A 1,153,433-nucleotide genomic window follows, 5' to 3' on the forward strand; every position below is an offset into this window, starting at 1 on the left:
TTCTTGGACATCCGTGGCTTTCTATCCATAATCCTAAAATTGACTGGCAGTCATTCGAGAAACCAAGGCTGTTGAGTCTGCCGATAAGAATGTGGTGATTGACAGAGTCGAAGGCCTTGGCCAGGTCGATTAATACGGCTGCACAGTACAGTCTTTTATCAATGGCAGTTGTGATATCGTTTAGGACCTTGAGCGTGGCTGAAGTGCCCCCATGATCAGCACGGAAACCAGATTGCATAGCGGAGAAGGTACAGTGGGATATTAAATGGTCGGTGATCTGGTTGTTAACTTGGCTTTCGAAGACCTTAGAAAGACAAGTTAGGATAGATATATATCCTATGTAGATATTCCATTAAAAATCAGCCGTTTCCAACCACAATAGTAATTTACAACATTAACAGTGTCTACACTCTATTTCGGATCAATTTGATGTTATTTTAATGGACAAATAAATTGCTTTTATTTCAAAAACATGGACATTTCTACGTGACCCCTAACTTTTGAACAGTAGTGTATGTACGGAGACATTCAACAGGATTCCTCCCCTTTCCTTCTAGAGGTGTAAATTCAGGCATCTCATACTCACGGGCAAAAAAATAATTGTTAATCCCTCACCCACTGTTTACAATGCGTATAAGTTTACCTGTATCATGCCTAGACTGCAGTTTTCACTGAACATGAGGAAACATTGTTTCATTGTAAACCATCCTCAGTCATGAATGGATAACAGTGTACGAAGTCTATACCTTTCTAACATTCCATTATGAAACATTGAATGAATGACTGACTGACTGACTGATTGATTATGAATAAACACACAGATTCATAGACACAGCCACAGCCACAGCCACAAAACATAACCCACACCCAACACCATCACTATCACCTACACTATCACCACCACCCTACTGCAGACACACAGCTGCCAGAGGAGCCACACACACAAACTGTAATGAGCCACACACACAAACACGCAAACGCACAAACGCACATGCACGATTGCGCACGCATGCGCACACACACACACACACATCTTTCCTTTACACATAGGGGGAATAAAATGATGAAAGAACACAATACAGTAAAAAAGTAATCAAAATGGAGTCTATGTGTGAGTTGGGGTCATCCGAGGGGTCAGTCCTGGAAATGCCAAGCAGTCCACTGTCTTCCACTGTTTTTCCCACACCCCCCCAGTCTCTGTCTACACCTCGTTCACAGGAGATTCTGCCTTATTTTCTCCTGTATTGGATCAGATTAAAGTTCAAAAGAAGCAATTTGGGGGTAACTAAAATGGGAACAAGCTTGAGGAAAAGAGGAATGGGAGAGAGGTGGCAGCTGCAGCCTCCACCTCCAAGTTCAAACGCTCCTCTGTTACACTGCCAATCTTCATTGGACTCTGCTTTGGGCTGGAGATGCAGCCTGGACCAATTTGTATTTCACTACTTTGCTTTTAAATGGGACGTAATAGGCCTGATGTGAGGGGAGCCCTGGCCTGCTGTGTTTCAGGCTGTGCTTTTAGAGATGTTACAACAAGGTCTCGTAACATAATTTTGTTGCTCCAAATTATCAGATGAATAATTGAGTTTGACTCACTTAAATCAAAGGAATGAGTTCTCACCATCATCATGTCCCTCTCTCCTTGTGAATCTCTTCCACGAGTCAACATCAAGAGCTCAATGACACATCAATCCCTTTCACTGGCAGGGAAACAGCTTTTCCACAGTAAGGAAAGTACTGCCAACTACCACAATGTGCTTTATCAAATCATGTTCTTTGGCCATCCACTAGCTCTGCATTTTTTTTCTACAAAATAGTAGGTGAGTTGTAAACATTGAAAGATTTTGAAAATAATAACAATGACTTTTGAGTTTAGTTTGTTCGGAGCTGTTGAGACCATAACATATTCCTTTATTCTATAACAGTAGTTCGCAAACTTTTTATAGTCCCGTCCCCTTCAAACATTCAACCTCCAACTGCGTACCCTCTCTAGCACAAGGGTCAGTGGACTCTCAAATATTGTTTTTTGCCATCATTGTAAGCCTGCCACACACTATACGATACATTTATTAAACATAAGAATGAGTGTGAGTTGTTGTCACAACTCGGCTCATGGGAAGTGAGAAAGACATCTTATAGGACCAGGGCACAAATAATAATATAATAATAATCAATCATTTTGCTCTTTATTTAGCCATCTTACATATAAAACCTTATTTGTTTATTGAAGATTACTAATAACTCAAAACAGGTTAATGAGAAAGGTGTGCTTGAAAGGATGCACATAACTCTGCAATGTTAGGTGGTATTGGAGAGAGTCTCAGTCTTAAATTGTTTTCCACACACAATCTGTGCTAGTGAGGGCCGAGAATCCACTCTCACATAGGTACGTGGTTGCAAAGGGCATCAGTATCTTAATTAACAGTCCGATTTGCCAAAGCAGGATACTGAGCACAGCCCAATCCAGAAATCTGTCAGTAGCTTCTGATTAAATAATATTTTCACAGAACCGCTTGTTGCAATTTTGATGAGGCTCTCTTGTTCAGATATCGGTAAGTGAACTGGAGGCCATGCATGAAAGGGATAACTAATCCAGGTGTTTGTGTCATCCGTTTTGGGAATGTACCTGCGTAATTGCAAACCCAACTCACTCAGGTGCTTCGCTATATCACATTTTGACAAGCTTGAGTTCATTTGCACACAAAAAAATCATACAATGACGGAAAGACCTGTGTGTTTTCCTTGTTAATGCAGACAGAGAAGAGATCCAACTTCTTAATCATAGCCTCAATTTTTTCCCTCACATTGAATGTACAGTGGGGAGAACAAGTATTTGATGCACTGCCGATTTTGCAGGTTTTCCTACTTACTTACAAAGCATGTAGAGGTCTGTCATTTTTATCATAGGTACACTTCAACTGTGAGAGACGGAATCTAAAACAAAAATTAAGAAAATAACATTGTATGATTTTTAAGTAATTAATTTGCATTTTATTGCATGACATAAGTATTTGATACATCAGAAAAGCCTAACTTAATATTTGGTACAGAAACCTTTGTTTGCAATTACAGAGATCATACGTTTCCTGTAGTTTCCTGTAGTGTATCAAATACTTGTTCTCCTCACTGTAGTTGCGGAGAGTCCCTGTAATCCTAGATTCAGCTCATTCAGGTGAGAAAAAACATCACGCAGATAGGTCAGTCGTGTGAGAAACTTGTCATCCCACAATCGGTCAGACAAGTTAGTCAGTAAAGAAAACTTTAAGCTCATCTCTCAATTCAATGTTTTTCTTCAATACTTTTCCCCTTGATAACCAGTGCACTTCTGTATGTTAAAAAAGCGTTACATGGTCGTTGCCCATATCATTGCATAACGCAGAAAATACACAATCGTTCAAAATGTCTTTCAAGCTGTCAGGCATTCCCTTGGCAGCAAGAGCCTCTCGGTGGATGCTGCAGTGTACCCAAGTAGTGTCGGGAGTAACTGCTTGCACGAGCATTACCACCACTATGTCTCCCTGTCATGGCTTTTGCGCCATAAAGATACCAACACATCTTGACCACCAAAGTCCATTTGATGTCACAAAGCTGTCCATTACTTTAAAAAAATCCTTACCTGTTGTCCTAGTTTCCAGTAGTTTGAAGAAGAGGATGTCTTCCTTAATTAACCCCCCATAAACATAACGGACATATACTAGGAGCTGTGCCAGGCCCGCCACGTCTGTTTACTCATCCAGCTATAATGCATAGAATTCACTTGCTTGTATGCAGTAATTGTTTCAAAACATCTCCTGCCATGTCACTGATGCATCATGAGACGGTGTTGTTTAATGAAGGCATTGTCTGTATAGTTTTTTTTGTCCTTTTCCATTAGCATTGTCCCAGCCATATCCGTGGCGATAGGAATAATTAAGTCCTCTACAATAGTATGGGGCTTGCCTGTCCTAGCCACTCGGTAGCTCAACATATAAGACGCTTCTAGCCCTTTCTTATTAATCCTCCTGCTGTGTTCCAGTCGAAATGGACCGATTTACAAGTTCTCTCTCTGAAAAAAATTAGTTAATTTAATCTGATTGTCATAAGGTTCCATGACTTTGTCCACACAGGGCATCTGAGCACACAAAATAGATTTTGATGATTTTCATAACATTTTGGGTGTTTTATTTAACTTTTGTACACCTTAGAAATTAGAAATGATTGAGTGAGACTACAATTAGTGTATAAAATTTAGTTCAGGCACATGCCCATTCATCAGATGGACACACTTCCTCTCCCAGACCCCCACAGACATGTGTGTTTGAGCACATAGACACACACACACACACACCTCACTCCCATTCTTGACTTCCATGGCAAGCCCCACGGGAACCTTACCCCAATAGAATCTTATCCCCACGGGAACCACACCTTTTGGCAGTCTCACAAACAATTGCAACATTGTTTCAATAATATTGTAAGGTTCTGCTTTTCTTTTCTAAGTCAACCTTGTGTTCTTTTTCTTTGTGTTCTTGAACGTAGCCCTGTTGCTTTGTGTTCTGGAACGTTGTCCTGTCTTTCATTTTTGTTCATTAATTTCACCTGTGTTCGTTTCTCACCTGCTCTCATCAGCTCCCTATTTAGTTCAGTTCTTTCTGTTTGTATGGTTGTGTTTGACCATTGCCTGTGATCACGATTCCTGCCATCTGCGAAGGCGTAATACAAATCTGCCCTGCTCTGCACGTGAATCTACACCTTTTTCTCCCTGAGTATTCATTACAAATATATAGAACTTTTCTCATAGCTCTGGTAAATAAAGCTTTTTTTGAGTCCTTGCTCACAATTAATTCTGTGGCAGGACAATGACCAAACGGTATACTGTATGTGAGGCTCCTGATCATATCTTTGAACATGAAACTGGTGAGGAGAGAGTCCTTGTTAAACTTTGACACAAAGTAGTCTGTGATAAATAGCACTATGTTTCATCTGAGTAGTTGTTATAGTCAAAATAATCCAACTCAAGTTGTATGAGCTCAGGTCAATGAGGCCTACTGGCGGTAAATAGAAAATAGAAGTTCAAAACTTGTAATGTTCACAAGAACTTAAATTGATAAAAATATTTAACACAACATTAGGTGATAATATATGTATTATTATGGATTAATAATCAGCTATAATGGGGCGGTCATTTTGGACCGGGAACACAGAATTAATTAACATGAAACGAACACAACAGGAGGGTTAATAGTATCTGTTGCTTTTATACATGTCTTACTACTCGAAAGTCGTCTTAATTATCGCTCGAAAGTCGTCTTAATTCTCCCTCAAACTACAGAGGATTATTTTTCAAATTGGCATATTTTGTTTCTAAATGTCTGCAAGAGTGAAGGTTTTATCGAGTTGTGAGTACTTTTTGCACAACTCCCAATTATAAGTGAACCTCAAATCAATGCAGTTCTCATATTTGCGCCTCTTCGATGGTCCAACGTCTCTGTCTGTTTTTCGGTGCTTTCCCCGGTAAGGGAGATCAGATTCACAACTGTCAGTGTCCATGCTAGCTGGGCTAACAACAAATGTAGAATTACTGATGCTAATATTGGATGTGCTCGTGGAAGCAGAACAACTTGTGTCGTCGACAGGTGCAGGTGTAGTACTGCTGATAGTAGCAGTACTACCATTAGAGCTGGTATGAGTCTCTATGGACGCAGGCCTTACTTTCTTTAACCATTAATCAATTTTCGAGCAATCGGAATGAGCAACAGCTACGATTGGCTACATACGGACCGTTAGTGGATTTCCCATGAGAGACTAACAGTTAAATGTGATTGGATGTTCATTATTTGACTAGGTTACCTGTATTTGACATTGTGTTATTATTTAGCTGAACACTAGATGGTTTAATTTAATTTTTGGTAGTGAATTGAGGCTACTCTGGTGAGAAAAAAACTTCACCAAATGTATAGCCCCGTTGGAAAATCTAAATGGACTGTTTGAAAATGTGAAGTAAAAAAACAAATGCATTTTTTATTTTATGTGAATCATATCTTTGGGGGGCATTGCACGTACCAACACATTTTCAGAACCATCTTTGCAGTCTTTTTGAAGTTTCACCAGGTTGTTCCATGAAATGGTTGCCTTGGTCGACCTCGACACGTAAACCCTGTTCGCTAAATTAATGTTACGAAAACTTTAATTATGTGTTGAACATATAATCCCTAATATCATGAACACCATGTGGTCCCATGCTCTTCACCACATAAGAAGTAATGGCCGATCTTCACCTTAAACCTCATCCCTGTTATCGTCAACCCTGTTGGAGGCCCAATGATAATTTGATCAGTTTGATATTATACTTGAGATTATTTGTACAATGGATACTTGATCAATGACAGTGTTTGATTTATCTCAAAGAAAATATTTACTTTTACTCATATACATTTTCCATGACACCCAAAGTACTCGTTATATTTCAAATGCTCAGACAAGACAGCAATATGGTCCAATTCACGCACCTGTAATGCATTATCATATCTACTACATCTGATCTGGCGGACTTACTAAAAAACAAATGCGTTTGGAGTGTGCCCCTGGCTGTACATAGAGGAAAAAAAGAAGAACAAAGTATGGCAATTGAGTACTTTTTCCACCACTGTACTATAAAACAAGATAGATTTTACTCAATTTGTATTTTACTGGGTGACTTTTACTTTTACTTGAGTTATTTTCTATTGAGGTATATTTACTTTTACTCTAGTATGACAAAGTACTTTTTCCAGTCACTACAAAGATACAGGTGTCCTTCCTAACTCAATTGCCAGAGAGGAAGGAAACTGCTCAGGGATTTTACCTTGAGGCCAATGGTGATTTTAAAACAATTTGAATTCAGCAGTTGTAATATGAGAACTGAGGATGGATCAACAACGATGTAGTTACTCCACTGCTAACTTAATTAAATTACTGAGTGAAAATAAGGAAGTTTGTACAGAATATAAAGATTTCAAACCATGCAACCTGTGTGCAACAAGGCACTTATTAAGCAATAGTGCCAAAAAAGTGTCAAAAAAAGTGTCAAAGAAATAAACTTTTGCCTGAATACAAAGGATTATGTTTGGGGCAAATCCAACACAACACATCACTGTGTACGACTCTTCATATTTTCAAGCACGGTGGTGGCTGCATCGTGTTAAGGGGATGCTTGTCATCAGCAACGACTAGGGAGGTTTTTAGGATAAAAATACATGTATTAGAGCTAAGCACAGGCAGAATCCTAGAGGAAAATCTGTTTCAGTCTTCTTTCCAACAGACACTGGGAAACTAATTCACCTTTCAGCAAGCCAAATCTACACGAGTTGCTAACCAAGACTACGTTGAATGTTCCTGAGTGACGTAGTAACAGTTTGACTTAAATTGGCTTAAAAATCTATGGGAAGACTTGAAAATGGCTTTCTAACAATGATCAATAACCAACTTGATATAGCTTGAAGAATAAAAAAAATTATAATAATGGGTAAATATTGTACAATCCAGGTGTACAAAGCTCTTAGAGACTTACCCCAAAATACTCTGTTTCTAACAATTATGGTCTCAGGGTGGTGAATACTTATCTAATCAAGATACATTATATATACAAAGTATGTGTTCACCCCTTCAAATTAGTTGATTCAGCTATTTCAGCCACATCCGTTGCTGACAGGTGTATAAAATAGTGGCTTGTTGAGTTCGGTGTGGAAGAAATTGTGGAAGAACTTGACTGGCCTGCACAGAGCCCTGACCTCAACCCCATCGAACACCTTTGGGATGAATTGAAATGCCGACTGCAAGCCAGGTCTAGTTTTGCAAAATCAGTGACCGACCTCACTAATGTTCTTGTGGTTGAGCGGAAGCAAGTCCCAACAGCAATGTTCCAACATCTAGTGGAAAGCTTTCCCAGAAGAGAGGAGGCTGTTATAGCAGCAAAGGGGGACCAACTCTATATTAAAGCCAGTGATTTTCAAATTAAATGTTTGACAGTAAGGTGTCCACACAGTTATTTTTTTATTTTTTTCATCCACTTTGACGTTAGAGTATTTTGTGTAGATCATTGACCAAAAATTGTAATTAAATCCATTTAATCCTCTTTGTAACACAACAAAATGTGGGAAAATTCTAGAGGTATGAATACTTTCGGAAGGAACTGTAACAAGGTTGATGGACAGTTTTCTACAAGTGCAGATAAAATGCTCTTAGTTCATAGGATTTTAATGCCTGAGATGGGAAAATGTTTTTCTGTAGGGTAAACATATCCTCCATGCAATTGAATGTTCAAGAGATATTTTTAAGTTCATTTGAAAAAGCACACATTTCGTGGAATGAACCCACTACAGAATTAATTCCTATCAAATAGTTTTAATGTGTCTAATAATGACAGTGCAAAACACATTCTTCCTGTAATTCAAATCAAATCAAACCAAATATGTCACATGCACCGAATAAAACAGCCTTACAGTGAAATGCTTGCTTAAAAGCCCTTAACCAACAATGCAGTTCTAAGAAAATCCCTAAAAAAAAAGTAAGAGAATAGAATAATAAATAATTAAAGAGCAGTGGCAAATAACAATAGCGGGGCTATGTACAGGGGGTACCGGTACAGAGTCAATGTCTCAATGTGCGGGGGCACCGGTGTCGAGATAATTGAGGTAATTGTGTACATTGAGGCATCCCGGGTGGCGCAGTGGTTAAGGGCGCTGGCCCGTACGGGAGTTGTAGCGATGAGACAAGATAGCAGCTACTACAACAATTGGATACCACGAAATTGGGGAGAAAACGGGGTAAAATTCAAAAAAATAAAAAAATAAAATGTTTTTATGTACATTGAGGTAGAGGTATTGAAGTGGCTATGCATATATAATAACAGAGAGTAGCAGCAGTGTGGGAGGGTAGCCATTTGATTAGCTGTTCTGGAGTCTTATGGCTTGGGGGTAGAAGCTGTTTATGGCTTGGGGGTAGAACCTCTTGGACCTAGACTTGGCACTCCAGTACCGCTTGCCGTGTGGTAGCAGAGAGAACAGTTTATGACTAGGGTTTTTAGGGCCTTCCTCTGACACGGCCTGGTATAGAGGTCCTGGATGGCAGGTAGCTTGGCCCAGGTGATGCACTGGGCCATACGCACTACCCTCTGTAGTGCCTTGTGGTTGGAGGCCGAGCAGTTGCCATACCAGGCAGTGATGCAACCCATAAGGATGCTCTCGAGGTTGCAGCTGTAAAACCTTTTGAGAATCTTGCCATGCCAAATATTTTCAGTCTCCTGAGGGGGATTTGATTTTGTCGTGTCCTCTTCACGACTGTCTTGGTGTGCTTGCACCATGTTAGTTTGTTGGTGATGTGGACACCAAGGATCTCGAAGCTCTCAACCTGCTCCGCTATATCCCCGTCGACGAGAATGGGGGCGTGATCGGTCCTCCTTTTCCTCTAGTCCACAATCATTTCCTTTGTCTTGATCACGTTCAGGGAGAGGTTGTTGTCCTTACACCACATGGTCAGGTCTCTGACCTCCCTATAGGCTGTCTCATCATTGTCGGTGTTCAGGCCAACCCCTGTTGTGTCATCAGCAAACTTAATGATGGTGTTGGAGTCATGCCAGCCCGTGCAGTCATGAGTGAACAGGGAGAACAGGAGGGGACTGAGCATGCACCCCTGAGGGGCCACCGTGATGAGGATCAGTGTGGCAGATGTGTTGTTACCTACCCTTACCACCTGGGGGTGGCCCGTCAGGAAGTCCAGGATCCAGTTGCAGAGGGAGGTGTTTAGTCCCAGGGTCCTTAACTTAGTGATGACCTTTGATATTTTTGTGTTCCATGCGCCACCGTTTCAGCTGAACGTGGGAGGGTTGATCCCCAATTGGGAACCAGTATCGTAGACAGGTTAAGAGCCGATAATGCACAAAGGCCTGGAGTATACCATTGAACTTCAGATCAGTGAAACACAAAACGATTTTGCTGAGTAATGGACCATGCTGGTGGTGAAACGACCATAAATCATGAACCACACGTTTTAGGACCTGGCCATGAATCATGTAAAAGATCAGAGACCACAGTGGCACCGCTGGCAGACCGAGCCAGATCAAACATTTCCATTAACTAGCCAATATGAACACTTAAGTAATATGAGCAATATGAACACTATATAATAGCCTCTAGTTTGGATGAAATTGTGTTTATTAGTTCCTAAATAACAAACACATTAAAATGCCACAATCTTATGGCATTTGAAGAAGCTTGGAAAGCAGAATTGTACAGCCATACCTAAATTGCTAAGCCCATTACAGACATCTCTTCTCTCCACCACAAGTTTGTAGCCCTCTCCACTCACAGCGCCTCAGTGGTATAAAGTACTTAAGTAAAAGTACTTTATAGTACCACTTAAGTCGTTTTTGTTTTGTATCTGGACTTTACTATTTATGTTTTTGACAACTTTTACTTGTACTTCACTACGTTCCTAAAGAAAATAATGTACTTTTTACTCCATACATTTTCTCGGACACCCAAAAGTACTTGTTTTAAATGCTTAGCAAGACAGAAAAAGGGTCCAACATTCCTGGTCGTCCCTACTGCTTCCCTACTTTTACTCAAGTATGACAATTGGGTACTTTTTCCACCACTGCAGCACCTGTCATCACATACGTTGAAAATGACAGATTTTGTCATTGATGAGTACCTAAATTGGAACACAGTTGGCTGTACAGTAAGTTACATGCTACGTCAGACTTCATGCACTCCGCTTCACAAATCTGTATGGGTTTGACTGATCCTTATTAACTTGAGCAAAGCATGTAACAAGAAGATGCCCCCATCCCTCCTGCTAATTGTGCTACTTATGCACATTTGTCATTGTTTGAGTGAGGGAAATGAGTCTGTGTTCTGAAAGCTGAGATGTTGAGGATTATAATAAATAATGCTTTGACGTCACACAAGGAAACCCCACAACCTTGAGTCCAAAAGTGCACTTCACATTTCCATATTTGTAAACTCATGTAATTTACACTATCAACTTTTACAATCACTATGTTTGATCCACAGTTACAAGGATGACATGCGTTATACCCTGGGTTTCCTGAATAAAATGAGCCAATGTTTGTAGTATTGTGAAGAAAAATACCAATGGAACATGCACTTTAATGCATTCACAACTCCGTCCTATGCGCACAAAAATAACAATCTATTTGCCTGAAGTGCCTTTTGAAAGCGTAAGACTGTAAGATTGTATTTTATAACTTAGCCATGTTGGTAATCTAATACAGTTTCAAATTATGCCCACCTGACCCAGATTGTGATTTATAAATGGAATATTTTGGGATTGCATAAACAACAAGAATAATTGTTTGATGGTGGGGACTCAGGGCTGTGTTCCAAAAAAATACAAGTGTGATGGCTTTAGTTACTCAATGGCAAAACTAGGAAAGCTTAAAAAAAAAAACGTAGATTTGAAGGCTCTTTCCTTGAATCATAGAAGTGCATTGAGATTACTTAGGAACTGTGCACAGTTTGGAGAGATGTTTGGCCACTTGGAGACACCAGTTAGACCTCTCACTCAAACCCCTGTAATAGTTATTTCTTATCTTGCACCTACTTAAACATTTAAATTAATATTCTTAAAATGTTACTGAATGTATACAGAGTATTTTCAGATTTTGTTGTTGACAAATGCTGTGAAAATGACAGTAAATGTAAAATGTACATAAAATCAAGTGTAATGTTTGGATTCAGTCTTGTGTCAGGTGAACTGTTGTGTTCTCACCTTTGGTCAGATAATTTCCCCATAATTCCCAGTGTTCTCTTTCAACTGCTACCATGATCATGCATAATATTATTTTTTAATTGTATGTTTAGATCATTTTTGTACCTCTTTTTCGTGGTATCCAATTCGTAGTCACAGTCTTGTCTCATCGCTGCAACTCCCGTACGGACTCAGAAGAGGCGAAGGATGAGAGCCGTGCACCCTCCGAAACACAACCCAGCCCTCTTAACCCGGAAGCCAGCCGCACCAATGTGTCGGAGGAAACACCGTACACCTGGCGGGTGTCAGCGTGTATTGCACCCGGCCCGCCACCGGAGTCGCAAGAGCGCAATGGGTCAAGAACATCCCTGCCGGCCAAACCCTGCCCTAACCTGGACGACGCTGGGCCAATTGTGCGCCACACCATGTGTCTCCCGGTCACAGCTGGCTGCGACAGAGCCTGGACTCGAACCAGGATCTCTAGTGACACAGATAAACTCAGCAAAAAAAGAAATGTCCTCTCTTAACTTAATTAACATGTGTAAATATTTGAATGAACCTAACAAGATTCAACAACTGAGACATCAACTGAACAAATTACACAGACATGTGACTAACAGAAATGGAAGAATGTGTCCCTGAACAAATGGGGGGGGGGGGGTGCTTTCGAGTCAAAATCAAAAGTAACTGAGTCTGAGTCTGCACAACTCTGTCATTACCTAGGATCAAGAGAGACACTCAAGTGTTTTAGTACTATATCTCTTGACACAATGATGAAAATAATCATGGCCTCTAAACCTTCAGGCTGCATACTGGACCCTATTCCAAGTAAACTACTGACAGAGCTGCTTCCTGTGCTTGGCCCTCCTATGTTGAACATAATAAATGGCTCTCTATCCACCAGATGTGTACCAAACTCACTAAAAGTGGCAGTAATAAAGCCTCTCTTGAAAAAGCCAAACCTTGACCCAGAAAATAAAAAAACCTATCGGCCTATATCGAATCTTCCATTCCTCTCAAAATCTTTGAAGCCTGTGTTTCAGACATAAGGAAGTGGATGGCTGCAAACGTTCTACTTTTAAATTCTGACAAAACAGAGATACTTGTTCTAGGTCCCAAGAAACAAAGGGATCTTCTATTGAATCTGACAATTAATCTTAATGGTTGTACAGTCGTCTCAAATAAAACTGTGAAGGACTACGGCGTTACTCTGGACCCTGATCTCTCTTTTGACAAACATATCAAGACTGTTTCAAGGACAGCTTTTTTCCATCTACGTAACATTGCAAAAATCAGAAACTTTCTGTCCAAAAATGATGCAGAAAAATGAATCCATGCTTTTGTTACTTCTAGGTGAGACTACTGCAATGCTCTACTTTCTACTTTCCGGCTACCCGGATAAAGCACTAAATAAACTTCAGTTAGTGCTAAATATGGCTGCTAGAATCCTGACTAGAACCAAAAAAATTGATCATATTACTCCAGTGCTAGCCTCCCTACACTGCCTTCCTGTTAAGGCAAGGGCTGATTTCAAGGTTTTACTGCTAACCTACAAAGCATTACATGGTCTTGCTCCTACCTATCTCTCTGATTTGTTCCTGCCGTACATACCTACACGTACGCTACGGTCACAAGACGCAGGCCTCCTAATTGTCCCTAGAATTTCTAAGCAAACAGCTGGAGGCAGGGCTTTCTCCTATAATGCTGGCTACCCATGTGAGAGATGCAAACTCGGTCTCAACCTTTAAGTCTTTACTGAAGACTCATCTCTTCAGTGGATCATATGATTGAGTGTAGTCTGGCCCAGGAGTGTGAAGGTGAACGGAAAGGCTCTTGAGCAAGGAACCGCCCTTGCTGTCTCTGCTTGGCCGGTTCCCCTCTTTCCACTGGGATTCTCTGCCTCTAACCCTATTACAGGGGCTGAGTCACTGGCTTACTGGTGCTCTAAGCTTACTGGTGCTCGTCCCTAGGAGGGGTGCGTCACTTGAGTGGGTTGAGTCACTGATGTGATCTACCTGTCTGGGTTGGAGCCCCCCTTTGGGTTGTGCCGTGGCAGAGATCTTTGTGGGCTATACTCGGCCTTGTCTCAGGATGGTAAGTTGGTGGTTGAAGATATCCCTCCAGTGGTGTGGGGGCTGTGCTTTAGCAAATTGGGTGGGGTTATATCCTTCCTGTTTGGCAATGTCTGGGGTGTCATCGGATGGGGCCACAGTGTCTCCTGACCCCTCTGTCTCAGCCTCCAGTATTGATGCTGCAGTAGTTTGTGTCGGGGGGCTAGGGTCAGTTTGTTATATCTGGAGTACTTCTACTGTCTTATCCGGTGTCCTGTGAGAAATGAAGTATGCTCTCTCTAATTCTCGCTTCCTCTCTTTCTTTCTCTCTCCGAGGACCTGAGCCCTAGGACCATGCCTCCGGACTACCTGGCATGATGACTCCTTGCTGTCCCCAGTCCACCTAGCCATGCTGCTGCTCCAGTTTCAACTGTTCTGCCTGGGATTATTATTATTTGACCATGCTGGTCATTTATGAACATTTGAACATCTTGGCCATGTTCTGTTATAATCTCCACCCGGCACAGCCAGAAGAGGACTGGCCACCCCACATGGCCTGGTTCCTCTCTATGTTTCTTCCTAGGTTTTGGCCTTTCTAGGGAGTTTTTCCTAGCCACCGTGCTTCTACACCTGCATTGCTTGCTGTTTGGGGTTTTGGGCTGGGTTTCTGTACAGCACTTTGAGATATCAGCTGATGTACGAAGGGCTATATAAATACATTTGATTTGATTTGAAGTCTACGCTATGTAAAGCTCCGCCTTATCTCAGTTCACTGGTCACGATAACAATACCCACCTTTTAGCACAAGTTCCAGCAGGTATATCTCACTGATCATCCCCAAAGCCAACACCTCATTTGGCAACCTTTCCTTCCAGTTCAATGCTGCCAGTGACTGGAATGAATTGCAAAAATTGCTAAAGTTGGAGACTTTTATTTCCCTCACCAACTTTAAACATCAACTATCTGAGCAGCTAACCGATCACTGCAGCTGTACATAGTCCGTCTGTAAATAGCCCACCCAATCTACCTACCTCATCCCCATACTGTTTTTATTTGATTTACTTTTCTGCTCTTTTGCACACCAGTATCTCTACTTGCACATCATCATCTTCTCATTTATCACTCCAGTGTTAATCTGCTAAATTGTAATTATTTGCTCCTATGGCCTATTTATTGCCTACCTCCTTATGCCTTTTGCACGCACTGTATATAGACTTAATTTTTTCTACTTGTCATTGACTTGTTTGTGTTATTGGCTTGTTTATTGTTTACTCCATGTGTAACTCTGTGTTGTTGTCTGTGTCACACTGCTTTGCTTTATCTTGGCCAGGTCACAGTTGCAAATGAGAACTTGTTCTCAACTAGCCTACATCTTATGGCTGCAATCCCATTAACGGGAGCAATATGACAACAGCCATTGAAAGGGCAGGGCGCCAATTTCAAAACATCAAAAATCTCATAATTAAAATTCCTCAAACATACATGTATCTCATACCATTTTAAAGCTAATCTTGTTGCTAATCCCACCACAGTGTCCGATTTCAAATATGCTTTACAGCAAATGCACCACAAACGATTATTTTAGGTCACCACATAGCCACAGAAAAACACATCCATTTTTTCCAGCAAAAGATTTTCCAGCCAGTCACAAAAACCATAAATAGAGATAAAATTAATCACTAACCTTTGATCATCTTCATCAGATGACACTCAAAGGACTTCATGTTACACAATACATGTGTGTTTTGTTTGATAAAGTTCATATTTATCAAAATCTGAGTTTACATTGGCGCGTTACATTCACTAGTTCCAAAAACATCCAGTGATTTTGAATAGCCACATCATTCAACAGAAATATTAATCATTAATGCAGATGATAATACATGTTATACACATGGAATTATATATATACATCTCCTTAATGCAACCGCTGTGTCAGATTTCAAAAAAACTTTACGGAAAAAGAAACCCATGCAATAATCAGAGACGGCGCTCAGAAGTAAACGACACAATAGCCGCAATGATGGCGTCAACATAAACAAGAAATTACATGATAAATATTCCCTTACCTTTCATGATCTACATCAGAAAGCACTCCAGGGATCCCATGTCCACAATAAATGTTTGTTTTGTTCGAAAATGTCTGTTATTTATGTCCAAATACCTTCTTTTGTTAGCGCGTTTGGTATATCCAAACGCTCATTATGGTCAGCGTTATATCGGACAAAAACTTCAAAAGGTTATATTACAGGTTGAAGAAACATTTCAAACTAAGTACAGAATAAATCATTAGAATGTTTTTAACATATAGCTTCAATAAAGTTACAACCAGAGTATTCCTTCGTGTCTTCATGAGCAATTGAACGCATGAGGAATAAGCGTGATCAGAAAATGGCTGACTGCCAGACACCTGATTGATTCTGCTCTCATTCAAATTTCTATTGATGGGTGACATCTAGTGGAACCCTTAGGCAGTGCAACATCATTAATATCTCAAGGGGATTTATTTGGGGAATCTGGTGAATACATACAAAGCTCAGATTTCTCACTTCCTGTTTTGATTTCTCCTCAGGATTTTGCCTGCCATATGAGTTATGTTATACTCACAGACATCATTCAAACAGTTTTAGAAACTTTAGAGTGTTTTCTATCCAACACTAATAATAACATGCATATATTAGCAACTGAGACTGAGGAGCAGGCAGTTTCCTTTGGGCAACTTATTCTTACTTAAAAGAAGTTAAATAAAGGTGAAATAAATAAATAAAATATTCCTACCCCTGAGTGACCCGTTAAGTAGAATGATGTGGAGGGCCTGTCTTTTTTGTATCTGGTATCAGTAATGACTGCTGGGACCCTGGAGTACTAGGGGAAACAAGACACAGATCAGTAAGAAGAGACAGTTTCATCAGTGAAGTATGAGTGTGACAGGGACATACTGGACAAATTGTTGAAATGCAACTATGCTTAAAACCTCTCTGGGATTTGTGGGAGGCTAGCATCCACCTCAACAACAGCCAGTGAAATTGCCTGCCAAATAAGTTCTGTCATACTCACAGACATCATTCAAACAGTTTCAGAAACTTCTTATATCCTAATCTACTAATAATATGCATATCCTAGCTTCTGGGCCTGAGTAGTAGGGAGTTTACTTTGGGCACACTTTTCATCCGGACGTGAAAATACCGCCCCCTAGCCTAGAGAGGTTAGATATGGGTCGAAAATATTCAATAGGATTCATCTAATCAGTGTCACCTGGTGTAAAAATATGCTCTATAATGAAATTGAAAGTCCAGTTCTCCAGTATATTGTTGTCCTTTCACATATGTAGTCTCAACTGTTCCTTGCCTTCACAATAGGCCCCTGGAAAGCCTTAACTACACACTACCATTTACCCAGTCATTTACCTAGTCACCCTTCTGAATATGTGATATTATGTAGAGGGATAGTGATTTTAGGGGCAATATCGCTCCAAGCGATTGGAATTTGATCATGCTGAATAGCCACCACTACTCTGCTGCTCCCTCTATGGATGTTTTATCCCCACACCCCTTTTCCTCCTCAACGGACAATTACCCTGACCACACCTCAATGGACATATATATTTATCATTGTCACATTGTACATATGTAGATATTATAATAGTTGTATTATTATTTTTATTGTTTCATTCACACCTGAACTTTTGGAGCTCGGAGCTTATGTATTTCAGTGTACACTGCATAGGACAAATAAATATTAGAATCTAATCTACTGATCACTCAAGATGGTAAGTGTGAAAGGAAGGGGGCGGGCAGAGGGAGAGGGAAGGATTGAAGGACCCTGGGGAGGGGAAGTGAAAAACCCTGGGAAGGCTAACTGAAGGACCATGGGAATGGTTGACACAAGTTACCACAGCCACAATTTATCTTCTGAAAATCAGATTTTACACCTAACCATAACCTTAACCACACTGCTAACCTTATGTCTAACGATAAGCGTAAAAAAAGACGATGAAGCACATATTTTTTAAAATAAATTTCTACGAAATAGACCATTTGAGTTTGTGACTATGGTAACTAGTGAAAACCCCTGGGAGGGGAACTGAAGAACCCTGGGAACGGGAAGTGAAGTACTCTGGGATGGTTCTAATCACAGAGGATCATAAGCTGATTAATCAGTGTCCCTCTGAGCAAAGTTCCACCTTGTCCTCCAAAGACGTTACGGAAACGTGACAAACAAGAAACAGTTATCTAATCTGTTTGTTGCTTTCCTCCGGGTCTTGACTCCGTATAATTGTTAGGTACTGTGCAAAGAGGTTTTCTTAGGGGAGAGTGTGGTAAATTGTACCAAAGGGTTAGTTGAGCCATCCCTTGTTTCTCGGAAACCATACACAAAATTAATTGTGACCAAATGTTTAGGACGGAGTCATCATTTCATGGAGTCTGTGAAGGAAGAAACAACATGTGAAAAGTGGTAAGGAAGTTAATTACAAATAAACAGATATTCACAAAGTCAAATTGATTTAGTGTTATAGGTTTTATGATGCTTGTATCTAAAACAAAGTATATTGTTTTAAGACTGTTTTATACATTAGTTGGGGTCTCTATAACCTACAATATGATGTCCTGAACTTAGCATGAAAGTTCATCATTGTAGCTGTGTGGGCAAATATAGTCAAAAAAGTTGATTTGGGGTAAATTGTGCCATTTGGCCAGGGGCAAGTTGAGCCAATGGTCAATCAATATAACCCAATTGAAATGATGATTACATTTTGGCAGTTGTATTCATAATAGGCCTATGCAAACTATTTTGAAGGCACCTCGCATTCAAATGATGAAAAATGTGTTCCTCAGTTGGGTTTGCTCAACATATTCCACTCTCCCTTACCCCTTGTCGACAGGGTCTAAAGTTATTTATCAACATTTGTTCTCTCTTCCAGCACCTTCTCCACTCCCAGAAGTGTTGGACCCCATTGACCCACTGTAGTTAGCCAGGCATAATGATCAGTATAGTGAGTATGTATGGGGAATATGGGATTGTGACTAGAAATATATATTTTTATTTTTGTTTCAAATTGTCTGCCTTGTACGTGTCTTTACAAAGTATTTTGACAACTGAAAAGTGCTGCTTGTTGTACCTTGGTTGAATCAGTTCTTTATCAGAATCACATTCACTTGCACATGTACAATATATCCCAGGGCTGATGGGAAATAAGTGTGGTGACGTTATCCATTTGCCCTCGTATCCATCCATTACCCAGTGATCTTGCAGGACAGTGACACATATGAATAAGTACACCGCAAATTGGCCAGTGTTAACAAGTGTTCAGTTCCTTGGTGTTACCTTTTTAGTGTTAAGATGTGTTGATTAAAAAGTTGTTTTTACACCCTCTGTGCTAATATAACGCCCAGGTGAGAGTTACTGTACAGAGGTTGGGCGGTGGCACTGAGCAGTGTTGATTGAGCTTCCAGTTTTAACTTGAAACTTCCTTTTCATCTAATTGTCGATGGTGCAAGGGCAGCTGGAATTGCCCACCAGTGAAAGGTAAGTAATATGTACATTTTTTAAATATATTTATTAATAAGTTAGCTGTTGGCCAAACTTGTTATATCGGCTAAGTGAATGGTCGAGATCTTTGTTTGTAGATATAGCTACATCTGCAAAGTTTAGATTTAGAAGGTTGCTAGCTAGCTAACGTGGTTAGTTAACATTAGCACTAGATTAATTAGCTATCTAGCAAAATGTTGGCGGGAACGTTGTCTCGACTTCATTAGTTTGCTAAAATTAGCAAACTATTCGATTTGAGAAATGAATTGAAATCCAAAAGGATCAGCGTTATGCTGTACCATTAGGTGATTTTCCGAGTAGCGCAGCAGTTTAAGGCACTGCATCTCAGTGCAAGAGGTGTCATTACAGTCCCTGGTTCAAATCCAGGCTGTATCACATCCGGCTGTGATTGGGAGTCTCATAGAGTGGTGCCAAATTGGCCCAGTGTTGTCTGGGTTTGGCCGGGGTGGGCTGTCATTTTAAATAAGTGTTTGTGCTTAAAACCTCTTAAAGCTAGGGGGCAGAATTTTCACTTTTGGTAAATAGCGTGCCCAATTTCAACTTCCTGCTACTCATGCCAAGAATATAAGATATGCATATTATTCATAGATTTGGATAGAAAACACACAGTTTCTAAAACTGTTTGAATTATGTCTATGAGTATAACATAACTTATGTAGCAGGCAAAAAAACCCTGAGGACTAACTTACGCAATGGAGTCGTTTACGCTCATTCTTCAAAATAAAGGCCTGAAACTACGTCTAAAGGCTGTAGACACCTTAGGGAAGCCACAGAAAAAGGAATATTGTTGATATCCCTTTCAATGGACAATTGGGATGCATAGAGAAAGACAGGGGTTTCAAAATAAGAGTCACTTCCTGATTGGATATTTCTCAGGATTTCGCCTGCAATATCAGTTCTCTTATACTCACAGACAATATCTTGACAGTTTTGGAAACTTCAGAGGGGTTTCTATCCGAAGCTGTCAATTATATGCATATTCTAGCATCTGGTCCTGAGAAATAAGTGGTTACTTTGGGTACGTTATTTTTCCAAAGATAAAAATAGTGCCCCCTAGCTTCAAGAGATAAAAAAGTGCTTTCTGGACCTTGTTTCGAAATTCTTAAAATTTTGTGCCAATTACACATGTATAAGAACTGTATCAACATACTTTAGTCATATTTTATTGTCATTTTTTTTTTACTTGTGCATAAGGCATATGTTTTGTCCATTTGCAAAATTATTTCATAGAAGGTCAGAAGTTGAAAATGTGAAAAAAAATTCAAAAACGTATCACCCCCTTAAAAAAGTGCTTTCTGGACCGTTTTACGAAATACTTTCGATTTCTTTGTCAATTACACATGTATAAGAACTGTATGAACATACTTTTGTCATATTTGATTATCATATATATATTTTTGTTTTACTTGTCCATAAGGCATATGTTTTGTCAATTTGCAATATGATTTCATAGGAAGTCAAATGTCAAGTCACTTTTTTTTCTGGGCCAAATGCCTTAAGAAATGGCCAAATGCAATATGACAGATTTGAAAGTGCCAAATCAGGATGTTTTATCCATTTGCCATGTACGATCAATGGAAGTCGGTTTACAAACCCAAAAGTCAGTGAACCATGTCAAAAAGGCATTTATACTGCAAAAATTATATATAGCACTATATTAAGCCATGAATCAACCTAGATGGTCTATTTGTCACGTATGATGAGGGAGAAGCAGGACTGTTGTTTTTTTACTATTTTTTGAAAAAAGTCAAAAATGACAAGGGGATGGGCACGGGTGAGGGTGCTCCCTACCCAACCGTGGACCCCTTGCTACCCTGTAATGGCATTAAAAAACATTTAAAAAATGTATTCCTGGTAACCCGTTCCAATCACCGGGTGCACGGCTGTGCATTTGCAGTATGTTTCAATGTGCATTTACCATCACGAATTTGTCATGCTCAAAAATACTGCAGAAATGCAAAATTGACTGGCCTGATGAACTCGGGATGGCCGGGCAGTGATAGTGGTTCCTCTCCATCGCTAGTTGTGTTGATTTCATCATGTCCATTTGGTGATGTTTTTCACTGTTGAATCATATTGCAAATGCACTGTGCACAAAAGTCAACTAGCAAGTCAGTGTCCATCAGTCAATTAGATGTCATTCTGACACCAAACCCACTTTTTGCAACTTGTTTCGAAGCCAACTATCACATATTTCAGAGCAGGCCCAAAATTCACAGTGCCTTCTGTTCAAACCACAATAAAAACGCGTAGTTACGTTCTAGCTGCGGGTCCAGTTCCCTACATTATGTGTAGGCCTAGCTGAGGCGACCCCGAATCCCAAGTTTCGGCTCGATAGGTCATTCGGTGCCCGAGCAAGACCTTAATTGGTGCTGAAAATCCACTTTTTTCCATGCCTTGATATAATTTTCCAAGACAAAGGGCCTGTAATGCACTTATTTCATTCCGATATGCTTGTGATGCACTGATTTCATCCTGATGCACTCGTGATGCATTGATTTCATTCTGATATGCCTGTGATGCAGTGTTTTCACTCGGATGCGCCTGTGGTGCAGTGATTTCATTCTGATGCGCCTTTGATGCACTGATTTCATTCTGATGTACATGCGATGCACTGATGCCATGCTGTCTTTGTGGCCTTAATATATTAAACAAAGCAGTCACTCCTTTATTGCTCCTGTTTATCTCACCTACAACTTGCAGGCTTAATTTATGAGTGGAAGAGAACCAGACAAAAAGTTATTTCCTAGTGTGAATATTTAGCACTTCCTGGTGTCAATTTAGCTACAGGATGCATTCTCTATAGTTGAACCTCCTACTTTAAAAGGTGTTCCAGCTTAATACTGAGGTTGTTGAAAAAACACTCCCATGGGTCATTTGAAGAACACCTGAAGAGTTATATCTTAACACTCAGAGAGTGTTTCAATATTAACACTGCAAAAAGTGTTAAATTAACACTGATGAGAGTGGACCTATGTAAACACTGGATGTGTGTTAAAATGAACACGCCTGGTGTTAAATTAATACTTTCAAATTTGCTGTGTAATTTACTCATTTCCTCCTATTCTCTTGGGACGTGTTACCTGAGCGTCCCTGACACCTGTCATTTTTAACACAGGGAGTCATAAATAAACGTTAGCGTAATTCCAAAGCCTTGGTAGGGACTTTTCAGCCAACCTCTATGGCAGCCATTTTATTTCCTCTCCCCCTGAGGGTGACCGTATGGATGATGTTGTCGGTACTTTTGAGCGGCGACACGAGCTGGTGAGCAGCACTAAGTTTGACCTTCATCTACAAACATCTGTGCCATCCCCTTGACACACACACAACATCCCCACCACCCCCACCATACCATACTGCAGACACACAGCTGTCAGACGAGCCACCATGCAGTGTGCCACTGTGTCCCTGAGACAGCCAGCCAAGGGCAGGAACTGAATACGAGTCAGACAGCAGCAGGCTGGGCCACAGACTGAGGGCTAGAGGACCAGGGCCTGGCAGACATAGTGAGATCAGAGTGTTTAAGGGTGTTTAAGGGTGGGTGAATGGGCTGCTGGGAACGCTTATATGACAATCAGGGGTAAAATGGGGTAAAATGGTGCTACATATAGGGTTTAAATGTGAGTGGTTCTGTTGTTGGGATGATTGTTGTTGATTCTTGTTGAAACAATTGATTATATTTTCATGGTGTTTTACCAGATACTTAGAACATAAATGGATTCAATAAGCCAGGTATACTGTGAAAATACAGATAAACTATATCAGCATGATTGCTTTATTAATATGTTGATGAGATAGAATCTCATTCAAGGAGATGCTGGCATTTGAGTATACTAAACAGCAGTCAACACCATTTATTTCCCCCTCACATTCACTCTGAGGTTTTGTAGTTGGTTCTCCCAAACATGGGTAAAAGTTAAATCATGACAAAAAAAGAAATGTGTTTCCCCCCACCTGAACAGTCTACCTTGACACTAACACAAATATCAAACCTTCGCGTCCAACTCCAGGACCAGGAGTGGTGGGTGACCTGATGATGAACCCCTCTTGAACCCTCTGGGGAGATAAGCCTCTTTCTCACCTCCAGAGGGTGACAACTGTAAAACATGTCCCCTGCTATGCCCAGATTAAACCATCCGTCTGACTGCAGAACCTCACTGATAATGGAGGAGGATCTCTCCTATGTGACACCTCAGTGCCTCTCTTTCATGATTTTCTCCCTTACTCCCTATGAGACACCCCACCTCTCTCGCTCTCTCTCTTGCCGATGTTTAGCATGGGTAGAATGGTAAATGCAGTGGCTGCCATTACTCTGGTTGTGTGCCATCCATCCTATGGAGAATCCCTGGTCTGGAGATCAATAGCTACTGGCAGGTAGATGAGGAATGGCAAGGGAAGGGAGGGGAAGGGGAGAGGGCCGTGCAATTAAATCATGCCGCTTTGACTGAGGAAGCTGTCACCATGTCCTGGATACAGTTCACAGTGGCCTAACCACTAATGTCCAAAAAGCCGGTGTATGGAGGATATATTGGTGGTGTGCCAATATATCCTCCAAACACCGGCTTCTCCAGCATTATGACTTTTATACAACGAGTTATCAACATATTGAAATAATGATTGACAACTTTTCATTAACATTTTTATTTTACTGAATTTATTCATAGTGTTTCATCCTTCCACAAGATATAGTCCCGTCACAAATCTAGGGTTGCTACCCAAGCCGGCTGGTCGTTCGTTTTATTAAGTTGCCAGAGACAGGACCCAGTCCTGAAGTGTTTTGTTCTATATCTATGGACGCGACCCAGTCATTCATTCTAAATGTTCCATTGCCATATTGGCTGGCCACGTTCTAATCCCTTACTTGCTAGCTAGCCAACTACGTCTAATTTACAGTCACGTCAAAAAGTGCAGCCAGAATAACAGCAAAGCTGCCTTTTGCGTTTAAGATGTTTTCTAGTGACATTTATTTGGAATCATCCATAACAATGAGCTAATGAGGTGAAATTTCGTCCGGCATAGAAAATGTGTTCACTCTTCAGCGTGATCTTTTGTTTCGTTTTACCTTTTTTCAATTTACATTTCTTTGTATATATCCCAAAAAATTATGACAGCTGATTTATGATTTAAAATGGCTGAGAAACGCTGCCTCCCTGTCTATCTCGTCCCGACTCCCGATGCATTCCTTACTATGGGACAGATGGAGATTGAATTTGAATATTGAAACAATGTTGCAAACCGACAGAAAGGTTTATACAAATCTCCGCTGTTGAAAACGAAATGTTATTCTGAAAGAAATGTGTGATAATGACTAGATGCTTTTCATAATGGAGATCAAGTTTATAAATTGCCTTGCTGGGCTGATGAGACAGTGGATTGCGCAGATAGGTGGAACAGAGTAAATAGGCATTTTAACGTCAAAGATTTAGCCGGTGGAGACTGGTGGAATGAACACCGGCTGGAATTGAACCAATCAGCTTTCAGGATTAGACCCACATGTTGTATAATGTGTTTTAACCTGATGACGGGTTAGGGTTCCCTTTTGGGAACGACCTCTCCCACGTTCAGCTGGAACGTGGCACATGGAACGCAAAAATATTCTTAGAAATATTTAACCTCCACACATTAACAAGTCCAATACCTCAAATGAAAGATAAACACCTTGTTCATCTACCCAGCATGTCAGATTTTTTAAATGTTTTACGGCGAAAACACACCACATATTTATATTAGACCACCACCGAAACGAAGACAAGAGGCAGCCATTTTGTCCCAGAAAATATAAAATTATAAAAGCAGGATTAAAAAATAAATCATTCACTAACCTTTTGAAAATCTTCATCAGATGACAGTAATAGGACATGTTACACAGTACTTTTTTTTTTCAATAATATGCCATTTATATCCATAAATGTCCATTTACATTGAATTCATGTTCATAAAATACTGAAAAATGTCCGCAGAAAATATAGGTAGCGCCGCAAGATAACGTAAATAGACATCATAAACTTTGACTAAATATACATGTTCTACATATAGTTAGAAAGATACACTGCTTCTTAATGCAATCGCTTTGTTACATTTCTTTTTAACGTTACAGAAATCGCTCACTATTCAATATTCTGAGACAGCGCTCAGACATAAGCAATATTTCTCCGCTATGTTGGAGTCAACAGAAACACACAATTTCAGCATAAATATTCCCTTACCTTTGATGGTCTTCGTTCAGAATGTACTGGAAGGGTTCATACTTACCCAAAACATCATTTGGTTTCAAGTCTTGTGTCTTTGTATTAGCATCTGCTAACAATATCAGCTGAAATGCACCCAAAATGTCCTCTGGTCCGGAAAAGTTGTGCATCAAAACTTCAAAATTACATATTATATGTCGACTAAACAGGTCAAGCTAAGTGCAGAATCAAGCTTTAGGATGTTCTAAACGTACAAAACAATTTTCAATTCAACCGGTCATTGTTAGTTCTCCTCCGGAGTGCTGGAACAAAGGAATGGATGGGACCAATTCGACGCCCTAACGCACAGGTATTTTCTCGCGACACTCACTCAATTCACTCCCATAGGGCCAAAACACGCGGGATTTGAACGATTAAACGCTCTACTGAATGAGGACATCTAGTGGAAGACATAGAAAGTGTCCCCAGATCCATAGCTGGTTGGGAAGGGTGGGGGCGATCACGTCAAAGTTGCCCCAACTTTCATGATCCCAAAACTAGTTTGGAAGAATGCCTGCCCTGTGAGTTCTGCTATACTTACAGACATAATTCCAACGGTTTCAGAAGCTTTAGAGTGTTTTCTATCCAATAATAATTATTATATGCATATATTAGCATTTTTTGACAGATTTTTTTTTCAGTTTACTATGGGCACGCAATTCCTCCAAAGGGGGCAGTATTCTGCCAAACAACCGTTCATCATCACAGACTATGATACTAGTATGAAATGTCTGGGAGGGAGTGGGAATGGAATCCTCATAGCTTGGCTATTGGATAGTTAAAAAAGCATTAGAATTATCAAAGGGATACTTTTTTAACCCAAAACATACAATGATAAATGTAAAGCATTGTGTAAACACCACAATAGGGAAAGTGAGAGTGCCACAATGGTTGTGCATGCATTTTGTTGATTAACATTTGACTGATGTTTCTTTCCATTAGGTGAGTCTCAAATGAATTGAAAACTTGTAACCACAATGTATTGTTCAGTCTATGTCTAATGTTCAGTTTATGTATACATTTTGCTTGTATCTTTCGAAAATATTAAAAACATATTTACATCTGTAAAACCCTGATGATGTGTTAGTTTTAACAATTAAGATGTTTTTTTATCAACTTCAACTGTCCTCCGATTGATGCTGGATTTCCTCTTCACCCCAGATTCACATGCAGCTGCAGACTTACTTACCTTAGGTCAGTGGTTCCCAAACTTTTTATAGTCCCATACCCCTTCAAACATTCAACCTCCAGCTACGTACCCCCTCTGGCACCTGCTTGCACGCTCATTACCACTCCACTATGTCTCCCTGTCATGGCTTTTGCATCATCAGTACAGATACCAACATGAGCAGCAGCTACGTTTGGCTACATATGAACTGTTAGTGGAATTCCCACGAGAGAGTAACGGTTAATGTGATTGGATGTTAGTTATTTAGACTAGGCTACCTGTATTTGATATTGTGTTGTTATTTCACTGAATACTAGATGGTTTAATTGTATTTTTGGCAGTGAAACAAGGCTACTCAGGCAAGAAAAATACCTCACCCAAATGTATAGCCCTGTTGGAAAATATAAATGGACTGCTTGAAAATGTGAAGAAATAAAAATGTAAAAAAAAACACATATATTTTAAAATGAATCACATTTTTATTTGGTGTACCCCCGGCAGCAGTATGTGTACCCCAGTTTGGCAATACCTGCCTTATGTGATATACAGTGCCTTGCGAAAGTATTCGGCCCCCTTGAACTTTGCAACCTTTTGTCACATTTCAGGCTTCAAACATAAAGATATAAAACTGTATTTTTTTGTGAAGAATCAACAACAAGTGGGACACAATCATGAAGTGGAATGACATTTATTGGATATTTCAAACTTTTTTAACAAATCAAAAACTGAAAAATTGGGCGTGCAAAATTATTCAGCCCCTTTACTTTCAGTGCAGCAAACTCTCTCCAGAAGTTCAGTGAGGATCTCTGAACGATCCAATGTTGACCTAAATGACTAATGATGATAAATACAATCCACCTGTGTCTCCGTATAAATGCACCTGCACTGTGATAGTCTCAGAGGTCTGTTAAAAGCGCAGAGAGCATCATGAAGAACAAGGAACACACCAGGCAGGTCCGAGATACTGTTGTGAAGAAGTTTAAAGCCGGATTTGGATACAAAAAGATTTCCCAAGCTTTAAACATCCCAAGGAGCACTGTGCAAGCGATAATATTGAAATGGAAGGAGTATCAGACCACTGCAAATCTACCAAGACCTGGCCGTCCCTCTAAACTTTCAGCTCATACAAGGAGAAGACTGATCAGAGATGCAGCCAAGAGGCCCATGATCACTCTGGATGAACTGCAGAGATCTACAGCTGAGGTGGGAGACTCTGTCCATAGGACAACAATCAGTCGTATATTGCACAAATCTGGCCTTTATGGAAGAGCGGCAAGAAGAAAGCCATTTCTTAAAGATATCCATAAAAAGTGTCGTTTAAAGTTTGCCACAAGCCACCTGGGAGACACACCAAACATGTGGAAGAAGGTGCTCTGGTCAGATGAAACCAAAATTGAACTTTTTGGCAACAATGCAAAACGTTATGTTTGGCGTAAAAGCAACACAGTTCATCACCCTGAACACACCATACCCACTGTCAAACATGGTGGTGGCAGCATCATGGTTTGGGCCTGCTTTTCTTCAGCAGGGACAGGGAAGATGGTTCAAATTGATGGGAAGATGGATGCAGCCAAATACAGGACCATTCTGGAAGAAAACCTGATGGAGTCTGCAAAAGACCTGAGACTGGGACGGAGAATTGTCTTCCAACAAGACAATGATCCAAAACATAAAGCAAAATCTACATTGGAATGGTTCAAAAATAAACATATCCAGGTGTTAGAATGGCCAAGTCAAAGTCCAGACCTGAATCCAATGGAGAATCTGTGGAAAGAACTGAAAACTGCTGTTCACAAATGCTCTCCATCCAACCTCACTGAGCTCGAGCTGTTTTGCAAGTAGGAATGGGAAAAAATCTCTCGATGTGCAAAACTGATAGAGACATACCCCAAGCAACTTACAGCTGTAATCGCAGCAAAAGGTGGCGCTACAAAGTATTAACTTAAGGGGGCTGAATAATTTTGCACGCCCAATTTTTCAGTTTTTGATTTGTTAAAAAAGTTTGAAATATCCAATAAATGTCGTTCCACTTCATGATTGTGTCCCACTTGTTGTTGATTCTTCACAAAAAAATACAGTTTTATATCTTTATGTTTGAAGCCTGAAATGTGGCAAAAGGTCGCAAAGTTCAAGGGGGCCAAATACTTTCGCAAGGCACTGTACAAGCCAAACCTAGTGCAACAGTTTCAGGCCTGGCTGACAGCCTTAAAATTCATGTAAATCTCCATTATGGTCTACTCCTGAAAAGGCACCAGTCTCACCTGAGCACTTTCTATTAATTAAACCAATCTAACAAACTCCAGCCAGACCTGCAATCTCTCTCATTACCTCTCAGAGAGCTCCAGACCCAAAATGCCCTTTAAAGGTTTGGAAAACAACACAACCGATCAACCACAAAAAAAAAACTGATTACAGAGCACGGCAATTAGCTCAAACAGATTATCACAGGTGTTATAATGACATTAACTCTCTAAACCCTGCAATCCATTACCCTGTGTGTGGCTGAGTGGGCTGAAAAAATAAAGGTGGGTGACAGTGTTGGTGCAGCTCTGTTTCTTTATCCTTGTGGATCTATGTTAGAAATGCAGTTATGTGTATTACATGTAGTCAGATTGTCAGATAAATTCTAGTATTTTCACTGTAAATGCAAAGATAATGGGCCACATGGGACCTACAACAATTTTTAAAGACATACAATGAATCCACACAAGCAGTTTAACATATCTAACTGCAGTTGCCAAGGGGATAGCAAGGCAAAAATATTCACCTAATTGATGGTTTATGCTAAATATCACAAAAAAGCTTCATAGCACTGATGCTTGTAGGCTTTAATATTACACATGATCAAATATTTACATTACAAATGTGAGTTGTGCTTTGTAGTTACGATACAGTAGTGGAGTGGGAATGGTGTTAGCTAATTGTGGCTTGACATTGAAAGGCTTCATTTGAAAAATATCCATACTTCTTGCATCAACAAACAAGAATGGGACTTTGATATGCTCTGTACAGTCCAATAGAGCCTCTCATTTGGAATGTAGTCTAAAGCCCGAAGATAACCATATTGGCATGTATAGTGCCAATTAAAACCAAAGGCTTTTTTTGGCTTTCCTTTGATAGTAGGCTGCTGAGACTCTACACAACTGCACAGACCCTGATTTAGGCTAGTGCACCATAATTCCATAATCCAACCGCTACAGAGAAAGAAGCTAAATGTGTTGCTTCTCTTCCTCCTCCTTGGTGCATGGTTACTTGAGCAGAGAGAGCAAGTGAGATCAACCATGAAAGTGCTGACAGTGCACATGCTCTTGCCAGCCGAGAGGACACTTGTAAAAGCAGTGATGGGACCTCTCTGGGTGATTCATCATCCTATCTCCTCTATACCTATGTAGAGGACAAATGATGGGTAATTCTGACCTTTAACATCTGTCTAGACCATCATCAGCAACATAGATTCATTCAACACCAGTGTGAGATACATGAACACCACAAATGTAAATCTTATATGCCGGGTTGTATAATTTTATGATAATAAGAAGACAAACAATATGTTCCATGTCAGTTGAAACTGTTGCATCACTAAGCTTCCTTAAAGATCAAATCCTCATCAAGGGAAACAGTCCACTGTTTGCCCCCAGCACCTGTGTTTTATTGACGAAACAGGAGTGAGGAGCGAATAGCAGCATGGTAAAAAAAATATTGCAGTATATATTCTGTGGTTCTATTGCGTGAGGTTGAGGTTCCTAGGGAAAAAAAGAGGATTCGTTGTTTGCAGTAACTTTGTTGTTGTAATATCCCAAACGGACGTGGCAGTTTCCCCATTAAGGATTCAAGATTTAAATATCACATTTGGGACCAACAAACAGTGAGCAGACGTGTTACGTTCCTGTCAACAAATATCTCTTCACCTTCTCTTCTTAGTAACAATCTCGGAGGGGCGCTCTGGTCATTGTCTGGTTTATGTTTCTCTCCACTGAGCTCAGCCAACAGTTCCATCCTTCGTTTATTCACCTTCTGTCTTTTCTTAGTCAGCGGACAGCTGTGTATTTCCAGTCCCCTGTCTGTCATGGCTAAGCTTAAATCTTTAATGACACTCATCTGGAGTTCTGCCTACAGAATGGCTTAAATGTTTTTCCCAAAAAATGTCACACTTCTCTGGTACTTCTAATTTCCATCCCATCTGGTGGGCTATTCACTCAAATGCGCATTTACCCGAGGTTTAAGGGGCATTTAAAATGTTCAATGAAAACAACAAACTAAACTTAATTATCTTGTGTTTTGAAAAGCGATCCAACTGAGCAAAATACACGCAAAGATGTCATTTAAGTCTACATTTCCCTAATAACAAATTTAACAAACATTTTAAAATAATTTTGTCAACTTGGACCACATCATATGCATAATACTTGAGAAAAATAATGAAATATTAGGCTATTACAAAGGCCTATTTCTCCCTCGTCATAAGAAAGGTTACGCATTAATATTCCAGTCCAACCTTCTTTTTGATAAGTTCTTATGACAAGCTTTCCTTCCCTAAATCCCTCTCTAATCAATGGGGCTAGAATAAAAGTTTCATTTTCAACAACAGTGGAAACCAAACCTCCTGTGCTGTGTATGAGAAGCCCATGGTGAATGGACATGCTGAACCAGCTAAATGACAGGAAATCACATCACTATGGCCATGATTTCCTTCTCTGGACTGTGAGAGGATGAGCGGCGAGAGAGGAGATAAGGGATGAGAGAGGGCACTGACAGCATGTACTGTAGATAGCCAAACCCCAACCCTGTTGTCCTTTCAGGAGAGTGGGCACATCCAGCTGTCAGAACGGGTGCATTGCCTGGTAGACACCAGGGCCACCCGTGTCCTGGATGTGTTTTCTCTTCTCTCTCTTTCCTGTCGTTTATGCACTCGCTCGCTCCCATCGTTCCATCTGTTCCTTAAATAGACCATCCCCTCATCCCTCTCTTTATTGTCCTCTTTGGGAGCAGCAGTCGTTCCAGACTTTCATTCCTGAGCCAGTCTCTGTTTCTCTCAGGGCCTTGGAAAGAGAGAGAGGAGCATTCCAGTTGTCTTCACTCCAACTGCCCATCTGTGGTGGGGTGGCTAATGGGGGTAGGGTAGGAACCATGCAATCAACATCTTCTCCATGTCTCTTAATGACTACAGTACGACAATCCATTTAGACAATTGTATACAGTGGCGATACTTGTCAATGCTAGCAATGACTGTCACTTTCATACAAGTTATCATATTTAGGATCCTTGTTTGAGGATTTGGAGATGGAAGGGAGGGAGGAATTAAGGAGGAGCAGCCATAACATCTATCCATGGTGGCTGGCCATGGTTCGAAGGGGGTTAGGCCGTCTGTCCAGGGGTGTGGTTTCAGAAGAAACCATGAATACCCTGGGCCTCTTTGGAGCTGTGTGTAATTGAAAACAGCTTCAATCTGGTGCATGGAAACCAACCGGGATCTCTCTGGAAATAGACAGTGTTTTAATGAGTTTGTTCATTAAAAGTTTAACATTTTCCTAGGAGTTCAGGACTGCACTTTTAAAGCAGATCTGGGAACCATATGAAATGCACAAACTGAGATGTGGAACTGTGTTATGCTATTACAAGCCACACTCATAAATGGTTCTAACATGCATCCATTGTCCTGATCTTGTCCTCATTCTGATTGTGCCCACATTTTTAGACAGGTGTAGACATTTAAAATACGCACTGAACTGCTTTTGATCAGATCTTATAAGTGTAAACAGGCAAGATCAGGACAAGATTGGGACAAGATCAAGACGAAGGACGCATGTTAACGGCAGGTATGCACGGGCGCTTCTGTTTAAGAGATGGCACTGTTGCTATTGCTTCCTGGTTCAAATAGTGTCACAGTCTACATAGTGTGAGCTTGCTGGAAAAGGCTGCATACTTAAGAGTATTTGGACGGAAATTGTCATGGAAATGATTCAAACATTCCTATTTACTAGACTGCTGTCACTTACATTTTTTTCCAACTGCTTACACACGTTTTCAAAACTGTCTCCTTTTTTCAAAACTCTACACACAATTCCCAAAACTGCACACACAAAATGAAAAATGCCTCACATCTCCTTCAAAATGTAACACTGCATTCAAAATGCCATAAACACATATCAGAATGAAGCATTTGCATCAAATGACAAACACTGCTTTCATAATAGTACATTTTTGGATATACCATGTAAACACTGTTGTTCTAAATCTAAAGCTTGTTGGTCTTTCATAGGCTTATATCTACATTTCAATACAATGTTCTACAGTGAAAGTAATCTGCTGAGAGGGGTAACAAGTAGACTGTAAACACCAATGCAATATAGAAACATAAAATATGTATTTGGCCAAACATTACTGTTGTGTACATTAGCATACAACAAAACCATAAACATATGTAAACCAAAAGTATATTCTTTAGAATACAGTAAAGAACAAAATTGTGCGTGTGTAGTCCCGGGGGGCAGCAGTCACCAGTGCTAAGCTACGCTTCATCTCTTCTCCGGCCTGGGTCTGTCCACAATACTTTGTCCACATCACAAGATACGTTTTCTCTTGCCAAACATCGAGGGAAGTATCTCCTAGCATGGCGTATCCAACCTTGGACAGAGGCAACCTCTATGTCCCCACATGCGTCCTCAATTGCCTGGAGAAACGGCACGCGGGCATAGGGTTGGCGATCATACACTTTCCAGCGTCAGGCTGAGAAGAATTCCTCTATGGTATTTAGAAAATGTGAATATGGGGGTAGGTACAAAACTACAAATTGTGGATGGGTGGCAAATCAGTTTTGGACCAGAAAAGCCCGGGGAAAACAAACATTGTCCCATAAAACCACAAATCTAGCAGGCTCCTGATCTGGTTCAGGGACAAGCATTCTGTAAATTGCATCCAGAAAAGTGAGCATATGGCCGGTGTTGTATGGACCCAGTGTTGCATTGTGATGGAGGACCCCATTTTGAGTGATGGCAGCACACACAGTTATATTTCCCCCACGCTGTCCAGGGACATTGGTAATTGCCCTCTGTCCTATTACATTCCTTCCGCGGCACCTGGTTTTGGTGAGGTTGAAGCCAACCTCCTCCACATAAATAAATTCATGGCAAATTACATGGGAAACCAGCTCCAATACTCTCAAATGTGTGTTTCTCTCAAATGGCACCTTGTAAAGTTGTTTCATCGTCACTCGGTGCCGTTGGAGGATGCGTTGTATGGTCGACAGGCTTACAGGCTTGATGTTGTTAAATATGGTGTCATTATTCAAGATATGCTCTATTATCTCTCGAATCCTAATTGCATTGTTGGCCAAAACCATATTTATAATTGCAGTCTCTTGTACATCTGTAAACAAGCGTCCTCGTCCTCCATGATGTCTTTGCCTTTCCACTCTGTACAGAATTCAAGCACAGTATATGTTCAGCATAGGAACTGTAAACAATGTACAAAAAAATGTAGTACAGCATAACCAACCTCATTCATTTAATGCAGTGCAGTAAATGGATGGCTTAGAGTTACAAATGTTTATGCAATACTATGCAGTCATTACTATTTTACAGTACATTACTGTAATGCTAAAATTGTCATTAGATAGTTGCATACCTGTTCTCATTTCTGAAGGTTCGAATTATGGACGCCACTCTAAATCGACTCAAGTTGGGCTCTCAGTCCAGCCTCTCTCATGGTCAAACCGTGGTTGATCACATGATCAACAAGTGTTGCCCTAATCTCATCAGAGATGGCTCTCCTTCCTTCTCTTCTTTGCCCTCGTCCTTTTCTTCCTCTTCCTCTCCCTCCTACTCCTCTTGCTCTCTGTCCATTGTTGGCATCCATTGTTCAAAACAGGTAATCTGACCTTTGACCTATTTATAGGTCTATACTACAGTAAAGTAGTGATTGGTTAGTGATCAGTTAAGCTATTAGTGTTTGCACATGTGAGGAGTGTGTGTGTGACCTGGTGAATAAGTGTAGCATTTTGATTGGTTGTGTTTGGAAAAGGAAAGCAAGCCACTTCCTGTTCGATTTTTGTGTTTTAGGTAGAGAATTATGTGTAGTGTTTTGAAAAAGGTTTTTTATGCAATTGATAACTGAGTCAAAGGCTGAGAAATATCTTATGGCTTTGGATATTTGGTGTGTAGGTTTGCACTATGAGTGAGAGGTTAAAAAAATTGTGTGACATGAAAAGATTTTGTATGTAAGCAGTTGGAAAAAACTGTAACAACTGGCAATCACACACAAGCACACTCAAAGTTCATTGATCATTCATTTAAATAATCAGTTTAAACATTCTTGCCCAAAGGTGTTGGGTGATGTTAGTCCAGTACACGACTAAGTCACTCCTGCATCCCTCCCTCCCCCTTAGTCTGCCAACCATTCCACTCCAGGTCTCTCTCTCTCACTCTCTCACACACACACACTCACACACACACCCACACACAAACACACACACACACACACACACACACACACACACACACACACACACACACACACACACACATAGCTAATATGACATTTACCTGTAATTAGACTCTTCCATATTTTAATAGAAAATGATATCCCTTAAGGTCTCCCTGTCATTTGCATGGGCAGCTCTGATGATAATCAGGTCCTGGAAAAAAAAGCATTAACTGACATGGGCTGTCAGCCCAAATTAGTACCTGCAAAAATCTTATCAGGGATGTGACCTTACAGAGCACCGCTGAAAGTTGTCTAGCAGGGGAGAGAATGGTGGGTGTACTTCCTTTGTGTGTGTGTGTGTGGTTGTGTGCATACTCCATTCTTGTGGTGTTCTGAAAGTTTATGAAACTTCTCATGCCTGTCCACTGTGAGTAGACCTTTCTACAGATGTAGGATCTTAATCATTTTTGAAAGTCTAAGTCGTTGGGGGTGAGGCATCTCTTCTTGACGCTACCCATCCCGTTAGCGGGATCATTTTCGTCAGCAACCACTGAATAGCATAGCGCCACAGTCAAATAATATTACTAAAAAATATTCATATTCATGAAATCACAAGTGCAATATTGCAAAACACAGCTTAGCCTTTTGTTAATCCACCTGTCATCTCAGATGTTGAAATTATGCTTTACAGCGAAAGCAATCCAAGCGTTTGTGTAAGTTTATCGATAGCGTAACATAACATTATGTACACTAAGCATAAAGTAGCTAGGTCACGAAAATCAGAAAAGCAATCAAATTAATCGTTTACCTTTGATGATCTTCGGATGTTTTCACTCAAGAGACTCCCAGTTACACAACAAATGTTCCTTTTGTTCCATAAAGATTATTTTTATACCCAAAATACCTCCGTTTGTTTGTCGCGTTATGTTCAGAAATCCACAGGAAAGAGCGCTCACGACAAGCAGAAGTATATTCCAAATAATATCCATAATGTCCACAGAAACATGTCAAACGTTTTTTATAATCAATCCTCAGGTTGTTTTTAAAATATATATTTGATAATATATCAACCGGGTGTGTAGTTTTTTCAAAAACCCCGGGAGAAACAATGGCCGCTTTACTCTGTAGCGCAAAACTCACTCTGAGAGCCCCCACCTATCCACTTACGCAATGTGATCTTTCACGCTCATTTTTCAAAATAAAGGCCTGAAACTATGTCTAAAGACTGTTGACACCTTAGGGAAGCATTATGGTTGATATCCCTTTACATGGAGGATAGGCATGCATAGGAACAGAGAGGTTTCAAAATAAGAGGCACTTCCTGATTGGATTTTCCTCAGGTTTTCAGTTCTGTTATTGTCTCTGAGTACATTTTTACAGTTTTGGAAACATTAGAATGTTTTCTATGCTAATTTGACAATTATATGCATATTCTAGTTTCTGGGGCTGAGAAATAGGCCGTTTCAAATGGGTACGTTTTTTAGCCAAAAACAAAAATACTGCCCCTTACACGCCAAAGGTTAATTGGGGAGGACGGGCCCGTGGTAATGTTTGGAGCGGAATTAGTGGAATGGTATCAAATATAGTTGAAGTCGGAAGTTTATATACACTTAGGTTGGAGTCATTAACTAGTTTTCAACCAGTCCACATATTTCTTGTGAACATAGTTTTGGCAAGTCGGTTAGAACATCTACTTCGTGCATGACAGAAGTTATTTTTCCAACAATTGTTTACAGACAGGTTATTTCACTTATAATTCACTGTATCACAATTCCAGTGGGTCAGAAGTTTATATACACTAAGTTGACTGTGCCTTTAAACAGCTTGGACAATTCCAAAAAATTATATCATGGCTTTAGAAGCCTCAGATAGGCTAATTGACATAATTTGAGTCAATTGGAGGTGTACCTGTGAATGTATTTCAAGAACTACCTCAAACTCAGTGCCTCTTTGCTTGACATCATGGGAAAATCAAAAGAAATCAGCCAAGCCCTTAGAAAAAAAAATGTAGACCTCACAAATCTGGTTCATCCTTGGGAGCAATTTCCAAACGGCTGAAAGTACCACGTTCATCTGTACAAACAAAAGTATGCGAGTATAGGAGATGCGTTCTGTCTCCTATAGATGAACGTACTTTGGTTGCGAAAAGTGAAAATCAATCTCAGAACAACAGCAAAGGGCCTTGTGAAGATGCTGGAGAAAACAGGGTCAAAAGTATCTATATCCACAGTAAAAAGGATCCTATATCGACATAACCTGAAAGGCTGCTCAGCAAGGAAGAAGCCACTGCTCCATAACCACCATAAAAAAACAGACTACAGTTTGGAACTGCACATGGGGATAAAGATCATACTTTTTAGAGAAATATCCTCTGGTCTGATGAAACAAAAATAGAACTGTTTGGCCATAATGCCCATTGTTAGGTTGTGATGAAAAAGGAGGAGGCTTGCAAGTCGAAGAACACCATCCCAACCGTGAAACACGGTGGTGGCAGCATCATTTTGTGGGAGTGCTTTGCTGCAGGAGGGTCTGGTGCAATTCACAAAATAGATGGCATCATGAGGGAGGAAAATTAAGTGGATATATTGAAGCTTCATCTCAAAACATTAGTCAGGAAGTTAAAGCTTGGTTGCAAATGGATATTCCAAATGGACAACGACCCCAAGTATACTTCCAAAATTGTGGCAAAATGGCTTAATAAGAACAACAAAGTCAAGTTATTGAAGTGGCCATCACAAAGCCCTGACCTCAAATCCCATGCGAGCAAGGAGACCTACTAACCTGACTCAGTTACACCAGCTCTGTCTGGAGGAATGGGACAAAATTCACCCAACTTATTGTGGGAGACTTGTGGAAGGCTACCCGAAACGTTTGACCCAAGTTAAACAATTTATAGGCAATGTCACATCATGACCTTAGTTCTTTTTTTATGTCTCTATTTTGGTTTGGTCAGGGCGTGAGTTGGGATGGGTATTCAATGTTTTGTTCTATGTTTTGTCCTTCTATGTGTTTGGCCTGGTATGGTTCCCAATCAGAGGCAGCTGTCAATCGTTGTCTCTGATTGAGAACCATACTTAGGTAGCCTGTTCCCACCTGTGTTGGTGGTAGTTGTTTTCTGTTTTGTGTTGTTTCACCTGACAGGACTGTTTCGTTTCTTACATTCTCGTTGTTATTTTTGTTTCGTGTTCTGTTATATAAAAATATTAACATGGACACTTACAATGCTGCGTGTTGGTCCGATCTTGACTACTCTTCCTCAGACGAAGAGGAGAATCGTTACAGGCAATGCTAACAAATAGTAATTGAGTGCATGTAAACTTCTGACACACTGGGAATGTGATGAAAGAAATAAAAGCTGAAATAAATAATTCTCTCTACTATTATTCTGACATTTCACATTCTTAAAATAAAGTGGTGATCCTAACTGACCTAAGACAGGCAGTTTTTACAATAATTAATTGTCAGGAATTGTGAGAAACTGAGTTTAAATGTATTTGGCTAAGGTGTATGTAAACTTCTAACTTCAAATGTATATCGAACACATGGTTTCCTCCCCTCAGCAGCCTCCACTGAAGCTAAGACATGGAATTGTTTTAAGTTGGTCATACCATGCATCACTTAGATATTTGATTGTAAAAATGATTTGATAAAATATTGAATTTGGCCTTTACTACTATGGCCCATAGAAACACATTGAATTACATTCATGAATGTCAAAAAATACTGTCAAATAGTTAATCAAAACAACTACGTTTTTAAAGTGCCTGTGCTATATCTAGGAGAAACAAGAAAACTCAGGAAATATTGAAGCAATATGGCCTGAGGGGGTGTGGTGTATGGCCAATATACCACTACTAAGTGCTGATTTGTTCCATAAAGTTCCAAAAAGCCCATAATTTAGCCACTTGTTGTTAGCTTGTTCAGCCCAGCATTCAATCCTCAAAAAGCACGTGCAATTCCTCCAGACAAAAACTCAAAAAAGTTCCGTTACAGGTTGTAGAAACAAGTCAAATGATGTATGCAATCCATATTCAGGATGTTTTAAACATTAATCAGCAATAAGGTTCCAACCGGAGAATTTCATTGTCTGAAGAAACGCATAGGAACGGTAGGACACTCTCCCGTGACCGCGCGTAATGAGACCGAGGCTTTCTACCAGACCACCCACACAAAGATCTATTATGAGCCCCTCCTTCATAGTAGAATCATACAACCAGAATCTAAAGACGGTGACATCTTGTGGAAGCCGTAGGAAGTGCATGCTCATCCATATCTAATATAATTTACTATTTTCTATATTAAATTCTCACTTCCTGTTTGGATTTCTTCTCAGGTTTTTGTCTGCCATATGAGTTCTGTTTTACTCACAGACATAATTCAAACAGTTTTAGAAACTTCAGAATGTTTTCTAACCACCAGTAATAATAATATGCATAGATTCCCATCTGGGAAAGAGTAGGAGGCCGTTTACTCTGGGCACGCCTTTTATCCAAAAGTGAAAATACTGCCCCCTAGCCTCAACAGGTTTTAAAAAGGCTTCTGAAGTTTGTCATTTCCAGTTTCAACAACCCCTACAAATATGTCCATTAAGTATAATCCACATACTAATTCACATTTCATGTTGCTGCAGGATGTTTTTCCTGCTTTAGCAAACTGGCTCATCTGTATCCTCTGTTTGGTTACAATGGAGGGCTACGGAACATGGAGTTTTCAAAATTGAAGCCACTTCCTGGTTTGATTTTTCTCAGGGTTTCGCCTGCAATATCAGTTCTGTTATACTCACAGACAATATTTTGACAGTTTTGGAAACGTTAGTGTTTTTTATCCTAATCTGTCAATGATATGCATATTCTAGCATCTGGTCCTGAGAATTAGGCCGTTTCCTTTGGGAACGTTATTTTTCCAAGCATAAAAATAGTGCCGCCTAGCTTCAAGAGTTTAACTGACTTGCCTAGTTAAATAAAGGTTAAATAAAGGTGAAATAAAAAATAAATAAAAAGGGGAACTGCCTCCTAGAACCAATTTTTCTTGTTAGAAACAGCCTATATGGCATTGATTTGTGTTAGAAACATTAGTTATTGTGTCAAAATTTACTACAAAGTGTAAATAGGATAACTTTGGTCATAAAGTGAGTGCATCACATGCACACTTTTGCCAATGATGTCCAATTGCCCAGAGACAAGAAAGTGTGGTCCACAACCAGCTGCCATGTGTTGGGGACATGTTGTCAAGTCCGCAATGCACACTTGCTCGGCATAGGAGTGAAAATGGGCTTCCATAAAGTTGATTTAAACTTCTAATGCATTCAACAGTATTGCGCAAGATGTCAAGAAATGGAATACATACATGATGACTGGTGTGTGGTGAGTACTATTGATAGCTAGCTATGATACTGTGATGTAACTAGCTAAATACATAACCTCTCCCTAATGCATAATGTGATGTAATGTAATAGAGAGGAACATTTTCATAGCTAACGTTGCACATGACGATAAGGTTTGATAGGATATAACGTTAGCCAGTTTGCTATCGATAATGTTTCAACTCGAATTAGCTAGCTAAGAAGATACCTGTTAGCTAACATTAGCTAGCCAATTATTTTCAACTGGGACAAAGATATTGCTAACTTACCCGGATTTGTGAATTAGGTAAAGTAGCTAGATACTTTTATGAGAACAGGCATGTTGTTTGGGTTAGTGTTTGCTCTCAATAACCCAGGCCTTAAATGCATTTTGCCTGGTTAGTTAACACTAGCTAGCTAGCTAGCATTCAGTGGCTTCACCTGCTAAGAGTGTTAAAACAACATGCCTGTTCTCATAAAAGTATATTGTGTATTTTTAGCTAACATACAATAACGTGTCAGCAAACATTCAGCAACGTAACTTTACACAGCTGGTAGCAGATGTCACATTCAAAACAACTGGGCACTGGGAATTCGGAAACCTCTGACTTTCTTGCATTCATGACAACTAGGAATTTGGGGAAAAAAAGAGCTCTGACTGGGAAAAATAGTCATCCAACTCGGAATTTGAAGTTGGAAACTCTGTCATATTTCTATAACTCCCACATTCCGACCTGAAGATCACTGACGTCATGATTTAACCTTGTTCTTTTACTAAATGGATGATGAACATACACGAATGAATACATACCAATACATATATGGTATGTATTAACTTGTGGATGTTCATCATCAATTTTATATAATATGTTACAAATTTCAATTAATATGATATGCAACTGATTTGCTAAACTTACAATATATTACAAATGTGCATCTTACAATATGTTACGAATTTGCAAAACATAAAATATGTTAGTAATTCAATGCTAACATTAGCTAGCTGGCTAACATTAGCTAGGCTAGGGGTTGAGGTTAGGATTTAGGTCAATGGGTTAAGGTTAGTGTTATGGGAGGGTTAGCTATACTGTAAGGGTTAAGGGTAACATATCACACTAAATTGAGGTTCTTGGATTTATGTACAGAATAATATGAAATGCTTTGAGACCAGGTTGCCAGACAAAATGCTGATAGATACAGTATCTGTATCGACTGTGAATGACAATAGAAGATGACAGATACTGTAAGTGTAAAGTGCATATGGGAAAATATTCAGAACCTTTGACAATTTTCCACACTTTGTTACGTTACAGCCTTATTCCAAAATGGATTAAATAGTTTTTCCCCCTCGTCAATCTACATACAATATCCCATAATGACAAAGCAAAAACAGTTTTTTTAGAAATGTTTGCAAATTTATACCAAAGTCTTCTTGGGTATGACGCTACAAGCTTAGCACACCTGTATTTGGGGAGTTTCTCCCATTCTTCTATGCAGATCCTCTCAGGCTCTATCAGGTTGGATAGGAAGCGACATTGCACAGCTATTTTCAGGTCTCTCCAGAGATATTCGATTGGGTTCAAGTTCGGGCTCTGGCTGTGCCACTCAAGGACATTCAGAGACGTCCCGAAGCCACTCCTGTGTTGTCTTAGCTGTGTGCTTAGGGTTGTTGTCCTGTTGGAAGGTGGACCATCGCCCTAGTCTGAGGTCCTGAGAATTCTGAAGCAGGTTGTCATCATGGATCTCTCTGTACTTTGCTCCATTCACCTTTCCCTCGATCCTGACTCGTCTCCCAATCCCTGCTCCTGAAAAACATCCCCACAGCATGATGCTGCCACCACCATGCTTCACCATAGGGATGGGGCCAGGTTTTCTCCAGTTGTGACACTTGGCATTCAAGCCAAATAGTTCAATCTTGGTTTCATCAGACCAGAGAATCTTGTTTCTCATGTCTGAAAGTAATTTAGGTGCCTTATGGCAAACTCCAAGCATCTATCATGTGCCTTTTGCTGAGGAGGGGCTTCCGTCTGGCCACCATAAAGGCCTGATTGGTTGAGTGCTGCAGAGATGGTTGTCCTTCTGAAGGTTCTCGATCTTCACAGAGGAGCTCTGGAGCTCTGAGAGAGTGACCATCAGGTTCTTGGTCACCTGACCAAGGCCCTTCTCCCCCGACTGCTGCAAAAACGTTTTGGAAACCTTCCCCAGATGTGTGCCTTGAAACAATCCTGTCTCGGAGCTCTACGGACAACTTCTTTGACCTCTGGGCTTGGTTTGTCAACTGTGGGACCTTATATAGACAGGTGTGTGCCTTTCGAAATCATGTCCAATCTATTGAATTTACCACAGGTGGACTTCATTCTAGTTGTAGAAACATCTGAAAGATGGTCAATGGATGCACCTGAGCTCAATTACGAGTCTCATAGCAAAGGGTCTGAGTACATATGTAAATAAGGTACAGTATTTGTTTTTTATTTGAAATACATTTTAAACATTTCTAAAACCCTGTTTTCGCTTTGTTAATGTGGGGCATTGTGTGTAGATTGATGAGAAAAAAAATGTAAGCAATTCTAGAATAAGGCTGTAATGTAACAACATTTGGAAAAAAGGAAGGGGTCTGAAAACTTTCAGAATTATGTGAAGGATGGTTTATTCTACATGGAACTATAACACTTGTAATAGTTATCAAAACACGTTGCTTAGAATATCTACGTAAGTTCAGCAATTGTTCTCTTCTCATATTACTCTGTTGGCTACTGGCCGATTCAAAGCTTCCACCTGGTGGAAGTTTGGACAGTAGCTACAGAGAGGTATGAGAAGAGTGCCATCTTCCTAAATCTCACATCTGCCTGTATTTAATGAACTCTGCCTGCTGGACCCGTGGGTTGGCCAACGCTGTCATATCCAGGATGGAGTGTCATGCACTCCACCCCTCCTGCCACCTGACTGCACCTGTCCATAACCTGTAATACATTACATAGTTGGAAGGGACTTCATCACCCACTGGAGACTTGAAGACAGAACTTCACCCAGAGAGCTGTACATGTCAGTGTTTGGTTACACAGCCAAATCTTCAAAGTAGCCCATACAAATATAATAGAATGCTATTCTAGTTCTGGGATAGCTGAAGTTGTGCCAAAGATTTTTATGCTCCTTCTTCTGTCGTTGTACTCTACACACAACTTATATTAATTTGCTAGGTAAAGTGCAGGTGTACTGTCTTTATAAGCATAGCCTATTTACACTAGATGTTTTATTTATTTATTTGACCTTTTTTTTCTCCGCAATTTTGCAACGTCCATTTGGTATTTACAGTCTTGTCCCATCGCTCTAACTCCTGTACAGACTCGGGAGAGGCAAATGTTAAGAGCCATGAATTCTCCGAAACATGACCCCCGCCGAGCCATACTGCTTCTTGACACACTGCTTGCTTAATCCAGAAGCCAGCAACACCAATGTGTTGGAGGAAAAGCTGTACAGCTGTTGATCAAAGTCAGCGTGCATGTGCCCGGCCTGCCACAAAGAGTCGCTAGAGCGCGATGGGACAATCCCGGCTGGCCAAACCCTCCCCTAACCCCTGACGACGCTGGGCCAATTGTACGCCGGCTCATGGGTCTCCCTCTCACGGCCGGCTGCGACACAACCTGGGATCAAACCCGCGTCTGTAGTGCCTTAGACCGCTGCACCACTCGGGAGGCCCTAGCTGAAAATATTTTGTCTTTCTTCGTAACACAAACACACCCCAAAAAATGTTTAAATAAATGTATCTACACTCAAGCTGGCAATCTCTGTGCAATGTTCACATGTAGCCTACACCTGTAGGAATGTTAGTTCTGGGATTTATCCCCAGACATAAGGAGAGACAAGATGAGTCAAAACGAGCCAGTTATAGTTCAATCGAGTGCAGGCTTAACTGAATGACAACAGAGACCGAATGCACCATCATCCCAGACACCCTGGACCCACTCCACTTCGCAAAGCACCCCAACAGATCCACAGATGACGCAATCTCTATTGCACTTCACACTGATCTTTCCCACCTGGACAAAAGGAACATCTACATGAGAATGCTGTTCATTGACTACAGCTCAGTGCTCAGTGTTCAACACCATAATGCCCTACAAACTCACCACTAAGCTTAGGACCCTTGGATTAAACACCTTCTACAACTGGATCCTGGACTTCATGACGGGCCGTCACCCAGGTGGTGGGGATAGGAAACAACACATCCACCACACAGACCCTCAACACGGGGACCCCTCAGGGGTGTGTGCTCGTCCTGTACTCCCTATTTACACACGACTGTAGGCAGCACACGACTTCAACAGCAACACGGTGGTGGTAGGCTTGATCACTGACGATGTTGAGACAGCTTACACAGAGGATGTCAGAGACCTGGAAATGTGGTGCCAAGACAACAACCTCTCTCTCAATGTCAGCAAGACAAAGGAGCTAATCGTGGACTACATGAAACCGAGGGCTGAGCACTCACCCATTCACATCAAGAGGGCTGTAGTAGAACGGGTCGATAGCTTCAAGTTCCTCGGTGTCCACATCACTAAGGACCTATCATGGTTCAAACACACCAACACAGTCGTGAACAGGGCAAGACAACGCCTCTTCTCCCTCAGGAGGCTGAAAATATTTGGTGCAAGCCCTCAAATCCTCAAAAAGTTGAGAGCATCTTAACTGCCTCCATCACCAATTGGTATGGTAACTACTTGGCTTCTGACTGCGTAGCACTACAGGTGCTTCCCGAAGTAAGCACCAGTTAGCCTTGAGCTAGCCTTGAGCTAGGCCCATCTCCCAGCTAGCTGAAGAGTTCCACCAGCTAATTCTAGGGCTACAATACCTCTTTTGCCAATCGGCCTGGACCCTTTACTGCCTACACGGAGCCCAGCCGATCCATCACGACTGGTCTGCCGACGTAATCGTCCGAGTTGGATGCAACAGGCTCTTCCATTGCGATATCTCTCGAAAGGCCATCTGCTAGCCCCGGCCCGCTAGCTGTCTGAATCGCCATGTCTCTAGCTCGCCTAGCGTATTAGTGACTACTGAACACCTCCCTGACTCACCTATTGCTACTCATTGGACCCTATGATCACTCGGCTACACATGCCTCTCCCTAATGTAAATATGCCTTGTCTATTGCTGTTTTGGTCAGTTATTATTGTCTTATTTCACTGTAGAGCTCCCAGCCCTGCCCAATATGCCTTAGATAGCCCTTTTGTCCCACCCCCCACACATGCGGTGACCTCACCTGGCTTAACTGGTGTCTCTAGAGACAAAACCTCTCTCATCGTCACTCAATGCCTAGGTTTACCTCCACTGTACTCATATCCTACCATACCCTTGTCTGTACATTATGCCTTGAATCTACTCTTCCACACCCAGAAATCTGCTCCTTTTACTCTCTGTTCCGAACGCACTAGACAACCAGTTCTTATAGCCTTTAGCTGTATTCACTGCTTTAACACACACTCCGCCAAACCTGATGTTCTAGCCGTGTCTGAATCCTGGCATAGGAAGACCACCAAGAATCCTGAATTTCCATTCCCAACTACAACATTTTCCGATACGATAGAACTTCCAAAGGGGGCAGAGTTGCAATCTACTGCAGAGATATCCTCCAGAGTTCTGTCATACTATCCAGGTCTGTACCCAAACAAATCGAGCTTCTACATTTAAAAATCCAACTTTCCAGAAACAAGTCTCTCACCGTTGCCGCTTGTTTTGGACCCCCCTCAGCCCCCAGCTGTGCCATGGACATCATATGTTAATTGATTGCTCCCATCTATCTTCAGAGTTCATTCTGTTAGGTGACCTAAAATGAGATATGCTTAACACCCCTCCTACAATCTAAGCTATATGCCCTCAATCTCACACAAATGATCAAGGAACCTACCAGGTACAACCCTAAATCCGTAGCCATGGACACCCTCTTAGATATCATCCTGACAAACATGTCCTCGAAATAGACCTCTGCTGTCTTCAACCAGGATCTCAGCAATCACTGCCTGCGTCCGTTATGGGTCAACAGTCAAACGACCACCCATCATCAATGTCAAACTCTCCCTAAAACACGTCAGTGAGCAGGCCTTTCTAATCGACCTGACCTCATCCCGGTCAATGCCAATAGCCCGGGTAGCCATTTGATTAACTTTTCAACAGTCTTATGGCTTGGGGGTAGAAGCTGTTCAGGAGTCTTTTTGGCGCTTGCAGTGCAGTAGCAGCAAGAACAGTCTATGACTTGGGTGGTTAGAGTCTGATCATTTTTAGGCCTTTCCTCTGACACAACATGGTATAGAGGTCCTGGATGGCAGGGAGCTTGGCCCCGGTGATGTACTGGGCCGTATGTACTACCTTCAGTTTTTGTATTTTTTTATTTCACCTTTATTTAACCAGGTAGGCCAGTTGAGAACAAGATCTAATTGACAACTGCGACCTGGCCAAGATAAAGCAAAGCTGTGCAACAAAAATCACAACAGAGTTACACAAACAAACGTACAGTCAATAATACAATAGAAAAATCAATGTACAGTGTGTACAAATGTAGAAGATTAGGGAGGTAAGGCAATAAATAGGCCAAAGAGGCGAAATAATTACAATTTAGCATTAACACTTGAGTGATAGATGTGCAGATGATGACATGCAAGTAGAGGATACTGGGGAGCAAAAGAGCAAAAAGATAAACAACACTATGGGGATGAGGTAGTTGGGTGTGCTATTTATAGATTGGCTGTGTACAGGTACAGTGATTGGTAAGCTGCTATGACAGCTGATAGTTAAAAAGTTAGAACGGGAGATAAGTCTCCAGCTTCAGTGATTTTTGCAATTACTTCCAGTTATTGGCAGCAGAGAACTGGAAGGAAAGGTGGCCAAAGGAGGTGTTGGCTTTGGGGATGACCAGTGAAATATACCTGCTGGAGCGTGTGCTGGGTGGGTGTTGCTATGGTGACCAGTGAACTGAGATAAGGCAGGGCTTTACCTAGCAAAGACTTATACAGTTGAAGTTGGAAGTTTACATACACTTAGGTTGAAATCATTAAAACTAGTTTTTCAACCACTCCACCAATTTCTAGTTAACTATAGTTTTGGCAAGTCGGTAGGGACATGTAACGATTCTCTTCTTGTGAAGTAGAGGCGGACCAAAGCGCAGCGTGGTGGTTGTTCATTGTAATTTATTGACGACACTATACATGAACAAACTAACGAAAAAACAAGAAACGTGAGAACTCAAAACAGCCCTGTCTGGTGCAAACACAAAAACAGGAACAATCACCCACAAACACACAGTGAAACCCAGGCTACCTAAATATGGTTCCCAATCAGAGACAATGACGAACACCTGCCTCTGATTGAGAACCATATCAGGCCGAACATAGAACTAGACAAACTAGACATGAAACATAGAATGCCCACTCAGATCACACCCTGACCAACCACAACATAGAAATATACAAAGTAAACTATGGTCAGGGTGTGACAGTACCCCCCCCCCCAAGGTGCGGACTCCGGCCGCAAAACCTGAACCTATAGGGGAGGGTCTGGGTGGGCATCTGTCCGCGGAGGCGGCTCTGGCGCTGGACGTGGACCCCACTCCATAATAGTCTTTGTCCACCTCCTTAGCGTCCCTAGATAGGTGACCCTCCTAAGAGACAGCTCGGGACAGAGGGACAGCTGCTCGGGACAGAGGGACAGCTGCTCGGGACAGAGGGACAGCTGCTCGGGACAGAGGGACAGCTGCTCCGGGCGGAGGGACAGCTGCTCCGGGCGGAGGGGCTCTAGCGGCCCCTGGCTGACTGGCGGCACTGGCGGCCCCTGGTTGACTGGCGGCGCCGGCGCTGGGCTGACTGGCGGCCCCTGGCTGACTGGCGGCCCCTGGCTGACGGGCGGCGCTGGCGGCCCCTGGCAGACGGGCGGCGCTGGCGGCTCCTGGCAGACGGGCGGCGCTGGCGGCTCCTGGCAGACGGGCGGCGCTGGCGGCTCTGGGCAGACGGGCGGCGCTGGCGGCGCTGGGCAGACGGGCGGCGCTGGCGGCGCTGGGCAGACGGGCGGCGCTGGCGGCGCTGGGCAGACGAGCGGCGCTGGCGGCGCTGGGCAGACGAGCGGCGCTGGCGGCGCTGGGCAGACGGGCGGCGCTGGCGGCGCTGGGCGGCGCTGGCGGCGCTGGGCAGACGGGAAGCTCCGGCAGAGGCGCCGGGCAGACGGGAGGCTCCGGCAGAGGCGCCGGACAGGCGGGAGGCTCCGGCAGAGGCGCCGGACAGGCGGGAGGCTCCGGCAGAGGCGCCGGACAGGCGGGAGGCTCCGGCAGAGGCGCCGGACAGGCGGGAGGCTCCGGCAGAGGCGGGAGGCTCCGGCAGAGGCGCCGGACAGGCGGGAGGCTCCGGCAGAGGCGCCGGACAGGCGGGAGGCTCCGGCAGAGGCGCCGGACAGGCGGGAGACTCCGGCAGAGGCGCCGGACAGGCGGGAGACTCCGGCAGAGGCGCCGGACAGACGGGAGACTCCGGCAGAGGCGCCGGACAGACGGGAGACTCCGGCAGCGCTGGAGAGGAGGAAGGCTCTGGTAGCGCCGGAGAGGCGGGAGACTCCGGCAGCGCTGGAGAGGAGGAAGGCTCTGGACGGATGGGCCGGAGAGACAGCCTGGTACGGGGAGCTGCCACCGGAGGGCTGGGGTGTGGAGGTGGTGACGGATAGACCGGGCCGTGCAGGCGCACTGGAGCTCTTGAGCACCGAGCCTGCCCAACCTTACCCGGTTGAATGGTCCCGGTCGCCCTGCCAGTGCGGCGAGGTGGAATAGCCCGCACTGGGCTATGCAGGCGAACCGGGGACACCGTGCGCAAGGCTGGTGCCATGTAAGCCGGCCCAAGGAGACGCACTGGAGACCAGATGCGTAGAGCCGGCTTCATGGCACTTGGCTCGATGCCCACTCTAGCCCGGCCGATACGCGGAGCTGGAATGTACCGCACCGGGCTGTGCACCCGCACTGGGGACACCGTGCGCTCCACAGCATAACACGGTGCCTGCCCGGTCTCTCTAGCCCACCGGTAACCACAGGAAGTTGGCTCAGGTCTCCTACCTGGCGCAGCCATACTCCCTGTTAGCCCCCCCCCCAAGAAATTTTTGGGGCTGACTCCCGGGCTTCCATCCACGACGCCGCGCTGCCTCCTCATACCAGCGCCTCTCCGCTTTCGCCGCCTCCCGTTCTTCCTTGGGGCGGCGATACTCTCCTGGCTGAGCCCAAGGTCCTTTACCGTCTAATTCGTCCTCCCATGTCCATACCTCCTCGCGCTGCTCCTGCTGCTGCTTTTTCCTTTGCCCATTACCACACCGCTTGGTCCTGTTGTGGTGGGTGATTCTGTAACGATTCTCTTCTTGTGAAGTAGAGGCGGACCAAAGCGCAGCGTGGTGGTTGTTCATTGTAATTTATTGACGACACTATACATGAACAAACTAACGAAAAAACAAGAAACGTGAGAACTCAAAACAGCCCTGTCTGGTACAAAAACAGGAACAATCACCCACAAACACACAGTGAAACCCAGGCTACCTAAATATGGTTCCCAATCAGAGACAATGACGAACACCTGCCTCTGATTGAGAACCATATCAGGCCGAACATAGAACTAGACAAACTAGACATGAAACATAGAATGCCCACTCAGATCACACCCTGACCAACCACAACATAGAAATATACAAAGTAAACTATGGTCAGGGTGTGACAGGACATCTACTGTGTGCATGACACAAGTAATTTTTCCAACAATTGATTACAGAGAGATTATTTCACTTATAATTCACTGTATCACAATTCCAGTGAGTCAGAAGTTTACATACACTAAGTTGACTAGGCCTTTAAACAGCTTGGAAAATTCCATAAAATGATGTCATGGCTTTAGAAGCTTCTTATAGGTTAATTGACATAATTTGAGTCAATTGGAGGTGTACCTGTGGATGTATTTCAAGGCCTACCTTCAAACTTAGTGCCTCTATGCTTGACATCATGGGAAAATCAAAGGAACTCAGCCAAGACCTCCACAAGTCTGGTTCATCCTTGCGAGCAATTTCCAAACGCCTGAAGGTACCACGTTCATCTGTAAAAACAATAGTACGCAAGTGTAAACACCATGGGACCACACAGCAGTCATACGGCTCAGGAGACGTGTTCTGTCAGCTAGAGATGAACGTACGTTGGTGCGAAAAGTGGAAATCCATCCCAGAACAACAGCAAAGGACCTTGTGAAGATGCTGGAGGAAACAGGTACAAACTTATCTATATCCACAGTAAAATGAGTCGCTGCAGGAGGGACTGGTGCGATTCACTAAATAGATGGCATCACAAGGAAGGAAAATTATGTGGATATATTGAAGCAACATCTCAAGACATCAGTCAGGAAGTTAAAGCTTGGTCGCAAATGGGTCTTCCAAATGTACAATGACCCCAAGCATACATACTCAAGGTATTGGAGTGGCCATCTCAACACCCTGACCTCAATCCTATAGAAAATGTCTGGGCAGAACTGAAAAAGCATGTGCGAGCAAAGAGGCCTATAAACCTGACTCAGTTACACCAGCTCTGTCGGGAGGGAATTCACAATAAGTTGGGACAAAATTCACCCAACTTATTGTCTGAAGCTTGTGGAAGACTACCCAAAACATTTCACCCACGTCAAACAATTTAAAGGCAATGTTACCAAATACTAATTGAGTGTATGTAAACTTCTGACCCACTGGGAATGTGATGAAAGAAATAAAAGCTGAAATAAATCATAATCTCTACTATTATTCTGGCATTTCACATTCTTAAAATAAAGTGGTGATCCTAACTGACCTAAGACAGGGAATTTTTACTAGGATTAAATGTCAGGAATTGTGAAAAACTGAGTTTAAATGTATTTTGCTAAGGTGTATGTAAACTTCCGACTCCAGCTGTATGTCTCCGGTCTGATTGAGCCTGCATTCCATAGACAAGATATGGTGTATGTTTAGCCGGGATAGAGAGAGCCTAGAGGATCAGAACAAAGGCCTCAGTATTCCGAATTATCCTGGAATCTGGGAAACTAAGACATGGTGGGGTTTATAATAACACCAGAGGCAGATAACCAGGAGATGAACGCAGAGTGAATTATGATGGCCCTTAATCTGCATGGGAAGGGTAGAGCCAGCCATGACATCATTTTTAGGTCTACTATATATTCAACTCTGCATTTCTGTAACAGTTTAGGTACTCGGGCCGACAATCAAGGCTATTGGATTGACAGCTTTAATATGAATGATAAATAACATCTAGTAGCTAACCTAAATGTTCAGCTCCCAGCACTGTGGCATTGTTGTCACTTTGTTCATTGTTGTTTAACTAGCTAACGTTAGCTGGCTGGCTCATTAGTTAACGTTATGTGAAGTGTGTACAACACCCGTTGAATATGGCCGGTGTCAGTAAACGTCTGCAAAAAAGCGTAATGGAATTGTTGCCAGCAGAGCTGGTTAGGCTGTTTTCATGTTATCCAGAGGTAAACAAATCATCGGCCAGAGCATCAAGTGTGAGCTCCGAGAGCAAAACGGGATGGGTGTGGCTAAATCTTAATAGGGTGTGAATGGCGATGATTGGATGTAGACAAAGAGGAGCTCTTTACAAGATACCAAAACATTCAAATGCGATTTTCTCAAAATTGAGTTTACAAGTTGATCAACTTTCTAAGCAGAATTACTTTCCCATTGTTCCTTAAATGCAGTGTATGAGATCCCATGTTTTTTTAGCTATGACTCTCTACTTTTATCACAATTTCACCTCTTGCTACATAATGCCGAATCCAGGTGGTGAGTCACATTTTGTTACGTTACTAAAATTGATTAACTATTTATTTACCCTCATCAACCTACAATACCCCATAATGAAAAAGTGAAATAAGGTTTTTAGAAATGTTGTAAATTTAAAAACAGAAATACCTTTTTTACATAAGCATTCAGACCCTTTGCTATGAAATTGAGCTCAGGTGCATCCTGTACCCATTGATCATCCTTGAGATGTTTCCACAACTAGATTGGAGTTCACCTGTGGTAAATTCAATTGATTGTGCATGATTTGGAAAGCCACATAAGTGTCTACATAATGTCCCACAGTTGACAGTCCATGTCAGAGCAAAAACCAAGCCATGAGGTTGAAGGAAATGTCCGTAGAGCTCCAAGACAGGATTGTGTCAAGGCACAGATTTGGGGGAAGGGTACCAAAACATTTCTGCAGCATTGAAGATACCCAAGAACACAGTGGCCTCCATTATTCTTAAATGGAAGAACCTTGGTGGTCTTGGAACCACCATGACTCTTGCTAGAGCTGGCCGCCAGGTCAAAATGACTAATCAGAGGAGAAGGGCCTTGTTCAGGCAGGTGACCAACAACCCAATGGTCACTCTGACATAGCTCTAGAGTTCCTCTGTGGAGATGGAATAACCTTTCAGAAGGACAACCATCTCTGCAGCACTCCACCAATCAGGCCTTTATGGCAGAGTGGCCAGGCACAAGGTACTCCTCAGTAAAAGGCACATGACAGCCCGCTTGGAGTTTGCCAAAAGGCACCTAAAGAACTCTGACCATGAGAAACAAGATTCTCTGGTTTGATGAAAAAAAAATGGAACTCTTTGGCCTGAATGCCAAGCGTCATGTCTGGATGAAACCTGGCAGCATCGCTATGGTGAAGCATGGTGGTGGCAGTATAATGCCGTGAGGATGTTTTTCAGCGGCTGGGACCGGGAGACTTGTCAGGAACAATGGAAAGATGAACGGAGCAAAGTTCAGAGAGAACCTTCATGAAAATTTGCTCCAGAGCGCTCAGTACCATTTTCTCGGGCGAAGGTTCACCTTCCAACAGGACAACAACCCTAAGCACACAGCCAAGAAAATGCAGGAGTGGCTTAGGGACAAGTTTCTGAATGTCCATGAGTGGCCCAGCCAAAGCCCGGACTTGAACCCGATCGAACATCTCTGGAGAGACCTGAAAATAGCTGTGGAGCGATGTTCCCCATCCAACCTGACAGAGCTTGAGAGGATTTTCAGAGAAGAAAATGAGAAACTCCCCAAATGCAGGTGTGCCAAGCTTGTAGTGTCACACCCAAGAAGACTCAAGAAGACTCAAAGCTGTAATCGCTGCCAAAAGTACTTCAACAAAGTAGCGAGTAAGGGGTCTGAATACTTATGTAAATGTGATATAGAAATATATATATATACATTTGAAAACATTTATAAAAACGTATTTTTCCTTCGTCATTATATTATTTTATTTATTTCACCTTTATTTTACCAAGTAGGCTAGTTGAGAACAAGTTCTCATTTACAACTGCGACCTGGCCAAGATAAAGCAAAGCAGTGCGACACAAACAACAACACAGAGTTACACATGGAATATACAAGCGTACAGTCAATAACACAATCGAAAAAAAAGAAAGTCTATATACAGAGTGTGCAAATGGCGTGAGGTGGTAAGGCAATAAATAACCCATAGTAGCAGAGTAATTACAATTTAGCAAATGAACACTGGAGTGATAGATGAGCAGATGACGATGTGCAAGTAGAAATACTGGTGTGCAAAAGAGCAGAAAAGTAAATAAAAACAATATGGGGATGAGGTAGGTAGATTGGGTGGGCTATTTAGAGATGGGTTATGGACAGCTGCAGCGATCGGTTAGTTGCTCAGATAGCTGATGTTTAAAGTTAGTGAGGGAAATATAAGTCTTCAGCTTCAGCGATTTTTGGAATTCATTCCAGTCATTGGCACAGACAACTGGAAGGAAAGGCGGCCAAAGGAGATGTTGGCTTTGGGGATGACCAGTGAGGTATACCTGCTGGAACACGTGCTATGTGTTGTTTTTGTGACCAGTGAGCTGAGATAAGGCGGAGCTTTACCTAGCATAGAGTTATAGATTACCTGCAGCCAGTGGGTCTGGGGATGAATATGTAGCGAGGGCCAGCCGACAAGAGCGTACAGGTCGCAGTGGTGGGTGATATAAATGGCTTTGATGACACTGTGATATACTGCATCCAGTTTGCTGAGTAGAGTATTAGAATATATTTTTTAAATGACATCGCCGAATTTGAGGATTGGTTGGATAGTCATTTTTACAACGGTATGTTTGGCGGCGTGAGTGAAGGAGGCTTTGTTGCGAAATAGGAAGCTGATTCTAGATTTAATTTTGGATTGGAGATGCTTAATGTGAGTCTGGAAGGAGAGTTTACAGTCTAGCCAGACACCTAGGTATTTGTAGTTGTCCACATATTCTAAGTCAGAACCGTCCAGAGTAGTGATGCTAGTCAGGCGGGCGGGTGAGGGCAGCGAACGGTTGAAAAGCATGCATTTGGTTTTACTAGAGTGATAGAGCAGTTGGACGCCACGGAAGGAGTGTTGTATGGCATTGAAGCTCATTTGGAGGTTGGTTAAAAAGAAGAAGGGCCAGAGGTATACAGAATGGTGTCATCTGCGTAGACGTGGATCAGGGAATCACCCGCACCAAGAGCGACATCGTTGATATATACACTGTAAAGAGTCGGCCCGAGAATTGATCCCTGTGGTACCACTATAGACTGCCAGAGGTCCGAACAACAGGTCCTCCGATTTGACACACTGTACTCTGTCTGAGAAGTAGTTGGTGAACCAGGTGAGGCAGTCATTTGAGAAACCAAGGCGGTTGAGGCTGCCGATAAGAATTTGGTGATTGACAGAGTCGAAAGCCTTGGCCAGGTCGATTAAGACGGCTGCACAGTATTGTCTTTTATCAATGGCAGTTATGATATCGTTTAGAACCTTGAGAGTGGCTGAGGTGCACCCATGACCAGCTCGGAAACCGGATTGCACAGCGGAGAAGGTACGGTGGGATTCAAAATGGTCAGTGATCTGTTTATTAACTATCGAAGACTTTAGAAAGGCAGGGCAGGATATAGGTCTATAACAGTTTGGGTCTACAGTGTCACCCCCTTTGAAGAGGGGGATGACCGTGGCAGGGATCGGGATCTCGGACGATACGAAAGAGAGGTTGAACAGACTGGTAATAGGGGTTGCAACAATGGCTGCGGCTCATTTTAGAAAGAGTGGGTCAAGATTGTCTAGCCCAGCTGATTTGTACGGGTCCAGGTTTTGCAGCTCTTTCAGAACATCTGCTTTCTGAATTTGTGTGAAGGAGAAGCTGGGGAGGCTTGGGCAAGTAGCTGCTGGGGGTGCAGAGCTGTTGGCCGTTGTTGGGGTAGCTAGGAGGAAAGCATGGAGAGCGATAGAGAAATACTTCTTGAAATTCTCGATTATCGTGGATTTATCGTGGGGACTGTGTTACCTAGCCTCAGTGCAGTGGGCAGCTGGGAGGAGGTGCTCTTATTCTCCATGGACTTCACAGTGTCGCAAAACTTTTTGGAGTTAGCGGTACAGTATGCAAATTTCTGTTTGAAAAAGCTAGTCTTTGCTTTCCTGACTGACTGCGTGTATTGGTTCCTGACTTCCTTGAAATGTTGCATATCGCGAGGACTATTCAATGCTAGTGCAGTCCGCCACAGGATGTTTTTGTGCTGGTCGAGGGCAGTCAGGTCTGGAGTGAACCAAGGGCTATATCTGTTCTTAGTTCTACATTTTTGAAAGGGGCATGCTTATTTAAGATGGTGAGGAAATTACTTTTAAAGAACGACCAGGCATCCTCGACTGACAGGATGAGGTCAATATCCTTCCAGGATACCCGGGCCAGGTCGATTAGAAAGGCTTGCTTGCAGAAGTGTATTAGGGAGCGTTTGACAGTGATGAGGGGTGGTCATTTGACCGCGGACCCATAGCGGATGGAGGCAATGAGGCAGGGATCGCTGAGATCCTGATTGAAAACAGCAGAGGTGTATTTGGAGGGCAAGTTGGTCAGGATATTATCTATGAGGTTGCCCATGTTTACGGATTTATGGTTGTACCTGGTGGGTTCCTTGATCATTTGTGTGAGATTGAGGGCATCTAGCTTAGATTGTAGGGCTACCGGGGTGTTAAGCATATCCCTGTTTAGGTCACCTAACAGAACGAACTCTGAAATAGATGGGGGGCAATTATGGGGTGTTGTATGTAGATTGATGAGGGGGAAAAAACTTTAATCATTTTTACAATAAGGAAAAAGTGAAGGGGTCTGAATACTTTCCGAATGCACTGTATGGTCATTATTTAAACTGGTTAGTCAGCTAACCTCAGATTAGCTGGCTAGCTATCAAAGTAGATTCTAACCAAAACATTGTTTATAAAGTTGCTTTTAGTTCCCTGGTTTGCTACATTTACATATACTAAATAAATGTTTTAACAGGTGGGTTTATAGGTTTTAAACTACACAAGTTATGCTATTTTGGACCACCAGGCTGCTGATGTCATGCATCATCTAGTTTTTGTGCTTATACTTTTTCACATCGACAAGTTTGATGTCAGACGACAATAGTGGTGTGGGGGCTGTGCTTTGGCAAAGTGGGTGGGGTTATATCCTTCCTGTTTGGCCCTGTCCGGGGGTGTCCTCGGAGTGGGCCACAGTGTCTCCTGACCCCTCCTGTCTCAGCCTCCAGTATTTATGCTGCAGTAGTTTATGTGTCGGGGGGCTAGGGTCAGTTTGTTATATCTGGAGTACTTCTCCTGTCCTATTCGGTGTCCTGTGTGAATCTAAGTGTGCGTTCTCTAATTCTCTCCTTCTCTCTTTCTCTCTCTCGGAGGACCTGAGCCCTAGGACCATGCCCCAGGACTACCTGACATGATGACTCCTTGCTGTCTCCAGTCCACCTGGCTGTGCTGCTGCTCCAGTTTCAACTGTTCTGCCTTATTATTATTCGACCATGCTGATCATTTATGAACATTTGAACATCTTGGCCATGTTCTGTTATAATCTCCACCCGGCACAGCCAGAAGAGGACTGGCCATCCCACATATGCTCTCTCTAATTCTCTCTTTCTTTCTCTCTCTCGGAGGACCTGAGCCCTAGGACCATGCCCCAGGAATACCTGACATGATGACTCCTTGCTGTCCCCAGTCCACCTGACTGTGCTGCTGCTCCAGTTTCAACTATTCTGCCTTATTATTATTCGACCATGCTGGTCATTTATGAACATTTGAACATCTTGACCATGTTTTGTTATAATCTCCACCCGGCACAGCCAGAAGAGGACTGGCCACCCCACATAGCCTGGTTCCTCTCTAGGTTTCTTCCTAGGTTTTGGCCTTTCTAGGGAGTTTTTCCTAGCCACCGTGCTTCTTCACCTGCATTGCTTGCTGTTTGGGGTTTTAGGCTGGGTTTCTGTACAGCACTTTGAGATATCAGCTGATGTACGAAGGGCTATATAAAATAAATTTGATTGATTGATTGATTGAATAGAATGTTCCTGATGTCACAGCGACAACTGTCGATAGACGTAGTATAAACCAGCCATTACTCTTAATTAACCCCTTGAATGTAATTGCAAAATGTGGATTTCTGCCTAAATAGCCATACCCCAAAGTAACTGCTATTCATGTGTAGTTACATGATTTTGACATGCAAACACTTGGTATATCTTAGTAAATCTGTAGTTCTGCCCCTGAACAGGCAGTTAACCCACTGTTCCTAGGCCGTCATTGAAAATAAGAATTTGTTCTTAAAACTGACTTGCCTAGTTAAATGAAGATAAAAAAAAATATTTGGAAGAAGACTTCTGGGAGATTAGGAGGAAATGATCAGAAGAAAGATAGGAGTTACATAGTTCAGAGTACACAAGATCAAGCACACACTAAATAACTGTTTTTTTTGTCTTTCATTTACAAGCTATAAGTTAATTATTAATGACTAGAGCTGGAAACACATCAGATGACTTCCACAACATGTGAACAATATGAGAAGAAAATGGGATTGACAGATTTAACAACCAAAAATGGGTAGATGTTTTAGTAAGTGGTGTCAGGTGTGGACACGAGAAGTTTTCAAGTGTCCCTAAACCTCTCCACAGTGGCATATGTCTGTAATTTAGATTATTCCAGTGCTATTACATATTTGAAATCCCTAAATGCTAACTTGTTCAGTATAAAACACAATTTCTACCATATCAACCTCACTCAAACATTGTGGTGGTGTTAACTAATAAGAACAAACTCGTTTTTCATGTTGGACAATTATCTGTATGCATTTATTGATTAACCTCAGCTTGAATACCAAACATAGCTTTCTATAGTAGCCTAGGTTTGTCCTCAACCACTTCTAATCATGGCTGGTTGGTGCAGGTGGCTAGCTGTTTGTGTTTTTGAGTTGCTGAGTGACCTAGTTGCTGGCACAGTTTGATAGAACTCTGAGATTCGGCTGAATTAATTTTTTAATTGTCAGAAATGCTACAAAAAGGAAGCACATCGTTGTTTCCTAATGGAAGGAAAAATTCTATGACGGATATTTGAGTTTTAACCAATACCTATATAGACTATCGTCGCGTCTATAATATTAATACATGCTACATTGATGAGGTAGCATCATAAACACTACCATATGAATACCTGCTATGACTGTGAGATAAGAAGCGATGTGAATTGTACTGTGCTTACTAGATAAATGTAAAAGTGATGAGCCATTCAAACCAGCCTTACTGATTGACATTTTGTAAACTACATAATATTGTGTTGACAGCTGAACTGACTGAATGCCGGGCATTCAACTCACAGTTATTGATATTGTTTCCACAGTAACATGTAACGTGATAAAACTTCAAGTTGCAAGCTACTTTGGTAGCAATGTGTTGTAGAATGAGTGTCTCGTTAAACACATTCCAGGCACTGGTACTTCTTGCTATCATGGCACAACTGTGATTTGACAGAGACATGTCAGCTAGCTATATAGGCTAGCCAGCTGTAGCTATTCCTAAGCTATGCTAGCTAGCTACAGTAGTTGCTGTCAGGTTGGATAAATACAAGGTCAGTGCAGACTTTAGCCTATACAAGGAACTGCATTAGCAGACCATCTTTAGATGGTGGGGAAGTCCTCAACTAAAAACTTTTTTCCATAACAAAGCTAGCTTAACTTACTTCACTGTCACTAAGTTGCTCACTACTGCTCTTGTTTGTTTGTTGTGATTGAATTGCAAAGACACTTAAGTGATAATGCCAGAGAAGCCGGTGTTTGGAGGATATACTGGCACGGGTGTTGTTAGGCCCGAGACAAAGTGCTCCAAACACCGGCTTCAAGGGCCTTATAACTTTTATACAACCGGTTACCAACATACTCTAACAATGATTAAAAAAATGTAATTGAACATTTTATTTTAATGTATTTATTCATACTATTTCATCCTTCCACAAGATATATTGCCAGGCCGCAGTTGTAAATCAGAACTTGTTCTCAACTAGCCTACCTGGTTAAATAAAGGTGAAATAAATAAAAAATTGTCCAGACACAAATTTAGGGTTGCCACCCAAGCCATCTGGTTGTTCGTTCTATTAGTTCGGTTGCCAGAGACACGACCCAGTCTTTCGTTCTAAATGTTCCATTGCCGTACTGGCTGGCAATGTTCTTATCCCTTGCTTGCTAGCTAACAAACCACGGCTGACTTACAGTCATGTCAAACAGTGCAGCCAGAATAACAACAGTAGCTGCATTTGCATATTTGTTTAAGCTATCTTCTAGTGACATTTATTTGGATGCATCTGTAACAGTGTGCTAATGAGGAACGATTTTCCCTGTCATAGAAAATGTGCTCTCTTGTCAGGACACTGCTGTTCAGAGGAGCTAGGAAACAACACAGCTAACACAATCACTACAAACTGAAGCTGGGAAGACTGAATTTCTTTGTATGTTTCCATAAATTGACATTTCTTTGTATGTATCCATAAAAATTATGCCAGCTGATTCATGATTTTGACTGGCTGAGAAAAGCTGCCTGCCTATCTGTCTCGTTCTGTCTCGTTCCGACAAGAGAGACAACACAACACTACATAAAGAGAGACCTAAGACAACAACATAGCATGGCAGTAACACATGACAACACAGCATGGTACAGATAACAACATGGTAGCAACACAATATGGCAGCAGCACAACATGGTAGCAGCACAAAACATGGTACAAACATTATTAGAAACAGACAGCAGCACAAAGGCAAGAAGGTAGAGACAACAATATATCATGCAAAGCAGTCACAACTGTCAGTAAGAGTGTCCATGATTGAGTCTTTGAATAAAGAAATTGAGATTAAACTGTCCAGTTTAAGTGTTTGTTGCAGTCCGTTCCAGTCGCTTAGCTGCTGCGAACTGTAAAGACGAGCGACCCAGGAATGTGTGTGCTTGGGGGCCTTCAACAGAATGTGACTGGCAGAATGGGTGTTGTATGTGGAGGATGAGGGCTGCAGTAGATATCTCAGATAGGGGGTAGTGAGGCCTAAAAGGGTTTAATAAATAAGCATCAACCAGTGGGTCTTGCAACGGGTATACAGAGATAGAGTATAGAGTGCAGTGATCTGTCCTATAATGAGCATTGGTGGCAAATCTGATAGCCGAATGGTTAAGAACATCTAGCCGCTCAAGAGCAGCCTTACTTGCAAATCTATGAATTATGTGTCCGTAATCTAGCATGGGTAGGATGGTCATCTGAATCAGGGTGAGTTTGGCATCTGGGGTGAAAGAGGAGCGATTACGAGAGAGGAAACCAAGTCTTGATTTAACTTTATTTAACATAGCTATGATATGTGCTGAGAGGATAGTGTACCATCTAGCCATACTCCCAAGTACTTGTATGAGGTGACTACCTCAAGCTCTAAACCCTCAGAGGTAGTAATCGCACCTGTGTGGAGAGGGGCATTTTTTGTACCAAACCACATGACCTTTGTTTTTGGGGTGTTCAGAACAAGGTTAAGGGCAGAGAAATCTTGTTGGACACTAAGAAAGCTTTTTTGTAGATCGTTTAACACAAAATCCGGGGAGGGGCCAGCTGAGCATAAGACTATCATCTGCATTGTGCCCTCAAAGCTCATCAATAAGCTTAGGACCCTAGGACTAACCACCTCCCTCTGCAACTGGATCCTGGACTTCCTGATGGGCCGCCCCCAGGTGGTAAGGGTAGGTAATAACACATCTGCCACGCTGATCCTCAACACAGGGATCCCTCAGGGGTGCGTGCTCAGCCCCATCATGTACATCCTGTACTCCCTGTTCCCTCATAACTGCATGGCCAGGAACGACTCCAACACCATTGTTAAATTTGCCAATGACACAACAGATCACCCACAACGACGAGACAGCCTATAGGGAGGAGGTCAGAGACCTGGCCGTGTGGTGCTAGGACAACATCCTCTCCCTCAACGTGATAAAGACAAAGGAGATGAATGTGGACAGCAGGAAAAAGAGGTTTGAGCACACCCCCATTCTCATCGATGGGGCAGCAGTGGAGCAGGTTGAGAGCTTCATGTTCCTTGGTGTCCACATCACCAACAAACTAACATGTTCTAAGCACCCCATGACAGTTGTGAAAAGGGCACGACAAAACCTATTCCCCCTCAGGTGGCTGAAAAGATTTGGTGTAACAGTATAACTTTAGACCGTCCCCTCGCCCATACCCGGGCGCGAACCAGGGACCCTCTGCACACATCAACAACAGTCACCCACGAAGCATCGTTACCCATCGCTCCACAAAAGCCGCGGCCCTTGCAAAGCAAGGGGAACTACTACTTCAAGGTCTCAGAGCAAGTGACATCACCGATTGAACCGCTATTTAGCGCACACCACCGCTAACTAAGCTAGCCGTTTCACATCTGTTACATTGGCATGGGTCATAAGATCCTCAAAACGTTCTACAGCTGCACCATCGAGACTGGTTGCATCACTGCCTGGTATGGCAACTGCTCGGCCTCCGACCGCAAGGAAGGCACTACAGAGGGTAGTGCGAACAGCCCAGTACATCACTGGGGCCAAACTTCCTTCCATCTAGGACCTCTATAAAGGTGGTGTCAGAGGAAGGCCCTAAAAATGTTCAAAGACTTCAGCCACCCTAGTCATAGACTGTTCTCTCTGCTACCACACAGCAAGCCTGTACCGTAGCACCAAGTCTAGGTCCAAGAGGCTTCTAAACAGCTTCTAACCCCAAGCCATAAAACTCCTGAACATCTAATCAAATGGCTACCCAGACTCTTTTCACTGCCACTCTCTGTTGTCATCTATGCATAGTCACGTTAATTAACGTTAATGTGCCCCCGCACATTGACTCTTTACCGGCACCCCTCTGTATACATTGTTATTTTTTACTGCTGCTCTTTAATTACCTGTTACTTTTATTTCTTATTCTTATCCGTATTTTTTAAAACTGCACTCTTATGGGCTCGTAAGTAAGCATTTCACTGTAAGGTCTACTACACCTGTTGTATTCGGCGCATGTGAATAATACATTTTGATCTGATTTGCTTAGAAATGGATGAGAGAGCTTCCTACTGCCTGAGCTATGTTGTTGATGCATTAGTTATGTCATGATGTTGCCCTCTTTGAGTACAGCGAGCACCATCCCCCGCTCTCTGCTTCTACAACCAGACTGCTGTGGGCAGAGTGAGGTCGTAAATTCCTAAGGAAGACCCTGCCTCATGGACACACAGTTATAGGGAGTAGTTTTTCATGGAGACAAAGGAAATCATTCCACCTCACAGAACTTGAGGTACGAACACATTTCATGTTCCAGAGAAAGCGTAAAAGATCGTGAAGAATCCAGCTACGAACTGGTGCGTTTGTCACAACTTGGGAAGCTCAAGAGAGACGGTGTGGCCACATTACAATGCCGCTGTTTATATAATAGCCTCAGATATGAGGTTTACATCTAATTGTTGTATAAGATGAATGAGTGAGGATGATACTGTTTGAATGATGGTGTAATATGATTGTGGACTGTTTAATGAAGAAAAATACAATTCCCTTTTGATTTGAACTAAATCAGAGGACCGCCCCTGAGCCCAGTTAGGGCCAGACATCCTGAGACAGCCCTCTTCTGCCATTCTGAATAAAACCCCACTTTGAGAATTTATCAGGAGACCATGTTTTTCTCCATTAGGAGGGGGACTAAAGGTTGTAGACCATTGCTGAATCTTTTAACCATACCACGTGGTTAAAACTCTTAGACTATCGATACCGACAGAATAAGAACAAGTCTTTGATACTAATTACTAGTCTGCAGCTAGGAATTTGGCATCATTGAACGTGAAGAACGGCAACCACTGAAACACCCATTCTATATTGAATGTCACTCTGAACAAACCCGTCTAACCACAACCTGAGAGAGAGAGGGAGAGAGACAGACGATTCTGCAAAATAAATAAATAAACTTTTCACCAGCGATCAAGACGACACTCTGAGCATAAATATATATATTGATTGCAATTGTTCCCGACTGAGTGAGCGTTCATGTGTAAGGATTAGCATTTCAATTGTTATAATTATTAACTCTGTAGTGGCTTCTTAGTCGACCCCCACTCCCCTTTTGTCAAACAAGCCGCGATGCCGATTTAGCCCACTAGGGCACATTCTATCATTTCATGTAACCATATTTACTGTTTGTTTATGCATTTCTGTGAATTACTTAGTTAGTAATAAATACATGATTTAAGACAATTGATGTATGGATGACTCACAGTGAAGACTGGATTCGTGCCGATAACCAACTATTTATGACGTTTAGAATGAGACTAACGTGAGGTAAAATAAATAAATAATTAATCAGAAGACTATTGATCAGATATGAAAATATCTGAAAGGTTATATTGGGAAATTATAACTTTGTAATCTGAATACTTTCCTTGGTGCCCCTATTTCCTAGTTAATTACAGTTACACGATTAATTACTTTGATCGCGTTATACTAATTACAGGGAATATTTGATAAAACTGTGTCTTCAATTTAATGATAGTAAAGACACAACAGTTATAAGTATTTACACTGGAGGTGTAAATTATACATGACAAAATTGATAGTGCAATGCTCCTAATTTACATTTCTGATTATGCTGCTCTTTTCAGGCTGACATTCCTTTCGTTAATAACATTTTTTTTTTGTACTAGCATGTTGACTAATGCAAAGATCCAGGACATTTTTGCAAAGTCAACAATCTATGGGAAGTTTGGCCAGGGAACCATGATCACAAATCTGTTGAATGCATTGATTTAAGATACATCGGATAGTTCTAAAAGCATGTTGTAGCTGTTAATAGCCATTCTATTCCTTGCAGAACATAAGTCATTGACGAACATTCAGATTCAGATTGTTTAATAGTCACATGTACAGGGTTGCAGGTGTGATTGCAGGGTACAGTGAAAATCCATTACATTATGTCTTAATGGATGTTCCGTTCTCTTCTTGTTTGGTTTCTGTCTTTCTGTTTGTATTCATTTATTGCTTTTTCAATGTTAATATAAGTTAGAGAGAGAGAACAATGAAGTGGACTTGAGTTTGAACTTGCACGCTCACTACGGTAACCTCCTGTGACCAGATACAATACCTGCCTTCCCCAGGCATCCCATCATACACAGGCCCTAGGTTCCCCATGTGACTGGGCTGAGGCACTCTCCAAGGGGTTCATAATCAGACACATCTCCCTACTGCCAGGTGACCAGTTCCAACACACCTCCCTTCGTTATCATTATTTTCCTACAATCAACTAGCCTAATGATGCTAGTCTTCTTCTGTTTCTACACAGACACAGCGGTTGTTGAGAAAGTCGTTTATGCATAATTCTGCAGAGTAAATGAGAGAGTGAAGAGAGAGCAAAGGGAAATGCATTGACAACCAACAACTGGTACCATATCATCCACGCTGAACTGACAGAATGTTATATACTGAACAAAAATATAAACGCAACTTGTAAAGTGTTGGTCCCATGTTTCATGAGCTGAAATAAAAGATCCCAGAAATGTTCCATACGAACAAAATGTTTATTTCTCTCTAATTTGTGCACACATTTGTTTACATCCATGTTAGTGAGCATTTCTCCTTTGTCAAGATAACCAATCCACATGACATGTGTGGCATAACAAGAAGCTGATCAAAAAGCATGATCATTAAACAGGTGTACCTTGTGCTGGGGACAATAAAAGACAACACTAAAATGTGCAGTTTTGTCACACAACACAATACCACAGATGTCCCAAGTTGGAGGGAATGTGCAATTGGCATGCTGACAGCAGGAGTGTCCACCAGAGTTTTTGCCAGATAATTTAATGTTTTTTTCTCTACAATAAGTCGCCTACATCAGGGGAGTTCTTTGCTTCAGAATGAGATGAGTAATATGGCAGAGTTTGCAGATTGGGAGTAAAATGGGCTAATCCTGCCGAGTATAGAATCGGACAATCGCTAGAGTGACTAATTAGAATGTACTATATTATAAACTGGGTGGTTTAAGCACTGAATGTTGATCGGCTGAAAGATGGTGTATCAGACCGTATACCAGGCTTATGACAAAACATTTATTTTTACTCTTCTAATTACGTTGGTAAGCAGTTTATAATAGCATTAAGGCACCTCTGGGTTTGTGGTATATGGCCAATATACCACGGTTAAGGGTGCTATCCATAAGAACAGCCCTTAGCCGTGGTATATTGGCCATATACTACACCCCCTTATTGCTTAATTATATCATGGTAAGTGTACACTGAGTGTACCAAACATTAGGAACACCTTCCAAATATTGAGTTGCACCCCCTCTTTGCTCTCAGAACTGCCTCAATTTGACAGGACATGGACTCTACAAGGTGTCCAAAGCACTCCACAGGGATGCATTGTCACACACACGCATACTCACAGGTGTGCAGTCCATATTGGTTTACATGATACTGCTTTTAACCCTTGTGTAGTCTTAATGACAGTCTGGTCTGTCCTAAGGATTAAAAAAATTACCACATTCACTAAACCCCTAAAATAAAGCAGCTTAATTTAATTTTAAACCACAAATCTATTTTGTGATTCATCACAAATCATTCATCACAAACTTTGTGAACATAAGGATTTTCCCTCTTCACAATGCAGAAAGACTGCATTCAATCAGTGGACACCACCATTTTTTTTTTATTACAACACACCTGTCATAATTGTTTTCTTTACTGAAGTAGAGGTTTATTATTATTGCTAAATGTACTGCATAGGTGTAAACATACATTTTTTAGGATGAGATAGCACTTGTGTAGCCTAAGAAAGTAGCAGAAATGTGCAGAAAGTAGTTTTGAATGCATTTATTTGAAGGGAAACAAGTCTTGAACTTTTTTGGCAACATAGTGATATATTCTTGTACTGTACAATGAGGAATTCAACTACAAAATACTAGTCTTTTGCCATTTTTAAATAAGAATAAAATAAGAACATGAAGAACATACTCAATCAACTCTAATTAGCACATGTAGGACAGTATGCAAGTGTGTGTGCATGGACTTTGCAGATGTATATATCACATGTGCAGCACATAGTATTTGTTTTGGGGAGCAGAATTGGCATCTCCTCCTCTTGACTGCCCCAGCAGCTGCCTCAGGTGGATCAGGACAAGATTCAGCCCCCTGAACAGCTTTCACAAGTGCTATAGAGGCTGCTGTGCAGGGGAGGCACTCCCTTTAATGAATGTCTGAGGTTACAAGTGCTTTTCACAGCAGCTCCAGGAACGATTATCAGGCATCCAGGTAGGGTTGATCTTGTTTCGTATCATGAAGGCATTGTATGAGGACACATCAATGATGTTATGGAAGATGACCAGGGGCCAGCGGGCAGTCATCCACCTGCAGTTGTTAGTTCCAATCACCTTGTCCAGGTTGTCCACGCCTCCTTTGTTGTTGTTGTAGTCCAGGATGATGGCTGGCTTCCTGTCCTCACGATCACTGATCTCAGCCATTTTGTGCAGTGTGCTCAGGAGGACCACATTCTTGTTCCTCTTTGGGAGGTAAGAAATGAGAGTGGTGGTGGAGGTGAAGGTGAACTTTGATGAGAAGGCCTCTCTCCCCTTGTTGCGAGGAGTGCAGGGGGAGCTCAGGCTTGTTCTTTCTAACTGTCCAACCTTGGTGATCTTCCTCTTCAGGAGCTGTTGGCTGAGTTCAATCAGTAGCACACATAATCTCCATTTCTCATTGTGTGTGTGTTTGTGTCTTTGTGGTTGGTTTTTGTTGTGTGCAAATTATTTTATAACTGCTGGGTCAAAATGAACCTAAAACAATCTTTCTACCCTGGTGGTGTACAGCTTTCATGGAAATAAACTTTTTCTAATATTGGGGTCACTCTAGGAAAAGTAATCAAATTTCAAGTTGAAAAAAATATCATTTAGGGGGTTTTCTCTGCTGTTAAACATAGTGGCGGGTCATTTTTTACCCTTAAGAAAACACAAATGTTAATGAGTATTCACAGAATGTAAACAAATGTGGCATCACATTAATACTGTTTTGAGAGTGGAACGGTCACACACATCTGATCATAATCAAGTCAGTTAATTAAATACATAAACATACCTGAATCCACACTTTATAACTTTTTCGCTTCTCTGCCACTGTTGACAGGCTCTGCTATTCTCGTCCCCATCATCTCTGCTCTCCACTCTGTGATGGCAGGGGACACAGCAGGATGGATTTGGCACAGAGGCCACACTCCTTGCCCCAACCCTGTCACAATTTCCCAAAGAGGAGGGGGGAAACTGCTAATGTGTGTCAGAGACCACAAGAAGATATACAGCATGTTTAGGACCCTCTAATTTGCCTGACCGTGTCCCTGATGTAGAAAAACTTTTTATGGCCTCATTACTTGATATACAGTGGTGTCTGACATGTTTGACACCCTTGATAAAGATGAGCAAAAATTATTGTATGAAATAAATAATTCAAATACAGAGCTATGTTGTATGCTAAAACTGTTTTCGAAATTATATTATTTTATACTAATACAATTGCTCAGAAACAAATTGTGTTTAATTAGTAATGATTGCTTTCTCTCAAAAAGGTAGGGGTCAAAATTGTTGACTCCCCTGCTTTCAATAGATTTCAATTTCTCACATTTGGAAAATAACTGAGCATTTTTCTAAAATATTTTATGAGTTGGAGAACACGTTGGGAGGGATTTTAGACCATTAACCCATACAGAGTCCTTCAAGTATCCTTGCTATCCTTAGTATGTGCTTATGGACTGTGCTCTTCCTTTGAAACCGTGTGGTGTGAATTGGTCCAGAGACTGAGATGGCATTGCAAAATACATTTTGTGGCCAATTAACTATTTCTTTGTGGATTTTGATATGTGCTTGGGGTTATTGTCTTTAGGCTAAAATGTCCTGGTACTTGGTAAAGTTCATGATGCTGACCTTAACAAGGGCCCAATGACCAGTCTCTAAGAAAAATAACCCCATAACATCAAAGGGCAGGTCACATCCACCACCATATTTTACCTTGGGTATGAGGTACTTTTCTGTTTGCTTCTTATTTTCAACACCAAACCCACCACTGGTGTGCGTGGCCAAATAGTTATATTTTAATGTCATATGACCATAGCACCAGTGCCAATCTAAGTAGTGCCAATGCCTTTTTTCAAACTCCAGGCGGTGCTAAGGTCAGAGTACCAGAGTACCAGGACATTTTAGCCTAAAGCCTAGTTGCCTCTGCCAGGAGGCTGACATGCAAGTGGATCTTCCAGCAAGACAATAACCCCAAGCACTAATCAAAATCCACAAAGAAATGGTTAATTGACCATAATATCAACATTTTGCAACGGCCATCTCAGTCTTTGGACTTGAAGCCCATTGAAAAGCAGATGGTTTGAATTAAAGAGGGCAGTCCATAAGAGCACACAAAGGAAATCAAGGATCTGGAAAGATTATCTATGGAAGAATGGTCTAAGATCCCTTCCAACGTGTTCTCCAATCTCATAAAACATTTTATAAAAAGGCTCAATGTCATTATCCTCATGTTGTTTGAGATCTTTTTGTATAACTTGTTAAACAAAATATATTTCTCTGAGCAAATGTATTAGCATAAAATAATATAATTTCCCATTTTAAAAAAAAATGTTATTATTTATTTTATTATGTCTTTTTTCACTAATCTTCATCAAGGGTGCCAATAATGATGGACCTGGCTGTAGCGGTCAGTGTCTCTGGATGTGTTGTAATGTTGAGGATGTGTTGTAATGTACCCCTGGATCAAACCAGGGTCTGTAGTGACTCCTCTGGCACTGAGATGCAGTGCCTTAGACCACTGCGCCACTCGGGAGCCCTGTAGGTAAGTGATCACCTGAATAGCTGCTGACAAGAGCTCAGCTGGAGATTGAAGGGTGTCTGTGGGCTGGCGAAAGAGGGGCTGGAAGACCGGAGTGATTGAGGTGGAGAAGGTAAGAATCCAAGTGGAGTCAAGGCACCCTGACATGCTGGGCATGCCCAGTGTTGTCTGGTCTATATCTCTCTCCACCAATCTCCTTTCTTTACTCTCCAACCCATTCTCTTCCTCTTTCCCTCATACTCTCCTGATACACTTCCTCTCCATCTCTCCCCCCACCCCCTCCTTCCAGCAGTGTATGCCTGACAGCAGTTCTGTCCATTATCTCGACTCCATTAGCCTTGCAACATCTAGTACCTCAGAGTCAGACGGCTGTGTGATGTTTCCCCCATCTTGTCCATATGTGATCTTGACAGCATGGCTGTGTCCACAGGTAGAGAGGGGGGATGGGGAGATGTAATCAAGGCATTTGCCTCATCCGTCACGCTTCCCCCTGCACTATTGCGCTGTCTGAAGGTCTTTCTGCCCATTACATTGTTTTGTTGCCTTTTTTACCTCCACTGAAATGTCACAGAGAAAAAGGCACACAACATTGACACCAATAAATAATGCAGCCTACATTACTCCATCCCCATCCCTGAGAGTGGAGGGGACATGGCAGAGGAGGCCTTACACTCAAGGGACACCAGGAGCACAGACAAATACCACAGAGTGTATCACATGCGCAAACACACACACACACACACACACACACACACACACACACACACACACACACACACACACACACACACACACACAGAGAGAGAGATACAAGCCACTCACCCCTAATGCACAAATATAAAACATGCATAGAAATCTACCATTCCAAAATAACTTACCACAGAGAAACGTCACATACGCATATATGTACAGCATGCCCACAACTAATTCAAATTCACATTGGAAATCATGGCAGTCACACACCACCACACTCTGTCTGTGAGGTCACATAGCGATGCTTGGGAAGATATACTGTAAATAAAAGCAGACACGCCATATTAACTGTGGTAAAGAGGCATCTGCACTCCTACACACAAACTGTATTGAACACACTTGTGAGGGCATGCATGAAGACAAAAGGCTGATAGACAGACGGAGCATCAGAGTGGGCCCTGAATGGAATGAATTAGATTTTATCACGCCAGAAGGGCAGGTCACACCGCAAGGCACTTTGACAAACACAGTGGTCTGGAAAGGGATTAGAAAGAAAGGTCAGGGAATGCAGGAGTGAGACAGGAAGGAGAATTAAGTCATCACATGCTATCTGAAGTTCAAACAAAGCACCTTCCGCCCACAGCCTTATCTCCTCGGCAGCAGACACACTGGCAGCTCACTTTTTTTGTCTGACTAAATCAAAGCAAGACAAAGCATCAGCTGGATATTAAACCCCTGTTTCTCATTGGTGTTTCTTTCTCTCTCCCTCTTTTTACTCTAGTACCACTCAGCGCTCCTTTCGATGTATCACCTTCCTCCCAGCACAATACCAGTGTAGCCACATGCTCCCTGTGCTCTCCGTGGACATATTCTCAGCAGCAGTTGTTTGAAAGCCTCCCACACGTGTGGATTGCCTAAGAGAGAGAGACACATGCACAGAAAGAGAGAGAAAGGGGAAGAAGGAGAGAGAGAGACAGAAAGGGATGGGAGTGAGAGAGAGAGCATCAGAAAGGGAAGAGCATACAGACATGATGCACTCCCATGTGTTACCCTAGGAGGCAGTGTTGTCTTTAGTTTGAGGGGAGTGTGGATGAGAGAGAGAGACGTAGCTTCTGCTCCTGCCACCTCTCTTGTGTTTGAGAAGGCATGATCACTAGCCACAGACAGTAACCATAGTTACATCACTGATAACAGTAATAAACCTAGTTTGCACCTGAAATAAGGATTGTTACTTGTCATCGCACCCGTAAACTATCCAATGAGAATAAGTTAAAGATTAATTTTCTGTTTGATATGGGCAATCATGGTGACCTTCGTCTTAGAATGAGTATTAATTTAGTTTTGGAATAAAACAGCAGATTGGTAGCCTCAGTGACCATCATTTGTTTGAAAGTGAGAAAAGGAGAAATAAAAACGTATGAATGTAACCAATGAGAGAGAGAGAAGACAGGAGGGACACGATATCGTCAAAGGCAGAGTTATTAATATTACTTTATGGTTACAGCAAGCAATTCAGCTGGTGCCTGCTATTATATGATGTAAAGAACATCAATTTTGCAGAGAAAGTTCAACTCTTTAGTGTTGTGGGTGATACTATAGCATGGTGACTCTATAATATAACATAAGGTAATCACTACTATACAGTGTGTGCTATGCCTGCATTATTCGTATTATTTCCTCATTCAGGTCTTGGGTTAATTAACACATTGCTACTGTATTTTATCATCCATTAACTTACTTATGTACTGTGTATGTAACGCTCAAGAGTGTATAGGTGTGGAGTCAGGCGCAGAGAGCAAAAGGATGCGGGAAAAACACGCTTTAATGTCCAGAATAAATCATAGGAACAATAATGTGAAAAAACTAAAGGACAGCGAGAAACCCAAAATGCAAACACAAACCACTCGAACACATACATACGAACAAGCCCGCACAAACAGAAGCGGGCTGAACGAACTTATATAACCCCACCCTAATAACCAAACAAGAAACAGGTGAAACCAATTAGACAAAACCAAACGAACACAGAACAAAGGATCGGTGGCAGCTAGTAGACCGGTGACGACGACCGCCGAGCGCCACCCGAACATGAAGGGGAGTCACCTTCGGTAATATTCGGGGCCGGGCAATGGGATAAGACGGCAGGACTTAGAGAACCGATCCACAACGACCAGGATCGGTGTGTTCCCCTGAGAGGGGGGAAGGTCAGTAAGAAAATCCACCGACAGATGGGTCCACGGCCGTTGTGGAACGGGGAGGGGTTGTAATTTCCCTCGTGGCAGGTGCCTAGGAGCCTTACTCTGGGCGCACACCGAACAGGAGGAGACATAGAATCGCACATCCCTCACCAAGGTGGGCCACCAGTACTTCCTCCTAAGACCTCGCACTGTCCTAGAAATACCTGGGTGACCCGACGAGGGTAGACTATGAGCCCATCGAATCAATTGATCAGGAACAGCGAGCGGCACGTACCTACGGCCCTCTGGACACTGTGGAGGCGCAGGTTCCTCCCTTAGCGCCTGCTCGATGTCTGCGTCCACCTCCCATACTACTGGTGCTACCAGCTTAGCCGCCGGAATGATGGGAGTAGGATCGATGGACCGGTCCTCAGTGTCATAGAGTCGGGACAGCGCGTCGGCCTTAGTGTTGAGGGAACCTGGTCGATACGATATAGTAAAACGAAATCTAGTGAAATACATGGCCCACCTTGCCTGACGAGGATTCAGTCTCCTAGCTGATCGGATATACTCCAGGTTACGGTGGTCAGTCCAGATAAGGAAAGGGTGCTTAGCCCCCTCAAGCCAGTGTCTCCACACCTTCAGGGCCCTAACCATAGCCAACAATTCCCTGTCCCCCACATCATAATTCCGCTCCGCCGGCCCGAGCTTCTTCGAAAAAAAGGCACAGAGGCGGAGCTTCAGTGGCACAGCCGAGTGCTGTGAGAGCACCGCTCCAACCCCAGCCTCGGATGCGTCCACCTCTACTATGAATGCCAAAGAAGGGTCCGGATGCGCCAACACTGGCGCCTCAGTGAACAGCACCTTCAACCTACGGAAAGCTCCGTCCGCCTCTCCTGACCACTGCAAACGCACCGACCCCCCCTTCAGCAGTGAGGTAATAGGAGCTGCTACCTGACCAAAACCCCAGATAAACCTCCACTAGTAATTGGCAAACCCTAAAAACCGCTGCACCTCCTTTACCGTGGTCGGAGTCGGCCAATTACGCACGGCCTTGACGCGGTCACCCTCCATTACCACCCCCGAGCTGGAAATGCGATAACCCAGGAAGGAAACGGCTCGTTTGGAAAACTCACATTTCTCCGCCTTCACGTACAGGTCATGCTCCAGCAGTCGTCCAAGAACCTTGCGCACCAGAGACACATGCGCAGTACGTGTAGCGGAGTAGATCAAAATATTGTCAATATACACTACCACACCCTGTCCGTGCAGGTCTCTGAGAATCTCATCCACGAAGGATTGAAAGATAGCTGGAGCATTCTTTAACCTGTATGGCATGACGAGGTACTCATAATGGCCAGATGTAGTGCTAAATGCAGTTTTCCACTCATCTCCCTCCCGAATACGCACCAGATTATACGCACTCCTGAGATGCAGTTTTGTGAAGAACTGCGCTCCGTGAAATGATTCCACTGCCGTAGCAATGAGAGGTAGTGGGTAACAAAAACCCACCGTGATGGAATTTAGACCTCGATAATCAATACACGGACGCAAACCACCATCCTTTTTCTTCACAAAAAAACTTGAGGAGATGGGTGACATGGATGGCCGAATGTACCCCTGTCCCAGAGCTTCGGTGACATATGTCTCCATAGCCAACGTCTCCTCCTGGGATAAAGGATACACATGACTCCTGGGGAGTGCAGCGTATACCTGGAGCTTTATCACGCAATCCCCCTGTCGATGGGGTGGTAATTGGGTCGCCTTCTTTTTACTGAAAGCGATAGCCAAATCGGCATACTCAGCGGGAATGCGCACGTGGATACCTGGTCTGGACTCTCCACCGTTGTCGCACCGATGGAAACCCCTATACACCTGCCTGAACACTCATCAGACCACCCCTGGAGAGTTCCCTGTTTCCACGAAATCGTAGGATTGTGAATAGCCAGCCAGGGAATCCCCAGCACCACCGGAAACGCAGGTGAATCGAGAAGGAACAGACTAATTCGCTCCTTATGATTCCCCTGTGTAATCATCTCCAAAGGAATTGTGGCTTTCCTGACCAGCCCTGACCCTAATGATCGACTATCTAAAGAGTGCACGGGAAAAGGGGGGTCTACTTTTACTAACGAAATCCTCAACCTCTGAGCGAGTCCGCGATCTATAAAGTTCCCAGCTGCGCCTGAATCTACTAGCGCCTTATGCTGGAGAGAGGGAAAAAATGTAAGGAAACAAATTAATAAAAACATGTGACCAACAGGAAACTCTGGGAGAGTGTGGTGCTTACTCACCTGGGGTTACCGAGGAGTTTTCTGCCTGCCTTCTCGATTCCCAGATTAACTCCTCCAGCACCGACCTGAAGTGTGCCCTCTCCGGCCACAACTGGTACAGGAGGAGCCTCCTCCTCCGATCTCCCTAGACGCGGCCCCTCCTAGCTCCATCGGGATAGGAGCGGGAGGGTCAGGAGGTGGAACAAACAGGACCCTTTCAGAACGTCCGCGAGCAGCTAGCAGATGGTCTAACCGGAATGACAGGTCTATCAGTTCATCCAGGCTAAGCGTAGTATCCCGACAAGCCAGCTCCCTGCGGACGTCCTCTCTCAGGCTACACCTGTAATGGTCTATCAGGGCCCTGTCGTTCCACCCTGCTCCAGCGGCCAAGGTCCGGAAATCCAGCGCGAAGTCCTGCGTGCTCCTCGTCCCCTGCCTGAAATGGAACAACCTCTCACCCGCCGCTCGGCCCTCCGGAGGGTGATCGAACACGGCCCGGAAACGGCGGGTGAACTCCGGGTAGTTGCCCCTCGCTGAGTCGGGCCCGTTCCAGACAGCATTGGCCCACTCCAGGGCTCTACCCGTAAGGCAAGTGACGAGGACACTCACGCTCTCCTCGTCCGAGGGTGCCGGCCGAACGGTGGCCAGGTAGAGGTCTAGTTGAAGCAGGAATCCCTGGCACCCCGCCGCTGCACCCCGCCGCTGCTCCATCGTACTCCCTAGATCCCGCTGGGGGAGATGGTAGAGTTGATGGTGGGAGGGTAGGTGGGGTAGTAGGGAGACCACTCCTCTCCCAACGATCCATCCTCTCCATCATTTGATCCATCGCTGATCCGATGCGATGGAGGATGGACGTGTGATGAAGGACTCTCTCCTCCATCGTGGGAAGAGCGGTGGTCGCTGCTCCTGCTGACTCCATATTATGGTGCGGGCTTCTGTAACGCTCAAGAGTGTATAGGTGTGGAGTCAGGCGCAGAGAGCAAAAGGATGCAGGAAAAACACGCTTTAATGTCCAGAATAAATCATAGGAACAATAATGTGAAAAAAATAAAGGACAGCGAGAAACCCGAAATGCAAACACAAACCACTCGAACACATACATACGAACAAGCCCGCACAAACAGAAGCGGGCTGAACGAACTGATATAACCCCACCCTAATAACCAAACAAGAAACAGGTGAAACCAATTAGACAAAACCAAACGAACACAGAACAAAGGATCGGTGGCAGCTAGTAGACCGGCGACGACGACCGCCGAGCGCCACCCGCCGAGCGCCACCCGAACAAGAAGGGGAGTCACCTTCGGTAATATTTGTGACAGTGTATTAGCACAATTGCTTGAGAGCGTCATTGGGCCAGCTGTGCTCTGTATCAGTCCATTATGGTCTATTACTATAGCTTCTCCTAAATTACCATTCAGGTCATCAGTTTGAGGCTGACAAAACGTAGTGGAGAATGTGTCACCAAAGTACCATGTCAGGGGTAAACTCAGTCCCAAGGCCTCATGCAGAGACCTGAAAACCAGTGATTATATTTTTATTGTGGAGATTGTACAACTGAATTGAAAACCTTCCCCCCTCTTGTTCAATTACCATCTCTATCTTTCTATCTCTCTCTCTTTCCTCCCCTTGTTAAGCTCTGGTGCCATGGCAGAGTGACAGGCCTTAGTTCTCACTGATCTGTGAGCACGAGCGACAGCCACTGATCCTGTTTGGAGTGGTGCCACCCCAGTGCTAACCATGCCCAGAATATCCCTAGCAGAGAGAGTCATTGAAAAGGATCAACATTTAGCTACGTGCAGAGGGGAGACAGGCTGATATGGTAAGGACTCAAACAGGGGAGGTGGGTGGCATGGCAGTTGGTGAGGCGGGATGCTGCTGCTGGGGATGGTGCCAGCTGGAACGTGACTTACCTTAGCAGGGTCCAATCCATTTCACATCAGCTGGGTTTGGTTTCTACTGCTGCAATCCGGGACCAGGCCACACACAGCTGACCTGGAAGGTGAGACATTTTTCAGGACACACATAACACCTAATGGCAGGCTAGCTTGTACACATAGCATGGCATGGTAATAAACTGTGTTTATACAAAGAAATACTTGCAACTGTTACCCATGTGGCTGACATCGGGGCCCTAGCTACCTACCATCACCGGTCATGTAAATTATGCTACCTGAGACAAGGCATTCTCTTTTAGCTTTTAATTCTAGCCCTTTTGCAACCAAGTCATTTCAACACGTGGTCTTATGCGGCTCTTATCAAAAGTAGTGCACTATATGAGGAATAAAGATGTCTCTCATTATAACAGGGAGTCTCAATTATGGGCAATGCTGGGTTGGGTTGCAAAGTGGCAATGTTGGGTTGGGTTGCAAAGTCCATACTCTTAGAATTGACAAGTAATTCCTTAATATCTTGCCAGGGTATGCCTTATCTTTAAAGGGAACATTGCAATGCCAACACAGATATATACACTAGTTGCCTACATTCAGCTGAGCTAAACATGCAGTGTACCTCTGGAGCATTAGCTAACAGGGTTGTTAAAAGGCAGTGTTAATCAAACTTCTGTGAGATCACGCTGTGTTACACACTCATTCACAACGCTCCTCATTACTTTCCTATTACCCCAGCAGTGTCTTCAGACCCTCAAAGACTCTCTGACGTTAAAACCTATGAGGTGAGGAGGAGCGCAGGGATATTTCTGGTCCTCTAGAACACCTCAGAACCCTGTCTCTTATTCACTGATTGATGACCATCATTACACAGCTTTTTTAATGTTTTGAAGGACAGGAGAATGGTCTGAAAGGTCTGAAAAGCACTCACCCATCAGGTCATGAGTATTTTTTGGATGCCCTAAAAAGATGATGATCACTTGCCCAAAAATGTAAAGTAGCTATTTTCACCTATACACAGGGGAAGAACCAGAAAGACCAGACTTTTGGCTGTTGACAGTAAAAAAGCCACAGAGCAGGCCACAGAACAGGCTCAACTTGTGAGACTGCTCAGGTCACTTGCCACAGGAAACAGGGCAACCCTTATTGTCAATCCCTGCTATATGAACAATGTATATGGAAAACCCTTGTCACAAGTTGTGACAACCAACAAAACAAACAACAGTTAGTGACAATCAAGAAAACTCTCGGTTGATACTGCTAGACACTTAAAAGGACATTTAAACTTCATATTCATCATCTCCAGCACCTACCCCAACATCAACATACAGTAAGTGAAAGTGGCACGTTTCTATGTTTTGTGGAAAAAAACGATAGCAGGAGATAAGTGTTTCTGACGACATCATCAATGTGCATCATATGATTTTAACCAATTATGGGTAGGCATTGCCTACTAACTGGTTGATAATGTCATTGGAAACACTTATTTTCCTCTCTTTTTTATTGCAAAATATAAAATGCACCCTTTGCACATACTGTATGTTGATGTTGGGGTGGTACGGTTGAAAAATTGCGAAATTTCCCTTTAAAAAATCAAGAAGTTGATGTGACAACACTGGTTGGATGTTTACTATTGAAGCAATCACAACAGTTTACACACAACATCCGTTCTCATCAGTGATATGACAATGATCAATTTGTTTACTTAACTAGACATGCTTGGATTTTGTATGTAATTCCAGCACTGCGCTAACCAGTACATCTGAACCATTCACTGCAAGACCAATTGATTAGTGCAAATTAATCATGTCGACACTGTAGGCAACTTCATCACAACTGAACCAAACTGTAATATCCCCCTAAGTATTGTCTTTATGGAACTACAGTTGTCAATAGACATTACCGTCAGGCCCTCAAGCCATTAGTCTCCTACAGGGCACTGATTTGGTGGGCCAGCTGTGAAGGTACAGCACTGTGTCTCTTTGGTGAGATCCAATGCCTCAAGGCATTGGGAGGGAGGGACGGGGGGAGGGAGGTCATAGAGAGTGAGATAGAGATGGTGTGAGCGATAAAGAAGTAGAGAGAGATAGAGGCAGAGTGAGAGGAGAGAAATGGAGAGGAAGGGTGAATAAGGGCTTTTGTGCTAAACAGAGTGTGGCATGGCACCCCCACAGATGTGTTTATTAATGAGCTTGCTGGCGTTTAATTTCCCTGTCACCTTGGCGACCCCATATCGAGGAGACAAGCGGCGCAGTGGGACCGCCACAACTGTGCAGTCTGGGAACAGGGGGCGCCGTCACCAACACAGCCTGCTGGAAGAGACAGGGATTTCTTAGGAGCACTGACTTCTGAGGGCTGGAGAAGGTTGGGCGCTGCAAGAGAGGAGGCCTGTTGACTCAAAAGAGAGTGTTACTGAGCGAAATGACAGTGGAGCGGTGGGGTGGAGGGGATGAAGAGTATGATGAGGTTGAGGGAGATGACTGAGCTGGTTGAATTGAGGATGAAATTGATTTTGATTTATCACATGTGTCATAAACAACAGGTATAGATTAACATTGAAATACTTACTTATGGTTCCTTTTCCAACAATGTAAAGCTAAAGATCTTTTTTTAAATACAGTGCCTTGCGAAAGTATTCGGCCCCCTTGAACTTTGCGACCTTTTGCCACATTCCAGGTTTCAAACATAAAGATATAAAACTGTATTTTTTTGTGAAGAATCGACAACAAGTGGGACACAATCATGAAGTGGAACGACATTTATTGGATATTTCAAACTTTTTTAACACATCAAAAACTGAAAAATTGGGGGTGCAAAATTATTCAAATTTGTGAAAGTGCAGGGCGCCAAATTCAAAACAACAAAAATCTCATAATTAAAATTCCTCAAGCATACAAGTATTTTCCACAATTTTAAAGATAAAATTCTCGTTAATCCAGCCACAGTATCTGATTTCAAAAAGGCTTTACACGAAAGCACCACAAACGATTATATTAGGTCACCACCAAGTCACAGAAAATCACATCCATTTCTCCAGCCAAAGAGAAGAGTCACAAAAAGCAGAAATATAGATCAAATTAATCACTAACCTTTGATGATCTTCATCAGATGACACTCATAGGACTTCATGTTTCACAATACATGTATGTTCTGTTCGATAAAGTGCATATTTATATCCAAAAATCTCATTTTACATTGGCACCTTATGTGCAGTAATGTAACATCCGGTGATTTTGCAGAAATACTCATAATCAGCATTGATAAAAGATACAACTGTTATTCACAGAATTAAAGATAGACTTCTCCTTAATGCAACCGCTGTGTCAGATTTCTAAAAAACTTTACGGAAAAAGCATAATCTGAGAACGGCGCTCAGAGCCCAATCCAGCCAGAGAAATATCCGCCATTTTGGAGTTAGAAATACCACCATAAATATTCACTTACCTTTGATGATCTTCATCAGAAGGCACTTCCAGGAATCCCAGTTCGACGATAAATGATTGATTTGTTCCATAAAGTTCCATAAAGTCCATAATTTATGTCCAAACAGTCACTTGTTGTTAGCGTGTTCAGCCCACTAATTCATCTTCATGAGTCGCAAGCACTTCGTCCAAACAAAAAATCGAAAAGTTATGTTACAGGTCGTAGAAACAAGTCAAACGATGTATGGAATCAATCGTTAAGATGTTTTTAACCTGTCTACGATACTGGTTCCCAATTGGGGATCAACCCTCCCACGTTCAGCTGAAACGGTGGCGCATGGAACGCAAAAATATTCTTAAAAATATTTAACCTCCACACATTAACAAGTCCAATAGCTCAAATGAAAGATAAACACCTTGTTCATCTAGCCAGCAAGTCAGATTTCTAAAATGTTTTACGGCGAAAACATAGCACATATATATGTAAAACCACCACCAGACACAGCTCATTTCAATAGCCAAAACTTGCAATCAACAAACGCAGGATTAAAAAATAAATCGCTCACTAACCTTTTGAAAATCTTCATCAGATGACAGTAATATGACATATTACACAGTACATATTATTTTTTTTTCAATAATATGCCATTTATATCCATAAATGTCCATTTACAGTGAGTTCACCTTCAGAAATTACTCAAAAATGCCCGCAGGAAATCTATGTAGCGCGGCAAGATAACGTAAATAGACATCATAAACTTTGACTAAATATACATGTTCTACATATAGTTAGAAAGATACACTGCTTCTTTATGCAACCGCTGTGTTAGATTTATTTTTAACGTTACAGAAATCGCACACTATTCCATATGCTGAGACAGCGCTCAGTTCCAAGCTACATTTCCACGTAATGTTGGAGTCAACAGAAACACAGATTTAAGCATAAATATTCCCTTACCTTCGATGGTCTTCGTTCAGAATGTTCTGGAAGGCTTCATACTTACCCAATACATCGTTTGGTTTCAAGTCTTGCGTCTTTGTATTAGCTACTGCTAATAACATCAGCTGAAATGCACCCAAAACGTCCTCTGGTCCGGATAAGTTGCGCATCAAAACTTCAAAATTACACATTATATGTCGACTAAACAGGTCAAACTAAGTGCAGAAGCAAGCTTTATGATGTTTTAGACATGCAAAACAAACTTCAATTCAATCGGCCATCGTCTGCCCTTCTCTTGAGTGCTGGAAACAAAGGAATGGCTGGGACCAATTCGCGCCCATACGCACAGCCTATTCTCTCGTGGCACGCACTAATTTCACTCCCATAGGGTCAATTCTCGCGGGATTTGAACGATTCAAAGCTCTAATGAAAGAGGACATCTATCGGAAGAGATGGTGTCCCCAGAATCATAGCTGGTTGGGAAGGGTGGGGGCCATGACGTCAAAGTTGCTCCAACTTTCATGGCCACAAAAACTAGTTTGGAAGAATGCCTGCCCTGTGAGTTCTGCTATACTTACAGACATAATTCCAACGGTTTTAGAATCTTTAGAGTGTTTTCTATCCAATAATTATTTTTATTTGCATATATTATCAATTTTTGACAGATTTTTTTTCCAGTTTACTAGGGGTACCCAATCTCTCCAAAGGGGGCGTATGTCTGCCATATCCTTAACAGGTTTTTAACATAAAACATTAATAATGTTCCAACCGGAGAATTCCTATGTCTGAAGAAAAGCACTGGAATGAGAGGTAACTCTGTCGGGAGCGTGCGTCACAAGCCTGAGACACTCAGACACTCAGACACTGCCAGACCACTGACTCAAACAGGTCTCATGAGCTCCTCCTTTATAGTAGAATCCTCATTCATTTTTCTAAAGAAGGTTGACATCTAGTGGAAGCCATAGGAAGTGCAACTTTATCCATATCCCACTGTGTATTCGGTAGGCCAAGCTTTGAAAAACTACAAACCTCAGATATCCCACTTCCTGGTTGGATTTTTCTCAGGTTTTTGCCTGCCATATATATGTTCTGTTATACTCACAGACATATGTCAAACAGTTTTAGAAACTTCAGATTGTTTTCTATCCAATAATACTAATAATATGCATATATTAGCATCTGGGACAGAGTAGGAGGCAGTTCACTCTGGGAACGCTATTCATCCAAAAGTGAAAATGCTGCCCCCTTTCCCAAAAAGGTTAAGGACAACAAAGTCAAGGTATTAGTGGCTATCACAAAGCCCTGACCTCAATCATACAGAAAATGTGTGGGCAGAACTGAAAAAGCGTGTGCGAGCAAGGAGGCCTACAAAACTGACTCAGTTACACCAGCACTGTCAGGAGGAATGGGCCAAAATTCACCCAACTTATTGTAGGACGCTTGTGGAAGGCTACCCGAAACGTTTGACCCAAGTTAAACAAATTAAAGGCAATGCTACCAAATACTAATTGAGTGTATGTAAACTTCTGACCCACTGGGAATGTGATGAAAGAAATAAACGCTGAAATAAATAATTCTCTCTACTATTTTTATGACATTTCACATTCTTAAAATAAAGTGGTGATCCTAACTGACCTACAGCAGGGAATTTTTGGGGGGATTAAATGTCAGGAATTGTGAAAAACTGATTTTGAATGTATTTGGCTAAGGTGTATGTCAATTTCCGACTTCAACTGCACATGATAGCAGAACTGGTCAAGAGCCTACAAAACGGTGGCTATCCACTGCAGCGCCATCTTAAAATGGCGGACGATGAGGCTAAGGGAAATTGCTGTGGATTGGTGGAGTTGAAAGCATGAGGAGGAATATGAGTTAATTTTTGACTATTAAAGTAAGTCAGAAATGTCAGACTTGGCTGAAGACAAAACTACAGGTTGTAAAGTATAACTGCTAGACAGGGGAGACATGCTGAAATGATGACGGTAAATAAAGGTGTTAGCAGTACACTGACTGTAGAAATAGTAACTAAAGGAAGTGAATATAAATTACTTACACAAGGTTAAAGGTTCAATGCAGCTGTATTTGTCGAGATATCAAATAATTTATGGATAACAATTAGGCAACTTTATGGTGATAATTGTTTTAATTACATTGGTAAAACAGAAACAAAATAGCTTGTTAGTAAAGAACAATTTCTCAAGCAAGTATTTTGATTGGACTGTCTGGGAGTGGTTCTGTGTGGGGAGGGGAAAATGGAGAAAAAGCAGTTATTGTTAAAGAGGTTTAGAACTCTTTCTTATTGGTCTATGTCACCAGACAGACCAACATTCCATCCCGCCAAAACAGGCAAAAAAAAACAGGAATATCTCATCACACAGGGTTTTTTAGCAAGATGCAGATAACACATTCTAAAGACAGAAATATTTGTGCCATACCATTCCCAGCTAGCTGCTGGATGAACTAACATGCCAATGAAAATGGGAAATGGTGAGTAAGGACAATGGTGACAACTATAGAACATGAACCCATAGTTAACCTGAATTCAATCCATGTCAATATGATGTCAGAGTAGCAGTGGGTGATGAGGAAGCCCAGTGTGAGTCCTTTCTGTCCCTGCTCTTAGGCCTGGGCCCATATCCACAAAGCATGTCAGAGTAGAGCATTGGTTGTAAATGCTGAGAATAGAGACATTTTGCTCCTACTCTGGTGGGTAAAAATAAAAGCTATCCATGAAACCTCTTTAGTCATAAGAATCACTCCAAGTTGACAGATAGTTAGCTGTGCTAATCAGTTAAGTGTTACCATCAGGTGTCTTGATAATAGAAACATGCAGAGTCAGTGATTCCTGTGTCACATGCAATTGCTTTTGGGTTGTTAAAATAATGTTTTGATATTTCATCAATCGATACAAAATCTAAACCTACATGTAACAGTATCTCTCACACTTTTGACAATTTCATGAGGCATATTTTACATGGTATGACTAAATACCACTAGGCTAATAAATGTACATGTTTTTCTTTCAATTATTTTAGTACCTACATCATGTTATTTCAAGTTAGCCATTTGGAACACAACATCAAGTTGTTCAAAATATCTCTAAATTGGGCAAGCCTATAAATTGTGCAAATAAAGGCATCTCTAGTGCTTATGTTAACTTTGATTGTATTCGCTGAAAATTATAGACCTTTCAAAACGTTATATGCAGTGTTTTATGCAACCTTATCGCCAAGTGACTTGATGCCTACTGTGCCAAAGTGATTTAGAGTTGTCAAATGGGAGTGACGTTGAATGTGTTGATAACGATAATATTGTGAAAATCCCATTTTTAACAATTATCAACATTTTATAAAAAAGGGTTATGCATGCCAACAATTAAGAGTAGGCAAAGTGATCGTGTCAGGTGAAAATTATATACAACTTTTTACCAACATTATGCAACATTCTTTGTCTGAAGGGTGGTATATAGAGATCACATCTGGCGATTGGTTATTCCCCATTTTTCGCAACAATAACTATCTTTCTTTTGCGGTACCTCAAAGTGTCGTGATTACCAGCTGACATGAACTTTTAAGAGGTGATTTTACTCCTTGCTCAGAGATTGCCTGTTCAGTGTCTTAACCTCTCTGCGCACGGAGCCCGCTAGCGGCTGAAATTCCACAACATTCAAGTGTCTCACATGTATCGAAAGCCTAGAATCTTGCTAATCCAACTGCGTTGTCAGATTTAAAAAAGGATTTACTGCGAAAGAATACGATGTGATTATCTGAGCATAGAGCCCTATAAAAAACATGTTTTTAACCAGCACAGACGTAACATAATCACAAACTGCATTAGATGTCATTCCCATAGCAAGGATTAAAACATTCCCTAACCAGAAACCGTGGATTGATGGCAGCATTCGCGTGAAACTGAAAGCGCAAACCACTGCTTTTAATCAGGGCAAGGTGTCTGGTAACATGACCGAATACAAACAGTGCAGCTATTCCCTCCGCAAGGCTATCAAACAAGCTAAGCGTCAGTACAGAGACAAAGTAGAATTTCAATTCAACGGCTCAGACACAAGAGGCATGTGGCAGGGTCTACAGTCAATCACGGACTACAGGAAGAAATCCAGCCCAGTCACGGACCAGGATGTCCTGCTCCCAGGCAGACTAAATAACTTTTTTGCCCGCTTTGAGGACAATACAGTGCCACTGACACGGCCTGCAACGAAAACATGCGGTCTCTCCTTCACTGCAGCCGAGGTGAGTAAGACATTTAAACGTGTTAACCCTCGCAAGGCTGCAGGCCCAGACGGCATCCCCAGCCGCGCCCTCAGAGCATGCGCAGACCAGCTGGCCGGTGTGTTTACGGACATATTCAAACAATACCTATACCAGTCTGCTGTTCCCACATGCTTCAAGAGGGCCACCATTGTTCCTGTTCCTAAGAAAGCTAAGGTAACTGAGCTAAACGACTACCGCCCCGTAGCACTCACTTCCGTCATCATGAAGTGCTTTGAGAGACTAGTCAAGGACCATATCACCTCCACCCTACCTGACACCCTAGACCCACTCCAATTTGCTTACCGCCCAAATAGGTCCACAGACGATGCAATCTCAACCACACTGCACACTGCCCTAACCCATCTGGACAAGAGGAATACCTATGTGAGAATGCTGTTCATTGACTACAGCTCGGCATTCAACACCATAGTACCCTCCAAGCTCGTCATTAAGCTCGAGACCCTGGGTCTCGACCCCGCCCTGTGCAACTGGGTACTGGACTTCCTGACGGGCCGCCCCCAGGTGGTGAGGGTAGGCAACAACATCTCCTCCCCGCTGATCCTCAACACTGGGGCCCCACAAGGGTGCGTTCTGAGCCCTCTCCTGTACTCCTTGTTCACCCACGACTGCGTGGCCACGCACGCCTCCAACTCAATCATCAAGTTTGCGGACGACACAACAGTGGTAGGCTTGATTACCAACAATGACGAGACGGCCTACAGGGAGGAGGTGAGGGCCCTCGGAGTGTGGTGTCAGGAAAATAACCTCACACTCAACGTCAACAAAACTAAGGAGATGATTGTGGACTTCAGGAAACAGCAGAGGGAACACCCCCCTATCCACATCGATGGAACAGTAGTGGAGAGGGTAGCAAGTTTTAAGTTCCTCGGCATACACATCACAGACAAACTGAATTGGTCCACTCACACAGACAGCATTGTGAAGAAGGCGCAGCAGCGCCTCTTCAACCTCAGGAGGCTGAAGAAATTTGGCTTGTCACCAAAAGCACTCACAAACTTCTACAGATGCACAATCGAGAGCAGCCTGGCGGGCTGTATCACCGCCTGGTACGGCAACTGCTCCGCCCTCAACCGTAAGGCTCTCCAGAGGGTAGTGAGGTCTGCACAACGCATCACCGGGGGCAAACTACCTGCCCTCCAGGACACCTACACCACCCAATGTCACAGGAAGGCCATGAAGATCATCAAGGACATCAACCACCCGAGCCACTGCCTGTTCACCCCGCTATCATCCAGAAGGCGAGGTCAGTACAGGTGCATCAAAGCTGGGACCGAGAGACTGAAAAACAGCTTCTATCTCAAAGCCATCAGACTGTTAAACAGCCACCACTAACATTGAGTGGCTGCTGCCAACACACTGACACTGACTCAACTCCAGCCACTTTAATAATGGGAATTGATGGGAAATGATGTAAATATATCACTAGCCACTTTAAACAATGCTACCTTATATAATGTTACTTACCCTACATTATTCATCTCATATGCATATGTATATACTGTACTCTATATCATCGACTGTATCCTTATGTAATACATGTATCACTAGCCACTTTAACTATGCCACTTTGTTTACATACTCATCTCATATGTATATACTGTACTCGATACCATCTATTGTATCTTGCCTATGCTGCTCTGTACCATCACTCATTCATATATCCTTATGTACATATTCTTTATCCCCTTACACTGTGTACAAGACAGTAGTTTTGGAATTGTTAGTTAGATTACTTGTTGGTTATTACTGCATTGTCGGAACTAGAAGCACAAGCATTTCGCTACACTCGCATTAACATCTGCTAACCATGTGTATGTGACAAATAACATTTGATTTGATTTGATTTGATTTGAACTGCATTAAAATAAATCGTTTACCTTTGACGATCTTCGTCTGTTTGCAATTCCAATGCTCATTGTTACACAATGAATGATCTTTTGTTTGATAAAATCTGTTTTTATAGCCTAACACGAAACATTTTGTGAACCGCTTGTGTCGTGAATTCCGTCTCATTCAATTTTCGACGACCCATTCCAGGTAAATAACCCACACAGAACGTGACTTTTCCAGTCATGTGTGGTTTCACTGCAATCAACTGGTTTGTTTGTAACACAATCAAACCTGATGGGCCATTCCGCAGGACGTATTGACTGAAAGAAACCATTTTGAAGACAACAAGTCATGACATCATTGTGCACCAATGATTTGCCCGCTGTTTCGTTGATAGACTGTCTTTTAACCCAATGACCACTGATCGTCTTGAAATCTAGCTGGGTAGATAGCCAATGAGCTGAGGTAAACGGCAATACGCCATGTTTATGTGTTGCAAGACCAACCCATGTAGTAAGCTCCAGCGTAAAGTGAGTCATTCGCTATGGAAGTTTCATACCGGAAGGACAAACACAAATTACGCACTGCATTGTTTGGTAAACGTGCAGATTCAGCTGTTTATATATCAATCATTATGGCGACTAAGTCAGGGAAAGCTAAATCTAAGTCTAGATATACAGATGTACACACAATTTTAGAATAAATTGATTGGGAAGTGTGAGACAGAGATTGTTGTAGGACAATTCATTTAGCGATTCTTGAGGAATATTTTTTGAACGGGAGAGGACATAGTTTTGGACTGGTAAGTTCTTATCATGCTAATGCCCTTGTTTGAAATTAATAATATATAAAATATTATTTGTGATTTTTTATTTTATTTTAGAAAGCAATATATAAACATGTAATGTCATGAAATGTGAGATGCGTGTCTGCCGCCCCACCCCAACCTACATGAAATAGCCTATTTGAGGCTGTTGAGGAGAGGGCAGGACCACATCAATGGCCAAAGTGAAATAGAGACAGTAGATACAGCTTGTCTGTTGTAATATAATAAAGACAGTAGATCTAGCTGGTCTGTCATAATATAATAGAGACAGTAGATCTAGCTGAAATGTCATAATATAAAAGAGACAGTAGATCTAGTAGGTCATAATAATATATTCAACCTTATGTTCCCTGTACTCTCTCTATATATCTGTTTATTATACCTGTTGATACAGGGCTCATATGTGAAACTATTCTAACTGAACATTTTCTTTCACAGTGACACTGACTCAGAATGGGAGTCTTATCCGGTGTCCTGTGTGAATTTAAGTATGCTCTCTCTAATTCTCTCTTTCTCTCTCTCGGAGGATCTGAGACCTAGGACCATGCGTCAGGACTACCTAGCATGATGACTCCTGGCATGATGACTCCTTGCTGTCCCCAGTCCACCTGGCCTTGCCGCTGTTCCAGTTTCAACTGTTCTGCCTGCGGCTATGGAACCCTAAACTGTTAATTTTTATTCTTGAGGTGCTGTCCTGTTGCACCCTCTACAACCACTGTGATCTCCACCCGGCACAGCCAGAAGAGGACTGGCCACCCCTGCTTCTACACCTGCATTGCTTGCTGTTTGGGGTTTTAGGCTGGGGCTATATGAATTTATTTGATTTGATAGAAGACTGAGGGTCTTCCAAATATTGAAAGTGTGTAAATAGTTACCCATGTTATTTTGTAAATGTATATATACTGTATATATGTTTTCATATATTTTTTAATCAATAATAAATAAAAAAAATCCATTATTTTTTTTGTTCATTCATTTTTCTAATTTTTTTTTGGGGGGGGGGTGTGTTAGAATACCATTTTGGTATTTTGTATATACAGTGGGGCAAAAAAGTATTTAGTCAGCCACCAATTGTGCAAGTTCTCCCACTTAAAAAGATGAGAGAGGCCTGTAATTTTCATCATAGGTACACTTCAACTATGACATACAAAATGAGAAATAAAATCCAGAAAATCACATTGTAAGATTTTTTATGAATTTATTTGCAAATGATGGAAAATAAGTATTTGGTCAATAACAAAAGTTTATCTCAATACTTTGTTATATACCCTTTGTTGGCAATAACAGAGGTCAAACGTTTTCTGCAAGTCTTCACAAGGTTTTCACATACTGTTGCTGGTATTTTGGCCCATTCCTCCATGCAGATCTCCTCTAGAGCAGTGATGTTTTGGGGCTGTTGCTGGGCAACACGGACTTTCAACTCCCTCCAAAGATTTTCTATGGGGTTGAGATCTGGAGACTGGCTAGGCCACTCCAGGACCTTGAAATGCTTCTTACGAAGCCACTCCTTCGTTGCCCGGGCGGTGTGTTTGGGATCATTGTCATGCTGAAAGACCCAGCCACGTTTCATCTTCAATGCCCATGCTGATGGAAGGAGGTTTTCACTCAAAATCTCACGATACATGGCCCCATTCATTCTTTCCTTTACACGGATCAGTCATCCTGGTCCCTTTGCAGAAAAACAGCCCCAAAGCATGATGTTTCCACCCCCAAGCTTCACAGTAGGTATGGTGTTCTTTGGATGCAACTTAGCATTCTTTGTCCTCCAAACACGACAAGTTGAGTTTTTACCAAAAAGTTATGGTTTCATCTGACCATATGACATTCTCCCAATCTTCTTCTGGATCATCCAAATGCTCTCTAGCAAACACGTCTGGCACTGCAGGATTTGAGTTCTGGTTCTGGGATTTTGCTCACTGTGAGATCTTGCATGGAGCCCTAGATCGAGGGAGATTATCAGTGGTCTTGTATGTCTTCCATTTCCTAATTATTGCTCCCACAGTTGATTACTTCAAACCAAGCTGCTTACCTATTGCAGATTCAGTCTTCCCAGCCTGGTGCAGGTCTACAATTTAATTTCTGGTGTCCTTTGACAGCTCTTTGGTCTTGGCCATAGTGGAGTTTGGAGTGTGACTGTTTGAGGTTGTGGACAGGTGTCTTTTATACTGATAACAAGTTCAAACAGGTGCCATTAATACAGGTAACGATTGGAGGACAGAGGAGCCTCTTAACATCATCCTAAAACTACTCCAAGCTGGGAGTTTTTGTTGTTGTCTTAAAACAGGTTTGAACAAGATTCCTAGAACCTTTTCTGAGATGCTTTGTGGATTCGGGCCAAGGTCAGGGGCCATTTCCTTCTGCTCATTAGGACCTGCAGGCTGGACACCATTAGGGCCCTCCCTTTCCAGCCGCGCTCTGCACTGCAGCCCTGGTGATTGTCAAATTGACATTTCACCAACAGAAAGATGAGCAAGCTGTTTGGCAGCAGGTGTAAACAGTGCCATTAAATCTCACAATTGTTCTGCCCTCCCCATGCTCATTCACAAAGTACGGAAAACCTCCACCGAAATGTCCTTCCCCTCCCACCCGCTGCCACCCCTTCATTGGGAAAGCATGAGCTCACTGCTGGCTCAATTAGGCCTATAGTTCTGAGGTGGACATAATGACTGCAATTAGGGACACCTTCAGAGCCAGACAAATCAGCCCGTTCAGCAGCTACAGGAATATGATGCTGTTAAGGTCACTGGCAGTCTGCGTGCGTGAACAAAATACCAAGCATGGTTGTCACCACCATCACTGACACGGTTTTCTCTGTTTTAGGATGCACCTGAAACACCATGCCCAGTGATAATGGTAAGTGAAATGGCATCCCCTATGACACATTCATACTAAGAGTGGAGATTAGGTGAAGAGGAATGCATTAGGTCTTTAAATTAATGTAGAATGTTGTAGTCTGAACATGTGCAGAATGGTTGATCAGGCCAAAGCTAATCACTAGTCTTTAGGAGTCTGATATTCCAATGGTGAACAGTGGATCATTTAGAAACTAATCTGGTCGAGCCCTCTCTCTTTTTCGTCTAATTTTATTTTACCTTAGAGGCATCATCTCTTTAATCATCATCGCGATCATTGTAATTACCATTCACATCATCATAATCCTAAAGACATTAAACAGTCTGTCGCTAATTCTGCATGACAAAGAGCTGGGGCCTCGATAGCTACCCTCACTGACTGACTGACTGCACTCTGAGGTAAGCTAAATGAGTGGTGCCAAACTGGTTTTCCAATCACAACCGAGGAGGCAGTGTTGAATAATTAATGACAGAACTCTGACCAATCAACTTCCACTCAAACATGAATAACCTGTAGGTCACTAAATCATCCAAATCACTCACATTTTTCCAACTTGAAAAAGCTTTATATGTATTATTATTATTTTTAAAAACTTTTTTATAACTAACTCTGTGAAAATGTCAATCCTTTGCACCTTGTGTGTGTTACCCAGAATCAACGGGATTCAGTTTTAATTTGTATTAGAAAAATAGCTTATTGGATCATTCATCTTATAATGATGGCAGTCTACTCCCACTCTAAATGAAAGCTTGACCCGTGTGTATTGTAAAATGGTGGATGGGGATTTAGATAATGGGGTATTGGTGAACAGAAGCGTTGCAGAGTTTGGATAAGAACAGCTGTTGATTTCCTGAAGCTCAGCCAAAAGCCAAAACCCTAGGGTGAATCACTTTCCCCTATAGATACAGTGGGTTATAGGGCCTGAAGTTAAGAGTATCTACTGCTGGTCTCTACCTCTGTCACAATTCAATGAAGCTTGTCTGTTTTATTTGGCCAGCTACAGTAGCATGTTTGTACTAATCAACCAACTCAGACTTTCTCATCATGGTCTTCCTCAAATTATGGGCATGTTCTGTCCATATGAAGCAATGAATGTGTGGGGAATCTCTAGCCATTCTACATGTTATTAAAATGTTTCTGGGTTGCCAGGCTCCATATCTGTCACTCACCTACTGTAGCTGGAGAATTGGCGTGTTCCTGTCCTCGTCAGGCATCCTGGGCCAAATGCTGTCACTATGTAAAACTAGACCTGAGAGAAACACTGCAGTGATGGAACAATGCCTTATGAGATGCAGCAGAGGTGATAGACTGTGAGTGTGATACAGATACAGGCCAATGGAGGAGGTGAGCATGGAGGTAAATGTTCTGTACAATAATATAAAGTGCTAACATCGTAGCTTTACACATCCTGCTTTGTACTTCAGGTGGTTTGCTTCGGGCTGTCTATACTGGTGCGTCAGTTTAATAAATTGATGTATACTGCAAATAGGATCTAGGATACCGTGTGAGTATTTCAATAGTTGTCCATAGATAAACATAAGGGTCACTGTCATTGACGGTCAGTGCTGTTTTAATGAGCATGGCCTTGTTTCTATTACAGCATATTGGATGACTGTCATTCACATTCCTTTCACCCAGCTCAATGTGACATAGATGGGTTTAGGCTACTACATGATACTCATATTTTCCCTGTACCCATCATAAGGTTGCTACAACCTAGCCAATGAATGAAAGTTTACAACGTAGGTGCACAGGTCGGGAGAATTTTGAGTAATCAAGGTGACAGACAGTGACACGTTCAATACAGCCTTGCACACTTGCAATGATTACATCCTGCAATCTAGGGTGTAATCATCCCATCATAAGGTTGCTACAAGGTTGCTACAACCTAGCCAATGAATGAAAGTTTACAACGTAGGTGCACAGGTCGGGAGAATTTTGAGTAATCAAGGTGACAGACAGTGACACGTTCAATACAGCCTTGCACACTTGCAATGATTACATCCTGCAATCTAGGGTGTAATCATTAGTCCAACAGTTGAAAATTAGAGTTTCTATTAGACAAATTCAGGTATGTTTTTCCCCGTTTCATTCCTTTTGCTTCTGTTTAAGAAATGTTTTTCAACAGAATCGGCAAAACTAATAGACTCCTGACACACACGCAAACACAGTTCACTTTCAAAACAGCCACATTAGAACACCATGATCACTTTCCTCGTTGTATGTACTGTATAATTGATTCTCGCAACTATCTATGCGCTCTCCTCCTCTCACCTTTTTAATTTGCTTGTGGACTTCAGACGCCTCACAAGTCCTCTACCGGCAGCTTCATTAACCTTTCTGATCTCCCCATCCCGGATCCGGGATCGTGAATACAGACTCAAGCTCATTACCATAACGCAACGTTAACTATTCATGAAAATCGCAAATGAAATGAAATAAATATGCTAGCTCTCAAGCTTAGCCTTTTGTTAACAACACTGTCATCTCAGATTTTCAAAATATGCTTCTCAACCATTGCAAAACAAGCATTTGTGTAACAGTATTGATGGCTAACGTAGCATTTAGCATTAGCATTCAGCTGGCAACATTTACACAAAAAAACAGAAAAGCATTCAAATAAAATAATTTACCTTTGAAGAACTTCAGATGTTTTCAATGAGGAGACTCTCAGATAGCAAATGTTCAGTTTTTCCTGAAAGATTATTTGTTTAGGACAAATCGCTCCGTTTTCTGCGTCACGTTTAGCTATGAAAAAACCCCTGTATCCAGGATTGTGTAAATCTATCAGCAAGCTCATTAGCATAACACAACGTTAACTATTTATGAAAATCGCAAATGAAATGAAATAAATATGCCATCTCTCAAGCTTAGCCTTTTGTAAACAACACTGTCATCTCAGATTTTCAAAATATGCTTCTCAACCATAGGAAAACAATCATTTGTGTAAAAGTAGCTAGCTAGCGTTAGCATTTCGCGTTAGCATTTAGCGTTAGCATTAGCGTTAGCATCCAGCACGCAACATTAACAAAAACATAAAAGCCTTCAAATAAAATCATTTACCTTTGAAGAACTTCTGATGTTTTCAATGAGGATACTCTCAGTTAGATAGCAGATGCTCAGTTTTTCCAAAAAGATTCCTTGTGTATTAGAAATAGCTCCGTTTTATACATCACATTTGGCTACCAAAAAAAATCCCCAAATTCAGTCCTCAAAACGCGAACTTTTTTCCAAATTAACTCCATAATATCGACTGAAAACATGGCAAACGTTGTTTAGAATCAATCATCAAGGTGTTTTTCACATATCTCTTCATTGATACATCGTTCTTGGACACATGCTTTCTCCCCTGAATCAAATGGTAAAGTAGAAGCAGCTGGCAATTGCGCACCGAATTCGACGCAGGACACCAGGCGGACACTTGGAAAATGTAGTCTCTTATGGTCAATCTTCCAATGATATGCCTACAAATACGTCACAATGCTGCTAAGACCTTGTGCAAACGACAGAAAGTGTAGGCTCATTCGTTGCGCAATCACAGCCATATAAGGAGAGAATGGAAAACAGAGCTTCAGAAATTCTGCTAATTCCTGGGTGATGCATCATCTTGGTTTTGCCTGTAGAATGAGTTCTGGGGCACTTACAGACAAAATCTTTGCAGATTCTGAAACTTCAGAGTGTTTTCTTTCCAAAACTGTCAAGAATATGCATAGTCGAGCATCTTTTCGTGACAAAATATCGCGCTTAAAACGGGAACGTTTTTTATCCAAAAATGAAATAGCGCCCCTAGAGCTCTAACAGGTTAAAAACCCCAGTCTCAATGTCAACAGTGAAGAGGCGAATCCGGGATGCTGGCCTTCTAGGCAGAGTTCCTCTGTCCAGTGATCTTTTGCCCATTTTAATATTTTATTTTTATTGGCCAGTCTGAGATATGTATTTTTCTCTGCAACTCTGCCTAGAAGGCCAGCATCTCGGAGTCTCCTCTTCCCTGTTAACGTTGAGACTGGTGTTTTGCGGGTACTATTTAATGAAGTTCCCGGTAGAGTGAGGTGCGGTGTGAGGTGTCTGTTTCTCAAACTAGACACTCTAATGTACTTGTCCTTTTGCTCAGTTGTGCACCGGGGCCTCCCACTCCTCTTTCTATTCTGGTTAGAGCCAGTTTGCGCTGTTCTGTGAAGTGAGTGGCATACAGCGTTTTACGAGATCTTCAGTTTCTTGGCAATTTCTCGCATGGAATAGCCTTTGTTTCTCAGAACAAGAATAGGCTGATGAGTTTCAGGAGAAATGTCTTTGTTTCTAGACATTTGGAGCCTGTAATCGAACCCACAAATATTGATGCTCCAGATACTCAACTAGTCTAAAGAAGGACAGTTTTATTGCTTCTTTAATCAGGACAACAGTTTTCAGCTGTCCTAACATAATTGAAAAATGGTTTTCTAATGATCAATTAGCCTTTTAAATTACACATTTGGATTAGCTAAAACAACATGCTATTGGAACACAGGAGTAATGGTACGTGATGGTACGCCTATGTAGATTTTTCATTTAAAAATTCTGCCTTTTCCAGCTACAATAGTCATTTACAACATTAACAATGTCTACACTGTATTTCTGATCAATTTGGTGTTATTTTAATTGGCAAAAAGTAGCTTTTGTTTCAAAAACAAGGACATTTATAATTGACCCCAAACTTTTGAACGGTAGTGTATATAGCTATCTCTCTTTCTCTCTCTCTCTCTTTCTCTTGCTTCTCCTTAATTTTGGAAGAAATTAGTTTGTTCAAAACTGTTCAACGATGGTATTTGTCTCGCTTTAAGTCAACTACTCACCACATGTCATGCACTGCAGTGCTCTAGCTAGCTGTAGCGTATGCTTTCAGTACTAGATTCATTATCTTCACCTTTTATTGGGTGGACAACATATCAGTTCATGCTGCAAGAGCGCTGATAAGTTGGAGGACGTCCCCCGGAAGTTGTCATAATTACTGTGTATGTCTATGGAAGAGGGTGAGAACCATGAGCGTCCTAGGGTTTGTATTGAAGTTAATGTACCCAGTGGAGGACAGAATCTATCTGTCCTCCAGCTACACCATGGTGCTACAGAGTGCTGCTGAGGCTACTGTAGACCTTCATTGCGAAACAGTGTGTTTTAATCAATTATTTGGTTATGTGAATATATTTAGTAATAGTTTTATATAAAAAAATTATAACTTTTTTAATGTTTCACTATTATTATTATTTTTTTTTATTCACGGAGGAGGATGGTCCACCCTGCTTACTTTGCTCACTTTACTTTGGGTCCTTCTTAAGAAGCCCTCTCCTTGGGCTACTTATTTAGTAGTGGATACTAGGGAAGGATCTGTCAATGTATCAAATCCTGCTCACAATCATTACACCAACTTGTCTTGAAAAATGCATATTAATTACCACAATATACTATTATGTATTATGTATGCATGTGTGGAGTAATTATCCAGTGAGAATACATTATCCGACCTACACAAGGAAATCTGTCTAAATAATTCTGATAGAACTAAGGTTTTAGAAACAGAATACAGATGCACATAGTTTGATCACTCTCCTTTCTATGATGATTCTTATCTTCCTCTCAGTAAAGTCTCCTGACACTTACTCTCTATGTTTAACGGGATAATCTTGAATTACAACACTTGTAAATAAGTGTTTTATTTGTCAGGGAGACCCCAACACAAACTTACAGATGGGCTAAAAGTGATCGCAGTTAAAATAAATGACACATCCTGGACATCATTTTAAAGTTCTAGGATTCCCTTATGGTGTTTGTCTTCAAATTGAGGGAAAAACACACTCATAAAACATTACTAATGCTGCATTCATCTTCTCACCATTTTGTAATTTGCATAATATTGTTTATTGTGCGGGATGATAAAGAAATACTACAAAGAGTTGGTGGCAAGTTAGGGTCATTTTAGTGATCCAACAAAAATAGTCACCGATGATGTGCTTTTAAAAGGGAGGTTAGGGAGACAATGCTTTGCTTCAGTCACCATTGCTTCAGTCACCATCACAACCATGAACTATAGACACACTGAATACATTCATGAATAAAGATAACATACTGTCTAAGACCAATGGACTCGTTAGACTTCAGGAACTCAGCATGTCATTACAAGTATGTATGCAGACAACTCAGTAACAAAAATACTAACTATTTTAAAAATCAAAGACTTTATGTAAAGCAGAAACTTCTTGAAATGAACATATGAGACATTGGGAATCCCCAGCAATGCCCCTACAGCTTCTCGTTTCTTACGCACACACTCATCCTTACAGTATGTTGATTATAGTGCCCTTTGGTGGAGCCAGTCTCTCCCATTGGTGATAATACAGCCTCACACTCTCCACATGTTTGCCCCTTGGCCCCACCAGTAACAGCTGGCAGGGAACTATGATGAAGTTGAGCCTTTCCTTCCCATTTACCCTCCAAGACATCTAATCTTTGTATTTCAGGTATAAAAAGATGCTCTGCCAGCCATTCAGCACAGCTCCAATTTCCCCTCTCACAATACCGCTCCTGATGTTTCAAAGTCACCAGAAGATCATTTCATACAGTGTGGCTACAGAGAAATAGAGAGAGAGAAAACTAAATTGACTGTGCTTCTCCAACAGCGGTATATGGTTATATGAAACATGCAATCATACCCACTGTTGAGGAGTTGGTGGAGTCTTATAAGGTCTGTAGTCTTTCTGGCTTCTAGGTGCTGGAGAGTCATCATTCCAAAGTAAATGTGACAGCTTGGATAGATGTTGATTTATGATGGCCCTCTTGCCCTCTGCACCCCTATCTCTCTGCCATCAGACGCCATTTGCAAAGTTCGGCAGTAGTGGTTTCTTTGCAGCAATTCTACATTGAAAGCCTGATTCATGAAGGTCTCATCTGAACAGTTGATGTTGAGATGTGTCTGTTACTTGAGCTTTGTGAAGCATTTATTTGGGATGAAATCTGAGGTGCAGTCAACTCTAATGAACTTATCCTCTGCAGCTGAGGTAACTCTTCCTTTCCTGTGGTGGTCCTCATGAGAGCCAGTTTCCTCATAGCGCTTGATAGTTTTTGCGAATGCACTTGACGGAACTTTCAATTTTCTTGAAATTTTTCGGATTGACTAACCTTCATTTCTTCAAGAAAAGATGGACTGTCATTTGTCTTTGCTTATTTGAGCTGTTCTTGCCGTAATATGGACTTGCTCTTTCATCTATATAACACCCCTACCTTATTGCAGCACAACTTATTGGATCAAATGCATTAAGAAGGATATAAATTCCACATAAATTCCAAATTCCATGAACTTTGAACAAGGCACACCTGTTAATTGAAATGCATTCCAGGTGACTACCTCATGAAGCTGGTTGAGAGAATGCCAAGATTGTGCAAAGCTGTCGTCAAGGCAAAGAGTGGCTACTTTGAAGAATCTAAAATCTAAAATATATTCTGATTTGTTTAACACTTTTTTACTACATGATTCTATATGTGCTATTTCATAGTTTAATTGTCGTTACTATTAATTTACATTGTAGAACATTTTAAAAATTAAGAAAAGTCTTCAAATCAAGTCAAATGTTACTTGTCACATAAGCCGAATACAATGCTTACTTACAATCCTTAACCAACAATGCAGTTCAAGAAAAAGAGAAAATATTTACTAAATAAACTAAGTGAAAAAAATTTTTTTTATGAAAAAGTAACATGAGAAAATGACATAACAATAACAAGGCTATTTACAGGGGGTACAAGGTTTTGAGTCAATGTGCGGGGGTACAGGTTAGTCGAGGTAATTTGTAAATTGACTATACATAGATCAGTGGTTCCCAAACTTTTTATAGTCTCGTACCCCTTCAAACATTCAACCTCCAGCTGCATAACGCCTCTAGCACCCAGGGTCAGTGCACTCTCAACTGTTGTTTTTTGCCATCATTGTAAGCCTGCCACACACTATACGATACATTTATTAAAAATAACAATGAGTGTGTTACGTGACTAGGAGTAGTGGGTGAGGAAAAGGAAAAGGGGATCGGTGGCAGCTATTAGACCGGTGACGACGACCGCTTAGCGCCGCCTGAACAGGAAGAGGAGCCACCTACGGTGGAAGTCGTGATAGAGTGTGAGTTTTTGTCACAACCCGGCTCGTGGGACGTGACAAAGAGCTCTTATAGGACCAGGGCACAAATAATAATATAATAATAATCAATAATTTTGCTCTTTCTTTGCAATCTTACATATAAAATGTTATTTGTTTATCAAAAATGACGAATAACTCATCACAGGTGAATGAGAAGGGTCTGCTTGAAAGGATGCACATAACTCTGCAACGTTGGGTTGTATTGGAGAGAGACTCATTCTTAACTCATTTTCTACACACTGTCTGTGCCTGTATATAGTTTTCATGCTAGTGAGGGCTGAGAATCCACTCTCACATAGGTACATGATTGCAAAGGACATCAGTGTCTTAACAGCGCGATTCGCCAAGGCAGGACACTGAGCGCAGCCCAATCCAGAAATCTAGCAGTAGCTTCTGATTAAATAATATTTTCACAGAACCGCTTGTTGCAATTTTGATGAGACTCTCTTCAGATATCGGTAAGTGGACTGGAGGCAGGGCATGAAATGGATAACGAATCCAGTTGTTTGTGTCATCCGCTTAGGGAAAGTACCTGCGTAATTGCACACACAACTCACTCAGGTGCTTCGCTATATCACATTTTGACAAGCTTGAGTTCATTTGCACAGAAAAAAATCATAGAATGATGGAAAGACCTGTGTGTTGTCCTTGTTAATGCAGACAGAGAAGAGCTCCAACTTCTTAATCATAGCTTCAATTTTGTCCCGCACATTGAATATAATTGCGGAGAGTCCCTGTAATCCTAGATTCAGATCAGTCAGGTGAGAAAAAACATCACCCAGATAGGCCAGTCGTGTGAGAAACTCATCATCATGCAAGCGGTCAGACAAGTGAAAATGATGGTCAGTAAAGAAAACTTTAAGCTCGTCTCTCAATTTAAAAAAAAACTTGTCAATACTTTTCCCCTTGATAACCAGCGCACGCACTTCTGTTTGTGGTAAAAGTTTCACATGGTCGCTGACCATATCATTGCATAGTGTAGAAAATACACGAGAGTTCAGGGGCCTTGCTTTTAGAAAGTTAACCATTTTCACTGTAGTGTCCAAAACGTCTTTCAAGCTGTCAGGCATTTCCTTGGCAGCAAGAGCCTCTCGGTGGATGCTGCAGTGTACCCAAATGTCATCAGGAGAAACTGCTTGCACGTGCGTTACCACTCCACTATGTCTCCCTGTCATGGCTTTTGTGCCATCAGTACAGATACTAACATGAGCAGCAGCTATGTTTGGCTACATAGTGGAATTCCCGCGAGAAAGTAACGGTTAATGTGATTGGAGGTGAATTATTTGACTTGGCTTCCTGTATTTGACATTGTGTTGTTTTTTTGCTAAGCACTAGATGGTTTCATTTTATTTTTGGCAGTGAAACGAGGCTACTCAGGTGAGAGAAAAAAAACTCACCCAAATGTATAGCCCCATTGGAAAATATAAATGGACTGTTTGAAAATTTGACAAAATAAAATTGTGAATCACATTTTTATTTGGCGTACCCCTGACGACATTGCATAACTAAATAAATAATGAACAGCGAGTAGCAGCAGTGCACCTAGCTGTTTATTATCCATGTGTTTTAATGTAAATAGTCTGGGAGGCCATTTGACTAATTGTTCAGCAGTCTTATGGCTTGGATCTGGGGACCCATGCCAAATCTTTTCAGTCTCCTGAAGGGGATAAGGTGTTGTCATGCCCTTTTCACAACTGTCTTGGTGTGTTTTTGACCATGATAGTTTGTTGGTGATGTGGACACCAAGGAACTTGAAACCCTCAACCTGCTCCACTTCAGCCCCATCAATGTTAACAGCCGGTTTGGCTCTACTTTTCCTATAGTCCACAATTAAGTCCTTTGTCTTGCTCACATTGAGGGAGAAGTTATTGTCCTAGCACCACACTGCCAGGTTTCTAACCTCCTCCCTAAAGACTGTCTCATCGTTGTTGGTGATCAGGCCTACCACTGTTCTGTCGTCAGAAAACTTAATGATGGTGTTGGAGTAGTGCTTGGATACGCAGTCGTGAGTGAACAGGGAGTACCGGAGGGGACTAAGCACGCACCCCTGAGGGGCCCCAGTGTTGAGGATCAGTGTGGCAGATGTGTTGTTGCCTACCTTGCCACCTGGGGAAGGCCCATCAGGATATCCAGGATCCAGTTGAAGAGGGAGGTGTTTAGTCCCAGGGTCCTTATCTTAGTGATGAGCTTTGTGGGCACTATAGTGTTGAACGCAGAGCTGTAGTCAATGATCAGCATTCTCACATAGGTATTCCTTTGGTCCAGGTGGGAAAGGGCAGTGTGGAGTGCGATTGAGATTGCATCATCTGTGGATCTTTTGGGGCGGTATGCAAATTGGAGTGGGTCTAGGTTTTCCGGAATGATGGTGTTGATGTGAGCCATGACCAGCCTTTCAAAAGTAGGTGTGTTTTATTTCATAGTTTTAATGTCTTTACTACTATTCTACAATGTAGAAAATACCAAAAATAAAGAAAACCTTTTAATGAGTATGTGCATCCAAACTTTTGACTGGTACTGCAGCTGTGGCTAAAAATAGCTCTGAATCAGATTGAAAGGCATTAAGTCTGCACACTGAGATATAATAATCGCCAGATGAGCTGCTAAAGCATGTTGAATATGACTGTGGAGATTGTTGAGCCTCTTATTAAGTGCCAGACTCATATTTATAGCCTCTAAATTATTTCTAAGTTTCTCCAAAATGTAAGTGGAATACTTTGTCAGTTGAAGCTGATGGGAGGTCAAACAGCCAAACAGTACGTTCCTCTTAGAGCGTCTTCTACTCCATTTGGGATCTTTGCTGTCTTCAGATAAAAGTCTACATACTCAGTCTGGAATTGAAACAGTTATGCCTAATATCGAGGAAAATTATCTAGACCCACCCTTGAACTGATTTGACATTGCACAAAGTTAATTACTTGGTAATCATTTGAAGAATATGCTGGCTTTGTGAAAAAAGAGAGTCATAAGACTGATAACACAGTCAATGCTGTTGTAATTACTACATTAAGATGCTGGTCCCGGCCATAGCATGTCTTTTTATTAGCTGTTCAAAGGGTTCAAAATGTTAGGTGTCTCGAGTCAGAGGAGCGTTGAGAGTGGGCATTACAGTATATGAAAAGGTTGCCACAACACAAATACACTAACACATCACAAGCAGTGAATCAGAGGCACCCTGTAGCCTCCTGAACTGTGAGCCTGAGGAGTCTAACTGTCGTCTGCTGAACTGAACCGCCCTCCTCCTGGAGAGTTAATGGCAGTGCAGGCTTTTGCGCCAGCCATACAATAACTCACCTGAGTCTGCTTATCAAGTCCTCAGTGGTAGAATATTAATAGTATCTGGTTTGATACTGTGCCTTCTAGCCATGAAAGCTTATTTTGCTAACAAAGTCATGATATCCTCTCTAGGGTACGTGGGGTGGTAGCGTCCTACCTTGTCAACAGCCAGTGAAACTGCAGGGCGCCAAATACAAAACAACAGAAATCCCATAATTAAAATTCCTCAAACATACATGTATTTTACACAATTTCAAAGATACACTTGTTCTAAATCCAGCCACAGTGTCCGATTTCAAAAAGGCTTTAACGACGAAAGCAAACCAAATTATTATGTTAGGTCGGAGTCAAGTCACAGAAAAACACAGCCATTTTTCCAGCCAAAGAGAGGAGTCTCAAAAAGCAGAAATGTAGATAAAATGAATTACTAACCTTTGATGAACTTCATCAGATGACACTCATAGGACTTCATGTTAGACAATGCATGTATGTTTTGTTTGGAAAGTTCATATTTATATCCAAAAATCTGAGTTTCCATTGGCGCGTTATGTTCAGTAGTTCCAAAACATCCAGTGATCTTGCAGAGAGCCACATCAATTAACACAAAATACTCAGAATAAACATTGCTAAAAGATAAAACTGTTATGCATGGAATTTTAGATTCACTTCTCCTTAAGGTCTGTAGACCTCCTTGCTCGCACACACTTTTTCAGTTCTGCATTATAAATATTCACTTCCTTTGATTATCTTCATCAGAATGCACTCCCAGGAATCCCAGTTCCACAATAAATGTTTGTTTTGTTCGATAATGTCCATCATTTATGTCCAAACACCACATTTTTTTTGTGCGTTCAGTACACAATCCATCCAAACTCACAACGCGCGATCACTAGGAGCAGATGAAAAGTCAAAAAGTTCCTTTACAGTCTGTAGAAACATATCAAACAAAGTATAGAATCAATCTTTAGGTTGTTTTTAACATAAATCTTCAATAATGTTCCAACCGGAGAATTCCTTTTTTCTGTAGAATTGCAATGGAACAGAGCTAACTATCACGTGAACACACGAGACTGAGCTCGTGGCTCTCTGGCAGACCTCTGACTCATTCTCCTCTCATTCACCCCCACCTCACAGTAGAAGCATCAAACAAGGTTCTAAAGACTGTTGACATCTAGTGGAAGCCTTAGGAAGTGCAATTTGACCCCATAGACCCTGTGTATTCGATAGGCCAAGAGTTGAAAAACTACAAACCTCAGATTTCCCACTTCCTTGTTGGAGTTTTTCTCAGGTTTTTGCCTGCCATATGAGTTTTGTTATACTCACAGACATCATTCAGTCAGTTTTAGAAACTTCAGAGTGTTTTCTATCCAAAATGAATCTAATCAAATGTAATTATATGCATATTCTAGCTTTTATGGCTGAGTAGCAGGGAGTTTAATTTGGGCACGCTTTTCATCCAACATTCCCCCTACTCTAGAGAAGATATAGTTGGAGTCGGAAGTTTAAATACACCTTAGCCAAATACATTCAGAATCAGTTTTTCACAATTCCTGACATTTTAACCTAGTAAAAAATCCCTGTCTTAGTTCAGTTAGGATCACCACTTTATTTTAAGAATGTGAAATGTCAGAATAATAGTAGAGAGAATGATTTATTTCAGCTTTTACTTCTTTCATCACATTCCCAGTGGGTCAGAAGTTTACATACACTCAATTAGTAGCATTGCCTTTACATTGTTCAACTTGGGTCAAACGTTTCAGGTAGCCTTCTACATCCTTCCCACAATAAGTTGGGTGAATTTTGTCCCATTCCTCCCGACAGACCTGGTGTAACTGAATCAGGTTTGTAGGCCTCCTTGCTCGCACACACTTTTTCAGTTCTGCCCACAAGTTTTCTATGAGATGGCCACTCCAATACCTTGACTTTGTTGTCCTTAATCCATTTTGCCACAACTTTGGAAGAATGCTTGGGGTCATTGTCCATTTGGAAGACCCATTTGCAACCAAGCTTTAACTGATCTCTTGAGATGTTGCTTCAATATGTCCACATAATTGTCTTTCCTCATGATGCCATCTATTTTTTGAAGTGCACCAGTCCCTCATGCAGCAATGCTCCCCCACAACATGATGCTGTCAACCCCCTGTTTCATGGTTGCGATGCTGTTCTATGGCTTGCAAGCCTGTTTACTGTGGGTATAGATACTTTTGTACCTGGTTCCTCCAGCATCTTCACAAGGTCCTTTTCTGTTGTTCTGGGATTGATATGCACTTTTTGCACCAAAGTACATTCATTTCTAGGGGACAGAACGCGTCTCCTTCCTGAGCGTTATGAAGGCTATTTGGTCCCATGGTGTTTATACTAGTGTACTATTGTTTGTACAGATGAATGTGTTACCTTCAGGGATTTGGAAATTGCTCCCAAGGATGAACCAGACTTGTGGAGATTTACAATTTCTTTCCGAGGTCTTGGCTGATTCATTTCGATTTTCCCATGATGTCAAGCAAAGAGGCACTGAGTTTGAAGGTAGGCCTTGAAATACATCCACAGGTACACCTCCAATTGACTCAAATGATGTCAGAAGCTTCTAAAGCCATTACATAATTTTCTGGAATTGTCCAAGCTGTTTAAAGGCACAGTCAATTTAGTGTATGTAATCTTCTGACCCACTGGAATTGTGATACAGTGAATTATAAGTGAAATAATCTGTCTGTAAACATTTGTTGGAAAAATTACTTGTGTCATGCACAAAGTAGATGTCCTGACCGACTTGCCAAAACCATAGTTTGTTACGAAGAAATTCATGGAGTGGTTGAAAAACTAGTTTTAATGACTCCAACCTAAGTGTATGTAAACTTCCGACTTTAAATGTATGTATTTTGCTTTTAAACCTAATCAGAAGCAAAGAATCCATGTCATTTTGCAAATGTGCTCCGCTTCTGTACAAAAGCAAAAATGTTACTTTCAAAAACCTCTGCCTGTCTGTCTGCATGGGGTTGATTATAAACCTATTTCAGGACGGAACGAGAAAAGAGGCAAAAATACATCTGATTATAAAAGGAATCTGATTTAATTGAAGTGGAGATGTTTTGCATAAGGCATTGTTCAATTGCGCTTGCAGACAGTGTTTCCCATACAACATTTCACATTTACCTCACAAAGCGCAAAATAACATTAAAGCAACAGAGAAAGCTGCGGAGCACATCTCCAAACAACAAGACGCTGCTTTGTTTTCACCCGTGATTCATGTGTTGATTTCCAAATGGCGAGTCATTCAAAGACTTGGGCAGCAGTGCTTATTAGTGCGTAAATTAATCTCCAGCCAAGAGAGAATTTGAATAAAGTTTGTAATCTGGAAGGGAATGACTTGGTACACATTAACGTAAATCAAATGCACAATATATTTTAGAGGTCATCACGCTCTATGAGGAGGTCCCAGAATCTCACAAAAATAATTTCAATGTCTCTACTGTGAACAACACGGGTCAATCATAACGATAATCAGTCAAACAACAAATCACTGCCAGAAAATCCTGAATTGATATGTGGATTAATACAGAAATGTAACAACGATCCATTGACCCGATTATTTGTTTCTGCATTTATTAAATCAGAGTTTTACTGTAAGTTTGAATCTCAACTGTAAATTCAGCCCTAAAACAATTATCACAGTGACACATTGACCCCGAACTCCCTCCCGTCTACTGAAACAGACCAAGGGAAGCTTGGCTGCAGTTTTACCATGTTTTACATTGTTGTGATTAATTGTATGGCACTCAATCAATCAATCTGTTCCTTTTCTTCCTCTCCCTCTCTATCCCTCTCCAGGTGAACATGCCTTGTGTGTGCCCTGCCAGCTTGTGGCCTTGTGTCCTGCCAGCGTTGTCTGGCTGGTTATTCATGGCAGCAGGTGCTCTCCCTGACATTAGCGGAATGGGTCTCCAGCTTCTGTCCTCCAGGGCCTTAGAAACAGGGGACTCATGACTCCACTGCACCTGATCTCCTCCCCTGGCACCACTGGGCCGATACCAGGCCGCTGATTATGCAAAGCTTTTAGCATGCAGATATGTTTTTGGTGGAATGTAGCTTCTTGTGAAGGAAAAAAATATTTACGGGAACAAAGTTCCACATCACACTGTAATTTTCCCTTTGATGTTTTATGCACAGCGTTCCTTGGAGAGTGTTTGGGTGGTAGAGTGAGAGGGGCTCTGAGGAAATGCATTTTTCATAGACGACTTATAACGGGAAAAGCGCCAACAGGGGTTAATTTTGACCCCAAGTGGTCAAAACCTTATTTTTATCCTTCTGAGATTTTAGAACTTTATCAACCAACTAGTTACTGACCCAACTCATAATAATTGACCATGCTTTCTGTGTTAATATGAAGGAATAAAAAAATGATCTTTATTTTCTATACTAGTGGTGCATGGCTAAGTTTAAAATGTTGCCTGAACAGTGCATTTTGTGATAAAAGCACCAAATGTTGCACATATGTACCCTGACAACACCAGATTTTTTTTACGTACATAAATTCATCTCCAGCCAAGAGAGAATTTAAATACAGAATTCTTTTTTTGGAGGTCACTCTCTTTTCAATGGATTTTCATTGGGAATCCAGATTTCTAAGGGACCTTCTTGCATTTTCTACCGCTTCCACTGGATGTCAACAGTCTTTAGAAATTGGTTGAGGTTTTTCCTTTGTGTAATGAAGAAGTAGTCTGTTCAGAACAAGGGTCACTTCAAGTGTACTGTTAGTTGAGGCACGTGACCAGAAAGCTAGCTACAGTTTGTTTTCATCCTGTATTGAACACAGATCATCCGTCTTCAATTTTATTGATTATTTACGTGACAAAATAGCTAAAGTTGTATTCCAAAAGTAGTTTGAAATGTTTTGGCAAAGTTTACAGGTCACTTTTGAGATATTTTCTAGTCACGTTGCGTAAGTTGGAACCAGTGTTTCTCTGGATCAAACGCGACAAATAAATGGACATTTTGGATATACAGTGGGGAGAACAAGTATTTGATACACTGCCGATTTTGCAGGTTTTCCTACTTACAAAGCATGTAGAGGTCTGTGATTTTTATCATAGGTACACTTCAACTGTGAGAGATGGAATATAAAACAAAAGTCCAGAAAAATCACATTGTATGATTTTTAAGTAATTAATTAGCAGTTTATTGCAAGACTTAAGTATTTGATACATCAGAAAAGCAGACCTTAATATTTGGTACAGAAACCTTTGTTTACAATTACAGAGATCATACGTTTCCTGTAGTTCTTGACCAGGTTTGCACACACTGCAGCAGGGATTTTGGCCCACTCTTCCATACAGACCTTCTCCAGATCCTTCAGCTTTCGGGGCTGTCGCTGGGCAATACAGACTTTCAGCTCCCTCCAAATATTTTCTCTTGGGTTCAGGTCTGGAGACTGGCTAGGCCACTCCAGACTAGGCTGGCTAGGCCACTTCGGGTCGTTGTCAAGCTGGAAGACCCAGCCACGACCATCTTCAATGTTCTTACTGAGGGAATGAGGTTGTTGGCCAAGATCTCGCAATACATGGCCCCATCCATCCTCCCCTCAATACGCTGCAGTCGTCCTGTGTCCTTTGCATAAAAGCATCCACAAATAATGATATTTCCACCTCCATGCTTCACGGTTGAGATGGTGTTCTTGGAGTTGTACTCATCCTTCTTCTTCCTCCAAACACGGCGAGTGGGGTTTAGACCAAAAAGCTCTATTTTTGTCTCATCAGACCACATGACCTTCTCCCATTCCTCCTCTGGATCATCCAGATGGTCATTGGCAAACTTTAGACGGGCCTGGACATGCGCTGGCTTGAGCAGGGGGACCTTGCGTGTGATGCAGGATTTTAATCCATGACGGCGTAGTGTGTTACTAATGGTTTTCTTTGAGACTGGTCCCAGCTCTCTTCAGGTCATTGACCAGGTCCTGCCGTGTAGTTCTGGGCTGATCCCTCACCTTCCTCATGATCATTGATGCCCCACGAGGTGAGATCTTGCATGGAGCCCCAGACCGAGGGGGATTGACCGTCATCTTAAACTTCTTCCATTTTCTAATAATTGCGCCAACAGTTGTTGCCTTCTCACCAAGCTGCTTGCCAATTGTCCTGTAGCCCATCCCAGCCTTGTGCAGGTCTACAATTTTATCCCTGATGTCCTTACACAGCTGTCTGGTCTTGGCCATTGTGGAGAGGTTGGAGTCTGTTTGATTGAGTGTGTGGACAGGTGTCTTTTACACAGGTAAAGAGTTCAAACATGTGCAGTTAATACAGGTAATGAGTTGAGAACAGGAGGGATTCTTAAGGAGAAGTGTATCTATATTTCCATGTCTAACAATTGTATTTTCATCGACATTCATAATGAATATTTCTGTGAATTCATGTGGCTCTCTGAAATATCACTGCATGTTTTGGAACTACTGAACGTAACACTCCAATGTAAAATACGATTTTTGGATTTAAATATGAACTCTACCAAACAAAACATACATGTATTGTGTAACACAAAGTCCTGTGAGTGTCATCTGATGAAGATCATCAAAGGTTAGTGATAAATTTTATCTATATTTGTGCTTTTTGTGACTACTCTCTTTGGCTGGAAAAATGGCTGGGTTTTTCTGTGAAAGCTCGTTTGTGGAGCTTTCGCTGTAAAGCATTTTTGAAATCAGACACTGTAGCTGGATTAGCAAGAATTGTATCTTTAAAAGGGTGCCTAATACTTATATATTTGAGAAATTTGATTTATGAAATTTCTGTTGATTTGTATTTGGCGCCCTGCAATTTCATTGGCTGTTGGCGAGGGGTTCCGCTAGCAGAATGGAGTTAGACAGGTCATCCAATAATCTAGGCATGGTGCCCTCAATCTCACACAAATGATCAATGAACCCACCAGGTACCACCCCAAATCCGTAAACACAGGCACCCTCATCGATATCATTCTAACCAACTTGCCCTCCAAATACACCTCTGCTGTTTTCAACCAAGATCTCAGCAATCACATCCTCATTGCCTGCAATCGTAATGAGTCTGCGGTCAAACGACCACCCCTTATCACTGTCAAACGCTCCCTGTAACACTTCAGCGAGTAGGACTTTCTAATCGACCTGGCCCGGGTATTCTGGAAGGATATTGACCACATCCTCAAAAAAGTTCTGGGACACTGTAAAGTCCATGGAGAATAAGAACACCTCCCAGCTGCCCACTGCACTGAAGATAGGAAACACTGTCACCACTGATAAATCCACCATAATTGAAAATTTCAATAAGCATTTTTCTACTGCTGGCCATGCTTTCCACCTGGCTACTCCTACCCCTGTCAACAGCACTGCACCCCCAACAGCAACTCGCCCAAGCCTTCCCCATTTCTCCTTCTCCCAAATCCATTCAGCTGATGTTCTGAAAGAGCTGCAAAATCTGGACCCATACAAATCAGCCGGGCTAGACAATCTGGACCCTTTCTTTCTAAAATTATCTGCCGAAATTGTTGCCACCCCTATTACTAGCCTGTACAACCTCTCTTTCGTGTCGTCTGAGATTCCCAAAGATTGGAAAGCAGCTGCGGTCATCCCCCTCTTCAAAGGGGGGGACACTCTTGACCCAAACTGCTACAGACCTATATCTATCCTACCATGCCTTTCTAAGGTCTTCGAAAGCCAAGTCAACAAACAGATTACCGACCATTTTGAAACTCACCATACCTTCTCTGCTATGCAATCTGGTTTCAGAGCTGGTCATGGGTGCACCTCAGCCACGCTCAAGGTCCTAAACGATATCTTAACCGCCATCGATAAGAAACATTACTGTGCAGCCGTATTCATTGATCTGGCCAAGGCTTTCGACTCTGTCAATCACCACATCCTCATCGGCAGACTCAACAGCCTTGGTTTCTCAAATGATTGCCTCGCCTGGTTCACCAACTACTTCTCTGATAGAGTTCAGTGTGTCAAATCTGAGGGTCTGTTGTCCGGACCTCTGGCAGTCTCTATGGGGGTGCCACAGGGTTCAATTCTTGGACCGACTCTCTTCTCTGTATACATCAATGAGGTCGCTCTTGCTGCTGGTGAGTCTCTGATCCACCTCTACGCAGACGACACCATTCTGTATACTTCCGGCCCTTCTTTGGACACTGTGTTAACAACCCTCCAGGCAAGCTTCAATGCCATACAACTCTCCTTCCGTGGCCTCCAATTGCTCTTAAATACAAGTAAAACTAAATGCATGCTCTTCAACCGATCACTACCTGCACCTACCCGCCTGTCCAACATCACTACTCTGGACAGCTCTGACTTAGAATACGTGGACAACTACAAATACTTAGGTGTCTGGTTAGACTGTAAACTCTCCTTCCAGACCCATATCAAACATCTCCAATCCAAAGTTAAATCTAGAATTGGCTTCCTATTTCGCAACAAAGCATCCTTCACTCATGCTGCCAAACATACCCTTGTAAAACTGACCATCCTACCAATCCTCGACTTTGGCAATGTAATTTACAAAATAGCCTCCAATACCCTACTCAACAAATTGGATGCAGTCTATCACAGTGCAATCCGTTTTGTCACCAAAGCCCCATATACTACCCACCATTGCGACCTGTACGCTCTCGTTGGCTGGCCCTCGCTTCATACTCGTCGCCAAACCCACTGGCTCCATGTCATCTACAAGACCCTGCTAGGTAAAGTCCCCCCTTATCTCAGCTCGCTGGTCACCATAGCATCTCCCACCTGTAGCACACGCTCCAGCAGGTATATCTCTCTGGTCACCCCCAAAACCAATTCTTTCTTTGGCCGTCTCTCTTTCCAGTTCTCTGCTGCCAATGACTGGAACGAACTACAAAAATCTCTGAAACTGGAAACACTTATCTCCCTCACTAGCTTTAAGCACCAACTGTCAGAGCAGCTCACAGATTACTGCACCTGTACATAGCCCACCTATAATTTAGCCCTATCAACTACCTCTTTCCCAACTGTATTTCATTTATTTATTTATTTTGCTCCTTTGCACCCCATTATTTTTATTTCTACTTTGCACATTCTTCCATTGCAAAACTACCATTCCAGTGTTTTACTTGCTATATTGTATTTACCTTGCCACCAAGGCCTTTTTTTGCCTTTACCTCCCTTCTCACCTCATTTGCTCACATTGTATATAGACTTGTTTATACTTTATTATTGACTGTATGTTTGTTTTACTCCATGTGTAACTCTGTGTTGTTGTATCTGTCGAACTGCTTTGCTTTATCTTGGCCAGGTCGCAATTGTAAATGAGAACTTGTTCTCAACTTGCCTACCTGGTTAAATAAAGGTAAAATAAATAAAAAATAAATCCCGTCAGTAGATTATTCTTTAAAAGTGCCTTCCTCACAAACTTATTTAAGCATACCCCATTCAAAAAATGTAGAACCAGGAACAGATATAGTCCTTTGTTCTCTGCAGACCTGACTGCCCTTGACCAGCACAAAAACATCCTGTGGCGTTCTGCATTAGCATCGAATAGCCCCCGTGATATGCAACTTTTCAGGGAAGTTAAGAAGCAATACACACAGGTAGTTAGCTTTTTCAAGCAGAAATGTGTATCCTGTAGCACAAACTCAAAAAAGTTCATGGATACTGTGAAGTCCATGGAGAATAAGAGCACCTCTTCGCAGCTGCCCACTGCACTGATGCTAGGAAACACTGTCACCACTGATACATCCACTATAATTGAGAATTTCAACAAGCATTTTTCTACAGCTGGCCATGCTTTCCACCTGGCTAGCCCAACCCCGGTCAACAGCCCTGCACCCGCAACAGCAGCTCGCCCAAGCCTCCCCCATTTCTCCTTCACCCAAATCTAGATAGTTGATGTTCTGAAAGAGCTGCAAAATCTGGCCCCCTACAAATCAGCCGGGCTAGACAATCTGTACCCTCTCTTTCTAAAATGATCTGCCAAAATTATTGCAACCCCATATTACTAGCCTGTTCAACATCTCTTTCGTATCGTCTGATATTCCCAAAGATTGGAAAGCTGCTGCGGTCAACTCCCTCTTCAAAGAGGGTGACAATCTAGACCCAAACTCTATCCTACCCTGCCTTTCTAAGGTCTTCGAAAGCCAAATTAACAAACAGATTACCAACAATTTTGAATCCCACCGCACCTTCTCTGCTATGCAATCTGTTTCAAAGCTGGTCATGGGTGCACCTCAGACACGCTTAAGGTCCTAAACGATAGCATAACCGCCATCGATAAGAGATAATACTGTGCAGCCGAATTCATCGACCTGGCCAAGGCTTTCGACTCTGTCAATCACCACATTCTTATCGGCAGACTCAACAGACTTGGTTTCTCAAATGATTGCCTCGTCTCGTTCACCAACTACTTTCCTGACAGAGGTCAGTGAGTCAAATCGAAGGGCCTGTTGTCCGGACATCTGGCAGTCTCTATGGGGTTGCCACAGGGTTCAATTCTCGGGCCGAATCTCTTCTCTGTATACATCAATGATGTCGCTCTTGCTGCTGGTGATTCTCTGATCCACCTCTACGCAGATGACACCATTATTTTTACCTCTGGCCCTTCTTTGGACACTGTGTTAATAACTAACCTCCACACGAGCTTCAATGCCATACAACTCTCATTCCGTGGCCTCCAAATGCTCTTAAATGCAAGTAAAAGTAAATGCATACTCTTCAACCAATCGCTGCCAGCACCTGCCTGCCCGTCCAGCATCACTTCTCTGGACGTTTTGTCTTAGAATATGTGGACAACTACAAATACCCAGGTGTCTAGTTAGACTGTAAACTCTCCTTCCAGACTCACAATAAGCATCTCCAATCCAAAATTAAATCTAGAATCAGGTTCCTATTTCGCAACAAAGCATCCTTCACTCATGCTGCCAAACATACCCTCGTAAAACTGACCATCCTACCGATCCTCGACTTCAGCGATGTCATTTTCAAAATAGCCTCCAACACTCTACTCAACAAATTGGATGCAGTTTATCACAGTGCCATCCGTTTTGTCACCAAAGTCCCATATACTATCCACCACTGTGACCTGTATGCTCTCGTTGGCTGGCCCTCGCTTCAAATTCATCGCCAAACCCACTGGCTCCAGGTCATCTACAAGTCTCTGCTAGGTAAACCCCCACCTTATCTCAGCTCACTGGTCATCATAGCGGCACCCACCCATAGCACGCACTCCAGCAGGTATATCTCACTGGTCACCCCCAAAGCTAATTCTTCCTTTGGCAGACTTTACTTTCAGTTCTCTGCTGCCAATTACTGGAACGAACTGCAAAAATCACTGAAGCAGTAGACTCATATCTCCCTCACTAGCTCTAAGCACTAGCTGTCAGAGCAGCTCAGAGATCACTGCATCTGTACATAGCCCATCTGTAAATAGCCCATCCAACTACCTCAGCTCCATACTGTATTTATTTATTTATCTTGCTCCTTTGCACCTTGTATCTCTACTTGCACATTCATCTTCTGCACATCTACCATTCCAGTGTTTAATTGCTATATTGTAATTACTTCGCCACCATGGCCTATTTATTGCCTTACCTCCCTTATCCTACCTCATTTGCACACACTGTATATAGACTTTTTCTACTGTATGTGTAACTCTGTGTTGTTGCATGTGTCGAACTGCTTTGCTTTATCTTGGCCAGGTCGCAGTTGTAAATGAGAACTTGTTCTCAACTGGTTAATGCATGGTGAAAAAACCCCATTTAACTTTAGTTTTTTATTCAGTACTAGAATCTTTAAGTGAAATATTACATTTAGTGTGTACTACATCATCACGCACTGATTTTTCTCCACTGCGAGTCAGTTTTGTGGAAAAAACACTCGAGCACACATTTGCATAATTTCTTTATGGGGATTGTCGTGGAAATTCTAATCAAGTAAGGGAGAAGAGACTTTCAATTTCTTCAAACAATCAACCTTTAATATAAATGAATTATTCCAATAATTGCAATAATGGAGTTGGTCAAGTACCACCCGTAGGTGATCGTTGAGAGCCCGACAATACAGAGAATGCAGGGGTTTGTATAGCAACCCCAAAACTGCGTAGTCATGGTTTGTTCCACCCCTCTCTGGCAGGTCGGGGCATCATAAGCTACCTTCTTGTGGCTATGTATATCGGGTGTGTGATGTCATAGCGCACAAACTCCTTTCTCTACCAAGCTAGCCTCTGTTTTCTTTATCTCCACACAGCTGTGCCCTTGGAAGATAATAAAATAACAGGATGGACTGTTGTAAATTTCAGAGGCGCTTTGTCAAATGCCATGTTAACAAGTTACTTAGAATCAAAGATGATTGGGAACAATAATCTGTTCCTTAAGTTTATCTCTATCCCATGTCCATGACCGCACACCTAGACCAGCTGCGGGGAGTGAACGTGGAAGAGAGGAACCACCCTTTCTCAGAAGCATAGCATTGGTAGAATATAAATGCCTTACTATTGTTAAGCATATAATTGTTAACTCTTAATATTAAACAAATCAGGAAAATACGTAATTTTTCTCTCACATGATTTTTGAATATTCGCAAGTAAATCTGTCGCCAATTGGATGGAAAGCTAGCTGCTGTCTCATTTCAATCATTACCAATTTGGGGTAAAAAATTACCTCTGTTGGCACTTTAGGGCCCTAAATATGTTGGTGTTTTTAGGGGTTAAACACAACACAGCATTTCATCAATACATAGATGTTGACCTGTACTATTATGAAAAGTTTGTTTACAGTACAGTTTTTGAGACCTTGTTGATTAGGACATTCAAAATAACTGACATGCAAACTCATCTCACTTCCAATTACAGTGCTGTGTCCACAACCAGGGAACAGCCCCCTCGTTTGGTAACCAGGGGTTTATTTTTGTTTTGGGCTGTCTGTGATGTGACCTGGTTAGCTCGTTAGATCCTTCCATGAGGCAGCCCTTATCATATTACGGGCATATGCAACCTGAATTTACTCCCAACATGGCGTGCCCAGGATGCTAGGGGGCATCAACGGGCATCCATGCGCAAGGCAAAGGATATTCACTTAAAAAAGCCCCAATTTCACTGGAGGCACTGGCCTGTTACATTTCTTGTCTGAATGTGCTGGTGATGATTCTTGTAGAGCGTCACAGGGCAGATTTGATGTGTTCTGGTCACGAGAGAATTCATAACAGTATTATCATACAGCCAAAATGTATTTTGTCCATGTTATCTAGCTAAAGCTGAGAGAGCCTGCAGTGGCATCGGGCATTATTCAACATCTTCACAACTGTTTCACAGTATTCCTGTCAAGCTATCTCTATGTAATTCCTGGCATAGCACATCACATAAACCAAGCTCCAGTGTTGATGAGCCTGAACTCAATAATGTTGTTAGATTTCATTTGCTCCCGCTTTCAATTCATTTCAGTGATCTGGTATGGCTAATATGGCTTAATTACAGGGAAGATGGATGGTACAGTTTATCACAAAAGGCTTGATGCCAGAAAAACACACAAAAAGCTACATATTTAGCGAAAAAGCACATTTTCATCTGCGGTCCCTGTTTGTTTATCATATTGCCCAAGTTCATGCAATTGCTAACTGGTCAGAGGTCATCAGTTTCGACTGACTTAAAACCTGTTAAAGAGGCTGCGAATTTTTGCAGCTTTTTGTTAAAAATCGCGCAACATTTCAACGTCCTGCTACTCATTCCAGGAATACAGTATATGTATATGGTTAGTATGTGTGGATAGAAAACACTCTGAAGTTTATAAAACTGGTTAAATCATGTCTGTGACTATAACAGAACGTGTTTAGCAGGAAAAATCCCAAGGAAAACTGTTCACAAAAAAACAAAAACAAATATCCCTCCGCCAGTCTCTGTATTGTCTATGGCAAGGGAAAATAGATAAGGCCCAGTTTACAATGCCTACAGCCTCCACACGATGTCGCCAGTACTGTCAATTGATTTTAATGAGGAATAGGCACTTCCTGTCGTCGAGTACACCAGAGGAAGTTATGAACGAGAGAATGTGGACCATGATCTCAAAACGTGCTGCTATTGAATACAGATCGCCCCGTGATCAATTTGATCGATTATTAACGTTTACTAATACCTAAAGTTGGATTACAAAAGTAGTTTGAAGTGTTTTGTCAAAGTTTATAGGTAACTTTTTTAAATTAAAAAAATGACGGTGTGTTTTGGAACGGTGCTTTTTCATGGATCAGACGGGCTTCATAAATTGACATTTTGGGTATACATGGACGGATTTAATCGAAAAAAAGACCCAATTGTGATGTTTATAGGAGTGCCAACAAAGACTCTCGTCATAGGTAATGATTGTTTTATATTTTATTTCTGCGTTTTGTGTAGCGCCGGCTATGCTAATTATTTTGTTTACGTCCTCTTTGGGTATTTCGGGGGTTGCATGCTATCAGATAATAGCTTCTCATGCTTTCGCCGAAGAGCATTTTAAAAATCTGACATGTTGGCTAGATTCACAACGAGTGTAGCTTTAATTGAGTACCCTGCATGTGTGTTTTAATGAAGGTTTGAGTTGTATTGAGTTCTATTAGTTGTCACTCTGAAATTTCCGCTGATGTCCGCTGATGTTGATCCCTGTACAGGGACAGCAGCCATATGAAAACTGTAAATCTAGATTCCCTGATAGTTGAAGAACACTGGTTAGACCGCAGTCAGGAACTCTATGTTTTTCAGCATTAAATTATTGTTGTGCTATTTGTGATGATTTCAGAAACATGTTGAGAACACACTGTCTCCTTTCTGACAGGTCTGCTTTTAAAAAGCCATCACAGAAATGTCAAATTAGCAATTTGACATATCACAGCACGATGTCAAGCATGCCAATGCAGAAATAGTGTGAAAGAGAGAGTCCATATGTTCTGGAAGACTGGGATGACAAGTAGTCCTCCACAAATGCCTGTTGTCATCAGCAGACTTGTTATGTCTGACCTCGTATTGAGCACCACAATGTGTCTACTGTGGTCAACACAAGTGCTCTGCTGTCACTTCTGGCCTTCAAGCCTCTGAGCAACAGAGAACTGAGTGACCTCCTTCATTTATAACAGAGGAGCCATGTTCTGGCACTCCTCAACACGTCTCATCTGTATCTCCTTCTCTGATGCTCCTTCACCCTCAAGTGTATGGCTCAAGGTCCTTTCGGGTTTGCAGAGGAAAATTAAGAGTGGATCTATTGATGTGTGTGACATTTAAGATTATGCCAATGCTATGTTAGTGTGTCCTCCGATCTTCATGTATTGAATCTACTCTGAATCTAATTGTATGAAGAATATGGATCTATTCATCTCTTGTTTACATGTTATGTGCTTGTTAAGATCTGTCAGAGGCATGACATCACTATCTAAAGCGTCTTAGCCTCAGTATCTGTCACCATCCCTAGTCAATTTTTTAAAATTTTAATTCTTTTTTTATTTCACCATTATTTGACCAGGTAGGCTAGTTGTGAGAACAAGTTCTCATTTACAACTGCGACCTGGCCAGGATAAAGCACAGCAGTTCGACACATACAACAACACAGAGTTACACATGGAATAAACAAACATACAGTCAATAATACAGTAGAAAAAAGAAAAAAGAGTCTATATAAAGCGAGTGCAAATGAGGTAAGATAAGGGAGGTAAGGAAATAAGTAGGCCATGGTGGCGATGTAATTACAGTATAGCAATTAAACACTGGACGAGTATGAAGCGAGGGCCAGTCAACGAGAGCATACAGGTCGCAGTGATGGGTAATATATGGGGCTTTGGTGACAAAACGGATGGCACTGTGATAGACTGCATCCAATTTGTTGAGTAGAGTGTTGGAGGCTATTTTATAAATTACATCGCCAAAGTCAAGGATTGGTAGGATGGTCAGTTTTACGAGGGTATGTTTGGCAGCATGAGTGAAGGATGCTTTGTTGCGAAATAGGAAGACTATTCTAGATTTAATTTTGGATTGGAGATGCTCAATGTAAGTCTGGAAGGAGAGTTTACAGTCTAGCCAGACACCTAGGTATTTGTAGTTGTCCACATATTCTAATTCAGAACATCCTGAGTAGTGATGCTGGATGGGCGGGCAGGTGCTGGCAGTGATTGGTTGAAAAGCCTGCATTTATTAGTATTTAAGAGCAGTTGGAGGCCACGGAAGGAGAGTTGTATGGCATTGAAGCTCGTGTGGAGGTTAGTTAACACAGTGTCCAAAGAAGGGCCAGAAGTATACAGAATGGTGTCGTCTGCGACATCATTGATGTATACAGAGAAGAGTGTCGGCCTGAGAATGGAACCCTGTGGCACCCCATAGAGACTGCCAGAGGTCCGGACAACAGGCCCTCCGATTTGACAGACTGACGTCTGTCAGGAAAGTAGTTGGTGAACCAGGCGAGGCAATCATTTGAGAAACCAAGGCTGTTGAGTCTTGGCCAGGTCGATAAATATGGCTGCAAAGTAATGTCTCTTATCGATGGTGTATTTGTACTTATATTTGTTTGGCAATACCAGTCCTACATGTGCATCATTGCCATAGACAGGCTTTTTTCTTCAATAATCAGTAAGCATTTACCAAGGCAAGTATAACGACCTAAAGACTGTAACAGGGAACAGAGCAGCTTGCAATGAACCCATGCTAAGTTCTGCCTTGCACGGCTGTTGAAATACTTTTCCCATCCCAACTATTTCCATCCTTTATTGCTCACTACTCTGTCTCCATACCTTCGCCTACCCCTCATCTCATGCCTTCTACATACCTACCTCCTTCCACCTGCTGCCCCCCTCTGTCCACTTTCTCCTTCCTCCAACCCACCATGCCAGCCCCTCCAACACTCTGCATCACTCTGGCAGCACCGGGCCAGGCTCTGCTGTTGGACTGCTTCCCAGAACCACCGGACGTCCTCCAAGGGGAGTATTTTCAGTGTGTCAAATAAGATTAATGCCCTGCCTGCTGATTGATCAACTCCCTCTGGTGTGGGCCCTGAGTTGGCCGTGGCATGGCCCAGATAGGAAGGTGATGGTGTTCTGTGTCACTGCCACGCAGGTGGTCCGACTGAGGAAAACTACTGAACATCTCATCTCGCAAACAAAGGCCGGGGGAGAGTATGGGGTGTAAGTGCCAGTTTTTGAAGAGGAAAAAGGTGATGGTTTGTTTGATTTAGCTTTGTCATAAAGACTGTGCTGTTGATAGGTGCTTGAGACTTATTTTACTAGAGACAAAGCAGTATTTTCAGAGTGCCTTTCTGGTTATAATGCATGGCTACGTGCAATTAAGTGAAGTGAGATCTGACTGGAGAAATAACCAAATATTTTGATTGCAGACATGGCATTTAAACAATGTATTATCTTGCTACATCTAATTAAGTAAATAACTTGTCATTTTCATAATTAGATTTATTTTAATTAGTCATTTAAATAAATAGTAATCTATTGGTATTCGACTAAATCTGGTATCCAATTTTGTCAATATTATGTATTTATCAGAAATGCTCTATTCAGTATCCTACACTTAAGTCTTTTTCAATGTATTTTGATCTGTCCTTTTTTCCTCCTCAACACTGTCGCAGAGGATTATATACACCTGTAAAAGATGGGGAATGAGCACCTGGGCTGGTTTAAATCATTTGCCAAATCAGCAGGATGGCACTCCTGTCACCCTCGCCCAATTATTACCTGTAAAAAGAACTGACATGGAAAACAAGAAATGTCCCATTTCTGAAAAAGTTGGCCTCAACCCTAGAAAACATTATTGTGTCATTCTTTTATCCCCTCTTTCCCCAAGACGATGGTATCGTTTCAAACTCAATTACACATTAGCGTAACGTTTTCTGCCTTTATCTATTACACCTCATCAAGTGGAGTCCATTCTCACACTCGTCCCCCCTCACTAACCATCACGCACTAATGATGGCCCATTAAAACTGTTACAGTAACCAGTGAATTTAATGAAATATGAACTTGTGATCTTAACCTCTACTGGTTTTCCCTCTTCCACGTCTTCAATGGTCGAATATGCTCATAGATCAAATAAGGGAATGGATTTTGAAACATTTATGGCAGACCAAATCTAACCAGACTTACAGTAGTGAAGTGAAGGACTACTTTCTGGAAGCACTACTATCTGAAAGGACTAGTTTCCAGAAGGACTACAATCTGGAAGGACTACTATCTGGAAGGACTACTATCTGGAAGGACTACTTTCTGGAAGGACAACTTCTGAAGGGAACTTTTTGTCCCTTCCTTTTGTCCTAAAATAATAAATATACAGTAAAACAAACAAACTGCAGACGGTAATGCATTCCTGAACAAAAAAATAAACAGGCCTGAGGATGCCACCTTGGCTTATGAGTCTCACCATTACCATAAATGGATACTGACTGCCGGCAGTCAGCACCAATACACTATCTATAAAGACTAATTTTCTCTGAATTTACTTTGCCGGCCGTGTGACGGACTGTAGCCTCTGTAGCCTAAATCAGATCGCTTTCACATACCTTTTCAGGCATGCCCGCCACGGTCGGAAGTGCTCGTGGTGAGCCGAGCATCACACCCCCATCTCCTCCTGTCCACTCCCATTAACTTCAGCGCCTCCATGTTGGATGGCTGGCCCGGAGTTAGCCTGTGGGCCCTGGCATACGTGTATACCATGATACTAGCGCCCAATATTCCTGTCGTTATTATTCTGTCTTATGTACAAGGTCATCCATCTAGCTGCGTGTGTGTGTGTGCGTTTGTGCATGCGTGCGTGTGTGCGTAGGTGTGCACACAGTGCTTTTATGAAGTCCTCCACATGCATTATTTCAACAGAGCTTGCTGGGACAGAAGAAAGCATTGGCAATTGAAAACATGCAGTTAAGATACAATGTGATGTCACTGAAAGCAATAAACTGTATGTTACCATCATTATTCTTCATTTCAGCAACTATTCCCAATCTAAGGAAGGGTCCATCTTTAATTTTTGAAGTACATGATAAACATACTTATCTATCCTTTTCATCTCTCTCTCTCTCTCTCTCTCTCTCTCTCTCATGAATGCACATACGCACACACACACACACACACACACACACACACACAGACGGCGGACTGCAATAGCATCGAATAGTCCGCGCAATATGCAACTGTTCAGGGAACGCAGGAACCAATACACACAGTCAGTAAAGCAAAGGCCAGCTTTTTCAAGCAGAAATTTTCATCCTGTAGCTCTAACTCCAAAACGTTCTGGGACACTGTAAAGTCCATGGAGAACAAGAGCACCTCCTCCCAGCTGCCCACTGCACTGAGGCTAGGTAACACGGTCACCACCGATAAATCCGTGATAATCGAAAACTTCAACAAGCATTTCTCAACGGCTGGCCATGCCTTCCTCCTGGCTACTCCAACCTCGGCCAACATCCCCCCCCGCAGCTACTCGCCCAAGCCTCCCCAGCTTCTCCTTTACCCAAATCCAGATAGCAGATGTTCTGAAAGAGCTGCAAAACCTGGACCTGTACAAATCAGCTGGGCTTGATAATCTGGACCCTCTATTTCTGAAACTATACGCCGCCATTGTCGCAACCCCTATTACCAGCCTGTTCAACCTCTCATTCATACTGTCTGAGATCCCCAAGGATCGGAAAGCGGCCGCAGTCATCCCCCTCTTCAAAGGGGGAGACACCCTGGACCCAAACTGTTACAGACCTATATACATCCTGCCCTGCCTATCTAAGGTCTTCGAAAGCCAAGTCAACAAACAGATCACTGACCATCTCGAATCCCACCGTACCTTCTCCGCTGTGCAATCTGGTTTCCAAGCCGGTCACGGGTGCACCTCAGCCACGCTCAAGGTACTAAACGATATCATAACCGCCATCGTTAAAAGACAGTACTGTGCAGCCGTCTTCATCGACCTGGCCAAGGCTTTCGACTCTGTCAATCACCATATTCTTATCGGCACACTGAGTAGCCTCGGTTTTTCTAATGACTGCTTTGCCTGGTTCACCAATTACTTTGCAGACAGAGTTCAGTGTGTCAAAATCGGATGGCATGTTGTCCGGTCCTCTGGCAGTCTCTATGGGGGTGCCACAGGGTTCAATTGTCAGGCTGACTCTTTTCTCTGTATATATCAATGATGTTTCTCTTGCTGCGGGCGATTCCCTGATCCACCTCTACGCAGACGACACCATTCTGTATACTTCTGGCCTTTCCTTGGAGACTGTGCTATCTAACCTCCAAACGAGCTTCAATGCCATACAACACTCATTCCGGGGCCTCCAACTGCTCTTAAACGCTAGTAAAACCAAATGCATGCTTTTCAACCGTTCGCTGCATGCACCCGCACGCCCGACTAGCATCACCACCCTGGAAGGTTCCGACCTAGAATATGTGGATATCTATAAGTACCTAGGTGTCTGGCTAGACTGTAAACTCTCTTTCCAGACTCATATCAAACATCTCCAATCAAATCTAGAGTCGGCTTTCTATTCCGCAAAAAAAAGCCTCCTTCACTCACGCCGCCAAACTTACCCTAGTAAAACTGACTATCCTACCGATCCTCGACTTTGGCGATGTCATCTACAAAATATTTTCCAATACTCTACTCAGCAAACTGGAGGCAGTTTATCACAGTGCCATCCATTTTGTTACTAAAGCAACTTATACCACCCACCCTTGCGACCTGTATGCTCTAGTCGGCTGGCCCTCACTACATATTCGTCGCCAGACCCACTGGCTCCAGTTCATCTACAAGTCCATGCTAGGTAAAGCGCCGCCTCAGTTCACTGGTCACAATCGCAACACCCACCCTTATCACGCGCTCCAGCAGGTGTATCTCACTGATCATCCCTAAAGCCAACACCTCATTTGGCCGCCTTTCCTTCCAGTTCTCTGCTGCCTGTAACTGGAACGAATTGCAAAAATCGCTGAAGTTGGAGACTTTTATCTCCATCACCAACTTTAAACATCTGCTATCTGAGCAGCTAACCGATCGCTGCAGCTGTACATAGTCCATCGGTAAATAGCCCAACCAATTTACCTACCTCATCCGCATACTGTTTTTATTTATTTACTTTTCTGCTATTTTGCACACCAGTATCTCTACCTGCACATGACGATCTGATCATTTATCACTCCAGTGTTAATCTGCAAAATTGTAATTATTCGCCTACCTCTTCATGCCTTTTGCACACAATGTATATAGACTCTTTTTTATTTTTTCTACTGTGTTATTGACTTGTTAATTGTTTACTCCATGTGTAACTCTGTGTTGTTGTATGTTCACACCGCTATGCTTTTCTTGGCCAGGTCACAGTTGTAAATGAGAACTTGTTCTCAACTAGCCTACCTGGTTGAATAAAGGTGAAATTAAATTTAAAAAATAAAAATAAACATACACACACACACACACACACACACATACATACACACACACACACAAAGGGGCGTCATACACCCCCAATAATCTAAAGTGGCACAAAGTGCACGAGGATGGCTGGAGCGTGGTTGGAGAATTAAGCATTTTCAAACACCTGAAACAGCTTTTTCCTTTTTCCTGCAATCTAGAGCCATCATCATTATGCTTAATTGTATGTATAAAAAAAGCTGTCTGTATCCTCCTGACTGCTGGTTCTATTGATAAAGAAACTAAATATGCTTCTCTGCATCTCTGCTAATATCTGGGTAAAAGACTGAAAGGAATTTGAGTCTTATTTAGTACATTTCTGAAGTATTTGTTTGCTTCTCTAAAGTCTAACGACCTTGCCAGCAGGCACGCCAGCTAAAATAGCTAGATTATCTAGCTTCTCTAACTTGATAGCCTGAAATGGTTGCTTGGTAGCTAGTTATGAGGTTGGGAGATAGGTTCCCAGTCTGGTCTAGCTCAAGCCAACTTCAAAATGGGGTAGTTGGCTAGTAGTATTACAGAGGAACGAATAAAACAACAAAATAATGATCATTATTATTATTATTATATATATATACAGTACCAGTGGTGGAAAAAGTAACCAATTTTCATACTTGAGTAAAAGTAAAGATAACTTAAAATACATTTCTCAAGTAAAAGCAAAAGTGACCCAAGGAAAATACTACTTGAGTAAAAGTCTACAATTATTTGGTTTTAAATGTACTTAAGTATCAAAAGTAAAAATATTAATAATTTTAAATGTCTTATATTAAGCAAACCAGATTACATGATTTCTTGTTTTTTAAAGTTACGGATAGCCAGGGTCACTGTTCAACACACACATCATTTACAAATTAAGCATTTGTAGTGAGTCTGCCAGATCAGAGGCAGTACGGATGACCAGAGATGTTCTCTTGATAAGTGTGTGAGTTAGACAATTTTCCTGTTCTGCTAAGCATTCTAAATGTAATGAGTACTTTTGGGTGTCAAGGAAAATGTAAGTGGTAAAAGTACATTGTTTTCTTTGGGAATGTAGTGCGGTAAAAGTAAAAGTTGTTTAAATAAATAAATTGTAAAATAAAGTACAAATACCCCAAAACACGACTTAGGTAGAACTCAAAAAGTATTTTTACTTAATAAATCCTGTTATGGATGATGCGAATTTTCGCAGCTTTTTGTTAAAAATCGCGCAACATTTCAAAGTCCTGCTACTCATGCCAGGAATATAGTATATGCATATGATAAGTATGTGTGGATAGAAAACACTCTGAAGTCTCTAAAACTGGTTAAATCTGGGTCTGTGGCTATAACAGAAAGTGTTTAGGAGTAAAAATCCCTGGTAAAACTGTTTACCAAAAACACACAAAAAAATATTCGTCCGCCATTCAATGTATTGTTTAAGGCGACCTAAAATAAACGAGGACCCCCTGTAAACGCCTACAGCTTCCACACGATGTCGCCATTGCTGTCTGACTTATTTATCCTTGGTTACAACACGAATAAGCCCCTCCTTTCTTGAGGCGCACCACAGTATGTTGTGAAACTGAAAAAATGGACGATGATTTCCAGACTTGCTGCTATCGAATACAGATTGCCCAGTGATCAATTTGATACATCATTAACGTTTATTAATACCTAAAGTTGGTTTAGCAAAGTCGTTTGAAGTGATTTGTAAAAGTTTATAGGCGACTTTTGTAATTTTAAAAAGTGACGTTGCGTCTAGTAAATGGGCTTTTTGCAGCATCAGACTGGCATTCAGCAAATGACATTTTGGGTATACAATGACGGATTTAATCGGGAAAAAGACCCAATTGTGATGTTTATGGGACATATAGGAGTGCCAACAAAGAAGCTCGTCCAAGGTAATGAATGTTTTATATTTTATTTCTGCGTTTTGGGTAGCGCCGGCTACCGCAAAATCTGTTGTTTACGTGTCGTGCTGGTATTTTGGGGGGGGGGTGCATGCTATCAGATAATAGCTTCTCATGCTTTCGCCGAAAAGCATTTTACAAATCTGACTTGGTGGCTAGATTCACAACGAGTGTAGCTTTAATTCAGTACCTTGCATGTGTATTTTCATGAAAGTTTGAGATTTATCGAGTACTATACTCGAGTACTATAGGTGGCGCTCTGAAATTTCCGCTGAGCTGTCCCTGTGCAGGGACTACCTCCGTAACAAGTTAAAACTTCTTAGTGATCCCTTCGCATGCCAATCACGTTAACGGGATTGATTTGACAACACCCAGTGAAATAGCAGAGCGCCAAATTCAAAAACAGAAATACTCCTAAAAATAATTCATGAATCATACAAGTGTTATACATCGGTTTAAAGATGAACTTCTTGTTAATCCAGCCACAGTGTCAGATTTCAAAAAGGCTTTACGGCGAAAGCAAACCATGATATTATCTGAGGACAGCACCCCATCAAACAAACACATGAAAATCACATTTCAACCCGCCAGGCGAGACACAAAACTCAGAAACATTGATATAATTCATGCCTTACCTTTGAAGATCTTCTTCTGTTGGCACTCCAATATGTCCATTAAACATCACAAACGGTCCTTTTGTTCAATAAATTCTGTCCTTATATCTCCAAAATGCCCATTTATTTGGCGCGTTTGATCCTGAAAAACACTGGTTCCAACTTGCGCAACATTACTACAAAGTATCTAATAAGTTGCCTGTAAAATTGAACCAAACATTTCAAACAACTTTCCTAATCCAACTGTAGGTATTTTTAAACGTAAATAGTCAATAAAATTTAAGACGGGATAAACTGTGTTCAATACCGGACGAAAACCAAGTGGAGCGTGCTTTCAGGTCACGCGCCCCAACCACAACAGTACACAACAGTACACACTTGATGCATCTGCACTGACCCTGCCTTCTGGATGAAAAGAGGGTGAACAGGCAGTGGCTCAGGTGGCTGTTGTTCTTGATGATCTTTTTGGCCTTCCTGTGACATCGGGTGCTGTAGATGTCATGAAGGGCAGATAGTTTACCCCCGCTGATGCGTTGTGCAGACCATACCACCGTCTGGAGAGCCCTGCGGTTCTGGGCGGTGCAGTTGCCGTACCAAGTGGTGATACAGCCCGACAAAATGCTCTCAATTGTGCATCTGTAAAAGTTTGTTAAAGTTTTAGGTGAAAGGCTACATTTCTTCAGTCTCCTGAGGTTGAAGAGGTGCTGTTGCGCCTTCTTCACAACACTGTCTGTGTGGGTGGACAATTTCAGTTTGTCAGTGATATGTACGCCGAGGAACTTTCCAACTTCTCCACTGCTGTCACGTCGATGTGGATAGGGGTGGTGCTCCCTCTGCTGTTTCCTGAAGTCCACGATCATCTCCTTTGTTTTGTTGATGTTGAGTGAGAGGTTATTTTCCTGACACCACACTCCGAGAGCCCTCACCTCCTCCCTGTAGGCTGTCTCATCGGTGTTGGTCATCAAGCCTACTACTGTTGTGTCGTCTGCAAACTTGATGATTGAGTTGGAGGCATGCATGGCCACGCAGTCATGGGTGAATAGGGAGTAAAGGAGGCGGCTGAGCACACACCCTTGTGGGGTGTCAGTGAAGTGAATCAGTGAAGTGTTGAGAATCAGTGAAGTGGAGATGTTGTTTCCTACCTTCACCACCTGGGGGCAGCCCATCAGGAAGTCTAGGACCCAATTGCACAGGTTGGGGTTGAGACCCAGAGCCTCAAGCTTGGGTTAAGATCGGGTGATTTTGGAGGCCAGGTCATCTGATGCAGCACTCCATCACTTTCCTTAATGGTCGAATAGCCCAATGTTGGGTCATTGGCCAGTTGAAAAACAAATGATAGTCACACTAAGCACAAACCAGATGGGCTGTCGTATCGCTGCAGAATGCTGTATCGCTGCAGAATGCTGTGGTGGCCATGCCAGTTAAGTTTGCCATGAATTATAAATAAATCACTGACAGTTTCACCAGCAAAGCACCCCCACACCATCACACCTCCTCCTCCATGCTTCACGGTGAGAACCACACATGCGGAGATCATCTGTTCACCTACTCTGCGTCTCACAAAGACACGGCGGTTGGAACCAAAAATCTCAAATTTGGACTCATCAGACCAAAGGACAGATTTCCACCAGTCTTATGTCCCTTGCTCGTTTTTCTTGGCCCAATCAAGTATTTTCTTCCTATTGGTGTCCTTTAGAAGTGGTTTCTTTGCAGAAATTCAAACAAGAAGGCCTGATTCACACATACTCCTCTGAACAGTTGATGTTGAGATGTGTCTGTTACTTGAACTCTGTGAAGCATTTATTTGGTTTGCAATTTCTGAGGCTGTTAACTCTAATGAACTTATTCTCTGCAGCAGAGGTAACTCTGGATCTTCCTTTCCTGTGACGGTCCTCATGCGAGCCAGTTTCGTCATAGCGCTTGATGGTATTTGTGACTGACCTTCAGTAATGATGGGCTGTCATTTCTCTTTCCTTATTTGAGCTGTTCTTGCCATAATATGGACATGGTATTTGTCTATATCCTTTACTCTACATCTTACCGTAGCACACTACACTAGAATGCGTTCTCATCTCTATCCCTATCTCTCACACAACCACATCTTCTTCAGTACAGCCATCCAGCTTCTCCAATCAAGCAAATTAGAACTTGTTCAGCAAGAAAACAATGAATATGAATGAATGACCAACATTACACTATGTGGGTTTATGTGCTTAACTTCCCCAGCCATCTGTGTTCTACCTGAATTTACCTGTCCCTCTCTTCCTGCCTATAAAGTCACCCCCAGGCTGTCAAACAATGTCTACAAACAAAGGTTTGACAAGGCCAGGTTACTATTTTAATGACGTTGGCCATATTGCCAGAGTTCTCTCTTTCATTTATCTGTTCAACTCAAAGAAGTAAAAAAAGCATTCGACATCTGGATGGTAAAACCAGATTTATTTTCTTGGAACCTGAAATTAATTTGTCCTTCAATCATGCAGTCAGTGTATGGAGGTCGTTGATATTGTCTGTTTACAAGACGGGGAGTTCTGCATTGGTGCTTCCGTACTGCAGTCTGCTCACATCCCAAAGTGTATTATGCTGATTTATAACCTACATATTTTTATACATATCCACCACCACTGACTCCTTGGAAAAAACACAGTATACATTACCATTATTGTTGTGATTGGCTAAATGATCATGAGCTGTTCTTAATGATTATTAACATAGGTGGACTGCTATGCTAAATACATTAGGTTTTTACATAGCATTAGAAAACAAATGTATTATTTATTTGTGTTGCAGTGTGCAGTACATGTATTCTTATGTGTTCTTTAAATAAGGAATGGTTACATTTTTGGGGGTAAAGGTTAATTTCATAAATCATAAGAAGTGCAGCCTGTGCGTTTTTGACCACCTTGAATTTGATCCTCTGGTTCGTGATGTTTAGTCTAATTAAGCTTTAATTACACATAGCATATATAGCTGGAACAGTATAGCTGGATTGGCTCCAGCATTGCATTGAGACTGATACAAGACCAAAGTTTTAATTACAGACAACACATTTGTTTCGTTATTCCCAGAAGCTAAAATGTGTTTATTGTAATCACAAAGTCCCCTCATGAAATTCTAAGCCGACATAAAGACATATAACAATACACACAATAATATATGAGACACTACAAACATGTACATTAATAACTCTCTCAATGGTGAATACTATACTGAACTGTCCCATTCTGCAGAATAACACTCCAGGGTTTGATGGAGCTGGCTGTACCTCGTGCACATCAACAGGTTAAAATCATTTTAAAAATTAAAAATTCAATACATATTTATTAAACCCCCTAGGTCGATGTCCGCGCCCACATGTAAATCTAATTAGCATAATAATAAAACATCTCCCTAAGCTAGAGATCTCAGTTTTTTTTGTATCGGTTGCATCTCAATCCACAGTATCCGCCAATGTCACACTTCCACATCTGCGTTGAAAGGCGACAGAGCTAGAGCAGTGTTTGTTAGACAATGAGACATCCCAAATATAGGTATTCTCACAAAATCGTCTGTACGGTTTGGCCTACATGCCATTGGAAAGATAAGACTCTCACGAACATAAGGGGGTTCTCCGTTTTGATCTGTGACCTCCACAAGTGTCAGGAGACTCGTCTGAAGTCGGTACAGCCGATCTTCCAATTTCTGTCTGTAGCGTCTGAACCGTTTGGAACACACAGAGTTGTTTTGCTCTCGGACAGCCACAGGCCTTACCAGAATCATCTGAAGTTCCTCCGGTACCGGTGGAAAACATTTATGGAGGTACTGTATATACTGTATGGAGACGGTGCCCAACATATGGGGTTAAATACACGTTTCCTGATCTGTCTTATATCTCTCAGATACTCCAGAACAAACTTCCTAATGATATGTTTTAGAGTCTGTTGCTCCTTGCAGTGACTCTGTTATTCAATGTGTTTGAATATGCTAATAGAAGTAAGGCCAAAAAATGTTTTTCATCAAATATATTTTCATATACACTACCGTTCAAAAGTTTGGGGTCACTTAGAAATTTCCTTGTTTTTGAAAGAAAAGCAAATTGTTTACCGATTAAAATAACATCAAATTGATCAGAAATACAGTGCAGACATTGTTGATATTGTAAATGACTATTGTAGCTGGAAAAGGCTGCTTTTTTATGGAATATCTACATAGGTGTACAGAGACCCATTATCAGCAACCATCACTCCTGTGTTCCAATGGCACGTTGTGTTAGCTAATCCAAGTTTATCATTCTAAAAGGTAATTGATCATTAGAAAACCCCTTTGCAAGTATGTTAGCACAGTTGAAAACTGTTGTCCTGATTAAGCAATAAAACTGGCCTTCTTCAGACTAGTTGAGTATCTGGAGCATCAGCAATTGTGGGTTCGATTACAGGCTCAAAATAGCCAGAAACAAAGACCTTTCTACTGAAACTCGTCAGTCTATTCTTGTTATAAGAAATGAAGGCTATTCCATGCAAGTAATTGCCAACAAACTGAAGGTCTCGACAATGCTGTGTACTACTCCCTTCACGGAACAGCGCAAACTGGCTCTAAACCGACTAGAAAGAGAAGTGGGAGGCCCCGTTGCAGAACTGAGCAAGAGGACAAGTACATTAGACTGTCTAGTTTGAGAAACAAGTCCTCAACTGGCAGCTTCTTTCAAAAACAAGGACATTTTTAAGTGATCCAAATCTTTTGAACGGTAGTATATTTTTATTTAATTCTTCAAAGGGGTCTTAAAATTCAAAATCAAGTAGCGAAATGATCCTTGGTTTGTCTTAGACAACACTTAGACTCTGATTGGTTTTAAGCTGTAAAACACAGACCATGCTGAAAGGTTATTAAAACATCAAAAACCTTTCCTGCAGAGCATATAGCATGGCTACCTCTTCAAACCATTATTTCCCCACTGTTCAAACAGACCACCTTTCAAGGCACAAAAAACATTTAAGATCAGGTGTGTGGCCAATTACTACGAGTGGACGTGGCCAACACACTCACATTGACATGACAAGCTATTGACTGTTGCGGATGAAGTTGATCATAAATGTACACATATATGGAATGGTTTGAAAAATAAAACCATTTTGGGCCCAATTAACACAAGTAACAAAATCATACATTTAAAGGTACAAGTGAAGATGCATTAACTGCAATAAAAGGCCATCTTCACACAGGGTATAGGTAAGGAATGTCATACACGAAAGACATCAATGTTTCATAGTGAGTTGCGTTGTCCGCTTCAGAAGCTCAGCTTGTCCAGCAGTTGCATGTCGTGACCCTGCACCTGGCCCTCCAGGTGTGTATGAGGCTCCTAATGATGCTGTGTTAATGACTTACGAGGAGGAGCGGAGGACAGGTCACACCAAGCAGCTGCCTCCATTTTAGCCCTGTTAAGGCCATGCATGACCATCCATCACACTCTGTGTCAGGTGTAGAGGAGGAAAACAAGACTTAGCCATGGGTGGAAATTCACTTGGACACATCTTTCGGCTTCGTTGTTCTTAGCATTTGTTTGATAGGAAGTTGAAAGTGAATTCAAGTTGTTTGACAGTCTGTCAAGGTACCAAATGTTAACATATTTTTCATGTCAAGTACAGTGAAACTCTTAACTTTCAAGCCCTACCCAACAGTGCAGTACTCAATTTCAAAATAGTATAATAATAAAAAAGAACATGAGAAATAAGAGAGGAAGCTATGTACACTGTCAGTGCCAGTTCCAAGTGTACAATGTACAGGGACCCTGGAGTATTTGAGGTAGATATGTACATCTAGGCAGGGACTAGGAGAAAGTGACTTGTAGCAGGATAAATAATACTAATAATAGTAAACAGTATGGCAACATCATAAGTTGTGGGTGCGCATGGTGGTGGTGTGGATTGTGTTTATGTAAGTGGAAGTGTTTGGGTCAGTGTAGGCGTGATAGCTGTATATACATGTAAACAGGGTTGAAAAGTGACTGGAAGCAGGAACATAGAAATACTTATGTGCTGTATGTATGCTATTTGGAATGGTTTTGAATTAGCTGACAGGATAACTGACTATCAAGTATGTGTACGTAAAGGCTACAGTTTAACCGTACAGCATACAATGGTGAGAAGAGAACATTTCAGGATGAGTTTCTCTCAGTACAGTTGCCCTCCATTTCAGCACACCAGGCATGGAGGGCCAAAGGTGAATGAATTTTGGTTTATAACAGTTCAACCGTCTGTTCCCCTCATGTCCTATCTATCCAACTTATCAATGAACAAGGCTCACCCCAGGCCGAAAGACACTGCCAGTGTTACTGAATGTAACAATCTTAGCTTGTTGCTGTACCAAAGTAGGGAATCAATGCATGAATTAATTGTTGAGCAAGCCTTATTGATTCATCTTCCAGCATAATCAGGGTGAGAGTAATAAAGGAGCCAGGGTATCAATCCATGTCTGCAGTTCAAATTGAAATCTGTCTGAGCTGCCAATCAAACTACTGAGTAAATCCTATGCAAATAGATCTCCACTAGAGTTCACATACTCAATTAAACAACTCATTTTGCCATGCACATAACAATGGTTTATCTGCAGTTTCCCATTTCTGTATTAGAGGCAAACACATTTCTAGCCTCTTGAACAATCCAAAGCTTGAGCCTGTAGTAACATCATACACTAAAGGACAATGCTAAATCTCCAGTTAAACCACCGTACTATACAGTGGATACATTGTTGAGGGCACAGGGACAAGAAAGACAACAGCCCTGGAGAAAATCAACATGTGGAAGCTGTGATTCCAAATGCAGGAGAAATGTGCCTTTCATTTCTTCCTCCATCACCATCTGCATGGAGCTGGCTACACACCGCTCATCCTATGTGGCTAGAAATACTGTAACTGTCCTGTCTTGAGTGATGGGAGAGAAGAGCACATCAATATAATCCGAATGCTTTTGAAAGGACTTATTTCACATTTTATGCCTGGCATCAAACAACTTTCTATTTGCAACAACATGTAGGTTAATATTTTTCAACTCAAAAGCTGAAGAAGATAATGAATGTCTGGCAATGTTGTAATTTTCATGTATGAACATTCAAGTGCCAAAGTAGACCAACTATTCCTCTGACTACTTCTCTCCAACCCATACCCCCTCTCTTCCTCCTCTCTTTCTCCTCTCTTCCTCATCTGTCACTCAAACTATGGGGTCATTGGTCACTCTTTGCTCCAGTCCAACCCCCTCTCCTTCTCTCGCTGCTCACTTTTCTCCATCTCTGACCCTTTACTCTCTGCTGTCCTCTATTTGGAGCCCTGACCCATTCTCTCCATTTTGCGTGGATCTCTGGGGATATGGGCCAATTGACATTAATGATAGCAGAGAAGAGATCAACTGTCCCCTGCCCGTTCCCCAGCACCATCTGCTCCCTACCACTGGCACAATGAGGACATTTACTAGTTCTGGATTAACAGTAATGATGCCAATGATGAACTACTGCAGGCTTTTTAGTTGCTACAATTCTACAGTAGCCAAGTCAGAGACAGAATTATGAGGACTAAACGGGCCTTAAGTTACAATAATAGGTGTAAAAGTTACACATGCAGTATCTGCTGCACACTTGTTGAAAACAACAAATGAGTCTCCAGGCACTAGTCTTGTAGACCATAAGTAGTAGCATTCATACAGTACTACTACTATGTGTAAGAATCAGGACACATATCAAACAGATCTGAAACAGAGCCACAATATTGTGGTTCTGACAGATACATTATGAATGCACACGCTGTCATCCAGTGGAGGATACTGATAGCATCTCTTTCATTTCCTCCACACACTGCTGAAACACAGGCCCCCTTGGTGTTGGGTGGGGCACTTCTGATAACCTTGAAGGGGAAAGATGGAAGAAATAATTTACTTTCATAAAAATCTCATAAGAAATCTCAGGTATGTGTCTGAAAGAGCAACACAGATGTTCTGTGTTTCCCCCATATCCTCATATAGCCATTTTTCTATCTTTGACTAACAGTTCAAACCAGCTCATTCTTAGTACTTTGAAAGGTGAACTTTTTAATATAGTTTGCATTATTTAAGACAGTCTTAAAAATGTATCCAGTTGAGAAAAAGGAAAATAAGGGGGGTAAAAGGGAAAGCTAAATGAGTCCTGAAAGCTGAAACGATCCTCTCAGTAACTAGCTGTCAGCGTGCTCAACCAGAGCCAACCAATGTGGCTGCAGGGTGTGAAGACTGCTCATGCAGAGGCTGAAAACACATAAACAAAGTCATGACAAACAATCTAAATACGGAGAAGAGGGAGATTTCATACTCTCTCTTTCTCTTGTCTCTCTGAGTGTGTGTATCTCCCAGCCTTTCTACCTCGCTCTCACTTTATCTTCAGTGGGACTCTATTCTTTGATCTCCGGACCTGTAAAATTCACAGCTAGGATGGCTTTCGACAGTGTAAGAGGAGGGCTGTATTGTGCTGAGACAGGGAAGGCTGTCTGGAGGATTAGCTATGCAGAACATGTACGTCAAGGGCACAGAAGTCATAAACAGCTGAAGGCAGCCAGGCCCTACTGGAATGTTTTGTCGAATTTCTTGCCAAGATCCTACTACTATATGTGAATAGATCAGTCACCGAATTATTTATAGATGTTGTGGTTGTCTTTCAATATGGAATTTTGATGTCTAATTTTGTTTCGGAAAGACCCATCTACGCTAGGATTCCCTTCCTTCTCCAAAATAGGGCATTGGAGGCAACCATACAGTGAACGTTTCTGAGCTGCCACAATTGAAAGTGAATTATGAAGGTTTAACACCTGGTAATTCAGAGAATGACACAGAAAAAATTTGATAATTTTAACCAGGGATGGGCAACTGGTGTCCCACATCCTGACCTTTGTAGGCCCGCGAATCAATTACCCCAAAAATATAAAACTAAATGTTTAGGATCTCAGTCGGGGTCTCAACTTCAACATTTTGTTGTGCATCAGCAGTTTTTCTCTTGTTATGTCAGTCACTGACAGTCACTCATTTAGCCCTGTCGGTGAGCATTTTCTAGAATGGTAAGTTAGTCTAGCCAGCTATCTAAACTTGTAGTAAACATGGCCAAATATTGATCTCCAGTGGGTCTGTCATGTAAAATAATGTCCCCCAGCCAAAAAGTCTCCCCCTCGCGTCAGAATGGAATTCGATAAACTATTAGCGTCCATTGCTATATCAATGGTGTGGTGACCAAATTATTCTAATTTTGGAAATCATTGCAGCCTAAATTACATTATTTTCATCATCGCTATGCAAACAAGGCTGATTTCTGCAACACTTTCTCTGTTTAAATAAGTTTTGTTTAGCTAATACAATGAAAACATTACTACTTTTGGGTACCTTGTTTTTACATTACAACAACATGAAACCCATGTCTTAAACATTGCTACATTTCGGAAATAGCAAAGAAAACGTGTAATCTGCTTGGCACATTAAAGTTACTTTCCTTATAGATGACAAAATCAGCTAATTTCCACACCACTCATATTCAAGTCCGTTTGATTCATATACTGGTTTGTATGGCTGTCATGGTTTTATTTAACCTGGCCTTCCCTTATCTACACGGAAATAATATCATTTCGGTAGTCTTCTATTATGAAATATATATATACAGTGTATATCTCGCATAGCTCATTAGTACACCTTTGTGGTTGAATATATACAGTGCCTTGCGAAAGTATTCGGCCCCCTTGAACTTTGCGACCTTTTGCCACATTTCAGGCTTCAAACATAAAGATATAAAACTGTATTTTTTTGTGAAGAATCAACAACAAGTGGGACACAATCATGAAGTGGAACGACATTTATTGGATATTTCAAACTTTTTTAACAAATCAAAAACTGTTAAATTGGGCGTGCAAAATTATTCAGCCCCTTTACTTTCAGTACAGCAAACTCTCTCCAGAAGTTCAGTGAGGATCTCTGAATGATCCAATGTTGACCTAAATGACTAATGATGATAAATACAATCCACCTGTGTGTAATCAAGTCTCCGTATAAATGCACCTGCACTGTGATAGTCTCAGAGGTCCGTTAAAAGCGCAGAGAGCATCATGAAGAACAAGGAACACACCAGGCAGGTCCGAGATACTGTTGTGAAGAAGTTTAAAGCCGGATTTGGATACAAAAAGATTTCCCAAGCTTTAAACATCCCAAGGAGCACTGTGCAAGCGATAATATTGAAATGGAAGGAGTATCAGACCACTGCAAATCTACCAAGACCTGGCCTTCCCTCTAAACTTTCAGCTCATACAAGGAGAAGACTGATCAGAGATGCAGCCAAGAGGCCCATGATCACTCTGGATGAACTGCAGAGATCTACAGCTGAGGTGGGAGACTCTGTCCATAGAACAACAATCAGTCGTATATTGCACAAATCTGGCCTTTATGGAAGAGTGGCAAGAAGAAAGCCATTTCTTAAAGATATCCATAAAAAGTGTCGTTTAAAGTTTGCCACAAGCCACCTGGGAGACACACCAAACATGTGGAAGAAGGTGCTCTGGTCAGATGAAACCAAATTGAACTTTTTGGCAACAATGCAAAACGTTATGTTTGGCGTAAAAGCAACACAGCTGAACACACCATCCCCACTGTCAAACATGGTGGTGGCAGCATCATGGTTTGGGCCTGCTTTTCTTCAGCAGGGACAGGGAAGATGGTTAAAATTGATGGGAAGATGGATGGAGCCAAATACAGGACCATTCTGGAAGAAAACCTGATGGAGTCTGCAAAAGACCTGAGACTGGGACGGAGATTTGTCTTCCAACAAGACAATGATCCAAAACATAAAGCAAAATCTACAATGGAATGGTTCAAAAATAAACATATCCAGGTGTTAGAATGGCCAAGTCAAAGTCCAGACTTGAATCCAATCGAGAATCTGTGGAAAGAACTGAAAACTGCTGTTCACAAATGCTCTCCATCCAACTTCACTGAGCTCGAGCTGTTTTGCAAGGAGGAATGGGAAAAAATGTCAGTCTCTCGATGTGCAAAACTGATAGAGACATACCCCAAGCGACTTACAGCTGTAATCGCAGCAAAAGGTGGCGCTACAAAGTATTAACTTAAGCGGGCTGAATAATTTTGCACGCCCAATTTAACAGTTTTTGATTTGTTAAAAAAGTTTGAAATATCCAATAAATGTCATTCCACTTCATGATTGTGTCCCACTTGTTGTTGATTCTTCACAAAAAAATACAGTTTTATATCTTTATGTTTGAAGCCTGAAATGTGGCAAAAGGTCGCAAAGTTCAAGGGGGCCGAATACTTTCGCAAGGCACTGTATGTATCAATTGTATGTCCTAGAATACAATAATGAATAATGTGGAACATGTAAATACCATCAAAGGATACTTTACAATTTACAATAATGAACACCTTGTCATTAATTTATTTTTGTACACTCACATGGCAATCATAAACTAAAATACTGCATTCTGGTGTGTGGAATATAGAGGAGGGGGTTGCTGTGTGGGTGGGAGGTTCTGCCTGTCACTTGTTGTCAACAGGCAGCCAGTCTCGGAAGGGGGACTTGAAGAGGGAGACTGCAAAGTCCAGGCACTGCTGCTCTCTTTGTTCTGAATGTTACAGTTCTAATGTCTTTAGTTTATCTGTGTATCTCACATATTATGTGCCCAGTATGATAGAGCAAGAAAACTTTCTTAGCAGATAATGACAACATGAGAATAAAAGCAGCTGTAGATTATGTAATGAAACGTTGGAGGGGGGTTGGTAATGGATCCACATTAGGCAGAACCCCTAGGGTCCATAGGAGTAGAGTTAAAGGAAACAGGTTAGGAGACAGAGTTGTAAACAAGCAAACACACAGGTTACACTTAACTGTCAGAACATTTGATGGATTAGTGCAGTGTTATACATGGGAGATATGTACTTTTCAACCATTTTGAAAGTTATAGCTTACCTCAAGCTGGTCCCCCTCAGACTCAGAGCACAGAGAATCAGACTGATCTGAGCCCCCTGGCTCTGGTGGATGTGATACCTCCTTGGGGGCTCAGACAGTCGATGGTCCTGAAGTCATTTGGAGAGGTAAATTGAGTGTCGACCATCCAACTGCTCCAACTGGAGAAGATTGTTGGCTTCTACCGAGGTAACCCTAGGAAGACAAAGAGAAAAATATCAGTGTTAGGGAGACTAAAACTAGCTTCAGGTTATTTAATGTGCAAATTCAAATAGTTATTATCTGAGATTTCTATATTCACCTTAACAGATGGTGACCCCAGTTTCCCAGGTCTCGCCTTCCTTTGATTCTTCTTCCAAATCAAGTAATTATCCCGGATGTCGAAGCACGTGGTCCCCTTCTTGATTCTCCTCTAGTAGCTCTCCTGCTGTTTCTCCTGTGCCTTGTCGATGTTCAGTCTTACCTTGATTGATAAAAGGAATAAATGCAATTATATTTCATATTACAAATACATTTCATACACATCTCTTGGAGGGCCATAAAATAAATGAATAGGGGACAATCATTTTTACCTGGTCAAAATCCTCCGGGATGCTGGCCTTCTAGGCAGAGTTCCTCTGTCCAGTGTCTGTGTTCATTTGCCCATCTTAATCTTTTATTTTTATTGGCCAGTCTGAGATATGGCTTTTTCTTTGCAACTCTGCCTAGAAGGCCAGCATCCTGGAGTCGCCTCTACGCTGACAATGAGACTGGTGTTTTGCAGGTATTTAATGAAGCTGCCAGTTGAGGACTTGTGAGGCGTCTGTTTCTCAAACTAGACACTCTAATGTACTTGTCCTCTTGCTCAGTTGTGCTCCGGGGCCTCCCACTTCTCTTTCTGTTTGGTTAGAGCCAGTTTACACTGTTCTGTGAAGGGAGCAGTGCACAGCGTTGTACGAGATCATTAGTTTCTTGGCACTTTCTCGCATGGAAGAGCCTTCACTTTTCAGAACAAGAATAACCTGATGAGTTTCAGAAGAAATGTCTTTGTTTCTGGTCATTTTGAGCCTGTTATCGAACCCACAAATGCTGATGCTCTAGATACACAACTGGTCTAAAGAAGGCCAGTTTTATTGCTTCTTTAATCAGAACAAAAGTTTTCAGCTGTCCTAACATGATTGCAAAAGGGTTTTCTAATGATCCATTAGACTTTTAAAATGATAAACTTGGATTAGCTAACACAACTTTCCATTGGAACACAGGAGTGATGGTTGCTGATAATGGGTCTCTGTACGCCTATGTAGATATATTCCATTAAACATCTGCCGTTTCCAGCTACAATAGTCATTTACAACATTAACAATGTCTGCACTGTATTTCTGATCAATTTGATGTTCTTTGAATGGACAAAAAAGGTGCTTTCTTTAAAAACAAGGACATTTATAATTGACCCCAAGCTTTTGAAAGGTAGTGTATATTCACAATGTAAGATATGGATGATTATGATTTTGATTATGTACCAAACACAACAAATGAAAATAAAAATGACCTCAGGAGAACCGTTGGTGTCGAAGATGTCCATCATCGTCTTGGAGGTGGCCTTTCCAGTGTCGTCCCTGATGGGTGTCATACAAAACAAAAATAAATGTTTGGTTCCAAGCAACCTTTTAATGGATTACAGAAGGGAATTTAGAGTAAAGAAAGTTCTCTTCCTTTACTGACCTTAATGGTAAAGTGATCGGTCGCCGTCAGACATCAGCTGTTGCCACTGTTGTATTTTGTGAAGGGTACGATGAGGTCCACCCCTAACATTTAAAGTGTTAGAGAGACTATTACTTTATTCTTACCCGTATCTGTGTCATACAGTATGCAGATGTTCATATTTTAAGGGTACACACATACACACACATTCTATAATATTGAACTCTCCTGTGGTCAAATTAAGCAACCATTACAAAACAACTTATCAGAGCAAAATTTGAATTTGGACACTTACCGATCATGTGCCAGGGTGAAACAACTTTGATGGACTTCATCTCCAGCCCCACAGTCTTCACCCCTCAATCCTCTGGCAGGCAAGACACGGTACTGAACTTTTAGCACCAAGTGAAAAATTGAAACATTTTGTGCTCTCTGACATGACATTCATTGAAATTATAATAATTTCAGATATAATAGAATGTTATTGATAAACAAAATGTGATTTCACTTGCCAAGCTGTCCACATCCTTGAAAACACTACGTCAGAATGTATGTTGATTTTAGCAATCATGCTCTTCACTCTGAAATGGCCAGCCTGCATCTCGGTCAGCACGGCCTCTTTCTCCTCAGTAAAAATCCCCCTCCCTGTGTGGCTGGTCATCCTTCCCCCATAGGTAAATGTGATTGACTAACAACTGCCCTTTCCCACCTGGACAAAAGGAACACCTATGTGAGAATGCTATTCATTGACTACCGCTCAGCGTTCAACACCATAGTAGCCTCAAAGCTCATGACTAAGCTAAGGATCCTGGGACTAAACACCTCCCTCTGCAACTGGATCCTGGAGATGGTGAGTGAGGGTAGACAGCAACACATCTGCCACATCCTCAACACTGGAGCCCCCCAGGGGTGCTTGTTCAGTCCCCTGCTGTACCCCCTGTTCACCCACGACTGCAAAGCCAGGCTCGACTCCAACACCACCATTAAGTTTGCAGACGACACAACAGTGGTAGGCCTGATCACCGCCAATTACGAGGCAGCCTATAGGGAGGAGGTCAGAGACCTGGCCTGGGTGGTGCCAGAATACCAACCTATCCCTCAACGGAACCAAGACTAAGGAGATGATTGTGGACTACAGGAAAAGGAGGACCGAGCACGCCCCCATTCTCATCAACAGGGCTGTAGTGGAGCAGGTTGAGAGCTTCAAGTTCCTTGGTGTCCACATCACCAACAAACTAGAATGGTCCAAACACACCAAGACAGTCGTGAAGAGGGCACGACAAAGCCTATTCCCCCTAAGGAGACGAAAATGTTTGCCATGGGTCCTCAGATCCTCAAAAGGTTTTACAGCTGCTCCACCGAGAGCATCCTGATGGGTTGCAGCACTGCTTGGTATGGCAACTGCTCGGCCTCCGACCGCAAGGCACTACAGAGGGTAGTGCGTATGGCCCAGTACTTCCTGACATCCAGGACCTCCATACCAGGCAGTGTCAAATGAAGGCCCTAACAATGGAGTCAAAGACTCCAGCCAACCTAGTCATAGCGATACCGGAGCACCAAGTCTAGGTCTTAGGGGCTTCTTAACAGCTTCTACCCCCAAGCCATAAGTCTCCTGAACTGCTAATCAAATGACTACCCGGACTATTTGCATTGCTCCCCCTGTCACGCCCTGGCCATAGAGAGGCTTTTATTCTCTATTTTGGTTAGGCCAGGGTGTGACTAGGGTGGGCATTCTATGTCCTTTTTTACTATGTTTTGTATTTGCCTGGTATGGTTCTCAATCAGGGACAGCTGTCTATCGTTGTCTCTGATTGAGAACCATACTTAGGTACCCTTTTCCCCCACCTGTTTTGTGGGAAGTTAACTTTGACTTTGTTCAGGGCACATAGCCCAAAGCTTCATGGTTTGGTTTTGTTCTTTGTTTTGTCGGCGTCATTTTTAATAGAGACAAAATGTACGCTTACCATGCTGCACCTTGGTCCAGTCCTTCAGCCAGCCGTGACACCCCCCCCTCTTCTATGCTGCTGCTACTCTCTGTTATTATCTATGCATAGTCACTTTAATAACTCCACCTACATGTACATATCAACTCAATTACCTTGACACCGGTACCCCCTGTAAATAGCGCTGCTATTGTTATTTACTTCTGCTCTTTAATTGTTTGTTATTCTTATATCTTCATTTTTTTTAGGTATTTTCTTAAAACTCCATTTTTGGTTAAGGGCTTGTAAATATGCATTTCACTGTAAGGTTTACACCTGTTTTATTCGGCGCATGTGACAACTACAATTTGATTTGACTTGTAGTACATAACGCGTGATTTATCACCAGTCCATTGTAAGTTACTGTTAACAGTGCACAAACACATCCTTGGTTGAAGGCAGAGAGAGAGGGGGAGCCATAGAGAAATAGAGACACCCTCTGCTCATTGTGACTGCAAATCAAGGAGCACATATCAAAAAATGAATAAAACACTGTTAAAAAAATTCTATGCGTCAATGAATATTCATGCTCTCGATTGCACTAACGAGCAGAGTGAGTCTTAAATGCTTTGTCTGTGTCTCCAGACGTGCATGCGTTCCATTCCTTTTGTGCACTAACAGTATTTGCCTGATTGCTTTTTCTGTTTTTGAATGGTTTGTTTGGAGAGACCTTGGCATGGGCTTTAAGGCAACACTTAATCCTCTGGCACTGGGAGGAAATGGATAGGAAACAATGGGAATGCATGGCATAACAGCCATTCACTGACTCCTCTCAATTGTGCTCATTCTGGCAATATTTCAGCACCGTATTCTTCAAAGATTTGCCGGTAATATGTTCCAGGGATTGCCGAAAACCACCAACATAAATGGTTGAAATTGGAAACGTGACTATATTTGTTGTGTATAATGACTCTATTTTGTGTTGAAATACGTGTTTTGTTCCTGTGTATCAACAACAATGGGTGCAGTGATACCCTGTTGAATCACTGACGTTCATCTAGGTCATTTGGTCGCTATCTATAGTTTAGATCAGGGATTGGCAACTTTAACTTCTTAATGATCCCTTCGCGCGCAATCCCGTTAACGGGATTGATTTGACAACACCCAGTGAAATAGCAGTGTGCCAAATTCAAAAACTGAAATACTCATAATAATAATTCAGAAATCATACAAGTGTTATACACAGGTTTAAAGATGAACTTCTTGTTAATCCAGCCACAGTGTCAGATTTCAAAAATACTTTACGGCGAAAGCTATTATCTGAGGACAGCACCCCATCAAACATACACATGAAAATAATAAAAGTCAGAAATAACTAATTCATGCCTTACCTTTGAAGATCTTCTTCTGTTGGCACTCTAATATGTCCATTAAACATCACAAATGGTCCATTTGTTCGATTAATTCTGTCGTTATATCCCCAAAATATCCCCAAAATGTCAATTTATTTGGCGTGTTTGATTGGCGCGTTTGATTCTGAAAATACACCGGTTCCAACTTGCGCAAAACATGACTACAAAGTATCTAATAAGTTACCTGTAAACTTGATCCAGACATTTCAAACAACTTTCCTAATACAACTTTAGGTATTTTTTTAATGTAAATAATTGATAACATTTAAGATGGGATAAAATGTGTTCAATACAGGATGAAAACAATGTGGAGCATCCTTTCAGGTGACGTGCCCCTAACAAACAGTACACTTCACTCGACCCTCGTTCTGGACTTCCATACTTCTTCATTTCTCAAATGAAAAACATCAACCAATTTCTAAAGACTGTTGACATCCAGTGGAAGTGATAGGAATGGCAAGCAAGTGTCTTCGAAATCTAGATTCCCATTGAAAACACATGGAAGAGTGACCTCAAAAAAAATAATTGCTGGATGGTTTGTCCTTGGGGTTTCGCCTGCCAAATAAGTTATGTTATACTCACAGACATCATTCAAACAGTTTTCGAAACTTCAGAGTGTTTTCTATCCAAATATACTAACAATATGCATATCCTAGCTTCTGGGCCTGAGTCCAGTTTACTTTGGGCACACTATTCATCCGGAAGTGAAAATAGTGCTCTCTAGTCTTAAGAAGTTTTAATGGGGGCAGTGGCTCGCGGGTCTGCGTACCCACATTCATACCCACACATGGAGTCAACTGATTTTTGCAATTCATCCATTTGTGCAGTTAAACAACTCTCAATGGAGAAGTTAGCTTTTTAACAATCACATCTCTATTTACTATAGTGATGCATGGCTTTAGATGTTGAACACATGAAAGTGAGAGTGAGTAAGAGAGTGAAAGTGACTAACAAAGTCAATGGGGCCTGTTATTCCAAATATTGTCCTCCAGCCAAAAGGTGTCCCCCGCTTGTGTCACAATGGGATTTGATGAGTTCTAGCTCACGTTGCTAGAGCTGTTGCTAGAACTTGCAAAATTCTGACTGGCTTATGTAACGAACCAAAGCGTTCGTTGCTATGCTGGTTCTAATTTACCTCGTAGCGGTCGCGAAGGTCGGAGGACGCGGGCAGTTCTAGTTCTATTTCACCTCATAAGTGCTCGCTCAGTCCAAGCAAAATTATCACCTTATTTGTCTCCAAGGACCGTGTTTTTGACTGTGACTAACCTGCTGACAACCTACTGCTTCAGAGGACTGAAAATACAAAAGAGAACACTCTTTCTTTACCATATTCTTGTCTTTATATAAGAACATAGGACTGTACTGTATCTAGCTATAAGTTAAACCTGATCAATCAAATGGATAGGTGTAAGCAATTATGGCAATTCCAAATGCTTTTAACTTTTTTATGGCTTGGGGTAGTATTGAGTAGCTTGGATGAATAAGGTGCCCAGAGTAAACTGCCTGCTACTCAGGCCCAGTTGCTAATATATGCATATTATTCATAGATTTGCATAGAAAACACTCTGAAGTTTCTAAACCTGTTTGAATGATGTCTGTGAGTATAACAGAAGTCATATGGCAGGCAGAAACCTGAGAAAAAAATCAACTATTGAATATACAGTGTCTATGGGTTCAAATTGCACTTCCTAAGGCTTCCACTAGATGTCAACAGTCTTTAGAACATTGTTTGAGGCTGCTACTGTGAAGGTGGGGGGAATGGGAGGTGAATGAGTCTGTCACGCCCTGACCATAGTTTGCTTTGTTTGTTTATATGTTTTGTTTGGTCAGGGTGTGATCTGAGTGGGCATTCTATGATGTATGTCTAGTTTGTCTGTTTCTGTGTTTGGCCTGATATGGTTCTCAATCAGAGGCAGGTGTTAGTCATTGTCTCTGATTGGGAACCATATTTAGGTGGCCTGTTTTGTCATTGTGGGTTGTGGGTGATTGTCTATGTTAAGTTGTTTGTATGCACAGTGTTTAATTAGCGTCACGGTTGTCACTTTGTTGTTTTGTAGTGTTCAGTTTTTCCATTAAAATGACGAACACTTACCACGCCGCATCTTGGTTCGATCCTTACTCCAGACGAAGAGGAGGAACTCTTGTGTGACATAGTCAGTCAGAGTGGCATGAGCTGGTCATGTGTGTTAATGTCAGAGTTAGCTTGCATTCCATTGCATTTCTGAAGACAAAGGAATTCTCCGGTTGGAACATTATTGAAGATTTATTGAAGATTTAAGTTAAAAACATTGAAAGATTGATTCTATACTTCATTTGACATGTTTCAACGGACTGTAACAGAACTTTTTGACTTTTTGTCTGGCCTGCGCGTCATGAATGTGGATTACTGGGCTAAACGCGCAAACAAAAAGGAGGTATTTGGACATAAATTATGGACTTTATCGAACAAATCAAACATTTATTGTGCAACTGGGATTCCTGGGAGTGCATTCTGATGAAGATCATCAAAGGTAAGTGACTATATATAACGGTTTTTCTGACTTCTGTTAACTCCACAACATGGCGGATATCTGTATGGCTTGATTTGTTGTCTGAGCGCTGTAATCAGATTAGCGTTTTTGAAATCTGACAGCGGTTGCATTTAGAAGAAGTGTACAGTATCTACGACTTTCCCGAAGCGGATCCTGTGTTCTGCCTTTCACCCAGGACAACGGAATGGATCCCAGCCTGCGACCCAAAACAAAGACGTCGTAATAGAGGGAAACAAAGCGGTCTTCTGGTCAGGCTCCGGAGACGGGCACATTGCGCACCACTCCCTAGCATACTTCTCACCAATGTCCAGTCTCTTGACAACAAGGTTAAGGCAAGGGTAGCATTCCAGAGGGACATCAGAGACTGTAACATTCTTTGCTTCACTGAAACATGGCTCACTCGAGAGACGCTAACGGAATCGGTGCAGCCAGCTGGTTTCTTCACGCATCGCGCCGTCAGAAACAAACATCTTTCTGGTAAGAAGAGGGGCGGGGGCGTATGCCTTATGGTTAACGAGACGTGGTGTGGTCACAACAACATACAGGAGCTCAAGTCCTTCTGTTCACCTGATTTAGAATTCCTCACAATCAAATGTCGACCACATTATCTACCAAGGAAAATCTCTTCGATTATAATCACAGCCATATATATTCCACCCCCAAGCAGACACATCAATGGCTCTGAACGAACTTTATTTGACTCTTTGCAAACTGGAAACCACATTTCCTGAGGCTGCATTCATTGTAGCTGGGGATTTTAACAAGGCTAATCTGAAGACAAGACTCCCTAAATTGTATCAGCATATTGCGCAACCAGGGCTGGTAAAACCTTGGATCATTGCTATTCTAACTTCCACGATGCATATAAGGCCCTCCCCCACCCTCCTTTTAGAAAAGCTGACCACGACTCCATTTTGTTGCTCCCTGCCTACAGACAGAAGCTAAAACAAGAAGCTTCTGCGCTCAGGTCTGTTCAATACTGGTCCGACCAATCTGATTCCACGCTCCAAGACTGCTTCCATCAAATGGACTGGGATATGTTCCGGACTGCGTCTAACAACAACATTGACGAATACACTGATTCGGTGAGTGAGTTCATTAGAAAGTGCATTGAAGATGTCGTTCCCGTGGATTGATGGCAGCATTCATGTGAAACTGAAAGTGCGAACCACTGCTTTTAAGCAGGGCAAGGTGACCGGAAACATGACCGAATACAAACTGTGTAGCTAGCTATTCCCTCCGCAAGGCAATCAAACAAGCTAAGCGTCAGTATAGAGACAAAGTAGAGTCGCAATTCAACAGCTCAGACACAAGAGGTATGTGGCAGGCTTTACAGTCAATCACGGATTACAAAAAGAAAACCAGCCCCGTCATGGACCAGGATGTCTTGCTCCCAGGCAGACTAAATAACTTTTTTTTGCCCGCTTTGAGGACAATACAGTGCCACTGACACGGCCCGCAACCAAAACATGCGGACTCTCCTTCACTGCAGCCGACGTGAGTAAAACATTTAAACGTGTTAACCCTCACAAGACTGCAGGCCCAGACAGCATCCCCAGCCGCGTCCACAGAGCATGTGCAGACCAGCTGGTTGGTGTGTTTAGGGACATATTCAATCAAGCCTTATCCCAGTCTGCTGTTCCCACATGCTTCAAGATGGCCACCATTGTCCCTGTTCCCAAGAAAGCTAAGGTAACTGAGCTAAACGACTACCGCGCCGTAGCACTCACTTCCGTGATCATGAAGTGCTTTGAGAGACTAGTCAAGGAAAATATCACCTCCACCCTACCTGACACCCTAGACCTACTCCAATTTGCTTACCACCCAAATAGGTCCACAGACGATGCAATCTCAACCACACTGCACACTGCCCTAACCCATCTGGACAAGAGGAATACCTATGTTAGTCTCGACCCCGCCCTGTGCAACTGGGTACTGGACTTCCTGACAGGCCGCCCCCAGGTGGTGAGGGTAGGTAACAACACCTCCACCCGCTGATCCTCAACACTGGGGCCCCACAAGGGTGCGTTCTGAGCTGCCTCCTGTACTCCCTCTTCACCCACGACTGCGTGGCCATGCACGCCTCCAACTCAATCATCAAGTTTGCGGATGACAATACAGTGGTAGGCTTGATTACCAACAACGACGAGACGGCCTACAGGGAGGAGGTGAGGGCCCTCGGAGTGTGGTGTCAGGAAAATAACCTCACACTCAACGTCAACAAAACTAAGGAGATGATTGTGGACTTCCGGAAACAGCAGAGGGAGCACCCCCCTATCCACATCGATGGGACAATAGTGGAGAGGGTAGTAAGTTTTAAGTTCCTTGGCGTACACATCATAGACAAACTGAATTGGTCCACCCACACAGACAGCGTTGTGAAGAAGGCACAGCAGTGCCTCTTCAACCTCAGGAGGCTTGTCACCAAAAGCACTCACAAACTTCTACAGATGCACAATCGAGAGCATCCTGTCGGGCTGTATCACCGCCTGGTACGGCAACTGCTCCGCCCACAACCGTAAGGCTCTCCAGAGGGTAGTGAGGTCTGCACAACGCATCACCGGGGGCAAACTACCTGCCCTCCAGGACACCTACACCACCCGATGTCACAGGAAGGTCATAAAGATCATCAAGGACAACAACCACCACCCGAGCCACTGCCTGTTCACCCCGCTATCATCCCGAAGGCGAGGTCAGTACAGGTGCATCAAAGCAGGGACCGAGAGACTGAAAAAAAGCTTCTATCTCAAGGCCATCAGACTGTTAAACAGCCACCACTAACATTGAGTGGCTGCTGCCAACACACTGACTCAACTCCAGCCACTTTAATAATTGGAATTGATGGAAATTGATGGAAAATATATCACTAGCCACTTTAAACAATGCTACTTAATATAGTGTTTACATACCCTACATTACCCTACATTACTCATCTCATATCTGTATGTATATACTGTACTCTATATCATCTACTGCATCTTTATGTAATACATGCATCACTAGCAACTTTAAACTATGCCACTTTGTTTACATACCCTACATTACTCATCTCATATGTATATAATGTACTCGATACCATCTACTGCATCTTGCCTATGTCGTTCTATACCATCACTCATTCATATATCTTTATGTCTATATTCCTTATCCCTTTACACTTGTGTGTATAAGGTAGTAGTTTTGGAATTGTTAGGTTAGATTACTCGTTTTTTTATTACTGCATTGTCGGAACTAGAAGAACAAGCATTTCGCTACACTCGCATTAACATTGCTAACCATGTGTATGTGACAAATATATTTGATTTGATTTGATTTATCTATAATTCCATGCATAATTGTTGTATCTTTTATCAATGTTCATTATGAGTATTTCTGTAACTTGGTGAGGCTCTCTGCAAAATCACCGGATGTTTTGGAACTACTAAACATAACGCGCCAATGTAAACTCAGATTTTTGGATTTAAATATGAACTTTATCGAACAAAACATACATGTATTGTGTAACATGAAGTCCTATGAGTGTCATCTGATGAAGATCATCAAAGGTTAGTGATTCATTTTATCTCTATTTCTGCATTTTGTGACTCCTCTCTTTGGCTGCAAAAATGGCTGTGTTTTTCTGTGACTAGGTACTGACCTAACATAATCGTTTGATGAGCTTTCGTCGTCAATCCTTTTTGAAATCGGACACTGTGGTGGGATTAACAACAAATGTATTTTTAAAATGGTGTAAAATACTTGTATGTTTGAGGAATTTTAATAATGAGATTTCTGTTGTTTTGAATTTGGTCCCCTGCACTTTCACTGGCTGTTGTCATATCGATCCCGTTAGCGGGAGCCATATTTAACTAGGCTTCTTCGCTAGACAGACACAGATAGAGAGGGGGGAGAGGAAGAAAGTGACAAAGGATGAAAGTGAGAGAGCGAGAGAGAAAGAGAGAGGTGGGAAGAGAGTGGAATAAAAATTGCAAATGTAAATTGCAAATAGTGCAAGAAAGGTATTAGGTGAACAATAAGTGAGTAAAGAAATAAAAACAACAGTAAAAAGACAGTGAAAAATAACAGTAGCGAGGCCATATACAGTGGTAAACTATAAAAGTAGAGAGGCTACATACAGACACCGGTTAATCTCGCTGATTGAGGTAGTGTGTACATGTAGATATGGTTAAAGTTACTATGCATAAAGTATATGATGAACAGAGAGTAGCAGTAGCGTAAAAGAGGGGTTGGCGGGTGTTGGGTGGCGGGGCACAATGCAGATAGCCTGGTTAGCCAATGTGCGGGAGCACAAGTTGGTTGGGCCAATTGAGCTAGTATGTACGTGAATGCATAGTTAAAGTGACTATGCATATATTATACACAGAGAGTAGCAGCAGCAGGTGTAGAGGTCCTGGATGGCAGGCAGCTTAGCCCCAGCGATGTACTGGGCCATACGCACTACACTCTGTAGTGCCTTGTGGTCCGAGGCCGAGCAATTGCCGTACCAGGCAGTGATGCAACCAGTCAGGATGCTCTAGATGTTGCAGCTGTAGAACCTTTTGAGAATCACAGGGCCCATGCCAAATCTTTTTAGTTTCCTGAGTGGGAAGAGGTTTTGTCGTGCCTTCTTCACGACTGTCTTGGTGTGTTTGGAACATGTTAGTTTGTTGGTGATGTGGACACCAAGGAACTTGAAGCTCTCAACCTGTTCACTACAGCCCCATCAATGAGAATGTGGGCGTGCTAGGTCCTCCTTTTCCTGTAGTCCACAATCATCTCCTTTGTCATGTCGAGTGAGAAGTTGTTTTCCTTGCACCACATGGTCAGGTCTCTGACCTCCTCCCTGTAGGCTGTCTCATCGTTATCGGTGATCAGGGTAACTGTTGTGTCATCTGAAAAATTAATGATGGTGTTGGAGTTGTGCCTGGCTGTGCAGTCATGAGTGACCAGGGAGTACAGGTGGGGACTGTGCAGGCATCCCTGAGGGGCCCCGTGTTCAGGATCAGCGTGGCGGATGGGTTGTTACCTACCCTGACCACCTGGGGGCGGCCAGTCAGGAAGTCCAGGATGCAGTTGCAGAGGGAGGTGTTTAGTCCCAGGGTCCTTAGATTAGTGATGAGCTTATAGGGCACTATGGTGTTGAACGCTGAGCTGTAGTCAATGAATAGTATTCGCACACTGGTGTTCCTTTTGTCCAGGTCTGAAAGGGCAGTGTGGAGTGCAATAGAGATTACAGTATAGCATGTCTCAGTAATTGTTGCCATTTTTGGATGAAAAACGTTCCCGTTTTAAACAAGATATTTTGTCACGAAAAGATGCTCGACTATGCATATAATTGACAGCTTTGGAAAGAAAACACTCTGACGTTTCCAAAACTGCAAAGATATTGTCTGTGAGTGCCACAGAACTAATGCTACAGGCGAAACCAAGATGAAATTTCATACAGGAAGTGAGACAGATTTTTGAGGCGCTGTGTTCCAATGTCTCCTTATATGGCTGTGAATGCGCAAGGAGAGAGCCTACACTTTCTGTCGTTTCCCCAAGGTGTTTGCAGCATTGTGACGTATTTGTAGGCATCATTGGAAAATTGACCATAAGAGACTACATTTACCAGGTGTCTGCTTGGTGTCCTCCGTCGAAACTATTGCGAAATCTCCAGGTGCGCGCATTTTTCCATTTTGAACAGAGGAGAAACCAAACTGCCACGAGTGACTTATCATCGAATAGATATGTGAAAAACACCTTGAGGATTGATTCTAAACAACGTTTGCCATGTTTCTGTCGATATTATGGAGTTAATTTAGAAAAAAGTTTGCGTTGTAATGGCTGAATTTTCTGGGTTTTTTCTTAGCCAAACGTGATGAACAAAACGGAGCGATTTCCCCTACACAAATAATATTTTTGGAAAAACTGAACATTTGCTATCTAACTGATAGTCTCCTCAATGAAAACATCCGAAGTTCTTCAAAGGTAAATGATTTTATTTGAATGCTTTTCTTGTTTTTGTGAAAATGTTGCCTGCTGAATGCTAGGCTTAATGCTATGCTAGCTAGCAATACTCTTACACAAATGCTTGTGTAGCTATGGTTGAAAAACATTTTTTGAAAATCTGAGATGACAGTGTTGTTAACAAAAGGCTAAGCTTGTGAGCCAATATATTTATTTCATTTAATTTGCGATTTTCATGAATAGTTAACGTTGCGTTATGGTAATGAGCTTGAGGCTATAATTACACTCCCGGATACGGGATTGCTCGTCGCAACAGGTTAATAAGTCATGTCATGGTTATTTGTCTTTTCTGAAAGACCTATCTATATTTCACCTTGTTTCAAAAGTGACCTTATGCTGATACCATCATATACAATGAGGAATGCGCGTGATCAGAAATGGCTGATTCTGCTCTTTTTCAGTCCCACAACACAGTAGAAGTCTCGTTCAAATTTCTATAGATGGTTGACAGCTAGTGGAACCCTTAGGAAGTGCAACATCATTAATATCTCAAGGGGATTTCATTGGGAACTGTGGTGAATATATACCAAGCTTAGATTTCTCACTTCCTGTTTTGATTTCTCCTCAGGATTTTGCCTGCCATATGGGTTATGTTATACTCACAGACATCATTCAAACAGTTTTAGGAACTTTAGAGTATTTTCTATCCAATACTAATAATAATATGCATATGTTAGCAACTGAGACTGAGGAGCAGGCCGTTTACTCTGGGCAACGTATTCATCCAAGCTACTCAATAATGCCCCCCAGCCATAAGAAGTTTTAACTATCCTGACTCACATCCTCAAATCACACTATACTAGAGTTAAACAACAATGCATTCTTGACAGTGTTTTCTTAAGAAAAACATTTCACAACCATTCAGCTCCAGCAGGAAGTTTAATGGAAGTCAACGTAGCGGCAATGCTGTGTCTGGCCGTGCCTGGGAGACCATAGGCAGGTTCTTCTAGCCTGCCTGGCATCCCAGGTGTTTGTATAATGAATGAGGATGTTATCTGGCTGATGTATCATTGTTGAGCTCATTCATGCTTTATGATGATTCTCTACCTGACTGACTCCTCTGGGTGCTTCTCAAATAATTCAGTGGTGTATAGAAGTTCATCGAACGGAGCTAGTATTGAATTATTTGGTTAATTATATTTTTGGGAAAGTTAGCAGTGGTTCTGCATGTGCAAAGTGGATTTTCAGAATCTTTTCATACTTAATAGTGATGTTTTTCATGGTCTTATGTTTGTTGTTTTGGCATTTTATATTCCATTTCATTTCCAGTCATTTTTTATGTTTCGACATTTCAACACTTTATTTTAGGTGTTCATATGTGAAGCATTTATCAGGCTTACTAATATCTCATCATGTGATTGCATTGTGCATTGTGTGACATTGCTAGTTACTTAGGCTATTAGACTTTGTGTTTCTGTGCCATACGTGAGCAAAAATAAATAAATTGTTACCAGAAATGTTTCTCTCTAATCATAATTATATACCAAAAGACACATTAAATGTGTCTCACCTTAAACAATGCATGGAGGCAATGAATATAAATAGCTTTGAAAACATTACCCCTTCATCACGAACAGTCCCAGAGGTCAGCTTACAACATTTAAATGGTGTCTGTTCGAGCAACACAAGAATGTCACCTTTGTCATCTAGCTCATTCTCATTCAGACACATCATTAATATGGAAATGATTGCTCAATGGCGGCGCATGCCTCTTATTTCCCAAAAGCAGACAGATCTATAAAAAAGTAATGCTCTGTGTCACTGCATGCAAGGCGGACAAATGACACCAGAACATTGACTTCCAGATGATGGGAAGGAAGCTCACCGGCCCACTGTGCTTTAGTTATCCTTAGGTAAAGCGGATGCTTGCAAAGAAAGTTCCTTAACCCTTGTGTGATGTTCATGTTACTGATGGACCCACACCATTACTGGGTTTTAAAACAATACAGCCGTAACAGTTTATGTAAAAATACTTAATCTTACGTATTGTTTTTCCTGTACAGGAACCAAAATCAGCGGAAATTTCAGAGCGACACCAGTAGTACTCGATAAAACTCAAACTTTCATTAAAACACACATGCAAGGTACTCAATTAAAGCTACACTCGTTGTGAATCTAGCCAACATGTCAGATTTGTAAAATGCTTTTCGGTGAAAGCATGAGAAGCTATTATCTGATAGCATGCACCCCCCGAAATACCTGAACGAGACCTAAACAAAAGATTTAGCGGTAGCCGGCGCTAGTAAAATAGAAGTAAAATATAAAACATTCAATACCTTTGACGAGCTTCTTTGTTGGCACTCCTATATGTCCCATAAACATCACAATTGGGTCTTTTTCCCGATTAAATCCGTCAAAGTATGCCCAAAATGTCCATTTATGAAGGCCTTCTGATCCAAGGAAAATTCACCTTTACAAGACGCAACGTCACTTTTTAAAATTAAAAAAGTTGCCTATAAACTTTTACAAATCACTTCAAACTACTTTTGTAAAACAAATTTAGGTATTAATAAACGTTAATGATCGATCAAATTGATCACGGGGCGATCTGTATTCGATAGCAGCAAGTCTTGAAATCATCGTCCATTTTTTCCACTTTCATAATTTCCTGGGTGCACCCCAAGACAGGAAGTGCCTATACGTCATCCCACCAAGGATAAACTTGCAATGAAATGCCAGTACTGGCGACATCGTGTGGAAGCTGTAGGCAATTTTTACTCCTGAACACGTTCTGTTATAGCCACAGACATGATTTAACCAGTTTTAGAAACTTCAGAGTGTTTTCTATACACACATACTAATCATATGCATATACTATATTCCTGGCATGAGTAGCAGGACGTTGAAATGTTGCGCGATTTTTAACAAAAAGTTGCGAAAAGCTGCGAGAATTCGCATCATCCGTAACAGGTTTTAATACAAAAATCTATTATATTCAAGACATGGTGGAATAAATCATGTTAATCTTGGACAAATATACATGAAACAAGGTTATCACTATTGACGTTTATTACTTTGAACTGAAGAAATTGGAAGGAAAAATTTTACGTACAGTATTTTATGGAAATGACAAATGAGTCCCATTGAACACAAATTAAGGCCGGTCTTCACACCACATGAGAGAGAGTTTTACCGTGTGTGTGCTGCAAATGTATTTCTTGCACTTGATGCATGTGTACTGTTACTTCCTGTCCTTCTTGGGTCCACACCCATCGCAGCGCTACTTCTTGTTGCTACCGGTGTCACACCCTGACCATAGTTTGCTTTGTATGTTTCTATGTTTTGGTTGGTCAGTGTGTGATCTGAGTGGGCATTCTATGTTGGATGTCTTGTTTGTCTATTTCTATGTCTGGCCTGATATGGTTCTCAATCAGAGGCAGGTGTTAGTCATTGTCTCTGATTGGGAACCATATTTAGGTAGCCTGGGTTTCACTGTGTGTTTGTGGGTGATTGTTCCTGTCTCTGTGTTTGCACCAGATAGGACTGTTTAGGTTTTCACTTTTCTTGTTTTGTTTAGTCTGTTCATGTATAGTCGTCTTTATTAAAAACATGAATAACCACCACGCTGCATTTTGGTCCGCCTCTCCTTCACCACACGAAAACCCTTGCAACCGGCTGCAATCTAAAATGATGAAAACACTTTTGCTAACATCTCACTCACTCACTCACATATATACACTGCTCATCAAAATAAAGGGAACACTAAAATAACACATCCTAGATCTGAATGAAATATTCTTATTAAATACGTTTTTCTTTACATAGTTGAATGTGCTGACAACAAAATCACACAAAAATGATCAATGGAAATCAAATGTATCAACCCATGGAGGTCTGGATTTGGAGTCACACTCAAAATTAAAGTGGAAAACCACACTACAGGCTGATCCAACTTTGATGTAATGTCCTTAAAACAAGTCAAAATGAGGCTCAGTAGTGTGTGTGGCCTCCACGTGCCTGTATGACCTCCCTACAATGCCTGGGCATGCTCCTGGTGAGGTGGCAGATGGTCTCCTGAGGGATCTCCTCCCAGACCTGGACTAAAGCATCCGCCAACTCCTGGACAGTCTGTGGTGCAACGTGGCGTTGGTGGATGGGAGCGAGACATGATGTCCCAGATGTGCTCAATTGGATTCAGGTATGGGGAACGGGCCGGCCAGTCCATAGCATCAATGCCTTCCTCTTGCAGGAACTGCTGACACACTCCAGCCACATGAGGTCTAGCATTGTCTTGCAATAGGAGGAACCCAGGACCAACCGCACCAGCATATGGTCTCACAAGGGGTCTGAGGATCTCATCTCGGTACCTAATGGCAGTCAGGCTATCTCTGGCGAGCACATGGAGGGCTGTGCGGCCCCCCAAAGAAATGTCTTCCAGGATTTACAGTTGTTATTTATGTGGGTGCAGAGGATGGGGAACCATCATCCTCCTCCTGAATCATTCTCACAATGGCTGCAGAAGCTGGGGTCTTTGGGATATGTTGCCTCCTCTGGATTTGAGGTCTCAGCAATGCCTTGCTCAGCTCTTCGAGAAAGAGCTGTCTCCTCTGGAGCTTCCCTCTGTTCCCACCTGGGTTCAACGGCATCCAGATGACAAGCGCGTTTTATGCCGAGATGTCCAAGATGTTGAAGAATATCACAAGTGGCCAGTGTAGGGTTCTTATTTTGCTGCTTTAGCCAGTCACCAGCTTCTCTAAATTGTCCACACCTCCTTTTGTGGCATTGTAATCCATTAAGATTTATGTTTTTTGATGTTCCTGGCCACGGGTTCTCCCATCCCTATGCAACATACTCATGAGTACCACATTTTTCCATTTCTTTGGCATGTGGGACACTAGGGATGAGTCATCCGCGAACACAAACTTAGAGGAATTGATAGGTCTGTTCCATGTATTCAACAGCTGAGGTGGGAGCTCTGGCTTGTTTTTTTGTATTGTACCTACCATTGTAAGCTTCCCCTTGAGGAGCTCCTGTCCCAGCTTGTGCGAGATATCGCATGTGATGTCCCTGTGTCACGTCTAGGACAACCCGCATCCATTGGTTCTTCTCAGGGGCTCCTCCATCTGGCTTCCCAGTATACACTTGCAAGTTTCACGCATATGATGAAGCAGAATAAGAGGCAGCCCAGATCTTAATTCCATATTTTGTGGGTATAGACGGTATGTACTGCCTGAAGGGGCATTGGCCCCTAAATGGCATAAGCTTCTCATCAACAGTAACGTTGGGCCCAGGGTTGTAAAACGGGGGAAAGCGGTCTAACTCCTTGTCCCACACTGACCTGATTGCAGCTAGCTGGTCTCTCTGCCACCGAGATGGTCTGGTGTGTCGATTATCGAAGAAGGTTAATCCTGGAAATAATGTGGAAGTTTTCCAGAGACATTGTTGCATGGAAAAGTCATATGCCAGCAGGCTGCTGATGAGCTGGTTGCTGACGGGCAGGTCCTGGGGCTGGCTGGGGGTCAATCTCATCCTCTTCTTCCAACTCACTGTCAGACTCCGAATTGACAGAGACATGATTCTTATATTCTGAAAATTGTTCATCTTTCAAAGTGGAAGATGCTCCTTCCACACTAGCTTTTCTCTCTGCAAACTAAGGCCCTCTGAGCAGATATTCATTTTTGCTATACTTATTAATTGTGGTAAGGAGCCACACATGCAAAGCTACTTATTTGTTGTGTCCCTCCCCGAATTTGCACGTGGCTGGGGTAGAGTGTGGTAAAACAAGGTATCAAAATAATCTATTGTAATAACATTGTGCAGGTTCCCACAAGACATTGTGTAGTTTCAAATGCTACAATGCATAAAGAGTGTGAGAAAAGCGGGAGACAGGCAGACAGGCAGGGAGATAGCACAAAGCACCAAGAACATGTCTATCTTGAACAGCAGGCACAGGAAGGAGGAAGACATGGTGAAGGAACACAGTAAACCTTTTTGTTTCATTTATAATTGTTTTCACCAACACACATACTTTTCCACACTTTAATTACCCTCGGGTCCATTGGACCCGAACACCACATATCCAAGTTGAAGTCGGAAGTTTACATACACTTAGGTTGGAGTCATTGAAACTCGTTTTTCAACCACTCCACGAATATCGTGTTAACAAACTACAGGTTTAGCAAGTCGGTTAGGACATCTACTTGAGCATGAGCAAGTATTTTTTTTCATCAATTGTTTACAGACAGATTATTTCACTTATAATTTCACCCACAATTCCAGTGGGTCAGAAGTTTACCTACACTAAGTTGACTGTGCCTTTAAAACAGCTTGGAAAATTCCTGAAAATTATGTCATAGCTTTAGAAGCTTCTGATAGGGTAATTGACATCATTTGAGTCAATTGTAGGTGTTCCTGTGGATGTAATTCAAGGCCTACCTTCAAACGCAGTGCTTCTTTGCTCGACATCATGGGAAAATCAGCAAAGACCTCAGAAAGAAAATTGTAGACATCAATCAAGCAATTTCCAAATGCCTGAAGGTACCATGTTAATCTGTAAAAACAATAGTACGCAAGTATAAACACCATGGGACCACGCAGCCCTCACACCGCTCAGGATGGAGACGCGTTCTGTCTCCTAGAGATGAACATACTTGGTGCGAAAAGTGCAAATCAATCCCAGAACAACAGCAAATGAGCTTGTGAAGTTGCTGGAGGAAACATGTACTAAAGTATCTATATCCACAGTAAAACAAGACCCATATCGACATAACCTGAAAGGCTGCTCATTAAGGAAGAAGCCACTGCTCCAAAACCACTATAAAAAGCCAGACAACGGTTTGCAACTGCACATGGGGACAAAGATCATACTTTTTGGAGAAATGTCCTCTGGTCTGCTGAAACAAAAATATAACTGTTTGGCCATAATGACCATCGTTATGTTTGGAGGAAAAGGGGGGATGCTTGCAAGCCGAAGAACACCATCCCAACCTTGAAGCACGGGGGTGGCAGCATCATGTTGTGTGGGTGCTATGCTGCAGGAGGGACTGGTGCACTTCACAAAATAGTTGGCATCGCGAGGAAGGAAAATGATGTGGATATATTGAAGCAACATCTCAATACAAGAGTCAGGAAGTTAAAGCTTGGTCGCAAATGGATCTTTCAAATGGACAATGACCCCAAGCATACTTCAAAATTTGTGGCAAAATGGCTTAACCTCTCTAGGGTACGTGGGACGCTAGCGTCCCACCTGGCCAACATCCAGTGAGGTTGCAGAGCGCCAAATTCAATTACAGAAATGCTCATTATAAAAATTCAGAAAACAAAACATATTTTACATAGGTTTAAACATTAACTTCTTGTTAAACCAACCACAGTGTCATATTTATGAAATGCTTTTCGGCGAAAGCATACCTAGCCCAGAACATACCTAGCCCAGAACATAGCCCAGTGGACAATTATTACAAACAGTAACCAGCCAAGCAGAACCGTTACAAAACTCAGAGATAGAGATAAAATTAATCCCTTACCTTTGATGATCTTCATATGGTGGCAATCTGAAGACATTCATTTACTCAAATGTTCCTTTTGTTCGTTGAAGTCTCTTTATATCCAAAATCCTCAGTTTTGTTAGTGCGTTTTCTTCAGTCATCCACAGGCTCAAACTCAGTCAAAACAATCAGACAAAAAAATTAAATTGTATCCGTAAAGTTCATAGAAACATGTCAAACGATGTTAATAGTCAATCCTCAGGTTGTTTTTTAGCCTAAATAATAGTTCAACTGGACAATAACGTCGTCAATATAAAAGGTAAACAAGAAATGCACATGCGCCTGAAAAAGCTCTGCGACACGTTAGGGTCCACTTGTTCAGACTAGTCTTACTCCCTCATATATAAGAATACAAGCCTGAATCGTTTTCTAAAGACTGTTGACATCTAGTGGAAGGCATAGAAACTGCAAATGGAGTCCTAAGTCAATGGATACTGTAATGGCATTGAATAGAAAACTACAAAACCACAAAAAAAACGACTTCCTGAATGTTTTTTTCTCAGTTTTTCGCCTGCGAAATCAGTTATGTTATACTCACAGTCACTATTTTAACAGTTTTGTAAACTTTAGAGTGTTTTCAATCCAAATCTATGTGCATATCATATCTTCTAGGCCCGAGTAGCAGGCCATTTAATTTGGGCATGCTTTTCATCCATAATTCTGAATGCTGCCCTCTACCCTAGAGAGGTTAAGGACAACAAAGTCAAGGTACTGGAGTGGCCATCACAAAGCCCTGACCTCAAACCCATAGAAAATGTGCGTGTGCGAGCAACAAGGCCTACAAAACTGACTCAGTTACATCAGCTCTGTCACGAGGACTGGGCCAAAATTCATCCAACTTATTGGGGAAGCTTGTGGAAGGCTACCCGAAACATTTTACCCAACTTAAACTATTTAAAATCAATGCTATCAAATACTAATTGAGTGTATTTAAACTTCTGACCCACAGGGAATGTGATGAAAGAAATAAAAGCTTAAATAAATCATTCTCTCTACTATTATTCAGACATTTCACATTCTTAAAATAAAGTGGTGATCCTAACTGACCTAAGACAGGGAATCTTGGATTAAATGTCAGGAATGAGAGCAGTGAGATGTTGAGATGTTGAAAACAGAAGTGATTTTCATCGCTTTATCATGATTGTTTTTCCATCTATCCATTTCCTGTGTATGCTGCAAGATATTAAAATGCTTATATGCTTATTCCCAACTCTACCTCTAAACACACACACACACACACACACATACACACACACACACACACACACACACACACACACTGTATACACTCACCCCTGGGGTCTGTGGATTGAGTCGATTGTTGCAACGCACAGTTGTCATTAGTGGCCAAACCTCCAACTGAAGAAGCAGCAGATGAAAGCACAGCCATAATTGCCAGCCCCACATTAACATTCTATTCTCACTGTGTTCTCCCAGCGCCTCTTTTCCTTTAATATGTTGGGCTGCTTTGATAATCTCACATTGATTTTTCTATTCACCTCCGATTCCTTGTGTGCCAAAACAAATGTTGATGTTTACAAACCTATACTGTATCTCCATTTGACCATTATGGATAACAATTGCCAGATAGTTAAATTAATATCATTGGTTATCTTTGTGTAAATAATGCCAATGGTGATATGGCCAAAATCATCAATATGGATCCACAGTGCTGATACAGATATTAACTTTTTTTGACTTCGACTTTCAAATAAAAGCAACATGTATAAATTATGCTATTGAATAAATCATGAATTTATGTAAATGCGACCCGATTCAGGAAGCTAGGCATATGTCGCAAGTCACTACTTCAAAGGAGAGGGTTTTCAACATATTTTCTTTTTTTTAATCAAAATACATTTTGGGGCAGAAATTCCTTCTGGAACATGGGAACTTTCTTATGCCTTAATAACAAACTTGTATTGCATCTCTAAATATGAAGAAAAGTGTTAAATTATGAGCCTAGTTGGTTGAGAAAAAGACAGGAACCTACCTGCTAGCCATGATTGGCTGAGATAATGGATGGGCTGGCGATGCCGGAAGATGAGTTTGGATTGGTCTGTCATGTAGCATGCTTCTGTTTATAACGTGAGCTACTCAGTACATGTTGATATTCCTTTCTAACGCAGTGTTTTTGAAAGATATAACGTTACCATTTAGAACTACAAAAGTTTTACTACTGTCCTCAACAACATTGATGACCAGAATTTAGCAGGTGCAATCGACAGATCGGTTGGAAAAAGTTGTGATGGGCTACTTTCTGCACACACCACAGTCAAAACCGGAGTGACTTGACACAACACTGGCCAAACAATATGTAGCTACAACAAAACAGAGTTAAATGGTTCCAGTCTGCCGTGAAGCATTCATCCATGTAAGAGTCTAGCTACATTTTCAGATATTATACTTTTCTAATTTTGTCAGAAATTCATTTTCATTGCAAGTTAATGCATACTGTTAACTAGCTAGCGAACGTTAGCTTGCTGGCTCGCTAGCTAACATTAAGTGTATGATCTGTGTAGTAATATTATTCTAATCAGAAACCCATTTGCATTGCTAGTTATACCCTAATGTTAGCTAGCTAACATTGAACCTAGTTGGCTAGTTTTAGAAACCTGCAGATTTATACCCCAGCTGTGACGATGTTTGTATAGGTAGTAGCATGAGTTGGGATTATGCCGGTTCACTGTTTAGCTGGCTTAGCTAGATGTGGCGGGGGGGGGTATAGCATTTCTTTCACATGACCAATACATTTAGAGAAGTGTATCTGAGTAAGCATCATCTAGTATACAACATTTCATAAATATATGTATCTGGACATTTTCTGTTTTGATATTGCTATTATTCAAGTAACCATTTCACTGTACCGTTTACACCTTCTGTATCATGTGCATGAGACAACTTTGACCTAGTGTGTGTTTACCAGAGATGGTAAGGCTAAGGCTTAAAACCTCTTATGGATCCCTTCACACACCAATCCCAACATCCAGTGAAATTGTAGCGTGCCAAATTCAAACTACAGGAATATCAATATTCAACATTCACGAAAATATATGTGTAATACATCAAAATAAAGCTTAACTTATTTTTAATCCAGCCGCTGTGTCAGATTTAAAAAAGGCTTTACGGCGAAAGCAGACCATGCGATTATCTGAGGACAGCGCCCCGCATACAAACACATGAAAATCAGATTTCAACCTGGCAGGTACGTGACAATAGTCAGAAATAGTGATATAATTAATGCCTTACCTTTGAAGGTCCTTTGAAGGTCTTCTGTTGGCACTCCAAAATGTCCCAGAAACATCACAAATGGTAATTTTGTTCGATAATTTCTTTCAAGTCCCAAAAATGTCAATTTATTTGGAGAGTTTGATTCAGAAATACACCCGTTTCAACGCGCCCAACATGCCTACAAAGACTCTAATAAGTTTCATGTAAACTTGGTCCAATCAACATTCCTAATCCAACCTCAGGTATCCTAAAATGTAAATAATCTATCAAATTTAAGACGGAATATACTGTGTTCAATACCGGATAACAGCGTGAAGCGCGTTCCAGTTCACATGTACCAAACAGTAGAGTCCACTTGGAGTGACACAAAGAACAGCCATACTTCTTCATTTCTCAAAAGAAAAACATCAACCAATTTCTAAAAACTGTTGACATCTAGTGGAAGCCATAGGAACTGCAACCAGGTTCAATAGAAAACCATTGGGAAACACAATGACCTCAAAAAAGTTATACTCACATACATTATTCTAACAGTTTTAGAAACAGTGTTTCCTATACAAATCTACTAATTATATGCAGATCCTAGCTTCTGGTTCTGAGTAGCAGGTAGTTTACTTTGGGCACACTTTTCATCCGAACGTGAAAATACTGCCCCCTAGCCCCAATCAATTTTAAGAGGGTTTTGAATGATGCTGAATGTGTGGGGGAAAAAAGAGCTCTCCAGTAGGTGTATCAAAAAATTCAAGGACCATTTTCTCAAAAGTGGGGTTACAAGTTTGTCGACTTTCAAAGCAGAATTACTTTCCCATTGTTCCTCAAATACAGTGTATGACATACCGTTTTCTAGCTCTAGTCTCTACTTCTATCCAATGTAAAAACACAATTTTTAATTATGCTACATAGGACCTAAACCAGATGGTGGATCACAAATGTAGGACTGGACCAAAAGTTTGAGTTACTTACCACACGTCAGATCTGAATCTGTGAACGTTTCTTGTCATCCTGGCGTCAGTTCGCCATGGTCCCAGGGAAAGAGGAACACTCAGTGTAAGATTAATTTAATAAACGTCAATCTACTTGACAAGCAAAATTACATTCTGCCAGCCATGCCATATACACAGCCGTTCATACCCCATTAAACCCATGTGACACAGCAGATAGCAATGAGGGGCTTCTTACAGAGGAACACAGACATCAAGACAAACCCCAAACTAGAACAACCATTTATTCACCATCAAGCAAACTATGACATATCATATAATGAAGCAGTGTGGTAATGAAAACATTAGTACACAGACAAATAGGCTTATCAACTCCATTAGAGGGAACATAAAAAGTAAAAGTACAGATCTGCCCGTATCTGCCTGGGCATGACAAGTCAGACTGTGTTACCATCAGCATTAACTGATTATGCATCCAGCATGTGCCAGCCAGCGAGGAGAAATTGAATGAAAGACATCTCTCCCTGTCTCTAAATCTCTTTGTCTACTTCTCCCTTTTCCTCTCCTCCTACCTCTTTCCCAGTCCCTCTCTCTCATAAAGTAAGTCAGAGGTATGGGCTTTCTTCTGGACAGGTATGATTCAGAGTAGGCCATCTACACGTGTCGAAGGCTTTTAATCAACTGCTGCTGAGGAGAGCTAAAGATCTCAGTTTCTATATTATACAATTCAACAATTCTTTAACCCTTGTGTAGTCTTAACATTCTGTATACTCCACTTGTCCTAAGGGTAAAAATGACCCCCCTTCACTAAACCCAAAACAAAGCAGCTTAATTGAATTTTAAACCCCACATTTGCATTTTTTATTTTTAAAAATGATTTCACCGTTATTTAACCAGGTAGGGCAGTTGAAAACACGTTCTCATTTACAACTGCGACCGGGCCAAGATAAAGCAAAGCAGTGCGACAAAAACCGAGTTACACAAACAAACATAGCCAATAACACAAAAGAAAAGCAAAATAGACAAATCTATGTACAGTGTGTGCAAATGTAAAGAGTAGAGGGGAAAGCAATAAATAGTCCCTAGAGGCAATTTAGCATTAATACTGAATTGATAGATGTGCAGATGATGATTTGCAAGAGATACTGGGGTGCAAAAGAGCAAGAGGGTAAGTAATAATATGGGGATGAGGTGTGTGCTATTTACATATTGGCTGTGTACAGGTACAGTGTAAGTAAGCTGCTCAGACAGTTGATGTTTAAAGTTAGAGAGGGAGATAAGACTCCTACTTGAAATCTATTTTGCATGAAGAAAAAACCTGTCATTCATCACAAACTTTGAATATCTTGGGTTTCCCTCTTCACAATGCAGAAAGACTGCACTCATTTTTATTATGTCACACCTGTCATAATTGTTTTCTTTACTAAAGTAGAGGTTAATTATTATTGCTAAAGGTACTGCATAGGTTTAAACATACATTTTTTGAAAGAGATAGCACTTGTATAGCCTAAGAAAGTAGCAGAAATGTTCAGAAAGTAGTTTTGAAATGCATTTCATTGAATGGAAACAATAACAGCATTGAACTTTTTTGGCAACATAGTGATATATTCTTATGTACTGTGTGTTACGAATCCCTTTGGCCCGGCAGTCTAGGGGGAATGGTATCGAGACCCGTAACATAACTCATGCAAAGTGTAATAGTGACAAAGTAACGGTGAGAACGAAATAACCACAGACAACTAACATCTACCATCAAACACTCAGGGTTTATTTGCAAACACACGGTACAGAGGGAGGGAAAATGGGCTGAGCTGGACCCAAGAAAATAAACAAATATCCAAAAATACCCCTAAGTTAGACTAGCCTACTTCAATACAGCTAACTAACCAAAAATACAGTGGGTGGTCCGCCCAGTTCTAACTAGGGTTGTTAAACAAAGTTTACCTATGGGTAGTGTATGCCCATGGACGACTTGTCTTAGTACCCCTTTTTCCCACCATCAAACAACATAACAAAAACAACACTCTCAGGTGGGGACAAAGTGACATGTAGTAGCGAAAACAAAACCAGAGAACTACCGAGAGATTGACAGAGAGATGGAGCTCCAGAGGAAACAACTGAATGGGTTTTTAAACCAAGGGAAAGGGGATGTGATTGGGTCATGGAAACAGGAGGAGGTGTGTATTCTGATTAGTGACTGATTGATGACTGATTTGGGAAAGATGATTGCCACCTGTGAGGAGGGGAGAAGGAGAGAAAAGAAATACACACACAGGATACACACAGAATACTTGTATCCGTAACACTGTGCAATGAGGAATTCATCAACATAAAATTAGTCTTCTCCCATTTTTTGAGCTATTGCCCCCACCCACAAGGTGTACAAACAACAACAATAAATAAGAATAAAATAAGATAAGATAATAGATACAAAACAAAAATGTGAAGAACATAACTCAATCAACTCTAATTAGCACATGTAGGACAGTATGCAAGTGTGTGTGCATGGACTTTGCAGATGTATTTATCACATGTGCAGCACATAGTATTTATTTTCCATTCCTTCTTTGGGGAGCAGAATTGGCATCTCTTCCTCTTGACTGCCCCAGCTGCAGCCTCAGGTGGATCAGGACAGGATTCAGCCCCCTGAACAGCTTTCACAAGTGCTATAGAGGCTGCTGTGCAGGGGAGGCACTCCAATCTTTGAATGTCTGAGGTCACAATTGCCTTTCCCAGCTGCTCCAGGAACCCCCTCTTGTTCCGATTATCAGGCATCCAGGTAGGGTTGATCTTGTTCCGTATCACGAAGGCATTGTATGAGGACACATCAATGATGTTATGGAAGATGACCAGGGGCCAGCGGGCAGTCATCCTCCGGCAGTTGTAAGCTCCAATCACCTTGTCCAGGTTGTCCACGCCTCCTTTGTTGTTGTTGTAGTCCAGGATGATGGCTGGCTTCCTGTCCTCACGTTCACTGTTCTCAGCCACTTTGTGCAGTGTGCTCAGGAGGACCACATTCTTGTTCCTCTTTGGGAGGTAAGAAACCAGAGGGGTGGCAGGGGTAAAGGCAAACTTTGATGAGAAGGCCTCTCTCTCCCTAGTTGCGAGGAGTGCAGCGGGGAGCTCAGGCTTGTTCTTTCTAACTGTGCCAACCATGGTGATCTTCCTCTTTAGGAGCTGCTGGCTGAGTTCAATTAGTAGAACACATAATCTCCATTTCTCGTGTGTGTGTGTGTGTGTGTGTGTGTGTGTGTGTGTGTGTGTGTGTGTATGTGTGTGTGTGTGTATGTGTGTGTGTGTGTGTGTGTGTGTGTGTGTGTGTGTGTGTGTGTGTGTGTGTGTGTGTGTGTGTGTGCGTGCGTGCGTGCGTGCGTGCGTGCGTGCGTGCGTGCGTGCGTGTAAAAAGTGACCCCAAGACAATCTTTGTACCCTGGTGGTGTACAGTTTTCATGGAAATATGAACATAGACGGTTTCACTTTTTCTAATGTTGGGGTCACTCTAGCAAAAGTCATAACATTTCAAGTTGAAAAAATAGAATTTAAGGAGTTTTCTCTGCTGTTAAACATAGTGGTGGGCCATTTTTGACCCTTAAGACAACACATTGATTAATAATCCACAAACAATGTGATTGATCTCTTTTTTGTTTTGAAGAGATCTATTACATGGTTTGACATAGTTGTTTGAATTCTTAATTATCCCCATGCAAATCCTATTCACATAGATCAACTTCAACCCATTCAGTCAAGAGGACAGTCAGACATGCAACAACATACTCTAATATCAAAATACACACCATATGTCATACTATATGGTTAGTATTTGGACCCATTGTAGGCAATCGAAAGCACAGGGCAATCTATAACAAAATATTATACAAAAATACAAAAAATGCCTGGAGATGATTTGTCCCATTTTGTTATTTTATTACACCATCAAGTGTTTTATGCAAAGTAGTTGTTTTTGTACTTTCATCACTTTTATTTGAGTAAATTGAGAATACATTTGTTTGTATGTTTTGTTTCGTTCAAATTAAATAGCCAACAACGTGAGAAAAACATTTGACAAAAATGGACAGAACATTTGAAAAACCTTATTTGCTACATGGTTGATGTGTGAGGCCTCTCAGACAGTGATGTCTGTGGTATCGAGCTGCACTGTCCAAGAGGAGGAGGAGGAGGCAAGGCACGAGGAACCTGAGGCTGGAGAGGGAGCACAGTCTCTGTGCTGTGAAAGGACCAGACCTGCCCCTCCATCCATCACTCCATCCAAGGCCCTGCCATAGAGTCTGTCTACCCACACAGACATCTCGCTCATACTTCTCTATCATTCTTTCTCTCTACATAGCCCTGTCCTTTGCACTCTCCTCTCTATATTTATTTCACTCTTTCTCTCTCTCTCCTCTTGCTGTCATTCTATCCCTCTTTCTATCTCTCTCATCCTGGATGATACAGCCGCCTCCAATTCTCTAAGTATGAGCCAGAGAAGGAGGAGAGGGGAGATGAGTAATAAGCACAGGGCTGCCAGTCAGTCAGTCAGCCAGGCAGTCAGTGTGGGAGCCTCCTCCAGGGGACACCCCCCTGCCATAGAGGGGAGGAGAGGAATATGGATGAGTCTAAACAGGGATCATAAATTGAACAGTCTATAGCGGTCCCAGTCGTCAGTGTCACTCCTGTCGTATCTGGTATTAATACATAAATCAGCACTGAGCTTATGTTGTGCTGTAAAACTCAACAGATTGTCAACGTTTTACATCGGGATTAGAGGTGGTTTAGATTAAGTAAGCATGGGGAGAACTTGAGGGATAATCTAAGTGGCACAGAAATCCCACTGATGCCCTCCCCTCGCTCCGCACACTTGTCTCAGTTGAAAAGTTGAGTGACTTATGGAGTTGTAAACACTTGCTCATCACATAGTTGAGAGGTCTCAGGGGGACAGGGGCCTTTGAGTGGTGCTGCTGAGCTAAATCTAATTGAGGAGGCTAGCTGCCTCCAGGTTTCTGCTCCTCTCTCCTCAGTATCAAACTCTCATTAAATAATGGTTACTGAGCTTTCACAGATACTCTCTCTTATCCTGCACTGCACAATTTAAAGATCTCCAATAAAACAGAGCCCAGTGGAAAGTCTCTTTGCCAAACGGAAATCACTTGTTTTTTTTTTCTAATTTGTTCTCCAGCAAGTCTTATGCTCCTTTTTTCTCATCTTGTTCGATAGCCAGTGATACTAGACTATATATGTAAGGACAAAAGACAGATTTGCTTGGGACAGATAGATGATGGATCCCAAAAGTCCCAAGAGGCTGATAAGTGCATATTTCTTTATGCTGGCACTGATCTTGACATGTGTCTGTTATGTAGCTTTCTGTACACTATGTAGGAAGGAACACATGGATTTACATATAATGACAGGGCCACATAGGATATTCTCTGTGAAACAACATAGCAAAAAATGCTAATTTAGGTGAGTTGATGTCTATTTTGTCTCCGTCATTGTTACGTTTACTTGAGTTGCACAATCTCTGATCAGCATCAGAGCACAACACATCTCTGCCAATTTTCCAGAAAGAACTCTTATTGATGATGTAAGCCCAGTAATAACAGAAACAACCACGGGTTGACGTGTTCTACTCCATGAGCAGTCTCTTATCAAACGTACTGTTTTGTCTGAATTATCGTGACTTTCCCCTGTGTAGATTGATCTGGTGGAGCATTGGAACCAATTTCATGAGTGAAAAACAGGGCTTCATTTACTAGTGTGTCCCAGCTCCCAGCCTGGAGCAGGAAAAGCTTGTTTGTGCAGCGAGCTCAGCGTGAGTCAACCACAGGAGGATTGGCTTGCTTTGTACATGGTACACAGCATATTTATGTATTTTGCTCAATTTTAATTTGTGAAATGTGCTGTTCACTGCCTCAGATGTAAAGCATTGGTCTAAATCAGAACAACAAACGTCAAAGGGGGGGATTTGTTCCTGGTACTTAGAGATCCTGTCTCTGCTGATGTTGGAGAAGATTGTTCCACAAAACAACTCAAATCAGCATAACAATGTTCCCTTGCATTCTCATACATTTACATAAGTGGTTTGTGCTGCATTGATGAACTATGCAATTATTTCATGGGTCTGTGTGGGTTATGTGTACGTACACCAGCCGAGCCCAGTGGAAACAGATGAAAATGAGTGCTGCATGCCTCCATTCCTCCAATGTTCCACCTCTCTACCGCAGCACACTCCATCTGTGCGGTAGCATCTGCTGTTTAGATAACCTTTGACCTCAAATCAAATCAAATTTTATTTGTCACATACACATGGTTAGCAGATGTTAATACGAGTGTAGCGAAATGCTTGTGCTTCTAGCATTGTTTAAAGTGGCTAGTGATACATTTTTTCCATCAATTTCCATCAATTTCCATTATTAAAGTGAGCTGGAGTTGAGTCAGTATGTTGGCAGCAGCCACTCAATGTTAGTGGTGGCTGTTTAACAGTCTGATGGCCTTGAGATAGACAGCTTCTCGGTCCCTGCTTTGATGCACCTGTACTGACCTCGCCTTCTGGATGATAGCGGGGTGAACAGGCAGTGGCTCGGGTGGTTGTTGTCCTTGATGATCTTTATGGCCTTCCTGTGACATCGGGTGGTGTAGGTGTCCTGGAGGGCAGGTAGTTTGCCCACGGTGATGCGTTGTGCAGACCTCACTACCCTCTGGAGAGCCTTACGGTTGTGGGCGGAGCATTTGCCGTACCAGGCGGTGATACAGCCCGACAGGATGCTCTCGATTGTGCATCTGTAGAAGTTTGTGAGTGCTTTTGGTGACAAGCTGAATTTCTTCAGCCTCGTGAGGTTGAAGAGGTGCTGCTGGCCTTCTTCACAACGCTGTCTGTGTGGGTGGACCAATTCAGTTTGTCTAAACGTACTACCCTCTCCACTACTGTCCCGTCGATGTGGATAGGGGGGTGCTCCCTCTGCTGTTCCCTGAAGTCCACAATCATCTCCTTTGTTTTGTTGACGTTGAGTGTGACGTTATTTTCCTGACACCACACTCCGAGGGCCCTCACCTCCTCCCTGTAAGCCGTCTCGTCATTGTTGGTAATCAAGCCTACCACTGTAGTGTCATCCGCAAACTTAATGATTGAGTTGGAGGCATGCATAGCCACGCAGTCGTGGGTGAACAGGGAGTACAGGAGAGGGCTCAGAACACACCCTTGTGGAGCCCCAGTGTTGAGGATCAGTGGGGTGGAGATGTTGTTACCTACCCGTCAGGAAGTCCCGTCAGGAAGTCCAGTACCCAGTTGCACAGGGCGGGGTCGAGACCCAGGGTCTCAAGCTTAATGACGAGTTTGGAGGGTACTATGGTGTTAAATGCTTAGCTGTAGTCGATGAACAGCATTCTCACATAGGTATTCCTCTTGTCCAGATGGGTTAGGGCAGTGTGTAGTGTGGTTGCGATTGTGATTGCGTCGTCTGTGGACCTATTGGGGTGGTAAGCAAATTGGAGTGGGTCTAGGGTGTCAGGTAGGGTGGAGGTGATATGGTCCTTGACTAGTCTCTCAAAGCACTTCATGATGACGGCATCCCCAGGACGCGGCTGGGGATGCCATCTGACCTGTGTCTGCTCCTCGAGCCCAATAAGCCACCAGGGCACACCCCTCCATCCCCAAGACCCTCTGGCACATTGTGCTCAGGGAGAAAGAAGAGGGGTTCATCGTATCTTTCCAGTTTGGGAGGGGTAGACCCCAGCCCCTTCGGCCCTGTCAGCCCCTGTGGACTGGTCCCCTGTCCCTGCCGAGAGTCTTGTTCAGATGATGCATCTTTCTTTGTCACCAGTAGCACACAATATGAGATTAATGCATCAGAATGCCGTGCTATAACCATAGCAGGAATATAGGGCTGACAGCTGCATGTCCAAGGTCTTCTGGGGGTCTGGTCGCACCTGGATGATGTCAGGAAGGAAGGAAACCATCCCGGTTAAGTTCCCCAACTGTTTGAAATGTGTTGACAATTTCAGGGATGACATTCTGGATCTTACTGCCTTTTCTATTATGGAGTTATGAATATTAAATACTTTATTTTGCTTGTTTCATTTGAATGTTTGTTTGTTTTTGTATTATTAAGGGGATTGCTTACTGTCAATGCATTGTGTCTCTGAGGGGTCACAACCAAAATTCAGACACATCAAAGCAGTGTTCTATTAATTCACAATACCTAGTTATTAAATCCTATTTTAAGTCTAATGCTCCACATAGACCATTCGATTACATCAGAAACAGCAGGTAATGTGGCCAATTTGTTCAGATTAACAGTCTAACTGGTCAAAGGCAGCTGCATGTTATTCCCAATGATCACCAAACATCTGGCTTCACATGATGATGTAGCTACAGATGTATGATCTTCATTTGATCACCCAATCGTTGCAGGAATTTTCCGGCAAGGCAGGAAATGCAAACGTGCAGTGTACTCAAGGTTTACAAAGTCTGCAAAAGTTTGTAATTTGCACTTAAAAATGTCAGACTTGATTTGACCTATCAAAAAATGTATCAACCCCTATGGAAATAATTATAATCCACACAATAATTCACCTTATTTTCCTGCTGTGAGAAACTGGACAAATTAAGATATGACATCTGTAGATCCTCCTTCACATACAAATCTAACAGGATGAGACTGGATCAGCCTGGATCTATAGGAGTGTAGGAGCACAGTGCCCTCTCTCTCCTGACCTGGTTTCTCCTTCACTCTTCCTCTCCTCCTCTCTTCTCCTCCTCCTCTCCTCCACTCCTCCTCTCCTCTACCAGGGCTGTTTGTGGGCCAGATTAGCATTACCCTCCATATCTTTGAACCTGTGATGTAGCTAATTTAGAGGAGAGAGGGATGATGTACAAACCACTTAAGGGAAAACGTATGTGTCCTACTAATAAGTAATTAGAATGAAGGGAGAAATAAATAAATAAACATTAATTCTGCCTACACAGCAGTTTTCACTATGGCCTGTTGGAGGGGATTGGGTTGGAGTAAAGAGCTGTGTGTGCATGAGAGTGGCTTATCTGGTACTGTAAAGTGGGTCTGAGACTCATCCTCTCTAAATAGCATTATGTCAAGATGCAAATCTTTAAAGAGGCAATCAGTCAAAACAACAACAACGTTTTCCCCAGCACTGTTTTGGTAAAAAGGTGAGGGATGGGGTTGGAGAAGTGTATCCACTTTCAAATTCAGAGACAGAGCTATGGATGAAAGGACTGACTGTCCATGATACCAAAAGTATAGTTTGAACCATGTTTTTAGGCTATACAGTGTTAGTTTACATTGTTTTCGTTCACAAACAATGGAGTAAAACACACTTGTAAGAATTAATCGGTGCATGTCATTAAAACCCTTCAGATGCCAATAGAATTCTAGAACGCTGTTGTATATTGAGAACTCTAAGCTAATTTTCTCACCCATTTCAAACAAACAGACATAGCTCAAAATCTAAAAACAAATGACAATTACAAGCTAACATACTATTAATTTGACACCACATTCATGTCAATAGGAAAAACACAAATTGCGTCTTCCATTGTGTAAAGACACTCACTATCAAAAACAGATTAACACTTAACACAACAAAAAATTGTAGTAAACTTGACTTAATTACTCACTCAAAATGTACCAAATATAATATAACTTTTATTTACATATAAATGCCACAATTATCCAAAATGTGACCTGAGAACAATATTCAGATTGTATTTCAAAACCCATACCAAGTAGGCTATCTGATTGACAACAATTCTTACTTCTGTAACAATCTAAAAATGTAAAAAACTATTCAGAGACTGTTTCAAAATGTAGGTAACCTCTCTAAATAAGATTTAATACAGACCAAGCCCGACACAAAATGTAGAAATAGTAGCCTACTTTGACAACAATTCAGTGAATGCATCAAGTATTAGATAGACAGATAAAAGAGAAAAGATACAAAACACCACAACTGTTCAAGGACAATGAAAGATTTGTGTGACAAATTCACATTTCACAATGTCACTTTAGTGTTTGCATTTAGCCTACAATATATGTATGTCATAGAACATCTGGAAGCACGGCCCCATTCTGCAAAGTGGCACAGAACACGTAGAGCACCCAAATGAGGTTTCTACACATCTACCACTCTTTGCCTTGTGTCCACTCCGGATGCACACCACACACCCTCTCTTGTGCCATTCAAACGTATCCTGCTTTCAAATCAGTTACAACTTGGGCCACGCCCTGTTGCCACATTCTTGGCTCCCCTATTCCTGCCAATAGCCATATCACAAAGTGACTGCACAAGCTGCATTTTGAAGGCCTTCAGGGACCAGCGCCTGCGGTTTCTAGGATGGGGCCTTTGCAGGGTCCCCTACACAATGTATTCATTTATGATAGCAATGTTGAGCATCTCCCAAAACACATACTTCCACAATTTTCTGCCTGTGTGCACAACATTGTAATTGCTCCTCAGTTAGTCAAGTGTGTCAACCCCACCCATTTTCTTATTGTAATTCATTACAAGCTCTGGAACAGACAAAAGTTCCTACCTCTTTTAAAAACAACTCCAAAACCCCTGCCATTATCACTTTAGGCCCCCGCTGTGTGGTACATGGGTGAATGGTAGGACTTGGGCAGAGACACGCTATGGAAACATACGCTCCCCTCTTGGGTGTGCTCTCCCTCTTCCCCTCCCTTTTCCTCTGACTCTCTACATCACATCCTTCACTTTCACTGACCTAGAGGAACAGAGGAACTGAGGGAGAGGAGATGAGCAACAAATAGGATATAATTGTGGTCAGGAACATCATCTTTCTCTCTCCCTCTCACACTATTTCTCTCTTCCTTCCTCTTTTTCTCAACCATACACATACTCTCTTCCTAATAAGGGGTTTCCATAATACATTTTGTCATACAGTTACACGCCTCCCATTCCACCTCCCATTCCACCCGCCCCCCCCCCCCCCCCCTCTCTCTCACACACACACACACACACACACACTCTCCTCCAATCAACTCTTGCTTTCTTGGCTGTCAGACTAACTACTCTACAGAGTTTGCCAATGTTAGCTGATTAGTTATGAAGCTAGGACAGTTTCCAAATTAATTGCATCGGTAAAACAAGCAACTTGTCAGCTGGTTATGAAAACAAATATCCAACTCATCATATAAGCTGTCAAATAATAGGGGAAAAGGCAATATATAGCATATTAATATATGCAAGTAGCAAACCATAAACTAAGCCCAACAGATCAACATGAATTGTAGAAAAAATAAAAAAAAGAAGCGCTGCTAAGATACACAATAGTCGGTTTTGGTAGACAGAAGGCGCTCTTTGGTAAAAGGTCATCAAAAAGAAAGGAGAACCAAGGCACTCTTTATATAATTAATTAAATGATTTTATTTGTATGGCATGTTCTATGGAAACGAAGATTAAAAACTCTGACGTATTTCGACTACATGGCCTTCGTCAGGGAGGACAAGGGTATGATAATGCAATAAACACGATTAACCTTAATTTCAGTGGCTAGTTAGCTGGTAGTCTATGACTTGCTAGTGAAAGCTGAAACAGCTGAGTTTGACGCTTTGTGAGCGCAGCCCAAATTTACCGCTACTTGCCTGACAGACTAAGTAGTTAGCTAGCTAGCTATAGCTTGGGCCATTCCCATATGAATTACATCGGTAAGAAACAACGCTAAACAAATATTTAGATGAGACAGAGTGCAATCATTCGTGCTCGACCGCTGATGTGCTCGCCTGCACCAATCAAGTTATCATGACATGACAGGGCATGCTAATCTGTGAGCTATTCCCCAAGTTTCCCAGCATCAAACATCGACAACACTAAACATATATCTGCTGTTTCCTTATTTTACTCACCTCGAAATCACCTCTTTTCAAAATGCAGTGATGTGTCTGAATCCGTATCACCAACCAACATAGATAAAGCCTCTTTCACAGTGAAAAGTTTTGTCTGCTTCAGCGCTGTCATTTTGTGTAATTAGGTACATGTTTAGGGGAAAAGTCAAATCAACCTTAATTTGTTACATGCGCCGAATACAACAAGTGTAGAACTTGAAATTCTTACTTAAAAACCCTTAACCAACAGTGAGTTCAAGAATAGTTAAGAAAATATTTACCAAATAAACTAAAGTAAAAAATTATGAAAGTAACACAATAAAACAATAATAACGAGGCTACATACAGGAGTACCGGTATCAAGTGACTATGCAGAGATAATAAACAGTGAGTAGCAGCAGTGTACAATACAAATGGAGGTGGGGGGGTGTCAATGTAAATAGGCTGGTGGCCATTTGATTAATTGTTCAGCAGTCTTATGGCTTGGGGGTAGAATCTGTTAAGGAGCATTTTGATGCTAGACTTGGCGCTCCTGTAGCGCTTGCTGTGCGGTAACAGAGAACAGTCTATGACTTGGGTGACTGGAATCTCTGACAATGTTTTGGGCTTTCCTCTGACACCGCCTATTACATCGGTCCTGGATGGCAGGACGCTTGGCCCAAGTGGTGTACTGGGCCGTTCACACTACCCTCTGTAGCGCCTTACGGTCAGATGCCGAGCAGTTGCCATACCAGGCGGTGATGCAAACGGTCAGGTTGCTCTCAATGGTGCAGCTGTAGAACCTTTTGAGGATCTGAGGACCCATGCCAAATCTTTTCAGTCTCCTGAGGGGGAAACGGTGTTGTCGTTCCCTCTTCATGACTGTCTTGGTGTATATTTAGAATGATAGTTCATTGGTGATGTGGACACGAAGGAACTCGAAACTCTCGACCCGCTCAACTACAGCCCTGTCGATTTTAATGAGGGCCTGTTCTGATCATCAGCTCCTTTGTCTTGCTCACATTGAGGGAGAGGTTGTTGTCCTGGCACCACACTGCCAGGTCTCTGACCTCCTACCTATAGGCTGTCACATACTGTAGCTAGTTCATTTTGTGTTATTGACACAAACATAATATTTAAAAAACAAGGCTGTTTGTGGCCGCTATAATATTTCAAGAAAGGCCGTCGACGGTCGCTATGGGTTCTAAAGGGTTTTAATTTACAAGTCCAAAAATGAATGTAGCAACTTTAGATTGTCCCCAAAGACTGTATGTGCTCGTATTGTGAGTTGTACTGTACACTCAGAAAGTCATCTAATAGAGATGATGTAGTAGAGGAAATAAAGTAATTCAGAGAGCTGGAAAGACAGAGAGAGAGAGAGAGAGACAGACAGAGAGAGAGAGAGAGAGAGAGAGAGAGCATGCCTGCAGTATCAACCAGAAATAGCTGAATCTTTACCTTTGCTGTAGGGTGATTGACAGATTAATGTGTTTACATCGTTTTGACACAATACCTGCTGCAGTACCACACCTCTCCTGATGTGATTACTCAAAGGAGACCAGCCATGACTGTTGCTAAGAAACTGTTGCTATAGTTAGAGCTAATGACAGTGAGATAAGTAGATTTGTGCGTGAAAGTACTCCTAGTAAAGGTGGTAAGGTGGTGGTGGAAGGGAGGGGAGAGTGAAATGGGGGACGTGTGTGACGGATATAGCTCCAGCTGAAGCTTAGGTGTTGAGCAAATTGTATGCTTTAAAGGTTTTAAAACTACTCTTGTTTTGACACATTTTGCTACGTTGCTAGTTATAAGTAGAGTTGTCAAATGCATCTGTCACTCTGTGATGATAAAGTCAGGAAGAATAGATTGAGAGTAGCATCACATGTATGCCTACAATATATCTTTGAATCTTTGTTTCTGCATGTTTACTGTATGTATTTCCCTTATTAAATACACAATCGATTCACACCTCTTCTGTGGAGAGGACAGCTTGCAAAGTGTTAGGCTGTAGAGTTGGTTCTTGAAATATTCCAGCAGGCCTAAAGCTCTCAGGCAGCCAAGGCTGATATCGCACTTTGTTCTAGATTTGCCTCTGCATCACTGTCAATAATGCTGTGGGAAAGCTTCACCCCGGCTCTTCACTGGAGTGGGTGATGCCTGCTCTGTTCGCTGTGCTTCAGCTGTGTATTCCCTGTTGGCCAAGTCTTTTGGATGCACCTTTCTTCTCTCTCTCATTATCCATCCAGCAGACTGTGAGATGTACTTACCTTCTAGCAGCATCTCCAAACACGCCTGCACTGTTGATGTCATATGGTTGTGTACTGCAAAATCCACTGGGAATTAGTGTGTATGTACGGTATGTATACTCTCCAGGGTAACCTGAAATCCCAAAGGGATAGATTGATTGGTTTTGGTTTCAACAGACTATGTATGATCTGCACTGAACATGTTAGATGGATGTGCGAAACAACTTTCATATTCCACCTGAAGCAAAATGGATCAAAGTTCAGAATAACTACTGAAGGTGCACCACCGTTTTCTCTGTAACTGATTGAGGTGCACCACAGTTAGGGTGGTGTCACCTTAGTTGGGGAGGGCGGGCTCGTGGTAATGACTGGAGTGGTTTGATGCCATTTCATTCCCTCCGTTCCAGCCATTATTCTGAGCCGTCCTCCCCTCAGCAGCATACACTGAGGTGCAGATTAACAGAGTTTGGCAGTGTGGTTTATCCACTGTACATAGAACTGGAACTGCTGAGGTGAGACCACAACATAATCATCATGTTCAAGATGGAGAGATATTATGGGGAACTTAACTGATAGATGAAGAGATATTGATATGAACATAAAGCAACATGCTGAAAAGACACGTTTAAATCACAGCAACACACATGCTTTGTTATTACTTTCTTTTCATTCCTATTTTGTCTCAATTGTCTTCCTGCACTTAAAAAAAGCATTGAAGTGCATGACGTGCTCGAACAAAGGAGATGCAAATATAAGACTGCCATCTGTTTGTCCTTTTTTATCAACATCATGAGAGATCTCTCCATCTCACCTGTACATCAAATCCTTCCATGTGTCAGCTTTACAGCTTAAAAAGATACTTTAGGGAAAAAAGTAATCAAGAAATTGATGATGAACCATGTCTGTCCCTCGTGAACGCAGCGACAAATACAAAGGTAGGGAGATAAGAAAGGGCACCGCCAGAGCCCAGGCGACACGCACACACACATGCACACACACACACATACATGAGCCTGAGCTGTCATGGAAACAAGATAAAATTATGGGGGGAGAAAATGGCCCAGAGATGAAAGGATAATCCGTGTTCTTTGGAAACAGGAAATTAGTTGGAGAAGAGGGCCCTGGAGTGTAACTCAAATAAAATAAAATGTGGTTTGTCATGCACACAGTTTTCCACAGAATAAAAGATGCAGTGAAATGCTTGTGTGCTAGCCCCTCAACATTGCAGTACAAAATCAATATCAATAATAATCAAAAGTTAATCAAAAATGTGACCCATCACCTGGATTTGGTCCAATGTATATACCATTTGAAATTGTGTTTTTTACATGGATAAAAGTAGAGACTCAGAGCTAGAAAATGGAATATCAAACAATGGGAAAGTAATTCTGCTCTGAAAGTTGAGCTTGTAACCCCACTTTTGAGAAAATGGCCTGTGAATATTTTTGGTACACCTACTGGAGAGCTTTTCTTAGTCTACACCCATTCAGCATCGTTCACAACCTCTTAAGCCTTAGACCCACCAATATCTTTAAGAATTCACATGTGAGGCCATGTGCTAAACATATTAAATACGGTTGTGTAGTAAACAACCAAAAATGTCAACACTAAAAGTGGTGAAAGTAGTAATAAAAGGTAGTAGTGAAAATACACTTTTTCTAGTCCTTGGTTTATATCCTAATCTGAATTTGGTGCAGGTCATGTTGTTCTTCACATTAATGTCTCTGGTAAACACACACTATATCAAATAAAATCTAACTTTATTTGTCAAATGCACAGAAGGTGTAAACGGCACAGTGAAATGGTTACTTGCATAGTGGAGTCTTCTGTTTAGACATGTAGCTAGCGAGCGAAACAATGAATCATAATCCCAACAGTGGAGGCTGCTGATGGGAAGATGGCTTATAATAACGGCTGGAACGGAGCGAATGGAATGCATCAAACTATGTGTTTGATGTTTTTGATGCAAATCTCCACATGCCACTCCAGCCAATACCATTAGTCCATCCTCCCCAATTAAGGTGCCACCAACCTCCTGTGAATCCCAACTCATACTACCATTCACCATGCATGAATCTGCAGGTAGCTAGTAGCTAACCAAGTATGTTCAATGCAAGCTAGCTAGCTACCATTAGGCTGTAACTAGCAATGACTTTCTAAGATACAAATAATATTGCTACAAAGATCATACATGTAACGTTAGCTAGTGAGCAAGCCAACCAGCTAAGGTTAGCTAGACACCTAACAGTGCGCTTTAATTTGCAATGAAAACAACTTTCTGCCAAAATCAGAAAAGTATCATATCTGAAAATGTGGGTAGACTCTTACCCGTATACATGGATAAATGCTTGTCACGAAAAGATGCTCGACTATGCATATAATTGACAGCTTTGGAAAGAAAACACTCTGACGTTTCCAAAACTGCAAAGATATTGTCTGTGAGTGCCACAGAACTAATGCTACAGGCGAAACCAAGATGAAATTTCATGCAGGAAGTGAGCCAGATTTTGAATGCGCTGTGTTCCAATGTCTCCTTATATGGCTGTGAATGCGCAAGGAATGAGCCTACACTTTCTGTCGTTTCCCCAAGGTGTTTGCAGCATTGTGACGTATTTGTAGGCATATCATTGGAAAATGGAACATTTGCTATCTAACTGAGAGTCTCCTCATTAAAAACATCCGAAGTTCTTCAAAGGTAAATGATTTCATTTGAATGCTTTTCTTGTTTTTGTGAAAATGTTGCCTGCTGAATGCTAGGCTTAATGTTATGCTAGCTATCAATACTCTTACACAAATGCTTGTGTAGCTATGGTTGAAAAGCATTTTTTGAAAATCTGAGATGACAGTGTTGTTAACAAAAGACTAAGCTTGTGAGCCAATATATTTATTTCATTTCCTTTGCGATTTTCATGAATAGTTAACGTTGCGTTATGGTAATGAGCTTGAGGCTATAATTACGCTCCCGGATACGGGATTGCTCGTCGCAACAGGTTAAAAAGAAGTATGTTTAATAGAAAACTGGATTTAGTAGGTGAGTAATGTCTTCATGGCGCGCTCAAACACAAACTTCCAAGACTGTGTCCTACTAAAACTGATATTTCTTATTCGCCTGAAACCTTGAACATAGACTGCTGACACCCTGTGGAAGCCATAGGAATTGCATCCAGGGAGCTCATTTTCAATATGACCTTTCTCTGTCATTTCTAAGAGGATGGTCTCACAAAAAAAAAAAATTCTGGTTGGTTTTTATTTGGTTTTTCTTCTACCATATCTATTGTGTTATATTCTCCTGTATTATTTTAACATTTCTACAAATTTCACAGTGTTTGCCTTCCAATGGTACCAATTATTCAGGGCAGCTTGGGCACGTCTTTCAGACAGGAAGTGGAGAAAAAAGTGGCCTAGCCCTAAAAAGAAAAAAATCAAAACTAAATTATCCTTGGTTTTGACCATCTTAAAACAATTCCATATGTTAGCTTAGAACACCCCCCCCCCCCCCCCCTCTCCTGTGTCCTGTAGTCCACAATCAACTCCTTGATTTTGCTGATATTGAGGGAGAGAATGTTATCCTGGCACCACTCTGCCAGGGATCAACCCTCTTCCCTTTAAGCTTTCTCGTTGGTGATCAGGCCCACCACCATATGTGTGAGCAGCAAATGTAATGATGGGGTTGAAGTTGTGCATGGCCACACAGTCATGGCTGTAAATGGAGTACAAGAGGGTGCTGAGCATGTATCCCCGGGGGGCCCTCATGTTGAGGGTCAGCGTAGAAGAGGTGTTGTTGCCAAACCTCACCACTTGGTGTCTGCCCGTCAGGAAGTCCAGGATACAGTTGCAGAGGGAGGTCTTCATCCCTGAGCCTAATTACGAGCAGCACAATTGCGATTGCACCGTTTGTAGATCTGTAGGGGCGGTGTGCAAATTGTAGTGGGTCCAAGTTGTCAGGTTTGGTGTAGCTGATGTGGTCCTTGACCAGCCTCTCAAAGCACTTCATGATGACAGAGTGATACGTGGCAATAGTCATGTAGGCAGGTTACCTTCCTTTGCTTGGAACAATGGTGGACAGAATGGTGAATATTGTGAACATCTTGAAGCATTTGGGGATTACAGACTTGGGGAGGGAGAGGTTGAATATGTCCTTAAACACTCCAGCCAGCTGGTCTGCACATGCTCAGAGGACACTGCGAGGCATATAATTTGGGGATGCTGCCTTTCAAGTATTCACACACTTGAAAGTTTTACTCATGTAGGCCACAGAGATCGGGAGCACACAGTCCTCTTCAGCAGTAGGGGCCCTCATAGGAGGTTTAGTGTTGTTTACCTCAACGTGAGCTTAAAAAGTGTTTAGGTCATCTGGGAGAAAGGCATCAGTGTTCATCAAACAGCTAGTTTTAACGTTATAATCTGTGATCGATTGTAATCCTTGCCACATCATTCTTGCGTCGTAGTCCTTGAATGGTGATTCCACTTTGCCCCTGTACTGTCTTTTTGCATCTTTCATGAATTCGTGCAGGTCATAGTTGGTCTTCTTGTTGGGACATTGTTTTCTATACATTTCCTGATGAACCCCGTGACTGAGTCAGTGTACTAATCGATTTTAGAGCAGAGGCGACCAGGGACATTTCCCTGTCCACTTGATCAGTTTTGTAGCATAGATTCTGATTGGTCAGGCCAGTGTTGAACATATCTTATCACAGCTTCTTTCTGCAGAAGTTTCTGCCTTTAGGTGGGTAGAAGCAGGATGGAGGCGTGATCTGATTTTCCAAAGGGGGGACTAGGGAGGGCCTTGTAGCCATCTGGCGAGGGCCAATAACAATGGTATCTCCCTGCCCCTCGTAAGACAGGAGTTGTGTTGATAGAACTTCGGTCTTGTTTTTTAAAGATTTACTTTGTTAAAGTCAACAGCCACAATTAATGCGGCTTCTGGATTTGTGGGTTCCTGTTTGTTTAAAGTCCTGTATAATTCCTTAAGTGCCAGCGTGATGTTGGGGAGGAGTGTAACCAGCTGTGATGATAACCGATGATAATTCTCTTTGGAGGTAGTTGGGTCGCCATTTAATCGTCAGGTATTCCTGATTCATTGAACAAAGTGTCAAAGTGTTTCTAAATTACAATAGTCAGACCAAGAGTTGTTGATCATGAAGCATACCCCACCTCCTTTGTTTTTGTCTGACAACTCTTTTGTCCTGTCTATGTGATGTATGGAGAACCCAGCAAGTTAGCTAGCTGGGTTCAGCACCGAAGGGGAGAGACATGTTTCAGTGAGGAAAAGTACATTAGTCTCATGTTCCGTTGGTAGGACATCCTCAGCCTGAGCTCGTCCACCTTATTGTCCAGAGACTTAACATTAGCTAGTAAAATACTAGGAAGTGGTGGACGATTGGTCCATCTGCTCAGTCGTACTAGAACGCAGGTTATCATTCCACGTCTCTGGCGGGACACCTTTTGGTTAAGGCACCAGTTATGACTGCTTCATGGTCCCGGTACGGAAAGTTGAATTTGAGGTGAGCAACCGACAATCTGATGTCCAGAAGTGCTTGGCATTCACAGGAAATAATAGGAGAAATGTTCTGGCCAAGAAGGCAGGCCTGTTGCTCAGGATGACTACTCTCTGCTTATGGTGGATAAAGACAATACCTCAGGAGCTGGCCTTTTGGGTTCTGTGGAGAATGCCCATCTGGTCAACAACACTTTAATGAGTCTCACATGATGATGTAGGAGGTTACAATGGGCAGCATTCGGGGGATGCAGACCATGAGTAAGAGAAAATTCAGAGATCTACAAATGAGAATGGAGAGAAGAAGCTACACGGTGTTAACATGGAGAGCCCAGAGATTACCGTCGTCCTAGACAGCACTATGGAGTCTGTCTAAGACTCAGCGACTCAGATTGCAGAGTCTCACATCCTCTACCGAGACAAAGAAGAAGAGGAGGATGTAAAGGATGAGTATACCAGAAGCTCTCTAGCCAGTAATATCCACTGCAGGTACTTGGCTGATCCACAGGGGGTAACTTGAAAAGAGCCATGAGACCATAGGTTTATTGGTAAAATGCACGAGGGGATACTTCAGGTGTACTCAGGCAGAGTAAAATATACTTGGTGGGACAGTAATAGAAAAAGGTTGGGAACCACTACTCTAGGCCCAGATGCATATTTGTAATATGAGCCCCTACCCTACCTGTAGGCATAATGTTGAGCTAGATACAATTTAGTAGTTGTACTGAATTTAAAATGAACAGTTTACCTTATTACACAGCATATTTGCAATGTTAAAATAAAAAGTATTGTGAGTGTTACATCTGTGTGTTTATTCTAGTGGGGTTAACACCAGAGGGATTGAGATTGACACCACCTGCAGTGAATTAATGAGGTGTTATTTGAGTCAGAGGGGAATCATCACCAAATGGTATTTTTGTTAATCGACTGTGTTGAGTTAACATCCGCTAACTCTCTCAGAGGTAAAAATATATGGGAAGGGCCTCATTATCATATTTCCCATCATGCTTCATTGCAGGTTGCTTTTTATAATAGTTTATGCATCCACATTCATGAATGAATTCAATTTACACTATTCGTTTTTCTAAACTAATGCAATCTGTAAGTGGTTGAACTTCTTTCACCATTATTGAGATAGTTGTTCCAGTTTAGATGGTTTAGGTAGTCTTATTTATCAATCCTCCCTACTTTGACAGTCATTCTATCTACAGATATCAGGCACTTAAAAGTTCCAATCGCTGCCTATCCTAGCGTTGTCTGGAATCAAATAGGAATTCTGTAACACTTTGCAAGCCAACATAACTTGACTTGCCTCTGTGGCATACAAACGAGAAGTTTCAGACCATTGTGTTAAGGCAAAACTAGGCAGTCGGGTATTGTCAAAAAAGGTTATCAATTGTCAAAATTACATTTTTATAATACGATATTATTTTAGGCACTCACTTGAAGGCCACAAGACTGAAAGCCATTGAATGCAATAATAATGTCTCTGTCATGAGCAAACATGGTCATGGGCGTCACGCCCTGACCTTAGTTATCTATGTTTTATGTATTATTTTTGTAAGGTCAGGGTGTGACGAGGGTGGGTATGTGTGTTTTTGTCCTGTCTAGGGTTTTTGTATATCTATGGGGGTTTTGTATGTCTAGGTAATGTAGGTCTATGGTGGTCTGAATTGGTTCCCAATCAGAGGCAGCTGTTTATCGTTGTCTCTGATTGGGGATCCTATTTAGGTTGCCATTTTCCATTTTGGTTATGTGGGTTATTGTCTATGTAGTTGCCTGGTTCAGCACTCGGTGTATATAGAGTCACATTAATTTTGTTAGTTTGTTTAGTGTTCTTCGTGTAATAAAAGAACAATGTAGTCATATCACGCTGCGCCTTGGTCTCATCAATACGATGAACGTGAAAATGGGTGGTACTGGTACCTATAAAATTCACATTAAACATCCCCTAGAAAATAAATATGCAAATAATGTTTTACACTCCACAGTATTAAAACAACACCCACAAAATGTGTTACTGTAACACCACGGGTGTTGATTCCCTAACACTGATAAAGTGTAACGACATCAGCTCTAATAAATTGTTTAAGTCGGAATTTGCAATGCCCATGGTGTTAGGGACCCAACACTCTGGGGGTGTTAGTTTGTCAACACTTTGAAAAGTGTTAGTTTAACACTATATGAAATGATTACATATACATTTCAAAGAAAGTGTTACATTTAAGCTGAGACTGTTTCGCCGACGACAGGGAGCTGGACAAATCTTTTTTGCCCGCCCTGGTGCTGCAGACTGCTATATCGTTCTGCTAATACAGGACTGTTAAAGGCCCAGTGCACTACTTTTGTGAAAAATATTTATTTAAAATGGTTTATGTATTTATAAAAAAAAATGTATTACGATTTTTCAGGGATGCTGTAGCACCCTTGGCAACCTTACTTCCCGTGGCCTTGACAGTAGCAGTACAGCCCAATTAGAAATGTATAAAAGGGCTAGGATATAGGGCCATGGGCTAACAATTTTTTTTTTAATATTTCACCTTTATTTAACCAGGTAGGCTAGTTGACAACAAGTTCTCATTTGCAACTGCGACCTGGCCAAGATAAAGCAAAACAGTGTGACACAGACAACAACACAGAGTTACACATGGAGTAAACCATAAACAAGCCAATAACAGAATAAACAAGTCAATGACACAGTAGAAAAAAGAAAGTCTATATACAGTGTGTGCAAAAGGCATGAGGAGGTAGGCAATAAAAAGACGATAGGAGCAATTAATTACAATTTAGCAGATTAACACTGGAGTGATAGATGAGCAGATGATGATGTGCTAGTAGAGATACTGCTGTGCAAAAGATCAGCAAAGTAAATAAAATAAAACAGAATGGGGATGAGGTAGGTAGATTGGGTGGGCTATTTACAGATGGAATATGTACAGCTGCAGCGATCGGTTAGCTGCTCAGATAGTTGATGTTTATAGTTGGTGAGGGAAATAAAAGTCTCCAACTTCAGCGTTTTTTGCAATTCGTTCCAGTCACTGTCAGCAGAGAACTGGAAGGAAAGGCAGCCAAATGAGGTGTTGTATTTGGGGATGATCAGTGAGATATACCTGCTGGGACATGTGCTACGGGTTGGCGTTGTTATCGTGACCAGTGAACTGAGATAAGGCGGAACTTTACCTAGAATAGACTTATAGATGACCTGGAGCCAGTGGGTCTGGCGACGAATATGTAGCGAGGGCCAGCCGACTAGAGCAGACAGGTCGCAAGGGTGGGTGGTATAAGGTGATTTGGTAACAAAACGGATGGCACTGTGCTAGACTGCATCCAGTTTGCTGAGTAGAGTCTTGGAAGCTATTTTGTAGATGACATCGCCGAAGTCGAGGATTGGTAGGATAGTCAGTTTTACCCGGGTAAGTTTGGCGGCGTGAGTGAAGGAGGCTTTGTTGAGTAATAGAAAGCTGATTCTAGATTTGATTTTTGGATTGGAGATGTTTAATATGAGTCTGGAAGGAGAGTTTACAGTCAAGCCAGACACCTAGGTATTTATAGTTGTCCACATATTCTAGGTTGGAACCATCCAGGGTGGTGATGCTAGTCGGGCGGGCTGGTGCGGGCAGCAGACGGTTGAAAAAGCATGCATTTGGTTTTACTATCGTTTAAGAGCATTTGGAGGCCACAGAAGGAGTGTTGTATGGCATTGAAGCTCGTTTGGAGGTTAGTTAGCACAGTGTCCAAGGAAGGGACAAAAGTATACAGAATGGTGTCGTCTGCGTATAGGTGGATCAGGAAATCGCCCGCAGCAAGAGCACATCATTGATATATACAGAGAAAAGAGTCGGCCCGAGAATTGAACCCTGTGGTACCCCCATAGAGACTGCCAGAGGTCCGGACAACATGTCCTCCGATTTGACACACTGAACTCTGTCTGCAAAGTAATTGGTGAACCAGGCGAGGCAGTCATTAGAAAAACCAAGGGTATTGAGTCTGCCGATAATAATACGGTGACTGACAGAGTCGAAAGCCTTGGCCAGGTCGATGAAGACGGCTGCGGTTATGATATCATTTAGTACCTTGAGCGTGGCTGAGGTGCACCCGTGACTGGCTCGGAAGCCTGATTGCACAACAGAGAAGGTACGGTGGGATTCGAAATGGTCAGTGATCTGTTTATTAACTTGGCTTTCGAAGACTTTGGATAGGAAGGGCAGGATGGATATAGGTCTGTAACAGTTTGGGTCTAGAGTGTCACCCGCTTTGAAAAGGGGGATGACTGCGGCAGCTTTCCAATCTTTAGGGACCTCGGATGATACGAAAGAGAGGTTGAACAGGCTGGTAATAGGGGTTGCAACAATGGCGGCGGATAGTTTTAGAAAGAGAGGGTCCAGATTTTCTAGCCCAGCTGATTTGTACCGGTCCAGATTTTGCAGCTCTTTCAGAAAATCTGCTGTCTGGAGCACAGGGGCAAACCAACACAGCAGAGGTCCCCGGTCCAAATCACTTTTAACTCTACTTCTGGGGTGTGTTTATCAATTAATTCGGGGAAGGAGGAGGTGAAAGGGAATTGGCAACAGCTGTCTCAAATCAATGTAGTCCATTCCAGTCTGGGGGATCACAGCACACCATGCAAGCAAACAAATAGTTAATTAATGAAATTCAATTTCACACGTGAGATTGTCAGTAATGATGTAAAAGGCAATTGTAAACCTCACAGCACGCAATTAAAAATAATGACAGTCTCTAGTTTATTAAGAGTCAGTGTCACTTGTGACAGTGAGACTTCCTCACATCTCAATCTCCATAGGAGATAGGAGGTTTTAGTCATAGGAATCGTGAACCTTTGTGCTACCAATGCAACCGGTGTGCCTCCATTTATTCTCCTGTAACATTGTGAATGCCCCCCACCCCCTTTCATCCACCATACATTTCAAAATTACATTCAATTGATTGGGACATTCAGTCTGCCTGGTGCTTGTGGTTTTGCTGAGCTTTTAACTGGTGGGGTGAAGACCCTTCCTCTGTACAGGACTGGCAGGATGCACAGACCAATATCAAACCAGGGATGCTCTGAGGGACTCTGCTTGATCTACGTCCATCTGCTTCTATATAAAGGGAGACCTTCAATCTCCAAATCCTGTCCAGCATTACAGCATTGCTTTGACAGCCCCCCTTTAGCAGCCCAGACCAGCTCTAGGTGAGACAGATTACAATCACGTCTTTTTATAAAAGCAGACTAAAGGGCTTATTTTTTATTCCGGGCTCCCTCCCTGTCTCCTCACATGTGACTGAATGAGAGAGAGAGAGAGAGAGGGAGTGTACGAGGGAGGGACAGAGGGAGGGAGGGAGAAAATGAGAGATAGAAAGAGGAAGGGAGATTTGGAGGGAGTGTGTGTGTGTGAGAGAGAAAGAGGGAGGCTAAATCTAATGCAATGCTGTAGAGTGCTGTGACAGCCTAGGCATTTACTTGAGCAGAGACTGCTGCTGTAGCAGGAAGGACACAACAGCGCTCACCAGTGCGCTGTCACTCACTGCCTCCGCCCCAGCCACGCCACGACCACACCACGGGGGACGCCGAGAAGGGGAGGTACACAGGACACACACTGGGAGGAACCACTACACCTCTCACATGCCACCAGCATTACGACTCTCGGAATACACTGTTGTCTTTTTTTCCTTACCATTCCGTTACAGTTTGTCTCTCTACACCCTTCATCTTCTCCTCCAGCTCTATCCATCTCCTCCCCACTGCTATTTTCTTCCTCCGCTTCTGTTTGAAGGGTGATTCATGCCAAGAGGGAGTGTGGCTTGAATGAGAGAATCAACTGCTGGATCTCTCCAGGTCAGACAGAGAGGAAGTACCAATAGAGACAAAGAGGGGCATATTCTGCATCCCCAGAACCTCGATCTCTATCTCCCTGGGACTCCTCCTGCCCTCCACACTCCCTAGAGGTCCTGCCCTGCATTGCCCTGTCTTGAGAGCTTCAGCCAGGCTAAACAAACCAGTGGATGTGTTGATATTGTGTTACTGAGAGGAAGAGCAGTTGTGTTAAAATCTAGGCCTCAAGCTGTTTTGAGTCTTCCTGGCACACAGCTGAATTCGAAAAGTTAAAGGTGGTAAACTCATTGGATCTTGAGTTATGTTTTTTGTTTTACTTTGATGCTGCCATAGCAGCACTTAAAATAAACAAAATTAACTAAAGTGAGTTGACACAGTGCTCAGAATATATTGGAGCTAGAGAAATATAAATACAGATATTTATTTTTCACAAACTTTTTCTCTGCTCATGAAATTGCGCATCGTTCATCAAGCATTCCGAGAGCACCTGAGAGACCCTGTGCAACTCCATGACTCTGCATGTTAACTATATTAACTGGACATTCCCTTGCGCTGGTGAGTGTCTTTCCCGTTTTACATTTTTTGGTACATTTTACACTGAATTTAGAATGTTTGAATATTGCAAACACAGTGGACACGTCTCTTTTTTCCGTTAGTGGGTTATCATGTGTGTGAACATGACTTGGTGTATTATAGGAAAAGACAGTGTCAGCAGTTGCTCCTGACTGTGCATGTGTTTGTCATGCATGTAGTTACATACAATTGTGTAGTAATATTGGGTAGGCTGTGGAACAGTCTGTCTGGGCTTCTCAGTCATAGTGCGCAACTAACTTCTGTGTTTGTGGTCAATTATACAACAATTTGATTGGTGTGAGCTACAAATGTTCATTGACTTGCTGTTCTTACAGTACATTTTCTTGCTGAGTTCTGGTGGAGAGGCAGTGCTGGTGGAGAGAGATTGTGTCAACTACAGGAAAGACCAGGAAATATCTGGGTCATTTTTATCAAATTTCACTACCCTAAAGGCACTCAATTGGTGGAATGACCCACCTATTGAGTTATTGCAATAGTGGTACAGTAGTTCCCTTGTCTGGTAAAAAAAATAAAAATAAACTAGATGCCTGGCAGGTGATTGTAAGTCAGTTTCAGTATATCCACTCTTACTCACCTTCAATGGCATCCTAGCTGTAGGAACAAAACTACACTATTACTCATATTAGTCATCCGAATGTGTGATGCATGCACTGTCAGCCTGACAAAGCTGTTAGCCAGAAGCCATCTTCCTAGCTGCCTGGAAGCCCTTTTATTGGTGCAATGGTTGTGGAAGCATATCCTCTAGTCTGTCACATTAAGTGTTGTCTTTCTGAAAAAAACGTATTCAGTATGTTTCATAATTGGGTAGGAGGACTGGGCACAATAAAGTGTTTGATTATGTTTTTTCATGGAAAGCTTTTGTTGAGAGAATTATTTAAAAACAAAGTGAATGGTAACTGAATGGTTTATTTCAAGTATTTGAAAGAAAAAAATACTATTCAAAGCCAGGTGTGATTTGCACAGAATGATCATCCTCACAAGTACCACTTTGATGCTATTGGTGTCCCTGCCTCCCACCTGCTCCCACCCCACCTCTCATCACATCAACTGTAATTACATATTACTATAATCATGTATATGAGAGACTGAGGATTCACCTCACTATAATACACTGTTGCTAAAAGTGGATGCCTGATCTCTGTGTGCTCTGTCTAGGTGTCTGGAGAGCAGTCGGTTGGTGGGCGGTTTCTATTTACCTCAATCACACTTGTTTGACACCCGCTGTCTATGGAGATAAGAGGTGAGCACCTCGCAGCTCACACATGCTCAGATTACGGTAGCCCTTTTGTTTGCCTGTAATCAGGAGGTCTAAGATGCTGGGGTTAACATCCCCCTGGGAGGGTGGGTATGCACTGAGGCGTGGGGGTGGGATGGTGTGTGGTCCCCTTGATGGCCCTCAGATGAGTCTCAAAGCAGAGAGGAAGTCATTACAGCTGATTAAGTTATTAGTAATAAATTTTTTACTCATGCATAATGGATCACAAGCATCATCTGCCTGGGTCTTCTAAACCAGAGGGAACAGGATTCATTCAGTAATATTGTGGCAGTCCTCGCTCAAATAGGCCATCAGAAATCCATGAATTACTTTACTTTCAATATGAATACTGTATGCATAGATCTGAACACACAACACTTAAACACCAGTCCCATACTATCTGATGTAGGATAAATAATTTCAATGACATAGTAGTAAGACATACACTTGTGAAGTACAGATAAGATATGTAATGGAGTCACTCATCTCCAACTCTGACTATCAATCTCATCGTTTAATGTAGACGCTACCCACTCTGGTTAAAAATAACAAGATTGGTAAATGACTGTTCCTTTCTCTTTTCACCAAACCAACCCAAAGAGGGACTGACAGAGTGTGCCAGCAGTGAACAATAGAGTGTCAGACATTCTTTAGAAGCTTAATCCAGCTCAAATTCCACACAGGTAGCACTAGTCTTAGAATATATGCCATATGTTGTTGAACAAGGAAAACAATTGGAACAGCATCAAATACATGAAGAGAACGGGGGCACAATGGAGGGTGAGGTGCAGTTGGCTTCCATCAGAGGAGGGAGGGCTTATAACATGGTGTTCTCATACAAGGCTTCTAAGATAACCCATTAACTTATAGCATATTTTTTCAGGCATATCTATGCTATAAGGGCAATTCATGTTTACATAGCCATTGGTGTTTGTTTGTCTGTGTAACTTTTTTCTTCCCACTTTATGACTCATCTGTAGAACAAGTTTTGTTGTGACATTACTCCTGTTTTAGGAAAGTGTGGAGAGCCATAGGGCAACAGGCACATTTCAATAACAAAGTAGGAAGCCTTGGCTTGGTGACTGCACATGGGCTCAGTGAGGTGAGCAACCAACCCTGCATTGAGCTCCTCTATCCTGGGGATGCATCTGTTCTGTGTCCCTGTGCTTATCTAAGCTCCACACTCTCCCTTATGTAGCTGTGGAGTGGCAAGCATGGAGAGATGTCAGGGAGAAATAGGGAGATACGAGAGCTAGCGAACGAACAGAGCTCTTCACTCCTGTCCTCTGCTTCAGTCCAATCGGAAAACGATGCATTGCCAGGTTATCACTTATGATCCTTTCTCTTTTCACAAAACCACCCCAAAGAGGGACTGGCAGAGATGTCAGGGAGAAATAGGAAGATACGAGAGCTAGCAAAAGAACAGAACGCTTCACTTCTCTCCTCAGTGGTGTGGTGCAGGGAGATTTGGGGACTTGATGCCTTATCGAATGGCTCTGCCACCACAGAGGCGTGGTGCCAAGGAGAGCAACAAGCCCACTCCGTTCGACAGGCTGACCTGAGAACAGAAGGTTGTCTTTAAAAAGACTCAAACCACACCACAAAGACATGATGGTGAGTTGGACAATGGACGTTGGATTCCAGACGTTCAAAGCAAGTCTTCTAGCCTTCCAAGTCATGACTGGCAGATAAAAACTTGAGGAATGTGAGTAGTCCTGCATAGAACCTGGGTAACTTCCAGACTTCTACTATACTGTAGGTGAGAGCGAGTGAGGGCTCCTGTCATGTACAGTACCAGTCAAACGTTTGGACACCGCTACTCATTCCAGGGTTTTTCTTTATTTTTACTATTTTCTACATTGTATAATAATAGTGAAGACATCAAAACTATGAAAGGACACATATGCAATCATGTAGTATCCAAAAATGTTTTAAACAAAACAAAATATAATTAATATTTGAGAATATTCAAAGTAGCCACCCTTTGCCTTGATGACAGCTTTGCACACTCTTGGCATTCTCTCACCCAGCTTTATGAGGTAGTCACCTGGAATGCATTTCAATTAACAGGTGTACCTTGTTAAAAGATCATTTGTGGAATTTCTTTCCATCTTAAAATGCGTTTGAGCCAATCAGTTTTGTTGTGACAAGATAAGGGTGGTATACAGAAGATACCCCTATTTGGTAAAAGACCAAGTCCATATTATGTCAAGAACAGCTCAAATAAGAAAAGAGAAATTTCAGTCCTTCATTACTTTAAGACATGAAGGTCAGTAAATTCTGAACATTTCAAGAACTTTGAACGTTTCTTCAAGTGCAGTCGCAAAAACCATCAAGCGATATGAGGAAACTGGCACTCATGAGGACCGCCACAGGAAAGGAAGACCCAGTTGCCTCTGCTGCAGAGGATAATCTCTTTAGATTTAGCAGGCTCAGAAATTGTAGCCCAAATAAATGCTTCACAGAGTTCAAGTAACAGACACATCTCAACATCAACTCCTCAGAGAAGACTGTGTGAATCAGGCCTTCATAGTCGCATTGCTGCAAAGAAGTGACTACTAAAGGACACCAATAAGAAGAAGAGACTTTCTTGGGCCAAGAAACACGAGCAATGGATATTAGACCTGTGGAAATCTGTCCTTTGGTTTGATGAGTCCAAATTTGAGATTTTTGGTTCCAACCACCAAGTATTTATGAGACGTGACCGATGATCTCCGCGTATGTGGTTCCCATCATGAAGCATGGAGAAGGAGATGTGATGGTGTGGAGGTGCTTTGCAGGTGACACTGTCTCCTTCAAGACTGTTGGAAAAGCATTCCAGGTGAAGCTGGGTGAGAGAATGCCAAGAGTGTGAAAAGCTGTCATCAAGGCAAAGGGTGGCTACTTTGAAGACTGTAAAATATAATATATATGACATGATTCCATATGTGTTATTTCATAGTTCCGATGTCTTCACTATTATTCTACAACGTAGAAAATTATCAAAATTAAGAAAAACCTTTGAATGAGTGGGTGTGTCCAACATTTTGACTGATACTGTATGTGTTGTTACTTCCTGATGATGATCAAGTGGACAGGACTAGGTTTTGCATCTGCTTGACTGTGTCTCATGGTGGAACTATTGGGTGTATCCTCCATTGGTTCCCGATTAAGCCGTTTTATGCCACATACCTCCGTTTGACAGATTCAGATTAGTTGCCTGCTTGTCTGTCTATCTGCTGCTTAAGCATTTAGCCTCTGAGAGGGGGGAGGGGGGGAGAGAGAGAGAGAGAGAGAGAGAGAGAGAGAGAGAGAGAGAGAGAGAGAGAGAGAGAGAGAGAGAGAGAGAGAGAGAGAGAGAGAGAGAGAGAGAGAGAGAGAGAGAGAGAGAGAGCGAGCACCAATGTATGACAAAAGTGAGATGGCAGAGGTAATGAACTGCTCCCGCCCTGGCTCACCTCTCTGTCTGTGGTTATCTGCCCACCATCTGAGCCGAGATTGCCTCTGAGGATAACTAAGGCTGATGATGGATGGGAGGGAGTCACGGAGGCAAGCTGGTTATGTGCATGTAGCTAATGGAGAATTATTCAATATGCCTGTTCAGATCCACCAATATTTAATGATTGGAACCTCTAAAGAGCCTTAGTTAGTAAACATTCACCAGCGGTACAGTAGAATCTACCGATGATAGATAATAGAGCAATAGTAGGCTTAGACATTGATCCATTTATAGAATTAGGCCAATGTGTTTTAATGGATGGAGTGAGTGCCTGAAATCTAGACAAGGTAAAACACGCTTACAATCTTAGTCTAAAGTTTTTCTCAATTGCTAAAACACTAAAACCCATTGGCTGAACAAAGTTCTCAGTTGCCTGGACTCATTTAGCTAATTATGCAGTCTGTTGTCAATACCTTAAACCATTTCACATGGTAAAACACAATTTGCAGATCTCACTTAGACTTTTCAGCAAAACTCTAAACACATTCTCATTCTCAAAACACATTCTGCACTCTAATGCACATGTCATACATACTGGAAACACAAGTGGCAACAATCAAATACAAATAGAGAACATATGTCATTGATTGAACACAACCACTCAAAATTGATTTAACCTGTTTCAAATGAAGTGACACAACCAATATAAGCCAGTTCAGAGAGCAAACAGGTTGTTGAAGGTGGGAAGGAGAAAGTCTGAGAATGGATACTGTAGTACAGTGCATTGTGGGCTGTATACTGTACAATGGACAAATTGGATGGCCATGAACATTGTGCTTTCCATTTATTAACAGTACTGACTACTCAATAGATTTTGACTGGTTGCAGGTTCATATCAACAAAGAACAAGAATTACAGTATCACAGAGACAAAGGACAAGTTTGTGAAATGCAGGGTGCATTACTGTAAAAATAGGGGTACACGGAGGAGGAAGAACATAAAACAAAATTGCAAAGAGCAAAGCAGAGTAGTAATTTCTGATCAATTTTGAACTACTATGATAGAACATGTTTTCATTCATCAAAAGGAAAAATATGAATATATTTGTATTATATATCCCAGAAGGAGTCTCAACCTCGGGCGTCCTCTGTACCTGAGACCATCTGGAACGAGAGAGAGAGAGAGAGAGAGAGAGAGAGAACGAGAGAGAGAGAGAGAGAGAGAGAGAGAGAGAGAGAGAGAGAGAGAGAGAGAGAGAGAGAGAGAGAGAGAGAGAGAGAGAGAGAGAGAGAGAGAGAGAGAGAGAGAGAGAGAGAGAGAGAGAGAGAGAGAGAGAGAGAGAGAGAGAGAGAGAGAGAGAGAGAGAGAGAGAGAGAGAGAGAGAGAGAGAGAGAGAGAGAGAGAGAGAGAGAGAGAGAGAGAGAGAGAGAGAGAGAGAGAGAGAGAGAGAGAGAGAGAGAGAGAGAGAGAGAGAGAGAGAGAGAGAGAGAGAGAGAGAGAGAGAGAGAGAGAGAGAGAGTGAGTGTGTCTGGCTGGGTCTGCCCTTAATTTGTATTTCATCATAATTACAGGCAGACTGCAGACTGACGGCTCTATTTAGAGTGACTAAAGAGGGTGAACAGCAGGAAGAGGTTCAACTTCTGAGTGGCAGTAATGTCCGCCCCTGACGGTGGGAGAAGGGAGCTGGGGGTGGCAAGGCTGACAGGGGAGTCTGTTGTATAAGATGGAAAGGGAAAGGCAAAAGTATAATTTGAATGAAGAGAGTAGCTATTGAGAATAATTAGTAACTAGGTTAGTAGCACTCACTTTCAATGGCCATTATATAATATAATATTTGTATTGTTTGATCCATTGGTAAAAAAAAAAATCTATTTACAGAGTATATTTTATTTATTTAACCTTTATTTAACTAGGCAAATCAGCTAAGAAAAATAATTATTTACAATGACAGCCTACTCTGGCCAAACCCGGACAACGCTGGGCCAATTGTGCGCCGCCATAAGGGACTCCCAATCACGGCCGGTTGTGATACAGACTGGAATCGGCCCAGGGTCTGTAGGGACACCACTAGCACCGAGATGCAGTGCCTTAGACCACTGCCACACTCAGGAGCCCATGTGTCAGTTGGTCTGTATTTCCGTTCTTCCAGATGACCTGTATGCTTACGGAGTCTTCAGTTCATTCCATTCTATTTCTTACTGTTGATTAGGTGTTCATGTATTCCTCTCTTCCTCCGCTGGCTCCAATTAGACCGCACACTGCCAGATTTCCCATGCTTCACAGGGCACCACTGGTCAATTGTCAGGCACCATATGTAGCATGGCAGAGCATAGTAGGACATTGACACCACATACCATGATGAGCTGGCTACCATGTTACAGAAAGAGGCCAATCATCTCAACATCCCACTCTTCCTTACCCTTTTTTTTTACCTCCAGAAGACTACCATAGATGAATATTAGCCCTTAAATTACTTGCTGATATAAATGTATTCACTATTTTGGTGACTACTTAGTATTGTTTTAAACCTGTAAGTGCTAGATTTGTCAATGTGTAGTTCATACATGCATAATCTATCAGCAGATTTACTCTCTTAACTCAACTTGCTACAAAATTCCTAGTTTGAAAGCAAAAGTTTTTCTGAAAGCTGTGCTGAGCCATTTTCCCTACATTTCCCCCCATGTGGGTCAGCCCCCTAACAGTTATATTTCTAGCCAATGAGCTTCAGCCCCTCGCCATTTAAGTGACAGCTAGTAAGACGCACACACAGAAGAGCAAGAGAGAGAGCAATGAGGTGGTGCATATTTATGTACACGCTGTAGACGCAACATTTACCTAATTATGAGTTGAACATAATTAGTTGAACTTCAATCTATACTAATTAAAATGGATTTAACAAGCGACCTCAATAAGGGATCATAAATTTCACCTGAATTCACCTGGTCAGGCTATGTCAATGAAAGAGCAGGTGTTCTTAATGTTTTTTATACTCAGTGTACAGTATGTGACGTAGTACAACATTTTCAGGGACTACTTTTGGCTCGTGAGCGCTACTTTTAGAACTACTGGTTAAAAAGTACACAAAAAGCACCAGTTAATCTCTATAATGAAAATCTAAACATATTGTTTATGTATGTTGTTCAGAAATACCCATTGTGTCAACAGATCATTAGATTGTCATTCAAAGTAAAAAAGGGCTCAGTGGTGGATTACGGGGTAGTTGATATAGGATGTAAACCTTTATCTTTTCAAGATGTACATAGTCGATACATATATAATAGATAGTCTATTGTCTGTACGTCAAGGGGAACTTATTTGATGTTCTCAGCTTTGTTCGGTAGTCTGTGAATCCAACAAACTGGATGATTTACCAAATTCTGACACATGGCACTTTGTTATTAGTACAGTTTTTCTCTGAGGTGCCAAAATGGACCTGGCTGCGTCATCATCCAGACTGTGGAGCTGAGAAAGCAGAGCTAACAGTCTGAGGCATCAAATGGATCACCTTGTGATAGCACACACGGCCTCATACACACACACACACACACACACACATACACACACACAGACTGAGCTCTCTGATTTCCTTCCAGTTGCAAACCTTGGGGGCTGAAGCCTTTCAAAAACATTCTATAAATATTGTTTTATTTGGACATTAATCTCTGTTCATTTATCCAACATCAGATGAGGAGAAAAAAATACATTTGTCAAAAGATTATCTCTTTCTTGGCTTATGGGCTTCTATGTTTTTTTTCTCATGATGTTGCTTCCCTTTAGTCCTTGTCTGATTCTTCACACTTGCTTAGGCTATGGATGTTCTCTCCCTGAAGCCATCACCCTCTTTTCACTTAGCCTGTAATCACATATTGAATAATTGCAATACAGAGACAATGGTGGTAGGTACGCCTAAGAGAGGTCACATGGGGATTTATGAAGATTTTTTTTTAGATTCATAGACACATCCACACATTCTAATACACACATTCATCTCATGCCTATTGAAAAATTAAGACCGTACCAGAATGACTGATAAAGCAACACATTTATGCCAGTTAAATTAATTAAAACGAACAACACCAATGGCCAATATCCTGGCAATAAAAATATATTGTAATGCCAAATACAAAAAATAACAATAAACAGTATCCACTTCCATTGCCATAATAAACACTGTATCATCGCCAGCACTGTAAATAAGAGGGTGTAACAGGACCCAGTCATTCCTCAGTAGTAGGTTCTTAACAGCTTGAGGCATATGGAGGGGAAATGGGCGAACCAGTGTTGTTGGCAGTTGAACAGCAATTATTAAGAAACACCTGTTTGGCTGGCTGGCGAGGCGACTCAGGTTCCCACTAAACAGCGGCGGGCTAATGAAGGTCTCCTCTCTTTAATTGTTCCTACTATAAATAGTGATGGATGGGAGGGCGGAGAGCACCAGACTGATCCCCGCGTGTCACTATCAACCCCCGGAACATATCATTACACCTGCATGGCTCAAATAACTATGGTGGAGAGTGCTACTGTGTGCATGTATGTATGCATGTGATTGGGTAAGGGTGTGTAGTTACTATATTTAAGAGCGTGTGTAAAGTTATTATAGGTACTGCTTATCCCCCTCCTGTTTTATATCATTCATATATTCCAGCTATTATTCAGATGACAAGCCAACTGTTTTCAAAATTTGTTTTCAAAATTCGTTTTAGAAATGCAGTTAATTTCACCCGTACACTGTCACAGCATAAGAACAAGTGCCTCTAAAATAAGCAATAGACAGATTTACTTTTGAAATGATATACTGTAAAAAAAATTATCAGTTCCACATAAGGACAGCTAGATACAAACAGGATATCAAAAGCACATAAACATCCTCATTATGGTTCACTTGTTCCATCCTGAGTGGAGACTAAGTGAATACAGTGTATTGTTCTGTGCAGACAATCCCATTAAAGTGGCTAGGTGAACAGAAACGTTTGGATCTGCAGCCAATGCATAGTCAAGGTCCTTCTAATCAGCAATTCAAATCATGAACAGAGTGATCCCTTTTCACATTGGCCCGCATACTCCCTAGCTCTGAAATTGCCTCTGCCTGAGACAAAACCTTGTTGGAGTGGACATTTAATACAGTGCTCATTACTAATTGCAACATTACCCACAACAGTATCTCCAAATGGCCTTTCTTTGACGTAAGGCCTGGATGAGAACAAAGCAGAGTTAAACAGCATTTGAAGCATTGCCACTGCAAAGCTACTTCCCCTGCTGTTCTGAGGTCACCTTCACTGCACTGATCTGGCCCAAATTATTTTGGCTGCCAACACTGTTTTCCACCACAATCCTTTTAACCGTTTCACATGTGAGTACCAAGTATCTCTAGCATCTTTTTATGCACGTGATGTCAGAATGAACTTAATGTTCCAAAATGTGACTGACTGACTGACAAAACAGGCTGGCTGCTAATTATCGATAGACTATTTTTCAACTTGTCAATTTCAAATGATTTTCGAACAAGTTTTATTTTCGAAAAACAGTTTGAATTGAGGTGTGTTCCGCCACCTCATTAACTTCTTATGGCTGCAATCCCGTTAACGGGATAATTTTTATCAACAACCGCTGAATTGCATTAACAAAAGGCTAAGCTGTGTTTTACTATATTGCATTAACAAAATTCAAATAATAGTAATATTACTAAATATATTTATATTCATGAAATCACAAGTGCAATATAATAAAACACAGCTTAGCCTTTTGTTAACTTCTTCGATATAGGGGGCGCTCTTTTAATTTTTGGATGAAAAACGTTCCCGTTTTAAACAAGATAGTTTGTCACGAAAAGATGCTCGACTATGCATATAATTGACAGCTTTGGAAAGAAACACTCTGACGTTCCAGATATTGTCTGTGAGTGCCACAGAACTGATGTTACAGAAAAAACCCAGATAAAAATACAATCAGGAAGTGCCACATTTTTTTAAACCGGTCTCATGGCAATGACTTATATGGCTGTGGAGGAGCTAGGAGTCAGCTTACCTTTTCCACGTTTTCCCCAAGGTGTCTGCAGCATTGTGATGTATTTGTAGGCATATCATTGGAAGATTGACCATAAGAGACTACATTTACCAGGTGGTCGCTTGGTGTCCTCCGTCGCAATTATTGCGTAATCTCCAGCTGCAGTATTTTTCCGTTTGGCTCTGGTGAGAAACCGACTGCCAGGAATGATTTTTCATCTAATAGAATTGTGACAAACACCTTGAGGATTGATTCTAAGCAACGTTTGCTGTTTCTGTCGATATTATGGAGCTAATTTGGAAAAAAGTTTGGCGTTGTAAGTGACTGCATTTTCGTTTTTTTTTCTTAGCCAATTGTGATGAACTAAACGGAGCTATTTCTCTTACACAAATAATGTTTTTGGAAAAAATGAACATTTGCTATCTAACTGAGAGTCTCGTCATTGAAAACATCCGAAGTTCTTCAAAGGTCAATGATTTTATTTGAAAGATTTTCTTGTTTTTGTGAAAATGTTGCCTGCTGAATGCTAGGCTTAATGCTATGCTAGGCTATCAATACTCTTACACAAATGCTTGTGTAGCTTTGGTTAAAGCATATTTTGAAAATCTGAGATGACAGTGTTGTTAACAAAAGGCTAAGCTTGTGTTTCAATATATTAATTTCATTTCATTTGCGATTTTCATGAATAGGAAACGTTGCGTTATGGAAATGAGCTTGAGGCTATGATTACGCTCTCGGATACGGGATTGCTCGTCGCAACAGGTTAATCCAGCTGTCGCGTCAGATTTTGAAAATATACTTTACAGCGAAAGCAATCCAAGCATTTGTGTAAGTTTATCAATCGCTCGACAAAACATTATGAACACCTAGCATCAGGTAGCTTGGTCATGAAAATCCGAAAAGCAATCAAATTAATTGTTTACCGTTGATGATCTTCGGATGTTTTCACTCTAAAGACTCCCAGTTACATAATAAATGTTCCTTTTGTTCCATAAATATTATTTTTATATCCAAAATACCTCAGTTTGTTTGGCGCGTTATGTTCAGAAATCCACAGGAAAGAGCAGTCACGACAACGCAGACAAATTCCAAATAGTATCCGTAATGTCCACAGAAACATGTCAAACATTTTTTATAATCAGTCCTCAGGTTGTTTTTAAAATATGTAATTGATAATATATCAACAGTAGGAGAGGGAAAGGCAATGGTTGCCCAAACTCTATTGCGCATACCAAACGCTGCTGGCACCCGGCCATACAATGACGCAATATCTTTCTCGCTCATTTTTCAAAATAAAAGCCTGAAACTATGTCTAAAGACTGTTGACACCTTGAGGAAAAGATAGGAAAGGGAATCTGGTTGATATCCCTTTAAATGGAGCAAAGGCAGGCTATGGAACATGGAGTTTTCAAAATAGAAGCCTCTTCCTGGTTTGATTTTCCTCAGGTTTTCGCCTGCAATATCAGTTATGTTATACTCACAGACAATATTCTGACAGTTTGGAAACTTCAGAGAGTTTTCCATCCAATACTGATAATAATATGCATATATTAGCAACTGAGACTGAGGAGCAGGCCATTTACTTTGGGCAACTTATTCATCAAAGATACTCAATACTGCCCCCCAGCCATAAGAAGTTAACTCACATAGAAGTAGCCCATTTCACTGTTGCGGACAATTTATTTTTGAGGCTAAGCAGTTCCCCAGTGTTTCCACAGATCAAGTATGCAGACATTTGCGCAGTCTTGCACAAACCTTTTCCCCTGGAAAATTTTCTGGCTGGCGCTCACATAGCCTTCATTGTTGTTTTCCTTACAAATATTAACTTTCTACATGTGTACATTCCAATCAAATTAAGTGACTTATTTTCTGTATATTGTTTTGCTGTTTCTACTGTAGCACACACTATGTATTTATGGAGCATAATGTATTTACAGTTTTATTCACATGATTTCAAGTACTGGTGACAAATCATGCATTCCAATTATTGCATACACTGTAATGGACACCTATGATGTTTGTCAATATATATTTTTGAAGGTTGTACTAATTATGATGAGCTAATGCTAAGCTATTTGCCAGCTATGTGTGGTGCCATGTTTGTTGACATTATACAATGCATTCTGGGTGTTACATAAATGTCTGTCAGACCAAAGATGGTTCACTCCTATTTCGAGTAAACTTCCAGAAGTGAATGAAGGGCAGTGAATGATCATAGACAACACACCCCCTTCAACATTCATACTGTAAACAGACCAAACTTGTCTTGTCTCCTCTTCTTATTTTTGGTTGACGCGAAAAACAAACATGGTGGCGTGCACAAACTACACATCGTCGGATTCATTTTTAGAAAGTATTTTACTAAATTATTTTGATCAATGGTGAGCTCACCCGTGATGTGATGAATTGTAAATAGTAGCTAATTGCTATTAACTAATATATATTGTGATTTCTGTCAGCCAAGAGTTAGCTAAATATGACCACTTGTGTTATGTCAATCTTTCCTCAGCTAGTGCTAGGACTAATATAGCTTACATTTTACGGTTTGGATGATTGTGTTATGCGGTTGCTACTTCTATGAATGTCTGAACATTGCATCCAAAATTAAACTGGTCACATTCAGGAAAAAACTTTGTACGGACTGCGTTTGTGCAAAATGTTTTTGTGAAAAAACAGTGTGGCCAGCTCAAACGCTGACTGTTGTGTCAATTGGAACTGGACGTTTTAAATAAGCATTCTACTCACACCGGTTGGAGCGTACGCTGCAGGGACCACTGTAGAATGATCACACCCGTTTGTTGGTACATGTCAAAGGGTTAAGAGAGAAGGGAATAGCATCATAACTTTAAAATACTTACCTAAAACTTTTGGCTCACATGAATTACATGAACTGATGTAAAATTCAATTGTATTTCTTCTGTTGTGTAAACGGGTCAAAAGTAAGCAGTCAAAATAACCATAGGAACTGTCCATGGTAGTGAAGCACACACAGGGCATATTCAATAGGGCTCAGAAAGTAATGCACTGCTGAAATCTGTCTCCCCCTCTATTTGAACCATTCCTAAAATTGGAACCAGCTCATTCCCTTAACAACAAATACATTGGTATTGTGTTTAGTGTTGTCTAAACAACAAATATCTAACAACTGAAATGTTTGTTGAATTATGCACACAAAAATATTTGGGGGTGTTCTAGTTCATGTTATTCTTGTAAAACTTCACTGAGAGACAGTGGTGGGTGGGGGAAAGCGTAAGGAGTAAAGGAGAGGAGGGGGGAAGGTAGAGAGGTTAGGAGAGGGAAGGATGTAGGTAGGGGGTTATATGGGGTCACCGACTCAGGGCGCAGGATGAATAAAAAGCGGTAGACCTAAGAGAAGTAGAGGGGAGAAAATCATTAGGGCTCAGTCGAATCTCACAGCCCCAGTGACCTGGATAACGACAGCTCACCCTGAAAACAGAAAAACAAAAACAATAGCACCAGGAGAGGCCAGTATACAGACTTCATAGCATTGTAATGTAACCTTCCAGGTACCTGTGTGGAATTGAAGTCAACCAGCATGGCCCCTTGAAACAAACACCATTACATTGTTGAGGTGGATGTTGTTTTTCAAGCCTAACACAACAAGATGGACAGCACTTTCTAAGTTGATTATTCATTCAAAACACCCATATGCATAAGCATGGCATTATGCCATTATCCAATACTACATATTACAGTGAATTTGTATTTGATTTTGAAAAGCCTAGTAGTAGGTCATTTTTTATATTTTTCATAATTAACAGGACTACATTACCTTTAGCTACTGAATAACTCACCACCATGAGTTTCCATCTCTTCCCCTCTCTCCTTCATCCTTTCTCCAGCGCGCAGACAGAGGGTCTGTATCCCCTCCCAACTCAGACCACTCCCAGACGGTACAAGCACAATTATTACTTGAGAAATTGCCCTTTTGCTAACAAGTCATTTTTCTTATATTTTTGACCATTTTAATTGAAAACAATAATTTGTTAAGCATACATGATTCCCTTTGATGTTACTGTCACCTCTCTCTCTCTCTCTCTCTCTCTGTCTGTCTCTGTCTCTCTCTCTCTCTGTGTCTCTCTCTCTCTGTGTCTATCTCTCTCTGTCTCTCTCTCTCTCTCTCTGTGTCTCTCTCTCTGTGTCAATCTCTCTCTCTCTCTGTCTCTCTCTCTCTCTCTCTGTCTCTCTCTCTCTCTCTCTCTCTGTGTCTCTCTCTCTCTCTGTGTGTGTCTCTCTCTGTCTCTCTCTCTGTGTGTGTCTCTCTCTGTCTCTCTCTCTCTGTGTCTCTCTCTCTCTGTGTCTCTCTCTCTCTGTCTCTCTCTCTCTGTCTCTCTGTCTCTCTCTCTCTCTCTCTGTGTCTCTCTCTCTCTGTGTCTCTCTGTCTCTCTGTCTCTCTCTCTCTCTCTATGCATGTATCATCAACTCTTGGCTACACTTAGAAAACAAGTGTTATCTACAACCTTAAAGGGTTCTTCAGCTTTTTAGTTGCAAGTAGAAGCCTTTTGATTCCTGGTAGAACCCCTTTGGGTTCCATGTAGAACCCTCTCTACAGAGGCAAAAGGGTTCTGACTGGAACCAAAAAGGGTTGTACCTGGAACCAAAAAGGGTTCTCCTGTGGGGACAGCCGTAGAACCCTTTTGGAACTCTTTTTTCTAAGAGTGTATAGATTTGAGGTGTACTGTAAACATGATGCAACATGTTGAAAAATAACACATTTCGAATAATGCTGTGAATATATAAAGGTGAGCTTCATTAATTAACAACAAGAACAACAACTACAACAGTGATCTATTAGCTACATAATTTCCATCATCATCATTGACATAATCTTCATCACAATCATCCTCATCGTTGTTGTCACCATCTTCATCTTTGTCGTCAATAACAACAACAACAACATGCAGACAACATGACACGGTGAGTGCCGTACAGGTATGTAATCCTTGTTGAGTCATTACAAGCCAATACTCTGTTTGTGTGGTTATCTGCCTCCATATCCATGCAGTGTTTTTCTTGCAGACTACCTTTTCAAAGCTAAGGCATGACTGTCTCACCCTCTCCTTATTTGTTTATTTCTTGAAAGTGAATAAAATAAATGCTTCCAGGTTTGTTATTTCAAACATTTAAAAAAATACAAGGCAAAATGCATTGACATTAAATGGAAACTTGTTAAAAGTAGATTTTGAAGGGATACAAGAAAACACTTCTATTCAGAGGGAATTATTAATGTCAGGGATATTCCGCTAAGCCCAAGTTTTGCACATTTAATAAGCCGAGATCTTTTGAAAATTCATCTTGACATTTAAACTGGTGAGTCCTGACAAGGCGAGGAATCTATTTTCGTTACCAGTTAAGGAAGAAAAAATGTCCCCATGTTCTTGAATTCTGAAAAGCATTTATGGGGGGGGTGGGAGCATTGTATCTTTGAAAGTACTCCATCAGATGTCCGTCCTAAAGAGGAGAGTTGACAAAATCTGTAGAAAAATCTCAAATAATTACTGCAGAGACATAGCAGAAGCTGTAAATATTTGATGGCAACTCTCTCTCTCTCTCAGTAAAATGTTGTCTAATCAAGGCTCCAACCAATCCAGTTGTTGGGAGGATATTATTTGAAAGAGTAAAAACTGAAGACTAGAAACTTGAATCAGAACTGAATAATTATTTGATCGAACAACTTTCACAGATGGTTAAATGTAGTAAAATAACTGGTCTGATTACTTTGATAGACTACTATATCAAGCATATTACTTTGGATTGGGGAGCAGTTAGGTCAAGAAAATATCAGTTGGTGTGTGATTAAGATGAAAACATTACATTGAACTACTCTTGGGTACCTTAACATTTTAACAACATTAAAAGTGATGTCTAAAACGCTTCTTAGTTTTCAAAATAGCAAAGAAAACGTGTAAACTTCATCTACTTACCTTTCAGATCGCAAAGTGAGCTCCCATGAAGCTATTAACACTTCATTAATGTGCAAATCAGTTAAATTCATACACTGGCTGGCATTTATTTATTTTTTACTTCCCTTGTCTTGTCTTACTAAAGTGTGCTATTAGTCCTATTTTTATTTATTTTTCACTTCCCTTGTCTTGTCTTACTAAAGTGTGCTATTAGTCCTATTTTTATTTATTTTTCCCTACCTCCCTTCCTCCATCACATGGCATAGGCATAGCTCAGTAATACAACAGTACACTTGTGGAGTCAATATAATGCAGCACCCAACAGAAAAATTTTGAACTCACAAATACCAAAAGGGATTTTCAACAATGCATTAATTAAAAGAACACCCTATAGACAAAAACAACCTGCCAATATTTAAGATTGAAATATGAAAAAGTAGTTTTTTTGTGGAATAGGCATGTCATGAAGTTGTTGATTTTATGTTATATACTTACATGAGTATAGGCTTATCAACACATTAACAATAACATACAATTTAGTTGAGAACAGAAGAATGAATGTCAAGTAAAGTACATAATATGAGAGGGAGGCAGTCTTGGCAGAAGTAGGGAGATTTTGTTTCATCTCAGTCCTGGCATGTGGGATAGTGAAGAGGTGGGTGCTACAGGTGGTTCTGCCAGTCTCGAAGGTGGGCATGAAGGGGGAGACTGTAAAGTCCAGGCACAGCTGTTCTCATTGCTCTTGGAGTGTTGCCAGTGCATGTAGTGCATCTGTGTATCTCACTGTGCCCAGGATGATATTTCAAGCACAGGTCCCTTAGCAGATTAGATCAAGCCACATGACATTAACAGTAGCTGTAGATAATGTAAGGAAACGTGGGATCTTAGAGGGTGGTTAATCATGGAGGACATCAAGTGGATCCCAGTCTGAGGAAGGGATACGGTATGCGTCTCAGAGCATGGCAGAACCACTAGATCCTGAAGAACAGGAGCCGAGTAAAATGGAAAGGGAAAGAGACAGAGGCATAGAAGGATGCACAAAGAAAGCACAGGTTACAGGTAGATCCAGGCCAGTTTGAATTTTCCCCATATTGCTTACACCAATCCAATCAGGTCTACGCAAGTGTATAGGGTGTAAGTGCTAGGTGTTGATTTGGGATTCAGGATACGATCTTTCTTAATTTATCTTGCTTTGGTTTTTCATGTCCTCTCTCTTCCAATCCTTTTTAAATGGATTGGAGGAGAATATCTGAAATTCCTCAACTGTAAGGGTAGTATTCTTAGGTTGCTGGTTTGGTTAGGGCGTGTTCACCTTCAGGTGTCAGTCAGAATGTCAGTCACTGTAAACATGTTACTACATATAAAATGGTTTAAACTATAGCACCACTTAAACTATAGCACCACTAACACATTAATGACTAGGCCATTCAAAATGATTGAATGAATGGAATATGACTAATTCATCTAAGGACCCCGGAAAGGGTGGGACCTAATACAATTTCCAATGTAACATGCTCCGGCGCCACTTTAGGCTTGACCAACTAATAATTACTAACTCCCTTAAAAATCCAAATAATCTGGAAATGCACATTAATGTGCTATAATACTCAAAATGGTATGCATACACAAATCTAATACAAAGAGTGTAAGAGCACCCTTCTAACCGAAATGACTGGTGTGACCACGACCAGTCATCCACTAATAAATGAAATACACAGACAGGCCGCACATGTTAAAAACCACTGCAGTAATAACCAAACAAAACCGCGTGTACGTGTTTACTAAAATGATTGATGCGTCATACCTAGAGTGAGAACAGCTCAAGAGAGGTAACCCTTCATACAAAGCCACCGTGTGACTTATTTACTGATCTGTGTCTGTGCCTGTTTTACAATGTTGGTGGGTATATCCGTGGTCAGTGGACGGTTCTGAAAATAAATGCGCTCTTTGCATCACAGAGCTTTGTTAGATGCTAATTGTTAGATGCTACTTCCCCCTTCAACTCAAAACCAAACATGGGTGTCAATTAGTGATGGGTTGTTCGCGAACGAGTCAGCTCTAAGAGCCAGCTCGTGTTGGTGAGCGTTGGGAGCCGGCTGCATATCAGAAGACCCGAATCTATTTATAAAAATAAATACAAATTAAGATATGAATAATCAAAATGTTTAAATGAATAGAATTAACTAATTAAAAGAACAAAAATAAATAAAAAATAATATAGGCCTAAATGCTCAAGTGCACACACATTCATTCTGACTGTCTGCTCAGACTAACAACCTGTTGTTCCTATCAATCAGACACGCAGTGTCAACCAATGAACCAAAGATGCGTCAGGGAGGGCTGAGCCAACTCACTCACAGTCACACACTTTGCAGCCAATGAGAGAGAGAAAGGACAGCTGTGAAAGCAACAGCTGGAAAATGAGTCTGAAGCACAGTAGCATTTGGTTGCATTTTAATAATGTAGACAATGTTAGAGAACAGTGTAGAATTTGCTAAAACAAAATCTCATATAAAGCCCGTTATATGCACAACCTACACTGGCATATGCGAACTGTGCAACCAACTGTGAAGCTAGCTGTGGCGGAGCTTCGAGAAACTAGTGAGCCTGCTAGTGATAATGGTGGAGCAAGCACCTCCACACGTGGCGATATATCCACTCAGTCAAGTAGGCCTACACAGCGACGCATGTCAACGCAGTCTTCTATGGACCAGTTTATGCCAAAGTCTATGTCTGTAGCAAAACAAGGCCAAATTGATATTGCATTGGCTAAAATGATTGCCACCGATTTCCAGCCATTTTCGTTCGTGGAGGACAGAGGTTTTATAAAATATAGCAATAGACTAAATCCAATGGACACAATTCCAAGCAGGAAGGCTCTTTCAAAATCACTTATTCCACAACTGTATGAGAGCACACAGGCTTCAGGGAAAGAGTCAAAAAAGCTACTGCAGTTTGCCTTACCACTGACTGCTGGACATCAAGGGTAACCACTTCTTACATGTTGGTTACATGTCACCTCATTGAAGATTTTTCTATGTCTAGCTGTCTTCTGGACTGCTTTGAGTTCAGCGACAGACACACCTCGGAGAACTTGGCAGAGGAACTCTTGAGTGTGGCCAAAGAATGGCAAGTAGATGGAAAAGTGGTCTATAGTGTTAGCGACAATGCAGCTAACATTACCAAAGGCATGAACATGTTCAATTGGACCCATCATCCATGTCTTGCCCACACAATCAACCTGATTGTAAGAGATGCTCTGAAGGTGATGAAGCCCACAGCGGACAAAGTGAAAGCAGCTGTGGAATACTTCCACAGGAGCACAGTAGGTTCTGAAAATCTAAAGTCTACACAACGCCAGATGGGGATGCCTGAGCTGAGGCCTAAACAAGACTGCACTACAAGGTGGAATTCAACATTTTATATGTTGAGGCGGTTTCTTGAGTCAAAGGATGCTATCATCTCTACCATGGCCATTGTCAATGCACCTGTAGATGTTCTGACCCAAGAAGAATGGGAGGTGGTGGAAAAGGTGTGCAAAGTCCTTTGAGCAGGTCACTGTGGAGATCAGTCGAGATAGGTACAGTAAGCAGTTATTACTACATCATTATTTAATCCAGTATTATATATGTATATGAGCATTAGATGAAAATGTAGTATCAGTAGACAAAACATGAACCTGAACTAATAAGTTACTGTTCTCTCTTTTCAGCTATGTGACAGCCTCAAAAATAATACTCCTGTGTAAGTGTTTGCAGCGAATCACAGCCAGCCACCAGAGAGAAGCAAATGTAACCACAGGACATGTGACAGAGTTGATGGACACCATATGTTCATCAATGGACAGAAAGTTCCACAGAATGGAATAGAATCACGTGCTATCAGAAACCGCTGCACTTGACCCCAGGTTTAAGAAGCTAGCCTTCAGTAATGCCAGAGCGAATGATGAGGCTCTTCAAAGAATAACCTCAGCAGCAGGGAGGGACTGCCCCAGCAGTCAGCTGGCTCAGGCACCAGGGCAACAGAAATTAGAGGGATCAGATGGAGCAGAAGCACCAGCAGAAGTGCCACAAACGTCTGCTGTTTGGATGCTGTTTGACAAGAGAGCAACTGGGGATGCAGCACTAAGGAATCCCTTAGCAGATGCCATAATGGAGGTCCGATCCTATTTGGAGGAGCTGATGGAAGAACAAGGCCTCTGTCTACCCACGGCTTACTAAAGTCATGACAGGGAGACTCTGCATAGTGGCCACATCCGTTCCCTCTGAGAGGGTCTTCTCGAAAATGGGACAAATAATTACTGAGAGAAGACTGTATCAGCCCCTCAAAAGTATCTGTATCAGCCCCTCAAAAGTGAGGCAGCTTGAATGCAAATCTCCTATAATAGCAAACTATGGTCAGCATTGCTGTGTGCTGCTGGTAATAACATGGCAATTAAGAAGAGAGAGAAAAAAGGGATGTTGTTTAATATTTGTTGTTCAGATTGTATTCGTTTTGAATTCAGATGCAATTTGTTTATATACATTTATATACATTAAAAAGTTATACTTTAAATGCAAATGTTTAATAGCATTATTTTTTATAACAAACCAAGATTCAAAATCTTGGCCTAGAAGCTGAGCTAAGTAATATTCAAGATATAGCACAATGAATTGTACGTTTAGTAAAAAATGTGTTATGGCTGCAATCCCGATATCGGGATAAGTGTCATCAACAACCGCTGAATAGCATAGCGCTACATACAATAAATATTACTATAAATATTTATTTTCGTGAAATCACAAGTGCAATATAGGAAAACACAGTTTAGCCTTTTGTTAATCCACCTGTCGTGTCAGATTTTTTAATTATGCTTTACAGCGAAAGCAATCCAAGCGTTTGTGTAAGTTTATCGATCGCACGATAAAACATTAAGTACACTTAGCATCAGGTAGCTCGGTCACGAAAATCAGAAAAGCAATCAAATGAATCGTTTACCTTTGATGATCTTCGGATGTTTTCACTCACGAGACTCCCAGTTACACAACAAATGTTCCTTTTGTTTTGGATCCAAAATACCTCTGTTTGTTGGTCGCATTATGTTCAGAAATGCAAAGGAAAGAGCGGTCACGACAACGCAGACAAAAATTCCAAATAGTTTCCATAATGTCCACAGAAACATGTCAAACATTTTTTAGAATCAATCCTCAGGTTGTTTTTAAAATATATAATCGATAATATATCAACAGCAAATGTCTTTCACAGAAGGAGAGGGGAAAACAATGGCTGTCTAAATTCTGTTGCGCGAGCAAATCTCATGTGACCACTTGACGCGATGTTATCGTTCTGGCTCATTTTTCTAAATAAAAGCCTGAAACTATTTCTGAAGCCTGTTAACACCTTGAGGAAGAGATAGGAAAAGGAATCTGGTTCTGTAACGGCATTCAGAGGTGGAAGAAGGATCGGACCAAAGCGCAGCGTGGTAAGTGTTCATGATGATTTATTCAAAACGAACTGAACACTGAAATACAAAACAATAAACGATGTGAACAAAACAAAAACAGAAACAGTACCGTGTGGCCCAAACACTCACACAGAAACAAACATCCACAAACCAAAAGTGAAACCCAGCCTACCTGAGTATGATTCTCAATCAGAGACAACTAACGACACCTGCCTCTGATTGAGAACCATACTAGGTCGAACACAAAAACCAACATAGAAAAACAAACAGACTGCCCACCCCACCTCACGCCCTGACCATACAAAACAAAGGAAATAAAGTTCAGAACGTGACAGGTTCATATCCCTTTAAATCCAGCAATGGGAGGCTATGGAACATGGAGTTTTCAAAATAGAAGCCACTTCCTGTTTTGATTTTCATTACATTAGTTCTGTTATACTCACAGACAATATGTTGACAGTTTTGGAAACTTTAGAGTGTTTTCTATCCAATACTAATAATAATATGAATATCCAGTGGGGCAAAAAAGTATTTAGTCAGCCACCAATTGTGCAAGTTCTCCCACTTAAAAGGATGAGAGCTGCCTGTAATTTTCATCATAGGTGCACTTCAACTATGACAGACAAAATGCGGAAAAAATCTAGAATATCACATTGTAGGATTTTTAATGAATTTATTTGCAAATTAGCTTTACTCAATTTAAGCTACACTCGTGAATCCAGCCAACATGTCAGGTTTTACAAAGGCTTTTCGGCGAAAGCATAAGAAGCTATTATCTGATGATAGCACAACAGTAAACAAAGAGGGTAGCATCTTTCAACCCTGCAGGCCCTACACAAAATGCAGAAATAAAATATAAAAATGTCTTACCTTTGACGAGCTTCTTTTGTTGACACTCCAATATGTCCCATAAACATCACAATTGTTACTTTTGTTCGATTAATTCTGTCCTTATATATCCAAAATGTCAATTTATTTGGCGCGTTTGATCCAGAAAAAAAACAGTTCCAAAAGGCGCAACGTCACTACAAAATATTTCAAAAGTTGCCTATGTTATACAACTTTAGGTATTTTTAAATGTTAATAATCGATCAAACTGAAGACGGGTCTATCTGTGTTCAAAACAGGAACACAACAAACCAAGCTACTTTTCAAGTGTTGCGCAACTCTCAACAGTGTTACGCAGTTCCTAGATGGCCGTACTTCTTCATTGCACAAATGAATAACCTCAACCAAATTCCAAAGACTGGTGACATCCAGTGGAAGCGGTAGAAACTGAAAACGAGTTCCTAAGAAATATCGTTTGCCAATGAGAAATCACTGAACAGACAGAGACCTAAAAAAAAAAATCTGAACGGTTAGTCCTCGGGGTTATGCCTGCTACATAAGTTCTGTTATACTCACAGACATGATTCAAACAGTTTTAGAACCTTCAGAGTGTTTTCTATCCAAATCTACTAATACTATGCATATCTTATATTCTTGGCATGAGTAGCAGGAAGTTTAAATTGGGCACGCTATTTATCCAAAAGTGAAAATGATGCCTCCTATACCTTACCTTAAGAAGTTAACACTCCGGCCATCCTACAATCTAATCATGATGCCCTCAATCTCACACAAATTATCAATGATCCCACCAGGTACCACCCCAAATCCGTAAACACAGGCACACTCAAAGATATCATCCTAACCCACTTGCCCTCAAAATACACCTCTTGTTACGGTGAGTGAATGAGGACCCAAAAGCGAACTAACTTAAACAGAGCTTCTTTAATAACCAAACATAGGTAGGCTCAGATAGACCGGCAGATTCCGACAGGACAGGACAAGGTTACAGCAAACATGACGATAGTCTGGCTCAGGCATGAAACACAACAAACAAGAATCCGACAAGGACAGGAACAAAAACAGAGAGAGATATAGGGGACTAATCAGAGGGAAAAGGGGAACAGGTGGGAGAAGGGGTGACGAGGTAGTCAAGAGGAGACAAGGAACAGCTGGGGGAAAGCGGGGGAGAAAAGGTAACCTAATACGACCAGCAGAGGGAGACAGGGTGAAAGGAAAGGACAGAAAGACACAACATGACAATACATGACAGTACCCCCCCACTCACCGAGCGCCTCCTGGCGCACTCGAGGAGGAAACCTGGCGGCAACGGAGGAAATCCTCGATCAGCGCACGGTCCAGCACGTCCCGAGAGGGAACCCAACTCCTCTCCTCAGGACCGTACCCCTCCCAATCAACGAGGTACTGGTGACCACGGCCCCGAGGACGCATGTCCAAAATCCTGCGGACCCTGTAGATGGGTGCGCCCTCGACAAGGATGGGGGGGGGGGGGGGGGGGGAGACGAGCGGGGGCGCGAAGAACGGGCTTAATACAGGAGACATGGAAGACCGGGTGGACGCGACGAAGGTATCGTGGAAGAAGAAGTCGAACTGCGACAGGATTAATGACCCGAGAAATACGGAACGGACCAATGAACCGCGGGGTCAACTTGCGAGAAGCCGTCTTAAGGGGAAGGTTCTGAGTGGAGAGCCAAACTCTCTGACCGCGACAATATCTAGGACTCTTAGTTCTACGCTTATTAGCAGCCCTCACAGTCTGCGTCCTATAACGGCAAAGTGCAGACCTGACCCTCTTACAGGTGTGCTCGCAACGTTGGACAAAAGCCTGAGCGGAGGGGACGCTGGACTCGGCGAACTGAGATGAGAACAGCGGAGGCTGGTACCCGAGGCTACTCTGAAAAGGAGATAGCCCGGTCGCAGACGAAGGAAGCGAGTTGTGGGCGTATTCTGCCCAGGGGAGCTGTTCTGACCAAGACGCAGGGTTGCGAAAAGAAAGACTGCGTAAGATGCGACCAATAGTCTGATTGGCCCGTTCTGCTTGACCGTTAGACTGGGGGTGAAAGCCGGAAGAGAGACTGACGGAAGCCCCAATCAAACGGCAAAACTCCCTCCAAAATTGAGACGTGAATTGCGGACCTCTGTCCGAAACGACGTCTGACGGAAGGCCATGAATTCTGAAAACATTCTCGATGATGATTTGTGCCGTCTCTTTAGCAGAAGGAAGCTTAGCAAGGGGAATGAAATGAGCCGCCTTAGAGAACCTATCGACAACCGTAAGAATAACAGTCTTCCCCGCTGACGAAGGCAGTCCGGTGACAAAATCTAAGGCGATGTGAGACCACGGTCGAGAGGGAATGGGAAGCGGCCTGAGACGGCCGGCAGGAGGGGAGTTACCGGACTTAGTCTGCGCGCAGACCGAACAAGCAGCCACGAAACGACGCGTGTCATGCTCCCGGGTGGGCCACCAAAAACGCTGGCGAATGGAAGCAAGCGTACCCCGAACGCCAGGGTGGCCGGCTAACTTGGCAGAGTGAGCCCACTGAAGAACGGCCAGACGAGTAGGAACGGGAACGAAAAGAAGGTTCCTAGGACAAGCGCGCGGCGACGGAGTGTGAGTGAGCGCTTGCTTTACCTGCCTCTCAATTCCCCAGACAGTCAACCCGACAACACGCCCCTCAGGGAGAATCCCCTCGGGGTCAGTGGAGGCTACTGAAGAACTGAAGAGACGAGATAAAGCATCAGGCTTGGTGTTCTTAGAGCCCGGACGATAAGAAATCACGAACTCGAAACGAGCGAAAAACAGCGCCCAACGCGCCTGACGCGCATTAAGTCGTTTGGCAGAACGGATGTACTCAAGGTTCCTATGGTCAGTCCAAACGACAAAAGGAACGGTCGCCCCCTCCAACCACTGTCGCCATTCGCCTAGGGCTAACCGGATGGCGAGCAGTTCGCGGTTTCCCACATCATAGTTACGTTCCGACGGCGACAGGCGATGAGAAAAATACGCGCATGGGTGGACCTTGTCGTCAGAGAGGGAGCGCTGAGAAAGAATGGCTCCCACGCCCACCTCTGACGCGTCAACCTCGACAACGAACTGTCTAGAGACGTCAGGTGTAACAAGGATAGGAGCGGATGTAAAACGATTCTTGAGGAGATCAAAAGCTCCCTGGGCGGAAACGGACCACTTAAAGCACGTCTTGACAGAAGTAAGGGCTGTGAGAGGAGCTGCCACCTGACCGAAATTATGGATGAAACGACGATAGAAGTTCGCGAAGCCGAGAAAGCGCTGCAGCTCGACGCGTGACTTAGGGGCGGGCCAATCAATGACAGCTTGGACCTTAGCGGGATCCATCTTAATGCCTTCAGCGGAAATAACAGAACCGAGAAATGTGACGGAGGAGGCATGAAAAGTGCACTTCTCAGCCTTCACAAAAAGACAATTCTCTAAAAGGCGCTGGAGGACACGTCGAACGTGCTGAAGATGAATCTGGAGTGACGGTGAAAAAATCAGGATATCGTCAAGGTAAACGAAAACAAAGATGTTCAGCATGTCTCTCAGGACATCATTGACTAATGCCTGAAAGACAGCTGGAGCGTTAGCGAGGCCGAAAGGAAGAACCCGGTATTCAAAGTGCCCTAACGGAGTGTTAAACGCCGTCTTCCACTCGTCCCCCTCCCTGATGCGCACGAGATGGTAAGCGTTACGAAGGTCCAACTTAGTGAAAAACCTGGCTCCCTGCAGGATCTCGAAGGCTGAAGACATAAGAGGAAGCGGATAACGATTCTTAACTGTTATGTCATTCAGCCCTCGATAATCTATGCAGGGGCGCAGAGACCCGTCCTTCTTCTTGACAAAAAAAAACCCCGCTCCGGCGGGAGAGGAGGAGGGGACTATGGTACCGGCGTCAAGAGCTACAGACAAATAATCCTCGAGAGCCTTACGTTCGGGAGCCGACAGAGAGTATAGTCTACCCCGGGGGGGAGTGGTTCCCGGAAGGAGATCAATACTACAATCATACGACCGGTGTGGAGGAAGAGAGGTGGCCCTGGACCGACTGAACACCGTGCGCAGATCGTGATATTCCTCCGGCACCCCTGTCAAATCACCAGGCTCCTCCTGTGAAGAAGAGACAGAGGAAACAGGAGGGATAGCAGACATTAAACATTTCACATGACAAGAGACGTTCCAGGAGAGGATAGAATTACTAGACCAATTAATGGAAGGATTATGACAAACTAGCCAGGGATGGCCCAAAACAACAGGTGTAAAAGGTGAACGAAAAATCAAAAAAGAAATGGTTTCGCTATGATTACCAGAAACAGTGAGGGTTAAAGGTAGCGTCTCACGCTGAATCCTGGGGAGAGGACTACCATCCAGGGCGAACAAGGCCGTGGACTCCCTTAACTGTCTGAGAGGAATGTCATGTTCAGGTCTCGTCCATAAAACAGCCCTCCGCCCCAGAGTCTATTAAGGCACTGCAGGAAGCTGACGAACCGGTCCAGCGTAGATGGACCGACAAGGTAGTGCAGGATCTTGAAGGAGAGACAGGAGTAGTAGCGCTCACCAGTAGCCCTCCGCTTACTGATGAGCTCTGGCTTTTACTGGACATGAAGTGACAAAATGACCAGCAGAACCGCAATAGAGACAGAGGCGGTTGGTGATTCTCCGTTCCCTCTCCTTAGTCGAGATGCGGATACCTCCCAGCTGCATAGGCTCAGCTCCCGAGCCGGCAGAGGAAGATGGTAGTGATGCGGAGAGGGGGGCAACGGAGAACGCGAGCTCCTTTCCAAGAGCTCGGTGACGAAGATCAACCCGTCGCTCAATGCGAATAGCGAGTTCAATCAGGGAATCCACGCTGGAAGGGACCTCCCGGGAGAGAATCTCATCCTTTACCTCTGCGCGGAGACCCTCCAGAAAACGAGCGAGCAAAGCCGGCTCGTTCCAGCCACTGGAGGCAGCAAGAGTGCGAAACTCAATAGAGTAGTCTGTTATGGATCGATTACCTTGACATAGGGAAGACAGGGCCCTGGAAGCCTCCTCCCCAAAAACAGATCGATCAAAAACCTGTATCATCTCCTCCTTAAAGTCCTGATACTGGTTAGTACACTCAGCCCTTGCCTCCCAGATTGCCGTGCCCCACTCACGAGCCCGTCCAATAAGGAGAGATATGACATAGGCGACACGAGCAGTGCTCCTGGAGTAAGTGTTGGGCTGGAGAGAAAACACAATATCACACTGGGTGAGGAACGAGCGGCATTCAGTGGGCTCCCCAGAGTAACACGGCGGGTTATTGATTCTGGGCTCCGGAGATTCGAAAGCCCTGGAAGTGGCCGGTGGATCGAGGCGGAGATGGTGAACCTGTTCTGTGAGGTTGGAGACTTGGGTGGCCAGGGTCTCAACGGCATGTCGAGCAGCAGACAATTCCTGCTCGTGTCTGCCTAGCGTCGCTCCCTGGATCTCGACGGCTGAGTGGAGAGGATCCGAAGTCGCTGGGTCCATTCTTGGTCGGATTCTTCTGTTACGGTGAGTGAATGAGGACCCAAAAACGAACTAACTTAAACAGAGCTTCTTTAATAACCAAACATAGGTAGGCTCAGATAGACCGGCAGATTCCGACAGGACAGGACAAGGTTACAGCAAACATGACGATAGTCTGGCTCAGGCATGAAACACAACAAACAAGAATCCGACAAGGACAGGAACAAAAACAGAGAGAGATATAGGGGACTAATCAGAGGGAAAAGGGGAACAGGTGGGAGAAGGGGTGACGAGGTAGTCAAGAGGAGACAAGGAACAGCTGGGGGAAAGCGGGGGAGAAAAGGTAACCTAATACGACCAGCAGAGGGAGACAGGGTGAAAGGAAAGGACAGAAAGACACAACATGACAATACATGACACCTCTGCTGTTTTCAACCAAGATCACTGCCTCATTGCCTGCATCCGTAATGGGTCTGCGGTCAAACCACCCCTCCTCACTGTCAAACGCTCCTTTAAACACTTCAGCGAGCAGGCCTTTTAAATCGACCTGGCCCGGGTATCCTGGAAGGATATTGACCTCATCCCGTCAGTAGAGGATGCCTGGCTATTCTTTAAAAGTGCCTTCCTCACCATTTTAAATAAGCATGCCCCATTCAAAAAATGTATAACTAACAACAGATATAGCCCTTGGTTCTCTCCAGACCTGTCTGTCCTTGACCAGCACAAAAATATCCAGTGGCATTCTGCATTAGCATTGAATAGCCCCCGTGATATGCAACTTTTCAGGGAAGTTAGGAATCAATATACATAGGCAGTTAAGAAAGCTAAGGCTAGCTTTTTCAAGCAGAAATTTGCATCCTGTAGCACAAACTCAAAAAAGGTCAGGGACACTGTAAAGTCCATGGAGAATAAGAACACCGCCTCCCAGCTGCCCACTGCACTGAGGCTAGGAAACACTGTCACCACCGATAAATTCACCACATTTGAGAATTTCAAGAAGCATTTGTCAACGGCTTGCTATGTTTTCCACCTGGCTACCCCTAGACCTCCACTCCCCACAGCAACTCGCCCAAGCCTCCCCATTTCTCCTTCACTCATATCCAGATAGCTGATGTTCTGAAAGAGCTGCAAAATCTTTAGCCCTACAAATCAGCCGGGCTAGATAATCTGGATCCTCTCTTTCTGCCAAAATTGTTGCAACGCCTATCACTAGCCTGTTCAACCTCTCTTTTGTATCGTCTAAGATTCCCAAAGATTGGAAAGCTGCTGCGGTCATCCCCCTCTTCAAAGGGGGAGGCACTCTAAACCAAACTGCTGCAGACCTATATCTATCCTACCCTGCCTTTCTAAGGTCTTCGAAAGCCAAGTTAACAAACCATTTTGAATCCCACCGTACCGTCTCCGCTATGCAATCTGGCTTCAGAGCTGGTCATGGGTGCACCTCAGCCATGCTCAAGGTCCTAAACAATATCATCATCGATAAGAGACATTACTGTGCAGCCGTATTCATAGACCAGGCCAAGGCTTTCGACTCTGTCAATCACCACATTCTTATCGGCAGACTCAACAGCCTTGGTTTCTCAAATTAATGCCTAACCTGGTTCACCAACTAGTTCTCTCAACGAGTTCAGTGTGTCAAATCGGAGGGCCTGTTGTCCGGACCTCTGGCAGTCTCTAAGGGTGTGCCACAGGGTTCTATTCTCGGGCCGAATCTCTTCTCTGTATACATCAATGATGTCGCTCTTGCTGCTTGTGATTCTCTGATCCACCTCTACGCAGATGACACCATTCTGTATACCTCTGGCCCTTCTTTGGACACTGTGTTAACTTCTTGGTGACATTGGGGCAATATTGAGTAGCTTGGATGAATAAGGTGCCCAAAGTAAACTGCTTGCTACTCTGTCCCAGATGCTAATATATGCATATTATTAGTAGTATTGGATAGAAAACACTCTAAAGTTTCTAAAACTGTTTGAATGATGTCTCTGAGTATAACATAACTCACATGGCAGGTGAAAATCTGAGAAAAATCCACCGGGAAGTGGGAAATCTGAGGCTTGTAGGTTTTCAAAACTTGGCCTATCGAATACACAGTGTCTATGGGGTCATTCACTTCCTAAGGCTTCCACTAGATGTCAACCTTATTTAGAAACTTGTTTGAGGATTCTACTATGAAGGAGGGGCTCATGAGACCTGTTTGAGTCAATGGTCTGGCAGAGTGCCTTGGTCTCATGATGCGCGGTCACGAGAGAGTTAGCTCTCGTTCCATTGCTTTTCTACAGACATAGGAATTCTCCGGTTGGAACATTATTGAACATTTGTTAAAAACATCCTAAAGATTGATTCTATAATTCATTTGACAGGTTTCTACGGACTGTTAAGTAACTTTTTGAACTTTTCGTCCGACGTTCTGCTGGACCTGCACGCGCGTTTGGATTTGCTTACCAAACGCCCTAACAAAAGGATCTATTTGGACATAAATTATTGACACTATATAACAAATCAAGCATTCTGATGAAGATCATCAAAGGTAAGTGAATATTTATAATGCTATTTTTGACTAATGTTGACTACCCAATATGGTGGATATTGCTTTGGCTTCTTTGTTGTCTGAACGCTGTTCTCAGATTAATGCATGGTTTGCTTTTTCCGTAAAGTTTTTTAAAAATCTGACACTGCGGTTGCATCAAGGAGAAGTATATCTCTAATTCCATGTATAATAGTCATATAATCTTTATCAATGTTTATTATTAGTATTTCTGTCATTTGATGGGGCTCTAAGCTAAATCATTCAATGTTTTAGAACTACTGAATGTAACGTACCAATGTAAAATGAGATTTTTTAATATAAATATGCACTTTACTGAACAAAACACACATGTATTGTGTAACATGAAGTCCTATGAGTGTCATCTGATGAAGCTCATCAAAGGTTAGTGATTCATTTTATCTCTATTTGTGCTTTTTGTGACTCCTCTCTTTGGCTGGAAAAAAGTGTGTTTATTCTGTGTTTATTAAAGTTAGTTTATTCTGTGGCTTGGTGGTGATCTAACATAATCATTTGTGGAGCTTTCGCTGTAAAGCATTTTTTAAATCAGAAACTGTGGCTGGATTAAAGAGAATTCATTGGCTGTTGGGGAGGGGTTCCGCTAGCCGAACCCCTTCTTTCCCAAACAGGTTTTAACTAACCTCCACACGAGCTTCAATGCCATACAACTCTCCTTCCGTGGCCTCCAACTACTCTTAAATGCAAGTAAAATGCAAGGAAAACTAAATGCATGCGCTTCACCGATCGCTGCCCGCACCTGCCCGCCCGTCAAGCATCACTACTCTGGACGGTTCTCATTTAGAATATGTGGACAACTACAAATACCTAGGTGTCTGGTTAGACTGTAAACTCCCCTTCCAGGCTCACATTAAGCATCTCCAATCCAAAATTAAATCTAGAACCGGCTTCCTGTTTCACAACAAAGCATCCTTCACTCATGCTGCCAAACATACCCTCGTAAAACTGACCATCCTACCGATCCTTGTCTTCGGCGATGTCATTTACAAAATAGCCTCCAATACACTACTCAACAAATCGGATACAGTCTATCACAGTGCCATCTGTTTTGTCACCAAAGCCCCTTATACTCTCCACCACTGCTACCTGTACGCTCTCGTTATCTCTGCTAGGTAAAGCCCCGCCTTATCTAAGATCACTGGTCACTATTGCAGCACCCAACCGCAGCACGCGCTCCAGCAGGTTCCTTTGGCCACCTTTCCTTCCAGTTCTCTGCTGCCAATGACTGGAACAAACTGCAAAATCACTGAAGCTGGAGACTCATATCTCCCTCACTAGCTTTAAGCACCAGCTGTCAGAGCAGCTCACAGATCACTGCACCTGTACATAGACCCTTTACACCCTTGAGTCTTCTTGTGTATGACGCTACAAGATTGGCACACCTGTATTTGGGGAGTGTCTCCCATTATTCTCTGCAGCCCTCTCAAGCTGCATCCGGTTGGATAGGGAGCGTCATTGTACAGCTTTTTTTCAGGTCTCTCCAGAGAATTTAGATCGGGTTCAAGTCTGGGCTCTGGCTGGGCCACTCAAAGACTTTCAGAGACTTGTCCCAAAGCCACTCGTGTGTTGTCTTGGCTCTGTGCTTAGGGTCGTTGTTCTGTTGGAAGGTGAACCTTGGCCCCAGTCTAAGGTTCTGAGCACTCTGGAGCAGGTTTTCATCAAGGATCTCTCTGTACTTTGCTCCTTTCATCTTTCCCTCAATCCTAACAAGTGTCCCAGTCCCTGACGGTGATAAACATCCCCACAGCCTGATGCTGCCACCACCATGCTTCACCATAGGGACGGTGCCAGGTTTCCTACAGATGTGACTCTTGGCATTCAGGCCAAAGAGTTCTATCTTGGTTTCATGGTCTGGGTCCTTTAGGCGCCTTTCGTAAAACTCCATGCTGGCTGTCATGTGCTTATCACGGCTCAGTCTAAGACCCAGATGCAGACACAGGAGGCGGATAGTACAAGTTATTAAAGTACAAAGGGCGAGCCAAAGGTATGTCAAGGGAGGCAAAGAATCGTAATCCAAATCATAGTCAGGCAGGTACAGGACAGCAAGCAATTGTTAAATCAAAGCAGGCAAAGTGTGGTAATCAAAATCAGAGACCGGCAGATACAGGACGGCAGGCAAGTCCGAACTTGGAAGACCAGGAAAAAACTAACTAGAGCACAGGAAACACGGGAACATGCTGGTAGGACTTGACGGGATAACTGGCAACAGACAAACAGAAAATGCAGGTATAAATACACAGGACATAATGGGGACAAATGGGAGACACCTGGTGGGGGGTGGAGACAAGCACAAGACAGGTGAAACAGGTCAGGGTGTGACAAGCATTTTACTTAGGAGTGGCTTCCGTCTGGCCACTCTGCTCTAGTTAGTTTTTTCTTGGTCTTCCAAGTTCGGACTTGCCTGCCGTCCTGTATGCTGCAGAGATAGTTGTCCTTCCACAGAGGACCTCTGAAGCTCTGTCAGAGTGACCATCAGGTTCTTGGTCACCTCCCAGACCAAAACCCTTCTCGCCCGATTGCTCAGTTTGGCCGGGCGGCCAGCTCTAGGACAAGTCTTGGTGGTTCCAATTTTCTTCCATTTAAGTATGGCGGAGGGCACTGTGTTCTTGGGGACCTTCAATGCTGCAGACATTTTTTGGTACCCTTCCCCAGATCTGTGCCTCAACACAATCTTGTCTCGGATCATTACAGACAATTCCTTTGACCTCATGGCTTGGTTTTTGACTCTAACATGCACTGTCAACTATGGGACTTTAAATAGACAAGTGTGTGCCATTCCAAATGATGTCCAATCTATTGAATTTACCACAGGAGTATCATAGCATGGGTCTGAATACTTATGAAAATAAGGTATTTCCTGTTTATTTTTTATACATTTGCAAACTTGGTTTGCATTCATACATTCTGAACTTGGTTTCGCTTTGCCATTATGGGTATTATGTGTAGATTGAGCAATTAAAAAAAAAATCAATATAAGAATAATGTTGAAAAAGTCAAGGAGTCTGAATATTTTCCGAATGCATTGTATATCAGGATTATTTGTAGCAACTGTTCAACTGTTTGCAAACTCTGCCATGACATGTGCTGCAGCAGTAGGCCTAACAGCAGAAACGTCGCTAGACCATCACATTCTTCTTGCTAGTTGCGCAATTAGAGGGGAAGTACACTCAAAATAAAATACAAATATATTTTTTTAACCTCAAATGGTCTTTTGATGTGATTTAAGTATTGACATTGACTCAAAATATACATTTGCGTTGTTTATCTATGATTCTTGTACTATTGAGAGTTTAAAAAAAGATATGGTATTACATACATTTTATGGAGTTGTTTATTAACCATTAACCATTATTTTACTAGGTACAGTATATTTACAGAAAACACATCAAGTCCACACCAAGGACCCAGCGAAGAATTGCAGGGTGGAGGTGAAGAGAAGAATTTGTGCTTATTTGAAAGCTATAAAAAAATGATTAGATTGCGAGATGTTTCATTTTTTTGAAGTAGCTTTCATGCAAGAAAAGTGTCAACTATATTGGTTGCTCATGACAACCGGTAATGGACTTCAGGTACCCTGCAGCTATGGAAGCAGACCTCTGTGACTCACCCCTACTGCTCTGTATCGCTGTGTATACAATATCTTGCATTATATTAAATTCACCTATGCATTTTTGAATTATTTTAGTTGCTTACTATTTGCTTTATTTTACCGACATACAATCACTTCAAACATTTATTTGGGATTTTGCAGCACCTATAACCTTTATCTATATCACTCCAAAGCAGTGTATCACGACAATTCACCTGTAGCTATACTAACCACTTCTGACAGTGTTACATATCTAAAATAGATAATCTCTCCCCATAATAGCAGCTCCCCCCTCTCCCTACAAAGTCTATATTTATAAACAGTTTTTCATTCTATACACTCTGTACATAAATTGCCCAGAGCCTGTAAAAAAAAGAGGGAGCTTACTGCGTAGGCTTTGACATTGCGGATACAATGAGACCAAAGTGTTCAGTACCCTCCGAAAGAAATCTTGACAGGATCTCTCCCCCTTCTGGCAGGCGCCTAACAAGGCCTCAGCAACTATTCCCAGCAGGAAGGCGTCACATAAAGAGAGGGAGATCAATAGCGTTTAGTGTTTAATATTTTCCACATAAATTATATCAGTGCCATGGGACCAGGCAGCTCCGCTTGTTTCAGCCCATCTAGGAGACATAGTAAAACTACAGTATGCTGGTGCCTGCTCCATTTCCAAAGACATTTTGAGGTAGTTTTAAGGACATTGATGGTGCAAAGAGTACATGATATACATAACATGACCATAAGTATGTGGACACTTCTCGTTGAACATCCCATTCCAAAATCATGGGCATTAACATGGAGTTGGTCCCCCCGCTCTTCTGAAAAGGCTTTCCACTAGATGTTCAAACATTGCTGCGGGGACTTGTTTCCATTTAGCCACAAGAGCATTAGTGAGGTTGGGCCCTAATTCATCCCAAAGGTGTTTGATGGGGTTGAGGTCAGGGCTCTGTGCAGGCCAGTCAAGTTCTTCCAAAATGATCTTGACAAACCGTTTCTGCATGGACCTTGCTTTTTTCACAGGGGCATTGTCATGCTGAAACAGGAAAGGGCCTTCCCCAAGCTGTTGCCACAAAGTTGGTTGGAACCACAGAATCGTCTCGAATGTCATTGAGGTGCGAAGGTGAAAGGCAAGGCACTGGAGCAATGAACTGCCCTTGCTGTCTCTGCCGGGTCGGCTCCTCTCTCTCCACTGGGATTCTCTGCCTCTGACCCTATTAAAGGGGCTGAGTCACTGGCTTACTAATGCTCTTCCATGCTGTCCCTAGGAGGAGTGTGTCACTTGAGTGTGTAGAGTCACAGAAATTATCTTCCAGTCCGGTTTTGCAACCCTTGGGCTCGTGCGGTGGGCTAAACACAGCCTTGTCTCAGGGTAGTAAGTTGGTGGTTTGTTGATATCCCTCTAGTGCAGTGGGGGCTATGCTTTGGCAATGTGGGTGGAGTGATATACTGCCTGGTTGGCCCTGTCCGGGGGTATCGTCGGATGGGGCCACAGTGTCCCCCGACCCACCCCTGTCTCAGCCTCCATTATCTATGCTGCAATAGTATATGTGCCGGGGGGCTAGGGTCAGTCTCTTATCTCTGGTGTCCTGTGTGAATTTAAGTATGCTCCCTCTAATTCTCTCTCTCTCCCCTCCCGGAGGACCTGAGCCCTAGGGTCATGCCCCAGGACTACCTGGCCTGATGACTCCTGGCTGTCCCCAGTCCACCTGTTTGAGATGCTGCTCCAGTTGCAACTGTTCTGCATGCGGCTAGGGAACCCTGACTTGTTCACCAGACGTGCTACCTTTTCCCGGACCTGCTGTTTTCGACTCTCTCTCTCCACCGCACCTGCAGTTGCGACCTCTGAATGCTTGGATATGAAAAGCCAACTGTTGCCCCCTCTACACCACTGTGATTATTATTTGACCCTCCTGTTCATCTATGAACATTTGAACTTCTTGAAGAACAATCTGGCCTTAAATGGCCGTGTACTCTTATAATCTCGACCCGGCACAGCCAGAAGAGGATTGGCCACCCCTCAGAGCCTGGTTCCTCTCTAGGTTTCTTCCTAGGTTCCTGCATTTCTAGGGAGTTTTTCCAAGCCACTGTGCTTCTAAATCTGCAATCCTTGCTATTTGGGGTTTTAAGATGGGTTTCTGTATAGCACATGGTGACATCTGCTTATTTAAAAAGGGCATTATGAATAAATGTGATTGATTGATTTCCCTTCACTGGAACTAAGGGGCCTAGCCCAAACCACAAAAAACAGTCCCAGACCGTTATTCCGTCTCCACCAAACTTTATAGTTGGCACAATGCATTTGGGCAGGTAACGTTCTCCCTGTAGTGTGTTGAAACTCGGCATTGAGTGCTTCAGCACTCGGCGGTCCTATTCTGTGAGCTTGTGTGGCCTACCACTTTGCGGCTAAGCGTTGTTGCTCCTAGACGTTTCCACTTCACAATAACAGCACATACAGTTGACAGGGGCAACTAGCAGGGCAAAACTGACTTGTTGGAAAGGTGGCATCATATGACTGTGCCATATTGAAAGTCACTGAGCTCTCAGTAAGGCCATTCTACTGCCAATGTCTGTCTGTAGAGATTGCATGGCTGTGTGCTCGATTTTATACGTACTTTTGTATACGTAATGTATGATAGGGTGTTACAATTGAGTAAATGAATCTGCAATACTGCAGATGCTGAACAAAAATCATCAAGACACAAAAAAAAACAATATATAATTACTGATGCGCGTGACCGGGGAAGGCGGGAATGTGTAACATTGGGGAGCCAGGTGCCTTAGAGGGGGAGCGGGCGTGACAGAGCCGGGTGCTTCCTTATTAACTTCGCTCACTGAGGCTCATCTTCTAGAACAGGGATGGGCAACTTTGATCGGGGTGGCGGCAACAACAAATCCTACACCATTTTTTGTTGTTGCAGTTTTGCAGCTAATTTTCTGCAATTCTACACATTTTCCCATAGAGTGGAGAGAAATGTCAGTAGTTTTGAATATGATAACTGAGTAATAGTGAAATTGCAACTTGTAACTCTCAACAGTAAGTTGAGACCCCTCCGAGTTCCGTAATTATTATAATAATTATTTTATAATTTTTTGGAAAATTGACCTGCTGGCCTACAACCTCCAGCTGACTGTGGAGAGATCAGCTCTAGAAACACCCCACTCATCCCAGATACTGAGCTCTCCGCCACCAGCCTGCCTCTCTGGGGAGACTCTTTGATGAGTGTTTTGGGATGGCATTCTACATTAGGACATGTTCCTACATGTTTTTTTCATGAGCATTTAGAACTGATGATCACATGAGTTTGGTGGCAACTTAATTGGGGAGAACAGGCTCAGTGGAATGGTATCAAATATATCAAACACATGGTGTACCGGCCATTGTTATGGGCCATTGTCTCCTTGGCAGCCTCCTGTGAATGTAAAATACCACACACCTCAACTCCTATTCATGCATTATTTCAACACTACTAATGGAAGATCTAAAAAAAAAAGGATTGCTTTGGTTAGTCTTAAGAAGTACTTGTGAATTGGTTTTGGACATCTCTTTCTTGTCTTCTTCTAGTATTTAATCAGTCTATTATTTCTGTCATAATCATTTTAATCCTCTCTGACTGACCATGACAATCTTGTGATTATAATGACCTACCTCTCATTCAACTCACAACAAACACCAGGGTTACTGTAGATGAAGCTAGCAGTGACTGAAAAATGGCATGCTTAAAAAATAAGAAATGATTGTGGTAAAAGCATTGGACCACATAGGGAATATTGGTTTCCAAGGAAACAGATAATAAGGATGGGATTAGACCAGTAAACAAATTAAGCACTTACTTAAAATCCTTAAGACTCCATATTACTTAGTACAGTCGGAAATACTAGGTCCATTGGGTCCAGCCTTATCTTTTGTTCCTTCAGGGCTGTATTTTACTGACAGGGGAATGTCTGCACCTACCCCTGATCCCTTCCCCTCAGAAATATTCAAGTGAGGAACCTGTACTTTCATTGTATAACCCCTTTCTTTCTTTCTTTCTCTTTATCTCTCTCAATCTATCTATATCTCCCCATCTCTCTCTCTCTCTCTCTTCCCCCTCTCCCTCTCTCTACTTCCCTTATTCTCTAATGGTTTAAGTCCTCCCTAGGCGGTGAGATAGTCAGGGATGATGCTTGTGTGGATGGGTTTAGAGTTGCCCAAGGTCCTTTTTTGTCATGGAAACAATATAAAAATGATAAAGCAAGCCTTTTCCGGGCCTCCTAAACATATTTCATTTTGTCAGAGCCAATGTGACTGCTTTCCACGGCACCCGTCGGAAGTAAGGCATGATTTTCAGACCCAGCTAGAAACAGGCTCTCTTCCTCAACAGCTTTCTCTCATTATGCCTTCCCCCTTTAGTGACCTCCTCAACCAGACCTCCAAACACATGGCTACAATCCTAGAAAAAAGGTACTATCTAGAACCTTAAAGGGATATTCAGCTGTCCCCATTGGAGAAACCTTTGAAGAACCCTCGTTGGTAGAAGAGTAGAACAGTTATGGGTTCCATGTTAATCCCTTTCCACAGGGTTCTACATGGAACCCAAATTAGTTTTACTTTGAACCAAAACTTTATTTTTTCTGGAACCAGAAATGGTTTTCCTACGGGGACGGCCGAAAAGCCCTTTTGGAACCCAAAGTGTGCACTCACTAAATGAGCACTAGTCTGATTAGTGGGAGTCACAATCCAATGGAGATCCATTGGAATGGTCTTGAATGATCTCCTAGAATTCGGAATGTCTATCAGAAAGGTTGCCTGTGATGTCTTAACAGTTGACATGAAAGCACATGTGAAGCATAAGCTGCTTAATCTGTCTGGCTAATACATCTAAACTGTACCCTCGGTGAGATCCTCTCTGTAATTAACCCCTGATTGCTTTCTAATCAGACTCACCCTGCAAGGGAACAATGTAATGAACAGTCTTATGAAGTGAAGGTATTCCCATATGAACATGGACACCTTCAGGATGGTTGCACAGTTAACCCATGCTGCTGTAATTGTCAGTAAGAGGGTTGCAGGCTGATTGACTACAGTCTAAACCTGTTGCGACAAACTGTCTTCTTTTCTAGATTTTGTGCAAATTTATCAAGTGTCTTTACCAAGCACTAAATATGTAATTCTGTTTAAGTTCAAAGCAGCAGCTCTACTCAACAGGGAAGAGCCCTCTGGAGGGTACAGGTCAACGGTTTGAAGATTATTATGTCATGGTAGTGTAATGTAATGAGATAATATACATAGAACATGGAGGGAGGAGATGTGGATCGAACAAATTGCGTTCTGGCAGAAGGGAATAGAACAGGAACCCTATTGGGGCCATCCTCAAAGCTTTACCCAACTAATTGAGATTCAGCTGTCGGAATGTAATTAACGACATGAGGCTTTGCAAATATGTATAAATTATCGTGCTGATATCTGTGCAAACTCCATCTCCTCCCCAACTCGAGGTGTCATGAAAAAATGCATCCCCCTCCCTAACATTAAAAATATTTTCACATGACACTCACCTTGTACTGTAAAAAATGTTGTCCCTACCCCTCATAAAATGTACTCTAAAATAATTAGTACCACCATAAATAACCATAACTGTAGCAACCCTGTGTTTATAAACTTGGATATCGACTTTACCATTTCAGCCTAGTTTTGCTGCACAGTCGATGCTAACGGGCCAGAAGACTGAGGGTTCGGCGAACACAACGGATGTGCTCTCTCCCTGCCTGTTTAATTACACTACGATCAGAGCTGGCTGCAGACAATGATCAGCTGGGGGAAATCTGATTTTCAAAATGTTGATACTTTATTTATAATTATATAACATACAGTATATGCAACACATTTTCCACCAACAGGTTCCTGTGCCAATGCACCACAAACCACCAATAAGCAACAAATAACTGTATACCATTACCTACTTTGAGTGCTTTTCATCATGGTTTGCATTTTCAACACCACAATCAAGTAGAGTATGTCAATCTCCAGGAACAGAAAGTACATCCCTTCCTACTCAGCATTGAAAGCTTGGTTTGACAATGTTTTTTCCAATAATCGAATGGCCATTGCACAGTTTGGATGCTGGAATTATATTAGAGTGGAGTGGATGAACATGCACAGGTAGCCTACATGAGACTTTTGATTTTGCCTAATCAGATTGAAACAGTGTGACTAGTTGTGTTTATGCCACAGATAAAAGGTAAAAATTACTAAAATGTAAAATGCAAGTAAAATACAGACAGACTGTCCTGTTACTGTGCCTTTCTATAATATATTGAGAGTTGACCCCCAAACAAAACACTCAAATAACAGGGCTTTTGCGCGATTATTAAAATGAAATTTTCACTTCAGTTTACAGCCTAGAGTAGAGTTGTAACTGAAAACAGTAATGCAATTATTCATTGGATTGTTCTGTTTTATGCTAGTCTAGGTAGGATAATATTATTAACAAGGGGAGCTTTCTGAACTGTGTGTCTTCATTGTTCTTTCATGTGCAATGACCCAACTGGCGTCTCCGTTACCTATCATCTACTCCTCTATCTTGTGGATTTATATAGAAAATTGGTGCAGATTTGAGTATTTCTTTGTGTGGTAAAATTGCTAGTTAACTTTTGTAACTCCCAAAACCGTATGCGGGAGTGTAATCATCACCTGACACGAATTAGCATAACGCAACGAACATAAATATCCCTAGAAAATATTCCTATTCATGAAAATCACAAATGAAATATATTGAGACACAGCTTAGCCTTTTGTTAATCACCCTGTCATCTCAGATTTTCTAAATATGCTTTACAGCCAAAGCTGGACAAGCATTTGTGTAAGTTTATCGATAGCCTAACATAGCATTATACCTTGATAGCAGCAGGCAACCTTGTAATGGAAATCAGAAAAGCAATCAAATTAAATCATTTACCTTTGATGAACTTCGGATGTTTTCACTCACAAGACTCCCAGGTAGATAGCCAAAGTTCATTTTTTTCCCAAAATATTATTTTTGTAGGTGAAATAGCTCCGTTTGTTCTTCACGTTTGGCTGAGAAATCGTCCGGAAATTGCGGTCACCCAACCTCCGAAAATATTCCAAAATAACTCCATAATATCGACAGAAACATGGAAAACGTTGTTTATAATCAATCCTCAAGGTGTTTTGTCTAATATCTATTCAATAATATATCCTTCGGACAATTAGTTTTTCAATAGGACCGATTGGAGTAATGGCTACCTCTGTATTTTACGCGAGAATCTCTCTCGGAGCCACCATGTGACCACTTACGCAATGTGGCCGCCTACGGCTATTCTTCAACAGAAATGCGTAAAACTACGTCACAATGCTGTATACACCTTGGGGAATACGTATTAAGCATAAGCTCGTTGATGGCACATTCACAGCTGAATAGGGACTCATTAGAACGCAGCGCTTTCAAAACCTGGGGCACTTCCGGATTGGATTTTTCTCAAGCTTTCGCCTGCAACATCAGTTCTGTTATACTCACAGACAATATAGTGTTTTCTATCCAAAGTTGTCAATTATATGCATATTCTAGCATCTTGTCCTGACAAAATATCCCGTTTAAAACGGGAACGTTTTTTTCCAAAAATGAAAATACTGCCCCCTAGTACCAACAGGTTATTAACTTCTTGTAGATCTGGACAAACGATCCGACCATCATTATTGTAGGGTTTCCATTAGGAAAATGTTTTAATTTACTGGACATTTGAGAAATTTATCGGACTAGGTGCGTAACCTCAGAATGACAAGACTCACATTTAGATTATGGTAACATGCAAATCAAGGATGCAATACTGTGATATTCACGGTAACTAGATGCCAGAGCAAAAGTAGAATACAGTAAAAGTGACTATTAAACTGTAAGAAAATATTTTACTGTAATTAAAATACTGTAATTACAAGGGATTAATGCAAGAAGGTTGGCTATAGGCATTTGTTTATTACAGCATATTAATTAATTACTAGATGTTTTATATCACTTGCACTTATAGAGGCCTAAACCAATGCTTTCAAACTGGCCATGATTACAGGGAACAAAAGATCAAATGGACATGGTTAGATATTCAACCATTAAAAGATTTAAGACCCACCACCACTCTGTTCCCTATATACATTAATTGTTAGGGAACCACTACAACATATCAGCCTCCTACAAGACACGCCTCCAAATATATTAATGAGTGAAACACAACAGTACCAGGCACCCACTGGTGTTCAAAAAAAAATTACGCTCCAAAAATGTGGTGTGGTAACAGTGACCTGTTCTCTCATTTGTGTCTGGAAGTAGCTAGCAAGCTAGCCAATGTTAGCCAGTTAGCTTTGTGCTTGACTGCTGATGTTAGGACAGAATGCTCAGATCAATCCTTAAAGAGATGGGCGGGGCTAAAGTTTGAGGGGGTGAACACTGCTGATTGAGAGTAGAGAAGGAAGAGCTCTCCAGTAGTGGTACCAAAATATTCAATGGCCATTTTCTAAAAAGTGAGGTAGCAAGGGCTTGTAAGTAAGCATTTCACTGTTGTATTCAGCGCATGTGGCTAATACATTTTGATTTAATTTGATTTGAAGTTTATCAACTGTTCCTCAACTGTAGTGTATGATATACTGTACCAATTTACTGTACCAATTTCAACAAATACAGCCTCTCACCATAATTAACACTGTAAAACAACATTTTGGTATTTTATTGTGCATTATACAGTGTAATTACAGACAGGTCTTACAGTTTGCTGTAAAACAAATGTATGGTACTTTACTGTGCATTCTATGGTAATCTACTCTAGTTTATACAGTATCATACGGTTGATTAACCCTCCTGTTGTGTTTATTTCATGTTAATTAATTCTGTGTTCCCAGTCCAAAATGGCCGCCCCATTATAGCTGATTATAAATCCATAATATTACATATAATATCTCCTAATGTTGTGTTAGATATTTTTATCAACTTAAGTTCTTGTGAAAATTACAAGTTTTGAACTTCTATTTGCTATTTATGGCCTGTAGGGCTCATTGATCTGAGCGTTTTTGAGTAAAACAAAGCATAATGAATGGATTATTTTGACTATAACAAATACTCAGATGAAACATATTGTGCTATTTATCACAGACTACCTTGTGTCAAAGTTTAACAAGGACATTTGTTTTGAAACCATTTCACATTTTTAAATAGTGGAAGGATTTTATGTCATCAACCTGGAATATGGTGTATCTCGTTGGCCCTGGATTCATCCTGATAGCATTTTCAGCCGACAGCCGACCTCTCCTCTCAGATGGGGATGAAGACCAGGACAAACTCCCATTCTTTCTAACAACAACCTCAGCAGGGCCCTCTTACTCATCCCTGGATTGTTCCACATCGGTTGTCTCTTGGTCTGGATCATATTCTGTGTTGTCTTCAACTTCTGACACTTCCTCCTCTAATGCGTCTTCATTGTCAGTTTCCTGGCCTCTCTCCTCATGATCTTAGATATGATCAAAAGCCTCACATACAATACATCGTATGGTTATTGTGCTGCCACAGAATGAATTGTGAGCAAGGCCTCAAAAAAGCTTGATACTGTATACCAGACCTGTGAGAACAGTTCTATATATTATTGAAACAATGTTGCGATTGTTTGTGAAAATGCCAACAGGTGTGGTTCCCGTGGGGGAAAGATTCTATTGGGGAAAGGTTCCTGTGGGGATTGCAATGGAAGCCAAGAAGGGGAGTGAGGTGTGTGTGTGTGCGTGCGCGCTCAAACACACATGCATGCGGGGGTCTGGGAGAGGAAGTGTGTCCATCTGATGAATGGGCATGTGCCTGAACTCAATTTTAATACACTAACTGTAGTCTCACCCATTCAATTGTATTGACCGGTCACCACAGGTGTACGAAAGTTCAATAAAACACCAAAAATGTAATGAAAATCATCTAAATGTATTTAGTGTGTTCAGATGCCCTGTGTGGACAAAGTCATGGAACCTTATGACAATCAGATTAAATGACCTACATTTTCAAAAGAGAAAACTTGTAAATTGGTCCAATTCGTCCAGAACACAGCAGGAAGGTTAATAAAGTATGTCACTGATCAAATGAAACGATTAACAGTGCATCTTTTCGTTCTGTGCGAGAAAGATATAGCCTATTCCAAACAAACTCTGGAACAGTTGTGGGATGATAGATTACAAATTCATGCAACCAGAAGGCCTAGGCTGCATAAAAAAACAATGAGGCTGATGCAACAGATCAGAACGTTTAGCTTAAAATGTTGATAAACTGTCATTTCTTCACATTATAAGCACAGTTAATTCCATAATGCAATTAGCGGGTAAACACTGTTGTCAAAAGTGTGCCACACTTGAATGGTTTCATGAGACAGAGATTAAAATATCTGTTAGAAATATAGAAAGAGGGGAGATCTAAAGATGCAACAACTAGCATGGGTTGCTAATATGACTAGGATTGTGCCATTTGGCTACTGGACAATGAAAAATAGTTAATTTGAGAACTAATAGAACATGAGAGAAATAGGCTATTGGTTTAAATGACATAGGGAAGTATTTCTAAAATAATTGCCTCCACGTGTGGTCCTATTTGGGCCAGGCTACTTTGAAGCAAGGTAAAATTGCCTCGTAATATCTAGTAAAACTTTCTGGTTTCAAACAATTAAACATGTTTTCAAAATGCATTCTGCCTCTAGCTCACTGCAAAGCGGTGTGTGACATACTGAAGCCTGCCTACCATTTAATTGCACAAGCATAGGAAGGGTGCTTCAATTACCAGTTGAAAAAAAAAACTAATATTAGCTATTTTTAACATGCGATTTCATTTAAAATTATTGCACAATGATTGGGTTTATAAAAGCACGTTTCACTCCAGCAGCCCATAGACCGATAAGCGAGAACGGTCAAATGCAATTACATCAACTGGTATTTTCATCAATGAAAAGCATTATTTTGCAATGGGATTTTTTTCCTTCTCCCAGACAGTTGGCCAGAGCAAATTGTATCCATCATCTAAAAGCAGGCTATTACCATCTAAGGGAAACCCTCCACTCTTGTCACTATGGATAGAGGGCAGGATAGACAGTTAACTGGTATACTATATTGACCTGTGGCATAGTGAGCATGCTGAAAAGCGTAGTACATAAGTGAGGTACCAAACACCTTGATAGGGAAGGCGCATGCAAGCAGATGAAGATATTACATATTAAAACCTGCAAAGTGGCAAATGTAAATCAGGGAAAAAATGCACTACCCTCCCCTGTGTCCAATTTAAAAAAAGCTCCCCTATTTTGAACCACACCCCAGTAAATTTTGAACAGTCCCCAACTTCAACTTCCAATATCGGTGTCACTTTGTTGATTACAGTACTAGTGAACTATCTCTGCATAACAGTATTACTGATCTACCACAGTGGAAATACAGTTGTATCGGCACTGATGCATTTGGAGCAAAATCATGACTATTTCATTGTATTATTGTGGACTTTCTATTATTGTGGATCTGTCTATAAATTGGCTGTTCACATAAGCTGTTTGAAGACTTTTCTAAAGCCACGGTGATTTTTCTTTGAATGTACTGTCTGTTCCTTTACCATTTTTAATGTGCTAAACTACAACTGATCCTAATCTCTTGCCGGTGGATATGACTGAACTGTCAGAAAACTTTAAAGATCTTCCCCCACACTATGGTGAAGATACTTCAATGAAATGTGTACATCTTAATACCTCCATTGCAGTGAACATGGAGTGTCTACTGTGTTAGCTAACCAACAGCTGATTGTAGTTTTTCAAATCTGTTTTCATGAGCATTATCAAAATAAGGCCCGACATATCCTTTTTCAGATGGCCTGTACTCTGTTGGTATCAAATAAACATATTGAATCTTGACCTGCAAATGTTTGTGACCTCTGACTAGCCTTTAGCTGCTCTGTAGATAAGGAACGGCAGATAATATAATGGGGAAATCCCTTTTTAGAAAAGGAATCACCTACTAATGAGAACATACTATATTTTGTTTTGAAGTCTACAGTGTCACCTAGTCTGTCAGAGAGTTTGGATGAATAAGCTTTTTTGTTGTTGTAATTTTTCACCACCTTTTTCTTCCCAATTTCGTGATCACGATCTTGTCTCATCACCACAACTCCCAAATGGGCTCGGAGAGGCGAAGGTCAAGTCATGAGCCTTCCGAAACATGACTAGCCATGCCTCGTGTCTTTACACCCACTCACTTAACCCGGAAGCCAGCTGCATCAATGTTTCGGAGGAAACACCGTTCAACTGACTACCGAAGTCACCCTGCAGGCACTCGGCCCGTCACAAATCAAATCAAATTGTAGTTGGAACATGCATCGAATACAACAGCTAGACCTTACAGTGAAATGCTTACTTACAAGTCCTTAGCCAACAATGCAGTACAAAAATACAAAATACAAAAATTAATTAAAGAGCAGCAGTAAAATAACAATAGCAAGGCTACAGTATATACAGGGGGTACCGGAACAGAGTCAATGTGTGGGGGGCACTGGTTAGTAGAGGTAATTGAGGTAATATGTACATGTAGGTAGAGTTATTAAAGTGACTATGCATAGATAATAACAGAGAGTAGCAGCAGCGTAAAAGAGGGGGGGCAATACGAATTGTCTGGGTAGCCATTTGATTGGATATTCAGGATTCTCATGGCTTGGGGGTAGAAGCTGTTTAGAGACATCTTGGACCTAGACTTGGTGCTCTGGTGCCGCTTGCCATGCGGTAGCAGAGAGAACAATCTATGACAAGGGTGGCTGAAGTCTTGAAAATGTTTTGGGCCTTCCTCTGATACCATCTGGTATAGAGGTCCTGGGTGGCAGGAAGCTTGGCCCCAGCGATGTACAGGGCACAGTAAGCACTACCCTCTGATGGTGCCTTGCGGTCAGAGGCCAGAGTAGTTTCCATACCAGGCAGTGATGCAACCATGCTCTCGATGGTGCAGCTGTAGAACCTTTTGAGGATCTGAGGACCCATGACAAATCTTTTCAGTCTCCTGAGGGGGAATAGGTTTTGTCGTGCCCTCTTCATGACTGTATTGGTGTGCTTGGACCATGTTAGTTTGTTGGTGATATGGACAGCAAGGAAATTGATGCTCTCAACCTGCTCCACTGCAGCCCCATCGATGAGAATGGGTGTGTGCTCGGTCCTCCTTTTCCTGTAGTCCACAACCATCTCCGTTGTCTTGATCACATTGAGGGAGAGATTGTTTTCCTGGCACCACACAGCCAGGTCTCTGACCTCCTCCCTATAGACTGTCTTGTCATTGTCGGTGATCTGTAGTCAATAAATAACATTCTCACATAGGTGTTCCTTTTGTCCAGATGGTAAAGGTCAGTGTGGAGTGCAATAGAGATTGCATCATCTGTGGATCTTTTTAGGGCGGTATGCAAATTGGTGTGGGTCTAGGGTTTCTGGGATTATGGTGTTGATGTGAGCCATCACTAGCCTTTCAAAACACTCCGTAGCTACAGACGTGATTGCTACGGGTCTGTAGTCATTTAGGTAGGTTGCCTTATTGTTCTTTGGCACAGGGACTGTGGTGGTCTGCTTGAAACATGTTGGTATTACAGCCTCAGACAGGGAAAGGTTGGAAAATGTCAGTGAAGAAACTTGCCAATTGGTCCTCGCATCCTCGGAGTACACATCCTGGTAATCTGTCTGGCCCTGCGGCCTTGTGAATGTTGACCTGCTTAAAGGTCTTACTCACATTGGCTGTGGAGAGCGTGATCATACAGTAATCCGGAACAGCTGATGCTCTCATGCATGTTTCAGTGTTACCTGCCACTAAGCGAGCATGGAACTAATTTAGCCCGTCTGGTAGACTCGTGTCACTGGGCAGCTCTCAGCTGTGCTTCCCTTTGTAGTCTGTAATAGTTTGCAAGCCCAGCCACATCTGACGAGCATCGGAGCCGGTGTAGTACGATTCGATCTTAGTCCTGTATTGATGCTTTGCCTGTTTGATGGTTCGTCGGAGGGCATAGCGGGATTTCTTATAAGCTTTTGGATTAGAGTCCACACCTTGAAAGCGGCAGCTCTACCATTTAGCTCAGTGCGGATGTTGCCTATAATCCATGGCTTCTGGTAAGGGTATGTACCAGTGGAGGCTGGTGACATGAAAAATGTAGGAGGATGGGAGACCCACTGTATAGTGTGTTTAAAAAATCATCAGATTAATTATTTTAACCTAAAGCATTTAATAAAGACATTTATAGTACAATATTATAGGGAATGGGAAGGAGAGGGCTATTTATACCATGTTGGAAAGGGATCACTGCAGTGATCCCTTTGAATGAGGGTATGAGGCATGAGTTGAGGTGTTTAGAGGCTTGACCAGCGAAGGACAGGATTTGACTGGGAAGACAAAAACTACAAGACAACACACTACACAATTAGACAAAAGAGCTAAGAATGAGTTAGTTCAAGCAATGAGTAAAACCATTCATGTGTAATAATTTGATTGTGTATGTGATTAACTCTACATACCGAAAGTTGATAGGGGTACTCACAATGCTTGGAGGGTATACATTCTATGTGCCAGTGGATGGGCGGGCACATGAGACGTGGTTTCAGTTCATGTCAGGAGAAAGTTAACAATGCTAGTGGATTGGTGTAGTCATCACCTCTTAATCAGGGAACAGGAGGGGACTTAGCTGTAAATACGAACAGCAGATACATTCCATTACAGCTGCACCGTTGTAGGTTTGGACAACAAGTTGTTCTCTATCTCAAAATTGATAATGTTAAACACAGACTGAGCATCTCGCCAACTTGACATATCAAAGTAGCCCAAGAAATGTTCCTGAATAAAGCCCTGATCATCCACATACCTGACGATAACTGGCAACTGCAAGCAGACTGGTGGCACCACACAGTAGGTCCCAGAGCGGTGGGGCAATTTTTATTAACAGTTGATCAGATTGAAAAATTGTCTTGTTTTCATCCGACACATCATATGAGATTTCTAATGTTTAGGTGTAGCCTAGGCTGCTGCAATATTTATGTAATTAGTTTTTTCTTGTTTCTGTCCGGAGTGATTATGTGTTATGATCTTTGCTAAATAAATACAGGAGGAAAGTGAAAAGCCTATTTGAGGGCATGCAAAAAAAATGCGCTGCGTCAAGCTCTCTCTTAAATCGAACATTTAATGAATGATGCGATCGAAGCTATCAAATCATTCGGAATTGTTTTCGACATCCCAGCCAGCGAAACAGGCGGCCTGATGAAAGTCTCCCTGTTAACCAGCTATACTTTTGATACCAGTTGGTATTGAACACCCTCATCTTTTCATCCATTTTCATGAAACTGATCTCAGGCAGATGTCGACTCTCGCTTTCCGGCAGTGTTGGCTATTCTACCACTATTACCACTAAAATTAGAATTGTGTAATATTTGAAAATGTAGCTAGCACGACATTTAACACTTACCTTTATAAATCATCATGCCTGATGGATGCGTCTCCCTGTCAGGAATGTCATACCACTGTTTCCCTTAGTTGAAAGATGTCATCTGAAGGGGTTTGAATACTTTCTGAATGCACTGTATGTATGGACAGACGATGAAGAGATGGACAGATTGAACGACATAGGCGGTGCCGTAGGATGTGTTTTTACATTCCCGGACTGTCGAAGACGGCGTGTGTGATATTAGTGAGAAGAAGGACCCTTATGAAATGGAATACTGTGACAAGGGTGGCAGTCATGTTTAAACAAAGGAAATGTTTGCTGACAAAGATCACAGGATGTGTAATGCTGATTCTAGAATACGGTAATAGGTTTCTCTCTTTCCTTTCTCTTTTCAACAGGGACTGCTTTTCTTTTTCAATTTATGTTATATTTGATTCAAAGAAGTGGTAATGATCTACAATGTTCCCTACTGTTCTTGGCTTCCTGTTCCACATACCCACGTTCTCTCTCAGGAGCGCCTTTGAACCGTGAGGTTCCTTCTATCGTACAGCGTTAATAGCCGCATATGTCAGAGGAATCACATTTGTTACACTTAGAGGAGATCTTCAGGTTGTGACACGTCTAACTTTTCACCATGTTAATGACTAACCCTCCTGTGGAGGGATAAGAGACACACTTTAATACCATGTGTAGACACATATCTGAAAATGTGAGCATAATTAGAATGTGGATAAGTTCAGGACCAAGGATGCATGTTAGTGCCAGGTACAAGGCACTGCATCTCAGTGCTAGAGACACCCTGGTTCAAATCCAGGCTTTATCCATGATGGAATCTGATAAGCCTGAAGGCCACATATTGTAAGAGCCCAGTAAGGGATTGAGAAATGGTTCCTCGGACCATGGTCTACCTGTTGAAAGTATCACCTCTTCCTAATATTTTATCAGGAGATAGGTAAAAGTGATATTTCCTTATTTCTGAACTTAAACACAAATATTTTTTATATAGATACATGAGAACCTTACAATATTTTTCAGAGTTTCCGAGCTCACCTTAGTGTGTCAATAGCAAAATCTAAACAACAGTCTTAGTTATTCCTACCATGTGAATTCCCCTACGAGACTACATTAGGAATACTTCCAGGTCCTTGATATTTAGTTTTACTGTATGCACAGTCGCACCAAAGTCAATGGGACAATGACGAATGGAAGATATCTTGTTCAATATCAGGGAAGCCTTATGGAGAGGGAACACTTACCGCATAGTTTTTACAGGAGACCAGCCCTCCTCGACCCCATTCATCCATCCTAGCTCACCTCTTGGGGAGTGGTCCTCCCCTCCTCCCCCATCACACTCCTACTCCACACCAGGAAGGATGGAGTGAAGGAAGGATCCTAACTTTGCCTATGATGCTTTAATCTTCCAAATGCTGCTTGAGGATTGGAATTTCCGTGAATCAATCTTGGCCCAGGCCCCCACCTTGATAAATGGTCCCTATCTATCAGGGTGCCATGCGGCGCTCAGGCCTCTACCCACCAGACAGCTTTGCTTTAGAATAATGGGCATGCTCCGTCCCCAGCCCCAACCATGCTGCATTCGCAATGATTGTGCATATTTTTGATCTATCTGTCTGGCCACTCTGTCAAGATGGACAGCAGGGATTGTTAGAGAGGGTGAGGGAGGGAGTCAGGGGTTGGTGGTAATGCGGCATTGCACCTTTGTGTCTTTACCTGTACAGTACGTGACGGGCTGCAGCTTTGTGAGGAGCAGTGCTGCCCCCAACTGATAAATACAAGGATGCAGTCAGACACAAACAGACACACACACACATACAAACAAACACACACAGAAATGCGGCTGTGGTTTTTACCTCTTCCAGTCCCACACTGTGGCATGGAGCCTCAGAGACATTATGTCTGCCATCACAACCTTGGCTGTGAATCGGCACAAACCACTCCTGACTCCATGTTCTCTCAGAGCAGAGTGCTGTCTCTCACTGAGACTCATTGGTTTTCCACACATGTGTACAGTCACAGGCAACCACACATGCTGCAGACATGCTCAATCCCACACAGCAACACAGCACAAACATACAGTATGGATGTAGTGTATAAACAGGCAAGAAGACAAACAGGCACACAGGAAGATGCACGCACACAGCTACACACACACACACACACACAGACACGTGTGCACGTATGCGTGCGCACACAGGTGCACAAACACACAAGCACACGTACACATTCATCTACATGCATGTGCACACATGCACACACACACGAACAAACACACACACCATCTTAGTCAGGTTTGTACTCTAGCTGTATAGGTTCATCATTGATTGCTTTGTGTTATTTAATGGACATTTCATTTAATCACACTAATCAGTGGTAGGAGTTTCCATCAGGAGCCTTGTGCAGAGACAATGTCTCAACTGGTATTCTGCAACTCTTCCCTTGTTTGGGAAAACACACTTTCACCTCACTCGCTACTGAAAAATAATTAGCTGCGATTAATGCTTTCTCTCACTGAGGTAATTATATGTCACGCAAGTGTGCCTCGCACCGGCATGCTAATATTCTGTCAAGTCGACAGCTATTCACGCTTTTATACTAGCCATTCATCAATGTCAGAGGAATATTCTTCTCTGTTGATGGACCTTTTGTGTTGTCTCATAACTGGTCGACAGGAGAACAAAAACAGATGGTCCCCCCGGACAACAAGCAGACAGGCAGGAATTGTTTTTCTTTAATTGAGAAATCATGCGGAAGATTCACAAAATAAACTGCAACCATATTAGTGCATTATGAGCTAGAAAATGAACTAGCGCAACCATAACATCCCCGCTCGCTTGTAACCCGCCATCTTGGTTGCTCGATATTTCGCCGGTATTGTTTTTTAAATGTCGCAGCCCTATTACATCGCCCGCTGGGATGGGTGGTGATATGTGAGACTATTGTGTTGTTGCCTGTTGCTGACATTTCCACTGGCTGGATATTGCTGCTCCACTCCCCAGACACAACCCGCCCATCTGCTGCTGCTGTCAGTCCCTCTCAGAGACGACAATAGCTCCCCAGCCCCTCAAAGAGGACCAGGAGACGGCTGGGTGTGAGGGAGGAATGGAGGGAGGCGGTAAAATAGAGCAGAGCAGAGTTAAATTGTGCATGAAGATTTCAATTCTTGAATCAATTGAAAAAAGCACCGGGCCTCATGATAGATTCCATGTGAATGCCTGAATAGCGTCTTTTGTGCATTCCCATAATGCCTAAATGGTTTCAGAAGTCAATTTGAAAGGTAGTGTGTGTGTGTGTGTGTGTGTGTGTGTGTGTGTGTGTGTGTGTGTGTGTGTGTGTGTGTGTGTGTGTGTGTGTGTGTGTGAGAGAGGGCAAGAAAAGGGAGTGTGCAGATTTATAAATATGTTATTTTATCGAACATCTGACAGTGAGATGAGTTAGTCTGTGTGTGTGTGACTTTGTACAAAGCATATAACTTTAAAGGTCATTACAGTGTCAGTCTAATATTGCTTCCCGCTATTCTCCAAATTACTGCACACCTGAATCTTTTTCCTTCCTCTGATTTGCCATGGACACTACTGAGGCCAATCTGTTGTTTTTCAACTATCAAAAAGGTGCACTGGCCACCCTGTGAGTGTGAGAGCCCCAGCTCTCTGTTGAACTGGGGCTCCGTTCACCAGGCCTCATGTTGACCCTGCTGTGCACCCTCAACAGTATCTTGCAGGCACAAATTACTTATAGTTGTTCCAACATTTTCCTCCTAGTTCTGTAGAAGATTAATTAACACTGTAGCATCTCAATGAGAAATGGGTAGCCAGGGAGAGGAGATTGAAATGTAAGAGACTGTGCAGACCCCTCTCTCTCTCAAATCAAATACATTCAGTATGATGGCACACTGTGGTAATTCACCCAATTGATATGGGAGTTTATCAAACTTGGGTTTGTTTTGAAATTCCTTGTGTATCTGTGTAATCATATATTTGGCAGGAGGTTAGGAAGTACAGCTCAGTTTCCACCTAATTTTGAAGGCAGTGTGCACATAGCCTGTCTTCTCTTGAGAGTCTGGTCTGCCTACAGCGACCTTTCTCAATAGCAAGGCTATGATCACTGAGTATGTACATATGTGGCGGCAGGAATCTAGTGGTTAGAGCGTTGGGCCAGTAACCGAAAGGTTGCTACATCAAATCCTCGAGCTGACAAGACAAAAAATCTGTCGTTCTACCCCTGAACAAGGCAGTTAAACCACTGTTCCTAGGCCGTCATTGTAAATAAGTATTTGTCCTTATCTGACTTGCCTAGTTAAATTAAATAAAAAACATATTCAAAGCTTTCCTTAAGTTTGGGTCAGTCACAGTGGTCAGGTATTCTGCCATTGTGGACTCTGTTTAGGAAGAAATAGCATTCAAGTTTGCTCAGTTTTTTTGTTTTCTCATAATTTGGTTGGGTCTAAATGTTTTATTGTCCTGGTGCTCTGTGGCTTCTGTTTGTTTTTGTAAACAGATCCTCAGGACCAGCTTGCTTAGGGGACTCTTCTCCAGGTTAATCTCTCTGTAGGTGATGGCTTTGTTATGGAAGGTTTGAGAATTGCTTCCGTTTAGGTGGTTGTGGAATTTAACAGCTGTTTTGGGGATTTTAATAATTAGCGGGTATCGGCCTAACTCTGCTCTGCATGCTTTATTTGGTGTTTTACGTTGTACACAGAACATATTTTTACAGAATTCTGCGTGCAGAGTCTTAATTTGGTGTTTGTCCCATTTTGTGAATTCTTGGTTGGTGAGCGGACCCCAGACCTCACAACCATAAAGGGAAATGGGTTCTATAACGAATTCAAGTATTTTTTTAGCCAGATCCTAAATGGTATGTCAAATTTTACATTCCTTTTGATGGGATAGAAGGCCTTTCTTGCTTTGTCTCTCAGCTTGTTCACAGCTTTGTGGAAGTTACCTGTGGCGTTGATGTTTAGTCCAAGGTATGTATAGTTTTTATGTGTGCTCTAGGGCATCGGTGTCTAGATGGAATTAGTATTTTGAACACCATTATTTTTCTCTTAATGAGATTTACTGTCAAGGCCCAGGTCTGACATAACCTGTGCAGAAGATCTAGGTGCTGCTGTATGCCCTCTGTGGTTGGGGACAGGAGCACCAGATCATCAACAAACAGTAGACATTTGACTTCAGATTCTAGTGGGGTGAGGCCGGATGCTGCAGACTGTTCCCTCGCCAATTTGTTGATATATATATATATTGAAAAGGGTGGGGCTTAAGCTGCATCCCTGTCTCACCCCACGGCCCTGTGGAAAGAAATGTGTGTGTTTTTTGGTAATTTTATAATGTTGCATGTTTTTCCCCAACACCACTTTCCATCAATTTGTATAGCAGACCCTTATGCCAAATTGAGTTGAATGAATGAACAAAGCATGAGAAGAGTTTGCCTTTGTGTTGGTTTGTTTGTTTGTCAATTAGGGTGTGAAGGGTGAATACGTGGTCTGTCATACAGTAATTTTGTAAAATGCCAATTTGACATTTGCTCAGTACATTGTTTTCACTGAGGAAATGTATGAGTCTGCTCTTTCCCAAGGTTGCTGTTGACAAAATATCCCACGGTAGTTAGTGAGGTCAAATTTGTCTCCACTTTTGTGGATTGGGGTGATCAGTCCTTGGTTTCAAATATTGGGGAATATGCCAGAACGAAGGAGGATGTTAAAGAGTTTAATTATAGCCAATTGGAATTTGTGATCAGTAAATTGTATCATTTCACTGAGGATACCATCAACCCCACAGGCCTTTTGGGTTTGGAGGGTTTGTATATTGACCTGTAGTTCATTCAATGTAATTGAATAATTCAGTGGGTTCTGGTAGTCTTTAACTTTTCTATGCGTGAGTTCCAAATATCTCTAATGGTCACCCCAGTGTCAGTTATTTTCTGCACGTGATGTTAGAACGTTCTCTCCATTCCAGAATGTGATTGTTACGCAACAGTACATTTAATCCACACTGCCCTCCAACCAAGGCAATTAGCCTGTTTTTATTTATAGGCTGTTTTCAATTTGTCAATTTCAAATTATTTTCTAACAAGTTTTTTATTTTCTAAGAACAGTTTGAATTGAGGTGTGTTATGCCTCATTCATTCACTTAAAATAGTAATTTTTACTTTTGCAGACCAATTCTTTTTTTTTTTACATTTCTGACCCGGACAAAATTCCCGTAACACTTCCCAATTGTTAGTGCAGTTCAAGTATGCAGACATTTGCTAATCTCCCGCCCTGCAAACACGTGTTCACATTTTACATCTGTTGCCTGCATCACAGTCAGTTGTTTTCGTTACCAATAATAACTTTGGAGATGTGTGCGTTTCAATCAAAGTAAGTGCCTTATTATGTTATAATAGTTTCTGCATGGCTGTTATGTCATTTCTAATGTAGCATAATATTTTTGTGTATATTCCTTATAACCGCGGACACGCGAGGTAACGTTACTCATTTCATAACCTTTATGGTGTTATATTAAATCATAAATATGTAGCTAGTTACATTCTGCTATTAGCTCTGTAATACAATGCTAATTGCGTCAGAAGTATTGGCTTGTTTAAAAATATCTTCATATCGTCATTTTCTGAGTGCATTCCACAAACCTGTTTATCATGTCCTCCCATTTTGAGGTTATAGTCAAGCACACAGACTGGTTTTATTTTTCTATCTCCCGACAGGTGGTCCATCTTCCCTGTGGCTGACATGGTTGCTGTATGGACAGTGGAGAGGACATGGATGTCTCATTTGTCATGCGACTTTACTGCCAGCTGTTGACATTTCTTATTTTGTACAACTGGTCATTTAGGATGGCAGTAGCATTGTTGATGAAATGCAATCTTGGGAAAAGAGTGTGGCCAAGAAGGGAGTTGCAAACATAGGATCTGTACTCCACTATTCTCTTTGGGAATTCTTCTTTACTATCCCCATGAGAAGGTCTGTCACCAGGAAGGCATACATTTCACTAATTGTGGTTGTTCCCCCCACTCCTGGCTTTGTCTTCTCCTGTAGCTCCAAGGCATAGTGATTGGTCTCTGCTATATCTCCCACCAGCTCATTTGTCAGAAAGAACTTGAAGCACTCTGCCTCAGATGGAAATGGCAAGGGGTCTTGCACTCCAAACTGGAACTCATCAAAGCAAACAGCAGGGCCAGGAGGGGTGAAATGGCTGGCAGCCTTCCAGCTACCACAGAACTCCTGTACTTCATCCATTGTCGGTCTGCCTCCATCACCACCGGCATCTTCAAAGGGAACTGGGACTTTGTCAGTGGTCAAGGGGTCCTCAGATTCAGGGTTCTCAATGGTTGGGGGGCAGCTCCTCACTGTCAGAATCTGATTCCTGTCTGTCAGACTCATTGTCAGAATTTTTTTAAATCTCCAGAATTTCCCCATTTGTGAAAGACATTTTGAAAGACATTGCTAATGCTACAGCTTAGCTCACTAGCTACATACATTAACAACAGCACTGAATGGCTCAGAGTGGGAGTGAGAGGTTACGTGATTGACTGCCTGCACGCGTCATTTATATCAATAAATCACTATCAGAAAATGTTTTGTGTGGTAATTATTGATATATTTACAGTATTCTGATGTTTTTCAATTACCAGTGATAAATCATGCATTCCGATTGTGTGTGTGTGTGTGTAAAATACTTTTTTGAAGGTTGTACTGATTATGATGAGCCAAGCTAATTCCAGCTAAGTGTGTGGAGCCATGTTTGTTGACTGACATACAATATATTCTGGGTTTCATGTAATCGTCTGTTGGACCAAAGATGCTATAACAACATGAGGTGAGTAAGGGTTCACTCATTTTTTGAGGACTTCAGGAAGTGAATGGTGGGATGTGAACGACGGTAGATGACACAGCCCTTCAACATGCAGGCTATAAACAGACCAAACTCATCAAATCAAATCAAATGTTTTTATATAGCCCTTCGTACATCAGCTGATATCTCAAAGTGCTGTACAGAAACCCAGCCTAAAACCCCAAACAGCAAGCAATGCAGGTGTAGAAGCACGGTGGCTAGGAAAAACTCCCTAGAAAGGCCAAAACCTAGGAAGAAACCTAGAGAGGAACCAGGCCATGTGGGGTGGCCAGTCCTCTTCTGGCTGTGCCGGGTGGAGATTATAACAGAACATGGCCAAGATGTTCAAATGTTCATAAATGACCAGCCTGGTCAAATAATAATAAGGCAGAACAGTTGAAACTGGAGCAGCAGCACGGCCAGGTGGACTGGGGACAGCAAGGAGTCATCATGTCAGGTAGTCCTGAGTCATGGTCCTAGGGCTCAGGTCCTCCGAGAGAGAGAAAGAAAGAGAGAAAGAGAGAATTAGAGAGAGCACACTTAAATTCACACAGGACACCGAATAGGACAGGAGAAGTACTCCAGATATAACAAACTGACCCTAGCCCCGGAAACATAAACTACTGCAGCATAAATACTGGAGGCTGAGACAGGAGGGGTCAGGAGACACTGTGGCCCCATCCGAGGACACCCCCGGACAGGGCCAAACAGGAAGGATATAACCCCACCCACTTTGCCAAAGCACAGCCCCCACACCACTAGAGGGATATCTTCAACCACCAACTTACCATCCAACTCATCTTGTCTTCTCTTATTATATTTGGTTTCTGTGAGAAAAAAAGCATGGCTGAGCGCTGAAACTAGTCATTGTCGGATTACTTCGATTTCTAGAAAGTGTTTTACTCAATTATTTTGATTAACGGTGAGCTCACCCGTGATGTGATTAATTTTTCCGGTTAGGATGATTGTGTTATGCTATAGATACTTCTGTGAATATCTGAACATTGCATCCAAAAATAAACTGCTCACATTCTGGACATAGCTTTGTAAGGACTGTGTTTGTGTAAATAGTTTCTGAAAAAAGTGTGGCCAGCTCAAATGCGGATAGTTGCGTCAATCTAAATAAACGTTCTCAAAAAGCTTACACGGGTGTGATCGTACACTTCAGGGACCACTGTGGATGGTACATGTGAAAGGGTTAATAGTTCATTCTAAGACTTGTATTTGATCATGTATATGTTTTTGCTGTTTGTACTTTGTTATAGGTTCAAAAAGATTGGAGAAGTGGTTTACCCATACATCTTCATTTTGGATAGATAACTCTTCGTGTTGTTGTTTGTTTAGTGTTTTCCAATTTTTCCAGAAGAGGTTACAGTCTACGGATTCTTCAATTACATTGAGCTGATTTTTGACGTGCTGATTCTTCTTTTTCCATGGTGTAATTATGTGTTGTTATAGTGATTTACCATAGTGAAGATGTAGGCGTAGGTTTTCTGGGTCTCTCTGTTTTTGGTTGGATAGTTTTCTCAATTTCTTTCTTAGGTTTTTGCATTCTTCATCAAACCATTTGTTGTTGTTGTTAATTATCTTCGGTTTTCTGTTTCAAATGTTTTGATTTGATATGGAAGCTGAGAGGTCAAATATACTGTTTGGGTTTTCTACTGTCAAGTTTATATCTTCACTATTACATTGGAATGTTTTGCCAGGAAGTTGTCTAAAATGGATTAAATTTGTTGTTTGAATTTGTTGTTGCCAAATTGTGTTTTTTTGGTAGGTTTCCACTCTACTTTCCTTCCATCTATAGCATTTCTTAATATTATTCAGTTCCTTTGGCTTTGATGGCTCATGATTGAGTATTGCTCTAGACTGTGATTTCACTGTGATCTGATAGGGGTGTCAGTGGGCTGACTGTGAACGTTCTGAGAGACTCTGGATTGAGGTCAGTGATGAAGTAGTCTTCAGTACTACTGCCAAGAGATGAGCTATAAGTGTACCTACCAATGGAGTCCCCTCGAAGCCTACCATTGATAATGTACATACCCAGCGTGTGACAGAGTTGCATGTGTTTTTTGTTGGTTATGTTGTCGTAATTGTGCCTAAGGAGGCATTTGGGGGAGGGAATGCTATCACCTCCAGGTAGGATTTGTGACCCGTTTTTGTTGGTTAAGTTGTCGTAGTTGTACCTAGGGGGACATATGGGGAGGGATTGCTGTCACCTCCAGGTAGGTGTTTGTCCCCCTGTGTGCTGAGGGTGTCAGGTTCTTGTCCAGTTCTGGAATTTAGGTCGCCACAGACTAGTAGATGTCCTTGGGCCTGGAAATAATTGATTTCCCCCTCCAGGATGGAGAAGCTGTCTTCATTAAAGTATGGGGATTCTAGTGGGGGGATATACTGTAGGTAGCATACAGGAGGACATTTTCCTCTGTTGAGATAATTTCCTTTTGAATTTCTAGCCAAATGTAAAATGTTCCTGTTTGATTAATTTAATAGAGTGAGTTAGGTATGATCTATATTAAATTAGCATAGCCCCTGAGTCCCTTCCCTGTTTCACATCTGGTAATCTGGTGGATGGGACTACTAGCTCTCTGCAACCAAGAGGTTAACCAGTAGGTCCATCTCCTCTATACCATGTTTCTTGTAGGATTACATTGTCTGTATTTCTGATTTCTTTGGTGAAATCCAGGTTCCTGCTCTTTAGGCCAAAGGCAGATGACCTCAGGCCTTGGATATTCCAGGATGAGATAGTGAAGGTTTTGTGTTCCATAAAATGTCCAATGTTGTTAGTCGTGTGGTTTGGCCTCAGACCAGTAAGTGTCAGCAGAGCCTGCTGTGCATCTGGTACATGGCATTGGCTTGGGCTAGTGTAAGATTTTGCCTGCTCACGGCCTGGATGTATGTGTAACTTTCATGTTGAGTCCTTCTTTGCGGGAGTGGTGGGCATGCGGTGGGCAGGAGGGGCATAGGTATGCTCTGAAGGGGCCTAAATTGGGTGTGGGGATGGTTGACTTGGGGTGGGCATTGATTGGTTGGCGTGAGGGTGTGAATGTGGCTGGTGGTGCTATGGTGTTGTGGATCCTCTATGTGTAGGCCCTATGGGGGGTCCCACAGGTCTGGGAGAGTGTCTATTGAGGCAATCATGGAAAATACTTGTGTTTACCTGCTGTACGGTAGTCTTTTTGTGGTAGCAGTGTGGAGATAACCACTGTGCATTGGGAAAAGTAGAAGAAGATTTTATAATCACTCCCTTGAGTGCTGTGGCCACCCTTTACTGCTGTGCTCTCAGGTCGTTTGTTCCTGTGTGTATTATTATGTGGCTGGGTGACCCTAGTTGGGTGTTTGGGAAAACGTTGAATTTCTTTGGCTTGTGTATGTCTTCAGTGGGTGAAGGGGGATTGTCAAGAGGGCTATCAGGGTTTTTGACAGGGAGGTGCTCAGAGGGGGTGGGATTCCCTGAGGCTTGGGTTTGTTCATTTCTCTCTCCAATTGTGATGTCGAGGCAATGTTTAGCGTCTGGGGTGGACTGTTCTGCTGTTGTGTCAAGACTGATCAGTGGCTGAGGTGGGCTGTTCTGCTAGCTTCTCTGTGGGGGTGGCCAGCTCTCTAATGGGTTGTTCTCTGTCACACACCATCCCCCCCCACCCTTTCATCCAGCACTCTGCTCCTCTCCTCTCGTTCTCAGTTCTTGTTGTCTCACCACAGTCCAGAGTGCAGATATGTCTCTCTCCACCTCCAGCTCTCCAGGTTAGGTTGAGGGAGTATTGTTGAGCTGGACAATTTTTTGTGCTCACTGGAGTGTGTTCACATGCTGTTCCAGCTCCACCTGTCTTACCTTCAGCTGGGTGAATTTATCCTTCATTTCAATGAGGGAATAGTACTCTGTGCTGGGAGGTTGACTTTCCGCTTGGGGTTCCTCGTCTGTGGGGTTGTATAATGAAGAGGTCTGGTCTGACACGCTCTGGGTGGGGGTATCTTTCTCAAGAGAGCACTTGTCCTAGTTAGCTTTCTCTTTGATTATGTGAAGGTCCAGCTGAAACAGTTTGGGGATGCCCTGTACCATTACTGTTACAGCCTTGCACAGGTTAATAGTGGCTGACTCAGAGACCTCAATGTCTAATATCCTGAGTTTCCACGGGTATGACAAAACGTTTTGTTTTACTGCTCTAATTACATTGGTAACCAGTTCATAATAGCCATAAGGCTCCTCAGGGGTTTGTGATATATAGCCAAAATACCACATCTAAGGGCTCTGTCCAGGCATTGCGTCACGTAAAATAACAGCCCTTAGCCGTGGGATTTTGTCCAGATACCACACCTCCTCGGGCCTTGTTGCATAAATACATCATTGTTGTGTATTTTTCTTATTGACTTTAAAAGTAGCTTCAGACTAAACATTACTCACTAAATTCCAGGTTGGATGGTGTTTTCAGGTTTCTGTTGTTTGTTTGAAAGAGCATTTAACTCTATAGCTTGGAAATAAGAATATTTGGTAGTAGGAATCCTTCCAGGTAATTTGGAGTTTTGATTTGGAGTGAAGGTTATGTTGTGGAGGGTAGTATCCTGTATATGTCCTTGCCAAAAAAAATCAAAGTTTATCTATCTCTTTTGTAAAAACATGCTGAAAAATGTGGGAGCTCTCTCTCTCTCTCACTCACTCACTCACTCACTCACTCACTCACTCACTCACTCACTCACTCACTCCCACTCTTTCTTTCTCTCTCTCTCCCTCTCTCACTCTGTCTGCTGAAGCAAATGATAACAAGCAACAAGCCCACAGCAAAAGGGAAGCAAAATTGCTTCTGTTGAATGCACTCCTGGGCTTTTATTGGTTTCTGTAATTGCTTCCCTGTTTCCCATGTACAGGTCTACTCTTGTCCTATTTCTCTGCTGAAGGATTGTCCTGGGGAAGTACGTGTGTTGAAAACACCTGATCCCTAAATCCCATTTGGAAGGCAAGTGGTTGTTTACAGAGACATAGATATGTGACATGTGTAGACACCGTGTCTCAATTTATATTCACATCCAAGAATATGCCTCTCCATCTTCAATTGGTATTCTTATGCCTTTGCAGAGACATGGCCTCTGAGGGGAAATGTATATTCTAGTGTCCTGTTTGCTTCCCTATGGCTCTTATACCACATATACCCTATATATTGGTACGGACAATCCATATGCCCAAAATGATCAAGATCTGATTATGTAGTCACATGACTTGATTCCTGAAATGTGCCAAAGACTAAATATAGTATGATACAGAAACTGCTGTATTTCACAAACGACAATGAGTTGAATCATACATTTGGGCTTAGAACAGGTCAAATAACAATACAATGTCTTCTTAAATAATGTAATACTGAAATGTATTTCAAAATGCATATGCTGAAGTCAAATAAATAACTGTTTCACATTTTCAAAAAATTCCAACTTTGATTGACACTGGAAGTATGATAGATAATGACAACCTCTTGGAACTCTAGGGGCAGTATTTTAATTTTTGGGAAAAAAACGTTCCCGTTTTAAACGGGATATTTTGTCAGGAAAAGATGCTAGATTATGCATATAATTGACAGGTTTCGATAGAAAACACTCTAACGTTTCCAAAACTGTAAAGATATTATCTGTGAGTATAACAGAATTGATGTTGCAAGCGAAAGCCTGAGAAAAATCCAATCCGGAAGTGCCCCAGGTTTTGAAAGCGCTGCGTTCCAATGACTCCCTATTTGGCTGTGAATGTACTCAACGAGCTTACACTTTCTACGTATTCCCCAAGGTGTCTACAGCTTTGTGACGTAGTTTTACGCATTTCTGTTGAAGAATAACCGTATGCAGGCACATTGCGTAAGTGGTCACATGTGGCTCTGAGAGAGATTCTCGTAAAGTACAGAGCCATTACTCCAATCGGTCCTAGAGAAAAAGGAATTGTCCTCACGGATATATTATCGAATAGATATTAGAAAAACACCTTGAGGATGGATACTAAACCACGTTTGCCATGTTTCTGTCGATATTATGGAGCTAATTTGGAATATTTTTAAGCGTTGTGGTGACCGCAATTTCCGGGCGATTTCTCAGCCAAACTTGAAGAACAAACGGAGCTGTTTCGCCTACAAAAATAATATTTTGGGAAAAATTTACTTTGGCTGTCTACCTGGGAGTCTTGTGAGTGAAAACATCTGAAGTTCATCAAAGGTAAACTATTTAATTTGATTGCTTTTCTGATTTCCGTGACAAGGTTGCCTGATGCTAGCAAGATATAATGCTATGCTAGGCTATTGTAAACTTACACAAATGCTTGTCTAGCGTTGGCTGTAAAGCATATTATGAAAATCTGAGATGACAGGGTGATTAACAAAAGCCTAAGGTGTGTCTCAATATATTTCATTTGTGATTTTCATGAATAGGAATATTTTCTAGGGATATTTATGTCCGCTGCGTTATGCTAATTAGTTTCAGGCGATGATTACCCTCCCGCATGCGGGTTTGGGAGTCGCCAATGTGGCCTGTCTAGACAGTTGTACTAAATATGTTAACACCATATTTTATGCATTTACACCAAACAGAATTTGTTCTGTGGCACATTTTGATATTGTACTGAAAATAGTACAAGGCCGTGAATGGGTTAAATATAAGAATTTCAATAACCAGAAAAGCAGAAAGAAAGTAGAGCAAACTTGTAAATACAGTGTTAGTTGGAGGTTAATATTACTCCCCATATTGTGTTTGTAGACACTTGAAAGAGTTCCTGCTGCTCCTGTGACCTACTTCTCTTTACCTTTAAAGAGGTAGAGGGAGAAAATAAAGTCACATATATATACATGCTAACGGTGATTTTTTTAATAAACCTATATCTACACATGCACACTCACACCCAGGGGCATAGGGCTGAAAATGTCTCAAGGTCTCCATCAACATCAAAAGACAACAGGTTGTCCCCCGTCCCTCCATTTGGAGCCTGGGTTTTCAGTGTGCTTACCTGCACACAGTGTGTGAGAGAGATTGCGTTTGTGTGGCTGGCAGGGTAAAAAGCAGACCTTTACCTTAGTTATCCTTGGATTAAAGGTCTCTTCCCTGTGGGGTTGGTGGAATAGAGTGTGTGTGTGTGTGTGTGTGTGTGTGTGTGTGTGTGTGTGTGTGTGTGTGTGTGTGTGTGTGTGTATGTGTGCGTGCGTGCGTGCGTGCGTGTGTGTGTCGAAGCGGTTTTCAGGTAGGTGGTGCACTCAGAATTAGCACAGCATGTCTCAGAGCTTCCCACTTCATGTTGTTGTGCCTTGTGGTGACCTATCTCACTAGGTCCCACTTCTTCCATACATGCCTCTCATTGTGGCTGCCACTCTCCATCTCCCTGTCACCGGGATTACTCCCCCATTGTGTTTTTTAGACCCTTTAACTTATTCAGCTCTTTTGCCTGGCACAATGCGTCATATTTGTTGGGGAAGGCAATCAGACCGACCCATATTGTGATTACATAAAGCAGAATGTAAAATGACTGAAAAATGTTCCTGACGACTGTTTTTATATATTATGTGATGTCTCGTGGCTTCAGGAAAAAAAATGTATTTCTTCATTTGAAAGCCATGCCAATAACCATGCAAGGATTGCTAAACCAGCCTCAATGTGTTGCAGTTATCAGGACACTTCATTGTAATTCAAATCATCTATTTTCTCTCTTTTTTAGTGAGGACATAGATATTCAATTTGTGTCGGCACTCTGCTGTGCAATGCCAAGAATCTCAACTCTTTTTCTCAAGTGAGAAAGGCTACAAACATACTGGTACTAGTCGAGATGACACCGCCCACTGGGCACAGATGTCAATTCAACGTCTATTCCACATTGGTTCAACTTAATTTCATTGAAATTAATTGAACCAATGTTGAATAGACGCTGAATTGACATCTGTGCCCAATGGGCGGTGTCAATACGTTGACTCAATACAGTTGATTCAATAGTGTGTGCCCAGTGGGCAGCATTGCCGTTCAGAGTGGCAAACAATAAGGTTTTACATTTCATGATAAGCACATTGAGTCAACCTACAGGCATGTTAGTCTGCTTTGTAATTTTCTAGTGGCTGCCAGAGTATATAAAGCCATTAATTGTGTACCACTCACATGTCTAGCTGGCTGTCACATAGCTAATGCTGTGGCATTGCACTCCATGCAAGCTAACATTTGTTTTTTCACATGATTTCTATGTGACAGCCCAGGCTGTCTGACACTGAGGGGGTACGCTTTATGGTTTGGTGCACATTGTGATTCCAGTGAGGTAAAGTGTATTGCTATGGTACACAGTACCATACCTCAACTAAGTATGCCAAATTACCACAGCTCAACTTGAGTATAGGGTATGTGGATTTCAATTAACAGGATGTTGAATGAAAAATTAATAATTTGGACCTTCAATGTGCCAATTGGTTGATTGTCTAAAAATATTTAATTAGACGTTTGAGGCTTTTGGGTCCGAGAGGCTTGCCTGGCTTTTCAAAATGTTTTTTTTTTTTTATGTTGTGAGATTGTCATGTCTGGTTTGCTATAATGTGTCTAGTAAAATAACACAGCAATACAGAAATCTAAGGATCAGACTTCTTAGACCAGTCTCTGAGTTACAAGCCTCATGAAACCTGAAGGCACTCTAACAGAAGCCTTTGAGTGTGTGTTTGTGTGGATATTAAATTAAACACATTTTTTTGCCAACTGGGGACATTTTGTTACTCCCCACGAGGTCAAATGCTATTTCTAGGGGATTTAGGGTTAAAGTTAGAGTTAACCTGTTGCGACGACCAAACCCGGATCCGGGATTCTATTTAAGCTCATTACCATAACGCAACGTTAACTATTCATGAAAATCGCAAATTAAATGAAATAAATATGCTATCTCTCAAGCTTAGCCTTTTGTTAACAACACTGTCATCTCAGATTTTCAAAATATGCTTTTCAACCATAGGAAAACAATAATTTGTGTAACAGTAGCTAGCTAGCGTAGCATTTAGCGTTAGCATTTAGCAGGCAACTATCACAAAAACAAGTAAAGCCTTCAAATAAAATAACTTACCTTTGAAGAACTTCTGATGTTTTCAATGAGGAGACTCTCAGTTAGATAGCAGATGCTCAGTTTTTCCAAAAAGATTCTTTGTGTATTAGAAATAGCTCCGTTTTGTACATCACATTTGGCTACCAAAAAAAAAAAAAAAAAAAAAAAAAAAACGAAAATTCAGCCCTCAAAACGCGAACTTTTTTCCAAATTAACTCCATAATATCGACTGAAACATGGCAAACGTGGTTTAGAATCAATTCTCAAGGTGTTTTTCCACATATCTCTTCAATGATATATCCTTCGTGGAAGCCTGGTTTCTCCTTGCTCTCAAATGGAAAAATAATTGCACCTGGCTTTACGCTCCAATTTCGACGCAGGGACACCAGGCGGACACTTGGAAAATGTAGTCTCTTATGGTCAATCTTCCAATGATATGCCTACAAATACGTCACAATGCTGCTAACACATTGGGGGAACGACAGAAAGTGTAGGCTCATTCCTTGCGCAATCACAGCCATATAAGGAGACAATGGAAAACAGAGCTTCAGAAATTCTGCTCATTTCCTGGTTGAAGCATCATCTTGGTTTCGCCTGTAGAATGAGTTCTGGGGCACTTACAGACAATATATTTGCAGATTCTGAAACTTCAGAGTGTTTTCTTTCAAAAACTGTCAAGAACATGCATAGTCGAGCATCTTTTCGTGACAAAATATCGCGCTTAAAACGGGAACGTTTTTTATCCAAAAATGAAATAGCGCCCCTAGAGATCAAAGAGGTTAATGTTTAAAATGACATTAAGGTTAGGGTTAGGAGCTAGGGTTAGTTTTAGGGTTAGGGTTAAGAGCTAGGGTTATGGTTAAGGTTAGGTTTTTTGGGTTAAGGTTAGGATTAGGGTAAGAGTAAAGGTTAGGGTTAGAGGTTAGGGAAAATATGATTTTAATAAGCTCACAACAAGACTGTCATGACATGACCGTTCATCTCTGATGAGAACCCCGGCCACCACACTGAGGCGATAGCTTGAACCTCATAAGCCGCATGAGTAGTCTCTGGCACCGTAAAGACACATTATCCAAGTCTTTGCTGTTCATTAGTGGGACCAGGTACTTGTAGTCTGTCACTAGTTTGAAGTCCTCCAGGCCGTACAGATATTTAGAACTTCTCACAGGCCCAAAACTTTGCCAGAGACTCCTTTTCGATCTGAACGTATCTGGTTTTGCCTCCGTGAGCCTCCTGGAGCAATACGCAGCTGGCTTCCACTCCTCTACATGGAACTGTAGTAAAACACTGCCTAGCACAAAGTTGCTTGTGTCTGCTGAGACTGCTGTGGATCTGTTATTGTCATAGAACATCAGGACTAGGGAAGTCTTCAGAAGTTCTTTGCGGCGCTGAAATATTGCCTGCTGTGTGTGATCCAATGTCCACGATGTCTTTTATCCCAGGAGCTCATGCAGTGGTTGACGCACTGTGTAAAGTTTGAGGATATAATTCCTTAGGTATTTAACCATCCCAAGAACTCTCTTCAGTTCCTGCACATTATCTGGTGGGGAAAGCTGCCTGATGGCTTCCAATTCCTCTGGATCAAGCCTGACTCCTGATGGGTCGATGAGGTTTTCCAGGAAGCATAGCTGTGTTTGTCTGAAGACACACTTTTCTCTGTTCAACTTTAGTCCGGTTGACTTGATCTTCTCCAGGACTCTTTTCAGTCGCTTGTCATGGTCCCCCATGGTATTTGCATATACCAAAATGTCATCCATTAAAACAGAGACTCCTTGAAGGCCTTGCAATGTCTCAATCACTTTGCTTTGGACGATTTCTGGAGAGTTTGAGATCCCAAATGGCAGACGGTGGAAACAGTACCTGCTAAAAGGTGCAATAAAGGCTGTCAACCTTCTGCTGACACAGTGTAGGGGTGTTTGCCAAAACTCACTTGCCGCATCCAATGTTGAAAAAACTTTGGCTCTGCTCAACTTTGCGAGTATGTCTTCCGAGGTGGGTAGGATGAACCGTTCACTTTTCACCACTTCATTAAGCTTTTTCAAACCCACACATATACGCACTTTCACATTTTTTTTTCAGGACAGGAACCATCAGTGCACACCAATCTGTTCACTGCGTCACCTTCTCCACAATGTAATTTTCCTCTATCCTTCAAAGCTCCCCTTTCAAATCAAATCAAATCAATGTTTATTTGTCATGAGCCCCGAATGCAACAGGTGTAGGCCTTACAGTGAATGCTTAATTACAGGCTCTAAGCAATAGTGCAAAAAAGGTATTAGGTGAACAATAGGTAAGTGAAGAAATTAAAACAACAGTTAAAAAGACAGTGAAAAATAGTAGCGAGGCTATATATAGTAGATAGGCTATAAAAGTAGTGAGGCTATATACAGACACCAGGCTGATTAGCGTAAAGAGGAGTTGAGGGGTGGTGGGTGGCGGGACACAATGCAGATAGCACGGTTAGCCAATGTGCGTGAGCACTGGTTGGTCGGGTCAATTGAGGAAATATGTACATATGTACATGAATGTATAGTTAAAGTGACTGTGCAGAGGGGTTGGGGGGATCACACAATGCAAATAGTCCAGGTAGCCATTTGATTACCTGTTCAGGAGTCTTATGGCTTGGGGGTAAAAACTGTTGAGAAGCCTTTTTGTCCTAGACTTGGCACTCCGGTATCACTTTTTTATTTATTTATTTTACCTTTATTTAACCAGGTAGGCAAGTTGAGAACAAGTTCTCATTTACAATTGCGACCTGGCCAAGATAAAGCAAAGCAGTTCGACAGATACAACAACACAGAGTTACACATGGAGTAAAACAAACATACAGTCAATAATAAAGTATAAACAAGTCTATATACAATGTGAGCAAATGAGGTGAGAAGGGAGGTAAAGGCAAAAAAGGCCTTGGTGGCAAGGTAAATACAATAAAGCAAGTAAAACACTGGAATGGTAGTTTTGCAATGGAAGAATGTGCAAAGTAGAAATAAAAATAATGGGGTGCAAAGGAGCAAAATAAATAAATAAATTAAATACAGTTGGGAAAGAGGTAGTTGATAGGGCTAAATTATAGGTGGGCTATGTACAGGTGCAGTAATCTGTGAGCTGCTCTGACAGTTGGTGCTTAAAGCTAGTGAGGGAGATAAGTGTTTCCAGTTTCAGAGATTTTTGTAGTTCGTTCCAGTCATTGGCAGCAGAGAACTGGAAAGAGAGGCGGCCAAAGAAAGAATTGGTTTTGGGGGTGACTAGAGAGATATACCTGCTGGAGCGTGTGCTACAGGTGGGAGATGCTATGGTGACCAGCGAGCTGAGATAAGGGGGGACTTTACCTAGCAGGGTCTTGCCGTGTGGTAGTAGAGAGAACAGTCTATGACTAAGGTGGCTGGGGTCTTTGCCAATTTTTAGGGCCTTCCTCTGACACCGCCTGGTGTAGAAGTCCTGGATGGCAGGCAGCCACTCTCTACAGGGCTTTGCGATCGGAGGCCGATCAATTGCCGTACCAGGTAGTGATGCAACCAGTCAGGATGCTCTCGATGTTGCAGCTGTAAAACCTTTTGAGGATCTCAGGACCCATGCCAAATAGTTTTAGTGTTATGAGGGGGAATCGGCTTTGTCGTGCCCTCTTCATGACTATCTTGGTCTGTTTGGACCATTCTAGTTTGTTGGTGATGTGGACACGAAGGAACTTGAAGCTCTCAACCTGCTCCACTACAGCCTCGCCGATGAGAATGGGGGTGTGCTCATTCCTCCTTTTCCTGTTGTCCACAATCATCTCCTCAGTCTTGGTTACGTTGAGGGATAGGTTGTTATTCTGGAACCACCCGGCCATGTCTCTGACCTCCTCCCTATAGGCTGTCTCATCGTTGTCTGTGATCAGGCCTACAAATGTTATGTCGTCTGCAAACTTTATGATGGTGTTGAAGTCATACCTGGCCATGCAGTTGTGGGTGAACAGGGAGCACAGGAGGGGATTGAGCACGCACCCCTGGGGGGCTCCAGTGTTGAGGATCAGCGTGCAGATGTGTTGCTGCCTACCCTCACTACCTGGGGTCGGCCCGACAGGAAGTCCAGGATCCAGTTGCAGAGGGAGGTGTTTAGTCCCAGGATCCTTAGCTTAGTGATGAGCTTTGAGGGTACTATGGTGTTGAACGCTGAGCTGTAGTCAATGAATAGCATTCTCACATAGGTGTTCCTTTTGCCCAGGTGGGAAAGGGCAGTGTGGAGTGCAATAGAGCTGGAATCATCTGTGCATCTGTTTGGGTGGTATGCAAATTGGAGTGGGTCTAGGGTTTCTGGGATAATGGTGTTGATGTGAGCCATTACCAGTCTTTCAAAGCACTTCATGGCTATGGTCGTGAGTGCTACGGGTCTGTAGTCATTTAGGCAGATTGCCTTTGTGTTCTTGGGCACAGGGACAATGGTTGTCTGCTTGAAACATGTTGGTATTACAGACTCAATCAGGGACATGTTGAAAATGTCAGTGAAGACACCTGCCAGTTGGTCAGCACATGCCTGGAGCACACGTCCTGGCAATCCATCTGGCTCCGCAGACTTGTGTATGTTGACCTGTTTAAAGGTCTTACTCACGTCGGCTGCGGAGAGCGTGATCACACAGTCGTCTGGTACAGCTGATGCTCTCATGCATGCCTCAGTGTTGCTTGCCTCGAAGCGAGCATAGAAGTGATTTAGCTAATCTGGTAGGCTCGTGTCACTGGGCAGCTCACGGCTGTGCTTCCCTTTGTAGTCTGTAATAGTTTGCAAGCCCTGCCACATAAGACGAGTGTCGGAGGCGGTGTAGTATGACTCAATCTTAGCCCTGTATTGACGCTTTGCCTGTTCGATGGTTCATCGCAGGGCATAGCAGGATTTTTTGTAAGCTTCCGGGTTAGAGTCCCGCACCTTGAAAGCGGCAGCTCTACCCTTTAGCTCAGTACGAATGTTGCCTGTAATCCATGGCTTCTGGTTGGGGTATGTATGTACAGTCACTGTGGGGACGACGTCCTCGATGCACTTATTGATAAAGCCAGTGACTGATGTGGTGTACTCCTCAATGCCATCGGAAGAATCCCGGAACAAGTTCCAGTCTGTGAGAGCAAAACACTCCTGTAGTTTAGCATCTGCTTCATCTGACCTCTTTTTTATAGACCAAGTCACTGGTTCTTCCTGCTTTAATTTTTGCTTGTAAGCAGGAATCAGGAGGATAGAGTTGTGGTCGGATTTACCAAATGGATGGCAAGGGAGAGCTTTGTACACGTCTCTGTGTATGGAGTACAGGTGATCTAGAATTTTTATCCCTGGTTGCACATTTAACATGTTGATAAATATTTGGTAGAACTCATTTTAGTTTCCCTGCATTAAAGTCTCCGGCCACTAGGAGCACCGCCTCTGGGTGAGTGGTTTCCTGTTTGCTTATTTCCTTATACTGCTGACTGAGTGCGGTCTTAGTGCCAGCATCTGTCTGTGGTGGTAAATAAACAGCCACGAAAAGTAGAGCAGAAAACTATCTAGGCAAGTAGTGTGGCCTGCAATTTATCACAATATACTCCTCAGATTTCGTGCACCAGCTGTTGTTTACAAATATGCAGAATGTCATGTGCATCTTGCTTGTTGAAGAAAAAATCTTTGTCTAATCCGAGGTGAGTGATTGCTGTCCTGATATCCAGAAGCTCTTTTTTACCGTAATATACGGTTGCAGAAACATTATGTACAAAATAAGTTACAAATATCGCGAAAAAAAACACGTTATAGCACAATTGGTTGTATTGGGTTTCTGCACGCTGTGTGCACTGCATATGGCTGTGTGTTCTCTTTCAGTTGTATTTTCACTGGCTCTGTGTTGAGCAAGCCATGTTCTCCAAATGCTTCATGAACCTCGATGCGTTTCCCCAGGCCCATCTCAGCAGCTGTTGACCGGCCTGAGTAAGTTTTCCTGAACAACGTAGTGTTGGAGTATGCCCCTGGTTATGGGTCAAAAAAAATGTCTGGTATGCTTTATAAGGCATTTGAAATTATTTATATTTTTACTTTTGATATTTAAGAACATTTTAGCAATTCCAATTACTTTTGAAACTTAAGTATTTTTAAAACCAAATTCTTTTAGACTTTTACTCAAGTAGTATTTTACTGGACGGCTATTCCTTTTACTTGAGGTATTTTCTATTGAGGTATCTTTATTTTTACTCAAGTATGACAATTGAGTACTTTTTCCACCACTGGACGTGGCTGGGTTTTATAGCATTCCTTTCACATTACCCTTCATTTTAGACAAGTGTGTCTGGGTAAGCGTCATCTAATATTAATAAAATATTTTTATCTGGACACTTTCTGTTTACTTGGAATTGTTCCTTATTGTAGGCTACTACTTTTACCACTTTTATTCTTACTATTTACTACACTACTCACTGTTTAGCGCATTACCTCAAATGTGAATACTTAAAGAGATGGGTGGGGCTGGCTTAAGAGGATGTGAACAGTGCTGAATGGGTGTAGACAAAGGAGAGCTCTCCAGTAGGTCCCAAATATTCAAAGGCCATTTTCTCAAAAGTGAGTTTACAACATTAACTTTCAAAGCAGAATTACTTTCCCATTGTTCCTCAAATGCAGTGTGTGATATACCATTATGTAGCTCTAAGTCTCTACTTTTATCCACTGTAAATAACAGTGGATAAATAATTTCATATTTTGCCACATAAGACCGATTTGAGACGGTCAGTCACATACTGTATACTGGGAAGGAGAAGTGTTTTTATGTGTACGCTTGAAAATGCCCTTAATAATTCAACTGGCCCCCGGGACAGCACAGAGTAATGGTAGATAGCTGCAATGTTCTCTCGATAATGAGCATATCAAATGTCACTTCAAACATTAAACTAGTGTCTGCTCCAGTGTCAATTTTACATTTTACAGGTGTTGCATCAATGACAAATTGCACTGTCCATTGGTCATCACTCCAATCGGCATGGCTAACTAATCCCCAAAAATATGACGCCTGGTCTTAATTTTCTGTAATTTCACTAACCGATTTTGTGTGACACATTCTTTCCCAATATCCTGTTTTCTGACACTTGGACATCTTTCCTGCTTTTTATGTTGCATTTTCCCACACCGGCTGCATTGTCCTTCTGTACGCTCCGTGTCCCTTGAATCTCTGTTCTCATTGTGTTTTATGCTCCATTTTACATTCTTCTTGTGCCCCCACGCAATCTTCTGCACAGTGCACGCAGCTTCTCCCTGCTGCCTTTCTTGCATGTTAACTTCCTCTGACTGACAGACTGTTTATATAGTAGTTGCTAATGTGAGATCTGCCATCAACTGCAGTTTGCGAGACAATCCTTTATCCAGTATGCCCATGACAATTCTGTCCCGAATATGCTCATCTCTATTTGCACCGAAGTCTAAATGCTCTGAAAGCTCGTAAAGGGCTGATAAGTAAGTCTGCCTTTTCCTGAGGTGGCTGTACTCATTGATAAAAACAGGCATGTTTGTGAATAACATTCCGCTTGGGAAAAAAGCTTTTATTATATTTCGTCATGACAATATCAAAGTCTACTTTCTCATTCCCTGATGCAAAGGTGAACGATTTGAAAACGTTCTCTGCTTCACTGCCCATGGCATATATGAGTGAACTGACCTGAACATTGCCATCTTCCTGATCCAACCATGTCGTGGTTCTGAATCTCATTAAACATTGTTTCCAATCCATCGTTGTTTTATCAAAGCTAAAGTTTTGCAATCGGTCAAACTTCACTATAGTCTACTTTCTTAGTAGGATGTGAGCCTGTCATCCCACTTCTGACATCATGTAATATAAGATCAATGTCCAGTCAGAGGAGTACCTTTCTAGGTAACTTGTTTTTTTGCATGTAATCAGAATGCCTCAAGAGAACTGCCTTACGTATCGCTGAAAGACATCCTGTATCACTATCGTGCATACCATGACAGCCAGGACATCCTATCCAACTACAGGCCCAACCTCCCCTTCCTATCAAAATCAAATCAAATCAAATTGCATTAGTCACATGCGCCGAATACAACAGGTAGACCTTACAGAGAAATGCTTACTTACGAGCCCCTAACCGACAGTGCAGTTTAAAAAATAAGAATAAGACTAAGAGATAAAAGTAACAAATAATTAAAGAGGAGAAGTAAACAATAATAATATATACAGGGGTGTGCCGGTACAGAGTCAATGTGCGGGGGCACCGGTTAGTTGAGGTAGTATGCACATATAGGTAGAGTTAATTAAAGTGACTATGCATAGATGACAACAGAGAGTGGCAGTGGTGTGGAGAGGGGAAGGGGGGGCAATGTGAAAAGTCTGGGTAGCCATTTGACTAGAAGTTCAGGGTCATGGCTTGGAGGTAGAAGCTGTTTAGAAGCCTCTTGGACTGGAAAGTACTGGAGAAAGTGTTTGCAAACCAGCTTCAATTCCATCTGTCTTCCCATCAGCTGTGCTACATTTTCCAGTCTGGCTTCCGGCCCTTGCACATCAGTAAAACAGCTCTCGTGAAAGTTACCAACAACCTACTGATGGCTGCAGATTCTGGATCAACTAGCCTGCCCCTACTCTTAGATATCAGTGCTTCTTTGACACAGTTAATCACAACATTCTTCTGCAGCGTCTCAGACAGCACACTGCAGTCCCTGGAACTGCTCTTTAACTGGTTCTCCTCCACCTCTCCAATAGGAAGCAATACATCATGATTGGAGAGTCTAGATCAGATGAGTCTGCAGTCACATGCTGTGTCCCTCAGTGCTGGGGCCTATTCTCTTCCTAATCTACATACTCCCTTTCGGCCAAATCCTCAGCGACTATAACATCAACTTCCACTGCTACCCTGACGATATCCAAGTATATATTACTACCAAACTTGACACTATTTTAGCCCCATCAAAACCTGCCTAGATAACATCAGGACATGGATGAAAGAGAACTTCCTCCAGCTGAACAGAAGCAAGACTGAGGCTATGCTCATTAGGACAACAAGCAGGTCACCAGTGCTGGAAAGATCTGTCCTATAATTGATGTTTAAGCCATCCATCTGTCTTGTGTTATCTTCAACCTGGCAGTCAAGTTTGATCCTTCCTTTAACCTTTCTGGCGCAGGGGTCCAGCTAGCGACCCACCTCGACAACAACCTGTGAAACTGCAGAGCGCCAAATTCAAAATACAGAAAACGTAATATTAAACCTTCATGATAATACAAGTGTCATATATGATTCTTTAGCTTAGAATCTTGGCAATCTAACCGCATCGTCGGATTTCAAAAAGGCAGCATTCGATTATCTGAGGTCAATGCACCACAACAGCATATTATCCTAACAATCAGAGGCGTCACAAAATCCCAAAAAGCAATAAAATAAGTCACTTACCTTTGAAGATCTTCCTCTGATCGCAATCACAACAGTCCCAGGAACACAATGAATGGTCATATTGTACAATAAATTCCTTCTTTATATCCCAAATAGTCCGTTTAGTAGGCGTCATTGAGTTTAGTAATCCACCCATTCAGAATGCAGACATAGGAGTTCCAAAAGTTACCAGTAAAGTTTATCCAAACAAATCAAACGATATTTCTAATTCATTATTAGGTACTCTAATATTTAATAAACGATAATATTTCATACTGAGCTAACTATTTTTAATAGGAAAGGAAAAGAACGCAACGCGCCTCCTCGGTTACGGCCTCAATGAGAATAGTTTTGCCATAGGACTTCCTGAACAACTATTCCTCATTGGTTTTTCAGAATACAAGCCTGAAAACAATGTATACTGTTGACATCTAGTGGAATCTATAGGAACTGCAATTTGGGAGGCCGGAAGTCTTTGATTTGAATAGCTTAAGCTTGGAATTGGCTGGCAGGTCAACAGAAATTAAATTATCCTCGGGTTTTCGCCTGCCAAATCAGTTCTGTTATACTCACAGACATAATTGTAACAGTTTTAGACACTTTAGAGTGGTTTCTATCCAATAATACCATGCATATGCATATCCTCAAAATTCTGAATACTGCCCCCTATCCCTAACAAGTTTTAATGCCCATATAAAACAATTTTTCCATCTAAGAAATATTGCCTGGCTCAAACCATCGCTCTCCCAGCCAGATGCAGAGAAACTCATCCACGCCTTCATCTTCTCTCGGATCGACTATGGCAATGCTCTGTTCGGGGTCTTCCAGCCAAATCACTTCAGAGGCTACAACTTCTCTAGAATAGTGCTGCCAGAGTCCTGACCAGGACCAAGAAGTCAGCCCATAACACCCCCATCCTTGCTGAACCAGTCAACTATAGGATAGACTTTTAAATCCTCTTCCTAGTGTTTAAAGCCTTGAATGGATTGAGTCCCACCTCCATCAGTGACCATATTCCTATCAATGAACCACCTCGCACTCTCTGCTCCAGCAACTCACCAATGCTTCAAATCCCCAAGACATGTCTCCATACTATGGGGTACCGAGCCTTCTGCTGCCTTGCGCCTTGCCTATGGAATGCTCTCCCTGACCATCGGAGTGCAGCTCCATGAATAGGAACTTTTGCATAGTCCTAATATGGAAAGTCCTTTTAGCAACCAGCCTACTATTGTTATTTCCTGCCTTGATTCTAAATGTATTGTATTTTTTCAATATAATTTTGTAAAATAGAATAGATTTTTTTGAGCTTTGAGATAACATATATCAAATCAAATCAAATTTTATTTGTCACATACACATGGTTAGCAGATGTTAATGCGAGTGTAGCGAAATGCTTGTGCTTCTAGTTCCGACAAGGCAGTAATAACCAACGAGTAATCTAGCTAACAATTCCAAAACTACTACCTTATACACACAAGTGTAAAGGGGTAAAGAATATGTACATAAAGATATATGAATGAGTGATGGTACAGAGCGGCATAGGCAAGATGCAGTAGATGGTATCGAGTACAGTATATACATATGAGATGAGTATGTAAACAAAGTGGCATAGTTTAAAGTGGCTAGTGATACATGTATTACATAAAGATGCAGTAGATGATATAGAGTATAGTATATACGTATACATATGAGATAAATAATGTAGGGTATGCAAACATTATATTAAGTAGCATTGTTTAAAGTGGCTAGTGATATATTTTACATCAATTCCCATCAATTCCCATTATTAAAGTGGCTGGAGTTGAGTCAGTGTGTTGGCAGCAGCCACTCAATGTTAGTGGTGGCTGTTTAACAGTCTGATGGCCTTGAGATAGAAGCTGTTTTTCAGTCTCTCGGTCCCAGCTTTGATGCACCTGCACTGATAGCGGGGTGAACAGGCAGTGGCTCGGGTGGTTGTTGTCCTTGATGATCTTTATGGCCTTCCTGTGACATCGGGTGGTGTAGGTGTCCTGGAGGGCAGGTAGTTTGCCCCCGGTGATGCGTTGTGCAGACCTCACTACCCTCTGGAGAGCCTTACGGTTGTGGGCGGAGCAGTTGCCGTACCAGGCGGTGATACAGCCCGACAGGATGCTCTCGATTGTGCATCTGTAGAAGTTTGTGAGTGCTTTTGGTGACAAGACTAATTTCTTCAGCTTCCTGAGATTGAAGAGGCGCTGCTGTGCCTTCTTCACGATGCTGTCTGTGTGGGTGGACCAATTCAGTTTGTCTGTGATGTGTACGCCGAGGAACTTAAAACTTACTACCCTCTCCACTACTGTTCCATCGATGTGGATAGGGGGGTGTTCCCTCTGCTGTTTCCTGAAGTCCACAATAATCTCCTTAGTTTTGTGGACGTTGAGTGTGAGGTTATTTTCCTGACACCACACGCAAATTGGAGTGGGTCTAGGGTGTCAGGTAGGGTGGAGGTGATATGGTCCTTGACTAGTCTCTCAAAGCACTTCATGATGACGGAAGTGAGTGCTACGGGGCTGTAGTGGAGAAACCATCTGACTGCACCGACTCCGATAGCGTCTCTCGAGTGAGCCATGTTTCCGTGAAGCAAAGAACGTTACAGTCCCTGATGTCCCTCTGGAATGCTACCCTTGCTCGGATTTCATCACCCTTGTTGTCAAGAGACTGGACATTGGCGAGTAGTATGCTAGGGAGTGGCGCGCGATGTGCCCGTCTCCGGAGCCTGACCAGAAGACCGCTTCGTTTGCCTCTTTTACGACGTCGTTGTTTTGGGTCGCAGGCTGGGATCCAGTCCGTTGTCCTGGGTGGAAGGCAGAACACATGAACATATGAAAAGCGCTATACAAATTACATGTATATTTACATGTATTATTTGTATTATTACTTACTGTAGAATTCTGTAGTAAACTGTAGTATACTGTAGAATAGGATACTGCACACTGTGGTATCCCTCAATCATTTATAGTACTTACAGTACTATAGAATTGAGAAGTATAATGTAGAATTCTGTTACAGTAGTAAATGTTACAGTATACTACAGACCACAAAAACACTACAGTAAATACTACGGTAATGTCCGCAAACACACTACAGTCCGCAAAAACACTACAGTAATTACTATAGTGTATTATACTACAGTATTTCATTTGCATATACCCTGCCCATTCCCCTACCCCAGGGGATATCCCAATTTGTGCCACCCATAAGTGAGAAGCATAAATGCAGAGTATAGACCCTATATGTTGTTCCCTATAGGTTATAGAAAATAGCAGAATATCTGAATTATCCGTTCAGGCCTCTGAGTATCTTGTCCAGTAGGTTTCCTTAGGTTGAAAGCCCCCACTGCTATACCGAAGATAATACAACAAAAACACTATAGTGAATACTACAGTAGTGTCCATAAAAAATATATGAATGACTATAGTTCAAACACTGAACAAAAATATAAAAGCAACATGCAACTATTTCAAAGATTGTGCTGAGTTACAGTTCATGTAAGGATATCAGTCAATTTAAATAAATAAATGAGGCCCTAATCTATTGATTTCGCATGACTGGGAATACAGATATGCATCAGTTGGTAACAGATATCAACAACAAAAATGGTAGGGGTGTGGATCAGAATACCAGTCGGTATCTGGTGTGACACCACCATTTGTATGATGCAGCGCGACACACCTCCTTCACATAGAGTTGATCAGGTTGTTGATTGTGGCCTGTGGAATGTTGTCCCACTCCTCCTCAATCGCTGAATCCTCTTTAATGGCTGTGTTAAGTTGCTGGATATTGGCGGGAATTGAAACATGCACGTGCTGTCATTCACATACATGCTCAATTGATAAGATGTCTGGTGAGTATGCAGGCCATGGAAGAACTGGGACATTTTTAGCTTCCAAGGAATTGTGTACAATCCTTGCAACATGGGGCCATGCATTATCATGCTGAAACATGAGGTGATGGCAGCGGATCAATGGCATGACAATGGGCCTCAGGATCTCATCATTCAAATTGCCATCGATAAAATGCAGTTGTGTTCATTGTCCATAGTTTATGCCTACCCATATGACCGCTCTGTTCACAACATTGACATAAGCAAACCGCTCGCTCACACAATGCCATACACGCTGTCTGCCATCTGGTTGGTACAGTTGAAACCGGGATACATCCATGAAGAACACACTTCTCCAGCGTATCAGTGGCCATCCAAGGTCAGGTCAAGACCCTGGTGAGGACGACAAGCATGCAGATGATCTTCCCAGAGATGATTTCTGACAGTTTGTGCAGGAATTCTTAGATTACACAAATCCACAGTTTCATCAGCTGTCTGGGTAGCTGGTCTCAGACGATCCTGCAGGTAAGGAAGCCGGGTGGTCCTGGTCTAGCGTGGTTACACCTGGTCTGCGGTTGTGAGGCCGTTTGTACTTACTGCCAAATTCTCTAAAATTGGAATGGAGGCGGCTTATGGTAGAGAAATGCACTTTCAACTATCTGGCAAAAGCTCTGGTGGACATTCCTGCAGTCAGTATGCCAATTGCATGCTCCCTCAAAAAATTTGACATCTGTGGCATTGTGATGTGTGACAAAACCACACATTTTAGAGTGGCCATTTATTGTCCCCAATAAAATTGTCCCCAACTACAGTCCAGTCTGCAAAAACACTACAGTGAATACTACAGTAAAGTCCACAAAAACCCTAGAGTGAATACTATAGCATTTATACCATAGTATCTTTGTCATGACGGAAGTCATTCATGAGGTTCTGTGCTGCCATGGTGATTTATGTCTTTAGCTCCCACAAGCATTTACTCTTAGACAGAGAAGTAAACAGGTTTTATCTGCACACTGTGTCCAGCCACTAAGTGTTCTGAGCTTATTTCTCTGGGTGACTAAAATGCAGTCTGATAGCAACGATCCCCATGTGTTAGTTGTGCTGCTGCCACATAAGTCACTGCTCTGACGTTAGCCACTGTGCACAATCAATTGATTAATTATTAAGGCATGTTTGCACTCCTGCTTGTGTCACAGCCTTATCAATATTAACAGGGTGTGTGTGTGTGTGTGGGGGGGGGGGGTTAGCTTCACATCTGTTTCTTAATTATTATTGTCTGCTTTGCATGCTGACTCACAGACAGAGAACAGAGGGCATTGGAAAAATCCTATTTCCTTGCCTATCACAGAAAAATGTAACCTCTAAGACACTACTTGTTGACTGACGTCAGATATATATAGGACCATCAAGATACAAAATTTAAGTCCTTGTGTTTTAAATGCAATACACACTGACATGTGCTCATGCAATCTCTTATCAAGTTGAATTAGGGTGTCTGTTTCTTGTGAGGTAGTCGTTTTTTGGGAACACACAAATGAGTGTGCAATTCATTTACATGCAGAGTGATTAGTGCTAGCAATAACATCGCACATGTATACTGAGGGGTCCATAGGTGTGTATTACAGCTAGCAATAACATTGCACATGTATACTGAGAGGTCCTTAGGTGTGTATAGTGCTAGCAATAACATTGCACATGTATACTGAGAGGTCCATAGGTGTGTATTAGTGCTAGCAATAACATTGCACATGTATACTGATGGGTCCATAGGTGTGTATTAGTGCTAGCAATAACATTGCACATGTATACTGAGGGGTCCATAGGTGTGTATTAGTGCTAGCAATAAGATCGCACATGTATACTGATGGGTCCATAGGTGTGTATTAGTGCTAGCAATAACATCGCACATGTATACTGAGGGGTCCATAGGTGTGTATTAGTGCTAGCAATAACATTGCACATGTATGCTGAGAGGTCCATATGTGTGTATTAGTGCTAGCAATAACATCACACATGTATACTGAGAGGTCCATATGTGTGTATTGATGTGCAGGCTTGAATTCAATAACACCCACGCAGGGTTTCCCACATTGCAGGTTTGATATAAATGATTTATGTTTTTATCTGAACTCTGTCTCTGTTCTATACTAACAACATCATTTGAAAATACTCTTTCAGAGCTCTTCAGAGCATTTTGATTAGTTTGAATGTGAATATACATTTATTAAATAAACAGAAAAACATTAATGAACGTTTCAGCAAGCTGCCAATATGCATGTGCTTGGCTTTCCACCTTGGATACATTTAAAAATGTGTTTATATAATCATCATTATTAAATATGAAGCTTGTTTGAAGCCTGCGCTTGCTTCTTCCTTTTCCTAATTTCTGGCAGCAGAAACTTCTTAATGTAGGGGAAGGTTTCTGCTGATAACACAATATGGATGAGCTCCTTCCACTTTCTTCAATCGCACCTTATTTTTACCCTCCTTGTTGATACCTTTGCTTTGTGGTGCCTTTGCTATGGATCAACCCCAAGCAGGAATCCTCTGATGTCCTTTGTTGTTTACCCACCCCTCCATTACTCCACAGTTCTCCAACCTGCCAGGTGCATTGTAATCATTGTTTTCATCCTTCTCTCATATTTCTACCTTGTGGACTTCAAGAATTGAACACTAGTATTTCAATGCTTACTTATACAGATATAACGTTGTGTGTATAAACAAATGGTTGTAGTAAAATAAACCTTGCTTTGATGCAACAATAAATGTGTAACACATTGAAATACATCACATTCATGAGTTTAGGAAAAATAAATCAACAAACATTACATACAGTGCATTCGGAAATTATTCATACCTCTTGACTTTTTCCACAGATTGTTACGTTAGAGCCTTCATCTAAAATGGATTAAATTATTATCTACACACAATACCCCATATTGACGATGTGAAAATAAATTTTGTTTACATTTTTTGCAAATGTATTAATATAAAAAACAGAAATACCTTATATTAATAATTATTGTTATGAGACATGAAATTGAGCTCAGGTGCATCCTGTTTCCATTGATCATCCTTGAGATGTTTCTACAACTTGACTGCTGTCCACCTGTGGTAAATTCAATTGATTGGACATGATTTAGAAAGGCATACACCTGTCCCACAGTTGACAGTGCATATCAGAGCAAAAACCTAGTCATGAGGTCGAATGAAGCTCCAAGACATTATTGTGTCGAGGCACAGATCTGGGGAAGGGTACCAAAACATTTCTGCAGCATTGAAGGTCCCCAAGAACACAGTGGCCTCTATCATTCTTAAATGGAAGAAATTTGGAACCGCCAAGACTCTGGCCCGGCCAAACTGAGCAATCGGGGGAGAAGGACCTTGGTCAGGGAGGTGACAAATAGCCTGATGGTCACTCTGACAGAGCTCCAGAGTTCCTCTGTGGAGATAGGAGAACCTTCCAGAAGAACAATCATCTCTGCAGCATTCCACCAATCAGGGCTTTATGGTAGAGTGGCCAGACAGCCCAAAGCCACCCCTCAGTAAAAGGCACATGACAGCCCACTTGTAGTTTGCCAAAAGGCACCTAAAGTCTCTCAGACCATTAGAAATAAGATTTTATGGTCTGATGAAACCAAGATTGAAATCTTTGGTCTGAATGCCAAGTGTAAAAGTCTGGAGGAAACCTGGCAACATCCCTACGGTGATGCATGGTGGTGGCAGCATCATACTGTGGGGATGTTTTTCAGCGGCAGGGACTGGGAGAGTAGTCAGGATTGAGGCAAAGATGAACAGAGCAAAATACAGAGAGATCCTTGAACCTGCTCCTTTCCAGCAGGACATTGACCCTAAGCACTCAGCCAAAACAACGCAGGAATGACTTCGGGACAAGTCTCTGAATGTCCTTCGCTCAGCTAGAGCCTGGAATTGAACCCGATCGAACATCTCTGGGGAGATGGGGAGCGTCAAAAGAACTTGAGAGGATCTGCAGAGAAGAATGGGAGAAACTCCCCAAATACAGGTGTGCCAAGCTTGTAGCGTCATACCCAAGAAGACTCGAGGCTATAATCCTTGCCAAAGGTGTTTCAACAAAGGGTCTGAATACTTATGCAAATGTCATGTTTCAGTTTTATATTTCTAATAAATTTGCAAACATTTATAAAAACCTGTTTTTTATTTGTCATTATGGGGTATTGTGTGTAGGTTGATGAGGGAAAACATATATTTATTCCATGTTAGAATAAGGCTGTAAAGTAACAAAATATGGACAAGGTCAGAATACTTTGCGAATTAAATCACAGGCAAATAATTGCAATGCTTCTTACTTGGGGCTATGTTCTTCATATCCTTTAACTTAAGCCAGCCAACCTTGCTCCCAATTCTATGCTTCATATACTGTCAAATTATGTTTTTTTACAGATCTCTGAAACAAGAAGCTGCTGTGCCTTATTATCAGAGCACATGTTTCACCACCATGAGCAGTTAGCCTCGAGGTTAGGGTGTTGGGCGAATCCCAGTGCCAACAAGTTGAGAAATGTAGTGCTGTGCCCTTAAGCAAAACACTTAACCCGAATTGCTTCAGGGGCTCCGGACAATGGTGACCCCATTCCCTACGGGTGTCTCAGGGGGAGTTGGGAGTTGGAAAAAACAAATGTTCAAAAAACACTTGCAGAAGTGTGTAACACAACAAATATAAGCAACCCCTAGTAGTTAGAGCCTAGTGGTTAGAGCTTTGGGTCAGTAACCGAAAAGTTGCTAGATCGAATCCCCGAGCTGACAAGGTAAACATCTGGCAGTTAACCCACTGTTCCTAGGCCATCATTGTAAATAACAATTAGTTTTTAACTGACTTGCCTAATTAAATAAAGGTCAAAAAAATTATTGTTATTATAAAATAATATTATATAATAGAATAAAACAGCACAATGGGGGGCTGCAGCTCTATAAGCAGCAAGCTACAGCCCTATACCAAGGCAGCTGCAGCCATAAACAGCACCATGGACAGATACAGCCCTATACCAAGGCAGCTGCAGCCATAAACAGCACCATGGACAGATACAGCCCTATACCAAGGCAGCTGCAGCCATAAACAGCACCATGGACAGATACAGCCCTATACCAAGGCAGCTGCAGCCATAAACAGCACCATGGACAGATACAGCCCTATACCAAGGCAGCTACAGCCATAAATAGCACTGTGGACAGATACAGACCTATACCAAGGCAGCTACAGCCATAAACAGCACTGTGGACAGATACAGACCTATACCAAGGCAGCTGCAGCCAAAAAAGCACCATGGACAGATACAGACCTATACCAAGGCAGCTGCAGCTTTAAACAGAACCATGGACAGCTGTAGCTCTATACCAAGGTAGCTATAGACAGCACTATGTACTGTACAGCTACAGGGCTATATTCTAGCAACCACAGTAAAAAAAATACTATGGCAGATACCCAGGCAGCTATTGCCCTAAACATTACTGTGGCCAGATACCCAGGCAACTATAGCCCTAAACAGTACTATGGACAGATACAAAATTGCCCTAAACAGTACTATGGACAGATACCCAGGCAGCTATTGCCCTAAACAGTGCCATGGACAGCTACAGACCTATATCCAGGGATGAAAACAAACTCTTCCACTCACAAGCTAAAAAGTCCTCCACTGTCATGCTGCTGCGCAGTCAACTTCCATTTTACACTTGACGCAGTATGCCTGCAGAGGATTTGGTGGCATCAGGGCTAGCCCTATCAGCTCTGTGAACTAGAGTGCACTAAAGAAAGTTGACAAATGGCCTTTGATGGAGGCTGATACTAGTGGACTCTCCCCCATGGCTCCCCAGAGTCGCCTGGAGAGCACAGCATTACAGTCAGTGCTGTACATCTCTGCCTACAGACTGGAGATACATTACCATTGCCATTGGTCTAAACCTACACTGTGAATGAGCAGGAAATAAATTCAACACTTGTCTAATAGATAAATATCCTTTTCACTACACCATGCAGTATGCATACTAGTGACACTAACTAATATTTAGCTGGATTCATGACTATTTTTATTCTTGGATCCTCAGCCCTGGGGTCAGGGTAATTGGCAGGTGTGTTCAGCCGCAGTCCTCTGCTCCCTGATGTATCATGGTGGAATACACTAGCTGCAGCGCTGCACTGTACTGTACTCTACTGTGGTGGCAGGCTACTTAGGTCCCTAAGGTTCCTTTAAAATACAGCCAAACATACCAAAGTGTTTGCACACAAGCTAGGAACTGAGAAAACAAACAAGCCAGGTTTCACACTCTAACCCATCCTATGAAGACAAGAGAAGCTAAAGGGCACATTAACACATTAAGCATGGTAGGCTACTTGGTACTTCACTAAGTTTGTCTGTGTCGGTTACACCAAAGACTTGTGAAGACAAAACTATTTCAGTCGAAGAGGACAAATGTCATAAGTAGATATTTGGGATCTTTCGAGATGACCAGTGCATTTGCTAGAAGAGTTATATGCAGTCACACTGCATATTTACAAATGTACTGTATATTATTTGAAGGTTTGTATGAAAAGTTATATTACAGTATGAGAAGCGCAGGCCAAGTTTCCCTCTGCTTCAAGAAACATGCATACCCTCTGAGCTATAGACATACAGTGTAAACATAGATGTGCCTGTCAACAATGATGACATTGCACATGTAGTGAACCAAAAGTATTCAATAGCGGCCAAATAATAGCAGACAAATTGCTTTTCACACAGAAACACATACCTGTCATTATAAACACTTCAAAACAGTATGTGGGCATGCATGTGTATTTTATTTCTGTCTTCGTATGGATTGTCTTCACAATGACTTACATGTGTTGTCAGGTCAGCCATCTTACATTCAACGCTCTACAAGTTAAGATGACAAACAAACTCTTTTAAAGAGATGTCTTCACAACATCTTACTCTGACATTATTGAAATGGACAACCATACCGTGGCAGTTGCTTTGACCCTGCCTATCTGTAATACTCCATCTGGTTGCTATTGTCCTTTCCCTCAACTAACTAACAGCATTGGTTAAATATAGCAAACTGTTCATTAGCCATTGTCATTACTGTGTTATGTAAACAACCTAATTCCACCATTAGCACTCTTTCTCATTATACACACTGAGCATGATCACACATATTCACAATGGCGAAATGTTGTGTTCTATTCAGAAAGCTAATGAAGACGAGCCCAACCCGACATGCTTTGCGGCTGGGGGGAGCCATGCCAGACACATTATGTCACCGAAGCAGTACTGAGGGGGATTTGGCTTTGTTATCAGTTTTATTTTCAGAAGCAAACCACATGCTGCATATAGGCTTGCATCGCATTTTGAGTGTTCATATTCCAGATTGGATCCGGTTTTAAAGTTTTAAAGTGACCTTTTTTGCACACATAACCCAGTTTGGAGAGAGCAGCATACATCTGAGTTATTTGTTTAGATTCTGTAGTTTGTAGACAGAGTGCAGTCATCTGGATGTCACTGCAATTAAGGGCTCAGGCTCAGATCTGGATACACTGTTTTAAGGGAATATTTTATTTCTGTTGGCGCCTCAAGAATGTGACTATTCTTATCCAAATCTCTTGAGGGATGATGAACGGATGCAAAATCATACGTGGATTATGCTCTGTGTTTACTTAAAGAATGTTATTTTATTGAATTTTATATACTGTTGTATATATACATGTATATATATATATATACATATACATATGTATACGTATATATATATATATATATACATATGTATACGTATATATATATATATATATATATATATATACATATGTATACGTATATATATATATATATATACATATGTATACGTATATATATATACATATGTATACATATATATATATATATATATATATATATATATATATATATATATATATATATATATATATATATATATATATATATATATATATATATATATATATATATATATATATATATATACTGTGCAGAACACAGGACCTGAGGCTCCAGGCCCCTGATTCCTCTCTGGTCTGCTCTGCCCCACAATTTTACAGCACCAATCTGTCACTTCCTCTCAGCTGAGGAGGCAGCACAATGGACAGGGCCCAGAGGAACCTCTCTCTCTGCATGCTCCCCGATCCAGGGGTCAGGAAAAATGTAGGCTGCCGTGAGGAGTCCATGCCCTGGGTGTCACAGAGATAGCATGCACAACTCACTCCTCTCACATCCCTCATCCTCTACCTTCAGCTCCACCATTATATTTAATTGAGTTTATTCTGCTCCAAAAGTGATAGCGTGCGAGAGGAAGCAACCAACCTTTCTTTAGGTTTCAGCCACCGGGGAAGGGGTACATGAGCAAATTACTTCGGCGGTGTTGTGGCGCAGGCACGTTCCTCTACCCCAGAGGCCTGGGCAGGACTGGGCAGATGTTTGCGAGAGTTAGGGGATCTGAGGCAGTAGTCTAGGAGGGCTCAAAGAGCCCCTGGTATATGGCTGGAAACAAGATCAGCTCAACAACAGCTGCTGGGAGGACAAGGGGCAGGTTTACAGGCAGTGTTTTAGCCTTCTAAGCATTCTTCCCTGGTTGCTTGGTGCATTGTATTCATTCATTCATGCATTAATTCCTAACTACACACTGTACAGCTTCTCCATATGCTGTGAAGTTATAGATGCATTGAAGCTGTTTCGGTGAACTCAACGATGAGAGGAAAGTGTTGGTACACACTGTGCCTTGTTGATAGATACTGTGTCTTCTGGCGTACTCTATAGGGAATACTCAGCATCTGGAGTGCAATCATGTGACCGCTCCCAAACAAGCATAAACTTCCTGGCACAAAGTTTTATTATGAAGGAATTTGTTTTTGTAATAACAATACATAAACACAGAAAAACAATACGAGCACAGATATGATACCTCAGCTCTACAGTAGTCCCAAGGCACACCACAAACCTATAGCAATTGAATATTGCACACCGGATGTGCACACGTGTCTGTTGCATGCCAAGAAACGAATAACGTCCAAATTCCTGTGTGTATAGTCAGGATTTTGACAGCATTGTGCCATACCCAGGCTATATTGAACTTTGAAAACTTGAACTTGCCAGATGAGTTGTGCCAGATGAGTTGTTTTAAGGTACTGTATGTTTGTCAGGGTAATAGAAATCTCAAATGAGGTTACAATTCTGAGAATTCTGCTTGCAAAACTAAGTTTGAAAATGTTAAATCACTTCAAATCATTCAACATTACACAGAAAAAAAGTATTGCTCTCTGTCAAAAAAGGATAGAATGTAGTTTCTGTAGTTCAATTCCTACCTGGTCTCCCCCCTCAACAAACTTGCAAAGAGGGAAAGGCATAGGAGGACTATCCGTACCAAACTTTAAATTCTATTTCCAGGCACTTGCATTTTATCCCATCCTAAATTGGTTTAGACCTCATTCTTCCGCCCCATGGCTGAGTATTTTATTTATTTATCCGTTATTTTACCAGGTAAATTGACTGAAACTGGGGATTATTAGGTGGCCGTGATGGATTGAGGGCCAGATTGGGAATTTAGCCAGGACACCGGGGTTAACACCCCTACTCTTACGATAAGTGCCATGGGATCTTTAATGACCTCAGAGAGTATAGGGATATATGGTGTTTCCTATTGACCTGGAAGAGGTGGTCTTCACTGATGTATCCTTCAAGCAATGTAAACTAGGTATTAGCCCTATTATTGGTCACACAACTTCTATTTGCAGCAAACTTTTGCTGGGAATCAGAATGGCAAGCCCATGCGCCAACATTTTGCAATAATGACTTATGATCTGGAAGGCAGCCTTTTGCATCCCCCCAATGGTCCAAATGTGGAATCCATACCTTTGCCAATATCATGGACAGTAATGGTTTGAGAAGATTCCTAGATTTGAAAGGCACATATACTGTATATTACCAGGCAACTCCTTGTTTCTATATTTACATCGTAGGTCAGCTATTCTGGCCTGTAGAGTCCCCTTGGGAAACCCAACTACAGAACCATACAATGATGGGATTTATAAATAAATTATATGGGCTCCCTAAAGGACTGTTCTCTATAATATATAAACAACTTTTGGAAAGCTCATATTCTAAACTAGCCATTAAAATTATGGTCCTCAGATCTAAGGGAATCTGAACAACCATTTAACTGAAAAAATATGACTTTGGCATCCCGTACTCCAAACCATCAATTTATACATTTTAAGTTTGTTCACAGACTGTATTTAACACAAAGGAAAACTTTTATGATGAAATTGGCCCAAACTCCCAACTGTTCACTGTGTCCCCTAAATTTCTTCATATAATGAGGGAGTGTCCTGTAGTTTAATGCTTCTGGGACACTTCGAAGTGCATGAACGAGCTTAGGGGATAAGTGATGGGGAGGTGGGGCGGGTGGATGTTTAGATAGAGATATGGGGGGTGGGGACTGACAACCAACCTGTGTTGCTAGGCAGGGTGGGTAGATTGGAAAACATGGTTTCCGGGTGGGGGGATGCGAGTGTTGGACAGAGACATGCTGGGCTGGGGTGAATGGGATGGGGAGTTGGGGGTGTAGGCCCACCTCTTTTTGTTTCTCTTTTTTTTTTTACATACCAATCGTATTATTACAAAATCCTGTCTGATCAATATGTTTTTTTCTCTGTATGTATTTATCTTTTTTTTTTTAGAGTGGCAGCCTATACCTATATACGTGGTATAAAGTAAGTGTGTAAATTGTCATGAATATTGTACCTGTAACCCCCTCTTCAACAAAACAGTTACAAAGCAAATAAAAACGTAGTCAAACATTTTCCGTAATAAAGAAGGACAGAATGTTCCTAGTAGTAGCAATCGAAGGCCAACAGAGAAATATTCATTTTCAACAGGGCCAGTGCCAGTGCTGAAAACAGACTAAACACCATTCAATGTGCTGCACACACGTAGAGCAAGATCATGCTGAGATAGACACTGCAGAAAAACAATTTATTCTGTAAGTGACTGACTTTTACATTTTGAGCTCTAAGAAGCGTTGAGTTGTCACCTCTAACAGCAATCCATAAACAAAAACATTTTACTCCTACTGTTGTATCTGTTCCTGTCATGCAACGATGGATGTTCCACACTTACAGTCAATAGTCAATTTACACACAGCGAACAATAATCTATTACATGCTAATTGACACTATTACACTTCTGTTTACATTCCGAAGGCATTATCAAGTTTGTACCTTACAGAGTAATAATTCAGAACATTTCATTACAACACATTTGCATTCAGCTCTCATCAACAAAGTTCCATAAATAATGTCATGCATGGGATCAACACTTATGTCTTGCCAACACATATATATCCCATGTGTATGTATGATTTATATGCTTGCAGTTCCGTATATAGCACTGGGTGCAAGGTGCAGTCACTATGATAGTAAGTGAAGGTGACAGTAGCTGTGAATTCAGTGGAATTGCAAAATGGAGAATGCTCCTTGGGTGTTGACCAAAGCCACTGAATCTCACTGGTAAAGGTCACATCTTGTATAAAGTAGTCCAGTTCCCAGGAGACTATAATAAAAACATAAAGTGTACTGTGTGTGTGCAGCCATGGGAGTGGAGAAATTCTCTAGGATTTTGGACTTTGGTCACAAAATGCAGACAAATACAATTAAGTTCAGTTCAGGTTGTTCCTGCCCAGCAGGCAACATTTATCTTGGGATGTCAAAATAACGTCACTTTCTGGTTGAAATCTGTTTTTGTGTGTAAACAGATACAAGGCTACAACCAGGTTCTTTTATGAAGACACCTAGAACAATATGTCATATTTTGGTTGTTATCTGGTTGAAACTACATCACAAATTGATTACAACTAGGTAAAGAAGCACAAAATTCCTGCCTCTCTTGTCTCCAACGCCCCTTCCTCATGCAGAAATAGAGGCTGAAGTATAAATGGCACTGTATGTACAAGCAGTGTGATATTTCACAACTAGCATATATACATTTTTTTTACATTGACTTCCTTTGAAACTCATGAGACCACAGCAAAGTTCTGTTTCTTTTTAGAACTGCATTGATGACTCAATGTTATATTCATGTTTCCTTACAGTAGCAAAGGCACACAGGTATGTTATACACAATACACATGGACAAACATGGCATACTGTACAGGTTATTTATATCCCTAGAAAATATCCAGGAACTAGTTATGACAAGTCTATCTATTGCAGCACACATGGTGACGGCACACCGGTTAGCCGATGAAAGGTTGTACATTAGATAATATCCCTCCACCACACCATCAGTCTTATCTGATAGAATCCCAATGCACACTGTAAATAATGCTAGCACATCTGTCACGGCCACCCTGGTCACTTATTTCAAGCCTGTGTTGTGGCCCATGCTTTTGTGTTCTGACCACTGTTGTTATTAAGACTCTCTTTGCCACTTTCCCTCTCTATACAGCTCTCTCTCTCTCTCTCTCGACGGGTGGGTTTGGGAACAAAATCGATGTGTGCACAACTTTGGGGCAAAACAACTGTTGACTCAAAAGGATTATTGATAATGTGAACTATATTTTGTCTCCAAATGTTTATTGGAGACATAAATACATTTGCACAATAAATACATTGTTACTGTTGTTGGATAGCTAGCTAGCAAATTTCATATTCGCATAAATGTGACATAAGTCAAAACACTTCAAAACTAGACATGCTATCAAGAACAACATACAACGAGCTGAAACAAGCCACTTACACTTCCCCACGTGGTAGCTTCTTGTCATTGTTCCTAGCTATCTAATCCTTCAGAATCCTAAATACACACGGCTTTATTCCCCATCAATGCACATTCATCATTTTTTGACGTTGTCAAGCAACCCGTCTATGTATCTGTCCCTCTCTCTCCCCACCAGCCTGTGCAGTTCCAATGTATGCGGAAATGCTGAAGGGGTCATAATTAATGAGTGCTGTTGCGTGCTGTTCCCCTTCTATATTCTGGCCTGTCAGCGTATCTCTTGTATAATTATGTTAATAGTTAGTGACACGGTTGTAACATATCAGCACTCATGGATGATCAATCGCTTACCACTGGTAGACGGCAAAGGATGTGTCAGCTCTGCCTCACTCCTACTGCTCCTTTCCTCCCTTTCTGCCAACGTTTGGCCTCTGCAACTACAACAGGGTATTCTGTGTTCTGTGGCCAAGCAGAAGTTGGCAAGGACACCTCTCATTCCCTGCTACAGTATGTAAACACTGGACTCTTTCAAAGTGTAAATCATTTGGAGTTCGCCCAACTTGAGCTACATCACTGTTGGTGCTTTAACCTTACCACACCCACTCCACTTCTCCAGCCTGTCCACCTGAATCTCCATCAATGTTGCATAAGGGCTAAAATATTTAATGAGGCTTTTGTGCAGGCGTTACCGTAGCATCGCTGCATCGCCCATGCCCAGACCATTGCCACCTGTCTGGAGGCCATTCTATTCTCATCCTCAGCAGTGCAGAGATTGATTAACCCAGTCTGAAGCCAATGCAGCAACTGTGGGAAAGCTTGGCCAGGTACACCAGTTTCTCTGAATCAATTATTTAAAACTTTCAGTGGAGGCAACTCTTCAGGATCGTTTTTTTGTTAACTTATTATTTTGTTGTTGTATTTTTCACCACACTCGAGTCAATTCAAATGCAGATTCTTAAATACAATTACTAGAGGAAACTGTTGAAGGAACTTTAACCCAAATGCTTGAGTAAGCAAACACTAAGACCAAGATTGACACACAGCAAGGCATTTTGTGCTGTAAAGCAATTTCTTATTCTCTGTGGCAATTTGGGAGTACTCCATTTCAGTCCAACTGGTCTAGCTGCTACCCTGCATGTGGTGAATTTGATCACTCAGTTACAGTGCAGACAAGTGCATCATGGCCTCTACCGTGTGTCTTATGAGGGCCAGCATTTTTTTTATCCATAAGAGTTAATGACACACAGGTCAGGACAATGTATTTTTGAGCCACTCAGCAGGCTTTCTTGTTGCTTTGCTTTTCACAAGTCGTTCAGATAGGTATGTAATGTTCTTGTAAGGATTATAAATACACACTGCTAGAAACATATACAGCGCATTCGGAAAAGTATTCAGATCCCTTGACTTTTTCAACATTTTGTTACGTTACAGCCTTATTATAAAAAAGTGTCCCTCCTCAATCTAGATACAATATCCCATAATGTTGAATGAATTAAAACAAATGACAAATATATGTATTTACATAAGTATTCAGACCCTTTGCTATGAGACACAAAATTGAGCTCATGTGCATCCTGTTTATGTTGATCATTCTTGAGATGTTTCTACAACTTGTTTGGAGTACAAAAACACAGTGGCCTCCATCATTCTTAAAATAGAATAAGTTTGAATCCACCAAGGCTCTTCCTAGAGCTGGCTGCCTGGCCAAACTGAACAATCAGGGGAGTAGGGCCTTGGTCAGGGAGTTGACCAAGAGCCCAATGGTCACTCTGTCAGAGCTCCAGAGCTTATTTGTGGAGATGGGAGAACCTTCCAGAAGGACAACCATCTCTGCAACACTCCACCAATCAGGCTTTATGGTAGAGTGGCCTGACGGAAGCCACTCCTCAGTAAAAAGCACATGACAGCCCTCTTAGAGTTTGCCAAAAGCCACCTAAAGACTCTCAGACCATGAGAAACAAGATTCTCTGATCTGATGAAACCAAGATTGAACTCTTTGGCCTGAATGCCAAGCTTCACATCTGGAGGAAACCTGGCTCCATTCTTATGGTGAAGCATGGTGGTGGCAGCATCATGCTGTGGGAATGTTTTTCAGCGGTAGGGACTTGGATACTATTCAGGATCGAGGGAAAGAAGAACTGTGCAAAGTACAGAGAGATCCTTGATGAAAACCTGCTCCAGAGCGCTCAGGACCTCAGACTGGGGGCGAAGGTTCACCTTCCAACAGGACAACGACCCTAAGCACACAGCCAAAACAACACAGAATTGGCTTCAGGACAAGTCTCTGAATGTCTGTGAGTGGCCCAGCCAGAGCTCGGACTTGAACCCAATCCAACATCTTTGGAGAGACCTGAACGTAGCTGTGCAGCAACGCTCCCCATCCAACCTGACAGAGCTTGAGAGGATCTGCAGCGAAGAATGTGAGAAACTCCCCAAATACAGATGTCCCAAGACTGTAACATAATACCCAGGAAGACTCAAGGCTGTAATCACTGCCAAAGGTGCTTCAACAAAGTACTGAGAAAAGGGTCTGAATACTTATGTTATTGTGACATGTCAGTTTCTTATTTTTATATTATTTTATTTTATAGCTTTGTCACTATAGGGATTTGTGTGTAGATTGATGAGAGAAAAATACAATTTAATCATTTTTAGAATAAGCCTGTAACGTAACAAAATGTGGAAAAAAACAAGGGATCTAAATACTTTACATAGATTACACATTAGTCAATGACCCTTTGTTCAACTTTATATTAGGACTAATGACTCATGTGTAGAGTCATGTGTATGTGTCCAAGCATTTTATTACCATACATGTGCGGATTCACAGCATATTGAATTGAGTCCTTTTGCTCACAATAAAAATAAAGTACTCTGCTGCAAACGGTGGTCGTGGGAGTCATTTCATATTTAAGTGATTTAGCAGATGCTCTTATCCAGAGCGACTTAAAGGAGAAATGTGATTTAACTGCCTTGCTCAAGGCAAGTGGAATTTGAGCCAGCTGCCTTTTAGTTACTGGCCCAATGCTAGGCACACAGACATTTGAATCCACTAACACAAGCAAGATTTACTGTAGGCCTACATAGTAACAAAAATCAACACACATTGACATTGTTTTTATTTCATGAAAGGACTTTAAAGTGTATCATAGCCCTTCACAGTGTCTGGTTGTATTTCTACCACAGGAGGTCGGTGGCACCTTAATAGGGGAGAACTGGCTCGGGGTAATGACTGGAGTGGAATCAGTGAAAGGGTATCAAACATATGGTTTCCAGATGTTTGATGTCATTCCATTAGTTCCGTTCCGGCCATTATTATGAGCCATTCTCCCCTCAGCAGCCTCCACTGGTTTCTACCATGGCCTGCCTGCACTCATATTGGTCCTGTACTCAAAGCTCAGGAGAATCACTGGCAGCAGACCGCACACAATACCTCATTCAGACACACCACAGCGCTGAAAGCCCCTCGCTATGACTTTCATTTGCATCGACATACGGCTGTCCTTTGTTTGCCAGCCCCACTCTGTGCCTAGCGATAAGCCCATGTAGCTAAAAACAGCCGGATTAGATGAGGCGTCTCTCCTGCACGCCAATATGGGGCCTCTCACCTGTTTGTTTGTGTATTTGTTTGCTCATATGCCTTCTTGTCAGGGCCTGTAAAACAACGAACAAAAGACAGGGAAAGCCATTTCCTCAAATCAATGTTTTAGGAACTCTCAAAAAAGTTATGAGACTGACTATGACATCATTTGTCCTTGTTTTGTACTGAAATGTCCTGGTTTGTACTGAAATGTCCTGTCTGGTTTCCGTTGTTGGCAAAACTCTGTCCATTTCCTCACAAGGAGTATTAAAATGGCTGTGCTGAAATGTTCTGCCCTCTACCTAGATTTACTTCCATTTATGGGCATTCTGAGTGTGACAGCAATCCCTTCTCCTTCAGTAATGCAGAGGGAGAGAACTACAGGTGCCCTGTATCCAGTCAAAGGGAATTATGAAGTATTAGCGATTAATAACCTGGCTGATTAATTCTGGTTCACAGCAGGGGTTATCAGGGTTTTTTGGATACTCAGTTTGGCGGCCTTCCAAAATCAATCAGTGAGCAGGGAACAGAACAACATAAGTGGATGAAGTTTTGCTGCAAGTTACAAACCTCTTCAATAACCGCTCTGCTGGACCATTGATGGTCTCAGACCAATTGTGTGGTGCTGGTGGCGAGTCTGCAGGGTCCTTTTATGTCAGCTGCAGTAAAATGAACAACTAACTCTGTTCAAGAACCATTCATCATTCATCCTTATAATACACAAGTATCTCTTTGATAAACTCTTTTCTCTTCCACCAGAAATTCATTGAAGGGTAGAAAGCCTTGACGAAGAGACTGATAAAGTAATGCAGCTTACGTTACATTCTGACCCAAATGGCTCATTGAGTGGAGGCCTTGGCAGTCAATGGAAGGCTGAAAACTGAAAACTCATTTGATTTAGCTTCTGCAGACATAAGCAGCGTGGTGTAGCAAGAAGTATGCTGTAAAATAAATGCTGGACAGCCATCCCAGATTACTCACAGAGATTCATCACTATGGAGCTGTTGGACTGGGCATGGCAGTATGGATAAATCATGGGGAAAGAGAGGAGGAAAGAATGAGATCTCTATTTTAACAATAGGACCCCAGTTACTGTCTGGATTCATCCTGTCTTAAAATCAATTCCTCTAACAATTGGATACATGCTTACAGCATGTGATGGGACTGGCTGGGACTGGCATCTGGCCACATCATCACACCCATTCGCCGTCTCCTCAACAGCCGCCACTGTTTTCATGTCAATTAACTATATTGCTGTTTTTCTCCCAGCTCTCAGGGTATTATTTTTTTACCCATTGAGACTCTTTTCATCTGCTCAGCTGTTCATCGATTTCATCTGTGCATAGTGCTGTCATGTCTCACGTGTTTGGCGTCAAGAGCTAAGCTAACCAACAGTGTTGTTTACACCAAGTACTGTTCTAGGCTGCGTCAGGGTAGGGAGAACTGAATGTGTGAACGAGCTGCCCAGGGGACCACTAAGTGGCCCTTTACAGAGCTCTGAATTGCACTAAAGAGCCAGACACTGGATGTGAATGGAAGATGAATCAGTTTAGGGTAGAACCAGACTTATTTATGTTGTCAGTTTTTCCATAGGTCTCTCTGTTGTTTCCAAATCTGCTGGGTGCTACAGTATTTTAGTCTTTAATTGAGGAAAAGCTGGACCTTTTAACACAGTGGGGATTTCGTAGTTTTGTTTCTGACCTCAAACCTTCTCAATGCAGGTAAAGTGAATGCATGATTTCTTATTCCAGAAGGCCAATTTATTTAACATACAGTATTTCAAATGGTGAGAAACAAAACAAATCTAATCCAGAACATACAACTTGTTTCTGAAATTGATCTGTATAAATCTCTTGTTCCCACAGTTCTCAGTGCATTCCAAAAACATTATTTAGTTATCTCCTTTTTTATTTTCATCTTCAGACAATTGTAATTCAGAGCAACCTCATTAGACGTATCATGTTGTCACAACATACAGTTGAAGTCGGAAGTTTACATACACTTAGGTTGGAGTCATTCAAACTCATTTTTCAACCACTCCACATATTTCTTGTTAGCAAACTATAGTTTTGGCAAGTCGATAAAGGCATCTACTTTTTGCATGACCCAAGGAATATTTCCAACAATTGTTTACAGACAGATTTCACTTATAATTCACTGTATCACAATTCCAGTAGGTCAGAAGTTTACATACGCTAAGTTGACTTTGCCTTCATACAGCTTGGAAAATTCCAGAAAATTATGTCATGGCTTTAGAAGCTTCTGATAGGCGAATTGACATCATTTGAGTCAATTGGAGGTGTACCTGTGAATGTATTTCAAGGCCTACCTTCAAACTCAGTGGCTCTTTGCTGGGAAAATCTAAAGAAATCGGCCAAGAACTCAGAAAAAGAATTGTAGACCTCCACACGTCTGGTTTATCCTTGGGAGCAGTTTCCAAATGCCTGAAGGTACAACGTTCATCTGTACAAACAATAGTATGCAAGTATAAACACCATGGGACCACGCAGCCGTCATACCGCTCAGGAAGGAGACGCATTCTGTCTCCTAGACATGAACGTACTTTGGTGCGAAAAGTACAACTCAATCCCAGATCAGCAAGGAAGAAGCCACTGCTCCAAAACTGCCATAAAAAAAGCCAGACTACGGTTTGCAACTGCACATGGGGAAAAATATCATACTTTTTGGAGAAATGTCCTCTGGTCTGATGAAACAAAAATGGAACTGTTTGGCCATATTGACCACCGTTATGTTTGTAGGAAAAAGGGGGAGGCTTGCAAGCCGAAGAACACCATCCCAACCGTGAAGCACGAGGGTGGCAGCATCATGTTGTGTTGGTGCTTTGCTGCAGGAAGAACTGGTGCACTTCACAAAATAGATGGCATCTTCGAAATGGATTTACAGTGGGGCAAAAAAGTATTTAGTCAGCCACCAATTGTGCAAGTTCTCCCACTTAAAAAGATGAGAGAGGCCTGTAATTTTCATCATAGGTACACTTCAACTATGACAGACAAAATGAGAAAAAAATCCAGAAAATCACATTGTAGGATTTTTAATGAATTTATTTGCAAATTTTGGTGGAAAATAAGTATTTGGTCAATAACAAAAGTTTATCTCAATACTTTGTTATATACCCTTTGTTGGCAATGACAGACGTTAAATGTTTTCTGTAAGTCTTCACAAGGTTTTCACACACTGTTGCTGGTATTTTGGCCCATTCCTCCATGCAGATCTCTTCTAGAGCAGTGATGTTTTGGGGCTGTTGCTGGGCAACACGGACTTTCAACTCCCTCCAAAGATTTTCTTTGCATACTGACAAAAAACATACTTCCATTTGCAGTTAGATTGCCCCAAGATCATCAAGCGATGAGTAAACATATGACACAGTTCTATGTGAATAATTAGAATAATTAGCTTTCACAGCTTGTTATGTAAACACCATCAGACTAGGAGAGAGTTCTTAACCCAACTGCGATGGTGCATTTCCATACAGTATTTACCCCAGTGTTTTACCCAAAAGGCTCAGACTTTTCTGTTTCCATCTACGCGAGCTGGCACCCGTGTCTCACTGGGCCATGGCTGCGGCGGAACTGTCTCATTTTGGGCCAAAGCCAGGTCATTGATACTTTTCAGCTTGCATGTAAATAACAATGGCTAACTGTTAACTTTAACACAGTCTTACAAAGCAACTGTTTTGATTATACAGAAGTTGTTGATTTTGCTCTTCACAAGCCCTCACAGTCAGCCTAGCTATAGAAAGACAATTTCCCTAGTATAACATAAGGGTGTATACACTAGTCTACAAAAGTCGAAAAGCAGCATGAGTCAATGCTACAACATTGGCTTTGATCAAGGCCTTAAAAGCTAGAAATAAAAGGCTATGAACTCATTCACCTGTCTCTTGAAACACCTACATTGATCCCTTCTAATGGATGTTACTATTTGTAGGGCTGTACTAATGGAACTGTCAGTGACGCATCATGATGCTGCTTTCCTTTCAGTCCTACTTCAGCTGTCCTACTCTCTGGAATGTATTACAAGGTCTTTACCACACATGGTGACTACTGTACTGGTCCCATATGACAGAGTGAAAGATTCAGCAGGTTTTAAAATATAATTTGAGTGAATACAGGAAGGAGCTAGTCAATATCGTGAACATCCCTGACCATCCTTTGGCCACATATTGACACCACTCATTGCTGATTATGGCTATTCCCACAGAATGAGGCAAGCTCACTACTGTGACCAATTAGTTAGGCTATTCGTCCGTCTGCATGGATTTCCTATAGGTTAAAGTAGTAGATATGGTGCTTTTAGTAATAGTCTCTCCTCAGAAGTGAGTTGAAATAATTGATTCTCTTAGACCCTTAAGGGAACTAATTAAAGGGGAGTTTACTATTCCTATGGGAAAACCATAAAAAAATAATCAGTTCAGAGCAGGCTTGTGTAAAAAAAGGAACAGTTCAATAGATACTTTTCAAATTTGGAGAATTACAGTTGGCAAAACAAACGTTGATTTCTAAAACAAATAAGTACACTTATGTGGTTTCATGATTTTCAGCCAGGTAAAAGAAGACCCATTTTCTTCCTCAGGCTCTGTTGGAGTGGAGCGATAGAAGAGTCAGTACACTGGCCGAGAGCAATGTCTGTCTCACTGGTGGTATATATTATTTTAAATGTATTGAAAAATGCAGCGGATGGTAAATTGTCAAAGCCCTCCCCCAAAATAAATAAACACCTCATGGCAGCCTGTTCCTCTGCAGTGTTGAAGCCAATTCAATTACGGGCAGGCTTATCCACTCGAGCTGCGTGTAGCTGCTGCCCCTGTAGCGGGGGTGAACCCCATGGAGTGTTAAGTTCATTTCAATAGGCACCCTCTCAAAAGGAGGTAGGGGGTCCTGTGTGGTTCAGTTTGTAGAGCATGGCTGTTCGATTCCCACAGGGAACCAGTATGAATAATGTATGCACTCACTATTGTAAGTCACTCTGGATAAGAGAATCTGCTAAATTACTAACATGTAAATGTAAATGATGTGTAATGTGATGGTTATAGAGTACAAACAAAATGTATTCTGACAAATTATCAACAATCTTATCAAAACTAAGATACCACCCACACTAGGGATTGTGTTAACATTGTATGATAGTGCTGCTGAAGTATGTAGAAACTGAAGTTAAGTTTAAACCAATAAATTACTGGGAGTTTTTATATATTTATATATAGAGTGTGCGACTCTATTTTTTTTTTTTTTAAAGCTTAAAGTTCATTCGCCATTAGTCAGCACCTCCACAAAAAAGAATTTTCTCTGGTCGTGCTCCAGCTCCAGCTTTTTGATGCAAGACACACAACCATTATCTCAATGGGTTAAAGAGGGAAGTAGGGATCTATGTAGTAAACAATAGTGAAATAATTAATTCCCCGGTCCACATGATCAAATACACTGTCTGCTGCTGTAGGCTGGGCCCTAATTTATGTGCTCTCTCTCATACATCTGGTTGCACTGCAAATGGCCCAACAAAGGACAAAGCCCAAGGACCGATCAGTCCTTCGCCCATCAAGGGGCCAAAAGGTCTCTTTCTCTCTCTCTGTTACAGTATCCAGAGGATTGTCTAGAGATATCTGTGTTAGATACCAAACATGGATGCAAATGTGTTCTTCTATCTGAAACTTGTCCTTTGAGTAGAACTTTGAAGCTATTTAGATGTATGTATGATCTCTGTGGAAACTACATGTAATTAGGGTTTGTTATTATCAGTATTTCCTTATAACTAAAGCGTTATGCCTTGTATGTGAATCCATTCATTTTACAAAGTTCATGACCATTCTTTGATCTTAGTCAGCTAAACACATAATCTTGATTGCACATGCTTTTTACTATGATGTTAAATGGAGTCAGATACACTTTGTAATAGACTTGTCCATTAATTGTTTAATTAACTAGGAAAGTCAGTTAAGAACAAATTATTATTTACAATGACGGCCTACTTTACAACGATGGCCTTATTGCGGGTCGCATGTGAGGTATGTATAATATGCATACATGTATATCGTAAATATTACCACACTACACTGCTATCTCACATTAAAACAGAATGGAACACAGAAGCATATCTCATAATGGTATTCGGAGAGATGGAGATATGGGGAGTGGAGAAGGAGAGAAAGGTTGTCAGTGCAGCATATTGCATCCAGCAGCAGTATAGCAGTGTATGGTTTGGCACTTTGGAGACCTCCATCTCCACACAGGGTTGTTAGCCTCTTTATCATCCCTTGGCCGTGAAGAAATCAAAACAACACCGCATCTGCTTCCCTACGATCCTACTGTAGAAAATACCACAAACCCAGGGCTCTTGGGGAGATGGAGAGAGACAACACTCAAACTCAGGCATCTGAGTGCAGTGATCGCTCTCCGGATCCTCCCCCGATGCAGAATGAATGCACAAGGTCATGTGTATTACATTGACATTTCAGCCCATGTACTCTCCATGGACTTTAATAAACAAGAGTTTTCCATTAGATCGCCCTAATTTTTACTTCTTCTTAGTTAGATTGATCTGTCATCTGTGCTTGCATATGCAAATTATGATCTAGTTCTCTCTTACACACAAGGAAATAATGGACTCAGCCGCTGAGTATGATATGACATAGCATTGAAGGTACATCTTATTGAATTATAGCAGATTTACTCAAGTGGGTCTGGTCTAGTTGAATCAGGTATAGGCCTACAGTTCTATGACCCATGAGAAAAGCTCTAGTTAGCTGTAATTGAACAGTGAATATATTGCTTTCATCTACATTATATGACTTCGGCCCTTTTCTACTGAGTTACTGTTGCTCCAAGTAGCTATGGAATGAGATGGACCAACATTGAACCCAGGCTGTGTAAGTATGCACTATAGTATCAGCACTAACACATCAGGCTGGCATATCTAAACTCCAGGATGGGTTATTGTCTGTGAAGGACACATTTGTACAATGGACCGTGCTAAATTCAATCACTTCCAGTGCTTAAGGTTGGAACCTGTGATGAGCTGTAGAGTCTGAAGTGGTGCAGAGTCTGATTCAAAGAAATAAACTATTGGTTGACCAGGCATTGACCTTCCGTTGAATTGCCTTACTTTTATTTCCTTTATCTAACCGAAGTGAAGGGCACCTGAGTGTTTGAATGAATAAATTGGACTGACAAGTGTGAGTAGAGATCAGCTGGTGCCATAACATCAGGGCAGAGTGGTTCCAGTTGACATAAGGAGCAGAAACAGACTATAATTGAATAAATGGAGAGGCAGGAAATGGGATTTTAAACAATTATTGAAGCTTAAAAAAGAGAGAGGAGTTCATAAAATAGCACATAGAACAGAGTCCATTGAAGAAGCATTAATAATGCATATTGTGCCTGGCCATTCTGAATACTTCTTCCTTAAATGTCATGCCGTGGAGAGGTGTCATGCCTAGGGCAATTTTATGAAGTTGGCTTCAGCTAGCCCAGATAGGTTCCCAGTCTCCCAATCCCATAACTCGCTACAAAGAAGTCATTTCAGCCTAACCATCAAGTTAGAGTAGCTAGCTTGTCTGACTATATTATCTGGCATGTCTGCTGGAAATGTTGGTAGACTTTAGAAAAGCCAACAATAACTAAATGTACTGAGTAAGACTCACAGTCCTTTCAATCATTTACCCAGATTTTAGCAGAGATGCAGAGAAGCATTTAGTTCTTTAAAAAAATAATTCGGGAGGATACAGAAAGCTCAAGAGGTATGTTAAGATATGCAGAAAAATACACACATTTGGCATAGAATTAAGCATAATGAGTATGGCTCTAGATTGAAGGAAAAAGCTGTTTTAGGTGTTGGAAAAATTCTAAATCCTCCAACTTCCTGATGGGGGCCTGACTCCCCTTCGGACCATACTCACATACTTTGTGCCTCCTCAGAATTTTGGGGGGCATGATGCCCCTGATGCCATGTTTAGTCTTTTCTGTTCTCTGTATAGAACATGTTGTTATAACACTAAAACACAGAAGTTGCAGTGCAGTTTTTATCCCATGTTGTTTGTTGATTTCCTGCGTTGATATGGGATGATAGGGAGGATCTGTATCCAGTGGCATACCAAAAGGTTTATATTATTCATCATTGTCAGGATCCATTGACAGAGAGGAGCCAAATGTTTGAGGCAAGTGGTGTAGTGCTGACTCAGAAATAGACCAGTCCAGCCAGGGCCTGTCAAATCTTTAATCTGGAGTCAAGGTTTATTACTGATGAAAAAGTAAATGGTATATTGATGGAATTTTACATATTCTAAATGCATTCAAAGTTAACAGTCTGAAAGCAATCTTTCCGTCAAACAGTATTTTGATTAGTTTCCACACTTGTGACCTGGGGTGGGTTGCATCTGACATCTGTTTGGAGAGGGTACCTCCTGAATACTAAGATAATTCACTGAAGAGTGGAACTGATTTGCAGATCCTAAGGCGATACATAGCACAGCTAGCCATTTGTCATAGTATGAGCGTATAGCCTCGATAGCGATGTGTTGACAAATCAATGGCACCAACGGTCTTAATTAGACTCTAATCTATTAACACATATTTTACAGCTCCCTCGCATGATTGAATTATTGACACTTGGATGTGTGACCCAATTGAATGGCCTTAATCCTTTGGTACAAGCTTCAATAAACAATTACAAAACATGGTCATTTTGACTTCTTGGTTTTTGATGAATTACTACGGCTGAAAATGATAATCTCATAGTTCGGTTCTAACTTTGTGAAGAGCATAGGAGTGTATGTGAGATAGCAATAAATATAATATAGCCAGATTGTATGGAAAAACAGATAAATAAAAGTAAAGACACTTGCCTTTTACTAAATCCTATAATCTCTAGTTGGACTCAACAGAAAAGGTCCCTGGATATGACAAGCATAACACCGTCCAGGAGAATCATACATCTAACTCTTTCATGAAACTATGGCAACACATTTAATTCTGTTTCAAGCTAAATTTCTCCAGGGTCACTAACAATAAAATATTTTTAAAAATAAACAACTAAAATGTTCACTGGGGTATCTGCAAAGACACTTACATAATAGTATAGAGTAAGAGCAAAAGGTTAATGTTGAGGAGAAAAGAATACATCAGATTTGTCAATTTCATAATTTTTTCATTTTATATAGCTAAATCAAAATGTAGCCAGACACTTAATGATTAAGAAATGTGACCAAAAAGGAGTTGTGCATCTCATCTCATGGTGTGTGTATCAGACAGTGTAGTCTCAGCTAGCCAATACACAGCTAGCCTGCTCAAAAGGCCCCTCACACATGAACCTTACACAGCTGGCACAAAGGTGACTTTGATGGGGATTTCTCTGAGGCTGAGGGAGGGGAGTGAGGAGATGCGAGAGGATGAGGTGCCAGCAGCAGATTTAAACGCCTCCACTGGCTCACTGCGCATCATTAAAGCCATGGGCTGTGTGGCAATGTGGCTCTAGCTCAGTCCCAGCCCACATGGCCCCAATTCGGCCCAACACCACTGATTTATCTTGCTTGTCTATATGAGTGGCTTTTCCCGCCAACAGAGAGATGGAGCCGGCGAGATTTAAGCGGGTATATGAGATGAGATTCGTTTTGGCAAGACCACATGCTTCCTCTGATGGAGATAGAGCCCTCATGCCCCTCCACGCTGCCCTTAGCCCATCCCCTGAGTGAACACTGTCACAGACACTCCAACATTATTAATCTCTCTCTCATTCTACCCTCCCTCTCTCTATGTGGCCATGCTTTCCCTCCATTCTTTCTCATACCGTCTACATTTGATGGCATCTCTCTTTGCCACTTCTGTCTCTGTCTCTCTTTCTCTCTCTCTCCCCCTCTCTCTTTCATCCGCTTTCATCTGCTGACATAGATCATGAATGTGTTTTGCTTTAACAGTGACAGTGACAAAACAGACCATTAATTCTCATCAAAATAACACACTCTCTAACACTTGGCTGACCCTATACCCTGAGAACAGATATTACACTATGAGACAGATTTGACTAGTTGGCACCTGTCATTTTTCATTTCAAATTAAAAGAGGAACAAAGGTGAACGGAGCTTAAAGATACGACAGATCTGTGTTTTTGTGTTTTGTACTTTATTTTCGTTAATCCGCTTTGGGCCCATTTGGAAGAATCATACCAGTTAAAATCTTGGAGTTTTGTAATAACATCTCCCACTGTGCACAGACGTCAAGTCAACCCCTACTTCACGTTGGTACAATGTACTTTTATTGAAATGAAATGTCTCTGTGTCCAGTATGAAGGAAGTTAAGAGGTAGTTTCGCGAGCCAATGCAGATACCCATAGTCTTCCGGTCATTGCACTAGCACTAGTTAGCCACTTCCTTCAAACTGCACGCAGAGACATAAAAATGGTATCCACGAGTTCATCTGCCTCTGGGGAAGTACATAAAGTGCCTCATTGCTAAAATCACTTTAACTGGAGAAGTGAATGAAATACTATAATGGAAAATAATATCAGTAGGAGTAATACTGAGTCCACCAAAGACTAGATACACAAAACCCTCAATGTAGATAGAGAAAAACAGTGAGTTCTGCGAGTTGGAGTAGTGGCAGCTGTAAAGAAAACAACTTGGCTGCAAGTGAAATTGCTAATAAATTGCCCTGTCCTTCAGACTGAGATACCAAGGACTCTGGGACTGCTGGAGATGATAGAAAGTGCAGACAACCCACCTGGCTGGAGAGCTGTTTCCTAGGAAAACATATGCCACGAACCTGTGGCACAGTGTCAGACACAACTGAGAGGCAGAACGATAGTGGGCTTCAATCAGAACACACACACAGATATAGACACAAGCAAAGGCAAACACACACAGGCATGTTACACACACTCCGATCTCCCACCTCCCTGCACAGCTGAGAAAACGCATCACATTGCCAGGATCTACATGCCTGGGACTCACACATCCATTTATGCACAGTCTGTATATGCTTCTTGCTATATTACATTCCTCTCTTCCACTCTCACTTACACACAGAGGGAAGGAGAGAATCTGCAGTGTGCAGTGAGATCATTTTGGATGATTGGCATCAACAGAAGGGGGCAAAGGGCACCTCCCAAAGCTAGAGTGCAGTGACCTGTCAACATCCAGCAGAGCTTTTACGAAACACATATTCTCACATATTCTCTTCTTAGCAAAATAAGTTTATATCCACGTGTGAACATGTTGAAAATAGTTATGAGTCAGTGACTGCCAACTTGGCTGTAGACGTCTACCCTACATTCTCACTTAACCAAGATCTCACTGGGCTGGAGTACGTACTGTAACTCTAACAGATACAGTCTCGTAACGTAGTTGAGTGGTTTGTGTTTCCAGCAGATACAGGAATGGCTCTGGCTTAGTTTACACCCCATCAACCCTCCCAACCGTGTTCTGTCTGTAGATTATCTGAGTTAGGGCCTATACAGAACTTGGTTTGTTATGTTACAAATCTACCACTTATCTGATCAGAAAAGTGATGTTCAATCATGGGTTGCCATCTTCCTGAAATTTCTCCATTAGTCTCACTGGAAAGTTCTCAGGGGTTTTGCTCCTTCTTTGTGTCACCACTATTGGTACAACCAATTGTGGAGAAAAAAGTATGACAATAAGGCAAACTAAAGTTTAGCCCTGTTGCACAAAGCTGCAGTTTCATATACAGAAATGTTGTCATGTTGTTACAGTATGTCATGCACACCCCCTACTCACCCCTACTATTGCGTTTTAACCACCTCATGTTAAAAGAGGATGAGACTTCACCTGACAAGGACACATTGTTTTGGAAGGGGAAACCAGGTGTGGCAGGGACCAAATGAAAAGAGACTAAGAACTGTGTGGAAATTGATGGAAATTGATGTAAAAATATATCACTAGCCACTTTAAACAATGCTAGGTTAATATAATGTTTACATACGCTACATTACTCATCTCATATGTATATGTATATACTGTACTCTATATCATCTACTGCATCTTTATGTAATACATGTATCACTAGCCACTTTAAACTATGCCACTTTGTTTACATACCCTACATTACTCATCTCATATGTATATACTGTAGTCGATACCATCTACTGCATCTTGCCTATGCCGTTCTGTGCCATCACTCATTCATATATCTTTATGTACATATTCTTTATCCCTTTACACATGTGTAAGGTAGTAGTATAAGTATAAGTATAAGGTAGTAGTTTTGGAATTGTTAGGTTAGATTACTCGTTGGTTATTACTGCATTGTCGGAACTAGAAGCACAAGCATTTCGCTACACTCGCATTAACATCTGCTAACCATGTGATTTGATTTGGGTTCAAAATGTCATCTTCGTTCCATGAGCATGCCGGTAGCCTCGCTCTCTCCATCTCTTCCCTGTTAGGGCTCCTGGCATTGCTTCGAAGGAATCCCAGTTGTGGGATTGCAGTGGACTGCAATTCAACTGGTTGAAATGGAACTCAGAACCATAAGAATGACACATCATAGATTTAGATAATTAAAAGAGAAACCTCGATCAAAGTGCCCATTCATCAATTGATAGATTTAGTGTGTGACAAAATGGTGATGCTCAATTTAACTATTTGACCATTCAAGTTTAATAATCAATGATCATTCAACCATAGCCTACCATGGCCCTGACACACAGTCTTTCAAATTCAGAAAATGTCCACCTGCTACGACTGGCTCGCCTTGCAGTAAAATGAAAGACAAAGAATGGATTAATCTTAAAGATAAATCCCAACCACTTTACAGCTATTGCAGCATGCTTGAATCTGGCTATCCATTAATTGCTTTCTGTCTCCATTGTCTGCAATACATGTCCAATTCTGCTCGACAAAAGCATTATTTCACAAATGATCACACACAAAAACGTTTTGTCTATTTTAATTGGAATAATTGTTACCTCAATAACTGATGTTGTTGAAATGAATCTCAGTGCATTCATTATATGTTGGAGATGAGATGGCAGAGAGATGGATAGCCAGGTCCATTGTCCAGCTGGCTGAGCTTCTATGGCAGTGTCTACTGGCTCTGCGGAGACAGAGGGTTGTAAAGGCTGCCACCACCTCAAAATCCCTTGACATTTTGGCACACACTTTTTTTTGTCAGCTACAGTAAGAGAGAAAAGTGTTGGAAAGCTTTCTGCACAATCTGACTTCTTCAAAACCTTGTGTCTGGATGAGTGCTTCCTCAATTATTTCTCCATCAGCCATAAATTATTTCCCCCTAGCCCCCTTTCTCTCCTCTCTCTTTTCCCCCATATCTCACCCTGACTAATGCTAGCTAGCTGCTTGGTGAGGTGAACTAAATTAGTGGTACATATGCGCGTGTGTCGATGAAAGCCTCCTCTGCCATCTTGATTGTCATGCAAATAGACCACTTGCTGGCAACGCCTCCTGGCTGTAATGAATAGTGGCATGTTTTATTGAGCCAAAATTAATTTGATCAGAGAAATACTCAGTTTGGAAATATGCTGTCAAGAAACACAAGTAAACATCAGAATACAACAACTACAACAATCAAGGTGTGCATTTGGAAACTCAAATATTGTCTAATGGTCTTGATCTCAAAACATCCTGACTCGGCAGATCCAGCCTCCTATTTTAAACGCTTAGTCATTTACATAGTGTGTGACATGCCTGTGCTTTCACATCCCAAACATTTCCATTCCCACCATAGCAAGCCACATTAGACATTGCCCATATCTTATTTTGGTTACACAGGAGGTTGCCCTTTCCGAAGCTAACAAACGTGCAGTGCGAGTATTTCCGTTTTAATACATTAAAAAGTGCAAGAATGCACTCTAATTATATGTCATAGAGACATTAGGTACCACTTGTTAAAATGGGCACGAAATATGTGCATCAAATTCAGTTTCCTTTCAGTTGAGATGAATTTAGGTTCTCTGTGGCCCAGCATTTTCATCACATTACCCCTTCAGTTTGTTATGAGCCCTAATATAAGAGGCTCCTGGTTGGCCGCTCTCTGTTTGATCAGGACAGGCTGGGTATCTTGTACTTGTTCTGCTAGGCTAATCACAATGCTGCTGCTTCTCTATTAATTACACTGGGTCACTTGACGGACTAAAGACTGACAAATGACTTTTCTCTCCCTGCCAGCACCGTTCTGTATTCACCATGGAAGATACAGCTCACCAGCAGAGACTTCTGTCCCCCCCTCCCTCCACCCTCTTCTCCATAATTCTCTCATTCCTCCATTTTACTTTATCAGCTCAAAATATAAATTGGGGGCTTATTGGCTTGATGGTAAATTGAAATTCATTGAAGCATTTATGTGACATTTAGAAATGGTTGCATAATGCAATAATAATAAAACATATGTCAAACTGAAAGGCCTTGCTTTCTGCATTTCACTATCTGATCATTTGGGAAACACGTTTGCAATTAGGGAGTCTGTATGTATTTGCTTCCATGTGGGTGCATGTGTCTGAGTGTATGAAGGCCTATTTACTGTGTGTGAGCTCAGTCGTTGACGTGTATGTGTTAATTCTATGCATTACTGTACAGGCTGATATATTCAAGGTGCACCAGAACACTTAGCTCTACATTTAATTTGTATTCCAGGCTGGTTCAAAAGGCTAGACAGTTAATAGTGATGGCAGGATGGCAAGCAGGGGCTGGTAATCGGATGAAAAAAAATCGATTGACTGGTTTCAGAGGCCTGGGCCGCCAATAGTCTCTACTGCATTTCATCAAATGTCCCCTTTACCTGCTGTTTCCAGCCACGTCAACTATGAAACCATCACTGGCTGGATTACATCTGGCTTTAAAGCAGGGGTGGGGAATCTTTTTGCCATCGAGGGCCATTTGGATATTTATATTTTAATTATTAAAAATAGCAATTTTTAGCTTTATTCATGTTTTAATGTGACTTTAATCACTGACATTGGTTTTATAGTTTAAATATTACTTTTATGATGTTTATTGTGTCCTTGACTATTTAGAAAAGCGCTAGTCCTATCTAAATAAATTTCAGTATTGTAAATAATGTTTTTATTATTATGATTATTTGTTCAAACTCACCTCTAATGCGATGGCTGAAACTGCTTATCTTTGACAAGGTGTTTGATGTCAGCTGGCAGTGAAGATGACACTACTCGCAGCTGGTTTTCCAGGTTTGTGACTGTCAGTCTTGAGCGGAATCGAGTCTTTGAAAGAGTCAGTTTTGAAAATAACTGCTCACAGCGGTAGGTCGTCCCGACAACAAATGCAAATTTAAGTGCATATCTCCTCAGAACAGGAACATGATCAGCGTAAACATACATTTTGTAGAACTCAAGGAGAGGGAGGTTGTTGTACCTGGCTTTGAGCTTGTCATTTCTTTGCAGCTCAATGACTTCGTGTTGTAGGCCATCGGGCACATCCGCTGGTTCGACGTTAAACAGGGTTTTAAATATGTTCAACTCCAGTTGTTTACTTTTCACATCCTTAATTTAGTGATCTCTTTGCGCGCCAATCCCGTTAACGGGATTGATTTGACAAAACCCAGTGAAATAGCAGTGCGCCAAAATAAAAAACAGAAATACTCATAATAATAATTCATAAATCATACAAGTGTTATACATGAGTTTAAAGATAAACTTCTTGTTAATCCAGCTCAGTGTCAGATTTCAAAATGGCTTTATGGCGAAAGCAAACCATGCTATTATCTGAGGACAGCACCCCATCAAACATACACATGAAAATCATAATTCAACCTGCCAGGTACAACACAAAAGTCAGAAATAACATACAATTGATGCCTTACCTTTGAAGATCTTCTTCTGTTGGCACTCCAATATGTCCATTAATTAACCTCTTGAGTGTAGGGGGCAGTATTTTGATGTTTGGATGAAAAACGTACCCAAATGAAACTGCCTATTTCTCAGACCCAGAATCTAGAATATGCATATAATTGTCAGATTAGGATAGAAAACACTCTAAAGTTTCCAAAACTGTCAAAATATTGTCTGTGAATATAACAGAACTAATATTGCAGGCAAAAACCTGAGGAAAATCCAACAAGGGAGTGCTGTTTTTCCTGAAAGTTCTCTGTTCCATTGCGTGCCTTGCCTCCATTTAAAGGATAATCAACCAGATTATCCTATGGCTTCCGCATGGTGTGAACAGTCTTTAGACTTAGTTTCAGGCTTTTATTTCGAAAAATGAGCGAGAAAGATCACATCGCGTCATTGGATGGCTGGGTGCCAGCAGCGTCTTGCATGCGCCAACAGAGTGGAGCAGACATTTTCTCCCTCTCTCCTATTGAAGATGCTACAGTCCGGTTGAAATATTATCAATTATATATTGTAAAAACAACCCGAGGATTGACTATAAAAAACGTTTGACATGTTTCTACGACTTTACGGATACTATTTGGAATTTTGAATTTTCGTCTGCCACATCTTGAGCGCTCGAGCCTGTGGATTTCTGAACATAACGCACCAACCAAATGGAGGTATTTTGGATATAAAAATAATCTTTATGGAACAAAAGGAACATTTATTGTGTAACTGGGAGTCTCGTGAGTGCAAACATCCAAATCAAACCAAATCATAAAAATACAATTTTATTTGTCACATACACATGGTTAGCAGATGTTAATGCGAGTGTAGCGAAATGCTTGTGCTTCTAGTTCCGACAATGCAGTAATAACCAACGAGTAATCTAACTAACAATTTGATGTCCTTGATGATCTTTATGGCCTTCCTGTAACATCGGGTGGTGTAGGTGTCCTGGAGGGCAGGTAGTTTGCCCCCGGTGATGCGTTGTGCAGACCTCACTACCCTCTGGAGAGCCTTACGGTTGTGGGCGGAGCAGTTGCCGTACCAGGCGGTGATACAGCCCGACAGGATGCTCTCGACTGTGCATCTTTAGAAGTTTGTGAGTGCTTTTGGTGACAAACCAAATTTCTTCAGCTTCCTGAGGTTGAAGAGGCGCTGCTGCGCCTTCTTCACGATGCTGTCTGTGTGGGTGGACCAATTCAGTTTGTCTGTGATGTGTATGCCGAGGAACTTGCTACCCTCTCCACTACTGTTCCATCGATGTGGATAGGGGGGTGTTCCCTCTGCTGTTTCCTGGAGTCCACAATCATCTCCTTAGTTTTGTTGACGTTGAGTGTGAGGTTATTTTCCTGACACCACACTCCGAGGGCCCTCACCTCCTCCCAGTAGGCCGTCTCGTCGTTGTTGGTAATCAAGCCTACCACTGTTGTGTCGTCCGCAAACTTGATGATTGAGTTGGAGGCGTGCGTGGCCACGCAGTCGTGGGTGAACAGGGAGTACAGGAGAGGGCTCAGAACGCACCCTTGTGGGGCCCCAGTGTTGAGGATCAGCGGGGTGGAGATGTTGTTGCCTACCCTCACCACCTGGATCCGAAGATCATCAAATGTAAGCGATTAATTTTATTGCTTTTCTGACTTTCGTGACCAACCTACGTTGCTGCTAGCTGTTTGTAATGTTTTGTCTGCTGAGAGAGATGTCCTTAAATTAATGCTTGGTCTGCTTTCGCCGAAAAGCTTTTTTGAAGTCTGACACGCCAAGCTAAGCTGTGTTTGCTATATTGCACTTGTGATTTAATGAAAATATAATATTTTTAGTAATTTCATTTGAATTTGGCGCTCTGCAATTCAGCAGATGTTGCCAAAAATGATCCCGTTAACGGGATGGGTGCATCAAGAAGTTAAACATCACAAATTGTCCATTTGTTTGATAAATTCTGTCGTCATATTTCCAAAATGTCCATTTATTTGCCGCGTATGATTCAGAAAATACACCGGTTCCAACTCACATTATCTAATGAGTTACCTGTAAACTTGATCCAAACATTTCAAACAACTTTCCTAATCCAACTTTAGGTATTTTTAAACATAAATAATTGATACAATTTAAGACGGAATAAACTGTGTTCAATACCGGAGGAAAACAATGTGGAGCGTGTTTTCAGGTCACGCGCCTCTAACAAACAGTACACTTCACTCGACCCTCTTTCTGAACAGCCCTACTTCTTCATTTCTCAAAGGAAAAAAATCAAACAATTTCGAAAGACTGTTTACATCTAGTGGAAGCGATAGGAACTGCTAGAAACTGCCTTAGAATTCGAGATTCCCATAGAAACCAATTGACAAGAGAGTGACCTCAATTTGTATTTTTCCTGGATCGTTTGTCCTCTGGGTTTTGCCTGTCAAATAAGTTCTGTTATACTCACAGACAAAATTGTAACAGTTTCAGAAACGTTAGAGTGTTTTCTATCCAAATCTACCAATTATATACATATCCTAGCTTCTGGGCCTGAGTAGCAGGAAGTTTACTTTGGGCACAACTTTCATCAAGACGTGAAAATAGTGCCCCCTAGCCTTAAGAAGTTTTAAACAGCTCACAAAATGCGAGCTTTCCACACTCACCGGCATATTTCAACATAAAGTAGGAAAGTAGGAAAATGCACTGGGTTACCCCTTTCTAGTTGGACTTGCCACAGCTTTAATTTTGCTTTGACCGATTTCACATTTGACAGTGGATCACTGAGAAACTGGTTCGGCCCTTGGGGCATGGCGTTCAAGTCAGACAGATACTTGGTTATGTCCACCGTGAAGGCCAAATCACACATCCACTTGTCATCACTCAGTTCCACGACAGGTTTCCCCTTCATCTCCATTAATTGTTTTACTTCAACCTTCAGTCTGTAAAACTGCGCAAGCATGTTTCCATGGCTAAACCATCGGACCTCACAGTGGTAAACTAGATCATCATACTCCGATTCAAGATCACTCAATAGCTCCTTAAACTATCGGTTGTTCAGCCCTTTGCTTTTGATAAAATTGATGGTTGACATTACAGTTGCCATTACGTTGTTCGGCTTCAGGGACTGTGCACACAGACTTTCTTGATGTATGATGCAGTTGCATACAATTAAAGCACTTGGATCAAGACTAAGACAACTCATTTGCTATTTCACTAATGTGGTTAACCCCTTTTTCGAGCCAACCATGGCTGGCACTCCATCTGCAGTAAGGCCACTTCATTTTTCAAACCGTTGCTCCAATTTGCTCATAGCTGAGAAAAATCTCTCAAAAAAGACCTCACCTTTGGTGGCGCCATGCATGGCATCCAAAGACAGGATTTCTATTTAAATGTTTTGTTGAAAAATGACATCTAGAGCTTTTTTAATGAAAATAAAAAAATATTTAGAAATTGGCTTGGGCCTGATCAAACGGTCTAATAGGCCCTATACGGCCCGGAGGCCGGACGACCCCCACCCCTGCTTTAAAGACACCACAGCGAGCCCCCAGGTCAATGTTAATTCAATCAGAGGGAGGAATACAGTGGGGCAAAAAAGTATTTAGTCAGCCACCAATTGTGCAAGTTCTCCCACCTAAAAAGATGAGAGAGGCCTGTAATTTTCATCATATGTAGACAAAATGAGAAAAAAAAATCCAGAAAATCACATTGTAGGATTTTTTATGAATTTATTTGCAAATTATGGTGGAAAATAAGTATTTGGTCAATAACAAAAGTTTATCTCAATACTTTGTTCTATACCCTTTGTTGACAATGACAGAGGTCAAACGTTTTCTGTAAGTCTTCACAAGGTTTTCACACACTGTTGCTAGTATTTTGGCCCATTCCTCCATGCAGATCTCTAGAGCAGTGATGTTTTGGGGCTGTTGCTGGGCAACACAGACTTTCAACTCCTTCCAAAGATTTTCTATGGGGTTGAGATCTGGAGACTGGCTAGGCAACTCCAGGACCTTGAAATGCTTCTTACGAAGCCACTCCTTCGTTGCCCGGGCGGTGTGTTTGGGACCATTGTCATGCTGAAAGACCCAGCCACGTTTCATCTTCAATGCCCTTGATGATACATGGCCCCATTCATTATTTTCTTTACACGGATCAGTCGCCCTGGTCCCTTTGCAGAGAAACAGCCCCAAAGCATGATGTTTCCACCCCATGCTTCACAGTAGGTATGGTATTCTTTGGATGCAACTCAGCATTCTTTGTCCTCCAAACACGACGAGTTGAGATTTTACCAAAAAGTTATATTTTGGTTTCATCTGACCATATGACATTCTCCCAATCTTCTTCTGGATCATCCAAATGCTCTCTAGCAAATTTCAGACGGGCCTGGACATGTACTGGCTTAAGCAGGGGGACATGTCTGGCACTGCAGGATTTGATTCCCTGGCGGCGTATTGTGTTACTGATGTTAGGCTTTGTTACTTTGGTCCCAGCTCTCTGCAGGTCATTCACTAGGTCCCCCCGTGTGGTTCTGGGATTTTTGCTCACCGTTCTTGTGATCATTTTGACCCCACGGGGTGAGATCTTGCATGGAGCCCCAGATCGAGGGAGATTATCAGTGGTCTTGTATGTCTTCCATTTCCTAATAATTGCTCCCACAGTTAATTTCTTCCAACCAAGCTGCTTACCTATTGCAGATTCAGTCTTCCCAGCCTGGTGCAGGTCTACAATTTTGTTTCTGGAGTCCTTTTACAGCTTTTTGGTCTTGACCATAGTGGAGTTTGGAGTGTGACTGTTTGAGGTTGTGGACAGGTGTCTTTTATACTGATAACAAGTTCAAACAGGTGCCATTAATACAGGAAATGAGTGGAGGACAGAGGAGCCTCTTAAAGAAGAAGTTACAGTTCTGTGAGAGCCAGAAATCTTGCTTGTTTGTAGGTGACCAAATATTTATTTTCCACCATAGTTTGCAAATAAATTCATAAAAAATCCTAAAATGTGATTTTCTGGATTTTTTTTCTCATTTTGTCTGTCATAGTTGAAGTGTACCTATGATGAAAATTACAGGCCTCCCTCATCTTTTTAAGTGGGAGAACTTGCACAATTGGTGGCTGACTAAATTATTTTTTGCCCCACTGTACGTACAAATCTGCTTCCAGCAGTTTAGTGTTAATGTGGATGAGGCTGATGGACATGGTTTAGTTTACTTTACTTTATTAACTCGACCATTTAAAAAAACAAGCACACATAAAACTTGAAAAAGCCGTACATGCACATGAGTAAAATTATTGCGGATAACACACAATAAAGTCTGGGAATTATTGCGGTTACATCGTAGGATGCATTCATAAGGGCATAGAAGACAGCAAACAGTTTTTGACTTCATTTTTTAAAGTTGGGTAGGTTGGGTAGGTTATTTTTTAAATATTAATCCATTACAGTTACTAGTTACCTGTCCTAAATTGTAATCAGTAATGTAACTTTTGCATTACCCAAACTCAGTGATGTAATTTGATTTATTTTGGTTACTTTTGGATTACTTTCCCTTTAAGAGGTATTAGGAGAAGATGAAAAGGATCCATCAAACACATTTGGTGTGTCACAATAGCTTGTGGTGAGACTTTATCAGGTGGAACAAACTTACTAAACTCATGCCTTTTTTCAGTGGTGAATTGAATGTAATTGAGAAAACTGAAAGGTGTCATGTATTTTTTGGGCCAACATAATTTTAGAATTTAAAAGTAATTTAAGTTTCTAGTTTTTCAAAGGTACCTGCAATCTGATTACAATATTTTTGGTGGTAACTTAACTCATTACAGGGCTTTTTGGAATAAGATTACAAGCAACTGATGGATCTGGTGTGTCATCTTCTGACAGTCAGGTGCACACACTCAAGGTTGACGATTCAGAAACATAGATATGTGTTGATATGTTTCTTAAACAGTAGCCTACATGCAATGCCTTACAATTTGCTTACCAAAACTCCTACTGCAACTAGTGCAGAACTCCTACTGTAGCTAGTGATTTAAAAGCCATGTTGTCCCTTAAAATGGTGGAGGCTAACTCATTTTAGTGAGTGTTATTTAGTTAATGTGCAAACCCCTCCAAAACCAGACTATGTGATCCACCAGGGTATAATATTATTCACGACTATCAGTCTAAATGGTGGAGGGATACCCTCATCTCAGCAGGACTACCATTATAGCCCCTGAATAAGGCATCAGAGATCCCTCTAAGACCTGAAATACATGATCAAATGTGATGAATGAATACCATTATGAACGCTACCTCCTCCAACAAGATGAAATAACAGAGCTTTTGGACCAGTTCTTAGAATTGCACTTACTTACGATTCATAATGGATCTGCAGATTAGCCCATTTTATTTTCATTCCTATGTCAGATTTCTTCCATATGCTATAATTACACCCTGTATGTAGAGCATTTTCCAAGCATAGGGCTTTCGTCCCACTAACGTCTTTATCTTTATTATATCTTTATCATAATCTGCATCAATGAGCCTCACTGACAAAAGGCTGTACTGTGCTGGTAATGGACTACGCAGAGTGCTGGTGGGGTAGAATAATCGCCTACGGGAGCTGAAGGTAGATTTTCTAACTGCATGAGAGGATCAATACGTATTATACAGTCTTAGAAGGTTCAAATATGTATGATGCATTGATCAAATCATTGATAATGACAAAGGGAGAGAGGCTGAAAGAGGCCCCATCCAACATGGGAGAGATGAGAGAAGGTGGGCCTAGATAGTTCATTTTATATTTAAGGTTAGAGGGAAAATAGCGCTTAAATAACCTTTAACTGAAAACCATAACCATTGGTTCTAAAAAGATCAAACAAAGAAAAAATGAAAATGTAAATATATGACAATTTTCTGAGATTCGGATGACTTATGTAATATATGTTTTATATTTCTCTCACTCATTAAATTAATACATTTGGGCCAAGGGATCAATGGAGATTGATTTATGTCTTCTTATTTTTTACACCTAGGCGCTTGGCGAAGAGAATATATATCTCAAAGTAACTTCCCCTTCCAGCTCAGGTTTCATCCGTACTACAACGGTGGATATTGTTCGGCCTCCTGCCACTAACTCTAGAAGGCTTATAACTGTTTGTGAACATCGCACGTGGCTACTCAAATGCCAAACTCTTCATTGAGACAATATTGAAAGCTCGATTCATGTCAGTCACAGTTTCATTTGTGCCTGTAATCTAAATGAAAGAAAAGTTATTTTGTAAATTCAGCAGCTCTATCGCACAAAATAGACTTTTAGAAGTGCCTTCTTTATTGTATTTATTTTGTGTGGTTATCAATGCACAATAACCTTTTTACCACTCCTATTGATACACTAATTGTATTAAGTTATTTAAAAGTTTTACTATCTGTATAGTTTAAAATACATTTGTCATTACTAAATGTGTAATGTTACAGGTATTTTAACATTACTATTTTTTTACGTGTAATAATATATTTAATTAATAAAATATTTAATCAGTTGTCTTCAAATTAAGTGGGTGATGATCCAATCTTTGCAAGAGGGAGGAAATCTGATTGCATTGGCCCTCAATGGCTCAGACACTTCATTCAGGATGAATTCAGTTAGTCCTGAGTTAGCCTGCCCTGGAGAAGGTACTCATTCAAGGTTTTTTAAATATTTTTTTACTACACTGCTCCAAAAAATAAAGGGAACACTAAAATAACACATCCTAGATCTGAATGAAATGAAATGAAATATTCTTATTAAATACTTTTTTCTTTACATAGTTGAATGTGCTGACAACAAAATCACACAAAAACTATCAATGGAAATCAAATTTGGATTTGGAGTCACACTCAAAATTAAAGTGGAAAACCACGCTACGGGCTGATCCAACTTTGATGTAATGTCCTTAAAACAAGTCAAAATGAGGCTCAGTAGTGTGTGTGGCTTCCACGTGCCTGTATGACCTCCCTACAACGCCTGGGCATGCTCCTGATGAGGTGGAGGATGGTCTCCTGAGGGATCTCCTCCCAGACCTGGACTAAAGCGTCCGCCAACTCCTGGACAGTCTGTGGTGCAACGTGGCGTTGGTGGATGGAGCGAGACATGATATCCCAGATGTGCTCAAATGGATTCAGGTCTGGGGAACGGGCGGGCCAGTCCATAGCATCAATGCCTTCCTCTTGCAGGAACTGCTGACACGCTCCAGCCACATGAGGTCTAGCATTGTCTTGCATTAGGAGGAACCCAGGGCCAACCACACCAGCATATGGTCTCACAAGGGGTCTGAGGATCTCATCTTGGTACCTAATGGCAGTCAGGCTATCTCTGGCGAGCACATGGAGGAATGTGCGGACCCCCAAAGAAATGCCACCCCTCATCATGACTGACCCACCGCCAAACCGGTCATGCTGGAGGATGTTGCAGGCAGCAGAACGTTCTCCACGGCGTCTCCAGACTCTGTCACGTCTGTGACATGTGCTCAGTGTGAACCTGCTTTCATCTGTGAAGAGCACAGGGCGCCAGTAGCGAATTTGCCAATCTTGGTGTTCTCTGGCAAATGCCAAACGTCCTGCACGGTGTTGGGCTGTAAGCACAACCCCCACCTGTGGATGTTGGGCCCTCATACCACCCTCATGGACGTTGTTTCTGACCATTTGAGCAGACACATGCACATTTGTGGCCTGCTGGAGGTAATTTTGCAGGGCTCTGGCAGTGCTCCTCCTGCTCCTCCTGATCCTTCTTGCACAAAGGTGGAGGTAGCAGTCCTGCTGCTGGGTTGTTGCCCTCCTACGGCCGTCTCCTGATGTACTGCCCTGTCTCCTGGTAGCGCCTCCATGCTCTGGACACTACGCTGACAGACACAGCAAACCTTCTTGCCACAGCTCGCATTGATGTTCCATCCTGGATGAGCTGCACTACCTGAGACACTTGTGTGGGTTGTAGACTCCGTCTCATGCTACCACTAGAGTGAAAGCACCGCCAGCATTCAAAATTGACCAAAACATCAGCCAGGAAGCAAAGGAACTGAGAAGTGGTCTGTGGTCACCACCTGCAGAACCACTCCTTTATTGGGGGTGTCTTACTAATTGCCTATAATTTCCACCTGTTGTCTATTCCATTTGCACAACAGCATGTGAAATGTATTGTCAATCAGTGTTGCTTCCTAAGTGGACAGTTTGATTTCACAAAAGTGTGATTGACTTGGAGTTACATTGTGTTGTTTAAGTGTTCCCTTTATTTTTTGAGCAGTGTATTTTCTACACTGTAGAATAATAGTGAAGACATCAAAACTACGAAATAACACATATGGAATCATGCGTAATCAAAAAAGTGTTAAACAAATCAAAATATATTTTTTCAAAGTATCCACCCTTTGCCTTGGTACAGCTTTGCACACTCTTGGCATTCTTTGTTACATGCATGATCGTTACAAAATAAATGTACACATACAGTACATATTATTCAATCATTGCATCCAAACTGCTCATGCACGTCAACGAACTTCTGTGTTCTAAACTTCTGTGTGCTAAAATAGAACTTGGTTCTATTTGTGACGCTTGATGCGCTGCAAGTCCCGCCTTTCCCATGTCCTCATTGGTTTTTAGGAGCATATACCCACGTGGGCGATTAAAAGATGAACTGAGGTCCACACTCCAGTCCAGTTGGTGGTGGCACCTTAATTAAAGTTGGATGCCAACCGCCATACAAAGTCCAAAGAAGAAGAAGAAGACTGAAGGAGGTGAAATTACTAGAAACTAACTAGGTTTACCCTTTTATATGTGGAATAATTGTCAGAGTAGAGGACCTTGTGCATTTCATGTAAAATAACAACCATATGTTTACATCCCTTGAGGAAATAGCTAGCAACAGTACGTACTCAGTACTTTATTCAGTACTTTGTTGAAGCACCTTTGGCAGTGATTACAGCTTCAAATCTTCTTGGGTATGAAGCTAAAAGCATGGCACACTTGTATTTGGGGAGTTTCTCCCATTATTTTCTGCAAATCCTCTCAGCTATTTTCAGTTCTCTCCTGAGATGTTCGATCGGGTTCAAGTCCAGGATCTGGCTAAGACACTCAAAGACATTCAGAGACTTGTCCCGAAGCCACTCCTGTCTTGGCTGTGTCCTTAGGGTCGTTGTCCTGTTGGAAGTTTAACCTTCACCCCAGTGTGAGGTCCTGAGTGCTCTGAACCAGGCTTTCATCTAGGATCTCTCTGTACTGCGCTCCGTTCATCTTTCCCTCGATCCTGACTAGTCTTCCAGTCTCTGCCACTGAAAAACATCCCCACAGCATGATGCTGCCACCACCATTCTTCAACGTAAGGATGGTGCCAGGTGTCCTCCAGACAAAACGCTTGGCATCCAGGCCAAAGAGTTAAACCTTGCTTTAATCAGACCAGAGAATCTTGTTCCTCATGGTCTGAGAGTCCTTTAAGTGCCTTTTTGGCAAACTCCAAGCGGGCTGTCATGTGCTTTTTACTGAAGAGTGGCTTCAGTCTGGCCATTACTATAAACGCCTGATTGGTGGAGTGCTGCAGAGATGGTTGTCCTTCTGGAAGGTTCTTCCATCTCCACAAAATAACTTTGGAGATCTATCAGAGTGACAATCGGGTTCTTGGTCACCTACCTGACCAAGGCCCTTCTCTCCTGATTGCTCAGTTTGGCCAGGCACCAGCTCTAGGAAGAGTCTTGGTGGTTCCAAAGTTTTTCAATTTAAGAATGATGGATGCCATTGTGTTCTTGTGGACCTTCAATGCTGCAGATATTTTACGGTACCCTTCCCAAGATCTGTGCCTCAACACAGTCCTGTCTCGGAGCTCTACGGACAATTCCTTGAACCCCATGGCTTGGTTTTTGCTCTGACATAAACTGTCAAGTGATGGTCCTTATATCGATAGGTATGTGCCTTTGCAAATTTGTATCTATTTTTTATTTAACATTATTTAACTAGGCAAGTCAGTTAAGAACAAATTCGTATTTACAGTGATGGCCTACCAAAAGGCAAAAGGCCTCCCACGGGGACGGGGGCTGGGATTAAAAATGCAAATAAATTAGGACAAAACACACATCAAGACAAGAGAGACAACACAGCACTACCTAAAGAGAGACCTAAGACAACAACATGGCATGGCAGCAACACATGACAACACAGAATGGTAGCAACATAACATGACAACAATATGGTTGCAACACAACCAGGCAGCAGCACAACATGGTAGCAGCACAAAACAGGGTACAAACATTATTGGGCACAGACAACAGCACAAAGGGCAAGAATGTAGAGACAACAATACATCATGCAAAGCAGACACAACTGTCAGTGTCCATGATTGAGTCTTTGAACGAAGATGTTGAGATAAACTGTCCAGTTTGTCCAGAGTGTTTGTCGCAGCTCGTTCCTGTCGCTAGCTGCAGCGAACTCAAAAGACGAGTGGCATGTAAATCATGTCCAATCAATTGAATCAATTAAATTTAAATTGAATTTACCAATTGAATTTACGGCAGGTGGACTACAATCTAGTTGTAGAAACATCTCAAGGAAGATCATTGGAAACAGGATGCACCTGAGCTCAATTTCGAGTCTCATAGCAAAGAGTCTGAATACTTATGTAAATAAGATATTTCTGTTTTTTATTTTCAATACATTTGTCATCATGGGGTATTGTGTAGTTTGATGATGATTTTTTAAATTGAATCCATTTTAGAATAGGGCTGTAACAAAACGTGAAAAAAGTCAAGGGGTCTGAATACTTTCTGAATGCACTGTATATATGACTATTCTGTAACATTGCAAACTCTTTTATTCCATTTAAAAATGGCAGAGGACCAGACAAAAACAAACACCTGATATTTTCCACAAGTGTGATCAGAGGCTCCATCAGAGCAGGTTAAAGCGCTCTCCACACAGCAGGCCTGTGGTTCAAACAGCTGTTTGCCCTCTTATCAGCCAGATACAGGGTCCATAAGCCAGCTCTTTTATGTCAAATAAGAGATAACAATGTCATTGGTCAATGATGAACAGCATTTTATATTGGACTATAGAAGAATGGCACCATACACCATAACAATAAAAAGACTTCAAGTTTGCGTTATCCTTTTAAGATTAGCTTTTTAAGATTAGTATTCGACCTGTGGCTGATAATTCCGAAGATGTTTCCTTCCAATTTTCAGGCTTCACAGTCATCTGTGAAATCACTTGTGAGAGCATATCATAAATTGTGAAATAGACACTAATTACTTATGCGAAATGTATGACAGATATAAAAAAATATTATTTTTTTACATCCACCTCACAATTTTTTATATACAATCCATTTAAATCATAGATAAAGGCACTAGGTTAGTTAAGAAAGAAACGTTAAGAGGAACGTTATTCAGGGAGGATGGGTATGTGTATAGCATGAATATCTTGTAATCCAAATGTTGCATGTTTGAATCAAATGATGGACAGCTTTAACATTTTCAATCAAATGTATTTTATAAAACCCTTTCTAACATCAGCAGTTGTCACAAAGTAGCAACAATTACATAACCTCTCTAGGGTACGTGGGACGCTAGCACCCACCTCGTCAACAGCCAGTGGAACTGCAGGGCGCAAAATTCAAAACAACAGAAATCTCATAATTAAAATTCCTCATACAAGTATTTTACACCATTTTAAAGATACACTTGTTGTAAATCCAGCCAAGGTGTCCGATTTTAAAAAGGCTTTACGACGAAAGCACACCAAACGATTGTTAGGTCAGAGTCAAGTCACAGAAAAACACAGCCATTTTTCCAGCCAAAGAGAGGAGTCACAAAAAGCAGAAGTAGAGATCAAATTAATCACTAATCATTGATCTTCATCAGATGACACTCATATGACTTCATGTTACACAATACATGTTTGTTTTGTTTGGTAAAGTTCATATTTATACCCAAAAATCTGAGTTTACTTTGGCGTGTTATGTTCAGTAGTTCCAAATCATCCGGTGATTGTGCAGAGAGCCACATCAATTTACAGAAATACTCATAATAAACATGGCTAAAAGATACAACTGTTATGCATGGAATTTAGGATCCACTTCTCCTTAATGCAACCGCTGTGTCAGATTTCAAAAATACTTTATGGAAAAAGCAAACCATGCAAGAATCTGAGTACAGCGCTCAGACAATAAATCAAGCCAAACAGATATCCGCCATGTTGGAGTCAACAGAAGTCATAAATATCATTCTAAATATTCACTTACCTTTGATGATCTTCATCAGAATGCACTCCCAAGAATCCCAGTTCCACAATAAATGTTTGTTTTGTTCGATAATGTCCATCATTTATGTCCAAATACCTCATTTTTGTTCGCACGTTTTGCCCAGTATTCCAAATTCATGACGCGCGATCACTAGGAGCAAAAGTCAAAAAGTTCTGTTACAGTCCGTAGAAACATGTCAAACAATGTATAGAATCAATCTTTAGGATGTTTTTAACATAAACCTTCAATAATGTTTAATAATTCCTTTGTCTTCAGATTTGCAATGGAACGCAAGCTAACTCTCACGGGAACAAGCGTGACCAGCTCATGACTCTCTGGCAGACCTCTGACTCATTCCCCTCTCATTCACCCCCACTTCACAGTAGAAGCATCAAACAAAGTTCTAATGACTGTTGACATCTAGTGGAAGCCTTGGGAAGTGCAATATGACCCCATAAACACTGTGTATTTGATAGGCCAAGAGTTGAAAAACTACAAACCTCAGATTTCCCACTTCCTGGTTGGATTTCTTCTCAGGTTTCTGTCTGCCATATAAGTTCTGTTATAGTCACAGACATCATTCAAATAATATTAGAAACTTTAGAGTGTTTTCTATCCAAATATATTAATTATATGCATATTCTAGCTTTTATTGCTGAGTAGCAGGCAGTTTCATTTGGGCACGCTTTCCAATGCTGCCCCCTACCCTAGAGAAGATAACCAAGGCTTTTCAGCATAGAGTAAGCCACATATCCAGCCCAAAATCACAAAGAATATGCAATGCAAAAAGACAGGCACCTAGGAAGAAAGCTGGTTGGAACCAGGCTCCGAGGGATGGCCAGTACTCTTATGGCTGTGCCTGGTGGAGATTAGAGTTTATTTTTATTTTAACCTTTATTTTACCAGGTAAATTGACTGAAAACACTTTATCTCTTACAGCAACAACCTGGGGAATAAATACAGGGGAGATAAATGAGCCAATTCCACTTCCAGCAGCATCTGGTCTCCCATCCAGCGACCTACCAGGACCAACCCTGCAGCACGACCAGGTGGACTGGGACGAGGACAGACAAAAGTCGTCAGGCCAGGTAGTTCTGAGGCATGAACCTAGGGCTCAGGTCCTCAGGGAGGGGAGATGGGGAGACAGAGAGAGTGAGAGAGAGACATAGAGAGAGAGAGAGAGAGAGAGAGAGCTAGAGAGAGAGAGAGAGAGAGAGAAAGAGAGAGAGAGAGAGAGAGAGAGAGGGGATAATTAGACGGAGCATACTTAAGATCACACATAAGAGTCAATTAAATGGAAAAAATTAAGAATAACAGAGGCCAATTTGGAAAACCTAACCCTGTGTGAATCGTCCTCTGGAATAATGCACATGCTTGGATAGTAATTACATAACCAAGGCTTTTCAGCATAGAGTAAGCCACATCATCCCATGCGATCTGTCAAGGCGGCGCACATCAGAAATATCACTGAAATACTTTAGTTCCTACACAATACCTTCTATATACAAACAAATAAGCCTTTTATAGGCAAAGTTGATGAGCAGATGTGAAGTTTCATGCTCATGCCAATCCTCTCTAGAAAACAATATTAGTCTTGCTGGTAGGTTCAGCAATAATGAGGTGGTGTGTACGTGTTTCAGCGTGTTTTGGGAGTCGAGCAAGAGTCAACTCCTCCAACTGCAACCACCGGAGTTGGAGTCAGAGACGACTCAAAGCTGTGTGAGTCAGGTTGCTATGGCAACGCACAAGTGCCCTGTGAGCCTTCAAGCAGGGAGAAGAGAGGAGAAAACCGCTTTGTGCAGTGGTAGTTGAATGAAGAAAGGATATTAATCTGCCGATGCACTCTGCACTCACTTTGAGGACATTTGAACAAAATATATACTTCATTGTGACGATATAAACTGATGGATATGTTCTAGACAAGTATGTCCATACCATCTATTGGCTTATTTGGTGATCCAGAGTTCTGGTAATTGTTTTAAGAGTTTATTATCCCCTATTGCCATTGACCAGAACCTTATCATGAAGTATCACATCACACTTAATTTCTAAAGTGAATTATCCCCCCTTAAACCCTAACCTTATTAACCCCTAAACTAGCCATAACAAATTGCAATTCATTATGAAGAAAATAGTGTACTGGACACTGATGCGTTATGAAGAAGAAAAAAATGTACTTAGAAAATCTTGTGTTGGACACAAAAAAAATATAATTTTGTGTGTCTGTCACACATTTTGAATAAGTCATTTGTGTCTATTTGTCTACATCTGTAATAGTATGTTGTGAGAGCAGAGTGTTTTATATGCTTGGTTGGGGAATTGGCGCTAGAGTATAAAAAATTCCTCTGCAGTGCATAACCTTCAAATGATTGAATGAATTATTCAAAAACTTCAGTGCAGTACTTTGTATTACAGGTTGTTCTATCGCACTGTGACTTTGGTATACGTTTAAGGAGATGTACTGTAGGCCTCAAAGCTTAGCCACTTCTTAGTTGTATATTTTACTGATCTCTTTTCTCATCTCTCTTATTTTAGTACATCTTGTCAACTGTAATGGCCCTCCAACTAGACCAACTGACAGTGTTATTTGTCCACAGTTTAAATCAGCAGGAAGTCTACAGCATTTAAATGTGTTGCGATGCGCAAACATTTTCAAATGTGTATGTGCTTGCTTGGGTGAGTGAATAGTTATTTGTTGCTTGAATGTGTGTGTGTTATCTTGGCTGCAGCTGGATCACTGCTGTATGCAGGTGTCCACTGAGGCTCTCGGACATACCCCTTCAGCATTAATTACTGTGGTCATTAATCAGAGCAGCACAGATCGCTGTGTAATCCCTCTGTAATGCATTTTTATGGAGGGGGGCATGCAATGTTAATTGGATCTGATCGGAAATTGGTATGATGGTCCCACAAAGGACAACCTAAGGTAATGATTAGAAGATAGATCAATTGGTCCTTGATAGTAGAAAACCTTTTGTACTGATACAAAGACACACAGAACAAGAACCCAAGTTATGTTGTTGAGATATGTAGCTAAAGTACAGCACACTCTGTCATTGAAGGTTCTTTGTTGCTCATTTGTTCGCTCAACTTTGCTTTGGAATACTACTGAAACGAGTTTGGTTAGAACTTCATAAATATTTCAATGAATAAGAAATATGTATTTTTCCATTACAGTCCCTAAATGTCCAACCCCACCCTTCTTTATCCATTTCTGAATTTAGGGCAGACGTAAGAAGCATTCCTCCCACACTTGTGATTATTTTTTTATGTTGATGAAGTTTCTGTTTGTGAGCCACGGGACAGCTGAAGAGTTTGAGCCATTGCCAACATAGCACCTGTCCCTTAACATAACTCTGTTATTTTGTCTACCGTTGCTTTTAATACTCTGCAATGGGAAATTAACATCTGTCATGACGTGGCCCTTTCTGGGTGTAGATTGTGGTTTACCCCTCTCCCTCTCTCCTACATCCAGGTTCTGTTATCTCAGGTCGAAACTCTCTTCCCCTTTTCATGCAGAGAAAGAGACCACAGAGTGAACAAAGGATTTCACTGCATCCATCCATTTTACTGCATCCACCTGTGACACTTCCGCATCTGCGGTGAAAGGTGACAAAGCTAAAGCGATGTTTGTCAGACCATGCCTCACAAGACTCGTCTAAAGGTCCCCAGGTACCAGTCTAAAAAAATAATGGAACTATATGTAGATGAAGACTGTTTAGTGACAAAAATAAGTGGTTAAATACATGTACAAATATATATATGTTTTTCTGATCTTTCTTATACCTCTCAGATATAGGATAGACACTTTAGAGCAGACTTCCTTTCGTTTTTTGGGGAGGACTATCTGTTGTTCCATGTAGTGAATCTGTTATTCAATTGGCTAAGAGCAGGCCAAATTATTATTTTTTACATATTTTTTTGATACTTCAAGGGTTCATCTTTGGCATGACCTCCTTAAAATTCCATGTAGCTTAGTAGTACTCTTCAAAGGGGGGCAGCATTTGTCGAGGTTAATTAACGTTGAATAAAAAAGCTGACTGGAGTCACAGACCATCTGAGACAAATGTATTTCCTCTGTATTCTATTCTACCACAGGGAGAGAGATCTGATGCTTGTTTGTTGAAAGCTTTATATCAACTTATATGTACAAGCATGATAAAGTTTTTTTTCAATCAAACAAAGTGTCAAGTGTAAATTTCATGATGTCTTTGATATATAAAAATCGATTTGTTGACTATACTGGAGCTATGTCCCGACCACTGTTGTCCCATTTGTAAAGATTGAGTTTCAGCATGTGAAATAACTGAGACAAATGGAAATGTTGAAAAGACATCTGGTTTTTCTCTTATCTATCTCCTTGATTCATTTCCTTGTCTCAACAGTATATCATACCATCCCTGTGGAGAACTGATGCTGTGGACATTGTTGACCTACAAGATAGCCTCGGTTTTTACTAAAGGTGTTGAGGTCACAGTGAAGAGGGCACAGATATGTAAACACTCTGAGTGTTTCTTTCCGTGACAGGGGCATGTTGAGGAGAGGAGACAGAAGAGAGGGGACATGAGAGGGGGGGGGTGAGATCCAGCGAGACGAACTGGGTGTTTGTGATGTCACGGGATAGAGCATGTTTGATTGGAACCCCTGCTGTACACCACAGGGCTTGCTCAGGGGCTTGTGTGATGTCTCATATGGGGAGATCTCTCTCTCTCCCCCATCTCAAATCTAAGTAAATCCTACTGTACAGTAAGAGGACTTGTATTTTATTCATGCACTGTGAATTTAGGTCCTCTGTTTGAAGGAAACCATGTGCTGTGCTGTTGTACAGCACTGATTCTGCAATGTAGGTCATATGGTCAATGGAGCAACACTTTATCATCCCATGCACATAAACATGGTTTTAGGATGTAGGCAGTGCATTACTTTCTTCTTGATACTTTGGCACGTAATGCCTAGCCTTTTTAATGGGCCATCCCACTCAAGAGCTAAACCTGATGCACTCTGATGCAACTCTTATCTTGTCCCCTGGAGGTTAGGGCCACAAAAGAGGTGGACACACAGGACTCTGAAATGGTTTGATGCTGCACTAACTGAAGGCCAACCTTAAATCCTCCTGTACCATAGAGTGCTCTGCTGAGGACAGAGACAGGAAGTGGTGATAATGGAGGTCTGGTTCACTCAGAGCCAAGGCAGAGCGGTTTGGCCTGGCCATTTACTGGCTTCACACTTCAGGGCCACAAACCTCATGGGAGAGCCCTCATTTATGTGAGAAAAGCATGGCCACCCTGTTGAACCAGCAGTAGGGTACACACACTTTCCACATCAACCCCCACCCTATAATTACATTCTTATGTTCTCCACAAGTTGACACGCTATCACAGGAGAAGGCACCAGGGCCATGCAATGTATATTAGGCTTTCTTCTATAGCATGGATACACAACTATTATTTGAGAAGGTCCGGTCACACAAATTTCCTAGGTGGCAAAGGTCCAGATGGATATTGCAATGTGTTGGTTTGCAACCCAAATGGTTCAAACTGTTCACTTCCCTCTTATTTTAATTTTATTTTTATTTAACCTTTAAAACTAGGCAAGTCAGTTAGGAACAAATTCTTATTTACAATGACGTCCTACCAAAAGGCCTCCTCGAGGTGATGGGGGGTGGGATTAAAAATCTAATAACAATCTAGGACAAAACACACATCACGAAGAGAGAGACACCACAACACTACATAGAGAGAGGCCTAAGTCAACAACATAGCATGGCAGCAACACATGACAACACAGCATGGTAGCAACACAACATGGCAGCACAACTTGTTGGCGGAGAGAAAATGTTGCCTTTCTTACCAGTTAAATTGAACTAAATGTAATAAAAATATTGTAATCTATGTAATCCCCAAATTCATTATTTATCATGAAAGGCAAATAAACAATAACTAGTAATTCTGCACACTCCAATAAAGGTTAAAATCTCACCTTTCTGGTAGAAAAGGTTATACATTGCAGAGGCCTAGTCACTTTAGAGGACACAAGTTCAACTACACAGTACAAATATGATACAAATATGAAAACATTAAATATTTTATATGATGCATTTCCTATTCAACACAACTGTATGAATAAGACTGGAAATTACTTGTATGCTTCCTAAATATATATATATATATAAATATTTTATAATCAAATTATAAAATGACTGTATGTATGTACTGTATGTATGTATGTTTTAATGTTAAAGAACATTTGGATATTTTCTAAAGTTCTCTCTTGATCAAAACATCTGTCCCCATCACTTTTTAAAATTTAAAGTCTATGAGTTGTTTTAGATTACTGGATATAAATCGGTCTCTGAATGTGCTGCAGTGATGAAACCACTCCGTCTGCGCTACGATGTAAGGATTGCAGGCATGTGCTTTGTCAGTGGCTGTGATGTCGGGTTCAGGCAGGAGTTGGACAGTCGGAAGAGAGAATGAAATGGTAGCATGGTCATCCCAGCTTCAAGTGGTTTCTGATTTCACATCCTACATCACACGGGCTCGATAATATACCACTGTATCAGACTGTTTCATATTTGATATATATTTTTTTTTAAATAATCAGAAATCCGGTGATTATATGGGAAATGGTTTTGTTATATTTCAGTCTTCTGTGAAGTATTTAAAGTGTAATATTGGGAGGCAAACTCCAAATGTAATACATTTAAACTCTATATCGGACATGATACAGATGTCTTCTTTTTTTAAGCCCATAACCATGTGTGTGAGGTGTTATTTCGAAGTAGATTTGTTTAAGATGACCAGAAACACTCTGTGTGACCCTGATTCATCCGACTGCAGTAAAAGGTTCAAGCTAATTTCCTGCAATTCTTCACATTTTGCCATGGGGCGGAGAGGACATTTAGCAGTTCTAAAGCACATTTCATGCAATTCTACTAATTTTGCCATGTCTAATGTGTGTTCATATGATACCTGAGTGACTCAACAAAATCAATTGGGGACCTTAGGTGGTCGAGGCCCCTGGGCACGTAATGTGTCCTAGATAACTATAAGATTCAAATAGCTGGTTAGCCTAACTCACCTATCTAGCTAGTATGAGGTAGTAATTGTTCAACTGGACATTTCTGAGACATTATAAAGAGCTCTCTAAGGTCTGTCAGCCAATGACATAACAGGAAAACTGCCCAGGCACGAGAACATACAAAAATGTAACCTTGTGATCCTGCTATTACAACTCTCAACAACATTAAATTGAAACCCCGATAACCCCTGATATTATTTAATTTTTTACGGGGCCGCAGTCCGTATTGACGCCATTCTACGTCTGGGCCACAAGTGATTAACAGATTCATGTGGGAGGCTTTTTCTTTCAACGAACTGACCCATGTTTAATGAGACGATTAATATCGTCTACACTTTGAAATGTCTACAGTATGCCTCTGGATGAGTTGGGTTGCTATGGGAAACCCATGGTGAATTGTACATTTCCCCCTCAGTAATGGAAATAATGACACATAAGGAGGAAGAGGGAATCACCTTCTCTTTGACTGGATATCACAAAATGATGAAATGTTGAGGATGGAAATTCCAGGGAGCATTTGTTCAATCTCTCTTCCTCTCTCTCTCTCTCCCTCTCTCCCTCCTTCATTTGACAATAAATTCTGCGTTACACCTGGCTCCCCTTCATGGTGATGCTAATCTATAATGCAGCTGAGAGATGGGGTCTCCCGGGCCTAGATCAAAGGCTCTGCAGCGCTCAATGGGGGCCAGGTGTTTAGGAGACACTGCTGCACAGGGAAGTAGAACACCCATCTCCTTTTCCCCATTAAAAAATAACAATTACCACAGCCTCCATGCTAGGTTATCGTAAGCACGGATGAAACAGTGATCCTTGTTGTGATTAAACAAATGAATAATGGAGTGTGTGTTAGTGCTGATGTAGAACAAAGGAAACAGTTTATCATTATTATCGTGTAAGACTAGGGGCCTTGTTTTGTTACTCAGGCTGGGTTCTGGCTTTGTAGTGCTCTCTGTGTGGATAAATCAGCATTTCAAAATGGCCGTCCCTGCTGCTGAACTAAGTCTTCAAGTTATTTTAGCTGCTTTGCCTCTTTGCCTCTTCCAATGCACTAGCGATCATAGTTGGACCTAGTGGCCTCTCCATCTGGAAGGAGAAGTTAAACTCCTACTGATAATGATATGCTTTGGGTTTCTACAGATTTAGGAAGGGCTGAGGGTTGTTTGGCTATGCTGTTCCCAAGGTTAATTTTGTTTCTGAATCAATAGACTAGCCTTTGCTTTCTGATTTCAGATTAGATGATTAGTTTTACCCTCAATATAAAGCAATGCTTGTCTCTCGTATTAGATAAAGGGGTCTAACCCCTTAGTATAATGAACTCTTCATAGAAAACTCAATATCCATTAATGTCAATGGCACTAGCTGTGATTTTCAGTCTAAAATATAAAATTTTTCTGCGAGGACATGGATTAAAAAGTCATACATTTGTTACCCTGCTCAATTTCTCTCTGTAATATTGAATGGGTTTAAATTGTTTTAAATCCTCCCAATATCTACATGATACAAAATGGGCTTTGCTCACCAGCCAGTGTATACAGACTTCTTAAAGCGACTGCAGTGACTAAGCATTTCTATGACAAGAGTGTCAAAAAGCTTGCTGCATTGTATTATTTAATATATTTAAAAAATGTAAATAGCATTGGTCTTATATCAGGTGATGTGTATGAATACTTATGTAAGATCTATGATCTAGACAAATCTTTGTTCCACACAACAAAGCAACTCTAGCTTACAGGCTGTGCTTGAAATGCAGTGCACAAAGATCAGATGTGTCGTAGGGAGAAAGCGGCGGTACCTGCTGTATCAGAGCACATGTGATTACCTTCACAAGCTCTGAGAGATTTGACAGTGAATAGCTCCGGTGAATATTTTTTTAAAAGCAAGCAAAATACTTTCAGGTCCAGGTATTGAAAATAATATCAAAGTTTGTGTTAGACAATATGGACACCAGCACAAGCAGCAAAGTACTGCCTGCCAACATCAGTTGTATTTTATCTTACTCTTCAATCGCTTTCAAAATCTTACACCATTTGAAAGGAGTGTAGAGAAAAGGCCTACTGACAAAGCAAAGATGACAAGGAGCGTCAATGATATTGCTTCTTCCAAGCCCCATAGATTTCTTGAATGCATACTTTTGTCCTCAAACATACAGATGCTGCTTGCACAAGCAAGTATCTGTAGGGTGTGTGTGTGTGTGTGTGTGTGTGTGTGTGTGTGTGTGTGTGTGTGTGTGTGTGTGTGTGTGTGAGAGACAGCGTGTGTGCATTAATTTAAGCGTGTTAAACCTCACAAGGCTGCTTGCCCAGACGGCATCCCAAGCCGCGTACTCTATCCCAGTCTGTTGTTTCCACTTGCTTCAAGATGTCCACCAATGTTCCTGTACCCAAGAAAGTGAAGGCAACTGAACTAAATTACTATCGCCCCGTAGCACTCACTTCTGTCATCATTAAGTGCTTTGAGAGGCAAAGACACCGTAAACCCACAACAATTTACAGAAACTGCCTCAACAGATTCAGGGATGATACAATTGCCATTGCACTGCACAATGCCCTATCCCATCTGGACAAGAGGAATACCTACAGTGGGGAGAACAAGTATTTGACACACTAACGATTTTGCATGTTTTCCTACTTACAAAGCATGAAGAGGTCTGTAATTTTTATCATAGGTACACTTCAACTGTGAGAGACGGAATCTAAAACAAAAATCCAGAATATCCCATTGTATGATTTTTAAGTAATTAATTTTCATTTTATTGCATGACATAAGTAATTGATACATCAGAAAAGCAGAAGTTGCCTTAGTTGCCCTGGCTGTGTGTTTCGGGTCGTTGTCATGCTGGAAGACACAGCCACGACCCATCTTCAATGCTCTTACTGAGGGAAGGAGGTTGTTGGCCAAGATCTCGCGATACATGGCCCCATCCATCCTCCCCTCAATACGGTGCAGTCGTCCTGTCCCCTTTGCAGAAAAGCATCCCCAAAGAATGATGTTTCCACCTCCATGCTTCACGGTTGGGATGGTGTTCTTGGGGTTGTACTCATCCTTCTTCTTCCTCCAAACACGGCGAGTGGAGTTCAGACCAAAAAGCTATATTTTTGTCTCATCAGACCACATGACCTTCTCCCATTCCTCCTCTGGATTATCCAGATTGTCATTGGCAAACTTCAGACGGGTCTGGACATGCGCTGGCTTGAGCAGGGGGACCTTGCATGCGCTGCAGGATTTTAATCCATGACGGCGTAGTGTGTTAGTAATGGTTTTCTTTGAGACTGTGGTGCCAGCTCTCTTCAGGTTATTGACCAGGTCCTGCCATGTAGTTCTGGGCGGATCCCTCACCCTCCTCATGATCATTGATGCCCCACGAGGTGAGATCTTGCATGAAGCCCCAGACCGAGGGTGATTGACCGTCATCTTGAACTTCTTCCATTTTCTAATAATTGCGTCAACAGTTGTTGCCTTCTCACCAAGCTGCTTGCCTATTGTCCTGTAGCCCATCCCAGCCTTGTGCTGGTCTACAATTTTATCCCTGATGTCCTTACACAGCTCTCGGGTCTTGGCCATTGTGGAGAGGTTGGAGTCTGTTTGATTGAGTGTGTGGACAGGTGTCTTTTATACAGGTAACTAGTTCAAACAGGTGCAGTTAATACATGTAATGAGTGGAGAACAGGAGGGATTCTTAAAGAAAAACTAACAGGTTGGGGAGATCCAGAATTCTTACTGGTTGGTAGGTGATCAAATACTTATGTCATGCAATAAAATGCTAATTATTTACTTAAAAATCATACAATGTGATTTTCTGGATTTCTTTGGAAAACCTGCAAAATTGGCAGTCAATGGCACTAGGAAACTAGGAGCACCGCCTCTGTATGAGCATTTTCTTGTTTGCTTATTGGCCTTATACAGCTTGTTGTGTGCGATCTTAGTGCCACCATCGGTTTGCGGTGGTAAATAGGTAGCTAAGAAGAATATAGATGAAAACACTCTCTTGGTAAATAGTGTGGTCTACAGCTTATCATAAGGTACTCTAACTCAGGCGAGCAAAACTTCGAGACTTCCTTCATATTCGAGATCACGTAGCAGCTGTTGTTGACAAAGAGAGATTCACTACCCCCACTTATCTTACCAGAGGCTGCTGTTTTGTCTTGCTGATGCATGGCAAACCCAGCTAACTGTATATTGTCCTTGTTCAGCCACAACTATGTGAAACATAGGATATTACAGTTTTTGATGTCTCATTGATAGGATAGTCTTGAACGGAGATCATCCAGTTTTATTCTCCAGTTATTGCACGCTTTCCAGTAGAACGGAGGGTAAAGGCAGATCATCCACTCGCTGATGCAGTCTCGCCAGGCATCTGGGTTTTCGTCTCCTCTTCCTACGAATGACAGGGATTTGGGCCTGGTCCAGGAACAGCAGTATATCCTTTGTGTCCGACTCATTAAAGAATAAATACTTGTCCAGTTTGAGGTGAGTAATCACTGTTCTAATGTCCAGAAGCTCTTTTCGGTCATTTGAAACGATGACTGAAAAATTATGTAAAAACACCGCAGTATAACACATAATCTAGCACAATTGGTCAGGAGCCCTTAAAACCGCTGCCATCCCCTCCGGCACCATTCTCATTCTCATCGTCATCCAGTTTGGAGTGAATTGAAGTTAACATGTTTCACTGATGCTGCAGATGATTAGTGGGTAATTACATAGGAATCGTGGCTCTCTTGAAAGATGGAAAGACAGTCACTGAAGACAGTGAATGGTCTCTTACTGTACTATATCAAATCAAATCAAATTTATTTATATAGCCCTTCGTACATCAGCTGATATCTCAAAGTGCTGTACAGAAACCCAGCCTAAAACCCCAAACAGCAAGCAATTCAGGTGTAGAAGCACGGTGGCTAGGAAAACCAGGCTATGTGGGGTGGCCAGTCCTCTTCTGGCTGTGCCGGGTGGAGATTATAACAGAACATGGTCAAGATGTTCAAATGTTCATAAATGACCAGCATGGTCGAATAATAATAAGGCAGAACAGTTGAAACTGGAGCAGCAGCAGAGTCAGGTGGACTGGGGACAGCAAGGAGTCATCATGTCAGGTAGTCCTGGGGCATGGTCCTAGGGCTCAGGTCCTCCGAAAGAGAGAAAGAGAGAAGGAGAGAATTAGAGAACGCACACTAAGATTCACACAGGACACTGAATAGGACAGGAGAAGTACTCCAGATATAACAAACTGACCCTAGACCCCCGACACATAAACTACTGCAGCATAAATACTGGAGGCTGAGACAGGAGGGGTCAGGAGACACTGTGGCCCCATCCGAGGACACCCCCGGACAGGGCCAAACAGGAAGGATATAACCCCACCCACTTTGCCAAAGCACAGCCCCCACACCACTAGAGGGATATCTTCAACCACCAACTTACTATAGAGTTGCCGATGTCTTTGTTCAAATTGCCAGCTTCTCGAATGCCCCCAGTGGATTGTTGTCTCGCACGTGGTGTTCATTATAGTATGACAGTCTATCTACAGAAAAAAAGGAAGCAAAAAAAAGTTTGGTCACGATGTCAAATCTTTCTGGAGTTGAATCCCACCTCAAGCATATTGGTTGTGACAGAGATACCAAAATATAAAGTTAATAAAACAATCAATGGAATACATTACATGACCAAAACTATGTGGACACCTGCTCGTCAAACATCTCATTCTAATATCATGGGCATTAATATGGAGTTGGTCCCCTCTTCTTAACAGCCTCCACTCTTCTGTGAAGGCTTTCCACTAGATTTTCGAACATTGCTGTGGGGACTCGCTTCCATTCAGCCACAAGTACATTCGTGAGGTTGGGCACTGATGTTGGGCCATTAGGCCTGTCTCTCAGTCGGCGTTCCAATTCAACCCAAAGGTGTTCAATGGGGTTGAGGTCAGGGCTCTGTTTAGGTCAGTCAAGTTCTTCCACACCAATCTTGACAAACAATTTCTGCATGTACCTTGCTTTGTGCATGGTAGCAATGTCATGCTGAAACAGGAAAGGGCCTTCCCCAAACTGTTACCACAAATTTGGAAGCACAGAATCGTCTAGAATGTCATTGTGTGCTTTAGCATTAAGATTTCCCTTCACTGAAACTAAGGGTCCTAGCCTGAACCATGAAAAACAGCTCCCGACCATTGTTCCTTCTCCACCAAACTTTATAGTTGGCACTATGCATTGGGGCAGGTAGCGTTTTCCTGGCATCTGCCGAACCCAGATTAGTCAGTTGGATTACCAAGTGGTGAAAAGTTATTCATCTCTCCAGAGAGCGCGTTTCCACTGCTCCAGAGTCCAATGGCAGTGAGCTTTACACCACTCCAGCCGAGGCTTGGCATTGCGCATGGTAATCCTAGGCTTGTGTGCGCCTGTTCGGCCATGGAAACCCATTTCATAAAATGCCCAACAAACTGTTTTTTTTTGCTGACGTTGCTTCCAGAGGCAGTTTGGAACTCGGTAGTGGCTGTTGCAACCGAGGACAGATGATTTGTACACGCCACGCGCTTCAGCACAGCATGTTCTGTGAGGCTTTTGTGGCCTGCCAATTCGCGGCTGAGCCGTTGTTGCTCCTAGACGTTTCCACTTCACAATAACAGCACTTACAATTGACCGGGGCAGCTATAGCAGGGCAGGAATTTGATGAGCTGACTTTCTGGAAGGGTGGGATCCTATGACGGTGCAAGTCAGTCACTGAGCTCTTCAGTACGGGCCGTTCTACTGCCAATGTTTGTGTATGGCTGTGTTCTCGATTTTATACACCTGTCAGCCAGGGTTATGGATGAAATAGCCAAAACCACTAATTTGAAGGTGTGTCCACATACTTTTGTATGTGGCCATGTAGTGTATCTAATGGACTCAATAAAAAATCCATTATCAGCCAGTCAGAGAAAGTAATCCGTCATTTGGTCATGCCACTGACTCTTATGTTTTCAGAGAGGTACTGTAAGTGTTACACTGTCTGTAAGGCAGGTGTGGGCAAAAATGTAAAGTGCCCTGACTGTATTGCAATGAATGCAGTTTAGACATTCTCTCTGGCCTGAGGCTTCCTCAGAGGAAATATACTTTGGATTAATTTAGCCAGCATGTCACAAGGCAGAATGAGGGCTTTTATTGGCAATCGGATTGAACAGGTAGACCATGGCAATGTCAGCATCTTGAGGAGAAGGAAGGAACTCCAATGTTGTTGTGTAGTAATGTGGGCTTATAGTGGACTTACTGTACAGTCATATTACACAAAGTGTTCATTTTTTGTGATTTATGTTTATTAAACATGTAAATAAATACTGGGATTGACACATACAACAGGATTTACAGATATCAGATTGGATATTTAAACACTGACAAAGACTGCATACAAATTAATCAAAAATATATCAAATATACATTTCAAAAAGAAGCAAGGCATTCACAGCAACTCAACAAGATACACAAGACATCCTCCAAACACCCGGCAGGGCCGACATCCACGTTATTTGCAAGAGGAAGCGACGCAGGTACAGAGGACAAAGAGCCGGATGCCTCGTGAGGACCCGGAGAAGGCGAGTGGGAAAGCTGCCATTACCGTCAATACCACTCGCCAACGTGCAATCATTGGACAATAAACTAGACGGGGTACGATCACGAATATCGTACCAATGGGACATCAAAACCTGTAATATCCTATGTTTCACGGAATCGTGGCTGAATAGCGACATGGATATTCAGCTAGCGGGATACAAGCTGCACCAGCAAGATAGAACAGCACGTATTATCATTACGCTGTATGTATTTTTAGATATAGGCCTATTATGAATGTTGATTATTATGGCATCATCATCATTATTGCAAAAATAGATACAAATACACACATAACTTCAAGCTCATTTGACAGAGGTAATTTGACAGAGGTTGTGAACTGTTCATTCTTCAGCAAAGCAAGTGATAAAACAGGACCATGTTTGAAAAACAAGTGGTTCTGAGCTTATGTCAATATTACACAGGTACGCTAATGGTTACAGAAATCAGCAATGCAGACAGGCTCTATAGACCTCTATATCAGGCTCAATAGACGTCAAGCCTGATGGTGTTGTTAGCGTAAAAGCAAAGCTTGCTTTCATATATAAAAAATATATTTGAAAAGGTAGGAGAATGGAGTAATGTCTTAGTGTTGGGTGAGAAGAACGCAACGCATTACCTTGTATGCTGTACAAATCACATATTTGTGGGAGCATTTCTTCTGAAAGTGTGAATTAGACTTTTTGAGAAGGTGCTCATGTGAATTTCCTTTCTTTTTCGGCCTCAGACCAATGCCTTCTTTTCACTTAATTTTGTTGTTGTTTGTTTTTTATAAATAACGATGTTGTACCTTGGTGTGACTCTCTGGTGCTTTTCTGAGAATTCCCCCAAAAACACTTTGGGTAGATTTAGCAAGAATTGAAAATAAATAGGGTATATCACAGTGTGCTCCACATCATATAAGCTTGACATGAGCTTGCTTGTTTGATAGTTGACTCCTTCCCCACTCCACCTGAGTCCAACTTCAATAAGGGTCAACATGGGCTACAGCCACCCGGCGTCTTTAGAGGCCGGGGGCACAACACACTCATTGGTTGCTTTGTATGAGACATCATTCTCTCCGAGCCATCTATCTCTCTCTCACCCACAGACCTCACAGAGAGGAGGTCTAGTAAGACAAACATATCTAACCTGCCAATCACAGACACACAACAACAAATATGTTTATTCTTCCCCATAGCGGTCTTGCGCATCCATCAACGGGACATCAACAAGGAAAAGAAACAAGCAATGTCTGGAATTCTAATGATGGGATTCCAAATGGGGTGTTGTTAATGATTTGATTCCATCCATTCCACTGGCTTTGGTGTCAAAAACATTTCTCAGTGGGACCGTAGCTACCAGAGGCAGGATAATATGCCCTCTGTTCAACCTGGTCATAGAGATGCCTTGTTTCAACATCCTTTCAAGTCTCTCTCTCTCTCTCTCTCTCTCTCTCTCTCTCTCTCTCTCTCTCTCCTGTCTGAGCCCCTGCTCCTCTGGTTACCAACGTGCTCCATGGCAGCACTCGAGGCCTGATGAATATTTATCGGCTGATGGAGCTGATGTGATATGAGAGGATGAGGCCCTCTCAGCTAGTTCAGGCCCCAAAGAAATCAGTCCGGTGTTAGAGATGTGAATAAGCCCTCCTGTGTGCTGAAACATCTGGACATGCTGCCCAGTGTATTGTGCTGGGCTGTGTCACAAAATAACACATACTACATACTACATTCCATCCTTTCAAGCGCTCATATTTTACAATACATTATAATGGACCGGTTCCAAAAAATCTACATGTTTTGATCATGTATGACATGGTTTTGTGATTGTCATTTGCTGCACCTGCTGTGGTACATTATTATGAGACGGAATTATTATATGAAGTGGATAAAGTGGGAACAGCAGTAGGTATATCATCAATGAATACTGTCTCTAAATATCATCAAGTCTGTCTCTAAATCGACATCTCCAGGTGATCAGTGTGATTGAGGTCCATCTCAATGTCACCCGAGTGGGACTCTGCCCACCCTGCCCACCCTGCCAGACTAGGACATTGAACATAATTTAAGAGTTAAATAATAGCAATAAAATCAAGAGTCTTTGGAGTGGCCATTACATGTGCTGCCTAATTATGTTAATGGTACGCGCAATGGCGACTGGAGAGGGGGCCACACGCAGGCCCCCCCCCCCCCCCCCCCAAAGATTCATGATGAATTGGTTATTTGAATCAGCCGTGTAGTGCTAGGGCAAAAAAATAAATGTGCACCCGGGGGAGTGATGGAACACACACTTTACATGTCTTAGTCTACCCCCTTTCTCTCCATGCATTCATGTTACTACATAGAGAAGAAGGCATCTAATCTAATTTAGAAATCAAATCATTTTGCCTATCCCTATTCGTTCAGATGTCTGTCAATCATGTCACGGTTTTGACCCACAAGGCGCCTTTTTCAATTCAAACAGGTTTAACAATCAACCCTGCTGTTCTGACTAAATCAGAGGGGTTGCCACACAGGTCAGCTCAAGCCTTTGGCCCTGCTGGGATTCAAAGCTCCCCACTGGTGTGTACCGGCTCACGCTGCGAAAAGCCACACATGCATGTCTTTACTGCTGCTGGATGTGTAATATCACAGAGTAATGGAACCCCAGACAGACCTATAGTAGCACCAAATCAAATCAAATTATATTTGTCACATACACATGTTTAGCAGATGGTTTTGCGGGTGTAACAAAATGCTTGTGTTTTTAGCTCCAACAGTGCAGTAATATCTAACAATTCACAACAATACAAACACTACACACAACCTAAAAGTAAAAGAATGGAATTAAGGAATATATAATAAATATGTTGTGGTGGCATAAACTAAAATACAGTGGAATAGAATACAGTATATACCTATGAGATGAGTAAAGCAAAAATATGTGAACATTATTAAAGTGACTAGTGTTCCATTATTAAAGTGGCTGTTGATTCTATGTATATCGGGCTGCAGCCTCTAAGGTGCAGGGATACGTAATCGGGTGGAAGCCGCCGAACGATGGCACCACCATCCCTTTCTTCGCTTGTCCACAGATGCAGAAGTTGGCCATCGCAGGAATATGAACACGAATACTAGCATTCTGTTGATCAGCCCTAACACATTTATATAGGCCTCCGACACCATTCAATAACATCTGTGCAAATGTTGGAATAGTGATACTTTTTTGCATTCCTTCTCCGAGTCTATTTAAATTTGACTTGTCATGCTCCAAATAGTGCTGCTGTCAAAATGCAGTAGTAGCTAAGATGGGGAGAAGTCTGAATAATAAAGCGATGCTCTGCCTTCTTATCAACACTATCAACAAGGCATGTCCTACAGGCTCTAGTTTTGTCGCACCTTGACTACTGTTCAGTCGTGTGGTCAGGTGCCACAAAAAAGGACTTTGGATGTACACAGAGAGCTAATATTAATAATATGCCTGTCAATCTCTCCTGGTTGAAAGTGAAGGAGAGATTGACTTCATCAATACTTTTATTTATGAGAGGTATTGACATGTTGAATGCACCGAGCTGTCTGTCTTAACTACTGGCACACAACTCGGACACTCATGCATACCCTACAAGACATGCCACAAGAGGTCTCTTCACAGTCCCCAAGTCCAGAACAGACTATGGGAGGCACACAGTACTACATAGAGCCATGACTACATAGAACTCTAATCCACATCAAGTAACTCATGCCAGCAGTAAAATTTTATTTAAAAAAACAGATTAAAAAAACACCTTATGGAACATCGGGGACCGTGAAGCAACACAAACATTGGCACAGACACATGCATACACACACACACACACACACACACGATAACATACTCACTCTATACGTGGATTTAGTACTGCAGATAGTAGTGGTGGAGTAGGGGCCTGAGGGCACACAGTGTGTTGTGAAATCTGTAAAAGTATTGTAATTATTTTTAAATATTTAAACTGCCTTAATTTTTCTGGACCTCAGGATGAGTAGCTGCTGCTAAAGCAGCTAATGGGGATCCATAATAAATACAAAATATCAGGGCGAGCCAGCTTTGACTTGACAGTTGAATAAATACAGTGCCTTGCGAAAGTATTCGGCCCCCTTGAACTTTGCGATCTTTTGCCACACTTCAGACATAAAGATATAAAACTGTATTTTTTTGTGAAGAATCAACAACAAGTGGGACACAATCATGAAGTGGAACGACATTTATTGGGTATTTCAAACTTTTTTAACAAATCAAAAACTGAAAAATTGGGCGTGCAAAATGATTCAGCCCCCTTAAGTTAATACTTTGTAGCGCCACCTTTTGCTGCGATTACAGCTGTAAGTCGCTTGGGGTATGTCTCTATCAGTTTTGCACATCGAGAGACTGACATTTTTTCCCATTCCTCCTTGCAAAACAGCTCGAGCTCAGTGAGGTTGGATGGAGAGCATTTGTGAACAGCAGTTTTCAGATCTTTCCACAGATTCTCGATTGGATTCAGGTCTGGACTTTGACTTGGCCATTCTAACACCTGGATATGTTTATTTTTTAACCATTCCATTGTAGATTTTGCTTTATGTTTTGGATCATTGTCTTGTTGGAAGACAAATCTCCGTCCCAGTCTCAGGTCTTTTGCAGACTCCATCAGGTTTTCTTCCAGAATGGTCCTGTATTTGGCTCCATCCATCTTCCCATCAATTTTAACCATCTTCCCTGTCCCTGCTGAAGAAAAGCAGATGCTGCCACCACCATGTTTGACAGTGGGGATGGTGTGTTCAGGGTGATGAGCTGTGTTGCTTTTACGCCAAACATAACGTCTTGCATTGTTGCCAAAAAGTTCAATTTTGGTTTCATCTGACCAGAGCACCTTCTTCCACATGTTTGGTGTGTCTCCCAGGTGGCTTGTGGCAAACTTTAAACAACACTTTTTATGGATATCTTTAAGAAATAGCTTTCTTCTTGCCACTCTTCCATAAAGGCCAGATTTGTGCAATATACGACTGATTGTTGTCCTATGGACAGAGTCTCCCACCTCAGCTGTAGATCTCTACAGTTCATCCAGAGTGATCATGGGCCTCTTGGCTGCATCTCTGATCAGTCTTCTCCTTGTATGAGCTGAAAGTTTAGAGGGACGGCCAGGTCTTGGTAGATTTTCAGTGGTCTGATACTCTTTCCATTTCAATATTATCGCTTGCACAGTGTTCCTTGGGATGTTTAAAGCTTGGGAAATTTTTTTTGTATCCAAATCCGGCTTTAAACTTCTTCACAACAGTATCTCGGACCTGCCTGGTGTGTTCCTTGTTCTTCATGATGCTCTCTGCGCTTTTAACGGACCTCTGAGACTATCACAGTGCAGGTGCATTTATACGGAGACTTGATTACACACAGGTGGATTGTATTTATCATCTTTAGTCATTTAGGTCAACATTGGATCATTCAGGGATCCTCACTGAACTTCTGGAGAGAGTTTGCTGCACTGAAAGTAAAGGGGCTGAATAATTTTGCACGCCCAATTTTTCAGTTTTTGATTTGTTAAAAAAGTTTGAAATATCCAATAAATGTCGTTCCACTTCATGATTGTGTCCCACTTGTTGTTGATTCTTTACAAAAAAATACAGTTTCATATCTTTATGTTTGAAGCCTGAAATGTGGCAAAAGGTCGCAAAGTTCAAGGGGGCCGAATACTTTCGCAAGGCACTGTATAGTATGTAATATCTAAGCAGGTTGTGGTCAGTAAAAGCTGTATTCCATTCCCCCAAACAAGTTATTACTTGCCTAGAATCAGGGGTGCCAGGCTTTACTATTTGGATTAGGCTGTTGAAGGTGTTTTACTTTTTTACAGAGTGCCGAGCAGGTACCGCATCCCATGTCCCTAATAGCAGAGAGCATTGTGGGAGAGGATATTGGGCGCTTATGTGATTAGCTAGTGAGCAGAGTTAGATGGTTGGCAGTGTGGTGGTGATCCTCTATATATGGGCTCCTGCCTGGTTATCTGGATACCCTTATAAAAAAAAAACACATGAAGAATGTTCAAATATGTTTCAGGTGACTCCTCGTTTTCGGACACTTCACATGAACATTTTTCACATGACTCAGACACGTGTGACTTCCCAAAATTTCACATGATATTATAAGTTTCACATGTGCTTTTGTAACTGTTAGGATTAGAACCCAGGTCTACCATGGGAGTAGCCAGAGACTTGACCATTCGACCAAGAGTGCCAACGCAAATGTATAATTCGCAGGCGGGACTACCTCATTCTGTAACCTTGAGCAACCAACCAACTCATGTACGCTACACTTTCATATTTGCATTTTCACATTTTAATGTCAAACAATAAAAAAAATGTCATCGAGTTTATTGCAATCATGATTAATTGCAAATTCATAATTTGCTAAACTTGAGCTTGAGATTTCTTATACAAAAAGCATTACAAGAATATGATTGTTTTGATTTTGTTCAAGTAACAGTTATCAAATATAGGTAAATTGATAAACACACTGTTTGTTTGACATTGCGTTGCTGTTTCTAGCTGTATAAATTCTGTATTTTGGATGTTTTCAGTGTATTTTGAACGCTTTCAGACAATGGGATTAAAAAAATGGTGCACTAAAGTTACAAAAAGTTAACTTGAGTTAATAATTAACTCTGATAGGGCTAATTTTAACATGTTAAAATGGATGAGGAGACACGGAGCGCTAGCTTCTTTGTTCTTTCATTCGATTCATTCGAAAACCTTAACATGTTAAAACAGCTATTTCACATGTGAGCCAGGCAGAGGGAATAGGCAGACAGCTAGGTGCAGATCAGCCCAGATCCACAAACCTCCATCTGCCTCAGCCTGCAGTCAGACAAGTAGAAGTTAAAGGGCGACTGCATTTCTTGATTTGGCCATTTTTAAATTTGGTTCTTTAAGAAATTCTGGCAGCCATGACTGAATTTAAACATGAGTTAGTTTCAGGGTGTAGTTTGATGTGGGTGTCTCTTATGTGTATTTGCAGGTGGGAAGACTTATTTACAAATTATTTTGCCAATTAGATTCAGCCAGCTGGTGTGCGACAGTGGCAAAACTGGTTTGACTTTGGATAGCCTATCTCCGGGTCTAGTTAGGGACAGTCACTAAATTACACGATGTAAATGAGACAACATTTTCATGTTGCACACCTAGTGGTGGAAAAAGTACCCAATTGTCATACTTAAGTAAAAGTAAAGATACCTTCATGGAAAATGACTCAAGTAAACGTGAAAGTCACCCAGTAAAATACTACTTGAGTTAAAGTCTAAAAGTCTTTGGTTCTAAATATACTTAATTATCAAAAGTTAATATAATTGCTAAAATATACTAAAGCAGAAAAAATCATTTCAGTCTTTATGTTAAAGCAAACCAGACAGCACAATTTTCTGTTTTTATTTTATATTAATGGATAGCCAGGTGCACACTCCTACACTCAGACATCATTTACAAACAAAACATTTGTGTTTAGTGAGTCCTCCAGATCAGAGGCCGTACGGATGACCAGGAATGTGAATTGGACCATTTTCTTGTCCAAACTTTTGATTGGTAATGTATATATGGAAAGAACAAAAATATAAACACAACATGCAACAATTTCAAAGATTGGACTGAGTTACAGTTCATATCAGTAAAGACTGAGAATACAGATATTCATCTGTTGGTCACAGATACTTTTCAGTGTCTGGTGTGACCATCATTTGCCTCATGCAGCTCGACACATCTCCTTCACACAGATTTGATCAGGCTGTTTATTGTGGCCTGTTGAATGTTGTCCCAGTCCTCTTCAATGGCTGTGCGAAGTAGCTGGACATCTTTTATTTCAGCTCATTAAAAACATGGAACCAACACTTTACATGTTGCGTTTATGTTTTGGATATACAATATTCACAAACAGAAAAGACAGCCACAGAGCATTGGCAACCTATTCAAATGATCTGGACAAAGAATTTTGAGGATCTCAGTTTGAAGCAATTAAAGCACGTTTTCAAACCATTGTGGGCTGGCTTAAGCAGTGCTCCATTCTGCTCATCTGGAGCATAGATTATAAATGCAACTTTATAATTCATTCACCTCTGATGTTGTCAGACATAGGCTGTCACAGGACACACTAATTGATTCATCACTGGGAGAGACAGAGCCATTTCAGCAAATCACACGAGGATACAACTTTCCCATTAAAATCAACTTTCTCTGAATGTTTAAGGGAGATTAACACATAAAGTACAAAAGATGTTCAGTACCTGAGGTCATTGAAAATGCAATGATGAGAGCAAAATGACATAATTTGTCTGATCCTTAATCATACATTTTTAATTAATTTAAAAGACACTCTTACAGTATTTGGTCCATACATTTTCATACTGGTGCCTCTTGGGAATCAAACCCAGAATCTTGGCCTTTCAACCGCAATGCTCTACCAACTGAGCTACACGGAATACATATCCTAAACACCTGCGTTTGTTCCTTGGATATAAAGACAGGCTCTCTCCAAAAGGATTCTAGCCAGGAAAAATGTACTCTCCCTTAGATAATAAGCCTCTCTGTAGATCTCCTGCTGGTCTCTCAGGTTCCAGACCTACTGGATGCTGAGATGATTGCCCCTACATTGTGCCCTGCCCCCTGGAGAGGAGAGGGATGGGTGAAACTCTCTCACATGGACCCTGGGAAGCCCAGAGCATCACAGGGAGCAGGGGGAATGTGGAGGGTAGAGCAGACTGCAAATCAACGTGTTTCAGTGCAGGGTTTTTCCCCAGACATCATTAATTGCTGCATTACCAGTAGTGATTTGCTGTCCCTGAAGCTGATGGCACAACCTGGTGATAGCATATGTGCAGGTGTTGCTGTAGCGCTCAGGCAGAGGAGAGGGCGGTGTTGTGTAAGTGCCTGTGCTCTCCTACGTTACTTTTTTTCTTTATCTCTGTTATTTTCTCTCTCTCTCTTTTCTCTCTCTCTCTCTCGCTCGCTCTCTTTTGCAAACACACACACACACACACACACATATGCACACATGTGAGGGATTTAAAAAAACATATCCTAAATATAATTTAAAACTGACAATTTAAATGGACTCAGCAGGAGGTGGATTTAAAACATACACTTCTAACTACACAATGCATTTGTATAATACATACAGTATGTAGCCTCTAATACATGCAGTATGTAGCCTCGGCTTCCCATTTGAATCCGATAATTTCATAGCAATTATATTTCGTATGATTGCAGTTTCTCGTAGCTGTCTGATCTCCATATCTTAGTGAGTAAATCCTGCAAAGATAGTATGGTGAAAATGAAAGAAAGCTTTAACGCTAGCCAGAAAATGTGTTTGGTGCATGAGAACGATGTACCGTAAAAGCTTTCTTTCGTTGTTGTTCTCCAATATGAGCCATTTGCAAAGACAGTCTTAATGGCACCACTTTAGGATACACATGACTATGTCAAATAATCTTAAAACTCTGAGGCATTTAAAACAGCCTTTCTGCTTTCGGTTGCCTATGAAGTATCAGAACAGAGAAGTGAAACCATCCATTTGTATGCATTATGCACCAAGATTTTCATTTTAATTTCTAAACATTTGAAAAAGTATTTACAAAATGTGCAGTTGCATTAGATCTTATGAAGAAAACAAGACTGTTTTCTTACAGTGTTTACACATAACCCAACCAAACAAATATAAGGTACAAAACAAGCTTGTTTTTTTTCAGCAAAGGGATCGGGGGTGGGGGAGGTGTCGTTGATCTTACGGAAGGTGTCGTTGATCTTACAGATCGTTTGCACAGACAGTACCCATTCCAAAGCGCATATGGCTGCTAATGAAATACAATATCTCCTTATGAAACATCATATGTCTGGAAAGAATTTCATTATCTGTTCTACCCGGCTCCATTTTTTTCATTGTTCCACACCAGTGGCTCATAAATGGTAATGTAACTGCCACGGATCATGGGCAGAATTAAAGCTACGTATGATTGTTTCAGTTAACATTAAGCCGGATACACCATCAGTGTTCATTGCAGGGATGTCTACAATGGGAACATGAGGCCTCCAATCTTGTCCAGTGGTGTATCAAGTAAATGAAGGGATTTTGTGCACACACATGAATCAAAGATTTAATGCAATTGATGTCGACATTTGTTTCTATGCTGTGCTTTTTCATAAGTCAAACCAAACCAGACCCTTTTGGTTAATTCTGCACCTGTTTTTAAGCATCCGTTTTGATCGGGCTGCTGTTGCAGAATGATATCAAAGCAGCTTCTCCACTAGCCTCCATGGCTCAGTGGCTGGGGGTAGAGACAGTCCTGGGGCAGCCTTGTCACCTGCAGCAAGAGCCAGGTGTTCGCTAGCTGCCTGTGCCCCTTTCCGCTGGCTCTACTGCTCCCTGCTTCCAAGCCCCCACCTGGGGGGACCTGGGAATTGTGGCAAGGGCCTAGAGCTGAGGCTGCCCTGTGAGGCAGAGGATGAGTCAGACAGTGTGCTGTGCAAGGCCATGTCCCCTTTGGCAGGCCCTGAGGCCTGGAGCCACATCACTCAGCCTCCCCAGAGCAGGAGCAGCAAGGCTGGGGTGTTAACAGGGACAGGCAGGGAGCAGAGAGTGGAGAGTGAGGAGCTGGTTCTCTGAAGCAGATGACAGAGAGTTGTTGAGCTCGCTATCACGCGTTCTCTCTTTCTCTCTATCTCTGTGTATAGCTTTCCTGTAAGTAGGACACATACTTAAGTTTATGGGGCTCTATAAAGTCAGTCAGAAGAAGAGCGGGTCTCTGTAGACTGGATATTGTCAGAATCAATACCAAAAATAATTTTCTGGGTAGGCTAGCAGATATCCCTTTGTTCATCTGTCATTTACTCACAATATCCAATTGGATAGAAAAAGTCTATCACTCAGGGTTGCCATGCCTGGCTCTTTTAATTCCATTATTTTGCTTCCAATTAAACTGTCAGGCCTTCTTCCCCATCCACGCTATTCCCCTTTATCCTCAGTCACTGTTGAGTCCCTAAGTGGGGCAGTGGCAGGCAGCAGAGAGGGCTGGGGCTAGGTCCGCGGCTGGGTGGCCTGGGAGAGATGAGGGCCGCTCCCCCTGGGGTCTTTCGCTCTCTCTCTTCTGAGGGCCAGAGCTAAGGGGGTGAGGTACAGCCAAGCAGTCAATCAAACACAATTGGCAGGGGAGACCAGGGTAATGACTCCCATCTGTTGGAACCACCAATGAGAGAGGGAGACGAGAGAAGGGGTGAGGGTACCAGTAAGGGAAAGAAGAAGAAGAGAGGAATGATGGGACGAGATATGAGGCGAAAGGGAAAGTGGAGCAGAACAGATTCAATGACTGAGAATGGTGATCACAGGAAGTGTACAAACCGTCTAACCAGGGAAATGGGGGCCTGGACTTAAGTACATTTACATTACTTTTACTCTGCTACTGATGTACACTTGGAACTCGGAAAGGAAACCCTCAAATGAGAAAAGTTATTCCCATGCACACTATGTTCTCACATTGATCATTTTTGTGACCTGTCTCAGTGATGAGGCAGCAGGTTCAACTGTGCCTCTAAGGGATCTTATAGGTATAAAACATAGACCAATGACTGTTTCTAACAGCACATCTGCCTACTTGGCACGTGTCTGTCCAGTTACCTGGCATGATGTTACAGAGAGAAACAAAACACCTGGAATTTGAGTACATAGTGCTGTTGACAAGCTATTCTAAGATGAAAGGAGAGACAAACTAAATATGCTTTCTTTTTATATAATTAGTTGGTTTTATTAATGTTTCAACTAATTGCTTGATCATTTGATCATTTGATCTGTTCACACTGCTATGCTTTATCTTGGCCAGGTCGCAGTTGTTCTCAACTAGCCTACCTGGTTAAATAAAGGTGAAATAAAAAATAAAATAAAACATTTGAGTTGACCTCTTATTTGTAATGTTTGTTAAACCCCTAAGGTCGATGTCCAGATTAAATTACATTTTCCCTCATCAATCTACACACAATACCCCATAATGACTAAGTGAAAACAGGTTTTTAGAAATGTTTACAAATGTATTAAAAATAACCTTATTTACATAAGTATTCAGACCCTTTGCTATGAGACTCGAAATTGAGCCCAGGTGCATCCTGTTTCCATTGATAATCCTTGAGCTGTTTTTACAACTTTATTGGAGTCCTGTGGTATAATACATTATGGCTTTCTCTTGCATTTCAAAGATGATGGTACCAAAAAAAATGTTTTTTTTTTCTTTGTATTACCTTTTACCTGATCTTATCTGATCTGTGTTGTATTCTTCTACCTTCCTTTCACATTTCCACAAACTTCAAAGTGTTTCCTTTCTAATGGTATTGATTGGACATGATTTGGAAAAGCACACACCTGTCTATATAAGGTCCCACAGTTGACAGCTCATGTCAGAGCAAAAACCAAGCCATGAGTTTGATGGAATTGTCCTTACAGCTCCGAGACAGGATTGTGTCAAGGCACAGATCCGGGGAAGGGTACCAAAAAAGATCTGCAGCGTTGAAGGTCCCCAAGAACACATTGGCAACCATCATTCTTAAATGGAACAAGATTGGAACCACCAAGACTCTTCCTAGAGCTGGCCATCCGGCCAAACTGAGCAATCGGGGGAGAAGGACCTTGGTCAGGGAGGTGATCAAGAATCCGATGGTCACTCTGATACAGCTCCAGCGTTCCTCTGTGGAGATGGGAGAACCTTCCAGACGGACAACCATCTCTGCAGCATTCTACCAATCAGGCCTTTATAGTAGTGGCCAGACGGAAGCCACTCCTCTGTAAAAGGCACATGACAGCCCGCTTGGAGTTTTCCAAAATGCACCTAAAGGACTCTCAGACCATGACAAACAAGATTCCCTGGTCTGATGAAACCAAGATTGAACTCTTTGGCCTGAATGCCATGCTCCACGTCTTGAGGAAACCTGGCACCATCCCCACGGTTAAGTATGGTGGTGGCAGCATCATGCTGTGGGGATGTTTTTCAGCGGCAGGGACTGGGATCGAGGGAATTGAGGGAAAGAAGAACCGAGCATAATACCGAGATGAAAACATGGTGAAAACATGCTCCAGGGAGCTCAGGACCTCTGGAGAGAAGGTTCACCTTCCAACAGGACAATGACTCCAAGCGCACAGCCAAGACAACGCAGGAATGGTTTCGGGACAAGTCTCTAAATGTCCTTGAGTGGCCCAGTCAGAGCCCGGACTTAAATCCGATCAAACATCTCTGGAAATACCTGAAAATAGCTCTGCAGCGAAGCTCCCCATCCAACCTGACATAGATTGAGAGGATCTGCAGAGAAGAATGGGAGGAACTCCCCCAATTTTTTTATTTTATTTATTTAACTAGGCAAGTAATTTAAGAACAAATTCTTATTTACAATGACGGCCTACACCGGCCAAACCCGGACGACGCTGGACAATTGAGCACCGCCCTATGGGACTCCCAATCACGGCCGGTTGTGATACAGCTTGGAATCGAACCAAGGTCTGTAATGACGAATCTAGCACTGAGATGCAGCCCTGCACCTTGAGGTGCCAAGGATCCATTCTCTGTTGGTAAACAGTTCAATATCAATTGATTGTCATCTTCACTGACAATCAATTGTCATGGCAGGGTTATGTTCCAGAACATTATTCAAGGACACTGTGTATATCTAGGAATTTGTATATAAAGCTGTCACACTGATTCAATTAATCATATTCTGACCTAAGATCTTTATTATTTGCATCATTGGTGTATCTGGTTGGCCCCACACTGGCCTTTGCTGGACAAGATTTGTTACATTTGATGAGACAATACATGGTTGGAGAACAAAACTGCACTCACACTGGCTGCCCTCAGGTTTGATATGGAGTCTGTACCTTACAATTCCTGTACTGTACATTATATTACTTCAGCCAATATACACTACATGACCAAAAGTATGTGGACACTTGCTCGTCGAATATCTCATTCCAATATCATGAGCATTAATATGGAGTTGGTCCCCCATTTGCTGTCATAACAGCCTCCACTCTTCTGGCAAGGATTTCACTAGATGTTGGAACATTGCTGCGGGGACTTGCTTTCATTCAGCCACAAGAGCATTAGTGAAGTCCGGCACTGATGTTGGGCTATTTGGCCTGGCTGGCAGTCGGTGTTCCAATTTATCCCAAAGGTGTTCAATGGGGTTGAGGTCAGGGCTCTGTGCAGGCCAGTCAAGTTCTTCCACACCGATCTCGACAAAACATTTCTGTATGGACCTCGCCTTGTGCATGGAGCCATTGTCATGCTGAACCAGAAAAGGGCCTTCCTCAAACTGTTGCTACAAAGTTAGAAGCACAGAATCGTCTACATGTCATTGTACGCTGTAGCATTAACAATTCCCTTCAGTGGAACTAACGGGCCTAGACTGAACCATGAAAATCGGCTCCCGATCATTATTCTTCCTCCTTCAAACTTTACAGTCGGCACTATGCATTGGGACAGGTAGTGATCTCCTGGCATCCGCCAAACCCAGATTTGTCCGTCGGACAGACAGATTGTGAAGCGTGATTCATCACTCCAGAGAACGCATTTCCACTCCACTGAGTCCAATGGCGTACACCACTCCAGCCAATGCTTGGCATTGCATATGGTGATCTTAGACTAGCTCGGCCATGGAAACCTAACGTTGCTTCTAGAAGCAATCTGGTACTGAGTGTTGCAGCTGAGGACAGATTATTTTTACACGCTATGTGCTTCAGCGATCCCGTTCTGTGAGCTTTTGTGGCCTACCACTTCACAGCTGAGCCGATGTTGCTCCTAGACATTTCCACTTCACAATAACAGCACTTTTAGTTGCCAGGGGCAGCTCTAGCAGGGCAGAAATTTGACGAACTGACTTGTTGGAAAGGTGGCATCCTATCACGGTCCCACTTTGAAAGTCACTGAGCTCTTCAGTAAGGCCATTCTACTGCCTATGGAGATTGCATGGCTGTGTGCTCAATTTTATACAGCTCTCAGTCAGCGGGTGTGACTGAAATAGCCTAATCCACTCATTTGAATGGGTGTCCACATACTTTTGTATATATAGTTAATTTTCCCAGGGGAGAAAAAAACACACTACGAGCACAACCAGCAAATACCTGAACTTCATGAGGGTGACCGAGGCCTCATACCTGGAGACACTTGAAGTCCAGCGTCAGCAGCAGGATCAGCACTTCAATCAGCTGTGTGAAGATGAGGCAGCAGCTAGTGCAGCAGACAGGGCAGCTAGGGCGGCTGAGATTGCCCAGACCGCCTCGTTTAACATCAGCTTCATAGCAGTCTTTGGACAGTTTATCCAGGCCATAAAAGCACTATAGACACCAGCAGCAGACATGTCACTAGGCTAAACTGGACTAAACTAGAGTTCTATGTAAATGTAATTTAGCATAACATTAAACAATGAAAATAATGTACATTTGGAGCAATACACTTATTTAACATGCTTAATTGTGTATTTTGAACATTTTTTAAATAAAGATTAGGCATACTATGATTTTGACACACTTTTATTTGACAACAAACATTGGTTGAAAAAAGAAGATACAATTGTGTAGTTGGGTATTCACCAGGGATAAACAAATACATATAAGAACATAGGTCTAGTGGTAAAGGGAGTATAGTAGGACTTTATGAATCCCCAAGATTAAATTAATTTGATAGCGGGTACAGTAACCAAAAAAGGAGAGAACCACTAAGCTAAGGGACCAGGCTTAGTCTGTCAATATAATACTTATGTTTTTGGTCCAGGTACTTTGTTGTCTAAAGGGTGTTGGTGGAGCTGGGTGTCTGTGAGAGGAAGGAGAAAATCACAAAGACAGAAAATATGTCAAATCTGTTTTTTGTCTACCTAAACACCTGACAGCACCTGTCTATCAAGCACTCTGTTTGCATTACCCCCCATCCTCCCCGGAACTGGCAATGCAGGCTGCTGTAATGTTGCATTACCTGGGGCAGAATTTCACTCCCTTCTGAACACTTCATTATGTTGCTCACACCTTTGTGCAGTACATAACATGGAAGAGTCAAAATCCACATTGCAGTCATTGCATTTCATAAGACACCGCCACCTTCACTTCAGTCTGCCAAATGCATTTTCGACCACTACCCTGGCCCTGCAGATTTTCTCACTGAATCTCTGTTGTTGTTTATTCAGTCTGCCAGTATCTGCAAAAGGCTTCACCAGTGCCACAAAGTTGTATTCCCAACTCCAAAAAGGTGTTCTACACTGCGGTATGGTGAATTTGTGGCCAGCTTCCACAGGGCAATGGAAATTCCCTTCCAGAGATGGACACAAAGGTGGAACACCGTATCCTGTCTCTTCATAACAGGCCTGTTGCAGAGGAACTGGAAAGTCTTTGCCGACATGCAGAAGTGATCAATCCATTGGGTGTCTGTAAATTGTGGAACACAGTGGTCCCACTACTCAGTTGACTGGCATTCGGTCCAGAAAGTGGTTGCTCGCCTGCGGCTCTGCAGCATGTAATAGAACGGAAATAAAATATTTTTGATATTGTTAATGTTGGTTAATGATACTTTGTCTTATGGAAATAGTACTTTGTTTAGCCGATCCAGTCAATGGGAAGCACATCAACTCACCATAGCATAGGTGGAGATACTATAGTTGATTGGGTTGATTCATTATCATCTGATTAGGTCAGTAAGTTTTCTCATATATGTACAGTTGAAGTAAGAAGTTTACATACACTTAGGTTGGAATCATTAAAACTCATTTTTCAACCACTCCACAAATTTCCTGTTAACAAACTATAGTTTTGGAAAGTCGGTTAGGACATCTACTTTGTGCATGACACAAGTCATTTTTCCAACAATTGTTTACAGACAGATTATTTCACTTATAATTAACTGTATCACAATTCCAGTGGGTCAGAAGTTTGCAAACACAAAGTTGACTGTGCCTTTAAACAGCTTGGAAAATTCCAGAAAATTATGTCATGGCTTTAGAAGCTTCTGATAGGCTTATTGACATCATAGGAGTCATTGGAGGTGTACCTGTGGATGTATTTCTAGACCTGCCTTCAAACTCAGTGCCTCTTTGCTTGACATCCTGGGAAAATCAAAAGAAATCAACTAAGACCTCAGAAAATAAATGTTACACCTCCACAAGTCTGGTTCATCCTTGGAAGCAGTTTCCAAACGCCTGAAGGTACCACGTTCATTTATACAAACAATAGTACGCAAGTATAAACACCATGGGACCACACAGCCGTCATACAGTTCAGGAAGGAGATGCGTTCTGTCTCCTAGAGATGAAAGTACTTTGGTGCGAAAAGTTCAAATCAATCCCAGAACAACAGCAAAGGACCATGTGAAGATGCTGGAGGAAATAGGTACAAAAGTATCTATACCCAAAGTAAAACGAGCCCTATATCGACATAACCTGAAAGGCCGCTCAGCAAGGAAGAAGCCACTGCTCCAAAACCGCCATAAAAAAGCCAGACTATGGTTTGCAACTGCACATGGGGACAAAGATCGTCCTTTTTGGAAAAATGTCCTTTGGTCTGATTAAACAAAAATAGAACTGTTTGGCCATAATGACCATAGTTATGAATGGAGGAAAAAGGGGGAGGATTGCAAGCCGAAGAACACCATCCCGACCGTGAAGCACGGGAGTGGCAGCATCATGTTGTTGGGGTGCTTTGCTGCAGGAGGGACTGGTGCACTTCACAAAATAGATGGCGTCATGAGAAAGGAAAATGATGTGGATATATTGAAGAAACATCTCAATACATCAGTCAGGAAGTTAAAGCTTATTCACAAATGGGTCTTCCAAATGGACAATGACCCCAAGCATACTTCCAAAGTTGTGGAAAATGGCTCAAGGACAAATACTAAATGAGTGTATGTAAACTTTTGACCAACTGGGAATGTGATGAAAGAAAAAAAATCATTATCTTTACTATTAATCTGACATTTCAAATTCTTAAAATAAAGTGGTGATCCTAACTGACCAAAGACAGGGAATGTTTACTATGATTAAATGTCAGGAATTGTGAAAAACTGAGTCTAAATGTATTTGGCTTTGGTTAAGGTGTATGTAAACTTCTGACTTCAACTGTACATGTAGGAATATTTATTGAAGTGACTATGCATGGGAGGGGGAAATGCAAATAGTCTGGGTAGCCATTTGATTAGATGTTCAGGAGTCTTATGGCTTGTGGGTAGAAGCTGTTAAGAAACCTCTTGCACCTAGACTTGGTGCTCTGATACTGCTTGCCGTGCGGTTGCAGAGAGAACAGTCTATGACTAGGGTTTCTTGAGTCTTTGTCAATTTTTAGGGCCTTCCTCTGATACCACCTGGTATAGAGGTCCTGGATGGCAGGATGCTTGGCCCCAGTGATATACTGGGCCATTCCCACTACCCTCTGTAGTGCCTTGCGGTTGGAGGCCGAGCAGTTGCCATACCAGGCAGTGATGCAACCGATGGTGCAACTGTAGAACCTTTTGAGGATCTGAGGACCCATGCAAAATCTTTTCAGAATCCAGAGGGGGAATAGGTTTTGTCGTGCACTCTTCACGACTGTCTTGATGTGCTTGGACCATGTTAGTTTGCTGGTGATGTGGACACCAAGGAACTTGAAGCTCTCAACCTGCTCCACTGCAGCCCCGTCGGTGAGAATGTCTTGTTCACATTGAGGGAGAGGTTGTTGTCCTGGCACCACACGGCCAGGCCTCTGACCTCCTCCCTATAGGCTGTCTCATCGCTGATGGTGATCAGGCCTACCACTGTTGTGTCAACGAGCCAATTTCCCTTGTTATTTTTGTTAATGCTTTGTAACTTAAGCTGTATGCCTTGTATTAAGAATTCAATTCTCAGACCTTCCTTGATAGTTTATTCCTGTAGCTCTTTAATTAAGTGAAAGAGCGAAAAGACTGAGGAACAAAGGGAAGAAGCTGTGCTATCAAAAATACAGTATCTTATGCATTCTAAATTACCGCCCATTTGGAAAAGGAAAATGCAATAAATATTTACTCTGAGCTGCGCTTCGGTAGGTTGGTGGTAGATGGAAGGCCGTGTTGCCCAACCGAGTCCTTTGAAGAATGTCTCTTGGTCAATTGGATACGTTGTAGTAACGTCGTTGTGTGATAGATGGGATACTCTGTCTGTTCCTTCCTAACCCTCGTTTGCATCTGCTGTTGCTAACTCAATGGCTAGAAGGTATCACTTCTGTAGTGAATAAGAGTTCAAAGTTCATACCATTCGCAACCAAAGCTCACGCTGATGTTGGCTTCGTTCTGTAGTTATTATCTGAACCATTCTGACATAGGACCGTCGTCCTCAAATCTTCGGAACAGGAGGTTACATTGTCGTCAAGGGCTTATATAGGAATGGAGAGGAGGGCGTGTTGTTCTGGGCTGCTCACAGGCAGCTATACAAAAACAATCCCTCAAACAACAGGTGGGAAAAGGCTGCCTAAATATGATCCCCAATCAGAGACAATGATAGACAGCTAGCTGCCTCTGATTGGGAATTATACCAGGCCAACAAAGAAATAGAAAACATAGATTGCCCACCCAAGTCACACCCTGACCTAACCACATATAGAATTAACCTGTTGAATCTATGGGGGCGCTATTTCATTATTGGATAAAAAAAACGTGCCCGTTTTAAGCGCAATATTTTGTCACGAAAAGATGCTCGACTATGCATATAATTGACAGCTTTGGAAAGAAAACAGTCTAACGTTTCCAAAACTGCAAAGATATTATCTGTGAGTGCCACAGAACTCATGCTACAGGCGAAACCATGATGAAACTTCAAACAGGAAATGAGCAGAATTTCTGAAGCTCTGTTTTCCAATGTCTCCTTATATGGCTGTGAATGCACCAGGAACGAGCCTGCGCTGTCTGTCGTTTCTTCAAGATGTCTGCAGCATTGTGACGTATTTGTAGGCATATCATTGGAAGATTGGCCATAAGAGACTACATTTTCCAGGGGTCCGCCCGGTGTCCTTTGTCTAACTTGGTGCGTAATCTTCAGTTGCGGGCATTTTCTCCTGGGATTCAGGACAGAAAGCACACTTCCAAGAACGATATATCATCGAAGAGATATGTGAAAAACACTTTGAGGATTGGTTCTAAACAACGTTTGCCATGTTTCAGTCGATATTATGGAGTTAATTTGGAAAAAAGTTAGGCGTTTTGATGACTGGATTTTCAGGGTTTTTTGGTAGCCGAACGTGACGCACCAAACGGAGCGATTTCTCCTAAACAAATAATCTTTCAGGAAAAACTGAACATTTGCTATCTAACAGTCTCCTCATTGAAAACATCTGAAGTTCTTCAAAGGTAAATGATTTTATTTGAATGCTTTTCTGGTTTTTGTGAAAATGTTGCCTGCTGAATGCTAATGCTAACGCTAAATGCTACGCTAGCTACTGTTACACAAATTATTGTTTTCCTATGGTTGAGAAGCATATTTTGAAAATCTGAGATGACAGTGTTGTTAACCTCTAGCGTCTAGCCATCCCGGATCCGGGATCGTAAATACAGCCTCAAGCTCATTACCATAACGCAACGTTAACTATTCATGAAAATCGCAAATGAAATTAAATAAATATGCTAGCTCTAAAGCTTAGCCTTTTGTTAAAGGATCTCTAAGGTTAGGGTGCGACAGTACCCCCCCAAAGGTGGGAACTCCAGCCGCAAACCTGAACCTATAGGGGAGGGTCCGGGTGGGCATCTACCCTCGGTGGCGGCTCCGGTGCGGGAAGCCTCCTGACCTAACCACATAGAGAATTAAAGTATCTCTAAGGTTAGGGTGTGAAAGTACCCCCCCCCCCCCCCCCCCCCCAAAAAAAAAGGTGCGGACTCCAGCCGCAAACCTGAACCTATAGGGAGGGTCCGGGTGGGCATCTAACCTTGGTGGAGGCTCCGGTGCGGGACGCAGACCCCACTCCACTCCTGGCTCCTGGTGCGGGGATTGTCGCCGGAAGCTCCGGACCGTGGATTATCGCCGGAGAAATCGAACCGTGGATCGTCGCCGGGGACTCCGGACCAAAGATTGTCCCGGGGACTCTGGACTGTAGATCGTCGCCAGAGACTCCGGACCGTGGATCGTCGCCGGAGGAACCGGGCCGTGGATCGCCGCCGGAGGCTCCGGACCGTGGATCGTCTCAGGATGCTCCGGACTGGGAACCCTCATAGGAGGCTCCTGCCTGGGAACTGTTGCCAAAGGCTCCGGCCTGGGTACCGTTGCCGGAGGATCCGGACTGGGACCAGTCGCCAGAGGCTCCGGACTGCAAACCGTCGCAAGAGGCTCTGGACTGCCGGCCGTCGCTGGAGGCTCCGGACTGCTGACCTTCGCTGGAGGCTCTGGACTGCAGACCGTTGCAGGAGACCTGGTGCGTGGAGCTAGCATAGGACGTACCGGGCTGTGGAGGTGAACCGGAGGTCTGGAGCGTAGAGCTGGCACAATGTGTCCTGGACAGATGACATCCTTCGCACGGCAAGTGCGGGGAGCTGGCACAGGACTTTCCTGGCTGTGGAGGAGCACTGGAGACACGGTGCGTAGAACCGGCACACATTGTACCGGAATGATAACATGGTCCTCAAAGTGAGTGCGGAGAGCTGGCACAGGACGTGCAGGGCTGGGGAGGCGTACTGGAGACCTGGTGCGTGGGGCCGGCACACTCTTCACCAGACGGCTAGCATGCTCCTCAGGATGTGTATGGAGAGCTGACTCAGGTGGCATTAAACTGAGGACACGCTCCTTAGGGCGAATGTCGTGCCTCATGCAGCAACACAACAGCTCTCTCATAACTCTCTCCTCCAATTTCCCCATCAACTCCTTAACTGTCTCTGATTCACTCCCTTCACTCCCCTCCAAGTTCACCTTCCTCTCCCAGACTGGTTCTGGTTCAACCCTCGGCTCCGCCAACCACCCCAATGTGGACTGGCTCTGGTTCACACGTCGGCTCCACCGACCAACCCGTGTGCCACCCCAAAAAAATGTTTTGAGGCTGCCTCTCGGGCTTATGTCGTGGCCACGAACCCCTATTCCTGTCTATTGATTTGTTCTCTCCAGCTAAAGCAGTGTGTCACGGATCTGTCCAGAACTTTCATTACGCACACCTGGCCCCTATTCCCACTGATTGTAGTTGTATATATGTGCCCTTTGGTTTCCATTGGGCTGTCGATTATTGTTACAATGTCCGTTGGTGCGTGTGAGTACCTGTGCTGTGTGTTTTGGCTTTCGTGCCATTGTGGATTGCGCAGATGATTACGGGTCTCGTCCCGTGTGTTAATCATTGTGCGCTTGTGTTATTTATTTGAGGAACTCCTCACACTTTTCTTTGGTTTTCATCCCTATGTTTTGTTATGTGTTTGTTTGGTCTATTACTCATTCCTGCACCTGTCTCCCGAATCATATATACCAGCGTGACACAGTATAAATGGTGGACACAGTGTATCAGTGATTACTGATTAAGCCTGGCTCAGATCACATCTCCCAACTCCCAGCTCCTGTTACCTGTTACTTTCAGCATTCAGTTTCCTCCTTTCATTCTGTCAGTTTTTCTCCTCCACCGTATCTTTTCATTCCTGCCGTCAGCCAGCCAGCAGACTGGACAGAAGGTCAGAGCGTCTAGTGCTGCCAAAACTCAGAAGATATTTGGCCCCTCTTTTTTTTGTTATTTTTCCTCAGAAGTGCAGATTCTGGACCACCTAATGAGAGTGTGTTACTCCCAGATACCATCTGTTACTCCATGCTCGCTGTGTGAATCAAATAAATTAAGAACATGTGAAATCGTTCCAATGAGCCTGGTTAATCAGTCACAAGATATCCCTCCCAGTAATCTTCTCATAAACAAGAAAAGGATTCATTTTATGTCTGAAAACATGTCAATTCAACATCTATTCCACATTGATTCAACATAATTTAATTGAATTGACGTGAAAACAACGTTGACTCAAACAGTGTGAGCCCAGTGGGTTGTTGTTCAGACTCTGATATACTATACTACTCTTGATATATTCTGGATATGCTTTACAGTACACTATGTACTTGAGCAGGCTACTCTGACTGGGTCATTGCAATGGCAGAGAACACATGACCCGGCATCTCTTAAATCTCTTTAGCTACAAATGGAGGGAGCTTATTTGATCAAAGGTTTTGAAGATTAAAGACATTTCTCAGTGGGACCGTGGCTCTCAAAGGATGCAGGATAATATGCCCTCTGTTCAGCCTGGTCATAGAGATGCCTTGTTTCCATATCCTTTAAATTAAACAAAAAAAACTCTCTCTCTTTCTCTTACTATACAACCCATCCTATCAATTGATGAGGCATCAAAGGGATATGTCCACAGCAACTTTGTGATACAATAGAACAAATGCACTTTCATAGCGTCTCTAAGAAACCAGCATCACAGTGACAATTGGCTCACAGTAATACAAAATCCAGGTGAAGCTTGTTTCAATTTCACCCTCTCTAATTGCGAGACATTTTTAATCTGAGTAACGAGGTGGGTCTGTGTCTCTCCAGACAAACAGAGTGGGGGTGCTCTGTGTTCACCAGTGTTATTCCAATTAAATATGTCTCTGTCACAAACCATGAGCGTCCTTCCACTGCCTAACGACAAGTGACATGTGAGAGCTCAGCTCTGGTAGGCCAATCTGAGAACACAGAGAGGATGTTTTACATTGATTACCATGGTGACACAGAACAAGAAGGTTGTTGAAGAACTTACCTCATCCACTACCAACATGCAACACCCACCAGTGTGATGATACAACAGCATCTATTTTGCAAAGGAAGCGATCCACACAACAGCTATCACGATGGAGAAGATAGGAGTCAATCATGCCAATAGGCATGACATTCCATTTCTCACAGACACTACCTTAATCTTAAAACATAATTTAGATATTGCTCTCTAGATGTCTTGATGATTGTTAGAAGCCATAGAATATTGATGATACAGCGGGTAGAGAGACTAAAAATGACACATATGCCTGGAGTCATCTATGCAGAGTGATTAAAGCTGAAAGTGATTTTAGTACTCCGAGCTAGGCCGTGCCAGACCTCCTCTGCAGTTCAGATGCCCACATGCAATATGTGTGTGTTTAAGCCCACTTGTTATTTTGGCTCTCAGTGGTAACAGGGCTGTGGTTATTCAGTCTTTAGGTGGACACCTAACCGGGGGTTTTCCTCTGGGCTGTTCTGAGTGCAGTGGAGTCATCCTCATAGAAGAGCAACCCATAGAGTCAATTGACACACCGGTGCATCACAATTGACACACCGGTGCATCAATCTAAATAACATAATAAAAAAGTCCACATCAAAATCCATCAGTTTAAGCTAAAGACATGTGTCTGTAGCGTCCAAACCGTTTGGCCTGCAAACTAATGTGATTCTAACCAACACGATGGTATTCTCCATTTTGCTCTAAGACCCCCACAAGTGTCACAGGACTCATCTGAATGTAATGGAAGTATGGAGGTAGTTTTGTGCCTAACCAAAAAAAAAGGGGTACTTATATCTCATAGATATAGGACAGACACTTCAAAATCTTATTCCTTATGATTTTTTTGGGGCTGTATTTTTTGCCATTTATGAATGTGTTATTCAATGTGTTTCTTTTTTTATCCTTTATTTAACTAGGCAAGAGAGTTAAGAACAAATTCTTACTTACAATGACAGCCTAGGAACAATGGGTTAACTGCCTTGTTCAGGGGCAGAACGACTGATTTTTAACTTGTCAGCTTGGGGATTTAATCTAGCAATCTTGCTACCTGTTGTCTATGGGCTGCACTAGTAAAAGTCAAATTCAACATTTTATCAAATCATTTTTTAAATATTTTGGGCGGATAGCTAAAGGGGTCCTAAAATGTTTAATGAAATATCTAAATGATCCATGTTATGACCATCTTAAAACAATTCCTTATGTCATCTAACTTCGTCCTCCTCTTTGTGCAGTACGGGGGCTCTGAAAAAAACATGAACTAATGCTCCAAAAACACTCAAATGCGTCCTTTTAGAAATGAACAATCTCTGTACAGTGATGCAAGTCTTTGGGCGTTTATCATTTTGAAACTTCACCCACAACATTTGATTTTGTTGAGACCCGAGCGATACATCTCAGTACATTCAAGGAGCATTTGTTAATGTTTTTCATAGCCTCCTCACTGCACAATGAGTGTCTGGACCCTTCTTTAACATTCTATTTACATAAAAAATTATATATCATCTTTTCGAGTCTAATGGCTGTGCCATGATATGTCATAAATGTAAAACTTGCCACTTTTGTCCAATTAAAAATGATACTGTCAAAATTATGAGCCATCCTCTGGTTTTGCCTTGTCAAGAATCATGACCTATACAAATTAATTTCAGCTCAATGTTTGCTTAATATAGCGCTCTTCTTTCCATCCAGCTCCTGTACAAAAGTCTTGAAAACCTTTTGATCTTTCTACCTAAACAAGATACATTGAGTAGTAAGAGCTGACCTTATTGCGTCAGAGCTTGTGAATCTGTGCTACATTTAGGAGAACTTGAGAACTTCACTTGTATCGTTTGTATAGTTCAGCTCTGTACCAAAATGTATAGTGCAGAGTCCTACTGAACATGACAGGGGCTACATGCGGGGCCCAGATAAACATTGTCTGTGTGTGTCTTTGTGTATTTTTGTGTCCATGCGGTTGTGTGTGTGTGTGTGCCTTTGTGTGTGTGTGCCTGCGTGTGTGTGTGTGCCTGTGTGTGTGTGCGTTTGCTTGAGTGTGTGTGTACACACCGCTGCAGCCATCCACAGGCTCTCAGTAAATTATTCACCTGGTATGAATATCTCTCCCGCTGCCTTCGTAAAAAAAAAAATTCAACAGTATGCATCCCATAAATCATGCGTGTTGTTACTTCACAAGCCGCAGTCTCCCACTGTCAAGCTGCATCCTAGGGCAGGCAGGGGATCCTCGGCCCTCACAGCACGTCCTGTCCAGCACCATCACACTCCCTTCCACAATATTGATCTCATCCCCTGGCAAAAAACATCTCTCAGGCAAGGTCAAATTCCTTCCACAAGGCTCCAGGTAGAGACAAGTGTTAGTGCATCAAAGTAGTGCTTACACATACTCAAATAAAATGACCAAGCAGTGGTTTTCTTTATGTTGGTGCTCAATTTGTTTCTCTTCTGTCCTTCAACCCATCAATCCATCTATACATTTACTGTATCTAGGCTAAAAGGGTGTGCTTTGAGTCTTTGAAAAGAGGTTTGGAGTGCAATGAATTTCCTCTTGGGCCAGGATGAATCAAAACAGATATAATTGTATTTTTCCCATTGTCTTCTCAGAAATACAGTAGGCCCTCACGCATGCACACTCAGTCTATGATAGTCTATGTACTGTATTTTTCTAACATGCTCTTATGAAATGGCTAGAGCTGTTGAAAGACATATGTTAATATGTGTGTGTTGAGGACGTAGCGCTGACCTCTGTGTGAAGGGCTGTGCACAGCCCTTCACACAGCTGCTCAAAGTGAAAGTGCCTGTCTGTGTGTCATTATGGCTGTGTGTATGTGTGTTCAAAGAGAGCCATCCTCATTACCAGTATGATATGATTATCTCTCTCTCTCTCTCTCTCGCTCTCTCTCTCGCTCTCTCTCTCTCGCTCTCTCTCTCGCTCTCTCTCTCTCGCTCTCTCTCTCTCGCTCTCTCTCTCTCTCTCTCTGGGCAGCTTGGAGAGAGAGACTGCAGCGAGCATTACAGTACTAACTGCTGTGTGAGGGCTGGCTGTGGACCTCTCTAAACACTTCCTATATTATGTCCCCGTTAATGAGATCTCTCAGGCCAACGCTCACAGCTCAGAGGGGGAGCAGTGAAGAGAGAGAAAGAGATGGGGAAAGGGAGGGAGATAAAGTGATGGAGAAAAGACAGGGAGAAAGGGATGGAGTGAGAATTGGCGCGAGAAAGGGGTGAATCCTTCATTTGACATTTGGAATAACAGGGTAATATCATTCAGTTCAATGCACAAAATAGAGCTCATCTCTCTGTGTTTTATTTGGGGGACTAATCTAAATAGGGTAGGGTAGACTGCATGCAAGGCACAAGACCCAAAATACATTATTATGATCATATATTTTCCATTATCATATATTTTCTCCTGTGGTCAATCAAACACGTGCTCTCTTATTCATTACACATTCAAAATATTTGGGATGCATACTGTAGAAGTCACGATCAACAAACAGAACTGTATAGGGAACAATGGGCAATTCCACTCACCCCATGGCCAGAATCACACACTAAATGAGCAAAGTAAAGACACACTGCGAACCAATCAACTCCCAGACCCCCAGAGAAGACATTTTTGTTTCCTGTGTTTGGTGTTTATGTTTGAGGGTACTTAGTCATCAAGCAGGAATCAGGGACAGTGGCCACAGAGAATAAAAATGAAGGGCATAATGAAAGAGAGAATAATCCATGCATCAGCTGGAAACCTGCTTGTCACATTTGAAACATGAAGCTCATTTACTCGAAAGGGCATTATTGTAATGGGAGAGGAAAGTGTTATAAATGCGAGTCTGGCTTTCTTCTGGCCTGTGCATGGGCAAAGATAGATTTATTTCCTCCTTTGAACCTGTCAGATGAATCTGATCATCATACACAAGGCAGATTTACACCAGAAAGTCCTGTTCTGTAGAGACATACTTTTTCAGGGACATCAGATGCCTGTAACATAATACCAATTGTTTGTTTTGTGAAATCAACTACACTGTATGTGCATATGATATCAAAATGGTCTGTGCTGTGTCAGCAGAAGGGCCCTAAACCTTTTACCATGCCTCTTTGTTCTGCTTTGACATACCTGCAGAGTGAGAGAGGAATGGAGAGAAAGAGAGAGAGAGTGATTGACAAAGAAAGAAAGAAAGAAAGAAAAGGGGAGAGAGAGATTGAGATGGGTGTTTACGCTCAGACAAAGAGCTCTTAAGTGGGCTGGCTCTCATAATGGACGGCCTATTAGAGGGCTGTAGGAACATACAGGAGCTGCAATGTATATTAATTGGCACTTTAAAAAACCCTATGGTTGATGTCCACACACCCGTGGAAATCAAATTAGCATAATAAAGAAATGTCCATTAAAATCTATCAGTTTAAGCTAGAGATATCTGTTTTACATTGGATGCATCTCAATCCACTACATCCACCTATCCAACACTTCCGCATCTGCGGTGAAAGGTGACAAAGCTAGACAGGTGTTTGTCAGACCATGAGACATCCCGAAAATCAGTCTTCTCACAAAATTGTCTGTTGCGTTTTTTGTACCCCTAAGATTGAAATCAACTCCTAGACAGTAATTAACTGCATGTTTGTAACTGTCAGCGGTGTGTACAGTCAAGCAGCTTTTTGGCCGCCACTGCCTCCCCAAATGGACACAGAGATACTATCTGTCAGAGGTTGTCAAGGCGACCTGGCTCATCTGACACTCAGCGCTGTATTCCAGAGTTTGTGAAGCAGAGGGGCTTCAGAGGAAGTGCACTCAATGGCTCATATAGCGTCACTGTTCTTACTGTCATTGAAATGATATGTATTACCGGTATGGCACTCAATACTTTAGTTTTCCTTTCATTTCTATATTATTATCTGTGTATGTATTGTATGCTCTCTGGTCAATGGGGTGAATTAGAAAGCTACCATCTAGGCAAGACAGAGCTGGAAGTGGGGCCATGCAGTAGTATGCTTTACTGTAACTAGTAGTACTGGTTACAAACTCTGCAGCGTTGCTGTTCTTGACACAAACCGGTGCAACTGGCACCTACTACATACCCTGTTCAAAGGCACTTAAATATTTTGTCTTGCCCATTAACCCTTTGAATTGCACAAATACACAATCCATGTCTCAATTGTCTCAAAATCATTCTTTAACCTGTCTCCTCTCATTCATCTACACTGATTAAAGTGGATTTAACAAGTGACATCAATATGGGATCATAGCTTTCACCTGTATTCACCCAGTCAGTCTATGTCATAAAAAGAGCACATGTTCCTAATGTTTTGTACACTCAGTGTACATTTAGTAGATAGATATGCTATCTGTTAGCTTACTGTTCAGAAGTGTGCACCGATGTCTCAAAGGTGATTTGTCTAGGACTACTCAGGCCCTAATCTAATTTCCAGCCAAGCCACTTGTCTGCCCTTTGAGCAGAATGTGGGAGCTTTGCTGGTCGATCGGGAGAGAATGAGTGTTGGTGAAACAGGTTGAGTAGTGGGTTGAAAACACAGGGCTAATGCCTCTGCCAGGGTGTACAGGTTCTCTCTCGCCTTCTCTCTTTGTGTTTCCCTCTAATTATCTGATATCCACAGGCTGCCATTTGATGGTATTGATTTGTGTCGGTTGTGCCACACACACACACACACACACACACACACACACACACACACACACACACACACGCCAAGCTGGGTGGGTTCTGCCCCTGCTGGGTAAGATGTGAGATGTGAGCTGACTGGAGAAAGTCTCTTCATGCTGCGGGCCACAGAGTGATTATCTGCTGGAATCAAGTTCCCTCCACATCATCTCTATTGTCTTAGATATTAATATTTAGCCACAAACCCAAACCATTATGTAATATGTACTGTCACAAGAATTGCTTTTAAGAGTTTGTGTGTGTGTTAATGTTGGAAGCTGGCAAGTTTATTACTAATGATACTGGACTCCGTACCCAAGTAAAATACATTAATATAGGGAGGTCAAGCGGCACACCTCGCTCCTCCACAGATTAAACAATGCATGGATTATTGTCTCCTACACACCAACACAAACATACACGCACGCACACACACACACACACACACACACACACCCACACACACACACACACACACACACACACACACACACACACACACACACACACACACACACACACACACACACACACACACACACACACACACACACACACGCAGGCACACACATTTCAATAAGTGAACTGCCGTACCCCGGTCTCAGTATCTCAGTGTTATTTATGGATGTCTGCACTTATAGCCTGAAATAATAGAGTACACCATCCAAGACGCTCTATTCCCAGCTGATCCTATGAACTCAGTTTTTTCTGTTTCTACTCCGTCTGGCAATCGTAGTGGATTGTCTTAAACATGAAGCACTCCTCTTTGGAAGTCAGATGGTTAGAGTACGCCACAAAGAACCCTCTTTCTTCTGTAAACATATTGTGTCACCAACAAAACACTACCACACCATCACACCTCCTCCTCCATGCTTAACGGTGGGAACCACTATGTGGAGATCATCCGTTCACCTACTCTGAGTCTCACAAGGACATAGCGGTTGGAACCAAAAATGCCAAATTTAGACTCATCAGACCAAAGGACAGATTTCAACCGGTCTAATGTCCATTGCTCGTGTTTCTTGGCCCAAGCAAGTGTCTTCCTATTATTGGTGTCCTTTAGTATTGTTTTTTTTTTTTTTTTTTTTTTTTTTTTTCACCTTTATTTAACCAGGTAGGCAAGTTGAGAACAAGTTCTCATTTACAATTGCGACCTGGCAAGATAAAGCAAAGCAGTTCGACACATACAACGACACAGAGTTACATATGGAGTAAAACAAACATACAGTCAATAATACAGCATAAACAAGTCTATATACAATGTGAGCAAATTAGGTGAGATAAGGGAGGTAAAGGCAAAAAAGGCCATGGTGGCAAAGTAAATACAATATAGCAAGTAAAACACTGGAATGGTAGATTTGCAATGGAATCTTTGCAGCAATTCGACCATGAAGGCTTGATTCACGCAGTCTCCTCTGAACAGTTGATTTTGAGATGTGTCTGTTATTTGAAATTTGTGAAGCATTTATTTGGGCAGCAATTTCGGAGACTGGTTTACTCTAATGAACTTATCCTCTGCAGCAGAGGTAACTCTAGGTCTTCCTTTCCAGTGGCGGTCCTCATGAGAGACAGTTTCATCATAGTGCTTGATAGTTTTTGCAACTGCACTTGTTCAAAGTTATTGAAATTTTCTCCATTGACTGACCTTCATGTTTTAAAGTAATGATGGACTGTCGTTTCTCTTTGCTTATTTGAGCTGTTATTTCCATAATATGGACTTGGTATTTTCCCAAATAGGGCTATCTTCTGTATACCACCACTACCTTGTCACAACACAACTGATGGGCTCAAACATATTAAAAAGGAAAGAAATTACACTAATTAACATTTAAGGCACACCTGTTACTTGAAATGCATTCCAGTTGACTACCTCATGAAGCTGGTTGAGAGAATGCCAATAGTTTGCAAAGCTGTCATCAAGGCAAAGGGTGGCTACTATGAAGAATCGAAAAACAAACATATTTTGATTTGTTTAACACATTTTTGGTTACTACATGATTCCATATATGTTATTTCATAGTTTTGATGTATTCACTTTTATTCTACAATGTAGAAAATAGTAAAAAATAAAAAAACCTTGAATGAGTAGCTGTGTCAAAACTTTTGACCGGTACTGTATACTGTATATATCTTTTTACTAGACTGATGGCCTGCATCTAATGGTCAGTCTGAAGGGATTGAGGGAGCAGCAGTGCGGCTGCCTCTCACCCGACTCATCAACATCGTCCCTCCGCTCTCACTCCCTCTGCTGAGAAAAGGGGACACAGTCTTCCAGGTGATGGCGAAACTCAAGTCGCACTGCAGTATTTCTGCCTCATGCACCAATTCATGGCTCAAGGAAACTGTGCAGACACGGTGATCTGAGCTATCTGATTGGCCAGTGGTAGGCCTATATGTGCACTTGATTTGCTCTCTGGGCCTGCCGGGTAGGCGGAGTTCTACCTTCAGACACATGAAATGGTTCAAAATGAGAACACTTTGCCTTCCCGACGCTAGGGCTGCTGAATGAAGTGCACCTACCACCAGCAGAGTGAAACAAATAAAAACATAGGGGCATAAGGCTTCATCATTTTTTTTTTACAGAAATATTTTGACTAGGAATGCCTTTAGAGAGAAAGAGACAGAGAGATATGATTCAGTACAAAAAACTGTTTCAAGAATCATGCAAATAATTCAATGAATCAAAGCGTATTTTTTCTGAATGAGGAACTAATTCAGATGTGTTTGTCACATTAAATGCTAGTGAGGCTGGGGAAAGGCCACAAGGCTAGAGGTAAAGAGGAAGGGTACAACTCATAAAACTATTGGTATTCATCCCCTGTAAGGTCAAATAATACCAATTGTATGGATGGAAGTGCTATGGGCCTACAGTCTGCACCAACTGGATTGCGTTTTTGTGGTGACATTTTAGTGTGTTTGTATGTTTGTGTGCATGCTTGTCTGCCCCTGCTCTGACTCAACACTGTCAGCCTAGAATATTGTCAATGCACGCCACTGCAGCTCTTTCACGCAACTCTGGTGATATTTGTTCCTCCACCAGTATAATCACCACCAGCAATTAACTTCCCACCAGAGGAAATCCCATTCTTTACACTAATTAAATTTAATGTTTATGTTGATGTATTTGTATTTGTTTAAAAAAATATATATACACTACCGGTCAAAAGTTTTAGAATATCTGCTCAATTAAGGGTTTTTATTATTTTTATTATCTTCTACATTGTAGAATAATAGTGAAGACATCAAACTATGAAATAACACATATGGAATCATGTAGTAACCAAAAAAGTGATAAAAAATCTGAATATATTTTATATTTGAGATTCTTCAAATAGCCACCCTTTGCAATGATGACAGCTTTGCACACACTTGGCATACTCTCAACCAGCTTCACCTGGAATGCTTTTCCCACAGTCTTGAAGGAGATCCCACATATGCTGAGCACTTGTTGGCTGCTTTTCCTTCACTCTGCGGTCCGACTCATCCCAAACCATCTCAACTTGTTTCAGGTCGGGAGATTGTGGAGGCCAAGTCATCTGACGCAGCACCATCACTCTCCTTTTTACCGGTAGTGTACATCTGCACCTTTTATCTTTGCTGAGTATCTATGGTGTTGTGTGAGAAGCTCATTTACTTTGTTTATTTCCTACACACAGTCCAAATAAAGTATGACTCATGACTCTCAGGGTTCTTTCAGAATTGAAAGAGCCCTTGCCAAATTCCATCAGATAGCACATCACACACAGAGAATGACTTTGGGTGCTGCATTACACTGCAAAACAGTCCCTACGTATAGGGCCAAGTGGTGGCAGCTGAGTGATAAAATAGGGAATCATCATCATTATTGTAATAATCAGTATAAAGGCACTCAGTGTGTCCCCTAATCCTCTCGTGTAAATCTGACTCATACAACCCCTCTCAAAGTGAGTGTGCCTTTGTTGAGCCCATAAAGGCCTAGTGAAAATGTTGGATAGGTTAGGCCCACTCTATAAACAAGCACAATGGCTAACCTGTGTAGTTGGGAGGCCCTGTGTTTGCTGAGCTAATTAGCATGGTGAAATATGACAGCTCGGGAAGGGCATAGAACAGGATTTAAACAGCAAAGCTGGCAGGGTTGTGAACTCTAATGGACATGCCTGACTCGTTTGTCCTGGGAGTAGGGGATTATATTCTAGAGTGGGCCTACTGTTCCACTTCCCTTGTTTTATTGACCTTAACTCTTCCCTTCCTGCCCACATATACCAAATAGGATTAATTTGTGCTATATTTTCTTTTGTTCAGGTACATTGGCCACCATGCAATGATATATAATATTAGGAATACTCATGTAACTACTGTATTAAATTACATTATCAAAAGTGATTCATAAATTTCCCCCACTAAATTACCATTGAATTTAATTTGAGGCATGTAACAGCATTGAACTTCAGGTGGCCCTGCAGAAACTGCCTGCAGATTGCGGGGTGTTACTGTGATGGTGACACCTGTCAACCACATGAATAAATTATTTAATGGAAAGCAGCAGATAACACAGTTATCTGAGTGGCTGAGGGTTGTCAGGGTAGTGAGAGTGTCGTTGGAGTCAGAGCAGTGGCAGCGTAGTCAGTCTGTTGTTGGAGCCAGAGCAGTGGCAGGGTAGTCGGAGTATTGTTGGAGTCAGAGCAGTCGCAGGGTAGTCAGAGTATTGTTGGAGTCAGAGCAGTGGCAGGGTAGCCAGAGTGTTGTTGGAGTCAGAGCAGTGGCAGCATAGTCAGTGTGTTGTTGGAGTCAGAGCAGTGGCAGCGTAGTCAGTGTGTTGTTGGAGTCAGAGCAGTGGCAGGGTAGTCAGAGTATTGTTGGAGCCAGAGCAGTGGCAGGGTAGTCAGAGTATTGTTGGAGTCAGAGCAGTGGCAGGGTAGTCAGAGTATTGTTGGAGTCAGAGCAGTGGCAGCGTAGTCAGTGTGTTGTTGGAGCCAGATCAGTGGCAGGGTAGTCAGAGTATTGTTGGAGTCAGAGCAGTGGCAGGGTAGTCAGAGTATTGTTGGAGTCAAAGCAGTGGCAGCGTAATCAGTATGTTGTTGGAGTCAGAGCAGTGGCAGGGTAGTCAGTGTTGTTGGCGTCAGAGCAGTGGCAGGGTAGTCAAAGTGTTGTTGGAGTCAGAACAGTGGCAGGGTAGTCAGTGTGTTGTTGAAGTCAGAGCAGTGGCAGGGTAGTCAGTGTGTTGTTGTAGTCTGAGAATTGGCAGGGTAGTCAGTGTGTTTTTGGCGTCAGAGGGAGCAGTGTGCTTTCTGTCACATGACACCATGCCTCAGGGATGAGGGCAAAGCCAAACATCATGGCAAACCCATTCTCTGCCCCCGTTGTCTGATGCTGAGGTTGTATGAGGTATGCAGTACGCTACCTATGTTTTATAACCTTCCCTTCCACTTCCTGTGCTAAATGATTAGGAACATCTGAGGGACTTTTATGTAATTACAACGTCCATAGAGATGATGTCTATGATGACCCCATTGTGACTGTTTGTGCTTTAACCTGCCAGTGCATTGGCTATATTGGAACTTATCGTTGGTATAGTGTTTCAGAGACGCAGGCTTCTCTATGGCCATGAAAATACATTGACCCATAAACATGTTGGTATTAGTCATGGAGCAAAATCAGTAGTTGGAAGCGATAGTAATAAACTCAGTCCTCCTTTGTTTTTCACATGTAGGCTGCTTTGATGTCAAGAATCAATGTGAGTTTGTGAGATCATTTTAAATACATACCTGTCATGGCAGTTGATGGTAACAGGATGAGATGTTGGTGTAGATTTTTATTCTTGACTGTATCTCAGCTCCGCAGGATTGTCCCAGCTCTCAGGCAGGGGGTGTTGGGGCTTGTAGCCAGAGGCTCTGAAAGCACTGTTGCCTTTTTCATCATTCATTTCATGCTTTTTTTTATCCCTCAGTTTCCATCAATCTGCAGCTGGAGACAAAGAAAGAGACATAATGATTGACTTGTTGTGAAACAAAGTCAAAAGGCTGGTTTCAGCTGAAAGGGTGGTCCTTTCAGATGATCTCTGTGTTTTGGTGATGCTTGATCTCACTGAGGGCTGTTTCAATGTCCAAGTGCACATACTGGAGGAAGCACATGGGACAGCCTATATGCCACAAGAAAGAGAAATGGTTTTCCGAAAAAGTAATTGATGGAGAAAAAAGCTGACTTATTTAGTATCACAGGTAAGGAGAAATGTACAGACACTGACAGTACAGAATAACTCTCACCAATTCATCTGTACAGTGTATCAGTCATTAAAACATGATCTTTACTCTTTTACTCACTTGTTGTTTTCCTCCTAGCCTACAATATGTGACCTTTCTCTTCTAACAACATGGGACAAGATTGGGAAGACACCCATCTGTGCTGGCATCACTAATTATGGGAAATAACTGTGTGTGTGTGTGTGTGTGTGTGTGTGTGTGTGTGTGTGTGTGTGCGTGCGTGTGCGTGTGCGTGTGTGTGTGTGTGTGCGTGCGCCAATCACAGATAACTAATCAGGTTAACCCACCCCAAGTGCTAATAGTGACCTCAATGCACTGCACTACCAAGTAAAAATATATACAGTGCCTTGCGAAAGTATTCGGCCCCCTTGAACTTTGCGACCTTTTGCCACATTTCAGGCTTCAAACATAAAGATATAAAACTGTATTTTTTTGTGAAGAATCAACAACAAGTGGGACACAATCATGAAGTGGAACGACATTTATTGGACATTTCAAACTTTTTTAACAAATCAAAAACTGAAAAATTGGGCGTGCAAAATTATTCAGCCCCCTTAAGTCAATACTTTGTAGCGCCACCTTTTGCTGCGATTACAGCTGTAAGTCGCTTGGGGTATGTCTCTATCAGTTTTGCACATCGAGAGACTGAAATTTTTTCCCATTCCTCCTTGCAAACAGCTCGAGCTCAGTGATGTTGGATGGAGAGCATTTGTGAACAGCAGTTTTCAGTTCTTTCCACAGATTCTCGATTGGATTCAGGTCTGGACTTTGACTTGGCCATTCTAACACCTGGATATGTTTATTTTTGAACCATTCCATTGTAGATTTTGCTTTATGTTTTGGATCATTGTCTTGTTGGAAGACAAATCTCCGTCCCAGTCTCAGGTCTTTTGCAGACTCCATCAGGTTTTCTTCCAGAATGGTCCTGTATTTAGCTCCATCCATCTTCCCATCAATTTTAACCATCTTCCCTGTCCCTGCTGAAGAAAAGCAGGCCCAAACCATGATGCTGCCACCACCATGTTTGACAGTGGGGATGGTGTGTTCAGCTGTGTTGCTTTTACGCCAAACATAACGTTTTGCATTGTTGCCAAAAAAGTTACATTTTGGTTTCATCTGACCAGAGCACCTTCTTCCACATGTTTGGTGTGTCTCCCAGGTGGCTTGTGGCAAACTGTAAACGACACTTTTTATGGATATCTTTAAGAAATGGCTTTCTTCTTGCCACTCTTCCATAAAGGCCAGATTTGTGCAATATATGACTGATTGTTGTCCTATGGACAGAGTCTCCCACCTCAGCTGTAGATCTCTGCAGTTCATCCAGAGTGATCATGGGCCTCTTGGCTGCATCTCGGATCAGTCTTCTCCTTGTATGAGCTGAAAGTATAGAGGGACGGCCAGGTCTTGGTAGATTTGCAGTGGTCTGATACTCCTTCCATTTCAATATTATCGCTTGCACAGTGCTCCTTGGGATGTTTAAAGCTTGGGAAATCTTTTTGTATCCAAATCCGGCTTTAAACTTCTTCACAACAGTATCTCGGACCTGCCTGGTGTGTTCCTTGTTCTTCATGATGCTCTCTGCGCTTTTAACGGACCTCTGAGACTATCACAGTGCAGGTGCATTCATACGGAGACTTGATTACACACAGGTGGATTGTATTTATCATCATTAGTCATTTAGGTCAACATTGGATCATTCAGAGATCCTCACTGAACTTCTGGAGAGAGTTTGCTGCACTGAAAGTAAAGGGGCTGAATAATTTTGCACGCCCAATTTTTCAGTTTTTGATTTGTTAAAAAAGTTTGAAATATCCAATAAATGTCGTTCCACTTCATGATTGTGTCCCACTTGTTGTTGATTCTTCACAAAAAAATACAGTTTTATATCTTTATGTTTGAAGCCTGAAATGTGGCAAAAGGTCGCAAAGTTCAAGGGGGCCGAATACTTTCGCAAGGCACTGTAGATAATGAAAAAGTTAAATTGTCACATACACCAGACGGGTGCAGTGAAATGTGGTGTTTTACAGGGTCAGCCAAAGTAGTACAGCACCCCAGGAGAATATTAGGGTTTAGTGCCTTGCTCAACAGCACATTGACAGATTTTTCACCTTGTCGGCTCAGGTATTCAAACAAGCAAACTTTCGGTTACTAGCCCAATGCTCTAACCACTAGGCTAACAGCCTCCCTAAAATAAATAGTGAGGGACAAGACGTGTTGGTGTTTGGAAAGAAAAAAAATGTGTGATTTGCACACTTGTCTGTTTAGGAAGGAGGGAAGATAGAGAAGGTGAAATGGAGAGGCAGAGGGAGGGAGAAAGAAGTGGTAAGTGTCATATGACACAGGACACAGGCATGCTATTGTATTTGTGTCAACCTGCCATATGGTAGAGAGGGATATTACGATGGGATTGATACTCTGGCTTGCCATAAGGACCATATCGAAAAATCAAGACTCTGCAAGAGAGAAGGACTAGTGAATCCTTCGGGGGAAAGGATGCTCCTCTCCTCTGCATGTTCCTCTCCAGCCAGAAGTAACACCGGAATGGATTAGTTCAGAAAGGGAAAAAATACTTAAATGGAAGGTGATTGGAGCATAGTGTATGACCATTGATTTTCTGGTGCCATTTGGGCAATTTAAAGAATTGAATGGGAACTTATTTGGGGAGGAATGTAACTGTTATTCTGGGTGATTGTGATGTTTCAAGGGTCTGTCTTTATTTTTGTATTTGCTACATTGTAGAATAATAGTGAAGACATTAAAACTATGACACAACACATACGGAATCATGTAGTAACCAAAAACATGTTAAACAAATCAAAATATATTTTTGATATTAGATTCTTCAAAGTAGCCATCCTTTGCACACTCTTGGCATTCTCAGAAACAGCTTCACCTGGAATGCTTTTCCAACAGTCTTGAAGGAGTTCCACACATGCTGAGCACTTGTTGGCAGCTTTTCCTTGAGTCAGACTTACACGAGAGGATTAGGGGACACACCGAGTGCCTTTATACTGATTATTACAATAATGATGATGATTCCCTTTTTTTATCACTCCACTTGGCCCTATACTTAGGGACTGTTTTGCAGTGTAATGCAGCACCCAAAGTCATTCTCTGTGCGTGTTGTGCTATCTGATGGAATTTGGCAAGGGCTCTTTCTATTCTGAAAGAACCCTCAGTCATGAGTCATACCTTATTTTGACTGTGTGTAGGAAATAAACAAGGTAAATGAGCTTCTCACACAACACCATAGATACTCAGCAAAGATACAAGTTGCAGATGTACACTACCGGTTAAAAGTTGTAGAACACCTACTCATTCATTTTCTACAGTCTTGAAGGAGATCCCACACTGCTTTTCCTTCACTCTGCGGTCCGACTCATCCCAAACCATCTTAATTGGGTTGAGGTCGGGTGATTGTGGAGGCCAGATCATCTGATGCAGCATCATCACTCTCCTTCTTGGTCAAATAGCCTTTACACAGCCTGGAGGTGTGTTTTGGGTCATTGTCCTGTTGAAAACAAATGATAATCCCACTAAGCGCAAACCAGATGGAATGGAGTATTGCTGCCTTGAATTCAAAATAAATCACTGACACTGTCACCAGCAAAGCACCCCACACCATCACACCTCCTCCTCATTGCTTCATCCATTCACCTACTCTGTGAGTCCTTTAGGTGTCTTTTGGATCCAACATGGCGGTTGGATCCAAAAATCATCAGACCAAAGGACAGATTTCCACCAGTCTAATGTCCATTGCTCGTGTTTCTTGGCCCAAGCAAGTCTCTTCTTCTTATTGGTCCTTTAGTAGTGGTTTCTTTGCAGCAATTAGACCATGAATGCCTAATTCACACAGTTTCCTCTGAACAGCTGATGTTGAGACGTGTCAGTGACTTGAACTCTGAACTCAATCTGAGGTGTAGTTACCTCTAATGAAGTTATCCTCTGCAGCAGAGGTAACTCTGAGTCTTCCATTCAAGTGACAGTCCTCATGAGAGCCAGTTTTCTCATAGTGCTTGATGGTTTTTGCAACTGCACTTGAAGAAACTTTCAAAGATCTTGAATTGTTCTGCATGGACTGAACTTCATGTCTTAAAGAAATGAAGGACTGTCCATAAATTATAGTTTAACAAGGGACACCTGTTCATTGAAATGCATTCCAGGTGACTACCTCATGAAGCTGGTTGAAAGAATGCCAAGAGTGTGCAAAGCTGTCATTAACGCAAAGGGTGGCTTCCTTGAAGAATCTAAAATAAAACAGATATTTTGATTTTTGTTTGACACTTATTTGCTGACTACATGTTTCCATATGTGTTATTTCATAGTGTTGATGTCTTCACTATTATTCTATAGTATAGAAAATATTAAAAATAAAGAAAAACCATTGAATGGGTAGGTGTGTCAATTTTTTTACTTGTACCATATATATATATATATATATATACATATATCAATTAAAATGTTATTAGTCACATGATCCGAATACAAAAGGTGTAGACCTTACAGTAATATGCCTACTTACGAGCACCTAACCAACAGTGCAAAAAATACAGATAAGAATAAGAGATAAATGTAACAAGTAATTAAGGAGCAGCAGTAAAACATAACAATATATACAGGGGGGTGCCGGTAGAGAGTCAATGTGCAGGGGCACCGGTTAGTTCACCCTGTTCACTCATGACTGCACGGCCAGGCACCAGTTAGTTCACCCTGTTCACTCATGACTGCACGGCCAGGCACCAGTTAGTTCACCCTGTTCACTCATGACTGCACGGCCAGGCACCAGTTAGTTCACCCTGTTCACTCATGACTGCACGGCCAGGCACCAGTTAGTTCACCCTGTTCACTCATGACTGCACGGCCAGGCACCAGTTAGTTCACCCTGTTCACTCATGACTGCACGGCCAGGCACCAGTTAGTTCACCCTGTTCACTCATGACTGCACGGCCAGGCACCAGTTAGTTCACCCTGTTCACTCATGACTGCACGGCCAGGCACCAGTTAGTTCACCCTGTTCACTCATGACTGCACAGCCAGGCACCAGTTAGTTCACCCTGTTCACTCATGACTGCACGGACAGGCACCAGTTAGTTCACCCTGTTCACTCATGACTGCACGGCCAGGCAACACTCTAACACCATCATTTTTATTTTATTTATTTATTTCACCTTTATTTAACCAGGTAGGCTAGTTGAGAACAAGTTCTCATTTGCAACTGCGACCTGGCCAAGATAAAGCGTAGCAAATCGACACATACAACAACACAGAGTTACACATGGAATAAACAAAACATACAGTCAATAATACAGTAGAACAAAAGAAAACAAAAAGTCTATATACAGTGAGTGCAAATGAGGTAAGTTAAGGAAATAAATAGGCCATGGTGGCGAAGTAATTACAATATAGCAATTAAACACTGGAATGGTAGATTGGCAGAAGATGAATGTGCAGGTAGAGATACTGGGGTGCAAAGGAGCAAAATAAATAAATAAATACCAGTATGGGGATGAGGTAGGTAGATAGATGGGCTATGTACAGGTGCAGTGATCTGTAAGCTGCTCTGACAGCTGGTGCTTAAAGCTAGTGAGGGAGATATGAGTCTCCAGCTTCAGAGATTTTTGCAATTCGTTCCAGTCATGGGCGGCAGAGAACTGGAGAACATTAAATTTGACACAATGACACAACAGTGGTAGGCCTGAATACCGACAACAACGAGACAGTCTATAGGGAGGAGGTCAGAGACCTGGCCGTGTGGTGATAGGACAACAACCCCTCCCTCAACTTGATCAAGACATTATCACCGACGGAGCTGCAGTGGAGCAGGTTGACAGCTTCAAGTTCCTTGGTGTCCACATCACCAGCAAACTAACATGTTTCAAGCACACCATGACATTCGTGAAGCGGGCATGACAAAACCTATTCCCCCTCAGGACACTGAAAAGACTTGGCATGGGTCCTCAGATCCCCAAAAGGTTCTACAGCTGCCCCATCGAGAGCATGCTGGTTGCATCACTGCCTAGTATGGCAACTGCTTGGCTTCCAACCGCAAGACACTACAGAGGGTAGTGCAAACGGCCCAGTACATCACTGGGGCCAAGTTTCCTGCCATCCAGGACCTCGAAACCAGGCGGTGTCAGAGGAAGGCCCAAAAAAGTGTCAAAGACTCCACCACCTTAGTCATAGATTGTTCTCTATGCTACCTCACGGCAAGGGGTACCGGCGCGCCAACTCTATGTCTAAGAGGCTTCTAACAGCTTCTACCCGAAGCCAAAAAGACTCCTGAACATTTAGTCAAATGTGAAACCCAGACTATTCAAATTGCCCCCGCCCCTCTCCACACCACTGCCACTCTCTTTTGTCATCTATGCATAGTCACTTTAATTAACTCTACCTACATCTACATACTACCTCAACTGTATATATATATATATATATATATATATATATATATATATATATATATATATATATATATATATATATATATATATATATATATATATATTATATAGACTACCATTAGAAAGTTTGGGGTCACTTAGAAAGGTCCTTGTTTTTAAAATAACATCAAATTGATCAGAAATTGACATTTAATGTTGTAAATAACTATTGTAGCTGGAACCGACAGATTCTGTATGTTATATCTACTTAGGCGTACAGAGGCCCATTATCAGCAACCATCACTCCTGTGTTCCAATGGCACGTTATGTTAGCTAATCCAAGTTAATACTTTTAAAAGGCTAATTGATCATTAGGAAACCTTTTTGCAATTATGTTAGCACAGCTGAAAACTGATGTCCTGATTAAAGAAGCAATAAAACTGGCCTTCTTTATATTAGTTGAGTATCTGGAGCATCAGCATTTGTGGGTTCGATTACAGGCTCAAAATGTCCAGAAAAAAAGATATGAAACAAGGATCTGAAACTCATCAGTCTATTCTTCTTCTGAGAAATGAAGGCTATTCCATGCAAGAAATTGCCAAGAAACTGAAGATCTCATACAACGCTGTGTACTACTCCCTTCACAGAAGAGCGCAAACTGGCTCGAACCAGAATAGAAAGAGGAGTGGGAGGCCCCAGTGCACAACTGAGCTAGAGGACAAGTACATTAGAGTGTCTAGTTTGAGAAACAAACGCCTCTAAGTCCTCAACTGGCAGCTTCATTAAATAGTGCCTGAAAAACACCAGTCTCAACGTCAACAGTGAAGAGGCAACTCCGGGATGCTGGCCTTCTAGGCAGAGTTCCTCTGTCCAGTATCTGTGTTATTTTGTCCATCTTAATCTTTTATTTTTATTGGCCAGTCTGAGATATGGCTTTTTCTTTGCAACTCTGCCAAGAAGGCCAGCATCTTTAGTCACCTCTTCCCTGTTGAAGTTGAGACTGGTGTTTTGCGGGTACTATTTAAGGAGAAGTCTATCTTTAAGTCATTGAACAACAGTTGTATCTTTTATCAATGTTTATTATGAGTATTTCTGCAAAATCACCGGATGTTTTGGAATCAAAACATTACTGCGCATAACGCGTCAATGTAAACTGAGATTATTGGGTATAAATATGCACATTATCGAGACATACATGAGTGTCATCTGAGCAAGATCATCAAAGATTAGTGATTCATTTTAGCTATATTTCTGCTTTTTGTGACTCCTATCTTTGGCTGGAAAAATGGTTGTGTGTTTTTTTGACTCGGCGGTGATCTAACATAATCATAAATTGTGCTTTCGCTGTAAAGCATTTTTGAAATCGGACATGATGGGTAGATTAACAAGAAGTTTATCTTTCATTTGCTGTATTGGACTTGTTAACCTCTAGTGACACCCCATCCCGTGAACGGGACCATTGTCATCATCTGACACTAATTAGCATAACGCAACAGACATAAATGTTACTAGAAAATATTCCTATTCATGAAAATCACAATAAAAATATATTGAGACACAGCTTAGCCTTTTGTTAATCACCCTGTCATCTCAGATTTTCAAAATATGCTTTACAGCCAAAGCTAGACAAGCATTTGTGTAAGTTTATCGATAGCCTAGCATAGCATTTTGTCCAGCTAGCAGCAGGTAACTTGGTCACGGAAATCAGAAAAGCAATCAAATTAAATAATTTACCTTTGATGAGCTTCGGATGTTTTCACTCACGAGACTCCCAGTTAGATAGCCAATGTTCCTTTTTTCCAAAAATATTATTTTTTGTAAGTGAAATAGCTCCGTTTGTTCTTCACGTTTGGCTGAGAAATCGCCCGGAAATTGCAGTCACGAAAACGGCAAAAAATATTCCAAATTAGCTCCAAAATATCGACACAAACATGGCAAACGTTGTTTGTAATCAATCCTCAAGGTGTTTTTCAAAAATCTATTCGATAATATATCCATCGGGACAATTCGTTTTTCAGAGGGACCGATTGGAGTAATGGCTACCTCTGTATTTTACGCGAGAATCTCTCTGGGATCATCAGGTGACCACTTGCGCAATGTAGCCTACGGGTATTCTTCAACATAAATGCGTAAAACTACGTCACAATGCTGTAGACACCTTCGGGAATACGTAGAAAAAGTAATCTGGTTGATAGCCCATTCACTGCTCAATAGGGACGCATTGGAACGCAGAGCTTTCAAAACATGAGGCACTTACGGATTGGATTTTTCTCAGCCTTTCGCCTGCAACATCAGTTCTGTTATACTCACAGACAATATCTTTACAGTTTTGGAAACTTCTATCCTAAGCTGTCAATTATATGCATATTCTAGCACCTTGTCCTGACAAAATATCCCGTTTACTACGGGAACGTTTTTTTTTCTCCCAAAAATGAAAATACTGCCCCCTCGTCACAAAAGGTTAATATGTGAAAGTTACATATTTAAAAAAAAAAATAATAATAATTTTCTACAGTTATTGTTTTTATAGCAGTGTTGCGTATTCATTTTCTGGACTAGTAATCATATACTCATTAAATGCCTCTTATTAACCGCCTCCAACTTTATTGAAACCATACAATTATTAAAACCTGAAAATGAGAGAAGTACTCATAAAGTCAGAGGTCGTATTTTATCACTTTTGAGGTTAAACATTATCTTTATGCAGCATTAACAAAGTTTGTGTGGTAAACATGCAGTGCATTCGGAAAGCATTCAGACCCCTTGACTTTTTCCACATGTTATTACATTACAGCCTTATTCTAAAATTAATTAAAAATATATATGTAATCAATCTACACACAATACCCCATAACGACAAAGTAAAAACAGGTTTGTAGAAATTTTTGCAAATGTATGAAAAATAAAAACCTGAAATACCTTATTAACATAAGTATTCAGACCTTTTGCTATAAGACTCGAAATAGAGCTCAGGTTTCCCTTTATCATCCTTGAGATGTTTCTACAACTTGATTGAAGTCAACCTGTGGTAAATTCAATTGATTGGACATGATTTTGAAAGACACACCTGTCTATATAAGGTCCCACAGTTGAGAGTGATGTCAGAGCAAAAACCAAGCCATGAGGTTGAATGGAATTGTCCGTAGATCTCTGAGACAGGATTGTGTCGAGTCACAGATCTGGGGAATTGTACCAAACATTCTGCAGCATTCAAGGTCCCCCTGAACACAGTGGCCTCCATCATTCTTAAATGGAAGAAGTTTGGACCACCAAGACTCTTCCTACAGCTAGCTGACCGGCCAAACTGAGCAATTGGGGGAGAAGGGCCTTGGTCAAGGAGGTGACCAAGAACCCGATGGTCACTCTAACAGAGCTCCATAGTTCCTCTGTGGAGATGGGAGAACCTCCCAGAAAGACAACCATCTCTGCAGCACTCCATCAATCAGGCCTTTATGGTAAAGTGGCCAGACAGAAGCCACTACTCAGTAAAAGGCACATGAAACCTCTCTTGGAGTTTGCCAAAAGACACCTAAAGGACTCTCAGACTATGAGAAACATGATTCTCTGGTCTGATGAAACCAAGATTGAACTCTTTGGCCTGAATGCCAAATGTAATGTCTGGAGGAAACCTGGCACCATCTCTAAAGTGAAGCATGGTGGTGGCAGGGATAGGGAGACTAGTCAGGATCGAGGGAAAGATGAACGGAGCAAAGTACAGAGAGATTATTGATGAAAACCTGCTCCAGAGCACTCATTACCTCAGACTGGGGCAAAGGTTCACCTTCTAACAGGAAAAAGACCTCTAAGCACATGTCCAAGACAACGCAGGAGGGGCTTCGGTACAAGTCTCTGAATGTCCTTGAGTGGCACCGCCAGAGCTCGGACCCAATCGAACATCTCTGGAGAGACCTGAAAATGGCTGTGCAGCGACGCTCTGCATCCAACCTGACAGAGCTTGAGAGGATCTGCATAGTAGAATCAGAGAAACTCCCCAAAAACTGGTGTGCCATGCTTGTTACCCAAGAAGGCTTGAGGCTGTTTAATGCTGCCGAAGGTGATTGAACAAAGTTCTGAGTAAAGGGTCTGAAAACTTACGTAAATGTGATATTTAAGTTTTGAATTTTTAATACATTTGCAAACATTTCTAAAAAACAGTTTTTGCTTCGTCATTATGGGGTATTGTCTGTAGATTGATGGAAAAAACATGTCATCAATTTTAGAATTAAGCTGTAATGTAAGAAAATGTGGAAAATGTCAAGGCATCTGAATACTTCGCTCAGTGAGCAGGCTCTAAGGGCAGGCTCTAAGGGGTGATAGTGACTTTGTGTGTTGACCCTCTCGGAACCTTTATATTTAAAGTGTCAGACTATTTGATTCATGTAGTAACTTAAGTTATCAAATGTTAAATGGGTAACAGTCATGCCAGCAATATAACAGTCTTCCTCAGGGCTGGATTAATACAGGTTCTTACTGGGGCTGAAGCACCTGGGCCCAGGCTGTGGGGGGCCCAAGAGTAAGCGAAAACAAAAATAAAGGAATAGAGGAAATATATACTGTATATATTATATATACAGTGTATATTATATATGTAGTATCTATATATATATTTTTTTTTGGAGTGCATCCGCCAACCACAGGAGAACTTAGGAGCCTGCCTTGAATGAGTGTAGACAGCCTGCTACTGCCTGCTGCCACGCTGCTAATCATCAGATGGGGGAGGAGAGGTATGCCCTCGTGGGTAACTGGAAGGGTCCTGCCTTGATTGGGTAACTGATTAATAAAATAAAATAAATAAACTGCACAATAAATGTGTCTGGTCAATTGTGTGAGTCAGGGGCTAGGCCCAATTCCATAGGGGGCCAAAAATATATAATTATTTGTATTATTATAATATTTTATCCAACCACCTGAGTCTGTGCTCCAAAATACACCAGAGATCATAATTTAGCCAAAGAGGATCAATTGTTTAAAAATAGCTGTGGATACATTTTTATCAAAATAACATACAGGTTAACAAAAATAAAGGAAACACCAACCACAAGCTCCCAGAACGGCTTCAATGTGCCTTGGCATAGATTCTACAAGTGGACCATAACATATACTTTGTATTCCTCATTTACTCAGGATTTTCCTTTTTTGGGGCAGTTACCGGTATGCCTACACTCGGGAAGGACACAGTTTCGGCAGCATCCGCACCAAGTATACAGCTTGTTGCGTTGTGGGCATAGACATACAATCCATAGAAGTGTTTTGTAACCTCTTACCCTGACAATTTGACTGTTAAATCGATGGATACACTAGCAATATAAATAACTAAAGCCACACAACCTGTAATTTCTTATTCCAGCCCTGATAAACCGGAATCACAGGGGACACTGGGCCTGAGAACGACATAAATGTTTTCCTTCTCTTTAACCAAGAGAAAATTGTGTGAAATTAATAGAAATTGAAGTGAAACACAACAGTGAAATGCTTACTTACGAGCCCCTAACCAACAATGCAGTTAAATAAAATACGGATAAGAAAATAAATAAAATTAACAAGTAATTAAAGTGCAGCAGTAAAATACAATAGCCAATTATATACAGGGAGGTACTGGTGCAGAGTCAATGTGCAGGGGCACCAGTTAGTTGAAGTAATATGTACATTTAGGTAGAGTTATTAAAACTTCTTTGGGATCGGTGTTCCTGCCACGGGACGGTTGAGCTAACGTAGGCTAATGTGATTAGCCTGATGTTGTAAGTAACAAGACCATTTCCCAGGTCATAGACATATCTGATATTGGCAGAAAGCTTAAATTCTTGTTAATCTAACTGCACTGTCAAATTTGCAGTAGCTAGTAGCTATTACAGAGAAAGAATACCATGCTATTGTTTGAGGAGAGTGCGCAGTTTTGAACATGAAAAGTTACTAATAAACAAATGAGGCATATTTGGGAGGTCTTGATACAAACTTCTGAACAGAAATGTAATGGTTCATTGGATCAGTGTAAAACTTTGCACATACACTGATGCCATACAGTGGCCAAAATTGAAATTGCACCTGGGCTGGAATAATACATTATGGCCTTTCTCTTGCGTTTGAAACATGATTGTACAAAAACAAATTAAAATAATGTTTTTTTTCTTTGTATTATCTTTTAGCACATCTATTGTATTATATTCTACTACATTCCTTTCACATTTCCATAAACTTCAAAGTGTTTCCTTTCAAATGGTACCAAGAACATGCATATCCTTCTTGCTTCAGGGCCTGAGCTAGAGGCAGTTAGAGTTGGGTATGTCATTTTAGGTGAAAATTGAAAAAAGGGGGTAATCCTTGAAGTGACTATGAATAGATAACAACAGGGAGTAGCAGCTGTGTAAGAGAAAGGGGGGGAATGCAAATACTCTGGGTAGCCGTTTGATTAGAAATTCAGGAGTGGCATGGGGATAGAAGTTGTTTAGAAGCCTCTTGGACCTGGACTTGGTGCTCCGGTACCGCTTGCCGTGTGGTAGCAGAGAGAACAGTCTGTGACTAGGGGGGCTGGAGTCGTTGACTATTTTTAGGGCCTTCCTCTGACACCGCCTGGTATAGAGGTTCTGGATGGCAGGAAGCTTGGCCCCAGTGATATACTGGGCCGTAAGCACTACCCTCTATAGTGCCTTGCGGTCAGAAGCCATGCAGTTGCCATACTAGGCAGTGATGCAACCAGTCAGGATGCTCTCGATGGTGCAGCTGGATAAACTTTTGAGGATCTGAGGACCCAGGCCAAATCTCTTCAGTCTCCTTAGGGGGAGTAGGTTTTGTCGTACACCCTTCACGACTGTCTTGGTGTGCTTGGAACATGTCAGCTTGTTGGTGATGTGGACACCATGGAAATTAAAACTCTCAACCTGCTCCACTGCAACCCCATCGATGAGAATGGGGGCGTGCTCGGTCCTCATTTTCCTGTAGTCCACAATCATCTCCTTTGTCTTGATCAAATCAAATCAAATGTATTTATATAGCCCTTCGTACATCAGCTGATATCTCAAAGTGCTGTACAGAAACCCAGCCTAAAACACCAAACAGCAAGCAATGCAGGTGTAGAAGCATGGTGGCTAGGAAAAACTCCCTAGAAAGGCCAAACCCTAGGAAGAAACCTAGAGAGGAACCAGGCTATGTGAGGTGGCCAGTCCTCTTCTGGCTGTGCCGGGTGGAGATTATAACAGAACATGGCCAAGATGTTCAAATGTTCATAAATGACCAGCATGGTCCAATAATAATAAGGCAGAGCAGTTGAAACTGGAGCAGCAACACAGCCAGGTGGACTGGGGACAGCAAGGAGTCATCATGTCAGGTAGTCCTGAGGCATGGTCCTAGGGCTCAGGTCCTCCTAGAGAGAGAGAAAGAAAGAGAGAAAGAGAGAATTAGAGAGAGCACACTTAAATTCACACAGGACACCGAATAGGACAGGAGAAGTACTCCAGATATAACAAACTGACCCTAGCCTCCCGACACATAAACTACTGCAGCATAAATACTGGAGGCTGAGACAGGAGGGGTCAGGAGACACTGTGGCCCCATCCGAGGACACCCCTGGACAGGGCCAAACAGGAAGGATATAACCCCACCCACTTTGCCAAAGCACAGCCCCCACACCACTAGAGGGATATCTTCAACCACCAATTTACCTTCATGTTGATCATGTTGAGAGAGAGGTTGTTGTCCTGGCACCACACGGCCATGTCTCTGACCTCCTCCCTATCATTGTTGGTGATCAGGCCTACCACTGTTGTGTCATCTGCAAACTTAATGATGGTGTTAGTGTATTACCTGGCCATGCAGTCATGAGTGAACAGGGAGCACAGGAGGGGACTGAGCATGCACCCCTGAGGGGCCACTGTGTTGAGAATCACCGTGGCGGAGGTGTTGCAACCTACCCTTATCACCTGGGGGCGACCCGTCAGGAAGTCCAGGATCCAGTTGCAGAGGGAGGCGTTTAGTCCCTGGGTCCTTAGCTTAGTGTTTAGCATTTAGGGCACTATGGTGTTGAATGCCGAGCTGTAGTCAATGAATAGCATTCTCACATAGGTGTTCCATTTGTCCAGGTGGGAAAGGGCAGTGTGGAGTGCAATAGAGCTGGCATCATCTGTGGATCTGTTGGGGCGGTATGCAAATTGGAGTGGGTCTATGGTTTCTGGGATAATGCTGTAGATGTGAGCCATGACCAGCCTTTCAAAGCACTGTATTGATGCTTTGCCTTTTTGATGGTTCGTCGGAGGGCATAGCATGATTTCTTACAAGCTTCTTGCTTAGAGTCCCACTCCTTGAAAGCGGCAGCTCTAGCCTTTAGCTCAGTGCGGATGTTGCCTGTAATCCATGGCTTCTTATTGGTATATGTACGTACAGTCACTGTGGGGTAGACATCATCGATGCACTTATTGATGAAGCCAATGACTGATGTGATGTACTCCTCAATGTCATCGGAGGAATCCCGGAACATATTCAAGTCTGTGCTAGCAAAACAGTCCTGTGGCTTAGCATCTGCTTCATCTGACCAGTTTTTCATGTTAACATATTCTCTCATATCACTTTCTATGTAATGAGGTTTAATTTTCCCAGTGTAAAATGTTTGTTTGTTTGCCAATGACCACAGATGCGATAGTCATCATCTGTGCACAATGACTGTAGCAAAGACAGTACAGTATGAACAATAGAATTCCCTAATCACACTTGTAGGTGATGTCATGGCAACGTTGGCTAGCTAAGGTCATATACAGAAACGTGATCAGTTCGAGCAGTCGTCTTGTGATCAACTGCCGTCATATTGATTACGATGTAAAGTTGTTATTGACGCAAATGAAAATGTGTCAGTTTGTCACTTTCACAAGGTAGGACTAATAACATGTTCAACTATGTAACATTGGCTCAAATCTAGGTCGTGACATTAGAGTTCTAGAAAATGTTTCACTTCTCTCATTGACCTCTCGATTTGGCAACAAATTCCAGTCTCTAACGTTGCTGTCTATGTTTTTTCTGCCTTTAAGTAATGAACGGGACTTGTGATAGCTAAAGTCCTATTCTAAACCTATGTCATACTTCCGACGAAGGGCATAGTACTTTTTTTGCATCCTTCTCCTCCTGTTTAAGATAGAAACATCATTCAAACTTTAAAACATACAGACTGAGTTTATATCTTTCATACTTTTTAACTATTAAAGCTCCCCATTATTAGAAAGTCACATGACTTCCAATATTCCCTTCACTGGGAACACAAATCAGCTACTTTGACCACATTCCCAACAAGTTATTAAAAAAAGTGAAATATTAAGAGGTTGCAGGTTTGTTATTAGTAAATGATAAGAAAATACCATTCTGAGTTACCTAATGACATTACAAAGTAGCAATAGACTGTTAAAGGGATACTTTAGGAATTTGGCAATGAAGCCCTTTATCTGATTCCCCCAGAGTCAGATTAACTTGGGATATAATTTTTATGTCTCTGTGTGCAGTTTGAAGTAACTTGCTAACTAGCGTTAGCGCAATTGCTTACTAGCGTTAGTACAATAACTGGAAATCTATGGTAGTACTTAGCATGCTAGTTGTTACCATAGACTTAGCATTGGCTCGCAAAACTACTTCTAACATTATTCATACTGGATGCAGAGACATGGATACCATTTTTATGAGTTCATCTGACTCTGGTGAAGTAGATAAAGGGTTTCATTACCAAAATCCTGAAGTATCCCTTTAAAAGGAGGGGGAAGTATGCATGAACTCTTTAGCTAATGATCCTTTCTAAATGAGATTTGCGAAATATTATGCAAAAATGTCAATTGGGCATGGTTTCCCAACTTTCTCCCAACTTTGCTTCAGAGAAAAAGCTTATACAAGCACAGAGAAATAACCTACTGTAGCCTACAAACAAACGATCCAAAACAAATCAACTGAGATACAATGCTGGTTTGGACTCTCGCCAAGTCTTTGTTTTCAAGTAAGTCTGCATTGTTCCTTCTATATGGGTTCAAAACACCATTCATGCACTCGTCAACGGTCTGCTAAAAGAAAAACGAAATCATTATGAACATGCCTACTATCACACTGCTAATGAAAATGGACAGGGAGCAGCTAAGTAGAGGAATGATGGGATTTTTAACAAGGATATAACAAGGACTTTCTGTGGGGATGGGTAAGATACAGGCACGTATGTTTTTGTTGTCCGAAACTCTGAATGGGCTTTGAATATTGAGTGAGTATTTACTAAGCAGAAAGTAGGCTGTATGTGTGAGTGGTGGGGGAACTTGACAGGACAGTAATAGCTCCTGTAGAAAAGTGGTTACAATCCAGACTGACTCTGGTTACAGAACTGCTAAAATAGCCCAAAGTTTCCACTGTTCATTCCACTTGGCATCTGTTCCCACTCCACACTTTTGCTAAATATTTTTCTGGAACAATGTTGTGTTTACCTGACCTACTCTATTCCTCTCCCAAGCAGAAATACATGGTTTTAATACAAAACAAATTACTCACTCTGAAAGCGGCCAGAGATCAAGTGTCTTTTTGCCAGCATTTCTTTTCTCTGGCAATGTAGCTAGTGAAGCAGCTCTTAAACTGATGCTAACGGAGAAATGCCTAAAAGCTATCTCTGCATTTCACGCTCTGCACTGGACAAAATGTCCATGACATTTCAGGGAGAGCTAGAGCCCTCAGCCTAGACTTCAATAATATCTTCCACATATTCTTCTCCACGGCTATATATATATTTTTTTTTTACTATTGAGCATACTACAGGGGGTTTGGGAGGATGTGTTAACATTATTGGCCACCGTCTCCTTGATACAGTATATCCACATTCCAATATTGACCACATATTGGCAATGACAGAGCTTTTAATAGTAAGTGCCAATGTCTCCGAGTTATGAAATGTGATATCATGTAATATCATTGAAAGTACCCTGTGTAGTGAGTGTCCTGTTGACTTTGAGTGGCCAGGCAGTGCTGAGAATAGTGTCTCTCTTCAGGGAGGAGGAAGGACCGGGTCAAGGGCAGGTGGACTGAACAGAGATGATTTCAGCTGGCAGGCTAGACAATCTGAGAGGGACAATGATAACCGTTACATGCCCTGTCATTTACTCACAACCTCTCAGCCAGGGTTCACAGAACTCCCATGGAGGTGGTCGAAAGCATTGACTATCAGGAATCAAAGTAAGACTCAGAGGCAGACTGTCGAAGTAACAATGTTTAATGTTCCAACAGGCGCAAGCAGAAGACAGGTCAAGGCAGGCAGAGGTCGGTATTCCAGAGGGAGGCCGAGGTACAGGTCGGCGGGCAGGCTCATGATCAGGACAGGCAAGAGTCAAGACCGGGAGGAAATGCAAAAGAGAATAGAAGCAGCAGTACGGGAAAACACACTGGTTGACTTGAAAAACATACAAGACGAACTGGCAGAGAGAGACAGGAAACACAGGGATATATACACTGGGGAAAATAAGCGACACCTGGAGGGGCTGGAGACAATCACAAGACAGGTGAAACAGATCGGGGCTTGACATTGTCGTGACATCTGCAATAAAGTCCTGTCATTCAATACACACACACTGTAGTGCTGTGGCTGACATACAGTAGTAACAGTTAATTCGTCAGGCTCTCTGCTGAAGATGTCTTTAGGACGATCAATTAATTCTATTCTATTACAGAGAGGAAGGAAACATTACGTTTATGATTTCAAGCACACTGTAATAGCGTATTGGCACAAGGGTCATCCTAAAACAATCCAATTTACAGCAATCAAGAGGTGCTAACTTCACAGAGTATAGCTGTCTAATTCCACATTTTTAAATTGGTGCATGCCCTGATAGCTGATTAGCAAGTAAAAACTAGAAAATGACATCCTTAAAATTTGTCAAATTTGATTGGAATGGCAGAAACACATAATTTCCCTGTTAACATACAATTGCTATTGTCAGGTTAGGAAGTTAAACCTGGCCATTCACTGCATTTAATGGTTATAGTCACTTCACATGTTCTACCCACTCCATTCTTCAACTCTAGGCTAATCCCTATAAGAAATGTTACCTTGTCTCATAACCTATGAGCCTCGGGAATATCTAGTTATGAATCTTTTCATTTGCCAGTCATTGACTCTTTATCGTTAGTAGTTAACTAGACTGTCAAACGACCTTTCTCGGGGCTGGATGAAAGTAATTGTCACTTGTGTGATGTCTCTCAGTGGGTTGCCAGACCTTTTCAAATGGGACCTCGGTCTCTGTCATGCTCTGAACTCTACTCTTTCCATTTGACCCACGCATGACCCAGTTTTGTTTGTATAAACACAAGGTTCTGATAGACCAGACTGCATCTGGAGAAATACATGTTGCCACTTCAAGCCAACTCTTGAATATCATTGGGGTTCTTATGATGACAACAATTAATACATTTATGGAAACTATTCATCTATTGTAAAGGATAATCCTACAGACTATCATAATGCAGTGAACCCGGAATTTGCTATTGTCTCAAGGTGTAAATATTATACTAACTGTATTATACAGTGGAAGTGGAACCATCACACAAACACTTAAACACACCTCAACTCTACACCTCATTAGATAGCACCCTGTCTCTCTGAGCTTACAGCTTCAATGACGACACACATCCTCATGAGACAAAACCAATTTGACTACCAGCTGCAGAATTAAACATGCACTCTTCCAAACAATTGTCTCTTCTGTAAGGTCTGTTCGGTCGCAAGGCTGTGTTCTTCTCAGAACTGTGTATATTTAACAGTTTCTCTCTTTGTGTTTCTTAGCAGAGTTGGTGAGGATGAAGGGCTGCCCACTCCACTGCCAACGCGTCTGAACACTGAACAGACACGGCCACACAGAGAATTAGAGAAGGGTTCGCCCATCGTCACATGTAGGCCACATATCTGCTCTCCTCAATGCCTTGCGACTGAATAGGTATGCCATTGTTTGGAGTAATGCTTTATTTTTTTACATTGTTGTCTTACCATGAGAAATGAAGCCGAGCGAGAGTCCCAGAACTGGGGTTAGTCTAAATCTGCTATGATAGGGGATTACAAGGTTTCCTCCATGCTTAAAGAACCATACCCTGATGTTAAGTCAAGATATAGAGATTCAGCATATGTGTTGGTATAGAGCTTCAACGTATCTGTTTCCTCAAAATAATGTCTGAGTGATTTCACCCTTTTCCTTTATAGTATGTCCCTCTGGTAATACTCAAAACAAGGGGAACTGACACTAATTTGACCTCACCAGTCAGTAGACATATAAAACCAAATTCCTATTTAATAAACAGAGCTGAAGTAAATATATCTGAATTACTGCACATACGCTTTCTACATATTTTTGTTTAATTGTTATTGAAAAGCTGTTCCTGTCTACACAAATGCATTGAGGATTTGTGCATAATTTTCTTGTCACAGACATGTGACAATACACTTCACACAATAGAATGGGTGAATGAATGAGAGTGCCCATTACAGCCTGAGGAGAAATGGCAGAGAATTGCTTTTAGTTTGTCATGTATATCCTCATTCTCCTGGTTCACCTGCAGAACAAACCACTGGCTCTTTGAATCACAACATCTGAGCACATTACAAGAAGATACAATATATATTTTGAGAATAGCATGCCTGCCATTGAGTTGTTTTCTGGCTTAGGAAGTTGTGGCAAATAAGAGGAAAGAGCAATAACCATGAGAACTATGCAAAAGGCAGTATTAGAGCCAGTATTCCATGAGGACAAACTATAATGTGCACCACTATAATTGCAAAACAACTCTTCCCCTCCTCCTCATCCCAAATTACTAATTCACAATTAAATGAGGCAAGGTTTGTTTCAAAATAATTAATGAGATAAACTGTAGCTGGGTTGGTCAGTTGGCTTTGTTTTATTTGTTCCATATCTTGTCATTTGAGGAAATCAAAAGACTGGGAGGGTCACTTCTTGTTCAAGTGGACCCATTGAAAATGAGAAATCTGATAAACAAATGCCTGAATGGTTGATAGATGAGTCACATAGTATTTTCTATTTTTCTCACACAGAATAAAGCTTCCCAGTGCTTTGGAGTTTTCTCTTCAATTTAATTCAAAATACCCAATCAATATCAGACAAATTGCTATCATTTCAGGAAATCCAACAAACATTTGCTGTACCGTACAGATAGTTATTTGGGTATCTGCAAGTAAGGCATTTTAATGAATTCCAGATGATGTTCCCCCCACTGAACCAAATGCGAACCCCCAGTTGACCATCTCTTGTTGAAAGATGAAATACCTTTAAAATCCTAATTTTATACTGCTATACAATCCGATGTTAAAACTACCTTAAGCTGACTGTTCACCTAACAAGGTGCAAGAGATGCAATATAAGTGTATGCAAAGGGTCCATAGGACTTCCATTATGTGTAATAAAATGAATGCCAAATTCTCTGATACCTGCTGTAAGTGTAAGAAGGAACCCATGGCCACTTGTTTTGGACTAAATTTTTCTGGGAAAATGTCAAAACAAAGCTGGATGGCATGTTCAGATCTCCTATAAGAATGGACCATTGGCTATTTGTATTGGGTGTCACTTACCTTAGCACAGCTCAATCTCTTTAAAAAAAAAGACTATTTGTGGCCTGAAAATGCATCCTCCTGAACTGGATAAATTACCAGCCACCAACAATACATAAGTGGAGCTGTGAGATCTTTAAAGTGCAGCTATTGGAGAAGAGTGATATATTTAGGAACAAGGAAGGGGACTTCTACACAATATTTAGCTACGTTTTCCCTCTAATCTCGCAGATAAAATGAGAAGTGACCATATAAAAACACTATGGGTCTTCCGTTGGTACAATTGGACCGCTTTCGTGTTGCATGGTATTCTTTTTGTTGTTGTATAGCTAGCTGTAAGGCCTCTATACTCCTTTAGAGGTATGTTGTATTTTACTGTAAATACTACAGCCATACACTTTGTGACAGTCAATTTAATAAAACCATGTAATGTAAAGAAAGATCATTAGGGGTAATGAAACACTGGAAGATAGAAAATAACTGAAAGTGAATGTATAATTATTGATTTGTGTGTGTGTGTTTGTTATTGTTTACTGTTAAGAGAAAATGTGGGTGCTTGTTGGTAATGTTATGCTTTATGTAACCTTATTTCGTTTAGAAATTCACATACAGTTGAAGTCGGAAGTTTACATACACCTCAGCCAAATACATTTAAACTCAGTTTTTCACAATTCCTGACTTTTAATCAAAGTAAAAATCCCCTGTCTTAGGTCAGTTAGAATCACCACTTTATTTTAAGAATGTGAAATGTTAGAAAAATAGTAATAGAGAGAATGATTTATTTCAGCTTTAATTCCTTTCATCAGGGTTGAGGTCAGGGCTTTGTGATGGCCACTCCAATACCTTGACTTTGTTGTCCTTAAGCCATTCTGCCACAACTTTGGAAGTGTGCTTGGGGTCATTGTCCATTTGGAAGAAACATTTGCGACCAAGCTTAACTTTCTGATTGATGTCTTGAAGTGTTGCTTCAATATATCCACATAATTTTCCTGCCAATTGATGCCATCTATTTTGTGAAGTGCACCAGTCCCTCCTGCAGCAAAGCACCGCCAGAACATAATGCTGCCACCACCGTGCTTCACGGTTGGGATGGTGTAATTCGGCTTGCAAGCCTCCCCCTTTTCCCCCCAAACATAACGATGGTCATTATGGCCAAACAGTTATATTTTTGTTTCATCAGACCAGAGGACATTTCTCCAAAAATCTTTGTCCCCATGTGCAGTTGCAAACCGTAGTCTGGCTTTTTTATGGCGGTTTTGGAGCAGTGGCTTCTTCCTTGCTGAGCGGCCTTTCAGGTTGTGTTGATATAGGACTCGTTTTACTGTGGATATAGATACCTTTCTACCTGTTTCCTCCAGCATCTTCACAACGTCCTTTGCTGTTGTTCTGGGATTGAGTTGCACTTTTCGCACCAAAGTACGTTCGTCTCTAGGAGACAGAATGCATCTCCTTCCTGAGCGGTATGACGGCTGCGTGGTCCCATGGTGTTTATACTTGCATACTATTGTTTGTACAGATGAACGTGGTAAATTCAGGCATTTGGAAATTGCTCCCAATGATGAACCAGACTTGTGGAGGTCTACAATTTTTTTTCTGAGGTCTTGGCTGATTTATTTTGATTTCCTATATATATTTCAAGCAAAGAGGCACTGAGTTCGAATGTAGGCCTTGAAATACATCCACAGGTACACCTCCAATTGACTCAAATTATGATTATTATCCTATCAGAAGCTTCTAAAGCCATGACATCATTTCTTGGAATTTTCCAAGCTGTTTAAAGGCACAGTCAACTTTGTGTATATAAACTTCTGACCCACTGGAATTGTGATAGAATTAATTGTAAGTGAAATAATCTGTCTGTAAACAATTGTTGGAAAAATGTATTGTGTCATTCACAAAGTAGATGTCCTAACGGACTTGCCAAAACTATAGTTTGTTAACAAGAAATTTGTGGAGTGGTTGAAAAACGAGTTTCAATGACTCCAACCTAAGTGTATTTAAACTTCCGACTTCAACTGTATATGTACAATTTGTTCATGATGAAGACCTAAAACAAGGAAAGTTCAATTGTAAAAATATATATCTACAAGACAAAAGAAACCTCAATGTCCAAATAACTATTTTTAGGCATTTTAAGGCATACCCTGTTCATACCAGCTGACAGAGTAGACTACAGGGTATTCCTCCACCACCTACTCCACTTTAGAGCATCTCTTTTAGTCATAGCATCCTAAACAGTTTGTGCCAAGACAAGATATAAGGTGACATGTTTTGCTGTGATTACAACTGAACCGAGCCATATTGCTAATTAAAATACAACTTATAATGTCTCTGGTGCAGTGAGGGAGCGCCCTGGGAACAAATATGCACTTTTTATCATTGGAAGTATGCCTGAATGCACACGTCACATTTTATCTGTCAATAGGTGTAGGGTTCTCTCAAAATGGAGTTGACTCTCGACTCCTGAAAGGTGCACATTGAATAAGTGCAAACTCTGTTTCAGTTCAGTACAGTACCTTAGCTTGAATTTGAATGAAAATCCTTCTAATTTATTGAGACTTCTACACAGTCTATGCATGCACTCACAACAGTACCAAGTGATTACATATAATCGGGAGTTGTCAGTCATACGTTGTGTGGGCAACATAGTGAACCTGTGATTGTACTAAGATGAGGTTGCTGTGTTTTTGATGTATATTCTCTTGTGTGTTGCTAATGGTAGAGCTTCTGCCTGTGGGCCTGCTGCTACCGCTGCTGCTGAGGAATGGTAATGATCAATGGGATGATAGTGATTATGGTTACCATGATCATCATACTTCCTGGTATCCTTCCACGTGCAGAACACTGCCCTTGTCCTTTCTCCTTACTGTTCTGTGCTGCAGCCTAAATCCAATAACCCCGTCAGTTATCAAGCCCTCTGTTGCCTGTCATATACTGAAATTCCATCAAGGCGGAGGATGCTTTTAGGGTGTGCCCGGCGCTGAATTATACAAATGTTGCCAGTTGAATGGGTGGAATAGAGGAATAAAGGCAGTGACGGGGGCTGCTAGCAGTGAGTTGAGAATCAGGACTGGGCTGCTGCTCTTCGATCGTGGCCCTATGGGCCAAAATAATCATTGGATAACGAGTAGAGTGAGAGATTAGTGTGAATCAAAGTGGATATTAAACAGGATGGCAAACAAATTGATGCGCCTAATTATGAAGTCCTTGAAATGAAATTTTCTGAACCTCTATGAATCACATTCAAGTCGCTGAGGTGTTTGTGGGGATTTTACTCATTGAGTTTTCCACTGTATTGTATGGCAACATGTGTTTTTCCCCACTCTGGGCACTTACAGTGCATACAATATGTATCACCAGAGTCCTTGTTGTGTTGCAGGCAAATATTAGGTTGGAGGTCAGGAACTAAAAGCATTACTGTAGCAGACGAGGAGCTGTCAATTGCTATTTTTATCAACAACTGTGGCTGAACATTTACTGTTAGATTTACTGTTAGACAAGGCAGTGAAAACAAAGAGAAAGAAAGCAGTGAGAAAGAGAACAGAGAGGAGATTGAAAGAGAGGTACGCCTATCACCACTGTAACCCTAGCTGCCACCAGGCCTGCTGGAGCGGAATTGAGGCCAGTGACGAGTGGCACTCTCAGAGACACAAACTAAGGCTCTCGCCTCTCAACACCTGCCTCTTCATTTCCTACATTATTCTATTTTCCTCTGAGTCCCAGGAGGACTAGCGAAGTGACGCTACTCCAAACCCTCCAAAAGCAACAGCATTAATAATGAAAACAACCTACGTCGACTCCACCAGCAATTTGAATTTTCAGAGCCATTCAGGGGTGATGTTTTGAACCAAGATTTAGAAGTGGCTTAAGTCAAGAGATGCACATATTCTGTCAGAGCCATGTGCATTATGTGCTTATCAAGCTACTCTGCCTTTTCCTGTTTGCTGTGGCTTGCCTCATATCACCGTGCAGGTTGATCTTAGATTAGTTCACATGTCAAAACAGACATGACATCATCAACAGCTGTAATGTCAGCAATGATGTCTAGCACAAAGTAACAAGACAAGACCCTTTTAACTGTATGCAAGGACAATACTAAAACATATGAAGAGATTAAAGTGTTCTCTTGACCATGTATTAGGTGTTAAGACGTGAAATGAATCAATATATTGTAGAATAATTACAGTTAAATGAAGTTCCTTCTCAAAACTAAAAAAATATATTTAAATAAAGACACCAATTTCAGACTAAATAAAGCTGTATACTCAGAAAATACTAACAAGAGAACAGGTGATTCTTTTGAAGGTAACAGTGGGATGTATCAATCAACATTCATTCAGTTTCCCCAAAAGGCACATTAATCCAGATAAAATGGGAGTTAATATGACCGCTTGTGATGGCCCCCACAGAGCAAATAGGGTTTTAAGTAAATAAGGAGTGGTCACCTGATTCACAAGAAAGTGGTCAAATGAAAGCCTTCAATCCAAACCATTAGGCATGGCTGTCATAACATGGCTGCTATTATTGCAGAGTGTGCAATGACAGTGAACTAAACAATACATGTCAGCAGCATGAATCTACTGTGCAGAGGTAAGGGAGAGATTATTAGAAAAGGTTACTACTCTGCCTAGGTGGAAAGTGGCTGTTTGCAATTGTAATAGGTTACATTTGCATGGTCAGTCTGAGAAAATGAATGGTCAGTGTGTGTGTGTGTGTGTGTGTGTGTGTGTGTGTGTGTGTGTGTGTGTGTGTGTGTGTGTGTGTGTGTGTGTGTGTGTGTGTGTGTGTGTGGCGGGTTGAGAGAGTGAGAGAGTGAGAGAGAGCGAGAGAGCGAGAGAGAGAGACTGACAGAGAGAGACCGTGACTGACAGGGAGAGGTAGCGTGACTGACAGAGAGAGAAAGAGTGACTGACAAACAGAGAGAGTGACAGAGACAGAGAGAGTGACAGAGGCAGAGAGAGAGACCCTTTAATGTCAAACAATTAAAATTGCTCAATCATAGGCGAGGAATGCAGGATAATGGCAGTGCACTTTTAGTGACGAGTGGCCAACAACTGACAGACAGGCATGCTGACATTTCTGAAGACTGATAGATGATGCAACACCTTCACTGTTGAGATGTGATGAGACTTTGACAGCTGGACAGATCCTTGGTCTGGCATAATAATGTTTTCTCACATCTACAGTACCAAAGTAAAAAAAAAGGGCCTGCAACCACTGTAAGTGGAATGTCTCCCCCTCCCCATCAGCAAATAGTTCTATCCATATTGTCCAGTTTTAACAGTATATGTATATTCTGTATATGTCATGTCACTCACTGCTGCTTCTTGTAGCCACTGAGAATACCATCATAAGTAGTATGTGCAGCAGAGGTAGTTTGGTGGGCTACAGTCAAGTGATAAGTACCCTTGTCTGAGACCATAGCAAATGCATATTTTATCCAAACATGTAAAGAAATCCCAGCTGAACTACACTACTTTCAGTGTCACCAGTAGTTTAGATTTAAATACATATGTTTTATCATAATTGTGATAACATGTTAGACAGTTATATGTACATACTGTGTACTCTGCACTGTATTGACTCTAATTCTGTTCTGGTATTGAGAAATCACCCCTGACACAGCAATTAGCGATAGTACCACGCATTGGCCTCTTTCGCTGCCTGATGTTGATGTGCGTAATTTCGAGTTACATTCAACCAGACAAAAGCGCTGGTACTTCTCATAGTTGTGTGCCCGAGTCGCCTGTTCACTGAATGTTTCCAAACAGTCCCATTTTGAGAACCGTTAATGTCATCTGCGCTGCTCTGGTGACGTCGCAATTGCGCATCCCAATGTGAATTGAACTGTAGGCGCACTGAAGCCAAAAATAACTATGGACTGGCTATTTAATTGTATCTGGTCAGGTGTTTCAGATATTGCTCGATGGGAGTGTGTAAGTTTTGTTGAAACTCACGCTGAATTATGTTGGCTACAATGGGTGTGATCTTGAGTCGTGTCACAGCATAGGCCATGAGAAAATGGACCCGTTGTGAAACGTAAGTTGATGAGAAAAGCACCGTGTTCTGACCGGCTGCTCCAGTAGCCTGTGGCTCTGATGGCGTCATAGAGGGGGAGGAGGAGGGGGGGGGGGTCGGTAGGTGGCAGTCGTGTCCCATCTGGTGCAGGGAGCCACTGAGAAACAGGCCTCCCCACCTCTATCTCTCTCTCTCTCTCTCTAACTCACACACACATTCTTAAGTCGTGCACGCAAGGGGGCAAACACACGCGCATCATATTACCCCCAGACGCATCGCTCCTCATGACATCAAGTGATAATGCAATTGACCAATCAGCGGGTAGATGATGGCAGGAAATTGGATAATTGTATTTCACCCATCAACAGTGAGAAGGGGTACGTGGGGAAAATATAGAGGGACCCACAACAAGGCAGACGCAACACATGAATGTGCGTCAAAGGAGAGGTGTTCAACCAGTCTAGAGGGAGTATTTCTTCTGCACTGACTGGCGATATACAAATGGTCTTGTTTTGAGTGAGGGAGGAAGCCAGTGCGTTCTGGGTGTGAGGCTATCGGCACGCTGCAACAGAGGAGAAACTACTTCCCCACACTGTCCACTATCTATTGTCTAGACCTTCGAACTTGCACATGCATTGTATCATATGATCTATGTGAGAGTGCACAAATGCATTGCATGTATAAGCTGTAGATTGTTGGATGTAAACTAATTATTAGCCTGATAAATTGTGGTCAGAGCTATTGGCCATCATCCCAACGCGCAATTTGAGTTGGCGAAGAGCGCGCACGGAGGATCATCACTAGGTGGATATTCGTTCCCTCTTGTGAGATATCAGTGGATTGTCGGTACTGGAGAGTCCTGTCTGACATACGTATAGAGCAAGAGAACAGAGAGAGGAGGCTATGATTGCTGTGGGGGAAAACTGACAGGAGCAGCTTGGTGAACAAACGGCTCTCGAGACGCAATGAGAAGTCGGGACACGAAACCTTTGGAACTATAATAGGCCTAATATATAGCGTTATATTAGTTCATCCTATGAAACATACTCATACAATTGTTGAGAGTCAGAGACCAAGGAAGGGGATTTCGTTGTTAACCCTGTAAACAAGGCTTTAATGCATTTATAGGCTATACAACCTGCTGGATTTTCCACCTGACTCGCCGCAGGTTCTTACATCAAACATACTGACTGACGCCTATGAACATCGATGGAATAATATATCAGAAGACAAAGATAAGCCTGACGACTGTATCATTCTTCGTCCAATCCACCGAATAATTCATAGGCTACATCAACTCCGGGACCCCATCCAACGACATTCAATACAGAGGAAAAGATTAGTAAGAATCTTGAAATCCGCACTGGGTTGTGCGTTGAAATCTAATCAGATTCCAGTGGGTTGCCGAGTAGCAAGGGGAAGCGTGAGAAAAGTTCCAGCTAAAAGCGTGACAGCGGGAAGACAACTATCAACCTCTTTATTTTTGCTCAATATGTATGTCGATGATGTTCAGCCGTAGATTATGATGAGGTTTGAGGATGTTATCAATCTGGGGGTCCACGGCTGCGTGAGACGGTGTCTTTAGTGGTCTGGCTCTGAAGAGGTTGGTTTGTTTTTATTGAAAATAAAAATATAAGGGCTGGATCTGGGAAGAGCTCGGATATCTCCTGATTCACGAAATGGTACCGGACAGCGACATAGATATAATTGTGCCTTGTTAACCTCACAGCGGGATATCGCTTTGCATCGAACCATTAGTTTCAACAGTGCCTCCGTATTATTTGCTTCTTGAAAAATATGATTATGGTGCTGGATAATTTGACTCTATTATCAATGTGCAAGTCCTAAATCTCAACCGATTGATTGATATTCATTGATGGATTAAATTCTACATCGTTTGCAATCTGGGGACCGGATAAGGTGTGTGAAAGTATCACCACGGAGTCTGCCAAATTGCTTGAGAATTGCGGATGTATTTTCGATGCAGTTTTCGAGGGGAAGGAGCTGAAGAGCCAACTGTCGTTGTTTGAATCAGCTATCCTGCTAACATCAGCATCTTTGGTGACAAGTAAGTTTTATGTGCTAATTTTGTTTAGTTGAAATTATTTCTAAATGCCACTAAAACCTTGCCCACATTGAATTACGGTTTTAGCTAAAGCATATTGGTAATCTGGTAGAGGTAGGCTATTTAAAATCCGCGTTCCTTTGCTGCTCTATCTCACTTTGTCGTGTTATATTACGACATAGACTAAACAAAAAGCTTCATCCGACTTAATCTGACAAAAAAAATGCATATTTTGTGTGATGTGATGAATGGACCATTCGGTGTGTGTGTGTGTGTTCGCGTGCGTGCGTATGTGTTGGAACGCTCTAGGAAATGCTTGTCGATTCAGCCTTTATTCGACTAACCTATACACATTTTATTTTATCATGAGGCTGATGCTGATACCACAAATAGCCCAAACTGATCAAAATGTGTGGAGAGGATGGTTGACTCTGTTTTGTTGAGTAGTGGTGATGCAGTCTGTTGCATCCCATTTGCTCTATTCGGACCGTTGGATTTCAGCACCTACCAAAGGCCAAATAACATTCAGAATATCTAATATTTTATGCTGATTATAATATGCACAGTAGGCCCACCAATAGCTATTTGTAGAGCACATTGCTGTGCAATTGACTTCACACTGTTATATTATTAAGGCTCCTCGCATGCGCCCGGTGGAAAGCCTAACATATGAGCACTGCCATGTCTTTGAGAATGATGTTTGCAAGAACACTATAGGGCTGTAGCTAATGCACTTTCATTTCCACCTATCCATGGAGGGTAGTGTCTGTTTTAATGCGGAGGCATTGCTGTTAGCTCACTACTGGTATTGAGGGAGCTGTCTCTCATAAACGTGGTGCTGAAGCTTCGCTTGTCATGATGTCTAGAAACGAACGTAGGCTAGAAACTCTGATGGCTAGAAACGAACGTAGCATAATGTGTGGTGAATAGCACACATACATGAAGCAACGGTGTTTTGGTTATATTCCAGTTATGATAATTGATCACCATGCACTGATGTACAGTGTGCCGTGGTATGGGATATGGTGTATAGGTTGAAACGGATTGGTTCTCCATTCATCCATCTCACCCATTCATTCATTCATTATTGGCACTAGGAGCACATGGAAACACACATACACACACACACACACACACACACACACACACACACACCCTGAACCCTCCTTCTCACACAGTGGTCTCTTTGATCTCGCAGAGGGACAGCAAGACAGAAGACCACAGAGAACATGCACACACAGGGCCTTGCATCTAGCCAGTAATGAACGTTGGATTAAATTTGACTCCTTCAAAATGAGGTTTTATCATATCTGCATGCTTAAAGCAATTGTTATACACTATACAACTCTCTTACATGTGAATTTAACCAATTGTGTTTTCTTATTTCAACCACCCATTTGTCTGAAAACAATGAAATAGGTACTCTACAGTGCATTCAGAAAATGTTCACACCCCTTGACTTCTCCACATTTTGTTGATTTACAGCCTGAATTTAAAATGGATTAAATCGAGATGTTGTGTCACTGGCCTAAACACAACACCCTATAATCTCAAAGTGGAATCCATGTTTTTAGAAATGTTTACAAATGAATAAAACATAAAAAACTTAAATGTCTTGGGTCAAGAAGTATTCAACCTTTTGTTGTGGCAAGCCTACATAATTTCAAGAGTAAACATTTGCTCAACAAGTCACACAATATGGACTCACTCTGTGTGCAATAATAGTGCAATAATGACTACCTCAACTCTGTACCCCACACATACAATTATCTGTAAGTTCTCTCAGTCGAGTAGTGCATTTCAAACACAGATTCAACCATAAAGACCAGGGAGGTTTTCCAATGTCTAGCAAAGAAGGGCACCTATTGGTAGATAGGTTAAAAAAAAAATCAGTCATTGAATATCCGTTCAAACATGTGTTGAATATTCGTGTTTTTAATGACACGTTGATGGTGTATCAATACACCCAGTCACTACGAAGTTATAAGCGTCCTTCCTGACTCAGTTGCCGGGGAGGAAGGAAACCACACTGGGACTTCACTATGAGGCCAATGGTGACTTTAAAACAGTTACAGAGTTTATTGACTGTGATAGGAGAAAATTGAGGATGGATAAATAACATTGTAGTTGCTCCACAATACTAATATAAATGACAGAGTGAAAAGAAGGAAGTCGGGACAGAATAAAAAATATTCCAAAACATTCATCCTGTTTGCAATAAAGCACTAAAGTAAAACTGCAACAAATCTGTCAAAGAAGTTTACTTTATATCCTGAATACAAAGTGTTATGTTTGGAGCAAATCCAATACAATACATCAGTGAGTACCACTCTTCATATTTTAAAGCATGGTGGTGGCTGCATCATGTTATGTGTGTGCTTGTCAGCGGCAAGGACTAGCAAGATTTTTAGGATAAAAATAAATGGAATAGAGCTAAGAAAAAATCCTAGTTCTTTCCAACACACTGGGATGCAAATTCACTTTTCAGCAGGACAATAACCTAAAACACAAGACTTGACAGAGCCTGATGAAAAAAAGAAGAATGTGCAAATATTGTACAATCCAGGTGTGCAAAGCTCTTAGAGACGTGCCCAGAAAGGCTCACAACTCTAATCACTAAAGTTGATTCTAACATGCATTAATTGATTCAGGTGTGTGAATACTTACGTAAATAATTTCTTTCAGTATTTCATTTTCAATAAAGTCAGACTTTCTAGAAAACATATTTTGACTTTGTGATTATGGGGTATTGTGTGTAGATTGGTGAGAAATAAACTATTGTATCTATTTTGAATTCAGGCTGTAACTCAACAAAATGTGGAATTAGGCAATGTATATACTGGATACAAGCTACTATCAAATAGTATTTTTCCATCATGTTTTTACCATCTTCTCCTATAATACAGCTACATTGAATCATGGATATATGTAGGTCATTTTAGGCGATACAGGTAGTAAGGCTTGGTGAACGCGCAGAGAATATTATGACTTTGTTTTAGATTGACAAATGCAGTATCTATTCTACCTTTCAGTGTTGGAAGTATATTACATTTAGTAGTAACAGTAGTAGTCAATCATTAATAATACATCACAGTAGAAGTAATAGGATTAGTAATGTTATAGCTTCAGTTGCAACTGAGGTTACGGTTGTCATTCTACTGTTGTAGAATTGATCGCAGCTTTCTGTCACCTGATTAAAGTGGCCCCCTATTCCCTCAGGTTAGTGAGGGAGTGAACATCTTTCACCCTATTTGAGAAAGCATGTTGCCTTGGGGAGACAAATTAGACTGCTCATTTTATGTTCTTCCCCTGTCAAAGATTTTAGCATGATAAATCCACTCTATGAATCCCAAAGATGACATGTGTTTGTTGTGGCCTGATGCAGAGTGATTCATGCCTACGAGGAGCCTATCCCTTCTGCATGTTGAGCACTTCTCAAAGGTCCACTTCCCTCCTGAGCTTTCCTTTCTATAGAGGTGATAGAAAGTCATCAGTCTGGGGCTGGGGGGGGGGGGGGGATTCTTGTTTGTTAATATTGCAGTAAGATGGTCAACATTTCAGCACGTACAGTAGTGCCTTCATCATTGTTGTAGGTCCATGCTCTATAAAACGTCAATGATACAATGACAACTTCCCATAATCTCCTAGAGTCATGTGCACCTACGTGTTTGTTTATTTTATTATGTGCTGGTGACAACAACAGAATCCCCAGTGTGTCTCAGGCATCCCCAGTGGTGCAGTAGTCTCAGAGCAGGTGCAGTGTGGGTACTGAGGACCGAGGCAAAAGTCCTGCTGCTGCTAACATCAAGCCAGATTTCAGTGGATAACATTGTCACCTCCTCAGACGTCTGTTTCATGTCCAATTCCTCCCCTCATTGCGGTCTCAGTAATCCGTTGAAAATTGTGCCAAGCGGCCCTGTCAAAAAATTAATGAACTTGTCAGCCAGAAAAGGGTAGCATTGCGACAAGGTGTCAGCCCCTCGTGAAGCCACAGAGCATATGCCCATGTTCCTTTTCCCACATCCTCCTTTGAAATGTTGCTTATTTCTTCAGACTGTGACTCCGTTCAGATCAGGGACATCGCTTTGTGCCATTTAATAAATGTTCATTTGTTAAATCGGATTAATCTGGGTAAAGCCCCAGCTTAGGACACCATTAGCATTCATTTCTCTGACTGCTGGGGACTTCTATCAATAATGGAACCGCCCGTACATCTTTCATCTTCTCTGGGTAGAAATGTTCTCTGGGTATTGGATTGGTTGTGAAAGGGAAATTAAAAAGTCAGGCAGTCCTGTGTTATCTACACTCTTTGAAAAAAGGAATTTAAAAGGGTTCTTTGGCTATCCCGTATGAGGACCCTTTGAAGAACCCTTTTTGGTTCCAGGTAGAACCCTTTTGGGGTAAGTGTTGGCTGCCAGACCGGCAGATAGAAACACCATGGGGGAGGTTGAGATGAGGAGGGGGGCTGGGGTACCAAGAGAGAGCGAGAGAAGGCAGATATGTTTTCAGGTCAAGGCAGTGCTGCGGTGCTGTGAGTATACACTATAAACTCTAACTGGATGCATCATCTCAGATGATTGGTGGTTTGTTACATGAGTTCAGTCCCTTGATGACTTCCCATGTCTAGGTGCTGATGTAGGCAATGGTTGAGTCTAGGGCTGTTATGGTGATTGTCACACCAGCAGTCACGAGTCATGACTGCAGTCAGATTCCATGTGACCGTTGAAACCATTAGTAGCCTACCAAACTTGCTTACGGCCAGTTGCTAATGGCCTGGTACTCAGCGCTCTATTGTCCCTCTAATCACTCTGTCATCAATGCAAATGAATTCGAAAATAAAATCAAACACTTCATGAGAGCCCTGGCATTCAGAGTTTGAGCGGAAAAGGATCACCTCTTGCGCAGCAAGAGCCCGCTCTTCATAGCTGGTTGATGCATGGAATTAATAAGTGTTCCCATAAACCCATGTTGCGCAACATTTCTATAGGCTATGCTATACAGTTACGTGAGAAAACAGAGTTTTAATGGCATCTATTAAAAATAGGAATATCCCATCAGCTGTAATCCGTTACATGTAAGGGATTACAAAAAAAGCATAACTGTAATATGTTGTTACTATCACAAATATTGTAATCAGATTACAGATACTTTTGAAAAACTAGATGATTACTTCGAAGATTAGTTTTAAATTCAGAAAGGTTGTTTGTGAAAAAAATCTTTGACAATTCTCTGTTTTCTTAATGACATTTAAATCAGCATTGAAAAAAAGCTCAAATTTAAGTTTGTTCCACCTGAGCGAGTCTGACCATAAATCAGAGACCACTATGATGACAAGCTAGTGGGAAGGTTGCTGTCCTTTTCTGTGGCATAACCAACTTGGCTCGTAATTTAACAATTGTATTCGTATTTACAGATGGGATACACGTTTGTTATTAAGGCATATGAAAATTGTTCCAGAAGGTATTTCTGCCCAAAAGATGCATTTTGATAAAAAAAAAAAGTTTACATTCAAATGACTCTCCTGTGATGTAGTGACCCGCGACATTTGGCTAGTTTCCTGAAATAAGTCAAACAAATGTGTTTGATATATCGCCGGAAAAGCTTTTGTAGACTACAGATTATCCAACTTGAATAAACTCTTGGAGGTAAGGATGACAGCAGTGGTGTAGTCTACAGCGATATGGATATCACTTATTATTGATATCTACATTGCGCATTGATGTGAATCACACTGCTGCTCTCTCATTTAGCTATTTGTGGCTTACTGATTGGGGTTGTTGTGGATGGCTGTTCACAATCTAAATATGTATTTGAAGTCAATAATGTTTGAATTCAAGAAGTTTAAGCTGCCAATCAATCATTGTTTTTGAAACCAGTGGACAGCTAGTGAAAAATGCAACAGCTGCACAGTGCGGATCCCAGCCTATGAAATAAAAGTGGTGCTTTAATTGCTCAATCTAATTCATGCTGAAAAAAACAAAACTCTATAGACCTAATGGACACATGCTCAAACTCGTAAACGTTTGATAGACTTAAAGGGGCAATCTGTAGTTGCTACATCCTTTTTTGGACTTATGTTATATATATTAATGTATAGATATAATTTAATCATATTATTAAATGTAATAGAAAGAGATGGGTTAGAAGAAGCCTACATAACCAACCCATGAAATAAAATTTTAACTCCATATATAGCCAACTATGTAAACTTTAACATTGATTTATCCTGCAATAGATATTGTTCAATTGGAAACATATTTGTATCTTCTTTTAATGCCACTTAAGGGAAAGTAATCTAAAGGTAACTGAATGTAATCAGATTATGTTACTGAATTTGGGTAATCCAAAAGTTACATTACTGATGACAATTTTGAACAGGCAACTGTAACACCCTCCATTTGGTAAATCCGACCACAACTCTATCCTTCTGATTCCAGTTTACAAGCAAAAATTAAAGCAGGAAGCACCAGTGACTTGGTCTATAAAAAGATGGTCAGATGAAGCAGATGCTAAACTACAGGACTGCTTTGCTATCACAGACTGGAACATGTTCCGGGATTCTTCCGATGACATTGAGGAATACACCACATCAGTCACTGGCTTTATCAACAAGTGCATTGAGGACGTCGTCCCCACAGTGACTGTACGTACATACCCCAACCAGAAGCTATGGATTACAGGCAACATTCGCACTGAGCTAAAGGGTAGAGCTGCCGCTTTCAAGGTGCGGGACTCTAACCCGGAAGCTTACAAGAAATCCAGCTATGCCCTGCGACGAACCATCAAACAGACAAAGCGTCAATAGACTGCTAAGATTGAATCATACTGCACCGGCTCCGATGCTCGTCGGATGTGGCAGGGCTTGCAAACTATTACAGACTACAAAGGGAAGCACAGCCGCAAGCTGCCCAGTGACATGAGCCTACCAGACAAGCTAAATCACTTCTATGCTCGCTTCAAGGCAAGCAACACTGAGACATGCATGAGAGAATCATCTGTTCCGGACGACTGTGCGATAACGCTCTCCGTAGCCGATGTGAGTAAGACCTTTAACCTCTTGCGATGAGCAAACCTGTATCCGGGAGCGTAATCATAGCCTCAAATGCATTAGCATAACGCAACGGACATAAATACCCCTAGAAACTTTTCCTATTCATGAAAATCGCAAATGAAATGAAATAAATATATTCAAACACAAGCTTAGCCTTTTGATAACAACACTGTCATCTCAGATTTTCAAAATATGCGTTACAGCCAACGCTAGACAAGTATTTGTGTAAGTTTATCATGGCATAATGCTATGCTAGGCTCTGCTGGCAGCAGGCAACATTTTCACGAAAATAAGAAAAGCAACCAAATTAAATAATTTACCTTTGAAGAACTTCAGATGCTTTCACTCAGGAGACTCCCAGTTAGATAGCAAATGTTCTTTTTTCCCAAAAATATTATTTTTGTAGGCGAAATAGCTCCCGTTTGTTCATCATGCTTGGCTGAGAAATCGACGGAAAATGCTACCATTACAACGCCAAACTTTTTTCAAAATTAACTCCATAATATCGACAGAAACACGGCAAACGTTGTTTAGGATCCATCCTCAAGGTGTTTTTAACATATTTATTCGATAATATATCCGTCGAGGCAATAGGTTTCTCATTAGAAGCGATTGGAAAAATGGCTACCTTAGTATTTTACGCAAGGTTTTCTGCGGGAGACACCATGTGACCACATGCTATATATGGTCCCTTACAGCCATTCTTCAATGGAAATTCCTAAAAAGACGTCACACTGCTGTAGACACCTTGTGGAATACATGGAAAACGTAAGCTCATTCCTAGCTCATTCACAGCCATATAAGGAGTCATTGGCATGAGGCGGTTTCAAAAAATGCGGCACTTCCTGGTTGGATTTTTATCTGGGTTTCGCCTGTAACATCAGTTCTGTGGCACTCACAGACAACATCTTTGCAGTTTCGGAAACGTCAGAGTGTCTTCTTTCCAAAGCTGTCAATTATATGAATAGTCGAGCATCTTTTCGTGACAAAATATCTTGGCTGCGGGGCCAGATGGATTACCAGGACGTGTGCTCCGGGCATGTGCTGTGCAGCTGGCAGATGTCTTCACTGACATTTTCAACATGTTCCTGTTTTAGTCTGTAATACCAACATGCTTCAATCATACCACCATAGTCCCTGTGCCCAAGAACACAAAGGCAACCTGCCTAAATGACTACAGAACCGTAGCACTCACGTCTGTAGCCATGAAGTGCTTTGAAAGGCTGGTAATGGCTCACATCAACACCATTATCCCAGAAACCCTAGACCCACTTCAATGTGCATACCGCCCAAACATAACCACAGATGACGCAATCTCTATAGCACTCCACACTGCCCTTTCCCACCTGGACAAAAGGAACACCTATGTGAGAATGCTGTTCATTGACTACAGCTCAGTGTTCAACACCATAGTGCCCTCAACGCTCATATCCAAGCTAAGTATCTTGGGACTAAACACCTCCCTCTGCAACTGGATCCTGGACTTCCTGACAGGCCGCCCCCAGGTAGTGAGGGTAGGTAGCAACGATCTGCCATGCTGATCCTCAACACTGGAGCTCCCCAGGAGTGCGGGCTCAGTCCCCTCCTGTGCTCTCTGTTCACCCACGACTGCATGGCCAAGCATGACTCCAACACCATCATTAAGTTTGCTGACGACACAGCAGTGGTAGGCCTGATCACCGACAACGACGAGACAGCCTATAGGGAGGAGGTCAGAGACCTGGCCGGGTGGTGCCAGAATAACAACCTATCCCTCAACATAACCAAGACTAAGGAGATCATTTTGGACTACAGGAAAAGGAGCACCGAGCACGTCCCCATTCTCATTGACGGGGCTGTAGTGGAGCAGGTTGAGAGCTTCAAATTCCTTGTTGTCCACATAAACAACCAATTAGATTGGTCCAAGCACACCAAGACAGTCGTGAAGAGGGCACGACAAAGCCTATTCCCCCCTCAGGAAACTAAAAAGATTTGGCATAGGTCCTGAGATCCTCAAAAGGTTCTACAGCTGCAACAAAGAAGGCATCCTGACCGGTTGCATCACTGCCTGATACGGCAATTGCTCGGCCTCCGACCGCAAGGCACTTAAGAGGGTAGTGCGTACGGCCCAGTACATCACTGGGGAAAAGCTGCCTGCCATCCAGGACCTCCACACCAGAGGAAGAGGAAGGCCCTAAAAATAGTCAAAGACCCCAGCCACCCCAGTCATAGACTGTTCTCTCTACTACCGCATGGCAAGCGGTACCGGAGTGCCAAGTCTAGGACCAAAAGGCTTCTCAACAGTTTTTACCCCCAAGCCATAAGACCCCCAGAACAGGTAACCAAATGTTTTTCCGGACTATTTGCATTGTGTGCTCCCTCCCACCAACGCTGCTGCTACTCTCTGTTTATCTTATATGCACAGTCACTTTAACTATACATTCATGTACATACTACGTAAATTGGCCCGACCAACCAGTGCTCCCGCCCGCACCTTGGCTAACTGGGCTATCTACATTGTGTCCCACCACCCCGCCAACCCCTCTTTTTACGCTTCTGCTACTCTCTGTTCATCATATATGCATAGTCAATTTAACGATACCTACATGTACATACTACCTCCATAAGCCTGACTAACAGGTGTCTGTATATAGCCTTGCTACTCTTTTTTGAAATGTATTTTTACTGTTGCTTTATTTCTTTACTTACCTACACACACACACACACACACACACACACACACACACACACACACACACACACACACACACACACACACACCTTTTTTTCCGCACCATTGGCCTGTCAGTAAGCATTTCACTGTAAGGTTGTATTCGGCGCACGTGACAAATAAACTTTGATTTGATTTGATTACATTTAGAAAGTAACCTACCCAACCCTGATAATGGCCCGTTCTCAATCAAAACTCATTGCACACGTACAGTGCCTTGCGAAAGTATTCGGCCCCTTTGAACTTTGCGACCTTTTGCCACATTTCAGGCTTCAAACATAAAGATATAAAACTGTATTTTTTTGTGAAGAATCAACAACAAGTGGGACACAATCATGAAGTGGAACGACATTTATTGGATATTTCAAACTTTTTTAACAAATCAAAAACTGAAAAATTGGGCGTGCAAAATTATTCAGCCCCCTTAAGTTAATACTTTGTAGCGCCACCTTTTGCTGCGATTACAGCTGTAAGTCGCTTGGGGTATGTCTCTATCAGTTTTGCACATCGAGAGACTGACATTTTTTCCCATTCCTCCTTGCAAAACAGCTCGAGCTCAGTGAGGTTGGATGGAGAGCATTTGTGAACAGCAGTTTTCAGTTCTTTCCACAGATTCTCGATTGGATTCAGGTCTGGACTTTGACTTGGCCATTCTAACACCTGGATATGTTTATTTTTGAACCATTCCATTGTAGATTTTGCTTTATGTTTTGGATCATTGTCTTGTTGGAAGACAAATCTCCGTCCCAGTCTCAGGTCTTTTGCAGACTCCATCAGGTTTTCTTCCAGAATGGTCCTGTATTTAGCTCCATCCATGTTCCCATCAATTTTAACCATCTTCCCTGTCCCTGCTGAAGAAAAGCAGGCCCAAACCATGATGCTGCCACCACCATGTTTGACAGTGGGGATGGTGTGTTCAGCTGTGTTGCTTTTACGCCAAACATAACGTTTTGCATTGTTGCCAAAAAAGTTACATTTTGGTTTCATCTGACCAGAGCACCTTCTTCCACATGTTTGGTGTGTCTCCCAGGTGGCTTGTGGCAAACTGTAAACGACACTTTTTATGGATATCTTTAAGAAATGGCTTTCTTCTTGCCACTCTTCCATAAAGGCCAGATTTGTGCAATATATGACTGATTGTTGTCCTATGGACAGAGTCTCCCACCTCAGCTGTAGATCTCTGCAGTTCATCCAGAGTGATCATGGGCCTCTTGGCTGCATCTCGGATCAGTCTTCTCCTTGTATGAGCTGAAAGTTTAGAGGGACGGCCAGGTCTTGGTAGATTTGCAGTGGTCTGATACTCCTTCCATTTCAATATTATCGCTTGCACAGTGCTCCTTGGGATGTTTAAAGCTTGGGAAATCTTTTTGTATCCAAATCCGGCTTTAAACTTCTTCACAACAGTATCTCGGACCTGCCTGGTGTGTTCCTTGTTCTTCATGATGCTCTCTGCGCTTTTAACGGACCTCTGAGACTATCACAGTGCAGGTGCATTCATACGGAGACTTGATTACACACAGGTGGATTGTATTTATCATCATTAGTCATTTAGGTCAACATTGGATCATTCAGAGATCCTCACTGAACTTCTGGAGAGAGTTTGCTGCACTGAAAGTAAAGGGGCTGAATAATTTTGCACGCCCAATTTTTCAGTTTTTGATTTGTTAAAAAAGTTTGAAATATCCAATAAATGTCGTTCCACTTCATGATTGTGTCCCACTTGTTGTTGATTCTTCACAAAAAAATACAGTTTTATATCTTTATGTTTGAAGCCTGAAATGTGGCAAAAGGTCGCAAAGTTCAAAGGGGACAAATACTTTCGCAAGGCACTGTATATTGCATAGTATATGTAAAGACAAGATTACATTGAGAATAGTCTGATGTGTGACAATATCACTTGTGAAGGAAGACAAGAAACAGCACATGCATTTTTTGCGACTTTTTAAAATCATCGTCGCATGCTTTATGTAGCCTAGCTCAGTATAGGCCTATTTGTTTTGATAAGATTTGCATTCCAACTAAAGTGGCCAAATGAGTGTACCCTTTAGGCCTATGACCCCTGGAACAGGGTTGGAGAGCCCATAGCCTACAGAGCCTAGTGAAACGTTTTCTTATAAGCCCAGTCATTGTGCAATCACGTGTGAGTTTTGACTAGGCACTATTTAAAAGATGATCCCAGCTTTCTCATGCTGCTATATTTATTCCTCAATTCTTAAAATTACGGATATTAATCCGCTTTACAACCTTTGTAGACTACCTGGCATATTAAAAACGCCTCCTCCATTCGAGTGCAGTTTACGGATGACATGTTTTTTTGTGGGCCATTCTAAATTAAAAATAATTCCATGCATATATTAGTAGGCTATATGTAAAGAATAGATTACACTGAGAATAGTCAGATGGGTGAGAATATTGTCAAGCTTGTCAAATTGTGAATGAGAGACTGATGAAGTGTTTGCAGAACATTATTATTGTCTTTTAAACAAAGCAGAGCGCATGCACATTTTTTCTAATTATCATTAGAGTCACATCATGCAGCCTTAGAATGTATTAGAAATTAAAACAGCCTAAGGTTTGCATCACAACTAAAGTTGCATAAATAACTCTATTTTAAGCATATAGGAGGACCTGTTTCAAATTACAGGCTATGCGTGGAAGCCTGGAGATGCGAAAGTGTTTATGTTAATTAACGTTCAATTATCGTGAGACCGGCAGTTATTTTCATGACAATAATCGGCTGACAAAATTTCATGACCACCAAAGCCGTAGTTGAGTCACCCCACAACAATTGACCTTAGAAATATGTATTTTGACCCCAGCCGCAGGAAGCCAACACTCAAACTAACATACAGAAGTCCTACACAAGATGTTGGGATCGTGAGCTATTCATGCACATTCTTTTCAACTAATTTCTCTTCAAAGTGGTTTATTTGTGGATGAGATGTTGAGTCATTATTTGGCTGTAGAATGGCTTAGCTAAGAGTGGACCTTTTGGTGTATTTTGTTTTATTTGTGGTTGTTATTGTTTTGTCGGCTCAAGCTAATTCTGTAGCACTACAATGATCTACACAGGCATTGATCTTTATTGTAGCTCTTAACACCATTAGTGACCCTATGCAATACCATACTAGTAGAGTAAATAGGAACAGCAATGTGTTTTCATTCAAGTTTTTGGTAGTTAAGGTAATCAATCCAGTCTTCAAAGAGCTTTCTGATTCTGGGTTCAGGCACTCCTGACATTGATCTAGATTCTTGTTAAGGATCAGAGTTACTATTTCAATCATGTGGAGACTGAAGACGTCAGTGAGCTGTGGACCAACGCACTGGCTTTCTAAATCAACTAAGTCGACAGACACGTACAGACATCCTGCACACATACACACAAGCACAGAAATGCAAGCAGCCAGGCAGGCACAAACTCACGCATCACGCACAAGTGTGTGCAAAACACACACAGGTGCTCTGGGCACACACACAGCCCACATTAGCACACACAGACACACACAGACACACACACACACACACACACACACACACACACACACACACACACACACACACACACACACACACACAGCGGCTGTAGTGGGCTCGCTCATTAGTCATCGTCTCTAGCTTGTCTCTCTGAATGTGCCATCCAGGGAAAGGACAGCAGATCCGGAGGAGAGCAGCACTACATTCCTTCAGTCGATGGATTAATCAATGGCTGCTCCTCTCTCCCATCAATCTCAGGGAATAATCTGAGAGACATCTCTTCTGTCACACTGGATGCCGGCATGCACTGCTCCTATTACTGTCCTCTCCTTTACATCCAATTGTACTGTACCAGAGGAGGAGTAGGGGCATGTGAGGTTTGGACAAGTGACCGCAGCTGTAGCGTGTGCATACCTTTTGGGGGTTGGCAGTGGTGGTCAAGTAGTCTTTTCCATAGTGGTGGTCAAGTAGCCTCCTCCATAGTGGTGGTCAAGTAAACTACTCCATAGTAGTGGTCAAGTAGTCTTTTCCATAGTGGTGGTCAAGTAGTCTACTCCATATTGGTGGTTAAGTAGCCTACTCCATAGTGGTGGTCAAGTAGTATACTCCATAGTGATGGTCAAGTAGTCTACTCCATATTGGTGGTCAAGTAGTCTACTCCATATTGGTGGTCCAGTAGTCTAACCCGTAGCAGGTAATGGCAAGGTGAAATATTCTTGTTGTGCTGTGACTCAACGATGTCCCTTTCCCTCTCGCCCCTCACCCCTCATTCTTCCGCCACAAAACTCAACTAAAAGTAGTGACCTGGAATTCAAGTTGCCACGTTAGTCAGTCACCACAGGCCTTACCTCACCCACCTTGTCAGTCTTGCCGAGGTTCAACTTAATGACTTAGCCCCCCCCCCCCCCCCCTCTTTTCTCCTTCCCCCTTACACCATGCATGAATATACAAGGTGCAGAATCGAGAAAGTGGCGGCCCCTGGAGTAAGGTTGTGCTGACGTGACAGCCTGGGTGAAGGAAAACATACACACGCATGCATACACACACGGCAACACACCACCGACACACGTGTCTCCAGAGAAGCCAATCCTCTTGCCTCCAGGGCAGTGTGACAGCATCTGCTGAAAGTGATAGTGGCCCAGGTCGCCACATTAATTTCTGTTGCTAAATGAAAAGGTTAAAGGGACTGAGAGAGGGTGACGTGTTGTCTTTCACCTCCTCCCGCCCACTCTCAGGCCTCCTCCTAATGAAGGTGAGACTATAGATCCCTTCCCTTCACTCCGAAAAAGTACCAAAAGAAAGAGACATAATATGGAGGGATAAACAGAGAGAGAGAATAAATGTTAATGATGGGAGCAGGAGTAATCTGCATGTAATAGGTTATTTGGAAATGCAGAAAAAGGGAGACTGCTGGAGTTGATTGTTCTTATTTGAGTTCATTAATGCAATTTCCCCTTACAAAGAGCCTGTGCAGAACCTTTCAAGCTAAAAGAATGACTAAATCAGTCATGGTGACTGCGCCTATGTGCTCTGTAAAAGACTGCGTCATAGCACACATATGCACACACACGTGCGCACATACAGACACAAACACAGACTTGTCTGAGTGAAGTGGTGCCCTGATGCTGGTATGGAGGGGTGACCTGTTACTGGGGAGAGATTGTGTTTTATTTTCTGGTTGCTGCAGTCCTTTCCTCTGCAGTCCCTTTCAAAGGCATACTGTAGCCCAGTCTAGAGGGAGAATGGTGATGGCTGAAGCCAACACTCAGTATGAGGACAGGCATAATATATCACCTGTGTGTATGCATTAACCTCAGAGAGTTTCTCCTTTCATGGGTTGTCTGGAGACATCATTATTCATCACTGTTGGCTGAGAAAATAGGGCAACGGTGGATGAGCCGAGCACATGCACTGAAAATGTAACTGTCAGCCAGGTGTTTGAAATGTTTCAGATTTACTGTGTCTGGAATCTCTTTTACTGTTGCCTCTTAAATTTGGGCAACGTCAAGGAGCCTCATTATATAATCTAAGGTTAAATTCTAAATTCTCCATTCCACGGGTCATAAGTTAGCATCAAAGGCATGGTATGTTACATTTTAGGCTACGTTTATGAGTGTGTCATTCCTTGCAAACAATAACCTCTGCTTTGTGGTGTGAAGCTGTAACATAATCATGGATTGCTATTACATCTATTACTATGCAGATGAAAGGGCCTTGCAGAGAGTAGAGAGAGAGAAAGACAGAGGGAGAGAGAGAGAGAAGCCTGCATCGCTGATGACTCAAACACCCACGTATATTACCTCACATCTAGATTAATCAGAGGCTACAGAAAACTCACTAACGCGATTACAGAGCTTAATATAATCACCCCATAGTATATAATAGCATCAGATTTGATAATGAAAATGATCATGTTTTCTGTGATATGATCATGTACTCTGACTCCATTTTGAGCATTTGTATACTCAGGTCCTGTTGAGATGTGTGCTATAATGCAAACAAAGCTGGGATCAGTCCCTCGTATGGTTTCTTTGAGTTTATAGATCAGTGTTTTGTCCTGCTTTTCGTTAGATTATTACCTGCACTGAGGTGTCTCATGATCAATATTTATTAGTTTTCGTATATCTCAATGAGGCAGTGTCCTTCAATCCCAGATTGTTGTACTAACATGTCTAATTCAACAAATGATCAAGGGATAAAAACACTAAGGAGAGTCATGTAATGGCTGCCATTTCCCTCCCTCCCTCCCTCCCTCCCTGTGTGTTGATCTCCCCCCAGACTGCAGCCTTCTGTAGACCCAGGGGTGTAGGATGAGCGTCTGGGATCTGGACAGCTGGGACGGGCTTCTCCATCTGTCTCCCTGAACCTCTCTTTAACTCCCAGACCCAATCAGCCTGGCAGGACTCAAACACTAGTGCAGCTAGCACACAGCTAGCACACAGCTAGCACCGCTCCACTCTGCTCAGCAGGAAGAGCCTGGCCGGCCAGTCAATTAGTTAATACTAGAGTACAGCACAGTACACAATGTCTGTGTTTTCTTCACATCTATCTCAGCCAGTATGTATCACTTTCTCTCTCCCTCTCTCCCTCTCTCTCTCTCTCTCTCCCTCTCTCTCTCTCTCTCTCTCCCTTTCCCTCTCTCTCTCTCTCCCTCTCTCTCTCTCTCTCTCTCTCTCTCTCTCTCTCTCTCACACTCTCTATCCTTCACTCGTTCTCTCTCCCTCTTTCTCCTTGTCTCTGTCCTTGATGCGTCAGTCATTCAGCTACCTGTGTGTCGACTGGATTTGCCCTATGAGGGGAGTTTGATCTGACAGGACGAGACTTGAACTTGATGTAATCCTGCATGTCTCCGGGGAGTCTAATGAGGTACTAGTGTGTCTGCCTGGTAAGGTCAGGGCCCTGTGACAGAGACTGCCAACTCACTTCCAGACAACATGGATGATAGAGGGAAGGAACTACATGGTGGAAACAACTCCTTGAGATACAGTATAATTCAGCTATTGTTTTTATATAGAAGCTATCCAATATGGTGCTACCTAAATAGTGTCTTATCTTCCTGGTGCCTGACCAAAATTACACCTTCACAGTTGACATAATCCAATGTATTTGTAATTAGAGATTGGATCTTTCATGTACACAGACAGAGTGGTGTTATGTGTGCCTATCCTATCCCCTGTCATCTATATATTACCCTACCATATCCCCTATCATCTACATATTACCCTATCCTTTCCCCTGTCATCTACATATTACCCTATCCTATCCCCTATTATGTACATATTACCATATACTATCCCCTATCATGTACATATTGTCCTATCCCCTATCATGTGCATATTACCCTATCATATCCCCTGTAATGTATATATTACCCTGTCCTATCCCCTATCATGTACATATTACCCTGTCCTATCCCCTATCATGTACATTTGACCCTATCCTGTCCCCTATCATGTATTGCACGTTTTACGCTATCCTACCCCCTATCCTGTACATATTACCCTATCCTATCCTCTATCCTGTACATATTACCCTATCCCATCCCGTATCATGTACATTTTACCTTATCATATCCCCTATTATGTACTGTACATATTACACTATCCTATCCCCTATCCGTAAATATTATCCTATCCCCTATCATGTACATGTTACACTATCCTATCCCCTATCCTGTAAATATGACCCTATCCTATCCCTTATCATGTACATTTTTACACTATCCTATCCCTTATCCTGTACATATTACCCTATCCACTCACCCTTCCTCCCATCCACAGTCACCCATAACCATGCACAGATCTACAATGCCAACATGATTTAAGACGAATGGTCATTAAAAAAAATAAAGAATAGTCTGATTGGTCACTTGGAGTGGCAGCAGGTTTTAGGAGGGTACTGTGACTCCCTTTCTCTCTCAATCTCGCTGTGTGTGTGTGTGTGTGTGTGTGTGTGTGTGTGTGTGTGTGTGTGTGTGTGTGTGTGTGTGTTACCCCATGGCACACCTCCTGCAGCCTACGCCAGACTCTTCGCCCTGTGGGGCACAATGTTTGGCTGTGACAGGCCCGTCTGCCACAAAACAGAACAACACTGTCACACAATTGCCAAGGTCTGTCCACATACAGTACTTATTATCATCCTTTGGTAATGCAACAATACAGAATATCAACTCATCCATGCACACATGTACATGTATGGATATATATCTATAAAAAAATACAATGTTAGATGAAGTGAAGATAGCCGGTTTGATATGTAAACTTCACTCTTTTGTACACATCCCATTAGCTACCACATTATACCACTCACTATACTGTACTTCATGTGGTTCATATTGATTACAGAGTCTGCATGAATGCATGTTTGATATTCCTGCCAGGTATAGGCCTTCAGGAATATATCTTAAAGGGAAAAAGTTTATTCACCAAATAAACCAAATAAACTAAAGTAGACATTATAAAAAGTAACATAATAAAATAACAATAACGAGGCTATACACAGGGGGTACCGGTACCGAGTCAGTGTGCGGAGGTACAGGTTAGGTAATTTGTACATGTGGGTAGAGGTGAAGTGAATTTGCATAGATGATAAACTGCGAGTAGCAGCAGTGTACAAAACAAATGGAGGGGGGTTAATGTAAATAGTCCGGTGGCCATTTGATTAATTGTTCAGCAGTCTTATAGCTTGGGGGTAGAGGCTGTTAAGGAGCATTTTGGACCTAGACTTGATGCTCCGGTACCACTTAAAGTGTGGTAGCAGAGAAAACAGTCTATGACTTGGGTGACTGGAGTCTGACAATTTTTTGGGCTTTCCTCTGACAACGCCTAGTATACAGGTCCTGGATGGCACCACCTGATCCATGTATGGTGTTATAGTACTAATCGGCCTTCCATGTCACGCCTGTGTCATGTTAATGAGCCAGATGCATCTCATCGGCATATTCATGAACTGGAAGGTTTGCCTTTGTTATGGGATTGCAGAGGTGACTCTGTGTGTGTGTGTGTATGCATGTGTGTTAGTATGTTTCTCTGTGTCTCTGTGTGGGTGGGTGAGTGTTTATTTTTGTGTTTCTCTGTGTCTCCGTGTGGGTGGGTGTTTCTCTGTCTCTCTCTCTCTCTGTGTCTCTCTGTGTGTGTGTGTGTGTGTGTGTGTGTGTGTGTGTGTGTGTGTGTGTGTGTGTGTGTGTGTGTGTGTGTTTGTGTGTGTTTCTCTGTGTCGTTGTGGGGGTGTGTATTTCTTTGTGTCTCTGTGTGTGTGTTTGTGTGTGTTAGTGTGTTTCTCTGTGTCGCTGTGTGGGTGGATGTTTCTTTGTGTCTCTGTGTGTGTCTCTGTGTGTGTGTGTGTTAGTAACTTTATTTGTGTCTGTGTGTGTGTGTGTGTGTGTGTGCGCGCGTGTGTGTGTGCGTGTGCGTGTGCACGCGTGTGTGGGTGTGTGTGTGTGTGTGTGTGAAAGTGTGTGTGTGTGTTTCTCTGTGTCGCTGTGTGGGTGGGTGTTTCTTTGTTTCTCTCTCTCTGTGTGTGTGTGTGTGTGTGCGCGTGCGTGTGTGTGTGTGTGTGTGTGTGTGTGTGTGTGTGTGTGTGTGTGTGTGTGTGTGTGTGTGTGTGTGTGTGTTAGACTAGGGAGGTTAGGCACCCTTCACTGTTCTACTTTGATTTATGTTGAAGTCTTCCTGAGAAGCAGTTACAGCGCTTGTAGTCTCTGCATCATGTTTTTATCCCACCTCTGTTGAAATGAAAAGATTTGTATAGTTGAAATCCCTGTGGACATGCACTGCATTGTAGAAAAACATGTATCTCTTTGTCTCACAATGTCTGAACAAAGGGATGTAAATAAAGAGACAGAAAAATGTGAAGACCAGGTGGTTCATTTTCAACCATCCATTTCAAATGCAATATAACCTGAGTTGTTTTTAGGCTGCAGCATCAGACAGGGTATGCCCTCCCTGCGGGAAATGTGTGTTTGCAGGGTGTTGCGGCCAGGTTAAAAGGATCCTAAGCCTTGATGGAACAGGTAGGACCCCTCAGTTACTGGCGTGTTGTGCTATGCCAATCCCCCCCATCTCGCCTCCCTTCCCTACCGGGGTGTTATGTATTAGCATAACACTGATGGGAGCATGGAAGAGACGCAGAGTCCTTCTGCATCCATTAGCTTCATCTCAAGGTGTTTCCTTTTATTCCAGAAAGGCCCCATCACAGCCTGGTCATCACAATGACTTCTCTACACTATGCTCAAATGCACAAATCTGCCGTGCTATTTCTATTTCTCAGCTTTTGAATTGGAAAGAGAGTTTTTGGTTAAAACGTCTTAACAACTTAGACTCAATAACATGTACTCAGAGAAGCCTGTCCTTTCTGAGGATCTGAGGCCCATTCCAATGAGGTCATAGAGGATAGGTTATGTTGAATGATGGCCCTGAGGATATGTTCAAGGTCAAACTAGTATCATAGCACACTATCAGAGAGACTGCGCTGATTTGGTTCTAGCATTATTATCTCTAATAAGACTACTTCCCATGATTCATACTGATATTTTGGCTGCTACAGACTAAGACCTGTCCCCTCCACAGTCACCCTGTGCACACCAATCCACTCTCCTGTTCTCATCTCTCCCAGGCACTGTTGGCTAATTGGGATAAGCTCCTTGTCTGTTTGATATTACTCCTCAGATTCAGGAGATGAACCTCAACGGACAATTGTCTTTCCTGTACGGAACGAAATTACGCATAAAAAAGTGGGAGAAAGAATATTGGAGAATCGCTGCCTACCCAATGACAAATTAGGCTTTAATGAAGAATGAGTGTCTCTGTGGAGTGTTAGCCATAGTGTCTGATCCAGCACACTGACTTAGATGTGTTGCTGAGGCATTCATTACACTTTGTTAGGAATGGCAGCTATCAATCTGTAAATGAGCTGTACAAGTCATATAAATTATGCCGAAAGCGCGGAAAGCCCTTCCATAACTGTCAAAATTGCAAATGGCCTTAAATGGATGACTGGGCGGGTGGCTAAAGCTTATAGGAGGGAGTTTACTCCCCAAAGCCATGTTCTCTCTCATCAGCTGTTGTGACAGCAGAGGTTCAGGTCCATGTGAGGGAACATACTGTAGATCCTCAGGTACAAGGGAGAAATAGTGCCAGTTTGTCCCTGGCTCTGTGGATTCCATGAATTTCTTAGTATATTTACGAAGTTTGAACATGAAAAATAAAAACGGAAACTTTGTCATTTACTTCAACTTTATTTTATTGGTGGTTCAGCATCTGGACAGGTTCTGGGCAGTGAGTCTCCTGTGAGACTGGGTAGTGAATTCAGACACCAAGCTAAAGTAAATCCAGCTGCCTACTAACCTACGCTGGCTTGCCAGGAAGGGCTAAGACAAGTCTCCTGTCTCAAGCCATTGCATCCCCGTAGAAGCATATCTTCCCTTTGGCTGCCATTCAACTTCATCAGATTAGGATTGTTTCCAAATTCTTTACCTTCTTACCCACGTACATTAGCTAATGATGCACTGGCTTTTTCAAATCGAGTGGGCAGAATGTGCTGTTGCAGCTAGACGACAGTCTCTGCTTTCACAGAACTGATAGAGCAGAAAACTCTGGCTCTTAGTTGCAGGGGTGTACAGGGTAAGTTAGCCTGCCACCTTAGGGTGAGTCCATGTGAGGCTCCAGTAGAGTTATGTGGGAGCAGGCCGGTATACACTGAGGGTGGTGCAGAGTTCTATGGGGGCAGGCAGACACACTGAGAAAACTGGCTTAAATGAAGATCCTACATCTGTACTGAGGATGGAGCAGAGATCTGTGGGGGCTGGCAGGTATACGGATCAGTTCTAACGGGGCAGACAAGTAGAGGATAAGTAGTTGTATGGAGACAGAGAGGAACACAATGATTCTGAGGATGCAGAATAGGGTTTGAGTCTTTCTCAGAGAGAATGTGGGGTAATATGGAGACCTGTACTGTTGGGCCCAACATGAGGCTTCTTTAGTTTCCATATCTGTCTGACACATTGTGTGCTTGTGTGTCTGATACACATGAACACACACACACTATGTATTTCTCTGCCAGACGCTCTCTTTCACACACACACACACACACACACACACACACACACACACACACACACACACACACACACACACACACACACACACACACACACACACACACACACACACACACACACACACATACACACACACACACACACCAAGACAACTCCCTCTCACTTTCTCTGTTATAATCTCCCCCTTTCTGTCACACAGTGAGTCTCTTTCTCTCCTATATTTTTTTTTCCCCCTCCTGTCTCCGTTTTCTTCTGTCTGACTAATCTCAATGTGCTCTGCATGCTCTATGCTCAGTAATTGGTTTAGAGAACTGTTTATCCCTGGCCCCCACACGTCCCCACTTGCGCCACACCGAATCCGCTCCCCTGCATGCCTTCAATCAGACAGCCATTCCAGGGAGCAACAATGTCTTGGCTGATTTCTGCACTGCCGTCCCACAGGTAATGGGAGAGATTTAAAGAAGGCTGCCGCCGACCTGCACAAACAGCCCTGAGGTTGGGGGAGAGAACAGCAGCTCATCTGGAAAGTGACCGCATCAGTGCTTTTGTTAGTCACCTAGCTGGAGATTGTGTAGTTGGTGCTGATAGTTTGGCCGCTAAGCTAAGCTACCCCTGCTAAACAGAACACTGCCACCGTGTCACAATTAGGCTTGATGGCTGCAGACATGATTGCTGGGCCTGGTGGCGGTGGAGTCAATCCGTCTCCCGTCACGGTAATATCACTACTGTAGAGATCATTATAAAAGTGATGAATTCTGCAGCCTATTCACCTTGAGGATTTCACACCTGGACAGGAATCAAGGGAAAATACAGGCAATTGTTAGCTTTGCTAGATCTCCTCCGACTCCTGTATTTAACAAGATCACAGTGGACAAAATGACCCTGGTCTCACTCACATGGTCTAAAAGTAAGGCCTCAGGTCTTGGAATAGGAACAGATGAGCACTTTTGTCTCTCATCAACACGTGTTCCCATAATGTATTCCTGGAAGCAGGAGCAAACCAGGGCAAATAACCAGGTCGAATAACCAGGTCGAATAACCAGGTCAAATAACCAGGTCAAATAACCAGGTCGAATAACCAGGTCGAATAACCAGGTCGAATAACCAGGTCGAATAACCAGGTCGAATAACCAGGTCGAATAACCAGGTCGAATAACCAGGTCGAATAACCAGGTCAAATAACCAGGTCGAATAACCAGGTCAAATAACCAGGTCAAATAACCAGGTCGAACGTTTAGAAGGCAGAGAAAATATAGTTTTTTAAACCACAACCTCATATTCTTTGAAACAAGTTTGTCCAGAAGTAAACACTAACTGGACCCCTCTTACAGTCTGCATCAAGCTTTGGCCCCAGGTCTACACATGCACACACACATACACACACATACACACGTGAACACACAAACACACTTGACAGACACATGAATACACGCCAGATTTACACAGACTCATACACCCACCCACCCACCCACCCACACACACACAGATCCAGTAGCTCTGACTGATTAGAGTGCATGATTAATTAGAAGACAGATTGCTAAATGCCTGCGTTCATGGTCTGACGTGGAGAGGTAAAGTGTCTCTGTGGTGCTGAACACCCTCCTCTGCCCCTCTTTTCTCTCTCCTCTCTCTCTCAACTCTCTCTCTCTCTCTCTCTCTCTCTCTCTCTTTCTCTCTTCTCTCATTTTCTCCCTGTCTATATTAAGCTCTTCTGGGCTAATCATTCCTAGAGGACGGCAGCCCAACAATATTGCCATGACTTGACACACATCTGTGCTCAATCAGATTCCAACAACCCCCTTCTTATAGACTCCAACTACTGCCACATTCAGAGAGGATGGAAAGCATTTTTCTCCCACACATCTCTCAATCTTATCATTTTACATTCGTTTTAATAAACTTCCTGATTCTGTTTGTCCCTCTCTCTCTCTCTCTCAGCATAATGTCTTCCTTTCCGTCTTTCATTGTGTGATTAACAGTAAGCGTTCACATTTTTTTTGTTCCAAATACTGTATCCCTGCTCTTCTCCTCTCATCTCCCCACTCCTCTGTTGTGCTTTGCTGGTGCTGGACCTTGTGGGAGGTGTGTGCTGTAATTCATGTGTTTGAATATGGAGAATATGTCCAGTGTTATGGATGGCACTGGCTTTGGCAATGCCTCCACTGGCAATGCTCTCCACTAGTATGGGCTTCAGCTGCCTCAGAGGACCATATCCCCAAAGAGAGAGAGGCATATATCAACAAACAAATATCGGCAAACAGTCACACACACACATGTAAGCTAGCACACACACACACGCACACACAAACACACACACACAAACACACACGCACACAGGCTGTGGTGAAGCATGTGTGTCGTTGTGAGTATAGAACACACGGTCGAGAATAGAACGCTGAAAAGACTCCACTGTCTTCTTATCTTCTTTAGTAGTTTCCCAATCAGGATGGCTAGCTCTCTTGAACCTGTTCTTTTAGAAGGGTTCAAGAGGTTTGAGAAATTAGTTTTATGTCTGGACTCAATGAAATCGAATCGCACCATCCTTGAGGTTTAGAAGAGATTTTCAAAGATGATTGAATGAATATGCTCAAGGTAATTGGATTTGTTTAATTTTCATTATGAAAGACTATGTGATAGGCTGCCTCGATCACAACAAATGAATGCATTAATTTCACATCCCCACCATTTTGTTTACCACTCTCTGGAACTTGACTCTTGATCTGTGAAGTGTATGTCAGACAACATTTTCTAGAGCATTGGGGTGTTTGTGGTGTTCGGTCCACAAGAGTTGAAATCAGTGGTTACCAATAATAGCATCTTCCTGGTTCACATTAGTCTGCCTGGGGATTTTCTTAATGAATGTCCTTTCAAGCTGGATGTGATCTGACTGCTAAGACACAGTGCTTGAGGCTCTCGCTGCTCTCTCTCTCTCCTCACTCATTTCTTTCTCCTAATTTCTTTTTTATCTATATCTCTCTCTGTCCTCTCCCGTTTCTCCTCGGCCTCTTCTACTCTCTCTTTCTCTCATCTCTCTTTTTCCTCTCTGTCTCCTCTAATCTGTTTATCTTTCTCTCTCTCTTTCTCTCTGGATCTTTAGCTAAAGTTGAAACCTACCCAGCTGAACGTGTCTTCAAAGGTGAGCTTTGTTTGTCCCCAACTGAAACCCTATCATTTGTGTACCAGTGATCAAATGGATTTGGGATTTGTCACAGCTTAACCATGTGAATATTATATTCACCTATTTAGAAGATTGATTTATCACTTACCAACCCTAACCTCATTACTTGAGAGGGTATTTGTAACACTGAAGTTACATCATCTGTTTTGTGTGACTACCCCCCTACATCTAAATGTATTGAGTGTTATGACTATTTTGGTTGCGTCCCTAAACAGTGCCCATGGGAAGACCCAGCTGCCCAGGGTTCTGATGGCAGACTGGCTGTTCTCAGGGGTTCAGCCATTTCCCCCTTCTCTGGCTGTTCCTCTGGGCTTGTTTTTTCTCAGTTTTGGGGTCTCTTAGGCCAGGCAGAGAACCACAAACACACACACACACACACACACACACACACACACACACACACACACACACACACACACACACACACACACACACACACACACACACACGCTGAGCCTGATCAAATAGTAACTAACGAGAGAACGGTGCTTGTTTGCACTGAGTGTACGGACGTCATCTGTAATGGACTATTTGCTCCTGTTTGAACTGCAACAAGCTCCTTCTCATGAGCAAATCTGAAACAAAGCCATGAGCTCTGTTCTTTTGATCCATGCTTTTGATGCCAAATTAAATGCACAAGCTTCAAACTCCAGAGACAACACAGCATCCAAGAACACAGAAGAGGCCAAGACTCTTCCCACTACAGTGAGGTGAATGGCAGATGTGGCAAGGGAATGTGCGTCTCTCTCTCTCTTTCTCTTTTTCTCTCTCTCTTTGTCTTTCTCTCTCTCACCCCTCTCTCTCTTCCCCCATCTCGCTCTATCTCTCTCTCTCCCCTTCTTTCTCTCATTATGAAAATAGTATCACAAACCTGCTCATTATTCTCTCCTAACCAGACGGGAACAGAGGAGAACAGTCAGGGAGAGTAACTGTGCTTATTCTATTTTTAAATCCTGCTTATGTAAACCGCCAAGTGGCAACGCTGATGAAAGACAACAATCCACACATTGTTTGCTATAATTGTATAATAGGTCTAGATAAACGTGTTACTGAATATACCTGATCTGGATATGTACCTTGATGACCCCAAGTAGAGAAGCTGCTCAATGTGTGTGTATGTATGTGTGGGTGTGCGCGTGGGTGTGCGCGTGCGTACACATATACGTGTTTGCTTGTGTGTGTACCTAAGGCCTGTTCTTCTGCAGTGCTACCTCATCCATGACATGTGTATCTGACACCTGAGAGTTAATGAACAGGCCCTCAGCACCTCTGGTCCTGATACATCTTCCAGACATCCACATCATAAATGACTACTTCAGCAGATCAGCAGAGCAGTCTACATATACAAACACATGCTGGCAAGGATGCTTTGCATGGATTCACACACACACACTCATTGTGTATTTATTCCTTGTGTTATTATTTTTTCTATTATATATATTTTTGTTCTCACTGCGTTGTTGAGAAGGGCCAGTCATGCCAAATAATGTCTCCCGGCCAAATAATGTCCCCCTCTACATCACAGTGGGATTCGATAAACAATTACCGTCCGTTGCCATATCAACGGTGTGACGATCTAATGATTAACATTTTGGAGATCATTACAGCCTAAATTACATTATTTTCATCATCACTATTCAAACATGGCTGATTTCCGTGGCAATTTCACTGGTTAAACAAGTTTTCTTTTAGCTAATAAAATTAAAACATGAATTCAAACTACTTTTGGGTACCTTGTTAACATTACAGCATGAAATCCATATCTTAAACATTGCTATGTTTCAGAAATGACAAAGAAAACACGTAATCTGCTTGACACATTGAAGTTACTTACCTTACAGATCACGAAGTCAGCTAATTACCACTCCATTCATATGCAAATCCATTTGATTCAAACACTGGCTTGTCTGGCTGTCATGTTTTTATTTTAACCTGCCCTTCCCTTGTCTACACTGAAATAATATAATTTCCACCTGGCTACCCCTACCCTGGTCAACAGTCCTGCAACCCCCACGGCAACTTGCCCAAACCTCCCCATTTCTCCTTCACTCAAATCCAGAGAGCTGATGTTCTGAAACAATTCAAATCAGCTGGGCTAGACAATCTGGAACCTCTCTTTTTAAAATGATCAGCCTCAATTGTTGCAACCCCTATTACTAGCCTGCTCAACCTCTCTTTCGTATTGTCTGAGATCCCCAAAGATTGGAAAGCTGCCACGGTCATCCCTCTCTTCAAAGGGGGAGATACTCTAGACACAATCTGTTACCGACCAATATCTATCTTACCCTGCCTTTCTAAGGTCTTCGAAAGCCAAGTTAACAAACAGATCACCAATCGTTTCGAATCCCACCGCACCTTCTCCGCTAAGCAATCTGGTTTCCGAGCTGGTCATGGGCACACCTCAGCCATGCTCAAGGTCCTAAAAGATATCATAACCGCCATTGATAAAAGACAATACTGTGCAGCCGTATTCATCGACCTGGCCAAGGCTTTCGACTCTGTCAATCACCACATTCTTATGACTCAACCGCCTTGGTTTCTCAAATGACTGCCTCGCCTGGTTCACAAAATACTTCTCAGATAGAGTTCAGTGTGTCATATTGGAGGGCCTTTTGTCCGGACCTCTGGCAACCTCTATGGGGGTGCCACAGGGTTCAATTCTTGGGCCAACACCTTTCTCTGTATACATCAGTGATGTCGCTCTTGCTGCTGGTGACTGTCTGATCCACCTCTACGCAGATGACAACATTCTGTATACATCTAGCCATTCTTTGGACACGGTGTTAACTAACCTCCAGATGAGCTTCAATGCCATACTACTCTCCTTCCGTGGCCTCCAACTGCTCTTAAATACAAGTAAAGCTAAATGCATGCTCTTCAACCAATCTCTGCCAGCACCTGCCTGCCCGTCCAGCATCACTACTCTGAACGGTTCTGACTTAGAATATGTGGACAATTACAAATACCTAGGTGTCTGGTTAGACTGTAAACTCTCCTTCCAGACTCACATTAAGCATCTCCAATCCAAAATTAAATCTAGAATTGTCTTCCTATTTCGCAACAAAGCATCCTTCACTCATGCTGCCAAAGATACCCTCGTAAAACTGACTATCCTACCGACCCTTGACTTCGGTGATGTCATTTATAAAATAGCCTCCAATACTCTACTCATCAAATTAGATGCAGTCTATCACAGTGCCATCTGTTTTTTTCACCAAAGCCCCATATACTACCCACCACTGCAACCTGTATGCTCTCGTTGGCTGGCCCTCACTTCATATTTGTTGCAAAACCCACTGGCTCCAGGTAATCTATAAGTCTTTGCTAGGTAAAGCCCCACCTTATCTCAGCTCACTGGTCCCCATAGCAGCACCCACCCAAAGCACACGCTCCAGCAGGTAAATTTCACTGGTCACCCCCAAAGCCTATTCCTCCTTTGGCCACCTTTCATTTCAGTTCTCTGCTGCCAATGACTGGAACGAATTGCAAAAATAACTGAAGCTGTAGACTCATATCTCCCTCATTAACTTTAAGCATCAGCTGTCAGAGCAGCTCACAGATCATTGCACCTGTACATAGCCCATCTGTAAATAGCCCATCCAGCTACCTCATCCCCAAATGTATTTATTTTTTGCTCCTTTTTTACCCTAGTATCTCTACTTGCAGATTCATTTCTGTACATCTATCACTCCAGTGTTTAATTGCTAAATTGTAATTACTTCGCCACTACGGCCTATTTATTGCCTTACCTCCCTAATCTTACCTCATTTGCACATACTGTATATAGATTTTTTTCTGTTGTGTTATTGACTGTACGTTTGTTTATTCCATGTGTAACTCTGTGTTGTTGTTTGTGTCACACTGCTTTGCTTCATCTTGGCCAGGTCGCAGTTGTAAATGAGAACTTGTTCTCAACTGGCCTACCTGGTTAAATAATGGTGAAAAAAGTCAACCAAACCTTAACATACTTTGTCTATTGGGCTTCACCGAAGTGTAGGGCGTCAGTGCTTCCAGTGGTTGACCATCCAAATGATCCAACTGTGGATGATTGTTGACTTTCACCGAGGTAACCCTAGGAAGACAAAGAGAAAATGATCTGTGTAAGGGAAGTTAATACTAGCTTCAGGTTATTTTGTGAGCAAATGCAAATAATTATTATCTGAGATTTTTTATATTCACTTTAATAGATGGTGATCCCAGCTAGGAGCGAAGGAGCAGCAAGGTTTCCCAGGTCTCGCCTTCCTTTCGTCCTTCTTCCAAACCAAGTAATTGAGCCATATGTCAAAGCTCTTGGTCCCCCTCTTGATTCGGCTCTGGTAGCTCTCCTTCTGTTTCTCCTGCGCCTTGTCCATGTTCAGTCTCACTGTAATATTACAAATACATTTCTTGCATATCTCTTGGAGGGACAGAAAATAAATTAACAGCAAACAATCCTTTTTACCTGCTTGAAAACCTCCACATCCTTCTCAGCCGTGCCTGAAGGGAGTTGTCGAAGGCGTTCTGATCTGGATTGACAACTTCCACCACATCAATAGCCAAACAACAACACTAAGTCAATCACACATTTGATAGACTACAGTATATGCAATAATTGTATATAATAGAACTTGATTGATGAACAAAAAGTTATTTCATTTGCCCGGCTCTCCCTCTCCTTGACATTTCCCCATCAGAAGAAAGCGTAGGTTGATTTTGGCAAACATGAGCTTCACTCCGAAATGGCCAGCATACATCTCGGTCAGCACAGCCGCCTTCTCCTCCTTGATAAAAATCACCCTCCTGTGTGGCTGGCCATCCTTCCCCCGTAAGTAGATATGACAAGTTGGAAGAGAAGAGTTGTTGAAATACCCAAGTCTAAGTAGATTTGCACCTGCTGTCTTTCTCTGTTTCTCTCTCTCCATCTTGCTCTCTGTCTGTCTTCCACTTTCTTCCCACCTCTCTCTCCCTCTCTCTTTCATCCTTTCTTTCTCACTTTCTTCCTCCCACCTCTCTGTGTCTGTCTAGCGAAGACACCTAGTTAAGGGAATTTGTCATTTCCAAAATTCCTTACACCTATCCATTTGATTGATCAGGTTTAACTTATAGCTAGACAACTCAATATGACAGACATACAACTATATCATTGGAGGCTACTGAGGGGAGGATGGCTCATAATAATGTCTGGAATAGAGTCAATTGAATGGTATCAACCACATGGAAATCACGTGTTTAATACCATTCCAGACATTATTATGAGCCATCCTCCCCTCAGCAACCTCCACTGAACTATATGTATAGTCAGCACCTAGCAAACATTAGATCGAATTTCTCTGAATGTTGCTTCTCTTGTTGAGATCAGTGGTGTCTTCATAGTACTTTGCCTGGTTGGAAAGATAAAAGAGAATCTCATCGAGGGATGCCATTGAAGTGCAAGCTACATACAAACAGAAAGCTAAAATAACAGTTACAGTAGCTTGCTTGCTTGCTAGCTAGCTAATGTTATATAAATTAACCTTATATAAGTGCAGTAGCTAACAATGTAAATCTAAAAACAGCTTAAATTATTTAGTCCTATTTAACAATATGTACTTATATAAGGACACATACATGGTAAAGAAAATGTTCTCTTTCCAGGATTTTCGGTCCTCTGAAGCAGTAGGTAGTCAGCAGGTTGTCACCATAAAAAACACCATCTTTGGAGAGCAATTCTGAGGTAATAATTTTGCACGGACTGATCAAACATTTATGCGGTGAAATTAAACTAGAACTGCCCACATCCTCCTTTCTTCACGACCACTACCAGGTAAAATAGAGCCAAGCAACCAGCATAGCAACGGACGCTTTGGTTCATTACGTAATCCGGTCAGAATGTTTCAAGTTCTAGCAACAGCCCTAGCAACAGAAGCTAGAACTCACCGAATCCCATTGTGACGTAAAGGGGGACACTATTTGGCCGGGGAACACTATTTGGCATGACAGGCCCGTAAGTAAACATTTCACTGTTCTTTACGAAGCATGTGACACACACACAAACACACACACACACACACACACACACACACACAGCACCACCCCTCACATACTGACTGAGGTTATCTTGTTTCCTTTGTTTAATTGTGTTTTCAGCTGAATTATCAAAGCAGTTGGATCTGCTCTAATATATGCAAATGCTAACCAAGTCAAAAGAGAGAAAAGAGAACAAACAATACACAGTGGGGGCTCTTGCTCTTGACAAGGCTAACCCACTGCTACTACTCTAGCTGAGTTCTGATGAATGCAGTGATAGATATTTTTAATATTGTAAAAACATAAAAAAGGTATTTGTGTCTTTGCATGTGAGGATATTATATAGCATACTGTGTGGTTCCATCACACAGTCATTACAAAAACACGTTAGTACACTGGGGTAAAGGGAGTTGAGGACTGTTTTAATTTTAGACTTCATCTCTTCTCCATTGCGCTTATATTAATTGATTACGTAATTTAATTTGGCAGAAGAGGACCAAAACAAAGTGCACTTTAGACTCTAATTGATGCTGGTTCTCCTGAGTCTGCACCCTCAGCATTCTTCCTCCCTCACCAATGAAGTTAACTAGGTGGGGGAGGGAGAGTGGACGCAGGAGGAATGGAGGGAGGAAAGGGGATGACGGAATGAATGGCTAGTCTGGGATGTGTGTGTGTCTTGAGTGCTTGTGGATAAATACGTGCGTGTTGTTGTGTGTTGGGTGCAAATTTGATTTCCTCCCTGTCTGTCCATTGTTAGTCCAGGGCTTTGAGAGGCAAAGAAAGTGGAGATCCATTTTCTAGGCTCTGTTGTGACGGAGATTAGCTGAGGCTGGGCTTGTTTCTATTTGAATAATCTCCCTCTCTCTCTCTCTTTCCATCCTCCCTTTTTCTCAATCTCCATGTCTCTTTTCCCTTGTCTCCCTTTCTTTCTTTCTTTCTTTCTTTCTTTCTTTCTTTCTTTCTTTCTTTCTTTCTTTCTTTCTTTCTTTCTTTCTTTCTTTCTTTCTTTCTTTCTTTCTTTCTTTCTTTCTTTCTTTCTTTCTTTCTTTCTTTCTTTCTTTCTTTCTTTCTTGCACTTTCACCCGCTACGACAATCCACGGCACCGCTGAACAGGGTTATTGTAACAGCTTTCTTTTTCCTCCTCTGACGAGGAGTAGTAGGAAGGATCGGAGGACCAAAATGCAGCGTGGTATGTATCCATAATGTAATTTAATGCGAATGAATACAGAATACAAAAAGAACAAGAGAAACAAAATGAAAACAGAAACAGTCCCGATTGGTGCAAACACTGAAACGGAAAATAATCCCCCACGAAACACAGGTGGGAAAAGGATACCTAAGTATGATTCTCAATCAGAGACAACTAACGACACCTGCCTCTGATTGAGAACCATACCAGGCCAAACACAAAAACACCACATAGAAAAAGGAACATAGACAACCCACCCAACTATCTGTGACGTTCTTCTCCGTTTCTCTTCTGGTTCCCTCACAGCACACATGTGAACAGGGAGGAGGAGGAGGGGTGTTTGTGTACGCTTTGTCGGGGGGTCAGATTGATAAAGGAAGTGATGCTTATACAGGAAACAGTCAGGAAGTGTAAATTCACAGGGCCCCACACTCTCATCAAGTGAGAGTTTGCAGGAAGGCTTGCTGCCTGGGTCCACTTCACCAGAACCACAGTGTCACCTTAATTATGTGGCTTCTCCAAACCTCCAAAATCCAATAAAATCTATGTTATTTGTCACATGCTTCATAAACAACAGATGTAGCCTAAGATTGAAATGCTTACTTATGGGCCCTTCCCAACAATTAACAGAGAAAGAAAATAGAGAAATAATAGAAAAGTATTAACACGTTATAATGAAAGTAATAACAAAGAGACAATGAGTAATGATAACTTGGCTTGTACTGGTTACCAGTACCGAGTCGATGTGCAGGGGTATGGGGTAATTGAGGTAGATATGTACATATAGCTAGTAATACATGTTCTATCCTGTTGGGATAGATAATATACAGTAGCAGCAGCACATGTGATCAAAAAACGTTATTGCAAAAAGGGTCAATGCAGATAGTCTGGGTAGCTATTGGATTATCTATTTAACTAACTATTTAGCAGTCTTGACTTAGAAGATGTTCAGGATCCTGCTGGTTCCAGACTTGGTGCATTGGTTTTGCTTGCCGTGTGGTAGCAAAGATAACAGTTTTGGGTGGCTGGAGTCTTTGAAAACGTAAGGCTTTCCTCTGACACCTTCTGGTATAGAGGTCCTGGATGGCAGGGAGCTCAGCCCCAGTGATGTACTGGGCCATATACACTACCCTCTGTAGTGCCTTGCAGTCATAAGGATGGAGTTGACGGGATAGCATAGCACTTTTCTTACAGCTCCGTACATCACCCCCGGGAGACACAAGCAGGCCCAGTGCAGGCCTAGGAGACCCAGCTTTACTCTGCTTTATGTAGCCTCATTTCACCTCCCAACTATAACTTACACAGCAGCCCTGGCAGAGTTAAGGTGTCAGCAGAGCTGCCGTCCTCATCGTAAACCTTGTCCGATCCCAAGAAGGAAGAATGAAAGGAAAACACATGGGAGGACGGAGGGATGAGGGCTGGGTTTTGAATGACTGTGGAGTGGGATGGGGGTGCTGTTAATAATCAGGGCTTGAATAAAAGTGTGTGTGCATGTGTGTGTGCGTGCCTGCGTGTGCACGCACGCGCTTGCGTGTGTGGTGTGTGCTCTCCCACATAGAGTCAGACAGGACTTATGAGGAGCCTGGATCTCAGCATGGCTGTCATGGTTCAGTCTGGGCTGAAAGGAGTTTGAATTAGAGGTGAGATGGCTGGAGAGGCAGCCGGGAGGAGGAGGGAGACTAGAATGAGCAGTGTGAGCTCACTAGGGAAGATCAGAGAGGTGGGAGATAGAGAGAGAATGGTGGGTAAGAGAGGGTAAGAGAAGAGAGAGAGCAAGAGATAGAGGTAAAGCAGAGAGAAATGCAGAAAGAAAAAGGAAGATAGGGAGAGAGAAACAGCAAGCCCCAAGAGTGTACATCCCTAGTCAGTAATTCCACTGGGGATCTCCACACAGCTCTTCAGTTTCATCTCCAGATGAAAAATATATAACCTCTTCAGATGCCCTGCTTCTCCACAGAGAGAAGCGCGAGAGAGAGAGTTGCTCACTCTCCATCTGTCTCTATCTCTATCATTTCACATTCCTACTCTCAGACACACATGTAGACTCTGTCTGGTAAGCCTGCTGTTGACACACACACACACACACACACACACACACACACACACACACACACACACACACACACACACACACACACACACACACACACACACACACCTCGACTGATAGCCATCAATTACAGAGAGCACATTGCAAGCATGGCTCCATTCACTGAAATATGGCCTATATCCTTCAGCTGTTACCCAAATACACTCTATAAAAAAAGGTGCTATCTAGAAACAATGCAGGTTCTTTGTCTGTCCCCGTAGCAGAACCCTTTTTGGTTCCAGGTAGAACCCATTTTGGTTTCAGGTATAACTGTTTTGAGTTCCATGTAGAACCCTCTGTGGAAAGGGTTCTGCATTGAACCCAAAATGGTTCTACCTGGAACCAAAAGGGTTCTTTCTACCTTTAATAAAAAATGGTTCTTCAAATGGTTCTTCTATGGGGACAGCCGAAGAACCCTTATTGGTTCTAGATAGCACTTTTTTTCTAAGAGTGTAGATATGGCCAATGCCAATATATCAGTCCATGACTGTATAGATGAGCAAACAAAACTAGCAGAACTATTCGGTCTTGATAACCAAACATGTCTATGGAATACAGGCTGTACTGTAGCTCCTCCAGGTTCTCTTCAGCTCTATCCTGCTTTCTTTTCTCTGTCCCTCCCTATAGCTCTCTCTCTCTCTCTCGTGCAGACACGTTCTCCCTGACTCTCTTTCTCTCCCTTTATAACTCGTTCTTGCCTCTGTCTCTTACCTCCTCACATCTCTAACCCCTTTGTCAAAGTTGCAACCTACCTATTCAGAATCCTGTACTAAACACAACATCCAATCCTACTCTCCTCACTGTAACTCTCTCTGCTATGTTTCGGTGTCAGGGAGTCTGCACGGCAGGCAGTTTTGCTACAGTATCTGACTGTGGTACCCTGACGAATCTCTGATGCGTTGGTGCGTACACTACACCCCATGGATGGGGAGGGCTGGCAGGCGACAACAGCTGCTGCTGGCACTGAGGCTATGGGCTAGACTGGGGCTAGATCATTCCGGAAAGCACCGGAAGACGGATGGTCTGGGCAAGACAGAGACGCATGGCTGATGGTGCGTGGCCTGTACTCCTCATCATCAGCTGCCTCTCTCCCTCCCTCTCTTCTTTTATCGCTCTCCTTCTCTCTATATAAATATCTGTCTATATCTCTATCTTTCTTCATTTTCCCTCATGCAAGAGATTATCAAAGAAAAGGAAAATATGTCTCCTTGCAGTGCTCTCTCTCTAACATTACTCTTCCTCTCAAGCATTACTCTTTCTCTCAAGCAGTGTTCTCTCTTTCCAGCAGTGCTCTCTCTCCCTCTAGCAGTGGTCTCTCTCTCGAGCAGTACTCTTTCTCTCTAGCATTACTCTTTCTCTCTAACATTACTCTTTCTCTCAAGCAGTGCTCTCTCTTTCCAGCAGTGCTCTCTCTCTGGCAGTGATCTCTCTAGCAGTGTTCTCTCTCTCTCTAGCAGTGCTCTCTCTCTCTAGCAGTACTCTTCTCTCTAGCTGTGCTCTCTCTGTCACGGCTGGCTGAAGGACTTGACCAATGTGCAGAGTGGTAGGTGTTCGTCATTTTAATGGAAAAACTGAACACTACAAAACAACCAAGTGACAACTGTGACGCTAATGAACAATCGTGCTGACACAAACACTACACATAGACAATCACCCACAACCCACAATGACAAAACAGGCTACCTAAATATGGAACCCAATCAGAGACAACGACTAACACCTGCCTCTGATTGAGAACCATATCAGGCCAAACACAGAAACAGACAAACTAGACATACAACATAGAATGCCCACTCAGATCACACCCTGACCAAACAAAACCTATAAACATACAAAGCAAACTATGGTCAGGGCGTGACACACTCTCTAGCATTGCTCTATCTCTCTCTCTGGCGGTGCTCTCTCTCTCTAGCAGTGCTCGCTCTCTCTCCAGCATTACTCCTTCTCTCTAACATTACGCTTTCTCTCAAGCATTACTCTTTCTCTCAAGCAGTGCTCTCTCTTTCCAGCAGTGCTCTCTCTCTCTCTAGCGGTCGTGTCTCTCTCTAGTAGTAATCCTTCTCTCTAGCATTACTCTTTCTCTCTAGCAGTGATCTCAATTTTCAATTAAATTCAAGGGCTTTATTGGCATGGGAAACACGTGTTAACATTGCCAAAGCAAGTGAGGTAGACAACATACAAAGTGAATATATAAAGTGAAAAACAACAAAAATTAACAGTAAACATTACACATACAGAGGTTTCAAAACAGTAAAGACATTACAAATGTCATATTATATATATATATACAGTGCCTTGCGAAAGTATTCGGCCCCCTTGAACTTTGCGACCTTTTGCCACATTTCAGGCTTCAAACATAAAGATATAAAACTGTATTTTTTTGTGAAGAATCAACAACAAGTGGGACACAATCATGAAGTGGAACGACATTTATTGGATATTTCAAACTTTTTAACAAATCAAAAACTGAAAAATTGGGCGTGCAAAATTATTCAGCCCCCTTAAGTTAATACTTTGTAGCGCCACCTTTTGCTGCGATTACAGCTGTAAGTCGCTTGGGGTATATCTCTATCAGTTTTGCACATCGAGAGACTGACATTTTTTCCCATTCCTCCTTGCAAAACAGCTCGAGCTCAGTGAGGTTGGATGGAGAGCATTTGTGAACAGCAGTTTTCAGTTCTTTCCACAGATTCTCGATTGGATTCAGGTCTGGACTTTGACTTGGCCATTCTAACACCTGGATATGTTTATTTTTTAACCATTCCATTGTAGATTTTGCTTTATGTTTTGGATCATTGTCTTGTTGGAAGACAAATCTCCGTCCCAGTCTCAGGTCTTTTGCAGACTCCATCAGGTTTTCTTCCAGAATGGTCCTGTATTTGGCTCCATCCATCTTCCCATCAATTTTAACCATCTTCCCTGTCCCTGCTGAAGAAAAGCTGGCCCAAACCATGATGCTGCCACCACCATGTTTGACAGTGGGGATGGTGTGTTCAGCTGTGTTGCTTAAACGCCAAACATAACGTTTTGCATTGTTGCCAAAAAGTTCAATTTTGGTTTCATCTGACCAGAGCACCTTCTTCCACATGTTTGGTGTGTCTCCCAGGTGGCTTGTGGCAAACTTTAAACAACACTTTTTATGGATATCTTTAAGAAATGGCTTTCTTCTTGCCAATCTTCCATTAAGGCCAGATTTGTGCAATATACGACTGATTGTTGTCCTATGGACAGAGTCTCCCACCTCAGCTGTAGATCTCTGCAGTTCATCCAGAGTGATCATGGGCCTCTTGGCTGCATCTCTGATCAGTGTTCTCCTTGTATGAGCTGAAAGTTTAGAGGGACGGCCAGGTCTTGGTAGATTTGCAGTGGTCTGATACTCCTTCCATTTCAATATTATCGCTTGCACAGTGCTCCTTTGGGATGTTTAAAGCTTCGGAAATCTTTTTGTATCCAAATCCGGCTTTAAACTTCTTTACAACAGTATCTCGGACCTGCCTGGTGTGTTCCTTGTTCTTCATGATGCTCTCTGCGCTTTTAACGGACCTCTGAGACTATCACAGTGCAGGTGCATTTATACAGAGACTTGATTACACACAGGTGGATTGTATTTATCATCATTAGTCATTTAGGTCAACATTGGATCATTCAGAGATCCTCACTGAACTTCTGGAGAGAGTTTGCTGCACTGAAAGTAAAGGGGCTGAATAATTTTGCACGCCCAATTTTTCAGTTTTTGATTTGTTAAAAAAGTTTGAAATATCCAATAAATGTCGTTCCACTTCATGATTGTGTCCCACTTGTTATTGATTCTTCACAAAAAAATACAGTTTTATATCTTTATGTTTGAAGCCTGAAATGTGGCAAAAGGTTGCAAAGTTCAAGGGGGCCGAATACTTTCGCAAGGCACTGTATATACAGTGTTTTAACAATGTACAAATGATTAAAGGACACAAGATAAAATAAATAAGCATAAATATGGGTTGTATTTACAATGGTGTGTGTTCTTCACTGGTTGCCCTTTTCTCGTGTCAACAGGTCACAAATCTTGCTGCTGTGATGGCACACTGTGGAATTTCATCCAGTAGATATGGGAGTTTTTCAAAATTGGATTTGTTTTCGAATTCTTTGTGGATCTGTGTAATCTGAGGGAAATATGTCTCTCTAATATGGTCATACATTGGGCAGGAGGTTAGGAAGTGCAGCTCAGTTTCCACCTCATTTTGTGGGCAGTGAGCACATAGCCTGTCTTCTCTTGAGAGCCATGTCTGCCTACGGCGGCCTTTCTCAATAGCAAGGCTATGCTCACTGAGTCTGTACATAGTCAAAGCTTTCCTTAATTTTGGGTCAGTCACAGTGGTCAGGTATTCTGCCGCGGTGTACTCTCTGTTTAGGGCCAAATAGCATTCTAGTTTGCTCTGTTTTTGTGTTAATTCTTTCCAATGTGTCAAGTAATTATCTTTTTGTTTTCTCATGATTTGGTTGGGTCTAATTGTGCTGTTGTCCTGGGGCTCTGTAGGGTGTGTTTGTGTTTGTGAACAGAGCCCCAGGACCAGCTTGCTTAGGGGACTCTTCTCCAGGTTCATCTCTCTGTAGGTGATGGCTTTGTTATGGAAGGTCTGTGAATCGCTTCCTTTTAGGTGGTTGTAGAATTTAACGGCTCTTTTCTGGATTTTGATAATTAGTGGGTATCGGCTCTGCATGCATAATTTGGTGTTCTACGTTGTACACGGAGGATATTTTTGCAGAATTCTGCGTGCAGAGTCTCAATTTGGTGTTTGTCCCATTTTGTGAAGTCTTGGTTGGTGAGCGGACCCCAGACCTCACAACCATAAAGGGCAATGGGCTCTATGACTGATTCAAGTATTTTTAGCCAAATCCTAATTGGCATGTTGAAATTTATGTTTCTTTTGATGGCATAGAATGCCCTTCTTGCCTTGTCTCTCAGATCGTTCACAGCTTTGTGGAAGTTACCTGTGGCGCTGATGTTTAGGCCAAGGTATGTATAGTTTTTTGTGTGCTCTAGGGCAACAGTGTCTAGATGGAATTTGTATTTGTGGTCCTGGTGACTGGACCTTTTTTGGAACACCATTGTTTTGGTCTTACTGAGATTTACTGTCAGGGCCCAGGTCTGACAGAATCTGTGCATAAGATCTAGATGCTGCTTTAGGCCCTCCTTGGTTGGTGACAGAAGCACCAGATCATCAGCAAACAGCAGACATTTGACTTCGGATTCTAGCAGGGGGAGGCCGGGTGCTGCAGACTTTTTTAGTTCCCACGCCAATTCGTTGATATATATGTTGAAGAGGGTGGGGCTTAAGCTGCATCCCTGTCTAACCCCACGACCCTGTGTGAAGAAATGTGTGTGTTCTTTGCCAATTTTAACCGCACACTTGTTGTTTGTGTACATGGATTTTACAATGTCGTATGTTTTACCCCCAACACCACTTTCCATCAGTTTGTATAGCAGACCCTCATGCCAGATTGAGTCGAAGGCTTTTTTGAAATCAACAAAGCATGAGAAGACTTTGCCTTTGTTTTGGTTTGTTTGGTTGTCAATTAGGGTGTGCAGGGTGAATACATGGTCTGTTGTACGGTAATTTGGTAAAAAGCCAATTTGACATTTGCTCAGTACATTGTTTTCATTGAGGAAATGTACGAGTCTGCTGTTAATAATAATGCAGAGGATTTTCCCAAGGTTACTGTTGACACATATTCCACGGTAGTTATTGGGGTCAAATTTGTCTCCACTTTTGTGGATTGGGGTGATCAGTCCTTGGTTCCAAATATTGGGGAATATGCCAGAGCTAAGTATGATGTTAAAGAGTTTTAGTATAGCCAATTGGAATTTGTTGTCTGTATATTTGATCATTTCATTGAGGATACCATCAACACCACAGGCCTTTTTGGGGTTGGAGGGTTTTTATTTTGTCCTGTAACTCATTCAATGTAATTGGAGAATCCAGTGGGTTCTGGTAGTCTTTAATAGTTGATTCTAAGATCTGTATTTGATCATGTATATGTTTTTGCTCTTTATTCTTTGTTATAGAGCCAAAAAGATTGGAGAAGTGGTTTACCCATACATCTCCATTTTGGATAGATAATTATTCGTGTTGTTGTTTGTTTAGTGTTTTCCAGAAGTGGTTAGAGTCTATGGATTCTTCAATTGCATTGAGCTGATTTCTGACATGCTGTTCCTTCTTTTTCCGTAGTGTATTTCTGTATTGTTTTAGTGATTCACCATAGTGAAGGCGTAGGGTGAATCTCTAGCAGTGCTCTTTCTCGCTAGCAGAGCTCTCTCTCTCTCTAGCAGAACTCTCTCTGTCTAGCAGTGCTCGCTCTCTCTCCAGCATTACTCTTTCTCTCTAACATTACCGATTCTCTCAAGATTGACTTTTTCTCTCAAGCAGTGCTCCATCTCTCTCTTGTAATTCTCTATCTCTCGAGCATTGCTCTTTCTTTCTAGCATTTATCTTTCTCTCTAGCAGTCTTCTCTCTCTCTCTCTAGCAGTGCTCTCTCTCTCTAGCAATGCTCTCTCTCTAGCATTACTCTTTCTCTCTAGCAATACTCTCTCTCTCTCCAGCAGTGTTCTTTCTCTCTAGCAATACTCTTTCTCTCTAGCAGTGCTCTCTCTCTCTAGCGGTGCTCTCTCTCTACCAATACTATTTCTCTCTAGCAACACTCTTTCTCTCTAGGATAACTCTTTCTCTCTAGAGGTGCTCTCTCTCTCTACCATTCGACTTTCTCTCTAGCATTACTCTTTCTCTCTAGCAGTGTTCTCTCTCTCTCTCTCTCTAGCAATACTATTTCTCTCTAGCAGTGCTCTCTCTTTCTAGCAGTTCTCTCTCTCTAGCAGTACCCGTTCTCTCTAGCATTACTCTTTCTCTCGAGCAGTGTTCTCTCTCTCTAGTAGTGCTCTCTCTCTCTAGCATTACTCTTTCTCTCTAGCAATACTCTTTCTTTCTCAAATAACTTTTTCTCTCTAGCAGTGCTCTCTTTCTCTAGCAATACTCTTTCTCTCTAGCAGTGCTCTCTCTCTCTAGCATTACTCTTTCTCTCTAGCAATACTCTTTCTCTCTCAAATAACTTTTTATCTCTAGCAGTGCTCTCTTTCTCTAGCAATACTCTTTCTATCTAGCAGTGCTCTCTCTCTCTCTAGCATTACTCTTTCTCTCTGGCAGTGCTAGCTCTCTCTAGAAATACTCTTTCTCTCTAGCAGTGCTCTCTCTCTCTAGCAGTGCTCTCTCTCTCTCTAGCATTACTCTTTCTCTCTGGCAGTTCTCGCTCTCTCTAGCAGTACTCTTTCTCTCTAGCATTACTCTTTCTCTCTTGCAAAAATCTTTCTCTCTAGCAGTGCTCTCTCTCCCTAGCAGTGCTCTCTCTCTGTAGCAATACTCTTTCTCTCTAGCATAACTCTTTCTCTCTAGCAGTGCTTTCTCTCTCTAGCATTACACTTTCTCTCTAGCATACTCTTTCTCTCTAGCAGCGCTCTCTCTCTAGCAATACTATGTCTCTCTAGCAGTGCTCTCTCTATCTAGCAGTACTCTCTCTCTTTAGCAAAACTCTTTCTCTTTAGCAGTGCTCTCTCTGTCTAGCATTACTCTCTCTCTCTAGCAAAACTCTTTCTCTCTAGCAGTGCTCTCTCTGTCTCTAGCAGTGCTCTGTCTCTCTAGCATTACTCTTTCTCTCTAGCAGTGCTCTCTCTCTCTATCAGTGCTCTCTCTGTCTAGCATTACTCTTTCTCTCTAGCAAACTCTCTCTCTAGCAATACTCTTTCTCTCTAGCAGTGAACTCTCTCTCTAGCAGTGCTCTCTCTCTCTAGCAGTGCTCTCTCTCTCTAGCAGTGCTCTCTCTCTCTCTAGCAGTACTCTTTCTCTCTAGCTTAACACTTTCTCTCTAGCAGTGCTCTCTCTCTCTCTCTAGCAATACTCTTTCTCTCTAGCAGTGCACTCTCTCTCTAGCATTACTCTTTCTCTCTAGCAATCCTCTCTCTCTCTAGCAATACTCTTTCTCTCTAGCAGTGCTCTCTCTCTCTAGCAGTGCTCTCTATCTAGCAGTACTCTTTCTCTCTAGCATAACACTTTCTCTCTAGCAGTGCTCTCTCTCTCTCTCTCTAGCAGTGCTCTCTCTCTCTAGCAGTACTCTTTCTGTCTAGCATTACTCTTTTTCTCTAGCAGTGCTCTCTCTCTCTAGCAATACTGTTTCTCTATAGCAGTGCGCTCTCTCTCTAGCATTAATCTTTCTCTCAAGCAATACTCTCTCTCTAGCAATACACTTTCTCTCTAGCATACTCTTTCTCTCTAGCAATGCTCTCTCTCTAGCAATACTATGTATCTCTAGCAGTGCTCTCTCTCTCTAGCACTACTCTCTCTCTAGAAAAACTCTTTCTCTCTAGCAGTGCTCTCTCTCTCTAGCAGTACTCTTTCTCTCTAACATTACTCTTTCTCTCTAGCAGTGTTCTCTCTCTCTAGCATAACTCTTTCTCTCTAGCAGTGCTTTCTCTCTCTAGCATTACACTTTCTCTCTAGCATACTCTTTCTCTCTAGCAGTGATCTCTCTCTAGCAATACTATGTCTCTCTAGCAGTGCTCTCTCTATCTAGCAGTACTCTCTCTCTCTCTACCAAAACTCTTTCTCTCTAGCATTCCTCTTTCTTTCCAGCAATACTCAGTCTCTCGAGCAATAAGCTTTCTATCTAGCATACTCTTTCTCTCTAGCAGTGCTCTCTCTCTAGCATTACTATGTCTTTCTAGCAGTGCTCTCTCTATCTAGCAGTACTCTCTCTCTCTAGCAAAACTCTTTCTCTCTAGCAGTACTCTTTCTCTCAAACATTACTCTTTCTCTCTAGCAGTGAACTCTCTCTGTCTCTAGCAGTAATCTCTCTCTCTCTAGCAGTGCTCTCTCTCTTGCAGTACTCTTTCTCTCTCAAATAACTATTTCTCTCTAGCAGTGCTCTCTCTCTCTAGCAATACTCTTTCTCTCTAGCAGTGAACTCTCTCTCTAGCAGTGCTCTCTCTCTCTAGCAGTGCTCTCTCTCTCTCTAGCAGTACTCTTTCTCTCTAGCATAACACTTTCTCTCTAGCAGTGCTCTCTCTCTCTAGCATAACACTTTCTCTCTAGCAGTGATCTCTCTCTCTAGCAATACTCTTTCTCTCTAGCAGTGCGCTCTCTCTCTAGCAGTGCTCTCTCTCTTGCAATACTCTTTCTCTCTAGCAGTGCTCTCTCTCTCTCTAGCAGTGCTCTCTCTCTCTAGCATAACACTTTCTCTCTAGCATTACTCTTTCTGTCTAACATTACTCTTTCTCTCTAGCAGTGCACTCTCTCTCTCTATCAGTACTCTTTCTCTCTAGCATTATTCTTTCTCTCTAGCAATACTCTTTCTCTCTAGCAATACTCTTTCTCTCTAGCAGTGCTCTCTCTCTCTAGCAGTGCTCTCTCTCTCTCTCTAGCATTACTCTCTCTCTCTCTAGCAGTGCTCTCTCTCTGTAGCAATACTCTTTCTCTCTAGCATAACTCTTTCTCTCTAGCAGTGCTTTCTCTCTCTAGCATTACACTTTCTCTCTAGCAAACTCTTTCTCTCTAGCAGTGCTCTCTCTCTAGCAATACTATGTCTCTCTAGCAGTGCTCTCTCTATCTAGCAGTACTCTCTCTCTCTCTAGCAAAACTCTTTCTCTCTAGCATTCCTCTTTCTCTCCAGCAATAAGCTTTCTATCTAGCATACTCTTTCTCTCTAGCAGTGCTCTCTCACTAGCAATACTATGTCTTTCTAGCAGTGCTCTCTCTATCTAGCAGTACTCTCTCTCTCTAGCAAAACTCTTTCTCTCTAGCAGTACTCTTTCTCTCAAACATTACTCTTTCTCTCTAGCAGTGCTCTCTCTGTCTCTAGCAGTGCTCTCTCTCTCTCTAACATTACTCTTTCTCTGTAGCAGTGCTCTCTCTCTCTCTATCAGTGCTCTCTCTGTCTAGCATTACTCTTTCTCTCTAGCAAACTCTCTCTCTAGCAATACTCTTTCTCTCTGGCAGTGCTCTCTCTCTCTATAGCTGTGCTTTCTCTCTCTAGCATTACACTTTCTCTCTAGCATACTCTTTCTCTCTAGCAGTGCTCTCTCTCTCTCTCTAGCAGTACTTTGTATCTCTAGCAGTGCTCTCTCTCTCTCTAGCACTCCTCTCTCTCTCTAGCAGTACTCTTTCTCTCTAGCATTACTCTTTCTCTCTAGCAGTGCTCTCTCTCTCTAGCAGTGCTCTTTCTCTCTCTAGCAGTACTCTTTCTCTCTAGCATAACACTTTCTCTCTAGCAGTGCTCTCTCTCTCTCTAGCAATACTCTTTCTCTCTAGCAGTGAACAATCTCTCTAGCAGTGCTCTCTCTCTCTAGCAGTGCTCTCTCTCTCTAGCAGTGCTCTCTCTCTCTCTAGCAGTACTCTTTCTCTCTAGCTTAACACTTTCTCTCTAGCAGTGCTCTCTCTCTCTCTCTAGCAATACTCTTTCTCTCTAGCAGTGCACTCTCTCTCTAGCATTACTCTTTCTCTCTAGCAATCCTCTCTCTCTCTAGCAATACTCTTTCTCTCTAGCAGTGCTCTCTCTCTCTAGCAGTGCTCTCTATCTAGCAGTACTCTTTCTCTCTAGCATAACACTTTCTCTCTAGCAGTGCTCTCTCTCTCTCTCTAGCAGTGCTCTCTCTCTCTAGCAGTGCTCTCTCTCTCTAGCAGTACTCTTTCTGTCTAGCATTACTCTTTTTCTCTAGCAGTGCTCTCTCTCTCTCTAGCAATACTGTTTCTCTATAGCAGTGCGCTCTCTCTCTAGCATTAATCTTTCTCTCAAGCAATACTCTCTCTCTAGCAATACACTTTCTCTCTAGCATACTCTTTCTCTCTAGCAATGCTCTCTCTCTCTAGCAATACTATGTATCTCTAGCAGTGCTCTCTCTCTCTAGCACTACTCTCTCTCTAGAAAAACTCTTTCTCTCTAGCAGTGCTCTCTCTCTCTAGCAGTACTCTTTCTCTCTAACATTACTCTTTCTCTCTAGCAGTGTTCTCTCTCTCTAGAAGTACTCTTTCTCTCTAGCATTATTCTTTCTCTCTAGCAGTGGTCTCTCTCTAGCAGTGCGCTCTCTCTCTCTAGCAGTACTCTTTCTCTCTAGCAGTGGTCTCTCTCTCTAGCAGTGCTCTCTCTCTCTCTAGCAGTACTCTTTCTGTCTCAAATAACTATTTCTCTCTAGCAATACTCTCTCTCTCTAGCAGTGAACTCTCTATCTAGCAGTGCTCTTTCTCTCTAGCAGTGCTCTCTCTCTCTCTAGCAGTACTCTTTCTCTCTAGCATAAAACTTTGTCTCTAGCAGTGCTCTCTCTCTCTCTAGCAATACTCTTTCTCTCTAGCAGTGAACTCTCTCTCTAGCAGTGCTCTCTCTCTCTAGCAGTGCTCTCTCTCTCTCTCTAGCAGTACTCTTTCTCTCTTGAATAACTATTTCTCTCTAGCAGTGCTCTCTCTCTCTAGCAATACTCTTTCTCTCTAGCAGTGAACTCTCTCTCTAGCAGTGCTCTCTCTCTCTCTAGCAGTGCTCTCTCTCTCTCTCTAGCAGTACTCTTTCTCTCTAGCAGTGCTCTCTCTCTCTAGCAGTGCTCTCTCTCTCTCTAGCAGTACTCTTTCTCTCTAGCAGTGGTCTCTCTCTCTAGCAGTGCTCTCTCTCTCTCTAGCAGTACTCTTTCTGTCTCAAATAACTATTTCTCTCTAGCAATACTCTCTCTCTCTAGCAGTGAACTCTCTATCTAGCAGTGCTCTTTCTCTCTAGCAGTGCTCTCTCTCTCTCTAGCAGTACTCTTTCTCTCTAGCATAAAACTTTGTCTCTAGCAGTGCTCTCTCTCTCTCTAGCAATACTCTTTCTCTCTAGCAGTGAACTCTCTCTCTAGCAGTGCTCTCTCTCTCTAGCAGTGCTCTCTCTCTCTCTCTAGCAGTACTCTTTCTCTCTTGAATAACTATTTCTCTCTAGCAGTGCTCTCTCTCTCTAGCAATACTCTTTCTCTCTAGCAGTGAACTCTCTCTCTAGCAGTGCTCTCTCTCTCTCTAGCAGTGCTCTCTCTCTCTCTCTAGCAGTACTCTTTCTCTCTAGCAGTGCTCTCTCTCTCTAGCAGTGCTCTCTCTCTCTCTAGCAGTACTCTTTCTCTCTAGCATAACACTTTCTCTCTAGCAGTGCTCTCTCTCTCTCTAGCAATACTCTTTCTCTCTAGCAGTGAACTCTCTCTCTAGCAGTGCTCTCTCTCTCTAGCAGTGCTCTCTCTCTCTCTAGCAGTACTCTTTCTCTCTCGAATAACTATTTCTCTCTAGCAGTGCTCTCTCTCTCTAGCAATACTCTTTCTCTCTAGCAGTGCTCTCTCTCTCTAGCAGTGCTCTCTCTCTCTCTAGCAGTACTCTTTCTCTCTAGCATAACACTTTGTCTCTAGCAGTGCTCTCTCTCTCTCTAGCAATACTCTTTCTCTCTAGCAGTGAACTCTCTCTCTAGCAGTGCTCTCTCTCTCTAGCAGTGCTCTCTCTCTCTCTCTAGCAGTACTCTTTCTCTCTTGAATAACTATTTCTCTCTAGCAGTGCTCTCTATCTAGCAGTACTCTTTCTCTCTAGCATAACACTTTCTCTCTAGCAGTGCTCTCTCTCTCTCTTGCAGTGCTCTCTCTCTCTCTAGCAGTGCTCTCTCTCTCTCTAGCAGTGCTCTCTCTCTAGCAGTGCTCTCTCTCTCTAGCAGTACTCTTTCTGTCTAGCATTACTCTTTCTCTCTAGCAGTGCTCTCTCTCTCTAGCAATACTGTTTCTCTATAGCAGTGCGTTCTCTCTCTAGCATTACTCTTTCTCTCAAGCAATACTCGCTCTCTAGCAATACACTTTCTTTCTAGCATACTCTTTCTCTCTAGCAATGCTCTCTCTCTCTAGCAATACTATGTATCTCTAGCAGTGCTCTCTCTGTCTAGCACTACTCTCTCTCTAGAAAAACTCTTTCTCTCTAGCAGTGAACTCTCTCTCTAGCAGTGCTCTCTCTCTCTCTAGCAGTGCTCTCTCTCTCTCTAGCAGTACTCTTTCTCTCTCGAATAACTATTTCTCTCTAGCAGTGCTCTCTCTCTCTAGCAATACTCTTTCTCTCTAGCAGTGCTCTCTCTCTCTAGCAGTGCTCTCTCTCTCTCTAGCAGTACTCTTTCTCTCTAGCATAACACTTTCTCTCTAGCAGTGCTCTCTCTCTCTCTCTAGCAATATTCTTTCTCTCTAGCAGTGTGCTCTCTCTCTAGCATTACTCTTTCTCTCTAGCAATCCTCTCTCTCTAGCAGTACTCTTTCTCTCTAGCATAACACTTTCTCTCTAGCAGTGCTCTCTCTCTCTCTCTAGCAATACTCTTTCTCTCTAGCAGCGTGCTCTCTCTCTAGCATTACTCTTTCTCTCTAGCAATCCTCTCTCTCTAGCAGTGCTCTCTCTCTCTCTAGCAGTACTCTTTCTCTCTAGCATAACACTTTCTCTCTAGCAGTGCTCTCTCTCTCTCCATAGCAGTGCTCTCTCTCTCTCTAGCAGTGCTCTCTCTCTCTAGCAGTGCTCTCTCTCTCTAGCAGTACTCTTTCTGTCTAGCATTACTCTTTCTCTCTAGCAGTGCTCTCTCTCTCTAGCAATACTGTTTCTCTATAGCAGTGCGCTCTCTCTCTAGCATTACTCTTTCTCTCAAGCAATACTCTCTCTCTAGCAATACACTTTCTCTCTAGCATACTCTTTCTCTCTAGCAATGCTCTCTCTCTCTAGCAATACTATGTATCTCTAGCAGTGCTCTCTCTCTCTAGCACTACTCTCTCTCTAGAAAAACTCTTTCTCTCTAGCAGTGCTCTCTCACTCTAGCAGTACTCTTCCTCTCTAGCATTACTCTTTCTCTCTAGCAGTGTTCTCTCTCTCTAGAAGTACTCTTTCTCTCTAGCATTATTCTTTCTCTCTAGCAGTGGTCTCTCTCTCTAGCAATGCTCTCTCTCTCTCTAGCAGTACTCTTTCTCTCCAGCAGTGGTCTCTCTCTCTAGCAGTGCTCTCTCTCTCTCTAGCAGTACTCTTTCTGTCTCAAATAACTATTTCTCTCTAGCAATACTCTCTCTCTCTAGCAGTGAACTCTCTATCTAGCAGTGCTCTCTCTCTCTAGCAGTGCCCTCTCTCTCTCTAGCAGTACTCTTTCTCTCTAGCATAACACTTTCTCTCTAGCAGTGCTCTCTCTCTCTCTAGCAATACTCTTTCTCTCTAGCAGTGAACTCTCTCTCTAGCAGTGCTCTCTCTCTCTAGCAGTGCTCTCTCTCTCTCTCTAGCAGTACTCTTTCTCTCTAGCAGTGCGCTCTCTCTCTATCATTACTCTTTCTCTCTAGCAATCCTCTCTCTAGCAATACTCTTTCTCTCTAGCAGTGCTCTCTCTCTCTAGCAGTGCTCTCTCTAGCAGTGCTCTCTCTCTCTAGCAGTGCTCTCTCTTTCTAGAATTACTCTTTCTCTCTAGCATTACTCTTTCTCTCTAGCAGTGCTCTCTCTCTCTATCAGTGCTCTCTCTTTCTAGCATTACTCTTTCTCTCTAGCAAACTCTCTCTCTAGCAATACTCTTTCTCTCTAGCAGTGCTCTCTCTCTCTATAGCTGTGCTTTCTCTCTCTAGCATTACACTTTCTCTCTAGCATACTCTTTCTCTCTAGCAGTGCTCTCTCTCTCTCTCTCTAGCAATACTTTGTATCTCTAGCAGTGCTCTCTCTCTCTAGCACTCCTCTCTCTCTAGCAGTACTCTTTCTGTCTCAAATAACTATTTCTCTCTAGCAATACTCTCTCTCTCTAGCAGTGAACTCTCTATCTAGCAGTGCTCTCTCTCTCTAGCAGTGCCCTCTCTCTCTCTAGCAGTACTCTTTCTCTCTAGCATTACTCTTTCTCTCTAGCAGTGCTCTCTCTCTCTAGCAGTGCTCTCTCTCTCTCTAGCAGTACTCTTTCTCTCTAGCATAACACTTTCTCTCTAGCAGTGCTCTCTCTCTCTCTAGCAATACTCTTTCTCTCTAGCAGTGAACTCTCTCTCTAGCAGTGCTCTCTCTCTAGCAGTGCTCTCTCTCTCTCTAGCAGTGCTCTCTCTCTCTCTAGTTGTACTCTTTCTCTCTCAAATAACTATTTCTCTCTAGCAGTGCTCTCACTCTCTAGCAATACTCTTTCTCTCTAGCAGTGAACTCTCTCTCTAGCAGTGCTCTCTCTCTAGCAGTGCTCTCTCTCTCTCTAGCAGTACTCTTTCTCTCTAGCATAACACTTTCTCTCTAGCAGTTCTCTCTCTCTCTAGCATAACACTTTCTCTCTAGCAGTGATCTCTCTCTCTAGCAATACTCTTTCTCTCTAGCAGTGCGCTCTCTCTCTAGCAGTGCTCTCTCTCTCTCTAGCAGTGCTCTCTCTCTCTAGCATAACACTTTCTCTCTAGCAATACTCTTTCTGTCTAGCATTACTCTTTCTCTCTAGTAGTGCTCTCTCTCTCTATCAATACTCTTTCTCTCTAGCAGTGCTCTCTCTCTCTATCAGTACTCTTTCTCTCTAGCATTACTCTTTCTCTCTAGCAATACTCTTTCTCTCTAGCAATACTCTTTCTCTCTAGCAGTGCTCTCTCTCTCTAGCAGTGCTCTCTCTCTCTAGCAATATTCTTTCTCTCTAGCAGGGCTCTCTGTCTAGCAGTACTCTTTCTCTCTAGCATTACTCTTTCTTTCTAGAAATACTCTTTCACTCTAGCAGTGCTCTTTCTCTCTCTACCAGAGCTCTCTCCCTAGCAATAGACTATCTCTCTAGCAGTGCTCTTTCTCTCCTACAGTACTCTCTCCCTCTAGCAGTACTCTTTCTCTCCAGCAGTGCTCTCTCTCTAGCAGTGCTCTCTCTCTCTAGCAGTACTCTTTCTCTGTAGCATAACACTTTCTCTCTAGCAGTGCTCTCTCTCTCTAGCAATACTCTTTCTCTCTAGCAGTGCGCTCTCTCTCTAACATTACTCTTTCTCCCGAGCAATACTCTCTCTATAGCAATACTCTTTCTCTCTAGCAGTGCTCTCTCTCTAGCAGTGCTCTCTCTCTTGCAATACTCTTTTTCTCTAGCAGTGCTCTCTCTCTCTAGCAGTGCCCTCTCTCTAGCATTACACTTTCTCTCTAGCATACTCATTCTATCTAGCAATACTCAGACTATCTAGTAATAAGCTTTCTCTCTAGCAGTGCTCTCTCTCTCTAGCAGTGCTCTCTCTCTTTAGCAATACTATTTCTCTCTTGCATTACTCTTTCTGTCTAGCATTACTCCTTCTCTCTAGTAGTGCTCTCTCTCTCTAGCAATACTCTTTCTCTCTAGCAGTGCTCTCTCTCTATCATTACTCTTTCTCTCTAGCAATATTTCTATCTAGCAGATAACTCTTTCTCGTTAGCAGTGCTCTCTCTTTCTCTCTAGCAGTGCTCTCTCTCTCTAGCTTTACTGTTTCTCTCTAGCATTACTCTTTCTCTCTAGCAAAACTTTCTCTCTAGCAGTGCTCTCTCTATATGTAGCAGTGCTTTCTCTCTCTAGCAGTGCTCTCTCTATCTCTAGTAATGCTCTCTAGCAATACTTTCTCTCTAGCAGTGCTCTCTCTCTCTAGCAGTGCTCTCTCTCTCTAGCAGGGCTCTCTCTAGCAGTGCTCTCTCCAGAAGTGCTCTCCCTCCCTAGCAGTGCTCTCTCTATCTCTAGCAATGCTCTCTCTCTAGCAATACTTTCTCTCTAGCAGTGCTCTCTCTCTCTCTAGCAGTGCTCTCTCTAGCAGTGCTCTCTCTAGCAGTGCTCTCTCTCTAGCAGGGCTCTCTCTATCTCTAGCCGTGCTCTCTCAAGCAGTGCTATCTCTCCCTAGCAGTGCTCTCTCTATCTCTAGTAGTGCTCTCTCCAGCAGTGCTCTCTCTCTCCAGCAGTGCTCTCTCTGTCTAGCTGTGCTGTCTCTCTAGCAATGCTCTCTCTCTAGCATTACTCTTTCTCTCTTGCATTACTCTTTCTCTCTGCCATTCATCTTTCTCTCTAGCAGTGCCTTCTTTCCCTAGCACTGCTCTCTCCAGCAGTCCTGTCTCTAGCAAGGCTCTCTCTCTCTCTAGCAGTGCTCTCACTGTCTAGCAGTGCTCTCTCTCTATCAATGCTCTCTCTCTGGCAGTGCTCTCTCTCTAGCATTACTCTTTCTCTCTACCATTACTCTTTCTCTCTAGCAGTGCTCTTTCTCTCTAGCAGTGCCCTCTTTCCCTAGCAGTGTTCTCGCTCTCTCTCTAGCAGTGCTCCCTCTAGCAGTGCGCTCTCCAGCAGTTCTCTCTCTAGCAGTACTCTCTATGTCGAGCAGTGCTCTCTCTCTATCAGTACTCTTCCTCTCAAGCATTAATCCTTCTCTCAAGCAGTGTTCTCTCTTTCCAGCAGTGCTCTCTCTGTCTCTAGCAGTGCTCTCTCTGTCTAGCAGTGCCCTCTCTCTAGCAATGCTCTCTCTCTTGCATTACTCTTTCTCTCCACTATTACTCTTTCTCTTTAGCAGTGCTCGTTCTCTATAGCATTGCTCTTTCTCTCTAGGAATACTCTTTCTCTCTAACAGTGCTCTCTCTCTCTAGCAGTACTCTCTCTCTCTCTCTAGCAATACAATTTCTCTCTAGCACCGCTCTTTCTCTCTAGCATTACTCTTTCTCTCTAGCAGTACTCTCTCCCTGTAGCAGAACTCTTTTTCTTCAGCAGTACTCTTTCTCTCTAGCAATACTTTCTCTCTAGCAGTGCTCTCTCTCTCTAGCTGTGCTCTCTCTAGCAGTGCTGTCTCTAGCAGTGCTCTCTCTCTCTAGCAGTTCTCTCTCTCTCTATCAATGCTCTCTCTCTAGCAGTGCCCTCTCTCTAGCAGTACTCTTTCTCTCTAGTAATGTTTTTTCTCTAGCATTACTCTGTCTCTCTAGAATTACTATTTCTCTCTAGCAGTGCCCTCTTTCCCTAGCAGTGCTCTCTCCAGCAGTGCTCTCACTCTCTCTTTAGCAGTGCTCTCTCTAGCAGTGCTCTCTCCAGCAGTTCTCTCTCTAGCAGTGCTCTCTCTGTCAAGCAGTGCTCTCTCTCTCTCTATCAGTACTCTTTCTCTCTAGCATTACTCTTTCTCTCTAGCAATACTATTTATCTCTAGCAGTGCTCTCTCTCTCTAGCAGTGTTTTTTCTCTCTAGCAGTACCTTTCTCTCTAGCACTGCTCTTTCTCTCTAGCAGTACTCTTTTGCTCTAGCAATACTATTTCTCTCTAGCAGTGCTCTCTCCCTGTAGCAGTACTCATTCTCCCTAGCATTACTTTTTCTCTCTAGCATTACTCTTTCTCTCTAGCTATACTTTCTCTCTAGCAGTGCTCTCTCTCTAGCAGGGCTCTCTCTATCTCGAGCAGTGCTTTCTCTAGGAGTGCTCTCTCCAGCAGTGCTCTTGCTCTTTCTCTTGCTGTGCTCTCTCTAGCAATGCTGTCTCTAGCAGTGCTCTCTCTCTCTCTCTCTAGCAGTGCTCTCTCTCTCTAGCAGTGCTCTCTCTCTCTCTAGCAGTGCTCTCTCTCTCTCTAGCAGTGCTCTCTCTCTCTAGCAGTGCTTTCTCTAGCAGTGCTCTCTCTCTAGCAGGGATCTCTCTATCTCGAGCAGTGCTCTCTCTAGCAGTGCTCTCTCCAGCAGTGCTCTTGCTCTTTCTCTAGCTGTGCTCTCTCTAGCAGTGCTGTCTCTAGCAGTGCTCTCTCTCTCTCTCTAGCAGTGCTCTCTCTCTATCACTGCTCTCTCTCTAGCAGTGCTCTCTCTCTAGCAGTACTCTTTCTCCCTAGCAATGCTCTTTCTCTAACATTACTCTGTCTCTCTAGAATTACTCTTTCTCTCTAGCAGTGCCCTCTTTCCCTAGCAGTGCTCTCTCCAGCAGTGCTCTCGCTCTGTCTCTAGCAGTGCTCTCTCTAGCAGTGTTCTCTCCAGCAGTTCTCTCTCTAGCAGTGCTCTCTCTGTCGAGCAGTGCTCTCTCTCTATATATCAGTACTCTTTCTCTCTAGCATTACTCTTTCTCTCTAGCAATACTCTTTCTCTCTAGCAACACTATTTATCTCTAGCAGTGCTCTCTCTGTCGAGCAGTGTTCTTTCTCTCTATCAGTACTCTTCCTCTCAAGCATTAATATTTCTCTCAAGCAGTGTTCTCTCTTTCCAGCAGTACTCCCTCTCTCTCTCTCACTCTCTCTCTCTCTCTCTCTCTCTCGTCGGAGTGCATGCTGGGAGTGAGTCGTCAAGCAGGAGTGATTGTGAGAGTGAATGGAATTTATTTTCACTCTATTGGGTTTTAGTATGTACATATATATATATTGATTAGTTTAATTGTTTTAAGGGTATATTGTTTAACTATCACTAAGCACGTATAGGGGTGGTGGGATCTTTGAGGTTGGTTTTTCGCGAGGGCACAACCAGCGTGTGGGGCTGGTTGCAATGGCCACTCGCGGAAGTGTAGAGTTTGAAAAACTTAGTCGGAGGCATGGAGTAAAGATTCCTGCTGCGGCCGGGTGTTCAGTGGAAGAATGTAGCTTGGCTGTGGGTGCTATCATTGGGTATGATAGCATCAAATCAGCCTCAAGGATGAATAGCGCTGTAGTGATATTCTTAGATTCAATTGAAAAGGTGAATAAGATAGCTGAGAGGGGTGTTGTGTTGCGGGAGACACAGACGCCGGTATTTCCGCTTATGAATCCGGCGAAGAAAGTTATACTTTCTAACGTGCCACCATTTGTTAGAGATGAAGTGTTGGAGCGAGAGTTATCTCGCCATGGTCAAATCGTATCTACAATAAAGAAGGTTCTTTTTGGATGCAAATCTCCGTTGTTGAAACATGTCGTTTTAAGATTGATGGATTTGATTATGTCTAGTATGCATCTACTGAATCAATGAAATGCTTTGGCTGTGGAAGAGAGGGGCATTTGGTGCGTAGTTGTCCCGAGAATGAGCGCGCTGAACCTGGTAGTAGCTCTAGTGCGGGTGCAACTAACGCACCACCGCGAAGGGATGAACATGCTAAGGGTGCAGGGGAAGAGAGAAGGTGGGCAGATGTGGTTGGAAAAGTAGGAGAGGAAGGCATTGTGGATACGGGGGCAATTGTGGTAGATCAGAACAAAGAGGGAGGGGAAACAGTAGGTGAGATTGCGACTGCCGTCGCTGAGGTGGTGCTGGAAAATGAAATTGGAGGTCAAGAGGAGATTGAAATAACGGAAAAGGAAGCGGATTTTTTCAAAATACCGAGGAGTAAAAGGAAGAATTTAAGGGGTGGTGAAGGGTCTAATTCTAAGAGAAAGGTAGAGATTGATAAATCAGTTGAAGATGAACAAGTTGTAGAGATGGTGGAGTTTTCTTCTGGGGAGGATAGCGAGAGTGAGTCATCTGACGCGTCACAACAATATAGTGAGATAAATGGGGTGGAAGGGAGGTATGGGATCGAGAGGATACGTCAATTTCTGAAGTTGACAAAAGGGAAGAAATGTATGCAGGATTACAATGTAACTGATTTTTCCCTGAACGTGAATTGTTTATTGAATCAGCAAAGTTTCTGATGTCAAAAATTACAGGGGGAGGTTTGAAAAGCCCTGAAATTGCTAGACTCAAGAAAGTGGTCACGAGAGTGATGAGTGATGTAAATTCTAAAGAAAATGAAAGTTCAGTTGCAGTTTTAACTCTGTAAAGAGATGTGGTGGCTGTATCTTCCTCTGTATTTTTTTTCCATCCATGAGCAGTTTTAAGATTTCTTCTTTAAACGTAAATGGGGCAAGAGATGGTAAAAAAAGAGCCATGGTGTATGAGTTAATTAGGGGAAAGGGAAGTGACATAAATGTTCTACAAGAAACGCATAGTAATTTGGAAAATGAAGTTATGTGGCAACAGGAGTGGGGGGGGACAGTGGTGTGTAGTCATAAAAACTCAAAAAGTGGGGGTGTGGTTATCTTGTTCTCAAAAGGGTTTTTGCCTTTGTCATATGAGGTTGAAGAGGTAGTTGAGGGGAGGTTATTAAAAGTTAGAGCAAGGTATGAAAACATCACTATGTGTCTGATAAATGTATATGCCCCAGTGGTGACAGTTGAGAGGGTATGTTTTTTAGAGACATTATCAAATACCATTGAGAAATGTAACAAAGAAGATTATTTATTTATTGCTGGGGATTTTAACTGCACAGTTAGCGATTTAGATAGAAATCACCAAGAACCTCATATAGCCTCAAGGACTTTTTTAAAACGCCTCATTGTAACACATGAACTGTGTGATATTTGGCGGAGTCAACATGGAGGAACAAGGCAGTACACCTGGGCGCATGTGAGGGAGAACATCATCTCTATGGCCAGGTTAGATAGGTTTTATGTTTTTGAGCATCAATCTCAGGTCTGTAAATCAAGTGTGATAACCCCAGTGGGATTTTCTGATCATTGTTTAATAACAGAGGTGGTGTTCATTAACCATGTAAAACCCAAAAGCGCATACTGGCATTTTAATATAACTTTATTGAGTGATGCTCATTTCAGGAACTGTTTCAGTTTTTTCTGGGAGAGGTGGAGGTCTCAAAAGGCCAGTTTTGTATCCCTTCAACAGTGGTGGGATATAGGGAAAATCCAAATTCAACAATTTTGTAATCAATACACGAGGAATGTCACCAAGGATATCATCAGATCAATGAAAGCCCTAGAGTTTGAAATAGTGGAACTCATGACGTTGGTTGAGACCACAGGAGATCGAGGCCATACTCAGGCCCTCAAGAGGAAAAAAGCTGCATTGGCAGACCTGCTGGGTATCAGAGCACAGGGGGCATTGGTGAGAAGTAAGTTTCAGGGAATATCTGAAATGGATGCCTCATCCAAATTTTCTTTGGTTTAGAGAAAAAGAATGGACAAAGAAAAATTATTCATTGTCTCAAATCAGCTGTTGGACAAGAGCTCACTAGTCCTAGTGAAATTAGAAAGAAGGCAGTAGAGTTCTATGCTGAGCTCTACAAGTGTGAGTACAAAGAGGATAAAACAGTGACACAGCAGTTCTTTGATGGGCTCCCAAAGGTGGCTGCAGAAGCTCAGGTTGAGCTTGAGCAACCATTGTCTTTGCAGGATTTATACACTGCATTAAAAGGCATGGACAATGGAAGGGCACCAGGCATTGATGGGCTTCCCGTTGACTTTTTTAAGTCTTTTTGGGCTATGTTGGGAGAGGATTGGTTAGAAGTAGTTAATGATAGTTTAACCGGAGGGTTACTACCAATAAGCTGCAGAAGGGCTGTCCTCACCCTACTGCCCAAAAAGAGTGACCAGAGGGAGGTGAAGAACTGGAGGCCGGTGGCTTTATTGTGCACTGATTATAAGATATTGTCAAAGGCTTTGTCCAACAGGCTGAGGGAGGTGATGGGGCAAATCATACATACGGATCAGTCCTACTGTGTTCCTGGCAGGCAGATAGGGGATAACATTTCTCTGATTCGTGATTTTTTGGATGTCTCTAGGGCTATTGGGTTGGATGCTGGTCTAATTTCAATTGATCAGGAAAAGGCATTTGACCGAGTTGAACATCAATATTTATGGCACACGTTTGAGGCGTTTGGGTTCAGCTCTGGTTTTATTGCCATGATAAAGGTGATATATGGTGACATTGAAAGTGTATTGAAAGTTAATACGGTGGTTTGAGTGCTCCTTTTAAAGTGTGTAGAGGTATTAGGCAGGGATGTTCTTTGTCAGGAATGTTATATGCCATTGCTATAGAGCCACTACTAAATAGCATTAGAAGTCGCATTGCAGGGGTGTACTTTTCAGAGGATATTCCTCCTATTCGTCTCTCAGCCTATGCTGATGATGTAGTTGTGTTAGTGAAAAATCAAGCGGAGGTGGATAGCTTGAGTCTAATGGTTGATCGTTTTAGGGGAATATCCTCTGCAAAGGTAAATTGGGAAAAGAGTTGTGCTTTACAGATTGGAGAATGGTCTGCAGGGATCATGGCTTTGCCAGGGGGGCTAGAATGGTGTGAGCGAGGTTTTAAGTATCTTGGAGTGTACCTAGGAGATGAGGGGACTATGGAAAAAAATTGGAGTGGGGTGGTTGAAATGGTGGAAGGGAGGATGAGGAGATGGCGTTGGTTACTATCTCGTATGTCATATAGGGGGCGCACTATTATAGTTAAGAATGTGATTGCCTCTGCACTGTGGCATCGGTTGTCAGTTTTAGAACCACCATCTGGCCTTCTGGCTAAGATACAGGCAATTATTGTGGATTTCTTTTGGGATAAATATCCCTGGGTTCCTCAAAGTGTTTTGTATTTGTCAAAAGAGGAGGGGGGACAAGGTCTTGTACATCTTGCTAGTAGGGCTGCTGCTTTCCGGTTTCAGTTTATTCAAAGGTTGCTTTATGGACCGGAAAATGTGGTGGGGTGGCAGGTCTTGTATTACAGCGGGTTGGAGGATTAGGTTTAAAGAAGGCTTTATTTCTGGTTGATAGTAGCCAGATTTCTAGGGAGGGAGTACCTCCGTTTTACAAAGGCCTTCTCAGAGTGTGGAGCATAATGAAGGTGTCCAGACGAACTTCAGCGGAGTCAGTGCATTGGCTGTTGGAGGAACCTCTGGTGTATGGGGCAAGACTGGGTTGTACAACTGCAGCTGTTCCACATTTCTCCAAGATTCTGGTGAAGGGGAAAATCATAACCTTAAAACAGTTCATGGCCATGGCTGGGCCCGCCTTAATGGATGGAAGACGGGTGGCAGAACATTTGGGGATGAGGTCGGAAAGGATTGTCGGACAAATGCTGGGGAGCTGCAGGAAGGCTCTGTCAGCGGAAGAATGGGGTATGCTTAGTAGCCACAAGAAGAAGGTACAAGATGAAGACGTCTCATTTCCAAGACTAGGGATTACACAAAATATCCCAGAGTCAGAAAGAAAGGCGTTATTGCTGGATTTGAGAGGGTTGGAGGAGGTGGGTTTTGGATGAGGTGAATGGGAAGGACTTGTATAGGGGGTGTGTCAAGGTGTTGAATAAAGATAAATTGAAAAATAGAAAAGACACTCCATGGAGGGTAAAATTGGGCATTGATGACAAGGTAAAGCCAGCATGGAGAGCACTGTACAAGCCACCATTACAAAAGGGTACAGGTGATATGCAATGGAGGGTTTTACATGGCATCATTGCAGTTAATGCTTTTGTATCTGTTATTAACTCAGATGTTAGAGATGGATGTCCTTTTTGTAATATAAGAGAAACCATTTTTCACTGTTTCATGGAGTGTGAGAGGATAAAACCTCTATTGGAAATGCTGGAATCTTTGTTTAAAGCTGTAGGGGAGTTTTTCAATAACACTGTTTTTATTTTGGGGTTTCAATATAGTAAACAACAGAAAAGAAAATGTAAAATGTTAAATGTTATTTTGGGACAAGCTAAGATGTCAATTTTTCTGAGTAGGAAACATAAGATAGAAACGGGATATGGGCAGGATGTAAGATGTGTTTTTAAAGGATTAGTGAAAGCAAGAATAAAAGTAGATTTTTGAGTTATTTTCAGCTGTAAAAGATCTCCTAGTATTTGAAGAGAAGTGGGCCTACGAAGGAGCGCTTTGTTTTGTAGAGGAGGGGAAATAATTTTTTGCTGATGAAATAAGTTGAATGTATATGTTATGTATTTATTTTTGTTTAGGAATTACATTTGTTGTTTGTTTCTGAAAAGGCAGTGTGTCTTAATTTATGTTAACACTTGAGTAAAAAATAAAGGTTTTATAAAAACTTTAAAAAAAAACTCTCTCTCTCTCTCTCTAGCTGTGCTCTCTCTAGCAGTGCTGTCTCTAGCAGTGCTCTCTCTCTCTAGCAGTGCTCTCTCTCTATCAATGCTCTCTCTCTCTGGCAGTGCTCTCTCTAGCAGTGCTCTCTCTAGCAGTGCTCTCTCCAGCAGTTCTCTCTCTAGCACTACTCTCTATGTCGAGCAGTGCTCTCTCTCTCTCTATCAGTACTCTTCCTCTCAAGTATTAATATTTCTCTCAAGCAGTGTGCTCTCTTTCCAACAGTGCACTATCTCTCTAGCAGTGCTCTCTTTCTTTCTAACATTGCTCTTCCTCTCAAGCATTAATCTTTCTCTCAAGCAGTGTTCTCTCTTTCCAGCAGTGCTCTCTCTGTCTCTAGCAGTGCTCTCTCTGTCTAGCAGTGTTCTCACTCTAGAAATGCTCTCTCTCTAGCATTACTCTTTCTCTCTAGCATTACTCTTTCTCTTTAGCAGTGCTCGTTCTCTATAGCATTGCTCTTTTTCTCTAGGAATACTCTTTCTCTCTAACAGCGCTCTCTCTCTAGCAGTACTCTCTCTCTCTAGCAATACTTTCTCTCTAGCAGTGCTCTTGCTCTTTCTCTAGCTGTGCTCTCTTTATCAGTGTTGTCTCTGGCAGTGCTCTCTCTCTCTCTAGCAGTGCTCTCTCTATAGCAGTGCTCTCTCTCTAGCAGTACTCTTTCTCCCTAGCATTACTTTTTCTCTCTAGCATTACTCTTTCTCTCTAGCTATACTTTCTCTCTAGCAGTGCTCTCTCTCTAGCAGAGCTCTCTCTATCTCGAGCAGTGCTCTCTCTAGCAGTGCTCTCTCCAGCAGTGCTCTTGCTCTTTCTCTAGCTGTGCTCTCTCTAGAAGTGCTGTCTCTAGCAGTGCTCTCTCTCTCTCTAGCAGTGCTCTCGCTGTCTAGCAGTGCTCTCTCTCTATCAATGCTCTCTCTCTAGCAGTGCTCTCTCTCTAGCATTACTATTTCTCCCTAGCATTACTCTTTCTCTCTAGCAGTGTTCTATCTCTCTCTAGCAGTACTCTTTCTCTCTAGCAATGCTTTTCTCTAGCATTACTCTGTCTCTCTAGAATTAATTTTTCTGTCTAGCAGTGCCCTCTTTCCCTAGCAGTGCTCTCTCCAGCAGTGCTCTCACTCTCTCTCTAGCAGTGCTCTCTCCAGCAGTTCTCTCTCTAGCAGTGCTCTCTCTGTCAAGCAGTGCTCTCTCTCTCTATCAGAACTCTTTCTCTCAAGCATTACTCTTTCTCTCTAGCAATACTATTTATCTCTAGCAGTGCTCTCTCTCTCTCTAGCAGCGTTATTTCTCTCTAGCAGTACTTTTTCTCTCTAGCAATACTATTTTTCTCTAGCATTACTCATTCTCTCTAGCAGTGCTCTCTCTCTCTAGCAATACTCTATCTCTCAAGCAGTTCTCTTTCTCTCTAGCAGTACTCTCTCCCTGCAGCAGTACTCTTTCTCTCCTGCAGTGCTCTCTCTCTCTCTAGCAGTACTCTTTCTCTCTAGCATTACTCTTTCTCTCTAGCAATACTTTCTCTCTAGCAGTGCTCTTGCTCTTTCTCTAGCTGTGCTCTCTCTAGCAGTGCTGTCTCTAGCAGTGCTCTCTCTCTCTCTAGCAGTGCTCTCTCTCTATCAATGCTCTCTCTCTAGCAGTGCTCTCTCTCCAGCAGTACTCTTTCTCCCTAGCATTACTTTTTCTCTCTAGCATTACTATTTCTCTCTAGCTATACTTTCTCTCTAGCAGTGCTCTCTCTCTAGCAGGGCTCTCTCTATCTCGAGCAGTGCTCTCTCTAGCAGTGCTCTCTCCAGCATTGCTCTTGCTCTTTCTCTAGTTGTGCTCTCTCTAGCAGTGCTGTCTCTAGCAGTACTCTTTCTCCCTAGCATTACTCTTTCTCTCTAGCAATGCTCTTTCTCTCTAGCAGTGCAACATCTCTCTCTAGCAGTACTCTCTCTCTCTCTCTCTAGCATTACTCTTTTTCTCTAGCAGTGCTCTCTCTAGCAGTGCTCTCTCTCTCTCTATCAGTGTTCTCTCTGTCTAGCAGTGCTCTCTCTCTGGCAATGCTCTATCTCTAGCAGTGCTCTCTCTCTAGCAGTGCTCTCTCTCTCTAGCAGTTCTCTCTCTCTAGCAGTGCTCTCTCTGTCTAGCAGTAATCTTTCTCTCTAGCAGTGCTCTCTCCAGCTCTGCTCTCGCTCTCTCTCTGGCAGTTCTCTCTCTAGCAGTTCTCACTCTAGCAGTGCTCTCTCTCCCTAGCAGTGCTATATCCAGCAGTGCTCTCTCTATCTCTAGCAGTGCTCTCTCTAGCAGTGCTGTCTCTCTCTAGCAGTGCTTTCTCTGTCTAGCATTACTCTCTCTCTAGCAATGCTCTCTCTCTAGCTCTGCTCTCTCTAGCAGTGCTTTCTCTAGCAGTGCTCTCCTTCTCCAGCAGTGCTGTCTCTAGCAGTGCTCTCTCTCTACTGCTAGAGAGAGAAAGAGCACTGCTAGAGAGAGAGAGCACTGCTACTCTTTCTCTCTTGCATTACTCTTTCTCTCTAGCAGTGTTCTCTCTCTAGCAGCTCTCTTTCTCTCTAGCAATGCTCTTTCTCCAGCAATACTCTTTCACTTTAGCAATTCTCTTTCTCTCTAGCAGTGTTCCCTCTCTCTAACAATGCTCTTTCTCTAGCATTACTCTTCTCTCTAGCATTACTCTTTCTCTCTAGCAGTGCTCTCTCTAGCTGTGCTCTCTCTAGCAGTTCTGTCTCTAGCAGTGCTCTCTCTCTCTAGCAGTGCTCTCGCTGTCTAGCAGTGCTCTCTCTCTAGCAATGCTCTCTCTCTAGCAGTGTTCTCTCTCTGGCAGTGTTCTCTCTCTCTAGCAGTACTCTTTCTCTCTAGCAATGCTCTTTCACTCTAGCAGTGCAAAATCTCTCTCTAGCAGTACTCTCTCTTTGTAGCATTACTCATTCTCTCTAGCAGTGCTCTCTCTAGCAGTGCTCTCTTCAGCAGTGCTCTCTCTAGCAGTTCTGTCTCAGTCAATGCTCTCTCTCTCGCAGTGCCCTCTCTCTGGCAGTGCTCTCTCTCTCTAGCAGTGATCTCTCTCTCTAGCAGTGCTCTCTGTCTCTAGCAGTACTCTTTCTCTCTAGCATTACTCTTTCTCTCTAGCAGTGCTCTCTCTAGCTGTGCTCTCTCTAGCAGTTCTGTCTCTAGCAGTGCTCTCTCTCTCTAGCAGTGCTCTCGCTGTCTAGCAGTGCTCTCTCTCTAGCAATGCTCTCTCTCTAGCAGTGTTCTCTCTCTGGCAGTGTTCTCTCTCTCTAGCAGTACTCTTTCTCTCTAGCAATGCTCTTTCACTCTAGCAGTGCCCTCTCTCCCTAGCAGTGCTCTCTCCAGCTCTGCTCTCACTCTCTCTCTAGCAGTCCTCTCTTTAGCAGTGCTCTCTCTCTAGCAGTGCTTTCTTTCCCTAGCAGTGCTATCTCCAGCAGTGCTCTCTCTGTCTAGCATTACTCTCTCTCTCTCTAGCAATACTCTCTCTCTAGCAGTTCTCTCTCTCTAGCAGTGCTCTCTCTCTAGCAGTGCCCTCTCTAGCAGTGCTCTCTTCAGCAGTGCTCTCTCTATCTCTAGCAGTGCTCTCTCTGTCTAGCATTACTCTCTCTCTAGCAATGCTTTATATCTAGCAGTGCTCTCTCTCTAGCAGTGCTCTCTCTCTAGCAGTGCTCTCTCTAGCTCTGCTCACACTCTCCCTCTAGCAGTCCTCTCTTTAGCAGTGCTCTCTCTCTAGCAGTGCTTTCTCTCCCTAGCAGTGCTCTCTCCAGCAGTGCTCTCTCTATCTCTAGCAGTGCTCTCTCTAGCACTGCTCTCTCCAGCAGTGCTCTCACTCTAGCAGTGCTCTCTCTGTCTAGCATTACCCTCTCTCTAGCAGTGCTCTCTCTCTAGCAGTGCTCTCTCTCTCTAGCAGTACTCTTTCTCTCTATTATTCCTCTTTCTCTCTAGCAGTGCTCTCTCTCTCTCTCTAGCAGTACTCTTTCTCTCTAGCAGTGCTCTTTCTCTCTAGCAGTGCTCTCTTTCTAGCAGTGCTCTCTCTCTCTAGCAGTACTCTTTCTCTCTAGCAATGCTCTCTCTCTCTAGCAGTGCTCTCTTTCTAGCAGTGCTCTCTCTCTCTAGCAGTACTCTTTCTCTCTATTATTCCTCTTTCTCTCTAGCAGTGCTCTCTCTCTCTCTCTAGCAGTACTCTTTCTCTCTAGCAGTGCTCTTTCTCTCTAGCAGTGCTCTCTTTCTCTTTCTCTCTCTCTCTCTCTCTCTCTCTCTCTCTCTCTCTTTCTCTCAAGCAGTGATCTTGCTCTCTAGCAGTGCTCTCTCTCTCTAGCAGTACTCTTTCTCTCTAGCATTACTCTTTCTCTCTAGTAGTGCTCTCTCGCTCTAGCAGTGATCTCTCTATCTAATAGTGCTCTTTCTCCATAGCAATGGTCTCTCTCTCTAGCATTACTCTTTCTCTCTAGTAGTGCTCTCTCACTCTAGCAGTGATCTCTCTATCTAATAGTGCTCTTTCTCCATAGCAGTGGTCTCTCTCTCTAGCATTACTCTTTCACTCTAGTAGTGCTCTCTCTCCCACTAGGATTGTTTTATATCTGTCTCTTTGTCCTTCTGACTGTCTGTCTTTCTCTCCTCTTTGTTTGCTGTATTTTCCCCTCCCATTCTCCTCTGTTATGGCATTATTATTATTTCATTGCCATTGTTCAAGCTTAAAACCTAATCAATTTGAGTGATATCATCTGACTTCATTATTGTTATTTGTTGTTGCCATTGTTGTTGATGCATAACAATTAGCTGTTATCAACCACATAATTGTCAGCATCATCATTTGTGTCAACATTTTAAGCAATAAAATTATTTTCGCCCATATTCAAGTGAAAATGATAGTACCTCTTATCAATCATGCTTTGTTAAACTGATATTTTTGTAAGATGAGCATATAACCAAATGAGCATATTGGCACAGTGTGTGTAATCATTAAACCTCTAAAGAATGCACTCAAAGTTTCTATTGAGAGATCTGGTAGACGTGATCCTTTGAGCTCTATTCTTGGTGCTATGCAGTACGCGCACACACACACATGCACACACTCTAGCACACACTTTCACAAACACATACACACATACACACACTTGCACAAACAGGCACACACACACACATACACACAGGCATGCGTGTCTCCCCTTCTGTATTTTTCACACAAGCAATCCTAGTTGTTGAGTAGCAGATGAGTGTGTTTGTGTGTGTGTGTGTGTGTGTGTGTGTGTGTGTGTGTGTGTGTGTGTGTGTGTGTGTGTGTGTGTGTGTGTGTGTGTGTGTGTGTGTGTGTGTGTGTGTGTGTGTGTGTGTGTGTGTGGTATGAAGCGATCTGGCTCACAGCTCTTCTGATACGAGGCCGTCTTCTAATCTGGCCTACAGACGGTACATTACAGTCTGCTTCTCTGGTACCGCGTCAGCAGTTCCTTTCTTAACTTCACCATCCACTTCCCCTCCTCAATACCTGTAATGAGCGATATGCTTAGCGCTGATATCTGAAATCCTCTTAATAACCTCTACAGGATTCCCCCCCCCCCCCCCCCCCCCCACCCACAGGACGGATAAGCTAACGTAGGCTAATGTGATTAGCATGAGGTTGTAAGTAAATTAACATTTCCCAGGATATAGACATATCTGATTTGGGCAGAAAGCTTAAATTCGTGTTAATCTAACTGTACTGTCCAATTTACAGTAGCTATTACAGTGAAAGAATACCAAGCTATTGTTTGAGGAGAATGCACAATTATGAACTTGAAAATGTATTCCTAAAAACATTTGGCACGTTTGGGCAGTCCTGATACAACATTTTGAACATATATGCAATGGTTCATTGGATCAGTCTAAAACTGTGCGCATACACTGCTTCCATCTAGTGGCCAAAATCGAAATTGCGTCTAGGCTGGAATAATACATTATGGCTTTTTGCTTGCATTTCAAAGATGATGGTACAAAAAAAATTTAAAACATGTTTTTTTCTTTGTATTATCTTTTACCATACATAATGTGCTATATTCTCCTACATTAAATTCACATTTCCACACACTGCAAAGTGTTTCCTTTCAAATGGTATCAAGAATATGCATATCCTTGCTTCAGGTCCTGAGCTACAAGCAATTAGATATGGGTATGTCATTTTAGGTGAAAATTGAAAAAAGGGGCAGATCCTTTCTTAAGGAAGCAGCAATGACAGCTGCACCTACCCTCACCTCTCTCTGTCTTTCTCTCTCTGGCTGAGAGAGAAGGATGGAAAACCTCATCGCATGAGTTTCCTCCCGTTGCGTGTTCGGTTCTCTCCTCGACAAGACTTGTGTGGGATGTTACACTTTGTGGTGAGACGTGTCTGTGAGGATTTGGAGATTGGGCTGAGGAGGAGCAGAGAGGTGTAAGAAGGGTGTAAGCGTGCGGAAACACAAGGCTTACATGCTCTGGGAGGCTTCTCTCAAACTGAGACACACAAAGCTTGATTCAATCAGATCCGCTTTAGCCGCATCCGACACCACCAAAACATCTGCTATGCGAGTAGCTGCTATCTCTGGTTAACACTTGATCTGATTGAATCTAGGCCTCAGTCTCCCAAATACTGGCTGCTCCCACCTGAAACAGAGAATCCGGATTGAGGAACTTGTATATGTGTGTGGGCTAGATACATGGAAGTCGGTGGAAATGGCTGTTTGTTGGAGTTGTAAGAGTTAGGAGGGACAGAGTGATGTGTTGTGATCTGAGGCAGTTAGAAGGAGTGACAGAATCTTCAGTTCACACTCTGTCACTTCCCAAACCATTAAATATTTTATGCAGTTAGTTCAGCCTGCACATTATCAATGCATAAACACTTAATGGTTCAGATATTCACTGTTGATTTTATTACACAGTTAAACAATTTAATTTAACTTTAACAACAGCTTTATGTGACCATGTTAAATGTAGAATAAAAGCAGCAGCCAACCTGTGAGGCAGCTGAGGAACCAACACGACTTCCATCCCTGGAGGAGTCTCCTGGGAGTAAGAGAGGGGAACATCAGAGGTGTTGCTCTAATTTGTAATCACCCCAGTCCTTTAGCATGGCCCTTTGATGAGAGACCAGGAGCCTGAGTCTTCATGGCCCCGGTATGCGCCACGGTCCTGCAAGTGTGTGTGTGTGTGTGTGTGTGTGTGTGTGTGTGTGTGTGTGTGTGTGTGTGTGTGTGTGTGTGTGTGTGTGTGTGTGTGTGTGTGTGTGTGTGTGTGTGTGTGTGTGTGTGTGTGTGTGTGTGTGTGTGTGTGTGAGCGAGCGATGTGGTCAATTCCCCAGGCCCAGAGAGACAGACTGACATCACGCCCTGTGACCCAGACTAGTCTCAGTGGTGGACAGATGAGTAGGCCTACTGAATCACCACGAGCCAATCACTCTACTCTACTACTCTCTCCTCTCCTCTACCATCATACATTATGCCATTCTCAACTTTTTTGCTCTTTGCCCTCACTCCTCTTCCTTCCCACTGCTCTCTTTTACTCCATGCCTCCCTCATCATGTTCTCTCTTCTGACTTTCTTTTTACTATTTTGATCTTTCCCTAGCTCACTCCTCTCCACTAGTCTTATGCTATTTCTCTTCTCCCCTTTTCCTAATCCCTTTCCACCCACATAGGTCCATAGAAAACAGCTGTAATAAACGTGTAATTTGAGGCCAGTTTCAACAGGAAACATGTTATGGGTATTATACAACTCAGCTGGCATGCTCCATGAGAAAGTTAAAACAAGTAATATGAAATGTGCATGTAATGTGTCTTCAGATGACTCCCTCAGTGTCATGCTTAAAGCCTGAAACCTTCCTATATCCCAGTGTTTGGCAGGCTTTCATAGGAGACTCAAACATTCTGAGGGGTGGGTGATTCCATATATTGTTAATTAACTCCTCTCCCCCGTGCCTCACCATATAGGGCTTTCATCTTCTCAGCTTTTTGCTTTTTCACAAACTACTTTTCCCAATCTTCTTCCTCTGCCTGTTGAATTTTTGGCATTGTCTCCTTTTTTCTCTCTTCTCAGGAGGAAATTATCTTTGTACCTGCCTTCATATCTCCTCTCCCCAGTTAAGCACTTTCATAAGGCCCACTCATCTTTAATTCCAGTATCTCTCTCAGTAAAAATGTTTCATCATTTATTCTGTGAATCTGAAGTTTTCAAGGGGCCCAAAACAATTATCTTCCTCTTCATGAAGAATTGACAGCTGGTATGTGTACTACTGAAAACCTAAAACAGAAGGGTGAATAGGAATCAATTTCACAGTCAGATGAATCGGAGGAACATTTCCTTGTCAAAAATAATTAATCAAAGAGAAGAGACGGCCCGGCCCCACTGTAACTAGACGAGGTAAAACCAGGAAATATCATATTCTCAGTGGGACGCTGTCCGTCTGTAATGACATCTTTTTTTATATAATCCCTCCCTCCCACTCTTTCACTCCCTTCAAAACCCTCCTTACACTCCACATGCTAATTCAGTCAGCCACTTAATCAGACATTTTAATACTATATCTCTCTCCCGATTGTGTTAATTCTATTTGTATATATATATATATATATTAGGCAGGCAGGCAGATAACGATCCCTCCCTACTTCTGGAACAGCATAACACAGTGTCTTACGTACAGTGCCTTGCGAAAGTATTCGGCCCCTTTGAACTTTGCGACCTTTTGCCACATTTCAGGCTTCAAACATAAAGATATAAAACTGTATTTTTTTGTGAAGAATCAACAACAAGTGGGTCACAATCATGAAGTGGAACAACATTTATTGGATATTTCAAACTTTTTTAACAAATCAAAAACTGAAAAAATGGGCGTGCAAAATTATTCAGCCCCCTTAAGTTAATACTTTGTAGCGCCACCTTTTTCTGCGATTACAGCTGTAAGTCGCTTGGGGTATGTCTCTATCAGTTTTGCACATCGAGAGACTGAAATGTTTTCCCATTCCTCCTTGCAAAACAGCTCGAGCTCAGTGAGGTTGGATGGAGAGCATTTGTGAACAGCAGTTTTCAGTTCTTTCCACAGATTCTCAATTGGATTCAGGTCTGGACTTTGACTTGGCCATTCTAACACCTGGATATGTTTATTTTTGAACCATTCCATTGTAGATTTTGCTTTATGTTTTGGATCATTGTCTTGTTGGAAGACAAATCTCCGTCCCAGTCTCAAGTCTTTTGCAGACTCCATCAGGTTTTCTTCCAGAATGGTCCTGTATTTGGCTCCATCCATCTTCCCATCAATTTTAACCATCTTCCCTGTCCCTGCTGAAGAAAAGCAGGCCCAAACCATGATGCTGCCACCACCATGTTTGACAGTGGGGATGGTGTGTTCAGCTGTGTTGCTTTTACGCCAAACATAACGTTTTGCATTGTTGCCAAAAAGTTCAATTTTGGTTTCATCTGACCAGAGCACCTTCTTCCACATGTTTGGTGTGTCTACCAGGTGGCTTGTGGCAAACTTTAAACGACACTTTTCATGGAAATCTTTAAGAAATGGCTTTCTTTTTGCCACTCTTCCATAAAGGCCAGATTAGTGCAAAATACGACTGATTGTTGTCCTATGGACAGAGTCTCCCACCTCAGCTGTAGATCTCTGCAGTTCATCCAGAGTGATCATGGGCCTCTTGGCTGCATCTCTGATCAGTCTTCTCCTTGTATGAGCTGAAAGTTTAGAGGGACGGCCAGGTCTTGGTAGATTTGCAGTGGTCTGATACTCCTTCCATTTCAATATTATCGCTTGCACAGTGCTCCTTGGGATGTTTAAAGCTTGGGAAATATTTTTGTATCCAAATCCGGCTTTAAACTTCTTCACAACAGTATCTCGGACCTGCCTGGTGTGTTCCTTGTTCTTCATGATGCTCTCTACCCTTTTAACGGACCTATGAGACTATCACAGTGCAGGTGCATTTATACGGAGACTTGATTACACACAGGTGGATTGTATTTATCATCATTAGTCATTTAGGTCAACATTGGATCATTCAGAGATCCTCACTGAACTTCTGGAGAGAGTTTGCTGCACTGAAAGTAAAGGGGCTTTGATTTGTTAAAAAAGTTTGAAATAGACAATAAATGTCGTTCCACTTCATGATTGTGTCCCACTTGTTGTTGATTCTTCACAAAAAAATACAGTTTTATATCTTTATGTTTGAAGCCTGAAATGTGGCAAAAGGTCGCAAAGTTCAAGGGGGCCGAATACTTTCGCAAGGCACTGTATCCACATTTGTTAATACAATTGTGAATTAGCGCTGGGTGGTAAAACCATTGAATATAATCTATGATTGTGGTTGTACATTGGAGCAGTTAGGAACTGATAATGCAATAACATGGTAGGTCATGTCCATCACGCATTGTTGCTGTTAATCGTCCCTCTTGTCATTGGTTTTATAAGACTGGTAGCCATTTCTGAGGTCTTGGCAGATGTTGTGAAAGACCAGATGCAGCAGGCCTGTCAACTACATTAGAATAAGCAGGCCTTCTCTGTCCTCATTGTCAATGACTGAGAAGGGCATCTGGCTAAACACCATTCCATTGTCTCTCTATTAGCCTGTCTGTGTGAAACATAATGGTGTCGTATTTTTCAGCATCACAGGCTGGTTGTCAGTAGAGGCGATTACAAGGAAACATGTAAACACATCATGTTTCAAATAATGCACACACACACACACACACACAGTGAAACATCGCTTTTGTTCAAATTTCCACGAAAGCTGTACACCACCAGGTTACAAAGATTGTCTAAGGGTCATTTTTGTTTTAAAATAATTTACACACCACAATAACCACAAAGACACACACACCACACACACACACACACACACACACACACACACACACACACACACACACACACACACACACACACACACACACACACACACACACACACAATACAATACACATAAAAGCCTTTGACAGTTTCACAAAATAGGTTGACACAGAAAAGCCTGTAAGCACAATTTAAGAGAAATTATGTATATGGCTGGGAAATGTGTTAATTACAAATCATATTAAAGTAGAGCTTTAGCTGCATTTTAATTTAATGAAGTCACAGATCCTGTAACACAGAATTACCAAATCATATTCTTTGTTCCAGATACATGTATTCCCACTTAATTCCCACTTTAGTCCCTAATTTGCCTTATCTCATCACCATCATCTCCCAAGACCTATTTATTATAATAAAAGAAACCAGCATTACTTATAAATCCCTGTCTGTATATGAGACACGTCAAGACAGGAATAAAGCAACATTCAATTGTTCTGGATCACTGTCCTAGTTATGACTCTATTATAACTATCATTGGCAGCTTGGAAAAGCTCTCTGCTTCTCCCCAACCTCCTAGTTAGAGGTCTGCACGGCAGTGATTTCTCCCGCCCACACCCGCAGCTTTTCATACTGCACCCACCCACACCCGCTGCTTTTCATACTGCACCCGCCCACACCCGCAGCTTTTCATACTGCACCCGCCCACACCCGCAGCTATTCATACTGCACCCGCCCACACCCACAGCTTTTCACATGCCCCCGCCCACATTGCAGCTTTTCATACTGCACCCGCAGCTTTTCATACTGCCCCCGCCCACACCCGCAGCTTTTCATACTGCTCCCGCCCACACCCGCAGCTTTTCATACTGCACCCGCTCACACCCACAGCTTTTCATACTGCACCCGCCCACACCCGCTGGCTTTCTGTCCGACTCCCACCCGCTACTGTAAAAAAACTGGTCCCAAACCCAACCACAGTCCAGCAATGCTATTTTAAGGATATGTGACGCAACACACTTGCCAGGCTTAGTCCCAGGAAACCTGCGCCCTATAGTTAATATCAAAATAAGCAAAAATAACCTAAGAGAAAAAAAAATAATAATAATTACCAGAGATTCTCACATGGCCCATTACATTAGGCTATCGGTATTACTAGTCTTAGTTTGAAGAGAGTAGAGTTGGAAAGACTTGCACTTTCTCAATTTTCAGACGGAGACAAACATATTTATTTTTAGTCAATGTAGTAAACTATAGCCTAATCATGTTTATTACAGTAAGTACATTTCCGTGGACAGATAAACTGCCCCGGGATTCTCCGCCCATGCGTAGGCTATAGCCTACTCTATGAGACCACACATGGCTACTGAACTTGAAGCAGCAAGGATGATGACAGCGGGTCACTTGCACTTTCTCTTATGTTTTGCATATAGGATATAGCCTACATTTTAGGATGAGGATTTGCAGGCAGAGACAAATACATGGGTAATCAACATTTATTGAAACATTTTTGGACTGCACCTCGACTCATGTTGTTTGAGCCCTTTTCACTTCTTTCCATGATTAATATTCAATTACAGACACCGTACTAAACTATTATTCTAATCATACTTAAGTTCATTTCCTTGGAAAGATAACCCCCACGTGATTCTCCGCCCATGCATAGGCAGCCTACTCTATTGCATTGAGCCCACACATACAGACTACTACAACTAGAAGAGGAGAGGTAGACTGATTGAAGTCGAAGCAGCGGATTTTGAGTTGTGAATAATGCAACAAATATGTGCTATTAATACAAAAGGTAGATGCTAACCAATGCCAAGAAGAATGAAGACCGTTTCCAAATAATCTGCAGGACCCAAAAAATATTTTCATCCCAAAGTTGTCTGTCTGACCTCCGGCTCCCACCCACAGCACGAAAAATGACGACCGCAACACAAAGATTGATGTCGGGCCCGCAACCCTATACTCCTAGTCAACCTCCTGGTGCCTTCATAAAGATATTTGAAGTATGTGTGATGAACAGCTATTCAGTTACAAGTCTTTCAAATGTCTCATCGACATTTGTTGTCTCGACACAAAATGTTGTCTGGTCTTCAGACATTGTCCTAACAGCGGGGCATCCAGACATTCTTTATTAGCTGGATTGCACACACAGCAGGCTATTCCCTCCCTTCATTTGATCTATTTCTCCCAATGTCTTCATTCTTCTCTCCACTCCAGACACATCTCCATCTACGTGTACTATTATCTCTCTTTCTCTATATATCTCTTTCTTGCTTTTCTGTCTCTCTTTCAATTACATCCCCCTCTCCCCTTCCTCCCTCCCTCTCTCTTGTTACTTGGTGGTGTGGTCAGTGTGTGTGTGCGCTGGCCTGGTGAGAGAGCTGGTCCAGACACAGATGGATTTACCATTAGGTGATGATTAACGGGAGGAGGTGATTTCAGGTGATTTCAGCATTCACAGCCCCTCTGGGACCTCCTGTTCCTGGCCTGGGTGGCCTCACCTTCACCCTTCACCACCCCAGCCTCGACCCCCCCACCCCAAGCCTTAATTATAGAAGCGGCTGTGTTGCCCATTAATTGGGCCTGACAACACTTCTTGGTCATTTCCACAGGGTGATGGAGGGTGACCTGTGGGTCAGATGGTGATAGGGCGGCCAGAGGAGTAGAAGGAGCGCAGATTGCTGACATCACTTGATTTGTTGGACTTCTACTCCTGGAGCGATACACCTTGTGTCCATGAGTTCAGGAGAGATAGAGAGAGGGAAAGATACGAGCATGGTATATGTTAGCCCTACTGCTGTAGTGGGGAGGTGGTAGCGTACAAGCATACGTCTCTGGAGACTTGGAGGAGGTATTGCAATCTCTAGGTTTATTGGGTTGAAATTGAGGTTGCACATTGTGTGGAAAATTACATCAAGGGTTGGTAAATTCAGAGGTTATTATCAGTAGACCAAAAAAACACCAGTAAATTGTTGTGCTTATCCCATACATAGGACCCATCTTTTGATACAATCGGTTAGAGTGCCATTCACCCATATGGAAAGGTAGAACACATTTCACAGAAAAATACAGAAATCAAAGTGAAATGGTGCCTTGAATACATGTATGATGATTTTTTATTAATGTTGAGAGATGTCTTGACAACTGTTCAAAATATATGCTGCTGTTCTTTCCATTCATTCTCCTCCTCGGAGCATCAGCTGCACTAACCTGACCTCTCTCCATCCCGTGGCTGAGCTGAAATAGACAGCATGTACTCTATATTGTTCTCCTAGCATTATCTATATATAGTTCAAACAGTGAACGCATATCAATGAACTGTAGGTTGCATCTCCCCATCCTTCCATGGTAGGACCCAGCCACAGAGGAGGCTTCTCCAGCCCTGGTACTCTTCTCTCTCTGACATAATGTTTGAATATGTATTTTCCTCTGTCCTCATTAGAGAGAACCAATATCTCTTCCCGTTATGAGACAATGACTCTAGATCCACAGTTTGAAATGTGATGATGCAGTGTTTTGTCAAGGTAGGAGGTGTGTGTGTGTGTGTGTGTGTGTGTGTGTGTGTGTGTGTGTGTGTGTGTGTGTGTGTGTGTGTGTGTGTGTGTGTGTGTGTGTGTGTGTGTGTGTGTGTGTGTGTGTGTGTGTGTGTGTGTGTGTGTGTGTGTGTGTGTGTGTGTGCGTGTGCATGTTTGTTTAATGGAGATATCATTGTTGATGAGGATGACGATGATGATGATTAGTGTGGCAATGCTCATATCCATCATCTCCGTCATCTTCTTTGTTAGTATAATTAGTCACTCTCAGTTGAATATATGCTTTGCGGCATCAGCTAGCTCCAGAGAGAAAAAGAGGGAGAGAGCGAGAGATGCACTGGTTTGGGCCCTCAGGGAGTGTATTGTGTGATGTGTGATGAGTTCATTGTTGTACACAAACACTCACAAACACTCGTTCTCTCTCGATACTATTTCTCAAACACACACACACACCCATGCACGCACACACAAACACAAATTTAAAAAAACACAGACAAAGTCACACACACAGAGACACATTTGGATGCTCTGGGCTTACGCAAGGCTTTAATGCCATTAGCTGCGTGCGCCTGCAAATAATGCAACAGTATTGTGAAACAGCGCCCACTGGGCCGCAGCATGGATGAGATAGAGAGAAAGCGAGAAAACCCTGACAAGGGATCTCAATAGTCTACAGAGACTTCCTCTCCATGCCTCCTGCCTTCATCTGCTCTGAGGGGAAGGAAATGTACAGGTGAAAGCAAGTGCTGGATAGGGATCAACCATATTACTGTCACCTGTTCTTTGTTTCAGTACAGAACAGTGCAGATGAAGGTGAGGAGACAAGGAGAGGAGTCCACTGTAAACCCAGTCTGAAAATAAGGACAGCGGTCCGGAAAGGCCTCTACTTTTATGTTCCTGAGGATCAAACACTCCCTTATTAACAGTCGTCTCTTTGCATTAATGGATGGAAGGATTGAGGTCTTTATCGGTGTGTTTTTTTTACTCCTCTATCATTTATTCAGTGAGTGGATCCTCTATTTCCTCTCCTCAGTCTATGGTTAGATGTGTACTGTCCGCTGTCCCTGGGGTGTGTGGAGCAGCCCACCCCCCACTGAGTAGAAAGTCTTCTTTTTGGCCCAGCTGGACGTTCGCTCCTCCAGTTATGTAACGCTTGGTTCCTCAAAAGCACCGAAACCTGCCTCAGCAGAGCCGAAAGGCAGAGGAGGAGGAGGGAGGGGGCAGGGGATAGAGCCAGGAATGTAGAGAGATATTTTTGGAGTAGAAAGGGGTTTGGGGAGGTGTGAGTTATTTTTTTGTCATGTGGGTGGATAAGATTTTTATGGTTTCCACATGGTTAATGAAAACAGCTTCAGTCTGCCAACATAGTCTCCAGCGATACTCAATATAGGCCTAGCCAGAATTCTGTGTCAGTAATGTATTTTTAAAGGTCTATAGCTGGAGTGGGATGTACTAATAAGAGTCTCTGTGATTCCATGCCTATCCGGTAGAACATTTCCTTTCGCTAAGCCCTTGCTTTGGCGGTACTACACTCGCCCCGCTTCAACAAAGACCTTGGCACCCTCTACACAGTACCAATGCACTCCGCTAGCCGCAGTTGCCAAGTGAGGAGCCCACAAAACCAAGTGTCATCCAAGCAGCTTGGCTTGTCATTGTAAACACAGCCATTATTTTCTATTTTTTTAAGTATTCATAATGAGTAATTTTTCCTCTCTTCTCCTTTCAGGGTAAGCCAGCAGCCGAAAGCGAGCAAACGTGAGGATGGCCAGAAACCACGGAGACTGTAAATAAATTGGCAGGTGAGAGCAGAACAAGAGGCAAAAGGAGAGAAAGAGACAACCAGGGGCTACAGGCTAATCCTGGATTAGCCGCAGGGCCTGACTCCGCCCAGTCTGATGGGGAGGGGCGGAGCATGGGATTTAGTGACAGGGACATGACTCCTCATTGGCCTGAAGGGAGGTCCCCAAAGAGACCTGGGTTTCGGGGTGGCCTTTGTCAGGCAGTGGTGTCCTATCACAATAAAAATTGATATCTCAGTTCCAATAATCTTCCTTTAAGCAGTTCCAGGAAATAACAAAGCATACAGTAGCACCAAAGATGCGCTAATTCCTTAGTCATGGTGTAAGTATGATTATGTAACTAAAAACAGTATCAAGTTCAAGTATTCGACTCTTGCTTACTAAGTTAGCCCCTTGATATTTACTCTCCTTAGCGCTTTGATAGCAATATTCAATTATCTTAATTCTCTGTGTTGTCCCCTATGCAGTGGTGATTTAAGCATGTAAATCTTGGTGGGGCAAACCGCATGCCAGCAAAGCCACGACACAACACAACACTAAAGAATACATTAATTGCACTATAGCGGTGACAAATGGTGCCCACAAACTGTTAGGGCCTAAATAAAGCTATCCCAACAGCAGAACTTTCTTTTCAGAACCAAGGAGTGAATCCTTACCATCGCTACATCTGGCTATCAGTGGAGACTTGTCTGGCAGCGAAACAGTTCATTAAGCCTAATTTACTGCCTTTATTAATCCTTGTGTTGTCTTAAGGGTCAAAACCCCCCACTATGTTTAACAGCAGAGAGAACTCCCTAAATTATATTTTTTCAACTTGAAATTTGATGACTTTTCCTAGTGACCCCAACATCAGAAAAGTGAAACATTGCCTTTGTTCATATTTCCATGAAAGCTGTATACCACCAAGGTACAAAGATTGTCTTAGAGTCATTATACAATGATTTACACACCACAAAAAAACACAAAGACACACACACACACACACAATGAGAAAATGAGATTATGTGTGCTACTAATTGAACTCAGCCAGCAGCTCCTGAAGAGGAAGATCACCATGGTTGGCACAGTTAGAAAGAACAAGCCGGAGCTCCCCCTGCACTCCTCGAAACAAGGGGGAGAGAGGCCTTCTCATCAAAGTTTGCCTTCACCCCTGCCACCACTCTAGTTTCTTACCTCCCAAAGAGGAACAATAATGTGGTCTTCCTGAGCACACTGCATAAAACGGCTAAGATCAATGATCGTGAGGACAGGAAGCCAGCCATCATCCTGGACTACAACCACAAGAGAGGACAATCTGGACAAGATGATGGGAACTTACAGCTGTAGGAGGATGACTGCCCGCTGGCTCCTGGTCATCTTCCATAACATCATTGATGTGTCCTCATACAATGCCTTTGTGATATGGAACAAGATAAACCCTACCTGGATGCCTGATAAGTGGAACAAGTGCCTTTACCTCCTGGAGCAGCAGGGAAGGGCACTTGTAACCTCACATATTCAAAGAAGGGAGCGCCTGCCCCACACAGCAGCCTCTGCAGCGCTTGTGAAAGCTGTTCAGGGGGCTGAATCCTGTCCTGATCCACCTGAGGCTGCAGCTGGGGCAGGCAAGAGGAGGAGATGCCAATTCTGCCCCCAAAGAAGGAATGGAAAACAAATCCTATGTGCTGCACATGAGAGAAATACATCTGCAAAGTCCATGCACACACACTTGCATACTGTCTTACATGTGCTAATTAGAGTTGATTGATTTATATTCTTCCCATTTTTTTTGTATCTATTACCTTATTTTATAATTTTTTATTGTTGTTGTTTATATACCTTGTGGGTGGGGGCAATGGTTACAAAAATGGGAGAAGACTAGTATTTTGTAGTTGAATTCATCATTGCACAGTATATAAGAATATATCTCTATGTTGCCAAAAAAGTTCAAGACTGTTATTGTTTCCCTTCAAATAAATGCATTCAAAACTACTTTCTGCTACTTTCTTATGCTATACAAGTGCAATTTCTTGCAAAAATATATGTTTACAGCTATGCAGTACCTTTAGCAATAATAATAATAATAATAAACCTCTACTTTAGTAAAGAACAAAATTATGACAGGTGTGTTGTAATTAAAAAGAGTGGTGTCCACTGATTAAATGCAGTCTTTCTGCATTGTGAAGAGGGAAAACCCAGATATTCACAAAGTTTGTGATGAATGACAGGTTATCTTTTCATGCAAAATAAATTTGGGGTTTTAAATTCAATTAAGTTGCTTTATTTTAGGGGTTTATTGAAAGCGGGTTATTTTTTACATTTAGGACAAGGGGAGTATACAGCACGTTAAGACTACACAGGGGTTAAACAAATGTGGTTTCTACTGACAATTGAGATGTACAAACTACGGCATAAGGGGACGACGAGTGGATAAAAGACAATCCGTAATTTAGAATAAGACACTAATGAGCGAGCTAGGACGGACGTAGTCAATATAACTATTAGTTCAGCACGTTTGAAATGTACAGTGACAGAATTCAGAACATGGGGCATTTTTACAGCATTCTCCCTGTACACCAAGTCAGAACCGTAGGAAAAATAAAGGAATCATATAAAGCAGACACTGAAAGCTCTTACAATATTCAATGATTACATTTCTTTAAAACAGGCTATAAGGCTACATGTGTACCATCTAGTCAGAACAGTAGGCTAAATTATGTGGGGGAAAGGGACCAAATTATTAGGGTGAGGCACATGGGTTACTAACAGCTTACTACACAACATACACTTAGTATTACCTTCTTAGCTACAGTATTCATATCTCCCTGGTAAATTACATCATTTATGCAGAAGCATACAAGCCATTTTTGAACTCACCTTGTTGTGCTGTGCTCACTTGAACAGGAAGGTGGCGCGGCAGTTCTTCTTGTGACAAATTTTGTCATCAAACTTTGCCATCAAAGGTTGGCATTCACTGGATTCGTGGTGCTTTCAAGACAACTGGGGACTTGGAAAAAAATTAAGTGAATTATGACGGCAGTGATCTTCAGGTCCAAATGAGTGACAGAACACTGAGCCAATCACGGCGCCACTCGGGAACATTGACTGTAAGCAACTCCAGTGTATATTTTGCCTTGTGTTTTAGATTATTGTCTTGCTGAAAGGTAAATTCATCTCCCAGCGTCTGCTGGGAAGCTGAACCAGGTTCTCCTCTAGGATTTGCCTGTGCTTTGCGCCATTCCATTTATTTTGTATCCTGAACAACTCCCCAGTCCTTAACTATTACAAGCATACCCATAACATGATGCAGCAAAATGTGGAAAAAGTCAAGGGGTGTGAACACTTTCTGAAAGCACTGCACATGCTTATAAAAATGTATCTAACTGATGGGGTACCCAAGCTACATTCCATGCCAAAATGAACTGGTTGATTGAAGTTCCAACAACAAGAAGCAGTTTTAAAATATATATTTTCCGATTAGGCTACTTCGCAATCTGCTAGTGCCATTTAGAATTGGTTAGCCTAGGGCTACACTATAACCCCCCTAAACATAGACTCATTACACACTCAAAATATGCAAAAACATTGGTTTGATGAAGACAAAGATAATGTTTTCTTCAGAATCATTAAGCCTAGGCCTACTCACCAAACAGATGTTGTGACAGTAGTTCATCACCATGCAGTTTTCGATATGGAATTGTCCATTTAGAAAATTCCAAATAACAGGCAGAATAAACTAAATTGAAAACATTCTGTTCCATTTTATTCTGTTATATTACCTTGTGTTTTTTTGACTGTGATAAGGGCTCTGTAAATACGTATCCTGTCTGCTAAATTAGCAAAACAAGGCTATGCCATTGCACAGCCATAGGGTTCTTACAATCAAGCACAACTGCTAAGGTTACCGCATTTTTAAAGGTTTTTTTCTATGACATAATATCACCAGGTGATATTGTAGTTTCAATAAATAAATATTTTAACTGAATATTCACTGAGTGTACAAAACATTAGGAACACATTCCTAATAGAGGTGCATCCCCTTTTGCACTCTGAACAGCCTCAATTTGTTGTGGCATGGACTCTACAAGGTGTCGAAAGCATTCCACAGGGTTTCTGGCCTTTATTGACTCTGATGCATTCCACAGTAGTGTCAATGTTAAGTTAAGGTAAGCCTAAATAAGTTCAGGAGTAAAAAATGTGCTTAATGTTATGGATGATGCGAATTTTCGCAGCTTTTTGTAAAAAATCGCGCAACATTTCAAAGTCCTGCTACTCATGCCAGGAATATAGTATATGCATATGATAAGTATGTGTGGATAGAAAACACTCTGAAGTTTCTAGAACTGGTTAAAACCTGTTGATGCCAGGAGTTCCTCTAGAGGAACACCTCCCCCCCCGTTCAGCTCAAACCGTGGCGCATGGAACGCAAAAATATTCTTAGAAATATTTAACCTCCACACATTAACAAGTCCAATAGCTCAAATGAAAGATAAACACCTTGTTCATCTACCCAGCATGTCAGATTTTTTAAATGTTTTACGGCGAAAACACACCACACATTTATATTAGACCACCACCGAAACCAAGACAAGCGGCAGCCATTTTGTCCCAGAAAATATAAAATTATAAAAGCAGGATTAAAAAATTAATCGCTCACTAACCTTTTGAAAATCTTCATCAGATGACAGTGATAGGACATGTTACACAGTACATTTTTTTTTCTTCAATAATATGCCATATATATCCATAAATGTCCATTTACAATGTGCTCATGTTCAGAAATTACTCAAAAATGCCCGCAGGAAATCTAGGTAGCTCGGCAAGATAACGTAAATAGACATCATAAACTTTGGCTAAATATACATGTTCTACATATAGTTAGAAAGATACACTGCTTCTTTATGCAACCGCTGTGTTAGATTTATTTTTAACGTTACAGAAATCGCACACTATTCCATATGCTGAGACAGCGCTCAGTTCCAAGCTACATTTCCACGTAATGTTGGAGTCAACAGAAACACAGATTTAAGCATAAATATTCCCTTACCTTTGATGGTCTTCGTTCAGAATGTTCTGGAAGGGTTCATACTTACCCAATACATCGTTTGGTTTCAAGTCTTGCGTCTTTGTATTAGCTACTGCTAATAACATCAGCTGAAATGCACCCAAAACGTCCTCTGGTCCGGAAACGTTGCGCATCAAAACTTCAAAATTACATATTATATGTCGACTAAACAGGTCAAACTAAGTGCAGAAGCAAGCTTTATGATGTTTTTAACACACAAAACAAATTTCAATTCAACCGGGCATCGTTTGCTCTTCCCAGGAGTGCTGGAACAAAGGAATGGCTGTGACCAATTCGCGCCCTAACGCACAGGTTTTTTTCTCGCGACACTTACTCAAATCACTCCCATAGGGCCAATTCTCGCGCGATTTGAACGATTGAACGCTCTAAAGAAAGAGGACATCTAGTGGAAGAGATGGAAAGTGTCCCCAGATCCATAAGTGGTCGGGAAGGGTGGGGGCCATGACGTCAAAGTTGCTCCAACTTTCATGACCACAAAAACTAGTTTGGAAGAATGCATGCCCTGTGAGTTCTGCTATACTTACAGACATAATTCCAACGGTTTTAGAAGCTTTAGAGTGTTTTCTATCCAATAATAATTATTATATGCATATATTAGCAATTTTTGATATTTTTTTTTTCAGTTTACTAGGGGTACCCAATTTCTCCAAAGGGGGCGTAAATCTGCCATGCCCTCAAAAGGTTAAATCGGGTCTGTGGCTATAACAGAACGTGTTTAGGAGTAAAAATCCCTGGTAAAACTGTTTAACAAAAACAAAAACAAAATATTTGTCCGCCATTCAATGAATTGTTTAAGACGATATATGTGAACCCCCTGTAAACGCCTACAGCTTCCACACGATGTCACCATTGCTATCAATATCAGAATAATTTATCCTTGGTTACAACACGAATAGACCCCTCCCTTCTTGTGGCGCACCACAGTATGTTGTGAAACTGAAAAAATGGACGATGTTTTCCAGACTTGCTGCTATCGAATACAGATCGCCCCGTGATCAATTTGATACATCATTAACGTTTATTAATACCTAAAGTTGGTTTAGAAACGTCGTTTGAAGTGATTTATAAAAGTTTATAGGCGACTTTTGTAATTTTAAAAAGTGACGTTGCGTCTTGTAAATGGACTTTTTGCAGCATCAGACTGGCCTTCAGCAAATGACATTTTGGGTATACAATGACGGATTTAATCGGGAAAAAGACCCAATTGTGATGTTTATGGGACATATAGGAGTGCCAACAAAGAAGCTCGTCCAAGGTAATGAATGTTTTATATTTTATTTCTGCGTTTTGGGTAGCGCCGGCTACCGCAAAATCTGTTGTTTACGTGTCGTGCTGGTATTTTGGGGGGTGCATGCTATCAGATAATAGCTTCTCATGCTTTCGCCGAAAAGCATTTTACAAATCTGACTTGGTGGCTAGATTCACAACGAGTGTAGCTTTAATTCAGTACCTTGCATGTGTATTTTTATGAAAGTTTGAGATTTAACGAGTACTAAGTAAAGTACTATAGGTGGCGCTCTGAAATTTCCGCTGAGCGGTCCCTGTACAGGGACCACCTCCATAAAAGGTTAATAACCTCTTGAAGCTACGGGGCACTATTTTTATGTTTGGAAAAATAACGTTCCCAAAGTAAAACACTCTAAAGTTTCCAAAACGATCAAAATATTGTCTGTGAGTATAACATAACTGATATTGCAGGTGAAACCTTGAGAAAAATCAAACCAGGAAGTGGCTTCTATTTTGAAAACTCCATGTTCCATAGCCTCCCTACGATCCATTTAAAGGGATATCAACCAGATTCCTTTTCCTATAGCTTCCTCAAGCTGTCAACAGTCTTCAGATATAGTTTCAGGCTTTTATTTTGAAAAATTAGCCAGAATGATAACATCGCGTCAAGTGGTCACATGAGTTTTGCTCGCACACTAGAGTTTGGAGAGCTATTGCTTTTCCCTCTCCTACTGATTAAGACATTTGCAGTTGAAATATTATCGATTATATATTTTAAAAGCAACCTGAGGATTGATTAAAAACGTTTGACATGTTTCTGTGGACATTACGGATATTATTTGGAATTTCCGTCTGCCTTGTCGTGACCGCTCTTTCCTGTGGATTTCTGAACATAACGTGCCAAACAAACGGAGGTATTTTGGACATAAAAATAATCTTTATGGAACAAAATGAACATTTGTTGTGTAACTGGGAGTCTCATGAGTGAAAACATCCAAAGATCATCAAAGGTAAGCGATTAATTTGATTGCTTTTCTGATTTTCGTGACCGAGCTACTTAATGCTAAGTGTACATAATGTTTTTTCGGGCGATCGATGAACTTACAAAAACGCTTGGATTGCTTTCACTGTAAAAACAAATTTTCAAAATCTGAGACTACAAGTGGATTAACAAAAGGCTAAGCTGTGTTTTGCAATATTGCACTTGTGATTTCATGAATTTAAATATTTTTAGTGATATTATTTGAATGTTGCGCTATGCTATTCAGCGGTTGCTGACAATTATCCCGCTAAAAGGATGGGTAGCATCAAGAAGTTTCATGGACTCTGTGTGCAATAATATTGTTTACCATGTCTTTTTTATGACTACCTCACCTTTATACCCTACATATACAATTATAGTCCCTTGGTCGAGCAGTGAATTTCAAACAGAGATTCAACTACAAAGACCATGGAGGTTTTCCGTTGCCTCGTAAAGAAGGGCACCTATAAATAAAGGAGATTGAATATCCCTTTGAGCGTGATGAAGCTATTAATTACACTTTGGATCGTGTATCAATGCACCCAGTCACTACAAAGATAAAGGCATATTTCCTAACTCAGTTGCTAGAAAGGAAGGAAACCAGTCAGGGATATCACCATGACGCCAATGCTGACTTTAAAACAGTTACAGAGTTTAATGGCTGTGATAGGAGAAATCTGAGGATGGATCAACAACATTGTATTTACTCCACAATATTAGCCTAAATGACAGAGGGAAAAGACAGACAACTGTACAAGAAAAATATATTCCAAAACATGCATCCTCTTTGTAATATAGCATTAAAGTATAACTGAAAACCTTGTGTGAAATGTGGCAAATCAACTTCATGTCCATAATACAAAGTGTTATGTTTGGGGCAAATCCAACACAACACTTCATTGAGTACCACCCTTCATATTTTCACTGTTTCAAGCATGGTGGTGGCTGCATCATTTTATGCTTATGCTTGTCAAGGACTAGGGAGTTTTTTTTAACATAAAAAAAAGAGGTAAGTGCAGGAAAAATCCTAGAGGAAAACCTGGTCTTCTTTCCATCAAACACTGGCAGAGAAATTGACCTTTCAGTTGTGCAGTTACCTAAAACACAAGGCCAAATCTACACTGGAGTTCCTTAACAAGATGACATTGAATGTTCCTTAGTGGACTAGTTACTGTTGTGACTTAAAAGCGCCTTGAAAATGTATGGCAAGACTTGAAAATGTCTGTCTAGCAGTGATCAACAACCAACTTGACAGGGCTTGAAGAATGTTAAAAATAACAATGTGAAAATATTGTACAATCCAGGTGGCAAAGCTCTCAGAGAATTACCCAGAAACACTCACAGCTGTAATCGCTGCCAAATGGGATTTTAACATGTTTTGACTCAAGGGTTTGAATATTTATGTGAATTAGATATTTGTGTATTTGATTTTCAATAAATGTTAAAAAGATATATGTTATTGTTTTCACTTTGTCATTATGGGGCATTGTGTGTAGATGGTGAGAAAAAAACATATATTTAACTTCTTGATGCACCCATCCCGTTACCGCTGAATTGCAGAGCGCCAAATTCAAATTAAATTACTAAAGCTATTTAGTGTTCATGAAACCACAAGTGCAATATAGCAAAACACAGCTTAGCTTGTTGTTAATCCACCTGGCGTATCAGATTTCAAAAAAGCTTTTTGGCGAAAGCACATCAAGCGTTTATGTAAGGACACCTCTCTCAGCAGACAAAACATTGCAAACAGATGGCAGCCAAGTAGATTGGTCACGAAAGTCAGAAAAGCAATAAAATTAATCACTTACCTTTGATGATCTTCAGATGTTTGCACTCACGAGACTCCCAGTTACACAATAAATGTTCCTTTTGTTCAATAAAGATTATTTTATATCCAAAATACCTCCATTTGGTTGGCGCGTTATGATCAGAAATCCACGGGCTTGAGCGGTCACGATCGAGCAGACAGAAATTCCAAATAGTATCCGTAAAGTTCGTAGAAACATGTCAATTGTTTTTTTATAATCAATCCTCAGGTTGTTTTTACAATATATAATCGATAATATTTCAACCGGGACTGTAGCTTCTTCAATAGGAGAGAAGGAGAAAATGTCTGCTCCAAGCTGTTGCGCATGCAAAACGCTGCTGGCACCCAGCCACCCAATGACTCAATGTGATCTTTCTCTTTCATTTTTCAAAATAAAAGCCTGAAACTATGTCTAAAGGCTGTTCATACCATGGGGAAGCCATAGGAAAAGGAATCTGGTTGATATCCCTTTAAATGGAGCGAAGGCAGGCAATGGAACATAGAGCTTTCAGGAAAAACAGCACTTCCGGGTTGGATTTTCCACAGGTTTTCACCTGCAATATCAGTGATGTTATACTCACAGACAGTATTTTGACAGTTTTGGAAAAGTTAGAGTGTTTTCTATCCTAATCTGACAATTATATGCATATTCTAGATTTTGGGCCTGAGAAATAGGCAGTTTCATTTGGGTATGTTTTTCATCGAAACATCAAAATACTGCCCCCTACACTCAACAGGCTAATCTATTTTGATTTCAGGCTGTACCACAACAAAATGTGGAATATGTCAAGGGGTATTAATACTTTTTGAAGGCACTGTATATTAGGAATTGTTCTGCACCTGTTGCATATAGATAAATGTCTAGATAAATGCGCACATATTTTTTCTGGCCTGTGTTTCATTCAAACATTCAAGTTAAATATAATTTATTGTGGTGGAACCTATTAAAAAAGTGGTGTTCTGTTCATAAATATGAATTCCCCCTGTGAAGAAATGTTTAAATGTTTAATAAAAAAACATATTCTATTTTTGCACCCCCACTTTCAGACAAAGTCATGCGACCACGCGTGTGAGTATCTGTTTGTCTGTGTGCTCGTCGTGTGTTACTGATGGGCTAAAAGCAGAATCACCAGGAGCTCGTGTGTGTACTGAAAATGACGGGGCATGCGAGAGAGCTCCTGGAGCTCAATTAGCTGTTATTAACTAGATATAGGCAGTCTATCGTGGGAATGACACTCCTCCATCCATAGGCTTGGTGTCTGGATTGCTCAGTTGACTCTGTCTCTTCCTCCATTCTTTGGTATGTGTATTGTAGCTCAGTCAGCATGAGTCATTAAGCTCCCCGATGCAGTGTTCCACACAAGCACTTCAAGATGAAAACTACATAAAAAAATACACCTCTGGTTTATATGCTGAAACAGAAATGCAACGGGTTGTTACTGTACCGTGCTTATCCAATTGTATTTGAAACGAAAATCCAAACTCATAACACACCTTTGATTATAGTTATCCCATTCACAGAAACCAAATGGGTCACAAAGGTTATTCAACGCAACACTTCCTCCGTTCTTCACCAAATACCTGGGTTGGTTAGTTGTTGCCCTCGCTGGTAGCCTTTAGCAGACAGCTGTTCCCTGGGAGCTGCCTCTGTCTCTCTCTCTTCCTGGTCCAGCAGCTGTTGTGTCTGTGGCACGTCTTCCATCACACAGACCAGAGGCTGCTGCTGCTGCTGCTCTAGCCTGCAACCTGGTGGCCCAGGGTTGTGACCTCTAGATGGCCGGGTCAGACTTTATGTTGTGCATGGTCACCCTGTCCTCTGCCAGACACCCAGGTTGACAGGACTAATGTGGACAGAGAGAGAGAGGTGCTTCTGACTGCCTCACATAGCCATGAAATGACAGCATAATGTTTAGAGGCCATTTTCTAACCACAATCACTCGGAATCCGTAACAGGATGAAGCATCACAGAATGGGAGGTACACACACACACACGGACACACAGCATGACCAAATGCAGACTCACACAAACGCAAACATAGACAGAGTCACAAAGGCACACACACACACAGGACACAGACTTGGGGATTTTAACTTGCCTATGTGATAGAGCTATTTGGACATTGATTGTGAAAGAAAACATGTAGGGAGATTGATCTAGACCGATACACATCTCCTGAGTTGTGCCCTCCCCTCCCACTACTCAGCCTGAGATGATCGATAAAGCACCTGGGTGTCAGATGCTGCTTAATTGTGGAAATAAATCAGTGACATTAAAAGACAACAGACTACAACAACAGACCTCTCCATTGGTCAGTGAAGAAATTGGTCAGGAATTCAGTGAGGTATACAAAATAGCAATGACAAAGAAAATCTGTGCATGTGAAAGAAAGGAGGTATTGACAGAGGGTATGTGTATGTCAGTATATATGTGTGTGTGATGTGGGTTTGAATGAATGAGCCTGTTTGTTTGCAGAATGTAAACTTACCTTGACACAATGCTCTGTGCTTTCTGTCTGTGTGTGCGTTTGTGTGCCGGTGTGTGTCTATATCCGTATCTATTCATGAGTGTGTGTGTGTGTGTGTGTGTGTGTGTGTGTGTGCCTGCGTGCGTGCGTGTTTGTGTGCATGTGCATGATGCTGTGGTCGTACGTGGGTTACAGGGCCAACAGTCTAAATGAGCTCTCTGCCCGAAACTCGTGTCTAAAGAGGCCAATCGGAATTACTGCGCCTCATTTGTCATGAAAATGTGTTGCTCCGGGGTCATTCCCCGACTGGGGGATCGGACGATTGCTCCAGCTCTGTGGCTGGCTCGGTGCTGTAGACGTAGCCCGTGGATATGATCCCAGCTCATTTGTATAGTGAATGGGCTGCCCTGCAGACACGTTACATGGTTATTTTCATGCTCCGATGGCCACATCGCCGTCCCTGACACTGGCTGGATGTAGACCGATGGTCAGTGTTGACTCACAAATGAGCCACTGCCAGCCACCCCAGTGGCAGAAATTGAGACATATCATACATATCGAAATAGCGTCAAATAAAAGTGTGCGGTGAGAATCTGAGTCGTGTGTGGTTGTATATGAATGTATCAGGTGCTTCACAGTAGATGTCTAGTACCTTAAATAATGGTTGTTCAAATTAGCATAATCAAAATGCATGATTATACGTCGCTTCTATATAACATATACTCACTCAGATGTTTATAGAAGAACCATGTCAGAGTTCATTTAGAACCATCGCAAGGTATCTCTCAAGGGCTTACAAATCCTTACAAATCACAAGGCTTGTTTATATAACACATAACCTTGATATGTTGCTTTGGTGTACTTTTCTTTTCTTATTTTGATACAAGCATGCTATACATGCAGTATAAGATTCAATGAGTATAGCTACAGTGCATTTGAAAAGTATTCAGACCCCTTGACTTTTTCCACATTTTCTTACGTTACAATCTTATTCTAAAATGGCATTTCCTCATCAATCTACACACAATACCCCGTAATGACAAAGTGAAAACAGGTTTTTATAAATGTTTGCACATGTATAAACCCCCCCCAGAAATATCACATTTACATAAATATTCAGACACTTTGCAATAAAACTCAAAATGGAGCTCAGGTGAATCCTGTTTCCATTGATCATCCTTGAGATGTTTCTACAACTTGACTGGAATCCACCTGTGGTAAATTCAATTGATTTCACATGATTTGTAAAGGTACACACTTGTCTATATAAGGTCCCACAGTTGACAGTCCATGTCAGAGCAAAAACCAAGCCATGAGAAAGAAGGAATTGTCCGTAGAGCGCCAATACAGGATTGTGTTCAGGCACAGATCTGTGGAAGGGTACGAAAACATTTCGGCAGCATTGAAGGTCCCCAAGAACACAGTGGCTTCCATCATTCTTAAATTGAAGTAGTTTGGAACCACCAAGACTCTTCCTAGAGTTGGCCACCTGGCCAAACTGAGCAATAGGGGAGAAGGTCCTTTGTCACAGAGGTGATGAAGCACCAGATTGTCACTCTGAAAGAACTCCAGAGATCCTCTGTGGAGATGGGAGAACCTTCAAGAAGGACAACCATCTCTTCAGCACTCCACCAATCTAGCCTTTATGGTAGAGTGGCCAGACGGAGGCCACCCCTCAGTAAAAGGCACATGATAGCCCACTTGGAGTTTGCCAAAAGGCATCTAAAGATTCTCAGACCATGAGAAACAAGATTGAACTCTTTGACCTGAATGCCGTCACGACTGGAGGAACCTGGCACCATCCCAATGGTGAAGCATGGAGGTAGCAGCATAATGCTTTGGGGATGTTTTTCAGCGTCAGGGACTGGGAGACCAGTCAGGATCGAGAGATGAACGGTGTGAAGTGCAGAGTGATCCTTGATGAAAACCTGCTCCACAGCGCTCAGGACCTTAGACTGGGGCAAAGGTTCACATTCCAACAGGACAATGACCATAAGCACACAGCCAAGACAATGCAGGAGTGGCTTCGGGACAAGTCTCTGAATGTCCTGCAGTCAGAGCCCGGACTTGAACCCAATCAAACATATTTGGAGAGTCCTGAAAATAGCTGTGTAGAGACGCTCCCCTTTCAACCTGACAGAGCTTGAGAGGATCTGCAGAGAATAATGGGAGAAACTCCCCAAATATACAGTAAGGGAAAAAAGTATTTGATCCCCTGCTGATTTTGTACGTTTGCCCACTGACAAAGAAATGATCAGTCTATAATTTTAATGGTAGGTTTATTTGAACAGTGAGAGACAGAATAACAACAAGACCATCGCCAAGCAGCTTGGTGAGAAGGTGACAACAGTTGGTGCGATTATTCGCAAATGGAAGAAACACAAAATAACTGTCAATCTCCCTTGGCCTGGGGCTCCATGCAAGATCTCACCTCGTGGAGTTGCAATGATCATGAGAACGGTGAGGAATCAGCCCAGAACTACACGGGAGGATCTTGTCAATGAGCTCAAGGCAGCTGGGACCATAGTCACCAAGAAAACAATTGGTAACACACTACGCCGTGAAGGACTGAAATCCTGCAGCGCCCTGTCTGAAGTTTGCCAATGAACATCTGAATGATTCAGAGGACAACTGGGTGAAAGTGTTGTGGTCAGATGAGACCAAAATGGAGCTCTTTGGCATCTTTGGCATCAACTCAACTCAACTGTTTGGAGCAGGAGGAATGCTGCCTATGACCCCAAGAACACCATCCCCACCGTCAAACATGGCGGTGGAAACATTATGCTTTGGGGGTGTTTTTCTGCTAAGGGGACAGGACAACTTCACCGCATCAAAGGGACGATGGACGGGGCCGTGTACCGTCAAATCTTGGGTAAGAACCTCCGTCCCTCAGCCAGGGCATTGAAAATGGGTCGTGGATGGGTATTTCAGCATGACAATGACCCAAAACACACAGCCAAGGCAACAAAGGAGTGGCTCAAGAAGAAGCACATTAAGGTCCTGGAGTGCGCTAGCCAGTCTACAGATCTTAATCCCATAGAAAATCTGTGGAGGGAGCTGAAGGTTCGAGTTGCCAAACTTCAGCCTCGAAACCTTAATGTTTTGGAGAAGATCTGCAAAGAGGAGTGGGACAAAATCCCTCCTGAGATGTGTGCAAACCTGGTGGCAAACTACAAGAAACGTCTGACCGCTATGATTGCCAACAAGGGTTTTGCCATCAAGTACTAAGTCATGTTTTGCAGAGGGGTCAAATACTTATTTCACTCATTAAAATGCAAATCAATTTATAACATTTTTGACATGCGTTTTTCTGGATTTTTTGTTGTTGTTATTCTGTCTCTCACTGTTCAAATAAACCTACAATTAAAATTATAGACTGATAATTTCTTTGTCAGTGGACAAACATACAAAATCAGCAGGGGATCAAATACTTTTATCTCTCACTGTAGGTGTGCCAAGCTTGTAGCGTCATACCCAAGAAGACTCGAGGCTGTAATTGCTGTCAAAGGTACTTCAACAAAGTACTGAGTAAACAGTCTGAATACTTATGTGAATGTGCTATTTCTGTTTTTTGTGTTTTTTTATACATTTGCAAAAATTTCTAAAAAACTGTTTTTGCTTTTTCATTATGTGGTATTGTGTGTAGATTAATAAGGAAGGCTGTAACGTAACAAGATGTGTAAGAAGTCAAGGGGTCTGAATACTTTCAGAATGCACTGTATATTTCATTAATTTAAATGAAAATTGCACAGCAGAAACTATTACAGTACAGAATGTGTTTTAAAGTTAAAATAATGTTCTCCCCTTTATTCCCTCAGATATGATTCAGTAACTGGCACCTTTTGTGATATACTGTGCTTGACCACTGGACTATTCATTTCATCCTGATTAACTTTTAATCCAGTTCTGTGTGGATGAATAGATGAGATGTGAGCACAGTTCACATTATGTATGTAGTACATTCTTCTGTATGTGTCATTTATTTCTCTGTCCCATTTCCCTTCCCCTCCCTACTCTCTATCTCTACCAGTTTAAGGAAGAGAACTCTAATCCAAAATGTTGAAATCCCACAAAACACTGACTGAGTTTTATTTATAAAAGAATGTGTTTTCATATTTGTTTCTCACTAAATGTACGTTTTGACGAGTCCTGTTGCATTTATTTATTCATTAATTTGTTTAGTCTTTCATGCATGGTGTTTTCCAATTATCCTCCATTAGCTTACACTTCCCAAACTACACTGAACAGCCTCAATTCAGTAGGGCATGGACTCTACAAGGTGTCGAAAGCATTCCACAGGGATGCTGGCTCAAGTTGACTCCAATGCTTTCCACAGTGTGAGGTTGACCATTCTTAATACACAAGGGAAACTGTTGAGCATGAAAAGCCTAGCGGCGTTGCAGTTCTTGACTCAAACTGGTGCGCCCGGCCCTCCCTGTTCAAAGGCACTTACTGTTTTTGTCTTGCCCATTCACCCTCTGAATGGCACACATGCACAATCCATGTCTCAATTTTCTCAAGGCTTAAAAAGTGTTATTTAACCTGTCTCCTCATTTTCATCTAAACTGATTGAAGTGGATTTAACAAGTGACATCAATAAGGGATCATAGCTTTCACCTGGATTCACTGGGTCTGTCTATGCCATGGAAAGAGCAGGTGTTCTTAATGTTTTGTATACAAAACTGCAGATATGTTCCATCCTGCCAGCTCAGGGTTTCAAACCAGCAACCTTTCGGTTACTGGGCCAACGCTCTTCACCCGCTGGGCTACCTACCTTCAGTGGGGAAAAAAAGTATTTAGTCAGCCACCAAGTTCTCCCACTTAAAAAGATGAGAGAGGCCTGTAATTTTCATCATAGGTACACTTCAACTATGAGAGACAAAATGAGAAAAGAAATCCAGAAAATCACATTGTAGGATTTTTAATTAATTTATTTGCAAATTATGGTGGAAAATAAGTATTTGGTCACCTACAAACAAGCAAGATTTCTGGCTCTAACAGACCTGTAACTTCTTCTTTAAGAGGCTCCTCTGTCCTCCATTCGTTACCTGTATTAATGGCACCTGTTTGAACTTGTTATCAGTATAAAAGACACGTGTCCACAACCTCAAACAGTCACACTCCAAACTCCACTATGGCCAAGACCAAAGAGCTGTCAAAGGACACCAGAAACAAAATTGTAGACCTGCACCAGGCTGGGAGGACTAAATCTGCAATAGGTATGCAGCTTGGTTTGAAGAAATCAACTTTGGGAGCAATTATTAGGAAATGGAAGACATACAAGACCACTGATAATCTCCCTCGATCTGGGGCTCCACGCAAGATCTCACCCCGTGGGGTCAAAATGATCACAAGAACCGTGAGCAAAAAAATAAATAATCCCAGAACCACACGGGGGGACCTAGTGAATGACCTGCAGAGAGCTGGGACCAAAGTAACAAAGCCTACCATCAGTAACACACTATGCCGCAAGGAACTCAAATCCTGCAGTGCCAGACGTGTCCCCCTGCTTAAGCCAGTACATGTCCAGGCCCATCTGAAGTTTGCTAGAGAGCATTTGGATGATCCAGAAGAAGATTGGGAGAATGTCATATGGTCAGATGAAACCAAAATATAAATTTTTGTTAAAAACTCAACTCGTCATGTTTGGAGGACAAAGAATGCTGAGTTGCATCCAAAGAACACCATACCTACTGTGAAGCATGGGGGTGGAAACATCATGCTTTGGGGCTGTTTTTCTGCAAAGGGTCCAGGACGACTGATCTGTGTAAAGGAAAGAATGAATGGGGCCATGTATCGTGGGATTTTGAGGGCATTGAAGATGAAACGTGGCTGGGTCTTTCAGCATGACAATGATCCCAAACACACCGCCCGGGCAACGAAGGAGTGACTTTGAAAGAAGCATTTCAAGGTCCTGGAGTGGCCTAGCCAGTCTCCAGATCTCAACCCCATGGAAAATCTTTGGAGGGAGTTAAAAGTCTGTGTTGCCCTGCAACAGCCCCAAAACATCACTGCTCTAGAGGAGATCTGCATGGAGGAATGGGCCAAAATACCAGCAACAGTGTGTGAAAACCTTGTGAAGACTTACAGAAAACGTTTGACCTCTGTCATTGCCAACAAAGGGTATATAACAAAGTATTGAGATAAACTTTTGTTATTGACCAAATACTTATTTTCCACCATAATTTGCAAATAAATTCATAAAAAATCCTACAATGTGATTTTCTGGATTTTTTTTCTTCTCATTTTGTCTGTCATAGTTGAAGTGTACCTATGATGACAATTACAGGCCTCTCTCATCTTTTAAAGTGGAATAACTTGCATAATTGTTGGCTGACTAAATATGTTTTTGCCCCACTGTACATATGAAGCTATTGTAATGGTAAAGATGATTCAAGGATAGAGAGGTATTAGATAGGGAAAAATATCTCTCATAGACGTATCTTGGGATTCAGTGGGAGGAAGGACAGTGAAGAGTATTATACAACAATCTAGTATGCCTAGCAGCGGTATTTCCCTTTGTGATCATTGGCATGGCAACCAAGGACAGGAAGTAAAATGATGCCAACCAAAGAATGATTACTAACGAGACTCGAAGTATTAACTTTCTGCGGTCCCCTGATGAAGTGTATGTGTGTTGTGTGAGTATGTGTTGGGGGCTGGGAGGGGAGGCAGCTGGGATATCAATGGGTGGGGTCTGTTTAGTTGTAGCATGCTGCTATGGGAATCCCATGTCCCTGGGCATCCCATGCTGTAACACTGTAGTGTTTCTCCAAATTATTCACTGTGCTTAAACAAATAGCACAATTTCAGTACCGGTGCTATGCTTGCTGTAGTCATGCAGAAAACAAGTGCTCTGGGTGTACTCAAAAGCAACAACACTCGCTGTTTTTTAATCTGTAGACTTTGCCCCAAAGGGAAATTGTGCCCTCTCTTCCCACCTCTCTCTCCATACCCATGCTTAAGATTAACAGCAGTAAACCCTTTGCTTATTAAATACAACCATGCCAGCGATAACATCTATGGTAATCCTATCTGTTGCATTGGTCACAGTTTTAGTTTTTCTCATGTTCAGTTTGTGCTCGTGGTTATGTGAGATGCATAGTGAGAGTAGTATGTGCAGCAGCTAGGGTTGCAAGAGATGGTATATTACTGTAAACATTCAAAGTTTACCAGTAAACTGACAGAAATTTGGCATCGTAATCTATCACTATGTACTCTATCACAAGACACCTAGATGGCCCTTTTGTGTACTTCCAATTATCACAGGTGTCTGTAATAATCTCTGACCCTCTCTGTGGCCTAATCACATGTCGAATACAGTTGAAGTAGGAAAACTCAGTTTTTCACAATTCCTGACATTTAATCCTAGTAATAATTCCCTGTTTTAGGTCAGTTAGGATCACCACTTTATTTTAAGAATGTGAAATGTCAGAATATTAGTAGAAAGATTTATATATTTCAGCTTTTATTTCTTTTATCACATTCCCAGTGGGTCAGAAGTTTACATACACTCAATCAATATTTGGTAGCATTGCCTTTAAATAGTTTAACTTGGGTCAAACGTTTCGGGTAGCCTTCCACAAGCTTCTCACAATAAGTTGGGTGAAATTTAGCCCATTCCTCCTGACAGAGCTGGTGTAAATGAGTCAGGTTTGTAGGCCTCCTTGCTCGCATACGCTTTTTCAGTTATGCCCACAAATTTTCTATGTGATTGAGATCAGGGCTTTGTGATGGCCACTCCAATACCTTGACTTTGTTGTCCTTAGGCCATTTTGCCACAACTTTGGAAGTATGCTTGGGGTCATTGTCCATTTGGAAGACCCATTTGAGACCAAGCTTTAACTTCCTGACTGATGTCTTGAGATGATGCTTCAATATATCCACATAATCTTCCTGCCTCATGATGCCATCTATTTTGTGAAGTGCACAAGTCCCTCCTGCAGAAAAGCACCGCCACAACATGATGCTGCCACCCCCGTGCTTCAAAGTTGGTATAGTGTTCTTTGGCTTGCAAGCTTCCCTCTTTTTACTCCAAACATAATGATGGTCAATATGGCCAATCAGTTCTATTTTTGTTTCATCAGACCAGAGGACATTTCTCTGGCTTTTTTATGGCGGTTTTTGAGCAGTGGTTTCTTCCTTGCTGAACAGCTTTTCAGTTTATGTCGATATAGGACTTGTTTTACTGTAGATATAGATACTTTTGGACCTGTTTCCTCCAGAATCTTCACAAGGTCCTTTGCTGTTCTGCTGGGATTGATTTGCACTTTTTGCACCAAAGCACGTTCGTCTCTTGGTGACAGAACGCATCTCCTTCCTGAGCGGAATGTCAGTTGCGTGGGCCCATGGTGTTTATACTTTGCTTACTATTGTTTGTATAGATGAACGTGGTACCTTCAGGCGTTTGGAAATTGCTCCCAAGGATGAACCAGACTTGTGAAGGTCTGCAATTTGTTTTCTGAGGTCTTGGCTGATTTCTTTTGATTTTCCCATAATGTCAAGCAAAAAGGCACTGTGTTTGAAGGAAGGCCTTGAAATACATCCAGAGGTACACCTCCAATTGACTCAAATTATGTAAATTAGCCTATCAGAAGCTTCTAAAGCCATGACATAATTTTATGGAATTTTCCAAGCTGTTTAAAGGCACAGTCAACTTAGTGTATGTAAACTTCTGAACCACTGGAATTGTGATACAGCGAATTATAAGTTAAATAATCTGTCTGTAAACCATTGTTGGAAAAATTACAAAACTATAGTTTGTTCACAAGAAATTTGGAGTGGTTGAAAAATAAGTTTTAAAACTTGTATGGATCAAATCCTGTTAACGGGATCGATTTGAAAACAGCCAGTGAAATTGCAGGGTGCCAAATTCAAACAACAGAAATCTCATAATTTAAATTCCTCAAACATACAAGTATTATACACCATTTTAAAGATAAACTTCTTTTTAATCCAACCACAGTGACCGAATTTAAAAAGGCTTTACGGCGAAAGCATACCATGCAATTATCTTAGGACAGCGCCTAGTCACAAAAACATACAGCCATTTTCCAGCCAAAGAGAGAGTCACAAAAAGCAGAAATAGAGATAAAAATGAATCACTAACCTTTGATGATCTTCATCAGATGGCACTCATAGGACTTCGTGTTACACAATATATGAATGTTTTGTTCGATAAAGTTCGTATTTATATCCAAAATCTCAGTTTACATTGGCACGTTATGTTCAGTAATATTTTACCTCCAAAGCATCCAGTGATTTTGCAGAGAGCCACATCAATTTACAAAAATACTCATCATAAACTTTGATAAAAGATACAAGTGTTATAAATAGGATTAAAGATAAACTTTAATTTACGGCGAAAGCACACAATCTGAGTACAGCGCTCAAAACAAGCCATTACAGTTACCCGCCAAGTTGTGGAGTACAAAAGTCAGAAATAGCGTTATAAATATTCACTTGCCTTTGATGATCTTCATCGGAATGCACTCCCAGGAATCCTAGTTCCACTATAAATGTTGGTTTTGTTCGATAAAGTCCATCTTTATATCCAAATACCTCCTTTTTGTTTGCACGTTTAGTTCACTAATCCAAATGCACAAAGCGCGGGTACTAAGTCCAGACGAAAAGTCAAAAAAGTTCCATTAATGTTCATGGAAACATGTCAAACGATGTATATAATCAATCTTTAGGATGTTTTTATCATAAATCTTCAACAATATTCCAACCAACAATTCCGTTGTCATTAGAAAGGAAAGTGAACGACCGTCGAACTCACGGCCACGCGCGAGACACAACTAATGGCTTTCAGGCTGACCACTTGTTGAAACAGCTCTTATTCGCTTCCTTTTCACAATAGAAGCCTGAAACAACTTTCTAAAGACTGTTGACATCTACTGGAAGCCTTAGGAAGTGCAATCTGACCCCATTTACACTGGATTTTGGATAGGCAATCACTTGAAAAACTACAAACCTCAGATTTCACACCTCCTGGTTGGATGGTTCTCAGTTTTTTACCTGCCATATGAGTTATGTTATACTCACAGACATCATTATAACAGTTCTAGAAACTTCAGAGCGTATCCTAGCTTTTGGGCCTGAGTAGCAGGCAGTTTACTTTGGGCACGCTTTTCATCCAGACGTAAAAATACTGCCCCCTATCCCAAAGACGTTTTAATGACTCCAACCTAAATGTATGTAAACTTCCGACTTCAACTGTAAATTAAATAAATGAATAAGATGACAAAAAATATATAAAATGACAATGCTGTAGGACATTGTTCTAAATATAAACCATCAACTTAGCGAATACCATTGGTGTTTAATATGAGTGTTTCAGAATGAAATATCCTTTATATATTTTTTTACACACTTTTAATTTGTTTGACTAGATTATGTTAATATGTACTTGATTTCAATGTTTTGGCATCAAACTGGTGGCAGTTGTGAAAAAAGTCAATATTTGAAAGAGTTGCAGAGTTAATAAAAAAATTATGCAAATGTTGATTAGATGCATTTTCATTAGATAGGCTATTTGCGCTTGAACAGCATGGTCGATCTACTAGAAACTCATGGACAATATGGACACAGATGTAATACATTATTACTATATATTAATGTTTTTAAAGTATAAATTCCCAAAGTTACAATATATATATATATATATATATATATAAATCTCTGTATTTATTATGGATCCCCATTAGCTGCTGGCAGCTACTCTTTCTGGGGTCCAGCAAAATTAATACAGTTACACATTTTAAAAACATTACAATACATTCATAACAGATTTCACAACATATTAAGTTTGTGCCCTCAGGCCTCTACTCTGCTACCACATATCTATAACACAAAATCCATGTGTACATGTGTGTATAGTGCATATGTTATCGTGTATTTGTATGTAAATATCTATGTTTGTGTTGCTTCACAGTCCCTGCTGTTCCTTAAGTTGTATTTTTATATATAAAAAAAAATCTAATTCTACTGCTGGCATGATTTATTTGATGTGGAATAGAGTTCCATGTAATCATGGCTCTATGTAATACTGTGCGCATCCCATAGTCTGTTCTGTACTTGGGGACTTGACGAGATTCTGGTGGCATGTCTTGTGGGGTATGCATGGGTGTCTGATTTGTGTGCCAGTAGTTTAACAGACAGCTCGGTGCATTCAACATGTTAATACCTCTCACAAATACAGTGCCTTGCGAAAGTATTCGGCCCCCTTGAACTTTGCGACCTTTTGCCTCATTTCAGGCTTCAAACATAAAGATATAAAACTGTATATTTTTGTGAAGAATCAACAACAAGTGGGACACAATCATGAAGTGGAACGACATTTATTGGATATTTCAAACTTTTTTAACAAATCAAAAACTGAAAAATTGGGCGTGCAAAATTATTCAGCCCCCTTAAGTTAATACTTTGTAGCGCCACCTTTTGCTGCGATTACAGCTGTAAGTCGCTTGGGGTATGCCTCTATCAGTTTTGCACATCGAGAGACTGACATTTTTTCCCATTCCTCCTTGCAAAACAGCTCGAGCTCAGTGAGGTTGGATGGAGAGCATTTGTGAACAGCAGTTTTCAGTTCTTTCCACAGATTCTCGATTGGATTCAGGTCTGGACTTTAACTTGGCCATTCTAACACCTGGATATGTTTATTTTTTAACCCTTCCATTGTAGATTTTGCTTTATGTTTTGGATCATTGTCTTGTTGGAAGACAAATCTCCGTCCCAGTCTCAGGTCTTTTGCAGACTCCATCAGGTTTTCTTCCAGAATGGTCCTGTATTTGGCTCCATCCATCTTCCCATCAATTTTAACCATCTTCCCTGTCCCTGCTGAAGAAAAGCAGGCCCAAACCATGATGCTGCCACCACCATGTTTGACAGTGGGGATGGTGTGTTCAGCTGTGTTGCTTTTACGCCAAACATAACGTTTTGCATTGTTGCCAAAAAGTTCAATTTTGGTTTCATCTGACCAGAGCACCTTCTTCCACATGTTTGGTGTGTCTCCCAGGTGGCTTGTGGCAAACTTTAAACAACACTTTTTATGGATATCTTTAAGAAATAGCTTTCTTCTTGCCACTCTTCCATAAAGGCCAGATTTGTGCAATATACGACTGATTGTTGTCCTCTGGACAGAGTCTCCCACCTCAGCTGTAGATCTCTGCAGTTCATCCAGAGTGATCATGGGCCTCTTGGCTGCATCTCTGATCAGTCTTCTCCTTGTATGAGCAGAAAGTTTAGAGGGACGGCCAGGTCTTGGTAGATTTGCAGTGGTCTGATACTCCTTCCATTTCAATATCATCGCTTGCACAGTGCTCCTTGGGATGTTTAAAGCTTGGGAAATCTTTTTGTATCCAAATCCGGCTTTAAACAGTATCTCGGACCTGCCTGGTGTGTTCCTTGTTCTTCATGATGCTCTCTGCGCTTTTAACGGACCTCTGAGACTATCACAGTGCAGGTGCATTTATACGGAGACTTGATTACACACAGGTGGATTGTATTTATCATCATTAGTCATTTAGGTCAACAACATTGGATCATTCAGAGATCCTCACTGAACTTCTGGAGAGAGTTTGCTGCACTTAAAGTAAAGGGGCTGAATAATTTTGCACGCCCAATTTGTCAGTTTTTGATTTGTTAAAAAAGTTTGAAATATCCAATAAATGTCGTTCCACTTCATGATTGTGTCCCACTTGTTGTTGATTCTTCACAAAAAAATACAGTTTTATATCTTTATGTTTGAAGCCTGAAATGTGGCAAAAGGTCGCAAAGTTCAAGGGGGCCGAATACTTTCGCAAGGCACTGTACATGTAGATACTGTTGATTACCAAGATACAAGCAGATACTGTTGATTACCAAGATACAAGCAGATACTGTTGATGACCAAAATGACAAAAGATTCCGGTAACTTTGATATACAGCAGGTTCCACACTTCTAGCAACAATCCTTCTCAGGGACTATCCCACGCAGAAAACAGCTCGAATTCAATCAAATCCACCACAGCAATGTTAACATAATTTTACATGGTGTTAACAATAGGATTTGAAATATGGGTAAAAGAGAGAAAAAAATATAGGAAAAGGAGCTCCTGCTTAAATACTGCATTGCGAGTGTGATTGAGTTGGTATTTTTGGTCCCCTGTTCTCTCCTCTTATTGGAGTACTGTGTAAAACGTCAGGCTCTGCCAGAGCTGACCTGATTCAGTTTTGCATCTCATTAATGTGTGTCTCTCTGTAGGCACCTCACAGTGCCATCATGTAATTTCCTTCCACCATCCACAGGCCGTCCCAGCCCGCCTCCTCCTCCCTCACAGAACATCTTCTGGGTCCCCAACATCCTCCTTCTCCTACCCTCTCATACCATTCATGCTATCCATATCACATGCCAAGCTCTGTCAAAACCCCACCATGTGACTAGCAGTCATGACAAAAAAAACTCATCATGATTGCGCGCTGAAGCGATGACCAAGTGGAAAAAGCCTCAGCAGCATTTTTCGCTGGTTTCTTCTCTCTATTTTATCCCTGCTCTATGGCAGCCGTGAATGTGGCTGCAGTGAAGGGGGAAAGGGAACGTTTGTGGGCCGCAATTATTTTTTAAAGTCCTTTCTATGTAGTGCTCCTTGCCCAGGGTAGAAGCAGACACCTTTGTATCTTTGTGTGCTGCTGTTACGGGGGCTGGGGGGGTTGTGTGTGAGTTACTGTGCTTGTGTTTATGTACACATGCATGTGCCTTTGTGCAGGCATACTTTAGTGTGTGTGTATATATGTTTGTATGTGTGTGTGTGTTTCCCTGTTTCTCAGGTTCATCGAGGAAGGTATCTGACAGGCCAGGGTGGGCTGCGCTCACTGAGCAAGGTGTCCTTTGTGTTTGTGAAGTATGAGCCCCTCCACTGGAGGGATATTGATTTGGTGTATCATGCAAAAGATGGGCCTTTTGTTTTTGCCGCTGCCAAAGTCTATTTCCACTTGGTTGCCTCCAGGTGCTGCGTTGACAGGTCCTCCTATCATGTCCAAAAGAGCGAGAGAGAGAGAGGGAGAGGGTGTGAGGCAGGATCATACCAGGATTCTGTGAGTAGTTGTGCCGTGTCCTGTGGGTTGTAATAGAAATGACAGTGTTTTCAGACACTGTGTGACTAATGCTTCCAGTCAAACAGAGTTAGGTTACATCTACAGTTTGCATACTATTTACATTATGCAGTTACCAGTTATGCCTTTCCATAGGTAAAGAGTATATCAAATGAAACATTGAAATTGGTTCAGATTATTGCAGATAATATTTATATTTTAACCTTAAAAAAGAACATCACTTCACTCACTACATACCCTTTCATTTTCTGATTCAGCCATTGACAAATCACATGGAAGCTACTTTATTTGAAACATTATTAAACATGTGAATGAGGTAATCCAACAACAGGATGAAGAAGATAACCCATCTCTAAATATGTGGTAAGAACTAGATATGTGACCGACCGGCTCGATTCGGTCTTATGTAGCAAAATTTTAAATTGTGTATTTTACATTGGGATAAAAGTAAAGACTCAGAACTGAAAATTTGTATATCATACACTACAGCTGAGGAACAATGGGAAAGTAATTCTGATTTCACAGTTGAAAGTAATCTTATAACCCTACTTTTGAGAAAATGGCCCTTGAATGTTTGGGTACACCTACTGGAGAGCTTGTCTTTGTCTAAACCCATTCAGCATCGTTCACACCCTCTTAAGCCTTAGCCACACCCATCTTTTAAGGACTCACATGTGAGGCCATGAGGTAAACAAACAGTATATCAAATGAAATTGAAGTTTATTTGTCACATGCACAGGATACAGAAGGTGTAAACGATACAGTGGTTACTTGCATAGTAACAATATCAAAAACAGAAAGTCTCCAGATAAAAAATATTGATAAATATTTATCATTATTAGATGACGCTTACCTGACACACTTCTCTAAACGTATGGGTCATGTGAAGGAAATGCTATAACCACCCCCCAGCCACATCTAGCTAAGTGGATGGGTCACTATTGTTTAGACATATACACATGAAATACAATAGATGGCCATAATCACCCCCAGACGCACCTGGCTAATTTGATGGGTTATGTAATAATCCGTCTGAAGTGGAGTCTTTTATTTAGACATGGAGCTAGCTAGCTAGCTAAAGAATGAACCAGCATAATCCCAACTCATACTACTACCAATACAAACATTGTCATATCTGTAGTATGAATTTTTTGAAAGCTACACTATAACGTGTAAGCGTCATCATTTGAGTCAATTGGTGGTGTACCTGTGGATGTATTTCAAGGCCTACCTTCAAACTCAGGGCCCCTTGCTTGACATCATGGGAAAATCAAAAGAAATCAGCCAAGACCTCAGAGAAAAAATGTAGACCTCCACAAGTCTGGTTCATCCTTGGGAGCAATTTCCAAACGCCTGAAGGTACCATGTTCATTTATACAAACAATGGTAAGCAAAGTATAAACACCATGGGCCAACGCAGCCGTCATACCACTCAGGAAGGAGACGCGTTCTGTCTCCGAGAGATGAGAGTACTTTGGTGCAAAAAGTGCAAATCAATCCCAGAACAACAGCAAAGGACCTTGTGAAGATGCTGGAGGAAACAGGTACCAAAGTATCTAAATCCACAGTAAAACGAGTCCTTATCGACATAACCTGAAAGGCTGCTCAGCAAGGAAGAAGCCACTGCTCCAAAACCGCAATAAAAAAGCCAGACTGTGGTTTGAAAATGCACATGGGGACAAACATTTTACTTTTTGGGGAAATGTCTTCTGGTCTGATTAATCAAAAATAGAACTGTTTGGCCATAATGACCATCATAATGTTTGGAGGAAAAAGGGACAGTCTTACAAGCCGAAGAACACCATTCCAACCGTGAAGCACAGGGGTGGCAGCATCATGTTGTGGGGGTGCTTTGCTGCAGGAGGGACTGGTGCACTTCACAAAATAGATTGCATCACACGGTAGGAAAATTATGTGGATATATTGAAGCAACATCTCAAGACATCAGTTATGTTAAAGCTTGGTCGCAAATGGGTCTTCCAAATGGACAATGATCCCAAGCATACTTCCAAAGTTGTGGCATAATGGCTTAAACGTGGCACCGTCATGGGTTGCCACCTGTCCAACAGATCAGTTCTTAAAAATTCTGCCCTGCAAGAGCTGCCCCGGTCATCTGTAAGTGCTGTTATTGTGAAGTGCAACAACGACTCACCCGCGAAGTGGCAGGCCACACAAGCTCACAGAACAGGACCGCCGAGTGCTGAAGCATGTAGAAATTGTCTGTTATTGATTACAACACTGACTATCGAGTTCCAAAATGCCTCTGGAAGCAACGTCAGCACAATAACTGTTTGTCGGGAGTTTCATGAAACGGGTTTCCATGGCCAAGCAGCCGCACACAAGCCTAAGATCACCATGCGCAAAGTTTGCTGACACTGGAACAGTGGTGAGATGAATCACACTTCACCATCTGGCAGTCCGACAGAGTAAACTGGATTTGGTGGATGCCAGGAGAACACTAACTGCCCGAATGCAGAGCGAATAATGGTCTGGGGCAGTTTTTCATGGTTCGGGCTAGGTCCCTTAGTTTTAGTGAAGGGAAATCTTAATGTTACAGCATACAATGACATTATAGATGATTCTGTGCTTCAAATTTTGTGGCAACAGTTTGGGGAAGGCCCTTTCTTGTTTCAGCATGACAATGCCCCCGTGCACAAAGCGAGGTCCATACAGAAATTGTTTGTCGAGATCGGTGTGGAAGAACTTGACTGGCCTGCACAGAATGGAAGCATGTCCCCGCAGCAATGTTCCAATATCTAGTCGAAAGCCTTCCCAGAAGAGTGGATGCTGTTATATCAGCAAAGGGGGGACCAACTCCAGATTAATGCCTGTGATTTTGGAATGAGATGTTCGACGAGTAGGTGTCCACATACTTTTGGTCTGGTAGTGTATGATCCCTTATTGATGTCACTTGTTAAATAGACTTCAATCAGCATAGATGAAGGGGAGGAGACAGGTTAAAGAAGGATTTGGCGTCCAACTCAATATTAGGAAGTTATTGTTTGGTATACCCAGTTTATATTCCTACCTACAGTATGTGGTGAATTTAAGTCAAATTTATATTGCAATGGGTACGCCTTATATACTGTAAAGTTTGACCTTTTTTACCCTGGTATTTGTATTCATGTTTGATGTTGTGTACAGTTTGCGATCCTTAACCTCAAAGTATTGTCCAGTCATTGCTCTGAACTGGGTCTGCATTGGTTACTCTTCCCCTGCTATCTTTTGTAAATGAGAACTTGTTCTCAACTTGCCTACCTGGTTAAATAAAGGTGAAATAAAATAAATAAAATCTGATGGCTTGGAATTTAGTTGAAACATATACTGTACCTCTGGCTACATTGGCTTTGTCGTATCAAAGGGCATATACATCCCAAAAATAAACAGACTGGGCAGCAGAACTAGTGATGCTCTTCTCCTGCTGCCTGATGGCACATAGACTGTAGTCATTACACCCACTGTACCTAGCAGTGTGGCGAGAGGACTATCAGGGAGCTTGATTGCATGAAGCTACGCCATGATGCTGGGCCATGCTCTGAGGGCAGAGAGCTACTGTGCTGATCAGGGTAATTGGCCTCTGCAGTCCAGCTCTAGGATTCGGTAGTAATTGTCTCAGACTGCTTGTCCAGGGTCAGATGGTGTTATACTTCTAATGATCAATGTTGGGTTTTCAGTCTGAATCTGATCCTACATCTTAGGTGAGACACAACATTTACCCTGTGCGTAACTCTAATCACCTGGAATTGCCTGATTGTTGACATTGTGGAGGCCTTTTCATTTCATGACAGAGATGGCAAGTTTTAAACAGCTCTCCTTCTCAAACAGTTCTCCCCATTGTCAGCTACATAGAAAATGAATTCACAAATCTTGCTTATCTAATTTTTGCTGCTTTCTGCCAATCTGGGTCATGCTTTAGCCGTTTCCCCTGCTCTCAGGCTTCCAAGAAGCCTACTGCCAGTTCATCGTCTCTTATGGGGACAAAAGTTTAAAAACCTATTCATTTCTTAATCTCATTTTGTTTATCTTTTTTTCCCATCTAATTCCCTCCCAGCTCTAAATCCAATTTCGCTGCTTTCATTGTCAGTGAGGAGACGGATTGCTTCGTAAATCAACTTCATCTTCTTTTCTCTCTCGTCATGAATTGGATTGCGTACCTTTGATTTCATTGTTTAATTTATTTCAAGGCTCTATTGGTGGAGAATTAGGGGATGAGGAAATAAGTAGAGAATGACATTGCATAAGGGGATAAGGGATACAGCTGTCTATGGGGTGCTTTAACAGTAGCTGCTAATTTAACTTCTGCTGGATGTAGGTAGTGAGTCTTACTGTATCTTATGGACAAAAGTTTGATCAGCTTAATTTAATGTACTGCACTGAATATATCCCCTCAAATAGTCACCTCCAATATAATGTCAATCCAGGCATGGTAACCAATGAGTTATGAGAAAGAGACCAGGTATGCCAAAATAAAGTAACATTGTGCTCTAAATTTCTAACCATTGTCAATTGCTTTCTGCCTTAATGCCCAACAAATTAAAGAAGCTGTAATGGTATGTGATTTTCAGCCTTGTGTGTGTTCCCTGTCACATTTCCCTGATCTCCTGAACAGAAACACCATGTCCACCCTCAGGCTATGGGCTGATCAGAATTGGGGTAAAGGTAATTAAATAATGAATGGCCTTGCTAATCATGAAATTAATCGGTAGTTACAGTAATAGCCTGCCCATCCTCCAGTGAAAATGGGACGTATTTTGTGCTAGAGCTGGCTCTATGGCTGGACTGACACATTGGAGAATGTACTGTAGCTAAGACCTTCTTCAATAGCACTAGTGTGGCTCCCTCATACATACTGTAAGTTGCAACACTGAAGTCAAATGTCATTAAAATACAGTACTGCATCATGGTGATTCCACTGATCCATAGTGACAGTCAGACAGACACAAAGCTATATGAGCACAAGCATGACAAATATATAATCATGTCTGAACCTGCTGCAAAAGTACATGTAGAAACTTAAGAGCACAAACACATGAAAGTGCACATGCATAATTTATTCTTACATACTAAGGCATGCATGCACACATGCCTGCAAACACACACACATGCCTGCAAACACACACACATGCCTGCAAACACACACACATGCCTGCACACACACACATGCCTGCACACACACACACACACACACACACACACACACACACACACACACACACACACACACACACACACACACACACACACACACACACACACACACACACACACACACACACACACACACACACACACACACACACACACACCAGCACAGATGGGAGGCAAGCATAGTACAGCATACACATCCCCTAACAACATGACATATGATAGATAATCATTCCATGCTATCTTTGTGGCTCTGCCTTTTCACAGTCCAGTCACAGAGGCCTCTGAGCATCACTGCGAAGTGTAATCAGAACTTTCCTAAAATGTCTGCTTGATTGAAGGACTGGTGGGTGGCAACTTTCCTGTTATTTATGTCCCCACAGTCTGAAATATAAATCACATCACAGCTTCAGACATGGCTGTGCCTGCCTCCACTCCTCCTCTCCAATGGAGAGATACAGCACACATGTTGGAGGAATTATTGTGATTTTGTTTTATGTGACTGATATTGAGACTGCAAGGGGAACACTCTCAGAAACAGAAATAGATATAAAACACACTGCCAAGGTCATCGCTGGTTCATATTGTGGTTCACATTGTGAGTGAGTGAGTGTATTGTGGGGTGGACGGGATAATTTCCCTCTCTGTTTTTATGTTTGGGGTTTTGGCACCTTATGGTCTTGTCAGATCCTATCTGAAATGGTTGATGTGGCCATATCCTTTATGCACCTGTGAATGACAGAGGATTGCTTATATTTTGGGCTCTGTGTGGTGCATGTCTGTGTGCATGAGTGTGCGTGTATGTTGGTGTCTCTGTCTCTGTTTTGTGTATGTGTGTGTGTACTTAATCCTGTAACCCTTTCTTTAGGCAGATTATGCATAGGGGTGTTACGGTGACCGTATTACCGCCACACCAGCGGTCACAAGTCATGACACTAGTCAAATTCCACGTGCACGTTTAGTCACAGTAATTAGGCTTCTCCAAGCTCTGATGGTGCTGATGGCCATTAGTAGCCTACCAAACTTGATAACTGCCTGGTACTCAGCACTCTACTGGCCCTCTAAGCACTCTGACATCAATGGAAATCATGACAGCATGAGCTCATGTTGCGCAACATTTCTATAGGCTATGGAATTGCGTGAGAAAAGTGATGGCCTCGGCAAAAGGTTTAAAAAAGGAAGATCCCATCTGCTTTCTACACACTTAGGCCTACTATATTTATTTCTCAACTTTCCTAATATTAAGCACCTTGCTTCTCTTTACAACAGGAGTGTAGCCTACCTGGCTGGCATGAAAAGGAACACGGGAAAAGTGTCCTCCATATGCTATTTAAGTGCATAGATGACATGTATTTTTTTCCGCTGCCCCTGTTTCGAGTCAGGTGCTGATAATGGTCCATTCTAAATCACAACAAATTTAAAACATATATTATTTAGTGTATGTAAAGACAAGATTACATCAAGAATAGTGTGATGGTTAACAATATTAGCCTATCACATGTGAATGATATATCAGCCTATCACTTGTGAATGATGCCCAGTTTATTGCTTTGCAATGGGTGTAGAGCCTAGCTGGCATACTATACATAGCGTGTGAGTTTGAGGAAGATACTTTTCACTATTAAAATGCACCTTTATAATAAAATAATTACATGCCTAATTGCATTTGTGGTCAATTTTGAGAATTGGTTTTCCTGCTTAATGGAACATTTGCTCTTATAGCCAGCCTACTGCTGTGTGAACATTGCTGCGCTTATAATGTGAAGAAACAGCCTAATAGTTGATCAACACTCTAAGATAAATGTTCTCATCTGTTGCGTCAGGCTCATTGCTTAAAACAGGTGTTTTGATGATAGTGATTGTATTCATTTGGGATCTATCACATCCCACAACTGTCCCAGACTATGTTTGGAATATTTGTTTCTCGCACAGAATAGAATAGGTCAACTGTTGTACTAGGGGGGATAGTAGATTGACATAGGCTAGTGCTTTTGCTGTTCGTGTCACGCCCTGACCTGAGAGAGCCTTTTAATTTCTCTATTTGGTTAGGTCAGGGTGTGATTAGGGTGGGCATTCTAGTTTTTTGTTTTCTATGTTGGCCTGGTATGGTTCCCAATCAGAGGCAGCTGTCTATCATTGTCTCTGATTGGGGATCATATTTAGGCAGCCCTTTCCCACCTGTTGTTTGTGGGATCTTGTTTTTGTGTAGCTGCCTGTGAGCAACCCAGAACATCACATTTCTTTTTTCTTCTGTTTTGTTTGGTGAGTTTCTTATTTATTAAACAAGTGAAATTCTACGCACGCTGCGCCTTGTCCAATCATTCAAACAATTGTGACAGTTCGTTAGGCCTACTCATCTTGTTGACTGATGAAAAGTAAATGTGGACACTTCTTCCAATATCTTCCTTATGCACCTCAGAGTTGGATAAGGACACAGATAGCGAGACCAATAGCCATGTGAGTGAGAGGTGCTTCGACATGCAGCCGGGAGAAGGGAACTATCATTATTATATTCAGCCCAAGGGCACAATGGGCACTGGCCCCAAAAGGCATAGATTATTTTAGTGGGCATTACGGCCACACAAAGTGGATGCAGCTGGGAAACTCGAGGCATTATCAAGTGCTTGTCAAATTGGAAATGAGAGACTGATGAAGTGTGTTCAGCCTTCGCAACAAACAAAGAGCTCATGCCTTTCATTGAACTTTTTTAAAATCCTCATTAGAGTTGCATCATGCAGCCTTAGAATGTATAAACATCTAATCATATAGCCCAACATTTGTATCACAATTAAAGTAACATAAATGACTCTAAATTAAAAGGATCGGCGTTCTATCAACTGGACAGTTGTAAATCATACAGTGTGTTAGGTCAAGATCGCAGATTTTAGAGAAACAACAAACTTCGGTACATATAAGTGTCTTATATTGGCTGAAAGCTTAAATTGTTAGTATAACTGCACTGTCCATTTTAAAGTAGCTATTACTGCAAAAAAATGCCATGCTATTGTTTTAGCAACAAAACACTTTTTTCAACGTGATAGGTTTGATAAATTCACCTCTGAAGGTGAAATGTGTACTTACAACCTGAAATCTTGCTCTGATTTATCATCCAAAGGGTCCCAAAGATAACATGAAGTGTCGTTCTGTTAGATAAAATCCTTTTTCATGTCCTAAAAAGGTCCATATAACACACACGATTGATTTTGTATTTCCACATGTTAAATTTGCAAATAAAGGAATCTGTGAAAATCTCACCCTGAACGTTGTTTGAACGAGTCAAATCACGTTCATATCTATTCCTCAAAGATCCTAGAAGGTAACATGACTTCACTATTTCATTAGGAGTGTAGTATATCCTATAGGACACCATATTTGGTCAGAGAGCGACGACTTCATGGCACGCCAAAGACGCGGGAAGCCATCACTTGAACGACTGTATCTTTGTCAAATAAGCAACAATCGGGGTCAAACAAAGCTATCTAGATAGCCAATGAGCTGGTATTTACGGGAGTAAACCATGTATATGTCATAACATGTAGGTACTAACCTTGTACAACATCATGCCTTTTCATTTTGTACAAAAAATATTAGGATATTCAGTGTTCTGAATTTATGAAAACTGGTTGTTTTGCAAGCTAAATAAAAGTCCAAGTATACAGATTTGATGATATTCTTGCAGAAAAATGGAACATGAACACGAATGTGTTTTTCATGATTTGCCCAAATGTACATGTGGACTTCACACTAAAAGTCTTGAGGAGCAGTCATACTCCAAGTTATCCATCTGAAACTTTGCACATACACTGCTGTCCTCTTGTGGACACTATTGGAATTAAAACCAGAGTGACGGCTATAACAGTGACCTTTCTCTTGCATTTCAGATTGTGTTAAAAATACACTGGTTGTTTTTTTTCTTTATATTTTCTTCTACCAGATCTATTGTGTTATATTCTCTACATTCAATTCACATTTCCACAAACTTCAAAGTGGTTCATTTCAAATGTTACCAAGAATATGCATATCCTTGCTTCAGGGCCTGAGCTACAGGCAGTTAGATTTGGGTATGTCATTCAGGACAAAATTGGAAAAAAGGGGGTTTTAAGCATATAGGAGTACCTGTTTCTTTGTTAACTGCTCAACACGGAATAGCCACTTGTGTGCACTCCCTATAATCATTTTGGGAAAATATCCTTTCTATTTTATTCAGCAATGTTCAGTTGTATTCTTCATACTATAAAATAATAAAAAATAATGCCATGGATCTCTAAGAATATCTTGTCAGCTAAATTAATTAGTGTAGCCCATAGCCATTGGCATAGCCAGATCATGGCCTACGGTAACATAAGGACAACTCAAAGTATGCTATTCTGTTCTTCTAAAATAGACTACATATCATGTTTCGTGTGTTTATGTTAATTAACGGTCAATTACCGTGAGACCGGCAGTTATTTGCTTGACAATCACCGGCTGACCACATGTAATGACCGCCACATCCCTAATTATGCACGGTTTATCCTTTCAATGTTTCATTTCACAAGAACTGCATTAAAAGACTCAGAGCTCATGTACACATGTTATAATTATATATTGTAAACACATTATAATCACATCATATTGCAATACATGATGGAGTTGCATTTACATTCCTCCCTTTTAACCTACCCCTCCGCTTTCTCTCTTCTTCTCTCATTTCAGCTCTCCCCAACCCCGCCTCTTCCCAAAGAGTGGATGATCCAGCCAATGAATTATGAATGTTGAACAAAATGACCTCTTCTTGGCAGCAGCAGACGATGAGAGGTCCTAGGTGGAACCGGGTCCTGTCCGACCCTTTGTTCGTGCTGCTTCTGGCCCTCCAGCTCCTGGCGGTGGCGGGCCTAGTGCGCGCGCAGACCTGCCCATCTGTCTGCTCCTGCAGCAACCAGTTCAGCAAGGTGATCTGCACCCGTCGGGGACTACGTGATGTCCCAGACGGCATCTCCACCAACACACGATATCTGAACCTTCAGGAGAACCTCATCCAGGTGATCAAGGTGGACAGCTTCAAGCACCTGCGGCACCTGGAGATCCTCCAGCTCAGCAAGAACCACATCCGCAACATTGAGATTGGGGCTTTCAACGGCCTGGCTAGTCTCAACACCCTGGAGCTGTTCGACAACCGCCTCACCACCATCCCCAACGGGGCCTTTGAGTACCTCTCCAAACTCAAGGAGCTGTGGCTGAGGAACAACCCAATCGAGAGCATTCCCTCGTATGCGTTCAACAGGGTGCCCTCACTACGGAGGCTGGACTTAGGGGAACTGAAACGCCTCTCGTATATCTCAGAGGGAGCTTTCGAGGGGCTCAGCAACCTGCGCTACTTGAACCTGGGCATGTGCAATCTGAAGGAGATTCCCAACCTCATACCCCTGGTCAAGCTGGACGAGCTAGAGATGTCAGGGAATCAGCTGACGGTCATCAGACCCGGCTCCTTCAAAGGGCTGATCCACCTGCAGAAGCTGTGGATGATGCACGCCCAGATCCAGACCATTGAGAGGAACTCCTTTGATGACCTGCAGTCGCTTGTGGAGCTCAACCTGGCCCACAACAACCTCACTCTGCTGCCTCATGATCTCTTCACCCCCCTGCACCACCTGGAGAGAGTCCACCTCCATCACAACCCCTGGAACTGCAACTGTGACATCCTGTGGCTCAGCTGGTGGCTCAAAGAGATGGTGCCGGCCAACACCAGCTGCTGCGCCCGCTGCAGTTCCCCAGCAAGCCACAAGGGGCGCTACATTGGTGAGCTGGATCAGAACTATTTCCATTGTTATGCACCGGTTATTGTAGAGCCTCCGGCTGACCTGAACGTGACAGAGGGCATGGCAGCGGAGCTGAAGTGCAGGGCCAGTTCTCTGACCTCAGTCAGTTGGATTACACCCAATGGCTCCATTATGACCCACGGTGCATACAAGATCCGCATTTCCGTGCTAAACGATGGCACTCTCAACTTCACCAACGTCACCATGCAGGACACGGGCACCTACACCTGCATGGTGAGCAACTCAGCCGGCAATACCACAGCATCTGCCACGCTCAACGTGTCATCCACAGAGAACGTCCTCAGCTACTTTACCACAGTGACAGTGGAGACCATAGAGCCAGTGCATGACGAGGGGCGCACCACAGTTGGGCATAATGTGGGCCCTACCCCCTCTGCCGGCTCCTGGGAGACCGTCTCATCCACCTCTACCACCACCACCACGGCCCGGACACCCCTCTCCACACGGGTCACAGAGAAGACCTTTACCATCCCCGTCACAGACCTGAACGGTGGCTCAATGACCGGCCTGGACGAGGTGATGAAGACCACCAAGATCATCATAGGCTGCTTTGTGGCCATCACCCTCATGGCCGCAGTCATGCTCATCATCTTCTACAAGATGAGAAAGCAGCACCACCAGCAGAATCACCATGCACCCCAGCGCACCATCGAGATCATCAACGTGGACGAGGACTGTGTGACGGGCGGGCCGGCCATGGAGGGCCACCTGACTCTTCCCCCGCTCGAGCATGAGCACCTCAACCATTACAACACCTATAAGACTGCGTACAACCACGTCTCCACCATCAACTCCATACACAGCTCGGCGCACGAACCTTTGTTAATCCGGGCCAGCTCGAAAGACAATGTACAAGAGACCCAGATCTAAAACTTTTTTCATAATGAGACGAACTGATAAAATTACTAATAGGGACATTAGTTATGAGGACTATGAATGGGAAGTGGAGGACTTGACTCACTGTGTGTCCAGGGTATCAGTGGTTGATGTTTATTCAATGACATTGGGAAGGAACTAGGGTATGTCTAATGTTTCAAAAAGTGTCTTTACAAAACAGAAGTTATTTATTTAAGAAAAAATATATTGTGGTTAATCAAGAAAAAAACTGTATTCTGCAATTATTTTTTCAGTACTTATTTCATCAGATGTTTTGTTTTTCTTCATTTGAGGGAGGGTGGTTTACTAATATGCTTATATGTGAATCTAATGCTAACCATAAGTGTGTATGTGATGGCAAGTTGGCAATCACTTTTTACCCCACATACTTTGAGAATATCTAGATAACCGCAGAGATTTCCTCCTGCCACAAATTAATTGATGAAATCTTTTGTGACCATCTGTTAATTTAGATGGATTAAAAGCTTGGTGGTTATCTGAGGGTGAACGCTGGGACTGTCAGCGATGAAATCTGATAATAACACAATATTTCATTAAATCTTCCACTCAAATGCATTAGACACAGATGTACACTTGGCTCTGCCATCGATAGATTGGGGACGTTAAACGAGGGAAGTGTGTTCCAAACTAACCCAAGGCCAACTGTTAGCAACAAGCGATTCATAGTTTTTTCACTGTGTTTATTTTGCCAGAAAATCACACGTTTCACACAGTGTTTTTGTCTCATTTACACATTGTGCATTTATACTATTTGTGATTCCTTCTTTATTCTATTTGCTCTAATCCATCATAACTTTGTGAGTCACACAAAGATGCTTTAAGATCACTTTGGCAAATGTAGTCAGGCATATGAGAGCTCCCTGAATGTCACACCCCTTGTTTCCATCTGACACCATCTGTTATAATGGTGTGCCATTCCATCACAGATATGGGCGCATTTCCAGAAGATTGCTGTATCATATTAATGTCGTTCCTGAGAAATTAAGCACTTCTCCAGGTGTTGAAAGATCTAATAATTTGTCCAAAAGAAGATACCTAGAACTCCCCCAATAATTCTGATGAGACTCCTGTATGAACTCTCTGTGACCTCTGACCCCTGACTTCAAGGAGCTGACTGGTGAGTGGGAGAGGGGGTTTAGGACCCCGAACACAGCTGTTTCTTCCAGCACATTGCCTGTCGTCTGTAGTCTGTTCCCACATTGGGCACGGCAGCCTCAGATTCACACCGGGATCTTGCCAAGTGCAGGATGAAGCCCAGAGGACAGAGTGCCAGGGCTTTTGCAGAGAGAGGATTTAGGTATGAAGCGTGTGACGTCGGGCATCAAGCAGATGTTCAGGTCACACCTGCATCCCTCTACCTCAGCCATGGCACCATTTCCATTTTAATTGATGTGCCTGCAGGGGCTTTGGGTGGACAGCTTTTCACAGGCACCCTGTTCCCTGGAAAACGTTCAATAGGCCCCACAGTGAAAGATGGTGCCATAAATACAGAGGCCAAACAAGTACCCTTCACATCCAAGGCTTAGCCACATGCCCCAGGTGTCTCTTTATAGATAAAGTGAACTGATATTTTTTTCTCCCTTTTACTTTTGATCTCCACACCCTCCATAATGTCAAACATCTAAGAAAGAGTATGCAACACTCCTTTTTCATTCGGTTCAATTCTGTTTCTGAGAAAATAAATGAGTGTGTAGTATTTTACATTTTCCAGAAGGTTGGGGGTAAATTCTTATCATTGTTTCCCATCCAGATGTCATCTAGTTCTTCTCTGGGAGAAAGCACTATTAATGATATGATGTCAAATACAGTAGTGGGCTGATTCATTCACCATAGAATTCATGACCTTGAGCGGAAAGGCATGAGCTAACAGAGTTCCTATTGGCTAGATGCTTTACTCATTACTCATAGTCAAATGGAAATATTTCTATGGATAGTGTTAATGGAAATACACCTCAACTATGTTACAATATTTTTACAGTGACGTAATAGCATGTCATCCCCTTGCACTTGACCAGTGTTTGGCATTTAACAATAGGGTATAGAGGTTGTTGCAGATGATAATGCGAAGTTGTGTCATCCCAGTTACTTTTCCACTTAAACCCAGACAGTAGGGGATGCAGAACCAGAGAATAGATAAATGATGCAATCAGTATAAAAGTCACTTCTATGGTATACTTTTGGCAGCAATTTCACAGAAAGACGTAATCCACAAAGATGAATGAATAACTTATTTTAATGTCATGTGGGACTTAATGACGTCATTAATAATTAAGTTAACTCCATCTCACATGAGCTTCTACAACCCAGTTTTAGTCAACATGAAACAAATATGTTCCTCAGTGTGACATCCCTGCCAATACAATAATTACTCATGGTGAAACATGTTTACATGAAGTTTTACACAGTGGTAAACCATGTCTTTGTGTGTTTGGGGATCATGGTGTGGTCTGGATCCAAAAGTTTGAAATAAGAGTTTATCCATCTTCCCTTCTCTTTCCTTCATCATTTGGAGTCTTTTATGGTGAATCTATTGAAATTTAGTCAACCCATCTCATTCTGTATGTACTGTATCTCAATGTTTTGGTTGGGTAGATGGGGCAAGATGTTTTTCTTTCAGCGTCATTTTTATTTTTCTCTGAAAGGGAATGCTGTTCTAGTGGTAGATTTATATCAAGATACATTTTGAAATAAAATAAAACAAAAAAAACATTTGTAAATTTTAATTTTACATGTGCCAACAAACTGTTCAACAAGTGAAAAAGAGAAACATGCTGTAAAAGAATAAGAAATTGATTATCATGTAAGTATACTTTCATGACCTTTTAAAAAAGATTAAGATTGATTATAGAAACCAGAGTTTGTAGTTCATACACAAAAATAAGGTTACAAATAAACTATTGTTGTTTTTCTGTACGGTCTGGTTCTTATTTACAACCTTTTTTTCTCTGTAGTTAGAGCCACAAAACAACACACCACCCAGAAGTGTTTTCTGTGCAAGGAAGGTCATCCGTTGAGGTTGCGGTATAAGTAAGTGAATATGCCAGCTGTATATGAAGTGATAATAGCTTTTTCTCCTTCTATTCATTGCATACAGCATCACGGTCTCTGCATATAATTATGGAGATTGCCAGCAGGTTACAACAATGACTAATGTTCTTGTAAATGGTTGATTGTCTACAGTGGGAATGATTATCAAATTACCACTAGCACTCGTCCTTGTCAAGTTTCATATTAAAGACTTAGATATAGACCTGGAAAGTGTGAATGATGATGGTTATTACTTACTTTAATTGTTGTACAATCTGGTGAAGAACAGGAAACTGTAACAGGGTCAAAAGGATACAAGGTGCTAACAATATGCCTCGCTTCTCAAATGACTTGTACTCTTACTAACTACTTACTAACTAGTAATGATAACTAACTCTGATTTAACAACCACAACAGTAAACACATTGTCACCATCCCCGTAAAACCCCACACCATCAGTAGTTAGTGAAAAGAATGTGTTCTTACAGTCCCCTCCCGGGAGGAGAGGTCTGGATTTACAACTGCGCTTGACTTTTTCACACCAAGGTTTATGAGATTTGGATTAAACTAATCATAAAATCTGATTGTAATTACAGATAATCTAGGCAAGTCTATTGTTAGCACACTTTACATAACTGAGGATTCAGACGCTTGAGGGGAGGAGAAGAAGCATTAGCAATGAAATTCAATTGAAATATAAATGTTCTGCAACTTGGATGAATTTGTCTTTTGTGTGTTTGTTTGTGCAATAACAGGGTGTTGATACAAGCCACAGTCATTATAACCCAGTTGCCTCCTCAAAATCAAATCAAATCAAATCCCAGTTGCTTCCTCAGTGCAAACATATTTTGAAGTTCGTAATAGGCACCTGTAAACTATTTGAAATGGGATGTCTGGCTTCGTTTGCAGAATCAAGTAAAATGACATTTACCTGAAATAATGTGTTCTTGTATCCATTGTAGCCACATTTTTCCCAAACCGGATCTATGTATGTTTTTTTATATATTTATTTATTTCACCTTTATTTAACCAGGTAGGCCAGTTGAGAACAAGTTCTCATTTACAACTGCGACCTGCCCAAGATAAAGCAAAGCAGTGCGACAAAAACAACAACACAGAGTTAGACATAAACAAACGTACAGTCAATAACACAAAAGAAAAATCTATGTATCTGATAGACTCAAAGTTCTCTGGTGTGTAAAATAACATCAAACTTTAGAGGACTTTAGATGCATGTTTATTAGACAAAAATGCCTACCAGCCTGTGACAGGATCGTGTCATTTTCTGCCTGGATTACATTTTGCAGGTGTTATTGAATGAGGGATTCAGAAGCCTGAGTATAGGACCTGTGCATCAGTAAACACAGTGTGTGCTACTGTCTGATCCTGCAAGAAATGCTACAGCTGCTTTACAACACAGCAGGCAAATGTGTAGTTAGCAATGTCTAAATGTACTGTACCTGTTTTACTCTTACTATGTTTGAGCACTAAAAACAGCATGACAGTCTACTGTCGGGTTTGCTTTGTTATTGATGAGAATACATTTTCTCTCAGCCTCATGGAAAAATGTGTGGAATAGCATGAGATTAGCTATACAACTTTAGCTATACAATTAGCTATACATTTTTTCTCTTTGCTCCACGGTGTGTGTGTTTGAAGGACAGGTTGGGGGTGGCGGGCTGCTTTGGTTCCAGCAGGTGTTTAGGCAAGAGAGTGGGCAGTGCTGAATATTTTTTTAGCTCTAGCAGGCTTGACCGCCAATGCGTAGGACTGATCCAGCATTACTCCTGATTTTAGAATGGGGACAAAATGATGCACCATGGTTTAAGCAGTGTGGTGCACATAATTGGTATTGTTGTTGATACCTCTGTCTCTATCTCTTTCAATGAATGCTATTTCAATTGCCAAAATAATTTATTTCCACCGCAATTCATTACACTACATTTTTCAAATGTTTTCCTTTCTACTCAGAGCGATGTGCAAGGTGCACATACAAAAATCTGAGGCCCCTGCTGTTCCTTGAAGGAACAATGCATTACGATGCCAAGCACTTTTCCCTTTGATCAAGGTCGAGGATGTGCCATGGTTAGTATTCATAACATCAGTCTATTCAAAACACAGCCCAGGGCCCACTGTTCCACCTGCTTCTCCTTAATACACCATTAAACTCCTCATTTCTCTCCTTAGCCTTCGCTTCAGGCAGCCTGGGTAAATTAACGGCTGATCAATGCTAGGGCCTAGTGTGCCGCTCTCATGTTCCTCTTAGCTGTGCCCTGTCTCTTTGGAACCACTCTTAGAGATGTTTTATCTATCTATGTGCAGCTTTGTTGTTGTGTACCTCTTAGAGCCTCTTACATTCTCATTTTTTTAGGAAAATAAATGACTGATGTCAGTGAAACCATATTGGTCTTCCAGTCCCTTTCAGATTACCCTTCAGAATGGATCTCTGGTTTGCATTGGTGTGGATGCTTTGTCACTCACTTTTCATTTCATATGCTGGTGATTGGTATCATAATTACATCACAACATCAATCTCCCCGTCCTTCAGAGGGCTTATTAATCCGCTTTGTCATTTATGTTTATCAATTAATCAATCAGCCAATTAACCACAATGAACTAGTCCTGCCTATAGGCTCTCCACACACACACACACACACACACACACACACACACACACACACACACACACACACACACACACACACACACGCACACACACACACACACACACACACACACACACACACACAAACACAAACACACACACACACACACACAAAATCAGGAACTCTAAATGGGTTGTTCTGGGATATATATACAGTGTTTTTTAATCGCTTGGTAAAGTATTTGGTAAAATTTCACAACTGTACAAATCTCAAAACCATCATCTAAACTTTAAGCATATTTTCAATTGACTGTGCAGCACACAAAATCACACAGTAACTTTTTCACCAAACCTAATCAGTGTTTCATCTAGAAATAACTTTTATATAAAGTAATTGCCTTTCACAATGCAATGCTCACAATATTTTTCTCTGCTCATTTGTTTGAATACATTTGACTCTAACTTAATCCAACTGCGCTTAATGGTTAATCACTTAACCATTTAATAAACCTATAGATTTTAAACGGGCTTGTTTACTTAATATGGATTTTGAGAACTACAGAAATAAACGTGTGTTTATGAATTACATGTATGACACATGATAACCATACATAATGACTACTCAATGTTGGTTCCGCCAAAGTTGGCCCCTCTCCTTGTTCGGGCGGCGTTCGGCGTCACCGGTTTTCTAGCCGCCACCAATCCACTTTTCATTTTCTATTTGTTTTGTCTTCATTGTACACACCTGGTTTCCATTCCCATAATTATGTTCCTTATTTAACCCTCTGGTTAAATATGGTTTTGTGCGTGTTTGTTCTGTGTTAAACTGTTGTTACATTTTGAACTGGATTGTTTTCATTGAGTGGAAATTATTTCCTATCAGGGGTCCTATCAAAGAGGTCAAAAAGGTTGGCATGGGCCCCGTCAAAGAGGTGGAGATCAGAGAGGGAGAGGCAGACGGCAGGGAACTGTTGTGTCTAATGAAGTCCATACAATCGTCGTTGACCATGTGGTAAACAGAGGCCTTACCATGGCAGAGGCTGCCAGATTAGTTCACCCCAATCTGAAAAGATCAACTGTCAATTTGATTATAAGAACATTTCACCAAGAAAAATGCTTTACCATTACTTTTAATGGTAAATTAAAGTAAATTACTTATTGTAATACAGGTAAATTCACAAAACATGTTGCATTATTCTTACAATATGATCTATTGACTGTATAGTCCATTATTTTTTAAATGTTATTTAACTAGGCAAGTCAGTTAAAAACAAATTCTTATTTACAATGACAACTACCCCGGCTTCCCCTAACCCGGACGACACTGAGCCAATTGGGCACCGCCCTAAGGGACAGCCGATCACGGTCGGTTGTGATACAGCCTGGGATCAAACCAGGATCTGCAGTCACGCTTCTAGCACTGAGATGCAGTGCCTTAGACTGCTGCGTCACTCTGGAGTTATATCCTCAGAACTGCTAGAAGGCCCCATGGTGGGGACCGTGGCCGTGTGTTTGACCAACCAGGAATGACATATGGCTGTCTGAAATAAAGCAGACCATTTAGGAGAACAATGACACTTTTGCCAATGTGGCAACCATCAGCCTACCAACAATTGCCCACCTTTTGAAGAGGCACCAGGTATCTATGAAACACATTTAGCTGGTGCCTTTTGAGAGAAACAACCCCTGAGTGAAACAACTGAGGGCCGAGTACGTTCAGGTACAGCACTATATACTGTATTACTATTTGATGCACATGCTACTTTATAATATCATCTTAGAATTATACTGCAAAAATAACTATCTTTATTGATGAAGCAGGCTTCAACCTTGTCAAAACCGTGGGCGGAACCTCATCGGCGAATGGGCAACCATCCAAGTGCCTGGACAATGTGGGGGAAGCATCTCCATGTGCACAGCTTTCTCTGAAGATGGTGTGGTAGGTCGTAGGCCATTCCTTGGATCCTACAACACTGCACACCTCATTGTATTTCTCAATGGAATTGAGCAGGCCTGTCAAGGTGAAGGGGTCACCTACAGTGCATTGGGAAAGTGTTCAGACCTGTTGACATTTTCCACATTTTGTTACGTTACAGCCTTATTCTAAAATGTAATACATATTTTTTTCTCTCTCATCAATCTACACACAATATCACAAAGGCAAAAACATTATTTGTATTTATTTTTTATTTTTACCGAAATATGTATTACATTCAGACCCTTCCTAAGTACTTTGTTGAAGCACCTTTGGCAGTAATTACAGCCCCGAGTGCTTTTGGGTATGACGCTGCAAGCTTGGCACACCTGTATTTGGGGAGTGTTTCCCATTCTTCTCTGCATATCCTCTCAAGCTCTGTCAGGTTGGACAGGGAGCGTTGCTGCACAGCTATTTTCAGGTCTCAATCGGGTTCAAGTCAATGACTCTGGCTGGGCCACTCAAGGACATTCAGAAAATTGTCGCAAAGCAACTCCTGCATTGTCTTGGTTGTGTGCTTATGGTCGTTGTGCTGTTGGAAGATGAACCTTCGCCCCAGTCTAATGTCCTGAGTTCTCTGGAGCAGGTTTTCATCAAGGATCTCTCTGTACTTTGCTCCGTTCATCTTTCCCTAAATCCTGACTAGTCTCCCAGTCTCTGCTGCTGAAAAACATCCCCACAGCATGATGCTGCCACCAACATGCTTCACAGTAGAGATGGTGCCAGGTTTCCTCCAGATGTGACGCTTGGCATTCAGTCCAAAGAGTTCAATCTTGGTTTCATCAGTCCAGAGATTATTTTTTTTCTCATGTTTTGAGAGTCTTTGGGTGCATTTTGGCAAACTCCAAGCGGGCTGTAATGTGCCTTTTACTGAGGAGTGGCTTCCGTCTGGCGACTTTACCATAAAGGCCTTATTGGTGGAGTGCTGCAGAGATGGTTGTCCTTCTGGACGGTTCTCCCATCTCTACAGAGGAACTCTTGAGCTCTGTCAGAGTAACCATTGGGCTCTTGGTCACCTTCATGACCAAGGCCCTTCTCCCCCGATTGCTCAGTTTGGCTGGGCGGCCAGCACTAGGAAGAGTCTTGGTGGTCCCACACTTCTTCTATTTAAGAATGATGAAGGCCACTGCGTTCTTGGGGACCTTCAATGCTGAATAAATGTTTTCATTTATGGCTTGTTTTTTCTCTGACATGCTCTGTCAACAGTATGCAGAGAGGTGTGCCTTTCCGAATGCTCTGTATGTCATTGTGTGGGCAGTCCATAAGCGCAGACGAAGGATATCAAGGATCTGGAATGATTCTGTATGGAGGAATGGTCTAAGATCCCTTCCAATGTGTTCACCAACTCATTAAACTTGTTAGAAAAAGGTACTAAAATGCATTGAAAATAGGGATGTCAATCATTTTGTTCCCTATCTTTTTGAGGAACAAAAAAATTACTTGTTAAACAAAATCTCTTTCTCTGAGCTATTTAATTTGTATACAATAATATAATTGCCCAATTTTTTTTGCAAACAATATAATAATTATTTATTTCATACAGTCGTTTTTGATAATCTTTATCAAGGGTGTAAATAATTCTGTACCTCACTGTATATCCCAGAACAACTTGTTTACAGGTCATGATTTTGAGGTCATGATTTTATGTTTTTCTATCAAATATCTTGGATTTTACAAAACTGCAAAATATGAATAATATGGTTTTGGCAGCTTGTGTCTGTTGTTGCTACTGCTGTCCATCAATGAGTTGGATGTGGTCTTGCCCTGTACATTACTGATAAAGGGCATGCCCTGAAAACCACTCTGTTTATTAAGGGGCTGAAAATGCTCTCTCTCTCCCTCCCTCCCTCTCTCTCCCTCTCTCTCTCTCTCTCCACAGCCAACCTTTCTTCAGCTTAGTCCTGCAGGGCCACGTTGTCTAAAAATTCCATTCCACTTCATCTGCTTTCCCAACATATGCTTTCCCAACAACTACCGACAATAATTGCCCTCAGCAAAATCCCATTAAATGCATAGATCTGTGAAAAGAGGAAGCTAGCGTAGCATTCTGGAAACTCTATATCTAGGATCCAATGGAGTAGAGGAATGGGTCTTTCTGTATCAGATTTATGATTCACTGCATATGTTTACCACTGGTGAATATGGAAAAGTTGCATGAAAATTATTACAGGGATCTTGTTAGATAGACAGAGGCGGAGGAGAGTCTGAGAGAAAGGAATGACTAAGCGCTGTTGAACATATACAAATGACACAGGTCACAAGGCCCATTTGTTCTGAGAGATTAATGCCTTGTGCTCTGCAACAAAATTTATGTTGTGACTTTCGGGGGAGGAAGAGCTGAGCTACAAACAAATGATATATGCATGTAATTGGTAGGCTAATAATATATGGTCCTCCAATTCATCTTTCCATCAATGGTGTGGAGAGGCTTATTATTGCATTACTCCTCCATAGGCCATTTGTTAGCTGTGTATGTGGACCACGGTGAGGATAAACAGAATATACAGGAGGAGTCCTTGGGTGTACAGCTGGAGACCTTGGATATAGAATAGAGAATGAGATCAAATAAGATGCATGCACATGAGTTACTTCAGGACAAGAAAGGGGTCTACTTCAGGGAAAGAACATAGTAAAGCTTCTGGGAGAGTTGTGAGTTATGCCAAACCCTTTCAGATCCTAAAAAGATTTACCCCTAGGATAAATTTGATCACGCATTGTAGAGTGCTTGACATTTAAAGGTAATTTCAGATTCTGCAGTTTTTACAGTGAACGTGGGACCATTGCCTTTAAAAGCAGTATTGTTGACAGTGCTCTACAAAAATTAAGTCGTAATGAATCCCAGTCACGATCTTGTCTGTCAATCAAAAATCCTCATTCTGACATGTCATCTGTATGTGGAGCAGTCCAACTCTCTCATAGAGGAAATACAAATGTGTTCATTAAGAATGAAGTTAATGTATGCCAGTCTGCAGATAGCTCCTGCGTATATTGTATCTAGCTCTCTCAAATCAAATCATCAAATCAAATCAAATTTTATTTGTCACATACACATGGTTAGCAGATGTTAATGCGAGTGTAGCGAAATGCTTGTGCTTCTAGTTCCGACAATGCCGTAATAACAAGTAATCTAACTAACAATTCCAAAACTACTGTCTTGTACACAGTGTAAGGGGATAAAGAATATGTACATAAGGATATATGAATGAGTGATGGTACAGAGCAGCATAGGCAAGATACAGTAGATGGTATCGAGTACAGTATGTACAAATGAGATGAGTATGTAAACAAAGTGGCATAGTTTAAAGTGGCTAGTGATACATGTATTAAATAAGGATACAGTCGATGATATAGAGTACAGTATATACGTATGCATATGAGATGAATAATGTAGGGTAAGTAACATTATATAAGGTAGCATTGTTTAAAGTGGCTAGAGATATATTTACATCTCTATGACCTCTGAGTGCACATGCTAACTAGAGAGCCCTAGTTTGAGAGTAAAAAAATGTCAACACTTTAAATTATGTTGCCCCTATTACTATGTAACTGCACAGTAATAACTGTAGTAACAACATAGTAGTTACATTGATAATACTATGTTAATGCAGTATAATAGGTTGTAGTGGTATCAGTTATTACACAATTGGAACAAGGTCTGTGTAATTACACATCCACTTGCTGGCGGTTATTCCACACGTGTAATTGCTGATGTTTTTACAGATGTTGTTGTTCCACTATTTAACTAATGTTTAGTAATTACATGTGTAATAACCTCCAGAAAGTGGATGCACATTAACATCTGCTAATGTGTGTAAACGACAAATGAACTTGAAAATCACCTGTGAAATACCAGGTAAATAATTCAAACCAAAATGTGACCTTGATACCTGTAACTACACACTTTGAAATGGGGGAATTGAATTGGAAAGGATTCAATATGAATCTTTGTCAAATCCATTAAAGAAAAGTCCAACTGAAAACTTTCCTCCTTCTCCTAATTTTGTCATGTTTAGCCTATTCTATCTACAAAGGTTGCTATATTGTAACTACATTAGTAATTAGACATATCACTTCACTTTACATTAAATTGCTTGCTCCTGGATAAGTACATTTTAAATACATGTATATACCTTGTAAAAAAAAATACATCATTGGTTGTTAAAGATTATTATATTGTAAGTACAATGTAACTACAATGTAACTAAAGTGGTTATTTGTCTCCTAATTATTCCTGGTAACTCAATTGTCTGCAAAGGTTGTTACATTGTAATTAAATACCCTGTTGAGTTTCACTTGACATTAAGTTGCTTGCTCCTCTGTAGGTGCATGATAATTATAATAATAATGTATGTAACATTAGTTACAAATTGGAATAAAGAAAATGTGTAAAACATCAGTAATTACGCATTCTTCGTTCCAACTGTGTAATGACTGATACCGCTGCAATCCTATTAGCATATAATTACCTAGCAATGCTATTCTATGAGGAGACAGACTGCCATACAAGCAAGATATCTACTTATGTAGGCTACACCTTTTGTAACAAAGTTTTCCAACTTTAACTTAAAATGGGCTAATTTGGAACACAAATATATACCCATCTTACTGAAATGTTATTCATGCTTTTTCTCTAGACAGTGCCATCTAACTGTCTACAAGAACACAATTTGGCTATTTTGATGAATTGTCTATGTCAGCAAGTGAAATTTGAGCAAGTAATCCATATAAAGTTGTGGTGAAATTATACTGGCAGAAAGTTGATGACATTGATAGATGTGCTCATTTTGCAAACCCAAAATATATATCTTGTATCTCTGTTTCCCAATAACTGCTTCATCCTGACAAAAATATTGATCTAATTTCGGACTAAGTTTGTCCCTTCACGGTAACTTATGCATTCTCCAGTACCATTCTGCCGAGCCTTACAGCATGCTGAACACATGTAACATACATTGTATACTGTACAGTACATTAGGGGTGTTAAACTCATTCCACTGAGGTCTTAGTGTCTGCAGGTTTCTGTTTTTTACTTTAAATTTAGACCTAGACAACCAGGTGAGGGGGGTTGCTTATTGTTATGCTTAAGTGCCTTGTTTGATGGCACATCGACAGATTTTTAATCTATTTGGCTATGGGATTTGAACCCAAGGCTCTTAATCGCTAGACTACCTACACCTTTTGACATGCCTTCTTGCCCTGAGGCAAGTCATGTGGATGCATTGTTTCTGTATGCTTTTTTATGTGTTCCTATGAACTTGAGAGAAGTGCTCCTTTTATGTGCTGTCATGACGTTGGCCTGTGGGTGAGGTTTATGACCCCCCCCCCCCCCCCAATAAATACCTCTCTCCCTTTCCTCTCTCTTGACTCTACAGAAAGACTCTTGAAAAGCCTTTGTTAAACATGGAGAGTCTGGGAACATCAAAAGTTGGGGGGAAAGGAACCATATTTCAGTAATCGAACCAGTTGGAAATATGTGTTGGGAATGCATGAATATGATGTCAGTTCAGTTGGCGTCTGAGACATGATTACTGATGATAGGACGACAAACTGTATCTTGGAAAGTCTACACATTATACAGTAGTTATCAGATTCACATGGAATTGTTGTGCAATTTAAATGTTTAAATATGAAACTATTTGTGAAAATATTACATGTAATTTTAGCTTCCAAATGAGAGAATTGGGTTTTCATGAGTGAACTATGCTCAACTCATTGGCCCTGCCCATGTGAACAGACATTGGTTATGAACTATTAATCACGCCCTTCTCTCCCCTCCTACATAAAGCCCTTGACGAAAATGTAACTTTCTGTTCCGAGGACGTTAGGGCGACAGTCCTACACTTAAAATGGCTCAGATAATAAGCTGTTCCAAGGATGTGTGGACTTGAGGTCCCCACGTTCAAAGGACAATGACCACCTACAGAACAAAACCAAACTTAGAGAACCTAATGAAATTAGCATCGAATTTCAATGTGAAGGTGACGACCTACACCCCGGAAGGATGAATTTTGACTATACCAGCCAGAATATAGCATGAGCTTAAAAGTATGGCAACTTGGTATGAACTTTGAACTCTTATTCACTCCAGAAGTGATACCTCCTAGCCGTTGAGTTAGCAGCAGTTGCTAAACGTGGGCTATGAGAGGACAGACAGAGTATCCATTCTACCACACTCCAGTTCACCACTAGACATTCTTCAGAGGACCAGAGATCCATAAAGGACAAACGGGCCATCCATCAACGACCAATCTACCGAAACACAGCTCAGAGTAAATATTTATTGCATAAGATTCTGTATTTACGATAGCATAGCTTCTCCCTTTGTTACCCAGTCTTCCCGCTCTTTCACTCAAACCCAACCCCCTCTCTTTGTGTAACCAGCCGTTGTATCTGTTCCGTCCACCAGGGACGTTTTCTTTAACGACATAATAGGTCCATCAATGTATTATTCATTATGTGTATATGATTCATTCTTGGTATATGTAATTCTGTGTGATTAGTTAGGTCTTTAGTCAATAAATAACTAAACACAATTTTGCATTGCTGATTCAACTTGTTAGCCAGGGTTCGTGAAGATAACCAAAAATGTACCACTTTCAGATGAGACTCAACAAGGTGACGATTAAATATTGACTGCTATTGATGTAGAAGATTACCAGGTCTTTAAGAGTTTATTCGGAAGATAACAGCTCTATGAACATTATTTCGTGGTGCCCTGACTTTCTACTTAATTATTTACCTGATTAGCTTAATCAGGTAATATTAATTACAGAGAAATGATTTCATAGAATAGCATGTCATATCACTTAATCCGGCATAGCCAAAGAAACGACAATGCATACATAATGCTTTTAAGCAGAAACCTGTCCTGTTTAGTGACACTTTGTAATCATCCTAGGCTGCACTGGGGAATATACACTGAGTATACAAAACAATAGGACCACCTGCTCTTTCCACGACACATTGACCAGGTGAATCCAGGTGAAATCTATAGTCCCTTATTGATGTCACATATTAAAATACTTCAATCAGTGTAGATGAAGGGGAGATTGCACCAGATTTTTAACACTCAAAAGTTTCCTGTGTGTATCAAGACTGGTCCACAACTCAAAAGACATCCAGTCAACTTGACACAACTGTGGGAAGCATTGGAATCAACATGGGCCAGCATCCCTGTGGAACGCTTTTTTGACACCTTGTAGTCCATGCCCCGACAAATTGAAGCTATTCTGAGGGCAAAAGTGGGTGCAACTCAATATTAGGAACAAGTTCCTAATATTAAGTACACTCAGTAGAGAAAGAGTGAGAGAAAGTGAGAGAGGTTTTTTTAATGTAGAGAGGGAGAGAAAAGCAAGACAGTTGTGTAATTGTAATTGACAGCAGAAGGTGGACATGCCCCAGATGAGGTGACTTTGTAGAACCTTCCCTTTGTCCCGACTCAAGGTGAGTACACCTGAGCTTTCGTGTGCATGTGTGTACAGTATGTGTGTTGAAGGGGTACTACACAGCCCCCCCACTGAGAGAAACACTGGGACGTTTAGTCATCGCAGACAGCCAGACAGCTGTGGGTCTGCACCAGGAACCTGCTGTTAGATTAATGCCACTACTTGGATGGATCTCTCTGCCCGCGGGCAATGCTGACGTAGCAGGCGATTGGCTTTGTGGCTGAAAAGAATCATGCCATCTAAACCATTTTATTACTGTGGCGCGAGAAAAAGTTTTGATTTTGATTGTCATTTTGTGCCACTGTTGAATTTAATCTTAAATGTTTATTTTCAGTGTGCTTCAATAGCCACCAATGGAGTCATTGATTTTGTTTCTGTCAAATGCCTTTTTCCCCAGTACATTTTCCCCTAGCATATAAGACACTATATATGTAATGTATCTCCAACCATGATTTACTAAGCAATACCACTATACTCCCATCCCTCATTCATAGGAAACTGTGTCTGGATGAATACAGATAATGATACATAGGGGTTTTCTATTATTAGCATGGCATTACAATCTCAAGGACATTAAAGACATCTAGAACATTAGCATTGCATAGTGATAGAGAAGAAACTGCTGTGGCCCAATGAGGAATAGGAGGACATGAGGATACAGTGGCTTGCGAAAGTACTTGACATTGGGCCACAGCAGTTGTCTTGGCATTTTTCATATTTTGTTGCCTTACAACCTGGAAATAAAATAGATTTTTGGTGGGTTTGTATCATTTGATTTACACAACATGCTTTCCACTTTGATAATGCAAAATATTTTTTATTGTGAAACAAACAAGAAATTAGACAAAATAAAAATAACACTTGAGTGTGCATAACTATTCAACCCCCCAAATTCAATACCTTGTAGAGTCACCTTTTGCAGCAAGTACAGCTGCAAGTCTCGTGGGGTATGTTTCTTTGAGTTCTGGGCTTTGACTGGACCATTCCAAGACATTTAAATGTTTCCCCTTAAACCACTCAAGTGTTGCTTTAGCAGTATGCTTAGGGTCATTGTCCTGCTGGAAGGTGAACCTCCATGCCAGTCTCAAATCCCTGAAAGACTGTAACAGGTTTCCCTCAAGAATATCCCTGTATTTAGCGCCATCCATCATTCCTTCAATTCTGACCAGTTTCCCAGTCCCTGGCGATGAAAAACATCCCCACAGCATGATGCTGCCACCATCATGCTTCACTGTGGGGATGGTGTTCTCAAGATGATGAGAAGTGTTGGTTTGCGCCAGACAAAGCATTTTCCTTGATGGCCAAAAAGCTCAATTTTAATCTCATCTGACCAGAGTACCTTCTTCAATATTTTTGGGAGTCTCCCACATGCCTTTTGGTGAACACACAACGTATTTGCTTATTTTTTTTTCTTAAAACGTCTTATGGCTTGGGTGCAGGATTTCTACGTCTGGATGAGAAGCGTGCCCAAAGTAAACTGCCTGTTACTCAGGCCCAGAAGCTAGGATATGCATATAATTGGTAGATTTGGATAGAAAACACTCTAACACTCTAGTTTCCAAAATTGTTAAAATAATGTTTGTGAGTATAACATAACTGATATGGTAGGTGAAAACCTGAGGAAAATCCTTCCAGGAATTTTTTTTTTGTTATTTGAATACCTATAAAGAGTATCTAAAGGTTTAGGACCCAGATTGCAGTTCATATGGCTCCCACTAGATGTCAACAGTCTTTAGAAATGGTTTCAGGCTTGTTTTCTGAAAAATGAAGAAGAAGGAGACCTTTCTGTCTGTGGACTGAGGAAGAATGCAGAGCTGGTTTGCGCGCGTGACTGAGTGCACACCCTTCGTTGTTTTTCCTTTCTATTGAAGACACTATTGTCCGGTTGAAATATTATTGATTGTTTAGACAATTGACAACATGAGAATTAATTATAAACATCGTTTGACATGTTTTGACAAACTTTACCGGTACTATTAAAATGTATTCGTCTGCATGTTTTGACTTCCTTTGAGCCAGTGGATTACTGAACAAGACGCGCCAAAAAAACAGAGTTTTTGGGATATAAAGAGGGATTTTATCGAACAAAACAAACATTTATTGTGTAGGTGGGACTCTTGTCACTGCAACCATATGAAGATCTTCAAAGGCAAGTGATTAATTTTATCGCTATTTCTGACTTTTGTAATTCCTTTCCTTGAAAATGTTTGTATGCTTTTGTAAGCGGTGCGCTGTCCTCAGATAATTGCATGGTATGCTTTCGCCATAAAGCCTTTTGAAATCTGACAAAGCGGCTGGATTAAGTTAATATTTTAGCCGATGTATAACTTGAATTTTTTATGAATGTTTATTATGACTATTTCTGTATTTTGAATTTGGCGCTCTACAAATTCACCGGATGTTGTCAAAGTGGGTCGCTAGCGGAATGCCTGTGCCAGAAAGGTTAATCCAACCGTTCTGTCAGATTTCATAAGGGCTTTATGGCGAAAGCTTACCACGCGATTATCTGAGGACAGCGCCCAGCACACAAAACATTACAAACAGTTACCAGCCAAGCAGAGGAGTAACAAAAGTCAGAAATAGCAATACAATTAATCACTTACCTTTGATGATCTTCATATGGTTGCACTCACAAGACTCCCAGTTACCCAATAAATGTTTGTTTTGTTTGATGAAGTCCCTCTTTATATCCAAAAACCTCTGGTGCGTTTTGTTCAGTAATCCAATGGCTCCAAGGCGGTCACAACAGGCAGACGGAAAATCACAAAAGTATCAGTAAAGTTCGTCAAACCATGTTTATAATCAATCCTCAGGTTATTTTTTTGGCATAATAATCAATAATATTTCAACCGGACAATAGCTTCGTCAATATAAAAATAAACAAGAAAGGCGCTCTCTCTGTCGTGCGCAGTAAACAGCTCTGGGACACTGCAGGGTCCACTCACTCAAAGTGGTCTTACTCCCTGATTTTTTCAGAATACAAGCCTGAAACTAGTTCTAAAGATTGTTGACATTAGTGGAAGCCATAGGAAGTGCAATTTGAGTCCTAAGTCAATTGATACCTTAATGGCATTCAATAGAAAACTACAAACATAAAAAAATCACACTTCCTGGATGGACTGTTCTCAGGTTTTTGCCTGCCATATCAGTTATGTTATACTCACATACATCATTTTAACATTTTTGGAAACTTTAGAGTGTTTTCTATCCAAATCTACCAATTATATGCATCTTCTGGGCCTGAGTAACAGGCAGTTTACTTTGGGCACGCTTTTCATCCGGAGGTAAAAATAGTGCCCTCATGAGGTTAATTAAAGATTACAATACCAGAAAATGTTAAGACCCACTCAAAATCTCTGAAAGAAGAAGAATACACAGGACCATTCAGTCTGCAGCTGTTTATGCACTGTTAGCCTAGGAAACTCGCCCGAAGAGTAGAGACAAATAACAATTTCCTCTCACCACTGTAGGTATCTCTAGGGTATCTATTCTAAACAAACAGAGTGAAGGACAAAGCCCGCTGAACACTGCGTGATACACCTCTGGAAGATCCGTTCTAAGAGACGCTCCGAGACCAAGAAGCTACGACTACAAAGGACATGGTGATCTCTGGTGGACAACCACAGACTTACACAACCTAAGACTTTCTGTCGACTGACTCCCCAGAAAATGGACCAGGCGTTTTCAACAGACTGATGACAAGGACATACAAGAGTAAATATGTACATTGCATTTCTAAATATGAATGAGTGGTTGTTAGGGTGCTAAATATCCATATTTACGATGAGCGTATTATTCAACTTTATGTAGGATAGTTGAATTCCTTTGTCTCTCCTTCTCCCACTCTTTCATTCCCCACCCCCTTTCAACCGTCTAATCGGGTTAGTCCACTAGGGACTTTCATTGCATCATGTTAATTATCAGTGTTTAATCTATCCTGTGTGTAAGTTTATGTATTTCTGTGTGATTATATCATCAGTTAGTGAATCAATAATTATGTGTAAGCTAATTCCTCATGGAGACTAGGGTTCATGCAGATTTATAGGATAGTACGATGTTCAGAATGAGACTGAAATAAGAGCAAATGATTGATGATGACGGATAGTAAATCGAGATATTCAGATTTTCTTGAGTTAATTTGGGAAACAGTAACTCGTTAAATAAACTTTTCCCGTCGTGTCGCAGATTACTACTTATTCAATTGTTATATGATTAATTGAATCGCATAATAATTGAACGTGGTATGTAACTATTCAATGAATAGCCGTCATCTCGCATTAATGGAAGTCACGTCACATCACCACAGAATAACTCTGGAGCTCTGTCAGAGTGACCATCGGGTTCTTGGTCACAACCCGGACCAAGTCCCTTCTCCCCTGATCGCTAAGTTTGGCCAGGCGGCCAGCTCTAGGAAGAGTGTTGGTGGTTCCAAACTTCTTCCATTTAAGACTGATGGAGGCCACTGTGTTCTTGTCACGCCCTGACCATGGAGAGCTTTTTATTCTCTATGTTGGTTAGGTCAGGGTGTGACTAGGGTGGGTCATCTAGGTGATTTATATTTCAATGTTGGCCTGGTATGGTCCCAATCAGAGGCAGCTGTTTATCGTTGTTTCTGATTGGGGATCATATTTAGGCAGCCATTTCCCCTTTGTGTTTTGTGGGATCTTGTCTATGGATAGTTGCCTGTTAGCACTATTGTTAGCTTCACATTTAGTTTGTGATTTATTGTTTTGTTTTACTGTGAGTTTCACTTAGTAATAAAAAGATGTGGAACCCAGATCACGCTGCGCTTTGGTCCACTCATTATTACGAACGACGTGACAGTTCTTGAGAACCTTCAATGTTGCAGACATTTTTTGGTACCCTCCCTAGATCTATGGACAATTCATTTGACCTCGGGGCTTGGTTTTTGCTCTGACATACACTGTCAACTGTGGGACTTATATAGACATGTATGTGCCTTTCAAAATCATGTCCAATCAATTGAATTTACCACAGGTGAACCCCAATCAAGTTGTAGAAACATCTCAAGGATGATCAATGGAAACAGGATGCACCTGTGCTTCATTTCGAGTCTGATAGCAAAGGGTCTGAATATTTCTGTAAATAAGGTATTTCTGATTCAGTTTTTTTAGACATTTGCAAGAATTTCCAATAAACTGTTTTCGCTTTGTCATTATGGGATATTGTGTAGATTGAGGGAAGAAACAAATTCATTTCATCCATTTTAGAATAAGGCTGTAACGTAACAAAATTGGTAAAAAGGGAAAGGGTCTGAATACTGAATGCACTATAGTGAAATAATCTATGAACAGCTGTTACAATTATATTTAAATATGTTTATCATTAGCCTATTTCACTCTCATCCTAAAGTAATTATGTTTGCATTCAAAGCAATGCTTTTGAAGAAGCATCTCAAGGTCCTGGAGTGGCCTAGCCAGTCTCCAGACCTGAACCCAATAGAAAATCTTTGGAGGGAGCTGAAACTCCGTATTGCCCAGCGACAGCCCCGAAACCTGAAGGATCTGGAGAAGGTCTGTATGGAGGAGTGGGCCAAAATCCCTGCTGCAGTGTGTGCAAACCTTGTCAAGAACTACAGGATACGTATGATCTCTGTAATTGCAAACAAAGGTTTCTGTACCAAATATTAAGTTCTGCTTTTCTGATGTATCAAATACTTATGTCATGCAATAAAATGCAAATTAATTACTTAAAATCATACAATGTGATTTTCTGGATTTTTGTTTTAGATTCCGTCTCTCACAGTTGAAGTGTACATATGATAAAAATCTACAGACCTCTACCTGCTTTGTAAGTAGGACAATCTGCAAAATCGGCAGTGTATCAAATACTTGTTCTCCCCACTTCACATTTGCACACATTTGCATACATTTGCATAAAATAACTCTTGAACCGTTCAAGCTAGAGACATGAAACCAACTTTCACATGTTCAAGCTATCTTCAATTCAAATTCTTTAAAACTCGAATCAACTACAATTATATTAACTTGCATAAATTAGCATAACATAAATCACCACAGTCCCATTCAAGCAAGAGATACTCAACAAACTTCCTCATGTTCAGGATATCCTAACTTCAATTTCTTTAAACTTTTATTGACTATAACCATATCAAATTGCATACATTTGCATAAAATAACCTACCAACAGTAACTCTTGAACCATTCAAGCTAGACACCAAACCATCTTTCACATGTTCAGGCTATCCTATCAATTAATCGACCCTTCACAAGCTAGCATGCACAGCACATTTTCTTCAGCAAGTGTACTTTTCAAGTTCTTGTTCACATGGGATCGTTGATATGATTTGAAATAATGTAATGTAAGTCATTACCATACTCTTTAGAATAGCATTGTATTAATTGCGTTCATTTATTTTAAAATCTCAATATAGGATGCTGCCTCTTTAAAACATTTGTCTTTCAAAACAGATATTGACCTGGCTACAGTAGGCTAGCCAGAAGTGTATTTTTTGTAGGTTTATTTTTGCAGACTGTCAACAGCAGCCAGCATATTGCTAGTATGTTCACTATTGAAGGATTACTTTTGTAAATCACTTTCCAGAAAAATAATAAGCTCAGCGAGTAGATTGATGGGTGTTTGTTTTTGCTCAGGACAGCTCGCGTGAGCTGTGTGAACGAAACTATCAACTTCTGCACTGATCGAGTGCTCAAGAAGTTGTGACTCGCGGTAGCATTGTGGTGCTTGAATGAATGGCCAATCATATTGCTCAAATACAAATAGCACAACTTTTCTGTGCGTAGTCTTCAATGGTTTTCAATGGTAGACTGCGGCAGAGTAGATAAATTATGAACTGGAACGCAAAAATGTGCTGAGATGTAACTGGCTCTGTCGGTGCTGCTGCTTTGAAAGTGGTGTGGCTGGGACAAATGTACTGACAAACTACGGGAACAAATGCTGTCTCGCCACATGTTTTCCAGTTTCTCTGACTCAATCTGTTGAATCCACATGTTTAATAAACCATTCTGGAGGGAGAAAATACTGTACACAGCTCTTTATTTTACTGGCATTGCTAGAGAGTACTTCCCCTCCACGGTCTAATATGGCACACATCTTTCCTCTGATCTGATAGAGAAATCTGCCAATCAACCCAGAATTCCCTTTGTGAAGAAGATTACATTGACTTGAATTCATTTTTACCCAATTTCATTAGGCATACAATTTCAGTAAAAGGCGTGCACTCACTTATTTCTATCCATTTATGAAGTAGATAAATAAAACCAAGAAAATCACTGACTTATCATTTTTTTATAGTGTAGTTTGCTGCCATCACAAAAATTATTGGGCAGACTGAGTAAATATATAATGAATAGAAAGATATACAGCATCTGCTTGCATGAAGCAAGAACAGCTGGCCTGAAAAGTTAGACGATATCTGGCAGAACAAATAACCTACTGTGTCTGTGTATGCACAATACTAATAGTATACACTTGGCACAGACAATTATTGTGGCATCAGTAGCCTCTGAAACATTAGAAACCTGTCTGAGACCACAGACGAGTGCCCTCAGAATATCCTGAATACGTCAGAGCGTGGACGTACTAAGGTGTTGAAAGCGTTCCACACGGATGCTGGCCCATGTTGACTCCAATGCTTCCCACAGTTGTGTCAAGTTGGCTGGATGTCCTTTGAGTGGTGGACCATTCTTGATACACACGGGAAACTGTTGAGTGTGAAAAAGCAGCAGCGTTGCAGTTCTTGACACAAACCGGTGCGCCTGGCACCTACTGTACTACCATATCCCGTTCAAAGGCACTTGCATCTTTTGTCTTGCCTATTCACCCTCTGAATGGCACATGTACACAATCCATGTCTCAATTGTCTAAAACCTTAAAAATCTTTCTTTAACCTGTCTCCTTCCCTTCATCTACACTAATTGAAGTGGATTTAATAAGTGGCATCAATAAGGGATCATAGCTTTAATTTGGATTCACCTGGTCAGTCGATCTAATGGAATATGTTTTATCCATTTTGATGTGGAAAAAAAATCTCTTACCAAAAAATGTCATAACATTGAATGAAGCCCAATGTTGCATTTTGATAACGTTGCTCGAAACTTTGAAATTCTAACTTGAAATAAAAAAAAGTTATATTTTCATAATCAAATGTTATTTGTCACATGAGCTGAACACAACAGGTGTAGAATTGGCCATGAAATACTTACTTATGAGCCCTTTCCCAACAATACAGAGATAAAAAGTAAGAAAATATTAGCAAAAAATAAAGGAAATAGTAACACAATAAAATATCAACAATAAACAAAGACTATCAGTCCTGAGTCAATGTGCAGAGGTACAAGGTAGTTGAGGTAATTGAGGTAATATGTACATGTAGGTAGAGGTAAAAGTGAATAGACAATCCGGATAGATAATAAACAGAGTAGCAGGACCGTGTGTGAAGAGTGTGAAAGTGTGTCTATGTGTGAGTGTGTGTGTGGCGTCAATATGCATTTGTGTGTTTTGTGTGTGTGAGCGTACATGTGTGTGTTGGAGTGTCAGTGTAGTATGTGTGAGCGTGTGGATAGAGTCCAGTGAGTGTGCATAGAGCCAGTGCAAGAATGTCAGTGCAAAAAACAAACCAAACAAAACAAGGGGATTTATACAAATGTTTCTGAAGGGTAATACATTTTTCTCCTCATTTGGATCTATGTGTGGGTCTCACAGTGTGTCTCTCTCCTGCCTTCCTTGTCTTGACACTTTCCATCCCCCCTTGGGTGGTTGTCAGCCTCTGAAATGATGGCTGCCTCTTAACCGATCTCCTCTCTCTCCTTTCTTCAGCCCTCTGCCAGGCCCTGTCTCGTTCTGGTTTGTCCCCACCACCTGGACCTGGACAGATAAGCCTCAGAGGGAGCGCTCCCTGTGAAGCTCTAACATCCTCCATGTTTGCTCAGAGGTAGTTAGACATCTGTACTGCGGCACAGTGCAGGGGAGACCGCACACATCCAATAAAAACAAAAGTCAAAGTGAGGGAGGTGCAAGGATCCAACTCAACTTTAACTGGCTAGTGACAACATGGCTGTGTTTTGAAAGCCTTAAGGTGCTTTCTTTTTTCCTTCCTAACTGCATGCCACTGTTGATAAAGTACCACACAGTGTCTGAATAGCTTCTGCCATGTTACACTTCATTCTGCCATGCATGGCTACTCTGACCAAGAGTTTAGAACTGCAGTAGGTAATGGATGGCTAGCTCTGATGTTACTGTACAGCTGAGTGGGTCAGATGTCCTCCATCCCCATCTTAACTCGAGAGGAAAGAGCTCATGCACAGAAAATGTCAGCTATGCCTATCAATAGATGGGAGCGTGCAAAGTGCCTCTGATAAACCATGTGGAAAGAGCAGAGAGATGTGGAAGAGTATGGGGAATTGTCCGTATGGGGCAGTTATCATGAACTTAATTAATCCAAATTCTCTGAAATTAATGAAACATTTGGCAATTATCCAGTAAACATTCATAGGTAGGAAAGGCCACCCCTGCATTCCCTCGATAAACATGCACTGATAAGGAGTTGACGTCCGCCTGTTATCCAGTCACTGATTAAACCATGCACATATGAACAAAATCAAAGGAGGTAAATGGAAATGGGCACGTCATTTGAACTGTCACAAATTTCATATTAATTACAATGATCCAAAATGTGTGTAGAACTAGTGGGTCATGGACACTGGTTTGAGTTGCTAAGCTGCCTCTCTACCACATAGATGGTATTGGAGTTTTTACATTAGTGCTCTCTGATCTATTACTGACCAAAATATGAACCCAAGATGTAAAGTATTGGTCCCATGTTTCATGAGCTGGAATAAAAGATCCCAGAGATGTTCAATACGCACAAAAAGCTTCCCTCAAATTTTGTGCATATATTTGTTTGCATCCCTGTTAGTGAGCTTTTCTCCTTTGCCAAGATAATCCATCCACCTGACAGGTGTGGCATATCAAGAAGCTGATTAAACATACTCGCTACAAGGCATGCAACACTGAAGCATACATGAGAGCACCAGCCGTTCCGGATGACTGCGTGATCACGCTCTCGGTAGCCGATGTGAACAACACCTTTAAACAGGTCAATATTCACAAAGACGTGAGACCAGACGGATTACCAGGACTTGTACTCAAAGCATGCATGGACCAACTGACAAATGTCTTCACTGACATTTTCAACCTCTCCCTCATCGAGTCTGTAATACCTACATGTTTCAAGCAGACCACCATAGTCCATGTGCCCAAGGAAGCAAAGGTAGCCTGCCTAAATGATTACTGACCCGTAGCACACGGCGGTAGCCATGAAGTGCTTTGAAAGGCTGGTCGTGGCTCACATCAACACCATCATCCCGGAAACCCTAGACCCACTTCAATTCGCATACCACCCCAACAGATCTACAGATGATGCAATCTCAATCACACTCCATACTGTCCTTTCCCACCTGGACAAAAGGAGCACCTATGTGAGAATGCTGTTCATTGACTACAGCTCAGCGTTCAACACCACAGTGCCCCCAAAGCTCATCACTAGGCTAAAGACCATTGGACTAAACACCTCCCTCTGCAACTGGATCCTGGACTTCCTAACGGGCCGCCCCCAGGTGATCAGAGTAGGCAACAACACATCTGTCATGCTGATTATCAAAACTGGGGCCCCTCAGGGGTGCGTGTTTAGTCTTCTCCTGTACTCCCTGTTCACCCACGACTGTGTGGCCAAACACGACTCCAACACAATCATTAAGTTTGCTGACGACACAACAGTGGTAGGCCTGACTCCCTTGACAACGATGAGACGGCCTATAGAGAGGAGGTCAGACACCTGGCAGTGTGCTGCCAGGACAACAACCTCTACCTCAATGTGAGCAAGACAAAGGAGCTGATCGTGGACTACGATTGTGGACTATTATCATCAACGGGCCTGTACTGGAGTGGGTCGAGAGTTTCATGTTCCTTGGTGTCCACATAAGGAGTTGACGACTATGTTGTTCCAAACACACCAACATAGTCGTGAAGGGGGCACAACAACTCCTTTTTCCCCCCAGGAGACGTGGGTCCCCAGATCCTCAAAAGGTTCTACAGCTGCACCATCAAGAGCATCCTGACCAGTTGCATCACCCCCTGGTATGGCAACTGCTCGGGCATCTGACCGTAAGGCTCTACAGAGGGTAGTGCGTAAGGCCCAGTACATGACTGGGACCAAGATTCCTACCATCCACCATTGTTAATCTAACTGCACTGTCCTATTTACAGTAGGTGTTACAGTGAAAAAATGCTTCACTGTTTTTTTTTTTTACCTCTGAAGATAAATAATGTACTTACATTTAGTAATCTTGCTCTGATTTGTCATTCTGAGTGTCCCAGAGATAAAATGTTGCATAGGTTTTGATAAAATCATTTTTTATATCAAATGTTGGAACTGGGTTCTACAGTTTAAACCCGCCCGGCCGTCTAGATGTGTGAAAGTTAGTACATAAGCTAATGATCCATCATTTATGACATTCCTGGGATTGTGCAATCTTGCATTTTGTATTTCCACATCATTGTTGAATGTTCTCTATAGTTATGTACTTGAAAATGTATCAATTGACCAATTCCTCACATTTGGGCATTCAAAATATTGTCCAGTATTGCAATGCTTCACTGGTTCAATCTGAACCATTACACACATATTGTGTAAACTGATATATTATATTATGGCCTTTCTCTTGCATTTTAAAGAAGATATTTGTATTATCTTTCACCAGATCGAATGTGTTATATTCTCCTACATGAATTACACATTTCCACAAACTCCAAGTGTTTCCTTTCAAATGGTATCAAGAATATGCATAACCTTGCTTCAGGTGCTGAGCTACAGGTAGTTAGATTTGGGTATGTCATTTTGTTTTTACACTGCTGCTACTCGCTGTTCATTATCTATACATAGTCACTTTACCTCAGCCTACATGTACAAAATAACACGACTAACCTGTACCCCCACTCATTGACTCAGTATATAGCCGTATATAGTCTCGTTATTGTTATTTTTATTCTGTCACCTTTTTTAAAAATTTTGCTATTTTTACTTTAGCATATTTGGTCAATATTTTCATATCTCCTTCTTGAATTGCATTGTTGGTTAAGGGCTTGTAAGTAAGCATTTCACGGTAAGGTCTAGCTCTGTTGTATTTGGAGCATGTGACAAATACAATTTGATTTGAAACAGAATGATCATTACAGGGGTGCACCTTGTGCTGGGGACAATAAAAGGCCACTTAAATGTTCAGTTTTGTCAATCAACACAATGCTACAGATGTCTCAAGTTTTGAGGGAACGTGCGATTGGCATTCTGACTACAGATATATCCACCAGAGCGGCTGCCAGAGAATGTAATGTTAATTTCTCTATCATAAGCCACAGAATGTCCAACCTGCCGCACAACCGCAGACCAAATGTAACTACAACAGCCCAGGAGCTCCACATCCGGCTTCTTCACCTGTGGAATCGTCTGAGACCAGCCACTCGGACAGCTGATGTAACTGAGGCGTATTTCTGTCTTTAATAAAGCCGTTTTGTGGGAAAAAGTTATTCTGATTGGCTGGGCCTGGCTCCCCAGTGGGTAGGCCTGACTCCCAAGTGTGTGGGCCTATGCCTTCCCAGGCCCACCCATGGCTGTGCCCCTGTGCAGTCATGTGAAATCCATAGATTATGGCCTAAAATATTTATTTCATTTGACTGATTTCCTTATATGAATTGTAACTCTGTAAAGTTATTAAATGAATGCATGTTGAGCTTATATTTTTGTTCAGTATATATATAGAGCACCACTAAGCATTACCAATCAATAATTGGATTAAGAAAGCAGGAAGTAAGCTAGCTTCATGAAAGGTCAGAGTGATCTTCATTTTTTATTTTCTTTCTGGCACTGATTTTTCACTTGCCCATGTGTAATATTTCATAATTAAGACATACTATAGTTACTAAGTAAGAAATCAGTGTTCATCTAACATTTACAGAACAGCTAGCCAGTTGGCTATGTATTACATAATTGGATGTAATACATCCAATTATACCGACACTGCTCCACATGACAATGAGAACACCTTTCTTATGTCAGGTTTATCTTCATCTGGAAACATGCTTAGCTGTAATGTTAAAAGATTCCAATGCCACATAACATGCCTGAGTCATGTCTGAAATGGGATATTTAATCAATTAAAGACAAGGGAGTCCTGAGATATGAAATGCAGACACATTCGGATGGAGAATGCGTGACGTTTAGTGTGTGTATGCATGTGTGCAGGTGTATGAGTGAGCCTGTGTGGTTATGTGTAATCATGTATTCTCTGTTACCTTGTATCAGAGGCTAAGATCACGGTGATGTCAACACCTCCAACACCTAAACCTCTGTACTCGTCCCTGTGACAGGCTTCCCTGAGCCCACAGCGGGCCCACAATGCCTGCACTGATTAAATGTGATTATTCATTTGCCTGAGCACTTTGAGAAAACAACATGAAATTATCGGGTTAGCATCTATTTGAAGTAATCATCACACTTCATTTCTCCATGCAGGACTGTGACTGAATTATTCCCACTATGAATCTGATTAGGCGACAGATGCAGACATGTGCAAAAGATCATCCACTTCACAAAACTGTGGGAGCAAGTCGAGTGGGAGTGGGTTGATTGCTTCGGCTCCGTCTTCTTCTTGAACCCTGTTCTTTCCTTCAGACATCAGCACCCCTGCACACATCCACAGTCACACACACATTCACACACATGCTCCAATGCAGTTTACCTACCTGATACTGGATTCACTTTAGTTTTGATGGCAAATTCAGCAGAAAAAAAGATTGTTCACATCCTTCCTACACATGAATTTTAATGCCAGCCTGTCGAGGTGGGTGGAATTATTTTCCCTTCCTCTGTGCATCTAATATGCCACATGCTCATAATGATAAGGCTACATAATGTGTAGTACTACTCAAATAAAACCCGAACACACACACACACACACTATTAACCTCAATCTGTCCACTGAGCTCATGCTGTTGTGTTGTTTTTGTCAAGACGAGTTGATGAGCCAATTGCATGTAAATCTAACATACTGGTCACATAGTGTTAACAACCTACTGTTTTCATCTGACATCGTGACTAAAATGCTCCATTTGATTAGATGTGGCTGTCGAGAAGCAAGGGTGTTTTGCATTTTTACTTTGAACACAATCTATAGTTTTGACGTAAAGACATTTAAAGCAATACATCAGTTACGATGTTCTCTAAGTGGTAGTCTGTGTCCTTTAATTCAATTCACAATGGTTACATTTGTAAGGCAAATTTCCCCCCAAATGTAAAATGAAGAAAGTTAATAGGCTATGTTGCATAAATGGTGACATTAATGGTGACTTCAATTCCTATAACTAAGAGCACTCTCTTCTACTCTAAGCAAAGGGCCAAAGGCCCAGAATGAGAATCACCTTTTTTCCCCAAGTACATTTACACATACCTAGAATTTGATTAGTGAATAGGTGCTGCCAGCAATAGACAAGATACAAACATAATACAAATCAAATCAAATGTATTTATGTAGCCCTTTGTACATCAGCTGATATCTCAAAGTGCTGTACAGAAACCCAGCCTAAAACCCCAAACAGCTAGCAATGCAGGTGTAGAAGCACGGTGGCTAGGAAAAACTCCCTAGAAAGGCCGAAACCTAGGAAGAAACCTAGAGAGGAACCAGGCTATGTGGGGTGGCCAGTCCTCTTCTGGCTGTGCCGGGTGGAGATTATAACAGAACATGGCCAAGATGTTCAAATGTTCACAAATGACCAGCATGGTCAAATAATAATAATCACAGGCAGAACAGTTGAAACTAGAGCAGCAGCACGGCCAGGTGGACTGGGGACAGCAAGGAGTCATCATGTCAGGTAGTCCTGAGGCATGGTCCTAGGGCTCAGGTCCTCAGCGAGAGAGAAAGAAAGAGAGAAAGAGAGAATTAGAGAGAGCATACTTAAATTCACACAGGACACCGGATAGGACAGGAGAAGTACTCCAGATATAACAAACTGACCCTAGCCCCCCGACACATAAACTACTGCAGCCTAAATACTGGAGGCTGATCATCACACTTAATTTCCACATTTCCACAGTCCACAGATATCATACAGAATATCAAATATCATAACAGTAAACTCTGGAGGACAGGCTGATTGCAGTGTGAATATACAATTTACAGAGGGGATATATCTATATACTGTAAGCAGAGTAAGCAAACATTATTTTACATTTTAATAATTTAGCAGACGCTCTTATCCGGAGTGACTTACAGTAGTGAGTGCATATTCTTTTACATTTTCATGAACACCTGCTCCTTTTTCTTTGACATAGATTGACCAGGTGAATCCTGGTGAAAGCTATGATCCCTTATTTATGTCACTTGTTAAATCCACTTCAATCAGTGTCCTTCATCTACCTTAGATTGAAATGGATGAAAACCAAGCACACCTCCACAAAAGTCTCCATTGAGACTCAACGCCCTATACGTCTATTCTGAGTGAAAGCAGCAAGCGCTTCTGAGGCCAGCAATTCAGAAAGGGCAGGCAATCCCATCTGAGAACCCAATCTGTTCAATAGCATCCCCCACCCACCCCATCCTGTGGACACCACCAGCACCCTCCTCCACAGTGTGTGTGTGTGTATGTGCATGTGTGTGTGCGTGTTATGTGTTGTAAAAAGCACTCCCCGGGTATTAGAAACCATCCAAAACATAAATGAATAACCCCAATCACCTTTTGAAAGGATTACATCCATTGACATTTTGACATTTGTATACACAAATTATATCTCAGTTTTGGAAATGTGAGCTATCTGTCTGGCTGCCAAGAGGCTGGTAGCTGGGGAGGGATCATGAGCGACTGGGTTTCAGTTGATTAGTTGTGGTGCCAGGACAACAACCTCTCCCTCAATGTCAGCAAGACAAAGGAGCTGATCGTGAACTAAAGGAAACGAAGGGGCTGTAGTGCAATTCCACGGTGTCGACATTACTAAGTATCTATCATGGTCCAAACATACCAACACAGTCATGAAGAGGATATGACATCGCCTCTTCCCCGTCAGGAGGCTGAAAAGATTTGGCATGGGCCCTCAGATCCACCAAGCGGCTGCATCACCATTTGGTATGGCAACTGCTTGACAACCGACCGCAAGGTGCTACAGAGTGTAGTGCTTACGGACCTTTATACCAGGTGGTGTCAGAGGAAGGCCCTAAAATTGTCAAAGACTCCAGCCAGTCATACCGTATTCTCTGCTACTGCACGGCAAGCGGTACCGATGCACCAAGTCTGGAACCAACAGGACCCTGAACAGCTTCTACCCTCAAGCCGAGACTGCTAAATAGTTAGTTAACCAAATAGCTACCTGGACTATCTGCATTGACCCTTTTTACACTAACATTTTTACTCATCTCATGTCCTGCTGGTACTGTTTATTATCTCTCAGTTTATTTCTAGTTATATGTAATATCTACCTAATTAACTCATACCCCTGCACATTGACTCGGTACTGGTACCCCGTGTATATAGTTATCGTTACTAAGTTATCGTTACTCATTGTGTACTTATTATTACTTTTATTATGTGTTTTACCTTTCTATTATTTCTCTATTTAATTTCTCTCTGAATTGTTGGGAAGCACTTTAAGTCTACACCTATTTACTAAGTCTGTGATTAATTAAATTTGATTTGATTTAGTTGAGATGGATACAAGTTACTGTGGAGAGACCAGACATGTCGGTCAATACAGGTGGCAGGTTGAAATTAGATAAATGCAGTTAGGAATCATGCCCACGCTGAGGATATGCGAGACATGGCCAAGATTTGGTATATTGTCAATGTAATACCCTGTTAAAACCATGTATTAGTAACACTGCATTTTACTGTCGAGACAAGATTATTTTGCATTGCATCAAACACTTGTGTTTTCTTTTCAATGTGCAAACTTCAAAGAAAAAACATGTCAACCCTTTGAGAGTCACTGTTGTTAGAATTCTCTAATGTGCCGTCCACTTCATTATTTGGACATTTGACGTTCAAGTAAACTAAAGTAACCTGGTTTGGTTTGGCCAATGAGACACTTTAAGTTTTTGTGCCAATCACGTTTGCTGTTGGGAGGAAAACTCTTTGGGTCTCGGGCTCGTGATGCTGCTCAAGAGACGTGAGGGAGAGAGAGACAGACACTAATGTTATTGAGCTTTAACATGTGAAGAGATTATGAATTGCATTTAGCAAAGACTGCTTCTTTATCTTACCTGTTACAACTCCAGAGAAAGTCTAGTTAAATACTGAATGTACCTGAAATCGGCTTCTCTGGAGAATTTGGCTAGCCCAGCTTGTCAGATCTGTAGCTGCAGAGGGTTTTGTTCCGAGCGAGCTGAGGTCATATTTTGTGACTCTTTTTTATTGCATGCGCCATAGATTGCACAGGCAATCCCTACATTTTCTGAATCATTTGTCTTCTATCAAAATTCATTGAGCTCCAACTAATGCCAAAGTTAGTTTGCAAGCTTGCTAGGATGAAAAGTGTTAGTGACAGAGTTTAAAGAGTGCACTCTATACCTGTTTTATTCCTATATTGTGTTTGGTTGTGTTACTGATCATTTATATTTTTATTTAACCAGGCAAGTCAGTTAAGAACAAATTCTTATTTTCAATGACGGCCTAGTGGGTTAACTGCCTGTTCAGGGGCAGAATGACAGATTTGTACTTTGTGAGCTCTGGGATTTGAACTTGCATCCTTCCGGTTACTTGTCCAACGCTCTAACCACTAGGCTACCCTGCCGCCCCATTCACTACAGTAGCTAAGGCTGTGTTTAGACAGGCAGCCCAATTTTATCCATGAATTGGTGTTTTAGCCAATCACATCAGATTTATTCACATCAGATCTTTTTTCAGAGCTGATCTGATTGGTTAAAAGACCAATTGGTGAAAAAAAATGCAGAATTGGGCTGCCTGTCTGAACACAGCCTAATACAGTTTGTGGTTGCATTTTCATTGAGTCTTTAATTCTTGTTGCATGGGAGAACATTCTGGACACATTAATCTAAACCTTTATACACTGAGTATATCAAACATTAAGAACACCTTCCTAATATTGAGTTGCGCACCCCCCTTTGCCCTCAGAACAGCTCACTTCACCAGGCATGGACTAGAAGGTGTCGAAAGCATTCCACAGGGATCCTGGCCCATGTATACTCCAATGTTTCCCACAGTTGTGTCAAGATGGCTGGATTTCCTTTCCTGGTGGACCATTCTTGATATACACGGGAAACTGTTTGGCATGAAAAACCACAACAAATAATCAAAAGAATACCAAAGAATATTAAAAGTACCAAAGAATATTACAATTTAGAAAGTATCATCATAAAAATAAGTTAGATTCAAGGGAACAATGTGCAAGTGTCATTCTGTATAATTACCATTTGAGTATTATTGTTGTTAGTATAGATGTGTGCTACAGCAATACTCTTGTTAGCAATTTCCATGCACTTTACAGTACCTCAGGGTTGAGGACGGTAGCTAAGGACCATACCCTATGATTGTAACACCTATTCATTAGCTTTATTAGACCAAGCAAACTCTTAGACTGCTTTGATCAGGTCCCTGGGTACCTTTTATTCAGTTACTATACTCTTCTCATTCCAAGCTGCAGTTGGAGTCTTAAGATTGTGGAAAACCCTCCTCCTGCTTCTCAGGAGAGAACAAAGTAAACAGACTCTTGAGGATTGGACTTAATTAATTAGGTGGTAATTAATTAATGAATGAATGAATTAATTCATTCATTTGGTAAAACAACATTTAAATACTTTCAGAGAAATTAAACGATGTAAGGCTGAGATCTATTGCACTAATCAAGTAGAACAACTATTGTACAATCAACTTGTAAGCACCTTTAGGGGATTGCATGACAATCATCAGAATTTTGGGGAGATTTGCAAAATAAAAAGCGGTGTGCAGTCAAACAGGTTGATTACTGTTGAGGCCAATTGACCAAGTGGTTGATAATGGAAAAGGCAAGGTATTGAATAAGAATGCAAATAGATAAGCATCAAAATGTATCTCATAAGATTTCATAATCTTTGACAATTGCTACAGTATGATCCATCCTATATCTCCACACTGAGGTTGGAATAATACTGTGACATTTTGAAAATGATAATGCCCTTTTAGTGTAAGAGGTGTTTGAAAAGACTGCATGTTTTGGTGGGATGGAGTTTTGGCCTTCCTTGTGATATCACCAGGTGGTAAATTAGCTAATACACAAGAAAGTTCCAAGTCTCTGACAATTACAATTATTTTTCCCTTTGTTACTTAATGGTTACCGAGAAATTATTTGATATTGAGATAAAAAAAGAGTTGCATTGGGCCTTTAGAAGGATAGATTCAAAGATCAACTACTTTCAGAGAACCTGATCTAAAGAGATCCAACCAGGAACATGCAAATGGTTTCAATGGGGGTCACTCATTTACATGACTGCACTTAGTTAAACAGTTGTACCCATGTTGACATGGATGGCACAGCAATTAGATTCTGCTTCGTAGTGTGCAGTCCCATTAATCTATGAATCTGGAATAGTATAATGGAGGGAGAGCAAAACACATGAAAGAGTACGCTATGTCCTGCATTATTTAGATATAACAAATAATACATTTGGAGACCCTCAAAGGCTAAATTACCTGTAGGAGAGATGATAAAGTACTTAGTGCATGCATGCAGCATTAGCGGAGGAGTCATTTCATTACTACGACAAACAAAAGTGATTCAATACCCACATATCAGCAGGAACGAAAAAAGTACTGAAATATACAACTCAAGTAGAAGCACTGTTAATTTAATTACATCTTACTCAAGAAGTAAAATTACAGGTGTAAAGAAAACGGCTCAAGTAAAAGTAAAAAGTAGCTAATTTAAAAAGTACTCAGAGTAAATATAATTGGGTTAAAAAAAATGTACCTTGATGTCACGTTCGTCGTATACATAATGAGCGGACCAAGGCGCAGCATGAGCAGAGTTCCACATATTTACTCAAGTGAACCTTCAAAAAACAACAAAAAATAAACTAATGTGAAGTTCGTAGCGTACATAGCACTAAACCAAAACAAAACAATATCCCACAAACGCAGGTGGGAAAAGGACCACACTAAGTATGATCCCCAATTAGAGGCAACAATCATCAGCTGCCTCCATTTGGGAACCATACTCATACCAACATGGAAATTCTAGACTAGAACACCCCCTAGTCACACACTGACCTATTGCACCATAGAGAGCCCTTTGGGTTCAGCGCGTGACAGTACCCCCCCCCCCCCCAAAGGTGCGGACTCCGACCGCAAAACCTGAACGGGGAGGGTTAGGGTGGGCAACTAGCGTCGGTGTTGGCTCCGGTGCGGGACGTAGCCCCCGCTCAGACTGCGGATCTGACCCTGAAGCCGGGCTGAATGTCGTAGCCGGACTGGGCACCGGAGCAGAGGAAGGCTCCGGCCATGGAGCGAGACTGGACGCCGTGTTTGGACTGGACGCCGTGTTTGGACTGGGCACCGGTGGAGAGGAAGGCTCCGGCAATGGAGCGGGACTGGACGCTGTGCCTGGACTGGGCACCAGCACAGAGGAAGACTCCGGCCATGGAGCGGGACTGGTCGCCATGCCTGGACTGGGTAACCGCGCAGAGGAAGGCTCTGGCCATGGAGCGGGACTGGACGCCGTGCCTGGACTGGGCACCGGCGCAGAAGAAGGCTCCAGCCATAGCAATGGCGCAGGCAGCTCCGGGCCGTGGACCGTCGCTGGAGGCTCCGGGCCGTGGACCGCCGCTGGAGGCTTGAGGCCCGTCGCTGGAGGCCCGTCGCTGGAGGCTTGGGGTTTTTGTGGTCGCGGACCCCGGCGTTGTCACTGTCCTCCTAAACTCCTTGGCGGAAGTCGCCAAGGAAGGGTCTCGCATCCACCCATTATTTCCTCTCATGTCCATCTCTCCTTTACCTCCATGGTATGCTGCTTGGTCCTGTAGTGGTGGGATATTCTGTCACGTTCGTTGTATACATAATGAGCAGACCAAGGCGCAGCGTGAGTAGAATTCCACAAGTGAACCTTCAAAAAACAACAAAGAATAAACAAACGTGAAGTTCGTAGCGTACATAGCACTAAACCAAAACGAGAAAATATCCCACAAACGCAGGTGGGAAAAGGACTACACTAATTATGATCCCCAATTAGAGGCAACGCTCATCAGCTGCCTCCAATTGGGAACCATACTCACACCAACATAGAAATTCTAGACTAGGACCCCCCTAGTCACGCTCTGACCTATTACACCATAGAGAACCCCAGGGGCTCTCCATGGTCAGGGCGTGACACTTGATAATTTCACTTAGGTTACCTAAAATATGTCACACATTCTCTTTTCCAAACATTAAATTGAAAAAAGAAGGGACAAAATTAATAGTAGAAAAAAACGAAGGATTTACAAGCAATACAAAATAAAGTGCATAAACAATAGTTGCCAGACTTCAATACATTTCTTCCTCCAGCAAGAAACGTACCTAATTCTTTCACCCATTCAATCACCCATTCACACCTCTGTTACTTGTTACTTGTCCATGGGACTGGCTGACAGTCACGCACTCACCCATTCACCCCTCTTCCCCTCACTCCCTCTTTCCTTCACTACCTCTTACTTCACTCACTCACAAACTCCCTCTTTCACTCACTCACCAAGGGTGGAAAGAGTACTGAAACATAATACTCAAGTAAAAGTAAACTTTCTGACTTAAAAAATTACAAAAAAGTGCAAGTACCCAGAAAAGTTACTTAATTACAGTAACAAGAGTAGTTGTAATGACTTACTTTACAAACCTGCAAATCAGTCTAAATTATTCAGTCTTTATACATGCACGAAGCTAAACACAATGCAACAAGGGAAATAGGCAACTTTTCGATTGCATGTTTGCATGTTTTACTTATTCATTCCAATGACACAGTGGAATTCAAAAGCTTACACCCACTTAGGTTGGAGTCATTAAAACTCGTTTTTCAACCACTCCAAAAATGTCTTGTTAATTAACAAACTATAGTTTTGGCAAGTCGGTTAGGACATGTACTTTGTGCATGACAGAAGTAATTTTTTCCAACAATTGTTTACAGACAGATTATTTCACATATAATTAACTGTATCACAATTCCAGTGGGTCAGAAGTTAACATACACTAAGTTGACTGTGCCTTTAAACAGCTTGGAAAATTAGAGAAAATTATGTCATGGCTTTAGAAGCTCCTGATAGGCTAATTGACATCATTTGAGTCAATTGGAGGTGTACCTGTGGATGTATTTCAAGACCTATGTTCAAACTTAGTGCCTATTTGCGTGATATCATGGGAAAATCAAAAGAAATCAGCCAATTCCTCAGAAAAACAATTGAAGACCTCCACAAGTCTGGTTCATCCTTGAGAGCAATTTCCAAAAGCATGAAGGCACAAAGTTCATCTGTACAAACAATAGTACGCAAGTATAAACACCATGGGATCACGCAGCCGTCATACTGCTCAGGAAGGAGACGCATTCTGTCTCCTAGAGATGAACGTACTTTGGTGCAAAAAGTGCAAATCAATGCAAGAACAACAGCAAAGGACTTTGTGAAGATGCTGGAGGAAACAGGTACAAAGTATCTATATCCACAATAAAACGAGTCCTATATCGACATAACCTGAAAAGTCGCTCAGCAAGGAAGAAGCCACTGCTCCAAAACCGCCATAAAAAAAGCCAGACTACGGTTTGCAACTGCACATGGGGACAAAGATCGTAGTTTTTGGAGAAATGTCCTCTGGTCTGATGAAACAAAAATATAACTATTTGGCCAGAATGAGCATCGTTATGTTTGGAGGAAAAAGGGGGAGGCTTGCAAGCTGAAGAACACCATCCCAATCGTGAAGCACGGGGGTGGCAGCATCATGTTGTGGGGGTGCTTTGCTACAGGGGGGACTGGTGCACGTCACAAAATAGATGGCATCATGAGGCAGGTATTCGTGGATATATTGAAGAAAGATCTCAAGACATCTGTCAGGAAGTTAATGCTTGGTAGCAAATGAATTTTCCAAATGGACAATGACAACAGGCATACTTCCAAAGTTGTGGTAAAATGTCTTAAAACCTCTTGAAGCTAGGGGGCACCATTTTTATGTTTGGAAAAATAACATTCCCAAAGTAAACGGCCTATTTCTCAGGACCAGATGCTAGAATATGCATATAATTGACCGATTAGGATAGAAAACACTCTAAAGTTTCCAAAACTGTCAAAATATTGTCTGTGAGTATAACAGAACTGATATTGCAGGTGAAAGCCTGAGGAAACTCCAATCAAGAAGTGCCTCTTATTTTGAAACCCTTCTGTTCCTATGCATGCCTATCCTCCATTTAAAGGGATATCAACCAGATTCCTTTTTCTATGGCTTCCGAAGGTGTCAACAGTCTTTGTGCTTAGGAGTGGCTTCAGGACAAGTCTCTGAGTGTTCTTGAGTGGCCCAGCCAAAGCCCGGACATCTCTGGAGAGACCTGATAATATCTGTGCAGCGATGCTCACCATCCAACCTGACAGAGCTTGATAGGATCTGCAGAGAAGAATGGGAAAAACTCCCCAAATACAGGTGTGCCAAGCTTGCGTCATACCCAAGAAGGCTCAAGGCTGTAATCGCTGCCAAAGGTGCTTCAACAAAGTATTGAGTAAAGGGTCTGAATACTTGTACAAATGTGATTATTTAAAAAAAAAAGTTTTTACAAAAATGTAGAACAACCTGTTTTTGCATTGTCATTATGGGGTATTGTGTTTAGATAGATGAGAGAATAAAATACAATTTAATACATTTTAGAATAATGCTGTATTGTAAAAAAAATATGGAAAAAGTCAAATGGAAATTTCCGAATACATGTGGACACCCCTTCAAATTAGTGGATAGGATATTTCAGCCACACCTGTTGCTGACAGGTGTTTAAAATCAAGCACACGCCATTCAATCTCCATAGACAAACATTGACAGTTGAATCGTCTTACTGAATAATATTTAATATCTTAATATTTTCCATCTCTGTAACATTGCAAAAACATTGAAAAGCTAATCCATGCTTTCGTCACTTCTAAGCTGATTTTTGACCACAATGATGAAATGGGACGGTGAAAGGTGAATGATAGCTGACAAGAAAGAGGTAAATTCGATAGTAATTCAGTAGAGAAATTAGCTAACAAACTAACTAGCTAGCTAATAAACAATGATTTCAATCCTGAAATTGAAGTAGGTAGTTATTTGGTCTTCTGTTATTAAAGCAGGCTATTAATGAGGCAAGCTGGGTTAACTTCAGCTAGCTAGGAGGCTACCTAGCCAATGTTAGTTAACTAACTTGCTAGCTAACACTTAACCATGTGGTTTAACCTAAACCAAGTTGGTTTAATTTTCAATACTGTCTCTGGTATAACTGAAAGCATTGTAGCTAAGTCGAGGAGGGGAATTAGCAGAGGAGGACTTGGAAAACCAGCATGACTGAGTGGCAGAAGAGGGCGGGAAGGCAGGGTGAGAACAGACAGGGAAGATGTCATACTCCGAATAATAGCCAGTATTGCAAACTGCTAAGCGCATACTTCGAGATACAGTCGTATTGAAATAAAGATTTGTTAACTTTTACTCTCAGTTTTTCTGCAGTCACAATAAATGCGAATGACCTCAAACCATTTCTCTTTCTCCAAACCCTCTTTCAATGCAGGTCTACTGTCATTAGTTTAAGGTGGTAAAGTTGTTCTCTGTTCAGTTGACAGAGACAGGAGATACAGAAGTCCATTCTCCTGTAGGTTACCTTAGCTCGTCTCTATGCACAGAGCTCTAGGGAATTCCTACAGGTAACCTTGACATTAACCAATCACCCCCATAACTTACAGTAAATATTTGCCCATTTTTTATGTTATACTGTTTTTGTGCATTGCTGAGCGATGTCCTATCAATTCCCTTGGTCAATTAATGTTTTCAAGTGTATCTGAGATATTGTCGTTCAAGCAGGCAGAAATTCAGCAATTATGACGTAGCATTGAGATAAAGCCGCTCTCACTACACTGGAAGTTAATAGGACTTTTAGATTGCGAACACGTCTATCATACATGTCAGATTTCAATACTGGCCATGTCATAATGCGGTAGGTTGTCTTCTCTTGAATAAGCCATTGATCATATTTTTGCAATATTCCTACCTTGAGAAATTTGCAATTTAACAGAGGGTCTAACATATTTCTCCTATTTGTCTGCCTCTTCAGTCCAGGGTGGATCGCATTGTGCCGGTACAAATGTCAGATTCCACTCTGAGGCACATCGATCTGCAGGTTGAACATGGTGAGATAGTTATAAAATCACCTAAACAAACTGTACTAACTAGCTAATTCACATGCGGATATTGACTTTGGTATTTTTGTGTTTAGCTGCTTTTGCTAGCCAACCAGCCCATAGAGATATCATTGCATTGTGGCTTTCTCGTAGACTTGAGTTGAAACAGATTTCAACAACGATTTTCACGTTACTACCAACCTTATTATAACGACGAAAGAATATTGTTCTCACATATTAGTGTTACATAACACTGTAAATTATAGCGATGAGTTTTGGGGGGATTTTTCCTTGAATTAATCATTAGTGGTACTGAGAGTTCCTCAAATTTCTGGTACACTCCATGAAGGCATTGTGCATTGGACATTTGTCATGTAGAGAGAATGATGACCAACTGCTTTCAATTGGTTAGAAAGATTGCTCTAGACAGAGGATGGTTCTGTACTGAATGTATGTGATTGTCATTGCTAAACAATATGAGTAGTGCAGGTAAAGGATGAAGTTAAAACCTATAGGAGGACAGCTTACCACGAGGTGGGTTGGGCATGAAATGACAGCAGGCTGTTCAATGATTTAGAATTCAAGGCATGGCTACCACATTATTTTGCAGCGATACTCCATCCCATCTGGTTAGCGCTTAGTGTGAATATCATTTGTTTTTCAACAGGACAATGACACAACACACCTCCAGGCTGTGTAAGGGCTATCTGACTAAGAAGGAGAGTGATGGAGTGCTGCATCAGATGACATGGCCTCCACAATCACCTGACCTCAACCCAATTGAGATAGTTTGGGATGAGTTGGACTGCAGAGTGAAGGAAAAGCAGACAAGTACTCAGCAAGACTGTTGGGAAATCATTCCAGGTGAAGCTGGTTGAGAGAATGCCAAGAGTGTGCAAAGCTGTCATCTAGGCAAAGGGTGGCTACTTTGAAGAATCTCAAATGTAAAATATTTTTTGATTTGTTTAATCTTCAGTCTACCCCCTCCTTTTTCGAACATTCTGTTAAAAATCGCGCAACATTTCAGCGTCCTGCTACTCATGCCAGGAATATAGTATATGCATATGATTAGTATGTGTGGATAGAAAACACTCTGAAGTTTCTAAAACTGGTTAAATCACGGCTGTGACTATAACAGAGCGTGTGTTTCATCGAAAAGCGCAAGAAAAACTGGTCACTGAAAGCTGAAAATAATATTCATGCGCCACTTGCATGTATTGTTTAAAGGACACCAAATTAAATAGGACCAAGGATGCAATTCCTACAGCTTCCACACGATGTCGCCATTGTCGTCATTTTCCTGAGAGTTATTTCTTGGTCAAACAAAGGAAAGGGATTCCATTTCTTCCGGTCTCCGACAGGATGTTTTGGAAGAGAGATTTCCGACCATGATTTCAAGACGTGGAGCTATTGAATACACATCACCCCGTGATCATTTTGATAGATTATAAACGTTTACTAATACCAAAAGTTGGATTACAAAAGTATTTCGAAGTGTTTTGTGAAAGTTTATCGTCAACTTTTTTAATTTAAAAAAATGACGCAGCGTTTTGAAACAATGTTTTTTTCTGAATTACACAGTTTCCATAGATGGCTATTTTGGGTATATATGGACCGATTTAATCGAAAAAAAGACCCAATAGTGATGTTTATGGGGCATATAGGAGTGCCAAGAAAGAAGCTCGTCAAAGGTAATGAACGTTTTATATTTTATTTCTGCTATTTGTGTAGCGCCGGCTACGCTAATTATTTTGTTTACATCGCCTTCAGGCATTTTGGGGTGTTGCATGCTATCAGATAATAGCTTCTCATGCTTTCGCCGAAAAGCATTTTAAAAATCTGACTCGTTGGCTAGATTCACAACGAGTGTAGCTTTAATTCAATACCCTGTATGTGTGTTTTAATGAACGTTTGAGTTTTAACGAGTACATTTAGCATTTAGCGTAGCGCATTTGCATTTCCAGGTGCCTAGTTGAGACATCTGCGTCTCAGATAGGAGCAACTGGTTTTAAGAATGTTTTGGTTACTACATGATTCCATGTGTATTATTTCATAGTTTTGATGTCTCCACTACGATTCTACAATGTAGAACATAGTAAAAATAAAGAAAAACCCTTGAATGAGCAGGTGTGTCCAAACCTTTGACTGGCACTGTATATTTTTGTTCTACTTGTGATATTTCCACAGATGGCTCTGACTTGCTGATAACATCTGATCTGGTGACACGCCCTATGTGATTTGACTCATGTATTACTGACTGTATTCAATAAAACATCCAATGCCAAATTGAAATAATTTCGGATTCTGCAATTGATAGACAAGTTGTTTCCAATCAAACAATTACTGTATAACACATAAAGTGCAATATTTGGTGAATACATGGTGTGGTTTTGTCCTCAGTCCTCCTTTTAATGTTTTGTGTACTGATTCAGTTCTAAATGATCCTCTCCTCAATCACTGCAACGGATTGTCCGGTCTGCTGAGAGGGTCATTGGCTGCCACCTGCCCTCCGTCGAGGTCCTGCACGACTCTAGGGCAGTAATCATGCAGGAAATATACACTGCTCAAAAAATAAAGGGAACACTTATTAAACAACACAATGTAACTCCAAGTCAATCACACTTCTGTGAAATCAAACTGTCCACTTAGGAAGCAACACTGATTGACAATAAATTCCACATGCTGTTGTGCAAATGGAATAGACAACAGGTGGAAATGATAGGCAATTAGCAAGACACCCTCAATAAAGGAGTGGTTCTGCAGGGGAAAACCACAGACCACTTCTCAGTTCCTATGGCTGATGTTTTGGTAACTTTTGAATGCTGGCGGTGCTTTCACTCTAGTGGTAGCATGAGATGGAGTCTACAACCCACACAAGTGGCTCAGGTAGTGCAGCTCATCCAGGATGGCACATCAATGCGAGCTGTGGCAAGAAGGTTTGCTGTGTCTGTCAGCGTAGTGTCCAGAGCATGGAGGCATTACCAGGAGACAGGCCAGTACACTAGGACACGTGGAGGAGGCCGTAGGAGGGCAACAACCCAGTAGCAGGACCGCTACCTCTGCCTTTGTGCAAGGAGGAGCAGGAGGAGCACTGCCAGAGCCCTGCAAAATGACCTCCAGCAGGCCAACACCGTGCAGGACGTTTGGCATTTGCCAGAGAACACCAAGATTGGCAAATTCGCCACTGGTACCCTGTGTTCTTCACAGATGAAAGCACCTTCACACTGAGCACATGTGACAGACGTGACAGTCTGGAGATGCCGTGGAGAACGTTCTGCTGCCTGCAACATCCTCCAGCATGACCGGTTTGGTGGTGGGTTAGTCATGGTGTGGGGTGGCATTTCTTTGCGGGGCCGCACAGCCCTCCATGAGCTCGCCAGAGGTAGCCTGACTGCCATTAGGGACTGAGATGAGATCCTCAGACCCCTTGTGAGACCATATGCTGGTGCGGTTGGCCCTGGGTTCCTCCTAAAGCAAGACAATGCTAGACCTCATGTGGCTGGAGTTTGTCAGCAGTTCCTGCTAGAGGAAGGCATTGATGCTATGGACTGGCCCGCCCGTTCCCCAGACCTGAATCCAATTGAGCACAGCTGGAACATCATGTCTCGCTCCATCCACCAACGCCACAATGCACCACAGACTGTCCAGGAGTTGGAGGATGTTTTAGTCCAGGTCTGGGAGGTTTGGCAGTTTGGTTTCCACATAGAAACGAATGCAGTTCACTTTTGTTGGGGTGCTAGCTTGCATGATGTTATGATTGTACATTATTACAAATGTTTTTCAACTGACCTCTGGTGGATTTTCATAAAATAAAGTTGAGTCTGAGTTGAGTGCTTGTCGTAACTGTGAAATGTTCCCACTTTATATTGCACTGAAGTAAATTTGGTATAATTGTTTGATTGGGCATCTTGCCTACGCTGCTTGGTCATTGCTCATCCATATATTTACATGTATATATTATTATTCCATTCCTTTACTTAGATTTGCGTGTATTAGGTAGTTGTGGAATTGTTAGATTACTTGTTAGATATTTCTGTACTGTCAGAACTAGAAGCACAAACATTTTGCTACACTCGCAATAACATCTGCTAGCCATGTGTATGTGACCAATACAATTTGATTTGATTTATTTACATCGTAATATGAAAAGCTTAATTTTACAGCCGTCTTACCCCGTGCCTACCATGTACTGTAAGTGTGAAGGTGGTATTATGTAACAGCAGGTTAAGATCCCAGACAGATTTGCTGTCTTCTTCATGGGATGGAGTCATCCCATGTGATAGTATTTCACAAGTAACTATGTTTAATCTAACAGATACCACTTCATTTGACAGCCCTTTTAATACAAACATACATGGTAACTAAAGGCACAGTACATAGAAGCAACGTGAGAGAATATCAACATCGGGATGATTGTGCTCCTGAGTGGCGCAGCGGTCTAAGGCACTACATCTCAGTGCTGGAGGCATTGGACCCTGGATCGATTCCAGGCAGTATCTGGAGTCCCATAGAGCAGTGCACAATTGGCCCAGCCTTATCTGTGGTAGGCTGTCATTGTAAATAAGAATTTGTTCTTAACTGATTTGCCTAGTTAACAAAAAAAATACAAAAATTATTAACTTGAAGTTATTTATGTGGTAAATACATGGTAATAAATATAATATCACATATGCTGTTACTAGGTATTTACAGAATAAGCACTTTGCAGTTACTTATAAAGTTCTCAATATTAACCTTTGGAATCAAAAAGGGACTACAATAAACTTTTTTAAACTCTGTATTTACTAAGTATGTAAAACTTACTTGTTTGGTACCTAGTAGGTACATTTAGGACTAAATAGTGAATACCATGAATTTACTTTTCGTTACTAGGTCTTTAGTTATTGCCTAGTAATTACTGGGCTGTAAAATTCCTCCCACAACAAGTTCTCCATGCTGTTCCTCAATCTTTTCCTCTGTAAAACTAACTATAGACACAAAGGAAAAGTTTCAACTTAAGACCAGACTGGAATTCAAATGACAAAAACATCTACCGTTTAAATACTGAATTGAGCCCTGGGTATCCATTTCCATTTAACTAGTAAATAGGAAACTATGGTATGTGCTAAATATATGGGTTGTTAATCTGACATGCAAACATGTATGAGTATACATAATGAAATGTGCAATTGGCTCTGGTTCCATTTGTCGTGTCTTTACTATCTGTAACGGGATTCTTCCTGGGAAGGAGAGGCGGACCAAAATGCAGCGTGGTTATAATTCATGGTTCTTTAATAATGAAACTATACATGAATAAACTACAAAACAAGAAACGTGAAAACCCGAAACAGTCCCGTGTGGTACAAACACTGACACAGGAGACAACCACCCACAAGAACTAACACAAAACAGGCTACCCTGATATGGTTCTCAATCAGAGGCAGGTGTTAGTCATTGTCTGTGATTGGGAGCCATATTTAGGTAGCCTGTTTTGTGTTGGGTTTTGTGGATGGTTGTCAGTGTTTGTACCACACGGGACTGTTTTGGGTTTTCACGTTTCTTGCTTTGTAGTTTATTCATCGTTTTGGACTGGTAAGTTCTTCTCATGCTAATGCCGTATGAAATTAATAATATCAAATATTCTGTATATATGTATATATATATATATATATATGTATATATATATATATATATATGTATGTATGTATATATATATATGTATATATATATGTATGTATATATATATATATATATATATATATGTATATATATATGTATATGTATATATATATGTATATATATATATATGTATATATGTATATATATATATATATATATATATATGTATATATATGTATATATATGTGTATGTATATATATGTGTATGTATATATATGTATATGTATATATATATATATGTGTATATATATATATATATGTATGTGTGTATATATATATATGTATATATATATATATATATATATATATATGTATGTATATGTATATATGTATGTATATGTGTATATATATGTGTATATGTATATGTATATGTATATATATATATGTGTATATATATATATTTATGTGTGTATATATATATATGTATATATATATATATATATATATATATATATATATATATATATATATATATATATATATATATATATATATATATATATATGTATGTATATGTATATATGTATGTATATGTGTATATATATGTGTATATGTATATGTATATATATATATATGTATGTATGTATGTGTATGTGTGTTTATTATACCTGTTGATACAGGGCTCATATGTGAAACTATTCTAACTGAACATGTTCTTTCACAGTGACACTGACTCCGAATGGGAGCCCCCAGTGCCAAGGTGTCCATCCCCCACTGAAGCTGGTTCATCCAGCTCCTGCCACAAGTGGTGTTCATCTGCCCAAATGTATTTCTGCAGGCATGGATGTGCCTCAGGGCCAAAACGGCACAGCATGGAGGCGTCGCTGTGTTCTTTGCAAAATGAAGTCCCCCATCACCTGCACCACATGCTTGGTGACCCTCTGCTTTACAGCAGAAAGAGATGGCTATGGCACCTGGCATCAGCAGCACAATATTGTGTAGAGGACTGAGGGTCTTCCAAATATTGAAAGTGTTATTTTGTAAATGTATTTATTGTTTCATGTTTTTTCTCATTTTGGGGCGGGGTGTGTGTTAGAATATCATTTTGTATATGGTTATTCCATTCAAAATGTATAACTTCACCAATTTGGCCACTTGGGTACATTTGGACTACTTGTGTGGGACACCTGGGTGACTTCATGATACATGTCATGTAGCACACTCATTTTAGAAGTTCTCATTGTATTATCTAAACCAGATATATTGTGTTATATTCTCCTACATTCAATTCACATTTACACAAACTTCGAAGTGTTTTCTTTCAGATGGTACCAAGAATGTGCATATCCTTGGTTCTGTGCCTGAGCTACAGGCAGTTAGATTTGGGTATGTCTTCAGGCGGAAATTGAAAAAAGTAGGGGGGTAACTCTAAGAGGTTTAATTAAACAGTCCAAAATCACATTGTAAAATTGTGTAAACAGTATCATACTCACTCATTCATCTTATACAACAATTAGATGTAAACCTTATATCTGGGGCTATTATATAAACAGTGTAATGGTAATGTGGCCACACCGTCTCCTATGAGCTTCCCAAGTTGTGACAAACAACCAGTTCGTAGCTGGATTCTTCACCGATCTTTTATACTTTCTCCGGAACATGACATTTGTTCGTACCTCAAGTTCTGTGAGGTGGAAGGATTTCCTTTGTCCTCTATGAAAATTGATTCTCTCTCTATACCATGTGGCAGGGTCTTCTCAATAATTGACGACCTCTGACCACAGCAGCCTAGTTGAAGGAGGCAAGGGGGAGGCAGGGAGAGGGGGTTGCTATACCCAAAGAGGCCAACGTCATGACACATTGTTGGTTGAGTTAATCAAGCCAAACATCTAATTCCTAACCTGTTAGAGCTCTAGGGGCGCTATTTCATTTTTGGATAAAAAACGTTCCCGTTTTAAGCGCGATATTTTGTGACGAAAAGATGCTCGACTATGCATATTCTTGACAGTTTTGGAAAGAAAACACTCTGAAGTTTCAGAATCTGCAAAGATTTTGTCTGTAAGTGCCCTAGAACTCATTCTACAGGCGAAACCAAGATGATGCATCACCCAGGAATTAGCAGAATTTCTGAAGCTCTGTTTTCCATTCTCTCCTTATATGGCTGTGATTGCGCAACGAATGAGCCTACACTTTCTGTCGTTCGCCCAAGGTCTTAGCAGCATTGTGACGTATTTGTAGGCATATCATTGGAAGATTGACCATAAGAGACTACATTTTCCAAGTGTCCGCCTGGTGTCCTGCGTCGAATTCGGTGCGCAATTGCCAGCTGCTTCTACTTTACCATTTGATTCAGGGGAGAAAGCATGTGTCCAAGAACGATGTATCAATGAAGAGATATGTGAAAAACACCTTGATGATTGATTCTAAACAACGTTTGCCATGTTTTCAGTCGATATTATGGAGTTAATTTGGAAAAAAGTTCGCGTTTTGAGGACTGAATTTTCAGATTTTTTTTGGTAGCCAAATGTGATGTATAAAAGGAGCTATTTCTAATACACAAGGAATCTTTTTGGAAAAACTGAGCATCTGCTATCTAACTGAGAGTATCCTCATTGAAAACATCAGAAGTTCTTCAAAGGTAAATGATTTTATTTGAAGGCTTTTATGTTTTTGTTAATGTTGCGTGCTGGATGCTAACGCTAATGCTAACGCTAAATGCTAACGCGAAATGCTAACGCTAGCTAGCTACTTTTACACAAATTATTGTTTTCCTATGGTTGAGAAGCATATTTTGAAAATCTGAGATGACAGTGTTGTTTACAAAAGGCTAAGCTTGAGAGATGGCATATTTATTTCATTTCATTTGCGATTTTCATAAATAGTTAACGTTGTGTTATGCTAATGAGCTTGCTGATAGATTTACACAATCCTGGATACAGGGTTTTTTTCATAGCTAAACGTGACGCAGAAAACGGAGCGATTTGTCCTAAACAAATAATCTTTCAGGAAAAACTGAACATTTGCTATCTGAGAGTCTCCTCATTGAAAACATCTGAAGTTCTTCAAAGGTAAATGATTTTATTTGAATGCTTTTCTGTTTTTTTGTGTAAATGTTGCCAGCTGAATGCTAATGCTAAATGCTACGTTAGCCATCAATACTGTTACACAAATGCTTGTTTTGCAATGGTTGAGAAGCATATTTTTAAAATCTGAGATGACAGTGTTGGTAACAAAAGGCTAAGCTTGAGAGCTAGCATATTTATTTCATTTCATTTGCGATTTTCATGAATAGTTAACGTTGCGTTATGGTAATGAGCTTGAGTCTGTATTCACGATCCCGGATCCGGGATGGGGAGATCAGAAAGGTTAAAACATGTACAGTTGAAGTCGGAAGATTACATACACTTGGGTTGGAGTCAATAAAACTCGTTTTTCAAACACTCCACAAATTTCTTGTTAACAAACTATAGTTTTGGCAAGTCGGTTAGGACATCTACTTTGTGCATGACACAAGTCATTTTCCAACAATTGTTTACAGAAAGATTATTTTACTTAAAATGCATTGTATCACAATTCCAAGGGGTCAGAAGTTTACATACACTAAGTTGACTGTGCCTTTAAACAGATTGGAAATTTACAGAAAATTATGTCATGGCTTTAGAAGCTTCTGATAGGCTAATTTACATCATTTGAGTCAATTTGAGGTGTACCTGTGGATGAATTTCAAGGCCTTCCTTCAAACACAGTGCCTCTTCGCTTGACATCATGGGAAAATCAAAAGAAATCAGCCAAAACTTCAGAAAACAAATTGCAGACCTCCAACAGTCAGTCTGGTTAATCCTTGGGAGCAATTTCCAAATGCCTGAAGGTACCATGTTCATCTGTACAAACAATAGTAAGCAAAGTATAAACACTATGGGACCACGCAGCTGTCATATCAGTCAGGAAGGAGATGCGTTCTGTCACCAAGAGACGAACGTACTTTGGTGCAAAAAGTGCAAATCAATCTTCTGAAGATTCTGGAGGAAACAGGTACAAAAGTATCTATATCCACAGTAAAACGAGTACTATATCGACATAACCTGAAAGGCAACTCAGCAAAGAAGAAGCCACTGCTCGGAAACTGCCATAAAATAGTTTGCAACTGCACATGGGGGTAAATATCATACTTTTTGGAGAAATTGCCTCTGGTCTGATGAAACAAAAATATAAATATTTGGCCATAATGACCATCATTATGTTTGGAGGGAAAAGGGGGAGGCTTGCAATCTGAAGAACACCATCCCAACCGTGAAGCACAGGGGTGGCAGCATCATGTTGTAGGGGGTTGCTGTATGAGGGACCGGGGGACCGGGGGCTGCTGTATGAGGGACCGGTGCACTTCACAAAATAGATGGCATCATGACGCAGGAAAATTATGTGGATAAATTGATGCAACATCTCAAGACATCAGACAGGAAGTTAAAACTTGGTCACAAATGGGTCTTCCAAATGGACAATGACCCCAACCATACTTCCAAAGTTGTGGCAAAATGGCATAAGGACAACAAAGTCAAAGTATTGGAGTGGCCATGACAAAGCCCTGACCTCAATCCCATAGAAAATGTGTGGGCAGAACTGAAAAAGTGTGTGTGAGCAAGGAGGCCTACAAACCTGACTCAGTTACACAAGCTCTGTCAGGAGGAAGGGGCCAAAATTCACCCAACTTATTGTGGAAAGCTTGTGGAAGGCTACCTGAAACTTTTGACCCAAGTTAAACCATTTAAAGGCAATGCTACCAAATACTGATTGAATGTATGTAAACTTCTGACCCATTGGGAATGTGATAAAAGGAATAAAAGCTGAAATTAATCATTCTCTCTACTATTATTCTGACACTTCACATTCTTAAAAGTGGTGATCCTAACTGACCTAAGACAGGGAATTTTTACTAGGATTAAATGTCAGGAATTGTGAAAAACTGAGTTTAAATATATTTGGCTAAGGTGTATGTAAACTTCCAACTTCAACTGCACATTGGTATTCATGTAATGTCTTGAACCTTGTCACATTTAAGTTTGATTTCAGCCTCAATGCACCTCAAATAGATTATTTATAACATGTCCCAGAACCTAACAGAGCATAACATACTGTAAATCATAAATACATTGTTATAATGATGTCATTATCCTCATAATATATTATAACTCCAACATCATTAGCTCATTATAGTGCAGGTCACTGGTCTTTGCAATTGCTTTATGATTTAACGTGCATCGGAAAGTTTTCAGACCCCTTGACTTTTTCCACACTTTGTTGCGTTACAGCCTCATTCTAGAATGGATTAAATGGTTTTTCCCCTCATCAATATACACACAATACCCCATAATGACAAAGCAAACATAATTTGTTTTGGTATACTTATATAAACAAGGTTTTTCTGTTTTTTTTGCGGTGAATAAATTAGCTAAAATTCTGAAAATCTGTTTTCGCTTTGTCATTATGGAGTATTGTGCGTAGATTGATGAGAATTATTGTTTTTTAATCCATTTTAGAATAAGGCTATAGCGTATCAAAATGTGGAAAAAGTCAAGGGGTCTGAATAATTTCCAAATTATTTTAAAGATTAGACCTAAGAGAGTTATTTCATAATTGTTTTGCAAGTGGACCCTTTCAGGCCATCAATTTACACATGCAAATATCACTTCTTGGTAAATGAAAGGCCACTTTTATACTCAAGGGAAAAGCAACCAGCTGGATATTACCTAGTTGAGTTGCAGTGACACCATCTTTACATCACTGGTCCAGTTTGTAAGCTTGGGCTTCAGCCGCTAAAATCTCTGTTTTTCTTCAGTGCCAAGGTGTTCGGTGAGAAGATATACATACACACTTTGTGTTACTAATCACCTGCTGTATCTGGTGGAATGAGGCCCATATGGAGGCAGGCAGCGGCTCAGGCTTAGCCTCTCTCAATCTTATTAAAAATCTCCCATCCGTTAATAAGCTTAGCTTGATTTAATCCAGATTTTCCTTTCTGCTCCCCAAAACATGCAAATCTTGTTTTTGACTGTTTAAAAAACAACCAAGATGAAGTGAGCATCGTGTAAGCAGGAAGTAGACTGCCTTTCTGCTAAGTGCGTAGGAGATCCTGAAAGAGAAGAGGAATCCATTTAGACGTATCGAATGCACGTGTTTTGGCAGACTGTTATTGCGGATAATTCAACATCAAACTCAACATCTTCAAGGATTTTCCATCATGAGAAGATCTGTCATGAATTATTATGTGACAACCCACTCATGTTCATGTCGATCACAAAAACCCTTGTAAAAAATACAATCTTGTCAGCTCAACAATCGAAGGCCATGTAGTATACTCCACTTCCACACTAAGGAATGCTGAGGGGCTCTCTATTCTTCAGAGAGAGCCATTGTCTCAAGCCTCAAGCCATCTGAGGAGCAGATCAAATCAAACTTTATTTGTCACGTGCAGAATTCAACACGGTGTTAACTAACCTCCAGACGAGCTTCAATGCCATTACAACTCTACTTCCGTGGCCTCCAACTGCTCTTAAATGTAAGTAAAACTAAATGCATACTCTTCAACTGATCACTGCCCGCACCTGGCCGCCCGTCCAGCATCACTACTCTGAACGGTTCTGACGTAGAATATGTGGACAACTACAAATACCTAGGTGTCTGGTTAGACTGTAAACTCTCCTTCCAGACTCACATTAAGCATCTCCAATCCAAAATTAAATCCAGAATTGGCTTCCTATTTCACAACAAAGCATCCTTCACTCATGCTGCCAAACATACCCTCGTAAAACTGACCGTCTTACCGATCCTTGACTTCGGCAATGTTATTTACAAAATAGCCTCCAACACTCTACTCAACAATTTGGATGCAGTCAATCACAGTGCCATCCATTTTGTCACCAAAGCCCCATATACTACCCACCACTGTGACCTGTACACTCTCGTTGGCTGGCCATCGCTTCATACTCATCGCCAAACCCACTGGCTCCAGGTCATCTACAAGTCTCTACTAGGTAAAGCCCCGCCTTATCTCAGCTCATTGGTCACCATAGCAGCACCCACCCGTAGCACGCACTCCAGCAGGTATATCTCACTGGTCACCTCCAAAGCCAATTCTTCCTTTGACCGCATTTCCTTACAGTTCTCTGCTGCCAATGATTGGAAAGAACCGCAAAAATCACTGATGCTGGAGACTCATATCTCCCTCACTAGCATTAAGCACCCGCTGTCAGAGCAGCTCACAGATCACTGCACCTGTACATAGCACATCTGTAAATAGTACATCCAACTTCCTCTTCCCCGTACTGTATTTATTTATTTGTCTTGCTCCTTTGCACCCTGGTATCTCTACTTGCACATTCATCTTCTGCACATCTACCATTCCAGTGTTTAATTGCTATATTGTAATTACTTCACTACCATGGCCTATTTATTGCCTTACCTCCCTTATCTTACCTCATTTGCACATACTGTATATAGACTTTTTCTACTGTATTATTGACTGTATGTTTGTTTATTCCATGTGTAACTCTGTGTTGTTGTATGTGTCGAACTGCTTTGCTTTATCTTGGCCAGGTCGCAGTTGTAAATGAGAACTTCTTATCAACTAACCTACCTGGTTAAACAAAGGTGATATTTTTTTTTTAGTAACACAATTAAATAACAAGGCTACGAGGCTACAGTATGTACAGGTGGTACCGGTACAGAGTCAATGTGCGGGGGTACAGGTTAGTCGAGGAAATTTGTACATGTAGGTAGGAGTGAAGTGACTATGCATAGATAATAAACAGCGAGTAGCAGCAGTGTAAAAAACAAATGGAGGGAGGATGTCAATGTAAATTGTCCGGCGGCCGGATTAACTGTTCATCATTCTTATGGCTTGTGGGTAGAAGCTGTTAAGGAGCCTTTTGGTCCTAGACTTGGCACTCTGGCCCCACTTGCTGTGCGATAGCAGAGAGAACAGTCTATGACTTTGTGACTGGAGTCTTTGACAATTTTGGGGCTTTCCTCTGACACTGCTTAGTATATAGGTCCTGGAAGGCAGATCCCGCCGTTGGTGGAGAGTGGTGAGGAAAATCAATGAATAAGTGAAGGAAAATGATCTGTCCCAAACCAGAGCCGCTCTGGGGGTTTAATTTACATGAGTAGTGTATTTCTTTGGCCCCCCCTGAGTGTGATGGATCGTTCCCCAAACCCTGATTGGATGGAATGCATCATTTAATTTGTTTTCCTCGGACAAAGCCATGGAGTACGTCTCGGCTCCCGGCACCCCATTCCCTTTCTCTTCCCAACATCCACTAGGCACATTGTCTTGAGCTACCCTCACATCTTTAAAATATTCCCTTACCTTATTTCTCTATTTTTGATTATGTCTATGCTACCTTTCCTTATTTCTTTCCTTTCAATGAACAGGCGTTTTTCCCTGGCCAAGTGACCTGACCATAAAGAACTCCTGGTCCTAGAGACAGTATATGATACACGACAATAGAACATTCACACTGGACCTTGCTAATCTTTAGACTAAGGGCTCTATTCAGACGTGAGATAAGTTGACTTAACAAAATGCCCTACAAAATGTATGAAACCTTCTTCCCTCTCATCTTGAGGTATTGTGACTGTTTCTTGAACATGGGTCATCATTGTGTTTGACATTCATAGTCAGCAATGCTACTAAAGAAAGTGTCTATAGGCACTAAATCACAAAGTAAGTTTAAATCACAACTTTTAATAGCTTAATGTTTACTTTCTAGCTACCCACTTTAAAATGAAGTTTTAGCCATTGTGATGTTATCTCAGTGAATGTAAAGTGTTGGCCTGCTGTTGGTCCCATGTTTCATGTGCTGAAATAAAAGATCCCAGTAATTTCTCAAATTGTATGCACAAATTTGTTAGCATCCCTGTCAGTGAGCATTTCTCCTTTGCTGAGATATTCTAGCCACCTGGCAGGTGTGGCATATCAAGAAGCTGATTAAACAGCATGACCATTACACATGTGCACCTTGTGCTGGGGACAATACAAGGCCACTCTAAAATGTGCAGTTTTGTCACAAAAACAAACCTATAGATGTCTCAAGTTTTGAGGGAAATGCAATCGGCATGCTGACTGCAGGAATGTCCACCAGAGCTGTTGCCAGAGAATTTAATGTTCATTCATCTACCATAAGCTGCCACCAACATCATTTTAGACAATTTGGCCAATCGGCCACACAATCATACACCACGTGTAACCACAACAGCCCAGGACCTCCACATCCGGCTTCTTCACCTGTGGGATCGTCTGAGACCAGCCACCAAGACAGCTGATGAAATTCAGGAGTATTTCTGTCTCTAATAAATCCCTTTTGAGGGGAAAAACTCATTCTGATTGGCTAGGTCTGGCTCCCCAGTGGGTGGGCCTTTGTCCTCTCAGTCCCATCCATGGCTCCGCCCCTGCTCAGTCATGTAAAATCCATAAATTAGGGCCTAATTAATTTATTGGAATTGACTGATTTCATATGAACTGATTTCATATGAACTGTAACCCAGTAAAATATTTAAAATTGTTGCATGTTGCGTTTTATATTTTTGTTGAGTATATTTGAAGGAACATAATGTTCAGACCAGTACCCTGTTACAAACAAATGTGTTGCATAGACTATAGGGGAAACTAAGTTAAGATTGAATGATCTCTCAGATATAATATTACTAAAAGATTTAGATGGACAAATATGAAAATAATGAATGTTTGTTTTCTCCAGGAAGACACTGTGTTAATGGCTATGAGCTCAATGGCAGTTCAGAAGTTCATTACTTATTCATATAATTTTTTTATAGGAAGATCATATTTTACAGCTTGGTGGAATCAGTTTAGCACATTTATATTTCAGTTCTAAAATTAGGCCAATTTCACATATAAGCTCTATTGTATGGCCATGAACCGCCAGAAAACACTAAGAGCCATGGGCTTAATGAATATAGGTAGAAATGTGCAGTGTGCCTTTTCCTAATGAAGACATGCATTTGAGATTAATAGGAACAACTCCTTCTTAATTTTCTCCCGGCCCTCAAAATAGCTAGCACTTCCATTCTCATCCTTCCATTTGTTGTCGAATAAAGAACATCAATAAGAGGAGACCTCTATATTTCTCTCAGTGGAAGAAGTCTCTCCTTCAGGGCTTTATTGTATTTTCAGGGAGGTCAAATTTAAAAAAGGAGATTTTCGTTCAGCGTGAATGGGAGAACATACCTGAGAGCTAGGAAGAGCCCTAAACAGCCCAAGCATACAGCCTCTTTCCCCAGAGAAGGAGAAAAGCAGAGCAGAGCAGAGCGGAAGAGCAGGCATAGTGAAATGAGTGTCTGATCATGGTACAGGTATCAGGGCCCCCCCAGGGGCCATCTGACCTCTGCTCCTCCCCATCATGGGCCTCCCAGGAGTATCAGACTGGGTGAGGAAAGAGGAGAAACCAGCCTGGTGTGCAATAGGGGGGAAAACAGAGAACATATACAGTGGGGCAAAAAAGTATATAGTCAGCCACCAATTGTGCAAGTTCTCCCACTTAAAAAGATGAGAGAGGCCTGTAATTTTCATTATAGGTACACTTCAACTATGACAGACAAAATGAGAAAAAAAATCCAGAAAATCACATTGTAGGATTTTTAATGAATTTATTTGAAAATCATGGTTGAAAATAAGTATTTGGTCACCTACAAACAAGCAAGATTTCTGGCTCTCACAGACCTGTAACTTCTTCTTTAAGAGGCTCCTCTGTTCTCCACTCTTTACCTGTATTAATGGCACCTGTTTGAACTTGTTATCAGTATAAAAGACACCTGTCCACAACCTCAAACAGTCACACTCCAAACTGAGTAACTACAGGCCCATTAGTATACTACCTGTGGTGTCAAAGGTTGTTGAAAAGTGTGTAGCAGCTACTAATTGCCCACCTCAACAACAGCCCCTTCACATTACACTCCATGCAGTTTGGCTTCAGAGCGAAACACTCCACAGAAACAGCCAACTGCTTTCTTCTTGAAAATGTGAAGTCCAAGATGGACAAAGGGGGTGCTGTTGGGGCTGTGTTTCTGGACCTAAGGAAGGCTTTTGATACTGTTAACCATGAGATTCTCATCACAAAATTGTCCAAGTTCAACTTTTCCCCTGATGCCTTGAGATGGATGAAATCATACCTGGAAGGCAGAACTCAGTGTGTCAGAGTGAGCAATGAGCTGTCGCCCACTCGTAGCTATGATGTGGGTGTGCCCCAAGGGTCAATACTGGGGCCCCTCCTGTTCAGCCTGTACATTAATGATCTGCCTTATGTCTGTACCGGGTCTGAAGTTCAAATGTATGCAGATGATACAGTGATATATGTGCATGCAAAGAGTAAACAACAAGCTGCACAAGAACTCACTACTGTAATGGTCCAGGTTACAAAGTGGCTCAGTGACTCGTGTTTGCATCTCAATGTGAAAAAAACTGTTTGCATGTTCTTCACAAAGAGGGCAACAGATGCTACTGAGCCAGATGTCTATGTGTCAGGGGAGAAGCTCCAGGTGGTATCCGATTTTAAGTTCCTTGGCATCATACTTGATTCCAACCTCTCTTTTAAAAAGCATGTGAAAAAGGTAATTCAAATAACCAAATTCAACCTAGCTAATTACTGATTTATACGAAATTGTTTGACTACAGAGGTAGCAAAACTGTACTTCAAATCTATGATACTCCCCCACTTAACAAACTGCTTGACTAGTTGGGCCCAAGCTTGCTGTACAACATTAAAACCTATTCAGTCTGTCTACAAACAGGCTCTCAAAGTGCTTGATAGGAAGCCCAATAGCCATCATCATTGTCACATCCTTAGAAAGCATGAGCTCTTGAGTTGGGAAAATCTTGTGCAATACACCGATGCATGTCTTGTATTCAAGATCCTTAAAGGCCTGGCTCCCCCTCCACTCAATATTTTTGTTAAACAGAAAACCCAGACATATGGCAGCAGATCCAGAAGGTCTGCCATGAGAGGTGACTGTATAGTTCCCCTAAGGAAAAGCACCTTTAGTAAATCTGCATTCTCTGTGAGAGCTTCCCATGTCTGGAATACACTGCCATCAGACACACATAACTGCACCACATATCACACTTTCACAAAATGCTTGAAGACATGGCTAAAGGTCAATCAGATTTGTGAACATGGTCCCTAGCTGTGTGTTGCCGCTTTCCATGTTGTCTGTTGTCTGTAGCTTGTGAGGTGTGGAAACACTTTGTTGCTTTTATGAATTTTGTCTTGCTGCTTTTTGTTTTATGTTGCTCTGTCTGTATGCTACGTCTTGCTTGTCCTATGTTGCTATGTCTTGCTTGTTCTATGCTGCTATTGTCTATATTGTAATTGTTTTTAATAACCTGCCCAGGGACTGCGGTTGAAAATTAGCCAGCTGGCTAAAACCGGCACTTTTACTGAAACGTTGATTAATGTGCACTGTCCCTGTAAAAATAAAAAAATAAACTCAAACTCAAACTCCACTATGGCCAAGACCAAAGCGCTGTCAAAGGACACCAGAAACAAAGTTGTAGACCTGCACCAGGCTGGGAAGACTGAATCTGCAATAGGTAAGCAGCTTGGTTTGAAGAAATCAACTGTGGGAGCAATTATTAGGAAATGGAAGACATACAAGACCACTGATAATCTCCCTCGATCTGGGGCTCCACGCAAGATCTCACCCCGTGGGGTCAAAATGATCACAAGAACGGTGAGCAAAAATCCCAGAACCACACGGGGGGACCTAGTGAATGACCTGCAGAGAGCTGGGACCAAAGTAACAAAGCCTACCATCAGTAACACACTATGCCGCCAGGGACTCAAATCCTGCAGTGCCAGACGTGTCCCCCTGCTTAAGCCAGTACATGTCCAGGCCCGTCTGAAGTTTGCTAGAGAGCATTTGGATGATCCAGAAGAAGATTGAGAGAATGTCATATGGTCAGATGAAACCAAAAGATAACTTTTTGGTAAAAACTCAACTCGTCGTGTTTGGAGGACAAAGAATGCTGAGTTGCATCCAAAGAACACCATACCTACTGTGAAGCATGGGGGTGGATACATCATGTTTTGGGGCTGTTTTTCTGCAAAGGGGCCAGGACGACTGATCCATGTAAAGGAAAGAATGAATGGGGCCATGTATCGTGAGATTTTGAGTGAAAACCTCATTGAAGATGAAACGTGGCTGGGTCTTTCAGCATGACAATGATCCCAAACACACCGCCCGGGCAACGAAGGAGTGGCTTCGTAAGAAGCATTTCAAGGTCCTGGAGTGGCCTAGCCAGTCTCCAGATCTCAACCCCATAGGAAATCTTTGTAGGGAGTTGAAAGTCCGTGTTGCCCAGCAACAGCCCCAAAACATCACTGCTCTCGAGGAGATCTGCATGGAGGAATGGGCCAAAATACCAGCAACAGTGTGTAAAAACCTTGTGAAGACTTACAGAAAACATTTGACCTCTGTCATTGCCAACAAAGGGTATATAACAAAGTATTGAGATAAACTTTTGTTATTGACCAAATACTTATTTTCCACAATTTGCAAATAAATTCATAAAAAATCCTACAATGTGATTTTCTGGATTTCTCATCTTTTTAAGTGGGAGAACTTGCACAATTGGTGGCTGACTAAATACTTTTTGCCCCACTGTATATGCATATTATTAGTAGTATTGTATAGAAACCTCTGAAGTTTCTAAAACTGTTTGAATGATGTCTGTGAGTATAACCTTTTGTGACTAGGGGGAAGTATTTTCATTTTTGGAAAAATAACGTTCCCGTAGTAAACGGGATGTTTTGTCAGGACAACAAGCTAGAATATGCATATAATTGACAGCTTAGGATAGAAAACACTCTAAAGTATCCAAAACTGTAAAAATATTGTCTTAGTATAACAAAACTGATATTGCAGGCGAAAGTCTGAGAAAAATCCAATCCGGAAGTGACACATCTTTTGAAAGCTCTGCGTTCCAATACATCCCTATTGAGCAGTGAATGGGCTATCAACCAGATTACTTTTTCTCCGTATTCCCCAAGGTGTCTACAGCATTGTGACATAGTTTTACACATTTATCTTGAAGAATACCCGTAAGCGGCTACATTGCGCAACTGATGGCTCCCAGAGTGATTCTCGCGTAAAATACAGAGTTAGCCATTATTCCAATCGGTCCTACTGAAAAACCAATTGTCCCGGTGGATATATTATCAAATAGATATTTGAAAAACACCTTGAGGATTGATTATAAACAACGTTTGCCATGTTGCTGTCGATATTATGGAGTTAATTTGGAATATTTTTGGCCTTTTTCGTGACTGCCATTTCCAGGCGATTTCTCAGCCAAACGTGAAGAACAAACGGAGCAATTTCGCCTACAAAAATAATATTTTTGGAATAAAGGAACATTGGCTATCTGACTGGGAGTCTCGTGAGTGAAAACATCCGAAGCTCATCAAAGGTAAACTATTTAATTTGATTGCTTTTCTGATTTCCGTGACCAAGTTACCTGCTGCTAGCTGGACAAAATGCTATGCTAGGCTATCGATAAACTTACACAAATGCTTTTCTAGCTTTGGCTGTAAAGCATATTTTGAAAATCTGAGATGACAGGGTGATTAACAAATGGCTAAGCTGTGTCTCAATATATTTCACTTGTGATTTTCATGAATAGGAATATTTCTAGGAATATTTATATCCATTGCGTTATACTAATTAGTGTCAGTCGATGATTACGCTCTCGCACGCGGGATGGGGAGTCACTAGAGGATAACAGAACTCATATGGCAGGCGAAAACCTGTGAAAAATCCAACCAGGAAGTGGGATAGCTGAGGTTTGTAGTTTTTCAAAGCTTGGCATACCGAATACACAGTGTCTATGGAGTCAAGTTGCACTTCCTACGGCTTCCACTAGATGTCAACCGTCTTTAGAAATTGGTTTGAGGATTCTACTATAAAGGAGGGGCTCATGAGACCTGTTTGAGTCAGTGGTCTGGCATAGTGTCTCAGGCTCGTGACGCGCTCTCGACAGAGTTAGCTCTTGTTCCAGTGCTTTTCTTCAGAAATAACAATTCTCTGGTTGGAACATTATTGATGTTTTATGTTAAAAACATCCTAAAGATTGATTCCATACATCGTTTCACTTGTTTCTACTACCTGTAATGGAACCTTTAGAGTTTGTCTGGACGAAGTGCTCGCGCCTTATGAATATGGATTACTTGGCTCGCTAACAAATCAGTCATTTATTGTCGAATTGGGATTCCTGGGAGTGCCTTCTGATGAAGATCATCAAAGGTAAGTGAATATTTATAGTGTTATTTCTAACTTCTGTTGACTCCAAAATGGCTGATACTTCTCTGGCTAGATTGGGCTCAGAGCCATTCTCAGATTATGCTTTTTCTGAAAAATGTTTTGAAATCTGACACAGCGGTTGCATTAAGGAGAAGTCTATCTTTAATTCTGTGAACAACAGTTGTATCTTTTATCAATGTTTATTATGAGTATTTCTGCAAAATCACCGGATGTTTTGGAATCAAAACATTACTGCACGTAACGTGCCAATGTAAACTGAGATGTTTGGATATAAATATGCACATTATCGAACAAAACAAACATGTATTGTGTAACATGATGTCCTATGAGTGTCATCTGATGAAGATCATCAAAGGTTAGTGATTCATTTTATCTATATTTCTGCGTTTTGTGACTCCTAACGTTGGCTGGAAAAATGGCTGTGTTTTTTTGACTTGGCTATGACCTAACATAATCATACGACAAGGTATTTTGTCACAAAAAGATGCTCGACTATGCATATAATTGACAGATTTGGAAAGAAAACACTCTGACGTTTCCAAAACTGCAAAGATATTGTCTGTGAGTGCCACAGAACTGATGTTACAGGCGAAACCCAGATAAAAATCCAATCTGGAAGTGCCGCATTTTTTGAAACCGCCTCATGGCAAAGACTCCTTATATGGCTGTGGAGGAGCTAGGAGTCAGCTAACGTTTTCCACGTTTTCCCTAAGGTGTCTGCAGCACTGTAACGTCTTTTTAGGCATTTCCATTGGAGAATGGCTGTAAGAGACCATATAGGGCATATGGATGTATGGTGTCTCCGGGAGAAAATCTTGCGTAAAATACTGAGGTAGCCATTTTTCCAATAGTTTCTTATGAGAAACCAACTGCATCCACGGATATATTATCGAATGCATATGTTAAAAACACCTTGAGGATGGATCCTAAACAACGTTTGCCGTGTTTCTGTCGATATTATGGAGCAAATTTTGAAAAAAGTTTGCCGTTATAGTTGAAGTATTTTCAGTCGATCTCTCAGCCAAGCAGGGTGAACAGACAGTTTTTTGCCTACAGAAATATTATTTTTGGAAAAAAGGAACATTTGCTATCTAACTGGGAGTCTCCTGAGTGAAAGCATCTGAAGTTCTTCAAAGGTAAATGATTTAATTTGGTTGCTTTTCTCATTTTTGTGAAAATGTTGCCTGCTGCCAGCACAGCCTAGCATAGCATTATGCCATGCTAAACTTACACAAATGCTTGTCTAGCGTTGGCTGTAATGCATATTTTGAAAATCTGAGATGACAGTGTTAACAAAAGGCTAAGCTTGTGTTTGAATATATTTATTTCATTTCATTTGCGATTTTCATGAATAGGACACGTTGCGTTATGGTAATGCGCTTGAGGCTATGATTACGCTCCCGGATACGGGATTGCTCGCCGCTAGAGGTTAACAAGATGTTTATCTTTCATTTGCTTTATTGGAACTTGTTAATGTGTGAAAATGACATATTTCTAAAAAATATTTTTTAATTTCGCCCGCTGCCTTTTCAGCAGAATGTTGTCGAGGGGTTCCGCTAGCGGAACACCTACGCTAGAAAGGGTAAGCGCTTTAACCTTTCTGATCTCCCCATCCCGGATCCGGGATCGTGAATACAGACTCAAGCTCATTACCATAACGCAACGTTAACTATTCATGAAAATCGCAAATGAAATGAAATAAATATGCTAGCTCTCAAGCTTAGCCTTTTGTTAACACTGTCATCTCAGATTTTCAAAATATGCTTCTCAAGCATTGCAAAACAAGCATTTGTGTAACAGTATTGATGGCTAACGTAGCATTTAGCATTAGCATTCAGCTGGCAACATTTACACAAAAAAACAGAAAAGCATTCAAATAAAATCATTTACCTTTGAAGAACTTCAGATGTTTTCAATGAGGAGACTCTCAGATAGCAAATGTTCAGTTTTTCCTGAAAGATTATTTGTTTAGGACAAATCGCTCCGTTTTCTGCGTCACGTTTAGCTATGAAAAAACCCCTGTATCCAGGATTGTGTAAATCTATCAGCAAGCTCATTAGCATAACACAACGTTAACTATTTATGAAAATCGCAAATGAAATGAAATAAATATGCCATCTCTCAAGCTTAGCCTTTTGTAAACAACACTGTCATCTCAGATTTTCAAAATATGCTTCTCAACCATAGGAAAACAATCATTTGTGTAAAAGTAGCTAGCTAGCGTTAGCATTTCGCGTTAGCATTTAGCGTTAGCATTAGCGTTAGCATCCAGCACGCAACATTAACAAAAACATAAAAGCCTTCAAATAAAATAATTTACCTTTGAAGAACTTCTGATGTTTTCAATGAGGATACTCTCAGTTAGATAGCAGATGCTCAGTTTTTCCAAAAAGATTCCTTGTGTATTAGAAATAGCTCCGTTTTATACATCACATTTGGCTACCAAAACAAATCCGAAAATTCAGTCCTCAAAACGCGAACTTTTTTCCAAATTAACTCCATAATATCGACTGAAAACATGGCAAACGTTGTTTAGAATCAATCATCAAGGTGTTTTTCACATATCTCTTCATTGATACATCGTTCTTGGACACATGCTTTCTCCCCTGAATCAAATGGTAAAGTAGAAGCAGCTGGCAATTGCGCACCGAATTCGACGCAGGACACCAGGCGGACACTTGGAAAATGTAGTCTCTTATGGTCAATCTTCCAATGATATATCCAATAATATGCATAGTCGAGCATCTTTTCGTGACAAAATATCGCGCTTAAAACGGGAACGTTTTTTATCCAAAAATGAAATAGCGCCCCTAGAGCTCTAACAGGTTAATTTATTGATAAAACTAAACCCTGGCCAAATCTTCTTTGTCTGCAAAACAACACTTACTGATTATGGAGTTGCATATTGCTGTGATTTATTTTTTTAATCGGCACACCTTTCTATGCCCCTTCTATATTTCGCCTACTCTGGCTGAGCTAATTTAGCTTGTCCTCTGAACATTGAATAAGAGTCTATCAAAGACTAAACTTTTCCTTCACAGTACAATGCTTTTAAACAGGCAACCTGTTGTGTCTCGCTCCCCTCAATAGGTTTTGGGCTAAATTACCTTGAATAGAACTGAGCATGCACACAGAGGAAATGCTGTGGCGACCCTGGCATTGAATCTCCTTGCCACCATGTTAGATAAATGTATTTTACTGTAGAATTTTGAATGTGGGTATTCTAAATGCATCTGTCAGACATCTTGCCAATTAGCAAGCGATGTCTTAACAACATCTTCCTGTTGCATCATGTATACATTCGTTGGGAAGAGGTATCTGTGCTATCTGGGTTTGTTGCCTCTCTCACACACATCCAATAAGTTGTGTTGTCACAAGGTAGGGGTGGTATACAGAAGAGAGCCCCATTTGGTAAAAGACCAAGTCCATATTATGGCAAGAACCAACAAAGAGAAATGACAGTACATCATTACTTTAAGACAGTGTTACTCACTTTTTTGTAAGGGGGCCACTTTGGGTTGAGACAATCATACAGATCTTTAATTTGTTGTACTTTTTCTTCCAATATTATCAATTGAGAGCAAATTAAGAGAAATAGAGCACATGCAATTGATTTGGTGTACAGCACATCACAAATATACACATACACACATCAAATAGGCTACATCACATGTAAAAGACCCAAGTTAAGGGTTACCTCAGTAGTTGGATGAGCGAAAATGTCCCTTATGCTCCTTGACTGAATTAATTCTAAATGTATAGTCCGTTTTTTTCTATCCTTGTGAGGCAATCCAGGTGTGCATTGGTCAGTCTGTTTCACTGTTTTTGTTTCACAGTGTTCATTGTTGAGTCCTTTCACCTTCCCTTGCATGTTTGTGGCACGGTCAGTGCACACAGATGCCAGATTTGACCAGTCAATATAATTATCAGCAAAAAACGTAACAAGGGAATTCAGAATATCCTCTCCTCATGTTTGTCCCTGAAGGGGCAGTAAACATAAAAGTTCCTCTCTGAATGACTCGTTTTGAGGGAGGAGGACACGAACACATTATTGGGCAATTACATCAGTGCTTTCATCAAGCGCAATACTAAGACTTAGCACCATGGATATGTCAGTAATCAGTTGCTTACCGATGTCGTCGCCAATGTCTTCTATGAATCTTGTTATGGTCGATTCTAAGAGTTGCAGTCCCTGAATTTGCTTTAAAATAGCTCCCTTGTTCGTTAAATCATCAAACAATATTTTGACTCCGGCCAAAAAACATTCTTTGACAATCTTTGCATCTGTTTAGGCCTTTTTGTTTCTCGCGAGTATCCAAGCAATCTCACATGTTGCCTTTGTCGTTTTCTCTGCAACAGTGCTATATCTGTCCATCATTTGTTGTTCTCCTTTGAACTGTCCTTTGAGTTGGGCTATTTAGTTTTTTCTGAGGTTGCTTTGTGGCGGATATATTTTGTCAAAGTGGGCATGATGTGACTGGAAATATCGCTCTAAATGTTCTTTTAAAACCTTTTTGGGATAGGGGGCAGCATTTTCCCTTTTGGATGAATAGCGTGCCCAGACTGAACTGCCTCCTACTCTGTCCCAGATGCTAATGTATGCATATTATTATTATTATTATTATTATTATTATTATTATTAGTATTGGATAGAAAACACTCTGAAGTTTATAAAACTGTTTGAATAATGTATGTGAGTATAACAGAACTCATATGGCAGGCAAAAACCTGAGAAAAAATCCAAACAGGAAGTGAGAAATCGATTTTCAAAACAGTGCCACAGTCAGATATGGATGAGGTTGCACTTCCTATGGCTTCCACTAGATGTCACCGTCTTGAGGATTCTACTATAAAGGAGGGGCTTTATGAGAGCTCTATGAGTGAGTGGTCTGGCAGAGAGCCTCGGTCTCATGATGCGCGCTCCCGACAGAGTTCTCTCGTTCCAATGCTTTCCTTCAGACAATGAAATTCTCCAGTTGGAACCTTATTGATGATTTATGTTAAAAACATCCTAAAGATTGATTATATACATCATTTGACTTTTTCCTACGGACTGTAACAGAACCTTTCGAGTTTTTGTCTGGAGGAAGTACTCGCGCCTCATGAAGATGGATTACTGGGCTGAACACGCTAACAACAAGTGGCTAAATGATGGGCTTTAAGGAACTTTATGGAACAAATCAGTCATTTATTGTCGAATGGGGATTCCTGGGAGTGCCTTTTGATGAAGATCATCAAAGGTAAGTAAATATACAGTGCCTTGCAAAAGTATTCGGCCCCCTTGAACTTTGCGACCTTTTGCCACATTTCAGGCTTCAAACAATAAGATATAAAACTGTATTTTTTTGTGAAGAATCAACAACAAGTGGGACACAATCATGAAGTGGAACGACATTTATTGGATATTTCAAACTTTTTTAACAAATCAAAAACTGAAAAATTGGGAGTGCAGAATTATTCAGCCCCCTTAAGTTAATACTTTGTAGCGCCACCTTTTGCTGCGATTACAGCTGTAAGTCGCTTGGGGTATGTCTCTATCAGTTTTGCACATCGAGAGACTGAATTTTTTTCCCATTCCTCCTTGCAAAACAGCTCGATCACAGTGAGGTTGGATGGAGAGCATTTGTGAACAGCAGTTTTCAGTTCTTTCCACAGATTCTCGATTGGATTCAGGTCTGGACTTTGACTTGGCCATTCTATCACCTGGATATGTTTATTTTTGAACCATTCCATTGTAGATTTTGCTTTATGTTTTGAATCATTGTCTTGTTGGAAGACAAATCTCCGTCCCAGTCTCAGGTCTTTTGCAGACTCCATCAGGTTTTCTTCCAGAATGGTCCTGTATTTGGCTCCATCCATCTTCCCATCAATTTTAACCATCTTCCCTGTCCCTGCTGAAGAAAAGCAGGCCCAAACCATGATGCTGCCACCACCATGTTTGACAGTGGGGATGGTGTGTTCAGCTGTGTTGCTTTTACGCCAAACATAACGTTTTGCATTGTTGCCAAAAAGTTCAATTTTGGTTTCATCTGACCAGAGCACCTTCTTCCACATGTTTGGTGTGTCTCCCAGGTGGCTTGTGGCAAACTTTAAACGACACTTTTTATGGATATCTTTAAGAAATGGCTTTCTTCTTGCCACTCTTCCATAAAGGCCAGATTTGTGCAATATACGACTGATTGTTGTCCTATGGACAGAGTCTCCCACCTCAGCTGTAGATCTCTGCAGTTTATCCAGAGTGATCATGGGCCTCTTGGCTGCATCTCTGATCAGTCTTCTCCTTGTATGAGCTGAAAGTTTAGAGGGACGGCCAGGTCTTGGTAGATTTGCAGTGGTCTGATACTCCTTCCATTTCAATATTATCGCTTGCACAGTGCTCCTTGGGATGTTTAAAGCTTGGGAAATCTTTTTGTATCCAAATCCGGCTTTAAACTTCTTCACAACAGTATCTCGGACCTGCCTGGTGTGTTCCTTGTTCCTCATGATGTTCTCTGCGTTTTTTACGGACCTCTGAGACTATCACAGTGCAGGTGCATTTATACGGAGACTTGATTACACACAGGTGGATTGTATTTATCATCATTAGTCATTTAGGTCAACATTGGATCATTCAGAGATCCTCACTGAACTTCCGGAGAGAGTTTGCTGCACTGAAAGTAAAGGGGCTGAATAATTTTGCACGCCCAATTTTTCAGTTTTTGATTTGTTAAAAAAGTTTGAAATATCCAATAAATGTCGTTCCACTTCATGATTGTTTCCCACTTGTTGTTGATTCTTCACAAAAAAATACAGTTTTATATCTTTATGTTTGAAGCCTGAAATGTGGCAAAAGGTCGCAAAGTTCAAGGGGGCCGAATACTTTCGCAAGGCACTGTATATAGTGGTTTCTCTAACTTCTGTTGACTCCAAAATGGCAGAATTTTATTTGGCTGGATTGGGTTCTGAGCTCCATTCTCAGATTATGCTTTTTAAGTAAAATTTTTTATAAATCTGACACAGCGGTTTGCTTAGAGGATGTCTATCTTTAATTCTGTGAATAACACTCGCATGTTTTATCAATGTTTAATATGAGTATTTCTGCAAAATCACCGGATGTTTTGGAATCAAAACATTACTGCACGTAACGCGCCAATGTAAACTGAGATTTTTGGATATAAATATGCACATTATTACACGCATGCGGTGACGTCACCTGGTCTAAATAGTATTTCTAGGGACAATATCTCTTTCACCATCACTCTATGCACAAGTTTACCTTCACTGTAACCACATCCTACCATACCTTTGTCTGTACATTATGCCTTGAATCTATTCTACCGTGCCCAGAAATCTGCTCCTTTTACGCTCTGTTCTGAACGTACTAGATGACCAGTTATTTTAGCCTTTAGCCGTACCCTTATCCTACTTATCCTCTGTTCTTCTGGTGATGTGCCCAATTTCAACTTCCTGCTACTCATGCCAAGAATATAAGATATGCATATTATTAGTAGATGTGGATAGAAAACACTCTGAAGTTTATAAAACTGTTTGAATCATGTCCGTGAGTATAACAGAACCTATGTAGCAGGAAAAACCCTGAGGACTAACGGTTCAGATTTTTTTTTTTTAGGTCTCTGTCTGTTCAGTGAGTTCTCGTTGGCAAACAATATTTCTTAGGAGCTGGTTTTCAGTTCCTACCACTTCCACTGGATGTCACCAGTCTCTGGAATTTGGTTGAGGTTATTAATTTGTGCAATGAAGAAGTAGGCCATCTAGGAACTGCTTAACACTGTGTTAATAAGAGTTGCACAAGATGTGAAGAGTAGCATGGTTTGTTGTCTTCCTCTATTGAACACAGACCCATCTACAATTTGTTTAAAAATACCTAAAGTTGTATTACAAAAGTAGTTTGAAATATTTTGGCAAAGTTTATAGGCAACTTTTTAAATATTTTGTAGTGTCGTTGCGCATTTTGGAAGCTGTTCTTCTGGATCAAACGTGCTTCATAAATTGACATTTGGATATATATGGACGGAATTAATCGAACAAAAGGACCAATTGTGATGTTTATGGGACATATTGGAGTGCCAACAAAATAAGCTCGTCAAAGGTAATGTATGTTTTATATTTTATTTCTGCGTTTTGTGTAGCGCCTGCAGGGTTGAAATATGCTACCCCCTTTGCTTACTGTTGTGCTATCATCAGATAATAGCTTCTTATGCTTTCGCAGAAAAGCCTTTTTGAAATCTGACATGTTACCTGGATTCATAACGAGTGTAGCTTTAAATGAGCATCATACATGTGTGATTTAATGAAAGTTTGATTTGTATCTTTTTTTTTTATTTGCCGCGGTGCATTTTCCCTGTTTTTTGCCCAAGTGGGATGCAACCGTCCCCTATACCATAAGAAGTTAAAACCTCTTAGAGCTCCCCCCTACTTTGTGCAATTTCCGCCTGAAGACATACCCAAATCTAACAGCCTGTAGCTCAGGCACAGAACCAAGGATATGCATATTCTTGGTACCATTTGAAAGAAAACACTCTGAGTTTGTGTAAATGTGAATTGAATGTAGGAGAATATAACACAATAGATCTGGTTTAGATAAAACAATGGAAAAAAACATTTTTTGTAAAATGAACAAGATATAACAAACATTCAGATAGGATGATGGGGACAATTTGAGAAAAAATATAAGAGGGCAACAGTACTTGTGCAAAGTTTCAGAATGATAACTTCCAAAATGGGTGTGCTACATTACATTTATCATGAAGTCACCCAGGTGTCCCACACAAGTAGCCCAAATGTACCCAAGTGGCCAAATTGGTGAAGGTATACATTTTGAAACAAATAACTATACACAAAATACCATTTTCTAACACCCCCCCCCCCCCCCCCCCCCCCCAAAAAAAAATTTGAGAAAAATAAATGCATTTTTTGGGGGGGGAATATAATTATTGATTTAAAAAAAAGACAAAAAAATATATATATATACATTTACAAAATAACATGGGGAAATATTTACACACTTTCAATATTTGGAAGACCCCCAGTCAAATATATTTATATAGCCCCAGCCTAACAGCAAGCAGCAAGCAATGCAGGTGTAGAAGCACGGGGGCTAGGAAAAACTCCCTAGAAAGGCAAAAACCTAGGAAGAAACCTAGAGAGGACCAGGAACAATACTGTATATGGAGTACAGGGAACATAAGATTGAATATATTATTATGACCTGCTAGATCTACTGTCTCTTTTATATTATGACAGACCAGCTAGATCTACTGTCTTTATTATATTACAACAGACCAGCCGTATCTACTGTCTCCATTTCACTTTGGCCATTGTTGTGGGCCTGCCCTCCACTCAACAGCCTCAAATAGGCTATTTCATGTGGGTTGGGGTGGGGCGGCAGACACACGCATCTCACATTTCATGACATTTCATGTTTATATATTGCTTCTAAAATAAATAAAAAATCACAAATAATATTTTATATTATTAATTTCAAACAAGGGCATTAGCATGATAAGAACTTACCAGTCCAAAATGATGTACTCTCCCGTGGAAAAATATTCCTCCACAATCGCTAAATGAATTGTCCTACAACAATCTCTGTCTCACTTTCCCAATCAATTTATTCTAAAATTGTGTGTACATCTGTATATCTAGACTTAGATGTAGCTTTCCCTGACTTAGTCGCCAAACTGATTGATATATAAACAGCTGAATCTGCGCGTTTACCAAACAATGCAGTGCGTAATATGTGTTTCTCCTTCCGGTATGAAACTTCAATAGCAAATGACTTTCTTTATGCCGGAGCTTACTACATGGGTTGGTCTTGCAACACATAAACCTGACCTATTGTCGTTTACCTCAGCTCATTGGCTATCTACCCAGCTAGATTTCAAGATGGTCAGTGGTCATTGGGTTAAAAGACAGTCAATCAACGAAACAGCATGCAAATCATTGGTGCACAATGATGTCATGACTTGTTGTCTTCAAATCAGTTTCTTTCAGTCAATACCTCCCGCGAAATGGCCCATCACATTTGATTGTGTTACAAACAAACCAGTTGATTGCAGTGAAATCAAACATGACTGGAAAAGTCACGTTCTGTGTGGGTTATTTACCTGGAATGTGGAATATGCATTGGAATTGCAAACGGACAAAGATCGTCAAAGGTAAACTATTTATTTTAATGCAGTTTGTTTAATATGCTGTGGAATTTCAGCAGGTTAAGCATGTCCTAGTTCAGGTCACCTAGCAGCACTAGCTCTGAAGATAGATAGGGGGCAATCAGTTCACATATGGTGTCCAGGGCACAGCTGGGGGCAGAGGGTGGTCTATAGCAAGCAGCAATGGTGAGAGACTTGTTTCTGGAAAGGTGCATTTTTAGAAGTAGAAGCTTAAATTGTTTGGGTACAGACCTGGATAGTAAGACAGAACTCTGCAGGCTATCTCTGCAGCAGATTGCAACACCGTCTCCTTTAGCAGTTCTATCTTGTCAGAAAATGTTATAGATAGGGATGGAAATATCAGGGTTTTCAGTGGTCTCCCTGAGCCAGGATTCAGACATGGCTAGGACATCCAGGTTGGCTGAGTGTGCTAGGGGAGTGAATAAAACAAACGTAAGGAGGAGGCTTCTAATGTCAACATGCATGAAACCAAGGCTTTTATGGTTACAGAAGTCAGCTAATGGTAGTGCCTGGGGAATGGGAGTGGAGCTAGGCACTGCAGGGCCTGGACTAACCTCACTGGCGCAGGCATGCCACTAGCGAAACACATTGACAACATCCGGTGAAATTGCAGCGCGCCAAATTCAAAATACAGAAATAGTCATAGTAAACATTCAGAAAGTGTTACACATTGGCTGAAAGATGAACTTCTTGTTGATCCAGCCGCTTTGTCAGATTTCAAAAAGGCTTTACGGCAAAAGCATACCATGCGATTATCTGAGGATAGCGCCCTGCTTACAAACGCATACAAACATTTTCCAACTTAGCGATAAAATTAATCACTTACCTTTGAAGATCGTCATCTGGTGGCAGTCACAAGAGTCCCAGCTACACAATAAATGTTCATTTTGTTCGATAAATTCCCTCTTTATATCCCAAAAACTTGTTGACGCATTTTGTTCAGTAATCCACTGGCTCACAGGCGGTCAAAACATGCAGACGAATACGTCCTAGTAGTACCGGTAAAGTTAGCCGAAACATGTCAAACGATAATTATAATTAATCCTCAGGTTGTCAATCGTCTAAATAATCGATACAATTTCAACCTGACAATAGTGTATTCAGTAGAAAGCATTGCATGCTTCCTCAGTCCTCTGACAGAAAGGGCTCATTCTTCTTCATTTTTCAGAAAACAAGCCTGAAACATTGTCTAAAGACTGCTGACATCTAGTGGAAGCCATAGGAACTGCAATCTGGGTCCTAACCCATTAGATTCTCAATAGGCATTCAATTGAAAACCACCCGTATCAAAAAAAATCCCACTTCCTGGATGGATTTTCCTCATGTTTTCGCCTGCCATATCAGTGCTGTTATACTCAGACATTACTTTAACGTTTTATGTCTGCAGGGGCAGTATTGAGTAGCTTGGATGAAAAGGTGCCCATTGTAAACAGCCAGCTCCTCAGTCTCAGTTGCTAATATATGCACATTATTATTAGTAGTGGATAGAAAACACTCTAAAGTTTCCAAAACTGTCAAAATATTGTCTGTGAGTATAACAAAACTGATATTGCAGGCGAAATTTGAGGAAAATCAGTGGCTTCTATTTTGAAAACTCCATGTTCCATAGCCTCCCTTTACTGGATTTAAAGGGATATGAACCAGATTCCTTTTCCTATCGCTTCCTCAAGGTGTCAACAGTCTTAGTTTCATGCTTTTATTTTGAAAAATGAGCCAGAACGATAACATCACATCAAGTGATCACGTGAGTTTTGCTCGCGCAACAGAATTTGTACAGCCATTGTTTTCCCCTCTCCTACTGTGAAAGACATTTGCGGTTGATATATTATCGATTATATATTTTAAAAACAACCTGAGGATTGATTATAAAAAACGTTTGACATGTTTCTGTGGACATTATGGAAACTATTTGCAATTTTCATCTGTGTTGTCGTGATCGCTCTTTCCTGTGGATTTTTTGGATCTAAAAATAATATTTATGGAACAAAAGGAACATTTGTGTAACTGGGAGTCTCGTCAGTGAAAACATCCGAAGATCATCAAAGGTAAACGATTAATTTGATTGCTTTTCTGATTTTCGTTACCGAGCTACCTGATGCTAAGTGTACTTAATGTTTAATCGTGCGATCGATAAACTTACACAAATGCTTGGATTGCTTTCGCTGTAAAGCATAATTTCAAAATCTGACATGACAGGTGGATTATCAAAAGTCTAAGCTGTGTTTTCCTATATTGCACTTGTGATTTCATGAATATAAATATTTATAGTAATATTTATTGTATGTAGCGTTGTGCTATTCAGTGGTTGTTGATGACACTTATCCCGATATCGGGATTGCAGCCATAACAAGTTAATGCACCAGCTGTCAGAGCAGCTCACAGATCACTGCACCTGTACATAGTCCATCTGTAAACAACCCATCCAACTACCTCATCCCCATACTGTATTTATTTATTTATCTTGCTCTTTTGCACCCCAGTATCTATACTTGCACATTGATCTTCTGCACATCTACATTCCAGTGTCTAATTGCTATACTGTAATTACTTCGCCACCATGGCCTATTTATTGCCTTAACTCCCTTATCTTACCTCATTTGCACTCACTGTATATAGATTTTTACTGACTGTATGTTTGTTTATTCCATGTGTAACTCTGTAATGTTGTATGTGTCGAACTGCTGTGCTTTATTTTGGCCAGGTTGCAGTGTGTAAATGAGAACTTGTTCTCAACTGGCCTACCTGGTTAAAAAAAGGTGAAATAAAAATAAATAAAATAAAAATTAGTTCCACTGCATTAACCCAATGTTCCCAGGCTGTCATTGAAAATATGAATTTGTTCTTAACCGACCTGCCCAGTTAAATTAAGGTAAAATGTTTAGTTTTTAAATATGAATTTCTGAATCTAGATATTAGGCAACTACTATGACTAAATCGTCAATTTATCAATAACTTGATATCCCCAGAAACATCAACAATCTCAAATTTTCAACATAAGCTGAATCACTAAAAATATTTGTTTACCTATTGTTACGCCCTGACCTTAGAACATTGTCTCTATTTTGGTTTTGTCAGGTTGTGATTTGGGGTGGGCATTCTATGTTCTTTTTTCTGTTTTGTATTTCTTTGTTTTGGCCGGGTATGGTTCTCAATCAGGGACAGCTGTCTATCGTTGTCTCTAATTGGGAACCATACTTAGGTAGCCTTTTCCCACCTGTGTTTGGTGGGTAGTTGTTTTCTGTTTAGTTTGGTTGCCTTACAGAACTGTTCAATTGTCGCTTTGTTATTTTTGTTCAAAGTGTTCTGAGTTAATAAAAAATCATTAACACATACCACGCTGCGCTTGGGTCCACTCCTCATTCTTCATCGGACGAGCGTTACACCTATACATTTAATTATAATTAACCTCAGGCAAACATGTGAATGTGTAATTAACGCTTGCGTGGTGTTCATGATTTAGTTATTCAACCAATGCTCACGGGTTTAATGGAACACAACCATATTGTTTTTTTTAAACAATACAGCCATAACATTTTGCGTAAAAATACTTAACTTAGATGTTGACTTATAATTACAAGCAATATGGACAGCATACATGGTTAATGTTTGCCATTTCAAATTAGATCACATTTATCCATAAAAGCACTATTTGTTTATTTTTGCTCAAATGTGATTTTTGTAAACAAAAATAAATGATAATCAAGTCATGGGTGGAATAAATAATGTCTATCTTGAACAAATATAAATGAAACAACGTTTTTTTATCAGTATTGATGTTTACTGCTTTGAACTGAACAAATTGGAAGGACAAATTTTATGGAAATTATAAATGAGCCACATTGATCACAAATTAAGGTTAGTCTACGCACCACATGAGGGACAACGTTTTACTCTGTGTGTTGCAAACATTCTTCTTGCACTTGATGCATGTGTACTGTGTCTTCCTGTCCTTCTTGGGTCCACACACATCGCAGTGCTTCTTCTTGTTGCAATCTATAATGATGAAAACATTTGACTAACATCTCATTCACATATATAGTTACAGCTTGCCAAGGCATGAAAGTCAGACACACACACATGCGACAACATCACTCACACTTACTTCCGGTATTGGAGTTTTGTTCTGTGGGTCGAGAGGATGGGGTACCAGCATCCTCCTCCTGAATCCTCCTCACGATGGCTGCAGAAGCTGGGGTCCTTGGGATATGTTGCCTCCTCTGGATTTGAGGTCTTAACAATGCCTTGCCCAACTGCTCGAGAAAGAGCTGTCTCCTCTGGAGCTTCCCTCTGTTCCAATCTGGGTTCAACGCCATCCAGATGACAAACACGTTGTACGCTGAGATGTCCAAGATGTTGAAGAATGTCATAAGTGGCCAGCGTAGCGTTCTTCTTTTGCAGCTGTAGCCAGTCACCAGCTTGTCTAAATATTCAACCCTTCCTTTTGTGACATTGTAACCGATTATGATTTCTGTTTTTTGATGTTTCTGGCCACAGATTCTCCCATCCCTATGCAGCATACTCATGAGTACCACATTTTTGCCTTTCTTTGGCACGTAAGACACTAGCAATGTCGGCCGTGAACACAAACTATGAGGAATTGGTTGCCCAGTTCCGTGTATTCAACAGCTGAGGCTCTGGATATTTTTTTATACTGTCCCTACCATCGTCAGCTTCCTCTTGAGAAGCTCCTGTCCCAGCTTGTACGAAGTACAAATGTCATTGCATGTGATGTTGTGGCCCCGGAGTACCTGTGTCACGTCCAGGACAACCTGCATTCCTTGGTTCTTCTCAGGTGCTCCTAAATCTGGCTCCCCGTATACACTTTCAAGTTCCACGCATATGATGAAGCAGCATCACAGGCAGCCCAGAACTAGATTCCATATTTTGCGGGTTTAGACGGTATGTACTGCCTGAAGGGGCAGCGACCCCTAAATGGCATAAGCTGCTCATCAACAGTAATGTTGCGTCCAGGGTAGTAAAACAGGGGAAGGTAGTCCCCCCACTTGTCTCACACTGACCTGATTATCATGGTCAAAACATATTGATATAGTAGTAGCTAAGATGGGGAGAAGTCTGTCCATAATAAAGCGATACTCTGCCTTCTTCACAACACTATCAACAATGCAGGTCCTACAGGCCCTAGTTTTGTTGCATCTTGACTACTATTCAGTCGTGTGGTCAGGTGCCACAAAAAAGGACTTAGGACAGGCTGGCCCTTGGATGTAAAAAGAGAGCCAATATTAATCATATGCATGTCAATCTCTTCTGGCTCAAAGTGGTGGAGAGATTGACTTCATCAATACTTGTATTTATGAGAGGTATTGACAGGTTGAATGCACCGAGCTGTCTGTCTAAACTACTGGCACACAGCTCGAACACCCATGCATACCCCACAAGACATGCCACAAGAGGACTCATCACAGTCCCCAAGTCAAGAACAGACAATTGGAGGCGCAAGGTACTACATATAGCCATGACAAAATGGAACTCTATTCCACAACAAGTAACTGATGCAAGCAGTAAAATTATATTTAAAAAACAGATAAATACCTTATGGAACACAAACATAGGCACAGACACATGCATACACACACACACACACACGATAACATACACACATATACACATGGATTTAGTACTGTAGATATGTGGTAGTGCCTTGGCAACAGCTACTGGGGATCCATAATAAATACCAATACAAAATTGCAGCTAGCTTGTCTCTCTGTCGCCGAGTTGGTCTGGTGTCTCGTTATCGAAGTGGATAATCCTGGAAATAATGTGGGAGTTTTCCAGAGACATTGTTGCACGGAAAGGTTATCTGTCAGTTCTGCATCCCGCAGGTTTTCTGTGGATTCTCCATTGGATCTGAAAACACCAGCAAGGATAAGAACCCCAAAATGTGCATGTAAATTAGATTGGTCCATCTCCTTCCATCTCTCTCCAAAAACACACCTTCTCTCCAAATGAGTGCAGTCCAGAATGATTTTCTGGATGGTGTCTGGGATGAACAGTTGAATAGAAGACTTTATGTATACGCATGAGTAACCGCCATCGGCGTCTGCCCTGGTTACTTCCTTTTCACATTGGGAGTCATGCGGGGAGACAGGTAGACAGGCACGGAGACACACACAGGTTCTTTGTGCTATGTTGAAACAGCAGGCCAAAGGAGGAAGAAGACAGAGTGAAGGCACACAGCAAACCTTTTTTTTTACATTTTTACTTGTTTTCACCTACACACACACTTTTCCACACTTTTATTCCCCTATGGTCCATTGGACCCGAACACAACATATATAATATAAATGTGTAGGGGGATGAATTGTGCACTCCATGAAAATGTGTTCTTCTCAGATAATGAGCCAAGGTCAATGAGTCTCGGGTTGGAAAAATTTGTAATTGTATCGTTTTCATTTTAGTAAACAATGAAAATGGGTCCCACAGACCCGACCACCACACAAGGGTTAACAAGAAGTGATTATTGTATTTAGGAAGCAATATCCATCAGTCAACTTAGCTGGTCGAATACCAGCTCACTTACTGCTAACAGACTGATTCAAGGGTTATCTAAGCGCTCCTTCCCAATAATGTGATGCACCCCTAGAGATGATTGACTTGTTGAATTGTCTGCAACTGGCCTCACTTGAAATGGAAAAAGTATTGTGCTTGACCTCGCAAGATGAAAGGCAGGTCCAACCTCAGTTTTGCTGTCACTGTTTGAGTTAGATTGGTGTTCACTTAGAGCGGAGGGATTCTTTATGACACTTTGTCATGATGGTCAATTAACATGTAATTATTGCTTTGTTATGGTGAGGAGCATGGAATGGATTTTGTTTGGATGCGTGTACTGTATCAATCAATTATTTACATAGTGCCTGACAGCAGTTGAAGGGTCTATCTCATGCTACTCTTTCTTTTTTCATTCTCCCATCTGTGTGATACGTGTGGATGGATCTCACAGCCAGTACAGTGTAAAATTGGCACCGAAACATGAATGCCATAAATTCTCTGGTTTACATAACCTTTTTGGCAGGTATGGGAGATCATACCATACCACAACATATTGGGAGATCACCCATGAAAATATCAATTTACCTCTCAATATTACCTCTAAAATACGCACCATAATAATATTACAGATTGGCCCAAAACTACCCCTACCTTCAACCTTTTTGAAGCAGAGGGTAAAGCCAGGTAGAGCTAGGTACTGTCTGGGGCTCATGAGATAAAGGCATGGATGGCCATTTGTACATCCTGAGTTTGATGGTCTGTTCAGGAGATATTGATCTGTCAGAAAAAGTGCAAAGTGGTTGTGAAGCAAGGTGCAGGCCTTTCAGTTTCAATAACAGAGACAGAAAGAAAGAGATCAAGAGACAGAATGACATAGAGATGGATCTATTCCACTTTACAGGAGCATATCATTTCACAATATGTTTTCTTCAGGTATGGCTCTAAGAGGAAAAGCTTAAATTATCCTTATTCTAACAAATGGTCTTAGTTAGTGCATGACTCACACTGAAGCCACCCGCCTCTGGCTTGGAAATTGCCGTTACCCTCTGCTCTACTGGCGAATGTGCAATCGCTGGAGAATAAACTGGACGAGCTCCGTTCAAGACTTTCCTATCAATGGGACATTATTAAGAACTATAATATACTATTCCTCTCGGAGTCATAGCTGAACAAGGACATGGATAAAATTAATCTGGCTGACTTTCTATGCATCTATGCATTCTAAGAATATTTTCTATGCACATAATTAGCATATAATACTATAACAATGAATAGCCCTACACTACAATTTGAAAATGTTTAACACATCTGATTAGTACATAAAAAATTCAGTGACAATAACATAATAATTTCCATCTGATTACGCTCATAAAATCAACAAAGTCTCTCTATTATTTTTGTCTATTTCTGTGTTTGGTGGGGAAAAACAGGTCTACGTAGCCTACTGTATTCTACACTTATTTTTTTACTGGTAACATTTGTTCAGAACAATTCACTTGAAAGCAAGAGAAAATGGCGCTAAAAGTGTTTTAAAAAAGGTGGATAATGAAAACGTTTCAGGGAAGAATGGACAGAGATGCATTTATCTTACGATCTTTCTCCAATGCCAAGCCAGTGTGTCTTATTTGCAACTAAAATGTTGCTGTTTGCGTAACCGATGTGAAATGGCTAGCTAGTTAGCGGTGTTGCACGATAATAGCGTTTCAATCGGTGACGTCACTTGCTCTGAGACCTTGAAGTAGTTGTTCCCCTTGCTCCGCAAGGGCTGCGGCTTTTGTGGCGCGATGGGTAACGATGCTTCGAGGGTGGCCGTTGTCAATGTGTGCAGAAGATCCCTGGTTCGAGCCCAGGTAGGGCGAGGAGAGGGACAAAAGCTATGCTGTTAAATTTGCAAATAATTCAATCTCAGACGTCATTATAAATCTAAGCATAGTACTTTCAAAGTGGCCTTCCTATCCCAGACAGAGACCTGAAGTGTTAACTGCAAGCTACACACATGGCAGCAGAATCCTCCTTTGTGGCCTGACCCAACAACGTAAGGTCCCGAGCAATGTTCCCTCAATTTTTTTCTTGCACTGAGGAAATTTCAGGTCTGCTGAGTGCAAAATGGAACATTGTTGAAAATTCTGTGCAACTTCCAGCACGCATTTACTGTGAACACTGAGGCGGTACCCGCTTTAGGTTAGTTTTAACAGTGCCATGTATGCTACTGTGGCTATTTGATCATAATGTATCATCAACAACAATGGAGAAAAAGTATCCCATAAAACAACTATTTCCATGTTTAATTGTTATCATTCAACCTACAGTAACAGCCAATGTGTGGTGTTCAATGTAGGTCCTACATTCCATGAGACGTTTGAAAAAATCATGCAGGGCTTATCGACTTGTCCTTCAGACAAGGAGGTGACTGAAAATGTGGTTGTGTTGTTTGATGCATGAAACCACTTTACAAAATAAAATGCATTATTATTCTCATACCATTACTTCAGAGAATCAGACAAATTATGCTACCCTCTGCCTATTGGCTACTTAGTTTATTTAAATCTGTCTCCAATACAAAAACAAATAAGAAAAAAAGCTCTTTACTGTACCTTACTCGCTTTTCAAAGATGTCTAGAAAAGTAAATGTTTTGTGGTCTTGTAGGAAGCAATCACTCACCTATTGCTGACTACAAATTAACTATAACTGGGCTAATAACTCAATAACTAGCAAAGGATATTAACAAAGTGTGAAAACGTGGCTACACCCCGATATTGCTTTGATCTCAAAACAAGCAGTGTCACACCCTGACCTTAAAGACCCTTTTTATGTCTCTATTTTGGTTTGGTCAGGGTGTGAGTTGGGGTTGGCATTCTATGTTTTCTATTTCTGTGTGTTTGGCCGGGTGTGGTTCTCAATCAGAGGCAGCTGTCTCTCGTTGTCTCTGATTGAGAACCATACTTCGGTAGTCTTTTCCCACCTGTGTTTTGTGGGTAGTTATTTTCTTCTTTGTGTGTCTGCACCAGACAGAACTGTTTCGTTTGTTCCGCTTTGTTATTTTTTGTTATAGTATTCAGTTTTATTAAAAATCATGAACACGTACCACGCTGCACTTTGGTCCTCTTCATGCAACAATGACCGTAACAAGCGGATATACTTACGACCGCTCATGCTGTAAACACAATCCAGTTAAAAATAAATGGCACAGATCCATATATGGCAGTTGTCTATTTGCATATAGGCCTACTGCATCTCTGATTGTTTAAGCTGCACTGGTCTGTGTAGAGTATGGGTTGAGTTGTGCATGTCAATGCAATAGAATCCTACTCCAATGTGTTCTGCCTACAACAAAATATCTTGCGTAGTTCATTTTGTATTGGTATGTTACATTAAAAATGACTAATTAATTTGATTCAATCACAATTGCCACAGTAAAGGGAAACGTTAACAGGGAAAACTTGACAACAGTGGTCACCAACCTTTTGAGTCAATTCTCTGGCACCATCCCGACGTTGAAGCATGGTGGTGGCAGCAACATGCTGTGGGGATGATTTTCAGCAGCAGGGACTGGGAGACTAGTCAGGATCGAGGGAAAGATGAACAGAGCACTGATTCCCTTTGAAGGACACACCCCCGGGTACATAATATTCACAAAGCTGGAAGAACTGTTTTCACAACAAGACCTGTCATTCGAAAAAGTCAACTTTGTGGTCACCAACAGGGCTCCTGCTATCGTGGGCAGACACAGGGGCCAGGTCAGCAGGTTGAAGTAAATAGCCCCCCAAATGAATGGCTTGCATTGTCTCATCCATCAGAGTATGCTCTGTCAGACTAAATGGTGAGCTAAAAGATGTGATGGCTAAAGTACTGCACATAATCAACTTTGTCAAGGAGACATCAAGCACCCAACACCGTCTTTTCCACAAGCTTGTGACAGAATCAGAGGAGGCAACTCACGATGATCTCCTGCTTCACAACAATGTACGCTGGTTGTGTAAAGGAAAAGCATTGGAGGGTTGTGAGCTGCATGAACAGGTTGTGGATTTTTTCAGAAAAGCAAAATGAGGGCAGCAGCTGACTATCTTCGTATTCTAGCAATTGAGGAAATCCTCTCCAATATTGCTTTTTTTGGCTGACATTTTCTGCCACTTAAACAGGTTAAATCTGCAGTTACAAGGAATAGGGAAAACAGTAAAAGACATGTGGGAAAAACAACTTGCGGCCTTTACTAGGAGGCTTGAGTTGTTTGATTTAGACCTGTCATCTAGAAGGCTACTGCACTTCAGCACACTGGAGAAACGACAGGTAGAGGGAGCAGACTGCAGCATTGACACAGAAGTGATGGAAGATTATCAAGCAGCTGAGGGAAAACTGCTACACCAGATTCGAAGAGTACCGTATGCCCAAGGATATTATAGTCCCCCCAGATGGAGAATTCTCTTCCCTTGCTAAGAAAACGATACCCTCGCTGGATGAGGCCGCAATTCAAACTGAGCTGATGGAATTCTAGACATCGGGTCAAATCAGTAATGCGCTCAGGAGTGCCGAGTCCTTGTGTACGATTTGGGTGGCATGTTCAGAGGAATACAGCACAATAAAGAAACTTGCATTTTAAATGCTAACAATGTTTGGATTGACTTACATCTGCGAGTCCTCCTTTTCATCTATGAATACAATCGAGACCCACGACAGGAACTGGCTTTCACATAAGTCAATCGAGGACTGCCTAGACATCAAAATCACATCAATCTCACCTGACATCCACAAGATCGTGTTCGAGAGGAAATGCAACTTTTTCCATAAGTAAGTTTATTAAATACTATCATTATGGTGAGTGCTTATCCAGGACTATTTAGATCTCATGCTGACAGTATTCTCTGTTTCCGATACAGACATTCAGACACAGACATCGCCTTTCTTTCTTTATGCAGAGTGCTACATTTTTGGCCAGCTTTTACTTTATATAGGCCTAGGCACAGAAGAAATGGACTCCAATTAAGCCCTCTTGTTGTTTGTAAAGACAAATTAAAATGAAGATTATTGTTTAAATTATTTACTCGACGTGTGTAGTTTTTCTCCATTTGTTGCTTTGCGCCACTTGCAAAACAAGCTAGCTATATTTTCAGCACCAGGCGCTGTTCACCTCTTATTGATCGTGTTGCGGTTGCAGCTTCACGTTTCAGCACCACAATATGGTCGGCTGCGTGCTTTATTACTTGACTGTGCCACATAATATTGTTGGCGGAACCATACAGGACCATCACCAAGAGAGTTGTCATCTGTATTTTTCATAGCTCTCTATTTACCACCACAAACTGATGCTGGCACTAAGACTGCACTCTACGAGCTGTATAGGGCCATAAGCAAACAAGCAAATGCCATCTAAAGGTGGCGCTCCTAGTGGGCAGTGATTTTAATGCAGGAAAACTGACATCCATTTTACCTCATTTCTACCAGCATGTCACCTGTGCAACTAGAGGGAAAACAACACTAGATCACCTTAACTCCACACACAGAGATGCACATAAAGCTCTCCCTCTCCCTTGCTCTTGGCAAATCTGACTATAACTATATCCTCCTGATTCCTGATACAAGCAAAACCTCAAACAGTACCTTTAACGCGCTCAATACGGAAGTAGTCCGATGAAGCGGATGCTGTTACGCACGCCTCTATGAAGAGGGAACGCAACACCCTGCTACAACTAAACTCTCTGTGAAGTGAAAAAGGTATAGACTGTAGGTGCGAGTAAGAATGACACAGACAGAATGTGGTACCGTTTTACAAGGACTTTATTCCTGTACACGGTAATATGGAGAAAAGGGGCTGGACGGAACCAAAGCAAAGAAAGTAAATCTCAAAGCCCCCCCCCCCCTCTCCTATCTTACCTGCCTACCCACTACTTCCCTATTTTAGCACCACCTGGTGCCCTAACCAAAATACAGGGGGTGGTCCGCCCAGGTCTTACCTAGTGTACCTAGACAATGAATATACTACGGGTATATGTATGCCCGCGGGCCTCTTGCCTAAGCACTCCCAAGGTGCCTTCCCCTTTCCCCCTGGGAACAAATGAAACAGGATATTAAATAATTTCAAACTAACAAAGGACATCAAATAAGCTCCATCTGAGCAACAAACTCACAGAACATACCACTTCCCAGCAATGAACTCTCAGCAAAATCAACCTCCAGCAAAAATCTCTCTATCACAATCAATCGCTCTGCAATGACCTCAGCAAAATCTCCCTCAGCAATCCCTACCTCCAAAAATCTCTCTCAGCAATCCCTACCTCCAAAAATCTCTCTCAGCAATCCCTACCTCCAAAAATCTCTCTCAGCTGAACAGAACACTGGCTTTTATATAGCTTCAGAATGAATGTAACTGGAGACAGCTGTGTCTTGACGAGGGGGCGGGGTCAGCTCTCCAATTAGCCCTGGAGTCGACCAATCAGCTGCTTGAGGATTTCAGGAAGCCATTTCCTGAAATAAACACATGCACAAACACAAACTACAACACATAAACTGGGGAACGTAACAGATGCTAAGCTACAGGACTGGTGCTAGAACAAACTGAAATATGTTCCGGGATTCATCTGATGGCATTGAGGAGTTTACCACATCAGTCACCGGCTTCATTAATAAGTGCATCGACGATGATGTCCCCACAGTGACTGGGACTGTACGTACATACAGCCACAGTGACTGTGACTGTACGTGACTGTACGTACATATCCCAACCAGAAGGCATGGACTACAGGCACCATCGGCACTGCGCTAAAGGCTAGAGCAGTAGTCAATTGTTGTACTTGAGTAAAAGTAATAGAAAATGAGTAAAAGTGAAATTCACCCAGTAAAATACAACTTGAGTAATATTCTACAAGTATTTGGTTGTAAATATACTTAAGTATCAAAAGTAAATAGGATTGCTAAAATATACTTAAGTATATTAAGCAAACCAGACGGCACAAGAGATATATTTTTACAAATTAAGCATTTGTGTCTAGTGAATCCGCCAGATCAGAGGCATTAGGGATGACCAAGGATATTCTCTTGATAAGTGAATGTGTCACGTCTGCTCCCGCTACCCCCCCCCCCATTTTTTTTTTTTTTTTTTTTTTTAGGAATTTTTTTAGGAATAAAAATAAAAGTTGAATAATACAGCTTACAAAGGGAAATGCGGCCGAGAGCTGCCTAGTGACGCAAGCGTACCAGATGAGCTAAATTACTTCTATGATCACTTCGAAGAAAACAACACTGCACCATGCATGAGAGCACCAGCTTTTCCGGACAACTGTTTGATCATGCTCTCTCATCATGCTCTCATGGACTTACTGATGGGCCTCCCCTCAGGTGGTGAGGGTAGGCAACAACACATCCTCCACGCTGACCCTGAACATGGGACCCCTCAGGGTGCATGTTCAGTCCCCTCCTGTACTCCCTGTTCACACACGACTGTGTGGCCAAGTACAACTCCAACACCATCATTACGTTTGCCAAAAACATGACGGTGGTAGGCCTAATCAATGATGATGACGAGATAGCCTATATGGAGGAGGTCAGAGACCTGGCAGTTTTGTGCCAGGACAACAGCCTCTCCGTCAATGTGGGTAAGACAAAGGAGCTTATCGTGGACTACTGTAACATTGGTATGAAGAGATTCGGGAGACAGGCGCAGGAATGCGTAATAGTTTTTTAAAATGAACTCCAAATGACGGAGTACCGTGTAAAGGCACGAGGACGAAGACCAAACAAACATGTAACAAAAACACAGGGTTGAAACCCAAACAAAAGAGCGAGGAGTACCTCGAATAAATAACACACGAGCACAATGATTATCACACGAGACCAGACCTGTAATCATCTGCGCAATCCACAATGGCACAAAAGCCAAAACACACAGCACATGTACTCACACGCACCAACGGACATTGTAACAATAATCAACCCCACCATGGTGAACAAAGGGCACATATATACAATACAATCAGTGGGAATAGGGGCCAGGTATGCGCAAGGAAAGTTCAAGAGGGATCCGTGACAATGACAGGAAACTGAGGGCCGAACACGCCCCCATTCACATCGAAAGGGCTGTAGTGGAGTGGGTCGAGACCTTCAAGTTCCTTGGTGTCCACATCACCAACAAACTATCATGGTTCAAAAACACCAAAACAGTTGTGAAGAGGGCACCAAAACACCTATTACCTCTCAGGAGGCTGAAAAGATTTAGCATAGGACCTCAGATCCTCAAAAGTTCTGCAGTTGCACCATCGAGAGCATCCTGATTGGTTGCATCACTGCTTGGTATGGCAAAATGCTCTGTATCTGACCACAAAGCTCTACAGGTAGTGCTTATGGCCTATTACATCACTGGGGCGTAACTCCGTTCCATTAGGACCTCTATACCAGGTGGTGGCAGAGGAAGCCCCTAAAAATTGTCAAAGACTCCAGCCCAAGTTGTAGACTGTTCTCTCGGTACCAGAGTGTCAATTCTTGGTCCACGAGGCTCCTTATCAGCTCTACCTCCATGCCATAAGCCTGCTGAACAGTTGATCAAATGGCTTCCCGGATTATTTGCATTGACCCACTTATTTTATTCGTACTTGTTCTTAATTTTTGCACTGACTCTCTTGCACAGGCTCGATGTGCACTCACTGGACTCTAGTCATTCACACATTCTACACTGACACTCCCCCACACACAACCACACACAAAAACATGCTCACAGATGCATATTGACGCCACATACACACACACACATTCACATTCCTTCACACTCTTCACATACGCTGCTTCTACTCACTGTTTATAATCTATGCATGTATACTTTTTTTAACCTCTGTATTGTTGGTTAAGGGCTTGTAAGTAATCATTTCACGGTAAGGTCTTCAACTGTTGTATTCAGCACATGTGACAAACAATTTGATTTGATACAATCTACATGTTCCCCTCAATTTTGGGAAGAACCCACTGATACATCACATGATTGTTGAAACATTGCCACTCTGTCAAAGGGACAAACTGTATCTCTGTAATAGGGGTGTGCTGACATCATACTCGCTATACTCATACTCGTAATCATATCCATAAATTGACAGTTGAATGTTGGATCGGACACGATGATACTCGTGATCGGAAATAACATGCGCGTTTTAATATGCCTAAGTAGGCTATATGTTGTCAAAATACCTCCCTGTCACACTGAAAAAAGCTGCAGATTAGGAGTGTGTGTGTGTGGGGGGGGGGGTGGTGTCTGTGTCCTCAATTTGCTGAGTTACCAAGTTTGCTGTCACTCAGTCAGAATGCACATAAGCGTTTCATATTTTTTCTCTACCCTTGCCCCGCTTTTTAGATATTATGTACGTTGATAGCTTCATAGCAAATGTTCTTGTGATTTATCATAGTAGCAGGCAGAAAATTACTTCATTTCTTTTAGATCACGGATAATTACAAAAAAAACTCTGATCATAATCGTAACCAGAATATTGCCCATATCCATTACAATACTTGTTTTGTCCGACTACTCGGCACACCCCTACTCTGTAGCCACAAGTCAGAGCTTTGCTGTGACATTATTTGGTAGGAAGTCGGTGTCATTGGTATCATAATAACAGATCATGAAGTGTACATTATCAAGTGAGTAAAAATGAAAATGATTTACTCATGCATCATTTAAAGCAGGTTAAACTCCTCTTTAGCGTACTAATGAGCAGCTATTGAATTTAATGTTTTTAGCCCCAAACTAAACTTGACCGGCTTACTTACAAGGCACACCATCTTGTAAAACAGCAAGCCAACTGCAACTAGCAGCTGCACATTTGAAGGTCACGCCTTAAGAGGCAAAATCCTTCTAACCGTGCCAATTCATTAATCTAAGGCGCAATGCAGGAACAAAATGTATTTGGATGAATGTCCAGATCAAAGGCTTACGTATCCCCAAAGGTAGGAGAATAAAATCAAAGGAACCCTCACACCATGCAGTAGGTGGGATTTTATTCTCTGTTAGAAAAAAATTCACTGTTGCCAAGTCTTTGAAAACATTGCTGGATTATACTGTGGCTAACAGGCTGATACAATGCACATGTTAATGTTTAGTCTTGAAAGATGAGTAGCTGATTCTAGATATTAGGCAACTACTATGACTAACTAACTCAAACTTTTAATTCAACTTGATCTCCCAGGAAACATTACCATTCTCAGGTTTGCGACATACTATGAATTGCAAAACAATCAATATTTGTTTACTTATTCAATACACTTATCTCTAATTGACTTCAGTCACACATGTCAATGTGTAATTAACCAGAATTGATTATTGTATTCCGGCGCTGACAGAGATGGCCGCCTCGCTTCGCGTACCTAGGAAACTATGCAGTATTTTGTTTTTTTTTATGTGTTATTTCTTACATTGGTACCCCAGGTTTCATGACATACAGTCAGGAGGAACTACTGAATATAAGAGCAACGTCAACTCACCATCATTACGACCAGGAATATGACTTTCCCGAAGCAGATCCTGTGTTTTGCCTTCCACCCAGCACAATGGATCGGATCCCAGCCGGCAAACCTAACCAACGTCGCCGTAAAAGGGGCAAACGAAGCAGTCTTCTGGTCTGGCTCCGGACAAGGGCACATCGTGCACCACTCCCTACCATACTACTCGCCAATATCCAGTCTCTTGACAACAAGGTTGATGAAATCCGAGCATGGGTAGCATTCCAGAGAGACATAAGAGACTGTAACATTCTTTGCTTCACGGAAACATGGCTCACTCAGAGACGCTATCGGAGTCGGTGCAGCCAGCTGGTTTTTTCACGCATCGCGCTGACAGAAACAAGAATGTTTCTGGTAAGAAGAGGGGCGGGGGGGTATGCCTTATGATTAAGGAGATGTGGTGTGATCATAACAACATACAGGAACTCAAGTCCTTCTGTTCACCTGACTTAGAATTCCTCACAATCAAATGTCGACTGCCTTATTTACCAAGGGAATTCTCTTCGATAATAATCACAGCCATATATCTTCCCCCCCCAAGCAGACACATCGATGGCCCTAAACAAACTTTTTTTGACTCTTTGTAAACTGGAAATCACATATCCTGAGGCTGCATTCATTGTAGCTGGGGATTTTAACAAGGCTAATCTGAAAACAACACTCCCTAAATTCTATCAGCATATCGATTGCGCAACCAGGGCTGGTAAAACCCTGGATCATTGTTATTCTAACTTCCGCGACGCATATAAGGCCCTCCCCCCGCCCTCCTTTCAGAAAAGCTGACCACGACTCCATTTTGTTGCTTCCAGCCTACAGACAGAAACTAAAACAAGAAGCTCCCGCGCTCTACTGCCCTAACCCATCTGGACAAGAGGAATACCTATGTGAGAATGCTGTTCATCGACTACAGCTCAGCATTTAACACTATAGTACCCTCCAAACTCGTCATCAACCCTGGGTCTCGACCACGCCCTGTGCAACTGGGTACTGGACTTCCTGACGGTCCGCCCCCAGGTAGTGAGTGTAGGTTACAACATCTCCACCCCGCTGATCCTCAACACTGGGTCCCCACAAGGGTGCGTTCTGAGCCCTCTCCCTGTATTCTCTGTTCACCCACGACTGAGTAGCCATGCATGCCTCCAACTCAGTCATCAAGTTTGCAGACGACACTACAGTGGATGGCTTGATTACCAACAACGACGGCCTACAGGGAGGAGATGAGGGCCCTCTGAGTGTGGTGTCAGGAAAGTAACCTCACACTCAACGTCAACAAAACAATGGAGATTATTGTGGACTTCAGGAAAGAGCATAAGGAGCACCCCCTATCCACATCGACGGGACAGTAGTGGAGAGGCTAGTTAGTTTTAAGTTCCTTGGCGTACACATCACAAACTGAATTGGTCCACCCACACAGACAGCGTTTTGAAGAAGGCGCAGCAGCGCCTCTTCAACCTCAGGAGGGTAAAGAAATTGGGCTTGTCACCAAAAGCACTCACAAACCTCTACAGATGCACAATCGAGAGCATCCTGTCGAGCTGTATCACCGCCTGGTACGGCAACTGCTCCGCCCACAACCGTAAGGCTCGCCAGAGGGTAGTGAGGTCTGCACAACGCATCACCGGTGGCAAACTACCTGCCCTCCAGGACACCTACACCACCCGATGTCACAGGAAGGCCATAAAGATCATCAAGGACAACAACCACCCGAGCCACTGCCTGTTCACCCCTCTATCATCCGGAAGGCGAGGTCAGTACAGGTACATCAAATCAGGGACCGAGAGACTGAAAAACAGCTTCTATCTCAATGGCATCAGACTGTTAAACAGCCACCACTAACATTGTGTGGCTGCTGCCAACATACTGTCTCAACTCCAGCTAACTTTAATAATGGGAATTGATGGAAATTGATGTAAAAAATGTATCACTATCCACTTTAAACAATGCCACCTAATATAATGTTTACATACCCTACATTACTCATCTCATATGAATATGCATATACTGTACTCTATCATCTACTGCATCTTGCCTATGCCGTTCTGTACCATCATTCATTCATACATCTTTATGTACATATTCTTTATCTCTTTACATTTGTGTGTATAATGTAGTAGTTGTGGAATTGTTAGGTTAGATTACTCGTTGGTTATTACTGCATTGTCGGAACTAGAAGCACAAGCATTTTGCTACACTCGCATTAACATCTGCTAACCATGTGTATGTGACAAATAAAATTGTATTTTATTTGATATTTAGGAAGCAATATGCATCAGTCACCTTAGCCGGTCGAAAGCTAGCTCAGTTCTTGCTAACAAGGTGATTCAAGTGTTATCTAAGCCCTCCTACCCAATAATGTATTATTGTTATTATATAATAATTATTGACTTGTTGAATCATCTGCAACTGGCCTCAATTAAAAATGGACAAGTATTGTGCTCAAATAAGCTTTAATTTGCCACGTCAAATAACAAAATGATATTACAGAATGTTGTGTGTGCTGAATTTTCACATGGAAGCCAAGTGACCCCACTATGATCAGTAGCACTGTCAAAGCTGTAAAAAAAACAAGTCTGCAAACAAGCACACACACTGGCCATGATGTGTTTACAATACCACGTTGGTAATGAGGCATTATTTATTTGACTGAATGGAAAAACGTCTGTGAGCATTTGAAATAATATCAGTAACAAACAAGCAGAATAAAAATTTACAAATATCTTTGATAAAGATGTTATTAGCAACTTCTGGGGTAGCTAGCTTGCAACGGTATTCGTCATCTGAAGAAGAGGAGTCATCGGACCAAAGCGCAGCGTGGTAGGTGTTCATGCTTTCTTTATTAAAACTGAACTCTATAACAAAATAACAAAGGGAATAACCGAAACAGTCCTGAAAGGTGTAAAACACTAAACAGAAATTAACTACCCACCAAAACCCTGTGGGGAAAAAGTATGGTTCCCAATCAGAGACAGCGATAGACAGCTGTCCCTGATTGAGAACCATACCCGGCCAAAACAAAGAAACACAAAAACATAGAAAAAGGAACATAGAAAACCCACCCAAATCACGCCCTGACCTTAGAGCTTTTTACGTCTCTATTTTGGTTTGGTGACATAGCTAGCTTTAGCTTGGTACCTAGCTAGCACCATTGAAACCAGGCTGAAAACAATGACCAGCAGATACTGCCATCATTTTCTATATTCTTAGCAATGATTTAGGAATCCATGTGACTAAGTATTAGCTAGGCAGCCAATTGAACTTCCATTCAAGAAAATTACTAGCTAGCTAGATAACGAACTAAACAAGCTAGCCAGCTACTGAACCCTGTTGGCAAAGATTTTTATAACTTAACCAAGATGAGTTTGAATTTGAGTTTATTTATTCTTGTTCTCATATAAAACATTAGAAATGCATAATTTACATGACTATGGACATTGAAATGTTAAAATTTGGAGGGAAAACCAGTTAAGAGCTAGAGTTATTATACAGTCTGACAGCAGAGTTGTTTCACAGGCAGTTCGTACAGGCAGTTATAGAGGACAGTTTGTGACTGTTTCTCAGGAACCTGTAGGTGCAGGTTGTTCAGTGGATGGCCAAGAGTGTGCATGTCCTTCACCAGGTGCAATGCAGCCTGCTCTCACCTGTTCTGCAGTGACGGGAGCTGTGGTTGGACTGCTCCACCTCTGGAGATGATCCTCAATGCTCTCCTCTGCAACCTGTCTAGTTGGGCCTGCTGCTTTTTACTGCATCTGACTAATAGCACTCCACAGTATTCTAGACAAGGCCTGACCAGTGTAGTGTATACTGTGACCAGATATTCAGTGGGTAGGCCATTTCTGCATGCATTTTGAGGCCTTCCTCACTGACTGCTCCACATATGTGTCAACACTGAGGTTGGAGTCCAGATGAAAACCAAGGTACTTGGTTGTTGTTACCACTGGTACTTCCTGTCCTCCTATGATTAGTGGTGCAGGTTGTGGATGGTCTCCAGAATAACATATCCATATTTCCACTGACTTTTTCCCATTCAGGAACATATTGTTGGATTTTTCCATGGAAGTGTCCTCTTGGATGCTGGTTAATGGTATGGCTCGGGACAGCCCTACATCGTCTGCATACCCAGTGTCCAGAGTGCCACTGAAGACAACTTTTTGGGTGGACATGTGAAGGAGAAACAGATATGGAGCCAGGCTAGTAATGTTGGACACAGTTCAGTGTCAGCGATGTTGCAGGAGCTTTTTCTGATCTACTCGATCAAAGGCTTTGGACATATCAGCAAGTAACACCATCACCATTGTTGGTTTTCTGGAGTCTGTAGCTGTCAGCCAGGATTGTGTGGCTTTCACAAGGTTGGTAGTAGTACTGGACTTTGGGAGTTAGGTATACTGATTCATGCACTCAGGTAAAATTGTTGGCATGAGGTTTTTTATGATGAAGCTTTCCTGGATTTTTCAAAGGCATAAAGTTAAAGAGATGGGCCTTCAGTCACTCATTGTACCTGGGTTTGAGACTTTAGGTATTGAACACACATTGGCAATCTTCCAGGCAGCAGGAATAAGAGGTGTTAATAATGTGTGTAATGACATGGGCTAGATCATCTATATGCTCTTTTAGTAGCCAGGCTGGAATGCTATCAGGCCCACAAGCTTCACTAAATAGTACCCGCAAAACACTGGTCTCAACGTCAACAGTGAAGAGGCAACTCCGGGATGCTTGCCTTCTAGGCAGAGTTCCTCTGTCCAGTGTCTGTGTTATTTTGCCAATCTTAATATTTTATTTTTATTGGCCAGTCTAAGATATTGATTTTCTTTGCAACTCTGCCTAGAAGGCCAGCATTCCGGGGTCGCCGCTTCACTGTTGACGTTGAGACTGGTGTTTTGTGGGTACTATTTAACGAAGCTGCCAACTGAGGACTTGTGAGGCGTCTGTTTCTCAAACTAGACACTAATGTACTTGTCCTCTTGCTCAGTTGTGCACCGGGGCCTCCCACTCCTCTTTCTATTCTGGTTAGGGTCAGTTTGCTCTATTCTGTGAAGGGAGTAGTACACAGCGTGATACGAGATCTTCAGTTTCTTGGCAATTTCTCGCATGGAATAGCCTTCATTTCTCAGAACATGAAAAGACTGATGAGTTTCAGAAGAAAGTTATTGGTTTCTGGCCATTTTGAGCCTGTAATCGAACCCACAAATGCTGATGCTCCAGATTCTCAACTAGTCTAAGGCCAGTTTTATTGCTTCTTTAATCAGAAAAACAGTTTTCAGCTGTGCTAACATAATTACAAAAGGGATTTCTAATGATCAATTAGCCTTTTAAAATGATACACTTGGATTAGCTAACACAATGTGCCATTTGAACACATTATCAGCAACCATCACTCCTGGATCACTTTTTGACACATAACGACCCAAACGGCGTTCCATAGTTTTGTCACTGTTTGAATTGTCATGTCATAATTTTCAATTGTCAGGTCATCGTCGCTTTCTTGTGGTGTTATAGTAATTGGATGAGGAGCATGGAATTGAGTTTGGTTGGATGCATGTATGAACCAAATACATGATTTACGTAATGTCTGAGGACAGCTGAGGGTTCTATCGCATGCTTCTCTTTCTTTTTTCATTCTCCCATCTGTGTGGAACATGTGGATGGATCTCACAGCCTGTATAGTGAGAAATTGGCACAGAAACATGAATGCCATAAATTGTTGAGTTTTCGTAACCTTTTTGTATGACAGTATATTGGGGGATCACCCATTTCATGAACATATACATTTACCTCTCAATATTACCTCTAAAATACGCACCATAATAATATTACAGATCGGCCCAAAACTACCCCTACCTTCAACCTTTTTGAAGCAGAGGGTAACGCCAGGTAGAGCTAGGTACTGTCTGGGGCTCATGAGATAAAGGCATGGATGAATGCTTGAAGTTCTGATTTTAATTACCTCCCAATGTTTCCCTTTAAGACAGAATGGATCATTAAACAGGGAAGTGGAAGGAGAGGTGAAGACAGGAGATGTTATGAAAGTTGTTACTGCTGTATGTTGGGTTAAGGGAAACATGGTGTTGTGGCAACAAGCATCCCCCTTTTTCCTCCAAACATAAAGTTGGTCATTATGGCCAAACAGTTCTATTTTTGTTTCATCAGACCAGAGGACATTTCTCCAAAAAGTACGATATTGGTCCCCATGTGCAGTTGCAAAACATAGTCTGGCTTTTTATCGTGGTTTTGGAGCAGTGGCTTCTTCCTTGCTGAGCGACCTTTCAGGTTATGTCGATGTAGGACTCGTTTTACTGTGGATATAGATACTTTTGTACCCGTTTCCTCCAGCATCTTCACAATGTCCATTGCTGTTGTTCTGGGATTGATTTGCACTTTTTGCACCTAAGTACGTTCATCTCTAGGAGACAGAACGCGTCTCCTTCCTGAGCGTTATGACGGCTGCATGGTCCCATGGTGTTTATACTTGCGTACTATTGTTTGTACAGATGAACATGGTACCTTCAGGTGTTTGGAAATTGCTCCCTAGGATGAACCAGACTTGTGGAGGCCTACAATTTTTTTTCTGAGGCCTTGGCTGATTTCTTTTGATTTTCCCCTGATGTCAAGCAAAGAGGCACTGAGTTTGAAGGTAGGCCTTGAAATACATCCACAGTTATACCTCCAATTGACTCAGTGTCTCAGTTAGCCTAACAGAAGCTTCTAAAACCATGACATCCTTTTCTGCAACAATTGTTGGAAAGATGACTTGTGTCATGCACAAAGTAGATGTCCTAACTAACTTGCCAAAACTACTTCCATATTGATGGAAGTAGGAAGACAGTATGGATCAGCAGCAGCTTGCTGAGTACAATTTAGCTACAGATTAGACTGCTTACAGCCACACCAGGAAGGAACTGCCACAATCTCCAGGTTATTCAAGCATACAGCTTTCCCTAAGTGTACATGTGCTGACTAAGTGACGTATAGAGATAGCTTACCGGTATGACAAAATACCGTATCTACAAAGTTCTTAGGTTTTAGACTTTCATGAAACAGTTTTATGACAGTTAATAATTCCCTGCCTGAAGCTGCTTGGACAAGAGCTCAGTATTGTCCCATGAATAATCAGGCTGCCTGTCGTCTGAATGTCTACAATGACTCAACAATAAAATGACAAAAGATGATCATAACCATTATTTATTGACCAGCGTCTTGTAACACCCACAGCCTGTGTATCTTTGATTTCAAAGTGTCTATAGTGTTGTACATTTTCCAAATAATGGGGGCATAGACGTAGGCCTATAACTGAAATACATTCACAAATTGAAATTACTGGAGGGAAATGATGGAGAAGGCACTTACCTACTGTAATTTCCAAACACAATTTATTTGGAGGGAAATGATGGATAGAGCACTTACCTACTGTAATTTTCAAACACAATTTCTCAAACTTTTTTCAGAGAACGTGCTTAAGAGGAAAACAGCATTAGAGCATTAACTGGTCATTAAAACTTTGGGCAGATTGAATATTCATTCTGCAAAGTTTATTTTTAACACCTAAATCCATATCGTATGAGGAATGAGTCATTGTAACCGATCACTACTTTTTCTCAATTTAGAAAAAGCTCTATCTGTCCTCCTTGACAAATCAGGATTGATTCAGGTGCCGTTCCTTAAGAGCTGGTTTCTAGAAACTTCGGAACACAATAAATTAATGGTAATATTAAGCAAACAAGCACAGAGCCCTGTGCACCCAATTTGTATACAAAGACATGCAGAAAAACAATAGAAGAATTGCAGGGTGGTGGATAACCAAATCAGTGATACGTTTTATTTTATTATGAAGACGTTTGGCACAGTTCAGTGCATTTACTGCTTTGGGTCATACTGAGTGCTGAACAATTAGTCATGTCCCGGGCTGCCAGGCTTCCAGTCCACAGCATCAAACCGTTATTGCAGGTCCTCTGTAAGTTGTCAATTAACTCAAGATAAGAACCCACTGCTATGTATTTCTATTACTTTCTAATACTATCTCTCTGTCTTTCTTTCTCTCTCTCTCAAACACACACGCCTGAGCACACACGTTGTAAGTATTGTTTTATGTTACTATAATTCAGTTTGTTTGCCAAACATGTTTAAGGGAATGTTTGTTCTTTTCATTACCATGTCTCCATTGGGCAATACTTCCACATACATTTTTTACTTTGACTTTTTTTTACCTTTATTTAACTAGGAAAGTCAGTTAAGAACAAATTCTTATTTACAATGGCGGCCTACACCAGCCAAACCCGTACGACGCTGGGCCAGTTGTGTGCCGCACTGTGGGACTCCCAATCACAGACAGTTGTAATACAGCCTGGAATCGAACCAGGGTGTCTGTAGTGACGCCTAGACACCACATATTCACAGCAGGTGAACCTGGATAATATATTATTAATTATAATATATGAATGAACCATATATTAATAATTTCGTTTTAAAAGATACACCCACGTAGAGTGCATATTGCACATATTAAGATATCTACATGGCTGTACCCAAACAGTCATACAACATTGCAAATAGAGCCTCCATAATGGTCATTTTTTAAATTTATTTATCCGTTATTTTACCATGTACCATTTTACTCATTTGCAGTAACGACCTGGGGAATAGTTACAGGGGAGAGGAGGGGGATGAATGAGCCAATTGTCAACTGGGGATTATTAGGTGACCGTGATGGTTTGAGGGCCAGACTGGGAAATTAGCCAGGACACCGGGGTTAACACCCCTACTCTTACGATAAGTGCCATGGGATCTTTAATGACCTCAGAGAGTCAGGAAACCCGTTTAACGTCCCATCCGAAAGACAGCACCCTACACAGGGCAGTGTCACTGCCCTGGGGCATTGGGATATATATATATTTTTTACACCAGAGGAAAGAGTGCCTCCTACTGGCCCTCCAACACCACTTCCAGCAGCATCTGGTCTCCCATCCAGGAACTGACCAGGACCAACCCTGCTTAGCTTCAGAAGCAAGCCAACAGTGGTACCTGACCATGGAAAACTCTGAAACCTATTTATATACTGTAGATACAATACATCATATTCCTATAATCACTGAACGTACAGATGCAATAAACATGAAAAAAAACATAGTCCTTTTGAATTGGAATATCATGTCATGTCAGAACAAGATAATTGCATATTGATCTAAATAAAAACATCACAATTATTGATAAGTATTCAGGGATAACATTGACTTGCGTGTTGCCCTCCAGAGCTTTGGACTTTGTCCCATTGAATTCACCTAAAAACATGACATGGCCTCTATCGGCTCAATACACCCAGCAGCACCTCGTTAAAGTTACTGTTATAGCTGACCTCCCCAGCATTGTGCTCACCTCGCCGCTGTCTGGACCGCTTGCCTGCCAGCCTGGCTGCCTGGAGGCTGGATGTTATGGCCTCAAGGTTGGCCTGTAGAGTGGAGGGATTTCAAATATTTATTAATCTGATTTACCCTTTCTACAAAATATGTTTAATCCTCACCTGACAGGAATAGATGGCCTCCATTTCAGACCATTGATCATCCATTTTGACTGTATGACTATCAATTATGCCTGTTTTTTCTCCCTCTGCCCACCTGGGACATTCTCCTCAGCAAGGAAAACCTCTGAACAGACTGATGTGGTTTCTTTATATTTATCATCCGGGTAGCAGAGATTCTTGTCTCCACAAATCTGTTTAAAGCCCTCGACATGTCATGGGGCCCATCATGAATACATGTCACTGATGTGTATTGATGGGATATGCACTAATGCTCATAACTTTAATTAAAACAGACATTTAATTAATGTCACTTTCCCATTAAGGCTGTTGAAGCTGTAATGGCTGAGCCGTGCACAATGACTGTGTAGTCTAGCTGACATTTGAAGATGTGCTCAGACACACACACTCTGGAGGAGTGCTTGTGCAACAGCCATGTGCAGTCACAAACATTATCCCAACCATTGTGTATAGCCTGCTTGACAAAAATCAGAAAATCCATTGCCATCCATCGCACTGTGGCTTTACCGCTGAACAATCAAACTTAAGAGACTTAATTTATTTTCTCTTTCCACCTCTTTCTACCTCTACTCGCTTGTTTTCCCCTCCCCCTTACAGTTTGACAAGATCAAGTTTTAGGTCACCTTGCTCTATGATTGGAATCATTATCAGGCAGCTGGGAAACTCGCTCTCTCTCACATGGGATGGGGTCCCGTACCACTCAGTCTCCTCCTCAACTCTTAATTCTAGTTATTTTATTGGAACTCAGCACCAAATTTCAGCTCATGTCTCAGCTGGTTTCTTGACAGATCATGACTGCAGCGAGCGAGGCTGAGCTACCTATCTGGCTGTGTGCCATTTATTGTTTTCTGTCTTTTGGAGGCTCATGAGCCCATTTAGTGTGTAGATGGCCTCTGTGGAGCTGTCTCCTTGCATTGAGTTTACAAGAAAAAGCTGATACCAATATCTGTTACCCTTCTCCCAAATCATGCCTTATCGTCACTGTTTGCATTGAGGTTGATTGAAGGGATCGATCCCCTGTCACTTTATCTGTCGCTTTCTCTACCTGCTCCATCTCGCCTCCTGTCGATCCTCTGCCCTAGCCTTGTCCCCAGCCCAGCAGCTGTCTTCTTCACACAGTTAGAGGACATGAGGCAGGGCCACAGTGGCAGAACGGATAAATTAACCCCTCCTATCAGCCAGCAGTTGTCTCTGTATTGTCAGGATATCCCTCTGCCCTCTATCCTATCCACCACCCCGCCACAATAATGCCATCGAGCCCCCACTAGAGTGCCCCACCTAACCCCACATACTCCTCCTACCTGGTCCCTATGGTTGCAGGTCAGGTTTTTTCCTCCTGTATTCTGTCCTTGGGAATCATAGCAGTACATGGTGCCCTCTGTTTGAACTTTCATCCTTCACCGTTTGTAAGATCTCAGCATGACATGCAACACACTCTCTTTAAATGTGTAGGCCGTGGGTTGAAGAAAAGGGTATTTCCTATTTGACTTAGAACATTTTTAAAAAAAGGTGATTTTCAGATGATTTTCCATAAAGTTTCTATGATTTCAGTATCTCTCAATCTTAAAGATCTTGAGTGTAGCTCATTGAGAAGGTCTAAACTGTCCTTCTGTATACTTGTTTTTTCTGCCTGTTCTGACACTGACGAAAATGGTGACATGCTGACAATAAAAGACAGGTCTCTTTCAGTGTATGTAGGGGACACAGTCCCAAAAAAAGCACACTGCTTGACAGACATCACTAATTAAATTGTCATTGTGGATATAATGTCCCTCGTTCTTTACTTCCTCCGGCCCTTCTCTTGCTCCATTCAGGCTGTGAACAAAAAGCACAGATACAGTATTTTGGTTTGCGATAATTCTGTTGCATTATTGATTGATTTGCAGGTTTTCATGTGCTTGAAAACCTGTGAAGGGTGTGTGTGAGTATAATTGTGTGTGTAAATGTGTATGTGAACACTTTAGTATGCATGTTGTTTGAGCATGTACTGTAAGTATGTTTTGTGTGGATAGTGTTACCACTGCATGTTTGTGACAAGTGTCCTCAGTTGATTTGTGCTAGGCTGAGGTTTCATTCGAATTGGGCTGACTGCATAGTGAACACAGATCCTCCTGACCGGACATCAGCATATCTTTATCTCCATCAGGAGGTGGTTAAAACACTACGGCGTCTCATACACCTTATCTGGCTTCAACAGCATTGATTCCATTTGTCATTTTACCTCTCTGGGGTAGGCGGGACGCTTGCGTTCCACATGGCCAATAGCCAGGGAAAATGCAGTGCGCCAAATTCAAATACATTTCTATAAAAATCTAACTTTCATTAAATTACACATGCAAGATAGCAAATTAAAGCTACACTCGTTGTGAATCCAGCCAACATGTCAGATTTCAAAACAACTTTTCGGCGAAAGCATAAGATGCTTAGCCACTTTAAACTATGCCACTTTTATGCTTACATACCCTACATTACTCATCTCATATGTATATACTGTACTCGATACCATCTACTGCATCTTGCCTATGCCGTTCTGTACCATCACTCATTCATATATCTTTATGTACGTATTCTTTATCCCTTTACACTTGTGTGTATAAGGTAGTAGTTGTGGAATTGTTAGGTTAGATTACGCGTTGGTAATAACTGCATTGTCGGAACTAGAAGCACAAGCATTTCGCTACACTCGCATTAACATCTGCTAACCATGTGTTTGTGACAAATACAATTTTATTTTCTTTGATCGGAACAGAAGACAGCCAGTGTTGTGCCATTAATAAAATGTGTAAATGTTATTCTGTTGAAGTAGGAAAGACTCAAGATCAAGTGTCTGTCCTTTAATGAGAATACATTTGGTCGTAAGATCATTTACATAGGGCGGTGGTAGTGAGTTTTATCATTATCACATTTGCTTGGAAAAAAACACCATGTTTAAATACTGGTCTTATTTTAACTGTAGTCTTGGAATGGGTCCAACATACTCAAAAAACAATGATAAACAGAAAGTAAATGGATTTACCAATGTATTGTAAAGTATTGTTCTGTAAAAAGAATACTTCTTGCCTGTTTTAATTCAAAGCGAATCCACATCTGTGTTTTGTGCAGAAGAGGGAAGAAATAAAGACAGATGATTGTGATTTAACGCGATAACTCAACGCGATAAAGTACAAACTGAGCAACATGATAGGAAAACGATATTCATATTTTTGCAAAAGGGAAAACTTCCCAATACTGCATATTATATTTACGCTACTGCTACTCTCTGTTCATCATATATGCATAGTCACTTTAACCATATCTACATGTACATACTAACTCAATCAGCCTGACTAACCGGTGTCTGTATGTAGCCTCACTACTTTTATAGCCTCGCTACTGTATATAGCCTGTCTTTTTACTGTTGTTTTATTTCTTTACTCATCTATTGTACACCTAACACCTTTTTTTGCACTATTTGTTACAGTATGTAAGTAAGCATTTCACTAAGGTCTACAGCTGTTGTATTCCGCGCATGTGACAAATAAACGTTGATATGATTTATTACATTTTTGTTAATGTATTGCATTTAATGTGAAAAGATGAATTTCATAGGGTTGACGTTTTTGTCAATACATTGAATTCAATGGGAAAAGATGAGTGTCGCATGGTTGATGTTTTTATCAAAACATTGCATTAAATGTTAAAGGTGAGGGTCAAATGGTTGACATTTTTGTCAATACATCACATTCAATGGGAAAAGAAGAGTCACAGGGTTAGGGGTTAGGTTAAAGGTTAGATATACCAACAGACATACAATTATATGGGCAAGTTATTGAGAGACTCAGGCACACAGGCAGACAAACTTACACGTTCACAGACAGACAGACAAATACACTGAGTGTACAAAACATTAGGAACACCTGCACACCAAGACATAGACTGACCAGGTGAATCCAGATGAAAGCTATGATCCCTTATTGATGTCACCTGTTAAATCCACTTCAATCAGCGTAGACGAATGGGAGGAAACCAGTTTACCTCTGGGATTTGTGGGGCGTCCCACCTGGCCAAAAGCCATGGAAAATGCTGAGCGCCAAATTCAAATAAATTACAATAAAAATCTAACTTTCATTAAATCACACATGCAAGATAGCAAATTAAAGCTACACTCGTTGTGAATCCAGCCAACATGTCAGATTTCAAAAAGGCATTTCAGCGAAAGCAAACGATGCTATTATCTGAGGACAGCACCTCCGTAAACAAAGAGAGAAACCATATTTCAACCCTGCAGGCGCGACACAAAACGCAGAAATAAAAATATAATTCATGCCTTACCTTTGACGAGCTTCTTCTGTTGGCACTCCAATATGTCCCATAAATATCACAAATTGTCCTTTTGTTTGATTAATTCCGTCGATATATATCCAAAATGTCAATTTATTTGGCGCGTTTGATCCAGAAAAACACTGGTTCCAACGTGACTACAAAATATCTCAAAAGTTACCTGTAAACTTTGACAAAACATTTCAAACTACTCTTGTAATGCAACTTTAGGTATTTATTAAAGTAAATAATCAATAAAATTGAAAACGGGATGATCTGTGTTCAATACAGGAGGAAAACAAACTGTAGCATGCTTTCTGGTCACGCGCCTCTATCTAATAGTACACTTCAAGTGACCCTCGTTCAAGATGGCCGTACTTCTTCATTACACAAAGGAATAACCTCAACCAATTTCTAAAGACTGTTGACATCCAGTGGAAGTGATAGGAACTGCAAGAAGGTCCCTTAGAAATCTGGATTCCCAATGAAAGACCATTGAAAAGAGAGTGACCTCAAAAAAAAAAAATCTGAATGGTTTGTCCTCTGGGTTTAATGATATGCTAATAATATGCATATCTTATCCTCCGGGGATGAGTAGCAGGCAGTTGAATTTGGGCATGCATTTCTGCTAACTACTAGCTTGTTAGCCCCGGCCTGCTAACTGTCTGAATTGCCATGTCCCCACCCAGCCCAACCACTCACTGGACCCATATGATCACTTGACTACTCATGCCTCTCTCTAATATTAATATGCCTCGTCCATTACTGTCCTGGATAGAGATTACTGTCTTATTTCACTGTAGAGCCTCTAGCCTTGCTCAATATGCCTTAACCAAACAGGTTGTTCCACCTCCTACATATGCGATGACATCACCTGGTTTAAACATCTCAAGAGACTATATCTCTCTCATCATTACTCAATGCCTAGGTTTACCTCCAATGTACCTTACCTTTGTCTGTATACTATGCCTTGAATCTATGCTATCATGCCCAAAAACCTGCTCCTTTTACTCTCTGTTCCGAACGTGCTAGACGGCCATTTCCTGTAGCCTTTAGCCGTACCCTTATCCTACTTCTCCTCTGTTCCTCTGGTGATGTAGAGGTTAATCCAGGTCCTGCAGTGCCGAGCTCCACTCCCACTCCGCAGGTGCTCTCATTTGTTGACTTCTGTAACCGTTGAAGCCTTGGTTTCAAAGCAAATTTAAGCAAATTTAGGGAGAAGGCTTCTAATGTTAACACACTCTGCCAACCCAGATGTCTTAGCCATGTCTAAATCCTGGCTTAGGAAAACCACCAAAAACCCTGAAATCTCCATTCCTAACTACAACATTTTCTGAAAAGATAGAACTGCCAAAGGGGGCGGTGTTGCAATCTACTGCAAAGAGCCTGCAGATTTCTGTCTTACTATCCAGGTCTGTACCAAAACAATCCAAGCTTCTACTTCTAAAAATTCACCTTTCCAGAAACAAGTCTCTCACCGCTGCTGCTTGCTATAGACCACCCTCTGCCAGCATATGTGAATTGATTGCCTCCCATCTATCTTCTAAGCTTGTTCTACTAAGTGACCTAAACTGGGACATGCTTAACACCCTGGCCATCCTGCAATCTAAGCTTGATGCCATCGATCTCACACAAATGATCAATGAACCTATCAGGTACAACCCCAAATCCATAAACACGGGCACCCTCATAGATATCATCCTAACTAACACGCCCTCCAAATACACCTCTGCTGTTCTCAATCAAGTTCTCAGCGATCACTGCCTCATTGCCTGCATCCGTAATGGGTCTGCGATCACACCTCATCACTGTCAAACACTCCATAAAACACTTCTGCGAGCAGGCCATTCTAATCGACCTGGCCGGGGTATCCTGGAATGACATGGACCTCAATCCGTTCAGTAGAGGATGCCTGGCTATTCTTTAAAAGTGTATTCCTCACCATCTTAAACAAGCATGCTCCATTCAAAAAATGTAAAACCATGAATAGAAATAGTCCTTGGTTCACTCCAGACCTGTCTTCCCTTGACCAGCACAAAAACATCCTGTGGCGTTCTGCATTAGCATCAAATAGCCCCCGTGATATGCAACTTTTCAGGGAAGTTAGGAACAAATATACACAGGCAGTTAGGACTAGCTTTTTCAAACAGAAATGTGTATCCTGTAGTACAAACTCAAAAAAGTTCTGGGACATTGTAAAGTCCATGGAGAATCAGATCACCTCCTCCCAGATGTCCACTGCTCTGTGGCTAGGAAACACTGTTAACATCGATAAATCCACTATAATTTAACATTTCAATAAGCATTTCTCTACAGTTGGCCATGCTTTCCATCTGGCTACCCCTACCCCGGTCAACTGCCCAGCACCCTCCACAGCAACCCGCCCAAGCCCCCACCATTCTCCTTCACCCAAATCCAGATAGCTGATGTTCTGAAACAGCTGCGAAATCTGGACCCTCTCTTTCTAAAATTATCTGCAGAAATTGTTGCAACCCCTATTACGAGCCTGTTCAACCTCTTTTTCGTATCGTCTGAGATTCCCAAAGATTGGAAAGCTGCCGCGGTAATTACACTCTTCAAAGTGGGTGACACTCTAGACCCAAACTGATACAGACGTATATTTATCCAACCCTGTCTATCTAAGGTCTTCGAAAGCCATGTTAACAAACAGATTACCAACCATTTCAAAATCCCACCGTACCTTCTCCGCAATGCAATCTGGTTTCAGAGCTGGTCATGGGTGCACCTCAGCCACGCTCAAGGTCCTAAACGATATCATAACCGCCATCGATAAGAGACATTACTGTGCAGCCGTATTCATCGACCTGGCCAAGGCTTTCGACTCTGTCAATCACCACATTCTTATTGGCAGACTCGACAGCCTTGGTTTCTCAAATGATTGCCTCGTCTGGTTCACCAACTACTTCTCTGATAGAGTTCAGTGTGTCAAATCGGAGGGTCTGTTGTCCGGATCTCTGGCAGCCTCTATGGCTGTGCCACAGTGTTCTATTCTCGGGCCGACTCTCTTCTATGTATACATCAATGATGTCGCTCTTGCTGCTGGTGATTCTCTGATCCACCTCTACACAGACAACACCATTTTGTATACTTCTGGCCCCTCTTTGGACACTGTGTTGACTAACCTCCAGACGAGCTTCAATGCCATACAACTCTCCTTCCGTGGCCTCCAACTGCTCTTAAATGCAAGTAAAACTAAATGCATGCTATTCATTCGATCACTGCACGCACCTGCCCGCCCGTCCAACATCACTGCTCTGGACTACTCTGACTTAGAATATGTGGACATCTTCAAATACCTAGGTGTCTGGCTAGACTGTAAACTCTCCTTCCAGACTCACATTAAGCATCTCCAATCCATAATCGGCTTCCTAAATCACAACAAAGCATCCTTCACTCATGCTGCCAAACATACCCTCGTAAAACAGACCATCCTACCGATCCTCGACTTCGGCGATGTCATCTATAATATAGCTTCCAACACTCCATTCAACAAATTTGATGCAGTCTATCACAGTGCCATCCGTTTAGTCACCAAAGCCCCATACACTACCCACCACTAGCCCACCTTATCACAGCTCACTGGTCACCATAGCAGCACCCACTCGTAGCACGCGCTCCAGTAGGTTTAAACCACTACACACACCAGCATCACCCGGCATGTTTTGGTGTTAGAAATTCAACCATTTGCAACCTTAGCTTACACTGGGATTTGCGTGGTCTGGTGTGAATTTCATCAGGAGTGGGTTTTAAACGTTTCAGTAGAAAAGGGTGGTCCATGACACGTAATGTGATGTCTAGGCTCACGGGGGTGTGGCCACTGACTAGTTAACCTTAATATGAAATTCCATACTTTCATGTAGAAGGTTACAACTTCTTCTGGATCGGTGCCCCTTCTGGATCGGTGCCCCTTCCACGGGACGGTTGAGATAATATAGGCTAATGCAATTAGCATGAGGTTGTAAGTAACAACATTTCCCTTGACATAGACATATCTAATATTGGCAGAAAGCTTAAATTAGTGTTAATCTAACTGCACAGTCCAATTTACAGTAGCTATTACAGTGAAATAATACCATGCTATTGTTTGAGGAGAGTGCAACATTTTGAACATGAAAATGTATTAAGAAACAGAAACAGAAATGCAATGGTTTATTGAATCAGTCTAAAACTTTGCAAACACAATGCTGCCATCTAGTGGCCAAAATCTAAATGGCCAATCTAAATCCTGGGCTGGAATAATACATTATGTCCTTTCTCTTGCAATTTAAAGATGATGGTAAAAAGAGAAAAGAACGGCTGGTTTTTCTTTGTATTATCTTTAACCAGATATAACGTGTTATATTATCATACCTTCCTTTCACATTTCCACAAATGTCAGTGTTTCCTTTCAAATGGTACCAAGTATATGCATATCCTTGCTTCACGGCCTGAGCTACGGGCAGTTAGATTTGATATGTCATTTTAGGCGAAAATTGAAAAAAATGGGAGGGTCCTTCAGTTTTTAAGATATGTAGCTAGCTAGCTAAACAATGAACCATAATCCCAACTCATGATGTTACTACCCTGCATCAATCGGCAGGTTCAATGTCTGCAAGCCAAGCAAATGGCTCTGAGATACGAATAATAAGATCACACATGTAACGTTAGCAAGCAAGCCAGCCAGCCATCTAACTTTAACTTGAAATTAAACCAATTTCTTAACCGTATTCATAGTCTTCTGTCACAGAGGCCATGGTTGACCTTAGTTTGAAGATGTAATCCAGAGACATGTGTTTTCCCCATCTCCTTAGCTATCATACTCAAATTCCACTGAACACAGTCCTCCAGAAAGTGGAGCGTAACACTTATGCACTTTTACTACGCAATACATAAAACAGCCATGTTAGACAGGATTACCAACATATACTGATCAGCTCATATAGACAGAAGCATGCTATATGATAAACCAATCCAAACTCATCGCATGTCCAGCCCACTCATTATCTCAGCCAATCATGGCTAGCGGAGAGGTTGAGGTCTTCTACTGTGGCTAAACCAACTAGGCTTGTAATTTAACAATTTAATTTGTATTTACAGATGGCATACAAATGTGTTATTAAGGGACCTAAGCTAACATGTTCAAAAAACGCATTTTGGCAGTATTTTTTTTTACATTCAAACAGCTCTCCTGTGAAGTAGTGACTCGTGACATACGCCTACTTTCCTGAAAAGGGTCACATATAGACAGACCGACAGACAGAAAGCCGCACTCACAGACAGACAGGCAGGTAGACAGACATATTCACTCAGAGATGGACAAGCAGACAGACAGGCAGGCAGGCAGACAGACACTCATTGACAGACAAATACACTCAGACAAATATATACATTCACAGACAGACAGACAGACAGACATGGACAGTTTTTCAAGTATCAAGTCCAAAATAATTTGACCGATATCCTGTTCAGTATTCCTTCTAACAAGGCTCGTCTCATGAAGGTCAAATACTGTTTTGGGCCAATTGAATTCAACTTTCATATGCTCGGTCATGACCGTCACTGAGTAGCAAATGTAAAATTTAGGACTCAACCTTTATAACACCTCTGACCTCCAATTAAGTCTTCCTTTCATTGCAGGTAACTGAAATTCAATGTACGCTCACTCTAACAATTACTTGAATTTCAAGCCTTTATGTTAAGAATTGCTCGTTCCTCAGAGGGTTGAATAGAGTGTTTTTGAGTAACTGCAGGGAGAAAATGTAGGACCATGTTGACAATGAATTAAGCCACTTCATGTAGCCTCAGGAAGCTGAACACAGGGCATAAATAAGGTCACAATGGGTTGTTTAGAGGGAGGGGGGGGGGTTTATGTAAGAACTGTAGGTAATACTTTATATGGAAGAAAGTCATTTTCTGTGGTGCCAAGTTTTCACTGTGAAAAAGTAATTTCACATGGTCATGTGTAGGCTTGCGCTTGTAACGGCTGTCGTCGGTGGAAGAAGGTGAGGACCAAGGTGCAGCGTGCTAAGTGTTCATGATTTTTAATAATAATCAAAACTGAACACTGAATAACAAAACAACAAAGAAACAACCTAAACAGTTATGTCTGGTGCAAACACACAAAGACTGAAAACAACCACCCACAAAACACAATGGAAACCAGGCTCCCTAAATATGGTTCTCAATCAGGGACAACGATTGACAGCTGCCTCTGATTGAGAACCATACCAGGCCAAACACAGACATAGCAAATCATACAAAACTAACATAGACAACCCACCCAACTCACGCCTTGACCATACTAAAACAAAAGATAAAACAAAGGAACTAAGGTCAGAACGTGACAGCGTTCATTGGGAGTGTCTGCTGAATGGTCCCATACATGAGTTGTGTTTCTATTCTCAACCATTCTTCCAATGTCACTCAAAAGCACCTTAATTCTAGGACAGGCTTCAAGTGAGGCCTACCTTTCTGCCATTTAGTGGGCAGAGGGCAAGCTGGTCTCCGAGCATTTCGGATATCTATGTATGTAAATCCGAGAGACCTCATTAAGTATGTTACGTTTCATATGGTATGTATTAATTTGTTGATGTCCATCACCCATTTCATATGATATGTTATATGAGTTACAGTTGGTATTATATGTTATGATATGTTGCGAATTCTAGCTAGTTAGGAACCCTTCTAGGAAGGGTTAGCTAAAATGGTTAGTGTTTGGGGAAGGGTTAGCTAACATGCTAAGAATTTGCTCAATTTCCGTGATGACGGGGGTACTGCTAAGCTAACATGTGGAATTGTTTTAAGATGGCTAAATGATCCATGGTATGACCATTTGATTTTGAATTTTAGGACCCCTTTAGGTATCAACAAAAAATATTGTATTTGGCCTTTACTAGTATAGCAGAGAAACACAATAAATAACACATTTATAAATGGTTAAAAAAGACAGTAAAAAAAGAAATCATAAGGAATAAGGTTTTGAAGTTTCTATCCTATGTCTAGGATATATAACAAAACTCAGTAAATATTTCAGTTTTTTGAGACTTATTTTTGTTGGCACAAAACAACTTGCATTCAGATACTTGTGGTGGTCGTAGAGGAAAATGGAGAACAACATGTTCGTGACAGTCTAATTTCCATAGAGCGTACAAAATAGCAACATTAGCGTAACCAGCTAGCTAACATTGGCTAACTATGCAACAAACACGGGCACGCTAATACTATGTTCTGGTTTGGAGAATTTTAACAAGGTTTTGCGGCTGACAACTTCAAGGTCAAAAGAGATGAATTGCCGACACTGTTCAGAGGTGTTAATTAATCTTGGTTGGTGAACAGTAGACAATCCTATGTGTGTCATCTGCTTTAGGTAGTTTCTTGCAAATGTTCCTAACCCTGGCAATCAATATGCAGGATGTGGGTAAGAGAAAAATTCCAACCATTGGATATCTTTGGCTGGATTCCTTTTTCCTAAAATTATTTTTATATTTAGACCTGCATAGATCCACAAGAGTCGACATGACTAGGCAATTTGTTTCTGCAGAAAAGAGTCAAAACAGAAAAGACAAGTAAAATAAGAAAAAAACTTGACAAACAAACATCACACTTGCTCAGTTCCAAGTTGTCACCATATCAGTACTTACAGTGGGGCAAAAAAGTATTTAGTCAGCCACCAATTGTGCAAGTTCTCCCACTTAAAAAGATGAGAGGCCTGTAATTTTCATCATAGGTACACTTCAACCATAACAGACAAAATGAGAAAAAAAATCCAGAAAATCACATTGTAGGATTTTTAACGAATTTATTTGAAAATCATGGTAGAAAATAAGTATTTGGTCACCTACAAACAAGCAAGATTTCTGGCTCTCACAGACCTGTAACTTCTTCTTTAAGATGCTCCTCAGTCCTCCACTCGTTACCTGTATTAATGGCACCTGTTTGAAATTGTATTCAGTATAAAAGACACCTGTCCACAACCTCAAACAGTCATACACAGACTCCACCATGGCCAAGACCAAAGAGCTGTCAAAGGACACCAGAAACAAAATTGTAGACCTGCACCAGGCTGGGAAGACTGAATCTGCAATAGGTAAGCAGCTTGGTTTGAAGAAATCAACTGTGGGAGCAATTATTAGGAAATGGAAGACATACAAGACCACTGATAATCTCCCTCGATCTGGGGCTCCACAAAAGATCTCACCCTGTGGGGTCAAAATGATCACAAGAACGGTGAGCAAAAATCCCAGAACCACACGGGGGGACCTAGTGAATGACCTGCAGAGAGCTGGGACCAAAGTAACAAAGCCTACCATCAGTAGCACACTATGCCGCCAGGGACTCAAATCCTGCAGTTCCAGACGTGTCCCCCTGCTTAAGCCAGTACATGTCCAGGCCCGTATGAAGTTTGCTAGAGAGCATTTGGATGATCCAGAGGAAGATTGGGAGAATGTCATATGGTCAGATGAAACCAAAATTTAACTTTTTGGTATTGTCGTGTTTGGAGGACAAAGAATGCTGAGTTGCATCCAAGAACACCATACCTACTGTGAAGCATGGGTGTGAACATCATGCTTTGGGGCTGTTCTTCTGCAAAGGGACCAGGACGACTGATCCGTGTAAAGGAAAGAATGAATGGGGTCATGTATCATGAGATTTTGAGTGAAAACCTCCTTCCATCAGCAAGGGCATTGAAGATGAAACGTGGCTGGGTCTTTCAGCATGACAATGATCCCAAACACACCGCCCGGGCAACGAAGGAGTGGCTTCATAAGAAGCATTTCAATGTCCTGGAGTGGCCTAGCCAGTCTCCAGATCTCAACCACATAGAAAATCTTTGGAGGGAGTTGAAAGTCCGTGTTGCCCAGAAACAGCCCCAAAACATCACTGCTCTAGAGGAGATCTGCATGGAGGAATGGGCCAAAATACCAGCAACAGTGTGTGAAAACCTTGTGAAGACTTACAGAAAACATTTGACCTCTGTCATTGCCAACAAAGGGTATATAACAAAGTATTTGGTCAATAACAAAAGTTTTCCACCATAATTTGCAAATATATTCATAAAAAATCCTACAATGTGATGACAATTACAGGCCTCATCTTTTTAAGTGGGAGAATTTGCACAACTGGTGGCTGACTTAATACTTTTTTGCCTCACTGTATCTATATTTGTTGAATATTTTGTTTATTTTTGATATTGTTTCTAATTTATTCTCATAATCAATAGCCATTGGTTGTGTCATGATGTGGCCCTTTCTGGGTGTAGATCGTGGCTTCCACCTTTGTCTCGCACTCTCTCCTAAACCAGGTTTAGTACCTCAGGTCATAAATACCAGGTAGAAACTACCATGCAGTATTTAGAGAGAGAGAACAAAGCACTTCACTTGGCCAAACTCCTAAATCCCCAAAATGGGAGAATTAAACATTCTTTCTACTTTTGAGAAGGTGGGAATGATTCATGGACACTTAATGCAACCGCTGTGTCAGATTTCAAAAAAACTTTACCGAAAGAGCAAACCATGCAATAATCTGAGTACAGCGTTCAGACAACAAAGCAGCCAAAAAGATATGCACCATATTGTGTAGTCAATATCAGTCAGAAATAGCATTATAAATATTCACTTACCTTATGATCTTCATCAGAATGCACTCCCAGGAATCCCAGTTCCACAATAAATGTTTGATTTGATTGAGAATGTCCATCATTTATGTCCAAATAGCTTCTTTTGTTAGCGCGTTTGGTAAACAAATCAAAACACGCGTTCAGGTCCAGCCGAACGTCGGACGAAAAGTTCAAAAAGTTATATTACAGCCCATAGAAACTTGTCAAACTAGGATGTTTTTATCATAAATGTTCAATAATTTTCCAACCGGAGAATTCCTATGTCTGTAGAAAAGCAATGGTACAGAGCTAACTCTCTCGTGACCGCGCCTCAGAGCCTGTGGCAATCAGCTCTCATTCACCCCCATTTCACAGTAGAAGCTTGAAACAACATTCTAAAGACTGTTGACATCTAGTGGAAGCCTTAGGAAGTGCAATATGACCCCATTTACACTGTATATTGGAATGGCAATGAGTTGAAAAACTTCAAACCTCAGATTTCCCACTTCCTGGTTGGATTTTTCTCAGGTTTTTGCCTGCCATCTGTTCTGTTATACTCACCGACATCATTCAAACAGTTTTAGAAACTTCAGCGTGTTCTCTATCCAGTACTACTACTAATATGCATATATTAGCATCTGGGACAGAGTAGCAGGCATTTTACTCTGGGCACCTTATTCATCGAAGCAATATCAATACTCAATACTGCCCCCATGTCACCAAGAAATTAACAGACAGGTTGAAGCCTGCTTGACAGAGACGCTAAGCTGCTAGCTATCAAGCTAACAAAGTTAGTACCAAATTAGATTTGCAATGGAGCCCGCCTTGTCTGGAGAAATCAATGAACAGTTCAAGCACTGTAGTATGGGGGATTTTCCGGTGCATGCGTTGTGCGTCTCGGTGTGGTGAGCACAATCAGTGTGGGCTTGGGGGGAGGCCATTGTGTGTGTGTGTGACTGGGCCATTGTGGGCTTGAGGGAGGCCATTGCCTAGTCCTGTGGGTGTCCTTGGACATGCACCTGCATTATGAGTGTATGTCTATATTATTTTTTGTATCATTGCTATGGTTACGCCACCAATATAATCTATGCCCTGAAGTATGTGCTAAGAAGGGGAGGAGAAACCAAGTAAAGATGGTCGTAGAGAGACTAGAAGTAAGATTGGGAAACAATAGTGGCAGAACATCTACATATACATCAAGAGGAGTGACTGTTTTTCCTAGCCACCGTGCATCTACAACTGCATTGCTTGCTGTTTGGGATTTTAGGCTGGGTTTCTGTACAGCACTTTGACATCAGCTGATGTAAGGAGGGCTTTATAAATACAGTTGATTGATTGATTGATTGACTGACTATGTATGTTGTGTCGGACTGAAACTGTAATTAAAGAGATCTCTGAGTCTGGGACTGTCAGTTGCTCCATGGACCAGCTTGGCTTGTTACTTTGTAATAAAGTCTATATTGAATTCACAAGCTCCGGTGTCTAAGAAATATTTTTAAGAAGTATTTCCACAACATAAAATGGTGAGCTTACCAGGAGTGGCTACAAGGGACCAACAACAGTGGAAAACTCTGTAGCTGCAGATGGGTGTTTTTAGATGAACTACACAAACAGGTGGCCACCTAAAAAGAGGTAAGCAAAGTTCACACTTCTAGTATAAAGTTTGTGTGGTTTGTTTTGAGAACCTGCCTCAGCAATAAAACACCAAGTAGGTCTCTCCAAATGTAATGAACTAAGGATATTAAGATCTTTAGAGTTCAATAAAGTGCATGCAAAAATAATGAAGGGAAAAGAGCTTTGAGGGTTGCAACAGTGAAAATATAGTAGAAAGATTGGGGGGTGAGTAGTGTGCCTCATCTGTTTTGATTGGCTCAGTTGAGTGGGGTTATTACTTGTTTTAATCGAGGAGTTCATCTGACCAGTTTGTTCAGTCTGTTTGAGTTTAGATTGTCTTATCTGATTCAGTTTGGCCGGACTTGTTTGTTCAACCTGTTTGAGGTTGTGAACGCAATTCGTTCATCTTATTCAATCAGTCCAAGTCGGGTTGGTCACTCAATTCATCTGGCTCACTCAGCTGCTCATCTGGGGAATTTGTTTGAGCATGTGCAATTCATCTGTCTGCCCTGTTAACTGTTCTGCTCAATCCATTTTGGGGCGGCAACTGTCCGTCTGCATGGTCAAATAAAAATAGGCAATAAAAGTCCTATGGATACTGCTCTAGTGTGTTGAGAAAGTGAATCACTAGGGGACTTCACGGATATGCAACAAAAGTCCTATGGATACCGCTCTAGTGTGTTGAGGAAGTGTATCACTGGGGGACTGCACAGATAGGCAAAAGTCCTGTGGACCGCTTTGTTGTGTCGGAGAAGTGAATCAATTAAGGGCTGCTTAGACAGGCAAAAACCTTGTATAATACACTTCCGACACAAAAAAAGCGTATCAGAAGGGCTGAATTTGCAGGTCGCTTAGGAAAGCGCAAGTGAGTGAAAATCTTCTGTCCTTGGTGGGAAAAAGGTTGAGCACCTCTCCTGGATCGTCACTTTAGTGTGACCCAGCAGAGAGGATGCATCTAGTCTCGCACTGAGAAGGAGGGGTGTGAATAAAAAAACATAACCCTTTAGGCTTTGGTGGGGAAAAGGTTGCGCACCTCTCCTAGATTGTCACTTAAGTGTGAACTGGCACAGAGGACAGACCCAGTCCCACAGTAAAGGAGGGGAGTGTGAATGTGGCACGAATGACTATTGAAGTGATAAGAATAGAACGATATAAGCTACCAAATGGTCTAGAAATAAGGAAAATAAGAATAAAAAGGCGATTTTTGAGACTAGCTATAAGGTGGTGGCAGTCAGGAAAAATAAGTATACTATAAGAAAGACGAACACACACATTTACAATAACTGAATTTTGGCTAGGAGTATCAAGTGTGGACAAATTATTAATAGGGAAGTGAATGGCAGAGCAGGATGAAACTAGCGAACAAAGGATAACATGAATACTACAAGAAGCTAAAGGGATAAAAACACATTTTTGTAAAACATTTAAATACAAGAATTTGCTTGGAAAAGGGTATAATTTAACAGAGGAAAAGAAAACCGCCCCATTAAGAAGCCTAACAGAAATATGAAACCTAGAAGAGGTGGAAGAAGAGTGGCCATACATAGACTGGAGTGGTATAATTGAAATAAACTGGAGGATAAGACTAATAGGTTAGACACTTGAATAATTAACTCAAGTTAAACATTTATATTTTGTGGTTGTACCCATAGATACCCAGGTAGAATCATACCTGCCTATAGGGGAACATAAAGCATTTGAAAAAGAAACAGGGGTTACAGGACAACAAATAAAAAAAACTGAAATATAAATATCAGTAGCACTTAGACAGGAAGGGTGGATAACAAATAAAAGAGTAGCAATACTAAAAACACAAACTGTCACCAGACTAACATTAAGAAAAATACTGGTAACTAGAAGACCCAACACAGAAAAGGGACTAAACCTGAGACTGGCGGTGGGATGACCAAGACTGCAAGTGGTAGAAATTAATAAAACGGCAGTAGAAATCCTATGCACCAGATATCCCCTATTTAGGGAGGAACTAACAAAAATATCCCAGAAATGGGAACATGAACCAAGAAAATGACAACAAAATGGCCAGAAGGAGGGACGGTTGATGTCACAGTGTGTGAGGAAATGGAAACCCTAATAAAAAAAAACTATAAAACAAGTGACACAAAATAAAAAATAAGAGAAAAATGAAGCGAGGTGATAAAAATGTTTAAAGCAGAAGGAGAGGGACTGCTGAAAATAACAAATACAGCGAGAGGAATGTTGAGGAAAGATGATGAAAAAAACAAAGAAAGTAGAATGGTTTACAAAACCTCCGCCGTACACCAATGGACAATTTCCGCTGTTGTCAGGGATAGTGGAAATAAAGGGAGAACTAGAGATAGAAGAGGAGAAGGAGACTCCCTCTGCGCCCTCTCGGGTAAAAGAAAAAACAACTAAAAGGAAGGAAATGAAAGACTGAGCAAGCTACAGAAACAAGGCTGGAAAGATTTGACTGTTATAAAGGATTAAGAGAAGCCCTGGCAAAGATGCCAATAAAAGAAGATGAAAATGAGGAATCATTAGATGAAGGTATAATGGATAAGATAGGACAAATGAGCTAGTGGAAAGAAGTATAACAACTAAAGAGAGAACTAGCAAGAGAAAAAGAAAAGAAAGCGAGAGAGCAGAGTGCCTTCAGGGAACAGGATCTTGGGGAACTGGATGAGGAATGTGGAAGGGAAGGAATTGACCTAAGGGAAGGACTCTGACAGAGAAAGTGAAGAGGGAAGGCTGAGAGAGGAGAAAGCTGAAAAAACTGAAAAGTATGACAGACAATTACCAATTTTGATAAAGGGAATACAAGGGCAATATGTCCCATGGGGCTCGCAGGACCTGGAAGGGTTGGTTGCTCGCCTACCTGACCTCCATGACGGAGCTGGAAAATGGATTAAAACTTTTGAAGAGCAAACCATGGGGAAACTGCTGGCTGTGGGGGATCTGAAGGCACTGTTGGCGAGAGTAGTGGGAGTGGCAGAAATGGAGGATGTACTGTATGCCAGCGACCTGAACGAAGCAGTGGGAAACACGCTGGGAATAAACTTTGACTCGCATCACCCCAATTTATGGCACGCTTTGAGAAGAGAGCAACAGGCGAATAAGAGTCCCTTCCTGATTGGATTTATCTCAGGCTTTCGCCTGCAATATCAGTTCTGTTATACTCAAAGACAATATTTGTACAGTTTTGGAAACTTTAGAGTGTTTTCTATCCTAAGCTGTCAATGATATGCATATTCTAGCATCTTGTCCTGACAAAATAGCCCGTTTATTTTGGGAAAGTTATTTTTCCAAAAATGAAAATAGTGCCCCCTAGTTTCAATTGTACATTGTATGTTTTCTCGTAAATTACGATAGATAAATGTCTGGTTCTTTTTTTACTTAAATTGTAGGTTCATGTACTTTGATGCGAAGCGGTCAAATTAGCGCTCTATTACCATTTTTGACCTTTAATCCCCAAAAAATGGGCCTTAACTCAAAAAGCATTGAGGCCTTGACCCCATCTTGTTTCTGTGCTAAAAGCCCATTTGGCCAAACCCACGCTCACCAAGTTTCATCTTCGAAGTCTTTTCTGTTTAGGAGAAATTACAATGTCAATTTGGTGATGTTTTGTCCATTTGCAATAAGCAGCCATTCGTCATCTGGTGGAATTTTCCGGTACGGCGGAAAAATTACCAAAAATGTAACATTTTATAAAACAGAAAACAAATGTCAGAGAGACTTCATTTGATGCTTCCCAGAAGAGCGGGCCCTGGCGCATGACCCGAAGGCCGCCGGCCTATTTTAATAACACTCATGGACGTCTACTGAGGGACCACACATGTGCCATATAGAGATCCTCATCAATCATATGGGAAATGCCAAATCGTTCCCTTCAGGTATGTAAAGATAATGCCTGGGAAGAGGCTATGAAAAATGAGTGGTACAAATGGGCACAGTACTCTGTGGATATGATTACAAGACTGATTGTCTGGTATGCACTCCCTCTACGCTGAAGGAATTGGTAGTTTTGCCTAACCCCCACAGCTACCAGGAATGTGCTGACTTTAACCACAACTTCTGTCATCCAGAATGTTTGTCATATTTAGGAAGCCCGGAATATCAAAAATATTATAGTCGAACAGGGTGTGGAGATTGGTGCAAACAGCTGGACATGAGGATAAACCATAGAAAAATGGAAACACAATAATTATCGCATAGGCTATAAGTAGACATACAAGTGTTTTAATAAAAAAAATGGGGAAAACAACCTAGGGAAATTTCAGGGTGAGTGTGGCATTATCTGGCATCTAACCAAGGATACCTCTTGGAAAGCAAATACACAAAGAAGGGCGGTGTATCAGGCAGCAGGAACAAGCAGAAAACATGTAGTGATGCCAGAAAACTGTCAGAATCAGACCCTAGCATTACCCCTGATTGCTCTATATGAGGATCAGTCAGTGGCAGATTTCTTCTGGGTTTGTCAGGGGGGACGACATAGAGCAACATTACCAAACGAATGGGAAGGATTGGGGCCCCTTGAAAAATTACGATCAAGACATTGCTCCAAAAAGAATTAGAAGAGCTTATGAATCGGACCCCAGAGTCTATCTGGATACAATAGAACAACTGAGAGAAATTCCTAATGAATACAAGGTAAGAGATTAGATAAAATCAGGGTTGGAATCAATATTTGTCTGCTAATCGCCTAACAAAAACTTGGAGAGGATTAATTATATTTACTATAATCAACAAAGGTTTATTAACTATACAGACTCTGCGTTGACAGCACTAGGAGAACAGGTGCAGGCAACAAGTATTATGACCTGGCAAAATAGGCAAGTGTTGAATTGGCTATTCCCGGAAAAAGGAGGAGTCTGCGTAATGTTCGGAGATGAAAGCTGTACCTTGATCCCTAACAACATTGCTTCGGACGGGTAATTCACTGAAGCAATGACCAAACTGAAAAGACTAAGACAGGTGCTTGGGATGTGCTTGGCACATGCTTGGGATTGGCTGGATTTAACTCTGGGAAAATGTGGATCAATGTTTGCAAAAATGGCAATTATCATAGGTATGTATAGCACTGGTGGTGAAGGGAGTAGTTTTTTTTCTGTATCTTACCTTTGTTAAAATGTTTCCTGATTCAAACCACAGTAAAAACGATGACTGTACAGACAGTCATTACCAACCCACCTGTGGAGGTGTACCCTGTCCCTGGAGCTCCAGGACAATACACTGACAACCATGCAATGCTAAAGGAGGACCGTTGGACTGCCCATTAGCACCCACTGAGTGTCAGTGGGGTATAATTCCAGGTGGAGGGTGGGCTTGTCCTGTCTATCAGGAACAACAACAGTTGCTGGAAACTGACATAGATGGTGATCTTCCGGACATATACTCAGTACCGAACTATATAAAGGACAGTGAGGACATCAAGCCTGATCACAGACCCCCACCTAATGTCAAAGGGCAAACTCACTTTCACAAACCTTGTTCAAAAAGAGGTTTCTGTAAATGGTGCTCAAAAGATGGGAGAGATGGACTTTATCATCATGCTGAACCATTTGAATGTGACAGAGGTGATTGCCCTTGATGTTGGGATAAGGAATGTGTTTAAAGGACTCATATATTATAAAATAATATAACCATGTACTCAACGGAACAGTTGCTGAATGATAAATGACATTAGACCTTCTGAATATCTGTTCACCTAGATATGTATGTGACACAGGGTTTTCTGGTTACAAGAGTCCATGGACCACACCCTTAATCCTCCAACAGGTTTTGCACTTATGTTAAAATTGTTGTTGGAGAGGTGTCTGTGAGGGAGGGCCACATATGCAGGTGTCATATTAAGAATTACATTATAAAGATTTCCAGACGGCATCCCTAGCCTCGTCCTCAGAGCATGCGCAGACCAGCTGGCTTGTGTGTTGACGGACATATTCAATCAATCCTTATCCCAGTCTGCTGTTCCCACATGCTTCAAGAGGGCTACCATTGTTTCCAGTTCCCAAGCTAAGGTAACTGAGCTAAATGACTATCGCCCCGTAGCAGTCACCTCCGTCATCATGAAGTGCTTTGAGAGACTAGTCAAGGATCATATCACCTCCACCCTACCTGACACCCTAGACCCCCAATTTGCTTACCGCCTGGACATGAGGAATCCCTACATACGAATGCTTTTCATCGACTACAGCTCAGCATTTAACACCATAGTACCCTCCAAACTCGTCATTAAGCTTAAGGCCCTGGGTCTTGACCCCGCCCTGTGCAACTGGGACCTGGACTTCCTGACGGGCCGCCCCCAGGTGGTGAGGGTAGGAAACAATATCTCCACCCCGTAGGTCCTCAACACTGGGGCCCCACAATGGTGCGTTCTCAGGCCTCTTCTCCCTGTTCACCCATGACTGCGTGACCATGCATGCCTCCAACTCAATCATCAAGTTTGCAGACGACACTACAGTGCTAGGTTTGATTAACAACAACGACAAGACGGCCTACAGGGAGGAGGTGAGGGCCCTCGGAGTGTGGTGTCAGGAAAAGAACCTCACACTCACTGTCAACAAAACAAAGGAGATGATTGTGGACTTCAGGAAACAGCAGAGTGTGCACCCCCCTATCAACATCGACGGGACAGTAGCGGAGAAGGTGGAAAGTTTTAAGTTCCTCTGCGTACACATCACGGACAAACTGAAATGGTCCACCCACACAGATAGCATGGTGAAGAAGGCGCAACAGTGCCTCTTCAACCTCAGTAGGCTGAACAAATGTGGCTTGTCACCAAAAACACTCACAAACTTTTACAGATGCACAATCGAGGGCATCCTGTCGGGCTGTATCACCGCCTGGTATGGCAACTGCTCCGCCCACAACTGTAAGACTCTCCAGAGAGTAGTGAGGTCTGCATCACCGGGGGCAAACTACCTGCTCTCCATGACACTTACACCACCTGATGTCACAGGAAGGCCAAAAAGATCATCAAGGACAACAACCACCCGAGCACCTGCCTGTCCACCCCGCTATCATCCAGAAGGCGAGGTCAGTACAGGTGCAACAAAGCTGGGACCGAGAGACTGAAAAACAGCTTTGATCTCAAAGCCATCAGACTGTTAAAAAGCCATCACTAACAGTGAGTGGCTGCTGCCTCATTCTCTAGCCACTTTAATAATTAAAATTAGATGTCATAAATGTATCACTATTCACTTAAAACTATGCCACTTTATAGAATGTTTACATACCCTACATTACTCATCTCAAATGTATATACTGTACTCTATACCATCTACTGCATCTTGCCTATGCCGTTCGGCCATTGCTCATCCAAATATATTTTTATGTACATATACTTATTAATTCCTTTACACTTGTGTGTGTATAAGGTAGTTGTTGTGAAATTGTTAGATTACTTGTTAGATATTACTGCATGGTTGGAACTAGAAGCACAACCATTTCGCTACACTCGCATTAAGATCTGCTAACCATGTGTATGTGACAAATACAATTTGATTTGATTTGTTCTGTTTAGCTAGCTTGCTGTTGCTAGTTAATTTGTCCTGGGATATAGATATTGGGTTGTTATTTTACCTGAAATGCACAAGGTCCTCTACTCCGACAATTAATCCACACACAAAAATGTTCAACCGAATCGTTTCTAGTCATCTCTCCTCCTTCCAGGCTTTTTCATCGTTTAATTTATACGGTGATTGACATCTAAACTTTCATAGTATTACCACGACAACCGGCAACAGTTTCAATCACCCACATGGGTTAAACCAATGAGGAGATGGCACATTGGTACCTGCTTCTATAAGCCAATAAGGAGATGGGAGGGAGAGGCAGGACTTGCAGCGTGAACTGCGTCAGAAATAGGAACGACTTCTATTTTAGCCCTTAGCAACGCTCGTTGATACACGCGAGTAGTGTGGGTGCAATAATTGAATAACATAGATTCCTAAATGTATTTTGCAACGCTGGCGCACGCGATGCGAGCGGTGTAGTCAGGGTATTAGGTTGTAGTCATTAAAACTTGTTTTTCAACTACTCCACTGTAGTTTTGGCAAGTCAGTTAGGACATCTACTTTGTGCATGACAAGTCATTTTTCCAACAATTGTTTACAGACAGATTATTTCACTTATAATTCACTGGGTCAGAAGTGTACATACACTAAATTGATTGTGCCTTTAAAACAGCTTGGGAAATTGCAGAAAATTATGTCATGGCTTTAGAAACTTCTGTTAGGCTAATTGACATAATTTGAGTCAATTGGAGATGTGCCTGCGGATGCATTTCAAGGCCTACGTTCAAACTCAGTGCCTCTTTGCTTGACATCATGGAAAAATCTAAAGAAATTAGCCAAGACCTCAGGAAAAACAATTGTAGACCTCCAGAAGTCTGGTTCATCTTTTGGAGCAATTTCCAACACCTGAAGGTATCACGTTCATCTGTACAAACAATAGTATGCAAGTATAAACACCATGGGACCACGCAGTCATCATACCGCTCAGGAAGGAGATGCGTTCTGTCTCCTAGAGATGAACGTACTTTTGTGCGAAAAGTGCAAATCAGTCCAAGAACAACAGCAAAGGACCTTGTGAAGATACTGGAGGAAACGGGTACAAAAGTATCTATATCCACAGTAAAATGATTCCTATATCGGCATAACCTGAAAGTCCGCTCAGCAAGGAAGAAGCCAGACTACGGTTTGCAACTGCACATGGGGACAAAGATCGTACTTTTTGGAGAAATGTCCCCTGGTCTGATGGAACAAAAATAGAACTGTTTGGCCATAATGACCATCGTTATGTTTGAAGGAAAAAGGGGGAGGCTTGCAAGCCGAAGAACACCATCCCAACCGTGAAGCATGGGGGTGGAATCATCATGTTGTGGAGGTGCTTTGCTGCAGGAGGGACTGGTCCACTTCACAAAATAGATGGCATCATGAGGCAGGAAAATTATGTGGATATATTGAAGTATCATCTCAAGACATCAGTTAAAGTTAAAGCTTGGTCGCAAATGGTTTTTCCAAATTGACAATCACCCCACGCATACTTCCATAGTTGTGGCAAAATGGCTTAAGGACAACAAAGTCAAGCTATTGGAGTGGCCATCACAAAGCCATGACCTCAATCCTATAGGAAATGTGTGGGCAGAACTGAAAAAGCGTGTGCGAGTAAGGAGGCCTACAAACGGTGTCAGCAGCTGTGTCAGGAGCAATGGGGCAAAATTCACCCAAACTATTGTGGGAAGCTTGTGGAAGGCTACCCGAAACGTTTGACCCAAGTTAAACAATTTAAAGGCAACACTACCAAATACTAATTGAGTGTATGTAAACTTCTGACCCACTGGGAATGTGAAGAAAGAAATAAAAACTGAAATAAATCATTCTCTATACTATTATTCTGACATTTCACATTCTTAAAATAAAGTGGTGATCTTAACTGACTTAAGACAGGGAATTTTTACTTGGATTAAATGTCAGGGATTGTGAAAAACTGAGTTTAAATGTATTTGGCTAAGGTGTATATAAACTTCCGAATTCAACTGTAGGTTTTCCTTTTGTCCAGGTGGGAAGAGGCAGTGTGGAGTGCAATATAGATTGCATCATCTATGGATCTGTTGGTGTAAAATGCAAATTGGAGTGGGTTTAAGGTTTCTGGGATAATGGTGTTGATGTGAGCCATGTCCAGCCTTTCAAAGCATTTCATGGCTATAGATGTGAGTGCTACGGGTCGGTAGAGCTGCCACTTTTTAAAAATATTTTTTTCCCTCTGGTTGCACATTTGATAAACATTAGGTAAAACTGATTTAAATTTCCCTGCATTAAAGTCCCCGGCCTCTGGATGAGCATTTTCCTGTTTGGTTATGGCGGTATACAGCTCATTGAGTGCGCTTTTAGTGCCAGCATTGGTCTGTGGTGGTATGTAGACAGCTACGAAAAGTACAGATTAAAACTCTCTAGGTAGATAGTGTGGTCTAGAGCTTATCATGAGATACTCTACCTCAGGCAAGCAAAACCTCAAGACATTCAACGGCAGTTTTCTCAAAAGTGAGTTTACAAGCTTATCAACTTTCAAAGCACAATTAATTTCCCATTGTTCCTCAAATGCAATGCATGATATACAATTTTGTAGCTCTGAGTCTCTACTTTTATCCAATGTAAAAAACACTTTCAAACTTTGCTACATAAGACTGATTTGAGCCAGTTGGTCACATATGTCTGAATCTCTCAATAACTTGCCCATAAAATTGTATGTCTGTCTGTCTAACCCTAACCCCTGTGACACTCATGTCTTCCCATTAAATACAACATATTGACTAAAATGTCACATCTATTGACACTGAATGTAGTGTATTGACAAAAACATAATATATTATGTTTTCCTTTTTGCTAAACGTGACAAGATTACATTTCGAAGCCTATACTGGACTGAACTTAGAGGGAGAGGAGATGAAAGAACAGGCTTTTTTGGACTGCTTCCCTGGAAAGTTTAGGGTACATTTCTGTAGCTCTTAACATAGTCTGGGCAAGGTAGAGAGAGGAGAAGAGGGAGATGGATAAGAAAGCAGAAAGGTGCGAGAGAGGATAGAGAATGAGAGAAAAGGATATGAAGGAGAGAGGGAAGAAGAGAAATGGAGAGGGGTGCTTAGTGTGGGTATTGCTCAGCATGCCAAGCAGGGTCAGGGAATACCTCTCCCACTGTTTCCAGGGGAACAGAGACACAGAGAGCCATGCACTGGTGTTTCCGCCTCTACAGCTCACCCACATAGGCCTGGGCAGGGCCCATTATTTTGAATGCAGTGGTGTGTGTGTGTGTGTGAGAGAGAGAACAACAGATATTGTATTTGTTTTTTGTCATAGATTTTTTTTTAAATGTCAGTTTGCTGTGGTGCTCTACTACCATACAGTGCCTTGCGAAAGTATTCGGCCCCCTTGAACTTTGCAACCTTTTGCCACATTTCAGGCTTCAAACAAAAATATATAAAACTTTATTTTTTTGTGAAGAATCAACAAGTGGGACACAATCATGAAGTGGAATGACATTTATTGGATATTTCAAACTTTTTTAACAAATCAAAAACTGAAAAATTGGGCGTGCAAAATTATTCAGCCCCTTTACTTTCAGTGCAGCAAACTCTCTCCAGAAGTTGAGTGAGGATCTCTGAATGATCCAATGTTGACCTAAATGACTAATGATGATAAATACAATCCACCTGTGTGTAATCAAGTCTCCGTATAAATGCACCTGCACTGTGATAGTCTCAGAGGTCCGTTAAAAGCGCAGAGAGCATCATGAAGAAAAAGGAACACACCAGGCAGGTCCGAGATACTGTTGTGAAGAAGTTTAAAGCCGGATTTGGATACAAAAATATTTCCCAAGCTTTAAACATCCCAAGGAGCACTGTGCAAGCGATAATATTGAAATGGAAGGAGTATCAGACCACTGCAAATCTACCAAGACCTGGCCGTCCCTCTAAACTTTCAGCTCATACAAGGAGAAGACTGATCAGAGATGCAGCCAAGAGGCCCATGATCACTCTGGATGAACTGCAGAGATCTACAGCTGAGGTGGGAGACTCTGTCCATAGGACAACAATCAGTCGTATATTGCACAAATCTGGCCTTTATGGAAGAGTGGCAAGAAGAAAGCCATTTCTTAAAGATATCCATAAAAAGTGTCGTTTAAAGTTTGCCACAAGCCACCTGGGAGACACACCAAACATGTGGAAGAAGGTGCTCTGGTCAGATGAAACCAAAATTGAACTTTTTGGCAACAATGCAAAACGTTATGTTTTGGTGTAAAAGCAACACAGCTGAACACACCATCCCCACTGTCAAACATGGTGGTGGCAGCATCATGGTTTGGGCCTGCTTTTCTTCAGCAGGGACAGGGAAGATGGTTAAAATTGATGGGAAGATGGATGGAGCCAAATACAGGACCATTCTGGAAGAAAACCTGATGGAGTCTGCAAAAGACCTGAGACTGGGACGGAGATTTGTCTTCCAACAAGACAATGATCCAAAACATAAAGCAAAATCTACAATGGAATGGTTCAAAAATAAACATATCCAGGTGTTAGAATGGCCAAGTCAAAGTCCAGACCTGAATCCAATCGAGAATCTGTGGAAAGAACTGAAAACTGCTGTTCACAAATGCTCTCCATCCAACCTCACTGAGCTCGAGCTGTTTTGCAAGGAGGAATGGGAAAAAATGTCAGTCTCTCGATGTGCAAAACTGATAGAGACATACCCCAAGCGACTTACAGCTGTAATCACAGCAAAAGGTGGCGCTACAAAGTATTAACTTAAGGGGGCTGAATAATTTTGCACGCCCAATTTTTCAGTTTTTGATTTGTTAAAAAAGTTTGAAATATCCAATAAATGTCGTTCCACTTCATGATTGTGTCCCACTTGTTGTTGATTCTTCACAAAAAAATACAGTTTTATATCTTTATGTTTGAAGCCTGAAATGTGGCAAAAGGTTGCAAAGTTCAAGGGGGCCGAATACTTTCGCAAGGCACTGTATCCAATAAATGTCGTTCCACTTCATGATTGTGTCCCACTTGTTGTTGATTCTTCACAAAAAAATACAGTTTTATATCTTTATGTTTGAAGCCTGAAATGTGGCAAAAGGTTGCAAAGTTCAAGGGGGCCGAATACTTTCGCAAGGCACTGTATCCAATAAATGTCGTTCCACTTCATGATTGTGTCCCACTTGTTGTTGATTCTTCGCAAAAAAATACAGTTTTATATCTTTATGTTTGAAGCCTGAAATGTGGCAAAAGGTCGCAAAGTTCAAGGGGGCCGAATACTTTCGCAAGGTACTGTATATGTGAGTGTCTTTGTTATATCAAGGATCACTTTCTCTCAGATCAGTTAGGACGTACCTCTTTCTCACCACAGGGAAGAGGAAAAAAGTTAAACTTGATATCATCAGAATAGCATCATCGTACTGCTGTTATGGAAGTTATGCATGGAGAGCATGCCAGGGTTGGGGTTCATTGTCAATAGTTTTGATTATAATTTTTTCATTCAATTTAATGTCAATTGACTGAATTAAAACTTAATTGCTCTGTATAACTAATTATTTCCCATATCATTCCACCATCTTGTGAGAGAACACCATCAGGTACTCCTAGCTTACTTTCTCTGTACTTAGTTATGCAGTTAGGCGGGAGAATCCAACAACAGTGAACAGGGGTCCTTCAAGCGTGGCTCATTTCTAAACGTTGTGAGCTTAACCAACACGTTCAGGGGTGAGCACTCCTGGGAAACAGGAAGATGAGAGGCTCCACAGGGAACCCACTCTGTTCTATTTTTTTCGCACAAAATTGTGCTCTGGTTTGAAGAAGGGCGACTGTCAGACATGATTTCAGCAGATGTCTCAGCTACCTGTGACAACCGTCGATTTTAGATAAAACATTTGATGAAATTGTTGGTTGGCTTCTACTGTACTTGGACCTGCTTGAGCGTGAACTCTGGCTGAAGCAGATGTAACTTTTTTTTAATGTAAGCTAATAGCTTGAGAAGAGTGAGAGAGAATGCTGGCTATAATACTTGTTAATGGCTGTTAATGACATGGGTAGAGGCCACAAGGAGGGCACAAAGCACAGTCATCCTTAGAGTGAATGAAGGAGTAGATAAAATATTACAAAAATATAATTAATCTGGCTGTTGCCATGCAGATGCACAGGACAGGAACCAATAAACTGCAACAGATGAAAGGGTCAGGAGTCAGAACGTTTTCCTGGCTGCCTCGGTGACAGGCCAACCTATGGTGTGTGTGGGGCACGGCTACATTTTTTTATACTGTATTTCCACCACATGACAGCTGCTTGCAAGTCATCAGAACACATTAACGCTGAGAGATGGAAATGCAATATAATGACTTCAGGAAAGTGAACCTGTAGCTTTAGCAAATGCTGTCAAAATAGGCCATGCTACTCTTTTTTTGTCTTTCACTCTGTCCCTCCCTTTTTGGCTCTTGTGCTCACTCTATCCCTTGCCTTTCAGAGTCTCTGTAATCCCGATAGGCTAAGATTCCATGATGGGTCATACCAGTTGAAGGATGAGGGATTAATCTGCTGGTGCACTGCATTTACCCCCTTGTTTCTCCGGCTGCTGTGTTAACCAATTCTAATTATATATTTTGAGCCTATATTCCAGCCACCAGAAAAGTAAGATGCTCAGCAGCACAGTGCTGAGAATTTATCCCTGTGTGTAGAAAGATCTCTGAATGCTTTTGTCATGGTTGGTTCCCAACTTTAGGGAAGGGCTTATTGAAGTTGGATTCCGTAGCTACAGTACAATGAAGCATCTATTCACACTGCACTCACATGAACCTGGTTTAGTTGAATGCCATTAATGATTTCTGCTGCTTCAAATTTCTCATAATGGCACTCTAGGACAGAGGCAGGAAAGAGATGTCTACACTGAACCCTTAGTATAAATGTGACCCGATTCAGGAAACTAGGTGCACAGTGGGGCAAAACAGTTAAAAAGATGAGAGGCCTGTAATTTTCATCATAGGTACACTTCAACTTTGACAGACAAAAAAATAAAAAAAATCACATTGTAGGATTTTAATGAATTTATTTGCAAATTATGGTGGAAAATAAATATTTGGTCAATAACAAAAGTTTATCTCAATACTTTGGCATTGCCAACAAAGGGTATATAACAGAGGTCAAATGTTTTCTGTAAGTTTTCACACACTGTTGCTGGTATTTTGGCCCATTCCTCCATGCAGATCTCCTCTAGAGCAGTGATGTTTTGGGGCTGTTGCTGGGCAACACGGACTTTCAACTCCCTCCAAAGATTTTCTATGGGGTTGAGATCTGGAGACTGGCTAGGCCACCCCAGGACCTTGAAATGCTTCTTACGAAGCCACTCCTTCGTTGCCCGGGCGGTGTGTTTGGGATCATTGTCATGCTGAAAGACCCAGCCACGTTTCATCTTCAATGCCCTTGCTGATGGAAGGAGGTTTTCACTCAAAATCTCACGATACATGGCCCCATTCATTCTTTCCTTTACACGGATCAGTTGTCCTGGTCCCTTTGCAAAAAACAGCCCCAAAGCATGATGTTATTGCAAATGTACGAGGCTGTTTCTCAGTCCGAGAACCTTCTAGAGCCACATAACTCACCATGCACTATCGAGCTCTAGAACAGGTTTCTAAAGTTTCAGAACTCTAGGTCTGACGGTTCTTTTTTGTTCGAACAAAGGTAACTATTGCAGGCTCTGTCTGTCTCTACGCACCACACTGTGTCCCTTTGTCCTAGCTGTGTGTGTGTGAGTTTTTCTTGGAAATTTTATGGGAGACTTGACTGATTTACACAGTTCATGGGGGTTGCCTAATCACACATATGAAGTTTTGAAAATATCTGACCTTTTTACCCTTTGAAACAGCCCCTATGATACCATTTTAAAGGCACTTCCTGTTGGCACGGGAAGCTATAAGTAAACACATATCCTGATTGGGGTATGCTTTTACAGAATCCTGAGTTAAGTGTTTGCGTTAGGAACTGACCGATTTACACAGGGTTGAATGCACTATTTATTACAAACTGCTGGTTAGGTATGGAAAAACATCTTTAGGGTGATTTTAACCACTTCCGGTTGCTCCAGGAAGCTTATAATCAACACAGGTAGACCTCATAGTGGCCTGATGGATTGTCATCGAAGACAGGTTCATAAGACATTCATAACCCACATAGGCTTCAGTTTGAATTTAGGGGTGCAGGCAATGTATTCCTATGGGGAGAGAAGTCATTGAAAACTGTTTGATGTAAACACCTTTTAACTGTTAAGGGTTAATGCCACATGGTCAAGGTTAGGCTTGCACAGATCGGGAGGACATCAGGAATGGTCCTGAGGTCGAATTGTGCTTCTAACCCTAACTGTTCTCCCGCTGTCACCCAAAAGCACCTGCAATTTAGGGCCAGGCTTCATCATGGGCCTACTTTTTTCATGGTCGCTGAGCTCAGACCGAGCAAGCTACGGTCTAGCGGGGCATCTCGTTGAACTCGGCACAGCCTAGAGATTATGATAATGCCATTGCAGGCTCTGAGTGTCTTTTAGCACCGCACTTTGTCACTCCATCCTTGCTGTGAGTGTGTGTGTGTGTGTGTGTGTGTGTGTGTGTGGTGTGTGTGTGTGTGTGTGTGAGAGAGAGCTTTTCTTTGACATCTGTTGTGAGAAATGACTGACTTACAGTTCATGAGTGTTGCCTAATCACACATATGAAGTTTTGAAAAGATCAGACCTTTTTAACCCTTCGAAATAGCACCTACGACACCATTTTAATGGCACTTCCGGTTGACACAGGAAGCTGAAAGTGAACACATCCTCTTTGGGGTAGGCACTTATAGAATTTTGAGTTTTAAGTCTATGTTAAGAACTGACTTATTTACAGAGGGTTGAATGAGTGTGTGTTATTACAGAAAATCACAGAAAACTCGCAGTGCTCTGAAACACACTTTAAAAAGAATAGTCTGAACACACTGCAACTGGATCTGTAATTAAAAAAAAACAATTGTACATTGTACATTGTACAATTTCTCTTAAATTACGATAGATGGTTCTGGTTCTTCTTTTCCTGACACTGTATGTTCATTTACTTTGACGTGAAGCGGTCAAATTAGCACTCTATTTTCGTTTTTGACCTTTAATCCCAGAAAAATGGCCATATCTCAAAAACCGTTGAGGCCTCGACGCCATCTTGTTCAGGGCCAACTGCCCATTATGCCAAAACTCTGCTCACCAAGTTTCGTCTTCGAAGTCCTTTCCGTTTAGGAGAAAAGGCCACGTCGTGATTAGTGATGTTTTGTACATTTGCAACATGATTCCATTCGCTCTCTGGTGGGATTTACCGGGACAGTGGAAAAATGACAAAAATTTGAAGATTTCATAAAATGGAAACTGAATGTCAGTTCAGAGACTCGAGAGAGTCTACACACAGTGCCTGAGTTCGCGGCTGGGGCCGACAGATAAAACATAAATAAACAGAATGGAGTACCGTGATTAATGGACAGTCCAGCAGGCATCAGCTATGTAGTGTCCAGGGGCAGCAGTAGATGGAACAGGGAAGCCGTCACTACGCTAGCACGTGGGCGACACGGCGTTTAAAGTTAGTAGCCCGAGTGTGGTATGGGGGGTCTGCTCAGACGGAGGCCGGTTGATAGCACAGCAGACGGAGTATTCGTCGGCAGACCAGTCGTGGTGGTGCGGCGAGGGGCCGTGTCGACAAAGAATCCAAGCCAGATGGCAAAAGAGGTATTGTAGAATTTAGTTTGCTAGCAGGGAGATGTGCCTGACTCACAGCTAACTGGTGCTAGCTTCGTGGCAGTGGCGTTAGCCAAGGTCCAGAGTTTACAGCAAGGATCCGGTGGAGTATTGGGCTCTAGCCGTGTATGAGTGGGGTTCGGGTGAACCGCTGAGTAGGTCGGGAGGTGGGCCTCAGGGATAGCTTCGGTACTGGGTGCAAGCGAGCTGTGAAGATCAGAAGTAGTGGTCCAGGGATTACGGCAGGATTCCAGGCGTTGTTGTGGAGAGACAGTTCGACACTGGTAGACTGGCGAGTATTATCCAGGCTAAAAACAGGGCTGGCTTTGCAGAAGGTAAAAGCCGCTAGCAGTGGCTAACAATGACGAAACAGCTTGTAGCTAATTATCTGGTTAACTTCTGGAGGTTCTTGAATGTATTCTAAAATTAAAAATAATAGCGATTCTGTATCACACTGGTTGAGGCAGGTTACCAAAAGGTATAATCGAATTAAAAATCAAAAAGAGATTGAAAATAAATATGGGTCCAGTGAGTGGTCTTAATGTCATCGTTTAGCCACGACTTGGTGAAACATAAGATATTACAGTTTTAATGTCCAGTTGTTAGGATATACGTGGTTTCAGTCCGTCCCATTTATTTTCCAGCAATTGAACGTTTGCTGGCAGAACGGTAGGCAAGAGCAGTTTAGCCACTCGTCGCCTGATCCTCATAAGGAATCCTGATCTCTTGCCGCAAAACCTACGTTTTCTTTCCCAGCGATCATGTAGATCTGGGCCTGGTCGCGCGTCTGTAGTATATCCCTTGCGTCCGACACATTGAAGAAGAACTCCTCGTCCGACTTGAGGTGAGCAATCCCAGTTCTGATGTCCAGAAGCTCTTTTCGGTAATAAGAGGCAGTATCAGCAACATTATGTTCAAAAGACAAACAAAATAGCATGGTTGGTCAAGAGTAGATAAGACGTCATCCCTACCCTCGGGCGCTATCTTTCTGTCCCTCAGAATTTGGAAAGACAAAATCTAATGATAGAGGCACACTCTTACAAACTGCTTTAGCACAACATGTCTATGTGTAAACTTATGTCACCTCCTGGCTTCTACTGTCTGGAACAGAAACGGTGTGAACCACCCACTAAAGGAAGTAAAGCATTAATTCATTGTATCTGAGGAGAGGTAATTATACTGCCCTGTTCTTAAGGACTCAAGTGCTTCCTTTTTTAATCTTTGGTGTGAATTTAGCAGCCTGCTAATTAAATTAAATGTGGAGCTTGTGGACAGAATGGGTAAAGGAAACTGAAGACTGCAGGTAATCATATGGTTGAGTTTGTCGATGGGAGGACATCAGGTCAAGGATAGAGTATTAGAATAATCTGCTCTTGATCAGCGCCACATGGACCAGTCATCTGCTGTATGACATTATGGTCTATCTGTTTGAGTGTCTAAATGACGTGTCTATGCTGGATGCGGTACAACTTTAAATGAAGTGCAGTTTATGAACCCTACATAAATGTGTCACATCATCTATAACTATGTCATGCTTTATAAAGGGTTCATAAATATGGCATAACTGTGTGACAATCAACAATGTAAAATATGACAGAAACCTGTGCTTTATAAATCATATTAAATTTGATCTTCACAAAGCATTTACAATCTTGTCATTCATCTTGGTAGAGGGTTACAACACCAGGGTAGTGGGTTCGATTCCATACATAAAAATGTATGCACTCAAGACTATGTCGCTTTGGATGAAAGCATCTGCTAAATGGGATATATATTATATTTCTCTAAAACATTTCTAGGATGGGACATTGTCTTTTCCCTCTTGGGTGAATAGCCAATATTGAAACTGAACTCAACTTTCCCCAAAATGCTGGGCTGCAGGATGACACCCGCTTCAAAGTGCAGTCATGCACAGCAAAAAACATTGGTAGGGCCTTTTAAATATTTTTTTTCTCTTAATCCCTTTAAAAAACGTTTTTTTTACAGGTTTCGGATTTCCCCCATTTTTCTCACACTTTTTTTAAATATAATTTTTGGGGGGGATTTTGTCACAATAATGCTTAAAACACATCAGGGGACCACTTCTGAGGTCTGGGGAAGTCTTAGATTGTTACCCTTTACTTCAGTACTCATGTGATGTTTCTGTAGTGCAGAAAATGCACGTGATGGAAATTGAAAATCAAATGCTCACTTGTGGTGCCACTGGACATCGAATAATTAGTAAATTAACCTTTGTTTATTGTAATAAAATGTGTTTGTAGTAGTTGTGTTAGATTACATAGCTATCTCAATTGTTATGTGTCGTCGAAAATGGAATGAGACGGAATTCACGACACAAGTGGTTCACAAAATCTTATGTGTTAGGCTATAAAAATTGATTTTATCAAACAAAAAACATTCATTGTGTAACAATGAGCATTGTGATTGCAAACAGAGGAAGATCGTCAAAGGTAAACAATTTATTTTATTGCAGTTTGTGATTTTGTTACGCCTGTGATGGTTGAAATAGTTGTTTTTTATGGGGCTCTATCCTCAGATAATCGCATCGTATTCTTTCGCAGTAAATCATTTTTTAAATCTGACAACGCAGTTGGATTAGCAAGATTCTAGGCTTTCGAAACACATGAGACACTTGTATTTTCATGAATATTTAATATGACTATTTATGTAGTGTTCACCGTATGTTGTTGAATTTCAGCCCGCTACCGGGTTCCGTGCGCAGAGAGGATAAACTAGCTACATATATCAATATTATATGTTTCTAGCTAGCAGGCTCAGCTAAATACAAATCACCCTAGATAAAGCCACATCTCATAGTCACCACATGAGATTTGTAAATGAAAGAGGAATATAATAATACAAATCTAATGGAGTTTCCCATCTCTCCAGTTAGAGTACTTCTGGTGCAGTATAGAAATGCTCTTCTCCAGATAGTGTATATACTTAAATCATACTTAGCATAATTATCATAAATACCTAAATTGGAACAATTTTAAATACATTTAATGTACATTTTTTTAGCTGTATTTTATTATCATTTAAGTATATTAAATACATGTAAATAATGTAAATGTATTTTTTTATACTTAAGTATATTCTTAGTATATTATATAGATAGTAAAACAAATATACTTTGAAAAAACCTTAAGTACATTTTTATGTACACTACCGTTCCAAAGTTTGTGGTCACTTAGACAATTCCTAGTTTCTGAAAGAAAAAGCACATTTTTGTCCATTAAAATAACATCAAATTGATCAGAAATACACTGTAGACACTGTAGACATTAACGTTGTAAATGACTATTGTATCTGGAAACGGCAGTAATATCTACATAGGCGTACAGAGGCCCATTATCAGCAACCATCACTCCTGTGTTCCAATGGCACGTTGTGTTAGCTAATCCGAGATTATAATTTTAAAAGGCTAATTGATCATTAGCAAACCCTTTTGCAATTATTTTAGCACAGCTGAAAACTGTTGTCCTGATTAAAGAAGCAGTAAAACTGGCCTTCTTTAGACCAGTTGAGTATCTGGAGCATCAACATGTGTGGGTTCAATTACAGGCTGAAAATGACTAGAAACAAAGTCTTTCTTCTGAAACTCGTCAATCTATTCTTGTTCTGAGAAATGAAGGCTATTCCAATGCAATAAATTGCCAGGAACCTGAAGATCTCGTACAACACTGTGTACTACTCCCATCACAGAACAGCGCAAACTGGCCCTAACCAGAATAGAAAGAGTATTAGGAGGTCCCGGTGCAAAACTTTGCAAGAGAACAAGTACATAAGAGTGTCTAGTTTGAGAAACATACGCCTCACAAGTCCTCAACTAGCAGCTTCATTAAATAATATCCGCAAAACACCAGTCTCAACGTCAACACTGAAGAGGCGACTCCGGCATGCTGGCCTTCTAGGCAGATTTACAAAGAAAAAGCCATATCTCAGACTGGCCAATATAAAGAAAAGATTAAGATGGGCAAAAGAGACACTGGAGAGAGGAACTCTGCCTTTAAGGCAAGCATTCCGGATAGCAGAAAAGGTTGCTGTGGCACATACACATTTTTATGGACATTTGTTTTTGAATGTATACTTTAAATATATTTTGTGGACATTTCATTAAAATATACTTTTGAAGTATACACAAGTGTATTTTCTTGAGATATGAAAAAGTATACTCTCAGGAAGCATGTTCCTCACCTGTGCGACTTTCTCTGCACTCTTCTAAACAGGAATTCAGAAATTACTTAAACTCATTATTGGCACTGAAACATTGTCTTGCAATAGGATTCATATCCCTTGGATGTATTCACATTTTGTTACAAGGTGGGATTAAAATTAATTTCATTGTAATTTTTGGTCAACAATCTACACAAAATACTTTGTAAAAGTGGAAGATTTATTTCTTTTCTTGAAAAGATTGATAGAAATTAAATCACTAAAATATAGTCATTGCATAAGTATTCAGCTCCCTGAGTCAATACATGCTAGAAACCACATTGGCAGCAATTGCAGCAGTGAATCTTCTTGGGTAAGTCTCTAAGAGCTTTGCACACCTTGATTGTGCTCTATTATCCCTTTTATTATTTTCTTAATTCTTCAAGCTCTGTCAAGATGTTGGTGCTTGTGGCAACACCAGCGATTTTAAAGAAAGGAGATTTAAGTCAAAACTGTAACTTGGCCACTCAGGAACATTCACTGTCTTCTTAGTAAGCAACTCCAGTGTAGATGTGGCCTTATGTTGTAGGTTATTGTCCTGCTGAAAGGTGAATTCCTCTTCCAGTGACTGAAGCAGTGTTGATCCATCCTCAGTTTTCTCCCATCACAGCCATTGAACTATGTAACTGTTTTACAATTCCCAAATGCCTCATGGTAACACCACTGAGCATTTTTATTCCAGTTCAGAAGAACAACTTTCTTTGAGTCTCAATGGTTTAATTGGGGCGGCAGGGTAGCCTAGTGGTTAGAGCGGTGGACTAGCAACCAAAAAGGTTGCAAGTTCAAATTCTCCAGCTGACAAGGTACAAATCTGTCGTTCTGCCCCTGAACAGGCAGTTAACCCACTGTTCCTAGTCCGTCATTGAAAATAAGAATTTGTTCTTAACTGACTTGCCTACTTAAATAAAAGGTTAAAAAAAAAATCATAATCCACAGCATAATTAATAATTATTAACTTGACCATGTGTCACGCTCGTCATAATGATTGGATGCAGCGTGGTATGTTTCCATCCATTTTATTTGGAAGAGAAACTTAGAACAAAAACAATAAAGCGATCAAACGAAATGTGCCGCTAATATAATGCTCACAGGCAACTATACCGAGACAAGATCCCACAAAGCACAATGGGGAAATGGCTACCTAAATATGATCCCCAATCAGAGACAACGATAAACAGCTGCCTCTGATTGGGAACCATACCAGGCCAACATAGACATATAATTCCCCTAGATAACCCACCCTTAATCACACCCCGACCTAACCAACATAGAGAATAAAAAGCTCTCTATGGTCAGGGCGTGACACCATGCTTGACCAAGAGATGTTCAATGAATGATTTGATATTGTTGCCGATCTACCAATCACTGCCATTTTATGAGGCTTTCGAAAGGCTACCTGGTCTATATAGTTAAATCTATGTTTGAAATCCAATACTTGACTGAGGGACCTTACAGATGTTTTATGTGTGGGGGACAGAGGAAGGGTTACATAATGACAATACTGGCCATCGTGCGCATGTTGATTTTTCCAATCCACACCAAACACGATCAGGACACAGGTTGAAATATCAAACATTCTGAACCAACTATATTAATTTGGGGACAGGTCAAATCACATGAAAACTTCATGGACATTTAGCTAGCTAGCTTTCTGTTGCTAGCTCATTTTTCCTGGGATATAAATAAACATTGGGTTGTTATTTTACCTGAAATGCACAACGTCCCTTTTTTGCAGAATTGTAGCCCATTTTGAGTCACACAAAAGTGTGTATTCTCTACTCTGACAATTAATCCACAGATAAAAGGGGAAACCTAGTTAGTTTCTAGTAATCTCTCTTCCTTCAGTCTTCTTCTGTGGACTTTTTATGGCGGTTGGCAACCAAGTATAAGGTGCATTATCACCACCGACTGGACTGGAGTGTGGAGTGACCATATTTTAGTTATCAAATTTGTATTCATCTTATTTTTCTTCCACTTCGACAGAGTTCATTGTTGACAACTGAAAATGCAATTAAATTGTAATAATTTTAACACTAACATTTGAACAAATGTAAGGCACTGAATACTTATAGCGTACTTGATCACTCACAAGCAGAGTTTCATAAACAAAATCAATGCTTCACCTAAACAACTCCAAGTGTATTTTGAAATAGTTACAAGTAAAGAGTTTGAAATTAAATTAGTTTTAATGAGTGTGGTTAAGTTTCATGCTAATGTACATATAGTACTGAAAAACAATTAATTTAAAGTACACCTTTAGTAAGTGTATTGAAGGTTGATTATAGTATATTTATTGTATACTAATAGACTGAAAAACCAATTAATATAAACTACAAATAAGTGTGTTGAAGTGTAATGAGATATATATATATATATATACACACACATACACACATACACACATACACACACACACACAGTGGGGAGAACAAGTATTTGATACACTGCCGATTTTGCAGGTTTTCCTTCTTACAAAGCATGTAGAGGACTATCATTTTTATCATAGATACACTTCAATTGTGAGAGGCGGAATCTAAAACAAATATCCAGAAAATCACATTGAATAATTTTTAAGTAATCAATTTGCATTTTATTGCATGACATAAGTATTTGACCACCTACCAACCAATAACAATTCCGGCTCTCACAGACCTGTTAGTTTTTCTTTAAGAAGCCCTCCTGTTCTCCACTCATTACCTGTATTAACTGCACCTGTTTGCACTGTATAAAAGACACCTGTCCACACACTCAATCAAACAGACTCCAACCTCTCCACAATGGCCAAGACCAGAGAGCTGTGTAAGGACATCAGGGATACATTTGTAGACCTGCACAAGGCTGGGATGGGCTACAGGACAATAGGCAAGCAGCTTGGTGGTAAGGCAACAACTGTTGGCGCAATTACTAGAAAATGGAAGAAGTTCAAGATGACGGTCAATCACCCTCGGTCTGGGGCTCCATGCAAAATCTCACCTCGTTGGGCATCAATGATCATGAGGAAGGTGAGGGATCAGCCCAGAACTACAAGGCAGGACCTGCTCAATGACCTGAAGAGAGCTGGGACCACAGTCTCAAAGAATGTGTTATTATAGTGTTATTATAGTGTTATTATAGTTTTGATGACTGAACTATTATTCTACAATGTAGAAAATAATACAAAATAAAGAACCCCTTGAATGAGTAGGTGTGTCCAAACTTTTGACTGGTACTTATTAATGGGACCCATCTCATCCAAAAGGTTGACTCAAGTTTACCAAAAACCACCTGGATGATTATCATGACTCTTGTAAGAATGTTTTTTGACTCATGGACAGATGAGTCAAAATTATAACTTTTTGGGTGACATGGGTCCCATTTCTGACTGGTGAAAACCAAACACTGCATTCCACAGTAAGAACCTTATACCAATGGTCAATATATGGTGGTGGTAGTGTGATGGTTTGGGGATGCTTTGCTGCCTTAGGAGCTGGACGACTTGCCTTAACCATTTCACGTGAGTGCTAAATATCTCTAACGGTCACCCCAGCATAAGTTTTTTAATGCACGTGATATCAGAATGGACTCATTGTTCCAAAATGTGATTGCTATGCAACAGGACAGTTAACCCGCACTGCCTGCTAATTATCTATAGTTTGTTTGTCAACTTGTCAATTTTAAATTATTTTCAAACAACAGTTTTAACTGTTTTTTTCCCCGTGGCACATTTTCTGGCTGGCACTCGCATTGCCTTTTTTGTTTTCCTTACAAGTAATAACTTTGGAAATGTGTGCATTCCTATCAAAGTAAGTGCCTTATTTCACATTTATATTGTGTTGTCATTTCTACTGTAGCATACAGTATGTTTATTTATTTTTTTTACCTTTATTTAACTAGGCAAGTCAGCTAAGAACAAATTCTTATTTTCAATGATGGCCTAGGAACAGTGGGTTAACTGCCTTGTTCAGGGGCAGAACGACAGATTTTTACCTTGTCAGCTCGGGGATTCGATTTTGCAACCTTTCGGTTACAAGTCCAACGCTCTAACCACTAGGCTACCTGCCTTTATGTATGTACAGTACCAATCAAAAGTTTGGACACACCTACTCATTCAAGGGTTTTTATTTATTTTTTACTATTTTCTACATTGTAGAATAAATAGTGAAGACGTCAAAACTATGAAATAACACATATGGATTCATGTAGTAACCAAAAAAGTGTTAAATCAAAATATGTTCTTGCCATAATATGGAATTAGCCATATTTGGTAAAATACCATCTTCTGTATACCAACCCTACCTTGTCACAACACAACTGATTGGCCCAAATGTATTAAGAAGGAAATAAATTACACAAATTTAACAAGGCACGCCTATTAGTTGAAATGCATTCCAGGTGACTACCTCATGAAGCTGGTTGAGAGGATGCCAAGAGTGTGCAAGCTGTTATCAAGGCAAAGGGTGGCTACTTTGAAGAATCTCAAATGTAAAATATATTTTAATTTGTTTAACAGTTTTTTGGTTACTACATGATTCCATGTGTTATTTCATAGTTCTGATATTTTCACTATTATTCAACATAGTCGAAAATAGTAAAAAATAAAGAAAAACCCTTTAATGAGTAGGTGTGTCCAAACTGTTGAGTGGAACTGTATATTGTTGGCTGAGGTAATCAAGCAAAACATCTAATTCCTTAATCATGAACAGTTGAAGTTGGAAGTTTACATACACTTAGGTTGGAGTCATTAAAACTTGTTTTTCAACGACTCCACACATTTCTTGTTAAAACTTCTTAGGGCTGCAATCCCGTTAACGGGATCGATATGACAACAGCCATTGAAAGTGCAGGGCGCCAAATTCAAAACAGAAATCTCATAATTAAAATTCCTCAAACACACATGTATTTTATACCGTTTTAAAGGAAATCTTGTTGTTAATCCCACCACAGTGTCTGATTTCAAATAGGCTTTACAGCGAATGCACCACAAACTATTATGTTAGGTCACCACCAACTCACAGAAAAACAGCCATTTTTCCAGCCAAAGAGAGGAGTCACAAAAAGCACAAATAGAGATAAAATAAATAACTAACCTTTGATGATCTTCATCAGATGACACTCATAGAACTTCATGTTACACAATACAAATTGTATTGTATTGTTTGATAAAGTTTATATAAAAAAATCTCAGTATACATTGGCGCGTTAAGTTCAATAGTTCCAAAAACATCCGGTGATATTGCAGAGCGCCACATCATTTTACAGAAATACTCATTATAAATGTCGATGAAAATACAATTGTTAGACATGGAAATATAGATATACCTCTCCTTAATGCAACCGCTGTGTCAGATTTAAAACAAATCTTTACCGAAAAAGCAAACCATGCAATGATCTGAGAACGGCGCTCAGGAAAAAAAATCTATTATACGCCATGTTGGAGTCAACAGAAATCAGAAATAACATTATAAATATTCCCATACCCTTGATGATCTTCATCAGAATGCACTCCCAGGAATCGCAGTTCCACAATAAATGTTTGATTTGTTCGATAATGTCCATTTATGTCCAAGTAGCTACTTTTGTTCGGGTATTTATCCAGCCGAACGTAGGACGAAAACTTCAAAAAGTTATATTACAGGTCGTAGAAACATTTCAAACTAAGTATAGAGTGAATCTTTAGGATGTTTTTATCATAAATCTTCAAAAACGTTCCAACTGGAGAACTCCATTGTCTGTAGAAAAGCCATGGAACGCAGGTCGCTATCATGTGAAATGTGCATGACCAGGACCTAGATCTCTGCCAGACCACTGACTCAAAGAGCTCTCATCCGGCCCCACTTCACAGTAGATGCCTCATTCAAGTTTCTAAAGAAGGTTGACATCTCGTGGAAGCCTTAGGAAGTGCAACATAACCAATATCCCACTGTGTATTCAATAGGAGCTGGGTTGAAAATCGACCAACCTCAGATTTCTCACTTCCTGTTTGGATTTCTTCTCAAGTTTTTGCCTGCCATAAACTTCCGGAAGAGAATGAAGGGAAGTGAATGATCGTAGATGACACACCCCCTTCAACATGCATACTGCAAACAGACCAGACTCATCTTGCCTCCTCTTCTTATCTTTAGTTGACGTGAAAAAGCCAACATGGTTGCATGCACAAACCACCCATTGTCAGATTTATTATACATATTTTTTTAGAAAGTGTTCTCAATTTTTTCTATCAATGGTGAGCTCGCCCGTGATTTGATGAATTGTAAATAGCAATTGATATTAGCTAATTCATATTGTGGTTTCTGTCTACTGAGAGTTAGCTAACTATGACCACTTGTGTTAGGTCAACCTTTACTCAGTTAGCGCTAGGACTAATGTAGCCTACATTTTCCGGTTTGGATGATTGTGTTATGCTGTCGCTTCTTCTGTGAATGTTTGAACATTGCATCCAAAAATAAACTGGTCACTTTCAGGACATAACTTGTAAAGACTGTGTTTGTGCAAAAAAATTCTGTGAAAAAACAGTGGCCAGCTCAAATGCTGACTGTCAATCGAAACTGGAAGTTCTAAAAAGTGTTCTCATCACAGCAGCTTGAGCGTACGCTGCAGGGACCACTTTAGAATGATCACACCCATGAATTCTGCTCTGTATCAAATAATTCTACAGGAGAATATCAGGCTATCCTTATCTGTGCTGAAGCAAAGTTGGATCATGCAGCAAGACAATTATCCAAAACACAATCAAGTCTACATGAAAATTGCAAAAGAAAGCAACAAATTTGAAGCGTTCGAATGGCCTTGTCAAAGTCCAGACCTAATCCCAATTGAGATGTGGCAGGACCTGAAATGAGCAGTTCATGCTTGAAAACCCACAAATGTTGCTAAGTTAAAGCAGTTGTGCATGGAAGAGTGTGCAAAGAGTGCGTTTGGTTGGAGTCAATACAGCTAAAGGTGGCACAATCAGTGTAAGGGTGCAATTACTTTTTCACACAGGGGTATTTGGTGTTGCATAACTTTATGAAATAAATTAAATAAGTATGTAGTTGTTATGTATCTTGTTCAGTCAGGTTCCCTTTATATCATATTAGGTTTTGGTTGAAGATCTGATAACATTCAGTATCAAAAATGTGCAAAAGTTGAGAAAATTAGAAAGTGGGCAAATACTTTTCACAGCACTCTATGTAATATATTTGTTTTCAATGCTCTCTTATCCTTGGGACTCAAAAAGTACATTTGATTCATCTATCAATGTGAGACAGAACAATCAGGTGAAGCTGCGTTACGGTATCTGCCCCCAAAAAGTTGACAAGAGGCTCCAGAATTGTATCGCCCTGCAGCCGTTCTGAAAGGCCATTCAAATCGGGATTTATGACTCTGATGACATTTTATGGGATTTTTAATATTGTGCTAAATGTCAGCGCCTCTTACTCAAAGACAAACCATTTGGTACATAAAAGTCCCTTCCTACACAGGCTAGTCTCGGCAGGACACGTGATAGCAAACCATCCAACATTGAAGCTGTGCTCAAATAATGGCTTGCGTATTAATACAAAGCAAACTTTAGTTTCACGAGTCAAGCCATTGCCATTCATGGTCATCTTATCGCCTCTCCTTGGGATTTACTGGGAGGAATTGAGGGAATTTGTGGCGGAGTGACCTTTGTCTTAACGACTCCTCACTTCAGTGCCAGGGGACTCGAGCCACTTCTTGCACCAGCTACAGTGAGAATCACACATTTTTGTCCTTCCTGACATGAATAAAACATGAAGGCTCCAACGAGCCCAGAAACCCCCAGATTTACTGCCAAATCTGATACAAGGCTCACTTTTATGTTGAAGTGCCTGTAATAGGAGGTCATAGATTTGATACAAGACTGATAGTGAAAATGTGGATGGTTATTCTAGAAGAGAAAGATGGAGATCAAGCATTCTTTATTTCAGACATCTCAGAAACTTAGACTTTACCAGAATTTGAGTCTACCAATGGTACAGTATTTCGAGGAAACACAACAGTGACAGAATGCAATGTGACATGAGCTGTGAGATTTTCAGCAATATGAAATGATTGAGTTTTTCCTCACACTTTGACATACCTTTGTTTGGTTGTAGTAAGTAATAGTCTCCGGGTTTCTCTTTATTGTGTCCCCTTGTCTTGTCATTTTTCAGCACCGTTATGGTGTACAGTGCAGGTGCCGTATTTTGAGCAGAGGGAGGGAGCTCCCATCTCACTTTGTTAATGGTGCCAGCCAAGCTTGTTTTCTTTGCAAGCAACTTGTTCGCCAATGACAGCAAAGTGAAGAAATTTTACATGGTGACATTTCTCCCCGTGCCAACATAAGGTTCCAAAAGCCTCATCACCACGTTCTCCAACACTTGCTCAGCTACTGCCCAATGTGGATATTTTCCAGATATTGAAAGCCGTTCAGCGTGTACAATTACACACATTCTCACTGTGTAGCCTACTCCAGGTAGGCCAGAGTAGACTGATAACTGTTTGGATTCAGTGTACTTATATGGGGGTACATACCATTTTAAGATTACAATTAGAATAAATAAATACAAATACAATAAATGACCCGCCCTGTTCTTCATTCACAATAAATTGAAAGTGCAGTGCGCAGCTGATAATCACCCTGATAATTGCCTCGAAACTGAACCTAATTTCCGAAACTAGTTTTACACATACAGTGGTTGCTCAACTAAAAGTTGAGAGATCACTGCTTCATTGTTCCAGACCAGAGCAAGGAGGAGTTAGAGCACTAATTATGCTTTTGGGTCCCAAGGCGCTAATGTGCCTTAACTGACAATGAATGGGTGACATAAACCAAATAGAAACTGATAATTGTGCACAACTTCAAAATTGAATTTCAATTAACTAAATGATGAGGATGAAGGTGATTGAACTTAGAACAATAGTGTAAGAATTGCGATTCCTCTGTCCTGCACGCGCACACCCTGAAAAATACACAAATGGCTCCACTCTAATTTTGACAAAGTATTTTAATTTCTAGTTAAAGTGTACTGTTAGCTAGCTAGCTAACGTTAGCTAGCTGGCTCGCTAACTAACGTTAGCTAGCTGGCTCGCTAACTAACATTACGTCATGCTTTGGGATTCATTGTTTATCTAGCTACATTTCTTACCAAAATACTCTTGTCTTAGTGTGCCAGAGCGCAGAATAACTGATGCAATTTTGAACTCTTAACACCCAATGAAAAAGCCAGGGCGAGTAAAATGGTGAGGGGGTGTTCTCTCATTATGTGTCTGGAAGTATCTAGCCAATGTTAGCCAAGTAGCTTGGGTGCTTGACTGTAGTTGTGAGGTCAGAGCTTTCGGAACAACCCTACTTATTGGCCAGAGCATCCATTGTGCTCTCTGACTGTGAAACCACAGAGCGATAGGGCGAATAATGTTCAGTGAGCTATTCTCTCTCTCTTAGATGTCTGGATGTAGCTGGCAAGTCAGTACAGAATGGTTGGACCAACCCTTAAAGAGATGGGTGAGGCTAAGGCTTAAGAGGATGTGGACAATGCAGAATGGGTGTAGACAAAGAAGGGCTCTCCAATACTTGTACCAAAACATTGACAGACATTTTTTTTTTAAGTGAGTTTATAAGTTGAATAACTTTCAAAGTAGAATTACTTTCCCATTGTTTCCTCAAATGTAGTGTATGATATAACATTTTGTAGCTCAGAGTCTCTACTTTTATGCAATGTAAAAAAACACAATTTCAAATGTTGCTACATAAAACCGTATCCAGGTGGTGAGTCACATATACATGCTGTATGTCCAAATATGAAAATAATATATAATTTTAAAAACATCTTGGGGGGGTGTACTTACTTTTTTACTATATGTTACCTTTTGTTGACGTTATTATAATGTAACTTATGGTAATGTAGTAGGCTACATCCAAAACTAAGGTGTCCTTATTAATCGCACCAAGTAATTGTGTTGAAGGTTCATCCTGCTGAGGCAGAAATGCATTAAATTATTGCATCACATCCATGCTACCCAGGGGGAGGCACGGCCAATAAGTACACTAACAATTCTTGTGGGTGAAAGCGAGTGGGTACAATCATTTTGATTTGACTTATGCCAATAAAAGCCAAGAGCCTTTATTGGTTTGACTTTTCATCCGGCTACATTGGAACCAAGATCATTATCGGTTTAATTGCAATCCAATGTGTTTGTCTTTCGCTGCAGCCAACCAGTCAACACAACATTATTCACTCCAGGTACCATGACCACCACCCTGATTTATCCCTAACTTTTTGTATTGACCATTAATTCCTCCTGTTTGCTCTCCTGACAAACTTCAATGTCTCTAGCCTAGCCCTTCCTCTGTCAGGACAAGGTGGAAGAAAGATAACTGGTGGTATGTGATCTTGTAAGTTTGATCTTTAATAAATCTACAGTGTCTGTTTACCTGTCTATCAATGGACCGTGCCCCTGTTGCAGTATCTGTTATTTTCACGAGTCAATATTCATTGATAGCCGAGAGGCAAGATCTATATTATCATTGATGAAATGATTGCCATTGATGCCCATGCTTAATGTAAATATACACACAGTATGGATTCACTTGACATACAGTATATTTGCTATTTGTTATTTGCATGCATGAAAAGAGGACAGTATAATGTGTAGCGCTGTGCAAAACTGGATAGCTACAGTATATAAATAGTATAGATTGAAATCATTCTCTCTGAAGTGAAGGGAGAAAATGACTGAAGGAGAAATGCATAGTGAGTAATCACTTAACCATTAGATGGTTTAGTATTGTTAGAACACTGATCATTGGCATTCATAATAGCCCAGTTAATCCTGCTTCCTAATCATCAGCGATTGTGCCAAATTATCGGGCAGAAATCATTTTAATTACTAAATTAATTAATTGAATAATGAATTAACTGGTCATGCTAGAGAGCTTATTCACATAAGGCACAGTTCCTTTGTTGATCATAGTAGAAACTATTGAGTGCCTTTGAGCACACATCTTATCATTGCTATTGAAGAACCCTCAGCTCATCTGTTAGTTGTGAACAACAAACAAACAAATATAGTTCATAAGTTGTGTATATTTGATTTCACAATCAAATATAATATGTCCGTCCAATGGTGTTGGTATGACTGAATTAAAGACAAAGTAACTTCTCCATCTGTGTGTGTGTGTGTGTGTGTGTGTGTGTGCACATGTGTACTTGTGCACATGAGTGTGTCTGACTGTTATGGTTCCTGATGTTCACCCACAGATGTTTGCAACAATAAAGTGATGGAAGGGGTTTAATGCCACCACAGCTATCAGTGTATGACATGCAACAGTGGGAGACTGCAGTGGAGATGCCATCAGCACTCAGCCCTAGGGGGGATAAGAAAGACCAGAGTAAAGACTACTAGCCTTTCACAACAGCTTAATCAGAAATGAACTATAAAGACACTCCATAACACCACAATCTATCCCTTGAGCTAGCTTTTCTTTTGAGCAAACTCTGGACTACTGTATTGTACACGTTTCAGGGCAACCTCTATGTCAAATCATACTCAATCTTAAGGACAACAAAGTCAAGCTATTGGAGTGGCCATCACAAAGCCCTGACCTCAATCCTATAGAACATTTGTGGGCAGAACTGAAAAAGCTTGTGTGAGTAAGGAGGCCTACAAACCTGACTCAGTTACACCAGCTCTGTCAGGAGGAATGTGGAAGGCTTGTGGAAGGCTACCCGGAACATTTGACCCAAGTTAAACAATTTAAAAGCCAAGCTACCAAATACTAATTGAGTGTAGGTAAACTTCGGACCCACTGGGAATGTGATGAAAGAAATAAAAGCTGAAATAAATAATTCTCTCTACAATTATTCTGACATTGCACTCTTAAAATAAAGTGGTGATCCTAACTGACTTAAAACAGGGAATTTTTACTCGGATTATGTCAGGAATTGTGAAACTGAGTTTAAATGAATTTGGCTAACGTGTATGTAAACCTTCGACTTCAACTGTATATCTTCAGACGACAACATTTCCCTCATTGCGGTTTATGGTAGAGAAATTAACAATCAATAATCTGGCAACAGCTCTGGTGGAAATTTCTGCAGTCAGCATGCCAATTGCACGCTCCCTCAAAACTTGAGACATCTGTGGCATTGTGTTTAGAGTGGCCTTTTATTGTCCCCAGCATTAGGTGCACCTGTGTAATGATCATGCTGTTTAATCAGCTTCTTGTTATGCCACACCTGTCAGGTGGATGGATAATCTTGGCAAACTAGAAAAGTTCACTAACAGGGGCGTGCACAACATTTGAAAGAAATATACATTTTGGCCATCTGGAAAATTTTGGAGATCTTATATTTCAGCTCATGAAACATGGGACCAACACTTTACATGTTGCTTTAATATTTTTGTTCAGTATAATTAATTACACTTTGTATGATGTATTAAGACAAACAATCACTACAGGCATCCTTCCTAACTCAGTTGCCAGAGAGGAAGGAAAATGCTTGATTTCACCAAGAGGCCAATGGTGACTTTAAAACAGTTTCAGAGATTAATGGCTGTGATATGAGAAAACTGAGGATGGACCCAACAACATTGTAGTTACTCCACAATACTAACCTAATTAACGGAGTGAAAAGAAGGAAGCTTGTACAGAATAAAAATATTCCAAAACATGCATCCTGTTTGCAACAAGGCACTAAAGTAATACTGCAGAAAATGTGGCAAAGCAATTCACACTTCTTCCTGAAAAGAAAGTGTTGCATTGAATTTGCCTCAAACGTAAAACATTAGAGTACCACTCTCCATATATTCAAGCATAGTGGTGCCTGCATCATGTTTTGTGTATGCTTATATAAGTTAAGGACTGGGAGTTTTTCAGGATAAAAAAGAAACAGAATGGAGCTCAGCACAGGCTAAATCCTAGAGGAGAATCTGGTTCAGTCTGGTTTCCACCAGACACTGGAAGATTAATTCACCTTTCTGCAGGACAATAATCTAAAACTGGAGTTTGCAGAGTATTTTGTGTAGATCGTTGACAAAAAATTACAATTAAATCCATTTTAATCCAACTTGTAACACAACAAATGTGAAATAGTTAAGGGTTGTGAATACTTTCTGAAGGCACTATAAATAATGTTAGCCATAGTCCAACACAGGTTACAAAAAAAATCCTTACACAAGGTCATTCTTAACTGACATAGAAATTCAAGATTGGTTCCTAAAATAAAAACCTGCCTTTAACTTCAGTTTTAGAGGCACGGGAGTAGACAATTGTGTCATCAGTGTACAGGTGGCATTTTGCAGAGTTCACATTTTAACTAATATTATTGTCTCTTCCATCTCTCTTCATCTCTCTCACCCACCCCCTCTCTGTCTCTCTGTCTCTCTCTCCCTGAACATATCTGTGTTGTGTTGTGTGTGTGTGTGTGTGTGTGTCTGCCTGTCTCTTATCTCTCTGACCACCACATATCAATTAGGAGAGACGTACAGTAGCAACCTGGACTAACAACTTCCATATCATGCTGCTCCTCCTGCCTATTACCGATTCTCTGTTTTGCTGTTTCCCCTCAGGAGGTTGGATCCTAATAGATGATATCTAGCACACTCAGAAAAAAGGTACGGTTAGGGTACAAAAAGATCAAAACATGCAATGTAAATTCAGAGGTACACTTATGAGCTCACATGGTACTGTTTGGTAGGCCCTAGCAAATGTAATTGTACATTAGTGGAACCCAATATTTTGAATGTAAAGGTACAATCATTGGAGGCATGGCTTAGCTACGCCCCGTAGCTTTCAGTTAGTTATTTTTGGTCACCCATGAGTGAAAGTGTTATAACTGTTTAACTTCTTGGTGAGAGGGTGCAGTATTTTCACGTCCGGATGAAATGCATGCCCAAATTCAACTGCCTGCTACTCATCCCCAGAAGATAAGATATGCATATTATTAGGATATTTGGATAGAAAACATTCTGAAGTTTCTAAAACTGTTTGAATGATGTCTGTGAATATAACGGAACTTATATAACAGGCAAAAACCTGAGAAAAAATCCAACCAGGAAGTGGGACATCTGAGGTTTGTAGTTTTTCAACTCTGCCCCCATTGAAAATACCGTGGGATATTAGTTATGTTTCACTTCCCAAGGCTTCCACTAGATGTCAACAGTATTTAGAACCTGTTTTGAGGATTCTACTCTAAAGGAGGGGCTAATAAGAGCCCTTTGAGTGAGTGGTCTGGCAGAGTGCCACAGCCTCGGTCTGGTGCGCTCATTTGAAAGGTAGCTACGTTCCACTTCATTTGTACAGACAAAGGAATTGTCCGGTTGGAACATTAATGAAGTGTTATGTTAAAAATTGTCATGTTTTTACGGGCTGTAACAGACCTTTTTGAACTTTTCGTACAACGTACGCGCGAACTGAACGCGCTTTTGGATTTGTTTACCTAACGGCCTAACAAAATAAAATATTTGGACATAACTGATGGACATTATCGAACAAATCAAACATTTATGGTGGAACTGGGATTCCTGGGAGTGCATTCTGATGAAGATCATCAAAGGTAAGTGAAAATGTAAAATGCTATTTCTGAGTACCGTTGACTACCCAAAGTGGCGGGTATCTTTTTGGCTGCTTTGTTGTCTGAAGGCTGTACTATTATTGCATGGTTTGCTTTCTCCGTAAAGTTTTTTTGAAATCTGACATAGCGGTTGCATTAAGGAGAAGTTTATCTGAAGTTCCATGTATAATAGTCATATCTTTATCAATGTTTATTATGAGTATTTCTGTAATTTGATGTGGCTCTCTGCACAATCACTGCATGTTTTAGAACTACTGAATGTAACGCGCCAATGTAAACTCAGATTTTTTTTATATAAATATGAACTTTATCAAAGAAAACATACATGTATTGTGTATCATGAAGTCCTATGAGTGTCATCTGATGAAGATCATCAAAGGTTAGTGATTAATTTTCTCTGTATTTCTGCTTTTTGTGACTCCTCTCTTTAGCTGGAAAAATTTGTTTTTCTGTGGCTTGGTGGTGACCTAACATAATCGTTTATGGTGCTTTCACTGTAAACCCTTTATGAAATCAGACAATGTGGCTAGATTAACAAGAATTGTATCTTTAAAATGGTGTGAAATACTTGTACACTTGAGGAATTTTAATTATGAGATTTTTGTTGGTTTTAATTTGGCGCCATGCATGTTATTTAAAGTTTGAGCATGTACCCTGACAATTCTAAAGTCCTTATAAAGTCTTACATAAGAGCATTTGACAAAATTGACCTTCACCCTAAAAAGGCAAGAGTGTACCTTTTGGCTCTTTTAACTACAATGGTAAAAATATGTACCTATAACTAATGGTACAATGGACGTACCTTACAGGGTATCACGACAGTGACAAGCGTTTGTATCCCTTTATGTATAATTTGGTGCCTTTTTTTCTGAAAGTGTATAGGTACATATGGTATAGTCCTCACAGAGAGATGTGAAAACACTGGTTACGCTGTGAGAGTGGAGGAAATGGGGGACCAATAGACTGGCCCAGGCAACCATGTGGCCCATAATGCCTGTAGGTCAACCACTTATATGTTGGGTAATTGCAGAGAGGAGCTGGATGTGGAGGTAGACATCACAAGAGGGTTTTCTCCCCATTATCTAAGCCATTTTTATCCCTGTAAAGCCTCACTCACCTTTTGTATTCACACACACACACACACACACACACACCTCTAATTCCTCTCTCAGCAGGAGAGGCTGAGCAACAGCAGGCAGATCTCTACCTGTACACCTGTCAGACTCACTATGGCAGCAGCCCTCCACTAGTGGCCTTGGCTGTCAAACCCCTCTTTATTTTTCTCTCTCCTCTTTCCCACCACACACAGACACACACACACACCTCGGAGCTCAACAACACAAGCCAGACCTGCTGCATCTCATCTGCAGATTCCTCACCAGGACAGACTGCATTGGGCTTCAACTGTTCTTTCTCTTGCCATCTCACAGTAGTACATCAGTAGAAACACCTGAGACACAAGGAGACATAGAGAGCCTCTGTGTGTACAGGTTGGCGTCTCCTTTAAAGGACCTGGCAGAGTCACAATGTATGTGCACCCTGTAATTACAGTGAGTGAAAGCAGCTGTGGGGTGAGTATGCAGTGCAGTCAGAACTGATTGGGTGCTGGAGAAGAAGGATTAATGAAAGACAGAGAGAGACAGTGGGGTGTGCAGAAAAATACAGAGAGGAGAAGTAGATGTCAAGAAGGGAGACAGAGAATTAGAAAGTAAAGGAGAGAATGCATCATTACCACTAGACTCTTTGGTTTTAGCCATCTAAGATGCCAATTGAACAGGCCAAATTACCAGTTAGACTTCATCTCAAGATTTGCAGTGGGAGAGAAGAAATTGGGTCTCAGGTCTTGCTGACTTTATAACTGTTTTTTTTATCACCCCCACGTCCACGCCCACACACAGACACGCACTCACAAACACACACGCCACACACACAACCCATCCTCGAATTCCAGAGAATATGATAGGGGAGAACGGGGGATTCTTCAGTGGGAATAATTTGCATATTGACTCCATGTAATCAGTTTTCAGATGATGCGCCTTGCAAGTGACAGGTGAGATGTAGAGACGAGAGGAAAAATGCTTAGGGAGATAAGTTGTAGCATTGGGAAGATTAATGTAAGGTAATCCACTAACATAACATTTGAGGCGTCCCGTGAACCCAGAAGGTCACACTTTCAATAATGACTCAAGTTAACCCATTGCTTACACAGCACACACAAATGACTGACAGAGCTGTTCAGAGAGGGTGATATCTTCACTGGGGTTGGCTAAGGTAGTTGATATGACTACTGTATTTCAGTTGTACGTTGTAGCTCTAGCACTACTGAACAAAATCCACTGAAATGGTTAATATGGTTAAATTAGGTAATTATTCCAACAAATGCCCAGCCACACCATGTCTGTCACTCCCTGACCTTAGAGAGACGTTTTATTTCTCTATTTGGTTAGGTCTGTGTGTGATGTGGGGTGGGCATTCTGTTTCAATTTTCTATGATTTTATATTTCTATGTTTTGACCGGTATGGTTCTCAATCAGGGACAGCTGTCTATCGTTGTCTCTGATTGGTAGCCCTTTCCCTCCTTTCTTTGTGGGAAGTTAAATTTGTTTGTAGCACATAGCCCTTAAGCTTCACGGTTGTTTTGTATTGTTTATTGTTTTTGTCGGCGTCATCCTAAATAAAAGGAATATGTACGCTCACCACGACGCTTTGGTCTAGTTCTTTCGACGGCCGTGACAATGTCCCATGAGGCTAGGGACATAGACTTTCATTACATACAGTGATGGCCATGGCCTCATATTTCATATAATCTGCACTCTCATGTGTCTCTTAACTGTAATGAGCTGTGCTCTGTTGCCACCCGTTCAATATGGCAGACCACATGAGTGATTGGCCCATTTATTTCTTGCGTGTGCATCGATTTTGCTCCGATGCAACCACAACCCCTCATCTTGGGGCCCATCCCTTGGACACATCCGTTTAATCGTGCTCTCCCATGTCACATCTCCAAATTTTTAGAGATCCATAAGGGTAACATTTGGAAGCCACTTACTCTCCTAGCTTTGCCCTCCTGTGGTATGTAGCGGGAACCTCCCGACGCTGGAGCGTGGCTGACAATGTAGAGAAAAAGAAAACCGTGGACACAAATGTATCAGCCACAAAAACAAGTGGATTTCTGATACTGCTTCTGAGACGTTGTCGAACCACAGGGAAGACAGTGCTAAGCACTTCTCATAACAGCAGTGTAGTGTATTACCGACTCAAGTTAACCCTTTTTATAGTTTACACTAGACTTATCAAATTATTGTCATTACGACATATTTTATACTGTTCTATTTGATTCATGCTTTTTCAAATGACAGAAACCCATTAAGAAGCTTGAATATACAGTAGGATCGATGCCTGATTATGCATAATTGGTTAAAGGGTGAGTGTGGTATGAATTGTGTGTATCCTGTTTATGAAACTAGAGTAGCGAATGAGGTATTACTACAAAACATATTAGTCCATTTACACATGCTTCACGTGAAAGAGGGAGAGAGGCAGAAAAGTAAATTGAGTGAAAACCCAATTGTTGGTGCAATTAGCCCCGTGTGACATTATTAGATGTGACATGGCTAATATGGATCTCATTATTGCCACAGGAAGAGGGATTTTCATGGGGAAAGACATGCAAAAAATAATGAATAGAAAAGTGATTTTTCAAAGACTGCTTAGTCTCTCTGCAGTTGTCCAAACAAGATGCACGACCCCCCACTGCTTTTTTGAAAGCTGCTTTATTTTTGTAATGATTCAAGTGGCTGGGCTTTTCACATTGATCAATTCCACCCTGGGTTTGAATGGTGGGCCCTGTCCCTGGCGCTCTGCTGTTTCGAAGGCTGGACATCAGTGAGCAACCCCTTTCCAAAGGGCGTTTCACCCTCCCTTCATTGAGATGCATCCATCTCTTTCTCCAGCCACTGAGTGCTTATGTGGTTGCATAATGGGGAGTATGCAGGGGTCTGTGTGTGTTGGTGTGTCTGTGTGTGTGTAACGCATGACTTGTGCAGACTCTGCCACGCCTGATGTGTGTATGCTTGTCATTCAGGTTTTCTTCAGTCTCAGAATTCACTTCCTGGTCTTCTGGTAAAATGTTTATGCCATAAGACTCAGTCTAGGCTAAGGTAACTGCATGTATATCCTACAGCATATCAGCTGTGAGACTGTGAGAGACAGTTGTATTGACTATTCCTCAGAACACAGGTTGATGTGCTATCAAGGCCTACTATGATATTTTCTCTATGCATGAACAATAATAATTTCTTACCAAAAACAGGGGCAAATGGTTTGACTTGTAGTTTAAGGGTTCTGCCCGTTGACATGTTTAGTCAGGACAGGATAGGTTGGCAAACAATTATATATTTTTTCTGGAAATTCATCATTACTTGCTTTTTGCTGTTTTAAAACTAGAAGGTAAAGCACAGTAAATTTACACATTACCATTATAGAAACAAATGTGTCTTAATTTTAATTGGAAATAACATTGAATGTGAGAAAAATATACTCGCATACTGGAAGTATATCATACTTTTAAAAAAATGTACAGTTAGTGGATGGCGGCCATTAAATTAGACCCAGCATACAGTTTTGAGAACATTTGTTTTTTACTCAAACTGCAAAATATTTACTCACAAATAAATTATACTAACCACATCCTACAAATGTCACCAATTATTACAATTTGCGCAATATAGTGAACATTTTCATATTGGTAGTTAGCAAACACTGACACTGGCAAACACTGGAACACAGGTGGCTTTTTAAACCATGGCGCCAGAGGTTGTACAGCTGAGGAACTGACAGTGTCAGTACACATATTGTACCTGGCCGGGTGGTTAGTGTTTTTTGCAAGCATTGACTAAGTTATCCAAAGCTAGCTAGACAGCATTTTTGCTAGCCAGGTAGCTAGCAAGCCAGCCACCATAGCCACACATTCACTTGCTGTTGTATTAAACATTTTCTCTTATCTCACAATGGCTAACAGTAGATAAGTTTCTACAACATGTGTTATGTAGCTAGCTAGGTTGCTTGAATTCTAGCTTGTAGCAATCTACCCCATGATGACAAAGAAAAAAAATTGTGGGGGGGGGGGGGGTTGACAAAAAATACAAATCTTAAATATCACATTTACATAAGCACTGAAACCCATTCCTCAGTACTTTGTTGAAGCACCTTTGGCAGCGTTTACAGCCTCGATTCTTCTTCGGAATGATGCTACAAGCTTGGCACACCTGTATTTCAGGAGTCTCTCACATTCCTCTGCAGGTCCTCTCAAGCTCTGTCATATTACAGTTGAAGTCATAAGTTTACATACACTTAGGTTGGAGTCATTAAAACTCATTTTTCAACCACTCCACACATTTCTTGTTAACAAACTATAGTTTTGGCATGTCGGTTAGGACTTTTTGCACGACACAAGTAATTTTTCCAACAATTGTTTACAGAAAATTGTAAACAACTGTATCACAATTCCAGTGTGTCAGAAGTTTACATACTGTGCCTTTTGACTGTGAAGTTGACTGTGCCTTTAAACAGCTTCAAAAATTGCAGAAAATGATGTCATTGCTTTAGAAGCTGTTGTTAGGCTAATTGACATCATTTTTGTCAATTGGAGGTGTACCTGTGGATGTATTTCAAGGCCTACCTTCAAAGTCATTGCCTCCTTGATTGACATCATGGGGAAATCAGCCAAGACCTCAGAAAAAAAATGTGTAGACCGCCACAAGTCTGGTTCATCCCTCGGAGCAATTTTCAAATGCCTGAAGATACCACGTTCACCTGTACAAACACCATGGGACCACGCAGCCGTCATACTGCTCAGGAAGAAGACACGTTCTGTCTTCTAGAGATGAAAGTACTTTGGTGCGAAAAGTGCAAATCAATCCCAGAACAACAGCAAAGGACCTTGTGAAGATGCTGGAGGAAACAGGTACAAAAGTATCTATATAAACAGTAAAACAAGTCCTATATCGACATAACCTGAAAGGGCGCTCAGCAAGGAAGAAGCCACTGCTCCAAACCGCGATAAAAAGCCAGACTACGGTTGGCCACTGCACATGGGGACAAAGATCGTACTTTTTGGAGAAATGTCTGATGAAACAAAAATAGAGTTGTTTGGCCTTAATGACCATTGTTAAGTTAGGTGGATAAAAGGGGAGGCTTTCAAGTCGAAGAACACCATCCTAACCTTAAAGCACGGGGGTGGCAGCATCATATTGTGGGGGTGCTTTGCTACAGGAGGGACTGGTGCACTTCACAAAATAGATGGCATCATGAGCCTGGACAATTATGTGGATATATTGAACAACATCTCAAGACATCAGTTAAAAGTTTGGTCGCAAATGGGTCTTCCAAATGGACAATGACCCAAAGCATACTTCCAATGTTGTGGCAAAATGGATAAGGACAACAAAGTCAAGCTATTGGAGTGGCCATCACAAAGCCCTGACCTCAATCTCAGAGAAGATTTCACTCAAATTTAATGTCAGGAATTGTGAAAAACTGAGTTTAAATGTTTTTGGCTAAGGTGTATGTATTGCTCTGTTCATCTTTCCCTTGATCCTGACTATTCTCCCTGAGGAGTGGGTTCCGTCTGGCCACTCTACCATAAAGGCTTGATTGGGGGTGTGCTGCAGAGATGGTTGTCCTTCTGGAAGGTTTATCCATCTCCACAGAAGAACTCTGGAGCTTTGTCAGAGTGGCCATTGGGTTCTTGGTCACCTCCCTGACCAAGGCCCTTCTCCCCCGATTGCTCATTTTGGACGGGTGGCCAGCTCCAGGAAGAGTCTTGTTGATCCAAACTTCTTCCATTTAAGAATGATGGAGGCCACTGTGTCCTTTGGGACCTTCAATGCAGCAGGAATGTTTTGGTATTCTTCCCAATATCTGTGCCTCGACACAATCTTGTCTCAGAGCTCTAATGACAATTCCTTCGACCTCATGTCTTGGTTTTTGCTCTGACATGCCCTGTCAACTGTGGGTCCTTATATAAACAGGTGTGTGCCTTTCCAAATCATGTCCAATCAGTACGATGAAAATTTCAAGAATGATCAGTGGAAAAGAGTAGCACCTAATCTCAATTTCGAGTCTCATAGCAAAGGGTCTCAATACTTATGTAAATAAGGTATTATTTTTTATTTTATGCAACAACAAAAAAACTGTTTACGCTTTGTCTTTATGATGTATTGTGTGTAGATTAATGAGGGGAAAAAATATTTTATCCATTTTAGAACAAGGCTGTAATGTAACAAAATGTGGAAAAAGTCAAGAGATCTGAATTATTTTTGAATGCACTGTATATATGTTAATTTCTTGCAATGTGTGCCCAGCGTGGTTTAAAACACGCTTTGGTGATGAAATGTAACTTTTGTTTTAAAACACATTTAGCAAGACAAATATTATTCCTCATGTTCTGAATTGTTCAGTGGGGTCTTTCTCCAACATATCATTAACATTATATTCAAAAATACGGATTTTGTAGCTAATAGCATGTGGTCGTCTGCAAAGTTGTTTCCGTGGGTCGCGAAAAGCTAAATTGGCATGACATGAGCTTAAATGTAAAAATAAAAAGCCTGCATTATGCTCAGTGCTCCGTTGACATTTCACTGAGATACACATGTTTTTGTGATAAATCTGTGAAAATTAAAAGGAATTTCGCATGAATTTGAAAAGTGTATTTCCTTAAATATGAAAATGTCATATCTATCTTAGCTCTGTATTGTTTATCTCTTCCGGATTTGATAAGAAAGATGATGTCAATAGTGAGCCTGTCAGTTTGCATTAAATCTTGCACAGCATACAGCCTAGCTGACGCAATACAATTTATTTTACATTTTCTACCACCTTTTTTCTCATCTCCATTCATTGAGTCATCCTAATTGTGGCCATCCTACAAGGATAAAAACTCCAATAACTTTTTAACCGATTATGATGGAGACATGAGTTTACCCATTGGTCAAAAGATGTGTTTTTGATTGGACACCCTACAATGTGGCAGATGACAAACTCTTAATTTCTGGTTTATTTATTGTAAGGAATGGATCACAAACCAACACTTCTGACCAACCACTGACAAATGACAAATTTGTTTTTTCTGATACAGTGTTAGAATATGAAACTGATTCAATTGCATAAACAGATTCTCTCTATCAATTATAACCAGCCACCCTGCAGTCCTGTTGTTAGGTCCCTTGAGCCAGAGGAGGGCCAGAGCAGTGACAGAGAGGGGGCCAGTCAGAACCATTCCTCCTGGGCTGTGAGGATGCAGTTGAGGCTAAAGCTGTGAGCTCAAAGGTAGGCCTAAACCAGGAACGATTGCTCCCTCTCATTGAAGCCATGATAGTTCAAGGACGATTGCGGTACTGCAGGCATTGTTACCAGAAAACAGGATCCCCCTCTAAAGTGAATGGAAAAATGGCAATCTTCGTCATCAATCTTTGTGTAAATAATACAAAAAAAGAAAACCAAATCATGGTACCAATAATTGCTTCTAATACAGCAGACGTATGTCCTTGAACCGATTATTTTAAAATCGCACACAGTTATAATATATGAGTTGCTAATAGTAACCCGATCAGTCTTCAACTTGAGTTACTCAATGAGTTACTCACTGAACTAACCTTCAACCTCACTTCCTGGAGTAGCTTATGTTTACATGAGATGCCATCAGGTTAATTAACCATCTTAATTAGGTAACTTCATTTGGCTTCAATGGGCTAAAGACTCTTCACATAGGAATGAATAGTGTCACATGATAGGTGGATTTTTCCATTCATACTGTATATACAGTACAGTAATTGGGCCTAACACACTGCTCATCTTGTCTGTAAATGTTCCTGTTGACTTTTGATAGTGGGTCAGGACAGAATATGAGAAGACAATCATCATGTGGTTTGATATGAATCAGGTTGGCTGCCAGCCAGATGTGAATATGCCATAGAAAATCTGCATTTGTGGGCCCATGCTTTTCTATCTGAAATGTTCACTCCCTCCTTCTCTCCTCCTCTTTTGTATTCTTCCATAATCCTTCACTAAACCATCATGATTCTTTCCTCCCAATAACACTGAATCCTAGTCAGTCTTTGCCTATCTCTCTCCTTTTCTTTTTTGCCCATACCTGTCTGAGGAGTTATTCAATCAAATCAAATAAAATTGCATTGGTCGTGCAGATGTTATCTGAGGTGCAGAGAAATGCTTATCTTTCTAGCTCCAAAAGTGCAGTAATACCTAACAGTACAAAACAATACACACAAATCCCCCAAACATGTAAATAAATAAATTAAGAAATTATTATAGGTACTAATGTACCATCGTCTGAACTGCCCATTCAATGTACTCCACTTAACGTGCATTAGTAGTTAGCATATGAGGAACTATTCGTGACTTGTGCCTTTGTCAGACTATTCAACAGATTGGGGTATTTTATATCCTTCTCCTTAGAGAAGAAAGTTGTGAGGCGATGTATTAAAGTTTAACGAGAGGTTTGCCAAATCAGAGCTGATTTGATGAATAGTTAGCAGGTGTTTCTGAATCCCACTGACTCCTATTCATCTTGTGCATGAGAGAGATGGAGGGAGAGAGGATTCATACAATGAACAAAGCCATCGCTCATAATCACTGTTTCATGTTCCTCTTTCATGTGATGAAAAGAGGAAAATAAAGTTCAAAGAGGGCTTTTTCTTACCTCATGGAAATTCACTGTGGGGCTGCACATTGTTTTGAACACACTCCCTTAGCTAATTGAGAAGAAAGGATTGCAGAGTCTCTCCATCATTTAACTGTGGACAGAGAGGATAGGAGAGGAGCCTCAGGTGGCCATGCCAAGTTGTTATCCTGCGACTTTGATTTATTGCCCGATAATCACCCCCATAATCCTGAAAGAAGGGATTAGTTTTCCAGCTGGCCTTTCATGTTTATTTAACTAGACACAACTTCCAAATCAGTGGCACAAAATGAATGAGGTTTCTTGTAAAACTTTGGTGATTCAAGCCACTTTCACTTGATGCTGATTTGTTTTTATCTGGACATCTACAATAGAATCATGATCAGAAAGTGTATTTGTTTTTCAATTTATCTGATGGTTGTTTGTTTGCTTCTATTTATTGATTTTCCCTTGTCTGACAAAACAGGCAAAATACAGCATATCACTTGCAGACCAATCCCTTGCAGTTGATACAGTTAATGAAAATGAGTTTATGAAATTTGAGAAGTGGTACATTTGAGAGGAGGGAGGTTATATGAGTTTTGGTGTTCCTACCACCAAAAGCAGGGATAAAAATCATTAGCAAAGCAACTGACAACAAATATTTGTATCCACTGTCTGTGCATGTGGCCTCTTATTCTATTTTCCATTGTTAATGGGATAGGGTCTTCAGAAGAACTCCCTATTCCTCTGTCCCTTATAATTTTACATCAAGACACACAGAGAGATACAATTTCCAGCTCTGTCCTTTTCACATGTCCAGACTTCATTATCCCAGATTTATTCAGCAACTACATGGCTGGAAAATGGCTTTAGAAATGTGGCTTTCTGAGTGGATGTTGTGGATGGAAATTGGAAATCCAACTTAATTAAGGCTAGTCCAGAGTCCTGTTCGATAAAAGGGTCTGGAATTATGGCACTTCTCACAGGACCCTCATAGAATGAATGATTGGATGTTTTAGGCAGAAAAAAATAAAGGATCTAGAAATTCCCCTCTCTCGCGCGTGGCCAATAAAACTAATTAAAAGTGAGCGGATCCAGTCCTCTCACATGTGAAACTGATGTAGAGCTTCCTGATTGCTACTTGATTAGCACTGGAGCTAATTTCAAATTCATGAGATAGTTACGTTGTCGTTGAATTTAATTGGATATAATGGGTGCACTTTATCTCTGGTGGCCGTTAATTGATAGAAAAAAATCTGCATTGATGAATGCAAATGGATGAGTGCAGGCTTATAAGAGGTTATTGCACCTCTCTGCCCGTTCCTTTCAATTGAAAAAACAAAACAATAATGGGGAGGTTTTACTTGCTTTATTTACCCATTCCAATTAAAATAGTTTGGTTTTTACGTATAATAATAATGCTTATTCTGTTTTGTAAACACTTAAAATCACTTTACTTTGTGGCATGAGCCACACAATTAAATGTAGACTGTGATACAATTAAATGTTATTGTGATATTACCTGTGATCCATGACTAAATGCAATGGCCCTGTTTGTGTACACTTACTTTGGTTAAGAACAACTGCAAAGGGAGTAGGCAATCTCCAGTCAAGTTAGAGTAATCAACTTCTGGTTATTGCCTAATGTTAGACTAGAATATGCCAACACAGAGATACAATTCCCACCTACACACTACATGACCAAAAGTATGTCGACACCTGCTCTTCGAACATCTCGTTCCAAAATCATGTGCGTTAATATGGAGTTGGTCCCCCTTTTGCTGCTCTAACAGCCTCCAATCTTCTTGGAAATCTTTCCACTAAGATGTTGAAACATTGCTGTGGGGACTTGCTTCCATTCAGCCACAAGAGCATTAGTGAGGTTGGGCACTGATGTTGGGTGATGAGGCATGGCTTGCAGTTGGCGTCACAATTCATTCCAAAGGTGTTCGATGGAGTTGAGGTCACGGCTCTGTGCACGCCAGTCCAGTTCATCCACACCGATCTCGACAAACCATTTCTGTATGGACCTCGCTTTGTGCACAGGGGCATTGTAATGCTGAAACAAGAAAGGACATTCCCCAATTGCCACAAAGTTGGAAGCACAGAATTGTCTATAATGTCATTGTATGCTGTGGCATGCTGTGGCATTAAGCTTTCCCTTCACTAGAACTAAGGGACCTAGCCCGAACCATGAAAAACAGCCCCAGATCATTATTCCTCCACCAAACTTAACAGTTGGCACTATGCATTCGGGCAGGTAGTGTTCTCCTGGCATCCGCCAAACCCAGATTCGTCCATTGATTCTAGAGAACGTTCTAGAGAAAGTGTTTCTACTGCTCCAGAATCCAATGGCGGTGAGCTTTACACCATTCCAGCTGATGCTTGGCATTGCGCTAGGTGATCTTAGGCTGCTCGGCCATGGAAACCCATTTCATGAAGCTCCCAACAAAAAGTTTTTGTGCTGATGTTGCTTCCAGAAGCAGTTTGGAACTAAGTAATAAGTGTTGCAACCTAGGACAGACGATTTTTACACACTACGCGTTAGTTTGTGTGGCCTACCACTTCGCGGCTGAGCTGTTATTGCTCCTAGACGTTTCCACTTCACAATGACAGGACTTACAGTTGTCCGGGGCAGCTCTAACAGGACAGAAATGTAATTAACTGACTTGTTGGAAAGGTGGCATCTTATGACAGTGCCACGTTGAAAGTCACTAAGCTCTTCAGTAAGGCCATTACACTGCCAATGTTTGTCTATAGAGATTGCATGGCTGTGTGCTCAATTTTATACACCTGTCAACAACGGGTGTGGCTGAAAAAGTCAAATCCACTAATTTGGAGGGGTGTCCACATACATTTGTATATATTGTGTACTTAAATCCAGTCTGAAGCCATAGTAAATGGAATAGAAAAACAATGTTTGCATGATTATTTCACATGTAATGTAGTTATTTCATTGATTAATTTGGTGTACGATCTCTGACATGAATCTATATTGTCTTTTTAAGGCAAGGCTTAATTTTAGGACTTTGTTTTCTAAGACGAATCGTTGGCTGTTTCAATTTGCTGTGAAAAAAAATTCATCAGCAGCATTGTTGTTTGTCCAACTGGCCTATTTTTCTCCCCCCTCTGGTATTTATCCTTACCTGGGTTTCTCTCAACTAACTAAGATGGCAAATTCATTTAATCAAAGCAGATATCTTCAAAGCAATAATAGACAATCATCTTCATATTGGCCAGCAGGTAGGCTACAGCTTTTCTTTTACCATCAGTTCTCTAAAAAGCTTACACAACACTTGAAAGTGAATTTCTGGTCTGGCTGCCGTGAACACTGGAGGTAAGGGCCATTCCATTTGTATTGAATGAAGATGGAAGAAGAGGAAACAACTCAGCACAGTGCTCACTAATTCTGTTCCACTGGTCGATCCAGGGTTCAAATGAGAAACTTTTGAAAGGGGAGGGGGAGAAACACAATTTGCTAGCAACAGTATAGCAATGATGTATAGATGTGTACAGGAGACTCAGCAGTCAAGGTCAGCCAAATGAAACATGAGCCTTCTACTGTAATCCTCCATAATAACATAAGCCCCCGACTCACCCTGCCATTGTCATGAAGTGGTTGTATTGATCGTCACAACCTTGAGCCTATCAATACCATACATCAATGTATCCATTCATCTCATTGGCTCAGTTTGCTGGCTAAATTCATCTTATGTTTCCATGGAGGCTTGCTGTTCTGGCTTCATATGTGCATCAAAAGGCTTATGTCAGTTTTTCTGTTTGCTTCAGATCTACTGGGCACATAAATATGAAAATACTTTACCTGTTTCTTTCTTTATGACTTGGATTATGACATATCATAAAGCACATATAACATGCTAAATGTGTTATCAATCTGTCATATGAAACTGTCCAGATAAAGCATTAATGTGGTTTGCCCTTATCATGTCGTCCTTCTTAACTCTAGGTTACCTTAAAAGTAGATATAGCCTGCTCTTAATATTCAAATGTCAGAGATAATTACCATTGTCAGATATACTTGTATTCTGTAACCTAATATGCTGTCTGTTCCATAAATTCTACTATAGGAGCCACCATGGGCTACATTCCTTCAGAAATGTTACATCCTAGTTTAGTATTTCCGTTGTACGCATCTGTATCATTTTGGCCCCTAATATGATTCTGGAACAGGTTCCATTGTACATCAGCTGCTGTCACAAGCCGCAAGGCCCAGGTGTGAAAACAGCATCGGAGAAGCAATAATGACATTGCTGCCTGCTGGTTAATACTATCTCTGATTGATTTTTTCCAGTTCCACCAATGTCTCTGGAATAGGATTTTGTGCTCATGGTAATGTAGATGCCATCCTTGGGCCAGACAGGCCCACCTCTCTCATAATGCGTATCCGCACAGCCTCTTTGTCAAGCTTGTTCTCTGAGAGATAGAGAGATAGAGGGGGAGAGGGGGAAGATTAGCCCAAACACAGAGCTTGAAAGAACCACCCTCTCCAAATGAAGTTCGGCTCCAAAGTAAGTGACTGTAATTTCTCAACTCTTCTTTTGTAACTACCCTTGGCTGAATCCTCCAGTCCATTGTGTAAGTAGCAGAGATTGCCACTTGCCTAAATCTAATGGAGAAAAAAGGGACAGTAGCTTGGGTCTCTCTTTTAGTGTTCCTATTATTGGCTAAAGAATAGTGTGAATTGACTTTTTGCAATAACAACAAGCTATAGGAGCTATGTTGATGAAACTTGATTGTGTTGATAATATTTTGTTTGACTAATGTCTCCCATGTAGCCTCAATAGATTACAAGAATGCCTGTACACAGTGGGTTTACTGAAGCATGTTTATATTCATTTGGTTGTGTCCAGGGATGTGATAGTTATGGAAAGTAGTTAACACTGAACACAGTTTGAGATGACATACACAGCATAATGTAAACACCAACAACGCTAAATGTGTGTGTGGACTGCATTTACATCAGTTTAATTAAGTGATAATGCCCGAGAAGCTGGTGTTTGGAGGAAATATTTTGTCTCGGGTCGGCAAACTGTGCCAATATATCCTCCAAACACCGGATTCTCTGATATTAGCACCTTTATTCAACGGGTTACCAACATATTCATATAATGATTGACATATTTTCATTAAAAACGTTATTTTCATCAATTTATTCATACTATTTCATTATTCCAGAAGATATAGTCCTGACACAAATCTAAGGTTGCTACCCAAGCCGGCTGGTCATTTGTTTTATCGTTTCAGTTGCTAGAGACGTGACCCAGTCGCTCAGTCTTTTTGTTCTGTATCTATGGACCCAGTCATTTGTTCTAAATGCTCCATAGCCATACCAGCTGGCAACGTTCTTATCCCTTGCTTGCTAGCTTGCTAACTATGGCTAACTTACAGTCACGTCAAAAAGTGCAGACAGAATAACAACAGTAGCTGCATTTGCATTTGTTTAAGCTGTTTTATAGAGACATTTATTTAGATACATCCATAACAATGAGCTAATAAGGCGGGATTTCATCTGGCAGAGAAAACGTGCTCACTCGTCAGGAGTGTTGTTCAGAGGAGCTAGCCAACAACGCAGCTAACACAATCACTTTAAACTAGCTGCGCATTTTTTCAATTGACATTTATTTGTATATATCCATAAAAATGATTCCCGCTGATTCATGATTTTGACTGGCTGTTAAACTCTGCCTGCCTCGCCCGACTCCTGACACGTTCATTACTGTGGGACAGCTGAAGATCGAATTTGAATATTGAAACAATGTTGCAAATGCCGGAGAGACTGACAGCAATGTTTATACAATTCTCCGCTGTTGAAAACGAAATGTTAGTCTAAAATAATTGTCAGATAATGTCTAAATGCTTTTTAAAGTGGAGATCAACTTCATAAATTGCTTGGCTGGGCTAATGAGACAGTGGATTGCGCAGTCAGATGGAACAGAGTAAATATGCTTTATAACGTTATTGATTTAGCCGGTGGTAACTTGTGGAACAGACTCCGGATGGAATATGGTTTTAACCCCTCAGCATTCGGGATTAGACCCACCCGTTGAATAATCTCCACCACATCCCCGGTTCTTCTCAATTGGCCCCCTGCCTAACACCTGCCCACCAACCACTATGACTATGGATCTGTTCCTGCTCCTAAGCAGGCCCCCTACCCACTAACTCCATCAACTACTATGACAGGTAGTCATTGAAGACTGACAGATCCCAATAGGGTGTTAAGAATAGCAGGCCAAGACCCAGTTTCTGTAACATTTTAGTGAAAGATGGCATAGGTAGGAAGACCCCACTTGCGTACACCCACACGCACACACATGAAGAAGTTTCACTTACACTTACACATGGGGCTCCAAGAAGAATTGACATTTGAGTAAAGAAAATAAGCAAAATTGGGACTGGACGTTATTAAAAATAACTAAAAGTTAAAGGTTGAAAACATTGGGAAATGTTAAAGGGTGATTAAAGTGATGTAGTAGAATGGTTAAGAATGAGATGTTTGTTTGCTTTAAGCTACAATGCATTTTGAATATGTTTGTTAGGTTTAGAGGATAGAGTTCTAGTGCCTGTAGGAGGTTGATAATGAAATTTTAAAATGTTGAAATGTAAAAAATATTGAATGTTTAAGATGTATTGTAATAAATAAAGTAGGTTAGAGGGAGATTAGGATTGAGTGAAATAAGAAGGATTAATGTTAAGAATAAACATTTTAGATGTTTATGTTTAAGAATTACAATTGTATTAAGGATACTAGACTAATATACTGTAGTATGACCCCAGGTTGGAGTAACATGTTGAGGCGCAAATCCTGCTGAGGCGAGGAAAAAGTGGGGGCTACTGGGCACTTAAAAATACCTTTTTGAGAAATGGCCTCGCTAGGCGTCAACCACTGAATGCGTCATTAAAGTAGGTGTTAGCCACAATGAGTCAGCAGAAATGAACATTAAGGGTATAAAAGAGGCAGGATTTTTGGGAAGGGTACGACTCTCTTTGAGCTTGTTAGAAGAACCTGTCGCCATCTGGAGAAAGATTTTGGTGTAGCTTTTTTAGCTTAAGATATATTTTTATTTTAGAATTCGATTTTTATTATACAAGTTTGTTTTTATTCTTAAACTGTTAAAGCAAAGTTCTAGAAGGAACCCTTAAGGTTACCTTATTGGTAGGAGTGTTAAAGTAACTGTTCAAATTTTAGACACCAACTAAGGGACTGATCGTCCTGAGGGGGGAGACAAAAAACTGTTTATAGGTTGTAGAAGGTAAGAACCTGTTTTTCTTGTTATTAAATACTGTGCTTCTCAGAAAATGTTAGATACAATTATTTTATTGGCACCACAATAAGGGTTTAGTTAAGGGCGCTGAAATTGCCTATTAATCTGATCTTTTAATTTTCACTTATCATTGATTTGTGATTGATTGATTGAACTGGGATTTTCTATACCAGTTTTTAATAAACTTGCTTTATTGTTCTGAAACCCTGTGTCATCAAAGAATCATAGAAGTGCATGTCGTTTTACTTTAGGTTTCTGAAATTGACTTGATTAACTGAGGATTTTTTGCATCTGGTTGATTAGTCCATTGGGAACACGAGCTGCTGGTATAAAGGAACCTGAGACCGAACCATAGGTACTAAGTGCATTGGTAGGAGTCGTAGGAGAGGTGTATCTGGGCTAAGCCAACCCAGAGGAATGTGGCCCACTCATAGTGTACTACGGTGGAAGCTCTGGCCTGGACAATCCTGAGAAGGTGCCGGGTTACTAAGAGAAAGAGTGAGGAAGCATAGGCACTAGACTCTAAGGATAGCCCACTTTACTGTAAGGCCCTTACTATTGAGTTTGAGGAACAGTCCCTAGCTGTAGACTAGCTCAATGGTAAGGCAGAGCAGCATCTATCAGATCTGTAGGGATCAGTGACATGAGATAACCAACTGCAATTGGATATGCGGAAGAGGTTGTGTCGATCTTGCAGAGGTGGTATTTTAGATTTGACAAGGGTTTCATGCTTGTGGGATTAATTGGCCTATAAGATTACACCATGGTGTATCTGGTCTCCACTCCCCCACTGTGGAACCAAATAGCACATTGTGATAGAGCCCTGTTATTGCAGAGAGAGTAGTATTTAATTATATTTCTGGTGGACTGACATCTAGACAAAGAGTGTTAGCTGGAAGCCAAATTGTCTCACCACGATTAAGGCAGCTCTCCTGTTCATTTTCATCTTTGCTCTCCAACGTCTCCTTTCTGGAAATCATACAACCATGTCTGTGCAATTTTAAAGAAAGTAACATGAAATCATGATGATAGTCTCTCTGATAAGTATTGCTGTGGTTGGCTTCTATAGAATAAGTCCTTTCACAGGGGGCAGAGTAGTGGGGCAGAATAGCCTAGTGGTTAAGAGTGTTGGGCCAGTAACCGAAAGGTTGCTGGTTTTGAATCCCCAAGCTGATTAGATGAAAAATCAGTCGATATGCCCTTGAACAAGGCACTTAACCCTACGTCCTCCTGTGTGTCGCTCTGATAAGAGCATCTGCTAAATTATGTAAATGTAAATGTAATGTGTCTATGTCCGAGATACAACTTCTTAACCAGTTAGAGCTCTAGGGGCGCTATTTCATTTTTGGATAAAAAACGTTCCCGTTTTAAGCGCGATATTTTGTCACGAAAAGATGCTCGACTATGCATATTACAGTTTTGGAAAGAAAACACTCTGAAGTTTCAGAATCTGCAAAGATTTTGTCTGTAAGTGCCCCAGAACTCATTCTACAGGCGAAACCAAGATGATGCATCACCCAGGAATTAGCAGAATTTCTGAAGCTCTGTTTTCCATTCTCTCCTTATATGGCTGTGATTGCGCAACGAATGAGCCTACACTTTCTGTCGTTCGCCCAAGGTCTTAGCAGCATTGTGACGTATTTGTAGGCATATCATTGGAAGATTGACCATAAGAGACTACATTTTCCAAGTGTCCGCCTGGTGTCCTGCGTCGAATTCGGTGCGCAATTGCCAGCTGCTTGTACTTTACCATTTGATTCAGGGGAGAAAGCATGTGTCCAAGAACGATGTATCAATGAAGAGATATGTGAAAAACACCTTGATGATTGATTCTAAACAACGTTTGCCATGTTTTCAGCCGATATTATGGAGTTAATTTGGAAAAAAGTTTGCGTTTTGAGGACTGAATTTATGGATTTTTTTTGGTAGCCAAATGTGATGTATAAAACGGAGCTATTTCTAATACACAAGGAATCTTTTTGGAAAAACTGAGCATCTGCTATCTAACTGAGAGTATCCTCATTGAAAACATCAGAAGTTCTTCAAAGGTAAATTATTTTATTTGAAGGCTTTTATGTTTTTGTTAATGTTGCGTGCTGGATGCTAACGCTAAATGCTAACGCGAAATGCTAACTCTAGCTAGCTACTTTTACACAAATTATTGTTTTCCTATGGTTGAGAAGCATATTTTGAAAATCTGAGATGACAGTGTTGTTTACAAAAGGCTAAGCTTGAGAGATGGCATATTTATTTCATTTCATTTGCGATTTTCATAAATAGTTAACGTTGTGTTATGCTAATGAGCTTGCTGATAGATTTACACAATCCTGGATACAGGGGTTTTTTCATAGCTAAACGTGACGCAGAAAACGGAGCGATTTGTCCTAAACAAATAATCTTTCAGGAAAAACTGAACATTTGCTATCTGAGAGTCTCCTCATTGAAAACATCTGAAGTTCTTCAAAGGTAAATGATTTTTTTGAATGCTTTTCTGTTTTTTTGTGTAAATGTTGCCAGCTGAATGCTAATGCTAAATGCTACGTTAGCCATCAATACTGTTACACAAATGCTTGTTTTGCAATGGTTGAGAAGCATATTTTGAAAATCTGAGATGACAGTGTTGTTAACAAAAGGCTAAGCTTGAGAGCTAGCATATTTATTTCATTTCATTTGCGATTTTCATGAATAGTTAACGTTGCATTATGGTAATGAGCTTGAGTCTGTATTCACGAACCCGGATCCGGGATGGGGAGATCAGAAAGGTTAACAGTGATCCACAGATGACAAGTAGCCTAATAAGTGTTCATGAGTGAGGATTCATTGATTGGTTGATTTTGCTTGACTTTGAAAATTCATATGAAGCTGCTTCAGCTGGAGACAACATTACATATAGTAAAACTCACTGAGTATGAAACACAATAAAGGTACATCATAGCTATGTCTACAGAATATTGTTTCCCGTCATGATAGTCTATTTATAGGTATGGCGTTTCTATCCAGGCTTAAATCAGAGCAGCATGTAAGCTGAATCGTATTTCCCCGGTATCTTATTGTGAAATGGGTATGTAAATACATCTGCAGAGGCATCCCGTATGCAGAACATCATCAAACATTAATGCATCCTGTTTGAGATTCATTTTATTTTTTAAAGCAGTGTTTTTACTTGTTGCTGGGAGAGCAGGGAGACGCCGGGGACTTTTTGACATATTTCTGCAACTCTGCCAGCTGCTGTACTCCACCACTGAGTTATGCTCAAGTGCTGCATGTGGGGGTGGAAGTGGGGGAGGAAGGAGGGATGTGGAGAGAAGATAAGAAGATGACTCAGAACAGTAGCAACAGAGAATGTTCTGTATTTTTGAAATGGGGATGAAGAGAGATGGGGTCAGATATCAGAACCTCTGCTTCGCCGCAGAGGCTTTCATGGTGGTCAGTGCAAATTAATCTGTGCGCACCCGTAAATCAATCGATTAATCATCAGCGCAGGGGTCTAATCGAGATCGTGGGTGGAGGAGGGTCAACGCTGAGGTGTGTGAGAAAAAAACAGCTTGATTGTTTTCCCTTCGCCTGGTGCACAATGTGAGCTCACAGTCTTGCTGAATCCCAGCATCTCAATCTCAATCCCCTCCTCCCTTTGAGCACAACATCTAGTGCTCTCCCTCTGCCACTTATCAGTCAAAGGCCTTCTATTTCTTCCCCAGCCTTAATGATGTAGGACCCGTGCATGACGTGTGGCTGGAATTTCAATGTAGGCCCCTGTGGCAGACGATAGCCTCCCGGTTGCACGAAACAAAACAAGCAGGCCAGGCTGAGGCTGGTAGGCCAGGCCAGCCTGAGAGGATGAATTACCCTGTATCTGATATCACATGAGGGATTTGGCCATGGCACGGGAAGCCTTTGATGTGCCTGATGGGAGGGGAGATATTATTTGGTGTAATTGCACATTATGAGTCAATGTTTTATGTGTGTTGTGTTTTCAGTAGACACATTTATTTGGCCCATGTCCGCTGCTGGAGTTTTATTTCTTCAGTGTGTTTGAATTGAACACTCTCATGGATCTTGATCTCTATTTTTGAAAAAGCATAAGTTTGGAATCAGAATCACCTCCATTCTCCAAATACATTTGCACGTACAGGAATTTGACTTGTTGAAATGGTGCTGCCACAATAAACATAAAATACAGACGGTCAGAAGATAAACAAGATATAGAAACAACATATGTATGTCAGTTGTCTTCTTCTTTCCCTCACCCATGCCTTCCTTAGTTAGAAAGGACAGCTGGTAATGTTTCGTTTGTGATGTCACCATCAGCAGGAAAAATACAGTAATGATGTAGGTTTTTAAATACACATTATGTTAATTTCATTTAAACATGCTTTGTGTAAATTATAAACTGAAGTGGCTCATCATAAATCATTTAAATGAATCTTAGCTATGTTATTTGCTCCTATTCAGTCTTCTTTCTGTGGGAGTTTATTGCCATACATAAACTGCTAATATTTAAAACCCAAAACTATTTAATCATTGCAGCACTCAAAAATTATCACACGACCTGCAGAAGTGCTGCTATTTGTATCTTAGAGTAGAAAGGTAAAGAGTCTTAACACTTTTAAAATATATTACCAGCCACTACACAAGTCTTTCATCCAGCTTGGTAGTCAGTAAACATATATCTGAAATGTCATCCTTGTCTCATCGCGCACCAGCGACTCCTGTGGCGGGCCGGGCGCAGTGCACGCTAACAAAGGTTGCCAGGTGCACGGTGTTTCCTCCGACACATTGGTGCAGCTGGCCCCCGGGTTGGATAGGCGCTGTGTTAAGAAGCAGTGTGGCTTGGTTGGGTTGTGTATCGGAGGACACATGACTTTCAACCTTCGTCTCTCCCGAGCCCGTACGGGAGTTGTAGCGATGAAACAAGATAGTAGCTACTAAGCAATTGGATACCACGAAATTGGGGAGAAAATGGGGTAAATTTTTTTTTTTTTTTTTAAATCACTGAAGTTTCAAAAACTGTTTGAATCATGTCTGTGAGTATAACAGAAGTTATGTAGCAGGCAAAACCCCGAGGATTAACCGTTCAGAATTATTTATTTTTTTAGGTCTCTGTCTGTTCAGTGAGTTCTCAATGGGAAACTATATTTCTTAGGCACTTGTTTTCAGTTCATACCGCTTCCACTGGATGTCACCAGTCTTTGGAATTTGGTTGAGGTTATTCCTTTGTGCAATGAAGAAGTACGGCCATCTAGGAACTGGGTAACACTGTTGAGAGTGCGCAAGATTTGAAAAGTAGCGTTGGTTTGTTGTCTTCCTGTATTGAACACAGATAGACCCGTCTCCAATTTGATCGATTATTAACGTTTAAAAATACCTAAAGTTGTATTACAAAAGTATTTTGAAATGTTTTGGCAAAGTTTACAGGCTACTTTTGAGATATTTTGTAGTGACGTTGCTCAAATTGGAAGCTGTTTTTTTCTGGATCAAACGCGCCAAATAAATTAACATTTTGGATATATATGGACGGAATTAATCGAACAAAAGGACCAATTGTGATGTTTATGGGACATATTGGTGTGCCAACAAAAGAAGCTCGTCAAAGGTAAGGCATGTTTAATATTTTATTTCTGCGTTTTGTGTAGCGCCTGCAGGGTTGAAATATGCTACTCTCATTGTTTACTGTTGTGCTATCATCAGATAGCTTCTTATGCTTTCTTCAAAAAGCCTTTTAAAAATATGACATGTTGGCTGGATTCACAACGAGTGTAGCTTTAATTTAGTATCTTACATGTGTGATATAATGAAAGTTAGATTTTTATATAATTTTATTTGAATTTGCCGCGCTGCATTTTCCCTGGCTTTTGGCCAAGTGGGACAAAAGCGTCCCCTATACCTTAAGAAGTTAAAGTCCCCGGCACTAAGAGCGCTGCTTCTGGATGAGCATTTTCTTTTTTACTTATGGCCTTATACAGCTCGTTGAGTGTGGTCTTAGTGCCAGCATCGGTTTGGGCTGGTAAATTGATGGCTATGAAAATATATAGATATCTCTCTTGGTAGATAGTGTGGTCTGAAGCTTATCATGAGGACACCAATTAGAAGAAGAGACTTGCTTGGGCCAAGATACACGAGAAATGGACATTAGACCAGTGGAAATTGGTCCTTTGGTCTGATGATTCCAAATGTTACATTTTTGGTTCCAACCTCCATGTCTTTGAGACGCAGAGTAGGTGAACGGATGATCTCAGCATTTGTGGTTCCCACCTTGGGGGTACTTTGCTGGTGACACTGTCTGTGATTTATTTAGGCACACTTAACCAGGATGGCTTCCACAGCATTCTGCAGCAATATGCCATCCCATCTGGTTTGCGTTTAGTGGGACAATAATTGCTTTTCAATAGGACAATGACCCAACACACCTCCAGGCTTGACCGAGAAGGAGTGTGATTGACCGAGAAGGAGAGTGATGGAATGCTGCATCAGATGACCTAGCCTCCACAATCACCCGACCTCAACCCAATTGAGATGGTTTGGGTTGGACCGCAGAGTGAAAGAAAAGTAGCCAACTACTGCTCATCATATGTGGAAACTCCTTTAAGAATGTTGGAAAAGCATTCCAGGTGAAGCTGGTTGAGAGAATGACAAGAGTGTGCAAATCTGTCACCAACTAAAATGGTGGCTACTTTGAAGAACCTAAAATCTAAAATATATTTAGATTTGTTTCACACGTTTTTTGGTTACTACATGATTCCATGGGCGTTATTTCATCGTTTTCATGTCTTCACTATTATTCTCCATGTAGAAAATAGTAAAAATAAAGAAAACTCATTGAATGGGTAGGTGTGTTCAAACTTTTGACTTGTACTGTACATTTGAAAACATTAACATGTAGTGTACATGTGTGTGTGTATATCAGTTACACATATACAGTGAATTCTGAAAGTATTCAGACCTCTTGAATACTTTCAGAATTTCCACATTTTGTTACTTTACAGCCATATTCTAAAATTGATTCAGTTGTTTTTCCCCCTCATCAATCAAACCCCATAATGACAAAGCAAAAACAGGTTTTTAGAAAGTTTTGCAAATGTCAAATAACAAAATAATGGAAATATCACATTTACATAAGTATTCCCACCTTTCCTCTGTACTTTGTTGAAGCAATTTTGGCAGAAACTACAGCCTCAAGTCTTCTTGGGTGTGACGCTACAAGCTAGTAGGCACACCTGTATTTGGGGAGTTTCTCCCATTCTTCTCGGCAGATCCTCTCAAGCTCTGTCAGGTTGGATGCGGAGAGTTGTTGCACAGCTATTTTCAGGTCTCTCCAGAGATGTTCGATCAGGTTCAAGTGTGGGCTCTGGCTGGCCCACTCAATGACATTCAGAGACTTTTCCCGAAGCCACCCATGCGTTGTCTTGACTGTGTGCTTAAGGACGTTGTCCTTTTGGAAGGTGAACCTTCACCCCAGTCTAAGGTCCTGAGTACAGGTTTTCATCAAGGATCTCTCTGTACTTTGGTCCGTTCATCTTTCCCTTGATCCTGACTCATCTCCCAGTCCCTTCAGCTGAAAAACATCCCCACAGCATGATGCTGCCACCAACATGCTTAACCGTAGAGATGGTGCCAGGTTTCCTCCAGATGTGACGCTTGGCATTCAGGCCGAAGAGTTCAATCTTGGTTTCATCAGATGAGAGAATCTTGTTTTTCATGGTCTGAAAGTCCTTACATTTTTTCAACTTGAAATTTTATGACTTTTCCTAGAGTGACCACAACATTATAAAATAAATTGAGATTGTTTGCTACGGATGTAACTAAAAACCAAAACATTGTGCATGTGCAGCATCTCCACTCCACGACCCCACACATGACTCAAGTTCACAGACAAAATAAACAAAATTTCAGTCAAAACAAACAACATTTCAGACTAAATAAACATTTCTTGAAAGTATTGTTTAACAATGGTTAATGCTGTCAGAGTCTATACAGGTGCTGCAAATGACAGTCCCCCCAGTTCTCTCTTTGCTGAAGCCATGAGTGTACGTTTAAGTCCCCAACAGGTCGTAGATCTGATTTTTTCAGATGTCCAGAAGGAACAAGAGAAGAATGATTTAGAAGAGAAGGAGGTATCTGAAGAAGAAGATGGGGAAGAATACAACCCAGAGCATGATGCATCATCTTCAGATGAAGAAGAAATCCCCCAAGCTGAAAGATATTTTTGTTGTTGTCAAAGAACAGCAAAATAACATGGTCCTTGTCACCATATAACAACCAGGGCATGATGGCAAAACAAAATGTCATAAGGATGACCCCAGGGCCCACAAGACATCCAGTTGCCCACGCCCAGGACATTGCCTCAACATTCTACATGTTCATCACACCAGCCCTCGAGTCAAGACCTGCAAGATGTGTGAGAGACAAACTGGCGGTCATAAGAGAGGTCTGGGAGAAGTGGGCGGAGCGTCTGCCATACCGCAACAACCCTGGGCCTGAAGTAACAGTGGATGAGCAATTGGTTCAATTCAGAGGTACATTTTAGTTTCATATCTGTAATGTAAGTGACTTTCCCTGTTATTTTTATTATGTATTTCTGTAATATCATTGATTCATGTGATTGTTTTCTGTGACACAAATACTAATTACTGATAGTAATCTCTTTTGTCAAAAGGTCACTGTCCTTTCCTGGCAGTAAATGCCCAGCAAGCCAGCAAAGTATGGCGTCAAGATAGGAGTGGCCTATAACACACAAACCTGCTATGCTTGGAAGATGCAAGTCTACACAGGGAGGCTGACCAGTGGAGACCCGGAGAAGAACCAGGGGATGTGGGTTGTGCTTGATGTGACAGATGGACTGAGGGGGCACAATGTAACATGTGACAATTTCTTCACCTCTTATGAACTCAGCTAGCAGTTCCTGAAGAGGAAGATCACCATGGTTGGCACAGTTAGAAATAACAAACCTGAGCTCCCCACTGCACTCCTCACAAAAAAAGGGGGTGAGAGGCCTTCTGTGGTGGAAGTATTGTAATCAAAATAGAGAATTTTAGATTTCTTCAAAACAATCAAACTTTATTATTTAATTACTGCAGTAATGGAGCTGGTCAGTAATCACCCCTGGAGGTGATCACTAAGAACAGCATTGTATAGCAAACTCTATCCTCCTTCAGTCTACATGACACACAACAGATGTATGGAATGGGTCACAAGGTTAAGATTTGTATGAAATACAGTATACTTATAATTCACAGTAGACAGTATCTGTTGTAAAAAACAGTTCTCATTGTGTAAAGACCAGTGTGTGCCCCCCCAACTCCATGCTAGAGCCATCTCCCCCTGGAACCCCATTACAGAAACATTAACCCATGCTCTGGAATGCGGTATCCCGAAATAAATCGTGAATCTCCTGTCAGTGTTATCTCCCAGAGGCCCACTTTCAGTTCACACAGACACAATAGAGCTATAGGAACCCTCTATTATGTTGCTTAAAACAACATTTTGATACAATAAGAGTATTATGACATAATCTTGTAATTTCCTCCATACTTCTCACTTCTCAAAATGTAGGACAAAACACACATCACGACAAGAGAGATAACACAACACTACATAGAGAGAGACCTAAGACAACAACATATCATGGCAGCAACACATGACAACACAGCATGGTAACAAAAACACATGGTAGCAGGACAAACATGGTACTAACATTATTGGGCACAGACAACAGCACAAAGGGCAAGAAGGTAGAAACAACAATACATCACCCAAAGCAGCCACAACTGTCAGAGTGTCCAAGAGTGTCCATAATATAGATCTACAGAAAATACAGAAATGCCAAAGGTGGAGGTGTGGCTGTTTATATTCAGAACCACATTCCTGTAAACCTTAGAGAGGATATCATGGTAAATACTGTTGAAGTAATATGGGTGCAGATTAATCTCCCTCACCTGAAGTCCATTCTGGTTGGAATCTGCTATAGGAGGACCAAGTGCTAACAGGCAGTAGCTGGATAACATTTGTGAGATGCTTGATCATATATGTGATATCAATAGAGAGGTATACTTAATGGATTATTTTAATATTGACTGGCTTTCACCAGGCTGCCTACTCAAGAGAAAGCATCAAACTGTAACTAGTGCCTGGAACCTGGTTCAGGTTAATAATAAATATGCCAGGGTAGTTACAAACAGTACAGGAAAAAAATAGTGTTTGACCAGATACAATGTTATTTTACAGTAAAAAAATTGACAACAGACTTTCAGCACGCTTATGGGGAAGGTCATTCAACAAGCACAGGACTTACACAAATGACTGATGATTGGTTGAGAGAAATTGATGATACAAATATTGTGGCGGCTGTTTTGTTAGACTTCAGTGTCAGCTTTTGACATTATCGATCATAGCCTGCTGCTGGAAAAAGGTGTTATGGCTTTCCACACCCTGCTATATTGGGGATAACCTGTCTAACAGAACACAGAGCGTGTTCTTTAATGGAAGCCTCTTCAACAAAATCCAGGTATAATCAGGAATTCCCCAGGTCAGCTACCTAGGCCCCTTACTCTTTCAATCTTTACTCTGTGGCCAGTGTGTTTACGTATGTGCATGACTCAACACTATAAACGTCAGCTACCACAGTGACTGAAATGACTGCAACACTTAACAAAGAGCTGCAGTTAGTTTCAGAATGAAATGCATTGTTTTTGGGACAAATCATTCACTAAACCCTGAACCTCAACTAAATCTTGAAATAAATCATGTGGAAATTTAGTAAATTGAGGACACTAAACTGCTTGGAGTAACCCTGGATTATAAACTGTCATGGTCAAAACATATTGATACAACAGTAGCTAGGATGGGGAGAAGTCTGTCTATAATAAAGCGCTGCTTTGCATTCTTAACAGCACTATCAACAAGGCAGGTCCTACAGGCCCTAGTTTTGTCGCACCTGGACTACTGTTCAGTTGTGTGGTCAAGTGCCACAAAGAGGGACTTAGGAAAATTGCAATTGGCTGAGAACAGGGCCCTTGGATGTAGAGACAGAGCTAACATTAATGATATGCATGTCAACCTCTCCTGGTTTAAAATGGAGGCGAGATTGACTTCATTAATTATTGTATTTGTGAGAAGTATTGACATGTTGAATGCACCGAGCTGTCTGTCTAAACTACTGGCACACAGCTCGGACACCCGTGCATACCCCACAAGACATGCCACTAGAAGCCTCTTCACAGTCCCCAAGTCCAGAACAGACTATCGGAGGCGCACAGTACTACATAGAGTCATGACAACATGGAACTCAAACACATCATAACAGACACACTATACACACGTACACATGGATTTTATGTTATAGATATGTGGTAGTAAAGTATAGTAGAGGCCTGTAATGAATGTACTGTAATGTTTCTATGTATAACTGCCTTAAAACTTCTTAGTGATAGGGGCAGCATTTTCACTTTTGGATGAATAGCGTGCCCAGAGTAAACTACCTCCTACTCAGTCCCAGATGCTAATATATGCATATTATTATTAGTATTGAATAGAAAACTGTTTGAATGATGTCTGAGTATAGCAGAATTCATAAGGCAGGCAAAAACCTGAGAAAAAAATCCAAAAAGGAAGTGGGAAATATGAGGTTTGTAGTTTTTGAACTCAGCCCCTATCGAATACACAGTGGGATATGGGTCATTTTGCACTTCCTAAGGCTTCCATTAGATGTCAACTGTCTTTAGAACGTTGTTTCAGGCTGCTCCTGTGAAGGGGGGCCGGATGAGAGCTGTTTGACTAAGGGGTCTGGCATCAGCCTTGTTCTCAGTCACATGCATTACACATGAGAGGTAGCTCTCGTTCCATTGCTTTTCTACAGACAATGGAATTCTCTGGTTGGAACATTGTTGAACATTTATGATAAAACATCCTAAAGATGTATTATACTTAGTTTGACAACGACCTGTAGTATAACTTTTCGTCCGACGTTCGGCTGAACCTGAATGCGAATTTGGATTTGTTTACCAAACGCATTAAACAAAAGAAGCTATTTGGACATAATTGATGGACTTTATGGAACAAATCAAACATTTATTGTCAAACTGGGATTCCTTGGAGTGCATTCTGATGAAGATCATCAAAGGTAAGTGAATACTTATAATGCTTTTTCTGACTAATGTTGACTGCGCAACATGGCGGATATTTCTTTTGGCTGTTTTGGGCTCTGAGCGCCGTACTCAGATTATGATTTTTCCGTAAAGATTTTTGAAATCTGACACAGCGGTTGCATTAACCTGTTGAATCTAGGGGGCACTATTTTCATTTTTGGAAAAATAACGTTCCCAAAGTAAACGGGCTATTTTGTAAGGACAAGATGCTAGAATATGCATATAATTGACAGCTTAGGATAGAAAACACTCTACAGGTTCTAAAACTGTAAAAATATTGTCTGTGAGTATAACAGAACTGATATTGCAGGTGAAAGCGCTGCGTTCCTATGCGTCCCTATTGAGCAGTGAATGAGATATCAACCAGATTCCTTTTTTTATGGCTTCCCTAATGTGTCTAGTGTCACAATACATAGTTTCAGGCTTTTATTTTGAAAAATGAGCCTGAACGTCAACATTGCGTCAGGTGTCAGCTGGAGGCTCTGTGTTTTGTGCGTAAAAGACAAATGCGGCCATTGTTTCGCTCTTTCCTACTAAGAAGCCACCAGTCCTGGTTGATATATTATCGAATAGATATTTGAAAAACACCTTGAGGATTGATTATAAACAATGTTTGCCATGTTTCTGTCCAGATAATGGAGCTAATTTTGAATATTTTTCGGCGTTGTCATGACCGCAATCTCCGGTCATTTTCTCTGCCAAACGTGAAGAACTAACGGAGCTATTTTTGTCTACAAAAATATTTTTTCTGGAAAAAAGGAACATTTGCTATCTAACTGGTAGTCTCGTGAGTGAAAACATCAAAAGCTCATCAAAGGTAAACGATTTAATTTGATTGCTTTTCTGATTTCTGTAACCAGATTGCCTGCTGCTAGCTAAGCATAATGCTATGCTAGGCTATCGATAAACTTACACAAAGGCTTGTCTTGCTTTGGCTGTAAAGCATATTTTCAAAATCTGAGATGACAGGGTGATCAACAAAAGGCTAAGCTGTGTTTGACTATATTTCTCTTGTGATTTCATGAATATGAATATTTTCTAGTAAGAGTTTTTATCCGTTGAGTTATGCTACTTTAGTGTCAGTTGATGACAATTCTCCCGGATCCGGGATGGGTAGATCCAAGATTAAGGAGAGGTTTATCTATATTTCCATCAACAATTATAATGAGTTTTAATGTAAATTCATGTGGCTCTCTGCACAATCACCGCATGTTTTAGATCTACTGAACGTAACGCTCCAATGTAAAATTAGATTTTTGGATATAAATATGAACTTTACCGAAGAAAACATACACATGAACTGTGTAACATGAAGTCCTATGAGTGTCATCTGATGAAGATCATCTAAGGTTAGTGATTCATTTTTATCTCTATTTGTGCTTTTTGTAACTCCTCTCTTTGGCTGGAAAAATGGCTGGGTTTTTCTATGACTTGGTGGTGCACTTGTAACAGGTTGTCGTCTTCCTCTTCTGAGGAGGAGTAGGAAATATCGGACCAATCTGCAGCGTGGTAAGTGTTCGTCATATTTATTTCACAGAACACAGAAAACAAACAAACAAGCGAATAAAGGAAAACCGAAACAGTCCGGTATGGTGAAAACACTGAAACGGAAAATAACCACACACACACAAGAGTGAGAAAATAGGCTACCTAAGTATGGTTTTCAATCAGAGACAACGATTGACAACTGCCTCTGATTGGGAATCATACCAGGCCAAACACATAGAAATATAAACACAAGAACAAAACATAGAATACCCACCCCAACTCACGCCCTGACCAACCTAAAATAGAGACATACAAAAGGAACTAAGGTCAGGACGTGACCTAACATAACTGTTTGTGGAGCTTTCGCTGTAAAACATTTTTGAAATCAGACACTGTGGCTGGATTAACGGGAATGTTGTCTTTAAAATGATGCCTAATACTGTTGATTTGTATTTGGTGCCCTGCAAAATATCCCGTTTACTTTGGGAACGTTATTTTTCCAAAAATGAAAATACTGCCCCCTAGTCACAACAGGTTAATGCTAGATATTCTAATTTATGAGCAAGGTAATTGCACTCAGACTGGGACAAACTTTGACTGACAAATGCAACTGGACGCAGATGTTGATACTTGTCTTCTTCGTACATATGGCTGTTGAGGGTCTGGAAAAGCAAGCACTGGAGCTTTATTGAGGCTTTCCTTCAGTTTCTCAAAGGCCATTTCACATTTCTCATCCCACCTAGATCCTTAACTTCTTGCTCCTACCTGAGACGCAGATGTCTCAACTAGACACCTGGAAATGCAAATGCGCTACGCTAAATGCTAAATGTACTCGTTAAAACTCAAACGTTCATTAAAACACATATGCAGGGTATTGAATTAAAGCTACACTCGTTGTGAATCTAGCCAACAAGTCAGATTTTTAAAATGCTTTTCGCCGAAAGCATGAGAAGCTATTATCTGATAGCATGCAACACCCCGAAATACCTGAAGGCGACAAAAGAATTAGCGTAGCCGGCGCTACACAAATACCAGAAATAAAATATAAAACATTCATTACCTTTGACGAGCTTCTTTGTTGGCACTCCTATATGCCCCATAAACATCACTACTGGGTCTTTTTTTCGATTAAATCGGTCCATATATACCCAAAATATCCATCTATGGAAACTGTGTGTGATTCAGAAAAAAACACAGTTTCAAAACGCAGCGTCATTTTTTAAAATTAAAAAAGTTGACGATAAACTTTCACAAAACACTTCGAAATACTTTTGGAATCCAACTTTAGGTATTAGTAAACGTTAATAATCTATCAAATTGAACACGGGGCGATGTGTATTCAATAGCTCCACGTCTTCAAATCATGTTTGGGAAATCTCTCTTCCAAGACGTCCTGTCGGAGACCGGATGGAATGGAATCTCTCTCCTTTGTTTGACCAAGAACTCTCAGGAAATTGACAAGACTGGCGACATCGTGTGGAAGCTGTAGGAATTGCAATCTTGGCCCCATTTAAACAATACATGCAAGTGGCGCATGGATATTTTTTTCAGTTTTCAGTGACCAGTTTTTCTTGCGCTTTTCGATGAAACACACGCTCTGTTATAGTCACAGCCGTGATTTAACCAGTTTTAGAAACTTCAGAGTGTTTTCTATCCACACATACTAATCATATGCATATACTATATTCCTGGCATGAGTAGCAGGACACTGAAATGTTGCGCGATTTTTAACAGAATGTTCGAAAAAGTAGGGGGTAGACTGAAGAGGTTTTAAGGGTTCAGATTGCTTGAAGTGCTCTTTGACTCTTCTTTCCTTAGACTTTCTTCCTTTCTTGGCCAAGGGAAGGTAACCATGCTGGAGTTTGTTCAAAGGGTAACTCACTTTTGAGTAATCTTTCACAAATCTTTTATAATACCCACAGATTCCGAGAAAATAAAGCAGAGTAGACACAGTGTCTGGTCTCAGCCATGTGGTTACCGCTTTGATCTTTGATGGATCTGTAGCCGCTCCATCCTGGGATACTATGTGTCCCACGTAGTTGACTGCTGTTTGGCAGAATTGACACTTGTCCAAAGACAACTTCAGTCCTTCTTCTTTCAAGCGATCCAACACTTTGAGAAGCCTCTCTTCATGTTCTTCCAGTGTCTTTCCGAAAACTATCAGGATGTCTAAGTACACTAGAACTTCAAGCAGATTCAATGTGTTCCATAACACATTGAAAGGTTCCTGGTTCTCTTGACACACCCTGCGGCATCCTCTCAAACTGAATACAGCCGAGTATATGAAAGCATCTCCTTGTCAGCTTCACTTATCAGAATTTGATAATATCCAGTTCTGAGTTCCAACATGCTGAACCATTTGCTTCCATTCAAACTGGTCAGGGCATCTTCAATTCGTGGAACGGTATATTGATCAGGAACTGTACGTCTGCTGAGCATTCTGTAGTCCACACACATTCGTATGGTTCCGTTCTTCTTCCTCACCACTACAATCGGCGACACACAGTAGCTTCTCAACAGAGAGATAATTTCAGCATCTTTCAGGTTCTTCAGATGTTTCCTTACATCTTCCACATCATCTGGGGACAGCCATCGAGACCACTCCCTAAATGGTGTCATCAGTCACTCTAATGGCGTGTACTCATGGAAGAACCAACGTCAAACTCATGAGTTGAGAAAACGTATTGTCGTTCCATCATCTTGTCAGTTAACCTCCTCTTCCATTCTTCAAATAAAGGTTAGTCACCGAAGTTGAATGAAAAATAAGTCAGCTTCTGAGGTAAGTTGTGCTTAAACCCCTCAGCGGCTGCAGGAACAGGAGCTACATCTACAGGAAACAGGTAAGCAATGGGCATGCCATGTTTTAAGGCAATCTCCCTTGACGATACATTCCTGACTGTAACTGTTATTCTTCTAGACGACACAACCGTAGACATCTGAATTTCAGGTCTCACAAGAGGTTATTCTGGAAACCGGGACGGGAATCTTCTAGACACGGGGATTCTTCAGGCCTATCTACGAAAATGGTCTCTGTAGAAGGTGATGCAGGAAACTTCGGAATCCCGTTGGCTCTTGCTCTTCCACCAGGGGGCAATGTTACATGTTTTGTCTGTGAAAACCATACTGTTCCTCTTTTCTGATCATCAACTTCTGTTGGGATCTATCATCTTCTCATAAGCATCTTTGATAACAGGATTAACTCGTAGTGTGCTCATGAAACCTTCACCTCCTTTCTCTCCACAGAAGTGTTTGTACTCTGGACCAACCAACACAAGTGCTTCTATGGTCTCCGTTACACCTACTACTGATCCTGAAAACTCCAACTTAAATTACAAATAGCCATCATAGGGTTATTGCTCTGAGCTAAGGCCCCACATCTCCAAGTGTTTGATGGGCTTTAATGGCAGATGTGTAAAGTACTTGTTGTAAAAGTATCTGTAGAGTAAGCTAAGCTGAGACCCACTATCTAGTAAAGCTTTAGCATAGATGCCTTCAATCTGTACAGGAACAACAGCACTAGGGCCCACTAAGCAGGTAAGTAGCATGTCTTTTCCTTCTTCACGTTTCTTGTGCACTTGGTGGAACATATCTTCACAGCGACATCAGGCTGCTGCTTTACTGCGTCCCACTGTAGTTTCCCATGGACTGTTTCTGGCTGATGAAACGTTTGTTGATTTCCTCAGATTTTCTTTGCCCTCACAGTCTCATTTGAAGTGTCCATCCTCTACAGATTTATAGCAGAAGATACCAGGTTGGCCTTCATCCTTAGTGAGATCTTGAGATGGATCTGTGTTCTTCCTTCTGACTTTGAATGCAGAATCTGTCTTCTGAGTGAGAGTCTCAGGATTACAGACCTAAAACGAGTCATCTCAGTTTTCAATCCATTCAGTGCTTTCCTCACCAGCTCCATGCCACTGTTGACTTCTGTGGGTGCAGCAAAAACTGGAATGACAGCTGATGACATCAAATCAAATCACAATACAGTCTTGAGTCATATAATCCTCCTCCCTTACCTCGTGATGCAGCTCAGAGAAGGTAGGTGTATCACCTAGCTTGTAGGTCATCCTCATGCGAAGAACAACCATGTCGTGTGGCAGTGCACCTCTTACAACCTGTTCAATGTGTTTGCTATTCATCTCAGGTAGTTGAATTCCACCTTTGCGAAACACATTGTGCAGAAATTTGTTCAATCTAAGCAGATTTGCAGAATGTTTTTTCCCTCATTCTGGAACGTGTTTCTGAACCTTGCCATCAGATCAGATGCACTTTCAATGGTTCGGAATGCAGTTGCAAGAGCGTTCATGTAATCAGTAGCAGTAGCTGTGGGATTTCCAACCTTCAAAAACCTCACAATGTCAGCAGCAGAACCTTTTAGACTTTCAACTATTCTTTGCGTCTTCACAATATCACTGCATTGCCATTCATCCAGCAGATGAGTGGTCTACTCAGCCTAAGCATCATACTCCTCTTCTTCACTGGGAGTAGGCTTCACACCAGAGAACATGCGTAGCGTCTAAGTAGGCGCACGGTGACATTGCTCCACCAATGACCTAATGGCACTAACCAACGCAGTGTTTAGATCAACAGAACGGGAGGGATTTATCAGACCTGTAACATCTGCAACAGTCTTTCCTTCATGATGACAACAGCTTAGACTGAAAATCTTCACCATCTGCAGGAGATGCAGGTGATGCAACAATGACATGCATTGGCCAGGGACCAGCCTCTCCAGGTAACCCGACAACATCTGGTACTACCATCTTTTTTTATTTACATTTTTTTTATCCCTTTTTCGCCCCAATTTCGTGGTATCCAATTGGTAGTTACAGTTTTGTCCCATCGCTGCAACTCCCGTACAGACTCAGGAGAGGCGAAGGTCAAGAGCCATGCGTCCTCCGAAACACAACCCAGCCAAGGCACACTGCTTCTTGACACAACGCCCGCCTAACCCGGAAGCCAGCCACACCAATGTGTCAGAGGAAACACCGCACACCTGGCGACCTTGTCAGCGTGTATTTTGCACCTGGCTGGGGTAGAGTGTGGGAAAACAATGCATTTTTTACAATGTACTGAAATAATGTATCAAAATAATGTATTGTAAAAACATTGTGCCGGTTCCTGCAAGTCATTGTGTAGTTTCACACACTGCAAAGGGTAAAGAGTGCCAGAAAATTGGGAGACAGGCAGGAAGACAAACAGTTTCTTGGTGCTACGTTCAAACAGCAGGCCCAAGGAGGAGGAAGGCAGAGTGAAAGCACACAGCAAACCTTTTTGTTTCATTTTTACTTATTTCCACCACACCCATAGTTTTCCACTCTTTTATTACCCTCGGGTCCAGTGGTCCTGAACACCACATATGTAATATAAATGTGTAGGGGGGTGTGCAGTGTGCACTCAAAGAAAATGTGTTATTTTACATGAAAATGAGCCAAGGCTAGTGAGTCTCAGGTTGAAAAAATAATTAATTGTTTCGTTTTTCTTTTAGTAAACATTGAAAATTGGTCCCATAGACTCAAACACCACACAATGGTTAACAGGGTCAACATTTAGATTATGGCTTAATAACCTGGCATTGAGACCTGATCCCTCACCAAGGTATTCATCCTGGGTCATCAGAAATGGAACAAATGCTCTGTGCATTCAAACAAATGGGGGAGCCAGGAAAGCTGAGTTGAGTGGTCGTTTCTATCTACACTATAGGTGCCTGTTAATCTGTGCAGCCATCTCACCGCTCTGAAAAGCTGCAGGCACAAGCTGTTCTCAAGGCTGATGAGCAGCAGGGAAGCATATCTGTGTCAAGCAGTGTTGACTGTGCAGGGGACACACAGGGGACACACTTGAACAACCTCACAAAGGCTACGCTAATGTTTCAGCAAAGTAAATGAGCCAAAACAGGAGAAAAACATGTAATAAAAACCCCACACTTATTGGCACGGAGAGTCAATGAAATAGTAATGGTGGCTGTTAATTCCGTACACAGTTATTCTGCCGCCACTGGGGCCTTGGGTTGGTTCTGTCAGCCTAACAGACTATGACAAGATCCCGTGGTTTGTAGATGTTTCTCACTTCCAGCCCAGGAGCATCAGAAAGACCTGTGTTCTCATCTTGGCCTGGCTTCAGGTCCTCACTCTATCTCCTACCCATCTCTCTCCAGCCAGACAGATAAGTAAAGTCAGGGAGATGCCAAAGAAAAAGGTTATTGCTGTCATGAATCCTTGGGACATCCCTACCCTAAACCCTAACCCAAACCTTAACCCCTACCCTTACCTTAACCTTAACCATGGCCATGACCCTTACCTAACCTTAACCTTAACCCCTTACCTTAACCATTTAAATGTCCACTTCAATGCGGTAGGGACGTACCCAAGATCCCAGATAGCAAGGAAACCCTGTGCTGTCTCAGACAACCATGAAGGCTACTGGGAGTGCAAACGCCTCTCTCTCTCCTCTCCCATGGATCAGACTGTTATTCTACTGGAAGACAGGTTGGCAATGGATCATGCTACAAAGTTAAGCCATCATTTACACTGAACACTGTTGAGGATTTGCAACGCCAAGGGCCTGAGGGACAAAGCACAGAGCACAAATCAGTGGAAATGAATCATTCTTAATTATGTAATTGAATGTATCATACTGCCTGTCTCAACTATGACTAACACACCTAATGCATTTTTCCCTTTCCTGGAACCACTGTCATTATGTGTCACAGTGGACATGGAGGGCTGCATTAGCCCACATGCTAACCTGCCAAATGGGTCCAAAGTGAAAGAGACTTTCCATGGTGGGCTACAGACTAGTGGTTTAGCTTTATATAGTCTCTCTACCCCCCAACCCGTTTCTTCTGGAGACCATGAACTTCTCTTTTATAAATGTATTATTTAAAAATAAACTGATATTTTTAACAAACTATGTGGTACAGCGACAGCCAAAAGGAACAAAATGTTTGTTTATTCTTTAGATGCTGGTGCGAGTTATTTTGCTTATGTTACACAAACACATCTGTTTTGAAGAGAACATCTCAGATGAAAGCACAATGGAATTAGGATGAAGACATTGACGTCAATCAGAAGGAAATATATATTTATTCCACAACGGAGCACAGATACATATTTGATTGATCACTAACGATGGAACTAATCAACATTAGTGGGGTGTTAATTATGAGTTCATGTTTAGACAGAATGAAGTAGAGCACAGATCAGGTAATTAATTTAACCTGTTTTGAAGGACCACATGTTTCCTTGCTAAAACCTATTTGACAATTAATTTCAATGCAATAGTTATGGCATTTCAATTTCAATGATATCAGTGCTGTGTCCTGAAATGTTGGATAATAAGTAAAGTTTTGTGGAGTTTATCTTTTCCTCCTCAAATTAACTTTGCCAAATAAATGTGGTTCTCCTACTCACTTCAGTACTAATGGAAAGCATGAGTAAATCAATAAGGAAATAAAGTATTTAAGATAATCCAATCCTAGGCATCACAACGAGCCTGCGTATTCTTTCAAAGGCAGCAAAGCCTGCGACAAACGGAGGCATTTCTTTGTGGTGCTCCGTGAGGTTCGGAAATATGCCTTTTATCCATAAAGCATATGTGTATACACCAAGTTGGCAGGGTGCTATTGAAAAGCAGAATAAGGAAGCACTGTACCTAACACTCATGTTGAGAATGCATAATTTCGAACAACTTTTAAAACATGAGCTAATAAAACAAACCCCAAACTCACTGACAGTTCAAACTAAAACAATCCCACACAAAACCCCAAAGGAAATGTCGAATTAAATAACCCCCCTAATTAACCAAAATTAAACCAGCTGAAACACAAAACAGACATAACCAAAAGAAAAGGAAAAAGGATCGGTGGCAGCTAGTAGACCGGCGACGACGACCTGCCGAGCGCCGCACGAACAGGGAGAGGAGCCACCTTCGGTGGAAGGCGTGACAGACACTTCATATTGAAGTATAGCAGTCATCACACTGTATGAGATGTAAATTAAATGTATTTTGATAATTGTAACCAAAATCACAGCCAAAGTTATTCCAAACCAATTGTTAAATATGCCCATCTACAGTAGTGTTTAAAAAGACATTTGAAATAACATTAGCAATTTAAGGGGGAGTCTGTCTGGCTGTGGGCGACAGGGCCTCGTGTGGTAGTTTTGGCTGAAGGATATTAATGAGGTATATGGCCCAAAATTCTACTGACATCTGATTGCCCATTTTAATTATGTCAGAGGACACAGTGTGACAGTGACACATTCATCTGACACTTGAGGTGATGCATACAGTAGAGACATGGGAAAGAGGAGAAGAGGACGGTGACCTATACTTCTCTTCTTCATCTGACCCTGTATGTTCCATTGCCCCCATCCCTCACGTGCTTGCCGTTTATCATAGAGCAGAGGGTTAACAATTGGACTTAATTAGCCTCTTTCAATTCTAGTGGTCGTTAAAACCTTTTGTGTTTTTCATGATCCAAAAACTGTGCTATACTTCAATGATGTGTTGTGCCAGCTATCAGGTTTTTGGTCTCTCTGTCTTATTAGCAAGCCAGTCAAGTTCACTGTGTCTAAAAGCTACATAGAGCAGGTTATTCCATAATAAACTAATAGGAGAGCACAACATTATGTAGAGGTTCTATTTTTGCTTGAATGCATATATTTAATTCTAAAACTGTTGTGGTTTGTGATAAAAGGTGTGCATTATGTAGTTAGACTCCTCTTTTAACATGATGCACTTAAAATTCAGGGGGAAGTGCTTTATGAATGCACATATTTGTTTCTGAGGGAGTGAACCAGCTCTGAATACATGAATAGCAAAACACAAGCCCCAGGTCAGGGCCTGATGACAGGGCTTCTCAAGGAGGGGGCGTTGGGTTGGAAGGGCAGGAGAGAAAAGGAGAGGAGAAAGATGAGGTGCTGAACTGCAACTGTGATGGGTCAGGGTTGGCTGTGTGAGGGGGATGCACCCAAAGATCCTGGCACACGGTCAGATCTAAGCCTGTTTGATATCTCCCCAGAGTCCCAACCATTAGGCCTCCTCCACCTTCTCTCTCCATCCCTTCCTCCCATGGATAAATAAATGAGAGGAGGCCCATTTTTCCTCCACTAGCTTTATGAGCTACAGCCCAACAGGCCACATTAAAAGCAGAGATGTCTGAGGTGGAAAATTATGGGGAAAGATCAAAGTGCTGAATGTAGGGGACTTGAAATACAGTGCATAGGCCCAAAGGCAAGGATCATTCATTTTCTAGGTATCAATAGCAATGAAACCTTATGATGAAGTGGTAGATGACAGATACTTTGTAAATGCTTTTTTTGTGTGTTTGTGTGTGTGTGGGGGGGAGCTGTTAATAACATACATGGTGTACATGTAAATATCTAAAGGAAATGTGGTTGAAAGGACAACCTTGACAAAGAACATCCAACACCAGATAGGCCTTTTGCCACTACCAGTGTGGCAGTCAGCCATTAGTGCTAGGTACAGACCCCATGCTAGACCCATGGCCCCTACAATCACAGTCCTGCAAAGCTGTGTTTGTTTAAGATTAACTTCAACCCAGGCCCATCTGAGCACCTCCATCAACTAGCCTCAACTGTTCCTGAAGGCTCACATGTGAATGGACAAACTTCATGCTGAGAACACCCCCAACACTCCCTCTTTTTCCATCATTGAAATATGTTGTTCGGGTGTTTGATCGTATCGGATTACAGGGGTGGCATAAGCTCTCCTCGCTGCGCAAAGGCCTGTCAACTGAGCCACCGACAGCATATTTTTGTTTGGCGCTGCGGTGGAACCCAATCTGATACAGCTAACAGCAGCATCAAACCATGTCTATTAGCAACGTGTTGTGCACTACTGATTGGAAAACCGTGCAAATACAGCCAACCACTACAATGGTAATTCATACAGATTGTCATTATCAGTTTGTCAATTTGGTAAATGTGCAATAGTGCAGCCGTAATGTTAATAACAAAATATTACAGAAGACACCTTTCTTAAATACTACATTATGAATCGTAGCACATTAAATTGAAGTTTGTTCGAGGAATTCAGAACAATTTCCTGGAACCCAGAAGTTTTTCTGTGGAAGTCCCGTGTGAATGGGTGTCAGTTTCCAGCGTAGGCAGGCAGATATCATGCTGATTCTTCTTGAGAGAGTCAGCTCTGATTGACACTTCACATGCACCTGATGAATCACAGCTCTGCATACCTTAGGAGTTTTATTGTGAGGAATATGTCTACCCATAATGCTCTGGGTTTCTTTAACCACCTGATAACAGAGAGTACGAACTTATCATTCAGTGCCACAATTCAATACCTTTTGCTTTTCGATGTTTGTTCAGGTTTGTTTGAAATAGTGATAACCTGTATGGCTGAATGTCTATATTTCCCTTTGTAAAAAGTTAGTCATGGCATTTAACTATAGATGGTACAGCTTTTGAATAAAAAGTATTTTTTTCCTCTCTTATTTTTGTCAAATATCTACAGTATGTCTGAAAAGTATCTGCTCTACAGTCTGTTTAAGTATGTGTATGTATTGACATGCCAATTTCAAACTTCTTTGTGGCACAAATCTATGATTCTACCACATGCCTCTATACTGACAAACTTATTTGAAAAATAAGAAATATGTTATGTTATCGGGGGGGGGGGGGGGGTTAGTTTCTTGGGTCAGTGTGTTGTGTGTGTGTTGTGTGTTGTGTGTGTGTCTGTAGCAGTTCTCCACTGTGCCTCTTTACCATCTCCCTCCTTTGCCTGACAGCCCTTCCCACCCCACAGAGCTTCCATTCAAAACATCTGTTCAATTGCCCATCTGCCAATACTATTTAATGTCTGATAAAGTGAGCCCCCTTCTTTGTCCCTTCTTGTCGCTGTTAAACAATCTAGTTTCTTATCAATCACATTTTGCCCTCAGTTTTACAGATGTGCCTTGACTATGGTCAAGTTTGGATGTCCTGCTGTCTCCCGGCTGGCTGGTTGATGGGCAGGTCATACCTTTGGCCCCTGTCAATGCCTATGTCATTCAAGTCTGTGCCCTACAGAGTTCAGTAACTCCAAGTCTCCCCTTCATTTAGCAAATTGCATAAGGACATGTAAAGGTGTAGCAGGCATCATGTTCTAAATCTGCACTAGAGAGTTCTGTTCTAAATCTGCACTAGAGAGTAAATTGAATGCTCTTGAACCCCAGGTTTTATTAAACACTTTGGATTTAAATGAATTAATTAATGATTTCACAAAGTTTTAAAGTGTATATGTTCCTTGCTTAGTGCATTCAGTGCATTCGGAAAGTATTCAGACCCCTTGACTTTTTCCACAATTTGTTAATTATAGCCTTGTTCTAAAAAAAGAAAGCCATGTATAAAAAATATTGAACTGAAATATCACATTTACATAAGTATTCAGACCCTTTACTAAGTACTTTGTTGAAGCACCTTTGGCAGCGATTACCACCACGAGTCTTCTTGGGTATGATTCTACAAGCTTGGCTCACCTCTATTTGGGGAGTTTCTCCCATTCTTCTCTGCAGATCCTTTCAAGCTCTGTCAGGTTGGATGGGGAGCATCGCTGCATGGCTATTTTCAGGTCTCTCCAGAGATGTTCGATCGGGTTCAAGTCCGGGCTCTGGTTGGGCCACTCAAGGACATTCAGATACTTGTCCCGAAGCCACACCTGTGTTGTCTTGGCTGTCTGCTTAGGGTTGTTGTCCTGTTGGAAGTTGAACCTTCTCCCCAGTCTGAAGTCCTTAGCGCTCTGGATCAGGTTTTCATCAAGGATCTCTCTGTTCTTTGCTATTTAAGAATGAAGGAGGTCACTGTGTTCTCAGAGACCTTTAATACTGCAGTCATTTTTTGGTACCCTTCCCCAGATCTGTGCCTGGACAAAATCCTGTCTCAGAGCTCTACGGACATTTCCTTGGTTTTTGCTCTAACACACACTGTCAACTGTGGGACCTTATTTAGACTGGTGTGTGCCTTTCTAAATCATGTCCAATCAACTGGATTTACTACAGGTGGACTCCAATCAAGTTTTAGAAACATCTCAAGGGTGATCAACGGGAACACGATACACCTGAGCTCAATTTTGAGTCACATAGCAAAGGGTCTGAATACGTATGTAAATGAAGTATTTCTGTTTTTTATTTTCAAAAAAGTTGCTAAATTTATAAAAAAAAACATTTTCGCTTTGTCATTATGGGGTATGTACTGTGAGTAGATTGATTATTTTATTTAATACATTTTAGAATAAGGCTGTAATGTAACAAAATGTGGAAAACGTCAAGGGGTCTAAATACATTTCGAATGCACTGTATCTGGAATTAATAGTAGTTTGTCCCAAATTGTAGGTAAATTACTTTTTTGAGAAATTTAAGTCTGACACGTAGTCAGGCAAATATTTGAACACATTTTTGAAAAACATGCTTCAACACCTGTCTGGAAACATGATCTGAGACAACATTCAGTACAGTTTGTGTGTTTGTAAATAGTTATGTCTGTTTGTCTGTCTGTAGGTGTGTGTGTGTGAGGGAGGGGGGGGGGGGGGGCTGGGGCTGGGGCTGTAGACTGTAGACTGGAAGAGCCGGGTCTGGACCTATCTACCATACACTAGAAACACTCGCCATAGCCTGCCATCACAGAGCAGATACTGAGCTCCCTACCCTAGAGTGACCTTGGCCTCATCCATCATTCATTAGACAGTCTGACAGAATGTCAGGGGAAGGAGGGCAAGCCATTCTCTCAATAATTAATCAGCTCCAATCAGGGCACTTTTTGTCACTGTCCCAACAGTGCTGTTGCTCTGTCCCCACCTAACCCTTGCATGCCACACACTTGTATGTTTTTCACTAAGTGATGTTTCTCTGTAAGGGTATTAAAGTGAAGACACCAGAAATAGCACAGTGAAACAAGCTGTGTGTGTGTGTCACAGGAGGTAGTGGCACCTTAATTGGAGAGGACGGGCTCATAGTAACGGCTGGAGCAGAATAGGTGGAATGGTATCAAATATATCAAACACGTGGTTTGATGCCTTCCATTTGATCCATTCCAGGCATTATTATATTCCATCCTCCCCTCAGCAGCCTCCACTAGTGTGGGTGTGTGCATGTGTGTGTGTGTGCATGTGTGTGAAACACAACTCAGTTCTCTTTGTATTTACACTGCCCTTGCCTTTGAAGGAGGACTAAACTCTGTCAGTTCACTTCAACTATTTTGTGGACCAAGTCCTCTTTGCGTTCACATTGCTATATTTAGAAAGGAACCAATATCTTTTTCTAGCATATACGCTGGGTTTGTGCAAGACAAGCCATTCAATCACAATGTGGTATTGGACAGCTAGATATACTGTGCCTACTAACATTTTGTAAGGTAATAGATTGCATTTAATTAAAATATGGGACATACTGTTACGGTTTTCTTCGGGTGAAAGAGAGTCAGACCAAAATGCAGCGTGGTAATTTAGATTCATCTTTAATAATGATGAAAAACAAACAATACAAAAACAAGAACCGTAACACGAAAACCTAACAGCCTATACTGGTGCAAAACAGAGACAGGAACAATCACCCACGAAACACTCAAAGAATATGGCTGCCTAAATATGGTTCCCAATCAGAGACAACGATAAACACCTGCCTCTGATTGAGAACCACTCCAGACAGCCATAGACTTTGCTAGAGAACCCCACTAAACCACAATCCCAATACCTGCGAAAACCCCAAGACAAAACACACCACAAATAAACCCATGTCACACCCTGGCCTGACCAAAATAATAAAGAAAACACAACATATAAAGACCAGGGCGTGACACATACTAATTTTGTATGGTAATAGATTGCATTTAATTAAAATATGGGACATACTAATTCTAATCAGAAGATACGATTAACATGTACATTTACTGCTAACAGAGTAAATAGCAATAAAATAACTGCAGAATAAAAATACTGTAATTGACAATTGTACACCCAAGGTAGGCTACTGCCCCTTTAAGAAGTAGAATACATACATTGTATCTTAAGTTGTGATTCTCACCAAATAGGTTGTCTTCTCGCACTATTCAAACCCACAGTTTATGAAGCTCTCTTAGACTATTGATCACATATTGCAAACAAATAATCTGAACTAAAAACTACACACATTTTGGAATTTCTGTGGTTCCTTGACAATTGCTAATGAATATCCAAATATGTGAACCTGCACATCATTATCTTCTCTCTAATATGGCACCAGTGTTGCATTAGTGTGTGGTGCGGGAATAATAACAAGTGAACCTGGAGAGCTTTGTGTTCACATTGCACTAAAAAAAGGAAACAGATCACGGAATTCAAGTGAACCAAACTCAGACCCCGTCTCAAGATGGTATCAGTTTGATTCGCTCCGAGACCTCTTTTGAGAGATCTGGGTTCCTTTGGAGTGTTCACACTGCACAAAAAAATTAAGCGATCCACACTGAGTCCACAAAAATTGCCTGAAAGGGACCAAGTGTGAAAACACCGTAACATTACAATGTGAAATAACAGAATTAGTGACAAAAAAATCCCTGAAAGAAAGAGGGGTAATGAAGGAGAGAGGTGGAGCAGAAAGAGAGGAAGTGAAGGAGAGACATTGAGCGGAAAGAGGGAGAGGTAAAGCGGAAAGAGGGGAAGTGAGGGAGAGAGGTAGAGCAGAAAGAGGAGGTGGAAGTGTGGGAGATAGGGAGAGGCAGGAAGAGGAGGGTTGGACAGGGAAATAGGAGGACACCCACGCACCAGGTCTTTTGGGAGCAGAAGCTGTCAAATAGGGATTACCAGAATGAGCAAGAAGCCTTCAATAGGCAGCAGCTTACATACTTTAGAAGACAGGATTTCAGTTTTAATCCACTGTAAACGAGAAAAAAGGCAGAAAATACAATCACTGCTAGTAGGCCAAACTGTTTCTGCTTCTGCGAGGAGCTTACATTAAAAAGGGAGAAAGCTACTGAACTAAACAATTCTAAGCGGGAAGGGGGACCTGCAATTATGAATTAAAGAGGAATAGAGGGAGAGAAAAAGTGAAATCAGGTAAAATGAATGTGCTTGTGAGGTGAAATTAATGTGTATTTTCTGTCACAGGGGTAACTAGCTTTGTCCTTCCACATTCACAAACAGGTGTGCCCACAATATGGATCTAATGGGTCAGTAGGAGAAATTGGGTCCCCTCCTAAATGTACGTACTGTAAAAAAACATGGACACGTGCACATGCACACCCACACTCAAATCCACACTAGCACACATAATTTTGAATCACAGCTGTTAACTGTAATAACATGCAAATTAACATAAAGGCAAATTAAATTCAATTATGAATTATGAAGAGTATGTAACGAATTTACTGAAATATTTGCCGCTGTGGTCAAGTCTATAATGGCAGTTGCCCACGACTTCGCTTAATTCCTCCAGCACCTGAGACACCTCACCAGATGTTGACTGGCCTCCACACCTCCTCCACCTCCTCCCCCACATACAGGCACTCTTCTAACAATCTCTCATCGCTCCTAGGAGTCTATTCTTGGAAACAGTGGCTGTAGAGAAGACAGAAACTGATTATCACAGTGCTTATAGCTGAATATCTTGAGGGTGTTCAAGCTGAAGTTTGTTTATTCGTCATATACAGATGATTTACTTGGAGTACATGGTGCAATGAAATACTTACTTTCAGGTATACCTCTCGACAGTGCAACAACAATAGAAAAACTAAATGGCTAACGAAAGGATACTATTACAAAAATATGAATGATAACATTAAAATAGAATAGTAATTTAGCAAGGATATAGTACAGCATATACAGTATTAAAGAGAAGGAAGATAGAAGGCAGAGACAGAGTGTTATCCTCATTTCAAACATATGCAACAAGGACATGTAGTCAACATCACAGAGATCATTCTATGGTCAATTAGAAAGTCGTTTTCTAATGAAATAGACGCACAATTCTATTTCCAACTCAGTTCCCAGTCACCCTCCAGGTGTTAAGTTATGAACCCTGTGACAATTAACCAATGTGACACCCACCCTCTCTCTGCCTTCTGAGAAGAACAGGGTGTCCTTGCTTCCCCTCCATTCTGCCTGGCGTACAGGACCTCCCATTCTCTACTGTACCCTGCAGGCAGCGGAGTCACTGAGCTGTGCAAAGTGATGAGTCAGGACTCCCCCGAACAGCGTCCAGAGATTAGACGAGAGGCGATGTGGAATTAAAGCATAAATCTTTTTTTAAACTCCCAACACCTGCGACACTTTTTCCTTTTGATTTTAAAAAGAGGAATGAGCAACCACTTTTTTTTCCAGAGTCTCTGCTTTTTTCAGCGTGGCAATGGAATAAATGAGCCTTTTGTTTTTAAATCATAACCCTCTCCCCCCACCATCTGTTTCCAGCCACTACCTGAATGTTTTATGGAGATTTTAAACTGGCAGAAAATACTTTGTCATGGCGTGTGCATGGATAGAGGGAGTGTTGGAGGAGAGGAAAGGGAGCGAGGAAAAGCGGAACGGACAGAGATGAATAGAGGGGCCCACGGTTTTGCCCTGAAAGTCCACGCCAGAGGCTAAACTCAAAGGCAAATATTAGCGATGACCACAAAGCTTCATGGGAAATCTCCTGATGGATGTGCTTATCATTGGAATAAATGAGGCAAATCAAATGCAGAGTAAAGTGATTAGGAGAAAGCTCTGCACCGCTCTCAACCCATTGGGACCAGGATGTGACCTCAAAGCAGAGCATGAAAAATGAGGGGAGGATAGCATGAAACAATGGTTTGCATAAATTAATGCTGTAAAGGTTGGATTTAATTCTGATAACCAGTTATAGACACAGACTGATTAGATAAGTACAATCTGGTTGTTTTATGTTGTGTGTGGTAATCTGACTAGTCTGCTTTGGTTCACTAGCATTGCAAACATAAGAAAATAACAGATATTAAGCCTGTAATTGAAAAATAATGATAACCATTAACGGAAAATGAGATTGCTTGACAAATACCCAACACCACACGTTCTGTTTCTTATTTATGTATAACTTTAGGCCTGCTGTGTTCACTTATACTAGTGCAGCATCTTTCAAGAAAGAAAAAAAACGGGATAAATTGTAACATTTTTAGTAGGCTGTTTTGAAAGAGATCAATAAATACAAGAAATACCAGGAGAAAGTGGTGTCTCTGCTCCTGGTCTTCAGGCACACAGGCCCCTGATCATTGATGTACTAACATCCTTAATAAACCAGCTCTAATTAGCAATAAGTGGGGGCTTCTCTACATTTCAAATAAAACTCTGTTGATCAATAAATGTCAGCAATGCTGGCTGCATCTTATATTAAAATAGATATTCCACTGCCACTGGGAATAAGTCTCCCATCAGCAAAGTGCACACTTGCATTTTTTACCCAACTCTCTCTACTGTCTGAAAGATATGAAAAACAAATATGCTACTGTCTGTGTCTGTTAGCAGAGCATTTTCTCTGGCAGACTTAAAATGATGTAGGTATTATATTTTCCCCTACCTAATAGATACATCTTGGTAGAGGATAGACACCTATGTATTTCTTGTGTTTTGATTTTGATTGATTTTAAATTAGGTACCTGGAATATATGTTATTGGCTAATCTAACATTTAGCTTGGCATGTGGCTCATTGGATGGTTTTGCTGATTTACACTGTATGACCAAAAGTATGTGGACACCTGCTCATTGAACATCTCATTCCTATAATATGAAGTTGGTCCTGTCTTTGCTGCGATAACAGCCTCCACTCTTCCAGGAAGGCTTTTCACTTGTTCTTGGAGCATTGCTCCGGGGACTTGCTTCCATTTAGCCACAAGAGCATTAACGAGGTCGGGCACTGATGTTGGGTGATTAGGCCTGGCTTGCAGTCTGCTTTCTAATTCATCCCAAAGGTATTCAATGGGGTTGAGGTCAAGGCTCTGTGCAAGCCAGTCAAGTTCTTCCACACCGATCTCGACAAACCCTTTCTGTATGAACCTCGCTTTGCGCACAGGTGCATTTTCATAATGAAACAGGAATGGGCCTTCCCCAAACTGTTGCCACAAAGTTGGAAGCACAGAATTGTCTTGAATGTCAATGTATGTTGTAGTGTTAAGATTTCCCTTCACTGGAACTAAGGGGCCTAGCTCGAACTATGAAAAACAGCCCCAGACCATTAATCCTCCTCCACCAAACTTTACAGTTAGCACTATGCATTTGGGCAGGTAGCACTCACCTGGCATCCACCAAATCCAGATTTGTTCGCCGGACTGCCAGCTGGCATCACATCCGGCCGTGATTGGGAGTCCCATACGGCATCGCACAATTGGCCCAGCGTCGTCCGGGTTTGGCCGGGGTAGGCCGTCATTGTAAATAACAATTTGTTCTTAACTGACTTGCCTAGTTAAATGAAGGGTAAATATTAATATTATAAAAATGGTGAAGAATGATTCATCACTCTAGAGAATGTGTTTACATCACTCCAGCCGACGCTTGGCATTGTGCATGGTGAGCTCAGGCTTGTGTGCAGCTACTCAGCCATGGAAACCCATTTCATGTAGCTCCCGATAAACAACGTCAGCACAACAGTTATTGTGCTGACGTTGCTTCCAGAGGCAGTTTGGAACTCGGTAGTGAGTGTTGCAACTGAAGACGGACGATTTTTAAGCGTCAAGCGTTTCAGCACTCGGCGGTCCCGTTCTGTGGCGGGACTGACCTGTTGGAAAGGTGGCATCCTATGAGAGTGCCACGTTGAAAGTCACTGAGCTCTTCAGTAAGGCCATTCTACTGCAATTGTTTGTCTACAGAGATTACATGACTGTGAGCTCGATTTTATACAGCTGGTGTGGCTGAAATAGCCGAATCCACTAATTTGGAAGGGTGTACACATACTCTTGTATATAGTGTACTACATATGTACTATATAGTGTATATATAGTGTACCTTAGGTTCCTATGGTACTGTGCATTCAGAAAGTATTCAGATCTCTTTACTTTTTCCACATTTTATTACGTTACAGCTTTATTCTAAAATTGATTAAATACATTTTTTTCCTCATCAATCTACACACATAATGACAAAGTAAAAACAGGGTTTTAGACATTTTTGCAGATTTATAAAAAATAAAAAACAGAAATACCTTAAACTGATGAGGAGTTAGGGATCCCTTTTGGGAACATCCCCTCCCACGTTCAGCTGGAACGTGGCGCATGGAACGCAAAAATATTCTTAGAAATATTTAACCTCCACACATTAACAAGTCCAATACCTCAAATGAAAGATAAACACCTTGTTCATCTACCCAGCATGTCAGATTTTTTAAATGTTTTACGGCAAAAACACACCACATATTTATATTAGACCACCACCGAAACGAAGACAAGAGGCAGCCATTTTGTCCCAGAAAATAGAAAATTATAAAAGCAGGATTAAAAAATAAATCATTCACTAACCTTTTGAAAATCTTCATCAGATGACAGTAATAGGACATGTTACACAGTACATTTTTTTTTCAATAATATGCCATTTATATCCATAAATGTCCATTTACATTGAATTCATGTTCAGAAATTACTCAAAAATGTCAGCAGAAAATATAGGTAGTGCCGCAAGATAACGTAAATTGACATCATAAACTTTGACTAAATATACATGTTCTACATATAGTTAGAAAGATACACTGCTTCTTAATGCAATCGCTTTGTTACATTTCTTTTTAACGTTACAGAAATCGCTCACTATTCAATATTCTGAGACGGCGCTGTATTTCTATATTTCTCCACTATGTTGGAGTCAACAGAAACACAGATTTCAGCATAAATATTCCCTTACCTTTGATGGTCTTCGTTCAGAATGTACTGGAAGGGTTCATACTTACCCAAAACATTGTTTGGTTTCAAGTCTTGTGTCTTTGTATTAGCTACTGCTAACAATATCAGCTGAAATGCACCCAAAATGTCCTCTGGTCCGGAAAAGTTGCGCATCAAAACTTCAAAATTACATATTATATGTCGACTAAACAGGTCAAACTAAGTGCAGAATCAAGCTTTAGGATGTTGTAAACATACAAAACAATTTTCAATTCAACCGGTCATTGTTAGTCCTCCTCCGGAGTGCTGGAACAAAGGAATGGCTGGGACCAATTCGCGCCCTAACGCACAGGTATTTTCTCGCGGCACTCACTCAATTCACTCCCATAGGGCCAATTCTCGCGGGATTTGAACGACGAAACACTCTACTGAATAAGGACATCTAGTGGAAGACATAGAAAGTGTCCCCAGATCCATAGCTGGTTGGGAAGGGTCAAAGTTGCCCCAACTTTCATGACCACAAAACTAGTTTGGAAGAATGCCTGCCCTGTGAGTTCTGCTATACTTACAGACATAATTCCAACGGTTTTAGAAGCTTTAGAGTGTTTTCTATCCAATAATAATTATTATATGCATATATTAGCAATTTTTGTCAGATTTTTTTTCAGTTTACTATGGGCACGCAATTCTGCCTAGCCTTAAGAGGTTTTAATCACTTATCTATGCCTTTCTTCATTTAATTTTACATTATATGTTCATGTATTTCTATGAATCTGCAATTTACCGTTACTAAATCACTTTTGTTCCTTTTCTGTCTGACTATGTGTGTGTCTCTTTTATGGAAATCTTATCAATAGCTTTGACTTTTGAATCAGATATTAGGTATTACCTTACATACATAAGCCCAGGGTTTGTAAATCCCTAGTTAATATCTTATTTTCCGGTGGGTCAGAGGGCTTTTAAAGAACGCTAATAATCGTTATCTCACGCCACTAATTGTTAGACTTCCCTCTCGCATGGAACTTTCCTTTCTATAGATTTGGCTTCTATCCTATTCCTTTAGATGTAGGTTCCCTCTCCTCCTTATTTGGATATTTCAGTAGCATTAGTTGAATCGGAACGATGATCAATACTGCCACAATTCAAATGACCAATCCAGTTATCTTGCGCATTCCCTTCCTGTCTCCCCATGCCCAGTATTTGTACAAGATCACCGTCCTATCCCCCAGCACTTAATCAATATCCCGTCTTAATCTCTGGCGGGTGTGCCTCTCATGATCAAGTTGAGTTTATTTACGGTAGTGCACATTACCACAGGTTATTTTCAAACCTGCTTCAGGGTATATCGGTTATACAAAACCCAGTGTATGTTGGTCATACAAAACCATGTGGGAATAGCAAAGCTCCCATTATTGATGAATTCTGAAAATTTTAGAACATCAATCAAAGAACTCAAATCCCCCCAGAATCGAGAATAAAGGCTACTGACCTGCTGCCGACTAGGAAAAGCATTGTTCGTTTGATCTAGTCACCGTATCTGCCGTCTGTAGTGTATACAGGCCTGTTTTTAACCTCCATTCCGGGGCCAGATCTTTAATAACGTGCACAATTCTTTTTTTTCCGGCGTACGACCTCCAGATGGCAGAGACGGGTATTTTAGATCCGGCTCGAAGGACCAATTGTTGAAGGAATTCTATATTCCTCTGTTTTATTTCCCAATCAAAATTAAGCACTCTGTCAATGCATTCGAAGGGTTTGTAAGACCCTATATTATAAGAATGGACAGAGCCCCGGTCTTAAAAGTTAGGTAACAGCGTTTAATTCAAGAGAGTACTGAGTTCATACACATTTTGCCACAGGTTATAAATTGAAAATGACGTCAGCGTTTTCTAAATGTTCTATCTCTTCTTGACACTGGTAGAGAGGCCCTATAGTTCTCGAGCCTTCCCTCCTCGCATAAAGCCAAGGTCAGTCAGTGTAGATGGCATTCTAGACAGTCTGGAGATAGTTCATTCATTTGTACAAAGGAACAGACCGTCATTGTACTAAACTCCTGACTACATTATATTCAATACTGAGAGCAACAGAGAAAATTCATACATGTACAGTAACATAAGTCTTTTAATTCATCCTGATTGAATGTATACATAATTAGTCATTATAGATAAAAAATTCCCTTAACATTTCTATCCATACATACTAATAATATGCATATGCTATATTCCTGGCATGAGTAGCAGGACGTTGACATTTTGCACGCTTTTTATCAAGAAGTTGAAAAAATGCACCCTAACCTTGAAGAGGTTTTAAAGGCTGCACTGAAATCTGACAGTACAGCTCCCAAAATCTTATTATTAGCAGATTCTTTCAACCAACATCAGTCATTTGTGTCAGTGCAGTACATGTTGAGTGCCCTTCTCTATAAGCATGCTGAAAGTTTGTTGTTCATTTGTTAACAGAGAAATAGCATCTCCGGGCCTGAGGACAAAAACTTTCCTCTTGGCTCAGATTAAAGATATCATAGAAAGGAGTGGCTATAGAGACAGTTACCATCTTCAGTAGTTTTACATCTAAGTTTTCAATTATTGATTGATAACAAAACATGTTCCACACTAACTTTACAAACTTGCAATGCTTTTCTTCTTCATTCAAGTAAAAATAATTCTATATATTACTAATTAAGTATTTTTGGGCAGTATCTGTACATTACTTTTACTTCACTACATTCTGAAAGGAAATAATGTACTTTTTACTCCATACATTTTCCCTGATACCCAAAAGTAGTCGTTACATTTTGACAGGAAAATTGTCCAATTCACACACTTATCAAGATATCTATTAATCTGGTCATCCCTGCTGCAACTGATCTGGCAGACTCACTGAACACAAATGCGTTGTTTGTAAATTATGTCTTAGTGTTGGAGTGTGCCCCTGGCTATCTGTCAATAAAAAAAACAGAAAATAAAATGATTCTGTCTGGTTTGCTTAATATAAGGAATTTTAAATGATTTATACTTTTACTTTTAATACTTAAGTACATTTTAGCAATTCAATTTACTTTTGATACTTAAGTATTTTTAAAACCAAACACTTTTAGACTTTTACTCAAGTAGTATTTTACTGGGTGACTTTTTCTATTAAGGTATCTTTACTTTTACTCAAGTATGACAATGTAATACTTTATCGACCTCTGCTCACTGTCAGTTTATGGCATTTCTTGCCTAAGTTTGCCCTTTTTGCCAATTAAATAATCATTAAAATAATTGGCAACATCAAATGGTTTTGTAATAAATAAGCCATCTGATTCGATGAAAGATGTATTTGAATTTATCTTTCTGCCCATAATTTAATTTAAGGTTCTCCAAAGTGTTTTTTCTCCATCATTCTTTATATCATTGATCTTGTCTTCATAATACCGTTTCTTCTTCTTTTGTTGACTTTAGTCACATCATTTATCAGTTAACAGTAAGTCAACCAGTCAACTGTGCAGACATATTTCTTAGCCACTCCTTTTGTGTATGGTGTTTGTCTTTCACGCGAGTGACCCTGGTTTAAATCTCCTGGTGAGGTCATTAGGTGTTGTGCTAAGGTTGATTAATATTATTACAAGAAGTACAACTTTATTACATTTTTAATTATGATTTTTTGTTTTGCTTGCTCACTTCACTTTTCAAAAAATGGAATCCTTTATAGTGCTAATTAAATTTGTATGGCCTGATGCGACGTTTTGGTTGTCTGCCTGTGTTTTTTCCTAATCACTCTGTGTGTGTTTGCAGTTTGTCTATCGTTTCATCTTTTGCTTTCTCTTACAGCTGATGCTAGAGGACCCTGCACTATCGTCCTTCACCCGATCGGAAATCCCACCAGCAACTCTCTGATCATCACGCGCTAGCTAACACAGGTTCTATCTACCCTCTCGTTCCATCATTTGAACCTGTTTATTCACAGATCCACTACCTGCTGCACAGCCCCAGGGATAATTTATGCTAATTGATGGCGGTTTTGCATTGTGACCCAGGGCAGTAATCATGATGGTAACTAAGCGCTAGCAAAAACACTGCCTTGCTCTGTGAATACATGCACAGAATTGAAATTAATGACCAGGTGCTTGGAAGTGGATAAACAACATTTGCTAAAAAAAAATGTAATAGATATGGAACTAATATTCTAATGATCTCCAGGCCTTGTATCTGTCATGAATCTTTGTATAAATCATGAAGTGTTTGATCATTTGATTACTATTGCTTTACAGAATGTCAACTTTTAATTGACATGCGATAATGTGGCCAGCACGGTTTAATTGAGTAAGCACCAGAAAACCTATAAGCTTTTGGATATTTAACCCCACTTGATGCCAGAGAAGAAGGCAGACGTTTTACCTATTGTGTTTTTTTGTTCATTTATTTGCGTTGTAACTTATTTTGTTATTTTGTACATAATGTTGCCGCTACCATCTCTTATGACCGAAAATAACTTCTAGACATCAGGACTACGATTACTCACCACGGACTAGCAGAATCCTTCTTCTTTTCCCCTCTAACGACTCTGATGAGCCCGACGCGAGGGATATACTGCTTCCTCGGGAACGGGCCCCGGTCCCCGTGATCTGCATGAAGAGGAGGCGGAAAACGAGGGGCCAAAGGGTGGGCTGCCTTCTGAGAAATCGTAGGCGATTGTATAAACCCCCACTTCCTTCCATTCTGCTACCAAAAGTGCAATCCTTTGAGAATAAAATCGACGAGTTACACGGAAGATTAGTCGAGGCTGATCGAGGACAATATCAACATACAGCTGGCTGGTTATATGATGTACCGGCAGAATAGAAAAGTGGCTTCTGGTAAGACGAGGCGGTGGACTATGCATTTTTGTAAATAATAGCTGATGCACGATATCTAGGGAGGTCTCGAGCTATTGCTTGCCTGAGGTAGGGTATCTCAATATAAGCTGTAGACCACACTACCTACCGAGAGAGTTTTCATCTGTATTCTTCGTAGTTGTTTACATACCACCACAGTCAGAGGCTGGCACTAAGAAAGCATTGAATGAGCTGCCAAATTTCTATCAGCATGTTAAATGTGCAACCAGAGGAAAAATAACTCTGGACCACCTTTACTCCACACACAAAGACGTATACAAAGCTCTCCCTCTCCCTCCATTTGGCAAATCTGACCATAATTATATCCTACTGATTCCTGCTTAAAAGCAAAACTTAAAGCAGGAAGCACCCATGTCTAGATCAATAAAAACGTGGTCAGATGAAGCAGATGCTAAGCTACAGAACTGTTTCACTAGCACAGAGTGGAATATGTTCCGGGATTCCTCTGATGGCATTGAGGAGTACACCACATCAGTCACTGGCTCAATGACGTCGTCCCCAGTGACCACACATACATACCCCAACAAGAAGCCATGGATTACAGGCAAAATCCGCACTGAAGTAAAGGGTAGAGCTGCCGCTTTCAACGAGCGGGACTCTAACCCGGAAGCTTATCAGAAATCCCGCTATGCCCTGCTACGAACCATCAAACAGTCAAAGCGTCATCACAGAACTAAGATTGAATCGTACTACACCGACTCTGATGTTCGTCAGATGTGGCAGGGCTTATAAACCATTACAGACTACAAAGGGGAGCACAGCCGAGAGCTGCCAAGTGACACAAGCCTACCAGATGAACTAAACTACTTCTATACCTGCTTCGAGGCAAATAACACTGAAACGTGCATGAGAGCACCAGCTGTTCCGGAAGACTGTGTGATCATGCTCTCTGCAGCCGATGTGAGTAAGACCTTTAAACAGGACAACATTCAGAAGGCTGAAGATCCAGATGGATTACCAGGACGTCTACTGTGAGCATGCGCTGACACACTGGCAAGTGTCTTCAATGACATGTTCAACCTCTTCTTGTCCGAGTTTGTAATACCAACATGTTTTAAGCAGACCGCCATAGTGCCTGTGCCCAAGAACACTAAGGTAACCTGCCTAAATTACTACTGACCCGTAGCACTCACTTTTGTAACCATGAAGTGCTTTGAAAGGCTGGTCATGGCTCACATCAACACCATCATCCCAGAGACCCTACACCCACTCCATTTTGCATAACGCTGCAACAGATCCCCAGATGATGCAATCTCTACACTGCCCTTTCCCACCTGGACAAAAGGAACACCTATGTGAGAATTCTATTCATTGACTACAGATCAGCGTTCAACACCATAGTGCCCTCAAAGTTCATCAATAAGCTAAGGATCCTGGGACTAAACACCTCCCTCTGCAACTGGATCCTGGACTTCCTGACGGCCACCCCCAGGTGGTAAGGGTGGGTAACAATACAACCGACACGCTGATCCTCAACACAGGGGCCCCTCAGTGGTGCGTGCTCAGGCCCCTCCTGTACTCCCTGTTCACTCATAATTGTACAGTCAAGCACGACTCCAACAACATCATTACATTTGCCGATGACACAACTGTGATAGGCCTGATCACCGACAACACTGAGACAGCCTATAGGAAGGAGGTCAGAGACCTGGCCGTGTGGTGCCAGGATAACAACCTCTCACTCAACGTCATCAAGACAAAGGAGATGATTGTGGACTACAGGAAAAAGAGGACCGAGCATGCCCCCATTCTGATTGATGGGGCTACAGTGGAGCAGATTGAGAGCTTCAAGTTCCTTGGTGTCCACTATGAAACTAGTTTGTGTCACCAACAAACTAACATGGTCCAAGCACACCAAGACAGTCGTGAAGAGGGCACGACAAAACATATTCCCCCTTAGGAGACTGAAAACATTTGGCATGGGTCCTCAGATCCTGAAAAAGTTCTACAGCTGCACCATCGAGCGCATCCTGACTGGTTGCATCACTGCCTGGTATGGCAACTGCTCGGCCTTCGACCACAAGGCACTACAGAGGGTAGTGTGGACGGCCCAGTACATCACTGGCACCTAGCTTTCTGCCAACTAGGATCTCTATACCAGGAGGTGTCAGAGGAAGGCCCTAAAAATTCTCAAAGACTCCAGCCACCCTAGTCATAGACTGTTTTCTCTGCTACCGCAAATCAAACAGTACCAGAGCGCCATGTCTAGGTCCAAGAGGCATCTAAGCCATAAGACTCCTGAACATATAGTCAAATGGCTACCCAGACTATTTGCATTGCTCCCCTCTCCCCCTCTTTACACCACTGCTACTCTCTGTTGTCACCTATGCATAGTCACTTTAGTAACTCTACCTACATATACATATTACCTCAACTAATCGGTGCTCCCGCACATTGACACTGTATTGGTACCCCCCTGTATATTGTCTCCCTATTGTTATTTTAGTGCTGCTCTTTAATTACTTTCCGTATTTTTGTTAAACTGCATTGTTGTTATGGGCTCGTAAGTAAGCATTTCATTGTAAGGTCTGCACCTGTTGTATTTGATGCATGTGACTAATACAATTTGATTTGAATTGACTTGGTTACTTCAGATGTAAGGAGGTTCCACTGCAATGATTTACCAGATCCATGCAGACAAACACAAGCAAACAAAGACATTTCAGATGAAGGAAGATTACAATTTATTTGTAGTTTTATCCAGTCTACTGGACATAGTGATTTCACTGGTTGAGTTGCATGGTCAGGAAAAACTCCTAGCCCTAATTATGAAGCAGTCTGAGCTGCATTTCTTTCAAAATGCAATCCTATCCTAGACACAATCAACTCAGATAATGAACAAACAACTATGGTAAGGTCGATATACAGCCAGGTCATCCGCGATACACAGTGATTGCTGTTACCTTCAAGTTGGGTGTTGGGGATGGAGAGGTGGATAAGCATCTGCCTCTTGTTCAAAAGGTTTGAAGTTCAAATCCTGTGATAAAAATTTGTTTTTGTGATTTTTGTTTTCAGCCTATCCAAAAACCTTGTAGCAAAATTAGAATTTCTGTTTTTACATTGGATAAAAGTAGAGACTCAGAGCTACAAAATTGTGTATCATACCCTGCATTTGAGGAAACAATGGGAAAGTAATTCTGCTTTGAAAGTTGATCAACTTGTAAACTCACTTTTGAGAAAACTGTCTTTCAATGATTTGGTACAAGTATTGGAGAGCCCTTCTTTTTCTACACCCATTCAGCATCAGAGCATCACACTCTCTTAAGCCTTAGCACCACCCATCTCTTTAAGGGTTGATGCAACCGTTCTGTACAAACTTGCCAGCTACTTCCAGTTATCTAAGAGAGAGAGAACAGCTCACTGAACATTATTCGCACGGCCAATAAGTAAGGTTGTTCCGAAAGCTCTGACCTCACAACTACAGTCAAGCACCCAAACTAACTGGCTAACATTGGCTAGCTACTTCCAGACACATAATGAGAGAACCACTCTGACCATTTTACTCATCCTAGCAGAGCTGGTTATGCTTTTTTCATGTTATCCAGAGAGTTGGTGACTGTAACTGTGCTGCTTGCAACAATTTAATTAGCTTTTTTGCAGACCTTTACTGACACCGGACATATTCAACGGGTGTTGACCATTCAAAAAAGCATCAGTTATTCTGCACTCTGGCACACTAAGACGAGAGTATGTTGCTAAGAAATGTAGCTAGCTAGATAAACAATGAATCCACACATGACGTAACGTTGTTTCGCGAGCCAGCCAGCTAACGTTAGCTAGCTAGCTAACAGTACACTTTAACTTGAAATGAAAATACTTTGTCAAAATTAGAGTGGAGTCTTTTGTTAAGACATGTAGCTAGCTAGCTAAACAATGGACCATAATCACAACTCATGACGTACTACCCTGCATGAATCTGCAAGTAGCTAACCAACCAGGTTATATGGCTATAACTAGTCAGTAAATTTGTCTGAGATACGAAAAATAAGATCATACACATAACATTAGCAAGCGACCCAGTCAGATAACGTTAGCTAGCTAACAGTACACTTCTGTCAAAATTAGAAACGTGTAATATCTGATAATCTTACAGTGTTTATCATGGTTGGAAGCTTCTCCTGTCTGATGCCATGCATGGTTGCCTTAGTTTGACGATGTAATCCAGACTGGTGTTTTCTCCATCTCCTTAGCTATCATACTCGAATTCCACTGATTTCAAAACTCGGTCCACCAGAAAGTGGAGAGCATACACATAACATTAGCTAGCAAACCAGCCAGCTAACGTTAGCTAGCTAACAGTACACTTTAACTTGACATTAGGTTTATGCAGTTTTTCTATGCAATAAAAGCAATTTTAAAGCCACGATCGACATGATTGCCTAAACATATAACATATTACCTAAAAATACAATATGGTAGACCAATCTAAACTCATCTCTCGGCATGTCCAGCCCATTCATTATCTCAGCCAATCATGGCTAGTGGGAAGGTTGCTCCCTTTAACAATTTTATTCATATTTACAGATGGCATGCAAGTTTGATATTAAGTCACATGAAAGTACACATGTTCGGAAAGAATTTCTGCCAAAAAAACACATTTTGATAAAATAAAAAAAATTGACGTTCAAACAGCTCTCCTGTGAAGTCGTGAATTTCAACATATGCCTAGGTTCCTGAATTGGGTCACACATTTGCAACTTCTGGGCTCCTGAGGACTGAGTTTGGGAAATGCAACCTTAACTTGTTGTAAGGGTTTTCCTGTGGTGAAGGAGAGGCGGATCAAAATGTGGCGTGGTGGTTATTCATGTTTTTAATAAAGACATACATGAACAGACTAAACAAAACAAGAAAAGTGAAAACCTAAACAGTCCTATCTGGTGCAAACACAGAGACAGGAACAATCACCCACAAACACACAGTGAAACCCAGGCTACCTAAGTATGATTCTCAATCAGACACAACTAATGACACCTGCCTCTGATTGAGAACAATACTAGGCCGAAACATAGAAATACCCCAAAACATAGAAAAACAAACATAGACTGCCCACCCAACTCATGCCCTGACCATACTAAATAAATACAAAACAAAGGAAATAAAGGTCAGAACGTGACACTTGTTATGGCTGCAATCCCCCTATCGGGATAAGTGTCATCAACAACCGCTGAATAGCATAACGCTACATTCAATAAATATTACTACAAATATTTACAGTATATTCATGAAATCACAAGTGCAATATAGAAAAACACAGCTTAGCCTTTTGTTAATCCACCTGTCGTGTCATATTTTGAAATTATGCTTTACAGCGAAAGCAATCCAAGCGTTTGTGTAAGTTTATCGATCGCACGACAAAACATTAAGTACACTTAGCATCAGGAAGCTTGGTCACCAAAATCAGAAAAGCAATCAAATTAATCGTTTACCTTTGATGATCTTCGGATGTTTTCACTCACGAGACTCCCAGTTACACAGCAAATGTTCCTTTTGTTCCATAAAGATTATTTTGATATCCAAAATACCTCAGTTTGTTTGTCGTGTTATGTTCAGAAATACACAGGAAAGAGCAGTCACGACAACGCAGACGAAAATTCCAAATAGTTTCCACAATGTCCACAGAAACATGTCAAACATTTTTTATAATCAATCCTCAGGTTGTTTTTAAAATGTATAATCGATAATATATCAACCGCAAATGTCTTTCACAGTAGGAGAGGGAAAAGCAATACCTATCTAAACTCTGTTGCGCGAGCAAAACTCATGTGACCACTTGACGCGATGTTATCGTTCTGGCTCATTTTTCAAGATAAAAGCCTGAAACTATGTCTGAAGACTGTTGACACTTTGAGGAAGCAATAGGAAAAGGAATCTGGTTCATATCCCTTTAAATCCAGCAATGGGAGCCTATGGACCATGGAGTTTTCAAAATAGATGCCACTTCCTGTTTTGATTTTCCTCAGGGTTTTGCCTGCAATATCAGTTCTGTTATACTCACAAACAATATTTTGACAGTTTTGGAAACTTGAGGGTTTTCTATCCAAATACTTATAATAATACGCATATATTAGCAACTGAGACTGAGGAGCTGGCCGTTTATAATGGGCACCTTTTCATCCAAGCTACTCAATACTGCCCCTGCAGCCATATGAAGTTAACCATTCAGAGTTAATGCCTAAACTTAATCCTAAACTTAAAAATGTAGAGTAAATGCCTAAAACTTAACCTTGAACAATTTGATGTTTGCAACAACTTCAAAATGTGACATTTGAGAAACATGAATTAACGTCTAATCCTGATGAGAGACTGTGAAAGCCAGTTGAAATATAGGGTAACCAGTGACCGTTGACTTGTGCTGATTGATGCTATATGGTATATGCACCACCTACTACAGCTTTTTTCTGTAGCCAGGATGATTCGTTGCACGCTCACTGCAACCTACAGAGTAAATGCCGCTAACTTGATCATCAACCCACATCTCTCTGTAAATGTAACACAGGGGTTTAGCAAGGAATCCCTGGATCTGAGATAAGAATTCAAAACCTTTGTCTAATGCCCCCTCTGGCCTCTTGGTTCCCGCTCAGCCCAGTCCAAGCTCTTCTCTGTCCTGGCACGCTAACGGCGAAAACAGCTTCCACCTGAAGCTAGGACAGCAGAGTCCCTGCTCATCTCCTGAAAACATCTCAAAGAGTATCTTAAATAATCTCACAGCACCCCCCACCCTCCTTAATCTGACCCCTAACCCCCACTCACCAATTTGTTTTATAAATAAAAATGTAAAAGCCTTTCGTGTACTAACACTCGTACCTTACTTTTTCTTTCCCTTACTAGTTTGGACTTTGCTGAAAGCTACTTTATTGAGGATTAATGTACTTACTATGACTGTGATATGTGGTTGTCCCACCTAGCTATCTTATGATGAATGCACTGTAAATTGCTCTAGATAAGATTGTCTGATAAATGACTACAATGTAAATGTAGAATGTCATGATTAGACATGGTAGCTGTTGTTCTTCCATTATTAATTTAATAAGAGGATAGACAGCAGGCATTTTTGTGGTTTTCTACTGCCCTCGCAACTCTCTTTGACTCTTCCTTATGGACCAGTTTACCTAAGTCTGTTCCAGCAGCTGTCCCAGTGCTGCAATGTGAGCTACATACACATCTCCAGGGTCAGCTCTCAATACCTACTGCTTCCAGCCAGAACAAAATCCTTTTAATGTGTTACTTCCGTCCCCTCTGGCGAATCAATATTCAAGTTTGATTTTGCTGTTCAGGTCAATGATAACCTCTGATATTATGCGTGCACATGTGTGTTACATGCATGTTTGATGAACAATCTCTTTGCAAACCATCTGTCAAAAAAGGTGGATCAAACTCTGTTCTTTTTATATTACTAAACATTTCTTCCTGAAGGTTTAGATGATATTGACAAGCTGTTTGAGCATACTGGTAAAGGTTGATCTAATGCCGTAATTCAAATAGATTTTTTATGAAACACCCCCCAATGCATTTAGTACCAACCATATAATCTCAATCGAAAATATAGTAAATCAAAGACAGACATCAGCACAACAACCATTTTCTGATAACCATCTCCATCCCTCCTTTTCCCCCAGAAATTGAATCACCTAGCAGGCTGATGTGAGGCTTTTAAAATTAGAATTGAGGCGTCTGTGTAGAACCCAGATTGTAATTGTTACCGTCGCTCCCCTGTTAGAGTGCTTGTTCAATAGGACACAACTGCCTGGAGGGGCCTATGTATGTTGTGTGTTTGGGATGTGCACAGCGCTCTCTGTGGGACTGTTTACACTGAAGAAAAAATATCTGGTTTGGTTTGGTTTTACCTGGAAGGCAGACTGAAATGGTGGTTCATGTAAGAAGATAATTGTGCAGGTCGAAACTCAATCCCCATCACCCCAACACCATAAATAATGCCCTTCACCTTTGATGCTTTGATGATGACATTTAAATAGCCCCAATGGCCATGTGTGATTAGTGTTAAGTCACTGGTATGCAATATTAACTGTGTTTATATTTCATATTTGAAAGGGAGAAAATCAACCCCCAAAGGACAAAGAGATACTCACTATGTATGTATTGTGATACTGCTCTTCTCCTGGAGGATATGACTAATATGATCCAAGCACTAAAAAGCATTGACAGTCATTGTTACATGATTCTCTTTGTCCAATATCCCTTTACATCCCATTATGCACACACTTACATGATCATTGTTCCCTATTCCATATATATATATATATATATATATATATATATACTGTATAGCTAGTTCTTTGTAAAACATATTAATACATATGCATTCTAATGAATCTAATGTGGCAAACCAATGAACTATGGTAATAGTTCTTAATAGCCCATATTTCACATGTGCAGGGGAACATACATGCACTCTACAGTATTCCAGAGTACAGATAGATCCATTTTTCAATCACTAATAAGATATCACACTGCCTTCACTGATATAAGAGCTCAAACAGGCTGTGTTTCCTGGGTCTGGCCTGGGCTTCTCTCCCTCCCCAGGGGGATTCTTCAAGGACCCCTGTGCGTAATGAGGTGGTGGCATTAGCAGAAGGGGAAATGGGCCTAGAGACAGCCCTCTGGGGACCCACAGCCTGCTCTAATAAACCGTCCGGAGAGCCACTGGAGTCACTGTCCAGGCCTCTTAGGAGGAGTTCTTGCCAGGAAACAACAGCATAGCCTTTCTGTCTTATTTCCCTCTCTCACACTTTCTGATCGGTAGCAACAAGAGATGTCATTATCTTCTCGTCGTCTCCATACCTCTTGTTGTATGTCCTTGCTTCTTAGATGTTGTAAATAAACAGCAAAAACACTTCTGCCAAGAGAAGTTACAAATCAGGAGAAAATAGGGTCACTTGAAACTAGAAAACAATAAGACACTGCAATGCCATTTGGAACAGTATGTACAGTTGAATTCAAGAAGTAAGACTTTTACAAGCAGAAGCTTTTACATTACTAATGTAGCCCTGCTTGATATTCAGATCTCATTAAGATGAAGTTGTTTTTATTTTTGGTGGCACACACCACCGTACCTCTGAGCATAAGAACTTTATCATGAAAAGTGATGCCCCGGGAAAACTAAACACATAAAGTTGTTGGGACTGAAGGCAGACAATGTGGCGTCAGAGATGAACACAGATGAAAGCTCAGGGTAATTAGTACTTCAAAGAGAATACATTTTAATAACCAACATACTGTGTTTTACTAGGATATATGCCACCTCTGTAAGCACCACATCCTATTGTGTACCAACCAAAGTCTGACACACAACAGTGTGTTCTGTAGGTAAATGTTGTCCCAGTTAAGAAGATTGTGCCAAGATGTAGAGAGAGACTGATCATGATGTATCATCAGTGAAATAATGTACAGACATCATTTGTTATGATGATTCATCAACAACTGCCAGTGTCAGTAGGAAAAAAAACAAGACATGCGTCAAGCAAACACAATAAACACATTTTTAACATGTAAAGGGGGACATCCCACTTGTGTAATGGCGCCGGATGAGATGGCTGCCCTGTTTTTTTTGCGTTATTTCTAACTTATTTTGGACATAATGTTTCTGCCACCATGTCTTAAACTTGAATCCGTTTTACCTATTTCTACAAGCATGTCAAATGTGCAATCAGAGGGGAAAAAACTCTAGACCACCTTTACTCCACACACAGAGACTCATACAAAGCTCTCCCTCACCCTCCATTTGGCAAATTTGACCATAATTATATCCTCCTGATTCCTGCTTACAAGGAAAAATTAAAGCAGGAAGCACCAGTGACTCAATCAATAAAAAAGTGGTCAGATGAAACAAAGGCTAAGCTACAGGACTGGGATTCCAGGATTCATCCAATGGCATTGAGGAGTACACCACATCAGTCACTGACTTAATCAATAATTGAATTGATGATGTCATCCCCACAGTGACCGTAAATACATATTTTACCTTTATTTAACTAGGCAAGTCAGTTAAGAACAAATTCTTATTTCCAATGACGGCCTAGGAACAGTGGGTTAACTTCACTAGGGTAGGGGGCAGCATTCGGAATTTTGGATGAAAAGCATGCCCAAATTAAACTGCCTGCTACTCAGGTCCAGAAGATAGGATATGCATATAAGATTTGGATAGAAAACACTCTACATTTTCCAAAACTGTTAAAATAATATCTGTGGGTATAACATAACTGATATGGCAGGCGAAAACCCGCGGAAAATCCAACCAGGAAGTACTATTATTTTGAAAGGCTGTTATTCCATTGAAAGCCAATCCACCATACAAAGACTTAGGACCCAGTTCACGAGCTCTGTGGCTTCCTCTACATGTGGCCAGTCTTTGGGCACTGTTTTAGGCCTTTACTCTCATGAATGAGGGAAATTTCAATCAGTGGCCAGTGGAAATTTCCATTCATCAGCCATGCGCCTGATCGGGAACGCGCCTTACTTGTTTCTCCTTTCCTATTGACAAAGCTTTTGTCCGGTTGAAATATTATTGATTATTTATGACAAAAACAACCAGAGGTTTGATTTTTAACATCGTTTGGCATGTTTCTACTAACTTTTATTGTACAACTTTTCGTCTGTACTTAAGCATTCGGATTACTGAACAAAGCGAGCGAACAAAAGGAGATTTTTGTTCATAAAGAGTTATCGAGTTCATAAAAAAATTATTGAACAAAACAAACATTTATTGTCTAACCTGGAGACCTGGTAGTGCCATCATCAATGGTAGGTGATTCATTTTAATGCTATTCCTGACTTTTGTGACACTCTCCTTGGCTGGAAATGGCTGTATGTGTTTCTGTGGCTAGGTGCTGACCTAACATTATCGCAAAGTGTGCTTTCTCCGTAAAGCCTTTTTGAAATCTGACACAGCGGTTGCATTAAGGAGAAGCGTATCTTAATTCGTATGTTTAACACTTGCATCGTTTATCAATGTTTATGATGAGTATTTCTGAAATTTGATGTGGCTCTCTGCACTTTCACCGGATGTTTCTTTGAGACAATGCATTACTGAACTTAACGCGCCAATGTAAACTGATATCTTTGGATATAAATATCAACTTTATCGAACAAAACATACATGTATTTTGTAACATGAAGTCCAATGAGTGCCATCTGATGAAGATCATCAAAGGTTAGTGATTCATTTAATCGCTATTTCTGACTTGTGAGCCCTCTCCTTGGCTGGAAAATGGCTGTATGTTTTTTTGTGACTAGGTGCTGACCTAACATAATCGCATGGTGTGCTTTCGCAGTAAAGCCTTTTTGAAATTGGACACTGGTTGGATTTACAAGAAGTTTATCTTTAAAATTATGGATAATACTTGTATGTTTGAGGAATTTTAATTATGGGATTTTTGTTGTTTTGAATTTGGCGCCCTGCAATTTAACTGGCTGTTGTTAAGGTACCAGAGAGGTTAACCGCCTTGTTCAGGAACAGAACAACAGATTGTTTTATCTTGTCAGCTCAGGGATTTGATCTTGCAACATTTCGGTTGCAAGTCTAACGCTCTAAACACTAGGTTACCTGCCACCTAACCCAACAAAAAGCCAAGGATTACAGGCAACATCCGCACTGAGCTAAAGGGTTGAGCTGCTGCTTTCAAGGAGAGGGAGTCTAACCCGGAAGCATATAAGAAATCCCACTCATTCCGCCGACGAACCATCAAACAGGAAAAGTGTCAATACAGGACTAAGATTGAATCATTCTACACTGACTCCGACGCTCGTCGGATGTGGCAGGGCTTGCAAACTATTACAAACTACAAAGGGAAGCACATCCGCGAGCTGCCCAGTGACACGAGCCTACCAGACGAGATACATTACTTCTATGCTCGCTTCGAAGCAAGTAACACAAGCACTCACATCTGTGGCCATGAAGTGCTTTGAAAGGCTGGTCATGGCTCACATCAAAACCATTATCCCAGAAAGGCTAGACCCACTCCAATTCGCACCCCCAACAGATCCCCTGATGATGCAGTCTTTACTGCACTCAACACTGCCCTTTCCCACCTGGACAGAAGGAACACCTATGTGGGAATGCTATTCATTGACTACAGCTCAGCATTCAACACCATAGTGCCCTCAAAGCTAATCACTATGCTGTAGTGGAGCAGGTTGTGAGCTTCAAGTTCCTTGGTGTCCACCTCACCAACAAACTATCATGGTCCAAACACACTAAGACAGTCGTGAAGAGGGCACAACAAAACCTACTCCCCCTCAGGAGACTGAAAATATTTGCCATGGGTCCTCAGATCCTCAAAAGGTTCTACAGCTGCATCACTGCCTGGTATGGCAACTGCTCGGTCTCCGACCACAAGGCACTATAGAGGGTAATGCATACGGCCCAGTGCATCACTGGGGCCAAGTTTCCTGTCATCTTGGACCTCTATACCAGGTGGTGTCAGAGGAAGGCCCTAACAATTGTCAGACTCCAGGCACCGTAGCCATAGACTGTTCTCTCTGCTACCGCACGGCAAGTGGTACCGGAGCGCCAAGTCTAGGTCCAAAAGCCTTCTTAACAGCTTCTACCCCCAAGCCATAAGACTACTGAACAGCTAATCAAAGGCCTACCTGGTTAAGGACTTGTAAGTAACCATTTCCCTTTATTGTATTCAGTGCATCTTACAAATAAAATGTTCTCCAATACCTCTTCACAGAGAAAAACTGCCTGTCAAGAATACAAACGGATGTCATTTGGTAACACAATGTCAACTTTCACTGCTATGCGGACGACACACAGCTAGCTGTACATTTCGATTAAACATGATGTTGTCCCAAAATTGCCTAACCTGGAAGCCTGTGTTTCAGACATGGTAAATATTTTACTTTTAATGTTGGACAAAACAAAGATGTTAGTTATGTTAGTTTAGTTATAGGTCCCAAGAAACAAAGAGATATGGGGAGCTGTGGTGGTAGTGTAGCCTAGTGGTTAGAGCATTGGAACAGTAACCGAAAGGTTGCAAGATAAAATCCCCGAGCTGACAAGGTACAAATCTGTCATTCTACCCATGAACAAGGCAGTTAACCCACTGTTCCTAGGCCATTATTGAAAATAAGAATTTGTTCTTAACTGACTGGCCAAGCTAAATAAAGGTAAAAATCTGCAGTTTGATCTGACAATTATTCTTGATGGTTGTACAATCGTCTCAAATAAAACTGTGAAGGACCTTGGCATTACTCTGGACCCTGATTGCTCTCTTTACGAACATATGCAAATGCTTTTTTAAATCATCGTATCATTGCAGAAATCTGAACGTTTTTGTCATTGTTTTGGGCAGAAGAGATAATTATTCTGCCACTTTTAGTACTGCAATGCTCTACTATGCTGCTACCCAGATAAAGCACTAAATAACCTTCAGTTAGTGCTAAATATGGCTGCTAGAATATTGACTAGAACCAGCAAATGTGATCATATTACACCAGTGCTAGACTCTCTACTGGCTTCCTGTTAAGGCGAGGGCTGATTTCAAGGTTATACTGCTAACCTATAAAGCATTACATGGACTTGCTCCTACCTATCTCTCCGATTTGGTTATGATGTATATGCAGTACCTACACGTAAGCTACAGTTACAAGACGCAGGCCTCCATATTGTTCCTAGAATTTCTAAGCAAACAGCTGGAGGCTTTCTCCTATAGAGCTCCATTTTTCTGGAATGGTCTGCCTATTCCTGTGAGAGACACAGACTCGGTCTCGAACATTGGGCTGTATACGATCTCAGGATAGGTCAGGATAGGTGCAACTTCAGATATGAGGCACAATGGTTCCCTACACATCCTGTGCCAGACTTTGGGTCCCAAATACAATCTCCCCCTAGGAGGAGGTGACTGACGCACAGACACTGTGGTGACAAGTGATTGGTTCCCCATTACATTGTTTGTAATAAAGGCACACAGTTGACATATGGAAACAATGTTTCCTTCTGACCTCCTTTGCCACCCTCCCTGCTGATATTCTGCATAGCAACAGGGACATGTGATAGATAAGCCTGACTCCTCCCCTCTCTGGACCCAAGGTGACTGAGGAAGTGCAGCTGCAAACACTAGAAAGGAGACATTCTAATAACAAGAGTTAACAGTTAAATTATATTCTGCAGATAAGACATCTAAATGATCTATGTTACATTTATTTATTTTAACTAGGCAAGTGAGTTAAGAAAAAATTCTTATTCACAATGACGGCCTAGGAACAGTGGGTTAACTGCCTTGTTGAGGGGCAAAATGACTGATGTTTACCTTGTCAGCTCAGGGATTCGATCTAGTAACCTTTTGGTTAGAAGCTCAATGCTCTAACCACTAGGCTACCTGCCACCCCTAGCTAATGCTGATTTCTCCACCATAATCTCTCCCCAGAAAAAGGCTCCAAAACAGAACACTATCTCTGTTACTGGTGTACAGGATATAACCTTTACTCTGTCTAGGATCAAGAGGAACCAGTCAGTTTCTGTCATATTCTTGGCTGTGTGCCTGGACATCATGGGTTCATTCTCCACAGAACAGAACAGTTATAACAGGCCTATAGCAATTCGCGCACACTCTTTTCTATGTTATATGAGTTTGTGAAATAAACTATCTCAAGCCCAATGTCTAGATTTAAAGAAGGATATATCTTAGTACACAAGCATTAGTACGGTTTAACAGAAATTTCCCTCACAAGTGACGAACAGCCCTTGTTGTCTCTGCCTGGCCGGCACCCCTCTCTCTACTGGGATTCTCTGCCTCTGACCCTGCTACAGGGGCTGAATCACTGGCTTACTAGTGATCTTCCATGCCGTCCCTAGGAGGGGTGCAACACGTCTGGCCAGGCTTTTTTGCTATACTCGACATGAGTGGGTTGAGTCACTGACGTGATCTTCCTGTCCGGTTTTGTGCCCCATGGGCTCGTGCGGTGGAGGAGATCTTTCATGGGCTATACTCAGCCATGTCTCAGCCATGATTCCGCACACTTCTCCAGTGTGCCAGGGGCCATCAAAGGTGAGAATTTGTCTACAGAAGTCGGTTACGACGCCGATCTGCAGTCAGGTCAAGACTCTGGGGACGACGAGGACGCAGATGAGTTGCTCTGAGTTGGCTTCAGTTTGTGCAGAAATGATTTGGTTGTGAAAACTTACAGTTACATCAGCTGTCCGGGTGGCTGATCCCAGACGATCCCGCTGGTGAAGAAGCCAGATGTGGAGGTCCTTGTCTGGCGTGGTTACACGTGGTCTGCGGTTGTGAGGCAGGTTGGACGTACTTGCAAATTCTCTAAACTTATGTTGGAGGTGGCTTTTGGTAAAGAAATTAACTTTCAATTATCTGACAACAGCTCTTGTGGACATTCCTGCAGTCAGCATGCCGATTGCACATGTCCTTTAAAACTTGAGACATCTGTGGCATTGTGTTGTGTGACAAAACTGCACATTTTAGAGTGGCCTTTTATTGTCCCCAGCACAGGGTGCACTTGTGTAATGATCATGCTGTAATCAGCTTGTTGATATGCCACACCTTTCAGGTGGATGGATTATCTTGGAAAAGGATAAATATTTACTTACAGGGATGTAAAAACATTTCTACACAACATTTTAAAGAAATACGTTTTTGTGCATAAGAAACATGAAACATTTCTGGGATATTTTATTTCAGCTCATGAAACATGGGACCAACACTGTACATGTTGCGTTGATATAGTTTGAACAATTTACAGAGAACATTTCACAAAAACACATTTACTGGAAGAACTGTGAATGTACAAAGTTTGGTAATAGAATTACAGGAACATCTACCTCAGTTTTTTATGCAACCAAGTTATCCAAAAATGTAAATGTTCGCTCCGAATTAATATTAAAATATTTTTGCTAAAATAATGCAGTGTCAGCTATTACATGACACCTTGAGATTGACAAACGGCATTTTGGTCATTGAACTAGAGTAAGTGAAGTGGATTTACATCCAGTAATGGAATTACAGTCCCTGATCTGTACTACACAGAAATATATAATTATGGAAATGAATATCATTCTCTTTGTGGTGATGTATCCTGAATAGGCACACAAAGGTATACAATATCCTTCCTTTGCATATTTGGGTATTATTCTACACACTGGCTATTATTGTAATATGCTCCGGCCTCAAACAAGACCACATTTGGTTGGTCCTGACCAAACTAAATTAAAAAAATAATAATTTAGAATGATGTTTCACAAGTTTTGACATCACAGTACAGCACAGTAAAGCATAGAGCACAGCACAGTACAATAAGGTAAAGTAGATCTGTTCAGAACAGTATAGTACAATACAGTACATAATACTGTACTGGATGTACTGTACTGTATGTACTGTACTGTACTTAACTCTACAGTACTGTACTACTGTACTTGTCTTTACTTTACTGTACTGTACTGTCAAAACTTGTGAAACATAGACATCTATGATTGGTTCAGAGTTGGTCTGGCCAGAGCCAACTGACCAAATGTCAACTACTTTTCAACGACCATGAACATTCTGTGTCAGTCGGTGATCAGTGTGTGAGGATGCTTGTTACAGTAAATGGAAAGAGGGTAGGTGGTAGGTGTCATGGTAGGTGTCAGTAAGAGCCGGGAGAGGTTGACATTAACCGGAGAGAGAGAGAAGAGAGGGAGAGTGTCAGGAGAGAGACAGGGAAATGAGAGGAAGGGGTTGTCCAGACTGATTTCACAGAAAGAGAGAAAAAACTGTTATGACAGTGTGCCAGTGGAAGGGAGGACAGTAGCAGGTGACCCAACTGTGGATTGTAACTACTATGATTTCCCATTGCAGCCAACTCATTTGCAGTAATTAAGTTACAGATTTCCCGGTAATTACGAGTTTCAATAACACACATAAACAAACTTGATATCAGTAAAAAAAACATAACTAATTGGTAGGTCTACCTTTACTTGTTACTTCTGTGAACTTTCATTATCCACCCTCCTCATGAGTGACAGAATTTCGAAAATATCTTAAAGATATGTGGATTTTGGTAATGGGAATTACAAGGCACAAGGCAATGTTTCTTAAACTTACAGAATCATTTCTCAAAAACCAAATATGTGTTTATATTAGATGGCAGGGATCTTTTTCTGGTAGATGTTGTCTAAGACATCTTTTCCATCTATTTGACCTGTCACGCCCTGACCTTAGTTATCTTTGTTTTCTTTATTATTTGGTTAGGTCAGGGTGTGACAAGGGTGGTTTGTTTAGTTTTTGTATTGTCTAGAGGTTTTCGTTTGTCTAGGTGTTTATATGTCTATGGTTGGCCAGATTGGTTCTCAGTCAGAGGCAGCTGTTTATCGTTGTCTCTGATTGGGAACCATATTTAGGTCGCCATATTCCTTGGTTATTTTGTGGGTTGTTATTCTATGTTTAGATGCCTGTTCAGCACTAGCCATATTGCTTCACGGTTTGTTTTGATTTGTTCAGTGTTCGTTCTTCTATTTAATAAGTATGTTCGCTTACCACGCTGTGCCTTGGTCTCCTCAATACGACGAACGTGACATGATCTTAAATCAAAGCTTTTACTTATTCCTTTTTTTTCCGATGGAACATGGTTGAATATGGTATGTATTGCCTTAAATTCCTCAAATATTTGACATGCTTCTATGAATTTCACATGTTGGTGCACATGGGTCCTTCTAGATGCAAATGCCCAGTCTTCCTGCGGATTCAGGCTGTCCACTGGAAACCGAAAAATATTGAAGACAGTGCAATGACTGCCACATAGCCACCTGTTTACCTGTCTTCTCTGATTATATGTTGTAGCACATGGGTTAAACAGAAAACGGGTGTGGGGCTATAAATGACTTCACTACTGTGTGTGCTATCACTATTACCCCCTGGGAGAGAAGACCTCAGCCTTGGCCCCACTCTATGTTGATGTGTAATGTCCCACGGTCTCCTTGGGGAGCCTGTCTTTATAGTAGACCATCAGCCACTGCTCTGGAGCATTGGGGAATCAGCGGACCTCAATTGGCCCCAATGGATCACATCTCTACTGAAGGAAATGGGATGGGAGGGACCTACTGGTGAGCAATTAGTGCCTTTTGTGTTCGATTCCATTTTGGTCCAATTATTATTTTAAATTATTAAGATTTTCGATTTCAGTTTCAATTAAAAAATATATTTTAAAAAAGGCACTTTGCATTATTTATGTGGGTTGAATGCTGAATCAACACAGAATAAAACAATTAATACGTCCCATGATGGTGGTGACTGCCCTTGACTCCTTACCACGTATTAACCATCAGTCATTCACATTACTTTACTTTTATACATATTTCAGTTGTGTGTATTACTTTTGTTTTATTTATGACTTTATCATTTAATTCCAAGTCATCTCATTTCTGTAGAGCTGATGCCTATGCTGTCTGACAAAATCACTATTTTTGTAGTTCTTCAAAGTAAATAAGTCATACAGTACATTTATGACTCCTGAATAGCAATACCTAATGAAGAAAATGTTCTCTATGTATCCCCTCTTGATGGCCCATTATTTTGTCTCTTATGTAGCAGGCATAAAAGAACCACCGACTGGACAAGTATCTGCACGCAATGGATTAAGGTCATTGTAGTTAATTGTCACGTTTTCTGCACTAAACTATGTAGAACATTGGCCTGTTGAAAACTACAACTCCCTACTACATCGCACAGTTCGGGCACGATCTGATTTATCTCTAGAGAAACAGCAGCTCAATGTCCACATTGAGCTCACGGAAAAAAATATAACCGAAATGGAATTCAAATAATTGAACTGATGTCGGTCAATTTGTTGTTTAAAACGTTAAATCGCTCAGCACTAGAGGGACCACAATACCATGAGTCATGTTGGAGCTGGGAACTCTTGATTAGGAGAGTGTGTGCCTTATTGAGAGGGTTGCCATAACACTTGTGTTAGATGTAATGAAAGCAGCAGCAGGTGGCTAAGGACTAGGTAGTGGAAGCAATGACTGCCTCCCCAAAGCTAATAGTCCTGTACACACTGCCAAATGGGTATTCCTTCACTTTTCATTATTGTCTCTTAGCTTGGGAGCAAACACACAAGTTCAGCAGGAAACAGCAGAGGGCAAGGTTCACTGTGGAAATGAATAAGAGGTCGTACAAAAAGGTGGTCACCCAAGGGAAAGGGGCATACTCCTCTGATGTGTCTGAATTACTTATTCATATTATGCTTTAGGTGGAGCAAGCAATAACGGTAGCTGCTATTGTGTGTCAGCCTTCACGTAAGCTATTCAGTCTCTCCCCTCAACATTTACCCAACCAACGCAAGGGCTCAGAGAGAGAGGGGTCAAACACCCATCTGTGGGTCCACTTCCAAAGGTCCAATGGGTAGAACTGTCATTACAAAGGCTCTGCTTGTGGAGCCTTAAAATTATGATGAAAAGCATTGCTCAGGGACACACATACAGTACCCTCTCCTCGTACGCATTTCTGAAATGGAATGACGTGTAGCCTTGATGCTTTGCAGTTGGTATGTTCCATCCATGTAAGCGATAATGTTGGTTGCACTTATTTTATTTTAATCTGAATTTGAACAAAGCATTCACATAGCTTGAAACATTGCATTGAGTATGATTGAAGTATAGAATGGAAATCAAGTTCCCTGGAGAGATCTAATGGTATTTAAGATAGTGGGGTAAGTTGAGCAAATGTTTTCATTCAGCATCACTACGTCAAGGGAAATATAGTATTATTTCTAACAAAGATATCTACATATATTTCAGGAAGTAGTGTATCCCAGGAAATAATCATGTAACCATAACATTTTTGAAAATAGCTTGTCCAAAAAAGGTTATCTTGGCACAACTTGTTACGGTGCGTGAATGAGGACCCAAAAGCGAATTAACGTAAACAGAGCTTCTTTAATAACAAAACATACGTAGGCTCAGATGGACCGGCAGATTCCGACAGGACAGGACAAGGTTGCAGCAAACATGACGATAGTCTGGTTCAGGCATGAATAACACAAACAAGAATCCGACAAAGACAGAAACAAAAACAGAGAGAGATATAGAGGACTAATCAGAGGGAAAAAGGGAACAGGTGGGAAAAGGGGTGACGAGGTAGTTAGGAGGAGACAAGGAACAGCTGGGGGAAAGAGGGGGAGAAAAGGTAACCTAATAACGACCAGCAGAGGGAGACAGGGTGAAGGGAAAGGACAGAAACAAGACACAACATGACAATACATGACAGTACCCCCCCACTCACCGAGCGCCTCCTGGCGCACTCGAGGAGGAAACCTGGCGGCAACGGAGGAAATCATCGATCAGCGCACGGTCCAGCACGTCCCGAGAGGGAAGCCAACTCCTCTCCTCAGGACCGTACCCCTCCCAATCTACTAGGTCCTGATGACCACGGCCCCGAGGACGCATGTCCAAAATCCTACGGACCCTGTAGATGGGTGCGCCCTCGACAAGGATGGGGGGGGGGGGGGGAAGACGAGCGGGGGCGCGAAGAACGGGCTTGACACAGGAGACATGGAAGACCGGGTGGACGCGACGAAGATATCGCGGAAGAAGAAGTCGAACTGCGACAGGATTAATGATCTGGGAAATACGGAACGGACCAATGAACCGCGGGGTCAACTTGCGAGAAGCGGTCTTAAGGGGAAGGTTCTGAGTGGAGAGCCAAACTCTCTGACCGCGACAATATCTAGGACTCTTAGTTCTACGCTTATTAGCAGCCCTCACAGTCTGCGCCCTATAACGGCAAAGTGCAGACCTGACCCTCTTCCAGGTGCGCTCGCAACGTTGGACAAAAGCCTGAGCGGAGGGGACGCTGGACTCGGCGAACTGAGATGAGAACAGCGGAGGCTGGTACCCGAGGCTACTCTGAAAAGGAGATAGCCCGGTCGCAGACGAAGGAAGCGAGTTGTGGGCGTATTCTGCCCAGGGGAGCTGTTCTGACCAAGACGCAGGGTTGCGAAAAGAAAGACTGCGTAAGATGCGACCAATAGTCTGATTGGCCCGTTCTGCTTGACCGTTAGACTGGGGGTGAAAGCCGGAAGAGAGACTGACGGAAGCCCCAATCAAACGGCAAAACTCCCTCCAAAATTGAGACGTGAATTGCGGACCTCTGTCCGAAACGACGTCTGACGGAAGGCCATGAATTCTGAAAACATTCTCGATGATGATTTGTGCCGTCTCTTTAGCAGAAGGAAGCTTAGCAAGGGGAATAAAATGAGCCGCCTTAGAGAACCTGTCGACAACCGTAAGAATAACAGTCTTCCCCGCTGACGAAGGCAGTCCGGTGACAAAATCTAAGGCGATGTGAGACCACGGTCGAGAGGGAATGGGAAGCGGCCTGAGACGGCCGGCAGGAGGGGAGTTACCGGACTTAGTCTGCGCGCAGACCGAACAAGCAGCCACGAAGCGACGCGTGTCATGCTCCCGGGTGGGCCACCAAAAACGCTGGCGAATGGAAGCAAGCGTACCCCGAACGCCAGGGTGGCCGGCTAACTTGGCAGAGTGAGCCCACTGAAGAACGGCCAGACGAGTAGGAACGGGAACGAAAAGAAGGTTCCTGGGACAAGCGCGCGGCGACGGAGTTTGAGTGAGTGCTTGCTTTACCTGCCTCTCAATTCCCCAGACAGTCAACCCGACAACACGCCCCTCAGGGAGAATCCCCTTGGGGTCAGTGGAGGCTACTGAAGAACTGAAGAGACGAGATAAAGCATCAGGCTTGGTGTTCTTAGAGCCCGGACGATAAGAAATCACGAACTCGAAACGAGTGAAAAACAGCGCCCAGCGCGCCTGACGCGCATTAAGTCGTTTGGCAGAACGGATGTACTCAAGGTTCCTATGGTCAGTCCAAACGACAAAAGGAACGGTCGCCCCCTCCAACCACTGTCGCCATTCGCCTAGGGCTAAGCGGATGGCGAGCAGTTCGCGGTTTCCCACATCATAGTTACGTTCCGACGGCGACAGGCGATGAGAAAAATACGCGCAAGGGTGGACCTTGTCGTCAGAGAGGGAGCGCTGAGAAAGAATGGCTCCCACGCCCACCTCTGACGCGTCAACCTCGACCACGAACTGTCTAGAGACGTCAGGTGTAACAAGGATAGGAGCGGATGTAAAACGATTCTTGAGGAGATCAAAAGCTCCCTGGGCGGAAACGGACCACTTAAAGCACGTCTTGACAGAAGTAAGGGCTGTGAGAGGAGCTGCCACCTGACCGAAATTACGGATGAAACGACGATAGAAGTTCGCGAAGCCGAGAAAGCGCTGCAGCTCGACGCGTGACTTAGGGACGGGCCAATCAATGACAGCCTGGACCTTAGCGGGATCCATCTTAATGCCTTCAGCGGAAATAACAGAACCGAGAAATGTGACGGAGGAGGCATGAAAAGTGCACTTCTCAGCCTTCACAAAAAGACAATTCTCTAAAAGGCGCTGGAGGACACGTCGAACGTGCTGAACATGAATCTGGAGTGACGGTGAAAAAAAATCAGGATATCGTCAAGGTAAACGAAAACAAAGATGTTCAGCATGTCTCTCAGGACATCATTGACTAATGCCTGAAAGACAGCTGGAGCGTTAGCGAGGCCGAAAGGAAGAACCCGGTATTCAAAGTGCCCTAACGGAGTGTTAAACGCCGTCTTCCACTCGTCCCCCTCCCTGATGCGCACGAGATGGTAAGCGTTACGAAGGTCCAACTTAGTGAAAAACCTGGCTCCCTGCAGGATCTCGAAGGCTGAAGACATAAGAGGAAGCGGATAACGATTCTTCACTGTTATGTCATTCAGCCCTCGATAATCTATGCAGGGGCGCAGGGACCCGTCCTTCTTCTTAACAAAAAAAAACCCTGCTCCGGCGGGAGAGGAGGAGGGGACTATGGTACCGGCGGCAAGAGCTACAGACAAATAATCTTCGAGAGCCTTACGTTCGGGAGCCGACAGAGAGTATAGTCTACCCCGGGGGGGAGTGGTTCCCGGAAGGAGATCAATACTACAATCATACGACCGGTGTGGAGGAAGAGAGGTGGCCCTGGACCGACTGAACACCGTGCGCAGATCGTGATATTCCTCCGGCACCCCTGTCAAATCACCAGGCTCCTCCTGTGAAGAAGAGACAGAGGAAACAGGAGGGATAGCAGACATTAAACATTTCACATGACAAGAGACGTTCCAGGAGAGGATAGAATTACTAGACCAATTAATAGAAGGATTATGACAAACTAGCCAGGGATGGCCCAAAACAACAGGTGTAAAAGGTGAACGAAAAATTAAAATTGAAATGGTTTCGCTATGATTACCAGAGACAGTGAGGGTTAAAGGTAGCGTCTCACGCTGAATCCTGGGGAGAGGACTACCATCCAAGGCGAACAAGGCCGTGGGCTCCCTTAACTGTCTGAGAGGAATGTCATGTTCCCGAGCCCAGGTCTCGTCCATAAAACAGCCCTCCTCCCCAGAGTCTATTAAGGCACTGCAGGAAGCTGACGAACCGGTCCAGCATAGATGGACCGACAAGGTAGTGCAGGATCTTGAAGGAGAGACAGGAGTAGTAGCGCTCACCAGTAGCCCTCCGCTTACTGATGAGCTCTGGCTTTTACTGGACATGAGGTGACAAAATGACCAGCGGAACCGCAATAGAGACAGAGGCGGTTGGTGATTCTCCGTTCCCTCTCTTTAGTCGAGATGCGGATACCTCCCAGCTGCATAGGCTCAGCACCCGAGCCGGCAGAGGAAGATGGTAGTGATGCGGAGAGGGGGGCAACGGAGAACGCGAGCTCCTTTCCACGAGCTCGGTGACGAAGATCAACCCGTCGCTCAATGCGAATAGCGAGTTCAATCAAGGAATCCACGCTGGAAGGAACCTCCCGGGAGAGAATCTCATCCTTTACCTCTGCGCGGAGACCCTCCAGAAAACGAGCGAGCAAAGCCGGCTCGTTCCAGCCACTGGAGGCAGCAAGAGTGCGAAACTCAATAGAGTAGTCTGTTATGGATCGATTACCTTGACATAGGGAAGACAGGGCCCTGGAAGCCTCCTCCCCAAAAACAGATCGATCAAAAACCCGTATCATCTCCTCCTTAAAGTCCTGATACTGGTTAGTACACTCAGCCCTTGCCTCCCAGATTGCCGTGCCCCACTCACGAGCCCGTCCAGTAAGGAGAGATATGACGTAGGCGATACGAGCAGTGCTCCTGGAGTAAGTGTTGGGCTGGAGAGAAAACACAATATCACACTGGGTGAGGAACGAGCGGCATTCAGTGGGCTCCCCAGAGTAACACGGCGGGTTATTGATTCTGGGCTCCGGAGATTCGAAAGCCCTGGAAGTGGCCGGTGGATCGAGGCGGAGATGGTGAACCTGTTCTGTGAGGTTGGAGACTTGGGTGGCCAGGGTCTCAACGGCATGTCGAGCAGCAGACAATTCCTGCTCGTGTCTGCCTAGCATCGCTCCCCGGATCTCGACGGCTGAGTGGAGAGGATCCGAAGTCGCTGGGTCCATTCTTGGTTGGATTCTTCTGTTACGGTGCGTGAATGAGGACCCAAAAGCGAATTAACGTAAACAGAGCTTCTTTAATAACAAAACATACGTAGGCTCAGATGGACCGGCAGATTCCGACAGGACAGGACAAGGTTGCAGCAAACATGACGATAGTCTGGTTCAGGCATGAATAACACAAACAAGAATCCGACAAAGACAGAAACAAAAACAGAGAGAGATATAGAGGACTAATCAGAGGGAAAAAGGGAACAGGTGGGAAAAGGGGTGACGAGGTAGTTAGGAGGAGACAAGGAACAGCTGGGGGAAAGAGGGGGAGAAAAGGTAACCTAATAACGACCAGCAGAGGGAGACAGGGTGAAGGGAAAGGACAGAAACAAGACACAACATGACAATACATGACACAACTTACCCTGGGTATAGGGTAGGTTGAGCATAGGGACAGGGTAAGTTGAAGTGCCTTGGGGTAAGTGGGTGATAGTGTCCTGTGATGGTGGGTGATGCGCTGGTACTGTACGTCAAAGTTTAATTCATGGAACGGGGGTGTGGTATATTGTATATCTTAATTGTATGCCTACGTTCAGATACAGATCTCTCTGTTCAATACCACTGAACCTTCCATTTCTTGACCAGTTGTCTGGGACAGGAAAGTTGTTTGATGTGTCAATTTGTAGGCAAGTTCTCTACAATTGAAACGGGTCATCCAAGATACTTGAAACATTTAGCAAGCTCAGACTCCATGTCATCAGATAAGACTGTGTGCCTCTGCTACTCTTTCATAGCTTCTCTTTCACACAGGTATATGTTCATTTTATTTTCTGTCAATGTACTTCTTCAGTGTCATTCAGTCTATTTTTTAATCCCTTGCTGCTGTTCGAATGGACTTCTTCCCTTCTCTCACTTCCTTTGTCTGCTCTATCAAGAACCTAAAGGGGGGCCCTGTTTGTTTTACGTTTGTATACACGGGGCATGATGATGCCTGTTCTGTAGAACAAAAAATGCACAACATTGAGTTCATATGCATGACTTATTGCAAAAATAATATGCATATTATGCATAAAACGGACAAAAATGTAATCATAATTTGTATGGGGTATGGTGGCAATTGGCTCAACTCATCCCAAGGCAAAACAATTGACTATTAGCCCACACAGCTACACAGATGCACGTTCATGCTACGTTTAGGACCTCTTATTATAGCTTATAGAGACCCCAACTGATGTATAAAAAATTCTTAAAATTATTTACTTTGGTTTAGATACACTCATCATGAAACCTATAACACAATACATTTGTGAAAATAATTTTTTGGACCTAACTCACTTTTTAGATGTGGTTTGTTCCTTCACAGACTTCATGAAATGACCTCTTCCTACATTTATGGTTACATGAATTTCTGTATGGTTTCCTAGAAATAAGGGGTGGCTCAACTCACCCTTTGGCTCAACTTACCCACTCTCCCCTACTTACTTATTTTGCTCATTGCACTTGTTCTCCCCCTCGGCAGGCTGATGAAGGGTCTCTCAGTCCTCTCAGTCCCAACGTTCACAGACAATTTATGCTGCCCCTGAGAAGACCAAGCAAGTGACTTATTGAAAGATTTGAGCTCGAATCCAATTTGTCTCCCCTGCACTCCGAGTACCCCCTAGTAATATGTGTTGTCTTCTGCCTCGGTTGAATAGGAATTAACCTTCCATCTTTTTCCTCTGTCTCAGCACTTTATTATAATGCTGTCATCAGTAGCTCCTATTCCAGCCATGGTATTCAAGGTTCACCTTGTCTGGAGGAACAGGTCAAATAACATGGAGTTTCGGCCGGCACTGCCAAGGTCTACAGCAGTATAAGCTACAATATACAGCTGTAATCTCTGCGTGGCACATCCTACTGACAGAATACATCCACAAGATGGTCACGTAGCCAATCATTGTCTATCCGATTGTGTGTTCCATTGTAAGTCCACTTTAGCCCTGTCTACCATTTTGATGGAATGCCCAAGGAGAGTTAAGACCAACCCTGGCAACATCCCCTTCCTCTTCCTCCTGTGGAACATTCCAGGGGGAAAAGGAGGCATTGATTGCCCCCTGTGGTGACACGTCCTCCCTCTCCCACTCCTCTCTCCCCTCTTTCACCCCTCTATCCCTCTCTATCACCACCAAAGGCCTATGAGAGCTCTATCTGACTCATCTGAGCAGAGGCCTGGCAACTCAATTACTGCACAGTTAAGAAAATTGACAAATCAAATCAAATTGTATTAGTCACATGCGCCGAATACAACAGGTATTTACAGTGAAATGTTTCCTTACAAGCCCCTAACCAACAATGCTGTTTAAAAAAATATGAATAAGAAATACAAGTAACAAGTAGTTAAAGAGACTATATACAAGGGGTACTTGTACAGAGTCAATGTGCGGGGACACCGGTTAGCCAAGGTAATTGAGGTAATATGTACATGTAGGTAGCGTTATTAAAGTGACTGTGCATAGATAATAACAGAGAGTAGCAGTGACGTGAAAGAGGATGGGCGGGGTGCAAGCACAGTAGTCTGGATAGCCATTTGATTCAATGTTCATCATGTGTCCATAATTCGTTTATCTGCCTGTCAACAGCCTGAGAGGTGCCATGTTTGTGCCAAGGGTCATGTTATTTGCCAAGCTCGCACCAACACACATTTAGGTAAAAATGAGACAAATCCAATAACCTCTCTGCCAATCATATATTTGAGAGAATTGTATTTGGGAAATGCAACATTACCAATATGTTCATAGTGGAACAGACACATCTTTGACTAATAGACTCCCATTGCTCTAGTATCATCCTTTTTGTTATTTACCTCCTCCCTTTGCCTGGTATGTGGTTTCCCTGCTAGTAAGCCATCAGAGAGAGATAACAGAGAGCAGGGAGGAAGATGTCCACATGATGCGTTTACACGTGTGCCAGAACACTGAACGCATGCTTATAATCCACACTGATGAGCGACATCGACCGTTGCCTCGACGGCATTTCACCTCTGGGATGAGTTCCCCACCATAACACCAGTTATCTCGTCCAGTATTGACAAGGCCCAGGGCTTAGATCGAATCACACTGGATAAATTAATGCATGTTGAGACAGCTCACCTGCACAGACCCATGTCTGACATGTATATCATTTAGAGTCAGGTAAATGTTTACTCCCAGGCATGCTATACTTTTATAATGAATAAGACATTTAATACAGGAATCTCAAACACATTTGGGTTGTAACGACGTTTGTCTGTACGAGAGGCGGACCAAATCGCAGCGTGGTTGTTTTGATTCATGTTTTAATAAATAACTTCACATGAACAAACTAACAAAAACAAGAAATGTGAAAACGCAAAACAGTCCTATCCTGTGACAACAAACACAGTGACAGGAACAATAACCCACAAACACACAGAGACATCCAGGCTACCTAAGTATGATTCTCAATCAGAGACAACTAATGACACCTGCCTCTGATTGAGAACCATACTAGGCCGAAACATAGAAATACCCAAATCATAGAAAAACAAACATAGACTGCCCACCCAACTCACGCCCTGACCATACTAACTACATACAAAACAAAGGAAATAGAGGTCAGAACGTGACATGGGTGCACAGTAGAAAAAGTAGTTACATGGATATTTCTTGAAAATCTAAGAACATTTTCTATGAATTCTGAAATCCCAATATATACATTTGAGGGGAAATTGTAGAAACCGCTTTTGAGCAATTTTACACATTTCCACAGCAAATACACAAGTGATGTTTTCAGTAACTCCCCCGATAAAATGGTTTAGCAACAGCATTTACATGAATGGTTCCTGATGTGGCTGTCCTTGCAGAGAGAGCCTCAATGTGTATGCTTTAAAGCCCCTGTACGTCAGTTGGGCAATTTCAGATACAATTGGTGTTGTTTTCTCTGTCAGGTTTTGGTGTTTTCTCTACAATGTTACGATAACAACCCACCAGAAAGGAAGATGTTTAAGGTCAGATAAACAGAGCCCTCGCCATAATGTGGCGGGGACATCGATGTTAGAAATGTAATTGGTTTTATTTGCCTGTTTTTATGTTTTTAGGTTAATTTATGTGGCTGAAACATTTCATTGAGTGGAGGATGTGGTCTAAAACAATATATATAACTGGCTTCTGTTTGGCATGGAGTGTGGAAATGATACTAGATGTGCCAAAAATATAGTTTGTAAAGGAATGTACACGATATTCGAAACTGATAAAGCCATGGTTCTCAGAAGAAAAGATATACAATGAATTCAGACCCCTTGACTTTATCCACATTTTCTTAGGTTACAGCCTTATTCTAAAATGGATTAAGATGTTTTATCCCCTCGTCTATCTACACACAATACCCCATAATGACAAAGCAAAAACTGTTTTTTAGAAATGTTTGCAAATTTATAAACCAAATCTAAACTTTCCTCAGTACTTTGTTGAAGCACCTTTGGCTGCGATTATAGCCTCGAGTCATCTTGAGTATTACGGAACAAGCTTGGCACACCTGTATTTGGGGAGTTTCCCATTCTTCTCCGCAGATTATTTCAAGCTCTGTCAGGTTGGATGAGGAACGTCGCTGAACAGCTATTTTCAGGTCTCTCCGGAAATGTTAGATCAGGTTCAAGTCTATGCTCTGGTTGGGGCACTCAAGGACATTCTGAGACTTGTCCTGAAGCCACTTTTGTGTTGTCTTGGCTGTGTGCTGTGTGAACCTTCACCCCCAGTCTGAGGTCCTGAGTGCCCTGGAGCAGGTTTTCCTCATGGATCTTTGTACTTTTCTCCATTCATCTTTACCTCAGTCTCCTAGTCCCTGCTGCTGAAACATATCCCCACAGTATGATGCTGCCACCACCATGCTTCACTGTAGGGATGGTGCCAGAGAATCTTGTTTCTCATGGTCTGAGTCCTTTAGGTGCCTTTGGCAAACTCTAAACGGGTTGTCATGTGCCTTTACTGAGGAGTGGCTTCCGCCTGCTCACTCTACCATAAAGGCCTGATTGGTGAAGTGCTGCAGAGATGGTTGTCCTTCTGGAAGGTTCTCCCATCTCCACAGAAGAACTCTGGAGCTCTGTCAGAGTGACCATCTGGTTCTTGGTCACCTCCCTGACCAAGACCCTTCTTCCCTGATTGCTCAGTTTGGCCAGGCAGCCAGCTCTAGAAAGAGACTTGGTGGGTCCAAACTTATTTCGTTTAACCTTTGTCCTTTGCTGAAAAAATATTAAGTCCATTGTGGTATGGGTCAGATTGACCCACACAGGTTAACTTCACTAGGGTAGAGGGCACTATTTTCACTTCGGGATGAAAAGCGTGCCCAAATTAAACTGCCTGCTACTCAGGCCCAGAAGATAGGATATGCATATAATTGGTAGATTGGGATAGAAAATACTAAAGTTTCCAAAACAGTTAAAATAATGTCTGTGAGTATAACAGAACTGATATGGCAGGCGAAAACCTGAGAAAAATCCATCCAGGAAGCGTGATCTTTTTATTTTTGCAGTGTTCTATTGAATACCATTACAGTATCCATTGACTTAAGACTCCAATTGCACTTCCCATGCTTCCACTAGATGTCAACAGTCTTTAGAAATTGTTTCAGGCTTGTATTCTAAAAAATGAGGGAGTAAGTGCACTCTAAATGACTGGACACTGCAGTGGCCCAGAGCTTTTTCATGCGCGAGACCGAGAGCGCGCCTTTCTTGTTTACCTTTTATATTGACGACGTTATTGTCCGGTTTAAATATTGTCGATTATTTAGGCTAAAAACAACCAGAGGATTCATTATAAACATCGTTTGACATGTTTCTACGAACTTTACGGATACTATTTGGATTTTTTTGTCTGCCTGTTATGACTGCGTTTGAGCCTGTGGATTACTGAACAAAACGCGTGAACAAAACAGAGGTTTTTGGATATAAACATGGACTTTATCGAACAAAACAAACATTTATTGAGTAAATGGGAGTCTTGTGAGTGCAACCATTTGAAGATCATCCTCTACCTGGCTTGTTAGTGGTTGTAATGATTTGTCTGCTGGGCACTGTTCTCAGATAATCGCATAGTTTGCTTTCGCCGTAAAGCATTTTTGAAATCTGAGACCGTGGTTGGATTAACAAGAAGTTAATCTTTAAACCAATATATAACACTTGTATGCTTCATGAAATTTTATTAAGAGTATTTCTGTTTTTGAATTTGGCATTCTGCAATTTCACTGGATGTTGGCTAGATGGGACGCTACCGCCCCATGTCCCCTAGTGAGGTTTTAAACACAATCAAGACAGTTAAAACCTCGAGGATAGGGAGACGCTAGCGTCTCAACTGGCCAATTGCCGGGGGAAATGCAGAGCGCCAGATTCAAATAAAATGCTATAAAATTCAAACTTTCATTAAATCACACATGTAAGATACTCAATTAAAGCTACACCCGTTGTGAATCCAGCCAACATGTCAGATTTTAGAAATGCTTTTCTGCGAAAGCATAAGAAGCTTTTATCTGATAGCATGAACCCATCTGAACCAGTAGTAAACAAAATATCTAGCATAGCAGGCGCTACACAAAACGCTGAAATAAAATATAAAATATGCATTACCTTTGACGAGCTTCTTTTGTTGGCACTCCAATATGTCCCATAAACATCACAATTGGTCCTTTCGATTAATTCCATCCATATATATCGAAAATGTCCATTTATAAAGCCCGTTTGATCCATAAAAAAACAGCTTAAAAAAACGCAACGTCACTACAAAATATTTCAAAAGTTGCCTATAAATTTTGCCAAAATATTTCAAACTACTTTTGGAATGCAACGTTAGGTATTTTTAAACGTTAATAATTGATCAAATTGTAGACGGGGCAATCTGTATTCAATACATGAACGAAAAGAAATCAACTCTGCTCATCACGTCTTGTGCAACTCACAAAAGGGTCCCCCATTCCGAGTTGGCCTACTTCCTGCTAAAACAAAGAAATAACCTCAGCCATATTCCAAACACTGGCGATATCGTGTGGAAGATGTAGGATCTAAAAATATATTTCTATTACATTTCCAATGGCCAAGACAATATAGGGAAGAGAGATGGGAAGAAAAAACAATTAGGAACAGTTAGTCCTCGGGGTTTTGCCTGCTACATAAGTTCTGTTATACTCACAGACATGATTCAAACAGTTTTAGAAACTTCAGAGTGTTTTCTATGCAAATCTATGAATAATATGCATATCTTATATTCTTGGCATGAGTAGCAGGAAGTTGAAATTGGGCACGCTATTTATCCAAAAGTGAAAATTCTGCCCCCTAGCTTTAAGAGGTTTTAAGTAAGTATTCAATCCCTTTGCTATGAGACTCCAAATTGAGCTCAGGTGCATCCTGTTTCCATTGATCATTCTTGAGATGTTTCTACAACTTGATTGGAGTCCACCTGTGGTAAATTCAATTGATTGGACATGATTTGGAAAAGCACACACCTGTCTATATAAAGTTCCACAGTTGACGGTGCATGTCAGAGCAAAAACAAAGCCATGAGGTCGAAGGAATTGTCTGTATAGCTCTGTGACAGGATTGTGTCCAGGCACAGATCTGGGGAAGGGTACCAAAAAATGGCTGCAGCATTGAAGGTCCCCAAGAACACAGTGGCCTCCATCATTCTTAACCCTCCATTTCCACATTTGAGTTGTCTAAAATAATAGTTAAGCTCTCTTTTTCTCCATGAAATTAAAATTACTTTTCCTCATTTAGTTTCAAGAAATGTACTTAAAAATGTGGACACACTGATGTGTTGTGGAATGTCTGTGTAGATTTTGTATACAAACATGATGTGTGTAATTTCGACCCGGAGGCTTTCATAGATATTTGCACAGGTCCAAATAAACAAGTGTATTTGATGTATTTTGTTTTGACTAGTTAATGGTTGCATTTTTATAATTATGTCTGGGTACCCAGGAGCTTTCTCCAATGTATGGGTACATCCATCAGATGAAAGAGAGAGCATGCAACAACCATCATCCAGAAAAGAGAGGACATGGAAGTCTAAAGATGGTCATATAGAATGGTCACCGTCACCACAGCAAAGTCAAGGTAGACTGTCTGATTCCAATGTAATCAAAATTGTTCCAGGGCCTACACAATTTGTTCTGCCCCACTCTACAAGACAGTAAAACCAGCACCACTTGTGAAGAATGCAATAAATACATCTTCAGAAAGCACACACGTACATTGTGTTCAACATATGGAGAGAAAGACTGAAGGGATCATTTTGACGAATAGGGTCAAATCACACCTACAGTTGAAGTAGAAAGTTTACATACACTTAGGTTGAAGTCATTAAAACTAATTTTTAAACCACTCCACACATTTCGTGTTAACAAACTAGTTCTGGCAAGTCTGTTAGGACATCTACTTTGTGCATGACATAAGTAATTTTTCCAACATTTGTTTACGGTCAGATTATTTAACTTATAATTCACTGTATCACAATTCCAGTGGGTCAGAAGGTAACATAGGTTTTTTTAATTTTTAATATTTTTTATTTTTTTGAATTTTACCCCTTTTTCTTCCCAATTTCGTGGTATCCAATTGTTGTAGTATCTTGTTTCATTGCTACAACTCCCGTACGGGAGAGACGGGAGAGACAAAGGCTGAATGTCATGCGTCCTCCGATACACAACCCAACCAGCCGTACTGCTTCTTAAATGTATTAGGCTAAGGTGTATGCAAACTTCCGACTTCAACTGTACGTAAGTATGACTGTTACTGGGAAAACAAGAAAAATGCCTACTTGGGGAAAAAGAAAATGCTTGTTTGTGAGAAGGAAATATGTTTAACAAATAGTTCATAAATATAGAGTTTTGAAATCAAATGTTCTTGTATTTCTTCTTCTGAAAGGTCTGACGAGACAAAATAAAGTGTTTGGTTGTTTTTACCTAATTCTTTAAATACCATAGCTAAGTAACGGTAAGGATGTTTAGAAATTCCTCAAAAGAAGCGTTGGAAACTAGCGGGAGATTACCATTATAGGAGAACAAAGATAATGGAAGGGAGGCGTCCAAAATCTGACTCAGACAAAGAACCTGAATGGAAGCTGATATTACGAATATAGCCAGGAAGGGTTTTAAATTAGGATGATTTTCTGGGAATTCCCGGTGTCTAAGTTTTGCGACTACGGACAATTATAATAATATAATTATTGGCGGGGAAACACAATCATTTTAATAGCGGGACACCAAGGTACGTACGTGAGCTTTGAAACCGATAGACTAAAATTTATTTTAGATTGTAATTCACCTATTTGCATGTTTTGCCCGAAAAATACGGTCGCCAGTGTTAGTATAAAATATGAACTGAAACGTTAAAATGTGTTTTAGATAGAATTGAAAAAAAGAAGGCATTAAAAATAATGGCGAGACAATTGAGGTAATACGCTATTTTGCCCAAAATTATCTGGTGGAATGATGTATTGAGATGGGAGTCGTATTTAAATAAATGTATCATAGAAGAGAAAGTCACCTAAAGTTAAATGTAGGGAATAACGGAGAGATACGATACAATTTCGTGCTATCCGGACGTTATAGCTATTTATGAATCGACTGACATATGATAAATTTAGCACAAAACATGGTACGTTCAGATGTTAGGGTATAGTAAGTTGAGAAGTTGGGTTGGTTTTACTTTGATGATTAGAATTTAAAACTGAACGCAATCTGAATAGGGAATATATATTTTACAGAGGCAGGCAGATTTGTGGTGTCGTTTCACGTTGAACAACATTGTTCCTCAAATTTAAACAGAGAAATGGGGTTGTGGCATTTAGAGGGAAAATGCGTTCATTATAGCTTAGAGTTACTTTTCAAAAGCGGCTAAAAGTTCCAAATACATTTCTTTTAAAAAGGAGAAGTATCGTAAAGATAGTCTGAAAAGATGCTACAGCTTGCAACGGAAGTGCTAGGCACTCAATGGGCTATATAGTGCAACGCTTTGGACTATAAAATAGGTAAGAATAGTTTCATCGTAAAAAGTTGTGATTGTTTTTCCGAGTATTGGTTTTTGATTAGGTAACGCCAGGGAATTCGAACTAGAAGTTAACGTATCCTAAAAAACACTATCTGTTTTTCTTTACGGGGAAAAAGTATATGTCTTATCTTAAAGGGACAGTGCGCGTCTATCACAGTGGTTTGAGTGTATGGCAGTGTATAAAATATTTTGGGACGATAATTTGAAGATAGACTGAATGAGTTACATGAAAGATCGAGAGATTTAAAACAAATGATGTGAAGGGATTATCAGAATTATTGGGTTTCGATGTAGTAGTAAAAGTTTGGGTTAAGGGAATTTCCCTGTTCCCAGTGACAAGGTATTTTAAATAATTACACTCACATATGGATTATTATGAGTTTTAATTAGACAAGTGTATAACGTATTGGGAATAGAGTCGTAATTAAAATACTAAGTCAAAGACGAGACAGTTACTAGATCAAAATGAATTCTAAATAATAACGAAGAGACAATTACGATTTATACCCATCGAAATGTTTTATAAAATTAGCGAATTTAGAGATATTGGTTGGGGTGATCATTTATAATTCAAGATTTGAACAGATGTGATAAATTAGGTTTGGTTTATCGAACAACAATTATTTACAATTAATTGAAAGTCGCTACGAATTGGGCTGAGGTTGAGCGCTTGATGATGACGTCACTAGCAAAGCACTATTGGTCGCCACGGAAATTACGTTGTGAATGGGGGTAACGGAGAAAATTGTTTGTCTGTTAATTTGTGCATTAGTGGCTCGAGTCACTTTTTAGAAGTTGATAAAAATTACAAAATACATTTTTTTAAGTAATTTGAGAGTCGCCAGGATAGTCAGGAAAGATGCTAAAAACTAGCAGCTGATACGTTAGGCAGGCATCATAAGATTTGTGGCGTTTATTTGGATTGAATTAGGCTATGAGAGAGGTCGACTGGATGTCGGAATCGTAAAACATCGTGACAATGGATTCTGATGGTTGTTGATTCCAGGTTTGATTGTTTATGTAACACCAGTGAATTTGAGCAGTGTTTCCATAGTGTGGAACTATGTTAGGATATTTAAAGAAAATATTGAAAAACAACCTCTATAGAAAAACATAACTGCATATGTTTCGGGAAATTAGCTAGGTTGAATTTGGCTATTCGAGCTTTGCCCCTGATACGTAGACATCCGTAACAGGGGCAATAGGTTTTTTTCCCCCTTGGGGAACTATCAGATGTAAACGTGAGATCTCTGAGTAATTTTGCCATCTGAAGCATTATAGTAGCTATTCGAGCTTTGCCCCTGATACGTACACATCCGTAACAGTGGCAATAGGTTTTTTTTTCCCTTGAGGAACTAACAGATGTAAACGTGAGATCTCTGAGTAATTTTGCCATCTGAAGCATTATAGTAGTGAGTTTTCGTATAGTTTGTTTTTAGCTGATAAAAGTGGTTTGTTTATTTGTTTACTGGTTATGGTCAATTTTAGGGGTTGATTTAACTTAGTTAAACATTGTGTTCTGGCGTGTTTAGGTAGGATTCTTTGTTCCCAGGACGGATGGAAGTTACCTAAAATAAGTAAATTAAAGGAGCCATGGGAGAATGTAAATGCATATTTATTAAATATCGGGGATTAAATTACGTATTTCTTACACTGAGAAATGTACGACATTTGCGGCAGAGGAAAAAAGTAATACATTGGATATTAATGTTATCAGGTTTAATTGTATCTAAGGGTAGCATGTTCATTTAAGTAAACATACACGTAGACAATGTTTAAAACTTATGATTAATGATTTGAGTCAAAGGGGAATTATCATTAGGTTTAGTCATAGTTCACTTATTGAGTTTCTGAATCGAAGTAGCATAGTGAATGCTAGTTAGGCGTGTTGTGTCTCACTTTTAGAAGCCTCCTGGGATTATAATTTTGGGGAGAGTGGGGGAGAGAGCGGCCGTAAACAACCAAATTGAAAAAGGTCTGCAAATATATACACATAAAACAATTGTTAGAACTATTTGTTTTAGTGCAAAGGTATTTTAAAGAGGACGCTCACATATGGAACCTTATGAGTTTTTATTTTATGGGTTTTAATTATACAGGTGATTATTTTTATTTTAAGGATAAAGGGTTCTTTAATGTTTAATATGGTATGGAACATGACTAAAAAAGGGGGGTGGTATGACCTTTTGACCTTATCGTGGCTATCTTTTGGGGTCTGATCAGCCCCGGGGGAGAGCCATTTGTATAATGAATTGTGGTCAGTTGGGTTACTAATTTTAAGGTAAATTAGTTATAATGGAGTGTTAGTTTGGGGTTTAGAATTATTGTTTGAATCACTGAAGCTGATTTACAATATTAGCTGTGAAGTTTTTGAATTGGCTAGTATGGATTTGATATTACAACAGAAAATAGTTATATTTATCATAGATAATAAATAGGGGTGATAAATTACTGTAGATAAGGTATTCCATGTTATTGTCAGATAGAATACTGCGGATCCCTGAAGTAAAGAGCTTGTAAAGTGTAGGAAGGATTTCGATATGGTTAGCATTTGTTCAGGCTCTGGTTAACCATTAGGAGGTCTTTTAAATAGTATTACATTTGACAGGAATTTAGGATTATTGTAAGGATTAAGATAGATTGATTAAGGAAATGTAAGGACTTTAGAGATGGCCACTTATAGACATGTTTTTTCTAAAAATCTATGATTTTACATAGTCAAACAGTGAGACGCTTAGTGGCATTTTGAGAAATAGGAGAGAAATGAATTACTGTTTAAATCGGTAAGCATTTTGAGAGATAGGAGAGAAAGGAATTACTGTTTAAATCGGTAAGCATATATATATTTAAGAACATATAGAAATAGCACAGATACTTCTTAAACTAGATAAGCCACTGGACAGAGAATTGATACAGGATTGGGATGAATGGATGCCCAAGAGAGATTTGGACATACGTGATGTCAGAAAATAAGGATAATTTACTAATCCTACCTAAGTCATTATTTAGGGTATATAAGTTTGATACCTGGGCAGAGCCAGGTATCAAAAGGGGGTGGGTAAGTTAGTGGCCTATTGGATAAGAAACTAATAATAAAAAATATATATATTTTTTTTTTAGCTAAAGATATAATCAGATAAAACATATGAGAAACTGTTTGTTAACCAAGCCTGTATGTCCAGGATTTTATGCATTACAGGTGAACTACAGGTGAAGTCACTCAATCCAGTCCCAGAGGCTTGTTGGGGGGACCATACCAAGGACTCCTGGTGACAGCTAGCTGAAAGAGCTACCCGGATTCATATCGCATGGCGGGAGGGTAAGACACTGACACTGTCGAACAATAAACAGTGTTCGAGAGGAGAACTGGAATTAACAGAATTCCGGGGGGCCATCTCTCGAATGAAGTAATGAAGTAACCCTCCCTGTCTTTTCATCCCTGTTTTTGTTCATAGAAGTGAAGATGTGTCTGGCTCTTGCTAAGTGATGTGTTCTCGGGGAGAGGGTGGGGCTTCACATGGAAGCTGTTCGTCTGAGCTGTCTTATCGTGGGTGACATATTCCTGATACCGCACGTCCTACTTGAGTATGCGGAGAGTGGTAATTTGGCCCATGGTTTAGACGATGAGGATTTTGTTCCAAAATAAGCATACAAGATCCCTAGATCTGGGTAGACAGGAAGTTAGAGTATAGGTTGGGAAGGATCTCTCAATGGAGTTTTATGTAGATCAAAATGGAGTCTCTAACTACAGTCTAGGACTCTGAGCCATTATGGCATATATCGGTGCAGGTTCCCATATTGATCGTGGACACAGGTCATAGCTCATTTGGAAAGAGAGGGCTATATGAATCCACTCACCCAGTATGGAAGAAGGTAGAGTATAGTGAAGCTGAGAGTTTTTGATTGTAATCAGGAGAGAGGGATGTATTGCATAAAGATACGCCTAACCCTTTAAACAGAAAATGAAGGAGGATCTAGGGTTGTGGTATGGATAAGACCAGGTCTTGGTCTACACCCTAGTACGGTTCTGGGTAGAGGAGTTTAGGCCGGTATGGTAAAGCTGTTCACGAAAGCAGGAATGCCAGATAATGACAGTTGTATTGATTTGCACTATTTAAATCCCCAGGTTCCTCCCTTTACAGTGACCGGAGGAGATTATTACCGTTGGGCCCGGTACAGTACTCTTGGGAAATGATGTCAGGGCGAGGTTTTACCGACATGCCTTTCACAGTCATTCAACACCAAGACATGAAGTATAGCCAAATGGGAGAAAATAGCTATTCCATCCGGGTCTCTTATTGACAAAGTATACATTGATAACATTGGGGTTCCACAGACTGGATTAATTATATTTATTATAATCAACAATGCTTTAACAATTATACCAGAGATGCTATTAAAGGTTTTGCAGAACAGACTGAAGCAACCAGCTGGATGGCTTGGCAGAATAGAATTGCATTAGATATGTTAATGGCTGAAAAGGGAGAAGTATGCGTGATTATCAGGACCATGTTTGTGCTTACATCCCAAATAACACAGCTCCGGACGAATTAGTGCCCGAAGCCTCAGCTGGTTTGACCACCCTGGCTCACGGGTTGGCAGAAAACTATGGGGTAGATACTTCTCTGACTAATTGGTTTGATAAGTATGTTCGGAAAATGGGAGAAAAAAAATATTATGATCACTGTATTATGGGCTACCTGTGTGACTATTTAGTTTTATGGGGCTGTTGTCTAATTCCCTGTGTATTAGGCCTTATTTCCAGGACTCTGGAGAAATCGATGACAATAGATGGTGAGGTACCAGGGGATTCCAGGTTCAGACCCGCGGAGTGCTGCTTGTATGTCTACAGGACAAGTGGACGAATCTGGATCCTTCAGTTGCGGGGAATTTATGTTTGAAGAGACCATTTTTGATGTTTAGGGAGGCTAGGTTGTATCACGTTTCAATAATAGACTGTTTTTTTTATGAAGATTGTAACGAAAATCCTGATAAGAAGAGTTATGATTCTGATGTAGGCCTGAGAAACAATTTTGGCGAATGCAAGTGTTGGGTTATGTTTAGGTGATGTTTTGATGACAAGAAATATCTCTAATAAAAATAGAAATGGGCTTTTTAATATTACAATATAACTACATGTGTGATTGGATGTATAATATTTAATCAAAGGGTGGATATGTTAAGGGAATTTTTATCTATAATGACTAATTATGTATACATTTCAATCAGGATGAATTAAAAGACTTATGTTACTGTACATGTATGAATTTTCTCTGTTGCTCTCAGTATTGAATATAATGTAGTCAGGAGTTTAGTACAATGACGGTCTGTTCCTTTGTACAAATGAATGAACTATCTCCAGATGGCAGGGACGGACTATCTCCAGACTGTCTAGAATGCCATCTACACTGACTGACCTTGGCTTTAGGCGAGGAGGGAAGGCTCGAGAACTATAGGGCCTCTTAACCAGTGTCAAGAAGAGATAGAACATTTAGAAAACGCTGACGTCATTTTCAGTTTATAACCTGTGGCAAAATGTGTATGAACTCAGTACTCTCTTGAATTAAACGCTGTTACCTGACTTTTAAGACCGGGGCTCTGTCCATTCTTATAATATAGGGTCTTACAAACCCTTCGAATGCATTGACAGAGTGTTTAATTTTGATTGGGAAATAAAACAGAGGAATATAGAATTCCTTCAACAGAAAAACACTCTGAAGTTTATAAAACTGGTTAAATCATGTCTGTGACTATAACAGAACTTGCAAAACCCCTAGGAAAAACTGTTCAGAAAAAAATATATCTCTATCTGCCGGTTCTCTGTAATGTCTATGTCAAGGGAAATTAGATAGCGCCCAGTTTACAGTTCCTACAACTTCCACACGATGTCACCAGTCTTGGGAATTGGGTTGAAGTTAATCCTTGGTGAAATGAAGAATAGGCACTTCCTGTCAGAGGTTACACTGTGGATAGTTATGAAAGAGAGATTATCGTCCATGATTTGTTGACTTGCTGCTATTGAATACAGATCGCCCCGTCATCAATTTGATCGATTATTAACGTTTACAAATACCTAAAGTTGGATTACAAAAGTAGTTTGAAGTATTTTGGCAAAGTTTATAGGCAAATTTTTAAATTTTTTGTAATGACGTTGCGTTTTGGAAAGCTGTTTTTTTCTGGATCAGACGGGCTTTATAAATGGACATTTCGGGTATACATGGACGGATTTAATCGAAAAAAATAACCAATTGTGATGTTTATGGGACATATTGGAGTGCCAACAAAGAAGCTTGTCAAAGGTAATGCATGTTTTATATTTTATTTCAGCGTTTTGTGTAGCGCCGGCTACGCTAATTATTTTGTTTACGTCTCGTTCATGTGTTTCGGGGGGGGGGGGGGGGGTGCATGCTATCAGATAATAGCTTCTCATGCTTTCGCCGAAAAGCATTTTTAAAATCTGACATGTTGGCTGGATTCACAACGGGTGTAGCTTTAATTGAGTACCCTGCATGTGTGATTTAATGAAAGTTTGAGTTTTATCTCGTACTATTTGAATTTGGCGCTCTGCATTTCCCCAGGCTATTGGCCAGGAGAGACGCAAGCGTCTCTATAGCCGTAAGAGGTTAATGTTATTGACCATAACCTGTTGTTGTTATAGCTTTTCAATATCTGCAAGATCTTGATTTCAGAGCTATCAATCTAATAGAACTCTCAGGGTTTTCTTTAATTAATGGAAGCTTCTCTAATGTCACACATGTAAAATGTGGTGTACTGCAGGGCAGCTTTTTAGGCCCTCTACTATTTTCTATTTTTACCAATGACCTGGCATTAAACAAGCATGTGTGTCCATGTATGCTGATGATTCAACCATACAGTGCATTTGGAAAGTATTCAGACAGCTTCTCTTTTTTTCACATTTATTCTGTAAAATAGATTAAAGTGGGCCGTCGTTGACAAACTGCACGATTACCTATACGGAGCAAAGTTCGAGGTGAGAACAGACATCAATCCACTGACATACACTACCGTTCAAATTTTTGTGGTCACCTAGACATTTCAAATCAAATGTATTTATATAGCCCTTCGTACATCAGCTGATATCTCAAAGTGCTGTACAGAAACCCAGCCTAAAACCCCAAACAGCAAGCAATGCAGGTGTAGAAGCACGGTGGCTAGGAAAAACTCTAGAAAGGCCAAAACCTAGGAAGAACCAGAGGAACCAGGCTATGTGGGGTGGCCAGTCCTCTTCTGGCTGTGCTGGGTGGAGATTATAACAGAACATGGCCAAGATGTTCAAATGTTCATAAATGACCAGCATGGTCCAATAATAATAAGGCAGTACAGTTGAAACTGGAGCAGCAGCACGGCCAGGTGGACAGGGGACAGCAAGGAGTCATGTCAGGTAGTCCTGAGGCATGGTCCTAGGGCTCAGGTCCTCCGAGAGAGAGAAAGAAAGAAAGAGAGAATTAGAGAGAGCACACTTAAATTCACACAGAACACCGAATAGGACAGGAGAAGTACTCCAGATATAACAAACTGACCCTAGCCCCCCGACACAAACTACTGCAGCATAAATACTGAGCAAGAGGACAAGTACATTAGAGTGTCTAGTTTGAGAAACGGATGCCTCACAAGTCCTCAACTGGCAGCTTCATTAAATAGTACATTTCCTTGTTTTCCATGAAAACCTGAATGAAATTAGTTCCAAAATAAATAGGAAATATGGCCAAGACATTGACAAGGTTATAAATAAATATTTTTAATTGAAATTTTAATTGTGGTCTTCAAACTTAACTTTTGTCATAGAATCATTCATTTGCAGCTATTTCAGCCTTGCAGACCTGTGTCATTCTAGTTATCAATTTGTTGAGGAAATCTGAAGAGATTTCCCCCTCATGCTTCCAAAATCACCTCCCACAAGTTGGATTGGCTTGATGGGCACTACTGACATACCATACGGTCAAGCTGCTCCCACAACAGCTCAATAGGGTTGAGATCCGGTGACTGTGCTGGCCACCAATCTGAGACGGCGCTCAGACGTAACCGCCATGTTGGACTCAACAGAAATATGAAATTACAACATAAATATTACCTTACCTTTGATGATCTTTCATCAGAATGTAGTGCAAGGAGTCCTAGTTCCACAATAAATTGTTGTTTTGTTCCATAATGTCCAATACTAGTGTCCAAGTAGCTGCATTTGCTATCACTTTCAGCTCACGTGCCCAAAAACTGACTGCCGGTCCAAGATAATTCGCACAAAAACTTCCAAAAGATATATTCCAGGTCGAATAAACTGGTCAAACTAAGTAGAGAATGAATCTTCAGGATGTTATTATCATATATATCCAATAAACTTCCAACCGGATCATTTGTTTTCTTCTGGGGCCGAATGGAACAGCCGTAGCACCCACAGAGAAATGCGCCACAGCACTTTCTACTGAATGAGGACATCTAGTGGAAGGTGTAGGAAGTGCTTTCAGATCCATATCTTGTTGGGAAAGGAGGGGGCGATTTAGAAAATATATATATATATTAGTTAACTAGGCAAGTCAATTAAGAACAAATTCTTATTTTCAATGACGGCCTAGGAACAGTGGGTTAACTGCCTGTTCAGGGGCAGAACGACAGATTGTACCTTGTCAGCTCGGGGTTTGAACTTGCAACCTTCCGGTTACTAGTCCAACGCTCTAACCACTAGGGTACCCTGCCGCCCCAAGTGATGTCAAAGTTGCCCCAACTTTCAGAATTTCAACCCTTGTTTGGAAGATTGCCTGCCCTATGAGTTCTGTTATACTCACAGACATAATTCATACAGTTTTAGAAACTTCAGAGTGTTTTCTATCCAATAGTAATAATAACATGCATATATTAGCAATCTAGGACAGAGTTCGATGCAGTTCACTATGGGCACGCAATTCATCCAAAGTGAAAATACTGCCCCCTATCCTCAACAAGTTAAACTGATTAGCTAACACAACGTGACATTGGAACACAGGAGTGATGGTTGCTGATAATGGGCCTCTGTACACTAATGTAGATATTCCATTAAAAAATATGTTGTTTCCAGCTACAATAGTAATTTACAACATTAACAATGGCTACACTGTATTTCTGATCAATTTAATGTTATATTAATGGACAACATTTCATTTTCTTTCAAAAACAAGGATATTTCTAAGTGACCCCAAACTTTTGAATGGTAGTGTATGTCTTGATCTCAGCAAAAATGGATGCTACTGCTTATCGTTGGCTTGCTGCGTTATCTACCTATGAATGTAGTCTTAAGTACAGGCCGGGAAAACATAACAACGATGCCGACTCCCTATCCCGTCGTCCACATGAGTAATCTGAAATTAAATCAGATCGGAGAAAGATTCCCGCTCCAGGCATGAGAGCCATATGCCAGATGTCCACTGTGAGCAGACCGATTCATAGATTATCTCAAGAGTGATTGACCAATTGGCTGCTTCATACCGTTCGTCAAGCATACTGCAACCTGACTACATTGAGTGCTCATCAGCTTCCAAGGTTGAGTACATCTGAGCTGTCAGCTGCTCAACAAGAAGTTCTTTGCATTGGTGAGGTGTGGTCTGCTCTAGCGATGGGTGATGTCACAAGAGTAAAGAAGACGGAACATCCAGCAATCTCTCTCCTCCTGAGAGAATGGGAGAAATTGAAGATGGAGTGCAATAACACGATTTCCAATCCTCCGCATAGACCTTATCACACTCAGCTACTTCTGCCAGAGATGTTTAGAAAAGTGTTGTTGAAGTCACTACACGATGACTCAGGTCATCTGGGATTAAACAAGATTGAAGGACTAGTAAAAGACAGTTTCTACTGGCCATGTATGAAACTGGAGGTCAAAGACTACTGCAAGTCCTGTGCTCGCTGTATCCAGAGAAAGACTCTACCCAAGAGAGTTGCTCCTTAGTCTCATACATAGTGATGGACCCTTGGATCTTGTCTGCATGGATTTCCTGTCCCTTGAACCAGATTCCAGTAACACAGCGATTGTCCTGGTCTTTACACATCACTATACCAGATATGATCAATCCTTTCCTACTAATGATCAGAAAGCATCCACGGTTGCAAAAGTGTTTTGGGAAAAGTACTTAATCCATTACAGCCTACCCCAAAGCATTAACAGTGATCAGTGCTTAGAGTCGAGAAGTCAAGAACAACGCCGTACCATCCTAAGAGAGATCCACAACCTGCAAGATTTAATAGAACGTTGTTGAACATGCATGGAACACTGGATCCAAGGACAAAGAGCAAATGGAGCCAGTATATTGGACGTTGTGTACATTCACACAGAAGGAAGCACTCAGAAGGAAAATGTACTCAGAAGGAAGCAACCATATACTCTCCGTACTTTCTCATGTTTGGCTGTAAAGCAAGGTTACCTATAGACTTGATCTTTGGAGTCTCAAGTGATGGAGCATCAGAGAAGACTTACCTGAAGTCGGTGTCAGACATGAGGAAAGAGTTGCAAACTACACACAAACTCGCAGAGGTCACTTCTGACAAACAGAACAAAGGAAACAAAGATATGATCAGAAGATTTGCTATTCCCATCTTATGCCTAAAGACAGAGACCTGATATGGAATCTAGGACTGAAAGGAAAGCGCGAGCTGGTGGATCACTAGGCTTCTATGCGGTCTGTTGTTGAAAGTCAAATGCCAAACTTACCTGTGTTCTAGTTGAAACCAGAGAATGGAGACCCATCAAAATCCTTCATCGGAATCACCTGTAACAAATAGGACAGCAAGTGTGCCTAGAACCAGTGGATGACATTGTGCCAACACAGAGTCAAAGATCCCTGCAGAGAAGAATAAATGAATTTGAACAATTTTGAAGGCATAATAATCAAGAAAAATCTGAAGATCTTGAAGATGTCGATTCAGAGAATGAAGACATTGGAGTGTGGTGCAATCGACCTGACACAAACTGTCAAGAAAAAGAAGATGAATAAATAGTCCGAAACTTACAGTTTGGACATTACATTACATGGAATGACTAGAAAACCTGAGGTAAGATCAGGAGAAGAAAAATAAACAAAGTCCACTGAAAAAACTAATAACGCTGAAAAAGCAACAGAAACAACTGAAGCTGAGGAAAAATATATAGAACATATTAGGAGGAAACGAATGAGGTTAAGAAATCAGATTCAGTATAAAGACAATGTAGATGAAAAGAAGAATGCAGAAGCAGAGATAAAAATCTCTAAGAACTAAGAAACCTCCTACACTACTGACCTATGGCATACAGTATATCACAAACGTGAGTAAACCCCTCACATATCATGTGACAACACTGAAGAAATGACACTTTGCTACAATGTAAAGTAGTGAGTGTACAGCTTGTATAACAGTGTACATTTGCTGTCCCCTCAAAATAACTCAACACATAGCCATTAATGTCTAAACCGCTGGCAACAGAAGTGAGTACACCCCTAAGTGAAAATGTCCAAATTGGGCCCAAAGTGTCAATATTTTGTGTGGCCACCATCATTTTCCAGCACTGCCTTAACCCTCTTGGGCATGGAGTTCACCAGAGCTTCACAGGTTGCCACCATGACGACATCACGGAGCTGGTGGATGTTAGAGACCTTGCACTCCTGCACCTTCCGTTTGTGAGGGGTGTACTCACTTTTGTGATATACTGTACATAGAGTTCCTAGTATTGTGTCTGTTCCTATAGTGAGATATATCACCTCTATATACAAGTGGATTAGATAGTTCTATGAGTAGGCCTATCCCTTATTCCCTTTGAGTTATTCTAAGAAACAGAACAGAAGGGTTAGCACATTTCCTGTGATTGTACACACTATTTTCTTTACCCTGGTTTACATGTCATGAGGACATGCATATTTTTGGTAGGGGGAGAGTGTAATTCCCTGTTAAAACATGTATTTAGAGCTATGCTTTAAGTATTAATGGATGTATATGTTGTATACCTTGTGTACATTTAATCAGATTTGTTTAATTTCCATAAACTCTACTTTTTACTACAGTCTTCGCTGTTGGGCCTATGTTGGGACCGTTTCTCTTCAGAGTGAAGGGTGTGTGATAGTTTGGGCCAGTCAAGATGGACTATGGGTGGTGTGTAGATGGCTTCGCTGGTTTTTCCGTTGTTGCTGGGAAAGAAAGGTGAGATGCTCTAGTGAAGCGGAAAAACATTATGTACTAAACATTGTTTTTTCCACAAATTGGGTTTAACTGCACTCTACTTTGCTCACCTTAACCTTTCTGACCTCCCCATCCCGGATCCGGGATCGTGAATACAGACTCAAGCTCATTACCATAACGCAACGTTAACTATTCATGAAAATCGCAAATGAAATGAAATAAATATGCCATCTCTCAAGCTTAGCCTTTTGTAAACAACACTGTCATCTCAGATTTTCAAAATATGCTTCTCAACCATAGGAAAACAATCATTTGTGTAAAAGTAGCTAGCTAGCGTAGCATTTAGCGTTAGCATTAGCGTTAGCATCCAGCACGCAACATTTCAACAAAAACATAAAAGCCTTCAAATAAAATAATTTACCTTTGAAGAACTTCGGATGTTTTCGAGGAGACTCAGTTAGATAGCAAATGCTCAGTTTTTCCAAAAAGATTCTTTGTGTATTAGAAATAGCTCCGTTTTGTACATCACATTTGGCTACCAAAAAAACCCGAAAATTCAGTCCTCAAAACACAAACTTTTTCCAAATTAACTCCATAATATCGACTGAAAACATGGCAAACGTTGTTTAGAATCAATCCTCAAGGTGTTTTTCACATATCTCTTCGATGATATATCGTTCGTGGAAGCATGGTTTCTCCTCTCAATCAAATGGAAAAATACTTGCACCTGGCTTTGCGCACCAGTTTCGACGCAGGACACCAGGCGGACACTTGGAAAATGTAGTCTCTTATGGTCAATCTTCCAATGATATGCCTACAAATACGTCACAATGCTGCCGACATCTTGGGGAAACGGCAGAAGGTCTAAGCTTATTCCTGTCGCATTCACAGCCATATAAGGAGACATTAGAAAACAGAGCTTCAGAAATTCTGCTCATTTCCTGTTTAACGTATCATCTTGGTTTCGCCTGTAGAATGAATTCTGGGGCACTTACAGACAAAATCTTTGCAGATTCTGAAACTTCAGAGTGTTTTCTTTCCAAAACACAAGAATATGCATAGTCGAGCATCTTTTCGTGACAAAATATCGCGCTTAAAACGGGAACGTTTTTTATCCAAAAATGAAATAGCGCCCCTAGAGATGCAACTGGTTAACAAAAGAAAACAGTCACAAGTCAGGCTAGAAAATTCAAAGAAGCAGTACATGCATAGAATAGGCCATGTTTTATTGTGTTTTCTAATAGTTATTCTAAGGCTCACTGTTTCAGTTGCAAAAAGTAAACTGCATTAAACTGAACGAAGAGACTCCTGAATAAACAGCAATGAAAGGATGGCAGTACAATATGCAAATGCTAGCTAATACTGAAGTTGTGTGCATGTTCATGGAGCCATGTCCTACCCTACAAGGATATTTATTTTAGCAGAGTAACCAGATTAGACCAGAGCGTATCTGAAATTAAAGCTTCAATATTGAATGTGTCCAGGCCGTACAGCTTTTGACTGTGGAAAAAGGTAGTGTTTATTTTAAGTGCATCACTATGATTGCTGGCTGGTGGCAGCACCATTCAGTGTTCCTGTGCCTCTCTCTCTGTGCGACCTCTCCTAGAATTGAGCAAAGCTGTTTTCAGGTACCGTTAGGGTCCCTTGTGTTGCATGTTCTAGGACACGTTCTGCACCTTTCACATTCAGTCGGTGTGGTGCCTAAAGCATTAACAACCTCATAAGAATACCCTGTACCACAATGATTAAGCACATTGATTTTCCTATAATTGCTATGCTTCACACTCTTTTGGGGGCTGCGGATAGCAAGAACATTGGTTATTTAAGGAATAATGGCTAAGCTCTATTTACAATACTCTGTTTGTAAAAGAAAGGGTAATTAGGTGAGAGGGCGAGGTATGAGCCGCTGCATCTGGCCCCCAAAGAGAGGCTCTGTGTGTGTGATTAGCTGCCAAGAACACCCCCAGATGGCACCTATTACCTGAGCGCATTAATTAAAGATCCAAGCAAGCCCCCTGCTTTAGAGTCATGAACGGGGATGAGGACACTAGCTGATGGCTGGCTGCCGGGCTCTTCCTCACTCTAAGCCGGGCCAGCTGCATTGTAGCATCGGAAGCATCTCAGCTGCATCGGGTGTGCGCCACGTGCCTGTTGTTGTGACTGGCGAGGGTCAACAAAAAGACAATTAGATCAAGTACTGATCAACAATTGGAGTCACACTCACACGTTAGGAATAAGCACTTTCCGTTAGTAGTGCTATAGAGAGCATTGTAATGGAGTTTTTTTCCCCAAAGGCACAGGCGAACAGTGGAGAGGGGTAGCAGTCGTGGTGCAGTGAAGAGTCAGACAGCCGTTGGTTGAGAGGTTCCCGTAAAACGGAGTGTACAAGGTAAGTGTCCATTTCCTATAGTTCTGGGCCGTCTTTAGCATTTAGTTTGAGGAGGGAGGAGGTGATAGGGATTGGCAACAGCGGTCACAATTTCACTTTTCTCCATGCCAATCTGTGGAATCACAGCATACCATGCAAATTAAGGAAATAGTCCATGCAATTAAATTACATTTCACACATGAAGATTTGAGAAGTTAAGTGAAAGGCAATCGTTGTAAGTAACACACAGCATACATGATTACAAGGCAAAAATAAGGCCATGATTGCGAATAATAAGACATGTTGATACGTAAGATAATAAACATGATAATATAAATACAAGGCAAAATGTCAATCTTTAGTTTAGTAAGAGTCAGTGTCATTTGTGACAATGTCACGACTTCCGCCTTAGTCGGTCCCTCTCCTTGTTTGGGCGGCGGTCGGCAGTCGACGTCACCGGCCTTCTGGCCATCGCCGATCCACTTTTCATTTTCCATTTGTTTTGTCTCTGTCTTACACACCTGGTTTCAATTCCCCAATTACTAGTTCATTATTTAAAACCTCTTGAAGCTAGGGGGCACTATTTTTATTTTTGGAAAAATAACATTCCCAAAGTAAACTGCCTATTTCTCAGGACCAGATGCTAGAATATGCATATAATTGACAGCTTAGGATAGAAAACACTCTGAAGTTTCCAAAACTGTAAAAATGTTGTCTGTGATATTAACAGAACTGATATTGCAGGCGAAATCCTGAGAAAAATCCAATCAGGAAGTGACTCTTATTTTGAAACCCCAGTCTTTCTATTCATCCCTATTGCCCATTGAAAGGGACATCAACCAGATTCCTTTTTCTGTGGCTTCCCTAAGGTGTCTACAGCCTTTAGACGTAGTTTCAGGCCTTTATTTTGAAGAATGAGAGTAAACGTCCACATTGCGTAAGTGGTCAGTTGTTGGCTCTCAGTGTGATTTTTGTGCTAAACAGAGAGGTAGCCATTTTTCCTTCCGGTCCTAGTGAAAAGCCAACTGTCCCGGTTGATATATTATCAAATAGATATTTGAAAATCACCTTGAGGATTCAGGATTGAGGATTGCAATGTTTCTGTCGATATTATGGATATAATTTTGAATTTTTGTCTGCGTTGTTGTGACCTCTATTTCCAGTGGAGTCCTAAGCATAACGCATCAAACTAACGGAGGTATTTGGATATAAAAAATATCTTTATGGAACAAAAGGAACATTTGCTGTCTAACTGGGAGTCTCGTGAGTAAAAACATCCGAAGCTCATCAAAGGTAAATTATTAATTTGAATGCTTTTCTGATTTTCGTGACCAAGTTTCCTGCCGCTAGGTGTACATAATGTTTTGATAGTATATCCAAGAGGTTAACCCTCTCTTCCCCCAAGTTTGTTTGTTAGTGATTGTTTGTTTTGTAATACGGCCCCTTATTGTGGGCTCTAATATTTTGTGTTGTATTTGTGGAATCTTGAGTAAATATGTTTATTACGCATATCTGCTGTCCTGCGCCTGACTCCTCTACACCAGCTACACACAGGCTTTATTACAGAATCACTCACCCAACTAATGGAATCAGCAGGAGCAGACGCCTTCCCTGTGGCGGTAGAGGAGCGCGTCCAGCAGCATGCGACCATGTTGCAACGTCTGGGCACCGCCATGGATCGCGTGCTGCAGGAGGTTCCTACTCCACCTGGCGACCGTCCACCCGGCTCCTTCGGGACGTGAGAGTGTGTCCGCCCTCGTCTCATGCCTCTCAGGCAAAGCCCTGGAGTGGGCCAACACCGTATGGAGTGAGGGAGACGCGGCATTGGACCATTGTGCAGAGAACGTCTGTCTACCTGAGGAAGGGGACGAAGGAGCGAGACACCACCCTCACGTTGGACCAGCTGGTGGACCTGTCCATCCGGCTGGAGAACCTGCTGTCTACCCGCGGACGTCCGGATCGGGGCCTGTTAGTTCCATCCCCCAGCACCTCCACTCCGACGCCAATGGAGCTGTGAGGTGCTGCACTTAGGGTGACCAGAGGAGGGGCCATTCCCTGCACCATCTGTGGCCACAGAGGGCACACTGCTGGTTGGTGCTGGGGGGATTTCTCAGGGAGTCGAGGCAGTAGGCAGGGCATTATCTGGTCACCCCAGGTGAGTAAGCACCAGGCTCACCCAGAGCTCCCTGTTGCTCACATGTATGTGTTTATTACATTTCCTGAGTTTTCCCCGCATTCCCAGCATAAGGCACTCGTAGATTCAGACGCAGCTGGGAATTTTATTGACCGTTCATTTGCCCATAGTTTAGGATCCCCCTTGTTCCTGTGGATCTGCCCTTCCCTGTGCATGCCCTAGACAGTCGACCATTAGGGTCAGGGCTGATTAGGGAGGCCACTGCTCCACTGGGCATGGTTACGCAGAGGGTCACAAGGAGAGAATCCTTATTGATTCTCCTGCGTTTCCCGTGGTGATGGGGCTACCCTGGTTGCACTGTCATGACCGCACTCTTTCGTGGCAACAGAGGGCTCTCAAGGGGTGGTCACGAAAGTGCTCAGGGAGGTGTGTAGGAGTTTCCATTGTTGCGACTACGGTGGAAAGTCCAGGTCTGCACTGTTGTGTCTTTGGCTATGCCGGATTAAGTGACATGACATGCTATTCTATAAAATAATTTCTCCATAATTAATATTAACTGATTGAGCTAATCATGTAAATGTAATTAACTAGAGAGTCGGGGCACCACAAAATAATATTTATAGAGCTGTTATCTTCCGAATAAACTCTTAAAGACCTAGTAATATTTGACATCAATAGCAGTCAATATTAATCATCACCTTAATTCAGTCTCATCTGAAAGTTGTAAATTCTTGGTTATCTTCACGAACCCTGGCTAACAAGTTGAATCAGCAATACAAAATTGGGTTTAACTATTTATTTAATAAATACCTAACTAATCACACAGAATTACACATGCACATAATTAATCATAACTTGATTACAAATTACATCATAAAGGAAAACGTCCCTAGTGGGCAGAGCAGATATGACAGCTTGTTACACAAAAGAAAAGGGGCTGGGTTTGAGTGAAAGAGCGGGAAGACTGAGGAACAAAGGGCGAAGCTGTGCTATTGTAAATACAGTATATTAAATATTCTAAATAACCGCCCATTTGGAAAAGGAAAATGCAATAAATATTTACTCTGAGCTGCGAATCGGTAGGTTGGTGGTAGATGGAAGGCCGTGTTGCCAAACCGAGTCCTTTGTCCTTTAAAGAATGTCTCTAGTGGTCAATTGAATAGGTTGTAGTAATGTCGTTTGTGTGATAGACGGGATACTCTGTCTGTTCCTTCCTAACCCTTGTTTGCAGCTGCTGTTGCTAACTCAACGGCTAGGAGGTATCACTTCTGTAGTGAATAAGAGTTCAAAGTTCAGACCATTCGCAACCAAAGCTCACGCTGATGTTGGCTTAGTTCTGTAGTTATTACCTGAACCACTCTGACATCGGACCGTCGTCCTCACATCCCCGGAACAGGAGGTTACACTGTCGCCAAGGCTTTATATAGGAAGGGAGAGGAGGGCGTGTTTGAAACATTTTATAGCCCATGTCCCTTCACAGGAGCGGGCCACTGATTGAGCATAGCCCTAACCTTATGAGACCCAAATCTCACATTTTAGAAGCTAAAATCACATTTCATCCCATCACAAATAATTTCATATTCAAACATTTAAATTGAAGAACAATTCCATGTGAATCTGATAACTCTGATGTGTAGACTTTCCACTGTGGAGTTTATGTCATCTTATCATTGATGAGAATGTCTCACATTGCAACCGAACTGACATCATATTCATTAAGTACCACCGCATATGTTCAATTGGTCGGATTACCAGAATATAGTTAATTTCCCCCCACCTTCTGATGTTCCCAGAATCTCTATGTTAAGCAAGGTGTTTGTTTGCAAATGTAACATCAGTAGGGTAGAGAGAGGAAAAAGGGGTAAAGAGGTACTTAATGACTTAAACCTACCCCCAGGTCAACGTCATGACAGTCGGGTTCAATCTTGCGATTAACCTGCATGTTGCAAACCAACATAAAAATGAACATGGGTTGTCCTGGTTGTGGACCATCGTTGTGGTCCCCATCTGGTGGTGGACCCGGGTAGAGTGTCTGCAAATGAAGAAGTCTGCTCCATGGCTGGGCAGTGGATGTCCGGATTGGGATCGCCGTTCCGGACCCGTCGCATGTTCGTCCAGACTGAAAGATCTAGGCAGTAACTTAGGCAGATGGTAACAACGCACACACACTCATGAAATATATCATTATATTTCCCCCCAAATGAGCGGTGTTGTGGCACTAAATTATGTTTTTTTGTGGAAGTTGTTTATGGCTCTATCACTTTCTACGTGCAGAAGAAAATGAAACAAAATGAATGAAAACATAAACAAAACGAAATATAATTATGCCCCCTTAATCATCTAATTGGACTGTATTCTAGCGACATCCATGGTCTTGGCAAAATGACCCTATCATGGCATTGTCTAATGTCATATCTAGGGCTTTCCGAATTTACAGGGTGTTGCTTAGAGTACTATCCTTAGTTGATAACTATATGATAAGTCTACAGCTGTAAGGCACTAGTTTTGGGCAGTCTACAGGGGTGACCTATGGACTTCTGGGAATAAAACTGGTGAGTGCTGTAGCTGTAGAGTTAAAGGCCTCAAAATAAATGTTAAACTTTACTAAGGCTGGTATTTTACTCGGACCCTTAAGTGATCCTAGCATAAATCCTATTTGGATGTTCCATTGTGCATGTGCGTTTATACTTACGCAAGCACATGCAAAGGGAAGGAAACCAAGTATCCTGGCAGATTACAACTTGTTCAGAATGAGTCTGCCATAGTCAGGTAATTTTCAGGTCAATGCCTGGAGGTCAGTCAGAATTGGTGTCGAGGGAGTCTGTAGTGGTTTTACTCACTGTCTTCCACTATTGTAGATAAGTATACTTCACAGCTATGTTATCCACGGAGGAGCTAATCTCATGACGTAAGTACTCTAAGTATTAGCCTAAGTATGTGGTGTGATCGTGGTTCATGACTTCTAATAACTTTTCTCCTGAACGGAGGGTTCTATTTATTAGTGGCATGTATGCTTCCATTGGAAGAGTGCAATGGAGATTCCCTTCCCCGTGTTGCACTCTGAGTGACTCCTATGTTGCTATTATCAATAGCAATTTAACTTGTGATTTTACTAATCCTCTTACTGAGTGTTGCTGTACTGACTGTGGTATTGGTACTGGTACTCAAGGGGTCCAGTTGTCCTACCGATTTATTCTGAAATGTTATCCTACAGTAATATATGATTAGAGCATTTTACTAGTTGTCTTGTAGTGACTACTATACATGGCAAGGAATGGTTATTGTTGCCATTTGTTTTGGAGTTGGACAAGTCCAGTAGACTTCCTTTACAACCAGTGTGGTACACCTCAGTACTATCTTAGATGTGTTCTAAGATAATCCCTGTCTAGGGGCCTGTCTGCTCCTCACTGTTCTTAAAGGGGAGTTTACAACTAGATTTGATTTATGCTCTGGCGGCCTCGTACGGTGTTGTTCATAGTCTTGAAATAAAAGTTCACACCCTATGTACGAGTTTTCAGTGGCCGTGTTATTATGAGAGTGGCTGTAACCTTTCAACCAAATCTCCTGGTGTTTGTGCTTCAACACCCTCAGTGGCTGTCGAGGTCTGCCAGTCACCACCACGTCCGCGTGTGGCAACCTCTTCAGTACCTGCGAACTGAGACGATTATATTGGTCTGTGATATCGCAGTGTTCCACCAGTGGGAGTCATCGGGTCAGTTGCTGGACTGATGCCATTAGTTTCTTGGTAGGGTTGACAGTCCCCCACAAAGTGGAAGGTGTGTCATCGGAAGCAGAGTATACTCTGCGCATCGATGTTTTTCTTGCCGGGATGGCCGCAGTGTTTGCGGACGTGTCCGAAGGGCAAGAGAAGTTCATCTCAACTACCGTATTGCACGACTGCAAGGAGGAGGGAAGTTGCTCATTCACAGAGACAGATGGCTCGAAATCATGAAAATAATTTTCAATCAGATTGGCTGATGGAATGTGTCGAGATATCGTAATATCTCCTTGGACTGAAGTGTTTCCTAAACGTCTTTTTCCCAAGGGGTTCTTTGGACAGATATCCCTTGTGAATGACTGCATTACAGCTAGCGTTAGGGGAGGACAGTGTGGTCGGTGGAGAAGGCACTGTAGCCTGTGACCATACCTGGTTGGTTTTCCAATCCATCAATGGGAGTAACCAATCCATCAAGTCTGCTCCAAGTAGCAGGGGTACAGTTTCGAGGCTGGTAATATACGTGGACGAGCGATACGTCCTTGAAGTGTAGTTTCAGCATGACTCTCAATGTGAGAGGCGAGGTAGTCTGAGTGACCCTTCGAAGTATAGTGTCGCATCGTTCCACTTTTAACCAACATTTAGTTGGCTTCAAAGCCCTTCTTAGATCATCAAACAATGTTTGAGAGATGAGTGATATTGTCGCACCCGAATCAATTAGCGCATGACAAGTTAAGCAGTCCTCCAGGACTGTTTCCAGGTATGGTTGTTTTGATTTGTGGTTAGTGGACATATTCCCCAGAAAGTGGAGTGGTCGTTCGCAACTACATGATGTGTCCATTCTGTTCAAGGTGGAAGCAGATCGACTTTTCAGATTTTGAGTGGGCTTGGCTTTAACGAAGCGTTTGACCTTTTTCTTCGCAACCTTTGTATCAGAGTCTATAGACAAAGCCCTTGGGCTTGTTTTTTGATCAAGCGGGCCCTGGATAGCGTCTCGAGTGAGAGCGGGAGAGATTTAAATTTTAACGTCCTTGCTACAGTGCCTTGCGAAAGTATTCGGCCCCCTTGAACTTTGCCGTTTCTTAAAGATATCCGTAAAAAGTGTCGTTTAAAGTTTGCCACAAGCCACCTGGGAGACACACCAAACATGTGGAAGAAGGTGCTCTGGTCAGATGAAACCAAAATTGAACTTTTTGGCAACAATGCAAAACGTTATGTTTGGCGTAAAAGCAGCACAGCTGAACACAGCATCCCCACTGTCAAACATGGTGGTGGCAGCATCATGGTTTGGGCCTGCTTTTCTTCAGCAGGGACAGGGAAGATGGTTAAAATTGATGGGAAGATGGATGGAGCCAAATACAGGACCATTCTGGAAGAAAACCTGATGGAGTCTGCAAAAGACCTGAGACTGGGACGGAGATTTGTCTTCCAACAAGACAATGATCCAAAACATAAAGCAAAATCTACAATGGAATGGTTCAAAAATAAACATATCCAGGTGTTAGAATGGCCAAGTCAAAGTCCAGACCTGAATCCAATCGAGAATCTGTGGAAAGAACTGAAAACTGCTGTTCACAAATGCTCTCCATCCAACCTCACTGAGCTCGAGCTGTTTTGCAAGGAGGAATGGGAAAACATTTCAGTCTCTCGATGTGCAAAACTGATAGAGACATACCCCAAGCGACTTACAGCTGTAATCGCAGCAAAAGGTGGTGCTACAAAGTTTTAACTTAAGGGGGCTGAATAATTTTGCACGCCCAATTTTTCAGTTTTTGATTTGTTAAAAAGTTTGAAATATCCAATAAATGTCGTTCCACTTCATGATTGTGTCCCACTTGTTGTTGATTCTTCACAAAAAAAGACAGTTTTATATATTTATGTTTGAAGCATGAAAAAAAGACAGTTTTATATATTTATGTTTGAAGCATGAAATGTGGCAAAAGGTCGCAAAGTTCAAGGGGGCCCTATACTTTCGCAAGGCACTGTATGTGTGTTAATTCCTGCGGACCTGGTGTCTGGTAATTCCCCGTCTAGTCCTTGTGACTTATCTTTTACCCTTTTCTAAAATGTTTCTCGCTTTAGTTCTTCACGTAGTGGAACTTCTGGAGAACATTGGTCTACGTTTTGATCATCCTTCAACCCTTTGTTACACTTGTACTCTGAGACTTTGTGTGGGTTGGGTGCAGGAACGTAGTGAACAGGTCGATTGTAGCGGTAGTCATTTTGATGGCGACGTACTTTACAGTTATTTCGACCACGGATGTTATTGGAATCATGGTTTCGTGGTGGAAACTGTTGTTGTGCGTCATCTCTTAACGCTCCAATATCTGATAATGCACCCACTAACTGGAATGAGTGCTCCTGGTCAAACTTCAAAAGCGAGTGGTCAGGGCTCTTAGCGTTGCAAGCTTTTGACGCCTCAAAGCTGTGCTTGGAAGCTCTCTGAGTTGTAAGATAGGCAAGCCAAGTAGGTAATGAAGGTAGGATACATGTTCGACGGGAACATTTGTTTAAATGGTAACAGGTCTTCCATGCCTGTTTCAGTGAGTAGACCAAAGTAAGCTGAACAAAGCCTATGACAGTAAGCTTGTGGGTGTTCATTCCAAGCTTGTTTGACCGTGTTAGCCAGTGAACTATCGTGTTTGCGAGTTTCAGAACCACTGAATTCTAATTTCAAAGCTGTGGCAAGTTTAGCGTAGTCATTTAGCACGTGTTGCTGTTGTAGGCGAACAAACCTTGTCACGTGTCTATTCGAAGTTTGCTTCAACAGGTAAACCCTGTCAGAATCCGTAGCATTCGGGTAGCCATCCAACGCGTCCTCTATGTCAGCTAGGAACGTCTCAGTATCGTTTGGCTGACCTGGAACGGGGTCAAAGGTGGGGAAATTCTTGACGAGTTTGTCTCTTGACGGGCGGAGAGGGTTAGCTTCATCCTGTGGGATGAAAGCTTTGGCTTTGTTGGCCAAGAGGCGCCATATTACTCAGTGCCGAATGACCGAGAGGAGAAGACTGAGGGACACATGATGGAGGCAATGTCTGAAACCTATCGTTTTCACTCCTTTGAGTACCGGGCTCCGGTTGCTTGGATGGATAGTCACGCTGTAGAGCGTGACCATTCTTGATTTCCTCCAGATGGTACCTAAGGGTGGTATTCTGCTGCATTGCAGAGTCCACTTGAGCGCTTAGAGAACTGATTTTGGACACGTGAGTGTCGCACTTGCGCACTTGAGTACTAAGCGAGAGATTCAGTGATGAGATTTCTTCCGCTTGCTTAGAAATCAAGATTTCCATCTTCATCACAGAGTTCTCTTATCATTCATTTGGTCAGCGACTTCAATGAGTTCTGCTGATTTGTCATCCAACTTAGTCATTGTGTTCACTAATTGATTGTCTTTGGTCTGCAGAATTTTGAGTGTTACTCTGAGTAACGTTCAACAAATCTGCCTGCATGTTATCAAATTGTGCGCTCCTGTTTGTAGATAACTCAACAGATGTATCTAGTTTGGAGTGGACTACATCGTATTTATTTTGGGCTAAATCGAGTTGTTCCTGGAGACGACGATTTTGTTGAAGAGTTTGTGCTCGTTCATCGTCAAAAGTATTTGCAATTACTTTTAATTGTTCAGATTTCAAACGCAGTTCTTCATCTAGCAGAATGTTTTAATTTCCTACTTTTGTCAATAGTTGCTCAGTTCTCTCCACCTGCCCCCTCTTGTTAGCCATGTCTGGCACGTGTTTCAGCTGTGCACTGTGGTATTGGACCGATTCCACATTTTTATGGCAATACATCAGTGCAAAAGTGGGGAGAACCGTCACAAAGCCTGTGTTTGATGGTAATTTTGGAGAGCGTTCGCAATTTCGGCTGTTTTTTCGCTAATGGCATAATTAGGGTTGGTATCGCTACTGAGGTCAGAGATCAATCCTTTTATGGGTCGAGGTGCACTAATTAGCGGAGGAGTGGTGACCACCTCCTTTGATGGCTTGCACATTATTAGAAAAATTTAAAGGAAATTTTTCCTATTTTCTTTCAAAGTTTGGGTTTGGAGTTCATTGGAAGCTGCAAAGACAACATACAGTATTTATAGAATTTGACGAACTACAGACTGCGGAGGCCCTGTTCACTCACGTCTTCCGGCACTACGGGGTGCCTGAGGACATAGTCTCTGATCGGGGTCCCCAGTTCATGTCCAGGGACTGGAGGGCGTTCATGGAACGTCTGGGGGTCTCGGTCAGCCTCACCTCAGGTTTTCACCCCGAGAGTAAGGGGCAGGTGGAGCGAGTAAACCAGAATGTGGGTAGGTATCTGCGGTCAAACTGCCAGGACCGGCCGGGGGAGTGTGCGGCGTTCATCCCCTGGGCAGAGATGGCCCAAAACTCACTCCGCCACTCATCTACTAAGCTCTCCCCCTTCCAGTGTGTACTGGGGTATCAGCCGGTTCTGGCACCTTGGCATCAGAGCCAGATCGAGGCTCCTGCGGTGGACGAATGGTTTAAGCGCTCGGAGGAGACCTGGGACACCGCCCATATGCACCTGCAATGGACCGTGAGGCGGCAGAAGGCGAGGGCCGACTGCTACCGCAGTGAGGCCCCGGTGTTCGCACTGGCTCTCGACCCGAAAGCTGGCCCTCCGCCTGCCCTGCGAGAAGCTGGGCTCGTGGTTTGTGGGGCCATTCAAAGTCCTGAGGAGATTTAACGAGGTATGCTACAGGTTACAGCTTCCCCCAGATTACCATATTAACCCCTCGTTCCATGTGTCTCTCCTCAAGCCGGTGGTGGCTGGTCCACTCCAGTAGTCTGACGTGCGGGAGGTTCCTCCGCCCCTCTGGACATCGAGGGGGCCCCGGTGTATGCTGTTCAAGCCATCCTGGACTTGAGGGCAACGGGCGAGAGGCCTTCAGTACCTCGTGGAGTGGGAGGGTATGGTCCGGAAGAGAGATGCTGGGTGCCGGTGGAGGACATCTTGGACCCTTCATTGCTGCGGGAGTTCCACCGTCTCCATCCGGATCGCCCTGCGCCTCGTCCTCCGGGTCGTCCCCGAGGTCGGTGTCGGCGCGCTGCTGGAGCCGCGACTTCTTCCGAAGTCGGTCCCTCTCCTTGTTCGGGCGGCGGTCGACGTCACCGGCCTAGCCATCGTCGATCCACTTTTTATTTTCCATTTGTCTTGTCTTTGTCTTACACACCTGGTTTCAATTCCCCAATCAATTGTTCATTATTGAACCCTCCGTTCCCCCATGTTTGTTTGTGAGTGATTGTTTGTTTTGTAAAAAAGTCTGTTATTGTGGGCTCGAATATTTTGTGTGGTATTTGTGGAAACTCATATCCGCTGTCCTGTGCCTGACTCCTCTACACCAGCTACACACAGGCTTTATTACAGACAAATACATGTAGAAATGATGATTCTTTACTGATGCATCCAATGTGACATGAGAAGGATATGCAAAACTGTCAGAACAACTAGGACAATCAACCTATTATCATGTATTTATAGAATACTTATTTTTGCTTACTTGAATTTCAGTGTTTATCGTTACTTTTTTCCATGGCTGTTAAAGAGGATTGCCTGATCTGTTGCTATCTCTGCACCGTGCCAAGCACCTGGCACACGCACCTTGACAGAAGGTTTCAATCCGATCATGTAAATACTCCATATTACAGATCTTAAATGACAGGCCCAATGCAAAGACTTTACATAACTGGTCTTTTCCCAACAAATCACTCATGTAAACGATGCCAAAATGCTCATGGGAAATGCTGGTATTGTGTGAGCCTGTAACTCTCAACGCACAGCATCGCATCATATGAGAGGTTTCAATAGAAAGCTGAAATCCCTCGACTCTCCACACTGACTCTACAAAATGATGTGGATATTTAGGTGTAATCCAAGCTTTTTTAGCCGGCGGAAACAGAGGAGAGTGAGAGAGCGATTGAGGGGCTGTGGCTAAATATATCTGGGAGAGAGGGAGGGGGCGCCACAACAGAGCAGGTACACAGCTGCTTGGTGATAGATAACAAATTGTCACAGCGGAGGTAACATGCACCAGGGCACTGTAGCATTCATTTGCTAATTTCAAAATGTTCCACCCAGTAGAAGTAGTGAGTTTGTTGTTGCACTGTAATTAATAGCTCTCCTTTTTACAGCTAACAGATAGGCCTAGGCTGTTCCATCGCATAAGTTAATTCATGCTTACTTCTCCTCTTGTGTGAGGCTGAAGCAGGATGCACAGTGAACCATTTCAGATTTCCCTTGCTGCTACTCCCATCACTACCTAAAATATAGCTCACACCTTCATGTCATTCAGCCGCCATGGTGAGCAGGAAATTAGATTACTTCTGACAAAGACTGATCTCTTGGCCGTGAATACATTTGTGAAGTTTTGTGAAAATCTCATGTTAAATCCTATTTTAATAAGAGAATCAGGGACTAGACACTGGGAGGTGTTGTTCCTATAGGAGCCTGCTCTGACCATGTGTCAAAGCTGAAATATTTATGGTGGAACATTGAAACCCATTCAATATTAATGTCTGGGTGCTCTGGAATGGAGTGTACATCTCGAAAGAGGGGTAGAAAAAATATTGTACGTGGTCTGGAATTCATGCCATGGTATTTGAATGGACCAGGCTCATCCTGGTAAAAGAACCTAACACTATCATCATCACTCACTGACACACAATATCCAGTGAAGCACTAAGCTATCTCTTATCGAGAAACGTAAAGCATCTCTTTCACATAATGTAACGATTTTCGTTGGTGGAAGGAGAGGAGGACCAAAGTGCAGCGTGGTACGTATCCATAATACTATTAAGCCAGAATGAACACACGAACAAAAACAACAAAACAATAACCCAATAGTTCTGACAGGTGCAACAAACACTAACCAGAAAACAATCATCCACAACTCACGCCCTGACCAAACTAAAACAGAGACATAAAAAAGGAACTAAGGTCAGGACGTGACACATAAATTAGTGTGCAGATTACCTCTTAAGTATGTCACTGTATGAGAAGAGATAAGATGCAATATGCTGTCTATTGAAAGTGCTATTAGTGTCCTGTGATTTTACTCCTTTAGATTTCTCACAAAGCTATGCCCTCGACCAGGTAGGGGTCAGAAGCTGTCAAATGTATAATTATGTGAATTTACACGAGCAAAAACTTTACTCGACCTCACTCTTATGTTTTGACACGACCCATATATGCTAATATTTCAGTGTCTGTACTTGAAGAGTATCCCACATACTGTATTACCATAACCATTTGCTTTGAGTAAAATATGCACTATTGTATAGACATTCACATTTCCATTTTATTTCAATCAATAGAGATTATTTGTATAACAAGAGAGCCCTAGAATTACATAGACAATACACTGAAGTTAATAATTTATCCCTAACATTCAGTGTTTTTCCCCCAAACACATTTGGAGAAAATGTCCCTCCTTCAATTTCCATATTTCCCTGAAACTGAATATTCTTTCCCTGGCACGATTGTCAAATCATGACAGGCTACTTCAACTTCGAAGTAGAATACTTTGCGTTCCAAAGACATTTATTACCATGGAGATGGAGCCATTATCCTCTGCAACAAGTAATTTAATTTCAATAGAGATATTGAGATTTTGTCTGAAAAAAAATTGTCCTAAAACTATTGGACAAACATATTTCCCCTAGTGTACAACACAGCCTATGTTACAAACATAAAGACTAACCAAATTAATAATAATCAACCAACCAACAAACAAAATATAATTGTCCTTTTGAAATGAGTATGAACTACTGACATAAAGCATTAGCGTTGTCAGGACATTTCCTATTCCGGAAAAACTGAAAAGCATTTTGTTGGTGTTTACTGATCAGGTCAGGCAGACATGACAAACCTATGGCGCTGAGAAAACAAACTTATTGGGGTCTTCTTTCACAGGCTATGAATTCGGAAAGTATTCAAACCCCTTGACTTTTTCAACATTTTCCCTCATCAATCTAAACACAATCTACACAATCTACACACAGTACCCCATAATGGCAAAGCAAAAATAGTTTTGTTTTGCTAATGTATACCACCTATACTCAGTACATTGTTAAAACACCCTTGGCAGCGATTACAACCTTGAGTCTTCTTCGGTATGACGCGACAAGCTTGGCACACCTGTATTTGGGGAGTTTCTCCCATTCTTCTCTGCAGATCCTCTCAAGCTCTGTCAGCATGGATGGGGAGCATCGTTGCACAGCTATTTTCAGGTCTCTCCAGAGATGTTCGATCAGGTACATGTCCAAACTCTGGCTGGGCCATTCAAGGACATTCAGAGAAGCCACTCCCGTGTTGGTTTTGTGCTTAGCGCCGTTGCTTCTGTTGAGGTCCTGCGCAGGTTTTCATCAAGGATCTCTCTGTACTTTGCTCTGTTCATATTTCCCTCGATCCTGACTAGCCTCCCAGTCCCTGCCGCTGCTACTACCATGCTTCACCGTAGGGATGGTGACAGGTTTCCTCCAGATGTGACGCTTGGTATTCGGGCCAAAGAATTGAAAACTCCACAAAAGTGCCTTTTGGAAAACTCCAGGCAGGCTGTCATTTACTGAGTGGCTTCCGTTTGGCCACTCTACCATAAAGGCCTGATTGATGGAATGCTGCAGAGATGGTTGGCATTCTGGAAGGTTCTCCACAAAGGAACTCTGGAGAGTCTTGGTGGTTCCAAACTTCTTCCATTTACGAATTATGGAGGCCACTGTGTTCTTCAATGCTGCAGTCTTCACTGTTTAGGGACCCTTCCCCAGATCTGTGCCTCGATACAATCCGGTCTCGGAGCTCCATGGTCAATTCCTTCGACCTCATGGCTTGATGTTTGCTCTGACATGCACTGTCGACTGTAGGACCTTGTATAGACAGGAGCGTGCCTTTACAAATCATGTCTAATCAATTTAATTTACCACAGGTGGACTTCAATCAAGTTGGAGAAACATCTCAAGGATGAGCAATGGAACATAGGATGCACCTGAGCTCATAGCAAAGAGTCAGAATACTTATGTAAATAAGGTATTTCAGTTTATATTTATAATAAATCAGAAAACATTTCTAAACCTGTTTTTGCTTTGTCATTATGGGGTGTTGTGTGTTGATTTATGAGGGGATTTAAAAAAAAAACATTTTTTTAGAATAAGGCAGTTGCACAAAATGTGGAAAAGGTCAAGGGTCTGAATACTTTCTGAATGCACTCTATTTACTTTATATCACATCTAATGCCATTATAGCCACAAAATGTGTAGTTATTTTTAGCGCGTTTTTAGCGCGTGCATAATTGCTTTCCCATTCCCCCCTCCAGCCCGGACCATCCTAGCTACCCCTGTATCATTCACCTTTCGTACCATCCTGCCCGCCCTAACCACCCCACTGTCCCTACCCCAGGCGTGGTCTATGGATCCCAGGCATGACAAGGATCTGCCAAATATCAGCTCAGTCAGATCCCCCAAGCTGACAAGACAATCCATCTTCACCTGCTGCAGAGTAACTTTACACCAGAATCTGTCATCAGCCCCCCCCCATGCCCCTGTCTACCGCCCTCTGCCAAGGAGAACTAAAATATAACTGGAAAAAAATCTCTGCCCTCTAATTGTCAGCAGTGAGGTAAAAAATGAATCTTCAAATAGATAGTCAAAATTGATTTTGGTTAGTCTGGTGTTACAGCGACTAGGTCCCAGGTATGCCCAATACTGCAACAGCAACAACATGCACTGAAACTCTCCCTTATCCACTTTGTCCTTCCTTACTACTTCTACCACCACACAACTAATAACTATAACCATATGATAGTAATAAAGAAGGGCTGTAATAATTTAATCCAGTATATTTAGAGGGCAAACAGTGAGGTCCTGAATGTTCACACAGTGCCATAGAGCCAATAAGCAGAGTCAGGCTTGCAGCACTAACAGGATTAAGCACCAGGAGTTGATGTCTTTTACGGCCGCTGGCAGGCTCGGGCTTGGAAATAATGGGATCAGTTCCCCAGCACTTCATCACGGGAGAAACCACCTCTTCCCACATTAGGTCTCCGTGAGAGGCTCCGCTGCACGTGTAGGCCCACAGTCACACTGGAACACACCCGTGAATAAATTGTAAACAAGCAATGACAACACGGATAAATACACATTGAAACAACAAACAGTTTCAAGAGGGGAGTATTTCACACGAGCGAGTGGCAAACATTTTAACAAACACACAGCCTCAGAAAGGTTAAAGGTTCATGAAGGAGGAGCAGTCAATTACCTGTCTGTGAGCACACTGTGTGCTGACCAACTAACAGCAGGCAGCCTTACAGAACAAGGTTCATGCAATTGGTACATATTTCGGAAGTAAGATATCTTCAGCAATGTCTCTTGCCATGTTCACAATTAGAGGGGTTCTTCCTCCAACTATATATTTTTAATCTGCTGTAAATTAAAAGGGAACGGCGGCTACCTACATTGCAGATTATGTAAAAGAGGATAAAACTAGAGGAAAGATGAACATGAAGGGTTATGAAGATGGATCATTAGGAGTTAGTGGGATATAATGAGATTTGCTTTGATGCCACGGTGCTCAGAAGAGATTTGCCAGATGGCAAGCGCATTCTTTGATTGTCAAATCACAAGCCTTACAGTCACAAAAATAAATATACATGAAATATGTCACAACGGCTAAGGACAGGAGGAAGATCAAGGCTCAGCCTTGGGGTCACATTCAAATCCATTCAGTGAGCATCTCGTGCATAAGTAGGACATGGAGTGTCACTGAAATTTATCAATCTTGACAATGCATGTGTTATGGAATAATTCGATCCCTGTAACGATGTTTAGTATATTGTTGGTTTGTGATTACAGTTGTGTTGACTGTACCTAGACATAACACTCATTGATTTGAAGTTTGCTATTCATCCAAAAAACAAATTAAACACAACACAACAAATATGTTAGAAAAGTGAAATACATAGGATACAATATGACAAAATGTCCAATGTTTGCTCAGCATCAGCAGTTCTCTGTGCTTATCTTCTTAGCGATCCATTTTCTTGTGCAGGGGAAATGTGAAGGTCAGAGGATTGGAAACACAGAATTAATAGGATCTCTGTGTTTTGTGACTTCAAAATCGAAATTGGTTTTGCAAGTTATGGGTGAATACATATAGCTAGTTATATTAGAAAGGGGGGCACATGTTTGCATGAATGATTTTTTTATACTATCATAGAGCTTTTTCTGGCTTAGGCTCTGGCCAGCATTTTTCATGGATATCATTCACTATTTATGGAACCAGCAGAAATTTTCATACACACTGATAACTGTTTGGGTTGTTTACAACTGAAAGGTTGTACATCGGGTTTGTATGAGCGTACTGTAACTCAACATTATAAATCATCTCTGTATACATCAATGATGTCGCTCTTGCTGCTCGTGAGTCTCTGATCCACCTCTACGCAGACGACGCCATTCTGTATACTTCTGGCCCTTCTTTGGACACTGTGTTAACAACCCTCCAGACGAGCTTCAATGCCATACAACTCTCCTTCCGTGGCCTCCAACTGCTCTTAAATACAAGTAAAACTAAATGCATGCTCTTCAACCGATCGCTGCCTGCACCTGCCCGCCCGTCCAGCATCACTACTCTAGACGGTACTGACTTGAGGACAACTACAAAAACCTTGGTGTCTGGTTAGACTGTAAACTCTCCTTCCAGACTCACATCAAACATCTCCAATCCAAGTTAAAATTAGAATTGGCTTTCTATTTCGCAACAAAGTATCCTTTACTCATGCTGCCAAACATGCCCTCGTAAAACTGACCATCCTACCGACCATCCATCCTATTTACAAAATAGCCTCCAATACCCTACTCGATAAATTGGATGCAGTCTATCACAGTGCCATCCGTTTTGTCACCAAAGCCCCATATACTACCCACCACTGCGACCGGTACGCTCTCATTGGCTGGCCCTTGCTTCATACTCATCGCCAAACCCACTGGCTCCAGGTCATCTACAAGACCCTGCTAGGTAAAGTCCCCCTTATCTCAGCTCGCTGGTCACCAAAGCAGCACCCACCTGTAGCACGCACTCCAGCAAGTAAATCTCTCTGGTCACCCCCAAAGCCAATTCCTCCTTTGGCCGCCTCTCCTTCCAGTTCTCTGCTGCCAAAGACTGGAACGAACGACAAAAATCTCTGAAACTGGAAACACTTATCTCCCTCACTAACTTTAAGCACCCGCTGTCAGAGCAGCTCACAGATTACTTCACCTGTACATAGCCCATCTATAATTTAGCCCAAACAACTACCTCTTCTCCATACTGTATTTATTTATTTTGCTACTTTGCACCCCATTATTTATATTTCTAATTTGCACATTATTCCACTGCAAAACTACCATTCCAGTGTATTATTTGCTATATTGTATTTACTTCGCCACCATGGCTTTTTTTTTTCCTTTACCTCCCTTATCTCACCTAATTTGCTCACATTGTATATAGACTTATTTTTCTACTGTATTATTGACTGTATGTTTGTTTTACTCTATTTGTAACTCTGTTGTTGTATGTGTCGAACTGCTTTGCTTTATCTTGGCCAGGTCGCAATTGTAAATCAGAACTTGTTCTCAACTTGCCTACCTGGTTAAATAAATGTGAAAAAAATATATTAAAAAAATACAAATAATAAATGACCAGTAAATCTCTCAATAAGTGGAATTGCATCATATACACTTTTTTATGTTTATCCTTTAACCTTTATTTAACTAGGCAAGTCAGTTAAGAACAAATTCTTATTTACAATGATGGCCTACCCCGGCCAAACCCTCCCCTAACCCGGGCAACGCAGGGCCAATTGTGCGCCGTCCTATGGGACTATACTCATTGGTCATACATAGCCTTCTGGGCAGTGGTAGCACTGTAACTTTACAGTATTAATTGCTACACTTGCATGGTATATTATGCCTGAATGGCGCAGTCAGACCTTTGATTATTTGATGCCACCAGGGCCACAATATTTTGCCCCCTCTCTGATTTGTCCGAGTGTGACACCCTCACCATGGGTTACTGCAGCTAGTGTTGCCACTACCTGCCACTACCTGGGTGAGGGCACCCCACCGGTATCCCCACCGGCTAGGAACAAGGTCGTCAAGGTTCTCATTAGCAGCTTTGATAAATTCCTTGTATATTATGTTCACCCATCAGGGGGCTTTGGCTTTGTAGGACCAACCCTGCCAGGCAGGCTCAGAATCTTGAGAGGAGGTACTGCTTTAGTGGGTCTCTGACTGCATTTATATTTATATTTTGGCTGTGTATAGGCTACTTACAGTAGGCCCATAAAACAGATAAGGACTTTTCCTTAGTGTATGGGATGCACAGGTGGGTGTCTAGGGTATAGGGCTGGGGACTGTTCAATCATGATAGGAAAATAAATGAATAAACAATATTTGTCATTTATTTTAAAATGTATATCACATATCTGCACATATCTGCTCACAGACACACATGGGCTCTGGGATTTGCAACCATATTCCTTTTTCCCTCAGTTAACTCCACACTTTTCCAAACACAAAAACATACACCTTCCATCGCAATACACCCGCACAAACCCACGTACTGTGCCTTCTATGTCCTCTGCTTGCTGTGTTTTTATCCCTACCATGTTGATTCTGAGTACTTTTGTGTTCCAGTTCCTTACATTTTAAGATGTATTATTTAGCTTCTTTTTTTTTCTAATGCTGTCTTATCTATTCATAAAATACTATACATAGAAAGTCGAAAGTCAATCAAACAATTGGCCTTTCCTTAATATTAATGACCCCTCTCTCCCCCCCCTCCTATAACATGTTTTTCTGGAGATGTACAGTATGCTGAACAAGGCCTACACATTCTTCCTATCTCATTCCAACTTAGAATGGCTGCTATTTCATTTGCAAAATAAACAGCAATTAATGCGAGTGAATGGAATTGGGCACAGGAGAGAAATGAGGCGATGATGTCTGCTTTGATGGAGGGTTTCTAAGCGTGCTCGGCTTCTTTCATGTATAGTAAAGTAAAAACACAGGTTTTCTCTCAAGCAGGTATTTCATTACCAGTCCCCCTGGCCTAATCAGCATGCACTCTAGGACCTGCTTTTACTATGTTTATCCAAAGGCTTCAAGACAATGGTGACAGAAATTACAATAAGGGGAAGAGTGTGTCACATATAATTCTTCCTGTGTGATATGTGGAGGTGTATTGTGTTATTGCTCTGGGTCTGTTTGATTAAGATTCATTGTTGAAATGAAACCATGAAAGGTAGCTTTCAGAGGAACCTCATACATATTAAAAGGAGCTTCATGTGTTGTTATTTATAATTGTTATTACTTTATGTTGCTTAATTTTTTCTTTTTAACATTCAGGCATAATGTACCATGAAAGTGTTTACAATTCATACTGTAAAGGGGTTGAGTGTGTATGAGTATGTGTGTATGTATCCCACATCTGTTGCTATGGGGTAATGATGTTAGGGACTATATGTGACCGACTAGCTGGATTCTGTTTTATATAGCGACTTTTGAAATTGTGTATTTTACATTGGATAAAAGTAGAGAATCAGAGCTAGAAAATGGTATATCATACACTACAATTGAGGAACAATGGGAAAGTAATTATGCTTTGAAAAATAATAAACTTGAAAACCCACTTTTGAGAAAATGGATCTTGGATGTTTTGGTAAACCTACTAGAGAGCTCCTCTTTGTCTACACCCATTCAGCATCGTTCACTCCTTCTTAAGCCTTAGCCTCACCCATCTCACCTCTTGATGCACCCATCCCTTTAGCGGGATCATTGTCATAAACACCCGCTGAATTGCAGCGCGCCAAATTCAAATTAAATTACTAAACATATTTAATTTTCATTAAATCACAAGTGCAATATAGCAAAACACAGCTTAGCTTGTTGTTAATCCACCTGGCGTGTAAGATTTCAATACAGCTTTTCGCATAACAAGCGTTTATGTAAGAACATCTCTCTCAGTAGACAAAATATTACAAACAACTAGCAGCCAAGTAGATTTGTCACGAAAGTCAGAAAAGCAATAGATTAAATTGCTTACCTTTGATGATCTTCGGATGTTTTCACTCACGAGACTCCCAGTTACACAATAAATGTTCCTTTTGTTCCATAAAGATTATTTTTATATCCAAAATACCTCCATTTGTTTGGCGCGTTATGTTCAGAAATCCACAGGCTCGAGCGGTCACGACATCGCAGACAATAATTCCAAATAGTATCCGTAATGTCCACAGAAACATGTCAAACGTTTTTTTATAATCAATCCTCAGGTTGTTTTTAAAATATATAATCGATAATATATCAACCGGCACTGTCACTTTTTCAATAGGAGAGGGAGAGACAATGGCTGCCCCACTCTGTTGTGCAAGCAAAACTCATGCGAACACCCAGCTATCCACCGACGCGATGTTATCTTTCTCGCTCATTTTTCAAAATAACTATGTCTTCTGTTGAAACCTTGAGGAAGCGATAGGAAAAGGAATCTGATTGATATCCCTTTAAATGGAGCGAAGGCAGCTATGGAACATGGAGCTTTCAAAATAGAAGCCACTTCCTGGTTTGATTTTCCTCTGTTATACTCACAGACAATATTTTGACAGTTTTGGGAACTTTAGAGTGTTTTCTATCCTAATCTGACAATTATATGCATATTCTAGTTTCTGGGTACGTTTTTAAGCCAACAACAAAAATCCTGCCCCCTACACTCAAGAAGTTTTAAGGATTCACATGTGATGCCATGTACTAAACAAACTAAGATTTCAAGACTAAAGGCTGTTTTATACTATGTATACTACCGTTCAAAGGTTTTGGGCCACTTATAAATGTCCTTGTTTTTGAAAGGAACATTTTTTGTCTACTAAAAATATCATCAAATTGATCAGAAATACAGTGTAGACATTGTTAAAGAAGCAATAAAACTGTTCGTCTTTAGACTAGTTTAGTATCTGGAGCATCAGCATTTGTGGGTTCAGCATTTGTGGGTTCGACTACAGGCTCAAAATGGCCAGAAACAAAGACCTTTCTTCTGAAACTCGTCAGTCTATTCTTGTTCTGAGAAATGAAGGCTATTCCATGCAAGAAATTGCCAAGAAACTGAAGATCTCATACAACGCCGTGTACTACTCCTTTCAAAGAACAGCACAAACTGGCTCTAACCAGAATAGAAAGAGGAGTGGGAGGCCCTGGTGCACAACTGAGCAAGAGGAAAAGCACACTAGAGTGTCTACTTATCATATCTCAGACTGGCCAATAAAAATAAAATATTAAGATGTGCAAAAGAACACAGACACTGGACAGAGGAACTCTGCCTAGAAAGCCAACATCCCAGAGTCACCTCTTCAATGTTGACGTTAATACTCATGTTATGCACTAGTTAAATTTCTAAGTGACCCCAAACTTTTGAACGGTAGCATATATCGACAGTTGTCGCAGTGACGTCATGAACATTCTATTGACGTTCGTTCAAACTTGTCATTGTCGTCATGAAAAAGTTTAAACACAAAAACAACAGTCAACATGACATCAGCAGCCTGGTGTTCCAAAATAGCATAACTAGTGCATTTAACACCAATAAACCCTCCTGTTTAAAAATGTATTTAATATATGTCAATCTAGCAAACCAGGCAACTAAAAGCAACTTTCTAAACAATGTTTTGGTATGTTTCTAGCTTGTTAGCTAGCTAACTTAAATAATGACCATATCATATAGCTGAGAACGTCTACACTTTAGCTCATTTGTCTTCATTATTACAGAAAAATAAACTCCAAACAAGATCATTATTTACAAGTTAATGTTGAGCCAATTACAGAAAATAGGTTATGGTTGTGAGTGTGGGACGAAATAAATAAAAGTGGAGACAACATTCTCTGTGTTCTCTTTTCGACTCCTTCCGCATATTTGCAATCAAACGGCAGAATTTTCTCCATCTCCTTAGCGATCATACTCTATTACCATCGAGCAGTCCACTGATTTCAAAACTTGGTCTTCCAGAGAGTGGAGACCAACACATTTGCAGTTCTACCACTACGTTCCTGTCTTTTTTCGTGGCTAAACCAACTATTTACAGATGGCATACAAGTTTGTTATTAAGAGAAAATAAAGTTCACATGTTCCAGAAGGCATGTCTGCCCCCCAAAAATGCATTATGATAAATTAAATAAAAATGCCTTTCCTGTGAAGTAGTAACAGGCGACATACGCCTACTTTCCTGAAACAAGTCACATATAGGATCAATCACAATAATTGTTTGCTAAAATAATAATTGCATGCCAAAAATGTCATTTTTGTAATGACAATCCTGGTTATAGGTAACAATCCTTCGCATGAACTGCCAACATTATTATGCATATTATTTGTTAATTATGGAAGTTAAGATATGCAAGATTTTCTAATACATTGCCTTCGTAAAGTATTCAGACACCTTGACTTTTTTCACATTTTGTTAGGTTTTTCAAAAATGTTTTAAATTAAATAGACTTCTCAGGAATCTAGACACAGTACCCCATTATGACAAAGCATTTATTTTTGTATATGTGTAAAAAAATATATATATATATATATATTGAAATAAGTATTCAGACCCTTTGCTATGAGACTCGAAATTGAGCTTAGGTGCATCCTGTTTCCAGTGATCATCCCTGAGATGTTTCTACAACTTTATTGGAGTCCACCTGTGATAAATTCAATTGATTGGACATGATTTGGAAAGGTACGCAACTGTCTATATAAAGTCCCACAGTTGACAGTGCATGTCAGAGCAAAAACCAAGCCATGAGGTCGAAGGAATTGTCCGTAGAGCTCCGAGACAGGATTGTGTCAAGGCACAGATCTGTTGTAATAAAACATTTCTGCGGCATTGAAGGTCCCCAAGAACACAGTCGGCTCCATCATTCTTAAATGGAAGAAGTTTGGAACCACCAAGACTTTCCCTAGAGCTGGCCACCCAGCAATTCTGAGAAGGGCCTTGGTCAGGGAGGTGATCAATAAGCTGATGGTCATTCTGACAGAGCTCTAGAGTTCCTCTGTGGAGATGGGAGAACCTTCCAGAAAGACAACCATCTCTGCAGCACTCCACCAATCAGGCGTTTATGGTAGAGTGGAAAGACGGAATCCGCTCTTCAGTAAAAGGCACATGACAACCCGCTTGGAGTTTGCCAAAAGGCTCCTAAAGACTCTCAGACCATGAGAAACAAGATTCTCTGGCCTGAATGCCAAGAGTCACATATGGTGGAAACCTGGCACATCCCTACAGTGAAGAATGGTTGTGGCAGCATCATGCTGTGGGGATGCTTTTCAGTGGCAGGGACTTGGGAGACTAGTCAGGATCGACAGAAAGGTGAACGGAGCAAAGTACAGAGAGCTCCTTGTTGAAAACCTGCTCCAGAGCACTCAGGACCTCAGACTGGGGCGAAGGTTCACCTTCCAATTGGACACGACCCTAAGCACACAGCCAAGACAATGCAGCAGTGGCTGAATGTCCTGCAGGGGCCCAGCCAGAGTCCGGACTTGAACCTGATCTAACATTTCTGGAGAGACCTGAAAATAGCTGTGCAGCTACGCTCCCCATCCAACCTGACAGAGCTTGAGAGGATCTGCAGAGAAGAAGACTCCAGGCTGTAATCGCTGCCAAAGGTGATACAACAAAGCACTGAGTAAAGGTTCCGAATACTTATGTAAATGTGATATTTCAGTTTTATTATTATATACATTTATACAAAAAAATAGAAACCTGTTTTGCTTCGTCATTATGGGTTATTGTATGTAGATTGATACATCTATTTAATCCATTTTAGAATAAGGGTGTAACCTTACAAAATGTGGAAAAAGTGAAGGGGTCTGAATACTTTCCGAAGGTACAGTAAATATGTATAAGAACAACAAATATTTGGGGGATTGGAAAATGTAGACAATTACATTGATGGAAGCTATCTACCTTTTTTTTTACAAAAATAAAAAAAGTTTTTTGATTGAACCTCCCTGCAGTGCCAGTCCAGATGGGCAAAATGTGTACTTTGGAGATTATTTCATTGGTTCCATTATGCCAGGCAAGATCAATCAAGCACAACTAATGTAAAAGACTGTAATGTGAAAGATACTAATGTGAAATGCTAATGTGAAATAAACTATTTGAACCCAGGTGTGATGTTTAGAGATCTGTGTATGCTGCCCCTGAACATCTGGTGTGCCCTCCACCATGTTTACAGCACTGCCGTTATGTTAAAGCCATTTGTAAGGCTGTCAGGTGTGACTATAATTTAAGATCTCATTTGCCTTTCTGATTGCCGTGTCTTGGTTGGTACGAATAATTATAGCCCTGTGTTATCAGTGCTCTAACCACCACTGTGTTATCAGGGCTTTAACCACCCTTGTGTTATCAGAGCGCTAACCAGTCCTGCCGCCATCCTCAGATAGCATGTGGACGCTATTAGTCAAATACATACATATTTCTTTGTTAGTTTTGAGACTGGTTTTATCAAGTAGACATTCAATAACTCTGGAGAATGTTAATGAATAATGTCTTAAATTGCATGTATGAATGTATTAGCATCATGAGGGATACTACTGACCAGTGGTGTAAAGTAAAAATACTTTCAAGTTGTACTTAAGTAGTTTTTCGGGGTATCTGTACTTTACTTTATATTTATATTTTTTGACATCTTTTACTTTTACTTCACTGTATTCCTAAACAAAATGTTCCCTAACACCCAAAAGTTCTTGTTATGTTTTGAATTCTTAGCAGGACAGAAAAATTGTCAAATGCATGCATTTATCAAAAGAACATCTCTGGTCATCCTTACTGCCTCTGATCTGGCGGACTCACTAAACGCAAATTCTTGTGTTGGAGTGTGCCTCTGGCTATGCGTAAATGAAAAAAACTAGAAAATGGTGCCGTATGTTTGCTTAATAAAAGGAATTTGAAATGATTTATAGTTTTACTTTTGATAGGTAAGTAAATTTTAGCAATTCAATTTACTTTTGATAATTAAGTATATTTAAAACCAAATACTTTTACTCAAGTAGTATTTTACTAAGGGTGAATTTCACTTTTACTTCAGTCATTTTCTATTAAGGTGTCTTTACTTTTACTCAAGTATGACAACTGTGTGCTTTTTCCATCACTGCTATTGACTGTATGTACGTACAGATTTGTTGAGATAGTTGCCTCGAAAGTTGGTCATGTGTCAAACCTATACTTGACTTGTTGCGTGTCCAGAAAAAACATTTTACCGTAAAGATGATGAAGGATAAGTAGATCAAACAATCTCTGTAGACAAACATTGGGAGTAGAATGGCCTTACTGAAGAGCTCAGTAACATTCAACGTGGCACCGTCATAGGATGCCACCTTTCCAACAAGTCAGTTGGTCAAATTTCTGCCCTGCTAGTGCTGCCCCGGTTAACTGTAAGTGCTGTTATTGTGAAGTGGAAACATCTAGGAGCAACAACAGCTCAGCCACGAAGTGGTAGGCCACATAAGCTCACAGAACGGGACTGCCGAGTGATGAAGCATGCAGCACGTAAAAATCATCTGTCCTCGGTTGCAACACTCACTACAGAGTTCCAAACTGCCTCTGGAAGCAACGTCAGCACAATAACTGTTTGTTGGGAGCTTAATGAAATGGGTTTCCATGGATGAAAAGCGACCGAAGTTTGGTGAATGAGTATTGTCCTGGGGCTGTTTTTCATGGTTCAGAATAGGCCCCTTTCTTCCAGTGTAGGAAAACTTAACGCTACAGCATACAATGACATTCTAGACAATTCTGTGCTTCCAACTTCGTGACAACAGTTTGGGGAAGGCCCTTTCCAATTCACAAAGCAAGGTCCATACAGAAATGGTTTGTCTAGATCGGTGTGGAAGAACTTGACTGGCCTGCACAGAGCATTCTGTGAAGAAAACCCATCAGTTCACTGGAGTGCAATCTGCCACCATGATTTCAGCGGCTATACACAGACGGTAGAGGTAGTCAGGGGGGCAAGGAGCAGGAGCCACCCCTGTCCCCATGATGATGCGGTGCCAGCCAGGCCATGGTTCAGCATAGAGCCTTGCTTCTTTTGAAACTGATAGTTAAGGGTTTGCATAACAGGTGTGTAAGCATGCCAGCCAACACTGAATAAAACATTTAAACGACCCATGGGAGGTTGAATCTTGAATTGTTTGGAGTATGATGACTGAAGGTATGTATACACTATTGTCATAATGTTTGTTGCTGATGTTTTAAACACATTTTATGTATATCCATTTTTGGAGTTGATCTAATTTTACACTCAATCTACCCACTCATTTATTATGTGTGGAAAAGTGTGCGGCATGATGTATTGAACATTGCTAACATTATGTGAATGGAAGATGACAGAGAGAGAAGAATCCTTGAGGACTAGGAGAGTTTGTATGACAGATATGTAGGAGGAAGAAAGAGATGGAGATTATTGTGAGAGAACACACTTTGGGTGCCCATTAAACCTAAGTGCTGAGTCTAGAACTGAGGGGCATCAAACATTTCTAAATGTGAAATACCCTCTCTCACAGAGTAAAAACTAAGCTGTGCAGCATTTAAATGCAGATTAAGCACTCTTAAAAACATACAATTGGTCTAAAGATGACATCTGAGATATGGGTAGGATTTTAAACAGGTTATCATGGCAGAGATCTGGTCAGAGATGTAGGAAGAGAGAATCCATTAATATACAAATGATTTCTCACGTCTATTACCAAACATAGAATTCTGGGCCAGAGTGTTTTAGTCATAGTTTATGTTTTATAAAGTAACATGATGCTGTCCTATACAGCTGGCAGACTTAGTATTGCATTACTTTTCACTGGGGCAGGTCTCCAAATAGAACAATTACAACCAAAAAAACACAGTTAAAGCACTGATGAAGATAGTTGTATAGTGCATCATATCATTTTTTACTAGGCAAGTCAGTTAATTAAGAACAAATTCTTATTTTCAATGACGGCCTAGGAACAGTGGGTTAACTGCCTGTTCAGGGGTAGAACAACAGATTTGTACCTTGTCAGCTTTGGGATTTGAACTTGCAACCGTCTGGTTACTAGTCCAACGCTCTAACCATTAGGCTACCCTGCTGCCCCATCAAGCTATATCAGCATCAAACAGAGAAGCGTTGAAGTAGACCATGTTATGCCTCAATATTTATATCTGTTGCAGAATGATATCTCCTAGATGAAATCAGTGGACACCACACAAATTTCTAATACTTTTGAAAGTGCTTTATCTCACTAATAGACAGATAAGGTTACCAGACACAGTAGTTAAAACACAAAGCTGTTAGAATGAGACTATCTGCCAGGTATATACTTGGCCATGGTGCACTCACAGTCATAAAATGTGTACTGGAGTGTTGGCTAATCCCTGTAGTTTGTCCCTCTAGTTATTCCTCTCATCTGATAATGCTTCCTGTAACTGCTGTGAGAGACACAACCCCAAGGCTGTTGTGTCGATGGATCTAGCTAGGTCTATTATTAAGGCTATTGTTATCAATAGATACATCGTGCTCACCACCCCTGCTTCTGTTCTGTTATCAGTGAGAGCCATATCTAGTGCCGTCTGTCTCGCTGGGCCCTACTGCAAGAGTCAGGCTTTTAGACTCACTGTTTGTCTGCAGGTGGTTGCCTGTAGGCCATCCATCCACACCACAACCTTGACACTAATGAGTCAATGAGCACAGAAATGGTGTGGTTTTTTTTCTTCGTTTCCTGGCAGCTCCAATTGCAGAGAGGGGTGGAGGCTTGGGGGAGGGGGGAGCGAAAGAGAGAGAGAAAAGGGGGGAGGAGAAAAAGTGAGGAGAAATGGAGGGAGAGGTAAAAGAAAGGACAAGAAGGAGTGAGCAGTGGGATGAGTACAAATCAAATCAGGATAAGAGAGGAGGATAAGAGAGGACGTAGAGGAGAGGAGAGAGATTGTGTTAGCCTGAGATCCCAGAGGGACTGGCTGTGCTTGGAGGTTGACAGTCCTGAGAGCCCCTGTCCTTCAGCATGGTGTGTTTGTCTGCAGCATTATCTCCAACTTACCACCGAGTAGCAGCCATTCATGCCCACAGAACACTACTTGCATTTCAATGGCTGCAAGCAAGAGCACTACCTCCCTTTCGCTCTCTTTCTCTCCCTCTATCTTTCCTTCTCTCCCCTCCCCTCCCCCTCTCTCTCTCTCTCTCTTTCTCTCTCTCTCTCTCTCTCTGTACATCCTATAACTTAAAACACTCAAGAGGTGACATCCTGCCTATTACATTTTCCCACCAAGGGGACCGGTGATTAGAGGTTTTAATAATTATTTTGAGTGTAGCAAAGTCGAAATGTTAGCTAGTTGGCCCCAATAATTGAGGCAATTATTAGTGCTGTGTCATGACTGTCCACCAGAATCCAAATAGGTCAGATCAGCTTTGCAATGAATAACTTAAATCAGACCCCCTCTCACCCTAGAGGGGTAAGGAAAGAACTAGTGGGGGTTAACAACTCATGACCTATTGTAAATCAAGGGAGAAGATTCAGGTCTGTGCTCTCAAGATTCACCAAAGGAATGTACTTTGTTTCAATGTACTTTTTTCCTCTGAAAGTCTAAGACGTTCATAAGCAAATACTGGAGCAAAATTTCTAACATAGAACACGGGGAATGGTCAGAGTGTCACACCCTGACCATAGTTTGCTTTGTATGTTTCTATGTTTTGTTTGGTCAGGGTGTGATCTGAGTGGGCATTCTATGTTACATGTCTAGTTTGTCTATTTCTATGTTTGGCCTGATATGGTTTTCAATCAGAAGCAGGTGTTAGTCATTGTCTCTGATTGGGAACCATATTTAGGTAGCCTGTTTGGTGTTGGGTTTTGTGGGTGGTTGTTCCTGTCTCTGTGTTTGCACCAGAGAGAGCTGTTTAGGTTTTCTTGGCTTGTTAGTTTGTTCATGTGGAGTTGCTTTATTAAAGAACCATGAATAGAAACCACGCTGCATTTTGGTCTGCCTCTCCTTCACCGCAAGAAAACCGTTACACAGAGGCAATCTATAGAACACTAATGTAATTTTCTGATGTCATAAAAAACGTTATAAAGGAAATCCTGTAACTTGGAAAGAATACCCACTACATACAGTATATGAAGTTTCCATGCTCTGCGTTATGTATGTAATATGAAAAATTATTAAACTGTTTTTGTTAAGAAAGGGATGTTGAGAAGCTATAAGAGATAATTGTTTTACCTAACTTTGCTCAGTGAGTGGTTACTGCCCTGAGTGAGGTCAGGGAGGGTGCTGGCCTTTGTATTTATTTTATTTCACCTTTATTTAACAAGGTAGGCTAGTTGAGAACAAGTTCATTTGCAACTGCGACCTGGCCAAGAAAAAGCAAAGTAGTTTGACACATACAACAACATAGAGTTACACATGGAATAAACAAACATACAATCAATAATACAGTAGAAAAATCTATATACAGCATGTGCAAATGAGGTAGGATAAGAGAGGTAAGGCAATAAATAGGCTATGGTGGCAAAGTAATTACAATATAGCAATTAAACACTGGAATGGTAGGATGTGCAGAAGATGAATGTACAAGTTGAAATACTGGGGTGCAAAGGAGCAACATAAGCCTGCCAGAACTGCCCGTTTTGAGCAAACTGTATAAATGATGGGTAACAGAAAAAAACAGACGGATTACCAGGACGTGTACTCAAAGCATGCGCGGCCCAACTGTCAAGTGTCTTGACTGACATTTTCAACCTCTCCCTACATGTATCAAGCAGACCATCATAGTCCCTGTGCCCAAGGAAGCGACGGTAACCTGCCTAAATGATTACCGCCCTGTGACACTCACGTCGGTAGCCATGAAGTGATTTGAAAGGCTGGTCATGGCTCACATCACCAGCATCCTCCCGGACATCCTGGACCAACTCCAATTCGCATTCCGCCCCAACAGATCCATAGATGATACGATCTCAATCGCACTCCACATTGCCCTTTCTCACCTGGACTAAAGGAACACCTATGTGAGAATGCTGTTCATTGACTACAGCTCAGCGTTCAACACCATAGTGCCCATGAAGCTCATCACTAAACTAAGGACTCTGGGACTCAACACTTCCTCTGCAACTGGATCCTGGACCTGCTCGCCCACTCCGAGGTGGTAAGAGTAGGCAACAACACGTCTGCCATGCTAATCCTTAACACTGGGGCCCCAAAGGGGTGTGTACTTAGTCCTCTCCTGTAGTCACTGTTCCTCCATGACTGCGTGGCCACACAAGACTCCAACACCATCATTAAGTTTGCTGACGACACAACAGTGGTAGGCCTGATCACCGACAACGATGAGACGGCCTACAGGGATGAGGTCAGAGCACTGGCAGTGTGGTACCAGGACAACATCCTCTCCCTCAATGTGAGCAAGACAAAGGAGCAGATTGTGGACTACAGGAAAATGCGGGCCGAACGGGCCCCCAATAACATCGATGGGGCTGTGGTGGACCGGGTCAAGAGTTTCAAGTTCCTTGGTGTCCACATCACCAACGAACTATCATGGTCCAAACATACCAAGACAGTTGTGACGAGTGCAGGACAAAACCTTTTTCCCCTCAGGAGACTGAAAAGATTTGGCATGGGTCCTCAGATCCTCAAAAGTTTCTACATCTGCACCATTGAGAGTATCCTGACCAGTTGCATCACCGCCTGGTATGGCAACTGCTCTGCATCTGACCATAAGGCACTACAGAGGGTAGTGCGAACGGCCCAGTACATCACTGGGGCCAAGCTTCCTGCCATCCAGGACCTACTATATAGTTGTCCGGTATCCGGTGACTTGTCGTAGTCCCGAACAGAACTACAGAGTTGACTTTCCTTCCATTCACTCTTGAAGAGGCTAATTTGAAGATATAGGCTAGCCTATATCAATGGTTTGAGCAGAGTAGCAGGATGGTTCTACTTAAAATCATTTTCGAAGATACTTTACTTAGGACAGCGCTAAATCAAATCAAATCAAAATCAAATCAAACTTTATTTGCCACATGTGCCGAATACAATAAGTGTAGACTTTACCGTGAAATGCATACTTACAAGCCGTTAGCCAACAGCGCAGTTCAAGAAGAAGAAAATATTTACCAAGTAGGCAAAAATAAAAAGTAATAATAACAAGTAACAAAATAAGAGTAACATTAACGAGGCTATATAAATGGGGCACCGGTACCGAGTCAGTGTGAAGGATAACAGGCTAGTTGAGGTAATCTGTACATGTAGGTGAGGGCAAAGTGACTATGCATAGGTAACAAACAAACAGCGAGTAGCAGCAGTGTACAAGAGGGGGGTCAATGTATATTGTCTGGTGGCGATTTTTATGAATTGTTCAGCAGTCTAATGTCTTAGGGGTAGAAGCTATTGAATAGACTTTTGGTCCAAGATTTGGCGCTCTGGTACCGCTTGCCGTGCGGTAGCAGAGAAAACATTCTACAACTTGGGAGACTGGAGTCTCTGACAATTGTATGGGCTTTCCTCTGACACTGCCTATTATATAAAAGGACAGCAATAGAAGACTAGAAGACTTGCTGGAACCATTTCAAACAATCAGAGCCTTACAAGCGTGCTGCAAAAAGGACCAACCCACTTTCCAAGGCTGCCCTGTTCACCGAGAGACCCTCAGCGAACCCAGGCATTTCACGTAAATACATTCATAATTTCTTACTCAACGCGGTTCGTGTGAAAAGTATATGGTTACTGTAGGTGAGAATAGTTTCTAAATGTACCAATGTCCCTCTCTCTCCCTCTCCATCTCTTCTTTAACAAGCATCAATGTTGTTGTCATACCGCTAGGGACATGTTTTCAGCGTATTACGTCTCCAGTCAATAAGTGTGTATGTATATCCTGTGTTCCCATTTAAATGGCTAGTAAATAAATAATTAAACCAATTTGTGTAGTACTGAATCATACGTAAGGCTCTGGTTTTTGCAGATGCAAGGAGGTGACAACTGTTCAGAATGGTGATATGATACGAGGTTATGATTAATAAGTTTACTGTTTATAGATGTAATAGGTAAAGACCTTTTAGAGTTTAAATCAGGAAATGGTAACATTAAAGAACAGCTCACATGGTGCCCCAGATCCTAATGAGTTAATTGTTACATGATTAATTTAATCTTAAACCATAGGGTGCAGGCCTTGTAAAGGTTCTCTCCAGTTTAGCCCTGAAGTATGGCTGCCAGCAGAGATTGACATTAGTCCAGTCTTGCAGTGCCAGCAGAAGCACAAGAAAGAAACAAACGGTTGAGATGAAGAGACAGGAGAGAACCAGGAACCTAATGACAAAAGCAGAAACAGAAAACATACTGATAGATGACAAACTGCGTTTGAAAACAGAACAATTAAATGAAATGGCAAAACAATGTGTCGACGAACGAGCACAAGCTCTTGAACAAAATAATATTCTACAGGAACAACTAGATTTAGCCAAAAATAAATACGACAAAGTTCACGAAAACTAGATAAATCTGATGAGTTAGCTACAATCAGGGGAGCACAACTTGATAACATGCATGCAGTTATTGCTTTGAGTGAACAACACTCAAAGCAATAATGTTCTAGTCGAAATAATGCAGACAAATTACACGAGGACCAAGTTGGATGACAAAACAACGGAACTCATTGAAGTCACTGACTAAATTAATGATGACAGAACCCAGGTGTGGAAGACATTTTTTTTTTTTTCTAAGCAAGTGGAGGAAATCTCGCTGAATCTCTCGCTCCGCACTCAAGACCTCTACTTGAAAATCATGACAGATAAGTATGAGGCCAAACGGAGCAAGTTCGACACTCACATGTCTAAAGTAAGTACTCTAAGCACCTAAGTGGACTCTGCTATGCAGCAGAATACCACCCTATGGTACCACCTGGAGGTACTCCAGAACAGTCACGCGCTAGAGCATGCCTACCCAACCAAGCAACCAAGCTCACAACCGGATCTCGGTACACAAAGGAGTGAAGACGACAGAAGGTTTCAGACTTTACATCTCTCATGGGTCCCTCAGGCTTTTCCTCTTGGCAATTCGGCACAGAGGTATATGGCGCCTCCTCGCCAACAAAGCCAAAGATTTGCTTCTCGTCTTAGCCTTTCGGCTCAAAATTCAAAACAGGATGAAGCCTTGACAAATCGTCAAATACTTTAGCACCTTTGACCCCATTCCAGGGAAGCCAAACGACACTGAGATATTCTTAGCAGACATAGAGGACGCCTTGGAAGCCTACCCGAACCCTACGGGTATTGACAGGCTTTACCTGTTGAAGTGAACGTCAAATGGACACGTGACAAGGTTCATCCGTCAACAGCAACACGTGCAAAATGACTAAGCAAAACTTGCCACGGCCTTGAAAATAGAATTAAGTGGTTATGCGACTTGCAAACACGACAGCTTGCTGGTTAACACTGTCAAACAAGCTCAGAATGAACACCCACAGGCATACTATCATAAGCTTTATTCAACTTACTTTGGCCTCCTCACTGAAACAGGAATGGAAGAGCAAATACCATTTAAACAACTGTTTCTGTCAAACATGTATCCCAACTTCATTCACTACTTCGGCCCTACAGCCCATGTAAGTTTACCAATCTCAGAACTTAGAGAAAGCTTGCTAGCACAGCCTTTGAGGAACCAAAAGTGAACCGCGCTAAGAGCCCTGACATCTCAGTTTTGAATATTGAACAGGAGCACTCACTCCAGTTATCATGGATAGGAGCGGTGAGAGATGACACCCAAAAACACTATCTACCACAAAACCACTACACCAATAACCACCATGGTAAACATAACTACAGTGGCAGAAAAAGTATGTGAACCCTTTGGAATTACCTGGATTTCTGCATAAATTGGGCATCACATTTGATCTAAACTTCATCTAAGTCACAACAATAGACAAACATAACACAGAAATTATTGTATTTATCTTGTCTATATTGAATATATCATTTAAATATTCACAGTGTAGGTTGGAAAAGTATGTGAGTATGTCATATTTAAATAGCAACTAAATAAATAATTAAACCAATTTGTGTAGTACTGAATCACACGTAAGGCTTGGGTTTTTGCAGATGCAAGGAGCTGACGACTGTTCAAGGTGCAAAGGTGACTGCAAGGGCACAGCACAGAATGCTCACTGAGGTTAAGAAGAATCCTAGAGTGTCAGCTAAAGACCTACAGAAATCTCTGGAACATGCTAACATCTCTGTTGATGAGTCTATGATACGTAAAACACTAAACAAGAAAGGTTCATAGGAGGACACCACGGAAGAAGCCACTGCTGTCCCAAAAAAAACATTGCTCCAAGTCTGAAGTTTGCAAAAGTGCACCTGGATGTTCCACAGTGCTACTGACAAAATATTCTGTGGACAGATGAAACTAGAGTTGAGTTGTTTGGAAGGAACACACAACACTATGTGTGGAGGAAAAAAGGCATATCACACAAACATCAAAACCTCATCCCAACTGTAAAGTATGGTGGAGGGACCATCATGGTTTGGGGCTTCTATGCTGCCTCAGGGCCTGAACAGCTTGCCATCGTCGACGGAAAAATGAATTCCCAAGTTTATCAAGACAATTTGCAGGAGAATGTTAGGCTATTTGTCCGCCAATTGAAGCTCAAGAGAAGTTGGGTAACTCAACAGGACAACGACCCAAAATACAGAAGTAAATCAACAACAGAATGGCTTCAACAGAAGAAAATGCACCTTCTGGAGTGGCCCAGTCAGAGTGCTGACCTCAACCTGAATGAGAAGCTATGACATGACCTCAAGAGAGCAGTTCACACCAGACATCCCAAGAATATTGCTTGACTGAAACAATTTTGTAAATAGTAATGGTCCAAAATTCCTTCTGACCGTTGTGCAGGTCTGATCCACAACTACAGAAAACCTTTGGGTCAGGCTGTTGCTGCCAAAGGAGGGTCAACCAGTTATTTAATCCAAAGGTTCACATACCTTTCCCACCCTGCACTGTGAATGTTTAAACAGTGTGTTCAATAAAGACATGAAAACATATTGTGTGTGTGTTATTAGTTTAAGCAGACTGTGTTTGTTTATTGTTGTGACCAAGATGAAGATCAGATCCCATTTTATGACCAAGTAATGCAGAAATCCAGGTATTTCCAAGGGGTTAACATACTTTTTCTTGCCACTGTATAAAGAACATTGCCAACCAAACAGGTACAGCAGCGATTGACCTGGCCTCTACGCTCCTTCACTCAATCCACACAAAGGGTCAAGGCACAAGGGTAACAAGTGTGACAAGAGTCACTTGAATCCCTATCCAGGACCTGCTCGATCAAGAAACAAGCGCATAGATTTTGACTATAGACTCAGATACAAATGTTGCGACGCACAAGGTAAGCAACATCGCAATAGCAGATTCCACTCAAACTCCGGTAGAGGACCCATGTGGTCACAAAGTACGCAAGTCTGTCTTGACAACTGACACATACCACACCACACGGTTGTGAACACCCACTCCACTTTGTTGGTGATTTGACAAGAAAAAACTACTCAAACAGGCCATACCTCAAAAAAAGTCTTGCGTGAAAGTCCGTGATGCGCTGATCGATTCAAGTTCGACAATTACCCTCAAGAACTTCCAGAGCGTGTCACTTACCCACCCTGTGTACGTGACTAGCTTTGACACCGAGCAGATGCTGATTGGGATAGATTTAATAGAACATTTGGTACCTGTAGTGGATTGGAAAAACAACCAAGTATGGTCACAAATAACCATGCATCCTCCACTGATACCACCACTTCGAAGGCTACCTGCAATACATTACGCAATGACAAAGAAAAAGCGACATCAACAGATAAACAAACCCCTGGTCAACTTGGTCATGAGTCCGCCATTAGTGGCAGTATGACAAGTTCAACTTGAAAGTTGACCGAACTTGAGGTTTTCCTGTATGGATTGGGTGAATTTCCAGCCAACACATACTGCCCTCCACTGATTGGGGGGCGGCAGGGTAGCCTAGTGGTTAGAGCGTTGGACTAGTAACCGGAAGGTTGCAAGTTCAAACAAGGTCGTTCAGAACGACAAATCTGTCGTTCTGCCCCTGAACAGGCAGTTAACCCACTGTTCCTAGGCTGTCATTGAAAATAAGAATTTGTTCTTAACTGACTTGCCTAGTTAAATAAAGGTAAAATAAATAAATAAAATTGGTGGCGTGCGCCACAATGTCTAAGGATGCCATACTGGCAACCTGGTCACAGCAATCAATTTGGCAATGTTCAACATTTCAAAAGCGGCTGCTACCACTTTCTCCGAAAACGTTCAGATTCCCACTGGGAATGACTCCCCAGACGACACTCACTGCTTTAGGGGTGTGTGCGCGCATTCATTCCACATAGGCTCCAAGGAAGTATCTTACTGGTTATCGCAAGCCTCCCACATACACTCTATGTGGACATTTTGGTGAAATTGGGTGCTAAACTTGATACCATAAACCAAGTTCTGTGGTCTAGCTCAAAACACCTTTTCTTTCGACCCTGTGCGGATGGCGTCCGGGCAGACTATTCCTGAAGCTTGCAAAGTGGTAACTGATGGTGATACCGGCATGAACAACAGAGGTTTCTGTAAGACTGAACCTGGTGCCCGTGCTACCGAATGGAAGGCACTGCGGCATCCTTCCAACCCTGTCCACGACTATTTGACCTGGGGCTAAGAAAGGTAACTGTTGGAGCTAAACACTAGATCAACTTACCTCTTGGTGCAGAAGATGTTTCCATTCTTTGGCATACTCAGTTAAGAACACTGATCGATTACTCCTCCCATGATTTTGAGCTGGTTATTCCTGAGATTGGGAAACTTCCTTCCTCCCTAGACCCATGTGGTGAGGAAGAGGCAAATTTTACTTCTCTGTCAAAGGCAATCGCAATAACTCCCATATTACCAGTTGACGACACATCCACGTTCAGACTGGACGTCGACTCACAACCCAAAGGACACATTGATGAGGCAACAGCCAATGATTCACCCACCACTGACAATCCATCATGAACTGATGTAGACCTGTACGGAGGCAGACACACTTGTCAATGACACTGAACAACAATAGTTAAAGGACTTGTTTGACAAACACAGGGATATCTGGTAGACAGACTCGCTGTATTTCGGGGTTACGGGTATTAATGTGGTGCATATTCCTACACCACACGGAGCAGCTCCTATGTTTGTGAGACAATGCAAAATTCCGCTTGCAGCGTACGCGGTGGCACAGGAGATTATCAACTCACGACTAGCGAAACAGATAATTAGGGAATGTAAGAGTACGTACAGCGCGCCCATGTGGCCTGTCTTGAAACCAACAGGAAAATGGCATCTTACTATAGGCATCTCAACAAGCTTGTTCTGTTTTCACGTTGGCCAATGACACAGCTCGAGCAAGAGTTGCCAAAGCTGGCAAGTGCAAACTACTTTTCCACCGTAGATGTGGCTGGTTTTTGGTTTTTGGACTATGAAAGTTGACCCTCATGACCAAAAACAAGCTGGCTTTCTCAAATCAAAGTTTATTTGTCACTTGCGCTGAACACATCAGGTGTACCTTACAGTGAAATGCTTACTTACAGGCTCTAACCAATAGTGCAAAAAAATGTATTAGGTGAACAACAGGTAAGTAAAGAAATAAACCACCAAGAAAAAGACAGTGAAAAATAACACTAGCAAGGCCATATACAGTAGCGAGGCTATAAAAGTAGCGAGGCTACATACAGACACCAGTTAGTCGGGCTGATTGAGTTAGTATGTACATGTAGGTATGGTTTAAGTGACTATGCATATGTGATGAACAGAGAGTAGCAGTAGCGTAAAAGAGGGGTTGGGGGAGGAACACAAAGCAATTAGCCCGGTTAGCCAATGTGCGGGAGCACTGGTTGGTCGGGCCAATTGAGGTAGTATGTACATAAATGTATAGCTAAAGTGACTATCCATATATGATAAACAGAGTAGCAGCAGCGTAAAAGAGGGGTTGGGGGGAGGTTCACAATGCAAATAGTCCGGGTAGCCATTTGATCACCTTTTCAGGTGTGTTACGGCTTGGGGGTAAAAACTGTTGAGAAGCCTTTTTGTCCTAGACTTGCTACTCCGGTACAGCTTGCCCATGCGGTAGTAGAGAGAGTGCCTGGGGTCTGTATGGTCTAGGCACCATTATGGTCTAGGCACCATTAGTAATTCCTGTATCCCCCATTTATTTGCACGACACAATACAAGAGGCCCCGCCCGATTGCATAGTAGGGAAGAGAGGGCTTACCTGATCCATTGACATTCCTCCCGTCGATCACCTTGACCTTCGCATGGCATCCCGTAGGTCTGGGTCTCTATGCTGAGAGGTACCGAACTGTCCCTTTAATTCTTGGGGCAGGTCGACCTCGGTAGAGGGGTGTGGAGGTTGTTCCCCATCCCCGTCGGGGGTGCCCGAGGAGAATCCCTTCCGTGTTCCGTCCTTTGATGGGGCTTCAAATATACAGTGCCTTGCGAAAGTATAGAGCCCCCTTGAACTTTGCGATCTTTTGCCACATTTCAGGCTTCAAACATAAAGATATAAAACTGTATTTTTTTGTGAAGAATCAACAACAAGTGGGACACAATCATGAAGTGGAACGACATTTATTGGATATTTCAAACTTTTTTAACAAATCAAAAACTGAAAAATTGGGAGTGCAAAATTATTCAGCCCCCTTAAGTTAATACTTTGTAGCGCCACCTTTTGCTGCGATTACAGCTGTAAGTCGCTTGGGGTATGTCTCTATCAGTTTTGCACATCGAGAGACTGAATTTTTTTCCCATTCCTCCTTGCAAAACAGCTCGAGCTCAGTGAGGTTGGATGGAGAGCATTTGTGAACAGCAGTTTTCAGTTCTTTCCACAGATTCTCGATTGGATTCAGGTCTGGACTTTAACTTGGCCATTCTAACACCTGGATATGTTTATTTTTGAACCATTCCATTGTAGATTTTGCTTTATGTTTTGGATCATTGTCTTGTTGGAAGACAAATCTCCGTCCCAGTCTCAGGTCTTTTGCAGACTCCATCAGGTTTTCTTCCAGAATGGTCCTGTATTTGGCTCCATCCATCTTCCCATCAATTTTAACCATCTTCCCTGTCCCTGCTGAAGAAGAGCAGGCCCAAACCATGATGCTGCCACCACCATGTTTGACAGTGGGGATGGTGTGTTCAGCTGTGTTGCTTTTACGCCAAACATAACGTTTTGCATTGTTGCCAAAAAGTTCAATTTTGGTTTCATCTGACCAGAGCACCTTCTTCCACATGTTTGGTGTGTCTCCCAGGTGGCTTGTGGCAAACTTTAAACGACACTTTTTATGGATATCTTTAAGAAATGGCTTTCTTCTTGCCACTCTTCCATAAAGGCCAGATTTGTGCAATATACGACTGATTGTTGTTGTCCTATGGACAGAGTCTCCCACCTCCCACCTGCACTGTGCTCCTTGGGATGTTTAAAGCTTGGGAAATCTTTTTGTATCCAAATCCGGCTTTAAACTTCTTCACAACAGTATCTTGGACCTGCCTGGTGTGTTCCTTGTTCTTCATGATTCTGTCTACGCTTTTAACGGACCTCTGAGACTATCACAGTGCAGGTGCATTTTTTCGGAGACTTGATTACACACAGGTGGATTGTATTTATCATCATTAGTCATTTAGGTCAACATTGGATCATTCAGAGATCCTCACTGAACTTCTGGAGAGAGTTTGCTGCACTGAAAGTAAAGGGGCTGAATAATTTTGCACGCCCAATTTTTCAGTTTTAGATTTGTTAAAAAAGTTTGAAATATCCAATAAATGTCGTTCCACTTCATCATTGTGTCCCACTTGTTGTTGATTCTTCACAAAAAAATACAGTTTTATATCTTTATGTTTGAAGCCTGAAATGTGGCAAAAGGTTGCAAAGTACAAGGAGGCCGAATACTTTCGCAAGGCACTGTAGCACATAGCCTCTGCTGGTTCCTTCCTTCCTCCATCTTGTATAACCCGAGGCCGAGGCTACGTTTCCTTGTAGGGCTACTACCTCGGGTTTGGACTTGGTTTTTTCTTCCTCTGTTTTCCTGCCCCCCTATGGCGGCCTCGCTCTTGGCGTGTGATAGAGAAACCGGATTCCCTTTGTCCGGTGTGCAACGTCATCTGCCAAATCTCCTTATATGGGGGACAGTCCCTCTCGTTCAATAATGGTACCTTCAGCTGGGGTACTTTCCCCGCCCTGACTGTACAGCTTCCTTTCGGGGTGAGAATGGACAGACTCATGTTGGGGTATTAGTGGGTGTCTCCATGGACACAGGACACGGCTACTTTGTCTGATAGCGGTGTTGCTGGGGTCACCATCTGCTCCTCCACGAAAGTAACCATACTTCCCGAGGCGAGAATGGCTACCACGTCTCGTCCTTCTATTCAAACCGGAATCTCTGGGGCTGGGGCTATTTCTGCTAACCAACAGAGGTGATCCTGCCCTCTCTGACCGGGATGTGTGGGGATGGGCAGCGATGACTCGGTGGCCATGGACTCGTCCTTTCTGGGACATTGTGGGGTGTAATGGGTCTGGAGACTGGCATTTACAGCACCGACACTGTTGTGTGGGTGACGACTTCTCCCCCGTCTGAAGCGGGTTCAGTTGTTTCGGTGCCGGGGTTAGTTGGGAAACGAGCTTGATAGAGTCCTTCCAGTCCTCCTTTTCCGCTATTATTGTCACCCAGGTAGATCGGTACATTTCCGCAGTCTGGGCTATGTCGTCGGCTGACGACGGGTTTGCTTGCCCCTGGGTAATTCCCTAATAATCTTGTCCACTACGAGCGTCTCTTGTTTTTATTTAACCTTTATTTACCTAGGCAAGTCAGAACAAATTTGTAATTACAATGACGGCGGAGAAAAAGTGGGTTAAACTTCTTATGGCTTGGGAGCAGTGTTTCGAGGTTTGGATGAGAAGCGTGCCCAAGGTAAACTGCCTGTTACTCAGGCCCAGAAGCTAGGATATGCATATAATTGTTAGTTTTGGATAGAAAACACTCTAAAGTTTCCAAAACTGTTAATGTAATGTCTGTGAGTATTTCAGAACTAAAATCCATCCAGGAAGTGTGTTTTTTTTATGTGGGTAGTTTTCAATTGAATGCCTATAGTATATCTAATTGGTTAGGACCCAGATTGCAGTTCCTATGGCTTCCACTAGATGTCAACAGTCTTTATACATTGCTTCAGGCTTGTTTTCTGAAAAATGAAGAAGAATGAGACCTTTCTGTCAGTGGACTGAGTGCGCGCCCTTCGTTGTTTTTCCTTGCTATTGAATATGCTATTGTCCAGTTTAAATACTAGCAATTATTTAGACAATTGACAACCTGATGATTAATTATAAACATTGTTTGACATGTTTCGACAAACTTTACCGATACTATTAGGATGTATTCGTCTGCATGTTTTGACCGCCTCTGAGCCAGTGGATTACTGAACAAAACGCGCCAACAAAACAGAGTTTTGGGGATATAAAGAGGGACTTTATCGAACAAAACAAACACTTATTATGTAGCTAGGACTCTTGTGACTGCAACCAGATGAAGATCTTCAAAGGTAAGGGATTAATTGTATCGCTATTTCTGACTTTCGTGACTCTTCTACTTGGTTGGAAGATGTTTGTATGCTTTTGTATGCGGGGCATCACGTGGTATGCTTTTGCCGTAAAGCCTTTTTGAAATCTGACAAAGCGGGTGGATTAACAAGAAGTTAATCTTTAAGCCGATGTATAACAATTGTATTTTTATGAATGTGTATTATGACTATTGCTGTATTTTGAATTTGGCACTCTGCAATTTCACCGGATGTTGTTGAGGTGGGTCGCTTACAGAACGCCTGTGCCAGAAAGGTTAACTGACTTGTTCAGGGGCAGAATAACACATTTTTACCTTGTCAGCTCAGGGATTCAATCTAGGAACCTTTCGGTTACTGGCTCAACGCTCAACGCTCTAGGCTACCTGCCACCCCGAGCGTCGCTACGACATGTTCTACTCCCTTCTCGGGCTCCAGCCACTGTTTCGTTAGTCGTATGAGTGCGAAGATCTGGACACGGACGGGTTGGTCAACCATACATGTCCATTGATGGAACGTTACGGCTCTATCTATGGCGGTCAACTGGTACCGGGACAGAATTTAGGTTTTTAGTCGCCCATAGTCAGCAGCCTTGCGAGGGTCCAGGTCATAGTAGGCTTCCTGGGCTATCCCGGTCAAAAGAGGAGCTAACGGACTCGCCCATTCGGTGGGGGGGCACTCTTCCAAGGTGGCCATCCTTTCGAACGTCATGAAGAAAGCTTCAATATTATCCTCCTTTGAGAGGCAAGGTAAGATGGCGTGAGCAGCCGCTCTCGGCTTCACTCTAGGTTCTTCTCGCCGGCTCAGCTGTCGTTGCATGAGTTCTATGGTTGCTTGCTGGGCTGTGATTAACTGTTGTAGTAGAGAGTTATCCATCCTTCCTGAATGGTTCCTCTGTGTCTACAGGTAGATTTTCGCTTTCTTCACTTGTCCTTGTTAACTCGTCCACCTAATGCCCGTATTCTCCACCAATGTGAGCGGACCAAGTACTTGGAGGTTGCTCTAAAGCAGAAAGATGGAATAAACGAGTCAGGAGCACGTTTTCTTAATTGAACACATTTTTAATATTGAGGTATTTTTTTCCTTCTCAAACACTCCAACACAATCAAGGATGATAGACCAAGGAAAACACATCTTCTTCCTCACAAGAACAAGGAACACAAGGTGGCTATCTTTAACCTTTTGAAACGATTCCAAAGTAAACGGGTTATTTTGTCAGGACAAGATGCTAGAATATGCATATAATTGACAGCTTAGGATAGAAAAAACTCTAAAGTTTCCAAAACTGTAAAAATATTATCTGTGAGTATAACAGAACTGATATTGCAGGCGAAAGCCTGAGAAAATTCCAATCAGGAAGGGACTCTTATTTAGAAAGCTCTGCGTTCCTATGTGTCCCTATTGAGCAGTGAATGGGATATCAACCAGATTCCATTTTCTATGGCTTCCCTAATGTGTCTAGTGTCACAATACATAGTTTCAGGCTATTATTTTGAAAAATGAGCCTGAGCGACAACATTGCGTCAGTGGTCAGCTGATGGCTCTCAGAGTGATTTGTGCGTAATAGACAAATGAGGCCTCTCTTTCCTACTAAGAAGCCACCTGTCTCGGGTGATATATTATCGAATAGATATTTGAAAAAAACATTGAAAATGGATTATTGTTACTGTAATTTAATGATGCCAATGTGTTTTCGTTAATTGAAAACCCTTAATCTATTTTATGAGAATTTTTAAGATTATTGTTTGCATAAAATAGACGGAGACTAGTCTTTTCAATAATAGGTAACAGAATTTATTCTCGGAGCGCGCTGCCACTTCACCACGAGCAACAGTTTATATATAAAACATGACGTCATTTCATTGCTTAATAGAAACCCCTCCTCTCGACAGGGACAAAGTGAGGTGAAAAGTTCATTCTAACTTCCTAACACACTCCCAGGTAACTTTTGACCCCTCAACATTATCGATCACCCCTTAGCTGACAGTTCTAATTAACAGAAAACATAGGAATGCACTCACTGTCTTATCTTAACTTCTTCGATATAGGGGGCGCTCTTTTAATTTTTGGATGAAAAACGTTCCCGTTTTAAACAAGATATTTGACACGAAAAGATGCTAGACTATGCATATAATTGACAGCTTTGGAAAGAAAACACTCTTTTCCAAAACTGCAAAGATATTGTCTGTGAGTGCCACAGAACTGATGCTACAGGCGAAACCAAGATGAAATTTCAAACAGGAAGTGCCCCAGATTTTGAAGGCGCTGTGTTCCAATGTCTCCTTATATGGCTGTGAATGGAACAGGAATGAGCTTACACTTTCTGTCGTTTCCCCAAGGTGTCTGCAGCATTGTGACGTATTTGTAGGCATATCATTGGAAGATTGACCATTTTACACTACATCTACCAGGTGCTCTCTTGGTGTCCTCCGTCGCAATTATTGCGTAATATCCAGCTGCGTGTATTATTCAGTTTGCTTCCAAGGAGAAACCCAACTGCCACAAATGATTTATCATCGAATAGATATGTGAAAAACACCTTGAGGATTGATTCTAAACAATGTTTGCCATGTTTCTGTCGATATTATGGAGTTAATTTGGAAAACAATTCGGCGTTGTAATGACTGAATTTTCGGGGGTTTTTCTTAGCCAAACGTGATGAACAAAACGGAGCGATTTCTCCTACACAAATAATATTTTTGGAAAAAATGAACATTTGCTATCTAACTGAGAGTCTCCTCATTGAAAACATCCGAAGTTCTTCAAAGGTAAATTATTTTATTTGAATGCTTTTCTTGTTTTTGTGAAAATGTTGCCTGCTGAATGCTAGGCTTAATGCTATGCTAGCTATCAATACTCTTACACAAATGCTTGTCTTGCTTTGGCTGTAAAGCATCATTTCCAAATCTGAGATAACAGGGTGATTAACAAAAGGCTAAGCTGTGTTTCACTATATTTCACTTGTTATTTCATACCCAAGAATTCAAAGATAACTGAAATAAATGACTATCACCCCTCGTAGTAGTTACTTCTGTCATCATGAAGTGCCCAGAGAAACTAGTCAAGGATCATATCACCTCCACCTTACCTGTCACCCTAGACCCACTTCACGTTGTTTACCGCCCCAATAGGCTCACAGACGATGCAATCGCCGTCAGACTGCACATATCCCATCTGGACAAGAGGAATACCTATGTAAGAACGCTGTTCATTGACTATAGCTCAGCATTCAACACCATAGTACCCTTCAAGCTTATCATTAATCTTGAGACCCTGGGTCTCAACCCCGTCTCGTGCAATTGGGTCCTGGACTTCCTGACGGGCCGCCCCCAGGTTGTAAAGGTAGAAAACAACATCTCCACTTTGCTGATCTTCAACACTGAGGCTCCCCAAGGGTGCGTGCTCAGCCCCTCCTGTACTCCCTGTTCACCCATGACTGTGTGGCCATGCACGCCTCCAACTCAATCATCAAGTTTGCAGACGACACAACAGTAGTGGGCTCGATGACCAACAATGACGAGACAGCCTACAGGGAGGAGGTGAGGGCTCTCGGAGTGTGGTGTAAGGAAAACAACCTCTCACTCAACGTCAAAACAAAGGAGATGATCGTGGACTTCAGTAAAGGAGGGAGCACCCCCCTATCCTTATCGATGGGGCAGCAGTGGAGAAGGTGGAAAGTTTTTAGTTCATCGGCGTACACATCACGGACAGACTGAAATGGTCCACTCACAACAGCGCCTCTTCATCCTCAGGAGGCTGAAGAAATGTGTCTTGTCACCAAAAACCCTCACGAACTTTTGCAGATGCACAATTGAGAATGTTCTATTGGGCTGTTTCACCACCTAGTACAGCAACTGCACCGCCCACAACTGCAGGGCTCTCCAGAGGGTGGTGCGGTCTGCAAAACGCATTACAGGGACAAAACGACTTGCACTCAAGGACACCTACGGCACCCAATGTCACAGAAAGGCCAAAAAGATCATCAAGGACAACAACCACCCGAGCCACTGCCTTTTCACCTCGTTACCATCCAGAAGGCGAGGTCAGTGCAGGTGCATCAAAGCTGGGACCGAGAGACAGAAGCTGTTTTTAAGTCACAAGGCCATCAGACTGTTTAACAGCCATCATTGACATGGAGGGGCAGTGTTTTTACAGCTAATGCCGGTTTATCTGAGGCTGATGCCATGCAGGTGTTTGTACACATGTGTATACACACAGTCTCATTCAAATAAACATATACAAGAACACACACATACATGTAATAGTGCCAGACATGCACACAAACATATACAGTTGGCATTGCTGTTAGGATTTTAGTTGTTCTTGATGTCCTTTGTTTTTTGTTTTTTTTAGTTTTTTTTGCATTTTTGTTTCCTGTTTTTTTTGTGTTTTTTTTCCTCTTCGTTGTTGGTGCATTGGGGGGTTCTTGGGGCTGGGGAATGGAATTCATTGTATTTTATATTTTTCTTCTTGGGTGACTGTGAGAGTGGTCTCGATTAGTTGATGGACAGCTATTGGGGAACTGTAGGGAGGATCTTGGAGGGTACGGGTTCATGTTTTTGGGAGATCTGTCAAGATGCCCTTGAGCAGGGCATTGACCCTGGATGCTTCTGTGTGTCGCTCAGAATGGAAGTCTGTTGAATGACTGGTATTGAGCGGCTTCACTGCAAGTATATTGTATGTTTAGGATATTCAATAAAAAAAATTTAAATGTTACAAATAAATTAATAAAAACACAGAGGCTGCTGCCTACATGCAGAGTTGAAATCATTGGCCACTTTAATAAATGGATCACTAGTCACTTTAATAATGCCACTTTAATAATGTTTATATCTCTTGCATTACTCATCTCATATGTATATACTGTATTTTATACCATCTATTGCATCTTGCCTATGCCAGCTCTGTCATTGCTCATCCATATATATATATATATATATATATATATGTATATGTATATATATTCCATTCCTTTACTTAGATTTGTGTGTATTAGATAGTTGTTGTGGAATTGTTAGATTACTTCTTAGATATTGCTGCACTGTCGGAACTAGAAGCACAAGCATTTCACTACACTTGCAATAACATCTGCTAACCATGAGTATGTGACCAATAACATTTTATTTTATTTGATTTAATTAGGGGTTCATTTTTGCCTGTTATTGCTGTTCTCCAAGCAGAATTTGAGAGCTTTTAAATTGTGTAGAAATGTAGTAAATAATCTTAAACTTTCAAAAAATGTATTGGAGGGGGAAAAATAATTATTGAAAGGGGAGTTACTACTGAATATGTATCTACAGTAACATGATTATGGATCAATATGGATCACTTCAAATCTATTTATTAGAATAAATTTAAACTTCTTCAGGATCAGAGTCCTGTCAATGGGACAGTTGTAAAACATGCAGCGCCTTGTGTCAAAATCACAGATTTTAGAGAAACAACAAATGTCGGTACATATAAGTGTCTTATATCGGCCGAAAGATGCCATGCTATTGTTTGAGGAGGGCTCCTAACAACAACACTTTTTTTCACAGCGATTGATAAATTCACCTCTGAAGGTGAAATGTGTACTTACATTCTGAAATCTTGCTCTGATTTATCATCCAAAGGGTCCCAGAGATAACATGAAGTGATGTTTTGTTAGATAAAATCATTTTTCATATTCTAAAACGGTCCATATAGGATATAAGCCCACCCACTTTGCCAAAGCACAGCCCCCACACCACTAGAGGGATATCTTCAACCACCAACTTACCATCCTGAGACAAGGCTGAGTATAGCCCACAAAGATCTCCGCCACGGCACAACCCAAGGCGGGGGGCGCCAACCCAGACAGGATGACCACATCAGTGAATCAACCCACTCAGATGACGCACCCCCTCCAGGGAAGGTATGAGAGAGCCCCAGTATGCCAGTGACTCAGCCCCTGTAATAGGGTTAGAGGCAGAGAATCCCAGTGGAAAGAGGGGAACCGGCCAGGCAGAGACATCAAGGGCGGTTTGTTGCTCCAGAGCCTTTCCGTTCACCTTCCCACTCCTGGGCCAGACTACACTCAATTATATGACCCACTGAAGAGATGAGTCTTCAGTAAGGACTTAAAGGTTGAGACCGAGTTTGCGTCTCCGACATGGGTAGGCAGACCGTTCCATAAAAATGGAGCTCTATAGGAGAAAGCCCTGCCTCCAGCTGTTTGCTTAGAAATTCTAGGGACAATTAGGAGGCCTGCGTCGTGTGACCGTAGCGTACGTGTAGGTATGTAGGGCAGGACCAAATCAGAGAGATAGTTAGGAGCAAGCCCATGTAATGCTTTGTAGGTTAGCAGTAAAACCTTGAAATCAGCTCTTGCTTTGACAGGAAGGGAGGCTAGCACTGGAGTAATATGATCAAATTTGTTGGTTCTAGTCAGGATTCTAGCAGCCGTATTTAGCACTAACTGAAGTTTATTTAGTGCTTTATCCGGGTAGCCGGAAAGTAGAGCATTGCAGTAGTCTAACCTAGAAGTGACAAAAGCATGGATACATTTTTCTGCATCATTTTTGGACAGAAAATTTCAGATTTTTGCAATGTTACGTAGATGGAAAAAAGCGGTCCTTGAAATGGTCTTGATATGTTCTTCAAAAGAGAGATCAGGGTCCAGAGTAACGCCGAGTTCCTTCACAGTTTTATTTGAGACGACTGTACAACCATCAAGATTAATTGTCAGATTCAACAGAAGATCTCTTTGTTTCTTGGGACCTAGAACAAGCATCTCTGTTTTGTCCGAGTTTAAAAGTAGAAAGTTTGCAGCCATCCACTTCCTTATGTCTGAAACACATGCTTCTAGCGAGGGCAATTTTGGGGCTTCACCATGTTTCATTGAAATGTACAGCTGTGTGTCATCTGCATAGCAGTGAAAGTTAACATTATGTTTTCGAATTACATCCCGAAGAGGTAAAATATATAGTGAAAACAATAATGGTCCTAAAACGGAACCTTGAGGAACACCGAAATGTACAGTTGATTTGTCAGAGGACAAACCATTCACAGAGACAAACTGATATCTTTCCGACAGATAAGATCCAAACCAGGCCAGAACTTGTCCGTGTAGACCAATTTGGGTTGCCAATCTCTCCAAAAGAATGTGGTGATGGATGGTATCAAAAGCAGCACTAAGGTCTAGGAGCACGAGGACAGATGCAGAGCCTCGGTCGGATGCCATTAAAAGGTAATTTACCACCTTCAAAGTGCAGTCTCAGTGCTATGATGGGGACTAAAACCAGACTGAAACATTTCGTATACATTGTTTGTCTTCAGGAAGGCAGTGAGTTGCTGCGCAACAGCATTTTCAAAATGTTTTGAGAGGAATGGAAGATTCGATATAGGCCAATAGTTTTTTATATTTTCTGGGTCAAGGTTTGGCTTTTTCAAGAGAGGCTTTATTACTGCCACTTTTAGTGAGTTTGGCACACATTCGGTGGATAGAGAGCCGTTTATTATGTTCAACATAGGAGGGCCAAGCACAGGAAGCAGCTCTTTCAGTAGTTTAGTTGGAATAGGGTCCAGTATGCAGCTTGAAGGTTTAGAGGCCATGATTATTTTCATCATTGTGTCAAGGGATATAGTACTAAAACACTTGAGCATCTCTCTTGATCCTAGGTCCTGGCAGAGTTGCGCAGACTCAGGACAACTGAGCTTTGAAGGAATACGCAGATTTAAAGAGGAGTCCGTAATTTGCTTTCTAATAATCACAATCTTTTCCTCAAAGAAGTTAATGAATTTATCACTGCTAAAGTGAAAGCCATCCTCTCTTGGGGAATGCTGCTTTTTAGTTAGCTTTCCGACAGTATCAAAAAGGAATTTCGGATTGTTCTTATTTTCCTCAATTAAGTTAGAAAAATAGGATGATCGAGCAGCAGTAAGGGCTCTTCGGTACTGCACGGTACTGACTTTCCAAGCTAGTCGGAAGACTTCCAGTTTGGTGTGGCGCCATTTCCGTTCCAATTTTCTGGAAGCTTGCTTCAGAGCTTGGGTATTTTCTGTGTACCAGGGAGCTAGTTTCTTATGAGAAATGTTTTTAGTTTTTAGGGGTGCAACTGCATCTAGGGTATTGCGCAAGGTTAAATTGAGTTCCTCAGTTAGGTGGTTAACTGATTTTTGTCCTCTGGCGTCCTTGGGTAGACAGAGGGAATCTGGAAGGACATCAAGGAATCTTTGTGTTGTCTGTGAATTTATAGCACGACTTTTGATGTTCCTTGGTTGGGGTCTGAGCAGTTTATTTGTTGCAATTGCAAACGTAATAAAATAGTGGTCCGATAGTCCAGGATTATGAGGAAAAACATTAAGATCCACAACATTTATTCCATGGGACAAAACTAGGTCCAGAGTATGACTGTGACAGTGAATGGATCCAGAGAGATGTTGGACAAAACCCACTGAGTCGATGATGGCTCCGAAAGCATTTTGGAGTGGGTCTGTGGACTTTTCCATGTGAATATTAAAGTCACCAAAGATTAGAATATTATCTGCTATGACTACAAGGTCCGATAGGAATTCAGGGAACTCAATGAGGAACGCTGTATATGGCCCAGGAGGCCTGTAAATAGTAGCTATAAAAAGTGATTGAGTAGGCTGCATAGATTTCATGACTAGAAGCTCAAAAGATGAAAACGTATTTTTTTTTTGTAAATTGAAATTTGCTATCGTAAATGTTAGCAACACCTCCGCATTTGCGGGATGCACGGGGGATATGGTCACTAGTGTAGCCAGGAAGTGAGGCCTCATTTAACACAGTAAATTCACCAGGCTTAAGCCATGTTTCAGTCAGGCCAATCACATCAAGATTATGATCAGTGATTAGTTCATTGACTATAATTGCCTTTGAAGTAAGGGATCTAACATTAAGTAGCCCTATTTTGAGATGTGAGGTATCATGATCTCTTTCAATAATGACAGGAGAATGGAGGAGGTCTTTATCCTAGTGAGATTGCTAAGGCGAACACCGCCATGTTTAGTTTTGCCCAACCTAGGTCGAGGCACAGAAACGGTGCACTTTGAGATATTAGCTGATGTACGAAGGGCTATATAAATCAAATATTGAAAGTGTGTAAATAGTTACCTGTGTTATTTTGTAAACGTATATATTTTTTTCTTCATTTTTTTCCCATATTTTTTTCTCAATTTTTTTTTCGGGGGGGGGGTGTTAGAATACCATTTTGGCATTTTGTATATAGTTATTTGTTTCAAAATGTATACCTTCACCAGTTTGACCACTTGGGTACATTTGGGCTACTTGTGTGGTGACACCTGGGTGACTTCATGATAAATGTCATGTAGCACACTCATTTTGGAAGTTATCATTATGAAACTTCACACAAGTACTGTTGCCCTCTTATATTTTTCACTGAAATTGTCCCCATCATCCTATCTGAATGTTTGTTTTATCTTCTTCATTTTAAAGATGATTCAACAAAAAAAAAACGTATGGTTTTTTTCATTGTATTATCTAAACCAGATCTATTGTGTTATATTCTCCTACATTCAATTCACATTTACACAAACTTCAGAGTGTTTTCTTTCAAATGGTACCAAGAATATGCATATACTTGCTTCTGGGCCAGAGCTACAGGCAGTTAGATTTGGGTATGTCTTCAGGCAGAAATTGAAAAAAGTAAGGGGTTCTTTCTCAGTACAACCCAACTTTAAATAAAACCATGAGGAAACCTGTAAGAAGCGTTGTGCTGAAGTACTGAAGTAATGATCAAAGCTTGATAATTAGTTTATCGTTTTAATGAGTTGTGTAGTGCTAGGCCAAAACATGCACCCCTTGGGGTCCCGAGGACCAAGTTTGGGAAATCCTGTGCTAAAGTAATACAATTCCAATATAAATGTTTTTGTCAAGTTCCTTAAATGTACTGAGAATGTGCCAAAGCAAAGCATCCTAAAGATTGATTCTATACTTCGTTTGACATGTTTCTACGAACTGTAATATGACTTTTCGTCTGAACTTTCGCCTGGACTTGCCCGCGCGTCGTGAGTTTGGATTGTGTACTAAACGAGCAAACAAAATGGAGGTATTTAGACATAAATTATGGGCTTTATCGAACAAGTCAAATATTTATTGTGGAAATGGGATTACTGGGAGTGCATTCTGATGAAGATCATCAAAGGTAAGTGAATATTTATAATGCTATTTCTGACTTTATTGAATCCACAACATGGCGGATATCTGTATGGCTTATTTTGTTGTCTGAGCGCTGTGGTGTGCTTTTTCAGTATCGCTTTTTTGAAATCTGATACAGTGGTTGCATTAACCAGTTATGCATTAGGGGACGCTATTAAAAATTTTGGATGAAAAACGTTCCCGTTTTAAGGAGAAGTGGATCTCAAATTCCATGCATAAATAACACTTGTATCTTTTAGCAATGTTCATAATGAGTATTTCTGTAAATTGATGTGGCTCTCTGCAAAATCACCGGATGTTTTGGAACTAAAATATAAATATGAACTTTATCGAACAAAACATACATGTATTGTGTAACATGAAGTCCTATGATTGTCATCTGATGAAGATCATCAAAGGTTAGTGATTCATTTAATCTCTATTTCTTATTTTTGTGACTCCTCTCCTTGGCTGGAAAAATGGCTGTGTTTTTCTGTGACTAGGTACTGACCTAACATAATTGTTTGGTGTGCTTTCGTCGTAAAGCCTTTTTGAAATCGGATACTGTGGCTGGATTTACAACATGAATTCACAGCATGAGTTTATCTTTATAATGGTGTGAAATACTTGTATATTTGAGGAATTTTAATTTGGGAATTTCTGTTGTTTGTATTTGGCGCCCTGCACTTTCACTGGCTGTTGTTGAGGTGGGACGCTACCGTCCTGAATAGAAAACTTTTTTGATGTTCACGGACATTTCTAAGAATGTTTTTTAAAAACATACCTTTCGTTCTCACAAGGTGAAGAAAACAGTCCATAAAACCACAAGACATTTTCAAAGAACATTCTAAGAATGTTATTTAAAAACATAAACATTACGTTCTCAGCATCAACAAAACTCTCTCTATCCTCTATCTTGTTAAGTGTGTTACAGTGTGTTGGCCATGCAGATTATTTGGCCACACTTGATCTTAATGAGTGTTTGTTTCCATTGAAATAGAGTCTGTTTGAATATACTTTTTTTATTTTTGATAAACATGGCATGCATTCAAGACCATGTTGTGTCTCAACCGATGGCAGGCACAACACAACAACCTCAGATGATGTGAAGTAGGGTTTAAATTACAGCGTATGTAAATATGAAAAAACTTGGGAGATTACTTGTTTTTAGATAATTAATGTTAATTAAAGGTTAACCTTTCTGATCTCCCCATCCCGGATCCGGGTTCGTGAATACAGACTCAAGCTCATTACCATAACGCAACGTTAACTATTCATGAAAATCGCAAATCAAATGAAATAAATATGCTAGCTCTCAAGCTTAGCCTTTTGTTAACAACACTGTCATCTCAGATTTTCAAAATATGCTTCTCAACCATTGCAAAACAATCATTTGTGTAACAGTATTGATGGCTAACGTAGCATTTAGCATTAGCATTCAGCTGGCAACATTTACACAAAAAAACAGAAAAGCATTCAAAAAAATCATTTACCTTTGAAGAACTTCAGATGTTTTCATTGAGGAGACTCTCAGATAGCAAATGTTCAGTTTTTCCTGAAAGATTATTTGTTTAGGACAAATCGCTCCGTTTTCTGCGTCACGTTTAGCTATGAAAAAACCCCTGTATCCAGGATTGTGTAAATCTATCAGCAAGCTCATTAGCATAACACAACGTTAACTATTTATGAAAATCGCAAATGAAATGAAATAAATATGCCATCTCTCAAGCTTAGCCTTTTGTAAACAACACTGTCATCTCAGATTTTCAAAATATGCTTCTCAACCATAGGAAAACAATCATTTGTGTAAAAGTAGCTAGCTAGAGTTAGCATTTAGCGTTAGCATTAGCGTTAGCATCCAGCACGCAACATTAACAAAAACATAAAAGCCTTCAAATAAAATCATTTACCTTTGAAGAACTTCTGATGTTTTCAATGAGGATACTCTCAGTTAGATAGCAGATGCTCAGTTTTTCCAAAAAGATTCCTTGTGTATTAGAAATAGCTCCGTTTTATACATCACATTTGGCTACCAAAAAAAATCCATAAATTCAGTCCTCAAAACGCAAACTTTTTTCCAAATTAACTCCATAATATCGACTGAAAACATGGCAAACGTTGTTTAGAATCAATCCTCAAGGTGTTTTTCACATATCTCTTCATTGATACATCGTTCTTGGAAACATGCTTTCTCTCCTGAATCCCAGGAGAAAATGCCTGCACCTGAAGATTACGCACAAATTTAGACAAAGGACACCGGGCAGACCTCTGGAAAATGTAGTCTCTTATGGCCAATCTTCCAATGATATGCCTACAAATACGTCACAATGCTGCTAAGACCTTGGGCGAACGACAGAAAGTGTAGGCTCATTCCTTGCGCAATCACAGCCATATAAGGAGAGAATGGAAAACAGAGCTTCAGAAATTCTGCTAATTCCTGGGTGATGCATCATCTTGGTTTTGCCTGTAGAATGAGTTCTGGGGCACTTACAGACAAAATCTTTGCAGATTCTGAAACTTCAGAGTGTTTTCTTTCCAAAACTGTCAAGAATATGCATAGTCGAGCATCTTTTCGTGACAAAATATCGCGCTTAAAACGGGAACGTTTTTTATCCAAAAATGAAATAGCGCCCCTAGAGCTCTAAGAGGTTAAAACAATTTTTGTTTTGTAATCTTTTAAATTATATCAAATTCAACCTTCATTTTTTTCAAGTGATGAAAAGATGGATGTCTCATGTTAGGGTGGGGCATGCACAATGGGTCAACTTTAAGCACCTCTATCTCCTGAGTGTTTTGGAATTAAGTAAGTTCTGACCATTTCTTCCATGGGCAAACATGTATGGAATTCATGTGGATTTATCCTAAAATATTCTCAGAACCTCCCTGCAACCTCAAAAATAAAAGTGCCCAGAACAGGCATAATTTTCACTTGGAAAAGTATGGATTCGTTCCCACAACCAATGTGAAAAACATAATGGGAACATAATCTGTACCTATTTGACTTGGGAAATCAGGTAGTGATTGCACATGCTGGGTACGATTTTACACACAGGATGGGAGCCCCTGGCTCCAGCTCCAATAGAGAGACCCTGGATGTGACAGCGGTGTATAGGAATTGGTAAAACATGTGGGAGTGCAGCATCCCCAGTAACAGATAGAGATAGAATAACGGTAGAGCTGTTATTGCATAGTTTAGTCTAGTGGCCTTGTACTGTAATGATGGTTTATGCAACATTCTGGTGAAGTGTTCTTAGGGTATATTTCCAGCCCTTCAAGTATAGATAAATTAATAGCACATTCTCCTGCAATGTTCGTGCAATGTTATGGCTACCTAAGTCCTAAACTGATTGTCTTTTGGAGACGACATAACTACCATGGTTTAGTTTTTTTAAGAGCGCCCAAGGCTGTGACTGAGGGTGTGTAAAGATGAGTGTTGATGAAGCATAAACTGTGGATTAGAGTGGACAAATGAGCAGTAAATGGGTCAGTGAGGGAGTGAAGTACTGAGCCATGCATCCATTCTTTGGTCTGACTCAAGCGCCTGTCAGACGGACGAGGCAGATGGGAGACATAAAATGCTCCATTCCTTGACAAGGTAGTCTGTCAATGTTACGGAGAACAGTCAGAGGGGTAATGTTTTCACAAGACATTAAATGTCTCCTTCATAGAAGTCCTGGATGTCATTCCCATTAGATTTATGTACAGATATACAGTAGATGGCTATATTATGGGCACACCATAATACTTAGGTACTGCATGTTGCTTCCAACCTTAAAGTAACACCAAAGAAATGTATCAGGTCTTTTAGGAAATGCCTTTGTCACACCATTTGGATAAGGTCCTTTCTGTGCTGCTCCAGAAACACAAAATAGGAAGATGAGAAACTCCATTCACTTCGTATTATTAAAGTAGGAAGAGAGGCAAGAACCATTCGTCCACCAGCTCAGGAACAAGCTACACTTGTGTAATGTTCAATGTAATTGCATTGCTGGACTTTTTTAAACTTCATGTATTTGTATTGTTTGAAAAAAGTACAAATGAAAGGAAATGTGTAGTTTAAACATATATTTAAATGTTTATTTATTTTAGCTGTTAGTGATAGTTAATACATTTGTGTTTACATCATTAAGCCTTTATGTATGTGTTATAAAATACCAAATGGGTCTGACTTTATTGTAAATACAGTGTCATATGATATAAGACAATTATGTATGTGTTATGAATGACCAAAGGTGTCTGATTTTACAGCGTCATATGATATAGTCTTCATGAAGGTGTTATGAATGACTGAATGTGTCTCACTTCAAACTAAGTATTACATGACACTACATAAAGTGTCAATAAATAGGTTATTAACATTCTGCTGCTTAATGAAGGTTCTCTCATGATCCACAGGTTATCGTAGGGTATGAAATTTACTTGAATTGGTTGATGGACCTGCAACGCATGTGCGCTTGCGTGTGTGCGTGCGTGCTCTCGCGTACGTGCGTTTGCTTGTGTGTGTGTATGTGTGCGTGCATGCGTGCGCAAGTGCGTGTGTGTGTGTGAATCAAGCTGATTTGGAGTAGTACAACCTGAGTTTACTACACCAGGAATTCCTTTTCTATTTCCAGGGCTTGATTACAACCTGTTACAATGGTGCCAACATTTTGTGGCTTATCTTTCAGCTGGAGAGTGGGTGAATGTGTCAAAGACCTGACTGGGCCCAGCACCGCATGGTATGGTAGTTTTTGTTGTGTGCATGTTTGTGTACTGAGGAACATGTAACGGTTCCAGAAGAAAGACACTTTAAATTTCTTTAAGTTGGGTGCTTTTATCAAGGTAAGTGTTTCTTGTTGAAATGTCGTCCCCAGGCTATTCCACTCACAGCACATATAAGCCTGGGATATCAACCATAAAAAATTGGCCTTAGTGGTAGTGACCATAGAATTTTATTGGAGTGACCTTACCGAGTAAAGTATTTGTCATCGTCACTACTTAACACAGTCAGAAAGTCATAAATATTGCTAAACCCTGGCCATTTCCACAATTTATCTTCAAATGTGATTTTAATCCTAAACCTAACTAATGAAAGCCAAGTTTGATGCGTTGGTCTACCATATCTGTGGAAGTGTCTGGGAACAAGATTTGGTGTAATGTGACTAACCTGACATCATTTAAAAGCGTATGCCATCCTTCAGCGTAACATGTCACCCTTTATAAAGCACATGTTTATGTCATATTCGACATAGTGGGTAATGTCACATTTGATATAGGTGATTATGTCACACAGATAGGGCACATTTATGAACCCTTTATAAAGCATGACATATGGTTATAGATGCTTTGTAACACATTTATGTAGTGCTTATGAAGACATTATGAAGGCTTTATGAAGCCTTTATGAGCTGAACATAATTCAAAGTGGGACCCTGTACCATTCATACAGCATTCCTCTGAATGGGGTATGACACAGCTCCTTTCAGTCCCCCATTTCCTTCAGTAGCATCCATCCTTTAGTAACTGCCGCATAAGCCTTTGGTTTAGAATTGGTGAAATCGAAGATAAACATTTGCATTATTGGCAGAGGAAAGTTAAACCTACCATAACCACCCTTTTTTCATACTGGGTGACTGCCAAAATGGGACTGCTTTTTTCATGTTCCTTTTTTGTGCTAGATGAATAGATGACATTGGTGTTATGGCCTCTAGCAAGGCTAGACATGTTGTAGAGTGCCTTTGTAAAGTGTTGCCAATTTATTTTGTGGTATTAAAGCAACTTTAACTCCACAAACGTACAATAGATGAAATGGCACTGACAAATAATCATAGTTTTCAAGTAAATTCTGTGTCCTATACGACTATTCCACATCCGTGGTAGCTGGTGGCTCCTAAATATTTCATTTTAGTGATGACATACACATAGACCCAGTTTGACTTTGATTTATATATTCTCTCTCTCTGCTCCCTTCAATTTCTGGATCTCTGAGCGAGAGCCTTCATCCCCCATACGACCGTCTGTCAGTCAGAGTTTCGACATTTCATTCAAGGCTTGATTATGTCCCAGTCTTGGCCACAGGGTATGCCTTCAGCTCCCCTAGACCTTTTCACCTCTTATCTATCTGTTTATTTTGCTACCAGCACTCTCCGCAAATCCCTTTAAAGAGTGACTGCCTTTAAAAAGCAAAGAATCCCTTTGAAAATGTGGTGGCATCAATATGAGTCAGAAATTGTTATTCTAGTGTCAAAATTGACTACAAAGTGTGTATAGGATCATTTTGGTCATTAAGTCAGTTTAGTCAAAAACAGAGTTTGGAACATCTGTGCATCACACCAGGTAAATGAAGGTTGGGTTTTGATTTTACGATGTCCATTTACCCAGTAACATGGGGTGAACAGCTGCAATGATTGATCTCTTTCCAATAGCATAGACTGTGAGACAGAAATGCCAAGCAGCTCTGACTATTTACATAAGACAACACATCACACATTTTTTTACTTGAGAAATACTGCAAAATCACCTTAGTTTGATGTAAAATTGCGTAACTAAAATATGCATTTCAAAATTAATTATCTTATCTTATCCTCATTCTGGAGGTTTTGAGGAAGTGAAGTAGGCCTCCTCATCTACAATATCTCATGGTGGACAAACATCATTAACCAAACGCGTAATTGGTCACGAGGTATTGCTCGCCTGAGGTAGAGTACCTTATGATAAGCTGTAGACCACACTATCTAACAAGAGAGTTCTCATCTATATTATTCGTAGCCATCTATTTACCACCACAGAACGAAGCTGGCGCTAAGACAGCTCTCAACCAACTCTATAAGGCCATAAGCAAAGAAATAAATGCTCACCCAGAAGCGGCGCTCCTAGTGACTGGGTACTTGAATGCAGGCAAACAAATCAGTTTTATCAAATTTTTACCAGCATGTCACATATGCAACCAGAAAAAAAAAATCCTAGACCACCTTTACTCCACACACATAGATGAATACAAAGCTCTCCCCCGCCCTCCATTTGGCAAATCTGACCATAATTCTATCCTCCCGATTTCTGCTTACAAGCAAAAACTAAAGCAGGAAGTACCAGTGACTCGTTCAATATGGAAGAGGTCAGATGACATAGATGCTACACTACAGGACTGTTTTGCTAGCACAGACTGGAATATGTTCCGGGATTTATCCAATGGCATGGAGGAGTACACCACCTCAATCATTGGCTTCATCAATAAGTGCATCGACGACCACAGTGACTGTACGTACATATACCAACAAGAAGCCATGGATTACAGGCAACATCCGTATCGAGCTAAAGGCTAGAGCTGCCGCTTTCAAGAAGTGGGAGACTAATCCGGACGCTTATAAGAAATCCTGCTATGCCCTCAGACAAACCATCAAACAAGCAAAGTGTCAATAAAGGATTAAGTTTGAATCCTTCTACACCTGCTCTGACGCTCGTCGGATGTGGCAGGGCTTGAAAACTATTAAGGACTACAAAGAGAAACCCAGATGTGAGTTGCCCAGTGATGCGAGCCTATCAGATGAGAGAAATGCCTTTTATGCTCACTTCAAGGCAAGCAACACTGAAGAGCATCAGCTGCACGAGAGCACCAGCTGTTCTGGATGGCTGTGTGATAACGATCTTGGTAGCCGATGTGAACAAAACCTTAAAACAGGTCAACATTCACAAAGCCGCTGGGCCAGACGGATTACCAGGATGTGTACTCAAAGCACCTTCACTGACATTTTCAACCTCTCCCTGACCGAGTCTGTAATACCTACATGTTTCAAGCAGACCACCATAGTCCCTGTGACCAAGGAAGCGAAGGCAACCTGCCTAAACAATTACCGCCCCATTGCACTCACGTTGGTAGCCATGAAGTGCTTTGTAAGGCTGGTCATGGCTCATATCAAGAGCATCCTCCTGGACACCCTAGACCCACTCAAATTCGCAAACTGCCCCAACAGATCCACAGATGATGCAAGCTCTATTGCACTCCACACTGCCCTTTCCCACCTGGACAAAAGGATCACCTATGTGAGAATGCTGTTCATTGAATACAGCTCAGCGTTCAACACCATAGTACCCAAGAAGCTCATCGTTGAGCTAAGGACTCGAGGACTATACACCTTCCTATGCAACTGATCCTTAACACTGGGGCCCATCAGGGGTGTGTACTTAGTCCCCTCCTGTATTCCCAGTTCACCCACGACTGATTGGCCAAACACGACTCCAACACCATCATTCAGTTTGTTGATGACACAACAGTGGTAGGCCTGATCACCGACAACGATGAGACGGCCTATAGGGAGGAGGTCAGAGAACTGTCAGCGTGGTGCCAGGACAACAAACTCTCCCTCAATGTGAACAAGACAAAGGAGCTGATTGTGTACTACAGGAAAAGGAGGGCTGAACAGGCCCCCATTAACATCGACGGGGCTGTAGTGGAGTGCATCACCGCCTGGTATGGCAACTGCTCGGCATCTGACCGTAAGGCGCTACAGAGGGTAGTGCAAACGACCCAGTACAATACTGGGGCCAAGCTTCCTGCCATCCAGGACTTACTACATAATAGGTGGTGTCAGAGGAAAGCCCATAAAATCGTCAGAGACCCCAGTCACCCAAGTTATAGACTGTTTTCTCTGCTACCGCATGGCACCGGAGCGCCAAGTCTAAGACCAAAAGGCTCCTCAACAGCTTCTACCCCCAAGACATAAGACTGCTGAACAAATAATTAAATCGCCACCGGACAATTTACATTGACCCCCCCTCCCCTTTGTACACTGCTGCTACTCACTATTTGTTATCTATTAATAGTCACTTCGCCCCCACCTACATGTACAGATTACTTCAATTAACCTGTATTCTACACACTGACTCAGTACCGGTGCCCCCTGTATATAGCCTCTGTATTGTTACTTTCTATTATTACTTTTTATTTTAGTCTACTTGATAAATATTTTCTTAACTCTTCTTGAACTGCACTGTTGGATAAGGGCTTGAAAGTAAGCATTTCACGGTAAAGTCTATACTTGTTGTATTCGACGCATGTGACAATTAAAGTTTGATTTGATTTGATTTTGAAACACACCTCTAAGACTGAAAAACACACATCTGACTGAAATCTCTTTTTTCTAATTAGCAACAGAAAAACAAGTGCTCCTTAAATAGTTGGAGATCACACAAGGATATGCCATAAGGAAAAAAGAGGTTGCATCTGTTTATTTAGTTGTTTATGCTTTGATGATGACATTCAAGACCAAAACAGGACACTAAATATATTTAGAATACATACCTGTAGAAAAAGCGTACATGCTTCACAGCACAGAACGACAACCCACACATTTCAACTTGCTTCACACTTAAGTTACATGTGACGACAAGGAAATGCTTTAAGTGTAAACATGTCATGCCTACAGTTTGAAATGAGGTTAATGGATGATAAGCATAGGTAACATATACAAATACATATTGCCTGATATTGACTTCATTATTATTCTGACTTTAGCATCAATGAAACAACCACTTCTTTCTCCTGTATCCCAGTCTCCTGTATCCCTCCTGTGTCCCCTCTATTGACAATAAGGCGTTAGTCAAGGAGCAGATTGGAGGACAGACTGCTGTGCCCCTCTTCATGAGCCTTCCTGTGACGACTCCCTCCACTCTCCTCTTGATTACGCCCAGGGGGAGCGGGGCGTCTGGATAATAATTTGATTGCCACTCCATCCGCTTTGGAAGCGGAAATGCAGAAACATGCTCCTGTATGTTTGCACATGGCAGCTGCTCAAGCTCATCTCATTGTGGTGGCAACTACAGTAGGAGCCCTATGGAACTGTCCTGAGAAATGTGTGTCTGCTTCAGTAATTTAGTTATCCTTGCCCTGGTTTTAACACAAACTTGTCATGAGCTGGAAGTCAAAAATGGATCTGAACTGGCTGAACCGGCACTTAGTATAATGCCTATCAAAGGCTTCAAAGTCTACAACCAGCAAGTATGTTTATCTGCATCCTTTAGAAAATCCTTTTGAAATTGATATGTGTCTTATCATGTTTTATTGCATCTGTTGTGTCACCTGCCTTGGCCAGAGAGATATTATACCACATTTTCACGGCACAATTAGACACCCCTCACACACACATGCACACACACACACAGACACACATACATACACACACACACACACCCTTGTTCCTAAGACATGCCACGTCTGCAATACGGGCTGAGCTAATTGAATGTGCCAGTCAAGTGGGACGTCACACTTATCTAATACGACCGGTACTTTGGGGCTGTGCTCTGTCGTGTTCCCGTAATAACTCCTCCACAATTACCCCCTCCTCCTCTCCATTCTCCTCCTCCTCCCTGAGCCAGAACTGAAGTAGTGTCGTTACACTGATGGTAAACTGTGCCCCCATCCTGCCTCTGGCTATCCTCTTCTCATCCCCTTTCTCTGTCAGGAGGCATCCCCAGGGCTTCAGACTGCCGTGGTTTGCATTACTCACATAATCACAGACGCTTACTGCGTAAATGCACACAGATCAGATCACAGAGAATGTGGGGGGAAAGATGCACAAAGTCACTGAGGATTCATCACGTTGAGAAGAACTGTGGTTCTGCCGTAGTCAGCAAGGGAGATGTTAATGTAGCTGGGATAATTAATGGGAGTATTGGCTTGGTGATACATTATTGTGGCTTATAGCGGCCAACTTTGCTAGAGTTGTTTTTCAATAGCGTCGGTCTTAAGCGAGGTACTACCTTTTTTAATTAGATACAACTAACAGCTGGATAAGAAAAGCAATATTTCAGTCAGACCGTAGGGTCAGCGGCCTGCTGATTCATATTCTAAGAAAATTAACCTCTCTTCTGCTTTGTTGGAGGGCAATTCCAAGATAACAGAATGATGCTGAGACTCAGATTCTTCACTTTGAAATTTAGGGAGTTGCTCTGGTTCTGGATTTTCTGTAAACCTGATTTGGCTAATGATACTGAGATTTCTGTACAGAATATTTTTTTATGTGATCGGTGATGAATGCCTTTGTCTGGTGTAGCCTGGTGTAGCCTACAAACTTCATGTCGTACACAAATGACATGGTCGACATGTTCTAACTTTTGCATTCCATGCCTCAGTAGCCTATTAAGTGTAAGCGGGATTTCGTGTTCTTTTTTCAGGAAGGGAGTTAGGTAACATGCAGATATTTACTGTACATGTTGTACTCAAAAGACATGATCAACATGTTTGTAAAAACGTAATGTTTTTTTTGCTTCAATGCATAAAATATGGTTAGCTTATGAATACATTGACCTTAATGAAAATATTTTTTTTTTGTTAAGTTCCTTAAAGGGACATTTCAAAATTGTTCTATGTAGTAAAAAGCTTGAGGAAGATTAGTAGACAATCAGTAGGCAATTGGTTAAAATCACATGATGCACACCGATGCCATTAGAAACACTTATCCTCTTCTATATTTTTTTCCACAAAAAAATGCATAATTTCCACATACTGTATGTTTATGTTGGGGTGGTGCTGGAGATGATGAATATGAAGTTTATATATTTTTTACATTTCCTTTTAAATGTGCCAAAATCAATCAACTGTCCTACACCCTTCCCAGAAAGTTGAGGGAAGGTTGTATGCAAAATAACCATTGGACAACCACACCAAGCTCTAAGAAACATAATGGTTATCAGAACGTTACGCTCTAGCTGGGGTGTGTCTTAACAGTATGTATAATGCACTTATGCATTTCTTACATTTTTCCTAAATGGATGTGCAAAGGTAGATTGCAGATTTTAAAATATAAATAGGTTATTTATTTTCACGGGAAAAGGAAAATATGGTTCCAAAGTGAAATTGGATTGATGAGACAGACTGAAGAAACACGTGTGAGACCTTCAGATGCACCCTTGCTCCGTTCACATTGTTTATTCCCAAAGAGTGGCAGGATACGTATGATAAGTTATGGAATATCTCCATTCACGCCTTCTACTGCCTGGCATCTGACCAGCTGCTTCCAACCGGAATCAACAAATAAGTGTCACAAGGATTTCCACTGTGGTATAGAAGGGTGAAACAGAGGGGTGAGAGAGATAGAGGAGGAGAGAGAGGGGCTAGAGAGAAGAATGGAGATAGAAAGAGGCAAAAGTAAAGGGAGAGAAGGTCTGGAGGTGTCAAGAGGAAGATGGGAAAATCAATCACATCTCTTGACCACAATCAATAGCCACCACAAACCCACCAAGAGACAGAAATATTGACTGTCTCCTATTTCTGTGTCTCCTGTCATTACACAATTACATCATGTGGTGCCTGGTGTTTACAGTTTACTGTACAGACACCAATTCAATCAATTGCAGATAAACTAGTGTGGTTTCACACCAGGTAAAACACACACCTTTATTTAACTAGTATTAGAGGCTGTTACTTTCACGGACACAACACATTGACAGGAAACCACACCTGTCCTTAAAATACATCATATTTTGAGTGAGCCTCTAGCGTGGTTTTCTTTGATCTGTAAATGATTGTACCTGTATCTGTAAATGATTATGGTCTACTGTATACGGAATGAGATCTCTACCCTCTCCTAGTGACATTACACACCTGCTATTACTGTTGTCTACAGTATGTATGCACCCCGATCAGCGTTGCTGTTTACATACCCTCCAGATAAACACACACACACAGTTCTCTCCTTGAGTCTCCAGATCCAGGGGTCTACCTCCGGCAGCGGCAGCACCCATGAAGCAGGGAGGTGAGGGCGGATGTTGTGGGGCCCATTGAAGATCAAAAGCTTGGGGGGGAAGCAGTGGGCTCTGGTGGTCTAGCATAATTAAAACCTTGATGAGCCTGAGACACTCTAAAGGGATAATGAGACGGGGCAGATTCTAATCCTGCCTCATTATGTTGGGATGCAAGGGTTCAGTAACCAACACTTGTGTTAGAGCCCTCCCCTCTATACTGCTGATCTGAGGTATAGTCTTTCTGAGATACTGGATAACTTTTTGATCACTTTTGTGAGTGTAATATTCACTGTTAATTGCTGATTGTTTATTCAATGTAAACATATGTTTCCCATGCCAATAAAGCTCTTTAAAATAAACTGAATTGACACTTCCCCCCCCCCCCCCCCCCATACTGCTGCTCTTAGGTGTAGTGGTTGTGAGATACTTACCCCTTATAACTCTGCTCCAAGATGTAGTGATTTTGAAGCTGTAATTGCAACGGATACTATAATGTCATTTTCATGCATCATGCTTCAGAAAAGTTCTCTAAAACGTTATTGAAAGAAGGTCATTAGGAAAGGTTCAAAGGCAATAACATACTCAGCATCTGATTCACACAGAGCGCTAGCTACAATAACTACCATGGGCCCTATGTGTAGCACTTGTGACCAAACACCAGAGAATATGAGGAATAGGTAAAATAGCCCTTCAGTGGATATAATAGGTGCATAGCCACAGCACTCTCTACTGGTAGAGGAAAGGACTGCATCCTTCCTCAGTCCTCAGTCCAGATATGTGCAGTACACGGTTCTGTTCAGTATAAAGTTCTGTTAATATTGTAAAGGGGAAATCATTTATTGCTGTATAATTGGGACACAATACTGAAAGAGTGTACCTATTAATGGTACAGTACTGCATTAAATATGCTGCAAAATATACACATAGGTAAATTACTAGTCAGCTTTGACATTGAGTAGCACTGCAGGTCGAAAGAGAGAGAGAGATCATCCAGCCAGCCTCACAATCCAATCCCCACGGTTGTCCCAACGGAGCACCCAGCCCTGAGCATGCAAAGTCATTGTGAAGACAATGGAAGGACACCACACCTCCACAGGGTTGAACTCTGTGTCCTCGCTGCTTTATTGCTTTCTCTCCCGCTCAGTCTCTCCTGCTCAGGCTCTATCCCGCTCTGTCTCTCTCCTCCTCAGTCTCTCTCCCACTCAGTCTCTCTCCTGCTCAGGCTCTATCCCGCTCTGTCTCTCTCCTCCTCAGTCTCTCTCCCACTCAGTCTCTCTCCCGCTCAGTCTCTCTCCCGCTCAGGCTCTCTCCTATTCAGTCTCTATCCTGCTCAGTCTCTCTCCCGCTCAGGCTCTCTCCCGCTCAGGCTCTCTCCCGCTCAGGCTCTCTCCTGTTCAGTCTCTATCCTTCTCAGTCTCTCTCCCGCTCAGTCTCCCTCCCGCTCAGTCTCCCTCCCGCTCAGTCTCCCTCCCGCTCAGTCTCCCTCCCGCTCAGTCTCCATCCCGCTCAGTCTCCCTCCCGCTCAGTCTCCCTCCCGTTCAGTCTCTCTCTCTCTTGCTCAGTCTCTCTCCTGCTCAGTCCCCCTCCTGCTCTGTCTCTCTCCTGCTCAGTCTCCATCCTGCTCTGTCTCTCTCCCGCTCAGTCTCCATCCCGTTCAGTCTCCATCCCGCTCAGTCTCCATCCGCTCAGTCTCCATCCGCTCAGTCTCCATCCTGCTAAAGTCTCCATCCTGCTCAGTCTCTCTCCTGCTCAGTCTCTCTCCTGCTCAGTCTCTCTCCTGCTCTGTCTCTCTCCTGCTCTGTCGCTCTCCTGCTCTGTCGCCTAATTCGTTATTTATCTACCTCCCTCTTTCAGTCTTGCCTCTCAACAGTCTCACCCTGAAATGTTCCTGACTCTCAATCTCTTTCCTGTCCCAGTCTCTTTCTTTCTGGACTCTCGCTCTCTATCCTGCATTTATCTACTCCCGTCTCTTCATCTCTCCGTCCTTCGCTTTGCGGTAACCTGTATCTATTTTTCATTGGGTCCAGTTGCTATTATTCTGCACCCTCAGCCTTATTTAAGAACACATTCATTCTGACAATGACAACCCTGCTACAGCAGCTGTGCATCTTCACCAGTCTGCTACTGCAATCAATAAGTGCCAATTTTATCCTTGGGAACCTTGCATTGCGGCTCCTCCGTCTCCCTTCTGTTCGCTCACTACCCTCCCATTGCCTCTGTTGGACATCTGTTAGCATGCTACATAACACTTTCTTGGTTGACAGGATGACAGCTTCTATAAAGTGGCACAATGCCACTACCTGTCAAACAGAAAATGTAACAAAAATGCTTATCTGTGTTCGGTACATAAGGGAGAAATCAACACAATTTAGACAGCGATTTAGTCAGCCGAGAACATTGACAACAGCAGTAATGAAAGTATCTGCATAGACAATACTGTGCAGCTGACTTCATCGACCTGGCCAAGACTTTCGACTCTGTCAATCACCACATTCTTATCGGCAGACTCAACAGCCTTGGTTTCTCAAATGACTGCCTCACTTGGTTCACCAACTACTTCTCAGATAGAGTTCAGTGTGTCAAATCGGAGGGCCTGTTGTCCGGACCTCTGGCAGTCTCTATGGTAGTGCCACAAGGTTAAATTCTTGGGGCGACTCTTTTCTCTGTATACATCAATGATGTCGCTCTTGCTGCTGGTGATTCTCTGATCCACCTCTACGCAGACGACACCATTCTGTATACGTCTGGCCCTTCTTTGGACACTGTGTTAACAAACCTCCAGATGAGCTTCAATGCCATACAACACTCCTTCCGCGGCCTCCAACTGCTCTTAAATGCAAGTAAAACTAAATGTATGCCCGCACCCGCCCGCCCATCTAGCAACACTACTCTGTACGGTTCTGACTGAATATGTGGACAACTACAAATACCTAGGTGTCTGTTTAGACTGTAAACTCTCCTTCCAGACTCACATTAAGCATCTACAATCCAAAATTAAATCTAGAATCGGCTTCCTATTTTCGCAACAAAGCATCCTTCACTCATGCTGCCAAACATACCCTCGTAACACGGACTATCCTACCGATCCTTGACTTCAGCGATGTCATTTACAAAGGAGCCTCCAACACTCTACTCAGCAAATTGGATGTAGTCTATCACAGTGCCATCCGTTTTGTCACCAAAGCACCATATACTACCCACCACTGCGACCTGTATGCTCTCGTTGGCTGGCCCTCGCTTCATATTCGTCGCCAAACCCACTGGCTCCAGGTCATCTAAGTCTTTGCTAGGTAAAGCCACGCCTTATCTTAGCTCACTGGTCACCATAGCAGCACCCACCCGTAGCACACGCTCCAGCAGGTATATTTCACTAGTCACCATAGCAGCACCCACCCGTACCATGCGCTCCAGCAGGTATATTTCACTAGTCACCATAGCAGCACCCACCCGTACCATGCGCTCCAGCAGGTATATTTCACTAGTCACCATAGCAGCACCCACCCGTACCATGCGCTCCAGCAGGTATATTTCACTGGTCATCCCCAAAGTCAACTTCTCCTTTGTTCACCTTTTCTCTGCTGCCAATGACTGGAACGAATTGCAAAAATCACTGAAGCTGGAGACTTATATCTCCCTCACTAACTTAAAGCATCAGCTGTCAGAGCAGCTTACCGATCATTGCATCTGTACACAGTCCATCTGTAAACAGCCCACCAAACTACCTCATCCCTATATTTTTTGTTTTTGCTCCTTTGCACCCCAGTATCTCTACTTGCACATTCATCTTCTGCACATTTATGACTCCAGTGTTTAATTGCTAAATTGTAATTATTTCGCCATAATGACTTATTTATTGCCTTACCTCCCTAATCTTACTACATTTGCACACACTGTATATAGATTTTTATATTGTGTTATTGACTGTACGTTTGTTTATCCCATGTGTAACTCTGTGTTGTTTGTGTCGGTTTGCTTTGCTTTATCTTGGCCAGGTCGCAATTGTAAATGAGAACTTGTTCTCAACTGGCCTACCTGGTTAAATAAAGGTGAAATAACAAATACATACAAACATCTGAATTATCTTTATCCACTCAGTACTTGCAGTCTGAGAGTAGTATAGAGATGCCTGGTCTCAGACCCCTGTCAAAGTGGATGGGATGACAACTACAGAAGTTCTGTTTCCTTTAAAGAAATTGAATAAGGGCCATGCAGGAAACACTAATCAGGTTTTGATGTCCAGTGATTCTGAGATGTGTCCTTCAGTTATGCTGTCATTGGGTTTAGAGGGCGCAGTTCTCCTATCCAAGACACTCATGTGGCTTTGTAATACGATGACCAACATGTTCTGATCTGCACTTAATATTGTTCAGGCTGTACAGCTAAAGGTAATGGGTATGGGAAAGACGTGGATGGTGCGGAGGGAGAATTGAGATTAGATTTCCAATACTATACATTCATACCATTGTAAACAGATTAGCAATGTTAAAGCAGGTCCAGAGAAATGCTTATGTTTCTAGCTCAGAACGTGCAATATCAGAAGGTCAGAGTCTGGAGTATTTATACAGGATGAGCTATGTCGAGAAAAGATTACGTACATAAACTCATAAAATGTAAATAAATGCACGTGATGTTAGAACGTTCTCTCCATTCCAGAATGTGATTGTTACGCAACAGTACATTTAATCCGAGCTGCACTCAAACTGTCAATTTCAAATTATTTTCTAACATGTTTTTTATTTTCTGAAAACAGTTTGAATTGAGGTGTGTTCCGCCTGATTCATTCACATAAAAGTAGTAATTTTTACTTTTGCGGACTAATGAATTACTTTGACATTTCTGACCCGGACAAAATTCCCCAAACACTTCCCAATTGTTTGTGCAGTTCAAGTCTGCAGACATTTGCCCATCTCCCATCCTACACACACGTGTTCCACATTTTCTGTCTGTTGCCTGCATCGCAGTCATAGTTGTTTTAGTTACCAATAATAACTGTAGCATAATATATCTGTGTATATTCCTTATAACCGTGGACACACGAGGTAAAGTTACTCATTTCATAACCTTTATGGTGTTATACTCAATGCTTAGGTAGCTAGCTACATTCTTCTATTAGCGCAGGAAAACAATGCTAATTGCGCCAGAGAAGCATTAGCATGTGTTGTATTTTGTAGCTGCCCAGGACTCCCAAGTGACGCAGCTGTCTAAGGCACAGGGCCTTAGTGCTAGAGGTGTCACTACAGACACCCATGTTCAAATCCAGACTGTGTTTTTTTTCAAAGTAAGTGCCTTAATAGTTTCTGAGTGCATTCCACAAAGCTGTTTATCATGTCCGCCTTATCCACTGCCCCCATTTATAGGTTATAGTCAAGCACGCAGTCTGGTTTGATTTTTCTCTCTCCCGTCAGGTGGTCCACCTTCCCTGTGGCCGACATGGTTGCTGTATCGATTGTTCTGTGCGTGATTTCCTGCAAGACAGGAATATCAGTGTTCTGCCGTGGCCAGCAAAGAGCCCGGATCTCAATCCCATTAAGCACGTCTGGGACCTGTCGAATCGGAGGGCTAGGGCCATTCCCCCCTGAAATGTATGGGAACTTGCAGGTGCCTTGGTGGAAGAGTGGGGTAACATCTCACAGCAAGAACTGGCAAATCTGGTGCAGTCCATGAGGAGGAGATGAACTGCTGTACTTAATGCAGCTGGTGGCCACACCAGATACTGACTGTTGCTTATGATTTTGACCCCCACACTTTGTTCAGGGACGCATTATTTTATTTATGTTAGTCACATATTTATTTTAATTTTATTTTAATTTCACCTTTATTTAACCAGGTAGGCAAGTTGAGAACAAGTTCTCATTTACAATTGCGACCTGGCCAAGATAAAGCAAAGCAGTTTGACACATACAACGACGACTGTTGGATCTAGACTCACTCATCGCCTTAACCATCCGGATCAATGGACGGTTACTGGAATGTCGGAGGGAGAAGAGGTCTAATTTTACTCCCTCCAGGATCACACCTTGCATTTGATGAACTCCGGGAAGTCCCAGAGAGGATCCGAGCTTACCCGAGTTCCTCGAAGAGCCTCCGAAGACTGTCAAGTTGCCTCTTCCTGAGCCGATGCAGCTCAGCAGGGCTAGGGTGCCTCCAACCAAACGCATACGCAGACCGAACACCCTGAGTTGTCTGTATTGTGGTACTCTTTGTCATTATGTGTCTACCTGTCCCTTCAAGAGACCCAGCTCATTTGTAGTGGTGAGTACTCTGGTGGGTCTTAATGATAATTGTTCTTCTCCCCTTACTCGCCCCTCTCTCCATGCCATCCTGCTGTGGGGGCAACCAGTCCAAGTCTCTCCAGGTACTCATTGACTCGGAGGTCGACGTCAGTCTCATGGACGTTACCCTGGCGTCCGAGCTGGGCATCCCCACTCAACCCAGAGGATTCCAGTACCTGGTTGACTTGGAGGGCTTAGGCCCGGGGGAGAGGTGCTGGGTCTCCACTAGGGACATCCCAGGCTTCATCTCTGAGTTCCAGCACCGGCAGCCTGGCACCCCGCATAACCAGGTATGCGCACAGGTGGGTGGGGGGGGTGGGGGGGGGGGCTACTTTCACGCCCTGATCTCCACCTCTGGATTACCGACTCCTGCCTAACCTGAGCATGCCTGCCATCCTGTACTTTGGCCTCTGCTCTGGATTATCAACCCCTGCCTGCCTTGACCTGTCATTTGCCTGCCCCTGTGGTTACAATAAACATTGTTACTTCACACAGCCTGCACTTGGGTCTTACCTTGATTCCTGATAGTTACTAAAGTTGGACTTAAACACTCATTATTTACAGAAAGTCTCAGACCACTCGAAGAACTGCTATGTACGCCGTTAGATTTCTGTTCCCTTGCGAGTCAATTTATACACAGAATATCTCTGCTAAACAAAAAATCAAGATGTTTGTTTTTCTCTGTGACCACTGATAACTTCAGAACAAAGTTAATAACTACAAACACAAAGTTGCCAGTGTCTTTGCTATTGTTACAGTTAAGCGAAGGATAACAAGATGATTCAAATTAAATATTAGATAACTGCATTAAAATATAAATTCAGTAGGCCTAAAGGCTACATACAGTGCCTTTGGAAAGTATTCAGACCCTTAGATTTTTTTCACATTTTGTTACGTTACAGCCTTATTTTAAAATTGATTAAATTGTTTGTTTCCTCATCAACCTACACACAATAGCAGATAATACATAGAAATGTTTGCTAACCTATTAAAAACAAAACGGAAAAATCACATTTACATAAGTATTCAGAGCCTTTACTCATGACTTTGTTGAAGCACCGATGGCACCGATGGCAGTGATTACAGCATCGAGTCTTCTTGGGAATGATGCTACAAGCTTGGCACACCTGTATTTGGAGAGTTTCTTCAATTCTTCTCTGCAGATCCTCTCAAGCTCTGTCAAGTTGGATGGGGAGCGTTGCCGCACAGCTGTTTTCACATCTCTTCAGAGATGTTCGATCGGGTTTAAGTTCGGGCTCTGGCTGGGCCACTCAAGAACATTCAAAGATATGACCCGAAGCCACTCCTGCATTGTCTTGGCTGTGTGCTTAGGGTCGTTGTCCTGTTGGAAGGTGAACCTTCGCCCTAGTCTAAAGTACTGAGCGCTCTGGAGCAGGTTTTCATCAAGGATCACTCTATACTTTGTTCCATTCATCTTTCCTCGATCCTGACTTGTCTCCTAGTCCATGCCGCTGAAAAACATCCCCATAGCATGATGCTGCCACCTCCATGCTTGGTGCCAGGTTTCATCCAGACATGATGCTTGGCATTCAGAAAGAGTTCAATCTTGGTTTCATCAGACCAGAGAAACCTTTTTCTCATGGTCTGTGAGTATTTAGGTGCCTTTTGGCAAACTCCAAGTGGGCTGTCATGTGCCTTTTACTGAGGAGTGGCTTGAGTCTGGCCACTCTACCAAAAGGCCTGATTGGTGGAGTGCCTCAGAGGTGGTTTTCCATCTGCAAGGTCCTCCCATCTCCACAGAGTAACTGCAGAGCTCTGTCAGAGTGACTATTAGATTATTGGTCACCTCCCTGACCAAGGCCCTTCTCCCCCGATTGCTCAGTTTGGCCGGGCGGCCAGCTCTAGGTAGACTCATAGTGGTTACAGAGTGGTTACAGACTTCTTCCATTTAAGAATGTGCTCTTGGGGACCTTCAAAACTCCATAAATGTTTTGGTACCCTTCCCCAGATCTGTGCCTCGACACAATCCTGTCTCGGGGCTCTACGGACATTTTCTTCGAACTCATGGCTTGTTTTTTTTCTCTGACGTGCACTGTCAACCTTATATAGACAGGTGTGTGTCTTTCCAAAAAATGTCAAATCAATTGAATTTACCACAGGTGGACTCCAATCAAGTTGTAGAAACATCTCAAGGATGATCAATGTAAACAGGACATACCTGAGCTCAATTTCCAGTGTGAATACTTATGTAAATAAGGTTTCAGTTTTTTATTTTCAATACATCTGCAAACATTTCTTAAAACCTGTTTTCGCTTTGTCATTATGGGGTATTGTGTGTAGATTTCTAAGGATTTAAAAAAACAAAAACATTTTAGAATAAGGCTGTAACGTAACAAAATGAGGAAAAAGTCAAGGGGTCTGCATACTTTCTGAAGGCCTATATACTGTGTTTCACTCATATTGAAATCAATTTCATGTTTAATCAATTGCTTTCTATTTCGCTATTTGTACGCTACTCTGTAATGTATTTGTATCAATATATTTAATGATGTGTAACAACATATAGAAACAACATGTTTTTCTCCATTCCATTTGTTCTATTCAAGCCATTAGAATGTGCCTGTGCTCCTATAGCTCCTCCAAACAGCCTGCTTTGATGTGATTGCTAGAAGTCAACTGATATTGTAGTAGAGGATTGATAGAACAATAATGCACCATTCATGACCAGTCCTTTCCCATTAATCTGTTGCTGTATTGATGTTTGGATGAGGTCTAACCAATGTTGAAGTTCATTGGTTTCAATGGACATGACACTGCAAATGTGATTAGTGTAACGCTGAAATCGAAATCTAGGCCCTTGTCTTGACTTGAGAGAGTTGGTAAGAAGATTTGACAACAAGACAAAGCCACTGTCTTCTTTGGATGAAGAGATACATTTTTATAACATTATACATACAGTAGAGGCGATCACATCCTGATTGAGAGAAACGGAGAGAACTGTTGGCATTTATGCACTTATTCTAGACTTTTAGAGATAATGATCAAGACTCTATTTGTGAAAGCCTTTTTACTGAATGCATTCCATACAATCCTGTCTGTTAGGGACTTTAATATCTCTCAACCACACAAAACATGACCATGTGCAGACACACACACACGCACCCACGCACCCACGCACCCACACACACACACACACACACACACACACACACACACACACACACTCACACTCACACTCACACTCACACACACCAGGGCCCGGTTTCCTAAAAGCATCTTAAATAAGATTGTTCATTGTTGGAACTTTCGTAGGAGCATTGTTAAATCTCCAAGCTGTTTCCCAAAACCATCATTACTAAAGTTGCTCTTGAAAACGATCAATCTTTACCAACTGCCTCGTAGACCTCTTGTAGAACAGCTAAGTGCGGCGTTCGTTTTTTTTTGCCCTTTGGCTTCATACACAGAAGACCTCCGCTAAACATAGAATCACATGGTTTATCTATCTCTGATGATGACAAATACAAAGTTGCCAATGTCTGCTATTGTTACGAACAAACAAAGGATAAAAATATGATTTAAATGAAAACCAAGGTAACTCCGTTAAAATAAAAATACAGAAAGGCCTATAGTCTACATACATAGGCCAATATATTTCAATCATATTGAAATCACTTTCATGTTCAATCAATTGAGTTCTATTGCGCTAATTGTAGGCTACGCTTTGTAATTTATTTTTATCAACATATTTTATGATGTGTAACAACATTTGCGCAATGATGTGCGAAATCTGTGATTGAGTGCATAATTATTGGGTAATCATTAGAATAAGCCGCCTCGATATTTGACACCATAGGTGGTATTATCTCTTTTGGAGCTGATAGTCGGTATTGTAATATAATTATAATGTTAAGGTAAGATCTGTATAGAGAAAGCTGATTTGAGAGCAGCGCTGCATTTGTTTCGATCCTATCAGTGTTGCCACATGCTCCAATGACTCACTTTGTGAACTTTCGACCCCATCCCCTCCTCCCTTCTCCAGACCATCTCTGGAGACCTTCTCCCATTCCTCAATTCCCTCATCAACTCATACCTAACCACTGGCTGCATCCACTTTCTCAGAACGTTCTTCTTGACCCTAACAGGTGAGGCTTCAAGACAGGTCACTCAACTGAGACTGCTCTGCTCTTTCAAAGCTAAAATCTCTATCTTCTGTTACCATTCTCCTAGATCTATCCACTGCTTTCTACACAGTGAACCATCAGATCCTCCTCTCCACCCTCTCAGGGCTGGGTTTCTCTTTTCTACTACTTTTCCCATTCCCCCCTTCTGACAGCCAGGTGGCGAAATGCATCTCTATGCCTGGCAGATATCTCAGCTTGGATGTCGGCCCACCACCTCAAGCTCAGCCTCGACAAAACTGAGCTGCTCTTCCTCCAGGAGAATGCCTACCTGCTCAAAGACCTCTCCATCACGGTTGACAACTCCACGCTGTTCCCCTCCCAGAGTGCAAAGAAGCTTGGCATGACCCTGGACAACACCCTGTCATTTTCTGCCAACATCAAAGCAGTGACTTGCTCCTGCAGGTTCATGTTCTACAACATCCATAGAGCACAACTTTACCTCACGTAGGAAGTGGCACAGCTCCTAATCCAGGCACTTGACATCTCCCGTCTGGACTACTGCAACTCGCTGTTGGCTGGGCTCCCTGCTTGTGCCATCAAATCTCTGCCACTTATCCAGAACGCTGCAGCCCGCCTGATGTTCAACCTTCCCATGTTCTCCCATGTCATCCCGCTCCACCGCACACTCCACTGGCTTCCAGGTGAAGCTCGCATCCACTACAAAACCATGGTACTTGCCTACGGAACAGTAAGAGGAACTGGATCTATGCCTTGACACAATCCCGTCTTGGAGCGCTACGGACAATTCCTTTGACAGCCTTTTTGCTACATATACATACATTTTACATATACATTTTTACATATAGTACCATTCAAATGTTTGGACACACCTACTCCCCCCCACTAGCTCTGACTTTGCTGATAGCTGCTTTATTGAGGAAAAATGTACATACGGCGACTGTAATATGTGGTTGTCCCACCTAGCTGTCTTATGATGAATACACTAACTGTAATTCACTCTGGATAAGAGCGTCTGCTACATGATAAAAATGTCAAATGTAAATGTTCTCTCAATATGGTGTTTTGGCAAACGCTTGTTAAATATCTGTCCGTTGCAGGAACGCTGCATTGTTAAAACACTCGTAAGCCTCAGTTCCATAGCTATTGGGAAACTGGGCCCTGGTTTGAAGTCATGTCTGTCATTTTCTGCATTCTATGGGCAGATACATCCACAACTGGCTCAAACCATTATCAGGCCAACCAGAAAGCCATTACTGCAGTGATGGAGGAGTATCCCAGAGGGACAATGGATGGACAGTTATATGGATGACAGGTGATGAGGTGGGCTAGGGAACATGTAGGAAGGCTACATAGATTTCACTCTTTCTTGATTGTCAATACCAAGTCCAAAATGATCATGTTATGGTTCAGTTGGTAAAATCATTACATCTGACCTGGAATCAACGAGGAACAGTTCTTAATAAAAAGTTGAAAAGCTTCAGCTCAATTCTTGCTCCAACATAACAAGGAGACTGGAACGTTCTCTTCATGGAAGCTATTTGATCAATAGGCATGTCATAACACCTTTGTGCCACTTCCAATATACACTATTGTTAGTGTCTCAGTTCAGCTTTATGCAGTCTTCGGGCATGACGAAGGTTACCTTCAACTCTGCATCAGGTCAGGTCAGTGCTGCGTGGGTTGCGTAGGTTGCCAACACGGAAGGCACTATGGCATTTCAGTCCTTCAGCTTCCAGATCTTTCTAGCACATCCCATGTCACTTGTATTAATGCAAACCAGTTAGTATTTTATCAAATCAAATCAAATTGTATTTGTCACGTGCAGAAATCAACAAGTGTAGACTTTACCATGATATGCTTAATTACGAGCCCTTTCTCGACAATGCAGTTAAAAAGTAATAGATAAACAAAATGATAAAAAGAAAACAGTTGCACAATAAAACAACACAATAAATCAACAATAACGAGGCTATATACAAGGAGTACCGGTACCGAGTCAGTGTACTGGGGTACGAGGTAGTTGGGGTGATTGATTGAGGTAACATCTACATGTACAGACAGTGTGGTGAAGAAGGATAAACAGTGCCTCTTCATCCTCAGGAGGCTGAAGAAATTTGGCCTGTCACCCAAAACCCTGACAAACTTTAACAGATGCACAATCGAGAGCATCCTGTCGGGTTGTATCACAGCCTGGTACGGCAACTGCACCGCCTTCAACCGCAATGCTCTCCAGAGGGTGATGCGGTCTGCACAACGCATCACCGGGGGACAAACTACCTGCCCTACATGACACCTACAGCACCCGGTCACAGGAAGACCAAAAAGATCATCAAGGACAACAACCACCCGAGCCACTGCCTGTTCACACCGCTATCATCCAGAAGGTGAGGTCAGTACAGGTGCATCAAAGCTGGGACCGAGAGATTAAAAAACAGCTTCTATATCAAGGCCATTAGACTGTTAAATAGGCATCACTAACTCAGTGAGGATGCTGCCTACACTGAGACCCAATCAATGGACACTTTAATAAATGTATCACTTTAATAATGTTACATATCTTACATTACTCATATCACATGTATATACTGTATTGAGACCCAATCACTGGACACTTTAATAAATTGATCACTAGTCACTTTAAACAATGCCACTTTAAATAATTCCACTTTAATAATGTTTACATATCTTACATTACTCATATCACATGTACAGTATATACTGTATTTTATACCATCTACTGCACCTTGCCTATGCCACTCAGCCATCGCTCATCCATATACTTATGTACATATTCTCATTCACCCCTTTATATTTGTGTGTATTAGGTAGTTGTTGTGGAATTGTTAGATTACTTGTTAGATATTACTGCACTGTTGGAACTAGAAGCACAAGTATTTCGCTACACTCGCATTAACATCTGCTAACCATGTGTATGTGACCAATAGAATTTGATTTGATTTGATGTAGGTTTGGTTAGGTGATTGATTGATTGAAGTACTATGTACATGTAGGCAGAGGATGAAAACCACAAAGTGTGTGTAGCTGTTTAATTAACTGTTCACCAGTCTTATGGCTTTAAGCCCTGTAGCCAGGAGTGTATGTCACACACACTGACAATAAGACAATCATTTTTTATGTATTTTTTATTTAACCTTTTTTTAAACTCGTCAAGTCAGATCATGCAATATACTTTGTACTGTCAAAGTGTCTTGCAGTGTCACAGCCAAATCAGTATCTTCACTCATTGTGATTTTCCATGTGTTTTAATGGACCAGTTCTGTAGTGTCAGGGGAGGACTCTTCGTGGCTTTAGTGGGGATGGATGATAACGAGGATGGAGAACAGAGAGACCTTGACAGTTGGAGTCTACCAGGCGATTTGGCAAGGATTTTAAAGCAGCTACTTGAATGTCAAAAGGGAATTGGTTGTATAGTTGAATGTTTTTACAATCATGTACTACTACAGCTGTCCCTTTCACTATGGGTTTATAGATATAGCTTTTTATAATACACTTAGTAAACAGTGAGAGTGATCAGTTTACATTAGTCTCATTGTGTCAGCAAGATTTGAAATGTTCCTATTCAACTTGGGACTACAAATCCTTGTGTGACCTAAATATCAATGCAATGTGAGCTCTAATACGCTGACAAAACATTTAAATACAAGGTAAGTTTGAGTTTATTTTACTGCCTACACAGCAAACATCACTATTTGGTTTTCGATCAGCTTCATATTGATACCAGTGTGGTGGCATTTATACACTGCTAAAGCTGATTACACTCAAGCCACAAATATGCTTGCATATTTGCAAAAATACAACTTCAACCTTGAATATGTTATTAACAACAACAACAAAAAAAATTCTGAATGTTGCCTATACCGTCATGTGACACAAAAACCCACAATCACTTGCAAATAGCATCTGTCATAGTGCAGGAAAAAGCAGCTGAGGACAGGTATGTGGTATATTTAATTAGACATGGAGCCTTTGGGGAGCTGACGACACTGGAACTTTGTCACAGAGCATTGTTGACTCCTTTCTATAAAGCTAAATAAATAAAAAAGGTGGTTATCCCTGAGATGTGGCGGCCAAAATGTGAGCCTCAACAACAGCTGCAGTTTGAGACTTCTGATATGAGTTTTATTCACCATGGAATATGCTACATGCCAATATATTTTTTTTTATTAACATTCTTTATTTACTGTACCTATTATGGTGTTCAAAGAAGGTATTTGTTTGTTTTCACAAAGGCATTTCATTATTGAATGACTGGCACATCTTGAATATACCCTCTGCTTCAGGAGATAAATATAAATTGGATTTAGGATAGAAACCAGTGCTTGAGCAAAAAATCCTGAGTACCAGAATGATGCCCATGAACAGCCATCTTTTAACATCTGTCAGTTGGCATAGAAACGGTGCTAGCGCTAAGGAGTGAAATGGAAAATGTAGGATTTGTGATGTCTTTTATTTGTATGATGTGGAAAATATATTGTTGGCCTAGAACTGTAGACGTTATCTATATACAGTAGTATCTGAATTTATTTCCAATATTTGTCTTCAGAGCACAGAAGAAGAACATTTGGAAAATAGAGAAAATATAATGTGTTTATGGGCTCAGATTTCTTTACCCAGTAGCTATATATGGTCCTGTCATGATCATAGAATAAAGTGTGTAAATCAGAGATATCAGTCTGTTCTTGAGTAAGGCACGTCTGAATTGAATATGTACACAGGTCAGGGAGGTGATAACAATTAGCACACATTTTAGTGTTACATGTAATGTTCTGATTCTCCACACCTTAGCACACTTTCACTCACTCACACACACTCATGCTACACACTAGTGATGCGCAGGTTGACTCACAACCCGCAGTCCCCGTGGTTATATCCACGGGGCGAACATGTTTAGGATCATTATATAGTGTGTGGCTGGTGGGCGGGTGGGTGGCAGGCGGGTTGAATAAAGAGAAACAATCCCTTAAATAATTATTATGCAATTTATATAGTCTACATTGAGGTTTTCCTTTCAATATTTAGTATTAGTGCATACGCCTAGGGCTAAGCTTTAGGGCTTAACTGTACGCATGCCAAATGTGACTTGTTTCAGGAAACTAGGTGTATGTCTCACATCACTACTTCACAGGAGAGGCATTTGAACGTAAACATTCATGTTTTATCTAAATGCGTGTCACGACTCCTACCAAAAGTGGCTCCCCTTCCTGTTCGGGTGGTGCTCGGCGGTTGTCATCACCGGCCTACTAGCTGCCACTGATCCCTTTTCCCCTTTCTGTTTATTGGTTTCACCTGTTTTGGGTGTACGCTGATTAGTCGGGCTATGTTAGCCAGTAGGCCCGCCTGCTCTTTGTGCTGGATTCTTTTGTGTTGCTACTGTGCACGTTTGAGGTTAACGTGTTTTCATTCGTGGGCTTTTCTCCGGACTGTTTAAGTCCCTGTGTTTGGGGCATTTGTTTTGTGTGCGCCCTGTGTTTCGCAGGGTGGCTTATGTTCGCCGTGTGTGCAATTAAAAGCACTACCCTGTACTCTCTGCTTCCTGCTCCTGACTTCACACCCACTACGCACAGAGCGTTACAGAATCCCGCACCATACCAATGGAGTCAGCAGGAGCAGCTGCCACCCCCCTTCCATCGATGGAGGAATGCGTCCTCCATCATACCACCGTCCTCCATCGGATAGGATTTGTTATGGATCAGATGATAGAGAGAATTGACCGATGGGAGAGGTCCGGCTCCGGCGCACTTCGTCTTGCGCTCCCGAGGGAGAGCGATGGTGCGGCGGCTGGGTGCCAGGGGTTTTTGCTCCAACTCGAGCTGTACCTGGCTACCGTGAGACCCTATCAATCGGGGGAGGAGAGTGTGAGTGTCCTCGTCTCCTGCCTTACGGGTCGTGCTCTGGAGTGGGCCAACGCGGTCTGGAATGGTCCAGACTCGGCGAAGGAGCACTATCCAGAGTTCACCCGCCACCCTCCGGAGGGCCGAGCGGCGGGTGAGCGACTATTCCATCTTAGGCAGGAGACGAGGAGCGCGTTGGAGTTTCGGACCTTGGCCGCTGGGGTTGGGTGGAACGACAGGGCCCTGATAGACCACTGATGTGTAATCTCCGGGAGGACGTCTGCAGGGAGCTAGCGTGTCGGGACGCCGCTCTCTCCCTCGACGAACTGATAGACGTGTCAATCCGTCTGGACAATCTGCTGGCTGCCCGCGGGCGTTCAGAAAGGGTCCTGTCTGTTCCACCTCCTAGCGCTCCCGCTCCCATTCCTATGGAGTTAGGGGGGGCCGTGCCGAGGGGTACCGGAGGAGGAGGCTCCTCCTGCACCAGCTGTGGTCGGAGAGGATACACGGCCGACCGGTGCTGGAGGAGCCCGTCTGGGAGTGGAGAGGGCAGGCAGAAAACTTCTCGGTCACCCCAGGTGAGTCAGCACCAAACTCACCCAGAACCCCCTGTTGGTCACATGTTTGTATTTCTTTTTTTCCTTGACTTTTCTCCCTCTTCCCAGCATAAGGCGCTAGTCGATTCAGGCGCAGCTGGGAACTTTATGGATCGCGGACTCGCCATCAAGCTGGGAATTCCGCTAGTGCCGATAGATCCCCCCTTCCCCGTGCACTCCATAGATAGCTGGCCATTATGGTCAGGGCTGGTCAGGGAGGCCACTGTTCCACTGGACATGGTAACGCAGGGGAATCATAAGGAGCGGATTAGTCTCTTCCTTATCGATTCACCTGCATTTCCAGTGGTGCTGGGGGTTCCCTGGCTGGCTAGTCACAATCCCAGCATTTCGTGGAGACAGGGGGTTCTCCAGGGGTGGTCAGATGAGTGTTCATGGTGGTGTATGGGAGTTTCGATCGGGGCCACGTCGGTGGAGAGTCCAGACCAGGTTTCCACTGTGCGTGTTCCCCCTGAATATGCCGATTTGGCTATCACTTTCTGTAAGAAGAGGGCGACTAAATTACCACCTCATCGACAGGGGGATTGTGCGATAAATCTCCAGGTAAATGCTGCGCTTCCCAAGAGTCACATGTACCCATTGTCGCAGGAGGAGACGTTGGCTATGGAGACATACGTCATGGAATCTCTGGGACTGGGGTACATTCGGCCCTCCATTTCACCTGTCTCCTCGAGTTTCTTTTTTTTGTGAAAAAAAAGGAGGGAGGTCTGCATCCATAAATTGATTATAGAGGTCTAAATGCCATCATGGTGGGGTTTAGTTACCAGCTACCTCTCATCGCTACGGCGGTGGAATCCTTTCACGGGAGCACGGTTTTTCACAAAACTGGACCTCAGGAGCGCTTATAATCTGGTCGGGATGGAGACGAGTGGAAAACCGCGTTTAGTACCACATCGGGTCATTATGAGTACCTCGTTATGCCGTATGGATTAACTTGTTATGGCTGCAATCCCAATACCGGGATCGATATGACAACTACCAGTGAAAATAGAGGGCGCCAAATTCAAACCACAGAAATCTCATAATTACAATTCCTAAAACATACATGTGTCTCATACCATTTTAAAGCTTTTCTCGTTGTTAATCCCACCACAGTGTTGGATTTCAAATAGGCTTTTCAGCGAAAGCACTACAAATGATTATGTTAGGTCTCCACCAAACCACAATAAGCACAGCCATTTTCCAGCAAAATATAGCATTTTTCAAAAAGCGGAAATAGAGATAAAATTAATCACTAATCTTGAATTATCTTCATCAGATGACACTCATAGGACTTCATCTTACACAAGACATGCATGTTTTGTTTGATAAAGTTCATATTTACATCAAAAAATCTGAGTTTACATTGGCTTATTAGATTCACTAGTTGCAAAAACATCAAGTGATTTTGCATAGCCACATCGTTTCAACAGAAATACTCATCATAAATGTAGATGATAATACAAGTTATACACATGGAATTATAGATATACCTCTCCTCAATCGCTGTGTCAGATTTCAAAAAAGGTTTACGGAAAAAGCAACACATGCAATAACCTGAGACGGTGCTCAGAACAGTAGCCAAATTAGCCTCTATGTTAGAGTCAAGAGAAACCAGAAAATACATGATAAATGTTTCCTTAGCTTTGATGAACTTCATCAGAATGCAGTCCTAGAAATCCCAGGTCCACAATAAATGCTTGATTTGTTCGAAAATTACGTTATTTATGTCCAGTTAGCTACTTTGGTTAGCCCGTTTGGTAAACAATTCCAAAGTCACAAAGCGTGTTCACTATAAAGTGACGAAATGTCCAAAAGTTCCGTGACGTATGTCACGAAACATGTCAAACGATGTACTGAATCAATCTTTAGAATGTTGTTCACATATATCTTGAATAACGTTCCAACCGGAGAATTAGAATTACTTCAGATGACCGATGGAAAGCAAGTCCTTCCCCTATGAACGCACCTGGTGAAAGCATGGTCCACTCATGGCTGTGGTGACTATTTCCTGTGTCAATTGACCCCCCTTCACATTAGAGTCATCAGACAAGGTTCTATTGACTGCTGTGGAAGGCATAGGAAGTGAAAACTCATCCATATCTCGCTGTAATTTCAATGAGAGCTTGGTTGACAACATGCCACCTCCCCAAAAAAACAGGAAGTGGAATTTCTCAGGTTATTTTCTGCTATATGAGTTCTGTTATACTCACAGACATAATTCAAACAGTTTTAGAAACTTCAGAGTGTTTTCTATCCAATACTAATAACAATATGCAAATATTAGCAGCTTTGACTGAGGAGCAGGCCGTTGAATATGGGCACCTTTGTGCACCTTTCATCCAAGCTACTAATGGTATTGAGTAGCTTGGATGAAAGGTGCACAAAGGTGCCCATATTCAACGGCCTGCTCCTCAGTCAAAGCTGCTAATATTTGCATATTGTTATTAGTATTGGATAGAAAACACTCTGAAGTTTCTAAAACTGTTTGAATTATGTCTGTGAGTATAACAGAACTGCAGCCATAAGAAAAAAAAATGAAAATAGTAACACAATAAAATAACTATGCGATATACAATGAGTACCAGTACCGAGTCAATGTGCCAGGGTAAGAGGTAGTTGAGGTACTACAGCTGAATTCGGAAGTTTACATACACTTAGGTTGGAGTCATTAAAACTAATTTTTCAACCACTCCACAAATTTCTTGTTAACAAACTATACTTTTGGAAAGTCGGTTAGGACATCTACTTTGTGCAATGACACAAGTCATTTTTCCGACAAATTATTTAACTTATAATTCACTGTAATTCACATACACTAAGTTGACTGTGCTTTAAACAGCTTGGAAAATTCCAGAAAATGATGTCATGGCTTTAGAAGCTTCTGATAGCCTAATTGACATAATTTGAGTCAATTGGAGGTGTACCTGTGGATGTATTTCAAGGCCTACCTTCAAACTTGACATCATGGGAAAATCAAAAGAAATCAGCCAAGAACTCAGAAAAAAATTAGACCTCCACAAGTCTGGTTCATTCTTGGGAGCAATTTCCAAAAACCTGAAGGTACCACATTCATCTGTACAAACAATAATACGCAAGCATAAACCCCATGGGACTATGCAGCCGTTATACCGCTCAGGAAGGAGACGCTTTCTGTCTCCTAGAGATGAACGTACTTTGGTGCGAAAAGTGCAAATCATTACCAGAACAAAAGCAAAGGATCTTGTGAAGATGCTGGAGGAAACAGGTACAAGAGTATCTATATCCACAGTAAAACGAGGCCTATATCAATATAACCTGGATGGCCGTTCAGCAAGGAAGAAGCAACTGCTCCAAAATCACCATAAAAAAGCCAGACTATGGTTTGCAACTGCACATGGGGACAAAGATCGTATTTTTTGGAGAAATGTCCTCTGGTCTGATGAAACAAAAATAGAACTGTTTGGCCATAATGACCATCGTTATGTTTGGAGGAAAAAGGGGAGGGCTTGCAGGCCAAAGAACACCATCCCAACCTTGAAGCATGGGGTGGCAGCATCATGTTGTGGGGGTGCTTTGCTGCAGGAGGGACTAGTGCATTTCACAAAATAGATGGCATCATGATGAGGGGAAATTATGTGGATATATCGAAGCAACATCTCCAGACATCACTCAGGGAGTTAAAGCTTGGTCGCAAATGGGTCTTCCAAATGGACAATGACCCCAAGCATACTTCCAAAGTTGTTGCAAAATGGCAGAACTGATAAAGCGTGTGCGAGTAAGGAGGCCTACAAACCTGACTCAGTTACACCAGCTCTGTCAGGAGGAATAGGCCATAATTCATCCAAATTATTGTGGGCGCTTGCAGAAGGCAACCCAAAACGTTTGACCCAAGTTAAACAATTTAAAGGCAATGCTACCAAATACTAATTGAGTGGATGTTAACTTCTGACCCACTGGGAATGTGATGAAAGAAATAAAAGCTGAAATAAATAATTCTCTCTTCTATTATTCTGACATTTCACATTCTTAAAATAAAGTGGTGATCCTAATGGACCTAAGACATGTCAGGAATTAAATGTCAGGAATTGTGAAAAACTGAGTTTAAATGTATTTGGCTAAGGTGTATGTAATCTTCCAACTTCAACTGTAGCTAGCTATATGTCTAAACAAAAACTCAACCATGCAAGGTACCATTTCACTGTACTGTTTTAACCTTCTGTATCCTGTGTACTGTTCAAAATAAACATTGCTTTTATATTATATTGTGTGTGTTTACCAGAGCTGGTAAAGATGGTATTGTGAAGAACAACATGACGTGCACCAAAGTCGAATTAGGATATAATGTTAGGCCAACAAGACAGTGTCCAAGTTCTAATATTCTCCTGTAGAATGCCCTGCTTTTATTTCATCACACTCACAATCATGCTAATTTCTGTAATTAGCTTGCCATTAACGTGTAAACAATGATCTTGTTTTGAGTTTATTTTCCTGTAATAATTAATATAAATTAGCTAAACTATATGATGTAATCATTATTTGAACTGGCCCACCAGCTAAATTAATGTTAATTAACTAGCTAACAAGCTAGAAACAAACCAAAACATTGTTTAGAAAGTTGCTTTTATTTGCCTGGTTTGCTAGATTGACATATACTAAATTAATGTTTAAATGGATGGGTTTATTAGTGTTAAAATACCCCAGATATGCTATTTTGGACTACCAGGATGCTGATGTCATGCATGTGAAGAGATGGGTGGGGCTAAGGCTTAAGAGGGTGTAAATGATGCTGAATGGGTGTAGACAAAGAAGAGCTCTCCATTACGTGTACCAAATCATTCAAGGGCCATTTTTTCAAAGGTGGAGTTACAAGTTATCAACTTTCAAAGCATAATTACTTTCCCATCGTTCTTCAACTGTAGTTATTTATATAAAATTTTCTAGTTCTCAGTCTATACTTTAATCTAATGTAAAAAACACAATTTAAAATGTTGCTACATAAGACCGAATCGAGCCAGTTGGTCACATTTGTGTCTGGAAGTAGCTAGCCAACGTTAGCCAGTTAGCTTGGGTACTTGACTGCTGTTGTTAGGTCAGAACACTCAGATCAACCCTACTCCTCGGCCAGAGTGTCCAGTGTGTGCTCTGAATGCTCAGAGAGCGAAATGTTCTAAATTTATGAACGGACAGTCTGTAAAAGCTCTGAGGTTATGAACGCCCAGAGCACACTCTGAGCACACTCTGGCACTCCAGATTGAATTTACAAACACACCCATAGTATGCTATTTTGGACCATCAGGGTGCTGATGGGACCGAATAGATCATGTCGGTCACATATCAATTGTAAGTTAGCTGTTCAGCTCACATCTGAAGACTGGGGAGCATTTAGGACGTCTTCTACTGCGGATCGCTAAAATATCCCAATGATATGATCACACCTAAATATTATGGCAACATTATACTAAAGATGATCGCTACACCCGCAATAACAACTGCTAAATAAATACATGTATGTGACAAATAAAATTGGATTTGATGGTTTAGAAACTTGGGAACCAAGCTCGAGGTATAAGTGTAGCCTGTTATCGCCTGGACTTGTTGAAATATCTTCACACCTACAAAAAAAACTGCAGGCTTCCATCTTAACTGTCATTTTTTTTAAAGAAAGAAAGAATTACAGGGGGCTGTTTGGAAAAAAATGTATCCCTCTGAATAGTCCTCTGGAATAACGGACATTCTCGGGTAATAAATACATTTTTTACATTCTCTAGTAATACTAGTCCCGTGTGAATGGGGCTATAGATTTACTAATAACTCCTCCAGAATTAAGCATCTCTTGCAGTAAAATTACACACCAAATGTAGGAAAAATTTGGACATGGAGCGGAGATTTCTTTTTTCCTGCATCTTAAGAGAATGCAATGCTCAGTTAAATATGATCTGTAGATGTGCTGTCTTCATCATAAAATCATCCTAAAAGCTGATAGTATTTCACCCAAATTAAATTTGCATCAAAGCCGAACTGAAATCTTATCAGAAACACAGCTTTCTTTTTCCTTACAACCGGTCATTTGGACATTTTGCAAAGAAAATATTTTCTGTTTGTTTTTGCATTATTGTATTTTTACCCCAGTCCCTAAATGTCTTTGCGAAAGATGACAGAGAAAATACCGATGTCATCGAAATTGAAACATTAATTTTATCGTTATACTCAGTGGAGATTTTAGCATGTAAATCTTGGTGGGGCAAACAAAATATCATTTTTTTTTTGATGCATGCCAGAAAAGTCACTACACAACATTAAACAATACATTCGTTGCACTATAATGGTGACAAACAGGGCTGAGAGACTGTTAGGGCCTACATAAGAGTTAGAGTTACCATCTCCCAACAGCAGTCCCAACACCTTACCAATGCTATACCTGGCCATCAGCGCAGCCTTGTCTGGCAGTGAAACAGTTTATTCAATCTCATTTACTGCCTTTCAAAAAAACATAGCTGATATGGCTGACTTGCTTAAACATACGTGGTTTCTACTGACAATTGAGATGAACAAACTATGGCATAAGGGGAATAGGAGCGTAGAAGAGGCAATCCATCATTTTGATTAGGTCATTAATGAGCGAGCTAGGATGGACATACTCAATATAACTATTTGTTCAGCACTTTTCTTGCAGTACTCTCCCTGTACACCAAGTCAGAAGAGTTGGATAAATAAAGGGGGCATATAAGCAGACAATGAGGGCTCTTGCAATATTCAATGATGACATTTCTCTAACACATGCTATAGGCTAAATGTGCACCACCAAGTCAGAACAGTAGGCTAAGTTATGAGGTGAAAAGGGAGCAAATTATTAGGTTGAAGCACATGGGCTACTAACAGCTTACTACACAACATACGATTACTATTACTTTCTTAGCTACATTTTACAAATATTTCTGACATAATTTATGAAGCAGCGTACAATACATTTTTGGACTCACTTTGTTGTGCTGTGCTCACTTGCACAGGAAGGTGGCACGGTGGTCTTTCTTGGGGTCTCTAGAAAGAGGGTCCAAATTCCCGATTTCGAATTCAGAGTTGGATGACCGTTCAAAAGTATTTTCCGTATTTTCCCAGTCGGAACTAGTTTTATCTGAATTCCCAATTGTATTGAACTCAGTGAAGTCTGAGATTTCCCAGATCCGAGTTTCCAGGAGTCATGCTGGATTGACATCATGGCCAATGTATTCAAAATTTTCTGGCCCATGGCGTTACCCCCTTTATCGTGATATCCAAATGGTAGTTACTAACTTGTCTCATCGCTGTAATTCCCTACGGACTCGGCGAAGGTCGAGAGTCAAGCCGCATTGCTTCTTGACAAACTGCCCGCCAGCCGCACCAACGTGTCTAAGGAAACACTATCTAACTATTTTCTACATTGTAGAATAAAAGTGAAGACATCAAAACTATGAAATAACATATATGGAATCATGTCGTAACTAATAAAGGTTTAAACAAATCAAAATATATTTTAGATTTTAGATTCTTCAAAGTAGCCACCCTTTGCCTTGTTGACAGCTTTGCACACTCTTGGCATTCTTTCAACTAGCTTCACCTGGAATGCTTTTCCAACAGTCTTGAAGGACTTTCCACATATGCAGAGGACTTGTTGGCTGCTTTTGGTCCAACTCATCCCAAACCATCTCAATTGGGTTAAGGTCGGGTGATTGTGGAGGCCAGGTCATTTGATACAGCACCACCACTCTTCTTCATGGTCAAAGAGCCCTTACACAGCCTGGAGGTGTTGGGTCATTGCTCTGCCCCACCTGTCCCGAATGAAGGGTAGCCACTGGATCTATTATATTATTCTGTTGAGCAAGGGTTTATTTAGTCTTATATGGCAACATATAATGGCAAATGAGAAGCTACATTTATTTCATTATAGACAAATTGACTAACAAATAGCCTACCAAAATGTTGGAAATTATAAATTGAAGCATAGCGGGTGCGGGTGAACAAACAGCAGACCCGCGCACCACTACTACACACCAGGGACGTCACTAGACATACAGAACATCCGGGGCTTAGCCCTGGAGACCTGGGGCTGACTCCGAGGAAGGGGAGCTTTGTTCCCTGCGCAACCATTAAACATTTTTTATTCCACCTTTATTTAACCAGGTAGGCCAGTTGAGAACAAGTTCTCATTTACAACTGTGACCTGGCCAAGATAAAGCAAAGCAGTGCGACACAAGCAACAACACAAAGTTACACATGGAATAAACTAATGTACAGTGAATAACATAATAGAAAAAAGTCTATATACAGTGTGTGCAAATGGCGTGAAGAGGTAAGACCATAGTAGAGAAGTAATTAGAATTTAGCAGATTAACACTGGAGTTATAGATGTGCAGATGATGATGTGCAAGTAGAAATACTGGTGTGCAAAAGTAAATAAAAACCATATGGGGATGAGGTAGGTAGACTGTATGGGTTATTTACAAATGGGCTGTGTACAACTGCAGCGATCGGTTAGCTGCTCAGATAGCTGATGTTTAAAGTTAGTGAGGGAGATATGTCTTTTTGCAATTCTTTCCAGTCATTGGCAGCAGAGAATTGTAAGGAAAGGCGGCCAAAGGAGGTGTTGGCTTTGGGGATGACCAGTGAGATATACGTGCTGGAGTGTGTGCTACGGGTGGGCGTTGTTATCGTGACCAGTGAGCTGAGATAAGGCGGAGCTTTACCTAGCAAAGACTTATAGATGACCTGGAGCCAGTGGGTCTGGCGACGAATATGTAGCGAGGGCCAGCCGGTCGCAGTGGTGGGTGGTATATGGGGCTTTGGAGACAAAATGGATGGCACTGTGATTGACTGCATCCAGTTTGCTGAATAGAATGTTGGAGGCTATTTTGTAAATGACATCGCTGAAGTCGAGGATCGGTAGGATAGTGAGATTAATGGGGGTATGTTTGGCAACAAACACACTTGAAAATCACGATTTTCTAATGTTTGTGGAAATAATTCACAGATTCCAAGATCAATTAGCTACAGGACAATATTTCAACCTAATTAATTACACAAAAACAAATACACCCCCTCCAACACCCCTGTAGTAACAACACTTCACACTTTTCCACATGTACCTTCCTGCATGCAATCCTTTCTCCAATTAAATATTCACAATGTTTGCAAGTTATATTACACAGTACTACGATGTTAGTCCATCCATAAAGATTAGAAATTAAACTAAATGAAACTGTAGGTGCAAACCTGTCTGACTTCACTCTTTCCCAAGCGTGTTAGTAAGTACAGTACAAGTCAAAAGTTTGGACAGGGTAGATCAACTATTGTCAAATATAGACATACAGCACCAGTCAAAAGTTTGGACACATACTCATTCCATGGTTTTTATTTATTTGTACTATTTTCTACGATGTAGAATAATAGTGAAGACATCAAAACTATGAAATAACACATATGGAATCATGTACTAACTAAAAAAGTGTTAAACAAATCTAAATATATTTTTTATTTGAGACTCTTCAAAGTCGCCACCCTTTACCTTGATCACAGCGTTGCACACTCCATACTGTATGTCTTATTTCATAGTTGTGATGTCTTCACTATTATTCCACAATTTAGAAAAATAAAGAAAAAACCCTGGAATGAGTAGATGTGTCCAAACTTTTGACTGGTATTGTATATCTTTGTCAATTGTCTTTCTATTTTCAGTCATTGGGCTCCTAAATCTGGTATTTAGACGTCTTAATTCACTGAAAGATCTCTCACAGCTGCTAACTGGGATGGTCAGCGTGGCCTGTATGATTGCCTTAAATGATGGGAACATATCAGGGTCTAACAATTTATACGCACAGGACATGTCAGAAGTGGCATCTTTCTTTTTTTAGAGGTAATGTTTAGCAAGGAGAACTTCCTCTGACTTGAGAGGAATATGCCATGTTTGTCTTGTCTCACTCTGTCCTGTCTGCTCCCCTCTCTTCCTTGCTGTCTGAAGTTCTGCTTTCCTAGATATCCTATATTTTTACAGACTGCATAGTATCAGTGCCGTAGCAATATGGAGTATTCTGAACCGACACACACAGAAGCAATATACGCACACACACACAATATGAACAACAAGTAAATAATGTTTTCCTGAATTGAGCTAAAGGTAAAATCTGGGATCATTTCTGTTCCTTAATGATATTAGCAGTTCACTCAATCTTAAACCTGATTAACATTCAACTGTCTTACCATTTACTAACCATAATATCTGTGTTCCTTCTGTCCCTTTAGCAACAAAATCTAAATGCGTTCATCCATGGGGCACACCAGATGAGGTTGGCTTAGATTGTTAACATGTAAACTATACTTTGTCTCAGTCAAAACACCTCAAAACAAGACAAGCTACCAATAACATCGTGAAATATGCTGAAATAGTTAACTTATGATTCCCCACATGGCAGTGTCATTCTTGCTAGCAAAATGGCTATCCAGAATCACAACAGGCTGACTTATGCCCCATGGAAGCGCACACATAGTTTTTGTGACTTTGTCAGGCAACCAGTAGCTAGATGAGAAATAATTATATTGTAAACACACACACACACACACACACACACACACATACACACACGCACACATGCACACACACACAAAATATATTTACTTACGTTGCCTTTGGAAGGTAATCAGACCCATTTTTTTCTCAGCAATCTACACACAATCTTCAATTTCACCGGATGTTGGCCAGGTGGGACACTAGCTGCATATCCTGCATATAGCTTCTGGGCCTGAGTAACAGGCAGTTTACTTTGTGCACCTCATTCATCCAAACTTCTGAATACTGTCCCCTATCCCTAAGAAGCTAAGGACCTTGGGACTAAACACCTCCCTCTGCAACTGGATCATGGACTTTCTGATGGGCCGCCCCCAGGTGGTAACAGTAGGCAACAACACATCTGCCACGCTGATCCTCAACGTGGGGGCCCCACAGGGGTGTGTGTTTAGTCCTTTCCTGTACTCCCTGTTCACCCACGACTGCGTGGCCAAACACGACTCCATCATTAAGTTTGCTGACGACACAACAGTGGTAGGCCTGATCACCAACAATGATGAGATAGCCTAAAGGGAGGAGGTCAGAGACCTGGCAGTGGGGTGCGGGGACAACAACCTCTCCCTCAATGTGAGCAACAACAAAGGAGCTGATCATGGACTACAGGAAAAAGAGGGCCAAACACGCCTCCATTCACATCAACGGGTCTGTAGTGGAGTTGACCGAGAGCTTCAAGTTCCTTGGTGTCCACATCACCAACAAACTAGCATGGTCCAAACACACCAACACATTCATGAAGAGGGCACGACGACACCTTTTCCCCCTCAGGAGACTGAAATGATTTGGCATGGGTTCCCAGATCCTCAAAAGTCTACAGCTGCACCATCGAGAGCATCCTGACCGGTTTCATCACTGCCTGGTATGGCAACTGCTCGAGCATCTGACCGTAAAGCGCTACCGAGGATAATGCACATGGCTCAGTACATCACTGGGGCCAAGCTTCCTGCCATCCAGGCAGTAATAGCAAGCTAACAAAGTTTACCTCCGGTTCTCCTTCTCATTTTTGCAATCTCTCCCTCAGAGAATTAACAGTCACCTGCACGCACCGAAATATCATTTTGGGGGACGAATCAAAAATGAGTTTGGAAAACCACTTTGACTCCGCCCCTAAAGTGCCAGCATACACAGAAATGCTGGTTTTAGGCATCACTAAAATGGCAGGGCAGTCCAGGGCTCATTGTTGGAGTATTCAATGCAGTGTGTAATGCAGTGTAGCCTAGCTTGTTTTACACCAGCCCAGCAGGGCAAAAGACTCAGGCTGAGACTAAATCATTCTGGGCTAAAGCCCTGAAAGCCCGGGTTTGGTGACATAAATGCTACACACACATCACAAATGCTGCTACCAGACTCTTTTTATGATTGCTTAATACTGCACAATTTAAACACTTGCCCCCCCAATCCTCCCATTTCCAAAACACGTGTAAATATTGGAGTATAAATTGTGCCTTCCTGTATTATACTTATGTGACATAGTGAAAATGTAGAGTTTCCATCAACCTCACTCCTGCTGTAGGCAATGTAAATATCAAAGAACACCATGTTCACAGGCAGAGTAGTGGGTGAGACCATTCACTTCAGAAAAAGGTGTGATATTAATAACGTTTCCATTCATTATGTATATATATTTACTGCCATTGAAGGTTGGCAATACGAGAGGTATTCAGACTTACATTTTTTGCATTACTTTCCTTGAAAGAACAACTAGTGGGATTTGAGCGCTTCTCCCCTATTTGGAAAGTTTGTCTGCCTGCTCTTCAGTCTGAGAGAGATATTCTGAGAGCCGGTTGTGTGTCCTTCCTCAGTACATAAAAACTGTTTAAAACTGTATAACACAGTAGTGTCTTTTGAAAACTGGTTCACATATCCCAAAGTTAATTGCGAATGTGACTACTGTATGTATATATTTATGTTGGGGTTAATGTATAGCCTATTTCGTCAAGTTAACCAAGTATTTGCTTGCTTAGCTAGCCAGGTTAATGATGAGCTAAGTAGCACCGACAGTCAGTGAACTGCAATGTCACGCCAGCTATTGCTGGTAGGTGATTTATAGGTAATTCAAGACTTCTTTAATGAAATATTAAGTGAATGTTATTTTCTTACTACGTTAAAAGGTTTATATCAAAAGGGTTCAACTTGTGCTCTGTATTTATGGATTGATGTCACTTCACATTGAGGCTCTGTATCTTTACTGTTGCTCCTATCTAAAATATATCTTGTGTCCTACCTAGCCAATGTGTCACAAGTCCGACCGAGGGTGGCTCCCCTTCCCGGTCGGGTGGCGCTCGGCAGTCGTCGTTGCCGGCCTATTAGCTGCCACTATTGTCTTTCCTCCCCCTCCTTGTATGTTTATTGTTAGCACCTGTTCGGGAGTCATTAGTTGGGCTTTATTAGACAGCCGGCCCGCCTGTTTTTTTGTGCGGGATTAATCATTGTGACCTTCGTGTAGGTAGTAGAGGAACGTGTTTGTTCCTGGTCGTGTATTTTCTGCTGTACTGTTTTCGCCCCCCGTGTTTGGGGCACCCAGTGTTGCGTGAGTGCATTAAAAGAGCACAGTATTGCACTCTCTGTTTCCTGCGTCTGACTCCACACCAACGACACCCGGAGCGTTACAGAATCCCACACCACATTGAATGGAGTCAGCAGGAGCAGCGGCCAACCCTCTCCCATCGATGGAGGAACGGGTTCTCCACTGCACCACCGTCCTCCATTAGATCGGCGATGGGGATCAAATTATGGAGAGAATGGACCGATGGGAGAGGAGTGGTGTCCTCTCTCCACCTTCGGCACCCCTGGTTCCGGACTTCCCATCTCCTGACTCCAGCACTCTCCGTCTGACGCTCCCGAGGGCTTATGATGGAGCGGCGGCGGGGTGCCAGGGGTTTTTACTACCTCATCTCCTGCCTCACGGGTCGTGATCTGGATTGGGCGAACGCAGTCTGGAATGGTCCAGACTCAGCGAAGGCGCACTACCCAGTTTTTTACCGCCGCTTCCGTGCCGTGTTAGATCGCCCTCCAGAGGGCCGAGAGAGGAGAGAAGAGAGAGGGAGAACGACTATTTCATCTCAGGCAGGAGAAGAGGAGCGCCCAGGATTACGCGCTGGAGTTCCGGACCTTGGCAGCAGGATCTGGGTGGAACGACAGGGCCCTTATCGACCACTACAGGTGTAGTCTCCGGGAGGACGTCCGCAGGGAGCTAGCGTGTCGGGACACCGCTCTTTCCCTGGATGAGCTAATCGAAATGTCCATCCGTTTGGACAATCTACTGGCTGCCCGTGGGCGTTCGGAGAAGGTCCTGTGTGTTCCACCCCCCAGCCCCTCCGCTCCCATTCCGATGGAGTTGGGAGGGGACGTGCCGAGGGGTACCGGAGGAGGAGGCCTCCCCTGCACCAGCTGTGGTCGGAGAGGACACACGGCCGATCGGTGCTAGGGGGGTCCGTCTGGGAGTAGAGATGGCAGGCGGAACGCTTCTCGATCACCCCAGGTGAGTCAGCATCAAACTCACCCAGACCCCCCTGTTGGCCACAGGTTTGTCTTCATTTTTTCCCTCTTCCCAGCATAGGGCGCTAGTCGATTCAGGCGCAGCTGGGAACTTTATGGATCGCGGACTCGCCCTTAAGTTAGGGGTTCCGCTGGTGCCGATAGATTCTCCCTTTCCCGTGCACTCCTTAGATAGCCGGTCATTAGGGTCAGGAATGGTCAGGGAGACCACGGTTCCACTGGACATGGTGATGCAGGGGAATCATAGGGAGCGTATCAGTCTTTATATTATTGATTCGCCTGCGCTTCCAGTGGTGCTAGGGATTCCCTGGCTGTCCCGGCACAATACTAAAATTTTGTGGAGACAGGAGGTTCTCCAGGGGTGGTCAGAGGAGTGTTCTGGAAGGTGTTTGGGAGTTTCCATCGGTGCCACGTCGGTGGAAAGTCCAGATCAGGGTTCCTCGGTGTGCATTCCCCCCGAGTATGCCGATTTGGCAATCGCTTTCAGTAAAGAGAAAGCGACTAAATTACCACCTTATCGACCGGGAACGGATTGGATCTCAGGAGCGCGTATAGTCTGGTGCGTATTCGGAATGGAGACGAGTGGAAAACCGCATTTAGTACCACATCGGGCCACTATGAGTACCTCGTCATGCCGCATGGGTTAAAGAATGCTCCAGCCATTTTCCAATCTTTTGTAGACAAGATTCTCAGGGACCTGTGCGGGCAGGGAGTGGTTGTTTATATCGATGACATTCTGATCTACTTGGCCACTCGCACCGCGCATGTGTCTCTGGTACGCAAGGTGCTTGGTAGACTGCTGGAGCATGACCTATACGTCAAGGCTGAGAAATGTGTGTTCTCTAAACGAGCCGTCTCCTTCCTGGGTTATCGCATCTCCACCTCGGGGGTGGTGATGGAGTGTGACCGCATTAGGGCCGTGCGTAATTGGCCGACTCCGACCACGGTAAAAGAGGTGCAGCGTTTTTTGGGTTTTGCCAACTACTACCGGAGGTTTATCCGGGGTTTTGGCCAGGTAGCAGCTCCCATTACCTCACTGCTAAAGGGGGGCCCGGTGCGGTTGCAGTGGTCAGCAGAGGCGGACGGAGCTTTGGCGCATCCGGACCCCTCTCTAGCATTCATAGTGGAGGTGGACGCCTCCGAGGCTGGGGTGGGTTCCGTGCTATCACAGTGCTCGGGTACGCCACCAAAACTCCGCCCCTGTGCTTTCTTCTCAAGGAAGCTCAGCCCAGCGGAGCGTAACTATGATGTGGGGGACCAGGAGCTTCTAGCGGTGGTCAGAGCTCTGAAGGTTTGGAGACACTGGCTTGAGGGGGATAAGCACCCCTTTCTCATCTGGACCGACCACCAGAATCTGGAGTATATTCGGGCAGCTAGGAGACTGAACCCATGTCAGGCAAGTTGGGCCATATTCTTCACCCGGTTCCGGTTTACATTGTCTTATAGACCAGGCTGATGCACTGTCCTGCCTTTACGACACGGAGGATAGGTCCACCGAACCTACTCCCATCCTTCCCGCCTCGAGTTTGGTAGCACCAGTGGTATGGGAGGTGGACTCAGACATCGAGCGGGCGTTACGGGTGGAACCCGCGCCTCCTCAGTGTCCGGCGGGGCGAAAGTACGTGCCGTTTGGTGTTCGGGACCAACTGATACGGTGGGCTCACGTCCTACACTCCTCGGGTCACCCTGGGGTGACGTCGACAGTGTGGAGCCTTCGAGGGAGGTATTGGTGGGCCACGTTGGCTAGGGACGTTAAAGTTTATGTGTCCTCCTGTTCAGTGTGCGCCCAGAGTAAGGCTCCTAGGCACCTTCCTAGAGGGAAGTTACAACCCCTCCCCGTTCCACAACGGCAATGGTCGGCAATGGTCGTCTCAGGGGAACACCACGGTTCTGGTGATTGTGGATCGGTTCTCTAAGTCCTGCCGTCTCCTCCCGTTGCCCGGTATCCCTACAGCCCTACAGACTGCGGAGGCATTATTCACCCACGTCTTTCGGAACTACGGGGTGCGGGAGGACATCGTTTCTGATAGGGGCCCCCAATTCACGTCCCGAGTATGGAGGGCGTTCATGGAGCATTTGGGGGTCTCTGTCAACCTGACCTCCGGTTATCACCCCGAGAGTAATGTGCAGGTGGAGATAGTGAACCAGGAGGTGGGTAGGTTTCTGCGGTCGTATTGCCAGGATCGGCCAGGGGAGTGGGCAAGATGCATTCCCTGGGCTGAAATGGCCCAGAACTCACTACGCCACTCCTCTACAAACCTGTCCCCTTTTTAGTGTGTGTTGGGGTACCAGCCGGTCCTGGCACCATGGCATCCGAGCCAGACCGAAGCTCCTGCGGTGGAGGAATGGGTACAGCGTTCCAAGGAGACCTGGAGGGCCGTCCAGGAATCTCTCCAACAAGCGAGTGGACGGCAGAAGAGGAGTGCTGACCGCCACCGCAGTGAGGCCCCCGTGTTTGTACCGGGGGACAGGGTCTGGCTCTCGACCCAAAACCTGCCCCTCCGCTTGCCCTGCCGGAAGCTGGGTCCGCAGTGTGTAGGGCCTTTTAAAGTCCTGAGGAGAATAAACGAGGTGTGTTATCGATTATAACTCCCTTCCTATTATCGTATTAACCCCTCGTTTCATGTGTCTCTCCTCAGGCCGGTGGTAGCTGGTCCCCTGCAGAACAGTGAGGTGCCGGAGGTCCCTCCACCCCCTCTGGACATCGAGGGGTCCTGCAGTACCTCGTGGACTGGGAGGAGAGATACTGGGTACCGGTGGGGGACATCTTGGATCCATCAATGTTCGCCCTGCACCTCGTCCTCCGGGTCGACCTCGAGGCCGGTGTCGGCACGCGTCGGGGGGGGGTGGCTCCTCTTCCCGGTCGTGTGGCGCTCGGTGGTCGTCGTCGCCGGCCTATTAGCTGCCACTGATTGTCTTTCCTCCCCCTCCTTGTATGTTTATTGTTAGCACCTGTTAGGGAGTAATTAGTTGGGCTATATTAGACAGCCGGCCCGCCTGTTTTTTTGTGCGGGATTAATCATTGTGACCTTTGTGTAGGTTGTAGAGGAACGTGTTTGTTCCTGGTCGTGTATTTTCTGCTGTACTGTTTTCGCCCCCCGTGTTTGGGGCATTTGATTTTGAGCACCCAGTGTTGCGTGAGTGCATTAAAAGAGCACAGTATTGCACTCTCTGTTTCCTGCGTCTGACACCACACCCACGACACCCGGAGCGTTACACAATGAACGTGTGCCTTGACCATCCTGTCAATGCCTGTTATCACTGATATATTTTACTGCAGGTATGTCTTACTGTATTTTTGTTATTGTATTAACACAACGCATTTATACTATATGATCACTTTGTGCATTCAGTCTGAGAGAGAGATTCTGAGAGAAGACAGTGAATGTGTGGCTTTAACCATCCTGTCAATGCCTGCCACTAATGTTTGATATCTTTTAATGCCGATAAAAAACAAGTCAAGCTGAAGTGTGTGTGTCCGTGTGCCTTTCTTTTGGGTAGCAATATGAAGTTGGTTACACCTATGTTGAAATGTTTATTCTATTCTACTGAGCCATTTACTTTATGTTCATATACAGTTGAAGTCGGAAGTTTACATACACCTTAGCCAACTACATTTAAACTCAGTTTTCACAATTCCTGACATTTTATCCTCGTAAAAGAATTCCCTGTCTTAGGTCAGTTAGGATCACCACTTTATTTTAAGAATGTAAAACGTCAGAATAATGGTAGAGAGAAGGATTTATTTCAGCTTTGATTTCCCATTCCCAGTGGGTCAGAAGTTTACATACACTCAATTTCGTTGTTCTTCAAGGTTCCGTTTTCACTATATAGTTTACCTCTTGGGGATGTCATTCGAAAACATAATGTTAACTTGCACTGCTATGCGGATGACACACAGCTGTACATTTCAATGAAACATGGTGAAGCCCCAAAATTGCCCTCGCTAGAAGCCTATGTTTCAGACATAATGAAGTGTATGGCTGCAAACTTTCTACTTTTAAACTCAGACAAAACAGAGATGCTTGTTCTAGGTCCCAAGAAACAAATAGATCTTCTGTTGAATCTGACAATTAATCTTGATGGTTGTACAGTCGTCTCAAAAAAACTGTGAAGGACCTCGACGTTACTCTGGACCCTGATCTCTCTTTTGACGAACATATCAAGACTGTTTCAAGGACAGCTTGTTCCATCTACGTAACATTGCAAAAATCTAAAACTTTCTGTCCAAAAATGATGCAGAAAAATTTATCCATGCTTTTGTTACTTCTAGGTTAGATTACTGCAATGCTCTACTTTCCGGCTACCCGGATAAAGCACTAAATAACCTTCAGTTAGTGCTAAATACGGCTGCTAGAATCCTGACTAGAAGCAAAAAAGTTGATCATATTACTCCAGTGCTAGCCTCCCTACACTGGCTTCCTGTTAAGGCAAGGGCTGATTTCAAGGTTTTACTGCTAACCTACAAAGCATTACATGGCTTGCTACTACCTATCTTTCTGATTTGGTCCTGCCGTACATACCTACACGTACGCTACGGTCACAAGACGCAGGCCTCCTAATTGTCCCTAGAATTTCTAAGCAAACAGCTGGAGGCAGGGCTTCCCCCCCCCACCCCCAACTAACTAACTAAGTATTAACACAGAATACACATACACACTTACATGAGACAAATGTCCCTAGTGGACTGACAATATATGGGGGCTTGTTACACATATGGAGAGGGGGTGGGGAAAGAGAGAGAGATAGAGAAAGGGGACATTTAATAGGACTGTTCTCACATTAATCCTATACCTTAAACAGAAACTTCCACCCATTTGGGTTAGATATCAATGTATTTACTTGTATATGTCTCTCTTTGTCATCTCTCTGTTGAAACCAGTCACTTTCTATGGGGAATGGCTGGATGGATGTAAGGCTCTGGTTGTCCACCAGAGGTCATAATGTCCTTCGTAGTTGTCTTGGTCTTGTAGTGGAGTGTTCAAATATAACCTTTTAAACACCCTGGTCGAAAAGGGCAGTTCCATCACACAGACACCCTTTTCTAACCTCATTTGGGGCGTGGCTTAGTTAATGTACAACGGACATGAAAACTATGATCTCGTTGGAAAACTAAAATCACATTCCTATCTTAACAAAAAAAATTGAATCGCTCTTCATATTTCCTACACAACGTAAAGGATGTAAACCTGACATACACAGTGTGAAAGCTCTTCAAGTTACAGTTTTGTCATTATACAGTTTTTAATAACATTACAAAATAAAAAGCAATATGACATGATTATTCTTCAGATCCCCACTGACCATTCTTAACATTCCTATCTTAGAAATATTGTTCCTAAGTTCACTCTTTGGACATTAGAGTTTTGGGCGGCAAAATGTCTCTGTAACAAAGCCATTCCAATCTTGATACTAGAGACCAAAAGGACTCGTCTGCTGAATACAATTTGGATTGGGGTGAGGTGTCATCAAAAACCTCACACCAATCGCAAAAATCTTGACAGTTTAAGAACTAATGGCAACAAAACCTTGAAATTACATTGTGCTCTGTTTTGTCATATCCCGCTGTATGTGAAACCAGATGGAAAGAAAATAATGAGCTATTTCCCCTGTTCATTTTGATGATTAAATACAGTTCTGGTTCTGGACCCCTGGCTAGCATGTATCCCTGCGCATGGCGATCTGTTGTCTCAAGGATAGCTCATTCATCTCTTTCTCTGGTGTTTTATGTGATCCATGAGTGCTTTTTAAGAGTTTTGTGTTCTTCTCAAGAGTACAAGGTAAAGAAACAGACGTGTTTCTTCGTGTCTGTACAAAGAGGAACTATTGTACTCTTCATGGCTTCATGGTTAGACAGGTGCATTCCAAATGTGGCCCTGTACTGTACTTTACCAGTATCTCAGAAAATGTCGGCTTCCTGGGCTTTCACACACAACAGTGCCTAGAGTTCACAGAGAATGGTGTGACAAACAAAAAAGGTAGTCCTGTGGGCGAAAACAGCTTCTTGATGAGAGGTCAAAGGAGAATTGCAAGAATCGTGCAAGCTAACAGGCAGAACACAGACAGGCAAATAACGGTGCAGTACAACAGTGGTGTGCAGAACGACATCTCAATACACACAACTCATCAGTCCTTGTCACGGATTAGCTATTTCAGCAGATGACCACACCTGTTTCCACTCCTATCAGCTAAAAAAATAAGAAGTGACTCCCGTGGGAACGTGATCACCAATACTGGACAATTGAGGAATGGAAAAACATTGCCTGGTCCGACGAATCCCGGATCCTGTTCCGTCATGCTGAGGGCAGAGTAAGGATTTGGCTTAAGCAGCATAAGTCCATGGCCCCATCCTGCCTGGTGTCAATAGTACAGGCTGGTGCCAGTGGTGTAATGGTGTGGGGAATGTTTCCTGGCACACGTTAAGTCCCTTGATACCAATTGACCAACGTTTCCATGCCGCAAAAAGTCATGCTGTTTTGGAGGGATAGGGGGACTATATGGGTGTACCTAATAAACTGGCAGCTGAGTGTGCTGACTGTATGCCCAGATCAGTTTAGACAGAGGCATTATGTTGACAGCAGGCCCTCTGTTCGCTCCACACTGACTCTGATCGGAGCTTTTGGTGACTTAGCAGCTAAAAGCTCTCAGGCATTTAAGATTAGAAAGTGTCAGATACTCACTTGGTAGCCAACACTATTCATTATTCCATCCCATGTCTTTTTCTCCTCAATGGAGCCTTATCTGCTAAGGGCAGTCTGGCAGTCAAACCATAAGTTGTTCTCTCTCTCTTCCTCTTGCTCTCTCTCTCTCTCTCAGCTCCCATCATGTTGAGATTGAATTTTCTCCCGATTAGCATTAATCAATAGTAAAGCAGCACACTAATTGTGAAAACCCACTGAGAGCTGACTTCTACTTTAAATAAAAAAATGCATTTGGGCAAGTCAAAGCTCAAGTGACATCCTGACACCATGAGCCAAGTTGTTCCAACAATAATCACCTAGCCAAACCAGCAGCAATGCCATGATTACTGTGTAGCTATGTATATTACTCTATGTACATAATAATTATGAACTGTATATATTTTGCCATGCATTTACCTGTGTATTGTTGCATCACATATGTGTATGTTGTGAATTTTTGCACATGCCAATAAGTATGCCACTGATACATTATATAAAACTAAACATGTTTTTAAAACAAAATACTCTGAACAAAATATATAAACACAACATGCAGCAATTTCAAAGATTTTACTGAGTTACATATGCATCTGTTGGTCACAGATACCTTTTTGAAAAATGTAGGGGTGTGGATCAGAGAACCAGTCAGTATCTGGTGTGACCACCATTTTCCTCCTGCAGAGCGACACATCTCCTTCGCATAGACTTGATGAGGCTGTTGATTGTGCCTGTGGAATGTTGTCCCACTCCTCTTCAATGGCTGTCCGAAGTTGCTGGATATTGGCAGAAACACAATGTCTTACACGTTGATCCAGAGCATCCCAAACGTGCTCAATAGGTGACATGTCTGGTGAGTATGCAGGTCATGGAAGAACTGGGACATTTTCAGCTTCCAGGCATTGTGTACTGATCCATGCAACATGGGGCCGTGCATTATCATGCTGTAACATGAGGTGATGGTGGCGTATGAAGGGCACGACAATGGGCTTTCAGGATCTCGTCACGATATCTCTGTGTTCCCAGTTGTTTTGAATGCGGAATTAGAGTTGGGATTATGGTTCATTGTTTAGCTAGCTAACTAGTTATCTTAAAAAAATACTCCACTATACAAGTAACCATTTCACTGCACCGTTTATACCTTCTGTATCCTGTGCATGTAACAAACATACATAGATTTAATTTGATAAACTGGGTGTTTACCAGAGATGGTAATGTGAAGAACTACATGACCTGCACCAAAGTCAGATTAGGATATAGGCCAAGGACTTGATTAATTGTATTTTTACTACTACTTTTTGTTACTACTTTCACCACTTTCATTCTTGAAATCTTTGGTCGTTTACTACACTGTGAATCCTTAAAGAAATGGGTGGGGCTTAGCCTGAAAAGGCTGTGAAGAATGCTGAATTTTTGTAGACAAAGAACAGCACTCCAAAAGGGGGACCAAAATATTCACAGGCCATTTTCTCAAAAGTGGGGTTACAAATTCATCAACTTTCAAAGCAGAATGATTTTCCCATTGTTCCTCAACTGCAGTGTATTAGATGCAATTTTCTAGCTCTAGCTACTTTTATCCAATGTAAAAAAAAAACACAATTTCAAATTTTGCTACATACTGTAGGACCGAATCCAGGTGGTAGGTCACATTTTAGAGTGGCCTTTTATTGTCCCCAACACCAGGTGCACCAGTGCAATGATCATGCTGTTTAATCAGCTTCTTGATATTCCACACTAGTCAGCTGGATAGATTATCTTGGAAAAGGAGAATGGCTCATTAACAGGGATGTAAACAAATTTGTCCCCAAAATTTGAGAGAAATAAGCTTTATATGAGTATTGAACATTTCTGGCATATTTTATTTCAGGTCATGAAACATGAGATCAAAATTGTACATAATTTTGTTCAGTGCATAACATGTAGCCTCATTGCTCTAATACTTTCGCTGATGCCCTCTTCATTTTCTGAATGAAAACAAATCTTCCATTATGTTTCAGAAATGGTGAAAGGTTATTGGTTCATTAATAATTGAAATAAACAAAACCCATCCTACTGTACTAGTGATAAGCCAACAAATAGCATAGTGTTGCCTTGTTTTGTAAATAATGTTTGAAAAAATAACACTTTGTTGTGTGCTAAAAACAAATTCCTGCAAAGAAAAATAAATTCTTGTGAATGTTTTTGGTGTTGATGTTTCAGTCAAGTTGACCTTTTAGCATAAACATTATGCATGACGGCACTGTGTTTTTTCTATATCTATGATTCATTGAATTTGGTTCTTTTGTGGTGTTGTGGTGCCCAGATTCATCTTTGCTCCCAAAAATACCCATGTCATTTATATTTGCAGGCATTTTTAAAAACATGTTTAATGATGTTCACATGTCTATGGTACACTGCGTGTCTTTGTGTCCTCTTATACTTCTTGACAGATTGTTCCATCCTCCACAATATTCCTCAGAAACAGTAAGACTTTTATAATTGCACCAGGCTGCTGATTAAACAGTGGGAACGTGTGGCTAAATTGCTTAACTTCAGCGATAAGGAGAACAAAGACAATAGCGTTGACATTTTATTAGCTTTAGCAATAAGTCACTCTATAGTGATAAGGTGCACATACTGCCTGAGCAGCATTTCTTCAAACACAGAAAAGTGTGACAGAGGGTGGATAGGAATGGGCTTAGTTCGGAAGATCAGATATGGCACAGTGTAACTTTTTAGTCTAATCAATTTAATTTGCTGTCTGAGCGTCCTTTAGGTGTTTTTTGGCAAACTCCAAGCGGGCTGTCGTACCTTTAACTGAGGAGTGGCTTCCGTCTGGCAACTCTACCATAAAGGCTTGATTGGTGGAGTGCTGCAGAGGCAGCATGGAAGGTTCTCCCATCTCTACAGAGTAACTCTGGAGCTCTGTCAGAGTGACTGTTGGGTTCTTGGTCACGTCCCTGACCAAGGCCCTTCTCCCCCGATTGCTCAGTTTTGCCAGGCGTCAATCTCTAGGAAGACACTTGGAGGGTCCAAAGTTATTCCATTTAAGAATTGTGGAGGCCACTGTGTTCTTGAGGACCTTCAATGCTTACAGAACATTTTTGTACCCTCCCCCAGATCTGTGCCTCGACACCACAATCCTGTCCCCTGAGCTCTACGGACAATTCCTTCGACCACATGGCTTGGTTTTTGCTCTGACATGCACTGTCAACTGTGTGTGCTTCTAAAAACCATGTCCAATCATTAGAATTTACCACAGGTGGACCCTAATAAAGTTGTAGAAACATTTCAGGGATGATAAATGGAAACAGGATGCACCTGGGCTTAATTTGAGTCTCGCAGCAACAGTACACCCATCATCTATGCATTCTATGCATCCCTTGCCAAAACAAACAAATATGCTGTGCAATGAAGGGTTTGCTCCTTCCCTATTAAAAAAACATTGTCTCCTTTGGCGGAGGTCCTTACTGGTAAAATCATGTACATTTTCTCTCCTACAATCTATACCCTCTGTCTTCCCCTCTTTCTCTCTCCCTCGCTCCCTTCCTCTCTCCCCCTCAGTGTTCCTCTGGAGAGGGGTGCATCGGACGACAGTGAGAAATGCTTGGCAGAGAGAAATGTTTGCAGTCTGGCCAATGAGATTGGGGGAAGCTCCCCAGTACCACCACCTTTTCTCACTGGAGAATGATGATGGCAAGAGTGAGGACAAATCAAGTCAAATTGTATTGATCACATACACGTGTTTAGCAGATGTTATTGTGCATGTAGCGAAATGCTTGTATTTCTAGCTTCAACAGTGCAGTAATATCTAACAAGAAATATCTAACAATGTCACAACAATACACACAAATCTAAGTAAAGGAATTCAGAATATAAAAATATATGGACAACCAATGTCAGAGCGGCATAGACTAAGATACAGTAGAATCAAATATAATACAGTATATAAATATGATATGAGTAATGCAAAATATGTAAACATTATTAAAGTGACTAGTGTCCCAGTTATTAAAGTGGCCAGTGATTTAAAATCTATGTATATAGGTAGCAGCCTAAAATGTGCTAATGATGGCTATTTAACAGTCTGATGGCCTTGAGATAGAAGCTCTTTTTCAGGCTCTCGGTCCCAGCTTTGATGCACCTGAACTGACCTCGCCTTCTGGATGATACCGGGGTGAACAGGCAGTGGCTTGGGTGGTTGTTGTCCTTGAAGATCGTTTTGGCCTTCCTGTGACATCGGAAACAGTAGGTGTTCTGGGGGGCAGGTAGTTTGCCCCTGGTGATATGTTGGGTCAGACCGCACCACCCTCTGGAGAGCCCTGGGCAGTTGGTGCAGTTGCCTTCCCGGGTTGGTGATACTGCCCAACAGGATGCTCTCAATTGTGCATCTTTAAAATGTTGTGAGGGTTTTAGGTGCCAGGCCACATTTATTCAGCCTCATAAGGTTGAAGAGGCACTGTTGCGCCTTCTTGTGGTGAAGTCATGAGTGAACAGGGAGAACAGGATGGGACTGATCACGCACCCCTGAGGTGTCTGCGTGTTGAGGATCAGCACGGCAGATGTGCTGTTAACTACCCTTACCACCTGGGGGCGGCCCGTCAGGAAGTCCAGGATCCGGTTGCAGAGGGAGGTGTTTAGTTCCAGGGTCCTTAGCTTAGTGATGAGCTTTGAGGGCACTATGGTGTTGAACACTGAGCTGTAGTCAATGAATATTATTCTCACATAGGTGTTCCTTTTGTCCTGGTGTGAAAGGGCAATGTGGAGTGCAATAGAGATTGCATCATCTGTAGATCTGTTAGGGCATTATGCAAATTGGAGTGGGCCTAGGATTTCTGGGATAATGGTGTTGATGTGAGCCATGACCAGCCTTTCAAAGCACTTCATGGCTACAGACGTGAATGCTGCAGGTTGGTAGTCATTTAGGCAGGTTACCTTAGTGTTCTTGGGCTCCGGGACTATGATGGTCTGCTTGAAACATGTTGGTATTACAGACTTCGACAGGGAGATGTTAAAAATGTCAGTGAAAACACTTGCCAGTTGGTCAGCGCATGCTCGGTGTACACGTCCTGGTAATCCGTCTGACCCTGCAGCCTTTTGAATATTGACCTGTTTAAAGGTCTAACTCACATCGGCTACGGAGAGAGTGATCACACAGTTGTCCGGAACAGCTGATGCTCTCATGCATGTTTCAGTGTTACTTGTCTTGAAGCAAGCATAGAAGTAATTAGGCTCGTCTGATAGGCTCGTGTCACTGGGCAGCTCTCGGCTGTGCTTCCCTTTGTAGTGTGCAATAGTTTGCAAACTCTGACACATCTGACAAGCGTCGGAGTCGGTGTAGTACAAAACGGTCTTCGTCCTGTATTGACGCTTTGCCTGTTTGATGGTTCGTTGGAGGGTATAGCGGGATTTCTTATAAGCTTCTGGGTTAGCGCTCCTTGAAAGCGGCAGCTTTAGCTCAGTGTGGATGTTGCCTGTAATCCATGGCTTCTGATTGGGGTATGTACGTACAGCCACTGTGGGGACGATGTCATCAACACACTTATTGACGAAGCCAGTGACTGATGTGGTGTACTCAATGCCATCGGACAAATCCCAGAACATGCTACAGTCTGTGATAGCAAAACAGTTCTGTAGCTTAGCATCTGCTTCATCTGACCACTTTTTATTACCATGTCACTGGTGCTTCCTGCTTTAATTTTTGCTTGTAAGCAGGAATCAGGAGGAGAGAATTATGGTCAGATTTGCCAAATGGAGGGCTAGGGAGAGCATTGTACACGTCTCTGTGTGTGAGCAAATTTGCCAAATTGAGGGCGAGGGAGAGCATTGTACACGTCTCTGTGTGTGAGTAAAGGTGGTCAAGAGTTTTTTTCTCTGGTTGCACATTTAACATGCTGGTAGAAATTTGGTAAAACTGATTTAAGTTTCCCTGCATTAAAGTCCCTGGCCACTAGTATCACTGCCTCTGGATGAGCGTTTTCCTGTTTGCTTGTGGCGGTATAAAGGGGAGGGAGGGTAGCCAGAGCACGAAGCACTGCCCAACACAAGTTGTAGTCTTTCAGAGACTGGAAAAATGTATATATTTAGCAATTGATCCACCGATAGGAACATCGCTGAAAGACGTAAAATGTCTCTATCGAACAAGGACAATCATATCTACACGCACAAAATAATATAGCGCGATCAGTTTAACATTCAGCCAGTCTGAATTCATGTTTAGAATTGATCAAAGGGTCAGTCTAAGTTAAAAAACAGACTGGATCTGGCCTGCTCTAATGTCTCTCCCCTTTACTTTCTCTCCACCTCTCCAGGGAAGGTAAAGAAATTCCTCTTGTATACTGTAATGATCTCCACAACACTCTCATGGCCATCAGGACGATCTGTGCTGTTGGAACACCCACAGTCCAGACATGCCCACCGACTGGCCTCTGTTCCAGGTGCAAAACACTCACACACACATTAATGAGGCCTAATGGATTGTACTGTAATATAGGATGATGTAGACTTCAACCCTGTGTTAATGTAACTTAATCTAATGTAGTTAACGGTGTTACTAGCTAATGTAGCAGACTGTATAATAGTTGTGTAAGATCTCAACAATGTGACCATTGTTAGAGACTGCTGGAGGATAATATACTGGACCGGCCTGCCTTGTTGTTCAATAGAGTCTCATTAAACTTCTATTTCAGGAGTGGGTGCCAGAAAAGAAAAGTAAAAAAGAGAAAGAGGTAGAGGCACAATAGAAAGGAGGTGAGCATGTCTACGTCTGTCTTTATTATGACCTCATGCTACAATACAACTCTACTCACTTCCCATCTCATTATAGTGAATCATCAATTCCTAATTACTGATTGGTTTGTTAATTGTTTTTTGTTAGTGTATGGTGGATTTACAGTTGTGTGTGTGTGTGTGTGTGTGTGTGTGTGTGTGTGTGTGTGTGTGTGTGTGTGTGTGTGTGTGTGTGGATGCATTCACAGACAGCACAATCAGCTCATCGTGGGTGAACTGGGACAGAGGAGACTTTCAACTGTGTCTGTCCTGGTGACATGTTGTACTTGGTCCCTGACAAATTAACAAATACTGTACATAAGTACTGAATTTGCATCATGAGGTAAGAACCTGCAATCTATTTTGAATGCTTAGCTATGTTAAGCAATGCATGTCTGTTGTATTGATCTAGTGAGCATGTACACTACATTGAACAGCAAATTGTTTCTTAGCAAGGCAATTCATTTTCTCAGCTAGTTTCTTGTTGGGTGGTGTCTGATCGTGTTCGAGGAGATGTGGGAGCTGGCAGTGTTTTTGTTGTCTGACCGTAGATACCCCAAGCTAGTTCTTCGACTACAGAAGGGCTAGCTAAATAGTTAGCTTGGGTTTAGTAATGCAGTGTTACTAGCGTGGCAGTTGTCCAAAGTTATGTATTGGCTTTTAACTTATCAAGCTAGCTAGCTATGTTTCATGGAACATTTTGGGATATATCGTCAACATTGCACTGTGGTGCACAAATGTAAACACCACTGTTTGGGTATCATTGACTAGCTATCTAGCTGGCTCGCTAATTGTCAATAGGATGTGAGCTAGGTAGTAGAGCTAGCTAATAGCTAGCTATGTGTCAAGGTCAGCTGTTGTCTGACTCTAGATTTTTTGCTAATTCCAGGCTGAAGTAATCTGTGTAAAATCCTTCCATAACTATATATAGCTAGCTAGCTTTCTTTGCCTGTTGGTTAGATACCTAGCGCCCATCTGAGTGGTGTTAGATAGCTATTGGAGACGAGACAGAGGTTTCAGTTTGGATAGGTCACAGGTCGGAACATATAACTTATAGATTTCCAATCAAGAACCGCTGCATTCTCAGTTTGAATGAGACTGTATGATCTGTAATACCAATTTTGACAATCTTTTTCTGTTTCTCATTCAACAGAAATGAAAAATCAGCCAGTTAGACCCCATGTAATTAATTACCTTTCCAAATGTTTTTGTTAGAAGAAAAATATTGGTTTTAATTCAATCAACAACACCTTTTCAGATATTCCAATGGAAGCCATAATTAATATTTCTCTCTCATTCGCGTGTCAGTGTTGACAACTTATTGGGAGTTTTTCCTAGCCACCGTGCTTCTACACCTGCATTGCTTGCTGTTTGGGGTTTTAGGCTGGGTTTCTGTACAGCACTTTGAGATATTAGCTGATGTACGAAGGGCTATATACAAATACATGTGATTTGATTGGAATTTGTTGAATGTCTTCTTAAAGAATCCCTATGGGAGAATATTTGATTTCTATCCAGCCTTCTCAACCGGTGTGCCAAATTTCATTCTGTAATATGTGTTGACAGAGTGTTGACAGAGAAATTATGAGGGGGTTTTCCCCCTCATAATTTCTCTGTCAACACTCTGTCAACACATATGCTGGCTCAAAATCTATCGTCCCGTCTATAATGTATTAAATCACTTTTGAGAATGCTGATTACTTAGCAAAAGGACACCTGACTCAGTTCCTTCTATTTGACATATCCCATCATAGGCTATGACACAATTAGTCATTTACATTTAGTAATTGTTTACCAAGAGCAGAATAACTTTCTTCCATCATTTTGATCGAGAGTAAATGAAAGCCTGTCTCCCAACAGTTGTATTGCAGTGCTGAAACAAGGAAACATCAGATCAATCCAACCAGAGTAAAAGTAAACATTCCCAATGATGGGCTTAATTCATGAATTCAATTCCCACAATATTGATAGAAACAGTACATTTGACTTATTTTGGTATGTATTTCAGTCTCTAATACTTAAATGTTTCAAGCATGACTATCGACTTGTAGCTCTCACACCTGTAGCCATGAAATACTTTGAAAGGCTGGTCATGGCTCACATCAATACCATCATCCCAGACACCCTGGACCCACTCCAATTTGCATACCGCCCCAACAGATCCACAGATGATGCATTCTCTATTTGCCATTTCTTCAAACAATCATCTTTATTCAATATCGATTTAATTATTGCAATAATGAGACTGGTCAACCCAACAGTCTTGACTGTTGGGCCGAGAGCCTAACCATTAAGAATGCTAAGTCATGGCTGGTTTCACCCCTCCCTAGCTTAGTTTCCCAGATGCAAGGTTGATTTTGAGACAATGAGGGATTGTTCTACTCCTAAGCTTTCTTTAGTAAAACACATTCTTGTCTATGTAATGCAGTCTTTAACTAATTTGTCAGCTCAAGCCATCTCTAGTGACCATACTCCCAGATTAGCTGCAGAGAACTAGAGTGCAGACCATAAAAACACATAATTATTAGGACAGAAATATCTTACAATTAGTTAAATATGAATTGTTAACCATTATAATCAAATAAATCAGGTAAATACGTAATTTTTCTATCACACATTCCACACTGCCCTTTCCCACCTGGACAAATGGAACACCTACATGAGAATGCTGTTCATTGACTACAGGTCAGCATTCAACCCATTGTGCCCTCCAAGATAAAGTTCAGTACCATGGGACTAAACACCTCCCTCTGCAACTGGATCTCGGACTTCCTAATGAGCCACCCCCAGATGATGAGTGTAGGCAACAACACATCTGCCACGCTGACCCTCAACACGGTAGCTCCTTAGGGGTGCCTGCTTAGTCCCCTTCTTTACTCCTTGTTAACCCATGACTGCTTGGCCGCGCTTGACTCCAACACCATCATTAAGTTTGCCAACGACATGGCGGTGGCAGGCCTAATCAGCGACGATGATGAGACAGCCTATAGGGAGGAGGTCAGAGACCTGGCAGTTTGGTGTCAGGACAACAACCTGGCACCTTCTCGTCAGCAGGACAAGAAGCTAAACGTGGACTACAGGATATGGAGGGCCGAGCACACCCCCATTCAACTCTCCTGGGCTGTAGTGGAGCAGGTCGAGCTCTTCAAGTTACTTGGTGTCCACATCACTAAGGACCGATCATGGCCCAAATACACCAACACATTCGTGAAGAGGGTACGACAACACCTCTTCCCCCTCAGGAGACTGAAAAGATTTGGCATGGGCCCTCAGAACCTCAAAAGGTTCTACAGCTGAAACATTGAGAGCATCTTAATTGGCTGCATCACCCCTTGGTATGACAACTGCTTGGCATCCGACTGTGAGGTGCTACATAGGGTAGTGCATATGGACCAATACATCACTGGGACCAAGCTCCTTGCCATCCATGACCTCTATACTGGCCGATTTTCAGAGGAAGGCACTAAACATTTTCAAAAACTCCCGCCATCCAAGTCTCATAAACTGTTCTCTCTGCTTCCTCACGGCAAGTGGTAGTGGAGCACCGAGTCTGGGACCAAAAAGGCTCCCGGACATGAGACTGATGTACAGTTAATGAAATGACTACCCAGACTATTTGCATTGACCCCATTTTTTTTCACCGACTCTCTTGCACTGGCTCTATACACACTCACTGGACTCTACCCACACACACTACACTGACACACACACACACACACACTCACACACGGACGCACTTTCACACTCTTCACATACAATGCTGCTACTCTCTTTATCATCTATCCTGATTGCCTAGTCGTTTTTACCCCAACCTACAGTTGAAGTAGGAAGTTTACATACACTTAGGTTGGAGTCATTAAAACTCGTTTTTCAACCACTCCACAAATTTCTTGTTAACAAACTATAGTTTTGGCAAGTCGGTTAGGACATCTACTTTGTGCATGACACAAGTCATTTTTCCAACAATTGTTTACAGGCAGTATAAATGTATTTCAAGGCCTACCTTCAAACTCAGTGCGTCTTTGCTTGACATCATGGGAAAATGAAAAGAAATCAGAAAAAAATTGTAGACCTCCACAAGCCTGGTTCATTCTTGGGAGCAATTTCCAAACGCCTGAAGGTGCCACGTTCATCTATACAAACAATAATACGCAAGTATACACACCATGGGACCACACAGCCGTCATACCACTCAGGAAGGAGACGTGTTCTGTCTCCTAGAGATAAACGTACTTTGGTGCGAAAAGTACAAATAAATCGCAGAACAACAGCAAAGGACCTTGTGAAGATGCTGAAGGAAACTGGTGCACTTCACAAAATAGATGGCTTCATGAGGTAGGAAAATGATGTGGATAATTTGAAGCAACATCTCAAGAGATCAGTCAAGAAGTTAAAGATTGGTCTCGAATGGGTCTTCCAAATGGACAATGATCCGAAGCATACTTCCAAAGTTGTGGACAACAACGTCACGGTATTGGAGTGGACATCACAAAGCCCTGACCTCAATCCCATAGAAAATGTGTGGGCAGAACTGAAAATGCATGTGCGAGCAGGGAGGCCTACAAATCTGACTCAGTTTCACCCGCTCTGTCAGGAGGAATGGGCCACAATTCACCCAACTTATTGTGGGAAGCTTGTGAAAGGCTACCTGAAACATTTGACCCAAGTTAAACAATTTAAAGGCAATACTACCAAATACTAATTGAGTGAATGTAAACTTCTGACCCACTGGGAATGTGATGAAAGAAATAAAAGCTGAACTAAATAATTCTCTCTACTATTATTCATACATTTCACATTCTTAAAATAAAGTGGTGATCCTAAACTAAGACAAGGAATTTTTACTAGGATTAAATGTCAGGAAATGTGAAAAACTGAGTTTAAATGTATTTGGCTAAGGTGTATGTAAACTTCCGACTTCAACTGTATTACCTCATCTACCTCGTACCCTGGCACATTGACTCGGTACCAGTACTCTTTGTATATTCGCAATTGTAAATGAGAACTTGTTCTCAACTTGCCTACTTGGTGAAATAAAGGTGAAATAAAATAAAAATAAATAAAATATTGCCTTGTTATAGTTATTTTATTGTGTTACTATTTCCTTTAAATAATTTCAACTCTGCATTGCTGGGAAAGGGCTCGTAAATAAGCATCTCATGGTATAGTCTACACCTGTGTATTTGGAGCATGTGACAAATACTGTTTGATTTGTATACAGCTTGCCAGCTAATATAGAACCTGAAAACCAACAAAAAATATTTTGAAAAAATCTTCAATTTACCTGTAGGTGATAGATCATGTACGGAATTACTTCTCCTCAACGTAATAGAGACATCGGAGAGACATGGTTATTTTATAAGATACACCTTCACAAACCAAACAAGGGTGATGGGACATCCATCATCGCACCTGCATAATCACATGAAGGCGCTTTGTCTCACCCATCTATTTTACTCATACATAGAGAATAAACTACAGATAATCTGTCTATGCTGGTCTGTCACTGCAAACATCCACAGCATAAATACATTGATAGGTGTGTAGGTGCCTGGGACATGTCTTTAACCTGTGCCAGTCCCTATGCCAGTTGTCCTCAGCAGCTGTGGTGGTTCCAAGAACAATGGTGATCAGAACATTTTAAAAATTATAAAAACTACACCATGCTGCACTCACACACAGACACCATTCAAATGCAAAACCTCATTGCATGTTGTGGATCCAAAATCCCCAGGCTGTTGACCAAGCTTGTGACTGAAGACAATGACATACTTGGCTTTCAGTCTTCCTAGTAGCTTTGCTTCTCTCAACTGGTCAATGCAACTGCATCTCACCAATGCTACATGAATAATTGATCCACTTTACTCTGGAAATAACTTTTGGTATACTTACTATTCTCTATTGTTTGCCATTCAACATTCAAGTCATTACATACAGTGCCTTCAGAAAGTATTCAGACCCCTTGACTTTTTTCCACATTTTGTTAGGTTACAGTCTTATTCAAACATTGATTGAATTGTTTTTTTGTTCCCTTATCAATCTGTACACAATGCCCCATAATGACAAAGTAAAAACAGGTTTTTAGACAGGTTTCTCCCATTCTTCTCTGCAAATCCTCTCAAGCTCTGTCAGGTTGGATGGGGAGCGTCACTGCACAGCTATTTTCAGGTCTCTCCAGAGATGTTAGATCAGGTTCAAGTCCAGGATCTGGCTGGGCCACTCAAGGACATTCAGATTATCGTCACGGAGTAATTTGCGTTGTCTTGGCTGTGTGCTTAGAGTCATTGTCATGTTGCAAGGTGAACCTTCGCCCCAGTCCGAGGCCCTGAGCGCTCTGGAACAGGTTCTCTCTGTACTTGCGCCGTTCATCTTTGCCTCGATCCTGACTAGTCTCCCAGTCCCTGCCGCTGAAAAACATCCCCACAGCATGATGCTGCCACCACCATGCTTCACCGTAGGGAAGTGCCAGGTTTCCTCCAGACATGACGCTTGGCATTCAGGCCAAAGTGTTCAATCTTGGTTTCATCAGACCAGATAATCTTGTCTTTAGGTGCGTTTTGGCAAACTCCAAGCAGGCTGGCCACTACCATAAAGTCCTGATTGGTGTAGTGCTGCAGATATGGTTGTCCTTCTGGAAGCTTCTTCCATCTCCACAGAGGATCTCTAGAGCTCTGTCAGCGTGACCATCGGGTTCTTGGTCACCTCCCTGACAAAGGCCCTTCACCCCCGATTGCTCAGTTTGGCCGGGCGGACAACTCTAGGAAGTGTCTTGGTGGTTCCAAACTTCTTCCATTCAAGAATCAACTGTGGGGACTTTCAATGCTGCATACAGGTTTTGGTACCCTTCCCCAGATCTGTGCCTCAACACAATCCTGTCTCTGAGCTCTACAGATAATTCCTACTACCTGATGGCTAAGTTTTTGCTCTGACATGCACTGTCAACTGTAGGACCTTATATAGACTGGTGTGTGCCTTCCCATATCGTGTCCAATCAATTGAATTTACCACAGATGGAAACAGGATGTACCTGAGCTCAATTTGGAGTCTCATAGCAAAGGGTCTGAATAGTTATGTAAATAAGATGTTTCTGGTTTTAATTTTTTTTTTAAACCTTTTCTAAAAACCTGTTTTCGCTTTGTCATTATGGGGTATTGTGTGTAGACTGCTGAGGAATTGTTTTTTATTTAATCCATTTTTGAATAAGGCTGTAACTTAACAAAATGTGGTAAAAGGTAAAGGGGTCTGAAGGCACTGTATATGCTGTAAGCTATTTGATTTAAGATAAGAACACTGATATTGAATCATTATCACAGGTGATCACTACCCTATCCTCCTGATTTGAAACATCATCAACCCCCTCAAAAGCACTCCAGCAAAAAAGGGTCCAGTCTCTCATGCAGCTAATCAATAGTCCCATAATGTCCATGCACAACAGTGTAAAGGCATCTGAAACCCCCTGGTGGCTTCAACACTGTAGGACAGTAGTCAGCACTGGGCTCCCCCATGACCTGGAGACCTGACCTGCAGTTGACCCTGAAGCTAACCACCCAGCTAATTAACACAGTGCTCTCTCCAGGGCCATCCTATCTGCTGTGCAAATCAGGGTGACCCACAGCCCATCAACCATCAGGCATCAGATGACAGAGCTTCACTAACCATTGTGGGATTGTACCGTCCTTTGCAAATAGCCATGGCTTGAGTACTGGTAAGTGAATATAAGGTCTTAGGAAATACAGTTGTCATAATGGAAGAAAACATGTAACACAATGTTTACAGATGTTGAAAGAAATTAAAACTGAGAAAAATCTACTATTTTTCAGTATACAGCGAATGTAAAGCAGAACACAAAATACCATGACTTTGGTTGTACCTCCCATGACAATTCTACATTTTACAAAGTAAAGTTAAGTCAAGATTCAAGAATAGTCAAGTGTCAAATACATGCTGCCACTACTAGGCAATGGGGCTACGAGAATAAACTTTCCCCTCATCATTCCCTTAGAAAGAGAAAAACTTGAATAGTCACTTTAAGTAGGGACCTGGGCATTGGGCTACTCTAGCTATTCCGTGTTATGTAAGGTCGGTGGTCTTCCTGATTTACAGTGGGGGTCCACCTAGGTTATTTAAACATTTTCACACAAAAAACATTAAACGTGCTCTCCTAGCTTCATCGACTGACACTGTAGTTAGTCTTATATTAGAATTGCACAATGAAACATATGTTCAAAGAGCTTACTTTACTCTTCAGTTTTTAATCCCTGTAGTTGTGTCAGGATATGGGCAGCACAAACATTGTTGCAGTGATGCTGTTTTCAGTGTAGGGAAACCCTTCATGTCATTTTCACTTGTGTTATTCCTCATATTGACTACTCAAGATACTGATCAGTGACCCCTCTCTTTGCCATTACATTCTGTTTCAGGAACATGAAAAATCTCTGGCATATAGGGGAAACCATAACCAAACAAACTAGTATGCTAGACAGCATTATTACATCACCCAGAAGCACAACAGAATGCTAATGTGACCATCAAAGGAATATTGTCCATGATGTTATGCCAATAAGAAGATCCCCTACAGGTTTCTCTTCACTTGTTGTTTGTTGTGTTTCTCTGGGATTTCCTGTCAAGTGTTGACACTGAGAAACATGTGGTGACTGTACAAGGCCGGATTCATCCTGCTAAAGCCACTTGAGTAGGATCCCTCTGAGGCAGCTCATACTCTGGCTCTCTCAGCCACTCCTCCTACCTTAACACCACAGAAATTGTTTTGTTACCTGAAACCGTCATGCGTGCCTGAATAATATCTTGTTGTCGCTTTAGGGAAATCAAGTGTCAGTCTAAGCATACGAGTACAAAATGTGTTTCGCAAAAAATATGAAAAAAACGAAGGACACGGAAATTATAAGCAGACAGTTCCTTGGCTGTCAGAGAAAGATAAGACGAGATTGTTTCAAGCGATTTCAACCCCCCAAAGCTCTTACGCGAGTGAGAAACCTTTTTCTCTTTGTTTTATGACTTTTATCTCCCTGTTTTCATATATATAATCTATGGGAAAGGGGCTGTTTTGAGTGCTGATAAGATATCCTGAGGGGTATCCATCAGGGCCACATCAAAAACAAAACAGAAAGATTTTGAAGAGTGGGTGTTAAAATTCACATTTAATTCTGTGAAAACTACCTTCTGAGGTCTGGACTCTAGAGAACATCAATGTTGTGTTTCTCCCTTACTTGAACCGTTGCCTTCTCGCTCCTGTCCAGGAAATGATCTCTGACTGCTACAGAGGTGACTGGGGCTGGGGCTGTCATGGGAGGAAGAGGGGGAGTGTGCAGGCTGTTTGACAGCTGATGGCTGCCTCCAGGCTGGATTGTTCCAGTGGTGCTTTTGAAGTGTCCTGTCTCTATCTGGATACAGTAGCCTACAATTCATGGAAGGACTTTAGAGCAGACTTCCCATTTCTGTACCTAGGAGCACCATTCTTGATGTTGTTTTGCATGTCACACACACACAAACACACACTTTACCTATAGTCCCATTGAACCTGAGCCAAGGACACCAGGGAAAGCATAGGACTAGTGACAGAAAAGGGTAAACAATACATGTCGAAGTAAATCCTCTCCACACTTACCTCATCATTGCGTGTGTTTTTGCTTCACACTGTTAATAAAACCGGAAACCTGGTATCTGCTTTTAGTTGAATCAGGCCTATGATACAGTCTTCACATTGACTTGAAACTATGTTCATTACATTATCATGGTTCACTCATGCAATTCATTTTATCTTCTCATGTGTGAGTTCCAAATATCTCTAACCATCACCCCTGTGTGAGTTTTTTTATGTGCGTGATGTCAGAATGTTCTCAAACTTCCAAAATGTGATTGTTATGCAACTGGACAGTTACCCGTGCTGCCCTCAAACCAAGGCACGCTGCCTGTTAATTATCTATAGGCTATGTTTCAACTTGTCAATTTCAAATTATTTTCCAACAAGTTTTGCTTTCTAACAACATTTTGAATTCATTCACATAATAAGAAACCCATTTCACTGTTGCAGACAATTTATGTTTGAGGCTTTAGTGAGCTGGACAAACTTTTCTCTTCAACGAGAGCCCAAGCAATTCCCTGGTGATTTCCCAGATCAAGTATGAAGACATTGTGCATCTCTAGGCAGAACAGGCCTTGCGCAAACGTTTTCCCCTAGCGCATTTTCTGGCTGGCGCCTGCATTGCCTTCATGGCTGTTTTCCTTACAAATTTGACTCTGGACATGTGTGCGCTCCTATCAAAGTAAGTGGCTTATTTTCTGTATATCGTGTTATCGTTTCACCGTATGTAAATCTAATTTTATTAATCACATGTGCAGAATACAACAGGTGTAGACCGTACAGTGAAATGCTTACTTACGAGCCCCTAACCAACAGTGCAATTTCAAAAAATCTGGATAAGAATAAGAGATTACAGTAACAAGTAATTAAAGAGCAGCAGTAAAAAATAAAATAACAATACAGGGGGGCGCCGGTACAGAGTCCATGTGCGGGGTTGAGGTCCATGTGCGGGGTTAGTTGAGGTAGTATGTACATGAAGGTAGAGTTAAAGTGACAATGCATAGATGACAACAGAGAGTGGCAGTGGTTGTGTGTGTGTGTGTGTGTGTGTGTGTGTGTGTGTGTGTGTGTGTGTGTGTGTGTGTGTGTGTGTGTGTGTGTGTGTGTGTGTGTGTGTGTGGAGGGGGGGGGGTCAGCAATGTGAATAGACTGAGTAGCAATTTGACTAGATGTTCAGGAGTCTTATTGCTTCGGGGTAGAAGCTGTTTAGAAGCCTCTTGGAACTAGACTTGGTACTCCGGTACTGCTTGCCGTGTGGTAGCAGAGAGAACATTCTATGACTAGGGTGGCTGGAGTCTTTGACAATTTTTATGGCCTTCTTCTGACACCGCCTGGTATAGAGGTCCTGGATGGAAGGAAGCTTGGCCCCAGTGGTGTACTGGGCTGTTCGCACTAAACTCTGCAGTGCCATGCGGTCGGAGGCTGAGCAGTTGCCACACTGGGCAGTGATGCAGCCCGCCAGGATGCTCTCCTGCAGCTGTAGAACCTTTTGAGGATCTGAGGACCCATGACAAATCTTTTCAGTCTCCTGAGGGGGAATAGGTTTTGTTGTGTTCGCTTCATGACTGTCATGGAGTGCTTGGACCATGTTAGTTTGTTGGTGATGTGGACACCAGGGACTCTCAACCTGCTCCACTGCATCCCCGTCGATGAGAATGGGGGCGTGCTCGGTCCTATTTTTTTCACTTTGAGGGAGAGGTTGTTGTCCTGGCACTACACGACCAGGTCTTTGTTCCTTTTGTCAAGGTGGGAAAGGTCAGAGTCGAGTGCAATAGAGACTTCATCTGTTGGGGCAGTATGCAAATTGGAATGGATCTAGGGTTGCTGGGATGATGGTATTGATGTGAGCCATGACCAGCCTTTCAAAGCACTTCATGGCTACAGATGTGAGTGCTACGGGTCGGTAGTCATTTAGGCAGGTTACCTTAGTGTTCTTGGGTACAGGCACTATGTGGTCTGCTTAACCTCCCTAGGCTAGTGGGTGGTATTTTCACAACTGGCTGAGAAGTGTTCCCAAAGTAAACTGCCTGCTACTCAGGCCCAGATGCTGGATATGCATAGTATTAGTAGATTAGGATAGAAAACACTCTGAAGTTTCTAAAACTGTTTGAATGATGTCTGTGAGTATAACATAACTTATTTGGCAGGCGAAACCCCGAGGACAAACCATCCAGGAATTATTTTTTTGAGGTCACTCTCTTTTCAATGAGTTTTCTATGTGGATCTAGAATTCTAAGGCACTTGCAGTTCCTATCGCTTCCACTGGATGTCAACAGTCTTGAGAAATTGGTTGATGTTTTTCCTTTGAGAAATGAAGAAGTAGGGCTGTTCAGAATGATGGTCGAGTCTAGTGTACTGTTGTGGTTGGGGCGCTCGACCTGAAAGCTCGCTCCACTATGTTTTTATCCGCTATTGAACGCAGTTTATCCCGTCTTAAATTTGATCAATTATTTATGTTAAAAAATACCTAAAGTTGTATTAGGAAAGTTGTTTGAAATGTTTGGACAAAGATTGCAGGTAAACTTATTAGATCTTTTTTAGTCATGTTGCGCGTGTTGGAACTGGTGTTTTTCTGCATCAAACACGCAAAAAAAATGAAATTTTGGAGATATAATTACGGAATTAATTGAACAAAAGGACCATTTGTGATGTTTATGGGACATATTGGAGTGCCAACAGAAGAAGCTCTTCAAAGGTAAGGCATGAATTATATCGTTATTTCTGAGTTTGTGTCGCGCCCTGAGGAATGAAATATGATTGTCTGTGTTTGTTTGATGGGGTGCTCGCATGGTTTGCTTTCGCCTTAAATCTTTTTTTAAATCTGACACCGTGGCTGGATTAACAAGAAGTTAAGCTTTATTATGACATATTGCATGTTTATTTTCAAGAATGTTAAATATTTACAATTCTGAATTTGGTGCCTTGCACTTTCACTGGATGTTGGTCAGGTGGGACGGTAGCCTCCCATCTAGCCTAGAGAGGTTAAAACATGTTGGTATTACAGACTCGGAAAGGGAGAGGTTGAAAATATCAGTGAAGACACTTGCTACTTGGTCAGCCCATGCTCGCATGTATGTATGGATCATAATGTATTTATTGTTTTATTCACATGTTTTCAAGTACTGTTGACGAATAATGCATTCCGATTCTTGCATAGATTGTAATGGACACATGATGTGTGTAAAATACTTTTTTGAATGTTGTACTGATTATGATGAGCTAATGGTAAGCTATTTGCCGGATATGTTTGGCGCCATGTTTGTGGACATCATACAATGCATTCTGGTTGTCATTTAAGCGTCTGTCAGACCAAAGATGTTATAACAAGGGACAGTTCACTCGACTAACTTATGGTGCTTTCAAGACAACTGTGAACTCTGAAAAATACTAGATAAAATTATGACATCAATGATCTTCAGGTAGGAAAGTTAGAGCTCTAGAAGGAGACCAGAGCTCCCGAGTTCGAATTCAAAACAATTTTTCCCAGTCAAAGCTCGTTTTTCCTGAGTTCCCAGTTGTCTTGAACGCACTGAATTCTGAGATTTCCCTGTTCCCAGTTGTTTTGAACGCGGCATCAGATTGTAACTTTGGTACTTCAGGGTTGCCAGCTCAGACCTCCCTTTCCAGCGGTTTTATTTTTATTTAGCGTATAAACTTATTTTTAGTTTGCCCCCATTTATTGATAAATCCTCCATCATAGTAATATGACACCCCATCATGGACTTGAAACCCCCCCCCCCCCCCACAAATTAAATTGACCCCCCCACAAATCCCGCTAAAATGGTTTCATCCCTGTTTAGCTTTCACGCTATGGTTAGGCTAGGCAGTAGGCTTGCATTTGGCGTGATGATCTGTGAGGTGAAAACCTTTTAACAAGTACATCAACTATTTGTAATATGCTGAAAAGTGGCTAAACTAAGTTAATATTTTTCAGGCACAATGAACGTAGCCATCTTTGACTTTGTTTATTTGCGTTTGATAGTGAATGGCCTTCTGGGATTAGGGAGTTTTCTCCAACTCAAACATAAACAAACTTTGCTGCCATCATAAACAATTTACCTTCTCTTAGCTTAGCTGACACCCATCTATTTTCAAAACAATATTAAATTTCTCCCTTGTGTTCACTAGAGATGTGGTACATTGTAAACTAGTCTAGCTGTTAGGTCGCTAACTTATGTTTAGTTTTTTTGTCAGCTCAACCTGTTATTTAGACTGGTTTATGGAATGAGTTTAGCTGTGTATCCCATCTTTTACAATAAAAGGTGAAATTGAGGAAAAAAGTTGTGAAGACCTTTATTTCCCATCAGTACAAAACATTGTTCAGACTCTTTTCAGATAACAATGATGTTTAGATGCATTTATTGCATCATACGTTCTGTCGCTACTGTTCCAATCACATGTTTGTGATCGTACGCTGCAGGGACCACTCAACAATGATCACAAATAAGTGATCGTACGCGTCAAAGGGTTAATCATGTTTACTCAATATCACCATTCAATGAAAAGAGCTTGACTGAAGAATTCATAGTCTTAACCATATGTCTATCACTGCAAGGCTATGACTAGCTCAAATCAGGTTTCCTTGTCCTCATGTCAATGTGAATCTGCATGTTTATAAGCATGGCTGTTTGAGACACGGAGGAAGAAAATGGCCTAATGGATCCATGTAAATGAAGATGGAGAGTAAATAGACGTGGAAATTTTGAAATTGGGCTGGCACGCTAATCAGAGGCAGACGGGAGACACCAATCAGTCTTCCAGGACGGAGACCGGGCACATCCAATGGCACTTCTTATTTCCATTCTCCACGCTCGTAAATCCTGTCAGCTCCCTCACACACAGACAGCGGCTGCATTTCACGCTGTTCTCTGAGCCACAATCAGCAGAGCCACAGTCTCTGTGGCTGGAGGAGAGGAGAGAGGGAATGAGACAGAGGGAGAGAGATTTATGTTTTTTTTTTTTTTGGATCCCCATTAGCTGTTAAAGAAGCAGCAGCTATTCTTCCTGGCATCCACACAAAACATAGGACAAAATACAGAACACTAATGGACTTGAGGTATGGTTTTTTAAACTGATTTTATTGCTTGCCTGAGTTACCTGAGGTGGAAGAGAATTCCATGTAGTCATTGCTCTATACAGTACTGTGTGTCTCCCAGCCTCTGTTCTGGACTTGGGGACTGAGAAGAGACCCTTGATTGCGTATCTTGTGGAGAATGTATAGGGTTTTGAATTGTGATAACTGTCTGAACAGTCTATTCGGGACTGTCAGCACGTCAATACTTCTTACAAAGACCAGCAGTGATTCAGTCAATCTCTCCTCCACTCCGAACCAAGAGAGACATACGTGCATGTTATTGAAATTGGCAATTCATGTACATTTGATGGCCAGACATGCTGCTAGGTTCTGGGTCAGCTGTAGCTTTTCTAGGTACGTTTTTGCTTCATCTGAACGTACAACTGGGCAATAGTCAAGATGCGACAAAATCAGAGCCAGTAGGACTTGTTTGTTTGCATGTGAAAACAGAACATCTCTTTATAACAGATGGACCTCTCCCCATCTTTACAACAACATAATCCAAATGCTTTGACCATGTTTACACAGTTTACAATCTACACTGAACAAAAATATAAACGCAACATGTCTTGAACCCATGTTCCATGAGCTGAAATAAAAGGTCCCACAAATGTTCCATAGGTACAAAAAGCTTATTTCTCTCAAATGTTGAGCACAAATTTGATTACATCACTGTTAGTGAGCATTTCTTATTTGCAAAGGTAATTCATCCACCTGACAGGTTTGGCATATCAAGAAGCTGATTAAAAAACATGATCATTACACAGGTACACATTGTGCTGGGGACAATAAAAGGCCACTCTAAAATGTGCAGTTTTGTCACACAACACAGATGTGTCAAGTTTTGAGGGAGCATGCAATTGGCATGCTGACTGCAGGAATGTCCACCAGGGCTGTTACATTAGAATTTAATGTTAATGTCTCTACCATAAGCCGCCTCAACATCACATTAGAGAATTTTTCAGTACTGTGACGAGATCATCAAGCCCATAGTCGTGCCATTCATCCGCCACCATCACCTCATATTTCAGCATTATAATGCATGGCCCCATGTCACAAGGATCTGTACACAATTCCTGGAAGCTGAAAATATCCCAGTTATTCCATGGCCTGCATACTCACCAGACATGTCACCCATTGAGCATGTTTGGGATGCTCTGAATCAACGTAAACGACAGCGTGTTCCAATATCCAGAAACTTCACACAGCCATTGAAGAGGAGTGGGACAACATTACACCGGCCACAATCAACAACCTTATCAACTCTATGAGAAGGAGATGTGTCGCACTGCATGAGGCAAATGGTGGTCACACTAGATACTGTTTGGTTTATCTGATCCATGCCCCTGACCTTTTGACAGATGCATATTTGTATTTCCAGTCATGTAAAATCCATAGATTAGGGCCTAATGAATTTATTTTTGATTTCCTTATATGAATTGTAACTCAATAAAATCTTTGAAATTGTTGCATGTTGCGTTTATATTTTTGTACAGTATAATATAACACCAAGAGGTTTAGTCTCATCTACTTGCTCAAAAGCCACATTGTTCATTACCAGATTCAGCTGATGTCCAGTACCTACACGGGTAATATGGTCAACAATATCTAAGGCTGCAAAAAAAGGGTTCTCTGGCTGTCCCCATAGGAGAACCATTTGAAGAACCCCTTTTGGTTCCAGGTATAACCCAAAATAGTTGTTGTTTTACCCAATAAATTACTGGGAGTTTATATATACAGTATATAGCACCTGGAATACTGAGAGATAAATACAAATTGAGCTTGGTTTAGATATTATTGCACTTACCCCTGTACTCTATTCATTGGGGGATTTTTTTCTTCCTGGCATTTGTTACACATCCATTATGCCCTGTGTTTGATTATTTTAATACAAATAATATTCAAATTCCAGAATGCAATGCATTTCTCCCACAGGAAAACAGCTGCAGTGCAGCAAGGCAGTTTGATGGCACTGGGTCTGACTCCCATCATGGTATTACAGTCACATGGTATCACTCTGCACAAAACCAATATCAGCATCAACAGCACTTTGGCTATACCGTAAACCATGTAAGACTCCTCTGTTTTCACACCATGGGTGTTGCATTGCTAGGTTATATGCTATTTTATATGTTGTGTAAGTTGTGTACTTTTTAAATGTTTTTTTCTGTGGCCTCCTTTTCTGAAGTCTCAGGCTCTGAGTACTCACAATAGGAGAGGCGAGGTGTTGACATGTCACTCCATTTAAGTTGAGAGCACAGCACACATTTAAGAGAGAGAGTGAGAAGGACAGATTGGTACCAAGAGAACAAGTGAGTGGGAGGGTGTGGGAGTGTTTGTGTGTTACACTGCTATTTTCTCTTTACAGTCTCTCTGCAACTCCTCTGATTCCTCACGAGGCCAAGACTAACACACACACACTCTACTCTACTCTGGAGTGGCACATTTGGAGTGGCTGACCAGCGAGGAGCAGAGAAGTGTTAATGCTGTCGGAGAGGAGAAAGGCTGAGCCCTGAGTGGTTTGTTGTCTCCCTCTGTGATTTACACATTCTGTTGACAGTAGATGGGATTCTGCCATCTGAAGAATTACAGCTGTACATAGGGATGTCAAGTGCCACTCAGCAAGGAGTCTCCACTATGATTGCAATCAATATTGGTTAAAGTGGAGGTTAACAGCACAGTGACTGTCAGTAGTTTCAGCTGGTTGGTTATTGGCATCGTATCTGTGAACTATTGACACATAATTTCCCTTCCCACAGATTCCCTCCGAGAGGCTCTTAGTATCTTGAAGCAAATAACACAAAAGTTCATTTTCAATCAAAAGTACTGCAAAGCAACACAAAATATATAAGTAGTTTACGCTTTTTTGCTTTCAAATACACAACTATTTCCACAAAGAAAACAAAGAGAATTAGAGAAACCTAGTAGATTCCACAAAAATATGAGCAAGGAGGATATCAGCAACCCAAAACTGATTCAGATTGCTACCAAATAGAGGACAAAACTATAAGAATAGCTGTAAATATTGTTGTTTCTGGGGAATTTGTAAGGGAAAATACATCCAAAGCGTTCCTTATAATTTGGTCAATATATCCCAACCACAACTGAAATAACAATTTCTGTATTACTTGAAACTGTTGGTCAGTTCAGAAAGTAACCACGCCTGGCAATTTTATGCAGAACCACTGTGTGAAAGTCAGTTCTGGATCTGTTCAGTTCGATTGAACATTTCTACATTGTATAATGTCTTGTACTGAACAACACATTTCCCCAAAACACTTTTCAACATTCTTGAACAGACTTTGAGGTAGCTTACGTTTGCTCCATTTGGTGGGTGTGGCGGGGTGTGGCTTGAAGCAATGAGTGGCGTACTTGAAGCGCAGCGGTACATTTTGAACCCACAGCCCACCCCTCCCCATATTTCAACAACCTCGCATTACATTTTTTTGTACTGAACGCAGCCCTGGTGACTTTTCTACTCCAAAATGTATGGTGGCACCATTCAAATATAATTTTCCCCTTTTCCAAAAATTTTCCTAACTGATTTAGTTTAGTAGCTATAACTAAATAGGCTGAAGCATCGGGTTGCCCATCTGTATTTGTGCTAATCATTAGCTAGATCAATGCATCTCAAACTTTTTCAGTCATGGCCACCTTTCATCATGGGGGAACATTCTATGCCCCCTCACCTCCCTCAATGAAATGAACTGCAACTATTGTTACACAAAAATAAAGTACAAGAATACCTTTTATTAATCAAAAAACAGTATATACAAACACCAGTATCTGGTTTCCCTTCCATATTGAAATAAAAAATTTAAAAAAGTTTGGGTGATTGGAATGTCTGTGTGCCTTATGAAGAGTTTGCTGCCCAAAAACTACAACATCAAACAATGGACACTGAAACAACATATTTCAACATCTTAATTTTATTAAACAATTAATGTCTATTTTGTGAAAGTAGCATGAAGACGTTATAACGAAAACTTTGTAACTTGAAGAGTTTTCATACTGTGTATATCATGTTTACATACTTTACGTTGCGTGGAAAATATATAGGATGAAGAGAATGTTTTGTTGACAATATGATTGTGATTTTAGTTCTCTAACGAGATCATAGTAAATTGTGAAACCTTGCCTCGTAACTAGCCACGCCCCCAGGGAACCCAGAGAGCGTGTCAACATGATGTAAACGCCCCCTTTTTACCTGAGGGTATAAAGCGTTTGAGTTAAGAATTCATTTGGGGGTGGGGTGGGGGGGGGGCTGTTTTGTGACTATGTTTAACAGCAGAGAAAGCCCCCTAAATGATATTTTTTTCAATTAGAAATTTGATGATTTTTCCTAGCAACCCCAACATTAGAAAAGTTAAACATTGCCTTTATTCATATTTCCATGAAAGCTGTACACCACCATGGTACAAAGATTGTCTTAGGGTCATTTTTGACCCGGCAGTTATAAAATCATTTACACACCACACACACACACACACACACACACACACAATGATAAATTGAGATTGTGTGATACTGACTGAACTCAGACAAAACTAAAATATTGTGCATGTGCAGCATCTCCCCTCAACTACCCCACATGACTCAAGTTCACAGACAAAATACATTTTTTTTTAGACAAAATAGAAACAATTTCAGGCAAAATAAAAATGTCTTGAAAGCATTGTTTACAAGTGGGGCATGCAATCAGAGGCTATGCACTCCTCTCAACAAGGGGTAGAGAGGCCTTATCATCAAAGTTTGCCTCCACCCCCACCACCACTCTAGTTTCTTACCTCCCAAAGAGGAACACCAATGTGGTCCACCCAAGCACACTGCACAAATTGGCTGAGAAAAGTTTACGCGAGAACAGGAAGCCAGCCATCATCCTGGACTACAACCACAACAAAGGAGGCGTGGAAAACCTGGACAAGGTGATTGGAACTTAGAGCTGCAGGAGGATTACTGCCTGCTGGCCCCTGCTCATCTTCCATAACATCATTGATGTGTCCTCATACAATGCCTTTGTGATATGGAACAAGATCAACCCTACCTGGATGCCTGATAAGCGGAACAAGAGGAAGGTGTTCTTGGAGCAGCTGGGAAAGGCACTTGTAACCCCACACATTCAAAGAAGGGAGCGCCTCCCCCGCACAGCAACTTCTGCAGCGCTTGTGAAAGCTGTTCAGGGGGCTGTATCTTGTCCTGATCCACCGGAGGCTGCAGCTGGGACAGGCAAGAGGAGGAGATGCCAATAATGCCTGCCAAAGAATAACTGTAAAACAAATACTATGTGCTGCACATGTGAGAAATACATCAGCAAAGTCCATGGAAACTCACTTGCAAACTGTCCTACATGTGCTAATTAGAGTTGATTGATTTATGTTCTTCACATTTTTGTTTTGTATTGTTGTTGTTTATACAACTTGTGGGTCGGGGCAATTGTTAAAAAATGGGAGAAGACTAGTATTTTGTAGTTGAATTCCTCATTGTACAGTATATAGAATATATCACTATGTTGCCAAAACAGTTCAAGACTGTTATTGTTCCCCTTAAATAAAATGCATTCAAACTACTTCTTGCACATTCCTGCTACTTTCTTAGGCTATACAAGTGCTATCTCTTGCTAAACAATTTATGTTTACACCTATGCAGTACCTTCAGCAATAATAATAATAATATAATAATAATAATAAACCTCTACTTTAGTAAAGAAAACAATGATGACAGGTGTATTTTAATAAAAATGAGTAGTGTCCACTGATTAAACTGCAGTATTTCTGCATTGTGAAGAGGGAAAACCCAGATATTCACAAAGTTTGTGATGAATGACAGATTGTTTCTTCATGAAAAATAGATTTTGGGTGTAAAACTCAATTAACCTGCGCAACCAGTGTTTTCACATCTCTCTGTGAGGACTATACCATATGTACCTATACACTCTCAGAAAATAAGGCACCAAATTGTTCTTAAAGGGATACAAACGCTTGTCACTGTAGTGGCAGCCTGTAAGGTACGTCCATTGTACCATTAGTTATAGGTACATATTTGTACCATTGCAGTTAAAAGAGCCAAAAGGTACACACTTGCCTTTTTAGGGTCAAGGTCAATTTTGTTAAATGCTCTTATGTAAGACATTATAAAGACTTTAGAAATGTCAGGATACATGCTCAAACTTTAAGTAACATGAACATACACCACTTAACCTGTCTAGCTAGCGGAACCCCCCCCCCCCCCCCCCCCCCGCAACAGCCAGTGAATGTGCAGACGAGTCACAAAAAGCAGAAATAGAGATAAAATTAATCACTAACCATTGATGATCTTCATCAGATGACACTCATAGACTTCACGCGGCAGGGTAGCCTAGTGGTTAGAGTGTTGGACTAGTAACCGGAAGGTTGCAAGTTCAAACCCCCGAGCTGAAAAGGTACAAATCTGTCGTACTGCCCCCTACTGCCCCTGTTCCTAGGCCGTCATTGAAAATAAGAATTTGTTCTGAACTGACTTGCCTAGTTAAATAAAGGTAAAATATAAATAAATAAAATCTTACACAATACATGTTTTGTTTGATAAAATTAATATTTATATAAAAAAATCTGAGTTTACTTTGGCGCATTACGTTCAGTAATTCTTAAACATGCAGTGATTGTGCAGAGCCACATCAAATGACAGAAATACTCATAATAAACATTGATAAAGATGCGACTATTATACATGGAACTTTAGATAAACTTCTCCTTAATGCAACCTCTGTTTCAGATTTCAATTTTTTTTACAGAGAAAGCAAACCATGCAATAATCTGAGTTCAGCCTTTAGACAACAAAGCTGCCAAAAAGATACCCGCCATATTGGGTTGTCAACATTACTCAGAAATTGAATTTTAAATATTCACTTACCTTTGATGATCTTCATCAGAATGCACTCCCAGGAATCCCAGTTTCACCATAAATGTTTGATTTGTTCGTTAACATCCATCAGTTATGTCCAAATATCTTCTTTTTTTAGGGCGTTTGGTAAACAAATCCAAAGGCGCGTTCAGGTCGCGCCGAACATCGTACGAAAAGTTCAAAAAGGTCCGTTACAGCCCGTAGAGTTCTATGAGCCATATGAGTTCTGTTATACTTAGACATCATTCAAACAGTTTTAGAAACTTCAGAGTGTTTTTTTACGGCTGAGTAGCAGGCAGCTTAATTTGAGCACGTTTTTCATCCAAGCATCCCAATACTGCACCCTACCCCACAGAAGTTAAGCTGTTTCATTTTAGGGGTTTAGTGAAGGCGGGTCATTTTTTATCCTTAGAACAAGGGCAGTATACAGAATGTTAACTTCTTGTAGTATAGGGGACGCTTGCGTCCCACTTGGGCAAAAGCCAGGGAAAATGCAGCACAGCAAATTCAAAAAATGTATATAAAAATCAAACTTTCATTAAATCACACATGTAAGATACTAAATTAAAGCTACCCTCGTTGTGAATCCAGCCAACGTGTCAGATTTTAAAAAGGCTTTTCGGCGAAAGCATAAGAAGCTATTATCTGATGATAGCACAACAATAAACAAAGAGGGTAGCATATTTCAAACCTGCAGGCACATCACAAAACGCAGAAATAAAATATAAAACATGCCTTACATTTGACGACCTTCTTTTGTTGGCACTCCAATATGTCCCATAAACATCACAATTGGTCCTTTTGTTCGATTAATTCTGTCCATATATATCCAAAATGTAATTTAATTTGCCACGTTTGATCCAGAAAAAAACAGCTTTCCAAATGCGCAACGTCACTACAAAATATTACAAAAGTTGGCTATAAACTTGCCAAAATATTTCAAACTACTTTTGTAATACAACTTTGGGTATTTCAAACGTTAATAATCAATTAAATTGAAGATGGGTCTATCTGTGTTCAATACAGGAACACAACAAACCAAGCTACTTTTCAAGTCTTGTACAACTATCAGCAGTGTAACGCAGTTCCTAGATGGCCATACTTCTTCATTGCACAAAGGAATAACCTCAACCAAATTCCAAAGACTGGTGACATCCAGTGGAAGCGGTAGAAAATGAAAACAAGTACCTAAGAAATATAGTTTGCTAATGAGAACTCAGTGAACAGACAGAGACCTAAAACAATACTGAACGGTTAGTCCTCGGGGTTTTGCCTGCTACATAAGTTCTGTTATACTCACAGACATGATTCAAAACGTTTTAGAAACTTCAGAATGCTTTCTATCCAAATCTACTAATAATATGCATATCTTATATTCTTGGCATGAGTAGCAGGAAGATGAAATTGAGACGTCGCCGCCAAAACTTCAGCATCAAACAACGGATACTGGGACAATATATTTCAACATCCAAACGTTGGGGATGATTTGGGATGGAATATGAAAAATGCATTAAAATGATCTGAAAGACTGTATCACGGAAATACTGTAACTTAGGAAGGAAACACATTCTAGCTGTAAAGTTTCCACCCTATAGCTTAATACAATATGAAGAACGATGAAGAAGATAGAAATGTGAGTTTAGTCTTCTAATGAGATAATGGTTTATCATGTCTCTTAGACACTAACTAAGCCACACCACTAATGAGGTCAGAGTTCGTGTCCACATGATGGAACCACCCTCCAAGGTCAGAGTGCTTAAAAGGACTCGTTGAGTAATTAAATACAGACCAGAGAACATGAGGTTATGGTCCACACAGAATTAAATGACCAGAAAATGGTAAAACCCTCTGAATTACTTTACGAGAGAAGAAGGGGAAGACCAAACATTCTCAGTCTGCAGCTTGGTATTGTGGAGTAGTCTAGGACAATTGGGCAAAGACAGGAGGGAAGAACATATCCCTCTCACCACCGGGTGGTACACCTCTGATGTATCCATTCTAACGAACACTCCAAGACAAAGAAGAATACAACTAAGAAGGACATTGTGACCTCTGGTGGACAACCAGAGACTTAGTCGCAATAGACGGAGCGAGTGGTTTTTTATTTTTTTATTTTTTTATTTTACCTTTATTTAACCAGGCAAGTCAGTTAAGAACAAATTCTTATTTTCAATGACGGCCTGGGAACAGTGGGTTAACTGCCTGTTCAGGGGCAGAACGACAGATTTGTACCTTGTCAGCTCGGGGGTTTGAACTCACAACCTTCCGGTTACTAGTCCAACGCTCTAACCACTAGGCTACCCTGCCGGTTTCAACAGAGACGACAGAGAAAGACGTCTACACGTAAAAATATGTTGCTTTTCTAATTCGAATGAGCGGTTATTTGGGTGCTAAATATTCATGTTTACGATGAGCGTAGTTTCCAAATGTATGTACAACAAGTCCACTCTCTTTGTCTCACCCGATCTTTATCTTTCCCCACCCCCTTTCCATTGTGTAGCAAGCCATCACATCGGGTTAGTCCACTAGGGACTGTTTTCATTGCTTTACGTTAGTAATCAATAACCTATACTGTGTGTGTGTTTATGTATTTCTACGTGATTATTTAATTAGTTAGTAAATAAATAATTAAGCCACTTTTTGTATCGCTGATTCATCACTTAGGTTAGGGTTCGTGCAGATTTACGAAGTCAACGACATTCAGAATGAGACTGATGAGGTAATAATTTAATGTTACCGATGTAAGAGATATTTATAATATCTTTAGAGTTTAAGTCGGGAGATAGTAACTCGTTAAAGAATGATTCCTGTGGTTCCCCAAATTCCTAATGAGTTAGTTGTTACATGATTAATTTAATTGAGTAATAATTAAACTCAGTAGGTAATTACTTGATAAATAGCAGTCATCACATTAATGATAGCTACGTCACGACACTAGAATGAACACAAGCTGCAGCTGAGGTCTACAATTAGTCACGACCCATAAATGCAACATGAGGTTAAAGAAGACAAAGGAACCTCTTAATAATCAGTGGTACGGTTGAGTAGCTGTATCTAAGAAGGTGAATTTAAGTAGGACCATCCGTTTATTCTCTTCAAATCATTGTGTCCTACACTGCTTTCATCGCCACTCTGGTATTATCAACACGGCTGATTACCGTCCTCAGGAGACCACTCTTCCAGAACAAGTGCAAGTAAACAGACAACTGGGCCTCCCGGGTGGCACAGTGGTTAAGGGCGCTGTACTGCAGCCCCAGCTGTGCCACCAGAGACTCTGGGTTCGCTCCCAGGCTCTGTCGTAACCGGCTGCGACCGGGAGGTGACGCACAATTGGCATAGTGTCGTCCGGGGTAGGGAGGGTTTGGCCGGTAGGGATATCCTTGTCTCATCGCGCACTAGTGACTCCTGTGGCGGGCCGGGGGCAGTGCACGCTAACCAAGGTTGCCAGGTGCACCGTGTTTCCTCCGACACATTGGTGCGGCTGGGTTGGATGCGCGCTGTGTTAAGAAGCAGTGCGGCTTGGTTGGGTTGTGTATCGGAGGACGCATGACTTTCAACCTTCGTCTCTCCCGAGCCCGTACGGGAGTTGTAGCGATGAGACAAGGTAGTAGCTACTAACAACTGGATACCACGAAATTTGGGAGAAAAGGGGGGTAAAATAAAATAAATAACAAATTAAGTAAACAAGTGTGTGACACAGTGTGACATCTTATGAACTATCAGAGACTTACACCAGAGAACGAAGGAGAAGGCCATCCGAAATATGAAGGCCCAATCGAACACTCCTCACCAAGTAGAACCCGGCCTACGAATAATTTGTTAAATGACTTGCCTAAAATAAACAAATCTGGCCATGGTTTGTTTATTTGATCTATTCAGCATAGCTCTGTTTTACCCTGCGTGGACCCTCAAAAGTTAGTTTCTTACTGTTATAACTCAAATTTGTGATTTTGTCAATGCAATATACTATTTTTATAGCAGTATTTCTTTGAAATATTGTTTTATTGCTATATCCTAATATTGTTTTCTAATGAGTAATTCCTCTTTATTCTGTACTTTTAGAAGCCACAAACAGTATTTGCCAATATCATAACTAGAACTTTAGCTGGACATCTTTGGAGCTGGAGAATGAGGACATCTTTTGTATGCTAGCGTACACTCCTTGAAAATGAAAACACAGCAAGAAAACACAGGCCAATATGTAATAGTAGTCTATTTTATTGCAGCATTGGTGGTTGGTTCTACAACAACTTGTTTTACTAGAGGGAAAAAAACTGAATATGCATAACCCGTATTTAATAATCATGAAGTGACTGAACAACAACTGCATTTCCACCCCCACCTCTAAAGGCATAGAATCATGGCAGGTCACCTGTCAAGTCACCTGTCAAGTCACCTGTCAGGTCAGTCAGTCACTAATTTCTGCAGATGTGCTCAATATTTCTTGAGCATATGATACTCCTCAAACACATGTATTTTGTCAACTTCCTCTGCCTACTTCTCCTGGTGCCAGACAGGCAGACTTTACAGCGCCTCTGTGTGTGACTACCTTGAGCAGCAGTTTGAGGGACTTTGCAGAGAAAATGCCGTGCAGGGAGGCATAGGGGATTGTCCGCAGCAGGGCGACCCCCAGTGGATGGGCACCGAGTGGTGTGGTGCTCCTCCAGCAGCTCTCTCATGAGGTTTTCTCTATACTTTTATTAGAAAATTACTTTACCTATGAGGGAGTGGGGAGGATGTAGAAAGGGAGAGGATGATGAGGCAGTGGGTAGGTGGGTGAGATATTGTCACTAATTGCATAATGGATTTGTATGTGAACTGTACATCCAATTACAAAAATACCTTGTTCGGTAATCATCTCACCTGTTAGTTGGCGGTGAACTATGCTGCCGTTGAGGGCAATCAGATGGAAAAAATATCTTCCTATACAACTTGGTACTTTTCCGAGTGCACTCCACAAAGCTGTTTATCATGTCCGCCTTATCCACTGCCCCAATTTTGAGGTTATAGTCAAGTACACAGTCTGGTTTGATTTTTCTCTCTCCCGTCAGGTGGTCCACCTTCCCTGTGGCCGACATGATTGCTGTATGTACAGTGGAGAGGACATGGACTTTACTGCCAACTGTTCATCGTTCTCCTTGAACTCCACCTCCCCTCTGCATCTTCCTGCATTCGAATGCCGGCATCCCCTTCCTGTTCGGCCTGACTGTGCCACAGGCACCTGTGCTGTTGGAGAGCAGATGCTGGAAGAGTGTGGGACTGCTGTACCAATTGTACACATCAGTTTTTGATTTGTTAAAAAAGTTTGAAATATCCAATAAATGTCGTTCCACTTCATGATTGTGTCCCACTTGTTGTTGATTCTTCACAAAAATATACAGTTTTATATTTTTATGTTTGAAGCCTGAAATGTGGCAAAAGGTCGCAAAGTTCAAGGGGGCCGAATACTTTCGCAAGGCACTGTATGCTGCTCACATTCTGGACATAAGTTTGTAAAGACTATGTTGGTGTAAATAGTTTCTGAAAAACAGTGTGGCCATCTCAAATGCTGATTGTTGCGTGATTCGAAATTGGCCGTTCTAAATAAGCATTTTCAATAAGCGTTCTAATCACACGGGTGTGATCGTAAGCTTCAGGGACCACTGTAGAATGATCACACCCGTGTGATGGTTTGTGTGAAAGGGTTAAACACATTTTTCCCGTGCCCCAAATTCCTTATGAGTTAATTGTTACATTATTAATTTAATCGAGTAATAATTAAACGTAGTAGGTCATTATTCGATAAATAGCAGTCATCACATGAACCTCTTAAAGGATAGGGGGCACCATTTCCACTTTTGGATAAATAGCGTGCACAATTTCAACTTCCTGCTACTCATGCCAGGAATATATTATATGCTTATGATTAGTAGGTGTGGATAGAAAACACTCTGAAGTTTCTAAAACTGGTTCAATCGTGTCTGTGACTATAACAGAACTTATGTAACAGGCAAAACCCAGAAGAAAAACTGTTCAGAATTATTTTATTTTTGTCCTCTGACCGTTCCCCCAGTTGTCTTTGCCAAGGGAAATTTGATAGCGACCATTTTACAGTTCCTACGACTTCCACAGGATGTCACCAGTCTTTGGAATTGGGTTGAAGTTAATCATTGGTGAAACGAAGAAGAGGCACATCCTGGAACAACGTTACACTGTTGATAGTTACGCAAGAGGGAAAATGGTGGATGTTTTGTTTACTTTCTCTATCGAATACAGATTGCCCCGTCCACAATTTGATCGATTATTAACGTTTAAAAATACCTAAAGTTGTATTACAAAAGTAGTTTGAAATATTTTGGCAAAGTTTATAGGCAAATTTTGAAATGTTTTGTAGTGACGTTGTGTTTTGGAAAGCTGTTTTTTTCCCAGATGAAACCTGCTTTATAAATGGACATTTTGGGTATACATGGACGGAATTAATCGAAAAAAAGGACCAATTGTGATGTTTATGGGACATATTGGAGTGCCAACAAAGAAGCTCGTCAAAGGTAATGCATGTTTTATATTTTATTTCAGCGTTTTGTGTAGCGCCGGCTACGCTAATTATTTTGTTTAGAACTCGTTCAGGTGGTTCGGGGGGGTGCATGCTATCAGATAATAGCTTCTCATGCTTTCGCCGAAAAGCATTTTCAAAATCTGACATGTTGGCTGGATTCACAACGAGTGTAGCTTTAATTGAGTACCCTGCATGTGTGATTTAATGAAAGTTTGAGTTTTGTCGCATTTTATTTGAATTTGGCGCTATGCATTTCCCGAGGCTATAATTCATTTGGGGTTTTGTTTTTGTACTAGATTCTCCTTCTTTTTTCTTTTTTCTTTTTAATTTTTTTAGAACCTAAGAATAAATGAATAGGTGTGCAAAACCATAGGTCTCAGGGCAGACAGAGGTCGGTAATCCAGGGTAGAGGGGAAAGGTACAGGACGGCAGGCAGGCTCAGTGTCAGGGCAGACAGAAAGGACAAAACTGGGAAAACTAGAAAATAGACAAGGCAGGAGCAAGTGGAAAACCGCTGGTAGGTTTGATGAACAAAATGAACTGGCAACAGACAAACAGAGAACACAGGTATAACAACACGGGGTAAATTGGGGGAGATGGGCGACACCTGGCGAGGGGGGGAGGCAAGCACAAAGACAGGTGAAACAGAACAGGGCGTGACAAATGATAGTCACGTCACGTCACTACACTAGGGTCGGCCAATTTCTTTTGTGATTTTCTCAATTGAAATAAAATCTAAAGATGGTTCTGGAAGTATTCTTTGAATGATTATCAGGTTGCATAAACATGATGAGTGCTTTACCCCCACAATTTTTGCATAAATAAACATAAATAAGGAGGATAAGTTGCTGCTGCTGGTCAGTCTGTGAGCCAGGCATACTAACTCTGACTGGGGAAAGAAACAGGCTTTCTTGAGCCTATTGCCTGAGGTTCACAGAAACAACCCTTCTCTCATTCTGTGACCTACTAGATACCAATTGTTTCAAAGTTTATAATACTACCAAAGTTGTCTTTGAAATCACAAAATTGAGGCCATTATAACTGTTACCAATTATCACATGTTTTGAGAAACCGTGTACACATGAGAAATGCACATCTAGTCACTTCGCAATAGAAACTTTCTCTATTAGAAAAATATAATGTTCTATATAATTCTTATTTGTGCAAAATGTGACTTTACTTCTTTATTTGTTACACGTTAGCTCACAGAATTAAAGGTTTGTTAGGAAGAGAGAGAGAGGAGCTATTGGAGCTATTGCTCCATTCTCCTTACAAGCCTTGCACAACTTTTTTTCCCTTCACAAACCAAGGCCTCTGAGGACTGGCCAAACCAAAAGCATAATTGGCTGCGGGGGGTGTCCAATCACAAAATTAGGAATTAAGTAGTACTGCGTAGTGTAAAGCAGTGAGAAAATAATTTCCAATCTATAAAATTCATCATGGTATATTATTAAGGGGGTAAAATTGACCTGTCTCTAATATGGGGGGGGGGGGGGGGGGGAGCTCATGACTCCCCTGTTCCCCGCAAGTTACGTGCCTGCTCATGGGTCAAACAGTGGTTTGCCCTTCAAAGCAGACCATATCCATGTCTTTCCCCACTGAAGTGAGAAAAGAAATCCACACACGAGTCATATTGATCCCAATGGTTTTACCCAACTGAAAAGATAAAAGGAAAAGATAAAAGAGGGACACTTCCCCCTCTGCTCTCTCCCTTTCTTACACATGCATGCACGCACACACACACACACACGCACGCACGCACGCAACCCTACCAAAGAAAAAGAGAGATAGCAGTGTGCCGGTGAGTGTATAACTGGACAAGTTATCAAAAAGACATGAAAACCATTGGCTTTGGTCTGAATTGTCTGAATTCGGATGTGTGTTAAGGGAGTTAATGAGTATATCAGACCAACAAGGCATACAAATCTTTCAGAGCTGTGGCGCCACAGAAGGCATGGTGCCAATTATGTATCGATAGACATTAAAGATGTCTGCTACGTCCAGCATTCAGTTGACAAATGTGAGCTGCAAACATAAATAATACAGTCTGACATTTATTTTTTTCTCTGAGTGTGTGGTAATCTGAAAAACATGACTCTCTCTTCGTGTAATTTGTTTGGCGTTGTTGGTATACAGTATAAAAAAAGCCTTTGCAGCACTCTGCCTGTGTCCATAGTCCCTGTTCACTTCTTATCACTAAGCCCTGAGGTGTGACACCAAACCACTAATAACTTTCCTCTTTTTGTCATCATTCTTGCATGAAATTGGCTATTAGATGATTCTCAGGGACAAAGAGGGACTCTAATACAACAGGACGTGCACTGCAACTATTTGCTGGAAGATGCACAAAATACATACAGTATGCCTGACGGACACACACACACACACACACACACACACACACACACACACACACACACATACCAATCACTACTTTCAAAGTCAAATCCTGAAGTGGAATATGTTCCACCTATTTCTAATGCTGAAGGAGAAGACGGTGGCATGAAAATCTGAGGATGCACAAGCATCCCCTTGAGGCAGGAGACTGATTTTGCTCACTAGCAGTGTCATTGTTTGAATACAGTAAGTGAGTGTGTCTCATGAAAAAAATAAAAATTGATATGGGGTGGCTGGTAGCCTAGCGGTGAAGCACGTTGGGCCAGTAACCGAAAAGTCGCGGGTTCCCCAAGCTGACTAGGTGAAAAATATGTTGATAAGTCCTTAAGCAAAGGCACTGAACCTTAATTGCTCCTGTAAGTTGCTCTGGACAAGAGAATCTGTTAAATTAGTGAAATTGTATTAATATTGCTAGGAATGGAATATTATTTCTTCTCGATGAGTTTAAGGTTTTTAACTGATCTGATTAAATCTGGATATCAAATCAAATCAACGTTTATTAGTCACGTGCAAAGAATACAACAGGTGTAGACCTTACAGTGAAATGCTTACTTACAGGCGCTAACCAATAGTGCAAAAAAGGTATTAGGTCAACAATAGGTAAGTGTAAAGAAATAAAAACAACAGTAGAAAGAGAGTGAAAAACAGTAGCGAGGCTATACTCTATGTTCTCTTAAATTAAGTCAATATCTCTATCATTCTCCACTCTATTGTTATTCCTTCACTCTGAAAATGTCTTGCTAGCATTGGTCTCTCTTCGGATAGACAGTCAGTGACTCAAAAACAGTCTACGGTACCACCTTGATGTGGGTTTGTCTCTACCTCACTGCATTTTCCTGCTTTCCTGCTCCAGTGCAGGAGCATGCTATTCATTCCATGGTTATTGACTGGACAGAGAGAGAGGGGCAGAGAGGGAGAGGAGGCGATGGGGAGAGTGTAAGAGAGACAGATAGATGGAGAGTAGTGAGAAAGAGAGACAGCACACTATTTTTGGGTGGCATTAAAGCGGCGTTTGTGTTAAACGAATGCTCTTTAGGCAATTTTGACTTGTAAAAGCCAGCGCCCTGCTATTTTCCAACCCGATACAGTGCCTTCAGAAAGTATTCATACGCCTTGATTTTTGCCACATTTTGTTGTGTTACAAACTGAATTTTAATTGGATTAAAATTAGATTTCTTTTGTCACTGGCCTACACACAATACCCCATCAAGTCAAAGTGGAATTGTGTTTTTATTTATTATTTACAAATTAATTAAAAATAAAAAGCTAAAATGTCTTGCGTCAATAAGTGTTCAACCCCTTTGTTATGGCAAGCTTAAATATGTTCAGGAGTAGAAATGTGATTTACAGGTCACATAATAAGTTCCATGGTTCCAAATGTGCAATAATTGGCTTTAACATAATTTTTTAATGACTACCTCCTCTCTGTACCCAACACATACAATTATCTAGGAGGTTTTCCAATGCCTCGCAAAGAAAGGCACCTATTGGTAGATGGGTAAAAAAAAGAAAGTGGACAGTGAATATCCATTGAGCACGGTGAAGTTATTAATTTCACTTTGGATGAGGTATCAATACACCCAGTCACTACAAAGATACAGTCATTGTTCCTACCTGAGTTGCCAGAGAGGAAGGAAACCACTCTGGGATTTCACCATGAGGTAAATAGCGACTTCAAGACAGTTAGAGAGTGTAATGGCTGTGATCGGAGAAAAATATAAAAATGTTCACAAACAACATTCGTAGTTACTCCACAATACTAACCTAATTGATAGAATGAAAAGAAGGAAGCCTGTACATAATAAAAATATTCCAAAACATGCATCTTGTTTGCAACCAAGCACTAGAGTAATACTGCAAACATATGGTAAAGCAATTACCTTTTTGTCCTGAATACAAACTTATGTATGGGGCAAATCCAATACAATAGATTACTGAGTATCACTTTTCATATTTTCAAGCATAGTGGTGGCTGCATCATGTTATGGGTATGCTATCAATCATTAAGGATTGGGGAGTTTTTCAGGATAAAAAAGACAGAATGGAGCTAAGCACACACAAAATCCTATAGGAAAACCTGGTTCAGTCTGCTTTCCACCAGACACTGGGATATTAATACACCTTTCAGCAGGACAATTTATTTATTTTATTGTATTTAATCTTTATTTAACTAGGCAACACAAGGCCAAATCTATACTTGAGATGCTTACCAAGAATACAGTGAATGTTCCTGAGTGGCCGAGTTACAGTTTTGACTTAAATCTACTTGAAAATATATAGCAAGACCTGAAAATGGTTGTCTAGCAATGATCAACAAACAACTTGAAAGAGCTTGAAGAATTTGAAAAGAATAATGGGCAAATATTCCACAATTCAGGTGTGGAAAGCTCTTAGAGACTCCGGAAAGCTGTAATTGCTTCCAAAGGTGCTTCTACTGTCACGCCCTGGCCATAGAGAGGCTTTTTATTCTCTATTTTGGTTAGGCCAGGGTGTGACTAGGGTGGGTGTTCTATGTTCTTTTTTCTGTGTTTTGTATTTCTTTGTTTTTGGCCGGGTATGGTTCTCAATCAGGGACTGTCGTTGTCTCTGATTGAGAACCACACTTAGGTAGCTCTTGCCCACATGGGTTTTGTGGGTAGTTGTTTTCTATCTTTGTATTAGTTACCAGACGGAACTGTTTTGGTTGTTCTTTTTGTATTGTAGTGTTCAGTTCAGTTTAATAAAATGACTAACACTTACCACGCTGCATATTGGTCCAATCCTTCCTACTCAGAAGAGTAAGAAGAGGAGGAGAACAAAGTGTTGAATGTGAATAGTTATGTAAATGACATTTTTCTGTATTTCATTTTCTAGAAATGTGCAAAGATGTCTAAAAACATGTTTTCACTTTGTCATTATGGGGTATTGTGTGTAGATGGGTGAGAGAAAAGCATATATGCAGGCTGTAAAACAACAAAATGTGGAATAAGTAAAGGGGTATGAATACTTTCTGAAGGGACTGCATCAACTCACTTGAGCTGAGATGGGAGGGTAGAAATATTTGTGGTGTGTCCTTAAAAATAATGTGTGCCAATTTCAAACAGTGTTACTCACCAAAAGCTGGTCTTAATGGTAATTCAATTAGGTATTGCACAGTAGCCGAATCAGTAGCCTATAACCAATGTTTTATTAAAATATCAGGAGCAGCAAAACAGCAAACAGACATTCACGTTGTTTTTTTATATTCAACATTATTTTTTGTCCACGTAGCTTCTTTGAAAAGTTTTGCCTTATTAAGCCTATGTGTGATGCCCACTGAATGAAATATCCACTTTCATCTGTTGGACCTAACTGTGTTATCGTGGGAATTCCGATTACCGCCCTTTGCTGCTAAATCTGCTTGTTTGTTAACCTTTCAGGTGGCAAAGTCACTAACCGGCTATATAAATGCCGATGTGTAGGCTAATATTTTAGAACATTTGGGAAATGTCCAAGTCTCCATTGCTCGAACAGGCAGTGCATGTTTTCGAAATGTGAATATTTCCATGTTGTAGTCAATAAAAAAACAAGATTGGCTACAAGTTTGTTGTAACTAGGCTTATTCTACAGTTACTGTATACTGTTTTAAAAACATATTTCTCCTCCTACTGAATGGCCTATAGGCCTATGTATGCAAACATTACCCTATGCTCATGGAACAAGATATGTGATTTATGAAATCATACTTTTTTTCCTTTGTTTAATTTAATTAAAAAAAAAACTAATTAGAAAGATTCAGAATGGGTTTAGGGTGAGAACGTACATGGGTCGAATGCAATTCAATATAATCTGCTATTTCTGGAGAAGTGCCAATATGATCTGTAAGATGGTTCCAAGCATTACATTTGAAATCAGTATAACGTTGAGTGAACATTCCCCCTTTCTCTTTCTTTTGGATCTTTTTCTAGCTCTTGTGAAAAGTTTGGATGTGCATAAAACTCTCCATAGTCTAAAATGCCTTGTCTGTATTATACGCACATGGGGAGCAGCTATGGTGGCTGTAACTGTATTTACACATGTAACTGTAACTATTTAGACATGTAACTGTAACTATTTAGACATGTAACTGTAACTGTATTTAGACATGTAACTGTAACTGTAACTGTATTTAGACATGTAACTGTAACTGTATTTAGACATGTAACTGTAACTGTAACTGTATTTAGACATGTAACTGTAACTGCATTTAGACGTTCTTGTTTCCTTTTTATTCGAATTTGATCAGAATTATATATTGTCTTTGTATGCCTTGTGCATAGCCTATTGACTACGTTTAGCATGTCCATGCAATATACAGTAGGCCTTTTACATACAGCATAACAGTGTGAATGCTATAGCCTATGTGTAACACTGTATTTCCATATTGAAGCAATGTGTCGTGTCTTTGGCTATGCCATATTAAGTGATATGACATGCTATTCTATAAAATCCTTTCTCCGTAATTAATATTACCTGATTGAGCTAATCATGTAAATGTAATTGACTAGAGAGCCGGGGCACCACAAAATAATATTTATAGAGCTGTTATCTTCCGAATAAACTCTTAAAGACCTAGTAATATTTTACATCAATAGCAGTCAATATTTATCATCACCTTAATTCAGTCTCATCTGAAAGTTGTAAATTCTTGGTTATCTTCATGAACCCTGGCTAACAAGTTGAATCGCAATGCAAAATTGGGTTTAATTATTTATTTACTAAATACCTAACTAATCACACAGAATGACATATACAAAGAATGAATCATACCTTGATTACAAATTACGTCATAAAGGAAAATGTCCCTAGCGGGCGGAACAGATATGACAACTGCTTACACAAAAGAAAAGGGGCTGGGTTTGAGTGAAAGAGCGGGAAGACTGAGGGACAAAGGGAGAAGCTGTGCTGTCATAAATACAATATCTTATGCATTCTAAATTACCGCCCATTTGGAAAAGGAAAATGCAATAAATATTTACTCTGAACTGCGCTTCGGTAGGTTGGTGATAGATGGAAGGCCGTGTTGCCAAACCGAGTCCTTTGAAGAATGTCTCTGGTGGTCACTTGGATACGTTGTAGTGACGTCGTTGTGTGGTAGACAGAATACTCTGTCTGTTCTTTCCTAGACCACGTTTGCAGCTGCTGTTGCTAAGTGAACGGCTAGGAGATATCACTTCTGTAGTGAATAAGAGTTCAAAGTTCATACCATTCGCAATCAAAGCTCACGCTAAGGTTGGCTTAGTTCTGTAGTTGACATGTTAGTCCTTTTAACGCAGAGGCTGCAGACCTCACGTACTTGGAGCAGGAAGTTACATTTTCGTCAAGGCTTTATATAGTGGAGCAAGAAGGGTGTGTTTGAAAAGTTTTATAACCCATGTCTCCTCACAGGGGCGTGCCACTGATTGAGCAGAGCCCTAACCTTATGAAAACCCAAATCTCTCATTTGGAAGCTAAAATTACATTTAATCTCTTCACCATTTAAATTGAACAACAATTCCATGTGACTCCGATAACTACAATGTGCAGACTTTCCACTGTAGAGTTTATGTCATCCTATCATTGATGAGAATGTCCTAGATGACAACCGAACTGACATCATATTCATTAAGTACCACCGCATATGTTCAATTGGTCAGATTACCAGAATATAGTTCATTTCCCCCCACCTTCTGATGTTCCCAGAATCTCTATGTTAACCAAGGGGTTTTCAAATTTCACATCAGTAGGGTAGAGAGGAAAAATGGGGGAAGAGGTATTTATGACTGTCATAAACCTTCCCCCCAGGCCAATGTCATGACAAATGCAATTAGAACATTGTGGACTGCAAACATGTTCAAAATATTTAGTAAATATGGATGGGGCAGGCTATTTAATGAACTAGGATATAATGGACTCACATTTGAATTAGAGCTGATGACAACGCAATATATAAAATACATAAATACACAACTTGAAGCAACCACATATTTAACCATGGAGCATGTTCTGATTGGCCAGTGAGGGGCCATGCCTCGACACAGAGATAGAGAGAGAGAGAGAGGAAGGAAGGAAGGCAGGAAGGAAGGAGCGAGAGAGAGAGAGAGAGAGAGAGAGGGGTACGTAGAAACAGAGAGTCTGCAGAGATTCCTGTGATGTGTTTTAAAACACCATTAAAGAGCTTCAAATCACTGGCAGGACACATTAAAGGGGAAAAGGAGTCCTTTCACTTTGATTTACTCTGGAGCCATCACTTATCCCCGCGTGGCAATTACTATCGTCCTGCTGCGCCATGACCTCACCCCAGTCCTGTAAACGCAATTACAATTCAGTGCCCCGTCTGTGTTCCCCCACATCCAATCCTCTGGGAGCGAGGGGGGGGGGGGGTGTCCATGTGAAGTGCCTGCTTATAATTTAAATGAAGACAACAGTGTTTACGAGCTACCAACATAACCACCCCCCTATTCCCCTCTTTGTGTAGCTTGATCGCTAGATGGACTTTCTCAACATGACTTTCTCAGTGTCACATCTTCTCCACTGTGTATCAACAAACAAACTGGGGATTTGGAGTAATCAATACCGAAGCTCTAATAAGGGAAGCAGCTGATTGTGGATAACTTCCACAACACATTGGAAGAGGTGTCAGTTTCCCTCCATCTTTTCCATCACAGGAATGATTAGGTAATATGCTAACACAACCTTCCAAAAGTGAGTGGAAGGTGATATATTCTGATAGAACATGAGAAACACATTACGTGTTCTAAAAATAGTCTGTGTTGTGTTGGTGTTGCATTGGCATTCTGTGTCAAGCTCTCTGTAGATGGAAGCCTTCGTCTTGCATTTCCTTTGTTTATTCCCAAAGATTGATGTTGTGGCAGATGCGTGTATAATGTATTTTTTAGTGTGCCCATAGCCACCTTTTGAATCCTCAGGGCATTTAAAACTAGGTAGAATCATTAGAACTAGGCTACTGTGGGAGCTCACCTTGCTACAGTCATCCCTCCTCCTGTCCCTCCCTTAAAGGTGTCCACTTCCTGTTTGAGTGAATATGGGTTACATGGTGACAGAGTGACCATGAGTCATTCCTGTAGTGAGGGAGCGGTTGACGACAGCTGCTGTAGTATACCTGAATGAATAATTCATCCTCCATATTGTCTGTGTTCTCATTCTTCATGCTTATCTCACAGTTGGTGCTGGGAACAAATATTGTTAATGTGCATTTTACAGAAAAGTCATAGAAATAATATAATTCCATAATTGTGTCTTTAATGTGTCTTTAATGTGCATATTGCCATGTTTCTAGCCCATTTATTTTCAAATGGAAATGTCTGAGATAAGAATAAAAAAAACACATGGTGAGGCAGTAAATAAATACATATATAAACAAGTAATGGTAGAGTTAATTAATCTTTGGCTTTTCACTTACAAATGTCACCTTGATGGTGCACTTATGTCAGAGCGTGGAGACCTGGGGGCCTGGGGAGCCAAAGAGGATTTGTAGACAGCAAAGGATGCTTGGCAAGAGAGCTGTCTGACAATCCACAATCACAAGCCTGTCATATGGCAAAACACCAGCGCACACTGCTCAGAACTCCCATCCCCCTCTGGCACTGAGCACTGGGCAAGAGTGGGAGTACAAGAAAATACATATTTATTCCCTCTCCAGAAAAAAATATGTTTTGTTTTAAAGTGCTTCTGGAGGGGAGGTGGGGGGCACACATATTTCTGGTAGAGTGGACAAACATAGCTTGAGGAATTTGTTTATATTTAATCATATTTAAACATGACCTTGTTCTGCAGGGGTGGGTGCTGAACTCCCCCGCTCTTTTCCAAGGTGCATGGCGGCGGATCTCCTTTCAATCCAACACTGAAGATGTCAGAGGATGAGCTTTATCTTTATTGAGGAAGCATTTAAAATATTAATGTGTTTCACCAGCAGCCTGGATGAGGGGGGAGAGAGACTGGACATTGGTATTTTTCAGTGATAAGACTAAAACGGTATTCCAACAGATCCACAGAGTAGCATATCAGTGCTGTCAGGCAGAACTTGAGTATGAGGGTCATACGGATGCAGAAATGGAAAAGAACCCCCCCCCCCCCAGCCACACACACACACAGGGTTAGTATTTGGTTATCATGTTCAGTAGATATTGAGAATGGCACAGTGAATCCATTCAGCCTACAGCATCTCCATGTACATGACGTAACCAGAAAATGTTCAGTTGAAGTCAGAAGTTTACAAACACTTAGATTGGAGTCATTAAAACACGTTTTTCAGCCACTCCACAAATTTCTTGTTAACAAACTATAGTTTTGGCAAGTCGGTTAGGACATCTACTTTGTGCATGACAAAAGGAATGTTTCCAACAAGTGTTTACAGTGTAACGTACTGGCTGTAGTGGGTGAGAAGTCAAGCGCAGGAAACAGAGAGTTCGGGGTAGTGCTATATTTAATGCACAAAACGGCGAACATAAGCCAACCCCATGAAAACACAGGGTGCACAAAATGGGAAACACGTAACCCACAGATGTGCACACAAGTTACACAAAACAATCTCGCACAAAGAGCAGGCGGGCCTACTGGTAAATAAAGCCCGACTAATCAGCCTAAAACACAAACAGGTGAAACCAATAAACAGAAAGGGGAAAAAGGATCAGTGGCAGCTAGTAGGCCGGTGACGACGACCGCTGAGTGCCACCCGAACAGGAAGGGGAGCCACCTTCGGTAGGAGTCGTGAAATAAAGGCAGATTATTTCACTTATAATTCACTGTATCACAATTCCAGGGAGTCAGAAGTTTACATACACTAAGTTGACAGTGCCTTTAAACAGCTTGGAAAATTCCAGAAAATTATGTCATGGCTTTAGAAGCTTCTGATAGGCTAATTGCCATCATTTGAGTCAATTGGAGGTATACCTGCGGATGTATTTCAAGGCCTACCTTGAAACTCCAAAGTGCCGCTTTGCTTGACATCATGGGAAAATCAAAAGAAATCAGCCATGGAACTCAGAAACAAAATTGTAGACCTCCACAAGGCTGGTTCATCCTTGGGAGAAATGTCCAAACACCTGAAGGTACCAAGCTCATCTGTACAAACAATAGTATGCAAGCATAAACACCATGGGACCACGCAGCCGTCATACCGCTCAGGAAGGAGACGAGGTCTGTCTCCTAGAGATTAACGTACTTTGGTGCGAAAAGTGCAAATCAATCCCAGAATAACAGCAAAGGACCTTGTGAAGATGCAGGATGAAACAAATACAAAAATATCTATATCCACAGTAAAACGAGTCATATATCGTAATAACCTGAAAGGCCGCTCAGCAAGGAAGAAGCCACTGCTCCGAAACCGCCATAAAAAAGCCAGACTGCGGTTTTCAACTGCACATGGGGACAAAGATCATACATTTTGGAGAGATGTCCTCTGGTCTGATGAAACAAAAATAGAACTATTTGGCCATAATGACCATCAATATGTTTGGAGGAAAAAGGGGGAGGCTTGCAATTTGAAGAACACCATCCCAAACGTGAAGCATGGGGGTGGCAGCATCATGTTGTGGGGGTGCTTTACTGCAGGAGGGACTGGTACACTTCACAAAATAGATGGCATCATGAGGTTGGAAAATTATGTGGATATATTGAAGCAACATCTCAAGACATCAGTCTTGGTCACAAATCGGTCTTCCAAATGGACAATGACCCAAAGCATACTTCCAAAGTTGTGGCAAAATGGCTTAAGGTCAACAGAGTCAAGGCATTGGAGTGGCCATCACAAAACCCTGATCTTAATCCTACAGAAAATTTGTGGGGAGAACTGAAAAAGTGTGTGCTAGCAAGGAGGCCTACAAACCTGACTCAGTTACACTAGCTTTGTCAGGAGGAATGGGCCAAAATTCACCCAACTTATTGTGGGAAGCTTGTGGAAGGCTACCCGAAACGTTTGACCCAAGTTAAACAATTTAAAGGCAATATTACCAATTACTAATTGAGTGTATGTAAACTTCACTGGGAATGTGATGAAAGAAATAAAAGCTCAAATAAATCATTATTTTCTACTATTATTCATACATTTCATATTCTTAAAATAAAGTGGTGATCCTAACTGACCAAAGACAGGGAATTTGTACTAGGATTAAATGTCAGGAATTGTGAAAAACTGAGTTTAAATGTATTTGAATAAGGTGTATGTAAACTTCCGACTTCAACTGTATGTGAACGCCTCCTCGTCAAACATCTCATTCCAAAATCATGGGCTTGAATATGTAGTTGGTCCCCCCTTTGCAGCTATAACACTCTTCTGGGAAGGCTTTCCATCAGTGGAGGCTCCTCAGAGGAGGAAGGGGAGGACCATCCTCCTCAGTGAATTTCATAAAAATAAAAATGGTAAAACATTTAAAAAGTTTAGATAAAACTATTCTGAATATAATCACGTCACCAAATAATGTATTAAAACATATTGTTTTGCAAACGTCTACATTAGCTTCAACAGCACTCTGTAGCACCATGGTGAAGCCAGTGGACAGCCAGCTTCCTTCCTCCTCTGGATACATTGACTACAATACAAAACCTAGGAGGCTGGTGGTTCTCACCCAGTTCCAGACTTACACAGTAAGTTCCAGAGATTGTCCTCCAACCTAGAGATAGATTGTCGTTTTTTTTACTTTCAGTTTCACTTATTTAGCTAGCAAATGCACCTAGCTAGTTTAGCCTACTGAAACACCCAGCTCAAACAGAGGGATGCTATGTTATCTAGCTGGCTATGACTATCCAACACAACACTGGAACTCTTCAAAGTTAAGGTAAGCTTTTGATTTTACTAATGTATTGCCACCGGGGCCCACCAGTGTAACTGCTTACTGACTGTACACTGTAACGTTACTGCATGATTGTTGCGGGTTAACTACCGCATTAGTTCTATTAGCTATGACTACGACGTTACTTTAGCTAAAATGGTGACAACGATGTATGCTGTGTGTAGCGGTTTGTTTTGGAAAGGTTTTTTCACCTTGTCACATACAGCTGATGTGTTGTGCATTGAAGTCCGCAAGTGAAGGAAAGAGGTGAGAGGAGGAGAGCGCATGGATGCGAGAAGGAATACACATGCTTCAATTCGTCCAATATAAACTCTTGTTTGCAAATTTTGGACTAATGATTACATCCTATATTAGCTAAATACAGGCAAGAGTATGCAAGGTAGTATTGAATGTCACTGTCTGTCCATGTGTCACTGTCGGTCACCTCAAATTTGTCTCTCAACCTGTTTGCACCTACGTTGTAAACTTTAATTAATTTGATAGGTTGTAGCGACCTCAAAATGGGTATAGGGGACATTTGAGTATCATGTAGTATGGTAAACGTATCGCTGTTACATTGAACTGGATTAATGGAATATGAATGACAGTCATTCAATATGCTGTAAGAGAAATAAGGCCATGCTCATGAAAAAACGTCTTGGGGTCTTGCTTCCATTCAGAGACAAGAGCATTAGTGAGGTCAGGCACTGATGTTGGGTGATTAGGCCTGGCTTGCAGTCAGCGTTCCAATTCATCCCAAAGGTGTTAGATTGGGTTGAGATCAGGGCTCTGTGCAGGCCTGTCAAGTTCTTGATGTCAACAAACCCTTTTTGTTTGGATCTCACTTTGTGCACTGGGGCATTGTCATGCTGAAACAGGAAAGGGCCTTCCCCAAACTGTTGCCACAAAGTTGATAGCACAGAATGATCTAGAATGTCATTGTATGCTGTAGAGTTAAGATTCCCCTTCACTGGAACTCAGGGACCTAGCCCGAACCATGAAAATCAGCTCCAGACAATTATTCCCCCTCAACAAACTTTACAGTTGGAAATAAGCATTGAGGCAGGTAATGTTTTCCTGGCATCCTCCAAAACCAAATTTGTCCGTCGGACTGCCTTATGGTGAAGCGTGATTCATCACTCTAGATAACATGTTTCCACTGCTCCAGAGTCCGATGGCGGCGAGCTTTATACCAATCCAGCCGATGCTTGACATTGCACATACAGTATTTGATCTTAGGCTTGTGTGCGCAGCTGCTCGGCCATGGAAACACATTTCATGAAGCTTCCGAAGAACAGTTCTTGTGCTGACGTTGCTTCCAGAGACAGTTTGGAACTCGGTAGTGACTGTTGCAACCGAGGACAGACTATTTTTCCATGCAGATTCAGCACTCGGTGGTCCAGTTCTGTGAGCTTGTGTGGCCTACCACTTCACGGCTGAGCCATTGTTGCTACTAGATGTTTCCAATTCACAATAACAGCACTTACAGTTGACTGCGGCAGCTCTAGTAGGGTAGAAATTTGATGAACTGACTTGTTTGAAAGGTGGCATTCAATGACAGCCGAAAGTCACTGAGCTCTTCATTAAGGCAGTTTTACTGTTAATATTTGTTTTTGGAGACTGCATGGCTGTGTGCTCGATTTTATGGGTGTTGCTGAAATAGACAAATCCACTAATTTGAAGGGGTGTCCACATCACAGTAGGGGAGAACGGCTCATAATAATGTCCTGGAACAGAGCTAATGGGATGGCATCAAACACATGGAAACCATGTTTTTGATGTATTTAATACCATTCAACTGATTCTGCTCCAGTCATTACCACGAGCCCCTTCTCCCCAATTAAGTTGCCACCAACCTCCTGTGGCCAACATACTTTTGTATATATAGTGTACATCACATAATGAGTCAATGTGAAGAGGACAGAGGGGAGAGAGAATGATTACTTAAAAGGTAGACCCATGCAGCTCTGACATTGAAGCAACCACTCCTACGTTTGTAGGCCTATATTCTCTCTCCTTTAATCCAATTACATGCTGCCTGTTTCGCTTACATACATGTTGGTATTTGTCATGTGTGGATGGAAATATTCATTGGTCACACAGACATGGGGTAGCAAAGGCAGATAAATGTATGTCTTAATCTATTGGTACTGTTTGACATGTGGGGTCTTGATTATTGTGTTGAGCGGTGAGGTATGTTTTTCTAAGATATAAGGAGAGGTCTTTATGTTGTGTATACTGTAGGTAGCTTTCAATATACTGTAGCCTATACAGTATACTGTGCATAATAGTCTTCATATCTGTCATTAAACAGATGTATCGTTATGGTTAACGAAAAAGCATAACTGGAAAACATGTTAATTCTTACACCACAGGATGAGGTTGTAACTCATGTAATCTAATTGTTGCACAGTCCCTGCATGTTGTACAGCACTCCCCCATCCAATTAATATGGCTCAATGGTTCCAGAGATGAAATGACATTAGAAAGCCTTCCATCTGCATGGCAAACCCAAAACTCTAGGCCCAGAATAGGCCCCCAATACATTGCATCAGCACTAATGGGCCCTGGCCTTTACCAACATACACCACCTGAGAAATTACAACCTGGGGGTGACATTTAGCATCACACAGTGGCCCAGACTGGAGTGGGGGAGGAAATTGTGCGTCAGCAGGTTACATGTCCTTTGCTGCATGTTGGGTCCACAGCAGCACCTCCATCTGTTTCTCCCATAATGCAATTTGCTTTTAATTTCCTAATGTTCCTCTAATCATCCAGGCCGGGTGTAGCAGGGCTAATAGAGGGGTCATGAGTTGATGTCTGTCCAGAGGATCTAGAGGCTTTAATGGGAACCAGAGAATGCAAACTCCATTATGCCAGACAGCCTGCTATGCTGTTACAAATGGCAGGCCCAAGGAATGACCATTTGTTGCGTTGAATACGGGAAATATTTGCTGGTCTGTTGGATATTTCACACATGTTGTTTTTTCTACTGTATGTTTTTTTTCTTCTTCTCCAATGCAGGGGCCCAAGATAAAGCTTCTAATGAACTGTATCTGCAAGTTGATATGTTTGGCCCACCACTCCCTCATGGACACAACATTCTCTCACTTGCATGTGAAATCTTTTTCCAAGAAATGTTCCAACTTAAATACAACTTAAACAAATTGCACCAAAATATTCATGAGTATCATGTTATGGAAAAAATGGCATGAGGGGGAGTTGTTTTTAGAATTCAGCCCAGAAATATGAATGAATAATAGATCTAAGTGTGGAAGATGTCAGTGAAGAAGATTTATTCCAAACAATTACCCTTCCCACCAAAATCATCTGTTACATGAGCATGCAAGCAAATGCTCTTTACCCTTCACAGGCAAATCTTAGAAATGTGTTTCATTTACCCAATTAAAGCACCCTTGACTTGGTACAATACCTACATTTTCAGACGTTGAGCACGCATTTTGTATTCAGATCTCACCATCTCCAAATCTTAAAAAAAAACTTTCCCTTAGATATGCTTATGTATGCTGGATTTTAGATCAATGGCATAAAGCCCTCAAAGAAAGGAGCAGAGGGAAAACATCCGCTGTGAGGAACTTAAATAAGAAGCCAGGAGCTAGCATCTGTTTATATTCTCTCTCTCTTCTAAACTCCAAGCGCCTTTCACTAAAGGACCTCACGGCCAGACGCAAACAGAAAATATTTATTGGGGATGTTCAAACTGGTGTGTGTGTTTGTCTGTTGAAAAAAATCTTAATTAGAACTTTTGAAGTGCCGGGCAAAAATCCAAAGTCGTTATTTCTGGCTGGCATTTTATCCTTAAATCGGTTTCTGAACAAACCGGTTTGTCATGAATTTAATAAAAATGTTTTCTTACTATACGTTTTCTTCCTGTATTTTCCTGTATATGCTTCTTCCAGTTGCCATACTCCCATCGGCATGATAAACAGTTGGGTAGTAGCTGACCATCTTTCCCTTCGCACACACTGCATAGCAAGCAGCATGCATGAGCGTTTATTGTTTTGTATGGTTGAGGGTCAAATCTCATTATGTGAGCAATCTGTGATCACCCATGAATCATACTTATCTTCAGGTAATATAAAAGGCTAAAGATGGCTATGAAGCTGATAGGTGGTTAAATTGACTGATGATATTAGTCAAGCATGAATATTCTGATTTGAATAATTTTAAAACAAATATGTTCAACAAATATAATGAGATAAGAATTAAAGTTTTTAGGGCTAGTTGAAGGAGCAGAAAATCTAAAATGTTGGAATGCAGCCGGCATTTAATAAAACCAAACTTTTGTTCAATCTGTCCCATGAATAAGTAGAGCAGAGACAGAAGGGTGAGGGGTTGGCTGAAAAACACTCTCAATATCTATCTTCCCTTCCTTTCCAAGACAACTTTTCCAATCCATTTTGTCCTTAAGCTTTAGCCGAGCGTGGAGAGTGAGTTAAGAAAAGCCTGTTTATGCATATAAAAGGAGAGATGGGTCGCGTGCTCAGCCGACAGAGGCGAGGGGAGGTGCGTGTGGGAGTAAACTAGGTTCGGATTCAGCAGGCCTCTTCACCATCATCAAAGCTCTACCCCCCCCTTCCATCAGGGTAAAGCTAATCCCTACACACTGCTCCTCCCAGTGTGGTGCAAGGCAAGGCCATTATAGTTTTGTGATTTAATATTAGTTTTTAGATTTTTATCTTCAATTCAGTTTAGTTTCAGTTAGTTTTCAGACTTGATTTACTCGTTTTTATTTAGTTTCAGTTTGACAAAAACATAGCGAATGAGTGGGAGGATAGGAGCTATTTATGTGTTGTAGGCCTATAGGTGATTTTCAGGGGGGATGCCACTTCTTGCCACTTTGGTTAAGTTTAAATTATAAATCAATCCTAATGTGATCTGGATTTAAATGTACAAGCACCTAGACTGGTGCAAGAAATATGGCGGAAGGAAACTCTCTTGCCCATGTTTACACCAATACAATTTTTTTAACTTTAGTAGTTGATGTAAGAAGAATCAAGTACCTTTACCTTTCTCTGACATAAAGAGAGAGGAAAAACAACATATTAACCTCTTGAGGAGGGGGCAGTATTTTCACCTCCAGATGAAAAGCGCGCCCAAAGTAAACTGCCTGTTACTCAGGCACAAAGCTCGGATATGCATACAATTGGTAGATTTGGATAGAAAACACTCTAATGTGTCTAAATGTGTTACGATAATGTCTGTGAGTATAACAGAATTGATATGGCAGGCGAATCTTGAGGACAAACCATCCAGGGGAGAAAAAAAATTGAGGTCATAGGATTTTCCAATTTTCCAAACAGTCTTTAGAAATTGTTCGATGTTTTTCTTTTGAGAAATTAAGAAGTAGTCCTATTCATTGTACGTGGAATCTGGTGCATGTGATCTGGAGCGTGCTTCATGTTGTTTTTATCCGGTATTAGAAACAGTTTATTCCGTTTTATTATTATTTTTAATCTGACACAGCGGCTGGATTAACAAGAAGTTAAGCTTTATTTTGATGTATAACACATATATTTTCAAGAATGTTAAATATTTGAATTTGGTATTTTTGAATGTCGCGCTCTGCAATTTCACCTGATGTTGGCCAGGTGGGACGCTACCGTCCCACCTGCCCATAAGACGTTTTGTCATGTCACATTAGTAAAGGGAGCATGTCAGGATGTCAGTGATGTTGACGCCAACGAACCTGAAGCTTTTGACCCTCTCCACTGCGGCCCTGTCGATGTGCATTAGTCCTGTAGTCCATGATCAGCTCCTTCGTTTTGTTGACTTTGACCGAGAGGTTATTTTTCTGCCGCCACTCCACCAGGGCTCTCACCTCCACCCTATAGGCTGTCTCATCATTATTGGTAATCAGGCCTACCACCGTTGTGTCGTCAGCAAACATGATGATTGAGTTGGAGAAGTGTGTGGCCACGCAGTCATGGGTGAACAGGGAGTACAGCAGGGGGCTGAGCACGCACCCCTGTGGAGTTGAGGATCTGTGTGGTGGAGCAGTTGTTGCGTACCTTCACCACTTGGGGTCAGCCAGTCAGGAAGTCCTGGACCCAGTTGTACAGGGAGAGATTCAGACCCATGGTCCTGTGCTTAGTGAAGAGGTTGGAGGACACTATGTTGTTGAAGGCTGAGGTGTAGTCGATGAACAGCATTTTTACATAGGTTTTTCCCTTGTCCAGGTGGGATAGGGGAGTGTGCAGTGTGTCAATATGCAAATTGTAGTGAGTCTCTGGTGTCGAGTAAAAGTGGAGGTGATATGGTCCTGAACTAGCCTCTCAAAGCACTTCACGAGGACACAAGTGAGTGCTACTGAGCAATAGTCATTTAATTCAGTTACCTTTGCTTTCTTGGGTACAGGAACAATGATGGACATCTTGAAGCAAGTGGGGACAACAGACTGAGAAATAGAGAGATTGAATGTCTGTAAACACTCCAGCCAGCTGGTCTGCACATGCTCTGAGGACGCGGCTTGGGATGCCGTTGTCGGGACGTTGGATTGATTGTGACGGCCGCTGTTCATCGAATGATTAACTGTTTATAAGTACGTGATTAAATTAATCAGGTAATTATTAATTCAGTAACCTGGGGCACCATGGGAATATTTGGCTTTATTGAGTTTCTATTTCCATAATTAACTCAAAGAATATCAGAATATCGATTTTACAATAGTCGCTAATTAATTAATTTCCTCTACAGTCTCATTCTGAACGTCGCATAATCCGGGAATCTGCACAAACCAGAGTCCCACTAAATAAGGCCGTACCACACCAACTGAGTTGATTATTGATTTACTAACAAGCTAAAATGATACTATAAGATACACAAACACACAGTCTAGGCTATTGATTAGAATTTAGTACAATGAAACAGGTCCCTGGCGGGCCAACACAATATGACACGTGTTACACAAAATTGAGATTTAAAAAGAAAGTGAAAGAGAGAGTGCACAAGAGAAAAGCACACTTGGGTACATTTGTAAACTATGCTTATTTAACTCTAACCTTGCCCCGAACTGCCGCTCTTATGGGTCAGAAAATAATGATGTAATTACGTGTAGATGGGTGTCTCTTCGTGGACCGGATTTTGACTTCTCCTCTGATGGCGACACTTCTGTTGTTACCGGGTGTAACTCTCTGATTGTCCTCACGATGTCAGTGTCCTTTCTCTTAGTGGTCTGTTTCCTCGCCCTTGTTCTGAAAGAGGGGTCTTCTGAGGACGGCTAATCAGCCATTTAGGTGGTTCCAGCATGGGAATGAAAGCAGTGTAGACACATGATTTCATGGAGAGAATAGCCAGGTGGTCCTGCATGAATTCACCATCTTAGACACAGCTACTCATCCGTAGCATAGATTGTTAAAAGGTTCCTTTGTCTTCATCAACCTCGTTTTGGGTTTACAAATAATCGGACCCTGGCTGCAGCTCGTGGTGACCTGGTCATAATGTTAATTCTTAACTCGCATGTTTTATACCCTTGGGTCAGAAATGGGCATTTAGGCCTTCAGGGCAAGTTCTGGAGGCAAGTTCTGGATTTTACTCAGATCCAATTTAGACAACTAACTTCACATTTCATCTTTACAAAAACATTCTCTTTGATCTGGACATTTTCCACACAAAGTACATTATGCAAACATCAGGTACATATTGTGAAAACTTCAAGTTAAAATGTTTTCGTTATGATGTCATCATTTAACTTTTAATAACATAACAAAAACGACATTCATTTTCATATTCTATCTATCGTCATTACTACCATTTTGGCTGATGAAACATATTGTAGGAGAAGAAGGTGTTTAGCTTGTCCAGGAGCAAGTCATCAGCATCCATGCTGTTGCTGGCTTTCCCTTCATAATCTGTGATTGTCTGGAGCCCCTGCCACATACAGTACATCTCATGTCTGAGCTGTTGAATTGAAACTCCACTTTATCCCTGTACTGTAATGTTGACTCTTTGATTGCCTGACGGAGTTCGTTGCTGGTCTGTATGTAATCGTCCCTGTTCCCAGTCAACTTGCCGTGGTTAAATGTGGTGGGTCTTGCTTTCAGTTTGTGTGAATGCTGCCATCTATCCACAGTTTTTGATTTGGATAAGTTTTAATTGTCATAGTGGGAACAACATCCTATATGCACTTCCTGATGAGCCCAGTCTCCGATTCAGTCTATACGTCGATACTATTCTCATAGGCGACCTGGAACATTTGCCAATCCGAGTGATCAAAAAGGTCTTGAAGCATAGATTCCGATTGGTCAGACTATGTTGAACAATCCTTACCATGGTTGTTCCTGTTTAAGTTTTTGACTATCAGTGGGGAGGAGCAGAACTGAGGCGTGGTCTGATTTGCCAAAGGGAGAAACCTTGTAGCCGTCCCAGAAGGGAGAGTAGCAGAACGTGCGGTTTCCAGTGTGCACATAGTCCAGTTTAGTTCCTTGAGAGTCATTGAGGTGTCGGCTTGGGGGTGAATATACACTGAAGAAAAATATAGATGTAACATGTAAAGTGTTGTTCCCATGTTTCATGAGCTGAAGTAAAAGATACACAAGTGTGCAATTTGCATACTGACCGCAGGAATGTCCACCAGAGCTGTTGCCAGAGAATTTATTGTACATTTTCCCAACATAAGCCGCTTCCAAAGTCAATGTAGAGAATTTGGCAGTACACCCAACTGGCCTCACAACCGCAGACCACGTGTATGGCTTTGTGTCGGCAAGCGGTTTGCTGATGTCAACGTTGTGCTCCACGATTGTGGTGAGGTTATGGTATGGGCAAGCATTAGCTACGGACAACAAACCCAATTGCAAGTTATCAGTGGCAATTTGAATGCACAGAGACACCATGACGAGATCCTGAGGCCCATTCTCGTGCCATTCATCCGCCGCCATCACCTCATGTTTCAGAATGATAATGCAAGCCCCATTTCGCAAAAATCTCTAAACAATTTCTGGAATGTCTGGAATGTATGACATTCATACTCACCAAGCATGTCACCCATTGAACACGTTTGGGATGCTCTGCATCGATGTGTATGACAGCGTGTTCAAGTTCCTGCCAATATCCAGTAACTTCGCACAGCCATTGAGAGGAGTGGGACAACATTCCACAGGCTACAATCAACAGCCTGATCAACTCTCAACTCTATACGAAGGATATGTGTCGCGCTACATGAGGCAAATGGTCATCACATCAGATACTGACTGGTTTTCTCTCTTGAAAAATACATGTTATCTCAATGAGAAAAACCTGTATAAATAAAGGCAAAATAAATAAATGATTAAGTACCTGATGTCACTCTGGAAGGAGATCCTCGCCCTGAGCTCATCTAAAAGTTCCTTTACGTAATGTTTAATTGATCTTCTAATTTCGTTGAGGATTTGAGATCTATGGTTAATAAGCAGGTTTGGTATACAGTAGTGTGTTATCATACTGCTGTGAATGGTGTGCTTACTCATGGCCAATAAGTGGTACAATACCTCCTGTGCTTTGGAAACCTCGAGCTCTCCAGAATTGAAGGACTCCAGCAGAGAGGAAGAAACTACAAACAGCAGGAGTACATTCTGTGTCTAAGTAGAGCCCTTCTCTCCAATAATGCACATTTGGAATGCAGTGAACACAGCCCAGATTTCCCACAGTGCCAGAGCAGTTACCTTCTGCAAGGACAATGATCAAAAAGCCCAACCTGAAAGACATTTGTTTTAAAACAAGGTGAAACACAGACTCGCTTCTCCCCAGGCTGGTGTATTGTTAGAGTTCTCAGTGTGATACACAGATCAAAGATGTCCCCTGAACAGGTGATATAACGAATATTAATAATAACTGAAAACTTTTAATGCCAGTTATGTTATTTAGTGTACTATAGTTTGGGTTTGTTAAGACCTATGGTGCATACTGTACTTGACTATCTGAAAAAAGTATGGGGGTGTCTTTCCCAATTACATGGCCGAGTTTTGAATCATTATGACATTTGTATTTGTATTTATTGTGAATCCCCATTTGCTGCTTCCAAGGCAGCAGCTACTCTTCCTGGGGTCCAGTAAAATTAAGGCATCTTTACAATTTTAAAACATTACAATAAATTCACAACAGATTTCACACACATTTAAGTGTGTGCTCTCAGGCCCCTACTCTACTACCACATATCTACAATACAAAATCCATGTGTACAGTAACTATCCACAATATAGCAGGGGTTGTAAAGCCATAACACATACTGTATGTTTTTCCAGCAGAAGACTATGGTCGTTAATGTCAAAAGCCGTACTGAAGTCTAACAAAACAGCCCCCACAATCTTTTTATCATCAAATTCTCTCAAACAATCACCAGTCATTTGTGCATGTGCTGGGCTTGTTGAATGTCCTTCCCTATAAGCGTGCTGAAAGTCTGTTGTCAGTTTGTTTAAAATTATTTTATTTCACTTTTATTTAACCAGGTAGGCCAGTTGATAAAGATAAAGCAAATCAGTGCGACAAAAAACAACAACACAGAGTTACACATGGGATAAACTGTCAATAGCATTGTATCTGGTCAAACACAATTTTTTCCAAATGTTTACTAAGGGTTGGTAACAGGCTGATTGGTCGGCTATTTGAGCCGATAAAGGGGCTTAACTATTCTTAGGTAGGGGAATGACATTTGCCTCCCTCCAGGCCTGAGGGCAAACACTTTCTAGTAGGCTTAAATTGAAGATATGGCAAAAAGGAGTGGCAATATCATCCGCTATTATCCTCCATTAATTTGGCTTGACATTGTTATTTTTTTTATTTAACCTTTATTTAACTAAGCAAATCAGTTAACAACAAATTCTTATTTACAATGACGGCCTACAATGGCCAAATCCGGCCGCCCTATGGGACTCCCAATCACAGCCAGTTGTGATACAGCCTGTCTGTAGTGACGCCTCTAGCACTGAGATGCAGTGCCTTAGACCGCAACAATCATTTGTTCACCTCTTCCACACTTACTTTACGGAATTCAAATTCAAAATTACACTGCTTGTCTTTCATAATTTGGTCAGATATACTTGGATATGTAGTGTCAACATTTGTTGCTGTCATGTCATGCCTAAATTTGCTAATCTTGCTTATGAAAAAAATATTAAAGTAGTTTTACCCTGGAGATGTTTTGAAGGATCATGTGGTGAATAATTGATCTTGTAAATTATATTTTATTAGCCCCTGAGCACTAAATGAAAACAACACAACTTCAGTCAATAGCCCTCCCCTGTGACCTCACTAAAGGCTGCACAGGTTATAACCCACATTGATTGTTCATACACAACACAAAAACAACAAAATGTGTAGGCCTACTTTTTGTTTGGAATGGCAAGGTGATGCAAGGTATACTTGGTAGTAGACATGCTGTATAGAGAATCTGAACCTTGGAAAGTGGGCTTTGAGAACTTCTGTCTCATACATCATAAAAAATTATGTTTATATTTGTTTAGGGGGAAATGAGGTCGATGACCTCGGGAATACACTGAGGGATACTTCTAAAGGCAAATTAATCAGAGGACTGCAAGCTCAGGACCTTTTTTCTATTTGTGGCACGTTAATGACAAATAGTGTTAGTTAAGAGGAGGCCTGTGTGTTTGGACTAGTTTTAATATCATCCAATACTGTATACAAATTGCTGTCTTGACAAAAACATAAACCTGAGTAAGCAATTCATTAGTGCTCCTTGGCTCTCAGAAATAATGCCATTGTATGCTAAAGACAATGTCCAAGAGAAAGACATGTTCAAGTAGTGTCTTGTCATCATTGACGCAACTGATTGATGTGAATCACAGGATAAAATGTTTAGTGGCGGGTTCAATGTGAGAGAGGCAGGGTCATGGAAAGACAAGTAATAGATTTCTATGGCAGGTGCTGTCTCATGGCAGAAACAGTCTCATGAAGAGTCTATAAGCATTTTCAGCTGATGAAAGTGAGACGCATTTCCATCATTAATAATTTGAAAATGTAACAAGTGTGACCTACCTTGGTGTGTATATGAAGTTAAACACCTCAAGTTGTATTGACGGGAGCATTCAGGGCACAGCTGATTACAGATGAATGAAAAAATTGCTTGTTCTACTTACAGTACACTTCATGCGCCACAATGCAAGCAAAGTTCAAGTGCAACACAAGCAAAGTTCTCCCTTCATCCCTCTCTCCCTCCCCCCTCCATGCCTCTCCCTCCCTCCATCCCTCTCTCCCCACACCTCCATCCCTCTCTCTCTCCCCTCCACCCCTCTCTATCTCCCTCTCCCACCCTCCATTCCTCTCTCTCTCTCTTACCCTCCATTTCTCTCTCCCTCCCAGTCCTCCCATAGGCCTTCTGTAGCGGTGCTCTAAATAGGATGGAACCAGACCATTTTCTGCTCTTATGGATTAATCAGTCTGTTTCCTGCCTGTGTCTGCAACCTTCCTGTGCCCAATTAGAATACCAGCCAGATGAACTGATACCGTGGCTCTCATGGACTATGTCAAAACTCTCATTTTAGGCATTTTAGTTTTATGCACCTAGACTGACATATTGGTTTATACTTATAACAGTTATGGTGTTGCATTACAGTTATGAGTAGCATTTTTTGTTGTTGCTATCTTCATGAACATACCATGGGGAAAGGTTTGGGTAGAAAGGCGAGAGAGGGAATTTAGCCTATAACCACCTTCTTACTGTCAATGGAAATTCACTCATTAATACTCAGCTGCAGTGGAGAAAGGTAAACGGAAGTTAGGAGGAGATTATTTAGGGCCTGTGGACTAAAAGACTCTTCCACCATTTTCCCATTTTTAAAAGCAAAGAAAATGATTTGGCTTTACTCAGTATGGCCCTCTTTTTCTTCCATTCCATCCATCCATCCCTTACTTTTGAATCAGTTCAGAGAGACCTCATACCACCTCTGACATCTTATTTATTTTATTTTCCATTCAGATGTTGAATCTTTAACAGATGGTAGCAGTTGGAACGGTATAGCATTATGTGGAACAAGGAGATCTTAAGAGGGGATGTGTTGGGTGGTCTATGTTTCCCTGTTTAACCCCCTGTTGTGGTTTCTTGTTCACCCTGGGCAAGGCCGAAAATCGAAAGCAAGAGCTTAATGTAATTCAACACACCGGAGGACCATGTACTGAACAGTCTTGCAAAGCAGCATTAAACGATTGAGCAGGAGTCTGCTCACAACTCAACAATTACTAATGCAAGATGCCTTGAGTCATACCACTGCTGCCCTCGCTGCAGTGCAAGACCGAGGAGATACCAAAACAATTCTACAGATTAAAAAACAGTTTAGTTGTTGTTGAATTGATTATACATGTTACAATTCACAGTGAATATCTTACCATAATTTTGCAATACAACAGTGTAATAGCCATAACGATGACCAGCCATAACCAATCAAAACAGTAAATCCCAAAATTCTAGTCATGAGACTGCCTTTCCTCCAGTTTCTGAGAGGCCTCTCATCCCTGCTGTGCTTAAGTTATTTGGTGGTCTGTGGAAGTGAAGTACCTTGGATGACAGGGAGCTTTCCTAGACAGCTGTCTCTCTCCCCACATGAAAAAACTGGAGGCTCCCCTGCCAAGGCGTCAGTCCACCCCCATCTCCCAAGCTTTTGGCCTGGTTACTCTACGCGGCCTCGCCCAGAGCTGGCTCACATGGAGCGGGCCACACACACAGCAGCAGGCCCGGGTGACAGATGGAGCTCACGGAGAGAGATGGCCCGATTGGCTGCAGTACACAGACGTGGTGCTAACCACCCCACACAGAGAGGATGGTGTCCTGAGACATTGTAGTAGACACCTGATGGAGGAACTTGAAAGTAGGATGTTACAAATGGAGAATAAAAAAAATAGTTTAAACTGCATTTTTAAAATCAGTTTTCCGTAAAAACATACAATTACACGTGAATTCAAAATGCAGCTGCACTGATGCCAGCAATGGTTTGAGTCTCACAATGCATCCCTTTCAGAAGGTTAAGCATTGCACCTTTACTACAATTACTTTACCTCAATTCCACCTCTCAAAGTTAGCATTTCCTTGTCGTTTAACTTCTCAATGTATTGCTATACAGGACTTTGCTGTTGTCGATTGCCTTTCTCTCCTTTTCCAACTGTTAATGGCAAATAATTGATTCCTCGACTGTTTGCACCGATTCCCACTTGTGAATATCAAGATTCGATTCTGCTATGAATTGACTCCTAAGATTCAGTAATTTTGGAACGGATGGAACTGATTAGCTGCCATAGCGAGCTTTTGAGGGATGGAGAGAGAGGGAAGGGGCACAGTATAGGCAGGTCGGCCACCAGACAGACAAAGTCAGAACCGTGCACTAGGCCTATCTGTTGTCAATCAAAAGTTGTATCTTGCAATGGAAGGCTGTGTCTTGCAATTTCTTGGCTTGCAATGTCTTGTAACTTCAGGAAAGCCTATCATCGATGAATAGGCTAGGATATTCTACAGGCAACAGACCAAAGACTGAACACACACTTGCATCATTAGCGAAGAGAAAGAACAGGCGAGCCAGCGTGAGGGAGAGAGGGGCGGGGGGGGGGGGGGGGGGGGGGCAGGCAGAAAGAACCGTTCGCATATATCTTGGTAATCTTTATCTCGCAATGTCTTGTCGTGCATGCCTTGCAAATTCACCAAAGTAGCCAAAATGTTTGCCTCTTCCTCTCTGGTTGTATTTAAATTACAGAACTTTCCCCGGGCCTTCATAGCTTATCGTCTAGTTTGGCTATAACATGGAAAATAATATTTTGTGATAGCTGCACTCAGATAAAAAAAATTGTGGAGATAACTAACCAGATTTAAAAAAATCTTTCTTAACGTTAAGGATCACCATTTTGTGTTGTGGATGTGCTGTGCTCTGTTGTGGTGATTTTCTCTGCCTGATAATGACAGGGCATGGGTATCTGAAGAGAGAGAATGGTTGATGCAAAAACAATCACCTCTCTTTTCGATGTTCCACGTCAGTTGTCTCTGATGGGAGTCCTGGACACTTCAGTGGTTTCTGTGGATTATCTGCAATATTGTTGTTTTAACAGTCATAAGCAGTCCACAAGGTAACCTGAAAAAAATGCTGGTGGTTTATTTGGAATATGTCATGTCTGTAATGGCTGTGCTCTAATACTTTTCTCAACCATTGACGAGGTGACGATGATAGGTGAGCCCAGATTTCACAAGATCAGAGAGATTCTAGCATTACAACCCTAAAATTACAATCACAATCATACCTTCATCACTCCCTCATTAACACTTACAGTCAACACCTGTTGCTTTTTTTCTTTTTTTCCCCAATGCAGAAATGGGAAAAGTGAAAGTATCTGTATTTATTTCTCTTTCTCTATCTCTCTTTGTGCTTCTTTCTCTCTCTCCCTCTCTCTTTCCCTTGTCTTTGATGTTGGTTCTACTTTGAAGATTGGTGGGAGAAGTCAACAGCCACATACTGTACATGTAGATTTGTCTGTGTGGAGAAACACACAGAGGAGCCACCATTCATCAAGGACATCATGATGACATACGTCTTAAAAAAAAGGCAGCATGTTGTCTCTGTAACTAGACTTAATCCGCAAACAGAATTTGGTAATTAGCCTGCTTTGAAGGCTGAGATGTAGAACTTGAGGTTCAAATGGTAAGACCTTAAGAGCTTTTTGTATGTGTTTATATCATCAAACACAGACAGTCAGTGGACATGGCAGATTATTAATATTTTATTCATTACCCTCTTCTCAACTTTGTGTTTCAACATGTACACATACATGCTACATACTGTACAGCACATTTCTCAGCTGGATTCTGCTTCTTTATTATGGGTTGCAAGCATCAAAACTGCATGGTATATGTGACTTGTTTCAGGATATTAGGTATATGTCACGCATAACAACTTCACAAGAAATGCATTTGGAAGTAAACATTTTTTTAAATCAAAATGAGTTCTTGGGCAGTAATGTGCATGTGACAAATAAACAGATTTTATTTGATATAGTGTGTGTTTATCAAAGACGGTAATGTGAAGAACAACATGACTTGCACCAAAGTCAAATTAGGATATAACGATAGGCCAATGAGACAATGTCCAAGTTCTAAAATTCTCTGGTGGAATGCCCTGCTTTTATTCGTCACACTCACAACCGTAAGCTATTTACTATAATTAGTTCGCCATTAACTTGTAAACCATGGTCTTGTTGCGAGTTTATTTTCCTGTAATAATGAATACAAATTAGCTAAAGTTAATATTTTGTCAGCTATATGATATAGTCATTATTTGAACTGGCTAGCCAGCTAACTTAATGTTAGCTAGCTAACAAGCTATAAAGGAACACAAACATTATTTAGACAGTTTCTTTTAGTTGCCTGGTTTGCTAGAATGACATACTAAATTCATTTTTAAACAGATGGGTTTATTGGTGTTAAAATGCACCAATTATGCTATTTTGGACCACCAGGCTGCTGATGTCGTGAATCAGTGTACTTTTGACATTTTTGTTACAAGTACAAAAACAATCAAAGAAATGCATACAAAAATAACCCCAACCTACAGTCCCCATCCACCCGTATACATCCTCTTTCCTCACCCGGAAACTATGAATCCCACCCCACCCCGCCTAGCCAAACTTAAATGTATTTCTAAATCCTATCATTGGATGGTTTGTTTCCCAAGGGACACCACAAGCCAGCATAGCTGACCTAAATTGTAAATATAGAAAAAAATGTGTTGCCTGGTAATGTGTACAGTGCCTTGCGAAAGTATTCGGCCCCCTTGAACTTTGCGACCTTTTGCCACATTGCAGGCTTCAAACATAAAGATATAAAACTGTATTTTTTTGTGAAGAATCAACCACAAGTGGGACACAATCATGAAGAGGAACGACATTTATTGGATATTTGAAACTTTTTTAACAAGTCAAAAACTGAAAAATTGGGCGTGCAAAATTATTCAGCCCACTTAAGTTAATACTTTGTAGCGCCACCTTTTGCTGCGATTACAGCTGTAAGTCGCTTGGGGTATGGGTATGGGCAGTAATGGTTTGAGAACAATTCAACATTTGAAAGACACATACAGTGCCTTGCGAAAGTATTCGGCCCCCTTGAACTTTGCGACCTTTTGCCACATTTCAGGCCGCAAACATAAAGATATAAAACTGTATTTTTTTGTGAAGAATCAACAACAAGTGGGACACAATCATGAAGTGGAACAACATTTATTGGATATTTCAAACTTATTAACAAATCAAAAACTGAAAAATTGGGCGTGCAAAATTATTCAGCCCCTTTACTTTCAGTGCAGCAAACTCTCTCCAGAAGTTCAGTGAGGATCTCTGAATGTTCCAATGTTGACCTAAATGACTAATGATGATAAATACAATCCACCTGTGTGTAATCAAGTCTCCGTATAAATGCACCTGCACAGTGATAGTTTCAGAGGTCCGTTAAAAGCGCAGAGAGCATCATGAAGAACAAGGAACACACCAGGCAGGTCCGAGATACTGTTGTGAAGAAGTTTAAAGCCGGATTTGGATACAAAAAGATTTCCCAAGCTTTAAACATCCCAAGGAGCACTGTGCAAGCGATAATATTGAAATGGAAGGAGTATCAGACCACTGCAAATCTACCAAGACCTGGCCGTCCCTCTAAACTTTCAGCACATACAAGGAGAAGACTGATCAGAGATGCAGCCAAGAGGCCCATGATCACTCTGGATGAACTGCAGAGATCTACAGCTGAGGTGGGAAACTCTGTCCATAGGACAACAATCAGTCGTATATTGCACAAATCTGGCCTTTATGGAAGAGTGGCAAGAAGAAAGCCATTTCTTAAAGATATCCATAAAAAGTGTTGTTTAAAGTTTGCCACAAGCCACCTGGGAGACACACCAAACATGTGGAAGAAGGTGCTCTGGTCAGATGAAACCAAAATGGAACTTTTTGGCAACAATGCAAAACGTTATGTTTGGCGTAAAAGCAACACAGCTCATCACCCTGAACACACCATCCCCACTGTCAAACATGGTGGTGGCAGCATCATGGTTTGGGCCTGCTTTTCTTCAGCAGGGACAGGGAAGATGGTTAAAATTGATGGGAAGATGGATGGAGCCAAATACAGGACCATTCTGGAAGAAAACCTGATGGAGTCTGCAAAAGACCTGAGACTGGGACGGAGATTTGTCTTCCAACAAGACAATGATCCAAAACATAAAGCAAAATCTACAATGGAATGGTTCAAAAATAAACATATCCAGGTGTTAGAATGGCCAAGTCAAAGTCCAGACCTGAATCCAATCGAGAATCTGTGGAAAGAACTGAAAACTGCTGTTCACAAATGCTCTCCATCCAACCTCACTGAGCTCGAGCTGTTTTGCAAGGAGGAATGGGAAAAAAATTCAGTCTCTCGATGTGCAAAACTGATAGAGACATACCCCAAGCGACTTACAGCTGTAATCGCAGCAAAAGGTGGCGCTACAAAGTATTAACTTAAGGGGGCTGAATAATTTTGCACGCCCAATTTTTCAGTTTTTGATTTGTTAAAAAAGTTTCAAATATCCAATAAATGTCGTTCCACTTCATGATTGTGTCCCACTTGTTGTTGATTCTTCACAAAAAAATACAGTTTTATATCTTTATGTTTGAAGCCTGAAATGTGGCAAAAGGTCGCAAAGTTCAAGGGGGCCGAATACTTTCGCAAGGCACTGTATCAGTGAATAACACCTCATCCAGGGCAATAGAAGACACCATATTTATCTCTCTATACTCAGTCAGGGGGCAGAAGAATCATGTCTAAACCAATTTAGGATGGGACGAAATGTTAGTGCTTCGAAATACAATTTCAAGTTTGGTATGGATAGTCCTTCTACGTGTTTCCCCTCTTTGTAAGTTTGTTTTACATTTTTACATTACATTTTAGTCAGTTAGCAGATACTTTTATCCAGAGATACTTACAATTAGTGCCCTCATCTTAATGTAGCTAGATGAGACAACAATACATCACATCCGTATCAAGTACATATCAAGTCAGTGCTCATGGAAAAGAGAAATGGCATTTTCTTATTTTTTAAAGAACTCCATGTGAGTTATTTAAGGTACTCTTCAAAGAGGTAGTGTTTTAAATGTTTTTGAAAAATGGGCAGGGACTCTGCTGTCATGACTTTATGGGAAGGCTTATTCTACCATTTGGGTGCCAGGACAGAGAGGAGATTTGATTGGGCTGAGTGGGAGCTGCCCACCCGTAGGAGTGAGAGTGCCAAGAGATTAGAGGTGGCGGAATGGAGTGCTCGATTCCCCATGCTGCTCCACTAGGGTTTTGAAGATGACTTGAGCTTTGACTGGAAGCCGTTGGAATGTGCCGAGGAGCTGGGTGACATGGGATAACTTCAGAATTTTGAACACCAGGCGGGCTGCAGCATTCTAGATAAGTTTCAGGGGTTTGATGGCACAATCAGGGAGCCCAGCCAACAGGGAGTGTCAGTGTTCTAGAAGGGAGAAACAAGTGCCTTGATTAGGACCTGAGCCACTTTCTTTGTGAGGAAAGTTCATACCAAGGGTGTTCACCATGAACCTGCAGGAGCGAGTCACTGCTTTGATGTTTGCAGAGAACGACAGGGTGTTGTCCAGGGCCACGGAAAGGTTTTTAGCACTTTGGGAGGGAGACACCATGGAGTTGTCAACCGTGATGGAGAGGTCTTGGAGCGGGCAGGCTTTTCCCAGGAGGAAGAGCAGGTCCATTTAGTCAAGGTTGAGCTTGAGGTGATGGGTCTACATCCAAGCTGAGATATCTTCCAGGCAAGCCGAAATGCGTGTCACCACCTGTGTGTCAGAAGGAGGGAAGGAGAAGAGGGGTTGAGTGTCATCCACATAGCAATGATAGGAGAGACCATGTGAGGATATGACAAGAAAAGAAAGAAGGGTTACTGGTCTGTAGTTTTTGACGTCAGAGGGGCCGGGCCGAGTGTTTGTTTCTTGAGGAGGGGAGCAACTTTGGCCTGCTTGAAGTCAGATGGGACGCAGCCAGCGGTCAGGGATGAGTTGATGAGGGGAATGTGAGAAGGTCTCCAGAGATGGTCTGGAGTAGGGAGGATGGGATAGGGTCAAGTGGGCAGGTTATCAGGTGGCCAGACGTCATTAGTCGCAGGATTTCATCTGGAGTGAGAGTGGAGAAAGAGGTCAAGGTGTAGGGTAGATCTGTTTACCTTGCCATATAAAATATAGACCATGTATATTTCTTCTCTTTATTTTATTTTAATACAAAGTGCCTTCAGAAAGTATTCAGACCCCTTGACTTTTCCCTCATATTGTTAGGTTACAGCCTCATGACAAAACATAAACAGATTTTTAGACATATCACATTTACATAAATATTCAGACCTTTTACTCAGTACTTTGTTGAAGCACCTCTGGCAGCGATTACAGTCTTGAGTCCTCTTGGGTATGATGCTACAAGCATGGAACACCTCTATTTGGGGAGTTTCTCCCATTCTCTGTAGATCCTCTCAAGCTCTATCGGGTTGGATGGGGAGTGTTGCTGCACAGCTATTTTTAGGTCTCTCCAGAGATGTTTAAGTCCGGGCTCTGATGGGCTACTCAATGACATTCAGAGACTTGTCCTGAAGCCACTCCTGTGTTGTCTTGGCTGTGTGCTTAGTGTTGTTGTCCTGTTGGAAGGTGAAACTTCATCCCAGTCTGAAGTCCTGAGCGCTCTGGAGCAGGTTTTCATTAAGTCTCTCTCTGTTCTTTGCGCTGTTCATCTTTGCCTCAATCCTGACTAGTCTCACAGTCTCTCCCACTGAAAAACATCACCACAGCATGATGCTGCCGCCCCCATGCTTCACCGTAGGGATGCTGCCAGGTTTCCTCCAGACGCAATGCTTAGCATTCAGGCCAAATAATTCAATCTTGGTTTCATCAGACCTGATAATCTTGTTTCTCATGGTCTGAGAGTCTTTATGTGCCTTTTGGCAAACTCCAAGCGGGCTGTCATGTGCCTTTTACTGAGGAGTGGCTTTTGTAGGGCTGAGGAGTGCTGTAGAGATGGTTATCCTTCTGGAAGGTTCTCCCATCTCCACAGAGGAACTCTGGAGCTCTGTCAGAGTGACCATCGGGTTCTTGGTCACATCCCTGACCAAGGCCCTTCTCCCCCGATTTCTCGGGTTTGGCCAGGTCTAGGAAGAGTCTTGGTGGTTCTAAACTTCCTTCATTTAAGAATGATGGAGGCCACTGTGTTCTTGGGGACCTTCAATGCTGCAGAAATGTTTTGGTACCCTTCCCCAGAACTGTGCCTCGACACAATCCTGTCTTGGAGCTCTATTGACAATTCCTTAGACTTCATGGCTTGGTTTTTGCTCTGACATGTACTGTCAACCGTGGGACCTTTATATAGACAGGTGTGTGCCTTTCCAAATCAGGACCAACCAATTGAATTTACCACAGGTGGACTCCAATCAAGTTTCAGAAACATCTCAAGGATGATCACTGGAAACAGGATGCACCTGAGCTCAATTTAGTCTCATAGCAAAGGGTCTGAATACTTAATTAAATGAGTTATTTATTTTAAATGTTTTATATATTTGCAAAAATTCTACAAACCAGTTTTCACTTTTTCATTGTGTGTATATTGCAGAGGATTTGTATTTTTTAAATCAATTTTAGAATAAGGGTGTAATGTAAAAAAAATGTGGAAAAAGTCAAGGGGTCTGAAAACTTTCCAAAGGCACGATAGTTTGTGTTAGATTACACTGCAGGAAGCAAGACAGCATAGTAAGTATATCAAGGCTTATCACACAGTCATGGACTGAACTTTCAAGAAAACAAATACAATTGGTTAAAAATAGTTAGTAAGGGAGCAAACTTCCATAGAGAGTTTTAAAGCTCTATTCAATCTGTATCGCGGAAGTTGAGCGTGCCTGAATGATTGAAAATGGAGACTGCATTCACCATAAACCCTGCATATGTCGGGTCAATTGGAAATGACCTTTACATTTCTATTGCGAAATCGATAACACTCCAGCGATACAGATTAAATAGAGCCTTTCGGTTAACTTATAATAATTCAAATGTTCCTTTGCATGCCTCTGATCTCCATTCAAATGTTTGAGAATATCTGAATTTTTTTGCTAAATCATTTAAATGACAAACTGTGTCCCCCTTGGACAAGCCACACAGCGTGTCTCCTCTGAGCAACTTGTTTGCCCTCTCCTCTTTGATCTTGTAAGCAAGTCCCACTCTCACACAGCAACTAATCCTATTATTGGTGGGATAAAACTGAAATCACACATTTTACGGAATGTTGTAAAGATATTTCCCAACATGCAATAGAGATGACACTGTTAGTGAACAAGAACTGAGAGTATAGACTCAACAATAATGCTGAGCATTATTGGGAACATGCTGTACACCACAGGAGGCTGCTGAGGGGAGGACAGCTCTTAATAATGAATGGAATGGAGTGAATGGAATGGTATCAAAAAACATGAAAACCATGTTTTTGATGTGTCAATAACATTCAGTTTATTCCGTTCCAGCCACTACTATGAGCCCGTGCTCCTCAACTAAGCTGCCACCAGCCGTCTGTGTTGTACACTATACACTACCGGAACAACATCAAGTGGTAGAGTTGAAGTCGGAAGTTTACATACACCTTAGCCAAATACATTTCAACTCAGTTTTTCACAATTCCTGACATTTAATCCTAGTAAAAATTCCCTGTTTTAGGTCAGTTAGGATCAGCACTTTATTTTAAGAATGCGAAATGTCAGAATAATAGTTGAGAGAATTATTTATTTCAGTTTAAATTTCTTTCATCACATTCCCAGTGGGTCAGAAGTTTACATACACTAAATTATTATTTGGTAGCATTGCCTTTAAATTGTTTAACTTGGGTCAAATGTTTCGGGTAGCCTACCACAAGCTTCCCACAATAGGTTGGGTGAATTTTGGCCCCTTCCTCCTGACAGAGCTTGTGTAACTGAGTCAGGTTTGTAGGCCTCCTTGCACTCACACACTTTTTCAGTTCTGCCCACAAATATTCTATAGGCTTGAGGTCAGGGCTTTGTGATGGCCACTCCAATACATTGACTTTGTTGTCCTTAAGCCATTTTGCCACAACTTTGGAAGTAGGCTTGGGGTCATTGTGCATTTGGAAGACCCATTAGCGACCAAGCTTTAACTTCCTGACTGATGTCTTGAGATGTTGCTTCAATATATCCATATTGTTTTCCTTCTCATGATTCCATCTAGTTTGTGAAGTGTACCAGTCCCTCCTGCAGCAAAGGACCCCCACAACATGATGCTGCCACCCCCGTGCTTCACGGTTGGGATGGTGTCTTTGGCTTGCAAGCCTTCCCCTTTGTCCTCCAAACATAACGATGGTCAACTGTTATATTTGTGTTTCATCAGACCAGAGGACATTTCTCAAAAAAGTACGATCTTTGTCCCCATGTTTAGTTGCAAACCGTAGTCTGGCTTTTTTATGGCGGTTTTGGAGCAGTGGCTTCTTCCTTGCTGAGCGGCCTTTCAGGTTATGTTGATATAAGACTTGTTTTTCTGTGGATATAGATACTTTTGTACCTGTTTCCTCCAGCATCTTCACACGGTCCTTTGCTGTTGTTCTGGGATTGATTTGCACTTTTCGGACCAAAGTACCTTCATCTGGCTGTGTGTTCCCATGGTGTTTATACTTGCGTACTATTGTTCGTACAGATGAACGTGGTACCTTCAGGAGTTTGGAAATTGCTCCCAAGGATGAACCAGACTTGTGGAGGTCCACAATTGTTTTTCTAAGGTTTTGGCTGATTTCTTTTGATTTTCTCAATGATGTCAGGCAAAGAGCCACTGATTTTGAAGGTAGGCCTTGAAATATATCCACAGGTACACCTCCAATTGACTCAAATGATGTCAATTAGCCTATCAGAAGCTTCTAAAGCCATGACATTTTTTTTTTTCCAAGCTGTTTAAAGGCACAGTCAATTTAGTGCATGTAAACTTCTGACCCACTGGCATTATGATACAGTGAATTATAAGTGAAATAATCTGTCTGTAAACAATTTTTTGAAAAATTACTTGCGTCATGCACAAAGTAGATGTCCTAACCGACTTGCCAAAACTCTAGTTTGTTAACAAGACATTTTTGGAGTGGTTGAAAAACAAGTTTTAATGACTCCAATATAAGTGTATGTAAACTTCCAACTTCAACTGTAAATATAGGCCCATTATAATTTCTACATACTTCTCATCTAGTTTTAGACATTCCAAGAGTGGGCTGGATTTTGTATTTTTTTTCATAATTATTTCCCCTCTGAAGTGTTTTTTTTTACCCAAAAATAATAATAAAACCTCCCATGGGCCAGATTGAATGGGCTCGCGGGCCAGATCTGACCCACGGGCCGTAGATTTCCCACCCCTGATTAATGGCATGTCATGATAAGTCCAAGGCTGTAATGTACTTATTTTTTCTCACCTAAAATACACCCCATGTTACAGAATAAACTACGTAAGTGAGTTATCCTTGTGAAATTAACCAGTGGTAGGGTTGCAAGGTAATTATGGAGTTCCATGGTTTAAGACATCTGATGATCAGTTCAGTGTTCTCATCTTCAAATGATAGTTCTCACACAAATTGCAGGCTTTCAGATCTATTTCAATGTATTCCATTTTTATCCAACGAGTAGCTATTCACTTCCTTTTATTGCCTTTGAGATTACAGCACACTGTGACCTGAGCGAGACAATAAGAGAGAGAGAGTAAAAAGAAAAGCTATGGATGATGTCTCTTTAGGAGTGATGTGGCGCCAGCTGGAGAGTCATCTCCTGATGTATTATCTGCTGCTCCCTGTGAAAATACTGAGTTTCTTCCAGGAAGCGCAGCTCATATTGCAATTGTTGCCCTGATATGAGTTGCAGAGGTAAGAGGGGCCAACCAACTCTGACCCCCTCATTTGGCACATGTTTTAAAACCATGTTTGTTACCCTAGTTTACTGACTACACTGAATTAGGAATCAGGGTTAAAACAATGGCAAGAACATACCCTAAGAACTGCTGATAGTGACAGATCAGGCCCAAAGCAGGGCTCTCTTCAGGAACAGAAGCAGGGACCATCCAGACAGTCTTAGAACTGCATTTAATTCAGACACCATACAGTAAAAACAGCCACTTTTATGTCTAACTTTTATGTGTCACGGTGGTGGGTAACAATGACATACATCGGGTCAGAAAACCCAGATAAGCACCATCTTCATCATAAACTTACAGTATGTCACATACAGTATATTGGAATAGCACACTTATTTTTACAAAGCTTTCCCCTACAGCAAAAGCGATTTCTACCAATAAAAACCCACCACCCACCAGTATCTTTATCTATCTCAGGGAAAGCTGAGATAGGGAGGGCACCTCACTCAGAGACATCGGTCAGAGAGACTGCACTGTAGACTACTCCACTTGACTACTCCTGACTGGCTCGCAGGAATAATAAAGTGACCTGACAGCAACTGAATATGCAGCTAGGATACACACCATCTTGCTGTAGTGTGATCTTCATTGGGAAAGGTTGGGGATAGAGAAATAAAAAAGGGAATCAGTGAAGAGGGAGAGAAATGGCTTGTCAGCAGTAAGGATGTGATCAACCATGGTCTGGGAGTCTCCTCATATCTCAGAGAGGACTGTAGACAGGGTCTGCAGGACAATGGAAATCTGCACCTCAGCCCCCCAGATAACTTACAGTGGTGAAATGTCATGACACGGCAGGAATGACACAGACCACTGGCATCCATAAACACCCCGAACACACCTGCAATGTCCAATGGATAGATACTGTAGGTGGAGGAGGGAATGAGAGAGAGGGAGACTTGGAAGATGCTGCAGTGACATCAGGCTTCTATGTGGTAGAATGGATTGTACTGAAAGAGCAGAGTTAACAGAAAACAGCCAGGGAGATGCATCCCATGGCCCGGGCTGGAGAAAGTGTCAGCACGACGCCGTATCAGGGGCCCTGCTCTGTGATTGGCTCTGCTTCCATTGTCATTTGTTAACTTCACTCCCCACCCTGAAAGAACACAGTCAGCCCCGGAGCAGCGTGGATAATCTTGACAAGAACCTATCGGTGGCATCTGTTAACATGGAGCGTGCTGCTTTGTAATTTTATGTGGCTGTTGTCGTTAGTACGCTTGGTTGAGCAGCCACCACTTAGACACTGGGAAGAAGGGAGGTAGAGACTTACAGTACGTTATCCATCTATGTTTTACCCAGATTAAAGTTGTGATATTTTTGGTGGAAATAACTTTGTATGAATTTCAATAAACTCTACATAAGGTTAAAAGATCGGATCAAAACTGAAAATAATCACTTTCAGATGAGACTCAATGGTCCAAACAATAAAATAGAATCATGATGAGGTGTTTGCACTTTTTTTCTGTAGATTTCTATGGTGCTCAATCTTCCACAGACCTACTTTATTAACTTGAGTCTTATTGAACTGACACTAAAAAGCCAACCTGCATACTCCTCTGAAAAGGTGTGGGTTAGAAATTAAATGAAAAGGAAAATAGAAGGGATGTGAGGAGGAGGAAAGAGGGGGGTTAAACCACAGCGGAGTGGTGTATTGATCCAACGTCACAGTGTACCGCAGATCAAACACCCTTTGACCCTAGGGCGTATTCACAATTTTAAAATGAGACCCCTTTACCATCCCATGACACTCAGGGCATGTCTCGATCTCTCTGGAACCCGCCCCCACTGGACTCATTAGAAATGGATCTGTCATGGCTGAGATCTGGCATGGTTGTCAGATCGATAGACAGCTGCTTACTTTAGAGTAAGTTTTTGATCAGCTCAGCTGAAGGAGAGTTGTATGTTGGGGCTAGAGGGTTTTGGGGATTCAGTGTTTGACTTTAGCCTTGATGTGGCTCTCACAAAAGCGTCCCTGGACATTTGGGTTAACCCCTTGGCTCCAATTCTAAGCTTTGTTTCTTAGTGACTGTGTAATTCTCAGATGAAAATTATCCCTTTTTTCTGATAAAGGAAAAGCATCTTCTATTTTGCCTTGAAGGTTAATACTGCAGGTCATTTAATTCTCTAAGGAGGAAATTAAACAGGGAAAGTAAGCCTTGGAATATCTGTATGCATGGCTCCATTACTTCTATCCGATAATACATCTTTGAGTTTCTTATTATGCTGTGCCAACTTCCCTCACAGTTAGCAATCCAGGAGTCATACACAGAGATAGAAGTTGCTTAGTAAATGGGTCCGAGTGCTGTAGCTTTAAAAAAACATGTTTTTCTCTCTTTCTTTTATTTTCCTCACCCCAGTGCTGTACCATGTGTGAGTGCATAAGAGCATCTTCTTTTTTTCTCCCCTAAGGGATAAAAGTCACCTTCTCCAAATCTCATTGAACGGAAAGTCACACAGAAAATAAAAGCTACACTCTATATTCCGCCAGCACACAGAGTTCAAGCTTAGCGAGAGCAGGGATGCTACTGCTTAGTTCTCTCTCTGTCAGCAGGAAAATAGAGTGAGAGAGGGGGAAAGAAGGAGAGAAAAGAGTCAAGGCAGGTCAGGGTATTATAAATAACATTAGAGACATTTTTCTCATTTACAAAAGCGGGATGTATTTGGGCAGAATCTCTCGCTCTTTACTTCTCAGACTTCCTCTTTCTCTTTCACTTTATCTATTGCTCTCTCTCTCTCGCTCTCTCTCTCGCGCGCATTGTGTCTCATCCAGAAAGATTTAAAAAGAGGCGGTCGAGAGACAGGTCACTTTAAATCATGTGAGAAAATGTGAGGGGCATGTGAAATTTGGAGCCGTTCAGGCACATGAGATGCCTTTGATTGACACATATTTATTTCTCAAGGGTTTTGCTGAAATGATTTTGCTCTTTTGGCAGAGCAAGGCCCCATAATTTTTTGTGATGCACTTTGGTTTTCAGAACCCAAAGGACCAGACACACAACGTTATTTGGGAGATGGGTGAACTCACACCTTGGGGAAGAGATGGAAGACTACAGGGCACATTAAACATGTTCATGGTATGTTTTTTTATTTTACACAAAGTATCTCTATGCCAAGGTGTAAGCAGTAAATTATTTTCTCTGTTATTTTCTATCATTGAGGTCTGTTTGAAGTGGAGTACAGACTTTCTCATTATAATGAAACACATGTCAAATGCATGCCACAACAAACCGTTGTTATATGATCATAATTATTTCCTATAGAGCATACAGCACATGACACCCTCCCACAGACAGGATGTGTGTGATGAGTGACATGTGAATCTGTTAAAGAAATAAATGAGAAAGAGAGAGAGAGAGAGAGAGCAGTCTTTAGCTTGACCATGGTTACTATGGAAACCTAGTATATGCGGTGTTGATTGATGGCTGGTGTTATTTGAAAGCTGACTCACCTCGTCATTGAGCCAGGCCTGAGACGGTACTGCATGGCATGGTAAGGTGGTTAAGATATTAGCGTTGAGAGTGCTAATGATTGGAGACGTGCATACATGAGAGGTGCATACATGAGGGGGCGGGGGAGCAGGGCTTGTCCGAATACCCATACTATGCGAAAAAATATATAATATGTGAAATTTTGAAAATCTACAATACTTTAAATGCCAGATGTCATACTACAGTAATATCAGCATTTAATCTAGTAGAATGTGCAGCACACTATTGGGGAATATTTTTTTTGTTAATTAGGCCCTTGTGTGTCGACAACAGCTGATAATCAGAATAGGGGTTGCCGCATTCTAGAAAACTTAACAAATGGCAGGATAAGGAGTGATTGCGCATTCAATGACACCTTTTCAGTATGGATGAGTAGTATGTTGATATTTGTTGCTTACTGCATACCTATTTTTACTAAATAGTAAGTTCTAAATAGTATGTATTATAATTACTACACAGTATGCAGTTTAAATAAGTAGTAGGCAAGCCAGATTTCAGACATGGCCACTGTGTCTTAGAGTGGTAGAGGTTAGAGACCAATGAAGATATTGGTGGGTGGGAAAGAAGTGGGTGTGGGGAATTAAGGATAAAGGCTTGGCGATACAAAATGTTGAAGGAAGCAAGGATGAAAGGTTTGGCAATGGAAAATCAGCATGATGAAAAATGACCATGAAGACTATTTTACAGGGGTTTCGATATCTTAATCCTATACACTTTCAAAATTATGTTTGTCATTTTCTTTTAATCCCAATGAAATAACGATTGATATTCAGCTCACCATATCACTTTACACCCTGCTGAAAAAACAGCAGAGACCAGCATAGGATGGTTGTGCTGGTAACTAGCCTTCTCTTCGTTTTTGCTGGGGCCTTCTCTGTGGTTTTTCTAGTCCCTTCTCTGTGGTTTTTCTGGTGCCTTTGCTGTGTTTTTGCTGGTGCCTTCGCTGTGTTTTTGCTGGTGACCTGGTGTTCTGGTGATCAACATACCAACATGTGTTTCAGACACAGGTGACCAGCATACCAGCATATGCTGTTCACCAGCATCAACGTGCTTAATTATTTAAGGAGAAGTGGATCTAAAATTCCATGCACAACAGTTGTATCTATATGTTTATTATGAGTATTTCTGTAAATTGATGTGGCTCTCTGCAAAATCACCGGATGTTTTGGAACTACTGAACATAACGCGCCAATGTAAACTCAGATTTTTGGATATAAATATGAACTTTACCGAACAAAACATACATGTATTGTGTAACATGAAGTTCTATGAGTGTCATCTGATGAAGATCATCAAAGGTTAGTGATTAATTTTATCTCTATTTCTTCTTTTTGTGACTCCTCTCTTTGGCTGGAAAAATGGCTGTGTTTTTCTGTGACTTGGCTTTGACCTAACATAATAGTTTGGTGTGCTTTCGTCGTAAAGCCTTTTCGAAATCGGACACTGTGGCTGGATTTATAACAAGTGTGTCTTTAAAATGGTGTAAAATACTTGTATGTTTGAGGAATTTTTATTATGGGAATTCTGTTGTTTTGAATTTGGCGCCCTGCAGTTTCACTGGCTGTTGACGAGGTGGGACGCTAGTGTACCCTAGAGAGGTTAAGACAGTACATTACATACAGTACCAGTCAAAAGATTGGACACACCTACTCATTCAAGGGTCTTTCTTTATTTTTGCTATTTTCTACATTGTAGAATAATAGTGAAGACATCAAACTATGAAAAGACACATATGTGACTGATCACCTAGATTCGGTCTTATGTAGCAACATTTGAAAAGGTGTTTTTTACATTATACAAAAGTAGAAACTCAGAGCTACAAAATGCTATATCATACACTGCATTTGAGGAACAATGGGAAAGTAATTCTGCTTTGAAATTTGATGAACTTGCAAACCCCCTTTTTGAGAAAATCGCTGTTGAATGTTTTGCTATACAGTATAGTGAAGAGCTCTTCTTTGTCTACATCCATTCAGCATCATTCACACCCTCAACCTAAGCTTTAGCCCCACCCATCTCGTTTCGTTCTCAAAGCGCACACTTGACACTCTGGTCAATGATTTGTTTACCTCTGGACAACATGAAAACAGCCTAACTAGCTCTGCTGGCAAAAATTTCATTACACTTTTTTGCAGATGTTTACTGACTACGGCCATATTCAACGGGTGTTGTACACATGTCACGTAACATTAGCTAACGAGCCAGCCAGATAACATTAGCTAGTTAACATCTTGAAGCTAGGGGGCACTAATTTTATGTTTGGAAAAATAACGTTCCCAAAGTAAACGGCCTATTTCTCAGGACCAGATGCTAGAATGTGCATATATCTAAAAAGACTCTAAGGTTTCCATAACAGAACGTGGCTATAACAGAACGTGTTTAGGAGTAAAAATCCCTGGTAAAACTGTTTACCAAAAACACAAAAAAAATATTCGTCCGCCATTCAATGTATTGTTTAAGGCGACCTAAAATAAATGATCCCTTGTAAATGCCTACAGCTTCCACACGATGTCGCCCTTGCTGTCAATTTCTGACTCATTTATCCTTGGTTACAACACGAATAGGCCCCTCCTTTCTTGAGGCGCACCACAGTATGTTGTGAAACTGAAAAAATGGACGATGATTTCCAGACTTGCTGCTATCGAATACAGATCGCCCCGTGATCAATTTGATACATCATTAACGTTTATTAATACCTAAAGTTGGTTTAGAAAAGTCGTTTGAAGTGATTTGGAAAAGTTTATAGGCGACTTTTGTAATTTTAAAAAGTGACGTTGCGTCTTGTAAATGGGCTTTTTGCAGCATCAGACTGGCCTTCAGCAAATTACATTTTGGGTATACAATGACGGATTTAATCGGGAAAAAGACCCAATTGTGATGTTTATGGGACATATAGGAGTGCCAACAAAGAAGCTCGTCCAAGGTAATGAATGTTTAATATTTTATTTCTGCGTTTTGGGTAGCGCCGGCTACCGCAAAATCTGTTGTTTACGTGTCGTGCTGGTATTTTGGGGGGGTGCATGCTATCAGATAATAGCTTCTCATGCTTTCGCCGAAAAGCATTTTACAAATCTGACTTGGTGGCTAGATTCACAACGAGGGTAGCTTTAATTCAGTACCTTGCATGTGTATTTTTATGAAAGTTTGAGATTTATCGAGTACTATACTCGAGTACTATAGGTGGCGCTCTGAAATTTCCGCTGAGCTGTTCCTGTGCAGGGACCACCTCTGTAAGAAGTTTTAAAAACAACCTGAGGAATGATTATACAAAACGTTTGACATGTTTCTGTGGACATTATGAAGACTATTTGGAATTTCCATCTGCGTTGTCGTGACCGCTCTTTCCTGTGGATTTCTGAACATAACGCGACAAACAAACGTCGGTATTTTGGGTATAAAAATAATCTTTATGGAACAAAAGGAAAATTTGTTGTGTAACTGGGAGTCTCGTGAGTGAAAACATCCAGAGATCATCAAAGGTAAACGGTTAATTTGATTGTTTTTCAGATTTTCGTGACCAAGCTTCCTGATGCTAAGTGTACATAATGCTATGCTAGGCTATCGATAAACTTACACAAACGCTTGGATTGCTTTCTCTGTAAAGCATAATTTCAAAATCTGAGACGACAGCTGGATTAACAAAAGGCTAAACTGTGTTTTGCAATATTGCTCTTGTGATTTCATAAATCTGAATATTTTTTTGTAATATTATTTGACTGTTGCGCTATGCTATTCAGCGGTTGCTGACGAAAATGATCCCGCAACAGGGATGGGTAGAGTCAAGAAGTTTTAAACGATAAACAGTGTCAACAATGCCACAGTGCTCGGAGCTAACCAACCAGCTAGCTAGCTAGCTAACATTAGGCTTTAACTAGAACAGGAAACTAATAATAATGTGAACTAGGGAGCCAGTCAGCTAACGTTAGCTTGAAATGAAACCACTTTCTGTCAAAAAAGTCTCCCTGTCAGGAATGCCATGCCACGGTTTGAAGTTTGAAGATGAATTCTGGAGACAGGTGTTTCCTCCATCTCTTTAACTATCATACTCTAAATCCACTGATTTCAAAACTTGATCCTCCAGAAAGTGGAGAGCCACACCTATGCAGCTCCACTACACAATCGTTTTTTTTTTAAAGCCACGTTCAACAGGATTACCAACACAGACTGATGAGCTTCTACGGCAGAACAATCCAAACTCTCTCGGCTTGTTCAGCCCACTCATTATGTCAGCCAATCATGGCTAATGGGAAGGTTGTCAACTTTTTCTGTGGCTTAACCAACAAGGCTCGTAATTTAACAATTGTATTCGTATTTACAGATGGCATACAAGTTTATTATTAAGTAGATGGAAAAAAGCTGTCCTTGAAACAGAACACCAGGGGGGGGGGGGGGTTCATTTTGTTTTTCAAGCCTACCAGTGTTTTCCCCTTGCTCCTATCTGTATCTAGTTCCGGTTTTCTAGTTTTTCCAGTTTTAACCATTCTGCCTGCCCTGACCCTGAGCCTGCCTGCCGTTCTGTACCTTGGCACACCACACTGGATTATTGACCTCTACCTGCCCTGACACTGAGTCTGCCTGCAATTCTGTACCTTTTCGACTCTGATCTGGATTACTGACCTCTGCCTGCCCTTGACCTGTCATTTTGCATGCCCCCTGTTCTAGTATTACACTTTTGTTACTTTGACACTGTCTGTATCTTAGTCGTCCCTAAAACCTTATACACTGTGAGATAGTGTATTTCTAATGGCAATGCGTATAGCAACCCCCCCTCCCGCTGTTATCTGATATGCAGCTTTATCTGGAGCATATTGTGGTGATTACTGTGTAGGAGGCACTGAGAAACACTAGTCCCATGGGTATACTATACACACAGTTCATGTGCATACAGTGCAGTATGCGTGCTGTGTGGTAATGTGAATAACACACCTACGGCACAACTGCACCAGTGGGTACAAGACGCATGTTCATACAATATGCTAGTGGATGATGTAACACTCAGAACTGCAGCAGTTCAGGTATGTATATGCCGCTGCTAGGACACACACACGCACAGATACATACACACACTTGCACAGGAGTGACGTACTATATACTTGTACACAAAACTGATGTACATACAGATAAGTAATCCCATAACAATGTCAAAAAAATATACCCCAGATAAGTGGCTCTTCAAGCAGCGTGTAATATCGTCACTTACCAGGTTCTCAGTAAAGCACTTTACACCATGCAAAAAAAGGGAGGATATATGTGAGTGACAATCCTGTGGTCTGTCTATGCACACGCAGAGACCACATGCAGTAAAGCACAAGCCTTCTCCACACACCTCTTTGTCAGGTGAGAGGCTGGAGTTGGACACACACCACCAGAAGCTACACACAAGGGTGCCCTTCCCAATAAACCTGACATGCACCGAGATCCGGGGGACACGGAGGTTAAAGGAACGTTTCTATAATACCTCTCAGCGTTCCAGCAATCTCATCTCAACTATTAACCCCGATGGTCTTATGAGAGGGGCTCAACCTGTAACCCTGCCTTGTAAAATATGCTCCTGTAGCCACATCTAGGCTTCATTCGCAGAGAAAATGACAGCCTGTCTAGTTGGAGGAGAAAACATATCCCAACAGACCTTGGTATCATGTTGTAGTGTGTAGGTGTTTAGATCGCTGTTTGCTCACGTACGTGAGGGTACGTGAGGGGAATGAGACATCCTTCCTCACGGGATAAATAAAAATCAAGGTTATGAATACACATGCATATACATATATATGCAGGCCCAAACACACACGCACACGCACACGCACACACACACACACGCACACACACACTCACATAGCCATGTGCAAATTAATCCACCAAATTAAGCTATTATGCTGTTGGTGTAGGGAAGCTCTGTGTGCCCTCATCCTTCAGCTGTGCTTTCTTTGTGCCATGCTATAAATTAACAAATAAATACATCAGAGACTCTTCTTTGAGCTATGAAGGGATGTTTATGTAAGCTTGGGAAAGTGATTTCGCTAAGTCTATACTTGGTCAGACCTAAACACGCCATTCACAGAAGCTAATAGCTCAGATATGTTTGTTGTGTGTCTTTCTTCAAAATGGTTTAGGCACACCTTGGTATTCCTGTATAATGACAGAGGATGGACATCCTGGGTAAAAATCATTCCATGAGCATATCGGAGTAACGGTGGAAAATAAATTAAAAAACAAAGTCGACATATCCAAGAACGTCAATAACTCAAACATATTGCTTATGGGAATACAGTACATGACAACAGAAAGTCAAAAGACTGTTATTGAAACCCAATTAATATGAATTGGTTATTCTCATTTGTGCAGTCATGGAGTGATGTGATAGGCTCATGTGATGTGTGCGGGCCCGACGTCCTCCCAGAGAGCACTCAGGGAAGGCTTGATGGTGACCAGCAACCTGACAGCCAGGCCCATCCTCCATCACCATTCTTCAGCAGCTCCAACAGTGCTGTTAGCACTTAGAGATGGTACAACAGAGTTCACTGACATTCTCTGTGTGTGTGTGTGTGTGTGTCTAACTTTGTGTGTTTTATATGAAAGGCACAGTGCCGTGTATCTCCCCATAAGCCTCCCCTTCTCACCTGACTCCCCCTTCATTAAAGAAATAGCTTCAAGGGCACGATTCCATGTATTCCCTCTTTTTCTCTCTCACCCTACTCACCCTACATCCTACATCCCTCCAACCCTCCCGCCCGCCCTCCCAGCCCCATGAAATCTACACAGCATTGAAATTAAATATGATAAAAGGAAATGTTTCCTTAAGATTTCCTGACGTGATGGACAGAATCCCTCCAGATTAAGTAAGTATGGCTGGTTTCTCCCAAGGCAGCTATTTCAGAGATAGAGATTCAGACTGTGAGATCTCAATCTTAACTTATTCTTCCAGGGGTCTGGGAAAATACAGCAAGTAGAGTTCTTGGGGGAGTTATAGGGAAAACAAAAACACAGATATTGGTTGTGCCACGTATTCCAAACTGCATCCGTCTGTCCCGATCTGGACTATTCAGCAGGAGTGTGGGGTGCTATGTGGTATCTCAAAAACAAACTGTCACGGTGGCATAAATTATTCGGGAGACAGGCGCAGGAAGCGTAATAGTTTTTTTTGTTTACATCACGATCGTTGTTATATGTATCGGACCAAAATGCAGCGTTGTATGGTTCCATCATCTTTTATTAGAAGTGAAACACACAGAAAACAATAAAGCGCAAAAACAAAACTTGAAGCTAATGTAGTGCTCGCAGGCAACAATATATAGACAAGATCCCACAACAAACAGGTGGGAAAAGACTGCCAAAATATGATCCCCAATCAGAGACAACGATAGACAGCTGCCTCTGATTGGGAACCATACCAAGCCAAGCTCCGGTCCGTAGCTCATCGTCGGGGACTCCGGACCGTGGGATCGTCGACGGAGGAACCGGACTGTGGATCGTCGCCGGAGGAACCGGACCGTGGATCGTCGCCGGAGGAACCGGATTGTCGCCGGAGAAACCGGACCGTGGATCGTCGCCAGAAGAACCGGACCGTGGATCGTCGCCGGAAGAACCGGACCGTGGATCGTCGCCGGGGACTCCGGACCGTGGATCGTCGCAGGATGCTCCGGACTGGGAACCCTCGCAGGATGCTCCGGACTGGGAACCCTCGCAGGAGGCTCCGGACTGGGAACCCTCGCAGGAGGCTCCGGACTGGGAACCCTCGCAGGAGGCTCCGGACTGGGAACCCTCGCAGGAGGCTCCAGACTGGGAACCCTGGCAGGAGGCTCCGGACTGAGAACCCTCGCTGGAGGCTTTGAACTGGGAACCCTCGCAGGAGGCTCTGGACTGGGAACCCTGGCAGGAGGCTCCGGACTGGGAACCTTCGCAGGAGGCTCCGGACTGGGAACCTTCGCAGGAGGCTCCGGACTGGGAACCCTCGCAGGAGGCTCCGGACTGGGAACCCTCGCAGGAGGCTCCGGACTGGGAACCCTCGCAGGAGGCTCCAGACTGGGAACCCTGGCAGGAGGCTCCGGACTGAGAACCCTCGCTGGAGGCTTTGAACTGGGAACCCTCGCAGGAGGCTCTGGACTGGGAACCCTGGCAGGAGGCTCCGGACTGGGAACCTTCGCAGGAGGCTCCGGACTGGGAACCCTCACAGGAGGCTCTGGACTGGGAACCCTCGCTGGAGGCTCTGGACTGGGAACCCTCGCTGGAGGCTCTGGACTGGGAACCCTGGCAGGAGGCTCCGGACTGGGAACCTTCGCAGGAGGCTCCGGACTGGGAACCCTCACAGGAGGCTCTGGACTGGGAACCCTCGCTGGAGGCTCTGGACTGGGAACCCTCACAGGAGGCTTTGGACCATGGATCATCACTGGAGGCTCCGGGCCATGGATCATCACTTGAGGCTCCGGGCCATGGATCATCACTGGAGGCTCCGGGCCATGGATCATCACTTGAGGCTCCGGGCTGGGAACCGTCGCTGGAGGCTCTCGACTGCAGACCGTCGCAGGTGGCTCCGGACCGCAGAATGTCGCTGGAGGCTCTGGAACCAGGCCTCTGATTGGGAACCATACCAAGCCAACCTAGAAGTAAAGAAACTAGAATGCCCACCCTAGTCACACCCCGACCTAACCAAAATAGAGAATAAAGGATCTCTAAGGTCAGGGTGTGACAATTAAGCCCTAAGCGAGGAGTTCCTCAAATAAATAACACATGCGCACAATGATTAACACACGGGATGAGACCCGTAATCATCTGCACAATCCACAATGGGATGAAATCCAAAACACACAGCATAGGTACTCACACGCACCAACGGACATTGTACCAATAATCGACAAGACCATGGAAATCAAAGGGCACATATATACAAATACTAATCAGTGGGAAAAGGGGACAGGTGTGCGTGATGAAAGTTCCGGAGGGATTCATGACACAAACAAGTCCATAACCTAGCAATACGTAACTTTTTTTAGAAATCCACAAGTTTGCACCTATACTGGAAAAACCTGGATACATGGGCTGAGAACCCTTTGAGATGGAAGGTGTGTATGGTGAGACATTAGAATAGACTGTAGGATATGCCAATTGCCAGAATAGACAGCAAGTATTTAAATGGGATTCATTTTTGAGAGATATATTACGTACAACCTACCTAAAGGCAAGAGATCGCTATGTGCACAAGTAAGATTAGGTATATTGCCCCTGCTTATTGGAAAAGTTCAGTATTGTTGTGAATTGGAAGAGGAAAGACTATGTAATTATTGTGACCTCGGAGAAATAGAGAATGAAACTAATTTTATCCTCTATTGCCCTTTCTACCACAATAGACTATTGTCCAGAAAGCCCACCAGATATACCCTTGCATTATGTCAATGAGCGATGAGGAGAAACTTAATTTTTTTTTGTCCCTTGTGTATTTCCGTTTGCGGAATTTTTTAATAAAACCTGGAATAAAAGAAGAAGAGCGACCTATAGTGAAATTATACAAATACTTAGCTCCTATATAGCAAATGGCACTTATGTACATTACGATCTGAAAATATTCAGACCTCTTCCTTTTTTCAACATTCTGTTACATTACAGCCTTATTTTAAAATGGATTTAAAAAAATCCTTGTTAATCTATACACAATACCCCATAATGACAAAGTGAAAACAGGTTTTTAGAAATGTTTGCAAATGCACAAAAAAAAAACCGGAAAAAAAAACGTATATACATAAGTATTCAGACCCTTTGCTATAAGACTCAAAATTGAGCTCAGTTTCCATTGATCATCCTTGAGATGTTTCAAAAACGTGATTGGAGTCCACCTGTGGTGAATTAAATTGATTGGACATGATTTGGCACACACCTGTCTATATAAGATCCCACAGTTGACAGTGTATGTCAGAGCAAAAACCAAGCCATGAGGTCGAAGGAATTGTCCGTAGAGCACCAAGACAGGATTGTGTCGAGGCACAGATCTGGGGAAGGGTACCAAAACATTTCTGCAACATTGAAGGTCCCCATGAACATGGTGGTCTCCATCATTCTTAAATGGAAGAGGTTTGGAACCACCTTGACTTCCTAGAGCTGGCCGCCTGGTCAAACTGAGCAATCGGGGGAGAAGGGCCTTAGTCAGGTATGTGAGCAAGAACCCGATGGTCACTCTGACAGAGCTCCAGAGTTCCTCTGTGTAGATAGGAGAAGCTTCCAGAAGGACAGCCATCACTGCAGCACCAATCAGGCCTTCATTGTAGTGGCCAGATGGAAGCCACTCCTCAGTAAACGGCACATGACAGCTCCCCTGGAGTTTGCCAAAATGCACCTAAAGGACTCTCAGACTACAAGAACCAAGATTCTCTGGTCTGATGAAACCAATAGCGAACTCTTTGGCCTGAATGCCAAGTGTAGCGTCTGGAGGAAACCTGGCATGGTGGTGGCAGCATCATGCTGTGGGGATGTTTTTCAGCGGCAGGGACTGGGACACTAGTCAGGGTTGAGAGAAAGATGAATGGAGCAAAGTACAGAGAGATCCTTGATGAAAACCTTCTCCAGAGCGCTCAGGACCTCAGACTGGGGTGAAGGTTCACCTTCCAACAAGACAACGACCATAAGCACACAGCCAAGACAACACAGGAGTGGCTTCGGGACAAATCTCTGAATGTCCTTGTGTGGCCCAGCCAGAGCCCAGACTTGAACCCGATCCAACATCTCTGGAGAGACCTGAAAATAGCTGTGTAGTGACGCTCCCCACCCAACCTGACTGAGCATGAGAAGCTCTGCAGAGAAGAATGGGAGACACTCCTGAAATATACAGTGGCAAGAAAAAGTATGTGAACCCTTTGGAAATACCTGTATTTCTGCATAAATTGTTCATACAATGTGATTTGATCATCTAGGTCACAACAATAAACAAACACAGTCTGCTTAAACTAATAACACACAAGCAATTATATATGTTTTCATGACTTTATTGAAAACACTGTGTAAACATTCACAGTGCAGGGTGGGGAAAGTATGTGAACCCTTGGATTCAATAACTGGTTGACCCTCCTTTCGTAGCAATAACCTGACCCAAAGGTTTTCTGTAGTTGTGGATCAGACCTGCACAACGGTCAGGAGGAATTTTGGACAATTACTCTTTACAAAACTGTTTCAGTTCAGCAATATTTTTGCACTTTTGCAAACTTCAGACTTGCAGTAATGTTTTTTTTGGACAGCAGTGGCTTCTTCCGTGGTGTCCTCCTATGAACCATTCTTGTTTAGTGTTTTGCGTATCGTAGACTCATCAACAGAGATGTTAGCGTGTTCCAGAGATTTCTGTAGGTCTTTAGCTGACACTCTAGGATTCTTCTTAAACCTCATTGAGAATTATGTGCTGTGCTCTTGCAGTCACCTTTGCAGGACGGCCACTCCTAGGGAAAGTAGCAACAGTGCTGAACTCATTTTATAGACAATTTATCTTACCGTGGACTGATGAACATCAAGGCTTTTAGAGATACTTTTGCAACCCTTTCCAGCTTTATGCAAGTCAACAATTCTTAGTCTTCGGTCTTCTGAGATCTCTTTTGTTAGAGGCATGGTTCACATCAGACAGTGATTCTTGTGAATAGCAAACTCAAATGTTCTGACTTTTTATAGGGCAAGACAGCTCTAACCAACATCTCCAATCTTGTCTCATTGATTGGACTCCAGGTTACCTGACTCCAATTAGCTTTCGGAGAAGTCATTAGCCTAGGGGTTCACATACGTTTTACAACCTACACTGTGAATGTTTAAATGATATAGACAAGACAAATACAATCATTTCTGTGTTATTAGTTTAAGCACACTATGTTTGTCTATTGTTGTGACTTAGACAAGATGAAGTTTAGATAAAATGTGATGACCAATTTATGCAGAAATCCAGGTAATTCCAAAGGGTTCACATACTTTTTCTTGCCCCTGTAAGTGTGCCAAGCTTGTATCATCATACCCAAGAAGACTCGAGGTTGTAATCACTGCCAAAGGTGCTTCAAGAAAGTACTGATTAAAGTGTCTGAATACTTATGAGAATGTGATATTTCAGTTTTTTAACTTTAACAATCTAAAAACCTGTTTTTGCTTTGTCATTGTGGGGTATTGTGTGTAGATTGAGGAGGGAAAAAAACAACAATCTATTTTGGAATAAGGCTGTAACATAACAAAATGCGGAAAAAGTCACACACACTTAATTCCTTTTTGCGCCATACTGGGTTCAAAGTCATTTCGTTTCATTTATCTGTATTTTTATTATATTTACTGCTCTAGGGTTTTAATTATTGCTTGGATAACCTTATTTACTATTATGTAAAAATAAAAATACAAATATTTTATGTGATGTGCACTACACAGAACACCAGAAGAATTATAAACATCACTGAATTATCACAGTGAATTATTGCAATGTTTGATTGTGTGTCAATTAATTCCGTAAGCAATGGGTTGCCAACTGACAATTTGACATTGAAATGAAATGTAATTCTTTAATTTATTCATTCATACATTGAATACTGTATATAGTAGATAATGTAGTACCTTATGTTTGCACTATAGCAATTTTAAAACAACAGGGAATACGTACGTATGTGCGAGCCTGTGTGCATCCATTCGTGTGTGTGTTAGAGAGAAAATAATAAATAAAAAGGTGTGATGGGTCTGCACTCAAAGATGTTGCATAAAGCTTACTTCATATAAAAATGTGTTTTATTATTTTCACTGCATCAGGGACAGCATACACAGATGTTTCGGCTTTGCAGCCTTCTTCAGACTGTAGGTACGGTACAAATCTGTTTCCTTCAAAACAGCATTTTTAGGGAACACAATGTAGCAACTGAGGAGCAGCAGGTGATTCTGATCAGGATTGCCACTTATCTGTCAATTTGGGATGTGACTTCTGTAGTCTACCAGTATGCAAGTTACAGTCACGAAGAAATACAGAATTATAGGGTATGGGAGCGGGCCTGAAGGTCACTTGAGGGCATCAGGCGTGAACCACTCATGAATGAATTTCCTCATGTGTCCGCTCACTTGAATACATTATATCAATTCACAATATAGCTTACCACAAAGGATATCACGCTCTGCCATTCGTAAATATGTGGGTTTAACTCATAAATTATATGCAAAATCTGATATTGCCAGTGTTCTTGTATAACAGTCTAAATTTGGCCTACAGGAGGTGAAATATAGTTCTTCGTTTAAACTGTGTTGGGATACGGAATGTAATCACCAAATATTCATGTCTTCTCTTTGGAGTAATTTGTCGTCATAATCACCTCCTCTGCGTGGTGGATTAACTTTTTAGATCCCGACTCCTCTGCGTGGTGGATTAACTTTTTAGATCCCGACTCCTCTGCGTGGTAGATTAACTTTTTAGATCCCGACTCCTCTGCGTGGTGGATTAACTTTTTAGATCCCGACTCCTCTGCGTGGTGGAATAACTTTTTAGATCCCGACTCCTCTGCGTGGTGGATTAACTTTTTAGATCCCGACTCCTCTGCGTGGTGGATTAACTTTTTAGATCCCGACTCCTCTGCGTGGTGGAATAACTTTTTAGATCCCGACTCCTCTGCGTGGTGGATTAACTTTTAGATCCCGACTCCTCTGCGTAGTGGATTAACTTTTTAGATCCCGACTCCTCTGCGTGGTGGATTAACTTTTAGATCCCGACTCCTCTGCGTGGTGGATTAACTTTTTAGATCCCGACTCCTCTGCGTGGTGGATTAACTTTTTAGATCCCGACTCCTCTGCGTGGTGGAATAACTTTTTAGATCCCGACTCCTCTGCGTGGTGGATTAACTTTTTAGATCCCGACTCCTCTGCGTGGTGGATTAACTTTTTAGATCCCGATTCCTCTGCGTGGGGGATTAACTTTTTAGATCCCGACGCAACACAATTCATTAATAGAGTGATTTTGCTCTATAAAGTGCCTAGCAACTAGCGAGGTGATATTTTGACATCTTATAGCATATTTATGTTCTCCAAAGAATACTTTGAAAGCGCTGGATATTTTTCCAATATAAATCTTGCTGCAAGAACACTAACATGTACAAAACATAATATTGAGTTGCACCCTCTTTTTCCCTCAGAGCAGCCTCAATTCGTCGGAGCATGGACTCTACAAGGTGTTGAAAGTGTTCCACAAGGATGCTGGCCCATGTTGACTCCAATGCTTCCCACAGTTGTGTTGAGTTGGCTGGATGTCCTTTGGGTGTTGGACCCTTTTTGATACACACCACCATACCCTGTTCAAAGGCATTTTTCCCATGGTCAGTCTATGTCATGGAAAGAGGTTTGTATACTCAATGTATAAATAACTCCTTTAATAGTGCAAGTCATACATGCCTTTATCTCATAGGTCCGCGTGTTATGGAAACATCTAGCCTCTTCAGTGTTCTCCAAACCATGAAGTTTGCTCTCTGGCGCTATAACACATACTCTATGTATATGTATGTGTGTGTAGCTGTCTCTGTGACTGTGTGAGTATATGTTATGGAAGCATCTAAAGTGTCTCTCTCTCCCTCTGAAGTCTCAGAGCCAAAGTCACAAGGGGCTAACACACAGGAGGATTAGGCACAAGCCCAGGCTCGATGATCATTAACCAATTAAGTTAATCATGCCCATGCCTGAGAAGCACGGCAAGAGGGAACTACATTGATTTCCTTTGGTTTGACCCCCCATCTCTTGCCCCCTCTCTCTCCCTGTCTCTCTCTCTTCTTTATCTATTCCTATCCTCTCGCTCTCTCACTATCCAATCCTCTCTCCCTCTGGCACCCATTCTTCTCCTCCCACACTTCCTTTCTATTTATCGCTGTCTTTCTCATCCCCACCCTCTCTCTCTCCTTCCTTTCCCTCTCCCCCTCTTGCTGACGGCAGGCCCCGATAGGCCCCATTAGCTCATCAGTGTTGACCAGAGACTGATGTGGTCACAACTCTGCGTTATGTAAACAGGCAGCTCCTGCCAGAGCTCTGTCACCCTGTTAGTGTGACAAAACTCCCAACCCTCTGTGTGGTGGGGAAACCGACAGTCTGCCACTGATGGGAATGGAGGACAATGTCTGGCATTGGAAGCTAATTACTCTAATCATCCATTCTCAGAGCAGAGATATTTGAGGACAGAGGGAGAACGACTGTCTTATGGATGTGCCAGCGTCTGTACTACCTGTGTCTGAGACACAGCCTGGTAGATCTCACACTCTTGCCTAGCGAGACATACACATACACACACTTCTGTTTCCATGCAGCTCTCTCAGTGTGGGTGCAGGAATGCTATCACTGGAACACACAGCTGTCTCTGAGCAGAGCAATGGAATGGGCCTTCCAATAGTTTCTGCATGTCTCTTTTCACTGCATCACCAGAAACAAGACTGCAGCACACCACTGACACACTGTAGCCTTAGAGAAAACACAATGCACACAGCACTGTATACCCCACATAGAGAAAAGACATCTCAATCAGTGTAACACGTCCCTTACCGGCAACACTCAACAGCTAGCACTGCCACCATTAAACAGTGCCTATTCTAACCAGAGAAAACGTTGAAATTATACATATTCATACTGTAAAAGTTCACCAAATCCTCTATGTCCCTGTACAAATGACTGAGGACCGGGAATGCAGGACTGGGAATGCCATGCTGAAGGTACACGTGTACCACACTCCAAGGATGAGCTGTTTTACTATATGAATTATTTCACAAGGGGCATCTGTTAAGAGTGAGCTGTTCTGTGAATGTGTTTCTGAGACTCCCAGATTCTCTGGCTCCTCATACAGTGCTGGTTTGTGTGCCTCTCCAGCACCACAGTGTCCCCTGCTGGACAGATTGTACTGGACCACTGTACCGCAGAGCTGGCTGGAACTAAGGAAGACCCACCCTCCCATCTATTAAAGTCCTTCTGAAATCACAGTCTGTATATAGATTAAATGTGTTGTAGTGTGTAGTACTACTTTGCTTGGAGATAATGCTAGCAATAGTGTGTGTGCGTGTGTGTGTGTGTGTGTGTGTGTGTGTGTGCGTACGTGCACAATTACTGGCTATATTGTAGTAGGATGAAACAAAGAAAAGGTGAAATCAAGATTTGTCATTAATATAATTTTTCAAAGCACAGCAAAAATCTCTCTCAGCAAATTCTATTTTAAGCTGTACATTTGAACTAATATACCAAGACAAATACCAACAGCATCTTCTCATCCAACTCCAAGGAAGACTTACTAAAAGGGTCTAAATTTCAACAAGCACCCAGTATAGAACCACTCATTAGACATACAGTGCCAATATGTACTGTTTTTAAAAGCAGAAGTTACTCCAACTAGCCCAAAGTTCCACATAATCACACTTATTCACATTAAAGAAGGACTAAATACAATATTCCAGCTTTTTACTCCTCAACCAGCATCTCTAAAATGATTGACACCTTGTACTTTGTTTTGGCGCTTTAGAGATAACTGCTCAATATTACTCCAATGATAGCTGACAAACCTCCAACATCTAAGAGCAGAGACTTGATCAAATGTGATCTCTTTCGGCCAGACATGTAATTGTGGAATGAATCATCGAGAGGAAGATGGGGAAAAGAAGACGTTGTCAGTGGATTCCTCTGCCATGAACTGCTAATGGATTTACACCACTGCCTGACAGCTTAAAAAACCTTATGTTATGTTTTTCAAATGTGTATTTTTCTCATTTAGTTTGGAAGTGAAAGCTCAGGCTTGCCAGTCAAGCATTACATTAATCAAATCTGTTTGCCTTTCGGTCAATTCTGATTTCCTAAATGGTAATATTTACTGCTTCATATTTTCACCTTTTTTTAATTGCAGGTTTCCTGTAGTTTTAGGGGAAGTAATTTTCCGGGAAGTATCTCTAAGGAAAGTAAGTCTGAATTATCTTCGTTCTAGTTACTTGCTCATTATTTTTTCAGACAGTTTTACATACAGTTTTGTACGAAGTGTATGTGTATCTATATTAGAACAACCTCAAAACCTCATCAATTTAGAATGTAGGCTGTGAAAAACAGGTCCATGTATTGATCTGGCATTATAATCTTTGAGGTTCGAGCCCTGAATGCTGATTGGCTGACAGCCGTGATATATCAGGCCATATGCCACAGGTTTGACAAAACATGTATTTGTACTGCTCTAAATATACTGGTAACCAGTTTATAATAGCAATAAGGCACCTCGGGGGGTTGTGGTATATTTTGTATTTATCCTGCCAAGGCAGCAGCTACTTTTACTGGGGTCCAGCAACAATAAGGCAGTTGACCAATATTCCACAGCTAAGGGCTGTATCCAGGTTCTCGTGAATAAGAACAGCCCTTAGCGGTGGTATATTGGCCATATACCACACCCCCTTGGGCCTTATTTCTTAATTATATCACACTCTGTCAGAAGAACATTACAGTAGGCTACTGATGACAGCGTGATCACTTACACAACATGTTTTGATAGGTAGATACTAAAAGGTCTACAGTTTGTGGGAGTGAGTTCATCATCAAGGGGAAGTAAATTAACATGGTAAAGAGAAACAACTCAGCTTATTACTGTAATTTGAATATGGGATCAGACAATGGTCAATTATAGGACAAGACAACTGCCCATAATATCACTGGCATGCTTATCCTCCCTCTCTGAGCCGTGGGGGCTTTCCAATGAAGGACATGCAAATGAACGCTCAACGGGAGGAACACCCCCAAATACTCATTATCTCACATTCGCCAGTGATGTGCCATTGGATATTGAATACATTATTCTCTCTGCAGGGTCTCCAAAAGGTTATTTTGCAGCCAGTCTCTAATATTCCATTCAGGGAGAATTAAAAGATCTCTCCCAAATAACTCAGCTGCCGCCGGCACACTAATTGGGTTGCTTATTTGTGCGAATGCAGATAATATTTCGAAATAATCACTTTTTGATGGAACATCAGACGGCGTGACAGAGTGGAATGAGGGGAAGTATATTTAAGGATGAAGAAAAAGAAAATGAAAATAGCTTGTAAACAAGCACCCTTCACTGGTTGACCCCAAAGAGTATCTCTTTGGGGTCAACACTATCTGCCTAGAGAGTTTTCAGCTATACTTTTATTTATTTACAACCACAGATGGATGCAGGCACTAAGACGGCACTCAGTCAGCTGTATAAGGAAACAAGCAAAAAGAAAACCGCTCACCCAGAGGTGGCGCTCCTAGTGGCCGGAGACCTTAATGCATTGAAACTTAAATCAGATTTACCTATTTTCTATCAACATGTTAAATGTGCAACCAGAGGGAATAAAATTCTAGATCACCTGTACTCCACACAGAGGGATGCGTACAAAGCTCTCCCTTGCCCTCCATTTGGTAAATTCGACCACAATACTATCCTCCTGATTATAAAAAAGTGGTCAGATGAAGCAAATGCTAAACTAGAGGACTGTTTTGCTATCACAGACTGGAACATGTTCCAGGATTCTTCCGATGGCATTGAGGAATACACCACATCAGTCACTGGCTTTATCAATAAGTGCATTGAGGTCGTCGTTCCCACAGTGACAGTACGTACATACCTCAACCAGAAGCCATGGATTACAGGCAACATTCGCACTGAGCTATAGGGTAGAACTGCCACTTTCAAGGTGTGGGACTCTAACCCGGAAGCTTCTGCTATGCCCTCCGACGAACCATCAAACAGGCAAAGCGTCAATACAGAGCTAAGATTGAATCGTACTACACCGGCTCCAATGCTCATCTTATGTGGCAGGGCTTGCAAACTATTACAGACTACAAAGGGAAGCACAGCCGCGAGCTGCCCAGTGACACGAGCCTACCAGACAAGCTAAATCACTTCTATGCTCGCTGTGAGGCAAGCAACACTGAGTCATACATGAGAGCATCAGCTATTCCGGACGACTGTGTGATCACGCTCTCCGTAGCCGACATGAGTAAAACCTTTAAACAGGTCAACATTCACAAGGCTGCGGGGCCAGATGGATTACCAGGCCGTGTGCTCCGGGCATGTGCTGACCAACTGGCAGGTGTCTTCACTGACATTTTCAACATGTCCCTGATTGAGTCTGTAATACCAACATGTTTCAAGCAGACCACCATAGTCCCTGTGCCCAAGAACACAAATGCAACCTGCCTAAATGACTAAACGTAGCACTTACGTCTGTAGCCATGAAGTGCTTTGAAAGGCTGGTCATGGCTCACATCAACACCATTATCCCAGAAACCCTAGACCCACTCCAATTTGCATACCGCCCAAACAGATCCACAGATGATGCAATCTCTATTGCACTCCACACTGCCCTTTCCCACCTGGACAAAAGGAACACCTATGTGAGAATGCTGTTCATTGACTACAGCTCAGCGTTCAACGCCATAGTACCCTCAAAGCTCATCACCAAGCTAAGGAACCTGGGACTAAACACCTCCCTCTGCAACTGGATCCTGGACTTCCTGACAGGCCACCCCCAGGTGGTGAGGGTAGGTAGCAACACATCTGCCACGCTGATCCTCAACACTGGAGCTCCCCAGGGGTGCGTGCTCAGTCCCCTCCTGTACTCCCTGTTCACCCACGACTGCATGGCCAGGCACGACTCCAACACCATCATTAAGTTTGCTGACGACACAACAGTGGCAGGCCTGATCACCGACAACGACAAGACAGCCTATAGGGAGGAGGTCAGAGACCTGGCCGGTGCCAGAATAACAACCTATCCCTCAACGTAACCAAGACTAAGGAGATGATTGTGGACTACAGGAACAGGAGCACCGAGCACGTCCATTCCCATCGATGGGGCTGTTGTGGAGCAGGTTGAGAGCTTCAAGTTCCTTGGTGTCCACATCACCAACAAACTAGAATGGTCCAAACACACCAAGACAGTTGTGAAGAGGGCACGACAAAGCCTATTCCCCCTCAGGAAACTAAAAATATTTGGCATGGGTCCTGAGATCCCCAAAAGGTTCTACAGCTGCAACATTGAGAGCATTCTGACCGGTACGGCAATTGCTCGGCCTCTGACCACAAGGCACTACAGAGGGTAGTGCGTACGGCCCAGCACATCACTGGGGCTAAACTGCCTGCCATCCAGGACCTCTACACTAGGTGGTGTCATAGGAAGGCCCTAAAAAATGTCAAAGACCCCAGCCACCCCAGTCATGGACTGTTCTCTCTACTACCGCATGGCAAGCGGTACCAGAGTGCCAAGTCTAGGACAAAAAGGCCTCTCAACAGCTTTTACCCACAAGCCATAAGACTCCTGAACAGGTAATCAAATGGATACCTGGACTATTTGCATTGTGTGTGTCCCCCCCAACCCCTCTTTTACACTGCTGCTACTCTCTGTTTATCATATATGCATTGTCACTTTAACTATACATTCATGTACATACCACCATACCACTTCATGTACATACCACCAACCAACCAGTGCCCCAGCACATTGTCTAACCGGGCTATCTGCATTGTGCCCCGCCACACGCCAACCCCTCTTTTACGCTACTGCTACTCTATGTTTATCATATATGCATAGTCACTTTAACCATATCTACGTGTACATACTACCTCAATCAGCCCGACTAACCGGTGCCTGTATATAGCCTCGCTACTGTATATAGCCTCGCTACTGCTATTTTTCTGTCTTTTTACTGTTGTTTTTATTTCTTTACTTACCTATTTTTCACCTAATACCTTCTTTGCACTGTTGGTTTGAGCCTGTAAGTAAGCATTTCACTGTAAGGTGTTTCACCTGTTGTATTCAGCGCACCTGACAAATAAACTTTGATTCGATTTGAAGGGTGCATTATTTTTTTAAGACTAGGGCCTTCCGCTGAGGAAGTAAATAAGTTCAAGCTTGGGCTGCCCTGTGTGACAGAGCATTCTTTGTTCTTCAGGTTGTTTGTTTTATCCCCAAAATGGCTGCACCTGTGAACTTTGGAGAGCTGAGCTGTAATGTAAAACCACTCTGTGCTCATCTCTCACTCTTTTGAATGACACTTCAATTATGTCTTTGACTGGATGGTGTTGCCTTGCCATTATTTGTCTTCATCTAAATTTAAATCTAAAACTTACCCGGGGTAAATTTTCTTTCTCGTCTAAGGTCAAGTAGAATATAAAACAAAATCACATTCATTAGATGTTATACACATCTGTAAGCTGAATAATATATAACCAGAGTAGCCACTTTACTGGCTGTGTCTGAAGGGATTTACTCTATTTCAAATAAAGCTTTCAAATGGCTAGAAAGTCATGTAGTCTTAGCCGTCAGACACTGTATAATACAACTTCAAAGTTGTCGTATATGACTGATCACTTCATACCATTTGGCAGTCAAAAACTCCCCTTTATGGCATACATGTCATTTTGCTGTGATCAAACATTCATGTTATTCTTCTTGTAACACATAGAAGTGTCAAGTACGTGCCATTTGTCTGCTCTTTGCCTGTCCCACTAGCGCTGGCAGATCTGCTCTGCAGTCGCTCCCACTAGGGATATGATGTAAGGTGTCCATTTTAGGACGCTCTCTGTCTCGTTAAGACGTGAGTCGATCTCAGTAAGAATTGAGTTGATCTCAGTAGGAGTTGTGTCGGAAAGAAGTGTATCATCAAGAGTTGTGTCATCGGGATGTCATCGGGAGTTGTGTCATTGGGACTTTTGTCAGTTAGTCAGCAGGATTTTTTTATATCTATTATAATTGTCATGGTAATTTAAAATATGAGCATGATTCTAGAATATAATATCTATCTATCTATCTGTCTCTCTAGGGCCACGTTCGGTAGCCAAAAATTGTCGAACACTGCAGCTAGATCACACGAGTAGAGCCACCGTGATTCCATATTCTACATATCAGAGAGGTGTTTGTTCTACATTGCATATTTATATTTGAACATTTCAAAACGTTGCGTCCTGGCGGGCTGTCACGTGTCTTTGAGATCAGAGTACCACTGGTTTGAGCCCAGTAAGGAGACAGGGACAGTGGAGTATGCAAAGCTGGAAGAATAAGGTATAACATAGGCTCCATTCGTGGCATTTCTATCTGCAATGTTCGACAACGTTTGGCTGCCGAACGTGACCCTGCTGTCCCCCCCCAAAAATGTAAGCTTAATTTCAGTCATTCTTATCCAGAGCAACTTGCGACAGTAAGTGTATACTTTTTTCATACTGGCCACCCATGGGAATCAAACCAACAACACTGGTGTTGCAAGCGCCATGCACTACAAGCTGAGCCACACTGGACAAGGAATAGCATTGTTCTCTTGAACATCTCCAGCAGCATCGTGACAAGACAAGACAAGACCAGACCAGACCCGATAGATAGATAGATAGATAGATAGATAGATAGATAGATAGATAGATAGATAGATAGATAGATAGATAGATAGATAGATAACTCCAGATGACACAACTCCTGCTGACAACTCCTACTGAGAATGACTCAACTCTGAGCAAGGCAGTTAACCCACTGTTCCACGGGCGCCGATGACGTGGATTTCGGTTAAGGTGGCCCCCCACCCCTCTCTGATTCAGAGAGGTTAGGTTAAATGCGAAAGACACATTTCAGTTGAATGCATTCAGTTGTACAACTGACTAAGTATCCCCCTTTCCTTTCCTTTTTTCTTACTGAGATACTCAAGTCTATCTCAGACAGAGTGTCCTATTTTGGACACCGCACTTATGAATGGTGTTCACCTTCACACCATTATTTATCTGTTTCTCCTGGGCACTGCATTTTCATCTAACTGTTTTACCCCTATAAACCCCTACCATGTATCCATCAAAAGGGGGCTAGCAGAGGCTAAATAGACAGTTAAAATGATGACAAATGCAATTCTCATCCTTGAACTGTATTTATTGGACAGTTGTGTCTCCTCACATCTTAATGCAGAGCGATGAGCTGTTCACTCATCCGTCTTTATGTAGGATGCACCAAGAAGAAAACACACACAATCGCCTTAGACCAGTTGTAAGATGTCTTTTATAATCACATCTGAATGCCACAGCTAGCGTGGGTTGACAGTATATTGATATGCAGTAATTTAACATGCATCCCTATGCTAATCAACCCAGATTCAGACTCCCAGGCTCCCAGGGCATACAAATAACAAGCCTTAAATCAGGCCTGAAGTGGCAGATTGGACTGCTTAGAAGCCATGTTACTAACATGTGTTCATTCTTTTACTTTTGTGTTATTTCTGATTAAACTGTTTTAAATGACATCATCACTCACAATGCTGTTCCCAGTTTATCTCAGGAACTAAAACAAGCAGGGGCTGTAAGGGAGGTTAAACACATCCAGTTAATGAAATACATCCAGAAAACAAAAACTGTAAAAACCCTTTACCTACAGTGCATTCGGAAAGAATTCAGACACCTTCACTTTTTCCACATACTGTTACGTTACAGCCTTATTCTCAAATGGATTAAATAAAAAATGTTTCTCATCAATCTAGTCTGGAAAAAGTAAAGGGGTCTGAATACCTCCAGAATGCACTATATGACATACTGTACATGTACAGTCTGTAGCTAAGGAAGTTTAGATGGCTGAGTGATTCTTCCGCTTTAAAAATAACTTAATCTTTATTGATGACTTATTTATTTCTTTGTCTCGGTGCTGACTTCCTTAAAGGCAAAAATGCTTTTTGGTCCGTTGTGTTAATCAAATGTACACGTAGGCTGCCACTCTAAATATATAGAGAAATTGTCATATTGATCACACAGAATATTGTAATAATAAAATTGGTATGTAAAGAAAACAGAAACAGAAAGAGGTGGGTTTACACCCCCAACGCCCATCCCATTCCCCCAGCCCAACATGTCTCCGTCCAACCTCCCGCACGTTTTCCACCCCCCCTCCTCCATATCTCTATCATATTTTATTGGTCACATACACATGGTTAGCAGTTAATGTGAGTGTAGCGAAATGCTTGTGCTTCTAGTTCTGACAGTGCAGTAATAGCTAACAAGTAATCTAACAATTTCCCAACAACTACCTAATACACACAAATCTAAAGGGGAGAATGAGAATACGTACATAAAAATATATGGATGAGCGATGGCCGAGCAGCATAGGCAAGGTACAATAGATGAAATTAAATACAGTATATACATATGATATGAGTAACGTAGATATGTCAACTTTATTAAAGTGACATTATTTAAAGTTGCATTGTTTTAAGTGACTAGTGATCAATTTATTAAAGTGGCCAGTGATTGGGTCTCAATGTAGGCAGCAGCTTCTCTAAGTTAGTGATTGCTGTTTAGCAGTCTGATGGCCTGGAGTTAGAAGCTGTTTTTCAGTCTCTCGGTCCCAGCTTTGATGTACCTCTACTGACCTTGCCTAGGTAGGATAGGGCAGTGTGCAGTGTGATAGCGATTGCACTGTCTGTGGAACTGTTGGGGCGGTATGCAAACTAAAGTGGGTCTAGGGTGGCCAGTAAGGTGGAGGTGACATGATCCTTGACTAGTCTTTTAAAGTACTTCATGATGACAGAAGTGAATGCTACGGGGCGGTAGTCATTTGGTTCAGTTATCTTTGCCTTCTTGGGTACAGAGACAATGGTGGCCATCTTGGAGCACGTGAGGACCTCAGACTGGGATAGGGAGCGATTGAATGTGTTCGTACACACACCAGCCAGCTGGTCTGCGCATGCTCTGATGACGCGGCAAGGGATGCCGTCTGGGCCAGCAGCCTTGTGAGGGTTAACGCGTTTGAATGTTTTACTCACATCGGCCACGGAGAAGGAGGGGGGGCAGTCCTTGTTAGTGGGCCGCGACGGTGGCTCTGTATTATCCTCAAAGCGAGCAAAGAATATGTTTAGTTTGTCTGGAAGCAAGACGTTTTTGTCCGTGACATGGCTGGTTTTCTTTTTGTAGTCCGTGATTTTCTGTAGACCCTGCCAAATACGTCTTGTGTCTGATTCATTGAATTGTGACTCCAATTTGTCCCTGTACCGGCATTTCGCTTGTTTGATTGCCTTGTGAAGGGAATTTCTACACTATTTATATTCAGTCATATTCCCAGACCTCTTTCCATGGTTAAATGCGGTAGATAAATGCACTTTCAGTTTTGCGCGAATGCCTCCACCCATCCACGGTTTCTGGTTAGGGTAGGTTTTAATAGTTGCAGGGGGTACAACATCTCCAATGCACTTGTTTATACACTCACCGAGTCAGCGTATAGATCGATGTTGTTATCTGAGGCTGACTGGAACATATCCCAGTCCGCGTGATCAAAACAATCTTGAAGCATGGATTCCGATTGGTCAGACTAGCATTGAATGGTTCTAATCACTGGTACATCCTGTTCGAGTTTCTGCCTATAAGACAGTAGGAGCAAGATGACGTCGTGGTCGGATTTGTTGAAGGGAGGGCTTTGTATGCATCGCGGAAGTTAGAGTAGCAGTGATCGAGTGTATTGCACCCACGTATAGTGCAATCAATATGCTGATAGAATTTAGGTAGCCTTGTTCTCAAATTTGCTCTGTTAAAAATCCCCAGCTACAATAAATGCAGCCTCAGGATATTTGGTTTCCAGTTTACACCAAGGTGAAGGCTGTGAGGTTATTGATGTCAGTTGTTAAATCCACTTAAATCAGTGCAATTTTGGCAATTGAGACATCGACTGTCTATGTGTGTCATTCAGAGGGTGAATGGGCAAGATAAAATATTTAAGTGATATTTTCCAAGATGGCGTAGCAGTCAGACGTCTTTGTCTTTGTCTTGTCTCGTCCCATGTATATATTTTTTTATATATTTTTCTTTGCATTCTTTAAAAAAAAAATCCTAAACCTCAACTTCAAAATACTCTCCTGCAACCCGTCCCACCCAATTTGGTGTGGATCTGTTTTTTTCTCTAAAGTATTTCTATTTACCTCCAAACTGGAATCATCAACTGAAGCTAGCTAGCTAAATAGCAACCAGATATCAGCTATCAGTCAGCTAACCACTGCTAGCGGTCATTCAGCTAACCTTTAGCTCGGAAAGCTCTCGCCAGTTCATACAACATGTTTCAAACCAGAGCACAAAGGACCTATTTATCTCTCCATATCCCCGGATTCCTACCGCAAACTCTGAACCTTTTCATCGTGATCATCGCAGCTAGCTAACCGAAACCCTTGGTTGACTGCTCCTAGCTAACGTTTCTGTCCCGGAGCAAGCACCAACTAGCCCATGCTAGACCCATCTCCCGACTAGGGCTCCTGGGCTACTCCTTAAGCCCCCTCCTCGGCTACAATATCTGGACTCCTTCTACTGCCGGTACGGGGCACGGAACCCCACCGATCCTTCACGACTGGAACACCGGCATAATCTGTCCGAGGATTCCAACAGGCCCCACAGGCGCGACGTCCCCTGAAGGCCCATTCTGCTAACCGCGGCCTGCTAGCTATCTAGAAAACATTGGACTGTTAGCTGATCCATCGGCCAGTTTCTTGGACCACTATAACCATTTTGCCAAATGGACTTGGACCCCTCTGCTACTTGGAACCCTACTAATTCCACGACTGGTCTATCGACGTCACAAGGAGGCAAAAACAGACTTTTCCCCCATCGCAACGTCCCTCTAAGGCCCTTATGCTAGCTTGCTAGCCCCGGCCTGTGAGGGACGTGTCCCCAGCCAGGCCAACCACTCACTGGACCCATACGATCACTTGGCTACGCATGCCTCTCCCTAATATCAATATGCCTTGTCCATTACTGTCCTGGTTAGTGATTACTGTCTTATTTCACTGCAGAGCCTCTAGCCCTGCTCAATATGCCGTAACCAACCATGTTGTTCCACCTCCCACGTATGCAATGACATCACCTGGTTTAAACGTCTCTAGAGACTATATCTCTCTTATCATTAATCAATGCCTAGGTTAACCTCCAATGTACTCTCTCCCTACCATACCTTTGTCTGTACATTATGCCTTGAATCTATGCTAACGTGCCCAGAAACCTGCTCCTTTTACTCTCTGTTCCGAACGTGCTAGACGGCCAGTTCTTATAGCCTTCAGCCGTACCCTTACTTTACTCCTCCTCTGTTCCTCTGGTGATGTAGAGGTTAATCCAGGACCTGCAGTGCCTAGATTCACTCCTACTCCCCAGGTGCTCTCATTTGCTGACTTCTGTAAACGTAAAAGCATTGGTTTCATGCATGTTAACATTAGAAGCCTCCTCCCTAAGTTTGCTTTATTCACTGCTTCAGCACACTCTGCCAACCTGGATGTCTTAGCCATGTCTGAATCCTGGCTTAGGATAACCACCAAAAACCCTGAAATTTCCATACCTAACTATATCATTTTCCACCAAAATCGAACTACCAAAGGGGGCAGTGTTGCAATCTACGCAGAGACAGCCTGCAGAGTTATGTCTTATTATCCAGGTCTGTACCAAAACAATTCGAGCTTCTACTTCTAAAAATGCACCTTTCCAGAAAAAAGTCTCTCACAGTTGCCACTTGCTAAAGACCACCCTCTGCCCCCAGCTTTGCCCTGGACACCATATGTGAACTGATTGCCCCCCATCTATCTTCTGAGCTCGTGCTGCTAGGTGACCTAAACTGGGACATGATTAACACCCCGGCCATCCTACAATCTAAGCTTGATGCCCTCAATCTCACACAAATTATCAATGAACATACCAGGTACAACCCCAAATCCGTAAACACGGGCACCCTCATAGATATCATCCTAACTAACATGCCCTCCAAATACACCTCTGCTGTTTCAACCAAGATCTCAGCGATCACTGCCTCATTGCCTGCGTCCGTAATGGGTCTGCGGTCAAATGACCACCCTTCATCACTGTCAAACGCTCCCTAAAACACTTCAGCAAACAGGCCTTTCTAATCGACCTAGCCGGAGTATCCTGGAATGACATTGACCTCATCCCGTCAGTAGAGGATGCCTGGTTGCTCTTTAAAAGTGCCTACCTCAGCAACTTAAGTAAGCATGCTCCATTCAAAACATTTAGAACAAGAAATAGATTTAAAGCCCTTGGTTTACTCCAGACCTGTCTGCCCTTGACCAGCACAAAAACATCCTGTGACGTTCTGCATTAGCATCAAATAGCCCCATTGATATGTAACTTTTTAGGGAATTTGGGAACCAATATACACAGGCAGTTTGAAAAAACTAGCCTTAGCTTTCCTAACAGAAATGTGCATCCTGTTGTAAAAACTCAAAAAAGTTCTGGGCCACTGTAAAGTCCATGAAGAATAAGAGCACCTCCTCCCAGTTGCTCACTGCACTGAGGCAAGGAAACACTGTCACTACCACATTTTTCTATGGATGACCATTTTTTCCACCTGGCTACCCCTATCCCGGTCAACAGCCCTGCACTCTCCACAGCAACTCGCCCAAACCTCCCCCACTTCTCCTTCACCCAAATCCAGATAGCTGATGTTCTGAAAGAGAAGCAAAATCTGGACCCCTACAAATCAGCCGGGCTAGATAATCTGGACACTCTCTTTCTAAAATGATCTGCCGAAATTGTTACAACCCCTATTACTAGCCTGTTCAACCTCTCTTTCGTATCGTCTGAGATTCCCATAGATTAGAAAGCTGCCGCGGTCATCCCCCTCTTCAAAGGTGGAGACACCCTAGATCCAAACTGCTACAGACCTATATCTATCCTACCCTGCCCCTCTAAGGTCTTTGAAAGCCAAGTTAACAAACAATTACCGACCATTTCGAATCTCACCGTACCTTCTCCGCTATGCAATCTGTATTCCGAGCTGGTCATGGGTGAACCTCAGCCACGCTCAAGGTCCTAAACGATTTCATCACCGCCAACGATGAGAGATTACTGTGCAGCCATATTCATTTACCTGGCCAAGGCTTTCGACTCTGTCAATCACAACATTCTTATTGGCAGACTCAACAGCCTTGGTTTCTCAAGTGGATTGTCTCACTTGGTTCACCAACTACTTCTCCAATAGAGTTCAGTGTGTCAAATCGGAGGGCCTGTTGTCCGGACCTCTGGCAGTCTTTGGGGGTACCACAGGGTTCAATTCTCAGGCCGACTCTCTTCTCTGTATACATCAATGATGTCGCACTCACTGCTGGTGATTATTTGATCCACCTCTACGCAGTTGACACCATTCTGTATACAGTGCCTTGCGAAAGTATTCGGCCCCCTTGAACTTTGCGACCTTTTGCCACATTTCAGGCTTCAAACATAAAGATATAAAACTGTATTTTTTTGTGAAGAATCAACAACAAGTGGGACACAATCATGAAGTGGAACGACATTTATTGGATATTTCAAACTTTTTTAACAAATCAAAAACTGAAAAATTGGGCGTGCAAAATTATTCAGCCCCCTTAAGTTAATACTTTGTAGCGCCACCTTTTGCTGCGATTACAGCTGTAAGTCGCTTGGGGTATGCCTCTATCAGTTTTGCACATCGAGAGACTGACATTTTTTCCCATTCCTCCTTGCAAAACAGCTCGAGCTCAGTGAGGTTGGATGGAGAGCATTTGTGAACAGCAGTTTTCAGTTCTTTTCACAGATTCTCGATTGGATTCAGGTCTGGACTTTGACTTGGCCATTCTAACACCTGGATATGTTTATTTTTGAACCATTCCATTGTAGATTTTGCTTTATGTTTTGGATCATTGTCTTGTTGGAAGACAAATCTCTGTCCCAGTCTCAGGTCTTTTGTAGACTCCATCAGGTTTTCTTCCAGAATGGTCCTGTATTTGGCTCCATCCATCTTCCCATCAATTTTAACCATCTTCCCTGTCCCTGCTGAAGAAAAGCAGGCCCAAACCATGATGCTGCCACCACCATGTTTGACAGTGGGGATGGTGTGTTCAGGGTGATGAGCTGTGTTGCTTTTACGCCAAACATAACGTTTTGCATTGTTGCCAAAAAGTTCAATTTTGGTTTCATCTGACCAGAGCACCTTCTTCCACATGTTTGGTGTGTCTCCCAGGTGGCTTGTGGCAAACTTTAAACAACACTTTTTTATGGCTTTCTTCTTGCCACTCTTCCATAAAGGCCAGATTTGTGCAATATACAACTGATTGTTGTCCTATGGACAGAGTCTCCCACCTCAGCTGTAGATCTCTGCAGTTCATCCAGAGTGATCATGGGCCTCTTGGCTGCATCTCTGATCAATCTTCTCCTTGTATGAGATGAAAGTTTAGAGGGACGGCCAGGTCTTGGTAGATTTGCAGTGGTCTGATACTCCTTCCATTTCAATATTATCGCTTGCACAGTGCTCCTTGGGATGTTTAAAGCTTGGGAAATATTTTTGTATCCAAATCCGGCTTTAAAGTTCTTCACAACAGTATCTCGGACCTGCCTGGTGTGTTCCTTGTTCTTCATGATGCTCTCTGCGCTTTTAACGGACCTCTGAGACTATCACAGTGCAGGTGCATTTATACGGAGACTTGATTACACACAGGTGGATTGTATTTATCATCATTAGTCATTTAGGTCAACATTGGATCATTCAGAGATCCTCACTGAACTTCTGGAGAGAGTTTGCTGCACTGAAAGTAAAGGGGCTGAATAATTTTGCACGCCCAATTTTTCAGTTTTTGATTTGTTAAAAAAGTTTGAAATATCCAATAAATGTCGTTCCACTTCATGATTGTGTCCTACTTGTTGTTGATTCTTCACAAAAAAATACAGTTTTATATCTTTATGTTTGAAGCCTGAAATGTGGCAAAAGGTCCTCCAGGTGAGCTTTAATGCCATACATCTCTCCTTCCGTGGGCTCCAACTTCTCTTAAATGCAAGTAAAACTAAATGTATGCTCTTCAACCGATCACTGCCCGCACCTGCGGGCCCGCACCCGCTCGTCCAGCATCACTACTCTGAACGGTTCTGACTTAGAATATGTGGACAACTACAAATGGTGTCTGGTTAGACTGTAAACTCTCCTTCCAGACTCACATTAAACATCTCCAATCCAAAATCAAATCTAGATTTGGCTTCCTATTTTGCAGCAAAGCATCCTTCACTCATGCTGCCAAACATACCCTCGTAAAACTGACCATCCTACCGATCCTCGACTTTGGCGATGTCATTTACAAAGCAGCTCACAGATCACTGCACCTGTACATAGCTAATTTGTAAATAACCCATCCAATCTACCTCATCCCCATACTGTATTTATTTATTTATCTTGGTCCTTTGCACCCCAGTATCTCTACCTGCACATTCATCTTCTGCACATCCTACCATTCCAGTGTTTAATTGCTATATTGTAATTACTTCGCCACCATGGCCTATCATTGCCTTACCTCTCTTATCCTACCTCATTTCCACATGCTGTATATAGATTTTTGTACTGTATTATTGATTGTATGTTTGTTTATTCCATGTGTAACTCTGTGTTGTTGTATGTGTCTAACTGCTTTGCTTTATCTTGGCCAGGTCGCAGTTGCAAATGAGAATATGTTCTCAACTAGCCGACCTGGTTAAATAAAGGTGAAATAAAATAAAATAAAAAGTTCCTTTGAACGTAAGTGTCAGGCGTAGAGCTGACTGCGGTGACTGGCAGTCATGAGTCATGAACAAAGTAAAATTGCATTTGACCTTTGAGTCTGGTAATCTTCTCTTATGCACTCTGGACATGCGTTGGTAGTACCCAGCTCACTAACGACCATCAGGTCGAATAATGGCTTTGTACTCAGGGCTGTATTGTCCCTCTAACCACTTTGACATCAATGCAATCGAAATCACATCAAACTCTTATCATCAACATTCATAGCCGCGGGAAGATGTTTGAGGTTGTGGGCGCTGAGAAAAGACAAATATATATATTTTTTATTATTAGAATATTTTTTTTCTTCTGATTTAATAAATGGCTATGAAAACAGCAGTGTGCTTTTTAAAACTCACCTCACTGTGATTGATCAAATTGAAGAAAGAAGTTCACCGACAGGTTGAAACTGAGTGTAAAACACGGTCGTTGTGGATGTTGTTTCAAAGCCTAACACAACGAAATGGACAGCACTTTCTAAGGTGATGATTAATTCAAAACACCGATATGAATATTAAAGCTTATGCATACGCATAGACATAGGCCTTTATATGAGCCCAAGTGTCACGCCCTGACCTTAGTTATCTTTGTTTTCTATATTATTTTGTTCAGGTCAGGGTGGGACTAGGGTAGATATGTTAGTTTTTGCATTGTCTAGGTTTTTTTTGTATATCTAAGAGGTTTGTAAGTCTAGGTTTATGTAGGGCTATGGTGGACTGAATTGGTTCCCAATCAGAGGCAGCTGTTTATCGTCGTCTCTGATTGGGGACCATATTTAGGTAGCCATATTCCTTGGGTATGTTTAGTTGCCTGTTCTGCACTTCTCATATTAGCTTCACGGTTCGTTTTGTTGTTTTGTATAGTTTGTTCAGTATTCTTTCTTCATTAAAATAAGTATGTACGCTTACCACGCTGCACCTTGGTCTCCTCCATATGACGACCGTGACACCAAGCCCAAAAAAATAACGTTAGGAAAATATTAATTGTGCCGTAATACAGTACATAGCCTACCGCATATTATGTATTGGAGAATTATATATATTGTTTAACTGATTTAAGATGTCTTTGGTACATAACTGGACTAGCCTATACTCCAAAATATACAGTGCATTTGGAATGTATTCAGACCCCTTCACCTTTTTCACATTTTGTTAAGTTACAGCCTTATTCTGAAAATGATTTACATTTTTTTATCAGTCTACACACAATACCCCATTATGACAAAGTGAAAACAGGTACTTAGAAATGTTTGCAAATGTATTACAAATTAAAAACCAGTTTCTACAACTTGATTGGAATCCACCTGTAGTAAATTCAATTGATTGGACATGATTTGGAAAGGCACACAAATGTCAGAGCAAAAACCAAGCCATGAGGTTGAAGGAATTTTCCGTAGAGCTCCGAGTCAGGATTGTATCGATGCACAGATGCACTGGGAAGGGTACCAAAAACTATCTGCAGCATTGAAGGTCCCGAAGAACACAGTGGCCTCCATCATTCTTAAATGTAAGAAGTTTGAAACCGCCAAGACCCTTCCTAGAGATGGTCACCAGGCCAAACTGAGCAATCAGGGGAAAAGGGCCTTAGTCAGGGAGGTAACAAAGAACCAGATGGTCACTCTGACAAAGCTCCAGTTCCTCTGTGGAGATGGAAAAACTTCCAGAACGACAACCATCTCTGCAGCACTCCACCAATCACGCCTTTATGGTAGAGTGGCCAGACGGAAGCCACTCCTCAGTAAAAGGCACATGACAGCCCACTTGGAGTTGGCCAAAAGGAACCTAAAGGACTCTGACCATGAGAAACAAGATTCTCTGGTCTGATGAAACTAAGATTGAACTCTTTGGCCTGATTGGCAAGCATCACGTCTGGAGGAAACCTGAACAGAGCGCATGCATTTTTTGCAACTTCATGCAGGCCATATATGTTTTGATTTCTAAGACATTCTATGGTTTGTATCATTCATAAATAAAGTTGCCAAATAACTCTAAATCTAACCTGGTACGGTTCTCAATCAGAGGCAGGTGTCGTTCGTTGTCTCTGATTGAGAATCATACTTAGATAGCCTTATCCCACCTGTGTTTTGTGGGTGATTATTTTCTGTTCTGTGTTTTGCTTCACCATTCAGGACTGCTCGTTTTGTCGTTTTATTGTTTTTGTTCAATGTTCAGTATTCTTATTAAAACAATATGGACACTTACCACGCTGCGCATTGGTTCTCCTCTTCTTCCACCCACGACGAGCGTTACAACCTGTTTCAAATGATCAATTTATGCTCAACATAGCCACTTCATATGCGCACTTGCTCTGGAAAAGAGAAAAATATTATTTTTTATTTCATTTATCTAAGTTCAATCACTATTATTATTGTTACTTCTTACTATAAAATCATGTAATATAAAATAATGTCACGTGACTTATAAGCATATCATGTCTACTAAATGAATAGGCCTATGGCATAGCCAGATAACATACAGTAGGACAACTCATATTCTACTCTTCTGAAACACATTTTCTACATATCATAATGTTTCTTTAGACCTGCCTAAAATAAATAATGGATTTATTAGACTTTTTTAAAGGTAGATGTTCCAAAGGCATGCATCAGCAGCTTGTATGCGGATTGTATGTGTGGAGGCCTGGAGATGCTAAATGTGTTTGTTAGTTAACGTTCAATTACCTCTCCTAGCTAGGAGCAGCTCTAGCTAGGAGCACCGGTTATGTCAAGAACTGCATCGCTGCTGGGGTTTTAACACTCAACATTTTCCTGTGTGTATCAAGAATGGTCCATCACCCAAAGGACATCCAGCCAACTTGGCACAACTGTGGGAAGCATTGAAGTGAATATGAGTTGTTCAGATTCACTTAGATATGTGGACCACACTGTTTTAATGGCTAGCTCAGAATATTAACTTTCCAAAAGTTTTATATGTTATGGAGATCAGTCCTTTCGGGAGCCCAAATAATTTATTTAGAAATCCCATCATTGGATGGTTCGGTAGTTGGGTTTCCCAAGGGGACTCCATAAGCCAGCATAGCTCACCTCAGTTGTAAATATAGAAAAAAGGAGTTGCCTGGTAATATACAGTGCCAGTCAAAAGTTTGGACACAACTACTCATTCAAGGGTTTTTCTTTATTTTTACTATTTTATACATTGTAGAATAATAGTGAAGTAATCAACACTATGAAATAACACATATGGAATCATGTAGTAACCAAAAAAGTGTTAAACAAATAAAAATATATTTGAGATTTGAGATTCTTCAAAGTAGCCACCATATTCATTATAATGCCATTATTGCTTTTGTGCTGAGTTTCAATATTTATCAAGGCCGCTTGGCGCTAACAATTATGTTTAGGCTACTGATGTTTTCATGTGTCTTAACCGTGCATCTTGTTGGTTGGGGTATATTTAATTTATTTGGTCATTATAGAAATGACCTGTTATTGTGTTCCAACACATATACTTTCTGTTTCATGTTTAAATAGTATTCTAATGTTACCCAATGCCTTCATAAACACAACCAAATTAGTATTTTTACGATAGTGTATGTGACATTTATTAATTACACCATTAGGATGTTGCAGTCAGAATGACTGCTCATTAGCTTGAAGAGGGGTCCGTCAAGGCTCAGCGGTTCTAGTGTAAAGGGATATATCAGTGAAGACCACCTCTTCCAGGGTAATAGGAGACATCATATTTCTCTCTATACTCAGCCAGGGGGTGGAAGAATCATGTCTATACCAATTTAGAATGAGACGATATGCTAGTGCCTGAATATAAAACAGTTTTTTACAGATAGTCCTCCTACGTCTTTCCCTCTTTGCAAATTTGTTAATTTTATCTGGCCTCGCTTACCTTGCCCAGTACATTTTGAAACTGCACTCTGGATTTTATCCCAATAACTTGAGTTGAATTTGTCTATGATATTCAAAGCTTTTGGGAGAAATGTATATACATTGTCTAGAAAAGGTAAGATATCATCGGCATATGACGTGATCCCTAGAATTGAGAGAAATTGATGTAATTTCTTTCAATTGTCAAAATTGCCTAGGACAGGGGCTCCATGGACAATAAAAATAGCAGAGGTGAGATCACCTGAACGGAACAGAGCAGGTATTCTGAACGTAACAGAGCAGGTATTGCCTGTTATTACTAAGGCTGAAGGATTGGCATACAGTATTTTAATCTGTATTTTAATTAATTTTCCAAAATCGAACAAAAATATTTTCTTTGGTTTCTGATGAAGCATGTAAGTTAAAGACGGCAGAGGTTATCTGAGGATAATCGTTTTTTAACAAACTCACTTTGGTCGGGTTTGTTACCAATATGGGTAGGTACGTTTTGAGATGGGACCACAGAATAAAAAATAAAAAAATTACTATCTGTGTTTATCAATAGTGAGAGCACTGGGTGGTATCAATACATTTTTTTATAAAAGCTAAATTAGTGCTCTATTCACTTCCAAATGAACCTTTGTGAACGGCTGTGTTAATCATTTCAAGTAACGGTGGACCTAATTGGTTTCAAAATTATAAATAGACCTCAGGAGGAATAGGGTCATTATTTTAAAAGGCTAAATGTTAGCGGTACAGTTGTTGGCCCAGAGAAATGTGTCTTTTCAACAGCACCATGCTAGACTTATGTCCTGGAGCTCTGTTTGCCCTGCACTCCTCTCTCCCAGCTCTGCTTTTATTTAAAAACGGAGGGAATTATGTGGTGTGGTTTGAAAGCTGCACTCTGCCCATGGGGTGCAGAGTTGGCAACATCAGATCACTCATGTTGTATTTGTTTTGTGTGGCTGGAGGGGATGCTATCAATCAGGACTGAGAGGAGAGAAATAATAATAATGTTTATGTAATGTAAAAACAGCCCCAGTGCTTATGGTTGGTGTGGCTGACAGGTGACTGAACACTAGGATCAAACAGAAAAACAGAGCCAGACCGGGTTAGGAAATAACCTGACCATGGGCTGCGAGGAATCAGCAATCATCTGTGGAAGTGCATCACGTGTATCAGCATTGGTTGGCTGTTGTCAACCAATGCTGTAGCATGTTCCCACCCATCCCCATAAGTTAGGAATCGATACATGTCCAGCAGGTAGATGAGAGATGTAGTGCACATGCCTGGAAGACATGCACATCACAAAGAGGGAAAGAAGAAACTAAATGATATCCTGTCATCTGACTGGGTTTGAACCCTGGTCCCTTGCATGCCAAAAGACTGTGTTAACCACTTTGAATTAATGTCTAGACATGAGCCTGAAAAGCAAACAAATATCTTCTCAAAACAAGGTCACTCATCACGCAAGCTTCTACCCCTCATCATCCAGCTCCACCCATTGTTGTCATGGTGGGAGAGAGAAGAAAATTGATATTTATTGTTGTGGATTTCTCAATGACCCTGCTCACAGACCTGGAAAAGGCAGTTCAACCTCTGCAACAGAGGATTATGTTTCTCTCAAAGAGAATGTGGAGGGTAATCCAGTTAGTACTGGGGTGTCTGTTCCCTTGGGGAGTACCTGGGCCTTCGCCACGACCGAGGCGGCGGTGAGTGTTTAAACACTCTCTGAGGCCTCACAGAACGATACTCAGACTTATTAGCACTTAACTGCCTTATTAAAGTCCAGCCCCAGCCCCTCTTACATGACATCAAATGTGTTCCATTAACTTGACATCTTGTACAATGTTGTAGCGCCTATTAAAAGGCAATGGTGAGGAAACGTGAAACAAACGTGGGCGAAACCCTGAATGAAGAAGGCTTTGTTTTCTAAGCCTCATTTGGATAATTAGCTAAAGAGAGACACACCGCAATGATTGTGAGAAGCTTACCATTGAAACGTTCCCCTGGGAGAGTGTTAAGAAAGTGGGGAACGCTTCCTCCCACATGGTAATTATTTCCCCTAAATATTACAGTCTTGTGACCATCTCATGTCTAGCATGAAAAATGTAATAGCTTAATTAAATCCTCTTTAAGACCAGTATGACCTCTGGAAGATAACAACTGTCCTATCATTGACAGACAATATGATCGGCTAGTTTCTTCTTTTCAATGGTGTGATACAGCTCTGTGGGAGTTGATTGACTTTTATGAGGATAATTCACGGTGATATAAAATGATTCAGCTATGGAGAATGCATTGTTATATCTCCAAAATGTCATTATAGGTGATAGGTTAAATCACTAACATTAATTAGCTGGAAGAAAAGAAAAGAAGAGAAATTATGAATTTGTCTAGATGGGATTCTTGCCATTCAAAATGTAGAAAGTGTCATTTAAAAAAAGACCCGACGGACCTCATTGCCTGCTTGAATCATGCAGAGATGGGCATCATGAAGGTCTCATCATTGATTTTGTTGGAAAGGTTAGAAATTGTGCATTACAATGATATTAATATTACAGTTGATCTGGTTGATTGTTTTTTGGCCGCTAAAATAAGGTCAATTGTACGGAACAGCGCAATGTACAAAAGTGAGTTAGTTAACGTTACCAGTTTGGACACAAAAATCAGATTGTTAGCCAGGTCTTCACGGTGCTTCTTTAATGTAGTTAGATGAGGCGGTGCTCTAGGTCCTGTAACCGACCTGTGCCACTCCCTCCCACCATCTCTTCTCCCTTCCCCCCCTTCCCCTCCCTCTCCTGGTGAGAGATTTGGAAAGGGGTGGGCCGTGTGGTGCCAAGCCCCAGATATCTGGCAGCTGATCACACAGATGGGTCGGACTGAGCCAGCTGAACTCACACACAGCTGGGAGTGATGAGGCACGGGATGCTTCATATACACAGGGTGTACTGTAGTGCACAGGCCACACCGACGCATCACAGTGGGCTACAGCAGGACGGATTCCAATAGGAGGGAGGCGAGGTAGATGGAAGCGGAGCTGAGCTGAGGGTGGAGAGAGGAAGAAGAGGGGAATCTCAGAAAGAGGGAGATGAGGAGAGGAAACAGAGGGGCTATGAGAAAGTTTGCACTCCAAAGAATGTAAAAGAAGAGAGAGAGGAAGAGGGGGAAATGGGAGGGAAAGCTAGTGCAAAGGAAAGGAAAGAGGTGAGAGGGATACATGAAGGAGTCTAAACATGGGAGAGAGAGAATAGAGGGAGAAATGTTGTTCTAGAGGAGGGAGAACTCAGCATGTGAAGAAAGAAGTGGGAGTGAGAGAACATTTAGAGGGGAAAGAGGAGAGAAAGGTGAGAGTCAGAGGTCCAAAGGAGGAAAGAGGTAAGGAGTGGCTTGTGGTGAGGTACGTTAAGGTATCCAGATATGAGAAGCTAGATGGAGAGTACAGTAAGAGCATTATAATAGGAGCAGTTGTAATGGCTGCAAACACAATTACAGGCACACTGTGGAGATAATGGTTTAGGAGGAGAGGGACAGTGAGGTGATCATTATAATGACTGTAATGAGCCTGATGGAGGAAAGAAAAGACTGGTTTGTGGTAAACAGCCAGACTCCACAGAAATGCAGCTGCATTTGTAATTTTCAAAAGTATGTAGACAAAACGTTTTCTTACTATTTATAGGACGTGTCCAAATGTATGATTTTGAGAAAGTGTTATGTTTATCCTGAAAGCAATGTTCATGAATAAGACAGGACACATCGTCAAAACACTTGATTACACTATGCTGCCTTATCTGGAGAATTCTGAATGTACATGTATGAATTATCATTGTGACTGTGCATTTTTAAAAAGGCTAATTAAAAGCATGTGTAAGGATGTAAGGATAGTATAAGGACAATTTTGAGAAGCCCCGCTGAGGAGATGTCATTCATAGCTGGAGAGATGCATAGAGTGGATAGAGTTGCCCATTATGCTTTATTCATTTAATTGAATTAGCATATTTTCCTTTCAATTACAAATTATATATCACAACTTGTGAGAGCAACATGTTTTTATTTGCACTGATGATTGTCTTGATCCCAGACTGCAGCTCCAATCAAATCAAATTTGATTAGTTACATGCGCCGAATAGACCTGTACTCTGGAGCGGGATCGATTTGCAGGTGGAGGGTCTGTCATGGTCTGGGGCGGTGTGTCACAGCATCATCATGCTGGTTGTCATTGCAGGCAATCTCAATGCTGTGCATTACAGGGAAGACATCCTCCTCCCTCATGTGGTACCCTTCCTGCAGGCTCATCCTGACATGACCCTCCAGCATGACAATGCCACCAGCCATATTGTTCGTTCTGTGCGTGATTTCCTGCAAGACAGGAATGTCAGCGTTCTGCCATGGCCAGCGAAGAGCTCGGATCTCAATCCCATTGAGCACATCTGGGACCTGTTGGAACGGAGGGTGAGGTCTAGGGCCATTCCCCCCAGAAATTGCAGAACACTGACATACCACACCAGGAGTGTGGAGTTGAGAGTGTGCAGTGATATTCTATTTCTTAACTTTGACTTGACCACACTCATTTGGCAGAACAGCCGTTCAACCTCCGCATTTGAGTTTGGCAAGGAGAGGGCAGCGAATGCAGCTTTGCACAGTTCTTCAAATGGATTTGACCCGGAAGAGTCTGTGTAGTTATTCACGTCACTCCAAAACTCGACTGTATTCTCAGTTGAGACCCACCTAAACAGATGGATGTTTCTCCATTGGGAAACAATTTTATCAATTGTTTGGAGCTTATACCCCAGCAGCTCAGCTACTTTAATCATTTCAGTGGTGCCTTTATTGTGCTTTAGCCTTTCCTTAATACTGAACAAGGCCATGTTTTGCAAGGTTTCTAGGTTGTCTGGGAGCCTTGCTTGCAGCTCCTTGCTTAAAGCAACAATGTAGTTCATGCACTGTCTCCGAATGACCTTTTCTTCCTCTGGTGCAAGACTGAGTTGGTACACAGTGGTCTTGAAAAGGTACCCGATGTATGGTGATGGATTGAGATGTCCATCAATACCATCCTTCAAGACATTTTGCAGTTAGGGTTGACTACTCTGCTGCAAATTGATGTTAAGAGGTGTAGCAGATTGTCCAAAAGCTTGACAGGATCTGTTTGCTCTCCCTCAAATGACTTCACTGCAACTTGTACATCAGACCGGATTGATTTCAAGAATGTCCGGTAGACATAGTTGGTCTTGTGGAGCACATCCACCATGTAGCAATGCTCACTGGCCTTGGTCAACTCAAAGTGGAGTTTCAGTTCTTCCCACTGGCTCAATATACGAGTTACAGCAGGCTCAATCCATAGCCAACGTATGGCACACACTTTGGTAATCTGCAGGGGTTTCTGGCCACAATTATTGGTGGCATAAACTGCTTTGTACGACTCGCGCCGTTTTGGGGAAATCGAAAACCAGTTGTATGTTTCCCTGATTAAGTGCTCAACACTCCTAGGAATGGTTTCTTTGGATGCTGCACTGACAGCCAATTGTAAAGAATGGCACACACAGCGGATTAGTACCAAATTTGGCAACGCACATTCTTCCTTTAAAATCTTGTTCACCCCGTTGTGCACCCCAGCCATCACGAATGCATTATCAGTGCCAATACCCTGAAGATTCTCTTTTTAAGGTTACACTTCTCAAGAAACTCAACTACCGCCTATGCTATTGATCTGTCATCGCCCCCCACCAATTCAACCAGCCCGAGAAATGTGGACACAACGGTTATTGTTTTAGCACTGAAATACCGAATCACCACACCCAGGTATTTCGAGACACTGACATCAGTAGACTCATCCAAAAGGAGACTGAACTTCTCATCCTCCACATCTGATGTTACCCTTTTGAGAAAATAAGGAGCCAGTACTCCCCTAATAATTTCTGTGCAGTTGGTGCAGTGCATTTGGAAGTTTGTTGCTGCCACAGATTCTGAAAAGGCAGCTTTGCAAGCCACATGGTCGCATGCTAGCAGCGAACAATGCTCCTCAATGGCCATTGCCATATTAGCTTCTGCGGTTTTGCAGTAATCTACTTTCCAACTGTGGCAATGTAGACTGCGTTGCAGGGTTTTACGGTTTTCATGTATTTATATGCTTCGCTGTAGCACAATGTTTTTTGAAGTCATATATTTTTGCAAGCATATCTGATTTGCAGTACTCAGAGTACCCGACAATCACCCCCAATTACTGGCATCAGCCACCCTTACAATTCAGGTACAGACTCACTCTTTTCTGTACTTCTGGCTGTACAATTTTGATTGAGACATGTTGATGGATGTTGTAAGTTCTGTTCAAGATCAAACATTCTTGACCAACTACATTCATTGAGTTTGTCTCGTCGAAGGCATACTACTGCTGCTGCAGTCAGCCAACAATGATTTGCAGTTTGTTGAAATTGCTGCTAGCCTGCTGCTGCCTGTGCACGAGCTGAGTGCCTGCTACAGACGTCACTCACAATGCACATTGGCAGCCAGGCACGTGTGTTGTGACTTAGTGTGTGAAAGAGAAAATCGTTTTTGTGTCATTTAGAGGAAAAATGCATGCATTTTAGCATTTGAGTCACTTTTCAAAATTTGCTAAAAGCATCCAAATACATTTTTAAAGGTAGCTAAATTTGTTGCTAGGTGCTGTTTGAAAAACAAGTTGCCTGAGTAGTCCGGAAAGTTGCTAAATCTAGCAACAAAATTGTTAAGTTGGCATCACTGTGTACAGTATGTCTAAGGCTGTGCATTCTGTTCTAAATTGAAGTGTAAATTTGGAAATTGGCAATTACAGTAATATTTTATTTTGTCTGCAGTCACATTTAAATGTTAGTTGATATCCAATTTCAGTTTTCAGAAAGTTTTCCAGCACAGAATCCATTCCAGCTCAGAATATGCCTGTAATTTTCTTGTTGCCCTTGAGTCGACAAATAAGCAAATCCATTCCAGATGGACTGAGTCATAACATCTCAGTCATAGCACTTTGTATGACACTGAAACCTTGTTGTTTGCTGTTGCTTATCTCCTGGGACTTTGACTTCTGGAGGGGGGGGGGGGGGTTGAGACCTGTGTTTTATTTTGTCACATAATAGAACATCACCAGCACAAATGTCAGGAGAGATTGGGACTGACATTCTTTCTGCCAATGAGTAGGAGGGGAGGCGACACATTAAAAAGCACTAAAGGTTAGGAGTCAACTGGGGAATACTGAGAAAACAAACATACTGGAACAGCTAGCTGCTTGCTGCTGTTGAGCGGACACTGGGAGAGAGAGACTGGAGGGAGAGGGAGAGAAGAAAAGGAAAAAAGAGAGAAAGAGCGTGGGGGGGAGAGATGTGTCATTCAAGTGCTGTTACATTTTGCAGCCTTGCTATGCTGTGATCAGCAGGGCCCAAAGGGGATGTCCTGGGGTGGCTGTTGTTGAAAGGTCCAGTAATTGCACAAGGGGCCTCATTTGCAGCTTCAGTTGATGGATACGGTGAGGTCGGTGGCTGGGTAAGCAATGGTTATTATCAAAGGCAGATTTACTCACAAATAAACCTTGATGAAGCCCAAGTTCACCATACAACAGATAGCTCCAACAACCAGAGTGACACAGGCTATTAACTGAAAATTGACAAACAGTTGTCACCAAATGTAATTACCAATGTAGCCAAGATACACAAGCAAAGCCTCTGATGGCAGCATATTTCATAGCTATCATCCGACAAAATGACACACTGCTCAACTGAGCTTAGCCTTAAAATGATGTAGTATCCACAGTTACACGTGATAGGTGGCACTAAAAGACCAATACATGGACACATTTCATTCGAATAGTTTGCAACGCAAACTCCATAGCTTTTCACAATGGATTTAGAAATTCTTACAATGATCATGGCTATTCCGAGCCACTAGTGTGAAGTAGCTGGCAAGCTAATCAGATTAGTAACTTTCAAATCACTGACATCAGAAATATAACACAACCTCAAGGATACATATAGTTATAGCTGTTTACAACTAAATAGCGAAACAACATATCACTTTATATCTAGCAAGATATTTTAGCTATGTCTTACCTTATCAGAAGGTCGGTTTCAAATCCCTTAAGCTCTCTCCACTTTGTGAACGCAAATACGTGGTTCACTCATGACACTGACACAAAAAGTAATTCCCATTCCTTATGTCCACAAAGCAAAAGTAAGTGTCTAAGATGTATAAAGTCTTGGTAAAAAGTATTAATTAGTAATGACATTTCAAACAAGTGGACAGCAGTACTCACTCTCTTTGCCTGCCCAACAGCTAGTAGTGAGGGAGATGTTGTCATGGTGGTTGCCTGTGCAGAGCATACCACAGGTTTACCCACACAAAATGTTTAGGCAGTGATTGAAAAAGTACCTAATTGTCATACTTCAGTAAAAGTAAAGATACCTTCATAGAAAATGATTCAAGTAAAAGTGAATGTCACCCAGTATTTTCTATTTTTAAATGTCCAAAAGTATTTGGTTTTAAATATACTTATGTATTAAAAGAAAAAAAGTATAAATAATTTCAAATCCCTTATATTAACCAGATGGCACAATTTTCATTTTTTTATTTATGGATCGCCAGGGACACACCAACACTCAGACATAATTTACAAACAAAGCATTTGTGTTTAGTGAATCCTCCAGATCAGAGGCAGGGGATGACCAGGGATGACCTCTTGATAAGAGCATGAATTGGACCATTTTCCTGTCCTGCTAAGCATTCCAAATGTAATGATTACTTTTGGGTATCAGGGAAAATGTATGGAGTAAAAAGTACACTACATGGCCATAAGTATGTGGAAACCTGCTTGTTGAACATCTCATTCCAATATCACGGGCATTAATATGGAGCAGGTCACCCCTTTGCTGCTATAACAAGATTCCATTCACTGATGTTTGCCGATTAGGCCTGGCACTTAGTCAGCTTTCCAATTCATTCCAAAGTTGTTCGATGGAGTGCAGGCCAGTCAAGTTCTTCCACAAAAACAAACTATTTCTGTATGGACCTCGCTTTGTACACAGGGGCATTGCCATGCTGAAACAGGAAAGGGCCTTCCCCAAACTGTTGCTACAAAGTTGGAAGAACAGAATCGTCTAGAATGTCCCTATATGCTATAGCGTCATAGGATTTCCCTTCACTGGAACTAAGGGGCCTAGACAGATCCATGAAAAACAGCCCCAGACAATTATTCTTCCCCCACCAAACTTTACAGTTGGCACTATGCATTCGGGAAGGTAGCGTATCCTTGCATCTGCCAAACCCAATTATGTCAATCGGACTGCCAGATGTCTGTCGGACTTCTTCTCCAGAGTCCAGTGGCAGTAACCTTTACACCACTCCAGCCAATGCTTGTCATTGCGAATGATAATCTTAGGCTTGTGTACGGCTGCTCGGCCATGGAAACCCATATCATGAAGCTCCCGACTAACAGTTCTTGTGCTGACTTTGCTTCCAGAGGAAGTTTGGAACTAGGTAGTGAGGTCAGACGATTCAGCAATCCAAGGTTCCGTTCTGTGAGCTTTTGTGGCCTACCACTTCGCGGTTGAGCTGTTGTTGCTCCAGGACGTTTCCACTTCACAATAATAGCACTTATAGTTGACTGGGGTAGCTCTAGCAGGGCATAAATTTGACTAACTGACTTGTTGAAATGGTGGCATCCTATGACGGTGCCATATTGAAAGTCACTGAGCTCTTAAGTAAGGGCCATAGTATTGCCAATGTTTGTCTATGGAGAATGCATTGCTGTGTGCTCGATTTTATACACCTGTCAGCAACAGGTGTGGCTGAAATGGCTGAATCCACAAATTTGAAGTGGTTTCCACATACTTTTGGCCATATAGTGTGTGACCAGATCTTCTCAAATAGTATTTGGGTCCACCTGACCTATACAAAGGACCTCCTCATTGGTTTAGCTATAGCACAGTATACTGGCGCAAATGGTTTGTGACCAATTACATAAATTAAGGAGTTGGGGACATTTTACCCTGAATGCTTTGTCGATGTCAACCATTACATATTTGATGATTGTCCATCAGTACTCAGAAGTGTTTTATTTCATTTATAACTGGTTGGGATATTATTAAATATAGGCATGCACCTTGTTTGATTTACAGAGACCAAAAAAGTCAGGGGAAAATGCTTGAATGGAGGAAACAGACTCAATCCCCTCTCATTAATCTCTGTTTGAAAACTCTATCAGACAGGATCAATATGTGACAGAAGTTAAGAATTCCTTCCAGTGGTCTTGACATTTATTTTGGGTTGGGCCGAGCACCATTTCACCACAGCACCACAGCCTGAATGTAGAACAGCCCAGCTCCATGTAAAGAGATGCTAAGTCACTAATGACACCATTCAATGCCCGCCACTTGTTACTGATGGATGGATACGGAAAAAGGGACAATATTTTGAATGTCGTGTCTTGTCAATGTATTACATCCATGCCTCTGAATTAAACATATACTGTATATGTAATATGTATATTAAAAGCATTTTGACATCTGTTAAAAAATACACAAATTGTACCCATCATAGCTTATTGTGCATGCTAAGATTCTGTATGTTAAAATAATAGCTCCCCCAAATTGCAAAATTACACACTGGTTTCCTTACCCTGTAAGCAGTCTATGGACAAGGTATGATAGCAATCCATGGAACTAACTCTTTAAGTCTAAATCGCAGCATGTGTTCATGCACTATTCATTAATAAGCAGCCAAACCAACCCTCCCTACAGAAACCAACCCTCCCTACAGAAACCAACCCTCCCTACAGAAACCAACCCTCCCTACAAAATACACACAGCAACCATAATGCTCTCTCTAAACAGACCCAGTGGTAAGCCAAGAGGCCAAGGCAACCTGAATTTATTACCTACAATAGCATCTATGGCTTTAATTTTACACCCTACATTTATACTGCATAAATTCATTTCAATGTATAATTTATAAACACTTAAAAAACATTACTCTGAGAAGACGTTCATTGTAAATGGTGTAACATTTCAATTGAATAAGAAACAAGCAATGCAGCGTTATATAACTGTCCCGCGGGGTAGTTGATCATAGTAAGTGTTACCGCATGCTTATTGTCTGGTCCCTGTGTCAACAAATAACATGAATAAAAAGAACACTGGAATATATCATCCAACCATGCTTGGGCTTAAAGGGCTTTTCTAAAGGTCTATATCTTTTCAGTACATTAAAAGAAGGAGAATTCTAACACACTTAATAAAACCACAGTTTTAAAACAGGCCTGAGTAATGAAGGAACTAATCCCAGCGCTGTGAATGATCTTAAAAATCTTCCCAGATTTGTCTTTATTTAGGCCAAACACCTAAATACCACCCCAAGAGGAGACATTAGTTGGATGCACAAGACTTTATCAAGTTACGTTGACAAAGACCCTCTCTGTCTGTGTTTGTCAAATACTGTATTTGCATTTGATTGAATTCATGTTTTTTACAACAACATATGATAATCATTCAGATACATATTTATTGGCTAGCCATAAGTCACATATTTATATTTTTTGTTGATGATGTCAATTTCACTCTTCATCATGCATCCCACTTTATCATATTTATGATAATGATTCCGGCATAAACCTGGACTACTATTTACTTGCGCATAGAAGCTATAAGGTCAAACCCATTACATTATGAAAATCCCCTGCTTATATCATGTGATCTCCAGACCTCTTAGTGTGTTCTGTATGTATCTAAGCTTATTTTTGCTTGAGGATCAACCCTGCGATATGGCCAAACACTGATTTGAATCAATGGCAATTGAACTGTGAAAGCATTAGAAAAAAAGTGTAACCATATGGCACAAATAATGAAAGACATAGGCAATCATAGCCAAACTAAAGCGGTCTTGTCAGTGGTGTGATGGGTCTGACAGAGTGCTGTGCATGTACCCTGTAATCCTATGACCCTATGATCCTGTGGATCAATGAGTCACAACTAGCCTGTGTCTGAGAGGACAACGGGACAGTGGAGAGGCTCTGGGGGTGATTTTGGAGCCTCTCTGAATGATAGTTCACTCAGCCGGACTCTTGGGCTTTCCCAAATGACACTTTTGGCCAGACTCATTGTGACAGATTGATGCTTGTCCGCTACTGCCCCCCAAAAATATAACCGATGCAGCTATAGAACACAGCTTCATTGATATGTAATGTAATTGGAGGATGATACATTGTTTAAGCTGCACTTTGTCTTTACAGGAGTGCTAGCAGCAGTAGTGAAACTCTGACTCCAACCAACTATGGCAACTGCTTGTCATCTCAACGTAAGGCGCTACAGAGGGTAGTGCGTATGGCCCAGTACATCACTGGGGCCAAGCATCCTGACATCCAGGATCTATGTACTTGGCGGTGTCAGAGGAAGGACCCCAAAAAATTGTCAAAGACTCCAGTCACCCAAGTCATATACTGTTCTCTCTGCTATCGCATGGCAAGTGGTACCAGAGCGCCATGTCTTGGACCAAAAGGCTCATTAACAGCTACAACCCCCAAGCCCCAAGCTCCTTAAATGGCCAACCAGACTATTTACATTGACCCCCCCCCCCCCCCCCCCCCCCCCGCTGCTACTCGCTGTGTATTATCTATGCATAAACACTTTACAAATTACCTCAACTAACCTGTACCCCCTTCACATTGACTCGGTACCAGTACCCCCTGTATATAGCCTCGTTATTGTTATGTACGTTTCTTGTGTTACTTTTAGAATCGTTTTTTTATTTTTATTTAGTAAATATTTTCTTATTTCTGTTTCTTGAACTGGATTGTTGGTTAGGGGCTTGTAAGTAAGAATTTCACGGTAAAGTCTATTGTATTCAGTGGCATGTGATACATAGACTTTAATTGGATTTGATTTGACAAACAGTGCCAGCTGCCAACTTCTGCTAACTATCCTGTAAAGAATCCAGCTTTCCACAGCCAATGTAAAATAGTGTTTCACTCAAAGACCACAATACTTGACTACAGACTTCCAAAGACTTGAAAATTGAAGAATTGTTTGTCTGACTGTCAGAACTCTCCCATCTTTCTCAAGGAAATGTATTTTCCTCCCATCTCTTTTGATGTAGTAGTTGAAATCACTTCAACTTTGGAACTGCAGCATCTTGCTTCTTACATCATTAAAATCTACATTCAAACAGAAAAGTAAGTTCAAAAAAAATCATAGCACATAAAAACTCTCCCTCTCATTATAGGACCAATGTAACAGTTACGACGACCATACCTGGTCCCTACAAAGTACAAACAGGAGGCAGACTGATCCAAACAGTGCTTCTGGAAGACGATTGAGGCAGGGGGCTGCAGTGTAGTGACGGGAGGACGGATGGGGGGAGAGAGGAAAGGGGGCAGCGATGCACAAACAAATACCTCTTTAGCATTCTACACAGCACTCCTCTGCAGCGTGTTTGGTTTCCAGGCAGCACTGCATTATTAATATACACATATCCCCGGGCCTCCCTCCCACCCCTGGAGCATAGGGGAGAGGGTGGGGACAGAGAGAGGGGGGAGATAGGAAGAGAGAGAGGGAGACACAAGAGGAAGAGAATGAACGAGAGAGAAATTAAGAGGGTGGAAAGGAAAGAGAGGGAATGAGGGATGGAGGAAGTAGACAGAGAGAAGTGGTGTAGAGGTGCTGGGAGGGTGGATTGGGAGCTCGCTCTCTCTCTCTCTCTCTCACTGTGTGTGTGTGTAATTAACAAAGTCAGACGTGTTTGGAACGCCAAGAACCTGGCATTCGGTGCACAGAGAGAGAGATAAAGATTCCAATTTCCCCAGCCACTGACATCATAAGGAACACTCTGTCGCCACTCACAGATTGGCATCAAGTATGCCTGACGTTGCATCCCAGACTGCACCGCCACAGCCCAAGGAAAATGCTAAGAGTTAACCTGTGGCAGCCCAAAAGAGGTTCTGAAGATAGCACATTCCCAACCATGCTCTTTTAATTCCTGCTTATTAGGGACATCATTTTCTATTCAACGTAGCCCAGTCCCAAGTAATGAATTCTTGGTGGGTCCAAACTCTGCGGGTTGGCCCCTCTGTGATCTGGTGTCTGTACATGAAGTAGTCAGTAGTGCACAGGGGGTGAGAGGTCACTCTGGCATAAAACTCTGACCACAAGGCTCCACAGGGAGCATTCTGGAGCACTCCCTGTTCTATCTTCTTTAAATAAAACTCTGCAACCTTAGTTTGTTTTTTCTCTCTCTCCAGCATTGGACTCCAGCTCAATTTATTCTCATTTTGCTTGGCAATGCAATTGTATAGCAAACCCACAGAGGATATCGATACCCATTATCTTTTGCGTTTTATTCCATTTGAGTGAACGAAAACAACAACTACAAATATTTGAGCTGGGAGACTGATGCTGTTAAGTGTCTCTGGTGGGTGACTTGACCAATCAAGCGGTTGAGCTGACACCTTTTCACTCACACTGCAGTGGTGAAGTGAGACAGGCAGAGAGGGAGAGTGACATCATCTTTTCAAGAGTCAAATTGGATTTGCTTAAGGGGGACTTTGCAGGATTGTACATAGACTCCACAGTAACACTGACTCACACCCCCTACATACCACTGTGGTGTCTTGTAAATGACTTTAAAAAGCATGGAACCAGTAGGGGTAAAAGGTCAGGGGCTCCATGCAGTCCTTCTTAACACCTTCAGAGTTCACACTGCTATCTATCCATTGCCATAGCACACTACAGCTTAGGTGACAATCACCAAGTGCTGTTGGCTGTCTGTCCACCACTTAGTCCTCAGTGTCCAAGATTAATTTTAGTCTTCTTAAACCAGGCACATATGGGGGAATTCCGACCCGAGTTAAGCGCAAGCAAATGTAACTTTTTATGCACTTTTTTCTCTATGTGTATTCTGAACTTGAACTTAAGCATGAGAATGGCATGCTATTCACCCACTATTCATTTGGGGTGGAGTTAAAACATAAATGAAGGTGTGGCGGAGGTGTGTCTACAGATAAGCCGTTTTCTGACCTTGACTTAATTCCCTCATAATTCCACTCCTTCTACACATAATGAAATTATGAATAAGGTCAAGCAACCTGTCAGTTCCAAGTGGAATAAAACATTTTGTTTTCAATTTAAGCACCATTCTCAATGCACTGTAATCTCTTTTACCTCAGGATCGCTGGAGACCAATGGAAAAACAGAAAAACTGGCATCAAACTGAAGCATATCAACAAACTCAGCAAAAAAAGAAACGTCCTCTCACTGTCAACTGCGTTTATTTTCAGCAAACTTAACATGTGTAAATATTTGTATGAACATGACAAGATTCAACAACTGAGACATAAACTGAACAAGTTCCACAGACGTGACTAACAGAAATGGAATAATGTGTCACTGAACAAATGGGGGTCAAAATCAAAAATAACAGTCAGTATGTGGTGTAGCTGCATTAAGTACTGCAGTGCATCTCCTCCTCATGGACTGCACCAGATTTGTCAGTCCTTGCTGTGAGATGTTACCCCACTCTTCCACCAAGGCACATGCAAGTTCCCAGACCTTTCTGGGGGGAATGGCCCTAGCCCTCACCCTCCGATCCAACACGTCCCAGACGTGCTCAATGGGATTGTGATCCGGGCTCTTCGCTGGCCATGGCAAAACACTGACATTCCTGTCTTGCAGGAAATCATGCACTGCACAAGCAGTATGGCTGGTAGCATTGTCATGCTGGAGGGTCATGTCAGTATGAGCCTGCAGGAAGGGTACCACATTAGGGAGGAGGATGTCTTCCCTGTAACGCACAGCGCTGAAATTACCTGCAATGACAACAAGCTCAGTACGATGATGCTGTGACATTCCACCCCAGACCATGAAGGACCCTCCACCTCCAAATCGATCCCGCTCCAGAGTACAGGCCTCGGTGTAATGCTCATTCCTTAGATGATAAATGCGAATCCGACCATCACCCCTGGTGAGACAAAACTGCGACTCGGCAGGAAAGAGCACTTTTTGCGCCCATAGGTGACGTTGTTGCCGGTGATGTCTGGTGAGGACCTGCCTTACAACAGGCCTACCAGCCCTTAGTCCAGCCTTTCTCAACCTTTTGCGGACAGTCTGAGCACTGATGGAGGGATTGTGCATTCCTGGTGTAACTCGGGCAGTTGTTGTTGCCATCCTGTACCTGTCCCACAGGTGTGATGTTCGGATGTACCGATCCTGTGCAGGTGTTGTTACACGTGGTCTGCCACTGGGAGGATGATCAGCTGTCCGTCCTGTCTCCCTTTAGCGCAGTCTTAGGCGTTTTACAGTAAGGACATTTCAATTTATTGCCCTGGCCACATCTGCAGTCCTCATGCCTCCTTGTAGCATGCCTATGGCATGTTCACGTAGATGAGCAGGGATCCTGGGCATCTTTCTTTTAGTGTTTTTTAGAGTCAGTAGAAATGCCTCTTTTAGTGTCCTAAGTTTTCATAACTGTGACCTTTATTGCCTACCGTCTGTAAACTGTTAGTGTCTTAACGAGTGTTCCACAGGTGCATGGTCATTAATTGTTTGTGGTTCATTGAACAAGCATGAGAAACAGTGTTTAACCTGTTGGATCTCTAGGGGCGCTATTTCATTTTTGGATAAAAAACGTTCCCGTTTTAAGCGTGATATTTTGTCACGAAAAGATGCTCGACTATGCATATTCTTGACAGTTTTTGAAAGAAAACACTCTGAAGTTTCAGAATCTGCAAAGATATTGTCTATAAGTGCCCCAGAACTTATTCTACAGGCGAAACCAAGATGAAACGTCAAACAGGAAATGAGCAGAATTTCTGAAGCTCTGTTTTCTAATGTCTCCTTATATGGCTGTGAATGCGACAGGAATAAGCTTAGACCTTCTGCCGTTTCCCCAAGATGTCGGCAGCATTGTGACGCATTTGTAGGCATATCATTGGAAGATTGACCATAAGAGACTACATTTTCCAAGTGTCCGCCTGGTGTCCTGCGTCGAAATTGGTGCGCAAAGCCAGCTGCAAGATTTTTTCCATTTGATTGAGAGGAGAAACCATGCTTCCACGAACGATATATCATCGAAGAGATATGTGAAAAACACCTTGAGGATTGATTCTAAACCACATTTGCCATGTTTTCAGTCGATATTATGGAGTTAATTTGGAAAAAAGTTTGCGTTTTGAGGACTGAATTTTCGGGGGTTTTTTGTAGCCAAATGTGATGTACAAAACGGAGCTATTTCTAATACACAAAGAATCTTTTTGGAAAAAACTGAGCATTTGCTATCTAACTGAGAGTCTCCTCATTGAAAACATCCGAAGTTCTTCAAAGGTAAATTATTTTATTTTAAGGATTTTATGTTTTTGTTGAAATGTTGCGTGCTGGATGCTAACGCTAATGCTAACGCTAAATGCTACGCTAGCTAGCTACTTTTACACAAATGATTGTTTTCCTATGGTTGAGAAGCATATTTTGAAAATTTGAGATGACAGTGTTGTTTACAAAAGACTAAGCTTGAGAGATGGCATATTTATTTCATTTCATTTGCGATTTTCATGAATAGTTAACATTGCGTTATGGTAATGAGCTTGAGGCTGTAGTCACGATACCGGATCCGGGATGGGGAGATCAGAGAGGTTAAACCCTTTACAATGAAGATCTGTGAAGTTATTTGGATTTTTACGAATGAAGTTCATGAAATGCTAGGCTTATAACTTGCAGGGAGGACATTTGTAGACCCAACTATAGGCTTCTGTAGCCAAGCGCAAATGACAGTATAACCTACCGAGTTGATTTATGATTTCTAGAATGTACAGTATTGATTATACGTCCAGAATTTTCTCTGTATTTTTTTATAATTTGTATCGTGTTAAATATTAGCCACTATCGTAGGCACCGTCAGTTATAACTGTTAGTTTCCTTACATTTTGCATCATTCCATTACATCATTAGTTTACTTTTTCTGTGGTTGTTCCTGAGGATCGCTAGCATTAGCGGATCATATTAGGTTAACATATTACAAGTAGTGCAATAATTTAGGACATTTGTGTAACGCCCTGATCTGTTTCACCTGTCCTTGTGCTTGTCTCCACCCCCTTCCAGGTGTCGCTTATTATCCCCGGTGTATTTATCCCTGTGTTTCCTGTCTCTCTGTGCCAGTTTGCCTTGTTTTGCCAAGTCAACCAGCGGTTTTCCTAGCTCCTGTTTTTTCCTAGCCTTCCTGGTTTTGAACCTTGCCCATCCTGATGCCGAATCCACCTGCCTGACCACTCTGCCTGTTCTGACCTCGAGCCTGCCAATCCCCTGGTACTGTTTGGACTCTGACCTGATCACTGAACCCCTGACTGTCCTGACCTCGACCCTGCCTATCGCCTGGTACTGTTTGGACTCTGACCTGGTTTATGAACTCTCGCCTGTCCCCGACCTGCCTTTTGCCTACCCATTTTGTTATAATAAATATCGGTGTTCAACCATCTGCCTCCTGTGTCTGCATTTGGGTCTTGCCTTGTGCGCGGTTCACGACATGAGGACTGGACCGTTTCCATTACAGTTCCATAATTAGAGGAATATTAGAGTAGATTTATAACTATTGTTCAACCTCTATTGTACACTTTTCTCACTTTCCAATAGTTCATTGACTGAACAATTGAATATGGCAACTTTCAGGATGAATCAAACCACTGAATGTTTGATTCACATTATATTTTGTGCTTAAAGAACCTGTTTTATTCAAAAAAAAATCCTAACCCTATATAACATAAAATATCTGAGTATTTTTCAATCTACCAATTGGTGCTGAAAAGAAGACGAATATGCATGTATTTACATGGCTTTCTTTCATTGATCACTAATATTCTGAATTGTCTCCATATCCTCATATATTCTTATTAATTCTTATTAAAGGTGCACCAAATTTAAAGGGATGGCTTTAGATAAAGCTGCACATGTAAAATGGAGCCCTCAATATTAATTGCAAGACCTACAGTATTTACAGTAAGTAGTGAAACATTGAAGCATGAACATGTGGGCCGTCTGAAGGAACATGACTTTGCTGAGGGGTGGTACATACAGTACCAGTCAAAAGTTTGGACACATCTACTTATTCAAGGGTTTTTCTTTATTTTTACTATTTTCTACATTGTAGAAAAATATTGAAGACATCAAAACTACAAAATAACATATTTGTGTGGGTCATTGTCTAGTAGAAAAACAAAATGATAGTCCCACTAAGCGCAAACGAGATGGGATGGCTTATCACTGCAGAATACTATGGTAGCCATGCTGATTAAGTGTGCCTTGAGTTCTAAATAAATCACTGACAGTGTCACCAGCAAAGCACCCTACACCATCACACCTCCTCCTCCATGCTTCACGGTGGGAACCACACATGCGGAGATCGTCCACTTACCTACTCTACGTCTCACAAAGACACAGCGTTTGGAAACAGAACATTTCAAATGTGTACTTATCAGACCAAAGGACAGATTTCCACCAGTCCAATATCCATTCCTCATGTTTCTTGGCCGAAGCAAGTCTCTTCTTATTATTGGTGTCCTTAGTAGTGGTTTCTTTGCAGAAATTCGACCATGAAGGCATGATTCACGCAGTCTCCTCTGAACAGTTGATGTTGAGATGTGTCTGTTAATTGAACTCCGTGAAGCATTTATTTGGGCTTCAATTTCTGAGGCTTGTAACTCTAATGAACTTATCCTCTGCAACAGAGGTAACTCTGAGTTCTGTGACGGTCCTCATGAGAGCCAATTTCATCATAGCACTTCATGGTTTTTGCGACTGCACTTGAAGAAACTTTCAAAGTTCTTAAAATTCTCCGCATTGACTGACCTTCATGCCTTAAAGTAATGATGGACTGTAGTTTCTCCTTGCTTATTTGAGCTGTTATTGCCTTAATATGGACTTAGTCTTTTACCTAATATGGTTATCTTCTATATACCACCCCTACCTTGGCACAACACAACTGACTGGCTCAAAAGCATTAAGAAGGAAAGAAATTCTACAAATGAACTTTTAACAAGGCACACCTGTTAATTGAAATGCATTCCAGGTGACTACCTCATGAATCTGGTTGAGAGAATGCCTCGAGTGTGCAAAGCTGTCGTCAAGGCAAAGGAATCTCAAATATAACATATATTTTGATTTGTTTAACACTTTTTGGTTACTACTTGATTCCATATGTGTTATTTCATAGTTTAGATGTCTTTACTATTATTGTACAATATAGAAAATCGTTTAGAATAAAGGAAGACATTTGACTGGTACTGTAACCTTTCCATGGTCATTAACCTATCATGATTTGTAATGCCTGACTGACAACCAATTCTCAGATCATTTTAATTGTTGCTTCACCTCGTACTAAGTACTACGTCTCAGCCTTGACAGTGTAATGCAGTGCCTCACTAATGTCATTCTTGTTTATCTTCATCGCCTGTCAGTGGGACAAGCTTATGATCATTTTAAATGCCGTTTTGGGTCACTGCAAATCATAGCTCAGTGAATATATTTTGACAGAGAAACATTCTGTGTTTAACCTGTTTACAGTAACCCATGTGGTTAAGCATTTCTCCGAGAAAATAATGGCAAATGTTACCAGCTTGTGCTGAGAGGGCTACTGATTGGATGGAGTACAGTGGAGTAGAGTCCCCTGTGGAGTAGAGTCCCCTGCCCAACAGTAGGCTAAATGGAGAGATAAATTAATCCATAAACAGTAGCATGTGTGTCAATCTGCTTATGCTACTTGAAGGATGACTCAGAGATGCACAAAGTCAACAGAATTAGTGGTCAATTTCCGCAAAAACTAAGAGCGTTAAAGTGAAAGGTTAAACTCCAGTAGCCACTACGTTGTATCAGTGTGACGCGTACCCATGCACAGTTACTATGCGTGACCGTGTGACAGCAAAGTCTTGCATTGCGGTCATCGCATTACCTGATGCTATGTCATAACGCTGTCTACCTTAAACCCTTCTCTGAAACAATTATAGCATTGACTTCTATACATGCCAGGAACATAAACAGATGTGGTTATATTGTCCAAAATCGGCAGTGTTTCCCACTTACAAAGCATGTAGAGGTCTGTAATTTTTATCATGGGTACACTTCAACTGTGAGAGACGGAATCTTAAACAAAAATCCAGAAAATCACATTGTATGATTTTTAAGTAATTAATTTGCATTTTATTGCACGACATAAGTATTTGATACATCAGAAAAGCAGAACTTAATATTTGGTACAGGAACCTGTTTGCAATTACAGAGATCATACGTTTCCTGTAGTTCTTGACCACGTTTGCACACACTGTAGCAGGGATTTTGGCCAACTCTTCCAGATCCTTCAGGTTTCGGGGCTGTTGCTGGGCAATACGGACTTTCAGCTCCCTCCAAAGATTTTCTATTGGGTTCAGGTCTGGAGACTGGCAAGGCCACTCCAGGACCTTCAGATGCTTCTTACGGAGCCGCTCCTTAGTTGCCCTGGCTGTGTGGTTCGGGTCGTCATGCTGGAAGACACAGCCACGACCCATCTTCAATGCTCTTACTGGGGGAAGGAGGTTGTTGGCCAAGATCTTGCGATACATGGCCCCATCCATCCTCCCCTCAATACGGTCTCATCAGACCACATGACCTTCTCCCATTACTCCTCTGGATCATCCAGATGGTCATTGGCAAACTTCAGACGGGCCTGGACATGCGCTGGCTTGAGCAGGGGGACCTTGCATGCGCTGCAGGATTTTAATCCATGACGGCGTAGTGTGTTACTAATGGTTTTCTTTGAGACTGTGGTTCCAGCTCTCTTCAGGTCATTGACCAGGTCCTGCCGTGTAGTTCTGGGCTGATCCCTCACCTTCCTCATGATCATTGATGCCCCACGAGATGAGATCTTACATGGAGCCCCAGACCGCGGGTGATTGACCGTCATCTTGAACTTCTTCCATTTTCTAATAATTGTGCCAACAGTTGTTGCCTTCTCACCAAGCTGTTTGCCTATTGTCCTGTAGCCCATCACAGCCTTGTGCAGGTCTACAATTTAACCCTGATGTCCTTACACAGCTCTCTGGTCTTGGCCATTGTGGAAAGGTTGGAGTCTGTTTGATTGAGTGTGTGGACAGGTGTCTTTTATACAGGTAACGAGTTCAAACAGGTGCAGTTAATACAGGTAATGAGTAGAGAACAGGAGGGCTTCTTAAAGAAAAACTAACAGGTCTGTGAGAGCCGGAATTCTTACTGGTTGGTAGGTGATCAAATACTTATGTCATGCAATAAAATGCTAAATAATTACTTAAAATCATACAATGTGATTTTTTGTTTTAGATTCCGTCTCTCACAGTTGAAGTGTACCTATGATAAAAAAGGTACAGACCTCTACATGCTTTGTAAGTAGGAAAACCTGCAAAATCGGCAGTGTATCAAATACTTGTTCTCCCCACTGTATACTGTATATAATGATGAGATGGTCATTTTCTGGCCCAAACAATGGGAGTTGTTTTGGAAGGCAGGCATTCTGCTTATCGCTGTATACCCTTGTGGACAGATTTTTTGCCCATAAGAAGATATATTGGGCGTGAGGCCCTGCGAGGTGATGTACTTGTACATCAAGCTGCCTCACACCAAGGCATGTGCAAGGCTACTTACATAAAACAGCCTTCATACTTTCAGGATTTGACAGGGGCCTATACTGTTAGCTCTCGGTTTCCTGATGAAGCACAGAGCGGTAGCATAATGTAATGAACACACTAATAGCTGCATCCACTCATCACTTTAATTGCAGCGAGACAAAGTCCCACTGATGGTGCACCGAGATTGAGCCCTCAAAGTTCTCCAGCATGGTAGATTCATCTAGGCCCACCAATGAATAATCAACCTCTCATAATCCACATTCCAGAGATAAAGACACTATTTTAAGCATTTAGATGATGATTATTCCATCAAAACCAATTTTTGGGGGCACCAGTACAGTATTCATGTCTTCCAACAACCATCTGAATAAGAAGCTGGCATGGTCTCTGCTCTCCAAGAACATCCCTTTTATGAAGCAGGAAATGTTCATTCAATTCATTGCAGGATTTGCAAGTTTTTTATTTGCTCTGATTCAATTATTAAACACAATCGGAAAGTGTTCCTTCTTCCATTTACAGATACAATTTAATAAAATTACAGCCACATATTGCGTTTTCTCCAAAATGACAAACTTCTAATGAGCTCACTCACTTGTTGAACACCCACTCAAAATGTTGAACATGTAACTTCAAAAGATTTACAATGGAAAACATCCACCAAAATGAACACAGAAAGTCCTAGAGTCTGTCTTCTACAGACAAATTACTGAACACACTGCTATCAGAGAGACAGAGCCAGACCAATAAATGGATTCATAAACAGTGTGACACATACATTTCAAAGAGCTTTCCTCTCCAGTGACATTTAACGCTGCCTCTCCTGTGCACCTCACAGAAAATAGGGGACGATAAGGACACTTTTAATTATTTCTGCCACCATTTTTTCCATCCCTTCCTCTTCTTCTCCTTCAAATAAAAATGATAACAGTTTCCCCAATGGCGATCCTGTGTTTATAGCAAGAGGAAGAAACAATGTAATTAGTTATTCGATTTGTTTTATTGCGCCTGTCTCTCCCTCACTTTCTCTCTCTTATCCTCTCCCTCTCTCTCTGCCTCTCTTACACAAATGCCTCTGGTGATGTGACAAGGTCCTGATTGTTGTGATTTATGCAAGTGTTTTAATTTGCTGTCAGTGAGAGGCATTCAGATTGCAAGCATCTCGAGCATTCCTCAGGCTGCTAAACAAACCCATCCCCTTCTCTCATGTTCCCCCTCTCATCTCCCTAACCAGTAGGCCTATCTCTGTTCCTACCGCCTGCTGTTACTGTTCCCTCAGTAGTCACACAGTTCCTCCTTGGCTGTCCTTGACCTTGACATGGATGTGCTGCTAAACTGAGCCTGTTAAAGAATGTCCGGGATTGTATGAAGCTCATTTTGAGTGTGGGTGAAAGAAATGTTGGGGGAGAGAGAAGAAAAAGGCATATTGTCTGTGTTTCCCTTAGGTACATAAAGCATTAATGTAAACGGTTACTGGAAGCTTTTATATTGCATACAGAAATGCAAAGAATAAGATGTTTCAGGGAATTTAAGTTTCCCAGTATGTTAGAATAGGAGAACGGAATAGGCATTAGACTTGGATTGCTTTAGAAAGCTAATACTGTGCCAAAATACTGTTAATTAAACAGAAATACAGAGAGATAATTTGAGTTTTTAAAATGGTGCTAAATTGTTTTCAGCTTTTTGTTAATGCAGTTGAACACCAGAGGGCATGCTAATAAAGTTGTTTTGCACAACCTCAAGTGTACAATTGCTTTTCTACAACTGGTTACCAATGAAACCCCCCTAGAGTCTACATCTAATTACCATCATAATAAATCAGTCAGTTTAAGCTAGAGATATGTGTTTGTCAGACCATGAGACCATGAGAAAGTCGGTCTTCTCACAAAATCGTCTGTTTGGGCTACAAACTAATATGACCCCTCTGAGGAAAGGTGAGACTCTCTCGAACACATACATGTCTGAAGGTCCCCCCGGGTACCAGTTGAGAAAATTGATAGGCCTATATGGAGACTGTTTAGTGCCAAAAACATGTCAAATAAAAAATAACAAAATATGTTTCCTCATCTTTATTATATCTCTCAGATATAGGACAGACACTTCAGAATAAGCTTAATTTTGAAAATAAATTGTGGGACAATAGGTTGTTCCAGGTAGAGAATCTGTTATTGGTACCGCTTTTAATGACATACAAATTATAAAGGCTTCATAAAGCTTTCATAAAGCACTCAACAACACAACATAAATGTGTTACAAATCATCTATAACCTCATGTCATGCTTTATAAGTGGTTCATAATTGTGTCATAACTGTGTGGCATAACCACCAATGTCAAATGTGACATAACCTACTTTGTCAATATTACATAAACCTATGCTTTACAAATGGTGGCATAAGCAAATCGTATTAAATTGAGGCTTCACAAAGCATTTATAACCCTGGCATGCATCTTGGTAGAGCATTGCAACTCCAGGATATTAGTTTCAATTCCCAGTACGTAAAAATGTATTCTTGCATGACTGTTGTTAGCTTTGGATAAAAGTGTCTGCTAAATTGTATATATTATATCATATTTCACTAAAACATTTCTAGGATGGCCCAACCTCTTTCCCTCTTGGGTGCATAGTCAATATTGGACCTGACCTCAACTTCCCCCAAAATGCTGTACTGCAGGATGACACACTCTTAAGTGTCGGCACGCACAGGAAGAAAAAAAACATTGTTAGTGCCTTTTAAAATCAGTTTAAATATTTTGCCTACTTCTGTTTATTTAAAAAAAATAATATTGGTTTTGTTTTTACATGTTTCAGATTTCTTCTGTTTTACACCAGTTTTTCACTCTTTTTTATATATAAAACAAAAACATTAGATTTGCTGTGTTCACAACAATAGTTAAACCACATCAGGGGGTGACTTTTGAGGTCTGGGAACAATCTAATCATTTTTTTGTGTGTGTGTGTGTATTTGCTCTTTAATTCAGTGAGCATGCCCTGCACTGTTGTTTTGTTATCTGGTTTTCTGTAGTGCAGTGAGCTCACATATGTGATTTGGGCTGTCAACGTAATGGGTGGAGTAAAAGGTCAGCAGTATTATTCAGAACCCCATGAAATGACACCATATACATTCTACAGACCCTCCTGTGTATTCCCTACTATACTTTAACTGAGGCACCCAGAATAGTTCTTACTCTAGGCAAATACAGTGAGGCAAAATGTATTTAGTCAGCCACCAATTGTGCGAGTTCTCCCACTTAAAAAGATGAGAGAGGCCTGTAATTTTCATCATAGGTACACTTCAACTACGACAGACAAAATTAGAAAAAAAATCCTGAAAATCACATTGTAGGATTTTTAATGAATTTATTTGCAAATTATGGTGTTTTGTCACACAACACAATGCCACAGATGTCTAGAGTTTTGAGGGAGTGTGCAATTGGCATGCTGAATGCAGGAATGTCCACCAGAGCTGTTGCCAGATAATTTAATGTTAATTTCTCTACCATAAGCTGCCTCCAACCTTCGATGGCCACTGGCATGCTGGAGATGTCACGGTTGTTCAAAAGAGAGGACCAAGGTGCGGCGTGGTGAGCGCACATTTTCTTTATTTTAATCTAAATGACGCCAAACAAAACACTAAAAACTACAAAAACAAACCGTGAAGTGCTCTAAACAGAGTCGACTTCCCACAAACTCAGGTGGGAAAAAGGGTACCTAAGTATGGTTACCAATCAGAGACAACGATAGACAGCTGTCCCTGATTGAGAACCATACCCGGCCAAACACAAATAAATAGAAAACATAGAACACAAAACATAGAATGCCCACCCCAACTCACGCCCTGACCAAACCAAAATAAAGACATAAAAAGGATCTCTAAGGTCAGGGCGTGACAGGAGAAGTGTGCTCTATCAGGCAGATGGCAGACAGCGTGTATGGTGTTGTGTGGGCGAGCGTTTTCCTGATGTCAATGTTGTGAACAGAGTGCCCCATGGTGGCGGTGGGGTTATGGTATGAACAGGCAGGCATAAGCTACGGACAACAAATACAATTGTATTTTATTGATGACAATTTGAATGCTGTGAGATACCGTGATGAGATCCTGAGGCCCATTGTCATGCCATTCATCCACCGCTATCACCTCATGTTTCAACATGATAATGCACGGCCAAATGTCATAAGGATCTATACACAATTCCTGGAAGCTGAACAATTTTTCCATGGCCTGCATACTCGCCACACATGTCACCCACAGAGCATGATTGGTCTGCTCTGCATCAACGTGTATGACCGCGTGTTCCAGTTCACGCCAATATCCAGCAACTTTACACAGCCATTAAAGAGGAGTGGGACAACATTCCACAGGCCACAGACAACAGCCTGATCAGCTCTACGTGAAGGAGATGTTTCACACTGCATTGGGAAAATTGTGGTCACACCAGATACTGACTCTTTTTTTAATCACACCTCTGTATCTGTATTCCCATTCATGTGAAATTAGCCAAATGAATTTGTTTCAACATTAACTGTAACTCAATGAAATCCTTGAAATTGTTGCATGTCGCGTTTATATTTTTGTTCAACGTAACTGCATTGCTGTACTTTTGAAACTTAATGTATTTGTATTGTTTTAAACATGAACAAATAAAATAAAATGTATGGTTTAAACATGTCTTTAATGTTTATTTGTTTTAGCCGTTGGTGATAATTCCCTAAGTGTTAATACATTTGTGTTTACATAAGGAAGCCTTTATGTATGTGTTATGAATGACCAAAGATGTCTGACTTCATAGTAAGTACAGTGTCATATGAGACAAGGCATTTATGTATGTGTTATGAATGACCAAAGGTGTCTGACCTAATAGTAAATACAGGGTCATATGATATAAGGCATGTATGTACATGTTATAAATATCAAAGGGGTCTGACTTTAAATGAAGTACAGCATCATGTGATATAGAGTCTTTCTGGATGTGTTATGAATGACCGAAAGTATCTCACTTCAAACTAAGTATTACCGGACACTACATGTATTGTCAATAAATAGGTTATTAACATTCTGCTGATTTATGAAGGTTCTCTCATGATCCACGGGTTACTGTAGGGTGTGAGAGGTATTTAAATGGGTTGATGGACCTGCAAAGCTTGTTTGTGTGCTGAGGAAAATGTAATTTGGTTCCAGAAGACAGACTCATTCAATTTCTTTAGGTTGGGGGCTTTCATCAAGTTAAGTGTTTCTTGCTGTGACGTTGTCCCCAGACTATTGCACACACAGCACATATAAGGCTTGGATATTAACCATTCAAAGTTGGCCGTAGTGGGACTAACCATAGAATTCTATAGGAGTGACCTCACTGAGTAAAGTATTTGTCATCGTCACTAAACACAGTCAAAAAGTCATAATTATGGCTAAACCCTGCCCATTTACACAATGTATCTTCTTAAAATTTGATTTTAAATCTAACCACAAGTAATGAAGGGCAAGTTTGATGCGTTGGTCCACCAGATCTGTGGAAGTGTCTGGGAACAAGATTTGGTGTAATGTGACTAACCTGACATCATTTTAAAGCGTATGCCATCCTTCAGCGTAACATGTCACCCTTTATAAAGCACATGTTTATGTCATATTCAACATAGTGGGTTATGTCACATTTCACATTGGTGATTGTGTCACACAGTTATGCCACATTTATGAACCCTTTATAAAGCATGGCATATGGTTTTAGATGCTTTGTAGCACATTTATGCAGTGCTTATGAAGGCATTATGAAGGCTTTATGAAGCCATTATAAGCTGAACATCATTTAAAGAGGAACCCTGTTGGGTCAATTAATTTGTATGGGCTAATAGCAGTAAGGCCATATTTTTTTTGATACTTCAAAATCAAATAGCTAAAGGATCCGTGGTATGATCTTTTACATGTTTTTATTTTGATAAATGTGACTCATATCAGGAAACTCAGCGTATGTCACACATCACTTTTTTATCCCAATTTTTTGTGGGGGCAGAAATGCCTTCTGAGACATGTGAACTTTCATGTGCTTTAATAACACACGTGTATTCCATCTGTAAATACGGATGGAATACCAAACAAGATGTTGCTAAAAGTTTTGCTACTTTTCTAAACAACAGTGATGACCTGAATTTAGCAAGCGCTATAGATAGATCAGTTGGAAAAAGAGATGGGCTACTCTCTGCACATGCCACATAAACAAGATGGCGCCAACAGAGATAGTCGCCTCGCTTCGAGTCCTTAGTTTTTTTCTCCACTGTTGGACCTAGAGGCACAAGCATTTCCCTACACTTGCATTAACATCGGCTAACCATGTGTTTGTGACCAATACAGTGTGATTTGATTTGATGGTCAGTGTAAACCGGAGTGACTTGAAACAATGTTCGCCCAACAAGATGTTGCTACAAACAAAACAGAGTTAAATGATTCCAGTCTGCCGTGAAGCGTTCATCCATGTATGAGGGTAAGAGGCTAGCTACATTTTCAGATAATATACGTTTCTAATTTTGTAAGAAAGTCGTCTTCATTGCAAGTTAAAGCGTACTGTTCGCTAGCTAGCAAACATTAGCTTGCTGGCTCACTAGCTAACGTTATGTGTATGTTCTTTGTAGAAATATTATTCTAATCAGAAATCCATTTGCATTGCTAGTCATAGCCTAATGTTAGCTAGCTAAAATTGAACCTAGTTGGTTAGCTCTTTAGCTACCTGCAGATTCATATTACAGCTATGACAATATTTGTATTGGTAGTAGTATGAGTTGGGATTATGCCAGTTCATTGTTTAGCTAGCCAGCTAGGTATCTACTTACATGTCTAAACAAAAGACCCATCAAGTTAGCCAGGTGTGTCTGGGTGTGATTACGGACATCAATTGTATTTCATAAACATGTGTACATGTCTAGACATAGTGACCCATCCACTTAGCTAGATGTGGCTGGGGGGTGGTTATAGCATTTCCTTCATATTCCATCAATTTAGAGAAGTGTGTCGGGTAAGCATCATCCAATAATTTAAAATATTTGTAAAATATTTTAATCTGGACACCTTCTGTTTTTGATATTGCTACTATGCAAGTAACCATTTCACTGTACCGTTTACATGTTCTGTATCCTGTCCATGTGAGAAATAAACTTAGATTTGATTTGATATAGTGTGTATTTACCAGAAAAGTGAATGTGAAGAACAACATGACCTGCACAGAGCTTTTGTATCCTGAATCAGCACCATGAACAGGGCTTTTGTATTTTGAATCAGGACCATGGACAGGGCTTGACTATGATGTATCTCCACAGAGGGTTAAGTGTGTTAGTGTGGCCTGCACAGACTGTATTGACAGGAACAGGACATTTCTGTCACACGGGCAGTCTGGACGGGGCGACCCCCAGTCACAGATAGACATTGCCCTTTCACCTATACAGCCACATGGACCCACACTCCCTCTGAGAACCATCTGGTTCACGATAAGGCAGGAGGCACTGTTAGTTTCTGGAACCATTGTTCTCAGAAACATTTGGATTTTGTCTGCAGCCTCGCAAACATTTCCATATAATAACTACATTTTAATCTTATGAGATAATCTTTTAACCCAGTGTGGTTTTAAGTTGGTTAGTTCAGTGTTCCCTTTCTTTTCAAGAGAGACTTCCTTCCAGATACAATGAATTTACTCAAATCAATCTCTAGAAAAGATTTGGTGTGTTGCCCATTTTTGCTTATCTCTAATTTTACATGTTGTTCTTTTACTCTCCAACAGCTAGTTGGCTGAAAATAACTTTTCAACATTTCAGCTCGCTCAGCTCAGCTAAATTATTAGAAGCAATTCCTTACATATCTGTTCTCCTCTCCATGTTGTTCTGCTGTGTGTTTCCCCTCATCCACCATAGTTTAGCCCATTTCTTAATCAACCGCAACCCCACGATTAATAAACTGCAAAGAACAATCCAATCAACCACTAATAATAACAGACCAATTAAAATATAATCCATTAATCCTTCACCTTTAATATGCATATCGCATTTTCCCTTTGATTCTCCCATGTCGTGACAATCCATAATGATCATGAATCTCTTCTCAAGGGCACTCTGATGAAGGCATCAAGTAGACACACAAAACAGGTACTTTTTTATGTGTTTAGATGATGTAAAGTACCATGTTTTCCAATGATTGCTTTTCGTGTCTCATAAACTCAATTTCAGTGGTCCATAATGTTTAATTTTGTATCTGTATTTTATATTATTGTATTATGCGGAGGGACAGTTAAATCACTTTTGTTACATTTTCTAACTTTAAAACTAGGATCTACACATCCTGGTTATTATAAACTCACCACTGTATTGTTGACCTGTAACAGAAATAGTCTCATTCTGATGCTCAACATAGACTCAACCTCTATGGAAGGAGTCTGCAAAAACATGTTAGGGCAATGAGGGAGTGCCAGGCGAACAGCTATGTACCAAGTCTGATGTACAACTACTTTAGTTTATTTAGTAAATATTAAATTAATTCCTTCTTGCATTGTTGGTTAAGGGCTTGTAAGTAAGCACTTCATGGTAAGGTGATACTAAACCTGTTGTATTCGGGCGCATGTGACAAATAAAATTTGATTTGATGCTTAGGCAGCGATTATAAAACAAGTTCAATGCTAATAGATTTGCTCCAAGAGTAGAACTATGACAGAAGTGGTCTTTCCAGATCTGACTGGGTCAAGCTGCACTCTGGCGTCAAAGGTCTTTGTAGGAGAGAATTGACACCTGGTCCCCCTCACCCTTCCAGAGACCCAGCAAGCTAGCCCAGCGAGGCCCAAGGAGACCCAGCCAGACAGCTCAGCTGGATGAACCAGGAATCTCTACACACAATAAACTCTCACAGTCTCACTGCAGAATTCATCCACGTTCTCCAAATGACAAATTTAGGAATTGCGTCAAATGTCAAATTTCGAAGTGTTTTTGTTCATCCTGCTGCTCTGTATCGTTCCATTTCTCCAAACGTCACATTTTTAAGTTAGGGATTAAGTTTAGGCAGTCATTTCGATTGGTTAAGGTAAGGGTTAAGGTTTGGATAGTATTAAAATATTAAGTTTAGACACTCATTCCAAATGGTTGAAAACCTCAAATAAAAAAAACTGTGTCTGCGACTGGGATCGAGCACACAAACTTCGGCTCCAGAGTCATGGGATTACAACACCTTAGCTAAACTCAAGCCTACTGTTGCCACCAGTGGCTGGTTTTGAAGGGATTTCCGAACGTCCTCAGGACATGGATAGATGTCCAATCTTGTTAATCTTGAACGACCTGGCTGCTACACCACCCTCCTCATGCTGAGCCCACAACAACAGACTGGCCACAGGGAGTTCAGGACAGAACAGGCTCTGTTGCCCCTAAGCCTCCTGCTGGGAACCCCGCCTGACTTCCTACATGCAGTTTAGGCCTGGAAAGCCAGCTAGAGTGTTTGCACACTCAACACAGAACAGGGACCAGGCAAGACACAACAACATGGGGCAGACGAGATCAGACGATGAGGGTGTGAATCGTCATGGTAGTGCAGGTTATCTGATTATGTTTTGCTGAGATGATAAGACCAGGGCAAAACTAGGTGTGTCTATTCTGGATCATATGAGTGTAACATGGATGAGGCATTATAATAGAGCACACTAAAAACCTCAGACCGAACTTCTTAATTTCATCAGACTACCTTGCCTTGTTGGGCAATTTGTTTTATATTCAGAACATACATTCAGAAAAATACACAATTATGTTTACATACAATTCTAGCCTACTTATGCAAGTTAGCTTGGTACATGACATCTGACAAGATATGTGTTTTGAACATCTTGGCAAGATATGTGTTTTGAACATCTTGGATCTTCAGACAAGCATGTTCTCTGATGCCAGAGTGAGTTGATAAGATCTGGCACTTACCAACAAAAACATTAACAGTACTTTGTTTGTCAACCCAAGACCGATCACAAACACTCTTATAGCAAACCACCCAAGCTGAAAGCTTGTTCGGTGTGTGAGCTTGGCTGAGTTGTTTGATTCATGCTCTGGTTGTCATCTACCTCTTGGGCTAGCCAGCTAGTGTCCAGGCATTGCCAGACATGGCCTCAGCTGGGCAACTGGGCACTTGGCCCCCTCCATGAAGTGGAGCAATGGAGCACACTACTAATGTCCTCAGTACACTGAACCCCAGCTGTGGCTAGCTCTACGAGGCCTGCTGGGCCTGACAGGCAGTCAGGACAATGGGCTTCTGCCATCCCCATGTCCAAGCCCCACACAGGGAGCAGTTATGTGTTTGATCAATGTTTGGGTGATATGCACATTTGCCTTGTGCAAGTTAACCTAGACAGGAGTGGGTATGTATGTAAAATATCTCTCTCTTTGTTAATCCTTGTTCTATTTAATCTGCCTCAAATGTGATCTATCTAAACGGGTCGAGCAACTTGATTGTTCAGTCATAAGAAGTGACTGAGAACAAACCTAGGCTACTGTAGATAGATAGCTAGCTATATGGTGGTAATCAAGCTACGGTTAATCACTACATGCAAACAGATATTTTGATTAACTAGCTAGCTAGCTAACGTTACTGTTTGCTAACATTAGCTTGTTTGTCCAATGTCCAGCAGCTAGCTAACAACAGCAACCCGAAAGATAGCTAGCTAACGAATAGGCAAATAGTTCTTGTTGAAGGGGTTTAAACAAATAACTTCAGCCTTTAGCTAGCTAGCTTGAGCCAGACAACAACAGCTGACCTTGACACAGAAGCTAGTTAATGATAGCTAGCTCACGTCCAGTCCCAATTGTCCACAAAGCATAGCTAGCTAGCTAGATCAGTTCAAAACCAACACCAAATGTTGGGAAAATTGTCACTTTGCTACTTTACATTGCATACAATGCACTTTTAGAACACTGGCTAGGTAGCTACTCTATAGTCCAAGCTACAGTAAGAGCTAGCCATATTTCACTGTCAGGCAGGACACAACTCAAACTGTAGCTGAAAAAACAAATGCACATGTAAATAGCGTGGTTATGCACTCCGGTGTGCAAATGCATGTTTGCTAGAATTAGCTAAACTCACCAGTTTCGAGCATCCAGAATATATTCCAGTACACTCCTTCTCCTGTCTTCTTGACATTTTATTCCAAATCTGTGTTGATCAACAGTGGATGGCCATTCCAGTGGTACACCAATAGGGATGGGGGAAAAGGGTTAATGCCTCCACCAACCCGGATTAAATAAATGTATAGGATGCATAACTGCACTGCTTTAGTCTAGAAACAAGCTCTAAAAGGCAAACAAAAGACGCGGCTCTAGTGTACATGGGGATATCTTTGTTTAGTCTCTATGGCTGAGTTAATTAAACTACCTTCAAAAGTCAATGACTTAAAACCATTTTACATTACTTTGTTTTCAATGGGTATTGCGTCATATTTTACAATGTAAGACTGTCACAATCAATTGAGCTATTCACCTTCTGAAAACTGCAGACAATGACTTTTAACTATCCATGGAAATTCTAAACATACTTCAATAGTTTAAAACTGATTTTACCTATTCGAGGATAACAGCAGACCAGGGTTGAAAGCAGCAATCCTTGCAGTTATGTAAGCATACCACTTGCGCCATGAAGGCCCAGACCTTTTGGCATACTTGGTTAATCAAAAGAAATCTGGTTTTGCATGTGGAAAGGTTGTATAATGCATTTTTAAAAGAAGATCACCTTCCGGTGTGAAAACCATGGGAATTCAAAAACAAAGTGTTAAGTGAGAAGTAGGCATTGGTCTGACGCTGAAAAATAAAGGAAATTCACACGAGCACCACAATGCTCACTCCACCCATACTCAACCAAAGTTTTCCAGCACACATTTTTCATCTACTACAGTAGCTATGTTGGTCTATTGTAGGTGGGGAAAAAACTCACATACGAAGATTCAAGATCATCCTAGATGGGAGATTCATCCATTGATAACAATTGAATGATGAACACAATGAAAATGTGACAAGTAGGTAAACTCAACCCCTGTCAACTGAGTTTACTTTCAGTAAATATTTGTATGAACATAACACAATTCAACAGAGACATAAACTGAGCAAGTTCCACAGACATGTGACTAACAGAAAAGGAATAATGTGTCCATGAACAAAGGGGGGTTCAAAATCAAAAGTAACAGTCAGTATCTGGTGTGACCACCAGCTGCAGTACTGCAGTGCATCTCCTCCTCATGGACTGCACCAGATTTGTCAGTTCTTGCTGTGAAATGCTACCTTACTCTTCCACCAAGGCACAAGCAAGTTCCCAGACATTTCTGGGGGGAATGGCCCTAGCCCTCACCCTCCGATCCAACAGGTCCCAGACGTGCTCAATGGGATTGAGATCTGGGCTCTTCACTGGCCATGGCAGATCACTGACATTCCTGTCTTGCAGGAAATCACGCACAGAACGAGCAATATGGCTAGTAGAATTGTCATACTGGAGGGACATATCAGGATGAGCCTGCAGGAAGGGTACCACATGAGGGAGGTGGATGTCTTCCCTGTAACGCACAGCGTTGAGATGGAATGCAATGACATTGCCTGCAATGACAACAAGCTCAGTCCGATGATGCTGTGACACACCGCCCCAGACCATGACGGACCCTCCAACTCCAAATCGATCCCGCTCCAGAGTACAGGCCTCGGTGTAACGTTCATTCCTTTGACGATAAATGCGAATGTGATTAACAGAAAAGGAATAAGACAAAACCTAGACTCGTTAGTGAAGAGCACTTTTTGCCAGTCTTGTCTGGTCCAGCAATAGTGGGTTTGTTCCTGTTGTTGCCGGGGATATCCGGTGAGGACCTGCCTTTCAACAGGCCTACAAGCCCTCAGTCCAGCCTTTCTCAGTTTATTGTGGACAGTCTGAGCACTGATGGAGGGATTGTTTGTTCCTGGTGTAACTCGGGCAGTTGTTGTTGCCATCCTGTACCTGTCCTGCAGGTGTGATGTTCGGATGTACCAATCATGTGCAGGTGTTGTTACAGTGCCTTGCGAAAGTATTCGGCCCCCTTGAACTTTGCGACCTTTTGCCACATTTCAGGCTTCAAACATAAAGATATAAAACTGTATTTTTTTGTGAAGAATCAACAACAAGTGGGACACAATCATGAAGTGGAACGACATTTATTGGATATTTCAAACTTTTTTAACAAATCAAAAACTGAAAAATTGGGCGTGCAAAATTATTCAGCCCCCTTAGGTTAATACTTTGTAGCGCCACCTTTTTCTGCGATTACAGCTGTAAGTCGCTTGGGGTATGTCTCTATCAGTTTTGCACATCGGGAGACTCCTTGCAAAACAGCTCGAGCTCAGTGAGGTTGGATGGAGAGCATTTGTGAACAGCAGTTTTCAGTTCTTTCCACAGATTCTCGATTGGATTCAGGTCTGGACTTTGACTTTCTAACCATTCTAACACCTGGAGATGTTTATTTTTGAACCATTCCATTGTAGATTTTGCTTTATGTTTTGGATCATTGTCTTGTTGGAAGACAAATCTCCGTCCCAGTCTCAGGTCTTTTGCAGACTCCATCAGGTTTTCTTCCAGAATGGTCCTGTATTTGGCTCCATCCATCTTCCCATCAATTTTAACCATCTTCCCTGTCCCTGCTGAAGAAAAGCAGGCCCAAACCATGATGCTGCCACCACCATGTTTGACAGTGGGGATGGTGTGTTCAGCTGTGTTGCTTTTACGCCAAACATAACGTTTTGCATTGTTGCCAAAAAGTTCCATTTTGGTTTCATCTGACCAGAGCACCTTCTTCCACATGTTTGGTGTGTCTCCCAGGTGGCTTGTGGCAAACTTTAACCGACACTTTTTATGGATATCTTTAAGAAATGGCTTTCTTCTTGCCACTTCCATAAAGGCCAGATTTGTGCAATATACGACTGATTGTTGTCCTATGGACAGAGTCTCCCACCTCAGCTGTAGATCTCTGCAGTTCATCCAGAGTGATCATGGGCCTCTTGGCTGCATCTTTGATCAGTCTTCTTCTTGTATGAGCTGAAAGTTTAGAGGGACGGCCAGGTCTTGGTAGATTTGCAGTGGTCTGATACTCCTTCCATTTCAATATTATCGCTTGCACAGTGCTCCTTGGGATGTTTAAAGCTTGGGAAATCTTTTTGTATCCAAATCCGGCTTTAAACTTCTTCACAACAGTATCTCGGACCTGCCTGGTGTGTTCCTTGTTCTTCATGATGCTCTCTGCACTTTTAACGGACCTCTGAGACTTTCACAGTGCAGGTGCATTTATACGGAGACTTGATTACACACAGGTGGATTGTATTTATCATCATTAGTCATTATGTCAACATTGGATCATTCAGAGATCCTCACTGAACTTCTGGAGAGAGTTTGCTGCACTGAAAGTAAAGGGGGTGAATAATTTTGCACGCCCAATTTTTCAGTTTTTGATTTGTTAAAAAAGTTTGAAATATCCAATAAATGTTGTTCCACTTCATGATTGTGTCCCACTTGTTGTTGATTCTTCACAAAAAAATACAGTTTTATATCTTTATGTTTGAAGCCTGAAATGTGGCAAAAGGTCGCAAAGTTCAAGGGGGCCAAATACTTTCGCAAGGCACTGTACACGTGGTCTGCCACAGCGAGGACAGTCAGCTGTCCGTCCTGTCTCCCTGTAGCGCTGTCTTAGGCGTCTCACAGTACGGACATTGCAATTTATTCCCCTGGCCACATCTGCAGTCCTCATGCCTCCTTGTAGCATTCCTAAGTCACATTTGTGCAGATGAGCAGGGACCCTGGGCATCTTTCCTATGGCCTTTCAGTAGAAAGGCCTCTTTAGTGTCCTAAGTTTTCATAACTGTTACCTTAATTGCCTACCGTTTGTAAGCTGTTTGTGTCTTATTGACCGTTCCACAGGTGCATGTTCATTAATTGCTTATGGTTCATTGAACAAGCATGGGAAACAGTGTTTAAACCCTTTACAATGAAGATCTATGAAGTTATTTGGATTTTTACGAACAATCTTTGAAAGACAGGGTCCTGAAAAAGGGACGTTTCTTTTTTTGCCGAGTTTATGTTAATACAATACCCATTGTAACCATAGTATCCATTGTATGTGTTGTACCCAGATCCAACACAAACAGAAAAATAGGAAGGAAGTAACTAGAACACAATGTGATTCAGCCACTTTTTTCAAAGTTTCTGCACGACACCAAGTCAAATGAAGACCTGTCTCTGCATGGTTATCATGAATAATCCAGGAGCGCTAGCTACTGTAGCTTGATGTATCCTGGAGCTGCAGATGTGCTAGCTGGCTTCTGGGACCCGGTTGCTAATCGGGAAAGTGCAGAAAGCCACTTAGAGAAGGACAAATATCAACAAGTCCTCCGCTGGCTGTTCCAATTTCTCATTAGGCAGATAGATGGCAGATAGCAGGGACGGGGAAAGGCGGGGACACAGGAAGATTAGTCTCTCCTCACAAACAACCACATATCCTTGAGTTTTAATTAAAAATGCCATCGCAATTAGACACGGTAGTTTAAAGGAGTGCAGAAATAAAAAGAGTTAAGCAGCACTATAAAACTGATCCGACCAGAGCTCCAGGAGAATAAAGCCTTTCAATTTGCTCATTGTGGCCTTTTTTTTTTGTGAAACCAAAATCGGCTTAGAGGTTTCACAGAAACATTGTCGGGTTGGAGTAAGAGAGGAGCAGAGGATGAAAAAATAGAAGTAATTGCCATGGCTCCAAAGGACATCAGAGATTGAGGTCAGAGGGTAAGAAAAACGTATTTGTACACATTATTTAAATCAAATCAACAGTTAACCTGAATTACACCACTTATCTGATCTATTTTTATAAATAAAGGAGTCGACTCAGATCTGACCTCTGATGCTCTATGGAGAAAGGGAATGACCCTACCTGCCTGCCTGTCAGGTTAGAGAACCAGTCCATCTCAGCAGTAGAGGTAGCACTGCGTTACAATCTATCCTATCCTTGAGGAACGGTACTTGCTTGAAATTGTTTACACTATTTTTCACACAAAGCTAAGAAATAAGTACATATTTCTCCACCTGTGTGAATGTATTCCACTTGATTCATTCATGATGTTTGAACTTGATTTGTGAAGCAAATGTGTCACACATCATAAGCATTTACATGGGACAATGCTTGCGATCCATCATTTTTACAAAGATTACATCTTCCTATAATATGTCAAGTTTTAGTAGACTCTTCACTGCATGCAACTCACTGCATGCAACAGCAATTATAAACCACTTCTAGCATCATTAGCACTTGACAGTTAACACAGTGGTTGTCAGTGAGATTCACAACTGCAATAAAAAGAAGGTTGTATTTAGCAGAACCACTGAGCATTAGGCACCATTACTGTTTTTGAGATACAAAACCACACAACAAAACCCTTTGCTTTCCAAGTTTTAGTGTGTCTTTTGTAAAAGCAGAGGAAAATAACAAAAGGGAGCCTAGTGAGTTAGCGTTCCCTGAGGTAATTGGTTTTCTGGAGTGGCGACCATGTGGAGATGAAAAACAATCAGCAGAGCTCTTAACAGATGCTGTAATTACCTGAGCACGGCAGCGAGCGCGTCAGCACATCAGTGTGGTAGACCGACACAGGCCGCTCTGATCTATCGCTCGCTCACAGCCCACACTTACACTCACAGACAAACCTCATCTCCTGCTCCAGAAGATGCATCCGGACTGAAGACTGGCTCTATGTGCATCGCAATTCCATGAAAATCGCCAAATGCCTCCAATGATATATCAGGGTTTGAAACCATCTGGGCCAACAGTGGTGCATGAGAGGCAGTTGGTAGTAGTAGGAATTGTTTGTTGCATGAATCCAATGTCCTGTCTATGAGGGAAAATGGTAGACAAAAAAAATAAAAAATAATGAAGTGAAAAAAACAGCAGTGCATGCCCGGGTAATTTTACCATCTGCTATTCTTCCTTCAGCTCATCGCTATAACAACAAGCAAACTCTAATCTCACAATGTATACATTAGTTCTAATCATCAGGAAATTTGCACCCAGTTACTATTTACACTACCTCTCACCTCTTTCACTACTTAATGATCACTCAAGTACTGTGGGAGAAATTAGGTACATATATGGATAAATATACTGTCCTATATAAAAGAGGGATGCATTTGCCATTCTGGTAAGGTACATTGTCTATTGTATAGGACAGGAAGCCAGAGTGGGGCCATGGGAGAGGGCAACACCTAGGGCAGCTGGACATACAAAGATCAGAGGTTATCTAAGGACGGGGGGTTCAGCCAAAGGACCAATTGATGGATTACAGACATCAATCACATCACAGGAGACAAGTCTGTTTGATCTTAGACAACCATATGAAGAGAAGGCGACCAGAACAGCTAGGCACCCTAAAGCTAAAGGAGATGAAAGACACCAAAAGGGACACATGGAGTTAATTACAGGGTATGAACACAGGCCACAGGAAAGAGGAATGTATAGTATTTTTAGTATAGCTGAGCATGCTAAAAACAGAAGAGACACATAGTCTGCTGACCCTAGATAACACACAAACAGGAGAACGCATTAAGCTGAGTGAAGGGTCAAAGCAAGGGTCTTGTCACCATTAGGATCTAATGGAAAGCAGATGGGGGCGTTATTGGGCTGAACAAGCAGGAAGCACGGATTGGGATGTAACTTAATTTGCATATGGGAGGGACTTATATGGTAGGTGTATAACTCAGAGCGAGGGCTCTGAAAAAGTGTGTGTGTTCCGCGGACCGCTCCGGCTTATGATACTGTTGTATTAAAAGTCTATATTGATTTTCACAAAGTTCTTGGTTGTGTCATATTTGAACCGATTTGCCACTACAGTACATACCGGCATTTTCTTTGGACCTTCTTTGGACAAATTAAAATGATTCTTAAAATGTGCCTTAAATGGAGAAAGGGAAAGAGAAAGAGAGAGAAGAGAGCGACACAGAGAGTGAGGTCTGTGAGAGGGAAGTAAAGAGAGGTAAATGTGTGTGTTAATGTTTGAAGGATGGGAGGTTAATTTGATGCCATGCTGACTGAGCGTGTTCTGTCTGTCCTCTCTGCACTCTGCTCCTACCGCTCCGCCATGGCAACCTGGCGGAGTCGGCCTGATCATGTCGCTATGTCACTCATCAGTTAACCAATCAAAGACCAGTGTGTGAGGAAGTGTCACTCATCTTCAGTATTTCAATAAGTAGCCAGCCAATAGGACCTAACGGGTGAGAGCCAACAGCAAAGGGCAGGCATGCTCACGTTACCTGGCTTTTCAGTTGATGCCGTATTGTTATTTTGACCCATAATGGCGATTATAGCACTGTATGTTACGGTGCATATGACCTGGTATTGACAAGGAAGTAAAACACCAGGTATTTACTGAGAAATAACATCCTACCATGTTTTTTATCTGTATATGACTTCTGTAGCCGAGGCCTCTTCAGGAGCTGTTGCTTATGTCTATCTATTACATGCTTTCCTGTGTGGTGGCATCATAGCCCAACCACAGAGTGCCGCAGACCACACCGTGTTTATCCTGCTGGTTTAACTTCTTCGATATAGGGGGCGCTCTTTTAATTTTTGGATGAAAAACGTTCCTGTTTTAAACAAGATATTTTGTCACGAAAAGATGCTCGACTATGCATATAATTGACAGCTTTGGAAAGAAAACACTCTGACGTTTCCAAAACTGCAAAGATATTGTCTGTGAGTGCCACAGAACTGATGTTACAGAAAAAACCCAGATAAAAATACAATCAGGAAGTGCTGCATTTTTTTAAACCGCCTCATATAAACTCCTTATATGGCTGTGGAGGAGCTAGGAGTCAGCTTACCTTTTCCACGTTTTCCCCAAGGTGTCTGCAGCATTGTGACGTATTTGTAGGCATATCATTGGAAGATTGACCATAAGAGACTACATTTACCAGGTGGTCGCTTGGTGTCCTCCGTCGCAATTATTGCGTAATCTCCAGCTGCAGTATTTTTCCGTTTTCTTCTGATGAGAAGCCAGCTGCCACCACTGATAGATTATCGAATAGATTTGTGAAAAACACCTTGAGGATTGATTCTAAACAACGTTTGCCATGTTTCTGTCGATATTATGGAGCTAATATGGAAAAAAGTTTGGCGTTGTAAGTGACTGCATTTTCGTTTTTTTTCTTAGCCAAACGTGATGAACAAAACGGAGCTATTTCTCTTACACAAATAATATTTTTGGAAAAAATGAACATTTGCTATCTAACTGAGAGTCTCGTCATTGAAAACATCCGAAGTTCTTCAAAGGTAAATTATTTTATTTGAATGCTTTTCTTGTTTTTGTGAAAATGTTGCCTGCTGAATGCTAGGCTTAATGCTATGCTAGGCTATCAATACTCTTACACAAATGCTTGTGTAGCTTTGGTTAAAGCATATTTTGAAAATCTGAGATGACAGTGTTGTTAACAAAAGGCTAAGCTTGTGTTTCAATATATTTATTTCATTTCATTTGCGATTTTCATGAATAGGAAATGTTGCGTTATGGTAATGAGCTTGAGGCTATGATTACGCTCCCGGATACGGGATTGCTTGACGCTAGAGGTTAAGGAGATCACCATCGTCTCAGTGCCCAAGAAAAACAAGGTGACATGCCCAAATGATTATCGCTCAGTCGCGGTCACCTCGGTCATCATAAAGTGCTTTGAAAGGCTGGTCATGGCCCTTATCAAGGCCACCAATCCAATTTGCCTACCTCTCCAACAGATCCACAGAAGATGCCATTTCCATCGCTATTCACACAGCAGTAACACATCTGGACAGGAGGAAATGTGAGAATGCTGTTCATTGACTACGGTTCAGCATTCAACACTATCATTCCCTCGGAGCTCGACACCAAGCTCAGATCCCTGGGTCTGGACCAGAGGAGGCTGCTGAGGGGAGAACGGCTCATAGCAATGGCCACAACAGAGCAAATGGAATGGCATCAAACACCTGGAAACCATTTGATGGTTGATGTAGTTGATACCATTCCACTTTTTGCTCTCCAGTCATTAACACAAGCACGTTCTCCCCAATTAAGTTACCACCATCCTCCTGCGGTCTGGACAACACCCTCTGCAACTGGATCCTGGACTTCCTGACAGGCGGACCACAGGCTGTGAGGATTAGCAACAACACCTCCTCCACACTAACTCTTAAAACCTCTTCGGGATAGGGGGCAGTATTCAGAAGTTTGGATGACTGAGGTGCCCAAAGTAAACTGCCTGTTACTCAGGCCCAGATGCTAGGATATGCATGTAATTGGTAGTATTGGATAGAATACACTCTAAAGTTTCCAAAACTTATAAAATAATGTTTGTGAATATAACAGAACATATATGGCAGGCAAGAACCCGAGGAGAATCCATCCAGAAATATATTTTTTTGAGCTCAGCACTCATTGAAATGTCTATGGGAAAATCAATGGAATACCTCCCAGATTGCAGTTCCTAGGGATTCCAGTAGATGTCAACAGTCTGTAGAAAGAGTATCAGGCTTGTTTTTTGAAAAATTAGCTAGAAATTGTAGTTTTTCTAGGTGGCTCCCACTTTGGCTGAAGTATTGAGGCGCGCGTGGATGAAGGTGCGCACTTCGATATTTATCTCCAGTAATGAACATACCGTTTTAAATTGTATCATTTATTTACATATTAGGGTACCTGAGGATTGATTAGAAATGTTGTTCAACTTGTTTGGATGAAGTTTATTGGTAACTTTTGGGATTCATTTGTATGCATTTTGAACAAGGTAAACCGGTGGATTACTGAATCAAGCGCCACAAATAAACTGACTTTTTTGGGATATAAAGAAGGACTTTATCGAACAAAATGACTATTTGTTATGTAGCTGGGACCATTGGAATTGCAAACAGAGGAAGATCTTCAAAGGTACAGTGGGGCAAAAAAGTATTTAGTCAGCCACCAATTGTGCAAGTTCTCCCACTTAAAAAGATGAGAGAGGCCTGTAATTTTCATCATAGGTACACTTTAACTATGACAGACAAAATGAGAAACAAAATCCATAAAATCACGTTGTAGGATTTTTTATGAATTTATTTGCAAATTATGGTGGAAAATTTGTATTTGGTCACCTACAAACAAGCAAGATTTCTGGCTCTCACAGACCTGTAACTTCTTCTTTAAGAGGCTCCTCTGTCCTCCACTCGTTACCTGTATTAATGGCACCTGTTTGAACTTGTTATCAGTATAAAAGACACCTGTCCACAACCTCAAACAGTCACACTCCAAACTCCACTATGGTCAAGACCAAAGAGCTGTCAAAGGACACCAGAAACAAAATTGTAGACCTGCACCAGGCTGGGAAGACTGAATCTGCAATAGGTAAGCAGCTTGGTTTGAAGAAATCAACTGTGGGAGCAATTATTAGGAAATGGAAGACGTACAAGACCACTGATAATCTCCCTCGATCTGGGGTTCCACGCAAGATCTCACCCCGTGGGGTCAAATTGATCACAAGAACGGTGAGCAAAAATCCCAGAACCACACGGGGGGACCTAGTGAATGACCTGCAGAGAGCTGGGACCAAAATAACAAAGCCTACCATCAGTAACACACTACGCCGCCAGGGACTCATATCCTGCAGTACCAGACGTGTCCCCCTGCTTAAGCCAGTACATGTCCAGGCCCGTCTGAAGTTTGCTAGGGAGCATTTGGATGATCCAGAAGAAGATTGGGAGAATGTCATATGGTCAGATGAAACCAAAATATAATTTTTTGTTAAAAACTCAACTCGTCGTGTTTGGAGGACAAAGAATGCTGAGTTGCATCCAAAGAACACCATACCTACTGTGAAGCATGGGGTGGAAACATCATGCTTTGGGGCCGTTTTTCTACAAAGGGACTGATCCGTGTAAAGGAAAGAATGAATGGGGCCATGTATCGTGAGATTTTGAGTGAAAATCTCCTTCCATGAGCAAGGGCATTGAAGATGAAACGTGGCTGGGTCTTTCAGCATGACAATGATCCCAAACACACCGCCCGGGCAACGAAAGCGTGGCTTCGTAAGAAGCATTTCAAGGTCCTGGAGTGGCCTAGCCAGTCTCCAGATCTCAACCCCATAGAATATCTTTGGAGGGAGTTGAAAGTCCGTGTTGTCCAGCAACAGCCCCAAAACATCATTGCTATAGAGGAGATCTGCATGGAGGAATGGGCCAAAATACCAGCAACAGTGTGTGAAAACCTTGTGAAGACTTACAGAAAACATTTGACCTCTGTCATTGCCAACAAAGGGTATATAACAAAGTATTGAGATAAACTTTTGTTATTGACCAAATACTTATTTTCCACCATAATTTGCAAATAAATTCAGAAAAAATCCTACAATGTGATTTTCTGGATTTTTTTTCTCATTTTGTCTGTCATAGTTGACGTGTACCTATGATGAAAATTACAGGCCTCTCTCATCTTTTTAAGTGGGAGAACTTGCACAATTGGTGGCTGACTAAATACTTTTTTGCCCCACTGTAAGTGATTTATTTTATCACTATTTCTGACTTTCGTGATGCCTCTGCTTGCTTGGAAAATGTTTGTAATGCTTTTGTATGCGGGGCGCTGTCCTCAGGTATTCGCATGGTATGCTTTCGCCGTAAAGCCTTTTTGAAATCTGACAAAGTGGCTGGATTAACAAGAAGTTAAGCTTTTAGATTATGTAAGACACTTGTATTTTCATGAATGTTTAATATTAAGAATTTTGTATTTTGAATTTCGCTCTCTGCAATTTCACCGGATGTTGGCGAGGTGGGACGCAACAGATCCGCAAGAAGTTTTAACACAGGGGCCTCCCGGGGGTGTGTCCTCAGTCCTATGCTGTACTCCCTATTCACCCACGATTGCTTGGCTTTGAACAACATCAATTCCATCATCAAGTTTGCTGACGACACCGTGGTTGTAGGCCTGATAACCAACAATGACGTGTTAGCCTACTACAGGGAAGAAATAAGTGAACTGGCACTGTGGTGTCATGAAAACAACCTCTTCCTCAACATCAGCAAAACAAAGGAGTTGATTGTTGACTTCAGGAGAGAACATGCCCCAATCCACATCAACGGAACTGCAGTGGAGAAAGTCATGAGTTTTCAGTTTCTTGGCGTCCACATCACCAAGGACTTGTCATGGACCAATAACACCACAACTCTTGTCAAGAGGGTGCAACAACGTCTCTACTTTCTAAGGTGGCTGAAGTAATTTGGCATGCCGTCACAGGTCCTCTCCAAATACTACCTCTGAACCATTGAGAGCGTCCTGATTGGTTGCATCACGGCTTCGTACAGGAATTGCTGTATCCACGACTACAAGGCTCTCCAGCGGGTGGTGAAGAAGGCTCAGTACATCACTGGGACTGTGCTCCCACCCATCCAGGACATCTACTCAATATAGTGCCTGAGGAAGGCACATAGCATCACAAAGGACCCCACACACTGAAGCCACGAGCTGTTCTTTCCCTTACCGTCGGACAGACATTATCGGAGAATGAGGTATGATACCAACAGGCGCAGAGACCGTTTACATCTACAAGTCATCAGACTACTGAACATTTGAACTGGACTGACCACCTGCTCTGATTCTGCGCACCTTAGTAAACATGCACTCACTCATCCATACACCCACACAGACATACACACACACATATAAATTCATGCTACACACAAATCACAAATGCTGCTACCAGACGCTTCTTATACAGCTCAGCTTATAACCCCCCCTTCCCCGATACAAGTGTAAATATTGGACTATAAATTGTGCCTTCCTGTATTATACTTATGCTAGAATGTTTATTCTGTTCTACTGAGCCTTTTCCTTTATCTTCGTATTTTATCTTTCATAATTTCTTATTATCGTTGCATTGTCGAGAAGGAACCATCAAGTAAGTATTTCATTGTTCGATGTATACCATGCGTATCACGTACATCCCGACTAAATAAAACTTGAGATTTGGTGTAACGGTGAACGCTTTCTTATAGTTGTGCTGGGGTATATGGATTTCAAAGTCTCTGGAAATGTTTCAATAAGCGTGTGTATATCAATTATTCAAATATATATATATATATATATATATATATATATATATATATATATATATATATATATTTGATCCGTGTCTCACAATGTGTCATTTTTCGCTTTAATCTCAGTTTTTTTCCTTCTCTACGATACAGAACTAACCCTTTTAATGGAGGACTTCAGTAGTATGTGTGTTTTTCATGTTTAAGTGGTATTTGAAGTGGTAAGGCTGATTCTTCCTTCCAATTATTCCTTGTGTGATTGGTGGGTTACAGTAGTGACAGAGACAACATGGTTTGATTTAACATTCCTGCGTGACCTCTGCACTGAGAGAGGTTGATGAAAAGAATAATGTAGTCTTTTTAGCAAGAATAATAATTCTGGCTTATTAATTGTGGCCCAGACAATGTGAAGTGGGAAGTGTGGAATCTCATACGATTTATATTTGAGTTGATTTCAAATCCAATTTTAGATATGTTTTTGGGAGACGTGAAATATTTAAAATTGGCCAAGTAATGTATTACATATACATTATTTGGAATGTATTTAATAAAACACACAGTACCGGTCAAAAGTTTGGACACACCTACTAATTCCAGGGTTTTTATTTATTTATAATATTTTCTACATTGTAGAATAGTGAAGACATCAAAACTATTAAATAACACATATGTAATCATGTAGTAACGAAGTGTTAAACAAATCAAAATATATTTTAGATTCTTCAAAGTAGCCACCCTTTGCTTTGATGACAGATTTGCACACTCTTGGCATTCTCTCAACCAGCTTCATGAGTTAGTCACCTGGAATGCATTTCAAATAACAGGTGTGCCTTGTTAAAAGGACATTTGTGGAATTTCTTTCCTCAATGCGTTTGTGCCAATCAGTTGTGTTGTGACAAGGTAGGGGTGGTATACAAAATATAGCCCTATTCGGTAAAAGACCAAGTCCATATTATGGCAAGAACAGCTCAAATAAGCAAAGAGAAACAACAGTCCATTATTACTTTAAGATGAAGGTGTCAACCCGGAAAATTTCAGGAACTTTGAAAGTTTCTTCAAGTGCAGTCGCAAAAACCATCAAGCGCTATGATGAAACTGGCTCTCATTAGGAAAGGAAGACCCAGAGTTACCTCTGCTGCAAAGGATAAGTTCATTAGAGTTACCAGCCTCAGAAATTGGCAGTTAACTGCACCTCAGAATGCATCTCACAGAGTTCAAGTAACAGATACCTCTCAACATGAATTGTTCAGCTCTTTGGTATCACATGCATTATGTCAGTCTTTTGGTATGTATTTTGGTATCATATGTACAGTACATGTCAATAAATGTGAGTTTTAATGTTTGAAGGATGGTAGGTTTAATGTGATGCCATGCTGACTCAGAGTGCAGAACTGGCAGTGTACAAGCGTAATCTTTCATCACAGAACACAACATAACAATCCATCTCATGGGAGGTCAAAAATCACTAAGACAAAGCCCCCCAAAAGCCACGTTTCCAAGTATTTTTATCGGCTGTCGCCGATACAATATATTTTGTCAAATTGCATTTTCATTGTAATTGACACACCAAAAAGCACTACCATGCATTTAAATGCATTTAACAAACAAACATGATGAGTGCATTGCAACCAATGTCCAACTGGCAGAACTTAGCGTCTTCTGGGTGTTGATATGTTAAATAGAAATGATGCAACAATATTGCATCTTAAAAGACTGTTAAATCAAAAGATGTGCCCTTTAATAAAATCCACATGGAGAATTCCAAAAAATCTGATTTTCAATATGAATAAAGACTTGCTAAAGTGCCAAAATTAATCTTTTTGATATGTCCTTCCATGCACCCTCTGTGACTTCTAGGAAGATTTGAACATACTAACCCCGAAAAATACTCAACGTTTTCACCATCATTGTAAAACCCTAGTTATTTCGTTGATTTGAAAAAGTTATTTCTTAAGATAATTGTTTTATTTCATATGAATAGTGATTAATTTACATCTGACCCCGATTTTTATGGTCATTCCTGTTACGTGTACTGAACTCTCATTTTAATGTGGTGAAAGTATTCCTTTTTATATGTTGATTTCAAAAGATTTCAATTCTTGGACCGACTCTCTTCTCTGTATACATCAATGAGGTCGCTCTTGCTGCTGGTGAGTCTCTGATCCACCTCTACGCAGACGACACCATTCTGTATACTTCCGGCCCTTCTTTGGACACTGTGTTAACAACCCTCCAGGCAAGCTTCAATGCCATACAACTCTCCTTCCGTGGCCTCCAATTGCTCTTAAATACAAGTAAAACTAAACGCATGCTCTTCAACCGATCGCTACCTGCACCTACCCGCCTGTCCAACATCACTACTCTGGACGGCTCTGACTTAGAATACGTGGACAACTACAAATACTTAGGTGTCTGGTTAGACTGTAAACTCTCCTTCCAGACCCATATCAAACATCTCCAATCCAAAGTTAAATCTAGAATTGGCTTCCTATTTCGCAACAAAGCATCCTTCACTCATGCTGCCAAACATACCCTTGTAAAACTGACCATCCTACCAATCCTCGACTTTGGCGATGTAATCTACAAAATAGCCTCCAATACCCTACTCAACAAATTGGATGCAGTCTATCACAGTGCATTCCGTTTTGTCACCAAAGCCCCATATACTACCCACCATTGCGACCTGTACGCTCTCGTTGGCTGGCCCTCGCTTCATACTCGTCGCCAAACCCACTGGCTCCATGTCATCTACAAGACCCTGCTAGGTAAAGTCCCCCCTTATCTCAGCTCGCTGGTCACCATAGCATCTCCCACCTGTAGCACACGCTCCAGCAGGTATATCTCTCTAGTCACCCCCAAAACCAATTCTTTCTTTGGCCGCCTCTCTTTCCAGTTCTCTGCTGCCAATGACTGGAACGAACTACAAAAATCTCTGAAACTGGAAACACTTATCTCCCTCACTAGCTTTAAGCACCAACTGTCAGAGCAGCTCACAGATTACTGCACCTGTACATAGCCCACCTATAATTTAGCCCTATCAACTACCTCTTTCCCAACTGTATTTAATTTATTTATTTATTTTGCTCCTTTGCACCCCATTATTTTTATTTCTACTTTGCACATTCTTCCATTGCAAAACTACCATTCCAGTGTTTTACTTGCTATATTGTATTTACCTTGCCACCAAGGCCTTTTTTGCCTTTACCTCCCTTCTCACCTCATTTGCTCACATTGTATATAGACTTGTTTATACTTTATTATTGACTGTATGTTTGTTTTACTCCATGTGTAACTCTGTGTTGTTGTATCTGTCGAACTGCTTTGCTTTATCTTGGCCAGGTCGCAATTGTAAATGAGAACTTGTTCTCAACTTGCCTACCTGGTTAAATAAAGGTAAAATAAATAAATAAATAAAAAAAAAGAAACATTGAACTTCTAATAGTCAAATCATAGTATAAAAGCAGGTGAGCTGGTTCTACTCTTTTGTGCTATTTTCTGGTGTTTTGTGGTGAAAAACTGAGTGGGTCGGGCATAACACGTCAACCTTGTTACCAATAATTATACAGGCTAGAAATATTTGTATATTTTTTGCATCCAATTCCCCCGGTCGCAACGGGATTCATGGCTGATTTAACAAGTAATTACCAGTTGGACGACCATTGAAGTGGATTTTTCCCAGATGTGGTAAATTCCCACTTCCCACTTGGTTACGAACACACCATAACATCAATAACCATCCACTGCAGAACTGCATTTCATTTTTAATATATTTGCAAAATTTCAATTTGTCATTTCAATGTGTCATTATGGGGTATAATGTGTAGATGGGTGAGATTTTTTATTTGTATTTAATCAGTTTGTGGAATAAGTCAAGTGGTATGAATACTTTCTGAAGACACTGTACATGCATCTCTGGCATACAATGCATGACATGTATTTTATCAAAGATGAAAATGTATCTACATGTATTTTAAATACATTTTACATGATGTTAAATATATTGACATTTATTTTTTTCATACGGGATATAGCTAGAGAGAAGCTGGGAAAGTGAAGAATGAGTGAGATGCCTGATAGACGTGCGTGTGTGTGTGCATGTGTATCTGATCCATATTCATGTAGGTATGAATATTTACGTGTGCTTTCATGCCTTTTATTTGCTTTCATGACTGAGTTTCTGTGTGAACTGAGTTCAGTTCTGTAGGTGTGCTCACATGTATCCATGTGCATGTGCTCTGGTGTATGCCTGGCATTTTGACAGATCTTTAACTAACCAAGGGTAAGTGCTTGCCATTCAACAATTAGTCAAGTTCAGTTGGCTGTGAGTGTGTAATGTGTGCATGTTTCTGTGTCTGTCTATCTGTCAGTGTCTATGTTTGTGTGTGTGTGATGAGACACAAGTAGACTGACTAGCTAGCTAGTGTATTAAAGGCAGTGTATTTAGTGAGTGTGTGTGTATGTATCTGATATTTTATGGGACCTGTGTGTGTGTGTGTGTGTGTGTGCTGTTGTTGGTGTGTGTGGGATTCATGCATGCATTTCAATAAATGCAGGTTATGTGTAGTTAGTGTGTGTTATTGAAAGAGTGTTGATAGAATAGATTATGAGGATGACTGAATGTTAAATTACTATAGTATTTGTCTTATTTTTCGGATGAAAAACATCTAGTGCTCATTGGCAAGATCGCTGGTTCCACGAACCTCTCCAAGGAAACCATCAGCTCGAAAAGGAGCAAACAAACAAAAAGGAAACATCAGAGGATATCCTATTTCCTTGATAGCCAGCAAATCTGAAGAGTAACATTCAAGTTCTTACAGGCGTAAGTTCTTACACGTATTAAAAAGTGCAGAAGGTATTTAAGAAAAAATTAGTAGTTGGCTGTATCACGAATATAAATAAAATAGCTATAGCTGAGAATATATTGTGCCTTACAGCACATATTAAAGGCATGTTTTAAATAATGTATTTTCTCATTTCTGAATTTCTACAAAAATTTGACTGCAGTGATAAAGTTCTACAAAGAACACGGTGTGGCTCTAAGGAAGAGGAGGTGTGGTGGTCATCTCGCCAGCAAACAGGTGCTGTCCTACGAGAACATTCAGTGAATCGTCCACCAAGTCAACAACTTCGCTGAAGTCCAGGCAATGCCGCTCCCAGGATAGATTCCTGGATTTAAGAGGGCAGACATACAGGTGCTACTGACATTTGAGACCAAGTCCTCTGTGTGGCGCAAGTACAAAAACGTTTATGCGTGGTCATGGTTAGTGTTTTCCTAAAACTTGATACTTATATTTGTATCAAACGTTTGTTAGCTCCAGCCAGTGGACCAGCGGCAAAGACCAAAGCCCACACAAATCGGATCCAAAGAGACTGTCAGTCTTTACTCTCTGGTGACACATATGTGTGGTCAGATTTTCTTTAACGTTTTTCATTTTAGCTGCTTAGAGACCAAAGTTTACTCTGACCATTTTTAGCTTTCAACCCCTCCATCTCTTTTAGCTCTTTTTAGATGCTGTTTCTCTGTGTGACTGTCAGAAAAATGCAGAACCTGGGTTGCTTGACCACATCTATACACATTCTCTGTGACGTATTTATAAGAGATGCTATTTAATTCATTATTTTTCCTCCCAAGCCTTATCTCTGAATCTAACATGGAAAATCTGTGGGCCACAACCATGACATGTTTGTGGACTACATGGGATGTGCACACATTTGTGCGCTCGTGTACATGTATGCACGTACACATGCGCACAAACACATGCACACCGCATCTAGTCCTAGCACATATCATGGCATGAACATGTGCAGCGTGAGAGTATTTCTCTGTCATACATATGCATGTACTGTACATGTGTACATGTGTGTGCATGTTTGAAAATAAGTGAATGTAGCCTATAAATTATGTTTGTATGTGTACAAATGTGTTTCTTGCATTGATGTTTGTATTAAGTAAATAGTTGTGATAAATTATACGAATAAATGTCTTAAAAGTTACTTTGACTTTGGTTTGGTGACACTCAGCATGTAATGTCATGTAACTCACTTGATATTTGGAGTAGAAAAGCTAACATTCTCCTCTTTCCAGCACTGTATAAAACTCCAAATGTGTTCTGGGGTCAATGTGACTGATTATGATAGAGCAAGTCACATTTATCAGACATAAGCCAAGAGTGGGCCTTCAGAAAGCCAATGGGACGAATGGCCAAGTTCAAAGACTCTAATAATAATAATAATAACTTTATTTATGTAGCGCTTTTCAATACAAGTAACAAAGTGCTCTGCATCATGAATAATAAAATAAATAAAAGTACAGTAACAAAGGAGGGAGGAGAATTAAAAAGATAGCTAATTAAAATCATAACTTGAAACCATACATTACTACAAGCCTTTTTAGAAATCTGTGTCTTCGGCAGGGATTTTTAAAAGAGGCACTGAATCTGCAAGCCTGATCTCCTCTGGCAGACCATTCCAAAGTCTAGGGGCCCTAATGGCAAATGCCTGGTCTCTGTTTGTTTCAACCTAGACTTTAGATGGTCAACAGTGCCATGTCAAATGATTTCAGGCTGCATCCTGGCTCGTAGGGAGATAAAAGATCAGAGATATAAGATGGGGCTCAACCAAGTATAGCCTTAAATGTGATTGATGCGATTTAAACATCTATTCTAAAAGGGACTGGTAGACAGGATAGAGATGCTAAAACAGGTGTGATATGGTTAAATGTTCTGATGCCTGTTAAAAGCAGAGCTACAGCATTTTGAACTAACTGTAGACGATGGAGTGATTTCTGATTGAGACGTAATCTCATTGTCCTACCTCCCTAGCAACCAAGTTCACTGACAGTACCCCATCAGGACCACCCACCTTTTCGTATAAGCATTTTTCAATTACAGTTCACTCACATCACAGAAAGCCATACTGTCCCTGCCCAGGCCATACCCCTCCCTCTCTAGGCCATACCCCACCCTCTCCATACCATACCCTACCTTCTCCAGGCCATACACCTACCCCCACAGGCCATATCTCTCTCTCCCCAGGCCAAACATCTCCCTCACCAGGCCATACCTCTCCCCCTCCAGGCTATACACCTCCCCCTCCAGGCCATACACCTCCCCCTCCAGGCCATACACCTCTCTCTCCAAGCCATACCGCTCCCTCTCCATGCCATACCTCTCTCTCTCCAGGCCAGTGCCTTCCTTCAGACAGACAGAGTGGTGTGGCTACATGAAGAACTTCCTCTAAGAGAAGAGAAAGAAAACGAGGGATGAAATGACACCAGATCAGGGTTACCAAGAAAGAGGCACCTGAATAAATATTTTCTGCTCAGGGAGTTGAAATGTATTTTGTAACCAAAGGGAATAATTATGTTTGTAGGAGGCTAATCTAAAGTTATGAAATAAAACCCTGCTATGAGTGTCGAGAAATTGAATTATATGGGATAGAAATGCAAATGTGTGTTCTTCTGCAGAAGGAGGGGACTCATAAGGTACAGTAATTGATGTTTGAGTCCTTGTGGACATTTGTGACGGACAAGAAAGAGCGGTGGATGGGGTATACTAAAAATTAGCTTAGGAAAATGATGTGCTAGACAAGTGCCTAAGATGAATTATCCCCTCATCAAGGTTATATTGGAGTGTGAGGTACCAGTAGCCTGTGTGATACCTATTGTTAGTCTCTTCAAATAAAACAATAGAGGTGCTATACAGAGAGACCCCCCCCGCAAAAAAACTCATAGTGAATAGAGCCTGTCTCCCGCTGTCTAGGTTCTCTCCATCTCAATTTGTCTGTTTTCTCTTCCATCCTCCTGTAGTTTTGTCCTTCATGATGTCACTTAGAGCCTTGAGGCTTGCATCCGAACAAAGGAAAAAGTTGGAGAAGAGAAGTTGTAGAAGAGTGGGGAAATGCTACTACATTATGGTTTTGTTTTCATGTTTCACCAGTGTGCAACAGAGAGCAAGTAGCACCACAACAAACCCATGATTAAAATTCTGACCTGACAACTGAAAGAAAGAAACAGTAGAGAAAGTGTGTTACCTAGGAGATGATCACAGACCAGGTGTTTGACTGATTACAGGACAGTTTTAAATGTTTTGTTCCCACTGTTTTTGTGTCTGGGGACATTAATAAGGCTTAATTTCCCTTCAACCCTGCAGCGACTACACACACCTGATATTGTGCTATCACTATATCATCTATCACAATACCATCTCATTGGCCTGTAAGGGGGCTCACGCAGGGTCACGCTGGTCTTTGATTGGTTTACTGAAGTGTAACATGGCGACATGATCAGGCCGCCTCCCCCAGGTTGCCATGGCAGCGTGTGATTAACAGGAGGGTGAGTGTAAGGCGAGGAACTGCAAGAGCAGAGTGATGAGAGGACAGACAACACGCTCTGTCAGTATGGCATCAAGTTAACCTCCCATCCTTCAAACATTAACACACACATTTACCTCTTTCTCTATCTTTGTCTCTTTACTTTTCCATCCTTACCCTTTCTCATCCTGCTCTTTTCTCACCTTGGGAACTCTTCAGAGGCAGAAACGCAACTGTTCAGTACCAGTATTTCCTGTAAAGATTGCAAAACATGAAAGATGGGGGGAAATTGTACTTACTGTATATGTAGTTACTTGGTTCTGATAAATACATAAATAATTGATCACAGATGTGCTCCAGGGGGAGTCGTATGGAGCTATGTTGATTTCACATCCATTTCTCCACCTATGTAGCCCATCCTCTGTGATTAACCTTGCAGAAAAACAACACATATCGCATCAGTCCAGATGAGGAGGGGCAGAGCCAGGAATTTGTATTCCAACATTCTGAAGTGAATCCAGGATAATTTAGATTTTTAAAGGCCTGTAAGACTACATTGACGAATGCATCCTTCCCTCCCATATCACTCCATCAAGAATCATCGATAATTACCGGGACAGCATAGCATTGTTTTTAATAATGAAAGTTTGAAAACATCGAGAACCATTGAATTGGGAAAGTAAATGAAAAACACAATATACAGATTGCCACGCAAACCCTTGACAACACCAATGTGAACGCATACCACAGAAATCTAGAGCAGAGCTTGCTGCTGGCAAAAACAGCTGATAATCTGTTATGTGTTGTACAGAGAGAGAAAGAGAAAGTGAGAGGGTTTCAGCTAAGGAGTCCTGACAACACCTCAAAGATTTCAACGGGTAAGGTCATGAATAAATATGCCTGAAAGTTGTCTAAATTTATCTTCCCAAAACAGGAGTTGGGCAAAGTTGTGATATTTTTCCCCCAAAATAAATGTATGGGTAAACAGAGGCATGTAAATTAACATGATGCTGATGTATTTATTGTAGCTCCATCTATTTGATCTTATTTACAAAACAGCCAGGGGGAAATATTAGCATTGCCAGTGCACTGATATGAATCGTGTTCATTAATGCTGACTCCACAAAATGTTCAAACTGAATGACCCCATGTAAAGTTACAGTATAGGGTAGAGTAGACAACCATATAGACAACAACCGGTTCCCTTCTTTCCACCGGGTGTCACGTTCTGACCTTTATTTCCTTTGTTTTGTCATTATTTAGTATGGTCAGGGCGTGAGTTGGGGTGGGCAGTCTATGTTTGTTTTTCTATGATTTGGGGATTTCTATGTTTCGGCCTAGTATGGTTCTCAATCAGAGGCAGGTGTCATTAGTTGTCTCTGATTGAGAATCATACTTAGGTAGCCTGGGTTTCACTGTTTGTTTGTGGGTGATTGTCTATGTTAGTTGCTTGTGTCAGCACAGTTCTTATGATAGCTTCATGGCTGTTATTTGTTGATTGTTTTTGTACAGTTTACTTTGTGTTTTTTGTCATCTATTAAATGATGCATTCAAACCATGCTGCGCTTTGGTCCGCTTCTTACGACGGTCATGACACCGGGATTCTCTGCCTCTAACCCTATTACAGGGGCTGAGTCACTGGCTTACTGGTGCTCTTTCATACTGTCCCTAGGAGGGGTGCGTCACTTTAGTGGGTTGAGTCACTGATGTGATCTTCCTGTCTGGGTTGGCCCCCCCCTTGGGTTGTGCCGTGGCGGAGATCTTTGTGGGCTATACTCGGCCTTGTCTCAGGATGGTAAGTTGGTGGTTGAAGATATCCCTCTGGTGGTGTGGGGGCTATGCTTTGGAAAAGTGGGTGGGGTTATATCCTTCCTGTTTGGACCTGTCTGGGGGTATCATCGGATGGGGCCACAGTGTCTCCTGACCCCTCCTGTCTCAGCCTCCAGTATTTATGCTGCAGTAGTTTGTGTCGGGGGGGCTAGGGTCAGTTTGTTATATCTGGATTACTTCTCCTGTCTTATCCGGTGTCCTATGTGAATTTAAGTATGCTCTCTCTAATTCTCTCTTTCTCTCCCTCAGAGGACCTGAGCCCTAGGACCATGACTCAAGACTACCTGGTATGATGACTCCTTGCTGTCCCCAGTCAGTGCTGCTGCTCCAGTTTCAACTGTTCTGCCTGAGGCTATGGAATCCTGACCTGTTCGCCGGACATGCTACCTGTCCCAGACCTATTATTTGACCATGCTGGTCATTTAACACTTTGGCCATGTTCTGATATAATCTCCACCTGGCACAGCCAGAAGAGGACTGGCCACCCCTCATAGCCTGGTTCCTCTCTAGATTTATTCCTAGGTTTTGGCCTTTTCTAGGGAGTTTTTCCTAGCCAAAGTGCTTCAACACCTGCATTGCTTGCTGTTTGGGGTTTTAGGCTGGGTTTCTGTACAGCACTTTGAGATATCAGCTGATGTATGAAGGGATATATAAATAAATTTGATTTGAACCGCTAATGCTCAGTTGCCATCTACATGAGTATCTGACCATCTTCAGGATCAATAGCCTTCTTTCAAATACTCCTATCTTTGAAATGGACATGATGAAAGCATATTCATTGGATTTTAGGAGGCAGGCATTGATACTTTACATCAGCATGCCTCCACAGCTTGTTTTTCCCCTCTTCTCGCTCTCTTTCTCTCCAAGTTGTGAGTAAAATATGCCTCTGCGCATTTAGTTTCTGTCATGCTGATTAATGAGTCTCAATAACACTACAGCTTACTTGGATATGGGAAGGCACATCTCTACCACAGCCAATCGATAAATCAGTGATCCCAACAACAGAATTAGAGGCCATACCCAGTTCCATGACTCCCCATAAGTCATATGCAAATGTGTGCTGTGAGTGTGCTCCACTTGTGAGTCTTAAGTGAGTCTAATAATATGAAAAACAGTATTTCATACACAGTGACAGTTATTTGTCAGTTCGGCTATTGGTCCCGTGACGTCTCTGCCATGCGATTTCTCTGCAGCCACGCTATAGCCAGGTCTAGTGTCTTCTGTGGCTTATGGAAATACTGTGTATGCTGTACAGTGCTATAGCATGCCTTATTAGGTATTGCAAACTAGCATGCATACGTTATGACCATCTCATACTTCACCTAATGTGAAGTTTTACTGAAACCTCAACTGAAATCCGTCCAACTACTTGAAGAATTTCACAAGCAGCTAAAAGTAGCATTTTCCCTGGGGCAACATCAAGATTATTATGAAACTGGTTCATAAACATCCATGCAGGGTTATGAAATGTTTAACCACTGAGAGGGATTCAATAGGCAATGTCTCATTTCCACTGACTTGTCTGTGGGAACTGTTGACCCAGAAGATTTAATATACAGTGCCTTGCGAAAGTATTCGGCCCCCTTGAACTTTGTGACCTTTTGCCACATTTCAGGCTTCAAACATAAAGATATAAAACTGTATTTTTTTGTGAAGAATCAACAACAAGTGGGACACAATCATGAAGTGGAACGACATTTATTGGATATTTCACACTTTTTTAACAAATCAAAAACTGAAAAATTGGGCGTGCAAAATTATTCAGCCATTTTACTTTCAGTGCAGCAAACTCTCTCCAGAAGTTCAGTGAGGATCTCTGAATGATCCAATGTTGACCTAAATGACTAATGATGATAAATACAATCCACCTGTGTGTAATCAAGTCTCCGTATAAATGCACCTGCACTGTGATAGTCTCAGAGGTCCGTTAAAAGCGCAGAGAGCATCATGAGGAACAAGGAACACACCAGGCAGGTCCGAGATACTGTTGTGAAGAAGTTTAAAGCCGGATTTGGATACAAAAAGATTTCCCAAGCTTTAAACATCCCAAGGAGCACTGTGCAAGCGATAATATTGAAATGGAAGGAGTATCAGACCACTGCAAATCTACCAAGACCTGGCCGTCCCTCTAAACTTTCAGCTCATACAAGGAGAAGACTGATCAGAGATGCAGCCAAGAGGCCCATGATCACTCTGGATGAACTGCAGAGATCTACAGCTGAGGTGGGAGACTCTGTCCATAGGACAACAATCAGTTGTATATTGCACAAATCTGGCCTTTATGGAAGAGTGGCAAGAAGAAAGCCATTTCTTAAAGATATCCATAAAAAGTGTCGTTTAAAGTTTGCCACAAGCCACCTGGGAGACACACCAAACATGTGGAAGAAGGTGCTCTGGTCAGATGAAACCAAAATGGAACTTTTTGGCAACAATGCAAAACGTTATGTTTGGCGTAAAAGCAACACAGCTGAACACACCATCCCCACTGTCAAACATGGTGGTGGCAGCATCATGGTTTGGGTCTGCTTTTCTTCAGCAGGGACAGGGAAGATGGTTAAAATTGATGGGAAGATGGATGGAGCCAAATACAGGACCATTCTGGAAGAAAACCTGATAGAGTCTGCAAAAGACCTGAGACTGGGACGGAGATTTGTCTTCCAACAAGACAATGATCCAAAACATAAAGCAAAATGTACAATGGAATGGTTCAAAAATAAACATATCCAGGTGTTAGAATGGCCAAGTCAAAGTCTAGACCTGAATCCAATCGAGAATCTGTGGAAAGAACTGAAAACTGCTGTTCACAAATGCTCTCCATCCAACCTCACTGAGCTCGAGCTGTTTTGCAAGGAGGAATGGGAAAAAATGTCAGTCTCTCGATGCGCAAAACTGATAGAGACATACCCCAAGCGACTTACAGCTGTAATCGCAGCAAAAGGTGGCGCTACAAAGTATTAACTTAAGGGGGCTGAATAATTTTGCACGCCCAATTTTTCAGTTTTTGATTTGTTAAAAAAGTTTGAAATATCCAATAAATGTCATTCCACTTCATTATTGTGTCCCACTTGTTGTTGATTCTTCACAAAAAAATACAGTTTTATATCTTTATGTTTGAAGCCTGAAATGTGGCAAAAGGTCGCAAAGTTCAAGGGGGGCGAATACTTTCGCAAGGCACTGTATATATATATATATATATATATATATTTCACCTATATTTAACCAGGTAGGATAGTTCAGAGCATGTTCTCATTTGCAACTGCGACATGGCCAAGATAAAGCGAAGCAGTTTGACACATACAACAACACAGAGTTGCACATGGAATAAACAAACATACAATTAATAATACAGTAGAAAAACTCTATAAACAGCATGTGCAAATGAGGTAGAATAAGGGAGGTAAGGCAATAAATAGGCCATGGTGGCAAAGTAATTACAATATAGCAATTAAACACTGGAATGGTAGAATGTGCTGAAGATGAATGTGCAAGTAGAGATACTGGGGTGCAAAGGAGCAAGATAAATAAATACATACAGTATGGGGATGAGGTAGTTGGAAGGGCTATGTACAGGTGAATTGATCTGTGAGCTGCTCTGACAGCTGGTGCTTAAAGCTGAAGTTGAAGAAGCTGTTAAGAGTGTGTTTGAAGCCTTAGGTGATAAATGACTACCTGAAATCACACAAATATCAGCTATGGCATGTCAATAGCAGGCAGCGTCAAACAGCATGATGTATTTCCTCTTGACAGAGTCCAACCAACAGACAAAACTCATCCAGCAGACCGGTCCGCCAATAGAATAGCAATGCTCCATAGAAACATGTAACTATATTCACCAATCTAACCATAAAACATCTGGAATCCCTCATGTTTATCTGGATCTGTCTGCCTTCGCCCCCAGCACTATCCTCCCCCCACCCCTGTCATCTTTATGCCTAGCCACTTGCATGCATGTCGCATGCTTCCCAGTCGAAACAGGTTGTGCACATATTATGACTCAATTTGTTGCCGTTTTTGTTAGTTTTGGTGTTCAGTTGTTTTTTGGGGGGCTGTTCATGCACACAAAATGTTTTCTTCAGGCAAGTTGAAGTTTGGTAGCTGAAGTCTCCACCCCTTCATTGGTGATTGGTCAACAGTACTACTACTAGTAGGAGTGGGAAGAACTATGGAAGGGATTCTTCAATTAAGTGTTTGTTGTCATTCAACAAGAGGCAACTCGTTTTTATGCAATTTCTCACTTGAGAAATATTGCACCAAACATCTTAGTTAGATGCAAAATTGCACGACTAAGACCTCCTTGGCAAAAACCTCAAAATGAATTACAGATTTCTTGATTTATCATAGATTAATTCAGACCATTTTGAGGAAGTGTATACTGGCTATGTTGTTGCTACGCCGTCTCAAGAAGCACAAACAATAACATTGCAGCTTTTTATTTTATTTTTCAAGAGGTCTTTTAATGGAATAGCCTGGGGGGAGCAGCCTGATTTCAACCAATGCTTCAACAGTGGCATTGCACATCAGTCTCATTAGGAACTATAGTTCCACATCACTCAGAGTTTCATTGAAGACGTTAATAGAAATGGATTCATTGATATTCCTGCTAGACTGTCCAGGGGAGTTGAGATGAACTGGCACAATCTGAGAAAAGAGAAACAGAAACAGAGCCTGAGAAAGAGAGATTGAGTGGGAGGGTGGGAAAGACAGAAAGAGAGAGAGAGAAAGGGAGAGAGCAGCCTGGTCTCATAGACCAACATTATAAACGTAAGTCCAGGACACTCAAATTAGTATGATATGTTAAGTTTGGTATGGTTACATAAGAGATAAGGTTCCTTAAGGAAAAAAATGTAAGGAGGGGGATTGGTCAGGGTGGATGGGTAGGCGGATAACGCAAATGTCTAGCATCACAAAGGTGGCGTGTTTGAATGTCATAATGGACATCTTTAGCATTTTAGCTAATTAGCAACTACTTTTTTAGCTACTTTGCTACTTAGCAATGTTAGCAAACCCTTCCTCTAACCTTAACTCTTTAACGTAACTTATAACCCTAACCTTAGCCCTTTAACCATTAGCCTAGTTAATGTTAGCCACCTAGCTAATGTTAGAGTTAGTAATCTAACCACCTAGCTAAAGTTAGCCACAAAAAATTGGATTCGTAACATATCATATGTAATGCAAATTAGCTAAATATTGTACGAATTGTAATTCGTAATATGTCATATGAAATGGATGATGGACATCCACATATAAATACATACCATAAGAAATGTAACATATACTAGATGGAGGGAGAACGATTTACTATTACTATGTTACGTCTACCCCTGGTTGGAGAGAGAGCGAGACTCCAGATTAGCACTCACATATTGAGACGCCAAGGATGATAAACCCATCTCTCTCAGACAGATGCCACTGCTAAACCCATCATTCACCCATCACAACACGAAAATGTGAGTGGAGAGAGCAGCAGCAGGCCTGGTCTCGCTGGGGGCCGCAGAACACTTTTTACAAAATCAAATCAAGTCTGTCAAACATGAGCCTTCCAGCTGCCCCTGCGGGGCAGGCAATGGTTTCAGTGTTGCGCAACTGACTGGAATGTTGACATAGCACAGTTCAGGAGCCACTGTCAGACCCGGAGAACCATCATCGCCTACTCTCCAGCTATGAAACTCCCCTCCCTACTGCCTTATCTCTCACCCTTTGGCATAACGTCTGTACGTTTTCAAAGGGCTCCTCATGAATCTCATTTACACTTGATTAAATCCACAAAATCTTCAATGTTTTAACAGCATTAGTGAGTGATGTGTTTTAGATATTTATAGCTATTAATAAGCCATCTCATTACACTGCTTTATTTCTATCAGGCAGATAAAATACACCAGATGTTATTGTTCTGGGACCCTTATCTTCCGTTTCCATTGTTGTAAGATGTTGTAAATGGCACATTTCCCATGTATTTGATCTCAACTGCGTTTTTCTAATGGGGAGTTTTGCGATGTATGGAGTGATTATGGTGTTGGGCAGGGCCGGTTCATTCAAGTGTTTTTTTAATTTGTACTATTTTCTACATTGTAGAATAATAGTGAAGACATCAAAACTATAAAATTACACATGTCGATTCATAGTAACCAAAAAAGTGTTGAACAAATCAAAATATATTTTATATTTGAGATTCTTCAAAGTATCCACCCTTTGCCTTGATGATAGCTTTGCACACTCTTGGCATTCTCTCAACCAGCTTCATGAGGTAGACACCTGGAATGCATTTCAACTAACAGGTGTGCCTTGTTAAAAGTTCAAATGTGGAATTTCTTTCCTTCTTAATGCGTTTGAGCCAATCAATAGTTGTGACAAAGTAGGGGTGGTATACAGGAGATAGCCCTATTTAGTCAAGTACAAAGTCCATATTATGGCAAGAACAGATCAAATAAGCAAAGAGAAATGACAGTCCACTATGACTTTAAGGCATGAAGGTCAGTCAACCAGAAAAATAAAGAACTTTTAAAGTTTCTTCAAGTTCAGTCACATAAACCATCAAGTGCTATGATGGAACTGGCTTGCATGAGGACCGCCACAGGAAAGGAAGACCCAGAGTTACCTCTGCTGCAGAGGATAGGTTCATTGGCGTTACCAGCCTCAGAAATTGCAGCCCAAATAAATGCTTCACAGAGTTCAAGTAACATGTACATCTCAACATCAACTGTTCAGAGGAGACTGCGTGAATCAGGCCTTCATTGTTGAATTGCTATAAACAAAACCACTACTAATGGACACCAGTAAGAAGAAGAGAATTGCTTGGGCTAAGAAACATGAGCAATGGACATTAGGCCGGTGGAAATCTGTCCTTTGGTTTGATGAGTCCAAATTTGAGATTATGGGTTCCAACCGCTGTGTCTTTGTGAGACGCAGAGTAAGTGAACAGATTATTTCTGCATGTGTAGTTCCCACCGTGAAGCATGGAGGAGGAAGATTGCTGGTGACACTGTCAGGGATTTATTTAGAATTCAATCACACTTAACCAGCATGGCTACCACAGCATTCTGCAGCGATACTCCATTCCATCAGGTTTGCACTTAGTGGGAAAATGATTAGTTTTCAATAGGACAATGACCCAACACACCTCCAGGCGGTGTAAGGGCTATTTGACCAAGAAGGAGAGTGATGGAGTGGTGCATCAGATGACGTGGCCTCCACAGTCACCCGACCTCAACCCAAATGAGATGGTTTGGGATGAGTTGGACCGCAAAGTGACGGAAAAGCAGCCAACAAGTGCTCAGCATGTGGGAACTCCTTCAAGACTGTTGGAAAAGAGAATGCCAAGGGTGTGTAAAGCTGTCATCAAGGCAAAGGGTGGCTACTTTGAAGAATTTCAAATATATTTTAATTTGTTTAATCGTTTTTTGGTTACTACATGATTCCATGTGTTATTTCATAGTTTTGATGTCTTCACTATTATTCTACAATGTATTAAATAGTAAGAATACAGAAACTCTTGAATGAGTAGGTGTGTCCAAACCTTTGACTGGTACTGTAACTCAACCATGATTTCCTTGATTTACTTACACTTTTAAAATAGGGATTGTCCAGGGCAATAACCCCGATCTTGATAAGAAATAGGTATCAGGAATCAAGGTAAGACCCAAGTGCAGACTGTGTGGAGTAACAATGTTTATTGTAACCACAGGGGCAGGCAAACAACAGGTAATGGCAGGCAGGGGTCGATAATCCAGAGCAGAGGTCAAGGTACAGGATGGCTGGCAGGCTCAGGCAGTGGTCAGGCGGGCGGGTACAGGGTCAGGACAGGCAAAGGTCAAAAACCAGGAGGATGAGAATAAGCGAGACTATGGAAAAACAGGAGTTGAGACAAACCACTGGTAGACTTGAACAAACAAGCCGAACTGGCAACAGACAGACAGAAAACACAGGTATAAATACACAGGGGATAATGGGGAAGATGGGCGACACCTGGAGGGTGTGAAGACAAGCACAAGGACGGGTGAAACAGGGCGTGACAACCAGACCATTTTCTTTTAAACACAGTTGTATTTAATGGATTACAATGAGAAGTGCAAACAAAGTGGAAACAAATAAAATAAGAGTAAGCTACATCAACATTCGTTTTCCATTCATACAAAGTGTCGGGTAAATTAACAGTAGATTTCCCGTGGTAAACAAGGAAATAGTTCATTTCAGTTGCACAAAATTGTCAATAGATAAATCGCCCTTAGTAGAGAGGTTTCTATCCAATTGGTGACAGATTTTCATGCAAATATTCTAAAATGTTTAACAAATTGACTTGTTCTGGGTAAATGGCTGTGTGTAATGATATAGAGTGCATTAAAAAAAACAATTTTGTTTAACTTTGCAGTTAAATTCCCATGTACCGAATAACAAACAAGTTAAATGGGTTTCCATCCGATTTTCAGCTCTACTGTTGGAATCTGGATCCCAGAAGTATTGGCAGCTTACACAATCATCCAAACCAGAAAAAGTAGGCTACATTAGTCCTAGCGCCAACTGAGGAAAGATTTACATAACACAAGTCGTCATATTTAGATAACTCTCGGCTGACAGAAACTACAATATGAACTTGCAAATAGCAATTACTATTTATTATTCATCACATCACAGGTGAGCTCACCATTGATCGAAATAATTGAGTAAAACACTTTCTAGAAAACAAAAGTAATCCGATGGGTAGTTTGTGCTCGCCGCCATGTTTGTTTTTTCGTGTCAACCAAAGATAATGAGAGGAGACAAGATGAGTTTGGTCTGTTTATATTGTGCATGTTGAAGGGGGAAGTGCTTGGACTCTTCTCAAATTGGAAGTTTGTCCGGCTCAGTAAAGCCTCAAACATAAATTGTCTGTAACACAGAAATGGGCTACTTCTATGTGAATTAACAAGGAGGCAGAACACATCTCAACTCAAACTGTTGTTAGAAAACAAAACAAGTTTGAAAATAATTTGAAATTGACAAGTTGAATAGATATAGATAATTAGCAGGCATCACGTGTTAATAGTCCTGTTGCGTAACAATCACATTTTGGAACAATGAGTGCCTTCTGACATCACGTGAATAAAACAACTCACGCTGGGGTGACCATTAGAGATATTTGGAACTCACAATAAGAAATAAATTAAATGTTAAGTTGGCAACTTCATGTTTTTCAAATACTAGATTTTTGTATTTTATTAAAGCTTTATTTAACTAGGCAAGTCAGTATATTTAACTAACAAGTCATATTTACAATGACCCGGTCGACGCTGGGCCAATTGTGCACCGCCCTATGGGACTCCCAATCACGACTGGATTTGATTGAGCCTGGATTCAAACCAGAGAGTGTACAGAGATGCAGTGCCTTAGACTGTTGCACCACTTGGGAGCCACCAAGAACTAGAGACAATCAAACACAGCGAAACAACACGACCAATGGATCAAGTAGCTGACGACTCGACTAAAGTGAGTTTAGAGATATTACTAAAAGAAATTGGCACTGGCAATGAGAAACTGTACAAGCAGATGAAGAAAATATCTGATGTAAAAAAAAATCTAAACTGATATGACTGAACTGGGCAGTCGAAACTTGGCTAACCCCAGAGAAAATTGCACCAGAATAGCTCCAGAAAACTATGGATAAACAAAAGGACGGAGGTCTTCAGTCGCCATTCAAATCAGTGAGGGGCTGAGGTTGAACCCAGATGCAGAGAATGGACTAGACGAGGAATCAATGATTTGGGATAATACTTTACTTGAAAAACGAGAACATAAGGATAACAGTGATACTGGAAAAACAACAAACACTAGGACTAGAAAACCCAACGCTTGGGACGAAAACACAGGGAACCGAAATCAAGCTACTGCAAAGGGAAACAGAAAACACACCTCTCTTAAGGATCCGCCCCTTTTTTTCAATTTTTGCCTAAAATGACATACCCAAATCTAACAGCCTGTAGCTCAGGCCCTGAAGCAAGGATATGCATATTCTTGGTACTGTTTGAAAAGAAACACTATGAAGTTTGTGGAAATGTGAAAGAAATGTAGGAGAATATAACACAATAGGTATTGTAGAAGATAATACAAAGAAAAAAACAACCGTTATTTCGTATTTTTCTTAACCATCATCTTTGAAATGCAAGAGAAAGGCATAATGTTTTATTCCAGCCCAGGTGCAATTTAGATTTTGGCCCCTAAATAGCAGCAGTGTATGTGCAAAGTTTTAGACTGATCCAACGAACCATTGCATTACTGTTCATGTTGTATCAACACTGCCCAAATGCGCCTATTTTTTTTATTAATAACTTTTCATGTTCAAAATTGTACATTCTCCTCAAAAATCTTAATTTCATAGATTTCCCGAAAGCTGTGGAACAACCAGAATGGTAGAATTCCTGGAAAAGGTAATACCACAACTACTGGGCCAGGAGAACTTCAGACGAGCTTCCACAATTGAATGAGCGCATCGAAGAGACGGCCCGAAAGAGGGCACAAGCAGCAAACCAAGGGGCATCATCTCAAAGTTCCTTAACTATAGGGACAAATATAAATTTCTACGACTGGCCATCCAAGCCCGAAGGCGGGAGTCAGACCTTAAATGTATTAGGGCCATCAGATCTACATCAACGACGACATGAGCAGAGACCTCTACATGAAGAAAAAGCTAAGGAAAAAATAATCCTGTTCTCTTTGGTGTACCCCGCACAACTACCGGTCAAATCAAATCAAATTTTATTTGTCACATACACATGGTTAGCAGATGTTAATGCGAGTGTAGCAAAATGCTTGTGCTTCTAGTTCCGACAATGCAGTAATAACCAACGAGTAATCTAACCTAACAATTCCACAACTACTACCTTATACACACAAGTGTAAAGGGATAAAGAATATGTACATAAAGATATATGAATGAGTGATTGTTCAGAACGGCATAGGCAAGATGCAGTAGATGGTATAGAATACAGTATATACATATGAGATGAGTAATGTAGGGTATATAAACATAAAGTTGCATAGTTTAAAGTGGCTAGTGATACATGTATTACATAAAGATGGCAAGATGCAGTAGATGATATAGAGTGGAGTATATACATATACATATGAGATGAATAATGTAGGGTATGTAAACATTATATTAAGTGGCATTGTTTAAAGTGGCTAGTGATCCATTTTTTACATACATTTCCATTATTAAGTGGATGGAGTTGAGTCAGTATGTTGGCAGCAGCCACTCAATGTTAGTGGTGGCTGTTTAACAGTCTGATGGCCTTGAGATAGAAGCTGTTTTTCAGTCTCTCGGTCCCTGCATTGATGCACCTGTACTGACCTCGCCTTCTGGATGATAACGGGGTGAACAGGCAGTGGTTCGGGTGGTTGTTGTCCTTGATGTGGTGTCCTTGATGTCCTTGGTGTAGGTGTCCTGGAGGGCAGGTAGTTTGCCCCCGGTGATGCGTTGTGCAGACCTCACTACCCTCTGGAGAGCCTTACGGTTGTGGGCGGAGCAGTTGCTGTACCAGGCGGTGATACAGCCCGACAGGATGCTCTCGAATTGTGCATCTGTAGAAGTTTGTGAGTGCTTTTGGTGACAAGCCGAATTTCTTCAGCCTCCTGAGGCGCTGCTGCGCCTTCTTCACAACGCTGTTTGTGTGGGTGGGCCAATTCAGTTTGTCCGTGATGTGTACGCCGAGGAACTTAAAACTAACTAGCCTCTCCACTACTGTCCTGTCGATGTGGATAGGGGGGTGCTCCATCTGCTGTTTCCTGAAGTCCACAATCATCTCCTTTGTTTTGTTGACGTTGAGTGTGAGGTTATTTTCCTGACACCACACTCTGACGGCCCTCACCTCCTCCCTGTTGGCCGTCTCGTCATTGTTGGTAATCAAGCCTACCACTGTAGTGTCGTCCGCAAACTTGATGATTGAGTTGGAGGTGTGCATGGCCATGCAGTCGTGGGTGAACAGGGAGTACAGGAGAGGGCTCAGAACGCACCCTTGTGGGGCCCCAGTGTTGAAGATCAGTATTGTTACCTACCCTCACCACCTGGGGGCGGCCCGTCAGGAAGTCCAGTACCCAGTTGCACAGGGCGGGGACGAGACCCAGGGTCTCGAGCTTGATGACGAGTTTGGAGGGTACTATGGTGTTAAATGCTAAGCTGTAGTCGATGAACAGCATTCTCACATAGGTATTCCTCTTGTCCAGATGGGTTAGGGCAGTGTGCAGTGTGGTTGAGATTGCGTCGTCTGTGGACCTATTGGGGCGGTAAGCAAATTGGAGTGGGTCTAGGGTGTCAGGTAGGGTGGAGGTGATATGGTCCTTGACTAGTCTCTCAAAGCACTTCATGATGACGGAAGTGAGTGCTACGGGGCGGTAGTCATTTAGCTCAGTTACCTTAGCTTTCTTGGGAACAAAAATAATGGAAGGAAAGAGACATCACATTGAAATCAGCAAAAAAAACTACGCAATTCCTGGATAATCTGGACAAGGTGGAAATGGCAATTAATGAAATGTATAGACTACAGGATAGCTTCTCAACAGACGTTGTAGGACAGATGGGGTGCCTGTACTTTTGAACTGTTTAGGCTACTGTAATGAGGACTATAACACCCCATCACATCAAAGATACAAAAGAGAACTGTACACTGAACAAAAATATAAATACATAAGGAAATCTGTCAATTTAAATAAATTAAACTATGGATTTCACATGACTGAGAATACAGATAAGTATATTTCAGTCACAGATACCGTAAGAAAAAGGGAGGGCGTGGATCAGAAAACCAGTCAGTATCTGGTGTGACCCCCATTTGCCTAATTCTGCGCGACACATATCCGTCCCATAGAGTTGATCAGGCTGTTGATTGTGGCCTGTGGAATGTTGTCCCACTCCTCTTCAATGGCTGTGTCTGGAGTAGCTGGATATTGGCAGGAACTGGAACTAGGTGTCGTAGAGGTCAATGCAGAGCATCCCAAACGTGCATGCAGACCATGGAAGAACTGGAACATTTTCAGCTTCCAGGAATGGGGTGGTGTGGAGACAGTGCAGAATGGTCTCGTATTTAGATCAACCCCGAGTTTCTCTACAGAACCGTTTCTGATTACAATACAGGTACTTGATAATATCTTTTCATAAAGACCACTTTTGGTATCTCTGCAACATGGGGCCATGCATTATCCTGCTGAAACATGAGGTGACGCGGAATATGAATGGCACGACAATGGGCCTCAGGATCTAGTCACGGTACATCTGTGCATTAAAATTGCTATCAATAAAATGTAATTGTATTTGTTGTCTGTAGCTTATGCCTGCCCATACCATATACCGCCACCATGGGGCACTCTGTTCACAACGCTGACATCAGCAAACCGCTGGCCCACATGACGCCATACCTGTCCGCCAACAGCGATTCATCTGTGAAAGGCACACTTCTCCAGTGTGCCAGTGACCATTGAAGGTGAGCGTTTTCCCCACCGAAGTTGGTTACACCTTCAGGTCAGGTCAAGACCCCTGATGAGGATGACGGGCACGCAGATGAGCTTCCCCGAGAAGGTGTCTGACAGTTTGTGCAGAAATGAATCGGTTGTGCAAACCCACAGTTTCATCAGCTGTCTGGGTGGCTGGTCTCAGACGATTCTGCAGGTGAAGAAGCAGGATGTGGAGGTCCTGGGCTGTCATTGTTACAGGTGGTCTGCTGTTCTGAGGCAGGTTGGACTGACTGCAAACTTCATGCTGTTAAATCAGCTTCTTGATATTCCACACATGTCAGGCGGATGAATTATCTTGGCGAAATGCTCACTAACAAGGATCTAAACAAATTTGTGCACAACATTTGAGAGAAATAAGCTTTTTGTGTGTATGAAACATTTCTGGGATATTTTATTTCAGCTCATGAAACAAGGGACCAACACTTTACATGTTATGTTTATATTTGTCCTCTCCCATCTGGACTACTGCAACTCGCTGTTGGCTGGGCTCCCCGCTTATGCCGTCAAACCTCTGCAACTTATCAAGAACGCCTGGTTTTCAACCTTCCCAAGTTCTCTCATGTCACCCAGCTCCCCCGCACATTCACTGGCTTCCAGTCAAAGCTCGCATCCACTAGAAGACCATGGTGTTTACCTATGGAACAGAAAGAAGAACTGTTACTCCCTACCTTCAGGCGATGCTCAAATCCTACTCCAACCTGAGCAGTCCGTTCTGCCACCTGAGGTCTCTTGGCACTCCCACCCCATTGGAGGGTAGCTTCCACTCATCCCAGTCCAAGCTCTTCTCTCTCCTGGCACCCCAATGGTGGAACCATTTTCCCCTGAAGCTAGGTCAGCAGAGTTCTTGCCCATCTTCGAAAACATCTGAAACCACATCTCTACAAACAGTATCTTAAATAATCCTCTTCTTCACCTTGATCCCCCCACCCCGACCCACACACACACACAAACCAGCATTTGCACTTGACCCCCCCTCACCCCCCCTTTCTAGCTCTGACTACTAATAACTACTTTATTGAGGGAAAATGTACTTTCTATGCCTGTGATATGTTGTTGTCCCACCTAGCTACTGTATCTTAAGAATAATGCACTAACTGTAATATGTATAGAATGGTGCCAGAGGGGATGGCTGCTGTTTCATGGACTCCTAACCAATTGTGTTATTTTGTGTGTTTTTCGCATTGTTTGTAATTTATTTTGTACATAATGTTGATGCTACCGCTTCTGGATATCAGAACAGCGATTACTCACCTCAAACTGAACAAAGATTTTTTTCTTTAATGAGTCTGACATGAAGGATATAGTGTTGATCCCGGACAAGGCCCAAATCCCTGTCATTCGCATGAAGAAAAGAAGAGAATTTGTTGGCGAGTGGGTAACCCACCTCTACCATCCGTTCTATTGGCCAACGTCCAATCACTGGAGAATAAACTGGATGAGCTGTGTTCGAGACTATCCTACCAAAGGGACATTAAAAACTACAATAGTCGTGGCTGAATGACGACATGGATAATATACAGTTGGCGGGGTTTTGAGTGCATCGGCAGGACAGAACAGCTACATCCGAGGGGTGTCTATTAGTCAATAACAGTTGGTGCATGATGTCTAATACCAAGGTAGTCTCGAGGTATTGCTCGCCTAAGGTAGAGTACCTCATGATAAGCGGTAGACCCCACTATCTACCAAAAGAGTTTTCATCAACATTTTTCGTAGCCGTCTATTTACCACCACAAACCGATGCTGGTACTAAGACCGCACTCAATGAGCTGTATAAGGCCATAAGCAAACAAGAAAATGCTCATCCAGAAGCGGCGCTCCTAGTGGCTGGGGACTTTAATGCAGGCAAACTTAAATCCATTTTACCTAATTTCTACCAGAATGTAACATGTGCAACCAGAGAACAAAAAAATCTAGACCACCTTTACTCCATACACAGAGATGCGTACACAGTTCTCCCTCACTCTCCATTTGGCAAATCTGACCATAATTCTATCCTCCTGACAATCAAAAACTAAAGGAGGAAGTACCAGTGACTCGCTCAATAAGTGTGGTCAGATGACTTGGATGAAACACTACAGAACTGTTTTGTTAGCACAGACTAGAATATGTTCCGGGATTCATCCAATGGCATTGAGGAGTATACCACCTCAGTCGCTGGCTTCATCAATAAGTGCATCGATGACGTCATCCCCACGGTGACAGTGCATACATATCCAAATGAGAAACCATGGAATACAGGCAACCTCTGCACAGAGCTAAAGGCTAGAGCTACCCCCAAGCGATAACACTGCTGAACAATTAATCAAATGGCCACCCGGACTATTTGCATTGACCCCCCCCCCCCCTTTGTTTTTACACTGCTGCTGCTCGCTGTTTGATATCTATGCATAGTCACTTTACCTCTACCTACATGTACAAATGATCTCGACTAACCTGTACCCCAGCACATTGACTCAGTACTGGTACCCCCTGTATATAGCCTCATTATTGTTATTTAATTGTGTAACTTTTTTGTATTTCTTTTTTGCTTTAGTTTATTTAGTAAACATTTTCTTAACTATATTTTCTTAAAACTGCATTGTTGTTGTTGGCGTGTAAGTAAGCATTTCACAGTAAGGTCTCGTAACCTGTTGTATTCGGTGCATGTGACAAATACAATTTAATTTGACTGTGTATAAGAGTGTCTGCTAAATTAGTAAAATGTAAATGTTAATGCCTTCACTCACACACCTATTGAAAAACAATCACAGCACCATCCAGGCTATCTGTCTAAATGAATAACACTTTAATGACTATTGGCTATGCAGTCTAAATGACAACCCATTCATTAGTAGGCTACAGCAATAATCTATTTGTTTCAGTAACAAACTGACAAGTGAACAAGACAACACGATGTGTTCAACATGATATCATCACGAGTCGATTATACTTTTTTTTTTGTCCCTCAGAAAGTAAAATGAATAACGTTAATGAAGGGCACAACTATTCACCTTTCAAACATTATTTCCAGCTCTCAATTATATCAAAATGAATTAATTAACTGAATCCCAAAGTGGAATGTACAAGAAATGTAGCTATGTCAACTGAACATGTAGCCGATAAATGGCGCTTGCTTTAGCTCTATGGGTGCCCTAGGCTTTACTGGTTCACAGAGCGGATGGATGTTGCATTGATGTTACAATTCATTATACCACCCTGCTCTTAGTGATCTGCCTGCTCTGGCCTATGGAGTCCCTTGGGAAACCCAACTACCGAACCATCAAACGGGATGGGATTTATAAATAAAATATTTGGGTTAACAAAAGGACTGATCTCTATAATATATAAATAACTTTTGGAAATCTCATATTCTGAAATTGCCATTAACAAGGTACTGTTCACAGATGTAAGTGAATCTGAACAACCCTTTAACTGGAACAGAATATGGAAAACTATGACCTTGGCATCCCGTAATCCGAACCCTCAATTTATACATTTTTAGCTTAACAGACTGTAACAGAATGTATTTAAACACCAAGGAAAAGTTTCACAAAAGCCCCAACTCCCAACTGTTCACTGTGCCCTAAATCAGGTAAGCACATTCCTTCATATGATGTGGGAGAGCACTGCAGTTAGCACGAGAACTGCCATTCAGCATTTCAAACCTGCTAGAGCTCCCGAGTGGCGCAGTGGTCTAATGCACTGCATCTTAGTGCAAGAGGCATCACCACAGACACCCTGGTGCAAATCAAGGCTGTATTACATCTGGCTGTGACTGGGGGTTCCATAGGGCAGTGCACAATTGGCCCAGTGTTGTAGGCTGTCATTGTCAATAAGAGTTTGTTCTTAATTGACTTGCCTAGTTCAATAAAGTACAAATTTAAAAAAATAGAGAATGTTGTAGAAAATAGAGAGGTGTCTCCTTTAGTATCAGATCCATAAGCACCAATGCTTGATAAATATTGCATAAACTATTGTAAAGGATTAATTGTATTAATAAATATTTGTGTAAATACAAATAAAAAATGTTTTTAGTCTATGACTAGTGTGGCTGGAGTCTGACAATTTTTAGGTCCGTCCTTTGACACCGCCTGGTATAGAGGTCCGGGATGGGCGGGAAGCTTGGCCCCAGTGATGTACTGGGCCGTTCACACTACCCTCTGTAGTGCCTTGCGGTCAGAGGCCAAGCAGTTGCCATACCAGGCAGTGATGCAACCAACTCTCAATTGTGCAGCTGTAGAAACTTTTGAGGATCTGAGGTCCCATGTCAAATCTTTTTAGTCTGCTGTTGAGGAATAGGTTTTGTTGTACCCTCTTCACAACTGTCTTGGTGTGCTCGGACCATGTTAGTTTGTTGGTGATGTGGAAACCAAGGAACTTGAAGATTGAGTAAAAAATCTGTTTTGTACATTTCTACAAAGCCAGACGCCCGTCTCACCATGGCAGTTGGGATGACTGTCTCAGTTGGCTCTGTTCAGGTTTTTCTGCAGAAAGGCTCAGGCATCTGAGGCGGAGGCTCAACGTCAACATCAGAATCAGATGAAGACTCTTCATCAGCAACGTCGATTTCAAGCTCAATATCCAATCCTCCATCCGACTCCAGTTCATATAAATTCTGCCGCATTTGCAATGCTGTCAGGGTGTCCATTTGTTTGGATCGGCTTGACATTGTGAACTAAACACATTGTATGTTGTACTCAGTGTGTGATTTGACTCTCCGAGGATAAATTATATACCATTTCCAGCCTTTCATAATGAAAGAATTAGATCGCACACAACAGCTACAATTTTTCATCATAATTTCACTATTGTTCTAACTTCAATCATCCTCTTCACCTTCATCATTCAGACCAATCAAATTCAATCACCCTCTTCACCCCCTCGTCAACATCCTCATCATTCAGTTATTTGAATGCACATGCACCATTATCAGTTTCTATCTGGGTTCTATCGCCCATTCATCCATTGACAACAGAATAGTATATTTAAATGTTACGTTTATTTTGTTACTAGTTTTTGCTTAGTAGCCAGAGCAATGCTGCCACGTGAGGGGTCATAGGTTGAATGCATGATATTCTTGGAAAAAGTGAAATTTGGAAATAGAACTGCACCTCTTGAATTTTGAGAGTTATTTGACAAAGGTAAGTGAAACGGCAGAATTTGTTCTTTCTGATACTATATAGAAATCCAAACGTTTTACCTGCAGGTGACTCTGAATGAGGATTTGATAAATTGATGCTCCTTTCCCTGCATCTGTCAATTACGAGATGTGCCAATCTCCTCATGTACAATTTGACAACTGATAGGCCTAATATTGTCACTCATCAAATTGTCAATTTAATCTTGTCTGTAGGCTAACTTATGATTTGTGAAATTTGTTTCAGCATAGTTTACGTGTAGTTTCGATGGGCCGGCTGACTGGCAGCATTTGTTTCCCGCTTATCAACTTGGATAGTGTCAAGGATGTGTTTTGCTGTCACGCCCTGACCTTAGAGAGCCTGATTATTTCTCTATTTGGTTAGGTCAGGATGTAATTTGGGTGGGCATTCTATTTCTTTGTTGGCCGGGTATGGTTCCCAATCATAGGCAGCTCTCTATCGTTGTCTCTGATTGGGAATCAAACTTAGGCAGCCTGTTTTCCACCTGAGTTTGTGGGATCTTGTTTTTTGTTCATTTACTGTGTAGCCTGCAGAATGTTACATTCATTTATCTTTTGTTGTTCATCTAAAAATAAAGAAAGATGTACATTTCCCATGCTGCGCTTTGGTCTTATTCCGATGACGGATGTGACATTTGCATTATTCTAAAGGCCTACTGCAACACGTAGCATGTTATTTTGGTTTCCCTTAGAATACATTTGAGCAGCAACAGAGTTACAATAAATTAAACAGCCCCGTAACAGCTTTTTTTTACAAAGTAACTGTCACGGCTGTCGTAAGAACGGGACCAAGGCGTAGCGGAAGTTGAGTTCCACATATTTATTTCAAAAGTGAAACTTAAAGCAAAAACAATAAACGAACAACGAAACGTGACTACGTGGTGCACAAACACAAAATAATATCCCACAAACACAGGTGGGAAATATAGCTACTTAAATATGATCCCCAATTAGAGACAATGATTACCAGCAGCTGCCTCTAATTGGGAATCATACACCAACAAAGAAATTATAAACTAGAGCACAACATAGAAATTATAAGCTAGAATACCCCTTAGTCACGCACTGACCTACTACACCATAGAGAAACAAGGGCTCTCTATGGTCAGGGCGTGACAGTACCCCCCCGCACTGGAGCCTCCACTGACACTAGTCACCCTCCCCTAACTCCCCCTCAGTCCTGGACACCGTACCCGGACTGGGCACCGGCGCAAAGGAAGGCCCCTGGACTGGGCACCGGCGCAGAGGAAGGCTCCTGCCATGGAGCGGGACTGGTGGCCGGCGCAGAGGAAGGGTCCTGCCCTGGAGCTGGACTGGACACGTGCCTGGACTAGGCATCGGCACCGAGGAAGGCTCCTGCCATGGAGCTGGACTGGACACCGTGCCTGGACTGGCCACCGGTGCAGAGGAAGGCTCCTGCCCTGGAGCTGGACTGGACGCCTTTCCGGGAAGCTCCGGACCGTTGACCCTCGCTGGAGGTTCCGGACCGTTGACCGTTGCTGGAGGTTCCGGACCATGCACCGGCACGGGAGGTTCCGGACTGTGGACCATAGCAGGAGGTTCTGGACCGTGAACAGTCGCTGGAGGCTCCGGACAGTGAGCCGTCGCCGGAAGCACCGGACTGAGTTGCAAACCTCTCTGCCAATAACAACTGGTTTTCCGTTTTCCCCTTCCCGTTCAGACCACTCCCAGACTGTCCTAGAAAAATTCTTACTTGAGTTACACTTTTCAAAAGGCACCGAATCAGTGGAACGATCCATCTGTTTTCCAAGGTCTTCGAATTTATGATTCTCTTTCTGTCAGAAGAACTTCACATTTCTTAACTCCCCTTTCCATGGGCGAGTTGTGTAGTTCTCTAGTCCTTGGGTGAATGGTGTGTGAGGAATTTTTATCTATCAGAGGATATCATCAATGCCCACAAGCCCCATAAGCCATCCGTCTTCACGAGCTTTCAGCCTGTTGTCTGCCGAGGAGGAAGAATAAGGTTGGGGGCAGCAGAGTGTTCAGAACTAGAGAGAAAGACCTTGGGTAGCATTCATCCAGTTTTCTTTGATGATACCATCCAGCCCCCTCTCAACTTAACAACGCATCCACCAAGGTCAGACAAGTGAAAAATGTAAACTAAATTACAGTTGTAAGATTCACCATTTGCTCCAAACATTTGATTGAATGCAGTAAATGGAGGCCTTGTAAGGTTATCTGTATTATCCTAAAGTTATTCACTGGTGTACCATACATTATCCCTTCCCTTTCATTTGTCTGCAGCACTGTAATCAGAGGAATAATAAGCTAAAGACTCAAGCAGACTAAAGCTGGCCCCCAGGGAATGGTATTTTTAATTTCTGAACAGAGCAGACACCAGCTCTGCTCAGTGCGATGTGAAGCTCCTCTGCTCCGCTTCCCTTCCTTCCCTCAGCCTATTCCCCGCCATGAGTTTGAAACTCATCATATTTTATTCTCCAACACCGCACCCCCATCCAGAGGGAACATGCAGATAAATCAGACCCACAGTATTTGCTGTGCCTTGGGGTGTGACTTTAGATTCAGGCTGTAGTGGAATGGCCCTGCCTATCTCTCTCTCTGTCTCCCCCCCTTTCTCTCTCTCTCTCGTTCTCTCTCTCTCCCTCTTCTCATTTTTCTCTGGCTCCCTCACTCACTATCATTTCCATGCCGAATTCACTCTCCTTACAGTGTGACGTCGTCATCAATAGTCATTTAGGGATGGGATGCTTTCCACGCCGCCAAATGCAATGAAGATTCATAGCTGCCATTTCAAAGTAGGGGGAGGGAGAGGGAGGTAAGCGAATAGGAGGAGATGCAAATTGGGCACACTCACACACAAGACACACACACTATTCTGTTTCTATGGTGTGGCCTTGTGTGCAAACTGTGTGCAGTTTAAAGTGTTGTTTACGCAATCAATAAAATGTATTTATAAAGCCCTTTTTACATCAGCAGATGTCACAAGTGCCTATACAGGTACCCAGCCTAAAACCCTGAAGAGCAAGCAATGAAGAAGCACAGTGGCTAGGAAAAACTCCCTAGAAAGGCAGGAACAAAAAAACTAGCGAGGAAGCAGGCTCTGAGGGGTGGCCTGTCCTCTTCTGGCTGTGCCCGGTGGATATTATAAGAGTACATGGCCATTAAGGTCAGATCGTTTTTCAAGATGTTCAAACGTTCATAGATGACTTGCAGACAGTGATGCCAACTTAGCAATTTTGTTGCTAGATTTAGCAACTTTTCAGACCACCCCGGCAACTTGTTTTTCAAACAGAACCTAGCAACAAATGTAGCTACTTTTAAAAATATATTTGGAGCTTTTAGCAACTTTTGAAAAGTGACTCAAATGATATAATGCACGCATTTCGCGTTCGACAAGAAAAACCCAATGAATGTAGTTGGTCACGAATGTTTGATCTTGAACAGAACTTACAACATCAATCAACATGTCTCAATCAAAATTGTACGGCCAGAAGTACAGAATGCTACAGAAGTACAGAATGCTGAACATTGTACGCTGCTAGCATGTGACCATTTAGGTATGGCTTGTAAAGCTGCCTTTTCAGATTCTGTGGCAGCAACAAACTTCCAAATGCACTGCACCAACTGCACAGTAATTATTAGGGGAGTACTGGCTCTTTATTTTCTAAACAGGGTAACATCAGATGTGGAGAATGAGAAGTTCAGTCTCCTTTTGGATGAGTCTTCTGATGTCAGTGTCTCAAAATACCTGGGTGTGGTGATTCGGTTTGTCCACATTTCTCGGGCTGGTTGAATTGGAGGGGGGTGATGCCAGATTAATAGCAAAGGCGGTAGTTAAGTTTCTTGAGAAGTGATGAAAAGAGAACCTTAAAAAAGATAATCTTCAGGGTATTGGCACTGATAATGCGTCCGTGGTGACTGGGGTGCACAACGGGGTGAACAAGATTTTAAAGGAAGAATGTGCATTGCCCAATTTGGTACTAATCCGCTGTGTGTGCCATTCTTTACAATTGGCTGTCAGTGCAGCATCCAAAGAAACCATCCCTAGGAGTGTTGAGTACTTAGTCAGGGAAACCTACAACTGGTTTTCGATTTCCCCAAAACGGCGCGAGTCGTACAAAGCAGTGTATGCCACCAATAATTGTGGCCAGAAACCCCTGCAGATCACCAAAGTGTGTAACATACGTTGTCTATGGATTGAGCCTGCTGTAACTCGTATATTGAGCCAGTGGGAAGAACTGAAACTCCACTTTGAGTTGACCAAGGCCAGTGAGCATTGCTACATGGTGGATGTGCTCCACACCATGTACAAGACCAACTATGTCTACCGGACATTCTTGAAATCAATCCTGTCTGACGTACAAGTTGCAGTGAAGTCATTTTAGGAGAGCAAACAGATCATGTCAAGCTTTTGGACAATCTGGTACACCTCTTAACCTCAATTTGCAGCAGAGTAGTCAACCCTAACTGCAAAATGTCTTGAAGGATGGTATTGATGGACATCTCAATCCATCACCATACCTTGGGTACCTTTTCAAGACCACTGTGTACCAACTCAGTCTTGCGCCAGAGGAAGAAAAGGTCATTTGAAGACAGTGCATCAACTACATTGTTGCTTTAAGCAAGGAGCTGCAAGCAAGGCTCCCAGACAACCTAGAAGCCTTGTGAAACATGGCCTTGTTCAGTGTTAAGGAAACGCTAAAGCACAATAAAGGCACCACTGAAATGATTAAAGTAGCTGGGCTACTGGGATAACAGCTCCAAACAATTGATACAATTGTTTCCCAATGGAGAAACATACATCTTCGCTGCCCTCTCCTTGCCACACTTAAATGCGCAGTTTGAATGGCTGTTCAGCCAAATGAGTGTGGTCAAGTCAAAGTTAAGAAATAGAATGTCACTGCACACTCTCAACTCCTTACTTCTGGTGCGGTATGGACTGAAGTTGGCTGGTGATACCTGTTACCAGCATAAACTACGAAGTGAAGTTCTACAGCAGTTTGGCACCACAGCTACATACAGCTTTAAGGCCACTCCATCCTCTTCTGCTGGTTCCAGCTCCGTGAAATGCATTTGGACAGTGAAGATGAAGAGGATTTCCTTGCCAATCTATGATTCATCATATTTACAGTACATATGCAAGGAGTGGACTTTCTGGAACTGGCGGAGACACACAGCTAATGGTGGCAGTGTGCACTGCAGTGTGAGCGAGAACAGTGGCCATATCTGGAGGAAACCATTGAGCAGCTAGCCAGCCAAGCAGCACAACAACCTGGAGAGAGCTGGATTATTTGAGTTAAGTTGCTTGTTCAATAAGATCGCATCTATACCATGTTTTTATCTTGTACCTATAATTGTTGATCAGTTAACCAACTACCAATGCACTGCTTAAAACTACAATTGTCCAGAATGTGTAGGTTTACTAATTAAAAAGAAAATAAATAAAACGTAATTGTTCAATGTGTAATATGTTGTGATTAAAAATAAAAATATCTGATCATATAAAATGTGTTGTGTTTATATTACTTTTACAAATACAAATATGTGATTATAAACAAACAAATCTAAACTTACAAATGTCAAATCATATTTTTTGCTGAGATGGCCAGTCAGTTTGAGTAATGTTATTGTGTATTCTACGTAATGATGACATCATCAAGCAATGACATCACGTCATTTAGCAACTTTTAGCAACAAATCGACCTGCCAGTAACAACTTCCCCTGACAATTATTTGGCAACACTGCCTGCAGGTTTAAATAATAATCACAGTGGTTATAGAGGGTGTTATTGGCCAGCAGCATACCACCCTGCATCCACTTGCTGGCTTGCCACTGAAGCTAAGCAGGGTTGGTCCTGGTTGGTCCCAGGAAAGGAGACCAAATGCTGCTGGAAGAGGTGTTACAGGGCCAGTAGGAGGCACTCTTACCTCTGGCATAAAAAGAGATCACAATGCCCCATGGCAGAGATTGGGGACATTGCCCTGTGTAGGGTGCAGTCTTTTGGATGGGATGTTAAACGGGTGACCTGACTTTTTATGATCACTAAAGATCCCATGGCACTTATTGTTTGAGCACGGGTGTTTTTCCTGGTGCCCTGGTAAATTCCCAATCTGGCCCTCATACCATCATGGCCACCTAATCATCTCCCGCTTCCAATTGGCTCATTCATCTCCCTGTAACTATTTCCCAGGTTGTTGTTGTAAATGAGAATGTGTTCTCAATCAACTTACCTGGTAAAATAAGGGATCAGCATGTCAGGAGTATATGTCAGTTGGTTTTTCATAGTTGAGCATTCAGAGGTCGATACAGCAGGAGAGAGAGGGTCGAAACAGCATGTCTGGGACAGGGTAGCATGTCTGGTTTACTACCTACAGTATACTGATACATTCAACAATTGTTCTGGGACCATCTGAGCTGCAGGCAACAAATAATGTAAATCTATTTGTTGATTCAAAGCAACACTGTTTCCCCCAGCTCCCTATGACATAATTATACGTCTAGTGTATTTAATGCAGTGGTTCCAACCAGGGGTACAGGACCCCTGGGGGTACTTTGCCTATCCACATGGGGTGCTTGAAAAGACCCATGAAACCATAGGCTTACTGGTAAAATGCACATGAGGGGGTACTTCAGGAGTACTCCGGGCAGAGCTAAATCCAGTTGGTGGTACAGTAACTGAAAAAGGTTGGAAACCACTGTTTTAATGGACAATTGTATTGATCCTACCACTGGGGTCAAGTGTGTGATTTTGTGAGTGCTTTTGTGTGTGTGCATTTGTTTAGTTTATGTGCATTTGTTTAGTGTATGTTTATTTTAATAATAGGTACAGTATGGAAAGGATTAGAGTTCAAGTTGATCCTGGATCAATTTATACCAGACCTAGGTGAGAATGACAATCACATGATCATTAGTGCTACCCATTTTACTACATTTCAATGTCACACAGCTTTTAGTTCCCATAACTGTAGTCAGAGATTTGCTAAATTGCAATGGAATATCAAGTCGAGACCAAAAACAGTTTTCTATAAATTATACAAGACTGTTACGCAATAATTGCTCATTTAAGAGTACATTAGACAAGTATACGCACACATATGTGCACATGCACACGCACACACCCACCCCACTGGGCACAGACATCATTCAACGTCTATTTTCGATTTACTTTGGTAAAACTAATGTGAATTCAATGTGAAAATCAACAAAAAATGTCACAATGACATTGGATTAAGGTTAAAAGTTGGATGAAAAAATACTGGATTTGATGTTTTACGTTGATGACTTTTTGCAAATTTAATCAGTTTTCGACATTGATTCAACGTCATCACATAGATTGGTTGTTGTTGAAATAACATGGAAACAACATTAATTGAAACTCTGAAGGATGCACCTCGATTTTCGCCTAAAATGACATACCCAAATCTAACTGCCTGTAACTCAGGTCCTGAAGCAAGGATATGCATATTCTTGGTACTATTTGAAAGGAAACACTTTGAAGTTTGTGGAAATGTGAAAGGAATGCAGGGGAACAGTAGATCTGGTAAAAGATAATACAAAGAAAAAAACAACGGTTCTTTTGTATTTTTTTGTACCATCATCTTTGAAATGTAAGAGAAAGGCCATAATGTATTATTCAAGCTTAGGTGCAATTTAGGTTTTGGTCACTAGATGGCAGCAGTGTATGTGCAAACATTTTGACTGATCCAATGAACCATTGCATTTCTGTTCAAAATTGTATATCAAGACTGCCCAAATGTGCCTAATTTGTTTATTAATAACTTGTTATGTGCACTCTCCTCAAACAATAGCATGGTATTATTTCACTGTAATAGCTACTGTAAATTGGACAGTGCAGTTAGATTAACAAGAATTTAAGCTTTCTGCCAAAATCAGATATATCTATGTCCTGGGAAATTTTCTTGTTACTTACAACCTCATGCTAATCGCATTAGCCCACGTTAGCTTAACCGTCCCGTGGACAGGACACCGATCCCGGAGGAGTGAACTTGTTTTTGCCCAGTGGGACACAAACACACACAATTCATATTTTGCAGTCGTGACTGTATAAACACTTACAAATCAAAGTCTCAGAATAACCTGCCAAATTAGGGTAGTTTCCGACCTTTAAAAAGAGCAATGCATAAAATATTTTTTATTGACGCACTTGAAAATTCTAATGATCGCTCAGATTTGCAAGTGATTGATGATCATTATCACTGTTGACACCACAAAATCCCAGGAAATATTACAATCATGTTAACATTTCACTATTTCCCCACTACAATGCTATCTATTAGATCTCCATATTACTGCAATGACTTTAACTTCAAATCACACATAAGAAAAGCAGGAAAACAGCAGAAAGAGAGGACCGGAGTTAAGTGTGTTCTGATGGACCAGACCTTTGTCCTGGTAGACATCAGACCATGCAAACATCACATCATCACCAGACCTAGAAACAATCCTAAAATCATCAAGTCCCTGGCAATGCAGGGTTCAATTCAAATCAAAGTTAATTTGTCACGTGCGCCGAATACAACCTACAGTGAAATGCTTACTTACTAACCAATTGTGCAGAGAAAAAAAGTATGTGTGTGTGTGTGTAGGTAAGTAAAGAAATAAAACAACAGTAAAAAGACATTTGAAAATAAGAGTAGCAAGGCTATATACAGACACCGGTTAGTCAGGCTTATTGAGGTAGTATGTACATGTGGGTATGGTTAAAGTGACTATGCATATATGATGAACAGAGTGTAGCAGTAGTGTAAAAATAGGGGTTGGTGTCACGTTCTGACCATAGTTCTTTTGTGTTTTCCTTGTTTTAGTTTTGGTCAGGACGTGAGCTGGGTGGGCATTCTATGTTGTGTGTCTGGTTTGTCCATTTCTATGTTTGGCCTGATATGGTTCTCAATCAGAGGCAGGTGTTAGTCATTGTCTCTGATTGGGAACCATATTTAGGTAGCCTGTTTTGTGTTGGGATTTGTGGGTGGTTGTTTCTTGTCTTGTGTCTATGCACCAGATAGGACTGTTTTCACATGTATTGTTTTGTAGTTTGTTCATGTTAAGTGTCTCTTATTAAAGAACCATGAACTATAACCACGCTGCGTTTTGGTCCGCCTCTCCTTCCCAAGAAGAAAGCCGTTACGGTGGGTGGGACACAATGCAGATAGCCTGGTGTCATGACGTTGGCCTGGGGGTAGGTTTATGACAGTCATAAATACCTCTCCCCCCTTTTTCCTCTCTCTACCCTACTGATGTTACATTTGAAAATCCCTTGGTTAACAGAGATTCTGGGAACATCAGAAGGTGGGGGGAAATGAACTATATTCTGGAAATCTTACCAATTGAACATATGCAATGGTACCTGTTAGGGATAGGGGGCAGCATTTTCACTTTGGATGAATTGCGTGCCCATAGTGAACTGCCTCCTACTCTGTCCCAGATGCTAATATATGCATATTATTATTATTACTATTGGATAGAAAACACTCTGAAGTTTCTAAAACTCTTTGAATTATGTGAGTATAACAGAACTCATAGGGCAGGCAAACTTCCAAACAGGGAGTGGAAATTCTGGGGCTGGTTGATTTTTCAACTCATCGCCTATTCACAGCCAAATAAGATATGGATCTGTTCTCACATCCTACGCCTTCCACTAGATGTCAACAGTCAGTAGAACGTGGAATGAAGCCTCTAGTGTGATGTGGGACCGGATGGCAGCTATTTGAGTCACTGGTCTGGCAGAATGCCAGTTCCTGGTTACGCGCAGTAGCCATTATATCACCTTGCATTCCACGTTCTGTAGACAAAAATGAATGCTCCGGTTGGAACGTTATTGGATATATATTATAATAACATCCTGAAGATTGATTCTCTACTTAGTTTGACCAGTTTATTCGACCTGGAATATAACTTTTTTAAATTTTTATCCGAGTTCGCCTGAACCAGCGCCAGCTTTTGGACAAGTGAACTAAACCTGCTAGCAAAAGTAGCTAATTGGACACTAGTAATGGACAATATGGAACAAAACAACAATGTATTGCAGAACTAGGATTCCTTGCACTACATTCTGATGAAAGATCAAAGGTAAGGGAATATTTGTGATGTAATTTCGTATTTCTGTTAACTCCAACATGGCGGAGAAATATATTTACTTCTGAGCGCCGTCTCAGATTATTGCATGGTATGCTTTTTTCATAAAGTTTTTTTTTTAAAATCTGACACAGCGGTTGTATTAAGAACCAGTGTATCTTTAATATATGTAAAACATGTATCTTTCGTCAAGGTTTATGATGAGTATTTCTGTTATCTGACGAGGCTCTGTAATTAATCCGGATATTTTGGAGGCATTTCTGAACATGGCGCCATTGTAAACTGAGATTTGTGGATATAAATATGCATATTTTTGAACAAAACAAAAATGAATTGTGTAACATGATGTCATATGAGTGTCATCTGATGAAGATTATCAAAGGTTAGTGATTAATTTTATCTCTAATTCTGCTTTTGTGACTATCTTTGGCTGGGAAAAATGGCTGTGTGTTTTTGGGGATTTGGTGGTGATCTAACATAAATATATGTTGTGTTTTCGCTGTAAAACTTTTAAAAAATTGGACACGATGGGTAGATTAACAAGATGTTTATCTTTAATTTGCTGTATTGGACTGTAAAAGTTAAATATTTCAAAAAAACATTTTTGAATTTCCCGCGCCTTTTCAGCAGAATGTTGGGGGGAGGGTTCCGTTAGCGGAACCTGTGTCCTAGACAGGGTTTAATGAATATGATGTCAGTTCGGTTGTCATCTGAGATGAGATGACAGAGATGCAGAAAGTGCCTGTGAACCCAAGTGGAAAGCAAAAGGCTGTGTTTCAGAATGGATCATGGGGATCTAGTGCTCAGTCTTCTAATGCATTATGGTGCACATCGCTGCAGCAACTGGCATCTCTGTCATTATAGCATATCTAAATCAGCCCTCTGCTTTATAGGACTTCACAGAGACACAGAGAGAGAGATTGAGAGAGAGAGATTGTGAGAGAGGGAGAGAGAGAGAATAATACGAAAAGAGGCAGCAACAGCTGCTCGGAGGCAGAGTTATAAGCCGAACAGAGTGAGAGTAAGTTAGGGCTTGGGTGTGTGTGTGTTGATATGTGTGTTGATACGTGTGTTGATATGTGTGCTGATATGTGTGTGTGTCTGTGCGTGCAGGTGTGTGTGTTAATGTACGAGTAGCTTTGAGGGGGATGAATTATGCCTGACTTTCAACAGATGTTTTACAGGCGTGTAAGTGCACTGGACTGTCGGAGTGCTTTATCACCCCGCCTTTTCCATAAATGCAAATACGCAGCCAGAATCTCCGTTCCATGTCTTTCCCCTCAGGACATACGAGGGCAGGGAGGAAAGATGGTGAGAGAGTCAGAAACGTAATTTTTTTTTTTTTTTAAATATGAACTGTTCAATGTTACTTGAATTCATTTTTTGTGGAAAAAAATCTGATCTCGTCTCCATTATAAAACATCAATGTCATGTAAGTTGTTTCCTTATTATTCAATTATAGATATATAAATAAACTGTAATCTCTTTGACACTGATACCCACCAGAGAGCAGAAAAGGGGAATAATAAAATGCTAAAGAGGTCATTTACTTGCGTAATGACCTTTCTGTGCTGCCGATGATTAAGGATGAGGCATATGGCGACGGGGCCTGATAAGGCAGGCTGCAGTGAACTGGATGCCATGACTATGCATGAGAATGCGAGCAGAGCAGCCACAGCCACCTCTCTCACCGAATCACTGCCCAGGGCTTTATGGGGACAGATCCCTCTTAGTTGATTTGATGTCCCCCCGTCTACTGCTCCTGTAACCAAATTCTCCATTATTTGTTTTAACATAGGCCTTCTGTTGCTGCAAAAGCACACTCACTAATCACACATTGTACGTTATTAAGCCAGCTAGAACCAAAAATGAAAAGGCACACACTGACAAAGATGAACATGGAAATGTACATGACGATGGTTATGTTCTCACGCATCCCATGTGCAGAAGTCCACCCATGCTCACAGACTGGAAAAAAAAACATTTGGGTAGAGGCAATATTTACTCCCTTGGAGAGCGTGGGTCAGGCTGGCTAGCCTATCAAAACCTGGAGAGACTGCATGGCTAAGGAGTGCACAAGTGTGACGACTTCTGTCGGGTCCTCTAGTTCCGGCGGCGCTCGGCATCGCCGGTCTTCTAGCCATCGTTGATCCACTTCTCAATTTCCATTTGTTTTGTCTCGTTTTTTTCTCACACCTGGTTTCAATTCCCTCATTTACTTGTTGTGTATTTAACCCTCTGTTCCCCCCATGTCTTTGTGTGGTATTATTTATTGTAGTGCTTGTGCACGTTCCCCGGGAGCGCATGACGGGTTATTTTGTGCCCATTTATTCTCGTTGTTCTGGATGCCGTTGGTTTTGCTTAATAAATCTTTGGATATTACCAAGTTCTGCTCTCCTGCGCCTGACATCTCTGCCGCCAACTACGCACCACGCTACAGAATCCCACACCACAACATATGGAGTCAGCAGGAGCAGGTGCCCCTTGAATAGGGGTGGATGAGAGCGTCCGGGAGCACGCAGCGATGCTCCACCATCTCGGCACTGCCATGGACCGCGTTGTCCAAACCATGGACAGCTGGGAGAGACAGAGAGTCCCTCCTGCTCCTCCACCAGCACAACCGCGGTCTCCACTAGTCGCCCGCCCCTTCACCCAGGATTCTAGCAGCCGTATTTAGCACTAACTGAAGTTTATTTAGTGCTTTATCCGGGGTAGCCGGAAAGTAGAGCATTTCAGTAGTCTAACCTAGAAGTCACAAAAGCATGGATTAATTTTTCTGCGTCATTTGGACAGAAAGTTTCTGATTTTTGCAATGTTACGTAGATGAAGAAAGCTGTCCTTGAAACGGTCTTGATATATTCTTCAAAAGAGAGATCAGGGTCCAGAGTAACGCCGAGGTCCTTCTCAGTTTTTTTTGAGACGACTGTAAGATTAATTGTCAGATTCAACAGAAGATCTCTTTGTTTCTTGGGACCTAGAACAAGCATCTCTGTTTTGTCCAAGTTTAAAAGTAGAAAGTTTGCAGCCATCCACCTCCTTATGTCTGAAACACATGCTTCTAGTGAGGGCAATTTTGGGGCTTCACCGTGTTTCATTGAAATGTACAGCTGCGTGTCATCCACATAGCAGTGAAAGTTAACATTATGTTTTCGAATGACATCCCCAAGAGGTAAAATATATAGTGAAAACAATAGTGGTCCTAAAACGGAACCTTGAGGAACACCGAAATGTACAGTTGATTTGTCAGAGGACAAACGATTCACAGAGACAAACTGATATATTTCCGACTGATAAGATCTAAACCAGGCCAGAACTTGTCCGTGCAGACCAATTTGGGTTTCCAATCTCTCCAAAAGAATGTGGTGATCGATGGTATCAAAAGCAGCACTAAGGTCTAGGAGCACGAGGACAGATGCAGAGCCTCGGTTTGATGCCATTAAAAGGTAATTTACCACCTTCACAAATGCAGTCTCAGTGCTATGATTGGGTCTAAAACCAGACTGAAGCATTTCGTAAACATTGTTTGTCTTCAGGACGGCAGTGAGTTGCTGCGCAACAGCCTTTTCTACAATTTTTGAGAGGAATGGAAGATTCGATATAGGCCGATAGTTTTTTATATTTTCTGGGTCAAGGTTTGTCTTTTTCAAGAGAGGCTTTATTGCTGTCACTTTTAGTGAGTTTGGTACACATCCGGTGGATAGAGAGCCGTTTATGTTCAACATAGGAGGGCCAAGCACAGGAAGCAGCTCTTTCAGTAGTTTAGTTGGAATGGGGTCCAATATGCAGCTTGAAGGTTTAGAGGCCATGATTATTTTCATCATTGTGTCAAGGGATATAGTACTAAAACACTTGAGTGTCTCTCTTGATCCTAGGTCCTGGCAGAGTTGTGCAGACTCAGGACAACTGAGCTTTGAAGGAATACGCAGATTTAAAGAGGAGTCTGTAATAGCTTTCTAATAATCATGATCTTTTCCTCAAAGAAGTTCATGAATGTATTACTGCTGAAGTGAAAGCCATCCTCTCTTGGGGAATGCTGCTTTTTAGTTAGCTTTGCGACAGTATCAAAAAGGAATTTCGGATTGTTCTTATTTTCCTCAATTAAGTTGGAAAAATAGGATGATCGAGCAGCAGTAAGCTCTTCGATACTGCACGGTACTGTCTTTCCAAGCTAGTTGGAAGACTTCCAGTTTGGTGTGGCGCCATTTCCGTTCCAAATTTCTGGAAGCTTGCTTCAGAGCTCGGGTATTTTCTGTATACCAGGGAGCTAGTTTCTTATGAGAAATGTTTTTAGTTTTTAGGGATGCAACTGCATCTAGGGTCTTGCGCAAGGTTCCAGATCCGGAGTAAATAGAAATACTTTAGAAAAAAGCAGATCCAGGCCACATTGGGTGAGCCGGGTTGCAGGAGAGTACTTAGCAGTTGAGGTTTAGGAAAACATTTAGAAAATACATGCGAAGAAAAATATGTAAAAAGATATATACAATGGACATGACAGGACAAAAGACAAAGATGTCTGACTGCTACGCCTTCTTGGAATTATCTGAGGTTTTGGTCAGGTAGCGGCTCCCATCACCTCACTGCTGAAGGGGGGCCCGGTACGCTTGCAGTGGTCGGCTGAGGCGGACAAGGCTTTTGGTCATCTGAGGGCTCTGTTTACCTCTGCTCCCTTGCTGGCCCATCCGGATCCTTCTTTGGCGTTCATAGTGGAGGTGGACGCGTCCGAGGCTGGGATAGGAGCTGTGCTCTTTCAGCGCTTGGGTACGCCACCGAAGCTCCGCCCCTGTGCTTTCTTCTCGAAGAAGCTCAGCACTGCAGTATGACACAGAGGAGCGGCCCATGGATCCCACTCCTGGCCTCCTGCCTGGTGGAGCCAGTAGTGTGGGAGCTGGACACGGACATTGAGCAGGCGTTACGTGCAGAGCCCGCTCCCCTCCAGTGTCCCGCTGGGCGTCTGTGGATTTTCTTACCGATCTCCCCCTCACAGGGAAATACCACGATCCTGGTCATTGTGGATCGGTTCTCTAAGTCCTGCCGTCTCCTCCCTCTGCCCGGTCTCCCTATGGCCCTACAGACTGCGGATGCCTTGTTTACGCACGTCTTCCGGCACTACGGGGTGCCTGAGGATTTAGTGTTTGATCGAGGTCCCCAGTTCACTTCGAGGGTCTGGAAGGCGTTCATGGAACGTCTGGGGGTCTCGATCAGCCTTACCTCTGGGATTCATCCCTAGAGTAATGGGCAGGTGGAGCGAGTGAACCAGGATGTAAGCAGGTTTCTGCGGTTGTATTGCCAGGATCAGTCGAGGGAGTGGGCGGCGTTCGTGCCCTGGGCCGAGATGGCTCAGAACTCGCTCCGCCACTCCTCCACTAACCTCTCCCCTTTCCCATGCGTACTGGGGTACCAGCCCGTTCTGGCGCCTTGGCATCAGAGTCAGACCGAGGCTCCTGCGGTGGACTACTGGTTCAGGCGCACGGAAGAGACATGGGATGCCGCCATATTCACCTCCAGCTGGCCGTACTGCTCCAGAAAGCCAGCGCAGACCGTCACCTCAGTGAGGCTCCGGTGTTCGCACCGGGGGACCGGGTCTGGCTCTCGACCTGAAACCTGCCCCTCCGACTGCCCTGCCGGAAGCTGGGCCCGCGGTGTGTGGGGCCATTTAACGTTCTGAGGAGAGTGAACGAGGTTTGTTATAGGTTACAGCTTCCCCCGATTACCGTATTAGCCCCTCGTTCCATGTGTCTCTCCTCAGGACGGTGCTGGTTGGCCCGCTCCAGGAGTCTGAGGTGCGGGAGATTCCTCCACCCCCTCTGGACATCAAGGGAGCCCCGGCGTACTCCGTCCGCTCCATACTGGATTCGAGGCGTCGGGCGAGGGGCCTTCAGTACCTCGTGGAGTGGGAGGTGTACGGTCCGGTGGAGAGGTGCTGGGTTCCAGTGGAGGACATGTTGGACCCTTCAATGCTGCAGGAGTTCCACCGTCTCCGTCCGGATCGCCCTGCTCCTCGCCCTCCGGGTCGTCCCCTAGGCCAGCGTCGGTGCGCTGCTGAAGCCACGCATCAAGGGGGGATACTGTCACGACTTCCGCCGAAGTCGGGTCCTCTCCTTGTTCGGGCAGGGTTCGGCGCTCTGCATCGCCGGACTTCTAGCCATCATCGATCCACTTTTCATTTTCCATTTGTTTTTCTTGTTTTTTCTCACACCTGGTTTCAATTCCCTCATTTACTTGTTGTGTATTTAACCCTCTGTTCTCCCCATGTCTTTGTGTGGTATTGTAGTGCTTGTGCACATTCCCCGGGAGCGCATGATGGGTTATTTTGTGCCCATTTATTCTTGTTGTTCTGGATGTCGTTGGTTTTGCTTAATACATCTCCGGTTATTACCAAGTTCTGCACTCCTACGCCTGACTTCTCTGCCGCCAACTACGCACCCCGCTACGACAAGGGTGTAGTAAACAGCTTCTGCTGGAAAATGTTTTGCAACAGATTAACCATTTTGCAACAGAATCGGCGTAATGAATACACCCCTGATGTCTGTGTTACCTTAGTCCAGCTTGCTACCAAGGTCTTTCAAGTTAAACTACATCAAAAGTATGTATCCTCGTTGAACATCTCATTAAAAAATCATCATTAATATGGAGTTGCCCCCGCCCATGCTGCTATAACAGCCTCCACTCTCCTGGGAAGGCGTTCCACTAGATGTTGGAACATTGCTGCGGGGACTTGCTTCCATTCAGCCACAACATTTGTATTACTGTTTCTACACTGCTCAAAAAAATGAAGGGAACACTAAAATAACACATCCTAGATCTGAATGAATGAAATGTTTTTATTAAATACTTTTTTCTTTACATTGTTGAATGTGCTGACAAAAAAATCACACAAATTATCAATGGAAATCAAATTTATCAACCCATGGAGGTCTGGATTTGGAGTCACACTCAAAATTAAAGTGGAAAACAACACTATAGGCTGATCCAACTTTGATGTAATCTCCTTAAAACAAGTCAAAATGAGGCAAAATGAGGCCCCCCAAAGAAATGCCACCCCACACCATGACTGACCCACCGCCAAACCGGTCATGCTGGAGGATGTTGCAGGCAGCAGAACGTTCTCCACGGCGTCTCTAGACTGTCACATGTGCTCAGTGTGAACCTGCTTTCATCTGTGAAGAGCACAGGGCGCCAGTGGCGAATTTGCTAATCTTGGTGTTCTCTGGCAATTGCCAAACGTCCTGCACGGTGTTGGGCTGTAAGCACAACCCCCACCTGTGGACGTCGGGCCCTCATACCACCCTCATGGAGTCTGTTTCTGACCGTTTGAGCAGACACATGCACATTTGTGGCCTGCTGGAGGTCATTTTGGGGGGCTCTGGCAGGGCTCCTCCTGCTCCGCCTTGCACAAAGGAGGAGGTAGTGGTCCTGCTGCTGGGTTGTTGCCCTCCTACGGCCTCCTCCACGCCTCCTGATGTACTGGCCTGTCTCCTGGTAGCGCCTCCATACTCTGGACACTACGCTGACAGACACAGCAAACCCTCTTGCCACATCTCGCATTGATGTCCCATCCTGGATGAGCTGCACTACCTGAGCCACTTGTGTGGGTTGTAGACTCCGTATCATGCTACCATGAGAGTGAAAACACCGCCAGCATTCAAAAGTGACCAAAACATCAGCCAGGAAGCATAGGAACTGAGAAGTGGTCTGTAGTCACCACCTGCAGAACCACTCCTTTATTGGGGGTGTCTTGCTAATTGCCTATAATTTCCACCTGTTGTCTATTCAATTTGCACAACAGCATGTGAAATTTATTGTCAATCAGTGTTGCTTCCTAAGTGGACAGTTTGATTTCACAGAAGTGTGATTGACTTGGAGTTACATTGTGTTGTTTAAGTGATCCCTTTATTTTTTTGAGCAGTGTGTATGAAAAGCCAATACCTTAGCAATGATTTTGTATTCCACATTCAAGAGTGATACTGGGTAGAATGATCCGTATGACAATGGATCCTTATCTTTATTTTTAAGTAGGGTGGTTGTAGCCAAACATACTGACTGGGGAAGTACATTTTTCTATACAGCTTTTGTGAGCATATGTAACATAGGCTTTAGTAATTTGGGACATACGTGTCTAGAAAATTCCACTGGGAATCCATCATTACCAGGAGATTTCCCATTTTGTAGTTAATTAATGGCCCCCAACAGTTCACCTGGGTAATGTTTCTATCCACATGAATTTCCTCTGGTTCACTTATAATTGGTAAAAGGGCTTTATTAACCCTCTAGAGTCTAACCTTGTCTAATATGGGGGAGGGGGGTTCTAAGCCAATTTATGGAAATGTTTTAAAATGGTGATACCAAGGATTATTTACAGTAGCTATTTCATTTTGAATTTTAAGACCCCTCAAGGTATCAAAACAATATATTTAAAAAAATGGTTGAATTTGGCAATGCTGCTATTAGACAATAGAAATGCATTGAATAACAGATTTACTACATGAACAAAAAAAATCTAAAAAAAGATTGTTCTGAAGTGATATAAGAAATGTCTATTTTTTTTACATGTATTTATCCGTTTGGACGCTACAGATGTTTTCGTGACAAGACAATTTTCGGCATGGTATGAAAAACATCACTCCAGCTCTGTCACCTTTAACCGCAGATGCAGAAGGGCAATATTTTAACAACTGGATTCCAGGTGATTACCTCATGAAACTGGTTGAGAGAATGCCAAGAGTGTGCAAAGCTGTCATCAAGGCAAAGGGTGGCTACTTTGAAGAATCTCAAATATATCAATATATTTTGATTTATTTAACACTTTTTTGGTTACTACATGATTCCATATGTGTTATTTCACTGTTTTGATGTCTTCACTATTATTCTACAGTGTCAGAAATAGTAAAAAATAAATAAAAACCCTTGAATGAGTAGGGGTCCAGAGTGGCCCAGAGGTATTACAGTGCTAGAGGCATCACTACAAACCCTGGTTCGATCCTGGGATGTGTCACAACCGGCCGTGATCGAGAGTCCCATTGGGCGTAGCACAATTGGCCCAACATCGTCTTGGCTAGGGTTTGGCCGGTGTAGGCCTTAAAATAAAAAAAATAGGTGTGTGCAAACTTTTGACTGGTAATGTAGATCGGCAGGTAAGGGTGATCGCAAGTGGCTAGATGTTCTTTACCATTCGGCCATCAGATTTGCCACCAATGCTCCTTATAGGACACATCACTGCACTCTATACTCCTCTTTAAACTGGTCATCTCTGTATACCCGTCGCAAGACCCACTGGTTGATGCTTATTCATAAAACCCTCTTAGGCCTCATGCCCCCTCCTAATCTGAGATACCTACTGCAACCCTCATCTTCTACATACACCAGTTATGCCAGTCACATTCTGTTAAAGGTCCCCAAAGCACACACATTCCTGGGCCACTTCTCTTTCAGTTCGACTGCAGCTAGTGACTGGAACGAGCTGCAAAAAAACATTCAAACTGGACAGTTTTATCTCCATCTCTTCATTCAAAGACTCATTCTGTTACATTCCCCAGTTTCTGTGTTGTAGTTTGTGTATTTGCATGTGTGTATTTCAGGAAATGGCTTCCTGAACTCCCTCAAAAAGCTGATTGGTCGACTCCATGGCTAATTGGAGAGCTGACCCCGCCCCCTAGTCAAGACGCAGCTGTCTCCAATTACCCATTAGACTCCTTCTCCAGTTATAAAAGCCAGCGTTCTGTTGTTCAGGAGGTTGATCATTGCTGGGAGGTCATTGCTGAGAGAGAAAGACGATTGCTGAGAGAGAAAGACGATTGCTGAGAGAGAAAGACGATTGCTGAGAGAGAAAGACGATTGCTGAGAGAGAAAGACGATTGCTGAGAGAGAAAGACGATTGCTGAGAGAGAAAGACGATTGCTGCGAGAGAAAGACGATTGCTGCGAGAGAAAGACGATTGCTGCGAGAGAAAGACGATTGCTGCGAGAGAAAGACGATTGCTGCGAGAGAAAGACGATTGCTGCGAGAGAAAGACGATTGCTGCGAGAGAAAGACGATTGCTGCGAGAGAAAGACGATTGCTGAGAGAGAAAGACGATGGCTGAGAGAGAAAGACGATGGCTGAGAGAGAAAGACGATGGCTGTGGGTTATTTACTGTTAGTTGTTGCTGGGAGCAGCTTTGGTATGTTCTGTGTGAGTTTGTTGCTCAGTCAGAGCCTATTTGTTCCTCAGTGTGTTTGTAAAATTGTTTATAATATTCTGTTTCATTTGTTCCCAGGGGGAAAGGGGAAGGCACCTAGGGAGTGCTTAGGCAAGAGGCCCGTGGGCATACATATACCCGTAGTATATTCACTGTCTAGGCACACTAGGTAAGACCTGGGCGGACCACCCCCTGTATTTTGGTTAGGGCACCAGGTGGTGCTAAATTAGGTAAGTAGTGGGTAGGCAGGTAATGTAGGAGAGGGGGCTTTGAGATTTACTTTCTTTGCTTTGGTTCCGTCCAGACCCTTTTCCCCATAGTACCGTGTGAATTCTCTGCCTTTTGTCATCCTTACTCACACCTACAGTCCATACCTCTTTCACTTCACGGAGAGTTGAGTTGTAGCAGAGTGTTGCGTTCTCTCTTCATAGAGGCGTGCGTAACAATTCATGGACACTCTTACTGACAGTTGTGGCTGCTTTGCGTTATGTAATGTTGTCCCTACCTTCTTGCCCTTTGTACTGTTGTCTGTTTCCAATGTTTGTACCATGTTTTGTGCTGCTACCATGTTGTGCTGCTGCCTTCCTATGTTGTCTTATTTCGTTATGTAGTGCTGTGGTGTCTCTTGTCGTGAAGTGTGTTGTCCTATAATGACGGTCTCCTTTTGGTAGACTGTCATTGTAAATAAGAATTTGTTGCTAACTTATTTGCCTTGTTAAATAAAAGGTCAACATTTTTTTTTTAAGTATATGCAACCAATTTACTATTTACATTCATGCACTTCAAAATCAATTTAAATGCTTCTGGGACAACATTTTTAATGTTTTCCCCATTTAATGTAGGGAAAGTTTTCCTGGCATAAATTAGGTCCCTTGATACCAATTGAGCAATGTTTCCATGCCCTGAAAAACCCAGACTGTTCTGGAGGCAAAGGGGGGTCCAACCCGGTACTAGATTGGTGTACCTAATAAACTGTCCTCAGTGTATACAGTACATTTGACTTTTTCCACAATTTGTTACATTACAGCATTATAAAATGGATTTAAAATGTTCTCCATCTACACACAATACACTATAATGACAAAGGTAAAACAGGGTTTTAGAATTTTTCACATAAAGAATGTCAAACAGAAATACCATATTTACATAAGTATTCAGACCCTTTGTTATGAGACTTGAAATTCAGATTAGGTGCTGTTTCCACTGATCATCCTTGAGATGTTTCTACAACTTGATTGGAGTCCACCTGTGGTAAATCCAATTGATTGGACAAGATTTGGAAAGGTACACACCTGTATATGTATGGTCCCACAGTTAACAGCGCTTGTCAGAACAAAAACCAAGCCATGATTTCTGCGGCATTGAAGGTCCCAAGAACACAGATTCTTCTTGAATGGAAGAAGTTTGAAAACACCAAGACTCTTCCTAGAGCTGGCAGCTGGGCCAAACTGAGCAATCGATGGAAAAGGGCCTTGGTCAGGGAGGTGACCAAGAACCCGATGGTCCCTCTGACAGAGCTCCAGACTTCCTCTGTGGATATGGGAGAACCATGCAGAAGCCCAGACATCTCTGCAACACTTGACCAATCAGGCCTTTATGGTAGAGTGGCCAGACGGAAGCCACTCCTCAGTAAAAGGCACATGACAGCCCAAATGGAGTGTACCTAAAGGACTCTCAGATGATGAGAATCAAGATGAAACTCTTTGGCCTGACTGCCAAGCGTCACGTCTGGAGGAAACCTGGTACCATCCCTATGGTGAAGTATGGTGGTGGCAGCATCATGCTGTAGGGATGTTTTTCAGCGGAAGGGACTGACCGGCAGGGACTAGTCAGGATCAAGGGAAAGATGAACGGCTTAAAGTATAGAGAGATCCTTGATGAAAACCTCCCCCAGAGCGCTCAGGACCTCAGACTGAGGAGAAGGTTCAACTCCCAACAGGACAACGACCCTAAGCACACAGCCAAGACAACGCAGGAGTGGCTTCAGGACAAGTCTCTGAATGTCCTTGAATGACCCAGCCAGAGCCTGGACTTGAACCCGATCCAACATCTCTGGAGAAACCTGAAAATAACTGTGCAACGATGCTCCCCATTCAACCTGTTCGATTGAACATTCGAATGGGCAAAATGAGTGACCTAAGCATCTTTGACCGTGGTATGATTGTCGGTGCCAGGCGCACCGGTTCCAGTATCTCAGAAATGGCCAGCCTCTTGGGATTTCCATGAACAACAGTGTTTAGGATTTACCAAGAATGGTGTGCCAAACAAAAAACATCCAGTCAGCAGAAGTCCTGTGGGTGAAAGCAACTCATTGATGAGAGGTCGAAGGAGAATGGCAAGACTCATGCAAGCTAACAGGCAGGCCACAAACAGGCAAATAATGGCACAGTACAACAGTGATGTGCAGAACAGCATCTCGAAACGCACAACTCGTCGGTCCTTGTCATGGATGGGATATTGCAGCAGATGACTACACCGGGTTGCACTCCTATCAGCTAAAAACAAGAAGAAGCGGCTCCAGTGGGCACGCGATCACCAACACTGGACAATTGAGGAGTGGAAAAACATTGCCTGTTCCGACGAATCAGTTTCCTGTTGCGTCATGCTGATGGCAGAGTCAGGATTTGGCATAAGCAACCTGCCTGGTGTCAACGGTACAGGCTAGTGGCAGTGGTTTAATGGTGTGGGGAATGTTTTCCTGGGACACGTTAGGTCCCTTGATACCAATAGAGTAGCATTGACATGACCCGAAGAATTCAGTCTGTTCTGGAGGCAAAGGGGTTCCGACACAGTACTAGATGGGTGTACCTAATAAAGTAGCCAATGAGTGTATATAAAACACAAGGGAAATCACGTTTTTGACTGCACTGGGCCTAAAATAATGACTAGAGTAAGTGCCTATCAAGTGCCAAATAAAGTAACAGGGTTGACCGCAACAGTGTTGACCGTAACGTGGTTGACGATTGAATCTTAAATCAGCCATATATACCCTTTTTACAGGGAAAATTGAAGCATGTTGTATGCAATAGGGAGTGGCAATTGAATGCAAGATTCACCAAAAATGTCTAGCCTGTCTATGTATGGGTTGATGTGTTATGCTTGACCCAGTCAGTTTTCCACCACAAAACACCCGAAAATGGCTAAAAAGAGTAGAACCAGCTCACCTGCTTTTACACTGATTTGACTTTAAATGTTCAAGGTTTCTTTTTTAATATACATTTAAAAAGGAATGGTGTCACTATATAAAAAAGAGAGTTCAGTTCACGTAACAGGGAAGTGAGGGACATAGTTAAATTAATAATAATCTTCAGAAATTACTTTGGCACAGCAACAAAATACCTAGGATTTTTTTATTTAACTAGGCAAGTCAGTTAAGAACAAATTATTATTTTCAATGACGGCCTAGGAACAGTGGCCTAGGAACCTGTTCAGGGGCAGAACAACAGACGACCTTGTCAGCTCGGGGGGTTTGAACTTGCAACCTTCCGGTTACTAGTCCAGCTCTCTAACCACTAGGCTACCCTGCCGTCCCACAATGATGGTGGAACTTGGATAAATGTTTGGATTAAGTGGGTTGGACTCTTCCTACGGGGTTGATAGAGGGACATTTCATAATGCTGAATATCAGATTTATTGAATTCGCCATGTGGTCTATATTAAAGGGCACTTCAATATAGCAGGCTTTTAAAATTCAATATTGGTGCACAATCTCTACTAAAAATACTGTATCAAAGGGAAGCAAAAGGCACTAGAACGACCCAGATGGGGTTGACTGACACAGATCTTTTACTAAACACTGTAGAAACCATGCATTCAAAAACAAATTGAAAACTCCTGTTCGTGTGCAGGACACCTTGAATTGAATCTCAGTTTCAGTCAAGTAATCTGATTGATAATGTGAATATGGTTGAAAACAGACGTAAAAAACGTATATTTTCAATCATTGTAAAACTTGACCGTGACAATACTTCAGGTGCTGCTCACGTCGATCAAATGAATGATAATGTGATATTACTACTAGAAGAAGTGCCTCCTCACAGTAGAGTTGCTACATTCTTACAGTAATAACTATCTTCATGGCTCACAAAACCATGATCTCAAAATCGATGTGATTTTTTTCTTGAAAGATTGATGGTGGATCCTGACCTTGACTCACAACAGCACAATGACACTCAGTCAGCACCTGGCAAAGACAGCCACCCACTTTTCTTACCCATCCACTCACTCAGATACCATTACTTTACAAGGTAACTCACACCCTCTAACGAGTCCAAATTAACATCATTGCATCAAGGACGAACCTCAGTTAATACCCTTTTAACTTTTCATGACATGAGTGAAATGTTATTGTATTGTAAGGCTGAAGCAGAGATCCCCAGTTAAAGTTATTGAAGATGGCTGGCACCAGAACCGATGTTGATGATGATAGGCTCAGTGAGGTTACAGAGTCTCTCCCACTCCAACCAGTCAGTCCATCTCTCCATCCCCACTGCCCTCCCTCCCAGTGACCCCTCTCTTTATTGGGGACCTGCCCAGTAAGGCTCCGCTGATCAGAAGCCTTTCCTTCTAACCAACGTCAGTGTCAACCGTTAGGAAACTTTATGGACTCTGACGGCCAATACGAGCCCTAATCAAGACCTTATTACAGTACCAAACGCACAAATCATCCCCAGCTTTTTGCGGAGCCAGTCAGCTGGCACCTCTCCTTTTTTCGCTCCCTCTCCTCCTCCCTTCCCTGTGAGATGCTTGGTGGAGCAGTTGAGGAAAGCAATCGTGTCGGAGGAGATTTCCAGGAGGCCTTGACAGAACGGATGGGTCTCTATTACTGTAATGAGAGTGCAGGAATGGCCGCCGCGCTTCTCTTACTTACGCCATCCCTGCACCTCCTCCAGAGGATACACTCTCTCCTCATAATAGCCACTCAGTCTTCTTTTTCATTCTCTCCCTCTCCTTCTCGCTCTATCCCGCTTCTTACCTTCTTTCCTCTAATGTTAAATCAAATCCAAACAAAATGTGTTTGTCATATGCTTCATAAACAACAGATGTAGAACAGATGTGAAATACTTCCTTACGGGTCATTTTCAAATAAAATAAAAATAGAAATAGTGACACAAGGACTGAATAATGCATAACAATAACGAGTTAAAATAACATCGCTATATAAAGGGAACAGTATCAGCAGCGTATGTGGAACAGTATCAGCAGCGTATGTGGAGCAGTAGCAACAGCGTATGTGGAGCAGTAGCAGCATCGTATGTGGAACAGTAGCAGCAGCGTATGTGGAGCAGTAGCAGCAGCGTATGTGGAGCAGTAGCAGCAGCGTATGTGGAGCAGTAGCAGCAGCGTATGTGGAGCAGTAGCAGCATCGTATGTGGAACAGTAGCAGCAGCGTATGTGGAGCAGTAGCAGCATCGTATGTGGAACAGTAGCAGCAGCGTATGTGGAGCAGTAGCAGCAGCGTATGTGGAACAGTAGCAGCAGCGTATGTGGAGCAGTAGCAGCAGCGTATGTGGAGCAGTAGCAGCAGCGTATGTGGAGCAGTAGCAGCAGCGTATGTGGAGCAGTAGCAGCAGCGTATGTGGAGCAGTAGCAGCAGCGTATGAGGAGCAGTAGCAGCAGCGTATGTGGAGCAGTAGCAGCAGCGTATGAGGAGCAGTAGCAGCATCGTATGTGGAGCAGTAGCAGCAGCGTATGTGGAACAGTAGCAACAGCGTATGTGGAGCAGTAGCAGCAGCGTATGTGGAACAGTAGCAGCAGCGTATGTGGAGCAGTAGCAGCAGCGTATGTGGAGCAGTAGCAGCAGCGTATGTGGAGCAGTAGCAGCAGCGTATGTGGAGCAGTAGCAGCAGCGTATGTGGAGCAGTAGCAGCAGCGTATGAGGAGCAGTAGCAGCAGCGTATGTGGAGCAGTAGCAGCAGCAGCGTATGTGGAACAGTAGCAGCAGCAACGTATGTGGAACAGTAGCAGCAGCAACGTATGTGGAACAGTAGCAGCAGCAACGTATGTGGAACAGTAGCAGCAGCAACGTATGTGGAACAGTAGCAGCAGCAACATATGTGGAACAGTAGCAGCAGCAACGTATGTGGAACAGTAGCAGCAGCAGCGTATGTGGTGTGTTGCGGTAGAGGCCAGTGTGTGTGCAAGAGATGTAGTAAAATAAAAGGGTCAACGCAGGTAGACCGGGTAGACATATGATTAGCTATTTAGCAGCCTTGTTTAGCGGTCTTATGGCTTAGAGATGTTCAGGGTCCTGTTGGTTCCAGACTTGCCGTGCTGTAGCAGAGAAAACGATATATGGCTTGGGTGGCTGAAGTCTTTCATCATTTTTTGTGCCTTCCTCTGACACTGCCTGGTGTAGAGGTCCTGGATGGCAGGGAGCTCGGCCCCAGTGGTTAACTGGACCGTACTCACCCCCATGCTCTGTAGCGCCTTGCGGTCGGGTGCCTTGCAGTTGCCGTACCAGGTGGGATGCGACCAGTCAAGATGCTCTCAATGGTGCAGCTGTAGAACTCTTGGAGGATCTATGGGCCAATGCCAAATCTTTTCAGCCTCAGGAGGGGGAAGAGGCGCTGTCGTACCCTCTTCACAACTGTGTGGGTATGTGTGGACCATGTTAATTCCTTAGTCATATGGACAGCGAGGAACTTAAAGATCTCGACCTGCTCCACTACTGCCGTATCGATGTGGAGGGCATGTTCGCCCCTCCATTTCCTGTAGTCCACGATCAGCTCCTTTGTCTTGCTGACATTGAGGGAGGTTGTTGTCCTGGCACCACACTGCCAGGTCTATGACCTCCTCCCTATAGGCTGCATCATCGTCGTCAGTAATCAGTCATACCACCGTGTGTCATCAGCAAACTTAAAGATGGTGTTGGAGTCATCCGTGACCACGCAGTTGTGGGTGAACAGGGAGTACAGGAGGGGACTAAGCACACACCCCTTAAAACCTCTTGCAGCTCCCCCTACTTTGTGCAATTTCTGCCTGAAGACATACCCAAATCTAACAGCCTGTAGCTCAGGCACAGAACCAAGGATATGCATATTCTTGGTACCATTTGAAAGGAAACACTCTGAAGTTTGTGTAAATGTGAATTGAATGTAGGAGAATAACCCACAATAGATCTGGTTTAGATAAAATAATGAAAAAAAACACGTTTTTTTTTGCATCATCACATTTAAAATGAACAAGATAAAACAAACATTCAGATAGGATGATGGGGACAATTTCAGTGAAAAATATAAGAGGGCAACAGTACTTGTGCAAAGTTTCAGAATGACAACTTCCCAAATGTGTGCTACATGACATTTATCATGAAGTCACCCAGGTGTCCCACACAAGTAGCCCAAATGTACCCAAGTGGCCAAATTGGTGAAGGTATACATTTTGAAACAAATAACTATATACAAAATACCAAAACGGAATTCTAACACACCCCCCCCCCCCCCCCCCCCCCCCAAAAAAAAAAATGGCTGATGTTTTGGTCACTTTTGAATGCTGGCGGTGTTTTCACTCTCATGGTAGCATGATACGGAGTCTACAACCCACACAAGTGGCTCAGGTAGTGCAGCTCATCCAGGATGGGACATCAATGCGAGATGTGGCAAGAGGGTTTGCTGTGTCTGTCAGCGTAGTGTCCAGATGAGATCCTCAGACCCCTTGTGAGACCATATGCTAGGTGCGGTTGGCCCTGGGTTCCTCCTAATGCAAGAGAATGCTAGACCTCATGTGGCTGGAGTGTGTCAGCAGTTCCTGCAAGAGGAAGGCATTGATGCTATGGACTGGCTTGCCCGTTCCCCAGACCTGAATCCAATTGAGCACATCTGGGACATCATGTCTCGCTCCATCCACCAACGCCACGTTGCACCACAGACTGTCCAGGAGTTGGCAGATGCTTTAGTCCAGGTCTGGGAGGAGATCCCTGAGGAGACCATCCGCCACCTCATCAGGAGCATGCCCAGGCATTGTAAGGAGGTCATACAGGCACGTGGAGGCCACACACACTACTGAGCCTCATTTTGACTTGTTTTAAGGACATTACATCAAAGTTGGATCAGCCTGTAGTGTTGTTTTCCACTTTAAGTTTGAGTGTGACTCCAAATCCAGACCTCCATGGGTTGATAAATTTGATTTCCATTGGTAATTTTTGTGTGATTTTTGTTGTCAGCACATTCAACTATGTAAAGAAAAAAGTATTTAATAAGAATATTTCATTCATTCAGATTTAGGATGTGTTATTTTAGTGTTCCCTTTATTTTTTTGGAGCAGTGTATACATTTACAAAATAACATGGGTAACTATTTACACACTTTCAATATTTGGAAGACCCTCAGTCCTCTATCAAATCAAATCTATTTATATAGCCCCAGCCTAAAACACCAAACAGCAAGCAATGCAGGTGTAGAAGCACGGTGGCTAGGAAAAACTCCCTAGAAAGGCAAAAACCTAGGAAGAAACCTAGAGAGGAACCAGGTTATGAGGGGTGGCCAGTCCTCTTCTGTCTGTGCCGGGTGGAGATCACAGTGGTTGTAGAGGGTGCAACAGGACAGCACCTCGAGTAAAAATGAACAGTTTAGGGTTCCATAGCCACAGACAGAATAGTTGAAACTGGAACAGCGGCAAGGCCAGGTGGACTGGGACAGTAAGGAGTCATCATACCAGGTAGTCCTGACGCATGGTCCTAGGGCTCAGGTCCTCCGAGAGAGAGAAAGAGAGAATTAGAGAGAGCATACTTAAATTCACACAGGACACCGGATAAGACTCCCATTCGGAGTCAGTGTCACTGTGAAAGAAATGTTCAGTTAGAATAGTTTCATATATGAGCCCTGTATTAACCTCTTTGATCTCTAGGGGCGCTATTTCATTTTTGGATAAAAAAACATTCCCGTTTTAAGCGCGATATTTTGTCACGAAAAGATGCTCGACTATGCATATTCTTGACAGTTTTTGAAAGAAAACACTCTGAAGTTTCAGAATCTGCAAAGATATTGTCTGTAAGTGCCCCAGAACTCATTCTACAGGCGAAACCAAGATGATGCGTCAACCAGGAAATGAGCAGAATTTCTGAAGCTCTGTTTTCCATTGTCTCCTTATATGGCTGTGATTGCGCAAGGAATGAGCATACACTTTCTGTCGTTCCCCCAAGGTGTTAGCAGCATTGTGACGTATTTGTAGGCATATCATTGGAAGATTGACCATAAGAGACTACATTTTCCAAGTGTCCGCCTGGTGTCCCTGCGTCGAAATTGGAGCATAAAGCCAGGTGCAATTATTTTTCCATTTGAGAGCAAGGAGAAACCAGGCTTCCACGAAGGATATATCATTGAAGAGATATGTGGAAAAACACCTTGAGGATTGATTCTAAACCTCGTTTGCCATGTTTCAGTCGATATTATGGAGTTAATTTGGAAAAAAGTTCGCGTTTTGAGGGCTGAATTTTCGTTTTTTATTTTTTTTAATTTATTTTTTGGTAGCCAAATGTGATGTACAAAACGGAGCTATTTCTAATACACAAAGAATATTTTTGGAAAAACTGAGCATCTGCTATCTAACTGAGAGTCTCCTCATTGAAAACATCAGAAGTTCTTCAAAGGTAAGTTATTTTATTTGAAGGCTTTACTTGTTTTTGTGATAGTTGCCTGCTAAATGCTAACGCTAATGCTAACGCTAAATGCTACACTAGCTAGCTACTGTTACACAAATGATTGTTTTCCTATGGTTGAAAAGCATATTTTGAAAATCTGAGATGACAGTGTTGTTAACAAAAGGCTGAGCTTGAGAGATAGCATATTTATTTCATTTCATTTGCGATTTTCATGAATAGTTAACGTTGCGTTATGGTAATGAGCTTAGGTCTATAAATAGAATCCCGGATCCGGGTTTGGTCGTCGCAACAGGTTTTAAGAGGTACAGTATAATAAACATATATGTAGAGAGAGTTGAAGGTTGAATATATTAGGTTGAATATATTTTTATATTATTATTACCTGCTAGATCTACTGTCTATTTTATATTGTGACAGACCAGCTGTATCTACTGTCTCCATTTCACTTTGGCCATTGATGTGGTCCTGCCCTCTCCTCAACAGCTTCAAATAGGCTATTTCATGTGGGTTGGGGTGGGGTGGCAGACACACGCATCTCACATTTCATGACATTCCATGTTTATATATTGCTTCTAAAATGTAAAAAAAATCACAAATAATATTTTAGATTATTAATTTCAAACAAGGGCATTAGCATGATAAGAACTTACCAGTCCAAAATGATGTCCTCTCCCGTTCAAAAAATATTTCTCCACAATCGCTAAATGAAGCGTCCTACAACAATCTCTGTCTCACCTTCCCAATCAATGTATTTTAAAATTGTGTGTACATCTGTATATCTAAACTTAGATTTAGCTTTCCCTAACTTAGTCGCCATAATGATTGATATATAAACAGCTGAATCTGTGCGTTCACCAAACAATGCAGTGCGTAATATGGGTTTCTCCTTCCGGTATGAAACTTCAATAGCAAATAACTCACTTTACGCTGGAGCTTACTACATGGGTTGGTCTTGCAACACATAAACATGGCATATTGCCATTTAGCTTAGCTCATTGGCTATCTACTCAGCTAGATTTCAAGACGATTAGTGGTCATTGGGTTAAAAGACAGTCAATCAACGAAAGTGGGCAAATCATTGGTGCACAATGATGTCATGACTTGTTGTCTTCAAATTGGTTTATTTCAGTCAATACGTCCCGCGAAATGGCCCATCACGTTTGATTGTGTTACAAACAAACCAGTTGATTCCAGTGAAACCAAACATGACTGGAAAAGTCACATTCTGTGTGGGTTACGTGTATTTGCCTGGAATGTGTCGTCGAAAATGGAATGAAACGGAATTCACGACACAAGCGGCTCACAAAATGTTTTGTGTTAGGCTATAAAAACGGATTTTATCAAACAAAAGATCATTCATTGTGTAACAATGAGCATTGGAATTGCAAACAGACAAAGATCGTCAAAGGTAAACAATTTATTTTAATGCAGTTTGTGATTTTGTTAGCCTGTGCTGGCTTTTATGGGGCTCTATGCTCAGATAATCGCATCGTATTCTTTCGCAGTAAATCCTTTTTTAAATCTGACAACGCAGTTGGATTATCAAGATTCTAGACTTTCGATACATGTGAGAGACTTGTATTTTCATTTATTTGTTATTATTTTTTTACCCCTTTTTCTCCCCAATTTTGTGGTATCCAATTGTTGTAGTAGCTACTATCTTGTCTCAACGCTACAACTCCCGTACTGGCTCGGGAGAGACGAAGGATGAAAGTCATGCGTCCTCCGATACACAACCCAACCAAGCCGCACTGCTTCTTAACACAGCGCGCATCCAACCCGGAAGCCAGCCGCACTAATGTGTCGGAGGAAACACCGTGCACCTGGCAACCTTGGTTAGCGCGCACTGCGCCCAGCCCGCCACAGGAGTCGCTGGTGCGTGATGAGACAAGGACATCCCTACCGACCAATCCCTCCCTAACCCAGACGGAATTTCAGCCCGCTAGCGGGTTCCGTGCGCAGAGAGGTTAAGAAACTGTAGTTTTTGCAAGTTGGTTAGGACAGCTACTTTGTGCATGAAACAAGTCATTTTTCCAACAATTGTTTACAGACAGATTATTTCACTTATAATTCACTGAATCACAATTCCAGTGGGTCAGAAGTTTACGTCCACTAATTTGACTATGCCTTTAGACAGTTCGGAGAAGTCCAGAAAATTATTTTATGGCTTTAGAAGCTTCTGATAGGCTAATTGACATCATTTGAGTCAATTGGAGGTGTACCTATGGATGCATTTCAAGGACTACGTTCAAACTCAGTGCCTCTTTGCTTGACATCATGGTAAAATCAAAAGGTGTCAGCCAAGACAAGTCTGGTTCATCCTTGGGAGCAATTTCCAAATGCCTGAAGGTACCACGTTCATTTTGTACAAACAATAGTACGCAAGTGTAAACACCATTGGACCATGCAGCCGTCAATACCGCTCACGAAGGACATGCGTTCTGTCTCCTAGAGATGGACGTACTTTGGTGTGAAAAGTGCAAATCAATCCCAGAACAACAGCAAAGGACCTTATGAAGATGCTGGAGGAATTAGGTACAAAGGTATCTATATCCACAGTAAAACAATTCCCATATCGAAATAACCTGAAGGGGCACTCAGCAAGGAAGAAGCCACTGCTCCAAAACCGCCGTAAAACATCCAGACTACAGTTTGCAACTGCACATGTGGACAAAGATTGTACTTTTTGGAGAAAAGTCCTCTGGTCTGATGAATCAAAAATGGTGATAATGTCCATGAAGACCATCATTATGTTTAGAGGAAAAAGGGGGAGGCTTGCAAGCCGAAGAACACCATCCCAACCGTGAAGCACGGGGGTGGCAGCATCTTGTTGTGGGGGTGATTTGCTGCAGGAGGGACTGGTGCACTTCACAAAATAGATGGCTTCATGAGGGAGGAAAATTATGTGGATATATTGAAGCAACATCTCAAGACATCAGTCAGGAAGTTAAAGCTTGGTCACAAATGGGTCTTCCAAATGGACAATGACCCCAAGCATACTTCCAAAGTTGTGGTAAAATGGCTTAAGGACAACCAAGTCAAGGTGTTGGAGTGGCCAACACAAAGCCCTGACCTCAATCCTATGGAAAAGGGGGCAGAACTGAAAAAGCGTGTGCGAGCAAGGAGGCCTACAAACCTGCCTCAGTTACACCAGCTCTGTCAGGAGGAATTGGCCAAAATTCACCCAACTTACTGTGGGAAGTGTGGTAAACCGTGGGGTGTTGGGTTGAGCGTGCAGAGATTGACACAGAGACAGGGAGGCTTTAGTCCACAAAAACAACTTTACTAAGACAGAAAATAAACATAACAAAGAAAATCACTTAGGTTTGGCACAGTCCTTATTCTCCTCTGTGGCTTGGTGTCGGTCTCTCGCGGTGTGCCACCGTGCTTGTTTTATTTGGCCTCCACAGCTGGTTGGCACTTTTCTCTAATTACCTCCACTCAGCTGTCCGTGTCGTGGTACCCAGCTCCCGTATTCCCAGCAGAGGGAGCCAACGTCGCCTCACATACCTCCCCTCTATTACCATCCCCCGGGTAGACCTCCTGGGATACCACAGAAGCTTGTTGAAGGCTACCCGAATTGTTTGACCCAAGTTAAACAATTTAAAGGCAATGCTACCACATACTAATTGAGTGTATGTAAACTTCTGACCCACTGGGAATGTGATGAAAGAAAGGAATGCTGAAATAAATCATTCTCTCTACTATTATTCTGACATTTCACATTCTTAAAATAATGTGGTGATCCTAACTGACCTAAAACAGGGCATTTTTACTAGGATTAAATGTCAGGAAATGTGAAAAACTGAGTTTAAATGTATTTGACTAAGGTGTATGTAAACTTCCGACTTCAACTGTATATACTGTGTGTGGGTGCGTGCGTGCGTTAGGTAGGTTGCATCAGAGACTTTCTTTGAAACGGTGGGACTAAATGGATATTCTTGCTCTTGCAGCTTAGTCCCTGAAGTGTAGGCTGTGGCTGCCGATAGGGCCACATCTCAGAGGTGACATAACACTTCACTTTAGGATGTGCTAATTTAGTAATGTGGAGTTTGCCAGGAAGATGCCAGGATCAATCAAATTTTGTTGGGCATGGTTGAGCTTACTGTTGGTTTTTCCTCAATTAAGTAATTTCTCTGGTGCAGGTGGGGTATTGATCGGCTGTGGACAGTGTGTATCTGTGGATTTGATAAGGCTGCTGCTGTGGCAGTCAGAGTTCAAATGCTATTGATCCACATTGGGAGGGTAGGGAGCGTGAGTGAGCCCAGGGGGAGAGCCATATCAGTCCCATAACTACTCCTCTCTTGAGTCTCTCTCTCTCTCTCTGTACTTTTTCTCATCGAAATATATGTCAATACATTGTATAGTCTCTAGCTGCCTTTTCATTGTTTATACATTTCAACAAGTAAATAAAAGGGATTCTGCTGTGTGATCATTCATCTGGCTTTAATAACCTAATGTGAACATCAACAAAGCGAGAGGTCCAAGTATTGCTTCCTGTAATAAACAAAAATATTCAAACCAGTGAGCTTTTGGATAGCAGTCATGCATAGTATACCCACCCACCCACACCACTACACAAACACACACAGGCTCAGAGAGTTCCCGAAAGTACACTGGAGCTTTCAGAAAAATATGAATTTCTCACATAACAATGAAGAGGACAGTGAAAATTCTCCATGTGTTGCTTGACAGTTCATCTTGTACACCGTTTTGGTGGTGGTGGTGGTGGAAAGACTAGCAGTTAATTTAATTAATGAAGGTGATGATGTAAATCATTGGCTCTTGATAATTCCCCACAGGGGTAAAGGTCTCCAGAGTATACGATCAACTAATTAACATCATGGCAGAAAGGTCTACTTCTTTAAATTGCTTTTTAATGTAACTTTTCAGGGGGGGGGGGGGTGTAATTAAATTAGGAACTACAAGAAAACGGATGTTAATTTGCATAGTATGAGGTAGTATGACAGAGCATGTTAATGATGCATCAAATCAATTCCCTGAATACAACACGTTTCTGTTGTAAAAATAATTTAAAAAAACATGTTAATCAGAAAGAAAACATGCAAAGAATCTCCATGTACCCCAATGGGCAGTTTAAGGCCAAGTACTCTCCTGTCCTGACAGATGTCTAAATGGTTTATATAAATTTGTATTTTATTTGTAGCTACAGGTCATATTTCCTGCTCTGTTGACCTGACTTTATGGCCCGGCCCTTCAGGTCCAGCCACCCTGTGATGCCTGATATATATATAGCTTGGGGACCATTTTGTTAGCAAGTCAGAATTATTAACTTTTATCAGCATTCTCCAGGATGTAGGGAGATATACTGTATGACATGGGAGCCTGTTCAGAGGGAATGCAGCAGGGCAGGGATTATGGTTGAGGCAGGGCAATAAGTCATATTTTATTCACATTTTATACCATGCATGGGGAAGACATTAAAGAGGTTAGCCTGCCGATTAATCTATGCCTAACTTACTGTGGCTGTGGATATTCCACAGTACTCAAACAATAAAACCCAGACACACTCTCACACTCCCAGATACACAAAATACACACAGGCACAAACAAATACTGTAGAGCCACAACAGATTTGACACTGTCAAATGACTAGGCCTAAGGTTTGGCTCACAGTGACTTGTACAGAAGCCAACCTGAGGAGTAGGTCTTTGATAGTTGCAGTGGCTTCATCATCTCACCTGACATTCACTCCATGTGTTCCTTTTCACATCACAACTCCCTGTCCTAACTCTCTAACAAACCCAAGATGCAAACCACACTTGAAAGTAAAACCACCAAAGTCGAATGACATTTAATCACGAAACATTTTCACAACGTTTCATCTACCTATCAACTTAGCAAAAGATTGTTGAATCCATAATATTTTCCTGCTCTGTAGGTCAGTCAGTAAACTTTTCATCTTATTGTCAAGAAAAAAGACCTGTCAGAGAGAAATGAGGTGGAAAAAAACATTTCTACTTTCCCGAGCTACCTCACTGGAAGTCCAACGATTCTCCTTTGGGAGTTTGACAGGCCGCTGCTGTGAGCAATACAGCATCACTCAAGTACTGATCCAGCTGCAGCTCCTCAGCTCTCTTTCTCACTTTATCTATTTCTTTGTTTCCCTCTCTCATTCTCCCTCTCTCTCTCTCTTTATCTTTCTCCCTCTCTGCCTCTCTTTTTCTTCTTCTCTCCCTTTCTCTCTCTCTCGCTCTCTCTCTCTCCACTAACCCCGCTCTCCTGTCTTTGTGAGACATCCTGGATGCACAGCAGTGTGGACTCCCCACTTTCAACAACACAAAGCTGCCAGACTCGAGAGGTAGCTGGAAGGATTAACTTCAGTATTGCATTGCCAGGAGATATACTGGCATTTGTTGTTGTTGTTGTAAGGCCATGATTGTAAGGCCCTGAGGTTTATTGTTGTAAACCATGATTATAAGGCCCTGAGGTTTGTTGTTGTAAGGCCACAATTTTGAGGAAATTGAGCACCTGTGCGAGTGTCCTCGATCTTCAGGGTACAATGAACCAAATAAAAGAGGTATGAATGAAAAGCCAGGGGAAGAAGTGAATGAAAGTGTCCAAGTCTTGGCAAGACACTCAAAGAATCTGAAGTTGGTGTAAAGGGAGGTGGTCTCTTGACTTTTTCGTTCAACTCCAGTGTCATTTTACAAGAGGATGTTCAAAATCGTAATAACATTGAATAGTGATAGGGATTTCAGAGAGTTGAGAGGGATTTGTATACATTGTCATAACTTTAAATACGATAGCAATTATTTTGCTATGTTATTGTTCAATCATAAGTTTAAATATGATAGCAATTATTTTGCAATGTTATTGTTCTATCTGTTTTGCCCAGGCTCGCTGAGAGCCATCTCTTCAGTGTCAAAATTATAATTTATTGATCTAATGGTAATTACTCACCATCACACCTGGACCAGTTCTGCACATCAGGGGACCTCCTTCCACTCCGCTCATAATGAATGGCTTCTCCATCGAGGTGGAGAAACAACAATACATATATGTCACATGTAATATTAACCTGGAGTTCTCAGGGTTCCCTAGCTGTGCTGCACAGCTCTGTAACACGGCTACCATACTAAATATTCATTCTGTAATAGTATTTCAGTTTTTTACACTGCGATGATGGATCTCCCTGTCTAGGCCCACCTTGAGAACACTGTTTCATATATATTTAATGGGGTCTTCTAAACAGTTTTTTAATTTTGTCATCTTCAATGATGCATGCCATCAAATACGTTGGAGAAGCATTTCGCCCCCAACTCACCAAAGTGCAGAATATTCAGGCTCTGTGTTCACAATCAAATCTTTTAACCCATTTTAATTTGGATGCTTGTAGTCCCATAGTGCCTAACTGTAATGGATTTGTAAGAACATGTTCATATGAGATATTATTTTAAAAAATACATAGCAATTGCAATCCATCAAAAGGCATGTGTACGTGGATGTCACAACTGTGTGAGTAACATTAATTTATTTTATCCCTAAGGCTACATTTATGCATACTAAAGCAAAGTGTAGTAATCATTGCAAGCTTGATAAATAAAATACATTTGGATTCTAAGAACATTTATAATGTACATAAACACATCCGAGTCCACACACACTCAAAGTACAAAATAGTTCAGTTTGAAAAACACTCCAATGACAGGCACTCAAGAAATTGAATGAGAGTGGCAGAAAGAGACAGACAGGTGGTGGAGGAGGAGGAGGAGGGTGGGGAGGAGACAAGAACTGAGGTACTGTAAGCTGCTGTTTATAGGGGCATCTCTACCACTGAGGGGCTGTGAAATTGTCCTGGCCCCCAAATTAACCTGGGCCATGTCTCTGCGAGGGACCTGTGACAGCTCCTCTCATTGCTGCTGACAGAGACACCACGGTGACCCTGCTGGGGGGAAACCATGTGGAAAAAATATGGAAATTGCCACTTAGGCCACACCGTCGGCCCATGTCAACATTCACACAGCATCACCTCACACAGCATCACCGCACCTTCGTCTCTCTCTCTCTCTCTCTCTCTCGCTGTCTGTCTGTCTGTCTCTCTCTCTCTCTCTCTCTCTCTCTCTCTCGCTGTCTGTCTCTCTCTGTGTGTCTCTCTCTCAGATTGGCTAAGTTTCTTTCTCTCTCTCTCTCTCTCTCTCTCTCTCTCTGTCTCTCTGTGTGTCTCTCTCTCAGATGGTCTAAGTTTGTTGTACATTTTAAAACACTTACTTCAGGGTAGAATACTGTACAGTTCTGTATCTAATTGAAGTTAAATTCTGCATAAATTTCTCCATATCTGTTGCTTTTTTTGTTTCATTCTGACCTGCTGAATTAAATGGATTTCTTATGCAACTATCAACCAATTAACTGTGTCTATATGCAGACAGGTGGTGATAACCTTTGAAAGAACAATTCAGGCTAGAATATGCATCGGAGATAAAACCCCACTGTTACTGTATCTCTAAGTTTCTCTCTTTCTCTGTCTCCGTCAGTTGTACTGTACAGCCACAGGCTTTCAAAGATTTAATGAAGACATAACTTAATTAATTACGATAAAGGGGATAACGCGTATTTAATTTTTTTTTACAGTATTTTATAAGAACTGTGCTATTAAAGTTTTGCATTTAATAAAAAGGAATAATGTCCAAAAGCAGCATTGGTGAGGCTGCAAACTAAGGGCATAATGTAGAAAAGGACCTGGATAATTTTAGGATTTGTCCCAGAAACTCCTTGTGGCAGTCAGATAGCAGTACAAAACCATATATTTTTTATTTTGGTCCAGGGTTTCCGTAATGAACATGATAAAACTAACGTTCCTCAGCAGTAGTTGTTTTTTTTCACTGGGTTAAAAAACATGTTCAATTATGTTCTGTAGGAAAATATGGCTGCAGGATTCAACTGAAAATCATTTGGGATTGTTTCGTCCACATAATAAAAAAGTGCATTTTGGAATTGAAAACCTTCTGCCAAAGAAAACAGCCATGTGTATATATCCATATGTGAAGACTGATGATGAAGACTGATGGTAAAAACCTATTTTCCTTTACAAAGATTATTCACAATAGACCAGGATCAATTCAATAGGATTCTGAAAACTGGCATTTTATCAATGGCATTTGACAAATTCAAGATTCAAACAAACCACTGCTCTACAGACTCCGTAGATTCACTTTCATAATGTGTTTTCCCAACGATATTATCAGCATGTTTTTTTATTAAACTAAAGTGTGACAGTTTTAGATGCCGCTGCTGGTAATATTGATGGAAGACTCTGTTACGGTAAATGCTTTTTTTTTAGGCTGAATCATGTTGTTGTATTGTTTTGTTGTATGTTTTAATTCTGTAATGTATTGATTGTTGCTGCCTTCTTGGCCAGGTATTTTCTTTCAATCAGACTCTCTCCACATCAAACTATATGAAGTTATTAAACCTCTCAATTTGAGCCACTTTCCCATTATCTGCTCTCCACCCAGTAAGATGGGTATCTCTAAAAATATGAATAAGGGTTTGTTGACTTCAAGAATGTTGAAGTACTGCCATACCTGTGTGTGTGTGTGTGTGCGTGTGTGCGCGTGCGTGCGTGCGAGCGTGGGTTACCCTATAATTAAGCTTAAATTCCATTAACAGGGCCCTATCTTCAGCAAAAATGTCTACATCATTAAAAGGGCTAGAGACCCCTCCGCTTTCCAACATCCGTCCCTCTACCACCTAATTCACGCTCCCATCTAATTCATTTACCCCTGCTTTCTATATACCCCAACAGTATAATTGCAGTGGTAATGAATGTGTAAAAGCAGCAAATTGGGATGGGAATAACATTAGCAACCAAGCAACGAACAAACACACACACACACACACACACAAACTTGCACACACACATCAATGTAAAAAAACACTACCACGTCAACTATATGCCCTGTCAGCACAGCTCTCGTCCCTTCAACAGAGGCATGGCATGAAATAGCCCTGGGACTGGGTTTTTGTTGGCACTAGGGAGGACAGCAAGGGGTCCACAGGGATCTCCGTGCCATTAGTGCCCTGGTCATTTGCACAGCCGCAGCTGAAGGTCGCACAGCTCAAATCATGCGGAAGAAATAAGCACATTACATGTTTATCAAAAACTGAATAAAAAAGGAGGGGCTTTAAAAAGCAATTACCTATGATATTTTGAAGTTGTATAACAAGATGATGCTTTTCCTCACAGGATAGGTTGGAGGTTGATATTAGTGCCAAATAGTGTCAGCAGTTTTGATCAGAAGGAAAAGAGTCTCAGTTGAATAAATAGGAAAGAGTATAAGGGAATGAATAAACAGTTCTTAGACTTGAAGTAAATACATTTCAAAGAGAAAGGCTGAATCACAGCATGCATGGAAATAAGAGCCACGTCGAAAGCATCACCACTTAGTATGCTATCAGTGTTAGTTTAAAGTTGGGGGATATTTAAAAACCAAAGAGTTTAGAAAGGGTGAGCTCGCCTTCAGTTAACCTTTAAAGACATCCATCCTCATCTGCAATGGTTAACAGTGTGTTTAGCTGATCAAAACCCCAGCCTATTGCTCACCATCAGATATGTTGGATTCCACTCAAGTTCAAGTGCTCCTCAAACAGACTCATAGGATATTCCAGCAGCATAGCCTGCTAGGCTGGGGGTGCTGCCTGCCCACTGCTAACGGCTAGACGTACAATAGATGTGGACATAGCATGCTAACTCTCTCATCGTCTGTACTTTACTAGGTACTCCTTTGTACACATACACCAATTAATGCTAGGCATTTTGCATGTAACGAAGCAATGACTTCAACTTCATTTAAGCTCGCAGGACCTCTGCGGTTTTCTCAGAAATGGATACGGGGGAGGGAGGGATTAGATTGCATTAGTCGCGTAATTCTTTCCTGTGCAAAAGATCATGATATGAAATGACTGTCTTTGTTTGTGCAGTAATAGACTAGCATTAGACCCTGCTACATCCAGCATTCCTGTGCAATAGATACGACCACAAACACACACACACACACACACATAGATAAATAATCAGCTAAAATACAGTCTAATTCTGGCACAAGGATTTAGATCCATTTCATGCTTGCATGCATTCACAAGCAGGGATGTAGGGATGCGGTGAGCACAGTGAGACACTGAGAAAGTAAGATTAATGGTTCATTTGGTTCTTGTGGTGGTGAGTTGTAATTGGGAGCTGTATTTCTTACACTCTACAGTGATAAGTCACCATTTCATCAAGTGTCTTAGCAGCGCAGATGAGATTTTGTCTTCAGTAGCTGGTGAAATGAACTTTGAATTCTCTAACCCAGAGAGAAATTCTGTACTGCAGCACACTCCTGTCTCACACATTCTCAAACAATCAAGTAAATATGCAGATGACACATCACACACGTTGCCTAGGGGAAGAAATGCTTTTGCTTTGCACTCTCGCTTCTCATAGAAAGCTAAACAAAACGATGTTACTTTTCTTTGAAGTATTCATTTTGTCATGGTATTGGTAAGCACGGTAATATGTCTTGCACTGGGATAGGAAGAGAAGATCTTGAAGACAGGATGCTGAGCGTCAGCCAGCCATCACTCAAGTGGCAAACCCAATCAGAATCACACAAAGATAACCAGTTTAGTCTTGCAATTAAATTACAAATGCTCAAAAGGCATAATTGCTAAGGTTTGTTATTCTGTTTTTCGACCGATCACCCTGAGAGACGTCCTAACATAATTCTCAGAGTAACACTGTAATAGCAGTAACAGTGTGAGACAGAGCCGGGCTACTGTTCTCCACTACCCATAATGCACCTGGAAGAAGACGCAGAGCAGAGGCAAGGAGCACCACCAATGTCTTCTGTAATTATCCATGACAATGCAAACACAATCCTATCCTGCCCACGTGTGCCACATTATTCTGGGAAAACATTCAAATAAACCGCAAGTAACTCCAGCTGAGTATTTCAGAGTGGATTGATCACGCAGATTTTGTGATCTCCTCAATTTTAGAGATATAGAGTGGGGCTCATTAATACTTAACGTACATGCATACAGTACATATGAAGAACACATACTAAACAGACAACACACACACTTCCTCAACTGGTTGGAATCAATAAGCCCACAATGTGTGTAACTCGTGGTACCGTACAGATCAACCAAGTAAATATGCCAGTAAAAGGTGTTGATTACCATGCAGATTAGATTGGATTACTTTAGCAGTACCTTTAAACACTAGACACAGTAGACGCTATAGTAGATTGGTTAGGTGGAAGAAGTTCAACCGAAGATAATTTAGTGGGGGTTTCTGGAAACAGCGGGAGACCATTCGATCTAAGAGGACCATTAAAACAAATGGCTCCTCTTAGCTGTTTAGCTCCAGCCTGGCAGCAAACGGTGTCTGATTTAACATTTCCCCCTGGACAGTAAACGCTCTGTAGGCCCAGTGCTGTCCATTCCACTCCTCTGACCTGAGACGAAAGGAAACCCTTCGCTAGCCTAATTTATTCTGTCTGCTTAATTAAATGTGTTTATTGACTAAACCCTCTAAATAAAAGTCCAGTATGTCCTCTTGCTAGCATTTAGCAACCCTGGAGTGACCATTGGGTGTTATTGAACATTCCAACAGAGATAGTATTCTAGAATAATTTGATCATGTCTATCACAGAGGGAGTGTGCTACACTGCTAAAAGGCTCATCTTACTGTATCTATGCATCACATCTAATTACACTAGACCCTATGGCTCCATGTGGACACATAATGCAAACACATCCATAACTTGTCATTCCCTTGTGTTTAGAAACAGATTCTCTTCAGATGTGTAGCTGGCTGGTGCTATTGAAAACATTACCTAACCACAGAATTAATTAACAGCATTTATATTTTCTTTGGCTAGTGCCAGTATTCCAACGTGGTCTCAGGGCAATTAGTATTATTCTGTATGATATATTACGTTACATTAGGATACATTATGAATGGAATAGAGGTCGTATAATATCATACAAATTATGAGATGTATAGTATCATACGTCTTACCCCGTCGTAAGACAGCAAGCGAATTGGATGACTTAACTTATCATACGTCTTGGAGGACGTGGGCCCTTATCCACAAAGCACCTCAGAGTAGGACTGCTGATCTAGGATCAGTTTAGCCTTTTAGATCATATGGACAGTTCTTAGATCAGCCATCCTACTCTGATATGCTTTGTGGATACAAGCCCAGGTTGCTTGTTGTGCCGTAACAACAAAGGAGAATTACGGGGAGAATTCACATTAGTGGTTAGGGGAACTAACAACAGAGCTTAGGATAATTTACATCAAAGGTTAGGAGGACTAAAACGACAAAGGTAAGGTGAAATTACCTACAGTAGCAGGGTTAAATTTAGAATAAGGATTAGGGGAAGGGTTAGCTAAAATGTTAGTTGTCCCCAATCCGACTCGAACACACAACCTTTGGATTGCTTGACGTTGCGGATTACGCATACCCATCCTCCCCGACCCGGTTCTAAATACATTCAAGTACAATATGGTTATTGTTTGTGTGGTGCATTCTAAAATAAGTCTGTGCTTTTCAGTACATGTATATTATGTGAAAGCATTGGTGTAGGTAGACAACATGATTATAGTGATGATGGTAATGGTAGGTCCACAGCATATCGCTGAAAAACACATATTTAGACAGTCAGACATACGCTGAGTATACAAAACATTAAGAAGGAAAGAAATTCCACAAATTAACTTTTAAGAAGTCACACCTGTTAATTGAAATGCATTCCAGGTGACTTCCTCATGAAGCTGGTTGGGAGAATGCCAAGAGTGTGCAAAGCTGTCATCAAGACAAAGGGTGGATACTTTGAAGAATCTCAAATATAAAACATATTTTGATTTGAATAACACTTTTTTGGTTACTACATGATTCCATATGTGTTGTTTCATAGTAGAAATAAAGAAAAACCCTTGAATGAGTAGGTGTTCAAAAACGTTTTACTGGTAGTGTAGGTCAAATTAAAAATCAACATCTGGATAAGTGGACAGACATACTGCACTTACACACAGCGCACACAAACACAATGACATGTATATAGTATGTGCAGAAGAGAGCACAGCTTTTAGCACAGCCATATTCTGAAAAGATCCAGGGGGGAAAAGGACATGGGAGCAAGGAAAAAATATCTCCTTTAATCCAATCAGGGGAGCCTTCTTCATGCTGTCCTTATTAATATGTAATATAGCTAGATTACTGGATCTGTGGGCAGCTTAGTTTGTTTGCCCAGAATAGTGTGATCATTTCTGATGTGTGTCTTACAGTCTCCAGTTTACTGAGGCATTTACCCAGATCCTTACCTGGAAGCTAAACACAGAACAGCTTCTGTGTCGTGAGCTGTCCAGAGGAGCAGATACACATCCAACCACTGTCTGTTTGGACATATGGTAGCCTAGTGGTTAGAGTTTTGGGCCAGCTGACAAGGTAAAAATCTGTCATTCTGCCCCTGAACGAGGCAGTTAACCCACTGTTCCTAGGCTGTCATTGTAAATAAGAATTTGTTCATAACTGACTTGCCTAGTTAAATAAAGGTTCAATTAAAAAAAACTATGAACAAAGATGCTGCTGTAACATTTTTGTGCAAACAGGCTTTTCAAGGCCGCTTCATCAGTTTACAAAGGCCAATGTGCATAAAGGGCATTGGTTAACTTGAAGACGACATGCTGATTACAGCAAGGCATAGTTAATGGTTGAGAAGCGAGGAGCTCGCCGTGTTTGTTTTCAGGTGAGTGTTCACGGAAGATCAATCAGGGTTGTGTGAGGAGAGGAGAGGATCCCTGAATGGCCCATCTGGTCACAGTCATACACAGGGAAACATACAGCACACAGGCTGTGGCTGGCAGCTGCAGAGAGAAGCAAAGAGAGGCAGAGAGAGAGAGAGCAAGTGAGAGCAGAATCGTTGCCTCTAGAGAACAAAGGTACCGACAGACAGATGTGCCTGAGTCACAGTGCAACGCCTCAAGAGGCCAGAGGGGAGGAACAGCACAATGTACAACTATAAAGTTGGGAATTTTTTGCCTGGGTTTTCACTAACTTTAGAATCTCACATGACCGAGATACTATGCATTCATTATGCACTAATTACATGTCCATAATAAACTCTTCAAATCAGCTCAACAGACATGAGCTCTGAATACGCCCAGTACTAAAACCAACGCCTAGCCCCTACTCCTAGACACCTATCGGAAATGTAAAATGATTAGATGAGCATGAGTGTTTCAGACTGGGCATAACGCAACATAGAAGTCCAGTTCCTGGCTCAGGAGAAGACGAGGACCCTGAGACCTGCCTGTCAGAACTCAAACGGAGAGGATGAGGCGCAGGAGGACCCTCAGGGGAGGAGGGAGTAATTAATCTCCTCTGTCAATAACTGGCAGCTCTAACTGGCACTATTACTGTGTGAAAATTCCAGATTGTCTCCATAATCAAATAACATTCAGCTCAGACACCCATACATAACCCACAAGACATGCCACCAGGGGTCTCTTCACAGTCCCTAAGTCCAAAACGAATTCAAGTCAACTCACAGTATTATACAAAGCCATGATCGCATGAAACTCCCTACCATCTCCAATTACATAAGCAAAGAGCAAAGAGCACATATTAAACAACAACTCATGGAACGACGGGGACTATGAGGGGACACACACATAAACACATGCACACACACTCTAGCACACACATATTTTTGTATTGTATTGTTTGTATATCATTGTATTTTAAATCTGTGTGACTGTCCTTATCTATCAGTGTTTTGTTACTTGCCATGTTTTGTGTTTTTTTATGGACCCCAGGAAGAGCAGCTGCTGATTCTGCCAAAAACGAATGGGGATACAAATAAACCAATAAATTAATGAATTGATTATCAGCTGAGAGGGGAGGCAGGCAGACACACCAGCCAGGCCTTTTGTTCCCAGTTCTGTAGGGGGATTGACAGAGAGAGCTCTCGCCACAATGAAAGTCTCAATACTTTAAGGTCAAGGCTTATGGTCAAGCTTGGCCATTATCTCTCTACTCCAATGGAGTAGAGTGGCAGAACGGCTCCAAATGTTTGGGGATCAGTACGGTGCCAGCTATGATTAACCGCTTGCTCTCTTCAGTTTACTCTCCCACTCTTATGTTTGTGGGGTTTATCTCTCTCTTTATTCAGAAGAGAACGCCTATTCCTATCCCTGCCTCTCGGCCTGAAGCGGAATGTATAGGATTCATTCTGATAACATATATAATATTTCAATCAACTAGATCTAATGCAATATAGGTAGAGAGCAAACTGATTGCTCTCGGCCAAGGAACAGGATCTACAGAATGTAAATCAAGGCTGCATTGTTCCTGCCTGTCTGCAGTCCTGGTGTAGGAGAACAGAGCATGCGCTGCATGTGGGCCGTAGCCTGCACTGAGAGAGGAGAGGGTCAGTATTGGATCGATGTTGTGGGTAATTCATGCAGAGTATGGAAACTAATGAATGCAGAGAAAAGCGTTATTTTCTTTCCCCCAAGCTTGGCAGCCAAAAGCTCACGGACAGTGCTATGCTACCCTCTAGCAAGTCTGTGAGATACTGCAGCCGGAGCTTTGGTGTTAACAGACCACACTGCATTTGATGATATCCACTTTTATGTGCATAGAAAATCCTCAATAAAAATAAGCAATTCATACATGTAGAATTCATGGCTTACGTCTTACAGTAGGTGTCTAATGGTTCCCCAGAGGCATTTACATGTTACTACAGCCTCCATTTACTTTATCCTTCCCAGAAGGAATGAGTGGCTCTGATAAATGTTTTTAAATCCTTTGTGCAGAGGCCACATGTGAGATTGTAGAGTAGGCAGTAGTATTTGTCATACTGCTACAATGTAGATATAACTGCAGATATAGAGTGCCTTCAGAAAGTATTCACACCCCTCGACTTTCTCCTCATTTTGTTGTGTTACTGCCTGAATTAAACATTTATTAAATTGAGAATTTGTGTCACTGGCCTACACACAATACCGCTCGTGTCAAAGTGGAGTTTTAGAAATGTTTACAAATTAATAAAAAATTAAATACTGACTCAATAGTATTCAACCCCTTTGTTGTGGCAAGCCTAAATAAGTTCAGAAATGTGCTTAACAAGTCACATAATAAGTTGCATGGACTCACTCTGTGTGCAATAATAGGGTTTAACTTTTTAATGACTACCTCGTCTCTGTATCCAGTACAGACAATTAATTATCTGTAAGGTCCCTCAGTCGAGCAGTGAATTTTAAACACAGATTCAACCACAATACTAATCTAAATGATGGAGTAAAAAGAAGGATGCCTGTATAGATTAACTTTTTCAAAAACATACATCCTGTTTGCATTGAGGCACTAAAGTAAAACTGCTAAAAATGTAGCAAAGAAATAAATAAAATAAAATAAACTTTATATCCTTGATACAAAACTTTAAGTTTGGGGCAAATCCAACACAACACATCAATGATCACTCTTCATATTTCCAAGTATGGTGGTGGCTGCATCATGTAATGGGTACGCTTGTCATCGGCAAGGATGAGGGAGTTTTTAAAGATAAAAATAAACGGAATAGAACTAAGCACAGGCAAATTACTAGAGGAAAATCTGATTCAGTCAGATTTCCAACAGACACTGGGAGACAAACTCACCTAAGCTGGACAATAACCTAAAACACAAGGCCAAACATACACTGGAGTTGCTTGCTAAGTTGAAAATGAATGTTCCCGAGTGGCCTAGTTACAGTTTGACTTTAATCGGCTTTACAATCTATGGCAAGACTTGAAAATGTCTATCTAGCAATGATCAACAACCAACTTGACAGAGCTTGAAGAATTTAAAAAATAATAATGTTCATTATTGCACAATCCAGGTGTGTAAAGCTGTAATCGCTGCCAAAGGTGATTCTACATGTATTGACCCAGGGGTGTGAATATTTCTTTATTTAATATTCAACACATTTGCACATATTTCTGAAAACATGTTACATGTTACAGATAATTGTATGTACATGACATTATTCAAAGAAATGTACTTGAGATGTGCTTGTCTTTGCAGATGATCTAGGAAGGACACCTTTGTTTATCCTTGAGATATGTAGCTGTATTGTACTGTACATAGAACACATACAGAGAATGACTCAGATATACAAAGAAATGGTTACATTGCTTCTTAGAAATACTTTTAGAGATGTTTCTATCAGTACATATCCACAGGTCTGAGCAGAAAAATTCACAGTGACTGCTTTTCCTTGTACCAAATCCCCTTGGCTGTCTATCTAACAGCTAGATGTTTAATGCACCATTCTTCTCTCCGGTTCCCCCTGACAACGGACTGGTGAGAAGAGAGACTGAGATAGCCATAGCAGATGGCAACAACCGCAGTCTCTCCACCAGATTTCACACTGAGGATCGCACGATTGTGGCTCTACGCCTTCCTCATCTCTCAGGCCATCTCTCTCTGCAGCATAAACAACCTGTGGATCTCCCCTGCCTGTTGCTATTGCATGGGCTAATGCAGAGTAAACACAAGCACACAATGGCTCAATAGTCTCAATCTCAGGCTGAACGGTGCGTGTGCGTGTGCGTGTGTGTCAGAGAAGCAGAAAGACCAATGTCTCATCTGATTTTCAGCAGTCTTATGGCTTGGGGGTAGAAGCTGTTCAGGAGTCTTTTGGTCCCAGACTTGGTGGTCCAGTACCACTTGTCGTGCAGTAGAAGAGAGAACAGTCTATGACTTGGGTGGCTAGAGTCTTTGACAATTATTAGGGGGTTCCTCTGACACCGCCTTGTATAGAGGTACTGGACGGCAGAGAGCTCGGCTACAATGATGTACTGGGCCGTATGCATTTCCTTCTGTTATGCCTTGTATTCGGATGCCAAGCAGTTACCATACCAAGCGGTGATGATGCTAGTCAAATGCCCTCAGTGGTGCAGCTGTATAACTTTTTGAGGATCAGAGTGCCCTTGCCAAATCTTTTCAGCCTCCTGCAGATCAGCAGCTCAGCCACAGGGTATTCCAAGGGATGGGGGGACCACCAGGCTTTACTGCAGACATCTCTGATGTTTATCCCTGCACACCTCCACCCTAATGTATTTAAGAATGTAATCACATAGAAATAAATCTCAGAGGCGGGATGGATGCAGCCACCTTAAAGAGAGACTGGTTTATCTCTTATCAAACTCCCCATATTTTAATGGGAGGCCTGATCAGTGTCTAAACTCTAAAGCATGCAGGCTCTATTGATTTTTCAATTCCAACAGGGCAAATGCAACCGAAGGGCATCCTCTTTCGTATGTCAGGTGTCACATAAACAGAGTAGATTCTTTCACACTGTTTGTCTCTCCTTTTCTTGGTGAAATGTCATTGGTAAGTAAGGATCCTTTAGAGTTTATCAATTCTTCCAACCAATGGTGACACACATCAAGAGGACAATTAACTGTGATTACAGCTCTGAGGGGACATGAGTAAACACTGGGCTAAAAGGCTAGCCTTTGTTTTGGTATGCGTGCCATCATACCCATTCAGTCAATTCTCATGTCAAATCCTTAATTTAACACTGGGAATTGTACCTTACTGCTGTCCTCAGTGAGCACTTTTCTCTCCTGCACGTTCCAATTATCTCTGCCTGCTATGAGTTCTCACTGAGTGTGTAGTGTTCATAAAGATATGAGAGACAACAGAGATGGAGAGAGAATGAGAAAGAGAGAGGAGCGAGCAGCGAGCAGCGAGGGAGGGAGAGGGAGAGTGGAAGGATAGACTAACTACCTCATTCTGCCCATCTGTGCCAAGACAAAACAACAACAAACCCAGAGGAAAAGGAAAATCATCTTATCAAGGTGATAGCAGACAAACAGAGAGACACTGTCAAGAAATGTTTGTTAGTATTCAAGCCACGACTTGCTTTTCCTTGTCACACTATAACAGTTGGAAGGCAAGTCGAGAGGCAGAGGGAGTATAACGTAGAAAGAGCAGAGAGAGTTATACTGTGAAAGAGAGAGCGATAGAGGAAGAGAGAGAGAGAGAAAAAAAGGGAGACAGACAGACAGACAGACAGAAAGAGAGAGAGAGAGAGAGAGAGTTGGACAGTATAGCTCCACTCGCTTCACAAGCTGCTCTCGTGCACCTCATCTGAAACGTCTGTGTTTGAAATCATCTTTATAGACTGGGAGGTAGGGGGAGGCAGTGCGGAGCTGTGTGCCCAGGCATGCCTGTCAGGCCCAGGGAAGAACAGTCTGCATGGATGAGCAGTGATTACTTACACACACCGCTAACATTAATCACACAAACACAGGTCTCTCCTAAAAAAGAGGGAGGGACACTGAGGGCAGTTTGAACAACACTTAATTTTGCTACACAGAGCTAGAGGTAGAGTGAGAGAGAGGGGGGGTGAAAAGAAATAGCAATGTTAAGTGATTTTCGACAGCACATTATTTTGCCACGTAGAAAGAGAGCGAGAGCACGAGAGAGAGAGAGAGAAAGAGAAAGAGAGAGAGCACGAGAGAGAGAGAGAGAAAGAGAGAGAGAGAGAGAGAGAGCACGAGAGAGAAAGAGAGAGAGAGAGAGAGAGCACGAGAGAGAAAGAGAGAAAGAGAGAGAGAGAGAGAGAGCACGAGAGAGAGAGAGAAAGAGAAAGAGAAAGAGAGAGCGCACGAGAGAGAGAGAGAGAGAGAGAGAGAAAGAGAAAGAGAGAGAGCATGAGAGAGACAGAGACAGACAGTGACAGAGAGATTGCAGGTGGTGGAGGAGTGTGCTGCTTTCCATGCTAATACAGAGACCACCAGAACACTGCAACCTGTCTGGAGCACCAGGCAGAGGAGAGAGACTGGAGAGCATAGACAGAAACCGTCTGTGAACTCGTCTGCTTGCGGCTCATCTCCTCGTAAACACTCCACCTGTTCAGGACACGACCTGACCGTCTCACAGCACCCCACACAGTTCAACCACACATTAACATACGCTTGAACTCATGCTGAATTTATGGACCATAATTTATCATAGGCCCCAGGTTATTGACATACTCAGTGATAAGACAGTGGAACATGAGTATTGAATATAGATCAAACATGCATCTACGTTCATTTTAGTGATGAGCCAACTGACAAATAATCACAAGGCATTTGATTAATCAACATGTGCAAGAGTGATAAATACACTGGATGGGATGGGGAAGAAGTTATGGGAAGTAACAGGCATGACTTAGATGTGAAATGTGCACAGCTTACCGCTTTGCTTTGTTTGAGGTGAACTTTCCCTCGCTCTCTCGTCTAATTGACTTGGCAGAAGTGATTTGTAAATATAGGTGGTTTTGTTACTCATTTATAAACTTGAACCCTGACGAGGAGCGTTCGAATTCTGTGCCTGTGGCCCTTACTGTTTGGCACGCACGCACGCACGCACGCACGCACGCACGCACGCACGCACACACACACACACACTGCTGCAGAGCCCACTAGTCCCCCCACTACAGCACTCACTCAAGGGAGAGCTTTTTGCATACAACAAGCCTCAAACACACTCCCTTATACACACACTTACAGTTGAAGTCAGACATTTACATACATCTTAGCCAAATACATTTCAACTTAGTTTTTCACAATTCCTTTAAATGTATTTGGCTAAGGTGTATGTAAACTTCTGACTTCAACTGTACACGTCACACACAGACTCAAGCTAATAGACGACACACACCTTCAAGTGTAAGAGTCTAGCAGGGTTTGCCCCTTCCATCCCGACCCCCAACAGCTCCAGTTCCTGCCCCTGCAGAGTTATTTCAATGCTGCTTCTCTCTGCTCCACGCTCTGATCTCATTCCCTTAAGTAGTCCTCAGTAGAGGGAAACAGTGCCACTGGCCGTCCCATCACTGTTGTTACTGTTTTTGTTGTAAAGCTGAGAAACGTCGAGCAGCTCCTCAGCTCTTCTATTGGTTGTGCATTGATGTCAGAAGGGAAAAAACATTGTTTGTTGTAGCTTCTTTGTTGTAATATTGCAAACGGTCATGGCTGTTTTTTTAATATATATTTTTTACTCTTATTTTACCAGGTAAGTTGACTGAGAACACATTCTCATTTACATAAACAACCTGGGGAATAGTTAAAGGGGAGAAGAGGGGGATGGATGAGCCAATTGGAAGCTGGGGATGATTAGGTGGCCATGACGATATGAGGGCCAGATTGGAAATTTAGCCAGGGTTCACACCCCTACTCTTACGATAAGTGACATGGATTCTTTAGTGACGACAGAGAATCAAGGCCACCCGTTTAACGTCCCATCCGAAAGGCGACACCCTGCAATGTCCTGAATCACTGCCCTGGGGCATATTTTTAGACCAAAGGAAACAGTGCTTCCTACTGGCCCTCTAACACCACTTCCAGCAGCGTCTGGTCTCCAATCCAGGGACCGACCAGGACCAACCTTGCTTAGCTTCAGCGGTAAGCCAGCAGTGGGATGTATTGTATTATGCTGCTGACCACTAAGGACTCCCCCCACCCCCCGCCACACACACATACACACACACACATACACACAACACCATCACTCTCCTCAAAAGCCCAAACTTTGTTTTCTTTGATTTTACATCTCGCCCAGAGAAGTGACAGTCTCTCATTCAATCCCCCTTAAGGTTGCACCCCAGCGCTGTCCAAACACAAAGAAAATCACACCACCATATCCCTGCTACCAGTCAGAGAGAGAGAGAGAGAGAGAGAGAGAGAGAGAGAGAGAGACGTTGGTAGCGGTTAAAGACAGACTAACCACATTTTTTGGGAAAGGTCACTTCACAGACAGATGGTCATTACGCACTGCTAATGTTCCCCGTCATAACAGAGCCCGATTTTCATATTTTATTCCCTTTATACCGGTGGTTGCTCGTTTGCTGGGAGCCAGGAGATGGGCACGTTTATCTGGCCTGGCAGAGTATCAATCACAGCGGTGCTATGACCAACGAGAGCGGCCAGTGGGAAGTTAATAACGGGCTTATGAGATAAGACAAACAGGAGAGCTGGCTGTCTCTTACACTTATTCCTCTGTCCCTCTGGAAGGTGCCCCAACACAAATGAGTTAGACATGGTGGGATGTGTGTTAGGGAGTGCTGTCACCTTGTGTTAGGTCCAACTGGAGTGGCACTGTGTTGTGTTTGGTGGCGTTAGCATTCCTAGATAACACTCAATCTGCTGGCTGGGCTCGCGGAGTCAGGGTCCAGGGGAGCTAGATGAAGTCGCAGCCATACCAATTTCCTCATGAGGGAGAGGACTCAATATTCATGTGAGACAAAGCGTCTAGGATGATTGTGGACAATAATGGAAAAAGCGGTATGAATCTCAGCGCTGACCCATCATTCAGCTATGTAGCTACCTGACAAGTTGCTGTGATGTACTTCTCTTGTTTTTGAGGGACTGCACATTAATCAACATTGGCAACCAGCAAGAGTTGCACGTTAACTGAGATGTGTCGTGTCAAAACAGGGAGAAAACCCACAGACCCAATCAGTCTCCTCAACAAGAGGAGATGTGTTACTGTACAGGACCTATGGTGCCTGTATTTTGTATGGTGCCTGTACAAAACAAAATGAAAAAGTCTACATTTCTGAGAAACTCATAATGTCTACAAATGATCAGAAATTATACCAGGTTTGAGGTTAACTATATTTCATTCAAGGGATGAATTAATTTACTATTAAATTCATTTTCTATGAAATTTTTCACAATTTTCAATTCACATATCCGAATTTCAATTTCAATTCATTCCACTGAATTGAATTGAAAAGACACCTCACACACAACAAAAGAGACAGGGAAAAACAGACAAGGTTTTGCTTGTACAGTATTGTTTCCAGAGGGAGCCATGAGATATTTCCACAGCGTTGAACAACAGTGCTGTAGCTAGCTAGTGTGTTAGAGGTTAAGTCTGTCCACCAGGGCATAGCCTCAAGCCCTGATAAAAATTGTGCTTATAATGCAGCTCCAAGGACCAGATACCCAGCCAACAGAGAGGTAAACAGGCCTGCTAGCCTGCTATCATTTCCAAACAGTAGTAACCCAAATGGTACATAATGTTCTGAGAACCATTAGATTCTTAGAGCTTGGTGAGAGCATGGTTGTCCTATGTATATTTGCATACAACCTTCCCACAATGTTCTGGGAATGGTGCAGGATAGTTGTTTGGCTATGGAACATTTTCAGTACATTTAAGGAACCTGACAAAAAAAACTTTATTAGTATTTCATTACTTTATCAGGCTTCCACGCCTTAGCTGGCTTGAGAGGATACGTGGCCTCTGTTGGCTCGGCAGGCTCCCATCCCACATCATGCCTCAGCCGGCTTGTTGGGCTCCCACGCCTCAGCCGGCTCATCAGGCTCCTATCCCACGTCATGCCTCAGCTTGTTCGTCGGGCTCCCACACCTCAGCGGGATTGTTGGGCTCCCAGGCCTCAGCCGGCTCGTCGCACTCCCACGCCTCAGCCGGCTTGTCCAGTGCCTATGCCTCTATATCTGTCTGTTCCTCAGTTGGTTCCCCATGTCAGCATTATTGTCGTAATATCGTTTGGCTACCCCCGTCCAGATGCTGTTCTTGTTTTGTTAATGTCCGTTTCCATTGAATGTTCACTCCCTGTACTTGCTTCTTGTCTCCAGCGTCTGTCCTTACAAATTGTTTAATTCCATCATTCACTTCCAGCATTTTAATCAATTTATTAATTTCCTGGGCTAATGTGTTATCATTTACAACCTGTGTCAAGTTTCTTTTGTTTTAGTATGCCTCTAGAAAAAATTACAATAATAATAATTCCGTGAAAGAATAATAATTATTCTGGCTGCATTTTCGGAAGTTCTTACTTTCACCACTAGAGGGAGATCAACCGATTTATTGGGGTTTGTACTCCCAAAATTGTTTACTGTTTTTGTGCTTAGTAGTTAGCTAGCAGTTCTCAGCTGTTAGCAGCCAATTGCTAGCAGTTATTTACTGATGATAAAAACGGATGATTGCCATTTTTTTTAGTTATTACTTAATTATTTAATTTTATTAAACATTCATGGTAACCTCGTAAGCAATTCATTTAGATCTGGTATTTATTATGTCTTGACTAATGAGAAGAGAAACTGAGAAACATGACAGTTTACTAGAGTGGCATATAGAGGAAAAGACAGAGGGATAGGAAGAGAGAGGGAGAAACTTATTGTGATATGGAGACAGAGAGGGAGAAACAGATAATTAAGGAGGTGAACAGGTAACATAGGTTTACATGCTTAGTGTAGTTTGAAGGTCCTATAGATGGTGGATGGATGACTTGCAATGTAGACATATTGAATGATGAACTGACCACATTGACAGCCATATGTTAGCAGCCAATTAGTTGCTAAGTAGTTAATCAATTACCACTACAATTCCAAACAACTGATTCACCATATTTTAGAACTACACAGCATCTACTTTATAATAACACAGGACACTGTCTTATCCAGTGTCCAGTGTCCAGTGTCCTTGAAGTATGCTCCCTCTAATTCTCTCTCTCTTTCTCTCTCTCTCTTTCTCTCTTCTCACGGAGGACCTGAGCCCTATGACCATGCCTCAGGACTGGCCTGATGACTCCTTGCTGTCCCCAGTCCACCTGGTCGTGCTGCTGCTCCAGTTTGAACTGTTCTGCCTGCGGCTATGGAACCCTGACCTGTTCACCAGACGTGCTACCTTGTCCCGGACCTGTTGTTTTTGACTCTCTGTCTCTAACTCTGAATGATCGGCTATGACAAGAAACTGACATTTACTCCTGTGGTGCTGACCTGTTGCACCCTCTACAACCACTGTGATTATTATTACTTGACCCTGTTGGTCATCTATGAAAGTTTGAACATCTTGGCCATGTACTGTTATAATCAACACCCGGCACAGCCAAAAGAGAACTGACCACCCCTCAGAGCCTGGTTCCTCTCTAGGTTTCTTCCTAGGTTCCCGCCTTTCTAGGGAGTTTTTCCAAGCCAAGGTGCTTCTACATCTGCATTGCTTGCTGTTTGGGGTTTTAGGCTTGGTTTCTGTATAGCACTTTGTGACATCGGCTGATGTAAAAAGGGCTTTACAAATGAATTAGACTGATAATAATAATATCTCTCATAAAATAATTATACGATAGTCTCACCTGACTATGTTAAGCTCAGATAATTCAGAAACAACTAATTTGTAGGAGGGGGGAGTGGGGGTAGAAGATAGAGAGCGAGAGAGAGAAAGAGGACAAGAGATGAGACCAGAGATAATATTTTGAGTGCTGCATCAACCAGCCACAAAGTTAGGGTTCAAAGAGGTAATGGAACAGCTGCAGACCTACAGTACTGTTTGTATGGGTAAGCAACATGTCTGATCCTGTGATAAAACTATGTGTGTGTGATATCCAACTCCCCCTCATCTCACCCTCACACACAAACACACACACACACACCATCCCTTTCCCAACCCCTGCCACGCCTCAAACACCAGTGGACCTGTCAGTCAAGGATACTGCAGTACGACGAGACAGCCATCATCAGGAATGAAAGCGTGTCATTAACTGGCAGGAACAAAAACAGACATTTAGTCTTTTTTTCTCCTGTATGATTCTGTAGTCATCATTTTTAGAGAGAGAGAGAGAGAGCGAGAGAGAGAGAGATGTGGCTAAGTAGGCCACAGTGCTCCCATCTCCTCGTCTGCAGCTGTAGAATGATGTGAAAGTTACCCAGCTTCTCCTGACAAGGCCACCACGAGGGGCTTCACAAACCTCACTGAAGTTGTACCTTCAAAATATACTCTCTTTTAACAAAGTTTTGCTGTCTGAATGAAATCTTAATTCTTTAGTCAACAAAACAAGTTCTTCGAACTTGCTGAAAATATGATACTCTTCCAGAGTTGGACTCAAAGTTTTATACCCTGTTGTATGGTCTGTTTTTCTACAGAGAATAAGATACATGAGTTACATGAATACTGCAAGCATAAGTTACATAAACACAATAGCTCAAGAATGACATATGTTGCCATGCAAAAATAATGATTGACGACCCATCTTCCACAAACTTAGAACTTTAAAAATAATTATTTTTGTAAGTAAAAGGCTCAAAGACTCGGCACAGAGGAACATTGGACAAATTGAACAGTTTTTGGACTGTTATGTAACTGTAAAATATTGATCTTCGGAGAGAAGAGCTTGTGTTCATTTTTAGGATATAAATAAATAATAAAAAAGGACTGAGGATTTTTCAAAAGTTTGACAAAAACAGATGAAATATGATACAATCAGCTAATGAAGTCCTTAACAGGTGAGTGTGTGTGGAGAGAGGAGAGGATGAGGAGAGGAGAGGATGAGGTAAGGTGAGAGAGAGGAGTGAGACAAGCCGATTGAAGTCTCTCCCTAAACTAAACTGTCAGATCAAAATGGCTGTTTCGGCATCAAAGATACCTGGAGCAGCAGTGGCTGGGGTGATAAAGACGTTACTTGCCCTGCTTCCCCCTTCTGTTTTTAATTAGAAATATTTATAAGCAGCTTAGGCCTCGTGTTCGTGTTTTTACGGGAATGAAAGGGTGTGGGGGTGTGGGGAGGTGGTGTATCTACACAGCTGGTGGATATGATAAGATTATTTACCCGTTTTTTAAATTTTATTCATTTTATTTTGTTTTAATTATTCATACCACACACACTTTTAACCCATCCGGTTTCCTGCCACAAAAAAACTACCTAATTAGGATATACAGTTGAAGTCGGAAGTTTACATACACTTAGGTTGGAGTCATTAAAACTGGTTTTTCAACCACTCCACAAATTTCTTGTTAACAAACTATAATTTTGGCAAGTCGGTTAGGACATCTACTTTGTGCATGACACAAGTCAATTGTTTACAGACAGATTATTTCACTTATAATTCACTGTATCACAATTCCAGTGGGTCAGAAGTTTACATACACTAAATTGACTGAAATACATCCACAGGTACACCTCCAATTGACTCAAATGATGTCAATTAGCCTATCAGATGCTTCTAAAGCCATGACATAATTTTTCTGGAATTCTTCAAGCTGTTTAAAGGCACAGTAAACTTAGTGTATGTTAACTTCTGACCCACTGGAATTGTGATACAGTTAATTATAAGTGAAATAATCTGTCTAAACAATTGTTGGAAAATTTACTTGTGTCATGCGCAAAGCAGATGTCCTAACCGACTTGCCAAAACTATAGTTTGTTAACAAGAAATTTGTGGAGTGGTTGAAAAACGAGTTTTAATGACTCCAACCTAAGTGTATGCAAACTTCCGACTTTAACTTGTGTGTGTGTGTGTGTGTGTGTGTGTGTGTGTGTGTGTGTGTGTGTGTGTGTGTGTGTGTGTGTGAGGATAGGAAAAACAAACTCAGAGAAAAAGCTAGTGAGTGAACTTCTCGCTGGAAATTAAAATGGTGTCCTGTGGGCCTGAGGAGAGACAGTTTAGCATTTTACTTCATTTTGGATCTCCCTCTAGTTATGGGCATCTATGGTATCTGTGGTCTATCCTGTTCTCTCCTTTCCTCCTACTCTCACACACTTTGCATAACTTAATGGAATGAAATTGCTAGGCTGGGTTCAGATAACCGCTCTCCTCTCCCCTGAATAACACTACTGTATCAATCTCTCTGTCGGATCTGAAGCAGAAACAAAGCATAGGGAAAGAGAGAGAGAGACACAGCGTGCCACTGCCACCAAACGCTCCTCTCCTTGTAACCTCTATAGAGTCTCAGACCACTCTGGAAGTCACCTTGTATGAACAAAGAGAAAGAGGGAGGTAATGGGAGATAAATAGAGGAGAAGAGAGCAGAGGTGCACTTAAACTTCACAAAACAAAAGTACATTATCATCCAGCGAGTAGACAGGAGAAGGGGATGGAGAGGAGATGAGACCTTTATCTTATTTGTACCCAACTCTGATTCTATTCCCTCTAAGCCCCGTCGACTGGAAAGTTTCAGTGAGATACTGTTCAAACACCAGCCACTCCACACCTCCTCATTCCCTTCCTTATTCTCTATTTGTTTGTTGTTGATCGAAACGTCTACTGCAGACCCTCTACAGAGCTAGGCGGTCACGTCCGCAGCCCAGAGTCTTGTTTTTGTTTTTCCAGGTTTTGTTTTTGATTTCACTCCCATTCTCTTCCTTGCTCTATTTGGGGTTTAGGGTTTATTTTGTTTGCAGCATTTTCAAATGAGTGGTGGACAGTAATCACATCAGCTCTCATTAGCCGCGCCCACTTGAATCTGCACCGCAATCAAGTTAATGTATGTGGCCCTTCCTGTTTGGGAGAAAATGGATTTGTTCTCCATTAGCTGATGAGACAGGTAAATTGCATTATGTGCCCCAATGTGATCTTAATGTCAGTCATTCTGGGATGGGACTCCTTAGGCTTGTTAGTGTCTGTCTGTCTGTCTGTTTTTTTTTTTATGTACACTGCTCAAAAAAATAAAGGGAACACTAAAATAACACATCCTAGACCTGAATGAATGAAATATTCTTATTAAATACTTTTTTCTTTACATAGTTTAATGTGCTGACAACAAAATCACACAAAAAATATCAATGGAAATCAAATGTATCAACCCATAGAGGTCTGTATTTGGAGTCACACTCAAAATTAAAGTGGAAAACCACACTACAGGCTGATCCAACTTTGATGTAATGTCCTTAAAACAAGTCAAAATGAGGCGCAGTAGTGTGTGTGGCCTCCACGTGCCTGCATGACCTCCCTACAACGCCCGGGCATGCTCCTGATGAGGTGGCGGATGGTCTCCTCAGGGATCTCCTCCCAGACCTGGACTAAAGCATCCGCCAACTCCTGGACAGTCTGTGGATGAAGCGAGACATGATGTCCCAGATGTGCTCAATTAGATTCAGGTCTGGGGAACGGGCGGGCCAGTACATAGCATCAATGCTTTCCTCTTGTAGGAACTGCAGGCACACTCCAGCCACATGAGGTCTAGCATTGTCTTGCATTAGGAGGAACCCAGGGCCAACCGCACCAGCATATGGTCTCACAAGGGGTCTGAGGATCTCATCTCGGTACCTAATGGCAGTCAGGCTACTTCTGGCGAGCACATGGAGGGCTGTGCGGCCCCCCAAAGAAATGCCACCCCACACCATGACTGACCCACCGCCAAACCGGTCATGCTGGAGGATGTTGCAGGCAGCAGAACATTCTCCACGGGGTCTCCAGACTCTGTCACGTCTGTCACGTGCTCAGTGTGAACCTGCTTTCATCTGAGAAGAGCACAGGGCGCCAATGGCAAATTTACCAATCTTGGTGTTCTCTGGCAAATGCCAAACGTCCTGCAGAGTGTTGGGCTGTGCCCTCATACCACCCTCATGGAGTCTGTTTCTGACCGTTTGAGCAGACACATGCACATATTTCGCCTGCTGGAGGTCATTTTGCAGGGCTCTGGCAGTGCTCATCCTGCTCCTCCTTGCACAAAGGCGGAGGTAGCGGTCCTGCTGCTGGGTTGTTGCCCTCCTACGGCCTCCTCCACGTCTCCTGATGTACTGGCCTGTCTCCTGGTAGCGCCTCCATGCTCTGGACACTACGCTGACAGACACAACAAACCTTCTTGTCACAGCTCGCATTGATGTGCCATCCTGGATGACCTGCACTACCTGAGCCACTTGTGTGGGTTGTAGACTCCGTCTCATGCTACCACTAGAGTGAAAGCACCGCCAGCATTCAAAAGTGGCCAAAACATCAGCCAGGAAGCATAGGAACTGAGAAGTGGTCTGTGGTCCCCACCTGCAGAACCACTCCTTTATTGGAGGTGTCTTGCTAACTGCCTATAATTTCCACCTGTTGTCTATGCCATTTGCACAACAGCATGTGCAATTTATTGTCAATCAGTGTTGCTTCCTAAGTGGACAGTTTGATTTCACAGAAGTGTGATTGACTTGGAGTTACATTGTGTTGTTTATTAAGTGTTCTCCTTATTTTTTTGAGCAGTGTATATTTTATTGAATATTTTAAACATACAATATACTTGCAGTGAAGTCACTCAACAACTACATCACATTAGTCATCTAACAGCCTCTCATCCAGAGGGACACACAGAAGCAACCAGGGTCAATGCCCTGCTCAAGGGCACATCGACAGATCTCCCACAAGGTCAAAAACAGGGACACTTTCATTAAGTTTGCAGATGGTGGTGGGCCTGATCACAGACGGTGACGAGACAGCCTACAGGGAGCATGTTATAATCCTGGCAGTTGTGCCAGGAAGACAGTCTCTCCCTCAATGTCAGCAAAACCAAGGAGATGATTGTGGACTACAGGAAAAGGGGGGGGTGCACGCCCCTATCGAAATCGACAAGGCTTCAGTAAAGAGGGTCAAAAGCTTCAAGATCCTCAGCGTGCACATCACATGTGTGGGTAGGATCCTGACATGGACCGATCACACCGACAACGAGGCTTGAGGAATGTCTGGAAGGTCGCCAAGGACTCCAGTCACCCGAGCCACAGACTGTTCACTCTGCTACCATCTGGCAAGTGGTATCGTAGCATCGGGGCTCCTACCAACACGCTCCAAGACAGCTTCTACCACAAGGTAACCCTAGCTGTCTCCCTGCACAGACCTGCAGGAAGAGTAGCTGCTGCTTTGCAACAGCTAATGGAATCCTAATAAAATACCAGAAAAACCAAATACCATAAAGACTATCTGCACCTTAGACAACTACTTGCACTGATTCTCCACACATCCAACCCTTACACACACACACACACACACACACACACTCCCACACACACAGTCAACACTGCTGCTCTAGTATATACTATTTATTCAACTGCACAACCAAGACACTACCCACTTTATATTTTTAAATATTGTACTGTAATGTTGTGGGAGCTAGCACAAAAGCATTTTACTGCACCTTTCATACGTGACAAATGTATGTGACAAATAACATTTGATATGATTTAGATTTACTGGTTATGTGGTCAGGCAGCTTCAGCCCTTGGGTGCTGCCATAGAGACACATTAGTAGTGCCCACTCAAGAAGGCTCAATGTCATTGGCCACGGATAAATCGATGTCTCATCTCCGGTAGCTTTGATTGGACTTCATGGTTATTTATCGTCTTCTAGCTAGCTAGCTAGCTGATTAGTCATAAGGAATTATGTTGACTATCTCCTAGCAAATCATTTTCAAACTTTGCGTTATGAAGGACATGTAGAAAACATTTTGGTGCTCATCAGCCACTGAACACTAAAATAAGGCCTCCGTTAAAATAAAGCAAGCTGGAAAGAAGAGATTCAACCAAATGGTTTGGATGGAAGCAATGGCTGTTTAAGGTAGTTAGCTACGATGTGTCTCGTTGTTAATGTTTGATGTCAGACTGTAATAACCCATGGACCTGGAACTATGCCATTTCAATCAGTCAAATGTGTTTTATAAAGCCCTTTTTATATCAGCAGATGTCACAAAGTGCTTATACAGATAGCCCATGCTAATACCCCAAACAGCAAGCAATGCAGATTTAGAAGCACAGTGGCAAATAAAAAATCCCTAGAAGGGCATGAACATAGGAAGAAACCTAGAGAGGAACCGGGCTCCGAGGGGTGGCCAGTCCTCTTCTGGCTTTGCCAGGTGGAGATTATATGAGTATATGACCATTTAGGCCAGATGTTAAAGATGTTGTTAAAGATGTTCAAACATTCATAGATGACAAACAGGGTCAAATAATAGTCACAATGGTTGTAGAGGGTGCAACAGGCCAGCACCTCAGAGCAAATGTGACCCGAATCAGGAAACTAGGGTTATGTCACAAGTCACGACTTCACAGGAGAGCCTTTTGAACGTAAAAACATATTTTTGATCAAAAAGCATTTTTTGGCAGAAATATCTTCTCGAACATGTGAACTTTCATGTGCCTTAATATCAAACTTGTATGTCATCTGTAAATACAAATAAAATTGTTAAATTACGAGCCTAGTTGGTTTAGCCACAGAAAAAGCGAGCAAATCTTCCCGCTAGCCATAATTGGCTGAGATAATGAGTGGGCTGGACATGCCGAGAGATGAGTTTGGATTGGTCGGTGTTGCATTTTGTGCCTATAAAATGAGCTGCTTGTAATGCGTAAATAATTGTTTCTACTGCAGTTATTTTTTGAGATATTATGTTAGCCATGGAGAACTGAAAATATGTTGCTACTGCTCTCAATAACATTGTTGCACTGAATTTATCATTCGACAAAGGTCAGTGGGGAAAAGTTGCGATGGACTACTTTCTGGACGATGATCGTACCATGCAATGCTGACTCTCTCATTTCATAACTCTTTTTGAAATCAGTGGAACACAACGGGCCAAACAAGCTGTGCAAACTAAACAGAAACACAGGATATCTTACAAAAGGGGTTGCAGTCTGCCGTGAAGCTTTCATCCATGTACAGTTGAAGTTGGAAGATGACATACACCTTAGTCAAATACATTTAAATTCAGTTTCACAATTCCTGACATTTAATCCCAGTAAAAATGCCCTGTCTTAGGTCAGTTAGGATCACCACTTTATTTTAAGAATGTGAAATGTCAGAATAATAGTAGAGAGAATGATTTATTTCAGCATTTATTTATTTCATCACATTCCCAGTGGGTCAGAAGTTTACCTACACTCAATTAGTATTTGGTAGCATCGCCTTTAAATTGTTTAACTTGGGTCAAACGTTTCAGGTAGTCTTCCACAAGCTTCCCACAATAAGTTGGGTGAATTTTGGCCCATTCCTCCTGATAGAGCTGGTGTTACTGAGTCAGTTTGTAGGCCTCCTTGCTTGCACACGCATGTTCAGTTCTGTCCACACATTTTCTATAGGATTGAGGTAAAGGCTTTGTGATGGCCACTCAAATACCTTGACTTTGTTGTCCTTGAGCCATTTTGCCACAACTTTGGAAGTATGCTTGGGGTCATTGTCCATTTGGAAGACCCATTTGAGATCAAGCTTTAACTTCCTGACTGATGTCTTGAGATGTTGCTTCAATATATCCACATAATTTTCCAACCTCATGATGCCATCTATTTTGTGATGTGCACCAGCAAAGCACCCCCACAACATGTTGCTGCCACCCCCGTGCTTCACGGTTGGAATGGTGTTCTTCGGCTTGCAAGCCTCACCCTTTCACTTCCAAACATAACAATGGTCATTATGGTCAAACAGTTATATTTTTGTTTCATCAGACCAGAGGACGTTTCTACAAAAAGTAGTCTGGCTTTTTAGCGCTGTTCTGGAGCAGTGGCTTCTTCCTTGCTGAGCAGCCTTTCAGGTTATGTCGATATAGGACTTGTTTTACTGTGGATATAAATACTTTTGTACCTATTTCCTCCAGCATCTTCACAAGGTCCTTTGCTGTTGTTCTGGGATTGATTTGCACTTTTCGCACCAAATTACGTTCATCTCTAGGAGACAGAACGCGTCGCCTTCCTGAATGGTATGACGGCTGCGTGGTCCCATGGTGTTTATACTTGCGTACTAAGGTTGTACAGATGAACGTGGTACCTTCAGGAAGTTGCTCCCAAGGATGAATCAGACTTCTGGAGGTCTATAATTTTTTCTGTGGTCTCGGCTGATTTTTTTTTATTTTCCCATGATGTTAAGCAAAGAGGCACTGAGTTTAAAGGTAGGCCTTGAAATACATCCACAGGTACACCTCCAATTGACTCAAATGATGTCAATTAGCCTATCAGAAGCTTCTAAAGTCATGACATCATTTTATGGAATTTTTCAAGCTGTTTAAAGCACAGTCAACTTAGTGTATGTAAACTTCTGACCTACTGGAATTGTGATACAGTGAGTTAGAAGTGAAATAATCTGTCTGTAAAAAATTGTTGGAAAAAATGTCTTGTCATGCACAAATCAGATGTCCTAACCGACTTGCCAAAACTCTAGTTTGTTTACAAGAATTTTGTGGAGTGTTCGAAAAAGGAGTTTTAATGACTCCAACCTAAGTGTATGTAAACTTCCGACTTCAACTGTATACAGGTAAGAATCTAGCTACAGATTCAGATATTTAACGTTTCTAATTTTGTCTGAAATTTGTTTTCATTGCAAACTAAAGCATGCTGTTAGCTAGCCAGATGGAGTTCGATAGCTGGCTTGTTAACTAACAGTGAACCTAACATTAGCTTTTTGCTTGCTATGACAATCGGTTTGTATTGCTATGGATTGGGATTATAGTTCATTTTTTAGCTATCTAGCTAACGTTAAAGTGACATGTCTAAACTAAAGATCCCAAGTTAAAGCTTGCAGTTAGCTAGCTAGCATTAGTTGAGGTTAGGTGGCTTGCTAGCTAACATTACCCTATGTGTATAAAGTGTGTGTAATGTTAGTGATGTTTTCTCAGAATGCCATTTTGCATTGCTAGTTGTAGCCTATTGTTATTTAGCTAACATTGAACTTATTGGTTAACTTCAGCTAGCTATGACAATCAGTTTGTATTGCTAGGTAGCTAGCCACCTGACGTTAGATGGCTGACTAGTTACAGTAGCTAACATTACCTGCATGAACTGTGTGTGGATATATCTCAGAATGCCATTTCGCATCTATTGTATAATAATGCTCAAATATTTGTATCTGGAATTAGTTTTTTTAATTAATCAGTAGAACACGCCTGAATCTAATCCACCATACATACAGTCATTAAAAAGAGAGCTGGCCCAAACAAGCAAAGGCAGCAGCTCAGTCATCAACTACATGCACTATTTCACTAAGTTTGTGCTCTGGTATTGTGCCTGATGGACCATGCACACAAGCTCCACCACAATCTGGACCTTCCCTTCCTGATCACGTCTATCACTGATATCGTTGTTCTTGTACATACTGTATAATTTATTTATATTGACACTATCTATTTCTGATATTGCTACTTTGCAAGTAACCATTTGGCTGTGCCATTTACACCTTCTGTAGAGACCATCCACTTAGCAAGACTTAGTATAAATATTGATATGTAAAATTAATATTGATATGTGTGGTCGTAACATGATTTTGTGACATACCACAACAATATAACGTATCAAGTGTCCACCACTTAAAGATATGGTGCATGCATCTATTTATGTACTGTACATGTGCACCTCGCTCAGTTTTCAACTCAGGTTGCATGGCCTTAACTTCTGTATGGAATACTATGTGATAAGTGCATGTGTAACCGTATATAAAGTATGCTAATGTACAGGTGTGAAGGCATTTGGGCAGTGATGTAAAAAAAAAAAAAAAAGTACTACTTAAGTATTATTTGTGATATCTTGTGGTATTACTTTACTATTTCTATTTTTGGCCACTTTTACTCTCTACATTCATAAAGAAAATAATGTACTTTTTACTCCATACATTTTCCTTGACACCCAAAAGTACTTTGACAGGAAAATTGTCCAATTCAAACACTTATCAAGAGAACATCCCTGGTCATCCATAGTGCCTCTGATCTGGCAGACTCACTAAACGTAAATGCTTAGTTTGTAAATAATGTCTGAGTGTTGCCCCTGGCTATCTGTCAATAAAAAATTGTGCCATCTGGTTTGCTTAATATAAGGAAGTTGAAATGGTTTATATTTGTACTTTTACTTTTGATACTTAAGTACATTGTGCTCCTGGATATCTGTACATTTTTATTTGATTTTTTAAATACAATTGCGCCGTCTGATTTAATATAAGGAATTTGAAATGATTTATACTTTTACTCAAGTATAACAATTTAGTACTTTTTCCACCACTGAATGTGGCTGGGGGTTATAGCATTTCTTTCAGGTCAGGTAGTCCTGAGGTATTGTTCCACCCGCAAAGTTTCACCCGGACAGGGCCAACCAGGTAGGATATAATCCCACCCACATTGCCAAAGCATATTCCCCACACCACCAAAGGAAGCATAGTATAGCCCACGAAGATCGCAAAACCTGACAGGAAGATCACGTCAGTGACTCAACCCACTCAAGTCGAGTAGTGAAAAAAGCCTGGCATGACGAGATGCACCCTCCTAAGGATGGCATGGGAGAGCGCAAGCAGGCCACTGACTCAGCCTCCGTAATAGGGTCAGAGGCAGAGAATCCCAGGGGAGAGAGGGAAGCCAGCTACGCAGAGACAGCAAGGGTGGTTCGTCACTCCAGTATCTTGTCGTTCACGTTTGCACCCATGGGCAAACTACACTCAATGATAGGATTTACAGTACTGAAGAGATGAGTCTTCAGTAAAGACTTAAAGGTTAAGACCAAGTTTGCATCTCTCACATGGATCGGCAGACTATTGCATAAAAATGTATCTATACAAGAGAAAGCCCTGCCTCCAACTGTTTACTTAAAATTTCTAGGAACAATAAGGAGGCCTGCATCTTGTGACCGTAGCATACGTGTAGGTATGTACGGCAGGACCAAATCAGAGAGATAAGTAAGAGCAAGTCCATGCAATGCTTTGTAGTAAAACCTTGAAATCATCCTTAGACTTAACAGAATGCCAATGTAGAGAGGCTAGCAATGGAGAAGGCAAGATTTGTTTCAGTCGCTGTAGTAGCTGACATGTATAGTGTTGAGTCATCCGCATACATAGAAACTCTGGCTTTACTCAATGTCAGTGACATGTCATTAGTAAAAATTGAAAAAAGCAAGGGGCTTAAACAGCTACCCTGGGGAATTCCTGATTCTAACTGGATTATATTTGATAGGCTTCCATTAAAGAACACCCTCTGTGTTCTGTTAGACAAGTAACTCTTTATCCACATTATAGCATGGGGTGTAAAGTCATAACACATACGTTTTGCCAGTAACAGACTATGCTCAATAATGTCAAAAGCTGCACTGAAGTCTAACAAGACAGCCCCTACAATAATTTTAACAACAATTTCTCTCCACCAATCATCAGTCATTTGTGTACGTGCTGTGCTTGTTGAGTGTCCTTCCCTATAAGCATGCTGAAATTCTGTTGTCAATTTGTTTACTGTAAAACAGCATTGTATCTGGTCAAACAATTTTTAAAAGTTTACTAAGGGTTGGTAACAGGCTGATTGGTCAGCTATTTGAGCCAGTAAAGGGGGCTTTACTATTCTTGGGGAGCTGAATGACTTTAGCTTCCCTCTAGGCTTGAGGGCACATGCTCTCTAGTAGGCTTAAATTGAAGATGTGGCAAATAGGAGTGGCAATATCGTTTGCTATTATCCTCAGTAATTTTCCATCTAGATTGTCAGACCCCGGTGGCTTGTCATTGGTGATAGACAACAATATTTTTTCACATCTTCCACACTCACCTTACGGAATTCAAAAGTACAATTCTTGTCTTTCATAATTTGGTCTGATAGTGTCAATGTTTGTTGCTGACATGTCATCCCTAAGTTTGCTTATCTTGCCAATGAAAAGGTAATTAAAGTAGTTTGCAATACCAGTGGGCTTTGTGATGAATGAGCCATCTGATTTAATGAATGAAGGAGCAGAGTTTGATAAAAAAAAAAAAATCATTTAAGGTGCCCCAAAGCTTTTTACTATCATTCTTTATATAATACATCTTTGTTTCATAGTGTAGTTTATTTTTATTTAGTTTAGTCACAAGATTTCTTAATTTGCAGTACATTTGCCAATCAGTTGAGTTGCCATACTTAATTGCCATACCTTTTGCCTCATCTGTCTCAACCATAAAAATGTTCAATTCCTCATCAATCCAAAGGGATTTAACAGTTTTTACAGTCATTTTCTTAATGGGTGCGTGCTTATTAGTAACTGGAATAAGTAGTTTCATAAATGCGTCAAGTGCAGCGTCTGGTTGCTCCTCATTACACACTATAGACCAGCAAATATTCTTTACATCATCAACATATGAATCACTTCAAAACTTCTTGTATGACTATTGTATACACTATACACTATATTAGGCCCAACCTTTGGAACTTTGGTTTTCCTAGATATGGCTACTATATTGTGATCACTACATCCTATGGATTTGGATACTGCTTTAAAGCAAATATCTGCAGCATTAGTAAAAATGGCTTAATACATGTTGGTGATTTAATTCCTTTGCTATTTGTAACTACCCTGGTAAGTTGACTGACAGCCTGATCCAGGTTGCAAGGAAGTGGGCAGAGTGGACAGCTTGATGATAGCCAGTTGATATTTAAATCACCCAGAAAATATACTTCTCTGTTGATATCACATACATTATCAAGCATTTCACACATATTATCCAGATACTGACTGTTAGCACTTGGTAGTCTATAGCAGCTTCCCACAATAATGGGCTTTAGGTGAGGCAGATGAACCTGTAGGCATATTACTTCAACAGTAGTTGACGTTAGATCGTCTCTAAGCTTTACAGGAATGTGGTTCTGAATATAGACCGCAACATCGCCTCCGTTGGCATTTCTGTCTTTTCAGTAGATGTTATAACCATGTATTACTACCACTGTATCACCAAAGGTATTATCTAAGTGAGTTTCAGAGATCAGAATATGAATGTCATCTGTTACAAGCAAGTTATTGACCTCATGGATATTGTTTCTTAGGCTACATATGTTAATATGGGCTATTTTTTTAGCACTTTTTTGGTTTGCTTGGTTTTTAATGCTTTACTGGGAAGCTTTTCAGAGGTAAACTTACTCATGCTATTTACATTGGAGCTGATGCAGGGTGAGCTGCATAAAGTGGTCTTCCTACTATTGCACACCGCCTCAGTGCTAACAGTGTAACTCTGGTTTATAGGCTCATGATTTCTGCTTACAATAGCTGTAGGATAAATAGATGTATTCAGTGTAATTAGGGGTGCATAAATTAAATTCCTTACATTGTGTTTGCCAATGCCCCTAAGATCATTTACATTTTATGCAGCATTATAACGACTCATTGTCACAATGGTAGGGATTAACTGAGCTGGTCTTGGATCATTTACCAGTCATTGTTTCAAAGCAGCCTTGAAATGTGTGGACAGAGACCAAGAGCCAAGATGATTTGGATTTACTCCATCATTCCTGTAGAGTATCTTCTGTTTCCAGAAGGTGTCAAAGTTATCAATAAAAGTGGCTCCTTCAGAGCTACAGTAGTCTTTTAGCCAGATGTGTAATGCCAGCAGTCTGCTGAGTCTTTCACACCAGCAGCCCAAAGATGGTACTGAACATGAAATTATTGACCACTTTTTGGAGTCTTTTAATGCTAAAATCAGTTCTTTAAAATCCATTTTCAAATTTCCGAGCTAGCCCTCCTGATGTCGTGTGACCCCACATGGACCAAGAAAGTCTCAGCTCCCGGCATCTGTGGTAGAACAGTCAGAAGCAGCCTTGTTATGTCCTGTACTCATGCTCCCGGGTAGAACAGTCAGAAACAGCCTTGTTATGTCCTGTACACATGCTCCAGGGTAGAACAGTCAGAAACAGCATTGTTATGTCCTGTACTCATGCTCCTGGGTAGCACAGGGTTTTTGACTTGGGGACCGAGATGTTTCTCACCATAGAGCTTCCTATAATGACAGCTGGTGATGTTGAATGGGCCGGTCTCTCAGGCAGCATCATGGTCTGGTGAGGCTGGGAGCTCCGAGGATCTGATTTGGCTTGCCTAGTTAAATCAATTAAAAATAAATAGTTGTGTACTGGTTTCGATGCATATCTACACCAATATTGTTATTTTAAAATCACCACTGAAAGAGGGTCTCCGTCTGAGGGACCATCACGACAAGGAGGCCAAATCAGTCTCTTACTTTATGTACATTACTGTATGTGACACGTAGAGAGAATTCATATGCTCATGCACGTATCTTCTCTATACTGATCTAAACTCTATACTCTGTGTCTCTGTACGTGTCTCTGTACTCTACCTATTGGCTTTGCGTCATGACCTATATTGTGAGCTATTTAAAGTTTGAAGTTTACCCACTCCTTTGAAACAGTATAGAGTGCCTGCTCCCTCACTAAGTCCCAACTAAACACAGAGACTACAATGTATATCTACACACCTTATAAGATACTATTGGTACATAGGGCCTCTAAAAAAGCACAAAGGTTTCAACCAGAGTGTGAAACAAGGAATAGGGACCAACAATAAACACCAACAGAAATGTCAGCAGTATCTACCTATATACACAAAGGTCAACCTCTTATACACATATAGCAATTGCCTCCCAACCATAAGCAAACCCCATCTGAACCACACATGAAACTGTTGTCACATATCAAATAATTGGCTGACAGCTTCTGACAAGAAAATATTAATTATTGTATCAGGCTGGTTGATTCCTTTTGGTGTGTGTGTGGGGGGGGGGGGTTGACATTGAGGCATCCCACTGTTGTGGTAACGAGAGTGAGTCACTCGAGCAATGACAACAGGAGGTGTGCAGTGTGGGTTGATTGATAACAGAGGAAATAACCAACACACACAAACAAACACACACACACACAAGCATACACACTATATAATTGAGTGAGTGAGGCTGACGGCTCATGATAATTGCCATAACGTGGATAATCAGCCAGTACAGGTCATAATAATGAAGAATCCAAGGCACAGCCATACTCTGCTCTGTGGAATGACAACATGAGGCTTAATCATGAAAAATATACACCCACAAACATGCCATCCTGTGTGTCAAAAAACATCTTTTGATTATGGTCAAATTGCTTGACTACCTGGTTGCATGGTAACGTTTGTGTTCCGACTTCTCTTGTGCCGGTAGACAAGGACACAGGTAGTACTGACTCATAGTGCCCTGTGGCTTTCCTGGAAATAAATCCATAGTGTGTATTGGTCACAGTTAGACACCTCTGGTTCTGAAGAGATATAGAACTTTCAAAATACAGAAAGTGTATGATGCGTTTTGTATCCTGTACAAATACTTCATAAAAATGTAAAATTAAAACTTGGCATACAAACCTTTTGGGACTGTATGATCAGTGGACTAATGAACATATATATATTTTAAGGTAGTAATGTGCAGTATGAGAATAAATCTTGAAAACCGTACAGAGGGAGCTGTCTAATAATGTAACTATTGGCATTCCCAAGGTACCCTTCTACTGCGGGACTAAAGCACAGATTTAAGGGGAATGCTGGTTAATCGCTGGTCCCTCTCTTCCGCTCTCTCTAACACTCTCCATGTCTTTTTACCTACTTTTTGTCCCTTTCTCTGTCAGGTAGCCTAGTGGTTAGAGCATTGGGCCAGTAACCGAAAGGTTGCTGGATTGAATCCACGAGCTTACAAAGTGAAAATCTGCTGTTCTGCCGCTGAACAAGGCAGTTAACCCACTGTTCCCTGGTAGGCTGTCATTATAAATAAGAATTTGTTTTTAACAACTTGCCCAGTTAAATAAAGGTCACATTTAAATGTCTCTCTCTCTCTCTCTCTCTCTCTCTCTCTCTCTCTCTCTCTCTCTCTCTCCTGGTTGAAAATCAGTGTCTGATAACCTTTCATCATCCTTTTTAATCTGCTGCCATCACCAGAGCAGCTCAATCTCAGAGTTACCACTGCCATGGCATTGACATTTGGCTCTCCACCCTCATTTGACAGCCCTAATTACTGTACTGATAACCAGTCCATTGAGCTTGGCCATGAGAACCTTTGGGATATGTAACTGTCTCCTCCCTTTGTTATCCTCTGTCATTAGGAATGAATGGAGCTATTGAGATCTCAAAGAGCATGCATCTCTAGATGACATATTAAAGATGGGTCTGTTCCAATTCTGTACGCGACATGTCATTCCACCACCACATGTAGACAGGGTAATGGCATTTTAACTGTCAAACGTTTCACTTTGAATACTCACTTTTACTGAAATAATGAACAAATGTTTGTGCAGGTATCCTTCAAAATAAGTGTTACCGTTTTTTACATTCTAGATACTAAAATATAGATTATAATACAGCAGTTCCAAAGCTATGAGCTTCATAAGTGCATCAATGACTCATTCACACTCCTAAACTGTGAACGGAAGATAGTAAGTTACTGGGTCTAAATAGCAATAACACTTCCAGTGAGAAAACATATTATTTAAATTACAAACAAAGGTAACACAATGAACCAGGAGTCAGTGAACCAGTTCACAAAATTTGAAGTATGTGTTGCATCATCAAACACAATTCTTTTAAATAATTTTGAGTAATCAGTAGCATACAATGGAAGGTAGCATAAAACACTCAAGACATATTCTCTGTCCTATTTCCATCTTGGATGTGCTGTTGTTGCATACATGCCTTCCTTCCTGCTACTGTTGGTCTCCAGTGTAGGTAGAGACAAAGCACAAGTGCTGATGTACTTAAAGTGCTGATTCTAAGGGGCAAAATGAAGTGACGTTATGTTGGCTAGCTGCTGCGTCTAGCTGTAAGACCTCTTTGAGAAGCAGTGACAGTCTGCATCATTACTATTTTAACTACTTATTGGATATTCAGCACACAGAAATCCCTTTTACGTTCCTAACTCTGAGTTAAATTTCAGAACCACGGTGTTTCAGACACTCACAAGCAACCAGTCAAAACTAATCAATGAATATTCTGATGTAAAAATGTTGTGTGTGCGTGCTTTCATCCATGCATTTGTGTGTGCGTATGAGCATGCTTTCTGGATAAATACAAGCATACACAATACACAGTATAACTATATGAGGTTAACTATAATTATAACCTCACACTCAACGTCAACAAAACAAAGGAGATGATTGTGGACTTCAGGAAACAGCAGAGGGAGCACCCCCCTATCCACATCGATGGGACAGTAGTGGAGAGGGTAGTAAGTTTTAAGTTCCTCGGCGTACACATCACAGACAAACTGAATTGGTCCAACCACACAGACAGCGTCGTGAAGAAGGCGTCTTCAGGAGGCTGAAGAAATTCGGCTTGTCACCAAAAGCACTCACAAACTTCTACAGATGCACAGGAGAGCATCCTATCGGGCTGTATCACCGCCTGGTACGGCAACTGCTCCGTCCACAACCGTAAGGCTCTGCAGATGGTAGTGAGGTCTGCACAATGCATCACCGGGGGCAAACTACCTGCCCTCCAGGACACCTACACCACTCGTTGTCACAGGAAGGCCATAAAGATCATCAAGGACAACAACCACCCGAGCCACTGTCTGTTCACCCCGCTATCATCCAGAAGGCGAGGTCAGTACAGGTGCATCAAAGCAGGGACTGAGAGACTGAAAACAGCTTCTATCTCAAGGCCATCAGACTGTTAAACGGGCCACAGTGTCTCCTGACCCCTCCTGTCTCAGCCTCCAGTATTTATGCTGCAGTAGTTTATGTGTCGGGGGGCTAGGGTCAGTTTGTTATATCTGGAGTACTTCTCCTGTCCTATTCGGTGTCCTGTGTGAATCTAAGTGTGCGTTCTCTAATTCTCTCCTTCTCTCTCGGAGGACCTGAGCCCTAGGACCATGCCCCAGGACTACCTGACATGATGACTCCTTGCTGTCCCCAGTCCACCTGGCTGTGCTGCTGCTCCAGTTTCAACTGTTCTGCCTTATTATTATTCGACCATGCTGATCATTTATGAACATTTGAACATCTTGGCCATGTTCTGTTATAATCTCCACCCGGCACAGCCAGAAGAGGACTGGCCATCCCACATATGCTCTCTCTAATTCTCTCTTTCTTTCTCTCTCTCGGAGGACCTGAGCCCTAGGACCATGCCCCAGGAATACCTGACATGATGACTCCTTGCTGTCCCCAGTCCACCTGACTGTGCCGCTGCTCCAGTTTCAACTATTCTGCCTTATTATTATTCGACCATGCTGGTCATTTATGAACATTTGAACATCTTGACCATGTTTTGTTATAATCTCCACCCGGCACAGCCAGAAGAGGACTGGCCACCCCACATAGCCTGGTTCCTCTCTAGGTTTCTTCCTAGGTTTTGGCCTTTCTAGGGAGTTTTTCCTAGCCACCGTGCTTCTTCTTCTGCATTGCTTGCAGTTTGGGGTTTTAGGCTGGGTTTCTGTACAGCACTTTGAGATATCAGCTGATGTACGAAGGGCTATATAAAAAATAAAATTAATTTGATTGATTAAACAGCCACCACTAACAATGAGTGGCTGCTGCCAACACACTCACTCAACTCCAGCCACTTTAATAATGGGAATTGATGGAAATTGATGTCAAATAAATCACTAGCCACTTTAAACAATGCTACTTAAATAAAGATAAAGAAATAAATAAAAAATATCATACTAAATAGTGTCACAGATTAACATGCGAATTGTCCTCAGACCACGTTAGGCGGGCACATTAAGATAAATATAGTAGGTGCCCAAAAATGATGAACCATGTATTTCCTTTCCCCAGCTGTCATACAGAGAGAAATTTCTATAAAGGAGTCATTATTTTATCACTCACTGCTCCCAGCATACAGTCGATTGGTACTAAAGTGACAAATTGTGTTTGTTTAACAGTATCATCCCAAGTAAAAGTATTGTGTTGAGTGGGTGAAGTATTTTGTATTTAATAAGGGAATTTGGAACTAGCTCTCCGTTTTGCACACTGCACATATTTTGTAATGTGAGTTGACATGAACAATTAAGACAATGAAGCAGCTGGCATTGGCAGGATACAGACATCCTCAAACCATTGTCGTCATTAACAGATAAAAATCAAATCAAATGTATTTGTCACATACACATGGTTAGCAGATGTTAATGCGAGTGTAGCGAAATGCTTGTGCTTCTAGATCCGACAATGCAGTAATAACCAACGAGTAATCTAACCTAACAATTCCAAAACTACTACCTTATACACACAAGTGTAAAGGGATAAAGAATATGTACATAAAGATATATGAATGAGTGATAGTACAGAACGGCATAGACGATGCAGTAGATGGTATCGAGTACAGTATATACATATGAGATGAGTAATGTAGGGTATGTAAAAAAAAGTGGCATAGTTTAAAGTGGCTAGTGATACATGTATTGCAGTAGATGATATAGAGTACAGTATATACATATGAGATGAGTAATGTAGGGTATGTAGACATTATATTAACTAGGCAAGTCAGTTAAGAACAAATTCTTATTTTCAATGACAGCCTAGGAACAGTGGGTTAACTGCCTGTTCAGGGGCAGAACGACAGATTTATACCTTATCAGCTCGGGTGTTTGAACTTGCAACCTTCCGGTTACTAGTCCACTGCTCTAACCACTAGGCTACCCTTATGCATTAGTGCATAAGCCAAACTTGAGGGCCTAACTTTACACACGCCAAATAGCCTACACACCAATTGCCAAATGCATTTGGGAACAGGAAGAAAAGTTTAAGGTCATACAATGTAGCAAAAAGGAAAATGTTGGAGTTTAATTCAATAAGCGAAAAGCTGTAACATGGAGAGTTGAAAATAAAGAGAAGGGAGGGTCTGAAAAATAATGTTTGGGAAAGATTTGGTAAAGTGGTAAAAGACAATGATTCCATGTTATGTTATGTGTGATGATTGTGAGGCACTATACAAATTTGACACGAATGGGACTTCAAACAGGCCTATGGCACATCAAGGGAACTGTAGCCTACTGTTCAGATGGTTTAAATGGAAACTGAAATCTGGACACTACTGACTGTAGGTCTATAACCTCTCACATAGTGCAAATCTCTCTCTGCACTATGTGTTTAGACACTGTATTAACTAACCTTCAGACAAGCTTCAATGCCATACAACTCTCCTTCCGTGGCCTCCAACTGCTCTGAAACGCAAGTAAAACTAAATGCATGCTATTCAATCGATCACTGCCCTCACCTGCTCACCTGTCCAGCATCACTACTCTGGATGGCTCTGACTTAGAATACATGGACAACTACAAATACCTAGGTGTCTGGTTAGACTGTAAACTCTCCTTCCAGACTCACATTAAGCATCTCCAATCCAAAATTAAATCTAGTTATCGGCTTCCTATATCGCAACAAAGCATCCTTCACTCATGCTGCCAAACATACCCTGTAAAACTGACCATCCTACCGATCCTCAACTTCGGTGATGTCATTTACAAAATAGCCCCCAACACTCTACTCAACAAACTGGATGCAGTCTAACACAGTGCCATACATTTTGTCACCAAAACCCCATATACTACCCACCATTGCGACCTGTACGCTCTCATTGGCTGGCCCTCGCTTCATACTCGTCGCCAAACCTACTGGCTACAGGTTATCTACAAGTCTCTGTGGTCACCATAGCTGCACCCACTCATAGCACGCACTCCAGCAGGTATATATATTTTTATTTAATTTTTTATTTCACCTTTATTTAACCAGGTAGGCTAGTTGAGAACAAGTTCTCATTTACAACTGCGACCTGGCCAAGATAAAGCATAGCAGTGTGATCAGACAACAACACAGAGTTACACATGGAGTAAACAATAAACAAGTCAATAACATAGTAGGAAAAAAATAATCTATATACATTGTGTGCAAAAGGCATGAGGAGGTAGGCAATAAATAGGCCATAGGAGAGAATATTTACAATTTAGCAGATTAACACTGGAGTGATAAATGATCAGATGAACATGTGCAGGTAGAGATACTGTTGTGCAAAAGAGCAGAAAACTATACAGTATAAAATAAAAACAGTATGGGGATGAGGTAGGTAAATTGGGTGTGCTAAATACCGATGGACTATGTACAGCTGCAGTGATCGGTTAGCTGCTCAGATAGCAGATGTTTAAAGTTGGTGAGGGAAATAAAAGTCTCCAACTTCAGCGTTTTTTGCAATTCGTTCTAGTCACAGGCAGCAGAGAACTGGAAGGAAAGGCGGACAAATTAGGTTTTGGCTGTTGGGATGATCAGTGAGAGCGAGTGCTACGGGTGGGTGTTGCCATCATGACCAGTGAACTGAGATAAGGCGGAGCTTTACCTAGCATAGACTTGTAGATGACCTGGAGCCAGTGGGTCTGGCGACGAACATGTAGCGAGGGCCAGCCGACTAGAGCATACAGGTCGCAATGGTGGGTGGTTTAAGGTGCTTTAGTAACAAAACGGATGGCACTGTGATAAACTGCATCCAGTTTGCTGAGTAGAGTATTGGAAGCTATTTTGTAGATGACTTCGCCGAAGTCGAGGATCGGTAGGATAGTCAGTTTTACTAGGGTAAGTGTGGCGGCGTGAGTGAAGGAGGCTTTGTTTCAAAATAGAAAGCTGACTCTAGATTTGATATGGATATTGGATATGTTTGATATGAGTCTGGAAGGAGAGTTTACAGTCTAGCCAGACACCTAGGTACTTATAGATGTACACATATTCTAGGTCGGAACCATCCAGGGTGGTGATGCTAGTCGAGCGCGCAGGTGCAGGCAGCGAACAGTTGAAAGCATGCATTTGGTTTTACTAGCGTTTAAGAGCAGTTGGAGGCCACGGAAGGAGGGTTGTATGGCATTGAAGCTTAGATAGTTAGATAGCACAGTGGAAGGGCCAGAAGTATACAGAATGGTGTTGTCTGCATAGAGGTGGATCAAGGAATCGCCCGCAGCAAGAGCAACATCATTGAAAAATACAGAGAAAAGAGTCGGCCCGAGAATTTAACCCTGTGGTACCCCCATAGAGACTGCCAGAGGACCGGACAACATGCCCTCCGATTTGACACACTGAAATCTGAGAAGTAGTTGGTGAACCAGGCAAGGCAGTCATTAGAAAAACCGAGGCTACTGAGTCTGCCGATAAGAATATGGTGATTGACAGAGTCGAAAGCCTTGGCCAGGTCGATGAAGACGGCTGCACAGTACTGTCTTTTATCAATGGCAGTTATGATATCGTTTAGTACCTTGAGCGTGGCTGAGGTGCACCCGTGACCGGCTCGGAAACCGGATTGCACAGCGGAGAAGGTACAGTGGGATTCGAGATGGTCAGTGATCTGTTTGTTGACTTGGCTTTCGAAGACCTTAGATAGGCAGGGCAGAATGGATATAGGTCTGTAACAGTTTGAGTCCAGGGTGTCTCCCTCCCCCTTTGAAAAAGGGGATGACCGCGGCAGCTTTCCAATCCTTGGCGATCTCAGATGATACGAAGGAGAGGTTGAACAGGCTTGTAATAGGGCATGCGACAATGGCGGCAGACAGTTTCAGAAATAGAGGGTCCAGATTGTCAAGCCCAGCGGATTTGTATGGGTCCAGGTTTTGCAGCTCTTTCAGAACATCTGCTATCTGGATTTGGGTATAGGAGAAGCTGGGGAGGCTTGGGCGAGTAGCTACGGGGGGGGGGGGGGGGGGGGGTTGGAGCTGTTGGCAGAGGTTGGAGTAGCCAGGAGGAAGGAATGGCCAGCCGTTGAGAAATGCTTGTTGAAGTTTTCGATTATCACGGATTTATCGGTTGTGACCGTGTTACCTAGCCTCAGTGCAGTGGGCAGCTGGGAGGAGATACTCTTGTTCTCCATGGACTTTACAGTGTCCCAGAACTTTTTGGAGTTAGAGCTGCAGGATGCAAATTTCTGCTAGAAAAAGCTGGCCTTTGCTTTCCTGACTGACTGCGTGTATTGGTTCCTGACTTCCCTGAACAGTTGCATATCGCGGGGACTATTCGATGCTATTGCAGTCCGCCACTGGATGTTTTTGTGCTGGTCGAGGGCAGTCAGGTCTGGAGTGAACCAAGGGCTATATCTGTTCTTAGTTCTGCATTTTTTGAACAGAGCATGCTTGTCTAAGATGGTGAGGAAGTTACTTTTAAAGAATGACCAGGCATTCTCAACTGACGGGATGAGGTCAATATCCTTCCAGGATACCCGGGCCAGTTCAATTAGAAAGGCCTGCTCACAGAAGTGTTTTAGGGAGCGTTTGACAGTGATGAGGGGTGGTCGTTTGACCGCGGACCCGTAGCGGATAAAGGCAATGAGGCAGTGATTGCTGAGATCCTGATTGAAGACAGCAGAGGTGTATTTGGAGGGCAAGTTGGTCAGGATAATGTCTATTAGGGTGCCCATGTTTACGGATTTAGGGTTGTAAGCATATCCCAGTTTAGGGCACCTAACAGAACAAACTCTGAAGCTGGATGGGGGGTGTTCAATTCACAGATGGTGTCCAACTCCTCCCCCTTTGGCAGTTCTATCTTGACGGAAAGTGTTATAGTTGGGTATGGAAATCTCAGAAGTTTTGGTGGCCTTCCTAAGCCAGGATTCAGACACGGCAAGGACATCAGGGTTGGCAGAGTGTACTAAAGCAGTGAGTAAAACAAACTTAGGGAGGAGGCTTCTGATGTTGACATGCATGAAACCAAGGCTTTTTCGATCACAGAAGTCAACAAATGAGGGTTCCTGGGGACATGCAGGGCCTGGGTTAACTTCCACATCACCCGAGGAACAGAGGAGGAGTAGGATGAAGGTGCGGCTAAAGGCTATCAAAACTGGTCGCCTAGAGCGTTGGGGACAAGCAATAAAAGGAGCAGATTTATGGGCGTGATAGAATATATTCAGGGCATAATGTGCAGACAGGGGTATGGTGGGGTGCGGGTACAGCGGAGGTAAGCCCAGGCCCTGGGTGATAATAAGAGAGGTTGTATCTATGGACATGCTGGTTATAATGGGTGAGGTCACCGCATGTGTGGGAGGTGGGACAAAGGAGGTATCAGAGGTATGAGGAGTGGAATTAGGGGCTCCATTGTAAACTAAAACAATGATAACTAACCTGAACAACATTATACAAGGCATATTGATATTTGAGAGAGACATACAGCAAGGCATAAAGTAATCACAGGTCTTGATTGGGAGAGCTAGCTAAAACAACAGGTGAGACAACAACAGCTAGTCTGCTAACACAACAACTGCAGGTAAAATGGCGATGACTAGGCAGAGGGTCGGATTAACTACACACAGAGCCTGAGTTCGCGGCTGGGGCCGACAGATAAAACACAAATTAACAGAATGGAGTACCGTGATTAATGGACAGTCCAGCAGGCATCAGCTATGTTGTAGCCAAGTGATCATAATGTCCAGGGGGCAGCAGTAGATGGAACAGGCGACGCTAGCACGCGGGCGGCACAGCGTTTAAAGTTAGTAGCCCAAGTCTAGTAGGGGGGGTCTGCTCAGACGGAGGCCGGTTGAAGGCACAGCGGATGGAGTATTCGTCGGCAGACCAGATGTGGTGGTGCGGTGGGGCGTCGTGTCGACAGAGAATCCAAGCCAGATGGCGAAAGAGGTATTGTAGAATTTTGTTTGCTACCCGGGAGATGTGCCTGGCTCACGGCTAACTGGTGCTAGCTTTGTGGCAGTGGCGTTAGCCACTATAGCCAATCGGTGCCAGCGGTGATCCGGTGCCACATCTCACTGGTCACCCCCAAAGTCTCCCACCTCAGCTGGAGATCTCTGCAGTTTATCCAGAGTGATCATGGGCCTCTTGGCTGCATCTCTGATCAGTCTTCTCCTTGTATGAGCTGAAAGTTTAGAGGGACGGCCAGGTCTTGGTATATTTGCAGTGGTCTGATACTCCTTCCATTTCAATATTATCGCTTGCACAGTGCTCCTTAGGATGTTTAAAGCTTGGGAAATATTTTTGTATCCAAATCCGGCTTTAAACTTCTTCACAACAGTATCTCGGACCTGCCTGGTGTGTTCCTTGTTCTTCATGATGCTCTCTGCGCTTTTAACGGACCTCTGAGACTATCACAGTGCAGGTGCATTTATACGGAGACTTAATTACACACAGGTGGATTGTATTTATCATCATTAGTCATTTAGGTCAACATTGGATCATTCAGAGATCCTCACTGAACTTCTGGAGAGAGTTTGCTGCACTGAAAGTAAAGGGGCTGAATAATTTTGCACGCCCAATTTTTCAATTTTTATGTGTTAAAAAAGTTTGAAATATCCAATAAATGTCGTTCCACTTCATGATTGTGTCCCACTTGTTGTTGATTCTTCACAAAAAAATACAGTTTTATATCTTTATGTTTGAAGCCTGAAATGTGGCAAAAGGTCGCAAAGTTCAAGGGGGCCGAATTTTTTCGCAAGGCACTGTATATATACAGTTGAAGTCGGAAGTTTACATACACCTTTGCCAACTACATTTAAACTCAGTTTTTCCACAATTCCTGACATTTAATCCCAGTAAAAATTCCCTGTTTTAGGTTAGTTTGGAAGACCCATTTGCGACCAAGCTTTAACTTCCTGATTGATGTCTTAAGATGTTGCTTCATTATATCCATATAATTTTCCTGCCTCATGAAGCCATCTATTTTGTGAAGTGCACCAGTCTCTCCTGCAGCAAAGAACCCCCACAACTTAATGCTGCCACCACCGTGCTTCATGGTTGGGATGGTGTTCTTCGGCTTGCAAGCCTCACCCTTTTTCCTCCAAACATAATGATGGTTATTATGGCCAAACAGTTCTATTTTTGTTTCGTCAGACCAGAGGACATTTCTCCAAAAAGTACAATCTTTGTCCCCAGGTGCAGTTGCAAACCGTAGTCTGTCTTTTTTATGGTGGTTTTGGAGCAGTGGCTTCTTCTTTGCTGAGCAGCCTTTCAGGTTATGTCGATATAGGACTCGTTTTACTGTGGATATAGATACTTTTTTATCTGTTTCCTTCAGCATCTTCAGAAGGTCCTTTGCTGTTGTTCTGGGATTGATTTGCACTTTCGCACCAAAGTACATTCATCTCTAGGAGACAGAACGCATCTCCTTCCTGAGCGGTACGACGGCTGCGTGGTCCCATGGAGTTTATACTTGCGTACTATTGTTAGTACAGATGAACGTGGTACCTTCAGGCGTTTGGAAATTGCTCCCAAGGATGAACCAGACTTGTGGAGGTCTACAATTATTTTCTGAGGTCTAGGTTGATTTTTTTTTGATTGTCCCATGATGTCAAGCAAAAATGCACTGAGTTTGAAGGTAGGCCTTGAAATACATCCACAGGTACACTTTCAATTGACTCAAATTATGTCAATTAGCCTATCAGAAGCTTCTAAAGCCATGACATCATTTTCTGGAATTTTCCAAGCTGTTTAAAGGCACAGTCAATTAGTGTATGTAAACTTCTGACCGACTGGAATTGTGATACAGTGAATTATAACTGAAAAAATCTGTCTGTAAACAATTGTTGGAAAAATTACTTGTGTCAAGCACAAAGTTGATGTCCTAACAGACTTGCCAAACTATAGATTGTTAACAAAAAAATTGTGGACTGGTTGAAAAACAAGTTTTAATGACAGCAACCTAAGTGTATGTAAACTTCCGACTTCAACTGTATATATTTTTTATTATGTATTGCATTTTCTCCCCGGTCCTTAAACGTCTTTGCTCTGCAAAAGAAGCAGAGATGACAGAGAACTTAGCATTGATTGAAGCATTCATTCTATCATTTATGACCATTTTCTGGTGAGCAAGGGTTTACTAATTATTCTAGGGCAACATACACTACCAGTCAAAAGTTTGGACACACCAACTCATTCAAGGTTTTTATATTATTTTTACTATTTTCTACATTGTAGAATAATAGTGAAGACATCAAAACTATGAAATCACACATAAGAAATCATATAGAAACCAAAAAAGTGTTAAACAAATCAAAATATATTTTATATTTGAGATTCTTCAAAGTAGCCAGCCTTTGCCTTGATGACAGCTTTGAACACTCTTGGCATTCTCTAAACCAGCTTCATGTCATCTGGAAAGCATTTCAATTAACAGGTGTGCCTTGTTAAAAGTTAATTTGTGGAATTTCTTTCCTTCTTAATGTGTTGTGTTGTGACAAGGTAGGGGTGGAATACAAAAGATAGCTCTATTTGGTAAAAGACCAAGTCCATATTATGGCAAGAACAGCTCAAATAAGCGAAGAGAAATGACAGTCCATCATTACGTTAAGACATGAAGGTCAGTCAATCTGGGACTTTTCAAGAACTTTGAAAGTTTCTTCAAGTAAAATCGCAAAAACCATCAAGCACGATGATGAAAATGTTCTCATGAGGACCGTCACAGGAAAGGAAGACCAAGAGTTACCTCTGCTGCAGAGGATAAGTTCAATAGAGTTAACTGCACCTCAGATTGCAGATCACCTGTATCATCATCATCATTCTAGATCATCTGTACTCCACACATAGAGATGCGTACAAAGCTCTCCCTCGCCGTCCATTTGGTAAATCCGACCACAACTCCTGATTCCTGCTTACAAGCAAAAATTAAAGCAGGAAGCACCAGTGACTCCGTCTATAAAAAGTGGTCAGATGAAGCAGATGCTAAACTACAGGACTGTTTTGATATCACAGACTGGAACATGTTCTGGGATTCTTCCGATGGCATTTAGGAGTACACCACATTAGTCACTGGCTTTATCAATAAGTGCATCGAGGACGTCGTCCCCACAGTGACTGTACGTACCTACCCCAACCGGAAGCCATGGATGACAGGCAACATTCACACTGAGCTAAAGGGTAGAGCTGCCGCTTTCAAGGTGCGGGACTCTAACCCGGAAGCTTGTAAGATTTAAAGATATCTTGCTATGCCCTGCGACAAACCATCAAACAGGCAAAGCGTCAATACAGGGCTCAGACTGAATCATACTACACCAGCTCTGACACTCATCTTATGTGGCAGGGCTTGCAAACTATTACAGACTACAAAGGAAAGCACAGCCACGAGCTGCCCAGTGACACGAGCCTACCAGACAAGCTAAATCACTTCTATGCTCGCTTAGAGGCAAGCAACACTGAGGCATGCATGAGAGCATCAGCTGTTCCAGACGACTGTGTGATCACGCTCTCTGTAGCCAACGTGAGTGAGACGTTTAAACAAGGCGTACACAAGGCTGCGGGGCCAGACGGATTACCAGGATGTGTCTTCCGGGCATGTGTTGACTAACTGGCAGGTGTCTTCAATGACATTTTCAATATGTTCCTGATTGAGTCTATAATACCAACATGCTTCAAGCAAACCACCATAGTCCCTGTGCCCAATAACACAAAGGCAACCTGCCTAAATGACTACAGACCAGTAGCACTCACGTCCGTAGCCATGAAGTGCCTTGAAAGGCTGGTAATGGCTCACATCACCACCATTATCCCAGAAACCCTAGACCCACTCCAATTTGCATACCACCTAAACAGATCCATAGATGATGCAATCTCAATTGCACTCCACACTGCCCTTTCCCACCTGGACAAAAGGAACACCTATGTGAAAATGCTATTCATTGACTACAGCTCAGCATTCAACACCATATTACCCTCAAAGCTCATCACTAAGCTAAGGATCCTGGGACTAAACACCTCCCTCTGCAACTTGATCCTGGACTTCCTGACGGGCCGCCCCCAGGTGGTGAGGGTAGGTAGCAACACATCTGCCATGCGGATCCTCAACACTGGAGCCCCCAGGGGTACATGCTCATTTCCCTCCTGTACTCCATGTTCACCCACAACTGCATGTCCAGGCACGACTCCAACACCATCATTAAGTTTGCAGACGACACAACAGTGGTAGGCCTGATCACCGACAACGACGAGACAGCCTATAGGGAGGAGATCAGAGACCTGGCCGGGTGGTGCCAGAATAACAACCTATCCCTCAACGTAACCAAGACTAAGGAGATGATTGTGGACTACAGGAAAAGGAGGACCGAGCACGCCCCCATTCTCATCGACGTGGCTGTAGTGGAGCAGGTTGACAGCTTCAAGTTCCTTGGTGTCCACATCACCAACAAACTAGAATGGTCAGAACACACCAAGACAGTCGTGAAGAGGGCACGACAAAGCCTATTCCCCCTCAGGAAACTCAAAAAATGTGGCATGGGTCCTGAGATCTTCAAAAGGTTCTACAGCTGCAACATCGAGAGCATCTGGTTGCATCACTGCCTGGTATAGCAATTGCTCGGCTACAGAAGGTAGTGTGTACGGCCCAGCACTGGGGCTAAGCTGCCTGCCATCCAGGACCTCTACACCATGCGGTGTCAGAGGAAAGCCCTAAAAATTGTCAAAGACCCCAGCCACCCCAGTCATGGACTGTTCTCTATACTACCGCATGGCAAGCGGTACCGGAGTGCCAAGTCTAGGACAAAAAGGCTTCTCAACAGTTTTTACCCCCAAGCCATAAGACTCCTGATTAAGTAATCAAATGGCTACCCGGACTATATGCATTGTGTGTGTGTGTGTCCAACCCCTCTTTTACGCTGCTGCTACTCTCTGTTTATCATATATGCATAGTCACTTTAAATATACATTAATGTACATACTACCTCAATTGGCCGACCAACCAGTGCTCCCGGACATTGGCTAACCAGGCTATTTGCATTGTGCCCCGCCACCCGCCAACCCCTCTTCTACACTACTGCTACTCTCTGTTCATCATATATGCAAAGTCACTTTAACCATATCTACATGTACATACTCAATCAGCCTGACGACCCGGTGTCTGTATGTAGCCTCACTACTTTTATAGCCTCGCTACTGTATATAGCCTCACTACTGTTATTATTCACTGTCTTTTTACTGTTTTACTGTTTTACTGTTACTGTTTTATTTCTTTACTTACCTATTGTTCACCTAACACCTTTTTTGAACTATTGGTTAGAGACTGTAAGTAAGCATTTCACTGTAAGGTCTACACCTGTTGTATTCGGCGCACGTGACAAATACACTTTGATTTGATTTGCAGCCCAAATAAATGCTTTACAGAGTTCAAGTAACAGACACATCTCAACATCAACTGTTCAGAGGAGACGTGAATCAGTCCTTCATGGTCGAATTGCTGCAAATAAACCACTACTAAAAGACACCAATAAGAAGAAAAGACTTGCTTGGGCCAAAAAAACACGAGCAATAGACAATAAGACTGGTGGAAATACGTCCTTTGGTCCAAATTAGATATTTTTGGTTCCAACCGCCGTGTCTTTGTGAGACACAGAGTAGGTGATCTATTTAGAATTCAAGGCACACACTTAACCACCATAGCTACCACAACATTCTGCAGGGATACACCATCCCATCTGGTTTGCGCTTAGTGGGACAATCCATTTGTTTTTCAACAGGACAATGACCCAACACACATCCAGGCTGTGTAAGGGCTATTTGACCAAGGAGAGTGATGGAGTGCTGCATCAGATGACCTGGCCTCCACAATCACCCGACCTCAACCCAATTGAGATGGTTTGGGATGAGTTGGACCCCAGAGTGAATGAAAAGCAGCCAACAAGTGCTCAGCATATGTGGGAACTCCTTCAAGCCTGTTGGAAAAGCATTCCACATGAAGTTGGCTGAGAGAATACCAAGAGTGTGCAAATATGTCATCAAGGCAAAGGGTGGCTATTTCGATTAAAATAAATAAAATAAAGTGTTATTGGTCACATACACATGGTTAGCAGATGTTAATGCGAGTGTAGCGAAATGCTTGTGCTTCTAGTTTCGACAGTGCAGTAATATCTAACACGTAATCTAATAATTCCACAGCTACACACAAATCTAAAGGGATGGAATAAGAATATGTACATATTGTTGAGCGATGGCCGAGTGGCATAGACAAGTTGCAATGGATGGTTTCAGATACAGTCTATACATATGAGATGAGTAATGTAAGATATGTAAACATTATTAAAGTGACATTATTTAAAGTGACTAGTGATCCATTTATTAAAGTGGCCAGTGACTTGAGTCTGTATGTAGGCAGCAGCCTCACTGAGTTAGTGATTACTGTTTAACAGTCTGACGGCCTTATATAAGAGATATAAGCTGTTTTTCAGTCTCTCGGTCCCAGCTTTAATGCACCTGTACTGACCTTGCCTTCTGGATGGTAGCGGGATGAACAGGCAGTGGCTCGGGTGGTTGTCGTCCTTGATAATCTTTTTGGCCTTCCTGTGACATCGGGTGCTGTAGGTGTCTTGGAAGGCAGGTAGTTTTCCCCCGGTGATGTGTTAGACAGACTGCACCACCCTGTGGAGAGCCTTGCAGTTGAGGGTGGTGCATTTGCCCTACCAGGTGGTGATACAGCCTGACAGGATGCTCTCAATTGTCAATCTGTAAAAGTTTGTGAGGGTTTTAGGGGACAAGCCACATTTATTCAGTCTTCTTCACCACACTGTCTGTGTGGGTGGACCATTTCAGTTTGTCTGGGATGTGTATGCCGAGGAACTTAAAAGTTTCCACCTTCTCCACTACTGTCCCGGTTGTTTTCCTAACACCACACTCAGAGTGCTCCCACCTCCTCCCTGTAGGCTGTCTTGTCGTTGTTGGTAATCAAGCCCACTACTGTTGTGTCGTCTGCAAAATAGATGATTGAGTTGGAGGCATGCACGGCCACGCAGTCATTGGTGAACAGGGAGTACAGGAGCACGCTCCCTTGTGGGGCCCCAGTGCTGAGGGTCATCGAAGTGGAGATGTTGTTTCCTACCTTCACCACCTGGGGGCTGCCCGTCAGAAAGTCCAGGACCCAATTGCACAGGGCAGGGTTGAGACTCAGGGCCTCAAGCTTAATGATGATCTTGGAGGGACTATGGTGTTGAATGCTGAGCTGTAGTGAATGAACAGCATTCTTACATAGGTATTCCTCTTCTCCGTATGGGATAGGGCAGTGTGCAGTGTGATGGTGATTGCAGCGTCTGTGGACCTGTTGGGGCAGTATGCAAACTGAAGTGGGTCTAGGGTGGCAGGTAAGGTGGTGATATGATCCTTGACTAATCTCTCAAAGCACTTCTTGGGTACAGGAACAATGGTGGTCATCTTGAAGCATGTGGGGACAAGATATTGGGATAGGGAGTGATTGAATATGTCCGTAAACACACCAGCCAGCTGGTCTACGCATGCTCTGAGGACGCGGCTAGGGATGCCATCTGTGTCACATTCTGACCTTAGTTTCTTTTTATGTCTTTGTGTTAGGTTGGTCTGGGCGTGAGTTAGGGTGGTTAGGTTATGTTCCTTTTTCTATGTTATATTTCTATGTCTTGGCCTGGTATGGTTCTCAATCAGGGACAGCTGTCTATCGTTGTCTCTGATTGAGAACCATACTTAGGTACCCTTTTCCCCCACCTGTTTTGTGGGAAGTTAACTTTGTCTTTGTTCAGGGCACATAGCCCAAAGCTTCACGGGTTGGTTTTTGTTCTTCGTTTTATCTGCGTCATTTTTTAATAAAGAGAAAATGTACGCTTACCATGCTGCACCTTGGTCCGGTGCTTCAGCCAGCTGTGACAATCTGGTTCAGCAGCCTTGCGAGGGTTAACACGTTTAATTGTCTTACTCACGTCGGCCACGGAGAAGGAGAGGGGATTCCTGCAGTCCTTGTTAGCAGGTCACGTCGGTGGCACTGTATTATCCTCAAAGCAAGCAAAGAAGGTGTTTAGTTTGTCTGGAAGCAAGACGTCGCTGTCCGTGATGTGGCTGGTTTTCTTTTTGTAGTCCGTAAGTGACTGTAGACCCTACCACATACATCTCGTGTCTGAGCCGTTGAATTGCCACTCCACTTTGTCCCAATACCGACATTTCACTTGTTTGATTGCCTTGCGGAGGGAATAACTACACTGTTTATATTCGGCCATATTCCCTGTCATCGTTTCATGGTTAAATCCATCCAAGGTTTCTGGTTAGGGTAGGTGGGTACAACATGGGTACAACAACAGTGGGTACAACATCTCCAATGCACTTCCTTATAAACTCACTCCCGAGTCAGCGTATAAATCAATGTTATTCTCTGAGTCTGTCGAAAGATTTCCCGGTCAGCATGATCTAAAAAATCTTCAAGCGTGGATTCCGATTGGTCAGACCAGCGTTGAATGGTTCTAGTCATGGGTACATCCTGTTTGAGTTTCTGCCTATAAGACGTTAGGAGCAAAATGGAGTTGTGGTCGGATTTGCCGAAGGGAAGGCAGGGGAGGGCCTTGTATCGCTGAAGTTAGAGTAGCAGTGGTCCAGCATATTGCCCGCGTGAGTGCTGCAATCAATATGCTGATAGAATTTAGGTAGCCTTGTTCTCAAATTTGCTTTGTTAACATCCCCAGCTACAATAAATGCAGCCTTGGGATATATGGTTTCCAGTTTACATAGAGTCCAGTGAAGTTCCTTGAGGGCCGTTGTGGTACCTGCTTGAGGGGGTATATACACAGCTGTGACAATATCTGACAAGAATTCTCTTGGGAGATAATATGGTCGACATTTGATTGTAAGAAATTATAGGTCAAGTGAAAAGAAGGACCAGCCCTTCTTCTTCCCAGAGAGATGTTAATTTCAGTTGGCGCGACGCACAAAGAAACCCAGGGGCTGTACCAACTCTGACAACATATTCCGAGAGAGACATATTTCTGTGAAACAGAGAATGTTACAATCTCTGATGTCTCTCTGGAAGGCAACCTTTGCCCTAATTTCATCCACCTTGTTGTCTAGAGACTGTACATTGGAAAATAACATACTCGTAAGCGGTGGGTGGTGTGCAAACCTTCGAAGTCTGACCAGGAGACCACTCCGTCTATCTCTACAGTGGCGATGTTGTTTTAGGTCAGTCTCTGGGATTAGATCCAATGTCCTGGGTGGGTGGTCAGAACAAAGGATCCGCTTCAGGAAAGTTGTATTCCGGGTCTTCTAGGCAGAGTTGCAAAGAACAGCCATATCTCAGACTGAACAATAAAAAGAAAAGATTTAGATGGGAAAAGAACACAGACACTGGACATAACTTATCATATGTGTTGGAGGTGCATGTATTTATCTGAGGCCAGGTTGCTTGTTGCAAAGTTTATGGGGATCATTTACGTAGGCAATTAGGAGAACTATACAAAGGTTAGGTGAATTTACATAACATGTCAATCAATCAATCAATCAAATGCATTTATAAAGCCCTTTTTACATCAGCCGATGTCAAAAAGTGCTATACAGAAACCCAGCCTAAAACCCCAAACAGCAAGCAATGCAGATGTAGAAGCATGGTGGCTAGGAAAAACTCCCTAGAAAGGCAGGAACCTAGGAAGAAACCTAGAGAGGAACCAGGCTCTGAGGGGTGGCCAGTCCTCTTCTGGCTGTGCCGGGTTGAGATTAAAACAGTACATGGCCAAGATGTTCAAACGTTCATAGATGACCAGCAGGGTCAAAAAAAAATAATAATAATCACAGTGGTTGTAGAGGGTGCAACAGGTCAGCACCACAGGAGTCAATGTCAGTTGGCTTTCCGTAGCCAATCATTCAGAGTCAGCAGGTGCGTAGAAAGAGAGAGTCGAAAACAGCAGGACCGGGACAAGATAGCATATCCGGTGAACAAGTCAGGGTTCCATAGCCACAGGCAGAACAGTTGAAACTGGAACAGAAGCACAATCAGGTGGACTGGGGACAGCAAGGAGTCATCAGCCCAGGTAGTCCTGAGGTATGGTCCCAGGGCTCAGGTCCTCCGGGAGGGAGGGAGAGGGAGGGGAAGAGAATTGGAGGGAGCAAACTTAAATTCACACTGGACACCGGATAAGACAGGAGAAATACTCCAGATATCAGATTGACCCTAGCCCCCCACCACAAATTATTGCAGCATAAATACTGGAGGCTGAGACAGGAGGGGTCGGAGACACTGTGATCCGGTCCGACGATACCCCCGGACAGGGTCAACCAGGCAGGATATAATCCCACCCACTTTCCCAAAGCACAGCCTCCACACCACTAGAATGATATATTCAAACCACCAACTTACTACCCTGAGACAAGGCTGAGTATAGCCCATGAAGATCTCCTCCACGGCACGACCCCGAGGGGGGCACCAAACCTGGACAGGAAGATCACGTCAGTGACTCAGCCCACTCAAGTGACGCATCCCTCCTAGGGATGGAATGGAAGAGCACCAGTAAGCCAGTGACTCAGCCCCTGTAATAGGGCCAGAAGCAGAGAATCCCGGTGGAGAGAGGGGAACAGGCCAGGCAGAGACAGCAAGGGCAGTTCATTGCTCCAGTGCCTTTCCATTCACCTTCACACCCCTGGGCCAGACTATACTCAATCATAGGACCTACTGAAGAGATGAGTCTTCAATAAAGACTTAGAGATCGAGACAGTCTGCGTCTCTCACATGGATAGGCAGATCATGGGAGCTTTATAGGAGAAAGCCCTTCCTCCAGCTGTTTGCTTAGAAATTCTAGGGAAAATAAGGATGCCTGCGTCTTGTGACCATAGCTTACATGTAGACCAAATCGGAGAGATAGGTAGGAGCAAGCCCATGTAATGCTTTGTAGGTTAGCAGTAAAACCTTGCAACAATCCCTAGCCTTTACAGGAAGCCAGTGTAGAGAGGCTAGCACTGGAGTAATATGATCACATTTTTTGGTTCTAGTCAAGATTCTAGCAGCCGTGTTTTGCACTAACTGAAGATTATTTAGTGCTTTATTCGGGTAGCCAGAAAGTAGAGCATTGCAGTAGTCTATTCTAGTAGTGACAAAAGCATGGATACATTTTTCTGCATCCTTTTTTAACAGAAAGTTTCAGATTTTTGCAATATTACGTAGATGGAAAAAAGCTGTCCTTGAAATAGTCTTGATATGTTCGTCAAAAGAGAGATCAGGCTCCAGAATAACGCCGAGGTCCTTCAGTTTTATTTATGACGACTGTACAACCATTAAGATTAATTGTCAGATCCAACAGAAGATCTCTTTGTTTCTTGGGACCAAGAACTAGCATCTCTATTTTGTCCGAGTTTAAAAGTAAAACATTTGCCGCCATCATCTTCCTTATGTCTGAAACACAAGCTTCCACGGAGGGCAATTTAGGGGCATCACCATGTTTCATCGAAATGTACAGCTGTGTATTGTCCACATTGCAGTGAAAGTTAACATTATGTTTCCACATGACATCACCAAGAGGTCAAATATATTGTGAAAACAATAGTGGTCCTAAAACAGAACCTTGAGGAACAACGAAACGTACAGTTGATTTGTCAGAGGACAAACTATCCTCAGAGACAAACTGAAAGATAGAGAGAGATAAGATCTAAACCAGGCCAGAACTTGTCCGAGGAGACCAATTTTAGTTTCTAATCTCTCCAAATGACAGTCATGATCCATGGTGTCAAAAGCAGGACTAAGGACTAGGAGCATAAGGACAACTCAGGTCATGTGAATTGGGTTGAATTTAGAATAAGGGTTAGGTGAAGAGTTAGCTAAAATGATACTTTCATTTCTGTCTCAAACTGGACCATTCACTTCTATCATAGTACGTATTGTAGGTGCTCAGAAATACGGGAAGTATATTTCGTATGGCTCTGAGGCCAGGCTGGCCCGCCTGAGAGTCTTTGTCTTCCCATTCTAATTAGCATCAAGGCTCACTCTGTCTAGAAGCCAGCCAGCAAGGGCACTCAGGGATGGCTGAGTCAATATGTCTTCTTATAATAATACAACAGTGCCGACTGATTGACAAGTCATTTCAACAGGGCTCCATGCCCAGCTCCCTCCCCTCCTCACACTGTGGATAATGAATGCAACAGACCCAAAACAGCTGCTACAAGTTACCTTCAACTCACTACAGTTTCAAGGACTGAACAAACTTATTTGATAATCCTATTTTTTAAAGAGGGTAAACATAGCCCGTTCAATCATAGACTTGTACATTGCATTACTGACTTGTCCATTTACATTTTGTTGATCGCACGACTGTTGTCTGTCGACTGTTGTGAGTGAACACAGGTCTTAACACTTCCTGAAATAGTGTGCTTTGTTGGTTAACAACAAGGGACTGCCTTATCCTATGCACTGTGACTTTTGCTCTGTAATACAACACTATATTCAGGCCTATCTCAACATTGAATATCAGCACTTTTGTCAGGCCGTCGAATACAGCTTGTGCACCCATTGTTACGCAAATGCAGCTTAAGCTTGGAAGTCTAGAAACTACACAGGATTCCTGTCGCAACCGCAATGGCAAACCTACTTCCATTTCCCTCTGTCCTGTTTCTCTCTGCCCTGACACTGTAATGTATGTGCAGGCATGTTAATGAAAACAAATGGAAGAAAGCAGCCACTCTGCTGGATAAAGTGGGGGAAGGAGGGAGGTAGGAATGGAGGGGTATTTATATGAAGGCAGTGCAACTGGAGCATCACTTCGCTTTTCTGTGAAGGTTAGGGAACAACAAGATTAAAGGAGTGTCAGACAGCAACCCTAAGTGGCTGGCGGTGAGTGCATCACTCCTAAAGAAATGATCGAGCGACAGAGAGGAGAGAAAATGAGAGGGTGTTGTGGAGAGAGAGGGAGCAGAGGAGGTACGATGGAGTGAAAAGTGGAGAGATATTGGGGGAGTTTGGCGAGACGTTTAGGAGAATAGGACAGCGTGATGATGGGTGAGAAAGCGAGTGATGGATGAGACGTGAGAGAAAGAGAGGGGAAAGAGAGAGAGGGAAGGAAGTGAGGGAAGAGAGAGCAATTGTGCAGCTCTTGACACCTCCACAGAAAACACCTTGGCAAGCTGTCAATCAGACAGACTCGCTTGATTGATTTTCTCCTCTTTTCAATCAGCCTTTCACTTCACTTCCTTCTCTTCTTTCTGGGAGCGTGTATGGGTGCCAACATTCCCCCTCTCCGCTCCTCTTCCTCCTCCATCCTAACACTCCTGCAGCGTGAGACGCGTTACAGCTACTTGATTTATTACAACACAGAGCTGACTGTCTGTCATATTTAAAATGCACTTAACATCATTAGGTGTGGAGTAAAGTACATTTATGCAATGCGCAATGTTAATTCCATTTAACTTTGAGCAATGAGTGCAAAGTTGAAATACATTTAAATACACATTTTAAGTAATTTAGTAGCACATTCGACTAAAGTTGGTCTGACAACCACATATCACCATTATCACTGTAAAACTGTTTTTTTTTTTCATCTTCAAATCTTCTAAAATGTTCAAATGACATGCAATACAGACTGCATTTGTACAATAAGACCTCTTTAGCTACAGGAGGGGTAAATTAATAAAATAAAAACTATGAGCCCAATAACCTTTTCATAGGCATCTAAAAGGTTAACAAGCAGCCCAAGGCAACCCCACCGGCTTCCTTTGGAGAACCTGGCTAACCGTGCAGTCAATCATGTATTCTTAATTTATATATGTATGTATGTATGTATTTATATATATATGTATGTATGTATATATATATATATATATATATATATATATATATATATATATATATATATATATATATATACACACACACACACACGCACACCACCCAGCATACCACCCTGGATCCCACTGCTGGCTTGCCTTTGAAGCTAAGCAGGGTCGGTCCACATGCTGCTGGAAGTGGTGTTGGAGGGCAAGTAGGAGGCACTCTTTCCTCTGGTCTAAAACAAATATGCCCCAGGGCAGTGATTGGGGACATTGCCCTGTGTAGGGTTGTGTCTTTCAGATGGGATGTTAAACGGGTGACCTGACTCTCTGTGGACACTAAAGATCCCATGGCACTTATCGTAAGAGTAGGGGTGTTAACCCCAGTGTCCTGGATAAATTCCCAATCCGGCCCTCATGGCAACCTACTCATCCCCAGCTTTCAATTGGCTCATTCATCTGTCTTACTCTTCCCTGTAACTATTCCCAGGTGGTTGTTGTAAAATGAGAATGTGTTCTCAGTCAACTTACCTGGTAAAATAAGGGTTACATTTATTTTTTATTTTTTTTACATATACACAGCATGCACTAACACCAAATTCACCATCTACTTCTGACAGTCAAGTCCGTAGCCATACCCATAAATATTTCAAATTATCCTAATCTTGATTTATAACAACATTTCTAATACTGCATTAAAGATGCTTAACTGCTGGAGAATTTATGAAGACAACAGCAACGGTGGCCATCCATCCACGGTCTCCAGTTTACACGTTTGGTACTGCTGACTCAGGCCAGAGGCATGTTTCCTGTGACTCCAACTGAGTTTGAACAGCCAGGGTGTGTCTCTAGGACAAGAGGCTCATTGATTTCCATGCAGATGGATGAATAGACTAAATGCTTTTGCTTTTTCTCCTCAATTCCCACAGAGTCCAGGGAGGCCAGGGCCAATCAAATAGGCACCAATTGCTTTCATTTTGCAGAGGAAAAGTGGGCCAAGCGGGAGCAGGCTTTATATTAATCACAGAAACAAATGGACAGGGGATGAGGGGAAAAGGCATGGTTTTCTAAAATAAAACCTTACAAACATGTCAAGAGATAAGGAAGAGGAGACCGAGGAGGAGGAGGAGGAGGTGGAGTGTGAAGATCACATTATTTTGGACTGGCATTTTGGCAACACATCAACAGACCCTTTGAGCCACAACAGAGACTGTCAGAAGAAAAGAGAGAGAGAGAGAGAGAGAGAGAGAGATCCAACTCTGGACATTGAAATGCAAAAGAAAATGAAGAGCCCAGGAGGAACAAATGGAGAGAAGACATTAAAGTGAATCACTGGAGGGGATATGAGAGATATTTGCCATCCGCTATTCTTAAGGCATTATGAAGTGATAATCACATCACTCTATCCCACCATGATGTGATGTAATCTGTCCATCATTCAGCCTGTGTCCCTACAGCCCCTCACAGTGTCAATCACTCTGCCCCCTCCCTCCCTCTCTCTCGCCCTCTCCCTCCCTCCCTCCCTCTGTCCCACCCTGCCAGCTTCCCTCCCTTCCTCTCTCTGTCCCTTCCTCCCTCCATGCTTACCTGCATCCATCCCTCCCTCCTTGCCTGCCTCCATCCCTGCCTGACCTCCCTCTGGCCTCACACAACCAGGGGGTTGAAATCAATTATCAAGCAGCCCCTCCCCCCGAGACTGCCTCTAGACACACTTGACCCTGTTGCGTTTTAACGTTTGCCATGAACATAAAATATATGATATAGATTACATTCTCTGATTGCAGAACAGCGGTCTTCCTTTACCGTCCTCCCTGACTAGGAGTAGGTAGATGGAATCTGGGACCTGTGGCAAAGGGGGACCTTATTTAGTTGGTGAGTGGAGATAGCACAACGGGGAAATGAAAAACCTCCCTCTCATTTCCTGCCTTGCAACAGCAGCTCTGCGGGCTTCAAAGCACAGAATGTTTCTCTGGTGATACATATCACTCAGCCAACAGACTCCGCTAAGCGTAAACCGAACACAAAATAACTTTTTTTCTACATTTAGGTCTACTCTACACAGCCAGGGAGAGAACTGGGAGGAGAGGCATTACTTAGGAGGCTATTCACTTCACAATTTCCTTTTGTCCGCAGCAGACATACAGCGAAGGGCTTGACTGTGGGGTTAACATGGATCACACAGAAGCCCACTACTTCAGTGATGATTAGTCTGTAGGATGGAGAAAAAACACAAGATGAATGTATTATTCTACTTTTATGGTTTTATTCTAACAGCAGAGATAGACTAGACATTTAAAACAGCACCTAGAATGTCATTATAAATGAGAGGGATAGTTGACCCTCGCGAAGCACTTTACATTTTTCTATGATGCCCGATGTGTTGCCTCTCTCCCCAGGGCTTACCAGGGAGGTGAGGCTGAGGGATGAGAGCCCTGGAGATGTTTCCCCTTGTTTTAAGGCTCTCTCCCTACATCTCTCCCTCCCTCCATCTCTCCTTCACTCCTCCTGTCCCTGTGACTAAAAGGAGGCTGATTGCCCGGAGCCTGAGAATGCCAAAGTGGAGAGCGAGGCCAGCGATTAGCTCTGACAGATCAAGCCCCATGTTAGGAACAACACCCCACAAACACACACACACACAACCTTGTAGGAGCGTCATAACTGTCGCTCAGGGGAAGAGTGATGAATGCTAAGTTATTCACCATGTAAGACCCAAATTATTCCCAATGGGCTGCTGTGCCTACGGTATGACGCTGCCTGTGTACAGATGTATTTACTGTAGTAGCACATGAGACATAGACCGTATAAGACTCATGCTAGTCCCAAATACAGTGGGTTGTCCCTATATTAAGGTTCCTGTATAAAGGAAATAGCTTTACGTAATACGCTGATATATCCAGTCATCATAGACACTGTATGATTGGCCACGATAGATCATTGACAGTGCGGAATTTTGGGGGGGAATGCAGTACAAGTTGAAAGGTAAAATGGCAAACCCAGTGAACCGTCACAAGCGCTTAGAATGCAAAACAAACAAACAAATCTTTACCATGAACAAAGACACTCAACAAAGCTAGATGTAATTCTTAAAGATGCACTATGCAGAAATTGTACTGCCATTTTCTGGTTGCACAAATTCTAGTAGTTTGCGTCATTTCAGTTTATGTGACAAAACAAGCAAGTACAGTGTTAATAATCATTGTACCATCTAAACTGCTGTGGAATATATTTTCCATAACCAAAAATATTGTATTTTAAGCAGTTTGAAGATGGTGTACAAAACCAAAAGCAAAAACTTCAAAAACTAAACTTGAGAACGGGAAGCATAGAAATAGCGTTACATAGAACAGATAGCACACATACTGCTTCTTAGACTTGCTTTTAATGAGAATGACAGATCTATAACTCACATTTCTATGTGCATTTGGTCAGGTCACCCAAAAAGTAACATATTGCACCTTTAATGAGAGGAAACCCCATACAGTTCAATTAAATTCTATGTAAAGTGTTCCTTCCTATGCTGTATAGGTGCAACAGGCGGTGGAATAAGACCTTAAAGTGCGTGATTTATATGACCCGTCACATTCACTACATCAGTCCAATAATGTCAGATCAGAGACCTTTGGCCTCCAGCGAATCTGCTGTTTCACACATTAGGGTCATGATCATTATGCTGGAGGCTAATGGTGGAGGTCATTAGCTCGCTGCAATCAGAATCATTTTAGAACTTTTCACAAGACTCTAATGTGCATAAGCTGATCCTATACAACTACTTCTGTACGTACCTTTTCTATTCATATACTGTACATACTGTCTTTACACACCATTCTGTATATATACACAGTGCATTCAGAAAGTATTCAGACCCGTTGACTTTTTCCACATTTTGTTACGTTACAGCCTTATTCTAAAATGAATTAAATTGTCCCCCCCCCCCCCCCCTCATCAATCTACACACAATACCCCATAAAGGGGAATTTTTGCAAATTTCTTAAAAATAAAAAACAGAAATTATTCAGATCCTTTACTCAGTACTTTTTTTGAAGCGCCTTTGGCAGCGATTACAGTCTTCTTGGGTATTAAACTACAAGCTTGGCACACCTGTATTTGGGGAGTTTCTTCCATTCTTCTCTGCAGATCCTCGTAAGCTCTGTCAGGATGAATGGAGAACGTCGCTGCACAGCTATTTTCAGATCTCTCCAGAGATGTTCAATCAGGTTCAAGTCTGGGCTCTGGCTGGTTCACTAAAGGACATTCAGAGACTTGTCCCAAAGCCACTTCTGCGTTGTCCTGGCTGTATGCTTAGTGTCATTGAGCGATCTATCTGTACATTGCTCTGTTCATCTTTCCCTCGATCCTGACTAGTCTTTCAGTCCCTGTCGCTGAAAAACATCCCCACAGAATTATGCTCCTGCCACCACCATGCTTCACCGTAGGGATGGTGCCAGGTTTCCTCTAGACGTGGCGCTTGGCAAAAGTTCAATCTTGGTTTCATCAGACCAGAGAATCTGCTTTTTGGCAAACTCCAAGCAGCTGTCATGTGCCTTTTACTGATTGTCCTTCTGGAAGGTTCTCCCATCTCCACAGAGGAACTCTGTAGCTCTGTCACAGTGACCATCGGGTTCTTGGTTACCTCCCTGACCAAGACCCTTGTCCCCCGATTGCTCAGTTTGGCCTGGCGACCAGCTCGAGGAAGAGTCTTGGTGGTTCCAAATATCTTCCATTTAAGAATGATGGAGGCCACTGTGTTCTTGGGGACTGTAGTGGAAATTTCCTGTATTTACCAAATCATGAGAGCAAACCACACACAAGTCAGAGTTATCATAAAGTCCATCTTTAATTATATGAGCTCCATCACAACCCTGTGACTCTCAGATCAATTCAGTGTCTATAAATGAATTATCTGAGAGTCCTTACAAAACAGTTCTTAGTACCATTTATAGCTAAGACACACCCATCTCAACTCACATGACGAATAACAGATCTTAGGAACATTACAAAGGAAGACTTTACTTGAGAGAGGAGTATCCCATAGCCGGACAGCATTAGCTATAAATTATCGTTCAGTTTGCTCTCCTAAAACGAGGTTCTACTTCTCGTTCTTGGTACAACATAGTACCAAGACATTAGGATATATATCAATTGTCATTCTAGACACTCCCATTCTGGACAGGCTCACGGAGACACAGTGACTGGCACACAGACATTGTGGAGCCAAGAGAAAATTGGTTCCCCTCAATCACCCCTTCACATGGTTTAAAATATATGTTTACATATGAAGACAAGCTTGACCTCTCCCCTCTCTGCGGCACCAGTAACTGAACCCTGACAGAGAACAGATAACTGCAACCGGCCAACAGTATTATCCAAAAATAGACATTCTAATGACATATCTCACATAAGCATGCAATAAAAAAAATAAAAATTCATAAATGTTAACTAAATAATTCTGATTCTGCCACGACAGGACCTTCAATGCTGCAGACATTTCTCTACAGCCAATTCCTCGACCTCATGGCTTGGTTTTTGCTCTGACATGCATACATTTGGGGTCATTATGGGGTATTGTGTGTAGATTGATGAGGACATTTTTTTAATTTAATCCATCTTAGAATAAGGCTGTAACGTAACAACATGTGGAAAAAGGGAAGGGCTCTGAATACATTCTGAATGCATTGTATACATTGCTGTGAAAGGTTTTTGCCCCCTTTCTAATGTTCTCTACTTATGCCTATTTTTTGTATTGAATGTTATCAGAAAACTGGTTGTGCCACCTTTAGCTGCAATGACTCCAACCAAACGCTTCCTATAGTTGTTGATCAGTCTCTCATATCGCTGTGGCCCACTCTTCCATGCAGCACTGCTTCAACTCAGCAACATTTGTAGATTTTCAAGCATGAACTGCTCGTTTCAAGTTCTGCCACAACATCTCAATTGGAATTAGGTCTGAACTTTGACTAGGCCCTTCCAAAACTTCAGATTTGTTGCTTTTTAGCCATTTTCATGTAGACTTGATTGTGTGTTTTGGATCATTATCTTGCTGCATGACCCAGCTGTGCTTTATCTTCAGCTTACAGACAGATGGACTGACATTCTCCTGTAGAATTCTCTGATAAAGAGCAGAATTCATGGTTCCTTCTATTAAGGCAAGTCATTCAGGTCCTGAGGCAGCAAAGCATCCCCAAACCATCACACTTCTCTGCAAACCCTAGACACTGTCGTGCATGAAAAGCCCAGGAGGGTGGACATTTCAGAGATACTGGATCCAGCGCACCTGGCACCGACAATCATTCCATGCTCAAAGTCCCTTAGGTCACTCGTGTTGCCCATTCTAACGTTCAATAAAACAGTAACTGAATACCTTGATACCTGTCTTCCTGCTTTTTAGAGAAAGCCACGGCCACGTAACTCACTGTCTGTAGGTGCGATCCATTTTCTTGAACGGGGTGGTGTACCTAAAAAACTGTCTGTTGAGTGTATATGTATTTATATTCCGGTCTCTGACATTGCTCGTTCTAATATTTCTTAATAATTTTTTCCTGTATTGTGTGTATTGTGTATTTATATTTTGTATTGTTAGCTATTACTGCACTGTTGGAGCTAGAAACACAAGCATTTCACTGCACCTACAAAAACATCTGCAAATCTGTGTGCGTGACCAATAAACTTTGATTTAATTTGAGATGTAACGGATGTGGAGTAAATGTGAAAGCTAGAGACCATTGACCGAACAAAGCGTACGAAAAAGGTCACTATTTGTTAACGTCATAGTTTCAAAACGGGTAGAAGGACATTGACGCTGTCCTTGTACACAATGAGGAATATGTTTCAAGCAGACCACTATAGTCCCCGTGCCCAAGAACACTAAGGTAGCCTGCCTAAATGACTACCGACCCTTAGCACTCACATCTGTAGCCAAGAAATGCTTTGAAAAGCTGGTCATGGATCACATCAACACCATTATCCCAGAAACCCTAGACCCACTCCAATGTGCATGCCGCACCAACAGATCCACAGATGATTGAATCTCTATCACTCACTCCACACTGCCCTTTCACACCTGGACAAAAGGAACACCTACAGTTGAAGTCAGAAGTTTACATACACCTTAGCCAAATATATTTAAACTCAGTTTTTCACAATTCCTGACTTTTAATCCTAGTAAAAACTCCCCTGTCTTAGGTCAGTTAGGATCACCACTTTATTTTAAGAATGTGAAATGACAGAATAATAGTTGAAAGAATAATTTATTTCAGCTTTTATTTCTTTCATCATGTTCCCAGTGGGTCAGAAGTTTACATACACTCAATTAGTATTTGGTAGCATTGCCTTTAACCTCTCTGGGATATGTGGGACGGTAGCGCCCCACCTCGCCAACAGTGAAATTGCAGGGCGCCAAATTCAAAACAACAGAAATCCCATAATTAAAATTCCTCAAACATACAAGTATTTTACATCATTTTAAAGATAAACTTGTTGTAAATCCAGAGACAGTGTCCGATTTCAAAAAGGCTTTACAACAAAAGCACACCAAACGATTATGTTAGGTCAGTACCTAGTCACAGAAAAACACAACCATTTTTCCAGCCAAAGAGAGGAGTCACAAATAGCAAAAATAGAGATAAAATTAATCACTAACCTTTGATGATCTTCATCAGATGACACTCATAGGACTTCATGTTACACAATACATGTATGTTTTGTTCAATAAAGTTCATATTTATATCCAAAAATCTCAGTTTACATTGGCGCATTACGTTCAGTAATGTTTTGCTTCCAAAACATCCAGTGATTTTGCAGAGAGCCACATCAATTTACAGAAATACTCATCATAAATGTTGATGAATATACAAGCGTTATGCATGGAACTTTAGATAAACTTCTCCTTAATGCAACCGCTGTGTCAGATTTCAAAAAAGCTTTACCGAAAAAGCACACCATGCAATAATCGGAGTACAGCACTCAGACAACAAAACAAGCCATACAGATATCCGCCATGTTGTGGAGTCAACAGAAGTCAGAAATAGCATTATAAATATTCACTTACTTTTGATGATCTTCATCAGAATGCACTCCCAGGAATCCCAGTTCCACAATAAATGTTTGATTTGTTCGATAAAGTCCATCATTTATGTCCAAATACCTCCTTTTTGTTCGCGAGTTGTGGACAATCCAAACTCATAAGAGGAGTGGGCAAGTCCAGGCGAAAGTTCAGACAAAGTCATATTACAGTTTGTAGAAACATGTCAAACGAAGTATAGAATCAATCTTTTGGATGTTTTTATCATAAATCTTCAATAATATTTCAACCGGAGAATTCCTTTGT

At 41.8% G+C, this 1,153,433-nt stretch overlaps 1 protein-coding gene, 7 long non-coding RNA genes and 1 pseudogene across 9 annotated transcripts in view; 7 read left to right on the top strand and 2 right to left on the bottom strand.

Annotated features, from left to right (window-relative positions):
• Window positions 1-94,054, bottom strand: part of LOC149985241 (uncharacterized) — a 1,026,866-nt gene extending 932,812 nt beyond the window's left edge. Inside the window, exons 1-2 of the long non-coding RNA XR_016488530.1 lie at window positions 93,921-94,054; window positions 93,491-93,552 (exon numbers count right to left, since the gene is read on the bottom strand). This is a non-coding gene — a long non-coding RNA (uncharacterized LOC149985241). The remainder of the gene's footprint in view (window positions 1-93,490; window positions 93,553-93,920) is intronic.
• Window positions 1-225,023, top strand: part of LOC149985243 (uncharacterized) — a 414,418-nt gene extending 189,395 nt beyond the window's left edge. The window contains exon 3 of the long non-coding RNA XR_016488527.1: window positions 225,006-225,023. This is a non-coding gene — a long non-coding RNA (uncharacterized LOC149985243). The remainder of the gene's footprint in view (window positions 1-225,005) is intronic.
• A 22,148-nt stretch (window positions 225,024-247,171) lies between these two features.
• Window positions 247,172-815,201, bottom strand: LOC149985245 (uncharacterized). 2 transcript variants are annotated; one of them, XR_016488537.1, is made up of 3 exons: window positions 814,853-815,201; window positions 814,436-814,497; window positions 247,172-247,559 (listed from the first exon to the last, which is right to left on the bottom strand). It is a non-coding gene; the product is annotated as an uncharacterized LOC149985245 (long non-coding RNA). The 2 variants fall into 2 exon arrangements; XR_016488538.1 differs by lacking the exons at window positions 814,436-814,497; window positions 814,853-815,201 and adding exons at window positions 569,776-569,837; window positions 570,206-570,556.
• Window positions 391,927-509,424, top strand: LOC110497165 (leucine-rich repeat-containing protein 4C). Its single transcript, XM_021573124.3, has 3 exons — window positions 391,927-393,851; window positions 468,899-468,971; window positions 504,491-509,424. Exon 3 carries the CDS (start codon window positions 504,547-504,549, stop codon window positions 506,482-506,484), a length of 1,938 nt encoding a protein of 645 aa, XP_021428799.1. The 5' UTR covers window positions 391,927-393,851; window positions 468,899-468,971; window positions 504,491-504,546; the 3' UTR covers window positions 506,485-509,424.
• On the top strand, window positions 588,403-589,354 carry LOC149985246 (protein ZBED8L-like; annotated as a pseudogene).
• On the top strand, window positions 674,476-749,462 carry LOC149985247 (uncharacterized). The gene is made up of 3 exons (XR_016488541.1): window positions 674,476-675,089; window positions 675,446-675,507; window positions 749,007-749,462. It is a non-coding gene; the product is annotated as an uncharacterized LOC149985247 (long non-coding RNA).
• Window positions 677,958-683,812, top strand: LOC149985248 (uncharacterized). Its single transcript, XR_016488543.1, has 2 exons — window positions 677,958-681,554; window positions 681,695-683,812. It is a non-coding gene; the product is annotated as an uncharacterized LOC149985248 (long non-coding RNA).
• Window positions 815,202-884,167: 68,966 nt separating the features above from the next.
• LOC149985249 (uncharacterized) lies at window positions 884,168-896,865 on the top strand. The gene is made up of 2 exons (XR_016488547.1): window positions 884,168-884,631; window positions 896,580-896,865. It is a non-coding gene; the product is annotated as an uncharacterized LOC149985249 (long non-coding RNA).
• Window positions 896,866-1,013,183: 116,318 nt separating this feature from the next.
• LOC149985250 (uncharacterized) lies at window positions 1,013,184-1,032,433 on the top strand. The gene is made up of 2 exons (XR_016488549.1): window positions 1,013,184-1,013,337; window positions 1,032,008-1,032,433. It is a non-coding gene; the product is annotated as an uncharacterized LOC149985250 (long non-coding RNA).
• The last annotated feature ends 121,000 nt before the right edge of the window (window positions 1,032,434-1,153,433 follow it).

The sequence above is a fragment of the Oncorhynchus mykiss genome, chromosome 2 (genome assembly GCF_057628025.1).
Source record: "Oncorhynchus mykiss isolate SJ-2025 chromosome 2, ASM5762802v1, whole genome shotgun sequence".
Classification (NCBI taxonomy): Eukaryota; Metazoa; Chordata; class Actinopteri; order Salmoniformes; family Salmonidae; genus Oncorhynchus; species Oncorhynchus mykiss.

What these genes read in the sequence shown, in the direction of transcription:
- LOC110497165 (XM_021573124.3), top strand. Translation starts at nt 504,547, where the DNA reads ATGTTGAACAAAATGACCTCTTCTTGGCAGCAGCAGACGATGAGAGGT.